Below are 1,153,433 nucleotides of genomic sequence, written 5' to 3' on the forward strand. Positions count from 1 at the left end.
AAATTCACAATGAAAATGCTCTGGATATTTTTGCAATACAATAAGCAATAAAACTAATACAAAATATCAATGTCACATCCTCATATGACTCATTATACCAGATTCCATAAACAGCAAGGAACTACATTTTGGATTACTTCACATGTTACACTGAGTACTCACTTCCGGTTTAATGTAATCAGTCCTACATGCTATTTTCTTTTTGAATTAAGTGTTTAAAATAGTAGAGAAATAACAACTACAAAACCAAAAATAAAAAACTCGTGTTTTAATATTTATAATACGAGCAAACATCTTTTTTTAATAAGTCCAGTCTTTTCAAAGGGAAGTAAATCTGCTGAAATATTATATATAGTACAACGTCACAGGACGAGAAGAAAGCAGATCTATACAAAACAGATAATATAAACCTTTGACCTGCAAGGAGCAGGACAAGTCATATCATTAAGGTAGCGTTTACTCTAAATGAAAATTTATTTAGTAAAGGGGGGGTCCCAGTTAGGTGTCTGCGCAAAATGTTTTTTGATTTTATAAATATTTTGTGGTAATATATCTACATGTATTAAGTTTCATTAACAAGTGTTATTGTTACCAGTTTTTACTTACTTCTATAGATATTCACATTTAAAGTGGGTGGGGTAATCTGACATGTGACCAGCCAGGAACACAATTTCTGTTATTCTTTTAGAAATAGTTCTAACTTTTTACCTGAAACTTTCATGATAAAATAACTATGCAATGGACATTCACACAACATGTTGCATTTTAAATTGTACTGAATACTTTTTTAATCACAGAGCCACAAAGTGGTCTAATCAAATTTACTGATTTTCAATGGACAAACTTTACCAAAAAGCTAAAACATTTTTCATTAGTTGAGATATTAAGGTGTTATTTTCAGCAGATATTGTAAACTAAATAAACATTAAAATGACAGTATATCAGTATATTCTGATTAATATTGGTAGAGTGGTACACTCTCAAACTGGGAAAAAGTGGGTGGGGTAAATAAATATTCGAAGCAACACTACAAAAATTGTGCAGTTGTTACGAAATGGCCTCAGATTGTCTATTACTATCTTAATTGTGCCACCATGAGTGGTGGGGGCATATAGATTTGCATTTGTCCGTGCGTCCGTCCGTCAATCCGTCTGTGCGTCCGTCCGAAGTTCGTGACGCGCTTAGATCAAGAAGTATTTGATATAAATTGATGAAACCTTGCAAGAGTCTTTATCATGATATGAACTTGCACACCTTCTATTTTTCGTCTGGCTCCGCCCCCTAATTTTAGAGTTACTGCCCCTGGAATAGTAAAAAATGCACATTTTCACCTTGTGACACGCCTGGCTTCAAAAGTATTCGATATAAATTGATGAAATCTTGCATGAGTCTTTATCATGATATGAACTTGCATATTTTCTATTTTTCGTCTGGCCCCGCCACTATTTCTAGAGTTATGGCCCCTGAAATAGTAAAAAAATGCACATTTTCACCTAGTGACACGCCTAGCTCAAAAAGTATTTGATATAGATTCATGAAACCTTGCATTAGTCTTAATCATGATATGAACTTGCGCATCTCCTATTTTTAATCTGGGTCCGTGCCCTATTTCTAGAGTTATGGTCCCTGAAATAGTCAAAAATGCACATTTTCACCTTGTGACATGCCTAGCTCAAAAAGTATTTGATATAAATTGATGAGTGTTTATCATGATATGAACTTGCGCATATACTATTTTTATCTGGGTTTGCCCCCTATTTCCAGAGTTATGGCCCCTGAAATAGTAACTGATAAATGCACATTTTTACCTAATTATGTGCCTTACTCAGAAGTATTCTCGGTGCCTTACTCAGAAGTATTTAAATGTAAATTCATGAAACCTTGCTTGAGTCTTTATCATAATGTGACTTTTGCACACATGGCACTTCTTGAGAATTTTAGCATTTATTACAGAGTTATGGCCCTTGAAATAGCTAAAATTGTGTGTTTTTTTGTTTGTGATGCTCATAAAGTATATGGTATAGAATAATGAATCCTTTTCATAGTTTTTTGAGGCTATACCCCATTAAGACTGCAAACATTTGAATTATTTCCCCTTATTTGTGACAAATGTACCATGCGAGGGGTAGGGGGGTGGGGAGGGGGACACACCCTGTGTCCTACAGACACATTCTAGTTTTATTAAATACAGACTTGGTTGATCAATTTTAACAATTTTTTTATCACTTTAATAAGACTTTATACATGTGTGCCATGGAAAAATCAATGCAGAAAATTTAATGTTAATTTAAACAATAGCTTTCCTCAAAGTATACAGCCTCAGGCAAAGCATTTTGTTAAATACTTTGAGCTTTCAGGGTTAATTTGGTTTGTCTACATGTCATGTTCAAGGTCCATGCTTTTTCCATGACACACATGTATAAAATGGGAATTTTTTGTTAAAATTTATCAATCAATGCTGTATTTAATAAAATTAAGATAGTAATAGACAATCTGAGGCCATTTCTTAACAACTGCACAATTTTTGTAGTGTGGCTTCGAATATTTATTTACCCCACCCACTTTTTCCCAGTTTGAGAGTGTACCACTCTACCAATATTAATCAGAGTATACTGATATACTGTCATTTTAATGTTTATTTAGTTTACAATATCTGCTGAAAATAACACCTTAATATCTCAACTATGAAAATGTTTTTAGCTTTTTGGTAAAGTTTGTCCATTGAAAATCAGTAAATTTGATTAGACCACTTTGTGGCTCTGTAATGAAAAAAGTATTCAGTACAATTTAAAATGCAACATGTTGTGTGAATGTCCATTGCATAGTTATTTTATCATGAAAGTTTCAGGTAAAAAGTTAGAACCATTTTTAAAAAAATAACAAAAATTGTGTTCCTGGCTGGTCACATGTCAGATTACCCCACCCACTTTAAATGTGAATATCTATAAAAGTAAGTCAAAACTAGTAACAACAATACTTGTTAATGAAACTTAATACATATAGGTATATTACCACAAAGTATAAATAAAATCAAAAAACATTTTGCGCAGACACCTAACTGGGACCCCCCCTTTCTAAAATGCTTGAATTTTTTGTCATTTAAGAAATAATTTAAATCGGCGTCTGTTATTTAAATGTCCTTTAAATCCCTGAACAGATAAAACAATATAATACAGACATCGTGCATACATGTACAAAATATTTAGGTCACTATATGGAATACAATATTTAACAAATTATCAATAGGCAGTGACTAGGTAGCCGGTTCCGGCCACCATGACCCTCATCTTTAACCTACTGACCATACAAAAAATAGAAAATTGACCTCTTCAAGAGGTTCCTCGTGATCAAGAAAAGTGAGAAAACTAAAGCTGTTTTAGTTTCCCTGTTCAAGAAGTAATGACTTCCAGAAATTATGTCAGGTCCCTGCAACCTTGACCTTTGAGTCACTGATCCTAAAACCAATGCCCAATTTCCTCAGATCTACAATATCCTTATGTAATTAGAAAAGCCAGTAGCTGTTACAATTTATAACTTACATAATTGTTTTTCATTCTCTGAGTCAATGTGACCTAGACCTTTGACATTTAAACGCAAAATATTCCTAATCACGCACTATAATACAAAATGCGTGAAACGTCCCTAATGCAGCGCCCAAGTTCCTTCCCGAGATAACATGAATTCCAAAATATGTAGGCACTTTTTCCGCTTAATTACTGTGATGTCATTGGTCATACTACGGAATATAACAAGTGTTCGACAATATGTGTAAAATATGACCATAGAAATTTTTGCAACAAAAAAGTAGTACTAGATGCGCAGAAGACTTGATTTACAAGTTTAAGATAAAACCTGATTAAATATACATCAATGATCTATAATTGGTAAGGACAATATTCAAGCGAGAAGGGCAGGTTTAATGGCCTCTTACACTTTTGCACAAGTGAATCTTAGGGAGGTGCCAGTTTTAAATCAAAGGGCAAAATTAAAACATACGGAGACGGGACCCACAACAAAAGTTATATTCCAAGGGCTGAGGTTTTAGATAAGAAAATATTTAAGAATGTTCTTGCATAGGTCTACGTATAAACAGGGGGAAAAGTGACAACGCCCTCTACCAGCTATGTCTTTTGAAGAATCTTATTAATTTGGAAAACAAGGTATTAGGCTTTAAAGGGAAATAATCCTAAAGGTGAGCAAGGAAAAAGTATGGTTTTTTAATTTCTTACAATACTCTACACTTCCTCTAGAGCGTGCGTTAAAAGTGTTTTCTTTTTATAATTTGACCTAAAGTCCTAGTTTTAGACCTTCGGCCTGGTATAAGACCTTAAGTAACCAAATTTCTGAAATCGACCTATATTTTTCAGACACAGAGACCTTGACAAAGAATAATCATGTTCATTTAGAAAACATTGTTTGACCCGTTTCACAATTAAAAGACTCATAATATGTGTTATGTGCCGCATTTTCCATTCTGACCACCTATTATGTCTATTTCTTATTAAATCCTGTTTCAATAATTGTGTTTTTATATTCTTGCGAAAGGTTTGAATATCAATTAACATCGTGGAAAATGTTATTTAATCCATCATTTAAGATTGCACACCGCCCCAACCTCCCTTTATTGTCCAAACTGTGTAAATTCATGTGCAATATTGAAAGAGGAGCCATTCTAACCATTTAATTATGCATAATATCTAAATTGACAGCTGCTTTATTTATAAAATTAACAAGAGGGCCAAGATGGTCCTTGGTCGCTCACCTGAGAAACATTTCATAACAGTGTAAACATGTTTGCCCTAGTTATTTCATGGAAACAAATACTCTGGCCAATTTTCATAAGGACTGGACCAAAAATGTGGTCTCTTGAGTTTAAAAATGTATTTACATTGATACGACCTAGTGACCTACTTTTTGACCTCACATGACCCATATTCAACCTTGACCAAATTTCATGAAGTTCAGCTGAAAAATATAGCCTCTATTGCATACACAAGGGTTTTCTTTGATTTGACCTAGGGACCTACTTTTTAATCCCAGATGACCCATATTCGAACTCAACCTAGATTTTATGAACGCAATATGACCAAATTGAAGAAAAATATAGCTTCTATCGCATTCACGAAGTTTTTCTTTGATTTGACCTAGTGACCTACTTATTGATCACAAAAGACCCATTTTTAAACTCGAATCTGAGTTCACCAAGGCAATCATTCCGACTAAATTTCATGAAGATCAGTTTAAACATACAGCCTCTATCGCATACACAAGGTTTTTGTTTGAATTAAACTAGTGACCTAGTTTTTGACCCCAGATGACCCATATTCGAGCTCGACCTAGATTTTATCAAGGCAATTATTCTGACTAAATTCCATGAAGATCAACTGAAAAATACAGCCTCTATCGCATACACAAGCTAAGTGTTGACAGACAGGCAGACGACAGACAGACAGACAGACGCCGGACATCAAGCGATCACAAAAGCTCACCTGAGCATTGTTCAGGTGAACTAAAAGCCTTATGGAACTTTAAGACGTAAGGTAACCCAATTTGAAGATAACCTACATTACATAGAACAAATTTTCTCGCAAAGTGCTATGAAAATCCGGTAGAAAACGTACTAATTTGGTATATCTATGATTTGACCTAGTGACAAAGTGTTTGAACTGAAATGATCAGGTTTCAAAGACCTAAATATTGTAGATGTAAACATTCTGGAAACGTAAATGAATGAAAAATAGACAAGAGATCACAGAGTGATCTTGGCGCCCACCAATGTGCCATTTTTGTGTGTTCCAAATTTCAAGACTTCTTGACTAGCTCAAGGTCAAATTTCATTTCCGTACACACCACTGTGCATGTGTTCTAAATTCGAAAGCTGTAGCTTGAGAAATGTGAAAATAGGTCACTAGATCAATTTCAAGGACAAAGTTCTTTGTACACTAAACTATGCATGTGCATCAAGTTTGAAGACTGTAATTTGAGAAATCTGAAAGTAGGTCACTAGGTCAATCTTCAGGTCAAAGTTCATTTCAGTTCACAAAACTAAGCAAGTGGTCAAAATTTGAAGGCTGTAGCTTGAGAAATGTGAAAGTAGGTCACTAGGTCAAAATCAAGGTCAAATTTTATTTCGGAATACAAAACTATGCATGTGGTCCAAATTTGAAGCCTGTACCTTCAAAAATGTGAAAGTAGGTCACTAGGTCAATGTAAAGGTCAAAGTTTGTTTCAGTACACAAAACCATGCATGTGGTCCAAATTTGAACGCGGTAGCTACAGAAATGTGAAGGTAGGCCACTAGGTCAAAATCAAGGTCAAATTTTATTTCAGAATACAGAACTATTCATGTGGTCCAAATTTGAAGCCTGTACCTTCAAAAAAGTGAAAGAAGGTCACTAGGTCAATGTAAAGGTCAAAGTTTGTTTCGCTACATAAAACCATGCATGTGGTCCAAATCTGAAGGCTGTAGCTTGAGAAATGTGAAAGTAGGTCACTGGGTCAAAATCAAGGTCAAATTTCATTTCGGAACACGAAATTATGCATGTGGTTCAAATTTGAAGCCTGTACCTTCAAAAATGTGAAAGTAGGTCACTAGGTCAATTTCAAGGTCAAAGTTTTTTTTCCAGTGCACTAAACTGTGCATGTGGTTCAAATCTGAAGGTTGTAGCTACAGAAATGTGAAAGTAGGTCACTAGGTCAAAATCAAGATCAACTCATATCAAGGTTCATCTTGCCACTCAAAACCATACATGTGGTCCAAATTTGAATGTTGTAGGTTATTGACAAGAAGTTTTTAAAAGCTTTTCCTTATATAAGTCTATATGAACCATGTGACCCCCAGGGCGGGGCCATATTTGACCCTAGGGGGATAATTTTAACAAACTTGGTAGAGAACCACTAGACGATGCTACATTACAAATATCAAAGCCCTAGGCTTTGTGGTTTGGACAAGAAGATTTTCAAAGTTTTTCCCTATATAAGTCTATGTAAACCATGTGACCCCCAGGGTGGGGGCATATTTGACCCAAGGGGGATAATTTGAACACTCTTAGTAGAAGACGACTAGATGATGTCACATACAAAATATCATAGCCCTAGGCCCTGTGGTTTTGGACAAGAGGTTTTTCAAAGTTTTTCCCTATATATGTCTATACAAACCATGTGAACCCCGGGCGGGGCCATATTAGACCCCAGGGAAATAATTTGAATCATCTTGGTAGAGGATGTCTAGATGATGCTTCATACCAAATATCAAAGCCCTAGGCTCTGTGGTTTGGGGCAAGAAGATTTTCAAAGTTTTTCCCTATATAAATCTATGTGAATTATAGAAATAAACAAAGGGCCATAACTTACTAAAAAATATTGAACCAGTCTGATTTTCAGGGGGACACAACTAGGGTACCAATACATCATTCTGACAAAGTTTGGTCAAAATCCCCCTGGTTGTTTCTGAGGAGATGCGATAACGAGACATTGTTAATGGAAGGACGGACTGACGGACGGACGGAGGACGACGGACCACGGACGCAGAGTGATTTGAATAGCCCACCATCTGATGATGGTGGGCTAAAAATGGAGCATCTGGAAATTTAATTATGTTTTCAATTATTTCTACATATTTTTATGACTTACTTGAAATAGTGGAAATCTTGTTTCATCAAGGTCAACATTTTGAAGTTTCATTAAAATAGTTCCTTAAGTTGTTGACACCAGACGAGAACGGAAATTGGACGCTCGCAATAGCTCACTTTAAGCATTTTATGCTCTCAGATGTGCAAATACTAATACCAAAGTTTAGATCAAAACCACAGTTATATACTATTAATATGTATTCTTCTCATAAACAAACAATAAAAATAACTAGTAAAACTCAAAAAAGTTCATATATAATACAAAATAGCTATAACTTCAGACAATATATCTACCATAGTCTATCAACTGTATATACACAAGGCAACTGCTATAATTCACATAGCAAACAAATATCTTCCTTAAAAATAGACCTACTAGTATATATAATGTTACAATAATATATGTAAGCTGATAATACCCAAGTCCTGTTTATCATATAGTCCGTAGTCCCTTTTTCTAGTAAATCCAACTTTTGTTGGTGAAAATGTATTTTTTTTTGTTGCAACATCTATTCATTTAAATGTAGAAATACATGTACTAAGTGAAACTTTAAACAATTTTAATTAGAGATATAAAATTAGCATTCCATTCAGTAAGTAACTCCAATAATTTAACCATACAAGTATTCTTCACGTAGGGAAGTTTTCATCTATTGTTTAATCAAATCAAATCAAATCAGACTTTTTTCACAATCATATGAAACATCAAGGAGCTGCGTTCAATAAACGCTTGATGCCCCCGGTGGCATCCTTGTCGATACAAACCAACCTAAGTCCAAAACGAGGTCAAGGTCACACTGAGGTCAGGTAATGTTTGAAGATGAGGAATGGTCACAGGTTTAATATGTACTAGTATCAATTCATTGTTGAAAGCGGTATTAATAATGCTAGATGAAACGGTGCCAAGAGATGGCCCATATAAAGCAACCTAAGTCCAAAATGAGGACAAGGTCAAAATGAGGTCAGGTTATATTCGAAGATGAGGAATGGTCACAGGTTACATCTGTATTAGTATCAATTCATTGTTGTAAGCGGCATTGATGCTAGACGAAACGGTCGCATTTGGTTAACCAAGAGATGGCCCATATAAAGCAACCTAAGTCCAAAATGAGGTCAAGGTCAAGGTCAAACCAGGGCTTTTTTCCACTATAAATCTACCTCCTGTAAAAGGAGGTAATCCCAATGCAAAAAAGTATGTTTTTTTCCCAAAGTTGAATTTAAAATTCCCAAATGATTATACCTTTTAGGGTTTTTGCTGTTTTAAGATAGTTTTGCTGATTTGTATGTATATTTAGGTAAATTATAATACTGTTGAACAATTACTGAAATGCAATTCATTAATATTTCACACAAAAACACATTTATAAATGTAGATTTTGGTAATTTGCAAATTGCCCCAATTAAGACAATTTCCGAGAGCATTTTCCCAATTCCACCGGTGCCGGTGGCATTCCCAAATTGATGAAAAAAAGGCCTGCAAACTGAGGTCAGGGGATGTCTGAAGATGAGGAGTGTTCACAGGTTACATCTGCATTAGTATCAAGTCATTCTAGTGATGCTACACGAAACGGTCCCATTTGGTTAACCTCGTACGGACGGACAAACGGACGAACGGACAGGACGATCACTATATGCCTCCCGCATCAGTAGATGCCGGGGGCATAAAAATAATTCCTAGTTTTAACTTTTTTATCAAAATTATGAAAAGTCCGCTACGTACTCTACAAGGTCTTCGTTTATACATAATTGATATTGTAACGGTCATATGTTCTTACTTGTGAAATTATGAATGCCGTCCGCCAGAAACAATTAATTTTCTACAGAGAGTACATATAACATCCCTTTTTAGAGGACTCCAACTTGAAAATATTAGATGTTTTTGTATATGGCTAGGGACTATGCAAACAAATACTTATTTTGGAAACGACATAAAAAACATGCCTCACAATATATTTGTTTCTTAGAACAAAATACATTTAATATTTAAACAATTCAAACAAAATCATTTTTCCTCGCCGTGGTATGTCAAACATAGCAAATTTTATTGTACATTGTGTATTCCATAAAACGGCCATTTCCAGACATTTTAAAACTAAATGTCCTAAAATAACAAACATTGTTAGCAATTATCAAGCTTTTTTAAAAAAAAATGTTGACTTCTGACAGTGCGCGTGACTATTTGAAACTCTTTCACATAATACTAACTTACGTACACACATTTGTACAAAACTTTAATCCAAAAGCGATTTGCGACAAGTAAAAATAAGACATTTCTTTACCAACTAATTTAAGTAAAACAATATGATTTGTCTCTGGTAATGAAAAGTAATAATTGAAAGCAGTTTTTCTCACAGACCTCTCGGTATAATACGGTTATACTCCTGCAAGTTTTTGTTGTCCAATGGCCGGAAACAAGAGGTCATGCCAAGTATGTTATGGTGTGTGTATTCAAGCCACCGGAAGTTCTAGAAGCATTGCGACAATTTGTAAATTCACGTATAATATGGTGATGTATACGTAGCCTTGATACAGGAAGTACGTCTATGGTTTTGGGGTGTTGGCGTCGATCATTTAACTGAAGTATAGAGGAAAACTGGACCTGAAAAAGACATTGAAATTATATAATTAACGTTTTTAATACAATTTACTATCGTCTTGCTGCGTATATGTAACAATGTAAAGATCATAATCAATTTCAAAATATAGCTTGCATTGCTTCACAAAAGCATTAGACAAGTTTAAGCATAGCTCGCATAAGACATTCAAATCCACGGACATGTTTAAGCACGTTGAAATATAACATACAACATCCGTATATGTCGGCAATATTTTAAATCGACATTTATAAATCGGCATAAGATATTCAAATCCACGGACATGTTTAAGAACGTTGAAATATAACATACAACATCCGTATATGTGGGCAATCTTTCGTCGACATAAATCGACAAAAGATATTCAAATCCACGGACATGTTTAAGAGCGTTGAAATATAACATACAATATGTGGGCAATATTACGTACACATAAATCGACATAAGATATTCAAATCCACGGACATGTTTAAGACGTTGAAATATAACATACATCATCCGTATATGTGGACAATCTTTACGTCGACATAAATCGACAAAAGATATTCAAATCCACGGACATGTTTAAGAGCGTTGAAATGTAACATACAATATGTGGGCAATATTACGTACACATAAATCGACATAAGATATTCAAATTCACGGACATGTTTTAGAACGTTGAAATATAACATACAATATGTGGGCAATATTACGTCGACATAGATCGACATACGAAACATAAATTTGCTGGCATATTTTTAAATTTCGAGCCAGATGAACGTTTGAAATTCGACATTAAAACTTCGCGGAATATCGAGCTATCCAGACATTTGACGTTCAACATTCAATTTTTACGTTTTTCAACGGCTCATAATGTTTTTTGTTGTTTTTTTTTCTTTTTTTTTTAAATTTGGCAGCCACATGTATCATTATGAACATAAAATATATCAATTTATTGTTAAATCCTATTTCCTTTAATTGTTTTCTCCAATACTTGTCAAAGGTCTGAATATTGATGCAATAACAGAATGTTTTATTCATTCCATTCTTTTTTATTACCTCCCTTTATAGCTCTTACTGTCAAAGTTCATGTGCAGAATTCAAAGTAGCATTTTTCTAAACCATATAATTATGTATATCATCTATTTGTACAGCTGTTGCATCTGATATCAATATGAAATTTTAAGCCTTATAGGACTTTAAATATTAGTCACTAAATTTACTGTTTAAGGGTCTCCTTAGTCTACAAAATTACTTAAAGAGGCACCACAAAATAACTGTACAACATGTATTCTTTTGTGTTTCCATGATGGTAATTATACATGATTTGCATGAAAAATATAAAATATGCAAGAAGTTATTTACTGACCACAATCAATCTTCTTATTAAGTCTGACTTCTGTAGGCCAAAATATTTTTCAGTTATCGACCTAAAATAGTCTTCAGTCTCGAGGTCATTGTGACCTTGACCTTTGACCTTTTGGCCCTTAAAATGACGGGGGTCATTAACTGACCATAGACAATTATCCTATGTAGTCTGACGTCTGTTGACCAAACTCTTTTTAGTTAGCGTGTAGTTTTCTTTTGTTCTTAATAGGAAAGGGACGGACAGACGGACGGACGGACGAACGGTCCGACTAGTAGATGCAGGCACGTTATGGTGCGGGAGTGGAGGAGGTTAGAGGCTTATAAAACTTTTAATATACTGCATTTCTCAAAATGTAAAAAAAATAACTATGGTCAATTTGATGGCATAGCTCGATGAAGGAATTCTGTTCTCAAAGAAACATTTTTCACAAAGATGGCCCCTTTCTACATGACGGGGCTCAATTCTATAAAACTGTTAAAACTATTAAATTAACTTTAGAATATAATAAATAAAAGCAAATAAAATAACTTACTTGTGTATTAATCCTCGTATATAGGAACATCCATTTTTTTCCCCCATTTCCAAAAATTTTGTTGTCACTATTTTAACACACGTGTATTTATATACACAAATATATGTCATATGTCTAACTGTGTGTAATATATTTTAAATGGAATGTTTACAAAATGTTTACACTTTGAGTCTGAGTTTATTTAGTAACTTAACTTTCAACTTTTGTTTCAAACACAAACTTCCACCAATACTTCGTAACTCGGAAATTCTGAGATGAGTGTATATATTGTTTAACGTGTTCAAACTCTGTTTCCGGTTCTATCTTACAGCTCCCGTCTATTGTTACTGTGACTTTGTGTGAAAGTTTCTCCACTACCTTAACGAGATCACGCAATGTTGAAGCAGACATGTTTACCTTATACAAATAAACACTTTCAATATTCGCCATTTCAGGAGGCAGCGACCTTTCACCTAAATTGATATCCCCCAACTCCACGTGTTTCACTTGACTATTAACTTTCAATTGTGACACTTCAGGTATAAAGTACAATTCTAACTTCCTTAGATCTGAATGCTGACTAAAATCTAAACTGAAAGTACACGAAAGCTCGTGCTTGGTACAGTCTAAGTGCCACAATATAATCTCCGTCATTGTTTTTCTGTTTATAATATAATTCAGAAAATCATTCAGTACATCGTGGCTCATCTTGAAATTGTAGATATGAATTGCTTGTAACAGAAAATTATTCTGTAATGTTTCCAACATTTCACGGCTCCAAGAACCACGTAGACCAGACGATTTAACAGTGACACATTTCGACGACTTGTCCAACAGTACAGGAAGCTGTGCGTTTTCTCCTTTACCGTAGTAGAATATTTTATTGATCTGGAACAGTTCGTGCAATTCACAACAATCAATAATTTCACGTAAACTACGACCACTGTTTGTGTTGATATTTATTGACGCCATGTTATTTTTATTTTGTACCGCGAGCCGTGCTAAATATGAAAAGTATTTTTCTTCTTCACAATCTCCTCTAAAGAAAAAGTCTTGACAGAAAAGTTTGAGTTCCTTATCGCTCGTGTTTTCTTTCATACAAGAAATGTACATGCCTTGTATGTCTTCCAGAGGGTCACAGTCGCAATCAGTCGTGGATCTGTATTCGCTCGTTCTGTAATCTTCACTGATAACAGAAAGAAATTCCTGTGATATTGAAGAAATGATTTCTGCATTCACCATTCCGCTGATGAAAACAAGCACTGTCGACATGTCAAGAATACTTTGCAAACTTTTGCATTTGTTTAGAACAATGTTTTTGACATCATTTTCATCTTGGCAGCTAATGTACAATGCACACAAAAATTCTTGTATTGTTTTGTGCGAAAACGAAACTTTAGTAATTTGTTTGAGTAGTGTCTTTCCTGTACTTTGTGTTAATATTCCCGAGTTTAGACTTAATTTCAAATCATTTGGTGAGAGATACTTCTCTGCAACTGCCTTGTAAAAAACAAGAGTGTTCTCCTTTGTTTCACTGAATAAAGTTTCATATGCCAATTTACCTAAAGCTTTCAGATACGTGCAGTATTGATTACAATGTTCATGTTCACTGAAGCATTGTGGGATATCACTCTGGGAGGGTTCGCCGTTGGTTCCATTTCCGGATGTTTGCTTAAAGTTCTTGACAGCAGGAGTTCAATAATGCTTGAAATATAGTCCACACTTTGACTGTCCTAGTGGAATGTCTTCACACCATAAACTAATGAGATACATCGAAAGAAGGGGGACGGATTCCATTTCCTCGAGTTTATTTTCTTTGATTTTTTTATTTAATTGTTTGGCCAGGATATTAGCTTCAGCAACATCGAGATTCTTTTTTTTGAAATCGCTCTTTCCACTAATGTCTGTGCTGACTCGGAGGTTAGTTTTACTAGTTCCACTTTCTTATCTATTTCACTATTTTTAAGATTTAACAAAACCTAATTTCCAAGGTCTTGTTGTTGTAAGGATTACACACTTTTCACGAGCATTACGATGAGGGATTATTTTTGGCACTTTTTGTACATTTCTTTTCAGGATGAACCCATTCATCTAAAGCATCCAAAATAATTAAAGATCTTTCCCGGTCAAAATACGCTGTATAGAATCTAATGTCATTTTTGAAGACTGTGACAAATTTTGTATAATTTGATTCATTATCAAATCATCAATACTGCAATCATCAGAAGAATCCCTTTAATAACACAAGAAACAAAACTCAAATCACCATGGCAGTTATCGAATCTTCTGAGAAGTACTTTTTGTATTTCATTCGGGACGATGAGCCTGGCACCATGTGACAGCCAGATATTTTGAAAATGCAGATTTTCCAAATCCAGCATCAGCGGTTAAATATATTTCAGAACTGTTTTCAGACTGGAATACGTCCGACAACGATTTGACTGGCGTTTTAGTCTCTTCCCCAGCTGGCTTTTTGTCCTGCTTTTCAATGATATTCATTTCAGGCAAAATGTAAAAATCTACAAGGGGAGTGTCGTGTCCCTCGACTAGCGGTGACAGTGGTATTGTACTGTATCTTGTTTTGTAGAAGGTAGCCAAATCGTCTTTCAGCTCTGAAATATAAGGAAAAAGACGTCAAACATTTCAGTGCAAAAGTTCAAGCCAACATAGCCCGTCACTATATTATCATTATGAACAGTGTAATCTGTTGGACAGGACCGCGTTATTTCGCACATATCCTGCAACTGTTAACTGTAATTAAGTAATTTAATTCAGACAAAGCACATGCCGACTGAAATGCTATTTTTAAGCACATGTCTGCACTAGCTCTTTGAGCTGAAAGTCGCCCATGTGCTTTGTACGTTTGTTACAAAGTATTTAAAATAATGAACATAATAATGTTTCTAATCAACTTACTAATGCATCTTTTGACTTCCAATGATACTCCTATATGTATTATTATTAATCCACAATGATTGAATATTATTATAATCCTTTTTTTCTAACAAAACAAATACCAGGTCACCTTTCCACTGGCAGTGCACATACTTTTACCAAGAGAACCAATCATTGTGAGAACGAGCCGATAAACACGCCCATGTGTAGTCATTCACACGTTTAATAGCTTTGACCCAGTGATGAGTCAATACACATTGTCACGTGACCAGTGTATTCTATATTAGTAAACAAAATACCTTAGTTAAATATAGCCTGTTTCAAAAGTTATAGTTTCCCTTTCCCACTGCCGAAATGCTCCAGAAAGATCATAATCATAAAAATGGTATTTGTTTTGCGTGTAGGACTGGGATGGGGCTGGAGACACATTCGCAGTACTGTAAAATACTTATTTGCTGTAATGTGGATGTGCCTTTTACCCCAAAACAGTCCAGTCAGTGAAAATGTAATTCTACTTCCTAGCATATTTTAGAATTGAAGTTAATAACACCATGTCACGTATAATTGTATTGTATTTAGAGCAACTGTTCGCTCATACATCATGTAATATGATTTGAGATGAAATAAAGTGTTGTCTATGTTTTGATTAATACTGAAAGAAAGCGACCTAACAAAATTAGCGATTGACTTCTTATTTTGTTCTTAAATGACTATTGACCCCTAATTTATAAATGAATTAATGGCCATTTATCCCACTGGATCTATGTGAGAAACAAGTTATAGTCCATTCTTTCATCGTAATGCCATATTTTTTCCGTGAAGAAATTGAAGAAATGCAGGTTGCAGACAATAAAGTGTCTAAGTATTTACTTAAAAGTTAAAAATGTTTGCCTCGAAAATAAACTGATCAACTGAAATGAAGTAACATCACGCACGGCGGTGCTGAATATCGTAGAACTTGACAAAAGACCAATTTTAATCAAACTTTAATTGATTTGGTTTGAATTTGTTTCGGTCAAGAGTGTCAAAACTCATTTTCCTTGCCAGTATAATTGTAACCAATGACAGCTAAGTGCATACTACTGACAGTAAAAAGGTAGATAGTTGTACACCGGAAAACCATTCATTTCCATATTCTAAAAATGATAGAAGAGGAGAAGAAAATGTTTCGAAAAGTCAGCATTGAATTTGTTTTGGATTTACCCCGTTTTTCCAGTATTTCAGTCATGTAACGACGGGCAGTTACAATGTAACCTAACCAGTGATCCTGGATTCTATACCAGCACAAACCTGTTCTCCGCAAGTAACTGCAAACCTCCCCACATGAATTACCAGAGGTGGAGGACAAATTATTTCAGACACAATGTCAGATTTACACGGAGAACATACACCCCATCCGTGGATCGAACTCGCGACCCCGCGATCCGAAGACCAACGCTCTCCCTGCTGAGCTAAGTGGGCGGGCTCTGCAACATTATGACAGCATTCAAAGTGTATGTGGCTTCTGCTTTATACGACCCCAACGTTATTTATATCGATGTTAATTATCTCTAAGAAACAAGGAACTTTACCTCTAAGAAAATTTAATTTTATCATTTTTCCAAAATTAAACAGTGAGCGCATACAAATATGAAAATAAGGGGTGTACTATATATGAAACTGCAGGGGAAAATGTGTTCTTAAATGCTCCTAAAATAGCCCAAAATGCAGGAAATGAAGCGCTGTTTTTAAGAATTTTCAAAAGGCGGGGTGTGTAGGAGGGGGTTTTATGACCCCGGTCCCTATAGCTGGTCGGCACAGTTCTTTTTCAGCCTGTTAAACAAAAACTTCTACTTATACTGGTAAACACCTAATATCCACAAAAATACACATCAAATCGTATATAAAGACAAATATTTGTCACTGTAAGGGTACAGTTGGACTCGCACCCCTGAAAAAACTTGCTGTAAAAGTCAGAAGTATAAAAATAAAACTCAAAATTAACTTCTGACATCATTTAATAAAACACATATTGAATGTACTTCGGGCAATAGTTTTACTTATTGACTGACAAGCCATTTATACTGACGCTGGAAAATTATCCTCATACATCTGAAGTGAAAGGATGTGAGAAGTACATCAACTAAAATTGTTAGAGAGCATTCAACCTGCACACGGATCAAAAGACAGGGTTGCCAGCATTCTGGGTGAATAAAATTCCCTGACTTTTCCCTGACCAATTCATGTTTTTCACTGACCAAAACCGCCAAACATTTAAATGGCCTCCTGACCTCCCCTATAGCCGTCCAATCCTCCTATTATTTTTTTTCCAAATGTTTTGTATTTATTTTCCAATATATTAAACATAAACATCAAACACAATGATAATAAACATGGTTTTCTTTCTTGTATGACTGTTTGGTGGTCAAGTCAATGAAACATAATTGTGACTATTGGTCAGTGAAACCTAATTATTAAGAGATACATATCAAACGCATCTTTGCAAGACATGTAACTATCAAAAATCTAACATCTTTTAAGGTACACTTCCCTCATAGTAAAAACAATAAAGTATGGTTAATAACAAGACCATTGGAACCCTGCTAGTATTAGCAAAATATCATTCTCAAAAATCCAAGATCTGTTATTATACAGTTTCCTAGAGGCAAAAACAATAAAACACCATGACTAATAGCAAGACCATTGGAATTATATTGACAAAGCATCACTCTCAAAATCCAAGATCTCTTAATATACAGTGTCCTAGTCACTGTGGCAAAAACAATAAAGCATCATGACTAATACTGTAGTAGCAAGACTATTGGAATCCTATTGGCAAAACATCTCTCTCAAAACCCAAGATCTCTCAATAGTTTCCTAGTGGCATAACAATAAAGCATTGATAATAACAAGGTTAGTTGGTTAGTTTGTCATGCTAGTAGGGAAGTGCCTGAAATAGTAACTTGTTTATAATACATGCCATCAACAATGTACTTAGATGTGTATGTATGATATTATTTAACAAACAGAAAACACCTGGAGTACCTACAACAAAAAAAGTGTATTAGAATAATGTTAGTTTGTAGGCTCTCTTCATGTGTCACTTTCCTACAAAATAACAAAAAAATGTTAGTTAGCTCTGGAGGCAAGGGTTGCAAAGCCTTCAGTCTTCAAGCAAAATCAGTGTTTAAAGAAAAATGGGGGTTTTAAACAAATTAAATGCATAATACAGTATTACATCATTAAACTTTGTTTTTAATTACTTAAATTTAATGCTTGAAGGCTGCCATAGCCACAAAAGTTTAAAATGATTAACTTCTTCGAGCTTTGAAATCATTTTTCCCTGCCTTTCCAGGATTTTCATTTTTCACTGACCAAATTTTAAAATTCCCTGACCTTGAAAAAGAAACCAATTTCACTGACTTTTCAAGACTGCTGGCAACCCTGAAAGAACAAAAAAGCCACCGATATAAATGATGCAACAAGTATGATGTCATTTGTGTTTGACACATGTCCTTGTACATGCCTGTCGAAAAAATAAAAGTAGGTTTAACTTAAAAATAAAATAACTTCCTTTCAAATGAATGGAGAAAGAAAAAAGAAGATGTGTTGCAAGATACATGTTGCTTCAATTTAACTAGATCATAACTGTGTAGGAGTTAAGTACGAAAGAAAATATGACGGACGGACACACGGACGAACAGTTATTTAAATTATGCCTCCAGTATCTCCGGCACATGTTGAATGCAGAACATTGTACCAGGGGTCGTGGACTCAAGTCCCACTGGGGCCACGACCAAATGCTCTCTTATGACACCAGCACTGCGGATTCGAGAGTGGTTCAAATAAGCTCGAAGCTTTTTATCACAATCGAGCTAAAATAATTCAGAGTAAACCAAAACCATAATCAAGAAAATACAAAAAGTTAAAATAACAGTTGTTAGAGTTGTTATCTATTTAGTCTGAAGCAGCCGACATTTTATCGACACGGATTTATCCAAAGCAAGAACCTGTATTTTCCTAATACTGACATAAAACGAAGAATTAGACGAATCTGAAAGGATCTACATACCTTTGATTTCTTTTATGCCGTTTTAATTAATATTTTATTGATATTTTCTCTCAGCTAGGACTACACCAACACACTGACTTACGCAGCAGCCAGCGTCTAATGAAATAAACAGTAGTTCTATAAATAGCGCTGTCTGCAAAGTGTCAAAATCTATGGAATTGTGCTAGAGACATAGAAAAAAAATGAATTAAATGTCTTTCCTACGTTTTTCAAGTGACTAAGTCGTACATCGAATGTTACAAGTCATTTGAACGTTTTTTTACATGTATGTGACTTTAAACACGCACATACGATTAACACTCACACTTAAAGGTCATAAACCTGACCATGCTAAATTTGCGTAATGAACTCGTCTACCTTCAAAACTGGATAGTACCATAAGTCGTTAAAAGCGGTGCTTACCCAAAAGATAACTAAATAGCGAACAGTGCAGATCATGACCAGACTGCATGGATCTACACTGGTTACAAAGGAAGAATCAATCGTGTCCAGCATGGTAAGGGTTAACACATGCACTCTGAAAATGCCTTCAGTCAATTAAATGCTTCCGTAAAAAGCTGTTCCTGGAAGTGTTTGTAACATTCAGATGGAGGACAACGAGGTCAATCGGTAAGATCACGGGCGAACAACGTTTTGACTACCTAGATTAACTAAAAGATCTTTAGAAGTCGCTTTCAATCTTTAAGTTTAGATTAGACAGTAAATACACAACACTGTGTTTCTAGGAATGTATGCTTATGAAACTTTTCTGTGATTTATATATATAGTTATGCAAAGTTTGATCACAATCTGTTAAAATATAGCATTCAGAGAACAAAACGCAAAGTTCACATTTCAAGGTTACATGTAAGTCTAAATTGCAGTCATGAAGTCTTCAGTGTTAGCGGAACGTCTTAAGTATCATGGGCTGATCCAGGATTTTGTTGGTGAACCTTTCAAGCTTTTTTTTTTGAAAGGGTGGGGTGGGGGGGGGGGGGGGGGAGTCTTACATGAAATGTTAACCTATTTTACGCCGATTCCTTCCTATTTTGTAAGTGACACTCAATGAAGGCTTAGAGCGAAGCGAGCTGGAAATGTCACGTGCATAGGAATATTCATCCTCCTGTAAAATGATTTTGTTCCTAGTGTATTACAAAAGGTGGATATAATGTAAAAATGATCTGCGAGAGGAGCGAGCTAAAAGAAAGTACATTTTGTATTTTGTTTACGTTTTCAGTTTCATAGAATTTATATTCGCGAAGATGTATATCCTCATTTATTATCCCTAAAATCCTTAGTATCTGGTAAAGACATGGATCTATGTCTTTATTCTGAACATATCCCGTTTTCATCAAAATAAATTAGATCATCATTCAAATTAGCTAAATGTGCACATTATTTTTTACCTTTACGTAACTGTTCTTCTGAAACATTCTACATTAAATTCATGTTAAATCAAAACGCACACAAGTGCCAATATCTTTTGGATTTTGTACAAACTCGCCAGGCGACAACACTGAAAATGACGTCAGACGATCTTCAACTTTTGCCGGAAGTAAAGAAAATTAAAGTAAACGTACAGGTCAAACGTTCTATAGTCAAGGGTCACGCGCAGGGGTCACTCCGACTAAATGTATGCGCGTTGACTTCATTTTCTTTCTTTTTAGCGCGACACATCAGCTGTTCATTAACCAAATAATATATAAACTCAAAATTAACACAAATTCTACTGGGATACATAACGGAGCAAGGGTATTTGTAGATTTTGTTTTGAAAATCGGTATATGATTCAAAGGGTCATCGTTGATATTGGTTAAAAGTGTCAGTAAATTTCTAGAATGTTAGAAATTTTCGTAATTGAAAGCTACAGACTATAAATGAATTTTGAGTAACATAATTATGTTGATTCTATGATGTGTGAATTAACGGAAACCCTAAACATACATTTGATTTCAAACATACTAAGAAAGCTGAAAGTGTGCTCCAGAAAGCATTTAACCAAATAATTAGGATGTAATCCAGGACACATGTTTATTATCATTAAGACTGATTACACCAAACCGGAAGTGACTACTCAGTGAAGTAGTCACAAATGTAGTTCCATGCTATGGATGTAATTTGGTATAATTATAGGTTATTAGTTTTGTATCGGGAAATATGCACGAGTTCTTAAGTGGAAATATTGCGCGACTTTAGGAGCGCAATATTCTTCCGCTGAAGAAAGAGTGCATATTTCCCGATACAAAGATAATAATCTTTTTATTACATACAAATCAACACGTATAAAAATAAAAAAAAATGTAAATATCACGAATTTGTTCAATAGCCTGAATAGGACTGACAATACTGAACTAAATAGAAAAAATAGTGCAACAACACACATTGAATTACGTCACGCACCCGATATCAAAATCAGGCGTCAGTATATGGAAAAATATTGACGTTTTCGGTACCAATGTAACTTCACGGGGAGTAGAAACGAGTATGTAATAATGAGTGATATGAGGTGGTGACAAGTTATATATTGCCTTAGTTTTATTGCTTAATGAGTTGAAAAAAATCTAGACCATTTTCATTATGAATTTCCTGCCAGAATGTTTTACTCTTTGCAAAAAAGTTCTAAATACACCTAACTGCTAAACGGCTGTTTTTATGGGGGCATTTTAGACGGTGATGTTTTTCAGATTCTTTTTATATGTAACAGAACATGTCAACATATTTTTCTTTTTTTTGAAAAGAAGACATGTCATACTAAATGACCATTATATGGTTTTCATATCACTGAAATGCTCTAAAGTGCTGAAAATGAGGTCTGAATATATTTTCGTTTTGTTAATATGAAATAAAGAGGGAATTGAATTGGTAGAATGTAACCATTATAACCAAATCAATAGACTTTGTCAAAGTTCGCATTCTTCGCTTAATACGCAGTACAGTATGATCACTGGGTAGTATGCTTGTTATGTTGAAAAACGGCGCAATCCCCAAGTAAGCAAACAAGCAAGTAGCCTATGTCAAAGATTTAATTTTATTTTTCAAAACTTGAACGTCGCTCTTAGTTAAACACAGCGTAATTCTTATATTTGCCAGAAGTCTCAATGTCACTTTATACCAGCAAAGACGCACAAGAAGATCTATATGTTATTTTATTTCTGTAGACATTTTTTCAGGACAAAGAATGTGAAAGATTCAAACTAGCGCCATTGTGGTTTAAGCAAAATCAAACATTACAAGCATCGATCACTTTTTGTGACACATCTCAGCTTTTTAGAAGTATCGCTTACATATGACATTACTATAAACAAGAGTTGTTGCAGCGAAAGCGTGTTCGACTATTTCAATGCTGGATAGTGAAACTTTACACATCTGAGGAAACTGGAGCGGGGACTCCAATGGTGAATAAAGATATTGCACAATAGCTTGTTTACTTCCGTACTTCGGTAATTAGCATGTTATTTGCGTTGATTTTGTCACAAAACCTGTCCTTGTAAAATACCAAACAAAGTTCCCCAAAACGCCCAGAATGCACCAGAAGGATCCATTATTTTCACAATTTTCCGGGGGATCTGCCCCTAGACCCCAACCCCCATGTTGCGCCCCAACACAAAATCCTGGATCCGTCCTTGGTTTTACTTTGAAACATGTCAAGCTTTGCAAATGTTTAGGAAAGCCGGTGTCATGGTGACGTCATTTCCTATTCGCCGCGTTTTCGTACAGACCTTATGATTATTAATGGCAATTTGTTCCGTTCTCTGTCCATTGTCTTTATCTTTTGAAATAAAATACAATGTAATCATTTATTTTTCTCAAATAACAAGAACTACTTCTCGCATTATGTTTGAATGAAAAGAAATAAAAGAAAAATGTTGGCATGGTTTACAAATTTCTGTCACTAATTTGGGGTGCTTTGTTACTCATGCAAACAACCAGTCTGCGGACCACCGGAAGACATAAAATATTGCCCCGCATTATGCAGATGACAATGACGAATAACTGTATACGGACGTTACCGTCTCGAGGATTTTTATCTCCTATCATACACATGAATCATAAACATCAAACTTGTACTTTAGAAAATATACGGATTGATAACCTTTCCGAAATGGTCTGAAAAAATAGCCTAGTGTTTCAAATGTTTTAAAGACAGTAAGCTTTTAAGTTGTGCGAATGGTTTTGGGATTTAACAAAGTACATTCCTCGTTTTCTAAAAGTGATGTCAATGGTTTTATATAAACAAGTTAATCCGAATGCCTTGTGAAAACACATTATCCTAGATCTCAAATGTTTTTGAAATTCCATGTGCCAGTAACTCTGATCAGATTCAGGCAGTATGAATTTAGTACTTGTGCCAAGTGTGCACAGTCTGCGTTAATTAAATATTCAAGTGAAAAAAACAACAACAACAACAAAAAAAAAACAATTCATGCAAGTATAGATGCCACGTTTTACTTCTTTTTGTTATTTTGGTTTGCAGCGAGTAGGATAGTACACTTTTTAACTATACATTAACACATTACATAACTATACATTATTGTGTCAACATGTAGTGGGTTAACAACATAGTGTAAAAGGGCTTATAAAGTAGTATATATTTGCTTTCAAACAACAAACAACAAAATAGTCGAGGCATCAAAAGCATAGAAGTATTTTTAAAGATTTTTGTAAAAGTTTTCATTGAAAAAGTTGCCTTGTTCGTCGTTTTTTCCACCTGAAAACACAAGGGTTGATATATTTAACATGATACATTTTGAAATAAATATAGATCAATGGAGATAGATATAACAACAGAAACATTCCTTTATACATCGTAATTACATAGAAAAAATAATTGTATCGGCTTTACATCCGCCATGTTGGCACTGAGTTAGGGTCGCTGAACAGAGTTAAGACTATCCGGGTACATGGCGTGATTACGACCTTGACAAAATATTTAAATGTTGAAGATTTCATTTTTCGAGATAATACAGCCCGAAAGGGAGATGTACTTGACCTGTTTAAATCCTTTTATGAAAAAAATACGTGTCTGGCGAAACCATTTATTGGTGTCACGTGATGGGCACGCTCAACAAGACCAGACAGGTTATGTGATACGGATGTCATATTTTCTTATTATAATGTAAATGATAAATCTATTTAAGGTCGACCGGACGGAAAAGTATGAAATTTGGCTCAAATATAAATCAAACTCAATATTTTCAGAATGTATGTATCTTTTTTGATTTTTCCCTAGTGCGTTCACGTTAAAAGCGCTACCTGGTGACACCCGATTTTTCACGTCAATTGCTTGTTTTTCTGTCATATTTTCACTAATATTTTGGCGATTTTTAATTTTTTTTTTTTTGATTTCGCACTGAGTTGTCTGTTCCAATGTATTTGACAAAATCTTAAATGTATTTAATGCATTATAAGACCGTCATTTTTTCTTAAAACAAATTGGCTGACGCCGAAATCGTTGTAAAATTTTCACGTGCAAAGTTATGCATATTGTCCCATAACTTTTTTTTCCGTGCGGTCAAAGTGTTTTATATTTTTACACAGTCTGCTACTGTGTCCGCTTTTAAAATTAACAGTTAACTTAAACACTATTCCTGGTATCTGTACCAGTACTAACCTGTTTTCCGCAAGTAACTGTCAACTTCTTCACATGAATCTCATGTGGGAGCGGTGGGAGACGAACGATGTTAGACACACAGTCTTCAATCAAATCCAAACGGAGAGGGAATGTTACATTCTGTATGCACAACAAATCATTTACCGCCAGTTGCACCTTAAGTTATACTTAACAACACATCTTCTTGAAATATGTCCAAACATTTCAACCGAAAAAAAATATACGGCTTTCTTTTACCACGGGATACAATAAAATTCAGATTATTTCCGACTGAATATTTGCATATGCACATGCTCATTTGTACTTTGTCACGCGATTGTACAATGTAAGTAGGTAACTTTAAAATACCACATATATTTACATGATAAGACAAGTATGAAATATAATGATTTGGAAATAAAAGAATGAAAGTATGTTTCAGATTGTATTAGATTTTTTTAAGAACAGAATGGCTAAATATATATTTGCAAACAAATAGGTTTCGGCGTTTTATATAAAATGGGCAAAAAGAAAATACCTTTTAGATAAAATGAACGCCCCGAAACTAATCGTCATGACAACGGCAACGTCACAACTATAATAGTTTCTGACTAGGCTAAAAGGTGAAATTTTGACGTCATTTGCATAAAAAGTGTGCATTTGACCTTTTCAGTAAGTGTACATCGGGTGAAGATCAACTTTTGCTGTTAATAACGTATGTTATCAAGGACGCAATTTGTTTTTGAAAATCCCGCACATATCAGGTACACCTTCTTCACCTTAAAAGCACTATTAACTAGAGCTATCAATAAAGGTGATGAATGTACCCACCCCCCCCCCACCCCCAGCATGCACTGACACAATTTGACGTACACAAGATTGCATAATTATGTTGACTGTATGTATATAGACTGTATGTATACAGTTTAGTGACAAAAAACAAAGTCCCATAACTATGCATATTTATCTAAAAGAACATAACATGCATCATGCACAACTAGTTTTGGCACTGATTACTTGTGTGAAGTTTCATTAAATTGTGTGCAAGGGTTCGGAAGATTAGGCGCACACAAGACTGCATATGCAGACTGTATATACATTGTATGTTAACAAGAAACAAAGTCCCATAACTCTGCATTTTTTGTCGTTGAAAGAACCTAACATGCCCCATGCACAACTACTGTTGTTACTGATCACTTGTGTGAAGTTTCATTAAAGTCTGTCAAGGGGATGAGGAGAGATGGTGCGCACAAGATTGTGTCTACGGACAGACAGACGGACGGACAGACAGACCGACCGACAGACAGACAACCTGAAACCAGTATACCCCCCTTACAACTTTGTTGTCGGGGGGTACAATAACTCTTGAACTAGTGAAGATTATTATTTCAAATGATCAGAACTGGAAGATAAAATGATGTTCTTAATGAATGTTTTGTTATTTCAATTTTGATCTTTTGTCACTTATACACTTATACAGGTTTTCTCATGGAACGGCCCATATATATTTTGTAAATCTATGATGGAACATTAATGAAAAGTATGTGTAGGAAATAATGATGTTCTATAAAGGAAAGTAAATAAGACCAGAGGTTGTCGAGGTTGTTTTTAATAATCAAAGAAAGATTTGATGGCAATTTCGGAAACTCCAAGATGACGACCAATATGGCGGCACATAACTGCTGGTGATTCAGTTTTCGAACAATACTTAATTCTAGACCGCTTTGTTCCTCATCGCGATACCAGAATATTAAATAGAAATGCTGTCCATTTGTTTGCATTTTTGTCCGTCTGCCTTTCTTTATCACAGTCCATAGACTGCTTTTGCCCGCGCCACTAAATCTGTAAACTTGATCTAGATAATTTGTCTTTGACGTATATGTACATGTAATTATTCGGATATAATATTCTGGAGTAGATTTATACGTGAAAACAAACTATACATTAGAATTGCTACTTGCATCCGTTACCGTATGTTGGAACAGTCTTGGAACATCCTATATTGTGTAATTTAAGTCATTTACTGTTACACTGTTCTGGTAAAGTTATCCATGGATGTAACACCACGCTATTTTCATTTAAAATTTCTCTACAAATTGTCATCTGGGTGTAAATATGATATAAATAGTTGGATATTGGCGTTAGTGTGTCAGTATGTCACATTAAGATACGACATGACACAGGATATGCCACACGACAATGTTATGTGACACCAGATATGTCACGCGATAATGCAACGTGACACACGATAATTCGAGGAGACACGATACGTCACATGCCAATGCAACGTGACTCACGATATGCTGAACGACAATACGACGTGACACACGAAATGCCACACGACAATGCGATGTGACACACGATATGCCATACGACAATATTATGTGACACAATATATGTCACGTGACAATGCAACGTGACACACTTTCACAATGCGACGTGACACACGATATGCCACACGACAAGCGACACGATACACGACAGTGCAACGCGACACTTGATATTTACAGCGACATTTCATGCTACAGGCGCGATACACGACTGTGCAACAACGCGACGTTCCCGCGTACAAATTTAGTATGTCACGTTGCAATATCGACTGTGGCAACGTTAAATGTCGCAACGTCGCTAAATGTCGCAACCACCGTTATATGTCGCAAGGTTGTCGTTAAATGTCGCAACCACCGTTAAAAGTCGCAAAATCGTCTGCCGCTAAATGTCGCACCTTTAACGTTAAATGTCGCAAAAATTTGCCCATCGTTATATGTCGCAACACCAACGCTAAATGTCGCACTTCCTATTTGACACTATGAATATCAATTCCTTGTGTATATTTACTTTTTTGAATGAAGAAAAATTAACAGGTTTATGTAATACAAATAATTATCTTAATGATAAGTGCTGTTACATATAGCAACAAGCGGACCTTGTTGGCCCTAGATCGCTCACCTGAGTTCCACACCTTGCTTGAACTGTCACGCAAGAAAAATATTTATTATTTTGTAATAGGACCAGTGTTTTAGGACAGAAATATTCTGATGTTTCTTCTAACTAAATACGATTTGGTAATAGTGTTGTATGTTTGTGGGGGTTGGGTATGGTTGGGGAACGGGGTGAATAACGACACAGAAATCTAAGACACAAACACACAGCACCAAGACAATTATTAGAAAATATAAATATTTACATTTCTGGAGTGTGGGGGTGGGGGGGGGGGGGGGGAAAGAGAGAGAGGGGGTTATGTGTAGGTAGGCGGAAAAGTAGGATAATGAGGGGAATGAGACTAAACAAAACAATTTTAAGAGACTAAAAGTAAAACAATATCAGAATTTCCGCTTTACTTCAAAAATTGTACAGAGGGCCGCACAGGATCTTTCCCCGCCATTGAAGCTTAATAGTTACCTTATGACTTTAAATGTAATCCTCCAAACAAAGAAATAGAATACATGGCTGATTAATAGAAAATCTTCGCACGGTTCTCTACAGCTGGTACAAAACACAGTTACAGTCTTCGTGTCGCGTAGTTAAACATCCTGTTGTGTAACAGGCCCGGATCGCAGTCCGAGCCGATCCCCTACCCCAACCCCATCCTTGTTGGCTTAGTAGTGACTTATACTCATCTAGGTTGCACCCGACTATTTTGGAAATAATATTTTCTCAAAGTGTAGACCCAAAACGCCCCAGAGGCGAACTTTTTACACTTACATTTAAAAATTCCCCAGAGGGGAAGAACCCTTGACCCCTTAAAATAAGAGGAGTACCCCTCAAATACCTTAAAATTAAGACCAAAAATGCACCAGAGGCAACCATTTTATACCTGTTTTTCAAAATTTCCCTCCCATAACCCCTCCCATGCACCGAAATTTTTAACAAAAATTGCAATGAAAGTCCAGCATTCCATACCTGTATTGTGAAGGGGAAAAGACCCTAATCACCTACAATAAGGGGAGTGCCCCTGTAGTACGTACCTCAAAAAATAGACAAAAATGCACCACAGGCCAGCATTTCATACCTGTTCATAAAAAAACTTTCCCACACATACGGATAGAGGAACCCTGTACCTACCGCACTTCGCTGGTGACGCTTTTGTTTTTAACTGGTGCCCCCTCCCCCCTCCTCCTATAAACAATTTCTGGCCCCCGGGCTGTTGTGTAACGAAATTCAGGTCGACTCAAGACATGCGATACAACGCGCGACAATATGGAGCGCGAGCTTATTATCTCATGAGCTAAACAGGACTCCATAGAATTACATAGTTCAGACCTGAAATAAATTTAGTACTGTGGCGAGTACTACGTTAGTGCTCAAACCTTTATATATAGAAGATATGTATGATGCGGAACCACTGAAAAGCAAACGTGCAGATTAGAGTGAAAGGTCATTTCAGCCCTTCCAAAATCAACACATTGCATACTGATGCATGCAAGCATGCATTAGCCAATCTTATCTCCAAGTTGTAAAAACTGTTTAACTTACCTTATTTTGCTGTGCGACATTTAGCGTTGGAGTTGCGACATATAACGGTGGACAAATTTTTGCGACATTTAACGTTTAAGGTGCGACATTTAGCGGCAGACGATTTTGCGACATTTAACGGTGGTTGCGACATTTAACGTCAACCTTGCGACATATAACGGTGGTTGCGACATTTAGCGGCGTTGCGACATTTAACGTTGCCACATCGACTTTTGAAACGAGTGTCGTGTTGCATTGTCATGTACCGTGTCAAGTGTCGTATTAAGCTTAACATGGCTCAAACCGGATTCCGTAAAATGAGGTTGTGAAACCCAATGAAATAAATGATATTTCATCTATAAATATTTTTGAGACATTACAGTGTTATAATCAGCTGGTAATATTGATGTTTTCTCTATATTTTTTACGATAGGATTTTACTATGGAAACTATTTAAAAATCCGAAAATCTCCAACTCCTGGCTCCCAGCATTTCCCCTTAATTTCAAAGAGCAAGCCAGCAGCCTAAAACAAAATGGCGGTTCGTTGATGAAAGTAACAAATCAAAAGCGGGCTTACGAAAACCATAATATTATTGCCTTTTAATGCTACGGCCATCTTAAATGAACAAAAAGAGCTCACTGGCACACAAAGGACCAATCTGGTGCAAATCGCTTTTCCCATATTGCAGAAATGAGCTTAACAGTTAGGGAATCTTTGAGCTAAACCAGTTTAGGATTTAGTAGCTTGTGCATTCAACAAACAGACACTATTAGGATCTCTGCACTAAAAATATTTTAGGAATCACTGCTATTACCACCTTTTTATCTTGATTTTGATTTGATTAATGCTGATTCATTTCGGTCCACTGTGAAATATATAAATCACTGTCGACATCTTATTCTATCGCCGTGAGTGTATGAAAGAGAGGAACCAGTTTTCTTTTAATACTGAGCACCAAGCAACGGACATTTCTGGTACCATTTTTACGTCCTTCGTATGACGTAGCAAGGGATTGAACCCATGACTTCTATATACGGCGCAAGCTCTATACGGCAATACAGTGCATTTGTTGAAAAAAATAAATACTGCTTGTTATGTAAGTAACGTCGGGCATATATATTTTACACAAAGCCGGACGTTTTATCACAACTTTCCCAATAGAGCTTTACGCACAATATAACATATTGCGGAAGCTTTTATTAGTTCATGGTACAGTTTGCTAAAATTTGGTTTCTAAATACCAACCGAAGACAAAGAAACTTATTTTACACATTTGATTTAATGTCTTAACATACTCAATGCACTGAAGATTTGTCCACATGTACGCCAATTTACTTTGGCAATATAACGTGAAGCTGTCAAATATCCTTTAATATAAGGTAAATTTAGACTGAAAATATTTTTAATCATAGTGTCGTATGTTAAAAACGTAAATAATTTCGTCTAAAGCTGTGTTGATTCTGTATATTCCTGTTGCATTGTGGTCCAGCACACCTAAGTAATATTCCCTGTATAATTCTACATAAAATTGTTGATGTTCAGAGAGCTGCCACATATAGCTAAAACCATTTCAAAGTAAAAAGTCCTAAAATCATTTTGAAGAATTACTAGTGTCATCCCGGAGAACGGAGCCTTGAATAGTATTCTGACAGGGAGTTACGGACTAACCGGAAGTTATCGGAGGAGCAGATATACCAGATATATACAAACTTTCAATAATGACATTTTTTTTAAAAAACTGGTAACTGATACAGTATGTTTTCAGATATAAGTTATTATCAACATGGAAAACAGCAATTGATCCCCGACGGGTTCGATGCGAGTGACAGTTTCATCGAAAGTTTCGTATTGCGGCCCCAATGCGTATCCAAAATGAAGAGTTTTCTGAATAAAAGAAAAGGACGCATTTCAAAGACATTTATATTCACACCTAATATGACGTGTCGAAATTCAGTCAAAACCGAAACGGTCATCCAATGACCTAGATCCAACTCAATTTATAATACTCAAATTTTCGAAAAAAAAAAAAATTCAAAACCATTGAATACACCTAACTTCCTGCTATACAAATATTGATGGTAATATGAAACAGGTGTCAATAGATAAGCAATTTGCATATACTTACTTCATAATCTATTAGTGTCCTGCAATCGATAATTTAAAACGAACGAAAATGCAATACATTCACTCTACTGTCCCCGACATTTCTCAGACTTGTATTTGCAATGGTATTAAAGTACTTCTGTGGAAATTTCAACAGTCTGTCGCATTATTACAATTGCATTTAAATATATATAGAGATTTTTTTCTATCTGATAGCTTACCGAGGAGAAAGTCATTGCTTCAATCTATTTTCAAGCCAAAATTCGATTAGCGTCTAGGGAAATGTATTTGCGAAAAAATTCTTTTAATTTTTGACTTCATTTTCTACTGATGATCTACAAAATGGACATACTCTTTTTTTTCAACTGGAAGATTTTCATACCGCCCCGTGTCAATACGAAGTGGGGCTACACCACATCGAAATTTTGCATACGCCCTTTTATGTTTCTTGGGTATAAACATTCCTATATAAGGTTCCAGTTCTTAATTCTGTTTAAATAACTTGTAGGTCCTTAACTTCTACCACTTGTTCCTTTATCATTATTCAAAGAATTATACCAGTCATTCTTTTATAAAGACATCAATGGATTCACAATCTTATCACAGAAATACTTAAGACCACATATGATCACAATCCTTATAAAAACCTGGTAATTTACCTTTATGTAAACATTTGTAAAAATTATATTGCCAGTTTTTACAATTATTACAGCTTTTATTTCCACAAGCTTTAAACATTTTGTAACAACTCATGTAAATCCACATTTGTATGTATACATGTAATAACATTTGTCACATTCAACACTTTTACAATTCCGAATACATAATTATATAAACTGCACATATTGATCTGAATTAACCACGTGACCTATGTTTACTCACTAGTCAGTTAATTACGTTTTCCCCAACGCAAAGTATTTGGTCTATTTCAATTATCTATTATACTCGCCCTGAGGATAAAGTTTAATAACGAAAGTTTATTAGATTATAAGCCTCATTTGGGCATTCACCTCTATCCCATTCCCAGAACCGAAGTCTCTCTCGTCCTCAACACCTTCTGGCCTTTAAGATATTACCTTGAAATATATTTCATAGTAAGTCTTCTGAACGATGTCACACATAAACAGCATAGTAAGTCTTCTGAGCGATGTCACACATAAACAGCACAGTAAGTCTTCTGAGCGATGTCACACATAAACAGCATAGTAAGTCTTCTGAGCGATGTCACATAAACAGCACAGTAAGTCTTTTGAGCGATGTCACACATAAACAGCATAGTAAGTCTTCTGAGCGATGTCACATAAACAGCATAGTAAGTCTTCTGAGCGATGTCACACATAAACAGCACAGTAAGTCATCTGAGCGATGTCACACATAAACAAGCGCATTAAAAATACCAGCCGACTGTTCATAATTGATATATAAGCCACAAAAACACTAAGAAAAGTAGGGGTCACGTATGTTCTAAAATATGTAACCCTGGTTATATTATGGTAGAACTTAGTTTTAATGGTAGATCAAATATAATATTCTTTTAGATGCATGCATCTATATCCGTCCCTGTAAATATCGTGTTGTCCTTGTTATTAATCTGTGACGTCATACGTACATGTATTTGTCTGCCTAACTGTTGTATATGCATGCGTTATTATCAAGGGTGGATCGCTGTATGAAAGTAATTGTGAGTGAGAGATCACTAAATTTCACGTGCCTGACCTCACATAACCTTTCTAAAACCGCAAAATATCTAATTCCCGCCAAACTAACATCCTTTGGGCATTCTTCTCTAGCTGTGCCTAGTGTATGGACTGATTTTGCAATCAGGTCCGATTATGATAAAACTTTATTTTGTAAGTTTTACATCTTATTAGATTTATATAAAGTGTATACTTGGATACAGGATTCTGGTAATTACTATTTTCTTATATCAGTTGTTGTGATTTTGAATTCCTGTAATAATAATCAGTTGATTGCATTTTGGATTTTTTATGAGTATTGTGTGCATATTTGAATTAGTCTTATTATTGTTTACAGGCTCTTACCTACCGGCTTCTTTGTTCCGATGAGGTCTATAAACACCTTATAGACCGCTTATGAGGTAGAGACTTACCCTAAGCATTCTTTACGCAAGGGAAACAATCTTATTATATAGTGAAATTGTTGAGTGAACACAGTTTCTTCATCCTAATCCTGCCCATGTTATATCAGTGCGAAGGAAAAGTAACCTCTCTCTCTCTCTATATGATAAATGCCATGTATGATTACACAGTTATGCATCTAACAGTCTTGAAATTGATTTCGTTGATTTTCTCATATTTCTAGATATTTTTCCCATACTTTGACGCATATGTATGGGTAGTTGAGATTTTTCTCTTTCCAGCAGTAGCCTTTTCAACATATTTCACCTTGTGAAATTCTGTGGGTTTTGACATTTTTAAAAAAGTCGTCTGTTTGTTGACAAATTTCACCACAAAAATGTCTTACTTTCCCCAGGGCAATCAATTATTTGATCTTTACATAGTTTTGTATTCAGGTTGCTAATCCATGTGGCAAATATGCAAGCTTTTTTCATAATTAGAGGTAAAAAGTGGGTAGTTTGCATGAGGTATACTAGGTCAATTGGCACCTAAGCCTATCAAAAAGTCTTTGCGGAGTTGTCTCCATTTTTTCCAAATATTTCATCCGGGATCATTTTTTCAGCTGAAATAACTCTTTTTCAGGAAATGATATTTTAATAATTTTTTTCAGTCCTTGTAATCTGGTGCAGTTAACTTCACATACATATAATATAGATAGTTCCCACTTGAAGTCCTATTTCTACTGTCTTCACAAAAATCTCAAGTGTCTGAAGTGGGAATCGAACCCGAGTCACTTCGTTGTACGTCAAATGATCTAACCACTGAGCCACATTCTCGACACACTTACGCACTTGTCAGAGATTAAATTTAAAGTTATGCGTAAGCGACCGAAACAATGCAGTAGAATCATGAGAAGTCCGTGCATGACATTTAAGGTGAACGCGTGATTGACTCCGTAAATATAGTATCAATTGTTTCAAAAAGTACGTTTTAAGTGAAAAAAAAAAATCGAAGAGTTTTACATATCTTGAAAATTGATGTAAACATGACTTTACTGTAAACATTTTAACATTCAATTCTGAGCAGGTCTGGATATTTGTCAGAAAGTTAAAACGGTATACTCATCCGTCAGAGAATGCTTCCTGAAACAGGATAGCAAAAAAAATCAGCTCAGATACATAAACGGTGGGCAAATTTTTGCGACATTTAAGGTTAAAGGTGCGACATTTAACGGCAGACGATTTTGCGACATTTAGCGGTGGTTGCGACATTTAACGTCAACCTTGCGACATTTAAAGATCTGCTCCGCGGCTATTCAAATTCTATTGTGTGTATGCAACCCATGATTACAATAGGTAACAGTTAACGGCCACGTGCCACACTTTCTGCACGCAAAACCACAGGTATTTTATATAGAATTTAATATAAAATAGACTCCATTTTGACAGATGGCACTGTTCATAGTCAGGATTTCCATGCTTTTTCAGTGATAGTTTAAGGTTAAAAGGTAGGACGGGAGTAGGGCTTTAACGGTGGTTGCGACATTTAGCGGCGTTGCGACATTTAACGTTGCCACACACACATTTCCTCCAAGTTAATTAATAGTCTCTAATGAAAAATGTGACGATTTTCTGTACTGTTAACATGGAACAGACATCCCGAGCGTGTCTGAAATTGGACTGACAGTTTAAACAGTTTTAAAGGCAGTTTTAGGTAGTGGAAATTGATGGGAAACTGGTTAAAGCACATTTCTTGTTTTCTGAAAAAAAGTTCTAAATTTGCTAAATGTCTTTAATTCATATCGAACTAATATTTGACATTTTTATGCCTTTAAATATTATTAGATATTTTGCACTGTACAAGGTTTCATTGATTCTGTACTTGTATTGACATGTATAGGATAGACAACGAGTGCCGTTGTCTACGGGATATATACAACGAGCAAAGCGAGTTGTATATATCCCGTAGACAACGGCACGAGTTGTCTATCCGACTTAGACCATGTGACATAAAAACTGCAATTATTGAAAACTCTCCCACGCGTTCTATAGAAATTAGGATTAACGTGTTTTTATAAGAGTAATATCATCTTTGTACCGTTAGCGCTTAATTGTCAGTAGGGCATATGAAAGAATGCAGGTTACTTGTATAAATTCAGTTTTACTCAAATACCGGATTTACTAAGATTTAACGTTCATTTACACTTTGAGTCATTTGCAATCACAAAATTAATGCTAAACAGTTAAATATGGATTTCTCAAAAATACTCAAAATTGGACTGCGTGCTGAACAATTAGTTTTTGTGAGGAGTTTGCATGTTGGCGAAACACGATGACAGATACGTTGATTCGTTGATTCAAGAAGATAGCCAGGTTATTTATTTATTTATTTATTTAGTTAGTTAGTTAGTTATTAGTTATTGTTTTTATTTGTATACTTTGTCTATCAGGATATAGTTAGTGCGTAGATGCTCGTAGGACTACGAATACCTTTTACTATATCGTGCCCTTCTTGTAAGAATGATGTAGTTGTTTTACTTTCTAACTGGGCCAAGTTGTTCGAAACTTTAACGGGTTGTAATTTAGTTTAGTTTAGTTTAGTTTAGTTTAGTTTAGTTTATACTAATTTGTTTTAGCTCGATTGTGATGAAAGCTTTAACTGTTTAAGCTTATTGTAACCACTCTCGAGTCCGTTTTCTATGAAAACTAGTACTGGGGTCATATGAGAAGTCATGGTCGTGACGCCAATGATGCTCGAACCCACGACCACTGCATTAAGCTGTTAAACTAACCGCCTGTTACATTTCTATTCAAGATACTAGTCTTGGTGGGTGGGAAACACTAGTATGATATTTTAATTTTACTGTAAAGATGATTTAGTGTTTATAATCCTTAACAAGTACATTTGAATTTTCTAAGTTTTCTAAACTGTCGAAATCTACTGATAAAGTTAATCGACCGTTAACTCAATCGCCTGCTAAAGTTTCGAACAACTGGATCTAGTTGTTTGCAAATGTAAGGATCGTGCTGACATGTCTTTTCTTTATAACAAGTGAACATAAAAAGTTACAACTGTTGGAAACGTTTCAGTGAATGTGTAAATTACGTTTTTTACCCAGTTGGTTCTACACTACAAATATGTAGTTTATTGTAATTCAAGTTTATTGATATCTAATAAGTTGGGGTCATTTTTACGATATTAATATTTAGACGTTGTCAACTGAATTTATCTCCAAGTCATTCTTATTTTTTATCCCAGTGATAACTGGTGAGAATATTGCAAGGTCATTTAACTCCGGAGTTAGCCTGTATTGTTAGATGGTAAATTGACACGAAATTCACGCGTTTTTTGCCCAAGTTTCCCCCGATATATATACAACGCTACTGTTGTATATGAAATATAGACGGGTACAAGTCTGCTTTGCGATTGGCTTTTTACGGATGATCGTGGTCTAACCACAATTATACGACTATACCCCCAGCAGAGCTATTGTAAAAGTGTCTTCTTACGGTTGTAAGCGGACACTTTATAAATAGAACTGTCTTGTATGAACGCACTCTATCAGTTAACTATCTGCACGTGAAAATCGTGAAAGAAGTTATAAACTGTGCCTGATGTAAGAATGTCCCTTTTCAAGGTGAATTAATTTTTGGCTATCTTCAGTTGAAGTTATCAATATTTTAGCATTACAATGCAAATAAAGCTTTTTAAACAACACAAAAAGAATTATTAATTTCAAATTATAAACAGAACGGCAATGATAGCTTTAGACCGCAGTCTGCATAGAACATCTGCAATACCCGACAAATTAAAAACAAAGTGGGCCGCGCCATGTGAAAACTACGGTGTTCCGTTAAGACCAGAGATGAAGGCGAAGGTACGAGTGTACGATGACGAATCGCGACAGTACGATGACGATAACACAACAGTCTGATGGCGGAGCGCGACAGTATGATGGTGATAGTCCATCGTCGCGCTTCGCCATCGCACCTTCGTTCTTCACCATCGTACTGTTGCCTTGTCAATCATGCGCAGAACTTATTTGCACGGCGTATTACCGCCCGAGTGTATAAATAGTGTTAAAACACGGTTTGCTATATATTATTTCGATTCTTATATGCCCTTAATCTAAAACAACAGATAAAATGTAGTAGTGCTCTTTTTTGGTAGCAACAAAAACTTTGACGTCACCGCACGTTAACGTGATGTCATTCTAGCGTAAGCTTGTTTTAATAGAGACAAGCATATTAAAATTACTAATCATCTTGTGTAACGTAAATTTACAAGAAAAAAACAATCTTATTGAACAGAACAGAACATAACCGAACTTTATTGAAGGAACACAGATTACCAAAAGATCAGCGAAAACAAACAACTGTTTTCTAGACCTAATCAAATATTATTTATATTAGGCCATAAATATTTTTAATTTCTCACAAGAAGAGTAAACAGTTTGTTATTTGTTTATAAATAACACGCTGCCTGGTGATATTCGTTTGAGTTTTGTGTTCAAGTTAGATACACAATGATTTAGCAAGGGTGATATTAGAGTGTAATCAATGTTAACATCAAGCAGGCATTCATTGATCCTTAAAGTGTTGTGTATTTTATACTTCTTTGACTAAACCTAATAATAATAAATGTACAGAGAAACTGATATTGAAACTTGTCATTCTGTCGCCGTATTACACGTAGTGCACATCATGAATTCATCAGCTCTCAAACATTTTATCCTTCCAAAGGATACTAGTGGAAATTTTTAAGCAAAATAAACCTTTGTGAATTGCAGGATACTGTCTCATATGAATGTCAATGTGTACATTTGCTTATACTGAATGACTGAATTTCAATATGTTTTTTGCTGACATTTGCTGATATTAACATGATTCAAGATTCAAGATTCAAGTAACGTAAACATATAAACATTTCTTGTTACATGATACAATAATTTATTAAGGGGGAATGGTACTTTGTCAAAATTTAAGATTTGCCGATAGTCTTATATACCAAAATAAACTTCAAGGTATTTCCAATTTATATCATCATCTTTCAGAGCGATAAACATGCGTATGACGTTACCATGACGTCGTAAACATGACCCGTTTTCGCGCTTTTTACGTCCGTTAATGATATCGCTAAAATGGTATAAAACTACTACAAACGTATTGTTGGCGTCAATGAATTAAATTATATATCAAACGACAGAATAAAGCAATTTCATAGTGATCATTAACATGAAAAAATATTTTCTATCCGACATTTCGAAGGAGGTGCGAAAAACAGACTTTTGGTTGTTTAAGAAAATTCAGGAAGAAATTCGCTTCTGATCCATTTTGCAAAAAAAAATGGCCCGTGGAATTTTCGCCAATTTTTTTTTATGTGAAAATTCATTATGTTGTTAATACCTATGCCAAAATAGAAAAAAAGTTCACCGAAGCGTTTTTGTAGTACAACCGTTTGGACTTGACTGCTGTAGCGTCGTTAAAAGACCTGTAATCGTTATGTAACGTTACATGCGTTTATTTTAAATGGCTTGTCATAATTCTACCTGGAAACCTATAAACAAGCAGTTATGAGACATGAATTAAATATTTCAATCTAATCGTAAAAATATTACACATTTCCTAACATGCAGTATTCCAAATATTTTCATTGAAAAGTGTGTATCTTTTAAATTACTAGAAGTTCTTGATGTTCATTTCAATATCCACTTCATGCACCTTTTTCAAACTCGTCTGCTCTCTAAAGTAACTAAAGTAAGTCGCGTTAAATACGGACAGGTCAGAAATGATTCATTTTTTATTCAGAAGGCTAAAAAGTTAAGTTTTTGAAGAAAGGGAGTGTCGGGAGTGATAATAAAACGGAGAAAAGCAAAATAGGTAGAAGAATCATCGATTTAGCATATTTTGGTAATATATTTGACAATGATTGCAAAATATACAGGGAAAGACTTTACTGGAAAAATCTCTTTTCCGAAACTAAGTAAGGTCTATATAGTGTACTACATTCTAAATATCTAAAATGCTACGGCAGCACCAAGATCAGTTCATCCACATCAACTGAACAGTCATACGACAAAATACGGAAGCCCTATTCAATAAACGTTAAAACTGCATAAGGTAAGCATGGGATAATTGAAATACAAACATTTCCGCACAGTTCTATCCGAATGTGAATTTCGTTTAAATTGTATTAATGATAAAATTAAAGGCAGATTTATAGAATTTAAGTAAGTACTACAGTAATAAGACTGTCAAAAAAAGTTGATTAATTTTCTGAATCAAGTTATAACGCTCGTTTCAACAGTATGGCGGGTATTTTCCCTAAACATGGTTCCTGGGAACGATCAGTACTAAACCCCTAACCTCCGACACAAAATACCAAGTGTTCTCACATAAAGAGCCATGTTCGGTAGCGGGGCTCGAACTCACATTCAGCCTCTATCAGTGAGATATCTCAGTGAATCATACCACGTAGGCGGTCCTAAAAGTTGAAGTTTATATATATATATATATATATATATATATACCTTATTTTTCCTTTTCAAGCAGTACAAAGCAGTACAAAGGAATTTTAAAATTCGAATATTACGTATGAATTTTAAGATTCCGCCGTGTACTGTCTGCAAAGATTACACGTCAAAACATTGACATAAATGGTTATCGTTCAACCTGTTTTAACATACGTTATTTGAGCCGCGCCATGAGAAGACCAACATAGTGGGTTTGCGACTAGCTTTGATCCAAACCAGCTTGCGCAGTCTTGTCAGGATATATGTTGTCCGTTTTCAAAGCCTACTGCAATTTAAAAAACCGTTAGCGAACAGCATGGATTCTGACCAGACAGCAAAACCACTATGTTGGTTTTAACAACGCGCGGCTCATTTCTTTTAAATATTTCCGTTATTTGTTGCACAGGGCGGAGAAAAAAAGCCTGAACAGAAACGACTAAATTGTGAATTTTTAAACATGCCATGACGGACAAATGCCCCTTCCATTTACATTACGACATAACGTAAAGAATGATGAATGTTCGTCCAGATGCCGTTTGTTTCGCGGCTTGATTCACAATATTGTCTTACCTAAAATTCAATAAAAATATATAAAAAAAGTCTGCAATGTCGGTCCAAATAGAAACTAACAGTATACACTAGAGAACAAGCACTCAAAAAGATACTCATTCCGTTCCCAATCCTGGATTATGTAGAGCTTTTATTTTACACGTATTTTAGAAAGACTAAGTTTGAATTGAATGGCTGTATAATAAATCTTAATAAATTAAGAATGGTTATAATTTTAATCAAAAAGCAGCCAATGAGCGGCAGCAAGCTTGTCTACCTGCCTGACAAAACTGAAATACTGAAAGGGTCGTAAAACAGTATTATATCAATCAAAACGAACAATAATATGAATGTATATAACAGCCGTACCTAACTAATCAGTATCTGTTTGTCTCCCTTAGCTATATTTTTGCATGAAAACAAAAAATGTATAATCTCGTAAATATTAGTAGTAAAGAAATATTATCAATAAATCTATCTATAAAATTTAATATAAATTTGCCATCAAAAGATTATGCTTGTTTTAAAGTAACTTGTCATATAAAATAAATACACATACACATACAAAAATAATATATATGCAAATTTAACGCACCCGTCTAAGAGTGATAATTATCTATGACTGCTATATAAGTAAAATAATTGTCTAAAAGTTAGAGTGAAAAAGAGTTACTTTTATTGAGTTTTCTGTCAATTATTTATGTTAATTTCGTTTTAAAAATTATATTATTATTGACCCTTGAGCCATTGGATATGCTATGGTATTCACTAGAAGAGATCGATATTGCTCTCTTCTGGTAAATATCACATCATATCTGATGGCTTAACAGTCAATAACTGTTTTATTATAAGGGTTCAAGTTTATAAATAAGTAACAAATATTGTTGCAACGTATGTAATGTTTGAAAGTAACAATAACTGTGTGAAAACTTATCAAAGTTTACATGAAGACAATTAAATATGGTCAACATCACAGATGCCAAAAAATTGGAGCCATTCTGCAAAAGCTATGGAGCCCGATATTTGTTCAACTGTATAAAGAGGCAAGCAATTCTGGACTGAACGGTACAAACATATAAATGGGGAAGATGACTCTGCAGCAACGAAATAAATAAGGAAGAAAGTTAATTCTGACATTGTAAAATTTTCAGATCCAGCACATACAAAACGTACCGTAGGAATAAACTTGAAAAGATTAGTCGAGTCTGTCCATCATTAACCGAAAAAATGAAATCATCATTCATTAAAAATTTCACATACGCTGTCATTCAAAACAAACAACAAGAAACGCGGCAATGCCACGAAACCAGGTTTTCAACACTTTTCATAAGAATAAACAAGAGTGCCAGAACAATATACGCCCGTCACAGCAAATTTCTTTACTCTAGCACCTGTATTTGCAGATGTAATTTTAATTTTGTGGTTGTTTAGTAATCATTGTAATTCTTTCGTTTTTCTAAGTCCACAAAAAAACTCCTTACCAGGTAGAGATACCTTAAAATACACCTAAAATTAGAAAGTAACAACTATGTTGTACCACAGAAAAGTGGTCTTGGTTTTTCCCTACGGTCAATTATAAAAAAGTTACAATATAAGTTATTTATAGTAACAACTAAGGGAAGTTAATCTTTAAAAAAAAAAAAAAAATGTAAGTCAACACAGAAATCCTTACCAGGTAGAGATTGGTCAAAATACACCTCAAAATTGGATGTAACATGCATGTTGTACTACAGAAAAGTGGTCTCGATTTTTCCCTACGTCTAGTAATGAAAAAGTTACAATATAAGCTATTTATAGTAACAACAAAGGGAAGTAATTCTAAAGAAGGGAACTGCGCAAGACACTTCGTCTCACGATGGTGTATAATTGTGCCAAGTTACATCAAAATCCCTCTATGCATGAAGAAGATATGCTCCGGACAAAGTTTTCATTCTTGTATCCTTTGACCTCTAAGTGTGACCTTGACCTTAGACCTAGGGACCTGGTTCTTGCGCTTGACACTTCGTCTCATGATGGTGAACAATTGTGCCAACTTCCATCAACATCCCTCCATGCATGTAGAAGATATGCTAACCCTAACCCTAACCTAACCCTAACCCTATTTTTAGTAACAATGACCTTGACCTTGATCCCAGAAACCCCAAAATCAATCCCAAGCTACAACTTTATATAAGTTTTCTATACACCAAGTTTCACCATGATAGCTCATTCCTAAGTTAAGTTATTGACCGGAAACCCTTTTTCTATTTTAAGTTACAGTGACCTTGACCTTGACCCCAGAAACCCCAAAATCAATCCCAGCCTTTGTCTTGATATAAGCTACATACTAGTACACACCAAGTTTTATTCAAATATCTTTACCTAAACAAAAGTTATTGACCGGAAACACCAGTTTGACGCCGCCATCCGCCCGCCCGCCCGCCCGACCAACGACATACCCCAATCTAATAACTCAGGTTTTCGTTGAAAACCTGGTTAAAAAGGAGAAGCTGAATTAAAACAGGCGCTAGAAAGCATCGTTCCACATATGTATGGAGAGCACCATCTTTGCAGCCACTGGTGTAAAAATAAGATTAATAATGTAAATATTCACGTGTTTACGTTCTTTATTGCGTCGCAGTGCTCTGATTCAAACGGTTGTACTATAAAAACGCTTCGGTGAACTTTTTTTTTTAATTTGGCACAGACATTAACAACTTAATGAATTTTGACATGTAAAAATTTGGCAAAACTTCCACGGGCCAATTTTTTGCAAAATGGATCAGAAGCGAATTTCTTCCTGAATTTTCTTAAACAACCAAAAGTCTGTTTTCGGACCTCCTTCGAAATTTCTGACAGAAAATATATTTTCATGTTAATGATCAATACGAAATTGCTTTATTTTGTCGTTTGATTATAATTTAATGCATTGACGCCAACAATACGTTTGTAGTATCGGGTTTTATACCATTTTAGCGCTACCATTAATAAACGTAAAAAGCGCGAAAACGGGTCATGTTTGCGACGTCATGGTTACGTCATACGCATGTTTATCGTTCTAAAAGATGATGATATAAATTGGAAATATCTTCAAGCTTATTTTGGTATATAAGACTATCGGCAAATCTTAAATTTTGACAAAGTACCATTCCCCCTTAAATGTAGTTCATACAAACATGACAAATATGTATTATACATGCATGTATTAAGTAAATGATTTGATTTGCTGCTTTTATGCACATTTTGTCAAAAAAGCTTTGAATTGTACTCATTACTTCAATTGTCAAGCAAACTGAAGCTTTTTATATCTTCTCGATGCTGTCAGCTCAGTTTTTTTAGCACATTTGGTTGTGTCCTTTTGACGTATGCTAAATCTTGGTATATTATGTTACGCATTTTCTGAGATAATGTAAAAGTGTGAGAAGTTGGCGAGAAGTTCGACATTCGACACTGACATGTCGTTTTGGTATCGAATGTCGAATGTCGTTCTGAAATCGAATGTCCAATGTCGTTTTGGTATCGAATGTCGAATGTCGTTCTGAAATCGAATGTCCAATGTCGTTCTGGTATCGAATGTCGAATGTCGTTCTGAAATCGAATGTCCAATGTCGTTCTGGTATCGAATGTCCAATGTCGTTCTGAAATCGAATGTCCAATGTCGTTCTGAAATCGAATGTCCAATGTCGTTCTGCAATCGAATGTCCAATGTTGTTCTGGTATCGAATGTCGTATGTCGTTCTGAAATCGAATGTCGAATGTCGTTCTGGTATCGAATGTCAAATGTCGTTCTGAAATCGAATGTCGAATGTCGTTCTGAAATCGAATGTCCAATGTCGTTCTGGTATCGAATGTCCAATGTCGTTCTGGTATCGAATGTCCAATGTCGTTCTGAAATCGAATGTCCAATGTCGTTCTGGATTCGAATGTCTAATGTCGTTCTAAAATTGAATGTCCAATGTCGTTCTGGTATCCAATGTCCAATGTCGTTCTGAGATCGAATGTTCAATGTCGAAAGTTTAACTTATTGCCAACTTCACGCTTCAAATGTCCAATGTCGTTTTGAGATCGAATGTTCAATGTCGAATGTCGAACTTCTCGCCAACTTCACACACTTTAATGATAAATCTATATCAGTACTTTTTTATACGGTAATGTATATTAAAGTGTCAAATTAAAGAGCTAATGAACTTTATTTTTTAATAATTATGAAAAAAAAAAAACAACAACATAAAATATCATTCGCGTCAAATTCTGACTGATTGACTAGACACACACTGATGATCTCAGAGAGAGACTATTTCCTAAGTGTGCACGGATTTTTCATGCAATACAAAATGTCATGTCCTAATTGCTAACAAATACTTTACAGGTCCGTAGCACGTTGGGCATTATGCTATATCAATATAAATTGTGACACATATTGTCTTGTTCTTCCTTCAAACTATTTTTTATCAAACATTCTCCAAATCCGAAAGCAATCTGGGCTATGTAAAACAAAGAAGCATGTAGGTAAGTCGGTTATCATTCTCGGAATAGGTCTGCATTGTGTTTATAGACCTGTAAGGAGATTTGAAAACCTCGCTCGCTACGCTCGCTCGGTTCACAAATCCCTCACAGGTCTATAAACACAATGCAGACCTATTCCTCGAACAATAACTATTACTTACAGTAATTCTTTACTGTAAACCACCTTAATAAAGAACAATATTGAAAACCCTGAGGCTGTATTTCTTTATATATGACTCCGGCTACAAATATTTTGACTGAAACGTCAACTCACAGTGGGGTCGACTGTCTACCCAGTTTTCGCTTGGTACAGCAATGCCACCAGACTTGTTCCCGTTTCAGTCTGACCAGATGCGTGCGCATGAATTCGATATACATTCCGGACATGTCGAATAGCCCGATCGAAACATCACGGCATATTCCAGTATACGTACCGATCACGTTTTGTTTTTAGTTGAGTTTAACGTCGCACGGACAAAATTTAGGTCAAAAATCCCAGGTGCCCCTCTGTGCATTATCTTATCATGGGCGGATATCCAGACCTACCGACCTTCCGTAAAACCATCTGGATAGCGGAATTCGACGCCCTGAGTGAAGCTTGTATCGATCATGTGATTGGGATTGTCCGGTGCTTATCAATCAATCCCCGCTCCCCTTTCTTCCAATACTATCGAACATATTCTAAACAGTCAGCTTAAAATTTATATTGGTATAAAAGACAAACTAGACACAGGTTAAGATAAAATGTTAATCAGAAAGCGAGTATTTGACGTGAAAGACCGTCTGCCACCAGGTGGCGCTTTTTACGTGAACGCACAAGTGTAAACTCGAAACAAAGATACATTCTGAAAATAAAGAGTTTTATCCATAACTGAGCAAAATTTCGTACTTTTCCGTTAAATGTCTACATTCCGCTTCTAAGGTGTGGATCGACATAAAGACACTTCCTGGCGCTATTACTGTTGCCAGTTTAATACTTACTGATTCAACTTTGAGTATTAAAATATGAAGTTAAAAAGGTGCGAAAAAATGAATGAAAATCTTTTAGCAGGTAAAAACCGGTTTACATCTAATGGAAAGACAATGTTATGAAAAAAATAAAATATATCATCCACAGATTTAGATTTAATGGCTGGCATTTTTCAGATAACCCTGAAAAAAGCATGCGTACCTATTTTTATGTCCTTGTGTTTATGTACGTCGACTGAAAAAAGGTTATGATCTGAACATTTGCATTTTTGTTACAGTTTTAGTATATTATACGAGAATTTTTCTCTGAAATATTATTTTTCTTTAAATATTTCATTTTAGTTTTGTTAGTAGCTATTTGTATCAATTCTGAATTATCATATATACAGTGGGAAAACTTTAAAAAAAAATGTGAATATATTTAATTTTTCACGAACAGTAATTCATACTCATACTTATCCTGTCTATATCTTTAAAACAGGGCGTGGTGACATAATTACCCTGATGGCTAAATTAATGATAGAGAAAGTATTAAAGTAAATATAATTATGCAAATTTTCTCTTAAAATTTTGTCCATAGAGAAAATGTTTCGAAAATGTCCTTTAGACGGTGTTGCAAGTTTATACACATGAATTGAATCAGGCCAAAGCTATTTTATTATATTATTAATAATAATTAATCCTGCTACACTGTATGAAAATAAGCAGGAAACCGCTTTTATTGTCAGTGTATATGAGATTTTCTTGCCAATTTATGACGGACATAGAATTTTATTTTTAAATACAAAAAGCCTTATTTTCTATGTTTGAGGCATAACTTGTAGCCTGTATGACATGCCCTGGTACATGTAACCAATGCAGCGTTGAATTTAAACTTTTTCTACCGAAAATTGCAGAATTAAACTATTATTATTGCTATACATATTTTTTCTCGATTTTAAGAGATTTCCATTATTTGCATAAGTCAAAGAATCAACTCCATTCTGCCAGGTCAAATAAAACGCAGTATATAACGACAGAAGTATTATACAGTACATGTACATGCCATGAATATACTACCATTTTAGATTCCCTACAGTTTACCGGGTTGTAGTGATGGATATAGCCAGTCTATCACTCTGATCCGTGACAGCCCGTGCAAAGCATGGCTGTAAGTTATCTAAATACATTTACACTGCTGACTATTTTGCAAATTAAACCAACTAGAGCTAATGCGGTCTCAATCAAATCGAGTCTGCAATTTGCCTTGTCCGCGGTGTTTCCGAGGTTTTGTTAATATATTATGTTATTAATAAGTTATTAAGTAGATAACTACTTCAAGAATTTTACAAAAGCAGTTGATAATTTTAGGTTTTTATTTATCAATAGCATCTTTATATCTTTCAGCGATGTTTCAGCAAATAATTTTTTTTATTTACACTACAATATTTTCTTTGACTTGTATGCCCCCAAAAGTGGGCATATTAAGATCGCTTTGTCCGTCCGTCCGTCCGGCGGACCATCCGGCCGAAACTTTCTAAAATCCTGTCCGGGCTGTAACTCTGCAATCCATGAAGGAATTTTGAAATAATTTGGCATGAATATTAACCTTAATGAGATGATGTTTCACGTGTAATACTCAAACCCCTAGCTACAAGGTCAAGGTCACAGAAGTCAAACGTTAATTCTGTCTGTTTCGTGTCCGGTTCGTAACTTTGCCATTCATCAAGAGGTTTTGAAATTACTTAGTATTAATGTTTCTCATAATGAGACGACGTGTCATGGGCAAGATCTATATACCCCTAGCTCCAAGGTCAAGGTCAGGCTTAGAGTTCAAATGTGAACAGGGTCTGTTTATGTGTCCGGTCCATGAAGGGATTTTGAAATATATTGGCATAAATATTAACCATAATCAGACAGTGTCATGTACAAGACACAGATCCATTTCTCCAAGGTCATACTTAGAAATAATAAGTTGATAGGATCTTTTTCGTGTCCGGTTTATAACTCTGTTATCCATGAAGGGATTGTGAAACAACTTGGCATAAATGTGTACCATAATGAGGCATATGTTACGTGCAAGACCTATCATAACTCTATCATTCATCAAGGAATTTCGAAATTACCTGACATAAATATTCCTCATAACGTTTCACGCATAACAACCAGACCACTAGCTCTGAGGTCAAGGTCATATTTAGAGGTCAACGGTTTACCTGGTGTGTTTCTTGTCTTCCATCCATGAAGAGATTTAAAAATTACATGGCATAAATGTTCCCTATACTGAAATGACGTGTCAGACACAAGCCCAAGACCCCTAGCTTTAAAGTCAAAGTCACAATTAGAAGACAAATATTAACATTGTATGTTTCTTGTCCAGTCATTTACTCTGCAATTCATCAAAAATTACCTGTCACAATTTTTCCCTACGATGAGTTGGTGTGTCATGCTCAAGACCCAGACCCTAGCCCCAAGATCAAGGTTACCTTCAGAGAGCCTTTTTATCGGGTCCCAAAATGAGTCATACCTACACTATTCTGGCATATTTTGCGCAGACAACTGTCGCATTCTTGGGCACACTTCGGGGGATTTTGTCACTAATAGTGTCGGCTCTCATTTGAGCTTCAATTCTAAATGCTTAGTATATTTTGAGAGTTATATATGCATGTATTTCTCCCTATAGAATGTCAAGGTCAGTAGTGGCTATTGTCAAGTTAACTTAAAGACACGTCACAAACTAACTGTAATCATTTGTGTTTACCAATCTGGCTTAAGTACATTTCCTATTACGCTACGCTTAGGATCTGAAGACGTGCTATTGATAGTCTCATTCTGTTGACCTTTCCACTAGCCAATCAGAAAACTTACTTACAACATTTTGTAAGTTTTAAAATTCTATATCTAGCCTGTATTTTTTTCATATTTATAATTTTCATGACGACCACATCGCGACTACTCCCTTGTGTTTTGAAAGAAATCATGGTCAGGGTACGCACTTGGTCACTTAAAGTGTCAGTTAACCAGCTAGCTCAGTCGGTAGGGCACTTGCCCTGTAAGCGAGGGGTCCAGGGTTCGAGCCCCGGACTAACTTCATATTTTTCTTACTCTTTGACAGTCGACGCTGTTTCTATGGTTCAGCTGAATGCTTGTTGAAACAAGTCCTCTGATTGGTTCAAATAAAAATAGTTCTGCGAAAATAAAAAATTGCAATATTGGAAATCCAAAATATACAGAAGACGAATGTGCATGGGTCATTCTCAGATCTTCGTTCAGAAAATCAAGTACTTTAGTCAGATTGCTGTATTTCCATGTCTGTCAGATGGTAATTATCACATTTTGTATGGAGAAATGAGAAATAACAAGTACCTAGTTACAACTTGACAGTAACAGATAAAAGATAAAAGGCTAAGACAATGTATTTAATGTCTAAATATATCATTCAATTAATGTAATAATATGTCCGATACTTCATTTATTAAGATGCGTTTAGACCACACTTTGTTTCTATAGTGTAAGATAGTTATAATACTATTCATAGAAGAGAATGGCTGAATAAGTTTGCAGATCTATCATCTTGTGGAATAGTTGATATACCAGTATTACCAGAATTATTGCACCAAGTTCACGTGGGAGGTAAAGTTAGATCACTAGGTATTGGTGGGTCTTTAATACTTCTAATTTCTTGGATACCGATGGATAGAAATAAATGCTATGGCATATAATTAACGATTAATGCGAATACGATAATGTTACACACCGATAGTCACACGAGAACTACACGCAGATATAGACTTGCCATAGTTCGCTACTGCGAAAATCTAAAGTGGTAATATTGGACCGGGAATTCATGGCATGTTCATGAAACTGTCTATTGCAAGGGAGATAACAGCAGATGTATCTATTGATAGCGGGAACATGTCTTTCTCCCCTTGCTTGTTACCCTTGTTGAGTTGTGCCTCTCAAATGCTTTAAAAAGTATTGTGACAACGGGCATATAACAATGTTTGTAATCACCTGAATCAAAATCATTGTTAATAAGATATTAAATAGCACATAGAAGTTTCTTGTTATTTGATTACTGTGTTTATAAAATTAGATTAAGTGTTTAATAGTGTCATTGTAAGGCAGGTAGGGAGTGCGCCTCAATCCCTCCACTGCCTATTACAGGGTCACAGCTGATTGGGAGAATGGGGACCTAAAAAAATTAAATAAATTGCTTAAAATGTACCGAAAACCACATTTAAAAAAATACAACTTACTGGGAATGAGATATGCGTATACCTGAGAATAAGGTCAAAGTAACTTCTGTGCATTCTGATTGGTCAGTCATTTAATCAAACCAAAAGCGTGATTTTTTACAAAGCTATTATTTTGTACTACATGTACAGTATATTAATAAACATTTTGACAAAATTTGCTACATTTTCACAAATTTCTCTCGCCATGCCAACGATGTAACCTCATTCATAATAAAGTATCACAATTCATATGCTTTTCGTCCGATATTTTGGTAGAAATAAGATAGTTCTTGAGAAACATGTACTTAGTGATACATGTTTCGATTCATGAAAAGCCGTACACGCAATGATGTTATAATGTACGTCTATGGGAAAACAATTGATGTTATTTTCTTCCTCACTTCGTTCGTCCGAAAATAAATTATTTCTTTCCTTCACTATATAACTAATACCAAACAAACAACTTAACACAAAATAGGTTTAAAAGATGGTGGTTTACTACTGTTCATATAACAAATCAATAACACAATAACACAATACAACAATGGAACGCCTTCGAAATATATATAATAGTAGTCAGAAATACCATAATATACAAAATATGCATGTACTTAAGCAATCAATATATCAAAGGAAACATAACATAAACCGGACTATGTATGAACATATGCAATAAGGCAGAATACAGAATGGACAGTTCATATGTAATACGACAAATACTTGTCACATTATCTTAATCTTTACGCATTTTGTTTTTATTTTCATCTAAAAACTACCCAGAAAGACAGGTTAATCGTATGCTGCGAGCCGGCTGCCCCAACCCTAACTCTTTTCTAATTTTTATAATATTTTTATATATGAGGGGGAAGGTAGGGAGAATCCGAGGCTCTGACCAGCGAAAAGGCTCTCTTCACCCCCTGCTTTCCGAGTATTTACTAACATCAATGTTTCTACAAGATAAATTAAATGTGCCAAACAGAACAAAAACAATATGAAAAAACTGGGTAATGTCCGTGAACTGTCATCCAATTATAAATCGATGAATTTCTAACAGAAATATTTCAGTTGATATGATTTTTACAGAATTATAAATGACATTAAGACTATCTCCTCATATTTCTGCAAATACTATGTCAGGATTTGGCGAACCTGCGTGTTATCGCTTTGTGTAGTAAACCTCGAATGAACTATAGCCCGCGCTAACTCATGAAAACTTCGTGCGTAAATTTAAACCAAATTTAACTAAAAAACAAGAAAGAATCATAAAGTACCAAAAAGAAAAAGATAGTATCTGAGCTAATTATGATATCCAGACTTCCATCGACGTTTGTAGAGGAGATGGAAAGTATACAGGGTCACATGACATTTAATCACACTGGTTATTCGGGTACCTACTCGTGTGAGCGATACCGCCCTCGTGTTATTAATGTACATGTTGGTGATCAGGAAATTCACACCTATGACAGGTAATTATTCCGTATTTTACTGAAGTTTTGAAAAGTTTTAGTATTAAATGTGTAAGATCATACCTTAACTATATCCATGTCAAATATCTATCTCATATGATCTGAATAACTGTGAAAAAATACGTTTTTTGTCGCGGAAAGGAAGATATTTTAAGGCGATGGTATATATTTTCACGATTAATAGTATTACTTTGGATTATATTAGGAATTTTTTGTTTGGAAAATGAAAAGCAGTCGTTCTGTGTATTAGTCATTGCTTTCATTTCACAAAAACTTGAAGCACGGTAAAATTAGTGTCTAGAAAATAAGATACCTCTGACGATGTACCATGGTACCATCCTCGTTGTTTCTGTCAATCCAGCTGATACCGTCCTCGTTATTGAAATAAACATTACATTGACGCAGATCCATTTTCTAAAATTTAGCGATTTAATATGCAATGACCAGCTAGGATGAAGATAAAACTTTGGTCTTTTATGCTCCAGCTACTGGAAGCAGCCTATCCGAAGAAAAACTTCTCACATAATTTCTTCAAGTTCGCTTTCAAGATCCAGCTACATAGACACATTCTTAGGTGTATTTTCAATTGAATATTGCGACTTCCGTACGTTTTGTCTTGTTATTTAAGTTGTTATGGGGTACAAAATGTTTGCAACAAAAACAAAATTAAATTTGTTCAAAAATGATATGATTTTTGTCAAATATTTTATTGCGATCGACCCATGTTGAGCTTCGTTTTGAGGAATAAACCCAGTAACTCGGTCGAAAATGTGCTTCGTTTGAGTAGTCGAAAGAAGTCAGTAGCAAACAGATCCTTGTTTCACCATTTTTTGTGCAAAAATTCGTGTAGAACAAGTGCATTAATCACACCTTTTTACTACTGGAATACATAATGCATGGAATGAGATGAGATATGTTTATACACTTCACATACAAGATTTGCAGATCGAAAACCGTATATAGGGGGTTTATTGTGCGGACAGGAGCATATACGCGCCATTTTAGGGTAGCAGACCACAACTGACCGGCATTTTACTAGGAACTATTCAGCTCCCTCTTTATTTTTATCGTTATTTTAGCTTACAATAGAACTTTCATGAAAAATAGGTGTTGGAAAAAGTGATGTTCTATTAAGGTAGGTAAAGAGGGCATGAAGTTTAGTAATTTGCCGGTTTGTCGAACAATTCAAGCCCCGAGACATTTGCTTATCATCCAACTGTTGAAAGCAGAGTTAAAATGGTGGGAAATTAAAAGAAAAAAAGAAAGCGACGAGAAATTTTGCTTGTTCTTGGTACATTATTTCAAAGTTATTACAGCTCGTCTGATACTTAAACTTTAGCAAAATATCATCTTACCTGTCTTACAGTCTGTTGCTAATTCTGTATTGCAAATGGTGATTATGAATCTAAAGGCAGTAAGTTAAAGTATGGTTTTTTATACTTTAACTTACTGCCTTTATCTGCTCTGATATTGTGCCATTGTAGATTACAAGAAAGCATTTGATTCTGTCGATCGTATGTGTTTATGAATTAAATTACTATAGCATAGCATTGATGGGACAGTCTTTAAGGCTGTATATTATGCAACATATGATAAATCCAAATCTTGTGTAAAGAGTAGCAAAAGTCTATCAAATTTCTTTATTAACTCAACTGGTGTATGACAAGGTGAAAATTTATCACCAATATTATTTTTTGTTTTCTAGAATGATTTAGTCTCGTATATGTCTAATTATTGTTCAGGACTAGTGGAATTATCAAACAATGTATAGGACCTGCTAAGTGATGATATTTCAGAAATGTTCTTCAAGCTATTTTTGTTACTTTATGCAGATGATACAGTGTTATTTGCAAAATCTTAAAATGATTTACAATCTGCATTAAATGTATGTCAGAATATTATATTTGGAAACTTACAGTTAATTCAAATAAACCTAAGATTGTTCTTTTTTAACTTGGAAAAGTACAAAATAAGTCTACCTTTTATCATAATAATGCGGCACTTGAAGTAGTAGATGACTTCAGTTATCTAGGAATTAACTACAATGGTAACTTCAATAAAACTAAAATATATTTGGTTAAAAAGAAATATATATATAAAGTTGCAGCTTAGTATTGATTCACAGTTACATTTATTTAAGTCTGTGGTTCAACCAATACTATTGTATGGATCAGAGGTATGGGGATTTGGTGATGTTAGCATTGTTAAAAGTTTTCAGCTTAAATTTTTAAAAACACTACTGAAGGTTGAAAAGTCAACACCTTATGTCATGGTTTTGGTGAGCTTGGGGTATTACCAATAGATATTGTAATTAGAAATAGAATATTGAACTACTGGTGTACAATTTATAAATGGTAAACAAGAAAAGACAAACTGTATACTTTAAAGGTTCATGTATAGACACCATCAGCAAAATGTAAGTTATTGTTCTTGTATTTCATATGTAAAAGAATCTTTAGAACAACTTGTATCTGCTGCATTCTGGTTGAATCAGTCAGTACTTTCACCAGTGTATTCCGCGATATTCTTATTTTAGAATATCCCTACATTGATTTGGACAGAGCAAAATATTTACCAAGTGACTTTCAACTGTTAAATGTAATGTCATTTCAACGTTTATTTCAAAGTAATGAAATAGTACTCTTCTCTTTAAGTTAGTATTGTTTGTACAGTAAAATACTTCAAATTTTTAGGTAGGGATAGGTTTTTGTCACTGGCAGTTACTTGCTGGCCAGTTAAAACAATGTTTTCAACCTGGTTAATTCTAAACGTACACCATCTTCTATTTTTTAGCTTACAACATATTTGTATCAGATCTATTATGACCGTAGAACTACTGTTTTAAATTATTTTATGTATTAGTGTTTGTTTTGTTAAATTTGTTGTTATTATAATGCTGATGCCGTATGGGCCTAGTTATAAATAAGATTTTGAAATCTTGATTTTTTGTTTGTTTGTTTTGGGTTTAACGCCGTTTTTCAACAGTATTTCAGTCATGTAACGGCGGGCAGTTAACCTAACCAGTGTTCCTGGATTCTGTACCAGTACAAACCTGTTCTCCGCAAGTAACTGCCAACTTCCCCACATGAACCAGAGGTGGAGGACTATTGATTTCAGACACGATGTCGTTTATCAAATAGTCACGGAGAACATACGCCCCGCCCGAGGATCGAACTCACGACCCCGCGATCCGTAGACCAACGCTCTTACCTACTGAGCTAAGCGGGCGAGCTTTGAAATCTTGAATCTCACAAATTTCCTCCTAGAGGTACATTTAACGTTTACAACCGCTGTGAGGAGTGTGTGAACAAACAATAAAAAGAGATAGAATCTGATACCCAGACTTCCATATCTTCTTCTGTTTCTTCAGTAAGTCATCTGTAAGACACTTATACAGTAGTGTATACAGTATGCACTTGTAAACAAGTCGCCTAATAAGCACTACTTTAATGGAGGGTGCGCCTATGAACAGATGCGAATATTACAAGATACGATAAAAGGCAGATTTATGAAGCCAGAGCCTCTCCCTAAACGAATACATGCCCAGAGAGAGGGTCCACTTTCCCGTTCAGGAAGAAAAAAAGGTCTTAACATAAGCACTTTTGCTCGGTGTGCGACAAATTTGGTCGTTTTTATAATATTATAAGACTCAGAAGAAAAAGAAGAACTTCAAGAAGGCAAGATGATAGAATTCGTAGAATAGAGGGTGGGTGTGAGGGAAGATTTAATATTGGTGAAATACTGCTAACACGGTCCACTCCCATGCTTTACATCTTTAAAGTTAAAATTCTAATCAAATAGATCTACTGAAGGTCGGGTTTCACATTTCCAGTTCTTATTTCCAGATCCTAAAAGCAATTACCTTCAATTGTGTTTATTTAGTGTACCGTATGCGGAAGCAATCGCTGAGGAGAGTTTTATAAATGTTCATTGACATAACGAGGACGGTACCCATGTGCAAACGGGTAGGTATCTTTGTTTATTTTCATCCATCGTCAGAGGTACCATCAAAAACAGCAACAAGATGTATATAATTGAAATTTTATCAACAAAAAGAACTTGCAGGTACATGATTCAAACGTTTTGTAGTTGAGTATGTATAGTTCCAGCAAGTTGAGTGGCAAATTCAATTATCTCAATTTTGAACAAAGAAAAATACGTCTCAAAACGTCAAAATACGCGAATTTCGCTCAATTTCTTCAAATTTTATAGTCATATCAATATCATTGAGGACTGATATTTTCACCAGTGCGAATTAATGCATTGCCTCAAACGAATCTGTCTTTAAAATGTTCAACATTCTTAAATATTTGTCATACGTTGGCATTGTTATTATATACCCGAAACAACCTACATGTACATAAATCACAGAAGGGCGGTATCGCTCACACGAGTAGGTACCCGAATAACCAGCGTGTTTAATGGTTTATCAAAGTAATAAATCACATTTTATGTTTGCACGACATAACAGGCAATATTGCTGTATAAAACGGACCAAGCTCTTTCCTCTTTAACCGACTTTTATGTGGATTTACCGTTAATAGGAAATAAGGCAAAGCTTCAAAGCGAACACTCGATGATATCTTGTCTGGTTTAAACATATATTGAAAACAGACAGTTTATATCGTGTCTTTTGCAGCGAATATGTTAAGGTTCAGCCTTTTAACTCAAGCGACCTCTAAATGCAGTTATACAGAATGCACTGTTTCAAAGTTTTCAAACTTTATTGAGAGAAATCAATGCCCTTTAAGGGTATCTAACAACAACAACATGAAATGATGGCATGATAATTGAGTATGACAGCAAGAAATAATGTTAATTATTGCATGTTTTCAGTGAAGGTTTGGAAAATAGAATGGTGTATAACCAGCAACTTTCGCAATGAAAATGAAAAACTAAAGGACGAAGAAAGTTTCACTTAAAAAGATAAATTAGTCAAAACATGCACTAAAAGGAAAGAAAGTCTACCAGCTCCACACATGAGACCTAAATATCCCCACCCACAAGCACCACATCCCGCAACTCCACTCGTAGCTAAGCCACTTGTGAAAATACCGCACCCGGTGCTCACACGCAAGAGACATCCCACCCACACACCGAAGTTTGCCTTTTATATATGTGTGTATACATATGTGCAATATAAACGGAGAATGACAAATGTCAAATGCCAAATTTAAGAAAAGCCGGCGTCATGGTGACGTCATTTCCCATTCGCCGCGTTCTCGTATTAATAACAATATGTTCGTTGTCTGACCAATCTTTTAAAATATTTTGTTTTCCTCAAATAACTGGAAAACTTTCTTGCATTATTTTGAGTGAAAGAAATAAAAGAAACATGTTGGCACGGTTTACGAATTCTGGGTGCTCTGTTACTCATGCAACCAGTCTGGCAGATAACAAAGACGAATAACTATGTACGGACGTTGCAGTCTCGAGGATATTCACCCTCTATCATACACATGAAAAATAAATAACAAACTTGTATTTTATAAATATCTAATTTTGTAATACGGATTGATAACTTTTTCGGACTAGTCTGAAGAAAAAAAAAAGATTAGCCTAGTGTTTAACATGTTTTAAAGACAGCAAGCTTTTAAGTTGTGGGAATGGTCAGGGGATAACAAAGTACATTCCTCGTTTTCTAAAAGTGATGTCAATGACATCGTTAATTCGAATGCATTTTAAACAGGCATTTCCCTAGATCTGAAATGTTTTTGTTTTTTTTTGAAATTTCATATGCCAGTAACTCTGATCAGCTTCAGGCAATATGAATTTAGTAAAACACTCGCTGCTTGTGTTATGTGTGCAGAAAGCTGTTTACTGCTTTAATTAAGTAAGTGAAAACTAAAAATAACTTATTCATCTAGTTAAAGTATAAATGCCATTGTTTACTTCTTTTTGTTAAATTGGTTTGCAGCAATCAGGGCCGCGCACACCACCTTACAAAATATGAAATAGATCTATAATTATGTAAATGTCGAATATTTTTCTCAGGTACATTTTCATTCATGTAAATACTTCCAACATTTAGTTAATGTATCATGTTTTGCCGATTCCTGGGTTTAAAACCAGTGCCGTGACTCTTTAAGATTTTGACTCTGATCGATTTAAACGTATAAATGTTCTTATTTGAAACCCGTTTTCAAATAGGAAAGTTATACGGAGTTCAGTAATTCAAGGGAGAATACTCGTCTGGGCTTGCTACTTTGTGTTAAAATTGATGTATGAGATGACGTCATAATACACTGAAGCGCGTGTTACCATTCTTTTCTCTCTGGACAAGAAGGTCGACATTTAAATAATTTTGTTTAATCATGCATTTTAGCTGTTTTTGAGTCGTTTCGGAACAAAAATTGTGACCTACCCTCCCTGCCCAATGATTTTATATAGATCTATAAATCTGTCTATCGGTATTTACATCATAGTTTACAGATCTTGTAATGATTATTGCAGATATGGGATAGATCTATCTTGCTTGCTGCCTTATTCTACTTTATAATTTCTAGATCTAGCATCACAGTAAAATTAATAGATACATTATGACATCGCCTTAAAATTCTGTATTGTCGTCATGGCTGATTATCTAGAGCAAGTTCAGGAAAGAGCCGTCAAGTAGCATGTGAGTTCAGCAAAGAACTAGCGCTACGAGTTTTCTGTATAATTCTAGACCTATACAGTATCTAAATCGTATGCGAGTTCAGCAAAAACTACGAGTTTATATATATATATATATATATATATATATATATATATATATATATAATTGTGTACATGCCTGAAACCATATATAAACTGGAAGTCGCATCATGTATACCGAAAGAGAATGGCGTACGTTAGGCCTATATACAAATTGAGTCTTTTGTCAAACGCCAACTATATTGCTGATTTAGGACATTATCTCATTTAAGTTTATGTATGACATTGTGTCAATATTACGATTACTTCCAGCTAATTATTATGATAATGTGAATTGAATTATATAATTATTATACATGTAATCTATGTACATTTGTATCATTATGATAGGTTCTTTCCTGCTTGTTGTTTACATTTTATTAATTAAAAGGCAATCTAGTGCAATATCATTAAGGAGGTAGGTTACCTTGTTACCAGGGTAAAATCAAATTAGTTGAACCGCAGTGATTTTTTGTATTTCGTGTAATTTAATGTTTTAACTGCTACAATCTCAGTTCCGTTTATCTCTGTCCCTTCAAGTACAATTTTTATCCAGGTTTGAAGTACATGACCCTCTTAAGGTATTTTATATAGAAAGAAGAAGGAAAATACGGATATTTAACACTTTTCAGTGTATTTTGGTTTCATTGTTATCCGTAGAAGTCTGCATAATTAATAGTTTTACTAGTTTGCGCATTAGCTTTCTAATAAAAGCTTAAAATGTATATGTCGCGGGGCTCGTGTTTCCACGGTAACGCATTTTCTCTCATTTTTCAACAATTATGTATGAAAACGGGGTTTTCGACGGCTTCAGTGCCATTCTGTTATTGACCAACATGGAATATCTGGGTAATATGATTAGCAAAATACCAAGAACTTTACATGGTACTATGTTTTTCTTAAAGTTTAGAGTAACCATGGCAACAGAGATGTTTAAAATAGCTTATATGTTGCTTTTTATCGTAATTTCTTATAAAAAAAATATTATATAAAATTATCTTTCTTGTTAATGTAGCTTTAAAACATCTTATTTCTAACGTTAGTAATATTTTCGTATGAATTGCAGTTAATTTAACAAATTTCACAGCTTAAAATACTTACAGCAGTGCCCGTCGTCTGACATTTTTATTGAAAAATCGTTCTGCATGCTGCTATTATTCTCATGGATATTGTTGAAATGAAAATAAAAAGCCGAAGCTGTGTTCCTTAAATAGACCAGTGTCAACGCTTTTGAATTTTACAATTAGACATATAGGTCACGGGCTTCGTTTCCATGGTAACATCAATTTAATTCAAGACACCACAATTTTATACTGAAATTTGAACAATTTTAGAGCTTAGTTTTAGTATTTAAGTAACAATTATCAACGGAAACTGGGAAATAGGTATAACAAATCAAACTGCCCAATTTTTATTTGTAAATGACAGTAATAAGTTACCTTTCAGCCAACTATATTCCCAATCACATCAGTTACCATCATCCATTTTCTTACATTCCGCATAACATTTCAATATAATTACATAAAAGAAGCAAAATATTGATCATTTTTCAGAGCAAAAGACTAATAAAAAGTATTTCAGCAAATAATGGCTGCTTAAAAATAGTTCAAATAAAGAAAAAGCACAGAATAACGTACTTTCAAAATAAAAGCTATTATTTTGCGCGGTAACTGACACGTAACGTCATGACGTCAGTGACGTCATTTTAAGGCAACAATGTTTTGAAGCGTTTCTGCGGCAGTTCATTCATTATTTCTGCATTATTAAACCATTAAACATAAGATCGGAGGCAGGTTCAAGATTTATTTCCAAAAGAATGGATATACAAACACATTTAGTTTGTCGTAAACGTCGTCGTAAATCGTCACGTTAGCTTCCGGTTGGACATGCGCACTTACAAATATCAAGGTAACCTACCTCCTTAAGTAACTATTGCGTCTTCGCGAAAACCACCGGCACTATACATGAAGGCGATCTATTGATACTTTAACTTAGGACGTCTGCTTGCATATTTTAACTTTTTTTCAAATCTTACTTTTTCCTGAAAAAGATCTACGCAGGTGTATGGTGCCTCGGTTTTCGTGTCAGTCAGTCATGGCCGAAGCAATGCCATCTCTTTACTATGATAATATATAGATTGTACTATTAAACGTAAATTTGTTAAGATGATTTTTTTTCTAATTTGAATTCCGGATAAACTGTTTTCCTAAGGAAAAGCTTTCTTCAGTTCCCTATATAACAATTGTGTCCTTGATGCGCCAACAACATGCTTTTGCTCACATTTGATATTCTGACAGGTGAAAAATGCTTACCAAGTCATAAACCGTGTTATATCCACTTACTAGCTGAATTTAATCGGTGAGAGATGTGACTACTAATAAATTTAATTACATATTCGACAAAAAATGTTCTGCAACAAAACAATAAAGAAAACAAAACAAAAGACCTGGCACATGCATCTCAGGATATTACCTCGATCATAATTATTTTACCCTTATCCGGATAATACAATAACAATTGAATAACCAAAATTCAGAATAAAGTCATTATATTTTGAAATATTTATATCTCACAAAGTTTTCGACATAGTATGAGCATTTACATTTTCCTAATAAAAATTCATGAGAACTTTAAATTTGTACTTTTCTGTTGTTCTTATGTCACCCCAGTAACCCCGATCAGGGTATGTGATATATCCCGATCGATATAATACATGTACTTGACCTGTTACAGGGTTTTTTCTAGCTAATTTGGGAACATAGCCTATACCCCCAAAATTGGGAATTTTGACGCGTAAATGTTTCGAATTGGGAAATATTTAGTCCCGTATGATATAGTAAAGATGTGTTTAAGCACTTTCTCATACACTTTTTTCACATTGTACAACCTCTTTTAACATACTTCCATTACAAAATTGTCCATAATTTGGTCAATGTTTGTGCAATTTTGATGAAATTTTTTTCATGATTTTGTAGATTAGGAATTTTTGCACTCATTTTGGGAAAAATATATATTTTTGTCATCGGGAATATAGCCGAATAACGGCTATAAAAACGGCCGAAAAAAAACCCTGTGTTAAAATCTTTTTATGACAAAAATACATATCTGGCGAAACCATTTTTTGGTAGATCACGTGATAGGCACATACAGTTATGTGGTACGGATGTCATAGTTTCTTATTATATTGTAAATGATAAACCTACTTAAATAACAAGCGTTATGCTTGAAATACACAGGATCATGTGCCTCAAATGAGAGCATAGCATAAATAGATACAAAGATGTGCATGATTCGCCCATCACTTTATGCATGGTACACAGATGTGCATGACACGTCCATCACTATATGCATGATACAAAGATATGCATGCTACGCCCGTCACTATATGCATGATACACATATTTGCATGACACGCCCGTCACTATATGCATGATACACAGCTATGCATGATACGTCCATCAGATTACGCACGATACAAAGATGTGCATGATTCGTCCATCACTTTATGCATGATACAAAGATGTGCATGATTCGTCCATCACTGTATGCAAGACACAAAGATGTGCATGATACGTCCATCACTGCATGCATGGCACACAGATGTCCATCACTAAATGCATGATACAAAGATGTGCATGATTCGTCCATTACTTTATGCATGTTACAAAGATGTGCATGATTCGTCCATCACTTTATGCATGATACAAAGATGTGCATGATTCGTCCATCACTTTATGCATGATACAAAGATGTGCATGATTCGTCCATCACTTTATGCATGATACAAAGATATGTATGATACAAAGATGAAACACTGTTCTTTTGATGGTAAATATTTTTTACCGTTTGTTCCTGTTGCTTAACTTGTACAGCGCCGTAGTCACACTGAGGCAAACCGAGGCAGTTGCCTCGGTTAAAATTTGAGGAGCCAAAGAGAGTAAAAAGTAGGCATATCACACTGATGAAAAATTCAGTTATAAAAGTTCAATAAAAAGTATATTAATATCATTAGAATATATCATAGTATCATTTGCCTCATGGCAAAGTGAGGCAGAAATCATAGCAGTCATATTGATAGCCTTGCCAGGCCCGGGTCAAGGGTCTGGCCGAGAAGGCCGGTGCCCCACCCCCAAGTTGGCTGAGAAGTGAACTATACTCATCAAAGTTGCACCCAACTGTTTATTATTATTATTATCAAATTTAAACCCAAAAGCGCACCAGAGGCCACTATTTCATACCAATATTTCAAAAAATTCCAGGGGAACAGCCCCCTGACCCCACTTAAATGAGGGGGAGCCCCCTCCCATACATCAAAATTAAAACCAAAAATTCACCAGAGGCCATCATTTCAATTTTTCCAGCGGGAGAGCCCTCTGACCCCCTTAAAATAAGGGGGTTCCCCCTACAGTACCTCAACATTTAGACCAACAAATGTACCATAGGCCAACATTTCGTATCTGTATTTCAAAATTTTCCAGAAAAGAGAGTTCACTGAATCCACTAAAATAAGCGGGGAACCCCCTCCCATACCTTTAAATTTAGACCAATAATGAACCAGAGGTCACCATTTCATACCTGTATTTCAAAATTTTCCAGGGGGAGAGCCCCCTGACCCCCCCCCCCCCCCCCTATAACGAGGAGGTTCCCCTTAGAGCGCCTAAAAATTAAAAAAAAAAACATGCGCCATAGGCCGTCATTTCATATCTGTATTTTAAAAAATCCCCAGGAATAGAGCACCACCACCACCACCACCACAACCCCACCCACCCCCTCATCCCATAAAAAGAAGGGGTTACCATTCAGTACCTCAATATTAAAAAGAAAACACCAGCGGCCACCATTTCATATATGTATTTATAAACTTTCCAGGGGGGGACCCCCTGACCCACCCCAACCCCCACCGCCCCCTAACACGGACAGAGCTACCACGCCTACCTCCTCTCGGACTATAAATTAATAAACTACTGATAAATAGCATGTCGTTGTATGTCTTTACTGGTGGTTTTTATTTCTATGTATCTGACTTTGTTAGACTAGGATAAATCCCCAGTTATCATTTTTATCAATATAATTTTTTCTTAAAATATGAAAGTAACTGTGATAAATAGGGCTGAAAGGACGATTTTACTGTGATATAACACAGTCTGATAGTGCTCCAGAACGCACCAGGGACGTCCTGTGGAAAAAAATCGGGGGTGGGGGTGGATATCCACCCACCCCCTAAATTGCTTCGGTTAAAATTTGTGTCTGGCTACGGCACTGTTGTACATAGAAATGTACAAACAGTACTTTTCAATACAACCGCATTTTATAAGCTCTATATCAGAATTCATTTATTATGAAAGGTATTTTGTAGATTTTAATGACAATAGCTCAATATCTTTAACATAATTATTAACACAGAAACGTTACATGCATGACAATGGCTATTTATATATGTTTGTGCTTCCATGCTTTACTCTTCGTTTCGCAAGCCATACCACAAAACAACATTCATTACATTTATATCTTACTACAGATAGAGGCTGATCTGTTCATTACAAACAACTTCTCTGTAAAATCAAGAGAAATATCTGAAGTATATTTCTTCGTCAATCATTATTGCTTACGTGACGAAATCATATTCTATGCATATCTCCTACAATGTGGGTATTAAAGTGATATGTTTATACCTGGCTGCTCTGACCTAATTCAAATTCTCTATATACTAATCCCCAATGATAACGTGATTCCCGCTGAAACGCGAGGACGAGTCTATCTCATGATAACTGATGAAATAATAATTCAATGGTTACACATTACTTGACAATTAAACATTAGTATTTGTTTCATTTTAAATATTCACTGTGTATATGGCAACATAGCTCAGTTGGGTAAACTGCAGACAACAATTGGACATAAGCAAATCGTTTTGTGGGTTCGAATCTTCGTGAGGGTTTTTTTTCAGATTTTTTTTTTCTATTCGTTTTCATTTTTGTTTCATTATTTTTGTTTCTTTCTTTGATGGTTTGAATTTGTATATATGTCTTTATATAACACAATAGTATGTTCATTATCTGCATGGCTTAAGAGCATGCATTTAATCAATATCATTTTTGATATATAATAAACTATTCTGATCTGCCATATCGACTTTAGATACCTCTCTGTCGTATTGTCACAGAGCTCATGAAGGAAACTTGATTTTTGTGCAAAAGTGAAATAAAAATTAATTCTCAATGCTGAGTTTCGAACACACACGGCAAAAGATCTGTTGACCATGGACAGTATGCTTTACCACTGAGCTAATTTGTAATTGGTACAAAATCTAGAAATATTTAGGTTGTAACGTGCTAGAAAAATGCTGAATTTCCTATGTTCCATTTTAATCTATTTATAGTCATATTTGTAAATATCAAGTTATCGTTGGGGCATAGTACCGTAAGTAACGCGTTCCAAAAAAGCCATGATCATACTTCTATAAAAGTAAATTGCTTTTTTATTCAAATTTTCAAAAATACTCTGGTCACGAAAATTTAGCTATGCTGGAATGGATATAAAAGATAAGAAATACTTACAAGAGTGTGGTTAACTCAGTCCGAGTCTAATTAAATCCACAATTAACACACTATGTACTTTGTTTATATTAAATGAATGCTGCACACTTTAAACTATCCCCAATAATGTACAACGTCGGCTTATATTTGGTATACGAACCACTTAAGATATATTTCAACGAAAAATACTGAAGAGCACGCGAGGGAAAATTGAACCAATCAGCGACCTCTGCGAACAGTTAAATTGCTGTAAACTCATCAAAATTGGTTCTGGCACTGTCAATCAAATTTGTCTCATTTACATATCAATAATGATTTTAAGTGCGAATCATCTCGAATAGGAAGACATCATGATGCCCTGTGACTATTGCTGACTATGTCACAATGAGTTATATAAATGATATTGCTAATGTCTTTGTACATGTAAAAAGAATCATTAACTTTATCTTATACAAAGCAACAAACTAAGAAAAATGAAGAATAAACTTGTTACATTTTCAGAAATGGTAAAAACCTGATAAACTTATTTCCGTATCCTGACAAATTCATATTATGGAAGGAAGTGTTTCAACAATGGAAAATATTAAAAGAATGTTCATTGTTTCCACAAAATTGCTATCCGAGCAGTGATACAATTTATTTCTCGCATACCATATCCTTCAATAGTAGAATGAAATAAAACGATTTACTTTTGTTTAAAGCACTATTTTATCACAGAATTTACGCATTTGTTCAATTTTAACAGTACGAGAGTCATCTTACACATCTACAACATGCAAATAAATCATCTTAGTGCCTGCCTAATGTGAACGTATTTTTATGCCATACAAATGTCAAGAAATAATTGTTGAAAAAATTATGAACAGTTAGGCAGTTTGTTACATAGATATATATTTATATTGTCCGTATGTTTCGACCTGGCACAAATAAATTTTCGCCAATATTTTCGGGCGTTTTCTTAGTTTATGCAATTTTTGTATTATGGAAAATATTTTTTACAAATCTAAATTTTATCATTAGCCGACGACACAGTGGCAAAGGAGAAAGTTTTCTGACTTCCGCACACATTACCACGGGTTCAATATCATTTTAGAACATTTCTAAAAAAAAATATGTAGTGCAATTTTATCGATATTTCTATTTTATATAAGTGTGAGAAGTTGGCGAGAAGTTCGACATTCGACATTGAACATTCGTTCTCAGAACGATATTAGACATTTGAAGCGTGAAGTTGGCAATAAGTTAAACTTTCGACATTGAACATTCGATTTCAGAACGACATTCGACATTCTATTTCAGAACGACATTGGACATTCGCATCTAGAACAACATTCGACATTCGATTTCAGAACGACATTCGACATTCACATCTAGAACGACATTGGACATTCGATACCAGAACGACATTGGACATTCGATTTCAGAACGACATTGGACATTCGATACCAGAACGACGTTCGACATTCGATTTCAGAACGACATTGGACATTCGATTTCAGAACGACATTCGACATTCGATACCAGAACGACATTCGACATTCGATTTCAGAACGACATTGGACATTTGATACCAGATCTACATTCGACATTCGATTTCAGAACGACATTGGACATTCGATTTAAGAAAGACATTCGATACCAGAACGACATTCGACATTCGATTTCAGAACGATACTGGACATTTGATACCAGATCTACATTCAACATTCGATTTCAGAACGAAATTAGACATTTGATTTCAGAACGACATTGGACATTCGATACCAGAACGACATTGGACATTCGATTTCAGAACGACATTGGACATTTAATACCAGAACGACATTCGACATTCGATACCAGAACGACATTCGACATTCGATTTCAGAACGACATTGGACATTTGATACCAGATCTACATTCGACATTCGATTTCAGAACGACATTAGACATTCGATTTCAGAACGACATTCGACATTCGATACCAGAACGACATTGGACATTCGATTTCAGAACGACATTCGACATTTCATACCAGAACGACATTCGACATTCGATTTCAGAACGACATTCGACATTCGATTTTAGAACGACATTCTATTTCAGAACGACATTAGACATTCGATATCAGAACGACATTCGACATTCGATTTCAGTACGACATTCGATACCAGAACGACATTGGACATTCGATTTCAGAACGACATTGGACATTCGATTTCAGAACGACATTGGACATTCGATTTCGGAAGACATTGGACATTCGATTTCAGAACGACATTGGACATTTGATACCAGATCTACATTCGACATTCGATTTCAGAACGACATTGGACATTCGATTTCAGAACGACATTCGACATTCGATACCAGAACGACATTCGACATTCGATACCAGAACGACATTCGACATTTGATACCAGATCTACATTCGACATTCGATTTCAGAACGACATTCGACATTCGATTTCAGAACAACATTGGACATTTTATACCAGATCTACATTCGACATTCGATTTTAGAACAACATTGGACATTCGATTTCAGAACGACATTGGACATTCGATTTCAGAACGACATTGGACATTCCATACCAGAACGACATTGGACATTCGATTTCAGAACGACATTCGACATTCAATTTCAGAACAACATTGGACATTCGAGCCTAGAACGACATTGGACATTCGAACCCAGAACAACATTGGACATTCGAATCCAAAACGACATTGGACATTCGAACCTAGAACGACATTAGACATTCGAATCCAGAGCGACATTAGATATACGAACCCAGAACGACATTGGACATTCGAATCCAAAACGACATTATTGGTGTCAGTTATCACCGGTTCCCGAAAGTCTGTAAGTGCTCCTGAAAGTGTCACAGACTGTTTAAAATGATTTTTTTAAAAAACAGGAACTACTTGGTTAGTATTATTACTCCAGGCACAAGTTCTTGAAAGTCAGCGAGTCATCCTAATGTGTCGAAGACCGTTCTGAATTGTTTTAAAGGACACGTGGATTGCTGGATAGGTGTTTTCTACCTTGGCACCGATTTTCTGAAAGTTTGCGAGTGCTCCTGAAAGTGTCGCAGACCATTCTAAATGATTGAAAAAGAAACATGGACTATTGTGACGATTTTTTCTCCGGTGGAACCATTTCCTGAAAGTCTGTGAGTCCTCCTGAAAGTGTCGTAGACCATTCTAAGTTACTTTAAAAGAAACATGGACTATTGTGACGATGTTTTCTCCCTTGGAACCGTTTCTCGAAAGTCTGCAAGGGCTCCTGAAAGTGTCGTAGACCATTCTAAGTTACTTAAAAAGAAACATGGACTATTGTGACGATGTTTTCTCCCTTGGAACCGTTTCCTGAAAGTCTGCGAATGCTGCTGAAAGTGTCGCAGACCATTCTAAATGATTGAAAAAGAAACACGGACTATTGTGACGATGTTTTCTCCATTGGCACAGATTCCTGAAAGTCTGCGAGTGCTCCTGAAAATGTCACAGACCGTTCTTAATGGTTTAAAATGATAGTTCTTGTGAACTTCCAAAAGAAACAAGAACTATCATTTCAACCTATTAAGAATAGTCTGTGACATTTTCAGGAGGACTCGCAGACTTTCAAGAACCGGTACCAAGAGAGATAACACTAACCAAGTAGTTCTTGTTTCTTTTTTAATCATTAAAGATGGTCTGCGACACTTTCAGGAACGCTCGCATACTTTCAAGAATAGATGCCAAGTGAGAAAACACCGTCCCATTAGCCTCTGTATCAATTCAACCGATAATAAACGGTCTGTGACACTTTCAGGTGAACTCTCAGACTTTCAGTAAACGGTGCCAGTGGAGAAGACATCGTCACAAAAATCCATGTTTCTTTTTCAATCACTTAGAATAGTCTACGACACTTTCAGGAGGACTCGCAGACTTTCATGAAACGGTTCCAAGGGAGAAAAAATCGTCACAATAGTCCATGTTTCTTTTTCAATCATTTATAATGGTCTGTGACACTTTCAGGAGGACTCGCAGACTTTCAGAAAACGGTGCCAAGGGAGAAAACATCATCACAATAGTCCGTGTTTCTTTTCAATCATTTAGAATGGTCTGCGACACTTTCAGGAGCACTCGCAGACTTTCAGGAAACGGTTCCAAGGGAGAAAACATCGTCACAATAGTCCATGTTTCTTTTTCAATCTTTTAGAATGGTCTGCGACACGTTCAGGAGAATTCGCAGACTTTCAGGAAACGGTGCCAAGGGAAAATACACCGACCCAGCAATCCACGTGTCCTTTAAAACAATTCTGTCAGGATACTGGTTATATGACCCAAGGAAGTACCTACGCCTTTAGTATCTTGAACAATGGTTTGGGTCCAATCACTAAGGTGACTATGTCTTAGACTAGCTGACAAACGAATGTAGAATGTCCTTTGTTTAAACGTAAAGCTGGTGAGACCAAATATCTCAGATATAGAATATACTCTGGCTACCTTGCCTAAATGATTCGTGTACCAATGATTCGTAAATGATTTCTATTATGAGCTAGACAATTTCAGAGATCAGGCAAATCACTAAATTTTTCAAACTAACAATCTTCAATTAAAAATGATTAGCTCAAACTCCTAAAGGCTGGAGACTCTATACTTGACTGGTCTTTTTGTTGAAGTTCCCGTCAGACAATGTCTTTGAATCAACAACATACGAGTCCTATCGCATAGATGCTCGGCCTCTGTCCTCTCAAACTCTATAAGATTGCCCTGACTCCTGGATGCTCAGCGCCTATATGCTATCATATGTAGCATTCAACTACCATATAGGTATATCCCTGTTGCCTTGGCTGTACTTCGCCAATAATGCTGAACCGTCTATAAGCTGGAACTCTCCTACTATCTCAGTAGATTACCAAACTCTGGGTCTCTGTCTCAGCTTCCCGATGCTCAGCCTATATATGCTATCGTCTATAGCATTCAATTACCTTTAAGGTAAAGCTCCTATGCGCTGGCCCTATAGCTCGAAACCTTATCGAAATTCTGCTACTCTTCTTTAGTCTAAGAACTTCCAAAGTTTTCTTTTTAATAATTTATCCGCCCTGACAGGGTGACTGCAATAGTCTCCTTCTCAAGGTACTGGGATAAATTATTAGTTGAATCCTCGATGTGTCTTCTTCAACCGCTGGATACCGAATGAGCTCTCTGTCATCCATCAACCTATTTATACCCCAGCAGACGTGCTATTTTTAGAACTTGTTTCTGATTGGTCCAAATTTAAACATAACGTTCTACAACGAGTACTTGCTCTATCAAATATCTGGTTCCCTTTAACTTTTATATATGACATAATGTGCAAAGCTGGGACCCAGCCATCCACATAATGAACCCAAATCAGCCATAAATGACCCAAATTCTATTATTAACAGCAATTCAACAATAATTATAGCAATGATAACATGAAAAGGGAGTCAAGCACTATCTGTGCTTATGTGTTACGTTATCAATATATCAGATATACAAATTATTCTGAGAAATTCAGAACGGTCTTCGACACATTAGGAGGACTCGCTGACTTTCAAGAACTGGTGCCAGGAGTGATAACACTAACCAAGTAGTTCCTGTTTCTTTTTAAATCATTTTAAATGGTCTGCGACAATTTCATGAGCACTCACAGACTTTCAGGAATCGGTGCCAACTGACACTACTAATGTCGTTTTTGATTCGAATGTCCAATGTCGTTCTGGGTTCGTATGTCTAATGTCGTTCTGGGTTCGTATGTCCAATGTCGTTCTAGGTTCGAATGTCCAATGTCGTTTTGGATTCGAATGTCCAATGTCGTTCTGGGTTCGTATGTCTAATGTCGTTCTGGATTCGAATGTCCAATGTCGTTCTAGGTTCGAATGTCCAATGTCGTTTTGGATTCGAAAATCAATGTTGTTTCGAAATCGAATGTCCAATGTCGTTTTGAAATCGAATGTCCAATGTCGTTCTGAAATCGAATGTCGTTCTGGTATCGAATGTCGAATGTCGTTCTGAAATCGAATGTCGTTCTGGTATCGAATGTTGAATGTCGTTCCGGTATCGAATGTCGTTCTGGTATCGAATGTCCAATGTCGTTCTGAAATCGAATGGTCAATGTTGTTCTGAAATCGAATGTCGTTCTGGTATCGAATGTCGAATGTCGTTCTGAAATAGAATGTCCAATGTCGTTCTGAAATTAAATGTCCAATGTTGTTCTGAAATCGAATGTCGAATGTCGTTCTGAAATAGAATGTCCAATGTCGTTCTGAAATTGAATGTCGAATGTCGTTCTGAAATCGAATGTCGAATGTCGTTCTGAAATCGAATGTCGAATGTCGTTCTGGTTTCGAATGTCGAATGTCGTTCTGAAATAGAATGTCGAATGTCGTTCTGAAATTGAATGTCGAATGTCGTTCTGAAATCGAATGTCGAATGTCGTTCTGGTATCGAATGTCGTTCTGAAATAGAATGTCGAATGTCGTTCTGAAATTGAATGACGAATGTCGTTCTGAAATCGAATGTCCAATGTCGTTCTGAAATCGAATGTCCAATGTCGTTCTGAAATCGAATGTCGAATGTCGTTCTGGTATCGAATGTCGAATGTCGTTCTGAAATAGAATGTCCAATGTCGTTCTGAAATTGAATGTCCAATGTCGTTCTCAAATCGAATGTCGAATGTCGTTCTCAAATCGAATGTCGAATGTCGTTCTGGTATCGAATGTCCAATGTCGTTCTGAAATAGAATGTCGAATGTCGTTCTGAAATTGAATGTCCAATGTCGTTCTGAAATCGAATGTCGAATGTCGTTCTGAAATCGAATGTCGAATGTCGTTCTGAAATCGAATGTCCAATGTCGTTCTGAAATCGAATGTCCAATGTCGTTCTGGTATCGAATGTCGAATGTCGTTCTGAAATCGAATGTCCAATGTTGTTCTGAAATCGAATGTCGAATGTAGATCTGGTATCAAATGTCCAATGTCGTTCTGAAATCGAATGTCGAATGTAGATCTGGTATCAAATGTCCAATGTCGTTCTGAAATCGAATGTCCAATGTCGTTCTGAAATCGAATGTCGAATGTAGATCTGGTTTCAAATGTCCAATGTCGTTCTGAAATCGAATGTCGAATGTAGATCTGGTATCAAATGTCCAATGTCGTTCTGAAATCGAATGTCCAATGTCGTTCTGAAATCGAATGTCCAATGTCGTTCTGAAATCTAATGTCCAATGTCGTTCTGGCATCGAATGTCGAATGTCGTTCTGAAATCGAATGTCCAATGTCGTTCTGAAATCGAATGTCCAATGTCGTTCTGAAATCGAATGTCGAATGTAGATCTGGTATCAAATGTCTAATGTCGTTCTGAAATCGAATGTCCAATGTCGTTCTGAAATCGAATGTCGAATATAGAGCTGGTATCAAATGTCCAATGTCGTTCTGAAATCGAATGTCGAATGTAGATCTGGTATCAAATGTCCAATGTCGTTATGAAATCGAATGTCGAATGTCGTTCTGAAAACGAATGTCGAATGTCGTTCTGAAATCGAATGTCGTTCTGGTATCGAATGTCGAATGTCGTTCTGAAATCGAATGTCCAATGTTTTTTTAAAATCGAATGTCGAATGTCGTTCTGGTATCGAATGTCGAATGTCGTTCTGAAATCGAATGTCCAATGTCGTTCTGAAATCGAATGTCGAATGTAGATCTGGTATCAAATGTCCAATGTCGTTCTGAAATCGAATGTCGAATGTCGTTCTGGTATCGAATGTCGAATGTCGTTCTGAAATCGAATATCGAATGTCGTTCTGAAATCGAATGTCGAATGTCGTTCTGGTATCGAATGTCCAATGTCGTTATTGTATCGAATGTCCAATGTCGTTCTGGTATCGAATGTCCAATGTCGTTCTGAAATCGAATGTCCAATGTCGTTCTGGATTCGAATGTCTAATGTCTTTCTAAATTAGAATGTCCAATGTCGTTCTGGTATCCAATGTCCAATGTCGTTCTGAGATCGAATGTTCAATGTCGAATGTTTAACTTATTGCCAACTTCACGCTTCAAATGTCCAATGTCGTTCTGAGATTGAATGTTCATTGTAGAATGTCGAACTTCTCGCCAACTTCACACACTTATTTTATATAACATATTTTCGAATTATAAAGTAACATATTTTCGAATTATAAAGTATTTTCTCTTGCAGAATTCTTTTTGAAGCGTTAGTTATAAGATATTTGTCTGTTTGAAAACTTTACGGGATTGAACACCAACAAAAAACAGGAGAGTGTGTTATTTCTATATTTTAACCTGACTGAAAAAATATAAGCATTTGCTTTTATTGTTGCTGTCCAACACAACTGTAGTTGACTCGTTCAAATATTGATACACATGTATGTAACAATGCAAACTGAACACACATTATAAGTTAAGTAGGATATTAAACAGTTACAGTAGTTATAATCAAACAGAATGTCATTGGACCAGTTCAGTTCAAGTAAGGTTACCCTAAAACAAGATGACAAAATTAGTGCATCTTGGAGCAGTGTCTTATGAGGACAGTAGCGCCACCTGCGTGATTAAGGTAATAGACACGTGATGACACTCGGCAATTTTCGTTCGATTCCGTATTCTCCGAATGCTATTTCAGCAATATTCGGCTGCTAATGAAGTTTATACGAACAAACAGACTGAGAACGCCGAAATCTATTACGGAATATCGTCACGGGTCTAATTTGCCAGTAAGTAACTTTACATTCGTCATCTACAAGAAGAGACCCTTGTATAGACATCGGATACCGTTCGTGCATCGGATTTCCGGCACTATTACATACAGTGCGGATAATCCCGTGACAGGGAGAGTTCCTTTAAAGAACACATTTCTTTGTTCAAATTAAGAACTGTTCAGTTCATGTAAAGAAACACAATCAGAACGCAAACATAATATGTCTTTCGCTGTGCTTCCAGAATATACCTGTATTGCAGGAAAGAAATGTAACTGATATGTAATAGTTATAGTATGTGTGAGAGTGTGTTACCAGGATATATCAGAGCTAGGGGTACATCGAGGGTATTTTTCTCTGCACATATCGTCGAGGCCGGTAGGCCGAGACAGATATGTGAAGAGAAAAATAACGAGATGTACCCCTAGCTCTGATATATCCTGGTAACACACGAGCACTACATATTATAACTGCTTTATCGCATAGTTTATCATTAAAATTTATATATTATTTTCATTTTAAATTTGTTTATTATTATTTTTACTATTTTGATTCCCTTTCTGCGCCTCGCTGACGAAGCACTAAACTTCTGTTTTAGAAAATGTGTTCCCCAGATAAAAGTACCCAACACATTTCTGCATTGGTTTTAAATCTTTGCATTTCATTGGCAGACATATTGTAAAAACTTGTTGTTTTGTTTGTAAAAAAAATCAAAGAAAAAGAAACATTTGAGAAATCTCAGAATTTCATATATTTCATGTATTTCTGAATTTGGCAATAAACTATCAAGTTTTGAAATATTCTAGTTTATTATTCTTTTACTTTATAAATGTAGGTGTTTGTGACAATCTTTCTCTGTGAACTGTAAATTGGAGCTAAAATCATCTTTTCTTTGAAAGGAAAAATTAGACTCCCTTGATAGGACCTCAATAGAGAAAAAGTGTTCGATATATTCGGAACAGTTTTACTGTGCTGATATATATCGGAAACACTTTTTTTCTTATGAAACTCCATAGAGATTTCCGTGTTGATATATATCGCAACAGTTTTGTAAGATATCAGCACAGTTTTGTAGTATATAATGTGTGTTACTATGTATAACATGCTGCAAAGATCAAAGGAAAATTGCCGCACTATGCGATAAGAAAGATTAGCGAGAATATTTTCCTCACAACCGTATGTTGCGAAAGATATTTGCATAAAAAAACTGGTGCTGAAACGTCTCGGATACATACAACGTTTAAACGAACATCTTTATCTTGTCCTTTACAAGCTGCAAGACGAGCGGTGGTCTAGTGGTAAAGGTGTCGGGCTGCTCAACCCAGGGGTCGTGGGTTCGAGCCCCATTGGGGTCAGACCATGACTTTTATAAGGCATCAGTGCTGGTTTTTCCAGAAGTGGACTCGAGAGTGGTTCAAACAAGCTTAAAGCTTTCATCACAATCGAGCTAAAATAAATTAGTATAAACTAACAAGCTGCAAGCTTTCGCCAGATATTATAACATATTCATTGAGTTTACGTTTTAAGTTTCAACAAGCAGACGGTTATATTGTTTCTTCTTTTTTTTCAGAGCATTTGGAGGCTGAAGTGTTTTAAATTGGTGGAAATCTGATACTTACTTTTCAGTGTTACACAGAATCCTATGTAAGTTAGATTATTTAAAATCTTTCGTATTTATCTATTTACTTTTCAGTGAAATACTGATTTTTATCAGTGAAGTTTAAGGTGTTTCACGCAGTGCTGTTAAATACTCAATTCTCCACCGTTTCCAGAAATTGTCTAGAATCGTGGATCGTAATTTGCCCGCTTGTGACTGAAGAATGTTCGTCAAATAAAGACGAATTTTCAGAGTCAAAGGCTACTGTATTATACGGGAGTGACGTCAGTATCTGGCCGTAGAGGAGATGTGACGGCGTCAATAGGTCCACGTCATCAACGCTTGATGATACCTGAGGTAGTGCTCTGTTGTTCAGCATAGTTTTGCTCTCCGTGACGACCGTCTGAATTGTTTCCATGGTAATGAGGGAGCGTTCTGGAACATTTTTTCAGCGCTATTTTTGTGAGATTGATTAGTCGCTCCTACCATCCTACATGCAATGGTGCCCGTTTGAGAATGGAATTTTATTCTGTACCTTTTCTGGTTAATGTTTCTCTGACTTGTGTTTATTAGAAAATAATTGTCAAGCTCTCTGACATACAAGCAAACGTTTAAGCACTGTTTAACATCATGACCTTTGAAACTGATCTTCGGCTTAAGAAAAGGAGGACTCAGTGCCTTCGCGTGTATCGGTGCTATACACAGGGCACGTTAAAGAACCAGACTGTCTACTCGCAAAGAGCTAGGCTAAGTTAGCCGATAAGTCTGTATCTAAAAAGGTTTTCTCTATCTGTTCTGTGGGCTTTATCTCACTCTGTCCCACTGGTCAGATCGCTCTTTGTCTGTACTGGAAGAGGCGCCCTTATGTGACTGCGTTTGCTATATGTAAAGCGCTTTTGAACGTGTTTATCACGAAAAGGGCGCTATATAAATCAGGTATAATAATTTAGATGAACTGTTTTAGATTGTAGTGTTAGTGTTATAATAACCAAGTTGAACTTATCAAACTGAAAACTGAAAAATAGGTATTACAAATCAAACTTCCACTTTTATTTGAAAGTTACCTTGAACCCAGCTATATTCTAACAATCATCAGTTACCATGATCCATTTTCTTACATTATACATGACATTTCAATAAAAGAACATTAAAGCCAAAAACATCAAAATTATTATTATTATATACCACATTTATATAGCACTCTTTTCATATAAAAATATGTTCAGAAGTGCTTTACATAAAACATTTATATAATGTTCAATAAACAAGAGGACCATGAAGGCCCTGTATCGCTCACCTGACCTATTGACCTAAGATCATCAAGATTAACATTCTGACAAGTTTCATTAAGATATGGTCATAAATGTGGCTCTAGAGTGTTAACTAGCTTTTCCTTTGATTTGACCGGTGACCTAGTTTTGACCCTACATGACCCAGATTCGAATTGACCTTAGAATTATCAAGGTTAACATTCTGACCAAGTTTCATGAAGATACAGTCATTAATGGGCTTCTAGAGTGTTAACAAGCTTTTCCTTTGATTTGACCTGTGACCTAGTTTTTGACCCCACCTGACCCAGATTTAAACTTGAGCTAAAAATCATCAACATTAACATTCTGACCAAGTTTCATTAAGATAGGGTCATAAATGTGGCTTATATAGTGTTAAATAGCTTTTCCTTTAATTTGACCTGGTGACCTAGTTTTTGGCCCCATCTGACCCAGATTCAAACTTGACCTAAAGATCATCAAGATTAACATTCTAACCAAGTTTCATTACGATATGATCATAAATGTGACCTCTAGAGTGTTAACTAGCTTTTCCTTTGATTTGACCTAGTGACCCTACATGACCCAGATTCAAACTAAACCTAAAATTGTCAAGATTAACATTCTGACCAAGTTTCATGGAGGTACAGTCATAAATATGGCCTCTACAGCGTTAAAAACCTTTTACTTTGGTTTGACCTGGTGACCTAGTTTTTGATCCCAGATGACCCAATATCAAACTCATCCAATATTTTATTGAGGGTAACATTCTGACCAAGTTTCATGGAGATACAGTCATATATATGGCCTCTACAGCGTTAACAACCTTTTCCTTTGATTTGACCTAGTTTTTAACCCCAGATGACCCAATATCAAACTCGTCCAATATTTTATTGAGGGTAACATTCTGACCAAGTTTCATTAAGTTTGGGCCAAAATTGTGACCTCTAGTGTGTTAACAAGCTTTTCATTTGATTTGACCTTGTGACCTAGTTTTTGACCCCAGATAACCCAATATCAATCTCCTCCAAGATTTTAATAAGAGAAACATTCTGACCAAGTTTAATTAAGATTGGGCCAAAACTGTGACCTCTAGAGTGTTAACACGCTTTTCTTTGATTTGACCTGGTGACTTACTTTTTGACCCAGATGACCCAATATCAAACTCGTCATAACCCAATATCAAACTCGTCCAAGATTTATTGAGGGTAACATTCTGACCAAGTTTCATTAAGATTGGACCAAAATTGTGACATCTAGAGTGTTAACAGTCAATTTGTTGACGACGGATGGACGGACGGGACGACGGACGACGACGGACACGGGTGATCACAAAGCTCACATTGAGCACTTAGTGCTCAGGTGAGCTAAAAATGGTATATTGAACTATTATAGAAGAACTTAAAATTACATTACGGTAATAGATACCAATCATTTTAAATTGAAGGTAGGCAGATCAAAACATGAAAAAAATACAATATCGTAAACCATTAACTGACCTATCAAAGACACTGGTTAGAGCAGAATAGAACAGAAGATATCTTACATTTTGAACGACAGAATTAACCGTATGATGTCTGCGAAATGCTTCACAGTATGCAAACCATCCCGGATGATTGGGTCAATCCCTACCTAAACAGTCCGGAGAACATCCACAATACATCCCACAGAAAAAACACCGCCAACATTATTCTGTCACACTAGAGTTCTTATTATAATAATTAAAGTAATTGATTGGCCGGCAAAGAACATACATTATTAATCAGGTAATCAGTGAGATTAGTTCCCAAAGAATTTTATGAAATAATGCGTCTTTAGCGTTTTTCTGAAACTTTGCAAGGTCTTGCACTCTCTTATGCCAGATGGGAGGGCATTCCATAACCTCGCAGCTGCTGTCTGAAAGCTCCTGTCACCAAATCGCATTGTTCGACATTTGGGCACCACCAGTTTTAATGCATTATTCTGCGATCTCAGATTTCTGGATGGTGTATATATTTCTAGTATGTTCACTACATAAGCTGGTGATTGATCTTTGAGTGGTTTATATGTATGTGTTTTAATTTTGTATTCTACCCTACATTGCACAGAAAGCCAATGGAGTTCAAGCAGCACAGGCGTTATATGGTCGTATCTGGATGTTCTTGTTACGATTGTAGCTGCCGTGTTTTGGACATATTGCAGTTTGTTCATCGACTGTTTTGGAATTCGAATACTCAGAAATACGTTCTTTCAAGATAGAAGTTATGAAATTTGCATGGAAAATGAGTCTCTGTTGTAGTTTATGCATTATTTTAGCACATGTTACAGAATGAATATACAAACATATTTAGTTTGTCGTAAACATTGCCGTTAATCCTCTAGTTAGCTTCAAATGGGGACGTTAAGGTATATTACCTCATATATTGTGAAGTGGTACATAAGGGGAAGCTATAACTACCAACCGAATAACTGTGGACCAAACAGACTTATTCCCCTTACATTGCATTTTCAGGTAAGAATGTTTTTATAATTAAGAGGTGTAATAGTCAATGCAAAGTATTAAGTTTTATACAGATAACTGTTTTCTATTGTCTTGTTCTATTATTACAAATGGGCTTATTCAATTAATTTTCATACAGATAGAAAATATCAAAATCCTTGTTCTTTACTTTCCTTATTTTCCTAATGTAAAATGCTGTAGGGTTTTGTGGGGACCATACAGCCAATTATCGTTTAATAAAATTATTTTGTATCATTATTCTCTTTATATCTGTTTCTCTATCTTTAATTCAGGCGGTCATGTTTTTGGCCTATCGGAATAATTGGAAGAGTAGCTACAAAGGGTATCCCGAGTAACATTCGTGTAAAACTATTTAAAGGCACTGACCTCTATATTTGGATAAAAATAATCTTTCTTTCAAATTGAAATTTGGTCATAATTAGAACATTAAAATATAAAATTTTGTTTTGAGCTTTTGTTTTGAAATGATACAAATTACAAATTTACAAAAGAGCCAATTTCGTTAAACACGATACAGCTAATCAAAGACCTATAACATATGTACATTATAGGTCTTTGAGTTAATCTATTCACAAATCAAAATAAAATTTTACTTGGATCTTGATTACCATTTACGTTTTCTATGTCAGAATATTATGTAAATACATTGTAATGGTTTTATACGAGCACGTAAAATGTCATTTTATTCAACAGAATGTAGTTTTTTTCCAACTATTTACAAATAAACTTCAGTTGATTTTACTACCTTTTACAGTGATTCAAATGTAAATAAAACAAATAAATCAACTGATTCAATGAACTTTCCTACTTTCGATTTTAGTAGAAACACTGTACGTGATCATACTGTATAATAATAATTAATGTCTAATTTGTGTCGTATTAAGAAAATCGAAAAGTAAAAAAAAAAGTCACTATCAATCTATATTATACATGTATTTACATGTATCCAGGACGAAACCTTATTCACTTACTTACTCGTCAACCGAAAACAAAGTCAATTATGTATTTTATCACAGCATGATTTACACGAATACCCTTAAGTTTAATATGTACACTGTTTTTTTTTTTTCAATGAATACCCTTTGTAAGATTGCGGCGGCATGATATTCATTATTCACAATCCTGTTTTCTGTTGACAAAAGATGGCTGCCAATATCGTCGCTTAAAACATATTAACTTATTAATAATATATTGATTGAAAGAGACGTCATTTGATAAACAGAGCATCTATGATAGTGTTTGATAAAACATAGTGAAATTTGATTAATCAGTTAAAAGTACCTGTTGTATTTACAGTTATATTCACTTGCAAAGTACCAAATAGCATCAATGCACGATGTACGACTTTGTAGAATATTTTTTCCGTTGTTTACTTTATCCAATCCCAGATGATGTTCTTTTTAGACAAATAGTAGGTGGACCTAATGGTGTTACCCAGAGACTCAGCCATTTTTTTTTTTGATATCATACTAAAACCATTGTGTAAAGAAGTCCCCAGTTTCATTAGAGACGACATAGACTTTCTTAACTATTTACCAGAACAGATCGACGAAAATTCAACACTCGTAACATTAATTTGATGTAATTAGCTTATACATAAATATCCCATATTACCTTGAATTAGAAGCAGTTCGTTTTTTTGGATAGAAGCTAGAATGTGTCTGTAGGACACAGGATGTACCCCCACTGGTACATTTGTCACAAATAAGGGGCAATAATTCAAATGTTTGCAGACATTCGACATTCGAAACCAGGTCCGCACTGGACATAAGATACCAGAACGACATTGGACATTTAAATCCAAAACGACATTGGACATTACATACAAGTACGACATTGGACATTCGATTCGAATTCGAATACCCAATGTTGTTTTGGATTCGAATTTCCAATGTCGTTCTGGTATCGAATGTCAAATGTCAGTCTGAAATCGGATGTCCGATAAAGTTCTGAAATCGAATGATTTATACAATGTCATTTTTGATTCGAATGTCCAATGTCGTTCTGGTAACGAATTTCCAATGTCGTTTTCGATTCGAATGTCCAAGGTTTTTCTGGGTTCGAATGGCCAATGTCGTTTTAGTATCGAATGTCCAATGTCGTTCTGAAATTAAATGTCCAATGTCGTTTTAGGTTCGAATGTCCAACGTCGTTCTCGGTTCGAATGTTCAATGTCGTTTTGGTATCGAATATCCAATGTCGTTCTGAAATCGAGTGACCAATGTCGTTTTGGGCTATAATGTCGATTGTCGGTTTTGATTCGAATGTTCAATGTCGTTCTAATATCGAATGTCGATTTAAATTCGAAGGTCCAATGTCGTTTTGAATTCGAATGTCAAATGTCGTTTTTGATTCGAATGTCCAATGTCGTTCTGGTATCTAATATGCGGTGACGTTTTGGGTTCGAATGTTCAATGTCGTACTGGTATCTAATGTCCAATGTCGATTTGGTTTCGAATGTCCAATGTCGTTCTGGATTCTAATGTCCAATGTCGTTCTGGGTTCGAATGTCCAACGTCGTTCTAGTATCGAATGTCCAATGTCTGTCTGAAATCGAATATATAATGTCGTTGTGGATTCGAATGTCCATTGTCGTTTATTGTTCGAATGTCCAATGTCATTCTGATATCCAATTTCCAATAACGTTCTGAAATCGAATGTCTAATGTCGTTCTGGTATCTAATGTTCTGGTATCCAATTTCCATTGTCGTTCATGGTTCGAATATCCAATGTTGTTCTGGGTTCGAATGTCTAATGTCGTTCTGGTATCTAATATCCAATGTCATTCTGGTATCCAATGTGGGTTCGAATGTCCAATGTCGTTCTGAAATCGAATGTCCAATGTCTTTCTGATATCTAATGTCCATTTTCATTTTGGGTTCGAATGTCCAATGTTGTTCTTGGTTCGAATGTACAATGTGTTCTGGTATCTAATGTCTAATGTTGATCTGGTTTCGACTGTCGTTCTGGGTTCGAATGTCCGCTGTCGTTCTGAAAGCCAATGTCCAACGTCGTTTTCGATTCCAATGTCCAATGTCGTTTTTGATTCGAATGTCAAATGTCGTTCTGGTATCTAATGTCTAATGTCGTTCTGGGTTCGAACATCCAATGTTGTTCTTGTATCCAATGTCCAATGTCGTCCTGGGTCCGAATGTCCAATGTCGTTCAGAAATTGAATGTCCAATGTCGTTTTTGATTCGAATGTCAAATGTCGTTCTGGTATCTAATGTCTAATGTCGTTCTGGGTTCGAACATCCAATGTTGTTCTTGTATCCAATGTCCAATGTCGTCCTGGGTCCGAATGTCCAATGTCGTTCAGAAATTGAATGTCCAATGTCGTTCTGAAATCGAATGTTTAATATCGAATGTTTAACTTTTTGCCAATTTCACGCTTTAAATGTCCAATTTCGTTCTCTTAAGAAATGTTCAATGTCGAATGTTGAACTTCTCGCCAACTTCACACATTCTTGTTGGATGTTTTTGAAGTAATATAACGACGGACTTGTACTGTATATCTACAGATACATATAACTACTTGAACTTAATGTGCCGTTTAACTTAGTTTCAAGAATAGTCACTATAGTGAAAGATAAACAGGTAGGGAAAGACGACATTCAGAATTAAAGTTACGATTATCGAAACAAAAATACCCGAAAGAAATTATCAAGCATGAAATTTCAAGGGCAAAATCAAAAGGACCTTTCGCAACAAATAATCGCGAAAATCAAATATCGGATTATAATGTCATTCCATTTGTAGCAACGTTTAACCCACGTAATAAGAACATGTTACAAGCAATACACACATGCAAAGCAATATGCTACAAATCCTCACTCGGGGCGTTGAACTCTTCATGACAGGAAGCCATCCAGCTTGCTTACGGAAGGTCTGTGGTTCTACCCAGGTGCCCGCTCGTGATGAACTAAAGCACGGAGGGGCACCTGGGGTCTTCCTCCACCATTAAAGCTCGAAAGTCGCCATATGACCTATCATGTGTCGGTGGGACGTTAAATTCAAAAGAAAAAAAAATATGCTACAAATCAGCGATAGAAAGAAAAGTGTTTTGCAGTACAAAAGGATAATAAATAATAAAAGGCAACCTTAAAACGCATTCTAATATGTTTGTCTCCGTTAAAACACTCTTACGCTTGCAATGACGTCAAAGATTTTGTTGCGACCAAGAATGAACGCTGTGGCAACGATAAATGTCGCAACGCCGCTAAATGTCGCAACCACCGTTATATGTCACAATGTTGACGTTAAATGTCGCAACCACCGCTAAATGTCGCAAAATCGTCTGCCGCTAAATGTCGCACCTTTAACGTTAAATGTCGCAAAAATTTGCCCACCGTTATATGTCGCAACACCAACGCTAAATGTCGCACAGCAAAATAAGTGTTAAACAGTCTTTACAACTTAGAGATAAGATTGGGTAATGCATGCTTGCATGCATCAGTATGCCATGTGTTGATTTGGGAAGGGCTTAAATGACCTTTCACTCTAATCTGCACGTTTGCTTTTCAGTGGTCCCGCACCATACATACGTTATATATTCTAAATCTAAAGGTTTGAGCACTAACGTAGTACTCGCCACAGTACTAAATTTATTTCAGGTCTGAACTATGTAATTCTATGGAGTCCTGTTTAGCTCATGAGATATTAAGCTCGCGCTCCGAATTGTCGCGCGTTGTATAGCATGTCTTGAGTCGACCTGAATTTCGTTACACAACAGCCCGGGGGCCAGAAATTGTTGATGGATGAGGGGGGGGGGGGGGGGGGGGGGGGGGGGAGTGGGACACCAGTTTAAAACAAAAGCGTCACCGGCGACGTGCGGTAGGTACGGGGTTCCTCTATCCGTATTTGTGGGAAAGTTTTTTTATGTACAGGTATGAAATGCTGGCCTGTGGTGCATTTTTGTCTATTTTTTGAGGTACGTACTAGAGGGGCATTCCCCTTATTTTAGTTGGTTAGGGTTTCTTTCCCCTTTATAATTTTGAACTACAGGTATGGAATGCTGGACTTTTATTGCATTTTGTATTCAAGATTTCGGTGTATGGGTGGGGTTATCCCTGCCATTTTCGAGGGCTCAGGGGCTCTCCCCGGGAAAGTTTGAAAAATAGGTATAAAATGGTTGCCTCCGGTGCATTTTTTGTCTTAATTTTAAGGTACTGGAGGAGTACTCCCCTCATTTTAAAGGGTCAAGGGTTCTGCCCCATTGGGAATTGTTGAAATATAAGTATAAAATGTTCGCCTCTGGGTCGGTTTGGGTCTACATTTTGAGAAAATATTATTTCCAAAATAGTCGGGTGCAATTTAGATGCGTATAAGTCACTACTAAGCCAACAAGGGTGGGGTTGGGGGTGGGGGATCGGCTCGGGCCGCGATCCGGGCATGTTACACAACAGGATGTTTAACTACGCGACACGAAGACTGTAACTGGTTTGTACCAGCTGTAGAAAACGAAGATTTTCTATTAATCAGCCACGGATTCTATTTCTTTGTTTAGAGGTTTACATTTAAAATCATAAGGTGACTATCAAGCCTCAATGGCGGGAAAAGATCCTATGTGGCCCTCTGTACATTTTTTAGGTAAAACGGGAATTTTGATATTATTTTACTTTTAGTCTCTTAAAATTGTTTGATTTAGTCTCATTCCCCTAATTATCCTACTTTTCCGCCTACCCACCTAACCCCCCTCTCTCCCCACCCCCTTCAGAAATGTAAATATTTATATTTTCTATTAATTGTCTTGGTGCTGTGTGTTTGTGTCTTAGATTTCCGTGTCGTTATTCACCCCGTTCCCCACCGATACCAAGTCCCCACAAACATACAACATCATTACCAAATCGTATTTACTTAGAAGAAACCTCAGAATATTTCTGTCCTAAAACACTGGCCCTATTACAAAATAATAAATATTTTTCTTGCGTGACTGTTCAAGCAAGATGTGGAACTCAGGTGAGCGATCTAAGACCAACAAAGCCCGCTTGTTGCTATACGTTACAACACTTATCATTAAGATAATTATTTGTATTACACAAACCTGTTAATTTTTCTTCCCTCAAAAAAGTAAAAATACACAAGGAATTGATAGTCATAGTGTCAAATAGGAAGTGCGACATTTAGCGTTGGTATTGCGACATATAACGGTAGGTAAATTTTTGCGACATTTAACGTTAAAGGTGCGACATTTAGCGGCAGACGATTTTGCGACATTTAGCGGTGGTTGCGACATTTAACGTCAACCTTGCGACATTTGACGGTGGTTGCGACATTAAGCGGCGTTGCGACATTTAACGTTGCCACACACATCATTCCAGAGAAAAGGGGCCGACATACTTTACTCAACCCGTCAAGGTACAGATATTTAGTTTCCGGGTTGATGGTGACTGTCAGTACAACTCATCAGTGAAAACGAAACATTAGGTAAGTAGTGTATTTGGTATTTGTGCGTGTGTGCTTGCACGTGTAATTATTATTAACTGTCTGCACTTGCGTATAAGAACATTAATTTTATATTCGAGATTTCGATAACATACCCTTAGATACACTTTTACAATGCATTGGTTTTGTCAGAACAGACGGTAATTTGATAATATTCTAAATGGATGATTTCAACAAAGTATGGTGTGCTAATGTGTAATAAGTCATCAACATATTGCAGGTCGTGATGGACAGCTGGCTCACGTACCAGATTCAGTTATTTCCATGTTAAAGCATGCGTTTCATTCATACGGATCTGGTGAGAACGACTGTAGCATTCATGCTGACAATTGTTTCGGTAACTCCGTTTAATGATTATTCTTCTAGTTTTATTACGTTTTATACTATTCGCTGCTTTCCTAAATGACAATTTAAATGAGCAGTGTATTCATCATAAAAATAAAAGACATACGCGCAAACTCAACTTTGTACAAGTTTAACAAAGTTGAGCAGAAAATCTCTGGTTTATCTATGTTAGGTGCAACAGTACTGACAGTGAAATAATTTAGTCATAAAGATATAGTAAATTGCCCTGCTTCAGAAGTCACATAATATGACCCGTATTCTGTAACGATGATAAGAACGATTTCGGGCACTTAGCCCCGAATTCTCTTTAAACGTATGGGAATACTATCGTAAATGCCAAAAAAACTTGTAAGTCACGGCTTATTGTTTGTAATTCAACAAAAATTTGTTTTGTAAACTTTAATCTTGTTTTAGAAACTGTAGTCCCAACTAGTGTGTTTATAAACTTGTTTACTGTTTATTTATTTAGTATTGCACCAGTATTGTCGGTAGATAATGATACATACACGTAATTAATAATTTGTGCCTCTTCAACAGGTCATAACGAGAATCGTTACCTTCTGGCGTATTTTGCCTGGAGAATCATGGTTGGAAAACACAGAAATATTACATACACGATGCAGATTCCAGGACATACACGGTATGATTAAGATTACACGTTTCATATGCGTGACTGTAACTTACATGTTAGTCTGCGCTTTATCATTTTATTATCAGAACATCTTTTCGAGCGAAAATTTGCTTGAAATTCAAATGAAAAAACTATGTCGTCTGCTACGTACTTAAGTTCCTTCAAACGACCTGTCGTAATCACAGTCACTTTCTTTCATTCACTGATATTCCAGATGTAATGCTAGCAACTTACTTATAATATTTACATATCTACTGATTTGCAAATTAAAACTCAACTGGTCATTATAAGACAAAGGCATCCTGTCATTACCGGGTATGTAGCCATTAAGCGACGAAGTAAGTTCGGATTATCTATATAATAAGTATTAACTTTTACGCTTTTCTATCAAATTACTTTTTGGTCACCTCACAGGTGCTTGATAGATGCGGGATTTAGAACCATTAAAAAGCTATACCGGAGAACAGAATGTGACACTCCGCAACACATAGCTGAAGTCGGAAAGTCGTCAGTCAGCAACTTTCCTGTAACCTGGTGGTAATGGTGCAGACGGATGGATATGGCGAGAATGGAAAGTATTTCTGTCCGGACAGATTTAAAAAAGTTCCGAACATGTCAAAGTACCACAGTTTCAGTTTAACCATTGAACAACCCGGCGTCGTCTGTATGAAAGAGAACGCAGACAATGTAGATGAAATCCGATTCATCATCTGTAAAACGCATCACCTACCGATGTCACCGGAATTCCGGACGTACTGCCACCTGGCGGATTGAGCAAAGAGAGACAAGAATACTTGTTCTGACACGTGAGGCCACTTGTTAGGCAACCATTTCAGGGCATACTTTGCCCGATTCCTACCTATTGAAACGACGTGACAAGTTACGAGTATTGCACAGAACTTTAAACGTTACCATGGAAACTAATATAATGAATTATTAAAGCAGCTATTAAAATTCATCGGGAAAAGTGTGTTATAATTGAAGATTATTTCTGATAACTTATTCAGAATGAATTCAACTTGTATGTTTACGTACACGTTTTATGAAGCATAATATGGATGTTCAGAATGAAAAAAAAATCATACCATAGTGTTACCATGGAAACGATGAATTCTTGATAGTATCTTTTTGTTAATATTCGGTAAAATCTGTATGGAAGGTAAACTTTCAAGTACAATTGCCTTTATAGAATCAGTGAAAAGGAAACAGCTGATGAAATTCGTGTTGAAAAATACTTCCTTTATGAAAACGATTGATGTCCGTTATCGCTGATTGTTCTTCATACTTCACTGGAACTATATTGTTTTCTGCATTGTTGTTTCAGTAATAGCTTGATGGGATTGAATGAACAAAAATAAAATGTTAATGAATTTTAGCAGTTTCGAAATATCACGTGGGTATTGACTAGTAGCTATTTCGAACCTTCATTAGAATATCATTATCTCTACTATATTTTTATTAAAAACAGTTGCCATGGAAACAGTAGCTATCGATTCTGATCATTATGTGTTTTACTAGAACGTTAAGTTTACATGACAAAGACAGTACAAGTCAATAATTTAATAATATAAATATATATGTGTGTTATTACGCATATAGAGAAACCGATTAAAAGTTATAATAAAACTGATTCATCAACTTCTAAATGTGATATCCAAAAGGTACGCTTTCCTGTTTAAGGCAATTATATTACACGAAACATATATTTATGCGAAATATATCATTTTCAATGCAATGCTTTTGGGTGTCTTTTGAGCAGTTCTTCTCGATTATAATATCATTAATCTCCTAAAAATAATTCAATTTGTTGTTACTCGTTGCTATGGCAACGAAAATTATAATAACTTTTATTCCAATTGCAACTTCTAGATTAAAAGCATCATTTGTGAATATGCTGCAGAATATTTAAACAGTTGGTTCTTTTTTTTTTCAAGTGCAGATAATAAGCTGATGATGTTTGTATACTGTTCAAAAGAAATAATGATTACTTATTGTTGCTTTTTTGTTTAATTACATCATGTCACAAAAAATAGCATATTTCCATAATTACTGAAGATAAACAATTGAAACTTCGGTTTCTGATACAAAATAAACCGCTCTTTCAGAAAATAGAAAATTAGTGCAAACAATAAAAAATACCATAATGACCCTTTTTGCTTGATGGGGCTCATATATTTTACACAAAGCCTGACGTTTAATCACAACTTTGCGCACAATATAACATACTGCGCAAGCTTTTATTAGTTCATGGTACAGTTTGCAGAAATTTTCTTTCTTAATACCAACCGAAGACAAAGAAACATATTTTACACATTTGATTTAATGCCTTAACATACTGAAAGCACTTAAGCATGTTAAGATTTGCCCACATGTACGCCAATTAACTTTGGCAATTAAACCTGTCACATATCATTTAATATAAAGGCGAATTTAGACTGAAAATAGTTAATCCTAGTGCCGTATGTTAAAAACGTGAAAATTTTCGTCTAAACCTGTGTAACTGATTCTGTAATTTTCCTGTTTCATTGCGATCCAGCGCACCTAAGTAATATTCCCTATATATTCTTCATAAAAGTGCTGATATTCAGAGAGCTGCTACATATAACTAGAGCCATTTCAAAGTAAAAATCCTAAAATCATTTTGAAGAATTACTAGTGTCATCCCGAAGAACGGAGCCTTGAATGGTCTTCTGACAGGGAGTCACGGGCTAACTGGAAGATATGGGAGGAGCAGATATACCTGAAGTATACACACTGTTTTAGACGAAATTTCAATACTGAAAAAAAATTAAAAAAACTGGTAATTGATGCAACATGTCTTCAGATATAAGTTAATATTAACATGGAAAACAGCAACCGATCCCCGACGGGTTCGATGCGAGGGACAGTTTCATCGGAAGTTTCGTATTGCGGCCCGAGTGCGTATCCTAAATGAAAGGAGTTTTCTGAATAAAAGAAAAGGACGCATTTCAAAGACTATTATTTTCACTTGGTTATTTCTGATGTTTATCAAACTAAGAACGTTACCTAATTCCACTTCTTTATATAAGTAACGCATTCTGATAAGCCACGATCATACTTCTATGACGCCGAAATTGTATTTTCTTTCATTCAAACATTAAGAAATGATCTGGTCACGTAAATTTAGCTATGCTAGAATGGATATATATGATGAGAAATACTCACAAGAGTGTTGTTATCTCAGTCCCAGTGGAAAATCTGGTTCATCATTTAATCCACAGATAACACACTATGCACTTTTATATTAAATGAATGCTACACACTTTGTACTATCCCCAATGATGAACAACGTCGGCTTATTTGGTATACAAACCAGTGATATTTTTAAGATAAAAACTGGAGAGCACGTGATAGAAAATTGAACCAATCGGCGACCTCTGCGAACAGATCAATTGCTGTAAACTCACCAAAATTGGTTATGACACTGTCAATCAAATTTGTCTCATTTACATACTGTGGTGTAACAAGGTCTAAAGGTTCTCTCTACTAAATATCCACAGCAACAACAACAGTTCTCTTCTATAACTACTATTTTATATTGTACTGAGTTCTAAGATAATATATATACATCAGTTCTGTAACATATTCTCATTTATCAACAGAACTTCTATCCTTCGACATAAATGCTTCAACGTTAATTGCCTCGGTCCTAACCTAACTTATTCATTTTGCTTGTATCGTACATACATGCCTAATCTAACTGTGAATGATACTAATGTTCTGTCTCAAAATTAGCGGTATTTAAGGATGTGCGTGAAGTTGGCAGCCTAGCAGCCTGGCAATATTACTGTTTAGCAGCATGAAGTCACTAATACATCAGAGATGTACAAGCAAGTTCATGCATTAATATCAGACTGCACGGCTGTCTTTCAAATTAGTCATCATATCCAATTTGAATGCAGTACAAACGTTCAAATCAAGTCATAAATCCATCTAAGAGCCTAGCACTTTAGCATTTTTGCTCAGAAGAAGCCTAACAACTAAGCAGCCTTGCAGAACTGGCCGAGTGTTGAAACGGGCTGTTAATTTTTTAAAAGTAGAGGTGGTAGTGGTGATGGTTGTAGTAGTGGTGGTAGTAGAAATAATAGTGGTGATCGTGGTAGTAGTGGTCGTGGTAGTGGTAATGATGGTAGTTGGTGGTGGTAGTAGTACTAGTGTTTGTGGTGGTGGTGGTAGTGACGGTGTTAGTGGTAGAAGTGGCGGTGGTGGTGGTACTGGTTAGTTTATACATATTTTATTTTAGATAGGTTGTGAAACAAGTTTCACAAGTTATAATAATCACTCTCGATACCTCACCTCCACGTTGGTACGATAGAAGAGACGCCAGTTTTTTTTTCAATGCTAAGCGACAAGCAAGAGAGCGGCTGGAAGTAATTTTCTCGTCTTTGGTATAACGTGGCGGGGAATCGATCTCATGACCTCTCACACTTGAAGCGGAAGCTCTACCACTAGGCTATCGAGGCGGTTTTAGTGGTAGTGGTTGTGGTGGTGGTAGTGGTAGTAGTGTTTGAACTAATCCGGACGGCAGATGGCATCGATCGGGTGGCAATTTCGAACAGCAATCGAGTATCGTCTTTTTTCGATCGAGGCAGTTTCTTAATGATGAAGAGCCGATTGCTACATGGTCTTTTCACGATTTCTTCACGAACGTTTGGCAATGTTTTGCTCAATGTTAACTAGACCGCCATTAATTTTTAATTTGTCAGGTATAGTGGAGCAGCTTAGTAAGAAAATCTAAGGAAGTACTTCACTTGATGATGCAAGTATGAAATTTACTCTAAATGTTCATCATATGGCCCAGATTCAAAAATAATCAGTCACCTAAAATTCATCCATTTTCAAGATGGCCTCCAAATTTCAAAATGGCTGCCAGAATTGAGGCATTTTTCATATAATCAGAATCTGTAAGTTTCTAAAATATCGTATTTGTGGGGATATAACATGTTTTTCCCTATCAATTTGTTCCCATAAGCTGATTTTTAATGTTGCTTTTTCCAAATATCGACCCACTTAAGAAGGTCGCCATCTTTAAAATGACCGCCAGACTTTTAGATAACGTTCATATCACGACAAAGTTTGAGTTTTCTACTTTCAGTGCTATAACGATCGACTATTGATTAGATCCTGGTTCCAGATAAACCTGAAAGCATATTATTATGATATTGGCCTGAAAGAAGCTAATATAGTTTATATGGACGTCTCTTCTTTTCAATCTCTTCTCTGTTCTATCCTTCATTTCTTGCTTTGTTTCACTGAGAAACAGTCTAGAAATTATGGCAATACTGAACCATTGCTTATCAGATACCAAATTTGAATATATCATTGTAAGTTTAAGTATCTGTGCTTTTGTTTATGTTCTATTTCAAACTCTTGATAATGTCGAAAAGACTTCAATAGAAGACCTCCTAAACTATGGAATAGCTTTCTTAGATGCGTTGAAAATAAAACCAAACTATTTAGTTTTCGTGCCGATAAAACAAGACGTATCACTAATGGTGATGAATACTCCCAGACATCAGCTTATTGTGAGAGGAACAGGGTTATTGAAAATATGATACATTGCTTTGTATATTGTACAGGGAGAAAATGTACAAATACGCACAAAAAATATTGTGCAAAACGGTATAAGATCTCCAAACTTCACTGCTGTACCTTAAAAAAAGAAAGTAGGTCAAGATCATGATCACTGAAAGTCAGTTTTTAAATGTTTGTTTAAAACTGTACAAGTGGTTCGAATTTTATGGCAATATCTTTAAAAAAAAGAAATAAGTCAGTTGGTCAAGGTCATGGTCAAGGGACCATGCAATCTGCTTTTTAATATTGTCTTTTAGCAGGTTCTGTGATATGCAGGCTCCATATTCATAAATCAATTCAAGCCCGCAACATTTTCGTTTATGTCGTGTTTGGAGACCTATGGGTTTTTAACTTTTTTTTATTTCATTATATCACCAAGGATCATCAACTAGTTATATTTAACATATAAAGTATGTTAAAAAAATCCAATGTAACTCTGTTCGTATTTGAAACAAATAAAGAGCCACAACTTAGTCAAAAATCATTCAAAGGGAACGTGTTTCGCACATGCATAACTACACTTGGTACCAATGATAATAGTAATAACAAGTCTGGCATACAATGACTGATAAGTAGCGCTGACTTTTTTTTCCATATACATATATAGAAAAAAAAAATAAAGGGCTATAAATGTGTGAAAAATAACTCAAATGGAACATGCTGTGCACATGTACAACTTGACTTTGTACCAATGATAACTGCAAGGTTTGATAAAAGTCTCGCATATGATGACCGAGAAATAGCGCGGACAAAAGTTTTCCATATACATATAAAGAAAGAAAAATAAAGGGCCATAACTAAGTGAAAAACCATCCAAATAGAACCCGCTTCGCACATGCGCAACTTCGCTTTGTACTGATAATAATTACAAGGTTTAATTCCGTATACAGACGGGCGGACCGGAATCCAGAATAGCTCCTAGATATCTCGGGGTATAATGATAACTGTGCAAACCAATAAAATGATCATAGCAACAAAAGGTGCCGATATTCTTTGCAATTTATATATAAACAGAAATGCGCTTGTCCCATGTAATCGAGAATATTTGTTCATGTAAAGCATGCCTCATTGACAGAAAACCGAACAATAACAATTTTAAGTTAGTTCTTGCTATGGCAGTGTATTGATGTTTATGGCTTGCTTACTTGGTCCTCACTCAAAGGCACTGCTATTGTTTCTTGCTTTTACCGGTTGCGACACTGTTTCTGCATTTGTCGGCAAGGGCAAGAAATCTGCATGGCAGGAATGGAATATTTGTGAAACAGCTACAGTTCATAGTCTCCGTACGCGTGTTGCCAAATACACAATAACGGAGTAGGAAATGGATACATTAGAATTTTTTTTAGTTATATTGTATGCTCGATCAAGCACGACATACAAGATGGATGAGGCTCGTCTTGATTTGTTTGCCCGGAAACAAAGAGCGTATAATGCGATTCCACCAACAAAAGGTGCTCTGAAACAATTCGTCAAACAAGCAATTTTTCAGGCAGGTCATGTCTGGGGCAAAGCAGCTGTTACCATGCAGCAACTGCCGCCTCCGTCAAACTGGGGATGGCTGAAGTAGAACATAGTGTGGATCCCTTATCGGATAGAATTGTCGGTTATAGCTGAATGCTTCCAGGTCCTGCAAAAGTGTGGCTGCAAAAGGACTTCCTGTACTGGAAATTGCAAGTGCCAGCGCTTAGGTCTATTATGCACAGCAATTTGATGTTGCAACTGTTAAGATAATAACTAAATGCAGTATATGCATATTTTTATGTTTCGGTTAGAACACGATTTCCGATGTGTATGGTTTCATGGGTAGAGTAAATCAACAGAGATTTCTTAAGGTTTGCATTATAAGAAAATGTTGCTGTTGACTGTGCAAGTACTCACACTGTCCTATTTCTTTATCCCCACGTGGTTTATAAGACGCATTTTCTAACGATGTTAATTTATTGCATTGAATGTAATCTGAGTGTAATGTATATAAAACTTATATTGGTGTCTGATTTTACCATTGTTCGAAAACAAAACTGCAAGTTATAAAAACTTAAGTGTTGAGATGTCTAAAGCCTTGAGCTTAGTCATACAAAATTGATTACAAATTAAAAGAATATGAATACTACAGATTGATATTCTGTTCTAAACTGAAACGAAAGTGTATACATGTAAACCAGTGGCATCCTTGTCAATAGATTTTGCACCTAAGTCCAAAACGAGGTCAATGTCAAACTGAGGTCAGGTGATGTTTGAAGATGGGGAATGGACAAAGTTTACATCTGTATTAGTATCAATTCATTCTTGTTCGGGGTATTGATGCTAGAAGAAACGGTCCCATTTGGTTAATCAAGAGATGGCCCATATAAAGCGACCTAAGTCCAAAATCAGGTCAAGGTCACGATCAAACTGAGGTCAGGTAATGTCTGGAGATAAGGAATGGTCACAGGTTACATCTGCATTAGTATGAAGTCATTCTAGTAAGGGGTATTGATGCAAGACGAAACGGTCCTATTTGGTTAACCTCGTATGAACGGACGAACGAACGGACGGACGGACATGGCAATCACTATATGCCTCAGTAAATGCTGAGGGCATAAAATGCTATCGTTTTAATGTATTACATGCTTCCCTCAAATAAAGTACCGAAAAGTAAATACAAAATGGCGGCCATTTTGTTTTTGCGGCGGCCATCTTGAAAACGACATTATTTCAAGTGGCCCGTGATCTTATGTTAAAGCGCATGCCAGGTAGTTACTGTCCTGTAAATGTGATGCTTGTATCATCAACAGAAGTATTTTTGCAACATCTTGCTCTACTAGTATTGCAGAAGATGTCTTACGATGACTGCGGTATAAAGCTATCATTTCCGTTCTGTTTATATGAGGAAATTAATATTTCTTGTATTGTTTAAAAAGCTGTATTCATATTGCAATTAGACCTTTATAACGGACACGGACAATGTAATCATACTATGTACTATGGTCAAAGTCTGGGGAATTTCTCAAACCACAAAAATTAAAACACGTAATCACAGTGATTCGTTTTATTTTTAAGACATTAATCTTAAAGTTTTCGCCAAGTTATCAAGGCACAGCATATCTTTATAATTCTTGGCAGTGTTATCCTCTGCTGCGAATAAATCTTGTCTCCAAGGAGAACACAGACGAAGACTTTATATCTACGTATACATACATCTGATGATAAAATACCGTGTTCAGTTTAATACCCGTGATTTTATTTACTGACTGCCATTTGATAAAATACCTTTTTTCAATTTTATAAATTTTTGAGAATTATTTTACCAGTCTATCAGCAAGCAATGCAATTAAAACATATTCTATCGTAGTGACAAAAATTACATTCTGAACTAAATTCATTGGACGGTAGCTGTTTCTTTTATAGGTAAAACAATTCTGACCGCAACTCAAATTGCCCATGGCTAGGTCTCTTCACTCAAATAAGTATACATTATGGCAGAACATTATGTATTAATTTAGATACAGGACTTTGACCCAAACAGCTGTAATGCAATCACAAGCTGTTTTCTTTATAACCATGTTTTTGGTGACAATATGTCATTCCAAACTTTAGTTATTGACAGAAAACTTTTGTTTCTATTTTCAGTAACAAACAAGTTGAAATTACCTGCAGTAATGGAAAGATACCTATAAACAAAGTTTTATCGTAACATCTCTTTGTTATTTACAGAACTGCAGTAATTGAGCTAAATCAATTTAAGCGAATAAGGATGGCTATATTGAACCCACGCCGACGTCGGTTTCGGTGTTGCTCTTTGCTCTCGGGTCAAAGTTGGCCACTTTCTAAATTTTCCTATAATCATTAAACCTCATATTTTGTAATAGTGTTGGTTAAATGTTTAGGTCAGCCTCCTCAATGCCTTCTTAACTACAGTCCCCATAATCAAAAAGGATCATTTCTTAAGGATTGATCTTGTTAAAGGGTAAATATCTCATATGCTCCAACCCTTTATGTCTGTACAAGCGGCAATGGTTTCATCTCAAAAGTGTAAATAGATAAGTAAAAACAAACAGTAAACCACATTATTTATTTTGTAATAAAGTAAGGTTTTCAAATAGATAGGTACTATTTCGAACGAAAAACTTAACTTTCGTTTTGAACAGACTCTATATCACTACTAAAAAGTACTAACGTAAAACAGTAAACCTCTGAAAATCGACCTTCATTAATGTTTTTATGATTAGAACTATATCGCACGTTTAACTGAAATAAGGTTCCAAATTGTTACAGAAAGTAGTCTTTTTTTACTACTTAGAGCCTCCTCGGAAGTATCATTAGCATTTTCCTCAACTAACCTTACTAGCCATCAAAAGTACGTAGATCCGGTGTTTTCAGGCCGTGTTATACATGTAGCTGATATTGTTTCTAAGTATCCTTTTACCTCAATCCCACTGACTCTTACACCCTGACCACCAAAACATGAGACAACAAATAAATACGTTTTATGTTCTTCTAATATTTTAGTATTCTCCCAAACACACCCAGACCCTTAAACCTCCCTATTACACTCCTATACCAACCGTCAGTTATTTTTGTAATTTCTATTCATATTCCTTTCTTTTTCAATTCCTTGTGTATCTTTTAATTATTTTAGAACATCCCACCCTTTCCCAAACAATTACAAATACGTCAAAAGTCAGTGTTTTTGTAAGAATATACAGCATGCAACTTTGCAGGGTTAAACTTTCCCTCTGCAGAATTTAAAAGAAAATGCGCTATAATTATGATTATACATATTCTCAATACACATACACACATTTAAAGTACAACAAGTTACCATGATTCCTAAAACATGTTTGAGAAAACCCCCCAAATTTGACCGAAGTACAGAGTACGTTTACATTTACATGTCCATGTCCGTGTCCGTGATAAAGGTCTATTTGAGAGAAAGACCTAGCAATGGTCTATTTGAGTTGAGATCAGAATTGTTTTGCCTATACAAAAAACAGCTACCAATCAATTTAGTTCAAAATGTATTTACTGCAACTACGATGAACGCGTTGCTTGCCAATAGGCTGTCAAAATAATTCTCATAAATTTCAAAAGTAAAACATTGTATTTTATCAAATGGCAGACAGTAAATAAAAGTACAGGTATGTGACGTTTGATTAAACTGAACATGGTATTTTTTTTCATCTGATGTAAATGTAGATATAAAGTGTTCGTCTGAGTCCTCCTTGGGGATAAGATGTATTCGCAGTAGGGGACAGCACTGCCAAGAATTATAAAAAATATATTGTGCCTTGATAATTATAATTACGCGAAAAGCTTTATTATATTAATATCTTAAAAAACGAACTCCTGTGGTTACAATTTTTGTGTTTTGAGAAAAACCCCAGATATTGACCATAGTACATAGTAAGATTACATTGTCCGTGTCCATTATAAAGGTCTGTTCCTTAAACCTACACAGATCTTTGTACCAAAAGAACAAAAACACAATATGCTTCATATATTGTATAATATGTAATGAGCACTTGGGCACGATTAGCTTACATTGTTTCTTCTTCCAATAATATCATATCCATTACATTTACATATAAGAAAATACTGACATGAATCATATAACAACTTCAAATACCATTCAATTCATAAGTATCAATTCAATGATTGAACATGGATAACATTCACTTCTCATGTATATATATATAAAAATATTTTTAAATAAAGTAACAAATAATTTCCCGTGATTTAGATTTAAAAAATAATCTGTTTGTAAGCATAGGTGCCCAAAGCTGAATGACCATACAAATCACAACAATCGGCACGATAACTTGCCTTACCAGCGTTACTAAGGCTACCAACAAAACAACCATCAAAACAAGATTTTGATTGGCCTGATACAACAAAAGATCTATACCTATTCAAGGAAAATATTTCCCGCCTAATTCGCTTCGCTTAACCGACGGAAAATATATTTTATAAAGTGTCCGCATACAACCGTAAGAAGACACTTTTACAATAACTCTGCTGGGGGTATAGTCGTATTACTACTTTTTCTCGTAGAAACACGCAAGATAAATAAACATGTCATGATTCCCATTTGGTCAGCTTGTCAAAACAATTTGTAATAATAAGCTTTGATAATGTGGCAGTTGAGTCCAATAAGTCCAGAGGTGTTCAAATATAATCGTAATAATAATCTATTGTAAAGCAAGCATTGGATTTACTTTTACATACCTCTTCTTTTGTTAGACGTACAGACTATATTTTTCTGAAAGACCTGTTTGAACAAAAGAATTCTCGTGCAGAGGTCTAGCTGTTCTGACCCAGACCTGAGCACGTGAAAAGTAAAAAAGTGATGAAAAAGCATCTATTAAACGCACTCGTCCAAATAGTCACTCCGAAGTTATCAGACACGGGCTGTACATGCTTTTTTGTTTTACATAGTCCAGATTGGTTTTGGATTTGAAGAACGTTGATAACGTGAATGTATGATAAAAATAGTTTGAATAAAAAACAAGACAATATGTGTCACAATTTATTTGATACTATTGATATAACATAATGCCCAACGTGCTACGAACCTGTAAAAATATTTGTCAGCAATTAGGACATGACATTTCGTATTGCATGAAAAATCTGTGCACACTTGGAAAATAGTCTCTCTCTGAGATCATCAATGTGTGTCTAGTCAATCAGTCAGAATTTGACGCGAATATTTTATGGTTTTTTTTCCCCATAATTATTTAAAAAATAAGTTTATTTGCTCTTTAATTTGACACTTTAATATATATTGCCGTATTAAAAAGTACTGATATAGATTTATCATTACATTATCACAAGAAATGCGTATCATAATATACCCTGATTTGGCACACGCCAAGAAGACACAGCAAAATGTGCTAAAACCTGCGCGGACAGCATCGAGAAGATATGAAAAGCTTCAGTTTTCTTGACAATGAAAGTAATGGGTACAACTAATTAAGGGGTTTGTAGTTAGAGGCCTCCGTTTTGATTGACATGGCAACGATTTGAATAAACATTATATAGTTTAATGTCGTTTTGCTTTTCCACATCTGATTCACGTGTAGAAGTTGTCATATACATTGTACTTGTGGACGTCAATACAAGTATAGAATCAAGGAAACCTTGTACAGTGCAAAATATCTAATAATATCTAAAGGCATAAAATGTCAAATGTTAGTTCGATATGAACTAAAGACATATAGCAAATTTAGAACATTTTTCAGAAAACAAAAAAATGTACTTTAACCAGTTTTCCATCAATTTCCACTACCTATAAAACTGCCTTTAGATATGTTTAGACTGTCCGTTTTTTCAGAAACTTTCGGAATGTTTGTTCCATGTAAGGTAATTGTACAGAAAATCGTCACAACTTTCATTAGCAGACTATTAATTAACTCGAAGGAAATGTGTGTAGTTTGGGCAATTATATCATTGTCAATATTTTTCTATGTAAAATAAAATGTGCTGTTTAATGAAGCATTCTCCACTCGGACGGAAGAGTATGTCCATTTTAACTTTCTGACATAATTAATGTCGTCATGTGCAGTGTTAATTTTATTGGTTAAAATGTTAGTACGGATGTTTTTGACTGTTTTTTTTTTGTCATTTTCTTTGGTAACTGTGTGCAATTTATAATGACTGTTTGCCGTTTTAAAGGCGGTTGATATAGATATAAAATACGTAATGGGTAACCTTTGGTTCTGTTTCTATAGTACTTCGGTCAACACAACATGCTAGGTCCATATAACTTTTATACAAGTATTAACAAATCATGCCATAATATGTAATATTTTTGAATGTTTTGTATACATGTAGTTAACTTACGTCGAATCTTCTATCTATCGTGCCATTTTATTCTTTATTTATTGCTATAATTTATGTTGGACTTTCAATTCCTCATTCACCAATGGCAGGCACTGTACCTTTGGTTATCAGTACTTTATTAGATATATCCTCAGTAAACATCACTGGCTAAAATGTTTGTCAGCAACAAAAGTACGATGATTTGATTTTAAAACTTGGATGTCTAGGATATGCTTATTACAAATTATCTCCATTTATTTTCATCTTTTAACACAAAGAAAATGCCATATTTATCAATATTGGAACAGCCAAATATATTTCTTTTTATCCAGGGAAGATTATTACCTACAAGGAATTATTTACTAGTTCATTGGAGACAGTTCTTACAAAACATCATTACAATTTAAATTGCGTGGAGTCCCCTGTCCCGCTGAAAAAAACTACCTCCTCCTTTCTATTTCACATTTCGAGCAAGGCGAAGATCAATTATTAAAAAGCTTATAAAACCTGACATATTTTTGGATAGTTATATTTCCAGAATAAAAACTATATAATTTTATAAGCATATGTATGCTATGATTCTCTAGTTATTTATCTAGCCTTTAATCAGATTCAGCTCAACTGTAATATACCTGACAAAAATGAAAACACACAAGCATGTATAAAGTGATATATGATACGAAAACTACGCTATGATATGGATAATATGCGAAGATACTGTAGTAATTTTTTTGGCTTTAATCATATCCAATCCATACAAATTGATACTATAAACATTCCATACTGTTTATACATTAACATTCCATACAGTTTATACTACACATTAACACTCCAAACAGTTTATACCATACGTTAACATTTGCAGATTATCTTCATACTAAACGGAGAATACTGTCGGGTGAAATACATTTCTAAGTACTTGATTGATTGACAAGTTCATTCAAAGCATTGGTATTTCATTTAATTAATAACTGCTAGATAGTCTGTTTGTAAGTGATAACATTAAGAGAAATGATAAAAAGAAGATAATTTAAAAAAAAACAACAATAAAACAACATTGCTAACATACGTTAAATAGCATATTAAGTGCAACAAAAGAGGGCGAAAGACACATTTTAATTTCTTCACCATGTCTGTTAGATTTATATGCATCGAAGGGTGTGAATGCGGGAAAGAACTAAATTTTGTTTTTCAATATTTATGGGGAATTTAAAATCAATACAGTTTAAGTAAGAGATCTCCAGAGAAACATTTCAATCGGTAAAATATGTTTCATTTTAAAATCTGATCATTCGGCGTCTATAAAATAGTTGGTTATTTCAAATCAGAGCCTCCACGCCGGCTTAATGGTAAACTTAGAACTTAATATTCCTTTGTGTAACTACAACAAGTGACAGTTTTTTTTTTTATATAATAGCTTAGTAATTGTATTAAATGAAAAATGCCATTGCCAGGCTTTTGCAGCAATATTTATTCATTTCTTGCAGAGAATGTAATTCACTGAATAAATACAATACGTAAATAGGTAAAGAAACCTAACTGATCAAGTATGACCGCCAACGGTTGATTTTGGTTTGTTCTATTTATCTACTCAGAAAAAAATACAACATTTTTTCCTCTAAAATTAGAGGTTTCTTACATCAGTAGATCTTCTACAAAAGAAGCTAAATGCCAGATTGATCATAAGGGCTTGAAATTCTGAAACATAAATAGTGGCAACTTCAAAAGTTGCCCCCATGGCGCCGAATGATTAGATTTCAAAATAAAATATATTTACCGAAATGATTGTATGGAGACACTTGATTAGATTTCAAAATAAAATATATTTACCGAAGTGATTGTATGGCGACACCTTTCTTAAACCACATCACATCGATTCTCTCTTTCTTAATGTTGAAAATAAAAACTACAAACTTAATGTCTCTTCCTTGTACATTTTCGGATCTTTGCAATAAAACGTGCACTATACTAAATTTCAGTATAATTTTAATCAATAAAGCATGATACCAGTGAGAAATATATTTGTGCGTGCTTACCGTATTTAGTTAATTCATACAAAAAAATACAGTGATAGGCAATGTTTACTTCTGCCTATGATGCGTATATTTCTAAAAGACATGGTGAAAATATTTATTGTATAATTGTGTCTTTTTTCCCTATGCTGTGCTAATGTTTTGCTGAAATTTTCTTCTCTTTGTCATTTCTCACTTCAGCAATTATAAGCTCAACGAAACCACACATCATTACAAGTATGAATCGGTAATTACACAAAAAATATATATAAAGATTACCACGACAAATGAAACAAAATAAAAACGACAGTGACACAACAGTTGCAAGGAAGGAATTTTAAGCCAAATATTGGCACTCATTTCCCCGACATGTTTCAAAGTTATAGGACAATGTCAATGAATCTTATTACTGCCAGACGAAAACAAAAGACTGAAAAAATGGAACATCAAGGCAATGAATTGTTCAAGAACTAAACTGAATGACATTTAATAAAAGAGTGCAATGAAAATATACCGTTAAAAAAAACATGGGAACATGCCAAGTTTTACCAACCTCCATCAAACGGTTTCAGTCAGAGGTAATGTTATATGAAGAGAAATATAAAATCGAAATAAAGAACGACATAAAGTGAGTGGCCTGTCACATGGATAAAGTAGTGCTCGGGAAGCTGTAAAAATCTGCGTTCCCGACCTCTTCAAAGTAGTTTTATATGATTTAATATTTAGTGAAGTTACATTACCTTTCTTTCGTTTCGGGTATGTAAACCATCCATATATTCTTTGAAATAAGTCTGGCGTCTCATCTCCTGCTTTTTGCGTTTCTGGAAGAAAAGTTCCGTATTATTGGAAAGTGCTATACCAGTACGTGATGATTGTGAGAACACAATCAAGAGGTATATATTGTAACAATTCCGGGATCTACTAATTATACTTGAAACCACTATAACTTTATAGATTGTTCTAACGCTCAAGACTGTTCTCCGTAGTGGAGATACAGAGGTCATCAGCAGACTTCCATATACTATTTCTTTAACGCTAAATGCTTCTTTACACAGTATATACTCTTGACTTGTGTACGAGTTGAATCGTAACGTTGGTTTTGAAGTTTAGGTGCTTTATTATACAGTTTCACTGATTACAATTAAAATCCGGCTGAGACATATGAAACTGTCATTAGATTTTAATGATGGGTAAACACCAGTCGGCTCTTTTTACTAACATATTAACTATCACACATTTTAAATTATTAATTGTTATAAGTCTTATCTTATGAACCTTCAATTAGATATTAGTACGAAACAGTTTTGGTATGTCAATAACAACAAATTCTATGTCTTTTATTAGTAACAATTCATTGTATATTAGTTAACATAGGATTAGGTCAACCAGATTGCATAGTTCAGTAACCACAACTTTTATATAAGTCTTATGTCAGTAACCAGTACTGGCTTTTCCAGGAAGCGGGCCCAAGTGGTTATAATAAACTTGAAGCTTTCATCGCAATCGAGCTAAAACAAATTTGTATAAAATAAAACTAATTACACCTATCCATTTAGACTTATGTTAGTTACCGTATCTGTTAAGAAGTAAACATATGCCGTGTGTCATTAACCACACACTTTATAATAGTAGCCAGGATCTTTTGCAAGAATAACTGTAACAGATATATATAATTAAAATAACGTAAAGGCAGACTTTTTCGCGAGGATTTCAATTTCGCTATATTCGCGCGGACCCTCACCTCGCGACAATCAATCCTCGCGTAAATGTAAATATCAAGTATAGTTCAAATCAAGCAAATCTCGACATAGCACAAATTTATCCCACAGATTAAGTGGAAACGGTCATATTAACAAAAGATTCAGGGTTTATTGTTTTCGTAATACCTATAGGAGAGGATCAGAACAAACCACATAACATAACATAACTTGTATTTGGAATGGTATGACCATTTTGTTATTACAGAATGTTTAATCAAAACAAACAAATACATGTATTCCCCTTGATTAAGATTACCATTTTTGTTACAGGTGTTGAGTTTTTAAGATTTACTGGTAATTATAACTGAAGATGTTTTCGTGTGTATGGGCCCTCCGTTAGGATTTTAATTTACCCAACATACAAAACTTTTTCACCTATATAAAAACAGTTCGGCAACAAATGAAGGTTTTAAACGAGGTCGTAGAAATTTAGCGGTGTGCCGTAACCATGGAAACGGCTACTGAAGCTGGTAATTGCGGAAACTCAAAATCATTCTTTTGTCATGTTTCAAAAAGTAATTGTATTATATTTTTGTTAAGTTATTAATACCTATTGTTTGCAGTGATTATATCCTAAATATCTTATTAATTTCTTAATTGTCGTCAGCACGTGCATTCAGTTGTTAACCAACAAGGTGCCTTTTTTAATCAGAAATGTTTTTGGACTTAATTACAACTTTGGCTGCTTTTTTGCTTAAACATTTTTTATAATACGCATGCAATTAAAATTCTAAAAATTTTGATACGTCAGTTTAACACCATTTCATATATTACTTGCATGCCATATACGTTATTCATTCGCTTCGTTTTTCAATACACATGTACAATGAAGTTAAGGAATAACTCGTTGAATCTCGAGTTTGAATATTTAACATTTATAATATGAAAAAAATGTTTATTAAATTAATTGTTGGAAAACATGTGAATAAATTATGTTGTTTTTTGTGACATTGTTACCTGTCAGTATTGTATAGATACGCGTAACATTTTCGTTGATATTTTTACTATAATTACTGTAACAGTTACGAATTCAAGTATTTTAGATTTCATTCTTCTGTCACTTTAATGATTAATCATATTACCGGACTTCCTTCCATAATTAAGCGGTACATTAATTGGAGAAAACTAGGCCTAGAGTAATGGTCCGAGAGCTCACGGATTTTTATTGCAACAATTGAGGCCAAAAGAAGTTTATACATTTTTGGAAACAATATTTCAAATTCTCCAAGAAAACCCATTTCTTAAGTGTCAAGGCCGTGCCTATCTATATTTTGTTCACTTATGTTTGTCATAGGGGAGGTAAAACTCACTTGTTAAAATTTAGGGGGTAGGGTAAAGTTTACGTCTACCAGTTTTTTCACTGTTTAATTACAGTTGATATATGATTGTCAGTAAATGTATATATGTCAACCAATGTCAGCAAAAAGAAATTCATCAAAAAAAAGGAATGAAGGGCAAACTTGATATTTAAGGTCAAAGGTCAAATTTATGTAAAAATCACAAAAATTGGCATATTTGAATTTTTTTTTTATTCTTAAAAATTAGTTTGTTCTTAGCTTTATATATGTAATGTGTTTATATCAGTCAAAGTCAGAAATGCAATCGTTTGTTTTTGCGAGCCCGCCCGCTTAGCTCAATAGGGAGAGCGTTGGTCTACGGATCGCGGGGTCTAGAGTTCGATCCCCGGGCGGGGCGTATGTTCTCCGTGACGATTTGATAAAAGGCATTGTGTCCGAAACCATTCGTCTTCCACCTCTGATTCATGTGGGGAAGTTGGCAGTTACTTGCGGAGAACAGGTTTGTACTGGTACAGAATCCAGGAACACTAGTTAGGTTAACTGCCCGCCGTTACATAACTGTAATACTGTTGAAAAACGGCTTTAAACCCTAAACAAACAAACAAACAAACAATTGTTTTTTCAAAACGTGAAAGTCAACCTTGATAATTGTAGGTCAAAGTTCATTTTCATGCATAAATATGAAAAAATGTTTCATTTACTTTTTCTAACGTTTTTAATATGTATTCACATTGTAAGTCATTGAAGTGAATTCGTTTTCATGTCTGATGTCAGGCAAAGTGCAGTGCAAAGGTAACCGCAAAACTGCCAAGGGTAAAGCTTATATCAAAGGTCAAAGGTAAAATTTGTGTGAAAAATTGCATGAATAGTTTCGTGTTTGAAATATAACAGCTATTTCTGATCAATATTTGTAATTGCTCGTAATTTATTTTAATGTATAAATGTCTCACATTGTCAGTAATATAAATATCGTCTGAAATCAGACAAGTTCAAATGTGATATTAAGGGTCAAAGGTCATTTTCATGTAAAAGAATAAAAAATTGCTCTTAAACTTTTCTTCTTGTTAATGATAATTTGTCGATATTAGTATACAATATCAGTTCATTTTAATGTGTAATAAGTAGGCGATGTCTAGTATGCATATATTATTTCAAAACATTCAAAGTCACCATAATATCAAAGGTCAAAAAAGTGAGTAAAATGTTGCAATAATATCACCTGTTTGTAATATTTTTTATTGTTTAAAAATATTTTGTTTTGTCATTTTAGTAACTGATCGTTGTTCATTTTACTGTATAGCTGTCAGACGATGTCATGGAAGATAAAAAAAAAATTTTTATATATAATATTATAAAATAATAACTTTGTCGTTTTGCAATAAGATTTGCATTTCTGACTTTGGCTGATATATATATATTATATAAGTAAAGCTGAGTGACTTATGAGAACAAACTAATTTTTAAGAATAAAAATAAATTTCAAATATGCCAATTTTTGTACTATAAACATAATTTGACCTTTGACCTTAATTATCAAATTTGCCCTTCATTCCTTTTAGATGAATTTTTTGTTTGCTGACATTGGTTGACATATATACATTTACTGACAATAAGATAGTTATTGTAATTAAACAGTGAAAATCAGGTAGACGTAAACTTGACCCTACCCCCTAAATTTTAACAAGTGAATTTTACCTCCACTATGACAAACATAAGTGAACAAAATATAGATAGGCACGGCACTGACACTTAAGAAATGGGTTTTCATGGAGGATATGAAATATTGTTTCCAAAAATGTATAAACTTCTTTTGGCCTCAACTGTTGCAATAGAAATCCGTGAGCTCTCGGACCATAAAGACCTCCATTATGTGTAGAGCGGTTCTACCAAAGTGATGCTAATATTCATGTTTATATGGAAACCTGGGACGCCATGTTATTTGTCAATTGCTAAAGATCAGATAACAATGCTAAATGCCAAACACCTTATGCAAAATGTTTTGAAAACGAAATGACACTTACTAAGTACGATGAACGGCTAAGGAAGGCCGGTATGCCATGCTAATTGCCAAATACTAAAATGACAAACAGTTATTGCAAAATGCTATTTGCAATATGCTTAATGTCAAATATTGCCTGTGAAATGGTAATTGTCAACCAATAAATGATAATTGTTAATTGCAAATACGAAACAATAAATGCCAAATGCGTATTGCTAAGTACTTATTCAGAGTATATCAGTGTATATATGCATCCTGTAAATAGTCATTGGCCTTTGTAACATAACTTTGTCTCTATTAAAAATGTCTTAACATTTAAGAGTGAAAAGTTTCGATAATGTCATCTCATAACCTTTAGAACATGTTATTGCTTCAAATCAGGGTGATAGAACTTTATATGTTTTCACGTGATTAAAAGTAACAGCCATTAGTGTAAGGGATACAGATCACGAACTCACAAAGTTAAAGCATTTGACGAGTAGCATTTGTCATTTGGCAATAATTTTTGGCATTTAGCACAAAGGATATGGCATATGGCAGTTGATATATATTGAATATAGCCAAATTTTAAATATTTAATGCTATATGCCAATAACTTAATGTTAAACACCGAACACTTAATGCTAAATGCCAATTACTTAATGCAAAATGCCAAATACTTTACATAAAATGCAACATACCAAATGCTATATGCCTATGGAAGGCCAATGCGCAATGGTAACTGCAAAATATTAATGCAAAATGAAAAATGCTATTTACGAACTGCTTAATTTCAAATATTGGCTTTCGAACGGTAATTGTCAATGATAAATGCTTTTTTATTAAAACAATAAATGTCAAAATGCTCAGTGCTAAGTTTTCATTGAAATAAAGAGCTGAATATATCAGTTATATAATCGTTACATATCTTAGTCTATTATAAAATAAATATTTAACAGCAAAATGTTTCGATTCCATGTCCACGTAACATATGCACGGCTACTAAACGCTAGCGCCACCACCAAATAGTGGTGATAAGAAAAAGAGCTATTGACATTTCCGTGGTGCAGCTATCGCCCGTTTCTACTTGTAAACACGTGAGTAAAATTTATATTTTATCTTATATTTTTATTGATAAAACTTTTTTCGAAAATCGGAGAATGTAGTTCCGTGTAACAACACTTCAACTACAGTTTGGCTGTAACTTCATTAAAATATTATGCAAATTGTGGTGCCAGGAGCTTTTCTCCCGAGTTTGACAGTGGCATATTTTCATATGGGCTAGTATTTGAACACCATTCCGATGATAAGACACACTGTAAAAACATACCTGCGCATGCAAATCGTGTAGAACTGAATAACACATATTCCCATACACCAAAGAATTATGAAAAACACAATAAAAACTTACAACACGACTGTTTTTGAAAATGGTGGCGCTATCACCCAAGTGGTGGCGCTATACAGTAGTGGTGGCGCTGTTGTATATGATTAGTGGCTGATATATTCAATTTTAAAATATGAAAATGTCTGACTGCAAGCCACGGAAATTTCTACAATAATTGATGTTATCAACCTATCCCACACTACACCCAAATTACGTTACTCAACAAAATACATGTAGTAACCTGTACATGATCGCAAAATAATCTACATGTACACATGTTTATGGATTCAGATTGTGCATCTAAGCTGTATTGATTAATCATAATTGAAAATGTACTGTACTTTTCAGAAAGAATTGTGAAAGTAGGGTCTTTTGTTTACAATGCATGCAAACGACGTAAAAATACAAAGGCAAGTAACTTTCAGAAGCTTAATATAACAAATAAATTCTACACAAATCTTTGTTTGAAATAAAAGTTTTGCTACTTATTTTCATGACCTGAATTTAAAGTACACTTACGTTTGTATTTAGGTAGAATATATAAAGGTTAGAAATAATTCTACATTAACATTTTAAACAAAGGAAATTTACTTTGACTACAAGAGTCTCAAGGGTCTGTGAGTATTTTGTTCTTTTTTTTTTCTTGGATAGAGAATGTTTCATAAAGGTAAATAAACTATGATTTTCTTTCTTTAATAACATGATTCCTTGCAGGAATATTATCAGTTAGAGAATGTTGGTGTTTGTTTTGTTCCGGATGCGTCAGCAGTTCGTATTACTGAATGCCGTAACAGCGCCACCACTACTGTATAGCGCCATCACTAGAGTTATAGCGCCACCGCTTTTAAAAATCCTGGAATATTTCTTCTAACCCGAGATTCTATTATTCATGGTGTGTGCCTATATAGTTATTTATCATTTCTACACCATTTGCATGCGCAGGTATGTTCTTACAGTGTGTCCATTAATCGGAATGGTGTTCGAATACTGGCCGATATGAAAATGTGCCACTGTCAAATTCGGGAGAAAAGCTCCTGACACCACAATTTGCATATTATTTTAATGAAATCACAGCCAACCGCTAGTTAAAGTGTTGTTACACGGAACTACATTCTCCGATTTTTGAAAAAAGTTCTATCAATAAAAATATTAGATAAAATATAAATTTTACTCACGTGTTTACATTTTCAAACTGGCGATAGCTGCACCACGGAAATGTCGATAGCTCTTTACCTTATCACCACAATTTGGTGGTGGCGCTAGCGTTTAGTAGCCGTGATATGCAACGTTATTGCTTTAAATTAGACAGGCAGAACTTTTTTTTTTAAATGAGTAAAAGTTACATTCATTAGTTGAAGAGATCTAGTGCAACAACAGTGTTAGACCAGTAGCCTAGATGAAACTTCTGGTTTGCCGCAGATATTCAATGCCTCCATACAGGTTCTGGTGCATTGAGGAATCAATCAGCCAAGTCGAAGCTCGCTTATGGTTATGCCTTTTTCATCTCTGAAGTATATGCTTTGCAGTCTGATCTTCCTCACCATATGAATAAGTTGGCGATAGTGCAAGTCTGTATTTTTGTACATGTGAGCATAAGCTTGTTGTGCCCTGAGGGAAGCCTGACCAGCATCACCTGTTCAGACCGATCAAGGAGATGAAAAACATCTTCCTCTATCCTTGGTCTCGTTAGTGCATTGATGGTGACTTTCTCCTTGTAACTCACAGGTTTTGTTGACTGAGCTTTTAGCTTAGCCAGTTTGTCTGCCTCCTCATTGTCTGCAAGTCCACAATGGGACGGAACTGAAGTGCTACTTTGCAGGTTATACTCAGGCTCTGCATTCTCCTGGCTAGCAGCGGAGCTTTATTGTTGGTAAGAACTTCCATAACAGACAGTGCATCTGAGAGAAAGACGATTGAGGAGTTTCTTCTGCCGAGTCTTCAACCATTGAGACGGCCTTCATGAGTGCTTCAGTCTCTACCTTGTACTAGTTATTGTTGCAGTGTTTTCCTGTGGCTACATGTAGCGTTTTTATGACATTTAGCATTTTATATACGGCATATAGTATTATGCATGTAACATTTAGCATTAAGTATGTGACATTAACATTAAGCTATGGACATTTAGCATTAACAACGTATTTAGCATTTGGCAGTTAGCATAGCCAATCGGTCCTCACTAACTGCGCAGGGACAATGAGCCCCAGTGTTATGAAAAGAGAAGTTCGCCATGCATTTAAGATGATGTTAGATATTCAAAATGCAGTTCCATGTTCTTGATGAGATCTTGTACACGTGTCAGATAAGGATGTGGCAGTTATTGCTTTGGTTTAGCTGTATTGCTTATTGTATTGAGAAATGATCTAGATCGCTTTCACCGTGAATTTCCATGTCTACATGTATATGGATTATCGCTAAATGACAAATTTTATGGGAGTATTTTCAGTTGGTGATGTTTTTCAGACAGATAATGTTTCTTAATATATGTAATCTAAAAACATCTCAATATATATATATTTCATTTTTGGTAAGAATACATGTTATATTTAATGGCTATATATGTGTTTTATGCCCCCGGCATCTACTGATGCGGGAGGCATATAGTGATTGCCCTGTCTGTTCGTCCGTCCGTCTGTCCATCCGTCCGTACGAGGTTAACCAAATGGGACGGTTTCGTCTAGCATCAATACCCCTTACTAGAATGACTTGATACTAATGCAGATGTAACCTGTGAACATTCCTCATCTTCAGACATCACCTGACCTCAGTTTGACCTTGACCTTGACATCGTTTTGGACTTAGCTTGCTTTGTATGGGCCATCTCTTGGTTAACCAAATGGGACCGTTTCGTCTAGCATCAATACCCCTTACTAGAATGACTTGATACTAATGCAGATGTAACATGTGACCATTCTTCATCTTCAAACATCACCTGACCTCAGTTTGACCTTGACCTTGATCTCGTTTTGGACTTAGGATGCTTTGTATCGACAAGGATGCCACCGGGGGCATCAAGCGTTTATTGAACGCAGCTTCTTGTTATATCATTGAAATGCTCTAAAGCACTGAAAATGAGGTCTCAAGATTTAATTGTTTATATGAAACAACGGAAGAATGTAACCTTGTACCATTCCGGTATTTTCACTCAAAGGAAATTGATTCTAACACATGTGCATATTAATAAGAACCGGAACAGTCGTACAAAATTGCAATAAAGAATTAATCCTAGCACTAAGGCGTCTAGGATTGTCCCACCCCATTCTTTTTCCCATTTTTCTTTTTCTGCTTCTCTTAAATGTACCTCTTGGAGTAAACAAAAATCAACGTTTTGAGATTTTAACCATTGAAAAACAGCATTTCTCTTCTCTTTACTTGATATTTCATTTACATTATATGTAAAGATTGTAGTATTAGTCATTCAAATGACTTTTTAGATAAAACTATACTACCAATTTGAAAGCAGTTCCTTTAAAGCAAGATTTTAAGTGCGAGACTAAACGCAAGAAAACATACTACCAAAATAGAAATAAACTTTCTTATAAGGATTAGAAAATAGTAAATTATCCGGTCTCCATTTTAACAGTACGTAAATTACATATTTTACTAGATACTCGTGTGTTAAGTTTTAGAAAATTAAGATACATGAACGTTTAAAAACAGTCAGAATTTCATAATCTATACAACCTGAAGTGTCTGAGAATATTCATCACGACTGCCGTAATTCTAGTCATCATACAGAAAACAACAACATAGAGACCTACTTCCAATACACATACATCTAAAGATGAAAGTTACAATACAAAGCTTAAAAGAAATATAATTGTAAGTAACGTTTCTTGAACATAACATGTAAAACATGCTAATTTCTTCCATTATAGCTGGAAAAAAATAGAGAATATACTTTACAGTAATAAGTAGATACAATATGTGTCTAGAAATTTAAGAAATCTGCCATTTTGCTTTTTGTTGCCACGGAAACAAAATTCTGATCAAATATTTCAATGCTCATAACTTTCTTATTTTTAAGTGATTTTGAATATGCTTTCACATTTTTAAAGAGATCTTAGCAATGGGAATTAACATCAAAACTAAACTGCCCTTCCCTTAAGAAATATAGCATTTATTTAATATATTAAAAAATGTATTTTGTTGTCGAACGATCTGAAGGCATGTGGCTTTAATCGCTACCAAAGTGTTTCTTTTACTATACTACATTTCAGTATATACTTGTTGCATTCTGTCAAACAATGCCTGCTCCAATCGCTGTCATGATAAAATTTGGCGCAAGAGTTTTATGTCCCGAAAAGTGACATGATTGAAAGATGCGAACAGGAGTAATTTCAGAGAGTTGTATTAGAATGAAGCGTACTAATATTGCTAACATATAAGCTAACAACTTTTTTTCTTTTTCTGTAGTAGAGATATAATTCTTTATGTGAATATGTCTCTGACATTCTATTTAGAAAACAAGAGCAACGCCTTGCGGGTGCTGACGCTCATCTGATTTTTTTTTTATTTAATAAAAATATTCTCCTACGCATAAAAAGGGCCATCATTCTTGCAAAAAGCAGGATAGAGTTATGTTTCTTGATGTACAGCGTCCGCTTATGATGGTGAAAAACTGTTGCAAGTTTTAAACCAATAGCTTTAATAGTTTGTGAGAAAAGCTGACTAAAACTGGTTTTCTAAGTCCAAAGGGGCAATAATTATTGCAAAAAGCAGGATGGAGTTGTGTTTCTTGCTGTACAGGGTCAGCTTATGATGCTAAACAAGTGTTGCAAGTTTTAAAGCAATAGCTTTGATAGTTTAGGAGAAAAGCTGACCTAACATAAAACTTAACCAAGAAATCTGATATTTTCTAAGTCCAAAAGGGGCCATAATTCTTGCAAAAAGCAGGATGGAGTTATGTTTCTTGCTGTACAGGGTCAGCTTATGATGCTGAACAAGTGTTGCAAGTTTTAAAGCAATAGCTATGATAGGTTAGGAGAAAAGCTGACCTAAACATAAAACTTAACCAAGAAAACTGGTACAGCGTCCGCTTATGATGGTGAAAAACTGCTGCAAGTTTTAAACCAATAGCTTTAATAGTTTATGAGAAAAGCTGACTAAAACTGGTTCTCTAAGTCCAAAAGGGGCAATAATTATTGCAAAAAGCAGGATGGAGTTATGTTTCTTGATGTACAGGGTTAGCTTATGATGCTGAACAAGTGTTGCAAGTTTCAAAGCAATAGCTTCGATAGTTTAGGAGAAAAGTTGACCTAAACATAAAACTTAGCCAAAAGTGCTGATATTTTCTAAGTACAAAAGGGGCCATAAATCTCGCAAAAAGCAGGATTGAGTTATATTTCTTGCTGTACAGGGTCAGCTTATGATGGTGAACAAGTGTTCCAAGTTTCAAAGCAATAGCTTTGATAGGTTAGGAGAAAAGCTGACCTAAACAGAAAACTTAACCAGGCGACGCCAACACCGCTCAAGTGATGACAATAACTCATCATATTTTTTTCAAAAAATCAGATGAGCTAAAAATGATATAATGTCCTCAGCATGCATAACTGACAACATTGAATTACTTTAAAGGTTTATCAATCAGAAAGGCCTGTTGACCAATATCAGTCAAACTGATAATTGCTTTCTTCCTGTTTTTCTACGGAAGGTAGGTGCTTCAACTCAATAAAATAAAACAAATATAAATTCAACACACCGATAAGACTATCACACTTAAGTTTAATGATACAAATAATATAATGATATAAAATGATTTTTAAATGTTGAGTAAAGGTAAGAATTACCTGCTCTCATTCTTTCAGAATTAGACTGAAGAGGGGTGTCACGAGGACTGGACTTCATTAAATCGTCTGCTGCTGCCTATATCAGAGAAATCAAACTGTGTAAATGTTTACATTTAATTTTTTCCACGATCAAGCGCTTATATAAATCAAGTGAGTGGTTTTTTTTTTGTTAATTTGGTGATTTCATTTTAAACAAAATGCTCAATAGTATCTTGACAGTTAATATGAACTATAGGTTTCAGCAGTTACATAACACTGACTTTGAGAAAAACAGGTAAAATTACTAAATACAATGTAAATAATATGTATTATGATATCATATATCATTTAAAAGCCCAATCCAAATTCCATCTTTTTACTTTAAAATAATATCATATTCCTCAGTATTTCAATATCACATGCTCAAAAGCGCTAATTCGGTTTTCTATGTATTTGATATCATTTTACATATCTTCCACTACTTTCGCATTTTGACTGCAATGAATAACTCTGGCTAGGTGCTTAATTTAATTGACTGATGATTGAAAATTAAATAGATCTTACAAAAAAGTTTGCTACAAATGGATGATCATTCTACAGTCTTTACAAAAAGAAACCAATTATTTCATGTCTCTATGTTACTTGTGCTGATGTCATATATTTCATATTATTTAAACAAACTAATTATCCAATTATGTTCAACTTTTCAATAAATGCAAATACCTATTATATGTTTTTGGAATAAATGTCTTGCATTCCTTACAGTATATAAGAAACCCTCGACATATAAATAGCAATCAAGGCTAAAGACTCGGTCTATATTCATATATCTCAAGACAAATATTTTAAATACCACCATCTCAAGATTTCAGTATAATACTACCTTACTAATGTCGTCACTACGCCTGGCCTCGATCTGAATCTGAGCTGACTGTTTTCTCTCCAACTGATAAAGTATATCTTCTCTTTTACGCTCTAAATGCTTTTCTATGTCTTTCCCTTTTTGTTCTAGTCTCCCTTTTGATTCCAATTCTACCACTCTTAAATTCTTTTTAATTTCTACCTCTTCATGCTTAAGTCCCTCTTTTGAGTTAACTTCTGTTACTCTCAAATTCTTTTTGATTTTCAACTCTTTCTGTACCAATTTCTGTTTTAAATCAACTTCTGTCATTCTAAAAGTCTCTTTGCTTTCTCTCTCTTTTTGATCCATCTTCTTTGCAAATTCAGTTTCTTTCATCCTAAGCACTTCCTTGATTTCTTTCTCTCTCTTCTCGAGTCTTCCTATTGAATCGATTTCGGTTTTTCTCAAATCATCTTTCATTTCAACCCTTTTCTGCGCAAGTTCATTTTTTATAGCTGAACCTATCACCTTTATCTGTTTTTCACTTTCATCAGTTTTAGCTCCAATTTCATTCGCAGCGTCAACTATTCTCTGTTCAAGATTCTTTTCTTTCTGTTCGATTGCAGCCATTGCAATTCGACGGACTTCCATTTCATCTGTAGTTGTTATTACAAACTTTTCCTGCTTTAGCTGTGAATTAAATATAAAATATCTGGAACAATTTATATTTATTATAGCAGTCAGAGCTACAATGATACGTAACAAGACAGTCTGAAAGACCACTAAATCCCGAGCCACCGTTGTGGATAGTAAAATGGTAAACCTTTGACCTTGAGCTTTGACCTTGACCTTGAACTGGCACGACTGACCCATGAATTCCGCAAATCATCTTGATGACGTGATCATTTGACCAAAGTTACATGAAAATCAATAAGTTTAGGAGATACAGAGCTCAAACCTTTGAACTTGAGTTGTGACTTGACCTTGAGTTGACATGGCTGACTCATAAGTTCTTGATGAGGTGATTATTTCACCCAAATTTGATGAAAATCCTTCAAGGGATTTAGGAGATACAGAGTGGACACAAAATGGAAGGCTCAAACATTTGACCCTAGATTGTAATCTTGACCTTCAGCCGGCATGACTGACTCTTAAGTTCCGCATATCGTATTGATGAGGTGATCGTTTGACCCAAGTTTTATAAAATTCCTTCAAGGGGTTCAAGAGAGATAGAGCGGACATGAAATGGAAGGCTAAAACCTTTGACGTCGAGTTATGACCTTGATCTTGAGTTGGCATGGTTGACTCAAGAGTTCTGTACATCGTCTTGAATAGTATATCATATGACTCAGTATTCTTATGAATCCTTCACGGGGATTAGGAGAAACAGAGCGGACACAGTATGGAAGGCTAAAACCTTTGACCTGTGCCCTTGACCTTGAGCCAACATAGTTGACTCCTAAGTTCTGCATATCACATTGATGAGCTGATCATTTTACCCAAGTTTTATGAAAATCATTCAAGGAGTTTAAGAGATATATAGCGGACACAAAATGGAAGGCTAAAAACTTTTACCCTTAATTGTGACCTTGACCTTGAGCTGGCAAGGCTGATTAATGGGTTCTGCACATTGTCTTGATGAGATGATCATTTGACCTAAGTTTTATCAAGTTCCTTCAAGGAATTTAGGAGATATAGAACAGACATAAAATGGATGGATAAAACATTTGACCTTGAGTTGTGACCATGACCTTGAGCTGACAAGGCTGACTTATGAGTTCTGCACATTGTCTTGATGGGGTGATCATTTGACCCAAGTTTCATGAAAATCCTTCGAGGAGTTTAGGAGATATGGAAATATGAATCGGAAGGACGGACGGTCAGCGCCCATTCCTATAACCCCCACCACTCGTGGAGAGGGATTAAAAATAGCATAAATTAAAGCGGAATTTAAAATAATAAAAAAACCTATATATATATATATATATATATACTGAAAGAAAATAATATGCATGTATTTACATATTCATTATGAGAATCCATGAATTTGAACTCAGGAACTCAGGTTGCGTAGGGAATATTACCTCAAGCAGTTTCTTGACCGCCTCTTTCGATTCCTGTCTATCTTTAATTTCTTTATCATCTTGCAGCAGTTCTATCATATCATCTATATAATTTGCAATGTCTGTGTCCTCTAGTTCCATATTGTTACAATGAAATATGGCGTTTCTGTGTTGAAGTACCTGCAATACATTAACAAATCAACAAGGCTTAGAAACATTATTTAGACAAAACGTTTTCTATCACAAATGCTGAAGTCATGAGCATTTAGTATGTGTATGTAAAACAGAACAGGACAGAACTGAACAAAAAGAAAACTTTACTAAGTCTTGCAGTAGTACATCGCCTATTATTCGCGAACAATTTCCCAGTCATAAATGACCTCCATATCAAATGTGATCTTAGACGGAAGCATTCTCTAGTCATTAAGTAAAAAGTTCTACTGCTCTGGGTTAATGTGACCTTGACCTTTGACCTACTGATCTCAAAATCATTAGGAGTCGTCTGCTCGTTATGATCAGCCGCCATATTAAGTTTCGTGATTGAGTCCCAATCGTTCTCAAGTTATTGTCCAGAAATGGTTTAACTGTGACTTTGACCTTTGACTTACTGACCTCAAAAAATAAGTCATCTGTTGGTCATGGTCAACCTGTCTATTAAGTTTTATGACTCCGGAAAAGGTTTAACTATCCCCGGTCACATTGACCTTGACCTTTAATCCAACAACTTCAATATTATGAAAAGGAGTAATTCGCTGGTCATGACCAACCTCCCTATCAACTTTCATGATCTTAGGCCTAAACATTCTGAAGTTATCATTCGGAAAACGATTGACTCTTCCAGTCACTGTAACCGTGACATTTGACGCACTCCACTTAAAATCAATCATCTTGGGTTTTTTAGCGGAAACCGATTAATGTACCGACCAACCGACCAATATCTGCGAAATAATATACCCCTCCCTCTTCGAAGGAATGGTGGAGGTGGGGGCATTGTAAATAATATGATACAGTACGTATTTCAATTAGATAATTTTTACATAATGGGCGACTATATGTCAGGCGTAGTAATTTCATATTATTTCGATTCTAATAGCATTATTAGATGAAACGCGATGTCATTGTTGGGTCGTGTATGCAACAGAACAAATATACGTATATTACGAGTGAAATATTCGACCGAAAAGATCACATGTGTGATATATGTGTGAAATATTCGATCGAAAATAGTACAAACATGTACGCTGGACTTTGATTTTCAGAGACAGACCAATCTCTGAAGTATCTAGGTGCAACTTTAGATCAGACATACTATGGGCATAAAATTCGGACTTTTGACCAGAAAGAACAAAAAAACAGAATTAAAAAATCTTAAATAATGAAAAAGTGGCAGTAATTTAAATATATTGAGTAAAACGATTTTTTTTTTTTTGGTAAAATGGTTTTGTTAGTGCGGCGTAATAGGGTACGTGACCTCGTGGACGTAAATAGAAATGTGGTTTTAAAATAATACAAAATGATGTTGTTGCGGTTTTTAATAGTTTTAAATGAATCTTTGTACATGTCTGTTTTTTTATTAAACGATACTGTAAATTCCTTTGAGGGCAAATAGGTCACATGACGCGCAAACTAATATGACGTAATGTCATGACAATCTCGCTTTACCGCTTTGATTTCCACTTCAGATGTCATTATACCGACAAACTTCTTTTAGCTCTTTGAGAGGATGATAACTGATGATGAAAACAGGCCAATTACTTAGTTTATTAACAGAGTAATTACCGATCTTCGCTTTCAAGACGGGTAGATGGATGATAATTGTGTCCATACTTTTAGGACACTTTTCAAAATAGTTATTAATAATCGAGAAATAAGTCTTGAGAAAATGAAAATAACTGCTGTTTAATACTTTCCTGACACATTGGGAAACTACGGTAGGGGTTAGACGATGATTATTTTTACTATCGATGCAGTTCTTATGGAAAGCAACTTGATTGTGGAGATGACAAAATTAGTGAAAGAAAAATGTCTGGGGTGAAAAGGAAATTTAAGTGTAACAAAAATGAATAATCAAAAAGGAAATGTAGTGTGCGAGCTATGTGTTATGTTTGAAATTTGCGTGTACATAATACTCCTTCCATAAAACGTGACAGTATTAAAATGTCAATTATTAGGGCAAATGACTGTCCACTAAGGGCGAGTAGATTTTACTACCTACTAGTCCTGCAGGGCTATTGGAGTGGTGTGAAAAAGAATTTTACACCCCTGAATATGTATATGTTACTTACCTTTGAGAAAGCATCATTTCCAGATATACCACTCTGGATATGGTGATGAAACTCTATGTTATTAATCAACAGATGCAACAAACCGGAACAGTCAATCTCAGTTGCTCTTAGCTTGTGTTCATATCCTGGAGCATTTATGAAACATTTTGCAACAGCCCAAGGTTCAGTACACCACTGATGAGCGTCTGTGTTTCTCCAGTATGGGACAGGAGGAGTAGATGCGTGTCGCCTAATAATTTCGTCGTATATGGCACCACATACGTTGTTGGGACAAGACGTTTTCCCGCGTGGGTGTAGACAGTTACAATGTGTTTGACCGAGAGGACACTGTCTATTTTTGCTTTGAACATGGTCCGGCTGGAGTGTGCGTACATCGCAGAGTCCACATGCTACTGCCGAAAGATTGTGTTTCTGTTGAACTTTATGTAAGATGTCAGCATGCTGCTGGTTAACAACATGATCACAGAATGGCTCCAAGCCGTCTTTTACATATTTAATACCAAGTCCGGCTCTCACCCAGTTCCTGTATTTCTTGTTCTCAAGCTGCGCCCTGTGGTCCATTGTTTAACTTTATCTGTAAGTAAGAACGGTATCAATATGCCTGTATTATACGATGCTATGATGGAATTCACTTACCTCAAGTGCAATCAGTTTCTTTTCCTGCTGTTGAAATTCTATCATGGAGATTTGATTCCGTCGATTTAGAAAGTGTGTTAATTAAACAACCACATGCATTAAATAGTATAGACAGCTGGTCACTACATATTATATCTCATTTTGAATATCATATCAACACTGAATATTAATATGATAGAATTTCAAAAACAGAAAAACAAACCGATTGCACTTGAGGTAAGTGGAAAACAAATGAAATTTGTAAGGTGTTGTGATCGAGTTTTCGTATGCGCTATGTAACATATTCTACATTTTGATAGACACAACATATTTGGACCGTTCTATTGTACAATATGAATATATATTTAGACGAGTACCCAGTTGAGAATACCAGCAAGGTACGAGTTCAAATATATACCCGTATTGTACAGTACAATGTTAAATAACATTCTTATTCTATATCTATTTTATTTCAGTTTAATTTAATAAATTCACTGAATGTATTTCTGCAGATAAGAGAAACTTTTTGGTTGAATTTTCCATGAATTTGCATTTATTCTCAAGGTACACCTATTTTACAATGATTCTGCTTAGTTTTGATGCAAAATATTGAGAAAATGTAGAGAAATGACAATTCATTACAGGTCACCCCCATCCCCAAAGATATGCAAAATTTAGCCCTGTGCTGGCAATATTTCAATTTATTTTACCTTTTTCGTGGAATTTACATTTAACATCCATTTAATCGTTACGATCTTTGTCATTTTCATTCAGAAACATGCTAATTTCAATATTATTTAGACAACTGAAGTGCTAAAATGCGATAAGTGATTTACTAGGTCCTAAAACGTTCCAAAATAGTGCCACCTGGTCGAAAATTCGATCTAAATTTCAAAAACACAAGAAATTTAAGCGTTTTCAGCCATTTGTTACCGTTTTACATCATAAAGAATAGATTAATGGCATTTCTATTCATTTTCGAGGGATTTCAGAAAATACCATGTATTGCCCCTTATAGGCTGAACACCACTAAATTCAGCTGTTCTTTATTTCATATAAAATCCATTCACTTCATAGCAGTTTTTCGACATTTTCTAGCATATCAGATTTTCAGAGACTTATATTCCCATAAAGAACTAGATCGCTACTTTAGAAAAACAAAAAGAAAAGGAGGTGTTAACTTTTATATAAGAAAACTACAGTTCATTAAATGCAACCCGCTGAATTTACTACTTTTCGCTTCTTTCAATTTCTCTTTTCGTGACATTAAATTTTTACGCCGCCATTTTTATCTAGCATGCAATAGGAACATGCCGACTTCAATAGAATGCAAAGTGATACATACTGAAACGCGGTAGGGTAAAAGTAAACACGTTGCTGCCGAGAAAAATATACCACGGAAGGAAAAAAAGATTAGTACTATTTATATTTGGACTACTTGTGACAAGACCTGCGAAGACTTACATTCTATTTGGTAGTGACCAGCCTTATTAGTCAAGGGACAATACTCTTCAAAACACGGTCTCATCTCTGGACATACAAATTAAAATTACCTGGTCTTTAGTACAGCATGTCAAATATGAAAAAATATTTGAGCTCTGAATAAAACAAATCCCACAGGAGTCCGTAACAGACCAAGGGTACATTGATAATTTTAGAACTTCATCAACTCGCTAAGATGCTGTCTGAGAGTGTCAGTATATGCCTCAGATATAAGATATAACTGTATTTGAGAGCTGCGGACCTAGACATTTCAGAAATATTTTCAAAACAAGTTTCGTGTAATAAATGTTGTTTCTATGGAAGCGTGAAAGGGCCATCAGACGCTAATACGTTTTAGTACGTTAAGGCTGCGGAAAGGATATTACAATAACTGAGTCTACACACGCAATATGAATGGGGTCCAATATACATTCTTTCAACTTGACTTTTTCTTACAGATATCTTTATTTTAACTGCAGAAGTTGAAGTTATTGCTCATCATTTAGAATCGATACCTTTCACCCAGCTAGTATAACGGTATACGTAACTCATGAAATGTTGTTTATATTTTCTTTATAATTTATTTGATCCGGCACAGATGTTTTCATTTTTATATATACAAAATGTATCTAGAAGAATACATATACCGTGCGTTAAATTAACATACTCTTTGCAAGCCCTCTTCTTTACCATCTGTCAAAGATCAATTATTGAAGACAATATACAAAATAGTGTATAAGGGTCTTTATGATTGATTACGTCGCTTATAACAAAATGTATACCTTCCCAGAGATAAAATCAGGCATTATTTAGGCTAGGGTCACTAATTTCTTACAAGTTTTATTTGTAGGTTACCCATTACTGATATAATGATCCAAATAACCGACATTTGAGACAACGCGGTGCGGTGTATGTGTTTTTCTATAGTTTAACTTCAGTGATCATTTTTGATAACTCGTAAGGAATAGTCTTCTCTGGAAATTAAATAGTTTCAAGCGATGATATTGTTCATAGGATTGTAAAGTTGTCTCTGTTATATTGAAATAATGCTTTTGTTCATAGTTACTATAAATTGTTTTACGGCGAACCGACACGAAATGGTCATTTATCACGGTCATAAATGCTAAAATATTAACATTTTAACAATGAATCAATTACAACGTGTCGGTATTAAGGGTATAAAGAACAATAAGTGACTAATATAATGTTTGCTATGATCAAAACATTAATTGTTATTACATACCTAAAAATATTTTCCATTGGGTTTCAATGGACAGCGATCGTTCAATATTTTTCCATATCATGACGTGGAACGCTTTCATATCGGACGTGGAATGTTTTATTAACGTTGTAATGGAAAGAATCGCGTGACGTCCATGGCGTTCACGCTCACATTGTGACAACAAGTTGACGTCATTTTCACGGAGTTTATTAATGCGCGTCAGTTTGAGTTTTTATTGCATTTTCGGAAAAATTATTTTCGTATTTTTCCTGTCTATCATTACAGAATAAAAAATTTAGATATAGATTTATCATTTGATAGTGGATATGTAATAAAAAGGTTATCAACTTTGTATGTGGATATATGCACTCGTTCTTTCGCGGATAATATTGCGCTCCTAAAGTCGCGCATAACCGCTGCAGAACTCGTGCATATATCCACATACAAAGTCAATAACCTATAATTATTGACACATGTAATACATTAAAACAGATATTTTGCCAATATCTTAAATCTTGCACACGTTTTAATAACTGTTACAACCCCCTACCCTCCTCTCTCCCCTCCCCCTTCCACTACGAAAATTAACTTTACATGTTTCAGTTTTATCGCATTTCAGACAGGGAATCATGTCCAAAAGATGATAATAATGTTTTACCTTTACGGGTATAAAAAACTGTCGTTGACAAAAGGAAATATAATTTGTTCTAACATACTAAACTGGGAATATTGTTTGAAACATTTTTTTTAGAATTTGAATCATGGTTTGCCTGAAATTAATAGACTGCTATAAATATAAGACATAAATCTTAGCGTTTCAACTGCAACATGAAATGAATCATTTCTACAACTGACATCTGTAAGGTTGACTTCAAGTATCATGTAAATTGTAAAAAGTGCATAGAAAAAGACTTGATCACACAAACCCGTTTTAACATGTTTAATTTTAAACAAATATTTATTTAAAAGGTATGACAAAAATGCAAAAGACAATAAGAAGCCGTTATTTGCCCCTTAAAAATCAGTTTTAAATAACAGAGGTAACATTATTCAAGAGATTATTAATATTTCAGCCACGAACTTAGATATACATGTACACTGAAAAACATCTTTGTTTTGATGGTTTAACACCGTAGTATCCTCTTTTCGTTGCTTCCATATCTTGTTATTTAATGTTGAATTTATCAATAAAAGTGTATTAATAGCTAAATTATACTAAAGTAAGTATTATTTCTCTGCAGTTTTTTAAGGTATGATGGCTGATTTTTCTGCCATTTCGTGTTGGCGTGTTGGCAACACGGATACTTGACAAATATCTTATTTGTCGAGTTTTCGTATCGGCGGGGCGAAAACACAAAACACGGCATATTTTTTTTTTGGTGAGAGGCGGGAGGGGGGAACTAGACGCTTAGAGGGCACCGACACAACAAGTTTATCTGTCGAGTTTTTGTGTTGGCGGTTATAAATATGTCGTGTCGGCGCTTCTTATGTTTTCGCCCAGCTGACACCAACAAACGGCAAATACCTTTCTGAGTATTCGTGTTTTCGAGGTTTTGACCCACCGACATGAAAATACTTTTCAGACATCTTTTATAAAGCGCAGAGTTATTTTAAGCCGTTGTAAAAGAATTTTAGAGGCAATTTTCTTTCTATTCGAATGTCCCGTTCATGCAGTATTCAGTAAAGCAGCGGTAGGAGATTTGAAATTATATGACAGTGCAATCATATTATATATGTCAAATGTCAGTTACCGTTTTAACAGTTATATGAAGTGTATGTATAACAGTCCCGGTTCCAGAGTGGGATGGGACTGGGAAAGCAGCACCAGTTAAGAATGAAGGCGGCATGGTGAGCCGGGTGGAGTTAAGTATGGAAGAGTGTAACCCCTACTGATAGATGGGTCAGAACGTGTCCGCCTCGAAATGTTTGAAATATATTTATAAAATGGCAGTCTCTGCTGTAATTACGTGTACGCGTGGGCCTCAATAGAGATTTACATCCCTCGTTAAGAAGGGCTTTGGAATAATAATATCATTATGGATTTGTTCTTATTAAATCATTAAATGTATGGCAGAGCAATACCTTACCATAGAGTACTACACATACAAATAAATTGATAGTTATTCTGTACTCTTGTCAAGGGATTAATATCAGGTATATCGAATATTTATCCTGCAATTTTTATTATAATGGTGATATCTCCATATGTGTATATAATAGCTAACACCTATTTTTCGTCCAGGTACTTCGTAATCCATGATAAGGTTACAAGCATCTGAACTCAAGACCGTGCTTTATTTACCAACAAAGCCCGCAAAACTAGAATGTCTTTCCTAAATGAGTAGGTTTGGTCAATGCATTTTGTATACACTATCATGGTTTGTTATTCTCAGTCCTACTACTCTTATATTATATATTCAGTATTTTACATATTTTGCAACACGCTATAAGCACATTTGACCTGTGACAAAAATAGATTTTTGCTGTGATAAAACAATTACGCTAAATAAACCTATGATTAGTTACGTTATTAAAACAATTTTCCTGTCTACGGAAACTTAAAATGACACTGGTAGTAACATTGCTACAACATCAACAGAGCAGCTTTATTGGTTAGAAATCAAACAAATGAATTCCAATGTAATTAAAACATTTTGGTTTCGTATTAAGATAAAGCATTTAATAAATCATTTACATGTAGGTACCTATATATGATGGTATAATGATGATTACATGGCAAAAAAGAAACGACTCTCTGTTATAATGAAAGTTTCATTTATCTAGTAACAGTAATATATATCCTTTAAAAATTCAAAGTTTCAGCTTAATAATACCTTTTTTGCGATGATTTCATGGCATTTTAATAAAGCAAGTCAGTGCGGAAATTCTTTACTCAAAAATACAGTACAACCTCTCATGTATCATCAAAAGGGTGTTGCTCTACAGAGATTGTACTGTACCTGTCACGAAACAACTTTTAACCATTTCTCCTATTTGCCATTTCTTTTGTTTCGTACTTAAATTTGCAAGAAAAAAAAAACATACACTAGTAAACTATGTTAAATATACTTTATCTCTACTCTGATATAAACGGGAAACATTTAAGCTCTGAACAGCATTTTCTGAACAAATACACCCAACATAGTGAATATGGAATTCTTGTTTAGTTTACACAGTATTGCAGCAAAGTGTAGACTGGCATCAGTCGTTAGAGTCCTTACATGTAAAGCACCTGGCCATAAAATCAATCCTCTCTGATACCACTTTCTGAAAAAATTTACAACATCTTTGAGATGAGCCTAGAGAGAAAATGTTTTTTTTTCTGAGAAAATATCAGTGTCAGTATGAAGACATTAATTTTATTACAGATTATTTGATCTCAACAGATTTTGTAAGTCTAAGCAAAGTGCAATGGTATTTCATTTTCTATCAAAATCTAACCAAAATAAGCCCGTTTATACCCATGTCTGGAAAACCTCAGTTTTTGCTAAAGTTGATTGTTACACATTTTAGGGATATGCGGAAAATAATGAAACAGTTGCTATGTTCATTAGCTATATTTTTCTTTTTTACTTTTCTTTTTTTTTAGATGGAGATATATATTGAGGGCTGTGCGCGAATATATTGTATCTTGATCTTTATCTATATACAGTTAAAATAGTTTCGCACTCAGTCCATGATATACCAAAACAATAGGTCCACATTCACTTTGTCAGGTAAGGTTTATCACATCATCTCATAGATACATTGTAAATGCATAATCGCTACTTAAGCTAACTACTTGTAGTTAAGCAATGTTTATCTTCGATAATTAGTCTAAATTTTATTATGAAGATTTTTAAACATTCCCTGAACAATTGGCGTTGCTTTCAAATAAAGCATAAAATAAAATAAAAAAGAGTCTAACGAACCAAACCCTAGATTTCGGCAACCGATGTACACAGTCCCCAGTAAATGAGGGAGATTGTTACATTTTAAGAGACATGAACTCTAGTCAATATCAAATATGTTTTATTATGTTTTAAATTGTTTCGATTAATCAGATGAAACTATGTACAATAGTTACTATATAATAGATAAATTCAATCTGCGGAGCATTGTCTTTATCATCTCTATTGTTTGGTTGTGAATGCCATGAGACAAACGATCTCCAACGTCAATGGTATCTACACTTTGTAAAGATCAATTTGTTAGATAAAACTAGCGTCTTTTGCCACTGGCACCAGACCAGAAGGAAAATGCCTCTGTATATGTTATACCCTACCCCTAGGTATTCTGTAAGAACCATGGTCGTGAACGGGAAAATATACTAACCCATTTCAATCGCGTATTTCATACCTAAAACACGCAGTGGGGTAAATGTGTACTATTGATCTTAAACAAGAGATAATTTATCTTCATTCGTGCACCTGTCACATTGTCTGAATATTCCATATTGCAGAGATGCTCCACATATTTTATGCTTTGTCAACGTTACAGAAAAAAAAACTTGCTTGAACTCCCCTAATGAACATCCGGTCGGTCACGGCAGTGTGCACATGTTAAGCGAAATGTAAACAAACAAAATCAGAAAGCAATATATTCACAGTTTTACGATAAGACTCGAAATGATGAATGAAATTCATCTTGCATATGATTTTGAATTTGAAATCATACATTGGTATACATCTATTCTGTTTATTTATTTCATATTGCACATTTATGCTGCATATAAATATTTAAGCGTACACGTGTAGTAAAATGACGACGGGACATACATTTTCACATCAGCCAATCAGAGTGTGTCTGTAATCTAGACCGGAACTTTACCAAGGAAGTTCAAGCAAGTTTTTTGTGTACCGTTGAAAAAACTATAAATTACCACTTGTTTGATATCAATAGTACACATTTACGGAACTGCGTGTTTTAGGTATGAAATACGCGATTGAAATGGGTTAGTATATTTTCCCGTTCACGACCATGGTTCTTATATGATACCTAGGGGTAGGGTATAACATATACAGAGGCATTTTCTTTCTGGTCTGGTACCAGTGGCCACGGAGGTCAAATGTTCGTTATGTGATTCTTAAGTGTATAACAAATATCTCCGTCAATGGCATTAAATTTTACGTACGAGGACATCAACTAAAAGCTGCTTTCAGATTAAAGTTGTATTCTAATTTACCACGGTTCATCGTTCAGGTGCTTAAATCTGTAAATAATTTGTCTTATTGGTTAATCCTAGCATATATTTAATCAATAAACAACTTTGTACTGCTTAGACGTTTTAAGATCTGTTTTGTGGCTTCTAACTAATTCTGCAGTTGCTAATTCGGCAGATATGTAATTGATATTTGCATACCCTTACCTTTAAACAAGGTTGTGTCCAAGACTGATACTGCATTTTTTAGAACGTGGCTTTTGTCTTTTGGATCAATGTTCGTACGATTTAGTCTGTAGAAACTGCAAGGAGGAGCTTATGCATTACTGCAATATTTGTCTTCCATTTAATACCGATTAATCTCAAGCATTAGGAAAAATTATGTATACCGTCTAAATTAGTGATTTGAATTATTGCTTTACAAAAGGCTTAAATACTTTGCATATATTAAGAAACTTACGCACATGTAAAATGAATAAAACAATTGAAAACTTTGCGCTGAAATTTATAGGAAATAGTCTGTTGGACAAAACATGCAAAACTGTTTTATTGAGTATCTGAATGATAATTGCATAAGCAAAAATAAGTCGTATCAGACGAAATGAATACCTTACGAGGTAATCAAAACGTGTGCTAATACGCCATTATAAGGGCAAAGTGTTTATCTGTTTAATATAAAAGGTCATCACTATTCAATATCAAATAAATCGTCATTTGAAACAACGTGACGAGGAGCAAAGAACGTAATATCTATAGTTTTAAATCTCGGATCATCTACTTTATTATTTCAAAATTCGAAAACAATGGCTACCGAAGTCTAATTCTTCCATGCGGTAATTATACACTGACAGGCGATTATATCAGATTCATCATCTCTGTTATACTGTTTTGTGCTTTTGTTTATAATAACAAAAATGTCAATAATTCAGCAATTCAGCATTTCATATATGACAATGTGTCGGCTTTGATTATACAAGGATCAAACGATATTAAATCTAAAGTATTCTTTGATCCACTGAATCGACATCGGCTAATATAATATATTTTAACAGTATTTTTTTTTTGCATAGCAGACGGGGATTTCCCCGTTTATCCCGGTGGTTTACGAGGCTGTTAATGACGTATCACGTACTTCTAATATGTTGAAAGTTGTAGTAATTCTACTATTTGTATTTTCATATGAAACTACAGCAACTGGAAAAAAATCTTTAACAGTACCGAAAGTATGCCCTGAATTAACGCCACTGATTCTGGTATGCAAGGTATGTGGCCTATGGTCTGCGTATTGGCGGTGAGAGCCATTATACAAGACTAGACGATTGATCGACTTGCTTAGCTATTGTGCAGTACATATATAATATTGGACACCACCAATTGTTAAGCAGTGGGATCAGTATTTAGACAATATTTTAGAGTTATGAATATGGATGACTATATAGTTAAATAAATCTATATATATGTGGTCTAAACAATGTCATTTAAAAATGGATTTTTAAATTAAGAAACTTTTATCAGATATCAATCATGTACATTTATTAGATGATATAGTATTAGAAACGCAAAACTACTATTTCAAAGCTAGAATCTATTCTGATGATTATTGAAAAAATAAATGACTTTGCTGTTGGATAGAGAAAATGCTATAAGAGGACACGGTCGTAATAAACTGAGAACGTACAGGAAGTTTAAGTCTCAATTTTGTACCGAGAAATACCTATGTGTAAAACTGCCGTTTCATTACAGATCGGCCTCACAAAATTCAGGTGTGGTGTAGCACCACTAAGATTAGAAACGGGTAATATGAAAATATTGATGTTGTAAACAGAACATGTTTTAATTGTCATGGTAGTGTAGAAGATGAAAAACACGTTCTTTTTTATTGCCCAGTATATAATGATATAAGGAAAGATTTAGTCACTGCAATTAATAATTTGTCAGAAAGTAATCGGAATATGTATATGTTTGATGATGAGAAAATGACTATAATTTTCAGTGATGAAAACTTTGTATATATATCTGCCAAAACCTGCTTTCATATTTTACTTGAAAGGAAAAAAAATTGTACGGTAGAACATGAATTTTAATATTGTTTTAAGCATGAATGTAAATAAGGGTCAGTACTACCTTTTAACTAACATATTGTCTTTCTGTGATCTAGGGAGTAGTAGCAAATCAGTTCATTTACAAGAGGATTTTCTGCTTTTTACAGACAGTGAATTTCCAATTTCAAAATAAAAGAAATAGCATTCTTATTAATACACAAGTTATATTTTAGGTGTTCCCTTTTTTTTTGTTTTGTTTTAGATGCATCCTTTTAATCTCATTTTATCAGTGATTAGCTACTGCTCCTTAGTCGTACTAGCCTTACTATGCGAATAGATAGTAGTAAAAGTAGTAAATGTGAGATTACCCATACTTCATAGTTATCAATATTCTAATTTTACCATTTGTCATGTAAGCATTAAAACAGAACCATAATGCTTAATTCAGTCACACACTCATACAACAAATTGTCATTCACTAATGATAACTATCATATATTCCTGTGGTTAAAAAAATGTCTTGAAGACTTTTTAGCTCAACTATTCATAGAATAGTAGAGCTATTGGACTCGCCCGTGCCCCCTTTTCAACTTAGAATGTTTGGTTAATGTTTTGTATGTAAGCTGGTATCTCAGTAACCATTTCTTGAAATGGAATGGATTGATACTTCACACACATGTTCACTCTCATAATTTGACATGCAGTGTGGCAGACCTACTTGCATATTTTCAAAATTATCCCTCTTTTTCGACTTAGCAGTTTTTGGTTAAGCTTTTGTATGTAAGCTGGTATCTCATATCCACTAATAGGAATGGATTGAAACTTCACACACTTGATCACTGTCATGATATGACATGCAATGCAAAGGTTCAATAACTCTGTTTTGCATTTTTACAAAATATGCCCCTCTTTTAACTTAGCAGTTTTTGGTTAAATTCTTATATGTAAGTTGGTATCTCAATACCTACTAATGGGAATGGATTGAAACTTCACACACTTGTCTACTGTCATGAGCTGATAAGCACTGTGCAGGTTATATAACACTGTTTTGCATTGTACAAAATATGCCCCTTTCCGACTTTTGTATTCATTCAATTGACAAGGCTGTTGAATAGTCGAGCGTTGCTGTCCTTCGGCAGCTCTTGTTTTATATATATATATATTTTAAAAAAAAAATTATCTAAGTGTTGTATCCGTATAGCATTTGTGATGTTCATGATTAGTCTCTTATAATTCATTAATGAGTGGCATCTGTGTACTATGTTATATAATGTGTATGTAAATATATACAAGTATGTTTTTGTTTTATGTAATGATGTACATGATGATGAGACTGAAATAAAATAAAATAATAATGATAAATAATAATAATAAAATAGTGTCAGAATGAAACAGTCATGACCTCCTTGTGATTTATCGTCTAATGACCCACTGGTCGTCATTCATATGCTTCGGTATTTAACCACTCAGGCTAACGCCCTCATGATTCAATTCCTACACATCTGAACTCTGAGCCGTGATAAATTAGACGATAAATCACTCGAAGGCCTCGATTATTTGTTTATTAAAGCATGAATAAATGAAATATTTTGAATTTCAGTACACTTTAATTATTGAAACTGAAACTGAAACTGAAACTATTTTAATTAATCTATCTCTAAAATGATCTATCTAGACTGCATGTTATTATTTTCACCTTTATAGCAAACAAGTCCATACCTTTATAACGAATTTAGAAGGCCTGATTAAATTAGGGCTAAACAAACAAAGTGATAAGATACAACGGTATTTTTATTATTAATAAAGTATGTTTTATTACTATTATATCTCATTATTGCTGGATTTTTACAGAAAATAAAAAAATGCATTTAGGCACCTTTATAAAAATAATCATTTATTTATAAACCATTCGTGCGTATTTTGAAAAACAACGTCTGTTTATTGCTGGGGTTTATTGTAAAATTTAAATATACTTATTTCTTTTTTGATTATCTATTAAAAATGCAACTAAATGCTTCTTTAAATTCTGAAAAAATTCAGCAATATTCATTTGTTCTAATTTTATTTTGTTACTTAGATAAAAAAGATCATAATAATTGAAAAAACTTACTTTTCAATTATCTTATTGAGTTTTAAATAAGTATTCTATCTTTCATTAGGTGAGAGTTTTCTAAAAGGGCGAGAATTGCCTTGATGCAAGAGATATATCTCAGTTGGTTAAGACATAATTACAATAAGTATATATTTTCAAGTAAAATAGCCAGAAGAACACCGGAATAACTGTGATAGTATAGGTACCTCAGCCAGAAGAACACCGAAATAACTGTAATAGTATAGGAACCTCAGCCAGAAGAACACCGGAATAACTGTAATAGTATTGGTACCTCAGCCAGAAGAACACCGAAATAACTGTAATAGTATAGGTACCTCAGCCAGAAGAACACCGGAATAATTGTAATAGTATAGGTACCTAAACCAGAAGAACACCGGAATAACTGTGATAGTAAAGGAATCTCAGCCAAAATGGCCCCAAAGTACAATTAATTTCCCATAGGGTTACATACAAATATATCAATGCAAGGCTTTGACACAATGTTCTGAAGACAAATGCAAATACCTTCTCTTTAGAAATCTATCTGAGAGAAACACAAAAATCACTTTGAAGTGACCTGTTGACCTGCTACTTTTCTCCTCACATCTGTCAGAATGAATACTGTATTGCATTTTTACAAAGTAAAGCGGTCCAGCCTACTTTTTGTACAAATCCGCAGACAGTCATTTGCACAAGAAACCATGATTTTCCAGAATTGTTTTACCCCTTTCTCTACATTTACATCAGATCTATAAAATTTGGCTACTTTCAGAAGCTCAGAATATCTATTTACAATCAAATCCATCATGAAATGAGGGACCTCTTTTCTCTCGGATACACTTCCTTTAGTTAACTGTACCTTGTTACCAAAAGAACACCGGAATAACTGTGACAGTTTAGGTACCTCAGCCAGAAGAACACCGGAATAACTGTAACAGTATAGGAACCTCAGCCAGAAGAACACCGGAATAACTGTAATAGTATAGGTACCGCAGCAAGAAGATCACCGCTATAACTATAAGAGTATAGATACCTCAGCCAGGAGAACACCGGAATAACTGTAATAGTATAGGAACATCAGCCAGAAGAACACCAGAATAACTATAAAAGTATAGGTACCTCAGTCAGAAATACACCGGAATAACTGTAATAGTATAGGTACCTCAGTCAGGAGAACACCGGAATAACTGTAATAGTATATGAACCTCAGCCAGAAGGACACCGGAATAACTGTAATAGTATAGGTACCTCAGCCAGAAATACACCGGAATAACTATAATAGTATAGGCACCTCAGCCAGAAGCTCCGGAATAACTGTAATAGTATAGGCACCTGATCCAGAAGAGCACCGAAATAACTGTAAAAGTATAGGTACCTCAGCCAGAAGAACACCGGAATAACTGTATTAGTATAGGTATCTCAACCAGAAGAACACCGGAATAACTGTAATAGTATATGTACCTCAGCCAGAAGAACACCGGAATAACTGTAATAGTATATCTACCTCAGCCAGAAGAACACTGGAATAACTGTTTACGTATAAGCACCTCAGCCAGAGGAACACCGGAATAACTGTAATAGTATAGGCACTCGATCCAGAAGAGCACCGAAATAACTGTAATAGTATATGTACCTCAGCCAGAAGAACACCGGAATAACTGTATTAGTATAGGTACCTCAACCAGAAGAACACCGGAGTAACTGTAATAGTATATGTACCTCAGCCAGAAGAACACCGGAATAACTGTATTAGTTAAGGTACCTCAGCCAGAAGAACACCGGAATAACTGTAATAGTATATGTACCTCAGCCAGAAGAACACCGGAATAACTGTAATAGTATATGTACCTCAGCCAGAAGAACACCGGAATAACTGTATTAGTTAAGGTACCTCAGCCAGAGGAACACCGGAATAACTGTAGTAGTATAGGTACCTCAGCCAGAACCTCAGCACCGGAATAACTGTAATAGTATAGATACCTCAGCCAGAACATCAACACCGGAATAACTGTAGAAGTATAAGTACCGCAACCAGAACCTCAGCACCTGAATAACTGTAATAGTATAGGTACCTCAGCCAGAAGCTTAACACCGGAATAACTGTAATAGTATAGGTACCTCAGCCAGAAGCTCAACACCGGAATAATTGAATAGTATAGGTACCTCAGTCAGAAGAACACCGAAATAAATGTAATAGTATAGGTACCTCAGCCAGAAGGACACCGGAATAACTGTATTAGTATAGGTACCTCAGTCAGAAGCTTAACACCGGAATAACTGTAATAGTATAGGTACCTCAGCCAGAAGCTCAACACCGGAATAATTGAATAGTATAGGTACCTCAGTCAGAAAAACACCGAAATAAATGTAATAGTATAGGTACCTCAGCCAGAAGGACACCGGAATAACTGTAATAGTATAGGTACCTCAGCCAGAAGAACACCGGAATAACTGTAATAGTATATGAACCTCAGCCAGACGGACACCGGAATAACTGTAATAGTATAGGTACCTCAGCCAGAAATACACCGGAATAACTATAATAGTATAGGCACCTCAGCCAGAAGCTCCGGAATAACTGTAATAGTATAGGCACCTGATCCAGAAGAGCACCGAAATAACTGTAATAGTATAGGTACCTCAGCCAGAAGAACACCGGAATAACTGTATTAGTATAGGTACCTCAGCCAGAAGAACACCGGAATAACTGTAATAGTATATGTACCTCAGCCAGAAGAACACCGGAATAACTGTAATAGTATATGTACCTCAGCCAGAAGAACACTGGAATAACTGTTTACGTATAGGCACCTCAGCCAGAGGAACACCGGAATAACTGTAATAGTATAGGCACTCGATCCAGAAGAGCACCGAAATAACTGTAATAGTATATGTACCTCAGCCAGAAGAACACCGGAATAACTGTAATAGTATATGTACCTCAGCCAGAAGAACACCGGAATAACTGTATTAGTTAAGGTACCTCAGCCAGAAGAACACCGGAATAACTGTAGTAGTATAGGTACCTCAGCCAGAACCTCAGCACCGGAATAACTGTAATAGTATAGATACCTCAGCCAGAACATCAACACCGGAATGACTGTAGAAGTATAAGTACCGCAACCAGAACCTCAGCACCTGAATAACTGTAATAGTATAGGTACCTCAGCCAGATGCTCAACACCGGAATAACTGTATTAGTATAGGTACCTCAGTCAGAAGCTCAACACCGGAATAACTGTAATAGTATAGGTACCTCAGCCAGAAGCTCAACACCGGAATAACTGTAATAGTATAGGTACCTCAGCCAGAAGCTCAACACCGGAATAACTGTAATAGTATAGGTACCTCAGTCAGAAGAACACCGAAATAAATGTAATAGTATAGGTACCTCAGCCAGAAGCTCAACACCGGAATAACTGTAATAGTATAGGTACCTCAGTCAGAAGAACACCGAAATAAATGTAATAGTATAGGTACCTCAGCCAGAAGCTCAACACTGGAATAACTGTAACAGTATAGGTACCTCAGTCAGAAGAACACCGAAATAAATGTAATAGTATATGTACCTCAGCCAGAAGAACACCGGAATAACTGTAATAGTATATGTACCTCAGCCAGAAGAACACCGGAATAACTGTAATAGTATATGTACCTCAGCCAAAAGAACACCGGAATAACTGTATTAGTATAGGTACCTCCGCCAGAAGAACACCGGAATAACTGTAATAATATATGTACCTCAGTCAGAAGAACACCGGAATTACTGTAGTAGTATATGTACCTCAGCCAGAAGAACACCGGAATAACTGTAATAGTATATGTACCTCAGTGTGAAGAACACCGGAATAACTGTAATAGTATATGTACCTCAGCCAGAAGAACACCGGAATAACTGTATTAGTATAGGTACCTCAGCCAGAAGAACACCGGAATAACTGTAATAGTATATGTACCTCAGTCAGAAGAACACCGGAATAACTGGAATAGTATATGTACCTCAGCCAGAAGAACACCGGAATAACTGTAATAGTATATGTACCTCAGTCAGAAGAACACCGGAATAACTGTAATAGTATAGGTACCTCAGTCAGAAGCTCAACCCCGATAACTGTAACAGTATAGGTACTCAACCTGAACATCAACACCGGAATAACTGTAAATAGTATATGTACTCAGCCAGAAGCTCAACACCGGAATAACTGTAATAGTATAGTATAAACCTCAGCCAGAACATCAACACCGGAATAACTGTAATAGGTACCTCACCAGAAGCTCAACACCGGAATAACTGTAATAGTATAGTACCTCAGCCAGAAGAAACACCGGAATAACTGTAATAGTATATGAACCTCAGCCAGACGGACACCGGAATAACTGTAATAGTATAGGTACCTCAGCCAGAAATACACCGGAATAACTATAATAGTATAGGCATCTCAGCCAGAAGCTCCGGAATAACTGTAATAGTATAGGCACCTGATCCAGAAGAGCACCGAAATAACTGTAATAGTATAGGTACCTCAGCCAGAAGAACACCGGAATAACTGTATTAGTATAGGTACCTCAGCCAGAAGAACACCGGAATAACTGTAATAGTATATGTACCTCAGCCAGAAGAACACCGGAATAACTGTAATAGTATATGTACCTCAGCCAGAAGAACACTGGAATAACTGTTTACGTATAGGCACCTCAGCCAGAGGAACACCGGAATAACTGTAATAGTATAGGCACTCGATCCAGAAGAGCACCGAAATAACTGTAATAGTATATGTACCTCAGCCAGAAGAACACCGGAATAACTGTAATAGTATATGTACCTCAGCCAGAAGAACACCGGAATAACTGTATTAGTTAAGGTACCTCAGCCAGAAGAACACCGGAATAACTGTAGTAGTATAGGTACCTCAGCCAGAACCTCAGCACCGGAATAACTGTAATAGTATAGATACCTCAGCCAGAACATCAACACCGGAATGACTGTAGAAGTATAAGTACCGCAACCAGAACCTCAGCACCTGAATAACTGTAATAGTATAGGTACCTCAGCCAGATGCTCAACACCGGAATAACTGTATTAGTATAGGTACCTCAGTCAGAAGCTCAACACCGGAATAACTGTAATAGTATAGGTACCTCAGCCAGAAGCTCAACACCGGAATAACTGTAATAGTATAGGTACCTCAGTCAGAAGAACACCGAAATAAATGTAATAGTATAGGTACCTCAGTCAGAAGCTCAACACCGGAATAACTGTAATAGTATAGGTACCTCAGTCAGAAGAACACCGAAATAAATGTAATAGTATAGGTACCTCAGCCAGAAGCTCAACACTGGAATAACTGTAACAGTATAGGTACCTCAGTCAGAAGAACACCGAAATAAATGTAATAGTATATGTACCTCAGCCAGAAGAACACCGGAATAACTGTAATAGTATAGGTACCTCAGTCAGAAGCTCAACACCGGAATAACTGTAACAGTATAGGTACCTCAACCTGAACATCAACACCGGAATAACTGTAATAGTATATGTACTCAGCCAGAAGCTCAACACCGGAATAACTGTAATAGTATAGGTACCTCAGCCAGAACATCAACACCGGAATAACTGTAATAGGTACCTCAGCCAGAAGCTCAACACCGGAATAACTGTAATAGTATAGGTACCTCAGCCAGAAGAACACCGGAATAACTGTAATAGTATAGGTACCTCAGCCAGAAGAACACCGAAATAAATGTAATAGTATAGGTACCTCAGCCAGAAGCTCAACACCGGAATAACTGTAATAGTATAGGTACCTCAGTCAGAAGAACACCGAAATAAATGTAATAGTATAGGTACCTCAGCCAGAAGAACACCGGAATAACTGTAATAATATATGTACCTCAGCCAGAAGAACACCGGAATAACTGTAATAGTATATGTACCTCAGCCAGAAGAACACCGGAATAACTGTATTAGTATAGGTACCTCAGCCAGAGGAACACCGGAATAACTGTAGTAGTACAGGTACCTTAGCCAGAACCTCAGTACCGGAATAACTGTGATAACATAGATACCTCAGCCAGAAGAACACTGGAATAACTGTAGTAGTATAGGTACCTCAGCCAGAAGAACAACGGAATAACTGTAATAGTATAGGTACCTCAACCAGAAACTCAGCACCGGAATAACTGTAACAGTATAGGTACCTCAGCCAGAACATCAACACCGGAATAACTGTATTAGTATTGGTTCCTCAGTCAGAAGCTCAACACCGGAATAACTGTAATAGTATAGGTACCTCAGTCAGAAGAACACCAGAATACCTGTAAAAGTATAGGCACCTCAGACAGAAGCTCAACACCGGAATAACTGTAATAGTATAGGTACCCCAGTCAGAAGCTCAACACCGGAATAACTGTAATAGTATAGGTACCTCAGCCAGATGCTCAACACCGGAATAACTGTAATAGTATAGGTACCTCAGTCAGAAGCTCAACACCGGAATAACTGTGATAGTATAGGTACCTCAGTCAGAAGCTCAACACCGGAATAACTGTAATAGTATAGGTACCTCGGCCAGAACATCAACACCGGAATAACTGTATTAGTATAGGTACCTCAGCCAGAAGCTCAACCACGGAATAACTGTAATAGTATAGTACCTCAGCCAGAAGCTCAACACCGAATAACTGTAATAGATAGGTACCTCAGTCAGAAGAACACCGAAATAATGTAATATATAGGTATCTCAGCCAGAAGCTCACACAACCGGAATAACTGTAATAGTATAGGTACCTCAGTCAGAAGAACACCGAAATAAATGTAATAGTATAGGTACCTCAGCCAGAGGAACATAGGAATAACTGTAAAAGTCTAGATATTTCAACCAGAAGCTCAATACCGGAATAACTGTAATAGTATAGGTACCTCAGCCAGAAGAACACCAGAATACCTGTAATAGTATAGGCACCTCAGCCAGAAGCTCAACACCGGAATAACTGTAAAAGTATAGGTACCTCAGTCAGAAGCTCAACACCGGAATAACTGTGATAGTATAGGTACCTCAGCCAGAAGCTCAACACCGGAATAACTGTGATAGTATAGGTACCTCAGTCAGAAGCTCAACACCGGAATAACTGTAATAGTATAGGTACCTCAGCCAGATGCTCAACACCGGAATAACTGTAATAGTATAGGTACCTCAGCCAGAAGCTCAACACCGGAATAACTGTAATAGTATAGGTACCTCAGCCAGAAGCTCAACACCGGAATAACTGTAATAGTATAGGTACCTCAGCCAGAAGCTCAACATCGGAATAACTTAATAGTAAGGTACCTCAGCCAGAGCTCAACACGGAATAACTGTAATAGAATAGGTACCTCAGCCCAGAAGCTCACATCGGAATAACTGTAATAGTATAGGTACCTCAGTGCAGAATGCTCAACACCGGAATAACTGAAATAGTATAGGTACCTCAGCCAGAAGCTCAAAATCGGAATAACTTGTAAAAAAAACAATAGTATAGGTACCTCAGCAGAAGCTCAACATCGGAATAACTGTAATAGTATAGTACCTCAGCCAGAAGCTCAACACCGGAATAACTGTAATAGTATAGGTACCTCAGCCAGTAGTCTCAACACCGGAATAACTGTAATAGTATAGGTACCTCAGCCAGAAGCTCAACATCGGAATAACTGTAATAGTATAGGTACCTCAGCCAGAAGCTCAACATCGGAATAACTGTAATAGTATAGGTACCTCAGCCAGAAGCTCAACACCGGAATAACTGTAATAGTATAGGTACCTCAGTCAGAAGAACACCGAAATAAATGTAATAGTATAGGTACCTCAGCCAGAAGCTCAACACCGATATAACTGTAATAGTGTAGGTACCTCAGTCAGAAGAACACCGAAATAAATGTAATAGTATAGGTACCTCAGCCAGAGGAACATCGGAATAACTGTAAAAGTCTAGATATTTCAACCAGAAGCTCAATACCGGAATAACTGTAATAGTATAGGTACCTCAGCCAGAACATCAACACCGGAATAACTGTAATAGTATAGGTACCTCAGCCAGAAGCTCAACACCGGAATAACTGTAATAGTATAGGTACCTCAGTCAGAAGAAACCGAATAAATGTAATAGTATAGGTACCATCAGCCAGATAGAACACGGAATAACTGTAAAAGTCTAGAATTTCAACCAGTAGAATAAGAAAATGTTTGTAAAAGTCTAGACATCGCTCTAAGGGGAACAGGAGAATATTTGTAAAAGACTTGATGTCGAAGCAAGTAGAACATGAGAATGGTTATAAAAGTCTAGACATCGTAACCAGTAGAACACAGAAAGTTTGTAAAAGTATCGACATTGCTGAAAGCGGAACAGGAGAAAGTTTGTAAAATTCTAGGACTCGCAGTCAGTAGAACGGGAGAGTGTAAAAGACCCACTATCGCTATCAGTACAAGAGAGAAATGCTTGTAAAAATTTAACTATCGCCATTTGTAGAATATTGAAGTGTTTGTAACACAATATCGCCACCAGTAGAACAGAGACATGTTTGGGGGGGGGGGGGGGGGGGGGGGTTATAAGAATTTAGATATCGTATTCAGAAAACATTACTGTTAGCAAATTTCAACATAGTATCGCAGTTAGTAGAACAGAGGAGATCGCAAAAGTCTGGCTTTAACAATCAGTAAAAAAGGAGAGTGTTTGTTAATGTTAAATATCCCAGTCAGTAGGGCAGGAAAATATGTGTAAAAGTCTACATATCGCAATCAGCAGAACAGGAAAGTGTTTGAATCATCTAAATATCGCATTCGGTAGAAAAAGAGATTGTTTGTAAATGTTCAAATATCGCAGTCAGTAGAACAGGGAAATGTTTGTTGAAGCCCATATATCGCAATCAGTAGAACAGGGAAATGTTTGTTCAAGCCCAGATATCGCAATCAGTAGAACAGGGAAATGTTTGTTGAAGCCGAGGTATCGCAATCAGTAGAACAGGGAAATTTTTGTTGAAACCCAGATATCGCAGTCAGTAGAACAGGGAAATGTTTGTTGAAGCCCAGATATCGCAGTCAGTAGAATAGAAGAGTGTTTACAAGTATGAGTGTACTTTTTACAATCATGAGAACGTTTGTGAAATTCTGGATTTCGCAGTTAGTAGAACAAGAAACTGTTTGTAAAATTCTATATATCGCCATCAGAAGGAATGAATAGTGTTTGCAAAAGTTACATTATTGTTCATAATTAAAATATGGAATGTTTGTAAATGTCCAGATATCACAATCTGTAGAATATGACAGTGTTCGTAAAAGTCTACATAACGCAAAAAGTAGAACACGAAAATGTTTGTAAGATAAGTCTAGATACCGCTACCAGTAGAACAGGAGAGTGTTTGCAAAGGTCCAAAAATCATAGTCAGTGAAAAGTCTGGCTATCGCAGTCGGTAGAACAGGAGACTGTTTGTTAATGTCCATATAGGACTAAGTAGAACAGAAAAATGTGTGTAAATGCTCAGATATTGCAATCAGTTGAATAGGAAAATATTTGAAAGAAGTCAAGTTACTGCAATCAGTAGAATAGGAAAATATTTGTAAGAAGTCAAGTTACTGCAATCAGTAGAATAGGAAAATATTTGTAAGAAGTCAAGTTACTGCAATCAGTAGAATAGGAAAATATTTGTAAGAAGTCAAGTTACTGCAATCAGTAGAATAGGAAAATATTTGTAAGAAGTCAAGTTACTGCAATCAATTGAATAGGAAATTATTTGTAAGAAGTCAAGTTACTGCAACCAGTTGAACAGAAGATCGTTTGTAAATGTCTAGACATCGCAGTCACTAGAACAGTAAAAATAGGAGAGTGATGTTAAAACTCAGAGTTTGCAATCAGTATACATGACCTATGCCAGTCAATTGAAAGGAAAAGTCATTGTACATCGCAGCAAGAAAACCATTAGTATGTTTTAAAAGTTTAGGTATCGTTTAAATGTTATGTTTAGTATATTTTAGTACGAACTACTCCGAAATGCATAAAAAGGTAAGAAAAACGTCATTTACACAATGGACAGTGTTTGATGCCAGTGAAAATATTTCAACCTGAAGGACAACAATACTTTTTGCACGAATACTTGATAGACTAACGGTATCAAATATACGTTACTAGTACTTCTTTGTTAACGTACTAACTCGGAAGTTGCGACGGAGCGATTTACCGTATATCTCTGATAGAGGTAGCTCTGTTGTTTGCCAGGCATGGCAAAGCAGTTTTGATATTATTACATATTGTTCAATTAACCAAAGGTATGTATTTATCATGCCATTACTATAACAATTGCGTGCTCAAGCCAGTCTGAGAAAAAGCAGTCTTTCTGAGAATACTTTACAATATAAATGATAAAGCCGAAGGACATCAGATTGTAAGAACCCTGCCTACCTTTCTGTGATATTAAACGAATAGGTTACCGTATATTCAATAACCCGCACTGCTATTTAACAATAACTAGTAGTTGTTAAGTATAGCATGAATAAATAGAATGACAGGTTACTGTCTTTTGAAAAAAGGGTTTCTCAGACTCGTCAAGATATGGTCATTCTAGGACCTCGTCTGAGAAACCCTTTCTTAAAAGACAGTAAACTGTTATTCTGTCGACTTTGCTAAATAAATGGTGCTGATGTTGTTTGTTGGTTTTAAATGAGCAGTTTCTTCCATTTTCCATAACAAGCTGCATACCTTAGTCCTTACATATATAAGCAGACAATGCAATTAGACAGACAGAACACAGAGAGAGAGGGACACGGGCACCATGTCATCCTTGCAGCTTTGAAGGCGGCCGGTGAGGCAGGCGCGGCTACAGAATAGATTGACTTGTATTCTTCTATGGAAAACAATATTTTTTGTTATTACAGAAAGCCTCCATTTCTGTATTATTTGATTTTTTTTTTATATCAAAGTTCGTCTCAGCAAGATCAGGCACTTGCATTTAACACATTCATTAATATCAATTTGAAATGGGGCATTTTAATTTGAAGGATTATGAATTTTGCAAAGGATTCAATAATTGTAAGGAATATTTTAAGAGGTACAATTATTACCAACAGCAAAAGAAATGTATACATACACCATAATTTTTACATGCAAGTAACATTTTACAATGCTTCTGTATAAAAGGCTAACATATCATCATAGTGAAACAGACAGTATAAGTACAACCCTACTGAAACTAATTTATTTGATTGAATTAAACGTTTAATTTACACATTGTATATTCACTGGCGTTTTTTTTTTCTTCATATATAATTTAATAAAACTACTAATTATACGTAGGCAATTAAAACAAATTGATGTAAGTGAAACGAAAGTTACCTATACGTATGCAGTTGTTGCCAGTTCCCTTTGATTGTGCCTCCAAAAGTCCCAGGCCATTGGCGATTATTCCGTAGGTCTTTATGTATTCACATCAGTTAAAACTTTCCTCGTATAAACACAATTTGTACAAATGTATTTTAATTTAACCACTAGTATCTAAATCTTATGTGTAAAATGATTCCGATTTTTTTTATGTTTTCTAAAAATATATACAAATTAATTAGTTTAAGATTTATATCCAGCAGAGATAAAACGTTATTTTTCCTTCGATACAAGCATGCCAATGGTTGTGGCCACAAACTTCAGCTATTTTTATACTAATCTATTCAAATATACTTTGCGTATATATGGCTTATTGATTTTATATAAAAATAAAACCACTGTGGCTTGAGTAAATTGCCTTTATCTCATTTAAAGCCTGAAGTACCACGGTAAGCGTCGACCATGACTGGATGTCAAATCATATAATATAAAAAATAGTGCTTACCAAATGAAGTTACCGATTAAGGTTTGTAACCCATGTTCACTCACTAGTGCTGCAATTTAGAACACACATTTTAAGGCATGTCCCGTATAGGTTTTGTACATGTATTTCAGAAACAGTGAGTCAAAATTAATGATAAATTTAAGAAAATGTCAACGCAAGAGTGAAACTAAAAATAGCAAAATATAAAAATAACACGGTACGACACTGTAGGATTCAGGATGTTCATTTCAAAACTTAAAGAAACCGCATAGTAAAGGAGTGGTCACAATGTAAATATTGAGAATAAAGATATAATGGATGGCAACAAAGGTGTCAGAATGTAAATTTTGATTATTGGAAAAAAAAACGGATGGTAACGGACGAGTCAAAATGTAAATATTAATAACGTACATAAACAGGATGAAAACGAAGGAGTAAAAATGCAATTATTGAAATTCAAGATACACATGATGACAATGTATATAATGAATACTAAATTAAACAGGACAGTAATCGAGCAGTTAACATAAAATAACATTAACAAACAGTGAGGTTGTAACAGATGAGTCAAATGTTAACAGTTACAGTAAAGCGTATAAACAGAAAAAAAATAGATACGCTGAAAGTAATAAAATTATACAGGAGGGCAAAGTGAAGGCATTATGCCTCAGATATACACAGGACAAAATACGAAAAATATTGACACTGAAAAAAGTAAGAGGAAAGCACAGGATGTGCAGAATGCTAATCTTGAATGACAAAAGTAATCAGAACTTAACAGACAAAGCGTGTAAAAAGTCAAAAGCACAGGCTGAGAACGGAATGAACAATGTAAATAATTTGATTATAATGAACAATTGATAACATAGCCACGTTTAGTCTATTTCTGTTGTTTTAGTCATTTGGTTTCTCCATTAATCAGTAGCAATATGTTCTTTGTCACCCAAATTAAATGCTAGTCATATCTAAACTGGTTTGTTTTGTTCGCTACTAACATGACTAAACCACAATTCATAACTCTCTCTCTGACAAGGTAAATGATAACAACAGGTACCAAAATTCATAGGACCCTACATTACATACTACTGCACTACTGCTGCTATTGTCACCACTGCCTATAACGTACAGATTGGAACCTGATTTTAATAAAAAAAAATATGTAGAATGCTCTGTTTTACGAAATATCTATGAATTATTTTTCAATACCGATGAGTAATATTGGCTTAAGCAAAGTCCTTCATATTGGCATAGGCTTATTCCTGCATACGTCAGTTAGAATAACATAGCAACATGCTAGCTTATGATGTGATGCAATTGCTAAAGCTTGTGAACATGGCAGCATGCTATTTTATGATGTTGCGAATGCTCAATCTTGTAAACATGGCAACATGCTACTTTTTATGATGTGTTGCGATTGCTAAATTTTGTAAACATGGCAACATGCTAGTTTATGATGTGTTGTAATTAATTCATCTTGTAAGCTTGGCAACATCCTAGTTTATGATGTGTCGCGATTGCTTAATATTGTAAACATGGCAAACTGATAGTTTATGATGTGTTGCGACTGCTAGATCTTGTAAACATGGCAACATGCTAGTTTATGATGTGTTGCGATTGCTAGATCTTGTAAACATGGCAACATGCTAGTTTATGATGTGTTGCGATTGCTAGATCTTGTAAACATGGCAACATGCTATTTTATGATGTGTTGCGATTGCTTAATCTTGAAAACATGGCAACATGCTAGTTTATGATGTGAAGCGATTGCCTAATCTTGTAAACATTGCAACATGCTAGTTTATGATGTGTTGCGATTGCTTAATCTGGTAAGAATGGCATCATGCTAGTTTATGAGGTGTTGCGATTTCTTCATATTGTAAACATGGCAACATGCTAGTTTATGAGTATTGCGATTTCTTCATCTTGTAAACATGACATCATGCTAGCTTATGATGTCTTGCGATTGCTAAATCTTGTAAACAAGGAAACATGCCAGTTTATGAGATGTTGTAATTTCTTAATCTTGTAAAAATGGCATCATGCTACTTTATCATGTGTTGCGATTAATTGATCTTGTAAACTTGGCAACATCCTAGTTTATAATGTGTTGCGATTGCTTAATATTGTAAACATGGCAACATGATAGTTTATGATGTGTTGCAACTGCTAGATCTTTTAAACGTGGCAACATGCTAGTTTATGAGGTGTTGCGATTGCTTAATCTTGTAAACATGGCAACATGATAGTTTATGTGGTGTTGCGATTGCTTAATCTTGGAAACATGGCATCATGCTAGTTTATGAGGTGTTGCTATATCTTAGCCTTGTAAACATGGCATCATGCTAGTTTATGAGGTTTTGCGATTGCTCAATCTTGTAAACATGGCAACATGCTACTTTTTATAATGTGTTGGGATTTATCAATCTTGTAAACATGTCAACATGCTACTTTTTATGATGTGTTGCGATTTCTAAATCTTGTAAACATGGCGACATGCTATTTTATTATGGGTTGCGATTGGTAGATCTTGTGAACACGGCAACATGCTAGTTTATGATATGTTGCGTTTGCTTAATATTGTAAACAAGGCAACATGCTAGTTTATGTGGTTTTGCGATTGCCAAATGTTGTGAACACGGCATCATGCTAGTGTATGAGGTGTTGCGATTGTTTCATCTTGTAAACAAGGCAACATGCTAGTTTATGATGTGTTGCGATTGCTTCGTCTGGTAAACATGGCATCATGCTAGTTTATGAGGTGTTGTGATTGCTTTATCTGGTGAACATGGCATCATGCTAGTTTATGTGTTGCGATTGCTTAATCTGGGAAACATGGCAACATACTAGTTTATATGTTCCAATTGCTTAATCTGGTAAATATGGCAACATGCTAGTGTATGAGGTTTTGCGATTGCTTAATCATGTAAACATTGCAAATTGCTAGTTTATGATGTGTTGCGATTGCTTAATCTTGTAAACATTGCAACGTGCTAGTTTATGATGTGTTGCGATTGCTTAATCTAGTAAACATGGCAACATGCTAGTTTATGAGGTGTTGCGATTGCCTAATCTTGTAAACATGGCATCATGCTAGTTTATGATGTGCTGCGATTGCTTAATCTTGTAAACATTGCAAAATGCTAGTTTACGATGTGTTGCTATTGCTTTATCTTGTAAACATGGCAACATGCTAGTTTAGGATGTGTAGCGATTGCTTCATCTTGTAAACATGGCATCATGCTTCTTTATGATGTGTTGCGATTGCTTCATCTTGTTAACATTGCAACATGCTAGTTTATGATGTGTTGCTATTGCTTCATCTTGTTAACATTGCAACATGCTAGTTTATGGTGTGTTGCTATTGCTTCATCTTGTTAACATTGCAACATGCTAGTTTATGGTGTGTTGCTATTGCTTCATCTTGTTAACATTGCAACATGTTAGTTTATGATGTGTTGCTATTGCTTCATCTTGTTAACATTGCAACATGCTAGTTTATGATCTGTTGCTATTGCCTAATCTTGTAAACATGGCATCATGCTAGTTTATGATGTGTTGCGATTGCTTAATCTTGTTAACATTGCAACATGCTAGTTTATGATGTGTTGCTATTGCTTCATCTTGTAAACATGGCAACATGCTAGTTTATGATGTGTTGCTATTTCTTCATCTTGTTAACATTGCAACATGCTAGTTTTTGATGTGTTGCGATTGCTTCATCTTGTAAACATGGCAACATGCTAGTTTATGATGTGTTGCTATTGCTTCATCTTGTTAACATTGCAACATGCTGGTTTATGATGTGTTGCTATTGCTTCATCTTGTAAACATGGCAACATGCTCGTTTATGAGGTGTTGCGAATGCTTCATTTTGTAAACATGGCAACATGCAGGTTTATAATGTGTTGCGATTGCTTCATCTTGTAAACATGGCAGCATGCTACTTTACGATGTGTTCTGATTGCTAGATCTTGTAAACACGGCAACATGCTGGTTTATGATGTGTTACGATTGCTAGATCTTGTAAACATTGCAACATGCTAGTTTATTATTTGTTGCGACTGCTTAATCTTGTAAACATGGCAACGTTCTAGTTTATGATTTGTTGCGATTGCTTCATCTTGTAAACAAGGCAACATGCTACCGTATGATGTTTTGCGATTGCTAGATCTTGTAAATGCACCAATCATGACGTAAATGTATCTATATTAAGTACGGTTACCACAGTGAATATTATTACTAATACAGTATTTGCAGGTAGCTTTAGCAATAACATAGTCACAGATGCAAGTTGGTATAATTACAACCATTAGATTGACTATTTGGTCCTTGTGTGTATAGAAAATGTGGCTCTCAAATGAATGTGTTACTTGGTGACTATTTGGCCCTTGTGTGTATAGAAAGTGTGGCTCTCAAATGAATGTGTAACTTGGTGACTGTTTGGCCCCTGTGTGTGTAGAAAATGTGGCTCTCAAATGAATGTGTTACTTGGTGACTATTTGGCCTTTGTGTGTATAGAAAATGTGGCTCTCAAATGAATGTGTTTCTTGGTGACTATTTGGCCCCTGTGTGTATAGAAAATGTAGCTCTCAAATGAATGTGTTACTTGGTGACTCTTTGGCCCTTGTGTGTATAGAAAGTGTGGCTCTCAAATGAATGTGTTACTTGGTGACTATTTGGCCCCTGTGTGTATAGAAAGTGTGGCTCTCAAATGAATGTGTAACTTGGTGACTGTTTGGCCCCTGTGTGTATAGAAAATGTGGCTCTCAAATGAATGTGTTACTTGGTGACTGTTTGGCCCCTGTGTGTATAAAATATGTGGCTCTCAAATGAATGTGTTACTTGGTGACTATTTGGCCCCTGTGTGTATAGAAAGTGTGGCTCTCAAATGAATGTGTAACTTGGTGACTGTTTGGCCCCTGTGTGTATAGAAAGTGTGGCTCTCAAATGAATGTGTAACTTGGTGACTGTTTGGCCCCTGTGTGTATAGAAAGTGTGGCTCTCAAATGAATGTGTTACTTGGTGACTATTTGGCCCTTGCGTGTATAGAAAATGTGGCTTTCAAATGAATGTGTTACTTGGTGACTATTTGGCCCTTGTGTGTATAGAAAGTGTGGCTCTCAAATGAATAAGTTACTTGGTCTTCTTTTTAATGTATTTTCTCTCTATCACGTTTATCTGATTAAATGTTGACAAATTGTTCAGGTAACGACATTAATTAATACTGATATTTCGTTCAAGTGAAGACTTATAGTAATTGCCAGTATTGCGTATTGACACTGTATAAAGTGACCATCTCTAATTCAAAGGGAGTTAAAGTTATGTGTACATTTTGTTTTGCTTCTATATATAGTATGTATAGGTGTGTATTATTAGAAATTGCGGCTTTGATCTACCAGTCACTGTATCTTCATATCTGGATTTACAAGTATGATATATATTATATGTATCTGCTTGACATGTACTTTGTGCACATGCCAATAAGATGTTGAATACATTTTATTTGCATGAGCTGAAATACATTGGATACATTGAACTGGCATTAAGTCAGTTTAAAAACAAATTAGTTTGGATAAATTGTTCATTCCTTTATGCAATACCTAAATATTAGACAAATATAACTAATCGCAAAACCTACTAAAGATTCATTTTTAAAAGAGAATTTGTCAATATGCCAAATTATGGCTTACATGAACATTAAACAGTGCAGACAAATATGTGGTTTAGAGATATTTTTTAAGATTTATTAAGTTAACAAAAATATTTTTGTATATTGATAATGCGAATGATTCTCTAAAGGATAACATTCAACTAAATAAATTGCCTAATAGTTATTATACATTTTGGCATGTTAAACAACCATCTATTGTTTATAGTTCCTTTGTAATTAAAGATTTAAATGATTAAAACCGTAGTAAGTATAAAGGTTAAATAGATCTTCTTTGTCTTTATGACAATGTGTTTTAATAAAATTTATCGAAGATCTGTTTGGACGTATAGAACACAATGAAGAAAATCATATGACTCGAGTTTGATGGAGTCTGTAAACGAAAGGTATGAAAAGTAATGAAATCTGCAACAACCATCTCGCCCCTAACACCGACTTCAGCATAATTTTAATGTTCAATGGAATTGATTGGACATCACTTATGCAGAAGGACCAACCTTTAGAAAAAATCGAATAATCGAATAAATTAGCACAACGTGAAACAGGTATAAAAGGATAACTGAAAATAAAAGATGTCATACGATCTATAACGAGATCCTACTATTTACGATATATAAATCATGGCATCGAAATTTCCACAGGGATATAAAATGCATGTTTGAGTTTCCATGGAGTGTTCTGTGCTTCCGGAACATCTATCCAAACCTTTCATTTCCTTCCGGAACATCTATCCGAACTTTTCATTTCCTTCCGGAACATCTATCCAAACCTTTCATTTCCTTCCGGAACATCTATCCAAACCTTTCATTTCCTTTCATTTCCTTCCGGAACATCTATCCAAACCTTTCATTTCCTTCCGGAACATCTATCCAAACCTTTCATTTCCTACAAGAAATAGAAAATGTCTCAAGCTTTTACATACTTTAAAACGTCCATATATTTCATAAAATGAAAGTTTTTTTTTATAAAGAAACATCTGTGGACATATGGTTACGGTCGTTGTCTTCGAATAACTTGCCTCCCTAAATAGAAAAGCCAAAACACACCCATGTTAAATTGTACTTTGAGTTCCAATAACAATGGGACTCTTGATTCTACGACTGAAATGCATTGATCGCCTGTTCTTTTTTTTTTTCCTTTTTATTTTCTTTTTTTCCTTTTTTTATCTTTGAGAAAATACGAACAAAAAAAACAACAACAACAACAAAAAACATCGTGAACGTAGATGTTGTGTTTTGGAATGCACATAGATCTGTATCTGTGTGTTTATATAAGTGACTGTAAAAGCTTCTTTCTTTCGAAATCTATCTCCCATTATTTTTTTATTAAATATGCAAAAGTTTATTAACATACTGTCAAGCGTAGTGCAAGCTGCGGAAAAGTTACTATACGTGTAGATGTGTCGCCAGGCTGACCCATATTCATTAAAAAATACATTTGTGGATACACAGTATATAAGTACAGCACAATATTGAGGCTTTTCCATGTTAAGCAGTATATAAAGAAGCAGTAGCAGTCTTGTTTAAAACAAAATATATTCCAAGTTCGAACAATAATCAACTTATTGGCGCTGGGATGAATTAAAGGAAATGTGATTATTGTCTGATGGTACGTTTGAGTTCTGCATCCGATTCGGCATTCTTTACGTTGCTTTACACACTTTGTGTAAGTAAATTATTTAATTGTTTCTTAATTATTTTTTGTTTTTGTTTTCATTTCAAATCGAGAATATCTTAAAAAAAATCAATACAGAAAAAAATTAACCGTGTCAGAAAGTTTCTCAAAAAAAAAAAATTTAAAAAATTTTGTAAATTTTTTGGTTTTTTAAAATTTAAAAAAAACCCCGGGGGTTTTTTTTTAAAACCCCCCAAGAGAACGCCGAATAAAAAAAAATTATTAAATACCTTATTATGTTTTTGTTAAAAGGTTTAAACCCTGTTCAATTGATTAGTGAAAATTCTTAAAAACGAACTGAAAAAAAATTTGCCTTTTTGCATCCCAATTAAGGGGTGCATTTTTAAAAAAAAAAAATTAACTTTACATCTTACTGAAAAAAATCTAAATAAGGGGAAACAGAAAAAGGGGCTATGAAAAATGCTGTCGTTTGCAGTTAAAAAAAGGGTTTTTTTTAAAGGTTTTAAAATTTTATTCAAGACAGGCTTTTTTTTTTAAAAACATAAAAATTACAAATTTTAAAAATTTAAAACAGGGGAAAAAAGTAGGGGTTTATTTATTTTCTTAGAGAAAAGAAGGGTTTTTATATGGTGAAGACTTGTAAACTTTTTCCCTTTAATCTAATGTCAAATTCAAAAAAGGGCCTTTTAGTTTTTTTTTAAGTATTTATCAACACTAAAATACCTATAAACCGTTTGTTTATCTGAGACGAATGAATCAGATAGTGATTATTATTATCATTAGTTTTTTTACATAAAAAAATTTTGGGGGGGGAATGTAAAGGAAAATTTTAAAAATTTCTTTGAACACTCTCCCCCCCTCATTCCTGATGATGTTTAATAAAGAGGGGCCCCAAAAAAAGGGGGGGGGGTTGGAAACCCCTTTTTTTATGCCCTTTGGTATAAACCCCGGCCCGGGGATCGAACACCCGCCCTCCCGCACCAAAAGCGGACCCCCTACCACAAGGCAAACTAGAGGGGAAATTATAACCATTTTTACATTTTATTATCTTTTAATTTTTTTGGGTTTAAATTTATTATTTTTATTATTTTAAATCCCGTTTCGGGGGCCCATCTGTATTTTACAAGATAATTTTTAAAAAAACCCAATGGGGCCAAAAACCCAAAGTGATTTTTACGGGTTTTTTGGGCCTGTAATTCAGTGGGGGAATTTTACTAACCCCAATAGCTAAAGGGCATTATTTGTTTTTTGATAAAGTTTTGGTTTTTTCAAATATTCAAATTTTATTTCAAAAATTGTTGTAAATAATTTTCCTCTTCTAAAATACATATGTTTACGTGGGGGGGACGGTACGCCGGGGCAAAATACAAAATACATTTGATTTACTAAATCAAAACTAACTTTTAAAAATTTTTTTTTTCTTAAAAACAAAATCAGTGGGACGAATTGAAACATACCCTTTGATAAATTTTGGGTTTTTATTAATATCATTCAACCTAATTCTAATACTTTCTTAAATACATGTTTTTAACTAAATTTTTTTGGGTGCATCTCAAATTTGTTCCCAAAATTATATTTCAAACCGCCCCCATCAAAATTTAAACCCAAATCTTTTAAAAAAGCGTTAAAGAAGATCTTTTTGATAAAACAGTTTTTTTCTCCCACGCAACTTTTGAAAATTTAGTTTGAAGATTTTCAGCCTAATTTAAAAAAATTTAAAAAATAAATAAATTTCCAAAACAAAAGTATTGTTTCTTTGTTTGTTTATCATACAAACTTTTGATTTTTATCCGTTCTTAAAAAGGGAGGGGGTTTAATTAAGTCAGAAAAAGCCCAGGGTCCCCTGGAGTGGGAAGATTCTGTGAAGGTTAAGAAAAAAATAGCTTTTTGGGATTAACTAAAATGATTTGAAAAAAAACACAAAATTTTAAAGGGCCAAAAGAAAATTGGTTTGAATCCCAAATGTCGTTTATGAAAGTAAAACAAAACAGATTTGCCCTGTATCTTTTTTTAAAATTCGTTTACATCAAACACGTTTTGGGTTTGGTTTATTTATAACATTTCTTAAAGGAAAAAAAAACAAAGGCTTTTTTTAAAAAAGGGGGGGTTTAAATTCATTTCAAAAATTTTGGGGTTTTTTTTTTTTCATTATTTTTTCCCTTGGATTTTTTAAACCTTTTTTTTTTCTTATCAATTTAAATTCATTATTTGAATATCGTTCGAGCCCAAAAAGTAAATTTTACCGACCATGTATTTTAAAATTTAGTAAATAAATTTTAAAAGATGGGCTCATTAAATCGGAAAAAAAAAGACCCCAAGGTTCAAAAACCTATTTCTGTCGGGTTTTTGATAGTAAAAATGTTTTAAATATACATGTTCCTGTAAAAATTTTGAGATTTGTAGCTATGTCATTTAAAAGGGTTTTTTAAGGATTTTTGGATTCAGAGAAAATTTGGTTTTTTTGAAAAGAACAAATTTAAAAGTTTTAAATAGACAAATACTTCAAGTATCTTTTAAATTAAAAAAATGGGGAACAAAATCATTTCCCAAGGTTCGAAGTCTACAAAAGTCGCACCGTCCAAAACTTAAAAAATTAAAACTTACACCCTGCTGAGTTTTTGGGAAAAAATGGGAAAACCCCTTCATTTTAAAAAAACGAGGGTTTTTTTAAACGACTCTAAACGTTTCAAAGTTGAGGGGGGCCCCATAAATTAGGGTACACCTGATCCGAGAAATCCGTTTCAAACAAAACCAGTCCTTTGTTGGGGGAAATAATTTCCAGAAAGCCCAAAGTTTTTTGGTTTCCCGTTGTTAGTTTCAGGGGGAAAGGCTACCAGCGCTAATAAAAGGGGTTTTCCCTTTGACAGACAATAAAAGGGCCATGATCGTTGGAAAGGGGATCGTCCCCAAGAATGATTATTTTATGAGAAAATTGGAGAAAAAATTATCATTTATATTCTCGGTGTATGAAAATTTCCATTTTAATTCCCTAAAATAGTATCTATTTTCTAGACAGGTAAAAAGTTCTGGCTTCATTTTTTAAAATTTAGGTGGACTACCAGCAAAAAACATTTAAAAAAGGAAAGCCCCATGGGCATTTCTATTTTTCTTTTTTTAAAAAGGGAAGGGTCAATTTTTTTTTTAACCCCAATTTCATAAACACTGAAAACCTATGTATTCGAATAACTTGACATGAAACATTTGAGCAGCCTTTCAATTCTGGTGCTATCAGTCCATTATTTTGGTCAAAAATTATTGAGATTTATCAAAACATAATTGTCAAAGGCAAATTTTTAAAAAAGATATTATAGGGAAAAAACAGTGATTTAAAACAGGGAAAGAGGGCCCCTTTTATTACTTTCATGAAAAAGCGGAAAAAATCAAAAAATTTCCCATAGAAATGACTTACCTTTAACCGGGCGGCGGCAAGGGGTTTTTCCCTTTCCAAACCGGGGCAGGCCCCGAAACCCGTGCAGGTTGACCATGGTCGGGAAATTTTTGTAAATACCCCAGAAAATTTTAAATTTGAACCCCCCCTTGGAAGATAAATGGAAAGGCCCCAAAATTTAATAATAAAAACACCCCCATTTTAATTTGTAGATATGGGTTAAAAAAACTTTTCAAATTTAGCGGCCCCAAAACTTTTTCCCTTACATAGGGACACGTTTTTTAAAAATTATGAAAGAAAATTTATGGTTTCATGCTGGAAATATATAGACTATTTCAAAAAATACAAATTGGAAGTTTTCCCTTAATAAAATTTTAAATTTTTTCCGCTTTTTTCCCGGGCCGAAAAAGTTTTGGAAACCTTTTTGAAAAATGGGGGTTATGCATAAGGGGACAGCTCAGCGTGTGATCAAATTTCATGAAACAAAACCTGATTTGCGCGAATAATAATTGTTGAACGTCCGCATATGGGGGTCGATTCCCAAAGTAAATCCAAAGTTTCTTTTAATTTTGCACATTTTAATGAAATGTCTGCTCAAGCTATATCTACGATTTTCCCCAACAGAGAGTGAAAATGTGGATTTTTGGACAGAGGAAAAATTTAGAAACCCTAAAATTTTTCGGAGAATTACAAAATCACCCTTCAGTTATGGGACGCAATGTTTAAAAAAGAGCGGGAAATATGGGAGTTTCATACAAATCCCTTTTCCTTGTCTCCAAAGGAAATTTTGGGACTTCTTAAAATGGCCTAAAAAAATTATGAAAACCCCCCCTGAAAAAAATTCCCAAAACCATTGCGAGTATATGTTGCAATTTATAAAAGCTTTTTAAATTGACTGTTTTTTTGGGTTAAAAGGACTGTTTTTTTTCCTTACGTTTTTTTTATAAATATTTAAAAATTTTTTATCGTAGACTTTGTTTTGGCAATTTAAAACGTTTTTCTGAGAACACTTTAAACCACTCATAAAACCTTTTTTCCTAAGTACTAAATTTTAAAAGGGTTTTTTGGTCTGGTCAAGCCAACATTAGTTGACGTTTTTTTTTTTTGTTTTTGTCCCTTATACATGTTTAAATTTAGACGTTTTTTTAAACAGGTGTAATCTGTTTGAATTTGAAATACATTTTAGGTTTTTGATATTTAAAGAACTTTTTTAGGGCATATAATTTGTTTATTTTTCCCAATACTTTTCATAAAAAGAATGCGAAAATACTATAATTAATAAAAAACCTTAAAAATTTGTGTCAAATATTTCCCCCTTTTCGCATTTAAAGGGGGGAGATAAATTTATTCTTTGGCATTGTGGGTTTTTGTAAGCTCAATCCCTTTGGGTTTAAAATGTTTTCGATTTCGGGCCCAATTCCGGGGGCTTTTGACGCTTAGATAAATTTGCATTTTTTTTCTGAACTTGAACTTTTTAATCTAAAAAAAAACCCCAAATTTAAATTTTATAACATTTTTTTACAATGTGCTGATCCCCGATGTAAAATCATTATTGTAACCTTTGGGGTTTTTAATTTACTATGTATTATATATATAAAAATAAAATATATTTAAATTTTAAATATAAATATATATTAAATATAATAAAGCTTCTAAGGGAAATTTTCTGTGTTGTTTTGACATTTTTCAAAGTTAAAATATTTATGCTCTTTGAATTGGGCGAAAAAAAAGATTTATTATTATTTTAATTTTATTATGAAATGGACGGGTTTTGGTTTTTAACAAATACACTGAAAGTGTCCCAAAATTTTTGACCACCTTTTAAGGGTTTCAAAAAAAAAAAACCCTTTTTCCCGCCATTTCCCATGAATTTTTCAAAAAGAAATTCAAAAAAGTAAACCATATCAAGATTTTTTTTATTACTTTTGTTTATGAACAAACGTGTTTAAAGGGAGGTAGCAATGATACTTGGGCCCCTTAATTTTAAAAGGATTTCCCGTTTTTAGACCAATTTATCCGATCATCACATGCTTTAAATGATACCCTTTATATCCAAAAAATTCCCAAATTTTATACTTTTTTTTTAAAAAAATCCCCTTTTATATTTGTCGGGTACGGGGTCCAATTAGGGCATCGTCGGTTTAAAAAAATTTAAAAACAAAGCACGATACTACGTAAAAAAAGTCAAAACAACGCAACCACGGGGTTGAAAAGTTTCAACAAAAAAGATGAAAAAATTTTAAACTGCGGGTGGTGAAAACTCGAAACAAAAGGAAACCCAAAGAAAGGTGAAAAAAACGATAAATTTTTACGTGTTTTTTTTATTTTTGTTCCCACTTTTTAACCCTCGGGGATTTCGTTGGTCGTTGCTTTAAAATTTAAAAATAAAATTTTTACATTTCAAATCATAGATTTGACCCTTTTTATTTTTTATTTATTCATTTTTTGCGATCGTAGGTTTTGGGGGTATTTTCCAAAAATCTTAGATTTTACTTTTTACCAAAGTGTTTCGACTTTTCGATATCGTAGTTTTCCCACTTTTTTTTTCATCGTAGTTTCACTTTCTACATCGTAGTTTCGACTTTTTAAAAACCCTCGTTTTTTTTTTGCTTCAAACATCCTGCCTTTTTAACATTTCAAAAAACATTTGCCCTTTTCCATCCCGGGTTTTGTTGTTTTCGACTATTCAAAAAAACTTGGGTTTTTTTGGGTTTCGACTTTTCACCATTGTGGTTTTGGAAACGTTATATTTTATTTTTGTAGTAAAAAACATTCACGAAAAAGATGATTAAAAATGAAACCATGATAATGAGGGGTAGAAACAAAGATAGTGAAAAGTTAAACTTTATTTTTTGATAGTTGTTTAGTCGACATAGATTATGGGGCCATCCCCCAAAAAAAAAAAAAATTAAGATAAAAATTTTTTTTCCCGCACAAAAAAAAATTTTTTATACACAGATGAGGGTACCAAGTTTAATTTTTTAGGTTTGACAAACCTTTAGAACTATTTCGAGACGTTGTATTCGACGGCAGTTAAGTTTTCTATATTTTTAGTTTTAAAAAAAAATTTTTGGGGTTTAAAATTTCTCTCGAAACAAAAAATTTTTGAAAGAATACGTAAATTCATTTTAATACTGTAATAAAAAAAAATCAATTTGTTTTTATCTTATTTCCCTTTTAATTTAAGCTATGGTATGGAAGATAAAAATATTTCCGGGGATCGTAGTTAAGAAGGGGGGGGGGGGGGGGGGGGGGGGTGGGGGGGTTTTTTTTTCCCCCCCCCCGTCTCCCCGGGTAAAATATATTTTTTAAAATCGGCCCAAAACATTTTTTCCCCCTTAAAGTATTTCCAAACCGCACCTCGGGTTTTTAATAAAAGGGGACAAGATTTTTGAGTTTTTTCCCTTTGAAACTGTGTTTGCTTTAAAAACTGAAAAAAAAGAACATTTTTGGTTTTTTTGGGAAGCTATCTTAAAAAAAACGCCTTTAAACCCAAAAAATACAAACCGGGTTTTAATCGGAAAAAAACAAAGCCGGGTTGCCTTGGAAAAAGAAAAAGTCCCTACCCCTCACTTGATCAGGCCCGTACGGAGGAATTTTTTCTTATCGATGTTTAAACAAAGGAAGGGAGTTTACCCAAAAATTTTTACCACTTTGGTTTAAATTTAGATTTGGGAAAAGGCCGGGCAACTTTGAGGGGGTAGGGAAACAAACATGTTTTGCACCCCCAACCCTTTAAAAACCCAAAAAAAACGTGAAGTCATCACAAAAAAAAATAAACCGACAGTTTTCCCTTTTTTTTCCCCTGTTTTTTCCGTATGATTACCCTTGTTTTCGTATTTCCTTTTCGGACATCGACATCCACGGGTAGTAACGGAAAGCTTTTTACGGTTGACTAGGGGATATGCCCCCAAAATGCCGAATTTTCTTAAGGGATAAACGACAAACTCCCCAAAGCAGGATCTCTCTTCCGCTTCGCTTTTTGATCACTGGGGAACACAATGTTTTTAGCTAAAATTCAACTAAAGTGGGCTCCTTTTTGTTATATATTATTAGGTTTTTTTTCCCCCCCAAGTTTTCGAAGTTTACACTTAATTTTAGCACAAACGAAAGTTCCCTAAAAGAAAAAAAAATAAGATTTTTTAAAGAAAATAGATATTTAAAAAACACGACCGGGAAGTAACCCGAAACGAAAATGAAAGAAACAAACGAGTATGCGACGTTTTAACTTTTACGCTGTTCACCATTAAAATGGGCTATTTGACCCAAGGGCCCAAAAAAATGGAGGCTTTTTAATATTTTTTGCTGGGGCCCAAAATATGTTTATTTTGCCAAAAGTTTGGTCATAAAATTTTTTTCCAAACATATTTGAGAAAATAAAATAGACTTTGTCTATGTGTTTGGCGGCCGGTTTTCCCCTTCAACACTGGAAAAAGAAAACCTCCCCGCCAGTTACAGTGTTAATTGAATTTCCTTTTAAATTTTATATATGCCAAAGGATACAAAAGTTTCACTTTGTGAACAATTAATTTTTTTTTCATTGTAAAATGAACTTTCTACATTATTATTCGACAATGTGGGTGTGCAATTTTTAAAAAAATTTTTTTAAACGACCACGTATGCCCATTAGGATAACACCTTTAAAAAAAATGTTTCAATATCTCTTTAAATCAATTTAAAAAAAAAAGATTCAAGTTTCATTTAAGCATTCAACCTTGAAAACATCTAGGCCCGAAAAAAGGGGCTCTTGTCATAGAAAAAAATTTTTTATCCTATAGGTTTTTTTTATCTGGATCAAAAGATTCTAGTTAAAAAAATGAAATCTATTTTTTACAGAATAAATTTTTAAAAAAAAAATAATTGTTTTTTATACTTTTAAAGTATTAAAAATAAACAAGACAATTTTTTAAAAAAAAAGTAAAATTTCTTGTTTTAAAACTTTTGAAAAACCATGTTTTTTAAAAGGGGTAGAACAAAAATTTACATGCCTTAAATAGTGTATGTTATTTCCCTTTGGGGACATGTATTAACCAATAACTGAAATCAGTTTTAACTGTGCAAAAAAAAAAAAAAAAAAAAAAAGGAAAAGTCGGTTTTTTAAATGCAAATTTAAAATTAAAAAAATTTTTTTAGAAAAAAAAAAAGTGAAGGGCGTGCTTAAAAAATGTATGGACTAAAGTCATTAAGAAAAAAAAAAGAAAAAATTTCTCGAAAAGTCAAAAAAAAATTTTCCCTTTAAAAATAGATAAAAAATGCAATATATTTTATGTGTTATAGTTTCTAACGATGAATGAAAAAAAAAATAACCATGGCCTTTTTAAACGTTTAAACAGGGCTTTTATTGAGCCTTTAGGCAGATCACTACCAAAAACTAAGGTAACCCCACAAAATTTCCAAAATTAAAAAAAATTAGATAGTGCTTATCTTCCCCCCCCTTTCCACGTGGCCCCTTTTTTAACATGTTTTTCCTTTTAACCCCACCCCCGTTTTAAATAAGTATCGCTTAGCATTCTATCGAAATTTTCATGTTTTCCCCATTTCATGCAAAAAGGTAAAAAGTGGCATTAGCAAATTACGCATTTTTCCCGGGATACGTTTTTTTTTTTTTTTTTTTGTTTTTTTTTTTTTTTTTTTAAATAAAAGGGTAGATGCAAATGTTTAAAAAAAACCTTGCTTTTATCGATTTTTTCCGCTCCCTGAACGGGGGCCCGGGCCCTATTTTCCTGAGGGGAAACCAAAAACAGACGAAATGGGGAAAAGGGCAACCAAAAAAATCCAACATGATTTTTTGCCAAATTTGCGGGAAAAACAAAAGGATTTTTACCCTTTTTGTAGGGGTAACGCATGCTTTTTTTCGTGTTAAACATCGCAGAATCCCCCAAAGGGAAATTTGGTTTGGTGCCCGACCCCTTTAGGCGAGGGTAAAACCTATCCCGGGGTTTCCCTGCAATGCTATCTTAGCATAAAACGGGTGAAACCTGATAATGAATACATGGGACTCAAAGTCATCAAATTTCACAAAAATGCGCGGGAAATAAATTTTTTTTTACTTTACGTCATTATTATATATCATACTAAAACTTCGTAAATGTCACTTTTCGGATTTTTAACAGAGGAAAACGTGTGTTAACAAGAGTTTTCTCGTGCGCTGCTGTTTAACACTTTTGTATACATGTATGCGCGTTCGTGTCAAAGCGTAAACTTATACTTCCCAAAACGATTATTCCAAAAAAATAACGTCTACGGAAAAAATAACGTAGACTTACTGCGCATTCTTTGAAATTTAATTTCGTTGAGGCAATATATTCATTACTGTTTTTTACTTTTTTATCTAAAATGGGCGTTGCGCATTTTCTTTTCCGTGTTATAACATTTTCAGGATCCCTGGGAACCAACCATTACCTCGGATTGCAGCTGTTATAAACAGGAAAAGCATGCGTTATCCTACATTAAATGAATGAAGAATATTTGAATGTTTCGATAGGAAAAATAACATAGATAAAAAAATTACTTTTGGGTTTCCAGTTGAATAAAAATTGAAAATGCTTAGACAGAGCCTCGCATTTTATCATTTAATTCAACTCGTTTATGAATTTAATATGAAAAGACACCCCATGTGTACCCTCTATATATCCGCAACATTTGCCGTTATTTATCAAATTGTTTTAATTTTGTTTATTATTAACTTTTTTTCGCACTAGTATCAGCGCAGACTTGCGAAATTTCCCAAATTTTTTTCCCCTTCCCACCCAAAGGCGGCGCGTGAAATTTCATGTACAAAAGAAAGAAGCGAAAAAGAGTAATACAGCGGGTTATATAACGAACTGTAGTTTCTTCTCACGGGCTCGCGTTTCCTGTGAATTTACTCATCCGAAAAACCCCAAATCTGGCACCAATGACTCTAGTGCTGTTATAATGTACTGTTTATGTAAAGTACGAAAAAACCCGTCCCTTTGATTGTTCTCCCCTTCCTTATATATTTCTCGATCAAAATACGTTAAGTTTACCGAAGAACTTTCCCGGAAGCACAATAACTTTGGGAAAAAATGTGTTCCCACTTGTGCGTACGTGTGACAACGTTAAAAACGTTGTGACAAAAGTGTGAGTCGGTCAACGTTGCCACAACGTTGTTGTTGCGTCAGATACAACGTTGTGACAACGTAATGTGGAGTCGTATAAATTTTTGTAAAACGTTGTTGTTAACGTTGTGAACCACCAAATACAACCTACTTTTGACACCTGTTAAAAAAAAAGCAAAAAAAAATTCAATTACATATTTTAATCAAGTTATTATAAAATTACTAAAATATCGTTAAGTTCGAACAACGAAAGTAATCCCTTAGCATATATGGAACTGCCCCCTTGAAATACAATACCAGTTTAAGCAAAACGTAACATTATTTAAATCCATCAATTACAAAAACTTATGTTTTTAACAATAACGATATTCAAGCCCAAAAAATTAAAAAGTTTAAATGTATTTAACGATAACGATAATTCAATTTAATTAAATACAAAAAGCTTATGTATTTTAAAGGGATAACAAATCAATACATACATGCCACAGAACAAGGTAAAACGGACTTCATGACGGCAAGTTCAGCAAGTGAACTAGAAGATGATTTGAAGAAAATGCGTCTCCCCAATGCATAGTCGTTAGGCAAGAATTTAAATTGGAAAGAGCAAATCAAAGGGGACAATGATGGTTGGCTCCCAAAAGGGTCATCTTACTTGGCATGCCCAATCACCGACTAATTTTTCAAAATTTTTTGGCTAGTGTTCTTTTAAAAAGATTAAAGGAAATTGTCTTCATTTTCCCAGGCCCAGTGACCCCCAAAATAAATAGGGGCATAAACTCTGCACGTGCAATCATCCTATTAAGTTTAACATTCTTAAAGTGTCTCAAACTGATTGAAAAAAACATCTATGTGTATACCACATAAAAGTGTTTTGGGTTTTTTTCCATAATTATGGTCAATTTTTAAAAATTACCAATGTAAGTTATTTATAGTAAAACTAAGGGAATTAATCTTTAACCCCCCCCCCCCCCCCCCCCCCCACAAAAAAAAGTTGCAAGTCCACACAAAAACTTCCCAGTAGAGACAGTCAAATACATCTCAGAATTGATGTATCAGCATGTTGCATTACAAAAAGTGATCTCGATTTTTCCTACGACTAGTAAAAAAAAAGTGAAATTAACATTTATAGTAACAACAAAGGAAGAAATTCAAAGAAGGACCTGCGCATAACACTCCGTCTCAGATGGTGTAAAATTGTGCCAAGTTACATTAAAATCCCCTCTTTTGCTAAGAAAATGCTTCACGTATTTGAAATCTGAACTTTAGCCTCTGTGACCTAACCTTTAAACCTAGGCCCGGGTTTCTTGCGCATGCACTCCGTCTCGTGTTTTTAACATTGGCCAAGTAAATCAAAATCCCTCCATGCTGAAGAGAATTGCTCCGACATTTTCATTCTTGTATCCTTGACCCCCTATTGTGACCTTGACCTTAGACTAGGACCTTTTTTTGCGCCTGACACCCCCTCTCATGATGGCAGAAATTTGTGCAAGTTTTAAATCAAAACCCCTCCATGCATGAAGAAGATATGCCCCGGACGTCACCTTGCCGGCCCGCCAGGGCGTTCCCATAATACTCCATTTTTAAAACCGGGCATATAAAAAGGCAATTAATCTTATAAAATGATCCTTATAAGTTACCTCCTCTTGTCTAACAAATTGGTCATCCAAAAAATTATGTCTAGTAAAAATGTCAATCCTATGATAAGATATGGGTAATTGGTTGAAAAAAAAAAAAACGAAAATTCAGGTCCAAAAAGGGCAAAGCTAAACCAAAAAAATCTTTGAAAGTCACCTAGAACAGATGAGGTCACCACTGTAAAGAAGAAAAATACCTTTTACCCTTATTGAGAAAATTGGAGACTGACGGACAGTAAGAGGTATTTACTCTGTAAAAACAAATCACAGGTTCCCCTGCATGCAAGAATATAAGAGCGCCGCCAAGCGGGGCAATATCACCCAAAGGGTTACATCAGGGGAGGGGCGCAAATTAAGAACTTGACTGTTAAAGCCAAAGGACAGAACAAAAAAAGGAGAAAACCAGAAAAAATTCCAAGTCCACAAAAAATTCTTACCAGGTAAATTTTAAAAATTTAACCTAAAAATTGAGACCACCCATGTTGTACCACGAAAATGTCTCGGTTTTCCTATGGCAAATAAAAAAATTTTCAAATAAGCTATTTAATAGTAAAAAAAAGGAAGTAATACCAAAAAAATATTGTAAAGAACAAAAAGGATCTGCCAATAAAAAAAAGAGCACTGCAAAGTCATATATGACTTTCTGACCCAAATGTGACCTGACCTTAAAGCGGTCATCAAAAAACATGCCCTCTCAGTCGCTTCTGTGGTGAACATTTGTGCCAAGTTCTTCTTTGGAATCCTCTAAGCGTTCAAGAGTTACAGAGCGGACAAAACACATTTTATACCTTAAACCCTAAGGTGACCTTAAACCTTGAACCTAGTCATCCAAAAAAACCCCCTAACCGTGTCCTCATGGGGTTTGAACTTTGTGTCAATTTTTTTGAATCCTTCAAGGGGTCCAAGAGTTACAGACAGACATGAAATTGCAAAGGGACGACAGACGCCCCTGCGTCAAAAATTTTTACGCCCTTGGGCGTAAAAAATGTGTAAAAGTGAAAAAGTTTTTCAAGTTCAAAGGTTACCTTTGCAGTTTTTGAGAAAAACAAATTTAATAACGCAGACATCAATAATTTGATTTTCTATAAAAATAGTAAAAGAATAACAAAGAATGCTTAGAATAAACTCTCTTTGACTTTCCCAAGTTTGACCTTTGACCCATGTTATATGGATGCGACTTGTGTGCAGCACTCAGAGTGAAATATGCGACAACAAATTTGAAATTCTTAAGGGTCCAACAACAAGACTCCGTAAACAGCGCGTCCACTATTCGGTGATTTACAGTAAAATGATATATTCTCAAAGAGACCTCTATTTAAAAGGAAGCACAAGGGCAAATTCTGTCAAGACACATATTAGGAGTTATTGGATTGTACCACACATCAGATGATGAGATAAAGTGGTCACTAATCTATTTAAAGTACCAAGGATGTTATAACGAGCCTTTCCAAAAATTTAAACATGAAATAATTCAAGTAAAACAATTTTGACCTTAACCTAAGTAAACCCCTTGGTGACCTTGACCTTGGTTATAAGGGGCCCGACCCCTGTACATACTTTTTTGTATGCGGGACAATGTATTATGTAAAGTTACAGAAAGATTAAAAATAAAACAAGCATACAGAAAAACAAAGGTTGCGAAACTTTAACCTTAAAATAACCAAAACTCCTAAAACACCTTGGGGCATTGACCTTGCAGTTAATTATTTAAAAGTTTTGCCGAATTTGATCGTCGTTGATCAACAACAGATGCTTACTGAAGTATTAACCCGGCGGTACAGCCGTTTAACTTAAATATTGACCCCATGATCAAAATTTAATGTTGAAATGTTGTGGGGGCCTTTTCTCAATGTGAAAAGGGAAATCTTTGACAAAATTTAATGCTGAAATTTGACGGGTCAATTTCAACGTTAAAAAGGACCCTTTGATCAAATTGATGTTAAATTACGGGTCAATTCTCAACGTTAAAAGGATCTAGGGTTCAATTTTCAACGTGGTCAGTTTAATTTTCCACGGGCGCGTAAAACAATCGAGTCCATTTTCAACAACTGTTGATTTCTCAGACTTCCCAATCAAATTTTCCCATTCTTTCCTGTGTAGAAAAAACTAGTAACCATTCTACAAAGGTACCATTAGCATAACACATCAAGTTTTCTTTTTTTCAACACATTTGCTGACTTGATCAATTGTATCAATATGCTTACTAAAGGAGACCTCATTCAGTTGCCAGTTTGTTGGCGAGATTGCTATACGCCTTTCCGTTGCCAATCTATTTTTCTTGGTATATATACAAGTTTGGATCATGCTGTAAATATTTAAAGAGCGTGAAAATTTTTGACTGACGTTCAAAGAAATTAATTTCGATATTTTTTTTATTTAGTCCTTTATGAATACGGGCCCAGATCTTAGTTTAACAATATCAAAAATTCAATCACTACTTATGTTTTTTATTTTATGCCTTCTTTTGGTTATAATATCATTCAGAGATCAGCATATACTATCTGTATGAGCATAACTTGTTCACTTTCTCGTATATAATCAGGGGCCCCTTATCCCAATACGGTTTTAACAAAAGCCTAGACGTCACCAAGACCGTTTTCAAAGTTCTTTGAGTTATGTGTTTGAGCAATTGACATAGCTCAATTTGGGAAACTGACATACTTTCACACACACAAAAACCCCTTGTGAAAACTTAATCACACGAATCCACTTAAGACATACGTATTCCCCAAAATCCTCTGCACGAAAAATCCTCCTGCCTGCAGCGAGCAACGCAACCTTTCTGTAATAATATAATGTTTTTTTAATATAATTCTTTAAATTTAAGTACTTGGGGTAAAACAATGTCAATGTAGAATGATTCTGGAGCAAAACACATTATTTGTTTAAATTGTTTCGGAAACTTAAATTTATGTTTTAAGCAAATTTAAGTGAGATTTGGTTTTTTAAAATTTTATTCAGTTCACCATCCTGAATCCTGCAGTAAACCGAATCAAATATGCTGACCTTTTTAGTGAAACCCAAAACAAAGAAGTAAAGCTGAAATTTCAAGAGCTCAATTTAAAACTTTTTAAATGTTGTAAATTTTCTGACTTACCCAAAAAAGCATCAACACTGAAAAAAATAGAAAAAGAATAGAATCTAAGCCTATTTAAATTCAATCCCCTTTTTGAATGGGCATGTTTTAAAACAGCATCCCCAGTTCTTTTTTTTTGTTATTGTCTTATGAGTTTTCATAAAGCACTGAAAAGAAATCATTACAGTGGTGTAAAAGTTGTAATCAATTGCCGGTTATCCAAAGAGGCATCCACATTAGGCGCCATGCTCACATGTTAATTTAAATCTTTTATTTATAATGAAACAACAAATGAAATTTAAAACTATCTAAAATACTATTTAAATGGATTCCCGCTTGATTTGATGTTTTAGATAAACAACAAATGAACTGAAAATGGTTTGAGAACATGAGGCCAGCTGAGCTTTTTTTTTCTGAATTGTCCCCAAAAAAATACCTTCAGTGATGGGTGATTTTGGTATCATATTCTAACATGGGTTTTTTTTTTTTAAATTTCCAAAACTAAACCCATTCCTCTTTTTCTGGACGTTAAAAAAAATTTACTCCACACTGTAACAGTATACAGAACTTACTCAATATGACCTGCAGCCAGCTTCAGGGAATCAATGACCAAACCTTATTCGATCCGTAAAAGTCATCACAGACGACATGTGGGTGTCAACATCTTGCTACCGAATGCGCAATAATATTGGGACTTAAAAGGAAACAGAACAACAGTTAAACTATTGTAAATATGTAGGTCCAATCAGTCTACAGCAATCGATGACAAAAGTAGATCGCATTTAAGAACAAGACAGTACTCATTGAATAACTTTTTATGCATTAATGGGATCAATGATTCATTTTAGTCATTAAACCTTTTAATTTAAATAACTAGAGCTTTTCACAGAAGGTGATGAATACCTCCATATCGTACGGCACCTAAATTGCTTATTTTCTGAAGACACTGACTTTAAAAAGTATCTCAAGTCAAGGTGAAGGTAAAGTAACAGTAAATGCATGTGTTCCTTGCGCTCATGATGGTGATGTGCATGTAAAATTATTTGAAAATTTAGAGGCAGTTTAGGAGACATACTGTACGTTAAGAAATTTTAAATTAAGAATTTACATCATGCAAAGCTTGGTACTACTGCATTTATACCATCTCCATTCTCACTTGACATGAGGATCATACCAATTAAGGGATTCGCCACCTCTCCGTGTGAACAGGCCTGAAGACTGACAAAGAAACATGAGATAGCTTTCAGTTTGAATGGTTTTTCTATGTATGACTACTTAATATTTACATCATGCAAGTCTTGGTATCTACATGCATTTGTACTACCTCTCCTAAAACTATCCTACTTGGCACGAGGATCGTAACATTTAAGGTATTCGCCACCTCTCCATGTAAACAGGCCTGAGGGTTGACAAAGAAACACGAGATTTGAACTGGTTTTTTACTACGTATGACAAACTTAGGTATTTACATCCTGCAAGTCTTGGTATCTACATGCATTTGTACCACCTCTCCTGTCCTACTTGCATGAGGATCGGACCAATTAAGGTATTCGCCATCCCCCATGTAAACAGGCCTGAGGATTTTACAAAGAAACACGAGATCTGAACTGGTTTTACTACGTATGACAAACTTAGGTATTTTCATCCTGCAAGTCTTGGTATCTACTGCATTTGTACCACCTCTCCCGTCCTACTTGGCATGAGGATCGAACCATTTAAGGGATTTGCCCCTCTCTATGTAAACAGGCCTGAGGATTGACAAAGAAACTGAGATATCTTTCAGATTTGAATTGAATTGGGTTTTTTTACCTATACTGTGTTGGTGTGCTGTAAAACCCAATAAATTAATTAGTTTCACTATATTGTATGAAGTACTTTGAGTATTTACATCAGCAGTCTTGGTATCTACATGCATTTGTACCACCTCTTTTAGTTCTACTTTGCACAAGGATCATATCATTAAGGTACATTTGTATTCGCCACCTCTCCATGTAAACAGGCCCCAGGATTGACAAAAAACATGTTTAAAAGCTTTCAGGCTTGAATTTTGTTTACTATGACATACTAAGTAGTGACTAATCTTGGTATCTACATGCTTTGTACCACCTCTCCTGTCCTACTTGGCATGAGGATCGGACCAATTAAGGTATTCGCCACTCTCCATGTAAACAGGCCTGAGGATTGACAAAGAAACACGAAAATATTTTTCCAGATTTGAAATTTGGTTTCTTTCTATATAGCTTTCAGACTTGAATTAGTTTACTGTGACATACTAAGTAGTGTAAACTAATTCAAAGTCTGAAAGCTACAGGAAAACCAATTCAAATCTGGAAGATATCTCGTGTTTCATTTGAACCACCCCTCCTGTCCTACTTGGGATGAGGATCGGACCAATAAGGTATTCGCCACCTCTCCATGTAACAGGCCTGAGATTGCAAGAAACACGAGATATCTTCCAGATTTGAATTGGTTTTTCTGTAGCTTTCAGACTTGAATTAGTTTACAATGACATACTAAGTAGTGACATGCAAATCTTGGTATCTCATGCATTTGTCCCCCCCTCTCCTGTCCTACTTGGCATGAGGATTGGACCAAATTTGGTATTCGCCACCTCTCCATGTAAACAGGCTTGAGGATTGACAAAGAAACATGAGATATCTTCCAGTTTGAATTGGTTTTACTATGTATGACGTACTTAGGTATTTACTTTATAAAGCAAGTCTTGGTATCTACATGCATAGTACCACCTCTCCCTGTCCTACTTTGGGATGAGGATCGAACCATTTTTAAGGGATCTGCCACCTTCCATGTAAACAGGTCTGAGGATTGACAAAGGAACATGAGATAGCTTTCAGACTTTAGTTAGTTTACTATGTTTGATGCCCTAGTTGACATGCAAGTTTCGGTATTTACACGCATTTGTATGACCTCTCCTGTCCCACTTGGCAAAGAGGATCATTCATTTAATTAATCACCACCTCTCCATGTAAAAAGTCCTGAAGATTTACAAAGAACCTGACTTAGCTTTCACACTAGAATGTTTATAATATGACCTCAGTACTGACATGCAAGTCTTTGTATCTACATTTCCGATTAAAAGTAAATCTGTAGTAAAGTATTCACACAAAATTTTGTTTGCAGACAAGTTCGACATCTGTATTTTTTCAGTAAATAACAGGTATCATTACTTATTCTTAGAAATCTTTTTACTGGATGGTTAGAAAATCCTTGAGGATTCGCTGGCCGTCTGGTAAGGGATCTCAGATCGGCTAAATCTCAGACTAGGGATTCGGTAACCCCGACGGCTAGATACATCCTTGTGTTAATTTTATTTAATTCAATCAGGTTTTCCCGAAATTTATTTTCGTAAGTACGCAGCTTATCTGAAGTTCTGTTTTAAAACTTATTTAGTTAAAAATATAAATATAATCTGAAAAGTAGATCCTTGAAGCACCGAGAACAAAACAATTTTAACAAACAGTGAAATTGCAGACTCAAATTTTATTGAGTCTGTTCATGAACAGTTATGGATAATGTAACACTGCCCACGCCCCCTATTCACCCGGCTTAAGCAGTAATCAAACTTCAAATCTAAATGAGTTGATATCAATGATCCCGAAGGACCAAAAATACATCAAAAACTGAGATGAAAGCGGGGCGACTTTTATGCCGCCCCACAGCATTTAAAATCCGTGTTGTGCTGTTAAAATAATCTGAAAAGTAGATCGTGAACAGGCTGGGCACATCTCCCCAAACGGGTAAATTACCTCGTTTCTGGGTAATATACCCGATCGGGGTACAAATAGAACAACAGAAAAGCACAAAAAAATTGATATTTCTTTTTCTTTAAAGTGCTAACATAAATATTTTTACTAAGCTTTATATCATCATTACAAACATGCCCAAGTACCATTTTATTAATTTTGAATATGTTAAAAAAGGTGAAAATCTGAAATTTTTTTCAACAAAAATCTGTTAAAAAATTTCATATTGTCAACTGTTTTTATCATATGAAGTTGACCCCGAGAACACGAGCATTAGCACTTCCTTAATAAAAAAGTTATCCAAAATTTTGTACTTTTCTATTGTTCTTGTTTGACCCGATCGGGGTATATTACCCCAAACGAGGTAATTTACCCGATTGGAGATGTGCCCAGCCTGGTGAAAGCACTGAAAGACTTTTGAAAAAAAGAAATTAAATAGTTGCGGACACACTGGTCGAGAGTTTCTAAGACGCTTTCCTACGTAGGCGAAGGCCCCTGGTTCGAATCCTGGCTACTCCCACTGCGGTGTGTCCTTGGGCAAGGCCTTTATTCATGACTGCCCCAGTCGACCCAGCTGTAAATGGGTACCAGCAAAATTTCAGGGGGGGGGGGTATAATTGGTTTTAACTGTTCTTAATATAGGGTCGCAGAAAAGCTCTAGAGAGCTTTTGTTAATTGTTTCACCAAGATGGTAAATAAAACTTACCTTTACCTTTACCAGTGCTGAATATTATATGGAAAGTTTCTTGTTTAACAGAAGTGGGTGGGGTATGGCAGCAATTTGCATTCGTTTTTTTTTCTTACAGAAACTGACTTTAGGTTTTTACTGAATAAATTTCATGTTGCTGTTAACAAACGCTATGTAGGCTATTTGATCTGCAACAAAATCTTGACTTGGCCAAATCTTTGGGGTAACTTTGCGCCAAAATGAATTCAAATAATCTGGAGTATATAAGTATTAATTTATATGTACTTACCTCAGTCTTACGTAAAACACCAGATATATCGATAGTTAATGAAAGGGATTTTATTCAGTTGTTCTAATGTGTAACAGTATCACCGGAGACACCAAAATACTAACGGACTTAGTAAACATTCGGCGCGCATGCAGTATTCAGGTGTCGTAGCTACATCCGAATCAACGTTTCTTTTAAGGAGATACTCGAAGTAAATTTACGAAAAAAAATTTATGTTCAAAGATGTTACAGTATAATTCGACAACTTAATTGAAATAACGAAATTATAATGGCAAAATATAGATTCGAACCCATCGCTACGAATCAGCTTTAAAATAATGAAATACTAAAAACAACAAAACAAAAAACAAATATTGACACAAAATAGATCTAACCTAAATTTTTTTCAAGAAACAAGCTTATTTTTCAGAAGTTTGAAGTTCAGGTCATCAGTATTTCTGATTACCCTCATAAATACATAATTTGCTTAAGCGTAGGTCCCAGGTATGATCGGGGGGGGGTAGGTGGGGGGCAGGGGGCATATTATTTCCCTTTTAAAAAATTTGGTCAAAACTGCAGGGTTAAAATTAGAATGCATAAGAAGGGGTTTTTTTTGTGTGATTTTCTGTCAATATTGACAACTTTGAATTTTTGGAAAATGTGAAAAAAAAAAATGTCCATCTGTATGAAATAATTTCTATGTTTTTAATTTTACATTGTAAAGAGTGAAAATTTCATTTTAATTTGCAGTTATGATTTAAAAATTGTAATTTTAACAGATCTCATACAACCAGTCTATAAATTTATACTGAAAAATCTTCAGATTATGATTGTAAAATTATTTACAGAATGTCCATAAAAAAAAGAGAAAATTCTAGACCTGCATACAGCATATGCGTACAAATTACCTATATAACTGGGAATGTTTTGCGGCAAAGGGAGTGTTTTGGTGTTTGGGGATAAGGTGTCGGCTGCTTACCACGGAGACTTGGGGGTTTTAACCCTAATAATGGTCATGGCAGTTAACGTCCTCATTAAACGCCATTCAAGGTTTTCCCGGGTTTGGATCAAGCTTTATTCTTCACAATCGAGCGAAAAAATTAGTATATAAGGGAGTAGCAAAGCAGTTCACATATGAGGCAGTTGACAGCTGTGTGAGCAGGGGACGTCGGTAGCTCCGCAAATAGGCAGGCTTTTCTAGGCAAACTGTCGGTTTGAATATACTTTCACATAAAACCCTTTCACGAAATTGGCAACATTGTAAAAACGTTAATATAACGTTACCTTAACAACGTTGTGATTCAAACTTGAGTAAAACGTTGTGACAACGTTACTTTACAACGTTGTGACAACGTTACAGCACTGTTACATACACAACGTTGTAGCTCAACGTTTGCACAACGTTGTACTTACGTTGTAGATTTTACAAGATTCAGATAAAAACTCAGTGTGTCTTTTTATAGGGTCTTTTCAATACATTCACACATTGCTTGCATAGGACTTTCTCCTATACATTTCTAATCACTATTTTGAATAGTTCTCAACGTTGTTACAACGTTGTCACAACGTTGTAAAATAACACAACTAACATACAACTAAAACACAACGTTGTCTTAACGTTGTGTGTTTGCTGGGATAACGTTACGCTACAAACCATAAAACTAAAATTGAACTTTGTTATTGGTTAGAGACCACCATTGTTTTCCCATACACTAAGATTGTAACAGTATGGCGTGTACGACCTTAGTTTTACCAAAATATCGGACGAAAATCATATAAATAGTGATACTTTATTTAATTTATTTTAGTGTGAATGAGAGGACCCCCTGTTTACATCATTGACATGGCGGGAGAAATTCGTTTGATAACACTTTTTTCCAATACACATAAAATGTAGCAAATTTTGTCAAAATGTATGATAAAATACTGTAAATGCAGTGAGAAAATATCAATTTTGAAAAAATAATCACTTCCTGGGTTTGTTTACATGACTGACCAATCTGAACGCACAGACTTTACCTTATTCCCAGGTATACACTTACCTTATTCCCAGTAGGTTCCCTGTACTTTTTTTAATTGGTGGTTTCTGACCTATAGATGAATGTTTCGTATCAAGTTTTCCAATTTTACAGTGATATAGAGAATATATTGTGAATATTCGTGAAAATTTCAGTTATCTGCATTTGATTTGACTTGGAAGTTGAAATACGATTCATTCCGTAAAAAAGTTGAAATGAGGTCTAATAATTTTGATCATTCTCTAACATTACAGAGATAAAAATTATCCTTTTTGGCCCAAAAGCTCAAATAAAAATGGGCACACCTGTTAAAAAAGAGGCCACAATTTAAAAAAAGATCAAATTTCACGCTTATTTTTGCTGCACGAAAACGTCTTTCTACATCATTTACGACAAATTTGTGGCTATTTACATTACCTGTGATGGCTTCCGACGAAAGTCATGTTTTAGCTCTATTATAGGTTAGAGACCATCAATTGTTTCCCATAGACTTACATTGTAACACTATGGCGTGTACGGCCTTCCATACATCGAAACATGTATATCTAATTACAAGTTTTTCAAGAACTATCTTAGTTTTACCAAAATATCGGACGAAAAATATATGAATAGTGATATTTTATTTAAGTAATTTTCGTGTGAATGAGATGATCCCCTGTTTATATCATTGACATGACGGGAGAAATTCGTTTGATAAAACTTTTTTTCAATACGCATAAAATGTAGCAAATTTTGTCAAAATGCACTGGAAAAATGTTGTAACAATGACATGTTCGGAGTACTCCGGGTTATCGGTGTGTTGACTTTGTGAGCTTGTAGAGAAAAAAAGAATATTAATCTATCTTTTCAACATTTTCAATCGGTCAAAACTACTTATATTTCTATGACGTTTTTTAGAGTATGAACTTGCTATAACAGATGATACCGCAAAAATATAACTTACACCGATTCTTTTATATTTGCCCATTTAATAGCAGACGAACAGTGATTTCAACAGATACATCTACAACACATAAAAGCATTAAGATCTGCTGTCAATCTGTACTAAGACTTAGATCGATTATCAATTTATCACCCGCCCGCCTAGCTCAACAGGACACCCCCTGATCGCGGGGACGAGTTCGATCCTCGTGCGGACAGTATGTTCTCCGTGAGGACTTGATAAAAGACACTGTGTCTGAAATGATTTGTTCTCAACCTCTGATTCATGTGGGGAAGTTGGCAGTTACTTGTCGAGAACAGGTTTGTACTGGTACAGAATCCAGGAACACTGGATAGGTTAATTGCCTGCCATAACTGAAATATTCGTGAAAAATGTTGTCAAACCCAAAACAAATTAACAAAATAAAAGATTAATTATCAATGCATAAGATTCCTAAATATGAAGTCCATTGTTTATGTTTTACTCGCTACTAGTGCGTGTTTACATTGCAAAAATCAAAGTAGGCGAAGAACTCTTGTACAGTTGAATTACAGTGAACAAATTTACGCAGCCAAGAAAATCACATGATAGTCGCGTTTTTCACGCACAACGTCGGTTAACGCCGCAGGCAACTTAGCCGACATCTTTGAACTGAGTGAGGTCACATGATTTCAAACGGAAATAAAATGTAAATGTAAATACACGTGCAGTTAATTATTTTAAATATGTATCTACAGAGCGCGCCGATCTTCTGACACAAGTAAATGTATTATTTTCTTTTAGATATTTCGTAGTAATAAAAGGGAAACATGTATGATATAAAAGCTTCGTGTTAAAGTCCGTGAACGATTTTATGAAAACATTTCCTGATATCGTGCAGCAAAATAAAAGTGACCAAGAAAGTGGGCGACTTTGCAAGCAGAAACGGAAACCTCCACAGCTGTACAGAAACCTTACATTAAAATTGAACAGTATATCTCAAAACCACAGAAACTTTTAGAAAACGAACAACATTTTTTTTTAAATAACCTATATGTTACATACATTTTCACTATAAACATTAACAATAATGTTTCATTATCGTGATAGCTACCTAGCTATCTCGTGGCAGAAATATGCCACCATAGATACGAGCTCATTGAACAATGCTGTCAACATTTCATTGACTTTTACCATGTGGTCATTACAGTCTTAAAGGCCACACTATGACATCTTTTGATGCACGATCGCGAATATTAATGAATCGTTGTTGAAGGAAGGAAAATATTTCGGGTTTTTGCTGACACACTGTCATTCTGTTTGAACAAGTTTGTTCACCTTTCTATGGAAGCGTTAATTGACCCTCGAGTTGGCGTGAAAATTATTGACATGTCAGGATAGATTATCTCGACATATCGTGTAATATCGTGGCATCTCGGATATTATTAAGACGTCACGCCAGAATTGATTCTGGTCTTGTTGACAAAGTTTCTACCACAGGTCATAATTCATGCTACGCTTACCTAAATTTACTATGTGGTACGTCTTTATGTAGTCGCAGTAAGGCGACATGCCATTATGTAACGTATCATGTTACTTAAATATAAGTCGACTTGCTTGATTAACATGGTTTTGCTTCCTAAATTTAAACGAGAAAATCACAAGATGAAAATGTCAACTTACACGAACACAAAAGGCAACATACAGTATTTCTTGAATCCGTGTGTGTCCCAGACAGACGGACGTGTCTATTTCGGTACGTTTATACAATATTATATAAATTAAAATAATGGTTCACGATTTTTTAATTGAATTAATTTGTAACCATTGATATAGTAAAATATAAACATTAGTTTGTGCTAAGAATGTAGTAACATAGGTATTTGTAAAAGAAAAAAGACAGAGGCTTTTCCTTTTGGTCACATAACCAGACCTTTAGACCCGGGGTTGAAGGGTGCAGTTACCGGACCACTGGGCACCCTACACATATTTATTCAAGATAGGCTTCTGTAGTCTTGTTTATCTGATAGAATTGCATACTCCTTCTTTTTTTAAATAGAATTTTTGAATTGGATTGTGCTCATAACTGTTTGAATTTATCATGAATTTCTGAATTCGCTTCACTGTTAAGGTAAATATCAGTTTCTAACCGAATTCAGCGATAAAATATCATAATCAATATGTCTTCAGTCCGAGTGAGAAGTCATAAAAAAAAATTTACCCTAAAAGCTAAGATATGAAAGCCTTTATTATAACTATGTATAATTATAACAACTGGGGATATTTAGAATATTTAGTGGATAAGGTGTCGGCTGCTAAGTTCAGGGTCGGGGGTTCGAGCCCCACTGGGGTAGCGGCCATGACTTCTCAGGTGGCACGTACAGTACCAGCTGGTAGGAACTACATTTTGGACTACTTTACTACGCTTGCTGTAATCAGTTTTTCCTCCCTTTGTAGATTTTCCATTTGCATTCGTGACGGGAGAATGGAGGAGATGGAATGTCCTTGTGCTGAATTTAGTAAAGGTTCTTGTGCTGAATTTAGTAAAATAGAGGTATATTTTCTTCGGTGCCCCTAAAGTGACATGTTACACACATTTTTTCCAATTAGGTAATGTGAGACTTTCTTTTATTTCGTTTAAACGAAATCATTGTAATCAAATGATTTCGTTTAAACGAAATGATTTCGTTTAAACGAAATAAAAAATAGTCTCACATTACCTAATTGGAAAAAAAAGTGTGTAACATGTCACTTTAGGGGCACCGTAATTTTCAGATTGTTTAGTGTTTTTATTATTGGTATCATAATTACGTACATAGATCTCTACAGAAGTGAAAGTTATTGTAGTTGAAGTTAATGCCTGAAAATGCGGTGTTTGCATCCTCGAGGTATTGAATGAATTATGAATTCTAGACTTTAAATAAATGGAGTGAAATAAAAACACTCAGTCAGCCAGTAACAGACGAAAGCTTATTTAACGTCGCAAACAACACCAGCCACAAAGCTCTTGTGCGACAAACAAGATATTCAGTAATAGATACTTGACTGTGCTTATTTTACCGTCTGTTAAAGTCCTTTAAATGCTGATCAGTGCCATTCTAGGAAGCTGTAAGTACAATTTTTTTTGGTACTACGCGACCGGAGATAGAGCCCCACTCCCTCAAATATAGCCGATACTTCAACCGAGACATTGGAACATATGTATACATATTGTAATAGAATAACCTTGTTTTGCAAACAATTGTCATTTATATATTCAGACCACCTGAGGAAGTGATGAGAGACTGGCAATGATGTACTGAATGAGCATGGTGGAAAGACAACATAGTCAAATGGGGGTATATTTCAAATTCTTATACATTTTCATTAGTATAATAATTAGATTGCTAAAAAAGCGTTGAAATAATTTGTGATGAAACTTGTAGTTATTATTTTGATTAACTTCTTTGATCAACTAAAGGCATGCAAATGATATACTTTTATAACCAAATTTATTTTGTGTGATAATATTTGTTGAAGCTATGTGTTGATATCATTTGGCTATACAGGGATCATTTTAATTACAGTTTAGTTTTTTCTTATTTCTGTTTTCAGGTTTGTCATAAGCCTAACTTGTGCACAGCCTGCTTTGATAAAGAGCCTACAGGATATTTTCATCTATGTGACCTTACCGCCTGTATACCTTGTACACTAAAAAATTTTAAAAACAATGAAGGAATAAATACCCTAAATATGGGAGTAAAATTGAAGCTGTCAGAAACATTTATAACTAAAAAAGTATTTGATAATATAATAGCAATTCTGACATAATTAAAATCAAGGTAGATACGTAAGAGCGGAAAGCATTTTAAGTTAACTGTTTACTTCTTTCGATGTAGGACACAGTGGAGAATTGTTAACATGCTTCTTGAATTTGGAATATTAGAAACCGATGCGTCTTTGAAATTTATTTATAATGTGAACAGTATTGGATATAAAGGCAACGTCCATGCTAAGATATTGACATCTTATTTTTATATAACTTTGAACCAGCTATAATGAGTCAACCATGGCTACATCTTGTATCTACTAATTTACAGGACATAAGGCAATATCTATAATGTTAAGTTTGTTTTTGAATCAAAATATATCAGGTGAACAAGAGTAAAAATTGAGTAAAAGCCTCCTCGTACATGGACGTAGTGTTGTTATAATTTTGGTCCTCTTCGATCATTGAGAACATTCCTTTTCACTGTAAAAGAATTCCGCCGGTGCTAGGAGACATAAGGGGAACTGCACATTTCATTACATCTCCATAAACAGAAAAAAATGAAACGGTCTGTGCTATTGTGCCTTTTCTTATTACGTTAACAAGTTTTTAACCTAATCCAATGAAAAAATTAGTTTGTTCTTTTATAAAAGTAATTACTGTGTTCATCTTTCTGTTTGTCTATATATCTGTAGAATTTTGCCATTTCAAGTTACATTTTGTCATATAAAGCACTGTGTTACATTGTAAGTAATATGCACTACAATCAAAAATCAAAACGGGTGTATTTTTTAAATCACCTTTATTGCCTTTACATGAATTTGTGTATTTCTAAAAAGGTTATATGTACGTTTTAGATATAAAACAGGTAATAAAAGAATAAGTACGCTCCCCTCTCCAACCTTTTGTATGCCGGATCCAGATTCTTTTAGAGTGGTATTCTCGTTGCAAAGCATTAGTACACCACCCTACGTATTACCCTACGTGAAATTGTTATGTGGTTTTAGACATTAATATACAACAACAGAGATTATTCACGGAAAGTCATTAAAGTAAACTGTGATTTTACTGCTTTTTGTTTTGCTGGATGCTGGTTCAAAACTTAACACATCCTGGGCCAAAGAATGCACTAAAATTTTGACAATTCCCTCGTGAACCACTCGTTGGATTTTTATCAAACATGGTCTATAGTATTTCTGTAAGGTCATCTCCCAGAATTATTACAATCGGTATGATAAGACTTTTCTAGAGGACAAAATATCTAAAAATAGAAACTTCTTAAACCGAAGTCTCCTCGTGAACTGCTTAATGGATCTTAATTAAACTCACTATATAGCATCCTTCAGGTCCTCTCCCACTTTTTTAATGAGTGAGTTTGGTCCTTTTTATTGGTAACTGGAGCTAAAATAACAATACCTTCAAACGATTTCTCCCCATGAACGGCTTGATGGATATTTATCAAACTTTGGCTGTAGCATCATTGTACGATCTTTTCCAACATTTGTTCAACTGGTGGTCTCTGCTCCTATTAAGGGGCCAGTTCAGCTAAATATGAAAATATCTTTGAACAACTTCTTATGAATTGCAAGATACAGATGACTAGTTTAAAGAACTTTTGGAAACAACCCAGGCCTAGTCCAATTACTTGTGTGTAAATTCCACCCAGTTTATAGACCTAGGAAGAATATATAGTGTTTGTACTGTTTGTAATCTGTCACATAATAATGCCTCTTGAACTTTCCAGTCTGTTTATGTTCTGAAGTTCAGGTGAGCATTACACTTCTTTCTTGAGCATAATTCAAAATTACCTAAACTACTGTAAAGATATTGTAAAGGCGAAGAAGTTTAACTTTCATACAGAGAAAGTGCAGTCTAATCTACCTTAATGATCTATTTAAATTTCTCCCTTTATCTGATATACGTATAAAACGTTTGTGCAGAGCATATCTCCAAAACAATTAAAAGAGCTTGATAGAAATTTAACATTGATAGATACTACTGTGAGGACTTGTACTGCAAAAGACCCGCAACTCAGCTTTATTTACTTTTTGAAATAACTCCATTAGATATACATGTTCTCCGCAAGTAATTGTAAACTTCTCCAAATGAATCAGAGGTGGCGGACGAATGGTTTTAGACACAATGTCTGTTACCAAAATCGTCACACAAAATAAACCCCACGCCCGGGGATCGTATTCACGACCCCGCGTTCTGTAGTACCATCATGTTGAATACTATGAGTGCAGTAGCTTTGAAACTACACACAGTGATATATTGTCATTATATGAGTATGTTATGACCCTTTTTATACTTGAGAACATCGAATTTTTTTGTATGTTTTACTCTACTCTACTATAATAATGAGAACAATAGCTTTTAAACTATGCACACTCATCATTATTAGGTTTACCAGGAACCATAACTCCTGCACACATTTTTCAGAATTATGGCCTTTTCTGTACTATGTTTATATATAATTTATATCAGGTCGATTGTGAAGGAAGTTCTACAATTTATATAAATCACTCTCGACACCTCATTCCTGATGGAATGAGAGAAGAAGCCATTTTCCCTTTTCATGCATAGCGCCAAGCAAGAGAGCTACAGGAACCATTTTTCATGTCTTTGGTATGACGCGGCCGGGGGTCGAGCCCACGAATTCCCGCCCTGGAAGCGGACGCTCTGCCACCAGGCTATTGAATTTCCTAATTAAAACTTTTGTTTACGGTCTACTTTACTTGAATACTACATGTATATGGGTCATTGCTTAGTCATGAATGCAGGCCAAGAACATAAATTTTTATGTTATTATCAGATACATCTGCTATATAATAAAATCTGTAAGAAGATAAGCATTAAAATATTTGGGCAGATCTCTTCTGGCCTTTAATATTTACAATGACAACTCTAAAATTTATAATCGATAACTGATCGTATTATAATAATTTCTGCAATTTTTAAGATACACACAACAAATATGGATGCAGATGATGCCTAAGACAGGCCAAGGATGCTCAAAAGGCATAGGGTCGTTTAAAGCATATTTTCTCGATCTTTTTATACACTTAGGACAATAAGTCATTGTAAACAGCATGTCTTCTCTAACAACATTGAACGAATCCATTTTCTCTGGTATTCTTCCATTGAAACATGCTATTCAGTGAATTAAGTAAGCAAATTTCTATTGTTTATTTACTGAATAACATTTCAGTCATAAGCGGTGGTCTCTTTTTGCCTTATACAGTTTTGTGCAACATGTAACACTATAAAATCCAAGCATCACATTTAAAAGAAAAATCAAAGCACATTTAAAGGTAATTCCAGTAGTTTTTATGCGCATGTTTCTGCGCAACCGACACCATCTATGGAAAACTGAAGTGAAGTCAACATTTCTTGAAACATGTTACAGACAATCTTAAATATGAGGAATCTTGAATAAAACAACTTTTTTAATAAGTTTTATCGGTAATCAAATGTTGATACTGGTTTATGTTGTACTGACATCAATCATGCCTGACATGTATCTTGCCATTTTTGTGGTTGTGTTTGACAGCGCACGTTAGTACGAAGACAGTGCTGTTTATATAATGTTAGACATTTAAGTTAACTTTGTATTGAAAGACAAAATCCCCTTTAAGATTATTCAGTATTCAATTATAGAAAGAATTAAGAATTTTAAAACTTCTTTCTAACTTCTGGCAGATATACATGTAATCAATTTGGTCAGGTTCGCGCCATTTTTCGTCCGCACAGGTGTTGCATTCAAGCGGCCTTAACATAAAATTTAGCCCGGTGACCCATACTTTTTTGCCGATTTTATTTTCACAATTCAATTGTTTATTCACAATGAAAACAGGAAAAAAATCTAGAAACAGCTTTTCAAAATTAAAAAAAAAGTTCTTTACTATGAGTATTTTTCATTAAAAAAGTTCACAAAAGTGAACATGAAACCAGATTTTTTTTTCTATTTGTACGCATAATTATAAAGATATTGTATTACAAATATGACTATAATATGAAAAATGTATATAACACAATCTGTAAAAAGAATTAACCTTATTGTTCTGTCTTTATGTAGGCATAGGAAATAGAGATCAATATAATTGCACCTTTACTAATCCTACCAGGTGTTCTGTATTACAAAAGTGGATCTATTGTGACATTTTGATACAAGCAAAACTGTATTATCTGCACTATTATTTACCTACTGGTACTTCATTTTATTATTGGCTTGTTAAAAGTTAATTTTTTACCATATGTAAGTTGACAGAATCATAGGAACCATGTCTTGAGGGGTAAATCAAACACAAATGAATAAATCCTTAATGATTTTGTTGTGCAAAAAAAGTATTTTATTGTGTCTGAAACAGTTTTCATTTTCCACTCAATTGTGTAATTGCAAGGGAAGTAAACTAATAGATCTCTACTTATAAGTACTAGCCCAAGGCAAGAGTTGTCATTCTTTGTGGATCACAACTTTAAATTAAAAATTAAAACTTCTGTTATTGATATTAACAAAACTATCACAAACTTCACATTTGTGAAATCATTTTTGGTTATTTCAAGGACTTGGAAATTAATTTCTATACTTTATTTAATGTAATACTATCATTGAAAATTTTAGGGTCTATCTCTACTTTATGCATACTTTGGTTGGTATTTATAAAAAAGCAAACAATCATGAAAATGTTGAAAAGTCGCTATCAGTTTCAGCAACAGTGTGGGTGTTTTCAAAACAATTTTTCACAAAAAAAAGCCTGGTGACCCATTGTTTTTATTTGTTCATTGTTTTCAACACAAATTTTCCTAACATATATGTGAATTTGAAAAAATTCTATGAAAGAAAAAAAAATATACATCATACTGGTACTACTAAATAGCCAGTTATTATAATTAGATTGTTCACCATATTTTTAACATTTTATATTCGTTAGCATCTCTTGCAATGTTATTGTAAGTGTTCAAGGAAGACAAATAATTCAGACACTAAACGGTAGTTTTGTATACTTCTAAAAGAAGCATTACATACATAGAACTACAACCAGTTAAGGTACATTGTTTTGCACTGAACAAAAGTGTTACTTGACTGTTCAAACTTTTCTTTGTCCAAATGAATCCAGTTTGTTTTCGAGCACTTGCAAAAAGTATCCTTCTGTTGCCTTTGTTAGGGTTTCACCTGGCGGGGATAACAGACGTTTTCAAATCACATCAACGTACCCATGGTCTTTATTATATGCCTGGCTATTTCTTGCGATTCTTTCACTCTGTCTGATGACTTAAACATTTTCCATATTATGCCATCTGTTGCAAAGCTTTCTCACTTCATTTATTACATAAGTTGAGGTAGAACCAGCCCTATATCTCCTCACCCCAAGGCGTCCGACAGTTTGTCTTGCATGTCGAAGACTTATCGCAATGTTATGTGTAAAATATAAAATAAACTGTAACTTTCCAAGTATATATCCAAGCCGGAAATATTAAGTAAGTAACACATCTTTGAACTTGTTGACACCAAACCAGGTAACACAGCTTTCACAAAAGAACAGGCAAACATATAACTGAAATGACAAAACAGATTTTTTTATTATATCAATAATTATACATTTTCTACATTTTATATAAATAGCTACTTCATTGTATATTAGCGAGGTAGAAAATGGGATTGAACACCTAGCCACACGTTGATAAATATGGAATCAATAGTCTAACCCCTCAGCACTTATTTTAGCTTAATCAGAAAAATTATCAAAACGACATGGCAGTTTGACATTTAAGAAAATGTCTTAAAAAAGGAGGCAACCAGTTTAGTTTGTTTGTTTGTTTTGGGTTTAACGCCGCTTTTTAACAGTAGTCCAGTCATGTAACGGCGGGCAGGTAACCTAACCAGTGTTCCTGGATTCTGTACCAGTAAAAACCTGTCCTCTGTAAGTAACTGCCAACTTCACCAGATGAATCAGAGGTGGAGGACTAATGATTTCAGACACAATGTTGTTTATCAAATAGTCACGGAAAACATACGCCCTGCCCGAGGATCGAACTCGCGACCCCGCGATCCGTAGACCGACGCTCTACTTACTGAGCTAAGCGGGCGGGATGCAGCTAGTTAAGTGATTATTACTTTTCGATGCACATGCAATGAAAATAAATCAGTCCCAATGTTAAAAAATCCTTCGTGAACTAGCAATTTGAACATAAATTTGGTTATTTTGCATAACATTTTGCAAGAATTTGACGGAAATATCAAAACATTTTATTTTCATTTTTTTAAATAAAAATAAGTCGTAATTCTCATTGGAGAGCAGCACGTTTTTCATGAAAAGCAGTTGATTTCCTTATCACTTTGGCCTTGAAAAATATCTCAAGATACTCAATATATCATATATTCAAAACGTCTAGCATTTTCTAAATCCGGTAACAATTATTCATAACAATCATAAAAATCAGGATTACACAATTTCAAATAAATCTTTACCGGAGTCAATGATATGACTGGTCTGAAATTTGTTAGGGATATTGCCAAACGATTACTGAAAGAGTGATGACATTCCTGATGGAGTCAGAAGACATGCTGATGAAATCAGAACATTAAATTAAAGAAAGATCATTGCCTTACTATTCGCATCCTGCGGATGATATAGCCTTCCGCCAGAACCATATGCAAAATGTTAATGGAGAGTTATGGTATTTACAGCTTAAATAATATTATCATAATTAATGAAGCTATGAGAATAAGAACATTAACAACAACAACAGCAGCAACAACAATAATAGTACAAGCATGAAATAATTACCGTAGTTTTATACAGCCATTGCTTCCAACGAAAACGACAGAATTCCAAAGCTAATGCAAAACTACCGACATTTTGCTTATTTTTTTTAAATAATACAAAGGTATCGGATCACGACGTGTAAATATTTTACAAGAAAACAAGGTATATCACAGTATATCAACATAAACTAGAACGTTATTTACATTTTCACATAATTTTTGGATGACGTCTATTTGATTATGTAGCATGCCGTCCTATTTTCCTGTGTGAAACAATTTTGTATGACGCCAGTTATGTCAACAATCGAGTAAATTTAGGTAAGCGTAGCATAAATTATGACCAGTGGTAGAAAATTTGTCAACAAGACAAGAATCAGTTCTGGCGTGTCGTCTTAATAATTTTCGAGATGCCACGATATTGCACGATATGTCGAGATAATCTATCCTGACATGTCCGTCATTTTCACGTCAACTCGGGGGTCAATTAACGCTTCCATACCTTTCAATACACAACATATAGGCAGCAAAACTACTGCCTTCTTGTCTTCTTGCCTTCTTGTCTTCTCTTGTCTTCTTGCCTTCTTGTCTTCTTGTCTTCTTGCCTTCTTGTCTTCTTGCCTTCTTGCCTTTTTGTCTTCTTGCCTTTTTGTCTTCTTGCCTTTTTGTCTTCTTGTCTTCTTGCCTTCTTGTCTTCTTGCCTTTTTGCCTTCTTGCCTTCTTGTCTTCTTGCCTTTTTGTCTTCTTGCCTTTTTGCCTTCTTGTTTTCTTGCCTTCTTGTCTTCTTGTCTTTTTGCCTTCTTGTCTTCTTGCCTTTTTGTCTTCTTGCCTTTTTGCCTTCTTGCCTTCTTGCCTTCTTGTCTTCTTGCCTTTTTGTCTTCTTGCCTTCTTGTTCTTCTTGCCTTCTGATCTTCTTGCCTTCTTACCTTCTTGTCTTCTTGCCTTCTTGTCTTCCTGCCTTCTTGGCAACAGAACGATACTATAATCCACTTTACCAGAATGCTTTAGGATGAACATTTGTTTGATGTCTTAGTTACAATATCGTTCCTGCTAGAATCATTAGAGGCAAGATCCACAACTTACTAATCAGTTTAAAGGGCAAAACATACAAAAAATGATTAAAACATTGCACGTTCAGGAATGACTTTCCATCACCTTAACTTTGCATGCTCGCGTGGAGCTAGGGATGGAGTAAACTATATTTAACAACCTGCGAATGGAAGATTGAAACTTACAAGCAATTAACGAATTCTAACTTACGTTGTATCATTTTTAGATGAGATCATTATATATATATATATATATAGTAGAGAGAATTTATACGAACTAAATCACCACCACAATATACCAGACCAATTACGACAAAGTCCCTAGCGGTACAAATGAACTCGCACATGCCACAGCAAGTCCACTAACCCAATAAGATTAGTTTCGGTGCTGCTTTATATACGAGCCCGATTTATACTACACATTCGTACTGGTTCAATATTTGCATATATATACTCAAATCTCTGTTTTCATGTCTCACAAATCAGTAATGACATTTTAGTCTTTTTAACTGATTGGGACCAGAGATGCTATATTTTCTCTCTCTGAAAGTTAACTGGATCTCGAGGATACATTGAATATATAGAAATAGTTTGCATTAAGGGATATAATTATATTCAGAACAGTTGACTTTCCCATACGTGAGATCCGCTAGGATACAAGTTCGCATTATAAATTATTATGTAGTAGAGAGAATTTATACGAACTAAATCACCACCAATTACGACAAAGCGCCTAGCAGTACAAACGAACTCGCACATGCCACAGCAAGTCCACTAACCCAATAAGATTAGTTTCGGTGCTGCTTTATATACGAGCCCGAATTGTACTACACATTCGTACTGGTTCAATATTTGCATATATATACTCAAATCTATATATAGGCTTGCAAGAAGATGCAATCTGCACCAAAAGGGGTTTATCTTTTTATGATAGTTTTTGTTTTTGTTACAACATTGATCTTATATAATTTTGCTTCAATTCATACGGAGAACACAATGTTTCTAAAAAATTTAAAAGAAACCCTTTCTTAAATAATTAGAGATAAGCATTAACTTAAAAACATACATTTTAGAAATGACAATATTATAAAAAAAAATGTTTATATTCCACTGGAGTTTATAGATAAAATACATTTCCTGTGGAAAGGGAATTCTGTCAAAAAAAAAGAAAAAAAATGAAATGTTTTTTTGGTCATGATTGGAAAAACCGAGACCACGTGAAAAATTACTGATTGCGGCAAAACGCCTTTTTCTAAAGTCTTTTAAGGAAAGGTTTTTAAAAAAATATTTTTTTTTCGGAAACGTAATAACAAAAAAATAACACTCCTTCTTTTTCTTCAGAAAAGACAAAGCGATATTCTAAAGGCCAGAAATACGCAACTCCGGTAAAAAAGCGCTTTCAATTTTTTACATAGTTTTTGTGCAGCCGTACTACTTTTGTTAATTGTTATTTCTTTCTGGTAAACATTACTACGGTATTAGCCATCGCTATGGGAGAAAACCCCCCCCCATTTGGGACAAAAGCCACAGTAAGAATTTATATATTACAAATCCTCCCCCGGGACATAGCATTTTTGTCGTGGAAAAAAATATGATAAAAATTTTTCACTATTGTTATTCCCAAATTTTTTCTGATTTTATTAAAAATTAAGTGCTTTAAAAACCCTTTAATGACACGTATGTCATATCAAAAGTCTTTCACTTTTTGGTATTTTTCCCCAAACATGGAGAAAAATACATTTAGAGTTTGGGTTTTGCGCCCCGTTAGAATAATGGGGAAAAATATTTTATATTTTTGCTGCGTTTTCGGTTTCTTCTGTTATTACTGAAAGTCATATGCACGTTTAGCAATGTACATGGGAACCCAAATTTTACCGAATGCAGACGAAATTTGGGGAAAATTACCGAGTGTCTTTACGTCCCTTTACCTTACTTTAAAGGCATCAACTTTTTTTTAAAAAAAGTATTTTGAAAACACTGTAATAGAAATTAGAAACCTCAAAAATGTAAACGCCAACGTTGCAAAAAAATAGTTGCTAGCAAAAATTTGGTTAAATGAAATACTTTTATCCCATTTCCCTTACTTTTCCCCCTTTTTTTTAAAAAAGGGGCGGACACCAAAAAATTGTGGCATAAAACAACTTTATAGACCAGTCTTTTGCTCAGTTGAAGAGGAGATGATTTTTGATTTTTTTTCTTTAACTTTTAAGGCGTATTGCGCCCAAAAATTCATTATTAATATTAGAAAATTGAATTGGGATACTCGCATTTAAAAATGTAATAAAATTTTGGTTTGGGCATCGTTTTTTAATACATAGTTTTTATAATCTTTAACATTTTTCTTCTGTGTAAAAACTTGAATGAATTTTTGGCAAAGCTTTTCAAAAAAACATTGCAAACAAAAAACACTGTTAAAGGTATTTTAACCCTTTTTTTAAACTAACGGACTTTGCTTTGGGAAAAATTTTATCTTTTTTTTCTGGTTTTTAAGGAGGGCAAAGTATGTCGCCACAATACCAATGAAACTCACGTACCAACGTCAAAAAAACACTTATCTGTCAAATTTGATTTTAATATTGGCAAATTATTTGTTGTTCTTTTCAACAAAGAGGCACTTTTGAAGGGCGCAAGTCTGTTCATACGTATTTGTTGTATGGAAATGTTTATCTTTTATTTGTACCCTAGATTTTAGATAGGGGGAGCCACAAGTATCATAAACTAACGTCCCAAAACGTCACGAATAGTGATTCCCACATAAAGAGTATGATACGCTTTTTACTTTTACTTTGCTGACGTAAACATATTAGGAAACGTGTCCCAAAATACAACCCCGAGAAAAAATTCTAAATTTTTTGCGTTCTCCCCTGGTTGAAAGTAGCACCCGATGATCTTAATAGATTTACCTAGAAAACAGAAATACGGAAATATCAGATCTATTACAACTATTGAACTACCTAAATGTAGATTAATTTTAAATAGCACCAAAAAAATTTGAGAGAAAAAAATATTGAACGGGAACGTACCCTTACGTTGAATAGTCAGGAAAAGGTAGCCAAAAGGCCATAGTTCTTTGATTTTTTAAACCCTTTTTCAAAAAATTCTAGAGTTACAGGTATAGTTCATTTTTTTGGCTTGCGTAAATTTTTACATCGGGTATCCACACACGTTCTAATCATTTCCAGAAGGCATTAGCTGAAACACACACCGATAAGTGAATGGCATTGGCGACTTTCGGGCTCAAAGGAACTTAGCTTTTTTTTTGTAACTTGTAAAGAAAGGAAGGAAGGTCATTTAGAATATTTTTTTTGGATACCTCCTTCTTAACTTCGTGCCCCCGGGTGACACTTTGTATTTTGGGATTTACAGCCACTTCTGTTTAAATAGCTTTTGGGGTTTAAATTGCGATTGTGAAAGAAAAAAAAAAAATTAGGCCGATAAGGGGTGAGTTTTTAAAATATAATTTTGGGTTTCAAATAACATCTGGGTATTTAAAATTGTTCAAATATTAACTGCAAGTGTACTTCATCTTTTTGAAAATTAAAGGGAATTTACCAAATATTCGATCCGGAAAAAAAACTTCATACATACAATATTATAGATTTTTATATCATTTTTATTTTCTTTGGGCGGATTTAAATGGGTTTATTTCTTGGCACGCATAAAAAATTATTTTTTAAAAAAAGGGAAATTTTTAACCCACAATAAAAACAAAATAAAACGTCATTCAAAAATTCGTAGGAAAAAAATTAGCCAAATATATGAAGTACAGTGCATGATTGTATGTTTAAAGCATTTTGGGGGATCGAATTGAAATACTATTTCTCTTTAAACATGCGTGGGGGTTTTGGGAAAAACCCTCTTGAAAAATTTCACACCCAATTTTAATTTGGTAGCCTCCCTTTTTTTTGAAATTCCTGTATATCGGATTTTTTCCTTGGGCAAGACCACAGCATTAACGTCTTTGTTACTGCCCCTTTAATGAAAATTCAAAATCGATTTTTCCATTCTTTGTTGGGAAGTCAGTCTACCTGCAAGTTGTTCCCCCCGAAGAAAAATTCTAATACACATCTATTTTTTTTTTTTAGGTAAAGATATATAAGGGGTTCGTGATCTCAGTGACCAGAATGCCAAGAAAATCGGCATAGATTTACACATTAAAAAAGAAACTTTGAAACATACCCAAAATTTTTCAAAAGAATTTTCATGACAAGGAAAAAACAAAATGACTTCAGTTTTTAAGGGGGGAAGTATAAAATTAACCATCCAACCGTGTCTTCTTTTGTTTTTTTTTTTGCTAAATTCATCTTATTTTTTTTTTAAAAATAAATCCCTATATAATTTAAGTATAATTCGACACGCTTAAATTTGGAATTCCATCAATTTTCTTATTAAATTGATATTTTGAAAAAAAAAAATGATGAGTTACGTCTTCACTTGATCGGCGTCAGCGTGGGCTTTTCCCGGGTTTAAGTTTTTTTTAGGTCAGCTTTTCTCCTAAACTATAAAAAGGGCACATCAAAGGCATTTTTTAAAAATTTGCAACACTTTTTCCCAATAGTTGCCCCTGTACACAAAAGTGAAAGTACTCAAATTAAGCGAGCGTGAAACAGGTAATGTATGTACCTCACGAAAAGGGTTTTCGGGGGAAAAACAAAAGGTTTTGAAATGAGATTTTGGGGGTTAAGTTAAAAGAAACAGTTACAGAACCCATTTTCTATAGATTTTTTGTCCTTTTCAAAATAGACCGCTTGTATAGAGATGCTTTTGCTGCTTTTCGAAATTTTTTTTACACAAAGTGGGGGGGGTAGGGTTTTGTTTCATTCCTTTTCTTTTTTTAAAAATTTTAAATAGGAGGGTCTTTTTTTATATTTAGCCTTTTTGGGCATTAAGATAGAATTTTCAGGCTTCTTGGTTTTATATTGGACGGTGGCGCAAAAGTCAAAATTTAAAAAAAGCAGCCATCAGCGACAGAAATTTCACCCTTCGTGTAGCCCCTTTTTCCGGAATTCAAAAATTATGAAAAAACGACAAGGTTTTGGCATTATATTTTAAATTAATTTTTTAAAAATATAGCAGCAACTTTTTTCATGTAAAACAAGCTTCTTTTATATTTGATGACTTTCAACTTTTTTTCCCGAAAAAAGGACTATACCTTAATGTTTATCTGAATTTACAAATTTTTCAATTGAAGGTGCTCAAAAAGTGAAAACTCATACAGTTTGGGTCCCCCAAAAAGGTCACTTACAGTTTTTTTACGAAAATTATCTCAAAAAATTTTTAAAAACGGTCTTAATGGCATTATTACCCCTTAAAACCAAAATAAAAAAGTTTTTGTTTTTTTTAAAGTGTTTTGTAAGGGAGGTTTTTTCCAATAGCGAATCACATTCACCAAACCGGAAAACTCAAATAGTGGGGATATTTTAAACCCCCAAAAAAAATAAATAATTAATGGTTTTTTTTTATTTTAATCTCAAAACTTGGAATGTAAAAAAAAAATTAAGTTTCGTTTTTTTAATAAAAAAAAATGGAAATAACCTTTTAAGAAACCATTTTTCTAACAATATGAAAAATTTCCCATTTTTTTTCCAGTTCCTTTAACCCACTCTTTTGATTTTTTTAAGCAACTGACGGGTTTTGGGAAAATTTAAATAATAAAAATTACTATTTTTTAAAATGTAGTTACTTGCAACAAAAACACAACCACCTTTTTTTTCCAGGAGCCGCGAGTCTTTGCACCAGTTAACTGAAAAAAAACGGGGAGTTCTGCAAATTCACGCAAAGTGGGGGTTGGGTTTCTGTTTGAAAAAATATTGGCAATGGGTTCATTGCCCTGATTTTGAAGATGCAACAAAAAGTAAATAAACATTTGTATTCATAATTGAAAAACATTAAATTCATGCCACAAAGTTCTTTACCTATGAAAAACTTTTAAAAAATACAAAAAAAAAATTATCAAAAGGATCCGCTTTTTGGGAAGATCCGCTATTGGCGCCCCAAATGTACCGAAGAATACCCCCGGCCAATAATCGTGCGGAAGATTTTCTATTAAAATAAAAACAATGTACACTTTTTCCAAAATAAAAAAATTACAAAAAAATAAAAACCTTAGGTGCAAAAATTAAAAAGTTAAACATTTTTTATCACACGGTATTTTTTAATTAAATTTTATGTTTATTTTTTGATTCTTTCCTGACTGAAGTTTGCCATCATTTCGTCATTTTTCCCTTTCTTTTTTCCATAAAAAAATGTGAAAAAATCTCATACTGTGTTTCTTAAAAGAAATTTTTTAAAAGGCCCCTAATGTTTTAAAATCGTGACGTCTGATTTGTATATTTTCTGTTTTAGTATGGAAAGGTTTTATTTTTTCGGGTATTCTGGGAGGGTTAGATACTGGCGACGGTTTGAAGTTTACTTTTGCCAACTTTTACAGATAGTGGACCCAGCAAAAAAACGTATTACATCACGCGTTTTTTTTACTTTTACATGACTGACGTCAATGGATTGGGGGAAAGGGTCACCAAAAACAAGGGAATTGAATCCCTAATTTTTATACGAGTTTTATGAATCTACAGTTTAACAAAGGGGTTGTACCGGTGATGACATTGGGGAATTTCGTGAATTAGTAATTCCCCCTTTGGGGTGAGTTCGGAACCCCTTTCGCCATATAGGAATTTTACAGTGGGATGCGCGCCCGGATGTTGCCATTTAGTAATAAATTTTTAGCTCCCCGGCGAAGACTAGGTGAGGTTTTGTGCCGCCGTCGTGTGACGTGTGTAAAGGGATGGTCGGTGACGGTGTCGCCGTCCCGCAACATTCAAAAAGAATCTTCTTTTTAAACCATGGGCAGAATACACCAAAATTTCACAGGAAGTCCTTGGTGCCCCCCCCCCCCCCCCCCCCCCCCCCCCCCCCCCCCCCCCCTCCCCCGCTTAACATGTTCAAAAAAATTAAATTTCCTGCAGAACCTTTTTGCCAGGGTAACCGAAAGGGAAAAAAAAATAAAAAAAATATTGTAAAAAACCACAGGCCGGGTTTGATACTGGATGTAGCATCTTTTTACAAGACCAAACCCCAACACCAAGGCAAGCACATTAAAGTAAAAGGAAAAACAGGTGTTTTTTGGGGCCCAAATTTAAATAACTCGGGCCATTCACAAAGGGGATTTTGTAATTACTTAGAACAAGTGTCCCCCAAAATAACAAGTTCATCAAAATCCAAGACACCTGGCTCTGGGGGCAAGGCCAAATTAGGGGTCAAATGTCAGTACAAGATTGATTTTGCCCGATATTTTTTCTTAATGCAGGGACGGATTTGATGTTACTTGGCACAATTGTTCACCATCATGAGCGGAGTTTTGCGACAAAAACCGGGTCCGTTTTTAGATAACTTGTTTGTTTTACAAAAAGGGCTGTATTGAACAAAAGCTGACGTGGGAAAAATCGAGACCGTTTTTCATAGTACAACAGCATTTACGCATTTTTGGAGGTTTTTTGACTATCCCCACATTTAAAGGTTTTTTTGGTAGATTAGGATTTTTTTTTAAGAATTTCTCTTGGGAAAACTTGTATTTTTATTTTTAAAATATTGCATTCCTGAGAGGGGAAGAAAAATTTTCACCGCAGAATAGAATATTGACCGAGGCGCCCCCCGGGTCTATATTCATTTTTGAGGGGAACTTCTCATATCCCCTCCGGAATCAAATTTTTTTTTATACCGAAAGTTTTAAAAGGGGGTCAAGGAAAATTTTACTGGAAAATCAACAAGAAAATTTTTTTAACAAAAAAAAGTAATTATAACCAATAATGAAGACAAAATTTAAAGAGTTTTTATTTGTTAGCCTTAAAAATTTGCGATTTTCCTGAAAAAATACTTTTGTAGATTGAATCGAGACGTTTATAGCTGCCCCCAAAATTTTTCAAAAATTTTTTAAAAAAAACATCATCAGTGCGCTCAAAAAAACCGGGCGAAATTTTCTTTTTTTCTAAACGAAAATTAAGGGGGAGCACTCATTTTTTAGTTAGTTCTTTTTCCAAACTTATTGTGGTAGTTACGTTCAATTTTTTGATAAAAAATTGTTTTCGAAAATTTTAAACGTAGCAAAAAAAAAAAAAAAAAAATTCCCGTGTTCCCACATCAAGAGCAAAAAAAAAAAGGGGAAATTTTAATCCTAAAGTAAAAATTATAAAGCCCCTGTCAAAAAATTAATCGACTCCTCTTTTAACAATGCAAAAAGTATCAATCTCTCACGGGTAAATGAAAAAAAAATATCAAAAGCGCAAAAAAAACAAAAAACACTTTTTGCGCATGTGATATAAAAATAGGACATTCACTGCGCAGAAAGAAAAAACGATTTTGTGATTGATAAAAATCATGGGGAATATGATATACTTTTTCAATGAAAATAAAGGAAATTTTCATGTGAGGTAAATAATCTGTAATATTGACCACAGGGAAAAATCAAAACCACTTTTTTTTGCCGGTACGACACAGATTTCTTGTGGACTTCACTGTTCAAATCTATAAATACAATATCGCATTTGAAAATAATTCAGATCAGGTTATCTTCAAAATTTTCAAAATTTAAAAAGGGTTTTTGAATGCTATAAATTTTAAGTTAAAACTTCTGTTTTAGCTATTAAAAGAACTTTCAAAGTTCTGTTAAGTGTTAGAGAACTAATCGTTCGTTTTAGTTTTATGATTAAAAAAACAAGTTCGTTAGTATGTTGTATAGAGTAACTTCATACGTTTGTTGTATGTGTTGAGTAACTCTACTTCTGTTATTTAAGTTTAAAAGTGTAATTCATCATTTTTTTAGTAGTTGTAAGTGAACTAAAATACGTTTTTGTTATATTTTTTAAAAGTAACTTACAAAGTTATAGATGAACGTCAACGTTCGTTATAGTTGTAAAGGGAATTTCATACTTCTTTTAGATGTTTAAAAAAATTTAATTAATACTTTTTTTTTAGTTGTAAATTTGGAACTACATACTTTCCTTTTGTATGTTGTCGTTATTTAGGGGGCTGTGTTGAATGCATATGTTTTGTGAAAATGTTCCAGACAGTGACGGGGAAATTTTTTACCAGAAAGTTTTGGAAAATGTTCCCGACAGTAGAAAGGTGGTCACGTGTTACATGCAGTAGTTTGTGCAAATGTTTCCCAGATGTAACGGTGGAAATCGTTAAAAGGAGAAAGGGGGAAAAGTTCCAGACAGTAGACGGGTAAGTGTTACTGCAGATGTTTGTGAAATGTTTTCCCAGACGTAGAGGTGGTCACGGTTACATGCAGTATTTTTGTAAAAGTTTCCAGAAAGAGACGGTGGGCACGTGTTACATGCAGTATGTTTTTGTGAAAAGTTCCTAGGGAGTAGACGGTGGAACTTTTACATGCAGTATGTTTGTGAAAATGTTCCCAGACAGTAAACGGTGGTAACTCTTTACATGCAGTATGTTTTTTGAAAATTTCCCCAGACTTAACTGTGGGAAATTTTTACATGCATATGTTTTTTTGAAAATGTTTTAGACAGTAGACGTTTTGGAACTCTTTTTCAAAAATTTTTTTTTCGTTTTTGGTAAAGAGAATATTTTGGTGGGGACCAGTGAAGGGGAATCCGGGAAAATCTTCATTTTTTACGGCCCTTAGTTATTGTGAAAATTGACAAGAAGAGTTACAGGCGAAAGAAACAAAGGATATATAAACCCGAATTTTCCAAAAAAAATTAAAGGGTAAAATACAAATGACATTCAATCTTTTGGGAAGTAAAAAGTAAAAAATCCATCCGGCAATGAAAAATCCAATTTCAAAAAGGAATTTCAGAAATTTTTTTTTCAATCTTTTTTTTTACTTCTAAAATAAAAAGGTATCACAGATGTAACAAACGCACCCGGCCTACTCTTATCTCTATCAAGAATTTTTTTTAAAAGATATTTTTGGAACTGCTTGATATATTGCCTTGCCTTTTCTAGACAATTTCGACAACTTTTTCACACATAAGGTCTTGCGAAAAAAGGGGAGGGTATGCCGAATGAAAATATACTCGCGTTTTAGTTGATTGAGGAAAAAAAATGTTGCCTAAATTTTATTACATTTTCAACTTGATTAAAAAAAAAACCATAAGAAACTTTTCATTCATTTAAGATGTTTTAAAATTTGTCTCTTTTGACAAAAGCCCACGAAGGGACCCGATGGAGAAGAGACCGACTCTAGGGCATTCGAATTTTCTCCGCACCAGCAAGTAGTGGCAAAAATACGGCGTTCAAAGCAGATCAGTGAAAGTATAGACGTTTTTTCAACATTTACATTTAAACAAAAATCTTTTCATAATTAATGAAAATTAAAGGTTGGTTACAAAAAAATGTCGGATTTTTTTAACATTTTCTCATTTAAACCTGTGAACGATAACCCACAATTTTTTATGTTTTTGAATTGTTTTTATTAGGGACAGTAGATCTAAACTGAAAATTTTTTTATTTAGTAATGATATTATTGTGGCAAGTTAAAAAATTTGCTCCCCTTTCACCAGGGTCTTTTAAAAATACAAACAAGGTCCAAAATATTCCCTTTAAAAATACTGTTTTTCTCTTCTTTTTTTCTTTTCTGTTTGACGTGGAAGAAGGTTGAAAATTTTAGGGCATTTAAAAGAATTACTGGTAGTATATAAGGGAACAAGGCCCTATCCGTATAAAAAGGCTGTTTTGTCAGTTTAACATTAAAGCACTTTTAATTTACCAGAGAGGTTATCTTTTTGTTCTTTACTAAATATCTTAGCTTTACCCTTTTTCCTTTTTATACAGACAGTTACAAAAATTTATAAATTATTGCTTTGGCCAGTTTTAATTATAAATTTTGAAAATAAAAGGGGTTGTTACCCCTTAGCGGGTTTAACTAAAAAATGTTAAAATTATGCCCCTTTTCCTTTTCATAATTTAAAGCGAGAAGGAAATTTGGGCACTTTATTCAATTACTAAAAAAATAAGAAACTTTTTTTTTTCAGCAAGACGAACGTTTACGGATGTTTCATTTTTTTCAAAAATTCCGCCAGTTTCGTCAAAAGGGCCCGTTGTTTTTTGGTGTATCTATAAGGGTTTTTTTAAAACATCAGACAGTTGAGCGCCGTCGGTAGTCGGCGCATTTCCGTTTGACGCCCCTAGTAGTCGGCGCATTTTTCCGGGGAAACTGGGATACAGCGCCATCTGGAAAAAAAAAAACAGATTCACTGCTAACCCGAGGAAATCGACTGCAAATAAACATTAGCAAAATATACAAATATAAAAATTTTTTTAAAATCTACATGTTTCCCTTTTTGAAGAAATTTTATGTAACATGGTGCTGCCTTCCAGCCGCATTGAAATTTTAAAAAAGAGATTAGTATTTTTTTTCACACCCCAAATGAAATTCAGCGCGTTTTAAAACACCCCCAAAATAACTTTTTTTTTTTCGTGAGGTTTAAACTACCTAATGCATAAAAATTAAATACAAGAATTTAAAATTTTAAATTTACGTGGGCATATATTAACCAAGCGATAGTTAAATGTCTTTTTTATTTTTTTAAAATTCTTTAAAAATTTGCTGAAGAGAGATTGTTGAATAAATTTGCAGATGAAGTTTTGAAACACATTTATTCCGGAAGGGGCCAAATTGTCCAACTGAAAACTTGTTATAGCTGTAATTACCAGTCTTAAAAGAAGCTTTTCTAAGTTTTTTTGGGTATAAAAAAGAGCACTAGGGCTAGGTTGGATTTAATTAAGTTTTTTCTTTAAATCGGAAGTGGGGAAATGATAAAAGAAAGTTAAAAAATGAAAAGGGATTTTCTCATTATAATTATTAACAAAAACAAAACTTACAAATGTATTAATTTTATTTTTCTGTTGTCACTTCTGAAAACCCATACGTAGGCGAAAAAAATTTTTTGACTGAAGTGAAACCCATTATTTTCAGCAAATAACATTTTGAAATCAAATCTGTGATACTGTAGACAAATACTGCTTTGCTTTGGGCTGCCATACTGAGACGATATACGCTGTTGCTTTTGGGCTGCGATACTGTAGACAATATTTCTGTTCTTGGATGCAACGTAACGATATACGTGTGTTTTGGTTTGATACTGTAAACGATATATGCTGGTGCTTGGGCTGCGATAATTAGACAATACTGCTTTGCTGGGGCTGCGATACTTAGACGAAATTTCGCTGTTTTTTTGGACGGTACTGTAGACAATACTGGTTTTTTTGGACGGGGTACGTAGACGATATACGTGGGGATTGGGCTACGAACTTTAGACGATTACTGCGTGTTTGGACTCGATACGAGACGATATACGTGGGGCTTTGGCTGCGATACTGTAGACGATATACGCTGGTCTTTGGGCTGCATAATGTAAGATTAAAAGTGGGTTGGACTGCGATATGAGCGAATACTGCGGGCTTGGACTGCGATACTGTAACCCATATAATGCGGTGTTGGGCTGCGAAGTAGACGATAACTGCTGGGGTTTTGGGCTGCGAACGTAGACGATATACTGCTGGTGCTTGGGGCGCGTACTTTAGACGATATACGCTGTGCTTGGGCTTGGTACTGTAGACATATACTGTTTTTGTTTGGACGCAATTGTTGCTTGGGCGGATACGTAGACGGTATGTGCGTTGCTTGGGCTGTGATATGTAGACGATATATTGCTGTTTTTGGATGTGGAAAGTAACGATTACCCGTTGTTTTTATGCTATACGTAGACATATAGTGTTTTTTGGACTCAATTGTTGCTTGGACTGTGAACTGTAGACGGTACGCGTTGCTTGGGCTGTGATACTGTAACGTATATTGCTGGTTTTTCTGTGGGACTGTAACGAAAATGCTGTTGTTGGCGCGAAAAGTAGAGGATAACCGTTGCTTGGATGTGAACATAGACAAAAACTGCTGGCTTGGATGGGGAACTTTTGACAATATACTGCAGGTTATTGGCGCGATATGTAGACAAATATGCTGTTTTCTTGGGCTGTGATCGTAACAATGTATCTGCTGCTTGGGCTGGCCCTCGGGAAATCTAGACAAACGGCCCAGTGCACAATAGTTGTAAAAACTGTTTTGTTTTTGAACTTTTTCGATTCTAAAGTATCTTTTTTTGTAAACTTTAAATCCCCTTGATAGAACGTTTTTGTCACAGTACGGGGACCAAATGGTAAAATTGGTACGCTCCATTGTTTATCCCCCTTTGACCGGAAAAAAGGGAACACGTTTGCGGAATATTCCATGGGGCGCAATAGTTCCATGATGGCGAATTATTTGACAACAATAGCCAACCCCAGTTTGATGAATTTTTTTAAAATAGTCTTGTTTGTGACATTTTTTTTAAGTAAAAATGTTTCATAAAAATTAAAAAAACGCTATATTTCAATGCTTTTTGACGCAAATATCACATCGACGTGACTTTTAGCGAACAAAATGTAAGGGGGGAGCGGGGCCTTTCAGCGATTAATGTTCCTGGGGAAATGAAATAGCCCGAGGGGTTTAGCCCGGGGCTGTTAACTTTTTTCCCGGGCCATTATCATCAAAGGCACCGCCCTCCCTTATTTTTGTTTTTTACATGTTACCTGTAAAAAATTAGAAAAGTTTAGTGGTCATTTTTTATGAGAAGGGGGCATTACTGGGTTTGGTTTTAATGCATAATTCGGGGCCAAAATGTGCTTCCGTGGTCGAAAAAAAGTCCCAATAAATAGATCCCAATTTTTCCATTTTCGCGCATTTGGGATAAATCGGGGACAAAGGGGATTATTCACTCTGGGAAGAATTTTCATAAAAAGGAACTTTTCATGCTAAATTCGCATGTTTTTTAGGGTTTTTTATTTAAAACGAAAGTAGTTTGTTTATTTGCGGAAACCCCTTTCTGAAATGCGGCAATATAGGGGACCTGACTTCAGTTTTACTTCCTTTCCCCTGATACTAAACAAAACCCTTTTTCTTTTTTGTTTTTGAAGCAAAAAATTGGGGATCTTGTGGGAAAAGGTCTACGCGGAGTGAAAAAACTAGAAACGAACAAAATTTTTTCTAAATAGCTGAATTTTTTAAAGAAAAAAAGAACAATTTCTTTATTGGATATATCATAAAAGTTACAGCTTTTCAGTTTTTTTTTAGTAAAATTTTAGGGGCTTAAGAGACTATATATGTATAAAAATCAATACTTTTTTTTTTCTTATAGCATAATTTTTGGGTTAAAATAAGTTATATCTTAATAAAATAAAACGTAATACGCTTTTTTTACCTCCATAAACGCCAGACGTCATTTTTTGTTAACGGACGTTTTTTCCCGCTTTAAAAAGCCAGGGCATATCGATAAAGGGTCGGGGTTTTATGGTAATGTGATAATGCATAACGCAAAGCGGTAATGGAGAATTTTTTAACAAAATTTTTATTATTAAGGTAATAAATCGTTGTAGTGATTAAATTTGGGGCAATGGGAAAAAAAATTTTTTTTAGTCTCAAGTGGATATAAGTTTATTGATTACCCAGAAAACTGATTTTCAACATTATTCATTTTCCGGCCCATTATCCCTCCCGGCCCGGGGTCTACGTGTATTTAAACCCCTAAAATTTTAAAATGTCGTTAATGTTGTCGTAAATTTTCATAAACTTTTCTAGTAAGAAATTTTTATTAATTTTAGAGAATCCCATTTGTGTTTTGTCGCTGAATACAAAAATTTGTTTTTTTTAAAATGGAAATCAGTTTTCACAAATTTATAATTTAGAAATTTTTGGCGAATGATCAACAGAATAGGGTATTAAACAATTTTTGCCCCCCAAGCGGGGGGAAAAAATGAATGCCTGAACACCCTGTTTTTAGGGGGGAACTCTTTTTTTTGCAACCGGACTTTCGTTCCCGGGGGTTTTAAAACCCTGCCGGCAAAACCCATCTGGCACCCCCTGCCAATGACTCCCCGGTGTTTAAAGGAACTAGTGGTTAAAGCTCTGAAAAAAATTTTGTTTTTTTTTAAAATACGAAAAAAAAAGGGACCTTGTAGTGTCCTTCGTTTTTAAGATATTTTTCGATTTAAAACGTTAGTTTTTCCGAAAAATGGTTTCGCTACAAGCGATAAAATAAAGTGGGACTTTGTTATTGCGCAAACGCAAAACATCATGACCACTTTTTTTTCTTACGGACTTAATATCCGTGATCATTCTCTACTATAAAAAAAGTGCTAAAAAAAAAGTATTTCTACCTTTTTTAATATACGGGATACAAGAAAAAAATAATTGCCCGAAAAAATGTAAATGTAAGATACAAAAAAAAATAGTCAATGAATGTGTTTTACAACGGAATAACTTGACGCGTTGGAAACGTTTTCTCTGACTAAGCGGACGTCGCAAACACAGCCCTTATACAAGGCAGCCTTGTCGTTACTATTTAAGAAATAAAATATTTCACGGTATTTTTCGCTGAAAAAAAACATGTTTGGAGTTCAGGTGCGAAGGAATTTTATCAAGGGCGCAGCCCGAGTGATATAATCTACGCAGCGAACGACAAACAGTGATTTACAAAAGCAAACACTAAATAAGAAAATATTTCGATTTAAAAACGTTTTCATGGGCTTTAAAGTAAACCCTTGTCGGTAGCATTAAATATTTCTCGTTTTTTAATCGGGGGTTTTTTTCCACCGCCTCTACGCCGCTTGACGCTATTTACGTAAAGTTGTGACTCAGAACAGTGAATTGTTGTTTAATAACACTGTTTCCAGCGACAAATCACTAAAAAGAAGTCATTTTTTAAAAGTAACTCCAAAACTTCAGTCTTATTTGATTGATAGGGAAAAGGGTTGGTATTCTGGAATACTTCCCCCAATCGACAAAAAAAGATTTCGATATACGGGCGTTTTGGGGCCATTCGCAATTACGATAGTGCTGCTATCATTTATCCTTTTGCCTTTTCATTTCAGAATTTGTTATTTACCATGAAATGGGTCGAAAATTGTTATTTTCGACTTCGCTTTTAAAATCAAGTCAAGTCAATTCATTTTGTATCATAAAAATTCAAAGAGCTCTGTAGGTTCATTATTTAAGCATTTTTCATTACTTTTGAAAAAATCCAAAAAAATTTTGATTTTGGGATTTCCGATGCTAAATGTATGACTTTGTGTACCTTTTTTTAATACGATTTTTCATTTAGTAGAGAACAGAACAAACAGAGCAGAAGGCTATTAAAAAAATGAAGTATGCCCTTTTTAAATCATTTTAAAAATATCCGTGCAAAATCAATTTCGAGGGAATTTATTTTTTTAAATCAAAAATAAGAATTTTAAAAGGGCAAATTCATTTTTTTTTATTTAAGCCGTCAATCTTTTTTTTTGCGAATATGATATATCTGTGGGTAAGATCCGTTGGAAAAAAAGAACGAAAAAAAAACAGCAAAATAGACCAAACACGTGTATTTTTAACAAACCAAGTCAAAGTAACCCGGGGAAAATTTTACCGCCGCCAGACGGCGCTTAATAAACTTCTGTAGTGATAGTTGATAGAATCTGAGAACAATCCATTTGAAACAAAGAAATTAACCAAGCAAAAAGCTAGAAGCTTCGGTATGGAACGCCATGGCTGTCTTATGTTATCAAATTTTATTTTATCTTGTCCAAGAATCATGTGAACTTGTCAGTACCCCATGTTATTATCTTAAATGTCTGTGTTGTTTTGTCTATATGTGGTGTTGACATGTCCACACACTGTTTTATTATGTTAATCGGTCGTGTTGTTATGTTACAATGTGCAGTTATTTTGTCTAAATGCATGTGGACATGTCTATACTGTGTGTTATTATGTTGAGCGAATGGGTTGTTTTGTTAGAATGCTATGTTGATTTGGCTGTAAAGAGTCTTATCATGCTAAAATGCTATTTTATTATGTTACAAAATTGTGCCATCTTGTCCATAAATACAGTGGTTTTAAACTGATGTCATTATGTTAAAAACATAAGTTGTTTTGTCAGTATGTGGTGTTGACTTGTCAAAACAATATCTTATTATGATCAACGGCTTTTTCATTATGTTACTAAGTATTTTTATCTTGCCAAAATTTAATGCGAACTTGCCTATACCCTATGCTATCATGTTAAGTGCATGCTTTGTTTTGTCGATATATGATGTTGTTTTGTCCATTCAATACGTCATTATGTTTCAAGTGTATGTTATTATGTTAAATAAACGTGTTGTTTTGTCAAAATATGATGTTGTTTTGTCCATTCAGTATTTCATTATGTTAAAAGTGTGTGTTATTTTGTCCATTCAGTATGTCATTATGTTAAAATTGTGTGTTATTATGTTAAAACGTAGAGTTAACTTGTCAAATATGCATGTAATTTTGTCTATACACTCTGTTATTATGTTAAATGAACGTGTTGTTTTATCAATATATGATGTTGTTTTGTCCATTCAGTATGTCATTATGTTAGAACTGTGTGTTATTATGTCAAAACGTAGAGTTATCTTGTCAAATATGCACGTGATCTTGTCTATACAGTGTGTTATTATGTTAAATGAACGTGTTGTTTTGTCAAACTATGATGTTGTTTTGTCCATTCAGTATGTCATTATGTTCAAACTGTGTGTTATTATGTCAAAACGTAGAGTTATCTTGTCAAATATGCACGTGATCTTGTCTATACAGTGTGTTATTATAATAAATGAACGTGTTGTTTTGTCAGTTTGTGTTCTTGACTTGTCCATTCATTGTCTTATTATGTTAAGTAGTTATTAATTAAGGGTTGTTGTAAAAATTCGAGTTATTTTGTCAACATGCATCATGTCACTTGGTATCAATCATACAATAGTACTCATCGATATGTGAAATGGAATCAATTTTGAAACATATCGGCTTAGAACGAGTAGTACCAGCATTCGAAAAGGAAAATATAACCCCTGATATAGTTTGCAAGATGTCGTTATATGATATGCGTTGTGTAGGACTAAGTGATACATCAGAAATTATGAAATTGAGAACAGCTTGTATGTTGTATGGATCGTCAACACCGTGTACTGTACCAGGAATTGGTGGTGGGGCACCTTGTTATGATATACCTAAAGAAAGTTTAGAAGGTCTCATATGCATTGGTTTCAAAATATCTGAAATTGCTCATTTATTGGGTGTTTCCGAAAGTACTGTTTATCGAAGAATGCGTGTATTTGGATTAAAGAAATTGACGTTTTCGGACATTGGTGATGAGGAACTAACTTCTCTTATTCAGCAGACCATTCAAGATTTCCCAAAGTGTGGCGAACGAATGTTGGCGGAAATTCTCCGACAGAATGGTGTGCATGTGAGTACATTATTTTTGTTAAACAACAATGTACTTATCATTGAGAAAATGACTGGCCAAACCGTCAATCATTTAATCAGATAATTATACTTGTTTGAAACTGAACATCATTTGAATTCCAGCTTCATGTACATCATCCAATTTTGCGAATACCGTGGGCTGACCTACACAACCTGGCAAAACAACTTTGACCGTCTGAAAAGTTGCCATATATCACCGTCATTGACCCCAAAACACTTACCGGACACTATGGTAGCCAGAGTTTGTATAATTTAGATCATGCCACGAGCCGACACCAATTTCAGTGAGTGAGTGCGTGAGTGTGTGAGTGAGTGAGTGAGTGAACGAACAAACGAATGAACGAGTTGTAGATCATGTTCGAGTTGCGGTGCAGATCACCTTTTCATGTCAGTTTTATCTGTTTTAGATACAACGATATCGGCTTAGAGACATTCTACATGAGCACGATGAACCTGGAATTAAAGAAAGACAGCTAGGTCGGCTGCATCGGCGGACTTACCACGTTCAAGGACCAAATCACATGTGGCACGTTGACACTAATCACAAACTGATTAGGTGGGGTTTTGTCATCTCGGGTGCGATTGATGGATTCAGTCGGCTGGTGACAGCTTTACGATGTTTAGACAACAATAGATCCGATTCGTTGCTTCAAGTTTTCCGCGAAGCTACTGAAACGTTCGGCACCCCTCGTTGTGTACGAACTGACCAGGGTATGGAAAATATTCGAATAGCAGAATTCATGTTTGAAAACCGAGGTGCCCATGGGATTTTGACCGGGAAAAGCACACACAATCAACGAATAGAGAGACTTTGGCGAGACGTTTATGACGGAGTTCTTGTTCACTACTATCTCTTATTTTCGTTTATGGAGGATGAAGATATTCTGGATGCTTTAAACCCCATTCATTTGTTTGCACTGCATTATGTTTACAAGGACAAAATCAATGAAAAGTTGGATATCTGGAGAGAGGCTTGGGCCTCTCACAGGCTTAGGACAGTTCGTTCCTCTCCCAACTGCTTGTGGGCCTCTGGCATTTTGAAGGACGGTTTCGATGCCATGGATCAGTTGCATTTACACGAAAATGAATTTAATCAACCATTAAATGAAACCCCTATCTTTCAACTTGATATTCCTGACATCAGAGACCAGTTTATGCATAGACTGACCCGGGAATGTCCTAGAAATTGGGTTTGTCCTAACTTTGGTATCAATGTATACCAGAAGGTTTTGAGAATTGTCACATAATATAATTATGTTGCATGAGAAGGCTCTGAAAAGGAAACCGAGGAAATAAAATTGCGTACAAGCTAAAAGCCTTGACCACAACTTGCTGTTAGTTTTGTGTGAAAATTGTCGGGAACAAGTCACGATATTTACATTTGCATAGCCTTTCCTGTGAGAAAAGAGCCTGACGTCGTTTAAATTGCAAAGGATGTCTCTCATGGGACTTCTCACTAACTTTATAAACACACCGAATGTCGTTTATATACTGATGAAAGACAGTAATACACCATTTATTACATATATTTACAGTTGTAAATTACCTCTTATGCCTGTCGAACACAGGCTCCTTTACGGTTTGTTGTGTGTTTTATACGACAGTCCTAAGATGGGACGTATTAATATGTGATTACCAGCGGCGGGCGGCGTCCACAAAAGTTGTCGGCTCTCAAGATCAAACAGTCCTCATAGGATTTTCACCAAACTTGGCGTCAATGTTTATGGGCATAATATCTCGCTGAAGTTCGATAACCAGCGGCAAATCTCCCCTGGCACCCGTGAATTACGGCCCTTGAATGGTCCAAAATCGACCAAATTGGCATTGTCCGCTCTAAAGGTTTAACAGTTTTTATCGGATCTTTGCCAAACTTGGTGAAAATGTTTGTCAAGTTTGATAACCATCGATATCGCTTGAGCCTCGAGTTATTGCCCTAAACTATCGTAAATTTGCAAAATTAGCCTTGTCCCTCTTTAACTCCAGCAATTTTCATTCCTTTTTCACCGAACTTGGTGTAAATATTTGTGGGCATAATGCACATTGATAGGCTAATTTCTAACACTTCATGTATTTGAGGTATAGTATTATGCGATACTAATGGTGCTAATAATATTTTGACAAACTCTAATCATTACTTATATAAGGCCTTTAAATTTTTTGGTCATTATCATTAACCACAACTCAGACGGGCGTATTTTGTGACATTTTGCCACTCTTGTTTGGTGAAATTAATGTCCATTCTAGCATAAAACTGCTGTTCTTGTCACTTTTCGGTGGTGTTTTAACAGGAGAGAAAACGTGTGTTAACAGAGAGATTCTCGCGCTCGCGTGCTGTTATAGCACCTTTTTTTATATATACGCGTTCCGTGGCAAAGCGTAAACGTCATTCGGCCCCAAAACGGATAATTCAAACCGAAATGACGTCAACGTAAAAAAACAACTCAGACATTCCCGCGTATTTCGTGGAAATTTAATGACGTTGAGTGACATTGTATTCATTTATCAGTTTTTAAGCGTTGTATGCTAGATTAGCGTTAGCGCATGTTTATTTCGTGTTATAACATCTGCAGAATCACTCGGGATACGTTGGTACCCTCGCCCTAACGGGCTCGGGCACAAACCAATCCCTCGGGATTCTGCAGATGTTATAACACGAAAAAACATGCGTTATCCCTACATCATTAACCGTAGCGGATCATTATCCTCTACTAGTATTCAATAATGAGTATAGGTAGGCCAATAATAAAGGACAACAAGGTATATACTCTCATGGATAAAAGTTGTAGGATTAATAATTACTTGATTTTCAACACAAATAAGGTATGGTCAAAATTTGGAGAGAAAAAACAACAAACAACAACTCGTTTAATTCTTTGTAATCCAAAGATTGAAAAATAAACTTAAGACATATAACATCATACTTGGTGATAAGTGATCATACTATCATTAGCACTCGTGAACCTATGTTCATGCATGCACATTTTTGGACAATTGCTAGACATAATTTCTATACAAACTAACCAAATTAAGTGCTGAAATGATATTCTTTGTGCTAAATCAGCTTAAAATGGGTCTCTGACTGTGCACTATTTTCAACCCTTTCATCAAAGCAAATGCCTTTTGAAGCATATATGACTAATGTAAAACATAACAGGAAAAGAACAGGCTGCTAAAATTGAAAAAAGCTGTTCCTAAACAGCGTGCTTGACTATTTGAAGAATAATATGTAACTTAGCCCTTAAACAGAATTTAGTTGAAAAAGGGATGTAATATGGAAAAAAAATTTGACAGAGTTATTCATCCTAGCCTACAGCTGGTAGTGACAATAGTAAACAAGCATTCCAAGTTTAAAAGCAGTAATGTAATTGTTAAGAAACTGGCGTGAAATCTTGACCAAGAATGTTAAGTTGAAAAAGGGCCAGAATTTAAGTCCAAATCCCCAACAGAGTTACCCCTTCTTGCCTTAAGATGGAGGTCGTGATAGTAAACATTTATTTCAAGTTTTAAAGCAATATCTGAAATGGTTGAGGAATAATGTGGATTTGTACAAAAAAAAACTGTAGGTCTGACACCAACATCAAGGCATGTAGGACAGCTCCCCCCCGCCCATATTCTTCAAATAGTCAAGCTAAACACGTAAGTTAACATTTAAGAATAATCATATTAATTGTAAACTATATCAGCAATGCCGTTGCCATAGTCTTTTATAAAAGAAATACGGTGTTCATTGCAAAACACAGGTTTCCAATACAAGAAAATGATTGCTGTCAACAGAACTGAAAATGCAAATTTCAAAAACTAAGAACTTGAAAACTATTAACTATATTAAAACAGTATATGCAAACCCAACTAGAACTGTCACAGGAATGACAAATACTCCACACAGCGCTCTGATGCAGTATATTTTACCTTTTAAAACAATGGGACAGGATGTGACAGGACGAGACACCTTGGGTAAGTTCTATATAAATAAAATCATTTACGTGAAATAACTCAAAAAATAAAGAAGCCATAGTTATGGTTCTTGTTCACTGCACTTCTAATCATCAAGGTCTATTTATTAGTGAAGTTTGAAGTCAATACTTTTAAGGACTGTGGAGATATGGCTGGAACAAATGTTTACATGAAAACCAACAAAGGGAAATAACTCAAAACTTAGGGAAGCAAGAGCTATGGTTCTTAGTCACTGAAGTTCTACAGATAGAGATATATCTAATGATGAAGTTTAAAGTCATTATCTTTAAAAACAATGGAGATATGGCCCAAACAAAATTTTCATCTGAAAATAGCAAAGGGAAATAACTCAGAAATCAAGGAAGCCAGAGTTATGATTCTTGGTCACTGCACTTCTAATCATTGAGGTCTATCTATTGGTGAAGTTTGAAACCAATATCTTTAAGGACACAAAATGGCAGGCTTAAACCTTTGACCTTGAGTTGTGACCTTGACCTTGAACCGACAAGGCTGACTCATGGGTTCTGCATATCGTCTTGATGAGGTGATCATTTGACCCAAGTTTCATGAAAATCCTTCAAGGGGTTTAGGAGATATGGACCGGACACGATTTTGTTACGGACGGAAGGACACAGACCATTCCTATAATCCCTCTGCCAGGTGGGGGATTAAACAAAGGGAAATAATTAAAAAATTTAGCAAGGAAGAGTTATGGGTCTTGCACACTGCTTTTCCTCTCAATGTCTTCTATCATTGCATGAAGTTTGATGAAGATTGGATGATAAATGTTGAAAATATAAGGCAAAAACAAAACTTTAACAAAGGGAAATAATTCAAAAATTTAGCATGGAAGAGTTATAGGTCTTGCACATTGCTTTTCCTCTAAATGCCTTCTATCATTGTATGAAGTTTGATGAAGATTGGATGATAAATGTTGACGATATAAGGCAAAAAACAAAACTTTAACATGAAATTGTTAACGACGCCATCCGCCCGGCGGAAGGACACACGGAGGTATCAAGCTTTTTAGTACTAAAGGTCATGGTGACCTTGACATTTGCTCTCAGGATCATCTACTGGTCAGGACCAACATACTGTCTAAGTTTGAGGGTCCTAGCCGCAACCACTGTAAAGTTATCAAGCTTTTATTACTAAAGGTCATAGTGACCTTGAGCATGACCTTTGACCTCAGGGTCATCTACTGATGAGGACCAATATCCCTACTAAGTTTGAGGGTCCTAACCATAAGCATTGCAGAATTACAAGCTTTTTTTTTGGTACTAAAGGTCACGGTGACCTTGACCTTTGACTTCAAGGTCATCTACTCTTCAGGTCCATCCTCCCTATTAGTTTGATAGTCCTAGGCCCAAGCATTGCCGAGTTATAAGGGCATTTTGCTCTATGTAAAACAAGTGACCCCTCCCCCCGGGCGGGGCCTCTTTCCACCCCAGGGGCATAATTTGAAAATCTTGGTAGAGGACCACTAGGCAATGCTACATACCAAATATCAATGGCCTAGGCCTTCTCGTTTCAGACAAGTTTTTTCCTATATAAGCCTATGTAAAACTTGTGACCCCCAGGCGGGGCCACTTTTCACCCAAGGGGCATAATTTGAACAATCTTGGTATAGGACCACTAGGTAATGCTACATACCAAATATCAAATGCCTACTGTTTGATTCACCTTTTCCGTGACAAGGTTTTTTGCAAATTTCTCTTTTATTGTGCAAAAACTATATTAAAGCTGTCATTTTAAATGTATTCGAGAATCGTAATAGGATTTTTTTGAATTTTTGAGATATCTCTCACCATTTGTTAATTATTGCCAAAAATGTATTTTGAGGGGTAAAATCCCATTGTAATTTTACTGCACACTAAAATTTCGAAAAAATATTTTTTGAGAAATTACACTTTATTTTTCCATTTGTTTGTTGCTTTTATGCCAATTAAGAGATTTTGAAAGTTTCATAAGGATCTGTTGGTAAACAAAGTCAATATTTTAATTTTTTGAAATTTTGTGGCCCAAAATGGCTGAAATTTATAATGGGAAATATCCTACCAAAATGGATTTTGCGTTATAAAATCAAAACTACTTGAGATATCTTGAAAATCAAAAAAGTTCCTATTACGATTCCCGAAGACTTTAAAAAAAAATACATAGCTTTAATATAGTTTATGCTCAATGAAAGAGAAATTTGCAAAAAAAACCTTGTCACGGAAAAGGTGAATCAAACAGTAGGCCTTGTTGTTTCAGACAAGAACACTTTTAAAGTTTTCAGTTAAAAAATATATTTTTAGCTCCTGTGACCTAGTTGTGCGATGGACCAGAACCATTTGAACAATTCTGAAAGAGGACCATCCAAGAATCATTCCTGTGAAGTTTGGTCAAAATCCAATCAGTGGTTTAGAAGATGTCATTTAAAGAAATTGTTCACGGACGCACAACGGATAAAAAGTGATCACAAAAGCTCCCCGTCACTACGTGACAGGTGAGCTAATAAAATGACAGAATACCATACATATGTATAGATTAGGTTAATTTATCGAGAAATGCAGATTTATATTTTCAACGGTATACAGTAAAACCATGCCACTTATTAAATCGCACCCAGTATTATAATTAATTTGAAGGTTAAATAGTGGTGTAGCAAAGTAACAAAGCACTTTTGCTTAAATGTTATATTTGGCTACCATTTTATCTTATTCAAATAAACATGTTGACATTATTGGTTTAAAATTGTACATTATTCTGCAAAAATCAAACACTTTCCCTTTACAAGGAAACTCATGTTCACAATTAATATCAGAAATGATTATGTCAGTCTTTAACAAAACATATCAAACCTCATCTTCATTGTACAAAAATATATGAAGGGCAAGCGCAGCAGTCCTACCTGTTTATTCATATCATGTGAATACTTAAATTGTGTTTTTGCATTGTTAACATAACAAAACACAAGCTTAAATCTTGACAAATGGGTAAAACCAAAAACACAGTTTCTCCATGCAAGACAAGTGTCTAACACATATATGTACCGAACTGCCATTGTGGCAACTAAGTCAAGCTCACCGTAAGCGGACTCGACTAAAATGAACGCATACTGAATGGATCTGATTTACTTTTAACAGAACTTTTAACAGTAAATTTTTACAATGAGTCAAGTGCTTACAAAGATATCATTAAGTAGAACATTGCATGAAAAGATGCGAGGGTTATCAAATCATATTATGATCCTGAGCACTTGTACTCTATCGAGCTAAAACTCATGTTCACTGTAAACCATAGAATGAATTTGTGAATGCATAATCGTAAAGCTTGAAGAGTTCTTCTTGTCCTGGTAGTTGGTTGGTCGTAGTGGCCCTTGGCAAAGTCAGTGAATTGACACATGTACTGGCAGTAGGTAAAAATCCATCTCCAGCAGCACAAAACACAATTGTTGGCTGTATCTTAAAACCAAGAAGAGGCTCTTCATCAGTGCTGCATGCAAATACCAGTATACTGGCAAGTGTCAGCTTTTCTCGTCTTCCAGCTGGATAAAAATGAAAAAAATATTAATACAAAAGTTCAAACAGAACTGATTCCCAAGCTATGATTTGGACATTCACTGTTCATATATAGCTTGAGATGAATGGATGCATGCATGGTGACATGTAATTCTGACAATGTTTAAACCATGATTTTCGAGTCTTTTGTAAAGGTTTACATCTACACAGCTGCAGTTCACAAAATATATACAGAGGTATCTAAATTAATAAAAAGTCCATCATAAAATATTAAAGAGTAAATGGACTAAACTGAGACATAAACATATATGTGTATATATACACATGTATGTATCGGTAATTTTCAAACCATAAAGGTCACATAATAGACCCCATCTTTGTTTAAGGTAACAGATGTAAAACGTGATTAGTCATTTCAATACATACACATGTGTCAATTGATACACTTGATATATTTTACACCTATAACTAGGACTAATCCAGTTTTAAATTCCAATAATAAATGTGACAACCATTGTACATGACATGTATGACAAGGTTTGATTTGTAAATGTCAATTTGACAAACATGAAATAAAAACCCAAAACTGGATGACATTCTCCCACAATCCGAGAGTCTAACATCCTCACCATTCTTTGGATACTTGAGCTGAAACAAATTTTCATGAAAGAAACATGTCCCCTGGTCCTGTCTCAAACTTAAAGAAGTAGGAAATGTGTTCATGAAAGGCACAAATTCCTTTTGCACTGGTCACTATCATAACTGTACACTGGTACTGGGAGATTTTGTAGAAAAAACATAATAACCTGATAAATCTTTGGCAATTTTCTACCAAACTGAAGCTCATTTTTGCTTGGTCAGACAAATGCTATTTTGGTATACTATATCCTATTTTATTCAGAACAGAAAAATCACTGAGTCAATCTGATGACAGTTAACTAAAAGCTATTGGGCTTTACTATAAATACTAATGTTTACCTGCAACTTCTCTTAAGTATTTTATAAACATGCTGTAGACTTCCTTTTCATACATGTATGCATTGGTACCTTCCTCACTGAAATTTGCCTTTAGTAATGTTGTTATTCGCTTCATAGTTATGCTGTGACTTGCAGGTTGCAGAAGGAATTTTAACTCTGGAAGTCCCAGGAACAACTGGAGCATACAAAGAATTTTATAAAGAAAGGTGTTTAACTGTGAAAACAGTTAGTAGTATAATGTACATAAAATGTTTCTTTTGTAGTATATATGTATACTTTCAACAGGTAACTTTTAGAAAGTTTATACAACATGTATTGATATATTTCATGAAGCTGAATACTGTCAATATCATATCTGGCAAAAAAGATTGGTCCCTATTAGTCCCCAAGTTTGTTTCATGTAAGTTTTCCAAGATACTTATCAGACTGACTGGAATTTTTACCAGACAGGTCTGGCTGACACATATTTATTGCACAAATATCATCTTTGTATTGTTAAAATTCAAATAAAACAAGAGTGAGCAATCAAGTCCTCTAGAAACATGATTTGTAATTATAAAAATTGTGTCCAGACATAAGACACAAATGTCACTGACAATATGACCTTTCCCCCTAATGATTATCCTTAAAAAAACTTTGTTTGCTCAACACGATGGCATGTACTTTAAAGGTTGGACAAAATCATAAACATAATGATAAAGACACATATCCTGATTAATTTTCATAAAATTCAGTTGAAATTTTAATGATGGATTTTATTGTATTCAAAAACATGTAGCAGTATTTGATCTGACTTAGTGACTTCAAGTCAAACATGCTGACAAAGTTTTAGGCTTTACTTAACAGAAGATGAAAGTACAGTTTACATTCGTTAACTCTAAATTAAAAGGTCCTTAATTCAGAAACTTAGTTATGTGAACACATGACTGGTATATACTTACATCATATATACCCAAGATGTTCAATCCTTTTCTGAGATTCTTCACACAGAGTGAGCCTGATTCTGTTGTGTCGAAAATCTCTGCTACCTGCTGAGGCGACAGAAACACCGGCATTTTTCCATTCTGAAGAATGCTCAAAGCTGAAATAGATAAGTATCAGCTGCCCATAATATATGACACATTTCGATAAAAGCAATCTTCAATATCACTTGACCTTTGACGGGGATAAAAACTTGTTTCCTAAGTGCCATACCTTAAAATGTATGCTTTAAAGAAACATTCAGGACATTCTTTGATTACCAGCACTGACTCTGATCAGACAGTGTAGATTTCTAGGGTGGGTCTACCATAGTTTCAAACACCTGATTTTCGCTTGAAGTTGATGCATCATTTTCATAATTATCTTGAAGACTATGAATTTAATAATGATTTATAGGCAAAAGTGGTGAGAATACATGAAGCAGAATCAAGACTGACTGACAGTAATATGTATGCTAATTGCATTGTTTCACCATCAATGTAAAATAACACAAAATTAGAAATGTGTCTGTAAGATATGGATGCCCCAGTGGTATTAGATGTGAAGGGGACATAAGCTTCCTGTGACAAATAATTTGTATTTTTATCTGTATGTTTATTTGGAGTTAATGCCTTTCAGCACCATATGTGCTCTATCCAAGGCAGAGTCTAAAGTCTATATATGCATATGGGCTCATATCAGATAGATTTTGTACCTGGTATATGGCTAAAATTCAATGAACCACAGTGACTTGAATGAACCTCTGAACCTGTTACATGACCTTTTTACTTTAAATTAATTTTAAAAGTACATCACACACAGTCAAAATCTTCATAAATATCAATGTACATTTGTATATTGCAAATGACCAATCTCTTACAGTGACCTTGACCTCTGGCCCACAAAACACAAATTCACAATCACTATGCAAAACTTCAAAGTCCTGTAGTAACCTTGACCTTTGACCAACGGACCTAAGTGTGATCTGTGACACATCATCTCCTTGTGGTAATCATTTGTGCCAAGTTATTGCATCATGCATAATGAAGTTATAGACACAAATTGCGCACACACACACACAAACAATTACAGGAGCAATACTAGATGCCTTTGGCTATTATCATGGTGAAAGAATATTAACAAGGAGGCAAGATGGTCTTGGATTTCTCACCTGAGTAAGCTGATCATATACACAATATCTTATTCATTTTTTACACCAGATGACCAATATATAAATTTGGCCATATCTAACTTTATGAAGTCATGTACAAAACAAATACCCTAAAGTTCAATAGACCCATTCTACACGGTTTTAAACCAGGTATATGTAGTTCATATGCTAAATTGTTGACAGATAGACAAGGGACATTGACTATATGACCGAGTGATGATAAGTACAATACTTCACTTGAGCAATGATCAGGAGAGCAAAAAATACTTTTTGGTTTTGTGTATGAATTATCAACTTTGTTTTTGCCATTTGTTTGATGACTTCTTCAATACTTATTTTTCATTATAAATCTAGTTAATTATCTGCAAAAGGACAGTTATGTTTTTATTAGTTCAACAGGCAGCTTTTTTTAAGTTCATACCTAGTATAATTCCTACTGTGTAATAATCTGGTGCAAGCAGTTCTCGTAGGCCATTGTCAAAGTACTTCTCTTTTATCTCAATAAGAACAAGCCGAAAGAATTCTTTCCGTGGACCACCATAATCTGCAGCAAGCTGAAAATTTTCCAAGCAAGAGAATCACAATAATCACATATTGCTGTGACACTTGAGTTGAATGTAATATTTGAACAATACAAGCAGTTACAGTAGTTCTTGTGCAGGGTACAGTATGTGCACCTTCCCAAAGTCACTTCTGTGTCAAGAATGTAAACGGTTAAAATTGAATAATTAAAAACAAGAACAATCACTGAAAGTGACACAATACTCCTGCAAAAGGGTTAGCCGCTTTGTTCCTTTAACTTTTTGCCTTAAAAATAATTAAATGTCAACATGAAAACTGAACTGCCGGGGCGCTAAATGCACCTGTGGAAGGCCCTGCTACATGTATCCTAGGGTTACAGCGATACAGCTCTAGAGGGATGAAAAGATGGTGGGACAATGCCAAAAATATATCCCTCCTGGCACTACAGTCCAGATGATTAAGTAATGTTAACAAGGGGTCAATGCGGAAACCGCATTAAAGCCGGATTTTTCACTTTCACAAACAAGAAAGATGTATGATTAAATCTTTTAATTGGATGATAAATGTCGAAAATATAGACAAAAACAAAAAAACTTTAACAAAGGGATCTTATGGGTCTTGCACATAGCTTTTTCCCTCAATGTCTCCTATCATAGTATGAAGTTTAATGAAAATTGGATGATAAATGTTGAAGATATAAGGAAAAAACAAAACATTAACAAAGGGAGATAATTAAAAAATTAAGCAAGGAAGAGTTATGGATCTTGCACATAGCTTTTCCTCTCAATGTCTTCTATCATTGCATGAAGTTTGATGAAGATTGGATGATAAATGTTGAAGATTTAAGGCAAAAACAAAACCTTAACATGAAATTGTTAACGACGCCATTAGCCCACCCGCCCGCTCGGACTGCGCCAATCTATAAGCCGATTTTTTTCGTTGAAAAATCCGGCTAATAATTGTTGAAAATTAAAAGTTGAAAAGATAAAATACCTCATTGTAGAACTGAACTTCCAAAGTTTTACGAAGTTCTTCAGCTGGAATAGAACTGATTTCTTCCATACTTGTTTCCAGGATTTTGTCTCGATCAATGGTTATAAATGTTGTTTCCCCCTCGATTGAGGTATCTGTATCCTCCACCTCAAGTGGTCGACCAATCACAATCTCCTCTTGTATTTTTCTCAGCATTTCCACAGGGTTGCTTATCTCATTCTGTTGACAAAAATTTATACAGTACTGTACAGTGTCATGTAAACTTTGGACGAATTTCAAATCATGCAAGCCCTCAGATTCATTAACTTGCACTTCAGTTGTATCATTTTCATTGCTAATGCCAGGGCTTAAGCTAGGCTAAGATTTTAGGGAGAAGTCACTTCTCCCTCAGCTAAGATTAGGGAGAAGTGGCGAGATTTTAGGGAGAAGTGGCGAGATTTAAAGTAAATAACAAATTCACTGAAAATGTCAGTGATTCTGTTTTCTTATCATTTTAAACCTTCTGAATCTAATGTGATTTTAAGAACTGCAAATTTAAGTTTTTTTTCACTCTTGCAATGATTGCACAAACCAAGAAAACCCTTTAAATATGAATACAATTAAAAAAAGTTAATTCCATATCAGCAAAAGATAAATCAAGCTCCCAGTGCTTTGCACTCAAAAGTCAGTCACTTTAAATACATGTCAATAGGAAGCAGTGACATCACTATGACATCACACAGAATACATTTGTCGCAGGGTCAGATACCCACTTTATTTTTGTATCTGTCTATTGTATGATTTATGTATTGTCCTTTTGTGTTGTCACTGTTAAATTTCTTATCATCCCATATTTCCAATATTCCTATACATTTCCAATACATTCATTCATCTGTCATTTTCATTTTCATATTAATTAACCATGGTGACGGGCCTCAAACATATTTGACTTTCCCGCACTCCTATGTCACGCATGCGCACTTCAGTAAATAGAAATACATGGTAGTAGAAGCCATTTTTCTTCTCTTGTCTTACGACAAATTCTTAGTGCCGCTTTGCGTGCCTTTACAGGTAATTGTTGATTTCATTCATTGTATTATCCATTTGTCTTTCATTTCATATCATATTTGTATTGCATTCGCTTGGAAATATGGAATTATGCACTTCAGTAAATAGAAATACATGGTAGTAGAAGCCATTTTTCTTCTCTTGTCTTACGACAAATTCTTAGTGCCGCTTTGCGTGCCTTTACAGGCAGATGACCCACAAGTACTCTCCAACCCAGGGCGTAAGAACCCAGACTACGACATTGGTGGCCAGTGTACCGTTTTGGTAAGGAGTGTAGTACGAACATCATGGGTCGAGTATTCAGGGTGCGAATGTTGTCAGCCGAGTTTCCCAGAGAGTGACGTCATTTGTAAACATGGGATTTCCCTACTTTTTTTTCCTTAGAGCTCTGAACAATTTAATAAATTAGTGCACAAACATAATATTTAGTTAAAAGTTGGATCCAAATAAATAAAATGAACCAGTTTCAACAGGATACATACCATCAGAGTGAGTTTTGACCAGGATTTGTGGAAATGAAAAGGAAAATAGACTTTGAAATTTGACAGCCAGTTTTGACAGTTCAGAAATTTAGAAGTGACAGTTATTTTCAGTGTATTTAAGGACTTTAAAAGTATCTAGATTTGAAAATTTATGAGTTTTATTGATAAAAATGTTTTTTATCAGCAGTTACCACTTGTGTTTTTTGTGTTTTGTACATTTTTGACAGTGTATTTTAAACATTTACTGTTTTTTTTCAGGTTGAATTTTGTCACAGTGATAATTCCACTGTGTACCCTTTTTTGAACTGTTAGAAATTGAGAATCATACTACAAAGATGACCGGTCCACTGTACTTCACAGAATTCACAGCAGAGTAACAACTGGAACAAGGGTTACATTTCACTTAGCATGGTGTTGGTGAGCAAATCTAACCTTTACTAACATTTCATCTATTCATCAGTTATTAAATCTACTGGCCTTATAAAAAAAAAAAAAAAAAAAAAAATCTTTTAAAGAGCATAATTGTATACATAGCCTGTTGAAAGCCGGCTTATTGGTAGCCAGACGGGTATTCCTATAAAATCCCTGAAATATGTGAAATTTATTTGTGTGTGTATCCCATTTAACATCCATGATGGTGTCTGACTGAAAAAAAAAGAAAAAAAAAAAAAAAAAAGCAAGGAAAAATCTGGCTCTTTTCCTTTATATTTTGGATTCTGTAAAATCATACCTTTACCTTAATGCGGTCATAAGTCTGGATTGACAGTTATTTTTCTGAAGAAAAGAAGTTTCATTGAAGTTGTGTGTGCGGTGTTCAAGAACGAACAAGGAGAGGTAACTTGAAATTTGAAATTGTATGAAATAAAATAAATTTCATAGTGTTGTGTTGCTTTATCAAAATTTTCTGAAACTTATTCAGAGAATTGAATTTACAGGTGTTGTACTATTGCGATAGTATATATAATTGTAGATTCTTATCCAGAATTTCCGAAAAAAAATTTTAGAAATGTATGGTGTACATTGTGGACATCTATGCAAATTCTGATTTTCAGGTTTGAATACCTTGTGTTCATGTTTTGAAAAAGGAATAGCACTTGATTGTGTCCTTCATATTATACGGTGTACAATAGTTGCCATTGTGAAGCAGTAAATGTATGGTGTAGTGTTTTGACCATTTCAGTTGTGTATATGATTTCTTAGTACTCTCAAGTGATTGATACTACGGAAGCTGTGAATAACAATAGAAACTCATGAGTGTATGGTGTACCAGTAAAGACATTAGTGTACCTGTTCATAAACCCGAATTTTATGTAACGTGTTTTCAATTTTGAAAAAAAAAAATTTGAAATATATTTTTAGAAATTTTGTATGGTGTCATAGAGTAACCATTTAAGCTCTACAGTGTATGGTGTACCAGTGTAGACATTAATTGTTCTACATTTATTTCAATTGTGTTCTCAGATTTTGTGTATATATATTTTTTTTAAAACACAATGTCTACCATGGAATTGCCTTCTGTTCAGGAAAAGGCGGAGGAGCAATATATCCAAGAGTTGTTACGCACTGGGAAATATAAGATTTTTCCTGTGCAACCAGACCCTTCTGCAACGCACACGGGTGATACTCCAGTCTATCCTCCGGGTATTAGTAAACCTAGTACCTCAGTTGGGAATGTTTATGTTCCACCTACTGCAGCTGGGCCTAACCCTATTTTGTCCAGTACCTTTGCTCCATTTCTCAGAGAGCATGGAACCCCTACACCTGAGAGGATATATCGTCGGAGACATACTATGGGAGAACCTCTTTCTGTTTCATTTAATACAGAATTTAGAGCTGAAGATGATTTGCAAACACCATCTACGAGGTCGCCGGTTGTTTCGGCATTAGATGATGGCTTCTTTGTGTCTGATATGCCCAAGTATCAGAATCAGTCTTTGTCACATTCCTTTCTACCTCCCACTCTAAGATTAGATCCTTTAAATTCATTGCCATATGATGACCAGTATGTCCCGCCTAGACCTCCCTTACCACCTGATTACCCTCCTGAACGTGAAAGACTACCTAGTTCAGTAAAAATGCCCAAACTTACTGAGTTTTCAGGAGATGGTGTTTCAGAGTTTGAAATCTGGAAATATGATGTCAACTGTTTGATAAATGAAGGTGTGTACCCTACTCATGTAATTAGAGAAGCGATGCGTCGCTCTTTAAAAGGTGCTGCGAGAGGAGTTCTTTTACATCTTGGTGAGTCTGCTTCGGTCAGTGATATTTTAGTAGAGTTAGAGGGTGTATATGGAAATGTTAGACCTGTTGAGAAGTTGAAGGAGATGTTTTACAGTGAAAGCCAAAGAGAAGGTGAGAGTGTAGCGGATTATAGTTTAAGGTTGGAACGTTTGTTGAGTCGTGTTCCGGAAATGTTAGATAGATTTAGTAGAAATGAGATGTTAAGAAGTAGGTTATGGTCAGGGCTTAGGGACCAGGAATTAAAGAATGTGTCAAGGTATTTATTTGAAAAGGTAATAGATTTTAATACCCTCAGGAGAGAACTTAGAGGAATTGAAGAAGATTTAAGAACACAAAAGGTAAGTAAGGCAGAGCACAAATCAGAAGTAAAGGTCGCAGATAAGGAGGAAGGTAAAGCAAATGTAGCAGAAGCAAAGCAGTTTGTAGCATCAGTAGAAAGCAAGGTACTCCAACAGATAGAAGCCCTGACAAAACAGATGAACAGGATGGAGAGTAAGTTGGGTGAATTAGATAAGGAAGTAAAAGATATCAAGAGAAGTCAAAGAGAGAGAAGACCACCTTGGAGAAATAGAGATAATAGGAGAGAAGTAGGTACTCAAAGTAGTGCAGATAGTACAAAGACCTCTGATGACAAGAAGGATGGTACTTTAAACTTGAAAGGGCCTCTATCGCAGGGCAGATAGACGGCCATGGTAGTATTAGCCCTAGTTCTGTGCCCTTTGTTGGACATTCAAATGAGACAGTTATTATTGTAAATGGTAAGAGAGTGGGAGCATTAATTGATACTGGGTCAATGGTTACTACACTTTCCCAATCTAGTTTCTCTTCTCTTGTACCTAAACCACAGTTACATGATTTTTCTGATTTTAGCCTTGATATTACAGGGGCTAATGGTTTCAAGGTACCTTATGCTGGGTATAGTGTATTAGACATTTCCATCCCTGATGTTGATCTTTCTCCATTTTCAGTCCCAGTGTTGATTGTCCCAGATACAAGGTATTCTTCTTCTGTCCCAATGATAGTGGGCACAAATGTTGTCACTCATGTAAGATCTTCAGGTGTTTCAGGTTTTCCTGCTGCATTGCAAAATGCCTTTGCTTCTCTGGCCGGAGATCATATTGTACCAGTTACATCCATGAATGAGAAAGTCATTGTCGTGAAACCCTTCGAGACTACAACCATTACCGGAAAAGCACGGTCAGTAGGAAACATGACTGCAGGTGTAACAGAAGCGAATGATTCCTGTACTTTGAACATCTGTCCTAGACTTGTTAAAGTCACTCCCGGTACTTCTTTTTCTAGGATACCGGTGCGTATTTGTAACATTACGGCACGGCCATTGTCTATTTTTCCGAGATCTACACTTTGTAATCTCCAGGATGTTTCGGTGGTTCGAACCATTGATCCTTTGGAAGGTCATACTTCCAAGAGTCACAACCAAGAAAAATCTCTTGATGATCTTGGTATTTCTATTCCTTCTGATACTCTTTCCAATGATCAACGTGATCAGGCTAGAACTTTTCTCAGTAAGTGGAAACACATCTTTTCTTCAGGTCCTACTGATCTAGGTTGTACCAACTTGGTCGAGCATGAGATTAAACTGTCTGATTCCACTCCTTTTAAAGAACCATATAGTAGGATACCACCAGGCATGTTCGAGGAAGTTAGAGAGCACTTGAAGGACATGTTGGAAGCAGATGCCATCAGACCATCACAGAGTCCCTTTTCTTCCAATATAGTCTTAGTCCGGAAGAAGGACGGCTCTCTACGGTTCTGTATCGACTACAGAAAATTGAACAGTCGGACCGTAAAAGATGCCTACGCCTTACCCCGGATTGAGGAAACTATTGATTCTTTGGCTGGTTCTCACTTCTTTTCCAAACTTGACCTACGCTCTGGTTATTGGCAGGTTGCCATGAAGGAAGAGGACAAGAAGAAAACTGCTTTCCAGGTTGGGCCTTTAGGTTTTTTTGAATGTAACCGGATGGGATTTGGACTTACAAATGCCCCAGCCACTTTCCAACGTCTAATGGAGCGCTGCATGGGCGAGTTGCACCTCAAAGACTGTCTTATCTATCTCGATGATATCATCATCTTTTCTGACACTATAGACTCTCACTTCCGCCGTCTTGAAGCTGTATTCCAACGCTTGGAAAAGGCTGGTTTGAAGCTGAAAGGTTCTAAGTGTGAGTTCTTCCAAACTCAGGTGAAATACCTTGGCCATGTTGTAAGCAGAAATGGAGTCGAGACAGATCCAGACAAGCTCAAGGTTTTGAAGGAGTGGCCAGTCCCTACAAGTATCAAGGAACTTAGAAGCTTTCTGAGTTTTGCTGGGTATTACCGTCGTTTTGTCCCTGGATTTTCCCAGATAGCCAAACCATTAAATGACCTCCTAGTTGGTCACCCTACCAACAAGAAGGCTAAATCGTCCAAACCTGCTGCACCTTGGACATGGGGTCAGAAACAACAGGATGCTTTCAGATTATTGATTGACAAACTGACATCACCTCCCGTCTTGGCATATGCTGACTACTCTAAACCTTTTATTTTGAACGTAGATGCCAGTTGCAGTGGTTTAGGTGCAGTTCTCTACCAGGAGCATAATGGCAAGGAGCGTGTTGTTGCCTACGCCAGCAGAGGGTTACGAGGGAATGAGCGCAATTACCCTGCGCACAAGTTAGAGTTTTTAGCCCTTAAATGGTCCATCTGTGATAAGTTTCATGATTATCTCTATGGTAATTCTGTAAAAGTCCATACAGACAACAACCCTTTAACTTATGTCTTTTCAACGGCAAAGTTAGATGCCATGAGTCACAGGTGGTTAGCTGCCTTGTCTGCATATGACATCCAGATCCACTATCGCTCTGGAAAACAGAATTTGGATGCTGATGCTCTTTCCAGGCTTCCCAAACCAGACACCAATGACACTATTTTGTTTTCAGATGCCATCAAAGCTCTTTTGCAGGCTCATTCTTCTGTCTCTGAGGCATTACCTGCCATGGAATGTGTTTCTTTTGCACAACAGGTACTTAGAGATAACCCTCCAGATGACATTTCAGTTGGCACCAGTTTCCAAGCAGTTGATTGGAAGGAGGAACAGGCTAAGGATCCTGCCATTTCTAGAGTAATTGAGATTTTCAGGGCCGGTCACAGGTTAACTGAACGCCAGAGAGCAAGTGAACCAATGACTGTTAGAAGGTACTTGCGGGAATGGAATTCTCTGTTTTTTAAAGACGGTGTTCTTTACAGGAAAGGCTCTATGAGTGGTTTTGATGTCCAACAGTTGATTTTGCCAGAGTGTTTCTATGATAAAGTTTTCCATGGCCTCCATGATGAAGCTGGTCATCAGGGCCGGGATCGAACTATCAGCTTGCTGAAGTCTCGTTTTTATTGGCCCCAAATGGACCAGTTTGTTGAGCACCGTATCCGTAATTGCTCAAGGTGTATTCGCAGGAAAACTTTAGATAGAAATGCTGCCAAACTTGTTTCTGTCAAGTCCCATTACCCAATGGAACTTGTCTGTATGGACTTCCTTTCTCTTGAGATGTCTTCTGGTGGTTTTGAGAATATTCTTGTCATTACCGACCATTTCACTCGTTTTTCTCAGGCTTTACCATCAAAAAACCAGACAGCCCATACTACTGCTAAACTTCTGTTCGACTCTTTCATTTCCCATTATGGTTTCCCTAGTAGACTTCACAGCGACCAAGGGAGGAATTTTGAGAGTGATGTTATCCGAGAACTCTGCAAACTGGCAGGTGTGGAGAAGACGAGGACCACACCATACCACCCTCAAGGGAATGGAATGCCAGAGAGGTTCAACGAGACTCTACTCAACATGCTTGGCACGCTTGAGGAGGAGAAGAAGTCTAACTGGAAGGCACATCTCCCAACCATGGTCCACGCCTTCAACTCAACCAGACATGACTCCACTGGTTTCACCCCTCATTTCCTGATGTTTGGTCGTCATCCCAGGCTAGCCATAGACGCGGTTTTAGGGATTGAGCCAGACAAAGGTGACACCAAAGACAAGTCCAGTTATGTCTCAGGTTTGAAGAGTAGGCTCCATTTCGCCTACAAAGTGGCCTCCAGAGAAGCAAGGAAACAAGGACGTCGACACAAGAAGAGGTATGATCTCCGTGTCAGAGAAGCAAAGTTGGAAGTTGGAGATAGGGTTCTTGTTCGTAATGTCGGCATCAGGGGTAAGAACAAGCTTGCCGATAGGTGGGAGAGAGACGTCCATGTAGTCGTTGATCAGCCCAATCCAGATCTCCCGGTATATAGTGTGAAACGGGAACATGGCCAAAGTCATCCTAGACTACTCCATCGCAACCTCCTCCTCCCATTTATGGGTATCCCCTTACAAGTCCCTGCTTCCAAACAAACTACTACTTCCTCTGTAACAAATGTTTCAGGTAATTCTGATATTCCAGGCTCTGAACAGCAAGTGTTGGACAATCAGGAACCAGATCAACCAACAGATAACTCTGTACTGGATCCATCAAATTGTTCTAACCATGTTTCTTTTTCAGATTCTAATAATACTCAGAAGGACCCTGTTTCAACAAATACTAATAAATATGTCATACCTGCTCTTAGGTCTTTGAATCCTGCAGCACAGCCATTTCAGCCAAGGGCAGTCAGAACTAGGGCTAAGCCAAAATGGATGACATCAGATGATTGGCATTTAAGTTAATTTTAAAATGGAATAGTTCACTTCTTTTTCAGAGTATTCTTACAGAGACCAGGAATGTTTTATGGATCAGATTTTGGAATTGTGATTTCGTGTAAATATATAATGCGTCGAATGAATTTGTGTACATGAGAGTTGACCATGTACATGTATTTTTGGTCATTTTGTGCATCCTTGAATATTTGTAATTATTTATCTGTGTAATGCAAAGATGCATTGCCTGGATAGCCTTAATTTTACAGTTATCTGTTATTAACACTGTATTCACATTAAATAGGTTGAGCTCGCCTATTGTGAGATGTGCTTAACAGCATATTGAAATATATTATGTTCTGTGAAATTTTGCACCGAGTGTACAATTATCACAGCTTGTGGGCTGACGTCTGCTTCATTTTTTCTTTTTGAGTAGTATTACTTTTACAAGTATTTTTTCTAGCAAGTATGTAGAAATTACATCAGTAGTTAGAACTAGATAGGTAGTTTTAAGCTTTACAGCTGTACCTTCATATTAGAATTACTGCTCTTAAAGGTATAGATTGAAATGAGAATTTAAAATGTCGAGACGACATTTCCCTAAGAGGGGGAGTATGTCGCAGGGTCAGATACCCACTTTATTTTTGTATCTGTCTATTGTATGATTTATGTATTGTCCTTTTGTGTTGTCACTGTTAAATTTCTTATCATCCCATATTTCCAATATTCCTATACATTTCCAATACATTCATTCATCTGTCATTTTCATTTTCATATTAATTAACCATGGTGACGGGCCTCAAACATATTTGACTTTCCCGCACTCCTATGTCACGCATGCGCACTTCAGTAAATAGAAATACATGGTAGTAGAAGCCATTTTTCTTCTCTTGTCTTACGACAAATTCTTAGTGCCGCTTTGCGTGCCTTTACAGGTAATTGTTGATTTCATTCATTGTATTATCCATTTGTCTTTCATTTCATATCATATTTGTATTGCATTCGCTTGGAAATATGGAATTATGCACTTCAGTAAATAGAAATACATGGTAGTAGAAGCCATTTTTCTTCTCTTGTCTTACGACAAATTCTTAGTGCCGCTTTGCGTGCCTTTACAGGCAGATGACCCACAAGTACTCTCCAACCCAGGGCGTAAGAACCCAGACTACGACACATTCTTTGATCTGCTGGTGACTCTTTGATATGCTGGTGTCGGCACACATTAAAAGAAACAGTTGTCAAACAGGTTTAACCCAGTTTCTGATGGCAGATGTCAAAAATTTGTGTAAATTTCAGTTACGTTATTTTAGTCACAGAAAGTGTCAGTGATAATATTGGGGTTTTGAAAAATACGAGTAAAATTAAGTGGATTTAAGGAATTTACTGGAGCTAGTCACGGTAAGATACTTTCTAAAGGTCAAAACTTATGTAATATAAATCCCTACTGCTTTGTTTATCAACAGTCAGTTTACAAAACAAGTGTCACCTTCGCACTTTTCCGTAATCTGAAGTAGGCGGAGCTTAAATTATGCCATCGTGTATTCCAGTCAAGTGTCAACAGGCCGATAGCGGATAACTGGAGGAGTGTTGACAAAAAAATCCGGCGACTTGAATTTCGCTTTGATGTGAGATTAGAGCGAAGTGGGGAGCAACAAAGCGACTATTTCGCTGAAGTCGCTCCCTCGCTCAAGCCCTGCTAATGCCTGGTATTATTGGTCGTTCAGTATCAGTAGAGCTGTGAGTATCATGGACTAGCACTTCACTATTGTCTACAATATTCTGAAAGGACAATTCACCAGCATTTCTATCATTTGAGCTTTGAGTATCATTAGCGTTTTGAAAAACAAAATAATACTCAGTTTCATGATTCTCTGTATCTTGACTTCTCACCTTGTCTGCATCTGTACTAAAATTAGGTCCTTCATTTAGTCCACAGAATCCGATATGATTTCTCAAGTCATGAACAGAAAATTCTACTTTGCAGTTCTCACAAGCAACTTTCACTGAGGGACCTTCATAATCTGATACAGGTTCAACTGATAATGAGCGCTGTATTGGACGGAGATAAATACGAGCCTGTGATCCTACATTCATTTTCAAAGACTTTGAGTTCCATGGACATGGAACTGCCACCAATGTTCTGCCATTCTGCAATGTTCTAAGCATTTCAAAACCTCCACTGTCCTTCAGTTTTGTAAATCCTTGTTCACTCTGAAGCATTTGTATAATGTCCTCTTCACTGGATGAATTGCTCACTTTAATTTTCTTTAGTCCTAATCCTGTTTTATTCAAAATTTCTTTCTCAGTTGATGTAGGTGTCTTCACCTGATCTCTTGAACTTAAACAGAAAAACTGTGCTGTCCAGCTTCCACCTTTATTTTTTTGCTTTGTAGCAGTTGTCCTTCCTGATGTGCTTCTGTATCGGAATCCAGGAAACAGTCTAGCTGTTACACTTGAACTGTCTGCTTGTGCTACGGACTGGAAAAAAAACAAAACAAGGTGTGTTTATAAATAGTTATGCCTCCTGACAGCAGTACACATGAATGGTGTGAGATCATCTTCTTGTGATGACAAAGCAATAGATCTACTTAGTCTGCATGTATATAAGCCTATTTGATATTTTGTTGATAAAGCAAGTGCTGCTGTTATACTGCTACTAGAACAAATGTAGTACTACTAGTACTACCTAAAGTGAAACCCCATTAGCAAGCATCAATTTCTTGAGGTCTAGGCATAGCTCGAGCTCAGTCAGACCATGGGTCCGAACGTTTCCAATTAAATTTAAAGTGTATTTTACCATTGGTGAATCAAGCATCAATGGCTTGAAAGCTTGAGTTCTTTGTCGAGCCCCGAAAGCCTAAATTCAACCTAATTTACCCCATATAGCTTGGGGCAACACTGCTGTCAACAATTGACATGTCAATGTAGTCCTGTGTACTGTTATTCACACCTCATCAGAATCTCAATCACAATTTTAATCGATTAGTGTCAATGGGCTTGATCTGTCGTAATATGCACTAATCATTAATCTAGACTCTGGACGAAAGTAGCTCTATGGACATAAATAAATGCAATTTTGTTCAGACCATTGCAGTATCAACTGAATTGAATAACAATTTATTCATCAATTAGAAATCATAAACAAAAGAAATGGTGAACTAGAGATTGCTTTTAATAAAAGCACATGTCTCCCCATACCACTTCATTTGTATGGAATGGTGAATGGAAAGCATTTTCTGGGCAAAAGCACATGTCTCCCCATACCGCTTCATTTGTATGGAATGGTGAATGGAAAAGCATTTTCTGGGCAAAGTACAAAGAAGTGACTTCTTAACTTGAAAAGAATAACTGAAAACAATATAATTTTTGCAATAAAGTCTTTTTTGGGAAAGTGAGTGGGAACAAACAAATCAATATGTCTCCCTGCATATGGAGAGACATAATGAATAACATAGTAAAATTTGGCATTTTAGTTCATTCAAGGGCACATAACTATGGCCCTTTCTCTGATTTGACCCGTAAACGAATCAGAATAAGATCTTTAAGCTAAGCACATTCTATGTAAATATGATTAGGATTGGTGAAGAAATGAGGGTGATACGAGTAAAAACATAGTGAAATATGGCAGATTTTGATAAATCAAGGGCATATAACTCTGTACCTACTATTCGAATCTGACCTATAATCGAACTTGAATGAGATCTTACAGATATAAAATCTCTATGTAAATATGATTAGGATCCGTGTAGAAACGAATGTGCTAGAGTATAAACATCATGAAATACGGCATATTTTGATTAACAAGGGCATATAACTCTGGACCTACAATCTCGATCTGATCTATAAAGAAAATAAGAATAAGATCTTAAGATTGGTGAAGAAATGAAGGTGCTACAGTATAAACATAGTGAAATATGGCAGATTTTGATAAATCAAGGGCGTATAACTCTGGTCCTATTATTCGGATAGGACCCATAATCGAAAGTGAATCAAAAGAAATAAAGTTGTTAGAGTGTAAACATCGTGAAAAATTTATTTCAAAGGCCCATAACTCTGGCAAAAATTATTCAACCGGAAAATGCTGACGATATGCAATACTAGGCTTGGTACTGAACATTCTTACAAGGTTTGGATGAAATGCCACTAGTAGTTTTAGAGAAGAAGCGCAGACAAACTTTATAAAAAAAATACCTTCAAAGGGCCATAACTCGGCCAAAAATCATTCAACCGGAAAATGCCGACGATATGCGATACTAGCCTTGGTACTGAACCTTCTTATAAAGTTTGGTTGAAATCCAACCAGTAGTTTTAGAGAAGAAGCGCAGACAAACTTTGTGACATTCCAGACAGACGGACAGCACAAAATCAATATATCTCCCCCCTATATGGGGAGACATAATAAAAAAAAAAATATGGAACAAGAGGGCCATCTTTTTAGGGCCAAGATGGTCCTATATGGTTATAATGCTACAGGAGAAAATCGGACCAGCAGTTTTTGAGAAGATTTTCAAAGTTCCCACTATATACATATAAGGAAAAGTGCCCGTACCCTCTGGGGGCCATGTTTTTTTACGATTCAAAATGGCAAATAAGAATTTGGTAGAGAGTCACCCAATCAACGTTTCTGTGAAATTATTTTGAAATCGGACCGGCAGTTTCTGAGGAGATTTTCAAAGTTCCTACTATATACATATAAGGAAAAGTTGCCACGCCCCCACCACCCCCCCCAGCGGCCATGTTTTTTTACAAATCATACTGACGGCTAGAAAATTGGTAGAGGATAATCCATGGAACCTTTCTGTAAAATTTTTTGAAATCAGGGTAGCAGTTTCCGAGGAGATTTTCAGTTTTTCCTTTTGGTTTCCATTGCAACCACATTTCTGCATGGAACCTTTTCACACGAAGGAATCTGAAAGGGGGCCACCTAGTGAACATCCCTGTGGATTTATTTCAAAACTGGACCACCGCTTTAAGAGAAGAAGTTGTGTGAACCAAAATGTTGACAGACAGACGGACGTACTCAAGAGCCGGATATTGTGGGGTTATTCATTTGATCTTTTATAACCCTACAATTACAATTGTTTAACCCCACAATGTAAATTTTAACCCCATAATGATGAAATAAACTCAAGGAACCCCACAATGCTATCCCTAACCCAAAACCTAACCTTATAATGGCATCTGAGTAACGTCGGACACACTTATATCTCTCATTTATAGCAATTTTAAGATTTAGATAAGATTCGGTATTCTGTTCATATTCCCGAATATGAGTTCATATTTGGTGTTTAGTTACACCGCTTCGGCTATAATGGTACCAAACAACCAAACAGACTAAACAGGGAACTAGACAATTTTGTCTAGTGAGCCTATACTATGTGTTCGACTGCTGATTAGCTGAAAATAAGCAGATGCCTGAAATATTGTTCCTGTGAATATAATCGTGGAGTGATAGATCTGGAATAAAAACACGCGAAAACAAGAAATCGGTGAAACCGAATGATGATCCCCGAAGCATGTGCTTGTCGCAATATGGGGAAATAACAGATACATGCGCTTGTCATAACTTCCCATAAAGTTTGTCAAATTTAGCCAGTAGTTGTTGAGAAATAGCGCGGACACAAATAGCACTGAAGTAATATATGTATGGTAATAGATAAAAAATCAAAGGGTCATAAATCCTACAAAAATCATTGACCGAAACATGCTGACAATATGCCCATGTCATTTCAATTATGAAGTTTCCCATAAAGTTTCGTCAAATTCTAGCTAGTAGTTGTTGAGAAATAGAGCGGACACGAACAGCACTATATGTATTGAATATATGGTAAGAGAAAAAATCAAAGGGCCATAAATCCGTCAAATATCATCGAACTGGAACACGCTAATAATATGCTCATGTCGTCTCCATAATGAAGCTTCCCATAAAGTTTTGCCAAATTCTAGCCAGTAGTTGTTGAGAAACAGCGTGGACACAAATGAATAGTATGTACTATACAGTAGGAAAATCAAAGGGCCATAAATCTGTCAAAGGTTATCCAGCCTTAACATGCTCATCTCCACTAGCTTTTTATAAAGTTTCATTGAATTCCTGTATTTAGTTGCTGAGAATTAGCATGGACAAATATGATACGGACGCACGACGCACGGACGGACAAAGCAGCGACTATATGCTCCACCTTCGGTGAGCATAAAAATCCTGCTATGATCTGCATATGGAATATTTGGTACTTGAAAACATTGTCAGATTTGGTCAGAGACTGCTAAAAGTGACCAGTGAAAGGGAGTAATAACATTCAGCTCAAAAATAAGTGGCATAAAGTAATGGTCATCCTATATAAATATCATTGTTTTCCTGTGTAACTAAGGTGTTTCTACAAAAAAAGAGGCATTTCAGCAGTGGGTGAGTCTCAGAGAATTTGGAAAGTCACGTTCACGGGAATCCTTATAATTGTAGTGATGTGGGGTAAGACAGGCGGCCCGGTTAGCTCAGTCGGTAGAGCACCATACTAGTGTTGAGGGAGTCGTGGGTTCGAGCCCCACGTCGGGCGCACTTTTTTACTTGGTTTACAACAGTGGTGGCAGCGGTGTTTGATGGCCCACGGTGGTTGAGCCTCAAATGTCGGGAGGGGGAGGAATGTGGTGATGTGGGGTAAGACAGGCTGCCCGGTTAGCTCAGTCGGTAGAGGGCCATACTAGTGTTGAGGGGTCGTGTGTTCGAGCCCCACATCGGGCACACTTTTTCCCCTTGGTTTACAACAATGGCAGCAGCGGTGTTTGATGGCCCACGGTGGTTGAGCCTCAAATGTCGGGAGGGGAAGGAATGTAGTGATGTGGGGTAAGACAGGCCGCCCGGTTAGCTCAGTCGATAGATCTCCGTACCAGTGTTGAGGGGATCGTAGGTGCGAGCCCTACATCAGCGCACATTTTCCCCTTGGTTTACAACATAATGTACGTTTATGGAAACCTAACTGGATGTCTAAATACCTAAATGAAATACACGGTCAGGCCGCGAAAACATATTACAATCGTGATTATCACATACACATACCTTATTAACAGTTAAATTCGATCTTAATCAATGCATGAACACCTTTTTCACTGGGAAAAAAAACTTACATCATTTGTATGCTAAACTGACTTGAATTTAGACATTTTGAATTCGTAAAACGAGTGAAATCATACGTAACTGGCAGAATACAGCAGAATATAAACAAACGAAAATATAAAATTGCCCCAAAGGTATAACAACTAACGAAAAGGCGAACAGGGGAAATACACTTCATGCAGCTGAGTCGGACCTCTAGTTCCATAAAACAATTTATATTTTCATGATGTACAGTACAAACAACAGAAACTTATACTGGCTTTGAAACACAAAGATATGGGAAATTGTTGTTGTTTTTTTAAATATTAATGAACCTAAAATTACCATAACTACATATTTATAGCAAACTTTTTATCTGTTATAATATATTAAACAGTAAATATGATACTAGATTTTAAATCAATCATACTATTCCAAATCATATTGGGGGAGGGGGGTGGGGGGCGTAAACGACTATGGTTTTGGGTGTTAAACGCCCAGGGGTGAAACGACTGGTATTCAAATGTTTTGGGTACGAACCATTAGACTGCGTTTTGCTTCTTCCCTGAGGCGTATTCTGTCACCAATTGTAGCAACACCTAACCTAACCAAGTCCTCATCGCTTAGTGTTGAGATTAGGTTTACGTCGATCTTTTCCGCAGTAAATCTTTCTTTTAATGTTGGCAGACCAGACCTGTGTAATATTTCCTGCACGGGGTCCATTTCTTCGCGAACCGCCATTTTTAGCTGCTAAGTACGCATGCGCACAACTTCTTGAACAACACCACGCGTTTTCAACATAATAACATGGTTTTATAACATAATAAAACTGTGTGTGGACATATCAACACCACATGTTGAGAAAACAACAAAGACAGTAAACATAATAACTCATTATGTAGACAAAATAACTCTGCGTTGTAACATAACAACACGACCGATTAACATAATAAAACAGTGGGTGGACATGTCAACACCACATATAGACAAAACAACAAAGACAGTAAACATGATAACTCATTATGTCGACAAAATAACTCTGCATTGTAACATAACAACACGACCGATTAACATAATAAAACAGTGGGTGGACATGTCAACACCACATATAGACAAAACAACAAAGACAGTAAACATGATAACTCATTATGTCGACAAAATAACTCTGCATTGTGACATAACAACACGACCGATTAACATAATAAAACAGTGTGTGGACATGTCAACACCACATATAGACAAAACAACACAGACATTTAAGATAATAACATGGGGTACTGACAAGTTCACATGATTCTTGGACAAGATAAAATAAAATTTGATAACATAAGACAGCCATGGCGTTCCATACTTCGGTTTGATTGAGTTTGTTCATGTGGTGTATCGGACTAATAAACGGAAGTCAACTCTAGTTAAAATGGCCGTTCTCATTCATTCGAAAGGACCAGAATATATAATACAACTTTATCATCATACAATGAAAAAATTTGCAAACTATGTTTTAAGATATGTTGAACAGCCGCAGTCATGTAAAAGATCAAGGCTAAAATACTATTCTGAATACTATAGGGAACGTAAAAGAGGTAGTTCTGCAATTAGAACCGGAAGTCATGGTGTTACGTCATTTATCCGGGTAGCGTAGAATAACACCTCGTCTCGGCATCCTGTAGTGTAAATTATTTCATGAATTAATGGAAACGCGTATGTAAACTTATTAAATTGCAACGTAACCATTATTGTATAGATTAAATCTGACATTTGAAATGTTTAAGATGTTAAATAGTTCCAAATTGGCACTAAGCTTCAGCTTGAAATGTGAGTATCTCTAAAACAATTGAGTCAAAAGCACTGACACGGACCTATGCATTTTATTCACCACATAATATGACCATATGTTTTTATCTACGACTGTTTCATCAAAATCTATATGGTAGAGAAAATTCTACTCAATAAAATAAATAATCTAATTTAAGTATGTATTTTTTTTATTATTGTTCCAATCATGAACTGGCCATAAAGCGTTCTCTATTCCAAAGGAATAAAGTCAGTAAACTAATACGGTCGAAATCGAAAGAAGTCCGAAGTAAATAGATCATTATTGTCCCATTTGGGCGTAATTCGTGTAAAGTGAGTATGTGGGTCATTCACGTTTTCACTGCTAGAATACATTCTGCGTGAAATGAAACGGTTTTCATGTGTATACATCCCTTACGACCAGTTTTGCACATCGAAGCCTTGAGAAGTGGTTTACTTTGTGAAAAAGAGCATGTATGTGTCATTTCTAGGATAACAGACCACAGCTGGCTGGCATTTCACCAAGACCTCTTCAATCGTATATTCTCTTCATTTCTTTTGTGCGTAAATTTATGATAGACCTTTCTTGAAAAATTGATGTAGAACAAAACTGATGTTCTATAAAGATACGTAAAGACGACCTGAAGTTGTCGTTTTTATATGAAACAAAGAAGTATTTGAATTACCGATCTTCAACCTTAAAGAGCAGATATTTTGAAATATGAAAGATAATTTAAAGAGCACAAAGATGTAAGCTAAGCAGTAAGGGGTATCTGAAAAAGCATTGAAAATTTAAACATATTTTTTTTTCGAGGAAGGCATGCAGCGACTAGAATCGATTCTCTGTGGTCAGAATCAATGTCGCTGACTTGACGATTACTCGATCGCCGGCGACAATTGGAACATCTCTGATAATTATTACAGGCCAGTGAGGGTATGCTGGACAAAAGTAAAAAAATCTCAGGCACTAGCAGGTCTGTGTTATTACTTTTATTACATAGAATATACAATCTTGCGACATTTACTAAATGAAAAGAATCTTTGCAACGACGTTTGTTTTCTTTGAAGAGCTCATTGGTAATTGATGGGATATTCAATCATCCAATCGATTCTTTGGAAGGACTGGCACATGTGTTATTTAAAAAGCGTCTTCTCATTTACTGGATCAAACTATTGGAACGCTTGTCTATTCGGAGTCCGGGAAACGAATGTCAACCTGCAGGATATATCCTGGCTCCCTGGCTTTATGTTTATTTATCATAAATACTACAAACATTTAATGAGTAAATTTAAGCCTCTGAAATAACACATTCTTAGCTGATAGCTTTGTTAGGAGCCATGGGCAATAAAACAGTCGATATAGAAAGAACCTAAAGTTACGCTGTAATAAAGCAAAATTACATATGATAATTAGGAGGGTAGCCGGGGGCCGGATGATATTCAGATCAATTTTCTCACCTTGTGCCGGATATATACGTCAAATACAATAAAGTAATAACGCAAGTCAAAACTCAATATCATCTTTATTATTTCCGTTTATAATTTCGATAGATTTGGAAGAAATAACTTACAAAATTTTGATATATAATTTGGCAAAATATTAGGTATTTTATGACATAGAACCTTTCATGCATAAAAACCGTCATAAAAATGATACAATATATATAAGCACATCACAATGTGACAGAAATCAAAACTCACTGTGTACATTAAAGCATTATACATTTCATGAAATATTATCACAAAACTGATACAGCACAGCCGTGCATATATCATGCTTATGATCTGAAACATTGAAATTGTACTCATACACGGTCGGCAAAAAAGGAAAAGAAATGATTTGTCATGATAAAGATAATGTATATTCATTAAGTGTATCAATAATGGCATTATCTATTAGCTGAGAATTCAACTCGTTCAAAAACTCCAGTACTGAACCCGCGCTGATTTGAAATCCTCTATTTAAACACGTTCATCATAAATGTAGACATCAGATAAATGTTGTGATAACATTTTGCATGGAAATAGTGTAATAGGCATAAGACACCAATTCAACATAAATTCCTTTATATATGAATATATAGAACAAAACTATTTACAAGTACTTATATAACATACACATGCATGGATCATATAACTTAGTACTCAATAATCAGAAGAATATATCAGCTATGGAAGGTAATATCCGCCACAATATAAATTGCTAAAATACACAGTCATTGGAGACTGGTGATTACAATTTCCTGAGCCTGAATGGAAACTTCTAACTTCCACCTGGTTAAACTGAATGTTGCAATATCTGACATCTACAATGAAGAGATATTACCTAATTTTTCATATAGGTATTAAGTTCAAACGCTTTGAAATGTGTTTGAAGATGTGTCCATTTAACATTTTTAATAAAGGAATATTTTGTGAGGAAGGAAAGGTAACTTTTCCTAAACATGTAGAACAGAAACAGCGAAAGGACATAATATTTATAGGTTATCAACTTTGTATTGGATATATTCACAAGTTCTGCAGCGGTAATATTGCGCGACTTTAGGAGCGCAATATCTTCCGCGAAAGAACGTGAAAATACACATTATTTTTGAATTACTCTCAGCCGACTGAGTCCGCGTGTGATTATAATTAGCAATTATCATAAACGGGAATAATAAACAAGTATTTGAAAATATGCAAACATTTTTTAAGTTGCAACATTCAAGTTAACGACATGGAAAGTCAAGGTTGCTATTTGTGTGCATTCGATTTGTATATACAAATATTATATAGCAAATTTGTATTATGGCAGACAATACCCACCATATTCATCTATAGTCGCATCATAAGTGTGCAATATGGAATTTAAGGTAGTTGTGCACCTTTGGTAAACCAGACTGCTGCCTGAGTCAAGGCACACAGATTCAGGTATCGAATATTATCATGTGAATCAGTATGAACTACAACTTTTTGAGCAGATGACGTACGACCATTAGTAATGATCACAATTCCTCTCCACGAACACTGTGCTCATGACCCAAAGTTTTTTTATTTGCCAAAATTCAATGCTTTTTGTATGTGCCTACACGTACCGCCAATTTCAGAAAAGCTCGCCGAATGGGCGTTTACATCAAACGCATGTAGTAAATGACGTAGCTGTCACTCTAGTTATCAGTGAGAGGATCACGCATGTAGTTTGCTCCGCCCAAAAGTGTATTTCTATCGATCGCAGTGGTTTAAAATGTACAAAAAACGATGTAAAGGGTTAGGTACAAAAGTAAAATATTGCGGGAATTTATTTCAAGATAATCCTGCATAATGCGTACATACTTGTGCATGACATGTCCGCAGCATATACACATAAAATTATTTAGATTAAAGATTTGAACTGTCTGAGGATTGACACTGATGTACTCTAAACGAAATACAACAAAACTTATTATTTCTTAGTTCGATTCTTTCAAACCAAATCATTCGGAAAAGTAACAACAAACACTGTGATGTATTGAGTAGGTACAGTCTCGTATTGTGTATTATACTTTAACAATATTTCTTTACAATTATACCTGTAGCAGTGTCACTATATCGTTAAAAAACAAAGTTTTGTGTAAAAAGTTTTCAGTCTGTTAAAAACTAGATCTATGTGTCTTTCAATCTAATCATGTGTCAACATTTTCATATTCGTTCCAAATGTATTACATAATGATAAGCACAGTTCAAGTATCGAAATTGCAGAATGACAACTCTCCTTATATAGTCCAACATAAACAATTCATCATTTGTTTTCCTAGTTCTTGTAAACGATCACTTCAATCATTTGTAAATTTAATGACTATTAATAAACTTTGGTAATGTAGCAGTTGACATCTTTACAATCGACACCGTTTACTTTCAAATACAGGTTGCAATATAGCCCCAAGGTAATTTTATGACGGATATCTTTCAACACCCCTGGGCTTATCAAGGATACATACAATACTCCAACACCACTCATTGAGTACACTCAAATAAATTGCCTAACGGTCACGTCTTTACTCAGGAAAGATTCCATTTGTATTCATAAAGGTGAGTGACAGTCGAGCCAACTCTCAAGAGTGAGTGACTGTTGAGGGAGGTCCTGTGGACCCTTGAGTGTTTCTCAAGGTCTCATAATGTTAGTTTAGATGATAAATTTTCAATATGTAATTAATTTGAACGTGTCATGTTAAAGCGGAAGTTCATATTTGTGCAAGGTATTTTGGAAAAATATAATATGTTCTTTTTTAATACATGTTGTTGAGAACGATGAAAACACAAAAAGGCCCAGCAAATCAAAAGACTGTTTGAATATACAATTACGAAACCTAGCCTAACGGGGCTCATCAGTCACTCCAAGAAACACACGACGTAGTAATAAATATTTACATTTCACAAGCTTAGATATCCGTTAATTTATATTGAAATATATACAATCCGTCAAATTAAATGTCACGAAGAACCTATCATTATTAAATCTCATTGTTTAAATGACAACGGAAACATTTACTTATACAAAAAAATATGAGCCGCGACATGAGAAAACCAACAAAGTGCGTCTGTAGTCTGGTCAGGATCTATGCTGTTCGCTTTCAACGCCAATTGCAATTAGAGTAACTATTAGCGAACAGTAAGAATCATGAGCAGAGTGCACCGATGCGCAGGTTGATCTGGATTCATGCTGGTCGCAAACGCACTATTTTGGTTTTCTCAAGGTGCGGCTCAATTATGTTTTAACTAATACGTATTTCCTTTCCTACATGGTAAAAAGCTACATATGATGAGATGTAATCCGATTGTCGGTAAAATACAATGTGATGAGGTCACTACTAGTATAATTATGCGTCTATCTGGGTCTGGTGTCTAAATGCTACATGTATTTCGATTTTTCAAAGTTCGACGCCCAGAATTGTCGAAGTTGGACAAGATATGATAGAAAAACTATAGTTATGATTTTAAACTTTCAAAAGCACACGTGACTCTGATTAACTGCATATTGTCAAATGGTACGGTCGTTAAATTCTAGTATTTGTGACAGGCAATTTAACGGTGAATAAATTCTATGCAAGATCGCCTTTTACAATTCAAATTCTACTATCACAGTTTTAAATGAAATTAAAGATAAAATACGTCAATGCTGACTTCTGCTTTATTGCAATAATGTGCCCGTGTGATTTCTAAACTAGGAATTGTAGTATCCATCCATCATGTGACTATCCCCGTAGTCAAGTGGTTAGTCGCTAACTTGAAATCACTGTAATCTCTGATTTGGTCAATTGGGTGGGGGGGGGGGGCACGGGTTCGAGCCTTGCTACCGATCACATCTCTTTATCTGAGAAATTTGGACGTTTCTTGCAGAGGTTCTTCCCATGTACCACGGCTATATTTCAGTTAATTCGAGCCAATATTTGGTAGAATCTCAAACCGTGAGGCTCACAGAACTGTTTATTGCCTTTATAGCTTGAGTAACGTATTTAAACAGGGAGTTTATGTTTAAATTAAATATTTTACTTTTTTGACATGAAAAGTGATGCCAATCGGGCTATGATTTACTATTGTAAACTTAGATCTCTGACCAAGTGGTAAAAACACATGTGTAATTTTACATGTATAAACTTTATGCGCTGACTTAATTTGCATTTTGTAGTGAGGCTATAATGGATTAATGATTTTTATCATCGCTGACAGAAAAATTAAGTACTTTTAGATAATGCGACACTAATCGGGACAGTTTTACGTAATTGTAATCAGTCACAGATTGTAAAAAATGTTTCATTTGAAACTGATTCTGAGATACGACTTAAACTGTAATATCATCAAGTTTTAAAACCATAAAGACATTGTATGACTGGTAATTTATGTGTTGTTAAGACAAATTAATGGGAAAAACCCACATAACTTGACTCGCGACTTGGGCGGAGTTAATGTAAATGACGGTTACAAAATTAGCCACTCACGATAAGAAAATCGATATCAGTCAGTGACTACAAGTGTATGATGCAAACACTGAAACGGCGAGCTATTCTGAAATTGGCAGTAAGTTTTTAATCAAAACTGATATACCAAAACGCACACAACTACCTTAATACAAAAGTGCATTCCATAAGAAGTAAACCTATAGTTAACGTATCTTAATATTTGATTGCATATTTCATCATCACCAGCATCATCATCATCAACAACAGCAACAACAATTTCAATGGAATCCATTTTCAATGAAGCGTGTGGCATTCAATTATTGAACAAACAATATTTCATCTATATACAGTAATAAAATACAAATGAAATTAACATTTTTTATGTAAAGTAACTTATTAATAAGTGTCTTTCATTGAAAGCTTATACTTCTTCATTTCCCTAACATCCCCATCACTCATTTCAACTCACCCAATAATCTAACTACTGATACTGCAATTATCATGATATCCTCGCCATAAACATGCTCATCATATATGATATAGACATAAAAATAACAAATGTAACAAAACTATGTACAAGACATCAAAACATATGCGAATCTGTATATTTCACTACTCTTAATATATGATTTAGTTTTTACTAATTTATTTATTCTCGATTGCCAAGCAAGCTCTTTCAATTTATATTAATGACTCTCGGGACTCATTCCAGATGGAACCAACCTCTAAGAGCAGTGAGAGAGAGAGAGAGGCAATGTGGAATTAAAGTGTCTTACCTAAGGACACTACCACTAAGGCAGTGGTCGGGATCGAACCCGGGATCCTTCGATCTCAAGGCGGACGCGCTACCACTGCGCTACGGCGGCTCCACTATATATATGATTCCACGTAACTTTGTACATCACTGACAACAGTAAATAGCAATAGACACTACATAAAATAGTGTATGAACTGTATTTAATATGACATGTCATGCAGTTCTGCGCCTATGATATTCAAGACTACTGCCCGGCATAGTTCATCATAAAATATACGAACTGTATTAAATATGACAATGCATGCAGTTTTGCACCTATGATAATCGCACTACTGCCCGGCATATGTCATCATAAATTATTGTATGAACTGTTTTAAATATGATATTTCATGTAGTTCTGCGCCTATGACTACTAACCGGTCCCGGTATATGTCATCAAAAATATACATAATAAAGCCAATACGCGGGTAAACAGACAACTTTACTATTTCTCTTGACATAAGTATAACAAAACTGCTAACACTGCCATACAAAATGTATTTATTAAGCTTTAGATAAAAGGTTGTTAAGTATGAATTTCTCTGTGAAGAATTGATCAAAACGGAAGGAAAGTTTGTTGTTTTTATGACAAAGGCAACTCGGGATAAATTCCGACTCATACACAATTCATTTCATTCTTTGTTTTCTTATAAACCATAAAATATTCAGACCTCATTTTCAGCTCTTTAGAGCATTTCAATTATTTGAAAACCACATATGATCATTTAGTATGACATGTCTTCTTATCAAAAATAGAAAATATTCATATGTTTTGTTACATAAAAGAAAACTAATCAGTTCTGAGAAATACCACCCTTTAAAAATGGCCAAATGAAAATAGCCGTTTAGCTATTACACACGTATAAACATTTTCTCAAAAAATAAAACATACAAATGTATTCCAGGAAATTCACAGTGAAAATGCACCAGACATTTTCTCAATACAGTAAGAAATAAAAGTAACCCAAAATATCACTGTCACATCCTCATATGACTCATTACACCAGATTTCATAAACAGCAAGGAACTATATTTTGACATGTACCACTGAGTAGACACTTCCGGTTTGGTGTAATCAGTCCTTAAAGGAAATTTTCTATACGCAAAAAGTGTTACTTTTACTAGCATTGTACCAGTAACCTACGGTAAATGCATGAAAAAATACCAGTTTCAGTTTGCTATAATCAATGTTCAAGGTTTTTACGCCTTTTTCAGTAACGTATGCTCGTCTGCCAAATTTCCTTAGAAAAACCTGTTGCAAAACAATTTATGATCACTTTTCCTTGCTGAGGCTTATTCTTGCCATATTCTATCATTTGTTTACAGTAAACTTCACTCAGATCACACACTTTTACTGTGAAATATACCTGAACTTAACCTCACAGACACCTAAAATTTAGCATTATTTAGTCAGAAACTTACTGCAGATTTCCTAAAATGCATTTTAGTTTAGCCATTTTAGTCTCAAACGTCAGTTTTCGTACAGACGTGTTAAAACATGTCGAAAAAGCAGTGATTTTTAGATAAAAAATGATTTCTCTAATAACCTTAGGACGGCCAGCACATATCCATGCAACCTCGCCAGGTATATGTATGTTTTTGACAACACAGAAAATGACGTCACTCGACCTTCAGCTACTTCCGGAAGTAAATAAAATGAGAATAGAAATGCTAAACTTGAAAACGAAAGCCGCATTTTGATTCGTAGATAGTCAGGGGTCGCGCGCAGGGGTCACCCAGTCTAAATGTATGCGCGTGGACTTCTTTTCTTTTTTCTTTTGCTATTGGGCAGCCAATTTTCAGCACTTTATTACGAGGTTTTAGCACAGCATATCAGCTTTTAATCTATGAAAAAGTATTTGAGCTCTGGATAAACACAAATCTCACAGGGGTCCGTAACGGACCAAGGGTACATTGATAATTTTGGAACTTCATCAAATCGCTCAAAATATCATTTTTGATGTTGTCAGAGAGTGTCAGTATATGCCTCAGATGTAAGATATAACCGTATTTGAAAGCTGCAGACATAGACATTTCAGAAATATTTTCAAAATAAGTTTCGTGTAATAAATGTTGTTTCTACGGAAGCGTGAAAGGGCCATCAGACGCTAATACGTTTTAGTACGTTAAGGCTGCGGAAAGGATCATCCAATACATTTTTAGATCAAAATACAACCTAATCAGTGAAATTCAAATATTCTTAGTTTTTGTACACTTTTTCTGCAAAACTGCACTGAAATTTTCATTTTCTATCATAATATGGCCACACTAGCCCATTAGCAGCCATACCTAAACAAGTTTCACATTTTACCCCTGCTCAACTCCTGGTTACATTCTACCAAGTCAGTTAATACTTTACTTCATATAAACAATGGACTATTCAGACATTATTTTCAACTCTGTAGAACATTTCAGTGATGTGAAAACCATATATACTCGTGAAGTACGATATACTTTCTTATCAAAAATAGAATAATATCAACATGCAAGAAAAAAATCTTTTCTGCGAAACATCACCCTCTAAAATTGCCCTAGGAAAACTGCGGTTTAGCAATAAAGCATATGCAGACATTTTCTCAAAGAATAAAAATTACTCGAGGAAATTCACATTGAAAATAATCTGGATATTTTCTCAATACAATATGCAATAAAACTAAGACAAAATATATCACTGTCAATCCTCATATGACTCATTGTACCAGATTCCATAAACAGCAAGGAACTACATTTTGGATTACTTCACATGTTACACTGAGTACTCACTTCCGGTTTAATGTAATCAGTCCTACATGCTATTTTCTTTTTGAATTAAAAGTGTTTAAAATAGTAGAGAAATAAGAACAATAACAACTACAAAACCAAAAAAAAAACAAAAAAACTCGTGTTTAAATATTTATAATACGATCAAACATCTTTTTTTAATAATTCCAGTCTTTTCAAAGGGAAGTAAATCTGCTGAAATATTATATATAGTACAACGTCACAGGACGAGAAGAAAGCAGATACAATACAGACAAGGACATTCATTGATGCAAGCATCAAAGACGCCGCCAAGTGTTGTGTCTGAAGTACATTTATTGCAATATGAGAAATCACCTAATTATTAGTTTGGTTATTCTGACTGGTTACAAATTATCAACATTAGCACATAATTATGTTATAAACTGTTAAAAGCTTGAAGAAAAAGCATGTTAGAAAAGCATTACCATTCAATACAAATCCTCTACCTGCAATGACACTGACATTGCGAGTAGGGGGTCCCTTTACATACAAAATTAGAGTAAATATTTCACCAACTAAGGTCAGCACCTGTGAAAAGTTCTTATATGCAGGAGCATGTGTATGAAGTTTCACAGAAATGCAGTTTGTTGGGAAATGAGGAAATGATGAAAGATAATTATTTCAAAGTTGTGGTTCACAGAAACCATTATCTTTATTATCATATAATGTAAGGAGTGTTTTCTATTCACTGATAAAGTTTCATGGACCTTAGTCACCTACATTATAGATTTCAGAATGCAGATTATACAGTTTCCGTTGCTAAAACAACCAAAAATTTTGTCCAAGAAAAGAATGATATAACATGAATAATCTCTAAATTGCCCCTATTCACAAAGCAAATGTCATGAATCTTTCTTATATACTTTTGGAATATCATAGAATTCTTTTTTTTTTTTGGACGAACGGTAAACTTGAAGTCCTCGTTGAACCGTAAGGTTACTAGGAATATGTCAGTGTGTAGATTCAAATATAATATTACAAGAAATTTAGCAAGCATAATAACTCACTGCCAAATTTTAATGAAAATCTTTTTTTTAAGTTAGACAGGAATGGACAGATACAAAAACAATCTATAAAAGTAAAAGAAAAAAAAAGAAAAAAAAAAAAGAAACAAGTAACAAGATATAATACAACCAGAGCAACTGACTAGTCATATAAAATTAATGAAAATATAAATTCAACAAGGAAATCTATTTGAAAGTCACTGATGCTTTGATTAGTTATGGTCCCATGGCTTTTGATATTTCGATCTAACCATATTTTAAAGAAGTATTAAACTGTCACTGACAAATTCATCCAAATGATGGCCCTTTATTGCACACCTTAGTTGACAGTGAATATCTGTAAACAATAAGCATTTGACACATAAGCAAAAAAAGTCAAAGGTTAGAATCAAGATGAGTTTATAAAATATTTAGAAATATTCTGACCAGTTGTACATGTGGTCACAAATGGGAAACTCTATGCTTCAAAGTTAAGGTAACCATAACAATTATATAAATATACAACTGCAAAAGGAATCTGTAAAAATGTGCGCATTCTGAAATTACATCACTGTAACTATCAGGGTGGCGAATCACGTGATCGTTGTACGTCATATTGCTATTCCGCAAAGAAGAAATTATCAACAAAAATCGTCGATTCAAATCTTCAAATCAATGTAAGTTTTTTATTTCTCAACCAATTTCTATGAAATATGTTGCATGCGAAGGAGAAAACAGTATTCTATCACCCGTGTTTATGGTTTCCTTCTAGACCGTCGCTAAATATACAAACACCCAGGAAAACCTTTTCTACTCGGCCCGATCGCATTGGCTTATCCACCAAGAAAATGTTATTTTTGGCATGTATTTTATACAAAATCTATTCCAGTGGTCATGTATTCGCACAGAAAACTTTCAAAGTTTTCTAATTACTCGAAACAAACGTATTTAATACGTAATCAGAGTATCAGTGAAAGGAAAAACGTGTATTTTGTGAATATGTTAATCCACCAAGAAATTTTTTTACGCTAATCCACCAAGTAAGCTACCATAATCGTTCAGTTTGACTGACAAAGCGGTTTTGCTATTTAAATGAGTTTTTAAAATGGAGAGATACAAAATGTAAAAGCAGGGATAAATATTTTAAGGATATATTGATATATATTCGTTTAAAACATATGTCGTATAAAACATTAGTTACATGTACTAACAGCTACTCGAGACTATGTTTATATTTATTTTGTTAGTATACGTCACTTGTGTCTCTAGTTTCTCATTGAATATGTAAAACATGCATTACACACAGGGCATCTTTTCCGTTTTTCTTCTTGATGTGTTGCCATATGAGACTTCAGCCCAGAGTACTTGCTTGCCTTCAGTCCACAAATGTCACATGAATATTTCTGGTCTTTTTTCTCATTTCTTTCGTGTTCATTTAGGCCTGATTGTGTAGAAAATTCTTTGTGACATGTGGTACAAACAGTTCTCCGAGAACGCTGCACCTGTAATAGAATATGTGAGACACTCAGAAAAAGAATCATAGGCGCTGAATTACCTGGATTAATTATTTCCTGATACTACTCTCTATAAAATACATAAAGAAGGCTACACGAGCGCAATCATTTTCAGGAACGGAAGTAGCTGGTTCATATCTCAGTGTATGTGTAACTGCGCCCACTTATTTATTTGGGCTCGGTTACGCATAAAACTGACGTTACTTGGGATAGAAACCAGCCATCCATTTCCATTCCCGTAATTCATGTCGTCCGTCTATATATTATTATATAATATATAAAATTATCTGTCCTTGGCAATCGAGTACCTATGTTCTATACGGGAGATACTGAAAATAAGAGGGCCATGATGGCCCTGTATCGCTCACCTGAGTACCATTGCTCAAAATAATACGATCAAGTTTTGACATAAAGCACATAGGCATACACATTAAATATCATCAGGATAAACATTTTCTTGTAACAGTCCCTTTTGACCTAGTCAGGGCCAATTTCCATACCAAGTTCGAGGATCCTAGGCTAAAATGCTGCGTTTTTGAACTAACATGACTATTCTTTACCCTGGAAGACTTAAATAACATTTAAAACCAATCTCATTAGATGCTGCTGATATTCGTTTACATAAAATAAAGTGAGGTAATTCGTCATAAATTCAGTCAAAAGTTATCTACCCTGATTGTCCGAGTCCATCTGATGGCACAAATGACATTTCAAATCAGTATCTTCGTTGGTTACTGAGATACACCCATTTTAATTTGAAACAAGGGGGGGGTGGGGGGGGGTGTAATTTGACATAAAATCAGTCCATAGATATCTACACTGATTGCCTCAGTCCAACTTAAGACAATAATGAAATTTCAAGTGAGTTGTATAAGCAAAGAAATCCCTTTTATTATCACAATCTAATTTGAAATTACCACATACCGATTTAAGGCCCAATATAAACAAATATATTTTATCTAAATGGCAATCGTCATGGAACCGTGCTTCATTCAATAAACTTCATGAAATCAAACATACTCTAGGGGAATGGCACAAAGGGAACAGATCTGTTCGCAGGGAGGAAGTTGTTCTTTCTCGTTGTCGAATAGGTCATACCCGTTTGACTCACTCTTACCTTTTGAATAAAGAAGATCAACCCGAATGTGTACCATGTCAAACACCGCTAACTATTAAACACATTTTAATCGACTGTGTGGACTTTGCTACACAACGCAGTACATATTATGACGTTCAATCTTTGAGAGAATTATTTGACAACGTTTCAGTCGGAAATATTTTATCGTTTTTAAAGCAGATAGGAATATATCAAAAGATCTAACACTTCTTATTTTTATTTACAGCTTGCAATATTATTATGTTTGCAGCTGATATTTTAACACACACGTACATACATTTTTACATTACTGTTTTTAGATATGCTTTACATTTTTACATGGATGCTTTTAGATATGTTTTACATTATTCATAGTGTTCTTTACATTTTTACATGGATGTTTTTAGGTATGCTTTACATTTTTACATCAGTGTTTAGGCTTTACAGTTGGCGTTTGCAATATGACTTCTTCTCGGCGATATATGACTATTTTGTGTCGATTCGCCGTAAAACCCAACTCACTCACTCACTCTATAAATATTTACCGAGATAAATCCATTTTTATTAAAATCAGGGGAGGTAGTCATGATACTATATATATATACTGTATACATGCTCAAATTAGAATTTGTATCATGCATTGGTATATGCATGTAGAAGATACAAAGTACAAGCCTATAAAACAATATATTAGTAAAGTATTCATATCGATAAATGTTCAATCAAGAGTTATCTAATATGACTATTTCTTACCATGGAAGACATAAATAACGTTTGAAACCTATCTCATTAGAAGCTGCTAAGGTGTATTCATTTAGATAAAAAATATAGGGAGGTAATTTGTCCTAAATTCAGTCAATATGTATCTTCACTGATTGTCCAAGTCCATCTGTTGACATAAATGAAATTTCAGATCAGTATCTGCATTAGTTACGGAGATATAGGTCACATTCTACCAATTCAATTTCTTCTTTATTGCATATTTACAATAAAATATTCAGACCTCATTTTCAGCATTTTAGAGCATTTCAATGATATGAAAACCATATATGGTCATTTAGTATGACATGTCTTATCAAAAATAGAGTCGAAATAATAAACATTTCTATATTTTATCGACGATTAATATGTGGGCGGTCGTTTGGATGCGAGTAATTAAATCACTCGTGCTACGCACTCGTCATTCAATTAATACGCATCCAAAGTCACGCCCATATATTATTCACCTGATAAAATATATAGATATATTTTTATTTCCTAAGTATATTTCATTCCTATCAAGGTCCGAGGCCCATCCTGCATGCTGGATGGTGTGGTATTTTTCAACACTAGCGGACATGTACATGTATGAAAAAAGATACATTTATGTGTAAGCTATATATCGGACACGAAATATTGTTAACTCTATATAATAGGTTTGAATCCCCCGTGAGACTTGACATTTGATTTAGTCAGTGCGGTGCTTACATCGTATGCTCTCAGGCTCTATAAAGTTATATAAAATTCGATTTATAAGTGTATAAGATATAGCCCGGATTCGTAGTTTACAAACTGAAGGACAGTAGCAACAAAGCATACCAATAGTTGCCAAACAGATCGATCACTAATTATGTCTGCGAATTGTACTAGTGTAAACATGCTTATTACCTGTGTCGTCGTAGACTTTGGCGAGAAGCGAATTACTTTCCACAACAATGGAACGGCAAAGTACCAGCATGCTCTTTCTCATGGGTATATAGATTTCTTTTGTACTTAAAACTTCTTCCACAAGTTCCACAGAGGTTAGCTAAATCACCCCTTTCTGGATCGGTCATGCTTCTGAAAAAATGACTTGGTGGATTAGCGTAAAATTGTTTTCTTTGTGGATTAGCATATTCACAAATACACGTTTTCCCTTTCACTGACACTCTGATTTCGTATTAAATATGTTTCCTTGGAGTAAATAGAAAACTTTGGAAGTTTTCTTTGCGAATACATGACCACTGGCACAGGATTTGTATAAAATACATGACAAAAATAACATTTTCTTGGTGGATAAGCCAATGCGATCGGGCCGAGTAGAAAAGGTTTTCCTGGGTGTTTGTATATTTAGCGACGGTCTAGAAGGAAACCATTAATATGGGAGATAGAATACTGTTTTCTCCTTCGCATGCAACATATTTCATAGAAATTGGTTGAGAAATAAAAAACTTACATTGATTTGAAGATTTGAATCGACGATTTTTGTTGATAATTTCTTCTTTGCGGAATAGCGATATGACGTACAACGATCACGTGATTCGCCACCCTGACTATACATGAACGCTCCCTTGTCCGCAATAGACCTCACGCGTTGCAGTATGGTATATCTGCGGTGTGTTCTATTTATAGAAAATAAGATAGGTAAGTAGGTCATGCTAAGGTCAGAAATAGAAAACTTGACTTACAGGGTAACATCCCTTATCAATAAATCGGATCAACATTTTGACGAAATCGTAAATAAAAAAATATTTTCTGCTCTACAGATAACATTGTTTTATATCACATAATAAGTTGCATTACATACATTTCTTATGTTTTTTTTGCCATTTCATTTTGTTTATTCACTAAAATCTATTGTGCAATATCGTGGGTCCTTTTACAAACTATTCACTGTGTTCAGTTTATCATTCCGAAACTATTCATTACCATCTTTACAGGGTCCAAAATAAAAGTGTATCCCATATACTCGACACCGTCTTCTGGCGGCATCGAATAATATAAACCTTTGACCTGCAAGTACATGTATGACCTTAAATTTTAAGCTAAAGCTCTGCTAAATGAGCAGGACAAGTCATATCATTAAGGTAGCGTTTTACCCTTAATGAACATTTATTTAGTAAATTTCTAAAATGCTTGAATTTTTTGTCATTTAAGAAATAATTTAAATCTGTACATTATCTAAATGTCCTTTAAATCCCTGAACAGACAAAACAATATAATACAGACATCGTGCATACATGTACAAAATATTTAGGTCACTATATGGAATACAATATTTAACAAATTATCAATAGGCAGTGACTAGGTAGCCGGTTCCGGCCACCATGACCCTCATCTTTAACCTACTGACCAAACAAACAATAGAAAATTGTCCTCTTCAAGAGGTTCCTCGTGATCAAGAAAAGTGAGAAAACTAAAGCTGTTATAGTTTCCCTGTTCAAGAAGTAATGATTTCCAGAAATTATGTCAGGTCCCTGCAACCTTGACCTTTGAGTCACTGATCCTAAAACCAATGCCCAATTTCCTCAGATCTACAATATCCTTATGTAATTAGTAAAGCCAGTAGCTGTTACAATTTATAACTTACATAATTGTTTTTCATTCTCTGGGTCAATGTGACCTAGACCTTTGACATTTGAACGCTAAATATTCCTAATCACGCACTATAATACAAAATGGGTGAAACGCCCCTAATGCAGCGCCCAAGTTCCTTCCCGAGATAACATGAATTCCAAAATATATAGGCAGTTTTTTCCGCTTAATTACTGTGATGTCATTGGTCATACTACGGAATATAATTAACAAGTGTTCGACAATATGTGTAATATATGACCATAGAAATTTTTGCAACAAAAAAGTAGTACTAGCTGCGCAGAAGACTTGATTTACAAGTTTAAGATAAAACCTGATTAAATATGCATCAATGATCTATAACTGGTAAGGACAATATTCAAGCGAGAAGGGCAGGTTTAATGGCCTCTTACACATTTGCACAAGCGAATCTTAGGGAGGTGCCAGTTTTAAATCAAAGGGCAAAATTAAAACATACGGAGACGGGACCCACAACAAAAGTTATATTCCAAGGGCTGAGGTTTTAGATAAGAAAATTTTTAAGAATGTTCTTGCATAGGTCTACGTATAAACAGGGGGAAAAGTGACAACGCCCTATACCAGCTATGTCTTTTGAAGAATCGTATTAATTTGGAAAACAAGGTATTAGGCTTTAAAGGGAAATAATCCTAAAGGTGAGCAAGGAAAAAGTATAGTTCTTTAATTTCTTACAATACTCTACACTTCCTCTAGAGCGTGCGTTAAAAGTGTTTTCTTTTTATAATTTGACCTAAAGTCCTAGTTTTAGACCTTCGGCCTGGTATAAGACCTTAAGTAACCAAATTTCTGAAATCGACCTATATTTTTCAGACACAGAGACCTTGACAAAGAATAATCATGTTCATTTAGAAAACATTGTTTGACCCGTTTCACAATTAAAAGACTCATAATATGTGTTATGTGTCGCATTTTTCATTCTGACCACCTATTATGTCTATTTCTTATTAAATCCTGTTTCAATAATTGTGTTTTTATATTCTTGCCAAAGGTTTGAATATCAATTAACATCGTGGAAAATGTGATCTAATCCATCATTCAAGATTGCACACCGCCCCCAACCTCCCTTTATTGTCCAAACTGTGTAAACTCATGTGCAATATTGAAAGAGGAGCCATTCTAACCATTTAATTATGCATAATATCTAAATTGACAATTGCTTTATTTATAAAATTAACAAGAGGGCCAAGATGGTCCTTGGTCGCTCAACTGAGAAACATTTCATAACAGTGTAAACATGTTTGCCCTAGTTATTTCATGGAAACAAATATTCTGGCCAATTTTCATAAGGACTGGACCAAAAATGTGGTCTCTTGAGTTTAAAAATGTATTTACATTGATACGACCTAGTGACCTACTTTTTGACCTCACATGACCCATATTCAACCTTGACCAAATTTCATGAAGTTCAGTTGAAAAATATAGCCTCTATTGCATACACAAGGGTTTTCTTTGATTTGACCTAGGGACCTACTTTTTAATACCAGATGACCCATATTCGAACTCAACCTAGATTTTATGAACCCAATATGACCAAATTTTATGAAGAAAAATATAGCTTCTATCGCATTCACGAAGTTTTTCTTTGATTTGACCTAGTGACCTACTTATTGATCACAAAAGACCCATTTTTAAACTCGAATCTGATTTCATCAAGGCAATCATTCCGACTAAATTTCATGAAGATCAGTTTAAACATACAGCCTCTATCGCATACACAAGGTTTTTGTTTGAATTAAACTAGTGACCTAGTTTCTGACTCCAGATGATCCATATTCGAGCTCGACCTAGGTTTTATCAAGGCAATTATTCTGACTAAATTCCATGAAGATCAACTGAAAAATACAGCCTCTATCGCATACACAAGCTAAGTGTTGACAGACAGGCAGACGACAGACAGACAGACAGACGCCGGACATCAAGCGATCACAAAAGCTCACCTGAGCATTGTTCAGGTGAGCTAAAAACCTTATGGAACTTTAAGACGTAAGGTAACCCAATTTGAAGATAACCTACATTACATAGAACAAATTTTCTCGCAAAGTGCTATGAAAATCCGGTAGAAAACGTATTAATTTGGTATATCTATGATTTGACCTAGTGACAAAGTGTTTGAACTGAAATGATCAGGTTTCAAAGACCTAAATATTGTAGATGTAAACATTCTGGAAACGTAAATGAATGAAAAATAGACAAGAGATCACAGAGTGATCTTGGCGCCCACCAATGTGCCATTTTTGTGTGTTCCAAATTTCAAGACTTCTTGACTAGCTCAAGGTCAAATTTCATTTCCGTACACACCACTGTGCATGTGTTCTAAATTCGAAAGCTGTAGCTTGAGAAATGTGAAAATAGGTCACTAGATCAATTTCAAGGACAAAGTTCTTTGTACACAAAACTATGCATGTGCATCAAGTTTGAAGACTGTAATTTGAGAAATTTGAAAGTAGGTCACTAGGTCAATCTTCAGGTCAAAGTTCATTTCAGTTCACAAAACTAAGCAAGTGGTCAAAATTTGAAGGCTATAGCTTGAGAAATATGAAAGTAGGTCACTAGGTCAAAATCAAGGTCAAATTTTATTTCGGAATACAAAACTATGCATGTGGTCCAAATTTGAAGCCTGTACCTTCAAAAATGTGAAAGTAGGTCACTGTAAAGGTCAAAGTTTGTTTCGGTACACAAAACCATGCATGTGGTCCAAATTTGAAGGCGGTAGCTTGAGAAATGTGAAAGTAGGCCACTAGGTCAAAATCAAGGTCAAATTTTATTTCAGAATACAGAACTATTCATGTGGTCCAAATTTGAAGCCTGTACCTTCAAAAATGTGAAAGTAGGTCACTAGGTCAATGTAAAGGTCAAAGTTTGTTTCGCTACATAAAACCATGCATGTGGTCCAAATCTGAAGGCTGTAGCTTGAGAAATGTGAAAGTAGGTCACTGGGTCAAAATCAAGGTCAAATTTCATTTCGGAACACGAAATTATGCATGTGGTTCAAATTTGAAGCCTGTACCTTCAAAAATGTGAAAGTAGGTCACTAGGTCAATTTCAAGGTCAAAGTTTTTTTTTCAGTGCACTAAACTGTGCATGTGGTCCAAATCTGAAGGTTGTAGCTACAGAAATGTGAAAGTAGGTCACTAGATCAAAATCAAGATCAACTCATATCAAGGTTCATCTTGCCACTCAAAACCATACATGTGGTCCAAATTTGAATGTTGTAGGTTATTGACAAGAAGTTTTTAAAAGCTTTTCCCTATATATGTCTATACAAACCATGTGAACCCCGGGCGGGGCCATATTAGACCCCAGGGAAATAATTTGAATCATCTTGGTTGAGGATGTCTAGATGATGCTTCATACCAAATACCAAAGCCCTAGGCTCTGTGGTTTGGGGCAAGAAGATTTTCAAAGTTTTCCCCTATATAAATCTATGTGAATTATAGAAATAAACAAAGGGTCATAACTTACTAAAAAATATTGAACCAGTCTGATTTTCAGGGGGACACAACTAGGGTACCAATACATCATTCTGACAAAGTTTGGTCAAAATCCCCCTGGTTGTTTCTGAGGAGATGCGATAACGAGACATTGTTAATGGAAGGACGGACTGACGGACGGAAGGACGACGGACCATGGACGCAGAGTGATTTGAATAGCCCACCATCTGATGATGGTGGGCTAAAAATGGAGCATCTGGAAATTTAATTATGTTTTCATTTTTTTCTACATATTTTTATGACTTACTTGAAATAGTGGAAATCTTGTCTGAGATTTCATCAAGGTCAACATTTTGAAGTTTCATTAAAAAGAGTTCCTTAAGTTGTTGACACCAGACGAGAACGGAAATTGGACGATCGCAATAGCTCACTTTAAGCATTTTATGCTCTCAGATGTGCAAATACTAATACCAAAGTTTAGATCAAAACCACAGTTATATACTATTAATATGTATTCTTCTCATAAACAAACAATAAAAATAACTAGTAAAACTCAAAAAAGTTCATATATAATACAAAATAGCTATAACTTCAGACAATATATCTACCATAGTCTATCAACTGTATATACAGAAGGCAACTGCTATAATTCACATAGCAAACAAATATCTTCCTTAAAAATAGACCTACTAGTATATATAATGTTACAATAATACATGTAAGCTGATAATACCCAAGTCCTGTTTATCATATAGCCCGTAGTCCCTTTTTCTAGTAAATCCAACTTTTGTTGGTAAAAATATGATTTTTTTGTAACATCTATTCATTTAAATGTAGAAATACATTTACTAAGTGAAACTTTAAACAATTTTAATTAGAGATATAAAATTAGCATTCCATTCAGTAAGTAACTCCAATAATTTAACCATACAAGTATTCTTCACGTAGGGAAGTTTTCATCTATTGTTTAATCATAGACTTTTTTCGCAATCATATGAAACATCAAGGAGCTGCGTTCAATAAACGCTTGATGCCCCCGGTGGCATCCTTGTCGATACAAACCAACCAAAGCCCAAAACGAGGTCAAGGTCACACTGAGGTCAGGTAATGTTTGAAGATGAGGAATGGTCACAGGTTTAATCTGTACTAGTATCAATTCATTGTTGAAAGCGGTATTAATAATGCTAGATGAAACGGTCCCAGGAGATGGCCCATATAAAGCAACCTAAGTCCAAAATGAGGTCAAGGTCAAGGTCAAACTGAGGTCAGAAGTTATTTGAAGATGAGGAATGGTCACAGGTTACATCTGTATTAGTATCAATTCATTGTTGTAAGCGGCATTGATGCTAGACGAAACGGTCCCATTTGGTTAACCAAGAGATGGCCCATATAAAGCAACCTAAGTCCAAAATGAGGTCAAGGTCAAGGTCAAACTGAGGTCAGGTGATGTCTGAAGATGAGGAGTGTCCACAGGTTACATCTGCATTAGTATCAAGTCATTCTAGTAAGGGGTATTGATGCTAGACGAAACGGTCCCATTTGGTTAACCTCGTACGGACGGACAAACGGACGAACGGACAGGACGATCACTATATGGCTCCCGCATCAGTAGATGCCGGGGGCATAAAAATAATTCCTAGTTTTAACTTTTTTATCAAAATTATGAAAAGTCCGCTACGTACACTACAAGGTCTTCGTTTATACATAATTGATATTGTAACGGTCATATGTTCTTACTTGTGAAATTATGAATGTCGTCTGCCAGAAACAATTAATTTTCTACAGAGAGTACATATATCCCTTTTTAGAGGACTCCAACTTGAAAATATTAGATGTTTTTGTATATGGCTACGGATTATACAAACAAATACTGATTCTGGAAACGACATAAAAAACCATGCCTCACAATATATTTGTTTCTTAGAACAAAATACATTTAATATTTAAACAATTCAAACAAAATCTATTTTCCTCGCCGTGGTATGTCAAATATAGCAAATTTCATTGTACATTGTGTATTCCATATCGGCCATTTCCAGACATTTTAAAACTAAATGTCCTAAAATAACAATTAAACATTGTTAGCAATTATCAAGCTTTTTTTTTTTTTTTTTAAAAAATGTTGACTTCTGACAGCGCGCGTGACTATTTGAAACTCTTTCACATAATGATAATACTAACTAACGTACATACATCTGTACAAAACTTTAATCCAAAAGCGATTTGCGATAAGTAAAAATAAGACAGTTCTTTACCAACTAATTTAAGTTAAACAATATGATTTGTCTCTGGTAATGAAAAGTAATAATTGAAAGCAGTTTTTCTCACAGACCTCTCGGTATAATACGGTTATACTCCTGCAAGTTTTTGTTGTTCCATGGCCGGAAACAAGAGGTCATGCCAAGTATGTTATGGTGTGTGTAGGCAAGCCACCGGAAGTTCTAGAAGCATTGCGGCATTTTGTGAATTCACGTATATACGTAGCCTTGATACAGGAAGGACGTCTATGGTTTTGAGGTGTTGGCGTCGATCTTTTAACTGAAGTATAGAGGAAAACTGGACCTGAAAAAGACATTGAAAATTATATAATTAACGTTTTTACTACCAATTACTATCGTCTTGCTGCGTATATGTAACCATGTAAAGATCATAATCAATTTCAAAATATTATCTTGCATTGCTTCACAAAAGCATTAGACAAGTTTAAGTATAGCTCGCATAAGACATTCAAATCCTAGCCAAATGAACGTTTGACATTCGACATTAAAACTTCGCGGAATATCGAGCTATCCAGACATTTGACGTTCAACATTCAAGTTTTATGTTTTTAACGGCTCATAATGTTTTTTTGCGGCAGCCACATGTATCATTATGGACATAAAATATATCAATTTATTATTAAATCCTAAATCCTATTTCCTTTAATTGTTTTCTCCAATACTTGTCAAAGGTCTGAATATTGATGCAATAACAGAATATTTTATTCATTCCATTCTTTTTTATTACCTCCCTTTATAGCTCTTACTGTCAAAGTTCATGTGCAGAATTCAAAGTAGCATTTTTCTAACCATATAATTATGTATATCATCTATTTGTACAGCTGTTGCATCTGATATCAATATGAAATTTTAAGCCTTATAGAACTTTAAATATTAGTCACTAAATTTACTGTTTAAAAGTCTCGGTAGTCTACAAAATTACTTAAAGAGGCACCACAAAATAACTGTACAACATGTATTCTTTTGTGTTTCCATGATGGTAATTATACATGATTTGCATGAAAAATATAAAATATGCAAGAATTTAGTTTCAAATTTACAGTGAGATATATTAGGCCAAGACGATGTGTTTAATGCCTTAAAATTTTATTGAATTTATTGTAGTAATATGTACATTAATCAGTGACCTTGACCTTTGATCTATTGACCTTGAAATGTTAAACAAGAGATATCATCTTCTGACCACAGGCAATTATCCTTTGAAATTTGAGGCCTATAGGTTATAGTGTTTAAGACTCATGTGAGACTGAGAATGTCTTGTAAACACCGGCTCAGTTGTTTTCAGTGTCAAGGTCGCTGCTACCTTGACCTTTGATCTATTGATATTTAAAACGACTGGGGTCATTTACTGACCACAGGCAATCATCCTATGAAGTTTGAATTCTGTAGGCCAAAGTGTTTTATCAGTTATCGATGTGAAACCGTTTTCAGTCTCAAGGTCACTGTGACCTTGACCTTGGATCTTTGACCCTTAACACAACAGGGGTCATTTAATGTATACATGCCATCATCCTATGAAGTCTAACGTCTGTAGGTCAGTCTTTCTGCAGTTACAAAGGTGAAACCATTTTCAGTTTCATGGTCACTGCGACCTTGACCTTTGACCTATTGGACCTTAAAACAAAATGGATCTTTTACATGCAATCACCCTATCAAGTTTGACGCCTGTAGGCCAAAGACTTTTATAGTAACCAACGTGAAACCATTTTCAGTCTCAAGTTCATTGTGATTATGATAATTGGCCTATTAACCCTTTATACAACAGGGGTCATCTTCTGACCACTGGCAATCAATCTATAAAATCTGTCGCATTTAGATTAAAATCTTTCTCAGTTATTGATCAGGATACGTTTTCAGCTAAGTTGACTGCGACCTATACCTTTGACCTATTGACCCTTAAATCCACACGGGACATCTACTGCCCAGAGGCACTCATCCTTTAAAGTTTGGCGTATGTAGGTTAAAATCTTTTTCAGTTATTAATTAGGATACGTTTTCAGTCTCAAAATGTCTGCGACCTTGACCTTTGACCTACTGACCGGTAAAACCACAGGGGTCATCTTCTGACCAAAGGCAATTATCCTATAAAGTTTGTCGCATAAAGGTTAAAAAAAATTTCAGTTATTAATCAGGATACGTTTTCAGTCTTAAGGTCACTGCGACTTTGACCTTTTAACCTATAAAACTACAGGGGTCATCATCTGACCAGTCACTCATCCTATAAAGTTTGGCGAATGTAGGTAAACATCTTTTTCAGTTATTCATCAGGATACGTTTTCAGTCTAAAGATGACTGCGACCTTGACCTTTGACCTATCAACCCTTAAATATACAGGAGTCATCTTTTGACCTTAGGCAATCATTCTATAAAGTTTGGCACAATTATCTATTAAAGGTTGAATTCTTTTTTCAGTTATTAGTCAGGATACGTTCTCAGTCTCAAGATGACTGTGACATTGACCTTTGACCTACTGATCCTTAAAACTACAGGGGTCATCTTCTGACCACAGGCAATCATCCTATAAAGTTTGGTGCATGCAGGTTAAAATCTTTTTTGGCTGTTAATCATGATACTTTTTCAGTCTATAGGTCACTGTGACCTTGACCTTTGACATATTGACCGGTAAAACAACAGGGGTCATCTTCTGACCACAAGCATTATCCTTGGAAGTTTGACGCCTTTTAGGTTAAAATTTTTTTCAGACTCAACTGAGACTAAGAATGTTTTGTAAACATCGGGTCAGTTATCAATGGGAAACCATGTTCAGTCTCAAGGTCACTGCGACCTTGACCTTTGACCTATTGACCTTTAACACAATAGGGGTTATTTACTGACCACAATCAATCATCCTATTAAGTCTGACTTCTGTAGGCCAAAGTATTTTTCAGTTATCGACCTAAAATAGTCTTCAGTCTCCAGGTCATTGTGACCTTGACCTTTGACCTTTTGGCCCTTAAAATGACGGGGGTCATTAACTGACCATAGACAATTATCCTATGAAGTCTGACGTCTGTTGACAAAACTCTTTTTAGTTATCCATGATAAAAAGCGTGTAGTTTTCTTTTGATCTTAATAGGAAAGGGACGGAGAGACGGACGGACGGACAGACAGACGGACGAACGGTCCGACTAGTAGATGCAGGCACGTTATGGTGCGGGAGTGGAGTAGGTTGGAGGCTTATAAAACTTTTAATATACTGCATTTTTCAAAATGTAAAAAAATAACTATGGTCAATTTGATGGCATAGCTCGATGAAGGAATTCTGTTCTCAAAGAAACATTTTTCACAAAAATGGCCCCTTTTTACATGACGGGGCTCAATTCTATAAAACTGTTAAAAATATTAAATTAACTTTAGAATATAATAAATAAAACCAAATAAAATAACTTACCTGTGTATTAATCCTTGTATATAGGAACATCCATTTTTTTCCTCCATTTTTCAAAAATTTCGTTGTCACTATTTTAACACGCGTGTATTTATATACACAAATATATGTCATATGTCTAACTGTGTGTAATATATTTTAAATGGAATGTTTACAAAATATTTACACTATCAGTCTGAGTTTATTTAGTAACTTAACTTTCATCTTTTGTTTCAAACACAAACTCCCAGCTATCATCCTTCGTAACTGGGAAATTCTGAGATGAGTGTATATATTGTTTAACGTGTTCAAACTCTGTTTCCGGTTCTATCCAACACCCGTCTATTGTTACTGTGACTTTGTGTGAAAGTTTCTCCACTACCTTAACGAGATCACGCAATGTTGAAGCAGACATGTTTACACGCGACAAATAAACACTTTCAATATTCGCCATTTCAGGAGGCAGCGACCTTTCACCTAGATTGATCTCCACCAACACCACGTGTTTCACTTGACTATTAACTTTCAATTGTGACACTTCAGGTATCCACCACAATTCTAACTTCCTTAGATCTGAATGCTGACTAAAATCTAAACTGAAAGTACACGAACGCTCGTGCTCGGTACAGTATAACATCACCAATATAATCTCCGTCATTGTTTTTCTGTTTATAATATAATTCAGAAAGTCATTCAGTACATCGTGGCTCATCTTGAAATTCCGGATATCAATTGCTTGTAACAGAGAATTATTCTGTAATGTTTCCAACATTTCACGGCTCCAAGAACCATGTAGAACAGACGATATAACAGCGACACATTTCGACGACTTGTCCAACAGTACAGGAAGCTGTGCGTTTTCATTATTATAGTTGCATATTATTTTATTGATCTGGAACAGTTCGTGCAATTCACAACAATCGATAATTTCACGTAAACTATGACCACGGTCTGTGTTGATATTTATTGACGCCATGTTTTTTTTATTGTGTACCGCGAGCCGTGCTAAATATGTAAAGTATTTTTCTTCTTTACAATCTTTACTAAAGAAAAAATCTTGACAGAAAAGTTTGAGTTCCTTATCGCTCGTGTTTTCCTTCATACAAGAAATGTACATGTCTTGTATGTCTTTCAGAGGTTTACACTTCCAGTCAGTCGTGGATCTGTATTCGCTCGTTATCTTATCTTCGCTGATAACAGAAAGAAATTCCTGTGATATTGAAGAAATGATTTCTGCATTCATTCCGCTGATGAAAACAAGCACTGTCGACATATCAAGAATACTTTGCAAACTTTTGCATTTGTTTAGAACATTGTTTTTGACATCATTTTCATTTTGACAGCTAATGTACAATGCACAAAAAAATTCTTGTACAGTTTTGTGCGAAAACGAAAATTTCGAAATTTGCTTTGTTAGTGTCTTTTCTGTACTTTGTGTTAATATTCCCGAGTTAAGACTTAATTTCAAATACTCTGGGGTTAGATGTTTCTCTGTCACTGACTGGCTAAACACAAGGGTGCTTTCTTTGTTTTCACTGAATAACGTTTCAAATGCTAATTGTCCTAAAGCTTGCAGAAATGTGTAGTGTTCCTTACAATGTTCATATTCACTGAAACACTGTGGGATATCACTCTGGGACTGTTCGCGCGACTGTTGCATGTCGGGATATTTTTCAAACGTTCGTTTAAGGAGCAGTTCAACAGTCTGACAATATAACTCAGTTCTAGATGCTCCTAGCTCTATTCCATCACACCATAAACACAAAAGATACATCAGTAAGAGCGGAATAGTTTCCAAATCCGAAATACGTCTATCACTGATAGCGCGATCAAACTCTTGGATATGTTTTTCTATGTCAGTTTTACCACATAACAGTGAGATCACAGTCCTCTTTAATCTTTTAGAAGACGTTTTACTAAGTCCAATAAGTTCCAACTTTCGCTCTATTTCACTTGAACGTATCTTACTAACGCCCAACTTCCACGGTCTAGTTGTTGTGAGAATTGTACAATTCCTCCTAGCTTTCCTGTGTGGAATGTCATTTTTTGCGTGTGTGAATTCGTCCAATCCATCCAATATTATCAGGCACCTTTCCTTAGAAAGAATGTTTTCAAAATCACTAGTTGAAATAGTGTGTGCTAGATCATTAGTTATTTGTTTTTTGATCATCTCATCAATGTCCCATTCTTCGGAACAATCACGTAAAGACAACAAAAACACAAAGTCAAAGTTCGACATTGTACTAATGTCTTCCTTCTTAAAATGTTCATCTTCGTTTGGGATACAGTTTTTGGCTTGACACCACGTTAAAACGAGCCGTTTACTTAATGCTGTTTTCCCAAACCCAGCATCCGCAGTAAGGTAAATTTTGCGACATGGTTCATTTTCCTTGTAGAAAACATCATGCAATGACGTAACCTTTGATCTAATTTCTTTGCCACCTCCACGCGCCCTCTGAATTTCCACTGACTCTATGTCTGGTATGACGTAGAACTCAAGGAGAGGCGTGTCATTTTCCTCCAATAAAGGTGACAGTGGTAGGGTATGGTACTCTTCTCTGTAGAGACCTATCAAATCTTCCCTCAGGTCTGAAATATAAAAAAGTCCTTTGTTAAAAATACGTGAAACAGATCCATTTTCTAGAAGAACATATATACATTCAATCCAAATAGTACTTACTTACATCATACAATGGGCTATGATAGATGTATGTATATTGAAATTTCAGCTTGTTGGCATTTTAACACAACTTATATGTGTATGAACACGTTTACATTTACTTAAGTAAACTGTATCTTGCTGAAATTGTCGGTCTAGCGGCCATGCGGCCTGAAACTGGCATCCTACCGGCATGAAGTTAGCGACCTGTTGGTAGAATAGCTATAAATGAAAATCCGCGACTAGCGACTGATTATAAAAAAATTACAACTAAATATCTACTAGTTAAAAATCAATAAAAGGACGTTTTCAAAATGATTATTCTAGGCTGCCATGCCTAAAACTTTTTCTACTAGCTTGGCGGACTAAACTGAGTTCAGATGGAAAACGACTGCAATCATGAGTTAAATATTCGTAGCAGCTAATTGACTTACTGAATACAATCTACGGTTCATTTACATGATTTTATGATGATTACTCTAGGCCACGCGTTTGAATTCATGAGAAGTTAAAAGAAAAAAACCCGGCTTGGCTGACTAGTGGTCCGGCAGACTCTTGCATTGAGCATTTAGGCTGGTGTATTCAGGGGCGTAGGGACGATTTTATCATTGGGGCGGCGGAGGGGTTGGTTTGGGAGGGGGTGTCCCCCTCCTATGAACGGGGTGCGGGGGTGGCCCCGAGAAAATTTTGCATACAGCTTGAGTAAATGGTGCAATCTGGCGACTTCTTGGACTGCTCAGTATCTGTTGAACATACTCGTTTTTTTCGAGTTTTCACCCCTAATTACAGTTTACTATGTTTAAACACTGTAATGGCGGTACGATGTTAGATACAGACAATGTCTTCCCGGGGTAAAACCAGTAATGTCTAAGTAGGGGATCGAGCACAAGACCCTGACTTAAAGAGGTAATCTAATCCTTATAGCATTTTAGTCTTTAAAAAGGCTTTAAAAAAAGGTAAAATCGCAATTCATTGTTTTCTTTGAACCATTGAGGGTTGAAATGAACGGACTTCAGGGTTCTTTTACCAAATGTTTTGATTTGGAAATGCAAAATTGCGAGAGTGATTAGCTTTTTATATTTTTCTAGAAACTGTAATACTTGTTAATTTAACAAGATCTGAAAAAATCTATGAGGATTTTTTTACATTTTATGCGTTGAATTTAATCATTATAAATTGGTGCTTTGATTTTCAAACAGTATGTTTAAGATCAAAAATTTAAATTTTTAAATTTTAAATATATTTTTGTAAAGACATCTAAAGATCCCGATTTGCGATTGTGTTTTTCTCAAGATACTTTCCTTTGTCGGCAGAATTTGAGAACAACATTAATTGCAAGGTTTGGTAGTAAAGCAATTAAATACGATTAACTTTCATTAATTCATGTATTGCCTATAACCCGAGTCTGCGGGGCGTAAAATACAGCGACCTTGGTCGTTCCCCCCCCCCCCCCCCCCCCCCCGGATTACGGTTTTGTACAAAAACCCTGTCACCAAGGTGATCTAACAAGGTGTCAGCGATATGACAAAATTCTGTGTACATATCAGTCGCCGATGCACTTCATGACAAATGGAAGACCGCGTATTTATTTTAAATTATATTTTCTACCTTTTCAAAAATATACGAGTTCGGCATTCGCCGCTTTTCGAAATATTGGGCGGCGGGCGCCGCCCCTGCCGCCCCAGTTTCCTACGCCTTGGTATTTCAGTTAACATAAAGAAGCCACGAAAGTTTAACATGACATTTTTGTTGTTGTTGTTTTTTTGTGTTTTTTTTTTTTGTATTTTTTTGTATTTTTTTATTTATTTTTTTTTTGTTAAAGTTTTTTTTTTTTTTGTTTTTTGTTTTTGTTTTTAATTCCCCAATGTAAAATCTTCACTAACAGTCTGCGTTGCAACTTTTCAAAGTTCATTAACATTTTTTATGTTCTATCAAGTTTTTACGTTTTCCTTATATTTATCGTAATTTCTAAATTATTGCTTTATGTTTAAAAAGACAAAAGAATGCCGGAATGCGTGGCTGCCAGACCGCTATAATGGGATTTTCAGAGTTACGAAAATTTTATTCTATGCGTTTCATTTACCATAAATAAACCATAAATATGATTGTTTCTTTTTAGTAATATGCATACTGTAACAGGAAGCCGTGCAAACTGGCAATGTATATCTCTCTAAAACACTCTTGAAATATGCTTTTTGTGCTTATTTATCTTTACTGTGTGTATTCACAGTTTCTTTTATTTCATTCGTATTTTCTAAATCATTATTTGGAAATAAATACACGAGACTGGCAATCCGCTAGGCCACTGTCATTAAAAAGTTTGTGTTATGTACTTCAGTGAGCAAAAATTACATCCACAAACTTGTATTTTTCTTAATTTGTTTGTATCAAGTCCACTCTCATATGCTGCGTTGAAACTTTAAAATACGATCTGCACATTGGGGTAATCATTGATTAAACCCTTTTCTCAAAAACTACAAGAGTATAATAAGAAACTTCGACAAATAGAAAAGATACTTCGAGTGCTTTGTTTTTTGTGATTATTTATGTCTTATGTGAAAGCTGTGAACTCATACCAGTTTTCACAGCGAAATTCTGTTGGAAATAACAATTCTGACGACTGCGCGAATAGAAAACTTTCTAGAGTGTAGATTTCAACGAAACTTTAAACAATTTTATATCAACATGTTTATTTCATAACGGTCATATAAGGTGTATATGTCCATGTGCATATTTCGGAGTTTTTAGAAGCCGCATATCTCAAGCACATCTAGATTTAATAGTATTCGCTGGATTTGTTTTAGTGCGATGGCCGAATGTTTACGATCGCTGACCTCGGATCACTTAAACCTCATCATTGTGGGTTCGAACCCCATGTGAAGAAGCAATCCAGCTGGCTTACAGAAGGTCTACTAAATCACATTTCTCACACGAGTTTTTATCAGTTTTGTAAGAGCAATCTGTAGAAGATTGTAGCTAAACAGTGAATGATTTTTGTTTTTTATGCCAAAATCATTTGCAAAGAGAGACTTATTTAAAACAAGTATTTGAATTCTGGTCTAGTCGCGTAATGGCTGTCAAGTATTTGAATCTATTTTTCGCTTAACAGAGGTCTAAATTGAGGCTAGTTTTTGTTTAAATTTCACTGTGGATGTATTGTTGACATTTTGGTAGGAAACGTGGGAAAGCAGGTTGTATTCGGTGAAGTCAAGCTCAATTTTAGTATGAGTAGTACTTCCGGGTCACAGAAGTGTGATTTTGATGTCAGTTTACAGTAATGTGACCAGAGAAATCTCCCTTAGAAGATACATGACCCCTACTTTTCTCTTCATTTTATATCAGTTTTATCATAACTCTTTAAAATGAGGAAAGGATTTGTTCTCTGAAATGGGTCTAGCTATGTTTGCTAGCTCTTTGAAAAAAAGTCAGTTTTATATAGAATATATAGGGAAAACTATTTAGGCTATTGTGACCTGTAGGGCTGACCCTCGATGTGCGCGAACACGCCCTAGATAAGTATACAAGACATTCCTAAGCATTTTCATAAATACGTCATTAGAATTCAAAATGGCCGCCGCACACGCGCACTTATTATGAACTCTTATATGCAAATGATTTACTAATTATAGTAACTAGGTCATCCAAGATGGCGCCCGTTTGTTTACACACAAAGTGGCCCCTATACTACTCACATTCATATAAATAAGCCATTTTTAATCAGTATCTGCACAACGATGCGTTAGATATGTTTATGAAAACAATTAAAAACATAAAATATGAGTCAGTGTGTAGTTTTCTCTTCACTAGGAACAAAGAGTCATGTTTTTACTTTCTATAATCTTATCTTCTTTTTACTAAACACGTGACAGTGACAGGTAAAATGATGAGTTGCATGCATCATGAAAGTTTGCTGTAAATTGACATTCCTATAAGTTATCGCGTCTGCCTTTGTATTTGATACCGTCTGTCCTTGAAATGAAGAATCGCGTCTGCCTTCCATATCGAAATTAAAAATCACGATGCATTTCAAAGCCTTAAAGGCCGCTTATGAACGGTAGGCCTACTGTCAGTATAGGGAGAGGGGGATGGCTGAATTTCTTTTCAGTCATGCAGTTTCCCCAAAATATTGATTTTACATTAGGTTTTTATTCCCCATATGCCCAAATACCGACCGGTTTTTTTCCAAGTCACAGGGCTGGCCCCCTCCTGGTAAAAAAACCTGCAAATACACTTTAGAACAGAACAGAGCAGAACATAAACATAACATAATATTTTAGATGTCCTTTCTTGATGTACATGATAATGAAAACTGTTCCATTTAAAACATGAGACAATGTGCTTTTAGAAAATTTTATTTTCAGTGTGTAACGTAGAACTGTATAAAAATATTGATTTCACGACGCATTTTTCCCTCTTTTTAGTAGTTACATTGCAATTTTCCCCATCGTACGGACCCCGCCACCATTGCCCGAAATCTTAAGAAAAAAACATTGCGAAATGCACCAGAGACCACCATTTTTAAAATATATTTCAAACATTTCTAGGGTAATACTCCTGACATCCCTTACACGGGATGACGGGCATACTACCAACGTTCGGTGCTATGCGTCTCGCGACGCCTGCGTCCTGAACTGGTGCCCCTGTCAGATATTTCTAGATCCGGGTCTGATCAGTTAAAAAAAACTAAAAATTTAGGTGGGAGGCAACACTTGTGTTGCCGAAAATGGGACATTTGGTACCTCACAAAAAGTAGAAATCAGTTTAGAATATTCTATTTAGATGGAGGGCAGCACGTGTGTTGCCGAAAATGGGACAATTGGCTCCTCACAAAAAGCCATGACGAAACTTTGGACGTGGCAGAATAGCTCAACTTTAAGTGGCACCACTGGATCCGGCAATTTGAACTTCCGAGATGAACGGGGTACTTAGCGGCAGCAACTTAGGGAGTCATTTGTGGAATTATATACATAATTACTAAACAAAAAATGCATAACAATCATTACCATATTGCTGCATTAATCTGAAAAGCCATTTTTCAACGATAACTGAATGTTTGAACTACAAATGAAATTCAAATTTCCCGCAATGTTGTAACGTAAACACATGGGAGAGTAACGTCCCCTTGCGGGTTTTCCCAGTTAGATTTACCTGATTATTTTGTAATGCAAAAGAATTGAATTGCATTTTATACACTGATATAAGCAGAAAAATAGTCTAACACTAATGTTATGGAAATAGAATTTTTAAAGCATAAAACAAATATTTTATATTTACCCCGGCGCAGTAATTGTTGTTATTGTTGTGACGTCAGCGAATGGCTTCGGCGACAGCTGAAAATGTGTCAAAAACTGCAGAAAATGTCTGATTACTGCCGTTAAGTGTGTTGAATCCAAAGACCGTCGAGTGTGGTAGGTGTATTTTGTGTTCTTTCTTTAGCACACTCGCTATATTGCGGTCACACTGCGTTCCGTTCGTATTTTCAGGCGACCCCTGGTTTTTGACGTTTCATTCCTGGTGTTTTTTTATATATAGGGGGGTATTTTTTTTATAAATATAGACTTCTATGGTCTTATTGATAGAATTTCAGACTCCTGTGCTAAAAGTGTACTCACATTTCTCAAAATGTTCAATATCATGTCTCCTTTGAATAAGCAACAGTAGTAATTTGACGCGATCCTAGGAAATATTGTGATATTTTTCATATGGGCAATATCCCCGTCAGCGTCACAAATATAAAACAATACATGTATGAACGTGTAATTATTTCGACTAGTACTCAGATGATGACATAATTCTGTTCTGTAGGCTATTTATAGCGCGCTATTTATATAATCCGATTAAAGGTAGAGTCTTGAAAAATATACTCATTTTACTTGGATTCAAATAGGAATATATGGTGTTTAGTGCGGTTACCGGACGTGTAGTCTTAACACTCTCGGTACAGTTCGTGTGTTTCCGTAAAAGGGGTTATCTCCACCTGAACAAGAATTTAAGAATGCACTGAAATTATTTCATAACCCAGCTCCTTGCAATCACATAGTTAAGGAACCGCTTAAGTTGTTTTCACCAAGAAGTATACACCATTGACGCTCCAAGAAGGCACGATGTAAGTAACCACTAGTTGAGTATGATGAAGTAGTATGTCAGATTACAGCATGTCCGATAGCTAGATGTTATCTTCGTCAATAAGTATACACCATTGACGGTCCGAGAAGGCACGATGTACGGAACCACTAGTCAGTAGGATGAAGTAGTATATCAGATTACAGCATGTCCGAAAGCGAGACGAATATATGAAGCAGGCAAAATCAAATCAAACTGAATATCAAATAAAGGCATGTACATGTAAGAATGCAAGATGGGATTCCGAATGTCAAAATCAAGCAGTCAACTTGTCAGACAGAGACACGTGTACGCAAGAAGGCAATATGCAATTTTTGCCTTAATATTGTTCCATATTTAAGTGTCAGATATATCTACTTTTACATGAAGAGGAGGAAAAATACAAAAAATATTTAGCGATTAGTGTACTTAGATACATTTTCACACTGAAAAACAAAACAAAACAAAAAAGAAATAACAACAACAACAAAACCCCAAAAAACAACAGCAACAATTGAAGTACCATCTCTACATGACACTAACTTGTCACAAATACATGACAAAGTCATTGACTGATATATTGTGTTCACACTATAGACGCTTTTATCAGTTACAATCAAGAGGTATGATACAGAAGCAGTATCCCGGTTATCGTAGGAGAGTGTTATTCTTAAACTTCATATATATAAAATCTGCCTTTTCTCACGTTGGACATACTGACCTTGGTTATAACCCATCTATTCCTGCATTTAAAGTTTGATCAGCATTCGCTTCAACTCTTTATCCATTCCTCCTACTCAGGTTCCCTTACAATTTTGTTTTGCTGGGTTAACGACACTGATATAGCTACAGGTACATGATTTTTTTTTCTGATATTATTACTTGATAACATTTTTGTGAACAGTTGTATTGGATTTCTCTTCTTGAACAAATACAGTTGACATTGTATTGTAAGACCACCCAAAGGACAGTTAAAACAACGGTCTCAATAAAATTGTCTCTTGATATGTTTAAAAAATAAAAAAGATAAGATATATTTATATATTTCACATGGGCATCCAGTTTAGAAAAAAAAAATGTTATAAATTTTGATCAAGATTTGTTTCATAGTTATATTAAACACTTTTCGCAGTCCAGTGCAAGTGTCAGTTTTTTTTGTGTTTTCATTGACTGTTGGACATGGCCCAATGTCTTCATGTCAATTTCCGGTACACAACATTACTAAACAATCTCAAGTAAACAGAACATAATGTAAGAAGTGCATGATCTTTTTGGATACCAAAAGAGCAAGACACCTACTCAACATCACGATGGCAAAATGACGGAGAAGGGTTGCAAAAAAGACGTGAACACGCTTATTCACCATGGCAAAATAATGGTGATAGGTACTAAAGAATAGCCTGGAAATATTAGATCTTCAGATCTAATAAATGTGTTTTGAATTCATTTTCACGAGCAGATACCAGCTTGCAAAATCGTACACGCAAGTTTCTATCAAGTTTGTATCTAACTGTATCGATGACAGAGATATCATGTCCTCCACTTATTTAGACATAGATTTCCGTTTACAAGTCCACCACGCCACAGTTATCTGATGATTATATAGTTTTTCTGCACCACTATTTTACGAAATCCTGTTACGTTTCATTGTGCTTTTATTAACACACCGACGTATGAGAAAAGAGAAAACGACCCGTGTCACTGCACCACGATACATGACATTTTTTTTTGTCGAGACGTTGTGACGTATTTCCAGCTGTCGTACACGAGTCTCGCGTCATGTCAAAATATTGCATGTCATGTTGTGGTTTCTCTCTAGGCCGACGCAGGACATGCGATAGGACGCATGACAATATAAAAGAGAGTCAACAATACCATACGACATCAAGACATTAGTGTCGCACTTCATGTCACATTGTCTTGCCTCAGACCGCAAGAGCGTTTTGTAAACCCTTTTAGGCCAATACACGATATGCGATTTAACATACGGCAATATGACATAGCGAACAATTTGACGCACGAAGCACAACGCGACATTAATGTCACGATGTCCTGTTGAATCATGTGTCAGACATTGTGTCATGCGCCGTCCTTAATGTCGTGTATGTTTTCATATTGTCTTGCATCGCATCAGAGTTCGTGCGTCTGCCTGGACCACTAGACGATCGACACGGCACAAGACAATGCCACATACTGCTCCACATATGATACGACGGGCGACAATTTGGATTCCGTAACAAACATGGGTTTTAGTGATACCTCGATAGTTTGATATTTATTGACAAACAAAAAAAAATGATACCAGTTCCATGAAATTATATACTAGCATTTAGGACTGACCTGTCGCTTTTATTAATAGATTTGAATGGTTACTGGAATAAACCACTTCAGTAAAGGGTACCCCACCTTTTATAATTTATTTTTATAATATATATTCAAATGACTGCCTCTTCGACAATTAGACGCCATGGTACAGTGGTAAGCGTGACGGCTCTAGAATCTAACATTTTGTGTGTTCGAATTCCAACGGAGATCTTTTTTTTTTCATTTTAATTTTTTTTCATTTTATATTTGCTAACATACATTTTAAAATGATGATGATGTTAAAGATGTATTTGAATTGCATTACATGTATCATTTTTGCTATTTCGCATATAACATATTTTTTTTCAAATATCTTCTTGATTGTGAATTATTCAACATGGTTGACATTAGCTCTTGACAATTTGGTCATTCAACTACCTGATGACACTGATTCGGAGGAACCCTACACCGCCAGCGAGTGTGAGGATGCTCCATTGAACGTGTGTGTTTGAAATGTATTAAATCTATTGAAATTGTACGGATAAAATTAAAAAAGAAATTGAAATGGATGAAATAAAATGAAATTAAAAAAAACAAAACATGTAAAAATATAATAAAACAATCTTTAAAACAAATCGCCCTGTGGGGGATTCGAACCCACAGTCTCCTATATCACAAAACTTAAATCACTACCAAGTTCCTCAATTCTACCAACTGAGCTACCGATGCATTTTACTCTATACCGTATTTAAAATGTATCTATAGTTTTAAATAAGTCAAATATCTTTCAAACCCTTATTTAATAAATGGAACAACCTGGAAAATCCAAATCTAAAAATAAAAGCGACAGGTTACTCCTTATTGCTATGTCATTGTTGAGAATCTAGTACGGTAATGATGTTATTCAGTCGCTATTAAACGATTCTGTACTTTTCCGTTTAATTCATACATGTTACAAGGTCAGCAAATAACTATATCAAATAACTTCATATAATTATACTGATATAGTTTCATATCTAGATTTTAAAGCGACCTTTCATAAATGTTGGTAAAATTTACATTAGGTCCTGTTACCTGTACAGAATTCATTAATGGCGTATCAACGTGTAAGTTAGGTAGTCGGTGCTGTTTCATGTTTCTCAGAAATCCTGTCAGGTTATATTTTTATAATAACTACACTGCAGGGAATATAAAAACGCACTTGAGGGAATTTTCCCTCCCATCTTCGGTACTAATTTATCTATCTTGTAGTACAACATTCCCTATTCTTGACTCTAAACTTTGTTAAATTCAGCTAGTTCGATACTTGCCTCATCGTCATCATCTCCTTATTTCGGTGACCTTCAGTACCTGTGGAACATTTAGAATTATAAACCTGCGTGAAATTTGTCACTTATATTGTGTATTTGTGTAGGGTATATCCATAAAATGTACCAACGTTTCATGCATGAACAAGATCGTTTATTTTCATTTTTCCCGTACACAGTTTCGTAGCTCCTATTCACGTGTTTATGACTATCGATCACTTATAGGATTATTCGGTTTACGTAAAACTGACTTAGTGGTTACTACTGATGCTACCTTTGCGAACAATCTTGATCTTGGTCACGCCGACGTCTGTGTAGTCTGATCGAGATCTGTACTTTACGTCATCGAGTCAGTCTTGTTTTGTTAAACAACCATTTTAACAGTCAATGGCAGTGTCCAATTGAAAGATTTGACAAGTTCATTATAGAAATTAAGCAGGGTAAGGCTTAAAGTCTACCTGACTTTTAATGTGTTAAGGTGAGTATTGGTCTACGTATAATTCAATTGTCTTCAAACAACTGTAGTAGTGGCCGTTCGGGTGTAACTGTGAAACACAACCAGGTCAAAGTTTTATCTATTTATTTGTAGGACAGACCCAGCAGACACGAAGAAAACCCACCTAAAAGATAAAACACTAAATCAGGTAACATAAAATCAGTACGAATTACAATGCAGAAGTAGAAGATGTGAAAAATAAAAATTTCATAAAATACATCTCTCGCGGTTATCAAGTTATTACTAAATTCCAAAAGAACAATGCTTACCAGAAACGTCTAGCAAATGTGTACTTAAATACTAAAAGAACAAGGTGTCCAAAGGTTAGGACATTTTGCCAATATATAAAGGAAGCAATGTGTCCAAAGATAAGGACATTTTGCTAAAGTACAAAAGAAGTTCTTAAGGAACTTGAGTTCACTAGAAAAAAAAATATCTAAAGAGTGATGAATAGAGGGCCGTGCTCATGTTAGTTCGCGCCAAAAGTTGTTATTTGTGCAAAGCGATTTTTAATTGTAACCACATTACTGTTCAGTCGGTGATTACGTCATATATAAGTGACGTCATTACAAATATGACGTCATTAAAACAGTTGTCGCCACTTATTTTGTAAAATAAATTGCCAATATCGGAAAATGAAGTAATGACAAGATAAATAGAATAATAGGTTAGTGCCTAAGATGGAGAAAGTTTATCTGGCTCGGCTCCGGACGTTATCAGGTCGCCTTCGGCTCACCGATAACGTCCTCCGCTCGCCAGATAAACTTTCTCATCTACGCACTAACCTATTATTCTCTATGTATGCACGAGTTCGCAGCGGTAATATTGCGCGACTTTAGGAGCGCAATATTATCCGCGAAAGAACGAGTGCATATATCCACATACAAAGTTGATAACCTTTTTATTACATATCTACTATCAAATGATAAATCTATATTTAAGTTTTTTATTCTGCATCGATAGACAGGAAAAATACGAAAATAGTTTCTCCAAAAATGCAATAAAAAATCAAACTGACGCGCATTATAAATTCCGTGAAAATGACGTCGACTTGTTGTCGCAAAGTGAGCGTGAACGCCATGGACGTCGCGCGATTCTTTCCATTACAACGTTAATAAAACATTCCACGTCCAAAATGAAAGCGCTCCACGTCATGATATGGAAAAATATTGCACGATCGCTGTCCATTGAAACCCAATGGAAAATAGTTTTAGGTATGTAATAAGAAAGAATATATGAATAAAAATACAATAACTGAATTATTTCATTAATTTAAAAGATCAAGTAAAACTTGTCTCTGCTACACAAAATTATTTGTTTATCATTTCAAACCATGCTAAATATTAAAAGAAATAACATGTAAAGCAAAAATGTTTTTAAAATCACCGTTTCGCGTGGTGTTAAAAACAGTGTATAGACTAGCAAATTCTATATTATATCAGCAAGGTAATTGATATACTACGTGATCGCATCAAATTTTGAACCTATCACCGATTTTAACCCGACACATTAATTGAGGATACTAGATAAAAATAGTTATCAGTTTTGGCCACTGACTTGAAACTTGTCCTGGGTGTATGAGAAAACATTATTTAGACCGTCAGAAATCCTTTTGTTTATAGTTTCTCTTTCAGTTATCTATTAATCATGGATATTCCACATCCTGTTTTCGCTAGAGGATGTATGTTGTCACTGGTCTATGACTGAACATATATATTAGGGGCAGATCCAGCTTTTTGGTCGTGGCGCAGATTTCTAGGGGGTCTGTTTAAAGGCCCTCTCAGAGAATGGTTAGCAATTGTACATCAAATGGTGCAGTATATGTGACATAGTTTGAGCAATAATGCTTGGCAAAATGTTATGTTTTGATTTTGTAAACTTTCAAGGAAATCATTTTGCTTTGCCTGAGTTGAAAACACTGATCTGATGATTTTCTTGTCCTAGAAACTAAAAATACTGTTTAAAAAATTGTTTTGTGAGCAAATCAAGCATGAAATACTGAATAAAATTACTCTAAGACTTTGGAAAAAAATGTTTGCCGAAAAATTATTAGGCGGGCACGCTGGATAAACATCTTGGATCCGCCCTTATGAATATTCAGAAAAATAACTACAGGTTTTTCAAGATTTCTTTTATTTTACAATCAATTCTTCATAAATTTTGGTATGGAAAATTAAACGAAAAATGCTTGTGCTAAAATTTGCCATCTGTACCCTGTGGTAGGCAATATCAATTCATCTATATTTTTTTTTCACACGCTATGATTCTATGTTATGATGGAAAGTACAGGATTTCTGATTGATATACAGGCGCCCGCTTATAGAAAGTACAATGGTTCTGCATAACGAGGCCGTTATCGTTAACTGACATGCCGTTATGCAGATGTTTCAATACATGACAACAGGCATTATTTTACACATTTCTGTTATTGCTATAATACAAGAATGTATAGTTCAACGTCAATTAGTGAGGCGTGACTTATCCGCTATCCTCTGTGTTTACCGCAGTATTGTTATTAGCTAAAAGTGCAGACAAGCCTCGATGCATAAAGTTCTTTTATAGTCCGTTTTATTTGACCTGGCGGGGCGGAATTAATCTCTGACATATACAAATAATGGTAGTCTAAAAAAACGAGCAAAATAGGTTGAGCAATGTAACTGTTTAATTCCGTAATCTCTGGTAACCGATGACTAAAATTCAACGCTTTATTAGACCTTTATCACGGACACGGACATGGAAATGTAAATGTAAACTTACTCTGTACAGCGATCAAATTTGAGGGGTTTTCTCAAACATATTATTGGAATCATGGTAACTTATTGTACTTAGTGTGTATCGAGAATATGTATAATTATAATGACAGCGCATTGTCTTTAAAATTGTGTAGAGGTAAAGTTTAATCCTGTAAAGTTGCATGCTGTACATACTTACAAAAACAGTGATCTTTGACGTATTTGTAACTGTTTGGGAAAGGATGGGGTGCTCTAAAACAACTCTAAAACAATTAAAAGATACACAAGGAATTAAAAAAGAAAGGAATATGAATAGAAATTACAAAGATAACTGACGGTCGTGTAGGAGTGTAACTGGATGGTTTAAAGGATCTGGTTTTTGGGGACAATACTTAAAAATTAGAACAACATAAAACTTATTTGTTTGTTGTCTCATGTTTTGGTAGTCAGGGTGTAAGAGTCAGAGGGATAGAGGAAAATAGATATTTAGAAACAATATCAGCTATAATACAGCCTGTAAACACTGGATCCACATATTTTTGTTGGCTAGTAAAGTAAGTGGAGGAAAGGGCTAATGATACTTCCGAGGAGGCTCTAAGTAGCAACACAAAAAGAATACTTTCTGTAACAATTTGGAACCTTTTTTCCCAGTTAAACGCGCAATATAGTTCTAATCACAAACGACTGTAACTGACATTTATGAAGATCGATTATCAGAGATTACCTTTTTACGTCAGCACTTTCGAGAGTCGTGATATAGAGCCTGTTCAAAACGAAAGTTAAGTTTTGCAAAAATATTCCACTCCGGTTGGTAAAATATTAGTATTTCACAGAAATAGTACCTATTAATTTGAGAAGCTTACTTTTATTACAAAATAAATAATGTGGTTTACTGTTGTTCTTACTTGCCTATTTGCACTTTTGAGATACGAGATGAAGCCATTGCCAGTTGTTTCAGGCGTAAAGAGTTGGAGCATGTGAGAAATTTATCCTTTAATAAGATCATCCTTAAGAAATGTTGCTTTTTTATTATAATGATTGTAGTAAGAAGGGACTGAGAAGGTCGACTTAAACATTGAACCAACACTATTACAAAATATGAGGTTTAATGATTATAGGGGCAGTTACTAGAAAAATTTAGAAGGTGGCCAATTTTGACCCAGAGCAAAGAGCAAAACCGACACAGACGTCGGTGTGAGTACATATTATAGAAATCCTTATTCGCTTAAATTGATTGAGCTTTAATTACAGTAAATGACAACGAGATGTTATGACAAAACTTTGTTTATAGGTAGCTTTCTAATATAGAAAGGCTTGGATATATATGGGGTAGCTGCTTGTTTTTTACTGAAAATAGAAAAATGGTTTTCGGTCAAGAGTTTAGAATGACATATTATCACCAAACATGAGAAATAACATAGTTATAAAAACACACTAGCTTGCAATTGCATTAGAGCTGTTTGGATCAAAGTCGCTTACATATCTAAATTAATAGATAATGTTCTGCCATAAACTATACTTATTTGAGTGAAAAGACCTAGCAATGGTCTATTTGAGTTGAGGTCAGAATTGTTTTACCTATACAAAATACAGCTACCATCCAATGAATTTAGTTCAAAATGTATTTACTGCCACTACGATAAAATGCCCGTAATCGCGTTGCTTGCCGATAGACTGTCAAAATAATTCTCAAAAATTTCAAAAGTAAAAAATGGGATTTTATCAAATGGCAATAAATAAAATTACAGGTATGTGACGTTTGATTAAACTGAACATGGTATTTTTCATCTGATGTATATGTAGATATAAAGTGTTCGTCTGTGTTCTCCTTGAGGACAAGATTTATTCGCAGCAGACGAGAGCACTGCCAAGAATTATAAAGAAGTTGTGCCTTGATAATTATAAATTACGCAAAAACCTTTATTATATTAATATCTTTAAAAAATCGAAATCCTGGGTTACAATTTTTGTGTTTTGAGAAAATCCCCAGATATTGACCATAGTACATAGTACGATTACATTGTCCGTGTCCGTTATAAAGGTCTATTGGTTACATGTACTACATACCCTGCACAATAATGTAGTGGACCGTCGCAAAACTACGTCCCGCCAGGTCAAATAAAATGCACTATAATACGACCTAAATAAGTCAGGTGAACTTGGACTGAATAAAGAACAATTAACTAACCAACTTATTATAAAAAGATTCATGTATTTACATTTCTTAACAGTATAAAGCAGATGTGGTAGCCGTCAAACTTAATATTATGTACAATACAGGATTTCTTATTGTCGTATGTGCGCTTGCACATAAAGCATGCTATGCTGTTACGTTACAATACAGTACGTTTGGTTTGGGATTTCTATGGTGGCCGGTTGCGGCCATTTTCAACCCGCGAGAAACTTTATCTTTTGTGCATAAAACGTCGCGGGCAACTTACAAATCCGCAAGATTTTCTGTCGAGATCGTACAAAATGTCGCGAGGAATGTATCAACCGCGATATGTATAGGATATAAGACGAAAACGATCCAATATGTAAAATACTGGACTGTCCGAAGCGCGTTAGCGCTGAGGACCGTCCAGTATTTTACATATTGGATCGTTTGAGGCTTATATCTTACTTAAAACATTGTTTTTATGACATAACCTATAAAAAATTACGTATAAACCATTGACGTAAAATATTCTTGAATTAATTCGGTTTTTATTCACATTAATGCATTTAATAAAAATTACTATATGATTATGAAATACCCTGTAGATCCTCATGACAATTTTACGCACGTTTTTCTCATAATGCACGATTACGTTTTTCTTGGGTTTCTCGCCTTCGTGATATTGTACTTTCGTTAGCCCGGGATTCTCGTGATGCTATTAATTGTGTTTACACATGTACACTGATGTACGGAATAAGCAGTAGTATTCTCATGAGTGGCGGCGGGAGGAGATAAATTTTGTGACATTTTACTGTTTTAGAAAGGATTTATTTTAATTCATGGCTAGGATAAAGTGATTATGTTTTTTTATTTAAATGTGTACAAGGAAACTTTCTTTGTGTTAAAAATTACAAGGGTATGGCGGATTATGATAATGTTTCACTGAAAGTATAGTTGAAATCGACAGCTGGAGAAAATGAATGCTGCATGTGCACTGAATGAGAAAATGGGTGTTTGTTTACACGCCTGACAATATACTGTTGTGATTTTTTTAGTTCAATGACAGTTTTTTGTTGGGTTGTACATGAACTTGCCCGAAAATCTTCAAATTTAGTGCAAGAAGACTTACAGAACAGACATTTTAATATATTATCGGATACAGCTACTGGTAAGTCCAAATCATATTATTTTCGTTCCTTTAGACGCATAGTGGCGAGGCGGATGCAGAAAACTAAGGAAAACTTGCTTTCAGTATGATTTTTATTGATGCACTCGAAGCTACTCGTATTTATGTTGTTATTATTACAACGGATGTTTAATGTAGTCCCAACTGAAATACTGAAAAATATATTTAATATCATTCACTTTGAATCTATTAGATTTATTTTTCACTAAAATCTCAGTATTTCATAAAATAGCATAGAATGAAATAGAATATACGAGTACAAAATTAAAAGATATTTCGACAAAACTAAGTTCATGCAAGTACATGTGTCCCTTAATTGCAGTTCCATTTTCTTTCCGAATAGGCCATCTCACAGACTGAACAAATGTGAGCAAATGCTTCACACTGGCTTCAAATTCAAGTAATAAAGGCAATTTATTCTACGTAGGGTGCAATAAACGTTTATTTTTTTTTTAAATGAACATCCTGTTGTTTTTTTTTTTTTACAGTTTTTTTTCAATACGGATGTAATACTTAAATAAACATAAACTGTAACTGTCAATACCCAACAAATCTATGAGCTGCACCATAAGAAAACCAACATATTGGTTTTGCGACCAGCCTGCGCAGTCTGGCCAGGATCCATGCTGTTCGCTTTCAAAGCCTAATGCCATTAGACAAACTGTTATCGAACAGTATGAATCCTGCCCAGACTATGTGGATGCGCAGGCTAATCTTGATCCATGCTGGTCGCAAACGCACTCTGTTCGTTTTCCCACGGCGCGGCTCATATCATTTTCAAGGGTTTACATGAACATAACGTGTAAGCATTTGTTTAGTTTTTTCTATGTACAGATGAACGGATAAATACGGGAAATGTGGAATGTGACATAACAAAATATGAGCCATGTATACGATGATGCAATGCTTCACCTAATTTTTCGTATATCGCAAATTAGTATTACTATTATTTTTATGCTTCCCGAAGGGCGAGCACTTTGGTTGACACTTTGTGCGTCTTTTCCGTCCGTCCGCCCGTCCGTCCGTTGTATAACTTAAAGGTATTAACGGCATTTATTAAAATTTCACATAATCATAGAGCAATCAAAGAGCAGTGTCAAAGAACCATAGCTCTACCTTACCTAGCTGTTGGATTATCTCCCTTTATTATACAAAATAAGGCTTTTTCCGGAGCATTACTTGAAAAGTATTGATGACATTTCATTTAAACTTAACAAAATCATAAAGGCTATTGACAGTACGGCCTAAAAGAACTATCATGATTGGTCTTATAAAACTGCTTTTTCAATAGAGAGCAATAAATTCTTGCACAATTTTTAAATCTGGAAGAAAATTATTGCTCTAGGGAAACGTCGTTTAAGGAGTAAGACTACGTTGACGCATGCAGAATACATATATGTATAATGCTATTTTTTAAAATTTTGCATCTAGATCTATACATAAAATTTAATTTTGATATTAATTTTCCCTTTTATTATTAGTACTGTGTTATTTTATTGGACTGCTTTCATTTGATTACAATATTTCTATATGGAATTACGCTACATGTATTGATAAATATTGGACTACACGAAGACATTGATTTTGTATATAAATCGTTTTCCTCGTGCAGTCCAATATTAAATACACAGTCCAATATTAAAATAATATTGGACTCCACGTGGAAAATACTGAACTAAGTCCCATTGAAAGCAGTCCAATATTAAAAATACAGTACAGCGAGAACAAAGGAGTGACGTCATGACAATGTTTTAACTTATAATAGTACATGTAGTTGGAAGCAGCAAGGGACATTATGACTCCGGTTGCCGGTAGCGTCCATCGTTTGACTTTACATTTATCCCTCGTTTGTCTATACAAAGTCGAGAAACTGAAAGAAATTCGCGACATGTTTTGTTCTTGTTGTAGAAACTCTACAAAAGGTCGAAGGTAAACATTAAAAGCCGCGACTATTTGTTCCTCAACAACAGTCTCATAAAATGTCTCGGCGAATGTATAATAACGAGATTTATAGCCGCGACATTTTATGAAGACGGAGAAATTTGAATACACCTGTCCTTTTTACATTAACAGTTCATATGAATTTGGCTGTAGCAGTAGCAGCAGTAGCAAAAAGGTGAAATAGGCAGAAGCAGTAGTAGCAGTGACAGCAGCAGTAGCAATAGCAACAGTTACAACAGCAGAAGCAGAAGAAAATGAAATAGCAGCAGCAGCAGTAGTAGAAGCAGGAACAACCGAAGCAGAAATAACATGAACAGTAGCAGTAGAAGCATTAGCAGTAGCAGTAGCAGCGGTTGCAGTAGACCAAAAAACACAGAAACTATAGAGAAAAAGCAGCATGGATAAGCAGTATAGCACAGTACTAGTAGCAAAAACAGGAGAAAATTTTAAAAATTGTAGCGAAACTGCATAGCAGTATGCGAAAGCGCGTAACAATAGTAACAAAAAAGCAGCATATCATTAGCGTATACAGCGGGCAGTAGCAGCAGCTGCAGCGTAGCAGAAACAGCGAGCACAAAAGAATGCAGAAATGAAGCAAAAAGAAAACTGTCATCAGTAGCAGCAGAGAATACAGAAAAGCATAGCGGGAAAATAGCAGCTTTATAGAGTTATCATACAGTAGTTTAGCGCAGTGTCCCGTAGCAGCATGAAAGTAGCGTCCCCGTTGTATCGAATCAGCAGTATCGTGACAGTAGTAATACCAAAATTTCAGAAGAAAACAGTTGCAGTAGCGTACAGTAAAAGACAGCACTAGCAAATAGGGGGAAATCTGAAGTAGCAATAGCCAGTAGGGGTATAATAAAACGTTGCTATTGTTTTCTGCTATAATGCATTACAATTACGCTACCGCTGTGCTACTGAAACTGCTATTACTGCTTTACGTTGCTACTTAACTGTTCTTCTGTTCTGAACTTCTGTCACTGGCTACTGGACTGTTGTTACGGCCGATATCAATTTTTTTGTTACTGCTACTGTACTATGCCAGTTTCACTTTTGCTATTCATTCTACGTACTGAAAAACTCGTTTTTGCTACTTTTACTGCGCACTGCCATGAACTTTTTTTTCTATGCTTTGCCTGCTACTGTTACTTCAAGTTTCCAAAATTTTCACCTTGTTTATTGTTTCTGCTGAAAAGTTACTTCAATTTTGACATATTCCCCTTTGATATGCTTCTGCTGCTACTGTTACTTCAAGTTTGACATTTCACTTTGATACGCTTCTGCTCTACTTTTACTTCAATTTCACATTTTCTATTTTTGTATTCTTCTGCTGCTACGTTACTCAATTTCAATATTTCCCTTTGAACTGCTTCTGCGCTACGTATTCAAGTTTCACATTTCTACCTTGACACGCTTCTGCTGTACGTTACTTCAATTTCACATTTTCTACCTTTGCACTGCTTTGCTGCTACTTTACTTCAATTTCCATATTCTACCTTTTTGATACGCTTCTGCTGCATTTACTTCAATTTTCACATATTCTACCTTTATACTGTTCGCGCTATGTTACTTCAATTTTTCACAATACTACCTTTGCCCACGCTTCTGCTCTACTGAACTTAAATTTTTCACATATTCTACTTGACACTGCTTCTGCTGCTACTGTTACTTCAAGTTTCACATATTCAAAACCCTTTGATACTGCTTCTGCTGCTACTGTTACTTCAAGTTTCACATATTCTACCTTTGATACTGCTTCTGCTGCTACTGTTACTTCAAGTTTCACATTTTTCCCCTTGAACGCTTCTCGCTACTGACTTAAAATTTCACATATCTACCTTTGATACGCTTCTGCTGCTACTGTTACTTCATTTTTTCCCCTTTCACTTGTCTTTGCTTCTGCTGCACTTTTACTTAAAGTTTCACATATTCTCCCTTTGATATTCTTCGCTGCACTGTTATTTTCAAGTTCCTTTATTCTACCTTGATACGCTTCTGCTGCTCTTTTTACTTCAAGTTTCACAATTTTCTACCTTTGATACTGCTTCTGCTGCTACTGTTACTTCAAGTTTCACATATTCTACCTTTGATACTGCTTCTGCTGCTACTGTTACTTCAAGTTTCACATATTCTACCTTTGTACGCTTCTGCGCACGTTCTTAAGTTTCACATATTCTACCTTTGATATTGTTCGCGTCTTTTACTTCAAGACTTTTTCTCCTTTTTGATACTGTTCTGCTGCCCTGTTACTTCAAGTTTTCAACATATTAAAACTTTAAAAAGTTTTCTGCTCCACTTTTACTTCAAGTTTACATTTTAAAACTTTAAAACTGCTTCTGCTGTTGTTACTTAAAAGTTTCACATATTCTTTTTTGACACTGCTTTGCTGTTTCGTTCTTTAAGTTTCAAAATTTTTCACTTGTACTGCTTTTACCAGGCCACTCTATGTTAATTCCAAAATTTTTTTTTAAACCTTTTTTAGTTCCGGGGTGAAACCCTGTTATTGCATTTTCATAAAAAGTCGCGGATAGTTTTTTAGAGGGTGGGGTATGGATTATTTGTAGGGCTGTGGGTTTGGTTTTTAAAAGGGTGGGTTGGATTTTCGTGGGCTGCGGGTTGGTTTTTAAAAGAGGGTGGGTATGGATTATCTGTAGGGTGCGGTTTTGGGGTTTTTTAAAAAGGGGGGGGTTGGTTTATCTGTAGAGGCTGTGGGTTTGGTTTTTAAAAGAGGGGGGGGGTTGGGGATTATCGTAGAGGCGCGGTGTTGGTGTTTAGAAGGGGGTGGGTATGGGTTTTACTGTAGGGGCTGCGGTTTTGGGTTTTTAGAAGAGGGTCGGGTAGGGATTATCGAAAGGGGCGCTGTGGGGTTTTTTTGAAGGGGTGGGGTAGGGGATTACTGTGAGGCTTGGGGTTTTTGGGTTTTGAAGAGGGTGGGGTAGGGGATTATCTGTGAGGCTGGGGTTTTGGTGTTTAGAAGGGGGTGGGGTAGGGGATTATCGTAGAGGCTGGGGGTATTGGGTGTTTAGAAAGGGTCGGGTAGGATTTCTGAAAGGGGCGCTGGTTGGGTTTTAGAAGGGGGGGTTGGGGATTATCGAAGGCGTGGGTTTGGTTTTTAAAAAGGGGGTGGGTAGGGAAATTACTGTAAGGCTGCGTTTTGGGTTTAGAAGGGGGGGGTTGGGGTTTTCTGAGAGGCTGTTTTGTTGGGGATTTAAAGAGGGTTTTTTTGGGGATTATCTTAGAGGCTGCGGGTTGGTTTTAAAAGGGGGGGGGTATGGGATTATCTTAGAGGCTGCGTTTTGGGTTTTTAAAAAGGGGGTGGGGTATGGGTTTTAATTAGAGGCGCGGTTTGGTGTTAGAAGAGGTAGGGAGGGGATTATCAGAGGCTGAATATGGGGTGTAAAGAAAAAGGGGTTTGGGTTGGTATTAGGAGATTTTTAGTGGTTTATTTACTTTGGGAAAAAATTTTTTTGATAAAAAAAAAAAATTGAGAAACCCCAAAATCATGAAAACCTTTTTCATTTTTCTTAAAAACATTTTTTAAAATTTAAATTTTTCTAGATATCCATATTTCATTTATTTGAGCACAAAAAAAAAATAAAGTAAATGGGGTAATTTAGCATCTACTCCATTGAAAAAAAAAAAAATAAAGACGCATTTGAACTTTTAGGTACCTCTCTTTATAAAAACCAAACTTTCACAAATACATGATAAAGTCATTTTAAGATAAATTTCAAAATTTGTTTTCAACGCTTTATAAATTACGAGATTGATACGCGTTTTTTTTAGTTTATCAAAAACTTGTGATCTTGTTTACTTAAACCCCCCTTTTTTTTCCACGTGGGACGACTGACCTTTTTTATGACCAATCAAAAATTTACTTTAAGTTATATATCCTTGGAGGTTAAAAATTTTGATCAAAGACTAAAATGCCGACTTACCCCCGTAAATCAGAGTTTATGAAATTTTTAATATAAAAAAAGCCGACAAAGTAAGGGTACCTCTAATTTGTAAAATGAAAATTCCATCAATTTTAGAAAATTTTCTCAGAAAAATGTTTTAAATATACGGGAAATGGGAATAGACGGGTAACAAATTTCTAAATTAATGACCTACTATTTAAAAAATCACCCCACATATTTTGGGCGCAAACATGCAAGCTTTTGGCCTGCACTCCTGCTACTTGACAGAACTTTACAGATTTATTTACTGAATTTTTTGTAGAACCCCAACCTTTATCATTCTTCTTTCCCCCACCTCTATCTTTTATAACTCGAAACATTTTTGTTCATCAAATTTCTTTTCTATTTCAAATTATCCTTAAACAAAAACTTTTGACACGAATATTGATCACCTAAGGACCGAAAAAAGAAGGTTTCTAATTTTTGGGGCAAAATCTTAAAACACAAAAAGGTTTTTACTATTTGACAGGGCCTAAGTTTAAAAACTGATAAAAATGTTCAGATTTGTTCCAAGAGATAATTTTTTATCACAACCCTCGTTTGGGGAAAATTTTTTTAGGACTTAGAAAAGTTTTTTTTGTATAAAATTCCTTTTGGGATATCAATGAAAAAAGTTCATAAAATTTTTTTAATACTTTGCAGGCATTGTATTCTTCTTTTAATGAAAAAGGGGGGAAGGGGGGTTTCTTATAAGTTTAAAAACTCGTTGTTGGAAGAAAAGCGGGCCGGTTAAAAAATTCGTTTTAATTTTGTGGTACTTTTTTTGATGTGTTGGGATTTTACAAAGGGACCGTTTCCGGGGGACAACTAACTCCCTTTGTCCTTTTAAATATTATTTATACACTGCAAACTTTGTTGTCCAATTATCTATACCACTAAAAAAGGTGTCTTACAATCAAAAGTAAACAAACATTAATTTTTAACATGCATTTTCTTATCTTTTTTTTTTTTTTTTTTTTGAAAGTTTGTCAAACGACAGTATTATAGAAAAAAAGGCTTTTAAGAAAAAAAGTAAAGAAGCATATCTTAAAGGGTGTAAAAAAAAAACACGATGACAAAAAAATGAACTAAAATGTTTCCGAACAACCCTTCAAAATTGAAGGCTAATAAATATGGCGTAGTGGGGATCCCACGGCAGCTACAAGGTTGCGAGAAAAGAAGCAAAAAAAGCAGACACAAAAGCTTGCCAGCAAAAATTTGGAGACGAAATGGAGCCACATAATGATATTAATATTAACTTCTGCCCGGGTTTTTCTCTAAGTGTCGTACGACATGCGCAATGACTTTATGACAAATGAAATGGTAGGTGACAAAACCAAACGACATTGCGACTTTTGTCCCTCACATTTTTGCATTGTCTGCCTCATTTGCTTTGCAGTCTTATAAACATTTTTGTCAATGCCCGAATGCGACAGAAAACACAACATTATGACATGACACACAATTTGAGCCAGGCAATGCTACCGAAGTGAAATTCAAAAAAAAGCGCGATTTTTTGTGTTTTGTCTCCCCCAATAATCGTGAAAGAGCCGGGGCCTTACCGGCGTTGTTTCGCGCACTTTATATATTTTGTATTGTTCGATGCGTCGACAGCCAGAACGTAACGTCGACACAAGCTCGGGGGCGCAAAAACGCAAACCTCACATATGATAAAACGGGCAAAAAAAATTTCTAAAACACAACAAAAATACGCGCGTCATGCTTGTGTTGCATGTTGTGACTGCGTTTTTTGCATGTTTGACATGCGTTTGATTCAGTTGTGACTCTTTGTGTTACATGTTGTGACATGCTTTGTGTTGTCATCGACCTTGAACACGCGGAAACACGGGTGACAAAATAGAGTCTGTAAACATTTGATTATTTAATCTCGTTTTTTTTGTAGCTAAAACGGTAAATTCATTTTTTTGAAGGATGCCCAATGAAATTGAGTTTACCTTCAAATTTTATTTATTTTGGTGTAAAATGGTAAAAAATTTTTTATCATAAACTGTACAAAAAATTACCATGTTTCTGTTGTTTCATCTTTTAAAATGTAACACAGAATGGGAAAAAATCAAATTACTGTTTTTATTTTTTTAATTTTACTTGCTGTCGTCCCAAACCTCAAAAACGAAGTTAAAATTTTTGCTTTTGAAAACCTCATTTTTGACAGTTTAGTATGTAAAAGCAACTCGTCGCTCTAAAACATTCAGTAATTTTCCGTTTTTTCTTTTATGTTAAAAGGGCCATGACTTTACCCTTAGTGTTCAAAACTTTTCACATTTAATTTTAAAGCGACTTTTATAAATGAAAGAAAAACCTTCTTTAAACTACACAGTTTTCTTTATGCGTTTTTTCAGTTTAGCTCATTGAAAAAATTTAAGGAAACACTGGGGGAAAAATTTTCCCCTTTATTCGTTTTAAACTTAGTAAAAATTTACTGAAACTTCCCCCACTTTTTGATTTTAAAACTTGGGGTTTCATTAGATTTTCGTCCGCTCATTAAATATTGCCCAAAGGGTTGGTCATTTCTTTTCGCTGACTTTATTTGATTTTTTCTCGAGAATTACTAAACATTTATGGGGAATTGTCTTGATTTGTTTTGGTTGACTGTGGGAAGATTATGAAATATTTTGTGAAATATTGTGAAATATTGTGAAATACTTCTTTTGTTGGTATTTTTTCAATTTATTTGTGCTTTTTTTTTTTCGAATAACGTTGAAATTTTAATGATTTCTCTTCACACACAATGATTGCCCAATTTACTTTAGCTTTTCAGTCAAAAACCAATAAAAAAGACGTGAATATTTGATATTGGAAAGTATCCCGGGGGGGGAAAATTTGGGCCAGAAAATTCCCTTTTAAACAACAATAAAAACATTAGGTATTTTAAAATACAGAGGTTCAAAGGAGGAAAAACATAAATTTAAAAATCATATGGGATTCAATAAAGGGGTCCATTTGTAAAATTTTACAAGTACTGCCTGAAGAAATCACAATTTAGTTCGCCCACAAATAAAATCTTATAAACATTAAAATTTTTTTGGATACCAAAACCTTAAATTCGCAGCAAAATACCAAAAATTTCCAAAAATTAGATGTAAAACCATTACAACAGGGAAAAGTGAGAAGAAAATTCGTGAAACAGTTTCAACCAAGATCTGTCAAAAATAAACAGTTTCTCTGTGTATCACATAGTTTCAAATGAATTTTTTTTTGGTAGCACCACTGGACTTTGGGTCGGGAAATACCATGGATAAAACGTTATTGGGGAACTTGAACCCAATGGAATTTAATTAAAAAATGTGGCACGGGGCAGTGCAGCCGTGGAGGGGGGGTTTGGGCCCTAATAAGTGCATTTACTCTTCTGTTGTTGCTCAGTCGTGACAAAGATTTTAAAACAATTTGAAAACATGGATTGTAAATTTTGGGATCAATGGATTTTTTGCACGAGTGGCAGTGAAATAGACCACCCCCAACAAAACAAACGGAAAGATAGTGTGTTTCAGAGGAAAATGGGCCACTTTCCTAGGCAGGGATGCAACAGTTATAAAGACAAACACATTGTGGGAGACAAAATTAGAATTCCATCAGAAACCCAATGTGCAGATTTAAAAGTGTATTCAGTCAGGGTATGCACAAACATGTGACGGGCCAACCCCTGCCCGCGGGTTTAAATTTAAAGTTGTAATAAACCAGGAACGCAGCAAAATAATATCTGTTTGAGGGCTCGATCCGGTCTTTGTGACAATACTGGTAAAATTCACAGATCACCATGCAAATTTACTTCACGCCATGCCCCAAACCCTCCATACGGAAGCAATTTCTTTCGGAAACTACGCTTATTGACGAAAATTCTTTCAAAAAAAGACATCTCAGCGTCCCTTGCACTAAATACGTTCCAGAAGGCGCAACGGGGTCACTAGTAAATCAATTCAAAAAGGGTATCCTTTCTGATGATAAAAAACGCTCCTTTACGCCAAAAACTACGTTCTTTGACCCAGCTGTCCGTGGTTTTCAGCGAACTTCATGGGCTAAAAAACTTAAAAGCAGCTTGAGCGGAAGTGGGCGAAATCCAAACTAAAACGACCATCAACTTTATGGGACCAAAGTCTACCATGAATAAACTCCTAATTAGGCCCAACCGCTCTTCCTGATAAGGGAAGTGTGTGGGACTGACCCCAAAAAATTTGGCCAAAAAACCAAAAAAACTACTGGGACAGCCAAGATGCTTCCCGTCCCCTAACCTCCCCAAAGGAATTGCGCAGAAGTTTGTGACTTTTTTTCGAGAAAATTGAGAACATTAGGAAAGATTTATTTCGCATAGCCAAAAAATTTGTGATTTCAGGGAGACTTTCATTGTCCAGAACCCAAGAAAAAGCAAAATGTCTTATTGATTTGGCTCCCACAACGTAGAAGAGGTGAACAAAAATTATACAAAAATCTCCAAACAAGTCCTGCGAAATTGACCCTTTCCCCAAAATGGGTTCTGGAAAGTCCGTGAGCTTTGCCGCTGAAACAAACCCTCATAAATACATCAAAGGAATAGGTTATGCACCAAAAGAGTTTAAAAATGCTAGGGGTAAAACCCCCGCTTAAAAAACCACCCTTTAAACCAAAAATTTTTTCAAAAAATCAGGGCCCTTTCTAAACCCCCTTTCATTTCAAAATCTTAGAAAAGGAAGTAAAGCGCGTCTTGACGGCCTTGAGTGAAAATGAGCTACATGAGGGACTGCATTGCTTTCGAAATTTCATTTAAAGAGTCGGCTTTTAAAAGGACAAATGACATCCTCCATCTTCCCTCAAATTTTGTACCGTCCTCGTGTACCGTCTTTTGCGGGTTTCCACGATTGATCCCAAACATGTTACACCGGCTCGAACACATTTTGGAGTCAAAAGACAAAGCCTTGCATGGATTCATATATTTATGACCGCTATCAAACTGTATGCGTTGATGGGGAGTTGTCGAGCCTACGTTGATGAAAACAGTGGCCCCAGGATCATGCTTGGCCCAAAAACTATATCAGTACACTAAACCCGGGGTGCCAAAGCAGACGTCAGGATTCTTCATCATTTTTCGCTGATGACTCTCAATTTTCCTACTTTTTAACCGATAGGCTTGGCCAAAGGAAGCTTTGGCCCTTTTAGAGCTGTCTGACTGAAAATTTTCTCGTGAGAATTTTAACATGCGAAGCCAAAGTGACAAAAAAAGAGTAATGCTATTGACACAAGCGTAACCCAAGTACATTTATACGTTTTTTGTGAAAACGGTGATTCGGATAAAAACCCCGAAAAAGTGTTAGGGAACTTGGAACATATTTGACAGCGGGAGGATAAGGAACAACAATCAACCGGTGTGCCCGGGGTGGGTATGCACAACTTGCAGAAAAGGGGCACATCAGACGGTATCTTTCGGATGCCCAAAAACCCTTTTAAAAAAGCCGGTTACTTTACGGTTAGACTACTGTAAGCCTTGTTAATGGGAACCAAACACACACTTAACAAGTTTCAACGTCCAAAAAGCAGCTCGCGTAACACTAAGCCCCCGTCGCAATATATAACACCGGGTTTTGAAGGAGCTTCACTGGTTGCCAGTGAAAACAGGGGGCAGTCAAGGTTCTGACCCACACCTTTTTAAGGGCGTTACACAATCCTCCCCGCCTTTTTTGGGATATGCTAGAAGTGTATAAACCGCAGGACCCTAAACGCAAGACACCGTCACTGGTTTTTCCAAAATTTAATACCATGTTTTTTCAAACGCAGCTTTTTGTGCACTGCTCCAAAGCTTTGGGAATCTCTTTCCGTCAGATCAGGAAGTGACCGCTAGCTGCTTTTTAAAAGCCTGCTCAAAACCCATTCTTTTTACAATATTTTGTTAACTGACCCATACATTTATTTTTTTTTTTTCTTTTTTTTTTTTAAAAACTTTTTTTCATTTAGTTTTTTTTTAAGTGGAATGCTTATCTTTGTATAGAATTTTTTTGATTTTTGCAAAATTTTTCGTAAAAGCACTTTTGAACGTGTACAAATGCATGAAAAGGTGCAGTTTACACCTCAAAATGGACAAAACCCTTTGGGAGTCACTACCAAAATTCGGCCCCGGTTTTTTTACGCAAAATACGTTAAAAGGTAATTGATGGTTAAGGATATGGAAGGAACGATTTTGGTATTTTTTCTACACGGGGGGGAGCTCAATTTTTTGGGATTACGCATAAAAAGGGGGAAAATAAAAGGATGAATGCTCATAAAAATGGTCGGAAGGGGGTTTTGGATTCCTCCTCGATATATAGTTTTTCGTTAAAACAACCAAAAAAATAGATTCCTGAGAGGTGAAAAAGGGGCCCAAACGAGTTCCTTTTCAATAACATTGTATTGTTTTTTTGTTTTTTATGTGTGAAACGGAGTTAAAAAGTGAGGGAAGGACGGGCCTCACCCAAAAAAATTTTTTAAAAAATCCCAAAAATAAAGGGGAATTTTTGTGCGCCGTGTAAGGGGGCTCAGAAAATTTTCCGGCTAAAAGTGTTTTTTTTTTCTTTTGGGAGGGGTTTCGAAGTAAACACAGATATCTTTGAAACACAAAGTAAAAAATGGGAAAATGGGGCCTGGCCCACTTGAAATTTTCCAAACTGAATTCTTTGCTTATTTTTTGTATAAGCAGTGGTTTTTGGGTCCCCCCGGGGAAAAATGGAAATGGGGGGTTCTGTGTGTTTAGTGGGTAAAAAAAATATAATTTACTCAAAATGAAGTTTCTCCAAGAGGTTACAATTTCATGTATCTTATTATTTAGTACATATATTTCAAAAGATTTTTCTTAAAATTATGCAGATTCTGGCTTTTTCATTTTGATACGACGCATTGTGGAAAAACCCGCGGGGGCGAGCGGCTCCAAATTTGATAATCAGCCGATCGTCCATATTTAGATTTCGCCCTTTTCAAATTTCTCAAAAATTTCAAAAATTGGAGCGCCCCTTTAAATTCAGCAATCTTTTCCAAAACCACCAAACTTGGGCATATGCTGTTTGCATTATTCTTGGTCAAGATCTTAAACCCCCTCGATCACTCAGTACTCGGAGGTATGTCCCCGAATAACTCGGAAATTTTGAATGTTGACAGTTTCCGCTCTCTTTAAAGAGCAGTTTTTGTGGAGGTTTACCAAATTTTTTTATTGTTCACCAAACTTGGCAAAAATTTATGGGGATAAAAATCTGCGCAAATTTGATAAAAGCCAAATGCTTTCCCTTTTGCTTTGCATAATTTACCCTACAATTTTTTTAAATGTTTTGAATCAAAATAACGTAATTTGCATGGTTTAAAAATGATTCATTTCCGTAGAATTAAACATATTAAACACATGATCAGCATTTTTCCTATTTTTTCAAATTTTTGGTTGTGTTTCATACATTCTAATTCTTAAACTTTACATCATACCCCCCAAAATTTTTTAAATGTTTTGTAATCAAAGTAATATATAGCTTTGTTTGTGAAATTTTTTTAATTTTCATAAAATTTTAATCAAGGGTTTTTGAACCTGTATGATGATGATAAGGAGTGAGATAATGATGATAATGAAATGAAATAATAAAAAAGATGATTGTGGTAGGAAAATAATGAGACGACGTTATCTTAATGCGAATTAGGTTCGATAAACCCTCAAAATTAATGAAACAAATATATAAAAATAAGTTTTTCTGATTTTCGTTTTGATATTTTAAGACCCCTTTCACGCTCAAAATTCAACTTTTCTGATTTGTTATCCCCTTTTACTTCCCATTCGTGTGTAAAAAATGCCCAGCCCCGGGGTGTACAAAATACCAAAAACTTTTATTTCCCCGCCCCAAAAAGGTGCAACGCATTTTTCGAAAAACTACCAAAATTTTTGGTCACTTTTTGGGAGTCACTACCCAAAATTTTGGCCCAGTTTGATCATACCAAAATTGACCGAATTTGGCAGTCATACCCAAATTTCGTTAGACTGAACAAAGACTAGTGTATTGACCATCTTTTTCCTTTATCCCTTTTTATTTTTAAATTAACCGCTATTTTTCCAATTTTTTAAAAGATCCTTAAAGGCTGTTCTTTGCGGGATTTCCCCTTTTATGCTTTTAGAAAGGTAGATTGGGGCGAGAAATTTCCTGTTAATTAATTATTTCTCAAAAAAGCTCTACTTGATTTAAAAAAAGCGATTTGATGGAAATCCCTTCAAAAATTTTTACTATTTGAATTTTTCGTCAATGGGAGCATATCAAAGCGAAAAAAAGAAGGAGTACGCAATTTTTTATTCCCATACGTGTCCCAATAATCAGCAAAGTTAAAGTATCCGGCTGAGAATCGTTTTCCTGGGGAGGATCGGGACACTTATCTGAGGACATGAGAAAGTACGCTCTGGGGCTTAACTTTCATTTCTCTGGGGAAGGACTGTTCTCTCTGGGCCCGTATCAGTATTTTCTGGGGAAAAGGGTCTGCACTCTTGGGACTAAACTTTCGTATTCTCTGGGGAAAGGGTCTGCACCTCTGGAGCTAAACTTTCAGTATTTTTTGGCAAAGGATCTTACCCTGGTGCTAAAAATTTCAGTGTTTCTGGCGAAAGGATCTGCCTCTTGGACAAAAATTCATTTTCTTGGCAAAGGGTCTTCACCTCGGTGCTAAAATTCAGTGTTCCGGCGAAGGATCGCTCTCCTGGATGAAAACTATTCTCAGGCGAAAGGGCTGCATCCCGCGCTAAACTTTTAGTATTCTCTGGGGAAGGATCTGCACTCTCTGTGCTAATCTTTTAGTATTCTCTGGCGAAAAATCAAATTCTCTGGGGAAGGAACCCTCCTAGCGCTAAATTCAGTATTTTTCCGGCGAAGGACTGCACCTCTAGGAAACTTTCGATTTCGACAAGGTCGATCACATGAAATTTATAAGCGGGGCGCCAACTTGAACGCTGGGGACCGACGCCCCTCTTTGGAGGCCCAAGTGAAATTTTTGGGTTTTCGTTCCAAATCCATAAAGATTACCTGAATTCAGTTATTAAATAAGGGTCATGTTTTCCCAAAAACAACATTTTTGTCGAGTAATGGGCAGACGCTAGCTAATGTCAACGAACCCCAAATTTTTAAAAAAGATGTAACAATTCAGGAGTGTACATTTTGTGCATTCATCCAAAGGCGTCCTCCCCCGGGTGTACGAAAGTTTTTTCCCGCACCAGGTGAACATACCGAAAGTTTGCCCCGATAAATCTCGGGAATAAATTAATCGGAACCCGAATTAAAAACACTAGGATTGGGGTTATTTAATGCATTTTACTTCACTATAAAACAACACAAAACTTCTGAGAATTTTGGTGGATAAAAGTTTCATGTCTACCTTGCATAACTTTTAAGGGATTATACAAATCGTCCCTTTTGTGACCATTTCTCGTGAATCGCTGGGAATTTTACCTCAAACAGTCTAACATCTTACTTACTTATGAGCGTTTTTGAAACCTGTCCCAGGTCGGGTCATAACCCACGCATCAAATAACTGTGGAAACAGTTGGCCAAGTTTTCCCTTTTAATCTCTGATAATGTCAAAGTAAACCACGTGTGTTCCAATGGTCCCGCTTGACGAATATTTTTTCAAGATTGAAAGGTCAAGGTCGGGTGAGCGATTAAGTTCCATCATGACACTCTTTGAAATAATATTGTCCATTTGTCACAAAATATCTTGTTTTTGCAAATCATGAGATTTTTATTAATACCGTTTTTCGTTGGATGTGTACAAATCCGACGCATTTTGGTACTACAATTCTGTAAACTACCAAATTTCGTTGAGTCTAACGCGTTTTGGTAGTGACTACCAAAACTCGGCCGAATTTTGGTAGTGACTACCAAAACGCGTTGCTACCAATTTAAGGTGCAACAGTGCTATATAAATGTGGTATAATAATAATAATAATAATTATATTTGCAAAATTGAAGCATACTGGTCCGCTTTCTTCGGTAACCTTTTAGTACACGTCACTTGTGTAGAATTAGAAAGCATATTTATCTTTGTATAGGGTATATCCAAATAATGTAGACACAATTTTTTCATTAACAGTGATATCATTCAATTTGCAATAGGAGCGAAAATATGTGCAGTCCGATACAGTTCTCGAACCTGCGACCTTCTGCTTGCAAGTCAGATGCTCTATCGACTGAGGTAATGAGACAATCGATATCATAGACTAATTATATATATTATATACGCACTGCTATATTATATACACACTGCTACATTCCTCCCTCCTTTTTCAAAGACAAACCAAGATTCTTTTGAGTTGCCCAGCCATTGCTTAAACCTAGCTTTAGGATTCCAAGGCTAGTTACAACACTTATGCCACCATCGCAATAGGAGCGGAAAATGTGCAGCCCGATACAGGATTCGAACCTGCGACCTTCTGCTTGCAAGTCAGATGCTCTACCAACGGAGCTAATCAGACAATCGATATCATAGACTAATTACATATATTATATACACACTGCTACATATTGATGTCTTCCCCGTGCACTGTCTCATAGTTAATAACGCATTTGACAACAACGCCTTATTCAAACACTATATAATATTCTATTAGACTATTAGCTACAATACCTCTAATTACATAGTCGGGTGCTGGTATTGATTTTTTTACATACATGTACAAAAAAAAAAAAATAAATAAATAAAAAAAAATAATAAATGAAACTAAACGTATACATGAAACTTCCTTCAAATCAGATGATTTTCAAACCATCTTGATAAAGTCTGTCACATACTGAGCAAGGATGTTTTTCAGCATTTTAGGTTACCACTCGTGTGGAATTACATACATTGTACAGTGTGACCGTGTATTGATTCACCAAGCATCATATCTACCACTCCAATTAATCAGCAAGGTTATTGATACCACGTGATCGCATCTAATTTTGAACCTATCACCGATTTTAACCCGACACATATAGGATACTAGATAAAAATAGTTATCAGTTTAGGCTACAGACTTGCGTAAATACAAAATCTCCAAATATTTTATATACCGGCATGAACTTACTCGTTGAATAGTTTCTTTAGCAGTTGAAATTGAAAGACGTCTTCTTTCAGCAATCTGTATTACATGGATATTCCACAATCTGTATTACCCGGATATTCCACAATCTGTATCACATGGATATTCCACAATCTGTATTACACGGATATTCCACAATCTGTATTACACGGATATTCCACAATCTGTATTACAGGGATATTCCACAATCTGTATTCGCAATCACTGGTCTTTAATTGACTTGATATTATATATCATGGGCGGAATCGGGAATTTTCATATTTTAGGCGCAGTGCTTTTAGGGGTTCCCGTGACATACCATCTCAGGAAACGTTAAGCATGTTTACAATAACTGGTGTAATCTCACGTATCTTTGACATAGTCTGAAGAAATAGTATTGACACAATGACATGCCTTAAATTTGTAAAAAAAAAAAAGAATCATAAAAGCATTCTGAACAAGTTGAAAACACTGATCCGACTACCGCCTGGTCCCACAACAATTATTGTAAATACTATTCATGAAAAGTTAAGTGAGCACAGCAAGCCTAACATTTCGATTAAAATGACTATTTAGGCTACAAAAAATATAATTATGGTCAAGGGTTATAGGGCTGGGTACGCCGGATGTGCACGTTCACCTTTGGTCGTTTCTTGTGAGAAAAATATCTACAGATTTTATTTCTACAATCTGTAATACATCAGTATGCCTAATTCATTTGTCTGTTTCGAATGTTATGATTCTATAGATGTGATGACGGAGTACACATGATTTCCTTTTGATGTAAAATGTAAAAGATCCGCACAACACAAACCCTGTGATTGATTTATTGTATCGACCACTTCGGTTTAGCTCAGAACGACACGAAAATCTACCGGCCATGTATAGAAATATAGGAGGTCATGACACGACATCCTTTTATCCGATACAAATGCTAGAATCTGGATGGAAGCAAAACAAAATACCATAATGGCGCCAATCCATACAGCTTGATTTGGTTTAAGGTTACAATAGAATACAAACATAATTTGCTATTGTCGTAAATAGGCTAATCCATACTGCTTGCTGTGGTTTAAGGTTACAATAGAATACATCCATAATTTGCTATTGTCGTAAATAGGCTAATCCATACTGCTTGCTGTGGTTTAAGGTTACAATAGAATACAAACATAATTTGCTATTGTCGTAAATAGGCTAATCCATATTACTTGCTGTGGTTAAAGGTTACAATAGAATACAAACATAATTTGCTATTGTCGTAAATAGGCTAATCCATACTGCTTGCTGTGGTTTAAGGTTACAATAGAATACAAACATAATTTGCTATTGTCGTAAATAGGCTAATCCATACTGCTTGCTGTGGTTTAAGGTTACAATAGAATACAAACATAATTTGCTATTGTCGTAAATAGGCTAATCCATACTGCTTGCTGTGGTTTAAGGTTACAATAGAATACATACATAATTTGCTATTGTCGTAAATAGGCTAATCCATACTGCTTGCTGTGGTTTAAGGTTACAATAGAATACATACATAATTTGCTGTTGTCGTAAATAGGCTAATCCATACTGCTTGCTGTGGTTTAAGGTTACAATTGAATACAAACATAATTTGATATTGTCGTAAATAGGCTAATCCATACTGCTTGCTGTGGTTTTAGGTTGCAATAGAATACATACATAATTTGATATTGTCGTAAATAGGCTAATCCATACTGCTTGCTGTGGTTTAAGGTTACAATAGAATACAAACATAATTTGCTATTGTCGTAAATAGGCTAATCCATACTACTTGCTGTGGTTTAAGGTTACAATAGAATACAAACATAATTTGCTATTGTCGTAAATAGGCTAATCCATACTGCTTGCTGTGGTTTAAGGTTACAATAGAATACAAACATAATTTGCTATTGTCGTAAATAGGCTAATCCATACTGCTTGCTGTGGTTTAAGGTACAATAGAATACAAACATAATTTGCTATTGTCGTAAATAGGCTAATCCATACTGCTTGCTGTGGTTTAAGGTTACAATAGAATACAAACATAATTTGCTATTGTCGTAAATAGGCTAATCCATACTGCTTGCTGTGGTTTAAGGTTACAATAGAATACATACATAATTTGCTATTGTCGTAAATAGGCTAATCCATACTGCTTGCTGTGGTTTAAGGTTACAATAGAATACATACATAATTTGCTGTTGTCGTAAATAGGCTAATCCATACTGCTTGCTGTGGTTTAAGGTTACAATAGAATACAAACATAATTTGCTGTTGTCGTAAATAGGCTAATCCATACTGCTTGCTGTGGTTTAAGGTTACAATTGAATACAAACATAATTTGATATTGTCGTAAATAGGCTAATCCATACTGCTTGCTGTGGTTTTAGGTTGCAATAGAATACATACATAATTTGATATTGTCGTAAATAGGCTAATCCATACTGCTTGCTGTGGTTTAAGGTTACAATAGAATACATACATAATTTGCTATTGTCGTAAATAGGCTAATCCATACTGCTTGCTGTGGTTTTAGGTTACAATAGAATACATACATAATTTGCTATTGTCGTAAATAGGCTAATCCATACTGCTTGCTGTGGTTTAAGGTTACAATTGAATACATACATAATTTGCTATTGTCGTAAATAGGCTAATCCATACTGCTTGCTGTGGTTTAAGGTTACAATAGAATACATACATGATTTGCTATTGTCGTAAATAGGCTAATCCATACTGCTTGCTGTGGTTTAAGGTTACAATAGAATACAAACATAATTTGATATTGTCGTAAATAGGCTAATCCATACTGCTTGCTGTGGTTTAAGGTTACAATAGAATACATACATAATTTGCTGTTGTCGTAAATAGGCTAATCCATACTGCTTGCTGTGGTTTAAGGTTACAATAGAATACATACATAATTTGATATTGTCGTAAATAGGCTAATCCATACTGCTTGCTGTGGTTTAAGGTTACAATTGAATACATACATAATTTGCTGTTGTCGTAAATAGGCTAATCCATACAGCTTGATTTGGTTTAAGGTACAATGAATACAAATATTTGTTTGTCGTAATAGGCTAATCCATACTATGCTTGGTTTGCTAGGTGCAAAGAATACAAACATAATTTGCTATTGTCGTAAATAGGCTAATCCATACTGCTTGCTGTGGTTTTAGGTTGCAATAGAATACAAACATAATTTGATATTGTCGTAAATAGGCTAATCCATATACTAGCCGTGGTTTTACGTTGCACTGGATTACATACATTATTTCTTGTTGTCGTAAAGGTGCTAACAACACAACTTGCTGTTTAACGTTGCAATAGAGTGCATACATGATTCCTTATCGTCGTAAAGGCGCTAATCCACACAACTTGCTGTTTAACGTTGCAATAGAGTGCATACATGATTCCTTATCGTATCCACACAGAAGCGGTTGTGTTAATGTTGCAATAAAGCATCAAGTATCGCTTGCTAGTCATAGTCAAAACTATTACCAGGGTCCAAGTGTTTAACCTAAATGACCGGCATGCCATTCAGAACTCGATTACTTAGTCTCTAAGATCTCTACCAGTTTATACAATGACTGTATTTGAACTTAAAAGAAGTTTTATAGAACTTAGTATTGTTTGGTCTAAGATGCTCTCACCAATAAGCATGCTGAGGTTCTATCTAAAAGAAAGTTCTTATAGCATTTCGTATTACCGTGTATAGGTCGTATAGGCGCAAACCAATAGAGCATGCTGAGGTTCTACCTTAAATAAAGTTCTTATAGCATTTCGTATTACCGTGTATAGGTCGTATAGGCGCAAACCAATAGAGGATGCTAAGTTTCTACCTTAAATAAAGTTCTTATAGCCTTTCTTATTACCGTGTATTGGTCGTATAGGCGCAAACCAATAGAGCATGCTGAGGTTCTACCTTAAATAAAGTTCTTATAGCATTACGTATTACCGTGTATAGGTCGTATAGGCGCAAACCAACAGAGCGTGCTAAGGTTCTACCTTAAATAAAGTTCTTATAGCATTACGTATTACCGTGTATAGGTCGTATAGGCGCAAACCAACAGAGCGTGCTAAGTTTCTACCTTAAATAAAGTTCATATAGCATTTCGTATTACCGTGTATAGGTCGTATAGGCGCAAACCAATAGAGCGTGCTAAGTTTCTACCTTAAATAAAGTTCTTATAGCATTTCGTATTACCGTGTATAGGTCGTATAGGCGCAAACCAATAGAGCATGCTGAGGTTCTATCTAAAATAAAGTTCTTATAGCATTTCGTATTACCGTGTATAGGTCGTATAGGCGCAAACCGATAGAGATGCTGATGTTCTACCTTAAATAAAGTTCTTATAGCATTTCGTATTACCGTGTATAGGTCGTATAGGCGCAAACCGATAGAGGATGCTAAGGTTCTACCTTAAATAAAGTTCTTATAGCCTTTCTTATTACCGTGTATAGGTCGTATAGGCGCAAACCAATAGAGCGTGCTAAGTTTCTACCTTAAATAAAGTTCTTATAGCATTTCGTATTACCGTGTATAGGTCGTATAGGCGCAAACCAATAGAGCGTGCTAAGTTTCTACCTTAAATAAAGTTCTTATAGCATTTCGTATTACCGTGTATAGGTCGTATAGGCGCAAACCAATAGAGCATGCTGAGGTTCTACCTTAAATAAAGTTCTTATAGCCTTTCTTATTACCGTGTATAGGTCGTATAGGCGCAAACCAATAGAGCATGCTACGGGTTTACATTTCAGTTGAGCGCATATAAGATTTCTTATTATTATAAGATAGACAGATAGATAGTTTTATATAGCATCAGAAATAGCATACAAATATATAACATAATAACACAGTATTAAAACGAGAGAACGTAAAAAGATTGTGCATAAAATTTCAATGTTGAACATCTAAATTGAACAAAAGTAATAATATAATACAGTTTATAATGATCACAGAAAATATACAGAATTTCATCGACTCTGAAATATGCTCTTAGATAATCATATTTAGTCTTTAAATTCATGCTAAAATTACTTGATAAAAAAATCCAAGATGACAAAGATCCTGACTTGGAGTAGTATGCTGATGCTGGGAAAGCCCAGAAAAGTCCGAAGACTTATTTCCACTGGGGTTCCGGTTTAATTGAAAGAAAAAAAAACACTATCTATGAAAAACATGTATCAGGTAAAAAATGTTTATCAATAGAAATATATCTAAATCTATTTTAAAATAAAACTATGTTCATTTTAAAAAATTGTTTCTCTTCTTAAGACGTATCATATATTCAAAAGGCAAGATTATAGTAAATAGACGTAAGGATTAAAATTGTGAACATAGATACTGAAGATTTAGTACTTTTCCAGGTAAAACTTTTTTATTTCTCGATTGAACTTTTTATGGTTTTTATTGACTGCATGCTCTCTTTAACCCATAGAGCATGCTATGTTACTACGTTAAAGTGAGCACATACAAATGTATTTTAAGATATTATGATGCAGTTGAGCACATACAGGATTCATATTGTCGTAAAGTTGATCTTCAACAGCGCATGCTTCATAAGAGAAGTACACGATATGTTTCATTGTAACTCTTTTCGTAATACTTATTTCATTTGTAGAAATGTTATATCTTGTTATGCTAATTTAAGACAAAATACTGTTTAAACATACAGGATTCTTATTGTCGTAAAGGTGATCGCCCATGGAGCATGACATAGTACTACGTTACAGAAGAGCACATACAAGAATCTTGTTGTCGTAAAGGTGATCGCCAATAGAGCATAAGATGGTACTACGTTACAGAAGAGCACATGCAATATTCTTGTTTTCGTAAAGGTGATCGCCAATAGAGCATGATATGGTACTACGTTACAGAAGAGCACATACAATATTCTTGTTTTCGTAAAGGTGATCGCCAATAGAGCATGATATGGTACTACGTTACAGAAGAGCACATACAAGATTCTTGTTGTCGTAAAGGTGATCGCCAATAGAGCATGATATGGTACTACGTTACAGAAGAGCACATACAAGATTCTTGTTGTCGTAAAGGTGATCGCCCATAGATCATGATATGGTACTACCTTACAGTAGAGCACATACAAGATTCTTGTTGTCGTAAAGGTGATCGCCAATAGAGCATGATATGGTACTACGTTACAGTAGAGCACATACAAGTTTCTTGTTGTCGTAAAGGCGATCGCCAATAGAGCATGATATGGTACTACGTTACAGAAGAGCACATACAAGATTCTTGTTGTCGTAAAGGTGATCGCCCATAGATCATGATATGGTACTACGTTACAGTAGAACACATACAAGATTTTTGTTGTCGTAAAGGTGATCGCCAATAGAGCGTGATATGGTACTACGTTAAAGAAGAGCACATACAAGATTCTTGTTGTCGTAAAGGTGATCGCCAATAGAGCATGGTATGGTACTACGTTACAGTAGAGCACATACAAGATTCTTGTTGTCGTAAAGGTGATCGCCCATAGATCATGATATGGTACTACGTTACAGTAGAGAACATACAAGATTCTTTTGTCGTAAAGGAGATCGCCAATAGAGCATGATATGGTACTACGTTACAGTAGAGCACATACAAAATTCTTTTTGTCGTAAAGATGATCGCCCATAGATCATGATATGGTACTACGTTACAGTAGAGCACATACAACATTCTTGTTGTTGTACAGATGTTCGCCTACACAACGTGCTATGGTTATAACTTACAGAAGAGCACATACAAGATTCTTGTGGTCATACAGATGTTCGCCTACACATGTCGCCTGCTGTGGTTATAACTTACAGAAGAGCATATACAAGATTCTTGTTGTCGTAAAGGTGACCGCCAATAGAATATTGTATGGTACTACGTTACAGTAGAGCACATACAAGATTCTTGTTGTCGTCAAGGTGATCCCCCATAGATCATGATATGGTACTACGTTACAGTAGAGAACATACAAGATTCTTTTTGCGTAAAGGTGATCGCCATAGAGCATGATATGGTACTACGTTACAGTAGAGAACATACAAGATTCTTGTTGTCGTAAAGGTGATCGCCAATAGAACATTGTATGGTACTACGTTACAGTAGAGCACATACAAGATTCTTGTTGTCGTAAAGGTGATCGCCCATAGATCATGATATGGTACTACGTTACAGTAGAGAACATACAAGATTCTTGTTGTCGTAAAGGTGATCGCCAATAGAGCATGATATGGTACTACGTTACAGTAGATCACATACAAGATTCTTGTTGTGGTAAAGGTGATCATCCCTACTGCGTGCTATGGTCCTACCATACAATAGATCACATACAAGATTCTTGTTGTTGTAAAGGTGATCACCCATATAGCGTGCTATGGCCCTACCATACAATAGAGCATATACAAGGTTCTTGTTGTCGTAAAAGTGATCGCCCATAGATCATGATATGGTACTACGTTACAGTAGAGAACATACAAGATTCTTTTGTCGTAAAGGTGATCGCCAATAGAGCATGATATGGTACTACGTTACAGTAGAGCACATACAAAATTCTTGTTGTCGTAAAAGTGATCGCCCATAGATCATGATATGGTACTACGTTACAGTAGAGCACATACAATATTCTTGTTGTTGTACAGATGTTCGCCTACACAACGTGCTATGGTTATAACTTATAACTTACAGAAGAGCACATACAAGATTTTTGTGGTCATACAGATGTTCGCCTACACATGTCGCCTGCTGTGGTTATAACTTACAGAAGAGCACATACATGATTCTTGTTGTCGTAAAGATGATCGCCAATAGAACATTGTATGGTACTACGTTACAGTAGAGAACATACAAGATTCTTGTTGTCGTAAAGGTGATCGCCAATAGAACATTGTATGGTACTACGTTACAGTAGAGCACATACAAGATTCTTGTTGTCGTAAAGGTGATCGCCAATAGATCATGATATGGTACTACGTTACAGTAGAGAACATACAAGATTCTTTTTGTCGTAAAGGTGATCGCCAATAGAGCATGATATGGTACTACGTTACAGTAGAGAACATACAAGATTCTTGTTGTCGTAAAGGTGATCGCCAATAGAACATTGTATGGTACTACGTTACAGTAGAGCACATACAAGATTCTTGTTGTCGTAAAGGTGATCGCCCATAGATCATGATATGGTACTACGTTACAGTAGAGAACATACAAGATTCTTGTTGTCGTAAAGGTGATCGCCAATAGAGCATGATATGGTACTACGTTACAGTAGAGCACATACAAGATTCTTGTTGTGGTAAAGGTGATCGCCCATAGAGCATGATATGGTACTACGTTACAGTAGAGCACATACAAGATTCTTGTTGTGGCAAAGGTGATCGCCAATAGAGCATGATATGGTACTACGTTACAGTAGAGCACATACAAGATTCTTGTTGAGGTAAAGGTGATCACCCATATAGCGTGCTATGGCCCTATCATACAATAGAGCACATGCAAGATTCTTGTTGTTGTAAAGGTGATCACCCATACAGCGTACTATGGCCCTACCATACAATAGAGCACATACAAGATTCTTGTTGTTGTAAAGGTGATCACCCATACAGCGTGCTATGGTCCTACCATACAATAGAGCACATACAAGATCTTGTTGTTGTAAAGGTGATCGCCCATACAGCGTGCTATGGCCCTACCATACAATAGATCACATACAAGATGCTTGTTGTTGTAAAGGTGATCACCCATACAGCGTGCTATGGTCCTACCATGCAATAGAGCACATACAAGATTCTTGTTGTCGTAAAGGTGATCACCCATACTGCGTGCTATGGTCCTACCATACAATAGAGCACATACAAGATCTTGTTGTTGTAAAGGTGATCGCCCATACAGCGTGCTATGGCCCTACCATACAATAGAGCACATACAAGATTCTTGTTGTTGTAAAGGTGATCACCCATACAGCGTGCTATGGTCCTACCATACAATAGAGCACATACAAGATTCTTGTTGTCGTAAAGGTGATCACCCATACTGCGTGCTATGGTCCTACCATACAATAGAGCACATACAAGATCTTGTTGTTGTAAAGGTGATCGCCCATACAGCGTGCTATGGCCCTACCATACAATAGAGCACATACAAGATTCTTGTTGTTGTAAAGGTGATCACCCATACTGCGTGCTATGGTCCCTACCATACAATAGAGCACATACAAGATCTTGTTGTTGTAAAGGTGATCCCCCATACAGCGTGCTAGGGCCCCTACCATACAATAGAGCACATACAAGATTCTTGTTGTTGTAAAGGTGATCACCCATACTGCGTGCTATGGTCCTACCATACAATAGAGCACATACAAGATTCTTGTTGTTGTAAAGGTGATCACCCATACAGCGTGCTATGGTCCTACCATACAATAGAGCACATACAAGATTCTTGTTGTTGTAAAGGTGATCACCCATACTGCGTGCTATGGTCCTACCATACAATAGAGCACATACAAGATCTTGTTGTTGTAAAGGTGATCACCCATACTGTGTGCTATGGTCCTACCATACAATAGAGCACATACAAGATCTTGTTGTTGTAAAGGTGATCGCCCATACAGCGTGCTATGGCCCTACCATACAATAGAGCACATACAGGATTCTTGTTGTTGTACAGATGTTCGCCTACACAACGTGCTATGGTTATAACTTATAACTTACAGAAGAGCACATACAAGATTTTTGTGGTCATACAGATGTTCGCCTACACATGTCGCCTGCTGTGGTTATAACTTACAGTAGAGCACATACAGGATTTTTGTTATCGTAAAGGTGATCACCCAAACAAGGCGCTATGGCCCTACTGTACATTAGAACACATACAGGATTCTTTATGTCGTAAAGGTGAACGCATAGCTAGACAGTGTACTATGTCCCTACCATACAGTAGAGCACATACGAGATTCTTATTGTCTTAAAGGAGATCGCATACACATTGTGCTATGGCTCTTCGACATGAAAGAGCACATCTTGTTGTCATAGAGGTGATCGCCTTCACAGCATAATATGACTCTGCCTCATAGTAGAATACACACAGGATTCTTGTTGTCGTAAAGGTGATCGCCTACACAGCGTGATATGGCCCTACTGTACAGTAGAACACATACAGGATTCTTGTTGTCGTAAAGGCGAACGCCTACACAGCGTACTATGTCCCTATAAGATACAATAGAACACATGCAGGGTTCTTGTTGTGGTAACCGCGCTCGCTTATATGACATGCTTTAGTTCATCGTTTCAGCAGAGCAAATACAAGATTTTTTTGTTTACTTAAAGACACCCTTTATTATTTTTTGTTACATTTATAGATCATATGGCGACTTTCCAGCTTTGATGGTGGAGGAAGACCCGAGGTGCCCCTCCGTGTATTACTTTCATCTTAGGCGGACACCTTGGTAGAACCACCGGCCTTCAGTAAGCCAGCTGGATAGCTTCCTCACATGAAAAATTCAATTCCCCGATTTAGGATCGAACCCATATCGATGAGGGTATAGTGATTTGAAATCTGATACCTTAACCACTCGGTAACGGAGGCCCCTACCCTAACTCATAGAGCATACAATGGCTCTACATTGCAATAGATTACATTGGACAACTTATTGTCAAAAGGCGCTCGACTATATAACATACTATAAGTTACGATAGATAAAAACGATAAAAACTCTAAACAAATAAAACAGAGGTCACAAATATATGGTAATATATCTAATTGATTATTTCATAAGTAAATATATATAATCCATGTTCTCATTTGTACATATTTTCGCTAACTGTACAGCTACTTTTTGCTCATGAACTCTGATCATAGCTGTTGTATAGCAGAACATGACCAGTGGTCGGGTGGATCGGTTATGGATTGTGCTGGCATCTTTAATGATGGGCGTATGGACCTGCATGTGAACTCTTACCGGTCTGCGTTTAAGGGACGAACTACTCGGACCATATGTTGTCCCTTACGCTTGCGCAGTAGGTCAGAATTTCATCCTTTTTGGTTCTACGTTACAATAAAAGACATAAGATTTCTCACTGGCGTAAACACGCTCGCTATGTAGAGCCAAAGAGTTATAGAAAGAAATCTATTTTATACTTCTTTGGTAGAGCACGCTTAGTTTTACAATAAAATGAAGTAAATGGGACTGGGACTTCTTACAGGCGTTAAAGTGCTCGCCCTGAGGGCATGCTGTGGTTCTAAGTTCACATACACATGTCGTATATATGTGATACCTTTTGTTATTCTAACCTATAGAACGTGTTGTAATTTTTTGTTATATAAATAAGAGGGGCGCTTTATATCATATGGCGTAAAGAAATACTCGTCTTGATTGTAGAAATACAAACATAGAAAAAACTGTTGTACGAACATCAATTAATGCGAAACTGTGTCCTACATATATATGATAATTATAATTGTTTTAATCCGGCATTTTCCCAAAGTTTCATTTGATTTACAAGTTGTAATTTTGTCTTATGCTGTTTTTATTTTATTTTCAAGCAGCTGACAAGTCCTATTGTAAGTAGCTGCATATATATGATAATATGTCAGTCATGTGCGTCGTCACGTGATATATGATAAGATAAATATTGACATATAAATAAGCTACCCGCCCCGCAGTGAGTATATTATACTTACAATATATGTGTGGATTACATGCGATAAGTGCCTTGACATTTCATTAACTATCATATAATAAGATTTGAACAAGCGCATGTCTTACAAGAATAAGACTATGATAATTTACAACAACATACTAAATGTGTTTGTTTAATCAGTTTTTTTTGGACAGTAACATAAACCTGTCTCCGAATTGAGGCTAAATGATTTAATAATGCCGAAATAATGAATACTGTTGAAACAGAAACATTGTTGTGTTTAATTAACCGCGCGTGTATCTTCAAAAAATGTGATTTTGTGTATTTTTTTCATTTGAACACCTGTCCACTTTTTGCCAAAATATATTTTTACAACTCTTGCACTATGATTATTGCTCGATCTATCCATACGAGGGTATGTCTTTTGTTCAAACATTTACTAACAATCAGTCTTTTGTTCAAACATTTATTAACAATTATTAACACTATATAATAGAAATTCCAGCGCATTTCATAAAAAAAATAGAAGCGTTTTAGAACAATAGAGGCCTGTATTCGTATTGCAGTTTTATGCTAGATTAGCTTTAGTCCAGGTTATTTTCGTATCGTAACATCTGCAGAATCAGTCTGGATATGCTGGTATCGTTGCGCTTCTGGGCTCAGGCACCAACCAATCTGTCGGGATTTTTCGGATATGGTAACAAGAAATAACACGCGTTACCCAGAATAGGGCCTCATAAAGAGTTCTAACGGGAGACAACCAATATACTAGATTAAAACACTTCATGCGAAGAGAAAACACAAATCCGCCCAACTTATTAGCGGCAGATGAAAATGTATGGTAAGAAAGAACTTGAAATTTAATGGTGCACAATTGACCGGACTCTGTAACCGTTTTCCGTCCTTTGATAGCATTATACGACCTCTTTATAAACCTTATCGTCTCGTCATTCATTTTTGACGTCTTCCTTCTTTCAATCAGAGTTCCGTGGTAAATATCAGACTATAAACATATCAGAATCGACAAACACTGGACAAAAACTGAACTTTTCGAGGTCATTTTACTAGTATAATAATCTACGAATAAAACTGCAAGAAAATTGTATAAAATCATATGCCAGAATAGGGCGAAAGTTGGTAAAATGACAGAAGACAGAAGACACGGGTTTGAACATGAGAAGTCTTGTGTGTAACATGTTCTAATTTGAGTTCGGAGCAATAAATGCTGGATAGATAAGATATTGCCGACAGTCAGTAAAAACTCTTTTTGCACATTCATACTAATGATAGCATTAAAATGCGAGATGATTTGGAGATTTGAATATCGATCTTTGATCATGAAGATTGAAAATTGCACGTTGTACATTTCATAATAAATCTTTTTTAGCAGTCAGTCAGAAAAATCTTGCAGACTTTTCTGTGAAGTCGCAAATTATCGAGAAGTCTAAAGAGATCATTTATAGATTTGACAAGTCGAGGACCTCGACTTATGGATTACGTTGTAGGAGGGTGAACTAGTTCCGGCACTTTCTCTCTAAGCATGGTTAATTTCTGTCCAAGCAACGTTACAGTAGTACCACAGAGTTGATATTCAAAATTTTGCATTCCGCTGAAAAAAAAAAAGGAATTCACGCTCAGTCGTAATTTATTACGTTTGATAGAAGTGACAACAGTAAATAAAGATAATTCATTCTGTACGTTGCATTTGGTAAATAAATGTTAAAATGAGAAAATACACTTTCAATTTCTTAACATTCTATTTTCAGTATGACCACTTCAGTTATTTCAAAGATAACTTAACAAAGATAACTTGACTAAATTTCTTTTAGCCTCGGATGTGAAAATAAAAATACTAAAATCACTATATTATTTAAATGCGTTTGGGAAAAAAAGTATGTTACACGAATCTCTTCAACAGTATAAAGCGAAAGAGAACACATAGATCTTAAGACGACATGTTATATTTGTATACTTTGCTAAATAGTTGAGCTTGCAGTCGATTTCCTCGAGGTTTGACTGTAATGTTTGTCTCACTCCTACAGGTGGCGCTGTATCACCATCTTCACAGGAACGCAGACGACTATTTGTGACTAGAGGGCGCTCCATGGTTTGATGTTTCCCAGAAAGACCTGTTAGATTTTTGTCGGAAACAGACTGTGGCATTGACGTACTAGCTGGAATTTGATGAAGAAATTGAAACATTAAGTGTCTGAACGGCAATTGATCGTTTCCTAATTGTCTGTCTACAAACAAGCTAATCTTTTTTTTTTATTTTCAAACAAATGTTTCCAATATTTCTAAGCTGAGAAGGAAAGGGACATAATTATACCAAATACGAACAGCCTCTAGAGTTATCTCGTCAGTAGATATATTTGTCTCAGTTGTACTTTCGTGAAACTGAAACAGTAGTATACACAGTTTTAAGAATTTTTTGCCGTAACGGTTGTGTTCAAAAGCAGACGACATTACTTACTTGTATCAGTGGACATTGTTCGACTGTGCCCAGAGGTAGGTGAAGACCCGGAAGGTTTGAGCATTTGTACCTGAATACTACTAATAACTGTCAAAATCTAAATATCAACATTTCATAAACTCATTAAGCGAAAAGATTTCGATTAGAAATAAAGAAACTATGTTCCAACAGGAAACTTAACACTTCTTTATCATAATACTGTCATTAACACAATAAACAAATACCAAGCAAACACATAAATTACAAAGTTAAAACAAATATACAAAGTAGCACAATGCGACGTCGTTATGGAACAGTCGAGGTAGAACCAATTCTGGACAGTTTAAACCAGTCTGTGCGCACCCGCACTTAACCTTACGCAGTGCCCACCAACTGTCACCTTGTGCGAACTAAACCTTGATCTCACAAGCCGTAAATGTACAGTAATTAAAATCGGAAAATTATGTATTCTTCGTTTTGTAAAGCAAAGGGAACTTATAGATCTTAAAAATGTATGTTATCTATTTGTATACTTTGCTAAATGGTTAAGCCTGCAGACGATCTCCTCGGTATTAGACTGTCTCACTATTACACTGTTACAGGTGGCGCTGTATCACCATCTTTCCAGGAATGCGGACGATAACTAGAGGGCGCTCGACTTTCTGATGTTTCCATGGGTGACCTGTTAGTTCCGCCGGAAACAGACGGTCCCATTGACGTACTAGCTGAAATTTGATAGAGGAATTCAAACATTAGGTTTCAAAACGCGAACTGCTAGTCAACAAGTAGTATGGCTAGATAATTTGTTTTTGTTTGTTTTTTGAATTGAAAAATATTTTTTTAGTTTTCTACTTTCTTTTTTTTATTATGTTAGCAGAATACCATTAGATTTTGTTCTTTGTTTTGAGAAGAGAAAGGGGCGTAATTACACAAAATTTAAACTGCCCCAGGAGTTACCTCCTAGGTCTGTAATTCTGAATACAGACTAGTAAATTAGTATCGTAGAATACGAGAATAAAGATATATCTGCATGCGTAAAAGATAAAAACAATTAACGAATGTTTGACGATTATATGTTTCCTGTTGTATTCTATAAGCAGACGACATCACTTACTTGTATCGACTGACGTTGTGTTCTATAAGCAGACGACATCACTAACTTGTATCGACTGACGTTGTGTTCTATAAGCAGACGTTGTGTTCTATAAGCAGACGACGTCACTTACTTGTATCGACTGACGTTGTATTATATAAGCAGACGACATCACTTACTTGTATCGACTGACGTTATGATCTATAAGCAGACAACATCACTTACTTGTATCGACTGATGTAACGCGACTGCGCCAAGGTGTAAGGCCTGGACTTTTCCTTTCTTTGTGGTTTCGCCATTTTATATCGGAAACTGAAATCAATTCAGATTTATTAAATACCGAATGCCTTAATGTCATACAACATTTCATAAACTGCATTATAAGCTTCAGAGAAAAAAAAACCATCAGAAAGACACAATGTAACAAAAGCGCCGTCTCCAGGAATGTAACTCTATTTTAGGGTATAACTGGCACTTAAACAATATAGACAAATAAAATAAAGAAAGTAGTACAATGTCACACCGCAATGGAACAGTCAGAGAGAGAGAGAAAAAAACTTCTCGAGAGTCTAAACCGGTTAACTGCACCAGACATTACAAAGTGCGCAAAAAACCTCGGAAAGTGCGCACCAGACTTCACGTACTGCCCACCAGACTTCAAGTACTGCCCACCAGACCTCAAGTTCTGCGCACCCGACCTCAAGTATTGTCCACCAGACCTCATGTACTGCCTATTAGACCTTACAAAGTGCGCAACATACTTCGGAAAGGGCGCACCAGACCTCAAGTACTGCCCACCAGACCTCAAGTACTGCGCACCAGACCTCAAGTACTGCGCACCAGACCTCAAGTACTGCCCACCAAACCTCAAGTACTGCCCACCAGACCTCAAGTACTGCCCACCAAACCTCAAGTACTGCCCACCAGACCTCAAGTACTGCCCACCAAACCTCAAGTACTGCCCACCAGACCTCAAGTACTGCCCACTAAACCTCAAGTACTGCCTATCAGAACTCAAGTACTGCCCGCCAGACCTTTTACAGTTCGCACATAACCCTTTCATAGTGTGCACAAAATCTCAGGGACTGCAGACTAAACCGCTGTCTGACAGGTCACAGAATGTCTAAGAGCACATTGTAAATAAAATTCAAAGGTGCGTGTGCTTATTTTTGAGATATTTAAATATGACTAAAGTGAAATACACATACATACTAATTTTTTGACATTATTTTGAATTATTTTAAATTGTCAGATGTTTCAATGTCATATTGAGTTGTGTAATTATAATCCATACAGAATTTAAATAGCTTTAAGCATTATAATACAGTGTAAGCCATATGATACAGTTTTAATATTAGGCAATAACTTAACAGTTGTATATTTTCTACACATTTATAGATAAAATGTGTATAAAAAGATAACTAGCACATGGATGGACTATATACACGAAAAACAATTGAATGCTTTTTTACGGACGATGCATATACATAGCAAGGGAGAGAACTCCCTATAAATTTAAGTCCGCATGGTAGAGTGTGACGGTCAACTTGATCTTTTACCGATATTTACCGTAGTAACTGATTGACAATTGATTGAATAAATACAAGAAAATCGTGAATAATACCGCGCAGAATAAATACTATACATATACTAATACACAGCTCTAAGAATAATACACTAACAGTAAATCATTACTGTTTTTATTCAGAGTTTAAGCTCTCTATTACGTCCATGTCTTTTATCCACACTTTTCGAACTATTTCGGTGCCGTCAAGTTCATTTTTTTCCCAGTTTTTGATCCATAGACCTTGCAGCCTGCGATCCAAGTTTTGTTTAGTTCTTGGCCCGCACCAATTGCCTGGCTTCGTATGCGAGTTTCTCTCGGTATTTGGTAAGATTGTCTTGGATAAATATTCCATCATCGAACGCCTTCCTGGCAGAGCTTATGCGTTGTCTGGCTTTTGGCATTTGTGAATTTAATGATCACTTTTCCGTTTGTACTTCCACTAGGAAGGCCAAGGCGATGGCATCATTCCATATCGTTCGGGGACAACTCAGTTTATCTCTGGCTTTGGTGTGATTAAGAACCTTGGTCTCAATATCCTCACCTTACTTTCCTGTGTCTCCAGGGATCCCATAAATATTTAAGACACATGCGTCTCCCGTATGATCTAATTCATCAAGTTCTAACATTGCGGATTTTAGCGAGTTTTTTAGCTGGACATTTCATTTTTCAGCATTGATATTTCCTCCCTTAAATGAGTCGTTTCAGCGTGCACTATTGTTTTTATTTTTGACTTGATTTCATTGATTAAGTCTTGTTTTATTTCCTTGCTGATCAAAGTTGCCAACTTTTTGAGATCTTCATCTGATAGACCCATTTTGGACGTAGCGGGTGTATGATGTTGGGGGATGATTTTATCTTCACTATCACTAATTAAGTCTTCAACTAGATCAAAATACAAACTACAGTCACTGTCTACATCACTTTCTAATACTGATCTGTGTTTTTATACAAATGTTTTGTGAAGGAGAAGATTTACTGCGTTGGCGTCTCCTTTTGTTCGTCATTTTAGATCTGGCGCGAAACGATATATCCTTTGTTCATCAATGAAATGTCAATAAAATGTCAAGTTTTACCTTCTATCAATGAATTTTAGAATCCAATCATTGTATTGCTTTATAGCTTTAACATGATTATTCCTATCCAGGAATATGAAACCTATCCAACTAAACTTTACATTTTCTACCAGCAAATTACCGACATGTTTACTTGACCGGAAGTAGTACTCTTTTCCTAGCGTCAACAAAAGGCATATCAAATTACTTAGTGTATACATAAGAGACACAACTTAGTCATAGTAGTACACATAGAGACACATGTTTGTCATAGTGAGGGTTCGGTCAGACCCCCTTTGAGAAAACTGGATTCATCCGCGCATGAAATACACATAATTTCTCCAAAATTCCACAAACAATAATCTCGTTTTTGTTTTCTCAACCAGTTTTCTTTTTTCATAAGATACAAAAAAGACAGAAATCAAATCCCAAACTTACTTGCTTCATTAACGCGATTCCGAAGCGCCGATGCTACGTTAATCAATTCCATATGTCATCTCTATGTACAGCCTATAATATACATGTACAGGACGAAGTATTTTAGTTTATATCAACATAATAAAAACTATATTCTTAACTATTAGTTTATCTGAACCCGATTAAATCATTCCTGCAACAGCTGTTGCGCTTACAGACGCACATGCCTAAATAGATACTGCTGCCATTCAGCGCCGAGTCCTGTGGGAGCGACTTCCGGTTGGACATCATATAGGCCCGTTTTAAGGAGATATGTCTTGCAATTACAAATCTTACTTCCTTGGAATCTGCTGTAGACACTAACGAACATGACACCTGGTTCATCAGAGTTGAATCGGAATCTGCCGCTCGGATACAGGTATTTGGAAACATTGTGATTTTTTAAAACTTATCCTCAATGAAATGTTTCCACTGCTGCCATATATGACAGTCTCGTTGCTATGAGATGAATGGTTTACCACTTCCGCTGCTTGGTTTCAACGTCCAATCTCCTGTATAACTGTTTAATACGACAAAATCCAGCGTCAGTCAGGCACCTGTACAAATAGATAAATAAAGAATTTGTAATCCAGGGATTTTCGGCTTTCTTCTCATAATTTTATGGTCATTTTAGCCGTGATGGGTCATTATATGAACATGATGAATAATAGTACTTTACGGTACCAGAATGATTTTTTTTTAAATATTACCTAGTGTTTTCAGGTAGCTGCATCATGAACATATGTGATTTGTGATAACACTCCAGCTGTAATATCAAAGTACGTAACGTAACGGCTTTTATTTTAACCTGAAACGAGACCCTGATAACGGTGTTAAAAGTTATTTTTATCAAGAAGACTTGCCTTCTATACTCCTATGAACTTATTCATTTCTATCATTTAAAAAGGAGAAATATGTGCTGTTTTTACGGTGGTATCTTTAGGACATGCATTTTTTTTGTTCTTTAATTATTTCTTTCGCAAGACATATTATCTCGTGCGCAGGACATCTTATCTCGTGCTCTCGTGATAAGATGTCGTGCGTTCGAGATAAGATGTCGTGCACACGAGAAAAGATGTCGATAGCTCGAGATAAGCTGTCGTGCGCACGAGATAAGATGTAGAACGCTTGAGATAAGATGTCGGACGTTCGAGATAAGATGTCGTTCGCGAGCGCTCAAGATAAAATGTTGTGTGCTCGAGTTAAGATGTCGTGCGCACGATTTATTCTAAAAAAAAATATTTAAAATAATTGAATGTCCTAAACATTCCAACGTATGTTCTTTACTGTAATGCCAATTACATATTTTTCTTCTTAGTTACTTTTCGACTACATTTCAGTTACAGTTTACAACAATCTGACTAAAGTACATATCCTATTACGCTACGCATAGGATCTGAAAACGACATATTCATGGCCTCGTTCTGACGACCCTTCCGCTAGCCAATCAGAGCTTGGCTTACAACATTTTGCAAATCTACCTGTAGCCTTGATTTTTGATATTTACAATTATTATGTCGTATTGTGTCAGATGGCCGGTAAGCTCAGTCGGTAGGCCACTTGCTTTGTAAGCGAGGGGTCCCGGGTTCGAGCCCTGAAATATCAGCATATTTTTCTTACTCTTTGGCATTCGAACAAGTCGTCTGATTGGTTAAAATAAAAATAGCGATACTGGAAATCCAAAATATACAGAAGACGAATGTGAATGGGTCGTTCTCAGATCTTCGTTTAGAAGATCAAGTACTTTAGTCAGATTGAGTTTTCAAGTACAAATCTTTATTTTTTTTACATGAGAATTGCATACAAACCGGAACAATTATCAGCATTTATCCTGCATTCGTCCTCTTCCGCTGAAAACTGCTGAATGCGTGGTCTTACATCGATATAACTGAGTCGGGTCCATGTGCACGATGCTCATCTACACCTGAAAGGTTAAACGTAATACGGCGGTACGTTATTGGATCGTGAAACTTGTCCTTTGAAAAATGTAATGCGGTCACATGATTTCAAATTTACTGTTTATTTTGACAGCTACTTAAATGTGCCTCTGTGATGTAGATGATGATGTACTACTGTTGTGGTGACTTTGATAAAAGCTATAGAGGAGTGCATTATACAGAAAGCTTAGATGTAGATTTCATTCTATGGCAACAGAGATCTCTGACGCGATAGACTGGAACTCCGACTTACTGTTATTGTTGTTAAACGACATTTTAAAAGCTAATGCCAGGGAATCCAGTGTGTACGAGGCATGAGGCTTATCACGCTTGAGTAAAAAAATATTTCTTGTATATACAATACATTTTACTTACCTTGAAAGTATTTTAATACCATTTCTACACGCTATCATGTTAAAACATGGGCGCCGCCATTTTTAGAAGTACTGGTAAACTTTTGACGTCATTTATCTCGATAACATAACTACGATAAGCTCCCTTTATTTGCCGCGGCTCAATTTACCACGAAGACTACATGGACTAGGTTTTCACCAATATACTTTATAGTTTTTGAGGACAGAAGGGAGATAATTACATAAATCTGAATTGTTCACGGATTCTCTCATATCTGCAAAACAAAGGGTATGAATATAGACTGTGTGAAATGGTATAGATCTAATTTAAAAAAAAGAACTATGTCACTTAGATCAACTAATTATGAAATATTTAATCTAATCCTACAGAATTTTTGTCTGGTATTTGGGCATTAAGTTTCTGAACGGAATTATTCTTCAACAATTCGTTTAGATATAACTTTCTTAAATTTCTAAAATTTATTTTTCTAAATTTCAACTTTTCCGTTTTACTATAATATCAACAAAATTCCTTCTGTCTCTTCCCTATGTATTGAGACAAAGGGGGCATAATCATACAAAATTTGAACAGCCTCAGGAGTTATCTCATATGAACAACAAAGTAGGGTCTGAATACAGACTAGTAAATCGATATCATATGATATATGAAGAAAAGTTATATTTGTCTAAATTATACGTCCACGAAAGAAATTACATATAGATCTAATTCTTTTTAACAAAAATTTGAAGATGATGTGTCTGCTGTTGTGTTCTATGAGCAGACGACATCACTTACTTGTATCAGCTGACGCTGTGTTCTATAAGCAGACGACTATAAGGATCGTACATGCCTGCCTGTGTAAGACGGGGTTTTCCCTTCCCGAGGGACAGTGTGGAATGAAAAATCGAGCGTGAGCGAGGTTTTTTATCCATGCTGTCCCGAGGTTAGGGAAAACAGCTGTCTTACACAGACGGACATGTTAGATCATTTTTCTTGCCTATCATCGTAGAGACAAATAGGTTTGGGTATTTCCTGACATTATTTATAAAATTTATGACGTCACAATGGTACCAGTACTATGTGACGTCACCTTAGTGCACGCTATTTTAGACAAGGTTCTTCCCTAGGGAAAGACAGGAATATCTATCCCCGGCGCGTGCTCAGATAAATGTATACTTTCCCCGCTAGGTAGGCAAGAAATCACTTACTTGTATCGGCTGACGTTGTGTTCTAAAAGCAGACGGCATCACCTACTTGTATCGGCTGACGTTGTCTTCTAGTGCACGCTATTTTAGACAAGGTTTTTCCCTAGGGAAAGACAGGAATATCTATCCCCGGCGCGTGCTCAGATAAAAGCATACTATCCCCGCTAGGTAGGCAAGAAATATCTTACTAGTATCGGCTGACGTTGTGTTCTGTAAGCATCGGCTGACGTTGTGTTCTATAAACAGACGACATCACTTACTTGTAACAGCTGACGCTGTGTTCCATAAGCAGACGACATCACTTACTTGTATCGGCTGACGCTGTGTTCTATAAGCAGACAATATCACTTACTAGTATCGGCTGACGTTGTGTTCTATAAGCATCGGCTGACGTTGTGTTCTATAAACGGACGACATCACTTACTTGTAACGGCTAACGTTTTGTTCTATAAGCAGACGACATCACTTACTTGTAACGGCTGACGTTGTGTTCTATAATTTAAGCAGACGACATCACTTACTTGTAACGGCTGACGTTGTGTTCTATAAGCAGACGACATCACTTACTTGTATCGACTGACGTTGTGTTCTATAAGCAGACGACATCACTTACTTGTATCGACTGACGTTGTATTCTATAAGCAGACGACATCACTTACTTGTATCGACTGACGTTTTGTTCTATAAACAGACGACATCACTTACTAGTATCGGCATACGTTGTGTTCTATAAGCAGACGACATCACTTACTAGTATCGGCTGACGTTGTGCGACTGTGTCCGGGCAAAGGCTCGATCTGTGTGTTGTTAGTTTGCTATTGAGCACTTTCACCTAAATAAAATCAATATAGATGTAATTTATTATTTTATCCTATGTTTGACGTCGCGGGAGTGTAATAAAGACATTACATAAAAATGGTAATGTAATAAAGCTTTAACGTGGACGTCGTTTTATATGTAGGAGACGTTGGTCAAATTGACTTGTTTATATAATGAAAGTAAGTAGAATTTTTTATGCTTCGACTGAAAAAGCTAATATGTGATAAAAAGAATATTACATCTGCGACTTTACACACTGAATTGACTCGGCACAGTCTCGCATTTTATTATTTTATTCAACTCGTTTAATAAATTCAGTATGAAAGGACACTCATGTAATATCCTCTATGTCAAAAATATAAATATAATACAACATTTCATAAAATCGTTAAGTGAAAAGATATCCTGGACCATTAGAAGTAAAGAAACAATGTTCCCACACCCCTGCCTTCGGGATACTTCATCCTATTTTTGCGTAATTTGGACATCAACACGATGTACAAAGGCAAAGTAAAACCATAAATTACAAAGACAAAACAAATATACAAAGAAGCTAAATGCAACACCGCCATGGGAAAGTTAGAGGTAAAACAAATTCTGGAACTGACCTTACACAATGCGGATGTAACTTTGCGCAGTGCGCACCAAATGTCACGTGGTGTGAACTTAACCACGATCTCACAGCTCACGTGATATCTGAGGATAAAAGACCCGTATTAAGATCGACAAATTATATATTCTCCGTTTGTAATTTCGGCATTCTTCGGACTTACGGAAAACCACGTGCGTGTTAAGCTACATTTTCACCCGAAAAATATCTGCTTGCCAGGTGTCATTACATCTTCAGTACCAGTAAGACAAAACCGCTTCCTTAATTAAAAATAAAAACAACCCATAAAACCATGGATATACGTATGCACTCTACTCATAGCAACATGTTATATAAATCTCTACATCAATACAAAGCGAAGGGAACTCATAGATCTTTAAAATACAAGTTATATTTGTATACCTTGCTGATGGTTTAGTTTGCAGCCGATTTTACGAGGTTTAACTGTGACGTTTGTCTCACTTTTACAGGTGGCACTGTATCATCAGCTTCCAAGGAATGTGGACGATTAGTAGAGGGCGCTCCACCGTGTAATGTTTCCCAGAATGATATGTTACTTCCGCCGGAAACGAACTGTGACATTGTTGTAATAGCTGAAAACTGATGGAGAAATTCAAACATTGAGTTTCAAAATTGGAACTGTTCATCAACCATTAGTCTGGCTAGATAATATTGTTTTCATAGGAACACTTTCTCAATTTTTACTTTCTCTATCATCAGAATTCCTCTTTGATCTTTCTCTTGTTTTGAGAAGAATGGGGGCAATATTATAAAAAATCTTAAGTGCCTTATCGCTTATATCCTGTAAAAAACATAGGGTCTGAACACAGACTAGAAACAAATAGTATAGGATAAGAAAATAAAAATACTATTTGTCTCAATTCTATACCTGCATTAAATAAACCGCTATCTACAAGTATTTAACGAAAGTTTGACTATAATGTGTTTGTCGTTGTTTTCATTAAGCAGGCGACATCACTTACTTGTACAAGCAAAATGCCCAGCTTTATAATGCTACCTCACTGGAATATTACGCCGTAAACACGTAATATGATATCCAACTAAGTCAGATTATACTAACAACGGGCTGACAAAATTCTAGCCCTATCCTCTAAGTGCAGAGCGCCAAGCAAGGAAGCTACTAGTACCATCATGACGCAGCCAGAGATCGAACACACGACCTCCCGCACTCGAGCCGGGCGCTCTAGCAGGATACCATGCACGTTTAAATACATTATCCAATTTGAAATTATGAAATCAGAAATGGCTTTGAAATGTGTATAATATTTGTAAATAAAGTCTTTACTTTTCACTGATTTGTCTTTGAACGCTGTATTTATGTCACTATAGGCTAAATAACGGCTCATCTCCAATCTGCGGTCCCGCTCTAGTCGTTCTTCTGCGCCAGTTAGATCGCTCACTTCGTCGAGCTGTTGTCAATAGAGAACACAATTCAACATCTTGTTTTAACAAGTTAAAGCATACCAAAAGTTCCTTCTAGGGCATATCTATATAAATACAAAATGACCATCTTGTAAAATTTTGGTTGCAATGTCTGTTTTATACTGCCAAAAAATATCAGGTAAGTATTTACGCTAGTTATTTAACATAAATTGTTAAATCCATCTGTTACCTCTTTCAGTAGAGTAAATACGGCAATAAGACATTGACCTGGTATTCGGTGTGTGAATTTGCTACACATAATTAGAGGGTCGCAATGGGGTTTGTTTTCATATATTAACCATTCATTTGAAGGTAACGATAATATTTGGTGGTTTACATTTAAATTTGCTGATATATGTCTATCTGGTGAATGTACATATGTTATGTTCAGGAGGAAATAAAAGAATCAATTAATCATCCTCGGGTTTAGTATATTTCTAAGGTCACGGAGTTTAATTGACCAGCTTGTAATTACAGCAGCTTTCGTCATCAGTAGCTCAGTCAAGTGTGACTTATTGATTCTTGATATTCCTTCTCAAGAGAAGGAATAATTACATGAAATATAATTCACTGCGTCTGATAAAATAACTCGGATCAGAAATCTTAACGTTCTAATCTCTGGCCTGGCCTGGCCCGATGAGCCCAATTTTCGACTGGGCCGGGCCAGGCCAGGCCAGGCCAGGCCATAGATTTCAATTTCGTAAAAGGTGAAAGTGATTTCTATAGCATCTTTAAAATCTGACTTTTGGAACTTATTGTGGAATAAGTTTGGATATTTCAGACATTATATAAATACATTCTGAATTCCCACTCTGTAAAATTATACACCTGGGAATAAGCCTGTAGCTAACATAACTATAATGTCTAATTTAAAGGTGATGCCTGATTAATTGTTATATGACTATTATCAGGGGATCTCCACCTCAATTGATTCTTGGGATCCTGGAAAACCTGGGATGGGCTCATGGGATGGGCTGGTGGGATGGGATGGGCTCAAGGCCATGGGCTGAACTTATTTGCCCCTAAAATTTTCTCAGATTCTCGAAGGTTTCTTAAGGTGAACAGTTCTCTATAAAATAAATGATACTCCTGGGAATTCATGACATACTGTCAATAAGATCTGGTCGAGAGTAACAAAATGGGTTAATGTCTTATTCTATAGGTTAATAACAGTAACTACATTTTCTTATTATTGTTATCATTATTATTGTTAATTCTCTTGATCCAGTCAGTAGTACACTTAATAAAACAGTAATATTTTTAAAGTAATATTATGAAAAATAAAAATACGTAGAACAGTGATAATTTTAAAGTAATATTATGAAAATTAAAAAATATATACTTCTTGCATGTGTATTTATAAGTGATACCTTTATGAAATAAAAGTAGACTTATATAGTGGAAGCAATGTATTTGAATATCAAAACAAAACAATTTGGTATAATGAAGAATTATGAAGATAAAGGGTAGAATTACAATCATGTATATATGTCACAGGGAGAAAAATGATGAATTCAGCAGTTGACCTCTAACCCAAGTCAGAGAATAAACCTACAACATTAATTTGTTTGATGAAAATTAATTTTGAGAGAAAATATGAAATGGAACTTATGATAAATCAATTCTGAAAAAAAAGTTACTGAAAATAAAAAGAAAACAATAATTGACAAATTTCAGAATAAAAAGATGACAGAAATGAATTTAATATATTAGACATATTATAACATATGAAAAGGGGGATTCTCAAACATATGGCAATTTTCAGTTTATTGGTAATAGATTTGATGTTTACATTAACACAAAGTGGACAATAAATGACCATATTTTGTTCCAAAATAATTACTTTTTAGTTCTACTTATCACAAAAAAGATGTTTACATTAACACCAAGTGGACAATAAATGATTATATTTTGTTCAAAATAATTGCTTTTTTTGCTTTACTTATGATAAAAAATGATGTTTACATTAACACCAAGTGGACAATAAATGATTATATTTTGTTCAAAATAATTGCTTTTTTGCTTTACTTATGATAAAAAATGATGTTTACGTTAACACCAAGTGGACAATAAATGATTATATTTTGTTCAAAATAATTGCTTTTTTGCTTTACTTATGATAAAAAATGATGTTTACCTTAACACCAAGTGGACAATAAATGATTATATTTTGTTCAAAATAATTGCTTTTTTTTTTGCTTTACTTATAGTAAAAACTGATGTTTACATTAACACCAAGTGGACAATAAATGATTATATTTTGTTCAAAATAATTGCTCTTTTGCTTTACTTATGATAAAAAATACAGTCCATAAATTTTTCATCACTTATATTGGAACCGTAGAAGTACATTCTAACAAGTTAGAAGACTAAGTGTTGGTATTTTCTTTCTTTGTTTCCCTTCTTGGCAGCCAATACAGTGTGAGTCTCACTCTGGGAATTGTAATTACAGGCTGTGTCCCTGTTATCCTTAGCTGACCTCTTAATTGCCCAGTTGAACTTTTAATTCATGTTTCTCACTATATATTTCTCTGACCTTGGGACCACGATCCCATGACCTTCTGCCCATCCCATCCCATCCCATGAGCCCATCCCACGAGCCCATCCCAGGTTTTCCAGGCTGCCTTGATTCTTTACCGGTGGTTTGGTTTTCCCCAAATTGATTAACCTAACTAATTATTATTATTTGAGCCGTGCCATGAGAAAACCAACATAGTGGGTTTGCGACCAGCATGGATCCACACCAGCCTGCGCATCCACGCAGTGTGGACAGGATCCATGTTGTTCGCTTCAAAGCCTATTGCAATTAGAGAAACCTTAAGCGAACAGAATGGATCCTGATCAGACTGCGCGGATGCGAAGACTGGGCTGGACCCATGCTGGTCGCAAACCCACTATGTTGGTTTTCTCATGGCACGGCTCATTTTGTCTATTGAGGATTATTTAGTCTTTTAGTATTGTCCGAAATTATTGAACTTAAGCACTCAAGAATATTCTGTATGATTCCGTTAAAAAAATTCGGTGCCCAAAAAATGTAAATATTGAAAACCAAATAAAATATAAACACTTCTTTACCGCCAGGTCGTACATGCAGATATAGCTGTGCTGACCAAAACCTTCAGCTACCAATCTCGGGACTGTAAGTTCGAAACACCTGTTTGACTATTTTCAGTATCATTTTTTTTTTTAATTTCATCTGTAACTTAGAATGCAGGACAATTGTCACTTATCGTGATTTATTGTTCATTTATTGAAAGAAATACACAAGTATTTGACATTCTTCTACATACAAGGGCATGTTCTAATCTCTGGCCTGGCCTGGCCCGGCCTGGCCTGGCCTGGCCTGGCCCGATGAGCTCTATTTTGTACTGGGCCGGGCCAGGCCAGGCCAGGCCAGGCCAGGCCAGATTTTATTATACATAGACAAATGAATGGCATAAAATCTAAATATACAATTACAATAGCAGGCAGTATTAACCTGCATTGTTTACTTGCTGCATGTCAACCAGTCCTCTGGAGAATCATTAATTAGTCGTCATTCATCTTATTTGAAATACAGATTTGCACTGAAGAAAATGGTGTAACTAAATGATAACTACCCATTTTTTCTGTAATTAAATTATTTAAAGTCAACTTTAACACTTGGTTTTAAAAACTAATGGCTAATTTCATTGATTAGTTTACCTGCTGCAATATAATTGAATATTTACATGTACTGAGAACACATCTCTGTGGGAATTGTAATTACAGGTTGTGTCCCTACTATCCTTAGCTGACCTTTTAACTGTTCTGTTGAACTTTTAATGTGTTTGGTTTAGTTAAGCTGATGTTCAATCTACGGAAAAGTAATGAAAATAATATTCATTAATTGTGGGACCTCTAACTCATTGTCAGGGTGTGGCATTTTAGATTATTGATATTTTTCTTGCACAAAAAAATAATGGTGCATTGTGTTTATGTTATTTCTAAGTGATATATTTCATGCTAAAAGATGCTCTTGAGCCTGTTTCACAAGACTTTGTATGATTTTTTTCCACATACTTAGAGCAATATAAAAACAATCTTACAAAAATATTCAGTATGTGTATAACCTAAACTACAAAATTTATATATCGCTTCCCCGCACCATACTATCCCAGGTTCTAGAACGGAGGTAGCATTATTTTAGAAATTGAAAGTTGTTGTCCGTTAGTATTGACAGGTGCCACTCTTTATTTTACATCATTTTTGTAACCGAAATTGACCAAAATAACATGCAAAGTTTCCCAATGGCACAGTGGCGTAGTGATAAGTTCTCCGACTTTCACACATGTTACCGTGGGTTCGATTTCAATTCAGATTGTTTTCATTAAATCAATATACTGTCATTTTATTGATACTGGTTTTATTCTTACAACATTTTATGGTAATAACTTGTATGTAGAATAATGTCAAATACTTGTGTATTTCTTTCAATAAATGAACAATAAATCACGATAAGTGGTAATTTTCCTGCATTCTAAGTTTACAGAGGAAATTAAAAAAAAAATGATAATGAAAATGATCAAACAGGTGTTTCGAACTTACAGTCCCGAGATTGGTAGCTGAACGTTTATCAGCACAACTTTATCTGCATGTACGACCTGGCAGTAAAGAAATGTTTATATTTTATTTGATTTTCAATATTTATATTTTTATTTATGTTTGGGCACAATTTTTTTACAGAAGTATACAAAATATATTCTTGAGTGCTAGTTCAATAATTTCGGACAGTACTAAATAATCCTCAATAGACAAAATAATAAAATTAGTTAGGTTATTCAATTTGGGGAAAACCAAACCACCAGTCAAGGGTCAATTGAGGTGGAGATCCCCTGATAATAGTCATAACAATTAATCAGGCATCACCTTTAGATTAGACATAATAGTTTTGTTAGCTACAGGCTTATTCCCAGGTGTATAATTTTACAGAGTGGGAGTTCAAAATGTATTTATACAATGTCTGAAATATCCAAACTTATTCCAAAAGTCAGATTTTAAAGTTGCTATAGAAATCACTTTCACGAAATTGAAATCTATGGCCTGGCCTGGCCTGGCCTGGTCCGGCTCAGTCGGAAATTGGGCTCATCGGGCCAGGCCAGGCCAGAGATTAGAACATGCCACATACAAGTTATTACCATACATGTTGTTAGAATAAAAACAGTATCAATAAAATAACATTATATTGATTTAATGAAAACAATCTGAATTGAAATCGAACCCACGGTAACATGTGTGAAAGTCGGAAAACTTGTCACTACGCCACTGTGCCATTGGTAAACTATGCATGTTATTTTGGTCAAGTTACAAATATGGTGTAAAATATAGAAGAAAAAACAACAAAATATTGGCGAAGAATAATGAGTGGCACCTGTCAATACTAATTAACCGACAACAACTTTCAATTTCTAAAATAATGCTATCTCCGTTCTAGGATCTGGGATAGTATGGTGCGGGGAAGCGATAAATAAATTTTGTAGTTACGGTTATACACATACTGAATAATTTTGTAAGATTGTTTTTTTATTGATCTAAGTTTGTAGGAAAAAATCCTGCAAAGTTTTGTGAAACAGGCTCAAGAGCATCTTTTAGCATTAAATATATCACTTAGAAATAACATAAATACAATGCACCATTATTTTTTGTGCAAGAAAAATATCAATAATCTAAAATGCCAACACCCTGACAATGAGTTAGAGGTCCCACAATGAATATTAGTTTTATTACTCTTTCATTAATTGAACATCAGCTTAACTAAACCAAACACACATTAAAAGTTCAACTGAACAGTTGAAAGGTCAGCTAAGGATAGTACAGGGACACAACCTGTAATTACAATTCCCAAAAAGATGAATTCACTGCATGCAAATATTCAGTTATATTGCAGCAGGTAAACTTATCAATGAAATTAGCCATTAGCTTTAAAACCATGTGTTAAAGTTGACTTTAAATAATTTGATCACAGAAAAAATGGTTAGTTATCATTTAGTTACACCATTTTCTTCAGTGCAAATCTGTATTTCAAATCAGATGAATGACGGCTAATTAATGATTCTCCAGAGGACTGGTTTCTCATTTTGTTTGACCTGCAGCAAGTAAACAATACAGGTTAATACTGCCTGCTACTGTAATTGAATATTTAGATTTTATGCCATTCATTTCTCTATGTACAATAAAATCTGGCCTGGCCTGGCCCGGCCCTATCGAAAATTGGGCTCATCGGGCCAGGCCAGGCCAGAGATTAGAACATGCCATCATGGAAAGCACTATATTTTATTATCGCACAAGTTTCGTATAGGCTTTAGCTGTGATAATTATCAAATTGGATTTGTTCATTTTAATATTCTCTTTAAAGCAAAGGCGGTTAGTTAAAGATGTAAAAGTCCTGACTGTGTCAAACAATGGCTAGCAAAAGATGTCTAGAAAAACTCAAATACAACGTAACTAAACAGTTCCAAAAATGCTTTTTGAAAAAAATATCTAGGATAGCAATAAATGACCATACTCTTCTCGACGGATGGATTTGATTGTAAAAATATCATACTTAACCGCTTAAGATTTACCATGTATTTCATCTTTGATTTTATTTTCCGAAATTTCTGGTTATGTATTCAGAGTTTCTTTCAGCATATGTAACTCTGTCTTGTTTATATCACAGTATGATCTAAGTGCAAGTACAAGGTAGAACGATTTTCCCGTGCATTCTAGATCACTGAGATCACCGCCAAATATATCATCTTTACGTAAAATAAAACATAGTAGGTATACACTAAGAATTTAGGCAAAACGTTCACATTCTGTTTCTTCCAATAGAATGAAACGGTCCCAACCCACATCTCACACCGCCCAGTCACTCAGCGTACGCCAATATTATAGTATCCGTTTAACAAATAAACAAGTTCTATATGACAGAACTATCAAAATATATCAAATGCCGATGCCTGGTAAGCTCATATAATTTTGGTTTCATCTGAAAGTGTATTGTTTACTGAAAAAGATAATATAAATTACATGACAGAATTTTGTTACATATTCTTTTTACAGAAATGTAGTTATTACAGTGTAAAACTTATCATATCGCCATCAAAACCCTGACTTTCATGATTCTTGCATATTATCTATGGTCATCTTATTCACAAATTCTTGGTCAGCAGACACCAGTGACCCTTTCATATGAATAATAATAATAAACCGTTTTGGATAGCATTGTCACGTGATAAATTTTTACGACAACTGAAGACAGGTCTTGTTTCATTTTCACAATGGATAAATATGTAGGCTGCTCTAGAATTTTTAAGAACACCGTTCAAAGAATTCAAAGGACTATGATCTTGTTGGCTACATTCCTAGTTTAACGGAATAATTTTTCTCAATTCTTGGTTTTATCCAACGATTAATCTATATTTACATGTTTTACTCAATAGTTGCAGTTACATTTGTATATTCTCGGATTTGTTCGTTTATCTAATATAAATCAAATGCTACTTACAACCAAGCAGAACAGCAAATGTTGAGAATATTTTCTCGGCGTTAGTATTTGGTGACACGTTTCCTAATCCTATTGACGTCAGCAACGTAAACGTAAAATGCTGTGATGTAATACGTCTCTATGCTGGGTTCACTATTTGTGACGTTGACAACGTAAGCTTCATTGGTACTTGTGGCGACACTAACCGTCCTAGAATATCAGAAAAACGATAAAACATTTCCATACAACTTAAATAGGTATGAAGCAGACGTCGCAATCACGTTAAACAGACTTAGCGCCTTCAACAGCGCCTTTCTTTCGAAAAACAAAGCATATGCCAATATTCAGATCAAGTTTGCACAGAATAAAACTGTTAAAGATACATAATAGAGTATGTATTAGCTAACAGATACCAAACAATATTTTTACTTTACAAAAAGCGATATCCAAATTACAATTCATATCATATAAATAATGAATTTTAGAAAGCGATAACGCCTGAAGAGTAAAAGAAAAAAGATCAAATTAGTCCGTCCTCTTCAACAGAGGAACAAACGTATTCTATAGTAAGTTGTCCAATGAGGTTTCATAATTTCTATTTCAGTGTATTCAAAATACTGAAAAGATGTGAGATTCCTTTGAAGTTAAGGTAATGGTGACGTAATGACACTCGGCTATTTCCGTCCAATTACGTATAATGCCGTGACGCAATTTCGGCATTCTCCGGTCGTGCATGTAGCTGAACATGACTTTCCGTAATTACCGAAGAGTGCATTCAAAGATACAAAATATTGCCCGATAATTATAACGGGTTCCGCATGTTTTATTCTCCATGTTGATGAAAGAAGTCTATCAAGAAGTAAATGTCTTTAAGGATATAACATACAGTGTTTATTAAAGCTTTTAGAAGAATATTTGAATTAAATCACATAATATTAAATTTTTTAGAAATGTATCATATATTAACACGACGAAGATGTTATAGGCCGAGCGAATGGTTTAATGATACATGATAATTACTTACCTATGGCTTTTGCCCAAGTGCTGTCACTCCCAGAATGCAATGGCATCAAACACACAAGCTACCCAGTGCCCTACTAGTGTGAACGTTATCATTAACAAAAGTAGTACGGCAGCACCATACTTTGTAAATTATTCAATATGCCTTATCACATTAAGTTAGCGTAGTAATCTGACTGTCTTTAAAATATCTGCTTTCGTCATTGTCTGAAAGAAAAGTAGCAAATAAGTATTAGTTTAAGTTATTACGTTCCTGAAAAACTTGTTTTTCAAACCTTATGATTAAAAAAGATCAAATGTTCCGTATAAAGATGATATTGGAAAAGTACTTATAGCACCAAATGGTCATAACGACCACTCAAGCTTACATCTGTCAATTGTTTTCACTATTTTGTGAAACTGCTTGGTTAAATTTTAATTTTTAGCCATGTATTCATAAGAAATATATATAGCAAGTTCCGTGAAGGCAGACTCCCGAACATTTATATAGCAAGTTCCGTGAAGGCAGACTCCCGAACATTTATATAGCAAGTTCCGTGAAGGCAGACCCCCGAACATTTATATAGCAAGTTCCGTGAAGGCAGACCCCCGGACATTTATATAGCAAGTTCCGTGAAGGCAGACCCCCGGACATTTATATAGCAAGTTCCGTGAAGGCAGACTCCCGAACATTTATATAGCAAGTTCCGTGAAGGCAGACTCCCGAACATTTATTCTGAAACAACAGTGTACTTTTACTTACTAACTCTGCAGTTCTTGAAACTGACTTGTTTTTAGCTGCGAGGCTCCGTTGCCTACGCTTCGCGGTATTGGGCACGGTAAATTGCGCTAAGAGGTATCCATTATGGACTGACATAGTGTGAGTGCGGGATAATTGTAGTAACATTTCCCCAGTCTTTTTTTTTCTTTTTATGTATAATCTGTAATCTAATCACCTTTTGGAATGATATGCAAAACAGCAACCATGATAATACTATACATGTTATTAGACTTCGTACATGCTTATATCACCATGTCATGTTGAATTGAATGTATCTCTTGCATTGAATACTCAAACAACAGTACAAGTTTCGTGTTCTGTATTGTTCTGTTCTGTCCTGTATGATAAGAACGTCACAATTTCCGCCATCTTCGTGTCTTGGGAAAACAAGTCTGGTCGTGTTATAATATTTCTTAATTTTATAATTTTATGATGACTTCATTGACATTTTAATGACAACGTCGATAGAAATGTTACAGAAATGGCGAGACAAATACTTAAAGGTAGCACAAATTTTTCTAGTGCACCACACGCTTGAACTCTATCACAAAATATATGTATAATCATATCACATAGTACACTACGAAGATGTACAGGTTTGTACGGTGTCCCATTAGGGCCATTGTAATAGTACGATGGTGATGGAGAGAAATCACGACGACGAAGACGTGAGGGTACGATCACGAAGACGCGAAGGTACGATCACGAAGACACGAAGGTACGATCACGAAGACGCGATGCTACGATGACGAAGACGCGAAGGTATGATCACGAAGACGCGAAGGTACGATCACGAAGACACGATGCTACGATGACACGGTTGTGATGTTGTGATGATACGACAGCACGATGACAAACATTCGCTATTACTTCGCGTCTTCGTCTTCGTGCCTTCGCTCCATCATCATCGTGTTGTTGTACTGTCGTGTCATCACCATCGTAAAATATCGCTGTCGTGTTAACGCCTTCCTGTCTGGCATGCGCATACAAAAATGAACAATGGAAGAAAACATGGCTTCCAGTATTATTAGTTACACTGCTTGTTGGTGACAGGATACGGGATATACGCTGTCGAGGAAATCTATATCAGGCGAGAATCTTGATACGTTCAAGAACGTTTTAACTTCAGAGGCACTCACCACATTCATCCTCAAACAGTAGTCACATTGAAATCTGTCTGGAGAGATGGAGCGAGAGGAATCCTCCGGGAAAGAGACAGAGAAAGACGTAATATGCATGCCCGGCTAACTTAGTCTAGATGTATAGATGTCAAATGAAGTTTAATTAATATTCAGAAAAATTCTATAACTTGTCTACAGTTTCACGGAACAACAGCCACATTCAAAATAATCATTTAAAAAAATATCGCATTTCGAAGAAAAACCCAGATTCATTTATCAATAATCGTTTATTGCAATTATTCTAAAAAAAAAAACAGAACAAAATAAAAACACGGAAAAATAAAACAACAATAATTATAATAATATATATGGCCTGAAAATCATACTAAGTTGCTGACTGAAAGCTTCGTATGTTTTTTCTCCCTAGTAGATGTTTCTATATGAGCAAAATTTGCCTCTAGTCGAATAAGGTCTCCGAAATTGGAAACTGCGCGTCCATTTGAAAACTGGCCAAGACATTCGCGGTGGTTCCAATGCTGCGGCGGCGCAGAATTCGTCGCTAAAACGGTGGATAAATGTGGCCGGGTGAATTCATTTTCGATGTCATCGAGTAGTGTCCTTACGAGTTTTATATTATTTTTCATATTTAGATTGAAACAAAAAGCACGAGACAGGAACCCACATATGTACGTTTTTCCAGTCACAAACAGTTGTTCAGTTCTAGTCTTTGCCATTAATGTAAACAATCTTTTTCAGTTGAATGAGGGACTGCTGTTTCAGAAGAACAACAGAATCTTGTTAAACGATCCCTGAAAAAATATTGTATGAGAACTAAAAAATAAAATAATAAAAACAAGAGCAATGCAATACACACAAAAAAGTCATAGGACCTTTGACCCCTTAATATGACCTTGATCTTGAAGCAAGCCATCCGAAACACGCACTCTGCACATCGTCTTGATGTGGTGAACATGTCTGCCAAGTTTCTTAAAAATCCTTCAAGCAGTTCAACAGTTACAGAACGGACACGCAACAAAGTCATATGACCTTTGACCCCTAAGTGACGCAACAGTCATATGACCTTTGACCCCTAAGTGTGAACTTGATCTTGAAGCAAGCCACCTGATACATGCACGTCGTTTCAATGTTGTGAAAATTTGTGCCAAGTGTCTTTAAGGGGTTCAAGATACAGAGCGGACACGAAACTGCTAACGGACGGATGGGCGGACAGGACACCGGCGTCATAACATAATACGTCCCTTCGGGCGTACAAAAATTGATTGATGTGAACATCTACTTATTTCGCGTCCATAAACAATATCACTAATAAAAATCTATAAATTTCGCAAACTGTCACACGAAACAGTCTTGATTTCAGACATGAGGAAGAATTGACCTCATGACCGATATTGCAGAAAATCGGTATCAGGGGAGACAACAGCTATATGGTATGGTAACAGGTGACCGGTATTGCGATGTCGATATCTATTGCTTCCGGGTATTGTCACCTGGATGTTTATTTCAATATCAAGTGTAATAAAAGAGAAGGTTTTTCATAAGATAATTAAACAAGCTTAATTGAAATGTCACTGGAGTTACAAACTATGGAAAAGGGATTTTTCATTAGAAATAAAACAAGTCATTTTTATCAAAAGAATGTTTAATATGTAATTTTCTGAACCATACCATTTTTAACATGTTATTTTATAATAATTAAATTAATTTTTATATCAATATAACATATCTATCAGCAATAAAAACCATATTTTCATATAAGAATCATATTTTCATACATATTCTTATATAAGAAGAATGTATATTTTAACATGTTTTCGAAAAACAATGTAACAAATCGGGTGAACATTGCTATCTGTAAACCATTTAGATTCGAGTTAAAGGCAAATATCGATGAAGTCTTTTTTTTTTCTTTTCATTTTCAACCAAATCTGAAATGTAAATGACCCTTAATCTCTAGGAAAAAGATTTAAAAAAAAAAAAGATAGTGGCAATTAGGGTGGTAAAGGCATTTTGCCGTATTCAAGCAGACATTACTCATTTTAATATAACTAACATATTCCACCAATATAATTATGAAAACTGTTTGCAAAATAAAAAATATGCGAAAGATTAAATTCGCATGATAATTGTACCTTGTAATTACAAAAAGAAAATACCCGTAATTCAAAACGCAAGTATAGCCTTATCAGTGTTATAAACGTCTGTGTTGTTTTAACGTTCCTTTTTTAGAGGTAACTGGCAAGTTTTATTACAGGTCCAATAAAAAGTATTTATGCGTGATGCATACAACATTTTATTACTTCTATAAACTATCATTCAATAGGATTACAGTATAGAAATTGGTTTCATGTAAAATTATTTTGAATTAAACATGTACAATAACTTATGAAAGTAAGTTAATCACGACGACATTTATGATAACTGAAAAGATCATGAAACCAGGTAAAATTTTCACGAAAACAAAAATGTATCATTAAGGTTTAGGAGTATATCACCAAAACACAGAAATATTTTATAAACGAATAACATCGTTACCAATATTTTACCTGACCATTACATGTTCTGCCGTACTGTCCCGTACTGAAAATATTCTGAAAAGTTGTCCCCCTTTGAAAATGAATGCCATTTGTAAAGAAATAAAAATAAACAATCGCTGAAAACTGTGTTCCACCTAGTTATGTGAAATTTCAACATTCGCACGCTATTACAAATGCATCAAAACAAACATGTGTAACAGTTCCTTGAAAATGGTAAGTTTTTAAAAGCGCTTGACTGTCTGGAAGTGGGGCCTGTTTAAACAGTTCTTTTTTCGGAATTAAATGCTTATATCAGTATACTGACACTTGTTTTGTAGAGTAATATAAGTAATATACACGCTATCATTACAAAAACAACACAACAAGTGTCAGTATACTAAAATAAACATTGAATTCCGAAAAAAAGACTTCCTAAATAGGACCCACTTCCGGGCAGTCAAACGCCTTCAAAAACTCACCATTTTCAAAGAACTGTTACACATGTTGGTTTTGATTCATTTGCAATCGCATGCGAGTGTTGAAATTTTACATAATTAAGTGGAACACAGTTTTCAGCAATTGTTTATTTTTATTTCTTTACAAATGGCATTCATTTCCAAAGGGGGACAACTTTTTCAGAATATTTTCAGTACGGGACAGTACGGCAGAACATGTAATGGTTAAGTAAAATATTGGTAACGATGGTATTCGTTTATAGAATATTTCTGTGTTTTGGTGATATACTCCTAAACCTTAAGTTACTGAAGTAAAATTCAATTCTGTTTTAAAGCAGATATTATTTACATTGCAAAAACATTCTTGTACACAAAAATACTCCGGACATATTTTCCACCTTTAATTTGATCAAGGCGGACCTTGAATTTATTTACTAAAATTTATTAAAGTGTGTGAAGTTGGCGAGAAGTTCGACATTCGACATTGAACATTCGATCTCAGAACGACATTGGACATTTGAAGCGTGAAGTTGGCAATAAGTTAAACTTTCGACATTGAACATTCGATCTCAGAACGACATTGGACATTCGATACCAGAACGACATTGGACATTCAATTTTAGAACGACATTAGACATTCGAATCCAGAACGACATTGGACATTCAATTTTAGAACGACATTAGACATTCGGATCCAGAACGACATTGGACATTCGAATCCAGAACGACATTGGACATTCGATACCAGAACGACATTGGACATTCGATTTCAGAACGACACTGGACATTCGATTTCAGAACGACATTCGACATTCGATACCAGAACGACATTGGACTTTCGATTTCAGAACGACATTGGACATTTGATACCAGATCGACATTGGACATTCGATTTCAGAACGACATTCGACATTCGATACCAGAACGACATTGGACATTTGATACCAGATCTACATTGGACATTCGATTTCAGAACGACATTGGACATTCGATTTCAGAACGACATTGGACATTGGACATTCGATTTCAGAACGACATTGGACATTTAATTTCAGAACGACATTGGACATTTGATACCAGATCGACATTGGACATTCGATTTCAGAACGACATTCGACATTCGATTTCAGAACGACATTGGACATTTGATACCAGATCTCCATTGGACATTCGATTTCAGAACGACATTCGACATTCGATTTCAGAACGACATTGGACATTCGATTTCAGAACCACATTGGACATTTGATACCAGATCGACATTGGACATTCGATTTCAGAACGACATTGGACATTCGATACCAGAACGACATTGGACATTCGATTTCAGAACGACATTGGACATTTGATACCAGATCGACATTGGACATTCGATTTCAGAACGACATTCGACATTCGATACCAGAACGACATTGGACATTTGATACCAGATGTACATTCGACATTCGATTTCAGAACGACATTGGACATTCGATTTCAGAACGACATTGGACATTTGATACCAGAACGACATTGGACATTCGATTTCAGAACGACATTGGACATTTGATACCAGATCGACATTGGACATTCGATTTCAGAACGACATTGGACATTTGATACCAGATCGACATTGGACATTCTATTTCAGAACGACATTGGACATTTGATACCAGATCGACATTGGACATTCGATTTCAGAACGACATTGGACATTCGATTTCAGAACGACATTGGACATTCGATTTCAGAACGACATTGGACATTTGATACCAGATCGACATTGGACATTCGATTTCAGAACGACATTCGACATTTGATACCAGAACGACATTGGACATTTGATACCAGATCGACATTCGACATTCGATTTCAGAACGACATTGGACATTCGATACCAGAACGACATTGGACATTCGATACCAGAACGACATTGGACATTCGATTTCAGAACGACATTCGACATTCGATTTCAGAACGACATTCGACATTCGATTTCAGAACGACATTGGACATTTGATACCAGATCGACATTGGACATTCTATTTCAGAACGACATTGGACATTTGATACCAGATCGACATTGGACATTTGATTTCAGAACGACATTGGACATTCGATTTCAGAACGACATTGGACATTCGATTTCAGAACGACATTGGACATTTGATACCAGATCGACATTGGACATTCGATTTCAGAACGACATTCGACATTCGATACCAGAACGACATTGGACATTTGATACCAGATCGACATTGGACATTCGATTTCAGAACGACATTCGACATTCGATACCAGAACGACATTGGACATTTGATACCAGATCGACATTCGACATTCGATTTCATAACGACATTGGACATTCGATTTCAGAACGACATTGGACATTCGATACCAGAACGACATTCGACATTCGATACCAGAACGACATTGGACATTCGATTTCAGAACGACATTGGACATTCGATACCAGAACGACATTCGACATTCGATTTCAATTGGACATTCGATTTCAGAACGACATTGGACATTCAATACCAGAACGACATTCGACATTCGATTTCAGAAGGACATTGGACATTCGATTTCAGAACGACATTGGACATTCGATACCAGAACGACATTGGACATTTGATACCAGAACGACATTGGACATTCGATTTTAGAACGACATTGGACATTCGATTTCAGAACGACATTGGACATTCGATACCAGAACGACATTGGACATTCGATTTCAGAACGACATTCGACATTCGATTTCAGAACGACATTCGACATTCGATACCAGAACGACATTCGACTTTCGATTTCAGAACGACATTGGACATTCCATTTCAGAACGACATTAGACATTGGATTTCAGAACGACATTGTACATTCGAATCCAAAACGACATTGGACATTCGAATCAAAAACGAAAATTGGCTAAAAGTAGCATCTTAAGTAAGTAGGTCTTCGTCCTTGAAAGGCGGCCTTTAAATTGTTAATCATGTTATATATCTGTTTTTGCGTATCTGTAAGTTTTTTTTTTTGTATTTATTACTTGCGAGTTCAAAACGACCTGTCGACACATATCTTTTTTTATTTTCATTCTTATTGCGTTGTTTGTTTTAAATGTATAAACATGATGGAAAATGAACACAAGAATGACACTTCTGGTAATGAGTTATTTATGGTTTATGGGCATTTATCTCATCTAAGCTGAGCAAAGATTTTGTTTATAAACACAGGTGCCCTGAAGCTGGACAAACGGCCACCGGATTGACTGCACCGGGGCCGTGATATGAACAATTTCTATCTTAACCTTGTTCATTTGTGAATTGAAATAATACTTTTTTCTGATATGAAATGAATTTTTAGAGAGAAAAAAGTAACAGAAAACGAATGGGAAAACTGATTTGTTTGTTTTGGATTTAACGCCGTTTTTCAACAGTATTTTAGTCATGTAACGGCGGGCAGTTAACCTAGCCAGTATTCCAGGATTCTATACCAGTAAAAACCTGTTCTTTGCAAGTAACTGCCAACTTCCCCACATGAATTATCAGAGGTGGAGGACGAATGATTTCAGACAAAATGTTTTTCATCAAATCGTCACGGAGAACATCCACCGACCCCGCGATCCATAGACAAACGCTCTCCCTACTACGCAAAGCGGGTGGGCACGAATGGGAAAAATGAAGCAAAATAATTCAAAGCAGTAAATATTGAAGTCCAGGCAATAAAATATGTTACGTACTTTTTGAATTCTGATTCATAATACAATAAAAAGAAATTCTGTGTTGGTTCGAACCCACAGGTTGTGTGCATGCCATGTATCAGGGGCAATCGCACTTACCAATACGCTGAGCAGTCTTTGATCGCAAACCGGTTCATTTCTTACATTACATACCTATTTCTTACGTAAATCATCAGCCGACATTATCCGAAAACCAGATCCACCTTAGTTAATGAACTCGCCCAAAGGTCATTTTTGAATGTCAAAGTATATCTATAACTCGGCTGAATATACGTACTTACCTAAGTAGTAGTAATGGGAGGAAACACTGTGTCGCATTTTTCGATAGTACAATTAGAAAGGGTAACTTCCTTCAGGTGCTGGGAAATGATAATGACACGGCATATTGTGTTTACGTTTACAATATCTACACAAAACCGAGCAAAAAAAGTAAATTTACTATTCAGCCATATATTTTCTATTCGCTATTAACAATTGTGGAAGCAATTGTGTCTTAAGCAGCGAAATATCCCGGTTAGCCAATAAACCTTACAACAATACATTTGAAGCGGCTCCACGGGGCCTTGTCTTAAGTATGGATCTAGTAAGCTGCCGTGGACATAGTCGGTGTTAGAAGGGCCAGCATAGCTATCCCTGGAAACCTCTAAATGTTAGTCTTCTGGCAGTAGCATAATATTTAGAACACTTAAAACTGTGATAAGATGCATAATTTTAATGCTAATTATAATATATAGCGTACACTGACAGAGTAGTTTCACATTTTGATTTTGCTGTTAGTAACATAACTATACAGGCAACTAATACAATTGCTTTAAATATTGTTTACACCAGCATTAACGTATGAAGAAAAAAATATTAAAACATTCGTCAAAATTTCAGCACATAAAATACTTTTCACGTGCAGTTACATACTAGTATATAGAGTAGATGCAGCCAGCTGTCAAAAGGACTAACATTTATGATACTATAAAAAAATTGATTGCAGCAAACATTTCTTTCAAGTTATTTCAGAACATCACCATCCATTGCTAAATAACAGCCCAGATAAGAGAAGCTGTATTAACTTGTGACCTCACCTTTCCAGTACTTACATTTGACAGACTATCCCACTGAGGCAAACACTTATTTATGAATCCCTCAATTTTCATTACTAAATTACAGCACGGACAAGGAAAACTGCAATACTTTGACCTTTGACCTCTAAGTATGACAATGACATTTAAGCTACTAATCTATTTGTTGCTTATACCGCATCATTACAGAATGAAATATTTTACACTGACACAAGAAATATATAGAAAACTGACGAATAATATATGTATAAAACTTCTAAAACACATCTGTTACCAAATACATCCTGGCCAAATATTTCCCTTTTCAATAGACTAATGTCTTTAAATTAGAAGAAACAGTATTAAGAATTTGCAAATACGTAAAAAAGGCGTATAATGTAAGAAATCCAGACTTAACAATCCTGTACACTTCAAAATCTGTGACAGTGAAGAAGCTTTCTAAAACGATAACTAATATCGTTCTGGTATCGAATGTTCAATGTCGTTCTGGTATCGAATGTCCAATGTCGTTCTGAAATTGAATGTCCAATGTCGTTCTGAAATCGAATGTCCAATGTCGCTCTGAAATCGAATGTCCAATGTCGTTCTGAAATCGAATGTCGAATGTCGTTCTGAAATCGAATGTCCAATGTCGTTCTGAAAACGAATGTCGAATGTCGTTCTGAAATCGAATGTCCAATGTCGTTCTGAAAACGAATGTCGAATGTCGTTCTGAAATCGAATGTCCAATGTCGTTCTGAAAACGAATGTCCAATGTCGTTCTGAAATCTAATGTCGAATGTCGTTCTGGTATCGAATGTCGTTCTGAAATCGAATGTCCAATGTCGTTCTGAAAACGAATGTCGAATGTCGTTCTGAAAACGAATGTCGAATGTCGTTCTGAAATTGAATGTCGAATGTCGTTCTGAAAATGAATGTCCAATGTCGTTCTGAAATAGAATGTCCAATGTCGTTCTGGTATCGAATGTCCAATGTCGTTCTGAAATTGAATGTCCAATGTCGTTCTGAAAACGAATGGCCAATGTCGTTCTGAAATCGAATCGCCAATGTCGTTCTGGTATCGAATGTCCAATGTCGTTCTGGTATCGAATGTCCAATGTCGTTCTGAAATCGAATGTCGTTCTGGTATCGAATGTTCTGGTATCGAATGTCCAATGTCGTTCTGAAATCGAATCTCGAATGTCGTTCTGGTATCGAATGTTCAATGTCGTTCTGAAATCGAATGTCCAATGTCCTTCTGGTATCGAATGTCCAATGTCATTTTGAAATTGAATGTCTAATGTCCTTTTCAGTTTCAATGTCCAATGTCGTTCTGAGATCGAATGTTCAATGTCGAAAGTTTAACTTATTGCCAACTTCACGCTTCAAATGTTCAATGTTGTTCTCTTATCCAATGTTCAATGTCGAATGTCGAACTTCTCGCCAACTTCACACACTTAATTTATTAAGTAAAATATATACAAAAACTATATTTTACCCTTTTGTACTGTAACTGAGTAGAAAAATAGCGACAGTTTGCATTTGTGATCCAATGGCCGATAGAAAAGCTATCTCTTTTAATGTTTAATTGACATAATTGGCATAATTGACACTGATATTTAAATGTATATGAAATAAGGTGAGAACAACTACATAAGAAGAAATGCGCATCTCTTTCTTATTAGAACAGAAATATTAATTGCAATATTTAATTGCATTTCTTATATTGTGAATTTGTGATATTAGCACAAAATGAATTACTGGCGAAGTAAATTACATTAAATGATTAAATCATTACTTTAACCTTTTGATCACAATACCGCATGTTCACGCGGCATAATAATATCGTCTGCTTATGACGCTACAACAACAACTTCGCGCTGAAGTTAATTTTTCTTCCAAATTAGTGGAAATAAACCGTCTGAGAACGAATCAAATTTTTATTTCACAAAAATGAAATAAATATCATTCAAAAGATAAATTCAATGAGAGTAGGAAATGTTTTGCACCTAAGCTTTCATATCAATGGTTTTATACAAAAAATGTTTTGAAGAAACGCATGTATGAGATTTTTGCACATTTCATATGGAAAAAAGAAGGGAAAAAATGACGAAATGATGGCATTAAACTTCATGTGAAGAACGAATCAAAAATTAAGATAAAATTTAATTTAAAAAAACCTTGTGATGAATCAAATGTTGAACTTTGGTAATATTTTTGCACCTAAGGTTTCTTATTTTTAGTAATTTTGTTATTAAGTAAAATGTGTACATGGCCTTCTTATTTCTATATAGAAAATCTGACCGCTATCGATTAGTGGCCGGAGGAATATTCTTCGGTATGATTATCTCATTGTGAAATATCACAGTTTTTAAATATGTTTGAATGCACTATGGAGTGTCTACTGATTGTCTCTCATTAATCTCGGATGGATACAATTTTACTATTAGTCTGGTAGTGGACCCATCACTGGTACGGACCTTCGCTGCTCGCACACGCCCATCTCCGCCAGGAATAAGTTCCTCAACAACTGCGTGTTTCCACAGTAATCTAGCAACTTCATCGTGCACCTGCACAATGTCGCCTGCTCGTATCGTCTGCCGATTGCTGCCGGTTTGCGCATGTCGTTCTCGTAATGACGTCATTCAAAACTAATATGCAGGTTTAAGTGAGGTGAAAACTTTGTTCTCTCAAAATATGTTTGTGAAGGTGGCCGTGGTATATATATACTCACGTTAGCAAAAAACATCTATGTAACATACAAACTGTTTTTAAGGGAATTAACCCTTGTATCTTTGAGAGAACTGTAACACAGTATTGCCGTTACCAAAATGTTTTATTATATTATCATCAAATACTATCCTACCTTTCATGCTTCTGTAATTCGTTTTTGTAGTTAAAAATAGTTTAACTTGGAACTATACATATTTTTTTTATATTAGGTTCAGACATTAGATTTTTTTCTGAAATTGCAAGAATTACCTTATCTGTTTGAATAACAGTGAACACCAGAAACTTATAAAATTAAGAACATATGTACGGTGTTTAACCCTTTCCTGACCATGCCCACTGAGGCGTTGGAGAGTACATTGTCGAAGTCATAGTGCTAGTCTGTAAATGTGTGATCTGAGAAAATTAAATTATTACCTGCACAAACAATATTAATAATAGAAATTTAAAATGGACTTCATGTAATCAATTCACATTAACGTGAATTTGGACACTGGAACCAACAACCCAGAATTCCAGTATCAGTCAATGGATGACTTCCATATCGGTGTACACTGCCTAGAGAGTTCCCTAACCTGAAAAGGAACAATGAATACAAACAACAGTGATCCTCGGTCATACATCATTTAAGTGCTTGATTCTTATATCAATTATTAATCCTTATCCTGCTACATTTCTAACCATCTTTCAATTTGAATAGTACCATTAACTGTTAAATGGGGTGCTTACCAAAAGGTTACCAATTGAAAAGCAAACGGGGCAGATCTTGATCAGACTGCACAGAAGGCATAATCAATCGTGTTCAGCATGATAAAAGTGAAAGAACACTCAGACTGTGCTTGCCAGTCGATGCACTTCGAAGTCGTATTTAAGCCATGTATATAAATCTAAATTTGTCATCTTTTAGACACAATCATATTATTCTTACTTGTCACAAGGCAAATACTATAATATTTGAATAAGGCAGTCTGAAAGACAGCTAAATTCCCCGCCACTGTTATGGATATTGAAAGGGTAAACCTTTGACCTTGACCTCTAACTGACATGACTGACTCATGCGTTCTGCACATTATCATGATGAGGTGATCATTTCACCCAAGTGTAATGAAAATCCTTCAAGGGGTTTAGGAGATACAGAGTTGACACAAAATGGAAAGCTCAAACCTTTGTGACCTTGACCCTGAGCTGGCATGGCTGACACAAGACTTCTGCACATAGTCTTGTTATATATGAATCCTTCAAGAGGATTAGGAGATACAGAGCAACACAACATGAAAGGCTCAAGCCTTTGACCCTAAGTTGTGACCTTGACCTTGAGGCAACATGGCCGATTTTTAGATTTTTAAGTCCTGCACATCGTCTTGATGAGCTGATCATTTGACCAAAGTTTCATGAAAATCCTCCAAGGGGTTAAGGAGATACAGAGCGGGCACATAATGAAAGGCTCAAACTTTGTGACCTTGACCTTGAGTCGGCATGGCTGACTCATAAGTTTTGCACATCACCTTGATGAGATGATCATTTGAAGTTTCATAAAAATCCTTCAAGGGGTTTAAGAGATCTAGAGCGGACACGAAAGTGTTACAGACAGACGGAAGGAGGAACAAAAGGACGAACGGATGGAGACCATTCTTATACCCCCACCACCACTCGTGGCGGGGACTTAAAAAGGAATTAACATAAAGTTGTTCCAGTCCAAAGGTCTTTAAGATCAAATGCTAAGTAAACCAAAGCAACATAACATCATTGAGATATCCAGGACTCTGCGGAAAACACAATTTGCATAAAATTTCACAAGTGGTTTTCAGGCAACACAGAAAACAGTACGGAACAGAAAGCTTTATTGGAACATTCAACTATGGCAAATTCAACAAAACGTTCCTCCATCTGTAATTTGAAACAAGAGGACCATGGTTGTCCTGAATCACTCACCTGTCCCCACATGACCCAGTTTTGAACTGAGTATGACGTCTTTTTATTATTATTTGACATAGTGACCTAGTTTTTTGAGCTCATGTTACCCAGTTTTGATCTTGACCTAGACATCATCAAGTTAAAAATTCTGACAAATTTTCATGAAGATCCATTGAAAAATATGGCCTCCAGAGAGGTCAAAAGTTTATTTTTTTATTATTTGACCTAATGACCTTGCTTTTGAAGGCACATGACACAGTTTCGAACCTGACCTAGATACCATCAAGTTGAACATTCTCACCAATTTTCATGAAGATCTCATGAAAAGTATGGCCTCTAGGGAGGTCACAAGGATTTTCTATTTTTAGATCTACTGACCTAGTTTTGAACCGCATGTAATCCAGTTTCGAACTTGACCTAGATATCATCAAGGTGAACATTCTCACCAATTTTCATGAAGATCTCATGAAAAGTATGGCCTCTAGGGAGGTCACAAGGATTTTCTATTTTTAGACCTACTGACCTAGTTTTGAACCGCATGTAATCCAGTTTCAAACTTGACCTAGATATCATCAAGGTGAACATTCTGACCAACTTCATGAAGATCCATTAAAAAATATGGCCTCTACGGATGTCACAAGGTATTTCTATTTTTAGACCTACTGACCTAGTTTTTTTATCGCACCTTATCCAGTTTCAAACTTGAAACTAGATATCATCAAGGTGAACAAGCTGACCAATTTTCATGAAGATCTCATGAAAAGTATGGCCTCTAGAGAGGTCACAAGGTTTTTCTATTATTTGACCTAATGACCTAGTTTTGGACCGCACTTGACCAGTTTCGAACTTGACCTAGATATCATCAAGATGAACATTCTGACCAACTTTCATACATATCCCATGAAAAATATGGCCTCTAAAGAGGTCACAAGGATTTTCTATTTTTAGACCTACTGACCTAGTTTTTGACCACACGTAACCCAGTTTGGAACTTATCTAGATATCATCAAGGTAAACATTCTGACAAATTTTCATGAAGATCCCATGAAAAATATTGCCTCTAGGGATGTCACAAGGATTTTCTATTTTTAGACCTACTGAACATGATTTTGAGCGCACGTAACCCCGTAACAAACTTGACCTAGATATCATCAAGATGAACATTCTGACCAATTACCATGAAGATCCTTAAAAAATATGGCCTGTAAAGAGGTCACAAGGATTTTCTATTTTTAGACCTACTGACCTAGTTTTGGATCGCATGTGTCCCAGTTTCAAACTTGACCTAGATATCATCAAGAAAAACATTCTCACCAACTTTCATGAAGATCCCACGAAAAATGTGACCTCTAGAGTGGTCACAAACAAAAGTTTACGCACGCACGGACGACGGACGCTGCGCGTTCACAAAAGCTCTTGCAGGTGAGCTAAAAATAAGAAAACAAACAAAAATTAATCCAAGTTGGAACATATCAATTATAGTAAAGGTCCATTTGAAAGATAATCTTTGTTGTATGTTTTGGGTTTAACGCCATTTTTCAACTGTATTTCAGTTATGTAACAGCGGGCAGTTAACCTAACCAGTGTTCCTGGATTCTGTACAAGTACAAACCTGTTCTCCGCAAGTAAATGCCAACTTCCCTACATGAATCAGAGGCGAAGGACTCCTTACAGAGTTACGGTTCTTCTATTTACTTACGGCTAACTTCACAAACCTATTTGATAAGAAAAATGAGAACTGCAAGAAAACACTAAATTTTTTATCTCGGAATTGATATCTATAGCTGGAGCTTGTAATCTGACTTGATTCAATTACGCTAGCGATACGGCAGCCATTTTGTTTTTAATCAAATAGGGTTATTATAACAGTAGAATGATCTGGGATGCAGTATTTGGCTCGAGTGGATTTTGCCAGATCAGATCTCACGAGGCGCGCAAGCACAATGTGATCAGACCTTGCAAAATCCACGAGAGCCGAATACAAAGTCCCAGATCTAGCTACTGATAATGACCCTTTTATCATATACCTTTACCATTTTGATTCTTGTTTTGATCTTGAACGAAATCTTAACTGAACGTTTATCGATATTAAATGGAACTTAGTGAAGTTTTTATGTGAGCTTTTTATAGTAATGTGTCGGGTCATGCATATTTATGAATTTATTTATTTATTTTGTTGGGTTTAACGTCGCACCGACACATAGTCCGGCAGCATACAATACGGAAGGTACAATACGGAATTTTTGTCTGTCTGTTCATATCTAATTATGAAATACAAGCTGATTACACACTTTATATACCTAGGTATATCATAAAAATTCATATTCATATCTGAAATGTACTAGCAGGATATGGAATATATCCTGTATCCATGTGATGTCTATTGACCAATAGAAATGCAAGAATCTTGTAGGAGGCAAGATAAATACAGATATCATTCTTGTTATTTTACTGCATAAACAGTCATGTCTATTCTCATTTCAATCAATGCATACAAATTATACTTTTCAAACGACAGAGTAAATGACAAACTATACCATTCAAACATGTTTAAGATTTAGCTATCATTTTTGTACATTAAACAACAGGACAAATCTAGTAAGGCACTTATATTACATCAGCAATCATGTAACAATGCTTACAACTATTTAAAGGTTTCTAGTTAATGGACAAAATGTATCAAAAATATATTACATCATTATAATAGTTTTTATTTGACTGGAAGGGAATTGAACAAAAGAGGTTCTACAAAATAAGCTACAGAATCCTTTATTAAGACCCTTGAAATATGAACAATTGACCTCTTACCTAGACATAAGCAGATTTATCTGGGAAACAAGTCAATAGTCCATTCTTCCTTACTTAGTTTTTGAAACCATGTGACCCAGATTCGTACTTGACCTAGAGATCATCAAGACAAACATTCTGTCCAAGTTTATTGGACAAGTTATATTCACAACTGTGGCCTATTGATATTCACAAGCTTTCTCATGAGTTTCAAATTTAAATTGTGGTCTCTAGAGAGTTCTCAAGATTTTCCTTTGATCCGGCCTAGTGACCTAGTTTATGGCCCACATAACTCAGTTACAAACTTGACCTAGATATCATCAAGACAAACATTCTTACCAAATTTCATAAAGAATTGGTCACAACTGTAGCACAACATTTCCTTTGATTTGACTGAGTGACCTACATTCTGACTAATACTCATTCTGACTTACATTCTGACCAATTCTCATGAGTTTCAAACTTTAATTGCAGTCTCTAGAGTGTTCACAAGATTTTCCTTTGATCTGGCCTGGTGACCTAGTTTTGATCCAACATATTCCAGTTTCAAACTTGACCTAGTAATCATCAAGACAAACATTCTGACCAAGCTTCATAAAGATTGAGTTACAACTGTAGTCTCAAAAGTGTTCAAAAGGTTTTCCTTCAGTTTGAACAGGTGACCTAGTTTTTAACCACAAATGACCCAGATTCAAACTTGACCTAGGAATCATCAAGACAAATGTTCTGCTTCTAAATTATTCACAAGCTTTTCCTTTGATCTGCCTGCTGCCCTGGTTTAAGTCCCCTCATGACCCTGTTTCAAACTTGACCTAGAAATTATCAAGTAAAAAAATTGTGACCAAGTTTCATAAAGATTGGGTCACAAATATGGCCTCTGAAGTGTTAACAAATGTTGACGGACGACACACAACTGACAATGACCGGTCACAATTGCTCACCTTGAATACTTCGTGCTCTGGTGAGCTAACAAGCAATCACTGCAATCTTGCGTATCTTAGAGACATGAAAAAGTCAATTCATAAGTATTCATATATAAAAAAGGTATTTTTAACATAAAAATATTTTTCTTTGTTTTATTTTGCCATACAAAATTGTCTGCAGTACAGTTATCCCCCCCTCCCCCCAAAAAAGAAGTTTAAACCCTTTGACTGAAAACAGTATAAAATATTAATGTTGACTTTTAAAAGTCAATATCACATTTTTAAACTTAAATCTTTAAAAAAAATTCTAAGATCGCCGATGGTATCTCCAGACTAGAATCTTGAGCAGAATGTCAACACTCCTGAACGTAAAATCATCTTGCTAGCTTGTCTGATTGTGTTCGTCCTATATTTAGAATGGCTGTGGTTTCTGGCTGATACTGCAATCTGTAACCAGTATATACATGACCTGAAAATACAATTGGTATGAATATGAAATACAACAGAATCATAAAGGCAGTGGCTACGATTACGGTACCATAATCCTAGCTTCCGATTCTAGGATTACGGAAGTTCCGTATTCCTAGACAATCCTATGAGGATAGGCTAGGATTACGGAAGTATGTAACAGGCACCAATATCCTCGTAGCGTTGTCTAGGAATACGGAACTTCCGTAATCCTAGAACCGGAGGCTAGGATTACGGTACCGTAATCGTAGCCACTGCCAATCATAAAATATTGTCACAATATAATTTTGTGTTTTTTGGCTGTTTAATGCAGACATATGACATCTAATATTCTAATTTCTTTTAAGAATAACAAAGACTTCCAAGTTATTATCTATTAATATAGTAATAGCTTTCTTGCAGAAATGACATATAAAATGTTTACTGTGTATATGGTTGACAAGAATGTCAAAATGAAATGATATTACATTTGCATAATACCACTAAATATACAAAAAAAAATTTTTCAAATGAAACGTTTACATTATTTTTGTATCCTTTTTCATGGTGTTTCCACATGCCTACTGGTGAAAGGCAGAGCACAAACAGAAGGTGTATCATATGTGTAGACTGAACAAGAGAGGTCATTAGTAAACATGAGGTGGGGGAGCGGTAGTATAATGGTTAAGGTGTCGTGTTGATCACCCCGGGGGTCATGGGTTTGAGACCCAATGGGGTCAAGAACACATCCTCTGTTCTAGCATAAAACTGCTGTTATTGTCACTTTTCGGGGGTGTTTTAACAGGAGAGAAAACATGTGTTAACAGAGAGATTCTCGCGCTCACGTGCTGTTATAACATCTTTTTATATATCCACGTTCCGTGGCAAAGCGTAAACGCATTACAGCCCCAAAACGGATAATTCAAAATGAAATGACGTCAACGTGACAAAACAACGTAGACTTTACCGCGCATTTCATGGAAATTCAATGACGTTGAGGGACAATATATTAATTCACATGTTTTTTACGCCTTTTCTGCTAGAAAAGTGTTAGCGCATGTTCTTTTCATGTTATAACATCTTCAGAATCCCTCAGGAATCGTTGGTACCTTCGGCCTAACGGGCTTGGGTACCAACCAATCCCTCAGGATTCTGCAGATGTTATAACACGAAAAAACATGCGTTATCCCTACATTATGACATCAATACTGTGGACACAGATGTGGTTCAAATAAGCTTGAAGATTCCATCACAATTAAGCTAAAATAAATATGTGAATTAAAAATGAACACCCATGAACTGCAGTGCCCTTGGCTGTGACCTTGACTTTTGATGTAAAAATCTGATTCATGTACATAGCACACAATTTCTCAACATGATTTCATCTGTGTAAGGTTTCATTGGAATTCCTTGAACTGTTTAAAAGTGAAAACTCAAAACACTAAGTGCTTAGCATGGATGAATTTACTAACATATACGTGTAGATGAATTTACTAACATATACGTATATATATATATATATGTCATTATTTGTAGGCATAAACAGTCTTCCATGCCTTTGGTTCCTTTTTGTAATAGAGAAATACCTGTAACAAGGTTCCAGCAAAATGTAAACTCACTCTCCCTAACTGTAAAAGCACTACAACTGGCTTCATCAAATGATCACCAAAACCGGCAGTCACTGGTTTCAACTGGCCTGAAAATGTTGTAATATTATTATACACGTATTATATATGTGAAAACTTATTATTGAAAGTCAGAGAAAATTAAAAAGCTTGACATTTCGTTTATGGAGATGTTATGGACTTTAACTTTAAAACTCAATAATCAAGTTCAATATTATTATTTATTAATTATATGGCAGTGTACACAGGTAAAGCTGGTAGCAAGAAAGTCACTGAGCTTCTTGACAGTTTACACAGGTAGAGCTTGTAGCAAGAAAGACACTCGGCTTCGTGACAGTGTACACAGGTAGAGCTGGCATTGAAAATGTCACTCGGCTTCATGACAGTGTTCACAGGTAGAGCTGGCAGCAAGAAAGTCACTGGGCTTAATGACATTGTACCACTGCATTATACACAGGTAAAGCTGGTATCACGAAAGTCACTGGGCTTCATGACAGTGTACACAGGTAAAGCTGGAATCAAGAAAGTCACTGAGCTTCATGACAGTGTATACCTGTAGAGCTGGTAGCAAGAAGTTCACTGGGCTTCATGATAGTGTGCACAGGTAAAGCTGGAATCAAGAAAATCACTGGGGTTCATGACAATGTGTACACAGGTAGAGCTGGAATCAAGAAAGTCACTCGGCTTCATGACATTGTACACAGGTAAAGCTGGCATCAAGAAAGTCACTCGGCTTCATGACATTGTACACAGGTAAAGCTGGCATCAAGAAAGTCACTGAGCTTCATGACAGATGAAATCAAGAAAGTCACTGGGCTTCATGACATTGTACACAGATAAAGCTGGCATCAAGGAAGTCACTAAGCTTTATGACAGTGTACACAGGTAAAGCTGGAATCAAGAAAGTCAGCCGGCTTCATGACAATGTTCACAGGAAGAGCTTGTAGGAAGAAAGTCATTGAGCTTCATGACAGTGTACACAGGTAGAGCTATCAGCAAGAAAGTCACTGAGCTTCATGACAGTGTACACAGGTAAAGCTAGTAGCAAGAAAGTCACTCGGCTTCATGACAATGTACACAGGTAGAGTTATCAGCAAGAAAGTCACTCGGCTTCATGACAATGTACTCACGTAAAGCTAGTAGCAAGAAAGTCACTCGGCTTCATGACAATGTACTCACGTAAAGCTGGTAGCAAGAAAGTCACTTGGCTTCATGACAGTGTACACAGGTAGAGCTATCAGCAAGAAAGTCACTGAGCTTCATGACAGTGTACACAGGTAAAGCTAGTAGCAAGAAAGTCACTCGGCTTCATGACAATGTACACAGGTAGAGTTATCAGCAAGAAAGTCACTCGGCTTCATGACAATGTACTCACGTAAAGCTAGTAGCAAGAAAGTCACTCGGCTTCATGACAATGTACTCACGTAAAGCTGGTAGCAAGAAAGTCACTTGGCTTCATGACAGTGTACACAGGTAGAGCTAGCAGCAAGAAAGTCACTCGGCTTCATGACAATGTACTCAGGTAGAGCAGGCAGCAAGAAAGTCACTAGGCTTCATGACAATGTACTCAGGTAGAGCAGGCAGCAAGAAAGTCACTCGGCTTCACGACAATGTACTCAGGTAAAGCTAGTAGCAAGAAAGTCACTCGGCTTCATGACAATGTACTGGGGTATAGCTGGTAGCATGAAAGTCACTCAGCTTCATGACAAAGTAACCTGGTAAAGCTGGCAGCAAGAAAGTCACTTGGCTTCATGACAATGTACACAGGTAGAGCTGGAAGCAAGAAAGTTACTGAACTTCATGACAGTGCACAAAGGTAATGCTGGCAGCAAGAAAATCACTGTGCTTCATACCAAGTGCAAACAGGTAAGGAAAGTGTAAACATGCAGAAAGGTCACTCATTTTCATACAATAATTATCAATTATTAATGGGTCCAATTACAGCATATCTGTGGTAAAGACTTGCCCATATCAGTATATTTATTCCAGGAAGAGTATATCTGCACCGACAATAGAAAATACTGCCACAGTTTGCTCACCTGAGTAACACACCATAACAGTGTACACATGTTTGTCCTAGTGGCCCAGTTTAATTTAAACTACCCCAAGTTTTCAAGAAGATTAACACTCTGAGTTTCATGAAAATTGGAGCAAATATGTGGCCTCTAGAGTGTAAACAAGTTTGATTTTTTTTTCGATTTAGTCTAGTGACCTAGTTTTTTTGCCCCAGCCTGACACAATTTTTAAACCTTCTGAGATTTCATGAAGACAAATATTCTGACTTATTTTCAATAAGATTGGACAAAAATGCGTAAAAACATGAAGAAAAAATCTCTGAAGGATATGTTAACAAGTTGTTTGGGATAATGGATTTGGATTTTTCATACTTATATTACCTGGTTTTCCAGAAGGTGAGGCGGTATATGAAACCTGGGCAGTTTCTCCTTCATGTTGTATTACTGTAAAACACAACTTAGTGTTTTCATGTGAGATATGACTAACACATTGTTTAGTGTTTCAAAGTATTTTTGTGATCAAAGTTGGACAGTCAGGATTCTGCTACCAACAGAATTAACATTTTATGAGCACTAAATGGTAATGGGCGACATCGGTCAGTTAATTCCCCTGATAAAACAGGTGCGCGTATAGGTGGCGCTACATGCGAATAGGTCCTAGATTAAGTTCCTTGGAAAATTCTTTTATCATTTTGCAAGTATTCAGACTACCGTATATTCTTTAAATCAAGGATCAGTATAGACAGTATATATTCGTAAAGTTACAATTTTATCGGAAAGATCTGCATACACAGCTGAGGTCTTGAATAATATAGAAATTATAAGAATGTTTACTGTAAAACGTTGAAATATATGCACTTGTGATAAGATGTCCCTACAAATTTCCATCAGCCCAGTTAATTATTAAATCTGTTTTCTCATATATTTTATGAAAATATCATTAATGAGCCATAAATGATCTCTATTGACAAATTAACATACCTCGTGTTAATTTTAATGTTATGGTGCTGCCTCTTTAATTTTCAGTCAATTCAAATTCACAGCAGCTTGTCCACATAAAGTGAAATACAAACTTCCAATAAAAGGGCCATTGGTTCAGTCTCAAATTTTTGTCGGGCCTAAAGCATCGCCTCTTGAGATAACACCCAAATAATTAGTTGAAATGCTTTTAAATAAAATAAAAAAAAACAAAAAACTGACACCTTTGTTTCTTAACTATAGAAAACAAAGGTAGAAATATCACATGAATGTCAAAATATGATATATTATAAAAGCACCCGGAGGATTTTTAATATACAGACCACAAATTTGTAGAGCTTTGGAAATAAAAAATAACAACAAATGTGAGACCTATTAGACATTATGTCAAATCAGTGTTAAAAGTATTAAGAAAACTTATTATAAACATTAACATCAGACTGTCAAATATGTAGCACACACGTGGGAGGAGAAGGTGTTAAATCTGCTTCAATGACATATTCTTTAACCCCCTAAGAGTTAACAGGACACACGGCATGCACATTTTTATGATAACAATCAGTATGCAGTCAGTGGATAGGAAATGTTATGCAAACTTAATATATCCAGAGAAATCATTGTGAAACAAAAATCCATACAGGGGTAAATTTAGCAATATTTTCAACTAGCTAAATAAGCTAACCCCGCTTTGCTCGCAAACTAAATAGAAATGTGACTTGCTTAAAAATAAATGCTAGGACACTATTTCAGTTATATATTAATGGCCAGTATTTTGAAGTGAGGCTATAAATTTCATGTTAAAAACAGAAGAAACATGTAGCTATCTAAATAGATGATATTGATAAATTACATGATTCTACTTTTTTAAATATTTGAATCACTTTCTTAACACTATAATAAAAGCCGAGAGTACACCGCATGGTAGGACCTATTCGCCCGTAGCGACACCTGTTAAATCATTTGGGAAGATAACTCGCTGAGTGCTGCCATTAAACTTAGTTTTTGACCTCACATGACCCAGATTCAAACTTGACCTAAAGATCATAAAGATTAACATTCTGATTAAGTGTCATGAGTCAGGCATATAAAGAATTCAGCGTCCCCAGTGAGGCTCGAACCCACATCCATGAGGGGCAAATGATTTGAGATGTTTCAATTCAACAGAAGATATATGACTTAATGACAAAATTATCAGTACAGATATAGACACTAAACTTTCTTATTCTTTGAATAGTTGAGCTGAAATTCAGCTTTATAATTTTGTACCCTGGACACTATGTTATATTGCAGTATGAAAATATACACAGTTTATATAGATGAAATAAAAGTTGATTCAATGCCTTATATTTGTTATCACACTTACTGATAAAATTAATGCATCCAACATATACCATGATTTTGTTAATTGACAGATTATCAAATTACCTGTTCCAAGAACCTGCTGAACTCTGATGTTTCCATGAATAACAGACATTCTTGTCCTTAGCATCTTGTATCTACTGTAGCTTGTCTTTCCTGGGACCATTTTCCTTTTCTTTATCCTGTAAGACAATCTTAAAAGATATAACCAAGAAAGAGTTTAACTGTCAGAATAACTTCCAATATACATTTATCACCCTTTATTAAATGTGACATCTTCGAAACATTAAAGCTACTGGCAATACTGCATGAAGCCAAGTTTGTGATTTATTTGTGCCTTTTTTCCATATTGGCAAACTGATATAATTTCTAGACAATATTAATACAAGAGCACCGCCTTGCGGTTGCAGACCCTCATCTGATTTCTTTTGTCTCTGTATAATAGAAATATTGTCCTACCCATGATTTCCTAAGTCCAAAAAGGGCCATAATTCTTGACAAAAGCAGGATGGAGTTATGTTTCTTGCTGTACAGAGTCAGCTTATGATGGTAAACAACAAGTTTCAAAGCAATAGCTTTGATAGTTTAGGAGAAAGAAAATACCTAAACATAAAACTTAACCAAGAAATCTGATATTTTCTAAGTCTTAAAGGGGCCATAATTCTTGCAAAAAGCAGGATGGAGTTATGTTTCTTGCTCTACAGGGTCAGCTATTGATGGTGAACCAGTGTTGCAAGTTTCAAAGCAATATCTTTCATAGTTTAGGAGGAAAGAGGCAACAGTGACGCTCATCAAGTGATGACAATAACTCATCATTTTTTCTTTCAAAAAATCAGATGAGCTAATAAGAACAAGAGCTGTCTGTAAGACAGACAATGCTTGACTATTCCAACTTTATTCTCCGAAGCAGGGACAATACCCTCAATGTTAAAATATCTATCGAGTTTCAATCCAGTAACTTGCATGCAAAACATAACCAAAAGGGGGCAGGATTTGACCAAAATTCATGACAGAGTGATGGGACTTGATACTACCACCTAGTTCTATAACTTGACGACAAACGTTAAGTTTCAATTAAACAGCTGCATTAATTTTTGACAGCAACTTGCATGCAAAACTTTAACTGTCTAAAAGGGGGGCATAATTTGCCCTAAACACAATTCAGAGTTATGAAACTTGAACAATATAGACTGGCAAGTGACCTAGAAAAAGAAAACAAGAGGGTCATGATGACCCTAGATTGCTCACCTGAGTAATATGAGCTACATGTTTTAAATGGATGCTAAAATATTAAGAACTATATAAAGAAGGTAGATCAGTAAGTCACATTTATGGTGACTGAAAGTCAGTTTTAAGATCGTGTGCAAAACTGCACATGTCATCGAAATTTCAAGGCTCAGTGTATCTTTAACAAGAGCTGTCCGTAAGACAGCCAAGCTCGACTATTCAAAATATTGTCACAGAAGCAGGAAATTATTACCCAAAATGTTAAATATCAAAAGAGTTTTAAGTTCCGAAATGGGACATAATTTGACCAAAATGCATATTAGAGTTATGGGACTTGATGCTATCAACTAGTTTTATAACCCCGAAGAAACATGTTAAGTTTCAATTCAATATCTGCATTAGTTTTGGAGATAGTAACTTGGATGTAAAACTTTAACCAGAATTTTCTAAGTCCAAAAGGGGGCATAATTTGCTCAAAATACATGTTAAGAGTTATGGAACTTGACCCAGTGAGGTTGGTAACTGACCTAGAAAAAGAATAAATAAGTTTCAAATCTATATGCCTTTTAGTAATAGCTGTTTGTACTTGCACGCAAAACTTTAACCAGAATTTTCTAAGTCCAAAAGGGGGCATAATTTGGCTAAAATACATGTCAGAGTTATGGAACTTGATTATATCAACTAGTTTTATAACCCCGAAGACACATGTGAAGTTTCAATTTAATATCTGCATTAGTTTTGGAGATAGTAACTTGCATGTAAAACTTTAACCAGGATTTTCAAAGTCCAAAAGGGGGCATAATTTGGCTAAAATACATGTCAGAGTTACAGGACTTGACCCAGTGAGGTAGGTAATTGATCTAGAAAAAGAAAAAAATAAGTTTCAAATCTATATGCCTTTTAGTAATAGCTGTATGTACTTGCACGCAAAACTTTAACCAAAATTTTTCTAAGTCCAAAAGGGGGTATAATTTGGCTAAAATGAAGGTCAGGTTATGGGACTTGATTCTATCAACTGTTTTATAACCCGAAGACAACATGTGAAGTTTCATATTTAATATCTGCATTAGTTTTGGAGATAGTAACTTGCATGTAAAAACTTTAACCAGGATTTTCTAAGTCCAAAGGGGGCATAATTTGGCTAAAATACATGTCAGAGTTATAGGACTTGACCAGTGAGGTAGGTAATTGATCTAGAAAAAGAAAAAATAAGTTTTCAAATCTATATGCCTTTTAGTAATAGCTGTATGTACTTGCACGCAAAACTTTAACCACAATTTTCTAAGTCCAAAAGGGGGCATAATTTGGCTAAAATGAAGGTCAGAGTTATGGGACTTGGTGCTATCAACTAGTTTTATAACCCCGAAGACACATGTGAAGTTTCAATTCAATATCTGCATTAGTTTTGGAGATAGTAACTTGCATGTAAAACTTTAACCAGAATTTTCTAAGTCCAAAAGGGGGCATAATTTGCTCAAAATACATGTTAGAGTTATGGAACTTGACCCAGTGAGGTTGGTAATTGACCTAGAAAAAGAATAAATAAGTTTCAAAGCTATATGCCTTTAAATGATAGCTGTATGTACTTGCATGCAAAAACTTAACCAAGGTGTGACGCCGACGCCGACGCCGACGCCGACGCCAGGGTGAGTAGAATAGCTAGACTATTCTTCGAATAGTCGAGCTAAAAACAAGAAAGTAGGTCAAATGGTTAAGATCAAAGTCAAGTGATCCGTAATTGCTTGGGTTCACAAACCTAGGAAATATGATCTGATAATTTTTAAAGTATTTTTTCCTATATAACTCATAGTTTTAAAATGTGACCACCAAGGCAGAGCCGCAGAGCCTCTTTTCACCCATAATTTGAACAAACTTGTTAGAGATTCACTAGGCAATGCTACCTACCAAATATCAAAGGCCTAGGCCTTGAACTTTCATATACATGTATAAGTCTATGTTAAACTTGGTACCCCCAGGCCAGGGCCTCTTTTCACCCTTGGGACATAACTTGAACAAGGCAGTCTGAAAGACAGCTAAATCCCCCGCCAATGCTATGGATAGTGAAAGGGTAAACCTTTGACCTTTAGCTGTGACCTTGACCTTAAACTGACATGGCTGACTCATGAATTCTGCACAATGTTTTGATGAGGTGATCATTGACCCAAGTTTCATGAAAATCCTTCAAGGGTTTAGAAGATACAGAGCTCAAACCTTTGACCTTGAGTTGTGACCTTGACCTTGAGTTGAAATGGCTGACTCATTAGTTCTTCATGCGGTGATCATTTGACCCAAGTTTGATGAAAATCTTTCAAGGGGTTTAGAAGATACAGAGTGGACATACAGTGGAAGGCTCAAACATTTCACCCTAAGTTGTGACCTTGACCTTGAGCCAGCATGGCTGACTCATAATCTGCAAATCGTTTTGATGAGGTGATCATTTGAACAAAGTTTTATAAAATTCCTTCAAGGGGTTAAGGAGATATAGAGCAGACACGAAATGAAAGGCCAAAACCTTTGACCTTGCATTTTGACCTTGACCTTGAGCCGGCATGGCTGATTCATGAGTTCTGCACATCACCTTGATGAGGTGATTATTTGACCTAAGTTTCACATGAATCCTTTAAGGGAATTAGGAGATACAGAGCAGACACAAAATGGAAGGCTCAAACCTTTGACTTTCAGTTGTGACCTTGACCTTGAACCAGCATAGCTGATTCATAGATTCTGCACATTGCTTCCATGAGGTGATCATTTGACCCAAGTTTGATGAAAATCCTTTAAGGGGTTTAGGAGATAGAGAGCGGACACAAAATGGAAGGCTCAAATATTTCACCCTAAGCTGTGACCTTGACCTTGAGCCGGCATGGCTGATTCATAGGTTCTGCACATTGTCTTGATGAGGTGATCATTTGACCCAAGTTTTATAAAATTCCTTCAAGGGGTTTAGGAGATATAGTGCGGACACAAAATGGAAGGCTCAAATCTTTCACCCTAAGTTGTGACCTTGACCTTGAGTCGGCATGGCTGACTCATAGGTTTTGCACATTGTCTTGATAAGGTGATCATTTGACCCAAGTTTTATAAAATTCCTTCAAAGGGTTTAGGAGATATAGAGCGGACACAAAATGGAAGGCTCAAACCTTTCACCCTAACTTGTGACCTTGACCTTGAGCTGACTTATGGGTTCTGCACATCGTCTTGATGAGGTGATCATTTGACCCAAGTTTTATAAAATTCTTTCAAGGGGTTTAGGAGATATAGAGCGGACACAAAATGGAAGGCTCAAACCTTTGACTTTGAGTTGTGACCTTGACCTTGAGCTGACAAGGCTGACACATGGGTTCTGCACATCGTCTTGATGAGGTGATCATTTGACCCAAGTTTCATAAAAATCCTTCAAGGGGTTTAGGAGATATCTAGCGGACATGAAAGTGTTACGGACAGACGGGGGGAAGGACGGAAGGACGGTATGACAGAAGGACGGAAGGAGACCATTCCTATTAACCCCCACCACTTATGGCGGGGGATTAACAAATCTGGTAGAGAAACACTAGGAAACTTTTAAGTCAACATACTAAATACTAAAATCCTAAGCCTTGGGTTTTCAGGCAAGAAGACTTTTAGTGTTTTTTTTCCTATATAAGTCTATGAAAAACCCGAGATCCCCCGAGGCATGGCCTCTTTTCACTCCACAGGCATAATTTGAACAGTTTTGGCAGAGAACCTAAAGGCAATGCTACATACATAATATTAAAGGCCTAGGTCTTATGGTTTTAAACAAGAAGAATTTTGAAGTTTTTTCCTATACAAGTCTATGTAAAACTTGTGGCAGAAGGCATTCATGGCATTCATACTGACAAAATTTCATGAAGATCAGTCGAAAAATATAGCCTTTATCGCTTACACAAGGTTTTTCTTTGATTTGACCTAGTGACCTTTTTTTTACCTAAAATGACCCATTTTCAAATTTAGCCTAGATTTCATCAGGGTTAACATTCTAACTAAAATTCATGAAGATCAGTTGAAAAATACATTATCTCATACACAATGCTTTTCTTTTACTTGAGCTAGTGATCTAGTTTTTTACCCTAGAAGACCCATTTTCGAACCTGGCCTAGATTTAAACAATGTATTCATTCTGACAAAATTTCATGAAGATCAGTTGAAAAATACAGCCTCTATCGCACACACAAGCTAAATGTTGACAGACAGACTGACAACAGATGCTGGACATTGAGCAATCACAAAAACTCACCTGAGCAAAGGTGAGCTAAAACATTATACATGCATATAAGGTTTATGTGTAATTTTTATTATTGTTTTATATGAACTAATATACCTGTTACCAAGCCAGCTTATACCTTTGCACGACAGGTACATCTTTCTATCAGAAGGTTGCTGCATGGAATCTTGGAGAAGATGTTTGGCTGTCTGTAAGGCAAAACATCAAGGTTAAGTTTACTCCCTAGATCATGTGAAGAAGTTATCAGTTACTTGTAGAAAACAACAAAATTTTGTAGCAGACGTCCCTGGCTTAGGGACATTTTTCACAAAACATATTGCATGAAATCACAATGTCTTCTTCTATACTATAGATGTACGTAAATCAAAACTACATATCAGAAAATTCACACAGACTTTATGTAGTTTGAAAATGTCTGGAAATCTATAATTTGTGAATGCTTTCAAATGCTTATATATGCATTGTAATGGTTTACTGTTTTTTATCTTTAAATAAAAAGGGAATTAATTAAAATAAAATGAAACATTTTGTCATATTAAAGAGAGGTAATTAATAAACAAGTGAAATACATGACGTTTATACTGTACTAAACAGTCTATCAATACAAATGATCTTACTTTCATTTTTAAATTACTGGGAAAACTGATATAAATACATATGTATTGTACTTTATCATAAAAAGGGAAGTAATTTCATGTACAGAAAAAAGAAATTAAATGGGGTGCCTGTGACCTCGAATTTGTATATATGACACCATGTCTTGTAATGGTGAATATTTATACCAACACCACTGCATCAAAAAGTTACAGAGCAGACAAAAATTACCAAAAATCCAAATAGGTGACACTGACCTTGCATTAGATGTCTGAGTCTTACATGCAACAAAATAATTTGTTTTTGTGACTGTTTAAGTCAAGTTAACATCTAACTGTGACCTTGACCGTTGTAACAGTGGCCTGGTCTTGCACATGACACACTGCCTCTTAATGAGGAATATTTGTGCTAAGTGATTTTAAAATTCCTTGACAAATGGCAGAGCAATGGACAGGACAAGAAGCAAGACCATGTTAACCTTTGACCTCTATGTGTGAAACTTGACCTTTGAGCTAGAGGTCTGGATCTTACATATGATATATCAACGACATGTAGGGAAAATTTGTGCCAAATACTTATAATCCTTTATAATGGCAGAGCTATGGATGGGACAAGAAAAGGACCAAGTTAACCTTTGACCTCTATCTGTGACATGAACTTTGAGCTAGGGATGTTGGTCTACAAGAGTGACACATCAACTTATTAAAGGGAACATTTAAATTTAAAATCCTTATGGATGACTGGACTAGAAACATGCAACGAGAACACTGAGCCTCATAAGTGTGACCTTGTCCTTGGTACTTGAGGTCTGAGTCTTGCACATGACTTCATTGCCCCATTACGGTCAAAAATTTTGCCAATCAATTTAAAAATCCCTAGAAGAATGGCAGTTATGGATCGGATATGAATCAGACTCTATTTACTCTTGTTAATCTAAAAGCTACATGTACATGTAGATGTTTAGTTATCCATATAATTCATATAAAACAGGATCAATCACACGGCACTTCAAAGCATTATTCATGTGAAAAAACAATTATCAAAACTTCAACCGAAAATTTATTTAATTGAGGGCATGACTGAGGAAAGACTGGTATGAAATTTATGGTCTTAGTTTCATATGATGCATGTGTTATGAGGAATTACTATTTTCAGTGAATTAAGCCATCAAGTTATAACACAGGCGAAGTAGAAGTTCAGGAAACTTTCAGCATTTAAACTGAAGACATGAAAGCCGGTGCCAGAGAAACAAGAATAACTCTCTGTATACTTTGTACAGTCAAACCTTAAATATTGATTCGTTTACATAATTTTTTTAATAATACCATATCCTTACATATTCTGTACCCTTTTTCTATAACTATTCCTTCAACTCCATACATGTGAGACACAAATCTGTGCAACAAATTTGAACTTCTTGTTGCGTTTTTGGAAAACTGCCCTACCTTGAATATATTTCTCTACAAAAGAAGAATATTTCCTAACATGATGTACATAAAAGATAATCATGTTTTTAATGCAAAGAATATATTAAGACATATCTCAGTGTTATATCAGAATTGTGCATTGTAGCAATTGTTAGATCACAAAAGCTCACCTTGTCATGCTCACCTTGTCACTAATGTGACAGGTGAGCTAAAAGTCTTACGTATGTTAAAATGTGTCAGCTAATAATTAGCTGTAATCTGACCTAATAATTCCTCTTGGAATACAGCTTACTGTACCAATTATTATGAACAAAATCCTGTCCAATTTCAAAGTAACAGATTACTAATGTTATCGCACTACCACACATGCTTCTGAATTGCAGTCATTATAGTAAAAACTGGCTGAAATAATGCTATTCCAATATAATTCTAATTTCTACCTGTCTTTCAATTGCCGTTGCAATTTTAAACGAAGTCTATATAAATTTTAAAGTATCACGGAAAAGTATTTTTATTAAAATATTTACAAAGGAATTATTTACCTATTCCCAACACCAAACAATTGTCTTCAGTCAAATCTGAGAAGTTGTAGACTTATATATACATTAAAGGCGGTCAATCCCCATCTATGCGACAAACTTTACACTGTTCAAGCGCTCTCATTTCATGTTTTTGGGTACTGAAAATATAAGAAATCCAACAGAATAAGTAAACATGCAATTCAGGACTGCAAATATGAAGACTTATGCTCAATTTAGCATTTAAGGAAACCATATTCAAGTCTAGCGTGTGAAAATCTGCCTGTTTTCCTTCCAAATCTATTGAAAAATACCAGTTTTAGGACTGATCTGTTCAATTTCAAGTCCGTAAACTGGTTTTTCTTGCAGATTATGATTACACATATTTCTCTATTCAGACTGTGTGTACTGTGTAAATTCAAGTATCCAAAAGAGCAATTTAATGTAAACAAGAATAGAAATATATATGAGCCGTGCCATTGGAAACCAACATAGTGGCATCCGCACAGTCTGGTCAGAATCCATACTGTTCGCTAATGGTTTCTCTAATTGCAGTAGGCTTTAAAAGTGAACAGCATGGATCCTGACTAGACTGCGCTGATGCGCAGGCTGGTCTGGATCCATTCCTGATCGCAACCCACTATGTTGGTTTTGTCATGGGCGCGGCTCATATATAATATCTGACTCTAGGTCAGATTTTCTCGGCCGCAGCTCAAATTTCTAAAAATCCATGGCAGCATTTGTAATACACCATTTTGTTTTCCACAAACGGTTTCAATCAAATGCAATGCATGAAAACCTGCAAAATTAGAAAATTTTCAGAAATATGTATGCTGAAAGTAGGATTTTCACATTTTTCAAGCATGTGTAGTTTTTACTCAAACTGAAGCAATTTCAGCAATTGTAATAATAAATTCAAGTAATTTCCAGATTTCTATGCCAACCAGCCATTCTCCATCAAAATTACAACCATGTAGTTTGCAAAATAACAAAAATATTGACAATTTACTTTCTGAATTTTTCCATTAAATCAGGCCTAAGACCCAAGTTATTTTTACTATATGTTCTATATTGGCAATGGACACTAATGCATTTTTGCATGCATTCCAACCCACTAAAATACCTGAACTCAACAGAAGTATTCAAGAGAAAGAATTCCAGCCACAATAAACATGTGGTTTGAATGGCACTTTTTTCAACCATTTTGAACCAAATCACATGCGTATGAAGAATACTCTCTAGACTGATGTCTGCAAACAGGCAAACTGGCGTTATCAAAGAGTCATGTTATGCATATTCTGACATTCTCATTGTCAAATTGTACATGTACCTATTATTCTATATCTCCTCTATTAAATTATGTTATTCATTTATTGCAGGTTTTTCACTCACAAATTTACCAATGCATTTTTGTATTCACCATCAAACAGAGGAACTATTTTCTATGTTACAACTTCCTTATTGTGGTCAACAAGAGCAAGTTACTGTGATCTTGTTCCTATTTAGCCACAGCCTCTGCACATACCTTGTTTGAATGCTGAACAATGTTAATGTTGAAGTTCAAGTAAGATATACGCAATAGTGACAAAGAAAAAAAATTGCCGGAAAAACTTTAACCACCTCCTAGCGGTCATGAGCTTTAATGAAACAGAATTATTTAAAGGAATTGTTTGGCAAATGGCTATACAAGGAACAATGCTTTGAGATTATTTTCAAATCAAGCCAGATGTTTCAAAGCTGAAGATTTTCAAAGTTTTCTATACAACAATATTGGGAAAACTAACCTACCCCCTTCCCCACCCCCCCATACTAACCTACCCCCTGCATCACCCCACACTATCCTACCCCCTCGCCCACCCCACACTAACCTACCCCCTTCGCACCCCACACTAAACTACCCCTCACCCACCTCACACTAACCTACCCCCTGCCCCGGGCCACCCCACACTAACCTACCCCCTGCCCACCCCACACTAACCTACCCCCTCCCCCACTCCTCACTAACCTACCTACTCACCCACCCCACCCCTCACCCACCCCACACTAACCTACCCCCTCACCCACCCCACACTAACCTACCCCTGCCCACCCACACTAACTACCCTCACCCACCCACACTAACCTACCCCCTCACCCACCCCACACTAACCTAACCCCTGCCCCGGGCCACCCCACACTAACCTACCCCCTCCCCCACTCCTCACTAACCTACCTCCTCACCCCTCACCCACCCCACACTAACCTACCCCCCTCACCCACCCCACACTAACCTACCCCCTCAGCCACCCACACTAACCTACCCCCTGCCCACCCCACACTAACCTACCCTCTCAACCACCCCACACTAACCTACCCCCTCACCCACCCACACTAACCTACCCCCTTCTCACCCCACACTAACCTACCCCCTCACCCACCCCACACTACCCTCCCCCCTGCCAACCCCACACTAACCTACCCCCTCACACTAACCTACCCCCTCCCCCACTCCACACTAACCTACCTCCTCATCCATCCCACACTAACCTACCCCTCACCCACCCCACACTAACCTACCCCCTCAGCCACCCACACTAACCTACCCCCTGCCCACCCCACACTAACCTACCCCCTCCACACTAACCTACCCCCTCACCCACCCCACACTAACCTACCCCCGCCCAACCCCACACTAACCTACCCCCGCAGCCCCACCCCACATGGTTTTAATGCAAAACTGCTGTGTAGGTACTTTAAAACTGGAGAAGCAATTTCTGACAAGATCTTCCAAAGTTTTCCATATAACTAAACTAAGAACATTAGCCTGGACCTATGTTTTTTTTTTTGTTTTTTTTTTTACATTTCTTGGATAGTATTTCAAAATGTCTTCTGGGAAGAATATTATAATGTTTCTCCTTTTAGTTGCCGTCACAACAAGAATTCTACTATGATAGTCTAGCAATCTGAAATAAGACCTCCAAAGCAAGGAAACAATTCTGTGAAGTTTGGTTGAAATAAGACCTCCAAAGCAAAGAAACAATCCTGTGAAGTTTGGTTGAAATAAGACCTCCAAAGCAAAGAAACAATCCTGTGAAGTTTGGTTGAAATAGGCATAGTGGTTAAAAGGAGATAGAGAAATTTTGGATGATATATGGATGACAGACCACCAATGATCCTTAAAGCTCACAATGAGCATTTGTGCTCAGTTGAACTGAAAAAAGGCTTTAAACTAGTGAATAAAAAGAATGAATTCCTTTTAGTAATAACCGAGATGTAGTGAAAATGCATCAAACTTAACCTGAAACTCTCAGTAAAAGGGTGGGGGGGGGGGGGGGGGTGCATATTTCATGAAATATTGGTCCATATAAGACATGGACCTTTGTGTCATATGGATATGCGTGATGAGGTGGAACAACTACTTTAAGTTTGAATCAAATCTATTTATAAGTAACAGAGATGGAGGAATTGCATCGAGACTTTAACCTAAAATTCAAGGTAAAAGGGGGGGATAATTCATGAAATATTGGTACCAGAGTTCTGGACTTTAATTTAAATGATGTGGTGATAAGGTGGAACAACAACATACAGTCTGAATCAAATCCATTCAGTAATGCCTGAGACAGAGTGAAATGGCATCAGAACTCCAGATAAGATGCATATTTGCGTATATACGTTTTGAAATTTACGAAAAACGCAATTAAAATCATAAACAACAACCAAAACAGCAGGCATAACTTATATCCATCTTAAATTCATTGTTATACAGACATTTCGCTGCTGTAAATTAAAGAAAAAACAAGAGCCATGTTAGACATGGCCAATCCCCCCGCCGGGCATATTATAATTGATGGCTGAAGTTCCTGGCAAGTTTGTGTCTGAAAGTATTAATTTTGGGGAAAGCTTTGAAGAACCATTTAGTTGTGGTCCGCATCAGGGGTTTTAAAGATGTGGAAGAAAGAATAAGTCAGTGGTGAGGTGGTTTACTGCTAAATTTTATTAATTTTCATGAACAGTAAAGCTATGACGTTTTTCTATATGGCTTCTGTAAAAAGAAGGAATGGAAAGCTAACAGGGAACACTAGTGCCAGAATGTCACAATATATGCACGTCACAGCAAATCTGTTTACTCTAGCAGCTGTATTTGCAAATGGAATTTTAATTTTGTGGTTGTTTAGTAATCATTGTAAGTCTTTTGTTTTTCTAAGTCCACAAAAAACTCCTTACCAGGTAGAGATATCTTAAAATACACCTAAAATTGGAAAGTAACATCCATGTTGTACCACAGAAAAGTGGTCTTGTTTTTTGCCTACGGTCAATTATAAAAATGTTACAATATAAGTTATTTATAGTAACAACTAAGGGAAGTTAATCTTTAAAAAAAAAAAAAAAAAAAAAAAAAATTGTAAGTCCACACAAAAATCTTTACCAGGTAGAGATTGGTCAAAATACACCTCAAAATTGGATGTAGCATGCATGTTGTACTACAGAAAAGTGGTCTCGATTTTTCCCTACAACTAGTAATGAAAAAGTTACAATAAAAGCTATTTAAAGTAACAACAAAGGGAGGTAATTCTAAAGAAGGGAACTGCGCATGACACTTCGTCTCATGATGGTGTATAATTGTGCCAAGTTACATCAAAATCCCTCCATGCATGAAGAAGAAATGCTTCGGACAAAGTCATTCTTGTATCTGACCTTTGGCCTCTAAGTGTGACCTTGACTTTAGACCTAGGGACCTGGATCTTGCGCACGACACTCCGCCTCGTGGTGGTGAACATTTATGCCAATATATATCTAAATCCCTCCATGCATGAAAAAGATATGCTCCGGACAATTTTTTTAAAGAAAATATGATAATGGGGAATAACTCAAAAAATAGGCAAGGTAGAGTTATTGTTCTTGCACATTGCACTTCCTCCCAATGTGTTCTATCAGTGTATGAAGTTTGAAGAAAATCCCTCCAGTACTTTTGGAGTTATGCTCCGGACAAAATGTTTTAAGAAAATAAGATAAAGGGGAATAACTAAAAAAATAGGCAAGGTAGAGTTATTGTTCTTGCACACTGCACTCCCTCCCAATGTCTTCTATCAGTGTATAAAGTTTGAAGAAAATCCCTCCAGTACTTTTGGATTTATGCTCCGGACAAATTTTTTTAAGAAAATAAGATAATACAATAATACAACCGGTCCAAAACATACATTCTCCATTTTCATGCAAGACACTGTTGATCTGCAGTTTGTTGCGACAATGTTCCAGAACGTCACCCATCCTAAAAAAAACTGTTCGAAAAAGCAATACACAAAAATAGTGTTTTTTTTTAAATAAACAGATTAATTTTTTTTTTTTTTTTTTTTTTTAATTTATTAAAAATCTGTATGATTTTCTCTTATATAGCCCAGTTAATAGTCTTTTTCTTGTTCAGAGTCTTTGCGCTATTGCAGACGATTGAATAATCAAGGGGAGATGACTGTTACTTAATTTAAATGAAAAATTAACTATTCAATTTTTAAAAATTCAATAAAATTAAAATTTCATAAACCTTGATAAAATCCTTTTATCCACTGGTTTCTATTGTTATCAGCTACTAGTGTGTGAAGTTCCATTGCTGTAAACCCTTTGGTTGCTGAGATATTCAAAATTAACTATTTCCCATATACATGTAGGTGTCGGCCCAGTACAATTTCTTGGTCTTTGCTGTATATAAAACAAGCACCTTCTGACATGAATTGTGACTTTCACAACAAAATTGCAGCATTGACAGCTCTGTATTTGTAAAGAACAACCCTGTTCCAGTCAATATAGCTTAGAAAATCACTATCATCAACGATGAATTTTTTTGCTACACATCAAAGTTTTAAGTCCATGTTCATATTTCCAATAAACATCTGTCATGTCTACCAGTCTGGAGTAGTTTTTTAATCTATCCGCACAGGAATATAGTCCTGAAAAACACAGACAAAACAACTGTTAAAGACATCAGAAATGGCACAAAATGTACACAGTGTCAGTAAATACATTTAGAATTTAACATGTCGAAGTAGGGATGGCTTTAAACTAAGAACTTCAAAATTTCAAAGAACTACTTCTAGGATACAATGACCCGGAAGTACTTCAATACGGGGTTGACCCATAAAGTAACTGAAATTAAGATGTAGTATAAGATGTAATGTATGCAGTTAACAAAATGGTAAAACTATTTGAATGAAGGCTCAAGAATATTCAGGAAAACAGCATTGGTCGACAAAGGCACATCAGCGGAGCACATGAATTTCAGAAAATGATACAAACAGTTATTATTATTACCCTGTAATGATTTCAAATACTTAAAAATCATTTAGAAAATCTAAAATACACTTTTGAAAAAATATCTAGGAATAAAATACCCTTTTGAAAAAAAAAACTAGGGAATAAAATACCCTTTAACCTTAAAACTTATCTGGAGCTCTGAGAGCATCAAAACTTTAAATCTGAAATTCTAAATAAAAAGGGGGATAACTCATGAAACATTGTGGCAAGTGTTATGGCCCTTGTGTAACATGATATAAGTGATGATGTTGAATAACTATTTTAAGTCTGAATCAAACCCCATTTAGAATACCTGGTAAGTAAAAGTGCACCAAAAATTAACCTAAATTCTAATAAAAGGGGCTAATTCGGGAAAATATTGGTACCGGGAGTTAGGGCCTTTGTGTCATATGTTGTTGATTGGTTTGAATAATATTTAAATTTGAATAAACTTTTTATAATATCTGAGAAAGGTGAAAGCGCTCAAAGTTTAAAAAAAGGGGGGATTATTCTAAAATTTTTGGGTTTTGAGGTTAGAGTTAGGCCCTTGTGATTGGTGGGTGATGAGCAAAAACCCATTTAAAAATTAAAAAAAACCCTCAAGAATTAAGGGTTTAAAGAAAAAAAAAATCAAAAATTTAAAAAAGGCAACCAGAGGCACCGTTTGCGGGTCAGCGGACGCTCTCTCATTTGTTAGCGATAAAACTTACCAAAAATTTTTTTTGCAATCTTTTGTAACTGGAAAAACTCGCCAAATTTTTTGGAAAACAGCATCTATTGCGAATTTGCACTGGACACTAAAAGTCAAAGAGGGGTACAAACTCATTTCCCTTTACAGCCGTAGAATAAAAATTATGGGGTTTGGAGGGGTTAATTGGTTGAAAATTTAATGCTGCATTTACTGTAATTAGGAGGCTTTATCAATTTTTAAAAAATACCGTGTAGCAACTCATCCAAAACTAAAAAAACTGAAAATTCGAAAGGTGAAAATTTCTAAAGAAAATTTTCAGTAGTTTTTTTTAATTTAATTAGCCCCTTAAATTGTAAAATTGTTTATAAAGATTGGACATTTGTTTCTTTTTAAATTTATATCTATAGCTTTTTGATTAATGCGTTTTTAAGTGGTCAATTATTCTTAACAAAAATACTTTACTTTTTAAATATTTCTTTCTCCATAAAATCCAAATTTCCCACCAGGTTTCCCCCTAAAAACCCCCTATAGAACAAAGCCCTGTCTTTTCTTAATTGAACTAATGTCTGTAGCCATTCGCTTTATGTTACTTCACATACAAAAGAAAGCACTTTTAAAGTTTTTAGAAAAAAATTTATTAGGAAGAAATTTTTTTAAAATTTTAATTATAATATAAAAAACCTAACTTGTAACTTTAACTAAGTTTCTTTTATAAAAATTTCTGCAATGATATTCGGAACGAATTTTGCGTGTAAAATTTTTAGACTAAACAGAAAAAAAAACCTAAAATAAATTGTACAAAATTTATGTCCTTTTTTTGAAATTAATTTCCCTTATTTTTGCATATCTATTTTTTCAAAATCATGCATGTAATGAAAATTTGTTGAACCAAAAAAAATGAAAAGTTTCGGTAGTTTTCCCCCTGCAAAATTTTTTTATAAGCACTGTCTATTTTTTAAACGGGCAGTACATGTCCATTAATGTAAATGGGTGTTCCCCAAAAAGAACTGACTGTTTAAACGAGCAGACTTGTCAGCTGAAAGGGATGGTGTAGGCTGATATGAACACTAATGCTAAACAAAAACCAACCTTAAAAAACAAACAAAAAACAACTTTAAAAAAAAAATTCAGGGTTTAAAATTTTTTAAAAAATTTGAAAACCAAATGTAAAGCCGGTCAAGGGAAGAATTCCCCAAGCAAATTTAATAGATATTTCCCAAAAAATACTGACTGAATGGCAACAGGCAGACTTGATCGACTGCAAGGACAGCTATGTGTCTTGATTTGAAAATGGTTTGCTAGGAAAATAAATTGTGTCCCATTGAAAGGGGTTTGGGGAACAATGATAGAAAGAGGAAGACGCATTGTAAGGGTAGAGGGCCCAATGTAGAAAAAAAATTTTTGTAAGGGAAAGGGGGAACCAATGAAAAAAAGGGGAAGGGACACATTTTTAAGGGGAAGGGACCAAGATAAAAGAGAAACCCCTGTAAGAGTAGGGAACCCCAATGATAGAAAGGAAAGACAGCACTGTAAGGGTAGAGGGCCAAATGATAAAAGAGGAAGAACGCACTGAAAGGTGGGGCCAATGTAAAAAGAGGAAACGACTGAAAGGGGTAGGGGGAACCAATGATAAAAGAGGAAGACGCTTGAAAGGGTAGGGGAAACCCAATGATAGAAAGAGGAAACAGCACTGAAGAGTAGAGGGACCCAATGTTTGAAAGGGAAGACAGCACTGTAAGAGTAGAGGGGCCATGATGAAAGGAAGACACTTTGAAAGGGTAGAGGAACAATGAAAAAAAGGGGAGAAGTTTTGGGGGGTAGGGGGAACCATGATAAAAAGGGGAAGACGCTTGTAAGGAAAGGGGACCAATGATGAAAGGGGGAGACAGCTTTGAAAGGGGTAGGGGGACCAATGATGAAAAGGAAAAAAACAAACGAAAAATCTGGTATGAATCAAATCCGGGCCATAAATTTTTTTAAAAGGTGCTGGTGTAGTATTTTTATACCTAAACAAAACCTAAAACCTTTTTTTTCAAATTTTTTTAGAAAAAAATTTCTGTGAAAAAACCCCCTGAAATTTACCAAAAAATAAATTAAGAAAGGGAAATTTGTGGGGATGTGTTTTTTTTCTTTGGTTACCCCCCTTCAATGCAAATTAAAAAAAATCTGGCTTAAAAATGCGTTGGATTTACAGGAAAAATAATTTAAATTAATGGTTATAATACAAACCATTTCATGTCTGTGACCCCAAAATGTTTCCCATATACACCACGCTGAACGAGGTCTGTCACCCAAAGTTTCCATAAACACCATGCTGAACAAGACAGCATTTTTCTTTTCTAAATTTAAGGTCTGTATATTGCTTTTCGTAACTTTAACCCACAAAGAAATTTTTAAATTTTTTTTAAAACATTTTTTAAATCCATAAATTCAAAGTGCAAAAACACAAATTTAATGAAATCATCTACTGCAGTTGGGAAAACTGCCCGACATTCCATCGTAAACCAAAGTAAAAAATAAAAAGCACTATACCTAACATTATAACTTGAATTTCAAAATTTACCCTTTAATAATGTAAAATTGTATTAAGGTAAAAATCATTTCAGTGATTTAAAAAAAGTCTTTTATGCTCAGAGAACACGAATTTGTATATTGGGAAGGAAAACTGAAAAAAATAGTTAATATCAAAAGGGGCGGAAAAGTTAGTTCCCCTTGGGCCAAAACTTTTTCGCAAGGGTGTTGCCAGAACCCCTTTTGGTTCATGGAAACTGTATCAATGATCTACCTTTCGATTCAAAACGCCCAGGGGCCATCAATCACCAATTTAAAAAAACCGCACCTTCAGTTTTTGAATGGGCTCCCCATTCTGTGTTATGTTTTCTTCACCGGGAAAAAGAAATAAAAGTGCACAGAGTTTTAGATGCACAAAACCACATTCTAGCATAAAACTGCTGTTCTTGTCATTTTCGGGGGGTTTTAAAAGAGAGAAAACGTGTGTTACGAAGATTCTCGCGCTCGCTGCTGTTATAACCCTTTTTATATTGCGCTTTTCCCTGGCAAAGATTAAGTCATTCGGCCCAAAAAACAATAATCAAAACGAAATACGTCAACGTAAAAAAAAAACCAGGGAACCCAAATTTCCCGGAAATTTTTAAGACGTTGAGTGACTTGTATTCATTTAAAGTTTTTCGGGTTTTTCGAAAGCGGTTTCGGCATGTTTTTTTTATTTTAAAAATCGCAGATCCCCCCCTCGGGTTTGCAGATGTTAAACACGGAAAAAAAAATCTTTCCCCTACGTAAAATCAAGCTGGACAAATAATATAACAGTAGCGTTTAGGAAAAAAATGCCAAATAAAAAAGATCCCTTTTTTTTTTTTATTTTTGGCATACGAATATAACGGAACAAAATGGACATTTTTTCACTTTTTTTAAAATAAGACATCATTTTCATTTGCGGGAGGTTACTGCACTCACGCTTTTCCCTTCAAAAAACCCACCCTTTTTTTTTCATTTCTTAAAACAAAAAGATGAATATGAATACGTTGTGATAAAAAGATTTTTCCCACGGAATGAATATCTAAAACTGATCAAATTGTCTAAATGCTCATTTTTTTTGAAACAAGGGTTTAATGAATACCTAGGTTTTTCGGATAATTAAGATTTTAACGACATTTCGAAGTCGACAAAACTTTTAACTCTCAGTAGCTTCGGGTGTTTCATCTGTGAAATTAATTTCTAAGTTTTAAAAAAGTTTTCTGCAAATTTTTCCTTATTTTCCTTTTTACACGTTATACTCAAATATTCTGTGGTAGGGAGCTGCCCGGGATGGGCAAAGGCATGGTCGTCCCCCCCCTAAAACTCAAAATTTTTTTTTTTTAAAAGCTGGTGAAGACATTTATAATTTAAAAATGTTGTCAATAGGTAGTTACAGAAAATGTTTCAAAAGGCTAATTGAACATTGATTTTTTTGGGGAAATTAGACGAACATTTTTAACTTATGTGCATTCTCTTTTTAGTATATAAAAAAAGTTAGAACTGTTAATCAGTTGTGTTTTTGTAAACTTCGGGCACAAGTTAGTTTCAGAATCAACAGGTTATAACCTTTTAGGGTTTTTTTCTGAAACTGAGTTACCTCCCCTTTTCCCGAAAAATTTTTATTATTTTTTGAAGAAATTCGCTTTTCTATAACCAAAAAGTGCACGGATTAAGGAAAATCTCAAAAAAGTAAAGATCTTTTTACTTTTCACTGCTTTCTGCCCATGTTTCCCCCCAACCTTTGAAAAAATTTAGGCTTTTTATCCTTCATTTCTCTTCAGGTCTGTAGGTATTCTGCTTTCTGACTTTACATTTCATGCAAAAATTTGTTTGGGGGGGGGTTAGCTATTTTTTTACAATATTTCGTTGTGTTGGGGTTTGGGTTCCGGGGAATTTAACCTTTCCTGTGAATGTTCCCGGATTTGTACCGTACAAACTTGTTTCTGAATGGCAATTCCGCATATGAAAAGATTTTGAATACAATAATGTCACAGAGAAAACTCGCCCCACTACACGTGGGCCCCAACTCAGGATGGCAGGCTGACTTGGTCTGCATGTTTTCACTAGCTTCATAAATTTTTAGGAAACCCCCCTTTTAATTTAAATGTTTGCCCTGATTGAATGCAGCCGCCCTTTAGAAATTTAGGGGGGTAAAGGTTTTTTGTTGAAAAAGTCTAGAAAATATCTTACAGTCAATATTGACTTCAAGTTAACTGATTAGTAGTATTCATTTACCAATAGACTTTATGCACTGGTCACAAAGGCAGAATCACTTGCCGACACTGGCAACAGCAGGCTAAAGGTTAAATAACAACAGTTTAGGGCATTATGGGGCCTGATTAAGGTGAATTCAGGCATTATTAATTATGATTACTTAGACAATTACATGTGAAACTATCACAACAAGGTAACATTTAAAATGTATGTAGCAACAACCACCACTTTTGGTTAGTTTTATTTATTTATTTATTTATTTGGGTTTAACGCCATTTTCAACAGTATTTCAGTCATGTAACGGCGGGCAGTTAACCTAACCAGTGTTCCTGGATCTGTACCAGTACAAACCTGTTCTCCGCAAGTAACTGCCAACTTCCCCACATGAATCAGAGGTGGAGGACTAATGATTTCAGACACAATGTCGTTTATCAAATAGTCACGGAGAACATACGCCCCACCCGAGGATCGAACCCGCGACCCCGAGATCCGTAGACCACTGCTCTTACCTACTGAGCTAAGCAGGCAGGTTTTTGGTAAGTTTTAATTACAGGACTGAAATTATGTTTTTGGACTCTAATATGTGTGTATAAATGACAAATCAATTGCGTAATTGAGAATAAATATTACTGATAAAGTTTTATGAGGTGCTAAAGGGTTGTATGTCTTGGAGGGCAAATGTCCGGATCCTGTGTTAAAGTCTTGTCGTAGCTTTGACAGGTAACAACTTTTTCAGGCTTTTTGTACAAAAGTGACCACAGTTAATTGCATATTTTCTGCTACATGTATTTGATTTATTTCAGTATGACTAGTCACTTATTCATCCATTATAAAGGAAAATTTCTCCAGTTTCTTTAGAGAGACTACAAAGCCATTGAATGATTCAATAAAAACAACAGCTGTCACTAATGGTGACAAATGCCCCCGCAGCACCTTGACCTGGTGACCTTCACCTTTGACCTGGTGACCTTAATGTCAGTAAGGGTCGTGTACTCAATAAGTACTATCAGCATGTGAAGTTTGAAGGTCCTGGGTGCAGTGGTTCGCGAGTAAAGTGCCTTCATGCAAAAAGTTAACGTTGTGACTAACGAACTAACTAACTAACAAACGGACGGACAGTTGAAAACTAATATGCCTCCCTTCGGGGACATAAAAATATATGTGCAGACAGCAGAAGGATAAAAATTTGTGCTGTGAAAAACAAGAGGACCATGATGGTCCTGAATCGCTCACCTCTTCCCACATGACCCAGTTTTGAGTATGACGTCCTTTTTTCTATTATTTGACATAGTGACCTAGTTTTTGAGCTCATGTGACCCAGTTTTGAACTTGACCTAGATATTATCAAGATAAAAATTTGACCAATTTTCATGAAGATCCATTGAAAAATATGGTCTCTAGAGAGGTCACAAGGTTTTTCTATTATTTGACCTATTGACCTAGTTTTCGAAGGTACGTGACCCTGTTTTGAACTTTTATAGATATCATCAAGGTGAACATTCTCACTAATTTTCATGAAGATCTCATGAAAAATATGGCCTCTAGAGAGGTCACAAGGTTTTTCTATTTTTATACCTACTGGCCTAGTTTTTGACCGCACGTGACCCAGTTTTGAAACTGACCTAGATATCATCAAGGTGAATATTCAGATCAATTTTCATGAAGATCCATTGAAAAATATGGCCTCTAGAGAGGTCAAAAGATTTTAATAATTTTAGACCTACTGACCTAGTTTTTGATAGCAGTTGACCCAGTTTCAAATTTGACCTACATATCATAAAGATGAACATTCAGACCAACTTTCATACAGATCCCATGAAAAGTATGGCCTCTAGAGAGGGGCACAAGGTTTTTCTATTATTTGACCTACTGACCTAGTTTTTTATGGCACATGACCCAGTTTCAAACTTGACCTAGATATCATCAAGATGAACATTTGACCAATTTTTAGGGAGATCCATTCACAAGTATGGCCTCTAGAGAGGTCACAAGGTTTTTCTATTTTTAGACCTACTGACCTAGTTTTTGACCGCGCATGACCCTGTTTCGAACTTGACCTAGATATCATCAAGATGAACATTCAGACCAATTTTCATAAAGATCCCATGAAAAATATGGCCTTTAGAGAGGTCATAAGGTCTTTCTATTATTTGACCTACTGACCTAGTTTTTAAATGCACGTGACCCACTTTCGAACTTGACCTAGATATCATCAAGGTGAACATTCTGACCAACTTCATACAGATCCCATGAAAAATATGGCCTCTAGAGAGGTCACAGGTTTTTCTATTATTTGACCTACTGACCTAGTTTTTGATGGCACGTGACCCAGTTTCGAACTTGACCTAGATATCATCAGATGAACATTCTGACCAATTTTCATGAAGATCTCATGAAATATATGGCCTCTAGAGTGGTCACAAGGTTTTTCTATTTTTAGCCCTACTGACCTAGTTTTTGACTGCAGGTGACCCAGTTTCGAACTTAACCTAGATATCATCAAGATTAACATTTTGACCAACTTTCATACAGATCCCATGAAAAATATGGCCTTTAGAGAGGTCACAAGGTTTTTCTATTATTTGACCTACTGACCTAGTTTTTGACGGCACGTGATCCAGTTTCGAACTTGACCTAGATATCATCAAGGTGAACATTCTGACCAATTTTCATGAAGATCTTGTGAAATATTTGGCCTCTAGAGAGGTCACAAGGTTTTTCTATTTTTAGACCTACTGACCTAGTTTTTGAAGGAACGTGACCCAGTTTCGAACTTGACCTAGATATCATCAAGATGAACATTCTGACCAATTTTCATGAAGATCTTGTGAAATATATGGCCTCTAGAGAGGTCACAAGGTTTTTCTATTATTTGACCTACTGACCTAGTTTTTGACGGCACGTGACCCACTTTCGAACTTGACCTTGATATCATCAAGATGAACATTCTGACCAATTTTCATGAAGATCTCATGAAATATATGGCCTCTAGAGAGGTCACAAGGTTTTTCTATTTTTAGCCCTACTGACCTAGTTTTTGACCGCAGGTGACCCAGTTTCGAACTTGACCTAGATATCATCAAGATGAACATTCAGACCAACTTTCATACAGATCCTATGAAAAATATGGCCTTTAGAGAGGTCACAAGGTTTTTCTATTATTTGACCTACTGACCTAGTTTTTGAAGGCACGTGACCCAGTTTCGAACTTGACCTAGATATCATCAAGGTGAACATTTGACCAATTTTCATGAAGATCTTGTAAAATATATGGCCTCTAGAGAGGTCACAAGGTTTTTCTATTTTTAGACCTACTGACCTAGTTTTGATGGAACGTGACCCAGTTTCAAACTTGACCTAGATATCATCAAGGTGAACATTCGGGACCAATTTTCATGAAGATCTTGTGAAATTGGGCCCTCTAGAGAGGTCACAAGGATTTTCTATTTTTAGACCTACTGACCTAGTTTTTGATGGCACGTGACCCAGTTTCGAACCTGTCCTAGATATCATCAAGATGAACATTCTGACCAACTTTCATAAAGATCACATGAAAAATGTGACCTCTAGAGTGGTCACAAGCAAAAGTTTACGGACGGACGCACGCACGGACGGACGACGGACACCGCACGATCACAAAAGCTCACCTTGTCACTTTGTGACAGGTGAGCTAAAAAATTATTTGCCTTGGACGTCTAGTACGCAGGCTAGGTGTCCGGTTGCCGGACGGCTAGACATTTCCCTTCTGCTTATTTATAATGTGCGCCTAGTCAAAATAATTTGAGTTCAGATTGTTTTATTTTGTGACAGGCAATCTAAACATCAAAATTTGAAGGAAACAGTTACAGTCAGGTAAATGTATTGGTTTTATCGCTTGCGTACCAGAAAATTTGTAATTTTGGTTTATTATTTGATAATTTTACTAAATCAAACAGGAACTGAAACCCCTTTTGAATATGTAATTTTTATTTAACCTTAGCCTGTGGCGGCAAGTGATTCTGCCTGGTCGACCGTGCAGACCAAGATCAGCCTGACAACCGTGCAGTTGATCATGGTCTGCACTGTTCGCTATTCAGTCAGTATTTTTCAGTGAACACCCCTTTGAATAATAAGTGGTAGGGGCCCAAAATTTAAATGGGACCGGTCCATTTTAGATATTCGCAGGGTAAGGGTTAAATTTACAGCCAATTCGTAAAAAATCAGCATTTTGAAGCATGTAAAGCGTTGACAGCTATAAAAAATTTCATCGGAAATTACTTCAATATTTGGGTTTTGATTCTTGACATAGTGGAGACAATGAAAAAAATTTGTCAATCGGGGGCTGACCGGGAAACTATTGTATCTGCATGTTTGTAAAATTTTTCCCGGGGAAAAAGAAAAACTGAATATTTCTTAAAAAACACAGCTTAGTATTACCTTTCTTAGAAAATCATTATCAATTGAAAAAAGAATAATATGTTGGCTTTTAAATGCACTCAAATAATTTATTTTTAAGATTTAGCAAAAAGTGTACTACAATAGTTTCCGTTCAAAATGACGTTATTAAATTAAAAAATTACAGTGAAACTATTGTATCTGCGTTATTCATTAAATATATTTATAAAAATTCATATTGTTTTAAGCATAGAATTTTGTTTTACTTATAAATAACATAAATTACAAATAACAATGAAAATAGTGTTTGATACAGTATTTTCTTTTGATGACCGGGAAACTATTGTATCTGCATTTGAATATTTTTTAATTTTTTATTTTATCTCATTGAATTATCGTTATCTGTATTTATATTTTTGTTTTCCATCAATAAATTGGTAAAGGGAATTAAACTAAACAATACCTTAAAGACAGTAATGATTTGAAGGTTATATCTCCAAAAATATTTTACTTTTTGCTGTTAACTTACTCATTTTTATGAAGGGATACAATAGAAATAGGATATTTGATGTCTGTGAGGTTCATTTCTTAAGTAATGACATACATTGTGAGGTGCGCTATAGATATGCAACTACAGTAACCGTTTAAATCCGATTATATCCGATTAATCGAGTCAATTGGTTTGGTCGATTATGCCGATTTAATGGTTGGCAAATCTAACTGATTTGCCCATCACTACGCCGCATACTGTCCACCATATTGGAATGATAAATAAACTAGTACAAAAGAATGTGGAAATAGGCAGCATTGGGCAATCCGAAATAAATTGAAATGTAAATGAAAAGGTATTAAAACAATAAAAGGAACAGTTAAAAACAAATTAAGTAGTTTCGGGTTAATTAGTATTGATCACATATCTTTGAATTTGGGAAATTTAAAATGAAAAAGTGTTAAAAAATGATCAAAGAATCCGCATGAAGTTTTAATCTTTTAATAATGGCAATTAAATTTAGTTTGTAATCTATAAACATGGTAATGATACAAATAAAATCAGTATCATTTTACATTTAAATTAATTTTAACATAGTACATGTTGAAATGTTGAAAGCAAATAACACTTAAAAAGAGGGCCCATGATGGCCCTATTTGTTTTTAGGGCCTTTTATCGCTCACCTGGTTATCATTGCACTTTAGGCCAAGAATGTCATCAGAAAAAATAACCAAAGGACAGGAACAACAAAGGGAAGAATTTTAACCAAAAAGAAAAAAAATATCTTACAAGGTATAGATATGTTAAAAAATACACTAAAAATTGGAGGTCATCCATGTTGTACCACAGAAAACTGGTCTCGTGTTTTCCCCGATGGCAATAATAAAAAAGTGACTAAAAATAAGCTCTTGTAGTAAAAAAGGGAAGTAATGAAAAAATAAATACTGTAAGTTGACAAAAGAAGGATCTGCCAAATAAATCTGTTGACATAATGAATTTCAGATCAGTATCTTATTAGTTACGGAGATATAACAATTTAATTTGAAACAAGACGGCCAAGATGGCCTGGTCGCACACCTGAGGAAACACACCATACAGTGTAAACATGTTTGACATAGTGATTTCATGGAAACAAATATTCTGACAATTTTCATTAGATCATGAAGATTGCATCAAAAATGTGGTCTCTTAAGTGTAAACAAGCATTTTCTTCAATTTGAAACCCAGTGACCTAGTTTTGAGCTAAAATGGGCCTACATTCGAATTGACCTAGCTTTGATCAAAGGGAATCATTCTGACTAAATTTTTATCAACCGCGATTGAAAAATTACAGCCTCTATCGCATACAAAACGTTTTTTTTTTTGGACATATCCCAGCGACCCAGTTTTGACCCCAGATGACCCATATTCAAACTTGACCTAATTTCATCAAGACTAGCATTCTGACACATTTCTGAAGATCAATTGAAAAATACAGTTCTATTGCATACACAAGGTTTTTTTTTGATTTGACCTAGATGAAACCTAGTTTTGACCCCAGATGACCCATTTTCGAAATTGGCCTAGATTTATCAGGGTGATCATTCTGACAAATTTCATGAAGATCAGTTGAAAAAAAGCCTCTATCGCATAACAAGGTTTTTCTTTGATTTGACCTAGTGATCTACTTTTTAACCCCAGATAAACCCATTTTCGAACTCGGCCTAGATTTCACCAAGTAATCATCTGGCCAAAATTTATGAAGGTAAGTTGAAAAATACAGCCCCTATCACATTACACAGGTTTTTCCCTGATTTGAACTAGTGACCTAGTTTTTGACCCCGGGTGACCCATTTTTAACCTGGCCTAGATTTCATCAAGGTAATCATTCTGAAAAATTTCATGGAAGATCAATTGAAAAATACAGCCTCTATCGATACACAAGGTTTTCTTTGATTTGACCTAGTGACCTAGTTTTTGACCCCAGATGACCATTTTCAAACTCAGCTAGATTTCATCAGGTAATCATTCTGACAAAATTCATGAAGGTCAGTTGAAAAATACAGCCTCTATCTCTACACAAGCTAATGTTGACGGACGACAGACAGACGACAGACGCTGGACATCGAGCGATCAGAAAAACTCGCCTGAGCATTGCTCAGTGAGCTAATAAAGGGAGGTAATTTGACATAAAATCAGTCCATAGTTATATACCCTGATTGTCTCAGTCCAACTAATAAAAATAATGAAATTTCAACTAAGTCCTTACTTACTGATATAAATCCATTTTGATTACAATCAGGGGAGGTAATCAGATATAAAATAACTCTGGAACCTATTATTTGATCTGATTTGTCATGGAATCCAAGATTTATTGTTGTTCAAGATATTTTGGAAGTTTGTATCAAATAAAACCATAAACGAAGTCTCTATATGGCTGCAAAAGCCAAAATAGCCAATTTTGGACTTTTAAGGGGCCATACCTCTGGAACCCATAATGGAATCTGGCCAGCTGAAGAAAGGAAGCAAGATCTTGTGGTGATACAAGTTGTGTGCAAGTTTGGTTAAAATAAAATCATAAATGAAGCTGCTATTGTGCAGACAAGGTCAAAATAGCTAATTCTGGCCCTTTCAGGGGCCATAACTCTGGAACCCATAATGGAATCTGGCCAGTTCAAGAAACGAACCAAGATCTTATGGTGATACAAGTTGTGTGCCAGTTTGGTAAAAATCAAATCATAAATAAAGCTGCTTTTGTGCAGACAAGGTCAAAATAACTAATTTTGGCCCTTTCAGGGGCCATTACTCTGGAACCCATAATGGGATCTGGCCAGTTCAAGAAAGGAACCATGATCTTATGGTGATACAAGTTGTGTGCAAGTTTGGTTAAAATAAAATCATAAATGAAACCAATATCGTGCAGACAAGAAATTGTTGACGGACGGACGACGGACGAAGGGTGATCACTATGTGACAGGTGAGCTAACAAGAGCTGTCTGATGACAGCGCGCTCGACTATTCGAAGAAGTGATTGAAGAATGGGGTCAAAATATTTCCACAGATATTCAGACAAAAGAAATAAATAGATTAGACAAACAATGTTCCTGTATTTCTTTGATTTCGATAAGTCTTGCACTAAATGGCAATGTTTGAACCAATTTCAAAGTCCAAAAAGGGCCATAATTCAGTCAAAATAGTTATGTACTCTTGCCTACAGATGGAAATCATAATGATAAACAAGTGTTCAAAGTTTAAAAGCCATATGTCAAATAGTTTTGACAAAACGTGGACTTGTATGAAAACAGAACCAATTTCGAAGTCCAGAAAGGGCCATAATTCAGCCAAAATAGATGGCAGAGTTATGTACTCTTTCCTACAGACAGAGACTATTATACTTAACAAGTGATAAAAGTTTCAAAGCCATATGTCAAACACTTTACAAAAAATATGAACTGGTATGGAAAACTTAACCAAGATTTCTAAGTCAAAAGGGGCCATAATTCAGCCAAAATCCTTGATGGAGTTATGTACTCTTGCCTATAACTGGATATGGTGATGGTAAACAGGTGTTGAAAGTTTCAAAGCTTTATCTCAAAAGACTTTGTCAAAATATGAACTGGTACGAAATATTAACCCAGATTTCTAAGTCAAAAAGGGCCATAATTCAGCCAAAATCCTTGATGGAGTTATGTACTCTTGCCTATAACTGGATATGGTGATGGTAAACAGGTGTTGAAAGTTTCAAAGCTTTATCTCAAAAGACTTTGTCAAAATATGAACTGGTACGAAATATTAACCCAGATTTCTAAGTCAAAAAGGGCCATAATTCAGCCAAAATCCTTGATGGAGTTATGTACTCTTGCCTATAACTGGATATGGTGATGGTAAACAGGTGTTGAAAGTTTCAAAGCTTTATCTCAAAAGACTTTGTCAAAATATGTACTGGTACGAAATATTAACCCAGATTTCTAAGTCAAAAAGGGCCATAATTCAGCCAAAATCTTTGATGGAGTTATGTGCTCTTGCCTATAACTGGACATGGTGATGGTAAACAAGTGTTGAAAGTTTCAAAGCTTTATCTCAAAAGACTTTGTCAAAATGTGGACTGGTACGAAAAACTTAACCAAGGTGTGACGCCGACGCCGACGCCAACGCCGACGCCGTGGTGAGTAGGATAGCTCTACTTATTCTTCGAATAGTCGAGCTAAAAATGGGAAAGTGAGTTTTCACGTGTTTATTCTAGGACTGTAAGGAGTATCCGAGTACTCCAGTGTGCGACATTAACTTTTTAACACCGTAGCCAAAGGGGCTACAGACTTCCAATTTTTTGTAGCCCGACAGAATTTTTCGTAGCCCCACTAATTTTTCGCTCAAGAATGAACAAGACATTCATTCTAGTAATATTTAATTTCTTTCGATATACTGCTGTAGGTTGGTGAATATTGATATATTTCAGAAATTTGTATGAGTTTTTCAGAATTGATTTCAAAATCTGAAACAGTGTTCACAAAATTGTGCAGAAAGTCAAAGACACAGAGTCATGAAAAGAGATCTAAACAGCTTTGTAGACATGGTAGACAAGAAATAGCTTGGCAGTAGACTGACCAGGGGTTCTCGCTAGGCCCATTATTTTTTTGGGAGAAGTCAATTATCCCTCAAACTGATTAAGGAGAAGTGGGGAGACTTTAGGGAGAAGTTGGAAGACTCCATTAATTTTTATATCTCTACCTCGACGCTGTGAATTGATTCAACGACCACTCATTTTCTTAGTTACATCATTTTACCATACACATTTATACCGAGTCACCACTTGTGTGAACAGTTTCTCATTCGAATAAAACTGAAGTAAACTGTGTCAAACCTAGAAATACATACCGGTATTCAAATCAATTCATCCATCAAAGTTAGTTTTACGAAGTTAATACTTTACATGTCGTTCTTTTACCATGGATACCAAATAATTGTGTCTATAATTCCAATTAATCGCATATGTAATTGACAATTCTTTAGAAAACGACTCGCACGTGTTGACAATTAAATGCTAAGTGTCAAAGACGTAACCACGGCGCTGATTGGCCTATTACAATTGCCTCTGGTGAAACCGATAATTTGATTTGCTTTCACACTTCTCGCGAAAATCTCACAAGTACCTGAAGTAGGCGGAGCTTAAATTATGCTATCAGCGAGTGTGTATGTGTATTCAACGCACATTATGACATGGTGCAAATTGTCAGAAGATTAGCGGGTGCGCATCCAAAAAAAAATTCGGGCGACTTGAATTCGCTTTGAGATTGGATTTGAGGGAAGTTTGAAGCTTCAAAGCAACTATTTTGCTCCCATGTTTGCAATGATCTTTTTGGTAAATTTATTCCTCAGAATTTTTCATAGCCCGATGGGCTACGGTCTGCCGATTTTCTGTCGCCCGAGTCAAATTTTCGTAGCCATTGGCGATCGGGCTACCGTTAATGTCGCACACTGGTACTCGGATATCCACAAGTTTGACCAAAAGTTTGAGTATTGTCAAGATCGTTGGATCGCGATCTTTTTCATTAATATATGCAATATGTAAAATTCTGTCAATAAAACTAAATTAAAGCCACATTAAACGTCTTCAATGAATTTTCTTGCACATCTAAGACGATTACGCGTTGTCAGATACTAAACCGGATGTAAACAAATGTCTTAGGTAGAGTTAGCATTGGTCTTATATTCAAACTAAAATTAATATGAAATCTGTCACATCTATCATTTAAGTCTGGGATATAAACTAGCTATTTTTATTTAGGGGCCCAGACTGTCTAAAATAAATGTTTAACATTAGGTATATGGGCATTTTCTCGAACAATTTAGGGGCCCAGCCCAAAATCCAGGGGCCATGGGCTACTGGGCCCCTGCTAATTTAATCCCTGTAAAGTAATTAAATTCAATAAAAAGTTTGATCAAAATACGTTAGTTTACCGAAAACATAACTTACGCTACAAACCTAAAACTAAAATGGAACTTTTTTATTGGTTAGAACCCCCATTTTTTTCCCCCTACACTAAAATTGAACATTAGGCGTGTACGACCTTTTTTTTCCCAAAATAAAAAAAATAAATAGTGATACTTTTTTTTTATTTTTTTTTTAAATGAGATGCTCCCTTTTACATCACTGCATGGGGGGAGAAATTTTTTGATAACACTTTTTTTTAAATACAAAAAAATGTACAAAATTTTGTCAAAATGTACATAAAAAACTGCAAACGGAAAAAAAATTCAATTTGAAAAAAAATATTTCCTGGGTTTTTTACATGACGCCATCTGAAGAAAACGTGTATAACTTCCCTCATTCCATAATTTCCCCTGTATTTTTTTAATTTGGGGGTTCTAAATTATAATAACTTTTCGTATAAATTTTTCCATTTTACGTGATGTTGTAAAACAATCCATTACCAAAAATTTACAAAGTTAAAAAAAATGTTCAGTTTTAAAAAAATTTATACTTTTTGGACTTTTTCTGGGGTCCCCCCCCCTCCCGATTTATTCCCCAACTCAGTCCCTGTCGTCGCCAATTGCAATTTTCGTGAAAATTTCATTTATCTGCATTTGTTTTGATTTGGGAATTTAAAATTTTGATTCATTCCGTAAAAAATTAAAAAATAAGGTTTAATTTTTTTGATCATTCCTAACATTACAGAGATAAAAATACCCTTTTTTTGGCCCCAAAAGCCAGAAAAAAATGGGACCCTGTTAAAAAAGGGGCCACAATTTAAAAAAAAAGTTTCAAATTTCACGCTTTTTTTGCGCACAAAAACGCTTTCTCATCATTTCGACAGTTTTCCGGGTTTTTACTTAAACCGTGAGGGCTTCCGACGAAAGTCCTTTTTTTTTTAGCTCTATTATATTTTTGGGGAGCCCATCATTGTTTCCCCATGACTTTCATTGTAACCTTATGGCGTTACGCCTTCCTACATCAAAACTTAAAATTCTTTTACAATTTTTTCAAAACTATCTTTTTTTTAAACCAAAAAGGGGACGAAAAACATAGAATAGTGATATTTTATTTGTAATTTTCATGCGAATGAATAACCCCCTGTTTCATCTTTGCAGGGGGGGAGAAATTCGTTTGATAAAATTTTTTTCAATACCAAAAAATGTACAAACTTGCCCCCAAAAGTAGATAAATACTGTAAATGCAGTGAAAAAAAAAATTTTTGAAAAAATAACCCCTTCCGGTTTTTTTTCAACTGACCAATCAGAACCACGATTACCTTATTCTCAGGTACATTCCTCACCCCAGTAATGCCTGAACTTTTTTGAATTTGGCTCTGACCAGGTGCTTACTACTTCAGCTTACTAAGTTAATTTCCCCGCGCCACTAAAAAAAGTCTAAAAAAAAATTTTTTCCCTTTTATTTGAAAAAAAGGGTATGCAAGAAAAAATTCTACAGAATGAAATGCTAACTACGAATGCAAGAAAAATATCAGACATTGTTTACGGTTTAGGGGAAATGTCCATCCCTCGCCACCTGCGCATGGGCGGAAATTTGAAAGCCTCATTACCGCCTAATGCGCAGGTGCCCTGGGGAGGGTATTTCTACCCGATTCGTAAACACTACAATTTATCATTTTATTCAAATTTAAAACAACCCCTTTTTTCCCTTTTTTATTCAAAAGTAGTTTTAGTTCTTTAGGGGAATAACTTTTCAAAAAAATTTGATTGCGGGAAAAGTCGAAAAACTTTTATAAAGTAGTAAATTATAAATTTTAAAAACATAATTTAAGTAATTAAGGTTAAAGCCCTGAAAAATTTTTATAAAAAACATTTTCGTTCAGCAAAAAAAGTGCCAAAAGGGGGCACTTTGCAAGCGAAACAAAAATTTTCACAGCTTACAAAAACCCTTACATTTTTTTGAACCTTTTATCTCAAACCACAGAAACTTTTAGAAAAACGAAAAACTTTTTTTAAAAATACCTATTTTGGCAGCTTTGAACTTCTTTTCCGGGGGAAATTGGTACTTAACCCTTTTTGAAAGATTTTCCCCCCTTTTAAAAAAAGGGGAAGCCTTTGTAAAGAACTAAAGTAAAAAATTATCAAAACGATGTTAACCATTATTAAATGTATAAGTCTAGACATTTTCAAGTGCACCTGAGAGGGAACAGTAAAAGCTTTTTTTTAAAAGGGGTGAGCTTTTTAAAAGGGCTTGAACGTCCAGAACTGGCCCCTTCTATATTTTTTGCCTAAATTTAACCGTTTTCTCGTGGTAATCAAAAGATCGGGTAAGCGAAACCTCTTTAAGCACGAACCTAACCAAGGCCCCAAGCCAAAATTTGAAAAATAGGACAAAAAACAAACAGAAGTTTAAGGGAAAAATATTTCAGACGGTTGCTTAAAACATCCAACAATACATTGTTTAAAAGGACACGTTACTTTCCTGGCGAAATAAAAAAAAAATGACGCCTAAGAGTACATCGCGACTAAAAAAATTTTCCTCTAAAACAGCTGGTAAATTCCCATCGGGCTTCGACAAAAAAATAAATTTCTTGAAAACTAATGAATTTATTTTTTCCTTTTTCCATTATTAAGCATAACAAATTATAAAAATTTAAATAAAAATAACTTGGTTCCTTCATTTTTGGTAAAATTATTTCCCCTTTTCAGATTTTTATGATGCAAACTTGAAGTCCAAAAAATATGTTCTAAGCAAATTTTAAAACAAAAAAAGTTAAAGGGCTTTCTAATGCCTAAATTATTGCGCAGTACAGAATATTACATTTACTCGTTTTCACTTACAACATTTTTTGAGAAATTTTATTTTTTAAAAAAAAGCCATATTTTGCACTAAAAACAATATTAACCCTAAATATATAGAATAAGGTTTTGGGGCCAATTTTTGGGAAATAGAAAGCCATAAACTTTTCTTTTTTAAAATTCTTTAAAACAAACTTTTTGGACTTAAAAAATTTGCATCTAAAAATCTAAAAAAAGGGAAGTAATTCTAACAAAACTGAAGGCAACAAAGTTATTTCTATTTTCAAAGCATCCTATGTTATTTTAAAAAATACCAATTTTTAAAGAAATACTTTATTATTTTCAAGAATATCATTTTTTAGTTTTAAGCCCCCGGGGCAATGTTACCAGCCGTAAATGAAAAAGGGGGAGCCCAAATACAGCACTTTTGTCGAAAAAAAAAAACACACAGGAACCCAAAATCGATGGAGCCTTTTTACTGTGGAGAGGTGGGGGAAAATACGAAAAAGGGTGCAAAAGTCCCCCACTTCACAGGTTTGCAACAAAGTCATGAAAAAAAATAAAAGTTTTAAAAAACAATTCTCACCAACTGATAAAGGTTATAACAATATCCAAAAATTTTAGCGTGTACAGCTCATTTTCCCTTCAAACTTCATTTTTTTAAATTATTTTACATTTTATTTTAAATCTGCTTTGAAACCTAAAAGGCCTAATGTAGAATGAGATTTCTCCACGTAAATATCGTATACGCGGGTTTAAAAAGCCACCTCCCTTTTAATTTATCATATTCTAGTAATAATTTTTTAAAATTTTCCCTTTAAAAAAACCCCTCATATAAAATTATGTCAATTGGGGAAAGGTTTTCAATACACTTCCGTCATTTTTAAAGAATTAAAAGGGTTATAATATATTTAGAATCAACTTAACAAAAACTTTTTCAACGGAACTTTTTGCCATTGATCAAGGGGGAAAATTTTTCGTCTAAAATTTGAACCCAAATAAATGTTTTTACGGCTAACCCCATAAAACCCACGTTTTTTTTTTTCATATAAAATCACTCACTTCATAAGGGTTTTTTTTTCGACTTTTCTAGCATTCAGTTTTCAGAGACTATATTCCTAAAGAATAATCGTACTGTAGAAAAAAAAAAAGAAAAGGGGGGTGTTAATTTTTTAATAAGAAAACACGTTCTTTAAAAAACCCGCATTTCTTTTTTTCGCTTTTTTTCTTTTTCTCTTTTGTGACTTTTAAATTCTTACCCCCATTTTTTTCTAGCATGCATGGGAACATCCCCGTTTTTTTAGATACAAAGGAACATCTGAAACGGTAGGTAAAAGAAACACGTTGCTCCGAGAAAATCACTAGGAAGAAAAAAGATAGTACTATTTTTTTTTGGACTACTTTGATTTTAACCGGGGAGGCTTACTTTCTTTGTATGTCAGCCTAAAAAAATTTGGGAATGACCGCAAGGTTGCACACCAAAATACAGTATACGGATCATACAGGGGAAAAAGAAACAACTGAATTTATAATGAAAAGAAAATTTTTTTTTTTGTAATTATTCACAATGTGCATTGAAAAAAGATTATTTTGGGGGCTTTCACTTCGGAGGGGTTTTAGTTGTTCAAAATTTTGAAATTAGGGGCTAAATGTTTGTTTTCCTCCTCCATGTTATAAATGGGGATCCGAAAAACCCTGACAAAACCGATTTTAGACTCAAAATTTTAAAAAATATTTTATGTCGGGTCTTTTGTAGACTATTATAAAAAAACGTGACTCTTTTAAACCCGGGATCGGTACTGTATCCTGTTACGCAACCAAACGCAGTAAGTAACCCGGTGAGGGCTAACGCACCCATTTTTTTTAGTTTTACAAATCAAATTTGTTTTTTATGACATGGGGCTTTTTTTACATCATTTAAAAAAAAATTTTTTTAGAATTACCATAATTTCGAAATTTTGACCCTTATTGGGGTTGTTTGGGTAATGGGGTCTAGTTTTGTATTAATTATAGTGAATATACATATTTTTTAAAAACAAGGGTAACGAGAGCACAACCATCCCGGGATACGATCGCCAAAAAATCCCGACCTCGAAAGTCTGCGACAAAAATCATTTCGAAATCATTCACAATTGAAACGTACGACTTCAAAAATCACATAAAGGCTTCCGCCACAGTGATAAAATTCCTGGTAAAAGTATAGCATGGTAAAAAAAGGGAAAGACAGATCACTGAGACCTCATTCTAGCTATGTGCCCCCGGCATTCGGTCAACATGCCCATGTAACGGAACGGTGCCATACTTGAAAAATCCATTTACCCGATACAAGTAAGTAAATTTTATATTTTAGATGTTTTATTTCCCCTTGAATTGCTCTTGTCGATAGAATAAAATTTATGTTTTTTTGACCAGAAATCGAAATGCCCAATAGAAAAAATTTTTCGCTAATTTCGAGAAAATCCCGTGTAGATTCTTACTTTTATCAAGTTAAAAATTCTTAACCAGTTAGATTTTATCATTTATTAAAGTCTTGCCAGTCTTATTTTAAACTATTCCGGGTGTCAAAACGGGTATTATTTTTACATTTTTTGCGAAACCGTTGGGGAAGCGTTACCTAGTCGTCAAAAATGGCGGCGGGGTTTGTCATGGTCTTTAGATTTTCCGACCTATAATTTGATTTGCATGGGGGAAAATCTTGTTTAATTTTTGGGCTAAATCTTTCCCTATTGAATAAAGTGTCTGTAACACTCCAGGTTTCCTTCAAGGTCCTGTTAGGGATCAAAGGCTGCTTTTTTTTGTAATTAGCTATTATATCCGAAGTAGCGAAAAATATATTTCAAGTGGCAACCAATGCATACAAATGATAACTTTTTGAAATGCAAACCTTCCAACGGAAGCCGTTTACAGGACAAAGACTCTTTAACGACTAAAACCAAATTGTTTAAAAAAGACAAAATCCAACCCTTTGTCAAAAGCTGGAAATTTCCCAAAAGGAAAGGGGAATTTTAAAAAAAAAAAATTCAAAAAAGGCCCGGGGAATGGAAACCTTCAAAAAGTTTTTACAATTTCAAGGTCGGTGCCCAAAAGATGTGGGCAGAAATTTTTTTAAGGGGAAATTAATTAAATATTAATTATTGAAAAAATTTTAAAAAATTAAAACGTTCCCATACTCTATGATATCAAGCATAAAATAAAAAGTTAATTTTGATTTTTTATTTTTAATATTTTACCAAGTAACTACCACGGGAAAATAAACTAATGAACAAATTTTTTTACGGCCCTTATGTACATAAAAAAAAAATTACCTTTTCTCTTTGAGGCGAACTGGCCCAGTACATTACATAATCCTAAAGTTTTCATGTACTGAATCATGTTACATTTTTACGTCAAATTGATCACATGCTGATTTAGCTCGAACTTTACAATTGTATACAGAGGCGAATGTTTGATCAAACTCTCATGCAATCGAACCTCTCATCTACTTGAAATCTATTAACAAAAACTGGAACGCTTCATAAAACAAACCTTTATTTAATAGAATTTTCCTCTAAAACACTGAACAAACAAATGTCCTCTGCTAAAAAAATTTAAGCAGTACTGCAGCTCGTTTGACAAAAAAGCGGCATTTAAAAAAAAAAGGGAAGAACAGAACTTTATTTTTTAAAGGGCGTAACCCTAAAAAACCCCAAAAAAAAACACTTTTGGGCCCAAAAGCAAGAAATGCCCAAAAATTCAAGGGAATTTGACATTTAAAAGAGGGATTTAAACGAGATTCCTTTCCCAGCGTTCAAAAGCCCCAAGCAACCCAGGGGCCGCAAAAAAGGTGTTCTTTAACCTAAAAAACCCCCTGGTTCCGGATGTTTGCTTGATTTTGCTTGTTGGGGTACTGATTTTAAAGATTCTTTCACGGGGTTATAGTTGCAGATGGAATTTCCGGCCTCGATAGTTTAGGGTTCGGGTCTACCGATTACCCCCTAAACATTCCAGAGCCGTTATTCCTTATATCCGGGTTTTTTTTGAATTTCCGAAAAAATTAACTAGAAATAAATCCCCGGGTTTTTTTTTGAACTTTTTCTTATAGCAGTGATTTAAACAAAGCGGGGGAAAAAACGTCCGTAAACAAAAGACGTCAACTTTCCCAAAGATAAATAACAATTTATTTCCCGGTTTTTTTTTAAAATTCAGCGAACTTTATATTTTTTAAAAAATAATTTTTTAAATCGGAAATACAAGAAAAAAGGGGAACTGAAAGGAAATTTGGGTTTTTTTCCCTTTTTCGAAAAAAATAAAATAACTCATAAATCTTTTTCATAATGTAGTTCGTAAAACGTCATTTAAAAGCACGAACATCTTAACCCCGGGTGAATATTTTTCCACACCGGGAAAAAAACCGGGAAAACCCCCCCTGGGATCAAGAAAAACATTTATGTTCTCCAAAACTTATGGGAAAAAAAAATGGACGTTATGGGGAAACTCATAAAATAATTACTATGCAAAACTTTACAATAATGGTTTTAAAAGCAGGGAAATTTAAAATTTTTTACATGAATGAATTTTTCGAGCCATATGTATTTTTTTTCAAAAAAATGTGATAAATTTTTTTTATTGGGGATACATTTATTGTCCAAGTAACAAAAAAAAACCATGATGGCCACAACGAATTTAAAATTAGTATACAGCCTAAAAAACAAACGTCGCAAAAAAAATGGCGGATTTAAAAATCCCCTTTGTTTTTTGGTAAGTTTTCCTAATACTTCCTTTTTATTTTTGGGAATCCTGGGGATATCTATATCTACTTTCATCATGTTGCAGCTCCCTAAAAATAAAAATAGCAAATTTTCATAACCCAGATCAAACACCCCTATACAATTTTAACCTATTTTGCGTTTGGTGTTTTTCGAAATTATTTTTCTCGCACAAAAATGACCCCCATTGCTGTCTTGATTTTTAAGTTTCATCACACCATAGCTGGCGTATCCTTGTTTTTACATTAATACTTTTTATTCGTTATCCCTTTTGTACCTTTCCCACAATTTGAAGGGGTTTTATTTAGATCTTTTTAGTCGTACGTTTTGGACCTTGACAAGTTTGACGCGTTCATTTTTGATACTTTTTTTGCGTATCGTTCTGGACCTCCGCAAGTTTTACAGGGGTTCATTTAGGGTACTTTCCCTGTCGTTTCGTTTCTTCCCGAAATTTTTCAGGCGTTCATTTTTAATTTCATGTCGTTGTTCTGTGGGGCCCCCGAAATTTGACACTTCGTTTTAGATACTTTCGCGATCGTTTGTGACCTCCACAAATTACGCGTTTATAATACTTTTTTTTTTGTACATTTTTGGGACCTCCCACAAGTTTTACAGGGGTTCAGTTTTAATACTTTCATTCGTTCGTTTTTGTGACCCCGACAAGTTTGACAGGGGTTATTTGATACTTTTTATTTTGATCGTTTTGTGACCTCTGACAAGTTTGACAGGCGTTCATTTAGAACTTTTCATTCGTATCATTCTGGACCCCTGACAAATTTGAAGGGGTTCATTTTGTACTTTTTTTGTCTATCGTTCTTTACCTCTGACAATTTGACAGGGGCATTTTTAATTACTTTTCTTTGTATATTCTGTGCCCCTGACAAGTTTGACAGGCGTTCAGTTTAGATAATTTTTATGTCGTATCGTTCTGTGACCCTGACAATTTGACAGGGGTTCAGTTTTGATACCCCGCGACGTCTGTGACCTCTGACAAGTTTACAGGGGTTTTAGTTTAGATACTTTTTATGTCGTTCGTTCTGGACCCCTACAAGTTTACAGGCGTTCAGTTTTTAAAACTTTCATTCGAGTTTGTGACCTCTGACAATTTTGACAGGCGTTCAGTTTTTACTTTTCATGTCGTATCATTCTGTGACCCTGCAAGTTTTTCGGGGGTTATTTAAAACTTTTTATGTCGTATCGTTTTACCTCCCACAATTTACGGGTTTTTTTTTTTTGTTTTAAAACTTTTATGTCTTCGTTCTGTGACCCCGACAAGTTTGACGGCGTTCTTTAGATCTTTTTTGTCGTTCGTTCTGGGACCCCCCGACAAGTTTTACAGCGTTTTTGATACTTTTCAATGTCGATCATTCGTACCTCCGACAAGGAAAGCTTTATTTGATATTTTCATTCGTATCGTTTTTGACCTCCCACAAAGTTTTACAGCTTTTATTTAGATATTTTATGCGTATCGTTCTGGGGACCTCCCACAAGTTTAACTTTATTTTTTGTACTTTTTATTCTATCATTTTTGTGACCCCACAATTTGACAGGCGTTCAGTTTTAAAACTTTTTATGCTACGTTTTGTGACCCCCGACAAGTTTTACACGTTCAGTTTAGAACTTTTCATGTCGTATGTCTGTGACCCCGACAAGTTTGACAGGGCTTCAGTTTTAAAACTTTTCTTCGATCATCTGTGACCCTGCAAATTTGACAGGGTTCAGTTTTTGATCTTTTATGTCGTAACGTCGTGACCTCCGACAAGTTTGGACAGGCTTCAGTTTTGTTTTTATGCGTATTCTGTACCTGACAGTTTGACAGGCGTTCAGTTTTGATACTTTTTTGTGAACTTTTACCTCCCACAAATTTGCACGTTCTTTAGATTTTCTTTTCGTATCGTTCGTGACCTCCACAAGTTTGACACTTCTTTAGATACTTTTCAGTCGTATCATTCTGTGACCTCCGACAATTGACAGGCTTCGGGGTTTATTTTATGTCGTATCGTTTTTTACCTCCGACAAATTTGCAGGCGTTCAGTTTAATACTTTTTTCGTATCTTTTTGTGACCTCCCACAAGTTGACACGTTCAGTTTAGTTTTCATGTCTACGTTCTGTACCTCCACAAATTTTACAGGCTTTTATTAGATACTTTTCTGTCGTATCGTTCTGTGACCTCCGACAATTTGACAGGCGTTCATTTAAAACTTTTCTTCGTATCTTCTGTGACCCCCCACAAGTTTGACAGGCGTTTAGTTTAGATACTTTTTCATGTTACATTCTGTGACCTCGCAGTTTTTCAGGGGTTTATTTAAACTTTTTATGTGTACATTTTTACCCGACAAATTTGACAGGCTTCAGTCCGTTTTTTCCCCCTATCTGTAACATTCTCTTTAGTGTCGTTTCAAGCACAATGCTTTCATTTCCCGATTCGGATTTTAGGGAAGAATGTTTTTCTTCATCTTACCCTAAGGAACAAAAAACCCAAAGGATACCAAAAACCCTTTTCTTACAAAAAAAAAAATTTAACAGAAACGAGTAGTAAAACTGTCCCCGAAGGCCTTTTAAAAATTTTATTAAATTTTATTGTTTTCCCCAACTCACTTCGATTAACATTTAAAATTTGTTACTGACAAAAATCTCATCAGTACCAAAGCGGGTACGCCTTTGCAATGTTCAAAAAAGAAGCCTTTTGTGTCACTTTTGAAATTTTTCTATTAAATGTTTTGATTTGCCCAATTCAACTGATTCACGTTCCAAAAATAAATAATATAAAAAAAAACATTTTGGGGGCCGTTCAACCCCGAATTCCAAAAATTCACATGCCAATATCCCCCACGGTTTTATGTCCTATTTTTTTTTTTTGGGCAAGAAAAAAGGTCAGAAACACAAATTTTTAACTTTTTCCCCAAACCCCGGCCACCACGGGTTTCTGGGGGTGAGAAAATTAAAAATTTTTACAAAGCAAGTTATAACAAAACCTCATTTTTTAGATACCGACCAATACTTTCGCGAATGCCCGAAACTATTTTAAAACGACACAAGGACCGGGGGGGGGCAACACAATCACGAAAACCAAAAATAACTAAGGTGGGCCGAGGGGGGAGGGGGGCAGAAAAATAAAATAGTCGGTCAAAGAAAACAAAAAATTTTTGTTTGCGACAAGAGGGTTCAACCCCCTGCCACCCCTCTGTCCCCAAAAAATTTTCCCCAAATTCAATAGGCTTTTAAAATCAACAAAGCCACTCTGTTGGGGGTTTCCCTAGCACGCCAGATTATTCTATTTAACATTTTAATGAAAAAAATCTTTTCCCCACTGCACCTTTAAAAATACTTCATAAACATCTTCTTGAAATATGTCCCAAAAATTTTTATGCGAAAAAAAATATAGGGGTTTCTTTTTACACGGGGTTACAATAAAAATTCATATCATTTTTCCGACTGTAATATTTGCATATGACATGAATATTCACTTGCCTTTTTGTACTTTGTCCGCAATTTTACAATCTTCAAAGTTGGTAACCTAAAAATTTCCAATATGTTCAATGAAAGAAACTATGAAAAATAATAATTTCCAAAAACAAGATGAATGTAAAGGGTTAAAAGTATTTAATTTTTTTCCACGGGATTGTAAAAACTTTTGCAAACAGCATACGCCCTTTTTTGTACAAGACGTTTAGGTTTTAATGTGCGTACCTCCGAAAAAAACGGGGAAAAACGCAACGTCAATAGACATAAATTCAGCTTTTTAGTCGCCAATTTCTCTGAGTTGAATACAGTCGGGGGCAATAACCAAAAAAAAAAAAATTTAAGATCAAATTCGGGAAAAAATCAAATGAAGCATATAAAATTTTTTTAAAAATATTTTGTTTTTTAGCACTAAAAAGCGCTTTTCGATTTTTGCTCAACAATTTTAAATTCAAATAAAGTTTAAATTGACAGATTTAAAAAAAACAGTGTAATATTTTCACTGTGAATTTTAGATTATTTTCTCTGGAAATGTATGTTTCCCCTTTAGATTTTTAGATTATTCCCCCTGTGAGATTGCCAATGTATTCCATGTGATTTATTTGATTATTTCCCCTGTGAATTATCGGTGTTTCCACTGTGGATTGTCAGATGTATTCCCTTGAATTTTTCAATTTTCCCCTGTGAGAAATCAATTGTTCCCTGTAAATCAGAGATTCCCCTGTAATTTTCAGACTATCCACTGTGGTTTTTTAGATGTAATTTTACTGGAGATAAATCAATTTATTCCATTTTGGTTTTAATTATTCCTTGGAATTATCATATTATTTAAGGGGCAACTTGAGATTTCTAAGTATTCCACTGGAATTATTTAAAAGATGAGGGAAATTTTTGTTTTTAGGATATAATAACTCAAGAGAAGGGGAAAATTTTAAATTTTTCACGAGCGCGTACGGAGTGAAAATGTGAACATTTTCACTTTGAACACGTCACAATTTTTTTTTTTATTTTATGCTCAATTACGTTGAGAGTGCATTTTGCAACAATTTTTTTTCTAAGCGCGGGAAACAACGCGCGGAAAAGACATGCGCAAATTGTGACTTAGAAAGACGCACACAAAATTAAAATTCCATTTTTTTTAATTTTTTTGCTGCATTACGTTTTAAAATTTCATTGAGTAAAAAAAATTTGAATCAGAAAAATACTATAAAAGAACAAAGGCGACCCCAAATTTTTATCTTTTTTTAAGCAAAAAATTTAAAATTCATACAAAAAATTATTAAGGAAGTTTTATCTAAATAATAATTAATTCATTTTTTTCAGACACTGACGAAAACAGATATTTTAAAAACAGGGCAAAGCAGATATTTTAAAACAGCCAGAATTTCTACGAGTTGGGGCCTAAAATTTTTGTTAATGGTACGTTCGCACTAGAGGGCATAAATAGCTTACAAACTTTTGGGGTTTTTTCCATTGAGGGCGCACAGGCAAAACCCAAAAAGTAATTATCTGTTTTTATTAAACCCTTTCGCCCGGCCTATAACACTTGTCGTGGGAAGTATGAAAAAAACATGGGGAGCTTAATTTTTTTCTCAATGTTATTGATTTTTTCAAAAGTTCCTCTAAAAGCTTTAAAAAACGCTGTAATATTTTTCTTTTGGGGGATCTTCTTTCACCAACTTGGGGATAAAACCCCTTTGTTTTAGTACGGAACCCCTTATTATAAATTGGCAAAATTCATATCTTTTTAAACATTTCGGGACCCTTCGGGTTTTTACGGAAAATCACGTCAGCTAATACAGTACGACCGGGGAATGCCGAAATTGCGTTACGGCAATACGTAATTAGACGGAAAAAGCCGATGTCTTACGCTTTAAAGGGAAACAATACCTTTTCAGTTAAATTTTTGAATACAATGAAATAAAAAAGAAAACCCCATTGGGCAACTTTCTTTTGAATACGTTTTTTCCAGTTGAAGAGGAGGGCTAAAATTTGATTTTTTTTTTTTTACTCTTTAGGCGTAATTGCTTTCAAAATTTTATTATTTATTGATATGAATTTAATTTTTGGGTATATCGCTTTTTTTAAAAAAAAATATTGTTTGGTATCTGCAAGAACTAAAAATACTTTTTAGCTCTTGGGATCTGTTACTAATCATATCTATTATGTATCTTTTAAATTTTTTTTCTGTGCAAACTTGTCTAAAATTTGGATTTGTTTTGTTTTCGAAAGAAAGGCGCTTTGAAGGGGCTAAGTCTGTTTTAACCCGATCGCGACGTCCCCCTTTATCTTTTAAGTTTTTGGAAATTTTTTCGTTTTCGGTATTCTAGGATGGAGATAGTGTACCCAAGACCAATGAAACTTACGTTGCTAACGTTAAGATAGTGAACCCCCGCATAATCACATCATTTTCGTTTACGTTGCGACGCAACAATTAGGAAACGTGCACCCCAAAAACTAACGCCCAGAAAATTTCTCATTTTGCTTTTGCTTTGGTTTGTAAGTACATTCAAATTTTTTTTTGTACTAGAAAACGAACGACCGGGGAAAATTTCAAACAGCACAACTATTTAATAATATGGGAATGTAATTTCGTTATAACAAAAACTGAAAAACATATTTATGAAATTGAAAAACAGACTTTCTTTAAAAAGATAAATTACCAACAAAACATAGTTCTTTGACTTTTCTGAAAACCCTTTCTTTAAAAAAATTTGGGAAGTTTTTTTTTGTTCTCAAAAAAAATGAAGTTATTGCCCTTGGTACCCGTCCAATTGATTTATCCTTATGGATCCCCTCGTTTTCGAAATATTTTAAAAAAACCTGACTATTCTTTTAAAAACGGGTATTCGCACACGTTCTAATCATTTTGGGAAAACTAAATTTTTTTTAATATTTTCAATTAAAAATGTGTTAAAGTTTTCGTAGCGGGGAAATTTTAGCATTTTAATGTTTTTATTATCAAGGGGAATATGTAGCATGTGTAAATGTTTGCAGTGTCCAATGGAATAGGGACATGTTATAATGTTGCAGAAATCAAGGGAAAGTAGCATTTTAAAGTTTTTCAGTGTCAATGGAATATTTCTGTGTATAATGTTTTCATAGTCAAGGGGAAAATTGGCGTTATAATTTTGCATAATCAAGGGGTAGTCATGTTTTGGTTTAATGTTTGCAGTGTCAAGGGGAAAATGTAGCAGTTATAATGTTTTCAGTTCAAGGGGTATTGCATGTTATAATGTTTGCAGTAATCAAGGGAATATGTAGCATGTTATAATGTTTGCAGTAGTCAAGGGAATATGTAGCATGTGTATAATGTTTGCAGTAGTCAATGGAATATGTAGCATGTGTATAATGTTTGTAGTAGTCAATGAAATATGTAGCATGTGTATAATGTTTCCAGTAGTCAATGGAATATGTAGCATGTGTATAATGTTTGCAGTAGTCAATGGAATATGTAGCATGTTATAATGTTTGCAGTAGTCAAGGGAATATGTAGCGTGTTATAATGATGATTTGAATTATGTTGTTCTGTTTTCATCATCACCGTTTATAATGTAAGAAATTATGTTAAAATGAATAGATTGCAGTATGGACATTTTAAAATTTGCGGTTTGGAAATTAAGATTATTTGGAAAGAGTTGATATGTTTGTCTAAATATATTTTGTAGCGTTGCTGAGTGCTGCAATCTCCGGTAACGTCTCTTCTATAATGATACGAATGTATCAGGGGACAGATGAGTACCACGAGAAAGTACAGTGTATTAAACAGGTAAAAAACTTTCAACATCTTCCGAAGAACCCTGCACAATGATTGCAAGACTCCTGCCAACACAGCTGGGCTTACACTAATTAAAAACGGTATAGTATATAGGAGTTTCTATGACCCAAGTTCGTTTTGTCTTACAATCGACAATTTCCGTGTGTTGCCGTTATTCTCCGTGTGTGATTTCGGCATCCTTCTGTCATGATGGGAAATTCCTTGATGACGCTGCAATTGTATACTGAACATAAATCAGCGAATGTCATCTTCTATCAGTTGTTTATGTTTTATCACTGTTTTCAACACATATTTTATTTCTATTGTTGTAGTTCGACATATCTTCTTTTTAAAAATTTAATTCAGTTTAAATAAAAATGTCGAATTTTGGCTTCTTTTTTCATTGATCGAACTTCTTAACAATATGTTTTCAAATGGGTAATACAAGAAAAGAATTCGAAAAAAAGCTAGCACTATCTTTGTTCATCTGTACCCCCACTATGCTAGTTTTCGTAGCGTCTGAAATTTGTAAGAAAGAGTGGACACCTTGATAGAACCCCGCACATCCAACAAGTGAACTTAATGTTTTCCTCACATGAAAGAATTCTACTCCACACCGAGGTTTAGAACCTATATCGTCGAGAGGCAAGTAAAGTCACCGACCGTAGCCACTCGGGCATGTAGGCCCGTCCTAGCATTTATAAAACTCTGATCGTGTGGCGAAATATTCGAATTTTTGTTCATAGCAAAGAAAGTGACGTTCAAACAATAAAAACACAAACAATTTTAATTAAGTATTTTCCTTTATAACATATAAACAACTTAGCTTTTATTTTTTAACTTGTAAAGTATGGAATGGAATGTCACTTAGAATATTTTTTTCAGGATAGCCTCGTGTCTTAACTATGCAGTGCGCCCCCTGGTGACACATTGATGCATCCGGATGATACACAGCCATCTTTCTGTTTGATAGCATGCGGTTCATTGCAGATTGTGACAGCAAAAATGATATTATGGCGATAAGAGGTGAGTTTTAATGCTTATATAATTTGGATTCAAATAACAGTCATGGGTATTTAATATATTTTTCAAATATTAACTGCATATGTTAACTTCATTCTGTTTTGAAAATTAAAGGAATTACACCAAATATTTCCGGTTACAATCCTCTGTACACACACATCTTATAGATCTTATAGTTAGTTATTCCACAGACACTTTCTTCGGGCGGATTTGAATAGGTTCATATATCATACCGAAGAATATTCCTCCGGCCAGTAATCGATAGCGGTCAGATTTTCTATATAGAAATAAGAAGGACATGTACACATTTTCCTTAATAACAAAATTACTAAAAATAAGAAACCTTAGGTGCAAAAATATTACCAAAGTTCAACATTTGATTCATCACACGGTATTTTTTAATTAAATTTTATGTTTATTTTTGATTCCTTCCTGACATGATGTTTAATGCCATCATTTCGTCATTTTTTCCCTTCTATTTTCCATATAAAATGTGTAAAAATCTCATACATGCGTTTCTTAAAAGCAATATTTTGAAGGCACCTAATAATTTAAACGTAATCGTGATTTGTATATATTCATGTTTTTGTATCGTATTTCTGGTATTCTAGGATGGTTAGATACTGCAGCGACGAGAATCATTGAAGCTTACGTTGCCAACGTTACAGATAGTGGACCCAGCATAAAGACGTATTACATCACAGCGTTATATTTTACGTTTACGTGACTGACGTCAATAGGATTCGGAAACGTGTCACCAAATACTAAGGAATTGACATGCCGGTAAGTTTATACAGACTTTCTATGAATCAAGAGTTTAACTATAGGTAGTGTACCGGTGATGACATTCGGGAATTTTCGTGAGATACGTAATTCTCCGTGTGTGAGTTCGGAATCCTTCTGCCATGATAGGTAATTCTCAGTGAGGATGCGCGCCCGGATGTTGCCATTTAGTAATAAGATATTTTAGCTCACCTGAGCGGAAGACTCATGGTGAGGTTTTGTGACCGTCCGTCGTGTGACGTGTGTCATGTGACGTGTGTCGTGTGACGAGTGTCGTCCGTCCGTCAACATTTCTAAAAAGAATCTTCTTCTTGAAAACCACTGGGCAGAATTACACCTAAATTCACAGGAATGATCCTTGGGTGCCCCCCCCCCCACACCCCCTTCAACATTGTTAAAAAAATTGAATTCCTTGCAGAACTCTGGTTGCCATGGTAACCGAAAGGAAAAAATAAAAATAATATTGTACAAAACCACAGGGCCTAGGGCTTTGATATCTGGTATGTAGCATCATTTTCAGCAAGACCAAGACCCCTAACTCCAAGGGCAAGGTCACACTTAGAAGTCAAAGGTTAACAGTGTGTTTTTGTGTCCGATTCATAACTCTGCCATTCACAAAGGGATTTTGTAATTACTTAGAACAAGTGTCCGCCATAATGAGACAACGTGTCATGCAAAATCTCCAGACACCTGGCTCTAAGGTCAAGGCCACACTTAGAGGTCAAATGTCAGATACAAGAATGACTTTGTCCGGATCATTTCTCCTTAATGCATGGACGGATTTGAAGTTACTTGGCACAATTGTTCACCATCATGAGATGGAGTGTTGCGCGCACGAACCAGGTCCGTAATTAGAATAACTTCCCTTTGTTGTTACTAAAAATGGCTGATATTGTAACATATAATGACTGACTGTAGGGAAAAATCGAGACCGCATTTCAGTAGTACAGCATGCATGTTACGTCACTTTTTGGAGTGTATTTTGACGTATCGCCACATGTTAAGGATTTTTGCGTAGACTGTTTTTAAATTAACTTCTCTTTGCTGTGAATAACTTGTATTGTTATTATATAAATATTGCATTCCTGAGAGGGTGATGTGAAAAATGTTAACCTCGAGATATATGAATATTGACCGAGGCGCCAGCCGAGGTCTATATTCATATTTCGAGGGGTGAACATTACTCATATCACCCTCTCAGGAATGCAATATTTATTTTATTATACCGAAAGATTATAAGGGTCAAGGCATTTACTGGAAAATCAGCATAGTATTTTATTTAACATTAAAAAGTAATTACTAACCTAATAATGAAGACAGAATTAAAGAGTCTTTACTTGTTAGCACTTATAATTTGTGGCGAATTTGCCGTGTAATAAGACTTTTTTGATAGATTTAATCGAGACGTTTCTAGCTGACCCCTATATTTATTCTAATATTTTAACATTGCATCAGTCAGTAGCGTTCGAAAAACGGCGATAACTTTCTTTTTTTTCTAAACGAAACATATAAGTGTGAGCACTCATTTTCTTAGTTAGATCATTTCCAAACCTATTGTGGTAGTTACAATTCAATATTTGATGAAAAATTGTTTTCGAAATATTTTGCACGTAGCATAAAAAAGAAAATTCGACCGTGTTCGCACATGCAAGAGCAGCAGAAAAGGGTAATTTAATCCTAAAGTATAATAATATAAGCGCCTCGTCTGAAAATTAATCGACTCACTCTTTTAAGCAATGCAAAAGTATCAATCTCTCAACGGGTGATATGAAAAAATAATATCACAAGCGCAGAAAAACAAAATAACACTGTTGCGCATGTGATATGAAATTATAGATCATATCACCTGCGCAGAAATTGAAAATTACGATTTTGCGCATGTGATATAAAATCACTGGGGAATATGATATATTATTCAAGTTAAACTAATGGGAAATTTGCTTTGGACATTTATGTGAGGTATAATAATCTTTAATATTGACCACAGGGAAAAGTCAAGACCACTTTTCTTTGCCGGGTACGACACAGATTTCTTGTGGACTTTCAACATGTTTGCTATATAGTTGTAACTTACATACGTTCTGTTAGTATCTTATATAGATGTAACTTACATACGTTCTGTTTGTATGTTATATAGATGTAACTTACATACGTTCTGTTAGTATGTTATATAGATGTAACTTACATACGTTCTGTTAGTATGTTATATAGATGTAACTTACATACGCTCTGTTTGTATGTTATATAGATGTAACTTACATACGTTCTGTCAGTATGTTATATAGATGTAACTTACATACGTTCTGTTAGTATGTTATATAGATGTAACTTACATACGTTCTGTTAGTATGTTGTCTCGTTATTTAGAAGCTGCTGTGTTGACATGCAGTATGTTTTGTGAAAATGTTCCTAGGCAGTAGACGGTGGTAACTCTGTTACATGCAGTATGTTTTGTGAAAATGTTCCTAGGCAGTAGACGGTGGTAACTCTGTTACATGCAGTATGTTTTGTGAAAATGTTCCTAGGCAGTAGACGGTGGTAACTCTGTTACAAAGTCTTGTTTCATTTTAGGTAAAGATGATATATTTGGTGGTGACTGCAGTGACGTGGAATGCTCGGGAAAATCGTTCTATTTTGTACGTGCCCTTAGTTACTGTGATATTAACAAGACAGAGTTACACGTGCTGAAAGAAACAATGGATATATAACCAGAATTTTCAAAAAGAATGAATGGGTAAAATACAAGTGACATTCAATCTTAAGGTAAGTATAAAGTAATATAATCCATCCTAGCAATGAACAAGTCTCAATTTCAAAATTGTTCCGAACTTTCAGAAAAAGTTTTACAATCTTTGTTTTACATTCTAAAATAAATAAGGTATCACAGATGTAACAAACGCACCAGGACTATCATCTTTATCTCTATCATAGATATTTTGTTTAAAAGATATTTTTGGAACTGCTTTGATATATTGCACTTGACCTTTTCTAGACAATTTCTGACAACTTTTTCACACGATAAGGTCATTGACGTATAAAGGTGAGGCTATGCCGAATGAACATATACTCGCGTTTTAGTTGACAGGAAGACAACGAGTGCTTCGCCTAATTACATTAGCATTTTCAACTTGATTTATTAAAAACCATAAGATACTTTTCATTCATTCAAGATGCTAAATTGTGATCTCTTTTGACAAAAGCTCGACGAATGGGACCACAGATCGGAGAAGATGAGCCGACGTCTAGAGCATTCGAATTTTCTCCGCTATCAGCAAGTAGTGGTATAGATACGGCGTTCAAAGACAGATCAGTGTAAAGTATAGACTTTTTTACAATCATTTACATTAATCAAAGTCTTTCATAATATTAATGATATATCTAAGCGTTGGTTACATACAAAACATTTAGAATTTTCAAAATTTTCTCAGTTGAAACACTGTGAACGATATAGCCACAACTGTTTTTGTTTTCGAATTGATTTATTAGGGACAGTAGATCTGAATTAAAAATTCTGTTTATTGAGTAAGGATATTAATGTGGACAAGTTAAAAGAGTTGCCTCCCTTACACCAGGTGTCTTTAAAAGTACAAACAAGGTCTCAAGAATTATCTCCCTTATAAAGTACTGTTTTTCTCTTCTATTTAGTTTTGTGCTTTTTAACGTGGAAGAAGGCTTGAAATCATTTTATGGTCTAATAACAGAATTACTGATTGTAGTATAAGGCAACGAGTGCCATATCCGTATATAAAATGGCGATGTTTCGTCAGTTGAACATTCATAGCACTTTTAAATCACCAGAGAAGTTATCTTGTATGTTCTTGACTAAATATCTTAGCTTTACTTTAACCTTGTTATACAGACATGTTACAAAGATTTATAACATTATTGCTTTTGTGCCAGTGTTCAATTATAAATTGTGAACTTCAAAATAACGGGGTTGTTACCTTGAGCGGGTTTAACTATAAAAATGTATAATTATGTCCCTTTCCTTCTCATAAATGTAACGAGAAAGTAGGAATACTGGACACTATTCAATTTGACTAAATAAATAAGAATCTTTTGTTTTTCAGCAAGACGAACAGTTGACGGATGTTTCATTTCTCCATCAGGTTCCAGCCAGTACGTCAAGGTTACAGTGTGTTTTCGGTGTATCTATAAGGTCATAGTGTAACGCTGCGCGTGTTACGTCAAGTTTCTTTGGGGAATTTTTTAGCTCAAATTCAGTTTTTCGGGTATTTATTATTTTTCGCTTGAGTCCACTTAATTGAGGAATTAGCAAAATCCAGATTCTATTTCTTCTTTTATTCAATTTTCAACAACAATATATGGATGTCCACATAATAACAATAATTTCTATAAACACAATTAAATCAATTAAAACTTTGTAATTATCTAGTCGGATATCTCGACATGAAACACAGAAGTATGTCCTTCTTATTTCGTAGGTAAAAATCTTCTGTCTACAATTATTATTGACTTTTTATGATGTTCATGACAACAATAAAATTAACCAATGAGATTGCAGGAAACCTACATGTCCCCTAGCAACAAATCTCGCATACCGCGATACCTAGTGAGATTTCACGTGATTTCACGCGACCAGGGACCTCTGTCCTTGCGTGTCAAAAGATTATTATCTCATAAACAGATATTAAGATTATATAATAAAATGGGTAACGTCTTTTGACGTCGTCATTGACGTCGTACTTTCCTGTGACGTCATACTATTTTGTTATTATACTCTGATGAAGTCCAATGGACGAAACATGTTAGTTTTGAAGTAAAAAGTATATTTCTGGAGTTAGTTCTTCGCTTTATCTATTACTTATATAATAAAATGCAGTAAGACCATTAACAGACGTATAATAGCAATTAGTTTGACACTGCAAGATCTTATCAATGTTTAGTACGAAATAAAACATTTTTATAATGACAGCATGTAAATTCTTTTTGTTCTTTTAAAATTATTGACAAAGTTCGAGTTTTTACATATACATGTACAACCATTTTTAAACATTTCTAAAACAAATTTTTGAAAGTTTTAAACACTAATGTCACCGCATGACAATTCTTAGAAACATTAGACAGTTGAGCGCCCTCTGGTAGTCGGCGCATTTCCAGCTTTGAGCGCCCTCTGATAGTCGGCGCATTTCCGGGAAGCTGGTGATACAGCGCAATCTGGAAAAAAATGAGACAGACGTCGCTGTCTAACCTCGAGGAAATCGACTGCAAGTGAAACTATTTAGCAAAGTATACGAATATAACATGGATTTTTAAGATCTTCCTTGTTGAAGAAATTTCATGTAACATGGTGCTGCCTTCCAGCCGCATTGAAATTATAAAAATGAGATTAGTGTTTTGTATTTTCACATCCTAAATGAAATTCAGCAGCGTTAAAGACACGCCTCAAAATAACTGTCTTCTTTCGTATTTCAGTGATAATAGTAATACCTAATGCCTAAAAAATATTAGGTATACAAGCATTTAGTTTCAAATTGACAGTGACATATATTAAGCCAAGACGATGAGTTAAATGTCTTAATATTTTATTGTATAATTAAATGTAGCAATATGTACATAAGTCAGTGTATTTAGTTAAATTTCAATCACATGTCCGGTCCATATCTTTGTCATCCATGGATGGATTTTCAAGTAACTACGCATAAATGTGTGGCACAGTAAGGCGACGTGTCGTGCACAAGACCCAGGTCCGTAGCTCAAAGGTCAAGGTCACACTTAGACTTTAAAGGTCATATTTCATGATAGTGCATTGATGGGCGTGTCCGGTCCATATCTTTGTCATTCATGCATGGATTTTAAAATTATTGGGCATGAATGTGTACCACAGTAAGACGACGTGTCGTCCTAAACTCTAACATCGGCCATAACTATTCAGTCAAAGTGCCATCGGAGGCATATGTTATCCTATGGAGACAGCTCTTGTTGTGTATTAACATCTCTGCAGAAGCCCGCGGGATTGTTTGTGACCGAGACCGAAGGTCGAGGTCACAAACATATCCCAAGGGCTTCTGCAGACGTTAATACACAAAACAAAACGTGTATTGTCGCTATTCTTGCATAAACAAATATTTCACGACGATTTACGTATTGTTTTCAGTAGTATAGTAAATAGGCTGTCTGTCACACTTTTTAAATTTAATTAAAAAAAATAATTTATAAAAATCAACAATTTTCATAAATTATTTTTTTTAATTAAATTTAAAAAGTATACCAAACAGCCTATTTACTATACTACTATTAAAACGTATATTTTTTTAAAACAACTTTTTTATTTAAAATCAAAAATTATATTTTTTTTTAAAACAACTTTTTAATTTAAAATCAACAAGTATATTTTTTTTAAACAAAATAATTTATAATTGTTTGTTCGTTTGCTCTTTGATTGTTAACTTTTAGTATTTTATACAATAAATCATACAACGGTACTTTGTCTTGTAACATTTTTATGAAAAATAAACAATAATATCCACAGAGCGCACTTGATTTGTCTTGGTTTAAATTAAAATACATATAATATAGATGAGTTTACAAAATAAAATATATTGTTTGAAAGAAAGAAGATTTACTGATAATATAAACCCCCATTATGTTATAACAAAAAACGGGAGAAAAATGATAAGGGCTACTTGTGCGTCTTGTGATGGAATGAAATCAAAGTTTGTTAAAACTACTATGACAGCAGGTAATTTAGACATCCATAAAGCAATGTTACCTTTATTACCTAAAAAAGGGTTAACACTTCCAGGATATAACTATTGTGGGCCAGGAAATTCTTTAGATAATGGACCTCCTGTCAACGAACTGGATGCAGTATGTAAGACCCACGACTTTTGCTATGACAGCGGTGTAAAAAAGGGTATATGTGACAAACAAATGCTTTCCAACCTAAATAACACTAAATCAAAAACATTTGGAGAAAAGATTGCAAAACATTTAGTTGTAAAACCTATAATTAAAACGAAATACAAACTTGGGCTGGGACAGGAACAACAGTTCCCTATGGGTTTAACACCCAGACAAAAGTCAAAAAACGGGAAAAGGGGGTATACTCTGCCCCCGAAATAAATCGGAGTGATGAATTAGCAGAAGAATTACATAAGCCAATTAAAAGAAAATTTAAGAAACGAAGAGTGATTGTCAATGATATTGATGATACTTGGTCTGCTGATTTAGTTGATATGCAAGCTTTTTCAAAATATAATAAAGGAGTAAAGTACTTGTTAACCGTTATTGATATATTCAGTAAATATGCTTGGGTTTTTCCATTAAAGAATAAAACTGGAGAATCTGTTACTGAAGCATTTGAAAAAATAATTTTAGAAGGACGATTACCGGTAAATTTATGGGTAGATGAAGGAAAAGAATTTTATAATGAAAAGTTTGAATCATTTTTGAATAAAAATAAGATTAACATGTACCATACATTTAATGAAGGAAAGGCTGTAGTTATTGAAAGATTTAATAGAAGTTTAAAAAGAATAATGTGGAAATATTTTACAGCAAATAATACTTATACTTATTTAGATAATTTGCAGGATATGGTTGATAAATATAACAAACAAAACACTCTAGTATAAAATGACACCAACCGAGGCTAGTAAAAACTTAAATAAAGGTACTGTTTACTTTAATTTATATGGTCGTTTAAAGATACCAAAGAGTAAAGCAAAATTTAAAATTGGTGATCGAGTTCGCTTAAGTAAACTTAAAAGACATTTTGAAAAAGGATATACACCAAACTGGACAGAGGAAATATTTATAATTTATGGAATTAATAATACAAATCCCAGAACATACACTATTAAAGATTTAAATGATGAAATAATTCAGGGTTCATTTTATGAACAAGAACTTTTACCTACTACACAAGAAGTTTTTAGAATAGAAAAAGTTATCAGACGAGACTATAAGAAAAAACAAGCTTTAGTAAAATGGAAAGGTTACAATGAAAAATTTAATAGTTGGGTTCCGTTTAGTGAATTGGAAGACATTTAAATTGAAAAAATATATTATATAAATGATTCATAAAAAATCTAATTTCTAATAAGAGGGATCGGTAACCCCGCGCTGCCGCTGGAATAGAAACAATAGATCAATTAATTATTCACTTAACTAAACTAGCTGCTGCTTACAGAAAAAGTTATAAATTTTGTGGGAGAGTAAGTACAGGATTACAGATTACAGCAGGTATCTTTGGTTGTTCGGCTGCATTAGCACTTGTTCCAGCTATTCCTATATTTATAGCAGTTGTTGGTGTTGTTCCACCAGTAATTACCATATTTACTAATAGACTAAAACTTGACGACAAGAAATTTATTTTAAAAACACATCACCACAAAATAAAACAACTAATAACAAAAGCACGGATTGCGGCTTTAGCTGTTCATAACCCTAAAGATCCTAGAAAAGAAGAAGAGAAAAAGGTTATTCAAGATATTTTTTCAATACTGTTAGAAATGCAGAAAGAAAAAAATTATTTAATGCCCTTTGAAAGATATATGAAAGAATTTAAACTTAACGGATATAAAGACAAAGAGGAATAATATGTTTTCAATGTGCGTTTTTTTGTGTAAAGATTTTGTTTATATAAGTATTATATAAATGGTTAATAGAAAGATAGATAGAATGATTATGCCAAAATTATCTAGCACTTTAGGAGAAATAATGAATCCAGATAAAAGTTCATATAAAAAAGTTCTTAAAAGAAGAAATGTTATTAAATCAAAACTTGATCAAATAGTTAGCGATGAATATAAAAATCATGTCATTGATAAATTACAAAATGTTATTGATCCTTATCTATCAGAAAAAAATAAATTATTTGAATGGAAATGTGGTTGTCTATTAACCGAAGAAGAAAATACTGAAAGGTTATGTGATTGCCCCAGACCAAATAATTATCGAAACAATCCTAAAAAAGTTATTGCAATAAATTGTAGTACAAACGAGGAAAAAATATATAAAACTATTTATCAAACATCTAAAGATCTTAATATTAATTCTAGAACGATAGCAAATTGTTGCGAAGGTAGAGGTAGGGCAAAATTTGGAAGATCAAAAAACGATGGAGAAAAATATAAATTGAAATATATATAAGTTTTTACCGAGGGTGCGTTTTGTCCAAAGATTTATTTTCTAAATATAATATATAGATGGAAATCGAGAGATCTACAAAAGGATATTATAAGAAATTTGAAATGAAAATTGAATATAAACAAGATCCAAAGAATCAATTATATTTAACTATAAATGATTCATTTGGTATTCTTAAAAATGAGATTAAAAAATTAAAAGGTATAAAAATAAACGTTGTTTTAAAAATAACCTTTTCAAAAATGGATAAGGCTGATACAATATATAAATCAGCCTATTTCCAATCAAAGGCTTTTGAAGTTATTAACAAAAACGAAATAAAAAAAACTTTGCGTACAGGCTTTGATGAAATAATAAATAGAATCGGTAATTGGATATCTGAAGGAAGCGGCTGGCGAATAGAATCAGTCGATTTCCACTATATAAATATATATAAATATAATCCTTTAGCTGCTTCCAGTTATCTGGAATTACCGAAGAAATTACAAAATCCAAAGAAAGGATTGATTAATATAAAAAATTTAAAAGATAATGAATGTTTCAGGTGGTGCCATTTGGCACATAAATTTCCTGCAAAAAATAACTCTACAAGAGTTTCAAATTACAAAAAACATATTGAAAAAGTTAATTACACAGGAATAAAGTTTCCTGTTACATTAAATCAAATACCTAAAATTGAAATTCAAAATGAAATTTCATTTAACGTATTTGGTTATGATGAAATTAATGGAGTATATCCATTATATATATCAAAGAGTGGTTTTGAAGACCACTGCGATTTATTATTAATTTCTGAAAGTCCAAATGATGATTGTAAGTTACCAGTTAATCATTATGTCTGGATCAAAGACTTTGACAGACTAATGTTTACAAAAACAAAATTTCATGGTAAAAAACATTTCTGCAAAAGTTGCTTGCAAAATTTTACAAATGAAAGAATTTTAAATAATCATAAAGAAAATTGTCTTGCTATCAACGGGACACAGGCTATTAAGATGCCTCCTGTTGGTAGCAAAGTAGAATTTAAAAATTTTCAAAAACAGTTGGCAGCGCCTTTTGTAATATATGCTGATTTTGAAGCATTAACAGAAAAGGTGTCTTCAGCACAACCTACTTCTGACTCCTCATTTACTGAGGAATATCAGAAACATACAGATTGTGGTTATGGGTATAAAGTCGTCTGTTGTTATGACGACAAATATACTAAACCAACTCAGGTCTATAGAGGACCTGATTCTGTATATAAATTTATAGAAAAAATGCTTGAAGAAGAAAAGCATTGTAAAGAAATATTAAGAAAAAATTTTAATAAAGATTTGAAAATGTCTAAAAGAGAAGAAAGAATATTTAAAAATCAAAAATCTTGCCACATCTGTGGAAAAGAATACAAAAAAGATGATAAACCAGTAAGAGACCATTGTCATATTACTGGTAAATTTAGAGGAAGCGCTCACTCAGAGTGCAATATTAATTTTATTTTAACAAAGAAAATACCAGTTGTATTCCATAATTTGAGAGGTTATGACTCTCATTTTATAATGCAACAGATTGGTAAATTTAAAAAAAATATAAACGTCATTCCAAACAATATGGAAAAATATATGGCGTTTATGATAAGTGACTTGATATTTATTGATTCATTTCAATTTATGTCTCAGTCACTTGATAACTTAGTAAAAAATATTTCTGAATTTAAGTATTTAAATCAAGAATTTAATAAAAATATAGAATTATTAAAAGTCAAAGGAGTGTATCCGTATGACTATATGGATTCCTTTGAAAAATTTAATAATTCAAAATTACCAAATAAAAGGAAGTTTTATTCTTCATTAAATGAAAATAATATTTCTGATGAACAATATAAACATGCCAAAAATATTTGGAAAAAATTCAAAATAAAGAATCTTGGTGAATACCATGATTTATATTTAAAAACAGACGTTCTGCTTTTAACAGACGTCTTTGAAAATTTTAGAAAAATTTGTATGGGGTATTATAAGTTAGACCCCTGTCATTATTTTAGTAGTCCTGGGTTGGCCTGGGATGCTATGTTAAAAATGACTAAAACAAAATTAGATTTAATATCAGATATAGATATGTATCTGTTTATAGAAAAAGGCCTTAGAGGTGGCATTAGTTATATAGCTAATCGTTACAGTAAGGCAAATAATAATTATATGAAGGATTATGATCCTGATAAAGAAAATAAATATATAACTTATTAAGATGCCAACAACCTTTATGGTTGGGCTATGAGTCAACCTTTACCTACTGGTAATTTTAGGTGGCTCAGTGAAAAAAGATTTAAAAAATTAATTGCAAAAGGAAATACTAATTTCATAGTTGAGTGTGATCTTGACTATCCAGAAAATTTATGGGAGTCTCATAATGACTATCCATTAGCTCCTGAAAAGATTATTATACCAGATGAATGGTTATCTAATTATAGTAAAAATATTAAAGAAAAATTTGAAATAGGAAAAAGCAATGTAAAGAAGTTGGTTCCTACTTTAAGGAATAAAGAAAAATATATAGTTCATTATAGAAACCTAGAATTATATACCCAGTTGGGTATAAAAGTAACCAAAATACATAGAATTCTAACCTTTGATGAAAGTCCTTGGTTAGAAAAATATATTAATTTTAATACTCAAAAAAGATCTGAGTCTAAGAATTCCTTTGAAAAGGATTTCTTTAAATTAATGAACAACTCTGTCTTTGGAAAAACGATGGAGAATTTGAGAAAAAGGGTTAACATTAAATTAACCCATGATGAAAATTTTTTATTGAAACATGTTGCACGACCAACATTTATAAGTGCAACAAAATTTAATGATAATTTATACGGAATAAATAGAATTAAAGAAAGTCTATTATTAAATAGACCTTCTTATGTTGGAATGTGTATTTTAGATTTATCTAAAAATCTAATGTACGACTTCCACTATAATTATATAAAACAAAAATATGGTGAATCAGCTAAGTTATTATTTACTGATACTGATTCTCTTTGTTATGAAATTAAAACCAAAGATGTCTATAAAGACTTCTACAAAGATAAAGAATTATTTGATAATAGCGATTATCAAAATAATTCAAAATTTTATTTCAATGAAAATAAAAAAGTCATTGGAAAATTTAAAGATGAAACTGCCGGCATTCCAATAGTTGAGTTTGTTGGATTACGGAGCAAAATGTATTCTTATTTGCTAGAAAATGAAGCAAATACTAAAAAATGAAAAGGAATTAAAAAAAAGCGTTGTCAAAAGACAATAACGCATAAAAATTATAAAGATAACTTTGTTTAACTCGTCACAAAGTATGCATAAATTTAAAGTTATAAAATCAAAAAATCATAACATTTCTAGTTATGTTATAAATAAAACATCACTATCATGTTATGATAATAAAAGATATATTTTAAATGATGGTATTAATACCGAAGCATTTAAATAAAAAAAAATATATTATGAATTAATACTCAAAAAAATATATTATGAATTGATACTCAAAAAATAAAAAAAAATTTAAACATCTTTTTGATGTATTTTTTAAGCATCTTTTTGATGTGATTTTTGGTATTTTTAAACATCTTTTTTGATGTGATTTTAGTATTTTTAAACATCTTTTTGATATTTTTTAAGCATCTTTTTTGATGTGTTTTTTAAAATATTTTTAAGCATCTTTTTTGATGTGATTTTTAATATTTTTAAGCATCTTTTTTTTGATGTGATTTTGGTATTTTTAAACATCTTTTTGATTTTTTAAGCATCTTTATGATGTGATTCTTTATAATTGTTTTAGGAGAAACATAAGTTTCTACTTAAATAATAGAACCATAAATTGTTAATTGAATATTTTTAACATTTAAACCAGTAATAGAAATAACATCATTCATGTTAAATTTTATTAGCATAATTAATTAGAAATAGATTCATTTTTTCTCTTTGTGTTTGTATCGTAAACTTTGAAGAATTACATTTTCTTTGTTTTTTAGTTGTAATTTAGCTTCTCCTTTATCTAATTTAATTGCATCAACAAGAATAATTAAAATAGAATCATGCTTGATTCTTACATTATTACCATTTTGAACTAAACCAGGACTAGCATTTACAGTTTTCCATTGAAATAATCCACTATCAGTATCTTCAGTATAAAATGTTAAGAACAATGGAGGTTTTCTTATTATTTGTCTTTCTATTTTACTTACTTTTTCATTTATATTATTGAATATTCCCATTTATTAATTATTCCGGTTAAATAAAAATACAGTAATTAATTCAAAAGTTTACTTTCTTTAAAATTTTACATATTCCTCCAATATGTAGAATTTGACATGACTCTCCGTCATAAGAATAAATAAATACTTCTGTAGATGATGAATCGTTATAAGGATGAATGTCAAACATTGTCCTTTCTGTTTAAATAAATTTTAATTTTTTTTGATATCCACATAAAATTTTTTGGATGGGATTATTTCTAACTATCTCAGGTGTTATATTTACACTCCCACCGGGAAATTTACCTGTAAAACCATCTTGCCACCACCTAAAAAGAAAATGTGATATTTGACATTTTTCCATCTGATCAAACGACGTTAAATAAAACCTAATATCTATTATATAAATTCCAGCCTTTTTGACTGAAAACACATTTTTTAATAACACATCCGGTACAGCTAAATTATATTCTTGATTTATGTTTATAAAATCTATATAATCTACGATATTTCCAGATTTCAAATTAAATGCATCAAAATATCCCTGACCACTTCTAATTAAATTTTCATATAATGAATATATCCAGACACCGTGGCGATCAAAATACTTTTTCATTTTTATATATGAACGTGATGTAAAAGAACCTGATAGTTCTTCATCATTATAACCACTGTTATATTCAAAAAGAAACACTTCACGTTTTACTTTTTCCAGTTCAGATTTATATTCTGTAAATTTATTTTCATGTTCAAGAATTACTTCAGCTAAATCATCAACTCGTTTTGTTGTAGCAACTTCAGAAGCAGACAAATTGTCAAGAGTATTCTTTGTTCTAGCTAATTGTGTTTCTTGTTTAAAGAAAACATTTTTTACTTTTGTAATTTCTTGGGTATTAGTAGAAATTACTTGGGCATTAGTAGTAATTGATTCTCCTTGTTTAGTTGATATTTCAACTACAGAGTCCAGATCATTTATTATTTTTTTAATTTTATCATTAAATTCGTTGATATCTTCTTGTAATAAACCTGTAAGTTTACTTAAGTCTGCGTACTTTAAATTATGACGTGTGTCAACATTACTAATCAAGATCCGGAGTTGTTTCTTTAAATTTTCTAGACGATCATTAATTGTGTTAATTGCTTCAGTATTAGCAGTAATTGCTTCTCCTTGTTTAGTTGATTTTTCAACTACAAGGTCCAGTTCATTTTTATGTTCTTCAACTTTAGCATTAATATCTTCTTGTAATTTTTTTGTAATATTACTTAAGTCTGCATACTTTAAATTATGACGGTTGTCAACAATACTAATCCAATTTCGAATTTGTTTTTTAAACTCATCTATTTTAGAATTAAGGTTATCTAATGCTGTGTCGTGATCATCACCTCTTTGTGAAGCTGCGTTTTCCAATTCAGATTTATATTCTGCAAATTTATTTGAAAATGTATCGAGTAAATCTTGATTCCCTTTTGTAAAGTCAGTATTTAGTTTATTTATTTCTGTTCTAATTTCTAACTGATACATATTTTGTAACTTTTTCTCGGCTTCAATAATCTTGTCTTTCAGTTCTTCATGTTTAATCATATTATCTTCTAATTCTTGAACTTGATTGTATAACTTTTCAAAATTGGCTCTAAATACTTTTTTTATGTTGTCATCTGTCAAATCAGATTTCTCTTCAAGTTCTTTAATAGAATCAACCATAGCTTTCATTTCTTTTTCAATTTTATCTTGTAATTCAACTATTAATAACGAATTCTTTTTAAAATCTTTTGTTAATTCTTCAATATTCTTTACTTCTGCTTCTAGTGTTTGTTTTATAGATTTGATGTCTTCAAGATCATAGTCATCTATTACACTTTGAACTTTTTTAAACACAAATCATCTTGAAACTGCATCGTTGGGTTTATCTGGATCTCCTAGATTGATTATTTCATTACCTCCCATATCTAATGCTCTGTTCATTGTGTTATCAAGTTCCTTATTTCTGTGAAGATATGATTCTGATTCCTTTTTAAGTTTTTTGAATTGTTTTTTTAGTAGCATAATCGCTTAAATCAATATCAAATTTAACTTTACTTATACTGTCAGGTTTACTTCTTTCTTTTACATCATTAAAAATTCCCATCTATATATTACCAGTAAAGTTTTTTCTTAAAAACTTCCTCGGTTTATCGATATATAAAAAATCATATTTTTGATTTGTTGCATTAGCGAGTGATTTAGGGTTAATATTTTGTTCATTACAAATCATATCATTTTCTCGTTTACCTGGACTTTCAAATAGAATATAATGTGAACAGTTAATACGGATATCTTTTGGTGTTTATAGTAAGACTGACTTAAATAAATAACACAACAGTTTTTGTGACGTCCTTGAATGAAGTATTTTGTTATTTCATTCTGAACCTTTTTATCTTCACATACAAAATCATCAAATATTACTACTTTTTGTTTTTCTGATTCAAGATTCTCACAGGGTTCAATTTGGTCAGAATCAGCTGAATATTCGAGTATTTCATCAGGATTTATTTCAATTTTTTCTGCAATTTCGTTAAAAATTTTGATTAAATCTTGGTATTTAAATTGTTCTAGATTTTTAGCATATAAGTATATTTTATCATAATATATTAGTGGTTTTCTAATCATATGTATTAATGTGTTTGTTTTACCAGACCCAGAAGATCCACATATTAACATTCTAAAACATGAATCTGGCATAAAGGGATAATGTTGTTTAAAGTTATTATGCTTGTTTGTATCATAATTTGGAATTTCCATTATATTATTTGTCATTATTATTTTGTATTATTACATTATCTATTTTGTGTTATTACATTATCTATTTTGTGTTATTACATTATCTATTTTGTGTTATTACATTATTTTACATTATCTTACATTATTATATATAAATGCAATCAAAACTTAATGAAATAAGAATAAGAAAAAACTTAGTCGGGCAGAAGATGAGGGCTCTTAGAGAAGAAATAATGAGAGAAAAAATTAGAAAAGCTAGAAATCGGGATATGTACACTGAAATTTATAAGCCAATTACTGAAGGAATAGAAAGTCAAAAAGAACAATTATCAAGTCAGTTAAAAGCATTACCTGGAATTAAAGAGCAATTAGCGTTATTAGGTGATGAAATAAAAGATATAGAAACATATCAGGGTTTACCACAGCTATTCCAAGATCCACCGCCAATTACATGGTCTCCTGAAGAACTGGCGAGGGAATATAAAAAATACAGGAAAGTAGGGGAAGAACCTTCTGAAGAAGAAGTTGAAAAAACGCTAGAAGATTATGAAAGAGAACAAGCTTTAAAATCAGTAGATTGGGGAGATGAACCTGCTGGATGGGTTCCTCAAGATGAACTTAAGAGATTAGAAGATTATGGAAGAGAAAAGATGGGAATGCCTGCGAGAATGATTGCACGGCCGCCACCAGCAGAAATTAGAATGACAGCAGAAAAATATAGTAAATTACCAAAAGAAGAGATTGAAAAATTAGAAAAAGACTTTATGCCACCAATACGTAAGTCAGACGGATCTCTTAAATTCATACCTAAAGAAAAAGAATTAAAAATAAGACCAATAGACCTGGGAGCAAGACCAAAAGATATATCAACTACTTTTAACAAAGGCATTGATTTAAAACTTTTAGGTGATGAATATAACACACCACAAGATGTGTTTAACTTTTTCCACAGCGGATTTGGAAAATCTGATGAAAAAAACAAAAATATTAGAAAATATCATAGAAAATGCACCAATAGATATAAAAAAATTGGGTAATGTATCTGGTGCAATAACTAGAAAGAAAAACAAAACAGATCTTGATCTTAAGCAAAAGGAAGCAATTATAGCTAAGTCGGATAATTTAAAAAATTATAGAGAAACAATTGATTATATTCTAAAATCAGGAAAATATACGGGAAAAGGAATAAGATATCATAACCCATATAAAATTTTACCAAATGGACAATATGGTAATTTAATTATTAACTTAAATAAACTTTATAGTCAGAACAAATTAATTGCTAAGGATAGAATAACTGGAAAAGAAGTAATTAACACTAAGGTAGATAATGATTTAATTGATTTGATTAATAAAAGATATAACAATAATAAAAAACTTTCAATTCATTCTAGAAAAACATTTAAAGAATTAACAGAAAAATCAGGATTACCTATCAATAAAAGATCTATGAAATTTAAAAAAGTAATTAGAGGACAGGGTTATGACGTTTGTCCGTGTAATCCAGAAGAATTGGTTAATGACTTGGAGTTAATTTGTGGTTCGATTGATGCTGGAAATAATAATGAAGAACTAAAAAAAGAAGGTATTAGAATAATTGACGAACTATTAAAAATGAATTCACTCTTGCCAGAACAACATGAAATGTCATATAAAAAATATTTTTCTTGAAAAAATATGTTTAATAATTATATAAATGGAACAAAAAATTGTGTTAAGTTCTGAAACAGTTAAAAACAATAATAAAAATACTCCGAGTGATTTTACAATCAGATTTGGTCGTTCTTTAATTTTAGATAAAAATAAAACTTATGTTGTCGGTTTGGGTAGTATTAACACTATGACCTATTCTTGGCATAATATTAGTGATGAATATGATAATAAAAGAATTCGTTATAATAATGGTAAGGATTGGAAAGATATTATATTTACAAATGGTTCTTACAGTTACACTGATATTAATAATTACATAAGGGAAACATTAATAAGTAATGATGATTATGAATTTGATAAATCAGACATTGCTCCAATAAGTTTGGAATTTGATTTAAGTAGTTTTAAAATCCTAATTTCAATTAAAGATAATTTTATGTTAGATTTAAGAATGTCAAATTTTCATACATTGCTTGGATTTGAGAAAAAAGCATTGAGAAATACTGAATGGGGAACTACAACACCAAATATAACTAACTCTGTGGATACAATTTACATTCATTGTGATCTTATTGATAATTCACTTGTTGATGGTAATTTCAGTGATATTATCTATGCTTTAAGTACTGCAGATCTTACAAGAGGTTATCCATTTACAAAAGAACCTCGGATAATTGGATATTCTGAAGTTAATAAAACTATGATAAATTCAATTAGAATATATATTACAGACATATTTGGTAGAATAATTAATTTTAATGGGGTTGAAACAAGTTTTACATTAATTTTAAAAGAAATTTAATTAAATTTTATTTTTATATAATGAGTAAAAAAGTTTATGATAAAAATAAAGGAATATTTGTTTATGTTAATGCTCTTACAGGAGAAGAAATTATACGCGGAACAGGTATCTTTGACACTTTAACGAAATTGCTTTCAAGTGCTGGAAAAAAAGCTTTGGAAACAGCAGGAAAAGCAGCACTTGAAAGTGGAACAAAAAAGGTTGGAACAGAAGTTGGAAATTTAGCTGCAGCAAAGCTTATTGAAAGCTTCACTGGAGATACTAATAAAATTGTTGAAAAATTTAAAAAGAAACCTGCTCCGGCAGTTGGCAATTTAATTGCTAAGGAATTACAAGAAAAGAATAGCAGTAAAAATAATGAGGTGGATATTCATACGAGAATAAATAGAATATTGTCAGGATCGGGGAATTCAGCTCGACAAAAACGTATTAACAGATTAATTTATAAAAAATAAAATAATATATAATATATACATGTTTAGAACAAAACAATATTGTGAGAGATATGAACTAACTCCTATTCAATTAGATACAGCTTTAGTATCTGTCTTGGGAAATAATGTTAAGCAACAAAAAAACGGATATCAATTTACAATTAATGATAGAAGCTCATATTTTGATTGGTTTAATGGTTATTTTGAAGTAAGTTTTAAAGTTAATAAACTTGGTGATGGTGCTAATTATGCTGGTGGAGATCAAATTGCTTTAATTAATAATGCAGCTTCATTAATTTATCAGTTAACGGTTAAACAAAATGGGAAAATTGTATATGATTGTGATAATTTATACAAAGTAATAAATGTAAAAAATTTAATTGAATTATCTAATGATTACGCAGAATCAACTGGAACAAATGAATTTATCTCTTTAGATACTACTGCTGTTGCTGAAAGTAGGGATGACCAAGCTGGATATAATAAAGGTTTTGCTACTAGGAAGTTATTAATCCAAGGTGGTAATGAGGTAAATGCTAAAATTCCACTAAATAATTATTCATTTTTTCAGGGTTTAGAAACTAATATTTTACCTCCAAGTCAAATTCAAATAATATTACAGCTGACAAATGATGATGAATTAATTTTTAGAGCTAATGCTGCTGATGCTGGTAGAGTAATTGTAACAAAATTAATTCTATGGGTTCCACGTTTGGTTTTTAATGAATTTGGACTTAATCTAATTTCTGAAAGATTTACAAAAGCAAGATGGTCATACCTTCGGGAAATGATAACACAATCAACTGATACACAACAAAATAATATAACTTTTAGAATAACGGCTGGTGTAACAAAACCACAACATGTATTTGTTTTATTTACAACGACCTGATAAAAGTGATTCACAAGAACATAATCCACATTTATTAGATACATTTAAAATTAATGTAGCAAATAATAATTGCACTTTGAGCTCCTGTCGTCTTGAAGTTGGTAATGGTGTTTTTTATCCAGAAACAGAATACACAAGTATATCAAGAATATATGACGATGTAATTAGTTTTTTATTATAAACAAAATGATAAGACTACTGGAAGTCTGCTAAATAGATCAAACTTTTTTAGTTTATTTGGATTGTTCATTTTAACTTAGAATATAAAAAGGAAGTAATAACAGAAGATCTAAGCATATTACATTAACAGTTAAGTTAAATATTCCACCAACAGCTAATATTCGTGTTTACGCAATTGTATGGTATGAAGAAACAGTTGAAATAAATACTATTGGAAATGAACTTGTTACTGTTTAAATAAAATTAAAATAAATATAAAGTATATAATGTCATCAAATTATATTGAATATAGGGTTAGTCTTACAGATGGACAAAAGAAAAATTTAGCTAAAGCATATAATAATAAAACTCCATATAATTTTAAATTAAAACATGAACAATTACGTGGAAACTTCCCTTTACTTTTAACAAAAACACAAATTAATCAAATTGAAAAGTCTATTAGAAATAAGAAGGGGTTAGAAATTACAATTTCAAAAAAACAAATGTCCAGTCAAGGTCAAAATGGTGGATTTTTAGGAGCTTTGGCTGGTTTGTTAGGAAAAACAATTCTTCCAATGGCAGCAAAAATAGCTCCAAAAATATTAGCCCCTCTAGGCATTGGAGCCCTTTCTGGGCTGGCCAGTACTGGTGTTAGTAAGTTACTTGGGAATGGTATGATTTCAGTAGCTAATGATAAGAGAAATATGATATCACCATATCTTACACCTAATCAAAGAAAGCAACTAGTAGGATCTGGAGTGATTAAATTAACACAAAAACAGAGACAAAATGGCGGCTTTTTGGGTATGCTGGCTGCTAGTCTAGGATTACCTTTGATTACATCTTTGTTAACTGGTAAGGGAAAAGGCCGGGGTATACAAATTGATTCTCAGAGAAGACCTTACAGACGAATTCCCATATTAAAAAAAAAAAATTATAAACAAACCAATTTCTAACTTTGAAATAGAACAATGGGTAAAACAATTAAAAATTAAAAACTTTAGGGGTGTATTTAGCAGAAATAATTTATTAAAAATAAGAAATAAAAATGAATGTGGAATTATAAATTTAGATGACTGTTGGACCTGGAACACATTGGGTTTGTTATTTAAATAATATATATTTCGACCCATTTGGACTTCCTCCACCAAAAGAGGTAATAAAATATATAAAAAATATAAAATATAACAACGCTCAATATCAAGACAAATCAAGTGCGCTCTGTGGATATTATTGTTTATTTTTCATAAAAATGTTACAAGACAAAGTACCGTTGTATGATTTATTGTATAAAATACTAAAAGTTAACTGTCGCTCTGTAACATCGTGTTATCGTGCTGTAACATCGTTCTGTCGCGCTGTAACATCGTGTTATCGTGCTGTAAGATCGTCCTATCGTGCTGTAACATCGTTCTGTCGCTCTGTAACATCGTGTTATCGTGTTGTAACATCGTCCTATTGCGCTGTAACATCGTTCTGTCGCGCTGTAACATCGTGTTATCGTGCTGTAACATCGTCCTATCGCGCTGTAACATCGTTCTGTCGCGCTGTAACATCGTGTTATCGTGCTGTAACATCGTCCTATCGCGCTGTAACATCGTTCTGTCGCGCTGTAACATCGTGTTATCGTGCTGTAACATCGTCCTATCGCGCTGTAACATCGTCCTATCGCGCTGTAACATCGTGTTATCGTGCTGTAACATCGTCCTATCGCGCTGTAACATCGTGTTATCGCGCTGTAACATCGTGTTATCGCGCTGTAACATCGTGTTATCGCGCTGTAACATCGTCCTATCGTGCTGTAACATCGTTCTGTCGCTCTGTAACATCGTTCTGTCGCTCTGTAACATCGTATCGTGTTATCGCGCTATTGCATCGTCTTGTTGTGATGTCGCATCCCGTTGTCGTGGATCCGGAAAACGAATGTCACCCTGCATGATGTATCCTGGCTCCCTGACTTCGTGGTTATTTATCATAAATAATGCAAACATTTAATGAGAAAGTTCAAGCCTCTAAAATAACACATTTTATCTGATGGCTTTGTTCGGAGCCAGGGGCAATATTACTGTCGGTATAGTAAGAACCTACTCTGTAATAAAACATTATTGCGTATGACAGTTATATAAGGACGGGAGCCGGTCTAGGCCGGGTGATATTCATGTCAATTATCTCACCTTGATGGTATTCGAAATGCAGTGTGCAAAATAATTCCCTGCTTGGTCTATGGAAATCTTACATCGGGTATTAACTTGAGACATAATAAATATAAATTTAAAACACAATTGTTTATATTCAAGTTCATCAGACGCTAAATACTTAACTAGATGTACCTTTACCCCGGCAGGCGTTACGTAAGACCAACATATTACGTTTCCCGCTATTTCGTACATGGTACACACTACAGCTTGTGTATGCCGGGATCCAGTTAAATATTTTCAAAATATCCACTCAAGTTTGTTGTTTTGAGCGCCTTTCCAGTCTAAGTCTTAGTAATTTGGCTGATGCTAAACGCACCAGGCCACAGTCACATTTGCTTCTCAATAACTCAGAAACAAGACAAAAGAGATCATGTTACGTAAATTGCCGTCTGCAACACCCAAGAAATGGCGGGAAGCGTAACAAACGGGTCAAACGTATTATTCTAACATCTGCTAGTAATTGTGTACGAATTGTAGCTCCTGGTAAAATATTTGATATCATTATAACCGTTAAAATGGTCATTAAGTTTGCCGTTGACGGACCAATAATGGTGCAGTCACCGTTATCATAATGGTTCCGGATGTTCGGAGCGTTCCGAAGTTGATGTCTTGTAGTAACCTCATTATGGCTGGTGAAAGGTTTCTAATTATTTTTTTTTCAGATCAATTTTAAAATAATGATAGCATTGTTCATGAAAAGGCGATACAAATGATAACATTTTTTGGAAAGTATGAAAACAGCAAGAAAAATATTAGGAGAAGGTATATAAGAAAAAGGTCAATAAACGCACTAGCCGCGATGACACATCTACTTTTATAATGACCATATAGAGCAATTATTACTCTTGGTGTTTCATTATGGTATAAAAGATTATCAAGACATTATAAACCCTTATTTAGCGAGAGTTCTTTTCATCTTGCATTTTTTAGATGATTGAATTTGTAATATAATTCGAGGTTCTGTCCATCATAATATATGAATTCTATAAACAAAGACACGAATATACCATTTTTTATCACACGTGATCTTTTCTGCTGACACATCTTTGTGTTTCTTTGTTATAGACACATCACGTCGACCAACGTTTTCTATACCCGAAATGAGGCCGGCTTAAAAAGTTTCCGTGCCGCAGAAGTCAAAATAGATCCCGTCAATGGACTGGTTTGTTTTATATAAATTTGTATAGTAAAATCGTTTTTGTCTAACACCTGAGGAGCAAGAGCTCAGCGATGTAAAGTTTCTCTATCTGTTTCTGATTGTTTTGGGTTCAAGGCCGTTTTTCAACAGCATTTCGGTCATGCAAAGGCGGGCAGTTAACCTAACCAGTGCTTCAAGATTCTGTACCAGTCCACGCCTGTACTCCACAAGTAACTGCCAACTTCCCCACATGAAAAAGAGGTGGAGGATAAATGATTTCAGAGACATTGTCTTTTATCAAATCGTCACGGAGAACATACTCCCCGCCCAGGAATTGAACTCTCGACTCCGCGATTTGAAGACCAACGCTCTCTCTATTGAGCGAACCCGGGGGTGAGTGTCTTCTGTTTCTGAGGATAAGATTTATGAGTCAAATGTTTAAAGTTGCATGAATGATGACAGACGTACGTCGATAGACGCCGAACAATCCACATATACAAAGTTTAGGTGAGATTAAAATGATGCGGATTGTCACGAAATAATGCTCTTGTTATCTTTAGTTACACAATGACGAACGTTTATGCATTGGTATTGTCACAACACCACATGTGTTCTCAAGAGAAACTTAGTACGTGAAAGACTTACTGCCATGATAAAAATCACCTTATTTGCCGGATCTCAATTTTTAAAACTGACGGATTCTGGACAAACAAGATGTCCTCTGGTGAAACATTAAAATGGTGTCCTCGCTGGATATATACAGATACAATAAAGTAATAACACAAGTAAAAACTCAATGACATCTATTTATTTTTTCTATAAATAAATCCACGGATTTCTAATAAAGAACTTAGACACTTTTGATATATAATTTGGCAAAATATTAAATTTTGTCTGACATAGAACCTTTACAAGGTCATGTATCAAAATGGCCATAACAATGAAACAAAATATGTTAGCACATCACAATGTGACAGAAATCAAAACTGTGACTGTTAAAATCATTATACATTTCATTAAATATAATCACAACACTGATACAGCACGGCCGTGCATATATCATTGCTGATGATCTGAAACATTGAAACTATGTTCATACACGGTTGGCAAAAAAAAGGAAAAGAAATGATTTGTCATGATAAAGATAATGTATATTCATTAAGTGTATAAAAAATGGCATTATCTATTAGCTGAGAATTCAACTCGTTCAAAACCTCCAGTATTGAACCCGCGCTGATTTGATATCCTCTATTTGAATATGTTCATCATAAATGTAGACATCAGATAAATGTTGTGATAACATTTTGCATGGAAATAGTGTAATAGTCATAAGACACAAATTCAACATAAACTCTTTTACATATATATAGAACAAAACTATTTACAAGTACTTATATAACATACACATGCATGGATCATATAACTTAGTACTCAATAATCAGAAGAATGTATCTGCTATGGAAGGTAGTATCCGCCATAATATAAATTGCTAAAATACACAGTCATTGGAGACTGGTGATTACAAGTTCCTGACCCTGAATAGAAACTTCTAACTTCTAGCTGGTTAAACTGAATGTTGCAATATCTGACATCTACAATGAAGAGATATTACCTAATTTTTCAAATAGATATTAAGTTCAAACGCTTTGGAATGAAGGTAAATGTATTTATTTCTCAAGAAAAAAAAATAGATGTATTGACAATATTTTATGCAGTAGCGTTAGTTGTGTCCATTTAACATTTTTAATAAGGAATATTTTGTGATGAAGGAAAAGTAATCTATTTGAACATGGAAAACATAACATCGAAGGTACATAATATTTATAGGTTATCAACTTTGTATGGATTATATGCACAAGTTCTGCAGCGGTAATATTGCGCGGACTTTAGGAGCGCAATATCTTCGCGAAAGAACGTGAAAATACACCTTATTTTAATTACTCTCACCTGACTGAGTCCGTCTGTGATTATATTAGCAATTATCATAAACGGGAATAATAAACAGGCATTTGAAAATATGCAAACCTTTTTTTTTTAAGTTGCAACATTCAAGTTAACAAGAGGGTCAAGATGGCCCTAGGTCGCTCACCTGAGAAACACACCATAATACACCATAACAGTGAAAACATGTTTGATCTAGTGATTTCACGGAAAAAAATGTTCTGACCAATTATCATTAATAATTGGCGCAAAAAAACAAGTATTTTCTTGATTTGACCTAGTGACCTTGTTTTTGATCCCAGATGACTCATATTCGAACTTGACTAGATTTTATCAAGGCTATCATTCTGACAATAATTTCATGAAGATCAGTTGAAAAATACAGCCTCTATCATTTACACGAGGTGTTTCTTTGATTTAACCTAGTGACCTACTTTTTAACTACAGATGACCCAAATTCAAATTCAACCTAGATTTCATCAAGGCAATCATTCTGACTTACTTTCAGGAAGATCAATTGAAAAAAAAAAACAACCTCTGTCGCATACACAAGGTTTTCCTTTGATTTGACATAATGACCTATTTTTTGACCCCAGATAGCCCATATTTGAACATGACCTAGAATTTATCAAGGCAATCATTCTGACCAAATTTCATAAAGATCAATTGAAAATTCAGCCTCTATTGCATACACAATGTTTTTCTTTGATTTGACCTAGTGACCTACTTTTTGAACCCAGATGACCAATAATCAAACTCAGCCTAGTTTTTATCAAGATAATTATTCTGACCAAATTTCATAAAAAAATCAATTGAAAAATACAGCCTCTATCGCATACACAAGGTTTTTCTTTGATTTGACCTAGTGACCTAGTTTTTAACCCCAGATGACCCATTTTCGAACTCGGCCCAGATTTCATCATGGTTATTATTTCTGACTAAAATTCATGAAGATTAATTGAAAAATACAGCCTCTATCGCATACACAAGGTTTTTCTTTGATTTAATCAAGTGACCTAGTTTTTAAACCCAGATAACCCATTTTCGAACTCAGCCTAGATTTCATCAGGATAGACAATCTGACCATAATTCATGACGATTAATTGAAAAATACAGCCTCTATCGCATACACAAGGTTTTTTTTTTTATTTGACCTAGTGACCTAATTTTTTACCCCAGATGACCCATTTTCAAACTCGGCCTAGATTTAATCAAAGTTATCATTCTGACTAAATTTCATGAAGATCAGTTGAAAAATACAGCCTCTATTGCATACACAAGCTAAATGTTGACAGACAGACGACAGACAGACGACGGACGACGGACATCGAGTGATCAGAAAAACTCACCTGAGCATTGCTCAGGTGAACTAACAACATGGAAAGTCGAGGTTGTCATTCGTGTGCATTCGATTTGTATTTACCAATATTATATAGCAATTTGTATCATAGCAGATAAAACCCACCATAATCATCTATAGTCACAGCATAAGTGTACAATATGGCATTTAAGGTAGTTGTGCACCTTTGGAAATCCAGACCGCTGCCTGAGTCAAGCCACATAGATTCAGGTATCGAACATTATCATGTGATTCATGCTGAATTACAACGTTTGAGCAGATGACGTACGACCATTAGTAAAGATCACAATTCCTCTCCCCGAACACTTAGTACTTAAAATAAACAAGGCAATCTGAAAGACAGCTAAATCCCCGCCACTGCAATGGATAGTGAAAGGGTAAACCTTTGATTTTAGCTGTGACTTGACCTTGAACTGACATGGCTGACTCATGAAATTCTGACAACGTCTTGATGAGGTGATCATTTGACCCAAGTTTCATGAAAATCTTCAAGGGGTTTAGGAGATACAGAGCTGAAACTTTGACCTAGTTGTGACATTGACATAGAGTTGACATGGCTGACTCATGAGTTCTTGATGAGGTGATCATTTGACCAAAGTTTCATGAAAATCCTTCAAGGGGTTTAGGTGATACAGAGTGGACACCAAATGGAAGGCTCAAACCTTCGACCCTTAGTTGTGACCTTGACCTTGAGCTGGCATGGTTGACTCATAATTTCTGCTTATCGTTCTGATGAGATAATCATTTGACCCAAGTTTTATAAAATTCCTTCAAAGGGTTTAGGAGATATAGAGCGGACATGAAATGGAAGGATCAAATATTTGACCTTCAGTTGTGACCTTGACCTTGGGCCGACATGACTGACTCATGGGTTCTGCAGATCGCCTTGATGAGGTGATCGTTTGACCCAAGTTTGATGAAAATCCTTCAAGGGGTTTAGGAGATATAGAGCGGACACAAAATGGAAGGCTCAAACCTTTGACCCTAAGTTGTGACCTTGACCTTGAGCCGGCATGACTGACTCATGGGTTCTGCACATCGTCTTGATGAGGTGATGATTTGACCCAAGTTTTATAAAATTCCTTCATAGGGGTTTAAGAGATATAGAGCGGACACAAAATGAAAGGCTCAAACCTTTGACCTTGAGTTATCACCTTGACCTTGAGCCGGCATGGTTCTGCACATCGTCTTGATGAGGTGATCCTTTGAGCCAAGTTTTATAAAATTCCTTCATAGGGGTTTAGAAGATATAGAGTGGACACAAAATGGCAGGCTCAAACCTTTGACCTTGAGTTGTGACCTTGACCTTGAACCGACAAGGCTGACTTATTGGTTCTGCATATCGTCTTGATGAGTTGATCATTTGACCCAAGTTTCATGAAAATCTTCAAGGGGTTTAGGAGATATGGATCGGATACGATTTGTTACGGACGGAAGGACGGACGGACGCAGACCATTCCTATAATCCCTCCGCCCGGCGGGGGATTAATACATGACCCAAGTTTTCTATTTGCCGAAATTCATGCTTTTTGTATGTGTCTACAAATAAGTTTTAATCAAAATGAATATACCCAAACGCACACAACTACCTTAAAACAAAAATGCATTCCATCAGAAGTTAACCTATATTTAACGTATATTGAAATATGACTACATATTTCATCATCACCATCATCATCATCAACAACAGCAACAACATTTTCAATGGAATCCATTTTTAAAGAAGCGTGTGGCATTCACTTATTGAACAAACAAAATTTCATCTATATACAGTAATAAAATAAAAATGAAATTTACATGTTTATGTAAAGTAACTTAAGTATCTTTCATTGAAAGCTTATACTTCTTCATTTCCCTAACATCCCTATCATTCAATTCAACTCGCCCAATAATCTAACTACTGATGCTGCAATTGTCATGATATCCTCTCCATAAAAATGTTTATCATATATTATATAGACATAAAATACTGTATAAACAGTTACAACGTAAATAAAGCAATTTACATAAGTCATACATCAACTCATATTATATAACAAAACTATGTACAAGACATCAAAACATTGCAAATCCGCATATTTCACTACTTAATATACGGTTTCACGTAACTTTGAACTCGACTGACAGTAGCAAATAGCAATAGTCACTATATAAAATATTGTATGAACTGTATTTAATATGACATTTCATCCAGTTCTGCGCCTATGATAACCAGACTACTGCCCGACGTCATCAAATTATTGTATGAACTGTATTGAATATGACATTTCATGCAGTTCTGCGCCTATGATAACCCGACTACTGCCCGACATATGTCATCATAAATTATTGTATGAACTGTATTTAATTAATATGGCATTTCATGCAGTTGTGCACCTATGATATTCAAGAGTACTGCCCGGCATATGACATCATAAATTATTGTATGAACTGTATTTAATATGACATTTCCTGTAATTCTGTTGCTATGATGACCCAGACCACTACCCGGTCCCGGTATACGTCATCAAAAATATACATAATAAAGCCAATACGCGGGTAAACAGACAACTTTACTTTTTCTCTTGACATAAGTATAACAAAAATGCTAACACTGCCTTACAAAGTGTATTTATTAAGCTTTAGATAAACGGTTGTTAAGTATGAATTCCTCTGTGATTTAGATAAACGGTTGTTAAGTATGAATTCCTCTGTGAAGAATTAATGAAAACGGAAGGCAAGTTTGTTGTTTTTATGACAAGGCAACTCGGGCTAAAATCCGACACATACAAGGTTACATTCTACCAATTCATTTCATTCTTCATTTTCATATAAACCATAAAATATTCAGACCTCATTTTGAGCTCTTTAGAGCATTTCAGTGATATAAAAGCCATATATTGTCATTTAGTATGACATGTCTTCTTATCAAAAATAGAAAATATTGATATGTTATGTTACATAAAAGAAAAATAATCAGTTCTGAGAAATATCACTCTTTAAAATGGCCCCATGAAAATAGCCGTATAGCTATTGCACACGTATAAACATTTTTCTCAAAGAGTAAAACATATTCCAGGAAATTCATAGTGAAATTGCTAAAGATATTTTCTCAATACAACAAAAGCAATAAAAGTAACCAAAAATATAATTGTCACATCCTCATATGACTCATTACACCAGATTTCATAAACAGCAAGGAACTATATTTTGGACATGTAACACTGAGTAGACACTTCCGGTTTGGTGTAATCAGTCCTTAAAGGAAAACTTTCTATTCAGTCCTTAAAGGAAAACTTTCTACACGCAAAAAAGTGTTACTTTCACTAACATTGTACCAGTAACCTAAATGCATGAAAAAAATACCAGTTTCAGTTTGATACAATCAATGTTCCATGTTTTTTACGCCTTTTTCAGTAACGTATGCTAATTTGCCAAATTTCCTTAGAAAAACCTGTTGCAAAATGATTTATGACCACTGTTCCTTGCCATAATCTATCATTTGTTTAGAGTACACTGCACTCAAATCACACAATTTTACTGTGAAATATACCTGAACTTAGCCCTGACACCTAAAATTTAGCATTATTTAGTCAGTAAACATGCATTTCTAGAACAAAATACACCATAAACATCGAAATTAAAATATATTTAGTTTTTTCTACACTTTCTCTGCAAAATTGCACTGAAATTTTGATTTTCTATCATAATATGGCCAAACTAGCCCATTAACAGCTATGCCTAAACACGTTTCACATTTTACCCCTGCTCATTTTCTTGGTTACATTCTACCAATTCAGTTCATTCTTTACCTCATATAAACAATTCAGACCTTATTTTCAACTCTGTAGAGCATTTCAATGATATGAAAACAATATATACTCATGAAGTACGATACACTTTCTTATTAAAGATAGAATAATATCAACATGTTATATTATATACAGAAAAAATAATCTTGTCTGAAAAACATCACCCTCTAAAATTGCCCCGTGAAAACAGCTGTTTAGCAATAACGTGTCTGTAGACATTTTGTCAAAGAATAAAATTTATTCAAGGAAATTCACAATGAAAATGCTCTGGATATTTTCTCAATGCAACAAGCAATAAAACTAAGACAAAATATCACTGTCACATCCTCATATGACTCATTGTACCAGATTCCATAAACAGCAAGGAACTACATTTTGGATTACTTCACATGTTACACTGAGTACTCACTTCCGGTTTAATGTAATCAGTCCTGCATGCTATTTTCTTTTTAAATTAAGTGTTTAAAATAGTAGAGAAAAAAGAACAATAACAACTACAAAACCAAAAATAAAAAACTCGTGTTTTAATATTTATAATACGAACAAACATCATTTTTAATAAGTCCAGTCTTTTCAAAGGGAAGTTAAGCTGCTGAAATATTATATATAGTACAACGTCACAGGACGAGAAGAAAGCAGATACAAAATAGATAATATAAACATTTGACCTGCAAGTACATGTATGACCTTAAATTTTAAGCTAAGGCTCTGCTAAATGAGCGATACAAGTCATATCATTAAGGTAGCGTTTTATCCTTAATGAAAATTTATTTAGTAAATTTCTAAAATGCTTGCATTTTTTGTCATTTAAAAAATAATTTAAATCGGCGTTTGTTATTTAAATGACCTTTAAATCCCTATACAGATAAAACAATATAATACAGACATCGTGCATACATGTACAAAACATTAGGTCTATATGGAATACGATATTTAACAAATTATCAAGAGGCAGTGACTAGGTAGCCGGTTCAGGCCACCATGACCCACATCTTTAACCTACTGACCAAACAAACAAGAGCTGTCACAGGAGACAGCGCGCTCGACTATTTCGATGCTGGATAGTGAAACTTGGCACATCTGAGGAAACTAGACCTGTCACTGGAGTGTTTAATCACTCTAATTGTGGATGAAGATATTGCACAATAGTATTAACTTAAAGTAATAAGAGAGGTACAGATAAAATGTATCAAAACACTATATAAGTATATCCTAAGCAAAAAGGGGCATAATTCATTAAATATTGGTGCAAGAGTTATGCATCTTGTGTCATATAGTGCGGGTGATGATGCTGAACAACTATTTTAAATTTGAATCAAATCCATTCAGTAATAACAGAGACAAAGTGAAACTGCATCAAAACTTTAACCTAAAATTCTAAGTAAAAAGGGGAAATAATTCGTGAAAAATTGGTGCCAGAGTTATGCACCTTGCATCATATGGTGTGGGTGATGATGCTGAACAACTATTTCAAGTTTGAATCAAATCCATTCAGTAATAACAGAGACAGAGTGAAACTGCATCAAAACTTTAACCTAAAATTTTAAGTAAAAAGGGGAAATAATTCATGAAAAATTGGTCCCAGAGTTATGCACCTTGTGTCATATGATAAGGGTAATGATGCTGAACAATTCAGCATTTTCAATATTGTAAGAGGAGCCATTCTAACCATTTAATTATGCATAATATCTAAATTGACAGCTGCTTTATCTATAAAATTAACAAGAGGGCCAAGATGGTCCTTGGTCGCTCACCTGAGAAACATTACATAACAGTGTAAACATGTTTGTCCTATTTATTTCATGGAAACAAATATTCTGGCCAATTTTTATAAGGACTGGACCAACAAGCGATCACAGAGTGATCTTGGCGCCCACCAATGTGCCATTTTTGAGTGTTCCAAATTTCAAGACTTAATGACTGTAGCTTGAGAAATGTGAAAGTAGGTTACTAGATCAATTTCAAGGACAAAGTTCTTTGTACATAAAATTATGCATGTGCATCAAGTCTGAAGGCTTTATAGTTTGAGAAATTTGAATTGCAAAGTAGGTCGCTAGGTCAATCTTAAGGTCAAAGATTATTTCGGTACACAAAACTATGTAAGTGGTCCAAATTTGAAGGCTGTAGCTTGAGAAATGCGAAAGTTGGTCACTAGGCCAAAATCAAGGTCAGATTACACTTCAGAACACAAATCTAAGCATGTGATCCAAATTTAAAGCCTGTATCTTCAAAAATGTGAAAGTAGGTCACTAGGTCAATGTCAAGGTCAAAGTTTGTTTTGGTACACAATCTTATGCATGTGGTCTAAATTTGAAGCCTGTAACTACAGAAATGTGAAAGTAGATCACTAGGTCAATCTAGTTTATAACGGTACACAAAACTATGCAAGTTGTCCAAATTTAAAGGCTGTAGCTCGAGAACTGTGAAAGAAGGTCACTAAGTCAAAATCAAGGTCAAATTTTATTTCGGAACACAGAACTATGCATGTGGTCCAAATTTGAAGCCTGTACCTTCAAAAATATGTGAAAGTAGGTCAATAGGTCAATGTAAAGGTCAAGGATTGTTTCAAAACATAAAACTATGAATGTGGTCAAAATTTGAAGCCTGTACCTTCAAAAAATGTGAAAGTAGTTCACTAGGTCAATGTCAAAGTCAAAGTTGTTTTCAGTGCACAAAACTATGCATGTGGTTCAAATTTGAAGGCTGTAGCTACAGAAATGTGAAAGTAGATAACTAGGTCAAAATCAAGGTAAACTCATGTCAAGGTTCATCTTGTCACTCAAAACCATACATGTGGTCCAAATCTGAATGTTGTAGGTTACTGACAAAAAGATTTTAACATCTTTTCCCTATACAAGTCTATATGAACCATGTGACCCCCAGGGCGGGGCCATTTTTGACCCTAGGAGGATAATATGAACAAATTTGGTAGAGAACCACTAGATGATACTACATTACAAATGCCAAAGCCCTAGGCTTTGTGGTTTGGACAAGAAGATTTTCAAAGATTTTTCCTATATAAGTCTAGGTAAATATAATCTGAAAAGTAGATCCCTCGGAAGCATAGAAAACAATGCAAACAGTGAAAATTGCAGACTCGGTTTGATCGAGTCTGTTCATGAGCAGTAATGGAAAATGCAACACTGCCCACGCCCCCTAGCACCGGCTTAAGCAGTATTCAATCTTCATGTGTAAACCATGTGTGACCCCCGGGGCGGGGCCATATTAGACCCCAGAGAAATAATTTGAGTCATCTTGTTAGAGGACCACTAGATGATGCTTCGTACCAAATATCAGAGCCCTAGCCTCTGTGGCTTTGGACAATAAGATTTTCAAAGTTTTTCCCTATATAAATCTATATAAATTATAGAAATAAACAAAGGGCCATAACTCATTAAAAATTGTTGAACCAGTCTGATTTTCAGGGGGACACAACTAGGGTACCAATACATCATTCTGACAAAGTTTAGTCAAAATCCCCTTGGTAGTTTCTGAGGAGATGCGATAACGAGAAATTGTTAGCGGAACGACGGACGGAATGAACGGACGGAAGGACGATGGACACGGACGTAGAGTGATTTGAATAGCCCACCATCTGATGATGGTGGGCTAAATATGTGGTCTCTCGAGTTTAAAAAAGTATTTACATTGATACGACCTAGTGACATACTTTGACTTCACATAACCAATATTCAACCTTGACCAAATTTCATGAAGTTCAGTTGAAAAATATAGCCTCTATTGCATACACAAAGGTTTTCTTTGATTTGACCTAGGGATCTACTTTTTACTCCCGGATGACCCATATTCGAACTCAAACTAGATTTCAAGAAGGCAATATGACCAAATTTTATGAAGATCAATTGAAAAATATAGCTTCTATCGCATTCACAAAGTCTTTTCTTTAATTTGACCTAGTGACCTACTTATTGACCACAAAAGACCCATTTTAAAACTCGAATCTGATTTTATTAAGGCAATCATTCCGACTAAATTTCAAGTAAATCAGTTTAAAAATACAGCCTGTATCGCATACACAAGGTTTTTGTTTGAATTAACCTAGTGACCCCAAATGAACCATATTCGAGCTCGACATAGATATTATCAAGGCAATTATTCTGACTAAATTTCATGAAGATCAACTGAAAAATAAAGCCTCTATCGCATACACAAGCTAAGTGTTGACAGACAGGCAGACGACAGACAGACGCCGGATATCATGCGATCACAAAAGCTCACCTGAGCATTGTTCAGGTGAGCTAAAAATCTTATGGAACCAATTTGAAGATAACCTACATTACATAGAACAAATTTTCTCACAAAGTGCTCTTAAATCCGGTAGAAAACGTATTAATTTGGTACATCTATTTTGTTGTTGGATTTAACGTCGCACCGACACATGATAGGTCATATGGCGACTTTCCAGCTTTAATGGTGGAGGAAGACCCCAGGTGCCCCTCCGTGCATTATTTCATCACGAGCGGGCACCTGGGTAGAACCACCAACCTTCCGTAAGCCAGCTGGATGGCTTCCTCACATGAAGAATTCAACGCCCCGAGTGAGGCTCGAACCCACATCGATGAGGGGCAAGTGATTTGAAGTCAGCGACCTTAACCACTCGGCGACGGAGGCCCCCATGGTACATCTATGATTTTACCTATAGTGACAAAGTGTTTGAACTGAAATTATCAGGTTTTAAAGACCTAAATATTGTAGATGTAAACATTCTGGAAACGCAAATAAATAAACAAAAAAATAGAAAATGGAGCATCTGGAAATTTAATTATGTTTTCAGTTAATTCTACATATTTTTATGGTTTATTTGAAATAGTGGAACTCTTGTCTGAGATTTCATCAAGGTCAACATTTTGACGTTTCATTAAAAAGTATTCCTTAAGTTGTTGACACCAGACGAGAACGGAAATTGGACGAGCGCAATAGCTCACTTTAAGCATTTTATGCTCTCAGATGTGCAAACAATAATACCAATGTTTAGATCAAAACCACAGTTACATACTACTAATATGTGTTCTTTTCATAAATAAAAAAATAAATAGTAAAACTCAAAACAACTTATATACTGAGCCGTGCCATGAGAAAACCAACACAGTGGGCTGCTTCAAGGTATATACCGGTAGCTATTAGAGAAACCGTTAGCGAACAGCATAGATCCTGACCAGACTGCGCGGATGGCTCATAAATACACATAACAAGTAAAACTAAAAAAAGTTCATATATAATACAAAATAGCTAAAACTTCAGACAATATATCTACCATAGTCTATCAACTGTATATACACAAGGCAACTGCTATAATTCACGTATCAAACAAATATCTTCCTTAAAAATAGACCTACTAGTATATATAATGTTACAATCATATATGTAAGCTGATAATATCCAAGTCCTGTTTATCATATAGCCCGTAGTCCCTTTTTCTAGTAAATCCAACTTTTGTTGGTGAAAACATATTTTTTTTGTAACATCTATTCATTTAAATGAAGAAATACATGTATTAAGTGAAACTTTAAACAATTTTAATTAGAGATATAAGATTAACATACCATTCAGTAAAATAACTCCAATAGTTTAACCATACAAGTATTCTTCACGTAGGGAAGTTTTCATCTATTGTTTAATCATAGACTTTTATCGCAATCATATGAAACATCAAGGATCTGCGTTCAATAAACGCTTGATGCCCCCGGTGGCATCCTTGTCGATACAAGCCAACCAAAGTCCAAAACGAGGTCAAGGTCACACTGAGGTCAGGTAATGTTTGAAGATGAGGAATGGTCACAGGTTTAAGCTGTACTAGTGTCAATTCATTGTTGAAAGCGGTATTAATAATGCTAGATGAAACGGTCCCAAGAGATGGCCCATATAAAGCAACCTAAGTCCAAATGAGGTCAAGGTCAAGGTCAAACTGAGGTCAGAAGTTATTTGAAGATGAGGAATGGTCACAGGTTACATCTGTATTAGTATCAATTCATTGTTGTAAGCGGCATTGATGCTAGACGAAACGGTCCCATTTGGTTAACCAAGAGATGGCCCATACAACCTAAGTCCAAAATGAGGTCAAGGTCAAGGTCAAACTGAGGTCAGGTGATGTCTGAAGATGAGGTGTGTCCACAGGTTACATCTGCATTAGTATCAAGTCATTCTAGTAAGGGGTATTGATGCTAGACGAAATGGTCCCATTTGGTTAACCTCGTACGGACGGACAAACGGACGAACGGACAGGGACGATCACTATAATGGCCCCCGAAATCAGTAGATGCCGGGGCATAAAAATTCCTAGTTTAACTTTTTTATCAAAATTATGAAAAGTCCGCTACGTACTCTACAAGGTCTTCGTTTATACATAATTGATATTGTAAAGTCATATGTTCTTACTAGTGAAATTATGAATGTCGTCTGCCAGAAACAATTAATTTTCTACAGAGAGTACATATAATATCCCTTTTTAGAGGACTCCAACTTGAAAATATTAGATGTTTTTGTATATGGCTACGGACTATGCAAATACTGATTTTGGAATCGACATAAAAAACCATGCCTCACAATATATTTGTTTCTTAGAACAAAATACATTTAAATTAAACAATTCAAACAAAATCTATTTTCCTCGCCGTGGTATGTCAAACATAGCAAATTTCATTGTACATTGTGTATTCATAAAACGGCCATTTCAGACATTTTAAAACTAAATGTCCCAAAATAACAATTAAACAAATTTTTAGCAATTATCAAGCTTTTTTTTTAAAAAAAAATGTTGACTTCTTGACAGCGCGCGTGACTATTTGAAACTCTTTCACATAATACTAACTAACGTACATACATTTGTACAAAACTTTAATCCAAAAGCGATTTGCGACAAGTAAAATTAAGACATTTCTTTACCAACTAATTTAAGTAAAACAATATGATTTGTCTCTGGTAATGAAAAGTAATAATTGAAAGCTATTTTTCTCACAGACTTCTAGGTATACTACGATTATACTCCTGCAAGTTTTTGTTGTCCAATGGCCGGGAAAAAAGAGGTCATGCCAAGTATATTTTTGGTGTGTGTAGGCAAGCCACCGGAAGTTTCTAGAAGCATTGGGGGGCAATTTGTAAATTTCACTATAATATCATTATGGCGATGTATACGTAGCCCAGGAAGTACGTCTATGGTTTTGAGGTGTTGGCGTCAATCTTTTAACTGAAGTATAGAGGAAAACTCAACCTGAAAAAGACATTGAAATTATATAATTAACGTTTTTAATACCATTTACTATCGTCTTGCTGCGTATATGTAACAATGTAAAGATCATAATCAATCTCAAAATATAGCTTGCATTGCTTCACAAAAGCATTAGACAAGTTTAAGCATAGCTCGCGTAAGACATTCAAATCCACGGGCATGTTTAAGAACGTTGAAATATAACATTCAACATCCGTATATGTCGGCAATATTTTAAATCGACATTATAAATCGGCATAAGATATTCAAATCCACGGACATGTTTAAGAACGTTGAAATATAACATACAACATCCGTATATGTCGGCAATATTTTAAATCGACATTATAAATCGGCATAAGACATTCAAATCCACGGACATGTTTAAGAACGTTGAAATATAATATACAACATCCATATATGTCGGCAATATTTTAAATCGACATTATAAATCGGCATAAGATATTCAAATCCACGGACATGTTTAAGAACGTTGAAATATAACATACAACATCCGTAAATCGTGGGCAATCCTTTCGACGACATAAATCGACATAAGATATCAAATCCACGGACTTGTTAAGACGTTGAAATATAAAACATAAACTCCGTATACTGGTGGGCAAATCATTCGGTCGACATAAATCGACAAAAGGATATTCAAATCCACGGACATGTTTAAGAGCGTTCGAAATATAACATACAACTATATGGGCTATAATACGTCGAATAGATCGACATACGAAACACAAATTTGCTGGCATATTTTAAATTTTCGAGCCAGATGCACGTTTGAAATTCGACATAAAACTTCGCGGAATATCGAGCTTATCAGACATTTGACGTCCAACATTCAATTTTTACGGTTTTTCAACGGTTCATAATGTTTTTTTGTTTTTTTTTTTTTCTTTTTTAAATTGGCAGCCACTGTATCATTATGAACAATAAAATATATTCCAAAATTTATTGTTAAATCCTATTTTCCTTTAATTGTTTTCTCAATACTTGTCAAAAGGTCTGAATATTGATGCACTAACCAGGAATGTTTTATTAATTCCATTTCTTTTTTATTACCTCCTTTATAGCTCTCTACTGTCAAAGTTCACAGTGCAGAATTCAAAGTAGCTTTTTTCTAGTAACCATATAATTATGTATATCATTATTTGTACAGCTGACTGCATCCTGATATCAATATGAATTTTAAGCCTTATAGGGACTTTAAATATTAGTCACTAACTTTACTGTTTGAGGGTCTCTTAGTCTGCACAAAATTACTTAAGAGGCACCCAAATTAAACTGTACTGCTGTATTCCTTGTGTTTCCATGATGGTAATTATACATGATTTGCATGAAAAAATATAAAATATAAAGAATTTAGTTTCAAATTTACAGTGAGATATAGTAGGCCAAACGATGTCGTTTAAGGTGGGTCGATTCTTATCGTCAAAATAGGCTTCCCTCCGAATTTTTATGAAACTTTGTCCAGCTGTTAGCATATGGTTCTAAACTATTTTTTCCGTCGTCTTGGCAACAACAGCGTTATCTGTGCATGTCGTTAATGGAAGTCACAACTACGGGGCGCAAAATGACGAAATACTGCCGTTTTTGAGTCCCTCTAAAATGCTTAATTATGATTATAAAATCAGCGAAACTGTACAATTTTAACACTTTTATGTAATTTATATAGGACTAGCGCTGTGTGGAAGTGAATATCGCACCATATTACACGAACATTTATCATTTGTAAAGCAAACCATGTTCCTTCTTATATAAAATTTTGACAACAAATCGTCAAATATACGCGAATATTACCTATTAAAAATCTACAGGGCCATTAAAAGTCTGAAATTTCGGCACAAGTGATCAATTTGCAAATGAAATATCAAATAAAAGGGACTTTACGTTTTCAGTTTTTGCATTACTTCGTTGTAAGACAAACAGTCCTTCCGATTTTTGGACGTTACCAGCCTTCAACGTTTTGAGGTTAGATGCTTGTACGTAAAGGCGACATGACAATTTGATAAACTATACATGTGTTTGTTCTTCGTTCTCGAGGAAGATCACATAATAAGCAAATATAACAAAGGGGTAAATTAATTGTAAACGTTGATATCATATCGTGCGTATTTGATAAAAGTAAGTGAATGTTATAAGAACACTTCCAGGAATTACTGTATGGGAGGGTCGGAAGGCACTTATTGATAAAAAAAAAGAAAAAAAAAAAAAGAAAAAGAAAAAAAAAAAAACACCACACATATTTTTTCTTTTTTATTATTCCTCCAACCCCCTTCCCAGGATTTTTGATTTTCCTCACCTCCACTACTATAATTATGAATTTTCTACTAAGTCCCACCACCTACAATAAAAACTAAATGTACAAAATCGAAAAACATGGAAAGAGTCTGTGCAATAACCGTTTCCCTTTTTTCGTATCAAAAAACGTCTCAGAGTCACCAAACTGCTTAATTCTGCTTGAAAATTTGCCATCAGAAATGGAAAATATCTAAACCCCCACCATCTGATTTCTTAACCGTCACCCCGTAAAACAATGTTCGTGTTACAGCTTCCAACCAGCACTTCAAGAGTGTCACCAGAACAAGTGAAACAACTGCCCTTTACATAATTGTTAGTGTTTACAACGTTTAACTTCCTTTCTTATTTTTGAAACGTGAATCTAATATTAAATATCGAATAAAAAGTCATAGAGCCTGTGACGGACGAATAGACACGAGATAAATTCATGTCTTATGCATGCATTTTCCATTTGGTTGTAGGCATATTTGTTAAACAATAAATACACGCCTTCCCCCCCCCCCCCCCATGGGGGTTTGACGCCGAATATAACACCCAAACGTAATTTTCCATACGCATTCAGTTCATTACCGAAGGAATATCCTGGAAGCACATGCTGTTTTCCGCCAAAACTACAAATACGTCTGCCTTCCTATCTGTCAGATGACCCGATATTTACGCATATTCAAGCGAATTTCCGTTACGTTCCAGCTTGACGTTTACATCTCTTTTGAACAGTTGTACGAAAATGTATTAGTGATCTAGCACAGTTCTATTGAATATGGTACATGTTCGGCAAGAATCATGTTGTGTTCATTACAAAAAACCATACATTGTACCATGTCTTCATGCCCTGACGGCGAAAAGACTTTTTGTGATTTATTAAAACGTCATGATTTATGGGCAATTCAGTCATCCGTTCATCAAATAACGTGGCGCAGTGGTTAGCCGGTTGGATACAAAACGCAAGAGGTCTGGGTTTCGATTCCCGGTCGCGCTGATATCCCGACTAGTGTTCAGTGCTGGTTGATATGCTTAAATTGGTACTGTTCCAGATAGTATCGGCTAGACTGGTGTGGGGAGGATAATATGACACCGGCCGTGGGCACGGCTGGAAAATAAGTTGTTCCATCCTTCAGGTGCGGGACCTTCGTCGTCTACCCTCGTTAAATAAGAAAATTTAACTTTTTTAATGATTTCACGCAGTATATGTTTTAGTAAAACTCTTTAAAGGGCACTCATTGACCTCTAGATCTTACGACAACAAAAAAGAAAGAAAAGCATATATATATATAAATTATGGTATGTTTCTAAGGTTTTAAAAACCTACTCTCTTGATTTGGTTGTTTAAGACAGATCAGGAAACAAAAAAAATCGATTGGTCTAATGAGTTCAAATCATGGACTGAATTCAAGCGAAAATCTGGAGGCCAGTGCCTTTAAATGGCTAAACGTGAAAGTATCTTTTTTGTCTACATAACTGTTTAAACCTAATGGAAATAATGTAAAACTGGTGATTTATATTAGAATTAAGATGTGAACTATTTCGGCATGTCACATTTTTTGTTTTAAAAATAAACTTCAGCGTAATATACTAGGTTTTTAAAAAAGTTTTATGTTTTACGATGCTGTATTTGTCATTAATACTTCTAACTGCAAAAATTCACTTCTTTATGGTAGGTCTGTCTATTATTTACAATAATTGGGTGGGGGAGGTGGTGGGGCCAAATATATGACTAGAAAACTAACAGAAAATAAATTCATATTGCCAATCACATACATGTAAGCATGCAGGTATTTTAAAGAAACGATGTTCGCGATTTTTTTAAGTTTAACTTTTCAGTGAGCATAAGCGATTTTTGATCTGAAAATAAATTGTTCAAATACATGTTAAGCCACGTATTAGAAGAGGTAAAGATTTGCGTAAACTCTGTAGTAAATATAATTGTATGCAAATTAGTGACTTCACATCTTGTAGACGAGAATGACTTCTGGGAATATTATACTGTTGGTTTTGTGAGAGATTTACACATTTGTGTGAAAAAAAAGGTTTCCCGAATCGGCTAGTGCTTGACAAATATTATCAACATACCTGAGGCAGGATATGTCCATAATGATGTATGATAGACGAGGTAACAATTCCGTCGGCATTGGATAATGAATCGGTTGCATTGATTATAAATCAAAATATGATTTGTGTGGATTTGGCACGATGAATCTGTACGCCTGTTTTTACGTCGACCGTGCAGCATGTAAAAAAATCGACTCATATTAGGGAAAAGTGATTTAATGCAAGAAAAATACTCAAATTCACGCATGTTGTTCGTTTCGGCCTGGCTCGATGTCATTTAGCTTACATTCTTTTTCCCCGGCTCAGTTTTTGGTTGGTATGCGAAAAGCCATTACTAAGATACTCATCGGCGCAAACGTGCGAGACAGAAACACGTGCGAATGAAGGGCGGGATTAAGGACGCTGACTGCAAATTCAGCGGGAACGAGACAAAAAAACAAAAAATTTAACTGAACATATTATTAAATAAAAGGAAAGATCACATTTGTTAGATCGGGTGATGTCAAAATTACGTTCCGTGTATCGCGGTTCAGTTTAAGTAGCGATTGTATTAAAAAAAGGCAGGAAATGTCCTTGCGTGAAACCCACATAACTGGTAGTGGCGTTCAATATTTAGAAAGAATGATGCATAATAATTTATCTAAGTTGTTTGCTCATTGTATAAGTTGAAATGGACCTAAGATATAACGCGACCACGATGCAATCAATAAGCAACGTCGATAAAACGTTGCGTTTTTACGTCCAAAAATCGGAAGGACAGTTAGTTTCAATCACAATATTGTGAAAAACACTGAAAACGTAAAGTTCCATCTTTTTTATTTGGAATTTCATTTGCAAAAAGATCGTTTGTGCTGAGAAAATCAGACTTTTTAATGGGTTGTAGTTTTTTTAAAGATGTCAATTTTGAGTTTTTCTTGCCGATTGTTTTGTCAAAAGAAAGAAATGGGATTTGCTCAATAAAATTATAAATGTCCGTTAGTAAGTGGTGCGTTACCACTTAAAAACACACTTGTCCTATGCTAAATTAGTAAGTATCATTTTGTGGAAGTTTCGCCTTATTTTAAATCTTGATTAGATTTTTTAGAAGAACCTATTATGGCGGATTTTGGGCATGTTGGCCGCCCTACGTTGCGGACGTTCGTGACGTCATCACTGATTTATTTATTGTTGCAAGACGACTGGGAACACAAAAAAGAACACATAAACGCTAGTATAGTTGGACAAGTTTCATCAAAATCGGCAGGAATGTCATAATTTGAATGAATAACGGTATCGACCACCTTAATGCCTTAAAATTTTTATTGTAAATTTATTGTAGTATTATGTACATTAATCCGTGACCTTGACCTTTGGCCTATGAACTTGAAAAGTTAAACAAGAGGTTTCATCTTCTGACCACAGCAATTATCCTTTGAAATTTGACGCCTATGTTATTGTGTTTTAAGATCAACTGAGACTGAGAATGTCTTGTAAACAGTGGTTTCTCAGTTATTATGTGAGACCATTTTCCAGTGTCAGCTTCTTAGGTACTGGCAAATTATGATCTTGGATATTAACCGTTATAAAACAGAGGTCATTCCCTGACCACAGAGCAATCATCCTTAAAAAGTCTCAAGAAATGCGACCTTGACCTTTGACCAATTGACCTTGAAATGTTATACAAGAGGTAATCATCTTCTGACCACAGGCAATTATCCTTTGAACTTGAGCCTACGGTTATTGTGTTTAAGGACTCAGCTGAGACTGAGAATGTCTTTGTAAACACCGGTTCAGTTATCAATGGGAAACCATTTTCAGTGTCAAGGACACTGCGACCTTGACCTTGATCTATTGATATCTAAATTGACCCAGGGTCATTTACTGACCACGGGCAATCATTCTATGAAGTTTAATCTGTAGGCTGAAGTTGTTTTTTTCAGTTAATCGGATGTGAACCGTTTTCAGTCTCAAGGTCTCTTTGACCTTGACCTTGGATCTTTTGACCCCACCTTTAACACAACAGGTGCCATTTAATGTAGATGCCCTCATCCTATGAAGTCTGAGTCTGTATGTCAGTCTTTTAGCTGTTACAAATGTGAAACCATTTTCAGTTTCATGGTCACTGCGACCTTGGGGGGTGGGGGGGGGGGGGGGGGGGGGGGGGGGTGTGGGGGGGGGGGGGAACTTTGACCTATTGGACCTTAAAAAAACAAGAGGGATCTTTTTACTGTCCACATGCAATATCCTATCGGTTTGACGCCTGTAGGCCAAAAGAATTTTATAGTAACCTACGTGAAACCGGTTGCCCGTTCTTAAGGTCACTGCGATTATGATTCTTTTCTTTGCCCTATTAACTTTATACAACAGGGGTCATCTTCTGACCACTGGCAAACTTCCTATAAAATTTGGCGCATGTAGATTTAAAATCTTTCTCAGTTATTGATCAGGATACGTTTTCAGTCCAAAGTTTGAATTGCGTCCTATATCTTTGACCTATTGACCCTTATCCAAGGGTCATCTACTGACCAGAGGCACTCATCTATAAAGTTTGGCGCTATTCGGGTAAAATCTTTTCAGTTATTCATTAGATACGTTTTCAGTCTAAAGATGTCTTGCGACCTTGACCTTTGACCTACTGACGGTATATATCCACAGGGGTCATCTTTGATTACAGGCAATAATTTATAAAGTTTGTAGCCATGTTAGGTTAAAAATCTTTTTCAGTTATTAATCAGGATATGTTTTCAGTCTTAAGGTCACTGCGACCTTGACCTTTGAACTATGGCACCTATAAAACCACAGGGGTCATCATCTGACCACAGGCTCTCATCCTATAAAGTTTGTCGCATGTAGGTTTAACTCCATTTGCAGTTATTAATCAGGATAGTTTTCCGTCTCAAGATGACCGTGACCTTTGACTATCCGCCCTTCAAAACTACAGGGGATATCTTTGACATAGGCAAATCCTACAACGTTTGGGGCGCATGAATATTGATTCTTTTTCATTATTAGCCAGGATACGTTCTCAGTTTCAGATGACTGTGACACTTGACTTTGACCTACTTGAACTTAATACTAACAGGGGTTCATCTTCTCATCTGACCACAGGCCATCATCCTGTAAAGTTTGGTGCATGTGGTTAAGGGTTAAATCTTTTTCGGCTATTATCTTGATTACTTTTTTCAGTATGGGTAACTGCGACCTTGACCTATTGACCTATTGACCAGTAAAAACAACAGGGGTACATCTTCTGACCACAAGCAACTATCCTCGGAAGTTTGACGCATTCGTTAAAATCTTTTTTCAGACTCAACTGAGACTAAGCATGTTTTTGTAAACATCGGGTAAGTTTCCAAATGGGAAACCATGTTTCGTCTTAAGGTCACTCGTGACCTTGACCTTTGACCTATTGACCTTTAATACAATAGGGGTTAGGTTATTTACTGACCACAAGCAATCCCTCCTATTAAGTGCTGGACTTCTGTAGGCAAAAATTTTTCAGTTACGATCTAAAACCGTCTTTCCGTCTCCAGGATCACTGTGAACCTTGACCTTTGACCTTTTGACCTTGAAATGACGGGGGTGTGATTAACTGACCATAGACAAATCATCCTATGAAGTCTGACGTCTGTTGACAAAGTGTTTTTAGTTATCCCTGGTAAAAGCGTGTTAGTTTTCCTTTGTTCTCAATAGGAAGGGACGGACAGACAGACGGACGGGACGGACAGATGACGGACGGACGGTCCGACTAGTAGAGATGCACGGCTCGGTATGGTGCGGGAGTGGAGTGGTTGGGGCTTACAAACTTTAAATATACTCCAGTTTCTCCCCCCCCCAGATGTAAATTAATCACTAGGTCCCAATTTGATGCATAAGCTGCGAGTGTGAAGGAATTCTGTTTCTAAAAGAAACCATTTTTCACCAAAGATGGCCCCTTTTACATGACGGGCTAATTCTATAAAACCGTATACAATATTAAATTAATTTTAGAATATAGATCTAATAACTAAAAGCAAATTAAATGCTTAATGTGTATAAAATCCTTTTAATATAGGAACATCCATTTTTACCTCCACTTCCACGAACTTTTTGTCGATATCTTTTTAACACCGCGTGTTATTTATATACACAAAATATACTGCCATTGTCATGGGTCCATTATGTGTAACATCTTTAAATGGAATGTTTACAAAATATTTACACTATCTGTCTGAGTTTATTAGTAACTTAACTTGGCAACTTTGGTTTCAAACACAAACCCCCACACCATTCATCCTTCGTAACTCCGTAAAATTCTGAGATGAGTGTATGATTGTTAACGTGTTCAAACTCTGTTTCCGGTTTCTATCTACACCACTCGTCAATTTTTACTGTGACTTTGTGTGAAAGTTTTCCACTACCTTAACGAGATCAGCATGTGAAGCAGACATGTTTACATTGTCCAAATCATACACTTTCAATATTCGCCATTTCAGGAGGCAGCGACATTTCACCTAGATTGATACACCACAAACTCCCCGTGTTACACTTGATATTAATTTCAATTGTGACACATTTAGGTATCATGTACAGTCTAACTCTCTTCCTTAGAGCTGAATGGCAGACTAAAAAATCTAACTGAAAGTACACGAACCGCTCGTGCTCGGTACAGTATAGCACGGACAATCTAATCTCCGTTCCTTGTTTTTCTGTTTATAAGTATTCAGAAGTCATTCAGTACATCGTGGCTCATCTTGAAACCTGAGATATCAAAAAGTGATTGTAACAAGAGAAGTATTCTGTAATGTTTCCAACATTTCAGGCTCCTAGAACAAGTTAGACAGGCGATAGAACAGTGACACATTTCGACGACTTGTCCTCCATCAGTACAGGGAAGCTGTGCGGTTTCTTTCTTCACCGATGTAGTATATTATATTGATCTGGAACAGTTTGTGCAATTCACAACAATCAATTAATTTTCACGTAAATCTACGACACACGGTATCGTGTGTCGTTATGGTATTGACGCCATGTTATTTTTATTTGTACCGCAAGCTGTGCTAAAATATGCAAAGTATTTTTCTTCTTCACAATCTTTACTAAAGAAAAATCTTGGCAGAAAGTCTTGAGTTACTTATCGCTCGTGTTTTCTTTATACAAGAAATGTACATGTCTTGTATGTCTTTCAGAGGTTTACAGTACCCGTCAGTCGTGGATCTTGTATTCGCTCGTTATCTTATCTTCACTGATAACAGAAGAAATTCACTGGTGTATTGAAGAATTGATTTCTGTATTCATTCCGCTGATGAAAACAAGCACTGTCGACATGTCCAGAATACTTTTGCAAACTTTTGCATTGGTGTTAGAAACATTGTTTTGACATCACTTTTCATTTTTGACAGTACGGTACAGGCACAAAAAAAATTCTTGTACAGTTTTGTGCGAAACGAAAATTTCGGAAATTTGCTTTGTTAGTGGTCTTTCTGTTACTTTGTGTTAATTTTCCCGAGTTTAAGGACTTATTTCAACTACTCTGGGGTTAGATGTTTCTCCTGTCATGACTGGCTAAAACAAGGGTGCTTTCTTTGTTTCACTGAATAACGTTTCGAATGACTAATTGTCTAAGCTTGCTGAAATGTGTTAGTGTTCCTTACAATGTTCATATTCACTGAAACAATGGGGGTATCACTCTGGGACTGTTCGCGCGACTGTTGAATGTCGGGATATTTTTCAACGTTCGTTAAGGAGCAGTTCAACAGTTTGACAATAATAACCAGTTCCTAGATGCTCCTAGCTCAGTAGATCCATCACACCATAACACCAAAAGATAATCATAAGAGCGGAATTGTTTTCCAATCTCCGAAATACCGTCTATCACTTGATAGCGCGATCAAAACCCTCTTGGATATGTTTTTCTATACGTCAGTTTTACCTCATAACAGTGAGATCACTGTCCTCTTTAATCTTTTGAAGGAACGGTTTACTTAGTCAATATGTTCCAACTTTTCCTCTATTTCACTTGAACGTTCTTACTAACGCCAACTTCCACGGTCTTGTGGTTGAGAGGAATTGTATCACAATTCTCCTAGCTTTCTGTGTGGAAATGTCATTTTTTGCTGTGTGTGAATCGTCAAGCATCCTATATTATCAGGCACCTTTCCGTAGAAAAGAATGTTTTTCAAAATCACTAGTTGAAATGTGTGGCTAGATTCTTAGTTATTTGTTTTGTGATCTTCTCTTCAAATGTCCCATTCTTCGGACAATCAGTTAAAGACAACAAAACACAAAGTCAAAGTTCGACATTGTACTAATGTCTTCCTTTCTTAAAATGTTCATCTTCGTTTGGGATAAGTTTTTGGCTTGACACCACGTTAAAACGAGCCGTTTACTTAATGCTGTTTTCCCAAACCCAGCATCCGCCGTAAGGTAAATTTATGCTGCGACATGGTTTCATTTTCATTGTAGAAAACATCATGAATGACGTAACCTTTGATCTAATTTCTCTTTGCCACCTCCACGCGCCCTCTGGAATTTCCACTGATCGATGTTCTGGTCTGACGTAGCACTTCAAGGAGAGGCGTGTCTTTTTACTCCAATAAGGTGACAGTGGAAGGTAGGGTATGGCTACTCTTCTCTGTAGAGACCTATCAAAATCCTTCCTCAGGTCTGAAATATTAAAAAAGTCCTTTGTTAAAAATACGGTCGAAAACAAGTCCTTTTCTAGAAGAAATATATACATCAATTCCAAATAGTACTTACTTACATCATACAATGGGCTATGATAGATGTATGTCTATTGAAATTTCAGCATTGTTGGCATTTTAACACAACTTATATGTGTATGAAACCGTTACATTTTACTTAAGTATAACTGTATCTTGATGAAATTGTTCGGTCTAGCGGCCATGCGGCCTGAAACTGGCATTCCTACCGGATAAGGTTAGCGAGCTGTGGTTAGAATAGCTTAAATGAAAATTCCGCCGCGACTAGCGACTGATTATAAAAAATTACAACTAAATATTTACTCGTTAAAAATTCAATAAAAGGGACGTTTTCAAAATGATTAATTCTAGGGCTGCCATGCCTAAAACTATATCACTCTTGGCCGGCCCCCCCCCCTAAATGAGTTCAGATGGAAAACGACTGCACATGAGTTAAATATTCGTAGCAGCTAAACTGCTTATGACTACAATATACGGTTATTGACATGATTTTATGATGATACTCTAGGCACGCGTGAGAAGTTAAAGAAAAAAAACCCGGTTGGCTGACTAGTGGTCCGCAGACTCGTGCATTGAGCATTTAGGCTGATGTATAACTATTTCAGTTAACATAAAGAAGCCACGAAAGTTTAACATGACATTTTTGTTGTTGTTGTTTTTTGGTTGTTTTTTTTTTGTATTTTATTTATTTATTTTTTGTTGTTGATTTTTTTTTTTTTTGTTTTTTTTTTTGTTTTTTGTTTTTGTTTTAATTCAAAGTAAATCTTCACTAAGTCTGCGTTGCAAACTTTTCAAAGTTCCTTAACATTTTGTATGTTTCGATCTGTTTTACGTTTTCCTTTATATTTATGTAATTCCTAAATATTGCTTTATGTTTAAAAAGACAAAAGAATGCCGGAATGCGTGGTGCCAGACCGCTATAATGGGATTTTTCAGAGTTACGGAAAATTTTTATGCTATGCGTTTCATTTTCATAAAAATAAACCATAAAATATGATTGTGTCTTTTAAGCCAATATGCATACTGTAACAGGAGGCCGTTTGTAAACTGGCACTTGGATATCTCTCTAAAACACTCAATATGCTTTGTTTGTGCTTATTTATCTTTAATGTGTGGATTCACAAGTGTTTTATTTCATTCGTATTTTCTAAATCATTATTTGGAAATAAGAAATAAATACACAAGCCTGGTAATCGCTGGCACTGTCATTAAAAATTTTGTGTTATGTACTTTCAGTGAGCAAAAATTATATCCACAACTGCATTTTTCTTAATTGTTTGTATTAAGTCCACTCTCATATGTTTGCGTGAAACTGTAAAAATACGATCTGCAACATTGGCGGTATGTTTTTTCAACGATGGAGGTTTGATTAAACCCTTCTAAAAAATATCAAGAGTATAAAAAAGATACTCCGGGGCAAATAGAAAAGATACTTCGATTGGTGCTTTGTTTTATGTGATTATTTATGTCTTATTTGAAACATGTGAACCTCATACCAAGTCGCTGGGAAGAACACGTTTGACTATTGCGCGAATAATAAAAACCTTTTACAGTGTATGATTTCAACGAAAACTTTAAACCAATTTTATATCAACATGTTTATTTCATAAACGGTCAAAATAAGGGTATATGTCATGTGCATATTTTTTAGTTTTTAGAAGCCGCATATCTCAGCAGATCTAGATTAAATAGTATTCGCTGGATTTGGGTTTTAGTGTGCGGTGGCCGATGTTACGATCGTGTCTGACTTTCGAATCACTTAAACCTCATCGTTGCGGGTTCGGAGCCTCCAGGTAAAGAAAGCCATCAGCTGGCTTACGGACGGTCTACTAAAATCACATTTCTCACACGAGTTTCTATCAGTTTGTAAGAGCAATCTGTAGAGAATGTAGCTAAACATGAAACTGATTCCTAATTATTTATGTTTGTCAAAAAATCATTTTGCAACATGAGATGATTATTTAAAACAAGTATTCTGTGTAATCAACTGATTTCTAAAATTAGAATATGTATTTGTAACGATAAACTTTCAATTATTTATAACTAAACTGCTATAAAAACTGTCGTAAGCATGATTATATATGTTCACGTTAACTGCCCGAGTAAATATAAAAAAAAAAATTTTAGGTTGTACCAATTTGCAGCAGACATTTTATGACACTGTTACAGTCTCATTTCGTGTGCCTTTCCTACGCGATTATGTTAAAATTCTTGCTATGTTGCTTCTCCCGTAAAATAATCATACCTTTACTCCAAATTTATTGTTTTAAAAACTTAAAATCCTCGATAAATGTTTTTGCTCAGGATCTCTGCCTGATCACGCATAACCCAGCGTCCCAAATGAATTAAACAGCCGATTTATAAATAGCGATGCGTGTCAGGTGTCAGATCTATGGAAGATATACAGACAAGGTAAGAGAAAATTTACTCCTCAGGTCATGTGTACTATGATTAAAAGAATGTTTGAAATATTAATAAAACTGTTTTCATTAAACTTCCTACTTTGCGTTTAAAATCTCTTGTAAATTATGATCTTAGTAGTGTGACTTCGAACACGTACGGAGATTTTAGCTTAGTCACATAGTTCGCTTCGTAAAAATCGTGGCTGTGTATATGTTTGCATGCAACCCAGGATTTTCCCGTGATTTCTTCAATGTTGATAAAGAAGTTATTGTAACAGTACCAGTCTGCAATATTTTGATTTTGCTAGGCCTGGGTATCACGAAGGTCTTGTGCCGAGTGTCATCGGGTCTGGCTAAATCTACGAGAGCCGAATGTATCATTGCAGCTAGATCAGGCCTGCTTAAACCTTACCCTGCCAAATTTCTATAATGGAAATTATCCATCGTGGACACAATACCATTATGTTAAACTCGGGTCATCCCCCCCCAAAAAGATATGACTGAATAGTGAAACGGGCAGATCTTGATCCAACTGCACGACATTTCGCAATGGCAGAAATCAATTCGTGTGCAGATGATAAGGGTTAATGACCCGTTTTAAAACATTTATCTTTTTTACTGTGAAATCAGCCAAAACGGACTGTAAGTTTAGACAAATAAGGCAGTTTTTTTATTTTATTTTATTTTTTTTATTTTGACACCCACATGGAATGTCGCAAGTAAAACAGATAGTGCAACCTTTGAAATGTTTCCGTATCCAGCGGGAGTTGAATACAAGAATGTTGGAACGACGTTTTAGTTCCCCCATTAAGAGGAAAATCAAAATGGAAAAAGAAACACTCTTGTGATCTCAGACCGAGATTATAATTCCAACATTTAAAAAAAGTTAAACACAACTATCTAAAAAAAACCCCCATGGGCACATTACTTTCGTATTAAAAATTATGCTTAGAATCTACAATATATCCGTATATGGTTCATGTGGTTCGGAATGTAGAAACTCGAATTTAAAGTCAAAATACTTACGTAGTGTCAATATCTACTGAGATTCTGTACTTCATGTTATTACCTCTCTGATTAACCCATTGGCCAACTCGAGGTACTCGAACATAGTGTACTTGTAGCCAGGACAACACTAAGTCGACGATGCATAAAAACTTGTACATGATTTGGCTGCTAAACAGAATTCGCTGGTCCCTAAGCCTTCCAGACATGATAAAAACATTATTTTCTATGTTGGAGGCTACTTGTAGCCATATTTTTACCACGCCGACCTCTAGGCACTATCCTAGGTACTAAACATGGGCTCATTCGACAGCCAGGACATCACCTATACAAACATGTAGGGTATATTTCTGAACACAAAAGCTCGATTCGATCGGAAAATCTCTTAGACCATGGTCAAAATACGGAAGGTAGATGACAATACGGTGCGGCAGCTCGTATTCGACCAACATACCTGCACGACCATGTTTGATACAGGTATATATCATGGTCCTAGGGTTCGAACCGAGTTTAAAGCTTTTCAAACTGGGTCAAAAATTGACATTATTTCTAACTTTAAACAACTTCCCCGGTGACCTTAAATAGCCTGCCTTGATCTTGAGGTAAGTCTGATACTCAAACTAAGTATCCATTGGATTGCCAGGATAACCTCTATAAAATGTATAAATATAAGTATTTTCTTTGGCACAGGGGTCGAAACCTGGTCAATATCTTTTAGACTTGGTCAATACGAAGTTATAGATAAAAGTGTTTTTGTATTATCACCCGCACGAACGCTAAGGCTATCCAATGTTAACGAACGTGGTGTTAAGTCGATAGCCAGGACTTCTTAACTACACATCACATGTATGTACAGGTATATGTTATCAGGATTACATGGTCGGACTTTCACTGAAACATTTAAATACGGTAAAAATAATTTATAGTGCATTTTATTGACCTGGCGGGCGGGGTTTCGCGACGATCCATTACATTGTTGTGCAGGGTATGTAGTACATGTAATTCAAGTAGCGTTGAAGTTTCGACGTTGTCTACCGAAGATTGCAATTTTAAACCATTATAATTGCTATCTATTATTCTCGTTTTTAGAGATTACCTTATCTGTATAAGTCAAAGATCCACTCCACTCCGCCAGATCGAATAAAACGCACTGTTAAAAATAGCACATATCCTAGGGGCAAAATAAAACTGAAACAAAGCTGGTGACCTAGTATTTTTATTTCATTTTTTTAATACATCATATCATCTTTTAATACAAAACATTTCATCAAAACGACCTTGAGCGTTTATTCCCGGATAGAATTGTGTAGAGCCAGATCACGCAGCTAGGTACGGCTGCTATATGTAATTCCGGGACCCGGAAGGGGAGTTTTCACGGTCTTGTCTACGGCTCTTGTTGCATTATCGAAGGGGGTACTCTTCGGCCTTTAAATATGTACTAATGGTTCATAAATCTATATCTGAAATAAGCAAAGCCTTCAAAGCGAGCTCAAAGAATCGGATTTAGCTAAAAATATTATGCATAATTTTTTGTCACAAGAAAACTATTCACTAGTCACAGAATGCATGGAACCTATTCACTTTAAAAGTTACATTAGTGTCACCATCTACCTTAACAGTGAATTCATTACATTGCAAAACTTATGGGAAGCGGTGGTCTCGGTGCAGTCATTAACCGCGTTCCCGTTTTTTTCTGCTTTTTAATGACATTTTTTTCCATTTTCTGGACGATGCTTGATCTTTAAAATGAAAACAATATTGTTTTTTTTCAAACACTGGAATCATTCTTTCATTATTGTTGAGTGATGAATAATTTTCAACAATTGAATGAAGTTCTGTATTCACTCCGGAAAGATGTACTTCCTGTGAACCCCTGTCCGCTAGGGTGCGCTTTTTAAAAACTTCCGACGAAACTTTTGAAATCCATCACCAAGTGTGATAGTATACTTGCGTTACCGTAAAGCTCGATTCTCGAGCTCGCTAATATGAAATAAGGCAAAGCCTTAAAGCGAGCTCAAAGAAATCTGATTTAGCTAAAAATAGTATGCATCATTTATTTGTCACAAAGAAACTATTCCCTACTCACAAGAATTCAGGAGAAACCATTCACTTGAAAAAGTCTACATTTAGTGTCACCATACCTGTAACAGGGCATATCATACGTTGCAAAAATTATGGAAAGCCGGTGTCACGGTGACGTCATTACCGCGTTCCCGTTTCTTTCTGCTTATCAATGACATTTTTTCCATTTTCTGGCCGATGCTTGATCTTTTAAATGAAAATAATATTTCTTTTTTCAAACAACTAGAATGCATTCTTTCATTTTTGTTGAGTGATGAATATTTTTTAGCAACTGAATGAAGTTCTGTATTCACTCCGGAAAGAAGTACTTCCTTTGAGCACCTATCCGTTAGGGTGCGCTTTTTAAGAACTTCCGACGAAACTTTTCAAATCCATCACCAAATGTGCAAGTATACTTGCGTTACCGTAAAGCTCGATTCTCGAGCAGGCCCTATGGGCTTGCTCTTCGAGCTAGCTATCAACTGTTTGTTTCTCTATGATGTTACTTTGACATTGAAGTTGTACCTTCTCGTTCTCGCATTGTTCGCGGTAATCCTAATTAGGAGGTGGTGTGAAATATAGATCCGTAAACACCACCAGATTCTTTAGTACATTTAATTAATAACCTTTCCGCAGCTGTAACGTAATTAATCGTATTAGCGTCTGATGGCCCTTTTATGCTTCCGTATACATACATATTGACGGAATGACCCCTGCGCGTGGCCCCTAACTATCGACCAATCCATAGGCGACTTTCGTTTTTAAGTTTGGCATGTCTACTTTCATTGTCTTTACTTCCGCAAATAGCTGAAGTTGGAGTGATGTCAAAAACATACATATGCCTTGAGAGATTGCATAAAATTGTGAGGCTATCCCAAGGATATCTTGTTGTCTTCTGATTATTTTATGCCATGTATCATCGATGACTATGTTAGAATGAATTATTTGTACATAATATTGTTTATGTATTTGCAGTGTACACACTGAGTGTTTCAAATAAAAACATCTTAATATTAATCTTATACACAGCAGCAAACAAAGAACATGAATAAGATTAAAGTATCTTCATAATTACAGTTGATATTAATTGGCATTTATAATTTTTCTCCAATATTTTCGGGTGTTTTCGTTTGTTTACGCAATATTCACATTCTAAAAATGAGCCGCGCCATGAGAAAACAAACATGGTAGCTTTGCGACCAGCATGGATCCAAAAAAGCCAGCGCATCTGCGCAGTCTGGTCAGGATCAATGCTGTTCGCTTTCAAAGCATTTTGCAATTAGAAAAAAAACGTAAGCGAACAGCATGGATCATGACAGACTGCGCGGATGCAATGCTACTATGTTGGTTTTCTCATGGCGTGGCTCAAATATATCTTTTAAGCAAGCCAATGACACGATGGTGAAGTAGAAAGTTTTTCTGACTTTCACACACGTTACTACAGGTTCGAAGTCACTTCAGACCATTTTTTCAAAATTCTATAAAATGTAATTTTATCGACATTTTTTTTCTTCTTAAATTATTTCATATAACATATTTCACGAATTTGAAATGTTTCTCTTGTAGAATTTATTTTCTGGAAACGCTGGTAACAAGAGATTTGTCAGTTTTCAAAGATTTATCGGGTTAGGCAATTACAATCCCTCGGCAGATGTTATAACAGGAAAAACATGCGTCATCCCTTTATTATAAACTCACCGACAAAATGAAAGCATTGTTGTTATTTTTGCTGTCGAATTCAACTCCAGTGAAATACTGACAAATGAACACACACTATTTCATAAAAATGGAACAAAAAATAACAGTAGTTATAATAAGACAAACATTCATTGGACTATTATAGTTTAAGAAACGTCACCCTAAAATAAAATGGCAAAATGAGTGTATCTTGTGGGGGCAAGGGACAGTAAATTTGAAAACTCCACAACTCTGCGCTGGTACCAGTGCGAAAAAAATCATAAAAAATCCAGTTTCGACAAATTTAAGGCAATTGTTAAGCGAATGTCTTGCATAGATATTGCCCTTCAGTGTGTGACATTTTCAGTCTGCCGATTCTGTTGCTTCTGTGATAAAAACGAGTAAAACGCAGGTTTCAGGACACTAAATTTTTACACAAAAATGGCCCAAAATGCACATCTTGCGCGACCTGTACCGTATTATCTGCAAATGACTGACCTAAAACATAACATATCTTTAAAGCATGTGGCCAGACGAAAATAATGGTGGGAAGAAAAGTGTCTCATGACCGTTTACTTTTTCCGCACATTTTAGCTGAAGCTGGATGGATGGTTGACCGTTTCCAATTCGTCTGACTTCCGTTACCTCAGTTAAAGTTTTAGACCCGACCGTTTACATGGAGCTAGGAAAATCGATACATGCACATATTTATTCTACACAATAATCACTCGTACGCAGGAATCCTTTTTGATGATCAATTATAAAATGAAAGATCTGGTTTAATAAATGTCTAAATGTTTGTGCTCTGTAAATTCCTTGTAGAATTTGTCTCCCATGTATGCTCTTACTCTCTGGAATTCATGAATATATTTCAATGTCTGCTGAGAAAATCTGGGTCGGAGCACTGCAAACAAACAATTTTTAATTATGGCCCAAGTAACCATTAGCAGAATGCTGAAATCTCTTTCGGAAAATGCGTTAATGTACGGAAATTACCGAGTGTTAGTACGGATCTAATACCGAAATTGAATTTACCAGCAACTTTACATTTGTCACGCACAAGAAGAGGGCCTACTCTTGACATTGGATACTGTTCAGCAAGTTTGTATTGTCAACTTGGATTTCCGGAACACTTGAACACGATGCGGATAATTACGTGACCTTGAGAGTTCCTTCAAAGAACACATTTCTTAATTTAGTCTTAAACTGTTCAGTTCATTGCAGTTTATTTATATACAGAAAAGAAATCAGTACTCAAACATAATTTAGAATTTTCCGTTTTTATTTCATTCTTTTCAGTAAAATACTGAAATTTATCAGTGGAATTTAAATTTCACGCAATACTGTTAGATACACTTTCCTAACCCATTTCCAGAAATGGCCAAGAAGCGCGGATCTTAATTGCTGCATAATATTCGTCAAATCTGGATTTGTTTTCAAAGTCGAAGGCAATGGTGTACGGATGTGACGTCAGTATCTGGCCGCAGAGGAGAGATGACGGCGCCAATGGGTCCACGTCTTCAACGCTTAATGACATCTCTGACATACAAGTAAACGTTTTAGCACTTTTTGACATTTTAAGGTGTGACTCAGTCCCCATGATGTTCGTTCCAATGGTAACATTAATTTGGTTCAAAATGTCACTATTGTCTACTGAAACATGAACCGTTTTAAATTTTAGTTTTTGTGTATATAACCAAGCTGAACTTATCAACGGAAAAATAGGTATTACAAATTAAACTTTCATTTTCAATTTGAAAATTACCTTGAATCCAGCTATATTCTAAAAATGATCAGTTACCATGATCCGCGGTAACTGAGTCTCTGTGGTAATTTATCCATCATCTTAGCATTTTTAAAATAAGGAAGACTAAAATTGCTTTTGTAAAAAAGTGCATGTCTCCCCCAATGCGAAGTCCTATAGGTAAGAAGTCAATAGGGGTCAGACGCGGAAGTCAAAGAGACACTAATGGTCGGCTGCAATAGGGATCATCTACTTGGCATGTCCAATCATCCCGCTAAGTTTCAACACTCTTGGCCTAGTGGTTCTCAAGTCACAGTTCAGGCCCCTGTGACCTTGACCTTTGATCAAGTGACCCCAAAATAAATAGAGGTCATCTAATCTGCATGTCCAATCATCCTATTTAATTTCAACATTCTAGGTCAAGTGGTTCTCAAGTTATTTTCCGGAAAGGATTTTACATGACCAGGCCCCTGTGACCTTGACCTTTAATAAACTGACCCAAAAATCAATAGGGTTATCTACTCTGCATGTTCAATCTTCCTATGAAGTTCTGGGTCAAGTGGTTCTCAAGTTATTGATCGGAAATTGTTTTCCATGTTCAGGCTCCTGTGACCTTGACCTTTAACAGAGTAACCCCAAAATCAATAGGGGTCATCTACTCTGCATATTCAATAATACTATGAAGTTTCAACATTCTTGATCAAGAGGTTCTAAAGTGATGTTCAGGTCCCTGTGACCTTGACATTTAACAAAGTGACTAAAAAATAGGGGTCATTTACTCTACAGGAACAATCATTCTATGATTTTTCAACATTCTTGGTCGAGAGGTTCTGAAGTTATTGATCGGAAACGGGTTTCGATGTTCAGACTCCTGTGACCTTGACCTTTAACTCTAGAGTGATGCCATCTACACTGCATGACCAATCATCCTATTAAGTTTCAACATTCTGGGTAAAGTGGTTCTCAAGATACTGACTGGAAATGGTATTCAATGTTCTGGCCCCTGTGACCTTGACCTTTAACAGAGTGATCCCAAAATCAATAGGGGTCATCTACTCTGCATGACCAATCATCTTATGCAGTTCCAACATTCTGGGTCAAGTGGTACTCAAGTTATTGATTGGAAATGGTTTTCAATGTTCAGGCCCCTGTTACCTTGACCATTAACTGAGTGACCCCAAAAACAATAGCGGTCGTCTACTCCAGCAGCCCTACAACTCTATAAAGTTTGAAGGTTCTAGATCAAATGGTTCTCCAGTTATTGATCGGAAATGAAGTGTGACGTACGGACGGACGCACGGACAGGGCAAAAACAATATATCTCCCCCAGACGGGGGGAGACCTAAATATCCAACACGTAAAGCCACGTGCCAAAATCGCAGCCTAAAACAACACTCGCACACTACACACACACACACACACACACAAGGACAAATGAAGGAGAAAACAAACAAATACAGGAACACAGTGGGGCACCGCCTTAGAACGGTCAGTGACAAAACCATTCCTGGGGAGTTTAAACCGGTTTATGGGGCACCCTAACCTCACTCTTACGCCCACCATGTTCCAAAATTCAAAAGGCAGTGTAAATTAAAGTTATCCCCGTCAGGTGAAACCCTTACATACGTAAAGGCAACAGAAGGCATGTATTGTGCTATTTTCTAACCTGTCAAATCTGCATACATTATACACTCTGTGCGTTCGATATTATAACATTCAGCTCAACTTCGGTGCTGTCAGTATATTTATTTATTTATTTTGTTGGATTAAACGTCACAATTATATGTCATATGGTGACTTTCCGGCTTTGATGGTGGAGGAAGACCCCAGGTGCCCCTCCGTGCAAAATTTCATCACGAGCGGACACCTTGGCAGAACCATCGACCTTCCGTAAGCCAGCTGGATGGCTTCCTCACATAAAGAATTCATCGTCCTGGCTGAGGTTTGAACCCATATCGATGAGGGGCAAGTGATTTGAAGTAAGCGATCCTAACCACTCGGCCACGAAGAAAATTTTGGTTAAGTGTCTAAATGTCATTATTAGTATGTGCGTGAAATTAGCCAGTGCAGCCAGAGAAGCCAGAGTTCAGCCAGAGTTTAGCCAGAGTAGTCAGAGAAGTCAGAACTCTGGTTACTCTGGCTAGCCAGAGTAGCCAGAGTTCAGCCAGAGAAGTCATAACTCTGGTTACTTTGGCTGACCAGAGTTGCCAGAGTAGCCAGAAGTTTCTAAGATTTTAACATGTTTTCGCTACTCTGGTTAGCCAGAGTAGCCAGAGTAACCAGGTCCCATGTTCACAAAAAGTTTTTTTCAGTCTTAGCTGAATTTGATTATGAAATCTAATAATTGGGCCGTGCCATGAGAAAACAAACATAGTGGCTTCCCGACCAGCATAGATCCAGACCAGCCTGCGCATTTGCGCAGTCTGGTCAGGATCCATGCTGGTCGCTTTTAAAGTGTATTGGACCTGGAGAAACTGTTAGCGGACAGCATGGATCCTGATCAGGCTGCGCGGATCTGGATCCATTCTGGTCACAAACCCACTATGTTGGTTTTCTCATGGCGCGACTCATATGTCATTTCTATCTAAATAGCATGTTTTAAACTGAATTTCAAGTTTATAACTATTTTCAAGTGGCTATTTAGAGTAGCCTGAGAAGTCAGAACTCTGGTCACTTTGGCTGGCGAGAGTAACCAGAGCTACTTTAATTTACCACTTGAAAATAGTTATTAACTAATTTACCACTTGAAAATAGTTATTAACTTGAAATTCAGTTTTAAATATGCTATTTACATAAAAATGACATAATTAAGTTTTATAATCAAACTCAGCTAACTAAAGACTGAAAATATTTTGCGAACACGGGACCTAGTTACTCTGGCCGACCAGAGAAGTCAGAACATGTTAAAATCTAGATACTCTCGCTGAACTCTGGCTACACTGTTAGAAACAGCCTGAGTAACCAGAGCAAATGATATCCTGGTGACCCGGTCTACTGTGGCTACTTTGGCTGACCAGAGTAGCCAGAACATGTTAAAAATCTAGAAACTCTGACTACTCTGGTTGAATTCTGGCTACTCTGGCCAGCCAGAGTAACCAGAGTTTTGTATACTGGATGAACTCTGGCTACTCTGACCAGCCAGAGTAACCAGAGTTCTGACTTCTCTGCCTACTCTGGCTAAACTCTGGCTGAACTCTGGCTGCTCTGGCTAATTTCACGCACATATTATTAGTATTGTAAGTGAAACCCCTACTCGTCGTTCGTATCGATGGCTCAGTGGTTACAACACATGGCTTTTATGCTGGTTCGAGCCGATAAGTGAGAACATTATTTTATTTTCATTTTGAAATTGTAATATACTGAAATAAACCGTGAATAAAAATATTAAAAGAAATTTAAAAAAGAGATAAAAAATAGTTGTAAATATACACTGGAGAAAATATCAGATCACCTTAGATTCGAAAAGTTTGGGCACGGACAGTCTTACATAATATATGTACATTATAAGGCACAACCTATTATTGAAAAGGAGTACGTGAAAATATAAAATTGTGTAAATATGAATTAGTATATAAGAAAGTTTTTAGATCAAATTAAGTATACATACTTTGATACTGCACTGCATACATATTAATTCCATATATTGCTACCAAAATCACCCTTTATGTCTTCAATGAAATAATCGATATGAATAATCAGCTGAAGGTCAATTATTGCGGTCAAGTTGCGACTACTATACCATCAAATAGCTCTAAACCAAAGAGACTTATTCCCCTTACATTGCATTTGCAGGTCCTGTTTAGCTTTGCCGATATTGTCTTTATCAACTTTTCATGACGAAAGTTATTGAAGGGTATTTATTTACATAGGTACCTATGGATATTTCTCTTTTGTCATATTATTTTGTAGCAGAGCTAGTGACGTAGTTTTTGCGCATGCGTATGTGTGTCAAGAAGGATGGCGTGTAATTGCAACATAGAGGTGCCAAAGTATAATTTTATTGAGAGAATCAATAGATGTTATCATAAAGTGTTGGTATGTAATATGTTCGTTTATTTGATTTATGTATTTTCCATTTATAAAAGTAATTAAATATCTGAAACATTTTGATTGGTTGTTGAACGGTCACGTGGAATTGGATTATGCGCATGCTCCAGTAGGGTGTCAACTGGAAAAGTCACCATTTTATTTATCTAGTTTTTTAGCTCACCTGAGCAATGCTCAGGTGAGTTTTTCTGATCGCTCGATGTCCGGCGTCCGTCGTCCGTCGTCTGTCGTCTGGCGTCTGTCGTCTGTCGTCCGTCGTCTGTCAACATTTAGCTTGTGTATGCGATAGAGGCTGTATTTTTCAATTAATCTTCATGAATATTGGTCAGCTGGATAACCTTGATAAAATCTAGGCCGAGTTTGAAAATGGGTCATCTCGGGTCAAAAACTAGGTCACTAGGTCAAATCAAAGAAAAACTTTGTGTATGCGATAGAGGCTGTATTTTTCATTTAATCTTCATGAATATTGGTCAGAATGATAACTTTGATGAATTCTAGGCAGAGTTCGAAAATGGGTCCTCTCGGGTCAAAAACTAGGTCACTAGGTCAAATCAAAGAAAAACCTTGTGTATGCGATAGAGTCGGTATTTTTCAATTAATCTTCATGAATGTTGGTCAGAATGATAACCTGGATAAAATCTAAGCCGAGTTCGAAAATGGGTCATATCGGGTCAAAAACTAGGTCACTAGGTCAAATCAAAGAAAAACCTTGTGTATGCGATAAGAGGCTGTATTTTTCAATTCTTCTTCATGAATTTTGTCAGAATGATAACCTTGATAAAATCTAGGCCGAGTTCGAAAATGGGTCATCTCGGGTCACAAACTAGGTCACTAGGTCAAATCAAAGAAAAACTTTGTGTATGCGATAGAGGCTGTATTTTTCAATTGATCTTCATGAATTTTAGTCAGAATGATTGCCTTGATGAAATCTAGGCCGAGTTCGAAAATGGGTCATCTGGGGTCAAAAACTAGGTCACTAGGTCAAATCAAAGAAAAACCTTGTGTATGTGATAGAGGCGGTATTTTTCAATTTATCTTCAAGAATTTTGGTCAGAATGATTACCTTGATGAAATCTAGGCCGAGTTCGAAAATGGGTCATCTGGGTTCAAAAACTAGGTCACTAGGTCATATCACGTAAAAACCTTGTGTATGCGATAGAGGCTGTATTTTTCAATTGATCTTCATGAATTTTGGTCAGAATGATACCCTTGATGAAAGTTAGACCAAGTTCGAAAATGGATTATCTGGGGTCAAAAACTAGGTCACTAGGTCAAATCAAAGAAAAACCTTGTGTATGCAATAGAGGCGGTATTTTTCAACTGATCTTCATTAAATTTAGCCAGAATGATTACCTTGATAAAATCTAGTCCGAGTTCGAAAATGGGTCATCTGGGGTCAAAAACTAGGTCACTAGGTCAAATCGAAGAAAAACATTGTGTATGCAATAGAGGATGTATTTTTCAATTGATCTTCATGAAATTTGGTCAGAGTGATTGCGTTGATGAAATCTAGGTCGATTTTGAATATGGGTTATCTGAGGTCAAAAACTAGGTCACTAGGTCAAATTAAAGAAAAATCTTGTTATGCGATAGAGACTGTTTTTTTTCAATTGATTTTTATGAAATTCGATCAGGTTGATTGCCTTAATGAAATCTAGGTCGAATTTGAATATGGATCATCTGAGGTCAAAAACTAGGTCACTTGGTCAAATCAAAGAAAAAACTTATGTATGTGATAGAGGCTGTATTTTTCAGTTGATCTTCATGAATTTTGGTCAGAATGATTGCCTTGATAAAATCTAGGTCGAGTTTGAACATGGGTCATCTAGGGTCAAAAACTAGGTCATATCTAAGAAAATGCTTGTTTTATCGCAAGAGACCAATTTTTTGGTCCAATCTTAATGAAAATTGGTCAGAATATTTGTTTCCATGAAATCACTAGGTCAAACATGTTTTACACTGTTACGGAGTGTTTCTTAGGTGAGCGACCTAGGGCCATCTTGGCCCTCTTGTTTGTGAAAGTGAAAGGAAATGGAAAACGTTGTTTGAAATGGAGTAGGTACGTATATATATATATATATATGGAACTGTTATGTATATGTTATGTTTTATGATGTTGTTGATATCTTGAAGGTAGGGTTTTTGTAAGGCTTGATGTTTATATAACGATAGGACATAGCCGTGGACATATGCATGTGTTTATCATCATGATAACACTTTATGGCAGGGAATTTTACATCTTTTATGAATGTTAATAAAAGAAATGTTGTGGCAGTTATGTGTTATTAAATAAGGATAAGAGTATTATTTTCAGTCATTTGTAGTAGGGAAGGTTGGTTATAAGGTGTGAAGTAGATATTGACCTACTTTATGTTGTTTATATTTATGTACCACGTGATATGTAGCGGCCAATCAGAGACTTTTTTTCTTGTGGGCATCTGCGTAAATGATGTATTGCGTCATAAGTTTTACAGAGGCTTTGTGTTTACGAAGCATTTTCTGGTCTCATTGGCCCCACAGGTGTCAGTAACGTACCTAGGATACTGTATGGGTCCATGAGCCATATGGCCTTAAATTTACTACAATTATAATGTTTTCTTAGGAAAAAAAAAGACAAAAAGCTATTTTGAAAAAAAATTTGCTCCTGTGACAATGAGCCATGAGAAAGGTGATCAAGAACAGTTTGACATGTGCATTGCTTCCAGGTCCGTACTTTATTTTCAAAACAATATTTCCTTATCAATAGTTGGCCGCCCTTTCGGCAAAAGATTAATCTTTCAGAAAAACTTTACTTCAAAACCCAGTTCCAGACCGTTTACGCATCACGAGCGAGCAACGGCATACGAAACGATAGTGATTTCTCCACCCGAATAAATCCCACACATTTTTCGCACCGAAGCCTGTTATGTAACTGTAAATTATGTGTGAACAGATATAGAACAAATTGGATAAATTGATAGTGTTTGGATTTTTGTGTATATTTCACTGACCAGGTAAAATTTCAACATAATTCCCTAAGACTTTGTTCTTCATTGTCTGCTTTACAATGGGCTGTAATTATTTTTTTACATGACTGAATATATACCGAGTTTGACTGCATGTAAAATTGCAAATTTTGTCATTTTTGCCAGAGAAAAATATCAAATAAAGGCATAATACAGGTAGTGAAAATTGTGCAAATCCTTTTACATGAATATTTTCAAATACATATTTACAACATTATTGTGGCATAATTATTGATATTATAGTTACTACTTAGCCATTGTTTATTTTTTAAGAAAATGTGCATGGAAAAAGTTGAGTAAAAGGACGGCACTTTAATCACGCACCAAGAAGCAGCTGATTGGGCGAGCTGTGTGAAGGTTTTTACATAATTAGCATATTACTGTTATACCACAAGAAATAGTCCCATAGACTGGTCCCCTGCGAACTTTGAAAAAGTACGACAGGTAACCACCAGCGACTTCTGTAGCCTGATTGGCTGATGGGATTTTGATAAACAAATATGGCGGCGGCTGCGAGGTAAGCTTCCGAGAATTTTTATTTTCTGACGAAATGTAGGTTTGTTCAAATCAATACAGGCAGTTACAAATCCCATTTCATTTCAATGTTATAGATTTGCTGTTCTTCATTGTTTGTTTAATGTTAAGTAGACGAAGGTCTTAAAAATACGCGTAAATAATGGCATACTGCCAATTCGTCCCCAGTCAACTCGCTCTTGCTTTGACAGTTCGTCCCAAAATAATTGATTTAATCATTTAATTAATAATGTAAGTTCAAGTCTAACGCCTCATAGATATTTGTTTTTCATACAAATGTGTAGATTGTTAAAAAAACAAATGGAAAGAGGCATGTTTGATGGTAACTTTCCCAATTACCAGTCTAAATTTACTAAATTATAACATACCCAGACCGGTAGACATAAGGGTCAAGGGATCCGGTTACCGCATCTGTTTGTTTATAAATATGATACATATTTTTAATTTTGACACTTATAGATTGTCAACAACAACTAAATTCACTTTCATTTGAGCTGCACCGTGAGATTGAGAAGACCAAAATATATTCATAATCATAGCTTCTATGCCATCTAAACAGCTGATCACATGTATTTTATCTGACTGGGGGTATTTTATTGTATTTTATTTGACAGGGGTAGCCGAATTCAGAGATCTATGTATAGATCTAACCAAAATAGTGATTTTGCAGCCGGCATGAATCCATGCTGTTCACTGACGGTTTCTCTGATTGCAAGAGACGTTGAATGCTAACAGCATGCTCCTGACCAGACTGTACGGATGCTGGTCACAAACACACTATGTTGGTTTTCTCATGGCGCGGTTCATTTTGCTATTTTTACATGTACAGACTACCAAGTGTTGCTAATTTATCAGCACATATCACAACAGTTAATGATGTATTAAATTTTGTTCCGTTGAAATATTTACAATATATTTACAAGTGTCATTGTCACATATATAATATATAGGTTGCCGTTTTGTATATGTCTTTTCAGTTATCATCTGTTATTGCAGATTTGGGAACTAATTGCACTTTTATAAATCTATATAAATGAAAGTGTTAGGATGCTCTAAAATGTCTGTGTTGCTATGGGGTTACTTCTTGTAGTGTAAGGAAACACGCTTACTTCAGTAAGAGTTCTAGGTTCAAATCCTAGCAGGATGCCTTGGCATACAGAAAAAATTGTATTAACTATTTACTTATTTCTGTAGAATGTAATAATTTATTCATTATAAGCCTAAATATTGGCAGCTTGAATTTTCTTTGTTTGTATTTTAGTCATGTCTGTGTTGGCAGAAATGGGGGAAAAGCATCTATATCAGAGCACTGCAAACAAACAATATTTTTTATAATTTTTATTATTAAAAAATAAAAAACATTTTATTTTCCCTTTGTAAGTCGTTTTGGTTTTAATTTATATGCACTGCAGGCAAAGTAATTTTTGAGTTGGGTGAAGTTGAGCGTATTTAGCTGAAATTACCCATCTCCACTTATTTGAAAAATCTGTATTGTTTCACCCAACGTGATCTTAGATTCTAATATGCAATCGGTAGAGTTTGTACTAGCTCGGTTCTAATCATTCTGTGTTGTTGCACAGTATGTTGTTACACAGAGTGCGCTCTAGAGGGTCTCAAGGAGATCCCTCGAAGAGTCTTTGTGGTCTCTAGGAGACCTCCAAGAGTCGGAATTTATTAGTGGTATATGACCTTTATCTAGCTAGAGTTAACTCCCTTGTTGGTTATCACGCCATTTGTAATTTGTCGAAAGGAAAGGTCTTGGACCTTAAAGTCAATAATTATCGGTATTATGGCCCCATGGTGTAGGTTTCTTTGATTGTATTATCATTTTTATATGTTCTACAATTGTTTTATGTACTTTGTTAAGGTTCCACGGTTCAAACATGCTTAAAAACAGTTTATTTGTGAAGTTCGGTTAGATTGTCTATAGTCCGTCACGTCATTTTTCCGGTACGATTTGTCCGGTTTGTTTTAGGCATCAGACTACTAAATGTTTTTCATCTACTTAATGTTTTAGATCTGACTGTGCACTAGCTGTCTCTCTTTGATAATTTTTGCTACCAAAATACTTTATCTATATGTCTTAACTCAATAGTTTTGTAATTCATTTCTAAGGATCTTTTTTGTTTTCTTTGTAGTCCTTTTACTCTCTGTGAGCATCCGATATAACTGTGGCCATCCAGTATTTCCTATGGTCATCTATCATTGTCTCAGTGGACATTCAAGTATTATCTGATGTGTCATCAAGAAAGAATAAAGACTTTATAACAGTACATCGTTTATTGTTCGTCTTCTTCTTGGAAGTCAAGGACTTTACAGTAAAAGAACCTGGACACATATACAAATATATCAAGATGTCAGACAGCGATCAAGAACAGAAAAGAGTCAGAAAGTTAACAGGAAAAGCAGAAGAAGTATATATCACACAAGTAGATAAATACAGAACTGACTTAATATCATGTCGAAGAGACATTGAACAGATAATAATTAAATTTGAAAACAGTGATCTGTCTAGAGATGTGATTAAGAATTTAAAGTCCGTCTTGAACTATTGTTATGAATTTTATGAATCCGTATTTGAGAAATGCCAAGACTATCTGTCGTCAACTCGTACTGAAGACAGTCTAAAAGAACAAGAATCTCAAGAGGTGATTCACAGAACAACGTCCGAGACAGTAGTCAGTACATTAAATAAAATGGAGAGACTGATAAAAAATTTGTCCCCATCGTCGGCTAAGTCAGTGCATTCATCCCACAGTAGTAAAAGCAGTCACAGCAGTGTTGCCAGTCAGAAAGCAAGAGCAGTGGCAGCTAAGGCAAGACTCGAATTCGAAAGGAAGGAAGCAGAGCTTATAAAACAAAAGGCAAGACTAGTGGAGGAGCAGTCGAACATGCAAGCCTTAACAGAAAGGAAGAAAACAGAACTCGATGCAGATATAAGAGTGCTTGAGAAGGAAAAAGACGTTGTGGTGGCAGAAGTCGAACTGAAAGCCTATGAAGAAGAGTTTGAAAGTGTAAAGTCAACTGTTAACCTCAAATTAGATTTGGACAGAACAGTCATTACCACAATGGAACCCCAAGTGGATTTGGATCAAACAGCTATTCCTGTTGTGAATGCTAGAGTAGATATGGTCAAACCAAGTGTATCCCACAGTGTTAAACCCGAAATAGAAACACACAAGTTAGACATAAAACCCAGTGTTGTACCCAAAGTAGATTCAGTAAAGCTAAGTGTAGAACCCTCTGTAGTGCCTAAATGGGACCCTGCTGATTATGTTGACAATCTTCAACAGACTGCCGTAATGAAAAACAGTGCGGTGTCACGATGCACATCTGGTTTGGACCAGGGGGCAGAGCCCTTCCGGCCATTGAGTTCAGATAAACAGTATTCGGACATTTCAAAATACCTACTGAGGAGAGACTTATTAACGGAACGATTTTACAAGTTTGACGACAAGTCAGAGAACTTTGGAATGTGGAAAACCAGCTTTCGCACCATTTTAAAAGACCTTGAAGCATCGCGCTGCAGAAGAGTTTGATCTCTTAATGAAGTATCTTGACCGGAATCGAAAACTTATGCTATCAGTGTACGACAAGCAAGCTCGAACAATCTTGAACATGGTCTCACAATATTATGGGAGCGCTTACACGAAAGATACGGTTCGCCCGAATTAGTGGAATCAGCGTTTAAGCAAAGGCTTGATAGATTTCCTAGGCTCACTGGAAAAGACAACAAGAAGTTATATGAGTTATCAGACTGTGCAATGAAGTAAACGCGGTGAAACAGGATCCCCAGTATTCAACGTTGCCTGAGTTACTTTGATTCGTCTACTGGGTTCGTCCGATTGTAAACAAACTTCCGGTTCACTTACAAAACAGATGGATGACGAGAGCATCTACCTACAAGAGAGTGAATCAAGTACACTTCCCACCTTTCGGTGAATTCTGTGCATTTCTAAGAGAAATGAGCTCAATGTTAAATGACCCCGGTTAAGTGTAAACGTATAGTATGTATGAGAAACAAGACAGACAAGGGTTATTGAAAAGCCTAGGCCCAGAGTTAGTGTACGTAAAACCGAGGTGTTTAAATGTAACACCTGCCCTTTTCATGCAAATACAGATACTCACACATTAAATGAATGTAAAACATTTAAGAAAAAATCTGTGTCTGAAAGAAAAAAGTTTCTGAAAGATCACAATATTTGCTACAAATGTTGCAATGCTGTAGACCACAATTTTAAGTCATGTACATTTACAGGTAGATGCAGCGAATGTGATAGCGACAGACACCCGTCTGCCTTACATTATTTTCAGAGTGTATCCCAAAAGGATCACGGCAGGGAGAGACCATCTACGAACAACCAGCGGCCACCTACCTTTGGTACAGATCAGCAGGTGCGTAGCAGTTTGCACAAAGGTATGTGGTAAGGGCTTTTCTGGTAAGTCGTGCTCCAAAACCGTACTAGCCAAAGTCTACCCTAATGGTCAGCCGGCAAGGGCCAGAACTGTGTATTGTTCCTTGACGACCAGAGCAACCGTACTTTGTGTAGGCCGGAACTTTTGATATATTGTGTACAGACTCGGAGTCCGTTGGTGAAGAATGCTACACCCTTGTATCGTGTTCAGGAAGTTTCCAGACTAGTGGTAGGACGTTAAGTGGGCTTACAGTGTCTGCACTTGATGATAGTTTTAGTATATCGCTACCCAGAGTGCTAGAATGTGTACAGATTCCAGACACACATTCTGAAATACCGACGCCGGAAGTTACACAGTACCACGATCACCTGAGTGATATCCCGATTCCTCCACTAAGACCAGATGTTGACATAGTATTGTTGATAGGCCGTGATGTCCCAGACGCCCACCATGTATACGAACAACGCCTTGGAAGACCTAATGCTCCATTCGCACAGAGGCTTGGGTTGGCTGGGTAGTAGTAGGTGAGGTGTGCCTAGATGCGCATAAATCAAACGTCAACGTAATGAAGACGTATATACATAGTGATGGAAGGCCGTCGCTGTTCCAGCCATGCGAAAGTAAGATTGCCGTGAAAACGACAGACAACGATATATCATAGAGACTGCGAATGACAATAAACAAGGATTATCCATAGAAAATAAGGAGTTTGTGAAGATGATGGACCTAGAATTTTGTCAGGACAAAACCCGGTCATTGGTCAGCACCTTTACCTTTTCGTACTCTGCGAGTTCGACTACCAAACAACAAAGCTGAGGCTTATAGAAGAGCCAAAGTCTAGACGCATCATTAAGACGGAACCCTACAAAACAGAAACACTGTATGGAATTCATGAGAGGTATTCTCGACAAAGGGCATGCGGAGCTTGCACCAAGTCTACAAGACGAAGAAGAATGTTGGTATTTACCATTGTTTGGCGTCTATCACCCAAAGAAAAAAGACAAGATAAGAATAGTCTTTGATTCATCAAGCAAACACGACGGTGTGTCATTAAACAGTGTTCTTATGAGTGGACCAGACCTAACTAACAGTTTAGCAGGAATTCTCATGAGATTCAGGAAAGAGAAGGTTGCCATCACCGGCGACATAGAACAAATGTTTTATCAGTTTCGCGTCCACAATCATCACCGAAATTACCTGAGATTCCTGTGGTACAGGGACAATGACTTTAGTAAACCATTGACAGAGTATCGTATGTGCGTTCACGTATTTGGAAACTCTCCATCGCCAGCGGTGGCCACTTACGGCCTTCGTAGAATAGCTCAGAATGCAGCCGAAGTCCATGGTGACGCAGTGTTTAACTTCGTAAAGAATGACTTCTACGTAGACGATGGTCTCACGTCACTATCTTCAGAAGATGATGCAGTAGCTCTACTGACGAACACACAGAGAGCGCTTGAAGAAGAAGGCAGGCTGCGATTCCACAAACTTGTATCGAACAATCCAAAGGTACTCGAACACTTAAAGAGGAAGACCTAGCTAAGGCCTTGAAAACAGAAGATTCACCAACCGAACGAAGCCTTGGACTGAGTTGGGATCTGACCGAAGATTGCTTTGTGTTTCAGTATAAAGTTAGACAAGAAAAGCTGCTACACAAAGCGGAATGTACTCTCAACTATAAATAGCCTGTACGACCCGTTGGGCTTCTTATCTCCATTTACCATTTGTGGAAAGATACTACTTCGAGACATCACAAGTAAAGTAAACGACTGGGATGAACCGATACCCGAGCCATTGCGAAAGAAGTGGTTGTCATGGTTTGAATCCCTGCAAGACCTTCAAACGCTACGAATACCACGTACATATTTCCCACAGCACGTAAGATTCAACCCTGAAAGTGAGCTACATGTATTCTGCGATGCATCAGAGAAAGCCATAGCATCGGTTGCGTTTCTCAAGACAGTTACAGAGGACGGTAACATTCATGTTGGTTACGCGTTCGGAAAAGCTAAAGTAGCGCCAAAACACGGACATACCATACCGAGGCTCGAGCTATGCGCTGCAGTCCTTGCCGTTGAGATAACAGAAGCTGTATCTGAAGAGCTGTCGATTTCCCCTAGTAAGATCACATACTATACAGATAGCAAAGTGGTTCTTGGATATCTAAACAACCGGACCCGAAGATTTTACATCTATGTCGAAAACAGAGTGTCCAGAATTTTGAGATTTTCTAAACCTTCTCAGTGGCTATACATAGAAACATCAAATAACCCTGCAGATGAAGGAACCCGTGGTATGAAACCTTCGGAGTTAAAACAGTGTATATGGCTTTCTGGGGGAAACCCTTGTTGACCATATCCAATGACATCAGCGCCAACTACCAGTTACAGAATCCAGATGACGACGTTGAAGTTCGCCCCATAGTCAAGAGCATGAAAACAGACATAAGACTTGGAGTCAGTCGGTTTGAGAAATTCTCCAGCTGGAAAAGATTGATACTAGCAGTCGCAGTACTTATTCGTTTTATCAGACGCTTTAGGAAAGAAGCTTCTACCGCTGATGAGAGTTCCAACGGTGAAGAGTCGAAGTCCAGAGCCAATGAGTGTATCATTAAACAGATACAGCAAGAATCGTTCTCAAGAGAGATTGGATGTCTCACGAACAAGAAAACCTTACCGAAGGACAGTCATGTTGTAAAACTGTCACCATTCCTTGACGAACGTGGAATACTTAGGGTAGGAGGGAGACTCAGGAAATCCCAGTTAGCAGCTCGGGAAAAGAATCCCATACTAATTCCTGGACGGTCCCACGTAGCTTCGTTAATAGTACGCTTTTACCATGAAGAAATACACCATCAAGGAAGACATGTCACAGAAGGTGCAGTTAGAAGCGCAGGTTTCTGGATCACCGGCGGAAAACGTATGATAGCAAAACTGATCCACGCGTGTGTCACATGTCGAAAGTTAAGAGGAAAACTTACTTACCAAAGATGGCCGACTTACCTGTCGATCGACTTACTCCCCGCCCGCCATTTACCTTGTCGGAGTGGACGTATTCGGTCCATGGAGCATCGTCACGCGGCGTACCAGAGGCGGCAGTTCCTCATCCAAGCGATGGGCAGTACTCTTTACGTGCCTAGCCGTGAGAGCAGTTCATATCGAAGTCATAGACGAAATGTCGTCGTCGGCCTTCATCAATGCTGTCCGACGATTCTTAGCTATTCGAGGGAAAAGGTCAAAGTATTCCGATCAGACAGAGGTACCAATTTCGTCGGCGCTACAGACGATTTGAGTATAGACGCCATCAACGTCGAAGACCGGAATGTTAAGAGCTTTCTTGACGATACAGGTACCACTTGGTTGTTCAACCCACCTCACGCATCGCATTTCGGTGGGGTTTGGGAACGCATGATAGGCGTAACTCGACGTATCCTAGACGCTATTCTACTAGAAAACAAGCATAAACACCTAACGCATGACGTTCTTTGTACATTCATGGCCGAGGTTTGTGCCATCGTTAACGCAAGGCCTATTGTTCCCGTTTCTACAGACCCAGATGATCCATTCATTTTGTCGCCATCAGTGCTGTTGACCCAGAAGACGGCTGATAGTTCAGTCGATACCTATCAAGACTTAGGTGTCAAGGACATGTATAAGGCACAATGGAAATGTGTACAAGTTCTCGCCGAGACATTCTGGAAAAAATGGAGGCGCGACTATTTGTCTGGTTTACAGTCGCGACAAGTGTGGCAAGATCAATCAGAAGATATCAAGGAAGGTGACTTAGTACTCTTAAGAGACAAATCAGTAGTGAGAAATGAGTGGCCAGTTGGACTGGTTGAAACTGTTTACGCGAGTGATGACGGTCTCGTAAGAAAAAGTAGCCGTTAAAGTAATTAAAGACAATAAACCTACCGCGTATATTCGTCTGATAGTTGAGCTTGTAAAGCTCTTAGAGTAACTGTGTATGAGCTTAGAGCTCTTAGCATAACTGTGTACATGTATGAATTGTTACAGGTTTAAGAGTAGTTATGTGTGAGTTTTAGAAGCTTAAAATTACTTGTGTTCTACATTAAGTATTTTGAAGCGTACTTAAGTACAGTCTTGGATTTTGATTGTTTTCGTAAATGCACAATACTAGTTTTGTTATTTTATGATTCAGTTAAAGTCACTACTTTGATAATTCTGATGTTTTGCATAAACTTTGAATAATGTCACTCTTATATGAATGCATGCACTTTATTTGTATAATGTCGTAACTTGCAAAATTATTTTTTTAAACCTTAGCAAAATTATGTTTTTGTGTTTAAAATTTTCGGTAACTGTGAGTTATATGATTGATGTTTTGAATCTTTTTTATAAATGATTATTAATTTTGTTGTATAGTGATATACTTCACAGAATTATATCAGGCAGGGAGTGTGTTGTTGCACAGTATGTTGTTACACAGAGTGCGCTCTAGAGGGTCTCAAGGAGATCCCTCGAACAGTCTTTGTGGTCTCTAGGAGACCTCCAAGAGTCGGAATTTATTAGTGGTATATGACCTTTATCTAGCTAGAGTTAACTCCCTTGTTGGTTATCACGCCATTTGTAATTTGTCAAAAGGAAAGGTCTTGGACCTTAAAGTCAATAATTATCGGTATTATGGCCCCATGGTGTAGGTTTCTTTGATTGTATTATCATTTTTATATGTTCTACAATTGTTTTATGTACTTTGTTAAGGTTCCACGGTTCAAATATGCTTAAAAACAGTTTATTTGTGAAGTTCGGTTAGATTGTTTATAGTCCGTCACGTCATTTTTCCGGTACGATTTGTCCGGTTTGTTTTAGGCATCAGACTACTAAATGTTTTTCATCTACTTAATGTTTTAGATCTGACTGTGCACTAGCTGTCTCTCTTTGATAATTTTTGCTACCAAAATACTTTATCTATATGTCTTAGCTCAATAGTTTTGTAATTCATTTCTAAGGATCTTTTTTGTTTTCTTTGCAGTCTTTTACTCTCTGTGAGCATCCGATATAACTGTGGCCATCCAGTATTTCCTATGGTCATCTATCATTGTCTCAGTGGACATTCAAGTATTATCTGATGTGTCATCAAGAAAGAATAAAGACATATAACAGTACATCGTTTATTGTTCGTCTTCTTCTTGGAAGTCAAGGACTTTACACATTCACTTACTGCTGCTGCCATTTAGAATTAAGTCGAGCGCATATTTGATTGACTACACTCCCCATTACAGGAGGAGCATGTTCTTGGCTTGTGGCCTCAACACTAGTGTTGCACGACTCGCGTTTAATCGGTGGTAGTGTTAAAATTCCTCTCGACTCTACCCGAATCGAACGCACCCCTGGTTTGTTGCTGACACAGAAGTTGAGGGAATTGATAGGTTATTATGGGAAATATATGGTAGAGGCGTTTGCAATATCAAAATAATTATATTTTTCACTGGGCTCATGATGGAATTAAAATTTTAGCATCTTATTACCTTTGTTGATGACCAAAGGTGGTATTTTAACCTCCCTTTGCAACTATGGCATTGTTGTAAAGTTTCCATTTTGAGAAAAAAGTTGAGCTCGGGCCTGGATAAAACATGTCATATAGCAGAATTTAAATACAACATAACATTCTCAAGTTTCCACCTACATTAGATTATAAGGGAAAACATGTAAACAACTGCATTTTGATACATTTTTTTGTTATATTTATAGCTCGTACGTGCGCTTTTAGTTCCTTCGGCTAAGCAGTGTGGCGGGGTTTTGGGGGAGGAGGGTAAAATCACAATGGGCATTTAGATAAGTGTTGGTTGAACAGAATTTTATCAGCTCTAAATCCAATTTTAGTTATTTATGTAATTTGTTTATTAACAATTGAATGCTGTAATACCCTTATTGTCGAGCCCACTTGCGGAAGCGAAGACATAGTTGTCCAAATGGCTGTTCGGTGTATGTGCGTGCGTCAGTGCGTGCATCCGTGCGTGCGTCCGTTCGGATTTGTTTGTCCGGACCATCACTTTGACATGCACGGAGCAATCTTGTTTATATTTGGCATGAATGTGACCCTCAGTGAGACGGAGTGTCATGCGCAAACCCCAGGTTCCTATCTCAAAGTTCAAGGTCACACTTAGAGGTCAAAGGTCAAATTCAATAATGACTTTGTCCGGAGCATTTCTTCTTCATGCATGGAGGGGTTTTGATGAAACTTGGCACAATTGTTCACCATCATGAGACGTAGTGTTTTGCGCAAGAATCGGGTCCCTAGGTCTAAGATCAAGGACATGCATTTCTTCTTCATGCAAGGAGGGATTTTGATGTAACTTGGCACAAATGTTCACTACCATGAGACAGAGTGTCATGCGCAAGAACCAGGTCCTTAGGTCTAAGGTCAAGGTCACACTTAGAGGTCAAAGGTCAGATACAAGAATGACATTGTCCGGAGCATTTCTTTTTCATGCATAGAGGGATGTTGATGTAACTTGGCACAATTGTTCACCATCATGAGACGGAGTGTCATTCGCAAAAATCTAGAATTACTTCCCTTTGTTGTTACTGTAAATAGCTTATATTGTAACTTTTTCATTACTGGTCATAGGGAAAAATCAAGACCACTTTTCTGTAGTACAACATGCATGTTACATCCAATTTTGAGATGTATTTTGAGACCTATCTCTACTGGTAAGAATGTTTGTGTGGACAGATTTTTTTTTTAACGTTTACTTCCCTTTGTTGTTACTACAAATGACCTATATTGTAACTTTTTGATATCTTTTTTTTTTATTTGGCATAAATGTTTGCCTCAATGAGACAGAGTGTCGTGTGCAACTCCCAGTCCTTTTGACAGCTGACGGGCTCGACATGTTGCCCGTGGTCATCTAGTATTTATGTGCTGTCCTGGTTTTCTTTGCTGTTTGTTTTATGCGGAGGCTATATTGTATTACTGAAATGAAAAATACGGTACTGCAGATTGCCCAGCAGAACATATACTAAAATGTTGTGAGTGTAGGAAGTTATAGCCTGGAATGTGCCAGATATCCAGTAGTTATTAAGGGGCTTTTATGTCTAGAAATATATGAACTTTGTTAAAAAATAACCAAAAGTCCACTCTGAGGAATATTTTCCCCAAATTAAATTTTGCTGAGGGAGCTTGCATCACATTTTGTGGTTTAGCATAATGTTGCCTATTGCTTGTCTAGAATTAGGTTGGTAATTTTTGATTAAATGCTGGTTTGAAGTTAAGCAACCTGTTATGAATTTTATTAAGTTAGCAATTTGTGCTGCCTGTATTATGGCGTTATGTAAATTAAAGTTTAAGGGCTGTTCATTTGTTGAGAATGTATTTCACTGGAAAATTGTTTAAGCTTTTTTTTTCATGTGTCTTCATACAGTGCGCATTAGGTGTTTCAACAGCATTATTACCAGTTTCATTTTCCTTACTTCTGCACATGTATGGCTGCATGCATGCGGTTGTTTGGGTTTGAATGCTGAATTTTTGTTGTTTTACCTATATGTAGTGATGTAAATGGTTTCTCTGTCTCTGGTGGCATTGCTTACTTTTACAGTTGTAAGGTGCCGATGTGAAGTGAGGTGGCTGCATGTAGTTCCACATACTGGGACAGAGTGCAGCATTGTAAATTGATTATTCGAGATGTCTGAATGTTTATTTACATGTATTATTTTTTTAGTGGCTATGGTCAATAATTTGATCTTGTATCTGTGATTGTGTTCCTGGTCATTGTATGGAAATTTTGATGTTTTTTTTTTTTGCGGATTGAATTTTATTTCCAATGAGCTTGGCCTTCACTAGTGCAGTGGTTTCTATAATTCGGCAGCCTTTTTAGATTTAGCAGTAAACAATCATGTTCATTAATGGCAGTGCTGTTGTGCTGAGTATACCGTAAAAAAACCGTATCTTCTCTTTTTGGTATCACTAAATTCAGGGCTAAAGATTTGCTCTTGTCCAAGTGTATATTTATAACGCAATCGTCAATATATAACATATGGGTTATAACTTTCTTGTTATCTCTATAATACTTCAGAAACATTTACCTTATCCATATTATTCCTACAGGGTTTCATGTCTCGATTATTTTTAAGATATATGCAACAAAAATCTTGAAGCACTTAATGAGATACACGCGACAAAAAATTCTATGTATATTTTCGACTTTCAAGGGCCATAACACTGGTCTGACTTTGAGATCAAATTAAAACATTATAATTATACTCAAATGGAAATACTAATAACAATCATCTGAGGTTTGTTGACTATGGGTCAATACTTTCTGAGATATGCCCGACATTAATTCGGACTGATGGGCGGGTAAGGGGAACACTAATTGCCCCACCCATACATAACTTGGATGGGGGCACATAAAATATTTGATATTGTTACATTCTGTATGCACAACAAGTCATTTACCGCCAGTTGCACCTTAAGTTCTTTTACACAACACATCTTCTTGAAATATGTCCTAACATTTCAACCGAAAAAAAATATACGGCTTTCTTTTACCACGGGATACAATAAAATTCAGATTATTTCCGACTGAATATTTGCATATGCACTTGCTTATTTGTACTTTGTCACGCGATTGTACAATCTAAGTAGGTAACTTTAAAATACCACATATATTTACATGATAAGACAAGTATGAAATATAATGATTTGGAAATACAAGAATGAAAGTATGTTTCAGATTGTATTAGATTTTTTTAAGAACAGAATGGCTAAATATATATTTGCAAACAGCATACGCCCTTTTAGTGATTAGACGTTTGCGTAACGTCAGAAAAAAGCGGGAAAATGCGCAACGTCAAACGCCGTCCATAGCGCCATTTGAGACTTTTTCGCGACTTCGTACCTTGAAAACGAAGTCGGTAGTCAAGTACTTCGTTTCGTTATTTTGCTGAGAAATGCGTTGAAAGTAATTGTGTAATTTTTTAAAAAAAATCTATGTACCAGTAAATTCATGCTCCCAATTTATGCAAGAAACGTTACTTTCGTAGAGGACGGATTTTGGAACAACACATGCTAAGATTCATGGCTACAACTTAATTAATCGGGAAGGGTCAGCCTCAAACTTACCACTTAACAAACTCGCGTGCAGTCATTGTCGCTTTGGGCTTACATTTATTTTGTAGAAGTATATTTCATTGATTTATCAAAAGATGTTCGTATGATTTTTTATGTCAGAAAAAATGCACGAGAAAATGGTGGTAGGGGAAAATTTATGACAATACTGTGAAAACGAAGTCGGTGACCCCTAATTATAGCGCTTTTTACAATAAAATCAATTTAGAAGATATTTTTAGTTTTTTGTTTTTTGTTTTCTTTTTAAACCTATGGACCAGTTTTTGCACACTACTTAGTAATTCCGCACGAAAACAATAATTTCATAAAAAAGATTTTGGCATGATTTTTGCATAAAAAGTATTCCTTCAGCGAATAGTGGGTGTATATATACTGAACAGCAAAAGAAACTATCCTCGGGGTATATACTCCATTTATTAACACTGTAATAATAAAATCACAATTTTTCAAAAAACACATTAAAAAGCAATTCATTCAGATTTATAATTCCTCCAAATTTCATTAGAAATGATCACGTGTTAACGTCACTGTGACAATTTAAAGGTAACACCCGTCAAACACAAAAATCACAAAAAAGTCCCATAACTATGCATATGTATCTAAAAGAACATAACATGCACCATGCACAACTAGGGTTGGCACTGATTACTTGTGTGAAGTTTCATTAAATTGTGTGCAAGGGTTCGGAAGATTAGGCGCACACAAGACTGCATATGCAGACTGTATGTACATTGTATGTTAACAAGAAACAAAGTCCCATAACTCTGCAGTTTTTGTCGTTGAAAGAACCTAACATGCCCCATGCATAACTACTGTTGTTACTGATCACTTGAGTGAAGTTTCATTAAATTGTGTCAAGGGGATGAGGAGAGATGGTGCGCACAAGATTGTGTCTACGTATATAGTTTAGTAACAAAAAACAAAGTCCCGTAACTCTGCAATTTTTTTTCTGAAAGAACCTAACATGCGCAATACACAACTACTGTTGTTACTGATCACTTGTGTGAAGTTTCATTAAATTGTGTCAAGTGGATGAGGAGAGATGGTGCGCACAAGATTGTGTCAATGCATATAGTATAGTACTGATCACTTGTGTGAAGTTTCATTAAAGTCTGTCAAGTGGATGAGGAGAAATGGTGCGCACAAGATTGTGTCTATGTATATAGTATAGTAACAAAAAACCAAGTCCCATAACTCTGCAAGTTTTTTTCTGATAGAACCTAACATGCCCCATGCACAACTACTGTTGTTACTGATCACTTGTGTGAAGTTTCATTAAAGTCTGTCAAGGGGATGAGGAGAGATGGTGCGCACAAGATTGTGTCTACGGACAGACAGACAGACAGACAGACAACCTGAAACCAGTATACACCCCCCCCCTCCCCTTACAACTTTGTTGTCGGGGGTACAATAACTCTTGAACTAGTGAAGATTATTATTTCAAATGATCAGAACTGGAAGATAAAAGGATGTTCTTAATGAATGTTTTGTTATTTCAATTTTGATCTTTTGTCACTTATACACTTATACTTATACAGGTTTTCTGATGGAACGGTCCATATATATTTTGTAAATCTATGATGGAACATTAATGAAAAGTATGTGTAGGAAAAAATGATGTTCTATAAAGGAAAGTAAATAAGACCAGAGGTTGTCGAGGTTTTTTTTTAATAATCAAAGAAAGATTTGATGGCAATTTCGGAAACTCCAAGATGACGACCAATATGGTGGCACATAACTGCTGGTGATTCAGTTATCGAACAATTCTTAATTCTAGATCGCTTAGTTCCTCATCGCGATACCAGAATATTAAATAGAAATGCTGACCATTTGTTTGCATTTTTGTCCGTCTGCCTTTCTTTAACACAGTCCGTAGACTACTTTTGCCCCCGCCACTAAATCTGTAAACTTGATCTAGATAATTTGTCTTTGACGTATATGAACATGTAATTATTCGGATATAATATTCTGGAGTAGATTTATACATGAAATTAGAATTGCTACTTGCATCCGTTACCGTATGTTGGAACAGTCTTGGAACATCCTATATTGTGTAATTTAAGTCATTTACACTGTTCATGCTGTTCTGGTAAAGTTATCCATGGATGTAACAGCACGCTATTTTCATTTAAAATTTCTCTACAAATTGTCATCTGGGTGTAAATATGATATAAATAGTTGGATATTGGCGTTAGTGTGTCAATATGCCACATTAAGATACGACATGACACAGGATATTCCACACGACAATGTTATGTGACACCAGATATGTCACGCGATAATGCAACGTAACACACGATTATTCGAGGAGACACGATACGTCACATGCCAATGCAACGTGACTCACGATATGCTGAACGACAATGCGACGTGACACACGAAATGCCACACGACAATGCGACGTGACACACGATATGCCATACGACAATATTATGTGACACAAGATATGTCACGTGACAATGCAACGTGACACACTTTCACACGACAATGCCACACGATAATGCGACGTGACATACGATATGCCACACGACAAGCGACACGAATCGATACACGACAGTGCAACGCGACACTTGATATTTACAGCGACATTTCATGCTACAGGAGCGATACACGACCGTGCAACAACGCGACATTCCCGCGTACAAATTTAGTATGTCACGTCAAAATATCGACTATTGTAACGAGTGTCGTGTTGCATTGTCATGTGCCGTGTCAAGTGTCGTATTTAGCTTAACACGGCTCAAACCGGATTCCGTAAAATGAGGTTGTGAAACCCACAAAGAGATAAATGATATTTCGTCTATACATCTTACTTGAGACATTACAGTGTTATAATCAGCTGGTAATACTGATGTTTTCTCTACTTTTTCTGGCTAGCCTCGGCGAGCCAGTTTTACGATAGGATTTTACTATGAAAACTATTTAAAAATCTGGAAATCTCCAATTCCTGTCTTCCAGCATTTTCCTTTAATTACAAAGAGCAAACCTGCTGCCTAAAACAAAATGGCGGTTCGTTGATCGAAAACTTGCTTGCAAACGACATATTGCCCCATAAGTCTGCGGCCATATTAAATGAACAGAAAGAGCTAAATGACACGAAAATCTGTCACAAGTAGAATATTGCATCAATCACCAGTTTTATATTCAATTTACCAAGAATGAGAAACATGTAACATTCCCTGTAATCACTGACATTTCAACATTTTGGCATTGATTTTGATTTGGTTATTCTGATTTATTTAAGGTCTGTTGTGAAACAAGTAATTGATAAATCACTCTCGACACTTTATTTCTGATGATATCCATCCCGTGTGTTTATGAGAGAGGGGAAGCCTGTTTTCTTTTCAATGCTGAGCACCAAGCAAAGGAAATTTTTGGTACCGATTTTACGTCCTTGGTATGACGTAGCAATGGATTGAACCCATGACCTCTATATATGGCGCAAGCTCTGTACGGCAGTAACAATGCACCTGTTGAAATAATTAGGGTTATATTACAAAAAAAACAGGTTTATTTTAGCGACGGATGTTCGTCTTTTTTAGTTATGAATGGTACAGAAGTTAAATAAATAAATACAAAGTTCATAAATAATGAAATATATTTTACTATAAGAATTTGGACTGGGACGATTTCTCAGTTAATTGGATCCGATTCGATTATTAGGTGAAGCCGGTTTCAATTTTGCAAAACCGCTAATTGCTCTCAAACAATAAACATCACGAGTCGTACCTTATCTTAATATATTTCTTTGACCAGCACATAGATCCACAGTATATTTCCACTTAAACACATCAACTGAACATTAAGCCTCCAGTTTGCACGTCGTGATTTATTTTAAAAAAAACACACACCAAAATATGACTTACTAATTGTCACACTGCTTGCAAACAATAAAGTCGGCAAGTTTCTAATGAAGTCAGCTGCTGGATGTCATCAGGACAGAAAACAGCATTTTCAATATGGCGGCTGATTAACCGGTTCCATTCGATTTCAAAACAAGAGCTGTCTGATGACAGCGCGCTCGACTATTCGAAGCATTGCTTGAAGAATGGGGTCAAAATATTTCCATGGATATTTAGACATAAGAAATAAATAGATTAGACAAACAATGTTCCTGTAATTCTTTGATTTAGATAAGTCTTGCACTAAATGGTAATGTATGAGCCAATTTCAAAGTCCAAAAAGGGCCATAATTCAGTCAAAATAGTTATGTTCTCTTGCCTTCAGATGGAAATCATAATGATAAACAAGTGTTCAAAGTTTAAAAGCCATATGTCAAATAGTTTTGACAAGACATGGGCTGGTATGAAAACAGAATCAATGTCAAAGTCCAAAAAGGGCCATGATTCAGCCAAAATAGAGGACAGAGTTATGTACTCTTTCCTACAGATAGAGACTATTATACTAAACAAGTGATAAAAGTTTCAAAGCCATATGTCAAACACTTTACAAAAAATATGAACTGGTACGAAAAACTTAACCAAGATTTCTAAGTCAAAAGGGGCCATAATTCAGCCAAAATCCTTGATGGAGTTATGTACTCTTGCCTATAACTGGACATGGTGATGATAAACAGGTGTTGAAAGTTTCAAAGCTTTATCTCAAAAGACTTTGTCAAAATATGAACTGGTACGGAATATCAACCCAGATTTCTAAGTCAAAAAGGGCCATAATTCAGCCAAAATCCTTGATGGAGTTATGTACTCTTGCCTATAACTGGACATGGTGATGGTAAACAGGTGTTGAAAGTTTCAAAGCTTTATCTCAAAAGACTTTGTCAAAATATGAACTGGTACAGAATATCAACCCAGATTTCTAAGTCAAAAAGGGCCATAATTCAGCCAAAATCCTTGATGGAGTTATGTGCTTTTGCCTATAACTGGACATGGTGATGGTAAACAAGTGTTGAAAGTTTCAAAGCTTTATCTCAAAAGACTTTTTTTTTCAAATATGAACTGGTACGAAAAACTTAACCAAGATTTCTAAGTCAAAAGGGGCCATTATTCAGCCAAAGTCCCTGATGGAGTTATGTACTCTTGTCTATAACTGGCCGTGGTGATGGTAAACAAGTGTTGAAAGTTTCAAAGCTTTGTCTTAAAAGACTTTGTCAAAATATGAACTGGTACGAAAAACTTAACCATGATTTCTAAGTCAAAGGGGCCATAATTCAGCCAAAATCCTTGATGGAGTTATGTGCTCTTGCCTATAACTGGCCAGGATGATGGTGAACAAGTGTTGAAAGTTTCAAAGCTTCACCTCAAAAGACTTTGTCAAAATGTGGACTGGTACGAAAAACTTAACCAAGGTGTGACGCCGACGCCGGCGCCGTGGTGAGTAGGATAGCTCTACTTATTCTTCGATAGTCGAGCTAAAAATGATTAACCGGTTTCAAAGTTCTGAAATCGTCCCAGCCCTATAACACTCTAGCTTTCCCGAATACGGCGGGAATTTCCGATGATTACCGAATGTGTCCTCGTTATCATATTCACAAAGCCAATGCCTGACAAGCAAAATTCTGCCAAAAAAAAAAAACAACAACAACAAAAAACAAGAAACTATCCGATTTAATCGCTGAAATGAGGGGGAAAGGCGGCAAATGACAAACAAATACCTAAAACCTAGCACTTCTCAAAGCAAACGATCGAAGACGTATGATGCCATGCCGACGGAAATTTCTGAAGCTGAAGGTGAATGTTTCAGATTGTTGGTTACACAAGGTTTGGTTCATCCAGGTAATGCTGATTGCAACGTTATAGATTTTTATTCTTTGCTAAATAAGCGCATAGTTTTAGTAACCAGGTTGTGGTGGTGACAGTCAGCCTTCTGTGGCAACAGATACCTATTCTGATTTTTTGACCGGCCAAGCGGGTATCGAACCTGAAGACATGGCTATACCGCAAAACATCAAATTTTCAAAGAGCAAATATGGCAGGTGGAATATATAAACCTTTCCATTTTACTAAAGGGAGTTTGGTCTATTGAGCTGTAGGTCATGCTTTATTGCTGATTGATGTAGATCTACACAAAGTATTACGGGAAAGGAAGTAATTAATGAATAATAGATAAAATTTTAATCGTGATTCGTACCCATAATTCCGACCTCAAAATGCTTTTAGTGTTGTTTAAGAATAATTTACTATAAATCTATTTGTTATCAAGGAATACAAACAACAATATAAACATGAAAAGGAGTATAATTGTACAAATGGATTTGGCCAAAAGATATGTCAACATTAGTTCAACTCGTGACGTAATTAAACACTTTCATTTCGTTTCAGCCTGACACATTTATTAGAGCTACATTCAGCATTCTGAGAACAGGCTTAATCGTTAGTGATTCACATGAGGAAGAATTATTGCCATCATGATCGATATGGTAGAAAATCGATATCGATATATGGTATTGGTAACGGGTGACCGGCATTGCAATGTCGGTATCTGTTGCCTCCGGGTATTGCATGTTTATATCAATTTCAAGAGGTTTTTCATAACTGACATGCTCTTTAGTTACAAAGTATGTAAAAGAAGGGACTTTTCGTAAGAAATTAAAATAGTCATTTTTATCATAACAATACTTAATGTGTAGTTTCTTAAATGTTATTTTGCATTTTGTCTTTCAAGTCACAAAATATCAATAACAAGTGACATTTAAAAGGAAACTGTAAGTTCCATAGAATAGGAAACGAAAGAAATATCATAAGTTGCTGTAGATCGTATAACAGCTTTTAAAACTATTCATGAACATACGGCATACTTAGAACAGTGTAAGGTCATGTTCGATTTGTCCATCACACTTTATCCCGGATGGTCATGAAAAAACAGAAATGAATTGATCAAATAGATCTATTTTTATTTTGTTTCAAAACTTGTAACTTGATATTAGAACCTCTTAAAAATATAATTTATTATGCGCTAATAGATTTAGAATTGACCTGTGAATATGTGTTACTTATTCACTGTTGGTGCATGACGGTGAAAAAAAATGCGCCAACAGTGACGTTATAAAGCTGTGACATCACCAAAGGAAAAGAAATCGAAAATATAGGCCAGCAGGTGACTTATTCCATGTCCTGTGTAGCGCTCATGACATGACATACAGCCGCTAGCGTATTGTATTGCACAGAAACAAGCATAAGAATAAATTTCCTATTCAGAATTTTTTTTCTGTCATTAAAGCATCACTGTGCTAGTAATCTTATATGAAAGACTAAATTACCTCAATTTTGCGTATTTCTAAATTTATAGTCGATTCTTGTGACTCTGTTGACGAACCGTCGTGGGAGGTAACTAGAGTCACGGGCTGGGACTAGTATGTCGAAATCAGCAACCTCCCACCCCCTCCTTCCCCCGTAAACTAACATGTAAATAAAGTGACAGCCCATGTCTATGAATAACGTTTCAGCTATGAACTATGAATGAAAGTTCATGAATATGTTACGACCGGAAAAAAACATCGTAATAAGGCAGTAAGATAATACTTGTCTAGTAGTACACATCGTCAGTTCATTAAAAGCAAGTTATTTTATTATGGTCGACCATCAGCACCCGCATCAACACACAAACTCCACGTAAGGAATGACAGTAACTCCAGTTAAAAGTTGATTAAAACGGGTCTCCCTATTTTGCAGACATTTTAGCAGATTGCAGATTGCAGTCTGCTTTTTTTTCCCTAAACTGCAGACTTTTTTGCAGACTGCAGTCTGCAAGCAGATAAGATTATATAGGGCAAATAATGTTAATTTCCTAAACTGCAGACTATTTCTGCAGACTCTGATTGCAGACTAGTGTAATTATATAAGAGATACTCCCTGTTGTGCATTGTTCAGTAGGCTCATTATCTCATTTACCACCTAGTGTGTTCTAATCCTGACTAAATAAATGCTGAGTAAAACATGATTTTTTGAATCAGTTTCATATATACATGTATAATTATATACGCGTCATAATCCAAGTTTTCTAGAGTTAAAGAAAATGAATATTAAAAATAAATAGCAATATTAAACATAATAAGTTTCTATAGATTGTCATTAACTTTCATATGTCATTAAATAGATTGGATGGATCTATTTTATATAAATCAAATTATTTGCTCTAGACATAACCTTGCAAAAAAAATTGTTACTGTCTTTTTATCCCGGGCAGATATATTTAAAGTCAATTAAACAGTTTCAGTTAAAAAAAAACAATTAATGATATAATAGGAAATAATAACAAGAGTGCCAGACTGTCACAAAATATGCTCGTCATCGAACTTGACCTAATTCAAGGGCCATAATTCAAGATTGCCTGGGGCGATTCGGGTGGTTATTTAACTTGGCCGAAATATTATGCCCACAAACATCGTCGGCAAGTTTGGTGAAGATCAGATGAAACTGTTCGACTTAAAGAGAGCGGACAAGGCTAAATTCGCATTTTTTCGAGTAATTCAAGGGCAATAATCCAAGAGCGCCTGGGGTTTGATGTGTAAATTCTCAATCCAATAAAAGCAATTGTTACTGAGATATGAGCTTGCATGCAAAACTTTAAAACAAGATGTAAGATGATGCAGATGCTGCCGCCCATGCCTGGTTAAGTAGAATATCTCCGATTATTCTTCAAATAGTCAGGCTAGGAATTGGCATCACTTATATTCAGACAATATAATGCATTCTGTGTCTTTCAGCACCAGCGTCATAAAAATCTTTAATTTTAACTCATAAAGTCAGACTTCGAAATATGATTATTGATTTCATTATAATTCAGCTTTAAAATAGATAGACTTTGCAACTGATAGTATCTTATAGATCTGTCTTACAATGGTCTTGCAGTTACGGTTGTTGTTTAAAATGAATGTATGTATATGCAAGAATGAGACTTTAATACAATTAATATAAATATATATATACATATACAATTAATACAGAACAGAACAGAACAGAACAGAACAGACATTTTATTATATCTAACTTGAACATTTACAGTTCATCGTTACATACAAATAAAATTATACTTGCACGTAGTAATGTAATAAATAAAAAACAAATAATGACACTAATTCAATGTAAGCTCACAAAAATATATAATCTATTGCAATGAATTCATTTCATGAGATCTTAGCTTAAAGGCTTTTTTAGAAAACAAAGCCAATTTATTTAATACTTTAACATTTGTAGAATTTAACAACTGAATAAATTTTAACATACTTGGGTGTAGATAGTAATATCTAGGAATATATTGTGTTCTTAATAAGGTATACATTGGACATATTAAAACAAAATGAAACTCATCTTCGAGGTCGTTTCTTTGGCAAAGTGTGCATTTTCTATCGTTTCTTTCTATATTACTGTGTCTACCAGTTTCAATAGAAAGCTGGTGTGAAGATAAACGTAATTTAGCTAAAATATTTCTTAATCTATGACAATTCATTTTGCTAATATACTCTGACATTTCGAAATCTTGTTTTAATTCTTTATAAAAAAACAAAGAAGATCTTGAACAAATATCTTGTCTCCAGTTATTTACATATATATCTATAAGTCTAGTGCGCAAGACGGGTACAAACATTTTAATATCAATGGAAGACGGAAATAACCATACTTCATGAAAGCCTGCACTTTGTAATATATCTCTAACTTTTGAAGCCCAATTTACAGCATTATTACTTTCAGCATCATTTCTTAAGACGTTTAAAGTGCTTGATAGAATACATTTATTATTCTTTTCAGCATATAACTTTAAAAAATATTTGACAATTCTAACATATCTTACTATATATAGTGGGTATCTTCCTAATTCCCCATACAGCGCAGAATTTGATGTAGACATTTTAACATTTAGTATCCATTTCATAAATTTTCTATGTATTCGTTCAATGTTTTCAGCTTTATCGAAACCCCATACTTCACAAGAGTAATTTAATATAGATGCTACATATGAATCAAATAAATTTAACATGATCTTTACAGGAACCTCTAAATCTTTTGTAATGGAAAATAATGACCCCATAGCTTTAAGAGCTTTACCTGCTAAGGTTTTAGTTGCGGCCATAAAGGATCCGCCATTAGATAACACTATACCTAAGTAATTGAAGCTTGACACAAATTCTAATTCTTCGCCATCATAGTAAATATGTTCATTTTCATTTATCCTTCCACCTTTTTTAAAGACAAGAACCTTTGTTTTATTAACATTTACCTTTAGCTTCCATTTACTGCAATAATCTTTTAAATTGTCTAATGAATTTTGTAATCCGGTCGCCGTCTCTGAGAAAATTACAGCATCATCAGCAAAAAGCAATAGATATATCGATAGTTGATCTAATGTTAAACAAGAGTTACTGTCGCTTTGTAAAAACATCTCTATATCATTTACAAACAATGAAACGAGTATCGGAGAAATTATCTCCCCTTGCAATAGACCAACATCACAGTTGAAAAAATCTGACAAGGAACCCATATGCCGTACGCATAATTTAACTTCGTCATACAAAGATCTTATAAAACAAAATAAGCGTCCATTTAGGCCAGTTTTTAATAATTTTACCCATAGTGCATTCCTATAAATAGAATCAAAATATTTCATAAGATCCACAAAGCAACAATACAATTTCTTTTTCTGTTTTAATTGTCTTTCTATAAATGCTTGAAGGAGAAATTTTGCATCTACTGTGCTGTGATTAGATTTAAAACCAAACTGAGCGTCGGTAAGAATATCGTTCAAATCGGCCCACTTTTTTAAACGTTCATTTATAATAACAGTAAATAATTTAGCAAAACAGCTTATTAATGTTATCCCTCTAATACTGTTTATAAATATAACCTAATATCTACATAAATAGATGCACTTGCTAATCTTTATGCTTCAGTAATCCAGCCAATGATTGATTACTACACATTTGACAATAGCCAATCAGGTAAAAGTAGTAAGTTAATTTAACGATACTATGGAATTTCATTCATCAAAACCGGACTACTTTCCGCATTTTTGTCATGGAAATCGTGCTTTTTACCTTTATTTTGAGTCACTTGTTTCACTGTGAGGAAACTGAATTTCTAAGAGGTGTTTTTCAGTGTATACACATAGCAAATGTATATTCAGAAATACCTAGATGTTTTTTTTTTTATCTTTTTTATTTATTATTCTAGCATTTCCCCCGTATCTCTTGTCCTTTTTTTCTTTTAAGTATCTGCTTATTATTACTGTTGTCTAAACTTTTCTCTAAAACTGTAACATGTATTATATTGACTATCTTGCACCGGAACACTGTTAAATCATGCTAATTTACCTTTCTGTAATAACCCCATGTTGTACTATAATACCATGTACCTGGGTGAATAAAAGAAATGTTCTGTTCTGTTCTGTTCTGTTCTATAGTTTGTCGGTTCATTAGAATCACCCTTTTTAAAAACGGATATAATCACACCTTGTGACCAAGATTTCGGAAAACATCCTTTATCTAAAATGTAATTAAATAAGATCTCTAAAGGTTTATCAAGAATATCGATACCTTCTTTAAAGTACTCGTACATAATATGATCAAAACAGCTTGCTTTATTTGTACCTATTTTTTTGACTGCTTTTCTTATTTCGTCAATCGTAAAGGGTAAATCAAGCTCCTCAAATGTAGAGCTTGAGTTTGCATTATTATCAAATCTATACAAATACTCCTCCGTTTCATCATCTTGCTCTACTGAAAATTCTGATGCTAAATTTTTGAAATGATTATAAAATTCTTCCATTTGTATATTAATTATCACCAGAATCTGTAGATTTACTTTGACGGAACAACTTCCAAAAATCTTTAGGTTTCTTATTTCTCATTTCATTCATTGTTGAGGCTTGTTTTCTATTAAAATTCCGTTTAACTTTCCTACAGTGATATTTGTAATCCTTTTTTCTTAAATACAACTTTTCTCTATTTTCAATTGTTTTGTTAGCATTAAAATTCTGACACGGCGTTCTTATATAAAATATATTTTTGTTTACAACTCTCGTCAAGCCATTTGTTTTTTCTATTATTATCGCTAAAATATGTGTGAACTGTCGTCTTACGGCAGTTTTCAAAATACACACTACCTCTTTCAGATAAATAGCTTGTAAATAAATTAACTAATATATCTGGATCATGATTATTTTGTTTGCATTCATTTAAATCTCGACAAAGCGTTTCTATGTCGCGCGAGATATCGTTTATGAAACCTGCCCTGTAATCGGGGTTCCATTTATATATCGTACGTTTCCGCGGTTTTGCGCTGACTGGCGTTGTCATTGCTTTTAACGAAAATGAAATCGGAGCGTGATTTGAGTGGGATTACAGTAATAGGGATGTAAATGGTATAGAACCTCGAATGAAATTGAACATCTTGTACGTGATGCATATTTAGATAATGCAGAATTATTGTATAATGATGTTGTTTTTCCGAGATGTAGTAAAGATCAGATATTAGATACTCAAGGTAAACGTATTATTCAGTTATGTAAATCTACAAATTTATTAATAGCAAATTCTAGGCTAGGCTTGGATAAAGGAATAGGAAACATGACATTTTATAATAGGAATGGTGCGTCAGTGGTTGACTATTTCTTGCTAAAATACGAAGATTTTAAATACTTTAAGAACTTCCAAATTATGCAACCGAACGAATTTTCTGACCATTGCGCATTAAATTTTAGCATTGAATGCAAATCCCCACAAATACAGTCACGTGATAATGTTATCGTACAGGAGCGCTTCATTGTGTGGGACGTCACACTTGTTGATACATTCCGAAGCAATCTATTGGCTAATTTTACAACTTTACAACGCATGACTGAAAGCGTAGAGAGTAGTAATGTGAATCATTCTGTTGAGTCATTCACTAACTTTATTTCAGATCTTCGGAAAAACGCGAATTATAAATAATAGTACATGTATAAATAGCAATAGCGAGGGAAGAAAATGGTTTAATAAAGAATGTTATGAAACACGCAAAGAATACAATAAAGCAAGAAATGCATTTATTCGAGATAAAAGTCTAATTAATAAGAATAATTTTTTGAATAAAAAACAAACGTACATTAAAACAAAACGAAAGTATAAAAGGCTTTTTTACAAGAAAGAAGGTACACGTATATCTAATTTAGCTAAAACTAATCCAAACTCTTTTTGGAGAAATGTTAAGCGGCAGTATAAACAAAATAATAATGAATCAAATAGTTTAAATATTAATGATTTATACACGCACTTTAATCAGCTTTATGAAACTGAAAATAATAATGCAGACTACATAATACCGAGTGAGTATAATGTTTTAGACTATGACTTGGACACAGAGTTTTCCATTACAGAAATTAAAGCAGCTGTTTCAGCGCAAAGTAATTCCAAAAGTCCAGGGACAGATCAGTTGATCTCTGAAGTTTTTAAGAACTCGTTTGACATTATATCTCCTTTTCTGCATAAACTTTATAATAAAATATTAGATGATGGTATTTTCCCAACAGCTTGGGGAGAAGGAATTATAATACCTATTTTTAAAGGAGGGAACGCCGACGAAGCTAAAAACTACAGAGGTATCACTTTGAATAATATCCTGTCTAAAATATACTCTAGACTTCTGGTTGCACGTCTCACAAAATGGGCCGAAAAACATGAGAAACTGATAGATAATCAATTTGGTTTCCAGCGAGGCAAGTCTACAGTAGACTGTATCTTTATTTTACATGCTTTAATTTCTCAAACAATAGCGTCTAAAAGAAAACTGTATACTGCATTTTTAGATTGGGAAAAAATGTTCGACAAAATAAATAGGCTGTATCTTTGGCATAAATTAATGCAGGAAAATATTAGTTCAAAATTTATCAAGGCTATAAAATCTATGTATAATGTTGTAAAATCGTATGTGCGATACAAGGCAGATAAATCTTCATATATACACTAATATTGGCGTAAAACAGGGTGATTCGTCAAGTAGCTTGTTATGTTTATTTTTCTTAAATGATATCATAAATAACATAAATAGCAATATAGATGGTTTGTTGCAAATGGATGATCTTAAAATCTTTCTTCTATTATTTGCCGATGATGCGATTATATTTGCGTATGATCCATTTTCTTTTCAGTCAATGTTAAATGACATTGAAAATTACAGTAATGCATGGGGATTACGTTTAAATGTAAACAAAACAAAAGTTATGATTTTCGAAAACGGGCGTCATACCTCCCATGATTTTTATCTTTATGATTCACGTATAGAAGTTGTTACAACGTTTAAATATCTAGGCGTTCATCTATTTAAAAACGGAAATTGGAATCGCACGCAAAAATTAGTTGCGCAACATGCTTCGTTTTCCATGCATAACTTGTTTATTGTGAATAATCAGTTAGAACTGCCAGTGTCACAGAAATTAGGTTTATTTGACACACTTGTAGCTCCTATATTAAATTATGCCGCAGAAATTTGGGGCTATCATAAGAGCCCGGATGTCGAATCTGTGCACTCTAAATTCTGTCGAAAACTACTGTGTGTGAGAAATTCCACCAATCTGGATGCTGTTTACGGGGAATTAGGAAGAATCCCGATGTATATTTATAGGAAACTAATAATTATAAAATACTGGCTTAAAGTTTTACAACAGAAAGATACTTCTTTATTGTTTAAAACGTACTGTATGTTAAAGACTGATGTTGATAATGGCGTTACGTATAACCAAACCAATTGGGCGTATCAAGTAAAATGTATATTAGATCAAGCAGGGTTAGCGTATTTGTGGCAAAATCAATTTACTATATTGTTAAATTATAATATCATTAGACAAAGAATTATAGACATATATCATCAAACCTGGTATGCGGCAATTAATAATTCACCTCGTTTAGAAACATATTGTTTATTCAAACATTCCTTTGCTTTTGAGTCGTACTTAGACAAAATACAAGAGAAAAAATACAGAATAGCCTTAACTAAATTTCGAACTTCTTCCCATAATCTTTTTATAGAAACAGGTAGACAAGTTAATGTTCCAAGAAATAATAGAATATGTGTTCAATGTAGATCAAATATGGTTGAAAATGAATTTCATCATCTTTTAATATGTACTAAATACAAAGATCTCAGACAAAAATACCTAAAAAAATATTATTATACATGGCCTACGCTTCAAAAACTATCTAACCTTTTGTCAATAAAATCTAGAAATGTGTTAATAAATTTGTCCAAATTTTTATACCATGCAAGTAAAATCAGAAACTAAGTACATGTAAGATCTTCAGAAAAGCTATGTTCGTGTTGGAGTTGTCAGTTTGCTATAGACATTGTAAAATGTTTAATGCAATAAATTTATTGTTGTTGTTGTTGTTGTTGTATATACTCATATACTTACTGTTCACATCTACTTATCAGATGATTTATCGGCTTTAGCAATTATTGAGTAATTAATTGTGGCTAACAGATATTTGGTGCTAACTGAGTAATTAATGGAGGCTAACTGATATGATAATTAATATCATGGTGTGAGACTGTGCAAATTACAGGATTCTTTCTTTACGTAAATACATTAAAAAAAACAAATTTACAAAATAAGTTTTAAATACAAATGTTTATAGGAGAAAGTAGCTATATGATCGAACCTCTTGGAAAGAAAAAATAGAAAAATGAAAAATCAAGTTCTTTCTCTAAATTTAAATGCAAAAAAAAAGAATTGACACAAATCCAATGATTTTCAGCTTGACATTAATGCATCAAATTTTCTTGTAGTTGGCCATCTACGATAATATGGTTTAAAACATTTTCATCTTAGGTCATAGTTCTTTGGATAAATTAGTGAAAATTGAAATTCATTTTTTAGGAAATTTATTCTACACCTATAACATATTCTTTTTTCCTGTGCAAATTTATGGATCACAGGGTCATAAGCTTGATTTCCTCGAGAGGCATATGTTCTCCGTGACGATTTGATAAAAGACATTGTGTCTGAACTTATTCGTCCTCCACCTCTGATTTATGTGGGGAAGTTGGCAGTTACTAACAGAGGTTTGTATAGGTTACAAATAAGTTGTCTTGATCACGAGAATCAGAAAATCCATTGAATTACGCATTTTTTTATCTGGGGTAGAGGTAGTGTAATGTAATTAAGCGCAATGGGTAATGGGGTGTCGATTTTGTCACATTCTCATTTATTGAATATAATCTAAACATCAAAATCTGAGTTCTACACAGAAATTATTTCGCTAAAGTAACAGAGTAAAATTAAATAGTACAGTTTATCCTAAAAAGAGGAGATACATGAAAAAATACTCAGTTGCGCTATCTTGTGATTTGAGGGTACGGGTAGCATAACGTAATTTTACGCGAAAATGAATTCGGTGACCCCATATTTTATTCCTTCATTCGACAGAAAATAAAGTTTTCATCATCATGTTAGTTTTTGTCAAATTCTATCGTTTGGGTTTTACATGAGACAAGATTAACGCAAACTTTTTATTCAAAACTAAACGTCATATTTGTCACTCTGACGTCACTTTAACGATGGTAATAACGTAAATATCGACTTCAACATTAAAATGATCTCCACAAATTATACACCATTTTAAAGACATTTTTAAATGAAAATATGATGAGTAACAAGCAAATCGATACTTGGTGACTGAACAGAACGATTTACGAAAACAGTCTGACGGACGCGAAATCATGGTTCATCAAAAATGGATGTCAATGGTCGTCTTTGAAGGTTTGCAGAGAAAAAAGTTACAGAAATATCAAAAATGTAGAATACGCATTATATGAGGAATATGCTGAATTTTACATTAAACAGAATTTCGAAACGGAACCCAAGAACTTCAAATTAGATGCATTCCACCTTAATATAAAAAACACTGCCTTACAATTCCCAAAGAAAGAATATTACAGAAAAGAAAAAGTAAACAAGAGCTGTCACAGGAGACAGCGCGCTCGACTATTTCGATGCTGGATAGTGAAACTGGCACATCTGAGGAAACTGGAGCTGTCACTGGAGTGTTTATTAACTCCAATGGTGGATGAAGAGATTGCAAAATAGCCTGAGTCTGTGTCAAAAATATTAAGTAATAAGAGAGGTAAAGATAAAGTGTATCAAAACACTATATAAGTATAGTCTAAGCAAAAAGGGGACATAACTCATTAAATATTGGTGCAAGAGTTATGCATCTTGTGTCATATGATGTGGGTGATGATGTGGAACAACTACTTCAAGTTTGAATCAAATGCATTTCATAATAACTGAGATATAGTAAAAATGCATCAAAATTAACCTTTAATTCTAAGTAAAAGGGGGCATAATTCATGAAAAGTTGGTGCCAGACTTATGCTCCTTGTGTCATATGGTGTGAGTGATGATGTTGAATAACTATTTTAAGTTTGAATCAAATCCATTCAGTAATAACAGAGATAGAGTGAAAGTACATCAAAACTTTAACCTGAAATTCTAAGTAAAAAGGGGGAATAATTCATGAACAATTTGTGCCAGAGTTATGCATCTTGTGTCATATGATGTGGGTGGTGATGATGAACAACTATTTTAAGTTTGAATCAAATCCGTTCAGTAATAACAGAGATAGAGTGAAAGTGCATCAAAACTTTAACCTTAAAATCTAAGTGAAAAGGGGGGATAAATCATAAAATATTGGTGCCAGAGTTATGGCCCTTATGTCAGATGATGTGGGTGATGATGAGGAATAACTATTTCAAGTTTGAATCAAATCTATCAAGTAATTACAGAGATATGTTGAAAAAAGAGAAAGTGTAAAAAAAACTTTAACCAAGGTGGGGACGCGGAAAGACGCCGACGCCGACGCCGGGTCGAGTAGGATAGCTCTCCTTATAATTCGTATAGTCGAGCTAAAAAGGAATTGTATATGTCTATTACTATGACCTTTTATTTACAAATATGTAATCATTCGCAGCGATGTAAGCGACCTTATGAATTGTTTCCTGATTTTTATCTGAAATTTTCTTAAACAGATATACACATAAATATGTGAAACCTGTTTGATCATATATTATTTTAGATTTTTTAAAAATATTGCTTCTGTTTCAGAACTTTCTGAAGATCTGACAATGTTGTTGGGGTGACATATTGGAGTAAAAATAAGATTAGTCATATTATGGGGTGAATTATTTAAGTACTGGGAGCTGTTTTGAGATGGGGACACTGGCACTAAAGATTGCATTGTCAAAGTAGCCATCTGTTTTCAGACATTTTCAGACAGTAGTGCCTTTAAATTATAAACATTGTTTCAATAATAATTCAGAAGATTTCAGTGTCTGAATTATTCTGAACTACTATCTAAAATGTTGTGATATCATTTAGAAGTAATCAGAACATTTTCAAACACTTTTTCAAAACAATGAAATGTTCAACTGTTATTCTTATTCTGAAATAGTTAGAATGTATTTTGACACTTCAGAATAGAGACCTGTTCAAATATACATTGTATGTAGTTCAGGATTAATCCGAACGTACTTAGACAAGTTTTAGAACACAGAATTCATACTTGGTCATTATTCAGACAAAAATGTGTTCCAGTATTAAAAAAAGAGCTAGAGTTGTTCCATTTGCCGTATTGAGTCATCCGATAATGCAAGAGACCTGAAGTTTGTAAGCAATCGGCACAGTACTTTCTCAGAAACCAGCTTATATTATGCTAAACTTTAACCAAAATGTTCAAGCACTTTTTATGCCCCCGAAGGGAGGCATATAGTTTTTGAACCGTCTGTCCGTCTGTCGGTCTGTCCGCAATTTTCGTGTCCGGTCCATATCTTTGTCATCCATGGATGGATTTTCAAATAACTTGGCATGAATGTGTACCACAGTAAGACGACGTGTCGCGTGCAAGACCCAGGTCCGTAGCTCAAAGGTCAAGGTCACACTTAGATGTTAAAGGTCATATTTCATGATAGTGCATTAATGGGCGTGTCCGGTCCATATCTTTGTCATCCATGGATGGATTTTCAAATAACTTGGCATGAATGTGTACCACAGTAAGACGACGTGTCGCGCGCAAGACCCAGGTCGGTAGCTCAAAGGTCAAAGTCACACTTAGACGTTAAAGGTCATATTTCATGATAGTGCATTGATGGGCGTGTCCGGTCCATATCTTTGTCATTCATGCATGGATTTTAAAAATATTGGGCATGAATGTGTACCACAGTAAGACGACGTGTCGCGTGCAAGACCCAGGTCCGTAGCTCAAAGGTCAAGGTCACACTTAGATGTTAAAGGTCATTTTTCATGATAGTGCATTGATGGGCGTGTCCGGTCCATATCTTTGTCATCCATGGATGGATTTTCAAATAACTTGGCACGAATGTGTACCACAGTAAGACGACGTGTCGCGCGCAAATCCCAGGTCCGTAGCTCAAAGGTCAAGGTCACACTTAGACGTTAAAGGTCATATTTCATGATAGTGCATTGATGGGCGTGTCCGGTCCATATCTTTGTCATTCATGCATGGATTTTAAAAATATTGGGCATGAATGTGTACCACAGTAAGACGACGTGTCGCGCGCAAGACCCAGGTCCGTAGCTCAAAGGTCAAGGTCACACTTAGACGTTAAAGGTCATATTTCATGATAGTGCATTGATGGGCGTGTCCGGTCCATATCTTTGTCATTCATGCATGGATTTTAAAAATATTGGGCATGAATGTGTACCACAGTAAGACGACGTGTCGCGCGCAAGACCCAGGTCCGTAGCTCAAAGGTCAAGGTCACACTTAGACGTTAAAGGTCATATTTCATGATAGTGCATTGATTGGCGTGTCCGGTCCATATCTATGTCATTTATGCATGGATTTTAAAATTATTGAGCATGAATGTGTACCACAGTAAGACGACGTGTCGCGCGCAAGACCCAGGTCCGTAGCTCAAAAGTCAAGGTCACACTTAGACTTTAAAGGTCATATTTCATGATAGTGCAATGATGGGCATGTCCGGTCCATATCTTTGTCATTCATGCATGGATTTTAAAATAACTATGCATGAATGTGTGGCACAGTAAGACGACGTGTCGCGCGCAAGATCCAAGTCCGTAGGTCAAAGGTCAAGGAGGCACTTGGACTTTAAAGGTCATATTTCATGAAAGTGCATTGATGGGCGTGACCTGTCCATATGTTTGTCATTCATTCACAATCACTCTAACATCGGCCATAACTATTCATTCAAAGTGCCAGCGGGGGCATGTGTCATCCTATGGAGACAGCTCTTGTTTTTTAAGAGATAAAATTTTGATTAAATAAAAGCTGAGTTACGTAACTTACTGTGTGAAGTTACCTTATGATGCCAAAATGTGTGCGAACATTGAAAGCATTTGCTAAACAGTTACAGACATCCGTAAAAATAATGAACAATGTGACAATTACTGGCAGTAACTTTAACTTTTGTTGTTCTTGTAACTATGTTCATATATTTATCCCAGTTGTAGGTTTATAAAATAATAAGTCAGAATCCAATACACATTTTTCCGTAAATAAAATTCAGTTAAAGTCATTTTCAATTTTTTAAAAACTAGAATATTTTATAAAACCATTTTATGCCTAAGATTCAAAGACAGGGGGGTCATAATGTGTTTAAATTGTCCGTTGGTTCATCCATTTGTCCTTCCTCCAGTCAGTCCATCTAGCACAATTTCTTGTGTAGAAATTAGTATTCAGTTAAAATAAAACTTTTTATACATCGTCAGCATGAAGTGGTCACAAACATATTATCAGGACTTTCAATTGGAGTAGAAGACCTTTAAAGGACAAAGAAAAGTTACAACTTCATCAGAACACTGAGAACATTGTGTACTCAATTCCTTCTACAGTTTCCATCTAAATTAGATGAAACTTTGTATATCAACAACATGAAGAGGACATGTGCATGTTGTTGGGACGTTTATTTTTGTTTACAAAATCAACACGAAATGTGCAGATGTCTCTAATCATTGGCATATATTTCGAGAAAACAAGCACATGGACCAGTACATTTTATTTTGCCATATTATAGACCATATGTTTATTTACAACTATATTCTGAAGCATGAAAATCTTCTACAGTAGAGAAAAAAATTGATCTGAACATGAAGAACTACCTTAATATATAATGTACGTCAGATGTTTTGAATTGCATTTTACTGGAAAAAAGGGGGAAATGTGATTTTACAAAAACATTTTTTGTTTTTATAATCACATCGGGAAATTGGTTTGTAACATTTCACTATGTAACAGAGATGATGTTAAAAATATGTAGGATATGAAGAACCGGGTATTTTTTTACGAAAAGAAAATGACTCAACACTTTCTGGGACATTTAGGCTAACAGTATTAAACACTAAAACCTTACTTAAAAGTTCTGTTTGAAACATTTGCTTAGTGGCTGATTAATCTTTATTACATTTCTGCAGAACTATAGCAGAACCCTATGGGGGTGGCACCATGTGAAGAAGTAATGAGTTTCTTATCTGCAGACTGCGGAAAAAGTCTGCAGTTTAGGGAAAAAAATGCAGACTGCAATCTGCAAATTGCTAAAATGTCTGCACTTTAGGGAGACCCGATAAAAACATCCTTAGCTCGGAAGCAGGGGTGCGTTTCATAAAGAATCTTATGTCTGTTTTAATTTTACTCCTAAGTGCAAAACTAGGTGAAAAGTGCGTTTCAAGAAAAATCTTAATGCGCACTATGTGTGAAATTAAGACTAAAATTAGGACTATTCCTAGGGGTGCCTCAGGGCACCCCTAACTTTTATCTTTTGTCTTAAGACAAAAACCACGTGCAAAAATAAAATGGCGGCGCCCATGTATTTTGCGCTTCTCAGTGATTTTCCCATATAAATCCTGAAAAACTTAGCCCAACTGATACTTGATTTTGTAATACATCTTCCTGCTGTGAAATTATTGGTGACGCAATAAAAGGTACATCGACCAATCAGAAACTCGTTTGCAATTGGGTCGGAGATAGTGTTGTTTTTATCGACAGAGCTCACACAAAATGTACATGTAGATTTATTCATTTTCAACGCCGGACATTTAACATTCTTGAGGTATGTTTCGTCTACAGTTACTTGTTTTATTGGATTATTGCATCATTTATTGCTTGCGTTATCGGGGCTCAAAATTGATCACTCTCCACCCACCTAGAAGGCACCCAGTGACCAGCAGGGACGGATCCAGTATGTGGGTTAAGGCATCGCCTACAGTGGCAGCCATTTGACTCAAAATTTTACATGCAAATTTTCATAAAAATAAAAGATGACTAAGTGGTAACTATAAAGTCAATAAATTTGTCATAATTATGTTTTAAATATCTATGTGAATATATGCAAGTGGAAGGATGTGCATTTCACTACCTGTATTATGCCTTTATTCGATATTTTTTATGACAAAATTTTGCAATTTTATCTGCAGTCAAACTCAATATATATTCAATACATTTCAAAGATAATTACAGCCAATTGTAAAGCAGACCGTGAAGAATAAAGTCTTCAGAAATTATTTTGAAATTTTACCTGATTACTGAATTATACACAAAAATCCCAACACCATCAATTTATCCAATTTGTGTTATCTGTTCACACATAATGTACATGTATATAAACAGGTGATATTATAGGATTATGTATAGGTTTATTGTCCGTAAGTATTGACCTGGCACTCATGAATATTCCGTTTATTTCCGTAAATTAATTCTCGGTTTCCGAACATGAATAGCGATATAACTATAACAATATATTTAATTCCCTGACAACGTAATGTCATATGTGCAGGTAGCTGTGCGGTCAAGGCGTTTAGCTGTAAACCTCAGGGTTGTGGGTTCGAGTCCGACGTCTGGTCGGATCTTTTTTTTTTATAAGTTTTAAATGCAAACTAACCACTTATCGGATCAAACGTATCGTGATTTTTATGGTCCATTTACATAATTTTGTCATATTTAACCGTTGTAGAAAAAGTGGAATAAAAATGATTTTAGAACGGTCTTATACAAAAATACAAAGTACTTGTCACCAGCGTTTCCAGAAAATAAATACTACCAGAGAAACAATTAAAATTCATAAAAATATGATGCATAAAATAATGTAACAATAAAACAGGCATCGATAACATTACATTACGTAAAAATGCATGAAATGATTAAATGTGATTTCGAACCCTTGGTATCATGCTTGGAAGTCAGACACCTTACCACTGCGCCACCGTGTCATTGGTTAACTGTATCTGTTACTTTAGTGATAAAGATATTTTGAGAATACAGATATTGCGTAAATTAACGAAAACGTCCGAAAATATTGTCGAAGATTAATGAGTGCCAGGTCAATACTTACGGACAATACCTGGCTACCTGTGGTCAGTAATGCATGTACAAACAACATTTTAAATTAAATTTACATGGGGTTGTCTTTTTGTGTCTAATGCAATAACCAGGATCAATTTCGACAGAAAATCCGTAAGAGTTTGCAGTATACATAGATTTGTACTGTACTATGAAATTAACTAAATTTTGTCTTTGTAATTTTTTTTATATTGGAGTTCTACTGCATATAAAATTTCAATATTTTGGGGTAAATTTTCGGTCTAAACGAGACTCAAATATTTTACAAGCGGCATATGTACTATAAATCATCATATGCTTCTTATGTTGATGATAATTTGACCAGCTGTTAAGGCTTTAGTGCAATTTTCAAGAGAAAAATACTCGGCCTGAAAATACGAACTGATACTGAGTTGTGACTGTAGCGATGCCTTAAGTGTCGTCCGGAGTTTTTAGTTGGGTTCGGGTGCATATCACCTTGGAAAGTTATGGGCAAATATACCTCAAGTGACAGAGTCTGATGTGTGTTTGAACATGCATGAATGTCGATATAGGTAAATATTTACGCAAACAAATGTAATTTGATATGTCTGCTCCAACTGGCAGTTTACCACCTCGGTAGCCTAGTGTTAGAGCGTCAGCTTGGAGTGCGGGAGGTCGTGGGTTCGATCCCCGGCCGCGTCATACCAAAGATGTAAAAAAAAAATGGTACTAGCAACTTCCTCGCTTGGCGCTCAGCATTAAGAGGGTATTGCTAGGACTGGTCAGCCCGGTGTCAGTATAATGTGACTGGGTGGGGTATCATGTCACGTGTCTATGGAATGATATTCCAGTGAGACAGCACTATTAAGTTGGGCATTGTGCTCACTGCTACAAGTAGACACCGTCGTTTATATGACTGAAAAAGTGTTGAAAAAGACGTTAAACCGGAACACACACACACACCCAACCGGCAGTTTAGTAATTTCAATTAGCTATACTAGACAAAATAAATTTAGATTTTTACAAGGGCGTAGGAGCTGGGGTGGCGCCCGCCGCCCCAATATTTCGAGGAGTTGGGCAAAATGCCGAACTGGTAAGTTTTTGAAAACGCTAGAAAATACAACTGAAAATGAATACAGCGGTCTTCCATTTATCATGAAGTGCATAGGCTGCTGATACATTCACAGAATCTTGTCTTATTGCTGACACCTTGCTAGATCACCTTGGTGACAGAATACCGGGTAACAGTATTGTACAAAATCAATACATCGCAGTGACCAACATCAGACCAAGGCTGCTGCATTTTCACGCCCTGCAGACTCAGAATATATGCGATACATTAATTAATGAAAGTTAATCATATTGAATTGCTTACTACTGAACAGATTATAGGCACTTGCAATTAATGTTGTGTCTCAAATTCTGCCTAAAAGGTACTGCTTCTACATGGAAATGGAAAATACTTTTAAAATGCCATTTAATGACTAAAATGCCATAAGCATCGGATTACCCGTTTTAGTCATGGTCTTGTGCTCGATCCCCTACTTAGACATAATACTGGTTCTCAGTAACCCTGGCAAGACATTGTCCGTATCTAACATCGTACCGCCATTACAGTGTTTAAACACAGTAAACTGTAAATACTAAATAGGGGTGAAAACTCAAGAAAAAACAAGTATGCATGTTCAGCCCAAGAAGTCCCAAGATTGCACCAATTACTCTAGCTTTATGCATTTTTTTGGGCATTCAATCACAGCAGCTGCCTATACGTAGGAGATTTTAACCACAGTATTTTCCATTGGTTTTGCTTTTGGTCTCTAGGACAGTAACCAGGCTGTATTAGAAAACATATAATTTCTTCATTTTTTAGCTTAATCATAAACTTTGTGTATTTCAGATAAAGAAGTCAGGGCAAGAAATGGCTGTCCGCACTCTGGACAAAAAAATGAGCATGCTTTGATGGAACATCATTTAGTTCCCAGGTATATTATGTCAGTTTGAACAAAATGCATTCTTAATTTATAAAAGTCATCTCGAACCTACACGCACTATTTTGCAACTGTTCTGAACATTATTTCAACGGCTAAAACCAGAATGTGAAAAAGTTATGAAAATTTATTTCTGACGCATGTAATATTTCTTAAAAAAACTAACTGAATGGCTTGCTGGACAATGGAGTCAAAAGTGGTAAAATTGCTCTCGTCCCTTAAGGCCTAAGGGCAATAGTTTTCATTGTTTAATAATACATGACTCCTTAAGGAGGTAGGTTACCTTGTTACCAGGGTAAATTCAAATTAGTTGAACCGCAGTAACTTTTTGTATTTCGTGTAATATGATGTCTTAACTGCTACAATCTCAATTTCGTTTATCTCTGTCCCTTTAAGTTCAATTTTTATCCAGGTTCGAAGAACATGACCCTTCAAAGGTATTTTATATTGAAAAAAGAAGGAAAATGCGGATATTTAACACTTTTCAGTGTATTTTAGTTTCATCGACATCCGTAGAAGTCTGCATAATTGATAATTTTACTAGTATGCGCATTAGCTTTCTAATATACGCTTAAAATGTATATGTCGCGGGGCTCGTGTTTCCATGGTAACGCATTTTCTCTCATTTTTAAACAACTATGTATAAAACAAGAGCTGTCCGTAAGACAGCCAAGCTCGACTATTCGAAATATTGTCACAGAAGCAGGAAATTATTACCCAAAATGTTAAATATCAAAAGAGTTTTAAGTTCGAAAGGGGACATAATTTGACCAAAATGCATATCAGAGTTACGGGACTTGATGCTATCAACTAGTTTTATAACCCCGAAGAAACATGTTAAGTTTCAATTCCATATCTGCATTAGTTTTGGAGATAGTAACTTGCATGTAAAACTTTAACCAGAATTTTCTAAGTCCAAAAGGGGGCATAATTTGCCCAAAATACATGTCAGAGTTATGGGACTTGATTCTGTCAACTAGTTTTATAACCCCGAAGACACATGTGAAGTTTCAATTCAATATCTGCATTAGTTTTGGAGATAGAAACTTGCATGTAAAACTTTAACCAGAATTTTCTAAGTCCAAAAGGGGGCATAATTTGCCCAAAATACATGTCAGAGTTATGGGACTTGACCCAGTGAGGTAGGTAATTGATCTAGAAAAAGAAAAAATAAGTTTTAAATCCATATGCCTTTTAGTAATAGCTGTATGTACTTGCACGCAAAACTTTAACCAGAATTTTCTAAGTCCAAAAGGGGGCATAATTTGGCCAAAATACATGTCAGAGTTATGGGACTTGACCTAGTGATGTAGGTAATTGATCTAGAAAAATAAAAAATAAGTTTCAAATCTATATGCCTTTTGGTAATAGCTGTATGTACTTGCACGCAAAACTTTAACCAGAATTTTCTAAGTCCAAAAGGGGGCATAATTTGGCCAAAATGCAGGTCAGAGTTATGGGACTTGCTGCTATCAACTAGTTTTATAACCCCGAAGACACATGTGAAGTTTCAATTCAATATCTACATTAGTTTTGGAGATAGTAACTTGCATGTAAAACTTTAACCAGAATTTTCTAAGTCCAAAAGGGGGCATAATTTGCTCAAAATACATGTTAGAGTTATGGAACTTAACCCAGTGAGGTTGGTAATTGACCTAGAAAAAGAATAAATAAGTTTCAAAGCTATATGCCTTTAAATGATAGCTGTATGTACTTGCATGCAAAAACTTAACCAAGGTGTGACGCCGACGCCGACGCCAGGGTGAGTAGAATAGCTAGACTATTCTTCGAATAGTCGAGCTAAAAAGGGGTTTTTGACGGCATCAGTGTCATTCTGTTAATGACCAATATGGAATATTTGGGTAATATATTAGCAAAATACCAAGTACTTTACATGGTGCCCTATATTTCGTAAAGTTTATAGTAACCATGGCAACAGAGATGTTTAAAATCGCTTAGATCTTGCTTTTTGTCTTAATTTCTTATAAAAAATATTGAATAAATTTATCTTTCTTGTTAATGTAGCTTTAAAACATATCATTTGCGACGTAAGTTATATTTTCGTGTTATTTGCATTTATTCAAACAAATTTCACAGCTTAAAATACTTACAGCAGTACCCTTCGTCTGGCATTTCTCATGGAAAAATCGTTCTATTATTCTCATGGATATTGTTGAAATGAAAATAAAAAGCCGAAGCTGTGTTCCTTAAATAGACCAGTGTCAACGCTTTTGAAATTTACATTTAGATATATAGGTCACGGGCTTCGTTTCCATGGTAACATCAATTCAATTCAAGAAACCACAATTTTTTACTGAACTTTGAACAATTTTAGATCTTAGTTTTAGTATATAAGTAACAAATTATCAACGGAAACTGAAAAATAGGTATTACAAATCAAACTGTTAGTTTTTTTTTATTTGAAAATGGCCGTAACAAGTAACCTTTCACCGACATATATTCCAAATAACTGGTTACCATCATCCATTTTCTTACATTCGGATTCCGCATAACATTTCAATATAACTACATAAGAGAAGCGAAATATTGATTATTATTCAGAGCAAAAGACTCATAAAAATATCTCAACAAATAATGGCTGTTTAAAAATAGTTCAAATAAAGAAAATGCACAGAATTACGTACTTTCAAAATAAAAGCTATTAATTTTGCGCGGTAACTGACACTTAACGTCATGACGTCAATGACGTCATTTTAAGGCAACATTGTTTTGAAGCGTTTCTTCGGCAATTTATTCATTATTCCTGCATTATTAAACCATAAAGCATCAGATCGGAGACAGGTTCATGATTTGTTTTCAGAAGAATAGATATACAAATACATTTAGTTTGTCGTAAACGTCGTCGTAAATCGTCACGTTAGCTTCCGGTTGGACATGCGCACATACAAATATTAAGGTAAGGAGGTAGGTTACCTTAATATTTGTATGTGCGCATGTCCAACCGGAAGCTAACGTGACGATTTACGACGACGTTTACGACAAACTAAATGTGTTTGTATATTCATTCTTCTGAAAACAAATCATGAACTTGTCTTCGATCTGATGCTTTATGGTTTAATAATGCAGAAATAATGAATAAATTGCCGCAGAAACGCTTCTAAACAATGTTGCCTTAAAATGACGTCATTGACGTCATGACGTTACGTGTCAGTTACCGCGCAAAATAAATAGCTTTTATCTTGAAAGTACGTAATTCTGTACATTTTCTTTATTTTAACTATTTTCAAATAACCATTATTTGCTGAAATATTTTTATGGGTCTTTTGCTCTGAATAATAATCAATATTTTGCTTCTTTTATGTAGTTATATTGAAATGTTATGCGGAATGTAAGAAAATGGATGATGGCAACCAATGTTATTTGGAATATAGTTGGGTGAAAGGTTACTTGTTACGGCCATTTTCAAATAAAAAGTCTAGCAGTTTGATTTGTAATACCTGTTTTTCAGGTTCCACTGATAATTTGTTACTTACATACTAGAACTAAGATCTAAAATTGTTCAAATTTCAGTAGAAAATTGTGGTTTCTTGAATTGAATTGATGTTACCATGGAAACGAAGCCCGTGACCTATATATCTAAATGTAAAATTCAAAAGCGTTGACACTGGTCTATTTAAGAAACACAGCTTCGGCTTTTTATTTTCATTTCAAAAATATCCATGAGAATAATAGCAGCACGCTGAACGATTTTTCCATGAAAAATGGCAGACGAGGGGCACTGTTGTACGTATTCTAAGCTGTGAAATTTGTTTGAATAAATGCAAATAACACGCAAATGTAACCTACGTTAGAAATAATATGTTTTAAAGCTACATCAACTAGAAAGATAATCTTATTCAATATTTTTTTAAAGAAATTACGACAAACAGCAAGATATAAGCTATTTTAAACATCTCTGTTGCCATGGTTACTTTAAAATTCAAGAAAAATAGGGTACCATGTAAAGTGCTTGGTATTTTGCTAATAATATTACCCAAATATTTCATGTTGGTCATTAACAGAATGGCACTGAAACCGTCGAAAACCCCAATTTTTATACATAGTTGTTTAAAAATGAGAGAAAATGCGTTACCATGGAAACACGAGCCCCGCGACATATACATTTTAAGCTTATATTAGAAAGATAACGTGCATACCAGTAAAATTATCAATTATGCAGACTTCTACGGATATCAATGAAACTAAAATACACTGAAAAGTGTTAAATATCCGTATTTTCCTTCTTCTTTCAATATGAAATACCTTTGGAGGGTCATGTTCTTCAAACCAGGATAAAAATTGAACTTGAAGGGACAGAGACGAACGAAATTGAGATTGTAGCAGTTAAAACTTCATATTACACGAAATACAAAAACATGCTGCGGTTCAACTAATTTGAATTTACCCTTGTAACAAGGTATCCTACCTCCTTAAATATAAATTGCTACTACAAAACTGTAACCGGTCTATATTATTCAACATGTGTACTAGGCTAATAAGTCCAAAATTTAGAAATAAAACTGAAAATAACTTTTTTGTCATGCTGACTACTAGTTAGAATCATTTCCAAAATAAATCCAAATTCATTTAGATATGTGGTAATAGGTCGTATTTCAGGTGTCAATAGTCATTCAACATTGAAGATGAAACTCTTTTATTCAGTTTTCATCCAGTCAGATTACAGAATTTGTACTATAAAGACACCTAATGAACATAGAGATTGTAACTCAAATATAAAATTGAAAAAAAATAAACAACAAAAAAAACAATTTTCCCGACTTTGACGGAAGTAGAACAAAATGGCGGCGCCCAGACGAGAGGAAAATTTTTCAGCTACATCACTTTGCCCCATTCGGCACACCTTTGTTATAGCGAGCGTAGCTCGCCTTACGGCAATGTGTAGGCGAATATAACAAAGGTGTGCCGAATGGGGCAAAGTGATGTAGCTGAAAAATTTTCCTCTCGTCTGGGCGCCGCCATTTTGGGTGCCGCCATTTTGTTCTACTTCCGTCAAAGTCGGGAAAATTGTTTGTTTTTTTTTTTAATTTTATATTTGAGTTACAATCTCTATGTTCATTAGGTGTCTTTATTTTTAAAAAAGTTATGTTATGGAAATAATTTCAATTTTGCTTTTACTTTACAAAGTGCGTGTCCCTAGACGACAGGTGCTCACAGGAAATGCTTTGTTGGCAGTGAATACAGAACTTCATTTGATTGCTGAATATTATCCATCACTCAAAAATAATGCAAGAAAGATTTCCAGTTGGTAGAAAAAAATATGATTTTCTTTTAAAAGATCAAGCATTGGCCAGAAAATGGGATAGAATATCATAAAAAAGCATAAAGCAATAAGAACGCTACAAACAGGTAATGACGTCACCGTGACACCGGCTTTCCATAAATTTTGCAACGTATGATATTCGCTGTTACAGGTATAATGACACTAAATTTTTGTTTCTTTTCAAGTGAATAGGTTCTCGGAATTGTTTTAAGCAGTGAATAGTTTCTTTGCCGTTTAAGCTACGCTCGCTCAGAGGCTTTGCCTTTTTCATATTAGTCGCCTACACATTGCCGTAAGGCGAGCTACGCGCTCGCTATTAAATTGTAGTGTTTTCTTTTTGTAATTTTGACTATTGAAAGAAAAGTCATTCAGTAAGTGTTTTTTTACATCATAACATGACATTTTAAAATTTTAATTTCCTGTTGTATTTTTAGCTTGACTTTTTGAATTTTTTCTTCAAATAGTACAGCTTTTGTTGTCACTTCTTTGTCAGTGTCTGTGTCATAAAAGATATGCATGTAAACATTTCTAAAACCATTAGGCCAAATGTTTTCAAACTTTAAACATGTCTTTGGCATCATGAGATGACCTCAGGTGCAAGTTATATCTCTAGATTTTATTTTTGTCAAAAAATTAAGCTGCTTTTTAATTAACTTAGAGATTAATGTTAAAGTTTTGCATGTAAGCTCTTGTCTTATGAATGTTTACCAATTGTTTTCTGATTCTCCACACATCTTTCACATCATAGGATCATGACATACCTCACAAGTTTCATAACTGTGGCATATATTTTTACAGTTTTATGCACCTTTTTCAGCTGAGAAACATGTGTCTGAAGCTGTTACTGTATATAATGTAATTTTAAGCTAGCATTAAGTGGAAGGGCTTCAGTAGTCGAGCACTCTGACATTAGATGGCTCTTGTTAAATTTTTTACTTGTTAGCCCCTGTGAAGATAAGTTAAATATTGCAGGCCCGGATCCAGGGCCGGGCTGAGGGGGCCTGTGCCCCTCCCCCTCCATCCCCAGTTGGCTGAGAAGTGACCTATACTCATCAAAAATGCACCCTACTGTTTTGACTAAAGAATAATATTTTCTCAAAATTTAGACCCAGAAACGCACCAGAGGCCCACCCCAGGGGGAGAGCCCCCCTCCCCCACCATCAAGATGGGAGTAACTCCTCCATTACCTCAAAATTTAGACCTAAAAATGCACCAGAGGCCACCATTTCATGCCTGTATTTCAAAAATTTCCAGGCGGAGAGCCCCCTGACCCCCCTAAAATAACGGGACTACCCCACCAGTAAATGCTCCAGAGGCCACCATTTCATACCTGTATTTCACAAAATTCCAGGGGAGAAACCCTGAACCCCCCCCCCCCCCCTTACATGGGCAGAGCTCCCCTCCCGTACCTACCCACACTCTGCGCTATGTGCCTCAGCGGTGACATTTTCGTTCTAGACCGGTGCCCCCCAGTCAATTATTTCTGGATCGGGGCCTGTATTGAACGGTTATATAGCACGAACTATGTACTGATGACTATGTACTGGTGACTTACTGGCAAGCAGCTTCAGTTTAAGGTAGGTCGATACCTTATTCGTCAAATATGACATTCCCTCCGATTTTGATGAAACTTGGTCCAACTGTAGCACTATGGTTCTAAACTATTATTCCGTCGTCTTGGCAACAATGCGTTATCAGTGATGACGTCACGAACGTCACAACGTAGGGCGCCAAAATGTCGAAATACTGCCATTTTGAGTCCTCTAAAATGCCTAATTATGATTTAAAATCAGCGCAACTGTACATTTTGAAACTTTATTTAATTTTTATTAGACTAGCGTGTTTGTAAGTGTATCCCCACCCACATTACAACGGACATTTACCATTTAATAAAGCAAACCATGTTCCTTCTGATACAAAATTTTGACAAAAATCGGCAAATATACGCGAAAATGACATCTTTAAAAATCTACAGACCCATTAAAAGTCTATATTTCGGCACAAGCGATCAATTTGCAAATGAAATGTCAAATAAAAAAGGGAACTTTACGTTTTCAGTTTTTCACAATATTGTGTTGAAGACAAATTGTCCTTCCGATTTTTGGACGTACAATTCAACGTTCTGACGTCGTTGCCATGTACATACAGCGCGCCATAGCAATTTGATATCTATACATGTGTTTGTTCTTCGTTCTACAAGGAGTTCACATAATAAACATAATAAGCAAATATAACTAAGGGTAAATCAATTGTAAACTTTGATATCGTATTGTGCGTAGTTGATAAAAGTAAGTTAATGTTATAAGGACAGTTCTAGAATGAATTGTATGGGGGATCGGAAGGCAATATTTAAAAAAAAAACCCCAAAAAAACCAAAAACACCCATACTTTTTTTTATTTTCCTCCAACCCCACTCCCCATGATTTTTGATTTTCCTCCACCCCACTCCCTATAATTATGAACTTCTATTAACTCCCACCACCCTACAATTATAAATGTACAAAAATCAAAACATGGAGAGAGTCTGGGGTTTTTACCGTTTTCCCTTTCTACATCTCAAAAAGGGTCTAAGAGTCCCCAAAAATTATAAACGCCAAAACGTAATTTTCTATAAGCATTCGGTCATTACCGAAGGGACATCATGGAGGCACATGCGTTTTCCCCAAAATACAAGAAGAAACGTCTGCTTCCCTATCTGTCAAGAAACCCGATTTTTACGCATTTTCAAGCCGAATTTCAATTACGTTTCCGCTTGACTTTTAAAATTTTTCCGAACAGTGTACGAAAAGGTATATAGTGATCTAGTACAGTTTCTACTGAAATATGGTACATGTATTGGAAGAATCATGATGTTGTGTCATACATACATGTATCATGCCTTCATGCCCTGACGCCGACAAGACTTGTGATTTATTTGAACATTCATGATTTATGGAAATTCAGTCATCCGTTTTAAAAATAATGATTTCGCGCAGTACATGTTTTAGTACACTTCTTTTAAAGGCATTGACCTCTAGATCCTACGACAACAAAAAAGAAAAAAAGATAGATATCAAAAAGTATTGCTCTATTTCTTAAGGTTTTAAAACATCTTTCTTGATTTGGTAGTTTAAGACAGATTAAGAACAAACAATCGTGTTCTATGGTCAAAACATGATGAACTTAAAGCGAAAACCCCTGGAGGCCAGTGCCTTTAAATGGCTAAACGTGAAAGATCTTGTGATTTTTTGTCTACATACTGTTTAAACCCCTAATGGAAATAATGTAAGACGGTTTATATTAGGAAAAGGTTTGTGAAATATTTTGCATGTCACATTTTTTTTTTTACTTCACGTAATATAGGTTTTTAAAAGGTTTTCTTTTACGATGCTGGCTTTGTCATTAATACTTCTAACTGCAAAAATGCTCTTATTTATGATAGGTCTGTTTATTATTTACATTAATCTGGGGGCAAAATATGATTGGAAACTAACAGAAGATAAGTTCATATTACAAATCAGATAAGCATGCAGGTATTTTAAAGAAACCGATGTTCGCGATTTTTACAGTTTAACTTTGCAGTGATGCATAAGCGATTTAACTGAAAAATATAGTTCAAATACATGTTAAGCCACGTATTAGAAGAGAAAACATTTGCGTAACTCTGTAGTAAATATAATTGTAGGCAACATTAGTGACTTCACATAATTATAAACGAGAATGACTGCTGGGAATATTATACTGTTGGTTTTCTTAGAGATTTACACATTTTGCTGTGGAAAAAAAGATTTCCGAATCGGCTAGTGCTTCACAAATATATCAAAATACCTGAGGCAGATATGTCCTTAATATCGATGATGGCGATATAACAATTCCGTCGGCATTGGATAATGAAATCGTTAGCACTGATTTATCAACATACGATTTTGTGTGGAATTGCACGATGAATCTATACGCCTGTTTTAAGTAGTCGTGCAGCATGTAAAAATTCGGCTAATATTTGGGAAAAGTGATTTACATGCAAGAAAATAATTAATCAATTCACGCATGTTTTCGTTTCGGCCTGTCTCGATGTCATTTAGCTACATTCTATTTCTTTTTTCCCCGGTTCAGTTTTTGGTGCGTATGCGAAACAGCCACTACTAAGATACTCCTACGCGCAACGTGCCAGACAGAATACACGTGCGAATGAAGGGCTGGATTTAGGACGCTGACTGCAAATTCAGCTGGAACGAGACAAAAAAACAAAAAAAAAAAAAAAAAAAAAACGAAATGTTAAATGAAAATAAATAAAAGGAAAGATCATATTACTTAGATCGGTGATGTCAAAATTACGTTCCGTGTATCGCGGTCAGTTAAGTAGCGACTTGTAGTTAAAAAGGAAGGAAAATGTCCTTGCGTGAAAACCAGATAGTTGGTAGTGCGTCAATATTAGAAAGACTGATGCATAAAAATTCCCCAAAGTTGTTGGCTCTTTGAAAGGGACCTAAGATATAATGCAAAGTCCAAACGCAACGATGCAAACAATAAGCAACGTCGATAAACGTTGCGTTTTACGTCCAAAATCGGAAAGACAGTTTGTCTTCAACACAATATTGTGAAAAACTGAAAACGTAAAGTTCCCTTTTTTATTTGACATTTCTTTTGCAAATGATCACTTGTGCTGAAAATCAGACTTTTAAGGGGCTTGTATTTTTTTAAAAAGACGTCATTTTTGCGTATATTTCCCGATTTTTTGTCAAAATTTTATATCAGAAGGAAGTGGGTTGCTCAAAAAAATTTTATAAATGCCCCGTTGTAATGTGATTGCGATCCCACTTAAAAACACACTAGTCCGTATGTGAATTAGTAAAGTATCATATTGTGAAATTTCGCTTATTTTAAATCTTGATTAGATATTTTAGAAGACCTATTACGGCGGATTTGGGGCATTTTGGCGCCCTACGTTGCGACGTTCGTGACGTCATCACTGATTATTTATTGTTTCCAAGACGACTGAAAAACAAAAAAGGACCATAGCGCTATAGTTGGACCAAGTTTCATCAAAATCGGAAGGAATGTCATATTTGACGAATAAGGTATCGACCCACCTTAATAGTGTATTGTATTCTGTAGACTTCAGTTTAAACAGACAATATATTCCATATATAAGGCATAAAAACAAAATGAGCCGCACCATGAGAAAGCCAACATAGTGGCTTTGTGACCAGCATGGATCCAGACCAGCCTGCGCATCCGCGCAGTCTGGTCAGGATCCATGCTGTTCGCTTTCAAAGCCTATTGCAATTAGAGAATCCGTTAGCGGATGCGCAGGCTGGTCTGGATCCATGCTGCTCACAAACCCACTATGTTGGTTTTCTCATGGCGCGGCTCAAATTCTGTTGTTGTTGTTTTAGAAAAAAGATCTTTGAATTATTTGCCGGATCATTTCTTATTCTTGTGCCTGTGTACATGTAAACATTCTAAAAATTTGTTATTGACTGAAGCTGAAAATATTTTTATAATGTTAAAGTTTCTTCTAAATTTATAAACATTTAAGTAAGTATATAGTATTTTTTTCATTATATATGCATATAACAAAAACTAGCCCTGCAAATATATTACTGAAATATTTCTATTTTAGCAGACTCCAGATAGAAGTTCTTTGCAGATGTAAAGTAATTGATGAAATCTTAAAAAAGGGGTTGTGAGTGCTGGTGTTGTCCAGATATTAAAGAAAATGGAGGTTTGTATTAAAGATTTTTAGATAAAAAATATCTGAAAAATGTTAATTTTAATGCAGTGGGGGGTTTAGTAAAAGAGGTCGGTATCATTTATATTCTCTATAAACCCTTATCATGCTGGACACAATTGATTCTGCCTTTGCGACTAGTGTAGATCATGATCAGCTTGCACATCTATGCAGTTTGATCAAGATCTGCATTGTTCCCCATTCAGTCAGCATTTTTGGTAAGCACGCCTGACAGTTAATGGTACTTTCCAAACTGACAGATGGACAAGTTTATATAAAAATTTAGCAGGGTAAGGGTGAAGGACTTGCAAGTGTTGAAACATTTAATTGAATTAAAATTTTCTTCTTCAAGTCTGTAACTAATGTAGCAAACATAGTCAATAATAGGAATTGCTTATCACATGACGGTCAATCATTATCCCTGTTAGATCTTAGGTTCTCTAATAAACTATTCGTTTCAGCAGCTGCCAGATGAATGTACTTTCCAGATGTAAACCATCACAAATGATGCCGGTTTGTATTTACCAGATGTTTACCAAATGTAGGTTTGTTATACATGATATTTAAGGTTCTCTAAATATTTGAGAAGATTTGTTATTACGCCATCCATAAAGGGATTTTGAAATAACTTGGCATAAATGTTTACCGTAATGAGACAATGTATCATGTGCAAGACCCAGACCCCTAGCTCCGAGGTCAAGGTCACACTTAAAAGTCAAAGGTTAACATGATCTGTCTCTTATCTATTCTATAACTCTTTAGTGAACAGTTTTTTCTCCAGAAAAAAATGTTTTCAAGTCTGTTTCTAGATAATATTGTAAAAAAAGTAAGAAACACTTGTCACAAGGACTGTCAATCTGGATGCCCAGTTAAAGACTTTATTGTACATGTTTATCCCCACCTCTGCTACATGTATGTTTTCAGTTACTTCAGGAAACTTAAGTAATTTCTGGAACATAATGCAGAAAAACAGCCGATTCACTGACTGCCTTGACATAACTAAATCACTATCTGAACTGATGTTAAACCCATATATAATGAATAATAAAACCAAAAACATGATTATATAATGATATAAAGATAGGTCATACTTACTATCTGTAAGCCACTGGGTGAATTTAATATTTTCTGATATATTATAATGAATTTGAAGTGACACTTATTACTGTGTGTATATAGTTATCTTTAAATTCATTGATGTCATGATTATAGAAATTGTACTTTTCTATTGTAGGATCAAATTTGATTTGTAATTCAAAACAAATATTCAAATTGTGGCAAAAAGCAAGTGGAAATGGAATACTCAGTTGACGAAAATGGTTAACATGATAACTTTTGCCTGTGATAAGTGCAAAGATCTATACAGTACTGGTGGGTTCTTATTTCAAGCAGTATCTTTATTATACTCCCTTCGAAGGAGGGGTATATTGTTTTGCTGATGTCGGTCTGTCTGTCAGTCCGCAGACCAATTTGTTTCGAGATGATAACTCTAAGAATGCTTGGGCCTAGGATCATGAAAGTTGATAGGGAGGTTGGTCATGACCAGCAAATGACTATTGAGTTTGAAATCAGGCCAACAGGCAAGGTCACGGTGACCCGTAATAGTTAAACAGTTTCCGGATGACAACTTGAGAATGCATTGGAATAGGATCACGCATCTTTACAGGGAAGTTGATCATGACCAGCAGATGACCCCTATTGAGTTTCAGATTACTGGGCCAAAGGTCAAGATCACAAGGGCTTTATATAGGAAATCTGTTTCTGCTCGATATCTAGATATATATTATTCTTAGAGCTGTTATATTTCACAGGGTGATTGGTCTTCTTAAGTTGACAACCCCTATTGATTTTTGGGGTCAAAGGTCAAGGTTGAAGGCCCTAATTGGTTAAATCCTTTTCTGATTATTACCTTGAGAAACTATTTGGCCTTGAGCCTTCATATTTTATGGATGTTTAGTCTCCTGGTCATTTGCAGGTAAAAGGGTCAAGGTCTTTTGGGTCAAATCTATTTAAACAAATATCTTTACATGTTTGGCCTGCATACTTCAGATTTGATAGGTTGTTTGGGGTCTCCTTTAGTAGATAACTTTATAAAATTTAGGGTCACTGGGTGAAAGGTCAAGGTCACCTAGCATCAAATCATTTATAGATCAGTATCAGCAAAACTGATTTACCCAGTCTCCTTGAGAAGATGACCTCTAATAATTTCCGGTCATATGTCAAGGTCACCTAGGATAAAATCCATTTCAATTCAGGATTTTTATGCAGCAGCTTTCAACAAACTGGGATTCATATAGTGTTTGAACTGTCTGTCTCTCAAACATTTATGTGTACTCAACTCCTCATACATGCATATTGTCCAATTATTTTTCCGGAGTTATGGCCCTTCTTTCGGACTTTGAAATTTTATATCTATATCAGAACATTATGTCAACAACTGTCCTCTTCTTTCTGGAGTTATAGCACTGTTGTGGAATTTATTTATTACTCTGTCAAGCACTTTCAGGGGGACATGTTTTTACAAAATTTAATGGCATCATTTTACCCCCACAAAATGAATTTTTGAGGTAGGGGGGTATATAGGAGTGAGCTTGTCAGTCGGTCTGTCAGTCCGTTGATTTTCGTGGTTTCCGGACAGTAACCCGTGAAAGGCCTTAACAGATTAAATAATGTATGGTACACAGGTGTAACATCAAAAAAATACGGGGAAATTTTCAACTTTGAGGTCAGTTGGTCAAAGGTGAAGGGGGGAAAATGACCAGAACAGTTAAATGGTTTCCGGATGATAACTTCAGAATGTTTAGGCATGGGATAAACAAATTTTTGGAAACCAGGTGTAACATCATAAAATACAGGTCAAGGTCGATTTTGAGGTTAGTAGGTCATAGGTCAGGTCACAATGACCGGGAAACAGTTAAACACTTAGACGTAAAGAATACTTTAACTTAGTGGCTCTGTAACATCCATGAGAAGGTTTGTGTGGGGCTATTTATCGCCGTTAATGATAGTTCTAGTTCATTAAGGAGTTAGCCCTTAAGGTTCAGTGTTTAAAGTGAAATTATACGCATTTTTTTTCAAGTAAAAATCCAGCTGAAATAGATGTGTGTGTAAAAAGGGTGGATGAAATTATAGCTTTTAACCCAACATACCAAACTCTTCATGTTACCAGTATGAAATAATAACATTCCAAATATGACTTTTCTTATTTTGACTGGGGCAGTGTTTTTTAAGAGAAGTCAAACTGCACAGTTTTGCTTCCATATAACTTTCAGAAATCTCTACCTATAGGTAAGGGAGATAATTGCGTAGAAGTTTGAAAAAGAACTATTATTTCATTAGTTCTGTTTCTTTATTTCTAAAGAATCGGCTCCAAATATTTATGCGGCATTGTCGTTTATTTAGCACTTTTAAATGCACAGCAACCGAAAAATGCTTTTATTAAACATTCACCAAAAACACACTATGTGCAGTAAGATGCGCATAATGTCGCTTTAATCAAATTGACCAAGCCAGGATATGAATGAAACTTCATAGTAGTAAGCCTGTGTTGTAGTTTTGCAAAGTCTAGATGTTTAAGGTTGGATAATTTTAAGCTATTTGAAGAAGACATCACCTATTTGTTGGCATCATATCAGCATCATGATTAAGTGAAGTTTTTTAGCTCACCTGAGCAAAGTGCTCGGGGTGAGCTATTGTGATCGCTCACCGTCCATCCACACTTTTCTTTAAAGAACATCTCCTCTGAAACCATTTGGTGGAATTTGATGAAACTTGGCCTGGACGTTCCTTGGGTGGTCCCCTTCAAAATTTGTTCAAAGAATTGAATTCCACACAGAACTCTGATTTCCATGGCAACCAAAAGGAAAAAATTTAAAAATCTTTTTGTCTAAAACTGCAAGGCGTAGAGCCTCGATATTTGGCATGTGACATCATCTAATGGTCCTCTATGAAGATTGTTCAAATTATGCCCACGAGGTGAAAGAGGCCCCTCCCTGGGGGTCACAAGTTTTACATAGACTTATATAGGAAAAAAAACTTTAAAAAAATCTTCTTGCCTGAAACTGCAAGGCCTAGGCTTTTGATATTTGGTACGTTGTATTGCCTAGTGGTCCTCTACCAAAATTGTTCAAATTATGTCCTGGGGTGAAAAGAGGCCCTGCCCTGGGGGTCCCAGGTTTAACATAGACATATATTAGGAAAACAAATCTTTTTGTCTGAAAGTTCAGGGCCTAGGCCTTTGATATTTGTTATGTAGCATTACCTAGTGGATCTCTAACAAGATTGTTCAAATTATGCTTCTGGGGTGAAAGGAGGCCCCGCCCTGGGGGTCACTTGTTATATGAGTTATATCGGGAAAAATACTTCAAAAATTTTCATATCATATTTCCTAGACTGTTTAATTATAATTACCTGTTGACCCCAAGTGATTAGGGGGTCATTTGACTGTGACCTTGACCTACTGACCTACTTTCTTGTTTTTAGCTCGACTATTTGAAGAATAGTCTAGCTATTCTACTCACCCTGGCGTCGGCGTCGGCGTCACACCTTGGTTAAGTTTTTGCATGCAAGTACATACAGCCATCAATTAAAGGCATATAGCTTTGAAACTTATTTTTTCTTTTTCTAGGTCAATTACCAACCTCTCTGGGTCAAGTCCCATAACTCTGACATGTATTTTGAGCAAATTATGCCCCCTTTTGGACTTAGAAAATTTTGGTTAAAGTTTTACATGCAAGTAACTATCTCCAAAACTAATGCAGATATTGATTTGAAACTTCACATGTGTCTTCGGGGTTATAAAACTAGTTGATAGCAGCAAGTCCCATAACCTCGACCTTCATTTTGGCCAAATTATCCCCCTTTTGGACTTAGAAAATTCTGGTTAAGTTTTGCCCTGCAAGTACATACAGCTATTTCTAAAAAAGGGATATAGATTTGAAACTTTTTTTCTTTTTAGATCAATTACCAACTTCACTGGGTCAAGTCCTATAACTCTGACATATTTTTTGAGCAAATTATGCCCCTTTTAGACTTAGAAAAATTTGGTTAAAGTTTTTCATGCAAGTTATTATCTCCAAAAAATAATGCAGATATTGATTTGAAACTTCACATGTGTCTTCGGGTTATAAAAAATAGTTATGCAGCAAGTCCCCTAACTCTGACCTTCATTTGGCCAAATTATGCCCCCTTTGGACTTAGCAAATTCTGGTTAAAGTTTTGCGTGCAAGTACATACAGCTATTACTAAAAGGCATATAGATTTGAAACTTATTTTTTTTTTTTCTAGATGAATTACTAACCTCACTGGATCAAGTCCCATAACTCTGGCATGTATTTTGGGCAAATTATGCCCCCTTTTGGACTTTGAAAATTCTGGTTAAAGTTTTACATGCAAGTTTCTATCTCCAAAACTAACGCAGATATTGAATTGAAACTTCACATGTGCCTTTGGGGTTATAAAACTAGTTGATAGCAGCAAGTCCCATAACTGATATGCATTTTGGTCAAATTATTCCCCCTTTTGAACTTAAAACTCTTTTGATATTTAACCTTTTTGGTCAATATTTTCCTGCTTCTGGGACAATATTTCGAATAGTCGAGCTTGGCTGTCTTACGGACAGCTCTTGTTTAAGATACAACCTTGAAATTTGGATGACATGTACAGTTTTGCACACCGATCTTAAAACTGACTTTCAGTGACCACGAATTTGACCTACTGACCTACTTTCTAATATTTTAGCATCAGTTTGTGATTTGAAACATGTGGCTCATATTACTCAGGTGAGCGATTCAGGGTCATCATGACCCTCTTGTTCAAGCTACAGCAAAGAGATTTGGACCACATGTATAATGTTTGATACAGATTTCAATACTCATCTTAAATAGTCTTAATCTTGACCTACTGACCTACTTTCTTGTTTTTGAAGATAGAGCATGGAAAGTTGGACCATATGTATAACTTTTGATACAGATTTCAATACTCATCTTTAATATTCTTAACCCTGACCTACTGATCTACTTTCTTGTTTTGAAGCTACAGCAAAGAGATTTGGACCACCTGTATAATTTTTTTAACAGATTTCAGTAGTTATCTTGAATAATCTTTACCATGACCTTCTCACCTAGTTTTTTGTGTTTGCAGCTTTAGCAAAGAAATTTGTTCAAGCAACTTGAAGCAATTAAACTCAGGGGAGCGATGTAGGGCCATCATGGCCCTCTTGTTTATTTTGCCCATTAATAACTAGTGAGAATATGTTAAAACTTCACAAAGGAACTGTGACGTACTACAAATGTTTCATAAGTCTTTATGGTGATTTACAAAGTTATGATGCTTAGCAATATTTGGTTAAGTCTTTAATTTCTACTAGCATTCTTAGCTCACCTGAACACAAAGTGCTCTGGGTGAGCTATTGTGACCGCGCATTGTCCAGCGTCCATCCGTCCGTCTACACCTTCTTTAAACATCATCCCATCTGATACCTTTTGGTGGAAGTTGATGAATGTTTAAGGTGGAAACTTAAAAAACCTTCTTGTATGAAACTGCTGACCCAATTTAAAAATAATTTCACATACATAGACCTTGTGTAACCCTCTACAAAGATTGTTAGAATTATTTTGATTCATCAAAAAACATGGCTGCCAGGAGGTATGGCCATTTTTTCCATATATGTATATATCGGAAACATAAAACATTCTTGTCAGGAACAGCAGGTCCAATTTTAAAATAATAAATGATTCTTGGGTGACCCTTTAAGAAGATTGTACAAATTACTTTGTTTCATCAAAAAGTATTGCCACTAGATGTGGTCACTTTACCCCTTATTTATGTAGTGGAAACTTTTATAAAATCTTCATGTTTAATATTGTCATATCATATCATTCCCCAATGTCTCACCCCACCTTTACCCCCCCCCCCACCCCCCAAAACCACCAACATCAACTAAACTAAGGTGAGCGATATAGGGCCATCATGGTCCACTTGTTTTGTATACATGCTGGAAAATAATTACACTTTTCTGTCTTTCAGGTCTGCTCAGCTTGGTCAGTTCACAAATATTTTGTTAGAAAATCAGCAAATCCACCGACTTGAATACAAGCCATCGACTTGAATTCATTGGTTATTTTCCATGTACCAACAATATGGAAATAAAATTTGTTTATAAATTTGAAAGGCATATTAGAATTTTTAACTTTGTTAATTGATCCACCACCACGAGTGGTGGGAGTTATAAGAATGGTCTCCGTCCGCCCGAAACAATTATATCCGCTCCATATTACTTAAACTCCTTGAAGGGTTTTCATGAAACTAAGGTCAAATGATCACCTCATCAAGATGATGTGCAGAACTCAATGAGTCAGTCATGTAGCTCAAGGTCAAAGTTACAATTCGAGGTTTAAAGTTTGAGACTTCCATTTTGTGTCCGCTCTGTATCTCCTAAACCCCTTGAAGGATTTTGATTAAGAAACGAAATGATTAACGTGATTCCCTATTCTGTCATTCATTTCGCATGAACACCAAAAAAAAAATAGTTTCATTTCTTATATAAATTTACATTATAATATTTTCTTTCCATTTGTAAGCATGAAAATATTATAAATTGCAGGTATTTTTAGGCATTTAACATTAAAATTAGCACTCATCGATATGGGTTCAAGCCTTACTCGGGGCGTTGAATTCTTCATGTGAGGAAGCCATCCAGCTGGCTTACGGAAGGGCGGGGGTTCCACCCAGGTGCCCGCTCGTGATGAGATAATGCACGGAGGGGCACCTTGGGGTCTTCCTCCATTTAAAGCTGGAAAGTCACCGTATGACCTATCATGTGTCGGTGCGACGTTAAATCCAAAAAAAAAATTAGCTTCCCGGCCATTGCGTTTACCAGACAGAACAAGTGCGACGTCATAATTGAGCCGCGCCATGAGAAAACCAACATAGTGCGTTTGCAACCAGCATGGATCCAGTCCAGCCTGGTCAGGATCCATGCTGTTCACTAACAGTTTCTCTAATTGCAATAGGCTTTGAAAGCGAACAGCATGGATCCATGCTGGTCGCAAACGCACTTTGTTCATGGCGCGGCTCATATAAGGAACGTTCTCCATGACTCTACGCGGACGTCGTGAAAACAGTGGTCGGTTATCACTCAGCAGTGATGACGTAACTTTTGCATCTTTCCTTCCGCTGTTCATGCGAAATGAACGTCATAATTTTCAATGGAAAAGAATAAGGCGAATGTAAATATTATGACTTGGCTGTGATGTATACTCATGGTTCTTTTTATACTAAACTTATTTCCTGCAATCTCTCATCATATCGCTTGGAACAAGTTCATTGATTTCGTTGTACATAGACTATAAAAATATGCTTAACAAAAGTCAAAGCTTTCCCTAGTACCGTCAACCCCTTTCCCCTATCCCTACCCGTGGCAGGGGATATAGCTGTCTGCCTTGTTTACAATACCAATGATTAGCTGACATAAGAAGATGGGCTGCTTTAAAGATAAATCTTTCATTTTTATCATTCAGTCTGTTAAGACTATTGCAAATTTCAATGTAATGTCGATATTTGAGAGGTGATAACTATCAACAAAAAAAGTCTCCAATGACAGTCCTAGTCATTTTGTCTGAAAACATACGAGGAATCCAGTTATCCCATATAAAAACCTTTGATCTTTTAGTAAGAAGATAGATCCGGTGGATTTCATGCATGCTCCTCAGTAGATATACTTCCAATTGCATTGCAGTAATATATTTGATTATTTACACAAATCTATTGGCTTCTAGATGTTCAAGTTATAAAATAATGAATTCACATTTTATACACTACTGTGAAAGCACATATTTCCGCAGGGTTAAAATTTCACGAATTTGAAATTTTGTGTATGTTTACGAGGTTAAATATTGACGAAATTGTAAAAATTGTATCCTACTTGAATTATACTAATGGTGAATATTAATGCAAGGATTAATTTTCGTGAGAAGTAGGGCCTCGCGAATGTAGCAAAAATTAAACCCTCGTGAACATTTCTGCTTTTACAGTATACACAGATGCCTAATCTGCCAACATAAAATATACACACGGGTGGTAATACATCGTACAAATAATTCCACGAGGGCGTAGCCTGAGTGAAATTAATACGCCCGACTTATAACTACCCATCGTGCATAAATAGTGATAAAACACTTTTTTTGCTATAAATTATTTCTTAATTGGCGGAAAAAATACAGCACACTAAAAGAGGAACTTGTTTCCCAACTGCTCAAGCTCTGTTGACATGTCATAGGGCAAATATAAGCCCATGTTCTACATTCTAGCATAAAACTGCCGTTCTTGACACTTTTCAGGGGTGATTTAACAATAGATAAAACATGTGTTAACAGAGATTCTCGCGCTCACGTGCTGTTAAAATACCCTTTTATATATGCCTTCTGTAAAACCCCCAAAGGATTTTTCAAATGCAAATTCATCAACGTGAAAAAAACACGTTGAACTATCATGCATTTCATGGAAATTTAAATGAAAAGTTGAAGGACAATGTTCTCATTAAAAGAATTTTAGCACTGTATGCTAGAATAAAGCGTTAGCGCATGTTCATTTCGTGTCATAACATCTTCAGAATCGGGATACGTTGGTAGTTACCGTACCCTGCCCTACCGGGCTCGGGGGGACTAGCCAACCCCCCAAAAATTCCTGCAGATGTTATAACACGTGTTATCCCTACAAAGGAAATGGGGAAAAAAGAAGAAAATTGTTAAGTTGTCGACTTTTTTTTAAAAAATCTTGTTTTGTTTTTCTGTTTAGAGTTTTATTGCCTTTTTTCATCAGTATTTCGGTCATGTAACGGCGGGCAGTTAACCTAACCAGTGTTCCTGGATTCTGTACCAGTACAAACCTGTTCTCCGCAATTAACTGTCAACTTCCCCGCATAAATTATCAGAGGTGGAACTTCCCCACATGAAATGTCAGAGGTGGAGGACGAATGATTTCAGACACAATGTATTTTATCAAATCGTTACGGAAAACATACTCTCCCCCCGGTGGATTCGAAAAATCGCGACCCCCCGATCCGTAGACCAACGCTCTCCCTCCCGAGCTAAGCAGGCAGCAGGCGGGCTTTTTTAATCTTGTAAACTTAAAACTGATACTTCTACTTCTTATTATGTGATTCAGATATGAATAGCACACTCCAAATTTTTATTTGCTAATAGTTAAGTATATCGAGGATCCTAATAAATTTGCGGATATCCGATGTATACAGTAGTATAGACGCTGATGGGGGTCGGGGCCTCCACAAGGAACTTTTGAGACAGATAAAAATGGTGCATTCTGGCGAATTTTGTTGCATATAATCTTAGGGACTTTGGGCATGAAAAGGTCAAATATTTCGAAAATTTGAACCGCTGAAAGAACCATTTTGAGTAAGATTATGAGAAAAAACATGTATTAACATTGACATAAACTGTTTCGACCTCTCCAGGCGGTGACCATAGCTTTCCCAACGACAGTTTTTTAAGTATTTTTTTCTTGTTTTTTTTTAAATTCTTTTTGAAATAACATTTTCTGCTAACGAAAGGTGCCTTACATTACTTGCACTGTAAGTACTATGTTTAAGCATATATGTGATGCGGAAAAGAACCCCTAATTCAGTGAAATTAGACACTGTCGGGGGTGTGGGAACGCATAATGGGGTATCATACTCGCCTGCTTGCATTAAGGGCTACAATTTAATAAATCTTGTTTTGGCAACTACATACCTGGATTTTTTTACATTACCACGTAAAAAAAAAAACAAATAAACATCTACAGTACATCTACATTTTAGGCCTACTGCCCAACAATCAATACTGATTATAATGGAGGCGCTTGTCTATAAAAATTAATATATGCAGTATCTTTTCTTACAAGAGAGGTAGGGTGGCATGCATTGATAACTTCTAAGGGTTGTCTAAACCACACATCTGGCGCTGAAATCTTCTATGTCTAAAATTACATAAAGTAGCAAAAAGTATATATACCTATAGTTGTTTACAGACACAAAACAGTGCTATATAATTCTACAATTGCGCCACATCTCCACAAACAAACAGAAAAGCATTAAAAACATCAGAATAATTATCAATTTTAGCATAAATTATACTTTTGAATAAATCACGAACTTCATCGAATGTGCGGATAAAATTCGATCGATTAAACATATGTAGACGAAAACTATGACACTTTTAAAACCATATTTATAGTCGGTATTTTGAAATTAACGTGTTTTTCGCGACTATTTTTGTAAAAACAATTAAACTAGGATCAATTCTGTACAATCAAAAAATAAATTTGTTGCAAGTCAGAACAAGAAGGCTAAATAATCGCAAAGTTTCAGGATTATGCGGTGGTTAAATTTTGTTGTTATTTACGTTTCCAAGTAGGTGCGCGTCACGTCACGTCCCTGTGTTGAAACTGTCCTAAGTCAAAAGTAAGATTTTTCCTACGTACGAGAGATACGATGTTTCTTGAAACGCACATAAGTGCAAAACTTTTTCCATACTAACTTTACACTTAGGAATAAGACTTGGGATTCTTTAGAAACGCACCGCAGGCTTTAGTACAGCATGTCACTTTTAATCTACGAAAAAGTACTTTAGCTCTGGATAACAGAAATCCCACAGGGGTCCGTAACGGACCAAGGGTTCTAGATAATTTAGGAACTTCATCAAATCGTCAAAATGTCATTTTTTATGTTGTCTGAGAGTGTCGGTGTATGCCCCAGATGTTTTAGAGCTGCAGACCAGACATTTCAGAAATATTTTCAAAATAGTTTTGTGTAATAAATGTTGTTTGTACGGAGCGTGAAAGGGCCATCAGGCGCTTATACGTTTTAGTACGTTAAGGCTGCGGAAATGATATAAGACGTATATGCATTTTACATGCATTTATATTCAAGTAGTTATTTATCATTGTAATTGAACAAAGGAGGGGTAAAAGAATAAACATAAAGTATAACAAGAAGGAAAATGAGTGGGGGTGCGTCAAAGTCGGGCAGAACGTAAAATGGCGAGTTTCGGTGTCGGGGTCCAGTCCCCAACGGTAGAAGAAACTGGGGTTTCCACCGGGGATCGTTGTAGAGCGGGTGGACGCCCGACACGCCCGGGTGGTGGCCATCCTGGTTAAGGTCTGGTTTCCGAGCAAGGGCGGACTTTGGTGTTTGGCCGGACGCACTCCTGTTTTGACTTGCTTATTTCTAATGTTTGCGTATCTCTCACTAAATAGCATTAGCCTAGTAGATTGATATATTTCCTTCTCCTCCCACCTCCACCCCTCACACAAAATAATGATTTAAAATGAAATGAGTCTAGGTAAATAGAATGGTGACTGATTGTTTTGACAAGACATATGTTACGTATATCATAACTGTTACATTACTGTAACTACAATTTTTAAAAATAATTAGTTTAGAAGTCTTAATCTGTAAAAAAGGTATTAGACAATAATTTTATTAATTCGTACCAAGATTTGATGTGGGGTTGTATGCTGAATTGACAGAAATGGTTGATGTCGCAACAATTGAAACTGTAAACATTTTTTTCAACAGGAACCAACCTGTTTCTGAAAAAAAGGCTTTTTAGTGCTGTATAGTAACAGAGCACTAAATATGTGCACATTTTGTAATTAGGTTTTTAAGCATACTGACAATCGTTGGTGAAGCAAAACATAATAGTTTAATTCTAACATGAAGATAAACTTTAACAGGTACGAATAAAGATGCTGATATTATATACAGTTAATTTCTATTCATATGAAAGGCTTGTTACAAAATAAAAGCTAATTTACAACAGTGTATGGATTACTAGATACGCTGGAAGAAATCATTCTACGCACTCCTAAGTTTTTTCGGGGGTGCCGTATTTAAACACGCTTTTATTGACTCGTATGACTTTATGTCGCCCGAACAATATACCCGTCGGATTGCTTGGTAAGGTATTCTCGGTATTTTTTTTAGCCATAATTAGAGATTTGTAAGAGTGGCGCTGACTGGGAAAGGTGAAAATGCTTCACTCTGAGTCATGTGTTTACACTGATGAAATGACAAAAGCGTTGCCATCTAAAACCCTATAAGGGACAGCCCATCGGGTTGTATGGCGTATCATTTGAAAAGGTGGCGTAACCAAATATTCATCTGCTCCCGGCATATTTTTGTTTTGTTAAGTTTTCTTGTCGTTATTTCTGTTTTGTTAAGTTTCATTTCCTTAAGTTTTGTTTTTACAAAAAGGTTATTTGTTTATATAAACTCTTACCTTCATTACAACAACAATTTTTTAACCAGTGCAAATCATTACTAACCGCAAAACATGTCCGATACTGTTAAAAATTTAGACTCTAAATTTAAATTATTTTTCCGGTGAAAACAGTACTGTACAGTCATAAATTTTGAATGATAAACAAATTTGATAATAAGCTTAAGTAGGGTAAGGGTTCAGTTGCTTCCCAAAAATTCCCGAAATAAAGTATAGAAGTTTTTCATATTGTTTGCTTACTGTTATCATCTGTTTAAAGCACCAAAGCTCAAAGGTGAGCTTTGTGTTGTTTGGTGTCCGTAGTGTGTCTCTCCACAATTTCTAAACACAGTCATCTTCAGAATACTGTCCTCATTTATACAAAACATCACAGAGGCCCCCTTTCAACATTTGCCAAAAAAAATAATACAGGTCTGCCCATATAAAACTTGCTTCAGTTACATCACGCCGACCATCTGTTTTTAAAGATATTTCTTGTTCAGCGTTGTAGCATAATAAAAAACAATTACCACGTGACGCGTCCACCTAAATATTTAGTGCCTTAAATGTGACGTCACTATGCTTCCCCCCATTCTTCCATCTACGTTTTTACATTAGGGAAAAACATATTTACAATCGGATCAAATAATAACCAGCAAACCATGTTTTAATTATCCAAAGAATACTATCAGTTTCCCGCTGCGTGGATAAGTCACTCGTACAAAACTCTGAAATTCATATGCAGGTGTAAGGCCGTATACTCCTGCATATTGTTTTATATAATTTTTAGGTATAAATGCTTATCTAAATATTTTTTCCAGAATAAACGTAGCTACATATGATACGCCCTCAAAATTGGGAATACAGTAGTAATATGGATCTTTAATTGAATGTTTGTTGTTGCTACAGTAATAGAATAAAGAATGGTTGTATACTGCTATTAAAACCATAAAACAGCAAAATTGCAAGTACTACTCTCATGCAAACTTCCGGCGATCCGTAGGATTATGCTATTTCAAAATGTAAATAGATGTTACATTTCTCACTAAATGCGTTGATATTTTCAGCTTTGTAATTAAAGACATTTCATATATTCGCAATGTCAAATGCTAGAACTGCCAGCAGTACCTCGCAGTTAACTGCTCAACTGCTACTGCCCAATTTATACTGCATACTTTGACGCGTACATTTGTTTAAAATATTATATATTTTGCACGCGTGTATTCAAGTGTGTCCCTTAGATGTGCGTGCACACGTAAATAATCGTCGTACACGTAAAAAGTGAGGTGCATGCATAAATTGAGTTGCACGAGTAAATTATAAGTGCATGTATTATAACATAACAGGGATAATATATATGCAACGTCTTTAAAAATGTCCACTTACATAAATCAACCAAGAGCAATTAAAGGTTAAACGTGACGTATATTCCATATGTGCACGTATTTTTTGAATCACCGAACGCACAAGTAAAGCAGGCCTTCCCGAACCCAAATGGTACAACCATATAACATAACACCTGAATTTCAAATATTTTAATTATATACTTTTCACTGGTAAGGCTAAGACATATATAAAGTTAAAGGTTTAGCCAGTATAACACAAAACAACAGATTTTTTAACGAATGGAACAACATCGGACACACAACATATCAGTCCAATTCATGTTTTACTTTCTTGCCTCCTACAGAGTTGGATACTTACAATAATCTCAATGGTTTCCTCCTTTAAATAAGAATGCCATTTGTAAAAGAAATAAATGTAAACAATTGTCAAAACGATGTTTACTTAGTTTAAGTACAGTTAAAAACACATCGGCGCAATGGTGCAAATGCATCAAAACGGAGACATGTAACAGCTTTTAAAAATGGTGCGTTTTTTTATAGGCACTGGTGACACTGTCCAGAATGTTGTCCCCCTTCATGTAGTCCCCTTCGGAATTCACTAAGATATGAAAATAAATTACAATGGGTCTGTACAATAGATATAATGTTTATATACTGTTGTCCATTTCATGTAAAACAATGCTTTCTTTCTATGATTTGATGACCTTCAATTTTTTTTCTCGAAACATGGAAAACCCACCCCCCCCCCCCCCCCCCCCTATACCTTAAGAAGTCGAAATAAAAGTGTACAAACGTATATTGATCAGACCAAGGCCCCTGGGTGGGTCAGACTCACTGCGAGCAGAGTGGAGGTGGGGGCGGACCCGCTGCCTGAAAGACGGGGGGGCGGGGAGAATGGCAGAAAGGAGTCATTTTTCAATCAAATATTACGACAAAAGTACAAAGGTTTCTTATTAATATATAAGATACGTGTACTTGTATACCGTTCAAATAACTATTTCATAAAGGTTAAGCAAAGTTTAGAGACCCTCCTAAGATCGCCTGGCTTGAACATGGGTGCCAGTCCCGAACGTAAATAGAAACCCCGTAAATATAACTTAAATATTCCCAAGAAAATAATTTTCAACAACTAAAAATTAAAAAAAAAAAAAAAAAAAACGGTTTGGCTATTATCTGTTATTCATCCCCAGCTTTTATTATATTTGACTGGCTTATCAAAGTACATGTGTCTCCCTTGAACTTATCCGATAATCTTATCGGTTTCCACTATAGATAATACATCGAGCAATAGATTATATAGAAATATATTTTAATGATTAGTATCAAATATGTCTTTTGTGAATGTGGAAAGATAGATATCAGAATACATTAAACTTTAAATTTCTTCTCTTCAATTAGATGTGACAAAATTATTCTACTGAACATCTCTTGCTTCAACTTTGATTTAAAAGATCACCATCGCTTATATTGAACATAATAGTGAAAAACAGTAAAGCTTTTTCAATTTCCCTTTAATTTTAGAGCAAATAAATCAGTTTTCCAAGCAATGACAATTTATTATCACATATGTAGGTATTCTTGACTTTATAACAATACAATGATATAATTTTACGTGTAATGCGTTGGTAAAGGCTTCTTGCTTTTCATTTTAACTACAAAGTATATCCAGACATAAAAACTGTCTGGATTTCTTAAGGTCGATATGTAATTGAATCGTGTTAATCTACGGAACTGCACCACCAACAACGACGTACATTCATTATAGTCTTTTTGAAATAAAATCATTCGTAATTTGTCTATAGTCAAAAAAAAAAATAATCAAAGCCTTGAATGGGCCCTGAGTCGGGCTAATGATTGATGTACTGACAGAATATCTAACCAGTTTTCAGTTTGTTTTTAGTTATTTTCTTAAAATTTCATACACAGCTCGAATTAAACCCAAAATAATATATCCGATAACGATTACACTTTTCTCCAGTTTGTGAACAAATAAATTTTACAAATTTGTGATGATACGAAGACATTCAGCAGCAATTGGCAGTATCTGACATGAAGTATAACGGTTAAATTACCTCTTATTTAAATCTTCTTTCCATAAAAAAGTTGTTTCGTTAATTCGTGAAAAGCAGCCAAACATAGACGATCTACTTTCCGAATATCAAAAACATACTAAGAAAATTACAATTTAATGTATTCGCGATTTGTTTAATTTCTCGAAAAATAAGAATATAAAATCATTTTTATATCAGTAGTAACTAACAAACCATAAGAGCTTCTTCCTTCCGATATTTATCCGTTTTACTGACTGCAAAAATTCACCCACGCAAAGTTATAGAAATCATACGAATAGTGTTTACGTCAATGTGTGAGAATTAAGGCTGATCGGCTATGTTACCTAACGCAACCAGACATTCAGATTTTGGTTTTTTAAAAAAAGATAATGTGTGCGTTCTGTAAATTTTAATACGTTTTTATATACGCTTAGACATTAATTCTGATGACAAGCGTATTTGCATTATTTCTATGAAGTAGGATTTACGCCAATACGCATCTTTATCTGGAGCCCATTGGAACATTTTATTGTCTTTCGCTGGAAGATACCCAAGCTTTGGTAAGCCTGCGCAATTCCTTAAAAGCACATTTATGCTTATGAGTTACATCGAGTATTGACAATACAAGACAAAACATCAGACAGATTACATCGTAATTGGTCAAGCAAAGGGAATGGACACAACTTAACTTCATTCATTCATGTGAACTTTTTGAAATTATGAGAACTCTAATGGAACTACATCCATCACTGGTGATATGTGGTCCATTAAGAATCTTTGGAATAGCAAGGACTCGTCAAAAGCTTTCATCTTTTAGCCACTCAAAAATGAAAGAACGGAATAGAACAGAGCTTTGATTTTTTCACCCAACTGTACACTATGAGAACAATCCGAATCAAATAAATAACGTAATTTCCGACTGAAAAAGCTAGATACATTGAAAAAAATAAATATTGAATAATACATTCGCCGACAGAGGAAAACTACTTCAAAAGAAATTTTCCTAATTAAATAGTGAAATTTGCAAGTTAGGCGCTCACTGAAAGCTTGGTAAGAGGAACGCTTTAAAGTCAATGTCTCTCTATAGGTGGTCAAATGTCATAAGAATCATGTTTTCGTGTCCGCCTCTGTTAACTCTTTGAACTGAAAGAAGGATTAAAAAGACACTTGCACAAATTGATTCACTCACATCGAGCCGACTTGCAAAGCGCCATAATCTCGGATGGCATGGCATCAAGTTCAAGGTCACACTTAGGGATAAATGTCAAACCTCGGACGTATAATTGCTTCGCACTGCAGTGTTCTTGTTTCCTAAAAGAATACATGATAACACTTCTTGTAGTAACTAGAGACTTTGTTTATTTTCAGTCACAGTTGACCCTATTGTCCTTATAAACAAAATCGTTTCGTATCTAATTTTAGCGCGATCCTTCAGCGGCTTTTATTCACAATATCTTAACCAAGAATGCAAAGTCAGTCTATGTTAGAGAAATCACGAATCATCATATCAATGCGTTTCCTCGAATGGTATAAAAAGCAGTTGCGTAAGCGCTAGGGCACATTTTAACCCATCGTACGTTCCAACTACATAATTACCAGTACATAGTTCCATAAGCTGATCAAATGTACTACTGGATCTTAATATTGTTGTGATCGACAGTTACATACATGTTATTAAGTATAAAACAATCATATTTAAACATACAGACAAGATAATAAAGAACAGGTGCTAAAAACATTATATAAAGAAAATGTTAAGAAACAACTTTATTGATGTGTCACATATACGGCAGCTTAAACCTTTCTGAAATGCCCTGTATATCTCCACAGACATCAAGTCAGTTTCCATTGAATGCTGTGAGAAATCTTAATTTAAAAAAAACATAAGAGTGATATTACATGTTTAAAGGGTGTTTGCGACGACACATAGAATTGAATGGATCCATAGAGAAGATTATGATTGTTACAACAGACAACAGCAACGAAAAAGTAAAAGTAACTTAAAATGTGAAAGATGAATTATATATACTAAAAACCTTTAATTCTATAGTTATGTCCAGCTGTGATAAATAACAAGACAAAGGTCACTAGAAAAGAAAGTGTTCACGTCAATCCGAAAGATAACGTTAAAAGTTTCCAAATTAAATTATATTACAGACTATAAACATAAAAGATTAGAAGGGCCGAGTACAGGTCCCTGCGATGTGGTGTGGCTTTTGTTTAAAAGTTGGTCTACTCTAATATTACTGTTTATCGACATATGCAAGATTTATTACATTAGATAATTTTCACGGGTTTCTAGTTTTGAACTTTCAATTTAATTACGAGACAGCATAGAAAAATAGTATCATCAAAAGCTTTCCTTTATTTCATTAATTGAATAGAGATCCTAACATCTTAGAAAATCCTCATTAAACATCTTTACCCTTGGCTAACTAAATAAAACTACTGTGTAAACAGAACTAGCAATTAACATTTGCCAAAACTTCCAGAGTTTCAGTAGCGAATAATTCATACTGTGTATTACTTACACATTCATAGTATGTACAGTGTAGTATTTAAACCATACACACTACCTTTTATACCGCAAACATGTTTATTGTATAATTACATTATAATTCCATAAATAATAGGAGATAATTGTTCATATAATTCAAATATGAACCTTTAGGGCATAATATACCTTTAATATAGAATAAATGACGTAACATTTATTCAAAATAAAGAATGCTAAATAAATCATGTAGTGTACTATGTAAACTACAACAGACCTGCACTTTCACAACCAAAAACAAACAGCTCCTATCAGTCATTCGAAGATGATAAAAGATTTATATTTTAAAAAAAATGGCCGCCATATTATGACGTCATAACCGGTCCAGTGCAGAATTCAAACCGCGACATGGCTAATAATGAACTTCAGACATGCGAACAGTTGGTATATGTCGCCATTAATCTTTTTTTCAATAGCACTGGACCCCGCACAATTAGCTCTAAGCGAATGCACTACACGACTTGCACGAAAAATATGAAATTACAAAATTTATGTTTAAAATTGACAGTGACATAATATTAGGCCAAGACAATTTTTTTCATGTCTAAATCTTATAATTTAATGTAGCCATATTACATAAATCAGTGTATTTAAGGTAAGTTCAATAACATATTGGTTTCGGCGTGTAAGAACATTTATTCAATTAAATTTTCTTAAAACAATACTGAAAATAGGATTAACTGATAAGTTTGCAGACGAAGTTGTAATAACACTTTATTCAGGGAAGGGCCTGAATTGTCCTCCCGCAAACTTATAGTAAGCTGTTATTACCTGTATTAGAAGAATGATTTTCATGAAGGTTTTTACGAGTTTACAAAATTGTTGAAATCCATGAGCTAAGTTTGTAAAAATCACGTTATCGTTTGGCAAATGAGATATTTTAGCATCAATTTATATATTTTAGCCACGGATTCGGAGGATTCTTCGAAATAATCCGAAGATGCTCGACGGGTTCGTAAGCAGTCGGAAAAACATACTTCGGTTTGACATAGGGCATCATTTTTGTTTTATTTTGTTATTAGTTATTCGGAACATATTCAGGACTATTTGGTCAGATCCGATGCAGTGGGCCATATTTCAGTACATAGGAAGTCTCAGCTACACACTCTGTTTTTCATATAATACCCGTTTCGGTTTTAGTAATGACTTCAAACGAATATAAAAATCGATTCTTTTCCTGACGTGACCAAACCGTCGGGGAAATTCCTACTTTGGCATTTTTAACCCACCAACATCAGATGGTGCTATTAAAATCACTCTGCGTCCGTTGTCCGGTCGTCCGTCATTCCGTCCGTCCGTCCGTCCGTCGCGTAACAATTTCTCGGGTTATCGCATCTCCTCAGAAACTACTGGGGGGATTTTTGACCAAACTTTGTCAAATGATGTATTGGTACCCTATTTTTGTCCCCCTGAAAATCAGACTGGGTCAACACTTTATGAGTGAAGTTATGGCCCTTGTTTATTTCTATATTTTACATAGATTTATATAGGGAAAAACTTTGAAAACCTTCTATCCAAAACACAGAGCCTAGGGCCTTTGATATTTGTTGAAGCATCATCTAGTGGTCCTCTACCAAAATATCAAATTATTTCTCTGGGGTCAAATATGGCCCCGCCCTGGGGGTCACATAGTTATAATGACTTATATAGGGAAAAAACTTTGATAACCCCTTGTCCAAAACCACAGGGCCTAGGGCCTTTGATATATTGTAGTGTGACATCGTCTAGTGGACTTCAACTAAAATTGTTAATATTTATATCCCCTAGGGTCAAATTATGGCCCCGCCACTGGGGGTCATATGTTACAATAGAATTACATAAGAAAAACTTTGAAAATTCTTCTTGTCCAAAACACAAAGCCTAAAGGCTTTGATACTTGTAAGTAGCATCATCTAGTGGTTCTCTACGGGGGGGGGGGGGGGGGGGAGGGGGATGGTTTGTTCCCAAATGAGCGGGGGGGGGGGGGGGGAAATAGGGTTCAAAAATGGCCTCCGCCCCCGGGTCACATGTTCTATAGACTATATAGGGAAAGCTTTAAAATGTTCTTGTCAATAACTAAAACATTCAAACTTGGACCACATGTTTATATTTTTGAGTGGCCCCAAGATGAACCTTGACACAAGTTGGACTTTTGATTTTGACCTAAGTGACCTACTTTCACATTTCTGTAGCTGACAGCCTTAAAATTGACCACTTGTATATTTTTGGAGTGCAAGATAACCTTGAACAATAGTTTGACCTTTGATTATGACCTAGTGACCTACTTTCACATTCTGTAGCTACAGCCTTTCAAATTTGCCAACATGCATAGTTTTGTGCACTGGAAAAAACTTTGACCTGATTTTTGACCTAGTGACGCTCTTTCACATTTTGAAGGTAACAAGCGTCAATTTGACCATATGCATATTCCCGTGTTTCAAAATGAAATTTGAAAACATTGATTTTGCTAGTGACCTACTTTCACATTTCTCAAGCTACAGCCTTCAAAATGTGAACCCTTGCATAGTTTTTGTGTGCCGAAAAAAACTTTGCCCTTCACAGTGGGACCTAGTGACACCTACTTTCACATTTTAAGGTACAAGAGCTTCAAATTTGGACCACATGCATAGTTTTTTGTATTCCGAAATAAAAATTTGGACCATGATTTTGACCTAGTGACCTACTTTTACATGCTCAGCTCAGCCTTCAAATCTGGACCACTTCATAGTTTTGTGTACCGAAATGAACTTGAACCATTACATTTGACACTATTGACGCCCACTTTTACATTTTTAATGTACAGCTTCAGATTTGGACTCACATGATGCATAGTTTTTGTATTCTGAAATAAATTAGAACCTTGAATTTGACCTGTGACCTACTTTTACATTTCTCAAGCTACAGCCTCAAATTTGGACCAACCTTGCAATAGTTTTGTGTACCGGACATGAATGTTGGACCTTTACATTGACCTAGTGACCTACTTTCAGATTTTTAAGGTACAGGGCTTCAAATTTGGAACACATGCATAGTTTTGTATTCGCAATAAATTTGACCTGATTTTGACCAGGACCTACTTTACTTTCTTTCTCAAGCTATACCTTCAAATTTGGACCACATGCATATTTGTGTACCGAAATGTACTTTGACCTTTACATTGACCTAGTGATCTACTTCACATTTTTGAAAGGTACAAGCTTCAAATTTGGACCACATGCAAAGTTTTTTGTTTTATTCCGAAATAGGAATTTGACCTTGATTTTTGACCTAGAGACCTACTTTACATTTCACAAGCTACAAGCCTTCAAATTTGGGACCACTTGCATAGTTTTGGTGTACCGAAATGAATTCTTTGAACCTTAAATTGACCTAGTGAACTACTTTACATTTCTGTAGCTATAGGCTTCAAATTTTAGAACCACAATGCATAGATTGTTGTACTGAAACACACTTTTGACCTTGACATTGACCTTAGTGACCCTACTCTCACATTTCTCAAGCTACAGCTTTTGAATTTGGACCACATGCACGTGTTGTGTACGGAAAATGAAAACTTGACCTCGAGGTATCAATAAGTCTTGAATTTGGGAAACACTCAAAAATGGCACATTGGTGGGCGCCAAGATCACTCTGTGATCTCTTGTTTGGCTTGTAAAATGTTAGCCGTAAAATAAGGAAAACGTGCTTATATAATCTATTTATGTTGCTTAAGTAACTGCAAATAAAAACTTAAAACTTATTTTCGTAAAAAAATATAATATTTGAAAGGTTTTAACAAAAAAAAATCACACAATGTTACTTCCCCTTATCGGTACTGTAGACACTGCCACCTAGTATAAATTTGTCTGAAAATCAGCCCAGTTATATTTTTCTCTATTTTAATTTTGTTGTACAAAGTTTTTATCTCAGTAGTAAAATATTATACATTTTGTTTGTAAAACGAGCAAAACACTAAAAAAAAAAAAAACAATGCAATAATACAAAGTTACTTCGTTCTCTGGTGTTGTGATGCGCACCTGCTAAAGTTGTAAACAATGAAATTACTTGACGGTATTTTGATTACAGTAAGAAAATTTGACGAGTGGCATACTACAAAATATAGATATATCAAATACTTTCATTATGTTCTTGAACAAAAATGTTAATTTGGCTGTAGATTAAGGCAAGCCTTGAAGGATTTATACCCCAGTCACATATACGGCGCGGATAGCTACGGACAGAAACGTAGTAAAACGTATCAATCCGTACCTGAGCCGTACCTCAGAGTAGTCATTCGTATTAACCGTACCAAAACCTGGTCAAAACGATTCAACACTTATACAAAACTTGCAGTTTCACCAACGGTTTGAACAGCACAAACGTTTAGAGGCGAACCGTAATCCATTTGAGCCTGATTTTAGTCCCAACTTGGCTGAAACTTATTCATCCGTAGTTAAACGCACTTAAACGTAGTTATCCGTGCTGTTACGTACCTCGCCGTTGCTGAACGTAGTATCCAAGGCTGCTCGTACTTAAGCATAGTTCAACGTAGTTTACCGCAGACCCGTCCGTGCGCTGGACAAGTTGCAAGGCGAAGTAAAATCTAATTCACCGTAGTACCTCGTACCTATCCGTACTTATTCGCGTTTTGTTTGTTTTGTTTGTTTCCTGGTGTCATCCCGGTATAGAAGTACTTCCGGGTCGTTGTATCCTAGAAAGTAGTTCTTTGAAATTTTAACGCTATCCCTACTTTGACTGTCATGTTATATACCAATGTATTATTTGATACTGTTTACATTTTTTTTGTCATTTCTGATGTCTCAAACAGTTGGTTTTTAAGTGTGTGTTTTTCAGGTTAGCATTTCTGTGCGAAGGATTAAAAAACTACACCAGACTGGTGGCCATTGACAGATGTCAGTGGGAAATTTAAACATGGACTAGATACTTTGAATTGTAGCAAATAGTTCATCGTTGATGGCGGTGTTTTTCTGTGATATATTGACCTGGGAATTGTATTACTCCTTCAGAATACAGAGCTGTCAATGCGCATTTTGTAGTGAAATTCACAATTCCATGTCCAAAAGTGCATGTTTTTACTATACAGCAAAGAAGGAGATATTGTACCGGGCCGACACCTATAGGCAAATTCAAAGTGGAATATCCAGCAAACCATAGGGTTTACAAGTCACGAAACTTTTCACACACTAGTAGCTGGTAACAAATACAAATCAGTGCTAAAGGATATTTATCCAAGTTTGTGAAATTTAATTTTATTTCAATTTTAAAAATTCAGTAGTTGAATGTTGCTTTGAAATTTGAGTAATAGTTGTCTCCAATGATTGTCAGTCTCTACTATAGCGCCAAAGACACTGAACAAGCAGGAAGCTTTAAAAGGCTAAAAAAAAGAAGACACATAGTTTTTTTCACTTTAATTTTAAGAAAAAAATATAAATTTAAATTTTCTTAGATACTTTTTTTAAAAAAAAAAAATTCTATTCGCATAGCGTCTCTCTCCGAAGAATTATTATAAGTATAAAATGGTGAACATTAACATAGTGCCAGCAATAGACCGTGATGAACAGTTTCTTTGTACCTGGAATCTCTACATTTTGGACCGAATGGGTAAATGAGCTATAGTCGTTTACCGTAACAAGAGTCGGAGAGTAGGATTGCTTTTGTCGGGCCTGGATCCGAACCGTCACGTGTTATTACACCGATGTTAAGCCAGTCAGCAGCGTTCCTCATATAATGATATAAGAAATTGCGTGAATGTATCGTATCCTTTGCGTATGAGACCATAACTAATATTACACGAAATACTTATTTTTTCCTATTTCAGAGTCAAATTTCAATGTTCTAAACGGCATTTTGGCATTGAAGGACATTGCTTACCTGTGTGCCGAGTGCATTGTCGGCAATTATTAATGTATAACAAGTTATCTTTACACTGACCGGACATTGATTGTATTACACAGGGAATTACATGGAGGTTGCTTCAGTGTGATAAATAGTTGTTGTTGTGTTGTTGTTTATGTATTATTTAATTTATTCATTTGTTTTTTTTCAGTTTAGAACATATTCCAGCTTCATCTTCATGAGCCCGCCAATCAGCCGTCGTCAGAATACATTCTGCCTGAAAGGCATGCTCTAATTCTGATTTGCTTTTCAGGTTTTACACGCAAGGTCTGTGTTTACTTAAGATACATTTAACAACCGTGCTGATTTCCACGTCGGCCCCTCGTGCAGTTTCCTTCATATGTATTTTGTCTGGTACCGGCAGGAAACACAACTTGATGTATTTGTATTTCAGTTTGCTTCGAACATTCATACTTCATTCTTTGATAGGACTTATCCCTGTTGGGAACTTTTTATTCATTATTTTCTGTATGTTGTTTTTTTCCCATAGCATTTATGTTTTTTAATTCTTTAAATGTGCATATCAGATCTTGTAGTCTGTGCTGAAAGAGGTATCTGGTAATACTGTATTTTAATATTCTTTTCCACTATTTCAGCTAACAATACTTAGAAAATTAGTCAGTTGCAGTGTTTTAATGACAGACTTTCCTGTAAAGTTCCTGAACAGTTGATATCAGAATGATAGAGAAATGATAGATGGTACCATCTTGTGAATATTATACACTTTTTTTTCTATATGTGTTTCCTGATCACACATTTAGAACTATACACACAGACTCAGTTGTTTCTCAGAAAGGCCGACACGTTCACAATCTTTCTTTTGTTTATTTGCAGGCGAATGAATTCTATACGTCAAGTAGGAATTTAGATCGTACAACCAGTCAGCAGCTACCCATAAACCAGACCAACATAAAATCGAGCGGGCAGAAGCTGTATGTTCCCAGTGTAAACACCGCAGAATGACGCTAGTATTTCGTAAGTCGATTACAAATGTTCCACCGATGCATTCCCTCAGGTCTAATGTCTTTAGTCAGAATCTGTATCCTTGTCAGTAACAGCTTGACAGATTACAGGGTACCTGAGCTGTGTCCTGGCTTCCAGTTGGAGTTCTTGACCTCCTGCATTTGCCTGCTTCCATGATGGTGCGGATCGGCTTTGCATTTGACGTTTTCAGGCAATTGCCCGGCGTGAGTCGAAGAAATAATTCATTTTAGAGATAGCTGTGATGTATTGATTCTGTTTAACTTCCAGTAATTGTCATAAATAAATCACATATAGGTCCTTTGCTTGTGGGTTCCCTGGTCTTTTCAAAATCCTTAAAGATTCATTTTCTGCAATTGTAGTGTAAATATGCATTTTTTACTAAAAAATTGCATATTTTTAAAGTAAATACTCAATTTGATACATCAATTTTTTTCAATAAATAGCATAAAGTTCAATAAAACATACTATCAGCATTTAACTAGGTGATATCCCAGTTGAATTCATGAAAATCTGATTGAAATTTTCCAGATAAGGAATGCAATTTTTGTAAATGTGCCTTTTTTCCTCAAATTCCGTTATCCGACCAGTTTCACCACAAAGTAGGTCTAATGGTTTGAAATGATTCTGCGGTGCAAAATTTCTTTGCGGATGAGAGGGGGGGGGGGGGAAAATGTTATTGTGTAACTTTTTCTTCTCGCAAAACCCTAATTTCAAGATTTTTGGTGCGAAAAATTTGGCTAAATTAAAAATTTGATAAGATTTAGTGTCCCCGCCGGTATAGAAGTACTTCCGGGTCGTTGTATCCTAGAAAAGGTATTCTGGTATGGGGGAAGTTCCCAATTTAGCGCTATCACTACGTTTGACATGTTATATTCCAATGTTTTATTGATACTGTGTACATATTAATGTCATTTCTGATGTCTTTACATGTTTTTATGTGTGTTTTACAGATTAACATTCTGTGCGGAAGGATTAAAAAACTACACCAGACTGATGGCCATGACAGATGTCAGTTGGAAAATTTTAAACATGGACTAGATCTTTGAAGTGTAGCACCCCAAAAAAAGTTTCATCGATGATGGTGGTGTTTTTTTGATGGGATATATTGACTAGGAAGTATATTCTTTCAAAATACAGAGCTGTCAATGCTGCAGATTTTGTTGTGAAACTCACAATCCATGTCAAAAGTGCTTGTTTTTACTATACAGCAAAGAATGAAGAAATTGTACCCGGGGCCGACACCTCCTTTTTCTCACCATTATTTCCCGGTACTAAGACTACTGCTCGTAGTTTTATACACAACACAGACTAATCCTCATCTGCACGACTTTAACGCACGGACATATCCGTAGTGTGACTGTAGCGTTTCCCGCGTTGGCCAAGCGCGCCAGCATACTAGGATCACATACCATCGTCATGTGATTTGCTTGAAGGCGGGGATGATTGTTTGACAAAATTCCTGCATGAAGGATGTCCGTCTATACGTTATTTCGGATAAATACTGTATAAAAATTCCGTATTTTCCATTAACTTCAATTTATTGTAGAATGTTCCAAACACTAGATATTTTAATAAAATGATTTAAATCTAAACATTGTGTAAAAAGATGTGTAATTTGTATAATATTCACCATCGAACCGTATCAAAATATATTAAATTTAGGGATGGACCTTGCCTGAAGATTCATATTTTCATAACCTTATGTCCGATTTTAATAAACAAGAGCTCGTCGAACACGAAATGCGCCCCCTTGATGCATTCAGTAACTGCACAAAGAACACAAACAAAACAAACGTTTTACTGTTCTGGTTCAATGTGACATTGACCTTTGACCTATTGACCTCAAAATCATCAGCTGGTCATGATCAACCTCTCTAATAAGTTTCGTGATCCTTGGCCTAAGCGTTCTCAATTTATTGTCCGGAAAGGGTTTAACTTTTCCAGGTCAATGTGACCTTGACCTTTGTCCTACTGACCTCAAAATTTGTAGGGGTTAGTTACTGGTAATGTCCAAATTCCCTTTTAAGCTTCATGATCCTAGGCCCAAGCGTTCTCAAGTAACCTTGACCTACTGACCTCAAACTCAGTATCATCTGGTGGTCATGATGAAACTCTCTAGCGTTATTTTAAAGCATTATTTTCTATGCTGGAGGCATACTTGTAGCCATATATGACACGTCTGACCTCTAGGACTATCCTAGTACTAAAAGGACGTGTCTCACTCGACAGCCAGGAGGGCCATATACCAATACAATCATGTAGGAATATAGTATATTTCTTTGGCACAAAAGCTCGAATCCGGTCGAAAATTCTCTTTAGCCATGTCCACAATACGAAGGTAGAAGACAATATGGTGGCCCGTTAATCGACCCTACATACCTGCAATGCACGACCAGGTTTGATACATTATATACATGGTCATCGTGCTTTGAACCGAGTTTAAAGCCTTTCAAACATGGTCAAAATTGACGTATTTCCTAAATTTAAACACTTTCCGGTGACCTGAAATAGCCTGCCTTGACCCTTGGGTAAGTCAGATACTCAAACGTAGTCTCATTCGATAGCCAGGACTCATACTTGTATGATCATGTATAGTATATGTATTTTTCTTTGGCATAGGGCCTCGAACCTGTTTGATTATCTTTTCGACATTGTCAAATACGAAGTTAGAAGACCACGGAATTAAACTATTAATAGTAAATGGCTATACCTATTTTGTTCGTTTTTAGAGATTACCATTATTTTCATAAGTCAAAGATTAACTCACCCCGCCAAGGTCGAATCAAAGCAACTATATAACAAAGAAGCATTGATTTGATACATATCCACTTTACCTCTAATGCAAGGGAATACATCAGCAGCTGTACCTACTGACAGGGGGAAACATGTCTTTCCCCCGTGCTTGTTCCCCTTGTACAGGTGTCCTCTCAAATGCTTTAACATTTCATGTTCCGAAAAAACGGTATTGTGACAACGGGCATATGATATACAACTTTTTTAATCACCTGAATCATAAACATTGTTAATAAGATATTAGATAGGACAAAGAGGTTTCTTTTGTTTTGATTAATGTGATTATAAAAATTAAAAAAATGTGTTGAATATATGTCATTGTAGGCAGGAAGGGAGTGCGCCTCAAAACCTACACTGCCTATGACGAGGCAAATAAACGGGTCACCCTGAATGGGGACCCAAATATAAATAAATGAAATTGCTAAAAAAGTACGAAAAACCGCATCTAAAAATAAACCGCAGATTACGGAAATACATTTGGAGTACATTATTTTTGAACGCCCTTCGTTTATGATAAACCATCAAGACAGAAATATTGACAAGATCTTTTTTCAGGTTGAATGTCAACTTCATGTCTGAAAAGTGTTACGCTATCTAGTGCAGATCAACTATGATGAATCTTTTATTTAGTATAACTTATCCGCCTTTTTTCAAATGCAAGAGGTAATAGTACATAGCAAGAGGATATTTTTTCAAAGTTTTTCTGCCCCTCGCCCAATTGGGATATGGTCCAATAAAGTTTTATACTTCACATATTTCACTGAATTTCATGATGGTCATGTTATTTCGCTGTTATGTCAAGACAATCATTTAAAAAATTACAACTTACCTTAATTTTTTTTAAATTACAGCTTTAACTTTGAATGCGATATGTGTATACCTTGAATAAAGTCAAATAACTTCTGTGCAATCTGATTGGTCAGTCATGTAATCAAACCTTAAAGAGTGATTTTATTTCACGAAAATGTTTATTTTTTGTACTACATGACCTATATCTATACACATTTTGACAAAGCATCTACAAATCAAAAACTCCTCATGCAACGATGAACCCTCATTCAAAATAAAGCACTATACGTAAGCTTTTCGTCCCGATATTTTGGTAAACCTAATATAGTTTCTTGAAAGTCATTACTAACGACATTCATGTTACATTCACTGAGAAGCCGTACACCAACAAAATGTCAGTATAATGTACGTCTATTGGGGTAAACAATTGATGACTCTAACCTAAATACGATATCAGACGTCTTCCATCGTTATTAGTAGCGAAATTGGAAATTATACAAGGGTCACATGACATTTGATGTATGTCAAAGTGATAAATCATCATTTATTTTTACATGCACCATAAACATAACAGGCAATATTGCTTTAATAAAACGGACCCAAGCTCTTTCTCTTAACATTTGCTGCTAAAAAGTAACTACAAAATTGTCCTCTTTCTTTTTAGTATGCAAATAAAGCATGATTTAAGTAACTCCAGATATTGGGGATTTACCGTTAGGCAAAGCTCAAAGATAACACTCGATTACATTTGTTTTGGTTTAAATATATTTGAAAACAAACAATATATATCGTGCCTTTCGCAGGTCGAATTTCTTCTGGAATACCCTTTAACTCAAACGACCTCTAAATGGCAGTTTTTGCTTAATGATTTTAAAACAATTTCTGAGATGCAAACTTACGGAATTTAAGGAAAGCCGGTGTTCACAGACTTAATGATTATTTATGACAATATGTTCCGTTGTCTTATTCCATTGTCTTTATCTTTAAAGATACAAGTGATCAGTTATTCTCTCATATAACAAGAAACATTTCTTGCATTATTTTTAGTGAAATAAATAAATAAAATGCTAAATGATAAAAAAAAATCATGGTTTGGTAACGGTTTTACAAATTTTCTGTAACTGGGACTGGGGTTCGTTGTTACTCATTCAAACACTCCGTCTACGGACTACCGGAAGACATAAGAAAACTGCTCCGTATTATGCAGATAACAAAGACGAATAACTAATACGGACGTTGCCGACTCGAGGATTTGCATCCCCTATCATACTCATGAAAGATAAATATTAAACTTGTACTTTAGAACATTTCTAATTTAGATATTACGGATTGAGTATTCACTTTTCCGAATAAAATCCATCAGTTTTTTTTTACTTTTCTGTTGTTCAAATGTCACACCACTCCTGTTACCTCCGGGCAGGTTATGATATATTCCGATCGAGATAAACACAAATCGATAGGGAGATATACATCACTACCTTTATAATCTTTTTATACGAACAAAAATACATGTCACGAGACACCATTATCTGGTATTAAGCGATAGGCACGAGTAAACAACAAGACCAACAGTTTATGTTATACGGATGTCTATTTTCTATTACATATAAATGATATAACCTATTAAAAAACAAGCGTAATGCTGAAAATGGAGGCATATCATGTGCCTCATGAGAGCATAGCATTAAATATGGCAACATTTTCAATGTTCACTATGTTACTGCATTAACTTTTAAATAAAACAGATGATAGGAAACAATCAAAAGAAATATTTTATGAATCAACATTTAATAGTAAACGATATTACGTCAATAGACCCCATCTCCTATGATTTTCAATCTCTATATTCCAGCTAAAGGAATCTAATTAGAGAAAGTAAACAACATCATTCCACTATGGCAACGAACAAGATATGAAAGATACGCCCATCGCTATAATAGTATGTACAAAGGTATGCATGATAACGCCCATCGCTATATGTATGGTATACAAAGGTATGCATGAGACGCCCATCGCTAATGTATGGTACAAAGGTATGCATGATACGCCCATCACTAATGTATGGCACAAATGTTATGCATGATACGCCCCTCGCTATATTGTATGGCACAAAGGTATGCATGATACCCCTCGCTATATGAATGGGACAAAGGTATGCGAGATAACGCCCATCGCTATAGTATGGTAACAAAAGGTAATGCATGATAAACGCCCACCGCAATATGTATGGCCACAAAGGTATGCATGATACCCCATCGCTAATGTATGGTCACAAAGGTATGCATAGATACGCCCCCACGCTATATGTATGGACAATGGTATGCATGAAAACGCCCATCGCTATATGTATGGTACAAAGTACATGATAACGCCCAAACGCTATATGTATGCACAAAGGTTAAGCATGATCGTACGACGCCCCATCGCTATAATGTTATGGCACCAAAGGAATGCATATACGTCCATGCGCTATAAGGCCCCTCGCTATATGTAATGGTACACATGTATGCATGTACTCCATCGCTATAATGTATGATACATAGGTATGCAAGAAAACTCCATCGCTAAATATTGTCTGATACAAGGTATGCATGATACGTCCCTCGCTATGTGTATGTACAAAGGTTATGATGCAGGATAACGCCCATCGCATATTTTTATTGTTTCCTTTCATCAGTTTTATTTAAAGTTAATGCCTGTAACTAGTTGAACATTGAAAATGTTGCCATATTCTAATGCGATGGCATGATACGTCCATCGCTATATTATGATACAAAGGAATGCATGATACGTTCCATCGATATGTGTATGGTACAAAGGTATGCATGAGACGCCCATCGCTATATGTAGGTACAAAGGTATGCATGATACGTCCATCGCTATATGTATGGGTTACAAAGGTATGCATGATACGTCAATCGCTATATGTAAGGTAAGGGGGGGGGGGGGGGGGGGACAAAGGTAGCATGATACCCCATCGCTACATATATAATACAAAGGTATCATGATACGTTCCAACGCTAATGTAGTGGTAGCAAAGGTAGGCAGATACGTCAATCGCTATATGTATGGTACAAAGTATGCATGATCTCCCATCGCTACATATATGATACAAAGGGTATGCATGATACGTCCATCGCTATATGTATGGTACAAAGATGCATATATTTACTTCCATCGCTAATGTATGGTACAAAGGTATCAATGATACTCCATTCGCTATATTATGGCACAAAGGTATGCAAGAAATATACGTCCAACGGCTACATATATGATACAAAGGTATGCATTAACCGTCCATCGCTATATGTTGTACAAAAGGTATGCATATATATACGTCATCGCTATATGTATTATACAACGGTATGCCTGATACGGTCCATCGCTATAATAATGGTACAAAGTTATGCATGATACGCCCTCGCTATATGTAAGGTACAAAGTTATAGCATGATAACCCCACCACTTATGCGTGATTCAAAGATAGCAGATACATAGATGAAAACATTGATCTTTTGATGGTGATATTTTTAACAGTCGCCTCCTGTTGCATAGAAATGTACAAACAGTGCTTGCCATACATCCACATTTTTTATAGAGATTCATATCAGATTCCCAATTTTATAAAAGGTGTTTTTGTAAGATTTAAGAAGACAATAGCTCATATCTTTAACATTATTATTGACCAGGAACGATACAACCTGACTATGCTATTTACATCAGTTTGAGATTTTCTTACTGTTCACCTCATCGTTCGCAAACCAAACCACAAACATATTCATACTTTATATCCTTACTACAGATAGAGGCTGATCTGTTCATTGAAAACAAACTACTCTGTAAAATCAAGCGTTAATCTCTGAAATATATTTTTCGTCAATATATTATAGCTTACGTGCGGAAATATCTCCTACAATGTGATTTAAAAAAATGATATGTATATAAACACGCTGCTCTTCCCAAATTCAAATTCTCTATTAAAGTAACGCGTTCTTAAACAGCCATGATCATACTTCTTTGACGATGTGTATTTTTTTTTCAACAAATATTCAAAAATACTCTGGTCACGCAAAATCAGCTATGTTTCGAATGGATAAAACAGCAAGAAATACTCACAAGAGCCGCACATGTGGCACATGTGGTTAACTCAGTCTGAGTACTAATCTGTCAGCATTACTGAATCCACAAATAACACACCTAAGAACTTTAAAATCAAATGTTAATCATTTCTACACACTTTTAAATGTACAATCCCCTATACTGTACAAAGTCGCTTATTTGATTTAACAGACAAATTTACAACAAAATAAAGTGTCATCGACTTTCAACTAATTCACCACATGATTTTATTTTCACTTTAAGACCTACTAAACGTGTTCTGAATACATGTCATATTGTTTTTCCTCCAAGAAATGAAAAAACTCGAATAAGGAAATAAGTAACATAAAGAATCTTCCAGTTACTTATTCCTTATTCGACTTTTAACATTGCCTTGGCGAAATAGAAAGTGAGATGTGTTCAGAACACGTTTTGAGGAGATGAACTTTTATCTGGTGTTAAAGTGTCTGTTACTTATTCGCATTTGAATAAGGAATAAGTAACAAAAAGACCTATTACTTATTCCTTATTCGAAAAAGGAATAAGGAAATGAAAAAAAAGTAACCAACTTTCTCGTCATAGAACTGTACCACATACTGGTATAGGCTAATAAACATTGTAAAACGTCTGCGCTATATATATGTCATTTTTTAAATCATTGTGCAAACTAACAACCACTTTAAATCAAAATTTGAATATATTTTTTGATACACAACGAGTCATTGTGTGTATTTGGAAAATGATTTCTTTATTTTATGTTGTGTTAGAAAATTATTGAAATCTTTTTGTTTGCCTACATTTCAAAGTTTATTTCCCCATCATATACCCTAGTCGATGATGAAATGTAACTTAATGTAGTGGGCCGCAAAACTCCAACAGAAGCTGTACGTAAGAACTCATTCATTATCTGCTAAAACTGCCATTCCTTATTCAACGAGTTTTCCTGTTTCGAAGTTAGATATTTATAAGTAAAGAAGAGTTAATTCGGGGTAGGGTGCAGGCTGAACTTTGAAAACATAAACATGAAAGTAATGGTTCATTTTGTTTGTTTGATTTGAGTTTAACGCCGTTTTCCAGCAGTATTTCAGTCATGTAACGGCGGGCAGTTGACCTAACCATTGTTCCTGGAGTCTGTACCAGTACAAACCTGTTCTCCACAAGTAACTGCCAAACTCCCCACATAAATCAGAGGTGGAGGGACTAATGGTATCAGACACAATGTCGTTTATCAAATAGTCACAGAGAACATACGCCCCGCCCGAGGATCGAACTCGCGACCCCGAGATCTGTAGACCAACGCTCTTACCTATTGAGCTAAGCGGGTGAGCTAGTGATGATTCAGGTGATACCGTATAAACATACACATGTTTATGTCATCAACATAATATCAATTTGTTACTTGTCACCTTTTTATCATCATGTTAATTGTGAACAACGTATGCTTGGCATAACGTTCTGGTATATGTTTTGGGCCACTTTCATCAGCTACATTGATGTTACTTTTTCGTTCCGGCGGAAAACACTTCCATCCATATGTTCATCATTTTGAAAAATATACGCTGATGATATTATACATGTCCAGGTGTGTAACGTGTTTCCTTATCATAAATTTTCCATTTTTCCAAATACTGTTGTCGGATGGAACAAGCTCTGATCTGAAATAGTTTTGCCCTCCCTTCAATATCTCAAGCAGGCAGTAAACCAATAAACATGTAGTTTGTTGTAACAAAGTGAAATATTAATCTAATTTTACTGGATGGAAAAAATATGAAATAACTAACATGCAAGTAAAATGCTTTAAGACAGCAAATGAAACGTTCATACATGTGTTATACAACTGTAGGGTAGAAAACATACCATAGTTATACAAAGTTCACCGTCAATATTCAATGACACGCAAATCCCATTCAGAACTAAGGACAAATATATTGTTTCGTACAGTATATATCATACAAATTAAATACGTTTATGCATTTCACTCAAGACAGTATAAACAAGGGCTCAGTGTGCCAAAAATTTCATTTACACGCAATTTTATAGGTATACAGTATCAGATAAAACTACATAGACAAGTTCAGTTATCAACGTAATTGAATATTTACGGCGCGAAATTTCACGTAGTCGACGTCACGGCGGAAATGACGTCAATAAATGTAAAATAATAACTAATAACATTTCATCAAATCTCCTTTTTAGCAATAAAATACTGAAATAAACGTTCTATATCGGTCCCAAATTGAGCGGGTTTCGGGCCACAGAAGTGGCCCTCTGGCAAATTTGGTACATTAGTCGTGCCACAAAAGTGGCTCTCTGGCAGTCTTAGGGTTAAAATCTGAGAATTATTTCATAAACGAGCTTTCCCACAAACACATGTATACATAATAGTTTTCCCCGAGAAAAACGAAACTTTTGTGACGATATATGTATTCCCATTTTGACTGATTTTTCTTATCCATATAACGGTACTTTTGTTTAACTTTCATGCCTAGATGTTTACTCTTTAACCACTTCTGTGCCAAGGGCCGATTTTGGGCCGATGTTGTTTACTACGTTGAGTGCCAAGGGCCGATTTGGGCCGATCTAAACTGAACATTTACCCCGTTTATTTGATGTCAGTGTTATTATTTTCCAAGCAGATACACATACTATTGATTCTATGGAAATGAAAACATAACAATCTTACTGGCATATTATGACGTCATTTTCGAGTTGACGTCACTTTAAAGACGTTAACGTATCAAAAGTTCCCGCCGAAATAATAAATACCTATCGTTGGTTTGGGTGTTGTACGACTGACCGAAGAAACGTGATAAAATGACTACAACGCACGTTTTGCGAGAAGAAATATTCAGTTGAAATGTTTTTTATTCAGTAAATCGAAATACATTGAACAAATTACTAAATATTATGTTGATAGTACTTGTTCAGCCTAGCAAACCATTTAAAAACTAAGATATTTCCTAATAAAAAGTCGAACAAAGTTCTATTGAATCAAACTGGAGGCATAAAATATTTTACTGAAAAAGTCCTTTTCACGCTCTGTGTAAGGAACTTCCAAGTGTCGTGCACTGCCTTTGAAATGTCTCGACAGGTTAACAAACTTGTAACCTATATCTTTCATAAAATCGTGATGAATATTTTACAGATATAAAAAAAATTGTGATCCTGAAATAAAGTAATACTTTGCAAGATTTTATTGTTAAGGTGTCTTCAGCTTGAGTAATGTTTACATTAATCTGAATCTAGAGAATGTTTACAGTTAGACCCATTGAATTGTGTTTAGGGGTCTCATTGGCAGAGTGATAAAGGTCACTGACTTCGAATCACTTGACCTTCACCGTCGCTGGTTCGTTAGGGTGTTGAATTATTATATGTGAGGAAGCATCCGGCTGGCAAACGGAAGGTCAACGGTTCTAGAGAGTCGCCACATGACATACAATTATGTCGATCTGACTTTAAAAACCAAACAACATTTTATTTCATTTTTAATATAATATGATTATACTTCATATTTCGAAGGAGACTGAATCAATATTCAAATAATTTGAACTGTATAAATAAGTGTGCGACTGTTCGAGACATTCCCGTACGGTACCAATGTGATAAAAATACACTAGACATCCAATGAAGTATGTAAATAATACTAAATATATATAAATGTGTGTGTTGTAATTAGTTTGAAAAAAATGAAATCAAACAACGCATACAACGCGCACTCAAGTACAGACAAACAAATAAGAATATAGTTTTACCTATAATATTTGAAACGATGTCGATATGAAAACAAAAGAACTTTTAATTAAACTATGGTGTGTTTAGATATTGAATACTATTAGGATAATTAGGATATTTTCAAACTTATGTTGTTGTTGTTTTTTTAAATGAACGATGGAACACAGTTTCTACATTCATCTTTATTGTACAATGTATTGTTTGTTTGTTTTATTTTTTTTTTTTGTGATTCATTTCCCTTTCATGGCTCTTTTGAAATATAGAAAAGTAACGTTCACATTTTTAGTTGCACACGTGTTTCCATAGTAGAGGGAAAGCCGAGTTAAGAGTAAAAAGTAGATTTTTAGGCTCACATTATAGTTACATTGTAACACCTCAGTACGTGAACTTTATTTTTAAAATTAGAGAAGTCACACATGATATGCGCAACGCAATTTGCCTTTTCTTGCATGCTGGACAGGATTTTCCCGTGTTTTTGTCGGTGTTGGAAAAAACCTTCTTGCATACTAGACAGGTTTGCCGGTGCTGGAAAAACTCGTCATACACTTCGGGGTAAGTTCACATCGAAGCTCTAGGGTAGAGTAGAGACTGACACTGTACTCGATAACCCACTTGAACGGTATAAGTTAGTACACCATCGTATCTTCCCTGCTGAAGACCTGAACTCCGCAAACTCCATGGCGAGGTAGGGTTTACTGGTTCCTTGCTTTTATCACAGCGCTCAGTGTGCAGGGAAAAGAGTCTTACATACTCCCACGGCCCAATTTTTGATTGGTCAGTTACTTGACTGGTGGGGTAAGTATCATTTACCCAACAGCCTACCCTTCCCTAGAGCTCCGATGTGAACTTACCCTCGGGGTTTAAGATGACTCACATACTGTAATTTATGAATGAATGCGTAAATTCATACGCTACTATGATGAAATAGTACTTAAAAGGAAATTTTTTTGTTATATTTAATTGAAGAATACGGTATGCAGGAAGAAGAATCTACCATTAGTTGGTGTGGATTGAAATTTATGACTCTCGGAGCCTTGACTACCGCCTAAACAGTTACCCGAGAGCCATATTTTTCATTCGCATCTTCAAGCAGGCCGCATTACAGCAAAACAGTTACCCGAGAGTTACATATTTCTATCCGCACTTTCAACCATTGAAAAAAAAATGATGAAAATGCTCGATTGTTTAATGAGAAATTGAAGGACACATTTTCGATAATAAATATGTCATCCGGTATATCGAATGTTACCGTAGAGGGATCGATCCCGATTTTCGTCGTTTCGCGCAGGATCGATTCCTATCAATTTAAAGGTAGATTTTGGAATAAAAAAACCCACTGCCCATATTTGTACTGATGTGCAAGACGCAAGTTATGTCACAAGGAAAAAAGCGTATTCTTCCAAAGTCCGAAGTCAGACGCTCTGTGCACGTGCCGGAAGCACAGATTTTTTTTAATTCGATAGTATATATCACATTCGGTATATCGCATGCTACTGTTGAGGGATCGATCCCGACTTCAAAGCGACGAAAATCGGTAGGATCGATTCCCTATAAATTTGGCTAAAACTCTCTCGATTATCATTTATTGTAACATGACAGCGTTTAAGCTCTTCTTTTCAGGTTTATGTAAAGAAATCGTAATAAAATAATTATAAGAAATAATGCCATATCTACTTTTAAAGACAAGTACAATGAAATGTATTTACTTTATATTATGCTCGCCGGGAAGCTTATATTCATATTCAGGAGCTCGGATCCTGAGCGAGACATATCACGGCTCCCTGTGGTGATCGGCTGAAGATCGGGGGAAATTGGTAAAGAAACACCGTATGTAACTAAATGCTCATGAAAAAATATCGGTAAATCCATAAAAACATCAACATATATTTTATTAATTTAAAACCACATGTAACTAAATCGCTTCTGAAAAATTGCATAAATAGTTCAGTTTCAGTTCCATGTATGTTGAAAGTAACTACCGTTGTTGATATTTTTTATTTAGTTAAGAATGTCTAATATTATGTTGACAATGATTGTAATGGAGCTGTTGTTGCAAATTACAATAATTACATAGTCAGAGGCATAACTATAATTGTCTTCAATATGTTGGTTTTTTTTTTTTTTTTTTTGTTGGATTTAACGTCGCACCGACACATGATAGGTCATATGGCGACTTTCCAGCTTTAATGGTGGAGGAAGACCCCAGGTGCCCCTCCGTGCATTATTTCATCACGAGCGGGCACCTGGGTAGAACCACCGACCTTCCGTAAGCCAGCTGGATGGCTTCCTCACATGAAGAATTCAACGCCCCGAGTGAGGCTCGAACCCACATCGATGAGGGGCAAGTGATTTGAAGTCAGCGACCTTAACCACTCGGCCACGGAGGCCCCTATTGTACGCCATTAAGGTTCATGTAAAGTGTTTGGACACCACCCCTCAGGTGAATTTTGATTTTGGAAATTTATTCTTCGAAGACCGTTTCTATTTATTATAAATACACTGAATGTTTAGAGGAAGTAGGGAATACTTTACACAAAGGTAAGCTTCTTTGAGAATAAGTATTTTGTCTAAAATTGCAGGTACTTCGACCGTCACGGTTCTATTTTGAAGAAAATATCAAACTTTTTTTTCAAAAGTATTTTTTCTTTAAATACGTTTTGTTTGTGTCTGTAACATATTAATCTAGGTACTCCTAGTATTGGAATACAGTTAACTTACATATTTTCTGAAATATAGGAGTATTTTGTCATTTTGACAGCTCTACTTTCACTTTCGTTTTGCAATTTTGGCAAATTTTTGAAATGTAGATGTATTGTAGCGATTTTAACTCTGGGAGTACCTGGAGAAATATGTTAGGCACACAATAAGTAAATACCTAATGTCAAAATATTTTTGAAAAAGAAGTTTGATATTTTTTACAAAACCGAATGTGGACAAGCAAAGTACACGTCATAAAAGAGAAATATTATTGTACCGAGCAAAACAACCTCTCTTGAATGACATGTCTACTACTTCTAAACGGTTTGGTATACAATGTATGCAAAACAAAGGCCTATGAGGTCTCAAAACATGAAACAAAAATTTACTCGAGAGGCAGTCTCAAACACTTTACATGAACCTTAAGGGGCTTGCCTAAAAGCTCCCTAAAGCGGTAGTCAGTCAATGTGATGTAAAACAGAATAAATTAGCTGCACGTAGTTTTATATCAAACTTGAAATACTAATGATTTGTGACGTTTCATATCCAGTATGTATACATATCCAATATGTATACAATAGTGAACGTTTGCTATCTGTTCGTCTTGAGGCTGTCCCTTTGAGGCAAAAGAAAAATAAAAGCAAAATATTAAGGTATAGGTCCATGTTTCGGAGAAATAAGTTCGAACGTCATCAAATCATAGAAAGAAAGCATTGTTTTACATGAAAATTAAACAGCGTATAAAACATTTATATTATTCTACAAAACCATTGTCAATTTACTGATATATGTATTGAATTCTGGAAAGGGACTGCATGAAGGGGCCACACTTCTGGACAGTTCAGCGGCTTTAAAAACTCACCATTTTAGAAACAAGTACAGTGTATTGCCAAAGTAATCATTTTAGCTCTAAACATATAGAATTACCAGTCTTATTAAATGTTTTTCAGTGATTTATCGAAATGTTAGAGTGAAATATAGCTGGTATTTTCACAGTGAAAAATATTAAATACTGAAGATATTTTTCACTTGTAAGAAACTATAAAATGGGTAAAGTTAGTCAAAACAGAAATAAAAAGAAAATTTCTTTGTTTTTACATGAAATATCTAAATATCTTTCACTCATGGACGCCATATCTTATATTTTCACCTGTGGGTAAACCACTCATGAAAATATTGTATTCGGTGTTCACTCGTGATGAAAGATACTTTAATCTCACACAAACAAATAACCTGTATATGATCGGATTTAAGAAAATTTCATTTACAGACAAAAACCCATAATTATAATCGCAATGTAAAACAATTCAATTAAAGCATCAATTAGCATGAACATAACCACTGACGTCAAGATTCTCTAACGGTTTTTGACGTCGTCGACGTCACTTTGGCATCTTTTGAATTTTGCGTTGGCAGCGAAAGGGTTAAAACATGATAAGTATAAACTAAGCAATACTGTATTTGACAGGCAATGGGGAAGAAAAACCCGAGTAATTTGACAAATTAAAAAAACAATACATGTTACTAAAACACGCACACACATGTTTTGTTAACTGGTCGTGATCCAAGATTTTCCATAGAAATCAAAGACAGAAAGAATCTATTGTATTATGAATCAGGTTTCTGATTTTTTTTCTGATCAAAATTGGTGTATGTGTATGTATACATACTATACAATTTATCATGAAATCAAACTGATAGTGAAACTAAAGTCTTTAGCTGTAAAGGTGGCTATTTTTCATGCTTTCCACGAACAAAACCGTGACAAAAAATGTAGGTCGTACTAAAGAGATAATTCTGCCGTACGTGCAAACTCATGAAAAGCGTGCCAATTTTTTAAAGCTTGAATTTCATTTCTGAAATAGGCATGATATTGCGCGTCTGTTAATTTCACCCTTTCTTTGTACATCAAAGAAACGATGATGTGTCTTTTGTTTAAAGCCCTGCTCCCGTCCTACCTTTTAACCTTGAATTGTCACTGAAAAAGCACGAAAACCCTGGCTATGAACAGTGACACTTGTTAAAATAGAGTCTATTTTATATAAAATTCCATATGAAATATTTGTGGTTTTGTTAACTGTCCTATTGTAATCATGGGTTGCATACACACAACAGAATTTGAATAGCCGGGAAGCAGGGCTTTAAATAAATGTACACATCCTCTTCCCCCTCTTACCAGCTTTTAGTGAGCGCCTAACTTGCAAATTACACCATTTCATTTTTTGTTGGATTTAACGTCGCACCGACACACGATAGGTCATATGGCGACTTTCCGGTTTTAATGGTGGAGGAGGACCCCAGGTACCCCTCCGTGCATTATTTCATCACAAGCGGGCACCTGGGTATAACAACCGACCTTCCGTAATGGCTTCCTCACATGAAGAATTCAACGCCCCGAGTGAGGGTTCCGAGTGAGGCTCGAACCCACATCGATGAGGGGCAACAGGTTTGAAGTCAGCGACCTTAACCACTCGGCCACTATTTAATTAAAAAATATTTTTGAAGTAGTTTTTGTCCTGTCGTCGATTATTTCAATATTTGAAAGATATTTAGCTTTCAGTCTGAACTTATGTAATTTATGTTGATTCGTATTGTTCTCATAAACAGTTTGGCGAAATATCAAAGCTCTGTTCTATTCTGTTCTTTGTTTTTGACTAATTAGACAATTATGAATGTTATTATTTCAAAAGACTGTATGAGCCGCGCCATGGAAAAACCAACATAATGGGTTTGCGACCAGCATGGAACCATGCTGTTCGCTTTCAAAGCCTATTGCAATTAGAGAAACTGATAGCGAACAGCATGGATCCTGACCAGACTGCGCGGATGCGTAGGCTGGTCTGGATCCATGCTGGTCGCAAACCCACTATGTTGGTTTTCTCATGGCGCGGCTCATATTGAATCGTACGTCAGTTGTTGGTATATGCAGTTCCGTAAATTAACACGGTTAAAGAATTACTAATTGCTTCCGTTACGGCTTTTGGAAGACCTATATCGCCTAAATAAGTAATTTACACTTTTACAGTAAATTTACAAGAGAGTTTTTTCAAAGTCAGGAATAAGATTGTGTAACATCACACTATTTTTTGAGACACGATATGCCATAAGACAATACGACGTGACACACCACATACCATAAAACAAAAAAAAAAAACAAAAACGATATACCACACGACAACGCGACGTAACACACGATATAACACAATGTAAGGAGACACACGATATACTACACAACAATGCGAAGAGAATACGATAGGCCACACGACAATGTGACCTGATACGCAATATGCCACACAATGCGACGTTAGACGCAATATGCCACACGACAATGCGACGTTAGACGCAATATGCCTCACAACAATGCGATGTGAGACAGGATACATCACACGACAATACGATGTGAGACACAATATGCCACACGACAATGCGATGTGAGACATGATACGTCACACGACAATGCAACATGACTCACGATATGCTACACAACAATGCGACGTGACACACGATATGTCACACGACAATGCAACGTGGCACATGAAATACTACACAACATTGTAAAGTGATAAACGATATGACATACGACAGTGCGATGTGTCACACTAAAGTGGACGCAACTTGACCCCAATGGTTGACCTTTGTATTATAATACATAATGAGACACAACCTATTATTGGAAAGGTGTGTACTTAAAACGGTGTACACAAACTCATTCCATATAAATATACACGGCCACCCTAAGCACCCCTTATTTCTACAATGAAATAAAAGATATGAACGATTAGCCTTACGACAATACGATATGCCATACAACAATGCGACGTGACATACGATATGCCACACGACAATATGACCTGACACACAATATACTATACGACTATGTAAACGATATGCCAATCAACAATGCGACGCGATAAACGACAGTGCAACGCGACATTTAATATTTAATGCATCATGCCACATGTGCGACACATGACAGTGCAACAACGCGACATTCCGTGTAAAAAATTAGTATGTCACGTCGCAATATCGACTACTGAAGTGAGTGTCGTATTGCATGATCATGTGCCTTGCCGAGTGCCGTAATTCAGCTCAATATGACTAAAATAAGATTTCGTAAAAATGCGGTTATGAAACAGATAAATAATATTTCATCTTTGAATCTTTTTGAGACATTACAGTGTGATAATCAGCTGGTAATACTGATGTTTTCTCTGCAGTTTGCTGGCTTGCCTTGGCAAGCTAGTTTTATGATAGGATTGTACTATGAAAACTATTTAAAAATCAGAAAATCTCCAATTCCTGACTTTCCGCATTTCCCCTTAATTACATCTTTCACAACTTTCACAACTAGAGCTTTACGCACAATATAACATATTGCGGAAGCTTTTATTAGGTCATGGTAGAGTTTGCTGAAATTTGGTTTCTATAATGTACGTCTATGGGAAAACAATTGATGGTCTCTAACCTAAAGACGATATCCAGACTTCCTTCAACGTTATTTGTGGCGGAATTGGAAAGTATACATGGTCACATGACATTTGATAATATATCAAAGTAATAAAATCACGTTTTATATCTGCGTGACATGACAGGCAATATTGCTTTATAAAACGGACCAAGCTCTTTCCTCGACTTTGCTCTAAAATGTTAACACCAAAATTGTCCTCTTTCTATTCAGTATGCAAATAAAGGTATGAATTAAGGTACCGCCTAGATTATCGTAGGGCCAATTCGTTTCACTCAACCGGGGACATTCCGATCACGTGAGCGGCAAGAAAATAATGTCCGCCAGCTGAATAATAAACGAATGCTTCAGCTTAAGCCACCAACGTGAGCTGCAAATAAAAAAAAGATAAATTTCTAATTTGTCATGATTTCATATTGAGGCCTTGTCATAAATAAAGTTAGCGAAATATTTCTTGTAGTACGTTTCTACCTTTACTGTTACATTTTATCAACCAAATTTTTCAGATGTATAACCGATTTTATAACGCGAATATATATGATGTGCCGCTTTGCCTATCTTTTTAGACCGGCGCACATCGGCGTATGCCGGATAGGCCCGGGAAGTACCGGAAAACCAAACTAAAGCCTAGCCTGGTGAAAACAGACAATTTATATTGTGCCTTTTACCTCTAAATGCAGTAATGCATAATGTTTTACAAATTTAAAACTTGTCAAACTTTGCAAAATTTAAGGAAAGCCGGTGACATCATTTTCTATTCGCCGCGTTCTCGCACAGACTTTATGATTACTGATGACAAATCGTTCCGTTGTCTGTCCATTGTCTTCATCTTCTAAAATAAAATACTTATTTCTTTCTCTCAAATTACTAGAAGCATTTCTTGCAGTATTTTTTGGTGAAAGAAAATTAATAAAATGTTGGCACGGTTTACAAATTTCTGTAACTGATTTCGGGTGCTTTGTTACTCATGCAAACAACCAGTCTACGGACTACCGGAAGACATTAGAAAATTGCCCCGTATTACAAACTCCAACGCAGTGATCTCCCTTGCCGCTTCGCTCATTGATTGATCAATGCGAAGCGGCAAGGGAGATCACTGCGTTGGAGTTTGCCCGTATTATGCAGATAACAAAGACGAATAACTATATACGGACGTTGCCGTCTCGAGGATTTTCATACCCTATCATACTCATGAAACATAAATATCAAACTTGTATTTTAGAAATATCTAATTTTGATATTACGGATTGAGCATTCACATTTTCCGAATAAAAATTCACCTGAACTTTAATACTTTTCTGTTGTTCTTATGTCACCCCTGTTACCCCGATCAGGCTATATGATATATAATACAATCCGGCAGGGAGATGTACTTGACCTGTTAAAATCTTTTTATGACAAAAATACTTGTCTGGAGGAACTATTTATTGGTGTCACGTGATAGGCACACCCAACAAGATAAGACAGGTTATGTGATACGGATGTAATATTTTCTTATTATAATGTAAATGATAAACCTACTTAAATAACAAGCGTAATGTTTGAAATTGTGCGGACAATGTGGCTCAAATGAGAGCATAGCAGTAACTATGGCAACAGTCTCCCATTTTCACTGTTCACTATGTTACTGCATTAACTTCAAAATTATGACAGATGAAAGGGAAACAATTAAAAGAAATATTTATGTATCAATATTTAATGTATTGAATATTAATGTTCCATTTTGTTTATTTCATATTCTTATTTCTTTTGTTTGTTTGTTTGTTCTCTCTTTTAAATAGAAGACCCATTACGATGATTTAAGAATGGAAAAAGATAAAGCCATAAATTGAATTGCTCACTTGATTTAATGTAAAGTAATAATTACGTATCTGCACATTTAGCTGATAACAACGGTCGATACTGTTTTATACAATGTATTGTGTAACTCTATATATTTAGAACAAGTGTACAGCATCCATCACTATATGCACGACACAAAGATAGTTTTAACCGTTTATTCCTTTAGCTTAACTTGTACATAGAAATGTACAAAACAGTACAGTTCAATACAACCGCATTTTATAAGATTCATATCAGAATTCATTATTATACGTTAGTCGAAACTGTATTAAGAGAATGTCCAAGGAACAGTTCAAAAGTGGTCTCTTCATAGAATAGTTTCTAAATGAATTTCAATCAGGTAAAGATAAATGTTATTTTTAACTGTTAATGTAGTTTGTTTATACAATGCTGATGTCATGATTGCGAAAAGCTAACTTTACGATTTCAAATTATGTTTAAAGATCGTGAACAAAGTCAATTGCATTCAGCCAGGTGCAAAAAGTGCTCGCTAAGTACAGAGGTGAAAAAATGCCCGACAGGAATTGGTACCCGGTTGTTTAATAGTTGGGACCACATTAATGTTAGACTGGTATCAGCCGTGAAAGTCATTAAATGTAAAGCAACCCTCCATAAAATCAATCCTCTAATCCTCTCTGATAGCAGTTTCTGAAAAAAAATTTCATTGGATTGGAAACAATTAAGGACAAGTTTTCTTTTAATGACTGATCTATTTTTAGGTTTCATTAATCATTTTTATTAAGAAACCTACTTATTAAATGGCATATTTTTGTATAGTAACAACAACTGCACCTGACTGGGACACTTCATTCAGGTATGTCATTGTTACTGGCAGTATGCAGTTACAATATACATTCCTTACTTTGAATCGGCCATTTTGTTGCTAATGTCTTCAAAGTTTACAAAAACAAGTAGATCTCTGTTTTGGTAATTTTTCGTTCAGGTATACATGTACACAGAAACATTTGAAAGCCGGGTCAAAAGATACCTTTTACGCAAATTAAGCTACAACGATGCGTAAATATAGATGATAAGAACTACTCACAAAAGTGAGGTTAACTCCGTCCAAGACTAAAGTTTGGTTCATAATTAAATCCACAAATATCACACTATGTACTTTTATATTAAATGAATGCTGCACCCTTCATACTACCCCTATAATGCGCAATTTGGCCTATTTGGCTTCTATACAGTCAAAGATTATTTACCAACGATAAAAACTCGAGAGCACGCGACAAAAAAAATCTAAACCAATCAGCGATCTCTACGAACAGATCAATTGCTGTAAATTCACAAAAAATGGATTTGGCACTGTCAATCAAGTTTGTCTAATTTACTTATCAATAAATCATGGTTTTAAGGTATAGGTCCATGTTTCGGAGAAAAAAGTTCGAACGTCATCAAATCATAGAAAGAAAGCATTGTTTTACATGAAAATTTAACAGCATATAAAACATTTATATTACTCTACAAATCATTGTCAATTTATTCATGTATGTATTGAATTCCGGAAAGGGACTGCATGAAGGGGCCACACTTCTGGACAGTTCAGCGCCTTTAAAAACTCACCATTTTGAAAAAGCTGTTACATTCCTTCGTACTGATGCATTTGCAACATCGTGCGAGTGTTTAAACTCCACATAACTAGGTAAAACATCGTTTTTGACAACTGTTTACATTTATTTGACATTCTTATTCAAAGGGGGACAACTCATTAAGAATATTTTAAGTATCCAACTCTGTGGGACAGAACAGTAAAGCATGTATTGGACAGATAAGTTGTGTGTTAAGATACTGTTCATTTACTAAAAAAATCTGTTATTTTGTGATATACTGCTAAACCTTAAGCGCGAATAATCTTGTGAAATTGTTACTTAGGAAGATTATTATCATTATTTAATTTCATTTTCAAGGGCGACCTTGAGCGTTTATTCCCCGGATAGAATTGAGTATAGCCGGATCACGCAGCTCGGTACGCTCTATATGGGTCTACTTGATTTGCATTCGCCGCTGGCGTATCGGGGTAAGCCGGTCACATGACCGGCGTACACCTATATGATGAGTGAATCGAGCAATCCGGTTAAACAAAAAATGGCGGCTACTGCTGTGACAGCTGTCTGTAATTACAGAATTAATAAGTGATACAAGATTTAGCTTACCAAAAAATTCCTTCTAGCATATTAAATATTCTGTTTAAGGGTCCTGTTACATATTGGTGCACTTAGCTATCATTTCACTCTGAAAAAAACCTATAAAGATGAATTTGAATTTTTTAGGTACCATCTCTACATAGACGACTTTCGTAAAATAAATGAAGTCTGGCATGTCTACTTTCATTTTCTTTACTTCCTGAAATGAGCTAAAAGTCGAGTGATGTCATTTTCCGTGATGTCAAAAACATACATATGCCTGGAGAGGTTGCACAAAAATGTGAGGCTATCCTAAGAATATCTTGTTGTCCTCTGATTATTATATGCCATGTATCAACGATGACTATGTTAGAATAGTTATTTATACATAATATTGTCCATGTATTTGCAGTGTACACACTGAGTGTTTTAAATAAAAACGTCTTAATATCAATCTTATACACAGCAGCAAACAAAGAAAATGAATAAGATTACAGTATCTTCATAGTTACAATTAATACATTCAAGTTTGGGTTATAAATTTATAATATTCCACACGACATCAGAATACTCGAGAAGAGACGGTATAAAATACAAAATTTTAAAATAGATACTGTAGTTTCAAGAGACTTGCGGTCAAGAATAAATTTTAAAGTTCTCATTTATTAAGATTCGTTTCCACACCTTTTCTCTGATGCTAGTGACAGAAATACCGTCGTTTGAAAATACAACTCTAAGATGCTAGTGAGGCATTACCTTATTAATTGGTACACCAGGCATGTAGGATTCTGCATTTCTTTTTAAGTACTATTTTATTATAGTAGTTAATTAATTTACGCATTACGCAGTCATTCACTTACAGTCCGAGAGTCATTTTATACATTTTACACACATGCAAAGAAAAAAAAAAAACACCCTAAAAATACTGATCACAGAAAAAAAACTGTTATCGTCTCAGTGCCTACCAAATGTGAACGGTCTTTTTTATGCCATGCAAATGTCAGGAAATAAATTCTGAAAACATTCTGTATCGTTGGGATTTTATATCATAGCTTGTTACATCAATATATTAATATTGACTGACACTAATAAATCTTCGGGCGTTTTCGTTTGTTTACTTAATATACATATTCTTAAAATGAGCCGCGACATGAGAACACCAACATAGTGGCTTTGTGACCAGTATGGATCCAAAACAGGCTGCGCATCCGCGCAGTCTGCAATTTCAGAATCTATGCAGTTTGCTTTCAAAGCATTTTGCAATTAGAAAAACCGTAAGCGAACAGCATGGATCCTGACCAGACTGCGCGGATGCAAAGCCACTATGTTGGTTTTCTCATGGCGTGGCTCAAATATATTTTTTCTTTCTAATAAAATATATTAAGTAAGCCAATGACACGGTAGGGAAGTAGAAAGTTTTTCTGACTTTCACTCACGTTACTACAGGTGTGGCAACGTTAAATGTCGCAACGCCGCTAAATGTCGCAACCACCGTTAAATGTCGCAAGGTTGACGTTAAATGTCGTGTGGGGGGGGGGGGGGGGGGGGGGGGAGAGGGGGGGTTATGTGTGGGTAGGCGGAAAAGTAGTATAATTAGGGGAATGAGACTAAACCAAACCATTTTAAGAGACTAAAAGTAAAATAATATCAAAATTCCCGTTTTATCTGGAAAAAAAAATGGACAGAGCGCCAAATAGGATCTTTCTCCGCCATTGAAGCTTGATAACCACCTTATGACTTTAAATGTAAACCTCCAAAGAAATAGAAACCATGGCTGATTAATAGAAAATATTCGTTTTCTACAGCTGGTACAAAACACAGTTACAGTCTTCGTGTCGCGTAGTTAAACATCCTGTTGTGTAACAGGCACGGATCACGGCCCGAGCCGATCCCCCACCCCAACCCCACCCTTGTTGGCTTAGTAGTGACATACTAATCTAAGTTACACCCGATTATTTTGGAAATAATATTTTCTCAAAATGTAGACCCAAAACGCCCTAGAGGCGAACATTTTATACTTATATTTCAAAATTCCCCAGGGGGAAGAACCCTTGACCCCTTAAAATGAGGGGAGTACCCCTCCAGCACCTTAAAATTAAGACAAAAAAAATGCAGCAGAGGCAACCATTTTATACCTGTTTTTCAAACTTTACCGGCGAGAGCCCCTGAGCCCTAGAAAACGGCAGGGATAATCCCTCCCATACACCGTAAATTTGAACAAAAAAATGCAATAAAAGTCCAGCATTCCATACCTGTATTTCAAAATTGTCAAGGGGAAAAGACCCTAACCACCTAAAATAAGGGGACTGCCCCTCTAGTACGTGCCTCAAAAAAATAGACAAAAATGCACCACAGACCAGCATTTCATACCTGTACATAAAAAACTTTCCCACAAATACGGATAGGGGAACCCCGTACCTACCGCACTTCGCCGATGACGCTTTTGTTTTAAACTGGTGCCCCCACCCCCCTCCCCACCTCCCCCATCAGCGATTTCTGGCCCCGGGCTGTTGTGTAACGAAATTTATTTCGACTCGAGACATGCGATATGTGTACAACGCGCGACAACGCGCTACAATAATATCTCATGAGCTAAACAGGACTCCATAGAATTACATAGTTCAGACCTGAAATAAATTTAGTACTGTGGCGAGTACTACGTTAGTGCTCAAACCTTTACATATAGAATATATAACGTATGTATGGTGCGGGACCACTGAAAAGCAAACGTGAAGATTAGAGTGAAAAGTCATTTCATGCCTTCCCAAATCAACAAATTTCATACTGATGCATGTAAGCATGCATTACCCAATCTGATCTCTAAGTTGTAAAGACTGTTTAACTTACCTTATTTTGCTGTGCGACATTTAGCGTTGGAGTTGCGACATATAACGGTGGGCAAATTTTTGCGACATTTAACGTTAAAGGTGCGACATTTAGCGGCAGACGATTTTGCGACATTTAGCGGTGGTTACGACATTTAACGTCAACCTTGCGACATTTAACGGTGGTTGCGACATTTAGCGGCGTTGCGACATTTAACGTTGCCACATACAGGTTCGAAGTCACTTCAGACCATTTTTTTCAAAATTCTATAAAATGTAATTTTATCGAAATTACTTTTATTCTTACATTATTTCATATAACATATTTCACGAATTTGAAATGTTTCTCTTGTAAAATTCATTTTCTGGAGAGATTTGTCAGTTTTCAAAGATTTATCGGGGTTAGGCAATTACAATCCCTCGGCAGATGTTATAACAGAAAAAACATGCGTCATCCCTTTATTATAACCTCACCGACAAAATGAAAGCATTTGTTGTTATTTTTGCTGTCGAACTCAACTGCTGTCAAATACTGACAACTGAACACACACTATATCATAAAAATGGAATAAAAAGTAACAGTAGTTATAATAAGACAAACAATCATTGGACCATGATAGTTTAAGAAACGTCACCCTAAAATAAAATGGCAAAATGAGTGTATCTTGTTGCAGAGTACTTCTCTAGCAAGTAGTAGCTAAGGTAATAGACACGTGATGACATTCGGCACTTGCCGTTCGAGTCCGTATTCTCCGAATGCTATTTCGGCATCATTCGGCTGCTCACGTAGTTTATAAATACGAGCAACCATCAGCGGAATGGTGAAACATATTCCACCTCAGGAGCGTGCACGTCGCGGAGAAGGCACAGGGCATCGACAGATGTAGAAAGCCAAGACAACTGTCGGTGTCCTGACTAATCCGGAGGGAGTGGCCCTATAAGGGACTGTTTGTGACACAGAGCTACGTACTTGGCTGACGGCTTGCTGTTCAGACGGCCTGCAGAATACAGACGGCATGCAGAGAAGCCCCTAAGCTGCTCGAACTCCACGCTCAACGTGGGGGGAGAGCGGGGAGGGGCACAACACCCACAGCGGAGGAGCGGCGGAGGATTCCAGCGACAGCGGCTTGCAGCACTTACCGCAATTTTAAGGGCGCCTTCGAGCAACCACGTCTCTTTACGGGTCTCTGTCGTTTAGGTCTCATTGGCCGTGACAGTGATTCACTTTTGGCATCAACATTATTTTTCTTTGGCATATACTCTACGGAAATTGCGTAGAGGTAAATTATCACCATTTTGGCTTCAAAAACTTATCTTTAACGGCATGACTGGTGACATGTCGGGGGTCTATACTCTACATAGCTAAAATGCTATACTGTGCCCTTACGGGCGGATGGACCCTTATTAAACATAAATAACTGAACTGAGCGGAATGGTGAAATCTCTTACGGAAAATACGTTACTTTACGGAAATTACCGAGTGTCAGTACGGATTCAATACCTAAACTATATTTGCCAGTAACTTTACATTTGTCGCGTACAAGATGCCATATCCTTGACATTGGATACCATTCAGCAAGTTTGTATTGTCAGTTGGATAATCACGTGACAAGGAGAGTTCCTTCAAAGAACACATTTCTTTGTTCAATCTGAAACTGTTCAGTTCATCCTAATTCATTTATATATAGAAAAAATCAGTACGCAAACACACTATGCCTTTCTTTGTGCTGTCTTTTGTCATGAATCCCTCTCGTTTTTTCCTGAAAGTCGAAAGTGGTTTGTATGTTGTACAGGAAGAGGACTCCTTGAAAGAATTCGCTGTATATATCAGCTGTTTTCCTGGAAAGCGGTGTCACAATCTTAACAAGAGGGCCAAAATGGCCCTATATCGCTCACCTGTTATCATTGCACTTAAGGACAAGAAGATCAAACTAGAGAGGCCACAAGGTATTATTTGACATAATTACCTAGTTTTTGAAGGCATGTGACCCAGTTTTGTACTTGACCTAGATATCATCAAGAACATTTTCACCAATTTTCATGAAGATCTCATGAAAAATATGGCCTTCAGAAAGGTCACAAGGTTTTTTCTATTTTTAGACCTACTGACCTAGTTTTTGACCGCACGTGACCCAGTTTCGAACTTGACCTAGATATCATCAAGGTGAACATTTTCACCAATTTTCATGAAGTTCCATTGAAAATATGGCCTCTAGAGAGGTCAAAAGGTTTTTCTATGTTTAGACCTAGTGACCTAGTTTTTGACCGCAGTTGACCCGGTTTCAAGCTTGACCTAGATATCATCAAGATGAACATTCAGACCAACTTTCATACAGATTCCATGAAAAATATGGCCTCTAGAGTGGTCACAAGGTTTTTCTATTATTTGACCTACTGACCTAGTTTTTGATCGCATGTGACCCAGTTACAAACTTGACCTAGATATCATCAAGATAAACATTCTGACCAATTTTCATGCAGATCCCATGAAAAATATGGCCTCTACAGAGGTCATAAGGTTTTACTATTATTTGACCTACTAACCTAGTTTTTGAACGCACATGACCTAGTTTCGAACTTGACCTAGATATCATCAAAATGAACATTCTGACCAATTTTTATGCAGATCCCATGAAAAAATGACCTCTAGAAAGGTGATAAGGTTTTCGTATTATTTGACCTAATGACCTACTTTTAGACCGCACATAAACCAGTTTCAAACTTGACTTAGATATCATCAAGGTGAACATTCTGACCAATTTTCATGAAGATCTTTTGAAAAATATGGCCTCTAGGGAGATCACAAGGATTTTCTATTTTTAGACCTACTGACCTAGTTTTGGACCGCAGTTGATCCAGTTTAAAATTTGACCTAGATATCACCAAGATGAACATTCTGGCCAATTTTCATACAGATCTCATGAAAAATATGGTCTCTACAGAGGTCACAAGGTTTTTCTATTATTTGACCTACAAACCTAGTTTTGGACTGGACATGATCCAGTTTCGAAATTAACCTAGATATCATCAAGATGAACATTCTGACCAATTTTCATGAGGATTTTGTGAAAAATATGGCCTCTAGAGAGGTCACAAGGTTTTTCTATTATTTGACCTACTGACCTAGTTTCTGACCACAGTTAATACAGTTTCAAATGTGACCTAGATATCATCAAGATAAACATTCTGACCAATTTTCATGCAGATCCCATGAAAAATACGACCTCTACAGAGGTCACAAGGTTTTTCTATTATTTAACCTACTGACCTAGTTTTGGAACGGACATAATCCAGTTTCAAACTTGACCTAGATATCATCAAGATAAACATTCTGGCCAATTTTCATAAAGATCTTGTGAAAAATATGGCCTCTAGAAAGGTCACAAGGGTTTTCTATTTTTGGACCTACTGACCTAGTTTTTGACCGCACGTGACCCAGTTTCGAACTTGACCTAGATATCATCAAGATGAACATTCTGACCAATTTTCATAAAGATCCCATGTCTCTAGAGTGGTCACAAGCAAAAGTTTACGCACGGACGCACGCACGCACGGACGACGGACGCTGCGCGATCACAAAACCTCACCTTGTCACTTTGTGACAGGTGAGCTAAAAATGTTTAAGCACACTCTCATCCGTAGAATTAAAACACATCTGCACGTGAATATAATATATGTATAATTATTATAATGAAAGATACTGACAAAAAGAAGGAACTGATGTAGACAAATTCTTTGATGCATAAAAAGAACTTTTTAACGAACATTTTAATCATGTCTTTTAAATTTACGTCTTAATTCCTACAAGCAATCGGTTGATATATCATTTCGTTTTTTTCTTGTCTCGAACATCCTTTGGATGTGATTCGGAATAAAATAAAGATGCTATGATTGTCAGAAATACACGTTAACTTTGGTAGCGGGATAAACTCGCAACCAAAAAAATATATTTACATTTTTTAAAGAGGGAGAGGATCTAAATTTTGAGAAAATCTTATTTCAGAATAGTTGAGTGCAGCCTTAATAAGTATAGGTCACTTTTCAGCCAACTGTGGGAGTGGGGACTCAACCTGGGTCACGATCCGGGCCTGTTGCACAACGTGATGCTCAACAGTGTGACGCTCGACACATGATACGACGGCGGGTTTTAAAGAAACAGCATGGCGGGTTTACCGGAAAACATAAAACATTCCCCCGTATTATGCAGGTTACAAAGACGAATAACTACAAACGGACGTTACCGTCTCGAGGATTTTTCATACCCTATCATACACCTGAAACATAAACATCAAACTTGAATCTTAGAAAATATCTAATTTTGATATTACGGATAGATTATCTTTCCGGATTGGTCTGAAAAAAAAAGATTAGTCTAGTTTTAACATGTTTTAAAGACAGCAAGCTTTTAAGTTGTGCGAATGGTTTTGGGCTTTAACAAAGTACATTCCTCGTTTTCTAAAAGTGATGTCAATGATTTTGTATAAAAATACCAATCAGAATGCCTTTTAAAAATTATCCTAGATCTCAAATGTTTTTGAAATTTCATATGCCAGTAACTCTGATCAGCTTCAGGCAGTATGAATTTAGTACAACAATCGCTACTTGCAAGTATGCAGAAAGCTGTACACTGCGTTTACTGATAATTCAAGTGAAAACAAAAATAAGTTTATATGCCACTTATTACTTTTTTTTTGGTTTGCAGCGATCAGTGCCGCATACTTTTAAACTATACATTATGACCTTTGCAAAATATCTATTTAAATGCCGAATTTTTTTCTCAGGTACATTTTCATTCATGTCATGTTTTGCCTGTTCCTTGAAATATTTATATCTCACAAAGTTGTCGAGATAGTATGAACATTTACATTTTCCGAATAAAGATTCATCGGAACTTACAGTACTTTTGTGTTGTTCTTAAGTCACCCCTGTTACCTCTATCCGGGTATATGATATATCTCGATAGAGATAATACAATCCGATAGAGAGATGTACTTGACCTGTTAAATTTTTATGACAAAAACAATATGTACAATACAAAGATATGCATGATACGTCCATCACTGTATGTATGATACAAAGTTATGCATGATACGTCCATCACTATATGTATGAAACAAAGTTATGCATGATACCTCCATCACTATATGCACAATACAAAGATATGCATGATACCTCCATCACTATATGTATGAAACAATGATGTGCATGAAACCTCCATCACTATATGCATGATACAAAATTATGCATGATACCTCCATCACTATATGCATGATACAAAGATATGCATGATACCTCCATCACTGTATGCATGATACAGAGATATGCATGATACCTTCATCACTATATGCATGGAACAAAGATATGCATGATACCTTCATCACTATATGCATGGAACAAAGATATGCATGATACCTCCATCACTATATGCATGGAACAAAGTTATGCATGATACCTCCATCACTATATGCACAATACAAAGATATGCATGATACCTCCATCACTATATGTATGAAACAATGATGTGCATGAAACCTCCATCACTATATGCATGATACAAAATTATGCATGATACCTCCATCACTATATGTATGAAACAATGATATGCATGATACCTTCATCACTATATGCATGGAACAAAGATATGCATGATACCTCCATCACTGTATGCATGATACAAAGATATGCATGATACCTTCATCACTATATGCATGGAACAAAGATATGCATGATACCTCCATCACTATATGCATGGAACAAAGATATGCATGATACCTTCATCACTATATGCATGGAACAAAGATATGCATGATACCTTCATCACTATATGCATGGAACAAAGATATGCATGATTCACTATATGCATGGAACAAAGATATGCATGATACCTCCATCACTATATGCATGGAACAAAGATATGCATGATACCTCCATCACTATATGCATGGAACAAAGATATGCATGATACCTCCATCACTATATGCATGGAACAAAGATATGCATGATACCTTCATCACTATATGCATGGAACAAAGATATGCATGATACCTCCATCACTATATGTATGAAACAAAGTTATGCATGATACCTCCATCACTATATGCACAATACAAAGATATGCATGATACCTCCATCACTATATGTATGAAACAATGATGTGCATGAAACCTCCATCACTATATGCATGATACAAAATTATGCATGATACCTCCATCACTATATGTATGAAACAATGATATGCATGATACCTTAATCACTATATGCATGGAACAAAGATATGCATGATACCCCTATCACTGTATGCATGGAACAAAGATATGCGTGATACAAAGATGAAACACTGTTCTTTTGGTGGTTAACATTTTTTACCGTTTGCTCCTGTTGCTTAACTTGTAAATAGAGACTGTAAAACTATGGAACAATATTAAGGCAAAAATTGTATGTTGCTTTCGTACTCATGTAAGCCATTATTTTACACAGTGGCATCAACATTTTGACATTTGAAAATGCATCTTGCATTCTTATATGCCCATATCTCTATATCATACTAGTATAGTTACATGTGACCTTCTGCATAAGTCTGCAATATTTATCTTGTTTTTGGACATGCTGCAGTGTGACATGCAACATTCGATGCATTGACAGGTGGTAAACTTACATTGTACATTATACATGCATTTGTGTTGTATATTTGCAAACGATAAGAAATAAATTGGTTCATGCATTGTGCGGATGAAACATTTTAACTTTGGCGAATGCGCTTACGTATTGCGATTTTTTTCTACCTTTGCACTTCATATGTCGCTAAGCCGAATACAACATAGCATAACGCAGCATGCAATGTAGCATGTCACGTTCTCGCACCAGAGGGCGTTTCGTGTTCGGGAGCTTCCGCAAAACCACGGAAAAATACGACACTGCGTATCGTGGCTACGTGTCCGGTAACCGGACCTTTAAACCTGTTTGATTTGTCGAGGCGTCCATTAATCAAGTTTGAAAAGTTCCGTGTATCATCAAGCCTGTACACGTGTTATTTTATTGCATAAAATAAAGATTCTTGTATGTAAGTCTTATACCGTTCTCTAAAAGTAGAATTAAAAGCTATAAGATCCATCAACTTTTTTTTCATCATTGAAATCCGCCCTTTAAATTGTTAATCATTTTATATATATTTATTTATAGATATATCTGTATTTCGCAATCTATAAATAGATATCACATCACAGATTTTACATCATGGTGTAGTGGATGCAATGCCCGCCTTGTAATCTATATATTGCGAGTTCGAACCGAGCTGACGACTCATTTTTTTTAGTTTTTTTTTTTTTAGTTTTTTTTTCCGGTTCCTTTTTAGTTCTAAAACAAGATAAACATGATGGAAAATGAACATAAGGATTAAACATCTGGTAATGAACTATTGAAGGCTTGTCGGCGTTTGTCGCATCTAAAAAGAGCAAAGATTTAGTTATTTGGTTCACATTACAGGTATACGTTAACATTAACTTAGGTTTGTAAATGATTAATTAATATTAAATAGGAAACCGTCATTAAAATGTACATGTATAGTCTATTGTCTCAAAAATTGAAAGGTCTTGATGATAAATGGGCTATATATGGAATGGAAATGCTTGTGTCTACATACATTTCTCTCTATACATAAATCAATGGCCTCATAACATTGTATGTTCGAGACCCGCTAGGATCGTCATATGAGGTAGCCGTCCAGATTACCTACGACTGGTAAGCGGACCGCCCTGCTCAAGATATTGCCTGGCGGGCACCTGCAGTGTGGTATTCCCCACCACTAGAAAGAATTGTCATATGGCATTAAATAAAAGTTTAGTGATTTTACGGACAGGGGAGGGGGAGTATAATCATTTTGAAACTATTCAAGCTAGGGTCTTTAACTCTGTAAATTTTTCTTTTTACTATTTATCAGTGTGTAAGGAGCCTTGTTATTATTTATTCAACAAATGAAAAATTATGTAAAAGTACAGCGACGGTTAATGATTCAAGTCAGCGGAGTGTTAAAACGTATTTTTCACATTAGTTGAAAAATAACTAGAGTACAATAAGGGAGATACTTCAAAACTAATAAGAGATTAGTTCTTACGCTTTGTACTTCCTCACTTACTTTCTTGAATGCCCTTCAGATGTCGAAAGTTTTAAAAACGGGAAACAAGGACAAAATTCACACATTATTCAAGAGAGTTCTGCTTCTCGTAGTTAGACTTCTCTCATTACATGTACTTTCTTTAAATCCCTATATCTGTTGCAAATTAATCGTTCAGACAAAACAGCTAATATGTATGAAGTTTCTAAAACTATTTAAGACGAATTTATGGTTTTTGAGGTAACATTATCTGACGGACTGGAATTCGATATCTCCTTCCCGCTTTTCATTGAAGCAGTCTGAAAGAGAGTTATATCCCCCACCGCTGCTATGGGTAGTGAAAAGTTTGATAGTATTGAATATCAAGAATATTTTATAATAACCTTGACCTTGAACATGAATGGTTGACCCATGGGTTTGCGAATTATCTCAATAAGGTGAACACTTGGCTAAATTGTAAGAAAATCCTTCAAGTGCTTAGCAGAAAAGAAGGGACAGTTAATTGAACATTTTAGTTGTGACCTTGACCTTGAGCTGCACTGTTGAATTTTAAATTCTGCACATCGTATTGATAAGGTGAATATTACAGCCAAGTCATATTAAAATCCTTCAAGTTGTTAAGTGGATACAGAGCGAACACAAACGAAGGATCAAAACTTGATCTTAGAGTTGTGACCTTGATCTTGAGCTGACAGTGTTGACTCTGCGTTCTGCACATCGTCTTGATGACGTGATCAATTGACCCAAATTTCATGAAAATTCTTCTAAGGGTTTAAGTAATAATGAGCGGACACGATTGGTTACGGACGGACTGACGGACGAGACCATTCCTATAGCCCGCACAGCCCCAAACCCCCGCCACCACTCAGGTGGGGGGGGATTAAAATGTCAACTAGCAATGGCTGCGTAGCTCTAGTGAGCCGTTTTGGAACCTACAAACAAAATAACTTAAAAGACATCGTGAAGGCGTTATTGCACAAAGCTTCATTCACTTGATAATGTTTCCACTTTGTACATGTATCTGGGAACTTTAAGTAGACATTTAAGATTAAAGAATCTGGGGTTTCAATTGTCTTTTCCTTGTAATTCATCTTTTCAGAAGGTAAAGTTTGTTCTGCCAGATTCTAGATTTGATGAAACAAAAAGTTAAGGAAATACGTCATCTTTATATTTTTATATTCATAATTGTTTATTATGCCAACACAAACAGATAGTTAACAAATAAAAGGAAACACATATAAATTCTCTTTGAAAATGACATAGCATAAATCTATTATTATACAGTATGATATAAATGAATAACTTCTTAAAATCTATCTTTTATTTGCAGACTGTTAAAGATATGCATGCTCATTTAAGCAACATTGCAGAACCGTGTTCGCGTATCATATACTTTGTCCGAGATAAAAAGGTCCATCACATAAAGTTAGATCTCGACAGAAATGTGTGTTGAATTATCTTTTATAAAATTGAAGGCACTGACCTCCATAAATACTTTTCTTTACCTCGAGTAAAGCGTAACAAACGCTTTTCGATTTTCATCGTAAAATTAGTAAAAACAACTATTTCTCACATGTTTTCATGATAGTCTGTCAGAATTAAGTTTCAAAGCATTCTTCAGAAACATAGCATTAATTTCCAGATATCTAACAAAAACAAGAGGGCCATGGCCCTATATATCGCTCACAAGAGTTTATCTGGCCTAGTGACCTAGTTTTTGATCCCACATGACAAGAGTTGAACTTGACCTAAAGATCGTCACAAACATATTGATTAAATTTCATTAAGATTTGGTTACAACTGTGGCCTCTAGAGATTTCACAAGCTTTTCCTTTGATTTGACCGGGTGACCTAGTTTTTGACCCCACATGACCCAGATTCGACCTTGACCTAGAAATGATTAAGACAAACATTCGACCCAGTTTCATAAAGATTGAGTTACAACTGTGGCCTACCGCCTCGGTAGCCTAGTGGTAGAGCGTCCGCTTTGAGTGCGGGAGGTCGTGGGTTCAATCCCCGGCCGTGTCATACCAAAGACGTAAAAATGGTACTAGAAGCTTCTTTGCTTGACGTTCAGCATTAAGAGGATAGTGATGGGACTGGTCAGCCCGGTGTCAGTATAATGTGACTGGGTGGGGTGAGGCAGCACTATAAAGTTAGGCATTGTGCTCCCTACTGCAAGTAGACACTGTCGTTTATAGTTTTTGACCCCACATGACCTAGATTCAAATTTGACACAGAAATCATCAAATAGAAACTTCACAGGTCGCTCAACACGACAAAAACGAAAATGTTGCAGGCTCGGTTTGATTGAGCCTGTTCATGGATGGTAGTGGAAATGCATGCTACCGTCCACGCCCTCTAGCCCCGGGTTGAGCAGAACTCAACATTTACACATGCTAAAAGTACAAAAAGCAATTTAGAGACATCCGCAGATGTATTCAAACGGCGGTGAACATGGAACCTTCAATGATACACGTGTTGAGGCGTGTAATTCCATGAAGAGAGGCGTTTGGTCCCCAGATAAAATAAAGGGTTTGCCCCAAACGAGAAAACAATGGGCAGAACTAAACAAATTGGAATTTAAGAAGGGCATCTGTGGTTATGCAGCCTGCGTATCACAGGAACTGTCAAAAGACAAAATTAAAAAGCAGGCACCATATCCAAGGGGTGATTAAACAATACCCAAGGCTATGAAAGTGGGGGTATTGGAACCACCCTGGCCGAAATGGTCATGTTGAGAAACTAAACAGTACTAATAACACGACATAAAAGCCGTGCTGAACGATCTGAGAAGATCGAAATGTAACAGCCCTGATTGAATGTACGGGGAGACTTTTTACAGTCAAACTTTCTGACTATGTTTCATAAATATTGGTACACAACTGTGGCCTTTAGAGTGTTTACAAACTTTTCATTTGATTTGACCAGGTGACCTAGTTTATGATCCAACATGACCCAGTTTCGAAATTGACCTAGAGATCATCAAGACTAACATTCTAACAAAGTTTCATAAAGATTGGGTCATAAATGTGGTCTCTAGAGTGTTCACAAGGTTTTCCATTGATTTGACGTACTGACCTATTTTTTGATCTAACATGACCCAGATTCAAACTTGACCTAGAGATCATCAAGACTAATATTCTGACCAAGTTTCTATAAAGATTGGGTTAAAAATGTGGTCTCTAGAGTGTTAACAAGCGTTTTATTTGATCTAACCTTCTGACCTAGGTTTTAACTCCACATGACCCAATTTCAAAGTTGACCTAGAGATTATCAAGACTAACATTCTGACAAATTTTCATAAAGATTGGGTGAAAAATGTGGTCTCTAGAGGTTCACAGGCATTTTCTTTGATCTAACCTACTGACATAGTTTTTGACCCCACATAACCCACTTTCAAACTTGACCTAGAGATCATCATGACTAACATTCTGACCAAATTTCATAAAGATTTGGTCATAAATGTGGCCTCTAGAGTGTTCACAAGGCAAATGTTTACGCAAGACGCACGCCGACGGTCACTCACAATAGCTCACCTTAAGCAGTTTGTGCTATGGTGAGCTAAAAAAAATATTTTTATTTTCGTTGTTGTCGAACGGTCTGGAACCCAGGGCCATGATTCAATATAACTTCACGTTGTTTTTATTTCATTTGTTTTTCATAGCTTTTTTGTTGTTTCTTGTACTCCTCAACATCTTTAGATTTGGGTAAAATCCAATTCTGTTGCCGTCTGCTCTGAAGAAGAAAATAACAGGAAGGAGGGTTAATCAGAAAGCGACAACACAAAGTTTAAAAAACTAACATGTCTTCATACTGAAAAAGGACAAACTTAAAGTCTCCCTCACATTGGCAATAACTCCAGAATAAATAACCGGACATAGAAGTGTCGATAATATGCAAATGTCCACTTCATGCTGATGGCGTATATGAAGATTAATTTAATTGGAGGAATAAAAAAAAATAAATGGGGCATGGTAATACGGAACATAAAGGAACATGTTTTGCCGAACTGATTTCTTTATACCTGATATAAGTGACTTCGGTGTGTTCGTATCACATATAGTCATTAAGCCTCTACCTTTAATTCAGTTATGTTAGGAGCGAAGAATATTAAGTACCGGTACAGAACCCAGAAACACTGTTGAGTGAATAAATCTAATACAGACCCCTAGCTTTATTCTATTTTTTCGAAAGTTAGACAATGCATGCGGGCTCTTCTAATGCAGTTCATGTTAAGAAACGAAGAACAGCAAGAACCGGTACAGAAGCAAGAAACTGTGATTTCAGTTACATGCCTCCAGCTTTATTTAATTTTTTTTTCGAAAGTTAAAAAATGATTTCATTAAAAAACACTTCCACAGTGACGCCGTTCATATTTCAAAAGATTTTGTTTCACTAAAACACACTTTAGTGAATAAAATATAAAGAAACTTGTGGCGCTAGAACAATGTGATAAAAATAGAAGAAATTAAGCTGTACATTTTTTTTTCATTAACATTAAAATGTTTCAATGGTTAATCATTTTTATTTTCTCAATACTAGTTAAACATGAGAGCCAAACTGTCACAATATACATCCGTCACAGTTGTCAGTTTTCTAAATGTTGACGGATTCCAGAGTCTCGAGGACTATTCTGTTTGTTATTGAACTTGGCCAATATAACATTATGACTAAGTTTGATTAAGATTGGATATGATAAACGAGGCACACTGCCAATATTGCGATTTTCGTGTTAAAGGGCTATTGTTCCAGAGTGCCTTAGAGTATTATTAGGTTATCGAATTTGTCTGAGATTTTATGCTCATTAACATTGTGGCAAGGTTGGTGAACATTGGATAAAAAGTACCTAAGTAACAGTTTACACTCAGTCTGTCAGAACCATCGGCCGTGATACAACAGACACTGGGATAATCCAGCTGACTGTCAAACTTTACCGAGTTACGATACCAAGATACACTGTAACGTTGGATAAAAACTGCTCAAGTTAGAAAGCGGACAACTTTAGTGATCACATAATACGCCCCGTTTCGAAGCGGGGGTATAAAATGATATTTTGATGTTATTCATCATTCAGTAAGGCCATTTTTAGTTTGTTTTTTCACCATAATAAAACTAAATGTTGTTAAAAATATTCATTTATAAAGCAATACTTAACAAACACATACTTAACAAATGCAAAATGCTTAGAACGTGTTTTTTAAGAATTATCTAAAGGCTTTAACATATTTATATAAAACATACACACCTTGTAGATATCAAAACACCAGCACTTTGTGATGAACATTCAGGTACAGTTTCCAAATGTCTCCACAGTTCACGTGAGACAAATGCTGACCACAGTGCCCTGAAGAAAAAAAATCCTTTAAAATACATATCAGGTACTGTAAAACACCAAAATTCAAAAGGCACAAAGAAAATTTGACAGTTATTCATGGCAGGTTTCAGATAAGAAAATGTCCTACGGTAGCGAAATGTTAATCAAAATGTGCACACTGAATTTCTACATGTAATTGTGTATGATATATATTTTTATTAACACTAAAAAGACAGTGAAAATGTCCTTGTAATGCTAGTCAGCAAAATGCTGACTATTTTCTCTGAGACACTTTAGTAACATCCTTTGTCCTAACCAAGTTTCTTTCAAATCAAGCAGTTTCTCCCCAAAACTCACTCATTTAGTTCAATACACTCAACAAAATTCCTAATCGGCCATTTTATTTTTGTATTACTATTTTGTCAATAATGCAGGTATTTGCACGAAATTTTACCTGCCGGCATTTTAATAGGTACTGCAGCTAATTACTAATTTATGTTTGGTGACTCATGGCCAAAGTAACCGCATTAGGCATTTTGCCTAATATTGGATATTTTGCACGTGCAGTGCATGTGCACCAACACGCACGTGTTCGTTTACAATTTTGGCATTACTGACGAAAGTCCAACTAGAAAAACACATATTATGGTGAAATTGACACAAGAGCAATGGGATCGCGCTGTCAGAATGTTGCAAGCTGGGACATATTTACGGCAAGAGTGTTATTGTTTTTACAATTTTATAGAATTTTGATGTTATTTGTTTGTAACTGTTACTTTGATGGTTATTTCCATTTGTAATCTTATTTCCTTTTACAAGAACCTTCACTCGTTGGTTATCTACCATCCGCGCTCTTTTTTCGAAATTTAACCAAAGTACAATTCATTGAAATGACCGATTTTATATTTTGTTGTATAATTCCGAAAGCTAGTAGGACTTTCGTCAGTAATGCCAAAAGCGCTCATTAACACGTGCATATTGGTGCACATGCCCTGCACGTGCAAAATATGCTAAATTGGCCAAAACGCCTAAAGCAGTTACTTGCGGTGATCGTTAAAAAAAATAATTAGCTGCAGTACCTATTTAAATGTCGGTATGTGAACTTTCATGTAAATACTTGCATTATTAACAAATATAATGCAATAAAAAGTGATCGATTAGGAATTTTGTTTAGTGTAGTAGGGATCATAGCACAAATCTACTGATTTTGGGTTCTTGAGTCCGATCCCCAGCGGGCGTATGTTCTCCGTGACGATTGATAAATACTGTCTGATATCATTCGTCCCCCATTTCTGATTCATGTGGGAAGTTGGCAGTTACTTGTGGAGAACAGTATGTACTGGTACAGAATCCAGGAACTGGTTTTAGGTTAACTGTCCGCTGTTACTTACTGAAATACTGCTGAAAAATGGCGTTGCAAACGAACTACACTTAAATTTTTGCACAAATCTATTTCGAATTTCCTCTGAAACCCTGCAGCCAAGTGGAGGAAGGAGATGGGAGAGGGAAGGAGGTAGGACACGGGTTATCTAGCACTGGATCGGGCTTGCCCCTCCGCTGCCACCCCGCCAAACCTCCCCTACTTAAACGATGCCCCCCCCCCATACTTAAACTCTTCAGAAAATGTAATGTATATTTGTGTTTAATCAGCCCCATATGACAATAGGTTGTGTGAGGTCAAACGTTTGTTTACATTTAAAATTAACTGAATTATAATAGCTAAAATGTACTCACATTTCTCAAAATGTTAGATATCATGTCTCCTTTGAATAAGCAACAGTAGTCCAACTAATTTGACGCGATCCCAGGAAATATTGTGATATTTTTTCATATGGGCAATATCCCCAGTCAGCGTCACAAATATAAAACAATACATGTATGAACGTGTAATTATTTCGACTAGTACTCAGGTGATGACATAATTCTGTTCTGTTAGGCTATTTATAGCGCGCTATTTATATATCCGATTAAAGGTAGAGTCTCGAAAAATATACTCATTTTACTTGGATTCAAATAGGAATATATGGTGTTTAGTGCGGTTACCGGACGTGTAGTCTTAACATTCTCGGTATAGTTCGTGTGTTTCCGTACAAAGGGTTATCTCCACCTGAACAAGAATTTAAGAATGCACTGAAATTATTTCATAACCCAGCTCCTTGCAATCACATAGTTAAGAAACTTCTTAAGTTGTTTTCACTAAGAAGTATACACCATTGACGCTCCAAGAAGGCACGATGTAAGTAACGATGAAGTAGTATGTCAGATTACAGCATGTCCGATAGCTAGATGTTACCTTCGTCAATAAGTATACACCATTGACGGTCCGAGAAGGCAAGATGTACGGAACCACTAGTCAGTAGGATGAAGTAGTATATCAGATTACAGCATGTCCGAAAGCGAGACGAATATATGAAGCAGGCAAAATCAAATCAAACTGAATATCAAATAAAGGCATGTACATGTAAGAATGCAAGATGGGATTCCGAATGTCAAACTCAAGCAGTCAACTTGTCAGACAGAGACACGTGTATGCCAGAAGGCAATATGCAATTTTTGCCTTAATATTGTTCCATATTAAACAGTACTTTGCAATGCACCCGCATTTTATAAGATTCATATCAGAATACATTTATTATAAAGGGTATTTTGTAGATTATAATGACAATAGTTCAATATCTTTAACATAATTATTGACACAGGAACGATACACGCATGGTAATAGCTATTTTCATCTGTTTGTGCTTACTTGGTTTGCTCTTCTTTTCGCAAACCAAACCACAAAACCATATTCATTACATTTATATCTTACTACAGATAGAGGCTGATCTGTTCATTACAAACAACTACTCTGTAAAATCAAGAGAAAATATCTGAAGTAGATCTATATTTCTTCGTCAATCATTATTGCTTACGTGAGGAAATCATATTCTATGCACATCTCCTACAATGTGGGTATTAAAGTGATATGTTTATACCTGGCTGCTCTGACCTAATTCAAATTCTCTATATAAGTAACGCGTTCTAAAAAGCCATGATCATACTTCTATAAAAGGAAATTGCTTTTTTATTCAAATTATCAAAAATACTCTGGTCACGAAAATTTAACTATGCTAGAATGGATATAAATGATAAGAAATACTCACAAGAGTGTGGTTAACTCAGTCCGAGTCTAATTAAATCCACAATTAACACACTGTTTACTTTGTTTATATTAAATGAATGCTGCACACTTTAAACTATCCCCAATAATGTACAACGTCGGCTTATTTGGTATACGAACCACTTAAGATATATTTCAACGAAAAATACTGAAAAGCACGCGAAGGAAAATTGAACCAATCAGCGACCTCTGCGAACAGTTAAATTGCTGTAAACTCATCAAAATTGGTTCTGGCACTGTCAATCAAAGGCCTACGTAGGATTTATATAGGCAGATGGCCCCCAATTTTTGAAAAATAATAAGATCGATGTCAGTGTTGAAAATCGACAGTTTTCACTAAAATAAACTTTAAACTACCGAACTGTGTCGTTTTTAATAATAACACATTCTCAGTATTGATGTAAAATGGATTTAAAATACGACCGGTACAGGCATTTCGCGTTAAAATTGCTGAATTCGGCCATTTCAGACTCAAAATTCGCTTATTAGCAACCCTTGCTTCAAGTAACAATTTATAACAGCTATTTCATTTGTTAATTCTATTTAATAGCGAGCTCGAAGAGCAGGCCCGAAGGGCATGCTCGAGAATCGAGCTTTACGGTAACGCAAGTATACTTCCACACTTGGTGATGGATTTGAAAAGTTTCGTCGGAAGTTCTTAAAAAGCGCACCCTAACGGATAGGTGCTCACAGGAAGTACTTCTTTCCGGAGTGAATGCAGAACTTTGAACATTCAATTGCTAAAAAATATTCATCACTCAACAATAATGAAAGAATGCTTTCCAGTTGTTTGAAAAAAAAAATTATTTTCATTTAAAAGATCAAGCATCGGCCAGAAAATGGAAAAAAAAATCATTAATAAGCAGGCGGTAATGACGTCACCGTGACACCGGCTTCCCATAATTTTTGCAACGTATGATATTCACTGTTACAGGTATGATGACACTAAATGTAGACTTTTCAAGTGAATGGGTTCTCCTGAATTCTTGTGAGTAGGGAATAGTTTCTTTGTGACAAATAAATGATGCATAATATTTTTAGGTCAATCCGATTTTTTTAGCTCGCTTTGAGGCTTTGCCTTATTTCATATTATTTTCCTTACCAGAAACTGAAGCAAGGGTTGCTAATAAATGAATTTTGGAAAAAATGATATTATTTGTCTGGCCTTTCTCACGTATAAGAGTGGCCTCCCTTGAAGCCAGGTGCTCGTTGCCAGGCAATATTATAGGTGGCGCCGCTGTGAACATGTGCATGTGAAAACGAAAGTAGATTGTTTATCTAGGAATGATTACAACATTTTACCCTTCTACGTTGAATTTTTAAGGTAAGTAGATTAAATGCTATTTTGTTGTGTTAAATAACTAGGGAAGTATTCATTCAATTCTATTTCAATGGAAATGGAGCAGAATTATTGACACACAAGTGGCACAACGGTGCAGACTGTTAATGTTATCTGTGACACTCACAGTAGGAAGACAAAAAATCTACTGACACAGTGAAAGTGTTTACATTTTGCATTATTTTTCTGATTCAACCTGATGAATGGTGTGTACTCATTGAATACATGTACTGTATATGAAATTAATGAAGCAGTAATTTGACAAATACAAGCAATGAGACATTGTTCATTGATTAAAATATGGAATATTTTTCTGGTGTCCTTCACAAATGAGACAATTAATCCTTGAGATATAAAAGAATGCTTCAAGGTCAACAGAATATGACTGAAATTATAAAGGCTTGTAATGTAGTTTCTTATTATCATTATTATAATATTGACATGTTGTGATGTCTTGCACTAATCAGTGTTTGTTTTGTATTATATTTCAGATATAATAGTATGAATATAGAGATGATTATTTAGTTACCTTCAGCTGGTCATTGGTCAAAAGGTATGTCTTTTTGATAACTGTAAATTTTTCCTTACACACTTTTTTCTTATGATAATTATAGGCCTCCCAAGTTAATCTCTACAGTTCTTACCATGTGTCTACTTTGTTTCTACTGAAAGCATAAACACTTTAAAGTAACTATTCTGTATATCCAGGGTTTCAGTGTATCACATGATCTTTATGAAATTTCTGTGACCTATATTTTCTAGAGTAAAAGAAAATGTTTGTCATATTTATGCAAGAGTAACACCAGATCAGCTGAGACCCAAAATATAGTTGTGGTGTGTGACTTACTTGTTCTCATGACACAATGAAAGATCAGCTGCTGTGGAATGCCAGTCATACACATGCACCTGCCAGAACATTACCTTTTAATTTAAGAAAGTTGCTTTTAAATCAGTTTTGTGGCTTTATATCTATAAACCTGAGGTCATATTCATAAAGCTTCTAAGATTATTTTTATCTAAGATATTCAATATTTTGTTAGAGAGATATGAGAAACATTATGAATATGACCCTTGTAATTAAATTAATTGATGAATCACACAATTATGCATATTGGTTATGTCATAAAATATTATTTGACTTTTTTTATTTCAGGGAGAATGTCTGTGTGTCTTGAAGCATTGAATGCCCCCAAAACAACCAGTATGATAAGAAGGTATTTTAGAACTCTTTTCCTAGCCTTTCACAAAATTACAAAACCTGTAACTGAGGAATTTAATTACCTAAGGAAGATCTGATAAATAAAACTTCAAAACACTAATTATGCTCTGATGTACACACAGATTGTACCTTGCATTTTTATTTTTATAGAGATGAGAAGATAGTTCATGTATATATTTGTTTCTGCACATTAAGATTCAGAATCAGTTTTCTATCAACTATGACAAAAGTAGACAGATTTCAATATATGTCATAACAAAATTCAGTATTTCAGAAACTTCATTTCAAAAGGATATATTAAGAATTTATCAGGTTGCTTTATATTACATTACAGACCAGAGTATATAGTTTCCCAAAATGTTGAAAGACTAAGCTGTTTTTCTAGGCACTTTTAAGTATTTTGAATGTTTGATTTCTCTTTTTAACCTTATAATAATAATGACTGAATATTTCATTTCAATTAGTCATGACACTAAATCCTTTTGTAGTAATTTGCATCTACATTTCAACATGTTTACACTTAATTTTTTAAACAGAAAGATATTTTTATTTCTTTCATTTTAGGTGTACAATCTGGGTTGAAAACAGCCATGGACAATGAATTTGGAGGTGCATACTGGAGCATCAGAAATTACATACTTGGAATAAATAATTGCACAATACACATTTACTGAGAAGTGACTAATGTTTATGTTAAAGTGCAATATCCATGTTTGTAACATTTACATGGGGGTAATAGTTACAGTGTTGAAAGAGACTACCAGTGTTACATTTCAAACTAAGTTACAGTGTGGATGCTAATTCTAAATTCTTGATAATCAAGTGTTTTTAATAATTTATGAATACTAATTATTTATCAAACTGTTTAATTTATCACATTCCTACATCATTATTTTATATAAAATGCTTGTAGTTATATAATATATGTCAGGTTAAATGGTAATAAATTTTGTTTCTGTGTAAATATCTTGCTTTTTGAAAAATGAAAATGATACATTCAGTGGCCATCATCTGTCAAAAATGTATTATAAATGCAACAAAACTGATGAAAAGATAGGCAGTTACTTTTCACAAGTTCATGGAATAGTAGAAAATACATAACATTGTATAGTTTTCCTAACTTGTATCTGGGGCCATCATAAATTAATTGCTAGATTAAATTTTCTTCACAAGATTTCAGATCAGATATTTTATTTTTGCTTTAATGAGGTTTTAAAGAGAAAAAATGACATAATTATAATAGTTATTTTTGTCAAATGGATTTGATTAAAAGCAATAATAACTGAAAGTTAATAATTTATAACATTCTTTATAGAAATATTCCATGGATGATCTTGGAAACTAAAAATATTAAGGGGATGCATAAATATAGTGTGAGTGGATGATAATCTAACAATTAATATAGTATGGCCTTACAAATATAAATTAATAAATACTTACTGGCAATAATATTGATTAGGTATGATGCAGCTATATGATAAACATATATTTTTTTGAATGGTGATTTGTTATGAGAAAAAAAGCTGCATAATTATGATTGGAACTAGCTCCATATTTCCTTTCTTTAACTTCATATAAGATAGCCAAGTATCACAATTATATGAATTCTAATGTCAGTTGTGTATACAACTGAAAATGCATTGCATTCATTTTCTAAGTAATAGTTAGCATTTGGTCATATCTCATGTTTGGCCTTCAATAACTGGAAAGGGAAGGCAATAAATGGAATTTATGATTACACACAAAATATGGAGAAGACTGAAAGCAGTAACTGATCAAAAATAGCAGAATGCTTTAGCTTATGATTGTCAAAATTCATTGTAGTTTAGTAGATGATCTCTTATTTTAAGGGGCTGGTAAGTGAAATGTCAATATCACAGTGACCCTAAGACTGAAATATTTTATTATGGAAAGCTGAATGATAATTTTGCCCTTAAATCATAACAGATGAATAATTTTGGGTCAGTAGATAAAAGTTAAAGGTCACTGACAATTAGATAAACAACTGATTCAGGTTATGTAAGCTTGAGAACACTCACTTATTATAATCATCCAGCATTATAGCATGAATGCCTATGTTCAGTAGATGACCACTATAGTGTTTGGCAAATAGGTCAAAGTTCAAATTCAAACCATACTGAAAATAAATGCAAGTTACATGCCCAGTCACCACTGACAGGCCATCATGGGAGACATATAAGGACTTCGGACACTTTCTATATGAATTTGCCTACTCCAAGAGTGAAAAATAAACCACTAAGAAATAAGTATTTAATTATATACACCATCAAAATACATATTTGAGATTATTTCTTAAAGTCAAATTTTCAATATTTGTTTCATAAAACGGTGCGTTTTGCTCTAAATAGAATTACGTACCCTGTTATTATACATATAAAAGCTATTTTGTTTTATACAACTTTGTTCCCACCCGTGCATCAAAACCATATTTGGCCAGCACATGTAGATATTAATTATACACATTTTCCGTGACTATTGTGTTGATGCAAGGGGTGGAACAGTACTTTTAAACAAAAAATATAACTACAGGGTGTTCCTAAATGTAAAGTAACCAATACTTTTTACATTCATGTTTAATAATTAGATTGTCACATATTTTTACATCTGTTTGTAACTCAAATACTATGCAAATGTTTGAAAGGGTACACATAGGCATTTTATACATGTATAGTAGTGAGAGAAGCAACTACTGTGAATATTATTCGTTGGGTTAAATTTTCATTGGCTTATCCTGGTTGTTTGTTGCAGTAGATTGGCAATTGTGTGCTGTAAAATACTAGCAACACACCAGCTAATCTTCTGCATGCCCTCCTCGCGACGTGCACGCCAGCCATTAGCGATGAGGATGTTATTTGTTTTCCATTTTGTTTTTTATTATTTTTTGTATTTTTATATATTTTTCATTTCTTAATTTTTTTCATCTTCTTCTGTGCGTTTATATTTATTTCTTTTAGACACGAACTAAATGTCACACGGATTCATTACTTCATGTTCTCCCTTCTGTGAAAACTGAATTGAGTATTGTTCTTTGCGACGGACTAAACACCACAAAAAAGAGTCAATATGTACACAGCAGATAATCTGATCCTGACTATAGTCCATCAAACAGAAATAACGCTTGTTATTGATATGTCTGTGATGCATAGGTCCAGAACAGTAGCTTCTTGGCAGGTCATGACAGTGACGGTTTCACATTCATTGTGATGCCACGAAAGTGATGTGTCAAGTCGCGTTCCATGCAGATGACATATACAAATACGGCCAGACGCGAAAACGAACTGAAAGGTCCAGCCGAGTTTCAGGTGGAATTTTTATGCATCGACCTGCTTCTACTTTAGCCCTAGAAATGATACATTTCGAATGTGGTTTGCTCACAACTTCTGCCCTGATTAGACAACATTATCTTTAAATGGGCTGTTGTCAGACTTATCCCGATTTAACTTTTTCCAATACAGCTTCCTTAGGCAATTCCCACAAAGAACTGTCATTTCGGATACATTTTTATTAAATGTTTAAGCCAAATGAGCCGTGCCATGAGAAAACCAACATAGTATTTTGCGACTAGCATGGATCCAGACCAGCCTGCGCATCTGCGCACTCTGGTCAGGATCCATGCTGTTCGGTTTCAAAGCCTATTGGAATTAGAGAAACCGTTAGCGGACAGCATAGATCCGTGACTAGACTGCACAGATGCACAGGCTGGTCTGGATACATGCTGGTCGCAATTGCACTATGTTGGTTTTCTCATGGCGCGGCTCAAATATTATCTGTGCCACTGGTACTTATTCCAAGCAAGAACCCACCCTACGGCTTGATAAGATGACTGCCTTTTCGTAGTATTAATATTATACAGCACACAAATACCTGACATCACTTATAACACAGCTATACAGACATGTACATGTACTTAAATAACTACCTGAACCACTGTAATAAAACTGACCGGTCACTTATACATGTATATCTATTCATACATGTAATGCATCAATAACTTTACATTACGAACAGTGAATAGATAAATCAAGTACAGGTTGTTTGCAAAAATATCGCTCGCTTTTTTATTTATTTGTAGGATTTTAATTTTAAAATGTTATTTTGTTCTTAAATAAACAGATTTTGTCACTTTTTTCGACTGGAATTCATATATCTAAAACTTCCGTAAAGTGATGACATTACATTTTTACGGAAATTAAACATTTTATTTTTTCAAGAAAATATATCCTGGCCCACATAAAATAAGAAAAACATCTTGATAGGAACAGATAAAAAACAGTTTCTGCTGTAATAAGTTAACTAACACATTGGTTTATCATTGACTTGAAACGATTTGGGTATTGTTTAAATACTTATGGAGAATTTTGCATTCAAAATGTAGGCTAAAAGCATATGATAGTGTCCGAAGTCCTTTTGTGCCCCCCATGAGTGGTGGGGGCATATAGATTTGCTCTTGTCCGTCCGTCCTTCCGAGAATGTTGTGTCGCGCCTAGTTCCAAAAGTATTTGATGTAGAGTCACAAAACTTTACAGGAATGTTGGTCAGCATGTGTAGTTGTGCACCTGGGGATTTTCGTCCGGATTCATTCACTCATGTAGGAGTTATGCCCCCTGACTATGTAAAAATTGGTCATTTTAGTGTTGTGTCGTGCCTAGCTCCAAAAGTATTTGACGTAGAGTCACAAAACTTCACAGGAATGTTGGTCAGCATGTGCAATTGTGCACCTGGGGTTTCGCGTCTGGATTCATTCAGTCATGTAGGAGTTATGGCCCCTGACCTAGTACAAAATTGGTCATTTTAATGTTGTCGTGCGTAGCTCCAAAAGGATTTGACCTAGTCACCAAAGTTTACAGGAATGTAGGTCAGCATGTGCAGTTGTGCATCTGGGGTTTCGCATCCGGATTCATTCAGTCGTGTAGGAGTTATGACCCCTGACTTAGTTAAAAATTGGTCATTTTAATGTTGTGTCTCGCGTATCTCCAAAAGTATTTGACCTAGAGTCACCAGTTTACAGGAATGTTGGTCAGCATGTGCAGTTGTACACCTGGGGTTTCGCGTCCTGATTCATTCAGTATTGTAGGAGTTATGGCCCCTGACCTAGGAAAAAATTGTCATTTTAATGTTTTGTCGCACTTACCTCCGAAGATATTTACCTACAGTCATTATTTCACTACACAAGACCAGACTTCTTGTCCAGACTTACTCAAAAAAAAAAAAGTTTGTGAAACATGTATGTTAAAATGTACTTGACCTAGGATCATAAAACATTACAGGATTGTTTTATAGCTTATGAAGTGTTCTCTTTAGGATTTTACTCATCTAGGCCAGAGTTATGGCCAATTAAGCGAAAAATACACATAAGGTTCTTGAAAGTTTGTATTGCAAACATCTTAAAAATTGTTTAACCCGAGTCATTAAACCATGTTACAGTGGCAGGAGTGGGGGTACCTGTTCCTATGGACACTAATCTAGTTTCTGTTGCCATTGCTATTAGACCAGCTCTTAAATTGGCCCTCTTCGAAATTGTGCAGTCTCTACTTATTTTCCTCCAGTAAACGTACTCTATCCTTTGAAACATACATTTTCACTTTTGTTGCCATGGCAATGAAATATTTTTATACTTTTTTTTCGCATGCAAAACAATGTAAGTTCATTAAATCCATTTCATTACTGCTAACAGATTTATAATTTTAAAAGTTGTGACAACAAATAATGAAAACTTACTTATCCTAAGGAAACATTATTAAACAGATTACCAAATGACCTGTTACCATGGCAACTGAAAGGCTCTTTTCCGCTTTCTTTACATGAGCATTATGAGCTGTCAATTGTAACAGTGATAAGTCCATTAAATATCCAAACATCAAAATATTTAAGTCATAACATGCACAAAGTTAAAAAATGCTAAATTTTAGCCTTGTTGCCATGGCAACTGAAAGGCTCTTTTCTGCTTTCTTTACATGAGCATTATGAAATGTCAATTGTAACAGTGATAAGTCCATTAAATATCCAAACATCAAAATATTTAAGTCATAACATGCAAAAAGTTAAAAAATGCTAAATTTTAGCCTCGTTGCCATGGCAACTGAAAGGCCCATTTCTGCTTTCTTTACAGGAGCATTATGAAATGTCAGTTGTAACAGTGATAAGTCCATTAAATGTACAAACATCAAAATATTGAGGCTATAACATGCAAAAAGTTAAAAAATGCTAAATTTTAGCCCTGTTGCCATGGCAACCAACAGTAAAAGTACACATTTTATACTCATAAATATACCAGGCGAAGAATTCTACCTCTGCACATGATTTTAAATCATACTTTGAAACATTAACAAAATTAAAACAATAAAATATTGATTTTTTAAGAAATTTTTAGTTTCAGGATTCCAAAGAGTTATTTCCCTTAGTTAAGACCGTTTCTATGACAATTCTGTTACCGGCTTTTGTATGTTTGAATAGCCTGATGTGTTTACATTCATATTTAATCAAACATTTGTAACAGTAATCATTTATTATTTTGTTTTTTCCAACTTATTGAAGTATACCCCCAAGATACGCTAATGCTTTCTTTCAGTACAGCATATAAGGTGAACATTAGATTTTCCATAAACTATTGTCCTTGCAGATTTTAATGTTTATTTTTGGAAAATACATGCATTTTGGTAAAAAACGGCACATGTTTTATCATCATTTTGGTGGGGGCCAAAATTGGCCCAAATCCTACGTACCCCTTTGTCTCATTTACATATCAATAATGATTTTAAGTGCGAATCATCTCGAATAGGAAAACATCATGATGTCATGTGACTATTGCTGACTATGTCAGAATGAGTTATATAAATATAATATTGCTAATGTCTTTGTACATGTAAAAAGAATCATTAACTTTATCTTATACAAAGCAGCAAACTAAGAAAAATGAAGAATAAACTTGTTACATTTTCAGAAATGGTAAAAACCTGATAAACTTACTTCCGTATCCTGACAAATTCATATTATGGAAGGAAGTGTTTCAGCAATGGAAAATATTAAAAGAATGTTCATTGTTTCCACAAAATAGCTATCCGAACAGTGATACAATTTATTTCTCGCATACCATATCCTTCAATAGTAGAATGAAATAAAACGACTTACTTTTGTTTAAAGCATTATTTTATCACAGTAGCTTAGAATTTACGCATATGTTCAATTTTAACAGTACGAGAGTCATCTTACACATCTACAACATGCAAATAAATCATCTTAGTGCCTGCCTAATGTGAACGTATTTTTTTATGCCATACAAATGTCAAGAAATAATTGATGAAAAAATTATGAACAGTTAGGCATTTTGTTACATAGATATATATTTATATTGTCCGTATGTTTCGACCTGGCACAAATAAATTTTCGCCAATATTTTCGGGCGTTTTCTTAGTTTATGCAATTTTTGTATTATGAAAAATGTTTTTTACAAATCTAAATTTTTTCATTAGCCGACGACACGGTGGCAAAGTAGAAAGTTTTCTGACTTCCGCACACATTACCACGGGTTCAATATCATTTTAAAACATTTCTAAAAAAATTTGTAATGCAATTTTATCGATATTACTATTTTATATAACATATTTTCGAATATAAAGTATTTTCTCTTGCAGAATTCTTTTTGAAGCGTTAGTTATAAGATATTTGTCTGATTGAAAAATTTACGGGCTTGGGCACCAACGAAAAATAAAGGAGACGTGTGTTATTTCTATATTGTAACCTGACTGAAAAAATATAAGCATTTGCTTTTATTGTTGCTGTCCAACTCAACTGTAGTTGACTCGTTCAAATATTGATACACATGTATATAACAATGCAAACTGAACACACAATATAAGTTAAGTATGACATTAAACAGTTACAGTAGTTATAATCGAAACATTTGTCATTGGACCAGTTCAGTTCAAGTAGGGTTACCCTAAAACAAGATGACAAATGAGTGCATCTTGGAGCAGTTTCTTGTGGGGCAAGTAGCGCCATCTGCGTGATTAAGGTAATAGACACGTGATGTCTAGAGGGACCCTCTCTTAAGCAAAAACCCCTCTATAACAACATCATCAAAATTTCCCTAAGCTGAAATATGCTATCGAATTTCCCTCTCCAGAACAACAACCTCTACATAACAGTCAATATTTGTACCTCCCAAAGGGTGTTGATCTACAGAGGTTGCACTGTAGTTTATTCGAACAACCAGCCAGAGAACGCCGAAATCTCTTACGGAATATACATTAGTGTACGGAAATAAATATAAAAAATACAAAAATCGATACCCACAAGCGTGTATTTAGGGATATGTGATATTGATTGCTATGCCAGGTATTTTTCTTTTTGAAATTTTAATTTTAATCATTTCCAATCCATATATTTTATACTAGACATAAATAATAACAGTTTGTTTGCAATAAACTTTCAAATTTATATGAGAATACCGTCGTATCTTCGGTTAGCGAAATATATTTTTGCCTGCTTAATTGGTTGACAAGTTCATGTGAAAGCATTATTTCACTAATAATTGCTATATGGTCTGTTTGTAAGTGGTAGTTTTGGGGACAATGATACAACAAAGATAATTTCTAACATGCTTAACATGCATTGAATAACAAACTTTAAAAATGTGTAGATATCTCATCAGCAATGGTCAAAAGTTGATTACACCTTACAGTCTTTGTGAATGAAAAGTCATCTCCTTTATACTGACATCTCTCTAAAAAGTGTTTTCAAGTAAAGAAGTTTGCTGTTTAAGTAAATATTAATGAATCTATTTTGTATGTTCTCATATAATTCTACACTATTCAATACAAACATTTATAAGGCAAGAAGAAATATTGTAGTGAACATATCAACTGTGTTACTTACGAGTTTTTCGTTCTTCATAGTCTTGCTCTGTCTGCGATCTGAGGTGTTTATCTGGAAAAAAGAATAAACGAAAAAAAAAAAAAAAATCAGCCGTCTGCAATCAAGGTCTAGAAAAAGAGACAGACTCGTACATAATAATTGATTCATCATGTCTATTAGAATTATATGCATCATAGGCAAAATACGGGCTTAGGAAATATAGACAAGAGGGCCATTATGGCCCTATATCGCTCACCTGTTATCATTGCACTTGAGGACAAGAAGGTCCTCAGAAAAAATATCTAAGTCCAAAGGACAGGAACAACAAAGGGAAGAAATTTAACCGAAAAGAAAAAAAATTCTTACTAGGTACAGATATGTCAAAATGCACCTTAATATTGGAGATACCATCCATGTTGTACCACAGAAAAGTGGTCTCGGTTTTTCCCTACGGCCAATAATAAAAAAGTTACTAAAAATAAGCTATTTATAGTAACGTAAAAGGGAAGTAATTAAAAAAATATATATATTGTAAGTGAACAAAAGAATGATCTGCAAAATAAATCTGTTGACATAAATGAAATTTCAGATCAGTATCTTCATTAGTTATGGAGATATATCCATTTTAATTTGAAATAAAGGGAGTTAATTTGACATAAAATCAGTCCATAGTTATCTACCCTGATTGTCTCAGTCCAAATAATAAAAATAATGAAATTTCAAATAAGTCCTATAAGTACCTATTGATATAAATTCATTTTGATTACAATCAGGGGATGTAATCAGATATAAAATAACTCTGGAACCTACGATTGGATCTGATTTGTCATGGAATCCAAGATTTATTGTTGTTGAAGATATTTTGGAAGTTTGTATCAAATTAAAACCATAAATGAAGTCTTTATATGGCTGCAAAAGCCAAAATAGTCAATTTTGGACCTTTAAGGGGCCATAACTCTGGAACCCATGAAGAAATCTCGCCAGTTCAAGAAAGGAAGCAAAATCTTGTGGTGATACAAGTTGTGTGCAAGTTTGGTTAAAATCAAATCATAAATGAAGCTGCTATTGTGCAGACAAGGTCAAAATAGCTAATTTTGGCCCTTTCAGGGGCCATAACTCTGGAACCCATTATGGGATGTGGCCGGTTCAAGAAAGGAACCGAGATCTTATGGTAACACAAGTTTTATGCAAGTTTGATTAAATTCAAATCATAAATGAAGCTGCTATTGTGCAGACAATGTCAAGATAGCTAATTCCGGCCGTATCAGGGGCTATAACTCTAGAACCCATAATGGAATCTGGCCAGTTCAAGAAAAGAACCAAGATCTTATAGTGATACAAGTTGTGTGCAAGTTTGGTTAAAATAAAATCATAAATGAAGTTGCTATAGTGCAGACAGGGTAAAAATAGCTAATTCTGGCCTTTTCAGGGGCCATAACTCTGGAACCCGTAATGGAATCTGACCAGTTCAAAAAGGGAACCAACATCTTATGGTGATACAAGTTGTGTGCAAGTTTGGTTAAAATCAAATCATAAATAAAGCTGCTATTATGCAGACAAGGTCAAAATAGCTAATTTTGGCCCTTTCAGGGGCCATAACTCTGGAACCCATAATGGGATCTGGCCAGTTCAAGAAAGGAACCGAGATCTTATGGTGATACAAGTTGTGTGCAAGTTTGGTTAAAATAAAATCATAAATGAAACCACTATCGCGCAGACAAGAAATAGTTGACGGACGCATGCACGGACGCACGCACAGACGACGGACGACGGACGAAGGGTGATCACAAAAGCTCACCTTGTCACTATGTGACAGGTGAGCTAAAAACAATGCCGGCTGCTTTAGTATGCATTAACTGCATACAATAACTAAAAAACACACACATACATAACATTACTAACCTGTATCAAACTTTTCAGTGTTATGTTAAAATAAGTATAGTTTAAGTTCTATAACAAAGATTTGAATTTAGATAATTTAAGATGAGAGAGAGAGAGAGAGAGAGAGAGAGAGAGAGTTGTGGGTTTCTTTTTTTAACATTAAGGAAGAGAATATTTGGCGCTTAGAATCGGTGTAGGTTAAGAAAGATGTCTAGACATTCATTTTGATAACATGAATACCAATCTTATAATTGGGAGTCGTGGGAAAAGTTTTTTTTAAGGTGATACCTAATAGTAATGTTTACAAAATGGCATTTGCTTGGTATATTCTTAAAGGTGACCGTGTTTCGCACTATTTTTTTGCCATTTTCAACAACTTTTACCGTACCGTTTTTTTATAAATTTTGTTTGTTTGTTTGTTTTGGGTTTAACGCCGTTTTTCAACAGTATTTCAGTCATGTAACGGCGTGCAGCTAACCTAACCAGTGTTACTGGATTCTGTACCAGTACAAACCTGTTCTCCGCAAGTAACTGCCAACTTCCCTACATGAATCAGAGGTGGAGGACTAATGATTTCAGACACAATGTCGTTTATCAAATAGTCACGGAGAACATACGCCCCGCCGGAGGATCGAACTCACGACCCCACAATCCGTAGACCGACGCTCTACCTGTAAGAACCGTGACGTTCTGAATATTAAATTTTATTTATTGTTTTATTCATGGCACTAAATGTGACGTTTGGCGTCAACTTGTACGTGACGTCCAGTATACGTCTGACGTCGTTTCCGCCCGTTAGTTTTGTTATAATTTAAACGTTAAGGAGCTTGGATGAAATTTACTTTGTTAAAGTAATTTTTTTTTATAATTTATTTCCATTTCCACATCCAAAGTATCATACATTCATCACAAACATTGATTTATTGATTTTATGTGCCACAAAAGATATTTACATAGAATATCAAGCGTAGTTGGAGAAATAAATCTACCTACATAAACAAGAATTTTGGAAAGTGTACGTGTCTATGCAAAAAAAGAAATGATATACATTGTTCATTATCATCAAGTTATAACACCTTGTGTTCCGGATGGAGACTATTCTAAAAAGATAGACTAGTAATATATTAACAGTGAAAAGACCGTGCACATGATCAGATAGTTTTTCAAATGCTATTTGAGTAACTTATCAGTAAATAAACTTAACTTGCAATGTTTGGGTCTACATTAATATCATTAATAGATGTATTATAATTTGTTATCCTTGCTCGAAAGAAAAAGAAAAGAGTACGAAAATAACAAGGACAAGATGACAAGTAGGTTCCAGAAATCCAATTACACACAATAAATTAGCGGCTTAATAAGCATACATAGTTACCTTGCTTAGTTTAGCTGCAAGGTTTTTCTTATCATTAACATGGTATTGATCTAGGGGAGAAAACTCTAACAGATACTTTTCTGTGGAGATTGCAGAGTTGCATATCTTCTCTAAAATAACTTATTCAACAAGTTACATGTGAAAAAAAGAGAGAAAAAAATACAGTTTAAAAGGTACAAGGTCAGAATGGAAAAGAGTCAGTAAAAATATCCATTAATGAAAAGCTAAAATGTTTCATAGATAGCATGTAATTCAGACCTAAGTTAATTTTTTACTGAGAAATAAAAACAGAACAAAGAATAAAAAAAAAAAAAGACAACAGGCGCAGTCACTATGAAGCCCCAGACCCACGTGTTACACTTCACCATCTACAAATAGAGTCCTAAAACTTTTCCATTTTCTATCAAAGCTATTCATGTTTTGGGTTTTTTTTAGCAACATACTTCTCAGTTTTCAAATGTATTCTTAAACTATTAATAAACATTTGTAAGGAAGGAACCGCCTCCTTACATTTACTTTGATAAATAGTGTATTTTCCAAGCAGAATTAATAATAGAGTAGCTGCACTGAAATTTGAATTACCTAATAAAATATCTGATATTGACCAGTCAATATCTGCATAAGGACATTTTCTTTTTATCCATCTTTTAACTTCTTCCCAAAATGTTAATGAAATTTGGCAGTCTGCAAATAGATGTTCTATGGTTTCTGAGTGATTGTGACATAGAGTACAGAGATTATCATTTCTTTTCCTCATTTTTTCTAATAAATAGTTTGTGCCAATAATTCTGTGATTTATTTTGAACTGAAACCACTGAAGTTTTGGGTCCTTTGTTATTGCAAATGGAGATTTATATCTAAACTTCCAATTGAAATCAGCATTTAAATTTAATTTGTCTCTCCATTTTCTACTTGAATCTGGTAACTTATGAAAGTTTAACAAAAAGTCATAAATACACCTACAACCTTTTTTTGCACTCTGAATGATTTTTATTGGTAATGGTTGCAGAGGATTTTGCTCTTTGACGGCAATATGAGGAAGTCTTAATATCTAAAAATTTCCTAATAGATTCAACTATACTTTGGTACTGAAGAAAGTTAGTTTGAATATTATATAAATTTATAAAACTGTTGTACGATAACAGACTTCCATTTCTATCCAGGAAGCCATTCACCAATTTTACTCCCTTTTTAAAGAATCTCGAAAAATAGTAACTTGCTCCTCCTATTTTAAACATACTATTATGCCAAACTGGTAAAACACAGAAATCTTTCCATGATTTTGGATATTGCATGCTGAGTTTTATATATCCCTGGAAAACGTCTTTCCAAAAGCATTTTTCATATTATGTAGTTTGTTTTTTAAAAAGTCAGCACCAAAACTGTGAAATGTAGTAAAAAATGGATATATCTGTCTGATAAAGTTAAAGTATTTAGTATTATAGGTCTGGTACCTTCTAAGCCATGTAATTTTAAGAGATGTCATAAAGGTTTCTAAGTTCACCACTCTAATGCCACCATAATCATAAGATTGTTTTATGACTGTTCTCTTTATCCTATCAGGTCCAGAATTCCACAGAAACTTATAAAATAGGTTTTGTATTGATTTAGTTATCTCTATGTTTGGGTTTGGTAAACTTAAGATTAGTAGATTCAATTTTGACATAGCTAACGTCTAAATAGCTATGTTCTTGCCTATTGGTGTGATCATTCTTTTAGACCATTGTGTTAATAAGTTTTTAATTTCCTCTATTTTTGAATTATAGTTTGCAATAACAATATTATTCAGATTTAGTGTAAAGGTTACACCCAGTAGCTTAAATTGTTCTTGTTCCCAACGTAGACCCAAATCAGTACATAATCTTAAAGACTATTTTTCATTGCTCCTATCCAAACAGCTTTTGTTTTTTCCACATTAAAACATAATCCAGAAATTTTGGCATAGGAGTTTAATGTTAGCATTGTGTTTCTGAGAGATACTTCACTTCCATCTAATAGTAAAGTTGTGTCATCTGCATATTGTGACAGTAGAAATTCAGAATTATTAAGATTAATGCCATTTATTCTTGGGTTTTGTTTTAGCATAATTGAAAGGACTTCAGCATAGAGTATAAAAATATAAGGGGACAGCGGGTCCCCCTGACGACATCCACGGTGAATATGGAACCAATCTGAAAGATGAACGTTTATAATAATACAGGATTGAATATCATTGTAGAAAAGCTTAATCCACTTGATGAAATTTTCACCAAAATTAAATAATTTTAGAGTTTTATACATGTATGACCATGACAGAGAGTCAAACGCGTGAAGGCGGTGTCGTACTTGTTGCTGATTACAACGTACCAAGAGGACAGTGGCCGCTAGGCAGAGTTACCAAACTATATATTGGTCGGGATGGGCATGTACGTAGCTGTGTGGTAAGGACTCGCAATTCAGAATCAGTTAAACCTATTACTAGACTATGTCTGTTAGAGAGTTCACAGTAATGTTTACAGTCAATAGAGAGTTTGAGATTTCAAACTTCGCCTTCCCCTTCAACGTCTCTCATATATATTTTGGGTAAAACGTCACCGACATGCGTGTATTTTATTTATATCACACGTTGCTACTAAAGTTTTCCATGTAATATCACGTAAACCTAAGACTTCTCTTTATTACTATGCGAAATAAAAAGCTTAGTTTCAGGATTTCTGCTTATTAAGTTATTTGATTATCCATATATATAATTAGACTAAATTTGATGCGAAACACTATCAATAGGTATAAGAATAATGAAGTTTTGTATGGCTAATGATTTTAACTAAATACATTGAATTGAACCTGGAAGTATGAAGTTATCAACTGATTTTGAGAAACTTAGAGATTTTGTTCAAACTTTAACTTCTACGGCAACTTTGTGTCCCCAGGCGGTATCGATTATACCAGATGGGCCTTTTTGTCGTATGAAGTGAAGTTTTGAACGTCCGAAGATGTGATATCACGAAAATCGAAACTTCATTCTTTTTACATCTACTCTGTCCACATACTCGGCATCAAAGATTGAAATCTGGATGGAGGCACATGACATGACAGTCATTTTACTTGAAAAATAAATAATTACGCGCGATTATCATTTGGTGGAACATTTTATTTTCACATCCAAATAAAATCAATCTGTTTCTGTGGGACACTTAATACGACAATTGCGTTTTAGTTATAAACATTAAATGGTACTAGTAAGACGGAAAATTCTTTTGAAGTATCAGACAATTTCAGATCTATGATATCATGATGAGAGACGTTTCCTGTTAGCCGTATGGGATAACTCCATTCTTTAAATGCACGGAACCAGAGCCTGGCAGAGGGACATTCTTACATTTTACAAAGAAAGTCGGTCTTGAAACTCGGTGTGATCCTACCCTACCCTACTCCTACCCCCCTCCACCTTCCCCCTCCCCCACCCTGAAATGGGTGACCCCCTGTTTAATGTTGGTGTCCCTCTAACCAAAAGTCCTGGATCCGCAGATGCTTTACTTATAAAATAGTATATTAAAATCATATTGTGCTGTGTGAGAGTTTGGCATTATACAGAGTCATACAGAGTGATATTATCACTTTGATATGATCATTATAGGTTATTAATTTTGTATGTGGATAATTGCACGAGTTCTGCAGCGGTAATACTGCGCGACTTTAGGAGCGCAATATTGTCCGCGAAAGAACGAGTGCATGTATCCACATACAAAGTTGATAACCTTTTTATTACACATCCACTAATGATTAATTTATATCTAAATTATCGTTCTGTCACGAAAGACAGGACAAAATACGGAAAAAAAATCTCCGAAAACGCAATAAACAAATCAAACTGACGCGCATTAATATTTTCCGCGAAAATGACGTCAACTTGTTGTCGCAACGTGCGCGTGGACGCCATGGACGTCAAGCGATTCTTTCCATTACAACGTTAAGAAAACATTCCACGTCCTATATTAGTCCAACTCATGACGTAATTATAACTTTCATTTCATTTCAGTCTGATAAATTACTACGTGCCAGTGTCTAATAGGTCAGATTAATCAAAGTGTAAAAGTAAACAAAATGTTACATAAATTACAAATTAAACAAACACACAATAGCAACAAAAATCTAAAGAAACGAGATTCGCAATGGACGGACCGTCAGGGGAGGTAACTAGAGTCACGGATTGGGACTAGTCCGATATGAAAGTGTTCAACGTCATGATATGGAAAAATATTGCACGATCGCGGTCCATTGAAACCCAATGGAAAATAATTTTTGGTATGTAATAATCATTATTTCCTCTCGTGTATGATTTACAATCGTGCATTGTATACTGACTATACTGACATAATTTTATATAAAACCTAAATGTTTGGAGCAACACTAACGAGTTTTTACAATGTTCACATTGTTTATCGTTTTTGTTTTTGTTTTTTGTTTTTCGTTGTTTTTTGTAGGTAATCGCTCTAATATCCATGTGATGATTATATTAATTGAAATGGGTTTTTTTTTATTATTTAATTTTTATTTTTAAAACCTCTTGTAAAATTACTGCCCTTTCGGACAATTGGTATCAAAATGCACGAAAAAAAACGATCATAATTACGGATAAATTGAATGGGCGGATTAAAAGAAGTAAGGTCCATTCTAATGTTTGAAATCTCAAGGAATTTTAATCGAACTTCAACTTCATACGTTAACTTCGCAAGAGACGTTGAAGGGGAAGGTGAAGGTTGAAATCTCAAACTCTCTAATAACTCGGATTACGCTTTACGTATATACTATTAAGTAGGTATTCAGATAATTGTGACTTGTAAAACAATAACATTTTTGTTTATATCTATTAAACTTTAGGCTTCTACTGTAAGCTGTATCCACATGTATAAAGACACATGTAACGCTAATTGAATTTTAATTAGCAATAAGAATATTGTTTTTATGAATCAGTATATAGACATGTTTTATTTGTAAGAGTTGCTAACAAAAGTACATGTATTTGATGAAATTTAAGTAATTTCATGACAGGGACTGTAAGAACCGTGACGTTCTGAATTTTAAATTTTATCTATTGTTTTATTCATGGCACTAAATGTGACGTTTGGCGTCAATTTGTACGTGACGTCCAGTATACGTCTGACGTCGTTTCCGCCCGTTAGTTTTGTTATAATTTAAACGTGAGTTAAGGAGCTTGGATGAAATTTACTTTGTTTAAGTAAATTTATTTGAGATACCAAAGTTGGTAAGGTTTTGTATTTTTCTTATTCAGAATTAATTGGTATCGTAAAGTAAATATTGTTGTTATTTAAAACGTCCATTTTTATAGTAAAGAATTGACTTATTATTTTTATTAGATGTAATTTTTGAATTTTTGTATGACTGCTGTTTTGTATAAATTTCTTGTACGTTTGTTTGAATATCTGTTTTTAAATTTATTGTAGAGAATCGGCATTTACGGCATTTATGGGGATACACACGATTGTCAGCAAATAAATGATAGAAGAAGCCGCATATCTCGCTTGTGTATGAGTAAGAATTCCGAGTCTGAGCTAAGCGGGCGGGCTACATAAATTTTGTATAACTTATGCTATCTCCTCAAGCTCAAGTAGAGACACATTTCAAAGTGATGGCCACTATCCAAAACGTTTGCAGAGAACTCATTTTACCATTAATTTTAATAAAAGAAACATCAAACTAGTGGTAAACAATTATAAAGCCAAAAAAATGTCATTATCATTTTTGTAGGGTGCCTCAAGTAAACGGATTTTATGGGACAGACTTCTAACTTCAACATTGAAACAAGAGGGTCATGATGACTCTGGCTCGCTCACCTGAGTAATATGAGCTACATCTTTCAAATGTCAAACTGATACTAAAATATTAAGAAAGTCAGTAGGTCACATTCATTGTAAATGAAATTCAGTTTTACGATCAGTGTGCAAAACTGTACATGTCATCCAAATTTCAAGGCTGTATCTTAAAAAACAAGAAAGTAGGTCAGCAGATCAAGGTCACAGTCAAGTGACATCATTACTTAGGGTCATCTGGTAATTATTATTAAACAGTCTTGGAAATAGGATCATATAATTTTTAAGTACTTTTTCCTTATATAACTCATATAATAATTAAGTGACCCCGGGGCGGGGCCTCTTTTAACCCCATGGGCATAATTTGAACAATTTTGGTAGAAGACTACTAGGCAATGCATCATACCAAATATCAAAAGCCTAGGTTGTGTGGTTTCAGACAAGAAGATTTTTAAAGTTTTTTCCTATATAAGTCTATATAAAACATGGGACCCCCAGGGCAGGGCCTCTTTTCACCCAAGGGGTACAATTTGAACAATTTTGGTTGAGGACCATAAGACAATGCAACAAACAAAATATCAAAAGCCTAAGTCTTGTGGTTTCAGACAAGAAGATTTTTAAACTTTTTTTCCTATACAAGTCTATGTAAAACTTGGGACCCCCGGGGCGGGGCCATATTTGATCCTAGGTGGATAATTTGAACAATCTTGGTAGAGGACCACTAGGTGATGCTACATACCAAATATCAAAGCCCTAGGCCGTCTGGTTTTGTACAAGAAGATTTTCAAAGTTTTCCCTATATAAGTCTATATAAACTATGTGACCCCCGGGGCGGGGCCATATTTGACCCTAGGGGGATAATTTGAACAATCTTGGTAGAGGACCACTAGATGATGCTACATACCAAATATCAAAGCTCTAGGCCGTCTGGTTTTGTACAAGAAGATTTTCAAAGTTTTCCCTATATAAGTCTATATACATGTAAACTATGTGACCCCGGGGCGGGGCCATATTTGACCCTAGGGGGATAATTTGAACAAACTAGATGATGCTACACATAAGGTATCAAAGCCCTAGGCCCTGTGGTTTTGGACAAGACGATTTTTAAAGTTTTTCCTTTCGGTTGCCATGGCAACCAGAGTTCTGCATTAAATTCAATTCTTTGAACAATTTTGAAAGGGGGCCACCCAAGCATCATTCCTGTGAAGTTTGGTGTTACTCTGCCTTTGGCTCAGGTGAGCTAAAAATAAGGTCGAATCCTGTTTTTTTTTGTTTTGAATTTTGCTTACTTCATTCAAAAGTAAACTTGGGGCAGACGTAAAACCTACCTTAATGTCTTTCACGATATGTAATCTAAAGAGTGAAAGCAAAATAGAGAACTTTTACCGCATGTAACTCAATATTTTTAAAGATGTGTAACTCTACCCCTTCTGTTTAAGTATTTAATTCACTTTGTACAGCAAGAAATCGCTTATCAAATTATTTTTTTTCCCATTTTTGTGCAATAAATCAACTAAAAGTCTTGAAAGAAGTAAAATCTTACTAGGAAAAGGGAAAATAAGGAAAAATATTGGTCCCAGTAGGGCTTGAACCTATGCCCCCCTGAGAATTGCAGTAAAATAGGTATTGAATACCCTTCTAAAAGGGGGTACTCTATTACGCTTCTATTACCTTAAATTGCCAATGTATGTTACATAATTAAGCCCGACAAATGGTTTTGTATGACCAATTTGATATTAAGCTACTTTAATTTATGGAAGAACTTTTGACGTCAGAAAATATATTTTAGGACAATAAAATTGATATTTTCTACAATGTAAATAATATAAAAGATAAAGGCAGGGGTAGTTTTTCTGGAAGCACCGAGAACCCAAAATACGGCTATAGAGCCACACATTTGCAAAGTAGGCCCACAACTAAAAGTAGCCTTCACGGAAAAATATTATTGACCGGTTGCTTCAAAACTTCAACAAGCACATTTAAACTGTATGCAAAATATAGAACAAAGGTGGGGGAAGGAGGGGGTAGAGGTAGAAAAAAGGGAGTGGTGGAGGGGAAAAGTGGAAGAAGGATGAATATTCAAAAAGGAATGCTACGTTCTTAAAACACAGTTACCAAAATCCAATGGCGGTCACATTCCGAGATAATTTAGTTTATTTTCTTTTTCAGTATAATTTTTAAACATGGCAGTTACTTCAAGAGGATGTGCTAGCATTTACTTTCTTTTACATGCTGTGGCTATAATCACAGGTCATATCATACATATATATAAAAGAAATCCAAAAGGATGAGCAAAACATTTTCCCCGAATCGAAACTCTGTATCATTATTTGTGTGTTTTTATTGTACGACGAAGACAAAGTAAGCAATGAAAAACATTCGGGTATCATCTTGGAATGAACAAGGCGCTGTTGGGAAGTTTATATCGATTATCGGCTCTGTTAACAGTGACATGTTCTAAAGTACAGGACAATATTTTTTTTTACCGCCAGATGAATATAGTTGCAAACTGTATAAATACCTGAACCATCATTAGAATGAAATCTTGTTCATTACTGTACACGAGAAACTCAGTAATGAGTTGTAAGCTGTTAGTCACCATAGGGTACCAATAGCTTGTATGCATGATTTATTTAAGAAATAATAAGTTCCCAAGAGTGGTTTATCGTAGAATAACCCGAGTTTTGAGTTCTTATGCGTAAGAATATATCACGAAGGCCATAGGCCTGAGTGATATATCATTTCGCATAAGAACGAAAAACTAGGGTTATTCTATGATAAATCACAATTGGGAACTTGTTATTTCGATTCTAACACGACATACTAGTATCAACAGTGTTAGAAAGAAATAGTAACTACTTTTTACGACCGTGCTACGCACTTGGATCGGATGACGTCATTGCACGCGAGTGGTTTATTGCAGAATAACCCGAGATAGATTTTGCTCTACATGTATGTAGGTTATTCGCTGGTCGTGTTAGAATGTAAAATCTAACAGATATGTTATCTCACAGAAACCGTACAGCTTCAAAAACTTAGTCACAAATATGTCTGTCAGTATAAAGCAATTTTCTCTAATTTTAAAAAACAAAATAGGGAATACCATGCTCATATTTCTTAATTTGTAAGAAGAAATTTATGTATAGCTTAAAAGAGAAACATTATCAGTATCTGAGCAACTCATTAGGAGAAATCCAAATTTTGCCAGTTCGATCTCAGTAATAATTTGTCGAGAGTTAATCTGAATTATTTCGTGCTCGACCCGTATTCTGTGCAGAAGTTGTTTCATGACAAATTGATTGTCTCTTGCTACATAACCTAAATTGGGCTTAAGAGATATTATAGTTTTGTCAAAAAGTAAAGAAATAAACAACCAGAATCTATTCGAAAAAGTCTGAAGGAGTTTTCATGTCACTACTGATTATCGATTTTCTATAATTAGCCTAATTAACATGTGATCATATTTGCGTTTGTTTGAAACGAAAACGAGGTAATTTTCGTAGTTCAATAGGTCTGCATTAATATAACATCTTGATAGCTATGACGCAAATTTAAGTTTATATAAATGTTATATTGACATATTTAAATGTTCTTACAACTTGCTGGAAAAGCTATGGAAGGTACAAACTGTATTTGTCTATGGCCCGAAAATGTTCGGAAGTACACGATTCCCATCTGTCTTTTCCGTGAGAATTCCGTTTCTATTCTTAGCCATGGATTATTGCTTTCAAAAGTAATCGTTCTTTATCAATTTATCAAACACCCGCATATTTCGGGTGTAATATAGGTGGCGCTGCGGTCGGAAAACAGGTTTCCCCAGGCTGTCAATTTGCAGGTAGATAAAAGTTAGAAATTGCCAGACTGGATTTCCAGGCTACCATGTACCGTGAAATTGTCAGACTGGATTCCCAGGCTACCCTGTACCGTGAAATTCAGACTGGATTCCCAGGCTACCCTGTACCGTGAAATTGTCAGACTGGATTCCCAGGCTACTCTGTACCGTGAAATTGTCAGACTGGATTCCCAGGCTACCCTGTACCGTGAAATTGTTAGACTGGATTCCCAGGCTACCCTGTACCGTGAAATTGTCAGACTGGATTCCCAGGCTACCCTGTACCGTGAATGTTTGTTACTTATGAAAGGTATGACAACATTGAGTATGACGAATTGATATCTGTAATCTGAAAATGTGCCAAAGCAATTTGCTAGTCTATAATTTCTTAAAAATATCATTGTTAAAATGTGTATTTCAGCAGTTTGATAGACCACAATTGTACCTTACCTTTGTGTCAATGTATACCACAGAAGTTTGATAGTCCATGTTAAATGTTTATATATAACCTTTGTTTACATGTATTCCATAATCACATTGTTTACACTACCTGTGGCATTCTTCTATCCAATTAAATTATTTGATATTGTAATTTACCATTGATCTATCGGAACTTGAGTTTCAACTGAGTCAAGCTTTCATCAATATTGGCAATTAATTAATTTCAACCTTCCTCAAAAAAATAGATAAGTAGCTTAACAGGTTTAAGAACTTTTCCGGACAGTGTAAAGAAGTTAATTCAACTTTTTAAATTCAACTCACTCGTCATATCTAACACTGTCACTTCTGATTTCGGGCAAGATAAAATAGTTTTTGTAAAAACGCCGTTTTATACGTAAAAAGAATAATTGATATGACAGATATGTTTAAATGAATTTTAAAAATCCTTAGTTGTTATACCGTGTTCACACTAGCAGATCGGTTGTATTTTTATCTGGCACTAATTGGTTATAATTGGTATTTGACATTTAAAACCCATCAAAATATAATCTAGTTTGCGTCCACACTAGGCAAAGAAATGTGGTTTAAATATATACATGCAATGTTGGAAGTAAACAAATATTTTACAATAAGCAAAAAAGGTTACAAAGAAGGGGGCTGATAGAAACAAGAAGGAGTCATTAATGTTTAAACTTCTGTGTTCATCTAAAAAATTCTGTTCATTCCATCTATAGTCAATTTTGAGCATCAGCATGACTCCATACTGCAATTTACTGTTTTTGCTTCATCAACACTCCAATTACCTTTGCCAGCCATAGCATCAATTGTTTGATACAAAAGAGAAACACATGGTATTCTTCCGTCAATAGGTAAGACCTGGGGATTTGGGATTGTAAAACCAGTTATAACTCACATTTGCGTTCACACTTGTAAAATAATGTAGTATTACTTTTTAATATAGTATTAAAACCACCTCCCGAGGTAATTTTAATGCTACATTGCAGCAACCACTTGACCTTTACATAATTCACGTTTTACACCACATACAGTGTGGACGCAAACGAGTTTAAAAAATAAACCCAAGTAAATGTAGGATTAAAAGCGTAGTCTGAACGCGGTATCAAAGTTATAACCTTAATAGATTATTTTATACATTTTAATTGATGACTACAGCTATCACTAAAAGTGTGTGAAGTTGGCGAGAAGTTCGACATTCGACATTGAACATTCGATCTCAGAACGACATTGGACATTTGAAGCGTGAAGTTGGCAATAAGTTAAACTTTCGACATTGAACATTCGATCTCGGAACGACATTGGACATTGGATACCAAACGACATTGGACATTCGATTTCAGAATGACATTCGACATTCGATTTCAGAACGACATTCGACTTTCGATACCAGAACAACATTGGACATTCGACTGCAGAACTACATTAGACATTCGATTTCAGAACGACATTGGACATTCGATTTCAGATCGACATTGGACATTCGATTTCAGATCGACATTGGACATTCGATACCAGAACGACATTCGACATTCGATTTCAGAACGACATTCGACATTCAATACTAGAACGACATTCGACATTCGATTTTAGAACGACATCGGACATTTGATACCAGATCTACATTGGACATTCGATTTCAGAACGACATTGGACATTCGATTTCAGAACGACATTCGATACCAGAACAACATTGGACATTCGACTGCAGAACTACATTAGACATTCGATTTCAGAACGACATTGGACATTCGATTTCAGATCGACATTGGACATTCGATTTCAGATCGACATTGGACATTCGATACCAGAACGACATTCGACATTCGATTTCAGAACGACATTCGACATTCAATACTAGAACGACATTCGACATTCGATTTTAGAACGACATCGGACATTTGATACCAGATCTACATTCGACATTCGATTTCAGAACGACATTGGACATTCGATTTCAGAACGACATTCGACATTCGATACCAGAACGACATTGGACATTCGATTCCAGAACGACATTGGACATTCGATTGCAGAACGACATTGGACATTCGATTTCAGAACGACATTGGACATTCGATTTCAGAACGACAATCGACATTCGATTTCAGAATGACATTTGACATTCGATATCAGAACGACATTCGACATTCGATTTCAGAACGACATTCGATGCTAGAACGACATTCGACATTCGATTTCAGAACGACATTCGACATTTGATACCAGATCTTCATTCAACATTCGATTTCAGAACAACATTCGACATTCGATTTCAGAACGACATTCGACATTCGATACCAGAACGACATTGGACATTTGTTACCAGAACGACATTGGACATTCGATTTCAGAACGACATTCGATTTCAGAACGACATTCGACATTTCAATACCAGAACGACATTCGACATTCGATTTCAGAACGACATTGGACATTTGATACCAGATCTACATTCAACATTCGATTTCAGAACGACATTGGACATTCGATTTCAGAACAACATTCAACATTTGATACCAAAACGACATTAAATATTCGATTTCAGAACGACATTGGACATTCGATTTCAGAACGACATTCGATTTCAGAACGACATTCGACATTCGATACCAGAACGACATTCGACATTCGATTTCAGATCGACATTGAACATTCTATTTCAGAACGACATTCGACATTTGACACGTGCATCTCTGGGTAGCCAGAGACGTTTTTTCTCCCTTGGAACCGTTTCCTGAAAGTCTGAGAGTCCTCCTGAAAGTGTCTTTGACCATTCTAAATGATTGAGAAAGAAACACGGACTATTGTGACGATGTTTTCTCCCTTGGCACCGTTTCCTGAAAGTCTGAGATTCCTCCTGAAAGTGTCGCAGACCTTTTATAATCGGTTGAATTGATACATAGGCTAATGGGACGGTGTTTTCTCATTTGGCATCTATTCTTGAAAGTCTACGAGTGTTCCTGAAAGTGTCGCAGACCATATTTAATGATTAGAAAAGAGACAAGAACTACTTGGTAAGTGTTATCTCTCTTGGTACCGGTTCTTGAAAGTCTGCGAGTCCTCCTGAAAATGTCACAGACCGTTCTTAATAGGTTGAAATGATAGTTCTTGTTCCTTTTGGATCTGCACGATGGGTCTTTGAGTTATGCTCCCTGAAGAACTATCATTTCAACCCATTAAGAACGGTCTGTGACATTTTCAGAAGGACTCGCAGACTTGTAGGAAACGGTGCCAAGGGAGAAAACATCGTCACAATAGTCCGTGTTTCTTTTTCAATCATTTAGAATGATCTGCGACAATTTCAGGAGGACTGGCAGACTTTCAGGAATCGGTTCCAAGGGAGAAATAATCGTCACAATAGTCAATGTTTCTTTTTCAATCATTTAGAATGGTCTGCGACACTTTCAGGAGGACTCTCAGACTTTCAGGAATCGGTGCCAATGTAGAAAACATCGTCACAATAGTCCGTATTTCTTTTTCAATCATTTAGAATGGTCTGCAACACTTTCAGGAGGACTCTCAGACTTTCAAAAAACGGTGCCAAGGTAGAACATATCGTCACAATAGTCCGTGTTTCTTTTTCAATCGTTTAAAATGGTCTACGACACTTTCAGGAGCACTCGCAGACTTTCAGAAAACGGTTCCAAAGGAGAAAACATCGTCACAATAGTCCATGTTTCTTTTTAAGTAATTTAGAATGGTCTGCGACACTTTCAGGAGTACTCGCAGACTTTCAGGAAACGGTTCCAAGTGAGAAAAAAATCGTCACAATAGTCCATGTTTCTTTTTCAATAATTTAGAATGGTCAGCGACACTTTCAGGAGCACTCGCAAACTTTCAGGAATCGGTGCCAAGGTAGAAAACACCGACCAAGCAATCCTTGTCAATCTGGTATTAAATCTCGAATGTCGTTCTGAAATCGAATGTCCAATGTCGTTCTGGTATCGAATGTCATTCTGAAATCGAATGTTCAATGTCGATCTGGTATCAAATGTCCAATGTCGTTCTGAAATCGAATGTCCAATGTCGTTCTGAAATCGAATGTCGAATGTAGAACTGGCATCAAATATCCAATGTCGTTCTGAAATCGAATGTCCAATGTCGTTCTGAAATCGAATGTCGAATGTAGATCTTGTATCGAATGTAGATTTGGTATCAAATGTCCAATGTCGTTCTGAAATCGAATGTCCAATGTCGTTCTGGTATCGAATGTCCAATGTCGTTCTGAAATCGAATGTCCAATGTAGATCTGGTATCAAATGTCCAATGTCGTTCTGAAATCGAATGTCCAATGTCGTTCTGGTATCGAATGTCGAATGTCGTTCTGAAATCGAATGTCGAATGTAGTATCAAATGTCCAATGTCGTTCTGGTATCGAATGTCCAATGTCGTTCGGGTATCGAATGTCGAATGTCGTTCTGAAATCGAATGTCGAATGTCGTTCTGACATCGAATGTCGAGTGTCGTTCTGAAATCGAATGTTGAATGTCGTTCTGAAATCGAATGTCGAATGTCGTTCTGGTATCGAATGTCCAATGTCGTTCTGAAATCGAATGTCCAATGTTGTTCTGATATCGAATGTCCAATGTCGTTCTGAAATCGAATGTCGAATGTCGTTCTGAAATCGAATGTCGAATGTCGTTCTGACATCGAATGTCGAGTGTCGTTCTGAAATCGAATTTTGAATGTCGTTCTGAAATCGAATGTCGAATGTCGTTCTGGTATCGAATGTCCAATGTCGTTCTGAAATCGAATGTCCAATGTTGTTCTGATATCGAATGTCCAATGTCGTTCTGAAATCGAATATCAAATGTCGTTCTGAAATCTTATGTCGAATGTAGATCTGGTATCAAATGTCCAATGTCGTTCTGAAATCGAATGTCGAATGTCGTTCTGAAATCGAATGTCGAATGTAGATCTGGTATCGAATGTCGAATGTCGTTCTGATATCGAATGTCCAATGTCGTTCTGGTATGGAATGTAAATGTCGTTCTGAAATCGAATGTCCAATGTCGTTCTGGTATCCAATGTCGAATGTCGTTCTAGATGTGAATGTCGAATGTCGTTCTGAAATCGAATGTCGAATGTCGTTCTAGATGCGAATGTCCAATGTCGTTCTGAAATCGAATGTCGATTGTCGTTCTAGATGCGAATGTCCAATGTCGTTTTGAAATCGAATGTCAAATGTCGTTCTGAAATCGAATGTTCAATGTCGAAAGTTTAACTTATTGCCAACTTCACGCTTCAAATGTCTAATGTCGTTCTGAGAACGAATGTTCAATGTCGAATGTCGAACTTCTCGCCAACTTCTCACACTTTATCACTAAATATGATTCATACCATCACTGACAACCTTGATAGAAAAGGTTATGTTGGTAAGTATTTATCACTGATTCTTTTTAATACTGCTTACAGCACGTTTATGTTCAATTTTGGAGATAAATAAATCTATAAAGAAGAAGAATTACAGTCCTTGTGCTTTTTAGTTTATTGCCTTAAATTTATGGAAAAGAAGAAGGAATGGCCTTCTCTCAATTCCTGGTAATAATATGTATCATTATATCAAGTTATACTAAATTCCATACATAGGAATTTAAGTCATTCTCTTGAATACTTGAATATGTGAACAATCGAACCAGATTAGAAAGAGATACATTGTACGAAATCAGATATGGGACTTGTTACGGTCACTGAGCTTTCAAGGTGTTAGTAAAAAGGGAACAAGACTTTAATACAATTCATAGCAGAGTATAATGATCTTACATATATGCCTGTGTAAGACGGGGTTTTCCCTACTCGAGGAACAGTGTGGAATGGAAAACCAAGCATTAGCGAGATTTTTTATCCATGCTGTCCCGAGGGTTGGGAAAACAGCTGTCTTACACAGGCAGACATATTAGATCATTTTTCTTGTCTATCACGTTCAAAATAGATCGTGGAGACAAATAAATTTGGATATTTCCTGACATTATTTATAAAGTTGTTGACGTCACAATAGTGTCAGTACTATGTGCCGTCACCTTAGTGCAAGCTATTTTAGACAAGGTTGGTTCCCTAAGGAAAGACAGGAATATCTATTCCCGGCGCGTGCTCGGACAAATGTATACTCTAACCGCTGGGTAGGCAAGAATTATGGTTATTGTGCCTTTCAGCTCCTCTTCAAATCCCTTCTGTAGATTTAATGACATTCTTTTATATATCAAAATGTGAAAACTGCATGCAATTACAAATGGAAACAATTTTGTATTGCAAAGCAGTCAGTGTTATATGGTTTGTTATCCGATTTCTTCAAAATTCCAATAACATACGTATGTTTCGTAAAGTAACTTTGAAACTAATTGATTAAGTTTGGACTTTGATTGACCATCACACCTAATTATTATAATTAAACCATTATCGGTAATTGTTAGATGGAGGCGGTAATTTTCAATAATTAGACCAGGCCATTGTGAAGTTCGGATTACCTCGGGTAACGTAGCGTAAAACAACGTTGGTGAAAAAAATGCAGATTTTGTTACGTTTTAATTTTTTGCTGGATGAATAATCTGCTGGAAATATTTTTGCGATTCTACCGAGAAACCGCAGAAACGCAGAAAAATTCCCTCCGCAGAAATAACCCGCTATACGATAAATCTTACTAACGAAAATAGTACTTTAAGAATATTCTCAAAATGCACAACTGGTTGTCATTCTGTCAATATCAAAGACAGAATTTAGGGACCTAATACATGAAAAATGCCGGAAGATCCTTACAAACCTAATATAAAGTTCAAAGCAATATCTTCATAACTACCAATATGATCTTAAAGGTTTGTTTAAAGTTTCCATTCATTGCATTGACTGTGAGGAATTTCGATCAAAGGAAAATTCATTTTGGCAATTTTCCACGGGAAAAGGACAATTATTTTGTTAACCTATAAGTCAGACTTATAGGACCTGGTTAGACTTACAGTCTGTTGAGATCAAGTAATCTGTAATAATAATTATATAAAAATATAATAATAATATTAATTTCTTCATACTGAGCGAAACTGATATTTTCTAAGAAAATCATTTACCCTCAAGTCTCATCACAACAGAATTATAAAATGTGATTCTAAGGTTATATACCATCACGAAGAGCCATTAGTAGTATCTGTCCATCGCAACCACAAACTGACCGGCAACAAGATGAATTGAATGAACTATTTCAAATGACCTGTACCAGATGTTTGATTTCTCTCTAGATGAAAGAAAGTAAAGCCTTTCTCCGGCAGAAGTAATTGGTTAGGCATTTATAATTGCTGAATAGCTGCTGCTGAACACTGTTTTTTAACATTCACATCTTTCTATATTTTTAAAATGTTTGGATTATTGCAGAAAATATGACATGAGTTTAGGTTTTCAATATAATATTATAAATATTGCTATAGAAATCGCTAGTTTGACTTTACAAAGGAAAAATACTTTTTCAAAACAAAACAAAGAAAAGGAAATTGACGCATCATAACAATTAGGGTTGCCATTAACAAATTAACAGTTTCCCCATTATTTAGAAGTTAAAACCATGAATGCTCCGAGGATTTGGAAAAGTAGACACTGAATGTAAACTAGCTTGAAGAATATTAAGTTTTTTTATTTCAGCAAAAATGTAGCTTATTACAGTCATTAAAATCATCAGTTCAAGAACAAGAGTTGTCGTCCGTAAGACTGCAGCTCGACTCTAAATAAGAGCTTTGTCAGTAAAATTCTGTCAAAATTCTAATCAGTTATGGCGAGTGTTTCTTATGGTGTAGCCTTTGATAGTAAATAACTATTTTAAGATTCAAGTCAATAGATTTGAACGTTCCATAAAACTTTAACAAAAAATCTAATTAAAAAAGGGACATAAAGTGTCAAAATTCATATCAGAGTTACGGGGATTGTTTCTCCTGGTGTAGACTGTGTTTTAGTCTAGCTACCGACTGGATAATCTTTTATTTTAGAAAAAAAAAAATAATTCTGTAAAAAATTCTGACTTCATCAGTCTTGGCTCTGATTATCTGTTTTGAGAAGAAAAGGGAAATATACAAAATTTGAATATCCTCAGGAGTTATCTCCTTTGAACAAACACAGACTTACTGTGTTCGTAAATAACTATTTTAAGTTTCAATCCAATAGCTCTGATAGTAACAGAGATATTTGACTTGATCAAAATCTTGACCCAACGCCGACGCCGACACCGACACCAGGGCGAGTGCAATAGCTCTACATTTTCTCTGAAAAGTCGAGCTAAAACTGCAGTTAACCAAATTTTGTAGCAGCAATGCGTAAGCATATCAGCATTCAATATTTATAGGTTATTAGCTTTGTATCGGCAAATATGCACGAGTTCTTCAGCGGAAATTTTGCGCGACTTTAGGAGCGCAATATTCTTCCACTGAAAACGAGTGCATATTTTCCTATGCAAAAATAATAACCTTTTTATTACATTTGCATCTACACGTAAGTCCGCCCGCTTAGCTCAGTAGGTAAGAGCGCTGGTCTACGGATCGCGGGGTCGCGAGTTCGATCCTCGGGCGGGGCGTATGTTCTCCGTGACTATTTGATAAACGACATTGTGTCTGAAATCATTAGTCCTCCACCTCTGATTCATGTGGGGAAGTTGGCAGTTACTTGCGGAGAACAGGTTTGTACTGGTACAGAATCCAGGAACACTGGTTAGGTTAACTACCCGCCCTTACATGACTGAAATACTGTTGATAAACGGCGTTAAACCCAAAACAAACAAACAAACAAACATCTACACGTATAAATATAATGTAAATATCATAAATTTGTTCAATAGCATAGCATGAAAAGGATTGACAATACTGAACAAAATAGAATAAGACAGTCTGAAAGACAGCTAAATCCCCCGCCACTGCTATGAATAGTGAAAGGGTAAACCCTTGACCTTTAGCTGTGACCTTGACCTTGAACTGACATGGCTTACTCATAACGTCTGCACAATGTCTTGATGAGGTAATCATTTGACCCAAGTTTGATGAAAATCCTTCAAGGGGTTTAGGAGATACAGAGTGAACACAAAATGGGAGGCTCAAACCTTTGACCCTAAGTTGTGACCTTGACCTTGAGCTGGCATGGCTGACTCATAAGTTTTGCACATCGCCTTGATGAGGTAATCTTTTGACCCAAGTTTGATGAAAATCCTTCGATGTGTTTAAGAGATATAGAGCGGACACAAAACAGATTGCTCAAACCTTTCACCCCAAGTTGTGACCTTGACCTTGTGCTGGCATAGCTGACTCTAGGGATCTGCACATCGTCTTGATGAAGTGATCATTTGACCCAAGTTTTATAAAATTCCTTCAACGGGTTTAGGAGAAAGAGAGCGGACACGAAATGGAAGGCTAAAATTTTTGATCTTAAGTTGTGATCTTGACCTTGAGCCGACAAGGCTGACTCAATGGTTTTGCACATCGCATTGATGAGGTGATCATTTGACCAAAGTTTCTAAAAATCCTTCAAGGGGTTTAGGAGAAATAGAGCGGGCTCAAACCTTTCACCCTAAGTTGTGACCTTAACCTTGAGCCGGCATGGCTGACTCATGGGTTCTGCACATCGTCTTGATGAGGTGATCATTTGAGCCAAGTTGTATAAAATTCCTTCAAGGGGTTTAGGAGATCTATACAGCGGACACAAAATGGAAGGCTCAAACCTTTGACCTTGAGTTGTAACCTTGACCTTGAGCCGACAAGGCTGACGTATGGGTTCTGCACATCGTCTTAAATGAGGCGGTTATTTGACCCAAGTTTCATGAAAATCCTTCAAGGGGTTTAGGAAATATGGAGCGGACACGAAAGTGTTACGGACAGACGGAAGGACGGACGGAAGGACGGAGACCATGGCTATAACACCCCTCCCCCCACGACCCACTTGTGGCGGGGGATTAAAAAATAGTGCAAAACACGCACTGAATTACGTCACGCACCCGATATGAAATTCAGGCGTCAGTGTATGGAAAATATTTATCATGCCATTACTATAGCAACTGCCTGATAAAGCCTGTCTGAGAAAATCAGGCTTTCTCAGTTCAGTAACTTGAGAACACTTTACACTGTTTAAACCTATGATTAAATCCAAGGACATCAGATTGTGTCCATTTTGCATTTAAAAATTATTACGCCATCATACGACACTGAAGTAGGTCTTTAAAATCCAAAAACAACAAATTCTAACCTTGTGTTTTGTAACCACATCTCAGTTTTGCTGAACACAAAAGAATATTTTCAATTTGTTCCCAAGTTAAATTTTATCCGAAATTCAGTTGCTAGACGGACACCCATTCTTACCAAGCAAACGTTTGAAGTGAATTAAATGCACACGCCATAACGCCGCTTGGCAGAAAAATAGGCAGTACCGTTTCATCTACCGTTGATTTTATTCCATGGAAGTTCATTCCAGATGCAATATTCCATGATGTAAATACGGAGAGCTAAAATCCTGAACAAACGCTTTGCATGAGGAGGCAGTAAACAGTTTTCAGCTGTTAGTGTCGAATTGGCGGGGGTCAAATTTACAAATAAGAGGCAATTTACGGAATGAAGTGCATATTTGAACTTCTAAATAATAATAATTGCTAGAATTGAAGTTTCAGCGGCTAGAATTGAGTTTCATTTATTTAAAGAAAATCAGTTGAGTAGCCTTGATTTGATAGTATGACGTTATGACTTGCAGGAGCGTATACATGCTTCCTCTAAACTAGATATTAGAGATGTATTGCAGATGGTTTGTAACGATAGACATACAGTGATGTTAATGTTGCAATATCTTTATTTCAGGTGTGTTGTTAAAGACTTTTGTGTGAGGTTTTGAAAGTTAGGTAGGCGACTCTAGGCCAAGAAGCTCAGAAAACTGTTTTTTCTGCCTCCTGAGTCATTTTCCGTTTCTACGAGCGTTTTCGTTATAAAAACATTTTTGTGGTAATTGCAAATATGGTAGACATACGCTATACATTATTGACATGGTCTCACATGCCTATTAAGAGCGCGTTTATAAAAATATTGGCGCAAATGTCTTTTAGCAGTTATTCTAAAAAACAAGATGGCGTCATTTTGAACAAAAAAATAAAATAAAAAAGAAGTCCGACAAAGCAGCAAAATCTGGTCCACTCCTATTTTTGCACTTTATTTTGCATAATGGTAGGATAAAAATTAACAAATTATGGCATGATAAATAGAATAACAGGTTACTGTCTTTTGAGAAAGGGATTTCTCAGACTCGGCTAGATATGGTCCGGAAGGAGCTCGGCAAGCCTCGCTCCTTCCAGTACCATATCTAGCCTCTAAGCCTTGCTCCTTCCAGGACCATATCTAACCTCGTCTGAGAAACCCTTTCTCAAAAGACAGTAACCTGTTATTCTCTATTGACGTTTCCGGTACCAGTATAACTTAACGGGGAATAGAAAAGAGTATGTAATAAGACTGAAAACTGTGCAGGTCTTTAAATACTTTCCGTGTTTTGCTGCGCTGATTTATTTTTCGAGCTGGAACAAACTTTCCTACACCTTAACGTTACAAGTAATCCATAATACAAACAACATAAAATGTTTTCTTCATGGAAAAAGCTGAAATCATATTCATTTTTCCCTTAAACAACCTAATTGATTAAACAGGTTTAATTTTAAATATGACTGAAAACTTGCTATGCAGATATGACACATAAACATTCAGATTGATATGGTTTTCAAAGCTGCGACCTTCAATCATGTTGGTCAGTTATTAAGTTATTTATTGTTATGCTATTACTTATTATAGCACCCTGGTGCACATCATGTCTTCACTATCTAATCAAAATCATAATTGATGTAATACATTGCACCATGTCATTCACAGGGAATACTACACTAACATGAATCTGCGTGGGAACTGTAGAATGGAAAATAATTTTGTGACTTATTGCAGAGATTTATTAGCGCCATTACTGGCATAACCTGCAACAGCAATTGGTAGAAGAATGTAATATTAACCAGACTAAGTTTTGGAAATCGTTCGGGAAAATTGGAGTTGGCTTTAGTAAAAAGAATCAAATTCCTAATGAGGTGATACTAGATGAGGTATTATTAAATTAGAAAACTGCAAAACTGATTTTAGTAGTTTGTTTAATAAATCTTCTGCATATTCACTTTACGATACTGATTGTTCTAATGGCGATGATAGTTCCTTGTCTTTTAATGGTAATATACCTTTTTTGAGGTGAATAAAGCTGTTGATAATTCTAAACGTGGTTAATCTTGTGAATAGATGGTACATCATCAGAAGCATTGAAAAATGATACAACAGTTATTATCTCTGATGAGCAAAATGTTTAAGAGAAAGAAGAAAGGCCGCCCGCTTAGCTCAGTAGGTAGAGCGTCAGTCTACGGATCGCGGGGTTGTGAGTTCGATCCTCGGGCGTGGCGTATGTTCTCCGTGACTATTTGATAAACGACATTGTGTATGAGATCATTAGTCATCCACCTCTGATTCATGTGGGGAAGTTGGCAGTTACTTGCGAAGAACAGGTTTGCACTGGTACAGAATCCAGGAACACTGGTTAGGTTAACTGCCTGCCCTTACATGACTGAAATACTGTTGAAAAACGGCGTTAAACCCAAAACAAAAAGACAAAACGAAAGAGAAAGAAGAGGTACGGTAGATCATTTGGCAACACTAACTAATATCATTGAGTCAAGGACAAAAATTAAACAATCAACACTTTGTTCCTTTATTGATTTCAGCAAAGATTACGATTATATAAATCGTGGCCTTCTTTGGAAAAACAATAGTCATTGGAATAAAAGGAAAAAATGTTATCTGATTATATAAAATAGATATATGTTTCGTTCGGGTGAGATTAATAGGGCAATCATTAATTTCACTTTTTAACAGATTTCACTTAGAGCCCGTTTTGGATCGTTAAGATAAGGCTGGATCGTGTTAAAGGTACTCAATCACATTTGAGCAACATTATATGACATTTTTCAGTGTCCCTATATTCTGTTATATGTTTTTTATACATCTTGTATATACAGTCTTTTGTAATTTAATATACAGAATGATATATGCTGTAATTGCTGATATATATATCATCGAACTTTGCCTAATTCAAGGGGCATAATCCACGAGTGCCTTGGGAGATCTGGGTGTTATCGTACTTGGCCGAGATATTATGCCCAAAAACATTGTCAGCAAGTTTGCTGAAGATCGGATGAAAACTCTTCGACTTAGAGTGCGACGAGTCTAAATTCGCAGTTTGTTAGTAATTCAAGGACCCTAATCCAAGAGTGCCTAGAGCGATTTGGCTTGGTATCAAACTTGGCCGAAACATTATGCCAACAAACGTTGTCAGCGAATTTGGTGAAGATCGGATGAAAACTGTTCGACTAAGAAAGCGGACAAGGCTTTATTCACAGTTTTTTCGAGTAATTCAAAAACCATTAACCAAGAATGATTTTCGAAGTTTTTCCCTATCTAAGTTTATATAAACCATGTGACCCGGGGCGTGACCATATTTGACCCTATGGAAATAATTTGATCAATCCTAGTAGATTGTAAACCAAATATCAAAGCCCTAGGTCCTGTGGTTTTAGACAAGAAGATTTTCAAAGTTTTCCATATATAAGTCAGGTAAACCGTGTGACCTCATTTGACCCTACTGGGATAATTTGAACAGTCTTGGTAGATGACCACAAGATGATGCTACATACCAAATATCAAAACCCTATGACCTATAGGTTTGGACATGAAGATTTTGTAACTTTTCCTTTCGTTTGCCATGGCAACCAAAGTTCTGTATGGAACTCAATTCTTTGAACACGTTTTAATGGAGACCATCAAAACAAGAGGGCCATGAAGGCCCTGTATCGCTCACCTGACCTATTGACCTAAAGATCATCAAAATTAACATTCTGACCAAGTTTCATTAAGATATGGTCATAAATGTTGTCTCTAAAGTGTTAACTAGCTTTTCCTCTGATTTGACCCTGTGACCTAGTTTTTGACCCCACATGACAGAGATTCGAACTTGACCTAAAGATCATCAAGATTAACATTCTGACTAAGTTTCATGAAGATAAAGTTAAAATGTGGCCTCTAAAGTGTTAACAAGCTTTTCCTTTGATTTGACCTAGTAACCTAGTTTTTGACCTCACCTGATTCAGATTAAAACTTGACCTATAGATCATCAAGATTAATATTCTGACAAAGTTTCATTAAGATATGGTCATAAATGTGGCCTCTACAGTTATAACTAGCTTTTCCTTTGATTTGACCTGGTGACCTAGTTTTTGATCCTACATGACACAGATTCAAACGGGACCTTGAGACCATCAAGATAAACATATCCAAGATTCATTAAGATACAGTCATAAATGTGGCCTCTACAGTGTTAAGAGGCTTTTCCTTTCATTTGGCCTGGTGACCTAGTTTTTGACCTCAGATGAATCAATATCAAACTCGTCCAAGATTCTATTTAGGGTAACATTCTGACCAAGATTAAGTAAAATTGGGCCAAAATTGTGCCCTCTAGAGTGTTAACAAGCTTTTCCTTTCATTTGACCTGGTGACCTAGTTTTTGAACCCAAATGACCCAATATCGAACTCGTCCAAGATTAAATTGTGAGTAAGATTCTGACCAAGTTTCATTAAGATTGGGCTAAAATTGTGACCTCTAGAGTGTTAACAAGCTTTTCCTTTCATTTGACCTGGTGACCTAGTTTTTGACCCCAGATGACCCAATATCGAACTTGTTTAAGATTTAATTGCGTGTAAGATTCTGACAAAGTTTCAAATAGGATTGGGTCAAAATTGTGACCTCTAGAATGTTAACAAGCTTTTCCTTTCATTTGACCTGGTGACCTAGTTTTTGACCCCAGATGACCCAATATCGAACTTGTCCAAGATTTAATTGGGAGTAACATTCTGACTATTATATTAAGTTTTATTAAGATTGGGCCAAAATTGTGACCTCTAGAGTGTTAACAAGCTTTTCCTTTGATTTGACCTAGTGACCTAGTTTTTGACCCCAGATGTCCCAATATCAAACTCGTCCAAGATTTTATTGAGAGTAACATTCTGACCAAGTTTCATTAAGATTAGGCCAAAACTGTGACCTCTAGAGTGTTAAAAGTCGAATTGTTGACGACGACGGACGGACGACGGACACAGGGCGATCACAAAAGCTCACCTTTGAGCACTTCGTGCTCAGGTGAGCTAAAAACATCCCTGCAAAACTTCATTAAAATTGGCCTGGTGGTTTTTGAGGAGATGCTGTTTAAAGGAAAGTGTGGACGGACGGAATGACGCCGGACGGTCGATGGACGGACGCCGGATGATGAGCGATCACAATACTTCATCCCGAGTGCTCATGTGAGCTAAAAATTACCTTACTTTTGTTTTTACTTTAGGCCTACCCTGATATAGTAGAAACAGTACACAGTGTAAAATTAATCTCGATACGATGCGCGGCCACAGACCACTGTAAATCAAGTAAATCTATTTGGGACCAAATCCAGCATTTTCAAAAAATAGTTACTAGTTTCTCAGATTTATTTTAAACCTTTATTCTTTCTGCAAAGCAATGAAGTAGTAGGCAGAATGTTTTCAAGAAGACTGAAGTGAAATTCAAACAGTTCATTTCCCAGAAAGTTCATGTACATTTCCATGTTTTTTTATTTATGTCATTTTAAGGAGTTTTCGAGGACTACCATCGAATTCAAGGACTTTTCAATGCTTGTGCGTACTCTGTTAAAACATTTACAATGTCATGTATTAAAACAAACCTTGAAGTTGTTTTTCCAAAAGGCTTGTGTCTTCACCTTTTTCGATACGTTCCAGTAACTCGACCAACAGCGTCTGTTTTGTGTTTACAAGGCATGCCTTTAAGCTCTTATAACCATCAGCACCCTTAGATCGGATTTTTTTCAAAATTTCCCTGTTCTTTTCTGATGTGTTTTTTTCTTCCTGTGTAAAATAATTAACTGTAGCGGGTTTCCACAAATCATGACATCTGTGCAGTCTGGTCATGATCTGCACTGTTTGCCATTCAGTCAGTATCTTTTTGGTGGGCACCCCTTTTAACAACTAATGATACTGTCCAAATTGAAACAAGGAAAGTTCATTGCAGAAATTTAGCAGGGTAAGAGTTAGTTCAATATATGCTATGTTTTTGTCTTGGAGTAGAATTAATATATGCATGAGCATGAAACAAGCACATCATAAGTAACATAATATTAGACATGTATTGGCATTATGCATGTGTGAGGCAAATATATCAGAAATTTTTAAAAAGAATGAAAACTACAAAGAGAAAAAAGAACGAAATTGTGTTTGAAGCATGAACAATCTATAATGAATGTCGAAATTTCTTATAAACTGTCATCGAAACAATATAATTTGGAAATGCGTTGAATTTTCACAGTCATTATTCAACCTTTCATGAGCTATTTCCATATATTCACATATAATTTTCTAATTTCCCTAAATATAGATGCTAGGACAATTTAAATAATTTACCACTGTGAGAAAATTATAGACATCCTACCATTATATCTCTTGTTTCTCGAAATTCAAACACTGAACAGTCAAGTATTGGCTTTGGAATCATGTAATCTACAAGTTTTCCCCAAGCTTTGTCTATGTAAGCTTTGAATGTGTCCAACTCTTTATCATCAGCAGATTCTGTAACCTCTTCATCTAAAAGAGATGCAAAAGATATCCATTTGAAGCAACATTAATTTCGAATGTATATGAAAAGGGAACTAAGTCAGTAACTAGAGCTGTCAGTCTTTTGGCAGAGTAAATAATAATCTTCTTTATGAAATAAGGAATATTTAAAAAATATATATATGTCGAAAACTTGACGTTATTCCACCAAAATTCTGCAGACTGTAACCGAAATCAAAGTTTTTGTTTTGTCTTGGTTGGATTTAACGTCCATTAAGGTCGCATCAACACAATTACAGGTCATATGGTGACTTTCCAGATTTTATGGTGGAGGAAGACCCCGGGTGCCTCTCCGTGCAGAATTTCACCACCAACGGGAACCTGTGTAAAACCACCGACCTTCCATAAGCCAGCTGGATGGCTTCCTCGCATGAAGAATTCAACGCCCCGAGTGAGGCTCGAACCCACAACGATGAGGGGCAAATGAGTTGAAATCAGCAACCTTAACCACTCGACCACGAAAATCAAAGTTGACTTGTATTTTACAATGATATGTCTTTGTACTAAAATGAATTAATTCCATTCATTCTGATGAGTTATGAAATGAACATTGACATTTTGCTGAATTTTATGTCAATATTAAGTTTCATGATCTTAGGCCCAAGCGTACTCAAGTTATCGTCTGGAAATGGTTTACTGTTCCGCGTCACTGTTACTTTGACCTTTGATCTGCTGACTTCAAAATAAATAGGGGCCATCTGCTGGTCATGACCAACCTCCCTATCACCTTTCATGATCCTAGACCAAAACGTTCTAAAGTTATTGTCCCGATAGAGAAAAGTGACCACGCCCTCTGGTGGCCATGTTTTTTTTTTATGAATCAAAATAATTTGAACAATCTTGGTAGAGGGTCACACATGGATCATTTGTGAAATATTGCTCTGAAATCCGGCCAGCAGTTTCTGTTACTGTTGACGTTGGTAACGTCGCTTGGTAACGACGTCGCTTCATTGTAATAATGGACGTTATATATTAGGGAAAAGTAACCACGCCCTCTAGCGGCCATGCTTTTTTAAGAATCAGTATAATTTGAACAATCTAAGTAGAAGGTGACATAAAGACCATTTGAGTGAAATTATTTCAAAATCTAACCATCGGTTTATTAAGAGATTTGGTTTGAAGTTTCTTCTATTTTTTGTTTTGGCAACCCCTATGTGCAACCCAGCGGAACTGTTTGAACAACTTTGTTAGAGGACCACCTTAAGAATATCATGGCAAAGTTTCATCAAAATCCATTCAGTGGTTTTGGAGGAGATGTTGTTTAAACACATATGTTGACGAAGGACGACTATACGCACGCACAGACGGAAAGACGCACGCACCGACGACGGACACAACGGGATCACAATACTTCACCATGAGCACTTTGTGCTCAGGTGAGCTAAAATGTGCACTGTTTGTTGTTAAATATTTGTATCCTTGAAACAGACTACATGTATTCCCCATAAAGGGCAGGCTTCGAAAATAAAAGTGAAGAATGTTATTGACAATTTCTGATAAATGATACCATATACTATACATGTAATATTTTTGTGCGTCTTCTTTGACATTTGGGTAATATAATTCCGGCTATATTCATTATTTACATATGACATTAATTTTCTTCATATGATCTAAAATATTCAGTGCAGGCTGTTATAAGTCAGGAGCTAAAGTAGAGAGTAATCATTATGAACTTATGTTCTTTACCTCGAATACATGCATCTTCCGCTGCATGTGACTCAGGATTTGTATCGGTACTTTCTGGAATGAAGAGAGATAAAATAAAACATTCTGTTCGATACCATTTTCTGTCGGCAATCGATTTGTTTGTTTGTTTGTTTTGGGTTTTTACGCCGTTTTTTTACAGTATTTCAGTCATGTATCGTCGGGCAGTTAACCTAACCAGTGTTCCTGGATTCTGTACCAGTGCAAACCTGTTCTCAGCAAGTAGTTGCCAACTTCTCCACATGAATTATCAGAGGTGGAGGACGAATGATTTCAGACACAATGTGTTTTATCAAATCGCCAAAGAAAACATACGCCCCGCCCGGGGATCGAACTTGCGATCTGTAGACCAACGCCCTCCCTACTGAGCTAAGCGGGTGGGTCTGTCTGCAATCGAAGTCATGCAAACAAAACCTATATCAATCACATTTTTCTAGCAATATAAAACGTGTAGTAGTTAGAAGTGTAACTACAAATATGTATGTTTATCAAAAAGACTTATGTATCAACCTGTTATACATATTTTTCGTTTTTTTTTTTATCACAAAAATATCAAAAATTTGCAACAAGGCCTATCCATGGCATACATGTATACTTCAGGCTTATTTAAAAGAAACAAGGACAGACAGTGCCTTAACTTTCGTGTTTTTCCATACATTTGTATTTTATACTAAATGTTTCATTATACAAGTAATATTCTATAAAGTAATATCATAAACACTGGAGACGTTTGGCACCAAGATAGATATTCCAGCACTACACGAAGACACCATAAGGAAAAGAGACCACCCTAGTATCTAACTAGAAGATGCTTTTGTAGAAAAGCGCTTGTCTCACCCGATGCATAGTCGTATAAGCAATCAATCAACTGGGGACAGGAACGGAAGTCAAAGAGACACTGATGGTTGGCTACATCATCTACCTGGCATGCCCACTAAGTGTCAACTTTCTGGCCCTAATGGTACTCAAGTTATGAAATGGAAACCGTTTTCTTTGTTCAGCCCCTGTGACCTTGACAGTAGTATAAGAACTGGGGGTTCTGGCGCATTTTTTTCAATTTTAATTAGCCACCCTCTTCTAAAAAATCCAAAGTCGACCAATTAAAAAAAACAAAAGATTTTAATAAATTATTTATTAAAATCTTTTGTTTAACCAAATGAAGAAAACATATATTTAGAAATAAAATCCAGAAGGAAAATTTAAGAGATTCTATATTTAAACTCCACACTTAAAATAGTTTAAAATAATTTATAATTGTTTGTTCATTTACTCTTTGATTGTTAACTTTTAGTATTCTATACAATAAATCATAAATATTTATACCATCTTGTAACATTTTAATGAAAAATAAACAATAATATCCACAGAGTATACTTCTTTTGACTTGATATTGTGTGATTTAAATTAAAATACATATATATAGATGGATTACAAAATAAAATATATTGTTTAAAAGAAGAAGATTATGTAATTAATCCTCATTATGTTAAAAACAAAAAACGGGAGAAAAATGATAATGGCTACTTGTTCGTCTTGGGAAGAATGAATCAAAGTTTGTTAAAAGTACTATGACAGCAGGTAATTTAGACATCCATAAAGCGTGTTACCTTTATTACCTAAAAAAGGGTTAACACTTCCAGGATATAACTATTGTGGACCGGGGAAAATCCTTTAGATAATGGACCCCTGTCGACGAATGGACGCAGTATGTAAGCCCCAGACTTTTGCTGACAGGGGTTTGTAAAAAAGGGTATATGTGACAAACAAATGCTTTCCAACTTAAAATAACACTAAATCAAAAACATTTGGAGAAAAGATTGCAAAAAAATTTAGTTGTAAAAACTATAATTAAAACAAAATATAAACTTGGTTTTGGACAAAAACGAAAGTCAAAAAACGTGGAAAAGGGGTAGAGTACCCCCCCGAAATAACTGTCCCAAGCTACCGTGGAGTGATGAATTAGCAGAAGAATTACAAAAACCAATTAAAAGAACATTTACAAAACGACGAGTGATTGTCAATGATATTGATGTACTTGTCTCCCGATTTAGTTGATATGCAAGCTTTTTTCAAATATAATAAAGGAGTAAAGTACTTGTTAACCGTTATTGATATATTCAGTAAATATGCTTGGGTTATCCATTAAAGAATAAAACCGGAGAATCTGTTACTGAAGCATTTGAATAAATAATTTTAAAAGATAGAATTCAGGGACGAAAGTCCCGAAGACTGCAAGGATTCCACAAAATTTATGGGTGATGAAGGAAAAGAATTTTATAATAAAAAGTTTGAATCTTTTTTTGAAAAAAAATAAGATAAAACATGTATCATACATTTAATGAAGGAAAGGCCGTAGTAATCGAAAGTTTTTAATAGAATTTTAAAAGAATAATGGGGGAATATTTTACAGCAAATAATACTTATACTTATTTAGATATTTTGCAGGATATGGTTGAAAAATTTATAAAAAAACAAAACACTCTAGTTAAAAATGACCCCAAACCCAAAAGCCAGAAAAAACTTTAATAAAGGTACTGTTTCTTTAACTTATATAGTAATTTAAAGATATCAAAGAGTTAAAGCAAATTAAAATTGGTGTCGTGTTCGCTTAAGCAAACGGGAAAGGACATTTTGAAAAAGGATATACACCAACTGGACAGAGGAGATATTTATAATTCATGGAATTAATAATACAAATCCCAGAACATACATTATAAAAGTTTTAAAATGATGAAATAATTCAGGGTTCATTTTATGAAAAGAACTTTTACCTACTACACAAAAAAAGTTTTTAAAATAAAAAAATTTATCAGACGAGACTAAAAGAAAAAACAAGCTTTAGTAAAATGGAAAGGTTACAATGAAAAATTTAATAGATGGGTACCATTTAGCGAACTGAAGAAATTTAATTTAAAAAATATATTATATAAATGAGTCATAAAAAATCTAATTTCTAATAATGGAATAAAAAACAATAGATCAATTAATTATTCACCTAACTAAACTAGCTGCTGCTTACAGAAAAAAGTTATAAATTTTGCGGAAAGGGTAAATACAGGATTACGATTACAGCGGGTACCTTTGGTTGTTCAGCTGCATTAGCACTTGTTCCAGCTATTCCTTTTATTTGTAGCAGTTGTGGTGCTGTTCATAAATAATTACTATATTTTAATAGACTCAAAGTTGGCGACAAGGAATTTTTTTTAAAAGCACATCATCACAAATAAAACAACTAATAACAAAAGCACGGATTGCAGTTTAGTGTTCGTAACCCCATTGATCCAGGAAAGAAGAAGAAAAAAATGTTATTCAAGATATTTTTCCAATACTGTTAGAAATGCAGAAAGAAAAAAATATTCAATACCCTTTAAAAACATATATGAAAGAATTTAAACTTAACGGATATAAAAGTAAAAAAAAGAAGAGGTTATATTAACTTTAACTTTAATTAAAGATTTTTCTATAAGTATTTTATATAATGAGAAAAAATTATATCAGTTGAAGGTAATATTGCATCGGGAAAAAAGTACGTTTTTAGGTATTATTAAAGAATATAATCCTAATTTTAATATAATTCCAGAGCCAATTCATGAATGGCAAAATGTTATGGACCCAAGCGGAAATTCATATAATCTTTTTGAACTTGCTGCCCAAGAAACCTCTAAATATTCATTTCCTTTTAAATTAGCAACTTTAAACAGTAAACATAAAATGTTAAATTCTGCTAAAAATCTGATGGTGTTTCTTTTCTTGAAGGGATGTTATTTAACTAACAACACGTTTTTACAAAACAATATCATGACAACGGTGTTATAAATGACCCCGAGTGGGCAGTATACAATCTTTTCTTAATTGATCATGTTATTAAAATACATGGAAAAAAACCAATTGATGCTTTTATTTACGTTAAAACCGATCTAAATATGTTTTCAAAGATTTTCAAAAAAGAAACAGAATGAAGAAACAGGTTGGTTTAGATTATTTAGAAAAATACACAAATTACACGAAGAATGGTTTAAATAGAATTTTCTCAAGAGGTATTAAAATTTTAACAGTTGATAAAATTAAAAAAAAATAACTTTAAAATCTTATTCAAAAGATATAGATAATATTACCTATTTTTTAAATGTTCTTTAGATGTGTTTTTTAAAGATTTTTTTCTATAAGTATTTTATATATAGAGGGGTTAATGAAAGTAGATAAAATTGATTATACCAAAATTATCTAGCACTTTAGGAGAAAAAATTTTGAATCCAGACAAAAATTCATATAAAAAAGTTCTTAAAAGAAAAAATGTTTTTTAAAAATCAAACTTGATCAAATAGTTAGCGATGAATATAAAAATCATGTCATTGATAAATTACAAAATGTTTTTGACCCTTTATCTATTAAAAAGGAATTATTTGAATGGGAATGTGGTTGTCTATTACTGGAGAAGAATACCGAAAGATTATGTGTTTGTCCAGACCAAATAATTATCGAAACGGGTCCAAAAAAAGTTATTGAAAACCGATTGTGATACTAATGAAGAAAAAAACATATAAAAGCACTTACAAAGCATCCAAAGAATTTGGTATTAATGCTGGGTTAATAAAAATGTGTTGTGAAGGGAAAAACGAGTAAAATGTGGAATATCAAAAGTTAATGGAAAAAGATATAAATTTAAATATTTTTTTTTCTTCTTAAACTTTATTTATTTTATTATTTTTTAACCCTTTTTTGCTTGAAGATTTTTTTTCAAAATATAATATATAGATGGAAATCGAGAGATCCACAAAAATATTATAAGAAATTTGAAATTAAAATTGAATATAGACAAGACCCAAAGAATCAATTATATTTAACTATAAACGACCATTGGTATTCTTAAATCCGAAACTTAAAACTTTAAAAGGTATAAAATAAACGTTGTTTTTTAAAAATAACTTTTTTTAAAAATGGATAAAACTGATACAATATATAAATCAGCTTATTTCAATCAAAGGCTTTAGAATTTTAACACAAACGAAATAAAAAAACTTTACGTCAAGCTTTTGATGAATAATTTTAATAGAATTGGTAATTTGGATTTCAGAAGGAAGTGGTTGGGAATAGAGTCAGTTGTTGCTCATTATAAAAATTTAGATATAAGTATAGTCCATTGGCTGCTTTCAAGTTTTTTTAGAATTACCAAACCATTACAGAATCCAAAGAAAGGATTAATAAATATAAAGAATGATGATAATGAATGTTTTAGAGGGTGTCATTTAGCTTACAAATTTCTGTTGAAAAGACCTCAAGAGTTTCAAATATGAAGAACATATAAACGATTTGTTATACTGGAATTAAATTTCCTGTTACTTTAAAATTTCAAATCCCTAAAATAGAAGTTTATTTGGTTATGAAGAACCTATGGGAATTTATCCATTGTACATATCAAAACATCAATACGAAGAACACTGTGATATGTTATTAATCAGTAAAGATAAGATAAATGACGACTGTAAGTCACCAGGGACCCGGTCCATCATTATGTTTGGAAAAAAGACTTTATTAGATTAATGTTTAACAAAACAAAAATAAAGAAAAAAAGTATTTTTGTAAAACTGTTTACAATGTTTTATACAGGAAAGAATATTAAAAACATGTTGAAAATTGTTTAGCTATCAATGGTGTTCAGGGTGTTAAAATGCCACCAGAAGGTAGTAAAGTAGAATTTAAAAAACTACCACAAACAATTAGAAGTACCCTTTGTTATCTATGCTGATTTTGAATCAGTAACAACGAAAGTTTCAACTGTTTTACCATCACCCGAATCTTCATTTACCGAGCCGTATCAAAAAATATAGACTGGACTATGGTTATAAAGTTTTTTGTTGTTATGACGACAAAATTATACTAAACCAACCGGGTTTACAGGGACCCAACGCAGTTTATAAGTTTATAGAAAAATACTCGAGGAAGAAGAGCATTGTAAGGAAATATTTAAGGGAAAACTTTAAGAAAGATTTGAAATGTCTAAAAAAGATGAAGCTTTATTTAAAAAGCAAACATCTTGTATATCTGTGGAAAAGAATATAAGAAAATGAAAACACAGTAAGAGATGAAAAAACAAAGTTTTTCCAACGGACCAAAGGCCCGGGATCATGTCATATAACTGGAAGTCACTCAGAGTGTAATATTAATTTTAGACTAACGCATAAAATTCTGTTGTTTTTCATATTTAAGAGGTTATGACAGTCTTTTTTATTATGCAGCAAATAGGAAATTCAGAAAAGAAATTAAACGTCTTTCCAAACAATATGGAAAATACATGGCGTTTATGATTTCTGATTTAATTTTTAATTGACAGTTTCCAATTTATGTCGCAGTCATTGGATTAACTTAATAAAAAACATCCCAGATTTTAAAAATTATTTATCCCAAGAATTTCCTAAAAATAAACTTAATTTATTAAAAACAAAAGGGGGTTTATCCATATGATTACATGGATTCATTAAAAAAATTCAAAGAAACTAAATTACCATCAAAAAGAAGAATTTTAAAAAAATTTTAAAATAAAAAACAAGGGGATTACCATGACCTTACCTAAAAACTGAGTACTGCTTCTAGCAGCGTATTTGAAAATTTTAGAAGGTTGTGTTTATCATATTATAAATTAGATCCGTGCCATTATTTTATTTAGTCCTGGGTTAGCCTGGGATGCAATGCTTAAAAAAACCGGAATTCAGTTAGATTTAATAACGGGATATCGATATGTATTTATTTATTGAAAAAGGTCTTAGAGGCGGAATTAGCTATATTTCAAACAGATATAGCAAAGCAATAAAAAATTTATATGAAAGTTACAATCCAAAAGAAAAAAGTAAATACATTATGTACCTCGACCCCAAAAAACCTTTACGGTTGGACCATGTCGCGACCTTTACCCTTTGGGAATTTTAAATGGGTCACCCAAAAAACAATAAAAGAAATTAATTGCAAAGGTAAAACTAACTTTATAGTTGGTGTGAATTTTGACTATCCAGAAAAATTACATTCTGTTCACGGCGATTATCCATTAGCTCCAGAAAAAAATTAAAATACCAGATGAATGGTTATCTAAATTACATAAAAATATTAAAGAAAAATTTGAAATAGGAAAAAGCAATGTAAAGAAGTTGGTTCCAACTTTAATGAAAAAGGAAAAATATGTTGTAAATTTTAAGAATCTTGAATTGTATACACAACTCGGTTTAAAAGAACCAATATACTTTAGAGTATTAACTTTTGATTAAAGTCCATGGTTAAAAGAATATTTTGACTTAATACACAAAAAAAGATCTGAAGCAAAAAATTTCATTTGAAAAGGACTTTTATAAGTTGATGAAACAACTCTGTTTTTGGGTTTAGACGATGGAGAATTTAAGCAAGAGGGTTAATATTAAAACTAACTCATGACGAAAATATTTTTTTTAAACATGTTGCCAAACCATCATTTATTGTGCAACAAAATTTAACGAGATCTTTTTGGGATTCATAGTTTAAAAAAGTTTTATTATTAAATAGACCTTTTTTACGTCGGAATGTGCATTCTAGATTTATCAAAATTTTTAAATGTATGATTTCCATTAAAATTTAAATTTAAAAGAAAAGTTTTAAAAAACTCAGAAAAGTTATTATTTATGACACAGACTCATTGTGTTATGAAATTAAAACAAAAGATGCTTTATAAAGACTTTTATAAGATAAGAATTATTTGATAATGTGATTACGAAAGAATTAAAAATTTTACTTGGGGTAATAATAAAAAAGTAATAGGAAAATTTAAGATGAAGCTGCCGACTTTCCCAATTAGTTGAGTTTGTTGGATTACGGAGTAAAATGTATTCATATTTATTAGAGAATGAAGTGAATTTTAAAAAAAATGTAAAGGAATTAAAAAGAGTTGTTGTTAAGAAGACAATAGTTCATAAAGATTACAAAGATACTTTGTTTAATCAACCAAAGTATGCATAAATTTAAAGTTATAAGATCGAAAAAAATAATGTTTATAGTTATTTTTATAAATAAAACATTCATTATCTTTGTTATGATGATAAAAGTTATACCCTCGAGGACGGGGTTATACCCTGGCTTATACATAAAAAATTAAAGATTTATACATCTTTCACACTTTAAAAGAACATAGTTTCTTATTTTAGGAATCTTTTGCGATGTAATTTTTCACATTTTAGAAAGAACATAGTTTCTTATTTTTGGACATCTTTTATGATGTAATTTTTCACATTTTAGAAAGGAACATAGTTTCTTATTTTCAGGACATCTTTTACGATTTTATTTTTCTTTGGGACATCATTTCCCAAAAATTTTTAGCTCCGGTTTAGAGAACATAATTTTTCTGTTTTTATGATTGTTTTAGGAGAAAATAAGTTTTATTAAATTTAATTTAGACCTAAATATTTTAATTGAATATTTTTAACGTTAAAGAATTAATATAAATAACATCATTCATGTTAAATTTATTAGCAAAATTTAAATAAAAATAGATTCATTTTTTTCTGTTATGTTTTACATCGTACTTTGAGAATTATATTTTCTTTGTTTTTAGTTGTAATTTAGCTTCCCCTTTATTAATTTTATTGCATCAACAAGAATAATTAAAATAAAATTTAAAATTAAATTCTTATTATTATTACCATTTTGAACTAAACCAGGACTAGCTTTTAAGTTTTCCATTAAAAATTAATTCACTTCAGTATCTTCGGTATAACATGTTAAGAACAATGGGTTTTTCTTAATTTTGTCTTTTATTTTACTTACTTTTTCGTTTATATTATTGAATATTCCCATTATATTAATTATTCCAGTTAAATAAAAATACAGTAATTAATTAAAGTTTTAATTAAGATTTAAATTCAAAAGTTTACTTTCTTTATAATTTATATATTTCTCCAATATGTAGAATTTGACATGACCCTCCGTCATAAGAGTAAATGATACTTCTGTAGATGATGAATCGTCATAAGGATGAATGTCAAACATTGTCTTTTCTGTTAAATAAATTTTAATTTTTTTTTGATATCTACATAAAATGCTTGGGGGGGGGGGGGGATTACTTCCAACTATCTCGGGTGTTACATTTACACTCCCACCGGGAAATTTACCTGTAAAACCATCTTGCCACCCCTAAAAAGAAAATGTGATATTTGACATTTTTCCCCCTGATCAAACGACATTAATAAAACCTAATATCTATTATTAAGTTCCAACCTTTTTGACTGAAAAACACATTTTTTTAAACAATCCGGTACAGCTAGTTTATATTCTTGGTTTGTGTTTATTTAAATCTTTATAATCTACGACATTACCAGATTTAAATTAAATGCACTAAAATAGCCCGCCCACTATTAATTTTTTCATTAAAGAATATTCCAGACACGTGGCGATCAAAATACTTTTTCATTTTTATATATGATTTTGGTTTTAAAGGAACCTGGTAGTTCTGCATCATTATAACCGCTGTTATATTCAAAAAGAAACACTTCGCGTTTTACTTTTTCCAGTTTAGATTTATATTCTACAAATTTATTTTTATGTTCAAGAATAACTTCAGCTAAATCATCAACTCGTTTTGTTGTAGCAACTTCAGAAGCAGACAAATTTTTTGTTCTAGCTAATTGTGTTTCTTGTTTTAAGAAAACATTTTTTACTTTTATAATTTCTTCGCATTAGTAGAAATTACTTGGGTATTTAGCAGTAATTGATTTTTCCCTTTTTTAGCTGATATTTCAACTACAAAAGTCCAGATCATTTATAAATTTTTTTAAATTTTTTCATTTTTTCGTTGATTTTCTTCTTGTAATAAACCGTAAGTGTACTTTAAATTTCCCCGTCTTCAAATTATGACGTGTGTCACAGTTACTAATCAAGATCCCGGGGTTGTTTCTTCAATTTTCTAGTGATCATTAAAATTTTGTTATTGCTTCTCCTTGTTTAGCTGATTTTTCAACTACAAGGTCCAGTTCATTTTTATGTTCTTCACTTTAGCATTAAATTCATTAATATCTTCTTGTAATTTTTTTGTAATATTATTAAGTTGCATACTTTAAATTATGACGGTTATCAACAGTACTAATCCAAATTCGAATTTGTTTTTAAGTCATCTATTTTAGAATTAAGCTCTTTTTTAAGGTTATTTAATGTAGTGTCATGGTCGTCGCCTCTTTGCGAAAACTGCCTTTTCCAATTCAGATTTATATTCTGCAAATTTATTTGAAATGTATCGAGTAAATCTTGGTTGTTTTTTTTTTTTTCAGTTTCATTTTTTAGTTTTTATATTCTGTTCTGATTTCTAAATGATACATTTTTGTAACTTTTTTGCGGCTTCAATAATCTTGTCTTTTTAATTCTTCATGTTTAATAATTACTATCTTTTAATTCTTGAATTTGAGTGAATAAAATGTTAAATTGACTCGATTTTATAATCCTTTTTGTTTTTTTTTTTCTGTCAAATCAGATTTTTTCTTCAAGTTCTTTAATAGAATCAACCATAGCTTTCATTTCTTTTTCAAATTTTTTCTTGTAAATTTAACTATTTTTAATGAATTATTTTTTAAAACTTTTGTTAATTCTTCAAATATTTTTTCTTCTGTTTCTATGTCTGTTTTAACTTTTAATATCTTCAAGATTATAATATTATTACACCTTGAAATTTTTTAAAATAAAATTTGTCTCGAAATTTCATCGTTGGGTTTATCTGGATTTCCTAGGTTTATAGGTTATTACTCCCCTATCCAATGCTTGTTATTGTGTTTTTAAGTTCCTTATTTCTGTGGGAAGATATGATTTGATTCTTTTTTAAGTTTTTTGAATTTTTTTTTAGTAGCATAATCACTTAATCAATTCAAATTTAAATTTACTTTATGTCAGGTTGATTAATTTGTTTTTTCATCATTAAAAAAATCCCCTCTATATATTACCAGTAAAGTTTTTCTTAAAAAATTCCTTGGTTTGTCAATATATAAGAAATCATATTTTTGATTTGTTGCATTAGCAAAAGAGTTTGGGTTAATTTTTTTGTTCATTACAAATTATATCATTTTCTCGTTTACTTGGACTTTCAAATAAAAAAATTTTAAAGTGAACAGTTAATCCGAATATTTTTTTGGTGTTTTATAAAAAGACTGACTTAATAAATAAACCAACAGTTTTTATGACGCCCCTTTATAAAGTATTTTGTTATTTCATTTTGAACTTTTTTCTTCACATACAAAATCATCAAATATTACTACTTTTTGTTTTTCTGATTCAAGATTCTCACAAGGTTCAATTTGGTTGGAATCGACCGAATATTCAAGTATTTCATTTTGGGTCTACTTTAATTTTTTTTGCAATTTTTGGGTTAAGTGGTTAATTAAAACTGATTTTAGATTGTTTTAGGTTTTTAGCATACAAGTATAATTTTATAATATATAAGAGGTTTTCGAAGTATATACATTAGTGTATTTGTTTTCCAGATCCAGGGAAAATCCAATATTAACATTCTAAAACATGAATCCCGGGATAAAAGGATAATGTTGTTTAAAGTTATTGGATTTATTACTTTTTGTATATAATTTTGAATTCCATTATATAATAATATTACATTATCTTACATTATTTTACATTATCTTACATTATCTTACATTATTTATATAAATGCAATCAAAACTTAATGAAATAAGAATAAGAAAAAACTTAGTCGGACAAAAGATGAGGGCTCTTAGAAAAAGAAATAATAGAGGAAAAAATTAAAAAAGCTACAAATCGAGGGTTGTACCTGAAATTTATAAGCCAATTTCTGAAGGAATAGAAAGACAAAAAGAAAAATTATCAAGTCAGTTAAAAGCATTACCTGGAATTAAGGAACAATTAGCGTTACTTCCAAAAAGGTTTGTTGATAAAATGCAAGAACAAAGATTGGCAGAGTTATTGGAAGAACCACCCCCGGAGGAACTAGAACAACCATTATTATCACCATTACCGCAAAAACTAGAGGATAAAGAGATTGATAAAATACTGAAAGATTATAAAAGAGGTAGAGAATTTACACCAAAAGAATATGAGGATTATCTTAGAGAAAAAGAAAAAGAGGATTATTTTAGAGAAATAGAAGAGGGTTATAGTAGAGAAAAAGAATTTCCTGAAGAATTATGAGCAAGACCAAAAGAATTTATAATGGGTTTTAAAGACATTGATTTAGAACTTTTAGATAAAGAAAAATATAACACACCACAAGAAGTGTTTAACTTTCCTTCCGCGAATCTGAAATCTGATGAAATAATGACTAGGGAAGAAAGTAGAAATATCATAGAAAAGGCATCAAAGGATATAAAAAAATTGGGTAGTGACTCTGGGGCAATAACTAGAAAAAAAACCCACAGATCTTGATTTAAAGCAACGGGAAGTAATTATAGCTAAGTCGAATAATTTAAAAAAATATTTGAGAAACGATCTATGTATTCTTAGCACAGGTAAATATTTGGGAAAGGAATAAGATATCATAACCATATAAGTTTCACAAATGGCCAATATGGTAATTTTAAATTTTTGATCTTAATAAACTTTATAGTCAAACAAATTTACTTCTAAGGATAGAATAACTGGAAAAGAAGTTAAAAACACTAAAGTAGATAATGATTTAATTGATTTGATTTAAAAAAAGATATAACAATTTAAAAAAAAACATTTTAATCATTCTAGAAAAATTTTTCAAAGATTTAACAGAAAATCAGGATTGCCTATCAATAAAAGATCTATGAAATTTAAAAAAGTAATTAGGGGACAGGGTTATGGTATCTGGGCCGTGCAATCCAGAAGAATTGGTTAATGACTTGGAGTTAATTTGTGGTTCGATTGATGCTGGAAATAATAATTTAAGAACTAAAAAATGAGGGTATTAGGGTGTAGATCAATTATTAAAAAAAAATAAATTGTTACCAGAACAACATGAAATGTTATATAAAAATAATATTTTTCTTGGGAAATTTTCACTTTTATTAAAAGATATGTTTAATAATTATATTTAAAAGGAACAAAAAATAGTTTTAAGTTCTGAAACAGTTACAGATGATAATAAAATACTCCGAGTGATTTTACAATCAGATTTGGTCGTTCTTTAAATTTTTGATAAAAATAAAACGTATGTGTTGGTTTGGATAGTATTAACACTATGACTTATTCTTGGCCCTAATATTAGTGATGAAAATGATAAAAAAAGAATTCGTTATAATAATGGTAAGGATTGGAAAGTATTATATTTACAAATGGTTCTTACAGTTACACTGATATTAAAAATTACATAAGGGAAAAATTAATAAGTAATGATGATTATGAATTTTATAAATCAGACATTGCTCCAATAAGTTTGGAATTTGATTTAAGTAGTTTTAAAATTTTGATTTCAATTAAAGATAATTTTATGTTGGATTTAAAAATGTCAATTTTCATACATTGCTTGGGTTTGAGAAAAAAGCATTGAGAAATACTGAATGGGGAACTTTCAAACACCAAATATAACTAACTCTGTGGATACAATTTATATTCATTGTGATCTTATTGATAATTCACTTGTTGATGGTAATTTTTTGTGATATTACTATGCTTTAAGTACTGCAGATTTAACAAGAGTTTATCCTTTTTCAAAAGAACCACAAAGAATTGGATATTCTGAAATTAATAAAAATATTATAAATTCAATAAGAATTATATTACAGACATTTTGGTAGAAAAATTAATTTTAATGAGGGTTGAAACAAGTTTTTTAAATTAAAATTAAAAAAAATTAATTAAAATTTGTTTTATATAATGTACAAGAATGTTTATGACAAAATAAAGGAATATTTATTTATGTTGATGCTCAACGGGAAAAGAAATCATACATGGTACAGGTTTCTTTGACACTTTAACGAAAATTTTTTTCAAGTGGAGTTGCATCTTCAATTAGCACAGTGGAAAAAAAGCTTGGAAAAAAGCAGGAAAAACCGCGCTAGAAAATGGAACAAAAAAGGTTGGGGAAAGGAAGTTGGAAATTTAGCTGCTAATAAAAATTGTTGAAAATTTAAAAAGAAAACCCGCTCCGGCAGTTGGTAATTTAAATTTGCCAAGGAATTACAAGAAAAGAATAATAGTAAAATAATAAGAAGGAGGATATTAAAATGAGAATAAATAGAATATTGTCAGGATCGGCGATGCGTAAAACGTATTAACAGATTAATTTTTAAAAAATAAAATTATATTTTAATATAACATGTTTAGAAAAAAACAATATTGTGAAAGATACGAACTAACTCCCATTCAATTAGATACAGCTTTAATATCTGTCTTGGGAAATAATGTTAAGCAACAAAAAAAACGGATATCACTTTACAATTAATGATAGAGCTCATATTTTGATTGGTTTAATGGTTATTTTGAAGTAAGTTTTAAAGTAAATTAGCTTGCTGATGATTTCTAATTATGTTGAAGCAGATCAAATTGGCTTTGATTAATAATGCAGCTTCAATAATTGATCAGTTAGTGGTTAACAAAATGGGAAAATTATATATGATTGTAATAATTTATACAAAGTAATAAATGTAAAAAATTTTGTTGAAATTGTCTAAAGATTTTGTAGAATCAACTGGAACAAATGATTTTCTTTTAGATACTATGCTGTTGCCGAAAGTAGGGATGATCAAGCTGATATTTAAAAAAGGTTTTGCTTCTAGAAAGTTATAATCCAGGGTGGTAATGAGGTAAATGCTAAAATTCCACTAAATAATTACTCATTTTTTTCAGGGTTTAGAAACTAATATTTTACCCCCAAGTCAAATTCAAATAACATGCAGCTGACGATGATGATGAATTAATTTTTAGAGTTAATGCTGCTGGGTGCTGGTTTGAGTAATTGTAACAAAATTTAAATTTTTGGGTTCCGCGTTTAATTTTCAATGAATTTGGACTTAATCTAATTGCTGAAAAATTTACAAAAGCAAAGGTGGTCATACCTTCGGGAATGATAACACAATCAACTGTACCGACAGGGCGAACATAACTTTTAGAATAACAGCTGGTGTAACAAAACCACAACATGTATTTATTTATTTACAACGACCCAATAAAGGAATGCACAAAAACAGAATCCCCATTTTTTTAGATACATTTTAAAGACTAATGCAGCAGATGTGATTGTACATTGGAATCTTGTCGTCTTGAAGTTGGTATGGTGTTTTTATCCAGAAACAGAAAACACAAGTATATCAAGAATATATGACGATGTAATTAATTATTATTATAAAAAAAATAATAAGGGCTACTGGAAGTTGCTAAATAGTCAAACTTTAATAATTTATTTGGATTTGTTCATTTTAACTTGGAATATAAAAAGGAATGTAACTACAGAAGATCCTAAACACATTACATTAACAGCTAAATTAAATGTTCGGGCCGACAGAAAATGTCCGTGTTATGCAATTGTATTGTATGAAGAAACAGTTGAAATAATACTATTGGAATGCACTTATTATTGTTTAAATAAAATGAAATTAAAATAAAATAAAATTAAAATAAATATAAAGTATATAATGTCATCAAATTATATTGAATATAAGGTTAAACCCAAAAGATGGGCAAAAGAAAAACTTAGCAAAAGCTTATAGTAATAAAACTCCATATAATTTTAGATTAAAATATGAAAAACTGCATTGAAACTTTCCTTTTACTTTTGACAAAGACACAGATTATCAAATTAAAAAGTCTTTAGAAATAATAAGGGGTTAGAAATTACAATTTCAAAAAAAAAATTGTCCAGTCAAGGCCAAAATGGTGGATTTTTAGGAGCTTTAGCTGGTTGTTAGGAAAAACAATTTTCCAAGGCAAACAAAAATAGCTCCAAAAATATTAGCCCTCTAGGTATCGGTACTTTTCAGGACTTGCAGTTTGGTGTCAGTTTAAATTTTCTTGGAAATGGTATGATTTCGGTAGCTAATGATAAGGAATATGATATCGCCATATCTTACCCTAATCAAAGAAAGCAACTAGTAGGATCCCGGGGTGATTAAATTAACACAAAACAGAGACAAAATGGCGGCTTTTGGGGTTTTCTGGCTGCTAGTCTAGAAATACCTTTGATTACATCTTTGTTAAGTGGGAAAGGATTTACAGATTGATTCCCAGCGGAGGTCGTACAGACGAATTCCTATAGTAAAAAAAAAAAAAAATTTATAAACAACCAATTTTTAACTTTGAAATTGAACAATGGGTTAAAGAAATTAAGAATTAAAAATTTTTTGTGGTGTATTTAGTAGAAATAATTTACCAGGTGAAAAACTGTCGGAGACCCCAGGTTTACCAAAACCCAAAAATTTAATAATGAAGGGTGGAATTATAAAAATTTTGGACGACTCTGTTGGACTGGAACACATTGGGGGTTTTTTACTTAAATTACTTTGTACTTTGATCCATTTGGACTTCCTCCGCCGAAGGAGGTAATGAATATATACCAATGTAAAGTACAACAATGTTCAATATCAAGACAAAACAAGTATACTCTGTGGATATTATTGTTTATTTTTCATTAAAATGTTACAAGATGGTATAAATATTTATGATTTATTGTATAGAATACTAAAAGTTAACAATTAAAGAGTAAATGAACAAACAATTATAAAATTATTTTAAACTATTTTAAGTGTGGAGTTTTAAAAATAGAATCTCTTAAATTTTCCTTCTGGTTTTATTTTAAATATATGTTTTCTTCATTTGGTTAAACAAAGGGTTTTAATAAATAATTTATTAAAATCTTTTGTTTTTTTAATTGGTCGACTTTGGATTTTTTTAGAAGAGGTGGCTAAATAAAAATTTAAAATAAATTGCGCCCAGAACCCCAATTTCTTATACTACTCTTGATTTTGACGAATGATCCCAAAATCAGTAGTGGTCATCTACCCTGCATGTACAATCATCCTATTAAGTTTCAACATTCTAGGTTAAGTGGTTCTCTAGTTATTGATTGGGAAGCGTTTTCGATGTTCAGCCCCCTGTGACCTTGCCCTTTCATGGATTGACACTAAAACTAAAAGAAGTCATCCACTCTGTAAGTCCTATCACCCTATGAAGTTTGAAGGTTCTAGGTCAAATCGTTCTCAAGTTATTGACCGGAGATAGAAACTTGTTTTCCATGTTCGGGCCCCTGAGACCTTGATCTTTGATCTAATGACCCCAAATTGATAGGGGTCACCTACTCTGCTTGTCCAATCATCCTAAAATGTTTCAACATTCTGGGTCAAGTAGTATCAAAGCTATTGATCGGAAAAGGTTTTCCATGTTCAAGATCCTGTGACCTTGACATTTAATAGAATGCCCCAAACATATTTCCTCTTCCGTCCGTGGTCAGTAGCCACCGGGGTTGCCTTCCGACACCGAATTTGACCCATATCGACGGCCCTGTTTCTTCCAAAAAATATTTTTGGCGACAATCGCCAAAGATAGCTTATATGATTGCTAAGTTTCTCATGACTTCAACAAAAACGACAAAATGACATGAGCTTCTCAATTCAAACTGATAAGCCAAGGTGTGATCCTCTTTTTGTTACGATCAAATGTCCAGAAATTATCGGCAAAAAGCAGGTCACCTTGTGTCAATTTTGTTGTTCACATTTTGATTTCGGTTAAAGATAATACTCGATCTTTAATTAGTGTCATAACATTTGTGACTTTTTTATTTTATTTTTATTTCTTTCATCAAAATACTTTTACATTTATATGAAATTAATTTATTTTGAAAGAAATATAAACCTATCGATCTTTTACGGAACATAACGGCAATCTTAGATTTTTGTGTAAACCATAAGCGCGGAGATTAGCTTCCCTTTACCAAAATGGCTAAAATCGTAAACAAACTTGTTTTCATAAGAGGGAACTCATGGTACTTTGCCAAACTTTTTCAAGTTTCAAAATTTTTCGACTAGGTGGCTCCATTTTGGTCGTATTTAGAACCTGGTAAATGTATTTTATTGCATCTTAGCACTGCCATTGTCTAAATATTACTGAAATTAGCATGTTTCTGAATGAAAATGACAAACATCGTTATGATTAAATGCATCATGAATCAAAATTTCACGAATAAGGTAAAACAAATTGAACTAGAGTTGTAGTTGTCACAGGAGTGACGAATTATACCCCCACATTATGGCCTTGGCACAGAGCTAAGCCAATGTCAAGACCTCAAAATCAATACAAGCCATCTGCTAGTCATGATCAACATCCCTATGAAGTTTCTTGATCCTCGGCCTAAAGGTTCTCAAGTTATCGTCCGGAAAATGTTTCAACGTTTCAGGTTACTCTGACCTTTGACCTTCGGAACTCGTAATCAATAGGAGTCATCTGCTGGTCATGAGCAACCTCCCTAATAAGTTTTGTTATCCTATTCCAAAGTGTTCTGAAATTATTGTCTGAAAACGATTTTAAATGTTCCAGGTCACTATGACCTTGGCCTGTGACACTTTGACCGCAAAATCAAAAGACGTGTCATCTGCTGCTCATAATCAACCTCTCAATCAATTTAAATTTTCATGATCCTAGGCTCAAGCGTTCTCAAGTTATCATCCGGAAACTGTTTAACTATTTTGTGTCATTGTGACCTTGACCTTTGACTAACTAACCTCAAAGTCAAACTTGACCTGTATTTTACCATGTTACACCCTTGTACAAAAAATATGATCCTAGACCCAAGCCTCCTTAAGTAATCATCCGGAGACTGTTTAATTGTTCCGAGTCACTGTGACCTTGACCTGTAACCTACTGACCTCAAAGTCGTACTTGACCTGCATTTTATAATGATACACCTGTGTACGAAAAATTATGATCATAGACGCAAGCGTTCTCAAGTTATCATCCGGAAACCATTTATTGTTCCGAGTCACTGTGACCTTGACCTTTGACCTACTGACCTCAAAGTAGAACTTGACCTGCATTTCATGATAATACATCTGTATACAAAAATTATGATCCTAGACCCAAGCGTTCTTAAGGTATTATCCAGAAACCGTTAACTCTTCCGAGTCAATTTGACCTTGACCTTTGACCTGCTGACCTCAAAGTCAAACTTGACCTGCATTTTATGAGGATACACCTGTGTATCAAAATATATGATCCTTGGTCTAAGCATTCTCAAGTTATCATCCGGAAACCGTTTTAACTGTTCACTGAGACCTTGACCTTCGACCTACTGACCCCAAAGTCAAACTTGACTTGTATTTTCTGATGTTACACTTCTGTACCAAAAATTATATAAATCGGTCAAGCCTTTCAAGAGTTATCATCCGGAAACCATAAAACCAACGGACCAACAGACCGACCGACGGATAAGCTCACTCCTATATACCAATCCCCTCCCCCCCCCCCCCCCCCCACACAAACTTCGTTTTGTGGGGGTATAAATATGGCTTGCACAGGGCTAAATTGCATGTAGTTTTTTGGAATGGGGGTGACCTGTAATAAATAGTCATTTCTCTAGATTTTTACAATACAAAATGTACTTCAGAATCATTATGGAATAGATGTACCTGGAGAATGAATGCAAATTCGTGGACAAATCGAACAAACAAAAAAATCTTGTAGCCTGATCACTACCACATCAAATGTAAGCCTCCGCCAGTCACAAGTAGTCTAAATATAACAAGAGTTGTCCGTTAGACAGCTCCACTATTCGGGGATTTGACAGTAAAATAAATATATTTCTGAATAAGAGACCTCTACTTTAAAAGAAAGATACACTAAGGGGCATAACTCCATCAAATACATAAATTTGAGTTATTAGTAACACTTGCAGATGATGGTGATAAAGACATATTTTGAGTTTCAAGTCTTTATCTTATATAGTACCAAAGTTATGTCCAGAAAACAAAGTTTATAAAAAATAAGTATAAAAGGGGAATAATCCGGTCAAAAACACATATCAGAGTTATGGGGATTGTTACCACACATGCAGATGATGATGATAAAGGTACATTTTAAGTTTCAAGTCTTTATCTTATATTGTATTAAAGTAGTATCCAGAAAGCGAAGATTTTAAAAAAGTTTAAGTACAAAAGGGGCATAATACTGATAAAAACACAATTAAGAGTTATGGGGTAGGCTATGTAGCCACACATGATTATAAACAAATACTTTTAATTTCAAGTCATTATCTTTTAAAGTACCAAAACTATGACTATAAACAAAGCTTTCGAAAAAAAATAACATGAAAATAATTCAAGGTATAACTCCTTGGTGACCTTGACCTTGGATATAATGGGCCCAGCTCCTATACATACTTTGTTTGTATGCTGGACAATGTTTATGTAAATTGTACAGTATTGTACAAAATTGACTTTCTGATACTCTAGAATTTTAGAATCAAACTGTTCAAAATTAATGAACGTAGTATTAGAAGCAACTGTGAACAACTTCAAATGACACATATGAATTGCTAACTTAAGTTTTTATACCTTTTAAAATGTACTCGACACATATTTGAGATACCGTGATTCATTTAAAAAAAAATAACAACAAAAAATAAACAGTTACAAACCAAAATGGCAAAACAAAGAGCATCAAAGTACATTAAATGATGCGGCTCTACAGAACATACCGGCGTTTGATCCTTTCATGTGCCTGTTTTAAGTGATAATTTTAAATGATCATCACTTTCGCACCTCTATGTGCGTCTTTAATAAGGGTCCTTGCTGTATATGTACATGTACCAGGGTTGAAATAAAAGAATAGTTGAGTTGAATAAATTAATTACTACATAATTTCTTCACCAATTACTTCAACAATATTGATTGGTTCTAATTGCCCTGTTTGTTTGAACATATCACCTTTTTATTCTAAGGCAACGTGTACTAAATGTGAAATATAACTACATATCAAAAGGCCTAAGGATCGCCGACAATTGACATTATCTTTCAAAAATGTTTTTTGATAAATAACAAACAACAAAATTTCACGAAACATTTTATTTAAAGAATTTATAAAGATGCCGTTAAACACACCGATGACGACAACGACACTATGATCATTCGGTGATAACTTAACAAAATGTCAGCCGATACGCTATGAATGCGTACTGTTGGTAAATAAACAGGTAAATCATAATAGTAGACCGTAAATCACAAAAACTAACATGTAATTTTGGTTATTAACCCGCAGAGAACAATAGAACAGTTGTGTAAATAAAGTGACAGCCCATGTCTATGAATAACTTTTCAGCTATGAACTATGAATGGAAGTACATGAATATGTTACGACCGGAATGGCGTCGTAATAAGGCAGTAAGATAATACTAGTAGTACACATCGTCAGTTCATTAAAAGCAAGTTATTTTATTATGGTCAACCACCAGCACCCGCATCAACACACAAACTCCACGTAAGGAATGACAGTAACTCCAGTTAAAAGTTGATAAAAACATCCTTAGCTCGGAAGCAGATTCGTACCTTGCATCTTTCGAGCTATAATCTGTAAAGCACCTCTTCAACGTGTAGTAATAGATATTTCTTGTAATTTAATTCATTTTCAAACTGATGACGCAGCACTCGATGTGTTTCTATTATTAGAAATTTGAATGTCCCGCATCCCGCACCAGCTAATCTTTATCGCATATTATTTTCACATGGGTTTGTCTTCGAAATATATATAAATAAATTCTACATTGTACGTATGTAGATTTTTTTCAAATAAAAATCATTATTCTTAATCGGAATTATTGCAAGGCCGATTGTAATAATAGTAATAATTGTTATGGTCGCTTTAATACGTATAGTCTCACGTTTAAAAGCAATCTTTTATATTTGCGTCCGAGAGTCGACACTTTGGCATTGGACCTCCACCCGTGAGACCCGGGTTCGAATCCCAACAGAGGCAATTGGAACTTTTATTATAAATTATCTCCTCTTTCAACAGTAATCATGATAATAATGATAATAAAATGAAAGACGAACCAGTTCCTTCTCTAAACAACATTATGTCAGCAATAATAAGCTTCGGAGTTAAAGTCTCAAGCGACCTATAAATGAAGTTATGCAGAATGTTTTACAAATTTAAAACATGTCAAATCTTGCAAAATTTAAGGAAAGCCGGTGTGATGGTGACGTAATTTCCTATTCGCCGCGTTTTCGTACAGACGTTATGATTATTAATGACAATATGTTCCGTTGTCTGTCCGATGTCTTTATAAAATAAGATAATTATTTATTTCTCTCAAATAACTGGAAATATTTCTTGCATTGATTTTTAGTGAAAGAAATGAAACATGTTGGCACGGTTTACACATTTCTGTAGCTGATTTCGGGTGCTGTGTTATTCATGCAAACAACCCGTCTGCGGACTACCGGAAGACATAAACATTGCCCCGTATTATGCAGATTACAAAGACAAATAACTATATCATATAAGGACGTTACCGTCTCGAGGATTTTCATCCCCTATCATACACATGAAACATAAACATCAAACTTGTATCTTAAAAACTATCTAATTTTGATATTACTGATTGATTATCTTTCCAGACTGGTCTGAAAAAAAAGATTAGCCTAGTTTTTAACATGTTCAAAGACAGCAAGCTTTTTAAGTTGTGCGAATGGTTTGGGGATTTAACAAAGTACATTCCTCGTTTTCTAAAAGTGATGTCAATGATTTTGTATAACAAGAGATCACAGAGTGATCTTGGCGCCCACCATTGAGCCATTTTTGAATGTTCCAAATTTCAAGACTAGCTCAAGGTCAAAATCAAGGTCAAATTTCATTTTGGTACACAGCACTGTGCATGTGGTCCAAATCTGAAAGCTGTAAATTGAGAAATGTGAAAGAAGGTCACTACATCAATTTCAAGGTCAAAGTTCATTTTGGTATACAAAACTATGCATGTGCTTCAAATTTGGAGGCTGTAGCTTGAGAAATGTGAATTTGGGTACTGGGTAAAAATCAATGTCAAATTTCAATTCAGAACAAAAAATATGCATGTTGTCCAAGTTTGAAGCCTGTAGCTTCCGAAATGTGAAAGTAGGTCACTAGGTCAATGTCCAGATCAAAGTTCACTTCAGTACAAAAAAAACTACGCATGTGGTCCAAATTTGAAGGTTGTAGCTTGAGAAATGTGAAAGTAGGTCACTAGGCAAAAATCAAGGTCAAATTTCATTTCTGAACACAAAACTACGCATGTGGTCCAAATTTGAAGCCTATACCTTCAAAAATGTGAAAGTAGGTCACTAGGTCAATGTCAAGGTCAAAGTGGTTTTGGTGTACAAATCTATGCAAGTGGTCCAAAATTGACGGCTGTAGCTTGAGAAATGTGAAAGTTGGTCACTAGGTCAAAATCAAGGTCAAATTTCATTTCGGAACAGAAAACTATGCATGTGGTCCAAATTTGAAGCCTGTACCTTCAAAAATGTGTAAATAGGTCACTAGGTCAATGTCAAGGTCAAAGTTTTTTTTTCGGTGCACTAAACTATGCATGTGGAAGGCTACAAAAATGTGAAAGTAGGTCACTAGGTCAAAATCAAGGTCAACATATGTCAAGGTTCATCTTGCCATTCAAAACTATACATGTGGTCTAAATTTGAATGTTTTAGGTTATTGACGAGAAGATTTTAAGCTTTTCCCTATGTAAGTATATATGAACCATGTGACCCCCGGGGCGGGGCCATATTTGACCCCAAGAAAATAATTTGAATTACCTTGGTAGAGGACCACTAGATGATGCTACAAACTAAATATCAAAACCCTGGGTTCTGTGGTTTTGGACAAGAAGATTTTCAAAGTTTTTCCCTATATAAATCTATGTACCAGGTAATTTATAAAAATAAACAAAGAGCCATAACACACTCAAAAAATGCTGAACCAGTCTGATTTTCAGGGGGACACAGCAAGGGTACCAATACCTCATTCTGACAAAGTTTGGTCAAAATCCCCCAGTAGTTTCTGAGGAGTACGATAACGAGAAATTGTTAACGGACGAACGGACGGAAGGACGACGGACCACGGACGCAAAGTGATTTGAATAGCCCACCATCTGATGATGATGGTGGGCTAAAAATGTCAATCCGAATGCCTTTTAAAAAGACATTATCCTAGATCTAAAATGTTTTTGAAATCTCATATGCCAGTAACTCTGATCAGCTTTAGGCAGTATGGATTTAATACAACAATCGCTACTTGTGTCAGAAAGCTGAGAAAAACAAAAAATAAGTATAAATGCCACCTATTAGACTTATTTTTTGTCATTTTGGTTTGCAGCGATCAGTGCCGCACACTTTTAAACTATACATTCTGACCTTTGCAAAATATCTATTTAAATGTCGAATATTTTTCTCAAGTACATTTTCATTCATGTCATGTTTTACCTATTCCTTGAAATATTCAAATCTCACAAAGTGTTCGAGATAGTACGAGCATTTACATTTTCCGAATAAAAACGCATCGGAACTTTTGTACTTTTCTGTTGTTCTTATAATATCACCCCCCCCCCCCCCCCGTCCCCCAAACGGATTTATACTTATAATAGATAGAAATACGTCCTTATCATACGAAAAAATGTAAGTAAGGTTTTGGCCCAGTGGAGGTTTTTACTACTTGTCACGCGCCGATTAAGTTCAACCCCAGGATAGGCAGGATATGTTTTTTTTAAGCAAAAAACATTTTTGTTTGAAAGACCTTTTACTTTTGCTGTCCTTGATTTGGAAAAAAAATGTTTTTTAAAATTTTTCTTCTTAGTTTTTTTAATTTCAAATCATTTTTTTTAATTATGAAGTAAACCAAATTGTTAATGAAACATATGCCGTCTCCCCATCGTCCTTTGGTTTTTTAGAATAGATATGGCTTTTCGTTACCCCGGGGGCTCGTACTTTAAAAAAGTGTTATACCATTTCCCCATGAATATACTCCCACTTTAATAATACAGTTTCCCGGGTTTTAGGAGAATATACCCATTTATCCCTTGATCCATGACTTTCCCCGCACAAAGAGTTGCAAATTTTTCCCGTGCAAAGCAGGGTTGTAAATATCTAAAACATTTACCTGCTGACTAGCGTAAAAATAAAGACCTGCTCCCGCCCATTTTTTAACCCTTAATTGTCACTGAAAAAGCATGAAACCCTGACTATAAACAGTGCCGCCTTCAAAATAGAGTCTATTTTATTATTAAAATTCATTAAAATTACCTTTATTTTTGCGTGCAAATGGGCCGGGGCCGTTAACGTTACCTATTGTAATCAGGGGTTTTGCATACACCAATAAATTTTAAATACCCGGGGAGAAATTTTAAACCAATTTCTCAAATCGAGCTAAAAAAATTTTACATTTGTTTTGTCCTCGTTGCTTCTGGGGACTTTTTTCAGATTTTGTTATGGCCAAAAATTTTATGAGTTATTAAGGATTAAGTATAATCATTTAAAGAATTGTTTAAGAAAAAAAAAAATAATTTTAAGTTTTTTTTTAAAGATAACTCCTTACATCTTTTAAAGGTTCAGTAAAGTTTTTAGAAGTAATTTTAAAATCAATTTTTATTCTTCAAAACCGTTACTTTTTATTGAAAATACCGAAGTTCAGGGGAAAGAAGGGAATACATTATACAAAGGTAAGCTTTTTGAATTAAGTTTTTTTGGAAAAAAATTACTGTACTTCGATCGTCACAGTTCTTTTTGTAGAAAATATCAAACTTCATTTAAAAATATTAAATAGTTTTGTTTGTGTCTTAACATTTTATCAGGTACTCCCAGTACTGAAATAGGGTTAATTCATATTTTCTGAAAAAAGGGTGATTTTGTCATTTGACACCCACTTTCACTTTCTTTTTGCAATTTTTGCAATTTCTTGAAATTAATGTTTGTGCAATTTTAAACGGGGGAGTACCTGGAGAAATTGTTGGGCCACAATAAGTATAGCCCCTTGTGTCAAAAATTTTTGAAAAGAATTTGTAATTTTACAAAACAGATGTGGCAAACAAAGTACATGTGTAAAAGAGAAAATTATTGATAAACCCAAACAACCTCCTTGAATGACCTTTCTGTCTTTCGAACATTGGGGTATACAATAATTAAAAAAAAAGGGCCTAACGTCTCAAAACATGAAACAATTTTTTTCACCCGGGGGGCATCCAAACACTTTACATAACCAGTGTTTCGCAAATAACTTTTTTTTTTACACAAACAGTAGTTTTTTGATTTAATGCCCCGAAGGGGGCCATTTTAAAAATGGTTGCCCTTCCGCCCCGCCGTAACTTTGTACATTTTTTGTCCGGGCTGTAATTCTGTATCCATGGGGAATTTTAAAATAGTTTGGCATAAAATTTTAAACCTAGAAAGCGACTTTTCATGTGTAACACCCCCCCTTTCACAAGGTCAAGCTCACACTTAGAACAAACATCTGTTTTGTGTCCGGATCGAAACTTTGCATTCATCAAGAGGTTTTAAAAGTACTTAGCAAAATGTTTATCAAATGAAACCCCAGCCCAAAGGGGTCAGGTAAAACTTCGTGCTAAAATGTTACCAGGGTTTTTTTTGTGTCTGACCCATATCTCGCATCCATGGGGGGATTTTAAAAATTTTTGGCTTAATGGAACTAAATCAGACAATGTGTCACGTGCAAGACCCGGTCCCGTATATAACTCTGTTATCCATAGGGGGATTTTGAAACAATTTGGCATAAATGTTTCCCATAAGGAGGCAATGTTTTACGCGCAAGACCCAGCCCCCGAAAAACGTGTCGTGCATAACACCAGTGGCCCGCATGGTCGAGAGGGCTAAGACGCTTTCCTCGGGGGAAGGCCCCGGGGTTCGAACCCTGGCAAACCCCCTTTGCGGTGTGTCCTTGGGGCAAGGCCTTTCCACGATTGCCTCATGACCCAGCTGTAAATGGGTACCACATTTGCTGGAGGAAGATATAACGGTTTTTAACTGTTCTTTAAAAGAGGGTCCCCAAAAAGCCTACAAGCTTGTTAATTTTTCAAAAAAGCACGTAAAAAAATTTACCTTTCCCTTTACCTTTCCCAGCCCAAAAGCTCCCGGTCGATGAACATTTAGAGTTAAAGAGTTTACATGGTGTGTTTTTTTTTTCATTCCCATCCCTTTTCCCGTCGATAAGCTTTTTAAAATTTTAAATTTTTCCCTTATAATTAAAAGATGTCAGACGCAAGCCCCCAAAATCTCTGTTTCAAAGTCAAAGCAAACTTAGATAAAAAGTTAACAGTTATTTTTTCTTGCCCAGTCAAAAACTCTACCTCACAAACATTACTTCCAAAATTTTTCCCTATGATGAGTTAGTGTGTCAGCTAAAGACTCAGACCTACTTTTAAGGGTCAAGGAAAATTGGGAGAAATTTTTTCTTTTGTCGAAAAATTAGTCAACCTAACTTTCGGCATATTTTGGCTCGAACTGTAGCATTTTTGGACAAACCTCGGGGGCGTTTGTCTTAATAGTGCCACCTTGTTTGAGCTTAAAATTCAACTTTGAGAATTATTTTGTACTTATCCCTTAAAAATGTAAAGGTCAGTAGGGGCATTGTCAAGTTACCTTAAAGCAGCTCACATTTTTCTTGATTTTTGACATCGAACAAGTCGTCGAGGTTAAATAAAAAGAAAATAGAATTGCGAAAATAAAAATAACAATTCTGAAACCAAAATATACAGAAGACATTAAAAAGGGTCCTTCTGGATCTTCGTTTAGAAGACAATACTTCATACTTCAGTCAGTTTGTTCATAATTTGTAATTATACATTTTTTGTAGGGGAGAAATGAGAAAACAAGGTCAAAATTACAGTTTGAAAGTAAAGATAAAAGACAAGTTTTCAAAATTTTTTCAATAAATGAGTAGTATGCACGTACTTCATGAAATTAAGGTGATTTTTAGATCACACTTTGTTTCTTATACAGTGTAAATATTTTTATTCATTTTTTTTTTTAAAACATACTGAAAGAGAATGACTGGGTAAGTTTGCGATGAAGTTAGAGAACAGGGCTTAGCTTGCCCGCCCCTTTCTTGTAGAAGTTTATGTACCATATTACCAGAATTTTTCACAAAGTTCATGTGGGGGGAAAAAGAAGACCACTAGGTTTTGGGTGGTTTTAAGGTGAAAATAATGACAAATGAATAGACTAAATCTTAAAAAAACTACAAATTTTGAAATATAGATTTAAAATTACGATAGCCGGCAATTTTCCCCTTGAAATCACCATGTACAGAAACAAATATTTTACGTTTTTTTCTTAGACTGACAGGGGGGGGCATTTGGGGGCCCCTACTTTCTGTTTATCGCTTTTCCGTAAACGGGCGGAAATTTTTTCGGATCACGTGATTTTTAAAATTTTTTTCAAACGAATATGCATTTAAGACCGCAACAAAAAAAACGTTTTCCCTGTGGTAAATGCACGAAAAATATGGATGTACAAAAATTTTAAAATTTAAAAAATTTCAGTGACAATATTAGGCCAAGCAATGTCTTTAAAGTCTAAAACTTTTTAAATTAATTAGATGGTACATAAATAAGGGGATTTAGGAAATTTCAAACATACTTTGTTTTTTGCAGGGGAAAACGTTACTCATTTATATTTTTAAAATTATACTAAAATGATTTAAATGAAAAAGTTTTCAGACGAAAATTGTAAAAAAAAACTTTTATTCGGGGAAGGGGCCCGAATTGTCTTTTGAAATTTTAGTAAGTGTATATTACCTGTATTTTAAAAATGATTTCATGAAGTTTTTGTGAGTTACAAAAGTTGAATTCCATGTGCAAGTTTTTTTTAAAAATCACGTTTTCGTTTGGGGATATGAAATTTTGCATCTATTTATAAAAATTTTAGCCTCGTTTCGGGGGATTCTTCCGAAAAATTCCGAAGAGCTCCGGGGTTTGTAACAGTCGGAAACAACTTCGGGTTTTTAAAAGGGAACATTTTTGTTTTTGTTTTATTTTTTGAAAATATATGACTATTTGGTCAAACCGATGCAGTGGGCCAATTTTGTAAATAGGGAAGCTCAGCTACAAACTCGGTTTTTAATAAAAACTCGTTCGCTTTTTTTTAAAGGACCTTTAAATGCTAAAAATAGAAGGGGGGGAAGTGAATGGTAAGGGGGAAAAAGGGGCGGGGGGGGGGGGGAAAGGGAAAATGAACATAAAAGGGAAAAAAACGTTTCCCTTAATAACATCATACTACATGTAAAAACCCCAAAAAGGTAAACGCACATAACCAAAATGAAAAACAACCACACACAACAAATAACAAGAAAAACAACAAGCAACACATAAAAAAAAGTAGGCACCCTTTTTTAAATCCAAAAATGAAAGAGTATAAAAAATTACGGGAAAAACTTGAGACGGCTGCACTTTTTTACAACACTGAAAAGTAAAATTTGAGGATAAAAAAGCTTGACGGGAAAGGCTTTAAACGGTTGCCTTAAAAAAATTTGACATATAAAAGGAAAATTTGAAACTGATGTACAGAAAAAAAACGAGCAGAAAGGCTTTAATTACGGGGTGCACTTTGAAACTATTGCTTCTGAAACAAAAATATAGTCGGGGTGGGCAAAAATGCCTAACGGAAGGGCGAGGACGTCGCACTTAAAACTTTGACATATACAGAGATAGTGTACCACAAAACTATCGGAAGGGCTGGTACAGGGCACAAAACTTTTTTCCCCTCGTGGGGAAATTTGAAGATCCAAAAATAAGAAGGACAAAAAAGACGGGCAAAAAAAAATTATATTAACTAAATTTGTTTACTTTCTTCATAGCCCCTTTGAGCATAAATCTATCCCAATCAACTTGTAGCCAGGAATCAGTATGTGGTTCTGTAAATGGTCAAAACAATCGAACACACGTTATTTTTCCATTTGCTGCCATTTCGCTCCAACCCCCTAAAGTTTTAGGGAAAGTGAGACTGCTGAAAATGTTCGTTTTACGGGTTTTATTCATTTTGGGGTTTGTTCTCATGTTACCTCTGTAAATTTTTAATGGGTCTACTTTAAATGAAGACATCTAAAAAAAGAAAAATACTTACGGTTTTTCTTTTTAAAATATGATCTTCCGCCGCCGAATCTGTGGGGGACGCTCTTGCATCGTTTCTTCGAAAACAAAAACAAACACTAGAACCCAATCAAATTTTTAAAAAAACTTTTAAATTATACACAAGAGCAACACATTTTTATGGGACGGGCATTTTACAGACATACCCAAAACCCCACAACGATAGATGTTGTTTTCCTTGTAATTTTATTTTTTAACTTAAACGTATAGCCCGTTAACCCCACCCGGGCCAAAGACCGGCGTAAACTCTAAAGTGGCCAATAAAGGACGACTCTTTTTTGCTCCCTTTTTTTCCCCGTTTTTCTACTGGAAATTTAAAAATGATTAAAAAAGGGGATACAGTTTCTAAAAAGGTTTTTTAAAAAGATTGTACCCAATTTGCTTTTTTTTTCTTGAATATGTACCACTTTGGGAAATTTTGGTTGGATATAGCTTTAGAAAAAAGAAAACTACGTTCACATCGTTTTTTTATCTAACATGCTGATCTTCCTCTTCAACCGGCGCTGCATATTCCTTCCCGTTTTTTTCTGTTTCTTCGAAAAAAAAGGAAAATCTGGGAACCCAGTTGATAAATTCACAGCAAAGAAAAACATGTTTTACTATACATTTGATTTTTGGCAAAAATTATTTATTTTGTTTTATTTTAACTTTTAATTTGACGGGCGAAACATCAAGACTTGTGATGATTGCATCTTCTTTTTACAAGAAAAACCCATTGGCACATACGTCTGGGGCTTTTGATTTGAAATATCAAATTTAAGGGGGGAAAAATTTGGGCACAACCCCCAAATTTTTTTTAAATGATATCTAATTGCTATTCTTTTTGTCTTCAAAATTTTTAAAATATGAATTTTTTACCAGAAATTCGTTTAAGGCCAAAAACAAAGCAAAATTATAAAACCAAAAAAAACAAATTTTGGGCAGTGACAACATGGCTGAATAAAAATTAAAATCTGAGTACTTTTAAAACTACCTTTTTTTATATGAAAAAAAAAAAACATTTAAAAAAGGCGCGGCCAGAGCTTTTGACTTAGCTATTCTTAAACATAAATGACTTGAAGTGCTTTGGCCTTGCATTTGGGAATTGACACCGTCAGCAAAAAGGGGAAAATAAAAAAATTTAAATTAGGGGTATCTTTTAAGTTCGGTAACCAAAATTACCTTTCATTTGTCGGGGAAAACTGGAAAAACCCGAAAAAAAACTTAATACTTTTGTTCTCCCTCGTGTGGTGTTCCTTGAAGAATATTATTGGAAAGCGTTCATTAAATTGTAATGAAACAAAATGAAGGAAAATTTCAAAACCCAAAAGGTCAAAAAAGATTAAAGTTGACAAGACCTCACTATTACACAAATATTTATATTTTTAATAAATCTGTTTTAAAAAATAATTATACAGAAATCTTTTAAGGTTAAAATACTAAAATTCGGTAATTATAAGCTTAAAGATAATCGTTCTTACAATTTTAATATTGTCTGTTCAAAAGCTATTTTGTTTTGGGCAAAAAAGGCATCAAAAACACCACTAACAAAAAAAGGGCCCCAACTTTTGCTATAAATGATACAAGTTTTTAAAAGCAAATGCAGTGCTATACATGCACATTAAAAGATCGCAATTTCCGAGTTGATTTAATAACTTTTATTTAAACTTAAACCTTCGTTATTCCCCAACTTACTTTCTATGAAAAGATATCCCAAAATGACGGGAAAATAATCAAATCAATTTTTTTTTGTTTCAGTTGAATACGTGGTCGGTGATTTTTCCCTGAGGGATATTTCTTTCATTTTTAATGACACAACTTTACATCAACATGACAAAAATGTAAACCTCAAAGTAAAGCAAAATCACGGAAAGTGTGATTAAAAAAAACCCCTTTTTTTCAATAAAAAATGAGCCTAAAAAAAAAAAATAGGAATTTGCGACCAGCAGAAACCAGACCACCCCGGCACTGCAACCAGGAATCTTGCAAAACCGATTTGGCAAACTATACACCCTTTCTAAATGACTTTGAAATTTTTTTTTAGCTTTTGGATGGTAGTTTTAGGGGGGAAAGGGGAAAAAAAGATTAGTTTTTCATTATTATTAATTTTCTTTACTAAAAAGATATTTAAAAAAAATTTGGGCCCAAATTTGGGTTTTTTTCCCAATTTCCAATCGGATTATGCGTCCGATGGAATTTTGAAAAACCAATCGGGAATTTTTTTCCCTTTTTTTTACGGGCGGATTTTTTCCCGGGCGGAAAAAGAAATTTTTTTTGACAAAATTTAAAGGCATGTTTTTTGGGTTTTTTTGTGTTTTTCTTATTTTTTGTCTTGGTTTGTATCCATACTATGTTAAATAAAAAATCCCATTTAAAAAGCTGGAAAAAAATCCGATTGGACATTTTCAGAAAAAAAACTCATATTTATTGTAAACACTTATAAACAGGGTCAATGAACACCAATAAACATAAATAGTGAACAACGATGTTTTTATTTAGTTTAAAATAGTTTTTAAAAAATCTAAATCCAATTGGATTTTTTTCCAATTTTAGAAGTTGGAATCATTTCCAGCTTTTAAAGTTGGAAATTTTTCCAGCTTTAAAAGTTGGAATTTTTTTTTACTTCTTTTCTAAGCATTTTTGAACTGCATTGATATAAATTTACTGACGGGGGAGCCATAAAATACGGTCTGTTATTTGATACCTATCTATAAATTATGATGAGTTCTAATGAAATCTGAAACGTCAATATTTTTCCAATATAATGTTGACGTCCAAATAAATATCATATTAGGCCTGCGACGTCATTTGTGACACCAGTTTCATGTCTGCCATTGCGTTTAAAAGTTTTTATAAACAGGAATTTGTACCGTTAAAATAGAAATAATATACTTTTGTGAATGTAACAAAATGTTTGATTGCATCTAGAAATGGGCACTCCATAATTCTCGGAATAATATTCCACCCATTACGTCGCCGAATATCCGAAGCATATTTCCAGCGTATTTTCTCAATTCTTATACAAATTTAATAACCAATAATTATTCCAAGATAGAAACAAAATATAACTTTCTTCCGTTTTATGCTATAGCGCAACAATTGTTTATCATACCGTAAAAAGAAATAACTTTTGTTGTTGCGCTTGATGTTGTGACATTTTAGCCTGCCGGACGGGTTCTGTTGTTTCTATGATAAAAAAGGAGTGAAACACCAGTTTCAAGACACTAATGTTTTTAGATATAAATGGTCCAGAATACAATCCTTGTGCGACCTGAACCTAGCACTTCTCAGAGCAAACGATCGAAGACGGATGAGGCCGTGCCAACGGAAAATTCTGAAGTTGAAGATGAATATGCCAGATTGTTGGTTACACAAGGTTAGGTTCATCCAGGTAATGTTGATTGGTAATGTTGGGTGGACGGATAGCTCAGTGGTTTGCACACTGGCCTTCCAATCCCGTGGTCGGGGGTTCGATCCCCGGCAGCTACTCGGGAATTTTCAGAAACGCTTTTCAGTGTTTCCCATCCAACTAGAAGTGTACTGGTCAGGAACCCAGGCAATCCTTGCGTGTATCAGTGCTATACACTGGGCACGTTAAAGAACCAGGCTGTCTATTCACAACGAGCTAGGCTAAGTTAGCCGGACACGCCTGTATCTGATTTCTGATCTCTCTGTCGTGGGGGCTTTGTCTCACCTTGTCCCTCTGGCCAGATCGCTCTGTGTCTGTACTAGAAGAGGATGAATTATGCGCCCTGTGTGGCTGCATTTGAACTATGTAAAGCGCCTTTGAACGTGAAATTGATCATGAAAAGGGCGCTATATAAATATGGTATAATAATAATAATAATAATAATAATAATTGCAACGTTATAGATTTTTATTCTTTGCTAAATAAGCTCATGGTTCTAGTAATAGAATGCCAGGTTGTGGTGGTGACAGTCAGCCTTCTGTGGCAACAGATACCTATTCTGATTTTTTGACCGGCCAAGCGGGTATCGAACCTGTAGACATGGCTATACCGCAAAACATCAAATGTTCAAATATGGCAGGTGAAATATATATAAACCTCTCCATTTTACTAAAGGGAGTTTGGTCTATTGAGCTGTAGGTCATGCTGTAGATTTACACAAAGTATTATGGGAAAGGAAGTGATTAATGAATTATAGATAAAATTTTAATCGTGATTCGTACCCATTGTATTCCGACATCAAAATGCTTTTAGTATTGTTCAAGAATAATTCACTGTAAATCTATTTGTTATCAAGGAATACAAACAACAATATAAACATGAAAAGGAGTATAACTGATCGCGGCCGGAAAGGCCGCGATCATATGGAATAGGTCAAGTATATGCACGCTGGGGAAAGTATTTCATGATGGACCTGAGAATTCTTTACTTGTGGGTAAAACAGGTCTCATAAGCGTAAATACGACTAGCTTCTACTGATTATAAAACATACCGTACGCTTTGTTGTGAATTAACTGTTGTTGTACTTTTTTGTAGTTCAACTACCACCCTTGTTTAAGAGCAACATTTAAAAAACACGTTTTTTCATCCTCAAGTAATAAGTAAATAAACTCGCCCAGTGTAATCATCAATAACCCACAATTGACCTATCCCTCTGGTACAGTATCAACAACTCTCGTCTCAATCACGTGACAATTTACCGAAAAAAGATATAATAAGCAGGGATTAACAAATATCGTTAAGTTTAAAATAATGGGGCTTTTTTCTTATTTTGTGAATGTTTGCACGGTTGGAAGAGGAGTATTATATGCGCGCTGGTGAAAAAATTTATGATAGACCATAGCATTCTTGACCTGTAGGTAAAACAGGTTATGTCAATTTACAAACAAATGATACAGCTATTATAAACTGACGGAAATTTGTTACTAACAAATATAGTCACGAATAAATTAGCTTGATTGTAATAAAACACTGTTGAAAAGCAACAAATATAAAAAAGCGTTTATCTCTTCAAGTATAGTAAACTCGCCCATAGAAACTTATTTATTTGATTTATGTAATTTATGCCAACAGACTATAGACCAGTCCGAGTCGTCCCTTACCGGATTTAGACCCTCAGCTTGTCAAGGTAATATCTAACTTATTTCAATAGCTGAATTGCCTATATAAATATATTTATTTAAAAATGAATGATATTTCATGTCTGCCGATTATTTGTTGGGAGATTTTAATACTTGTGTTTAGTACTGGTATTTGAACACATAAATTACTGTAGATACCAAAACTTATCGTCTGGTCTGTATCAATATTTGGCCGCGATAAAATATTTAACTTGTTGTACAAATGGATTGGGCACATTTATAAGAGCTACGTTCAACTAAGCCGCCTTTACGTCTGAAAACAGGCTTAATCGTTAGTGATTCACATTTAAAAGGAAACTGTAAGTTCCATAGAATACGAAACGAAAGAAATATCATAATTAGCTGTAGATCATATAACAGCTTTTAAGGCATACAGACACTAAATAGAAAAATGTCGCGAAAAAAATGGTAGTCGCATAATGGCGGACACAAATAGTCCTCAGTGTTTTTGCTCTGTAGAGCTATTTTCCTTATTTTCTTTGCAATTTGTTTGCTAAAATCACATGACAGATCTATACTTGACATGCAGGTAGCATTTTCATAATGAAATAACAACATGACAAAATTTTTCATGGAACTTAGATCATACACCACCAGTATAATTTGGGGTCTCATTTTTAGCTGATTTTGCAGTTTGTGTGTTTGACTGAAATTATTTTTCTTGCATCAAACATGACCCCCACTTTTCTTTTGAAAGAAAATGTAAGTTACAGAAAATTAAAGTGGGTCCTGATGTGTGCTGCGGTCATTGGAAATGGGTCAATTTCATATAGAATAAAGAACAACAACTATTTAGTGTGTTATAACCTTAAAACTATGTATTGACATACGGTATACTTAGCACAGTGTAAAGTCATGTTCGTTGTGTCCATCACACTTTACCCCGGATGGTCATGAAAAAAAACAGAAATGAATTGATCAAATAGATCTATTTTTATTTTGTTCTCAAAATTTGTAATTTAATATTAGAACTTCTTAAAAAATATAATCTATTATGCGCTAATAGACTTAGAATTGGCCTGTGAATATGTGTTACTTATCCACTGTTGGTGCATGACGGTGAAAAAATGCGCCAACAGTGACGTTATAAAGTAGGAAAAGAAATCAAAAATATAGGTCAGTAGGTGACTTATCCAATGTATTGTGTAGCGCTCATGACATGACATACAGCCGCTAGCGTATTACACAAAAACAAGCATAAGAATAAATTCTATTCAGAATTTTTTTTCTGTCATTAAAGCATCACTGTGCTAGTAATCTTATATGAAAGACTAAATTACCTCAATTATGCGTAGTTCTAAATTTATAGTCGTTTCTTGTGACTCTGTTGACGAACCGTCGTGGGAGGTAACTAGAATCACGGACTGGGACTAGTATGTTGAAATCAGCCCCCCCCCCCCCCCCACAGTAAACTAACATGTAAATAAAGTGACAGCCCATGTCTATGAATAACTTTTCAGCAATGAACTATGAATGAAAGTACATGAATATGTTACGACCGGAAATAGCATCGTAATAAGGCAGTAAGATAATAATAGTAGTACACATCATCAGTTCATTAAAATCAAGTTATTTTATTATGGTCGACCACCAGCACCAGCATCAACACACAAACTCCACGTAAGGAATGACAGTAACTCCAGTTAAAATTTGATAAAAACAATCTTTAAATATCGCATGTTATTTTCACATGGGTTTGTCTTCGAAATGTATATAAATAAACTCTACATTGTACCTTTGTAGATTTTTTTTCAAAAAAAAATCATTATTCTTCATCGGAATTATTGCAAGGCCACTCCCGATTGTAATAATAGTAATTATAACTGTTACGGTCGCTTTAATACGTAACGCCTCATGTTTAAAAGCAATCTTTGATATCTGCGTCCCGGAGTCGACACTTTGGCATTGGACATCTACCCGTGAGACCCGGGTTCGTATCCCAGCAGAGGCAGTTGGAACTTTTATTATACAGTTCTCTCCTCTTTCAATAGTAATGATAATAATGATAATAAAGTGAAAGACGAACCAGTTCCTACTCTAAACAGCTTTATATCAGCAATAATAAACTTCGGAGTTAAAGGCTCAAGCGACCTCTAAATGAAGTTATGCAGTATGTTTTACAAATTTAAAACATGTCAAACTTTGCAAAATTTAAGGAAAACCGGTGTCATTTCCTATTCGCCACGTTCTCGTACAGACTTTATGATTATTAATGACAATATGTTTCGTTGTCTGTCAAATGTCTTTATCTTTTAAAATAAAATAATCATTTATTTCTCTCAAGTAACTAGAAATATTTCTATGAAAGAAAGGAAAAGAAACATGTTGGCACGGTTTACAAATTCTGTAACTGATTTCGGGTGCTTTGTTATTCATGCAAACAACCCGTCTGCGGACTACCCGTATTATGCAGGTTACAAAGACGAATAACTATATACGGACGCTGCCGTCTCGAGGATTTTCATTCCCTATCATACACATGAAACATAAACATCAAACTTGTATCTTAGAAAATATCTAATTTTGATATTACGGATTGATTATCTTTCCGGATTGGTCTGAAAAAAAATTAGCCAAGTTTTTAACATGTTTTAAAGACAGCAAGCTTTTAAGTTGTGCGAAAGGTTTGGGGATTTAACAAAGTACATTTCTCGTTTTCTAAAGGTGATGTCAATGATTTTGTATAAAGATGTCAATCCGAATGCCTTTTAAAAAGACTTTATCCTAGATCTCAAATGTTTTTGAATTTCATGTGCCAGTAACTCTGATCAGCTTAAGGCAGTATGAATTGAGTACAACAATCGCTTCTTGTGTCAAGTATGTAGAAAACTGTACACTGCGTTGATTAATAATTCAAGTGAAAACAAAACATAAGTATAAATGCCACTTATTACTTGTTTTTGTTATTTTGGTTTGCAGCGATCAGTGCCACACACTTTTAAACTATACATTAGGACCTTTGCAAAATATCTATATAAATGCCGAATAATCTTCTCAGTAGTCTGGCTACCGACTACAAAAACATTCTTTTATATATTCTGACTTCATCAGTCTTGGCTTTAGAATAAAAGAGACATAATGATACAAAATGTGAATAGCCTTAGGAGTTATCTCCTTTGAACAAAACATACAGTCTGAACACAGACTATTTCCAACTGATTGAACCTTTGCAGTATAAAACTTAACATGATACATAAATTGTGTGCTTGTCATGTCAACTATGATGTTGGACAAATACGTTCGTAACACATTTTAACTGTTACGAATGCTATCGCATGTATACGAAATCTGTTACAAAATGCGATCTGTTACGAATGCATTTCTACACCTGTTGCTTAACTTAAGTTGTGCATAGAAATGTACAAACAGTATTTTGGAACACGACCGCATTTTATAAGATCCATATCAGAATTCATTTATTATAGAAGGCATTTTGTAGATTTTAATGTCATTGCTCAATGTCTTAACATACATATTTACGCAAGAACGATACATGCATGACAATGGCTAGTTATATATGTTTGTGCATAACTGTTTTACTCTTTGTTTCGTAAACCAAACCACAAAACAATATTCATTACATTTATATTTTACTATACAGCGAAGTTCATCAGTTACTCTCTAACATCAAAAGTAAATATCTAAAATATATTTCTTCGTCAATCATAACAGCTTACGTGACGAAATCATTTTTATGTAAATCCCCGACAATGTGGATATTAAAATGAAATGTTTATACCACGCTGCTCTTACCTAATTCAAATTCTCAATATAAGTAACGCGTTCTAAAACAGCCATGATCATACTTCTTTGATGATGAAATCGTTTTTGTTTTTTTCTTTTCAGTCAAATATTCAAAAATACTCTGGTCACGCAAATCCAGCTATGTTCGAATTAGCTTAAAATATTCAGCTCAGAGATGTTTATATGCTGTTATGGATCTCTTCGCTGAAACGAATCCCATACTGAAACCTAACCAGGAATCGTGCCAGAAGTCGTCACGCTATAATTTCATCAAATGAAATGCAATGAACTCACCTTTTATTTTAAAATGTTTCTAATTAATTTTTCTTTTGATCTGGCATAAAATAATCCATGCAACATAATTTGAACACAAGTTATACACACAAGTTTCAAATTGGTACCCCTGTCTGCAATATTGTGTCCGCCATTGCAGTTTTCACCTGATCAGGGTACTCTTCATTTGAAAACCAATAGGCGGTATAGAATTGTTGTTTATTGACCTTTTCTGAGAACTTAAACTTTCCAGGAAATTTTTTTTTATGAATTTTATCGAAATTGTACGGTGGTATGTTTAGGACATGCACTTATTTTTTAGGATTAAATTATCTTGAGTGATCAACATCTTATATCGTGCGCACGGCATCTTATCTTGAGCGATCAACATCTTATCTCGAGCGATCAACATATTATCTTGAGCGATCAACATATTATCTTGAGCGATTAACATCTTATCTCGAGCGATCAACATATTATCTTGAGCGATAAACATATTATCTTGAGCGATCAACATCTTATCTCGAGCGATCAACACATTATTTTGAGCGATCATCATCTTATCTCGAGCGATCGACATCTTATTTCGTGCGCACAACATCTTATCTTGAGCGATCAACATATCATCTTGAGCGATCAACATATTATCTCGAGCGATCAACATCATTTCTCAGTCATCTTATCAATATATATTAAGGACCTTTGTGTGTAATCAGATCATTAGTAAAAACATACGGCTGCCACCGTTTTTGTTTTTGTTTCGATTATGCTATAATTGTTTCACATGTTTGCAGGGTTAGAACTTTAAATATGCAAACTGATAAAAAAAAGGCAGCAAAAAGTCAGTGATGATGCAAAGAAATAAATTTAAGTCCTTGACAAAAATATTATGTAGGCTCCGTCCATATATTAAAGAATTTCATTGTTTTCCCTTAATTCATGCATGCAACTTTTCTGCGCGAATTATTCAGCCGAACTGTTGTTGCTTTTCTAACATGCAGTACGTATCATTGGTTATGTTCATTTGATTTTAAAGGAATGATGACCAATTATATGCATTGCTATCCCAAATGATGTGATAAAATTGTACATGTACTTGTGGGAATTTATATAACAGCGTAATAGGCGGGACCCTAATAATTATTAACAACTTGTCCGTATGTTTTACTGATGACCTAAATGCACATACAAAAGGCCTTAATATATATAAATAACATGACGTGCGCTCGAGATAAGATGTTGATCGCACAAGATAATATGTTGATCGCTCAAGATAATATGTTAATCGCTCGAGATAAGATGTTGATCGCTCAAGATAATATGTCGATCGCTCAAGATAAGATATCGTGCGCAAGAAATAAGATGTTGATCGCTCAAGATAAGATGTTGATCGATCAAGATAAGATGTTGATCGCTCGAGATAATGTGTTGATCACTCAAGATAATATGTTGATCGCTCTAGATAAGATGTTGATCGCTCAAGATAATATGTTGATCGTTCAGGATAATATGTTGATCGCTCGAGATAATATGTTGATCGCTCGAGATAAGATGTTGATCGCTCAAGATAAGATGTCGTGCGCAAGAGATAATTTAATCTTAAAAGAATAACATATGTCCTAAACATACCACCGTAAAATTGGTTATGTTTATGATTAAAATAAATGTATTAATAAGTGAAATTTTGATCTTGATTTTCAAAAATAACCACGTGCTCTGAACTGTTGCATGACGTCATCCGTTTCTCACGAGAGAAGTGTGCGAGATGTTGCGGTTTGATACCCTTTAGTTAACCAAATGGGGTTTCGCCATAACTTAATGGACGCGACCATCAGAAAATAAAAATAGTATCAGTTAAGATATGGTAGCCAGAACTATGTTCGAATGGACATAAATAGTATGAAATACTCACAAAAGTGTCGTTAACTCAGTCCGAGTCCATAAGATAATCTGGTCAGCATTAAATCAACAATTAACACACTAAGAACTTTTATATTAAACGAATGCTACACACTTTATAATATCCCTAAAACGCACAACGTCGCTTATTAGACATTTGCGAATTAAGACGAAGTGGGTTGTGGACACATAGGACGATCGATATTTTAAGGGGGACATCTCAACATTTAAAACATTGTCATGACGTCAGTCCTTTGTACTCGTAGTACTGTATTTTTAATATTGAACTGCTTTCAATGGAACGATATTTCCCACGTGGAGTCCAATATTTTAATATTGGACTGTTCAGTTTAATTGTGGACTGCACGAGAAAAACGATTAATATACAGAATCAATTTACTCGTGAAGTCCAATATTTAGCAATTATCAAATCCATATAAAAATAGCGAAGCCAAATGAAAGCAGTCTAATATTTTAACAAAGAACTGATAATAGAATGGAAATTAATATAAAAACTAAGTTGTATGTAAATATGCCTAATAAATATGGAAAAAATCGCAAAATTTTAAAAATAACTTTATACATTTTATTTGCATGCGTCGACGTAGTTTTACTTCCTAAACGACAACTTGCTGGAGCAACAATTTCGTCAATATTGTTTACGTTTCCAGTTTTAAAAATTGTACAAAAATTTATTCCTTTCTGCTAAAAAGCTGTTTTAAAAGACCAGTCATGATAGTTCTTTGAGGCTGTACTGAGGTAAATTCCTAGATTTCGAGACGAGGGAGGGCCTTCTAGTCATACAAACTCAAGTTCTCTACATGTAACAAAACAGCTGCATTAACTTAGAAACTTTAAAGACTAAATACAGTACAAATCAACCATGATAATAATTCAGCAGTGCTTTTTTACGTTTAACTACCTTTTTAATAGTATTTCAGTCGCAACAAGGAATCGGTAAAACCGAATGATGCTCCCTAATGCATGTGCTTGAGGGAGATAATCCAAAAACAGGCAAGGTAGAGTTAAGGTTCTTTAAAACTGCAATTCCCATCAATGGCCTCTATCATTTTTGTCAAGTGTAAATGAAATACCGTTAATACTTTATGAAAGTAAAGCTCCGAACAAGCCTTGTTTGTATAAAAATGAAGATGATTTAAAACCTAGGTAGAGTTATGGTTCTTTGACACTGATATTTCCGTTAATGGTCTCCATCATTTCGTGAAGACTCAATGCAATGTCATTAAAAAGCCTTATTTTGTGTAGAAAAGGGAGATGATTCAAAAGCTAGGTAAGGTAGAGTTATGGTTCTTTGACAATGCTCTTTATCATAATGACCTCTTTAATTATGTGAAATTTCAATACAATGCCGTTATTAATTTTCAAGTTATATTACAAATAGACGGACGGACCGACGAGCGGACTAAGTGACAACTAAGCTCGCCCTTCGTGGAGCATAAAAACAATACTAATAATTTACAATATACGAAAGTTAAGTTAATAATTGCATCCTCATACATAGCCCATCTTTTGTTACGTCACAATCCACATTTTCCGAATTTATCCGTGCATCTGTGTATAGAAAAAATAACTGAATGCTTACACGTTTCTAAATGTTCATTTAAACGCCAGGAAATGCGTATTGACAGAAATTTTAGCATTAACCATAGGAATTTACAGCTTATGTTTATTTGAGCATAATGCTTATTAATTTTAGTGACTATTCTGGATCCTGAAAACAAATTTTTTCCAAATCCTTAAATTTTCCGTTGTAAACCTTGGCGTTATCCGTATTGAAAAAAAAAACTACAGAAAAGAGTGTTCCTTTCAAAATATAAACGTTTACAACACAACACGTATAAAACAATAGATTGCCTTCATCATTTCTTGTGTTCGTAGTCAGTGTGAAGCATTTGCTCATATTTGTTCAGTCTGTGAGACTGCCTATTAGAAAAATATGCAAATAAGGGACATATGTACTTACATGAACCTTAGTTTTGACTCGTTATTCTTAAATTTGTTCTCGTATATACAATTTCATTTTATATTTTCAGATGATATACTGAGATTTAAGTGATAAAATATTTAATAAATTCAAGGTGAATGATATCAAATGAGCCGTCCCATGAGAAAACCAACATAGTGGCTTTGTGACCAGGATGGATCGAGTCCAGCCTGCGTATGTGCGCATTCGCATGCTGTTCTCTTAACAATTTCTCTAATTCCTATAGGCTTTGAAGGCGACCAACATGGATTCTGACCAGAATGCGCGGATGCGCGGGCTGGTCTGAATCCATGCTGGTCGCAAACACACTATTTTGTTTTTTCTCATGGTGCGGCTCAAATATGTTTTTTCAGTACTCCAGTTGGGACTTAATTAAATATATTTTCACTTTGTGTTCCTCAGGCACCGTCATCTGTTGTGATAATAACTTAAACACTGTTAAATAGGAGTAGTTTTGGCTGCACAAATAAAATTCATCTTGAAAGCAAGTTTTCCTTAGTTTTCAGTTTCCGTCTTGCCGCTTTGCGCCGTATATTAACCAATTAACAGGAACGAAAACAATATCATTAGGTTTAAAAGGGTTTTGACTTACCATTAGCTGTATCCGATAATATACTAGTATCAAAAGTGTGTGTTCTGTAAGTCTTCTTGCACTATATTTGAAGATTTGTGGGCAAATTTATGTACAACCCAACAAAAACTGTCATTGAATTACTAAATCACAACAACAGTATATTGCCAGGCATGTAAACAAATCACCCAATTTCTCATACAGTGCACATGTTCTCCAGCTGTCCGATTCCAACTACGCTTTCAGTAAAATATATTATTCTCATTCGCCATACCCTTGTAAATTTTAACACCTAGAAAGTTTCTTTGTACACGCTTACACGAAAAGAACAGAAGCACTTTACTCTTACCAAAAATTAAAATAAATCCAGTTTTTGTTTCCAAAATGTCACAAAATTTCTTTTCACCACCGCCGCCATTCGTGAGAATACAACTGTTTATTCCGCGCATGTTAACACAATTAAGAATCCCGAGCTAACTAAAGTCTTGTATTACGAAAGTGAGAAACAAGAGAAACACGAGAAAAACGCAATCGTGCATTATGAGAAAAACGTGCTAAAATTTGTCATGAGGATCTACAGGGTATTCATAATCATATAGCAATTGTTATCAAATGCGGTTAAGAGAATAAGAAAGCGAATTTAATTTAAGAATATTTTACGTCAATGGTTCGTACATAATTCCTTATTGGTTAAGTCATAAAAACAATGTTTTAAGTAAGATATAAGCCTCAAACGATCCAATATGTAAAATACTGGAGGGTCCTCAGCGCTAACGCGCTTCGGACAGTCCAGTATTTTATATATTGGATCGTTTTCGTCTTATATCCTATACTTAAATCAAATTATAACAGACGATAAAACATGCCTTTTAATAAAGATCAGGTGTGTCTTAAAGTTATAATACTGGCCAGCTAAGATTACGTAGCGAAATTTATAGGAAGGTCATTTTTCTACAGCAACTCATAAAACAACCGTTCACGAAGAAATTGGCTGGATAAATTTACTTGTAAATTGATAGATTCCACCGATGGAGACGGATATAAAAATTGTTACTTTCGATTTCAGTGACACAACCGCCATCATTCGGGTACGTCCGTGACTACGCTAAAGGAAGTGGCTAATCGTACGGTCCCATATGAATAGCGAAATAAACCGCAGGTGGTTATTCGTACGGCGGTTTAGTATAACATTGTACTAATGTCATTCAACTGATATGTTTTCAACCGATTTCTGTACGTTTCTTTAATTTTAAGTCGCACATAAACAGGAAATGATTTCGAATATAGAAACAGGCTATTTTTTTTATCTGCATGTAATATTGTTGTCATCGTGCCATATGCAATAAGTGTGAAAAACAAAAATGTCATCTATAGAAGTTCACATCATCGTTTGATTATCATGTAATATGCTTACTTTTCCTTTCATATTTCGGTTGATAAGACTAGAACTAATTATTGACAATAATAAGTCTTCTCTCTGTCTTTCTTTGTCTCTGTGGACACATTGGTCGAGAGGGCTAAGACGCTTTCCTACGGAGGTGAAGGCCCCTGGTTCGAGTCCTGGCTACTCTCATTGCGGTGTGTCCTTGGGCAAGGCACTTTATCACGTTTGCCTCAGTCGACCCAGCTGTAAATGGGTACCAGCAAATTGCTGGGGGTGAGGTATAATTGGTTTTAACTGTTCTTAATATAGGGTCGCAGAAAAGCTCCAGAGAGCTTATGTTAATTGTTTCACCAAGCGACGGTAAATAAAACTTACCTTTACCTTTTACCTTTACCTTATCCTCTGTCTCTATCTCCCCCCCCCCCCCCCCCCCCCAACACACACACACACACACTGAAAACTATAGACGCTGCTCAATATCTGAGCGTCACACTAAGTAAATACATGTATCTCATTTGGTCAGAATATGTTGATAACATCACATCAAACGCAAATAATTCGTTTAGGTTCATCAGAAAAACAAACAGCTTACAACACAATGTCCACCCACACCTTAAACACTGCTCCTCTATAAAAATGAGACTAACATTTACATGTCTTCATTTGGTATCAGCAGTGTTCCACAAGATTGGAAGCCGGCTATCGTTGTCCCTGTATACATAAATTGCCCACGAAGCAAAGCCAACAATCACAGAACTATTCTCTTACTTGCAATTGCTTCCAACTGATGGGGCAGCATGTTTTAGTATAAAATATTATTAATCATCTTGATAATAAAATTAGCTTAATTCCTTCCAACATGGCTTCCGCTCAAAGCACAGTTGTGAATCACATTTTTTTATTAAATTTTAGTCAAGAATTTTTTATTACCTTGAAGCTAGTAAATAGACAGACCTAATAGTAATGGACTTCATCAAATCGTTTGTCATGACAAAGTCGATCACAATCGTCTGGTCTACAAGCTATTTCAATTAGGTATATATAGAAAATACATCCATGTGGGTTAAATATTTCCTTTAAATACAATACGAACACAAAATGTCTTCAATCAGATATGCCACATTTGGTATCAAGGGTACCGCAAGGGTATGTCCTTAGGCCTGTCTTTTCTTAACATGTCTGTCACCTGCCAGGCTCATTTAAAAGAACCATAAGACTCGTTGTTGATGATATAGTAGTTTATCTCACTATAAATATCATGCATGATTGTGAGATTCTCTAGCAGTACCTCCACAAATTAGAGCTTTGGAAAAAGACCCGGTGAAAGAAGTTTAATTCCGATAATGCGAAGTGTTTAGGGTATATAAAAAGAAATTAAAAAAAAGCATTGCTTTTTGCTATAAGCTACATATCCATGGATTAAAAACTACAAAAAAAATGCTTAATATTTAGGCGAACCAGCAGTGTTAGATCACAAAAAAGACAAATATGACCCGAAAATACATGAAAAGAAATGATCAAACAAATGATAAATGTACAAATTTAAGAAACTCCGTATAAAACATGTTCAACCATAACTCGAATATTGCTCAACTGTTCGGCATTCAACAATCGCTAACATATGGAATTGAAAAAGTACGAAAGACTGTCACCAGATATGTTCAAATCAAGTATGTTTATAGATGAAGCATCACAGAAATGATAACTGTACTGGCAAACGTTAGAAACAAGGAGAAATTTCACATCCTTACATCCATGATTCTTTATATAAAATCCGTCATTCTATTTTTTGTTGTTGTTGTTTTTTTTTTTGTAGATCATCATTACCGGCTACACTCTCAGGACCTTCACTTTTATATTCCCTCCTCTCGCACCCATTATCACAAGAACTCAATTTTTTCCCCAAGAACCATTAGACTCTGAAATAACCTACCACATCATGTTAAATCTAGTTCTACTCTTTATGAATTCAGGAGTGGCCTAGATTGTTCAAACCTGAAATATCTGTTTTATCATCTTTTAACCTGTAACTTGTAATACAATAGTGCTGATTTTAATATTGCACACTAATTTGTGTTTTCAATGAAGGCTTAATCATCAGTGTCGACCAGACAGTCGCCTCCCAGTCACAGTCAGTAATTTCTTAAATATACAGGTAAATTTAGACTGAAAGTATTGTTAATCATAGTGTCGTATGTTAAAAACGTAAGAATTTTCGTCTAAAGCTGTGTAATTGATTCTGTATATTTCTGTTGCATTGTGGTCCAGCACACCTAAGTAATATTCCTGTATATTTATACATAAAATTGTTGATGTTCAGAGAGCTGCCACATATAGCTAAAACCATTTTAAAGTAAAAAATCCTAAAATCATTTTGAAAAATTACTAGTGTCATCCCGGAGAACGGAGCCTTGAATAGTATTCTGACAGGGAGTTACGGACTAACCGGAAGTTATGGGAGGAGCAGATATACCAGATATATACAAACTTTCAATAATAAAAAAATAGTTAAAAACTGGTAATTGATACAGTATGTTTTCAGATATATGTTATGATTAACATGGAAAACAGCAACTGATCCCCGACGGGTTCGATGCGAGGGACAGTTTCATCGAAAGTTTCGTATTGCGGCCCGAATGCGTATCCAAAATGAAAAACGTTTTCTGAATAAAAGAAAAGTACGCATTTCAAAGACATTTATATTGACACCTAATATGACGTGTCGAAATTCAGTCAAAACCGAAACGGCCATCCAATGACCCAGATCCAACTCAATTTAAAATACTCAAATTTTCGAAAAAAAAAATTTCAAAAGCATTGAATACACCTAACTTCCTGCTATACAAATATTGATGGTAATATGAAACAGGTGTCAACAGATAAGCAATTTGCATACACTCACTCCATAATCTATTAGTGTCCTGCAATCGATAATTTAAAAAGAACGAAAATGCAATACATTCACTCTGCTGTCCCCGACATTTCTCAGACTTGTGTTTGCAATGTTATTTTAGTACTTCTGTGGAAATTTCAACAGTCTGTCGCATAATTACAATTGCATTTAAATATATAGAGATGTTTTTCTATTTTTCTATATATAGCTTACCGAGGAGAAAGTCATTGCTTCAATCTATTTTCAAGCAAAAATTCGATTAGCGTATATGGAAATGTATTTGCGAAAAATTTCTTTTAATTTTTGACTTCATTTTCAACTGATGATCTACAAAATGGACACACTCTGGAAGATTTTCATACCGCCCCGTCTAATAACGAAGCTGGGCTACACCACATCGAAATTTTGCATACGCCCTTTTATGTTTCTTGGATATAAACATTCCTATACAAGGTTCCAGTTCATAATTCTGTTTAAATAACTTGTAGGTCCTTAACTTCTACCACTTGTTCCTTTATCATTATTCAAAGAATTATACCAGTCATTCTTTTATACAGACATCAATGGATTCACAATCTTATCATAGAAATACTTAGACCACATATGATCACAATCATAAAAACCTGGAAATTTATCTTTATGTAAACATTTGTGAAAATCATATTGTCATTTTTTTACAATTCTTACTACTTTTATTTCCACAAGCTTTAAAAATTTTGTAACATGTAAATCCAAATTTTACATATACACATAATGACATTTGTCACATTCAACACTTTCACAACTCCGAATACATATATAAACAAATACAAAGTTTGCTGCAAGATGCAGCAAAAGGAAACTCCGCGCCAAACAAAGCAGTGTACGTAGTATTGATAGAACAGGGGATGATATAACATTGTCTTTATAGTTTGAGCCGGATTTTTATTGTAAGATAAGATAAGATAAGATAAGTTTTATTTAAAGTCGGCAAGAAAGCAACATTATAACATAAGCTCCGAAGAGCTTTTGAACCGACTGAAGAGCTTTTGAACCGACTTGAAGAGGTTTTGAACTGATTAATTTTGTTGTATATAGTGACCTAAATATTGACTAATCATGACCCATATGCGAAATTGACTTCTAATTTTTTGTATATTGAATCAGAAAGGTCTAATACGTATTAGTTGTTCCAGATGGAATGAAATGTATTGTATACACAAGGTTGTGCTTAATTTCAGACTTCCGTAGTTGTTCATCCGGAGTGTCTGAGTTTCAAACTTCTCTCAAATGTTATCAAGACCATTATTCTGATAAATGTCTGATCAGGAATGTGGGCTCTATATACACGGTTTGTAACCATTGTAAACGCTCTAACATCTGCGCCAGCGATATAATCAAGTTCATTAAAACAAAACATATATATCACACTAATGGGAATTGATTGAAACTTGACAACTGTTCACTGTCATGAACTGACATTCGGTGCACATGTTCCATAACTGTACTTTACATTTTTACAGAACCCTGTTTAGCTTAGCAGTGTTTTTGGTTAAGGTTTTGTATATAAGCTGGTACAATGTATCTTAGTACCCACTTATGGGAATAGATTGAAACTTCCCACAATTGTACACTTGCATGAGCTGATATGCACTGTACAGGTTCCGTAACCCTGTTTTGCAATTTTACAAAATTATGCCCCTTTGTTTTTACTTAAATGTTCATTCATATTTGACAAGGCTGTCGAATAGTCGAGCACTGCTGTCCTGCGACAGCTCTGGTTAACTTTATTTGGTCACAGATAGATTCAAAATTTCCGTACAACATCTTATATTCAAGCTAGTCACAGATGGATTCGCAGTTTCCTCATGCTTTTTTTAATTTTATGTAAGTAGCCTTTTTAAGTTATGCCAACTTATAAGGATTTAATAGTTTTATGACGGTGACTTAGCATCTAACTGAATATTAGGTTTTAGAATAAGTAAATGTGTCTCTTATATATCTGTATAGAAAGGCATACGTATTTTTTAAATATTGCAATATTGTAATCTTTTATTATGTGATATGTATGAAGAGACATAAAGAAACTATTTGACTTGACTATCAACTTACTCTGTGGAGAGTTTTCAGCCGGATATGGACCGAATACCGATTTAACCCAATTGGAAAAGTGTATCATTCTGTCACGACTCAAAACGCGCGGTGGAACTTTACATTACTTACACTCAATTGTTAAATAGCGCCTCAATTGTTGTTAAATAGCGCATTTTAATATTACAAAATATTAATCCCTTGTCGTTTTACCTTGAGAGTAGTAGCCTTTATACTAGTTTATCAATACAAAAACACAAAGGTCTCTTTGATCTTATTTCTTCCTATTAATTTTCATTTTCTGACTATAATATTTATATTTAACGAAGATTCAAGACTAACATAAATAATAGAACAGTTTTTCAAATAAATAATTCAGATAATTTATTGCTTAATTACCTCCCTTTATGTGATCTTTATATTGTTAACGGTCGATTGCACGAAGGAAAGTGTACTTTTCATGGGCTGAATAGAAATAGACCAGTTGCCAGTACGGTCGATTATTTAATTACAGATGGAAATGGTTTTCAATTTATAAATGACTTCAAAGTGTTGGATTTATGCGAGTTTTCTGATCACTGTCCGGTTAGTTTTAGCATGTCTTACTGTGAAGGTAATCTCGCAAATGATTCAGTTCAGTACGATAAAATATTTTGGGACGCATCTAATAAAGATGAATTTCTTAATGCTCTTAATTGTAAAGCGCATTTATTTGATGACGTAACGGATAAGCTTCTGTCTGGAGATTATGATATAAATGAATGTATAAATTGCTTTTCAAATCTCGTCCATGGGGTATCATATAACTGTTTCGGAAAAACTGTTACGAATAAACCTAAACAACGAAAGAAAGCTGTTTGGTTTAATCATGACTGTAGAATTGCTAAAGGAGATTTTTCACATGCTAAACGAAACATGTTGTTAGAAAATTCTGAGGTTAATCGAGTCAATTTTTTAACTTGCAGGTCCAATTTTGCCAAAGCTAAGAGAAGAGCTAAAAACAATTTTTATAGCAAGGGAAAATGTAAACTATTCAAACTTAGCAAACAATCACCAAGAAAATTTTGGAAATATTTAAATAAATTTCGAAAATCTAAAAATGTGTCTACTGATTTAAATATTGATGACTTTGCAAAGCATTTTTCACAAAGTTCTAATAGCAGGCCTGATGATTTAAATATTGAATCGGAATTTCAAAGTACACGTGATAATATGTTAGATGTTGAGCAGCTTGATTGTGTTATCAGTATAGAAGAAATTCACAAAACAATCTCGTTGTTGAAAAGAAACAAAAGTAGTGATTTTGAAAATAATGTGGCTGATTTTTTTATCGATGCGAAAATTTTTATATCGCCTTATTTTTTTTCCATATTTAATTATATATTCGATAGTGGTAGCTATCCCGATGCATGGATAAAGGGAGTCATTGTGCCTATATTTAAAAAAGGTGATGTAAATGGTTGTTCAAATTATAGAGGCATTACCCTTGTTAATGTCATAGCAAAAATATTTTCTTTATTATTAACAAATGGTGTGAGAGTGAACATGTTTTTAACGATTCTCAGTTCGGTTTTCGAGATGGTCACTCTACTTCTGATGCAATTTTTCTGTTACATGCTGTCATTCAAAAGGTTTTAACTAATAATTCCAAGTTATGGTGTATATTTGTAGATTATAAACGTGCTTTTGATACTGTCAACCGTGAGGCATTATGGGAGAAACTTATTAAATCAGGTATAAGTTGCAAGATGATTAGAATGATTAAGTCAATATATAACAATGTTCAGTCATGTGTACGTATGTCAAGCTCTATGAAAATGTCAGAGTTTTTCAATGTCACTATCGGCTTAAAGCAAGGAGAACCCTTGTCACCGATAATGTTTATTCTTTTTGTTAATGATATAGTTGATAATATTGATATGAACTCCTTGACTGAGAATGACTTAGACTTATTGTCAAAATATCTTATTTTATTTGCAGACGATATTGTTTTATTCACCACTGACCCAAAGAGTCTGCAAGCACAAATTGACAGTCTATGGCACTATTCTGTTAAATGGGGCTTAGAAATTAACATAGATAAGACTAAAATCTGTATTTTTGAGAAAAGAAAATGCAATCATAACGTAGAATTTTTCATAAATGATAAAAAAGTTGAAATTGTTGACAGTTTTATTTATTTAAGAATTAAATTTACACGTACAGGAACTTTCAGAGATGCTGTTAAGCTTCTACATGATCTAGCTCTTAGAGCTTATTTTAATCTTCTGTCCTTATTTGATCGTGTGGATATGGATGTTAAAACAAAATTGTCTTTATTTAATTCAATGGTCCTACCTATTTTACTATATGGCGCAGAAGTTTGGGGTGTCTACAAGTTAAAAGAAATTGACAAGTTACATGTTCGGTTTTGTAAATACCTCCTGGGTGTTAAAAGTCAGACCCCCAAATTATGCGGTGTATGGTGAATTAGGGGTACTACCTTTGTCTGTTGTTTGTAAAATAAGAGCAATGAAATTTTGGTTAAAGATCATGAAGAACCCTAATACTGCTTTATATGATATTTATCTTGATCAGTGTAGAACTATTAACGGTTTTTGCTGGTCAAATCAAATTAACTCTATAATAGATCACCTTGGTTACACGGATATACGCATGAACTTTGATAATAATGTGAACTATTTCCCGTTGTTGAAAAACAGATTATATGATCAATTCATTCAAGAGTGGAGTGAATCTATAAATGCTATGCCTAAATTGGACAGTTACTGTAAATATAAAACGTCATTCTGTTTTGAGGATTATATTGTGAAATTAAAAAATACTGATTTACGAAAATTGTTTACTTGCATGAGATTAAGTTCACATCAGCTTGAAATTGAGATTGGTAGATATAATAATATAGATAGAAGTAACAGACTATGTAAGATTTGTAACCGAAATGTTGTGGAGTCAGAATATCATTTCATTCTTTGTTGTAGTAAATATACTGATATTAGAAAAAAGCACCTTGGTAATACACAATGGCACACTGTCCAAAAATTTAATAATTTAATGTCTTCAAAAAATGCGAAGGTGCTTGTTAAGATAGCTAAGTTTATTAAAGAAGCCATGCAATATAGAGTTGATACACTTAAAAACAATACTACATAATGTAACGTAGATTATTGTAAATGTTTTGTTTGTTTAGATGTTTCCTAACATTTTTGTTTTTCTTCTGTAATTTATATGTTTGTTTATTGTATGCATACACTTTTACTTTTTTGAACTGTATATGTATACATGTATTTGTATCAATTGTTCATATGCCATGTTCCAATTATATTTGTTAATGGCCAAAGGCATGTGTAATGCCGAATTTGCCGAATAAACCTTGAACTTGAACTTGAACTTTATTCTTTTTATAAGCGTTTTCTTGTGGAAACCTATAACTTTCTATAATTAGACCACGATAATCCGTAAATAGCCAATCGCAAAGCAGACTTGTACCCGTCTATATTTCATATAAAACAGTAGCGTTGTATATATATCGGGGGAAACTTGGGCAAAAACGCGTGAATTTCGTGCCAATTTTCCATCTAACACTACAGACTAACGCCGGAGTTAAATGACCTTGCCACATTTTCACCAGTTATCAGTGGGATAAAAAATAAGACTGACTTGGAGGTAAATTCAGTTGACAACGTCTAAATATTAATATAGGGATAATACACGCTTTTTGTGTGTATTACAGTCTGCAGAAGCCTGCGGGATTGTTTGTGACCGAGACCGAACATAAACATATCCAGAAATGCGCAAATCTATGAATTGAGTAACAGTTATAAATTATATAAAAATCAAATTGAATTACAAGAAACAGCATATTTGTAGTGTATAACCAACTGGGTAAATACGTAATTTACATATTCACTGAAACGTTTCCAACAGTTGTAACTTTTTATGTGCACTTGTTATAAAATAGACATGCCAGCACGATCCTTACATTTGCAAACAACAGGATCCAGTTGTTCGAAACTAACAGGCGATTGGGCTAACAGTCGTTTAACTTTATTAGTATATTTTAATCTTCTCTTGAAAACAATAAAAATGACTCTAAGTCTTTATGGAAAAGCCTAAAAGATCTAGGTTTACCAAGTAAGAATAATCAGTGCTCAAGTAATATTGGTCTGACCATTGATGGTAACATTTGTTTTGATAAACTTAAGGTGGCAGAAAAATTTAACACATTTCAACCTCTGTTGCAGATAAACTTGTGAGCAAATTACCAAACTGTGTTAATAATTTTGGTATGAATTTTGTTTTTAATTTTTATTCTTCTAAACGTGTAAAGCCTGATAGTTTTTCATTTTCAATTGTTTCTGAAAATAAGGTTTTGAAATACCTAAACAATCTTTGTCCAAATAAGGCGACAGGTTTAGACGGGATTCCCTCACGTTTTGTTAAAGACTCGGCCTCTATTATTGCTGGTCCACTTTCACATGTTATAAACTTATCAATTATACAAGGTACTGTCGCTGATGAACTTAAGTCTGCTCGTGTAGTGCCTTTGTACAAAAAGAATGATAAGACGGATGTTGGGAATTATCGTCCAGTTTCTATCCTTAGTATTGTATCTAAGATCTTTGAGCGAGTCATTTATGATCAGTTAGAACAGTACCTTGTTCAAAATAGTCTTTTGTATGAATATCAGTCAGGTTTTAGACATGGGTTTTCAACTGATACATGCCTTATTCACCTCACAGATTATATTCGTTTTCAGATGGATAAAGGTCATCTTGTGGGTATGGTTCTTTTAGATCTACAAAAGGTGTTTGATACCGTCAACCACTCAATTCTTTTAATGAAACTAAGAGCATTGGGTCTCACAGAGTCCTCTATCAGATGGTTTTCTTCGTATTTGTCTGATAGACGCCAATTGGTTGAAAAATCATGTACTTTGTCTTCTTCTGCCAATATAACATGTGGTGTGCCCCAGGGAACTATATTAGGTCCTCTGCTTTTTTCTTATTTATGTGAATGACATGTCAGCTGTTGTAAAACACAAGCTGCTTCTCTATGCTGATGACTCAGCAATTCTTGTGTCTGCCAAAAACAAGTGTGATATTGAAAATCTCTTAAGTCAGGATCTGAATATTGTCAGTCAATGGCTTGTATGTAATAAACTATCTCTTCACCTTGGTAAGACAGAATCTATTTTATTTGGGTCAGTGCAAAGGTTAGAAAACATGGTAATCTTGATATAAATTGCAATGGTCAAACTATTGAATCCAAATCTTCAGTTAAATATCTTGGTGCAACCATTGATCAAAGTTTGTCATTTGAGTCAATGGCTAGGTCTGTTATTAAGAAATCAAATGCTCGGTTAAAATTCCTCTACCGTAAAAGTGAATTCCTCACTTTGCACACAAAAAAAGCTCTTAGTTACATCACTTGTACAATGTCATTTCGACTATGCCTCTTCTACTTGGTTTAATAGTTTAACACAGGAATTAAAACACAAGTTACAGGTCACACAAAATAAACTTATACGTTTTGTGTTGAATTTAAATCCCATGTCACACATTGGAATTGAGCATTTTTCACGTCTTAACTGGTTACCAGTTTCAAGTAGAGTTAATCAAATAACTCTCTGTCATGTTTATAAAATAAATTCTAATTTTGCTCCTTCATATTTAAGTGAACACTTTACCCCTATCAATACTGTTCATGATTATCCCACAAGGTTCAGAGCAAAGGCAAATGCCTCCCTTGATGGTACAGGTTTTTCAATGTCAGATAGTAAGAGATATGCTCTCCCAGTGGTCAAAGGTTTTGGGAAAAAACATTTGCTTATAATGGTTGTTGTTTATGGAACAGTCTGCCAAAAAATGTTAGGGATGCCACAACCATGTATTCATTTAAACGTAAGGTTAAGGAACTTTTAGTTAGATTGCATTATAGGTAGATTTTTGCATTGTGTTTTTTTACTAGTCAATCATTTTTTATACTAGTCAATCATTTTTAAGCATAGGATTTTTATACAAACTTATCTTCGGGCATTTGCTGTGTTTATTTTTTTACTGTGATAAATTATTCTTCCTATGTCATACAATACTATATCTTAAGGACCACAATGGAAATAAGAGTTTATTTTAACTCTGTTTTGTGTTATCCTTAACATATAATGTTGATTGACATGGCTATATTAATTCATACATGTTTGTTTATTGTTTGATTGTATGTTTTAATTATAAGTCGCCATGTAAATTGTACATTTTATGTTGAAATAAATTTATCTATCTATCTATCTATTTCGACAGTTTAAAAAACTTAGAAAAACAAATGTACTTGTTAAGTATTATAAACACTAAATCATTTTACAGTAACATCAAAACATCATACAAGTGTTTCCCACCCACCAAGACTAGTATCTTGAATAGAAATTAAACAGGCGGTTAGTTTAACAGCTTAAAGCAGGGGTCATGGGTTCGAGCATCATTGGGGTCACGACCATGACTTCTCATATGGCACCAGTACTGGTTTTCCCAGGCAACGGACTCGAGAGTGGTCACAATAAGCTTAAAGCTTTCATCACAATCGAGCTAACATAAATTACTATAAACTAAACTAAACTAAACTAACAACCCGGTAAAGTTTCGAATAACTGGGCCCTGTTAGAAAGCAGAACAACTACATCATTCTTACAAGAAAAGTCCTACGAGCATCTACCACAATGTATATCTGATAAACAAAATAAATAAATAAATAAATAGACACCAACACTGGTTCTTGTTTTTATACGAACAAATATAACCATAATTATTTTGTCACTGTATACCGATTTTTTAAAAGTGATTTCTAATAGAATCTGATAATTTGTACGTGATTATGTATATTACCAGTAAGCACTAGTCAATACTTAAAAATACCAGATTATTTCAAACAACACTGTTGAACAGTATTTTTTATCCAACATGTTTACCTCCGATTTGCTGTCAGCCTTTTTTGTAGTTTCGGAACGTGGCTATTTTCTTGAATCAACGTATCTTGTCATCGTGTTTCCCCAACATGCAAACTCCTCACAAAAACTAATTGTTCAGCAGTTCAATTTTGAGTATTTTTGAGAAATCCATATTTAACTGTTTAGCATTTGCGATTTCAAATGACTCATATTGTTATACCCCAGTCACACATACGGCGCGGATAGCTACTTCTAGCCACGGATAGAAACGTAGTCATCCATACTGATCCGTATCGATCCGTAACTGAGCCGTACCTTAAAGTAGTAACCCGTATCAATCCGTACGGCTCAGGTACAAATCGGTACGAATTACTACGTTTCTATACGTAGCTAAACGTAGCTATCTGCGCTGTATGTGTGACTGTGGTATGAATGAACGTCAAATTTTAGTAAATCCGGTATATGAGTAAAACTGAATTTATACAAAGTAACCTGCATTATTTCACATGCCCTACAGACAAATAAGCGCTAACAGTATAAAGATAATATCACTCTTATAAAACACATTAATCCTAATTTCTATAGAACGCGTGGGACAGTTTTCAGTAATTGCAGTTTTTATGTCACGTGGTCTAAGTCGGATAGACAACTCGTGCCGTTGTCTACGGAATATATACAACTCGCTTTGCTCGTTGTATATATCCCGTAGACAACGGCACTCGTTGTCTATCCTATACGTAGTGCATGTTTTTTAAAAACCTGCTCCAGTCCTACCTTTTAACCTTAAATTGACACTGAAAAGGCATGAAAATCCTGAATGGACAGTGACGCCTGTCACAACAGAGACTATTTTATATAAAATTCTATATTTATAAGATACATGTGGTTTTGCGTGCTAAGGTGTGGCGCGTGGTGGTTAACTGTTACATATTGTAATCATGGGTCCTACACACAATAGAAATTGAATAGCCGCGGAGCAGGGCGTCAAGTAGAAAGTATGATCCCCAATTATGACGAGTCTATGTCGATTGTATTGTTTTAGTAAACGTCACTTTCGTGATTCCATATAACGTAACTTATGTATTTGTTAGCCCGAATAATTGCAAAATATGTAGTCTAAGAATTGTGTATGTGACTTTATAAAGGCCATGGGCCGAAGCGTTGTCGCAATTAGTGATAATAAAAACTGAGATATATGATAACCAAAGAGTTCTATAAACTAATTTACTTATATATAGTATTAATAAAAATAAGACAATAGAAAAGTTTAAAAATTAGCATAAATTAACTTTAAAAAGCAGTAATCTGAAATTTCATTAAAATAAAAGCTCTATACCTCCTATCATAGATATCATCAATATAATAAATCAATTTTTAAAAGAAGATAGAAAGTAAAACAAATTTACACACGAAAAAGGAAACCTTCTTTCTGGCACATTCATCAAACTGAAAACGAAAGGAATTTTCAAAGTGATGTCCGACACAAATTGCTTTCTTTTCCGCACTTTGATTTCTTTCCTGCTTATTTATTCTTGTGAAACATATTGTTCTCGTGTTCGTTGTTAAATTTGATTCCATTTATACTGATAGAGCAGACATTAAAATAAAAATTTGAAATTTTGCAAATCGAAAGGAATAAATTTTCATTTACGACATACACTGCCCACTGCACTCAAATAAAGCTACACAAATACTCCGCGCCTGTGGGCGCGGACAATTACACACCTTGACCTGAATTAACCACATGACCTATGTTTACTCACTAGTCAGCTAATTACGTTTTCCCCAACAAGATCTTTGGTCTATTTCAATTAGCTATTATACTCGCCCTGAGGATAAAGTTAGGATAAAGTTTAATAACGAAAGTTTATGAGGTTATAAGCCTCATCTGGGCATTCATCTCTATCTCATTCCCCGAGCCGACAGTCTCTCTCGTTCTCAACACCTTCTGGCCTTTAAGATATGACCTTGAAAAAAATTCATAGTAAGTCTTCTGAGCGATGTCACACATAAACAGCACAGTAAGTCATCTGAGCGATGTCACACATAAACAGCACAGTAAGTCATCTGAGCGATGTCACACATAAGCAGCACAGTAAGTCTTCTGAGCGATGTCACACATAAACAGCACAGTAAGTCTTCTGAGCGATGTCACACACAAACAAGCGCATTAACAATACAAGCCGTATGTTCATGATTGACATATAAACCACAAAAACACACAGTGGGATCAATTGTCTACCACGTTTTCGCTTGGTACAGCAATTTCACCCGACTTGTTCTCGTTTCAGTCGGGCTAGCTGCGTGCGCATGAATTCGATATACATTCGGGACATGTCGAATAGCTAGATCGAAACATCACGGCACATTCTAATATACCGATCACGTTTTGTTTTCTGTTGAGTTTAACGTCGCCCCGACAAAATTTAGGTCAAATAGCGACTTTGCAGTTTTAATGAAAGAGGAAGCTCTCAGGTGCCTCTCTGTGCATTATCTCATCACAGGCAGACATCCGGATAGAACTACCGACCTTCCGTAAAACCATCTGGATGGCTTTCTCACATGAAGAATTCGACGCCCTAAGAGAAGCTTGTACGCATCACGTGATTGGTATTGTCCGGTGCTTATCAATCAAGCCCCCCTCCTCTCTCTTCCCATATCGGACATATTCTAAACAGACGGCTTAAATATTGGTATAAAAAAAAAACAAAAAAAAACAGGTAAATGTAAAATATCAAACAGAAAACGAGCAACTGACGTGAAAGATCATCTGCCACCAGGTGGGGCTTTTCATGTGCATGCACAAGTGTAAAATCGAAAAAAAATACGATACATACATTCTGAAAATAAACGGTTTGATCTATAACTTAGCAAAATTTAATACTATTCCGTTAAATGTCTACATTCCGCTCCTAAGGTGTGGATCGACCTAAAGACATTTCCCGGAGCTGTTACTGTTGCCGATTTGATACTTACTGATTCAACTTTAACTTAATGAAGATCTTCTAGCAGGTAAAAACCGATTTATATCTAACTGAAAAAAAACAATATTATGGAAAAACAAGATGCCCATTTGCAAATAAGAAGATATGTATGCGAAACCACATTTAAAATAAAGGTTATCAGAAATAAGCAAAGAAAAATATTTGTTAAAATATTACATCTACAGATTTATATTTTTTTAAAAATGACTGACAGTTGTTGTTGTTTTTTTTTTTTTTTGTAAAAATCACAAGTATTTTCTCTGGATAACTCATTTAATTCTATAAGACTTGTCTTCCATTTTTATCCTTCCCTAAATTATAATATTCACTGTATGACTATATATCAATGTATATGTTTACTATCTGGGAATAAATCTGTTTAAACTAGATAACCCAGAACCTAGAATGTGTCTGTAGGACACAGAGTGTGACCCCCCCCCCCCCCGCCCCACCCCCCCCCCCACCCCCACACACTGGTAAATTTGTCACAAGTAAGGGGCAATAATTAAAATGTTTGCAGTCTTAATGGGGTATAGCCTCAACAAACATTTTATGAAAAGGATTCGTTATTCTAGGCCATATACGTTTTGAGCTATGAGCATCACAAACCAAAAAATCCACTATTTTGGCTATTTCAAGGGCTATAACTCTGTAATTAGCACTAAGATTCTCAAGAAGAATGCAAAGTGTGCAAGGTCACATCATGATAAAGACTCAAGCAAGGTTTCGTGAATTTACATCAAATATTTTTTGAGCTGGGTATATAATTAGGTAAAAATATGCATTTTTACAATTTCTGGGGCCATAACTTTAAAAATAGGATGTAGAGGCAGCCAAGAAAATAAGAGATGTGCAAGTTTATTTCATGATAAAGACTTATGCAAGTTTTCAACCATTTATAATAAATGCTTTTTGAACTGGGTGTGTCACAAGGTGAAAATGTGCATTTTTGACTATTTCAGGGGCCATAACTCTGAAATAGGGGGCGGACACAAATGAAAAATATAAGATGCTCAAGTTTATATCATGATCAAAACCTATGCAAGGTTTAATGAATCTATATTAAATACTTTTTAGCTAGGCCTGTCCCAAGGTGAAAATGTGCATTTTTGACTTTCAAGTTCAGGGGCCTAAACTCTAAAAATAGGGGAGCGGAGCCAGACGAAAAATAGGAGGTGCGCAAGTTCATATCAATTTTTCATCAATTTATATCAAATACTTTTTGAGCTAGGCGCGTCACGAACTACGGACGGACGGATGTTCTCACGTACGGACGGACGGACGCACGGACAATACCAAATATATATGCCCACCACCACTCATGGGGGGCACAAAAAGCATGCATACCTATTTTTATGTTCTTGTGTTTATGTACGTCGACTGAAAAAAGTTATGATCTAAACATTTGCTTTGTGTTACACTTTAAGTATATTATACAAGAATTTTTCTCTGAAATATTATTTTCTTTAAATATATTCTTTCAGTTTTTTTAGTAACTATATATATCAATTTGGAATTATAATATATATACAGTGGTAAAACTAAAAAAAAAATGTGAATATATTTAATTTTTCACGAACAGTAATTCATAGTTTGCTTAAGTTCTTCGTTTTCATATTAAATTGGTCATAGGGCCTACATTTATCCTGTCTATATCTTTAAAACAGGGCGTGAGGACATAATTACCCTGATGGCTGAAATCAATGATAGAGAAAGTATTAAAGTAAATATAAGTATGCAAATTATCTCTTAAAATTGTCCATGGAGAAAATGTTTAGGAAACTTCTTTTAAACGATGTTGAAAGTTATGACCAATTATTAAACACGATGAATTGAATCAGCCAAAAGCTATTTCATTACATCACTCCTGATACACTGTATGAAAATAAGCAGGAAACCGCTTTAATTGTCCGTGTATATGAGATTTTCTAATCAACTTATGACGGATATGAAACTGAGATATAGAATTTTCTTTTTAAAATACAAAACTTCGGCGGAAAGTATAGGAGGTCAGGATTTCGGACTTTAATTATTTATGGAATGTATGCTATACATAGATTGTTTTTCACTGGTCAGAAAATTGCTCTTAGACTATGTGCTCTACCTTGACGTATATATTTACGCGTACTTTTGTTACTATATCATATAGGTGCACGCGTGTATTCAAGTGCGTCTAGTAAATATATAGGTGCACTCATAAACGGAGTTGCACGAGTAAATTAATAAGTGCACGTGTAATAACAAAAGAAGGGATAAATGTACATGCACGTCTTTATAAATGTCCACTTATATAATCAACCAAGAGCTCATAAAGAAATATGCGTCGGATGTTTTATATGTGCACGTATATTTTGAAATGTACGCTCACGTAAAGCAAGCTTTCGACCCAAATGGTACACCACATAACTTAACACCTGAATTTCAAATATTTGAACTATTACATTTTTTACTGATGGACCCCGAGCCTGAAATCATTTTTTTTAAAAAAAGGTCATTTTCAATCAAATATTGCGACAAAAGTACTAAAGATATCTTAATAAAAAAGTTACGTGTACTTGCACTTTGTAGAACTTTCTAATAAGTATTTCATAAAAGTAAAGCACAAGGTTTAGACTCGAGCCTAAGGGTCGCTCGGGCTTGAACTTTTGTGCCAGGTCAACTTGAACGTAAAAAGAAACACGTAAATATACCTTACTTATATAAAAATATGTTTCAACAACTAAAGTAAAACGGTTTGGTTTATATCTATTATTTCTATGGAAATAAAAAGATTTAGGTAAGTTTTGTCAGTCTGTACGATCTGTAGACTTGCTATAGGGACAGTATAACGGTAATCTTTGTAACATTTCTTTCGAAAATTTCATCAGTTTCATTTTATGATATAAAACGTTAGGAACAAAGTATCAAATTGCACTAACTTTAACAACGAATTGGAACTATCATTTAAACGGATATGAAAATCTTTTTTTTTCCAGACAGACACGTCGTCGGGAACATTTCCTGAGCTTTGGCATTTTTTGCTTGTAAAATATTAATTAGCCGTAAACTAAGGAAATCGTGCTTATATAATTTGTTAAATTTGCTTTAATTACTGCAAATAAAAACTTAAAACCTATTTTTGTAAGAAATATAATATCTGAAAGGTTGTTACAAAAAAATGTGTCCGTCCGTCTGTACGTTATTTAGGATAAATTCTGTATGTCCGTACTTTTCCGTACGGAAAAATTCTGTGTTTTCTATTAACTTCAATCCATTGTTGAATGTCCCAAACACAATGTAATTTAAAGAAATAACTGATAAATTAAATCTAAACATTGTCTAGAAAGATATGTAATTTGCATATATTTACCATCGAACCGAATCAAAATGTACATTTTTTTCGTGAAAATATGCATACTTTATTACATTTAGGGATGGACCTTGTCGGAAAAGTCATATCTTCATAACATTATGTCCGATGTTAATAAATAATACCTTGCTGGGCAAGCCAGTAACTTCAGAAAGCTGGCCCAATCGGGTTCTATCCCGGTCGAATAGGGGTAAAGATCATAGCTCAATGTCCACTAATATTCTCAAATATGAACTTTCAAAGCAGTGAAGGTAGTCCAATGACACCATTTGAGCAATTCTCACGACTCCCCTGTTCGGACCAGCTTAGTTTTGGCCAGCATCTTATTGCATAAAACAAACTTAGTCGCATTCTTAGACCTGTCATGAGCCCCAATTGTATCAAATGGACTTGTAAGTAGTTTGAATGTAACGCTTATGGTTTAGGTAGGTACCCCGGATGTAGAGACTCGAACAAAAGTCAAACTCTTACATGGTGTCAATATCTACTGAAATTATGTATCTCCATGTATTACCTCTTCTGACACCCATGGCCAACTCAGGTTCTCGAACATCGTGTTACTTTGTAGCCAGGACCCATACTTAGTAGTAGTATTGTCGACGATGCATAAAGCTGGTAAAAATGTTTTGGCCAAACGGGATTCAACTGGGTCCAAAGCCTTCCAGACATGACAAAAAGCCTTATTTTCTATGTTGGAGGCATACCTTGTAGCCATATATGACATGTCCTGGTACTACAACTTGGTCTCAATCGATAGCCGGGACTTACACCTATACACACATGTAGGATATAGGTATATTTCTTTGGCAAAAAGGCTCGAATCCGGTCGAAAATATCTTAGTCATGGTCAAAACACGAAGTCTGAAGACCAAATAGTGTTCTTATATGACCCGCCCCGACCCCTAAGGCTATCCAATGTACTCGAACATGGTGTTAAGTCGAGAGCCAGGGTCCATAACTACAAATCAATGTATGATACGGGTATGTGTTTTGGTGATACAGGATCGAACTTTATTGAAACATTATATACGGTATAAATAATTATAGTGCATTTTATTTGACCTGGTGGCGCGGTATTTCGCGACGATCCATTACATTGTTGTGCAGAGCATATAGTACATGTAACCAAAGTAGCGTTGAATTTTAGACTTTGTCTTTTCTATACATATTTCGCTCGTTTTTAAGAGATTTCCATTATTTGCATAAGTCAAAGATCAACTCCACCCCGCCAGGTCGAATAAAACGCACTATTTAACGACAGAAGTATTTATTTACAGAATTCATGACGCTGTTCTATTGCAAGGGAGATAACAGCAGATATACCTATTGATAGCGGGAACATGTCTTTCTCCCCTTGTTCAGGTGTGCCTCTCACATGCTTTAAGGCTTAAAATTACTCTTTGACAAAAACAAAAGTAATATACCTGTTTTACATGCTGTTAAATTTTCATGTTAAACAACTCTTTTTTTCTATGATTTGGTATTGTTTGATTTTTGTTTCTCAAAGGGTAATTCTAGGCCTTAACATTTCATTTTCGATAAGATATTGTGACAACGTTTGTAATCACCTGATTCATAATCATTGTTAATAATATATTATATAGGACATGAAGTTTCTTGTTGTTGTTTTTTATTACTATGTTTATAAATTTAAATTAGATTATGTGTTTACTATTGTCATTGTAAGGCAGGTAGGGAGTGCGCCTCAACCCCTACACTGCTTATGACGAGACAAATAAAAGGGGCCACATCTGATTGGGGACCTAAAATAAATAAATAAATAAATTGCTTAAAATTTGCCGAAAACCGCATTTAAAATTAGCCACCGGTTACGGAACAACCTGTAGAGTAACATTATTTTTTGAACGCCCTTCGTATACGGTAAACCATCAAAAACAGAAATATTGACAAGATCTCTTTTCTTGTTGATGTCAATTTCATGTCTGAAAAGTGTCAACGCTATCTAGTGCACATCTACATATGATGAATCTTTCATTTAGTATAACTTAGCCGCTTTTTTCTAAATGCAAAGCGGTAAAAGTACATAGCAAGAGGATATTTTTTCAAAGCTTTTTTTGCCCTTCGCCCACATTGGATTATGTCAATAAAGATATATAATTCACATACTTCACTGAATTTCATGACGTCATGATATTTTGCTTGTAATGGTCAGAGACAACCATTTAAAATGTACAGGGAACTACCTGAGAATAAGGTCACAGTAACTTCTGTGCATTCTGGTTGGTCAGTCATGTAATGAAACCCAAAGAGTGATTTTCTTTTTACAAAACTGTTATTTTTTCTACATGTACAGTATATTATTATACATTTTGACAAAATTTGCTACATTTTCACAAATTTCTCTCGCCATGCCAACGATGTAACTTCATTCATAATAAAGTATCACAATTCATATGCTTTTCGTCCGATATTTTGGTAAAAGTAAGATTGTTGTTGAAAAACATGTACTTAGTTATACATGTTTCGATTCATGAAAAGCCGTACATGCAATAATGTTATAATGTACGTCTATGGGAAAATATTGATGGCCTCTAACCTAATGACGATATCCAGACTTCTATCGACGTTTGTAGCGGAACTGAAAAGTTTACAGGGTCAAATGACATTTGACAGTATATCGAAGTAACAAATCACATTTTATGTGTGCATGACATAACAGGCAATATAGCTATATAAAACGAACCTTTCCTCTTAAACCGACTTTGCGCGGCTAAAATTTTAACACCAGAATTGTCCTGTTTCTGTTAAGTATGCAATGAATTAAGGTACCACCCAGAATGGAGATTTACCGTTAATACAAAAAAAGGCAAAGCTTCAAAGCGAACACTTGATGAAATCTTGTTTTGTTTAATCATATTGAAAACAGACAATTTATATCGTGCCTTTTGCAGCGAATATCTTATGGTTCAGTCTTTAACTCAAGTTTTCAGAATGGTTTTACAAATTTAAAACATGTCAAACTTTGCAAAATTTACTGAAAGCCGTTGTCATGGTGACGGCATTTCCTAGTCGCCGCGTTCTCGTAAATAAATAATCTTTTAATTTTTTCCCCCAAATAACTGGAACTGGCGGTTTACGAATTTCTGTAACTGATTTTGGGTGCTCTGTTACTCATGCAACCAGTCTGACAGATAACAAAGACGAATGACTATTTACGGACGTTGCAGTCTCGAAGATATTCATCCTCTATCATACACATGAAAAATAAACAACAAACTTGTATTTTATAAATATCTAATTTTGTAATACGGATTGATAACCTTTTCGGACTAGTCTGAAAAAAATTAGCCTAGTGTTTCATATGTTTTAAAGACAGCAAGCTTTTAAGTTGTGAGTATGGTTCGGGGATTTAACAAAGTACATTCCTCGTTTTCTAAAAAATGATGTCAATGATTTTGTATAACATCGCTAATCCGAGTGCATTTTAAAAAGACATTTCCCTAGATCTGAAATGTTTTGTTTTTTTGAAATTTCATATGCCAGTAATTCTGATCAGCTCCAGGCCGTATGAATTTAGTACAACACTCGCTACTTGTGTCAGGTGTGCAGAAAGCTGTTCACTGCGTTAATTAAGTAAGTGAAAACAAAAAATAATCTATCCATCTAATTAAAGTATGAATGTCACTGTTTACTTCTTTTTTGTTATTTTGGATTGCAGCGATCAGGGCCGCACACTTTTAAATTTGCAAAATATGAAATCTATGTAATGTCGAATATTTTTCTCAGGTACATTTTCATTCATGTAAATACTTCCAACATTAAGTTATAGTGTCATGTTTTGCTGATTCCTGGGTTTCAAACCAGTGCCATGACCCTTTCAGACTGATCGAGTTTAATAGTTCCCTGGGGACTTTCATTAACTGTTTTCCTACGGAAAAGCTTACTTCATTTACCTTTATAATAACTGGGTCCTTGATGCGCTTGCAACACACATTTGCTCACATTTGATATTTTGTCAGGCGAAAGATATGCATGATACGTCCATCACTATATGCATTATACAAAGACATGCATGATACATATATCACTATATGCATGAAACACAGATATCCATGATACGTCTATCACTATATGCACGATACAAAGATATGCACGATGCGTCAATCACTGTATGCACAATACAAAGAATGCATGATACATATATCACTATATGCATGAAACACAGATATTTCCCTGATACGTCCATCACTGTATGCACGATACAAAGATATGCACGATGCGTCAATCACTGTATGCACAATACAAAGAAATGCATGATACATATATCACTATATGCATGAAACACAGATATCCATGATACGTCCATCACTGTATGCACGATACAAAGATATGCACGATGCGTCAATCACTGTATGCACAATACAAAGAAATGCATGATACATATATCACTATATGCATGAAACACAGATATCCATGATACGTCCATCACTGTATGCACAATATAAAGATATCCATGATACGTTCATCACTATAATTATGCACGATACAAAGATATGCACGATGCGTCAATCACTGTATGCACAATACAAAGAAATGCATGATACATATATCACTATATGCATGAAACACAGATATCCATGATACGTCCATCACTGTATGCACAATATAAAGATATCCATGATACGTTCATCACCATAATTATGCACGATACAAAGATATGCACGATACGTCCATCACTATATGCACGATACAAAGATATGCATGAGGCGTCCATCACTGTATGCACAATATAAAGATATCCATGATACGTTCATCACTATAATTATGCACGATACAAAGATATGCACGATGCGTCCATCACTATATGCACGATACAAAGATATGCATGAGGCGTCCATCACTCTATGCACGATATAAAACAACATAATATATAAAAACCAGGCAGGTTTCCTTCCGGGACACTCTACAGTTTATCAGCTCATTGACATGTATAACCAAATTTGCAAAGCATTTGATGATAGGGAAGCAACATATATAGTTTTTTTGTGACATTAGCAAAGCATTTGATAGAGTATGGCGCAAAGGTCTTATTTTCAAACTTAAACAATATAGATATTCTGGTAATGTTTTAAATTGGTTTTTAAATTATTTAAAGAATAGGAAGCAAAAAAGTTTTTGTCGGCTCCACATATTCTGATGAAAAGTGTATAACCGCCGGTGTGCCTCAAGGCTCAGTGGTAGGGCCCCTACTATTTTTGATGTACGTAAATGATATAGCTGGTTCATTGACAAGTGCCACACGTTTGTTTGCAGATGATAGTTCATTAGCTGTAAGTTCTAGAGATACAAATTATATTGAAAGTACCATCAACTGTGATCTTGAAACAATATCTATTAGGGCAAAGCAATGGTTGGTTCAGTTCAACGCTGCTAAGACTGAAGTAGTGTATTTTTTACTATCCAAAAATAATCGCCATTCTCCTGATATATATTTTCAAAACACACAACTAAACTTACATAAGCATCTAGGTGTGACATTTAGCGACGATGGAACATGGCATAAACACATAACAGATATAGCATCGTCTGCCTCAAAAATTCTTGGAACAATGAGAATGCTTAAGTTTAGATTAAAAAGAAGCACACTTAATCAAATTTATATATCGTATTTAAGACCGGTTATTGAATATGCCTCCTTAGTAAGGGATAGCTGTACTTCGTACGAGAAAAATATTCTTGACAGTATTCAGTATGATGACGCTGCGCGAATAGTAACCGGTCTAACAAGATATGTTTCGATAGATAAACTTCTTCGCGAAATCGGATGGGTATCATTGTCGGACAGGAGAAAAATGCAGAAATTAATTTTAGTTTATAAATACAATAATGGCGAATTACCTGATTACTTGAATGATATTTTTCCAAAAACAGTTCGTGATACTAATACATATAATTTAAGAAATAATGACAACTATACCACAGTTGCTCGACGTCTCGAAATTTATTCAAAATCAGTAATACCATCATCTATTAAAATTTGGAACAATTTAGATATAGACACACGTAATTCTCAAACACTCGCAGCGTTCAAATACAAACTTAAGAAAATGTTTCAACCGCCAAAAGTTCCGCCTTATTTTCTATTTGGTGACAGATTTCTTCAAATACATCATGCTAGAATCAGAAACAATTGTGGTAATATTAATGCTGATTTGCATTACAATCACCTAGGGGATAATTCTACATGTAACTGCGGATTTTGCCTAGAAAACGTTGAACATTACTTCTTTAGGTATCCTTTGTACTCTGATAAGAAGCGTATCTTATTTACAAACACTCGTGTATATCATCCTCTCAGTGCAAATAAACTACTCTTTGGAATCAACCATTTAAGTGTCGAAGACAATAAAAGGCTATTTCAACATGTTCACTGCTTTATCAAATCGACAAGAAGGTTCAAAAATGATTAATATGTTTTTAGATTTAGATTAAGATATTTTCAACAATGGCTGTCTGAGGTGTATATTCGGTGTTTGCGATGAGCTTATGGGCGAGAAATATCGACGCAGGGTCTGTTTCCCCCCCCCCCCCCCCCCCCCCCCTCCTTTTCTCCTCTTTCTTAAATAAAATATTATTTCTTCATTGTATTTTTCATTATTTTTTTTTCTTCCTCTTTTTCATTTTTGAACTTCATTATTTCTTTTATTATTTATTAACTTCTTTTATTTCATGTAAATGCGACGAAAATACAAAGAAAATAATGCTCATTTTGTTACTAACAGTATGACATCTGGGAAGGGCCAACCCGCTAATGTTGTTAAAACTTGTGACCCAACCCTTTTGCTTTTTTATGTAATCATTCTGTATATCCATGCATTTGTAATATTCTTACATTTAGTTCGTTTTTTTGTATGCATGTCTTGTAAATTTGTATTGTATTTGTACGGAAAGCAATAAAATATGATTAAACTATATGCACGATACAAACATATACATGATACATATATCACTATATGCATGAAACACAGATATCCATGATACGTCCATCACTATATGCATGATACAAAGATATGCATGATACATACACCACTATATGCATGATACAAAGATATGTGTGGTACAAAGATGAAACACTGTTCTTTTGGTGGTTAACATTTTTTACCGTTTTCCCCTGTTGCTTAACTTGTAAGTAGAGACAACCGCATTTTATAAGATCAATATCAGAATGCATTTATTATAAAAGGTATTTTGTAGATTTAAATGACAATAGCTCAATATCTTTAACATAATTATTGACAAAGAAACGATACATGCATGGCAATAGCTATTTTCATCTGTTTGTGCTTACTTGGTTTGCTCTTCTTTTCGCAAACCACAAAACAACATTCATTACATTTATATCTTACTACAGATAGAGGCTGATCTGCCATTACAAACAATTACTCTGTAAAATCAAGAGAAAATATCTGAAGTATATTTCTTCGTCAATCATTATTGCTTACGTGACGAAATCATATTCTATGCACATCTCCTACAATGTGGGTATTAAAGTGATATGTTTATACCTTGCTGCTCTGACCTAATTCAAATTCTCTATATAAGTAACGCGTTCTAAAAAGGCATGATCATACTTCTATAAAAGGAAACTGCTTTTTTATTCAAATTTTCAAAAACACTCTGGTCACGAAAATTTAGCTATGCTAGAATGGATATAAATGATAAGAAATACTCACAAGAGCGTGGTTAACTCAGTCCGAGTCTGATTAAATCCACAATTAACACACTATGAACTTTGTTATTCCCTCTCTTGAGAAGGAAATATCTTAATTCAATAAGTCACACTTGACTAAGCTACTGATGTCGAAAGCTGTTGTAATTACAAGCTGGCCAATTAAACTCCGTGACCTTAGAAATAACCTCTGACGTTAAACTATTCTCTCTCAATTGAGGCGACTCCATGGATTACACAATACTAAACCCGAGGATGATTAATTGATTCTTTTATTTCCTCCATTCTTGAAGAACATAACATATGTGCATTCACCAGACAGACATATATCAGCAAATTTAAATTAGTTTACCAATTATTTTCATATATGTGGCTGGATAACACCTACGTAGGCATTTCGTGAAGATGCAACTTTTATGTGTTATATGTGAAGTATATGATATAAACAGTTCATTGATGCCGGTAGTCACAATCCTAAGGTGAAATTAAGGTCAAGAAATTAGGTCAAAGGTCATTAAGTGCAGTTTTTTTTACAGATTTCACTTATATGGCATCATATCTTCTCCATTTGATGAAACAAGTGAGCAAAAATGGTATTGAATTGAAGCCAATGTATTTAACTATGAAATAAAATCACTATATGCAAATGACCTCATTTGCATATTAATTAGTATTAACGAAAGCGGCAAAATCGTATAAAATTACGATAAAAATTGGCATGCATGTACAGCTGTACAATATTTATTGTTTTATATATAATTTTCATGATTTGAAAAACAGAAAGGTAACAAATGATATGTGGGATACTTATCTATTGATAAACGCAACTGTTTATATCGCCATCATATGTGTTTTATGTGTAGATACTGCTTGAAGTGGGTGGGGTGAGTTGACTTCTGACCAATAGTTATCTTTAGCACAATCGTGTATTTGTTTTCACAAAAGCAAGGCATTTCTTTTGTACTAGGTACGTATCTGCCGGCTATTTCAAAATGTGAAGGACGGGTTACACCAAACCGGAAGTGACTACTCAGTGTTACATGTGAAGTAGTCCAAAATGTAGTTCCATGCTATGGATGAAATCTGGTATAATGAGTGACATGAGGAGGTGACAGTTAAAATTTTTGGCTTATGTTTATTGCTTATTGTATTGAGAATAGATCTAGACCATTTTCATTGTAAATTTCCTGGAATAAGTTTTATTCTTTGCGAAAAATGTCTACCTACGCGTAATTGCTAAACGGCTGTTTTCATGGGGGCATTTTTAGAGGGTGATGTTTCTCAGAACAGATTATTTTTCTTATATACAACATAACATGTCAATATTTTTCTATTTTTGATAAGAAGACATGTTATACTAAATGACCATATATGGTTTTCATATCATTGAAATGCTCAAAAGTGCTGAAAATGAGGTCTGAATGTTTTGTTATTAATATGAAATAAATAAGGAATTGAATTGGTAGAATGTAACCTGAACCTATGTCTCACAGCCAATATGGCTGCCATTTTTTCAAAATGGCGACCAAGATGACCACCAAAGGTAAGTATGTTCAAAAGTATGCTTGTATATGAGCGTTTACACATGTTTTAATGTAATTTATTGCAGTATAAAGATTGATAAATACAATTGAAAATAAGACCATACGCCATGTAGGCAGCCTCAGATAACCAATATAGCGCTCATTTTTCAAAATGGCTGCCAAAAGTCAATATGTTAAGGTTTCTTTGCATACATTATAGAGTTTACATAGTTGTTTTATGTAGTTTAGTATAGTATTGTGATTGAAAAAAACAACAACATTACTATTTTAAATCAGGTTGACACCATCTCAGACAACCAATAAGACAGCCACTTTTCACAACGGCCGTCAAGAAGTCAGTATGTTCAGTTTTTCTAATATACTGGAGAATGTACAAAAGGTTTTATGTAAGGTTTTGCAGTATTTTGGCGGATAATTAAGCAATATACTATTTAAACATATTTTGGATTTACAGACAGGATAGCCTGAAATTGGTATCAATAGTATACTTGATATAACGACTGGGCACCCAATGTATCTAGAGGTATAGAGAAGGCAACTATGGATATCTTCGGTATATCGGCAGGCAGACTTGGCTTCTCATACAGGCCATTATGGATATTTTTAGGATACAGACAGGCCAACTGTGTATCAGTGATATATAGTCAGGCCATTTTTGGTATCATTAGTTTACAGACACGCCATCCGGGCTAAATATTGTTGCCACTATCGGTATCGAGGGTATACAGGCATGCCACATGGGTATCCTGTGTGTACAGACTGGCCCTTCATGCTATACATACAGACATCTAGGGAAAACCTGGCTATACATATAGGCAACAATAGGTAGCCTGGATATAGAGACAGATAAAATGGGTATCCTGGTTATAGAGGAAAATTATTCTAGGTATATATACCTGTGCATTCCACTATTGGTATCTTAGTTATACAATAATTCTGCGTGTTTTGTCCATACATGTATAGCCACCCTGGCTATACATACAGTCCACTAAGGGTACCTTGGCTATACATACAGGTTACTATGGGTATCATGGGTGTACAGAAAGGCCTATCTGTGTATTCTGTGCATACAAACAGGTCATATGGGCTACACATGTATACATACTGGCAAATATTGGTATACAGAATATACAGACAGGCAATTCTGGGTATTCTGGACATACAGAAGGGCCAAACGAGTTTCCTTGCAACTCTGGATATTCTGGGTATACAGGCATGCCATCCTGGCTATACAGCTGTATACATAGGCTACTAAGGGTATCTTCGATTTACATACACACCATTCTGGGTATCATGGGTATAGACATGCCATCATGGCTATACATTCAGGTCACTTTGGATGGCATTGGTAAACAGACAGATTACCTATGTATCCAAGATATAGAGCCATACCACTTTGTGTAGCCTGGATATACAAAAATGTCATCGTGGCCATATATACTGGCCATTATGGATATCCCGGTTTTACTTATAAGCCTTTCTGGGTAAAAAAAACTGGGTATACAGGCAGACCATCGTTGCTATACACTAGGCCAGTATATGCGTTGAGTATGCTTGGTATATAGACAGGTCACCTGAGTGCATCCTAGGTAGGCCACCTTGAGTATCCTGGGTATACAAACAGGCCATCCTGACCGTTTACTTAATGTCACCACTATGCATATCCTGGGTATAAATACATGCCACCGGTGTACCCAAGGTATAGAGGCAGGTCTATCTGGGTATCCTTGGTATACTGTCAGGTCTTCTTGGCTATAAATACAGGCCACTATTGGATCCTGGGTACCGCTATTTGTAAACTTGCTATACATAAAGACCACTCTGGGTATACTGGGTATATAGGTCTTCCTGGTTATATATACAGAAAGCTATGGGTATCCTAGGTGTACAAACAGGCCTCTCGTGGTATCCATTGTATGCATACAGGCTATCAGGGCGGGCTATGTAAGTATGCCAATACGGATATCCTTGGTATACAGAACGACCGCCAATGTATCCAAGGTAAACAGGCCACTCTGGGTATCATGGATATACATACAGGTCAGGTTAGCGATATATACAGATACACTATGAGTGTCCGTGGCATACAAAGAGGCAACTATCGGTACCTTAGGTATAGATGCAGGCCATTTTGGGTATCAGGGTTATACAGACTGACCACATGTGTATCCTGTGTATACAGACAGACCATCATAGCTATACATATATGCCAGTTTGGACATATACTAATTACGCTTCACAATTTTGCATCGATAACGTAAAGTAATGGATCTTAGTTTGCATGCATACAAAGGATTCCACGGGTGGCATGTATGACTGTATTCCTATAATACCCAAAGTAACATATCATATACTAGTGTGGATTGCAATACGAAATGTGGCAGTTCAATGTGCAAATGCTACCGATCCAACCAGGTTTGCATGTTTCAATGTGCATGTCAGGCTATTTATATACCAACTGTAGGAATGTACATGGCAACGAGGACAATAAAGTTTTTTTTTTAAAAAACAATATCCCTGGTAGTTTTTGGGAAAAGCTATGAGCAAGTTTGAACGTTAAAACTACGTTGTGCAGTATTTGAAAAGTGTTTTAAAGGGGCAACAAAAAACAAACACATTTGGGGAATTAAATATAAATATATGAAACACAACAATTTCAAATATTAAAAACATTTTTAAACATTATATCTTTGGAGAAAGGGGGCAGCCCCCCGGTCTCACTGCAAGCGGGCCCACCCCGGCTAAGGCTATCACGACTCAGGCTATGACGCTTGCGGACAAGTGGCAGATCCTCCCTTTTTAAAAAGGGTACAGGCAACGCCGCAGTTCCGGGAAAAGTCTGGGGGGGACGGAACGGGGTTCCCGGGAACCAGACTTTGGTTAACCCCGGGAAACAAGAAGCCGGTAATGGCTCAGGAGGGCCCACTTTTCAGCGAACAAATAACACCTGGATTCATGATTTTCTTCAGAATGAAGACTGATGTGAGTCATCGAAACAGAAAACAAAGTTGAATGCGGGCCCAGTCTGATGCAAGGCTACAAGCCTAAAGGGTTTTGAATGGCAAGTATAAAAAATATTTTGGGGACGAAGACGGTGCATATAGGAAATAGCTTTCAAAACCACATGGATCATAAACCCGCAGACAGGATTTTCGACTTTGTTTCAGGGTTAGATTTGTATTTCAAGGGGGGCCATAATAAAAAAGTTATTAATGGCCAAATATTACCTAAAGTTTGACCGTAGGCTACTCCAGGTGACAGAATTGGAATGTAAAAGTGGTTGGGGGGGAGGTGGTTAGCGATTAGGCACTGCGCAGAAAGACTGAAGATTGCAAAGGTACTGCTTGTTAAAAATGAAAACCAGCGAGTCATACAAAGGGTATCGACAGAGTGTTCATCCATTTAACCCCCTAAAGGAAATTAGCATAATTTGAAAACCTCTTTAAAAAACTTGTTAAATCCAAAAATTTTAATCAAAACTTTAAAGAGTCTAACAAAAAAAAACACAGTTGGTTATTCCAAGTAATAATTATATGAAACACAACACTTTATAAAAATTTAAAAATACATTTTAAACTTAACTTGGAAAAGGGGGGGGCAGCCCCACTGGGGTCCATCACTGCAAGTGGCAGCCGGCTAAGGCCATCACGACTGCAGGCATGCGCTTGCGGATCATATTTGGGGCAGACCCCTGACCATGAAAGTACGGGCGATACTCCCGCAGTTCCTGGAACAGTCTAGGGTTCGGACGGAACGGATTTCCCGGGAACCAGATTTTGGTTAACACCCCGGGAACAAGAAGCCAAGGAATGGCTCAGAGTGGGTCGGCCATGTTCGAGGAAAACAGGACTATAACTCTCGGTAGTTCAAAAATTTATTTTCCATGAACTAAATGCAGATAAGATGATGTTCCGAAACATCAACAAAGTTGAACTGCAGGCCAGCGTGATGCAAGGCATACAAGCCTGAAAGGTTGAAGGCAAGTATGAAAAATTTTGGCGATATAATGGAAATAGCGAATCAGAAACCACATGGACTCAAAACCCCCAACAGGCATATTCGAGTTTGTTTATGTTAGATTGCTTTTTCTAAAGGGGGGCCAATAAACAAATTTAAAAATTTAGGGCCAAACAGTGAGTGAATAAGCAATAAACCAAAAACGAGTCCCCCCAAAGGGTTTAAAAGAAATTTTGCAACTTGTTGGTAAAAACTCCCCCCTGCTGCCTTAACATCTTAAAACGTTTTTGGATAGTTACCTTTTTAAAAATAACCCTTTTTGAAATTCCAAAATTTTTATAACATAAAAAAACAGAAAAAGTAAATAATCTCATTTGGAAGCAATTACATCCTGAGTGAAAAAAACTTTCATGGCAGTTTAAAACAACAAAACCAAGGCATTGCATATCCTCAATTTAGATTAGACCAGAGTATCACCATCAATCGTGCTAATTCTTTTTTACTCTGATGGGGAATGTCCCGAACTGAACCCATAATTGGGATTTTGACAGACATAAAAACCCAAAAGGGTAAAAAGCCAAAATTAAGTGGCACTTTTCAAATGTTCTTAAAATAAAAAGCATTTTTTTTGATTTTTTTTTTAAATGCTTTAAAAAACCCCCCCCCACTGACAATAGGATTAAAACAAATTGATGCCACAAGGGGCAGCAAGGGGTGCAAAATTGCCTAGCATTCGTGCAGGCCCCCAAGCACAGGCCAAGCCAACGGAAGAATTTTAACCCTAACAAGGAAAAATAAGAAAAAAATCCATTGGGTTTTAAATTGGGGCAGCAAAAAGATCGCAGCACGTTAAAGGAGTGGGGTAGAAAAGGAAACAAGGGCCGGAAAGATTTAAGCTGAAGAATTTAAATTTAAAACATTAAGAAAGGGTAGAATTTAAAAATTTTAAAATTTTTGCCAAAAAAGTAGTCATTTCTAACTGCCCCTAGGGGAAAAACATTTTGTTTATTAACAAATAGTTAACAGTTTCAAAAAAAAGAATGACACTACAGTGAACCGGAACAAAACCTTGTAATTTGAGCCCAAATTTTTAATAAATAGCAGCTTGTCCATAAAAAAAAATTTCTTTTAGACAACAAAGCTTTGGAAGCATGAGCCTGCGGTGTGTAAATTAACAGCAAAAAAGTACTGATGTTTTGTTTTTTTTTTTTTTTTTTTTGTGTTTTAAACCAAAGAACGAAATGCAAAGGACCCCCGGCCAATTAACCCAAAGCAGTGACAAATTTTAAAACAATTGCATTAAGCATTTAACCCCCAATTTAATTAAATTAACATGATTTTAAAACAAAAACAAAACCCCCCCAAAATGCTTCTTCCCTAATACGACATAGCAGAAGATAAGAACACTGCTTCGCCTTGTTAAAAATTTAAAAGCTCCTTTGGAAAAAATGGTTCAGCTGACGTCGTTACACTTTTGTGCTTTCTGAAAATTTTTTTTCGTAGTACGACATTTAAAAAAAAACCATATAAAACTCAAAAATTTGCAGTTAAGCCCATGAAAAATTGAAAAAAACCAACACGACTTTAGAACATTACAAAACTCAGCTTTCTACCTTTAAAAATTGAAAAAGCAGAAGACTGAAACGCACGGGTACATTAAAAATTGAAATGATAGCTTTTTCCTAGGGGTTGCAAAATTTGCTAAAACCACCCTTAGATGATTGATAAAAAAAAGGCCACAAAAAGTTTTTAATTTGCTTCCTGTAAAGAGCACCACTTTCTGATATTTTGAAAAAAAAACGGATGACCATCTTCCAAGGTTCTAAACAAAATTTTCAGGGACTTGAAATCGCGCGCTTTTGTGGCAGCCCCAATTCAAAAGCTGGGCCCAAAATGGTTTTGGTACCCTTTTCCAAGCAGTAGTATTTTGCGAGCTCAAAAAGAAAATTTTCCCTCGTTATGTTTTTTCCCTGGAAATTTAATGATTACGGATCGTCGAAACAGCCCCGCTTGCCCTTCTAAAATTTAAAGAATCTGTTTTTGGTCCCACAGGAAAGGTTTTAAGAATTGAGCTGTGATTGTTGTTTGACCCCCTGAAAATTGTCGCTTTGGAATTGGCAGAAATAATACATAAAACTGTTTTTGTTTGGAAACGGATATTTTGCAGAGTTTGGTGACTGCTTTCTTTGACCTTTGAGCAGCAACCTCCACCTCGAAATCCAAAGAATGCCATCGACATGCACTGCTAAATTAAACGTCAAAAAGGCCAAATCCTACAATTTTAGTAGGCTCACAAATTCTGTCGATTAATTGTTTTTGGTAACCGCCGTTTTTATGATATTTGTTACCGCGTCGTTTTTTAGATCGTTTACTAACCTTTGAAATCAGAGAAAAAATTTCAACAAGATACTTTTTCCCCCAAAATTTCAAAATAATAATTTTTGGAATCGTACAAGGGTATTTGGCCCAAATTTCTCCAAAAGGGCAGAGGTAGTTTTGTTTTTTTTTTCCCCTACAACGTCTTAAAATTTTTAGGTGTACCCCTTCATATCGTTGCAGAGTCCCCCCAAATTTTTCTGAGAAAAAATTTTAGACGGCCCTCAACTAAAAAATAAATGAATTCGTTTAGATATTGGAAAACTTTTGTTGAAAAATTGGAACAAATTTTTAAAAAAAATGAGGCTGCGGCGAACGTTTTTGGGTTTTCGACCCCATTTCCATTTTTTGAACAAAAAAAACGAAAAAGTATTTAAATGAAACTTTTTCCTAACTTACCCGTTTTAAGAAAAACAGCTTTTTGGGGGACGACCTGTTCGAAAATCATAGCTTTTTTTTTTCTACATTTTTTTTCAAACCCCAAACGTTGCAGAATTTTCACACCCTTTAAAGCTTTTGCGCAAAATCCGTAAAAATGCAAAAAAGACCGTATCGTCGGCATAAAGTAAAAGAAAAAAATTTTCAAGTTACAATACATAAAAGTTCTCAAATTTGTAAAAAATTTTTGTATTGACTTTTCCACCCACGAAAAACAAAAAGTTAGGGCAGTTTCGGGTCTCCCTTTTTTAAAAAAAAACCGACATCTGAGTTGAAGAATTTGAAGTATCTTTTAAATCGAAACCACGATTAAGTAAAAACATCGGGGAAATGCTTGACAAACTTTCCACTGACTTTTTCTTTTAAAAAATTTTTTTGCCATAGATGCTGTCTTTTGACTTTATCAAAACATTGTTGATAGTCAAGAAATATACAATAAACCCTTTTTGTTTTACACTAAGTGCTCGGGCTATAATTCGGGAGAATAAATACAGCAAAAGGGATTTTCCTTTTTAAAAACCCGAACGATTTTTGACATTTGTCATATTCCCTTTGCCCCCCTTTATTTAGCCGTTTAACAAATTTGGCATAATCTTTGCTAATTTTACAAGGTGATCCTGGGTAATTTTCCCTTTTTAACGTCGCCCTTTTTTTAAATTTTGGTGTAATTAAACCTTGTCCCCATAAGACGGGGTTTCCCCCTACTCCAAAAATCCTGTTAAAAAAGGCATTTTAAAAAGGTGAAAGTAGACAAATCTGTTTTTAAATATTTCGGCTGAAATTACTTTCCGGGGGTTTTTTTAAATTGTTTTGAAAAAAAAAAAAACCGCCTCTTGATTTCGACCTCAGAAATTCTGCATCTAGCCTTGATTATTTAAATTTGAATTTTCGAAATTTGGTCCACCCGGGATGTACCCCCAACATTTCCTTAAAATGCGTAAACAGATCTTCAGTTGTAATAAATTAAAACTGGAGTAAATAACACACCCAGGGCTCAAAAAATCTGTAAATTTTGTAATATGAACCAAATAAATCAGAGTTCCATTTCCATTATTTTGCAAAAATAAGAGATTTAAGAAAGAATTTCTTCAAACCCAAAATTTTTTTTGTCATTGGCCTCCCTTGCAAAATTTATTTACTGTAAGTTTCTACCTCTAAAACTTCTTATACCTCTTCCATAATATTTTCTTTGCAAACAAACTAAAAAAACCCATTTAAAAAAATATTTAGCCCATTTTTGTCATGTTTTTCTTTTCACCTCGTTTTTTTCACTGTTGCGTTGTTTTTTTATTTTACCTTCAGAAAATGATTTTTGAAACTGTTAACTAAAAAACTACTCCCCTTTTCGAAAAGTATTTTCATATTTTTCTCTCTTTGAAATATATTTTTTGTTTAAACATTGTTAAGTTTAATGCGAATAAAATTTTTGGTATTGGTTTTGGGTTTAAATTTCACTTGTGTTTTTTTTAAACACCTCTGGAATAATTGTAGTGGTGATTCTGCCCCCTTTGAGGGGGGTTTTTTTGACTTTATTCTCATATAGTGAAAACCGGGGCCGCAGCAAGGGGAATTTTTAAAACCCTCCTCAGTACAAAACCACAAATAAACAAGTTGTTCATAAATTTGCGGGAAAAGGTTTTTGAAACCCACAGGAGTTTTTTTATGAAAAAAGTAAACCAATTTAAATCCCCCTTAAAAAAAAATTTTTTTCCCAAACTAAAGGCGCTTTCCAATTTTTTGCACAGTATTCCTAAACCGGATAGCTTCTAGGGGGGCATTTTGGGGTATATTTTTCGGGTCTGGTGAGTCTCGGAAACCTTTGCACTAATCTGGTTGTCCTTTCTCTGGAAATTTCAGCCAAAGTAGCCTGATTTTCAACATTTCTTCCTGTAGTTTATAAGTTTCCCCGGTTTCTGCCAAGCTTTACAACCCTTTGTGCATTTTATCATTTTTTAAATTGACCCTTTGTCACTTTTCCTTTTCGGTTTGCTGGACATTTTTCAAAAATTTTTTTGTGAGGTGTATTTTGGGTAAAACAATCCCTTCCGCTTTCAACTTTTTTTTTAGCTTGCTAAGGCCATTGGCGATTTGTCATTTAACTGTTTGGGGGGATCTGCTTTTGTCTCTGTTTCTTTCAAGGCACGAGACAAGCCCGGGAGCGCACTTACGTCTATCCCAGACCTTTCCCTGGGCTTTTCCCCCTCCTGGGCATTATTTTTTTTTTTAAATTTTATTATTTTTTTTAATTTTTTTTTTTTTTTTCATTTCTGTTCCCGTTTTTACTAACCCTTTCAATATCCAACAAAAATTTCACACACAGCGAAACAACCCAGAACAGTAAAGCTCAATAAATTTTTTAAAACTTCCAATAAATCACTGTTAATTCATTAGTCCCAAGACACGAATATTACAAAGTATTATATTTTACTCAAATTATTAAAATTAGCGAGTTAGGCAGCGCACAGAAAAATGAAGCATTTCAGAGTATGCTTGTTATAAATGTAAACCCGTGAGTCATACAAAGGTATCAGCGAGTGTTTTATACACAGTTAACCCCCCAAAGGGTAATAAAACTATTGTTAACTCTTTAAAAAATTGATTAAACCAATAAAATTTAATCCCCTAAATAATAAATTTTATTCTTAGCATGGAATATTTACAAGCTTTTTTTGGGGATTATAAAAAAGATAAGTTCTTTAATGGTAAGAAAAAAATAGTGTACTAAATGAAGTTTTAAAGCTTTTGAACATTTTTAAATTTCATGCATGAGAGCAAATGAGCTGAAAAACGTTAAATAATTTTTGAAGAACATTATTCCAAAACCAAAACATCTTACTATTTCAAATGTGGTTTATATTTAGATAAGAAAAAATTGTCATTTTTTTAATATTTGTTTTTTAAAGATTAAAAAACCCCCCCACTTTTTGGGCAGTTTTACCTTGCAAAAATAAAAAAAGCTCAAAAAAGATAGTATTTATAAAAGTAAAAGTGGTTAAAAGTAAAATTGCTTATTTTTGCCAATTAAAAACCAAATAGGAAAATTTTTTCTTTTTATTATTTTAAAAAATTTATTTTTTAAAAAGAATTCTGCCCTTTTTTTAATTTTTCTTTAATAAAATAAGTAGAAATTTAGAAATTTTTAAAAATGTTTGTAAATAAAAACAAGCCCGGGGTTCAGTTTTAACCCTTGTTTTATTCTACACCCAAAAAGACCAGATACAAGGATTTTTTTGTGACCCATAAAAATAAGCACCAAATGCCTTTGACCTCTTTTTTTTCACGATAAAGGCCTCTCGAGTGACTACCGGGGAAATCTTTCTTGTGGGACCCAGTAATAACGTTAACATGGGGTCATCCTCTTCAGAGAATGCCACCAAGTCACAAATTTTTAAAAACCCGGCACACTAACGTAAACAACCAAATAACGTTCCTTAAAACGCGTGGTTATATTTTAAAACAAACCCCCTTTCGACCCCTAATTTTTTTGCAACGAATCACACTTCGAATCAAATAGATTGACCGGGGCAAAGTCTTATTGCCGTATTTACTCTACTGAAAGAGGCAACGATTTAAAATTTTTTGTTGGTTTAACGTTATTTTAAATAATAGCGTGAATACTTTCCGATTTTTTTTGGCAGTATAAGACTTGAAAAACCAAAAAATTTACAAGTGAATTTTTTAAATTTTTATAGATGTCCCTAGAAGGAAAATTTTGCTATGCTTTAACTTGTTATTTAAAAAAAATGAATCTGCCCACTTTAAAATACCCCCAATAATGAAAAACTCGGGGTTTTTATTTGGGATACGAAACCCCTTAAGTTATAATTCAACGAAAAAAAAAACTGGAGAGCCGCGAAGGAAAACGAACCATTTCACGACCCCCGAACATTAAATTTCTTAAACCATCAAAATTGGTTCTGGGACTGTCAAAACAAAATCTGTCCATTTACAAAACAATAAGATTTTAAGTGCATCTCTCGAAAGAAAAGGGGCATCTGAGTCCTGTGACAAATTTTTTTTGTTTAAATGAGTTATAAAAAAATATTGCTAAGTTTTTTTAATGTAAAAAAGAAACATTAAATTTTCTTATACAAAGCAGCAAACTAAGAAAAATGAAGAATAAACTGCATTTCAGAAATGGTAAAAACCTTTTAAAAATTTCCCCCATCCTCAAGTTTATATTAAGAAGGAAAGGGTTTTACCGGGAAAAAAATTTTAAAAAAAAAGAATGTTCATTGTTTTTCCCCAAAATAGCTACCGAGTGGATACAATTTTTTCTCGCATACCATAAACCCTTTAAATATAAATGAAAAAAACGACTTACTTTTTGTTTAAAGCACATTTACACAGTAGCTTGAATTTACGCTTTGTTCAATTTTAACAGTACAGAGTCCTTAAAAAATTACAACATGCAAAAAAATCTCTTAGTCCGCCTATGTGAATATTTTTTTGCTTCAAAGTCAAGAAATAAATGGTGAAAAAATTTGACATTAGGCTTTTGTTACTTTAAAAAATTTTTATATTTTCCGTAGTTTGACCTGGACAAATAAGTTTTCGCCCAAAATTTCCGGGGGTTTTTTTTGTTTTTTCAATTTTGTATTATGAAAAATATTTTTACAAATCTAAATTTATCATTAGCCCGACGACACTTGGCAAAGTAGAAATTTTCTGACTTTCCCCACACTTACCCCGGGGTCAATATTTTTTTAGAACTTTCTAAAAAAAATATGTTTTCAAAGTTTTCGATTTACATTTTTTAAAATATTTTTTGAAAATAAAGTATTTTCTTTGCGAATTCTTTTTTGGCGGTTAAAATAGTTTTTTCCCCGTTTGAAAAATTACGGCTTGGGGAAACCACGAAAAAAAAGGGGACTGTGTTTTTTTCTATATTTGTAACCCACGAAAAAAATTAAGCATTGTTTTTTTTTTTTGCGTCCACTCAAAGTAGTTGATTTGTTCAAATATTATACACTGATATAACAATGCAAACTGAACACACAAAATAAATTAAGTTGACATTTTTAAAAAGTTACATAGTTTAACGAAAAAAATAAAATGTACCTTTTTTCATAGATGCCCCCACTCTGACTTAAAAGATATTTTCCCCAAAAAAGGGGCCATAACTCCTACAAAACTGAATAACCGCGCAAAACCCCACGGGACCTGCACATGGACCACATTTCCCGTAAAATTGGTGACCTATCAAAAACTTTTTGGGGCTACGCCAAACAACTTAAAAAAACGCATTTTTTTAAAAAGCAGGGGTCAAACTCCTACCACTGAATGAATCCGGACCTAAACCCCCGGTACACAACTCCATGCGATTTAAAATTCCGTAAACTTTGGTGACTCTTAGTAAAAATTTGGGCACGCACGACACAAAATTAAAAAACAAATTTTTAACTAAGTCAGGGGTATAACTCCTACAGACTGAATGAATCCCGCGTGAAACCCATTTGGAAACCCGCACATGCTGACAAAAATTCCGAAACTTTGGTGATCTAGGCAAACACCTTGGGTATGCGCGACACAACATTAAAAGACCATTTTTTTACAAGTCAGGGGGCCCTAACCCTACATGACTGGATGAATCCGGACGCAAAACCCCGGGGCAACACTACAACCCCCCTGCCAACATTTCCGTAAAAATTTGTGACTCTAGCAAAACTTTTTGGGCTAGGCGCGAACAACCTAAAAAGACCAATTTTTACAAGTCAGGGCCAAACCCTCAACTGAATGAATCCGGACGCGAAACACCCGGGGCACAACTACACTGCGGGCCAACATTCAGTAAGTTTTTGTTGACTCTAGTCAACACTTTTTTGGAGCTAGGCACGACACAACATTCTCGGAAAGACGACGGACGGCGGACGGGCAGGGCAAATCTTATGCCCCCCCCCCCCAAAAAAGTGGGGCATAAAAAATGTCATTGACCGTTTCAGTTTAAGTGTGTTACCCTAAAACAAGATGACAAAATTTGTGCATCTTGGTGGCAAAATCCAAAAAAAGAAATGGGTTTTTGTTTCAAAAAAATCGCTGCTTCTAACAATTTGTTACAGTTTCTAAATTTTTACTCCCTCGAGACCATTTTCCAACGTATCCCCTACATTTGCTTAAAAAACGAAAAAAAAGGGTGTTGAATAGTTTCAGTGAAATGCAAAACAAGAATCAATCCCGCAACTAGTATTTCCCATTTCGAAAGGGCCGCAGAAAAACACCCTACTTTCGTTTTTAAGTAACAACCAAAACATGCGAAAATTACAGAAGAGTGTCCTATTTTTTTTAAAATTCATTCCCCGATGAAATAATGCCCCTTTGGCCCAAGATTTTCAGCAAATGCGCAAAAAAGGAAAACTTAGGATCTATTTTTTAGGGACTTTTTTCGTCACACGGAAACACATTTTTTGACCGAATTTCTGCATTTTAAAACCCGGGTTATACCAATAAAAAGAAATTTCTTTTTTCATATAAAATTCAGCTACTTCAGAAAATTTTGTTTCGTTTCTAGATTTTCATCCATCGTGACCCATTTTTCCCAAAAACCTCATTTGCTCAAAAAACGAAAGAAAAAAAGGGGTTGAAATAGCAGGAAATGCAAAACCAACTGAAATCAGTTACCCCCCAATTGCCGCATTTCAGAAAACGGTCCCCCAGAATAAAAACCCACTTTTGTTTTTTAAATAAACAACTCGAAAAAATGCGAATTAGCATGAAAGTGTCCACTTTTTGTGAAATTATTCCACGAGTGAAATAATGCCATTTGCCACCCCCACCCCCCCCCCCGATACGCGCAAAATTTAGGATCATTTTTAGGAACTTTTTTCGGTCACACGGGAAACACAATTGTGACCGAATTACTGCTTTTAACCCGGGGAGTGTCTTATAACAAGACGCCATCGCGGATTAGGTAATAGCACGGTGACACTCCAATTTTTTTTCGATTCCCAATTTTCCGAATGAATTTCAGCTTTTTTGGCTGCTTTTGTACTAAACCTGTCTAAGGGACCCTTCTTAAGCAAAAACCCTCTATAACAACTCACAAAATTTTCCCCAAGCTGAAATTACTATCGAATTCCCTCCGAACAACAACCCTCATAACAGGAATATTTGATCTCCCAAAGGGTGTGATCACAGAGGTTGCACGAGTTCATCGAACAACCCGCCATAGAACGCCGAAATCTCTTTCGGGAAAAAAATAGTGTCGGAAAAAATAAAAAATACAAAAATCGCCCCCAAAAGGGTATTTTGGGGTTGGATATTTATTGTATGCTAGAATTGTTCTTTTTGAAATTTAAATTTTTTTTTTTTCTTTCCAAACCAAACATCTTAAACTTTTAACATAAACATTTAAAAGTTTTTTTTTTTTTTTTTATTGCAATAAACTGTCAAATTTTTATGAGAATACCGTCAAATTCGGTCATGAACTATTTTTTTGATGCTTGATTGGGTTACAAGGTCATGTGAAAACTTTGACCATTTCACTAATAATTGCTAAATGGCCTGTTTGTAAGTGATGCTTTGGGAAAGTGTCAACAAAGATAATTTTAACATATTAACATATTGAAAAACAAAATTTGGGAAAGGTAGATATCTATCATTTGGTCAAAAATTTTTACAAAATTTTCGTGTTTTTGCATGAAAATTTTCTTTTCCAAAAACTGACATCTCTCTAAAAATGTTTTTCAAAATAAAAGGGGTTGCATGTAAACTTTAAAAAATTACCAAAAAATGGTTAATATTAATGAATGGGTTTTTTTTTGTCCCAAAAAATTCTCGTTATTCAATACAAACTTTATGAGGCAAAAAGAAAAATTGAGTGAACTACAACATTTTTTACTTACGGTTTTTTGTTCTTCAAAGTCTTGCTGCCTGGACCGGGGTGTTTATCTAAAAAAAAAAGAAAAAAAAAAAAAAAAGCATCGTTTCAATAAGTCGTAAAAAAATAATCAATTTTAATAACTACAAAATTATCTTTAAAAAATCGGGAAAATAATATACAAAAGGTTTTTCCCACATTTTTATCTTACATTAACCCCATTATTTTTTTTTTAATTTATAACTTTAGACTCTTATTTATCAAGGTCCACAGATATTAGCGCCAGTACATCCAAGTCCTGCATATGTTCATACTTTAACTGCCTCTTTTGACTAATTGTTAAGACATTTCAAGGGCATTTTCATAATTTTTACTAATTTTGTTTGGCAAGAGTTTATGTCTACATAGCGAATTTATGTCCGTTTTAAAAACGCACCAAACTTATGAAATATCTCCGTAGAGTTTGATTGCGTGCTTTGAGCCGAGAAGGAATGATACACCTTTTCAATTAGGTTATTTCGATATTTGTTCCATACCGGTTAAAACATCTCAACAGAGTACTAAGTTGATATGTATTTTTGTTTACCGTGAAATTGACTATATCGCTGGCGAAATTGGTAGAGCGTACTGATTACAAACCGTAAGGTGCGAGTTCAAGCCCAGATTACGGGCGTATTTTTTCTCTATCATACATTATTTTTCATTTTATTTCCAAATTAGTCAAGAATATTTGAAGACTCTTTTCAAAACCATTTCATGTATTTTGATAAAAATGTTTAACTTTTTTCTTTTTTCATTGTTTCTTTATTTTTATATATTCTGCTGTTATTTCAATTTAGTTGTGGTCTTACTTGCTGTGAATGTTGACGACCTTTCAGCTGTGTCAGTCTTTGAGTCAGATGATGTATCGGAATCCGAGTTAAGCTCGATGATTACCGTTGCCGAAAGATCGTCTATAGAAATATCTAACGTTGAATGTTTATTGATTCTTTAAAAAAATGTGAACGTACCAAGGCTCGAATCTCGAACACCTTTGTTAAAGGCAACGTCAATATCCTTTAGGTCGTGCATTTGTTTACATTAATCGATAACTTATATCGCTTTACTATTGTAACCAACTCGGTAGCCTAGAAGTAGAGCGTCCGCTTCGGGTGCGGGAGGTCGTGGGTTCGGTCCCGGGCCGCGTCATTCCAAATACTAAACTAGAAATTGCTTTTGTAAAAAAGCGCATGTCTCCCCCAATGCAAAGTCCTATAGGCAAGAAGTCAATAGGGGTCAGGAGCGAAAGTCAAAGAGACACTGATGGTTGGCTGCAAAAGGGATCATCTACGTGGCATGTCCAGTCATCCCGCTTTTTCAACACTCTTGGCCTAGTGGTTCTCAAGTCACTGTTCAGGCTCCTGTGACGTTGACCTTTGATCAAGTGAGGGGTCATCTACTCTGCATGTCCAATCATCCTATTAAGTTTCAACATTCCAGGTCAAGTGGTTCTCAAGTTATTTTCCGGAAATGATTTTATATGACCAGGCCCCTGTGACCTTGATCTTTAATAGACTGACCCAAAAATCAATTGAGGTCATCTACTCTCCATGTTCAATCATCCTATGAAGTGTCAACATTCCGGGTCAAGTGGTTCTCAAGTTATTGATCGGAAATTGTTTTCCATGTTCAAGTTCCTGTGACCTTAACCTTTAACAGAGTGACCCCAAAATCGACAGGGGCCATCTACTCTGCATGTTCAATCATCCTATGAAGTTTCAACACTCTGCATTAAGAGGTTCTCAAGTTATTGATCGGAAACGGTTATCAATGTTCAGGCCCCTGTGACCTTGACCTTAATCAGAGTGACCCCAAAAACAATAGAAGTCATGTACTCTGCATGACCAATCATCCTATTAAGTTTCAACATTCTGGGTCAAGTGGTTCTCAAGTTACTGACCGGAAATGGTTTTCAATGTTCAGGCCCCTGTGACATTGACCTTTAACAGAGTGACCCCAAAATCAATAAGGATCATCTACTCTGCATGACAAATCATCCTATTAAGTTTCAACATTCTGGGTCAAGTGATACTCAAGTTATTGATCGGAAATGGTTTTCAATATTCAGGCCCCTGTGACATTGACCTTTGACGGAGTGACCCCAAAAACAACAGAGGTCATCTACACTACATGACCAATCATCCTATGAAGTTTCAACATTCTGGATCAAGTAGTTCTCTAGTTTTTGATCGGAACTGGTTTTCAATGTTCTGGTCCTTGTGACCTTGACCTTTGACGGAGTGACCCCAAAAACAACAGGAGTCGTCTACTCCAGCAGCCCTACAACCCTATGAAGTTTGAAGGTTCTAGATCAAATGGTTCTCCAGTTATTGCAGTTATTGATCGGAAATGAAGTGTGACGTACGGACGGACAGGGCAAAAACAATATGTCTCCCATAGAGGGGAGAGGGGGGGGGGGGGAGAGACATAATAATGGTACTAGCAGCTTCCTCGCTTAGTGCTCAGCATTAAGGGGATAGTGCTAGGACTGGTCAGCTCAGTGTCAGTACAATGTGACCGGGTGGGGTATCATGCCACGTGTCTACGGCGTGATATTCCAGTGATGCAGCACTATAAAGTTGGGCATTGTACTCACTGCTACAAGTAGACACCGTCGTTTTTATTACTGAAAAATTGTTGAAAAAGACGTTAAACCCGAACTTTGTGTTTAGTGCTTTATATATAAACATATTTTGCATCACTTGCCATGCAAATCATTTTCTGTGAAATTAGAATCTGCAGTTCCAATCCTAACAGTAATTAGTTCTATGTGCTTCAGAATCCTACTGTTCTAATATCTCTGCACCTGCACTTTTAGTTACTTATAATAAGGATGACCGCATTAAGTGAGACCTATTGATACCTGTAATCTGAAAATGTGCTATAGCAGTTTGCTAGACTATAATTTTATAAATATTTCAAATGTATACTACTGTAACAGCAGTTTGATAGACCAAATTTATATGTTACCTTTGTTTAAATGTAAACCACAGCAGTTTGATAGACCATGTTTATATGTAAATTTTGTTCATACCATATGCATATTGTTTATATTATCCGTGGCATTCTTCTATCCAATTCTTTAATATTGTATTTTACCATTGCTGTATCGGAGATTGAGTTTTAACCTTTCATCAATATTGGAAACCAATTTATCAATTTCATATTTCCTTAAAAATGGAAAAATAGTGCAGCAGCTTTTAAACTTTTCTGGAGAAGTTAATTAAAGGTTTTAAAATTTCAATCACTCGTCATATCCAGCATTGTTATTTTGCTTTCGGACAAGATCTAATGCGGTTTGTAGAAACATTGATATATAATTGATATGACTTAAATGTTCGAATAAATATAACAAATCTTTCGTTGTCAAAATTATAACTTTGGTAAATTATTCTTATATTTTTATAGATAATTAGAGCTATCACTATATGTGATTCATACAATCACTGAAAACCTTGATAGAAAAGGTAATAGAAAATTGGTAATACATAATTATCACTGATTCTTTTTAATACCACTCACAGCACGTTTATGTTCAATTTTGGAGATAATTAAATTTATAATCAAGAAGAATTCTTCGTGCATTTTAGTTTATTTCCTTCATATTATGGAAAAGAAGTAGGAATAGACAGATAGATTATTACTACCCGGGGCATGGTAAATATGTCTTTCAATTCCTCTAAATGATATGTATCACTATATCAAGTTATATCAAAATCCATACATATGAACGAAAGTCATTTTCTTTACTTCTGAAAAAATATGTGACCAATTGAATCCAATTAGAAAGATATATAACGTTGTAAAACCAAAATATGTGACTTTCTAGGTCGCTGAGCTATCGTGATGTCACCTCCTATTAGATAAATTCCATTCTGTAAGGCGAAAGCATTTTTCAAAGATAGAAAAAGAAAAAGGACTTTTATATTATTCATAGCAGAGTTATGGTTATGTGCCTTTCAGTTCCTCAATTCTATGTCAAATTCCCTTCTGTAGATTTAATGACATTTTTTCTCATAAAAATGTGAAACTAAGTACAATTACAAATGGAAACAATTTTGTATTGATAAGCAGTCAGCGCTATGTGACTTCTCATCCTAACTTCCTTATAAGCCAACAAGCTTCTTCAACATTCTAATAACATACCTCAATTAATTTCAAAGCTACTTTAGGAAACAAAAACCTTACTAACGGAAATGGAACTTTAAAGATATTCTCAAAATACAAGACGGGTCGTACTTTTGTCAATATGAAAGTAAGAAGTTTGGGACCTAGTACATGAAAAATGCCGTAAGATCCTTACAAACCTAATTTAATGTCCAAAGCCATATCTTCATAACTACCAATATAATCTTAAATGTGTGTCTGGAGTTTCCATTCAATGCATTGACTGTGACAAATTTCAATCAATTGCCTAAGCAATATAGAAGGAAAATTCTTTTTATTGACAATTTCCCACAGAAAAAAGGACAAATAATTTTGTCTACCTATTAGTCAGACTTATGGGACCTGGTATGTGAACTTATCAAATAAACATTCACTTTCACTGTAAGAGTCAACATGGTATATGTATTGGATCCGTATAGGGGTATAGGGGACGGTACAGGGTAGATGGGACGGTAAGTTTGGTAATGGTATGATTAAGAAACTGTATGTTGAAAGACGAAATACTTTAATGCCATAGTTACGTTAGTTACACAAGCTAGGTGGATTATCTTATTCGAAGATCTTTTTTCGTTTCACTTCGAAGTTTTAAGAAAGCTTTATCCAAGGTACACACGAATTTTGTTTTCACTCCTGCAGACAAAGCTTCTAATAAAATTATTGTTATATGACGCATTTACTACACAGAAGTATTACAAAATGAGCTGAAACATACTAAAACTTATCAGTTATCACAACTAGATGAGAAAACTATTGCAAAATGTCATGTAAATCAATGTATAAATTTTAATGTCGCTCTTGACAGTCAAATGAAGCTCCCTACACTTTATTGGATTCCTAAACTTCACAAAACTCCATATAAAGCTCGATTCGTTGCAAAGTCAACCTTATGCACTACAAAAAAGAAACATTTCTTTACTTTTGACTTCTTGTCTTACTGCAATCAAAGAGCACGTACAGATGTATTGCTCCAAGGTATATGAGAACTCGGGTGTTAATCTGTTTTGGTCCATCAAGAACTCTGGAGATGTTATCAAAAAGCTAAAGAACAAACACTTCAAATGTTCGACAATAATACTAATTTACCACAAAATCTTATTAAAGACAAACTATTAGCTTTAATTGAGAAAACATTTGCAAGATAAAATGTTAACTATATGGCTTGCAATGAAACTAGAGCATTCTTTTCTAACAGTACATTTAAGAGATACAACCTGTGGAGTTGTGATCAGGGTTTTAAAGCTCTAAAGTTTCTACTAGATAATATATTTATCAAATTTGGCAATAAAATTTACAGACAAGTAGTTGGTATTCCGATGGGAACCAACTGCGCCCCCTCATTGCTGATTTATTCTAATACTATTATGAACGAACCTTCATGCTAAGTTTATCCAGTGAGACACAATTTGAAAATATTGAAGCTTTTAATGGAACCTCAAGGTATCTTGATGATATTTTAAATACAAGAGGGCCAAGATAGCCCTAGGTCGCTCACCTGAGAAACACACCATAACAGTGAAAACACGTTTGACCTAGTGCTTTCATGGAAACAAATATTCTGTCCAATTTGAATTAAGACTGGACCAACAATGTGGTCTCTTGAGTTTAAACAAGTATTTTCTTAGATATGACCTAGTGACCTAGTATTTGACCCCAGATGATGCATATTCAAACTTGACCTAGATTTTATGAAGGCATTCATCCTGACCAAATTTCATGAAGAATTGAAAAATACTGTCTCTTTTTCATACACAAGGTTTTTCTTTGATTTCACCTATGACCTACTTTTTGACCCTAGGTGACCCATATTCAAACTCGACCTAGATTTTATCAAGGCAATAATTTTATGAAGATCAACTGAAAAATACAGTCTCTATCGCATAAACAAGGTTTTTCTTTGATTTGACCTAGTGACCTAGATTTTTACCCCTGATGGCCTATACTCCAACCTGACCTAGATTTTATCAAGGCAATCATTTCGACCAAATTTCATGAGGATCAATTGAAAAATACAGCCTCGATCGCATGCATATACAAGGCCTTTCCTTGATTTGACCTAGTGACCTAGTTTTTGATCCCAGATGACCCATATTCAAACTTGACCTAGATTTCATCAAGGCAATCATTCTGACCATATTTAAGGATCAATTAAACAATACAGCCTCTATCGCATACACAAGGTTTTTCTTTGATTTGTCCTAGTGACCTACTTCTTGAACCTAGATGATCCATATTTAAACTCGACCTAGATTTCATCAAGGCAATCATTCTCACCATATTTCTTGAAGATCAATTGAAAAATACAGCTTCTATCGCATACACAAGGTTTTTCCTTGATTTGACCTAGTGACCTAGTTTTTGACCCCAGATGACCCATTTTCCAACTCGGCCTAGATTTCATCAAGGTAATCATTCTGACCAATATTCATTCCCTTTGTATATTCTTCCTTGTTCAACTTTACATTTCGGATTCCTCCCCCCACCACCGCGACCCAATTTGCCCCTTACCATTTCCTTCTCCTCCATCTATACTTAGCATAAATCAATATATACTTGGATGTTTGAAGCAACCTGTCTGAAATATTTTTCCATTACAGTTTCTTTTTGTTGTGGGCCTACTATGTAAATGTGTGTCTCTGTTGCTGTGGTTTGGTGCTTTGTGCTTCCGAGAAATCTACCTCTTATCTTTTTTATGTGATGTGATTTGTAATCCCAAAACATGTAATATGTGATATCTATGTAATTAATATAAGGCGGATGCTTTCTGGTCCCTATCATGTCACTGACGGGGTTTACATATACATCTAATATGGTATAAAATATCTACTGCCAAATTGACCAAGGCTGACAAATTTCCGCTCAGATATCTTTCCCAACTTTATCATTTATACAAATTCTAATTCACTTGTCAATTATTCAATTTTATTCCATCATTAAACAAGAGGACCATGATGGTCCTGAATCGCTCACCTGTCCCCCACATGACCCAGTTTTGAGTATGACGTTGCTTTTTCTATTATTTGACATAGTGACCTAGTTTTTGAGTTCATGTGACCCAGTTTTAAACTTGACCGAGATACCATTAAGATAAAAGTTCTGACCAATTTTCATGAAGATCCATTTAAATATATATTCTAGAGAGGTCACAAGGTTTTTCTATTATTTGACCTAATGACCTAGTTTTGAAGGCATGTGACCCTGTTTTAAACTTGACCTAGATATCATCAAGGTGAACATTCTCGACAATTTTCATGAAGATCTCATAAAAAAGGCCTCTAGAGAGGTCACAAGGTTTTCTATTTTTAGACCTACTGATCTAGTTTTTGACCGCACATAACCCTGTTTTGAACTTGACCTGGATATCATTAAGGTAAACATTTTCATTAATTGTCATGAAGATTTCATGAAAAATATGGCCTCTAGAGAGGTCACAAGGTTTTACTTTTTTTAAATCTACTGACCTAGTTTTTAATTACATGTGACCCAGTTTTAAACTTGACCTAGATATTATCAAGGTCAACATTCTGACCAATTTTCACGAAGATCCATTGACAAATATGGCCTCTAAAGATGTCACAAGGTTTTTCTATTTTTAGACCTACTGACCTAGATTTTAACTGCACGTAACCCAGTTTCAAACTTGACCTAGATATTATCAAGATAAATATTCTGACCAACATTTATACAGATCCCATGAAAAATGTAGCATCCAGAGAGGTCAGAATGTTTTTCTATTATTTGACCTACTGACCTAGTTTTTGACCGCACGTAACCCAGTTTCGAACATGATCTAGATATTATCAAGGTGAACATTCTAACCAATTTTTATGAAGATCCGTTGAAAAATATGGCCTCTAGGTAGGTCACAAGTTTTATCTATTTTTAGACCTAGTTTTTGACCGCACGTAATCCAGTTTCAAACTTGACCTAGATATCATCAGGATAAACATTCTGACCAATTTCATAAAGATCCCATGAAAAATGTGACCTCTAGAGTGTTCAAAAGCAAAAGTTTACGACGCATGCACGTACAGACAGACGCACGGACGACGGACGCCGGACGCCGCGCGATCACAAAAGCTCACCTTGTCACTTTGTGACTGGTGAGCTATAAAACCTCTAACAATATTTATCAATTTTTGCTATATATTCATTTGTAAATTGTAATTGTAAGTTAAAACCAACGAAATCTAAGGGGAGTGTTACGGTGCCCCTAAAGTGACATGTTACACACTTTTTTCCACTTAGGTGTGATAACTATTTCGTTTAAACGAAATCATTTCGTTTTAACGAAATAAAAAAAGTCTCACATTACCTAAGTGGAAAAAAAGTGTGTAACATGTCACTTTAGGGGCACCTTAGAGTGTCTCCAACTTGGTCAAACTTTATTTTGTCCGACTTTGTCTTATCCTCTTAACTTTAATGTTATTAGGCTATGTTGTCTAATGCTTGTTCCTTTAAGATTCAAGTAATGGTATTAACTGACAGATTTCTACGCACGGTTTATTTTCTCGAGAGTAATGGTTAGATAAAAACAGCAGTGGGAATACATGTAAAATATATCATTTTAAATGATCCAAAGAAATTAGATAAATAACTTGTAAAATTGATATGGGGGTTCGTCTAGAATTTTTTCACCTTAAAGATCACGGAGTGTTGCAAGAATTATCGGTGACTCATGACTGCCCAATTATTACGTTTTATATTCAGTTCAGAAAAAAAGTGTATATTGCATTTCTTTATTTACATTTAAATGTGAGTGTCTATAATTATGAAAATTTGAGATGCAAAACTTTAAAGTTGTCATATTAATTAAAAGTGCAATGGATAAAGGTATTGATAATCGAAGTTGATTGATTTGGTAATTTGCGATTGAAGAGCTAAAGGTAGTAGTTATTGGAGGTGAAAGGGTTCAAGTTTTAGATAATGGAGATGACAAGAGTTTTAGTATGTGGCGATTGATAGAATAAGGATTTAATACTTTGAAATGCAAAAATTCAAGAGTATGATAGAGCTGCAAGAGTTTGAGGTTGAAACGTCATTCATCTTGGTTGTGCATCTTGACAAACGGTAGACAATAATACTTTTCAAACTTGTATTTCATAATGACTTTGGATAAATGTATTATGATCTTTGGCAAATGAAATACAAATTTTTTGTTCGTAGCATTCTTTAGACATAGTATGTTTGTCAAAGCTGTACTCATGCTAAAAGAAATTTATCTTGGTTTGGAAACCAGGATAGGTAAACCAAATGTTAGAAATACCTCTAGTAAAAATCTGACATGTATCAAACACAGTGAACCAGCAATGTGTACATGATCAATTGAAGGCTTTCACTATAAAGACCATAAATGATTCAAGAATTGCTAATGACTCCTGACAGTTAAATATTTCGTTTCACATTCTGTTTTCAACTCCATTTCAAAAAGTGTAAAATAATTTCTATATTCACATCGTTAGTCATGTAGGCAACATCAAACGATACCAGCTTTAAGGCTGCGATAAATTGACGTGTAATAGTAACTGGAGTGTAAGTTTGTGACTGTTACATGTGTGATAAGGCTAAGATGGTTGGAGATGCAAGGGATTTAGGGATTTTCGTTTTTGTCGTGGTGAGCCACCTGTGAAGTTTCCACTTTTCTCTATTTTACAGCTGTTGGTGACATTAGGAGGTGCAAAATAAATAAGGTTGTGACAATGGGAGGTACAAGAGCTTATGCGTGTGCATGGTTTGGATGCAGTAGCAAGTACGGGTGTACTGATAGCAGATGCATGAGGTACATGCTGTGCTAGTGGAAGCTGCAAGGGTTTAAGGTAGTGATATATGATATATTTGGATAAGCATGGTTAAAACTTGTGATAAATGGAGGGTTGTGATAATTGTAGGTGCAAGAGTTTAAAAGTTGGATCATTAGAGGTACAGAAGTTAAATCTAGTGATAATTTGAGGAACAAGAGGTCAAGTTTGTGATTACTTTCATTGAAGATTGCTGTAACTAGAGATGCAAAGGTTTATGGTTGTTATGTATAATGGTGCAAGAGTTAAATTTTGAAACATTTGGTGGGTACCGGAGTTTACGGTTGTGTTACTGATTGAGATTGATAAAACCCGTGATAAATGGGGGAACCAAGTATTTAAGCTTGTTAACATTGGTGGTGCAAGTGTTTAGGGGTAATTTAAGCAGAGGTGCATTAGTTTACAGTTCTGATAAATGGTTATGAAAGGGCTAAAGTTATGATTGTCGGAGGTACAGATTAAGATGTTTAAGTGCTAGTGTAATTCAATTTTATTCAAGGATCCGTACAAATGCTATCATATTAGATGCCATGTAAATTCTGCAAGAATTGCCGGTAACTCATGAAGTTCAGACACTATGTTTCACATTTTTAAATTTTGACATTAGGAGGAGGAACTGTTTAAATTTGTAACAATATGAACTGGCCGTGAGAAGTGGAGGTGAAAGAGTTTAACTTTGTTAAATGCTGTTTAAAGTTGTTATAACTGGTGCTGCAATTGGAAGTGCAAAAATTAATGATTGTTGCAATTGGAGATGCAAGAGTTCAAGGTTGTGACAGTTGGGGATGCAAGAGTTAATTTCAGGTTGCGATAATAAGAGGTGCAATAATTTAAGGTTATGATTACTGCAGTTGCATTCTGTTTGTGATAATTGAAGGAGCAGAGGTTCTAGTGTGTGTTAAGCAAAGGTGCAAGAACCAAATTTATTGATAGTTTGAGGTACAAGAGCTAAAATTTGTAACAATCAGAGGAACAAAAATTGTTCTGACAGGTGATGGTGTAGGCGTATTCGATTGTGGCTTTTGGTCCTGAATAGTTTAACGTATTGTTAATTCGAAGTGAAAGAGTTTAAGTTGTTATCATATAAATTTAGGGTTTAACGTTTTGATAATTGGAAGTGCCTAGTTTAAGGCGTGGTAAATTGAGGTGCAATGGTTGTGAAAACTGGAGAACTTTGTGATGAGTTTTGGTGCAAGGGTTTGAAGTTGTAGTAATTTAAGGCGCCTCAGTGAAAGGTTTCGATCACTTGATGTACAAGATTTATGATGGAAATGCAAGTTTTAAGTTTGTAATAACTGAATGTGCAATAATTTGATTTTGTAATATCATGAATCTCTAGAGTTTAAGGCTGTCCTTTTTCAGAGTGCAAGGGTGTACTGTAGTAATAGTTCAACATGCACGAGTTTTGTAGACTAAACTTAAGTAAGTGTGGCAAAATTGTATAAATGTAGTTCAAAAATTTGAATTTTCAAGTTTAAATATTAAATAAAGTCAGCAGACAACAACTTGATATTTCAAATGTTTTATGTAAGTTTGCATGTTGCAATTCTTTTACACATAAGGTAAACATAACCATTTATTTTTTTTGCAGAGAGGAATAACATATTGTTTCTATCGCATAAATTGTTGGCCGTTCTGTCTAGGTCAAAAAGAGACTGATAAAAAAAATGGAAATTTGTCAGACAGGTAAAACAATTTCTTTTTTATTAGTCTAGTTTCTCATAACAATTTTATTTGAAAACGTTTTTATTTTAAGGAAAACACTTAATTGAGTCTATCAACTCAAACACAGAAACATATTTTGATAATTTTTAAATATCTATTATTGATACTTAACGAATATCATTAGATTCGTAAATCGCAAATATGCTTGCAACTCTTGCTATCTAATAAGTAACAACATTGTCGTTTAAATGTCTTACTAAACGAAATGTTACTGGTGCTCTTTTCAAGCAAATAGTTACTGGTTCGTGATAATATATACATACTTTTTCTCTTGGCTTGTATTTTGAGCGTCAGGGAAAGATTGCTCTGAAATTGATAATTATCAATTAGTTACCCGTATTGACCATAACGTCCACTACTAGTAAATAAACTGACTCTATTAGAAGCAGGTGATTTTTTCCCATAAAAGTCTAAAATGCGATTATTAACAAAAATACTTTTATCGATAAAGTGGACATACACTGTTTTAATGCATATTGTAAAAGTTTTATGTGTGGAACAAATTTGTATGAATTACAGTATTTGTAGCCTTTAAACGTATTTTAATTATGTACTGTTTAAAATATATCATTAATATTTTGATAATCATACCAAGTGCTTCCCAGTCAATATATGTGGACGATTCATTACTAAAGGCAGTGAAAAGCTTTTGTTTAGTGCCATTCAGTCCTTGATCTTGCTGCCAGACCTGTAGCATTTTATATATCCTTTTCTCCGTAGTTTCATTGTCCATTTTTATATGGTCAATCTCCGCTGTACGTAGATCAAGGTGTGGTCTAGAAGCTCCCAGTTAATTCTATTGCCTTCACAATCTTAGCTAGATCCGAATCGGATGGTAAATCTGGAAGCACAACAATATTTTCTGAATATAGCAACGATAGACGAAAAACTTTGAGTATGCTCATTCAATTTGCTAGGGGCGTGTGGCGACCATAAGTAGCCAATTTCTTTTTATTTTTATTGTCATATGGTTGTGTTTCATCGCCGTTGTCATATTCATTATAAAAGGAAACAAGAGCTCGTCGAACACGAAATGCCCCCCTTGATGCATTCAGTAATTGCACAAAGAACAGAAATTACATGCTCACTGTAAACAAAAGTTCTACCATTCTGGTTTAATCTGACCTTGACCTCTAACCTATTAACCTAACAAGAGATTAGAGTGATCTTGGCGCCATCCACTGAGCCATTTTTGAATGTTCTAAATTTCAAGACTAGCTCAAGGTCAAAATCAAGGTCAAACTTCATTTGAAAGCTGTGGTTTGAGAAATGTGAAAGCAGGTCACTAGACCAATTTCAAGGTCAAAGTTCATTTCGGTAGACAGAAATGTGCATGTGCTTCACATTTTGAGGCTGTAGCTTGAGAAATGTGAAAATAGGTAATAGGTAAAAATCAATGTCAAATTTACATTCAGAACACACAAAAAAAATGCATGCGGTCCAAATTTGAGGCCTGTATCTTCAGACATGTAGGTCACTAGGTCAGTTTCAAGATCAAAGATCATTTCGGTACATAAAACTATGCATGTGGTCCAAATTTGAAGGCTGTAGCTACAGTAATGTGAAAGTAGGTCACTAGGTCAAGATCAAGGTCAACTCATGTCAAGGTTCATCTTGCCGCTCAAAATTATACATGTGGTCCAAATTTGAATGATGTAAGTTATGGACATGAAGATTCTGAGTTTTCCTCTATGTAAGTCTATATGAACTATATGACCCCTGAGGCGGAGCCATATTTGACCCTAGAGAGATAATTTGAACAAACTTAGTAGAGAACCACTACATGATGCTACATTACAAAATAGCAAAGCCATAGTCTTTGTGGTTTGGACTAGAATATTTTCAAAGTTTTTCCCTATATAAGTCTATGTAAACAATGTGATCCCCAGGGCAGAGCCATATTTGACCCTAGGGGAATAATTTGAACAATCTTAGTAGAGGACCACTAGATGATGTCATATACAAAATATCAAAGCCATAGGCCCTGTTGTTTTGGACAAGAGGTTTTTCTAACGTTTTTCCTATATAAGTCTATATAAACCATGTGACCAGCAGGGTGGGCCTATTTGACACCAGGAAATAATCTGAACAATCTTGGTAGAGGACCATTAGAATTTGCTACATACCAAATATCAAGGCCCTATGCTCTAGGGTTTTGAACAAGAAGATCAGAAACCGTTTAACTGTTCCTGGCCAATGTGACCTTGACCTTTGACTTAATGACCTCAAAATCAAAAGCAGTCATCTGCTGGTCATGGCCAACCTACCTATCAATTTTCCTGACACTAAGCCCAAGCGTTCTTGAGTTATTGCCTGGAAATCATTTTACTGTTCCTGGTCACTGTGACCTTGACCTTTGACATACTGACCTCAAAATCAATAGAGGTCATCTGCTGGTCATTATCAACCTTACTATCAACTTTTATGACCCTAGGCCTAAGCGTTCTTGAGTTATCATCCGGAAACCGTTTTACTGTTAAGGGTCATGTGACCTTGACCTTTAACATACTGACCTCAAAATCAATAGAGGTCATCTGCTGGTCATTTCCAACCTCCTTATGAACTTTCATGATCCTAGACCCAAGTGTTCTTGAGTTATCATCCGGAAACCGTTTTACTATTCAGGGTCACTGTGACCTTGACCTTTGACATATAGACCTGAAAATCAATAGGGGTCATCTGCTCATGATGGCCAACCTCCCTATCAACTTTCATGATCCTAGGCCCAAGCGTTCTTGAGATATCGTCCGGAAACGGATTGGTCTACATTCCGACCGACCGACCAACCGACAGACCGACCGACTGACATCTGCAAAACAATATACCCCTCATTCTTCGAAGGGGAGCATAAAAATTGGAAGTAATGAGCTTCCTCTTTTTTGGAAACTTTCGAAGTTTTATCTTGTTTTCATAATAAAACCGTTTTGTATGATCGTTCGATGAGGAAACCAAGCAACATAATAGCACGAATCTGGTCAGTCCTAATTTGTTCGAGAACAGAGTCTCACAGATTTTCCATGGTCCTCTAAGACACAAAGAAAAACAAGTAGGTCTGAACTGTAAAATGACAGGACATCAAGAAAAGTGTTATTTGCATTATACCAGATTTATAAATCGCCAATTTCATAAAACAATGCGAACACTTTTTAAGTCGCGTTACATTGCAAAATGGCAGACACTCAGGGCGCAAAATTAAGAGCATTTAAGAATTAAGTGACTGGACCGGGATTCGAAACTCGGACCTCAGGATGAACAGTCAAGCGTGTTATAACTTGACCACCGGACTGCCTGCGTACTGTGTTAACGGTTATGGCCAAATATTATTCTCTTTATAATAACTTTATAATTACCTCTTTTTTACCTGGTGGTGATATTTTTGACGAAACGGTGAACATTTTATTTTATACAAATTGGTGAAGATCAACGAATTTTATGTTTATTGCATGCTTACATGTTCAAATAAGACCAATACTTTATGGTGATATAAGGATTTATTTGTTACATATAATGCATCCGCTAATTACCATGGATACTCACGCTCATTTATATCGAATATTGGTGACGAGGTCCGTGAAATCAACACGACGCCATTTTGTTAAAAACAAAATCTGCGGTCAACAGACAGTAGTTGACTAAGGGTATTTAAACCTTTTCGGGTCAATGCCGTCAGTTAATTGAATAATTGGAAGATTGCTTTGTTTACAAACGCTGAAGGTCATATTTAAAAAAAAAAATACACGAAAAACGTAAACAACTGGGGAATAGCCAAAAGTCCGTGGAAAATCAAGCTGCAGAATTGAATATCATCATGGATTTAATGGAAATATTTGTCTTAAAGCTGTACAGTATAGCATAACGAATAGGGATAGCATTTGTAACACAACCGGCTGGGTGGGGAAGAATTTTGACAAAAATGCTATCATATTACGAAAGGTTGAGTTGATGTCTTGTGTTAATAAACTAGGGGAGGGCCGATTGCTAAATAATGTTGTAAGAACTTGTGCCCAACCCTTTTGCTTTTCAATGTATCGTAAATGTCTTGTCTCTGTATATACATGTATATATAAGCAATAGAATATGTTTTAACTGATAATAAACTAAAACAAAAACAAACTTTATGTGCTATCGCCAGTAAAATCTACAAAACGATATTGAGGAGCCGATGAAAAATGGAGGAAAGACGCATCCAACTACATGAACGGCAAGACCAAGCAACCAAGGTAAATTTACAAGAGAGTTTTTTCAAAGTCAGGAATAAGATTGTGTAATTGCACACTATTTTTTGAGACACGATATGCCATAAGACAATACGACGTGACACACCATATACCTTATAACAAAAAAAAAACGATATACCACACGACAACGCGACGTAACACGCGATATAACACAGACAATGTAAGGAGACACACGATATACTACACAACAATGCGAAGAGACATACGATAGGCCACACGACAATGTGACCTGATACACAATATGCCACACGACAATGCGACGTTAGACGCAATATGCCTCACGACAATGCGATGTGAGACATGACACATCACACGACAATACGATGTGAGACGCAATATGCCACACGACAATGCGATGTGAGACATGATACGTCACACGACAATGCGACATGACTCACGATATGCTACACAACAATGCGACGTGACACACGATATGTCACACGACAATGCAACGTGGCACATGAAATACTACACAACATTGTAAAGTGATACACGATATGACATACGACAGTGCGATGTGTCACACTAAAGTGGACGCAACTTGACCCCAATGGTTGACCTTTGTATTATAATACATAATGAGACACAACCTATTATTGGAAAGGTGTGTACTTAAAACGGTGTACACAAACTCATTCCATATAAATATACACGGCCACCCTAAGCACCCCTTATTTCTACAATGAAATAAAAGATATGAACGATTAGCCTTACGACAATGCGATATCAAACACGAAATGCCATACAACAATACAACGTGATATACGATATGCCACACGACAATATGACCTGACACACAATATACTACACGACTATGTAAACGATATGCCAATAAACACTGCGACGCGATAAACGACAGTGCAACGCGACATTTAATATTTAATGCATCATGCCACATGTGCGACACATGACAGTGCAACAACGCGACATTCCGTGTAGAAAATTAGTATGTCACGTCGCAATATCGACTACTGAAGTGAGTGTCGTATTGCATTATCATGTGCCTTGCCGAGTGCCGTAATTCAGCTCAATATGACTCAAATAAGATTTCGTAAAAATGCGGTTATGAAAGAGATAAATGATATTTCATCTTTGAATCTTTTTGAGACATTACAGTGTGATAATCAGCTGGTAATACTGATGTTTTCTCTGCAGTTTGCTGGCTTGCCTTGGCAAGCTAGTTTTATGATAGGATTGTACTATGAAAACTATTTAAAAATCAGAAAATCTCGAATTCCTGGCTTTCCGCTTTTCCCCTTAATTACATCTTTCACAACTTTCACAACTAGAGCTTTACGCACAATATAACATATTGCGGAAGCTTTTATTAGGTCATGGTAGAGTTTGCTGAAATTTGGTTTCTATAATGTACGTCTATGGGAAAACAATTGATGGTCTCTAACGATATCCAGACTTCCTTCAACGTTATTTGTGGCGGAATTGGAAAGTATACATGGTCACATGACATTTGATAATATATCAAAGTAGTAAATCACATTCTATGTCTGCGTGACATGACAGGCAATATTGCTATGTAAAACGGACCAAGCCCTTTCCTCTTAAACAGACATTGCCCTAAAATGTTAACAACAAACTTTGTCCTCTTTCTATTCAGTATGCAAAGAAAAGTATGAATTAAGGTACCGCCTGGATTATAGGGCCAAAATAATTTCCGCCAGCTGAATGATAAAGGAATGCTTCAGCTTAAGCCACCAACGTGAGCTGCAAATAAAAAAAAGGATAAATTTCCAATTTATCGAGCATGATCTCATATTGAGGCCTTGCCATAAATAAAGTTAGCGAAATATTTCTTGTAGTATATTTCTACCTTTACTGTTACATTTCATTAACCAAATTTTTTAGATGTATAACCGATTTTATAACGCAATATATGATATATATATGATATCTTTTTAGATCGGCGAACATCGGCGTATGCCGGATAGACCCGGGAAGTGCCGGAAAACCAAACGAACGCCTAGCCTGGTGAAAACAGACAATTTATATTGAGCCTTTTACCTCTAAATGTAGTAATGCAGGATGTTTTACAAATTTAAAACTTCTCAAACTTTGCAAAATTAAGGTCCGTGAAGCTGGCAGTGGGTTAGGCATTAGGCATTCAGATAGACATTCGAAACGAATGCCTCTCAGAGAGGCATTAGGCATTCAGATAGACATTCGAAACGAATGCCTCTCAGAGAGGCATTAGGCATGCGGATAGACATTCGAAACGAATGCTTCTCAGAGAGACATTAGGCATTCGGATAGACATTCGAAACGAATGCCTCTCAGAGAGGCATTAGACATTCGGAGAGACATTCGAAAAGAATAGGCGAATGCCTATCTGAGAGGCTTAGACATTCGGAGAGATATTCGAAAAAAATAGACGAATGCATATCCGAGAGGCATTAGACATTCGGAGAGACATTCGAAAAGAATAGACGAATGCCTATTTGAGAGGCATTAGACATTCGGAGAGACATTCGAAAAAATGGTGAATGCCTATTTGAGAGGCATTAGACATTCGGAGAGACATTCGAAAAAAATAGATGAATGCCTATCGGAGAGGCATTAGACATTCGGAGAGGCATTCGAAAAGAATAGGCGAATGCCTATCTGAGAGGCATTAGACATTCGGAGAGACATTCGAAAAAATAGGTGAAGTCCAAAAGGGGGCATAATTTGGCCAAAATGAAAGAGTTATGGGACTTGCTGCTATCAACTGGTTTTATAACCCCGAAGACACATGTGAAGTTTCACATCAATATCTGCATTAGTTTTGGACTTGCATGTAAAACTTTAACCAAAATTGTTTAAGTCCAAAAGGGGGCATAATTTGCTCAAAATACATGTCAGAGTTATGGGACTTGACCCAGAGAGGTTGGTAATTGACTTAGAAAAAGAATAAATAAGTTTCAAAGCTATATGCCTTTAACTGATGGCTGTATGTACTTGCATGCAAAAACTTAACCAAGGTGTGACGCCGACGCCGACACCGACGCCGACACCGACGCCGACGCCGACGCCAGGGTGAGTAGAATAGCTAGACTATTCTTCGAATAGTCGAGCTAAAAACTGTCACAGGAAATGGTACCTTCCTGTTTGTGACCCAACTTGAAACAGCTCTGGATGACGAATGATAGCTACAAGTGTATGTCGCCACCGGGCTCGAACCAGTGACCTGAACATGTGGGTCTAGATTTCAGCTAGTCGGGGTAACAGTAGACTGAGTAGCTGAAGTTGTAAAAATATTATAGTGGTAGTGGAAATGGATGCAGAAATGATAAAATTGAGCCATTTATCTATTTACATTTTTTTCAGTGAAATACTGAAATTTATCAGTGATAAAATGTTTCACGCAGTGCTGTTTAATGCCCCTTTCTCCAACGTTTCCAGAAATTGTCAAAAATCGTGGATCGTAGTTTTGCCCGCTTGTGGCCGCAGAATATCGTCAAGATTTGAATAAATTTTGTAGAGGTCCACTAGGCAATAATACATGTCAAATATCTAAGCTCTAGGCCTTCTGCTTTATTTTTAGAAAATGTTTGAAGATTTTTCTATGTAAAGTCAAATGACCCCTAGGGTGGGATCAATTCTGACCCCGGGGTTCATGATTTGAACAAATTTTGTAGAGCTCTAGGCCTTCTGGTTTATTTTTCGAAAATTTTGAAGATTTTTCTATGTACAATCAAGTAACCACATGGGGTGGGGTCAATTTGACCCCGGGGTCATGATTTGAACAAATTTTGTAGAGGTCCACTAGGCAATGCTACATGTGAAATATCTAAGCTCTAGGCCTTCTGGTTTATTTTCTGATTTTTTTTGAAGATTTTCCTATGTAAAATCAAGTGACCCCTGGGGCGGGGCCAATTTTACCGCGGGGGTCATGACTTGAAAAATGTTTGTAGAAGTCTACTAGGTAATGTTACATATTAAATATCTAAGATCTAGACCTTCTGGTTTATTTTTAGCAAATTTATGAAGATTTCCCTATGTGCAATCAAGTAACTCCTGGAGCTGGGTCAATTTTACCCTGGGGGGTGGGGGGGTCAAGATTTTAACAAATTTTGTAGAGGTCCATTAGGCAATGCTACATGTCAAATATATAAGATCTAGGCCTTCTGGTTTATTTTTTAGAAAATTTTGAAGATTTTTCTATGTAGAATCAAGTAACCCCCATGGGGCGGAGTCAGTTTGACCCAGAGGGTCATGATTTGAAAAGTGTTTGTGAAATATCTAAGCTCTAGGGCTTCTGTTTTTTTTTTAGAATTTTTTTTTGAAGATTTTCCTATGTAAAATCAAGTGACCCCTGGGGCGGGGTCAATTTTTACCCGGGGGTCATGATTTGAACAAATTTTGTAGAGGTCTACTAGGCAATGCTACATGTCAAATATCTAAGCTCAATGCCTTCTGGTTTATTTTCTCATGTTTTTTTGAAGATTTTCGTATAGAAATCTATGTAAAACCAAGTGACCCCTAGGGCGGGGTCAATTTTGACCCCGGGGGCATGATTTGAACACCTTTAGTAGAGGTCCACTAGGCAATGCCACAGGCCAAATATCTAAGCTCTAGTGCTTTTGGGTTTTGAGAAGAAGATTTTTTAAGATTTTCCTATGTAAAATCAAGCGACCCCTTGGGCAGAGTCGATTTTGACCCCGGGGTCATGGTTTGAACAAACTTTATAGAAGTCCACTAGGCAATGCTTCACACCAAATATCTAAGCTCTAGAGCTTCTGGTTTTTGAGAAGAAGATTTTTAAATATTTTCCTTTCGGTTGCCATGGCAACCAGAGTTCTGCATGGAATTCAATTCTTTGAACAAATTTTGTAGAGCTTCACCCAAGGAACATTCCTGTGAAGCTTGGATGTAATTGACCTAGCGGTTTATGAGGAGATGTCGTTTAATGTAAAAGTTAATCGACGTACGACGGACGCCGGACGGTGAGTGATCCAAATAGTTCACCCTGGTGAGCTAAAAATAAATCCAAGTTAATATAGGATTAAAAACGTAGTCTGAACGCATTTGATCAAATTTGAAAGCGCTCTTTCTAGATGTATACATAAATATTGCGGTAATAATGCAAACTGTTGTTTGTTTTTTAAATGAATGGATTCTCCCTCCCCCCCCCCCCCCCCCCCCCCCCAACCAATTTTTGAATAGTAAATAGTTGTAATATTTTTGTAATATATTTTTTAAATATTTTTAAGTCAACACTGATGTCTATGAGCTCGCTTTGAGGATTTGCCTTTTTCCATATGACGTTCATACAGTTTGGTATCGACCTACTGCACTGATCCGTCGAGCCATTAATGTCATTCTTTTGTTGCTCTGAATTATGTATACACGTGGTTTTATCTTTAATTTGGTATTCACCTGGCCTGGATTACTTTTATTTTTACTGTGTAGTAGTATTGGAACAGGGAATGACGACTGAGTGTCTGTGCTAATTTCATCTTGCCAAAACAAAATTGATGCCAAAGACACGTCAATGACGTCAGAAGTCGTTAGAATATCTTGACATTCAGATAGATATTTCTTGCATACCATACTGGGATTTCCGGTATTTTAACCGGTGCTGGAAAAATCCATTTTACACCCCGGGGTGTAAGATGGCTCTGGTGTTATAAATGACGTAACACGAACTACATATATGTAGAAGATTTATGAAGTAATTTATATTTCATTTAAAAAAAAAACGGAATAAAAAGCTAGTACCTTGAGAGTTCCTCTTTTTTTCTGAGTATATTTCTCAAGTTATTTTATCAAAAATTCATAACGTTACGTTGTAACTGATAAAAAAAACCGGAACTTAACATTGTTACTTATCTTCCAAACGTCATGACGTATTTCCTGCTTACGGTCGTTGGTTTCCCGCGCTTTGTTTAAATACGCAGCTATAAGAAAAAATCTAATAAAGAAAGCCATTCGATTGATTTTATTTTCATTTCCTTAATTGGTATTCAAGAAAATGATTCTCTTTATCACACTGAGGCAATCATGTAGCAGCTTCCAAATGTGAAGCAACAAAAATTAGACTGACACATGTTGAGACTGACATCACACTGACACAATTTTCGTCATACTGTGGCTTTCTAGCTTGATGATGGAGGAGACCCCGTGTTCCCTTTTGTGCATTATTCAAGGGAAGAGACAAGTTGTCATGCGCAGGAGATAGTATGCGCGCACGAGATAAAATATCGAAATCACAAGTGGAGATGCCATGCGCTAGAGATAAGATGTCATATGCTCGATATAAAACGTCGTGGGCTCATGAATAGATGATTTAATCTAAAATAAATGTCTTTTCTCTTAAAACCTAACATCGTATAACATAGTGCTGGTATCCTTATAATATTCACACTGTAAAGTTCGATCTTGTTTGCACACAGGCATTTTTTATATAAAGAATAAAGACTTTAAAAGTATGTCAACATTCAAATTATTTCTATCTTTTTTTCAACGGGATGAACTGCCTAAATTGGCATCTTTTCGTGACCGTGAGCAGTGTATATATAAGTGATATCAGAAGGTCACAGAAAGCAAACAACAATGAAGTCATTGTCATTATATTTTGATAGGAATTGTCATTATATTTCTAAATATCGTATCTGTGTAAACTCCTGAGTTGTTGAAATTTAGAATTGTGCAATTTCATTGAACACGTTTAGAATGCACTTGTAAAACATAAATTTGATAAGTTATACTTGCAGCTATGTTACACCTCTAAATGGTAGCAACACATTTTGGTAGTCACTACCAAAATTCAGCTGAGTTTTGGTAGCGACAAAATGCGTTGCAAGGGTGCATACGATGTGTTAAAGATCATGGAATGGAACGGAACGTAGTTTCAAATTGGTAGTTTTTTCTCCACCAGGGGCTGTGTTCAGTTTTACATTACGAACAAAAGAGAGAGATAAAAGGAGGGAATGTATCCTATAAAAATGGTGAGGAGGGGGTTCGGCGTTCCCCTCCCGAGATATAGTTTTCATATAAAAAAAAACAATAATAAAATGTAGATTCCTGAGCGTGTGAAAGGGGCCTCAAGCGACGCTTCCTATGCAATAACATCGTTATTGTTTTGTTGTTTTAGTGTGCTCTCGGAGGTGTTATCCACCGAGATATATTTTAAAATACGAAAATGTTGAATTCTGTAAAACGAAGTATAAATGCGGGGAAGGAACGTGTGTTTCCACCTAGATATTTTCCACCTAAACATCCCACATAACATAAATGGTGCTTTCTCCGGCAAAAAAGTGTTTGTTTTTTTCTCTTTAAAGGTGAGGGGCTTCAATAGTGCAGTGAGTGGTATGACGACGCATGGAGATTGTGGTTTCTGTGTGTATGGGTAAAACTATACCATTTACTCAGAAATAAAGCTCCCTCCACAATCAGGTATACAATTTCATGTATCTTATTATTTATCTACATACAGGGTGGCGAATCACGTGATCGTTGTACTCTGGGACGATCCGGCTGATTATCAAATTTGCCCGAGATGTTAATATTCTGACCAAGTTTTGGTGAACAGTGGATACGAACTTCTCAAGTTAGATATCTGCGATTATAGAATACTGTGTTCTCCTTCGCATGCAAGATATTTCATAGAAATTGGTTGAGAAATAAAAAACTTACACTGATTTAAAGATTTGAATCGGCGACTTTTGTTGATAATTTCTTCTTTGCGGAATAGCGATATGACGTACAACGATCACGTGATTCGCGACCCTGATGCGAATAATTTTCTCTAAATATTTATCGCAGATTTTGGCCTTTTCTTCATTTGTATACGACGTATTATTAGAAGACCTGCAGAGGCTGGGGTAGGGCGGGCGGCTCCAAAAGTTGTTCGCTATCTAACTTGAGAAGTTCATATCCAATGTTCACCAAACTTGGTCAGAATATTAACATCTCGGGCTAGTTTGATAATCAGCCGGATCGTCCCAGTAGTTCTGGAGTTACGCCCCTTTGATCGCTCAAGATTTCTGGTGGATGAAGGTTTCATGTCTACTGAAATGTATTATACAACCCGTCTCATGTAACCTTTTCTCGTGAATCTCCTGAATTTTAATCTCGAACGGTTTATATTTACTTATGAGCGTTTGTAAAACCTGTGCCAGAGTCATGCGAACGGCATATCAGATAATTATGGTGAACAGTTGTGCCAAGTTCCTTCAATATCTCTCGATGTATGTCAAAGTTAAGAGTTGCATTGACCTCTCTCACGTGTGTTCCATTGGTCCTGCTTGATTGAATCTAGGGCCCTTACAGTTTCAAGGTCAAAAGGCCAATATCGAATGAGCGACTTAGTTCCATCATGAATATCTTTAAGATAATACTGTCCGTTTGTCGCAAAATATTTTTCTTGTAAATCACGAGGTTATTAACAATACCATTTTGCGTTGGATGTGTACATATTCAACGCATTTTGATACTACATTCCTGTAAACTACCAAACTGTATTGAGTGTAACACATTATTGTAGTGGCTACTAAAACTCGGCCGAATTTTGGTAGTGACTTTTCCCCCATTTTTTTGCTACGAAAATGAGCTGATGCGTGGGTGGGGGATGGTAGGGCAACAACACGAGCGAGAAATGTCACCTGGGTAGAACAAGGGACCTTCGATTAGACAGCTGGATGGCCTTATCACATGAAGAATTCAGTGCCACGAGAAAAGCTCGAATTCACATCGGCGAGGCGCAAGTGATAGCGATCTTAACAATTCGGCCGTGTAGGCCCCTGAAGTATGTAGTATACCTCGTCACCAAACAACCAAAGCCTATCTGACGTTATATATTCCTTTTGAAAATTTACTGGTGCCTTAAACATGTTTTAGTCAGCTTAAACACTCGACATGCCAATGTCACATATTCTAAATGCAAGCAGCATACTAGACAAGACTGACTAAGGGGAAGACTCAAACAAAGGATAAAAGAATCTTTTTATTTCACAGATTAAGCTTTTATATTTATTTCAGCTGTAATATATCAAGAACCATTCTTTAATTTCAGTTTCCATGTGTTGGGACAATAGCATTAAATTCTATATTGTTAACTTCTCAATGTGCTGAAAGTAGTTTTCTTTAATTTTAGTTTCCATTTGTTTTGGCATTAACAGTTGAAATCTCCATCTATATTTTTTAGTTATTTTATGTATGGAAAAGGTAAGAATATCTAACATCCATCTATTGATTTCAGCTGCTCTTAATATATACAAGAGCTCATAGAACACGAAATGCGCCCTCACCCCACTGATGCATTCAGTAACTGCACAAAGAGCAGAAATTATATGCTCACTGTAAACAAAACAAATGTTCTACTGTTCTGGTTCAATGCGACTTTGACCTTTGGTCTATTGACCTCAAAATAATCTGCTGGTCATGATGAACTTCCCCATTATGTTTGGTAATATTAGGCCTAAGCGTTCTCAAGGTATCGTCCGGAAAGGGTTTAACTTTTCATGGTCAATGTGACCTTGACCTTTGGCCTACTGACCTTAAACTCAATAGGGGCTATCTACTAGTCATGACCAACCTCCTTTATTAAGTTTTATGATCCTAGGTACAAGCGTTCTCAAGTAGTTGTCTGAAAACGATTTAAATGTTCTGGGTCAATGTAACATTGACCTTTGACTTTCTGACCTCAAAATTAACAGAGTCATCTGCTGGTCTTGATGAACCTCTCTAGCATCATTCATGTCCCTTGACCCAAGCGTTCTCAAGTTATTTTCCATAGAAACAGTATAACTGTTCCTGGCAAATGACCTTGAATTTTGACTTAATGACCTCAACATCAATGGGGGTCAACTGCTGGGCATGATCAATCTCCATTTAAGTTTTCCTGACTCAGGCCCAAGAGTTCTTTAGTTATCACCATTTTTCTGTTCATGGTAACTGTGATCTTGACCTTCGACCTACTGATCTAAAAATCATTACGGGTCATCAGCTTGTAATGACCAACCTCCCTATCAACATTCATGATCCTAGGCCCAAGTAATCTTGCGTTATCATCCAGAAACCGTTTAACTGTTCTGGGTCACTGCGACCTTGATCTTTGACATTATGATCTCAAATTTAACAGAGGTCATCTGCAGGTCATGACAAACCTCTTTATCAATTTTCATGATCCAAATCCAAAGCGTTCTTGAGTTATCATCCTGAAACCGTTTAACTGTTTAGAATCACTGTGACCTTGACCTTTAACATACTAACCTCAAAATCAAAAGAGGTAATCTACTGGTTATGACCAGCCTTCTTGTCAATCTTCATGATCCTAGGCCCAAAAGTTCTTGCGTTATCATCCGGAAGCCGTTTAACTGTTCAGGGTCACTGTGACCTTGACCTTTGACATACAGATCTCAAAATCAATAGAGGTCATCTGCTGGTGATAAACAACCTCCCTATCAACTTTCATGATCCTATGTGTAATCATTCTTGAGTTATCATCCGGAAACGGATTGGTCTACATACCAACGGACCGACAGACAGACAGACAGACAGACAGACATTTGCAAAACAATATACCTCTCCTTCAAAAGGGAGCATAAAATGACTTTTATTATTTAGTTTCTCTTTGTTAAGGTAGTGCAAATTATTCTAAAATTCTATCTATATTGTAGTTACTCCCTCTGTAGGATGCTGAAGAAAATTAAACATCAATGCGTTGATTTCAGTTCCATTGAAAACAGACAATGACTTTTCTTAAAGACGTTTGTTTTGTTATTCAATTCGCAGATTAAGACAATTATTCCGCTTCCGTATTAACATATCTATCTCGAAATAAAGTTTGTCGACAACTTTTCAAACAACCAAACTGCATACACTTTTTATTTGACGATTGTAAAATTATCTCGACAGTGCGAGAAAAAAATGTCGAAATGCAATGAAATTTTTTTATTGCAAACTGTTGACATGTTTAAAACGTAACACGTGGCCCAAAAACACTTTCTGACAATAATGGTCAATAAGCACATTTTCAACGATTTGACGAAGTTCCAAAAATCTACATATCTACCTCACTGTACCGGTAAGGGGAAGAAACACCGTGTTGGAATTTGTCTTCATATAGATTTACCCTTGCTCCATTACGGACTCCTGCAGGATTTGTGTTTATTCCGAGGCCAAATATTTTTCGTAAATGAAAAGCTGACAAGCTGCTAAGGCCGAGGTATTTTTAAATCGTTCAAGTAAGTTGAAAATTGACTTTTTATTTAAAAAATCATGCTTATAAATTCAGACGGGGTGATCCTTGCCTATATACTAATCCAAATGCGACATTCGTTGCAAGATATGCCTGTTTACATTTATTTCCTTCCTTTCCGGGCAAAGCTGAAAGTTGTATGACGTCACTAACGTTGTCGTCAAAAACATACATTGCTGGGCCTCCTGGCCCGGTGTTCACAAAGCATTTTTCGATCTCAGCTGAGTTTGAGTTTGAAATTTTATTAACAGTTTTACTAAAACTTTAAGACTTAATTCCAGATGAAACCGATCATCAATACTGAAAAATCATTAGAAAATCGTTATTAACTTAAAATTTAGCTTTAAACATGCTATTTAGCTATAAGTGACAAATAAAGTTTCATTATCAAACTCAGCTGAGACTGAAAATGTTTTGTGAACACGGGGCCTGAGGATATCTCTTCTTAGAAGAATAAATTTATCTTTCGTGTTTAATGTAGTTTCATTTTTTTTTTTATCTTTTACGTTGATTTACGTTATCTTTTACGTTATCTAATACGTTGATTTATTTGCATTTGTTTAAACAATATCGAACAAAAGTAACACTCATCTGAATTTTTTATGGAAAAATCATTCTTATTGCAATTATCATTTTCATGGATAATGTAGAACAGATAAAAAGCTGAAATTGTGTGCCTTAAATACTTTAAATATTTCAAAATATCACTATGTTAACAATTTTAGAGTATAGTGCTAGTATATAAGTACCATCTTATCACCTGAATCAGAAAAATAGGAACAATTACAAATCAAACTGTGAACATTTTTGTAATGTTTCCTTGTACCGAGCTTTATTCTCCAAAATGTATCAATTACCCTAGTCTGTCATCTATTTTCACACATTCTGTATGACGTGTATGTAGGCTTACATTTAACCCGCAAAACTTTAAATTCTAGAAATATTTGGCAAAAATGGCTTAGACCAAAAATGCTCAGAATTACATGCTTTGTGGTTAAACAAAGACGTGATTTTAACGCTACAATGTGTTATTGCAGAATTTGATTAAACTCATGCTAAAAAATCAAGTTGTACTTAAAAATTATGCAAATAGATCAGGTAGGGTCGTGCGGTCGATATTTTGCAACACTGATCTGAAAAAAAAAATATCTCAATAAGTTTTCATAATAAGGGTCTACAGGAAAATCTGAATCTTTATATCAGTTTTGCGCACAGATTTTTTTCCATTAATGTGGGAAAGTCGTAAATAAACTTATGACCTTTAATATGGTTAAATAAAATGTATAGGACAGTGTACTTATTTTTGAAATATTTACCCATAATTTAAGTAACTTAAGCATTTAAAGACATTTTTTTGAATTATTTAACTTTATAATATTTTAACTTTAGACAGACAGTACCGTTTAGGTATTAAATTTACTTACCGTATGTCTCTGGTTTGTAAAATAATTTTCATTTCAGTTCAATTGCAGAATAGGGGCAAGGGATAGTTAATTTGAAAATTCCACAATTCTGCGCTGGTACCAGTGCGAAAAAAAAATCATGAAAAAATCCAATTCTGACAAATTCAAGGCAAGTATTGAGCGAATGTATTGCATAGACTTAGCACCTCATTATGTGACATTTTCAGACTGTCGATTCTGTTGCTTCTGTGTTAAAAACGAGTAAAAGACAGGATTCAGGACACTAAATTTTAAGGCAAAATGGCCCAAAATGCACATCTTGGGCGACCTGTACCATATTATCTGCAAATGACTGACCTAAAACACATGTATATTTTTAAAGCATGTGACCAGACAAAAATAATGTTGGGAAGAAAAGTGTCTCATAACCGTTTACTTTTTCCGCTATTTTGAGCTGAATCTGGATGGATGAATGACCATTTCGATTTCGTCTGAATTCCGTTACCTCAGGTAAGATTTTAGACCCGACCGTCTACACGGAGCTAGGAATATCGATTCAAGTACATTAAAGTGCATCTGTCTATTCTATTTAAAACAAGAGCTGTCGGGGGACAGCAACGCTCGACTATTCAACAGCCTTGTCGATTGATTGAATACGAAAGTCGAAAAAGGGGCATAATTTAAAAAAAGCAAAATAGGGTTATGGAACCTGCACAGTGCTTATCAGCTCATGACAGTAGACAAGTGTGTGAAGTTTCAATCCATTCCCATTAGTGGGTACTGGGATACCAGCTTACATATAAAAATTTAACCCAAAACTCCTAAGTTTAAAAGAGGGGCATAATTTTGTACAATGCAAAGTTGAGTTATTGATCCTTTGCACTGCATGTCACATCATGACAGTGAACAAGCATGTGAAGTTTCAATCCTTCCCCATTAGTGGATACTGAGATACCAGCTTACATACAAAAACTTAACCAAAAATTTCTATGTTGAAAAATGGGCATAATTTTGTAAAAAAAAGCAAAATAGAGTTATGGGACCTGCTTTGTGCATGCCAAATCATGACAGTGAACAAGTGTGTGAAGTTTCAATCCATTCCAATTAGTAAGTACTGAGATACCAGCTTACATACAAAACCTTAACCAAAAAAATCTAAGTCGAAAAAGGGGCATAATTTTGTAAAAAAGCAAAACAGAGTTATGCAAGTTGTGCAGTGTAAGTCAGTTTATCACAGTAAATAAGTGTGTGAAGTTTCAATCCATTCCCATAAATGGTTACTGAGATACCAGCTTACATACAAAAACTTTACCAAATCGGGACGCGGACACGGACGCCGGCGCATGGGCGAGTCCAACAGCTCTACTATTCTATGAATAGTCGAGCTAAAAACGAACCCGGGCCAAATGCGAAACTGGCCCCTGACACTGAAGTACCTTCACGGCCAGTGGTGCAAAAGGTGAAGCTATATTACTATTCAAACAACATTCAACCAAACAGATTTATTCCCCTTACATTGCATTTAAGAATAGGAATGATTCAATGTAGTTTACACATTTGATACAGTTTACTGTTTTCTCTGTTTACATTATTAACGGTATTACGTATATTTATTTTCATGCATTCATAACAACAAATTGCTCGCTGTTATGTTCCTTAATTTTCCGATAAGTAAGTTTGTAGGGTTATTGTACTGGAACACTATGTGCTAGAATGGTTATGGCCATTTATTGTTTCCAGTCATTTTCATTATTATTCTCTTTATAACAACTTTATAATTACTTCTTTTTTACCTGGTGGAGAAGCTTTTGACTAATCGGATATTTTTTTCTTATTTTCTGCACACTGGTGAAGATCAACGAATTTTCATGTTTTTAACATGCTTACACGTTCAAATAAGACCGGTACTTTATGATTATATCAGGATTTAATTCGGTTTTCAGAGAGGGGCGCATACAAATCAGACAGCCGGTTGCTCACAAAATGTTGTATAATCAAATCTTTCAAACGATCCCTTGGAAGCAAAGAATGCAACAAAAAAGTAGAATAGCAGACTAGGTTTGATTTAACTTGTTTATGAGAGGTAATAAATTATACAGAGAAAATACACTTACCATTCTTCAATTTGTTGTATATATCTTCTTTGCTTTCTGTTTTTGTCTTCTCAATCTGCTCTAATACTTCATCTCTTGCTCCAGCTATTTGTTCTGCAACTTCACCAGCTTTTGATGCAATTGCTTTCGCATGAGTATTGGCTTCCGCTTCAATCGTATTAATTCCAGCAGTGGCCTCTGTTTTCAACCTTTTAACTTCTTGATCAGCCACATCTACTAACTTTCCCTTAACAGTATGTCCTTCTGCAACTATATCTTCTTTTTGTTTTTCTCCTTCTGATGCTATTGTTTTCACCTGAGTATTGGCTTCCGCTTCCATCGTATTAATTCCAGCCGTGGCCTCTGTTTTCAACCTTTTAACTTCTTGATCAGCCACATCTACTAACTTTCCCTTAACAGTATGTCCTTCTGCCACTATATCTTCTTTTTGTTTTTCTCCTTCTGATGCTATTGTTTTCACCTGAGTATTGGCTTCCGCTTCCATCGTATTAATTCCAGCAGTGGCCTCTGTTTTCAACCTTTTAACTTCTTGATCAGCCACATCTACTAACTTTCCCTTAACAGTATGTCCTTCTGCAACTATATCTTCTTTTTGTTTTTCTCCTTCGGATGCTATTGTTTTCACATGAGTATTGGCTTCCGCTTCCATCGTATTAATTCCAGCCGTGGCCTCTGTTTTCAACCTTTTTACTTCTTGATCAGCCACATCTACTAACTGTCTCTTCACAGTATGTCCTTCTGCAACTATATCTTCTTTTTGTTTTTTTCCTTCAGCCTGGACGTCTTCAATCGATTTCTTTGCTTGCTTTTCTATTTCATCCATTGCAGATTTGTAGGCTTTCTCTAACTGAGACATTGACGCTTTCCCATGTTTGTCAATTGTACTGACAAATGTTTTTGTGAGTTTAATAATTTGTAACGTTTTCATTTTAGCATTCTTCATGTAATCTTCTTTTGCAGTCCTTATTTCATCTTGAACTGCTTTACCAATATCATCAAGCACTTTCCGGACATCGTCTTTACCAATGACTAGGGTATCATTTTGAAGCTAAAATATATTCAAAAAAGATTGTAGCCAGATATCGAAAGATGGTGATTTTTATTTAACTTTATTACAGTTTTTGATATATATATTTGCAGATAAATATTTATAACAATACGCTATGTAAAAATATATAGTGGATGATAAAATGTTTGAAAATTTATTTTCAGTATTTGTAACTACATGTACATATAAACATAAATAATGCAAAACACTAGGTTGAAGATTTTCTTTAGAAAAGCGTATGTTTTCCAATACTACTTCATCTATATAAGATGATGAATAGATAAACAATTTCTGTCAATAACAGAAATACAATTTCCTAGTGACAGACGCAAGTCCTGTCATATTCAAATAAAGCAAACTCGACGGGATTAATAATATCTGTCATGTGTTTACGAATCGGATAGAAATATCCGTCCCGAGGGCACCTGCGCATTGGGCGGTAATGAGGCTTGCCGAATTACCGCCCATGCGCAGGTGGCCGAGGGACGGATATTTCTGTCTGATTCGTAAACACATGACTGATATTTTTTCTTGCATATCGTATACATGTTAGCATTTTATTCTGGCAGACGTTTTTCTTGCATACCGTATTTTACAAAAGGTAGAAATAGTTTCGTTTTAGCACTCTTTCTTATAGTGGAGAATGAACACAAAGTGCGGGAAATTAACGTCCGTAAGCAGAAGTGACGATATGCACAATAACAAAGTTCCACTTTAGTTTTGTCGTTTGTAGCGTAACGTTATGTTTTTATGGTAAACAAACGTATTTTGAATCGAGAAATATACTATAAGGAATGGAGAGAAACTATCAAGGTACCTGCTTTTTTCGTATTTTACATAAACAATATATTATTAGTGTATGAACCGGTAGTTGTCATTAACAGCACGAGAGTCATCTGGCATCGGGGTGCCAGATGGGTTTTGCCGGCATGGGTAAACTAACCGGAAACGCCAGTCTGATATGCAAGAAATTAGAAGTTTGACTCTAACAAAAGGACTATATGGCTCGTAATCGCATACATGAGCTTCAGAGCTGAAATAGTTTTAAGAGTGTGCAATTCTGAAAGACGACTATAATATGCTTCAAGTGGCAACGAAATATATCGGGAAAAGGAATGAAAAATAAATGTTTGGTGGAGGGAGTGCATGATCGGGAAGGTGCGGTCGACTGGCTACAGGACAGAAGATGGTGTAGAGTAAACATTAGCATGCCGATAAATATTTATTAAAGGTTTGAAAAAAAAAACACAGAAAAAACTGGTGGTGGGGAGCTATACAGGGTGATCAAGGTGTTTGGGGTGACCGGGTTTGGGTAAATAACTTCACATCTTGATTTTTTTGTTGTTTTTGGATTTAACGTCGCTCCGACACATAATAGGTCATATGGCGACTTTCCAGCTTTAATGGTGGATGAAGACCCCAGGTGCCCCTCCGTGCATAATTTCATCACGAGCGGGCACCTGGGTAGAACCACCGACCTTCCGTTAGCCAGCTGGGTTGCTTCCTCACACGAAGAATTCAACGCCCCGAGTGAGGCTCGAACCCATATCGATAAGGGACAAGTGATTTGAAGTCAGCGACCTTAACCACTCGGCCACGGAGGCCCCCTCACATGCTGATAATAAATTGTACCTGTATAAGTAAATGTAGAGCAAGAGGCCCCTTGACAAATATTATCTAAGCTCTGGGCCATATGGCTTGAAAGAATATATATTTTTAAAGTTTTTTTTTAAAGACTACCCCCACAATTCTTCTTTACATAGGTCATGTGGTTTTGTACAAGATTTTCAAGGTAAACGTCATATACAAACGAGCGCATTCTTTCAAACAACATATGATCACAGGGCGGGACCATATTTGACACTAGGGGAACAATTTGAACATTCTGTGTAGAGAACCTCTAGATGATGTCACATACCAAAAATCAATGTCCTAGTCTCTGTGGTTTTGGACAAGAAGATTTTCGAAGTTTTTCTTATAAATTATTAGTCTATATAAACATGTGACCTCCTGAGCGGAACCATATTGGACACTAGAGAGATAATCTGAACAGCTGGTAGAGAACCACTGTATGACACTAAGTTGCAAATATCAGTCATTTGATCTGTGATTTTGGAGAAAAAAGATCTAATGACATTCCTTCCAATTGCCGTGGCAACCACAGTTCTGCATCGAATTAAAGTCTTTGACACAGTTATGAAGAAGACCATCCAAGGATCATCCCAGACCTGTGAAATTTCGTGTTATTTTTTAAAGAAAAATGTGGACGTACGTACGGACCCTGAGCACTTTGTGAGCTAACACCAAGGTTCTCTGTTGCTCTATTATAATAATGTTTGACAACACTACGTGCGAAACACGCTATATGATGTGTGGTGTATGAAATTGTTAATGTTTCACTGTTATTCCACACCAAACTATCGCCAGTCGCTAATCATCTCTTTTTAAATAAATAAATAAATACATCAATAAACTAGAAATGTGTTCATAGGACACAGATGCCCCCACTACATGACATTAAAATGACAATTTTTTCCCAGGTCAGGGGCCAGAACTCCTACAATGTTAAATGAATCCGGATGCGAAACCCTAGGTGCACAACTGCACATGCTGACCAACATTCCTGTAAACTTTGGTGACTCTAGGTCAAATACTTTTGGAGCTACGCACGACACAACATTAAAATGACTAATTTTTTACTAAGTCAGTGTCTATAACTCCTACACGACTGAATGAATCCGGATGCGAAACCCCAGGTGCACAACTGCATATGCTGACAAACCTTCTTGTAAACTTTGGTGATTCTAGGTCAAATACTTTTGGAGCTATGCGCGACACAACTTTAAAATGACTCATTTTTTACTAAGTCAGGGTCCATAACTCCTACACGACTGAATGAATCCGGATGCGAAACCCCAGGTGCACAACTGCATATGCTGACCAACCTTCTTGTAAACTTTGGTGATTCTAGGTCAAATACTTTTGGAGCTATGCGCGACACAACATTAAAATGACTAAATTTTTACTAAGTCAGGGGCCATAACTCCTACAAGACTAGATGAATCCGGACGCGAAACCCCAGGTGCATAACTGCACATGCTGACCAACATTCCTGTAAACTTTGGTGACTCTAGGTCAAATACTTTTGGTGATAGGCGCGACACAACATTAAAATGACCAATTTTTTACATAGTCAGCCATAACTCCTACATGACTGAATGAATCCGAACGCAAAACCCAAGATCTATATATATGCACAACTGCACATGCTGACCAACATTCCTGTAAAGTTTTGTGACTCTACGTCAAATACTTTCAGAGCTACGCGCGACACAACATTTTCGGAAGGACGGACGGACGGACGGACGGACAAGAGCAAATCTATATGCACCCCCCACCCCCCCAAAGTGGGGGCATAATAAAAACAAAAGAAAACTAGAATTGTCACAAGAGTGACGAATTATACCCCCATATTATGGTATTGTCACAGGACTATGCTAATGTCAAGCCAAACTTGCCTGACCTTTGAACTCCTAACCTAAATATCAATACAAGTCATTTGTTAGTCATTATCAACATTCCTATGAGGTTTCGTGATCCTTCGCCTAAACGTTCTCAAATTATTTTCCGGAAAAGTTTTCATGTTCCAGGTCACTCTGACCTTTGACCTTTGGAACTCGTAATCAAAAGGAGCCATCTGTTGGTCATGACCTACCTCCCTAATAAGTTTTGTTATCCTATTCCAAAGTTGTCTGAAATTAGTATCCAAAACTCGTTTTAAATATTCCGGTCACTGTTTCATTGACCTGTAACCCTTTAACTGCAAAATCAAAAGGGGACATCAGCTGGTCAAAGCCAACCTCCCTATCAATTCTCATGATCGTCGGCTAGAACATTCTCACGTTATCAATTGGAAACTGTTTAACTATTTTGTGTCATTGTGACCTTGACCTTTGACCTACTAACATTAAAGTCAAACTTCACCTGTATTTTATCATGTTACACCCTTGTATAGAAATATGATCCTACACCAAAGCGCTCTCAAGTTATCATCCGCAAACCGTTTAACTGTTTCGAGTTAATGTGACCTTGACCTTTGACCTACTGATCTCAAGTCGAACTTGACCTACACTTCATGATGATACATCTGTGTACAAAAACCATGATCCTAGACCCACACGTTCTTAAGTTATCTCCCTGAAACCATTTAACTGTTCTGAGTCACTGTGACCTTGACCTTTGACCCCAATGTCAAATTTGACCTGTATTTTATGATGATACACCTGTGTACCAAAATGTATGATCCTAGGTATAAGCGTTCTCAAGTTATCATCCGGAAACCGTTTAACTGTTAAGGGTCACTATGACCTTGACCTTTGACCTACTGACTCAACAGTCAAACTTGACTTGCATTTTCTGATGTTACACCTGTGTACAAAAGTTATTCAAATCGGTCAAGTCTTTCAAGAGTTATCATCCGGAAACAATAAAACCATCGGACCGACCGACAGACAAGCTCACTCCTATATATACCCCCGCTCCACCACCACCACCCTCCACCTCCAAACTTCGTTTTGTATGGGTATAAAAACATTTTGTCTTGAAATTACGCCCAAAGGCGGATTCTACATGTTTCCTATGCATATAGCCCCTCCGAAGCTAATCAACCATACAAAGCAACTCACAAACTGTTACATTTTAGTTAATCTATTAAATAATACCTGATGCACGTTTTTTGACATTTGCTTTACAGTTAAACAAACGTAATCTGCATTTTATTGTCATATAATATACATATTTTAACCCGTATAACTCACTTAAAATTAAATATTTAGAGAGAAACAAAGTTTCCTCTTTTAACGGGTTAAATCCATTTTATAACAAACGACAAAAACAAGAGATCACAGAGTGATCTTGGCGCCCACCAAAAAGAGTACAATAGTGCTTATATTTCTTCAAAGTCAGGAGAAAAAGTAAATATTGTAAGCATAATTTTGAGAAAAGTATCATCATCTTGGTTTCCGTTTGCTAATGTTTCGATAAATCAAAGCTATACTTTGGTGGAAATGTTCGTATGCTCATAGTTTGATGTAGAAAAAATGTATCTGATATCAGAAAGATACATAAGCAAAAGTCATTTTATTACTCTTGCCAAAACTGTTTCGTGACGAATTAACCCACTGCCTTTAAGGAATCAAATTGAAGAAAAACCTGTCAGTTTAATAAATTCACAAGTCACACTAAAAAAAACAACAGCAAACAAGAGGGTCATGGTGACCAGAGTAATATGAGCTACATATTTTAAATGTCAAACTGATGATTTTTAGAAATGTCTGAAATATTTTCTGATGTACAATCAAAAAACCCTTAGGGCAGGGCCAATTTTACCCCGAGGGTCATGATTTGAACAAAGTTTGTAGAAGTCTACTAGGCAATCTAAGATCTAGGCCTTCTGGTTTATTTTAGAAAATTTATGAAGATTTCCCTATGTACAATAAAGTAACCCCTGGAGCTGTGTCAATTTGACCTTGAGGTCAAGATTTCAACAACTTTAGTAGATATCCACTAGGCAAGGCTACAGGTCAAATGTCTAAGCTGTAAGTCTTCTGGTTTTTTTTTAGAAAATTTTGAAGATTTTTCTATGTAAAATCAAGTGCCCCTGGGGCGGGATCAATTTTGACCCCGGGGGTCATGACTTGAACAGATTTTGTAGAGGTCCACTAGGCAATGCTACATGTCAAATATCTAAGCTCTAGGCCTTCTGGTTTATTTTTAGATTTTTTTTTGAAGATTTCCTAAGTAAAATCAAGTGGGGTCATGATTTGAACAACTTTAGCAGAGGTCCATTAGGCAGTGCTACATGTCAAATAACTAAACTCTAGGGCTTCTGTTTTTTGAGAAGAAGATTTTTTTAAGATTTTCCTATGTAAAAACCAATTGATCCCTGGGGCGGGGTCAATTTTGATCCCAGGGGTCATGATTTGAACAAATTTTGTAGAGGTCTACTAGGAAATACTACACGTAAATTATCTAAGCTCTAGGCCTTCAGGTTTATTTTTAAAGAAATTTTGAAGATTTCCTATGTAAAATCAAGTGACCCCTGAGGCGTGGTCAATTTTGATCCACGGGGTCATGATTTGAACAAATTTTGTAGAGGTCTACTAGGAAATGCTACACGTAAATTATCTAAGCTCTAGGCCTTCATGTTTATTTTTAGACAAATTTTGAAGATTTCCTATGTAAAATCAAGAATTTTGATCCAAGGGGTCATGATTTGAACAAATTTTGTAGAGGTCTACTAGGAAATGCTACATGTAAATTATCTAAGCTCTAGGCCTTCAGGTTTATTTTTAGAGAAATTTTGAAGATTTCCTATGTAAAATCAATTGACCCTGGGGGTCATGATTTGAACAATTTTAGTAGAAGTCTATTAGGCAATGCTACCTGTCAAATAACTAAGCTCTAGGGCTTCTGCTTTTTTAGAAGATTTTTAAAGATTTTCCTATGTAAAATCAAGTGACCCCTGGGGCGGGGTCAATTTTGATCCCAGGGGTCATGATTTGAACAAATTTTGTAGAGGTTCACTAGGAAATGCTACACGTAAAATATCTTAGCTTTAGGCCTTTCGGTTTAATTTTAGAATTTTTTGAAGATTTCCTATGTAAAATCAAGTGACCCCTGGGGCGGGGTCAATTTGACCCTGGGGGTCATGATTTGAACAACTTTAGTAGAGGTCTATTAGGCAATGCTACCTGTCAAATAACTAAGCTCTAGGTCTTCTGCTTTTTGAAAAGAAGATTTTTTAAGATTTTCCTATGAAAAATCAAGTGACCCTTGGGCTGAGTCAATTTTGACCCTGGGGTTATGATTTGAACAAATTTGGCAGAGGTAAACTAGACAATAGTACATGTCGAATATCTAAGCTTTAGGCCTTCTGGTTTATTTTTAGAAAATTATGAAGATTTTTCTATGTACAATCAAGAAACCCCATGGGGCGGGTTCAATTTGAGCCCGGGGGTCATGATTTGAAAAAAAAATGTTGAAGTCTACTAGGCAATGCTACATGTCAAATATCTAAGATCTAGGCCTTCTGGTTTATTTTTATAATATTTTTTTAAGATTTTCCTATGTAAAATCAAGTAACCCTTGGGACGGGGTCAATTTTGACCCCGGGAGTCATAATCTGAACAAATTTTGTAGAGGTAGATTAGGCAATGCTACATGTCAAATATCTAAGCTCTAGGTTTTCTGGTTTATTTTTAGATTTTTTTTTTTAATTTTACTATGTAAAATCAAGTGACCCCTGGAGCGGGATCAATTTTGACCCCGGGGGTCATGATTTAAACACATATTGTAGAAGTCTACTAGGCAATGATACGTATCAAATATCTAAGCTCTAGGCCTTCAGGTTTATTTTTAGAATTTTTTATTGCAGATTTCCTATGTTAAATCAATTTTGACCCTGGGGGTCATGATTTGAACAACTTTAGCAGAGGTCTATTAGGCAAGGCTACATGTCAAATAACTAAGCTCTAGGACTTCTGTTTTTTTTTAGATGAAAGTTTCTTAAGATTTTTCTATGTAAAATCAAGTGACCCCTGGGGCTGGGTCAATTTTGATCCCAGGGTCATGGTTTGAACAAATTTTTTTAGAGGTCCACTAGGAAATGCTACACGTGAAATATCTAAGCTCTAGGCTTTCCGGTTTAATTTTAGAAATTGTTTGAAGATTTCCTATGTAAAATCAAGTGACCACTGGGACGGGGTCAATTTTGAGCCAAGGGTCATGATTTGAACAAGTTTAGTAGAAATATATTAGGCAATGCTACATGTCAAATAACTAGATTCTAGGCTTCTGCTTCTTAAGAAGAAGATTTTTTAGGATTTTCCTATGTAAAATCAAGTGACCCCTGGGGTGGGGTTAATTTGACCCCGGGGTCATGATTTGAACAAGTTTAGTAGAAGTATATTCGGCAATGCTACATGTCAAATAACTAGATTCTAGGGCTTCTGCTTCTTAAGAAGAGGATTTTTTAGGATTTTCCTATGTAAAATCAAGTGACCCCTGGGGCTGGGTCAATTTTGATCCCAGGGTCATGATTTGAACAAGTTTAGTAGAAGTATATTAGGCAATGCTACATGTCAAATAACTAGATTCTAGGGCTTCAGATTTTTTAGGGTTTTCCTATGTAAAATCTAGTGACCCCTGGGTGGAGTTAATTTGACCCCGGGGTCATGATTTGAACAAATTTGGCAGAGGCCCACTAGACAATGTTACACACTATCTAAACTCTAGGGCTTCTGGTTTTTGAGAAGAAGATTTTAAAAAAAATTCCTTTCGGTTGCCATGGCAACCAGAGTTCAGTGTGGAATTCAATTCTTTAAACAATTGTTAAAGAGGACCATCCTTCGAACATCCATGTGGAGTTTCATCAAAACTGGCCTGGTGGTTTAGGAGGAGATGTTGTTTAAAGGAAAGTGTGGACGGACAGACGGACGGTGAGCGATCATAATAGCTCACCCCGAGCACTTCGTGCTCATGTGAACTAAAAATACAGTTTAAAAAAAGCTTGAGGTAAAAGAATAAATAAAATTATATGATTGCATGATTCGACTTAATAGTTAGTTTATTCTTTTTTACAATAAGTTGTGTTTAAGGTATCCGTTCCACAGTGATTCGTGCATATTACTATGTCATCTTATTTACTTATTCTTTTTTAGCAGACACAACTCTTTCATATGGTATGTTACGAAAAATCATAGGGTCGTCAGGCGTCGGAATGTTACCTATTTGCGGATCGGGTACCTAAACATTTCCAAAGTATTAATCACTGTACGTAATTTCTAAAGTATGGCTAGAAGAGTTATCCAATGTACATGCATGCTTGGTACACAATCATGTTGCATGTAAGAGGTATACATACATACAGCATTGTACAGTCAACACAATTACTGGTCTAGCATCGTCTTTAATAATCAATGCACTAGAAAAAAATCTAAAGATAAGCAAAAGTACTCTCAGCTGGCATAATGCTTACGCTGTTCTCATCATGTCTATACGGCTTCCTGAAGATCAAACAATTAGCTTTTGAAGAGTAATTCGAACAATTTTTTGTTTGTTTGTTTTGGGTTTAACTCCGTTGTTCAACTCTGTATCAGTACAAACCGCAAGTAACTGCCAACTTCTCCACATGAATAAGAGGCGGAGGACAAATGATTTCGGACACAATGTCGTTTATCAAATAGTCACGGAGAACATTCTCCCCACCCGAAGATCGAACTCACGATCCAACTATCCGTAGACAAAAGCTCTACCTGCTGAGCTAAGCGGGCGGGCCCTTTTTTGTGACGGATAGAAAAACAGGCATGTGTACCAGCTACGTTACATCTCATCGCATACGAAGATGCAATAATGATTGTGTCCTTTTGTTTCTATACTACTACTAGTGAAACTTATAGTTTTGAAAGGTTCTTCGGAATCCAAACAACTACAATAACACCAACCTGTAATAATTTCGTTTTAGCATTCTGTGCATCGGTATTAGCAGACAGATATGCAGGATCTGACAGCAAATTCTGTAAGACACTAAAACAGTGTTGCAGATCTGTATCTTCCATCTCTAACTGTGGGCAATGTCGAACTGCTTTGCCTACCTCTCTACCCTGTAAACAAACGAAACAAATAATTGTTTCAGAAACAAAATACAACATGTATAAAAATAATCCAACTCGCAAGTATTTATTTAAAGGATGCATTTTTTTTTCATATGTTTCTGTCGTGTTTTTGTGTTTTTATGAAGACTGCAGCAAAATGTTGTTTTTTTTCTTAAAAATTTGATAATACGATAAGTGACAGGCCTATTGTAAATAATCGTTAACGCTCGGTTTTCCATTCCATATTTCAAGGAAATTAATGTAAATCCTTGAAATATCTTTATAGTTTCTTTTGGGAATTAAGACAGAGTGCGAAATGGTAGTGGTTATGTTGCGTATTTGAAAATCAAACGATCTTGATCGTTTTACCTTAAGTGTGAACCTTGAGCTTTGTTTGTGGCCTTGGTCGTAATAAAGAACATACATTTATAGTCCTTTTATATCGTTTTATGTAGCACGTAATTTAATTATCGATCTATGCATGGACAAATAATTGACTGGATTAAAAAAGACGAAGAAATATTTGATCTTGACCTTCGCGCCAAGGCCATGTATTTAGGGACACATCATTTTGTTATGAGGAGCATTTATGCTTCATTGATGGCAGTGTTACCGACTCGGTTAATACCAGAATGACCGTAGGAATTACTGACTAACGGATGGATAATGCGCGCACAAATGACTTCTGAATACAGGAACAAAAATAGTTCTGAAATTTAGTCTTATCAAACTCATGAAGTGTTACCTGTTCAAAGATATTGTTCTTGTTGGAAATTTTCGACTGAAATGCTCCATAGTTCAGGATAACACTGATGATCCCATTGAAATCTGTGTCTGCAGATTTCGTCGCATCCTTGTATCCGTCTGGTGGCATAAAACATTTAGCAACCTCCCATGGGTTGCTACACCATTGGGTAGCATCAGTGTTTTTATAGGACGGACCATAATATCGATGTGCATGCTGGATCTCGTTTTTAAAATTATGACATATCTTGTTAGGGCAGCCAGACGGGAGATATTGCGTGGCAGAATTTCTATGGAAGTTACAATTTCCACGTCTTGCATTACAAATCCTATTCGTAGGGCAAACAACAACATTTTCTGTGCAACAACTAGAACAGGTGGTACCAGCAGGTAGTCCATTGTTGTTGCAAATGTCACTCAAACATTTCTGCTGGAACTGTTCTATTTCATCATAAACAAAAGGCTCAATACCTTCTTTAGTTAATAATACACCTAATCCAGCCTTAATCCAATTCTTGAATTTGGTTCCTGATACAACCATCGTATCCAAAACGTTAAGTCCACGTGCGGTTGCACATGTCGCATTAGTTTACTTCATTTATTCCTTTAAACTTGGCAATTTTAATTCAGTTTAAGTTTAAATTGCGCGAGGGGTCATCTTACTCTGTCATTATCTTTAGGTACGACAGCCAGAAATACCTTTCTCTTTTTAAATGCAATGCTTCTTTCTGTTCAGCAGTCTGAAAAAGATCAACAAAAATGTTATACCAGAAATATTGTGTCGTAAATTCAGTATGTTAGATTGTTCCGATATGAAATCAAGCAATCTAAAATAACTTATGAGACACGAAGGGTTATAGTAGGTCATTAGATTTCTATCGAGAAATATGACATTCTGCAGCCGAAATATTGCTCGACTTAATCTTTTGATTACAATCATACGCATACATGATAAAATGATAATTATGTGTAAATAATATATAGATTCTATTCTAAATAATATTTAAATTAAATAATTATATTCTTTTACTGGAGTAAAATTGAAAATTCCGACTTTAAGGAACTTCTTAACAGTTGAAACTGACGTCATAAATGACGTTACAGATACGAAAGTTGAACCTAAATATGGAAATATAGACGCTTCAGGTTCCATTGATGGTGTGTCTATAACGCAGTTTGTAATAATTAAGCGATGTATTTCTTGGAATAAATGATTTCTTAGTGACGCGTCTAATTTAGTGAAAGGTAAGAAAGGAGGTTTGTTTGCTGAAGTGGGTGGGGTAGGTGGTGGGGTAGTGAACAAAAACAAATGGCATACTGAAAACTAAATATTTTATAATGTGGATCAGAGTGGATCAATTTGTTGGAAGAAATTATTTTAGGATTAAATGCTTGTAAAACACTGAATAAATACTAGAATATAGTAGAAAAAGTCAGGATTTACATTGAAATTAACTCGTCTTTAAATCATATTTTGTTTAAGACAGATACGTACGATACTTATTTCCTGTTTAACTTCAGCTGTACCTGTTTGATATCCTGAACCTTTATAAGTCTTATTTAGCATGTAATATTTAATTTTATAATGGCAACTGCTGTGTTAGCTTGTAATATGTACAAATATATGCTGTAATATACAATGATACAACTGACGTGTCATGCCTAGATGCTAACATGATTCAGCCTGAACAAAAAAGCTTTATGTCTTGATATTACTGTTTGCAATCAAAGATCATAGCATAGTAACGTAATATCTATTCAAACAATAATGCTGATTTAGAAAAATAAGAAATTTGAAAATCTCGAACAATTAACATTTATGAACAAAAATTAACTCGCTTAAACTGTAAATATATTCCAAGCAAGTCTTTAAAAGTTGTTTCAGATTTAAAGAGAAACAATCATATTTTTAGTGTTTCAAGGGGCAGTAACGTATCTATTATTTATTTTTGCATAAATGTAAACTTAAATTCAGTTAATTCAAGTGCATGTTCCTTGTTGATCTGCCAATAGGTAGTGGAGGTGCTATATTACACATTATATTTCTGAATGTAACCCACAAGTCATCAGGCGTGTTTGACTACTTCTACATCTCACCTTTTTTATAGTGACTACATCAACCAAAAGTTGAGGAAACTTTTACAAACTTTAACATCTATTTATGACTTCTCGTATAAATCATTTGTTGTCGTAGATTTCTGGCGTTTTATTGTTTCTATCTGCCATTGCCATGGTATTTCGGTTCTTTATTTCGCCATATAACTTACGACTTTTATTCTGTATTTTGTATGAAAATAATAATATGACGCAAAGAATGGTTATGATAAGATAAGTTCATTCATTCAATTTTTATCGACTTATAGGGACATAAACAGACATAATATATGATTAACAGTGAAATTAGCACAGCACAAATATTTGTGTCTATATTTTACATATTACATTTGGAGACGGTTACACACTAAAAAAAAGATTAACTTAACATATTTATACATGGTTTCTACTAATTTTGAACGGAAAAAATAATCCAGTCTTATGGATTAAGATATATTCCGGTCTTGAACTGATCCTTAACGACACACATCAAAACAAAAGGATCAATAGAAAGGATAATCGAATTTTTATTTTTCAACAAATGACTTCTATGAAATATAAGTACGTTTTCAAATAACAACAGTATTTGTTCTGGCTGGAATATTTTTACGGGAATTTTTACTTTTTGGTAAATGTTGAAAAATAAATTCCAAGGCCGTAAAACATTTTAGGTCAGGCCAAAAATTTAGCGTAGGTCGAGATACCGAAAACAAGCATTTGTACACCTTTTGAAACCAGCTCAATATAATACATTCTTCCTACGTAAGAGCGTAACAGAAAATAAAGAGGTTTAGAATTTTATCATGAAAAACCCCATGTGGATTCAAACCCCATTCGCTCGGGTGGAAGATCAATGCTCTAATCACTTAGAGAAAGAGTCGACCCCCTGACGCAGTTGTCAGCGACTGGTTTTAATCTTCTAAAATTCATCATATATGACGACGGGAATGCCATATTGACAAAGAAAGTGTAATTTTACGCACAAGATAAAGTCCGTACGAGTAGCGACTTAAGTGCTTGACAAAAAATTGAAGAGTAGAGACTTTTACTATGAAAAAGTCCCAAGTGCCTGAGGCGGAATTTGAACCAAGCTTGCACGAGAAGAAGTCCAATGTTCTAACCACTGAGCCAATGAGTCGACTCTCTAACGTAGCTGTCAGACGTACTGGCTAGGCGTAAGCGACGGTAACACTGCCCCTCTTCAAAGGAATCATCATATGCGATGTGAATGCTATTTTGGCGTAGAAAGTGTCATTTTAGTCACTGGATAAAGTATGTTTTATCAGGTTTCTCAGCCGAGCCCCATATTACGTCTTTAAGGCATAACACGAATAGAAGAGGATAGAATTTTATTATGTAAAATTCTATGTGCCTGAGGTGGGATTTGAACCCGGACCGCACGGGTGGAAATTCAATATCCTAACCACTCGGCCAAAGAATCGACTGTGTCAAATCTAAGAAACCTTTGAAAACCTGATTTCTGTGATCTTGCATGTAGAGCCAGTGACCAGTTTTCAAAATATTGCAATATACACTTTTGACAATAAGATTGAAGAAGAAATCAGCAGTCTAGATATAAATATAGTATTTCAAAATATATCAAATTCTATGTGAACTCGACTTTTAAGATAAATAGGTGAATTTAAGGAAACTTACCTTCAAAACTAGTCTAGTATTTGTAATAATTTTGAATTATCCTCTGTTTTGGGTAGTACAATTTAAAACTAAAACAAGACCACCTTCGCATCATGACTTTAAAGGCAACAAACTATTCATATTGTTCAAGACGTCATTTAACGTAGAAATAGAGACTATCATGTTAATGCAATTGCAAAGAAAAATGTACTCTCCAGTGGTTTGATTAATATTTAGTTTCAATTTTCGTGTATTTTGTAACTTTCTCAGATATCCAGTGTACTTCAAACAATTCGTATGAGTCCTTTCTGTTTAATCTGATGAAGTCAGTGTATAATATCATCTTGATATTCATTGTATTGTTCTATTTTATAAATTCATTGTATGAGAAAATGACGAAATATCTAAGTTACCGAGTTAAATGACGATAACAGATTCTACACCCGCAATAAGAATTGGGTCTAATATTCATTCTGTCAACTTCTTTCCACTTTTCTCTATTTTCTTGACATTTTCTTTTAGATGTCTATAAGTACTATTTTAACCGCAGAAATTGAAGTAATTAGCTTCCAGGAACATGCTTACATTTTAAAACCGATAATACCTTTCAACCATAATATAAATATCTGGAATATTACATATACCATGCGTAAAATTAACAAACTATTTGCAAGCTCTGACCTTAACCAGCTAATAAAGAACAATTATTGAAGACAATGTTCAAAGCTGTTTGTTTTTCTCTTGTTTTTTTCTTTTTTCTTTTTAAAATTATAATTGTACTTGACAACTACGTCGATTGCAAAAAATGAATACCCTCCTAGGAGACAAAATAAGGTGTAATTACGCTAGGGTCATCTATTTCTTACAAGTTATATTTGAGGGTTATCTGTTTCTGATAAAATGATCCAAATCACCATTATTTGAGACAACGCGGCGCGGCGTATAGTATGAGAATTTCTATAGCTTAACTACTGTAATCAGTTTTGACGGTCGTCTGTAGTAATTTAATATATGTTATATTGTTTAATGCTTTTGTTCATAACTACTAAAATGTCTACATTTCAACAAATAATGAATTACAAGGTATCGGTTTTAACGGTACAAAGAAAAATATTCTACAATTGCCATACTTAAAAAAATATAGTATATGTTTTGTTCTGTACATACACCTTGGCAATGTAGGAGTCGAAATAAAACTTTTAGAACAAGAAAACATAAGATGGCTATGGTGACGCCAGAACGTAAATAACTTAAATTTTAAATTCACCGGAAAATACACTTTTGGACAACGAAGGAGCCAAACTAAACTGTTGTCGATTTTCATCGTTGAACGTAGTAAAAACAGCAAATTCTCATGTGTTTCCGTAACATATACATGTAGTTTGTCAGTAAGTTTTAAAACCTTCTTAAGAAATGTAGCATTTGTTTCGAGATATCTAACAAAATGTCTTGTTGTCGAACGATTTGGAGGCCAGTCACTTTAATGGAATTAATTAATACTTGAGTGTGTAATTCGGTCAGTTTTTTGACATCTTTGTTCTTAAGTTGAGTTAATGCTGGTAGTTTGTACGATAAATGGTTAAAAGTGCCACCAGTCATTTTACTTTTTCCTTGTATTGTATTGTCTTCCGGTCAAAATCCATCAATTCGAGAATGCAATCAATCTTAATACGTTAACAGATTCTGGCGATGTCATTTCCGGTTAAAATTAATGCTTTACAAGTAGCTTTTACATTTAGCATACATGTAGAATAAACCAAATATATGCAAAAACTGCACTGGACCAGCTATAAAAGGACATTCCTTAAATCATTACACGAAACTATCATAAAAATGTTTTTATATTGCACGTGCAAACATATACGTGACGGTCAATTAAATAAAAATAAATACCCTCCCTTGAGATAAAGACAGGTAATATTAAGTTTTCTTAAGGTCGGCGTGCTTACCTATTTCTTTCAGATTGTAATTTGATCAATGTCATCCATATGTGATACAATGATCCAAATAATTTATTATAATATGTATGTCTGAAATACAACAAATGGTATAAATTATACAGGGTTACTACCCGGTTCAGATTACTCATTATTTGAAAACTCGTTGAGAACGGCTATCGCGGTGAATTCAAATGTTTCTTTGTGGTAATTATACAATGTCACGCGATTGTATACAACATTACCAGCTTATCTCTATCTATTGTTTTATGCTTTTGTTCATAATTACAAACATTTCAATAATTCAGTAATTCATGTATGACAATGTGTCGGTTTTAACTGTACATGGAAAACAAACAGTTTTCAAATATAGAATTGTTAGTGAGTAAACAGCGGCTCTGCTGATATAAACCATGAATAAATAAATATTTAGCCGCACCATGAGAAAACCAATATAGTGTATTTGCGACCAGCATGGACCCGGACCAGCCTGATCAATGCTGTTCGCTTACAGTTTCTCTAATTGCAACAGGCTTTGAAAGCGAACAGCATGGATCCTGATCAAAACACATGGATGTGCAGGCTAGTCTGGATCCATGCTGGTCGCAAATGCACCATGTTGGTTTTCTCCTGATGCAGCTCAAAGTCTGGATCCATGCTGGTCGCAAATGCACCATGCTGGTTTTCTCCTGATGCAGCAGGCTAGCCTGGATCCATGCTGGTCGCAGATGCACCATGTTGGTTTTCTCCTGATGCAGCTCAAAGTTATTGTAATTGGTTCAATAAAATATGTATTTGTGTAAGTTAAGGAGGAAGGAAGGACTTAGTTTGGCTAAAATAAATTAAATATATTCATTTCATAGATTGAAGCCGATAAGTGCGGACATGACGGCTGTAACACACTTCCTTACCATTTATTAACAGACTCAATCAGACCGGGGTTGTTCACCTTTATTAACAGACTCAATCAGACCGGGTTGTTTACCTTTATAAACAGTCTCAATCAGACCGGGGTTGTTTACATTTATTAACAGACTCAATCAGACCCGGGTTGTTTACCTTTATTAACATACTCAATCAGGCCGGGGTTGTTTGCCTTTATTAACAGACTCAATCAGACCGGGGTTGTTCACCTTTATTAACAGACGCAATCAGACCGGGTTGTTTACCTTTAATAACAGACTCAATCAGGCCGGGGTTGTTTGCCTTTATTAACAGATTCAATCAGACTCGGGTTGTTTACCTTTATTAACAGACTCAATCAGACCGGGTTGTTTACCTTTATTAACAGACTCAATCAGGCCGGGGTTGTTTGCCTTTATTAACAGATTCAATCAGACCCGGGTTGTTTACCTTTATTAACAGACTCAATCAGACCGGGTTGTTTACCTTTATTAACAGACTTAATCAGGCCGGGGTTGTTTGCCTTTATTAACAGATTCAATCAGACCCGGGTTGTTTACCTTTATTAACAGACCGGGGTTGTTTACCTTTATTAACAGACTCAATCAGACCTGGGTTGTTTACTTTTATTAACAGACTCAATCAGACCTGGGTGTTTCCCTTTTTAACAGACTGAATAAGGCCGGGGTTGTTTAACTTTGTTAACAGACTCAATCAGGCCAGGGCTGTTTACCTTTATTAACAGACTCAATCAGACCTGAGTTGTTCACCTTTATTAACAGACTCAATCAGACCCGGGTTTTCCGCTTTTCTTGTCTGACATGATCTGTTACAAATAGAATATATTTTGCTAGTTACCGAGTAAAAACAACATCACTTTAGCAAAGACAGATAAGTTTAACATTCCTCCTGATACATTTGTAGTTTCGGTGAATATACATATTTGTCAAAATAAGATTTGGAAATAAACTATAACAAGTGACCGAGTAGAGTAGCGGCAATACAGAAGTTCCATACGGACGGAAAACTTTGACTGTATTAGTGTTCGACCTTTGCCATTTGTTGGTAACAGTGTTAGGATTGACAATGTTTCAAGGCATTCAGGAGTCAAGAAACGCAATCCCTACTTGTCAATAGTCACTTTGACCTAAAAGCATAGGTCATGTACAAATTGTCTCATCACGGAGAACATTTTTGTACAGTAGTAAGACATTCCATCAAAAAAAAAATAGAAAAAGTAGAAATTCCACAGGTCGTTCAACTAGACAAAAACGAAAATGTTGAGGCTCGGTTTGATTGAGCCTGTTCATGGACGGTGGTGGAAATGCATGCTTTTACGCCTTTTAGCCCCGGGTTGAGCAGAGCTCAACACTTACACATGCTAAAAGTACAAAAAGTAATTTAGAGAAATCCGCAGATGTATTCATACGGCGGTACACATGGAACCTTTAACGATGCAACGATGTTATGGGGTGAAAAAATAGACCTAAACAGTGAAAGTATAGACCATGGGTTGACACGTTGTCTCATAAAGGGAAACGTTTCTGCGTAGAACTAAAATAATCCAACAATACATATAAAAAATTTTAATTCACGTTCAATAGTGACTATGGCCTATGACCTTTAGGCAAAAGTCATCCATATGCATGATCTACGTATTGTCTGCTATTCACGTATCAAGGTTTCTGAACCTAGCTTGTATACTTTTTGAGTAATTGCAGGATCCAGATTTGAGGCCGGACAGACGGAGTATTCCTATAGTCCTGTCCGGGGACCATATCATCTGCATAAGTTGTAAACGAAAGGCAAGACTTCCTTTATATCATAGGTGAAATGGTTGAAAGTTAAGACAAATACACTAGCAAACCGATTTAAAAGTATTTCAATATTTTCATAACAAATAAAGAAACAAAAATGAACAAATCATTAAGAAAATGTCCTTTTTACCTACAAAGATTGGTTTTCAGTGTCATTGTTAAATTTCAACCTGAAGGACAATGTTAAGTTTTGAACGAATACAGTCAGACGAACGTACATCGTTGTTTCGATGATCAAACATCGTACTATGGTACTTCCTTTGTTATATGTCCTTAATGGAACAGTGTATACATGTTTTAATATCGTCCAGTAAAATTTAGCTGTACAACTATAAATTTAAAACATACGTTTTACGCTATAGCTTAATGATTTAACAATATCACAGAAAATAATTCTTACTGATTGTTATAAAGACTGATGACTTCAGGCTGACTGCCGATGTAAAAAATATATAACCAAACTTAAGAATTTATGAAAAGGTTTTCCGCTGCTTCTTTTTGTGATGAATTTACCAATAATATTATAATACTTTTAATGCAATTTCGTTTTCGTTACTATCAAACCAAAAAAAAATGGACACGGGTACCCAATAAAAGACAATAATAAACTTGAAGTATGTCATTTTTTAATATCGAAGAAAACACCACTTGACCAGCTGATTACTTCAGAAATCAATTAACTCAGTTCTATGGTTATTAGCAATTTTTGTTCATCTGATCAAAGAATACCAAATAAGTCATGTAGGTAAGGTCCATTGATCGACGTAGAAATGAGTTTGAAGAGGTAGATATTTGCCAATAAATGGAAGAAAATGATGCATGTGCCTTGCGTTTCACATGTAATATATGAACAACATGCAATAATTATGTAAGAAGTCTAACATACTTGCAAATAGACAATGATAGCCACATCTCACCTCAAATTCACACCGACCAAAGGTAGAAAGACAGAATAATAATATAAAATGCAACTTACTGGGATTAATAAAGGTCAACGTTCGCAAAGAATCACTTAATTATATAAAGCAAATTTAAATACGTACAAAGTTACCTAAGCTACGTGTGTTTATTCCCGTTGTTTGTGCCTTGAAGGATCCCAATCCATTGTCAATTTGTTCAATTAATGTCTTCATGTATTCATATAATCACAATACTTAAAACTTTCCTCGTGTTTTCGCACTTTGCAGAAATATTTTTATTTGAACAAAAATATTTAAACCCCCAACTGCCATATAAAAGCCACAAGATGGTGCCGGGGCAGGTTTTTATATAAATTATGCATGTTTCACATCAGAGAGCCCTTTTTCAAAATATTTAATAAACCACTGAATAAAAAGTTATGAAAAATTGCATAAATACATATTGAAATATTCTTTATCAATTGGTGTTTTTATTTTTTAAAACAAAAAATGTTGAAATATAGATTCAGAAAATTATTTAAACCTAACTGCCAAATTTTTGAATTTGCCGGGAGGAGCTAATGAGGTCATGAACCCTAGAGGAACAGAGAATGTAAACAATTCCCACGTGGTTAATTTTATCAACAAACCTGATCGTCAGAAGGCTTCACATGTATCAATGGAATTAACACCTAGCTAGAGTGCATTGCAAAACTTCTCCAGAAAGTAATTTTGAACTTTTAAACCAAATAGAATATCATTGTCATTTCTACAGTTATATTTTTATATGTCATATCATAAAAAATGTTTTAAAGAAATAGGGAACTACTAATTACAGACATACAGTGATAAATATTATTTCAAATAGCTTATCACTTTTATAAGTCCTTATCACAGCAACACTTGCTAATTTGTGTGTATTGTTCTGCATCCTAGATTTATTGCTAGGTTATCTCAATTAATGGACCAGCCAGCAATGACAGAATTTTAGTTTAATGAATGTTTGATTTTGAGTTTCATTGTTAAATTTACACAAACAAGATTAAAAATCAGGAATGCTAGTCTTGACTCAATTTTTCATAGGATTGATACTGATATGGATGCACAATATGGATAATAATAATTTTTAACCATCAAAACATGCAAACTAATTCAAATTTCTTCTACAACTGACCATTGTTTACATTTGCCTGTGAATCATTTAAAGTGAGCTATTTCTAGCTAACAGACAGCCTAGAGTAGCGTTGTTATTTGATAGGCTCCTCCTACAAAATTTACTGCCAGAGTAGTAAAAGTTGCGGCTTTAACTCGTGTATGTAATATGATAACGAATATTTATCTTAAAGTTTCCTAAAATCATATACAAAAAAAAATATACAGATTTCATATTTAAATCCGTAGAATTATTTTAGCAGAGGTAATACGGTATTTTCCACTTCGATATAAGCATGGCAATGGTTGCGACAACAAACTGTAGCTATTATATTATTACTCTATTGAAATATTGATTTTATAAAAGATTTAAAGGTTGAATTACAACGGAAAGCATACCTCAATTTACATATTACATTTATGATAGCCAAAGGAGTACAGATTATTAGTTACTACATATTGGAGTCAGTGTCTTTCATTAAACATCCACGCAAAATTTTACTACATTGAATGTAGAACTGAAAGAATGTTTGTGTGTGTAGGGGAGTGTGCTACGGTTTAAAGTCTTTTTCAACCATTTGTCCGTCAATAAAAGAAGGTGTATGTTAGTAGCAGTGAGTGCAATGCCTGACGTTATAGTGCTGCCTCACTAAAATATCACACCGAAGGCAAGCGACACGATACTCCCACCCAGTCACAATATACTGATAAAGGGCGGACTAGTGCTAGTAATAGAGAGTTTGAGATTTCAAACTTCGCCTTCCCCTTCAACGTCTCTCATATATATTTTGGGTAAAACGTCACCGACATGCGTGTATTTTATTTAAATCACACGTTGCTACTGGTGTCCCTCTAACAAAAAGTCCTGGATCCGCAGATGCTTTACTTATAAAATAGTATATTAAAATCATATTGTGCTGTCTGAGAGTTTGGCATTATACAGAGTCATACAGAGTGTCATTATCACTTTGATATGCTCATAATAGGCTATTAACTTTGTATGTGGATATATGCACGAGTTCTGCAGCGGTTATATTGCGCGACTTTAGGAGCGCAATATTGTCCGCGAAAGAACGAGTGCATATATCCACATACAAAGTTGATAACCTTTTTATTACATATCCACTATCAAATGATTAATTTATATCTAAATTATCGTTCTGTCACGAAAGACAGGAAAAAATACGGAAAAAAATTCTCCGAAAATGCAATAAACAAATCAAACTGACGCGCATTAATATTTTCCGCGAAAATGACGTCAACTTGTTGTCGCAACGTGCGCATGGACGTCATGGACGTCACGCGATTCTTTCCATTACAACGTTAAGAAAACATTCCACGTCCTATATTAGTCCAACTCATGACGTAATTATAACTTTCATTTCATTTCAGTCTGATAAATTACTACGTGCCAGTATCTAATAGGTCAGATTAATCAAAGTGTAAAAGTAAAAAAAATGTTGTATAAATTACAAATTAAACAAATACATAATAGCAACAAAAATCTAAAGAAACGAGATTCGCAATGGACGGACGGTCAGGGGAGGTAACTAGAGTCACGGATTGGGACTAGTCCGATATGAAAGCGTTCAACGTCATGATATGGAAAAATATTGCACGATCGCGGTCCATTGAAACCCAATGGAAAATAATTTTAGGTATGTAATAATCATTTTTATTTCCTCTCGTGTATAATTTACAATCGTGCATTGTATACTGACATAATTTTATATAAAACCTAAATGTTTGGAGCAACACTAACGAGTTTTTACATTGTTCACATTGTTTTATCGTGTTTTTTTTTTGTTTTTTTTTTTGTTGTTGTTGTTTTTTTAGGTAATCGCTCTAATATCCATGCGATGATTATATTAATTGAAATGATTTTTTTTCATTTAATTTTCATTATTTTCATTTTTAAAACCTCTTGTAAAATTCCTGCCCTTTCGGACAATTGGTATCAAAATGCACGAAAAAAACGATCATAATTACGGATAAATTGAATGGGCGGATTAAAAGAAGTAAGGTTCATTCTAATGTTTGAAATCTCAAGGAATTTTAATCGAACTTCAACTTCATACGTTAACTTCGCAAGAGACGTTGAAGGGGAAGGCGAAGGTTGAAATCTCAAACTCTCTAATATCTCTTAATGCTGAGCGCCGAATGAGGAAGTCAATAGTATCATTTTTACGTGTTTGGTGTTACACGGTCAAGAATCGAAAACACGACCTCTCGCACTCAAAGCGGGCGGTGCTCTGCTACTAGGCTATTACAAGGCGGCTGCTTAGGAATCCTATGTTAATAGTAATAATATATACAAGATCAGAGATGCAAAGTAAACAGTGAATATTAGAAGGGTTCTAATGGATAAAGTATGCGCGGAAATATTGAGTAGAAGTACATGAGTTATAATATAAACACTAAAACTGAAATAAACGGGATGGCACCGGAGGAGAGAATATGTAAGTTGTGAAAATAACTACATACACACTGGCAACGTAGGAGTCAAAATAAAGCTATTAAGATAAAAATACATAGGATAGCTACGGAGGAGCCAGGATGTAAATAATGAAAATTTAAATTCACCGGAAGGCAGTGCAGGAACCAGAAGGTAAATATTGAAACAAGAAATGAAAAGGATGGCACAGAAGGAGCCAAAATTTATTTTTTGAAATTAGTGTAATAGTGGAAGTCAGTGACGCAGTGCTTGGCAGATTGGACTTTAACGACAGCGGTCCGGATTCGATTCACGATCACGGAAGATATCACGACTAGTGTTCAGCGCTAGGTGATTAACCTAAATTGAGTCGAAATGTAAATATTGATAACTAAAATCCACGTTTGGTAACGAAGGAGTGGTTAATATTGATAATTAAAATACGAGGAGTCGAAATGTAAATATTGATAATTAAAATACACGTTTGGTAACGAAGGAGTCGAAATGTAAATAATGATAACTAAAATACACGTTTGGTAACGAAGGAGTCGAAATGTAAATATTGATAACTAAAATACACGTTTGCTAACGAAGGAGTCGAATGTAAATAATGATAACTAGAATACACGTTTGGTAATGAAGGAGTCGAAATGTAAATATTGATAATAAAATACACGTTTAGTAACGAAGGAGTCGAAATGTAAATACTGATAACTAAAATACACGTTTGGTAACGAAGGATTAGAAATGTAAATATTGATAACTAAAATACACGTTTGGTAACGAAGGAGTCGAAATGTAAATATTGATAATCAAAATACACGTTTGGTAACGAAGGAATCGAAATGTAAATATTGATAACTAAAATACACGTTTGGTAACGAAGGATTAGAAATGTAAATATTGATAACTAAAATACACGTTTGGTAACGAAGGAGACGAAATGTAAATATTGATAACTAAAATACACGTTTGGTAACGAAGGAGTCGAAATGTAAATATTGATAATCAAAATACACGTTTGGTAACGAAGGAATCAAAATGTAAATATTGATAACTAAAATACACGTTTGGTAATGAAGGAGTCGAAATGTAAATATTGATAATTACACGTTTGGTAATACACGTTTGATAACGAAGGAGTCGAAATGTAAATTTTAATAACTAAATACACGTTTGGTAACGAAGGATTAGAAATGTAAATATTGATAACTAAAACACACGTTTGGTAACGAAGGAGTCGAAATGTAAATATTGATAACTAAAATACACCTTTGGTAACTAAGGAGACGAAATGTAAATACTGATAACTTGAATACACGTTTGGTAACGAAGGAGTCAATTTTTACATTTATAACTTAAATACACAGGGACTCTGTATCCAGACACACATTTAAACCGAGGCAGTATAGAACCTTCAGGGTATCTCCTTCCCCTGAAAGAAATTGGGATATGTGAGCGTTTTCAGAGGTTGTTTTAAAGGTTTATGAAGTGTAATTTTGTTTTATTTTGTACATCGAAAGCCAAGAGCAATTATTCTTTATCAGTGAGAATCCACGCCGAAGAACTTCCAAATCATCAATTGGTACATTTTTGTGAACGATCATTTTGGCCAAACCGTTAAGACAATTATTGACCTTGTCCAAGTTTTAAGTCGTCTATGGGCACTAAACCGTCGTTCAAACGAATTGAATCTAACAGGCAAACAAAGAATCAGCTGGACTATGGCATGAATGTTTGGAAAACAGTTCACATCGCACAACTCAAGCCTTGTTTGGAGAGACTGTTGGTAATTTTTGAGAAATAAAAAAACGCTATTGAAGTTGTTTTCGTTGATTTCCATTTAATAGCCATAATTTACTGGTAGCAGATAGGTACCATGTAATACGTCTTCAAGTTGTTTCGGAAAATAAATTCTAAGATGCTGTATACTTATTTTAGAAAGGGGAAAATGATTCATTAATAATATTTTAGTATGTTTGGCTTGCTGCCAACTTTGATCTACCGATCACTATTTTTATATTATAACTATAATAGGAGCGGAAAAATGTGCAGTCCGATACAGAACTCGAACCTGCGACCATCTGCTTGCGAGTCAGATGCTCTACCAACTGAGCTAATCGGACAATTGATATCATAGACTAATTAATAATATATACATTATTTACACATTGCTATTTTCCCTTCCTCCTTTTTTCAAAGACAAACTCAGATTTTTTGACTAACCCAGCCATTGCTTCACCCTAGCTCTAGGATTCCAAGGCTAGTCACCACACTCACGGCACCAATGTAATAGGAGCAGAAAAATGTGCAGCCCGATACAGGACTCGAACCTGCGACCTTCTGCTTACATGTGAACATTGTATATGTATACTCTTATGTTATGTTACATGTTACTAGAGTTAATAAAGTGATTGTTATGTTATGTTATGTTATGTTATGTTATATGTTATGTTATGTTATGCAAGTCATATGCTCTACCAACTGAGCTAATCGGACAATTGATATCATAGACTAATTACTTGCATTATATACACACTGCTACATAACTAAAGATACGAAAATAATACCGAATTGTGTGTATCTTCTTGTAAACTTCATACACGTATCAGTATAATGCAAAAAATAAGAATGACGTGAGGTGAAAATATGGATATTTATATGAAGTCATTTAAGAAACCAAGTGTTTCTGTATTAGCAGTCATTTTCTGTCACGCAGTATTTTTTAGTCAGAAAAGTATAACGATTTGCCAGATATATCATGAATTAACTTTAACGACCTTTTGTAAATATGCAAAATTAAATTATTACACGATGTGACAATACGCGGTTAGACGATCTTTTTAAAACGCATTGATGATAACAAAAATGTCCTTGTGTATAAATAAGCGAATGATTCAATTAAAGGAAACATTCCGTTTAACCAACGGATAGCTCAATTTCATTGTTAGTGTACACTATGGTATGTTTTGCAACCCTACTTGATCAAATGATATATTGAAAATTCATATTGTTAATTGATTGAATCAGTTACTAGTGCGTGGGTTAACAAGGCTTAATAAAATTAATGTAATATTTCAATGATATCTACAGACGATATATTAGAAGCAGGCAAATACATTTATAACACTACTTGCGTTGAATTGAGCCTTTTCATCGAAGTATTGAATGGTGTTAAAACTCTTTCGCCACAAACAACGACATCAAACCTTAGCAACCGACTTTTCATCCCGCACAAAATCTTTTATATTGTTGGTATAATACAGCTATACTATGACAGATGGACGAATTAAGCACTCCCCGATTGAATGTGTTCCTGCATTTTTTAAGGAGTAAAATTTCAAAGAGTTATAAGACAGGTACGCATCAAATATTTGCAAACACGTTCTTCAAACATAACATAAACATTGATCTGTCACACTACAACACCTTTGAGCAAATTACAAACCCACTAGAGATTGATTTTTCATTTCAAGTTCATTGAAGCACCCGTTTTTGTTATTTATAAGAGATATTTATTTGATCCGAGTGTCGTATAGTTAGCTTCTATCTTGAAAGATGATATTGTCATTCAAGGTCTATCAAGTTGGTTAAACAATCAGTACAAAGTAAATATACCACAAATTATACACGCACGGTCCAAATGTACTTGTTAAAAGTCAGAGATCTTTATTTATACAGAAAACGATATAAAACATGAATCTAGCTTCGACTGATACTTGGAGAAGAAAACAATTTAGTTGAATATTTATAAAATATACTGAACAGACATTCTAATTGCACAGCTACATTGCTATTTGACCTGGACCTTATGAATATTCCGTACATTTTGGTAAATTAAGTGTTGATGTCCGAACCCAAATGGCGATATAACAACAAAAATATGCATTCTTAACTGACATTCTGTAAGCTATTCAGATAGCTATGAGGACAAAATGGTCATCTGCCTATCTTGCGCTTGTGGGCTCGAGGCGGCGGTGAAAATGCTACACTGCTCACTGCTTGACTGTTATGGTTCAACATTTTAAAGTAATATATTAGTATCAATCAAGATTCTATTTACATGTCAAAAAACCATTCTGGAAAATTTCAACCAAAATTTTCAAAACATCTTAGCTCAAAAGACAAATTACTTGTCACCAGCGTTTCCAAATATATCAGGAAAGTCCATGCCTAAAGAAGTGAGTCCTCATTAAATCAGGCAGTTCAAGACTAAAGTAGATGAAAAAATAATCATGAATACTACAATATCTGAAATAAAAACAAGTGTAGACATGTTATATATTAAAATCTTGTGTCAGACGAAATGCAATATCGACACATTAAACATTAATTTCAGCATTTTTTTGTTTTTTTCACCATATTTGTTTTTCTATTAAGCAAAGAAGGCACCCCGTGGTGGCTTTGTTGCTGGTCAGGGAGGCAGGATCGGAAAACGTAGGGCGATTAAAGATCTGTTGAAGAACTGACTTTCGTAAATGCAGTTTTGTTAACTGTGTCTGTTGGAAGTTTTATTTTTGGTTAGGGATAATAAATTAGATGAAAGTTCTATATAATTCGGGCTTGAAACATATGTAATAGGGTTAATTGATATATGCCGTAGCAACAAAACAGTTTCTTAATTGAATAGCATCCAAAACAGATCGATAGAAGTGCTACGAATGTAACATGAGCTATATTAGTCTATTTCCATTGATTGAGATTCTAAACGTTCTAATCCATTGTTGAGTTGTTTTATAAATTTCGTTTCGAAATTGAGCTTAAGTTTGTATGGAATGGAATGTTTCTTTTAAAGTTTAGTTGTCGCTTTTAATTGATTTCATTTGAATGACACAATTTGTTGTAAATAATATTATTGCACACGTCATATTTAATTTATTTCTATGTATTTTGTGCTCAGTTGTCATAGATTTATTCCGAGCGAGAAAGTCTAAAACATCTGTATTTTTTAAGTTTTGATATAAATGTATAATTCACTTATCTTTCAAGGTATTGCAAACTGGGAAAAGTGACATGTTGACATCAAATTAGACTAGCTCCTAACATCAAATAAGTGCATATTTTGCAAACAGAACCTAAACGTTGAACTTTAAATACTACAAAATGCTTGAAAAAAATAGACTCCTGCGAAATTATTTTTTAAAGGTCTACGAAACACCCGTTTCATTGAATACCAAAGGTATGCTTGAATACCATATATGGAAATAGTTTGTTTGCTATGTGTGTCATTAAATAAATAGTCTACCTTGAAAGAGTCTTTCGCACTGAATAATGATGAAAATGTAGCTTCTTATATGTTGGTATATTAAAATATTATGCGGAATGTAAGAAAATGGATGATGGTAACTGATGTTATAGGGAATATAGCTGTGTGAAACGTTGCTTGTTATGGCCATTTTCAAATAAAAATTGGACAGTTTGTTTTGTAATATCTATTTTCCAGTTTCCGTTGACAATAGACCATTTCACGAAGTATATGCGCATGCGCAAACTGATTACCGTTAATCCGTGAATTAACGTGATTAAACGATAAGACAAAAACTGGGGGCTAAGAGATAGATAGATAGGTTATGTACAGCGTGTTAAGTTTGAGACAGTTTTCTTCATTTTTGGATCGAACTACGTTGAGACTAAACAATGAAATAGTCTGTATAGCTGAACGCTTTACTTCAATGTCTTACGATAGCTGACCAACCGCTGCGTCTGTAAATTATTGACAGGTGTAATGAGCGGGAATTTCAAACACAAGCTGCGTCCTTAATAACTTGTTTAATTAATAGCAAAAGCTGATCTTCACCCGATGTACAATTATTGAAAAGGTCAAATGCACACTTTTTACGCAAATGGCGTCGAAAAATCACGTTTTAGCCTAATTAGTTTTGACGTTGCTGTTTTTACAGAGATTAATTTAGTTTCGGGCGCCCATTTCAATCAAAAAGAAATTTATTTCATTTATTATAACAGGACCGTTGAAACCTATACGATAATGTAAGTTTCAAATATGTACTCCGACTATTCGCCGAAGGAATTCTTACTTCATGCAAAGACCATGCCAAAATCTTTCTACGAAATTATTATTTTCGAACGGAATGACTAAGTAATGTGTAAAAACCATTCCATAGAACTAAAAAAAAAAACTAAACTCGTAATACAAATTTATTTTACTGAAAAATGAGAGATAAAATGCGGGGGTCTCCGACTTTGTTTTCACTGTATTGTCTTCAATTTTCCCCTACCATCCTTTTTACGCGAGATTTAGGGAAAAATACAACACAACAACAAAATTTCATTTTAAGCGTACTTCAATTTTGTTAGCAATTCTCCGATTTCTTTCCGATTTTTATTGTCACACTTGTATGCCTAAATGCATGTTACACACACAAAAAAAGCGTAATGAAAAAATGATACTTTTTATTAAACATTTTACTGCTCGTTCTCTCCTCCATAGAATTTTAGAAATTTTCTGAAAATGATCCCCGAGATGTTTTTGAATAGAATACGATAACAAAACTCCTTGACTACCGGGTTCATTTTCACGCTACAGTGCTAAGAAAATTAGGAAGTTAAAGGAACATTAAACATGTCTTTCTCCCGCATTTTCCAACCAAGTTCATATTGTCTGTTTGTGGAATTTATTAATTTATTTGCAGCCGTTATTTTACGGCTTGTAGCGTTATTAGATAGTGTTTTTTTTTGTGTTTTTTTTTTGTTGTTTTTATTTTTTCGTATTAAGTTTAAGCCCGTTTCAGCTGTTTCATAAATAACTAAATGCAGTTTTCTCCGGAATCCGGAGATGTTAGTTCGGGCCCGACTTCCTACAGCACTGCATGAAGTGGGAAAGATGTAAATTCTTACGGAGAGTAGTTGTGTAAGCAAACCGCCGTGACAAGGTTGTTGAGAAACGGCGTAAACCCAACACAAATAATGGACATCAAATGGATAAGTACAATAATCTATTTAATTCATGTCCGTAAATTTTTACGTCTGACATTAACTTCTTGTCGTTTTGATTGTGCATATTTCGACCAACTTATAAGGGAATAATTATTGTTTGTTTAGGGTTATACACCCGTTTTCTTCAACGTGTTATTTATTTTTTATTTTTTTTTTGCAAGCACTAAACTATTTCCACAGTAACTTAAACTTGTCCCATTGATAAATAATACTTACGGATAGAGTGGCCGTACCAGACACCAAACATGTGATCGCTCGACTGACGGGCGAACGATCCAACCAGTGTGTAATTCAATCCGGGCGGGGGTAATTTTTGACTGGATGAATGAGACAAAGACTATTTTTAAGAGTCATTTGTATTTGAAGTTTCAAAACTGGAACTATTTTAAAATCTGAATTGCACGTATTTGTTAACAATGGTTTAAAATGTTCAATCAAATATAATGATTAAAATAAGAAAACGAAGTAAGCATGTAATTGTTTAAACGCGAAAGTCCATTGTTTTTTGTTTTGTTCTTTTTTGTTTTTGTTTTTTTGCCTTTTGTTAGTGCTTCATTAAAACAGACTCTTAGCGGTGACACGGGTTCTAAATTTTTGCATAATATTCACGTTATTCAAATTTGATAAAAAAGAAATACACGTACTGATAAAAACGGTGGAAGGTTTTATCAGAGTGTTCGATATGAATACGGTCAAATGTTGACAAAATCATAACCATATTTTTACTCTAAACAGTCAGATAGGACTTCAGTTTTCCTATGTCAATATCAGTCGAATCAATAAACCACTGAAGTGAAAACCCTTTTTCACCGATTTATGCATCAGAAAACTTTGCTGCAAAAATCGATAAATAACTGAAGAGCCCCCAGTTTTTCAAATCTCGTTGCGTCTCGAGAATTCTCGCTTAGAATGCGTCTACCGATAAAGACTTTTCCAATGCTTAGACGCTTGCCGTGAAATGGTCTATTTACTACTTAAATCTAGACCCAATGTTTAAAATTGAAATTATGATTTCTTGAATTAGAAAGATGTTACCATGGAAACGAAGTCCATGACCTGTATATCTTAACATAGAATTCAAACACGTTGACACTAATCTATTTAATACCCCAGTCACACATACGGCGCGGATAGCTACGTCTAGCCACGGATAGAAACGTAGTAAGCCGTATCGATCCGTACCTGAGCCGTACCTTAAAGTAGTAACCCGTACCAGTCCGTACGGCTCAAGTACGGATCGATACGGATAACTACGTTTCCACAGCTAAACGTAGCTATCCGCGCCGTATGTGTGACTGTGGTATTAGGAACACAGCTTCGGCCTTATATTTGCATTTCAACCATATTCATGAGAATAATAGCAGCATGCAGAACGATTGTTTCAATAAAAATGTCAGACGAAGGGTACTGCTGTAAATTGTTTAAACTGTGAAATTTGTTTAAATAAATGGAAATAACACGAAAATATTACTTACGTTAGAAATAAGATGTTTCGAAGCTACGTTAACAAAAAAGAACACCCAAGTTTAATTTAAAAGTTATTAACACATTCGCCGCATTGCCTCTTCAGAAAAACAGCGGGTTAGAATACGATACCTACCTTCCTCTTCTAGAAGACTTCCCTTGCCATCTCAAGCAACATTTGAAAAATAAAAAATCTGATTGTTACGGTAACTACCCGACTGTTAACAACTTAGACACGTAGTTGTAAAGGGCTAAAAAGGGCCAGAAAAATCTAGCTTAATTCGGGTTTTTGCCAAGAAAGTGTTATGCATTGTCACATCAAAGACAAAGCAAAAAATTCATTACTATCTAGCTCTGTGATGATGCAAATATATACAAATTGTTATGGTAGATTTTTTTGTCAATTTCAAAGAGACTCAACAAGAAGCCTTTATACATAACGGAACATGTTTTCTTTGTCCATCCGTGTAATTTGTCAAATAGACATTTGGGTTGCTAGTAGTTGCCACACCCGTTGCTAGCAACCATACTCAAATATGTACTTCTTATATTATAGGTGGCATTCAGGGTCAAGCTATCTAGCTGGCGGCCAACGCTTTATAATGGAGCCGTGTCAGTTTGAAAACTTTAATAAATTGATTATGGTTGAGTATTGATTATGTATAATTTAAAACTTCAAACGTTAAATGTGTTTGCCATTGAAAACACTTAAGATATAGGATTTCTATTCAAATCATTTTAAGTTGTAGAATAAAAGACGATAATAACGTTTTATTAAATTTTAATCATATAATAGATTTAAAAACGGGTTGTTTAGGGGAATTTATTTGGTTTAAAGTAAATATAATATTTTTTACGACAATAATTTATGGTGTGTCATCACCCCAAGTATTGAATGCATACAAAGAGGACAAAAGACTATACAAAATCATCCAGACCAAGTATCATTCCGAAGGAAAAGGCCTATGGATACATAAATAAATAAGAATCGTTTTGAGCGATGTGTCACATTCAATTAAATCTATTTAAATTTCAAATGGAACATTGAACACCTGCACATTGAATGATGGTAGTGTCAATTTGACTGAATCTATTCATGTGAGCAAAGGACGATAATAAAATGTCACTAACACCTACTTAAAGGCTCGTCACAACCTAGTGACTTACTGTTATATAAGCTTTATAAATTAAAGTTTACAAATACAGATAAATTATACAGTTGTACTATAAAATGGCAGGCTGTCGATTTAGGCCTTTCCTGAATTAATGTGTTTAACAAATACATATGCAAACTTGTTCAGTCAATTTCTCTCAGTAAAGTTTAACAACTTTACAAAGAAACTGTGATATGAACTTAAAATACATGCCTCATGAAAATTGCATACTGTTACGTCTATTCCGCTATTTAGACATTAAAACACATTTAGTAAGGTAAAGTATAAAGGTGCACTTAAACTTCCTTACTATTGGGCTAGCTTTTATAACGACATGATAGACTGTTTGCCTTAGGTGGAAGAGGTCACGGGTTCGATTCCCCGCCAGGCTTGAAGTATTTTCAGACTATTACATTTGGCACCCGATGTAAACAGCTCACAAGTAGATACGAATGGACAATTTGGAACGTCCCACAGAGGTCAAAACTCTGGAATTCGAGGACGAATTCTAAAATGGAGGGTGGGGGATGGAGGAGGGGTGTAGTAGAGTAAAGTATATGGGTGCATTTATACTAACTTCCTATTGAGCTAGGTTTTATAGCGGCGTTGTGTAGTGTCTGCCTTAGGTGTAAGAGATCCCGGGTTCGATTTCCGGTCAGGCCAGAAGTATTTCAGTTTGTTACACATATTTTAGCCTAATATATATCAGTGTCACTTTGTCTCCAGCTACTAGTATTTCCTAACAATTTTATACAAAAACATGTTGATTATCATCATGACAACATAAACAATACAGCTATCCTATGGAGCGTCTCTATACAAAATGATACTGAATACACTTTATAAGCAATCTTACTCAGAGTTCAAGCACCGACAACAATAGAAAACTTAGCTGAGAATATAAGAAATAATAAAATATAAAAGACGATCTTTTTAATTATGATATATAACTCACGACAAAATATTTTCTATATAGACATAAAGTGCCAGGTTGTATTTAGTCAACAGTATGAAAATACTTTAAACACACCATATATATCATACCAAAAATGAAACCTAGCTTAAACGGAACACCCGTATCCATGCGGTTATGGCTACTTGCCGCTTTAGACAGAAAGTAAAAGACTGTTTTGTTATTATTCGCCTTCCGATAACAAAATAGTTCCTGACCGGAGAATATACAGCCATGTCGTATTTGAGATTAGGTTTTAAAGGAACTTACCCATATATTTAAGTTAAAAGTAAAGTGAGTACTCCAAAAATGACTAGTGGAACAAATTAACTGACTTAAGATTTTTGCAAGATATTATTATAATTAATCAAAAATGTTGTGCAGAGGGTAGAAATATGTTGCAACGCTTTTGAAATAATGCAAAAAAATTTACTTTTTTGATTCATTTCTACAGATATCTGACTTGAAGTTTTACTCACTCTCTCAGTTTTAGTGTCATATACGAGTATACATTATATGCCAAACTTGAAACTAACATGTTGAAAAATTTTACCCCAACTATTGGCGAGTTTTTTGTTGTTGCTTTTGAAAGATTTATTTCGAATGACGCTATTTTATGTAAATAACGCTGATCACCTGGGGACACCTATATTATTAGTGCCCTGGTCTTGTTTATATAATTCGGCTTTCAAAAATTCATGTCACTGGATTAATTCAAACTTCATTTTAGATTATAATTTAGAATTTATTATAGTAAATAATTATTCCAGATATTATTGAAAATAGCATAAGCTGTAAAGAAGTTGTAACCCCTGTAAATGTCAAGTAACTGCAAGTTTTGCAAACATAACGTAAACGCTGAAATGTCAAACTACTACATACTTAAGAACAATATACAGACTAATGCGAGACTGGTATTTACATTACAATGTCATTGAAACACCCGATTCGTTAAACAGAATAAAAGCTTGATAACCATATATGGAGATATTTTGTTTAAACCAAACCGTCTTCTTTGAACGTTGATTTTGTCGTTATAGGTCTCTTTGTCCAAAAGTCGGTACAAATTAATATTCCGTCAACTTTGCAAGCAAGGCCCAACTGTTCCAACACTGAAATCTGAGATATAAAACATATCTAGCCTTGACAATTACTTGGAGAAGTTAACACCTTTGTTCAAAACATTTGTAAAATATAGTCAACCACTGTTCTAACCTTTTATTTCATCTGTACCAAATTTTGACACAGTCGAATGAAACTGGAGACATTGTTTAACGATTATCTAAGTCTCGACCTGGCCCTCATGAATATTCCAAATACTTCCGTTAGTTAGATTTCGATGCCCGAACGTAAATAAGGATATAACTAAAGTATGCATTTCCTATCTGACATTATGTCTGATGTGCAGATATCTAGGAGGACAAAACTTTCAGCTGCCTATCACGGGCTTGTGTGCTCGAGGCGGACAAAATGCTGCACTGCTTGACGTTTATGGTTCTAGATTTAAAGTAATACACTAGTAACTATCAATATTATATCTACACGTCATTAAAACAGTTTGGAAAATGTCAACTAAAATCTTTAATACATCTTAGCAAGTAAGACAAATTACTTGTTTGTCACCAGCGTTTCCAAGTAATAACAGGAAATCCAGGCCTAAAGAAGTGTTCCCTCATAAAACTGACAGTTCAAGTCGACAGGAGATGAACGAATAACCATGAGTTGAATACTACAATATATCAAATTAAAACAAACGTAAACATATTACATATTAAAATTTGTGAGACAAAAAGCAATATCGATACAATGATATACATTAAATTTAAAAAGAAATGGATGAATTCGATGCCATAATTGAACTAGTTTGCGTGGAAATCAGTGAACCTACAACAACGCCATTGCGTTATCAGTAAACGTGTCAACAGTTACGTTAAACAGAGGCAGCAACTGACATAAATTCATTGAACTGTGAAAAAAGCAAAAAGATAATCTCGAATTAGTGCAGCTTGGTGCTGGTTGACATGTGGCAATTAATGTCACCTGCAGGAGAATTTAGCTGCCAACATCACACTCTTCAAGGGATAGAAATATGCTTTCATTTAGATATCATATATTATTCTGAAAGCAAAAGTTAGCAGTTTATCTGATTTGTATGAGACATAGGTATAAGCTTTGCAGTGGGGATTATTTGTTCCCGCAAATGGGTGCATATGATTTCGAAAATTTGAAAATTATCGATATAAATGTACTTTTGTGTCACTTATCGTATGGCTTCTTTGTTTTGACGGAGTTATATTTGAACGAATCAACCTAAAAAGTGCACGAGCGCGGGTTGGTTATCAAATACTTATCTGATCCTCGGGTTAGAATTTGAAAACAAACTGCGCTCGTGCTTAACAAGCGTATTTTGTTCACATAAAACATGTATATAACAGTTACTGTTTTGTTTCAATACGTGCGCTGAAAATTCACTTTTACGATTAAAATAATCATAAATACTGTCAATAACCTTAAAAATCTAAGCGCTTCGAAGGTCGAATCCGCGGCTATTTCATTTACAGAATCTGTGCTTTACCTACTAAACTGGCTGACTGCATGACTGGGGTTTCCTTTGCTCCAAATTGGTTAAATGTGATACAAATATTAATCGACGACCCATGAAAATGCGAAAAAATGTATTACTATTTAACAATAACCTATTTAGCAACTAAATCTTGCTTTTATGAACACCCAGCCTGATTATTTCGAGAAATGTTTTGTAGGGAAAATTATCGTTTGCGTTAAATGCCATAATTTCAACAACTACGGGTATGTTACGAGGGTCAGTATATTCTGACACATGTTTAGGTTCTGCACTTTAATTGAGCTGCATGACAGATATATGAAAAATTCATACAAGCAAAGTTGTTTTCTGTCAAATAACCAATAAAACTTGCAAAATACACAAAATGTATCTATTATGAACAGAATAGAATCTATAAAAAGATCGTTTGGAAACGTAGTTTACAACAAAGCAAAAACTTTGAACATCTTTCACGTCCCCTAACACTTGCTTATGCAGAATTCTGTTATATAGATATTGAACGAACTTTATGTGTTGCGATAAACTTACTGAGCTAATTGAACTGGGGGACTGACCGTTTAAGCGATTGAGGTTGCAGCTTTGCAACTTTTATTATGTTTATATAGAAGAAATGTATGCAAAAGACCATTTGAAAATGCAATTTGTATGTACTGATACTTTCAAGGTGTCCGTTCAAAATTACCTACTGTGAAGTGAACTTACACATATTCTAAGGACATACGTGCAGTTTTGGAACTTTTGCAAATAGAGTTCATTTTCTATTCGCAGGCCCAAACAATATTTTTAGCATTATTATGCAAGGATTTTACGATATTATATCTTATTTTGAACCATAAAATAAATTCTAAAAATGGGTATGTTAATGTATATGTGAGTAGCAATCTTAGAAAGAAAATTGACTTATAGTTTCTTCAATCATATAAATATAAACAAAGATAAATAACATATGTCAAACCCTGATGTATGGATACTATAAAAAGTCTGGTTTACACGCATTGCTGATATCGGAATGAAACTATTATAATAATGATCATATCAATGTCTACCATGTGCACGTGTGTTTCATGCAACATAAATACCATACCTTTATTGTTGACAAGCATGTTTACATCAAGTTAGGCATTTCGTTATATTACCTAGTACACGACACATTTTCGTAAGTGATGGTGTTCCTTTCTTTGTACTTTGTTTTGAATATTACATATATACAGTGAACGTTTTACAAACACGAAAGCAATCTGGACTGTATGGTAATTTATCACTCTAGGAACAGATCTGCATGGTAATTACAGATGAAAACAAAATTCCTCATATGTTTATAAACATCATGCAGATCTATTCCTCAAACAACAACTATTACATAGATATCAGATTTAAATGTTTGAAATTTGGGTCTATATAACTTACTTGACGTGATTTATACAAATGCTGCATAGTAGAATAGCTATAATTTTAGCTTTATAATAATTGGGTGGACATATTTTGTTAATTGGTAAGGTACATTTTTAACAACGATTTTTTAAAAGATAATATAACGCCGAGTCTGTACCATACATATAACATTTTATCCTACTTTCATGCAAAGGAAATGCAAAACTCAAGGAGTATGATAAATTTTGGTGGACTTCTTTTTGAATTTCTTGTTTTTTGAAAATAATGGACATATTTATGCAATTATTCTTATATAAACGCACTTTTATTAGGTACGTGGGACCTTGGTACAGATATATAGCGTATGCACACAGTATTTGAAATAACCACAAACAAATTATTTAAAGAATGATTTTTAGATCAGACGGTAGGATAAATAAAACCTGAACTTTTATATTTTCTCCGACTCACTTGATAAATTAAAATTTATATTTTGTTTGTTTGTTTTGGTTTTAACCCCATTTTTCAACAGTATTTCAGTCATGTAACGGCGGGCAGTTAACCTAACCAGTGTTCCTGGATTTTGTACCAGTACAAACCTGTTCTTCGCAAGTAACTGCCAACTTACATATCAGAGGTGGAGGACTAATGATTTCAGACACAATGTCGTTTATCAAATACTCACGGGGAACATACGCCCCGCCCGATGATCGAACTCACGACCCCGCGATCCGTAGACCAACGTTCTAACCTACTGAGCTAAGCTGGCAGGCTTTTTAAATTTATAAGACAGTAACCTAATATTCTCTGTTTCTCAGTTTTAAGTCGACACGTTTAAATATCTGTATTATGAGTATAGCAGAAAACTGCAGAAAAAAATACACAATGAAGATAAGGCTTTTATATCTCTTTTTTCAAACCAATGTCGATCAATGATTTAAATATTTGTCAATCTGATTTAAATCATTTCCTAAATGCTACGTTTAACTTATTATGATCACGTATTTCAATCAGATTGAAATATTTGCTTTACTATTGTTAGATATGCACAAAACACTCAATTATTTTGGGTAATACCCACATTTTGGTATTCTACCACGTCATCAAAGTTTAAAACGTTTTGTCAGATCATTTCAGTTGTAACTTGATATGTTTTATTTGTTTTATTTGACAGAGGTTTAGTCATACTATGGTAATTTAACTATTATCTGGGGATTAATTCAAAATAGGGGCAGATATTTTGGGAGACACAGTGGCTGTTTGCGTTACAAGAATCCACAACGATTATACAATGGTTCAAAGTAAAGGACATATAGTTTATGCTGATGCATAATCTTGTTTTACACAAGAACTTGAACTTGTAAATGTATTTATGTAATTGATTGTAGAACTGCATTGTATAATTGATTTGTCGTAGGCATTGTTTAGATAATTGTAAGGAATATGTGTCAGTGAACATACTGATTTTTTTGGTTACGGTGCTACGGGTAAGATTTCCCTCACAAAACATTTTCATTTTTGATTCAGTTCTTTTCTCGTGCGTTGACATTTTATCTCGCGCGCGTGACATGTTATCTCGTGCACATCACTTATTATCTCGTTCAAATGACATGTTATCATGCACTCGACACCTTATTCCGTGCAACAGACATCTTATTTCGCACATACGACATTTTATCTACAGGGCTTAACATCATATTTTGCGCACGCGACATATTATCTAGTACAAAGCTTAACAATATATTTCGAGTGCACGGCATATATAGTATGAAAATGATTAGATCACTGAGCTGACACTTTTTGGTCTTGCTTGAATCAAAACTTAGATTTAAACTTAATTTTAAAAGCTGATATAAAACCAAAATACTTACGTATGTTAGATATTTCGATGTCCGAATATAGATAGCAATAAACTTAAAATATGCATTTCTGAACTGACATTATGTCTGATGTGCAGATGTCTAGGATGACAAAACATTTACCTGCTTATTTCGGGTTTGTGGGCTCGAGGCGGACAAAATGCTACACGGCTTGACTTTTATGGTTCAACATTTAAAATAATACACTAGTATCCATCAATATTCTATCCACATGTCAGTAAACCATTTTGGAAAATGTCAACTAAAATCTTCAAAAAAGACAAATTACTTGTCACTAGCGTTTCCAAATATATCGTGAATATCCAGGCCTAAAGAAGATTTCCCTCATAAAACGGACAATTCAAGTCGACAGTACATGAAAGTATAACCATGAAATGTATATTACAATATATGAAGTAAAAACGAACGTAAAATTGTTACATAGAAAATATTATGAGATGAAAAGCAATACCGATACAATAACATTACATTAACCAGAAATGGATGAATTCGAAGCATCGTTATACTATCGTTTTAAATAAGTAGTTTTTCTAAATCTAAGATAAAGAGATATATATACAGGCAGTTCCAACAGGCAGTTTGTATGTACTGATACTTTCAAGGTGTCCGTTCTTCATTACCTACTGTGAAGTGCACTTATGCATATACTTAGGACATATGTCCAGTTTTGGAGTTTTTGCAAATATAATTTATTTTTAAAATGCTCTAGATTGCATAAAAATAGTTGTTAAACTTTCGAACATATCCTAGCAACACTAAAAATATCATTTTCAGTAATTTTATACAAGGATTTTACAATATTATCCCTTATTTTGAACCATAAAACAAATTAAAAAAAGTAAAGAGCGTAATTGTTGATATATCGTATTGGCATTTTAAACCAAACTCATTCATCTCTAAAATCTTCACTGATGATCTGTAAAGCCTTCTGAAATACAATACATTTTATTTAGGTACCTGTGATGCCGTTGAAATATTATAAAGAATATAATTATCTCTCAGTAAATTGGTTTTCAAGTACAAAAGGCACATTAAAGAGTTGATTTCAAATTGTCGTAATCATTTGATTTATGTTGTATTAAATTTTCTACAACCTTGCAATAACAATAAAATATATCTATGATATCTGAAAATAGCATAATATTACGTTTATGAATTAAATGTCCAAATCAAAAGCTTTTAGGCTTGAAAATGTACTGATTTTTTCAACTACTCTTCTATCAATTTGTTTATCAGATCTAAATATTTGATATCTGGGCCTACATATCTTACTTGGCGTGATGAATGCAAATGCTGCCTGGTTCAATAACTGTAATTTTACCTTTTAACTGATAATATCATGGGGTGGCCGTATTTTTCATTATTTGCTGTTTTTAGGCGAGAAAAAATTTAGCTGCAGTTGAAATTGCGTTATTTTTTTACTTTTTAAAATCATCTTCTAGTTTAACGTAACTTTGGTATTAACTGCTCATCCCCAATACTTTATTTAGATCGCTCAAGTTGAATTCAACAAAGTCAAGGAAATTTATGTTTAATATATACACGTTTTCCTTATGTACGTTACTGTGTACGTTTTGTTGTATAAAAGTTTTGAGCATCAATGAGCAATGAATTATATATTCTCCAGATGTATTTTTCTTTAAGGGTGGCAAGCGCAAATCAAGGTCATACGTTCAAGTCTAATGATATATTGATGTTCGTGCCGGTCGTAACTGTGATATCCATAGCGCAATTTATTATTTAGCTGATACAATTGCCTCAATTTGATTGGCTGTCGCGCATATACCCCAAATTCCTCTGTCCCATTTAAGCTAATGTCTAGGTTATGGGTATAATGTCATTCTTAAGCTTGTCCTGGCCGTAACTTTAACTTGAACGTAGCAATGAGTTTGTAGCAGCAATGTCATTCTAAATGACACGAAGTGTCGCTCATACCAACAGACCGTTGTCCAAGGACAAGGTCACATTCAGTGATGAAAGGTCACCCTGGAGCCAGTTCGCCTCAAACCTTTTGTAATACTTATTGTTTCGCCTCAATGAAATAGAATGTCATTGGGATCTCGTTTCAGCGTTGATGAGAGTAAAAATTTAAGTTAAAAGAATATAACAGGATCAGATCTCAGTGACTTTAATCATTGAGGTATCTTGCTCTAACCCAAATGATGTTTCCTAGCACCTCTCACTGAATTTTGCAATTCATATTTACATTGATAGTAAAAGTCCAACTACGGTTAAGTCTGTCTAATTACCAGTACTTGCGATAAAAAGGCAATTCACTCTGCGGATCTAGTTGCTTATTTTACACTTTTCATTTAATTTGAACGCTATTAGAATAATTTCTGTATGCCAAGCTACCTCCGGAGACAATGAGTAATTATCTTCAAAGTAAGAATTAAATAATGCGAAAATGATAAAGTAAAACATAATATCAATGGTGCTGCGTTCACTGTCGTTAAATGCCATACCTGACAGCAGCGTTGTTTGTGCCGTGTGGCCGCCGTAAAAAGTCTCCCCGTACATTCAATCAGGGCTGTTATATTTCGATCTTCTCAGATCGTTCAGCACGACTTTTATGTCGAGTTATTGGTACTGTTTAGTTTCTCAACATGACCATTTCGGCCTGGGTGGTTCTAATACTCCCGCTTTCATAGCCTTGGGTATTGTTTAATCACCCCTTGGATATGGTGCCTGCTTTTTAATTTTGTCTTTTGACAGTTCCTGTGATACGCAGGCTTCATAACCTCAGATCCCCTTCCTAAATTCCAGTTTGTTTAGTTATGCCTATTGTTTTCTTGTTTAGGGCAAACCCTTTATTTTATCTGGGGACCAAACGCCGCTCTTCATGGAATTACACGCCTCAACACGTGTATCATTGAAGGTTCCATGTTCACCGCCGTTTGAATACATCTGCGGATGTCTCTAAATTGCTTTTTGTACTTTTAGCATGTATAAATGTTGAGTTCTGCTCAACCCGAAGCGGGCTAGAGGGTGTGGACGGTAGCATGCATTTCCACTACCGTCCATGAACAGGCTCAATGAAACCGAACCTGCAACATTTTCGTTTTTGTCGTGTTGAACGACCTGTAAAGTTTCTACTTTTCTCTATTTCATTAACATACAACACATTTAAATGCTTTACTACTAGGTGTAATACTTTGTGAACTTCCAACAGACATCTCGGTAGAATAAAAAAATCATAAATGCTATGTATAAAAGAAAAGCAATACGTTGTTATGTACTCGACCGAAAGCATAAACATTCTTTTAAGTGTCCGTCCGTTTTGTTCTGGAATAGCAGTTTCAGTCACGGTTACGAGTTTCTCAGTTTGAACTGACATTGTACCTTCAATAACTTTTTCCCAAACAAAGGTAAACATTTCAGACTGAAATCTGAGTAAAGATAATTTATATGACTACCGTCTAGAAGTTATCGTTTGTCGATTCGTGGATAACAAAGTCACTTACCAGACACTTATTTCTAAATTCAGAGTAAGACAGGACAAACGTTGCAATTTATTTTGTATATAGAGATGGAGGAAATAATGAACTCCGGAGGTGTAAACATTATTGTGATCTCTGTGCTTTATCAATTAGAAATACCAATACACTATACAAGTACCTTATGACAAAAGAATCAGATCGGTATGCCTGTATGTTGTATCGTTATATATTTTGCTTTGTATTTTTTGGCCGGCTTGATATCAGGCTTTGTTTCCGTGCCATTACATGTAATTTTGATCGTCGTTTAGACAGGAAACAGACACAGATAATCTTATGCAACAGATTATTAATTTAGAACTGACTTTTTCATCTGAAATGTCCAGACACACAATATTTTTTCATTTATGTTTTATTTTTCGTTTTCTTTTACAGTGTTAACGTGACGCATAAGGAAAATATTTCAAGTAATAATTCAGACACGTATGAATTCATCACACTTCTTCAACTTATAACTATCCAGCTGGCTTACGGAAGGGCGGTGTTTCTACCCAGGTGCCCGCTCGTGATGAAATAATACACGGAGGGGCAACTGGGGTCTTCCTCCACCATTAAAGCTGGAAAGTCGCCATATGACCTGAATTGTGTCAGTGCGACGTTAAACCCAACTCAAATTTTCAACTTATAGCGTACACTCCTCCTTAAACATTTAAGCAGTTAATTGCTACAAATGCTGTATAAAATTTTGTGATAACTATCACATTCATTTAAACATTTATCGAAACGCTTGATTCTCTCCTTTTATCAGTATTTTCTACATCTCTAGCTCAATCAATAACACTGAAATTTTTATATGCACCTTTTTATAGAAAACAACCAAGGGCTGACTTATATTATACGGTAGTTAAAAGGTGCTCTTCATTTTATTTCTTTTATCCGTTTTGTATCAGGTTGTCAGACAATTTTGTTACAGGCAAACCCAGACTTTTACTTTATCTAACAACACCTCCGATTTCGAATTTCCACAACGATTAGAAAATCTCTTTGTTTTTTTTTAATATTTAAACATTTCTTTAAGACTCTACACTTTATCCATATTTACAAAATTTGAAAACTCTACGGTAGTTCAGCGAGAGCGTGTCAAATATATATTGCCCAATAATAAAATTTCAGTTTTTGCTTACACGGTCATAAGGCGTTAGCACAAATTTGTTAACTTAACTCTTGAATTCGAGGTTTGGAGGTATTTGTTCCGGTACAATTGTTTTCACTTTACAAAATACTGTCAAAGAAATTGATTTGCTCACCCGCTAGGGCATTAGAGTCTAGAATGACTGCATATTTTCTCATCCGGTAACGCTTTCAATTGATATTCAAAATAGGTTTTGTTTTGCCAGTTCTAATTCGATCTTTATTAGATAAATTTGAACCGTGCTCGGCTGACAACAATAGTTTTGTTTGTTTGTTTTGGATTTCTGTTATGTAACGGCAGGCAGTTAACTAACCAGTGCAAACCTGTTCTCTGCAAGTCCTCACATAAATCAGAGGTTGATCAAGACGAATGTTTTTAGAGACAATGTCTTTTACCAAATAGTTTCGGAGAACATTCGCCCCGAACGTGGATCGAGCTCACCATCCTGCGATCCATAGACCAAAGCTCTCTCTACTGAGCTAAGCGGGCGAGCGTACCATGTTTAGTCGATGTTTTCGTACCGTTTCAATATTCTATCTGCCTAAGAAATGCAGCAGAAAGGCACTTGTTTCCTGATAGACATTTCATTAACAGGAAGGGCTAGAGACTTGGGATCGGTCTTTTCTAACTAAATCATAGATAAAATAGATGAAATAGTGATGGACAATTTGTGTAATTTTCTGAAGGATTTATTTTTCAACTGCCTAGGAAGGGAACCAGGCTCGAATCTATGGATTCCGGCATTCAAAAGATTATACATATCACATGAATCGGGCTCATAAATTAGTACATGGGTTTTATTTTGAACACATTTCGATGTACACAGGAATTTTATCAGTCTGGTCATATATTTTCTATCCAGATACGAAACTCGTGCTTATGCTTTAAAGGATCTGCTTACCTCAACATTTACAATATATTATATTTATTATCTAACATAATTAAATTTTAATTATGTTAGATAATAAATATAATATATTACTACTTATTGTCGCGTTGACAAAGAAATGTATAACGTTTATACAAATACAGCTATAGCGTTAGAAGGTCATTATGTTTGTTGGTATATCGCATTTCAACACGGTTTTTCATTACATTATATAAAGATTTAAAAAAAAACATTTACGAAAAAGCCTCAAGACGCAAATAAAACAATTTCTATAATATCGCTATTCAGATAAAAAAAAATGACGACATATAAGGAGCGTATTGGTTATTACTGACATTGATATTTTTCCTTTACGCTTTAATCTTCATGATGTAGATATTTTGAAGGCATTGACATTTTATTTATGATGGCTGATATAAGACATCAAGCCAAGTCGAAACAACGAACGAAATGAATTTGTCTTGGACACCAAGGCCAACTTTGCGCATACTAAAGGCCATTTTCATGTCAGATATAAGCTTTATTGATGCTTCATTGTCTACGAATGATTTTAAGCTAAAAGTTGAAACGAAGCTGTCTTGTAAAATGAAAGTGAAAGTAGCTATTTCCTGATGTCTTACCTACGCAATATTAGCCTTTTCATCACGTGTCTCAGTCACGTGACCATGGTTTCACTGCATTATGGTCAACCCAATATTTTTGGTATCTTTTGATTGCCTAAATACAGACCTCCAAGACTAGAGTAGTCTCGCAGGTGGGAAAGGCTAGAAATGTTGATAAAGATATGTTATAAATTTTTATTTCTACATAGGAAATAGCAGCCGAGGCATTAAATACCTTTTTCTTTCCGATAACATGCTCAAAAAATTTAGGGTAGGTAAATCGGATTTTTTATAATTATTATTTATTTATTTATTTTTATTTACTTTTTTATTCAAATAAGACTTTTCGGAAATTATTTTTGTGTCAAAAAATGAATACAAATAAGGGGGTTATGCCTTTAATGCATTAGTAAGTTGATTTCTAACATCACTGCCAGGTTTAAGGCATAAAAAAGCAGTCTTGCAACTTTTTGTTAAAATGCTGAAGAAAAGAATTTCTCCAAGGCAATAAAAACATTTAAGGTCAAAAATCCCATGTGCCTGAGGAGGGAATTCACACCCCGGCCGCTCGGGTGGAAGATCAATGCTCTAATCACTAAGCGAAAGAGTCGACCCCCTGACGCAGTTGACAGAGGCTGGTTTTAATCTTCAAAAAAGTCAACATATATGACGACGTGAATGCCATATTGGCAAAGAAAGTGCCATTTTAGGCACAAGATAAAGTTCGTACGAGTAACGAATTAACTACTTGACAAAAAAAAATGAAAAGTAGAGACTTTTACTATGAAAACGTCCCAAGTGCCTGAGGCGGGATTTGAACTCAGCTCGCACGGGAGGAAGTCTAATCCTCTAACCACTGAGCCAATGAGTCGACACTCTGACGTAGTTGCCAGACTACTGGCTAGGCGTAAGCGACGGTAAGACTGCCCCTCTTCAAAGGATATGTGATGTGAATGCCATATTGGCACACACAGTGCCATTTTAGGCACTAGATAAAGTCTGTTTCCCAGACGAACCTTATCTTAACAGAAATCGAATAAGATAGACTTATGTTATATAAAATTCCATGTGCCAGAGGTGGGATTTGAACCCGGATCGCACGGGTGAAAATTCAATACCCTAACCACTCAGCCAAAGAGTCCACTGAGTCAAATCCCAGAGACATTTGGAAACCTGATTTCCGTGATCTTGCATGTAGAACCAGTGACCAATATTCGAAATATTGCAATATAAACTTTTGACAATAAGATTGAATAAGAAATGAGCAAAATAAATATGAATGTGGTATTTTAAAATACAATGTATTTCAAATTCTATGTGAACTCGACTTTTAATGTAAGTAGGTGAATATAAGGAACCTTCTCTACAAAACTAGTTTAGCATTTTTAATAATTTCGAATTATCCTCTGTATTGGATAGTACAGATAAAACTAACACCTTCGCATCATGACTTTAAAAGGCAACACACTGTTCATATTGTTTTACGTAGAAATAGAGACTATCATGTTAATGCAATTGCAAAGAAAAATGTACTCTCCAGAGATTTGATGAATATTCAGTTTCAATTTTCGTGTATTTTGTAACTTTCTCAGATATCCAGTGTACTTCAAACAATTCTTATGAGTCCTTCTTGTTTAATCTGACGAATTCAGTGTATAATGTCATCTTGATATTCATTATATTGTTCTATTTTATAGATTCAATGTTTGAGAAAATGACAAAATATCTCACTGTTACTGACATAAATGACGATAACACCCACAATAATAATGGGGTCTTATATCCATTCTTTCAACTTAAATATTTTTAGATGGATGTCTATAAGTACTATTTTAACTGCAGAATTTCAAGTAATTAGCTTCAAGGCACCATTGATCATGCTCACCTTTTAGAACCGATAATACCTTTTACACATAAATAAATATCTGCCATATGTAAAATTAACAAACTATTTGTAAGCTCTGGCCTTAACCAGCTACTAAAGAACAATTATTGAAGACAATATTCAAAGCTGTTTTTTTTTCTTTTCTTATTTTCTTTTTAAAATTATTATTGCACTTGACAACTACGTCGATTGTAAAAAAATGAATACCTTCCCAGGAGACAAATCAGGTGTAATTACGCTAGGGTCACTTATTTCTTACAAGTTTTATTTGGAGGTTATCCATTTCTGATATAATGATCAAAATCAACGACATTTGAGACCACGCGGCGCAACGTGTGTGGAATTCTATTGTTTAACTATAATAAACAGTTTTGATAACTTGTGAGGAACGAACTTCTGTAGTAATTAAATATTTGTTGTATTGTTCAATGCTTTTGTTCACTATTACTAAAATGTCTACATTTCAACAAATAATGAATTATCGGTTTTAACGGTACAAAGAAAAATAATATACTAATATAATGTTTGCAATGATCAAAACATGAATCGATATTGACAGATTTAGTACATAAAAACAGACGTTTTGCTGTTTTGCCAATATCTTTAATCTTGCGGAAACTATGTCTTTATTTGAATGCATTTTTAAAGACTACATTTTATATCATATTGTTAACCTTTTTTTTATGAATGGAGACTAAAGTACTGATATTATCTTATGAATATGAAATTACAAAAATAGCATACAACAACTGTTATCTGTGACATGGAACGATTTTAAAAATTGTGTAGAGTGTCAATAATTTTTCACTAAAACTTGTATGTAATCAAACTGGTATTAAATCTTGTATCACTGCGTAATTTCACTAACTGTATAAGTTTGGTCAGTACATGTATGACAAAAAAAATTCATCAACGCACATTTTAATAATAACACTACCCTTTTACACGCTTGAGTTTTAATCGCGTTTCAGACAGGAAATCAGGTAAAAATATTATAATAATGTTTCACCTTTACGGGTATAAAAAAAATTTGTCGCTGACATAAGGAAAGGAAATTTATTTTAATATACTTGACATAACTGAGAATGTTATTTTAAATATTTTTTTCTTCAAAATCTGGCTAATGTGTTACCTAAGTATTTATCAAAGCTTTAGAACTCGAACATGAAATGATCGCCTGTGACAAAAATAGTTTTGTATTGTAATAAATTTCGTTAAAAAAGCCATGATTCATTACGCAGATAAAACAATATTCCTGTCAGGCACTTATAGCATTTCTATAACATCAACTAAGCAGCCCCATTGATTAAAAATCAAACACATGAATTCCAATGCAATTAAAATATTTTAATTTCGTATCTGAAGGAAAAATATTTCAATAAATCATTTAGGTACGTGTATGATGGTCAGTTGATGACATGATCAGAAAAAGTGGCTTTTTGTAATAATGGAAGTTTCATTTATTATATTAACATGGAAAATACCAAGTTTCAGCTTGATGAAATAATTGTTCGATGTTTCATGGCATTTTAAGACAGGCATGCTACTGCGCCAATTTTCCTCAAAAAAAAACTTGTCGCGAAATAACTTTTAACCATCTTATGTTTACCTTATTCTTTCTGCAAACATATGACATATAAACACAGTTACATTTGCATACCGTCTACTTTGATAGCTATAAATGGGTAATATTAAGCTCTGAATATGCATTTATACGATTAGATACATCAAATAAACGAGACATAATTTATTCGTACAGTAAATTTAGTTGTTTATTCAAGCCTGTTGCTACAGGATACGTCTATAGAAATTATATATTGCGCAATTCATTTTACATATTTTAATACTAGCATTCAATTTACAATAATTGTGTAAATAAGGCGAACCTATTTACAGTTAAAATGATCTTTAATCAACAAAAAGGAAATAGACAGTACATTCACTTTTTGGGGTTTAATGCCGTTTTCCAACTATATTTCAGTTATGTAACTGTGGGCAGTTAACTTAATCAGTGTTACTAGATTCTGCACCAGCAAAACCTGTTCTCCGCAAGTAACTGCCAACTTCCCCACATGAATTATCGCAGGTGGAGGACGAATATTTTGACAATTTGAGACACAATGTCTTTTATCAAATCGTCACGGAGAACATACGTCCTGCCCGGGGATCAAACTCGCGACCCCGCGATCCGTAGACCAACGCTCTCCCTACTGAGCTAAGCGGGCAGGCACATAGACAGTACAGTCACACAATCACACTGAAACCTAATTAATGAGGTTAGTCAAAGTATACACTCGAAATGAAACACTAACCTAATTAAGTTCAACAATAATTACCTAGTAAGCTATATTTGTCTATTCCTTTGAATTTGCCTCCAAATGTCCAAATCCATTGTCGATTTGTTCAGTTACTGCTTTCAAATTTTCACGTATTCACAACAAAATTTTCCTCGTTTTAACGCACATTGTAGAAGTTCATTTACTTTCAACACCAGTATTTAAATCATATGAGAAAAATAATGACAATTACAAACACAATTTTAGTGTTCATAATTTTAATTCATGAATTTTATATCTGTTGAATATTTCTAGCGTCGAAAAGAACGCTTTTTGGCTATTGATTTAAGCACGCCAATGTTTAAAAACACGGTAAATCATTCTATTTATATATACTTAAGGCGTATTGATTTTATAAAAAAAAAAGTTCAGTGGCTTGAGCAAATTGTCTCAATCTTAGTTTTTTTTTAAAAAAGAAAAGAAAATAGTGCTACGGAAATGTTAAAAATGACAAAATTTCAAGTGTCAAACTTGGTCAGAATGTTTGTCTTAATGATCTCTAAGTCCAGCTTTAATCTGGGTCATTTGGGGTCAAAAACTAGGTCACATGGTCAAATCAAATGAAAAGTTTGTGAACACTCTAAAGGCAACAGTTGTGACTCAATCTAGATGAAACTTTGTTAGAATGTTTGCTAGATTGAATGTTGTTATTTCTGACGAAGAGATAAAAATCGAAACTAGTAAGAATGTGTTGTCTTGGTACTTGTAAATCATTTTGCGTTCATTATTAACACAGGTACAAGTATAAAACTACAAAATGCTTTAACGCTTTTAACACTTTCGCTGCCAACGGAGAATTCAAAAGATGCCAAAAATGACTTCAAAGACGTCGTCGAAAGTAATAATGACGTCAGCGGACATGTTATTGTCTTAATTGAATTGTTTTTCAAATAATGTTGTTTTTTTTTCAATATTGAGACTTCCGATCTTATTTGTTAATATTGAAATACCTTTCACGAGTAAACACCATGTGCAATGTTTTCACGAGTACCATACTGACGAGTGAAAATGTAAGATACTGTCTTTAAGAGTGAAAGATATTTTAATCTTACATGTACTTAATAAACGAAATATATTATTTCGGTGTTCATGTGAAATGAACGACAAAATAGGATCGGCAAATCCATGAATCGAGCAATTCATGTTTAAAGTGCCGATCCTATCTTTCATTTCTCATGAACATCGGAAAAATACATTTCATTTCATGTATATATTTGCGTTAGATATCTATATCTCCAAAACTACAAGAACAGAGGATGGGACGTAATATTTAAGAACGCACCATTTCTTTGATATTTCTTTATAAATTAAAAAGTAAGGTATACATTTATGTACATAGACCACTCAAACTAAATTTGCAGTTCTAGTGCCAGTGATTTAAAGCAGGTTTCTAGTTTCAGGTTTCAAATTTTATTTCTACATCAGGGCATATAATATGCATGTGATGAAAACATTGATACACATATTGAACCAGTAATTACAAAGACAGGAAAGACGTCATGTCGTTTCAAAAATTAATAACAATGTTTAGTTCTGGCTTTGTTTTATCAGTTGCAGTGTTACGTTATGTATTATTGACAAATAACGTGTTTTGAATCGAGAAATGCACTATCAGGAACAAAGAGGAACTGTCAAGGTATTGCATTTTTATTCCGTTTTTTTAAATAAAATATAAATAACTACATAAACCTTCTTCATATATGTAGTTCGTAATACGTTATATAAAGCACGAGAGTCATCTTACACCCCGGGGTGTAAAATGGATTTTTCCTTTTTCCAGCACCGGTAAAATACCGGAAATCCCCGTCTGGTATGCAAGAACCATTAATCTATCTCCCCAATAACATTGTCTTTTAGGTGCTGTGTCTTACAGAAAATGTAAAATAGAAATAGTAAACGGCAATTCTATCATATAGATCTAAACCCTGTTAAAATGACCTTTATGGTGCTCGGAAAAACTCCATCTCAATTACCATGGACAGCATCCATCTGAAATTTATTTTTGCTATATTTTGCTTGGTTTCATTTCATGTTTCCAAGGAACTTCGTTACAGGGACGATGAGTTTAAAATTTTAAGCTGAAACAATATACCCTAAAATCCCGAAAATAAGCCGGTCTCGAAAATAAGCCACCATTTCACTACAGGCAAAACGGGCTCATAAATTAGCCGCACTCAAAAATAAGCCTTTCATAATTTTTGTACCTGTAATAGTAATAATGACTTTGTTCGATCACCATGAAAGATAGCACAAGTTGCTAACGTGTACACAGCCAATTTATTTCCACATGTACTAGCAATAAAACAAACTTTGGAATTAAAAAAAAAAACACTTAAAACAATGCAAATTGTACTTATTCTTAAAACCCTCGACAAATTCAAACTTTAAAAGCAATAAAATTACTGCCTCAAACACTTCTTGTCACGTCAGTTCTACTAATTATCATAATCCATCTTTATAACACATAGCAGTGTTTAACACCTATTGTGTAAGTTACTCATACCCATTGGGCGATTAAATCATCTATGTGTATTTGTTTGTTAGACCAGACAAAACTGTTTAATGGGTAATTACCTGTTAGCTTCGGATTATTTTCATAAAGAAATTATAATAAAACAGGTATGTCAGACGTACAAGTATTTACCAACGTCGATCTTTTTACTAATAAGCTAAAATATGACATCCGTATCTTACGAAAATTTAAAGTAAGCCGCGGCTTATTTTCGGGATTTCAGGGTAACAGGATCTGATCTCAGCTACCATAATCATTGAGGTATCTTGCACTAAAGCAAATGATGTTTCCTAGTACCTTTCAATGCATTCTGTAAAATCATATTTATAGAAAACAGTTACATATATTGATAATAAAAGTCCTATTATCATTAAGTCTGTCTAGATACGAAATACCGTGCTTGCGATAAAAATGGGAATTGGCGAAGCGGATGTAGTTCATATTCACACATTCCAGTTATTTTGAATCCTATTAGAACCCTTTCTGTATGCCAAGCTACCTCCGGAGGCAATAAGTCATTATCTTCACTGTAGGTATTAAATGATGCGAAAAGCACAAAGGATCAATGGTGCTGCCTTCACCATCGTTAAATGCCATTCCTGACTTAGATTTTATGTACAACACTTTTCAAATGTCTTACTACTAGGTGCAATGCTTTGTAGACTTCCAAAATACATCTCGGTAGAACAATCAAACAACTTATTAAATGTCGTGTGTATAACATCAAACAGCATACTCTTGTACCCGAATGTATTTGCAAGCGGAGGTTTACGAAGCAGAACACTTGTGTTTTCAATATAGATATGTTGTTACGTAACTATTCGTTTTCAGACATTGTACATTCAGTTACATTTTATCAAACAATGATAAACATTTCAGACTGAAAACTGAGAAAAGATAATTCATATGACCACCGTCTAGGAGTTATCATTTGTCGATTCGTGGATAACAAAGTCACTTACCAGACACTTATTTCTAAATTCAGAGTAAGACAGGACAAACGTTGCAATTTATTTTGTATATAGAGATGGAGGATGTAATGAGCTCCGAAGGTGTAAGCATTATCGTGATCTCTGTGCTTTATCAATTAAGAATACTAATATACCATATTAGTACCTTATGACAGAAGAAGCAGATCGGTATGCCTTTGTGTTGTGCGTTATATATCTCGATTTGATGTTTTGCCGACATAGTAATTTATTTTATCAGGCTTTGTTTCTGTGCCATTTCATGTAATTTTGGTTGTCGTGTAGACAGCAGACAGAAACAGATCATTTCATGCAACAGATTATCCTTTTAGGATTGTGTTTTCATTTGCAATGACAGATGCCCGCCCGGTTAGCTCAGTAGGTAGAGCGTTGATCTACGGATCACGGGGTCGTGAGTTCGATCCTCGGGCAGGGCGAATGTTCTCCCTGACTATTTGATGGACGACATTGTGTTTGTCAAATCATTACGTCGCCTTACTCTTAGATAGTCAATCAATTTGTTGTTTGAGTTTAAAGATTCAGCTGATCATATTTTTTTTCCATGTAGCCTAAATCAAACGAAATTTTAAACGCTGGTAAAGATGGGTGATAAAATTGTACAAATGGTCTGCACTTTGCCCTTTGAAAAGCGATGTTGAGAAATTGATAAAAATCATTTGGGGATAGAGCATAAAGGCCAATTATTTTGTAAAAAAGGAATTACTCTTAAAGTGCGTTTAAGGAGATAGAGCAAAATAAGGTTAAATGAAATACATGAATCAGAAGATAAGACACTTTTATAGTAAAACTTTCTGCTTGCATTGATATTTCATTATGGGAATTCCATTTTATTTCTTAAGACTTAACACGATGTGTGTCGTCAAGAGCCAGACTTGTTTTGACATTGTACAGCTACCTAGAGAAATTTCATCCTTGTTTAAGGAATAACAGACGTACCCGCGGAAAGACAAAATGATTTCTATATAAATCTTAAGCATTATCTGTTAGGGGTATAATATATGTTATAGTAGCTGGTAGATATACAATTCGGGTGGCTGACAACTTACCGGCGTTTAATACATTTTGGTAACTTTTACTGCATCCGTGAGTGAAGAATGGAATGAAAAGGGGCACAGAAACAGGATCCGATAATATTTTCCTATTAAACAAAGACGGCAGAAAACGGTGAATTATTATACAACAAATCACTGTTCTGACGTCACAGTTATTACGTCAAAATACCAAACATCATAACGGCGCACTGGAAATAAACCGATTGAAAACGGACAAAGATTTCATGAATGTCATCAAGAATGTACTTAATATTCCTTGGTAACGTGTTAGAATCGAAATCATATATATCATTTAGTGATTTGCTTTTGAATAAATCATTGTCGTTTAGATGCGTATTATTATATCATTCGGGCTGCGCCCTCGTGATATGATTCCTTCGCATCTGAACTCCAAACAGTGATTTTATTCAACGACAAATCACTGGATGAGATATATTTAAGAAATAATATATCTCATTTAAAACAAATAATATATCACGAGGGCGCAGCCCGAGTGATGTAATAATACGCATCTGAACGACAAACAATGATTTTATTCAAGAGCAAATCACTAAATGAGATATATTATTTCGATTCTAACACGTTACCAAGGACATTAAAGTACATCCTTGACGGCATTCATTAAATATTTGCCCGTTTTCAATCGGTTTCTTTTCCAGCGCGCCGCTATGCCGTTTGACGCCATGACGTAATAATTGTGACGTCAGAACAGTGAATTGTTGAATAATAATTCACTGTTTTTCAGCCTTCTTTGTTTAATAGGAAAATGAATCGGATCGTGTTAGAATATTTCTTAAACAACATAGAATGATGATGTGAAAATATAAGGCAACAATGACGAATCAAACAAATAAAGGACGATGAGTTTTTCACATTAAAAATAACTGTTGCAAAAACTCAACTTTCAAGTAAGGATCGCATGGTAAAATAGAGAAAAGTGGAAACTTCATAGGTCGCTCAACACGACAAAAACGAAAATGTTGCAGGCTCGGTTTGATTGAGCCTGTTCATGGACGGTAGTGGAAATGCATGCTACCGTCCACGCCCTCTAGCCCCGGGTTGAACAGAACTCAACAATTACACATGCTAAAAGTACAAAAAGCAGTTTAGAGACATCCGCAGATGTATTCAAACGGCGGTGAACATGGAACCTTCAATGATACACGTGTTGAAGCGTGTAATTCCATGAAGAGCGGCGTTTGGTCCCCAGATAAAGTAAAGGGTTTGCCCTAAATGAGAAAACAATGGGCAGAACTAAACAAACTGGAATTCATGAAGGGGATCTGAGGTTATGGAGCCTGGGTATCACAGGAACTGTCAAAAGACAAAATTAAAAAGCAGGCACTATATCCAAGGGGTAATTATACAATACCCAAGGCTTTGAAAGCGGGAGTATTGGAACCACCCAGGCCGAAATGGTCATGTTGAGAAACTAAACAGTAACAATAACACGACATAAAAGTCGTGCAGAACGATCTGAGAAGATCGAAATATAGCAATATAGGCAATATAGTAATATAACACTATCTGACTCAGACCCTGGGGTAATGAGTTCGATAGCAGACTCTTATAACTAGAATGATTAACAACGGGGTTATGGGGTTAGTTCAAACTAACAAGTTTCTATTAGCTCAACTCCCGTAGGCTAGAGACTCTATACTTGACTGGTCTTTTTTGTTAAAGTTCCCGTCAGACAATGTCTTTGAATCAACAACATATGAGTCCTATCGCATAGATGCTCGGCCTCTGTTCTCTCAACTCTATATCATTGCCCTGACTCATGGATGCTTAGCGCCTATATGCTATCATATGTAGGATTCAACTATCATATAGGTATATCTCCGATACCTTGGCTGTGCTTCACCAGTAATGCTGAACCGTCTATAAGCTGGAACTCTCTTACTATCTCAGTAGATTAACAAACTTTGGGTCTCTGTCTCAGCTTTCCGATGCTCAGCCTATATTTGCTATCGTCTATAGCATTCAATTACCTTTAAGATAAAACTCCTATGCTTGAAACTTTGTTGAAATTCTGCAACTCTTCTTTAGTCTATGAACTTCAAACGTCTTCTTTTTTAATAATATATCCGCCCTGACAGGGTAACTGCAATAGTCTCCTTATCAAGGTACTAGAATAAATTATTAGTTGAATCCTCGATGTGTCTTCTTCAGCCGCTGTATACTGAATGCCCTCTCTGTCATCCATCTACCTCAGCAGACGTGCTATTTTATAACATGTTTCTGACTGGTCCAAATTTAAACATAGCGTTTTACAAGGAGTACTTGCTCTAACAAATATCTGGTTCCATTGAACTGTTGTGTATGACATAGTGTGTGATGCTATACCCAGGGGCACAATTTGAACAATTTTGGTAGAGGACTTCTAGACAATGCATCATACTAAATATCAAAAGCCTAGGTCGTATGGTTCCAGACAAGAAGATTTTAAAGCTTTTTCATATATAAGTCTATATAAAACTTGGGACCCCCAGGGCAGGGCCTCTTTTCATCCAAGGGGTTCAATTTGAACAATTTTGGTTGAGGACCATAACCTAACACAATGCTACAACCCAAATATGAAAGGTCTAAGTGTTGTGGTTTCAGACAAGAAGATTTTTAAACTTTTTTCCTATATATGTAAAACTTGGGACCCCAGGGGCGGGGCCATATTTGACTCTAGGGGGATAATTTGAACGATCTTGGTAGAGGACCACTAGATGATGCTACATACCAAATATCAAAGTCCTAGGCCATCTAATTTTGTACAAGAAGATTTTCAAAATTTTCCCCATACAAGTATTTATAAAAAAAAATGTAACCCCAGGGGCGGGGCCATATTTGACCCTAGGGGGATAATTTGAACTAATTTGGCAGTGGACCACTAGATGATGCTGCATACCAGATATCAAAGCCCTAGGCCCTGTGGTTTCGGACAAGAAGATTTTTAAATTTTTTCCTTTTCGGTTGCCATGACAACCAGAGTTCTGCATGGAATTCAATTTTTCGAATAATTTTGAAAGGGTGCCATCCAAGGATCATTCCTGTGAAGTTTGGTGTAATTCTGCCCAGTGTTTTTTAAGAAGAAGATTTTTTAGAAATTGTTGACGCACGACGGACTACGCACGACGGACTACGCACGACGCACGACGGACATCAAGCCGTCACAATAGCACACCTTGTCACTTCGTGACAAGTGAGCTAAAAATACGAAATGAAAAACGGTTATTTCTTTAAAATTTTATTTTTTTATATACATATAAATATTTTACAAAGATAAAAACAAAATTACTAAAATTATTGAATAGATACTAGTAATTTATCACATTAAGCACATATTTCTGTTGTTTTACAAAAGATATTTTACAGGAGTGAATTAAAAAATTAAGCAATGAATGAAAATGTTTACCTGTACAATTTAGTCTGTTGAATAAAGATTTTTGTCCATTAAACACAATTTTATTCGTAGTTTTATATAAACAATCTTGTAAAAACATGTACTTAAACATTACTGTACGTTGAACGTTTCTCAAACACAAAGAAAGTATGTTTACACCAAAAAGTTTCAAAGAAATCTATAAAATGTCTCAAACCCAGCTGAACTTTGTAGAAAAAATTTTCAACAATCTGCTGTATTTCGGCCTTTTGAATGTCTGCATACATCAACATTTTGCATCTTATTGCTTTTAGAGTTACGTAGACACAAGTTGGTTTCTATAACGACTTTTTCACGCTTTTAATCCAGATGCTCCTCATGGTAGTTTTTCATGAGTGCGTCTGATACATTTCAAGCTGGATGGGTCCTCGGTCATAAAGAATCCACAATCAATACGAGATTTTGAGCTCAAGCCGGTAAGGAGCAATTAATTCATTAAGTACCCCCCTCTCGCACCCACGTTTTCATTAAATACCTATATTTGACACTATTGTATACTAATATATAAATTCATTTCAAGCATGAGCAAATCTCTCTCAGTTCAATTTAATGCACACGTATTATCAGAAATTTACTTTTCTTCAGACATAATGCATGTTGAAATAAGAATTAAAAGTCAATTTGAGAAAAGTAGCCGAGTTGTCGTTTAAGCTAAGTGTACCCGTAGGTCTGCACTCTTCATATTGAGCTAAGCATTTAAACATTGAACATAAGTCAAAAAGAGAAACGTCAATATGTTACAGATGAAACTTCCTTAGAGACCACCGATATGTTCTCCGTTGCGATCTGATAAAAGACATTGTGTCTGACATCATTCATTCTCCACCTCTGATTTATGTGTGGAAATTGACAGTTACTTGCGGAGAAAAGGTTTGTACTGCTACAGAATCCAGGGATAGGGTATAACATGTACAGAGGCTTTTTTCTTTCTGGTCCTTTATTCCGGTACACTACTCTCTATTTTTTAGGAGTTAGTATGTTGTCTGATATATTCTACCACCAGATCAGAACGAAAATGCCTCTGAACATGTATAATAAATAAAACCCAATGTAGATAGCATAGTCACGTGTGCGTCAGCGGTACGAGTGTATCAGGGAACAGATGAGTACCACGAAAGTATTAAATAAACCAAAACATACATCATATATTGCAAACGGCTTGTCATAGTCCTTCCAACACACTTGACGTACAGTAACGGAATTAGAATGAACACGGGGCAGAATATACAAACTTTCAATGAATCAAATGAAATCAGTCCCAATTTTAACTCAAGGTAGTAACCAGTAATAATAATCTGCAATTTCCGTATAAATACGTCATTCTCCGTGTGTTTACGTCATTCTTTTTTACGTCCTTCTCCGTGTGTTTACGTAATTCTCCATGTGTATACGTAATTCTCCGTGTGTGATTTCGGAATTCTTCTGTTATGATAGGACATTCTTTTTCATAAGATTATTATTAGTATTATTAACCAGATTTTTGAAGCGCTCTTTTCATCCATAAAAATGTTCAAAAGAACTAAGGTTCGGAAAGTATTTTAATATGTTTTTGTCAATACTCTCAACGTTAATTTCATTCTCTTGCAGAAGTTCAACATATCTTCTTATGACAGTAATAGTTGCATTCAAAGCCCAAATCTTTTACTTCATAAGTTGACTTTTACTATATGAACGAGTTTTAATCAGGAAAGTGACAAAGGTGGGTAATTATGTAACAGACGATGTAACTGTGCGCTTGATCTGCCTTTGTACGGAAAATTACTCTATAATGAAAGAGGGTGGTATTATGGATTTCATACAAATACTTTCCTTGTCTCCAAAGTCATTATATTTGTACAGATAAGAATGGCTGCAGAAACGAATGGATACTGCTTGAAACATTATAACATTGCCAACCTTTTGTGGCGTATATGTTGCAATTTACACAAGGATATTGAATGAATGTTTAATATAAGTTAATGACTAATGTTTTCTGTTGTTTTATCTAAAAATAATTAATTGTCTCTGTGTTGTAGACTTTGTGTTATTAAAAGATGTTTATTCTGAGAACATATGAATCGTCTCATAAAGCCAGTTTTCTAGGTACCTTAATAGGGTTTGTTCGTCTGGTCTAGCATAAGTATGTCTGACTGTTTTTATAGGTTGGCAGGCATTTACTTAGCATTATATATTCTGTTTGATATTGTAATATTGTAGGTTGTTGGTAGTCTACTGAACGTTGATTATGTATTCTGAATTATGTATTCAATATTCTCGTATATAAAATGCAAAAATACGTTTAATACTACCTTAATAATCTATCATGTCAAGAAATTGCGCACCTCTTATTTTTCATTTTAGTCTGTCAGAGTTGTGGCCCCTGAAATAATCAAAAATGCACGTTTTTACCTTGTAACGCGCCTAGCTGAAAAAGTATTTCATATAAATTGATCAAACTTTGTACGAGTCTTTATCATGATATAAATATGCACCTCCTATTTTTCTAAAAAGTATTTCTTATAAATTGATTAAACCTTATACGAGTCTTTACCATGATATGAACTTGGGCACCTCCTATTGTTTTTTTTTTTGTCTGGCTCCCGCCATACTATTTTTGGAGTTATGGCCCCTGAAATAGTCAAAAGTGCACATTTTCACCTTGTGACGCACCTAGCTAAAACGTATTTAAATAAATGGTTGAAAACTTGCATAAGTCTTCATCATGATATTAATTGGCGTACCTCCTATTTTTCGTCTGACTCCGCCCCCTATTTTTAGCGTTATGGCCCCTGAAATAGTAAATATGCACATTTTCACCTAATAATGTGCCTAGCTCAAAAAGTATTTAATATAAATGGTTGAAAACTTGCATAAGTCTTCATCATGATATTAACTGGCGTACCTCCTATTTTTCGTCTGACTCCGTCACATATTTTTTAGCGTTATGGCCCCTGAAATAGTAAATATGCACATTTTCACCTAATAATGTGCCTAGCTCAAAAAGTATTTAATGTAAATTCATGAAACCTTGCTTGAGTCTTTATCATAATGTGACTTTGAACCATTGGCATTCTTCTTGAGAATCTTTGCAATCTTTTGTTTGTGATATTAATAGCTCACAATTATATGGCCTGGAATAATGAATCCTTTTCAAAAAATGTTGGTTTAGGCTAAACACCATTAAATTAAATATTTGAATTACTCTACCGATACCTAGTTAGTGGACTATTGATCACACAATCTCTACATATAACCATAGATCGTCATCACTATGATCAAGGTGTACGCTCCGTGAAACCTTACGCTACCTTTCGTCCAAATATAAGTAGTATTTTTGTTCTGTGCCTTCTCAAATGTGGTGACATACAGTCAAACCCTGGACCTGCAGTGGTAAACGTTACTTCTTATAGACAGTGGCAAGCAAAGTATCCATGCACTGTCTAAAAGAAAGGAGTCACAGCTACCAGCAAAGCGGTGTCTTGTAGTGCTTGCCAGTCGAAGACCCATATAAAGTGCACTTGATACATCACATCAAGGGACTTGACAGACTGCCGGGCAAAAATACTGAGGCGGGGTATGCATGCATATCCGAAATGATTATGCATTTAATGTTCGAAACGAAGTAGGCCTATGTGAACAGTCTGATGAATTTTTATTCATAGAACTGTTTTTATCGAAAACAAAACCAACTGTTGTCATAGGTCTCCTAAGCAAAGTAATTCGAAATTTTTTTAGATCATTTTATGGAAATACAGATGAACCTACTTGTTTTAGAATAAACCATGTCTCAGAAAAATTTGTCCATAAAAGGTCAACTAAGCTTAATGCCTTGAAGAGCACGGGTTAAAATGGTATTCCGTCTATAAGTTTATTAAAAATGGGGCAGATGTCTTTAAGATTCCTATTACTTTCATTGTAAATATGTCTATTGATTCCGGAATTGTTCCTGACGGCATGAAAACAGCTAAGGTTTGACCTATTTATAAAAAGTCTTCCCCTCTTGAAGTAGGTAACTATAGACCTGTAAATATTCTCAGTGTTGTTTCTAAAATTCTGGAGCGTTCTGTATATAATCAGTTTTCTGAATACTTACATAAGAATTCCCTTTTATACCAGTTTCATTCAGGTTTCAGATCCAAATATTCTACCGATACCTGCCTTATAAATCTGTTAGACTATATTAAACAGAATAATTCTACAGGTTTATATACTGGCATTATTTTATTTGATCTTCAAAAGGCGTTTGATACCGTCAATCATACTATCCTTTGTAACAAGCTTACAGCTATGGGTGTTCAGTCAATAAATTGGTTTAAATCTTATCTTACTGAACGAACTCAGATAGTTAATATTAACAAAGTTTCATCCGAATCTGCCGATGTCTTACGTGGAGTCCCCCAAGGAAGTATCCTTGGGCCTTTACTCTTTCTTGTTACCTAAATGACATGCCAATGTGTATAGATTCAGACTGCAAGCTTATATGCTGATGGCAGTGCGATATTGTTTGCCCATAAAGATCCCCACATTATTTCAGAAAAATTAAGCAGAGTTATGGAAAATTGTTCAACATGGTTCATTGATAATAGATTGTCCCTACATCGTGGTAAAACGGAGTGTATGTTGTTTGGTACTCTTAGGAAGCTCAAGACAATTTCTTTATTTAAAGTTGTGTGTAACGGTCATGTAATACCTTCTTAAAGTATTTTCAAATATCTTGGTTTACGTATCGACATGTTTTTAAATGGGGAGAAAAATAGTAGATTCAGTAGTTAGTAAGGTCAATGCACGGGTAAAAAATGTATACATACACTGTAGTAATTTCAGTATTCAAACAAAGAAAACGTTGACACTGATAGGGCCTATATGGGCAGATTCCTTAAATTTGTTTCTGGTACTGTTATTAGTCTGTCCACATTTAGGCCTACGGTTGTATTTCTAAAGCATCTACCCACTTTTACGGATTGAATCTCTAGCTCAAAGATATATCCACCCACTTCTACGGTATAATAAGGATATATATAAAAGACCTATCTAGAGTTGACTTAGCAGACGACGGTAAACAGATCTAGCGGGTAGATCTAGATCTACCAGATTTGGTAGTGTACCAGATTTGGCAAAATCTTTGGTTATAGATCTAACAAAGAACTATAAAATACATTATTTTATAGCTCTTCAAGTTTGGTTATAACAAAGTTAACAATCAACTGATCTGCACTGGAATGAGAGAACAGGCAAATGTAACAAGTATTATTACGATTCATATTCTATTATCGGATAAGAGAGATTTAGCTTTTCTGTTTTCAACACAACTGTGTTGATGCTGATCGGTTGTGTGACTGTGTGACTACAGCGATACGGAACGCCCAGTATTTATACTAACCCAAATATGACGTCATAATTTCAAAATGGCTGACATTCGCTGGCTGCTGCTCTACGTCAACTTTTAAGCATGTTTACATGTACATAAGGGTATGACTGCAACTAATAGTGAATTGTAAAACTATTTACGGATAAGTGCTATCGATTTAACGTAATAATAGAACTTTTATGAAGTTATTTATGAAGCAATCAGCCTTCGATGTTCGTACATAGAACTTTCGTATCCAGTGTCAGGTACAAGGAAAAATTTCAACAAATGTCTGGATACCACAATATGATTGTAACACGTGAATTGAAGTCAGACACCTTACTGTACCACCATGCAACAGTATCATCTATCTTCCGTAACCGCCGAACCCCTTTCGGTGACGTAGACGTTGTTCGTCAGTATATAGATAATTTTAGTGATAGAGCAGCCCTTTTTTATGGTTTGGCAGATTCCCTAGAGAGCGTACGTATTCGTCCAGAACCGGTTCTCTAACCAAAATAAACAGAATTTTGTTTCTATGCATATTGTTCTCTTAATTAATTTTACCGTGCCCTTGCATTTATCTGCGTTTACTGTCTGCCATATTGTTGTTGTTGTAATCTTGACTGCCAGAAATGTCGAAACCCAACTGGTTCAGCAGTAGTATGTTCAGGTATAATCCACAACCTGGCACCACAGAATTGGAATGATAAAAACTAGTATACGAATAAACTAGGGCTGTGGATCGTCCGACAAGTGGCGATCCAATCAGATCCGCGAGTCGGGGCTGACGATTCACAGATCGAACCATGGATTACCAGCAGCAACGAACATAATGATACAAAAATGCAAGCCTGTTATTTTTGTACTTCTTTCTTTATGGAATCTAAACTTTGCAGTTCTCATAGTGCTCAGTTAATAGTTTTGACCTATAGATGTTTAATGTTTTGCTCATTAATTAAAGTAAGGTTTTGCGGGTGGACTTGTGCCATTCTTGCAGATTAACGATATGATGTCGATCATTAATATCACAATATTTAGTAACAGTTTCGCACTTTTTGATAAGAAAATTTTATTTGTTGGACAGAAATTTCGTATCTAACTTTTTATTGAATTTAATTACTTAAATGATAAATGTGACAGATTTCATATTAATTTTAGTTTGAATATAAGACCAATGCTAACTCTACCTAAGACATTTGTTTACATCCGGTTTAGAATCTGACAACGCGTAATCGTCTTAGATGTGCAAGAAAATTCATTGAAGACGTTTAATGTGGCTTTAATTTAGTTTTATTGACAGAATTTTACATATCGCATGTATTAATAAAAAAAAGATCGCGATCCAACGATCTTGACAATACTCAAACTTTTGGTCAAACTTGTGGATATCCGAGTACTCGGATACTCGTTACAGTCCTAGAAAAAACACGTGAAAACACACTTTCCCATTTTTAGCTCACCTGTCACATAGTGACAAGGTGAGCTTTTGTGATCACCCTTCGTCCGTCGTCAGTCTGTGCGTCCGTCCGTCAACAATTTCTCGTCTGCACGATATTGGTTTCATTTATGATTTTATTTTAACCAAACTTGCACACAACTTGTATCACCATAAGATCATGGTTCCTTTCTTGAACTGGCCAGATCCCATTATGGGTTCCAGAGTAATGGCCCCAGAAAGGGCCAAAATTAGTTATTTTGACCTTGTCTGCACAAAAGTAGCTTTATTTATGATTTGATTTTTACCAAACTGGCACACAACTTGTATCACCATAAGATCTTGGTTCCTTTCTTGAACTGGCCAGATTCCATTATGGGTTCCAGAGTTATGGCCCCTGAAAGGGCCAGAATTAGCTATTTTGACCTTGTCTGCACAATGGCAGCTTCATTTATGATTTTATTTTAACCAGACTTGCACACAACTTGTATCACCACAAGATCTTGCTTCCTTTCTTCAACTGGCCAGATTCCATTATGGATTCCAGAGGTATGGCCCCTTAAAAGTGCAAAATTGGCTATTTTGGCTTTTGTAGCCATATAGAGACTTCATTTATGGTTTTATTTGATACAAACTTCCAAAATATCTTCAACAACAATAAATCTTGGATTACATGACAAATCAGATCCAATCATAGGTTCTAGAGTTATTTTATATCTGATTACCTCCCATGATTGTAATAAAATGGATTTATATCAGTAAGTAAGGACTTAGTTGAAATTTCATTATTTTTATTAGTTGGACTGAGACAATCAGGGTATATAACTATGGACTGATTTTATGTCAAATTACCTCCATTTATTTCAAATTAAAATTGTTATATCTCCATAACTAATGAAGATACTGATCTGAAATTTCATTTATGTCAACAGATTTATTTGGCAGATCCTTCTTTTGTCAACTTACAGTATTTTTTTTTTCATTACTTCCCTTTTATGTTACTATAAATAGCTTATTTTTAGTAACTTCTTTATTATTGGCCGTTTAGAAAACACAGGACAAGTTTTCTGTGGTACAACATGGATGGTACCTCCAATTTTTAGGTGTATTTTAACATATCTATACCTTGTAAGATATTTTTTCTTTTTGGTTAAATTTCTTCCCTTTGTTGTTCCTGTCCTTTGGACTTAGATATTTTTTCTGAGGACCTTCTTGTCCTCAAGTGCAGTGATAACAGGTGAGCGATATAGGGTCATCATGGCCCTCTTGTTAAATGTTATTTGCTTTCGACATGTACTATGTTAAAATTATTTAGATATAAAAGGATACTGATTTTTATTTGTATCATTACATGTTTATAGATGTACAAACTAATTTAATTGCCATTATTAATGATTAAAACTTCATGTGGATTCTTTGATCAGTTTGTAACACTTTTGCATTTAATTCAAGTTCAAAGATATGTGATCAATACTAATTAACAGAAATTACTTAATTTGTTTTAACTGTTTCTTTTATTGTTTTATACCTTTTCATTTTACATTTCAAGTTTATTTCGGATTGCTCCAATGCTGCCTATTTCCACATTCTTTCGTACTAGTTTATTTTATCATTTGCACATATATTTTTATGCCCCCCGAAGGGAGGCATATTAGTTTTCAACTGTCCGTCCGTTCGTTAGTTAGTTAGTTCGTTAGTCAAAACGTTAACTTTTTGCATGAAGGCACTTTACTTGCGAACCACTGCACCCAGGACCTTCCAACTTCACATGCTGATAGTACTTATTGAGTACACGACCCCTACTGACGTTTAGGTCACCAGGTCAAAGGTGAAGGTCAAAGGTCAAGGTGCTGCGGGGGCATTTGTCACCATTAGTGACAGCTCTTGTTTTTATTGAATCATTCAATGGCTTTGTAGTCTCTCTAAAGAAACTAGAGAAATTTTCCTTTATAATGGATGAATAAGTGACTACAGGGTTCGAATTTAAGCTCGCATACTCGCGAAATGCGAGTGCAAATTTCAAACTGCAAGGTGAGATTTCAGACACCAGCATTTTTTTGCGAGTGAAAATTTTTGGCTGAATAATGTGCATTTCTAACGGTCGTCTCGATCTTACACTGTTCTTTCTTTCGGAGCACTCTTTCATCTTTCGTCGTAAAAGGACATTTACACTCGATACATGTCCCGTGCGCATGTCTTTTCAACTGCTGACAAGTACCTGCGCCAATTTTGATGACGTTTACCGCATCCGGTGGGTCTTTTGGTAATCTGTTAATAAGTTACTATTTATATAGCGCAAATACGATTGGCTGGACTTGTCACGTGGATGTTTGTGTTAATGTAAATGTTCTAATAAAGTAACATGTCGCGGAAAATGCAAGTTGTTTTTCATTTAGCAAGTAAAAAAAATACCACTTGCGAAAAAATGCAAGTAGAAAATCAGGCTAAATTCGAACCCTGGACTAGTCATACTGAAATAAATATAATGGATGAATAAGTGACTAGTCATACTGAAATAAATGTAATGGATGAATAAGTGACTAGTCATACTGAAATAAATGTAATGGATGAATAAGTGACTAGTCATACTGAAATAAATATAATGGATGAATAAGTGACTAGTCATACTGAAATAAATGTAATGGATGAATAAGTGACTAGTCATACTGAAATAAATATAATGGATGAATAAGTGACTAATCATACTGAAATAAATCAAATACATGTGGCAGAAAAAATGCAATTAAGTGTCATAGGTCACTTTTGTACAAAAAGCCTGAATCAGGACATGACTTTAACACAGGACCGGACATGTGCCCCCCCCCCCCCCAGGACATACAACCCTTTAGCACCTCATAAAACTTTATCAGTAATATTTATTGTCAAAAACACAATTGATTTGTCATTTATACACACATATTAGAGTCCAAAAACATAATTTCATTCCTGTAATTAAAACTAACCAAAAGCCCGCCTGCTTAGCTCAGTAGGTAAGAGCGTTGGTCTACGGATCTTGGGGTCGCGAGTTCCATCCTCGGGCGGGGCGTATGTTCTCCGTGACTATTTGATAAACGACATTGTGTCTGAAATCATTAGTCCTCCACCTCTGATTCATGTGGGGAAGTTGGCAGTTACTTGCGGAGAACAGGTTTGTACTGGTACAGATCCAGGAACACTGGTTAGGTTAACTGCCCGCCGTTACATGACTGAAATACTGTTGAAAATGGCGTTAAACCCAAATAAATAAATAAAACTAACCAAAAGTGGTGATTGTTGCTATATAGATATTAAATGTTACCTTGTTGCGATAGTTTCACATGTAATTGTCTAAGTAATCATAATTAATAATGCCTGAATTCACCTTAATCAAGTCCCAAATGCTCTAAACTGTTGTTATTTAACCTTTAGCCTGCTGATGGCAGTGTCGGCAAGTGATTCTGCCTTTGCGACCAGTGCATAAAGTCTGTTGGTAAATGAATACTACTAATCAGTTAACTTGAAGTCAATATTGACTGTAAGATATTTTCTAGTGTTTGTCAACAATAAACCTTTACCCTCCTAAGTTTCTAAAATGGACTGGTCTGTCATTCAATCTGGGCAGTAACATTTATAATTCAAAGGGGTGTTCACTGAAAATTTATTGATAGCATAGTGTACAGTGCAGACCAAGATCAGCCTGCACATCCGTGAGTTAGGGCCACGTGTGAGGCACATGCTGTTCTCCATGACATTATTTGTACTCAACCTCTGTTTCATATGGGGAATTGAGAGTTACAGAGAACAAGTTTGTACGGCTACAGAATCCAGGAACACTGGTAAGGTTAAATGCCTGCCAGAAAACAACTGAAATATTGTTGAAAAATAGCATTGAACTCAAAATAAAAAACAAACAAATCTTTTGCAGTGCATTGGGAAGTAACAGTAAAGCAGAATACCTACAGTCCATGAAGTTGAGAAATGAAGAAATGCAGCTCTGAATTGTTTAATACGGTGTGTGGGGAAAACTTTGTGGATATGAAGCATAGAAATCATGTATCAAGTAAGAAGATCCTTTTTATTTAGAACCATTTTCCTCTAATCCAGCTGTACTCTGAGTTATAGAAAAGCTGAACACAGACAAAACATGCTTTTTTGTAAAAATAAAACATATTTTACAATGGAAGGGAGGTAACTCAATTTAAAAAAAAGAACACTAAAAGGCTATATTAAAAGAAATTGTTCTTTGTTTCATATAAAATTTAACTACTTGAACAGATCTATTTGGATACAGTTTCTGTATTTTCTATCTATTAGAGACCCATTTTCTACAAGATATTCATACATCTGCTTCAAGAAAACGAAAAAAATGAAAGTCATCTGAAGTCAGGTACCCTCATATAGCAGTATTTCAGACAGCGGTCTGCAGAATTAACACCCTTCTTTCGTTTTCAATTAAATAACCTGAAAAAATGCAAAAAGAAACATGAAAGTGTCTTATTTTATGAAAAATAAATAGTAAATATCACTGAGGAACTTTTTTCAACCAAATTGCAGCTATATAACCAAAATGTCCGTGCTTGATTTTATTGTGGTATATGTGCATCTAATACGTCTTTGAACTTTATATTTCTTTTTGTAGTTCGAAGTAACAGTAACACAGAATGGCTGGAGACCAGTAACTTTAGAACTGAAGAGATGCAGGTCATTGTTCTATATGGTGATTGATGGAACTATGGTGCAGTTTTGAATTGATAAGGTAGATCATTGATACATGTTTCCATGTAACCATTAGAGGTTACTGGCAAGCAACCTATGTGAAAAAAGCTTCGGACCAAGGGAACTAACTTTTGCCGCACCTCGTATTATTACAGATAGTTTGTTTTCAGACTCCTTTCCACATACTACAAACCTTCATGTTCTCTGATGCATGAAGACTTTTAAATCTACTTGAATGATTTTACCATTATCATACAACTTTACATTTATTGAAAGTAACTTTGAAATTCAAGTATATAATGTTAGGTATAGTGCTTATTACAGTAAACCTCACTTATAAGGAACTCGGATATAAGGAACACTCAGTTATAAGGAACAGTTTTCATTTCCCTGATTTAATTCCTTCTTTATTCAATGTAAAAATCCTTGGTTATAGGGAACTCTGTTATAAGGAACACTTTTTCTAGTCCCAAGGTACAAAATTCAATGGAAAACCCTTCGGTTATTGCGAACAGACGTAAAGAATAAAAATTATTGAAAACTGGAAATAAACAGGAGAATTGCTGATGACGTCAGAGTAATGTCGGCACTTTTACGCGCTTTTATGCACATGAATAAACACATATTATTTCATTTCTATGATCTTTAGTTTGTTTTATTTCACGTATATGTTAAAAAGAAAATAAATAATATCATCATTAATTTATATTTACTCGAGATTATGTTTGAGAGCTACATGTATAAGGTATTTCATGATAACAATACTGAACGAAAATAAGTCGTGGACACGGTCATGTCATACTATCCTAAATAAATGTGTTAATTATGCGTGATTAACAATGGCAAACAGTCCAGTTTACCAAATTTTCAATTGTAAAAATTATATCAGGTGCTAAAATGGACAAAAGCGAAACTATAGGTATAATTTACACTTTAGTCCATATGTATGGCGCCGTTGTCTAGTCGTAATGCACTGTATGTCATAAACACCCTACTTTTAAATTTTAATTGGTAGTCTAATTTAACATTTTTAGCTCACCTGTCACAAAGTGACAAGGTGAGCTTTTGTGATCGCGCAGTGTCCGGCGTCCGTCGTCCGTCCGTCAGTCCGTGCGTGCGTGCGTCCGTCCGTCCGTAAACTTTTGCTTGTGACCTCTCTAGAGGTCACATTTTTCGTGGGATCTTTATGAAAGTTGGTCAGAATGTTCACCTTGATGATATCTAGGTCAAGTTCGAAACTGGGTCACGTGCCGTCAAAAACTAGGTCAGTAGGTCTAAAAATAGAAAAACCTTGTGACCTCTCTAGAGGCCATAATTTTCAATGGATCTTCATGAAAATTGGTCAGAATGTTCACCTTGATGATATCTAGGTCAAGTTCGAAACTGGGTCACGTGCCTTCAAAAACTAGGTCAGTAGGTCTAAAAATAGAAAAACCTTGTGACCTCTCTAGAGGCCATATATTTCACAAGATCTTCATGAAAGTTGGTCAGAACGTTCTCCTTGATGATATCTAGGTCAAGTTCGAAACTGGGTCACGTGCTGTCAAAAACTAGGTCAGTAGGTCAAATAATAGAAAAACCTTTTGACCTCTCTAAAGGCCATATTTTTCATGGGATCTGTATGAAAGTTGGTCTGAATGTTTATCTTGATGATATCTAGGTCAAGTTCGAAACTGGGTCACGTGCGGTCAAAAACTAGGTCAGTAGGTCTAAAAATAGAAAAACCTTGTGACCTTTCTAGAGGCCATATATTTCATAAGATCTTCATGAAAATTGGTCAGAACGTTCAACTTGATGATGTCTAGGTCAAGTTTGAAACTGGATCACGTGCCATCAAAAACTAGGTCAATAGGTCAAATAATAGAAAAACCTTGTGACCTCTCTAAAGGCCAAATTTTTCATGGGATCTGTATGAAAGTTGGTCTGAATGTTCATCTTGATGATATCTAGGTCAAGTTCGAAACTGGGTCAACTGCGGTCAAAAACTAGGTCAGTAGGTCTAAAAATAGAAAAACCTTGTGACCTCTCTAGAGGCCATATATTTCATGAGAACTTCATGAAAATTGGTCAGAATGTTCACCTTGATGATATCTAAGTCAAGTTCGAAAGTGGGTCACATGCCATCAAAAAGTAGGTCAGTAGGTCAAATAATAGAAAAACCTTGTGACCTCTCTAGAGGCCATATTTTCCATGGGATCTGTATGAAAGTTGGTCTGAATGTTCATCTTGATGACATCTATGTCAAGTTTGAAAGTGGGTCACGTGCCTTCAAAAACTAGGTCAGTAGGTCAAATAATAGAAAAACCTTGTGACCTCTCTAAAGGCCATATTTTTCAACAGATCTTCATGAAAGTTGGTCTGAATATTCATCTTGATGATATCTAGGTCAAGTTCGAAACAGGGTCATGTGCGGTCAAAAACTAGGTCAGTAGGTCTAAAAATAGAAAAACCTTGTGACCTCTCTAGAGGCCACCCTTGTGAATAGATCTCTATAAAAATTGGTCAGAATGTTCATCTTGATGATATCTAGGTCAAGTTCGAAAGTGGGTCACATGCCATCAAGAAGTAGGTCAGTAGGTCAAATAATGAAAAAAACGTTGTGACCTCTCTAGAGGCCATTTTTTTCATGGGATCTGTATGAAAGTTGGTCAGAATGTTCACCTTGATGACATCTAGGTCAAGTTCGAAACTGGGTCAACTGTGATCAAAAACTAGGTCAGTAGGTCTTGAAATAGAAAAACGTTGTGACCTCTCTAGAGGCCATACCCTTGAATGGATCTTCATGAAAATTGGTCAGAATGTTCACCTTGATGATATCTAGGTCAAGTTTGAAACTGGGTCATGTGCCTTAAAAAACTAGGTCAATAGGTCAAATAATAGAAAAACCTTGTGATCTCTCTAGAGACCATATTTTTCAATGGATCTTCATGAAAATTGGTCAGAATTTTTATCTTGATAATATCTAGGTCAAGTTCAAAACTGGGTCACATGAGCTCAAAAACTAGGTCACTATGTCAAATAATAGAAAAAACGACGTCTTACTCAAAACTGGATCATGTGGGAAGAGGTGAGCGATTCAGGACCATCATGGTCCTCTTGTTATATTAATTATTTGAACATTTATTTTATATTAGTATTGATGCCTATTCACATAACATGCTGCCGAGCAAGGTAAGGGCTGCAACATATCTTATAATCATAATGTAGTGCTCTCCTAAAAAGAAGATAGAAATAGCCGACAATAATAAACACAAATCATGTCATTCTTACCGACATACATTTTGGTTTTAGGTTTAAACGCCGTGTTTCAACGCTATTTCAGTCATATACACGCAGTCAGTTTATCTTACCATCTCTCTAGAGGACCGGTACTAGACTCACAACTTTCTCACATAAAGATTCATGGTCGACCCGGGGCCCTTTTCAAACGTCAGTCAAATAGTGTTTGCTATACAAATTGTGTTCGTTATACAAACCTCGGTTACAAGGAATTAGTTCATTATACGGATATAAGGAACCTCGGTTATAAGGAACAATTTTTAGAGGTCCCAAGCTGTTCCTTATTAGCGAGGTTTACTGTATAATATTTTATACACATGTTTACTGATGGAATGTCTGGCAGTCTGTCTAACTGAAGTGTAGATGATTTTCATTAAATTTGTGAAATAACTTTTTGAATATGCATCTTTAGATTTTGATGGATTTACAAAATGTTTCAAAAAATTCTACTTTTTTGTAGGTGTGAAGTTACAGAAAAGCAGAATAGCTACAGACCATGAAATTTAGAAAATGAAGAGATGCATGTCTCAGTTCAGCATGGTGTATATGGGAAACATTGTGGGTCACAGACCTCTGTTCAACATTGTGTATATGGGAAACATTGTGGGTCACAGACATGAAATGATTTGGTAAGTTTAACACACCATAAATTTGTATTTTAGAATTATTTTCCTGTAAATCCAACTGCACTTTTTAAGCCAGATTTTTTTTAACTTTACAGTTAAAGGGAGGTAACTTAATTTGAAAAAAAAACCACAAAATTTAAATGCCCTTAATTCTATTTTGGTAAATTACAGGTTTGTTTTCACAGAATTTTTTACAAAGACAGTTTAGAAACAAATCAAGGTTTTAGGTTTCTGTTCAGGTATAATGATATACTACACCAGCAGCCTGTTTAAAATATTTGATGGCCGAGATTTGATTGATACCAGATATTTTCTGTTCTGTTCTTCCTCTTTCTATCATTGGTCCCTTAACCCTTACAATAATGGACACAGTAGATTCTGTCTTAGCAATTAGTGTGGATCATGATCAGCCTACACCATCTTTGCAGTCTGATCAAGATCTGCTCTGTTCGCCATTCAGTCAGTATCTTTTTGGTAAACATCCCTATTAACAGTTAATGGTGCTGTCCAAATTGAAAGATAGACAAGTGCATTATAAAAATTTAGCAGGGTAAAGATAATATAAGAGTATCCATAAACATTTTCATTTTTCCTTTCTGTTCAACAAATTTGCATCACATGCATTGATTTTGTAATTATTCAGATACGCAAAATAACAGGGGAAATTAATTTCAAGGAAAATCAAAGTGACATAAATTTTGTACACCAGTTATTTTAGGTATTTTTTTCTTGTTTAGTCTAAACCTTTTACTTACTGACATAGATTCTTTTTATTTGTTTTTTTTTGTTTTGGTTGGATGTAATGTTGCACTGACACAAGTTGAGGTCATATGGCGACTTTCTAGCTTTGATGGTGGAGGAAGATCCTAAGTGCCCCTCCATGCATTATTTCATCATGAGCAGGTACCTGGGTAGAACCACCGACCTTCTGTAAGCCAGCTGGATGGCTTCCTCTCATGAAGAATTCAATGCCCCGAGTGAGGCTCGAACCCACATCGATGAGGGGCAAGTGATTTAAAGTCAGCAACCTTAACCACTCAGCCACGGAGTCCCCTTGACATAGATTCACTTACAAATATCATTGCATGAAATTTCATAAAAGGAAACTTTTTATAGTTTCAAGTTACAAGTTAGGAGTTTTAGATGATTATCATTAAATTGTAAAATTGCTTCTCATAATATATTTCTTTCTAAACACTCTGAAAATGCCTCTTGTTTTGTAGTGTGAAGTAACAGTAAAGCAGAATGGCTACAGACAATTAGTTCAGAATGGAAGAAGAGATGCAGGTCTTTGTTCTATATGGTGTATGAGGGAACCATGGTGGAAATTTGGATTTCATGGCAGTCATAGAAATATCTAATAAGTAACCAGATAATTTTTGTTAAGAATAATTTACCACTTAAAAACTGCATTTAGAGTTACATAAGGTAACAAGGTACAGTTACCTGCCCTTCGTTACCCAACTAAAGGAAGTGTATCCGAGAGAAAAGAGGTCCCTCATTTCATGATGGATTTGATTGTAAATAGATATTCTGAGCTTCTGAAAGTAGCCAAATTTTATAGATCTGATGTAAATGAAGAGAAAGGGGTAAAACATTTCTGGAAAATCATGGTTTCTTGTGCAAATGACTGTCTGTGGATTTGTACAAAAAGTAGGCTGGACTGCTTCACTTTGTAAAAATGCAATACACTATTCATTCTGACAGATGTGAGGAGAAAAGTAGCAGGTCAACAGGTCACTTCGAAGTGATTTTTGTGTTCCTCTGGGATAGATTTCTAAAGAGAAGGTGTTTGCATTTGTCTTCAGAACATTGTGTCAAAGCCTTGCATTGATATATTTGTATGTAACACTATGGGAAATTAATTGTACTTTGGGGCCATAAGAGCTGAACAGATACCAATACTTTAAAAAGCAACAACAAATGTCCAATCTTCTGTAAAACAGATTTTACAATTGAAGGGAGCTAACTTAATTAGAAAAATATATACTGAAATGCCCTTGCTTTCATAGAAATTTTCACTTACAGAATCTTATCAGGTTTCTAGTTTTGGATTGAGTATGACTACACTGGTATTTTAAGAATTGATGGATGCTTCCATAATTACAGTAAATGCAGCATTATATTTTCATACCAATTAACCACTACCATACCGTATAATATTATTTCTACAGGTCTGTAGGAAAGTGATGTGTGTACCAGTCTGTCAGACTTTTACCTGTCTGTCCAGTCAACAAATTCGCAATAGATGCGTAGATTCTCAGATAATTTGGCAGAGTTTTCACAGTTACTAAGACAGATTATAAAAGATTTTTGGTAAGTTTTAGTCGACTCTACAAAGTGTAGAGAGCTGTCCTGCTCGACCTGGCATCAGTGTCCTTCTGTGTATGCACTTTGGTTAAAGTTTTGATGCACTTTCTCTTTATCACTATAATTACTTGATGGATTTATTTCAATTTTTAAATGGTTATTGCTCATCACCACTCAAATCACAAGGGCCATAACTCTAACTCTCACACCAATATTTCATGAATAATCCCCCTTTTACTTAGAACGTTTTGATGCGCTTTCACTCTTTCTCAGATATTACTAAATAGATTTGATTCAAATTTAAAATATTATTCTACCTAATCAACCATATCATATGACACAAGGTCCATAACTCTGGTACCAATATTTCCTGAATTATGCCCCCTTTTACTTAGAATTTCAGGTTAGATTTTTGGTGCACTTTTACTCTATCTCAGGTATTACTAAATGGATTTGATTCAGACTTAAAATAGTTATTCAACATCATCACTTATATCATGTTACACAAGGGCCATAACACTTGCCACAATGTTTCATGAGTTATCCCCCTTTTTATTTAGAATTTCAGATTTAAAGTTTTGATGCTCTCAGAGCTCCAGATAAGATTTAAGGTTAAAGGGTATTTTATCCCCTAGTTTTTTTTTTTCAAAAGGGTATTTTATTCCTAGATATTTTTTCAAAAGCGTATTTTAGATTTTCTAAATGATTTTTAAGTATTTGAAATCATTACAGGGTAATAATAATAACTGTTTGTATCATTTTCTGAAATTCATGTGCTCCGCTGATGTGCCTTTGTCGACCAATGCTGTTTTCCTGAATATTCTTGAGCCTTCATTCAAATAGTTTTAACATTTTGTTAACTGCATACATTACATCTTATACTACATCTTAATTTCAGTTACTTTATGGGGTCACCCCGGTATTGAAGTACTTCCGGGTCATTGTATCCTAGGAAGTAGTTCTTTGAAATTTTGAAGTTCTTAGTTTAAAGCCGTCCCTACTTCGACATGTTAAATTCTGAATGTATTCTGACACTGTGTACATTTTGTGCCATTTCTGATGTCTTTAACAGTTGTTTTGTCTGTGTTTTTCAGGACTATATTCCTGTGCGGATAGATTAAAAAACTACTCCAGACTGGTAGACATGACAGATGTTTATTGGAAATATGATCATGGACTTAAAACTTTGATGTGTAGCAAAAAAAATCATCGTTGATGATAGTGATTTTTAGCTCACCTGAGCAATGCTCAGGTGAGTTTTTCTGATCGCTCGATGTCCGGCGTCTGTCGTCCGTCGTCTGTCGTCTGTCGTCTGTCAACATTTAGCTTGTGTATGCGATAGAGGCTGTATTTTTCAATTAATCTTCATGAATATTGGTCAGAATGATAACCTTGATGAAATCTAGGCCGAGTTCGAAAATGGGTCATCTCGGGTCAAAAACTAGGTCACTAGGTCAAATCAAAGAAAAACCTTGTGTATGCGATAGAGGCTGTATTTTTCAATTAATGTTCATGAATATTGGTCAGAATGATAACCTTGATGAAATCTAGGCCGAGTTCGAAAATGGGTCATCTCGGGTCAAAAACTAGGTCACTAGGTCAAATCAAGGAAAAACCTTGTGTATGCGATAGAGGCTGTATTTTTCAATTGATCTTCATGAATATTGGTCAGATTGATTGCCTTGATGAAATCTAGGCCGAGTTCGAAAATGGGTCATCTCGGGTCAAAAACTAGGTCACTAGGTCAAATCAAAGAAAAACCTTGTGTATGCGATAGAGGCGGTATTTTTCAATTAATCTTCATGAATATTGGTCAGAATGATAACCTTGATGAAATCTAGGCCGATTTAGAAAATGGGTCATCTCGGGTCAAAAACTAGGTCAATAGGTCAAATCAAAGAAAAACCTTGTGTATGCGATAGGGGCTGTATTTTTCAATTATTCTTCATGAATATGGTCAGAATGATAACCTTGATCAAATCTAGGCCGAGTTCGAAAATGGGTCATCTGGGGTCAAAACTAGGTCACTACGTCAAATCAAAGAAAAACCTTGTGTATGCGATAGAGGCTGTATTTTTCAATTGATCTTCATGAATTTGGTCAGAATGATTACCTTGATGAAATCTAGGCCGAGTTTGAAAATGGGTCATCTCGGGTCAAAAACTAGGTCACTAGGTCAAATCAAGGAAAAACCTTGTGTATGCGATAGAGGCTGTATTTTCAATTGATCTTCATGAATTTTGGTCATAATGATTACCTTGATAAAATTTTAGACCCAGTTCGAAAATGGGTCATCTGGGGTCAAAAACTAGGTCACTAGGTCAAATCAAAGAAAAACCTTGTGTATGCAATAAGGCTGTATTTTCAACTGATCTTCATGAAATTTAGCCAGAATGATTACCTTGATAAAATCTAGGCCGAGTTCGAAAATGGGTCATCTGGGGTCAAAAACTAGGTCACTAGGTCAAATCGAAGAAAAACATTGTGTATGCAATAGAGGATGTATTTTCAATTGATCTTCATGAAATTTGGTCAGAGTGATTGCCTTATGAAATCTAGGTCGAGTTTGAATATGGGTTATCTGAGGTCAAAAACTAGGTCACTAGGTAAAATTTAAAGAAAAATTTTGTGTATGCGATAGAGACTGTTTTTTTTTTCAATTGATTTTTATGAAATTTGGTCAGGATGTTTGCCTTAATGAATCTAGGGCGAATTTGAATATGGTCATCTGAGGTCAAAACAGGTCACTTGGTCAAATCAAAGAAAAAACTGTGTATGTGATAGAGGCTGTATTTTTCAATTGATCTTCATGAATTTTGGTCAGAATGATTGCCTTGATAAAATCTAGGTCGAGTTTGAACATGGGTTATCTAGGGTCAAAAACTAGGTCATATCTAAGAAAATGCTTGTTTTATTGCAAGAGACCAATTTTTTGGTTCAATCTTAATGAAAATTGGTCAGAATATTTATTTCCATGAAATCACAAGGTCAAACATGTTTTACACTGTTATGGTGTGTTTCTTAGGTGAGCGACCTAGGGCCATCTTGGCCCTCTTGTTTAAGCTATATTGACTGGAACAGGGTTGTTCGTTACAAATACAGAGCTGTCAGTGCTGCAGTTTTGTTGTGAAAGTCACAATCCATGTCAGAAGGTGCTTGTTTTACTATACAGCAAAGACGAAGAAATTGTACTGGGCCGACACCTATATGGAAATAGTTAATTTTGAATATCTCAGCAACCAAAGGGTTTACAGCAATGGAACTTCACACACTACTAGCTGATAACAATAGAAACCAGTGGCTAAAAGGATTTTATCAAGGTTTATGAAATTTTAATTTTATTGAATTTTTAAAAATTGAATAGTTAATTTTTCATTTAAATTAAGTAACAGTCATCTCCCCTTGATTATTCAGTCGTCTGCAATAGCGCAAAGACTCTGAAAAAGAAAAAGACTATTAACTGGGCTATATAAGAGAAAATCATACAGATTTTTAATAAATTAAAAAAAAAAAAATTGTTTATTTAAAAAAAACACTATTTTTGTGTATTGCTTTTTCGAACAGTTTTTTTAGGATGGATGATGTTCTGGAACATTGCCGCAACAAACTGCAGATCAACAGTGTCTTGCATGAAAATGGAGAATGTATATTTTGGACCGGTTGTATTAACAAATTTGGCTACGGCCAGTTTCGTTACAGAGATCCAAGAGACCCACTGTCTGCCGGTTATAGAACACGAACCAGTCACTGTGTTGCATTAATGGTTCATATAATTTATAGAGATTTTGATATTTCAGCCAGTCAACAGGCATCACATTTTTGCAATAATAAACTGTGCATAAATGTTGAACACCTTGTTTTTGAGGGAAACAGTACAAATAATTTAAGGAAAAATTGTTTTTCTCATTCTAGGTGTTATGGGCATTTTGATGTGGCAGGGCACCGCTTAGCAGACTGTCTAGTGCATTTATCAACGCATTTACCATAGTTTTATTTTTCTGTTATTTTTTCTTAAATTTACAGGGAAATGTCTGTATAACAATGAATTTAAGATGGATATAAGTTATGCCTATTGTTTTGGTTGTTGTTGTTTATGTATTATTTTAGTTTCAGTATATGTTCAAGAGCTCTTTCCGTTGGGCCGGCATCAGGCCATCATCAGACATTCTGCCATGAATGTGACGGTGCTCTTTCTGTTTTTAGCTCACCTGTCACAAAGTGACAAGGTGAGCTTTTGTGATCGCGCGGTGTCCGTCGTCCGTCCGTGCGTCCGTAAACTTTTGCTTGTGACCACTCTAGAGGTCACATTTTTCATGGGATCTTTATGAAAGTTGGTCAGAATGTTCATCATGATGATATCTAGGTCAAGTTCGAAACTGGGTCACGTGCCATCAAAAACTAGGTCAGTAGGTCTAAAAATAGAAAAACCTTGTGACCTCTCTAGAGGCCATATATTTCACAAGATCTTCATGAAAATTGGTCAGAATGTTCACCTTGATGATTTCTAGGTCAAGTTCGAAACTGGGTCTCAAGGGGTCAAAAACTAGGTCAGTAGGTCCTAAAAATAGAAAAACCTGTGTGACCTCTCTAGAGGCCATATTTTTCATGAATCTTCATGAATATTGGTCAGAATGTTTATCTTGATGATATCTAGGTCAAGTTCGAAACTGGGTCACGTAGGGTCAAAAACTAGGTCATTAGGTCTAAAAATAGAAAAAACCTTGTGACCTCTCTAGAGGCCATATTTCTCAATGCATCTTCATGAAATATGGTCAGAATGTTCATCTTGATGATATCTAGGTCAAGTTCGAAACTGGTCACGTGGGGTTAAAAACTAGGTCAGTAGATCTAAAAATAGAAAAACCTTGTGACCTCTCTAGAGGCCATATTTTTCATGAGATCTTCATGATATTGGTCAGAATGTTCACCTTGATGATATCTAGGTCAAGTTCGAAACTGGGTCATGTTGGGTCAAAAACTAGGTCAGTAGATCTAAAAATAGAAAAACCTTGTGACCTCTCTAGTGGCCATATTTCTCAATGGATCTTCATGAAAATTGGTCAGAATGTTCACCTGGATGATATCTAGGTCGAGTTCGAAACTGGGTCATGTGCGGTCAAAAACTAGGTCAGTAGGTCTAAAAATAGGAAAACCTTGTGACCTCTCTAGAGGCGATATTTTTCAATGGATTCTTCATGAAAATTGGTCAGAATGTTTACCTTGAAGATATCTAGGTCAAGTTCGAAACTGGGTCACGTGGAGTTAAAAACTAGGTCAGTAGATCTAAAAATAGAAAAACCTTGTGACCTCTCTAGAGCCATATTTTTCATGAGATCTTCATGTATATTGTCAGAATGTTCATCTTGATGATATCTAAGTCAGATTCAAAACTGGGTCACGTGGGGTCAAAAACTAGGTCAGTAGTCTAAAAATAGAAAAAAACTTGTGACCTCTCTAGAGGCCATATTTCTCAATGGATCTTCATGAAAATTGGTGAGAATGTTCAGCTTGAATGATATCTAGGTCAGGTTTGTAACTGGGTCATGTGCGGTCAAAAACTAGGTCAGTAGGTCGAAAAATAGAAAAACCTTGTGACCTCTCTAGAGGCCATATTTTTCACGAGATCTTCATGAAAATTGGTGAGAATGTTCACCTTGATGATATCTAGGTCAAGTTTAAAAGTGGGTCACGTGCCTTCAAAAACTAGGTCATTAGGTCAAATAATAGAAAAACCTTGTGACCTCTCTAGAGGCCATGTTTTTCAATGGATCTTCATGAAAATTGGTCAGAATTTTTTATCTTGATGATATCTAGGTCACATGTGCTCAAAAACTAGGTCACTATGTCAAATAATAGAAATAACGATGTCATACTCAGTTGAACACTGGGTCATGTGGAGATAGGTGAGCGATTCAGGACCATCATGGTCCTCTTGTTTCTTTTTAGCTTGACTATACGAAGTATAAGGAGAGCTATCCTACTCGACCCGGCGTCGGCGTCTTTCTGCGTCCCCACCTTGGTTAAAGTTTTTTTTACACTTTCTCTTTTTATGCCCCTGAAGGGACTTCGGAGGCATATAGTTTTTGAACCGTCTGTCTGTCTGTCCGCAATTTTCGTGTCCGGTCCATATCTTTGTCATCCATGGATGGATTTTCAAATAACTTGGCATGAATGTGTACCACAGTAAGACGACATGTCACGCGCAAGACCCAGGTCCGTAGCTCAAAGGTCAAGGTCACACTTAGACGTTAAAGGTCATTTTTCATGAGCAATTTTCGTGTCCGGTTCATATCTTTGTCATCCATGGATGGATTTTCAAATAACTTGGCATGAATGTGTACCACAGTAAGACGACGTGTTGCGCGCAAGACCCAGGTCCGTAGCTCAAAGGTCAAGGTCACACTTAGACGTTAAAGGTAATTTTTCATGAGCAATTTTCGTGTACGGTCCATATCTTTGTCATCCATGGATGGATTTTAAAATAACTTGGCATGAATGTGTACCACAGTAAGACAACGTGTCGCGCGCAAGACCCAGGTCCGTAGCTCAAAGGTCAAGGTCACACTTAGACGTTAAAGGTCATTTTTCATGATAGTGCAATGATGGGCATGTCTGGTCCATATCTTTGTCATTCATGCATGGATTTTAAAATAACTACGCATGAATGTGTGGCGCAGTAAGACGACGTGTCGCGCGCAAGACCCAGGTCCGTAGGTCAAAGGTCCTAAACTCTAACATCAGCCATAACTATTCATTCAAAGTGCATGTGTCATCCTATGGAGACAGCTCTTGTTTCATCATATCTCAGTAATTACTTGACAGATTTGATTCAAACTTAAAATAGGTATTCCTCATCATCACCCACATCATCTGACATAAGGATCATAACTCTTGCACAAATATTTTATGATTTATCCCCCCTTTTCACTTAGATTTTCAGGTTAAAGTTTTGATGCACTTTCACCCTATCTCTGTTATTACTGAATGGATTTGATTCAAACTTAAAATAATAGTTCAACATCCTCACCCGCATTATATGACACAAGGTGCATAATTCTGGCACAAATTTTTAATGAATTATTTCCCTTTTTACTTAGAATTTAAGGTTAAAGTTTTGATGCACTTTCACTCTATCTCTGTTATTACTGAATGTATTTTATTCATACTTGAATTAGTTGTTCAACATCATCACCCACATCATATTGACACAAGGTTCATAACTCTAGCACCAATGTTTCATGAATTATTCCCCCTTTTACTTAGAATTTAAAGTTAATTTTAATTTATTTTCACTATATCTCAGTTATTACTGAATGGATTTGATTCATACTTGAAGTACTTGTTTCAAATCATCATCCTCATCATATGACACAAGGTGCATAACTTCTGCACCAATATTTTATGAATTATGCCCCTTTTTTGTTTAGAATTATAGTTATATAATGTTTTGATACACTTTATATTTACCTGTCTTATTGTTCCTTCACATGAGAAGGAACACTTATGGTGAACATGACACACTTGACTGAGCAGGTAATGAATACAAGGGTATCATCAAAGGCATCCGAATTCCAGTAGGCGCCGCCATTTTGTACTTATGCATATTCATTAGAAATAGCCTCTTTGCCAATGTGTTTTACGCATCTTTAAGTCAATCTTTAGTGAAATACAACCACGTAATAAACAGACCTACAAAAAACAATAATTTAACTCCTAAATCTTACATGTCATATTGTAGAATCGAGATTAACTTAATGAATATTTATCATCTTAAAATAGACTCCCGCCCAAAAATATCGTCTACTATTATTCTTCTCGGTTGCATTCTTTGCTTCTTCCAGAGGTTCTTTTCACGATTTTATTTCATACCAACTTTATTAATTGGACATTTTAAGTATAACCATCAAATAATACTGTACTAATAAAGTTATTCGAGATTTTTTACTTGTCTGTGAATGCTATTGCACGATACCTACCGTCACCGGATAACAACATTTCAGTTACTTCCCTTGTTTTTATCTAGAACTGTATAATGCATTTCTTCACTTTACTGAGCTATAAATATTTCGAACTTTGTAATTTCATGCCTTTTGATTAATTGTTTTCTAATTTTTAAGTTGTGAACTTTTTGTACGCACTTTTTTCAAATCCATCAGTTTGTTGGTGCCGACTTATATAAAAACCCTTTTTCTGCTGGTTTAGTGGTTCTGGAGCTGTATCCATTCATGCAATGCAATTACTGGCATATGGCAGATCTTTTCTTCCATTGTATTGCTAATTAAAACAGGGAAACATATGACTAAATTCTGATCTGTGCCACTAGCACAGCTGTCGACATTGATTCCCGAAATTTTGACAGAGATATGGTATTTATTATTGTCCGATAGGATCGCTCATCAAAAGGTGTTTGTTTCTTTTTAAGTTAAATAAATGTTTGTGTGAAATAACTTTAAGTATTCTTATAATGAATAGATAAAAATGCATGTAAAGTAGCAAAACACATAGTTCATGATTATTTTATTAAAGATCCCTTAAAAAGAATATTTAATATGTGCTAGAAGGAACCTTTTGGTAAGCTAAATCTTGTTACTTGATATTTTTGACACACTTAGGCTATTGTGCATTATCTTCATCCATCATTGGAGTAATTAAACTCTCCAGCGACAGCTCTAGTTTCCTCAGATGTGCCCAGTTTCACTATCCAGCATCGAAATAGTCGAGCGCGCTGTCTCCTGTAACAGCTCTTGTTCTTTTTCTTGTAGGTGAACAACCGCTACGTTTCTAAGACATTAAGTTTTAGAAACACTGTTTGCTGACGGGGCCTCATCAAGTTGTCCTTTCACATACTCGTCGGGATACTGGCCTGAACTGCGGGCTTGATGATAAGCATATTCCAGCTTTGCTTGATTATTTTTTCTGCGGGTCTTGAGCTTGGCTGTTGTTTGATGATATTTATGTCTCTGTGACCTCTTTCAAGATGTTTTGAGATACCTTTTTGCTCGTGGTGAAAGAGCCAATCCAGTAATGCTTTTGACTTTTTTTCCACAGAAGCTTGCAATGAATTGTTCAGCTGAAGTGTTTTTGATGCCAGACTACCAGTAAAGTTTCTGGACAGGTTAATGTCTTTCAGCATAGTAGATAGTACTGCCCTGTTGAACATAGTAGATAGTACTGCCCTGTGAACGATATAGGGCCATCATGGCCCTCTTGTTTATAAAATATAATCAAACAATCCTCGGCGCATACAAGGTTTCAGTACTGACCTTCTGGAAAGAGACAAGTCAAAATGTAGGGAAAGGCCATAATGCAAATCAGAAATCATGTTGAAAACAATTATATGATACTTTATTAGACTGTAAGTTACATCTCTTTTCCAAAATATTGGAGGAGCCAAAATATAGTTTGCCCCCTCCCTTATCCTTGCTTTGGTGGGGCCAGGCCCCCCCCCCCCCCCCCCCCCCCCCCCTACGCCTATGACATATTCGGGTCCAAAAACATAATTTCATTCCTGTAATTAAAACTAACCAAAAGTGGTGGTTGTAATCAAGAAAACGAAAGGAAAATATGATGTTAAGTAGTACCCGGGTGAAATAGTTCCAGGGTTTACCATGGAATTCCATGGAAAGGAAAAGCCTGGAGTATTCGGACTAAGTTTCCAGCCTTTTCCAGCCTAACCAAATTATCAATGCGGAAAATTTGAAAAAGCCAAGGCTGGAATATATACCATGATATACCAGCATCCCTGGAAAATATACCATGGTAAAATCTGGAACATCTTCCAGGCTGCCAGGAATAAAATTCCTGTTTTTCCATGAACCTGGAGTATTCGGACCATTTTTTAACCAAAGTCTGGAAAAGCCTGGAACATTTTCCAGCATAGCCTGGATTAGGCTGGAAAATGTTCCAGGTTTTACCATGGTAAATTTTCCAGGGAATGCTGGAAAATGAGCCTGGTATAACCTGGAAAATATTCCAGCCTAGTTCTAAGGGCCCTGAAATAGCAAAAAGCTATACCCCATATGATTATATCCTAAATGAAAATGCTGTGTACAGTAGGTTGTAGGTTTGATTCACGGTCTTGGACAAAGGATGATCACAAATGAGCTCCCCTAAGCAGTGCATGTCCATAGGTGAGGCTAAAATTAAAAACTAAAAATTTCATCCAGGACTTCTTAACTTTATAAAACACACCAATAATCATTTACAGGTTACACATATAAAACAAGGTGCTGAAGTATTGCAAGGCAATACATAGTCCCCTACCGGTTTCTGTGCCACTGATTTTGGATGCAATGTAACTGTAGTTGTATCTACCCGTCAAGATTGTTCACTTGTGAAAGTTTGAAGAAAATCCTTTCAGTAATGTTGCGCCCTTGTGATATAATTCCTTCGCATCTGAACTCCAAACAATGATTTATTCAGCGACAAATCACTGAATGAGATATATTATTTCTTGAATAATTTTCGCAGTTACATCTTCAGTACAGCGTAAAATATGTCATTATTTTCAACTTAATGTCACTGCTGGTCCAGAAATTTTCTGTCAGTGTTTGCCACCACCAATGTAGATTGCCACAGTTTTTCACTAACCACCACAAAGCCATCATTTGCTCCACTGCAATGACCTGTTGAAATAATGAATCACTAGATATTAAACCATTAAAGCAGTTTCTTCATTAGTATTGTCCATAGTTCATAGTTTCAAAATAAAATTAATATCTTACATGGTATTCAAAGTTAGTGCATCTTTATGATACAGGCAATAATGCAGATTTAAGCAAGTAATAACATTACTTGTTGCATTTTCATGAAGCTTTATTTTTCAATTTGATTTCAAATGTTGGTAGAATAAGGTTCCAATGAAGGCAGACAGATATTTTCAGTGTTTGGTGGCTGCTGCCACCAGTGTCAAAAAGAATACTCAGTTTGAGAAATCTTGTCAGTTCTTAAGACCATCCTAACAACACAACCAAAAATAGTTCCAGGCTTTCCAGGGAAACAGTTATCTACGCAACGTGTAGAATATGCAATGCTACAATGTATGCCTAAATACCTTTTTAAATGTAAATTCGGCGACTAATATCAATACAAACTGAAGTTGACGTTTTAATTAAAACAACCACGTGTATGAATACAAATATGCAAATTTATGGTCACGTGAATAAACAATGACCTCATGTCACCTGAACTGGAGCGATGATATTGATTAGCTATTGCCCTAGAGGTCACGTAGCTTATAACGCAGAAAAGGTAGAAACGTAGCCTGGGAATCCAGATTGACAACTCCAATATGTTTCCTAACCGCAGTATCACATGTATAATTCCCGAAATTTAAGGCTGTATTTGATAAAGAACAATGACTTCTGCTAGCAATAATCAGTGGCTAAAAATAGAAACGGAACTTCAACGTAAAAGTTTCCAAACATTTCGGGTCCATAGACAATACCAATTTGTACCTCTGATAGCTTTTCCAGCAAGTTGTAACACTTTTCAAATATGTCAGAATAAACTAACATGTTCGTCATAGCTATTAAATTGTAAGATATGATATTAATGCAACCCTAGTGGTCTAAGAATGTTACTGAGTTTTCGACAGCCTTGTCTCGCTTTCGTTTCAAACATGCAAAAATATGAACGCATGTTAATTAGGCTATTTATAGAAAATCGATAATCAGCAGTGATATGGATTTTCTCAGGCGTTGATACTGCCAATTAACACTAATTAGCGCAAATTTAGTGAGATGATTTATGAACAGAACGAACCAGGACAGTAATTTATTGATATAACTTGAACATGTACAGTTCATGGTTATATTAAGAACAAAATATACTAAAACATGCTTAGCAATACAAGAGTGAACAAAAATAAAAGAACATTCAGTTAAAATTCATTCAATAATAAGTCTGTCTGACTAAATGTCCAGCATTTTTGCGAAGCCTGCTGTTATGTCTAGCGGACTTTTGAGTATAACAGATGGAGTGATAATTAATGCACCTCTAAAATACACTGGCTGCAGAACTGACATTCTGAGATGCCTTTGTGGTGCATGTTTGTGTTGTTTTATTTCACAAAAGTCTCATGAAAACCACAGCTATCTGATACGGACTAAATCAGTGTGTATATAATAATTCATGACAGACACTGTCCAAAAGCTTTAGAAAGAAATCTTAAAAGCTGAATGATTTGGAGAAAAAGCTTATATTATTTATTTATAGTAAAACATCTTCGATGTAATTTATGTTGTATTTTTCGTCACAAATAATCAAAAAGGGTCAAAACTATTCGTTAAAGACTGAATTAGTGTGTAGGTAAACAATGACATGCAGTGAAAAAGGATTAATTTTGAAACCAAAGCCGAATATTTTGCAAAAAAAGGTTCTTATGGTTTATATTAACAATTCCTCAGATGTCGCTATCTTTGTAATATTTTAAACATTGATTAGCAGCCACCATCAGCGCTTTGAGCGCTTTGATTTGGGTTAGTGATTAATAGGTTGGACTTATGCATTGCTCTTACTGTATAAATAGTAACAAGTTTTATTTCTACCAGTTACCTGCACTGACATCCCAAGTTGTGTTGACTGCCAATTGATTACTTAATTTGGTACTTTTTAACCATTATATATAATAATATTGATCTGGACTTGATACAAGGGGGGTAATTATAAAACCTGCTATGGGTCCTGCTGGAAATCGGTTGATACATTCAGTCATGTTTGGGGAAAATTGTCAGTTGACCTAGAACTATGGTAGTGTGTGTACTGGTATATTACTATAGTAATATATAATGCCAGTATACTTACATGTCTTTGAACTGTTGGATGGAGCCTTTGAACACAATACATTGGGTCACTAAACATGTCTCAGTTCATTCATGTGTGCTGATACTTTATATACACATATGATGCTATACCTGAAAAATAGATTTAATTTAGTTAAAGATATCAGAATTAACAAAAGAAGAAGTTACAATAAAAGTACCTATAAATAACAAAAAGCTGCTTAATATGTGTATTTTTGCTAAATTTTCGATATAATGTTCTGCTGTTTCAATAAAGGGTATAATGATCTATAATAATAACTAAATTATCCATAAACATTCCTTCCTGTTAAAAAATAATTTTCATATAATAACAGGTTAAAAACATTGATTTAAACCAAATATTCCCTGAATATACTGTGTAATATTGTAGTCAGCAGACTGGTAGCATTGTTTACTCAGTAGTGCCACCTGTGGAGATAACTCTACTGGCCTTATTTTTTTTTTTTGCTCCATTTGATATTTTCATTTAAAAAGAATATCCAATTTTCCTTCTTATAAATTAAAAGCATGATAAATAGAAATTGCAGCTGCATAATAGTTGCAGTGGAACAAAATGACATGAAGTAAAGATCATTTGTTGCATTACACAGTGAAAACTAAACCACCTGCTTCCTGTTAGAATCCATTGTTCTAGTTTTGACATTGTTAAAGGTAATCTAGATTACTGTTTGAAAATAAATAAATTTTATGAACTCACCTGGTGCATTCTGTTAATTACTGTTAACTTCCAAGATGAAATAAGATGCACATAGTAAAATATTTAGGGAAACACTCTCCCAAATATTTACTCTATTCTGCTCTCTGTCAAAGAACTTCCTGTGTAGATTTGAAATTTTGATATTCTTGGGCAAATGTGCCATTTACAGTGAGCTAATGAAGGTAATGATACATCTATGATGTTAAAATATTTTTGCACTAGAGGAAGATTTTATTCCATTCAATCACATACTCATAAATTTTGAAGATTACTCTGATATAAAACAGAAAAAACTATGGATTACTTTTTGTGGTACATGTACAGCCCCCAGAAGTAGTTCCCTGACTTTATTTTCATTGGTTGATCTCTTGTTATGAGTTTCTAAATATAAAGCATGTGCCAGATCTTATCAGTCTGCATGAGATAATCTCCTGTAGTGAGACAAGCAATATACATACACTGTAGTAGATTAATAGACCCAAATGATTTATCACTTATCTAGGAATCCCTTTGCCAGGTAACTTTTAATGAATTGGTGAAAAGAATTGTACTATTTCATGCAATTACTGCTGCAGCTGTTGTTTTCTAGGAGAAAAAAAAGCATGATATTTCAATAAATTTTAATATTAGTTTAAAATTTCAAGGATGTGATTTTTCCTTTTTCAGCTGATTTCCTCTTTCTGGACAGAAAAATTTGAAAAAAAAATTGTCAGATTATATAAAACTAACCCCATCCTCTAAAAATGGCAGCTTTGCTACTGAGTAAAAGTTAAGAGAATATCACCTGTATATCATATATTATTCCATATGACTTATATACTTACATGTACACTTGTACAGTTTTCTCTGTATGATCAATTCAGACATTCTCAACATAAAATGTATAAAAAAGTGTTAAAGATATTTTTTTTGTCATATTTTATTGTCTTATTTATATTGTGCATGCTACAGACAAATTGATAGTTTTGGTATTTAGTGTGACATGCCCTTATATAGACATATGTAGAAAATATAAATGTTTACCTGATATTTAGATTCTTTGGTTGATGTCATTTAATTTGAATACCAATATGTTAAAATAAAAATAAATCTTCATCAAATAATGATTTTTATAAATTTTTTCCATGTTTCTCAACTCAGAATTTTTTACTGCTTCCCACCTTACAACTGGCATGAAATTTTCTAAGTCCAGCTTTAACAGAAAAAGCTTGCGCAAGCTTGCAACTAAAAAAGCTTGCACAAGCTTGCAAAGCTATCGCAAGTTTGCAGAATTCTGTATGTTAATACACGCAAGCTTGCATAAGCTTTCTGCAAGCTTGCAATAGTCATGATCAGCCTTTACCACCCTGGACTGAAAAAGAAGCATTTTAAATTTATTCCTCAGTTATTTTGATTAAAAAATAACTAAGTTCTTTCCATGGTGGTCTGTAAAATTTCAAAGTTTTTTCCATATTTTTCCAGCCTTAAAAATTACTAAGTTCCACTTTCCATGTTGCCATGGAATCATTTCCAGAGGTTTCCAGCCTTTTACCTCTTTGTCCAGCCTCTTTCCATCATAGTCCAGCCTATGCTGGAAAAGGCTGGAAATAAAATTCCGCATTACATGGAAATTATACCACATTTCATGTAACAGAATATGGAAAAGTCATCATTTACCAGGGATTTCCATGGATTACCATGTAATACCAGGTATTTCCAGCATTATTTCCAGGGTGAACCTGGAAAATGTACAGCTGGGTATGCAGTGAAATGCAAGTCATCTGGTCAGGTACCCTCATATAGCAGTATTTTCAGACTGCAGAATTAACACCCTTCTTTCGTTTTAAATTAAATAACCTGAAAAAATGCAAAAAGAAACATGAAAAGTGTCTTATTTTATGAAAAATAAACAGTAAATATCATTGAGGAACTTTTTTCAACCAAATTACAGCTATTTAACCAAAATGTCCGTGCTTGATTTTATTGTGGTATATGTGCATCTAATATGTCTTTGAACTTTATATTTTTTTTTGTAGTTGGAAGTAACAGTAACAGTAACACAGAATGGCTGGAGACCATTAACTTTAAAACTGAAGAGATGCAGGTCTTTGTTCTATATGGTGATTGGTGGAACTACGGTGCAGTATTGAATTTATAAGGTAGATCATTGATACATGTTTCCATGTAACCATTAGAGGTTACTGGCAAGCAGCCTATGTGAAAAAAGCTTCGGACCAAGGGAGCTAACCTCTTGATATTACACATAGTTTGTTTTCAGACTCCTTTCCACATACTACAAACCTTCGTGTTCTCTGATGCATGAAGACTGTTTTAAATCTACTTGTATGATTTTACCATTATCAAACAACTTTACATTTATTGAAGGTAACTTTGAAATTCAAGTATATAATGTTAGGTATAGTGCTTATTATCTTTTACATGTGTTTGCTGATGGAATGTCTGTCAGTCTGTCCAACTGCAGTAGATGATTTTCATTTAATTTGTGCTGTTTGAATGTGCATCTTTAGAACTTTGATGGATTTACAAAACGTTTTCAAAAAATTCTACTTTTTTGTAGGTGTGAAGTTACATAAAAGCAGAATAGCTACAGACCATGAAATTTAGAAAATGAAGAGATGCATGTCTCTGTTCAGCATGGTGTATATGGGAAACATTGGGGGTCACAGACCTCTGTTAGCGTGGTGTATATGGGAAACATTGTGGGTCACAGACATGAAATGATTTGGTAAGTAAACACACCATAAATTTGTATTTAGAACTTTTTTCCTGTAAATCCAACTGCACTTCTTAAGCCAGATTTTTTTTTAACTTTACAGTTGAAGGGAGGTAACTCAAATTTGAAAAAAAAGACTCATACACACAAATGCCCTTGCTTAATAAAAAGTTAATTCTATTTTGGTAAATTACAGGGTTTGTTTTCACAGAAATTTTTACTAAAACAGTTAAGAAACAAATCAAGGTTTTAGGTTTCTGTTCAGGTATAATGATATACTACACCAGCAGCCTGGTAAAAATATTTGATGGCCGAGATTTGATTCATACCAGATATTTTCTGTTCTATTCTTCCTCTTTCTATCATTGGTCCCTTAACCCTTACAATAATGGACACAGTTGATTCTTCCTTTGTGACCATTGTAAATCATGATCAGCATAAGCCGTCCTTGCAGTTTGATCAAGATCTGCTCTGTTCGCCATTCAGTCAGTATCTTTTTGGTAAACATCCCTATTAACAGTTAATGGTACTGTCCTAATTGAAAGATAGACAAGTGCATGATAAAAATTTAGCAGGGTAAAAATAATTTAAGAGTATCAGTAAACATATTCCTTTTTCCTTCTGTTCAACAAATTTACATTACATGCATTGATTTTGTAATTATTCAGATACGCAAAATAACAGGGGAAATTAATTTCAAGGAAAATCAAAGTGACATAAATTTTGAACGTCAGTTATTTTAGGTATTTTTTTCTTGTTTAGTCTAAACCTTTTACTTACTGACATAAATTCTTTTTATTTGTTTGTTTTTTTTGTTTTTTTTGGTTGGGTTTAACGTCGCACCGACACAAGTTTAGGTCATATGGAGATTTTCTAGCTTTGATGGTGGAGGAAGATCCCAAGTGCCCCTTCATGCATTATTTCATCACGAGCAGGCACCTGGGTAGAACCACCGACCTTCCATAAGCCAGCTGGATGGCTTCCTGTCATGAAGAATTCAATGCCCCGAGTGAGGCTCGAACCCACATCGATGAGGGGCAAGTGATTTAAAGTCAGCAACCTTAACCACTCAGCCACGGAGGCCCCTTGACATAGATTCACTTACGAATATCATTGCATGAAATTTCATAAAAGGAAACTTTTTATACGCCCGTTTGAAAAACGGGACGTATTATGGGAACGCCCCTGGCGGGCGGATGGGCGGGCGGGCGGGCGGGCGGCGTCCAGAGACCTTGTCCGGAGCATATCTTCTACATGCATGGAGGGATTTTGATGAAACTTGGCACAGTTGTTCACCATCATGAGACGGAGTGTCATGCGCAAGAACCAGGTCCCTAGGTCTAAGGTCAAGGTCACACTTAGAGGTCAAAGGTCAAATTCAAGAATGACTTTGTCCGGAGCATATCTTCTTCATGTATGGAGGGATTTTGATGAAAGTTGGCACAATTGTTCATCATCATGAGACGGAGTGTCATGCGCAAAAACCAGGTCCCCTAGGTCTAAGGTCAAGGTCACACTTAGAGGTCAAAGGATACAAGAATGAAAAATTCAAGAATGACTTTGTCCGGAGCATATCTTCTTCATGCATGGAATGATTTTGATGTAGCTTGGCACAGTTGTTCACCATAATGAGAGGGAGTGTCATGCGCAAGAACCAGGTTCCTAGGTCTAAGGTCAAGGTCACACTTAGAGGTCAAAGGATACAAGAATGAAAACTTTGTCCGGAGCATATCTTCTTCATGCATGAAAGGACTTTGATGTAGCATGGCAAAATTGTTCACCATCATGAGACGGAGTGTCATGCACAAGAACCAGGTCCCTAGGGTAAGGTCAAGGTCACACTTAGAGGTCAAAGGATACAAGAATGAAAACTTTGTCCGAGCATTTCTTCTTCATGCATTGAGGGATTTTGATACAATTGGCACAAATGTTCACAAGCATGAGAGGGAGTGTCATGCGCAAGAACCAGGTCCCTCGTCTAAGGTCAAGGTCACACTTAAAGGTCAAAGGTCAGATACAAGAATGACTTTGTCCGGAGCATTTCTTCTTCATGCATGGAGGGATTTTGATGTAACTTGGCACAATTGTACACCATCATGAGACGGAGTGTCATGCACTGGTCCCTTCTTTTGAATTACTTCCCTTTGCTGTTACTATAAATAGCTTATATTGTAACTTTTTCATTACAAGTCGTGGGGAAAAATCGAGACCACTTTTCTATAGTACAACATGCATGTTACATCCAATTCTGAGGTGTATTTTGAGCTGTCCTCTACCTGGTAAGGATTTTTGTGTGGACTTGTAATTTTTTTTTTTTTTCGATTTTTTTTTTTTTTTTTTTTTTTTGTTCTCTCTTTAAAGATTAACTTCCCTTAGTTTGTTACTATAAATAACTTACATTGTAACTTTTTATAATTGACCGTAGGAAAAAACCAAGACCACTTTTCTGTGGTACAACATTGATGTTACTTTCAAATTTTGGGTGTATTTTAAGGTATCTCTACCTGGTAAGGATTTTTTTTGTGGACTTAGAAAAATAAAAGAATTACAATAATTTCTAAAAAAAAAACAACATTGTAAACAACTAGAAAATTAAAATTCCATTTGCAAATACAGGTGCTAGTGTAAACAAATTTGCTGTGACGGGCGTATATTGTGACATTCTGCACCCTTGTTATAGTTTCAAGTTACAAGTTAGGAGTTTTAGATGATTATCATTAAATTGTAAAATTGCTTCTCATAATATATTTCTTTCTAAACACTCTGAAAATGTCTCTTGTTTTGTAGTGTGAAGTAACAGTAAAGCAGAATGGCTACAGACAATTAGTTCAGAATTGAAGAAGAGATGCAGGTCTTTGTTCTATCTGGTGTATGAGGGAACCATGGTGGAAATTTGGATTTCATGGCAGTCATAGAAATATCTAATAAGTAACCAGATAATTTTTGTTAAGAATAATTTACCACTTAAAAACTGCATTCAGAGTTACATAAGAGCTGAACAGATACCAATACTTTAAAAAGCAGCAACAAATGTCCAATCTTGTATAAAACAGATTTTACAATTGAAGGGAGCTAACTTAATTAAAAAAATACATACTGAAATGCCCTTGCTTTCATAGAAATTTTCTCTTACAGAATCTTATCAGGTTTCTAGTTTTGGATTGAGTATGACTACACTGGTATTTTAAGAATTGATGGATGCTTCCATAATTACAGTAAATGCAGCATTATATTTTCATACCAGTTAACCACTACCATACCGTATAATATTATTATCCCCCGACGAAAGTCGGAGGGATATAGTTTTGGCGTTGTCCGTCCGTCTTTCCGTCCGTCCATCCGGAGCCATATCTAGGAAATGGTTGGGAATATTTATTTAAAACTTCATATACATGTTCACCACAATGAGTTCTTGTGGCCCGTCAAGTTTCAGTCAGATTGCCCAAGTAACACCAGAGTTATGGCCCTTAGAAGTTTCTAGTGTTAACTATATAGGGTACTATAAATATGGCAATTTCTGCATCATAACTTTTGATATATTTGACCTAGAACTATGAAACTTAAACAGAATTTAGATCACCATAATGTGGTTGTGTACACACAATTTCATTTGGATTTATTTGTAAAATAAGAGTTATTGCCCTTTAATTGTAGAAAAATCCACATATTTGTACATAACAAACTTACCATTTTGTAGAATTTCATTAAATTTCTTTCATTCTTTTCCATGAACATTTATTGTAAACATGTGAGTTGTGAACCCACACCTGGTCGCCCCCTTACCTTGATCACACACCTCCCCACCTATCCGCCGACCCCCCCCCCCCCCCCCCCCCCCCCCACAAAAAAAAAAAAAATTCATTCCTTATTTTAGATTTTTTTCAAACAAACTTCATATACATGTTCACCACTATGAGGTTATGGGGCCCATCAAGTTTCAGACAGATTGCCCAAGTAACACCAGGGTTATGGCCCTTAGAAGTTTCTAGAGTTAACTATATAGGGTACTATAGATCTGTAGATATGCCAATTTCTGCATCATAACTTTTGATATATTTGACCTAGAACTATGAAACTTTAACAGAATTTAGAGCACTATAATGTGGTTGTGCACAGACAATTTTGTATGGATTTCTTTTTGTAACTTCAGAGTTATTGCCCTTTAATTGTCTAAAAATCCACATATTTGTACATAACAGACTTACCATTTGGCAGAATTTCATTAAATTTCTTTCATTCTTTTCTGTGAACATTTATTATAAACATGTGAAGTTGCGCACCCACACCTGGTCACCCACTTGCCTTGGTCACACCCCCTCCCCCTCCCAACCCCACTCCCCCCCCCCCCCCCCCCACCCTCCCAATTTTTTTGTTTGTTTTTTTTCATTTATTTTAGATTTTTTTCAAACCTTCCAAGTTGTACTATTCCCCCACCTCACTTCTCCACCCAGTCATGCCCACCACTAATCATGCATCCTCTGCCCCCCCCCCCCCCCCCCCCCCCCTTTACCTTTTTTTTTTTATTTTTAATTTTTTTATCAATATTTATAATCAGCATGTGAAATTTTGTGCCCTCTCCTGTTCCCCTGCACCCCCACCCCCTGAATAAATAAATATATACATATATCTATATATAGATATATATATTTCCATCCTTTCTTTTTTTTTTTTTTAAATGTTCAAACCTTCGACATGTTAAGTTGTGACTGCACAAACCTTGCCCTCAGCCATGTTCAAGATATCTTATCTGTGTTCTCTTAAGGACATCATTCTGATCTTTTAAGTTGAACTTGTAAAACAGCAACACCTGGTGCCAAACCACTCAAAGACAATATTTCATTCCAGTTTAACTTCAAGCTCACATTTCAATTAACTGCATTTAATTTTAAAAGCTAAGCTTATTACAGTAAGCATATCCCATTCAAAATAAATTCTTTAGTCCGGATCAAAGTATCATACATTTATTGTGTACTCTTTAATTAAACATTTGTTTTCTGTTAAATTGATTTTGACTAATGAAATTATTTGCTTCTTATTAACATCCTTAACTTTTTGCCGGATATATCTTTTTGCCATTCCTCACCACAAACCCTTTCGGCGGGGGATACCAATTCATCGAATTTGCTTGTTTCTACAGGTCTGTAGGAAAGTGATGTGTGTACCAGTCTGTCAGACTTTTACCTGTCTGTCCAGTCGACAAATTCGCAATAGATGCGTAGATTCTCAAATAATTTGGCAGAGTTTTCACAGTTACTAAGACAGATTGCAAAAGATTTTTGGTAAGTTTTAGTCGACTATACAAAGTGTAGAGAGCTGTCCTGCTCGACCCGGCATCGGTGTCCTGTGTATGCACTTTTTTAAAGTTTTGATGCACTTTCTCTTTATCACTGTAATTACTTGATGGATTTATTTCAATTTTTAAATGGTTATTGCTCATCACCACTAAATCCAAGGCCTAACTCTAACCTCACACCAATATTTCAGAATAATCCCCCTTTTATTAAACGTTTTGATCGTTTCACTCTCTAAAGAATTACATATAGATTTGTTCAAATTTTAAAATATTATTCTAACCTAATCAACCATAACATATGACAGTCAAGGTTCATAACCGGGTACCAATATTTCCTTAATTATCCCCTTTTACTTAAATTTCATTAAATTTTTTTTTCACTTTCACTCTATTCCCCCCCAGTTTTAACTATTTATTTTGATTCAACTTAAATATTTATTCAACATCACACTTATTTCATGTTTACACAAAACCCATAACACTTCCCCCACAATTTTTCATATTATCCCCCTTTTTATTTAGAATTCAGTTTTAAATTTTTGATGCTTCAAGCTCCAGTAAATTTAAGGGTATTTTTCCCTATTTTTTTTTTTAAAAAGGGGTATTTAATTCCTAGATATTTTTTCAAAAGCGTATTTTAGATTTTCAAATGATTTTTAATTTTTGAAATCTTTACAGGGTAATAATAAAAAACTTTTTGTATCATTTTCTGAAATTCATGTGCCCCGCTGATGTGCCTTTGTGGGCCAAATGCTTTTTTCCTGGATATTTTGAGCCTTCTTCAAATATTTTTTAACATTTTTGTTAATGCATACTTTACCTTTACACATCTAATTTCGTTATTTAGGGGGTCCCCCCGGTATTGAAGTACTTGGGGTCTTTGTATCCCTAGGAAGTATTTTCTTTGAATTTTGAATTCTTAGTTTAAAGCCCCCCCTATTTCGACATTTAAATTCTAAATGTTTTTACGACACTGTTACATTTTGTCCCTTTTCCGTTTAAAAATTGTTTTGTCGTTTTTTTCGGCTATATTCATTGCGGATAGTTTAAAAAATCAACCCCAGATGGTAGACTGACAGATGTTTTTTGGGGAAATAGTGTGTAGCAAAAAAATTCATCGTTGATGTAGTGATTTTCTAAGCAATTACTGGAAAGGGTTGTTCTTTACAAAATAATACAGAGCGTCAATGCGCAATTTTTTGGAAAAGCAAAAAACATTCAAAAGGGTGCTTTTTTTTACAAAGCAAAGCAAGAAATTGTACTGGGCCGACACCTATAGGGGGAAAAAGTTACTTTTGAATTCTCAGAAAACCAAAGGGTTTCAGCATGGAACTTCACACACAGAGCTGATAACAATAGAAAAAAGTGGCTAAAAGGTTTTTAAATCAAGGTTATGAATTTTATTTTTATTAATTTTTAAAAATTGAAATTAATTTTTCAAAAATTTAAGTAACATCATCTCCCCTTGTTTTTTCATCTCTCAATGCGCAAAGACTTAACAAGAAAAAAATTAACGGGGCTATATAAAAGAAAATCATAAGATTTTTAATTTTTTAAAAAAAAAAAAAAAAATTAATTTGTTTTTTTTAAAAAAAACACTATTTTTGTGTTTTGTTTTTTCAACATTTTTTTTGGGATGGATACTTTCGGAACATTCCCCGCAACAAACTCAGATCAACATGTCTTGCATAAAAAGGGGAGAAGTATATTTGGCCCGGGGTTGTATTAAAAAATTTTGGCTAGGGCCAGTTTCTTTACAGGGTCCAAGAGACCCACGTCGCGGGTTAAAACACAACCACCCACTGTGTTGCTTTAAAAGGTTCAATAATTTTAGAGATTTTGATATTTCAGCCATAAAACAGGCACCTTTTTTGCAATAATAAACTGTGATAAATGTTGAACCCTTTTTTTTTTGGGGAAACAGTACAAATAATTAAGGAAAAATTTTTTTTTTCTCATTCTGGTGTTATCGGTTTTTTGTGTGCGGGGCCCCGCTTAGCGACGTCTAGGCTTTTTTCAACACATTTACCATGTTTTTTTTTTCGTTTTTTTTAGCTCACCTTCATAAAGTGAAAAGGGGACTTTTGTGATCACGCAGCGCCGTCCCCGTCCTCGTCCGTTCATGCGTGCGTAAATTTTTGCTTTGACCACTCGATTCACTTTTTTCATGGGGTCTTTAAAAATTGGCAGAGTTCCCTTGATGATATCGGGTCAAGTTCGAAACGGGGTCCGTGCCATCAAAAACTAGGTCGTGGGTAAAAAAATAAAAAATTTGTGACCTCTCTGGGCCATATTTTCACAAGATCTTCTTTAAAAATTGTCAAATGTTTACCTTGATTTCAGTCGGATCGAAATTGGGTCACGTCCCACAAAAATGGTCAGTAGTCAAAAAATAAAAAAAACCTTGTGACCTCTCTAGGGGCCCAAATTTTTTTAACAAGATCTTCAAAAAAAGGGGTCAAATTTTCACCTTATGATATTTAGTAAATTTTAAAACTGGGTCACGTGCCCCCAAAAAACTGGGTCAGTAGGTAAAATAAAAAAAAAAACCTTTTTTGACCCTCAAGGGGCCATATTTTTGGGGATTTTGATAAAATTGGGTTTGGTGTTCATCTTGATATATCTAGGTAGATTTGAAATGGGTCACGTGGTAAAAACAGGCAGTGGGTCTAAAAATAAAAAAACATTGTGACCCTCTAGGGGCCCCATATTTTTCACAAGATCTTCATGAAAATGTCAAAATTTTCCTCTGATGATACTGGTCAATTTTCGAAACGGGGTCAGGGCCTTTAAAAACGGGTCAGTAGGTCAAATAATAGAAAATTTGTGACCTCTCTAGAGGCCTATTTTTCATGGGATTTTTATGAAAGTTAATTTTAATGTTTATCTTGATAAATCTAGGCAAGTCGAAAATGGGTCACGTGCCATAAAAAAACTAGGTCAGTAGGTCTAAAAAAAAAAAAAAACCTTGTGACCTCTCTAAGGCCAATTTGTGAATGGATTTTTCATAAAAAGGTCAGAATTTTCATCTTGATGTATCTAGGTCAATTTTCAAAAATGGGTCAAGTGCCGTTAAAAATAGGCATGGGTTAAATAATAAAAAACCTTGTGCCCTCTCTAGAGGCCATATTTTTAGGGATTTTTTGAAAGTTGGTCAAAAATTTTTCACTTTGATACTGGTCAAGTTGGAAATGGTCAACTGCATAAAAAAACTAGGTCAGGGGTCTAAAATAGAAAAACCTTGTGACCTTTTAGAGGCCAAACTTTTATAAAAGGGGTCAAAGTTCACCTTATGATATCTGGGGCAGGTTCGAAACCGGGTCACGTGTCTTTAAATAACTAGGTCAGTAGGTCAAAAATAAAAAAAACCCTTGTGACCTCTCCAGGGGCCCATATTTTTCAGGGAATCTGTATGAAAGTTGGTCTGAATGTTCATTTTGATGATATCAAGGTTAGGTTCAAAAGGGGGTCACATGACCAAAAACTAGGTCACAGTAAAATAAAAAAAAAAAGACGTCTACCATTTCAAAACGGTCAAAAGGGGGACGGTGAGCGTTCAGGAAAATCATGGCCCCTCTTTTTTCTTTAATTTACAGGAAATTCTGTATAAAATGAATTTAAGGGATATAAGTTATCTGTTTTTTTGGGTTGTTGTTGTTGTTTATGTATTTTTTTAGTTTCGATATGTTCAAGAGCTCTTTCCTTTTGGGGCCCGGGAAATCGGGCCACATCAACTTCTGCCATGAATGTAGGGGCCCCTTTCTCTTTTTTCTTTTTAGTTTGATATAAAATAAAGGAGAGCTATCCTACGGGGACCCGGTTGGGCGTTTTCCGGTCCCACCTTTGGTTAAAGTTTTTTTACACTTTCTTTTTTTTCATCATATTCAGTAATTATTTGAGGATTTGATTAAATTTAAAAATGGTTACCCTCATCATCACTTCATCATCTGACATAAGGGTAATAACTTTTGCACAAATATTTCATGATTTATCCCCCTTTTCATTAATTTTCGGGAAAATTTTTGATGCACTTTCCCCCCTATCTTTTTTTTTTTTCTGAATGGATTTGATTCAACTTAAAATAGTATAACATCATCCCCCAAATTATATAAACCCAAGGGCATAATTCGGGCACAAATTTTTAATAAATTTTTTCCCCCTTTTTTTACTTAAAATTTTAAGGGTTAAAGTTTTGATGCACTTTCCCCTTATCTCTGTTTTAGAATGTATTTTTTTCAACTTGAATTGTTTCAAACATAATCACCCACATCATTTTGTCAAAAGGGTTCAAACTCTAGCACTAATGTTTCAAAATTACCCCCCTTTTTATTAGTTTTTTAAAGGGTTTAATTTTAATTTTATTTTCACTATACTAATTCTGAATGGATTTGTTATATTTGAGTACTTATTTATACTAATTTATTTTAGGTCGTTGTGAAGGAAGTTCTAAAAATTATATTAATCACCTCGCACCTCATTCCTGATGAAATCCATCGCCCGGGGTAGAGAAAAGAGGCCAGTTCTGCCCTTTTAATCTGAGCCCCCAAGCGGGGACCCACGGGTACCTTTTTTACGTCTTGGTATGACGCGGGGGGGACAAACCCCAAGACCCCCGCACTCGAAGCGGCGCCTCCCACTAGGCTATCGAGGCGGTTAAGATTTTTCAAATCATAAACCTCATAAAGACAAAAGGACATAACTCCTGCACCAATATTTTATGAATTATCCCCCCTTTTTGTTTAGAATTATGTTTATAATTTTTGGATACCTTTATTTTTTACCTGTTTTTTTATTTATTTTTGACAAGATAAGCTTTTTGTCATTATCTTCATCCATCATTGGGTAATTAAATCTCCAGTGACAGCTCTATTTCCCTCAGTGTGCCCAGTTTCACATCCAGCATCGAAATATTGAGCCGTGTCCCCGTGACTGCTCTTGTCCTTTTTCTAGTAGGTGAAAAATCGCTACGTTTCTAAGACATAAGTTTAGAAACCTGTTTGTGACTTGCCTCTTAAGTTGCCCTTTTCACGTACCCGCCCAGATACTGGCCTGAACTGCGGGCTTATGTAAGAAATTTCCAGCTTTTTGATTATTTTTCTGCGGGCTTAAACTTGGCTGTTGTTTGATGATATTTATGCTCTGGACCTCTTTCAAGAGTTTTGAGATACCTTTTTGCTCGTGGTAAAAGGGCCCAAATCCAGAAATGTTTTTTGATTTTTTTTCCCACAAAGTTGCAAAAATTGTTCAGCTGAAGTGTTTGGATCCAGACTCCAGTAAAGTTTCTACGGGTTTAAATAGTGCATAAATTCGTAACAAAAAAATGCCAAAATACTTCAAAAAAGGGGAAAAGCCCCAAAAATTGGCACAGCTATTTATTAAACATTAAAACTTTTTTTTCTGGGCCCCTTTTTGTTCTGAAAAGAGGGCCCGAAGGGCGGCCTTTTCCCAAAAATGGCCGCCAAAACTCAATGTTTTTCCTTAGAAGATTCTAATGAAAAGGGCATTATTTTACATTTGCCCCCAAAATGCACTAAAAATTTAAAGTAATAATAAAATAAATCCCAAATTTTCATCAAAAAAGCAAAAATAACAATTCAAAATGTTTTTTTTCTTTCTGTTCCATGTAACGGCAAAATCAACCTTTTAAAAAATTTGTTTTAAAATTATCATTGTGTGTTTTTAATTTTAAAGAAAATTTTTTTTAATAATGTAATTTTTTATTATTTCACTTGAATTTCCCCCCAGCACAAATTTAAACATTGTTGTTATTCCCTTACATTTTAGCCAGATGGGGGTTAGGGTTGCCCCTTATGCAGTCAAAATCACCATGCAGAGGGGATACTGCAATAATTTGAAACTACAGCAGAATTTTTAAGATAATGTACAGGATAGTTGGGAATGCAGAGAAACCAAAGTCATTTAAAAATTTTTCCCATGGCAAAAAATGTTGTTTTCAGGGGAACAAATAGTCACGAAATGCACAAAGGTCATCCTGCATTTTTTCAAAACAAGGGAGATTGTTTTTTGAGAAATTTTTCATAGACGAGGGACAAATTTAGAACTTTCTTGCATCTTATTTCTCCCTTGTACTCATTTTGTCTTCTGTATGTCGGTCCACATTTGCAAATGGGGGTTTTTTCAATAACTTTTTAAATTGCAAATTCTAAAGACTTTTTTATGAAACCCGTTTATAGATGGTAAGTAAAAGGAGAATGTGAAGCAATTAATTTTTTTCTATATAAAATTGTAGATTCTTTGACACCAAGTACAACTACCCCTTCAGTTTTGGGGGTTTCGAAATGAAAAATAGTTATAGTGAGGGCTAGTAGGATCAAATGAAACAATGTTCCTTATTACACCCGCTCACAATGTCTGCATAATAAAAATTTCTAACTGTGTAACAAAAAAGGTAAGGCTGAAAATTAAAAGTTGCTCCCTGGGCAACACTTAGAAATTTTCTGGGAAAATTTTTACTCGAACATCAGCTGAAATCAAAAAAAGGTACATGTCAGATACTCTTGCAGTACCACAAGCACGAATTTTTCGACAACTTAGTTAAATTGCATAAGGCAGTGCAGAGATTTCAGCAGTTTGACAAATTACGTCTTCCTCGACGACTTTATCGGGTTGAAATGCACTTTAGGAGCTATTGGTACAGATCGGGGGACTTGAACAAAACTATTGGGAAAAGGTTCCAATATATCAAAGATCCTCTGGTCGCCTTATTTATCTTGACTGGGAATTTTTGGAAAGTGATAGAACACCTGACACCCCTTGTGCCCGACCCAAGAGCAACCTTTTTAGTATGTTCAAGAGGTGTAGCAGAAAAATGCAGGAATGCACATTATAGCCCCAATCTATAGTGAACAGTGGTTTTTCAAGCTACTTGCATGTTTTGCTGTAAAGAAATGAAAAGCCTCCATTTATACCCCAGAAAAAATAAACGAACAGTTTTCTTTAGGGGATGTAGAAAAGCATTTAAAAGCTTGATTCACCGTAAGCGCGAGCCCCTGGTTAGTTTTTTTTGACAAGACGGGTTATTCTTACATGGATGCTTAAAATGGAATACAATGGTAAAAGTAAAATTGTCGTCTTAAAATATGATTTTAAAATTGGGGATCAAAATTGTGTTTTGAAAGTACCTGTGCCCTTAGAAAAATCCTCAAGACCACATTTAATTTAATTTTAATTTCAGTAAAATGTCCGAAAAGATAATTTTGAGCACTTTTACTGACATTCGAAAAATAGTCTAGCTATTCTACTCACCCGGGGTCGGCGTCGGCGTCGGGGTCACACCTTTGGTTAAGTTTTTGCATGCAAGTCAACAGCCACAAAAAGGCTATAGCTTTGAAATTTTTTTTCTTTTTCTGGGGCAATAACCAACCTCCGGGGACAAAACCCAAACCTGACATGTATTTTGAGCAAATTTTGCCCCCTTTTGGCTTAGAAAATTTTTGGTTAAAATTTTACATGCAAGTTCTATCTCCAAAAACTAGTGCAGATTTATTTGAAATTCACAGTGTCTTTGGGGTTAAAAACTAGTTGAAGCAGCAAGTCCCCCCCAAAATCTGTTTTTTTTTTTTTTGGGCCCAAAATTTTGCCCCCTTTTGGACTTTGAAAATTTTGGGTTTAAATTTTTGCATGCAAGTACAACAGCTTTTTCTAAAAGGCAATAGATTTTTTAAAATTATTTTTTTTTTTTTCTAACAATTACCAACCTCACTGGGGCAAGACCCTAACTTGACATGTAATTTTAGCAAATTTGCCCCCTTTTTAAATTAGAAAATTTTTGGTTAAAGTTTTACATGCAATATTTCCCAAAACTAATGCAAATATTTGAAAATTTACTGTGTTTTGGGTTTTAAAATAGTTGATACACAAATCCATAACTCTGACCTCATTTTGGGCCCAAAATTATGCCCCCCTTTTGGATTTTGAAAATTCTGGTTAAAGTTTGCGTGCAAGTACATACAGCATTTAAAAGGCAAAAATTTGAAACTTTTTTTTTCTTTTCTAGATCAAAACCAACCTCACGGTCAAGTTCCTAACCTGACATTTTTTTTAGCAAATTATCCCCTTTTAGACTTTTGAAAATTTTTGGGTTAAAGTTTTTTCATGCTGTTTTATCCCAAAACTAAAGCAAATTGATTTGAAAATTCACATGTTCTTGGGGTATAAAACTAATTTATAGCGAAGTCCCATAACTTGACCCCCATTTTGGCCCAAAATTTTGCCCCCTTTTGGATTAGTAAATTTTGTTGAAGTTTTGCGGCAAGTACATAACTTTATAAAAGGGATATAGTTTTTAAACTTATTTTTTCTTTTTCTAGGTCAATTACTAACCTCACTGGTCAAGTTCTATAACTTGGCATGTATTTTGGGCAAATTATTCCCTCTTTTGGGGTTTGAAATTAGGTTAAAGTTTTACAGCGAGTTCTTCTCCAAACTAATGCGATATTGAATGAAACTTCGATTGCCTTAGGGTTTTTTTAAAAAAATTGATGCACAAGTTCCCAAAATGTATGCATTTTTGGGCAAATTATTCCCCCTTTTTAATTTAAAAATCTTTTGATTTTAACCTTTTTAGGTAATATTTTCCCACCTCTGGGACAAAATTTCGAATAGGACTTTCTGTCTTACGGAAGCTCTTTTTCTTTTAGGAAAAGATTTGATCTGCTCTTTTTTTATACCCCTGTTACACTCAGCCACGTTCCCACCTTTAAAAAACTAGCGGAACATAAAAACTTTTACAATGTAAAAAAAAAACGTAAAATCCGATAAGAACATGATAATTAATAATTAGGTTCCATGATGTAGAGAAAGGGTCGAATTTTGGACAGTTTAAACAAATTAGGAGAATGCGGGCTAATCAGGAAACAGGAAGGACGAGTAAGATTAACTAAACCTAGTGGACATATAAAACGGGTGGACGGGGAAAGGCTGCATGGTGTGTCACGCGCTGTCATTTGGGTTTTTCATTGGTTCTTGTACGTCAAGGAGTTTTACTACAAATTATTACGCTTTTTGCAGACCATCTACGTGCATGCCCCAAATTTTAGTATACCCCATAAGGTTATTAATACGTTCTTTCGGTTCTTAAAACATCGGTCAGTTTGCAGCAGGTTCTCGCCTGTTGGTTTTTAGATTCTGAAAATTAAAATATGAATACTGGATCCAATTCCCAATCACTTCGTTTTCAAACAGCAATGGGTATCGAACACATCAGGGTTTTCCCAAATCAGGCTCAGCGCACTGGCAGCTTGTATGGACTTTTGGACCTCCCTTACCTTCACACTGCTTTTGCTTTTTCCCCCAGTCTCTCTTAAGACTGCCTTTTTTTCTTCATTTGGGGGGTTTTGGGGGGGGGTGGGGTGGGGGGGCGCGTTTATGAATTTATTTTTTGTTGATATAGATGCGGAACAGTTAGTCAATATAACTTTCAAAGGAAAGGGGAAAAAAAAAGCGCATGGGGTATAATTTTTTTTGTACCACAAATGCAGTGAAAAGGTATAAGCATATGGGTTTAAGCATGGTAACAGAGGTCAACTGACGATGTACTAAGATGTGTAAGAACCACTGGGCGGGAAAGCACGTGGTAAGAAAATTAGTGTGAAAAATGTTAACGCCCGGGAAAACCCGGCAAGGGTGTTAAAAGCGCGCAGTATGAAATTTAAAAACTCACATTTTTTTTTAGTTTTATCCCCGTCCCCACCGCATCAAAATTTCAGGGAAACAGTAAATCTCATGGTCTTTTCCCAAGTGATCAGGGCATTATGACTGTACAAATGAAAAGACCTTAAAAATAAACCATTGTTAGGGACAATGGTTACAATTTGACAAAGACAGATTTTTACGGGACATGCAAAGTAAAAATTTTATTCGCTGATTTAAACCGCAATGGCTTTTTCCCCAAAAAATCATGTGTCTGACAGGGCCCGGGATGTTCACATGGTCTATCCACTAACATAATTTTTGAATTTTATGTTTTATTAATGTCATTAGTTCCTTTGGTAAATAAATTAAATGAATACAGCAACACTTACAAATTTTTGAGTCACGAAAAAATAATGACAAAGTGAAACACGTCATTTATTCACTAATACACATTACAGACTAAAACTTTGTTTGCTCAAACTCTGATAATTTTTAAAAACCATTCTTCAATTAATCTATCGTCGGGCCCCAAACAAATTTTTTATAAATATTTTTTGATCACTCATCACCCTAATTTGGGAAAAAATTTAGTCGATCCTGATGGGTTCCAGTTACCCCAAGTTCGAATTATTTTTAATTTAAATTTAAATTTTCAATTTGTAAAGTTCTGCACAGGACTGTTGCCCTTTTTAAAAATTCTGATTGCCAGTTTCCATTAATACTTAATTTTGATTCAAAAAATCATTATGACTTTTCTTCTGCTTAATAAAAATTTTACCAAGGGAGAAACTTTTTTTTTTTTTTTTTGGAAAAAGCGGTATTTTTTTAATAAATATTGGATTATTCAGGGAGGTGGGGTTTTGCTTTTAATACTGGACTGAATTCAATAGAAATTTAATATAAAATTTTTGTATTTTTGAAAATATATACATATATGGTCCATCTTGGATTTTTTTGCCATATTGGATTTTCGGAGTGGGTCTCATGCTCATTTTTAGTATTTTGCCCTAAAGTAGTTAACTACCAAGTTTCATGCTTTTCCCATTTTCTGAAGTATTTTTACACCATTTTACTGTACTATAATGTCTTTCAGGATAGTAGATAGTACTGCCCTGTTGAACCCCTCACCCTTCTGTGTTGAAGTGTTGCTTGTCACACTCATAATAGCACACTCACTGAGTCTTATCTCAGGAATTGCTGACAACAGCTCACAGTCATTTTTGTTCAATTGCAGGTGATGAATTCCATGCGTTGGTAGAAACTTAGAATGGTACCACCAGTCACCAACACTCCCTAGACCAGAGCAAACTATTGAGTCATGTGAACAGAAGCTGCTGTTTCCAGCGTAGCACTGTATAGTAGCTGCTCTTATTGCCGGTAAGCGATTTACTTCTTCTGTCAGTCCATTTCCATTGGTACGAAGTTTCTCTGTGATTGCGCTACATGTAGCCTTGATGTATTTACCCAGAGCTGAAATGGCTTGTTGTCTGGCACTGCCTGTCAGTTTTTTGCCTTGGAATACTGTCTGGCTCCAGTTGGAAGTCCGGGCTTATCTTACTTGCATGCTTCAAAGATGATGTGGATCTGCCTGACTGTTGACACTCCAGGCATATAGCCTGGCTTATCATAGAAGTCATTCATTCCCAGATGGGCTGCCGTGTCTCCATCAGTTGTCAGTGTGTGGATAAGTTGGTCCTCATTAGACAACTGCTCAGCAATGCCGTATGCCATTTTTCTTTCAGAATGAGGCTCCATGTATGGTATTGTTGCTGTGCATTCAGCATGGCCACCAGGACAAGTTATGTCAATCCCCTTGTTCTTCAGATAAGCCCCTGTCCAGCAAAGCTTACTTTATACAGCTAGTCCCACTATGTACTTGTAGCTTGTATGGTTTTCAATTGCAACTCCATAGGCTTGTGAAGCTGACTGTCCAGGTTTGTAAGAGGACACCATTCTTATTGTATTGTAGCGGCCATCAAAGGACGGGTCTAGAGGTTGCGGGATCTGATGTCCTTGTTCCAGATTATGCTGAATGACTAGCTGCCTTTTTGCTGCCATGTCCTCCTCATTCAGCTTGACAGTGTTGAGGCTGGCAACATTCAGTAATGTTTGCATGTTACTTCTACTTGGTGGTGGTATGTCCATCGAAGTTAGGATCAAGTTCACTTCTTCTATTTCGATGGCAGTATCCTGGAGGGCAGACGCAAGTAACATGTTAATTGCTGCTCCTTTGCCGTCCCGGCGTCTGTTATTTGTTTCCATTTTATCTGAAGGGAAATGGCAGGAATTACACTTGAACTGCAATTTGAGCCTAGTCTATATTTCTTTTCCTTGTGCAGTGAAATATTTAACTGTTTACACTTCCAGAACTATGTTCTGATACACTTTGTTCATAATGAAAATTAGTTGGTCCAGATTCACAACCTGTTCCCTAAGGGTTTCCCACATTCCATTTTCAGATCGGCTGTCGTGGTCAAAGCTCGGGTTTCTTTGGGAAGCCCCTATCCACCTGGTCTTCATTTACAGTTGAACTACATCCATGGATTGGTTGCAGCCTTAGAAGGAAGAAGGAAAGCAGGTAATTCTTATTTCCAGGCTTGAAATGTCCCGCCAGCCGCACGGCGCTTAAGTTTTCCCTTCCCATGTTGAATTCTATCCAGTTGATGAAAGATTTTGATGCTGTCTGCTTAAAGTCTGGCAGTATTGTAACTACATGTAGAAGTCTTTTTTGTGCCATTATTAACACATTCAGGTTGTTTTTTTTTCAAGGATTATATATGCTAATCCAGCTATCAGAAAGTCTATTTGAAATGCATCATTAAGAGGTGATAAGTCTTAGATAATCACTTTTGACCTTAATTGATATTATTATGCCCCCCTTCGAAGAAGGAGGGGTATATTGTTTTGCAGATGTCGCTCGGTCAGAGTGTAGACCAATCTGTTTCCGGATGATAACTCAAGAACGCTTGGGCCTAGGATCATGAAAGTTGATAGGGAGGTTGGTCATCACCAGCAGATGACCCCTATTGATTTTGAAGTCTGTATGTCAAAGGTCAAGGTCACAGTGACCCTGAATAGTAAAAAGGGTTTTCCCGGATGATAACTCAAGAAACACTTGAGCCTAGGATCATGAAAGTTGATAGGGGGGTTGGAAATGACCACAGATGACCCCCAATTGATTTTGAGACAGTATGTTAAAGGGTCAAGGTCACAGTGACCCTGCACAGTAAAACGGTTTCCGGATGATAACTCAAGAACGCTTAGGCCTAGTGTCACGAAAGATGATAGGGAGGTTGGTCATCACCAGCAGATGACCCCTATTGATTTTGAGGTCAATATGTCAGAGGTCAAGGTCACAGTGACCAGGAACAGTAAAATGGTTTCCAGGCAATAACTCTAGAACACTTGGGCCTAGTGTTGGGAAAATTTGGGATAGTTAGGTTGGCCATGACAAGCGGGATGACCCCTATTGATTTTGAGTTCATTAGGTAAAAGGTCAAGGTCACATTGGCCAGGAACAGTTAAAAGGGTTTCTGATCTTCTTGTCCAAAAACCATAGGGCCTAGGGCTTTGATATTTGGTATGAAGAAAAAATCTAGTGGTCCTCTACCAAGATTGTTCAGATTATTTCCCTGGGGTAAAATTATGGCCCCTGCCGGGGGTCACAAGATTTATATAGACTTATATTGGAAAAAACTTTGAAAAACCTCTTGTCCAAAACCACAGGGCCTAGGGCTTTGATATTTTGTATATGACAACATCTAGTGGTCCTCTACTAAGATTGTTCAAAATATCCCCCTAGGGCAAATATGGCTCTGCCCTGGGGGTCACATGGTTTACCTAGATTTATATTGGAAAAAAGTTTGAAAATCTTCTTGTCCAAACCGCAAAGACTATGGCTTTGATATTTTGTAATGTAGCATCATTTAGGGGTTTTCTCTACCAAAGTTTGTTCAAATTATCCCTCAAAGGGTCAAATATGGTCCTGCCCCGGGGCTCATATGGTTCTTTTGACTTATATGGGGAAAACCTTAGAACCTTCATGTCCATAAATTGCATCATTAAAATTTTGGACCACATGTATAGTTTGAGTGGCAAGATAAACCCTTTGGGCATGAGTTGCCCTTTTGATTTTTGACCTAGTGACCTACTTTCACATTTATGTAGCTACAGCCTTCAAATTCGGACCACATGCATAGGTTTGTGTACCGAAAAAAACTTGCCCTTGTTATTGACCTAGTGACCTACTTTCCCCATTTTTGAAGGTACAGGCTTCAAATTTGGACCACATGCAAAAGTTTGTGTTCCGAAAAAAAATTTTGACCTTGATTTGACTAGGTAGCCTACTTTCACATTTCTAAAGCTACAGCCCCCAAATTTGAACCACAAGAAATAGTTTTGTTTTACTGAAATGAACTTTGATCTGAGATTGACCTAGTGACCTACTTTCACATTTCTAAAGGGTACGGGCTTCAAATTTGGACCACTTGCATAGTTTTGTGTTCCGAAATAAAATTTGACCTTGATTTTGACCTAGTGACCTACTTTCACATTTCTCAAGCTACACCCTTCAAATTTGAACCACATGCATAGTTTTGTGTCCCGGGAATAAAACTTTGATTTGAGATTGACATGGTGATCTACTTTCACATTTCTCAAGCTACAGGCTTCAAATTTGGGACTGCATGCATTTTTTTGGGTGTTCTGAATTGAAATTTGACATTGATTTTACCTGTTACCTATTCTCAAGCTACAGCCTTCAAATTTGAAGCACATGCATATTTCTGTCAAACCGAAATGAATTTTGACCTTTAAATTGATCTAGTGACCTTTTTCACATTCCTCAAGCACAGCTTTCAAATTTGGCCCACTTTACCATTGTTTTGTACCGAATGAAATTTGACATTGATTTTGCCCTTGAGCTGGTCTTGAAATTTGGAACATTCAAAAATGGCTCAGTGGATGGTGCCAAGATCACTCTGTAATCTCTTGTTAGGTTAATGGGTTAAAGGTCAAGGTCAGATTAAACCAGAATGGTAGAACTTTTGTTTACAGTGAGCATATAATTTCTGTTCCTTGTGCAATTACTGAATGCATCATGGTGGGGAGGGGGTCATTTTGTGTTCGACGAGCTCTTGTTAGTAAATTGTGTGGTATACGGGTTTTGTTTTTATTTTCAGATTTTATTTTGCAGTAATCCTAATTGGTCTTTGTCATGGAATTTTGTCCTTTAAATCTTTAAAATATCAATTTATTTTTATTTCAGCTAGAAAACTGTATTTTTTTAATGAAAATATCATTTTTTTGTAATTTCTTGTTTGATATATACCAGTTTACAGAAAAAATAAGGCATTCTGTTATATAAAAGATTTTACGAGACCAGCCGGTGACCAAACTTTATTTCATAAAATCCACAAAATTTTTTCAAGATATGACAATTTTCCTAATTTGTTATTTTCACTTGAAAAAACCGTTTTCCGAGCCAATTTGTCCACAAAGTAAGCCCCATGTTTGTACAGAATTTAGTTTGCGGGAGAATGGGCCCTTTTTGAGTATTTCTCTCAATACCCTAATTTACCAGAATGGGGTAAAAGATTTGGCTTAATTCAAAGTAGATTTAGGTGTCACCCCGGTATTGAAGTACTTCCGGTCGTTGTATCCTAGGAAGTAGTTCTTTGAAAATTTTTAAGTTCCCAGTTTAAGGTATTAGGTCACTAATAGTAATATTTACATAATGGCATTTGTTGGTATATCTGAAAGGTAACCATGTGTTGCACTATTTTGCAAATTTTAAACAAATTTTTACCCTGCATTTTTTTTTTTTATAAATTTTGAATAACTTATGGTATCTCCTCAAGCTCAAGTTAGAGACAAATTTCAAAGTGATAGCCACTATCCAAAAAAGTTTGCAGAGAACTCATTTTACCATTAATTTCAAAAGAAGAAACAAAAACTATTGGTAAACAATTATAAAAAACAAAATAAAAATGTCATGTAATTTTTTCCATGGGGTTTTCCCAAATAAACGGATTTAATGAGACAGAATTTTATACTTCAACATTGAAAAAATAAGGTCGAATGCTGCGTTTCTGTTTTGGATTTTACTTACTCCATTTAAAAATAACCCTTTGGGAAGATGTAAAACCTACCTAAATTTCTTCCCCCAAATATAATCTAAGAGTGAAAGCAAAATTTGAGAACTTTCACCGCGTGTAACTCAATATTTTTAAAGATGTGTAACTCTACCCCTTCTGTTTAAGTAGTAATTCACTTTGAACACCAAGAAATCGCTTACAAGATTCATCTTTTTCCATTTTTGTACAAAAAGTCAATAATAAGTCTTGAAAGAAGTAAAAACCCTTTCTAGTAAATAAGGGAAAAAAATTTGGGGGCCAGTGGGGCTTGAACCTACACACCCCCAAGAACTGCAGTAAAAGTGGTTTTTTGGTAGGAATTGAATACTCTTCAAAAAGGAGGTTCTCTATTGGATTACGCACTTAAATCGAGTAAACTACTGTAAGTGTACTTATATTAGCGCGGCTAAATTTTAGCGCAAATGCCTTAAATTGAGTTGTTTGACTTTTTAGTGCATACTTGTATTAGCGCAGTATCACCGGCGCTAAAATAGACAATTGGTGGCTGAATGCTCTTCGTAATGAAAACGACTAGGCATGCAAATAAACATGCATAGGTCTACAGTATGGCATAAAATCTTTCATTCGTTTAGATTAGTGTTAATCGTATACTGTGAATTTGTACATGTATACAGTGCAGAATGGCGATTATTGTTTGTTTTCAAATTTACACCTGGTTTTCAAAGCAGTAAAAAGTTATGTTGCACTTGTAACTATTCCGAAGGTGTTGTATACCAAAGTTTCAGACAAGAAGAAAAAAAGAAACTTAATTTACATAAGGGGTTATTTTTATACTAACAATCAAACAGGTTAAATTATTCTGTTTAAAGCTTTCTGCAGAATATTAGTTAGGAATACAGTTATTGTCATATTTACACAATAAATAGATATTCCACTGTTCTCTGTTTCATTGTTATTACAGTATTCAATACTACAAATATCACTTTTTTAAGGAAAGCCTATCATTTCAGTCTAATATCAGTGCTAGACATGAACTAGCGCATGCCTGATCCCGTGAATAGCACGAAAATTAGTACTCTGCTAATATTAAGACACTTACAGTATGTATCCTGTTTTTTTCAATGCATATCAGTACGCGTAGGTTTGATTTTAATTGCTTTTTTCGTAAATTTCAAAAAGTATATATGCAAATACGCATCTTATCTGGAGTTCTGATGCCATTTCACTCTGTCTCAGGCATTACTGAATGGATTTGATTCAAACTGTATCTCGTTGTTCCACCTTATCACCACATCATTTGAATTAAAGTCCAGAACTCTGGTACCAATATTTCATGAATTATTCCCAACCCCCCCCCCCCCCCCCCCCCCCCCCCCCACCTTTTACCTTGAATTTTAGGTTAAAGTCTCGATGCAATTCCTCTATATCTCTTATTTCAGATTTCAAGACTAAATGGAGAAACATTATAATATTCTTCCCAGAAGACATTTTGAAATACTATCCCAGAAATGTTCCTTGGGTGACCTATACAAAAAACCCCAAACCCAAAAAAAAACCCCATAGGTCCAGTGTAATGTTCTTGGTTTAGTTATATGGAAAACTTTGGAAGATCTTGTTTAGAAATTGCTTGTCCGGTTTTAAGTAATTACACAGCAGTTTTGCATAAAAAAATGTGGGGTAGGGCTGCGGGGGTAGGTTAGTTTTCCCAGTATTGATGTATAGAAAACTTTTAAAATCTTCAGCTTTGAAACATCTGGCTTGATTTGAAAATTATTTCAAAGCAATATTCCTTACGTTACCATTCCCAAATTCCCTTTAGATATTCTTTTGCATTAAAAAACATGTCGGCGGGGCAAGAGTAGGCTAGTTTTCCCGTAATTTATGTATAGAAAACTTGAAATCTTCAGCTTTGAAACATCTGGCTTGATTTGAAAATAATTTCAAAGCTTTGTTCCTTGTATACCCATTTACCAAATTCCTTCAAAAAATTTTTTGTTTATTAAAGCTCATGACTGCTGGGAGGTTTTAAATTTTTTTCGAAAAATTTTGTTTTTTTTTGGGTCACTTTTGGCGTAAAATTTTAACTTGAACTTCACATTAACATTGTTCAGCATGCAAACAAGGTATGTGCAGGGGCTGCGCCCAGATGGGAAACCCAAGATCACATTTACTTGCCCGGGTTTTTCCCCCAAAAAGGGGAAGTTGAAAAAAGGGGTCTTGGCCGATTTAAGGGAAAAATTCGGGAAAGTAAATTTCAATTTTTTGTTATTTTGCAATCAACATGGCTGAAATTTTGAGGGGAGAAGGGGCCGGGTTGGCCTAAAAAACCCAAAAAATTACCTGAATTAATATTACAATTCCCTGAAAAATTAAATTTAGAAAAAACAAAAAGTTGAAAAATGTAAAACCCTTTATTTTCCCCAGCTTACATTTTTCCCTAAAAATTTTTCAAATTTTTTTGCGGTTTTCATCCCTAAAATGCTTTTGTTTAATTCAATGTTTAAAAAACCCTTTTGTGAAAACAAAAGGGTGTAATTCAAATGCTGCAAAAGGTTTTTTAAAAATTTTTGAGCTGCACCGGGGAAAAATTTGACCTAAGTAGTTTAAAAATATATGAGCTGTCCCCTGAAAAAACAACATATCAGGATCCATGCTTTTCGCTTTTAAAGCCTCCCGCATTTAGAAAAACCCATTCAAACCACAGGGGTTTCTGACCTACGGGGCGGATTTTTTTTCCCAAAAGGAGGGGCCCCATATATATTGCTTTTCTTGTTTACTTTTAAATTGCTCTTTTGGAATTTAAATTTACACGAACACACAGCTGATTAGAGAAAAAAAGGGGTAATCATAATCGGGGCAAAAAAAAATTCAGTTTACAACTTAAAATTAACAGATCGGGCCTGAAATTGGCATAAAATTTATTTCAAAAGATTTTAAAAGGGAAAAAACAGGAAATTTTTCACACACTAAAATTTTGAATTTTGGGTTTTTTTTAAATCCCTTAAATTGAGCATAAGTCTTCATTTTTTTAAAAGGCCCCGAATTGTTGTTTATTTTATTTTTTTTGGATTTTTTTAAATTTTTTCGGGTCCCCAAAACCCTAAATGAGAGCGTTTTGCAAAAAGTGAAGTTTGTCCATAGAAGGGGTTTTCACCCCCTTTTTTGTGTAATAAGTCAAAAAACTTCTCAGATTTTTAAACTGAAGACAATTGTTTGGTGTTTGGAATAGGTAAATAATTCTATGTAAATATTTTTAAAAAAGTCGTATTTTTCCCATGATACTGTAAAATAAAAAACCCTTCTTTTTAAATTTGCAACGGCAATTGAAAGACGGGTAGAAAAAAAGAATTTTTGGGGGAATAACATTATTTCACCGGTTTTTAAAACAAAAGACTACTTTCTGAAGAAAGTGGGGTAGTGGGGTTTAAATTTTAAGAAATCCGTTACTTTGAAATTGGACGGGAAATTTTGTTTCTAAAAAAAGGGTAAAAATAAGCTGCTTTCCAAGTGAAAATTTATTAGGTCAGATTGCAGCCAAAAATTTACCCTACAATCTGACCTAATAATTCTCAATTTGGGAATACCGCTTACTGTCCCAATTTTTTAAAACCAAAAAACCCATTTTAACATTGTTTCAGATCGGGAAGTCAATAAAGAAATTTAAACAACATTGAAATTTGATACTTTAGTTTTTCAAATTTGTTATGACACATTTTACATACTTAAGATTTTATTTTGGGTTTTTATATTACTTTTATAAACATTTTTCAGAATGGGGAAGGTGATTGTGATGAAAATTTCATAGAAAATTTGCTTAGGGGGACCCCTTTTCCTACATTTCACATTTTCCCTTTCCGTCAATTGTTTTGAAATTTTTTTTTGCACATATTTGCAATCGTTTAAACTAAATTTAAGTTTCAATTTGAGATTTTAAAGACTAGCTTAAAACATTTTTCCCGATATGGTTTGGCTGCAGGTTTTCCCATTCACACAAAATTATACGGGTTTCAAATTCAAAAAAAAAGGGTCACTTCAATTGATAGTATAAACCGGGAAAAATTTTAGGAAAACCCAAATTGTAGATTCTAAAATTTAAAATTTTAAAATTAAAGGGTATTTGCAGAAATTTAGCCATTTTTGGGAACATTCACCCGGCAGTGAGGGCCTTTAAAAAATCCATTTTTTAAATATAGATCAGGGCTGTTGTTTGTTTTTTTGCCAGAAAGCCCGCTGTGATTAAAAGCAACTTAAGAAAATTTTTTTTAGTGTAAATGGGCTAATGGCTGTCTGGGTTTTGGGGTAATTTAAACCTTAAAAACCAGGGTTTCTTTTTTAAACACCCAAGTCCCTTTTTATCACTTGTTTCACTTTGGGCATAATGGCTGACTGGTTTTTTTGTAATTTCACCTTAACAAACCCGGGATTTTTTTTAAATTTTCACTAAAATCTTTTATCATTGTTTTTTTCTTGGTATAAGGCTGACGGTTTTGTGTAATTTCCCCTTAACAACCCAGGGGTTTCTTTATTTTTCCCTAAGCTTTCATCACTTGTTTCACTTGGTCAAATGGCTGACCCGGTTTTTTTGTAATTTCACCCTTTAAAACCCGGGATTTCTTTAAATTTCACTAAGTTTTTTCCCTTTACTTTTTCACTTTGGGCATAATGCGTCTGGTTTTGTGTAATTTCACCTTAAACACCCGGGGGTTTTTTTTATCCCCAAAATTCCTTTTTTCCCCTTGTTTTTACTTTTGGGTTTTAATTTGGGTTTTCTGGTTTTTGTTTTAATTTTTTAAACCCTTTAAAACCAGGGATTTTTTTTATTACAAACTTTAAGGGCTTTTAAACACTTGTTTTTACTTTTGGCATAATGGGTTCTTTTTTTGTAATTTCACCTTTAAAAGTAGGGATTTTTTTATTATCACAAAGTTTTTTACACTTTTCCTTGGGCATAATGGCGGGCGGTTTTGTTTAATTTTTTGCTTTTAAAACCCCGGGATTTCTTTATTATCACAAAGGGCTTTCACCACTTTTTTTCCCCTTGGGCATAAGGGGGTTTTCGGGGGTTTTTTGTAATTTCCCTTAAAAAACCCGGGGTTTCTTTTTTTATCACTAAACCCTTTTAAACACTTGTTTTTACTTGGCATAATGGCTGTTTTGGGGTTTTTTGTAAATTTTTACCTTTAAAACCCCGGGATTTTTTTTATTATCCTAATCCCTTTTCCCTCACTTTTTTCACTTGGTCATAATGAAATGTCCCGGTTTTTTTGTAATTTTCACCAACCCGCAAGGATTTTCTTTATTATCCCCTAAGTCTTTCACACTTGTTTTTACTTGGTCATAATGGGTTCCCGGGTTTTTTTGTAATTTCACCTTAAAACCAGGGAAATTTTTTTATTATCACTAAGTCTTTCACACTTGTTTCCCCTTTGGGCAAATGGTGACTGGTTTTTTGTAATTTCCCCCTTAACAGCAGGGATTTCTTTATTATCACTAAGCTTTCATCACTTGTTTCACTTAGTCATAAAAGGCTGACTGGTTTTTTTGTAATTTTCCCTTTAAAAGGGAGGGATTTCTTTTAATTTTCACTAAGCCCTTTTATCACTTGTTTTACTTGGTTTTAAAAAGGGGTGGGCTGGGTTTTTGTTTAAATTTTACCTTAAAAGCAGGGATTTCTTATTAAACACTAAGTCTTTCATCACTTGTTTTTACTTAGTCCCCTAATGGGTGTCTGGTTTTTTGTAAAAATTTTACCTTAACCGCAGGGAATTTTTTTATTTTCAAGTCTTTCAAACACTTTTTCACTTGGGTTTTAATGGGTGACTGGTTTTGTGGGAATTTTCCCCTTTAAAAGGGAGGGGTTTCTTTTTTTTTCACTAAGTCTTTTATCAATTGTTTTTTACTTGGTTTTTAAGGCCCGACTGGTTTTGTGTAATTTCAACCCTTAAAAAGCAGGGATTTCTTTAAATTTTCACTAAGGCTTTTTCACCCTTTTTTACTTTTGTCCCAAAAAGGGTGATGGTTTGTGTAATTTTTACCTTTAAAAAGCAGGGTTTTTTTTTAACCCCTAATCTTTCAACACTTTTTTCACTTGGCATTATGGGGTGTCGGGTTTTGGGGTAATTTTCCCCTTTAAAATTTAAAAAAACAAGGATTTTTTTATTTTTCACTAAGTTCCTTTTATCACTTGTTTTTACCCTTTGTCATAATGGCGGCTGGTTTTTTGAATTTTTACCTTAACAGCAGGGGGTTTTTTTATTTTCACTAAGTCTTTCATCACTTTTTTCACTTAGTCAAAATGGCTGACTGGTTTTTTTGGGAATTTCAAATTTAAAAGCCGGGGTTTTTTTTTTATCACTAATCTTTCACCCCTTTTTCCCCTTGGTCATTTGGGTGCTGGTTTTTTGTAATTTCACCTTTAAATTTAAAAGCAAGGAAAATTTTTTTAAATTTTCACTAAGTCTTTTTAAACCTTGTTTTACTTAGTCCCTAAAAGGGGTCCCGGTTTTTTGTAATTTTTCCCCCCAAAACAGGGAAATTTTTTTATTAAACACTAAGCTTTCATCACTTTTTTCACTTAGCTAAAAGGCTGACTGGTTTTGGGGTAATTTCACCTTTAAAAGCAGGGAAAAATTTTTTTTATCACTAATCCCTTTTATCACTTGTTTTTTACTTGGTCATTAGGGGTCTGGTTTTTTGTTTAAATTCACCTTTAAATTTTTAACACAAGGATTTCTTTATTATCAAATAAGCTTTCATCACTTGTTTCACTTTGTCATAATGGCTGTCTGGGTTTTTGTAATTTTACCCTTTAACCAAAAGGGGTTTTTTTTATTATCACCAAATCTTTTTATCACTTGTTTTTACTTGTCATAAAAAACTGACTGGTTTTGTGTAATTTTACCTTAACACCCGGGATTTCTTTATTATCACAAAGTTTTTCATCACTTGTTTCACTTTTCATAAAGCTATCCGGTTTTTTGGGAAATTTTACCTTTTAAAATTTAAAAGGGAAGGATTTCTTTATTATCATAATTCCCCTTTCATCACTTGTTTCCTTTGTCATAATGGCCCGTCTGGTTTTTTTTGTAATTCACCTTAACCCGCAAAGGGTTTTTTTTATTTAAACACTAAGTCTTTTTTTATCACTTGTTTCACTTTGGTTTTTAATGGGTGACTGGTTTTTTTTGTAATTTCACCTTAAAACCCGGGATTTCTTTATTTTTCCCCTAAGCTTTCATCACTTGTTTCTCTTAGGGCATAATGGGGTCTTGTTTTGTGTAATTTCCCTTTAAAAACCAAAAGGGGTTTCTTTATTTCACAAGTTTTCAAACCTTGTTTTACTTATCCAGCCGCTATCAGTCACAACAGAACAAAATTGAAAACTGGAAAGCAAAATTTTTAACATTAAAGTTTTAACCACAAAATCACATCACACAAAGGAAATATTGCTACAATGCACAAATTTTGACATAAACACTGAATAGGTTTTAATATATAATTCCCCTTTTTTAAAAAAGAATTACTTTTTTGAAAATCCTGTGAGTAAATATTCTTTTTTTTTTAGAGAAATATATGAGGGAGGGGGAAATTTTTTTCCCTAAACATAAAAAAGAATTTTACATTTGTTTGGGCCCGAAATTTTTGTTCCCCTCATGTTAGGAGTTTTAAGGAATTGTTAAAAGAAAAAGGGACAGAATATTTAAAGGGTATGGTTTTTGCGAAAAAAATTAGGGAAACAACCCAATCAATAAATTTAGGTTTTACTGTACAAAGTATAGGGGGAGTTTTTTCCCTTTCTCCCCCTGACAAAAGGCCCCTTTATGTCTTTTCCCGTTTTAAATGCTAAAATTTTCCTGGGAAATTCTACTTCGTCTGTGTTTATTTTTTTGATTGCTTAAGACCCAATTTTCGTAAGAACCCAAAAAAATTTAAAAACGGGGGAAAACTCATAGTCTCAAATTTCTTTTACACTTAAACCCTTTTTTTGTATTCAAACCATAAAAAGAAGAATCCCAAAGGGGGAAAAGATAAGAATCAGCCCTGGGTTTTCCATGGAAACGGGGAAAATTTTAAAATTTTTGGGGAAAAATGGCAATTTTTGAAGTCAAATTTTTTACTAAAAAAATTTCAATTTTTTTTACACATAGGGTCTCTAGCTGTAATAGAGCACTAAATTTTTTATATTTGCCTAAATACATACCCCGAATTTAAATTTTTGAAAACAAATTGTCCCTTTTTAAAATTTTACACATTTTAGAATGCAACAATTTTAAATTTCCCCCTTTTTAAAATTTTTTCTTTATCTTTTAAAAAATTTGGGGGGGAAAATTTTAAATTCAAAAAAAAAAATGTGCATGCATCTTTAAATAAAAAACTTGTAGGATTCAGCAGAGCTATGATTCCCATTTCAGTTTAAGGAGGAATTTTAGTGGGTCATTCATATTTTAGTTTTTTACAGAAATTTGAAAATTGACAAAAAAATGAGTTTACAGCGAACTCATTTATGCCTAAATTACAGAAAAACCTGAAATAATATTACATTGCCAGATACAGAATTGTAGCAAAACATAAGTACTTCATGTAAAATCATTTTACATAGTTATACTGTCCAACACTTTGGCTAGAAATTAAGAAGAATGTTACCATGGCAACGTACAAGAAAATTATAATTCAGACCTTTTTAAAGCACTTTCTGTATCAATTTTGTATTCTATGAAACAAGAAAAGTTCATCTGCAAACTGTCAATGCATCTAATGCACCTGAAGCACATTCTGGGCAGAATTAAGAAGGATACAACAATAATCATGATCTATGAAACTTAAAGCATTGTCACAAGGTCAGTTCTCAACAACCTTGTATGCACTTTTCTTTCTTTTGGGTAAACTAATTTTGAGTTTCAAAGCAGCTGGAATAACTCATAACTAACTGACACTGGCCTTTAAGGTTTTTGTATGGCTACTAATCATGATGTCCAATTTTTTTTTCAAGTTGCCATGGTTACAAAAATTCATTCTGCATTAAAAAACAGGGATCATCCTAGGTCAAAATATTTGGGAGAAGTGACTTCTCCCGCCACAGAATTTAGGGAGAAATCGAGGAATTTAAGAAGAATCGGCATAAAAATATATGTGTGTTTGTGTAAAGACAGTGTCCTTTCACTTTTGAGAATCATTTTGTTGCCATGGAAACAAATAATAGTAAAAGCAAACTCATGTCTACTTCGCCATTTGATTTAATATATACATTTTAAATACAATTCAAAATTATGAACAAATAACAGTGTAATCCAAGACTGAAAAATATCATGATATTTAAAAATAATACAGTATGTTCATGTAATAACAATCATGATGCACATTCTTCCTTTAACAATCAAATTAAATCGAATTATCTACAGAACAGTTTAGTCAATATTTTGCTAGATACAACTTTAAATGAGCCGGGCCATGAGAAAACCAATATAGTGCGTTTGCGACCAGAATGGATCTATACCAGCCTGTGCAGTCTGGTCAGGATCCATGCTGTTCACTAACAGTTTCTCTAATTGCAATATATGCTTTTAAAGCAAACAGGGTGGATCTCGACCAGACTGTGTGGGCTGCTCTGGATTTTTGATGGTCACAAAGCCACTATGTTGGTTTTCTCATGGTGCGGCTCAAATGTATTTAACTCTTTAAAACTATCAAGACAATGGCTGGACTTTTTACGGATAGCTATGGCTAATGTAGATTTAAGACTTACTAAGTTTATTCAGAAAAGCCCTGATCATGCACATTCCAGTGCCAGTAAATACTCAGTTAATACAAACTGCAGTTGCAGAAATATCTCCTAATGCTTTTTCCAAAATTTATCAAAATACACAACTAAATCTACTATATTTATTAAAGTAAATACATGCTGGTAAAATAGGATGTTATATGCCTTGTATATCTTAGAATGAAACCTGTTTTAAAGATGACAATTTTACTTGATTTCTGAAGATTAGTAGGTGTTGTTACATGAATGAGGTCAGAAAGTCAGCTAGAAACTCAGATGTTCTCTTTAATCATTTGCCAATTACTATAATATATGGGCTTAAGTTATTACCTAACACAATATAGGTAACTTTACAAATGTATGAATTTTCATTAAATTCTGCATTGCAACATTCTTAAAAAATAAATTTCATCAGAAAATATGATTTTATGATACAGGCTTAAGAGGGAAAAAGAATTGTAATATTTCAACAGTCTCACAAAATCAAGTATACTAATACATCCATTGTTTTGCTATATTGTCTCAGTATTTTTTAAAGATTTAAAAAATCTATATGAAATAAAATTATCTATGGTAGAAAATATACAATTAGATCTGCATATGTTTGAGTAATAAGCCTTCATGTATAATTATGCTGTAAATTGGTAACCAAATCTGATGAGAACTGCAAAACATGTGCTTTTTTTTAGCTCACCTGTCACATAGTGACAAGGTGAGCTTTTGTGATCGCGCAGCGTCCGTCGTCCGTCCGTGCGTCCGTCCGTAAACTTTTGCTTGTGACCACTCTAGAGGTCACATTTTTCGTGGGATCTTTATGAATGTTGGTCAGAATGTTCACCTTGATGATATCTAGGTCAAGTTCGAAACTGGGTCACGTGCCTTCAAAAACTAGGTCAGTAGGTCTAAAAATAGAAAAACCTTGTGACCTCTCTAGAGGCCATATATTTCACAAGATCTTCATGAAAATTGGTCAGAACGTACACCTTGATGATATCTAAGTCAAGTTCGAAACTGGGTCACGTGCCTTCAAAAACTAGGTCAGTAGGTCAAATAATAGAAAAACCTTGTGACCTCTCTAAAGGCCATATTTTTCATGGGATCTGTATGAAAGTTGGTCTGAATGTTCATCTTGATGATATCTAGGTCAAGTTTGAAACCGAGTCACGTGCGGTCAAAAACTAGGTCAGTAGATCTAAAAATAGAAAAACCTTGTGACCTCTCTAGAGGTCATATATTTCATGAGATCTTCATGAAAATTGGTCAGAACGTTCACCTTGATGATATCTAGGTCAAGTTCGAAACTGGGTCACGTGCCTTCAAAAACTAGGTCAGTAGGTCTAAAAATAGAAAAACCTTGTGACCTCTAGAGGCCATATATTTCATAAGATCTTCATGAAAATTGGTCACAATGTTCACCTTGATGATATCTAGGTCAAGTTCGAAACTGGGTCATGTGCGGTCAAAAACTAGGTCAGTAGGTCAAATAATAGAAAAACCTTGTGACGCCTCTTAAGGCCGTATTTTTCATGGGATCTGTATGAAAGTTGGTCTGAATGTTCATCTTGATGATATCTAGGTCAAGTTTGAAACAGGGTCATGTGCGGTCAAAAACTAGGTCAGTAGGTCTAAAAATAGAAAAACCTTGTGACCTCTCTAGAGGCCATACTTGTGAATGGATCTCCATAAAAATTGGTCTGAATGTTCATCTTGATGATATCTAGGTCAAGTTCGTAAGTGGGTCACTTGCCGCCAAAAACTAGGTCAGCAGGTCAAATAATGAAAAAAACATTGTGACCTCTCTAAAGGCCATATTTTTCATGGAATCTGTATGAAAGTTGGTCTGAATGTTTATCTAGATGATATAGAGGTCAAGTTTGAAACTGGGTCAACTGCAATCAAAAACTAGGTCAGTAGGTCTTGAAATAGAAAAACCTTGTGACCTCTCTAGAAGCCATACCCTTGAATGGATCTTCATGAAAATTGGTCTGAATGTTCATCTTGATGATATCTAGGCCAAGTTTGAAACTGGGTCAACTGCGGTCAAAAACTAGGTCAGTAGGCCTAAAATTATTAAAATCTTTTGACCTCTCTAGAGGCCATATTTTTCAATGGATCTTCATGAAAATTGATCTGAATGTTCACCTTGATGATATCTAGGTCAGGTTCGAAACTGGGTTACGTGCTGTCAAAAACTAGGCCAGTAGGTGTAAAAATAGAAAAACCTTGTGACCTCTCTAGAGGCCATATTTTTCATGAAATCTTCATGAAAATTAGTGAGAATGTTCACCTTGATGATATCTAGGTAAAGTTCAAAACAGGGTCAGTACCTTCGAAAACTAGGTCAATAGGTCAAATAATAGAAAAACCTTGTGACCTCTCTAGAGGACATATTTTTCAATGGATCTTCATGAAAATTGGTCAGAATTTTTATCTTGATAATATCTAGGTCAAATTCAAAACTGGGTCACATGAGCTCAAAAACTAGGTCACTATGTCAAATAATAGAAAAAACGACGTCATATTCAAAACTGGGTCATGTGGGAAGAGGTGAGCGATTCAGGATCATCATGGTCCTCTTGTTACAGATATTCAAAGACTGTCATGTGTTTATTCCATTTAGATATGTTCAAGTGCATCTTTTTCAAAATACATTAAATTTTATCAAATTTAAATATAACAAATTTAATGTTATACATGCAAAAGTAATCAAACAGTATCAGATTTTTTTTATTTTAATATAAAGTCAAGAATAAAGATATTTTTCAATTACAGGGCCTTTGGTTAAACAACTATCAACATTTTTAAGAAATGACATTCTAATTTTTTTCCATAAATCTGAAAAAGAAACATTAATGCAAACAACATACATTCTTGTAATTCCATCTTCAGGGTGTCCAGTGTGAGTTCTTCTATTTATGTCAAAGGCACCAATCATTATTTTGGTCTGTGGCAATCCAAAAATGGGACAGATCTGACACACACACACTATTTTCATAAACATTTTGCCTTCACAATGACATACTGCATTTCAAACTTGTGTCCTCTACTATAGAGATGAAATGTCATCTTGTCAACACTAAACTACCTGGATCAGACAGTTATGTCACAGGCTGCACATTTGCAAGTTATAAAAAGTCTTTTCAGCAGTCCTTGTTATTTTTATTTGATACAGAATCTTGAGAAGGCTGGCTCTTCAGGTGACATCAGAGGTCTTCTGACTGCATTTACTTTTACCCTGACTGTAGCTGTCACTGAAAAATAGAGATGTGAGAGAATAACAATCTGAATGTCTTTCATTTAACTGTGGTGGGATGGGGATGGGCTCTCCAGTTAAAATATTTGTGACATCATGTTACTGGGTAGAACTACTGATCTTCTACAAGCCAGCTGGAGGGTTTCCTTTCACAAATTTGTAAATGAATAAAAATTACATACACTATTTCAATCATTTAATAAATTTTGTATAAGTAAATGTATAATATATACATCTTTCTTTTATTCTTTTAATGAAAATAATTTATCACATTGACCTCCCCCTCTTTGAAATGATTTTAAAAGGAACAATTGTATGAAATACATTAAATACTTTTGACTTTGCTACACTTTGATTAAATTTAAGATACATGAAATTCTAAACAAAGTTCATAAATATTCTGTCAAAAAATAACATTCAATAAAGCATTTATAAAGATCTGAAATCAGACCTGATCAGAGACTAAGACAAACTATAAATAAAATGTACATACCTTCCTTCCTTTTATTCCAATATAAGCATGATGATGATCATTCATTCTTTGAAGAATTAGTCTGGAATATACACAAATCAAACTAAAATGGTTGTTACTGTTGTTACATTTTGACAGATACAGGATTTCATCCTTTTCAACATTATATGGGCCACTTTAAAAGTAAAATCTGTTTCTCATACATGTGCAGAGGGTCCTTTTCTGAAAAAGGGTATATTTTAAAATTTCAAAAACTTATCAATATTTATAGTCACAATACAAATGTATGTCAATTTAAGTTATATGAAGTCCTACTAGCTATTCTTGTATCATAGATTGAGAGGTCAAGATTTCATACTTGTATGAATATGGGCATGTGGGGGACTTTATTCTTTATTTAAATACATGTAGGCCTCTGATGTGTAAATATATATAAAAAAACATATTAACTTTGACACAAACCATTTACATTCAATATGTACTTGTAAAACAGGCATGTGCAGATTAAAACATGCTGAGTTATGTGTAGTAATGGATGCAATTAAATGTTTTCATTTTTCAGCATTCAGTGAGTTTTTACTTCAGTAAGTCTATATTTCTGCAGGTACTTTGGCAAACACATACACTGTTGCAAATGACTAAATTATGATTACCTCTCTAGAACATCCACTCACTTCATAGTTGTTTGAAACTTTATCATCAAGCAGTCATTTTCAAAAGAAACAACTCACAGCTGAAAAACAAAACAAATAAATTTACAAAAATATATACATTTTGAAATGAAAATATGTCTTTATCTTCTTTTTACAAATAACATAAAAAGCATGCTAATGGTCATTTACAACCAAAATCAGGGCTTTTTCCATTATAAATCTACCTCCAATAAAAGGAGGTAATCCCAAAGAAAACAGTATGTTTCTTCCCAAGCCTGAATATGAAATTCCCAAATGGGTGGTTTTCAAAATAATGAAGCAAAAGTGTGACATAGGGGTTGAAAATTCAAACCTATTTCTTATGGTGGTCACCTATTTTTTATGATAGCAAATACTTCAAATTTCAAGGAAATAACTTTGGGAAAGTGTTGAGAAATACCAATCAGAAAATATTTCAGCCTTTAATTCAAAAGTTCAGTGAATTTCCAGTAAGATGGGTGATAAATGTTGCAGTGTTTTATGACAAGGAAATATGTATAACAGTAATTTTTTCAACATATATGATATGTAATAGGTGTCTGTGTATGGTCTGAAACTTATTTAATCAAATGTTTGTGGACATTGCTTTTTAAAATCACCCTTTCTGCACAAATCTGACATGAAAATAAAATTTTACCTAGAAAAGTTGTTGCTGAATGAAAAATAATAAACATATTATTATAAATCCTATTTTTTTCTCGCATTTTGCATGTTTATAAACCACATGCCAAATTTCAAGAATGTCCAGTAATTTTAATTTCTAAAGTTGTCAACTCAAAATTGAGTTATTTTACAGATGCACAGGGGACACATACTGAAAATAAGTGTAATATGCATTCAATATTAGTTTTTGTTCATAAAAAGACTAATGGTGGTCAACTTAAGACAGATCCTATCAAACAATTAGTTTATTCCACAAAATAACTACAAAACTGAAAAATTTCACAACAAAAACATGAAAATTTAACAGCATGTAATGCTTTAAATGAAAAATAAGTGACTTTAAACATTACTAACACATTGAAATCACTTAGTTTACATGCACTGCTTATTCATAGTAGAAAAATGACAAAATGCCATGCATGGTAAAATGGAATAGTAAAATTACATACTTAATAATGTTACTGAGAAGGTGCACAGGGGACAAATTGTAGCAAAATATATATTCATAGAATATGTTCATAGTAAGTAAGATTCTGTCAACTACACATTATTCACTAGTGAACATTTACATATGTAGGTAAACTTAAGAGCTTAAGAAGCAATAAAATTGATGTTTCCACTTTTAAACTTGAAAATTGGCAACTTCACAAAAAATGTAAACAGTGAATTTTTAATTGTCCAGGGTTACTTATATAATGCTAAATTATCAAGTAATGCCTAAATTTTGCGTGTACACTGCTAAGAATATAGAACTGCCACCACATATTACAGTAATGCTATGATAATTGATGAATGTCAAAAAAGGGTGCACAGGGGACATCACTTCTGGCTTTGTGAATGTTTAACAGTCCTTAATATGTGAAGTTGAAAGCCGCTTTTGTATCCATTGTAACTCCCTTTCAAGGAAAATAAAGTAAAATCCAGTTTTATTCAAAGAATAAAAGAAATCTGACACTTAACAACTGAAAAGGTGCACAGGGGACATTTTTGGGTGTATAGACATTCATCAAGATTCTGAGAAAGTTGATTTATTAAACAAAAAAAATTGTACTGTGTCTTCACAGCTGAAAGGATAAAGGTCTTAGAAAAACATTAGGACTTAAGAAAAGTAATGGGGTTATGAAAATGTAGTGTTCAACATATAAATTTAGTATTTTTATGCCCCCGAAGGGAGGCATATAGTTTTTGAACCGTCTGTCGGTCTGTCCGCAATTTTCGTGTCCGGTCCATATCTTTGTCATCGATGGATGGATTTTCAAATAACTTGGCATGAATGTGTACCACAGTAAGACGACGTGCAGTGCGCAAGACTCAGGTCCGTAGCTCAAAGGTCAAGGTCACACTTAGACGTTAAAGGATAGTGCATTGATGGGCGTGTCCGGTCCATATCTTTGTCATTGATGGATGGATTTTCAAATAACTTGGCATGAATGTGTACCACAGTAAGACGACGTGCAGTGCGCAAGACCCAGGTCCGTAGCTCAAAGGTCAAGGTCACACTTAGACGTTAAAGGATAGTGCATTGATGGGCGTGTCCCGTCCATATCTTTGTCATCGATGGATGGATTTTCAAATAACTTGGCATGAATGTGTACCACAGTAAGACGACGTGTCACACGCAAGACCCAGGTCCGTAGCTCAAAGGTCAAGGTCACACTTAGACGTTAAGGATCATTTTTCATGATAGTGCATTGATGGGCACGTCCGGTCCATATCTTTGTCATTCATGCATGGATTTTAAAATAACTTTGCATGAATGTGTGACACAGTAAGACGATGTGTCACGCACAAGACCCAGCTCCGTAGGTCAAAGGTCCTAAACTCTAACATCGGCCATAACTATTCATTCAAAGTGCCATCGGGGGCATGTGTCATCCTACGGAGACAGCTCTTGTTTCACTATTTTTTTGTGAAGGGGGTTCCATCACAAGATATGAAATATTGGTAAGAATAAGATGTAGTTAATGAAAAAAAGTATTTTGCTTTAAATGTGCAGAGTTTAAGTTACATAAAAAAGCCAAAGTTGTAACAATAAAGCTTGGTTTGAAAAAGTAAGCCACAGTTGAAAACTATCCTTCATGTAAAATGTCACACTTTTTTGGGTGCACAGGGGACAAAATTAGCTATATGATTTAATATAACTTTAAAACTGCTTGAGCCATTAAGCTGAAATTGCACACATTTATTGACTTCATTGATTTGGATATCATTTGCCCCAAAACACATTCTAAAACTGAACTGAATTAAAGTAAGGTGAGAGAGAAGAAAAAGCTTCATTATTTTGAAAACCACCCAAATGTGTTACCTTATATGGGTGTTTGATGTTTTAAAATGGTTTTGAAATTTTGTATATATCTATATTTAGGTTATGACAACAACATTTATAGTGTTGCTTAATTTACACAAAAAATATCTTTACATAGATTTCGGTAATTTGGAAATTTCCACATTAGACAATTTCTGAGAGCATTTTCCCAATTCCACTGGTGTTGGTGCATGGTATTCCCAGAATGATGGAAAAATGCCTGGAAGTTTTATCTTGGTAAAATAATAAGAAATGTCTGTCCAATATTTAAGAAAATAACCTCTGTATGGTCTTTGAATCTGTTGAAGGAAGTGAGCACATATCTTGCATAGCTTGGAATTTTTACATGTCATATTAAAACATAAAATATTATGAGACTCACCTGTTTTCATTGTAGTGTTATCTTTTAACAATGATCCTTCAGTCAGTTGATACAAACTTCACTTATGGAAATAAACAGACAGATGTCAGACTGATGTCTATCCACAGTTTAGACTCTTTTCTGCCAGAGTATTTTTCCCAAAAAATGTCGCTATTCAGCAAATTTTAAACGTGGACTTGGTTTGAAGGGACACATCCAAGCATCACATGCCCATTTAGCATAAAATCTCTGACTGTCATTGTATCTATATACTAAAAATTTGCAAAATCCGAGTAGAAATCTGAATTCAGCATAATCCAGGAAGTAAACTTAGATAAGCTCTTTGTGATTTCCTAAATGAAGAGCATCAAGGAGAGGTAATAAAAATAGGAAAAATGCCCCAAATCATAAACTTTGGCCCAAATCTACAAGAATGTGTCTGAATGACCCACTACGATTTATGTTTCTTTTTGAAATATCATCTTCCCTTTATACAAACAAATATACTTTTCTGCTGAGACCTGTGCACTTTTCAAGATGTAGAGCACAATATAAACATATGTTTTGCTCCATAAATATATTTTTTCTTGCAGATAAAAGTCTAGATCATACAAGAATCAAATAAATATTTGGAAATATTAGTTTGGTATGAAACCTTGTTCATTTGCCTTTAAAATTTGCAAGTACGAAAATAAAGGACACTTTCTAGTACTTTCCAGATAACAAAATAGGCATGCACCCCTACTTTTTTGAAAATTCAGCAAGTTGGGGATTTGCATCCTCGTTTCCATGGTAACTGGGACATATATTGAAAAAATGAAAAACAGGATTTTCTTAATTTTGCACCCTCTTCAAGAAAAAATCGGTTTAAAGGAAATCTGTGACTATGAGTATGAACTTTTTTTGGTTCTTACAGAGAATTGGTCTTAATTACCACATTACATGTACCACTTTTGAACGTTATTTACCACAAATGCATGAAACATGAAAACATACACTTGTAAATAGTTCTTTTTCTGAAATTATAACTGTTACAATATATTGTACTTCCACAGTTACTGAGAGAATGTTTTTCTTCGGAATACTTACAGAATATGAACGCGAGGCTAGGATTTGGTGACTGAAATACAGGGGGCAGACGAATCGGACTTAAGAAAAACTTAATAAAAGTTGTTCTTCGCAGTCATGAAAGGTAATATTACCATTCAATTTAATTTTAGGAGGAAATGTTTCAAAACAATGTCTTAACTTGATGTTTTTGGCAAATAATGAAGTCTGTATGAGATATGGCATATTAGAGATTTCAGTTATATTTATTCTCTTGCAGAAAATTTCGAAGTAAAGAAGGGAGCAAATTTACTTGTATTGAATGTACTGAATCCGACAAAGATACATTGTGAGCCGCACCTTGAGAAAACCAACATAGTGGATTTGCGCGTAGTCTGGTCTGGGTCCATGCTGCTCGTTGACAGTTTCTACAATTGCATAAGGCTTTGAAAGCGAACAATCAATTGTCCTTTTGAAATGAATGAGCATGGTCCGGTTTTGAATTTTTCAGATAAAACAGAAAAAAAAAACATTGGGCAGACAGAGAACTCGAACCCACGACCCTGAGATAAGTAGCTGGGCACACATCGCAGTACAGCTATATCTGCACGTGCGACAGGGAAAAGGGCTTCAAGGGCTACATAAGGGGCCACACTTCAGACAGTTCATTGCCTTAAAAAACTGAACAATTTCAAAGAACTGTTACGTAGATCTATCATCGTGTAAATGTATTTGCAATAATGCCGCAATGTTAAAATTTCACATAAAAATGTTGATGGTGTAGTCCGTTTTATTCGAGATAATCTCTAACTTATGCAAATAATGGTAATCTCAAAAAAAAAGAAAAAAAAAAACCCGAGCAAAATATGTTGAACAATATAATTGTTTACTTCCGTAATCTCCAGTAACCAACGATTAAGATTCAACGCTACATTGGTTACATGTTCTACATACCCTGCACAATAATGTAATGGAGCGTCGCAAAACCACGCCCCGCCAGGTCAAATAAAATACACTACAGATTTCAGCAATTGTTCTTTTTTATTTCGTTACAAATGGTATTAATTTCTAAAGGGGGACAACTTTGTGAACATATTTAAGTATCCATTGTACGGGACACTACGGCAAAACATGTAACAGAGAGGTAATGTTGATGGTGTATACATATGTTGTTTGTTTATCAAATGATTCTGTGTTTTGAAGATATACTCCAACGCCTTAAGGCATCGCCTACAGTGGCAGCCATTTGACTCAAAATTTTACATGCAAATTTTCATAAAAATAAAAGATGACTAAGTGGTAACAATAGTCAACAAATTTGTCATGATTATGTTTTAAATATCTACGTGAACATATGCAAGTAGAAGGATGTGCATTTCACTACCTGTATTATGCTTTTATTCGATATTTTTCTATGACAAAATTTTGCAATTTTATCTGCAGTCAAACTCAATATATATTCAATACATTTCAAAGACAATTACAGCCAGTTGTAAAGCAGAACGTGAAGAATAAAGTCTTCAGAAATTATTTTGAAATTTTACCTGATTACTGAATTATACACAAAAATCCCAACACCATCAAGTTATCCAATTTGTGCTATCTGTTCACACATAATTTACATGTATATAAACAGGTAATATTATAGGATTATGTATATACCTGGCTACCTGTGGTCAGGAATGCATGTACAAACAACAATTTAAATTTTATTTACATGGGGTTGTCTTTTTGTGTCTAATGCAATAACCAGGAACAATTTCGACAAAAATCCGTAGGAGTTTGCAGTATACATATTGTACTACGAAATTAACTAAAATTTGTCTTTGTGATATTTTTTATATTGGAGTTCTACTGCACATAAAATTTCAATATTTTTGAGTAAATTTTCGGTCTGAACGAGACTCAAATATTTTACAAGCGGCATATGATCATATGCTTCTGATGTTGATGATAATTAATTTGACCAGCTGTTAAGGCTTTAGTGCAGTTTTCAAGAGAAAAATACTCGGCCTGAAAATATGAACTGATATTGAGTTGTGACTCTGGCGATGCCTTAAGAAACACGGCGGACTCTTTTCGAAATCTGCTATATCGATCGGCGGTTTCTTTGCGTCGGCAGCTGCTATTCTTTGCCAGAAACAATGTTCAGGTCGGTAAAGGAGCCGAAATATCGAGCTGCCATCTAGTTTAGTTTAGTTTAGTTTATTAGTTTATTAGAGTCTCTATCACATACATACAATAACAATATACATTTACAAACATACATATAATAGTACATAACTGTTCTATATAGAACTATTAGAGACTATACATTATACATTTATTCATCGTTAAAACAATTCTTCTATTAAAACCACTTCTATATACACTAAGATATATTGTACTGTCTAAAAGCTTACTGTTATGTACACATGTTCATTATGAAATATGTGCTACATGTGAGGACAATATCATGGGGGAACCAAGATTCCGACTCATTCTGCCCCAAAGCATTCATAAGAAGACAACAAACAATCTTGATTCTCCCACAACATTCTCCCACATTACTTGCACAAAAATGTCTGACGCCGTTGTAAAATTAAAAAGCAGGTTTTTGCACAATCTCTTATAATATCATCATTTGTAAACAGAAGTATGAATTTTTCTTCCTCTGTCATATTTCCAAAATCTACATTTAGATGTACAGCTTTTTCAAATAGTAAATTACGTAGATCATTATACATTGGACAAAAGAACAGAGTATGTATTTCATCTTCAACTAAAGACACACAAAATGGACAAGTTCGAGCAGCAACAGGCAAGTTTTCATACCGCCCAGTTTCAATTCTCAACGGGGCAACACCGGCTCTAAATTTTGCAAAGGCAGCCCTGTGAGATCTAGACATAATGAGTTTACAATAAGTTTCTACACCATAATCCTGTTTAATTAACTTATACTTTCTTAACTTATTACCTCCTCTTCCATTAATTCCATTAATTCTATTGACATTTTGTAACCAATTATTTTTAAAATCATTCATTATGTAATCTGTAACTTTGGTATTGAGTTCTCTTTTATTAATAGTTGTCTCATTATTTACAATAAATTCTGAACAATTCATCTTACGTAACAATGTTTTAACTCTAAAATTCCAATTCCTACATCTGTAGTTACCAATCTTGTCTAGATATACAAAAATTCTTTTATTCAACCTGTTATTATCCATTTTACTCATACGAACAATGAAATTATCAATGCTAATCCACTGTCTAGCGAGTGGCGGTGTCCAGCCCATATCGCCTGATACTGCACCGGTCGGCGTATATCGCCCTACACCGAGGAAAAAACCTCATAGCCCTATGCTGAATAGCATCAACACAGGAATACGACCTTTCCCCCAAATAGAGGCACCGTAAGCAATAACAGGCCATACAAGACTATCATATAACTTAGAAAATACATCGAAAGGCATACCGCCTAATTTATTACATCTAGCAATAAGCAAGCCTAGAGCTCTACCAGCAGACTGCGCAACAAATTTTGCAGTTATTCCATAGTCCAAATGTTCAGTTAGAGTAAGGCCTAAATAGACATATTTATCAACAACAGCTAGTGTATGTGGGCCACAGCAAAAAGCAATATTACTTCGAGGTTCACTCTTTGTCCTGAAATGGATAACTTGGCTTTTTGTTGCATTGACAGACATATTATTTGTCTCGGACCAGACACTAAGGACATCAAGCAACAACTGCAAATCTGTCTCACTCTCCGCTACTAGAACAATGTCGTCGGCATACAAAAGTATACATAGCTTTTCGTCTTCACCAATGTCTATACCAACATTCAGCAGTTTAACATTATTTACTAGGTCATTTATGAACAGATTAAACAAAATTGGGGATAAACTACATCCCTGACGTAAACCTGTCTTCACATTGAACCAATCACTATTGACCCCATTTAGTCTAATACAAGACTTAACTGAGCTATACAAAGATCTCAAAGCATTTAACATTTTTCCTTTCACTCCATAGTTATACAATTTTTCCCATAACTGATTTCATAAATCAAGTCGTATGCTTTTCGAAAATCTATGAAAGCGCAGAAGGTTGACAATTTTTTCTTAATACGACTATCAACTAAGTTGGTTAATGACGAAAGGTGATCAACAGTGCTCCTATTTTTCCGGAACCCATTCTGTTCATCAGCCAGGATATTGTTATCCTCAACCCATTTTGACAACCTATTGTTTAACACTGCACAGTACAATTTATACATACAAGGTGCTAAGCATATCCCCCTATAATTCATAGGGTCTCTTGGGTCTGCAGTATTAGACTTAGGTATTGGGTTGATGATACCCTACCCCAGTCTGATGGAACATATCCAGTACTAAAACAAGAATTGAATAATATATGTAAGGCAGATGTAGCATTATCATTTTTCAAAACTTCCATAGGTATATTGTCAAACCCACAGGCCTTGTTTCTCTTTGCATCAAGTACAGCTTTTCTTACTTCAAAAATAGAAAACGCATCCTCAAATAGAGTTTCATCTGTTAACAGTGTGTCATTTCTATAAAAATCAGGTGTAAAATACTCTGTATTATACAAGTTACTAAAACTAGTTTTCCATTTATCAAGAACAACATTTACATCTGTTGAGATAACATTATCATCTGTAATAACTTCAAAAGGAATAGATGTTTTTGAAGAAATACTTATTTTACCTATTCTCTTCCAAAATTCAGAACCATTACTATTAGCTTCATTTAAAATATCATTTTGTACCTTAAACCAGTAAAACCTCTTAGCCTTTTGTACCAATTTATCAAACTCTTTCCTTTTTTTTACATAACATGCCTTTAAAATTGTTTTATCATGAGCATTTTTACACTGCAACCATCGCTTTTCATGTACACACATAGTATTCCATGCCAAAGTCAAATCATTATTCCACCAGGGTTTCCCCAACTTTCTCTTCTTATTACATGTACCTGACAAGATTTGGATAGATTTATGAGGCAAATGTTTCAACATATTTTCCTTTATAATTACACAGAGACTACTATATGCCGAATTTAAGTCAGACAGATTTTGGTGGCTGCTTTCAAGCTTAAAAATAACATCATGGACCTCACGTATACTATTTTCATCCATCAAAAACTGACTATCTACATTTCCAACATTAAACTTTATATAAGAAGAATCTGGATATGATACATGTACTGTCCTCTTATCGTGTTTAAAAGTACAATCAATATTGACATTCCATGTTAAAATCGAATGATCCGGATAGGATGTACATACATTTTTTATTAAACAATTATCACTTAAAATATCTGAGACTTTATGCACACAAAAATCTGTAAATATGTCTAACTGATTATATGGAACCAAACAGAAGTCAACAACTGAGCTTCCGAGGGTGTTTATACAGGTAAAATTATTGACTTTAGTATTTCTGCCATTTAAAATGCAAAAATTAGAATTCAGTAAAAAGTCAATTAATAAGTGGCCATTTTTATTGACACTATAATCTATAACTTGCCTTTCAATTACATTATCTATACCCTCAATATAGACTGATAGATCCCCACACCTACTATTAAGGTCTCCACAAATGAACACCTTGCCAAGAGACTGAAATTCATAAATATCAGCTAGCAGCGTATCATAAAAATGTTGAGCATCCACTCGTCTTGATGAGTTTACAGGTGGCAAATAGCATGTACAGAAAATAAGTCGTGTATCACAAAATTTGTGATGATAGGTATGCTGCACAAAAATAAGCACGGAACATAAGAATGCCTTTACCATGTTTACTATGCATTTTAGTGTTTACTTTTAAAATTTAATTATCAGTCATTTTGCTCGCAAACTCGATGAAAGTAGTTGATGGTGTACTGACATGGAACACTAGCCAGACTTTTGTATTCATTTTAATACTTGTAAATAGTCTGGATTTAATAATAAAGCAATTTTTGCCTTTTAAGTTCACTTGATATGTTGATTCATCGACCTGATAAAAGTTTGAAGAGGTTTAAAGGCGTATCAAGGTTTAAATATACATTGTCATGTCTAAGCGATTTTAAAAGTATTTTGTAAGGATAAATTTTATTAGTTATCATTAAGTAGAAGAATTTTACCAGATTATTATTTTTAAGGTAAATGTTTTATTTCTTAAGGTAACAACTTTAATGTAGCAAACTGTATATATTTTGAGGTAGCAATTTTAGTTTTGCACACTGTATATATTTTGAGGTAGCAATTTTATGTAGCAAACTGTATATATTTTGAGGTAGCAGTTTTATTTTTACACACTGTATACATTTTGAGGTAGAAATTTTAATGTTGCACACTGTATATATTTTTGCACACTGAATATATTTTCAAGTAGCAACTTTAATGTAGCAAACTGTATATATTTTGAAGTAGCAATTTTATTTTTGCACACGGTATATATTTTGAGGTAGGAATTTTAATGTTGCACACTGTATAATTTTTGAGGTAGCAATTTTAATGTTACACACTGTATATATTTTGAGGTAGCAATTTTAATGTTGCACACTGTATATTTTTTTGCACACTGTATATATTTTGAGGTAGCAATTTTAATGTTGCACACTGTATATATTTTGAGGTAGCAATTTTAATGTAGAAAACTGTATATATTTTGAGGTAGCAATTTTAATGTTGAACACTGTATATATTTTGAGGTAGCAATTTTAATGTTGCACACGGTATATATTTTGAGGTAGCAATTTTAATGTTGCACACTGTACATATTTTGAGGTAGCAATTTTAATGTTGCACACTGTATATATTTTGAGGTAGCAATTTTAATGTTGCACACTGTACATATTTTGAGGTAGCAATTTTAATGTCGCACACTGTATATATTTTGAGGTAGCAATTTTATGTAGCAAACTGTATATTTTGAGGTAGCAATTTTAATATAGCAAACTGCAAAGTAAGATGGCATACATCCTTAGCCAGTTTTACGGTTCAGCATGTGCTGGAAAATCCTAAGCTTAAATTACATAATAACATCGTTGTACAGATAAATTGATGCCCTTAACATGTTCTATTTAGCTTAAACACCACTTTGATGTCATATATTCTGAATGAAATCAGCGGACTAGATTTCACTGAATTAGGGCACATAAAATGTTATTGAATCTTTTAATTTCATTGAAGATTTTTTGAAGAATTATATCAGCTCCGATGTATCAAGTATCGAAGTATCTTTTTTCAATCTTAGTGTCATGCGTTAGGACATATATACCGTACATTCTGTCTAAATTGGTTGCTTGAAAGTTATATACGCTGTTGGAAAGCCTCTTTAAATTCACTTAATCGAATAACCAATAATATTGTTGGAAAGCCTTTTTAAATTCACTTAATCGAATAACCTATAATATTGTTGGAAAGCCTCTTTAAATTCACCTAATCGAATAACCAATAATATTGTTGGAAAGCCTTTTTAAATTCACTTAATCGAATAACCAATAATATTGTTGGAAAGCCTCTTTAAATTCACTTAATCGAATAACCTATAATATTGTTGGAAAGCCTCTTTAAATTCACTTAATCGAATAACCTATAATATTGTTGGAAAGCCTCTTTAAATTCACTTAATCGAATAACCTATAAGATTGTTGGAAAGCCTCTTTAAATTCACCTAATCGAATAACCTATAATATTGTTGGAAAGCGTCTTTAAATTCATTTAATGGAATAACTAGACTAGCCACTAGACTGATAATATCTATATTTCTATATTTTTCCCTTTTTTGACGAATTCAATTTCATAGAGACAAAAGCCAGTCTATTTTAGAGATTTTCACACAGGACTGATGTTGAAATTATCATATGATATTGGAGATAGGATATAGACTGGCTTAGTTCACTACATTCAATCATAAAAATATAAAAAGATATATCATAGTCTAGGAGCTAGTCTATCGAATAACCTATAATATTGTTGGAAAGCCTCTTTAAATTCACCTAATCGAATAACTTATAATATTGTTGGAAAGCCTCTTTAAATTCACTTAATCGAATAACCTGTAATATTGTTGGAAAGCCTCTTTAAAATTACCTAATCGAATAACCTATAATATTGTTGGAAAGCCTCTTTAAATTCACTTAATCGAATAACCTATAATATTGTTGGAAAGCCTCTTTAAATTCACTTAATCGAATAACCAATAATATTGTTCACCACACATTTATAACCCTAACTTATCACAAAAACATGATAAAATTTCATAAAGTAAACATTCGTTCATCAAAGCAAAACTGGGATCACTGGGCACCTTTATCAATACGATTTGAGATTGTATGAAGCGGCAGAAATCAGGTTATCATTGTTGATTGTTGTACCTGTTTACTATAAATGCTGATTTTCCTCACGTAATACATAGTGACCTTATAATAATAACCAATTTGAGCCGTGTTATGGGAAAATCAACATAGTGGCTTTGTGACCAGCATAGATCCAGACCAGCCTGCGCATCTGCACATCTGCACAGTCTGTTCAGGATTAATGCTATTCGCTAACAGTTTCTCTAATTTCTATAGGCATTGAAAGCGAACATCATGGATCCTGACCATACTGCGCGGATGCGCAGGCTGTTTTGGATGTATGCTGGTCGCAAAGCCACTATGCTGGTCGCAAAGCCACTATGTTGGTTTTCTGGATCTATGCTGGTCGCAAAGCCACTATGTTGGTCGCAAAGCCACTATGTTGGTTTTCTGGATCTATGCTGGTCGCAAAGCCACTATGTTGGTTTTCTCATGACACGGTTCAATGCTGGTCGCAAAGCCACTATGCTGGTCGCAAAGCCACTATGCTGGTCGCAAAGCCACTATGTTGGTTTTCTCATGACACGGTTCAATGCTGGTCGCAAATCCACTATGTTGGTTTTCTCATGGCACGGTTTAATGCTGGTCGCAAAGCCACTATGTTGGTTTTCTCATGACACGGTTCAATGCTGGTCGCAAATCCACTATGTTGGTTTTCTCATGGCACGGTTCAATGCTGGTCGCAAAGCCACTATGTTGGTTTTCTCATGGCACGGTTCAATGCTGGTCGCCAATCCACTATGTTGGTTTTCTCATGGCACGGTTCAATGCTGGTCGCAAAGCCACTATGTTGGTTTTCTCATGGCACGGTTCAATGCTGGTCGCAAATCCACTATGTTGGTTTTCACATGGCACGGTTCAATGCTGGTCGCAAATCCACTATGTTGGTTTTCACATGGCACGGTTCAATGCTGGTCGCAAAGCCACTATGTTGGTTTTCACATGGCACGGTTCAATGCTGGTCACAAAGCCACTATGTTGGTTTTCCCTTGGCACGTAAAATTAATTACGGTAACCCACCGACAGCCGTTATTTATTAAAAGCTAAAAACCGTAAGTACAAAAGAGTGATCATTTAAAAAAAAAAACACAAAAAAAAACAACAACAGTTTTATGTATGCCAAAATCGCCACCGAACTAATCGCGGGAAAAAAAGACGAAACACCAAAAAAACAAAAACAACAAAAAAAAAAAAAAAAAAACTATAACGTGGACATAGTCTAAATTCATAAATAAACGATACCTTTCTACATCAACAACCTTGGTATAGGCTCGGTATAGGCTTCCTATGTTAAGAATTGTTTGACCCTTTCCTAAAACAAACACAGATTTATAAGACTATGCAATGATGTTAGTTTTGTGAGCCTGCACTGCAAAATATATAGAGGATATTTGTTTGTTTCAGTGAAATATCAATTTTATTTCACAAGTGAGCATCAAAAACTGATATTTTCACGAGTGGCGTAGCCACGAGTGAAAATGACTTTTTTGGTGCTCACGAGTGAAATTAAAATTGATATTACACTCAAACAAGCAAATTTTCTTTTTATTTTATGTGTAAAACTCTATTTTTGTTGCGTAATTTATAAAAATGTCGAAAATCGCGGGAAATATCAACAGAAAGCATAACACAAATTACGTCATTTTAACGACGTCATCATCATTATGGTCCCCGGTATTCATAACGCCCGGTATACAATTTGACTTCAATTGCGACGGAGGACCGGAACTAGCTCGACAAAAACAGTGAAAATAAAATTGATAGCAGAGCTACCGGCGTCGCGAAGCGGCGCCGACAGCGTCGCATTACGGTTAAACGTGTGAAAAAACAAAATGAATAAAACTGTGTAAAGAATTACTATCGAGTTGAAAATTCGTGGTACTTTTTTGGAATCGGTGTTGTTCGGGTTTCTTCCAGCACACAATGCTCATAGTAATTAATCAGTAAGACGTCAGTAGACGCTTGCTGTTTACGGTTGACAAAAGCGTTTCGCTTACTGCTTTGAACGTTGAATAAAAATGTAAATGAGCGTCTGAAGATAAGAATTTAGTGTTAAATACATTTTCTACGAAGAAAAAAAGGATGAAATACAATATTTTCAATGCGAAACGATTTTCATCACGCTTCCATAACTGAAATTTATTATATATACCTATATTTGTGTTGATGACGTCATACTTCCACATTGGTACAGTGGTTAGCGAGTTGGCGTTGAAAACCAAAGGTCGGGAATTCGGTCCTCACCATATGCATTTTTTTTTATTGTTTTTTTTATTTCAGTTTTTTTTTAATTTATTTATTTATTATGAGTTTTAAAATCATTGTAAAAAAAAATAAGGTCATTCGTGTGAAATTTAACAAGTGTTTTGTTAGTGATGTCAGGTTCCAAAGTACTGTCTGTAGATAAAACTTATTTTTAAAAAAGGTTTTGGGATCAGAATATACAGGCATTGAACTGTGAAAAGCACATAATGCTCTTCTCCCCATTCACATTTATTTCATCCACAAGCTTAAAAATCACTGACCAGAGTTTATTACTAGGAAAAAAAAAATATTGCCAATGAATTATCAATAAACATCAAAAAGGCTTCTACTAGATCTACCATTCCTATTCTATACCAGTAGTGCTAAAAGATTAACAATAAAAATGCCATAGACTGTTAACTTAGCAGTTCAGTAAATAAAACAGAAGTTTTCGAGAATTTCTGCAAACAGATCTTAATGAACATAAACTTCCTAAAACGGATTCCAGATAATTCCAGCAGCACTCCTTTAATTTTCAAGGGGCACTGGTGATTTTTCAAGGGAGCTCTGCGTTCTAGGTAACACCTAAGTTCATATTAATCTACTGTTTTAAAACTGTTGATTATCACTTTTATTTCACTGAGAAAACTCTATAATTCACTGGAAAACATAAATTAAAAGCCTCTAATCAATATCATATATAAAAGAACAATACTGAACGGTTGTTTCGAACAGGCCAGTATTTAATATATCGCATTGATTTGTTGTTGTTGTTGTTTTTTTGTTTTTTTTTAAAAGGTGTCCATGACATTTAACACGCAAATAGATTTTCATTTTAGGCTGTTTAAATTTCATTATATTTCACCACATTTAAATCAAGGAGTTTTGTGATGCCTTTACAGTGCCTTTTTTTCTACAACACAACATGTCTAAAAAATTTATACGGTGCCCCTAAAGTGACATGTTAAGCACTTTTTTTCCACTTAGGTAATGCGAGACTTTTTTTTATTTCGTTTAAACGAAATGATTTCGTTTAAACGAATTAGTTATTTCGTTAAAACGGAATGTTATTTCGTTTAAACGAAATCATTTCGTTTAAACGAAATAATTAATTCGTTTGAACGAAATTATTTCGTTTAAACGAATTAGTTATTTCGTTTAAAGGTCCATTACTAAGGGAAAGTGAGTTGGCAATTTTTTTTCATAGCCAGTGCATAGACTTCTGCAAGACTCTAAATAATGAAGATTGGCAGGTCAAAATTTACAGAAGGTCTTTGGAACTCAAAGAAATGTATGTGTATTATGTTGAAATTTCAATGAATCGACAGAATGACCCCCAGGTCTTTTTAACTTTCTTCATACTTCATAGAAAAATAATTATACATATACTGCGATTTATTTCGAATTTCTACATACCAACTTTCATTTTCCAATAAAATGAAATAGTTTCTGTGCTTTTTAAAAGAAATTAAAATGTTCACTTTTCTTAGTATTGGATCTTTAAACGAATTAGTTATTTCGTTTAAACGAAATAGTTATTTCGTCTCTTCGTTTAAACGAAATAACATTCCGTTTTAACGAAATAAAAAAAGTCTCACATTACCTAAGTGGAAAAAAGTGCGTAACATGTCACTTTAGGGGCACCGTAATTTTATAATCTGTTGGGCAGCCTCTTTAAATGAATAATCTCCAATGTGTATAAGTACAGAGGATGGTACACGAGTGAATCTAAGGGGGACAAATCTGACTTAACCAATTAATTGACGACAAAAAAGGAAAGAAAAAATTGAATTACCTTTCAGACAATCAATTATCACTTACATTTAAAACTCTGTGTTTTCGGTAGAGAGCATGTACTGTATAACATACGTTTTTGATGTCCCTGCCGAATTATTACTGAGCTAATTCGTGGAGATCAAAACTTGTTTAAAGGCTCTGCATAAAAGTCAGTACGACTTTTTATCATAATTATATAATGGATATATTGTTTACAACCATTTGGCCTTAGAATATTCGTATGTAATGGAACATAAGTAGAATATGTTATGTTACAATCGTAGGGGTTAAATGTATCAGCCAAAGATTCAAATATAGACTGTTTCCTCTATATTTATGTCCTTTACGCACCTGTAACGTAATAAATAGAGGATATTTGTTTGTTTTGAGTGAATATGGAATATATCTCACTGAGAAGTGAGAAAATTTCAAATATTTTCACGAGCGCGTAGCGCGAGTGAAAATGTGAAAATTTTCTCACTTCGAGGTGAGATATTCCATATTCACGAAAAACAAACAAATTTTCTTTTTATTTTATGCTCAATTACGTTGAGAAATGCATTTTGCAACTGTTTTAATCTCAGCGCGGGAAACAGACGCGCGTAAACAGACATGACGTCAGACGTGATGTGACGTTATAAAGACGCATGCAACATAAAGTTCCATTTTGTTTTATATTTTGCTGCATAACGGTATAAAATTCTCTTTAAGTAAAATAATTTGAATCGAGAAATATATTATAAATAACAAAGCGCGACTATAATTTTCTTCCTGTTTTAAGCAAATAATTTAAAATTCATACACAATGTATGAGGGGGCGGAGCACACATCTCTCACAGTGTGAAAATATAGATTTCATATTTTCACAGTGTGAGCGATGAGATATGAAAATATTTAACTGATAGAATACAGTATTTCATTAGTTAGCATAAAATAAAATGTATTAACGGCTGATTGCCCTTTCATGCTTCCGTAGAATTAACGTTTATTAAACGAAATTCATTTTGAATCTTCTTCTAAAAAAATGTCTCAAGGTCTCAAGTACGAAAATATCTTACATCCGAGGCATATATACTGACACTTTCATTCAGACAAAATAAAAAAGACCATTTTGAACGATTCGACCAAGTTCCAAAAATCTCCATATACCCTTGCCCCATTTCTTTAGACTGGGTGATTCCTGCGCGCGACTCTTGACTATAGACCAATTGAAATGCGACTTTTGTTTTCAAGTTTAGCCTGTCCACTGTCATTTTCTTGACTTCCTGGAAAAGCTGACAGTCATCTGACGTCATTTTCATTACTTCCTGGAAAAGCTCATCTGACGTCATTTTCTTGACTTCCTGGAAAAGCTCACGGTCATCTGATGTCATTTTCTGTGTTGCCAAAAACATATGTAGCATGCCAGGCGATATTGACGAAAAATGTGTCCGGTGCTGTAAAGTTATAGCAGCAAATGCTTTTCAGCTGATGTATTTCTTTTTTTTTCCCTTTTTTTTGTTCTCAAAGATGATTACTTTGTTGACAACAGTATTAAATGTAAAATATTTATCCAACATAAGAAAATTAGGCCTACAAAATCTAAATTGATATCACATAATTATGTGTAAAACATAGGTGAACTGTTGTTATATTCATCATTTCAAATAATCATTTTGAAAGTTGTTCTTATATTTCAATCATTTTGGAGCATTCCTCTGACATTTTATGAGTACTTTGCTGCAAATAGTGAAACAAGAAAGTTACTGTCATCAATTATAATTACAACTAGACTTAAGGAAGTAGATCGGAAATGACGCTGAAATTTGTGTAGTTATGTTCTTGTAAGCAATTCGACATTCTCCAGATGTAACTACCGCTAACACGATAAAAATGCTGAAAAAAGCAGGCACCCCCCCCCCCCCCCCCCCCCCCCCCACCACCAGGGGGAAAAACTGAGAATACTTAATTTTGACGAGTTACCTCAGCAAACTGTAACACATTTTTTATTGCAAACAAGGTAAGCTAGAAACTTCAGATAACCAGATTAATTTACAACTAAAACTGTTCACATCACTTGGAAAAAAAAATTGGGATCTCTCATTTACAATTATGTCAACAATAACCGTAGGAATAGAGTGCCTTTATGAGTAGTACTTAACTTTTAAAAGTAAAAGTAAAATATTACTGAGGGTTAATTGCTTACATTATAAATTTTTCAACAACTTCCTTGATGTCGATTTTTTTTTCTTTTGTTTTATTTTGCTCGTTTTTTTTGTAGGGTTTCGATATGCATATGCTTGTCGCATGTCATTCTTCATCACATTTTTCATAAGTTATATAGACTCTTGGATTTTCGAGTAACTAAAAAGTTGAAAGTAGACAGAACTTTCATTAATCTGTATTGAATTTTTTCATCTGTGGAGAATTTCGATATAAACTATAAATAGGGAAACATCAAAATCAATTAAAAACTGTCAATACAAGAGTTGGTCAATTCAAGAGTTGTCCATATTGCTTCAGATAATTTCATTATAGAAGGTTATTCTTTTAAGTATCATATATATATCTACTTTAACATGGAGAGGAGGAAAAAATAAAAATATCTAGTGATAAGTGTATTTAGATATATTTTCACACTGAAAAAAAGCAGCAACAATTGAGGTACCATCTCTATATGACACTAACTTGTCACAAATACATGACGAAGTCATTGACTGATATATTTTGTTCACTAGAAGCTTTTATCAGTTACAATCAGAGATATGATACAGAAGCAGTATCCCGGTTATCACAGGTGTAATTCTTAAACTTCTTGTATATAAAAACTGCCTTTTCTCACGTCGGACATACTGACCTTGATTATAACCGAAAGTTAGATAAGTATTCGCTTCCCTCGCATGTTTTTGCTGGGTTAACGACACTGACATAGCTACAGGTATATGAATATATATATATCCAGTTTAGAAAAAAAAAATATAAATTTTGATCAAGATTTGTTTAATAATTATATTAAACACTTCTCGCAGTCCATGCATTGACAGTGTCAATTTAAGAAATAATTTATCTCATCCAGTGATTTGTCGTTGAATAAATCATTGTTTGGAGTTCAGATGCGAAGGAATTATATCACGAGGGCGTAGCCCGAGTGATATATTAATACGCATCTGAACGACGATTTTTAAGTACTTCCTTGACGTTATTCATTTAAAATTTGCCCGTTTTCAATCGGTTTCTCTTCCAGCGCGCTGCTATGCCGTTTGACGCCGTGACGTAATAATTGTGACGTCAGAACTATGAGTTGTTGTATAATAATTCACTGTTTTCTGCCTTCTTTGTTTAATAGGAAAATGATTCGGATCGTGTTAGAATGTTTGTTTTTTGACGGTTGGACATGGTTTTTAAAAAGATAATCTTGCAGGCAATTTACCGTCCGGTACCGCTGGTCGAATAATTAAAATGGTGTTTGATAGAGCGTATTTCATATGTAGTAAAAACGTTAATGAAGATTTGTAATGCCTTAACACTTCTGGTATCAAGATAGTGCTTATCCCGCATTACTACCTTGTATCCTCCTGTTCAATATATTTATACGTCTGACCATATCCCAATGTCTTCATGTCAATTGCCGGTACACAACATTACTAAACAATCTCAAGTAAACAAAACATAATGTTAAAAGTGCGTTTGCATGACCTTTTTAGACATAAAAAGAGTCGTCAGAGAGATATCAACTAAGTACTCAACATCGCGATGGCAAAACGACGGAGAAGGGTTTCAAAAAAGATGATCGTGAACACGCGTAATCATGGGAAAATATTATGATAGATGCCAAAAATGGCCTGGAGACATCACTTTTTTGATAATGAAAACCAGTTACAGAACCTGTGCACTACATACTTCTTCACATTTAGCAAATGTTTTAAGTTTGAATTTATTTTCACAAGCAGATACCAGCTTACAAAATCGTACACTCAAAGTTCTATCAAGTTTTTATCTAACTGTATCGATGACAGAGATTATCCACTCCTCCACTTATTTATTTAGACATGTAGATTCCGTTAAAATGCCAACACTACACAGTTATCTGATAATTTAATAGGTTTTCTGCATCACCATGTTTACGGAATCCTGTTACTGTTTATTGTACTATATCAATACCACATGACGAACGAGAAAAGAGAAAACGACCCGTGTCACTGCAACACGATGCGTGACATTTTTTTGTCGAGATATCGTAACGTATTGTCAGCCGTCGTATCAGGAGTCCCGCGTCATGTCACAATATTGCATATCTTGTTGTGTTTCGACCGTCTTCTCTTTATGCCGATGCAGAAATGCGATATGATGCATGAACGCATGACGATATGAAAGACAGTCGACAATACCACACAACACCAAGACATTGATGTCGCACTTCATGTCACATTGTCTTGCCTCAGATCGCATCAGCGTTTGTAAACCCTTTTAGGTCAATGCACGACATGCGATTAAACACACGGCAATATAACATAACAAACAATTTGAGGCACGGCGATGCCACACGAACAACAAAGCAACGTTAATTTCGCAATGTCCCGCCGAATCATGTGTCGGGCATTGGGTCATGCATCGTGCTTAATGTCGTGCATGTTTTCACATTGTCTTGCAAAGCATCAGAGGTCGTGCGTCTGCCTTGAATACTAGAAGATCGACACATAACACGGCGCAAAACAATGTCACATACTGCTCGACATACGTTTTAGTGGTATCTCGATAGTCTGATTTTTATTGACAAACAAAAAATGTGATACCAGTACCATGAAATTGTATATGTTAGTGCACAAAATGGTAAATTGATTTTTTTCATAAGCGTTCAATCACTGTTATTCTGTAACATAAAGAAATAAAGTTGAATTATTGTGTGTTCATTTTTACACCTTGGCAAGCTTACGTGTCAAAACTAAAGAACACTTGCATTTGATAAATGGGAATTATCCTCATTGTTGAGAATCTAGTACAATAATGCTGTTATTCAGTCGCTATAAAACGATTCAGTATTTTTCCGTTTAATTTATATACAGTCGAACTTCGATGGCTCGAACTCGAGGGTCCCGTGGAAATTAGTTCGAGTTTTCCGTTGTTCGAGCCATCCAAATGGCGGCCATTTTAAATTTGGGAAATTCGAGGGCACGATGTGTTACAAACCTTACACCGTAATATATTGCCATATTGTACCTAAATGCGTGTACGATACGATGATAAATAAAAAAACGAACGCTGAAATATGCTTTATTATTTATTTTCAAACATGACATAGATACGAAAAAAACAGCAGATAAAACACTAATATAATTATAAGAATTTGGTGAAGACAGCATCATATAGAAAGACATGAATAACAAACCTTTTCGAATCATAGTCCAGTACAAATATTATCAAATATATTGCTTTCCAGTAGCCGACTTAGCTATCCCCCCGTATCCGGGTCCTTTACTAAATTGTTCAGCCATGCTGTTGACGTCGGATCTCCCGTTTTTATGCAGAAAAAAATAAAGACAGACGTAGTATGTACATTGCTCAATCATTTTAAATAATTTTATTCGTATAAATCAAAGCCCATTAAAGCATTGCAGTGAACGAAAGTCACTTTGTTTAATTAACTTGTTTGTCGTATACCGACGCTAATTACGTAAGCGTGTGAAAATTACGCACGCGCCGGTTAAAGGGGAAGCTTGGCGAATGTCAGGCAGAAGTGTGAAGAACTTTGTAAATACAAGCCATCCCGGCAAAAATTGTCTGTTCGACTGAATAGGTGTAATTATCACTGTAATTAAGCCGAGGGGACCACCAAATGAGTTCGAGAGTTCGAATTATCGAAGTTCGAGCGATCCGAGGTAGAACTATATAGAATAAAGAAGGAATAAATTCGGGACCGGGCGAAGATCCGAGTTCGAGCCATTGAAGTTCAACTGTATGTTACAAGGTCATGTGTCTGTATCATATAACTTCATATAATTATACTGATATAGTTTCATATCTAGATTTTAAAGCGACCTTTCATAAATGTTGGAAAATTTACATTAGGTCCTGTACAGAATTCATTAATGGCGTATCAACATGTAAGTTAGGTAGTCGGTGCTGTTTCATGTTTCTCAGAAATCCTGTCAGGTTATATTTTTATAATAACTACACTGCAGGGAATATAAAAACGCACTTGAGGGAATTTTCCCTCCCATCTTCGGTACTAATTTATCTATCTTGTAGTACAACATTCCCTATTCTTGACTCTAAACTTTGTTAAATTCAGCTAGTTCGATACTTGCCTCATCGGCATCATCTTCTTATTTCGGTGACCTTTCAGTACCTGTGGAACATTTAGAATTATAAAACCTGCGTGAAATTTGTCACTTATATTTGTGTATTTGTGTAGGGTATATCCATAAAATGTACCCACGTTTCATGCATGAACAAGATCGTTTATTTTCATTTTCCCCGTACACTGTTTCGTAGCTCCTTATTCACGTGTTTATGACTATCGTTCACTTATAGGATTATTTCGGTTTACGTAAAACTGGACTTAGTGGTTACTACTGATGCTACCTTTGCGAACAATCTTGATCTTGGTCACGCCGACGTCTGTGCAGTCTGATCGAGATCTGCACTTTACGTCATCGAGTCAGTCTTGTTTTGTTAAACAACCATTTTAACAGTCAATAGCAGTGTCCAAATTGAAAGATTGACAAGTTCATTATAGAAATTAAGCAGGGTAAGGCTTAAAGTCTACCTGACTTTTAATGTGTTAAGGTGAGTATTGGTCAACGTATAATTCAAATTGTCTTCAAACAACTGTAGTAGTGGTCGTTCGGGTGTAACTGTGAACACAACCAGGTCAAAGTTTTATCTATTTATTTGTAGGACAGACCCAGTATAGTACACGACGAAAAAACCATAAAACATAAAACATTAAACAGCTAGCAAATGTACACTTAAATACTAAAAGAACAAGGTGTCCAAAGGTTAGGACATTTTGCCAATATATAAAGGTAGCACGGTGTCCAAAGGTTAGGACATTTTGCCAATATATAAAGGTAGCACGGTGTCCAAAGGTTAGGACATTTTGCCAATATATAAAGGTAGCAATGTGTCCAAAGGTTAGGACATTTTGCCAATATATAAAGGTAGCAAGGTGTCCAAAGGTTAGGACATTTTGCCAATATATAAAGGTAGCAAGGTGTCCAAAGGTTAGGACATTTTGCCAATATAGAAAGGTAGCGATATGTCCAAAGGTTAGGACATTTTGCCAATATATAAAGGTAACAAGGTGTCCAAAGGTTAGGACATTTTACCAATATATAAAGGTAGCAAGGTGTCCAAAGGTTAGGACATTTTACCAATATATAAAGGTAACAAGGTAGCGATATGTCCAAACGTTAGGACATTTTGCCAATATATAAAGGTAGCAAGGTGTCCAAAGGTTAGGACATTTTGCCAATATATAAAGGTAGCAATGTGTCCAAAGGTTAGGACATTTTGCCAATATATAAAGGTAGCAATGTGTCCAAAGGTTAGGACATTTTGCAAATATATAAAGGTAGCAATGTGTCCAAAGGTTAGGACATTTTGCCAATATATAAAGGTAGCAAGGTGTCCAAAGGTTAGGACATTTTGCCAATATATAAAGGTAGCAAGGTGTCCAAAGGTTAGGACATTATGCCAATATAGAAAGGTAGCGATCTGTCCAAAGGTTAGGACATTTTGCCAATATATAAAGGTAACAAGGTGTCCAAAGGTTAGGACATTTTACCAATATATAAAGGTAGCAAGGTGTCCAAAGGTTAGGACATTTTGCCAATATATAAAGGTAACAAGGTGTCCAAAGGTTAGGACATTTTGCCAATATAGAAAGGTAGCGATATGTCCAAACGTTAGGACATTTTGCCAATATAGAAAGGTAACGATATGTCCAAACGTTAGGACATTTTGCCAATATATAAAGATAGCAAGGTGTCCAAAGGTTAGGACATTTTGCCAATATAGAAAGGTAGCGATATGTCCAAAGGTTAGGACATTTTGCCAATATATAAAGGTAACAAGGTGTCCAAAGGTTAGGACATTTTGCCAATATATAAAGGTAGCAAGGTGTCCAAAGGTTAGGACATTTTGCCAATATAGAAAGGTAGCGATATGTCCAAAGGTTAGGACATTTTGCCAATATAGAAAGGTAGCGATATGTCCAAAGGTTAGGACATTTTGCCAATATATAAAGGTAACAAGGTGTCCAAAGGTTAGGACATTTTACCAATATATAAAGGTAGCAAGGTGTCCAAAGGTTAGGACATTTTACCAATATATAAAGGTAGCAATGTGTCCAAAGATAAGGACGTTTTGCTAAAGTACAAAAGAAGTTCTTAAGGAACTTGAGTTCACTAGAAAAAAATCTAAAGAATGATGAATAGAGGGCCGTGCTCATGTTAGTTCGCGCCAAAAGTTGTTATTTGTGCAAAGCGATTTTTAATTGTAACCACATTACTGTTTTGGTGATTACGTCATTATATAAGTGACGTCAGTACAAATATGACGTCATTAAAACAGTTGTCGCACACTTATTTTTATGGAAAATATTTTTAGGTATGTAATAAGAAAGAATATATGAATAAACATACAATAACTGAATTATTTCATTAATTTAAAAGATCAAGTAAAACTTGTCTCTGCTACACAAAAATATTTGTTGATCATTTCAAACCATGCTAAATATTAAAAAAAAATAACATGTAATGAAAAAATGTTTTTAAAATCACCGTTTCGCGTACAGGATTTCTGATTGATATACAGGCGCCCGCTTATAGAAAGTACAATGTTTCTACATAACGAGGCCTTTATCGTTAACTGACATGCCGTTATGTAGATGTTTCAATACATGTCAGCAGGCATTATTTTACACATTTCTGTTATTGCTATACAAGAATGTATAGTTCAACGTCAATTAGTGAGGTGTGACTTATCCGCTATCCTCTGTGTTTACCGCAGTATTGTTATTAGCTAAAAGTGCAGACAAGCCTCGATGCATAAAGTTCTTTTATAGTCCGTTTTATTTGACCTGGCGGGGCGGAATTAATCTCTGACATATACAAATAATGGTAGTCTCAAAAAACGAGCAAAATAGGTTGAGCAATGTAACTGTTTAATTCCGTAATCTCTGGTAACCGATGACTAAAATTCAACGGTTTATTGGTTACATGTACTACATACCCTGCACAATAATGTAGTGGACCGACGCAAAACTACGTCCCGCCAGGTCAAATAAAATGCACTATAATACGACCTAAATAAGTCAGGTGAACTTGGACTGAATAAAGAACAATTAACTAACCAACTTATTATAAAAAGATCCATGTATTTACATTTCTTAATAGTATAAAGCAGATGTGGTAGCCGTCAAACTTAATATTATGTACAATACAGGATTTCTTATTGTCGTATGTGCGCATGCACATAAAGCATGCTATGCTGTTACGTTACAATACAGTACGTTTGGTTTGGGATTTCTATGGTGCGGCCATTTTCAACCCGCGAGAAATTTTATCTTTTGTGCATAAAACGTCGCGGGCAACTTACAAATCCGCAAGATTTTCTGTCGAGATCGTACAAAATGTCGCGAGGAATGTATCAACCGCGATATCTTATAATTATAGTACATGTAGTTGGAAACAGCAAGGGACATTATGACTCCGGTTGCCGGTAGCGTCCATGGTTTGACTTTACATTTATCCCTCGTTTGTCTATACAAAGTCGAGAAACTGAAAGAAATTCGCGACATGTTTTGTTCTTGTTGTAGAAACTCTACAAAAGGTCGAAGGTAAACATTAAAAGCCGCGACTATTTGTTCCTCAACAACAGTCTCATAAAATGTCTCGGCGGATGTATAATAACGAGATTTATAGCCGCGACATTTTACGAAGACGGAGAACTTTGAATACACCTGTCCTTTCTACATTAACAGTTCATATGAATTTGGCTGTAGCAGTAGCAGCAGTAGCAAAAAGGTGAAATAGGCAGAAGCAGTAGTAGCAGTGACAGTAGCAGTAGCAATAGCAGCAGTTACAACAGCAGAAGCAGAAGAAAATGAAATAACAGCAGCAGCAGTAGTAGAAGCAGGAACAACCGAAGCAGAAATAACATGAACAGTAGCAGTAGAAGCAGTAGCAGCATTAGCAGTAGCAGCGGTTGCAGTAGTACTAATAACAGCAGCAACTATAGTAGAAGAAGCAGCAGTAGGATAAGCAGTATAAGCAGCAGTAGCAGTAGTAGCAAAAACAGGAGTAGAATTAACAATTGTAGCAGTAACAGCAGTAGCAGTAGTGCGAATAGCAGCAGTAACAATAGTAACAGAAGCAGCAGTATCATTAGCAGTAGTAGCAGCAGTAGTAGCAGCAATGGCAGTAGCAGCAGCTGCAGCAGTAGCAGTAACAGCAAAAGAAGTAGCAGTAAATGAAGCAATAGAAGCAACTGTACTATCAGTAGCAACAGTAGCAATAGCAGAAAAGCAGTAGCAGGGTAGGAATAGCAGCAGTAATAGGAGTAGTATCAGTAGCAGTAGCAGTAGTAGCAGCAGTAGTAGCCGTAGCAGCAGTGTAACAGTAGCAGTACCGGTTGTATCAGAATCAGCAGTATCAGTGTAGCAGTAGTAATACCAGCAATATCAGAAGCAACAGTTGCAGTAGCAGTAGCAGTAAAAGTAGCAGCACTAGCAATACGTGAAATCTGAAGTAGCAATAGCAGCAGTAGCGGTAATAGTAATAAATAGTAATAGTAAATAGTAATAGTAATAAAACGTGTGCTATTGCTTCTGCTATACTGCTATTCAATTTTTTTTTTTACCGCGCTGTACTGAACTGTATTACTGCTCTGTTGCTACTTAACTGTTGTTCTGTTTCTGATACTTCTGTCATGCTGCACTGCGATGTTGTTATCCCGATTTCAAGTTTTTTGTATTGCTACTGTTCTCTGCCATTTTCAGTTTTTGCTATTTATTGTTTCGCTACTGCAAATTCTGTATTTGCTACTTTACTGTGTACTCCCGATGACATCTTTTTTCTACTGCTTTGTGTCTTTTCTTAATTTTCACTTTTACCTTTGATACTGTTTCTGTGTACTTTACTTAAAGTTTCACATTTTCTAACTTTGTATGTTCTGTGCTACGTTACTTCAGTTTGACTTTCTCCTTTGACACTGCTTCTGCTGCTATGTTACTTAAAGTTTACATTTTCTAACTTTGATACTGTTCTGCTGTACTGTTACTTAAAGTTTCACATTTTACCTTTGTGCTGCTTTTACCCTGCTCAGTCTTTTTAATTTCCCTACATTTTTTAAAAAACCTTTTTTATTTTCCGGGTGAATCACGTGTGTATTCGCTTTTTTCATAAAAATCGGGTAGTTTATTGATGGGGGGGTATGGGATTATCTGTAGAGGCTGTGGTGTTTGGTGTTTAAAAGAGTGTGGGGTATGGGATTTCTGTAGAGGCTGCGGTTTTGGGGTTTAGAAGGGGTGGGGTTGGTATTATCTGTAGAGGCGGGTGTTTGGTGTTTAGAAGGGGGTGGGTATGGGATTATTGTGAAGGGCGGGGTTGGTTTTGAAGGGTGGGGTTGGGATTATTGTGAGGCTGCGGTGTTTGGTGTTTAGAAGAGGGTGGGGTAGGGTTATCTGTAGGGGGCTGCGGGGTTTGGGTTTAGAAGAGGGTGGGGTATGGGTTATCTGTGAGGCTGCGGTGTTGGTTTTTAAAAGAGGGTGGGGATGGGTCATCTTTAAGGCTGGGGTTTTGGTGTTAGAAGGGGTGGGGTATGGGATCACTTAGAGGCTGCGGTGTTGGGGTTTGAAGAGGGTGGGGTAGGGGTGATCTGTGAGGTGCGGTGTGGTGTTTAGAAGGGGGCGGGGTAGGGGATTTCTGTAGGGGGCGCGGTGTTGGTGTTTAAAAGAGGGCGGGGTATGGGTTATCTGTGGGCGCGGTGTTGGTGTTTATAAGATGGCGGCAGGGGAAATTTCTGTAGAGGCTGCGGTGTTGGTGTTTGAAGGGGGTGGGGTATGGGATTATCTGTAGAGGCTGCGGTGTTGGGTTTAAAAGAGGGCGGGGTAGGGATTATCTGAGGGCTGGGGTGTTGGTTTTAAAAAGTGGCGGCGTATGGTTTTCTGTAGAGGCTGCGGTGTTGGTTTTTAGAAGAGGGGGGGGTTGGGTTTTGTAGGCTGCGGGGTTGGTATTTTAAGAGGGGGGGTTTGGGGTTTTTGTAGGGTGGGTTTTGGGTGTTTAAAAAGAGGGGGGGGGTAGGGGATTTCTGTAGGGGGGAAAGTATTGGTTTTTAGAAGGGGGGTGGGTATGGGATTATCTGTGGGCTGCGGTATTGGTGTTTAGAAGGGGTGGGGTATGGGATTTTTGAGAGGTGGGGTGTTTGGGTTTAAAAGAGGGTAGGGTATGGGATTTTTTGAGAGGCTGCGGTTTTGGGGGTTTAAGAAGTGGGGGGTGGGATTAATGTAGAGGCTGGGTGTTTGGTGTTTAGTAGGGGTAGGGTAGGGATAACTTAGAGGCTGAGATAGGGGGGGGGGGGGTAAAGGGAAAAAGGGTGGGTATGGGATTACTGTGAGGCTGAGATAGGGGGTGTAAAGAAAAAAGGTGGGGTAGGGGGTTATTTTTAGGGCGAGTTTGGGGGGGTAAAAAGAAGGTAGGGTATGGGATTACTGAGAGCTGGAATGGGGGGGGGGGGGGGGGGTTTAAAGAAGAAGGTAGGGTTGGGATTATCTTAGAGGTGAGTATGGGGGGTAAAAAGAAGGTGGGGTTTGGGATTATCTTAGAGGCTGAATATGGGGCGGGGGGGGGGGGAGGGGGGGTAAAGAAAAGGTTAGGTTTGGGTATTCAGTGAAATTTCAGGTCTCAAAAAAAAAAATTGTTAAATATATCATGTTAATTGAGTGATCTGCATTTTGAGGGGAAAAATTTGTTGGGAAAAGTTGTATGGGTTTGTTTATTTACAAAATTTTTAATAATCTTTTGGTATGGTTTGGGTTAAGTGTTACCTCTTTCACTCAGAACTTTATACTTTTGGCTAGCCTTCGACATTGATTTTTATGGGCCCAACTTAGGTTCGTTTGGCTTTGTAATGCTAAAAATAGACTTAAATTTAAACGATTTTTAGTGGATTTATTTATTTCGGAGAAATTTTTTTGATATAAAAAAGAAATTGAGAAACCCCAAAAAATCAGAAAAACCCTGTTCTTTTTTCTTAAAACTTTTTTTAAAGTTAATTTTCTAGATATCACTATTTTATTTTATGTAGAGCAGCAAAAAACATAATAAAAAAAATTGGTGAAATTAGCTATCCTCACTTTAAAAAAAAAAAAATTAAAGAGCATTTAAACTTTTGGGTTTCCATCTTTTAGAACAAAACTTGTCCAAATACATGTAAAGTCATTTTACAGAAAAATTTAAAAATTTAGTTCCTAGACGTTTTTTCATTTAAATCAGGATTTGTACAGCAGTGTATTTTTATATTAAAAAAGTTTTGATCGTTTTTCTTCAAACCCCTTTTTTTCTCACGTCGGACGTTTTTGACCCTTTAAATTTTTGAAATCTTATATAATTTCAAGTTAGTATATCCTTTGGGGGTAAAATTTTATCAAAAATGAAAAAGCCGTTTTTCTCCGTAATCAGAGTTTTGCAACATTTTAATATGAAAAATGTCCACAATAGTAACTGGTAGCCTCATAATTTGTAAAAGTGACAAAAATTTCCGTCAATTTTGGATTTCCGGAAGATTCTAATTTTTAGGAATGGATTTGGGCTATATTTAAATTTCATTTTAATTATATGACCTGTCTAGTATTAAAAAACAGTCCCTATTTTGGCGAAAAAAAATTTCTTTCGCGTTTTGTGCCCGACACTCTGTACTTTGACGAACTTTACGATTTTATTTACTGAGTTTTTTGTAGAACTCAACTCTTTATACTTTTTTCTTTCTCCGTCCTCTACATTTATAACTCGATTAAAACTTTTGTTTTACTCAAAAAATTTTCTTTTATTTCAAAATTATCCTTAAACGAAACATTTGACACGAAATATGTGATACCCAATGGACGACAAAAGAATGGTTTCTAAATATTTTGGCAAATCTTAAAAACAAAGAAGGTTTTATTATTTGACATGCGCATCAAGTTTAAAAACCCGATAAATATTGTTCTAGATTTGTTTCCCAAAAGTTAAAATTTTTTTATCACAATCCGTCGATTGTGGCAATTTTTTAGGACTGTTATAAAAGCTATTTTTAATAATTCCCATTGGAAACAAAGCAAAAGTTCATCTTGTTTTTTTAAAATTTGCAGGCAAATTTTATCTTCGTTAAAGAAAAACGTTTTTTATGGGATTTTTATATGTTAAAACGTCTAGAGGGAAAAGAAAGCAGCCTTAATAAATTCGTTTAATATAGGGGTCAGGTCGTGCAGTGTGATAAAATGGATCTTACTAAGACCGTCTTTCGGCTGTGGTATAAAAATAACGCCTTGTCCTTTTTCAATATTATTTTATAAATTTGGGTAGCTTTGTTGTGCCAAATTAGTATATGCACTAAAAAGGTGTACTTACTAAAACACAAGTAACAAACTTTTTTTTTTGAAAGCATTTTCATTATCTTTTTTTTTCTTTTTTGCAAGATGATTGTCAAAAGACGTATTATAGAAAAAAAGGCTTTTTAAAAAAAAAAGTAAGAAGGTATCTATGAAGGTGTAAGGAAAAAAAAACCCATGATAAATAAATGAACTACAATGTTTCCTGAAAAAATCCTTCAAAATTGCAATGGCTGATAAATTTTGGCGTGTAGGGGGAAAGGCAGCTCAAGGTTGCGATGTAAAGAAGCAGAGAAAAAGACGACTAAGTATGCCCATCATAAAAATATTTGGGGACGTCAATGGGCACGCTAAAGATTTAATGAAAAACTTTTTTGACCGTGTTTTTCTAAGTGTCGTAGACATGCGCTAGACGTTTACAATAGAAATGGTAGGCGACAGAACCAAACGACTTGCGAATTTGTCCGCTCTTTTTTTCATTGTCGTCCTCATGTTGCATTGCAGTCTTATAAACATTTAATCAATCCGCATGCGACAGAAAAACAAAATTAGAATGACACACATTTGAGCCAGGACAATGCTCACGAAATGTAAATTTAAAAATTATTGGGCGCGATTTCTTGTGTATTGTCTCCGCCAAAATCGTGTATGGCCCCGGGATTTGCATCGGGTTTTTTCGCGCATCTTTTTTTATTTTGTATTGTATGCTGTCGTGCGACAGCCTGGGGAAAGTAGACTGTGCACCAGCTCAGGGGGGACTTAAACGACAAGTCCTGACATTTTTTTTACAACGGGCAAAAATTGATGTAATCACAACTAAATTCACGCGCTGCGTTGTGTTGCTTTTTGTGACATGCGTTGTGTTGCATGTTGTGACATGCGTTTGATTGGATGTTGTGACTGGTTGTGTTAATGTTGTTTTAATGGTTTTGTTGTGCATCGACCTTGAAAACGAGGAGGGGAAAAGGGTGGCTAAATACGGTTGTAACATTTTGGTTTTAATCTGTTTCTTTTTTGTCATAAAACGGTAAATTCTTTTATGACGAAGAGTACAAAGAAATTGGTTTACCTTCAAATTTTTTTATTTATTATGTGTAAAAATGGTTTTTTAAAACAATTTTTATCATAAACGTGTACACAATTCCCGTTTTGTTGTTTCATCTTTTTAAAAAATAAAACCCGAAAAGGAAATAAAATAAATGACTGTATTTTATTGTTTTTTTTTCCTGCGTCGTGCCAAAAAATGCAAAAACGAAGAAACACTTCTTTGCATTTGATAATCCCCCTTTTTTTCGTTTAGTATGATATATGCAAATGTCGCTCAAAACGATTCATAATTTTCCGTTTATTTCATTTATGTTAGAAGGCTGTTTTTACCCCTTTGTGTTCAAAAATTTTCCATTTAGATTTTTAAAACGAATTCATAAATGCAAAATTTAAAAAACCCTTTTTAAATATACCGTATTTTTTTATGCGTTTTATTCGTTTAGCTACTTGCAAAAAATGTAAGGGAAAAACCCGGAGGGGGAAATTTCCCTTTATTTCCCTTTTTGTATATTTTTTTGAACATTCCCCACATTTGATTTTAAACTCGGGGTTTTCGTTAGATTTTCGATATCGTCATTTCATTGCAAAAAAAAATTTAAACATTTGGTCCGCTTTCTTCGGGAACCTTTTGTAAACGTCACTTGTGTAGTTTTTAAAATATTTTCTTTGTATAGGGTAATCCAAATAATGTACACACCATTTTTCCATGAACAGTAAATTATTTTAAATTTTTCCCTTGGAGCGAAAATATTGCAGTCCCTAAATTCTCGAACCGCGCCCCTTTAGCTTGCAAATAGATGCTCTTAACTGATGTAATGAGACAAACGTATCAAGTCTTTTTATATTATTTTATACTGCTGCTTGTTATTTAAAACACCCGCCATTTCTCCCCCCTTTTTCAAAGGGCAAAATCGATTTTTTTTGTGCCCGCTATTTCTTAACCTGGTTCTAGGATTCCAAGGTTAGTCAAAACATCATAGCACCTGAATAGGAGCGGAAAAAAAGTGAGCCCGTACAGGATTCGAAAAGCGCCCTTTGTTGAGTCAGATGCTCTACCAACGAAGTAAACGGCAATCGATATCTAGATATTTTTCATATTTTATATACCCTAATACAAATTTTGCTTCCCCGTGACTGTCTCTGTAATTTCCATTTGAAACCGCCTTATTCAAACACTATTATTCTTTGACTTTTACTCAAACCCACCGAGTTTTCATAAAAATTTTTGACTTCGTTACTTTTTTTAGCATGTTTGAAATTGTTATTGGGGTAATTCATGTTCAAACCCCTTAATTACTGTGGAGGTATTGATATTTTTAACTTACATGTACAAAAAGTAAAAAAAATCAAAAAAAAAAAAATTTAAAAAAAACTAAACTTTACAAAATTTTTTTCTTCAAAAAAGGGAGATTTTAAAACCCCATCTTGATAAAGGTCCCCCATACTGGGCAAGATCTTTTTCAGCTTTTTTAGGTTCCCAATCGTGTGGCTTTACTTTAAGAAATAAACTGTGTATTGTTTTCACCAAGCATAATATCTACCACCCCAAGTTAACCCGCAAGGTTATTGATACCGCTTTGATCGCTTTCAATTGTGAACCGCCCACCGATTTTAAACCCGCACATTTAGGAAAAGAATAAAAATATTTAAATCATTTTGGGGGTACAAATTTTTGGTAAAAAAATCTGAAAATATTGTAAACCCCAAGGCCGTTTCCAAAAAATTTTTTGCCGGGGGCACCATCTTAAAACCGAAGAAAATCAACGCCTGGGGGAAATTTGTTTTCGGGGGGGCCCCCCTTTCCCCCCCCCCCCATGTTAGGTAGGGATTCTTGGGGTTTCGGGTCCCGGATCAGATTGACTCCCCTGTTTTTTTTAAATTTTACATGCTTTAAAAATGGTGGCCTCTGGTTTAAGGTATTGGGGGAGTTTAATACTTCCGTCTTGAAAAGGGGGCCCAGGGGAATCCCCCCCCGGGAAAAATCTTGAACTGCAGGTATGAAATGGTGGCCTCTGGTGCACTTCGGGGGTTCTAAATTTTGGGGGAAATCTTTGATGAGTACAAATCAGGGCCCCCCTCAAACCGGGGCCCTGGACCCGGGGCCCTGTATTCCGGCATGAATTTTTTGTTGTATATTCCTTTAGCACGGGAAATTGAAAAAGTCTTCTTTTTTCAGCAATCTTTTTTAAACCAGGGAAATTTTTCCCAAAATCTGTTTTCCCATGGATTTTCCACAATTTTGTTTTACCGAATATTCCACAATCTGTATTACACGGATATTAAAAATTTCCTGTATTAAAACGGTTTTTTCCACAATCTGTTTCCGGGGAATTCCAAAATTCGGATTACACGAATTTTCCCACAATCTGTTTTACACGAAAAATTCCCAAAAATTCTGTTTTTACACGGATTTTCCCAACAATCTGTTTTAAACATATATTCCAAAATTCTTTTTACACGAATATTCCAAATTCTGTTTTTACACGGATATTAAACAATCTGTTTTACACGAATTTTCCGAAAACTGTATTACAGGGATTTTCCCAAAACCTGAAATTCCCCACGGATATTCCACAATCTGTTTTCCCCAGGGATTTCCACAATCTGTATTCGCAATCACGGGTTCTTTAATTGATTGATATATATCTTGGGGGGAAATTTTTTTCATATTCTAGGCGCAGTGCTTTTGGGGGTTTCCGGCGGCATACCTTTTCAGGAAACGCAAACAAGAAAAACAATAACGGGTTTTAACTCACGTATCTTTGACATTTTTGAAAAAATTTAGTATTGCCCAAAATGAAAATGTTTTAAAATTTTGAAAAAAAAAAGAACCATTAAAGCGTTCTAAACCCAAGTTGGGTTTTTACCGAATTTTTTTTGGGGTCGATTGTAAAGGGAAAGTTTTAAAATTATAATACTTTGGTATTCCTTATTCCTTTGTCTGTTTCGAATGCTATGATTCTATAGAGGTTTATGATGGGAAAAACATGATTTTCCTTTTTTATTAAAATGTTAAAAATAAACAAAATGATTTATTTATTGTATCGACCACTTTTGTTTAGATCGAACGACACGAAAACCTACTGGCCCTTTTATAGAAAAATAGGAGGGCATGACAAGACATCCCCTTTTAAACCAAAAAAATTCTTGGGGTAGGATTTAAGCAAAACAAAATACCATAAAGGCGGGCCCTTTCATACAGCTTTTTTAATTTTTCGAAATTCGCTAATTTCCCTACAGTTGCTGTGGTTTTTTTGTTACCAAATTTAAATACATACAATTTTTGATATTGTCGGAAAAACGCTAATCCATACGCTTGCTGGGGATTTTTTGTTACCCTTTTAAATACATACATATTTTGATATTTTTCCCTAAATTTCGCTAACCATAAGCTTGCCCGTGGTTTTTTTGTTACAATTTAAAAATACATACATATTCTGATTTTTGTCGTAAAAACGCTAAAACCATACAGCTTGCTGTGGTTTTGTGTTACAATTAAGAAAAATATTTGATATTTTCGTTTAAATTTCGCTAATCCTTTTCGCTTTTCTGTGGTTTTGTTTACAATTAAGTACATACACATTTTGATTTTGTCGTAAAAAACGCTAATTCCCTACACTTTTCTGGGGTTTTTTGTTAAAAATTAAAATTTCATACCCATTCTTATATTGTCGTAAATTTCGCTAATCCTACAGCTTTCTGTGGTTTTTTGGTTTTTACAAAATTTAAATACATACCCCATTCCGAAAATTGGGGCGTAAATTCGCCCAATCCATACAGTTGCTGTGGTTTTTTTGTTACAATTAATTTCATTCCCCATTCGGGTATTGTCGTAAAAACGCTAATCCATCAGCTTGCTGTGGTTTTTGGTTACAATTAAGGACATAAAAATTCTGATAATTTTCGTAAATACGCAATCCATACGCTTTCTGTGGTTTTGTGTTACAAATTTAAATACTTTCTTTTTTCTGATATTGGCCCTAAATTTCGCTAATCCCCTACGCTTTCTGTGGTTTTGTGGGTTAACAATTAAGTACTACCATTCTATATTGTGTAAAAACGTAATCCATACACTTGCTGGGTTTTGTGGGTTTCAATTAAATTTCATTAAAATTCTGTATTGTCGTAAATTCGCTAACCATACAGCTTGCTGTGAAATTTTTTTGTTACAAAATTTTTTAAAATACCCCATTCTGATATTGTCGTAAAATTCGAATCCCTACCCCTTGCCGTGGTTTTGTGTTTTCCCAAATTTAAATACATAAAATTTTTTGATATTTCGTAAAAAACGGAAATCCATAAAAAGCTTGCTGTGTTTTTTTGGGTTCAATTAAAATAATACATATTCTGATATTGTCCCTAAATACGCTAATCCATACAGCTTCCCGTGATTTTATGAACAACTGGTTTAAAAACAGGATTTCTTGTTGTCGAAAAAGCGCCTTTTCAATAAAAATTATTTGTTGTTAAACGTTACGCAAACACAATATTTCTTTTGATGCTAAAGGCCCCTGATCCACAAACTTCTTGTGGGTTTTTTTCGACAGTACGTACAAATGTTTTTTTTGTTCTCGAAAGGTGCTAATCCATACAGCATACTGTGGTTTTACGTTTGCAGGAGAGTACATACAATTTTTCTTGTTGCGAAAGGGGCTAATTTCCCACAAATTTTGTGGTTTAAAAAGTTGCCTAGAAATGATACATTATTTCTTTTTCCCCGTAAAGGGCTAATCCATTTCAGGGATACCCGTGGTTTTACTTTGCCCGAGAGTACATTTAAATTTTTTCTTGTTTTCGTAAAGGGGCTAATCCCCCACACCTTGTTGGGTTTTTTAAACGTTTTCCCTAGAAATGCATACATGATTTTCCCTTTTCTTTAAAAGTACTAATCCACACCCGCTTGTTTTTGGTTTTTAAAGTTTTCCAAAAAGAGTGCATACATGATTTCCTTTTGGTAAAAAATTTCTAATCCACCAAAAGCAGCAGTGATGTTACGTTTTCAATGAAATACATATAGTATCGGCTGGCCGGGCAATAGTCAAAATTATTGCCAGAGGTCCAAAATGTTAACTCTTGACCAGGATTCCATTTAATAACGTCCCACTGCAGTCCCCTTGCCCTCTTACCGGGTTTATAGAAAAATTTTATATTTGAAAAAGTTCCCAAAAACCCATTTAAGGACTTAGTATTTGTTTTTAAATGCTCTCACAAATAGGCATGCAAAAATTCTACCTTAAATAAAGTTCTTAAAGGGTTTCTGGGATACGGTTTTATAGGCGCAAAAACCCAAAAGAGGATGCTTTTTCGTTTCATTTCCGTAGAAACACCCTATAAGATTTCTTTTTAAAAAATAAGAGATCGCCCCTAGGCATGTTATAGAAAATTCGGTTTCAGTAGAGGACATATGCTATAGTATTATGTTTCAGTAGAGCACATAAGGGATTCAATTGTCGTGAATGTGATCAAACCCAAAGCGCCTGCTTTGGTCGTTGAGCAGAGCTTTTTTTTAAAAGAAGGACACGATATGTTTCATTGTTTTAAATTTTCGTAAACCTTATTTCATTTTTAAATGTTATATCCCTTTTCTTATTTGGGAAAAAAGATACTGTTTAAAAATTAAGTAAGCATACACAGGATTCTTAAAAAAGGGGATCGCCTATAGGGGGAAAGATATTGGGACTAGTTACAGTAGAGCACATTCAAGGGCTCTTGTTGTCGTTCAGGTGATGCCTACACGAGTATTTTTAAAAACAATCGAAAGAAAATTTTCCCCCCGGGCCCGGGAAATTATACCAGGCTAAAAAGTTAAATTATGAGTGAAATCGTACTTGTTTTTTTTTTCTACCATTACGCTTTTCATAGGAAAAAAAAAATCCTTTTTTAAAATGTTTTTAAAAAATAACCATGAAAATATTATTTTTTTTAATTTTTAAAATTATTGTTTCTGAGCAAAAATAACTATAATTTTCCCCTTTAAAGTATGGCATTAAATTTTTTTTCACAGGCCACATTTCCCTTGGGCTATTGAAATACTTTACTAGAAATTTACAAATGTTCATTTCCTTCACTTTTGGGCTTAAATTGGCATTTTAAGCAAAAAAAAAAACCAACAAAACAAAACAAAAACAAATCAAGCCATAATCCTTTAAACTAAACAAAGAGGGAAAAATTTAAAAAATTCCCCCTTTTGTCCCAAAAGGGATCAATACTTTACACCGCTGAAGGTTTTTAATAAGCATATGAAAATAATAAATAAGGAATTCCCGGTCACAAGACTTTCTCTATATATATCAACCGAGTGCCCAGTTTTATTTTCAATAACGGGGGTTTCCCCTAAAAAGCGATAAACCCTTTGCAAAAACGGTAAAATAACACGTGAAATCCCCCAGTCCCCCATTTGCTTTATACTTGTTTCTTTCCAATATACCTGCGGCCTCCAGGGCCCAGGAAAACTTACAGAGATCAAAAAACAGGGGTTTTATTGTTGTCATAAAAGGGGATCGTCTACACGCGCGCCCATGGCCCCAAATGTACAGTAGAACACATACAGGATTCTTTTTTGTCGTAAAGGTTTAAAAGTTTACAAGCGTACTTGTCCCCCACCGACGCAGAGCAAAATACAGGATTCTTATTGTCGTAAAGGTAATCGCCTACACAGCGTTCTATGGTTTTAACTTACAGTAGAGCCCATACATGTTGCTTGTTGTCGTAAAGGTGATCCCCTACACAGCGTGCTATGGCTCTAACATACAAAATTCTTTTGGTCGTAAAAGTTATCGCATACACAGCGTGCTATGGCCCTACCATTTAGTAGCGCACATACATAATTCTTATTGTCGTAAAGGCGCTCGCCTACACATCGTGCTATGGCTCTGCCACATGAAAGAACACATACAGGATTCTTGTTGTCATAAAGATGATCGCCTACACAGTGTTCTATGGCCCTACCATACAGTAGAGCACATACAAAATTCTTGTTGTCGTAAAGGTAATCGCCTACACAGCGTTCTATGGTTTTAACTTACAGTAGAGCCCATACATGTTTCTTGTTGTCGTAAAGGTGATCCCCTACACAGCGTGCCATGACTCTAACATACAAAAGAGCACATGCAAAATTCTTTTGGTCGTAAAAGTTATCGCATACACAGCGTGCTATGGCCCTACCATTTAATAGCGCACATACATAATTCTTATTGTCGTAAAGGCGCTCGCCTACACATCGTGCTATGGCTCTGCCAAATAGTAGAGCACATATAAAATTCCTGTTGTCGTAATGGTTATCGCCTACACATCGTGCTATGGCCCTACCATACAGTAGAGCACATACAAAATTCGTATTGCCTACAGAGCGTTCTATGGCTCTGCCACATAGTACAGGAAATACAAGATTCTTGTTCTCGTAAAAGTATTCACCTACACAGCGTGCTATGACTGTACCACAAAGCAAAGCACATAGACGATTCTTATTGTCGTAAAAGCGCACTCCTACACAGCGTGCTATGGCTATAAGATACAATATAACACATACAGGAGTCGTGTTGCCGTAACGGCGTTCGCCTATAGGACATGCTGTGGTTCATCGTTTCAGAAGAGCTAATACAAGATTTTTTTTTGTTTACATAAAGACACCCTTACTCATATTTTGTTGGATATAACGTCGCACTGACACAATTACAGGTCACATGGCGACTTTCCAGCTTTGATGGCGGCGGAAGACCCAAGGTGCCCCTTCGTGTATTATGTTCATCTTAGGCGGGCACATTGGTAGAACTACCGGCCTTCAAAAAGCCAGCTGGTTGGCCTCCTGACATGAAGAATTCAGTGCCCCGATTGAGGATCGAACCCACATTGGTGAGGGGTAAGTGATATGAAGTCAGACAGCTTAACCACTCGGCAACGGAAGCCCAAACCCTAACTCAAAGAACATGCAATGGCTCTACATTGCACCAGATTACACAGAACAACTTATTTTCAAAAGGCTGTCGACCAAATTACATGCTATACCTATAAGTTGCGACGGATATGCCCTATCGAAGATTGAAACAAAATTGTTACCCCGCCCACTACCTTATTTCAGACATGTTTTTAAGACTGTTTATCAACAAATGTTAAAATGGATAATTAAGAAAATTTAAATGACATTGTGTTTTGATAAATTTTACTAGCGGGTAATGATTTACTATATTAAATGTTTTGTAAACAGTTTTAATTATATAAAATATACATATATTAAACACTAAACAAAACAAAATAGGGATCACTAATACATGTTAATATATCTTATTGCTTACTTCTTAAGAAAATATATATAATCCATGTTCTCATTAGTTCACCTTTTTGCGAACTGTACAGTTACTTTTTGCTCATGAACTCTGACTATAGCTGTTGTATAGCCGAACATGACCAGTGGTTGAGTGGATCTGTTATGGATTGTGCTGGCATCTGATATGATGAGCGTATAGACCTGCATGTGAGCGAGAATGGAACTGTCACCGGTCTGCGTTTTAGGGACAAAATACTCGGACCATATGTTGTCCTTTTTGCTGGCGCAGACGGTCAGAATGTCATCCTTATTGGCGAAAAGCTACTGCGCACCGCGCTAGAATCGTAGAAGACTACCTTGAGGAACAGGGCATAGAAAGAATAGATTAGCCAGCACGTTCTTCGGACCTTGATACATTAGAATATGCTTTGGACAGGCTACAGAGACGAATTAAAGCCCGGGTTCCAAAGCCGTCGGCTAGGGTCGAGCTCGCAAATGCTCTTTTCCATGAATGAGAACTGATCCCATTCGCTGACGTCCGTGCACTCATCAGGATCTTTCCTATTCGTGTTCAGAAAGTTATCAGAACTAGGGATGGTCACATTCACTATTGAGACAAATTGTGCCCTATCGAAGATTGAAACAAAATTGTTACCCCACCCACTACTTTATTTAAGACAAGTTTTAGGACTGTTTATCAACAAGTGTTAAAAAATGAATAATTAAGAAAATTTAAATGACATTGTGTTTTGATAAATTTTGTTAGCGGGCATTGATTATAGCTAATGATTTACTATATTAAATGGTTTGTAAAGAGTTTTAACTATATAAAATATACATATATTATATATGACATTCATTTTGTTTTGTTTTGTGTATAATCATAAAACTTCTTGGCATAAAGACGTCCAAAGACCATTTACTGATCCAACGTTGCAAGTGTGAAAATAATCCATAAAGAATGCTATCGGTCTGAAGTTACAATCGAATAAGTATGATTATTTTCGTAAAGAAACTTGCTCTTGGAACATTTTTGGTTCTACGTTACAAGATATGACATAGGATTTCTAATTTTCTTAAAGGCGCTCGCTGTAGAGCACGTTAAGTTTTAACATTATAATGCAGTAAATGGGACTTCTTACAGGCATTAAAGTGCTCGCACTGAGGGCATGCAGTAGCTGTACGTTAATATAGTATATATGTGAAACCTTTTGTTGCTCTTACACTTAGAACATGCTGTAATTCTTTGTTATACACTTACAAGGGTCACTTCATCATCCTGTTGACCTGTGTAACAGTAAAGTCAATAATGTTTCTTAATGGCGTAAATAATTACTCGTCTAGATTGCGAATATATATACATATAAAAACTGTTGCGCGAACATCAATTTAGGCTAAACTGTGTGCTACATACATATGACAATAACTGACTTAATACAGCATTTTCCCAAAGCTTCATTTAATTAACAATTTGTATTTTTGCCTTATGTTGTTTTTCATTTTATTTTTAAGCAGCTGACAAGTCCTGTTGTAAGTACTTGCATATATATGATAATTTCCTGCATTCAAAATAAATTAAAAACCAGTTTGAAGTCGTTCTTCCATTTTCAGTTGTACTACATTCAAACTGAAACAATGAAATACAAATGATTTTTTATCTTCCGGCTTCATGGCTCACTAGTTTGAATTAAGAAGACTTAAGACCGAATTTTACAGATGATAGCACTTTTTAAGTTGATGTCCAAAATTATTTCTAAATTTTGTTTCTTTTAAAGATATTATGTAATAATGATCATATAAACAGGGATAATTTCTTAAGACAATTACTCATAATGATAATATATACTATAAATTATACACGGAAGTGCTATATGATACCTTTTACTGTTATACAGGTCTGTGACGAAATCCGTTCGAAAACAACTTTGTACTCTCCTTCGTCCTCAAACTGATTGTTCGCTCAGACTTTTAAAGTTCATACAATGGACCTCTGGAATTTCATCTTGCGCGGTAATTACTTAATCATACCCATATTCCCATTATCCAAGACAAGGGCGTGTGTGACTTGTTAACGAAGTTGTAATACTTACAAATCAAGGTACAGCATATTTAAATGTCGGTCATGTGCGTCGCCAGGTGATATGATAAGATAAATATTGACATATAAATAAGCTACCCGCCCCGCAGTGAGTATATTATACTTACAATATATTTGTGGATTACATGCGATAAGTGCTTTGACATTTCATTAACTATGGATTGTGGTAGAACATACGATATGACTGAATAAAAAGTCGGTAAGTACATTCTCTTTGAAAATCATTCGTCGTTATCATAATCAACAACATAAAACTTTGGTATCATTTTTTTTTTCTATTTCTTCAAATTTTAGCGATAATAATGGTATGACTTCAGTTGGCAAAATTAAACTCTTCGTCATGATATTTTGCTTCGGGAATGGAAAGATATTATAACAGACACGTTTTATCTTTTTCATTTTGAATTAATTTTTGACATTTTATCTTTTACTATTGTAAGACAAATATTTATGTTAAACGCGGAAAGAGTTGGTCCTTTTAGAATTGAGAAAAACCTGTAGTGTACGATTTTGTACTCATCTAAACTCAGGAAATTTGCATGCCCTCTCTTCAACGCTTAAGCCATAACAATGTTTCAACTCCATCAAAGAAAGATATTAAGTCATATTCATGTAGAACATCCCCTCACCACCCTTATTCTACAAATCCCTTACAGGCTCATAAAGTTTTTTTTTCGGCGTGCCGTATTAAGCACGATTTTATGACCTCGTATGACCTTATGCCGCCTAAATAATGTACCAATTGGATTGCTTGGTAATGTATTCTCGGTATTTTCAGCCATAATGAGAGATTAAGTAAGAGTGGCGCTGACTGGAGGAAAGGCTGAAAATGCTTCACTCTGAGTCATGTATGACACTGAGTGAAATCACAACACGTTCGTCATCTATAACCTCTATAAGAACAGCGCCGTCGAGTTGAATGCGTATCACTTGAACAGGTGTGCGTAACCAGATATTCATCTGTTCGTCCGGACATATTTCTGTTTTGTTATTTTTTCTTGTTAAGTTATTTCTGTTTTGTTAAGTTTCCCTTCCTTAAGTTTTGTTATTTCAAAAAGGTCATTTGTTTTATACAGTCATTAACTCATTACAGCAACAATTTCTAACCAGTGCAAATCATTACTGCAACCTGCAACAACATGTCCGATACTGTTAAATTTTAGACTCTAAATTTTTATTTAATCTTTCCGGTGAAAACAGTACTGTACATATTCTGAATGACAGACAAATTTGATAATAAGCTTAAATAGGGTAAGGGTTCATGTTGCTTCCAACAATTCCAGAAATAAAGTATAGAACGTATTTCAATATTGTTTGTTTACTGTTACCATCTTTTAAGCACCAAAGGCTCAAAATGAGCTTTTGTGATTGTTTGGTGTTCATCGTGTGTCCCTCCACAATTTCTAAACCAGTCTTTTTCAGAACTACTGTCCTCATTTATACAAAACTTCAGAGAGGCCCCTTTCAACGTAGCCAAAAAATTTAAAATACAGGTTTCTGCATATAACTTGTGCTTCAGTTACATCACGCCGACCATCTTTTTTAAAGATATTTCTTGTTTACTTTTGCTGCCACATGTTTTAATGATCGTCAAATATATGTTTTCTAGTAAAATCGTTTCTTGGTAATAATTATCTCAAATACTCTTCATGGGTTTGAAAATTTTATTCTAATTAAAGAAATTATTACTGAACCCGTTATTTTGACTACGTTCATTTATGATTGTAACTGTATCCATTCATGAGTAATATGCAAAGTGGTGACTTTGTTACCACTACCAATGTATCATAATATTACATAAACTCAAATGGGTAATTTTCCACATAATTTTAGTATCTTTACAGACAAAGCTATTAACCACTCAAGACAATGAAAAAACTGTTTTCACTTGAGCTATTGCCGTGATACTTTCTGAGGTTGTCGTAATCATCTTCATCACTTAAATGCTACCATGTTATTATCTGAGGGCATCGTAAACACCACACCTACCTTTTTTGTTACATGGATATTACTTAGTCAGAAAACTATGTCAATATTCTTGAAAAAGGACAAGTGTCCGAAAATTCGAAATAAAGGGTAAAATATCAACACAGAAATGTAAACAAACAAAAACAGAATTAAAAAAAAAAATCACAGTTTCACACTAAAACTCGAAATGGATATGATTTTTAATTTGAAATCTTACATTGGTCTACATCTGTTCTGTTTATTTTATTCATATTGCACATTTATGCTGCATTTTCACATTTTAGCAAACACGTGTAGTAAAATGACGATTGACATACATTTTCACAACAGCCAGTCAGAATGGTTTTGTAATCTAGAACGGAATTTCACCAGGGAAGTTCAAGCAAGTTTTTTGTGTAACGTTGAAAAAAACTATAAACTACGCGTGGTTTTTCTAAGATAAGAGGTATTGAGGAAATGTGACCGGTACACAAAGGAAGATAAATTACCACTTGTTTGATATCCATAGAACACATTTACCGAACTGCATGTTTAGGTATGAAATACGCGATTGAAATGGGTTAGTAGCCTATATTTTTTCCTTCATGACCATGGTTTCTTATAGAATACCTAGGGGTAGGGTATAACATGTACAGAGGCATTTTTTCTGGTCTGGCGCCAGTAGTTGTGCACAAGTGATTTTGTTAACTCTCGTTAATACCCCAGATTATGGCCCTGTGTTGTCAACGATGTCCAGGTGAAGGCATGGATCACATCTGTGATAGCTCTAGTAAATTATTTCGAAAGTCAAGGAATGCGCCTATTTGAGCTAAAAGTTATGTTATACATGAAAGGGAAATATAGTTACTTTTGCTCAAGTCAATAACTTTCGGAATTAAGAAATACAAAAAATGTACATATTTCATAGATCTACTTGTAATTAAATAATGTTGAATTGAGTAATATTTCATGCATTAAAGCGTAATGGTATAATATAAAAACAAGCACATTATTCACCCATAAGTTACTTTTTAGGCTGAATAATCACACATATATCCATAACAATTTCTGGTCTGTATAACTTCTGGCCGCAGGAAATCTTTAGACTTGTTATCATTACTAACAAACATTTCTTCTTTTCCTGTCATGACACAAGAAATGTCATATGATCATTTTTGTATCAGTCAACCAATCAGAACACAAGTTTCATGACAGAAGTGATATCAACAAGCCGAGAAATCCTGGAAAATACAGCGAGAAAGACAAAATACACGAATTTTTCATCGATAGAGCTTTCCGAGGTGTGTAAACTTTTGCAGTTGGTGTATTTATTATCATTCTTAAGAACTATAACTTGTTTCACCACGTTCTACCGCTATTTATTGTATTTTACAACAGGATAGGATCGTGTAAATATTTTACGACTGTGTGTACAAGATGTAAACACGGCTGTGTTGGCATATATAAAATTATAAACTAGACCTTTGTGGAACATTTTAAGGTGGGAAAAGTATACATTTTCGGTTAGAGTGATCCTTAGCTCGTGTAGCCCAGTGGTTATGAGTATGTGACGCGGTAGAATGGGGTACAAGAACGTAGTAGACAAGATTTAAATTGACCATGTTACCTCCCTTGTCTGTATTTATGTTATTTATGGATGATTGGATGGTTTTTTTGGCGATGCACATATTAGTTCTTGAAATTCATCTAAAAAATTTCAAACCAAAAAATCTCCTCTATCATAAAAAATTTCCCCTCTACCATAGCACGTAACGGATCCCTATGCTATAGTATAATTTTTCGTTTGAAAGGTTTAGATTTGCCTATTGTTTGGTTTTCATACCTAAAATGGCCGTTTTGAGAAGTGTCTGTTATAATGTTATTAGATTTGTATCGAGAAATATGCAAAAGATCTGCATATTTCTCGATGCAAATCTAATAATCTTTTTATTACATACGATTCTTCACTTAAAGTTATTATATAAATGAGATAAACCTCTTATCAACACTGAGTGAATTTGAAAATAGTGTCATTAAAAAAACTTTTAAACGGGATGACATACATGAAAGTAACATCACAAATGGTGTCACACGCAGGGTGACTTGTACTCATCAAAGATGCCCCTCAAAATTTAGACCCAGAAATGCACCAGAGGCCACCATTTCATACCTGTAGTTCAAAATATTCCAGGGGGAGATCCCCCTGACACCCCAATCAAGACGGGAGTATCATACTCCTACAATACCTTAAACTTTAAACCTAAAATGCACCAGAGGCCACTATTGTATGCATGTAGGGGAGTCAATCTGGCCGCACCTGACCCCTGAATCCCTATCTAACATGAGCAAAGGCATCCCCTCCTCGAAAACCTTGCGCCTCGGCGTTGATGTCTTTGTTCAAGACTGGTGCCCCCCCGCCCCCCACCCCCAGTAAAAAACTTTTGGATCCGGCCCTGACACGCCGGCCCGATATGAAGTTTGAACTTCAGACTGGAAAAATATTGACGTTTCAGGTTTCATTGAAATTTAACGGAGTTTTTAAATGAATATGTAATAATAAAAATATATATCAGCATATTGTAGAAATAACTTTGGTCCCACTACTTTGTATTTGCAGTACAATAATTGTAATGTTTGACTGTTTTAAATGGGTATCAGGGCTTTATTGTACCCATCAATTTCTGTATATGTATAAAATATTGTGTCTCTATTTAGCATCAGACTAAACGAGGAACAAATCGCGTATAAGACATTAATTCTACTCATGTTGTTCAATATTTAACAACACACAGCAGCTCGAAATAAAAAACGCAGTACTTATAGTACGTTTACATGAAAGAGTGATCAATTGTAGGTCACAGTTTTATGTTTGCCAAATCAATACCGAATTCGAAGTAATCGCAAAAACAAAGATTTGATCAAATTCATGTAATTCTTTGCATTGTTCTGTTACTACTTAAACGACACTTTTATAGATCAATAACCTTCCTTAAAACACATTGTATGCGTTTCCGGTTTTAAGACTTGTATTTTATTTACACTGTGTAGTCTAACTTGTTGAAAATAGGGTACGTGCGAGGTTGGCATGCCCTAAACGCGTCGTTTGAAACGCACGGTTTCCTGACCGTTCCAAGGTGGTGCGCCTATTTTCAACTTGCTTTTTACCTGTCTTGTATGTTGTGCTGCGTATGTTGTCATGTTTGTTATTAACGTTTCTTTTCTGTTTCTGCTCACTCCCCTAATCACCCCTATCCTTTCTCACTGCAATAGCGTTCCTTTGTTTTGGCATCCTCTCTCAATTTACTATGATTAAATTATCGTGTCCACATTAGTTTTGGCTGCCGGAATCCTAAGGCGGTGCCCGATTGTTGTTTTTTTCCGCATGTAAGCCTAAAAGTTTTGTAAGAAATTAGACAGCCGCTTTAAAAACATCTAACCGAATAATCTTCAACAGCGTGTACAAGAAGAGAGATTATGTCATTCACTTATCAGAGTCAAAACCGCGATAAGCTGACAATACCAGAGGTGGTATTCATGTTATCTGTGATTGGTGTAAAGCTGCTTTTTCTCACGTCGTACATATTGAACCTTGATTAATAGACATTTCTAACGTAAACGTAAATCGGAAACTGATTACTGAATCCGTAAATGTTATTTGCAAATAATGGTCTAAGGGAGATACTATTGCATTACTATTGGATGAAATTGTCTCCCCAAGACCACAAATTAGCCTAAAATTTTACGGATTCAGTATTCCGTTCCGTAATTACGTTTACGTTAGAAAGGTCTATTACTAACAATAGCATAAATGGTAAACTGACACGAAGTTGAACATTTTAGTTAACTCTGTAAATCATAGCAAACGAAACTTTAAAAAAACAAGACTATAATTTTTGATATCACATCGATGTACATTGTATTATTTGTCGCCACATATTTGATTCTCTTTGTAATAAATACATTTGACAGATCCAGTTGACCGCCAAAAAGTAGTCTCCTAAAATATGGTCACTTAAGGTTCATGTAAAGTGTTTGAGACTGCCCCTCGAGTAAATTTTTGTTTCATGTTTTGAGACCTCATAGGCCTTTGTTTTGCATACATTGTATACCAAAGCGTTCAGAAGGAGTAGGCATGTCATTCAAGAGAGGTTGTTTTGCTCGGTACAATAATATTTCTCTTTTATGACATGTACTTTGCTTGTCCACATTCGGTTTTGTAAAAACTATCAAACTTCTTTTTCAAAAATATTTTGACATTAGTATTTACTTATTGTGTGCCTAACATATTTCTCCAGGTACTCCCAGAGTTAAAATTGCTACAATACATCTACATTTCAAAAATTTGCCAAAATTGCAAAACGAAAGTGAAAGTAGAGCTGTCAAAATGACAAAATACTCCTATATTTCAGAAAATATGTAAGTTAACTGTATTCCAATACTAGGAGTACCTAGATAAATATGTTACAGACACAAACAAAACGTATTTAAAGAAAAAATACTTTTGAAAAAAATGTTTGATTTTTTCTACAAAATAGAACCGTGACGGTCGAAGTACCTGCAATTTTAGACAAAATACTTATTCTCAAAGAAGCTTACCTTTGTGTAATGTATTCCCTACTTCCTCTAAACAATTCAGTGTATTTATAATAAATAGAAACGGTCTTCGAAGAATAAATTTCCAAAATCAAAATTCACCTGAGGGGTGGTGTCCAAACACTTTACATGAACCTTAATAGATGTGGTTAATTTAGAAAGACAACAAATATGTTGATATAGCATGTGCATCGGGACTGTTATAAATAATAAATATTATTCAAGATTGTTTCGAGTCTCACAGTCCATTTAACTTGGCAACAGTTTTATGGACTATTAGACCTTTATCACGGACAAGGACATGGAAATGTAAACGTACTCTGTACTTCGGTCAAATTTGGGGGATTTTCTCAAACATGTCTAAGGAAGTGTGTTAACTTGTAAGTATGTGTGTATTGAGAATTTATGAGCCGCGCCTTGAGAAAACCAACATAGTGCGTTTGCGACCAACATGAATCCAGACCAGCCTACGCATCCGCGCAGTTTGGTCAGGATCCATGCTGTTCGCAAGTGGTTTCACTACTTGCAACAGGCTTTGAAAGCGAACAGTATGGATCCTGACCAGACTGCGCGGATACGCAGGCTGGTCTAGATCCATGCTGTCCGCAAAGCCACTATGTTGGTTTTCTCATGGCGCGGTTCGTATATAATTATAAATTATAAAATTTAATATGACTTTTTTTACTGAAAATAAAGACAAAGGTTTTCGGCCAATAACGAAAGTTTGGAATAACATACTGTTACCAAACATGGGTTATAATATGCTTATAAAACCCAAGCTTATGAATGCTTATTTCAAGCTGCAGCATTTCAAGGTCGCTGTAAATAAAATATTCTAATATGACTAACAATGCTTTAATCAACACAACGATGTTATGTTGACATCATGTCAACGTGATATTTAGTGCCATGTACGCATCAAGAAATAGCGCTTTCAAATTTCATGAACTATTTTACTTAATAACATGTTTTAAACGAAATGTCACATTGCACAAATATTTTGATTAATTTATACACACACTGAATTAGTTATTCGCTTTGCTGAATAATTCGCAGTAATTTTCACTCGAACTGAATTCTGCCGCAAGACGTATTACCGTTTCCGGTCCTGTGTGATTTAACAAATACCTACTATTGGCCCCATGCTTGCGCGGAGAAACAGTTCTATCATATTTGATATAAATTTTACAATAAAGAACATATTAGAATCGAAATAATTTATAGCAAAACAGTGCTTTGTCACTATTTATACACTCGGGCGGTTATACGTTGTCCGAAATAATTTCACGAGGGCTGCGCCCTCGTGAAATTATTACGCCCGACGTATAACCGCCCATCGTGTATAAATAGTGATAAAGCACTGTTTGCTATAAATTATTTCTTAAATAAATATTCTTTCTCCTAATAACTACATTTCTACATTTATTTTAGTGACAAAGTTTTATCAAACTTAGTGCTTAAGTAGAGACCTTCATGCAGACTACTTGAGTTGAAGTCAAAACTGTTATACCTAAACAAAGAAAAAATTTTAGGCGAGATTGAGACACATTGTCACCAGACTTGGTTTAGGCTAATGTATCTCGATATCTGCCTTAGGAATGTATTTTCATCCGCTGAAGGTAAAGATGAGTTGTTAAAAGTTGCTTTAAATGCGTTGCTTGTTGATCGACTGGCAAATTAAAACTTAAAAAAAGAATTTATTTTATCAAATGGCAGACAACAAGTAAAGGTATGTGACGTTTTATTAAGCTCAACTGGTATTTCATTTTCGTAAGATATATATGTTTTCGTCTATACTGATTTTCATAGCGAATAATACATACTATAAAATGCATTGATTAATATTCGAACTACATGTATGATTAATTATATGCTTCGTCGCTACTGTCGCTGCTTACTTGCAGTGCTGCGAGGATCTTTGGGATATTTTTGGTCTTGAATCTTTTGTACAACATTTATTTTGAACGTACAAGTTCTGCAAGAGATTGCCTACGTGCCCTTCGATTCCTAAGATGCCCGGGTTGTGGTTGCTTTGCCGACCAAGGATTGTCATTGTCTGAATCCGATAATAAATTCTGCAGCATGTCCTGTCTGTGGTCAGGAACGTGCGCTTGTGTGTGAGGCACCGGACGTACGCCCGGAGTGGAAGCGATGACAGGCCGCGGATCATGCGCAGAATCTCGACCGGAAGCACAAACACAGTGACGGCAAATTTTGTTATGTGGAATCTGGATACATGGGACACTTGAACGATGCTTAGCAATTCAACCTAATAACACAAATTGGTGGACCACAATTACCGTTTCCAGAGGACTGTGTTCTCCTCGGAGACAAAAACTATCCGAACAAACAGCCACTTGTGACGCCGTTCACTTCCACGCAGTTGAGACGGTAAAATGGCCGAGAGCGAAGGAAGAGTGCAAAATTCAACAATCTGGTACATTAGTGTCGCGTTACAGCTGAACATTCAATAGCCGAAATGAAATGTTACAAAGCTGTTGGATCAGTATGGCGGCAGCAGAGGATAACACTGCCAAGATTTGTAAAGATACGCTGCGCCTTGGTAATAAGGCGAAAACATTCAAATTTGATATTTTAGAAGAATAAACGAAACCCTGTGGTTTATTAAATCTATTGTGTTTTTCAATTTTTATGTTTTGAGAAAACCCCCAGATTTTGATCATAGTACATATGCATTGTCCGTGTCCGTTGTAAAGGTCTACTAGAAAGGCCAACTGTATATTCGCATTGAGATTGCAAATCCATTAATGTCACGCGGTGTTATCGGTAAGCAGGATAGTTGTACGAAAATGCAATGATTTCATTCAACTGATTCGTTCTTTCCTGATTTTCATTACTGTTCGCGTTTTTCCGCTATTATAAATGATTTAATGAAATCAACATAGTTTGGTATGATAGTGGTAATGATTTGATAAAAAGAACAGAATAAGTTTATTTAGCTGCAATTTATCTATTTCAAAAATATTAATTTCGTGCTGTCTATCCTTACCCCTTTATCTTTGTTAGTTTGCGCATTTGCTTTTTTCAGGCATGGACATTGGTTTTAAATACCCTTATCTGATAACATGAGTAGTTAACCCTGTCTCTATAGGTAAATGTTTCCCTATATATTCTATATAAACCGCCATTTTGTTTTTGGTGGAGTCAATTTTTGAAATCACTAGGGCGTGAACGGTATGTTTACGTATCTAGCAGACGATGACCTAACAATAGGGTATTATATAACGTTATTCCATTTATTGTCAACCTGTGTTAATATTTCATTGTTTTATCCGCCACCACCACCACCACCACAGCCACCGCCACCACAACAAGGAGCGCCACCATAAAATGTAACAGATCAGTGGATATCTTCAAGGTCTGAACCCGCCCTCGGAGTCCAAAGTGTCTCTTCCTTCACGTCTTTGGTATGACGCAGTCATGATCGATCCACAGATTTAGGAAGCTAGTTGCTAGTTTCATTTTCACGTCTTTGGTATGACCATGTTGAATGAAATTGATAAAATGTGGTGTTTCACATTTTATCATGCAATCTGTTTAATATTTGGCATGAATGTTATCCTCAGTCAGACGAAGTCTCTTGCGTACACCACAGACTCCTATCTCAATATTTGACTTTTATCTAAGAATGTTACAAAAACAAAACAGCTGAAATGCACCGCCCCATCAGTACTCTCAGTGCTTTGATTGTTACATAGAAGAATGTTAATCGATAGAATGTAGCAGAGTATTTCGTTAATAAATCATGATAAGTGTCTGTTAATATTACAGATAAAATAATTAAAATATGTTCAGGCAGAGGACTCGAACACGCAACACTGAGCTTAGTGGCAAAACGCTTTGCCTACACAGCTATATCTGCACACGATACATAATGGTATTGAATTGCCTTTTCAATGACGAGTTATATCGTTGTTTAGGTTCGGACACCGGAAACTAATTTACGGAAACATTTTATCAAATTGACAATGTTTGTTTTTACCATTTTGTATTACATCAATACATCATGCTCATTTTCCTATTCATAAACTCGACATGTCATTTCCTATTCATAAACTCGACATGTGATTTTTTCTATTCATAAACTCGACATGTATTACGTCATTATGTCAGATCCCTCCATTCATCATCCTTACACCTAGGATAAACTATAAATACATTCAATGCGTAAGTACATCGAATAGTTAGGAAATAATATGGGTGGTACAGTAGTGTATTTTAAAGCAGTGTCAATTTAAAATATCAACTTAAAGTGCTGAGTAAACAGCAAAAATGTCTCTTTTTCATGAATGTAAAAATTGACCTAACACGCATTCTTTAAACCAACTAGAATGTTCCCCACAACATAGTAAAAGGTATGTTTAATATTCTGTTGAATTTGGTAGCGAGGGTAAAGCCAATGCAAGCCATTGGAGAGAGAGTAGGAAAAAAGTAAATACTGGAAAGCTGAATATTGAAACCGTAGTGAATTACAAATAAATTCATAGGGGTTACACCCATTAAATATGTTATAAAACTGATTCCTGGTTTTTCATATTTAGATATTCTCAAGAATAAATTCCTCTTACTCAATTTCAAATTTACCATTTACTCATTAAGGGGACGCATATTGCTATATTCACAGTTCATACAGAAATGAGGAAGGGGTGCATATTCAAGAAATCGATGGTGGGAAGATAATAAACATATTCCTAAACTGATATAATACTGATGGACACCTGTAATACTCAGTACTTTGTGGATAAGGATGTGGTACTATGAATGTAATAGGAAAACAGAGGTCTTTGTGAAAGTACATTCAACACAAAATATTAAGCTTTTGTATAAGGAAAAAACAGGTTTTTTACAATAACAGTGTTACAAATAATGTTGAAGGGATGAAATTTTCTTTCTAACACACCAGGTTTGCTTAAACATGTAAAAATTTAACCCCACGTCATTTCAGCTCGGGATGGACGCCATATTTCTCATTGATAAAAAATGTAAACAAAAAAATCTGAGTGGGATTAGCATTGCAAGGGCATAACATGACATTCTACATAATGAATACCTTAGAAAAGATATCTAAGATGCTACACAGGTCAGGCGGGTTAAATGCATAATGTCGATCACTTGAAATTCATCTTGAAAAGATGGTTAATTTTAGTTTATTTACATGGTTTTTAATTTTCCCACGACTTCTCGGCGATTCACTGCAAAAAATATTTCTGCGCCGGACGAAAGGTAACTCTAATAAACGACGGGAGACAATTACTTAGGTGTCAGCACGTGTATGATTTAAAAAAAAAACATGTCGATGATTATAATTTCTTATCAAATAATGAATCCTATTCAGATATTCGTCTTTAATATTAGAAAATTATTAATTTCTGTGGACATTTATCAAAAAATATTACTTACAGTGGACTACTTTGCGCATCAAACTGGTTTCCGCTTCAGTTGTGAGGCACTTCCATTATACTTTTTGACAACAATAACAAAACACAAAATGAATCAATAAAGTCACTTATAAACCGACTGCTACTTACATCAGTGTAAGTATAGTTGTTGTTAAAACATTATACTTGTTCATTACGTTATGAGATAAAGTTTATCTTGAACTGCATAATCCATTAATTACATTTAGATGATACTGATTTTACAACTTATCTGATCCCGTTGTTTTACGTGAATGACAGCATTCTCGTGCAACTCGTGCAAACAGAGTTATGAAAAGTATGGTGGAGAATTCAAGGACAAATTATAAATGACATTAAAGTGAGGATAACTGTATATTCGTCCAGTTTTGATCATTGACATTCCTGCTGTGTATTAGTAAGTTTTGTGAACAATATTAGAATGTTACTTTTGCACATATACACATTGATTGGACCTCTCATACCTTATTTTAGGGATTTTTAAGACAATATATTTTCAAAAGTTTGTTGAGTGTGTTTTGATATTTAAGTGCATTGTAGTTCATGAATACCAGGTTGAAAATTAATAACGGCAACATTTCTAGGCCCTTATTGTAAGCCACTCGACTTCTGTAACGATAAATGTTTAATGTATTAAGGGGTATTTACTCTTTTAGTTTTGGAATGTGGCATTCCTTGACCACCGTATCTTTTCTTATGCACTACTTTGTAAACAAACTAAATAATGTGTTTTAGCTTACATATGCAAAATGAAAAGCAAGACAGTGAACTTATTTCACTTTTTTTCTTTAAATTAGAATCTGTAGGAGATTGATAAATGTTTGGACAAGGTGAAGCACTATTATTTTCGCACAAAAAAAGTATTAACTGTTGACTTTGAATGTACACAATAAGTCTTATGTAATTCAACAATAACTTTCTTGTTTCAGTTTTTCTCATTTTTATTTTAGTGAGCAATTCTTTGTGTACTTATAACAGTTGAAACAGTATCCATTTCATGTACCAAAACCTTGCACTTTTTTGCAGGTAAATTTTATCATACCCCACCCACTTTTTTCTAATTTCAAAGTATGCGTCCCCTTAATACAAATTATGATGAGTAGATACTCACAGGCCAACAAACGTATCTGGAGCCCTGCCAGTGCAATTTTGATAAAATTTCACAAGAATAGTTCGTGCATGATCCTCATTAGTGAAAGAAATGAATTCCATATCAAACATTGGTTAGCATGGCAACCGAAAAGAAAAATTTCAAAAATGTTCTTGTTCAAATCCACAGTACCTAGGAATTTTATATTTTGTATGTGGCATCATCTAATGGTTCTTTACCAAGTTTATTTAAATTATCCTGTTAGGGTCAAATATTGCCCCGCCCTAGGGGTCACATAGATTTATATATGGAAAACAACTTTGAAAATCCCTTTTGTTCAAAAGTAGTGAACCTGCGCTTTGTTATTTCGTATGTAACATATTCTGCCAAGATTGTTCAGATTGTTCCACTAGGGTCACAAATGGCCCCGCCCTGGGGGTCTCAAGTTTAACATAAACTTATATAAGAAAAAAAACTTAAAACAATTGTTGCCTTGAGCCATTAGACATTTTCATGTTTGGTATGAAGCATAGCCTGATGGTCCTCTACCAAGACTGTTCTAATTATTGCTCTGGTGTTGCTTTGGGTTTCAGTTTTATGTAGACTTGTTCCAATTAAAACCCTGGGGTGAAACGAGGTCCCATCCCGGTGGTCCCAAGTTTTACATAGACTTATAGACTTGGAAGAAATCTAACAAATCTTTTTGTCTGAAACCACTGGACCTATGCCTTTGATATCTGGTATGTAGCATTGCCGTGTGGTCCTATACTAAATATATTCAAATTATAGTCCTTTGGTTAAAAGAGGCCTTTCCCCCCCGGGGTACCAAGTTTTACATAGACTTATAGGAAAAAACTTCTTGGCTGAAACTGCAAGGCCCATGCATTTGATATGTGGTATGTTGCATTGCCTGATTGTCCTCTTCCATATGTGTTCAAATTATGCCATTTAGGTGAACAGAGCCCCTGTTCCGATGTCCCAGGTTTTACATAGACTTTATTGGTAAAAAATCAAATTAAATATCGTCTTTACGCTTCTTGTTCGTAAGTATATATTGACCTGGCACTCATAAATCTTCACCAATAGTTTCGGACGTTTTCGTTCGTTTACGGAATTTTTGTATTCTAAATATATCTCTATTACTTAAGTAACCTATACTGGTAACGGATAAAAAGGTCGTATAGTGGTAAGGTATCTAACTTCCAAGCACATAACCACTGGCTCGAAATCACCTTTGATCGTTCTTTATTATCGATACTGCTTTTATTCTCGCAGTATTTTATGTACATTGTACCACATTTCATGAATTGTAATTGTTTCTCTTGTAATATTTATTTTCTTGATTTTTAATCCCCCGCCACAACTGCTTGTGGGGGGTCATAGGAATGGTCTCCGTCCGTCCTTCCGTTCGTCTGTCTGTAAAATTTTCGTGTCCATATCTCCTACACCCCTAGAAGGATTTTCATGAAACATAGGTCAAGTGATCATGTCATCAAGACGATGTGCAGAATTTATGAGTAAGCCTTGTCGGCTCAAGGTCAAGGTCACAAATCAAGTCAAGGGTTTGAGCCTTCCTTTTTGTGCCCTCTCTATATCTCCTAAACCCCTTGAAGGAATTTTATCAAACTTGGGTCAGATGATCACCTCATCAAGTCGATTTGCAAAACGCATATATCCGCCATGCCGGCTCAAGGTCAAGGTCACAACATAGGGTAGAATGTTGGAGCCTTCCATGTTGTGTCCGCTCTATATTTCCTAAAGCTGTTGAAGGATTTTCATCACACTTGGGTCAAATGATCATCAAGGCGTTGTGCAGAAATCATGAGTCATACATGACGGCTCAATGTCAAGGTCACAACTGAGGGTCAGAGGTTTGAGCCTTACATTTTGTGTCTGCTTTGTATCTCCTCATTCCCTTGAAGGATTCATACGAAACTTGGGTCAAATGATCACCACATCAAGGCGATTTGCAGAACTTATCAGTCTGCCATGCCGGCTCAAGGCCAAAGGTTTTAGCCATCCATTTCGTGTCAGCTCTATATCTCCTAAACCCCTTGAAGGATTTTCATCAAGCTTGGGTCAAATGATCATCTCATCAAAGCGATAAGCAGAACTTAAGAGCCAGCCATGCTGGCTCAAGGTCAAGGTCACATCTTAACGTCAAAGCTTTTAGCCTTCAATTTTGTGTCAACTCTGTATATCCTTAATCCCATGAAGGATTTTCACCAAACTTGGGTCAAATGATTACCTCGTCAAGAGCTCATGAGTAAGCCATGTCAACTTAAGGTCAAGGTCACAACTCAAGTTGTTCAAAGGTTTGAGCTCTGTATCTTTTAAATCTTTGAAGAATTTTCATGAAACTTGGATCAAATGATCACCTCATCAAAACGTTGCACAGAATCCATGAGTCAGCCATGTCAGTTCAAGGTCAAGGGCACAGCTATAGGTCAAACGTTTACCCTTTCACTATTTGTAACAGTGGCGGGGGATTTAGCTGTCTTTCAGACTGCTTGTTGTACAATGATTTGATAACTTTCAATAAAGGAACCATCAAACACTAAATAGCTGTTCTTCTTTATTCTATATAAAAGTGACATATTTTCAATGGCCACAGCACACATCAAGACCATTTTAAATGTCTGTAACTTGCATTGAAGAATATTGTCCGTTCTTAATAAAATCAAAAGAAAAATTGGGGCCATGTTTGATGCAAAGAAAAAATCAGCTAAAAATGAGACCCCAAAATGCAAAGAAAGGAATGAAAATAGCTCAACAGAGCAAAAAAATAAAGAAAAGAGACTGTTTGTATCAGCGATTATGGGACTATGGGACTATCATGTTTTCGCGCCATGTTTTGTCGAGGCCGTAAGGGAGCGAAGACATAGTTGTCCAAATGGCTATTCGGTGTATGTGCGTACATGCGTCAGAGCGTCCCTCCAGATTTCTTTGCTTAGACCATAAGCTTGTCATTAAGTTTGGGATTTAAAATAACTTTGCACAATTTTTCACTACCATGAGAAAGCGTGTCGCGCGCAACACCCGTTTCAATATCTTAAAGGTTAAAGTGATACTTGGAGTTTCAAGGTCAAATATGGCTATAATTGACCTTGTCCGGATAATAACTTCGTCATTTTCTGTGGGATTATAAAATAGCATGGTACAATTGTTTTATTTGGCACAATAATTGTCCCAGTGAGACAGGGTTTCGTGTGCAACTCCAAGTCCTTTGGACAGCTGGCGGACCTTTGTCATCTAGTTATGCCCCCCTTCGAAGAAGGAGGGGTATATTGTTTTGCAGATGTCGGTCGTTCGGTCGGTCGGTCGGTCTGTCGGTCGGTCGAAATGTAGACCAATCCGTTTCCGGATGATAACTCAAGAACGCTTGGGCCTAGGATCATGAAAGTTAATAGGGAGGTTTGTCATCGCCAGTAGATGAACCCTATTGATTTTATGGTCTGTATGTCAAAGGTCAAGGTCACAGTGACCCTGAATAGTTTAATGGTTTCCGGATGATAACTCAAGAACACTTAGGCCTAGGATCATGAAAGTTTATAGAGAGGTTGGTAATGACCAGCAAATGACTCCTATTTATTTTGAGGTCAATATGTTAAAGGTCAAGGTCACAGTGACCCTGAACAGTAAAACAGTTTCCGGATGATAACTCAAGAACGCTTGGGCCTAGGATCATGAAAGTTGATAGGGAGGTTGGTAATGACCAGCAGATAACCGTTGTTGATTTTGAGATCAATATGTTAAAGGTCAAGGTCACAGTGACCCTGAACAGTAAAATGGTTTCCGGATGATAACTCAAGAACGCATAGGCCTAGGGTCACAAAAGTTGATAGGGAAGTTGGTCATGACCAGCAGATAACCCCTATTGATTTTGAGGTCTGTATGTCAAAGGTCAAGGTCACATTGACCAGGAACAGTAAAATGGTTTCCGGGCAGTTATTCAAGAACGCTTGGGCCTAGTGTCAGGAAAATTGATAGTTAGGTTGATCATGATCAGCAGATGACCTCTTTTGATTTTGAGGTCATTAGGTCAAAGGTCAAGGTCGCATTGGCCAGGAACAGTTAAAATGGTTTCTGATCTTCTTGTCTAAAACCATAGAGCGTAGGGCTTTGATATTTAGTATGAAGCATCATCTAGTCGTCTTCTACGAAGATGATTCAAATTATTGCCCTGGGATCTAATTTGGCGCCGCCCTGGTGGTCACATGGTTTATTTAGACTTATATAGGGAAAAACTTTGAAAAACTTCTTGTCCAAAACCACAGGGCCTAGGGCTTTGATATTTTGTATGTGACATCATCTAGTGGGCTTCTACTAAGATTATTCAAATTATCCCCCTAGGGTCAAACTGACCCCGCCGCGGGGGTCACATGGTTTACATAGATAGGAAAAATCTTTGAAAATCTTCTTCTTCAAACCGCAAAGACTAGGGCTTTTATATAAGAAATGTAGCATCATCTAGTGATTCTGTACCAAGTTTGTTCAAATTATCTCCCTAGGATCAAATATGGCCCCGCCCTGGGGTCACATGGTTCATATAGACTTATATAAGAAAAAGCTTTTAAAATCTTCTTGTCGATAACCTACAACATTTAAATTTTGACCAAATGCATGGTTTTGAGTGGCAAGATGAACCTTGACATGAGTTGACCTTGACATTGACCTAGTGACCTACTTTCACATTTCTTTAGCTACAGCCTTCAAATTTGGACTACATGCATAGATTTGTGCTCCGAAATTAAATTTGACCTTGATTTTGACCTAGTGACCTACTTTCGCATATCTCAAGCTACAGCCTTCAAATTTGGACTACATGCATAGTTTTGTGTACCAAAAAAAATTTGACCTTGAAATTGACCTAGTGACCTACTTTCACATTTTTGAAGGTACAGGCTTCAAATTTAGACCACATGCATAGTTTTGTATACTTAAATGAACTTTGATCTTGAGATTGATCTAGTAAACTACTGTCACATTTCTTATTGTACAGACTTCAGATTTGGACCGCATGCATATTTTTGTTTTCTGAACTGAAATTTGATATTGATCTAGTGACCTACATTCACATTTCTCAAGCCACAGCTTTCAAATATGGACCACATACATATTATTTTGTACCAGAATGAAATTTTACCTTGATTTTGACCTTGAGCTAGTCTTGAAATTTGGAACATTCAAAAATGGCTCAGTGGATGGCACCAATATCAATTTGTAATCTCTTGTTAGGTTAAAGGTCAAGGTCAAATTAAACCAGAATGGTAGAACTTTTGTTTACAGTGAGCATATAATTTCTGTTCCTTGTGCAATTAATAAATGCATCAAGGGGGGTGGGGGCATTTCGTGTTCGACGAGTTCTTGTTCTCTTTAGTGTCTGTATGCCATAAAGCGACAAGCCTCTGGAAGCGGTTACATGATTATCAGTAAAATAATTACCCCAAAGGAGTTTTTAAAGAGAAAATGACAGTTTGAGCGAATTTATCAATCGTGATCTCAAAACTATTCGAGTGCCATGATTTCCTACTCCATTTTGTTTATTCTCACACGAATTTCCGATATATTCAATCCCTGGATTCCGTCGATTAAGAACGTATATAAACTAGACAATCACATGCTTTAAATAATATAGACAGCTGTGACTACATATATTATATCTCATTTTGAATATCAGTTCAACATTAAATACTAATATTAACTGAATTCCACCATAGTATCGTATAATGCAGGCATATTGATACCGTTCTTTCTTACAGATAAACAATGGACCACAGGGCGCAGCTTGAGAACAAAAAATACAGGAATTGGGTGAGAGCCGGACTAGGTATTAAATATGTAAAAGACGGCTTGGAACCATTCTGCGACCATCTTGTTAACCAGCAGCATGTTGATATATTAGATAAAGTTAAACAGAAACGTAATTTATTGGCAGTTTCATGTGGACAATGCGATGTACGCACACTCCAACCGGACCATGTTCAAACCAAAAATAGACAGTGTCCTCTCGGTCAAACACATTGTAACTGTCTACACCCACGCGGGAAAACGTCTTGTCCTAACAACGTTTGTGGTGCTATATACGACGAAATTATTTGGCGTCACGCATCCACACCTCCTGCTCCATACTGGAAAAACACAGACGCTCATCAGTGGTGTACTGAACCTTGGGCTGTTGCAAAATGTTTCATAAATGCTCCAGGATACGAACACAAGACAAGAGCAACTGAGTTTGATTGTTCCGGCTTGTTGCATCTGTTAATTGATAACTTAGAGTTTCATCACCATATCCAGAATGGTATATCTGGCAGTGATGCTTTCTCAAGGGTAAATAACATATACACATTATATATATATACAACAACAATGGTATTAATATACTTTATAAGAAATGTTAAGTTGAAAGTGAGGTTGGTCATGACCAGCGAATTACTCCTTTTCATAATATTGAGATTTGTGGATTAAAGGTCAAGGTCAAAGTGACCGGGAATAGTTAAACTTTTTTCCGGAGTCAGGTTGATCATGACCAACAGATGACTTGTTTTGATTTTGAGGTCGGTGAGTCAAACGTCAAGGTCACAGTGACCCGGAACAGTTAAACAATTTCTGGACAATAACTTGAGAACGCTTGGGACTAGGATCACGAAACTTAATATTGCGGCTGATCATGACGAGCAGACGACTCCTATTGATTTTGAGATCAGTAGGTCAAACGTCAAGGTCACGTTTACCCAGAGCAGTAGAACTTTTTACTAAATGACTAGAGAATGCTTTCGTCTAAGATCACATTTGATATGGAAGTCATTTATGACTGGTAAATTAGTACTGTTTTTTTTTTTCGTGAATAATAGGCGATGTACTGCTGCAAGACTTAGTAAAGTTTTCTTTTTGTTCAGTTCTGTCCTGTTCTGTTTTACATACACATACTAAATGCAATGTTCATGACTTCAGCATTTGTGATAGAAAACGTTTTGTCTAAATAATGTTTCTAAGCCTTGTTGATTTGTTAATGTATTGCAGGTACTTCAACACAGAAACGCCATATTTCATTGTAACAATATGGAAGTAGAGGACACAGACATTGCAAATTATATAGATGATATGATAGAACTGCTGCAAGATGATAAAGAAATCAAAGATAGACAAGAATCTAAAAATGCGGTCACGAAATTGCTTGAGGTAATACTCCCTACGCAACTTGAGTTCCTGAGTTCAAATAACTGGAGTTTTATATTGTATTATATTGTATACGTTTTTTTAGCTCACCTGAGCACGAAGTGCCCAAATGTGAGCTTTTGTGATCGCTCTGTGTCCGTCGTCGTCCGTCCGTCCGTCAGTCGTCCGTCCGTCCGTAGTCGTCAACAATTTGACTGTTAACACTCTAGAGGTCACAATTTTGACCCAATCTTAATGAAACATGGTCAGAATGTTTCTCTCAATGAAATCTTGGAAGAGTTTGATATTGAGTTATCTGGAGTAAAAAACTAGGTCACCAGGTCAAATCAAAGGAAAAGCTTGTTAACACTCTAGAGGTCACAATTTTAGCCCAATTTTAATGAAACTTGGTCAGAACGTTACTCTCAATAAAATCTTGGACGAGTTTGATATCCTTAGGACGGCCAGCACATATTTATGCAATCTCGCCAGGCATATGTATGTTTTTGCACAGGAGCCTGAAATTCTATCTATAATGCTCCAAAATGGATAAATATAAGATGGTGGGCTATTAAAAACACTCTGCGTCCGTGGTCCGTCCGTCCGTCATTCCGTCCGTCCGTCCGTCCGTTAATAATTTCTCGTTATCGCATCTCCTCAGAAACTACTGGGGAGATTTTGACCGAATTCTTTGTCAGAATGATGAATTGGTATCCTAGTTGTGTCCCCCTGAAAATCAGACTGGTTCAACAATTTATGAGTGAGTTATGGCCCTTTGTTTATTTCTATATAGATTTATATACGTAAAAACTTTGAAAACCTTCTTGTCCAAAACCACAGAGCCTAGGGCTTTGATATTTGGTTTGAAGCATCATCTAGTGGTCTACTACCAAGATGATTAAAATTATTTCTCTGGGGCCAAATATGGCCCTGCCATGGGGGTCACATGGTTTACATAGACTTATATAGGAAAAAACTTTGAATAACCTCTTGTCCAAAACCACACGGCCTAGGGCTTTGATATTTTGTATGTGACATCATCTGGTGGTCTTCAACTAAGATTGTTCAAATTATACCCCTAGGGTCAAATATGGCCCCGCCCTGGGGGTCATATGGTTTACATAGACTTATATAAGGAAAAGCTTTGAAAATCTTCTTGTCCAAACCACAAAACCTAAGGCTTTGATATTTGTAATGTAGCATCATCTAGTGGTTCTCTACCAAGTTTGTTCAAATTATCCCCCTAGGGTCCAAAATGGCCCCGCCCCGGGGGTCACATGGTTCATATAGACTTATATAGTGAAAAGCTTTTAAAATGATCTTGTCAATAACTACAACATTCAAATTTGGACCACATGTATATTTTTGAGCGGCAAGATGAACCTTGACATGAGTTGACCTTGATTTTGACCTAGTGACCTACTTTCACATTTCTGTAGCTACAGCCTTCAAATTTGGACCACATGCATAGTTTTGTGCACTGGAAAAAACTTTGACCTTGATTTTGACCTAGTGACCTACTTTCACATTTCTGTAGCTACAGCCTTCAAATTTGGACCACATGCATAGTTTTGTGCACTGGAAAAAACTTTGACCTTGATTTTGACCTAGTGACTTACTTTCACATTTTTGAAGGTACAGGCGTCAGATTTGGACCACATGCATTGTTTTGTATTCCGAAATATAATTTGACCTTGATTTTGACCTAGTGACCTACTTTTACATTTCTCAAGCTACAGCCTTCAAATTTGGACCACTTGCATAGTTTTGTGTACCGAAATGAACTTTGACCTTTACATTGACCTAGTGACCTTCTTTCACATTTTTAAGATACAGGCTTCAAATTTGGACCACATGCATAGTTTTGTATTCCTAAAAAAAATTTGACATTGATTTTGACCTAGTGACCTACTTTTACATTTCTCAAGTTATAGCTTTCAAATTTGGACCACATTCATAGTTTTGTGTACCGAAATGAACTTTGACCTTTACATTGACCTAGTGACCTACTTTCACATTTTTGAAGGTACAGGCTTCAAATTTGGACCACATGCATAGTTTTGTATTCCGAAATAGAATTTGACCTTGATTTTGACCTAGTGACCTACTTTTACATTTCTCAAGCTACATCTTTCAAATTTGGACCTCTTGCATAGTTTTATGTACCGAAATGAACTTTGACCTTAAGATTGATCTAGTGACCTACTTTACATTTCTGTAGCTACAGGCTTCAAATTTAGACCACATGGATAGGATTGTGTACCGAAACAAACTTTGACCTTGACATTGATCTAGTGACCTACTTCCACATTTCTCAAGCTACAGCTTTCGAATTTAGACAGTGTTGTGTACGGAAATGAAATTTGACCTTGAGCTAGTCAATAAGTCATGAAATTTGGAACACTCAAAAATGGCACATTGGTGGGCGCCAAGATCACTCTGTGATCTCTTGTTATATTTAGCCATTTTGGAGCATTATAGATAGAATTTCAGGCTCCTGTGGTTTTTGACAACACAGAAAATGACCTTCCCCCACCCCACCCCCCGCAAAAAAACTTCAGAAATGTAAATATTTATATTTTCTATTAATTGTCTTGATGCTGTGAGTAGTATAGTAATTGTTTGTGCGAAAACAGTATGACCCCCCTGACCCCTTGTCCCTATTCTATAAGTGGACTTTAATCTTACCCTAAACTTAAAATACTAACTTGCTACCCTTGATACCCCAAAAATCTTTTAAATCTTTAGTTAAACCGAATGAAAACCTTTGGTTTAACCAAAAAAACATTTAGTCTTTGTCCAGACTGACCCCTTGTCCATATTCTAAAAAATCCAATGCCGGACAATTTAAAATCCACAGGTTTTAAACCCAACAATTAACCCAACCCTAAACTTATAATACTAACTCGCGAAGCTGAAACCTTCGAGGTCTTTGACCCAGTCAGACCTACAGTCTTCGGTTGCACTCGGTACACTTGTACCCTCAAAATCTAACGACACCAGTCATTTTCTTTAACAAGTTTATCAATCAATATCGTTTGTAAGCTCAATGTAAAGCGACACCGGTGTCGTTCTATTGGTATTTACTTTCATTCATAAAGTTAACCGATATGTTTACATTGTAGTACAATTCGTTTAAACTTCCTTGTGATCGATTTACGTTTTACAGCTGATTTAATATAAGTGTCATAGGTAAATCAAGTGCATTTTTTAAAAATGATAATGCGGGAAACCACAAATTCAACCAATCAAAAGCCTGCCATTTTTCTGCCAAGTTGGCAGCAAACTGTCATTTGCTTTTACTTTGGCCGAATCTTTGGCCGAATCTTTGGCAGAACTTTGGCAGATTATTTTTATTAATAAAATGTAATGTATTTGATCTTATTTTCAATTAGTAAGTATATTATCAGGGTACACATAGTAATTAAAACTTTAATTAAACTTTTAATTAAGCTTTTAATCCAAAAGTCTGTTTATATCATAGGATACAGGTTCGTCCGATATGTAGAATCTGATGTAACTGCCCATCAAAAGCATAAATGTTAATTCTGTAGATGCTGAATCGTCATAAGGGTGAATATCAAACATTGTTCCTTGTTTTAGATAAATTTTAATTTTTTTCTTATACATAGATATTAACTTATCAGTGTCAAAGTCCTCAGCTGCCTCAGCTGTTATATTTACATTATCAAATATATCAAAAAATAAAACATCATCCTGAGGTCTATTATTTCGCCACCTAAATATAAAATTTGATATTGGGCTTTTAGTCGGTTTATACGGTTCACCCGGGGAGCTCGCACCCTTTAATAAAATCTTAATATCTATTATATAAGTTCCGGTTTTTCCGACTATAAACACACCACTCAAAAGCATATCTAGTACATCTATTTTATATTTTTGGTCTATGAGTATAAAATCTTTATAATGTACGGTAATTCCAGGTCTTATTTCAAATATATTTAAATAGTTCAGATCGGCCATATTTTTATATGTTGAATGTATCCAGGCACCACGACGGTCAAAATACTTTTTCATTTGTATGTAATCAAAAGTATGATTATAATAGTATTCAAAGAGAAACACTTCATGTTTTACTTCCTCTACCCTTTTTTCTATTTTCCTGTCTTTCTTTTTAAGTTTAAGAATTATTTCAGCTAAATCATCAACTCGTTTTGTTGTAGCAACTTCAGAAGCAGATAAATTGTCAACAGTATTCTTTGTTCTAGCTAATTGTGTTTCTTGTTTTAAGAAAACATTTTTTACTTTTGTAATTTCTTCAGCATTAGTGGTAATTTCTTCGACATTAGCGGTTATTGCTTTAGTATTAGCAGTAATTACTTGGGTATTAGCAGTGATTGATTCTCCTTGTTTATCTGATATTTTAACTACAGAGTCTAAATCATTTATTATTTTTTTAATTTTATCATTAATTATCTTAATTGCTTCAGTATTAGCAGTAATTAACTCTCCTTGTTTAACTGATTTTTCAACTACAGAGTCCAGTTCATTTTTATGTTCTTCAACTTTACATTAAATTCATTAATATCTTCTTGTAATTTTTTTGTAATATTACTTAATTCTGCATATTTTAAATTGTGACGGTTGTCAACAATACTAATCCAATTTCGAATTTGTTTTTTAAAGTCATCTATTTTAGAATTAATTTCTTTTTTAAAGTCATCTAATGCTGTATCATGATCATCACTTCTTTGTGAAGCTGCCTTTTCCAATTCAGATTTATATTCTGCAAATTTATTTGAAAATGTATCGAGTAATCTTGATTCCCTTTTGCCATTTCAGTATTTAGTTTATTTATTTCTGTTTTTGATTTCTAACTGATACATATTTTGTAACTTTTTCTCAGCTTCAATAATCTTGTCTTTTAGTTCTTCATGTTTAATCATACTATCTTTTAATTCTTGAACTTGAGTGTATAACTTTTCAAAATTGCTTCTAAATACTTTTTTTATATTGTCATCTGTCAAATCCGATTTCTCTTCAAGTTCTTTAATAGAATCAGTCATAGCTTTCATTTCTTCTTCAATTTTACCTTGTAATTGATTAATTAATAATGAATTCTTTTTATAATCTTTTGTTAATTCTTCAATATTCTTTACTTCTGCTTCTAGTGTTTGTTTTATACTTTTGACATCTTCAAGTTTATAGTCATCTATTACCTTTGATTTTTTTATACACAAACCGTCTTGAAACTGCATCGTTGGGTTTATCTGGATTTCCTAGGTTGATTATTTCATTACCTCCCATATCTAATGCTCTATTCATTGTGTTACCAAGTTCCTTATTTCTATGAAGATACGATTCCGTTTCCTTTTTAAGCTTTTTGAATTGCTTTTTAGTAGCATAATCACTTAAATCAATATCAAATTTAACTTTACTTATACTGTCAGGTTGATTAATTTGTTTTACATCATTAAAAACTCCCATTATATAATTATTATATATTACCAGTAAAGTTTTTTCTTAAAAACTTCCTTGGTTTGTCAATATATAAGAAATCATATTTTTTATTTGTTGCATTAGCAAAAGAATCACAATCTATATTTTGTTCATTACAAATCCTATCATTTTCTCCTTTACCTGGACTTTCAAATAAAATATAATGTGAACAGTTAATTCGAATATCTTTTGGTGTTTTATAGTAAGACTGACTTAAATAAATAACACAACAGTTTTTGTGTCGTCCTTGAATAAAGTATTTTGTTATTTCATTTTGAACTTTTTTATCTTCACATACAAAATCATCAAATATTACTACTTTTTGTTTTTCTGATTCAAGATTCTCACAAGGTTCAATTTGGTTGGGATCAGCTGAATATTCAAGTATTTCATTTGGATCTACTTTAATTTTTTTTGCAATTTGGCTTAAGTTGTTAATTAAATCTTGATATTTAGATTGTTCTAGGTTTTTAGCATATAAGTATAATTTATCATAATATATAAGAGGTTTTCGAAGTATATTGCATTAATGTATTTGTTTTTCCATATCCAGAAGATCCACATATTAAATTCTAAAACATGAATCTGGCATAAAAGGATAAAATTGTTTAAAGTTATTGGATTTATCATTTTTTGTATCATAATTTGGAATTTCCATTTATATAATATTACATTATTTTACATTATCTTACATTATTATATATAAATGCAATCAAAACTTAATAAAATTTGATAATAAGAAAAAAATTAGTCGGGCAAAAGATGAGAGATCTTAGAGAAAAATAATGAGAGAAAAAATAAGAAAAGCTACAAATCGGGATTGTATACTGAAATTTATAAGCCAATTACTGAAAAAATAGAAAGTCAAAAAGAACAATTATCAAGTCAGTTAAAAGCATTACCTGGAATAAAACAACAATTAGCGTTACTTCCAGAACAGTTTGCTGATAAGATACATGAAATAGAAAATCTAGAATGGTGGAAGAGCCATCGGGAAAAACCAACACGATTATTACCGCCGAAAGATGATATGGGTTTGGAAGAGCTTTCCGAGAACCGACACGATTATTACCGCCGAAAGATCATATGGTTCGGATGATAAAAATGATGAGCTTGAAGACACCCAAAAACCTCCCGAAGAACTAACAGAAGAATTTATAGCAAATTTAGATATAAATATCGATAAGATATAATATCAGAATATGGATTGTCTACATTAACAGAGTTAGTAATAAACAAAGAAAAGATGATTGGATAAAAACAAGAAAAGAGGTTACCGAAAAATTAAAGACCTTTACTCGTGATATAAATAAATATAGTAAAGAAAAACCAGATGAAATAATTGAATTTACAAATGCAGAACCTACGGCTGCAGGTGAGTCTGTTTCGGAGTTAGAATTACATAGAGAAAATCTTAAAAAATACAATGAACGCTTATTAAAATTATTAAGACTCAAGGTATTTGGAAGGGGAATAAATATCATAACCATATAAAGTTTCACCAATGGACAATATGGTAATTTAATTATTAACTTAAATAAACTTTATGGTCAAAATAAGTTAATTGCTAAGGATAGAATAACTGGAAAAGAAGTAATTAACACTAAAGTTGATGATGATTTAATTGATTTGATTAATAAAAGATATAACAATAATAAAAAACATTCAAATCATTCAATAAAAATATTCAAAGAATTAACAGAAAAGTCAGGATTACCTATCAATAAAAGATCTATGAAGTTTAAAAAAGTAATTAGAGGACAAGGTTATGACGTTTGTCCGTGTAATCCAAAAGAATTGGTTAATGACTTAGAGTTAATTTGTGGTTCAATTAATGCTGGAAATAATAATGAAGAACTAAAAAATGAAGGTATTAGAATAATTTATGAACTATTAAAAATGAATTCTCTTTTACCAGAACAACATGAAAAGTTATATAAAAATTATTTTTCTTGAATTTAAATTTTAGTTAAAGTTTTAAAACTTTAGTTTTTAATTATATATAAATGGAACAAAAAATAGTATTACGTTCTGAAACAGTTAAAGATAATAAAATAACCGAGTGATTTTACAATCAGATTTAGTCTTCTTTAATTTAGATAAAAATAAAACTTACGTTGTTGGTTTGGATATATTACACTATGACCTACTCTTGGCATAATATTAGTGATGAATATGACAATAAAAGATTCGTTATCATAATGGTAAGGATTGGAAAGATATTATATTTACAAATGGTTCTTACAGTTACACAGATATTAATAATTATATTAGGGAAACATTAATAAGTAATGGCGATTTGAATTTGATAAATCAGAAAATTTCTCCAATAAGTTTGGAATTTGATTTAAGTAGTTTTAAGATTTTGATTTCAATTACAGATAATTTTAAGTTGGATTTGGAAATATCAATTTTCATACATTGCTTGGATTGAGAAAAAAAAATTAGGGCAATACTGAATGGGAACTAAAAACACCAAATATAACTAACTCTGTGGATACAATTTACATTCATTGTGATCTTATTGATAATTCCACTTGTTGATGGTAATTTCAGTGATATTATCTATGCTTTAAGTACTGCAGATTTAACAAGAGCTTATCCATTTACAAAAGAACCACAAAGAGTTGGATATTCTGAAATTAATAAAATATTATAAATTCAATTAGAATATATATTACAGATGTATTGGGAGAATAATTAATTTTAATGAGGTTGAAACAAGTTTTACACTAATTTTAAAAGAAATATGAAATTATAAATTTTAGTTTTATATAATGTACAAGAAAGTTTATGATAAAAATAAAGGAATATTTATTTATCTTGATGCTCACACAGGAGAAGCAATCATACACGGGACAGGTATCTTTGACACTTTAACGAAAATTTTTTTCAAGCGGAGTTGCATCTTCAATTAGCACAGCTGGAAAAAAAGCTTTGGAAACAGCAGGAAAAAGCAGCACTTGAAAGTGGAACAAAAAAAGGGTTTGGAACAGAAGTTGGAAATTTAGCTGCAGCTAAAATTGTTGAAAAACTTAAAAAGAAACCTGCTCCAGCAGTTGGTAATTTAATTGCTAAGGAATTACAAGAAAAGAATAACAGTAAAAATAATAATAAAAGTAATAAAAATAATAATAAAAATAATAATGATAATGAGGAGGATATTCATATGAGAATAAATAGAATATTGTCAGGATCTGGGACACGTAAACGTATATAACAGATTAATTTATAAAAAATAAAATAAAAAATAAAAACTAAAATAAAAAAATAATAATATATTATATACATGTTTAGAACAAAAAAATATTGCGGAAAGATACGAACTAACTCCTATTCAATTAGATACAGCTTTAATATCTGTCATGGGAAATAATGTTAAACAACAAAAAACGGATATCACTTTACAATTAATGATAGAAGTTCATATTTTTGATTGGTTTAATGCTTATTTTGAAGTAAGTTTTAAAGTAAATAAGCTTGCTAATGGTAATAATTATGTTGATGGAGATCAAATTGCTTTAATTAATAATGCAACTTCATTAATTGATCAGTTAGTGGTTAAACAAAATGGAAAATTGTTTATGATTGTAATAATTTATACAAAGTAATAAATGTAAAGGATTTAGTTGAACTATCTAATGATTATGCAGAATCAACTGACAAATGAATTTATTTCTTTAGATATACTTGTTATGAAAGTGGGAGACCAGCGATATATAAGGTTTTGTTTGGAGTTTTTAAATAAGGGGAAATGAGGTAAAATGTAAAATTCCTTAAATAATTTATTCTTTTCTTCGGGTTTAAAAACTAATTTATCCTCCAAGTCAAATTCAATAACACTAAGCTGACAGTGAGATAAATTTAAATTTTTGAGCAATGCTCTATCCAGGTAGGGTAATTGTACAAAATTAATTCTATGGGTTCCCCTTTTTGATTTTAAATGTTTTGGGTTTTTTGATCTAATTACTACTGAAAGTTTTAAAAAAAAGCAAGATGGTCTACCTTCGGGAAATGATATGCAATAAAGGCCAAAAAAGTTATACAATTTTAAAATAACAGCCGGGTAACAAAACCCAAATGTATTTGTTTTTTAAAACGACCTGAAAAAGAAAGCAAAATACAAAATCCACATTTTTAAAAATTTTAAAGGGTTTTTGAAGCAGCGTGTAGACTTTATTTTGGCTCTTTCGTTTTGAATTTGGTAATGGTGTTTTTACCCAGAAACGAATAAAAGTATATCAAGAATATATGATTTTTAAATTTAAATTATTATTATAACAAAAAACAAAACTAGGGAATCTTTAAAAACGATCAAATTTTCAAAGTTTGTTTGGATTTGTTCTTTTAAATTGGAAATAAAAAAAAATAACTACGAGCCTAAGCAGATTACTTAAAAATTTAAGTTAAATACTTTCCCCCGTGCAAGATATCGATTTCAAAATTTGTTTGTAAAAAAAACTTTTGAAATAAATACTTTTGGGAAAATGAACTTGTTATTTTTTAAATAAAAAAAAATATAATTAAAATAAAAAAATAAAAATTATAATTTCAAAAAATTAATGTTTAAAATTTAAATCTTAAGATGGACAAAAAAAATTTTAGCACAGTTATAAAAAAACCCAATACTTTTAGTTTAAAAAACATGAACAATTAAGGGAAACCCCCCTTTATTTTACAAAACAAATTAATCAAATTAAAAAAAAGCTTTTGCAAATAAGAAGGGATTAGAAATTAAATTTCAAAAAAAAATGCCCAGTAAGGTCAAAATGGGGGATTTTGGAGTTTTAGCTGGTTGGGGTGGAAAAAACAATTCTTCCAAGGTAGAAAAAATGGGCCCCAAAAAATTTTCCCCCCTCTAGGCAGGAGCCCTTCTGGGTTTCCCGTACGGGTGTTAGAAATACTTGGAAATGGTATGATTTCAGAGCAAATGTAAAAAAAATGTTATATCACCATATTTTAAAACCCTAATCAAGAAGAACTAGTAGGATCTGGGTGTTTAAATTAACAAAAACAAAACAAGACGGGGGGGTTTTTAGGTAGTTGGCTGCTAGTCTAGGAAATACCTTTGTTACATCTTTGCAAAGGGAAAGGACTACAGATTGTTTCAGGGGAGACCTTACAGACAAATTCCTATAGAAAAAAAAAAAAAAAATTAAAAAAAAAAAAAAACCTTTCCTTTTAATTGAACAAGGGTAAAACAATTAAAAATTAAAAACTTTGGGGGTTTATTAGTAGAAATAATTTACAAATTAAAAAAAAAGGACGAGTGTGGAATAATAAATTTTTGAGAATCTTTTTTGGGCGGGAACCTTGGGTTTGTTATTAAATAATATTATTTTTGTTTCATTTGGACTTCCTCCACCAAAAAGGTAATTAATAAAAAAAAATATAAAATATAAAAAGCTCAATAAAGAAAAATTTAAGTGCCTTTTGTGGTTATTATTTTTTATTTTTTTTAAATGTTACAAGATAAAATACCACTTTATTTATTTTTAAAAACTAAATTTAAACAATCAAAGAGAAAAAGAACAAACAATTATAATTTTTTAATTAATAAGGACATGTAAATTAACTATAAAATTAAAAATGGGAATATTTAATAATATAAATGAAAAAGTAAAAAAAAATAGAAGTGGGCTCATCCTTTAGAGCGGAAGCTCCCCCCCCCAATTAATAAGAAAACCTCATGTTTTTTAAATGTTTAAAACCCCAAAATCCGATAGTGGGGTTTTTCAAGGAAAACTGTAAATTTCCTGGTTTGTTCAAATGGTAATAATGTAAGAATAATTTTAATTTCCCTTTTTTTAAATTTTTCTTGTTGATGCAATAAAAATTGAAAAGGAGAAGCTAAATTTCAAATAAAAAAATAAAAAAAGTAATTTTTAAATTTAATGTAAAAAAATAGAAAAATAATTAAATTTTTATTAATTATGCTAAAAAATTTAAAATAAATGATGTTTTTCATTAATTCTTTAAACGTTATGAAAATTCAGTTAAAATTATGGTTCTATAAATTTAAAAAATAATTTTTAAATTTTTAAATTTTAAGAAAAAGCTAAAGTATCTATACCCTTATCAAAAATTTCTTTTTTTCGTCAAAAAAAAATTTTTATTTTTAAAAATAATTTGGAAAGATTGTGTTTTCAGAACGAAAACTTAAAGTGTGTTACTTTGGGGTTTAATTAAAAAAAGTATTTTATAATTTTTTTTAACTTTGTTTTCTTAACAACAAGTTTTTTAATTCCTTTTCATTTTAACATTTTTATTCGTTTTCTAAAAAATAAGAAACTTTTACTTTTATCCAAATTTAAAAAATGGGAATGCGGCAGCTTCATCTTTAAATTTTCCAAATTTCTTTTTTATTATTGTCGAAATAAAATTTTTAATTACTATCGTAATCCTATTTTCAAATAAATCTTTTCCTTAAAAAATCCCCATTGCATCTTTGGTTTTTTTTTTCATAAAATAATGAATCAGTTCAGTAAACAATAATTTTCAATTACCCTCGTACTTTTCTTTTTGTAATTATAATGAAAATCTAAATTAAAATTTTTTAAATCTTTGAAAGACATTCCAACATAAAAAGGTCTGTTTTAAAAAACTTTCTTTATTCTATGAATACCCAAAAAGGGGTTGAGTTAAACACGTTTAACTAACAAAAGAAGGTTTTGGCTATTATTTTAATAAAAAATTTTCAAGTGTTTAATTTAATATTAACCCCCCTTTCTAAAATTTTATCGTCTTACCAAAACAGAATTTTCTTTAATTAAAAAAGTCCTTTTTAAAAAGATTTTTTTCTTTGATCTTTTTTGAGTATTAAATCAAAAATTTCTTTTTTTTAACCAAAGGGGTTTCGTCAAAAATTAAAATTTTGGTATTTTTTTTACTTTTAACCCCAATTTTGTAATATTCAAGATTTTTATAAAGAAAAACTAATTTGTTTTTTCATTTAAAAATTTGGAAATAATTTTTTTTTTCATTAAATTTTTTTTATTTTAAAATTTTTTTTAAAATTTTTAATTTTCAGAAAGCCTTGATCTGGTATTTTATTTTTTCAGGAGTAAAGGTAATCATTTTGGGTTTTAGTAATTCTTTTGGTATTCAAATCACATTCAACTAAAAGTTGGTTTTTCCTTTTGCAATTAATTTCTTAAATTTTTTTTCGGGTATAAATTTAAAGTTTCCCGAGGGGAAAAGGGTTTACACATAGCCCAACCCTAAAGGTTATTTGGGGTGAGGTACATAATGTATTTACTGTCAAATTTAGGATCATAATCTTTTATATATTTTTGTTTGCTTTTCTGTATCTGTTTGAAATATAACTTTTTCCTCCTCTAAAACCCTTTTAATAAAAAAAATATAATATCAGTTTTAAAACAATTATTCCGTCATTTTTTAAAATTTCATCCCAAGCTAAAAAAGGCTATAAAAAAATGAAAGGGTCTATTTTGTACTTAAACATAGTTTTTTTAAAATTTTCGAAACTCAGCTAAAAAGAATACGTCATTTTTAAATATAAAATGATATTCTCCCCTTTTTTTAATTTTAAATTTTTTTAGATATTTTAGCATGTTCGTTTCATTATCAGAAATATTGTTTATTTTAAAAATTTAAAAACTCTTCTTTTGAAGGGGAATTTGTTTTCTTTGAATTTTTTTTTAAAGAATCCAGTAATTATGGATAAACACCTTTTTTTTTAATAATTCTAGTGTAACCCAAATCCAGCTTCGCTATTTTTTATCAAATTTTTGAGAAAATTTAAATTTGGAATTTTTTTATGTTTTCCAATATTGAGACATAAAATTTGGGTGAATCAATAAAAACCAAGTCGGAAAACATAAAGCCAATTTTTTTTCCCTATTTTTTAGAATAACTTTTTTTCTTTTTTTTAATTTTCCCATTTGTTTCTAATAAAAAGACCCTAAAACCCTAAATTTGAAAATAACAGGGGAAATTTTTGTGTTTGTTTTTAAAATTTAAAATTCATTTATGAGCGCTTCCCCCTAATTTTCCTGTTATTGACAATGGCTTTACTTTGATTGAAACTTTTATATATTCTTTTCAAAATAAAAAAACTTTTTTTTTTAAATTCACTTTACTTTTTTTTACATTTTAGTTCTTTTTTAAGTTAACCTAAATATTTTTTAAATATTCCCTTCCTCAAGCATTTTTTTAAAAACTTATAAATGCATTTGGGCCTCTATAAATCTGGTGGTTTGGATATTTTCGTCATAAAAAAAAAACTTGTAGCCCTAAACCCCAATCTATAATTTGATAGGTTTTTAAAAGAAGATTCAGTGATGGTAAAGCGTTAAACTTTTTTTGTTTTGATTCAAATCAGCATAAAAATTCAAAAGGGACGAAACCTTTTTTGATAATTTTTTAATTTTACTTTTTTTCCCCCTTTGGCATTTTTACACCTTGAGTACCATTAATAGCTAAACAATTTGGAATATGTTCATTTAATATTCTTTCTTGGGTAAAATGCTGCAGGCAAGATCTACAAAAATGTTTCTTGTTTGTATTTTTTGTTTTGTTATTCATTAATCTATTAAAGTCTTTTATCCAAACATAATGTTGGACTACAGTTTTTGAGGGCTTACAGTCATCATCAGTTATTTTATTATTAGTAATTAGCAACATGTCACAGTGTTCTTCGTATTGATATTTTGATATGTACAATGGATAAATACTATTTTCTTCATAACCAAATATATTAAATGATATTTCATTTAAAACTTCTCTCGATTTCCATCTATATATTATATTTAGAAAAAAAATCTTCAAGCAAAAAAGGATTAAAAAAATAATTAAAAAAATAATAAAATAAATAAAGTTTTAAATTATCTTTAAGAAGAATTAAAATATTTAAACTTATATCTTTTTCCATTTACTTTTGATATTCCACATTTTACTCGGTTTGTCCCTTCACAACACATTTTTATTAACCCAGCATTAATACCAAATTCTTTAGATGCTTTGTAAGTGCTTCTATATATTTTTTCTTCATTAGTATCACAGTCGGTTACAATAACATTTTTAGGATTGTTTCGATAATTATTTGGTCTGGGACAATCACATAATCTTTCATCATTTTCTTCTTCAGTTAATAGACAACCACAGTTCCATTCAAATAAATTATTTTTTAAAAGATAAGGATCTATAACATTTTGTAATTTATCAATAACGTGATTTTTATATTCATCGCTAACTATTTGATCAAGTTTTGATTTAATAACATTTCTTCTTTGAAGAACTTTCTTATATGAATTTTTATCTGGATTCATTATTTCTCCTAAAGTGCTAAATAATTTTAGCATAATCATTCTATCTACCTTTCTATTAACCATCTATATATAATATACTTATAGAAAAAAAATCTTTAATTAAAGTTAATACAGCTCTTCTTCTTTTTTACTTTTATATCCATTAAGTTTAAATTCCTTCATGTGCATTTCAAGAGGTGTTGAATAATTTTTTTCTTTCTGCATTTCTAATAGTATTGTAAAAATATCCTGAATAACTTTATTTGGATCTTCTTTATTTACTTTTCCGATCCGTGCTTTTGTTATAAGTTGTTTTATTTTGTGATGATGTGTTTTTAAAATAAATTTCTTGTCGTCAAGTTTTAGTCTGTTAGTAAATATGGTAATTACTGATGGAACAGCACCAGCAACTGCTACAAATATAGAAATAGCTGGAACAAGTACTAATGCAGCTGAACAACCAAAGACACCTGCTGTAATATATAACCCAGTACTTACTCTCCCACAAAATTTATAACTTTTTCTGTAAGCAGCAGCTAGTTTAGTTAAGTGAATAATTAATTGATCTATTGTTTCTATTCCATTATTATTAGAAATAAGATTTTTATTACTCATTTATATAATTAAACTTTTTATTTTCTAAATTAAATTTGTTCAAGATCGCTAAACGGAACCCAACTATTAAATTTTTCATTGTAACCTTTCCATTTTACTAAAGCTTGTTTTTTTCTTATAGTCTCGTCTAATAACTTTTTCTATTCTAAAAACTTCTTGTGTAGTAGATAAAAGTTCTTGTTCATAAAATGAACCTTGAACTATTTCATTATTTAAATCTTTAATAGAGTATGTTCTTGGATTTGTGTTATTAATTTTATAAATTATAAATATTTCCTCTGTCCAGTTTGGTGTATATCCTTTTTCAAAATGTCTTTTAAGTTTGCTTAAACGAACTCGATCACCAATTTTAAATTTTGCTTTGCTCTTTGGTACCTTTAAATTACCATATAAGTTAAAGTAAACAGTACCTTTATTTAAATTTTTACTAGCTTCGGTTGGTGTCATTTTTATACTAGAATGTTTTGTTTTGTTATATTTATCAACCATATCCTGCAAATTATCTAAATAAGTATAAGTATTATTTGCTGTAAAATATTTCCACATTATTCTTTTTAAACTTCTATTAAATCTTTCTATTACTACAGCCTTTCCTTCATTAAATGTATGATACATATTAATCTTATTTTTATTCAAAAATGATTCAAACTTTTTATTATAAAATTCTTTTCCTTCATCTACCCATAAATTTGTTGGAATCCTTGCAGTCTTCGGGGACTTTCGTCCCTGAATTCTACCTTCTAAAATTATTTTTTCAAATGCTTCAGTAACAGATTCTCCAGTTTTATTCTTTAATGGAATAACCCAAGCATATTTACTAAATATATCAATAACGGTTAACAAGTATTTTACTCCTTTATTATATTTTGAAAAAGCTTGCATGTCAACTAAATCAGCTGACCAAGTATCATCAATATCATTAACTATCACTCTTCGTTTCCTAAATTTTCTTTTAATTGGTTTATGTAATTCTTCTGCTAATTCATCACTCCAGCGGTAGCTTGGTACAGTGATTCCGGGGGTATACTCTACCCCCTTTTCCCGTTTTTTGATTTTTGTCCGAGACCAAGTTTGTATTTCGTTTTAATTATAGGTTTCACAACTAAATGTTTTGCAATCTTTTCTCCAAATGTTTTTGATTTAGTTTTATTTAAATTGGAAAGCATTTGCTTATCACATGTACCCTTTTTTACATCACTGTCATAGCAAAAATCATGGTCCATACATACTGCATCCAGCTCATTGACAGGGGGTCCATTATCTAGGGGATTTCCTGGCCCACAATAATTATATCCTGGAAGTGTTAAACCTTTCTTAGGTAATAAAGGTAACATTGCTTTGTGAATATCTAAATTACCCCCTGTACTTTTAACAAACTTTGATTTTATTTTTCCACAAGATGAACAAGTAGCCCTTATCATTTTTCTCCCGTTTTTTGTTGTAACATAATGAGGATTTATATTATCAGTAAATCTTCTTTCTTTCAAACAATATATTTTATTCTGTAAACTCATCTTATATTATATATGTTTAAAACTTTTTAGTCTGTTTAAAACCTGTGGGTTTTAAATTGTCTGGCATTGGTTAGTCCGAACTAAAGACTAAATGTTTTTTTGGTTAAACCAAAGGTTTTCATTCGGTTTAACTAAAGATTTAAAAGATTTTTGGGGTATCAAGGGTAGCAAGTTAGTATTTTAAGTTTAGGGTAAGATTAAAGTCCACTTATAGAATAGGGACAAGGGGTCAGGGGGGTCATACTGTTTTCGCACAAACAATTACTATACTACTGCTGTGTGTTTGTGTCTTAGATTTCTGTGTCGTTATTCGCCCTGTTCCCCAACCATACCCAACTTCCACAACCATACAACATCATTACCAAGTCGTATTTAGTTAGAAGAAACATAAGAATATTTCTGTCCTAAAACACTGGCCCTATTACAAAGTTCAACAGCCACGCAAGAATATTTTTTATTATTTTGTGCAAGGTGTGGAACTCAGATGAGCGATCTAGTGCCAACAAGGCCCGCTTGTTGCTATACGTAACAGCACTTATCATTAAGATAATTATTTGTATTACATAAACCTGTTAATTTTTCTTCCCTCAAAGAAGTAAATATACACAAGGAATTGATAGTCATAGTGTCAAATAGGAAGTGCGACATTTAGCGTTGGTGTTGCGACATATAACGGTGGGCAAATTCTTGCGACATTTAACGTTAAAGGTGCGACATTTAGCGGCAGACGATTTTGCGACATTTAGCGGCGGTTGCGACATTTAAGGGGACGCATATTGCTACATTCACAGTTCATACAGCAATGCGGAAGGGGTGCATATTCAAGAAATCGATGGTGGGAAAATAAAAAACATATTCCTAAACTGATATAATACTGATGGACACCTGTAATATTCAGTATTTTGTGGATAAGGATGTGGTACTATGAATGTAATAGGAAAACAGAGGTGTTTGTGAAAGTACATTCAACACAAAATATTAAGCTTTTGTATAAGGAAAAAACAGGTTTTTTACAATAACAGTGTTCCAAATAATGTTGAAGGGATGAGATTTTCTTTCTAACACACCAAGTGTGCTTAAACGTGTAAAAATTTAACGCCACGTCAGTTCATCTCGGGATGGACGCCATACTTCTCATTGATAAAAAATGTAAACAAAAAAATCAGAGTGGGATTAGCATTGCAAGGGCATAACACGACATTCTACACAATGAATACCTTAGAACAGATATCTAAGATGCTACACAGGTCAGGCAGGTTAAATGCATTATGTCGATCACTTGAAATTCATCTTGAAAAGGTGGTTAATTTTAGTTTGTTTACATGGTTTTTAATTTTCCCACGACTTCTCGGCGATTCAATGCAAATGTATTACTGCGCCGGACGAAAGGTAACTCTAATAAACAACGGGAGACAACTTAGGTGTCAGCACGTGTATGATTTTTAAAAAAACATGTCGATGATTATAATTTCTTATCAAATAATGAATCCTATTCAGATATTCGTCTTTAATATTAGAAAATTATTAATTTCTGTGGACATTTGTCAAAAAATATTACTTACAGTGGACTACTTTGCGCATCAAACTGGTTTCCGCTTCAGTTGTGAGGCACTTCCGTTATACTTTTGACAACAATAACAAAACACAAAATGAATCAATAAAGTCACTTATAAACCGACTGCTACTTAAATCAGTGTAAGTAAAGTTGTTGTTACAACATTATACATGTTCGTTACGTTATGAGATAAAGTTTATCTTGAACTGCATAATCCATTAACTACGTTTACATGATATTGCATTTACAACTTATTTGACCCCATTTTTTTACGTGAATGACAGCATTCTCGTGCAACTCGTGCAAACAGAGTTATGAAAAGTATGGTGGAGAATTCAAGGCCAAATTATAAATGACATTAAAGTGAGGATAACTGTATATTCGTCCAGTTTTGATTATTGACATTCCTGCTGTGTATTAGTAACTTTTGTGAACAAGATTAGAATGTTGCTTTTGCACAAATACACATTGATTGGACCTCTCAACCAAATTTCATAACTTATTTTAGGGATTTTTAAGACAGTACATTTTCAAAAGTTTGTTGAATGTGTTTTGATATTTAAGTGCATTGCAGTTCATGAATACCAAGTTAAAAATTAATAATGGCAACATTTCTAGGCCTTTATTGTAAGCCACTAGACTTCTGTAATGATAAATGTTTAATGTATTAAGGGGAATATACTCTTTTAGTTTTGTAATGTGGCATTCCTTGACCACCGTATCTTTTCTTATGCACTACTTTGTAAACAAACTAAATAATGTGTTTTAGCTCACATATGCCAAATGAAAAACAAGACAGTGAACTTATTTCACATTCTTTCTTTCAATTAGAATCTGTAGGACATTGATAAATGTTTGGACAAAGTGAAGCACTATTATTTTCGCACCAAAAAGTCATAATTGTTGACTTTGAATGTACACAAGAAGTCTTATGTAATTCAACAATTACTTTCTTGTTTCAGTTTTTCTCATTTTTATTTTAGTGAGCAATCCTTTGTGTACTTATAACAGTTGAAACAGTATTCATTTCATTTACCAAAACCTTGTACTTTTTTGCAGGTAAATTTTATAATACCCCACCCACTTTTTTCTAATTTCAAAGTATGCGTCCCCTTAACGTCAACCTTGCGACATTTAACGGTGGTTGCGACATTTAGCGGCGTTGCGACATTTAACGTTGCCACAGTGAGAACATTTTCTTTTTATTTTCATTTTTATTTGTTTACTTGTTTATATGTTTTAAATCATAAAGGGACACGTGAAAATCAAAATTCACGGGCTTCACGATAATATGTGTTTCGTACTGAAATTATAGCGATCGAAACTGAATCATGAATAAAACTTCTTTTAATTAATATCTATGAAATTGTAATACATGTATACTGAAATAAACCGTGAATAAAAATGATATTAAAGAAAAGAAATTTAAACTAGAGCTATTACTAAAGGTGATGAATGTACCCTCGCATGCACAGGCACGGGTCCAGTGTATATTTTTTGTTTAATATAATTTTTTTCACACAAATATACTTTATATATGTTAGTCAAAAGAAAAAAAAATCGATGACAAAAAATCCGGTCATAGTATCATTTACATTGAAAATGTGAACTATGCGAGCGTAACGCTATGGGAAGCTACTCGGCAAACTTTGGAACATTTCAAACTATCGGAGTTTATACACTTGCAGTCGCTACCTGCATGATTGCACCTTCGACACATTTTAAGCTATCCATAAATACTAAACTGACCCCATAAATTGCTTTGAAATACACAGAACAAGTCTCTAGGAGCGAAATATTTCAAATATCCCCGGCGATTTCAGCTGCCAAACGAAGTGATAAAAGCCAGGAACACGTACGCTATCCGGAATGAAATCACCGGGGATAACTGAAATATTTCGCTCGTAGAGACTTGTACTGTGTTTTTCAAAGCAATTTATGGGGTCAGTTTAGCATTTTTGGAAGGCTTTAAATGTTTCCAAGGTGCGATCATGCAGGTAGTGGCTGCAAGTGTATAAACTCCGATTTTGAAACGTTCCACAAGTTTGCCGAGTAGCTTCCCATAGCGTTACGCTCGCATAGTTCACCTTTTCAATGTAAATGATACTATGACCGGATTTTTTGTCATCGATTTTTTTTCTTTTGACTAACATATATAAAGTATATTTGTGTGAAAAAAAATATATTAAACAAAAAATATACACTGGACCCGTGCCTGTGCCCGCATGCACTGACACAGTACATTACAATTTGACGCACATATGTATACAGTATAGTAACAAAAAACAAAGTCCCATAACTATGCAGAATATTTATCTAAAAGAACGTAACATGCACCATGCACAACTAGGGTTGGTACTGATCACTTGCGTGAAGTTTCATTGAATTATGTGCAAGGGTTCGGAAGATTAGGCGCGCACAAGATTGCATATGCAGACTTTATGTACATAGTATGTTAACAAGAATCAAAGTCACATAACTTTGCAATTTTTGTAGTTGAAAGAACCTAACATGCCCCATGCACAACTACTGTTGTTACTGATGACTTGTGTGAAGTTTCATTAAATTGTGTCAAGTGGATGGGGAGAGATGGTGCGCACAAGATTGTGTCTATGTATATAGTATAGTAACAAAAAAGAAAGTCCCGTAACTCTGCATTTTTTTCTGAAAGAACCTAACATGCCCCATGCACAACTACTGTTGTTACTGATCACTTGTGTGAAGTTTCATTTAAATTGTGTCAAGGGGATGAGAAGAGATGGTGCGCACAAGATTGTGTCTACGGACAGACAGACAACCTGAAACCAGTATACCCTCCCTTATAACCTTGTTGTCGCGGGGGGGGGGGGGGGGGGGGGTACAAAAAAGACATAAAAATGAAAAGAATAGTTGTAAATATACACTGGAGGAAATGTTAGATTACCTTAGATTCGAAAATTTTGGACATGGACAGTCTTACTTGTAGCGAGTCGCAGTTTTGCACTTTCCTTATGAGCAGAATCAGGGTTGCCATTTTATAAATCGCGTGCATGTTTTGTGCTTTAAATTAATGGCAAGATCAGGATTATCATGCAAAAATAAAGAAAGTTATCAAAACGAAAATTGTACACCATCCATTAAAAAAAACATGTCAAAATCATCAATTTTGCACCTTTTGAACAGCCTTCAATGATCCCGCTGCAAGAGCAATGCCAACTTATTGACTTTCTCAGCAAGTCCTTACTGAACTTCAGGTTATAAACGGAATGGGGGCCCATCCAGCTAGTTTTTTTCACAAAATAGCGGATATGTTGTACCAATCAACAAGCACAGATACCTTCCGTGATTTGAATTTTTCTGCGAAAATGTGTCTCATTAATTCATACAAAGCTAGCAGCAGTTAGTTTTACAATTGACATCAGAATTTTACATATAACGGCTGTATAAATTTTCTAAAGAATTAACAATCATTACCTCTCACCATATTTTACAAACATCCGAAATCACGAAGTTCTAATTATTACAAATATTAGCGGGGGCCAAAATTCGAAGTGACCTCGGCTCATAAGAGCAAGCTACATTATGGGGGCAAGGGACAGTAAATTTGAAAACTCCACAACTCTGCGCTGATACCAGTGCGAAAACAAATCATAAAAAATCCAATTTCGACAAATTCGAGGCAATTATTAAACGAATGTCTTGCATAGACATAGCACTTCATTATGTAACATTTTCAGTCTGACGATTCTGATGCTTCTGTGATAAAAACAAGTAAAACGCAGGTTTCAGGACACTAAATTTTTACACAAAAATGGCCAAAAATGCACACCTTGCGGCTTGCGCGACCTGTGCCGTATTATCTGCAAATGACTGACCTAAAACACATGCATATTTTTAAAGCATGTGGTCAGACGAAAATAATGGTGGGATGAAAAGTGTCTCATGACCGTTTATTTTTTCCGCAAATTTGAGCTGAAGCTTGATGGATGGATGACTGTTTCCAATTCGTCTGACTTCCGTTACCTCAGGTAAAGTTTTAGACCCGGCCGTCTACATGGAGCTAGCTAGGAAAATTGATACATGCACATATTTATTTTACACAATAATCACTCGTACGCAGGAATCCTTAGTTCTATAAACATCATAAATAACCAGTTGAATATATATGCCTGTAATGTGCTAATGTCTATTTTATTTAAAAAACGTACCCGGGCCAAATGCGAAACTGGCCCCTGCCACTTAACTATAGCGGACGCAACTTGACCCCGATGGTTGACCTTAAGTTTGTATTATAATACAATGTACATAATAAGGCACAACCTATTATTGAAAAGGAGTGTACGTGAAAATATAAAATTGTGTAAATATGAATTAGTATATAAGAAAGTTTTTAGATCAAATTGAGTATACATACTTTGATACTGCACTGCATACATATTAACTCCATATATTGCTACCATAATCACCCTTTATTTCTTCAATGAAATAATCGATATGAATAATCAGCTGAAGGTCAAGCATTGCGGTCAAGTTGCGACTACTATACCATCAAATAGCTCTAAACCAAACAGACTTATTCCCCTTACATTGCATTTTGCAGATCCTGTTTAGCTTTGCCGATATTGTCTTTATCAACTTTTTATCTCTATAATACTTCAGAAACATTTACCTTATCCGAGCGATATCAACAACCTATTATTTCGTGATGAACATGTTACTGCGAGTGAGAACACATTTTGTTTTTGCAGCAAACTTTGTTAACCTCGGATGATACTCCGCTTGCTCGGTGCGCCACGGGCGTGGGTGAACGTTGGCGCGAAATGGTTGCATACATGAGCCTGAACATAGAACTATGTTATTGTTTTGTTTGTTTTGGGTTTAACGCCGTATTTCAACAGTATTACAGTCATGTAACGGCTGACAGTTATTCTAACTAGTGTTCCTGGATTATGTACCAGTACAAATCTGTTCTCCGCAAGTAACTGCAAACTTCCCCACATGAATCGGAGGTTGAAGACTAATGATTTCAGACACAATGTTGTTTATCAAATAGTCACGGAGAACATACGTCCCGCCCGAGGATCGAACTTACGACCCCGCGATCCGTAGACCGACGATCTACCTACTGAGATATGCGGGCGGGCTACCAACTACGTTAAACTATGAACACGGTGTAAGTTGCTAATTTTCTTTTTAATCTTGTTTTAATTATTGATGTCAACGAGGAAATATGATATATTGTACTGCGATTACGCCTAAAACCATTTTGTTCATCAACCAATTTCACATAGGCCCCATCTAACGGTATCCTGATGGTATAGCATTATATAGTCTTACTATATAAATGCTATACCATAAGGATCCGTCAGATGGGGCCTGTGATTTTTCAGTAGCAAATTGGATTTCTAGGGTCTGCCCTTGAGAATTGGGTTTACAATCCCTTTACCCCTGCCAGTTGGAACTTTGCCAGTTGTAAAACAAATGTTTAAAACAATATGTAAAAAATGAGATTAAGGAACAAGCCTAAGAAACGATTGGGGTATCTGCCACACAACAATATAACGTAATGCACGATAAGCCGCACAACAATATGATATGACACACGATATGCCACACGAAAAAACTATGTGACACAAGATACGTCACGCGAAAATGCAACGTGACACACGATATGCCACACAACAATTTGACGAGACACGATACGACACACGACAATGCGACGTGACACATGATATAACACAACAACACGGCAACGGGACACCCGAAATGCCACGAGACAATGTTATGTGATACAAGGTATGTCTCGCGACAATGCAACATGACAAACGACACGACACACTACAATGCGACATGCAACAACGCGACATTCCCGCGTACAAATTCGTACGAATTTAGTATGTCACGTCGCAATATCGACTATTGGAACGGGTGTCGTGTTGCATTTTCATGTGCCATGTCGAGTGTCGTATTTAGCTTAACATGGCTCAAACCGGATTCCGTAAAATGAGGTTGTGAAACCCACAAAGAGATAATAATAGTAATAATAACAATAATTTCTTTATTTTACGAAGGTAAACTCATTATGCAATCACGTAAGCAGATCCAAATGAAATCACATATTTACAATGAGGCCTTCAACAAGGTACAAAGTATTTTAAAAAATGCATATTAAAACAATACAATATCAAAAAAAAAAGCAACAAAATGTAAAATCGCATTTGATCTGAGCTCCTGTAGCATAATGATTATGCAGTGCAGACTTCATAAAAAAAGTTGGGGTTTTGTGTAACTGTATTTGAAAGAGTTCACATTCGCTGCATTTCGGATAATAACTGGTATAGTCAAGTCAAGTCAAAAACCTTTTATTTCACTCATTTCAAGAATACATGAATAAATGAGGTATAGAATTCCACACTTTCATTGATAACAATTTGAAAGATTGTTTCATATAATCTGAATTGAGTCTCAAATGAGAAATTAAACCTTGGGAATTAGATCTTAGGTTGTAAAACGGAGTCCGCAATTTTCACTGTTTGCCTTGTTTTCGGTGCTTCCGAGGGATCTACTTTTCAGATTTTATTGTTTTCGGAAACAGTAATCAACTGATTAATATATTCTGGGGTGGAACCATGCAGAGCCTTAAACGTCATTACAGCTATTAGTAATTTATGTCTGTTTTCGACCATACAGAGCCTTAAAAGTCATTACAGCCCTAAGTAATTTATGTCTGTTTTCGACCATGCAGAGCCTTAAACGTCATTACAGCTATAAGTAATTTATGTTTGTTTTCGACAATGCAGAGCCTTAAACGTCATTACAGCCATAAGTAATTTATGTCTGTTTTCGACCATGCAGAGCCTTAAACGCCATTACAGCCATAAGTAATTTGTTTGTTTTCGACAATGCAGAGCCTTAAACGTCATTACAGCCATAAGTAATTTATGTCTGTTTTCGACCATACAGAGCCTTAAACGTCATTACAGCTATAAGTAATTTATGTCTGTTTTCGGCAGAAAGCCATTTCAGTTCTTTAAGCATATTAACCGAAGAAGTTAACAAAGGTTTTGCTAATATCCATCTAGCAATATTTTTCTGAAACACCGATACTTTTGAAAAGTATGTTTTGGGAGCATTACACCAAAATATCACCGTAGTCAATAATCGGAATGATGTATTTGTTTCACTTCTAGTGTAAGAAATTTTGAGATCTTTCTTAGAAGTGTAAATTTGTTAGATGATTTTTTGCAGACATCTTCTATGTGAACATCCCACTTTAAATGCTGATCGATATGTACACCTAAAACTTCTTAATGTGCGACAAATTTTATACGACAGTTATTCACTGTTAGCTTCAAAGAGGCAGAATGTCTTATTATTTCTTCTCGTCTTTTCAAGGAAAAATAAAACAAATATAAGTTGAACATACCTATAACTTTCAAAAGTTGTAACAAAACTAATAATAAAATGATATAAAATGTTTTATTAAATGTTGAGTAAAGGTAAGAATTACCTGCTCTCATTCTTTCATAATTAGGACTGGACTGCATTAAATCGTCTGCTGCTGCCTGTATCAGAGAAATGTTTACATTTATTTTTTCCATCATCAAGCGCTTATATAAATCAAGTTAGTGCTTTTCAAATTTGGTGATTCCATTTTAAACAAAATGCTCAATAGTATCACGATAGTAAATAAGAACGATAGATTTCAGCTGTTACGCAACACTGACTTTAAACAATCTAAATACAATGTAAATATTATGTACTTACTATATGTCATTTTAAATCCCAATCCAAATTCCGTCTTTTTACAATTTATAATAATATCATAATCCTCAGTATTTTAATATCACCTGTTCAAAAGCGCTAATTTGGTTTTATACATAATTATATTTCCAAATCCAAATATATTTATGTCTGTATTTCATTTGTGTTGATATTTTATATTTCATATTATTTAAACAAACTTATCTAGCCAAATATGTTGAACTTTTCAATAAATACTAAGAACTGTTACATGTTTTTGGTATAAATGTCTTGCATCCCCTACAGGATATAAAAAAAACCCTCGAAATATGGATATCAATCAAGTCTAATGACTCAGTCTTTATTCATTTTTTCTCGAAATGGAAATTTTCATATCACCCTCTCAAGAATGCAATAAAATTTTACCTTACTAATGTTTCCACTACGCCTGGCCTCGATTTGAATCTGAGCTGACTGTTTTCTTTCCAGCTGATAAAGTATATCTTCTCCTTTACGTTCTAAATGCTTTTCAATTTCTTTTCCTTTCTGATCTAGTCTCCCCTTTGATTCCAATTCTACCACTCTTAAAGTCTTTTTAATTTCTATCTCTTCATGCTTAAGCCCCTCTTTTGAGTTGACTTCTGTCACTCTCAAATTCTCTTTGCTTTCTCTCTCTTTCTGATCGATATTCTTTGCAGATTCGATTTCTTTCATCCTAAGCGCTTCCTTGATTTCTTTCTCTTTCTTCTCGATTCTTCCTATTGAGTCGATTTCGGTCTTTCTCAAATCATCTTTCATTTCAACCACTTTCTGTGCAAGTTCATCTTTTATAGTTGAACCTATCACCTTTATCTGTTTTTCACTTTCATCAGTTTTAACTCCAATTTCAGTCGTAGCGTCAACTATTCTCTGTTTAAGATTCTGTTCCTTCTCTTCGATTGCATCCATTGCAATACGACGGACTTCCATTTCATCTGTAGTTGTTATTACAAACTTTTCCTGCTTTAGCTGTAAATTAATTATAAAATATCTGGAACAATTTATCTTTATTATAGCACTCAGAGCAACAATAATACTTACCGAGGCAGTCTGTAAGAGAGCTAAATTCCCCGCCACCGTTATGGATAGTGAAATGGTAAACCTTTGACTTTGAGATGTGACTTGACCGTGAACTGGCATGGCAGACACATGAATTTTGCACATCATCTTGATGACGTGATCATTTGACCAAAGTTTCATGAAAATCTTTCAAGGGGTTTATGAGATACAGAACTCAAACCTTTGACTGACTTGAGACCTTGACCTTAAGTTGACATGGCCGACTCACGAATTCTTGATGCGGTGATCATTTCACCCAAATTTGATGAAAATCCTTCAAGGGGTTTAGGAGATACAGATTGGACACAAACTGGAAGGCTCAAACATCTGACCCTATATTGAAAGCTTGACCTTGAGCCGGCATGGCTGACTCATAAGCATATCGTCTTGATGAGGTGATCGTTTGACCCAAGTTTTATAAAATTCCTTCACGGTGTTCAAAAGATATAGCGCGAACAAGAAATGGAAGGATAAAACCTTTTACCTCGAGTTATGACCTTGATCTTGAGTTGGCATGACAGACTCAAGAGTTCTGCACATCGTCTTGGATAGGTTATCATTTGACACAGGATTCATATGAATTCTTCAAGGGGATTAGGGAATAAAGAGCGGACACAGAATGGAAAGCTTAAACCTTTGACCCTGAGTTGTGACCTTGACCTTGATCCAACATGGTTGACTCATAAGTTCTGCATATTACATTGGAGATAATCATTTAAGGTGTTAAGGAGTTTTGGAGATACATAGCGGACACAAAAGGCTCAAAAGTTTTACCCTTAAATGTGACCTTGACATTGAACTGGCATAAATGACTAATGGATTCTGCACATTGTCTTGATGAAGTGATCATTTGACAAAAGTTTTATAAAATTCCTTCAGGGAGTTTAGGAGATATGGAGCGGATATAAGATGGATGGCTAAAACTTTTGACCTTGATTTGTGACCTTGACCTTGAGCCGACAAGACTGACTTATAAGTTCTGCACATTGTCTTGATGAGGTGATCATTTGATCCAAGTTTCATGAAAATCCTTGAGGAATTTAAAAGATATGGAGCAGACACGAAAGTGTTATGGACAAATGAAGGACAGAAGGGCGGATGGACAGCGACCATTCCTATAACCCCCATCACTCGTGACGGGGGATTAAAAATAGCAGAAGCGCGGAACTTAAAATAACACAAAACCTATATTTGCATGCTGAAAGAACATAATATGCATGTATTTACATATTCATTATGAAAATCCAGGAATTTGAAATCAGGAACTCAAGTTGCGTAGGGAATATTACCTCAAGCAGTTTCTTGACCGCATTTTTAGATTCTTGTCTATCTTTGATTTCTTTATCATCTTGCAGCAGTTCTATCATATCATCTATATAATTTGCAATGTCTGTGTCCTCTACTTCCATATTGTTACAATGAAATATGGTGTTTCTGTGTTGAAGTACCTGCAATACACCAACAAATCAACAAGGCTTAGAAACATTATTTACACAAAACGTTTTCTATCACAAATGCTAAATTTATGAACATTACATTTAGTATGTGTATGTAAAACAGAACAGGACAGAACTGAACAAAAAGAAAACTTTACTAAGTCTTGCAGTAGGACATCGCATATTATTCACAAAAAAACAGTACTAATTTACCAGTCATAAGTGACCTCCATATCAAATGTGATCTTAGACGAAAGCATTCTCTAGTCATTTAGTAAAAAGTTCTACTGCTCTGGGTCAATGTGACCTTGACGTTTGACCTACTCATCTCAAAATCATTAGGAGTCGTCTGCTCGTCATGATCAGTCGCCATATTAAGTTTCGTGATTGAGTCCCAAGCGTTCTCAAGTTATTGTCCAGAAATGGTTTAACTGTTTCGGGTCACTGTGACCTTGACCTTTGACTTACTGATCTCAAAATCAAAATAAGTCATCTGTTGGTCATGATCAACCTGTCAATAAAGTTTCATGACTCTGGAAAAGGTTTAACTATTCCCGGTCACATTGACCTTGACCTTTAATCCACCAAGTTCGATATTATGAAAAGGAGTAATTCGCTGGTCATGACCAACCTCCCTATCAACTTTCATAATCTTCAGCCTAAATATTCTTAAGTTATCATTCGGAAACCGATTGACTCTTCCAGTCACTGTAACCGTGACATTTGACCCACTCCACTTAAAATCAATCATCTTGAGTTATTTAGCGGAAACCGATTGATGTACCGACCAACCGGCCAATATCTGCGAAATAATATACCCCCCCCCCTCTTCAAAGGAATGGTGGAGGTGGGGGCATTGTAAATAATATGATACAGTACGTATTTCAACAAGCAAATACGATGAATTGGTATCCCCCGCCGAAAGGGTCTGTGGTGAGGAACAGCAAAAAATATACCCAGCAAAAAGTTAAGAATGTTACAAAGAATCAAGTAATTTCATTAGTTAAAATCAAATTAACAGAAAATTAATGTTTTTTTGTGTGTGTGGGGGGGGGGGGGGGGGGGGGTACAAAAGTTTACATGTTGATTATAAAAATTGATGGGGGGTGGGGGTGGGAGTGGGAGGGGGAGGCAAAGTGGCGACAAAGTGTGGGTTCACAACAATTGGTTGGTTTGTTATGTACAAATCTGTGGCTTTTTTAAACAATTAAAGGGCAATAACTGTATGGAAAATAAAGCAAAAAAAAAAAAAAAAGAAAATGACGGGCATCATCAAAGTATGTTGGTTCATATTTATTTTAAGTTTGATGAAATTCTACCTGCTAGCAACTGAGAAACGGCTGCGGACGGACATTTTTGTGCATTTTTCATTAAATCAAGGGCAATAATTCTAAGGGAATTTGACAAATCGAAAACAAACTTGAAGGGCATCATCACAGTATCTTGGTTCATGTCTATTTCAAGTTTGAAGAAATTCTACCTGCTAATTACTGAGAAATGGCTGCGAACGGACATTTTTCATTAAATCAAGGACAATAACTCTTAGGGAAAATGACCAATCAAAAAACTTGACGCGCATCATCACAGTATGTTGGTTCATGTATATTTCAAGTTTCATAAAATTCTACCAGGTAGTTACTGAGAAATGGCTGCGGACGGACGGACGGACTGACTGACTGACGGACGGACTGACAGACGGACAACGCCATTCCAATACCCCCTCCAGATTTCATCGGCGGGGGATGATTAGATAATTTTTACATAATGGGCGGCTATATGTCAGGCGTAGTAATTTCATATTATTTCGATTCTAATAGCATTATTTGATGAAATGTGATGTCATTGTTGGGTCGTGTATGTAACAGAAAAAATATACGTATATTACGAGTGAAATATTCGACCGAAAAGATCACATGTGTGATATATGTGTGAAATATTCGATCGAAAATAGTACACACATGTATGTTGGACTTTGATTTTCAGAGACAGACCAAAACGAATATCTCAGACCACCAGCACTACTACCACTACCTCACATTATTAGATCTACTTTATGCGGATGACTCTGGTAAAAAAAAAACATTGAAAAAAGCTAACAGAAGGTCTTCAATCAAACTATAAATTCCACATCTGAATCATTTGAAGAACCTAGGTGCAACTTTAGATCAGAGTTTTACTGGTGAATAAATGTCGGACTCTAGTATCAAAAGGGAAAATGCCAGGTTAGAATTTCTGTATATGAAACAGAAATTTCTTACTGTTTATCAGGTCCCAGAAAAGTCACAAATTAGCTATATAGCTAAATCTAGCTATATATAGCTAGAAGTAGCTATAAAACCAATACCAATAAGGCAAAATATGTCAAAATAAGATGCAAAGTGGTCATAATCGCGTCCAAAAGGTTTGTAAGATGAAAGACAATAACACAAAACCAAAATCTTTGTAGTCACATTTTCAATAACTTCAGCAATATTTTGCGATTAATCATCACAGAATTTTTCACTTGGGACAATCATCGTGTATATGACAAATTTATAAGTGACTAATCGCAGAAATTCACAACATGTATTGAAACTGAAACTGCATAGATCTCCATTCTTTGTGATTGTCTTTTGTCTCATAAACCATTTGAATGGGATAATAACTATTTTATGTTTCAAATTCACATATTTTGAACAATTGTTACTGGTTTATAGCTATTTCTAGCTATATATAGCTAGACTTAGCTATATAGCTAATTTGTGACTTTTCTGGGACCTGTTTATACTAAAAGACTTTTGGTTTTAGTCTTTATACAGAGTCATTTTCACTATGCTTGTTTTTTTCTGGTTTTACGGCTTATCTCTGTTTTGGGAAAGCAGCCTACATGGTTGGATGGTTATCCAATTTATAAATGATTTAGTCAACGTTTTGCATGATTTCATTATTTCGACTTTCCTACGTCGTATTTTCTTCTTGTCAATGTTGTAGTACTTTACTGCCGCGCATGCGCACAGATCTGTTTACGAAATTACGATTATGCGAGGTAGAAAGAAGCTACTGCATATTTTCAATACAATGATAAGCTCGAAAATGATTGAAAGTACGTTTTGTTCATAAAATCCTTTCAAACTGCTCATAACATTTCTTAACAAGAGGGCCAAGATGGCCCTAGGTCGCTCACCTTAGAAACACACCATACCACAACATTTTAAACAGAGTAAACATGTTTGACCTAGTGATTTCATGGAAAAAAATATTAGTAAGTATTTTCTTTGATTTAACTTAGTGACCTAGTTTTTGACCCCAGATGACCCATAATCGCTCTTGACCTAGATTTTATCGAGGCTATTATTCTGACCAAAATTCATAAAGGTTAATCGAAAAATAACAGCCTCTATCGCATACCCAAGGTTTTTCTTTGATTTATCCTAGTGACCTACTTTTTGACCCCAGATGACCCATATTTGTTCTTAACCTAAATTTTATCAAGACAATCATTCTGACCAAAACTCATGAAGATTAGTTGAAAAATATAGCCTCTGTCACATACACAATATGTTTCTTTGATTTGACCTAGTGACCTAGTTTTTGACCCAAGATGACCCATTTTCAAACTCGGCCTAGATTTCATCAAGGTAGTCATTCTGGCCAAAATTCTTGAAGATTAATTGAAAAATACAGCCTCTATCGCATACACAAGGTTTTTTTTTTATTTGACCTAGTGACCTATTTTTGACCCCAGATGACCCATATTCAAACTTGGCCTAGATTTCATCAAGATTATCATTCTGACCAAAATTCATGAAGATTAATTGATAAAAAAAGCCTCTATCACATACACAAGGTTTTTCTGTGATTTGACCTAGTGACCTAGTTGTTGACCCCAGATGACCCATATTTGAACACGGCTTAGATTTCATCAAGGCTATTTTCTGACCAAAAATCATGAAGGTTAATCGAAAAATACAGCCTCTATCACATACACAAGGTTTTTCTTCGATTTGACCTAGTGACCTAGTTTTTAACCCCAGATGACTCATTTTAAAATCTGGCCTAGATTTTATCAAGGTAATCATTCTGACCAAAATTCATCAAGATTAAAAGAAAGATACAGCCTCTATCGCATACACAAGGTTTATCTTTGATTTGACCTAATGACCTAGTTTTTAACCGTAGATGACCCATTTTAAAACTCGACCTAGATTTCATCGAGGTAATCATTCTGACCAAATTTCATAAGATTAATTTAAAAAAACAGTCCCTATAACGCTTACACAAGGTTTTTCTTTGATTTGACCAAAAGACCTAGTTTTGACCCCAGATGACCCATTTTCAAACTTGGCCTAGATTTCATCAAGGTTATCATTGTGATCAATTTTCATGAAGATCAGTTGAAAAATACAGCCTCTATCGCATATACAAACTAAATGTTGACAGACGACAGACAGACGCCGGACAATGAGCGATCACAAAAACTCACCCGAGCATTGCTCAGGTGAGCTAAAAAGTATATTAATACCATTGTTGTTGTAATCGTATATGCTTGAATAAGTAAACATTAAGCATAATGTCATAGTTGTTGTAACCGTATATGCTTAAAAGTAAACATTAAGCATAATTTCATTGTTGTAACTGTATATGCTTGAAAGTAAACATTAAGCATAATTTCATTGTTGTAACTGTATATGCTTGAAAGTAAACATTAAGCATAATGTCATTGTTGTTGTAACTGTATATGCTTGAAAGTAAACATTAAGCATAATGTCATTGTTGCTGTAACTGTATATGCTTGAAAGTAAATATTAAGCATAATGTCATTGTTGTTGTAACCGTATATGCTTAAAAGTAAACATTAAGCATAATGTCATGTTGTTGTAACCGTATATGCTTGAAAGTAAACATTAAGCATAATAATGTATATGTTACTTACCCTTGAGAAAGCATCACTGCCATCAATTATACACTGGATATGGTGATGGAACTCTATGTTATCAATCAACAGATGCAACAAGCCGGAACAATCAAAATCAGTTGCTTTTGTCTTGTGTTCATATCCTGGAGCATTTATGAAACATTTTGCAACAGCCCAAGGTTCAGTACACCACTGATGAGCGTCTGTGTTTCTCCAGTATGGGGCAGGAGGAGTGGATGCGTGACGCCTAATAACTTCGTCGTATATGGCCCCACATACGTTGCTGGGACAAGACGTTTTCCCGCGTGGGTGTAGACAGTTACAATGTGTTTGACCGAGAGGACACTGTCTATTTTTGGTTTGAACATGGTCCGGCTGGAGTGTGCGTACATCGCAAAGTCCACATGCTACTGCTGATAGATTATGTTTCTGTTTAACTTTATCTAAGATATCTGCATGCTGCTGGTTAACAAGATGATCACAGAATGGTTCCAAGCCGTCTTTTACATATTTAATACCAAGCCCGGCTCTCACCCAGTTCCTGTATTTCTTGTTCTCAAGCTGCGCCCTGTGGTCCATTGTTTATCTTTATCTGTGAGTAAGAACGGTATCAACATGCCTGCATTATACTGTTTATACAATACTATAATGGAATACAGTTCACATTAATAATCTATGCTGAAATGATATTCAAAATGATATATAACATTTGTAGTCACCAGCTGTCTATATTATTTAACGCATGTGGCTGTCTAGTTTATATATAGGTTTTTAATCAACAGAATCCAGGGGTCGAATTTATCGGAAATTCGTGTGAAAATTAAAAAATCGAGTAGGAAATCATGGCACTCGAATATTTTTGAGATCACGATTGAAAAATTCGCTCAAACTGTCTTTAAAAGCTCCTTTGGGGTAGTTATTTCAGTGATAATCACGTAACCGCCTCCAGAGGCTGGTAGCTTTATGGCATACAGACACTAAATAGAATTAAATGAAAAAGGTCCGTCAGCTGTCAAAGGACTGGGAGTTGCACACGAAACTCTTATCTTACTGAGACAAATATTATGTCAAATAAAAAATTGTGCCAGGTTATTTTATAATCCTGTAACGATTACTGAATACATAAAAGGGAAGTAATTCGATTCATATGCAAATTTGTAAACCTCTCAATTGTCATTGGAGTAAAGTGACAGTATACAGGCACAATAAATCACCTTTGGTGACAAGCTAGCTTTTCACTGAAGGTATTTGTGTGGCACTTAAACGTTACAAATGGTGGCAGCGGTGGGATGAAGTCAACTACCGGACTGGAGTTGCCTTACCCATGCATTTCCTAGCCAAATCACGGGACGAGATTTCTCGGAGGGGAAAGTAATGTAACGATTACTGAATACATAAAAGGGAAGTAATTCCATTCATATGCAAATTTGTAAACCTCTCAATTGTCATTGGAGTAAAAATGACAGTATAAAGGCGCAATAAATCATCTTTGGTGATGAGCTAGCTTTTCATCGACGGGGTTTGTGTGGCACTAAAACGTTACAATCCCACATCCAATGACGAAGTTACTAACCGGACAAGGTCAATAAAAGCCATATTTGACCTTTATACTCCAAGTATGACCTTAACCTTTAAGAAACTGACACGGGTGTTGCGCGCGATACGCCGTCTCATGGTGGTAAACAGTTTTGCAAACTAATTTTAAAATCCCACAATCAATGATAAAGCTATTGTCTGAACAAGGTCAATTACAGCCATATTTAACCTTTAAACTTCACGTGTGAACTTGACCTTTAAGATATTGACGCCGATATTGCACGCGACACACCATCTCATAGTGGTAAACAATTGTGCCAGGTTATTTTCTAATCCCAAATTTAATGACGTAGTTATTGTGCGGACAAGGTCAATAATAGCAATATTTGACATTTAAACTCCACTGAAGTGTGACCTTGACCTTTAAGACATTGAAACAGGCGTTGCGCGCGACACGCTTTCTCATGGTGGTGAAATATTGTGCCAAGTTATTTTAAATGCCACAAACAATGACGGGCTTATGGTCCATGCAAAGAAATCCCGAGGGACGCACTAACGCACGCACGCAAATACACCGCACCGAACAGCCATTTTGACAAGTATGTCTTCGCTCCCTTACGACCTCGACAAAAAATGGCGCGAAAAAATGATAGTCCCATAATGGCGGATACAAACAGTCTCTCTCTTTTTTTTTTGCTCTGATGAACTATTTTATTCCTTTCTTTGTATTTTGGGGTCTCATTTTTTAGCTGATTCTTTTTCGCATCTAACATGGTCCCAACTTTTCTTTGATTTTTTTAAGAAGTGACAACATCATTTAATAAAATGTAAGTTACAGACATTCTCTATAGAATAAAGAAGAACAGCTATTTAGTGTGTTACTTTAAATAAATGTAATTATCGGATATCTAAGTATTGTCCGTAAGTACTGTCCTGGCACTCATGAATTTTCCGTATACATGTATTTCAGTAAATCACTTTTCGGTGTCGAAACCTAAATAGTGATATAACATTTGCATGTATATATTTCTTAAATGATGGGAGGTCATAGGTGCAGGTGGTTGTGTGGACAAACCGTTTAGCTATCAATCTCAGTGATGTGGGTTAGAGTCATGCGTCAGGCTAAATCATCCTTTTTCCAAGTTTTATATGCAAAGCTACCACTTACTTGATCAAACTTATCTTGATTTTGATGGTTCCTTTATTGAAAGTTATCAAATCGTTGTACAACAAGGCAGTCTGAAAGACAGCTAAATCCCCCACCACTAGTACAGACAGTGAAAGGGTAAACCTTTAACCTTTAGCTGTGACCTTTACCTTGAACTGACATGGATAACTCATGTCTTTCGCGCAACGTCTTGATGAGGTGATCATTTGACCCAGGTTTCATGAAAAGCCTTCAAGGTGTTTTGAAGATACAGAGCTCAAACCCTTAACCTTGACTTGTGATCTTGACCTTGAGTTGACATGGCTGACTCATGGCTGACTCATGAGTTCTTGATTAGGTAATCATTTGACACAAGTTTGATGAAAATCCTTTATGGGGTTAAGGAGATACAGAGTTGACATAAAATGGAAGGCTCAAACATTTGACGCTAAGATGTGACATTGACCTTTCAAGAGCCAGCATTTTGAGTTCTGCTTATTGTTTTGATGAGGTAATCATTTGACCCAAGTTTGATGAAAATCCTTTAAGGGGTTTAGGAGATATAGAGCAGACACGAAATGGATGGCTAAAACCTTTGACCTTGAGCCGGCATGGCAGACTCATTAGTTCTGCACATCGCCTTGATGAGGTGATCATTTGACCCAAGTTTCATATGAATCCTGCAAGGGGATTAAGAGATACAGAGCAGACACAAAATGTAAGGCTCAAACCTTTGATACTCAGTTGTTACCTTGACCTTGAGCCAGCTTGGCTGACTCATAATTTCTGCACATCGCCTTGATGAGATGATCCTTTGACCCAAGTTTGATCAAAATCCTTCAAGGGCTTTAGGAGATACAGAGCGGACACAAAATGGAAAGCTCCAATTTTTTAACCTAAGTTCTGACCTTGACATTGAGCCGGCATGGCTGACTCATGGGTTCTGCACATCGTCTTGATGAGGTGATCATTTGACGAAAGTTTTATAAAATTCCTTCAAGGGGCTTAGGAGATACAGAGCGGACACAAAATGGAAGACCCTAAACTTTGACTTGATTTGTGACCTTGGCCTTGAGCCGACAAGGCTGACTCATAAGTTCTGCACATCGTCTTGATGAGGTGATCATTTGACGCAAGTTTCATGAAAATCCTTCTGGGCGTGTAAGAGCGGACACTAAAGTGCTACCTACCCCCACCCCCTGCAGTTGTGGCGGGGGATTAAAAAATCGGATAAAAATTGTTTTAAATGAAGGTCTGTCTGTGATAAAAAGACAAATTACTTGTCACCAGCGCAAAGGTTTTCTTTTCAAGAAAATTAATCTTACAAGAGAAACAATTAAAATTCATGAAATGTGGTACATAATATACTGCGAGAATAAAAGCACTATCGATAAACAAGAGGGCCAAGATGGCCCTAGGTCGCTCACCTGAGAAACACACCACAATACACCATAACAGTGTAAACATAGACCTAGTGACTGCATGGAATAAATATTCTGACCAGGTTTCATTAAAATTGGAGCAAACACAAGTATTTTTTTTATTTGACCTAGTGACCTAGTTTTGGACCCCAGATGACCCATATTCAAAGTTGACCTAGATTTCATCAATGCAATCATTCTGACCAAATTTCATGAAGATCAATTGAAAAATACAGCCTCTATTGCATACACAAAGTTTTTCTTTGATTTGACATAGTGACCTAGTTTTTGACCACAGATGACCAATAACCAAATTCTACCTAGATTTTATCAAGGCAATAATTCTGACCAAATTTCATAAAGATCAATTGAAAAATACAGCCTCTATCGCATACACAAGGTTTTTCTTTGATTTGACATAGTGACCTACATATTTGACCCAAGATAATCCATATTCAAACTTGACCAAGATTTTATCAAGGTAATCATTCTGACTGAATTTCATGAAGATCAATTGAAAAATATAGCCTCTATCACATACACAAGGTTTTTCTTTGATTTGACCTAATGACCTACTTTTTGGCCCAAGATGACCCATATTCGAAGCTGACCTAGATTTCATCAAGGCAATCCTTCTGGCCAAAATTGATGAAGTATAATTGATAAATACAGCCTCTAGCGCATACACAAGGTTTTTTTTTAATTTGACTTACTGACCTAGTTTCTGATCTCAGATAACCTGTTTTCAAACTTGGCCTAGATTTCACCAAGGTTATCATTCTGACCAAAATTCATGAAGATTACTTGAAAAATACAGCCTCTATCTCATACACAAGGTTTTTCTTTGATTTGACCTAGTGACCTAGTTTTTAACTCCAGATAACTCATTTTCGAACTCAGCCTAGATTTTATCAAGGTAATGATTCTGACAAAAATCCATGAAGATTAATTGAAAAATACAGCCTCTATCGCATACACAAGGTTTTTCTTTGATTTGACCTTAGGCTAGTGACCTAGTTTTTGATCCCAGATGGCCCATTTTCGAACTCGGCCTAGATTTCATCAAGGTAATTATTCTGACAAAATATCATGAAGATCAGTTGAAAAATACAGCCTCTATCGCATACACAAGCTAAATGTTGACGGAGAGACAGACGACAGACAGACAGACGGCGGACATCAAGTGATCAGAAAAACTCACAGGTGAGCTAAAAAAGGACGATCAAAGGTGATTTCGAGCCAGTGGTAATGTGCTTGGAAGTTAGATACCTTACCACTATACCACTGTTTCATTCGTTACCAGTATAGGTTACTTTAGTTATAAAGATATATTTAGAATACAAATATTCCACAAACAAACGAAAACGTCCGAAAATATTTGCGAAGATTAATGAGTGCCAGGTCAATACTTACGGACAAGAAGCGTAAAGACGATATTTGATTTGATTGTGTTTGAACTTTCAGACAAGAATATTTCTATATTTTACCAGTAAAACTTGGGACATCAGGACAGAGCCTCTTTTCACTTAAATATGAAAGAGGACAATTAGGCAATGCAACATACCACATATCAAAATCATGGGCCTTACAGTTTCAGCCAAGAAGTGTTTTCGTATAAGTCTACGTAAAACTTGGTACCCCCGGGGAGAGGCCTCTTTTTACCAAAAGGCATAAATTTAGTATAGGACCACACGGCAATGCTACATACCAGATATCAAAGGCATAGGTCTAGTGGTTTCAGACAATAAGACTTGTGAAGTTTCTTCCAATATAAGTCTTTGTAAAACTTGGGACCCCCTTGGTGGGACCTCTTTTCACCCTAGGGTTTTAACAGGAACAATTTTTGTAGAGGACATAAGATAATGCTTAACATACCTAATATCAAAGGCCTAGGTCTTGTTGTTTCAGACAAGAATATTTTGAAAGTTTGAAAGTCTACATAAAATTGGGACCCCAGGGGCGGAGCCTCTTTTAACCCCAGAGCAATAATTTGAACAGTCTTGGTAGAGGACCATCGGGCAATGCTTCTTACCAAACATCAAAGGCCTATGTCTCGCGGCTCAAAACAAGAATTGTTTTTAATATTTTCTTTTCCTATATAAGTCTATGTTTAACTTGAGATCCCCATTTTTGACCCTAGAGAAACAATTTTGGTAGAAAACCAGTAGGTCATGTTACATACCGAATAACAAAACCCAGGCTCACTAGTTTTAGACAAGAAGATTTTTCAAAGCTTTTTTTCCATATATAAATCTATGTGACCCCCAGGGCGGGGCAAAATTTGACCCTATGAGGATAATTTGAACAAACTTGGTAAAGAACCATTAGATGATGCCACATACAAAATATAAAATCGCTAGCTACTGTGGTTTTGAAAAAGAAGATTTTTTTCTAAATCCTTTCGGTTGCCATGGTAACCAGAGTTTTGTATTTAATTCATTTCTTTCACTAATTTTAATGAGGATCATGCACGAACTATTTCTGTGAAGTTTTATCAAAATTGGACTGGCAGGGCTCAGATAAGTTTGCTGGCCTGTGAGTACTCATCATAAATTTTGTTAATGAGTAAATGGTAAATTTGGAATTGAGTAGGAGGAATTTACTCCTGAAAATATCTATATATGAACAAGAGGGTCATAATGGCCCTATATCGCTCAACTGTTGTCATTGCACTTGAGGACAAGAAGGCCCTTAGAAAAAATATCTAAGTCCAAAGGACAGGAACAACAAAGGGAAGAAATTTAACCAAAAAGAAAGAAAAAATTCTTACTAGGTACAGATATACACATAAAGACACCTAAAAACTGGAGGTACCATCCATGTTGTACCACAGAAAAGTGGTCTCGGTTTTTCCCTCCGGCTAATAATAAAAAAAAGTTACTAAATATAAGCTTTTTATAGTAACGCAAAAGGGAAGTAATTAAAAAAATATTGTAAGTGAACAAAAGAAGGACCTGCCAAATAAATCTGTTGACTTAAATGAAACTTCAGATCAGTATCTTCATTAGTTACGGAGATATACCCATTTTAATTTGAAATAAAGGAAGGTAATTTGACATAAATCAGTCCATTGTTATCTACCCTGACTGTCTCAGTCCAACTAATGGCAATAATGAAATTTTAGATAAGTACTATAAGTACTTACTGATATAAATCCAGTTTTCTTACAATCAGGGGAGGTAATCAGATATAAAATATTTCTCGAACCTACGATTGGATCTGATTTGTCATGGATCCAAGATGTATTGTTGTTGAAGATATTTTGGAAGTTTGTATCAAATAAAACCATAAATGAAGTCTCTAAATGGCTGCAAAGCCAAAATAGCCGATTTGGACCTTTAAGGGGCCATAACTCTGGAACTAATTAAGAGATCTGGCTGGTTCAAAAAAGGAACTGAGATCTTATAGTGACACAAGTTTGATTAAATTCAAATAATAAATAAAGCTGCTATTGTGCAGACAAGGTCAAAATAGCTAATTCTGGCCCTTCCAGGGGCAATAACTCCGGAATCCATAAGGGAATCTCGCCAGTTCAAGAAAGGAACCAGGATCTCATGATGAAACAAGTTGTGTGCAAATTTGGTTAAAATAAAATCATAAATGAAGCTGCTATTGTGCAGACAATGTCAAAATAGCTAATTCTGGCCCTTTCAGGGGCCATAACTCTGGAATCCATAACGGAAACTGGCCAGTGCAAGAAAAGACCAAAGATCTTATTATGATACAAGTTGTGTGCCAGTTTGGTAAAATTCAAATCATAAATAAAGCTGCTATTGTGCAGGCCAGGTCAAAATAGCTAATTTTGGCCCTTTCAGGGACCATAACTCTGGAACCCATAATGAGATCTTGCCAGTTCAAGACAGAAACCGAGATCTTATTGTGAGACAAGTTGTGTGCAAGTTTGGTTAAAATAAAATGAAACCGCTAACGTGCAGACAAAAAATTGTTGACACACGGACGGACGGACTGACGACGGGTGGTCACAAAAGCTCATCTTGTCACTATGTGACAGGTTAGCTAAAAACCAGGAATCAATTTTAAAACATATTTAATGGGTGTAACCGCTATGAATTTATTTGCAGCTCACTACGGTTTCAATATTCTGCATTCCAGTATTTACGGTTTTCTTTCTATCTCTCTCCAATGCAAAAGTATCAATCTCTCAACGGGTAATATGAAAAAATAATATCACATGCGCAGAAAAACAAAATAACACTGTTGCGCATGTGATATGAAATTATGGATCATATCACATGCGCAGAAATTGAAACTTTGTGCATGTGATATAAAATCACAGGGGGGAATAAAATAGGGTTATTATAACAGTAGATTGATCTGGGATGCAGTATTCGGCTCGAGTGGATTTTGCCAGATCGGATCTCACGAGGCGCGCAAGCTCCGAGTGTGATCCGACCTTGCAAAATCCACGAGAGCCGAATACTAAGTCCCAGAACTAGCTACTGTTATAATGACCCTTTTATTATATACCTTTACCATTTTGATTCTTGTTTTGTTCTTGAACGAAATCTTCAATGTTTATCGATATTAAATATTTATCGATATAAAATGGAACTTAGTGAAGTTTTTATGTGCACTATTTATAGAAATGTGTTGGGACATACATATTTATGAAAATAGTCCGGCAGCATACAATACGGAACGTACAATACGGAATTTAAAAAGTACAATACGGAATTTTGGTCTGTCTGTTCATATTTAATTGTGTTAAAGCCGATTTTTTTACAGAATTTATAAGGTATATAATAAAAAATATTATTAAAGTTAAACTTATGGGAAATTATGTGAGGTATAATAATATTGAATATTAGCCCTATAAAGATTTTAAGCGCGTGGTTTTGTTTGTATAGTGAATTATAACTGCATTCCATTCATACAATTTTAAGATATGGCTAATCTATAGATCGCTCTATATATATGTACGCTTACCTTATTTTATCATTATAAATCCGACATTATATGAATTCTTCTAGCTATAAATATCTACATACACATTATCTTAAAGTTAATGAAAATGCACATTATGATATCTCAGTTGGTTTTACGTATATTATAATAAGCAATCCATGTCCATTTAAACAAGACATCCATCATGCCATCCTTGTCCATTTAAAGAAAACACCAATCGCGCCATCCATGTCAATTTAGACAAGACATCCATCACGCCATCCATGCCCATTTAAACAAGACATCCATCACGCCATTCATGCTCATTTAAACAAGACATCCATTATGTCACCCATGCCTATTTAAACAAGACATCCATCACGTCATCAACGTCCATTTAATCAAGACATCCATCACGCCATCCATGCCCATTTAAACAAGACATCAATCACGACATCCACGCCAATTAAAGCAAGATTTCCATTAAGCAATCCATGTCCATTTAAACAAAACATCCATCACGTCATCAACGTCAATTTAATCAAGACATCCATCACGCCATCCATGTCCATTTAAACAAGACTTCCATCACGCTATCCATGTCAATTTAAACAAGATAACCAACACGTCATCCATACTCATTTACACAAGACATCCATCACACTTTCAATGTTCATTTAAACAAGGCCTCCATCACGGTATCAGTTCCCATTTAAAGAAGACATCAATCATGCCATCCATGTCCATTTAAGCAAGACATCCATCACACCATCAATGTCCATTAACACAAGACTTCCATCACACCATCCATGTCCATTTAAACAAGATATCCTACACGTCATCCATGCCTATTTAAACAAGACATGCATCACGCCATTCATGTCTATTTAAACAAAGACATAAATCACGACATCACTTCACATTTACACAAGACATCTATCACGCCATTCAGGCTCATTTATACAAGACATCCATCACGACATTCATGTTCATGTAAAGAAGAAAGAAGACGTCCATCACGCCATCCATGTCCATTTAAACAAAATATCCATCACGACATCAATGCCAATTTAAACAAGACATCCATCACGCCATCTATGCACATTTAAAAAAGACATCCATCACACCATCCATGATCATTTAAACAAGACATCAATCACGCCATTCATGCCCATTTAAACAAGACTTCCATTATGCCACCCATGCCCATTTGAACAAGACATCTATCACGCCATTCATGTCCTTTTAATCAAAACATCCACCACGTTATCCATGTCCATTTGAACAAGCCATCCAGTATGCAACCCATGCCCATTTAAACAAGACATCCGTAACGCCATCTATGTTCATTTAATCAAGACATCCATCACGCCATCCATGTCCATTTGAACAAGATACCCAACACGCCATCAATGCACATTTAATCCGGACATCAATCACGCAATCAATGTTCATTTATACAAGACATTCATCACGCCATCAGTTCCCATTTAAACCAGACATCCATTATTCCATCCATTCCAATTTAAATAAGACATCCATCAAGCCATCCATGTTCATTTAATCAAAATATACCATATTTTCCGGACAATAGGCCGCGGCCTGTACGTTTAAAAAGTGATATTTTCAGGGGATGCGGCCTATGCATCGAAGCGGCCTATACATAAATTTATTTATTCTAAATGGGCCTTCTATGCAACTGTTTTAATTTTTTACTTGCATTTTGAAAGCCGATAGAATCATGTAATTTATAAAAATGTACAGAATGGACAATTTTGCCGGGAGGGCCTTTGAAAACAGCTCAAGAAACTTACATTCGGACTTAACAGTTCACTGCATTTGAAGGATTAGCAAGTGTGATTACCTGTAATTCCAACCGATTTCAATCACTTATTTATCGAGGACAGTCTTTATAAAATACGACATAGTCATGTTCGCCGCAAAGTGGTGTATAGACCGCGGCCTACACATTAAATTTTATTTCTGATAGTTAAAATATACGGCTGCGACCAATACGGTGCAGCGGCCTATTGTCCGGAAAATACGGTATATCACGCCATCAATGCCCATAAAGCAAGACATCTATCACGCCAACCATGTCCATTTAAGCAAGTTATCTTTCGACATCCATCACGCCATCCATGTCCTTTAAAAACAAGATATCCATCATGCCAATTTAAACAAGACATCACTCACGTCATCCACATCCATTTAAACAAGACATCCATTACGCAGTTCATGCCAATTTAAGCAAGACATCCATCACGCCAACCATGTCCATTGAAACAAGACATCCATCACGCCAACCTTGTCCATTTAATCAAGATAAACATCACGTCATCCCAGTTTATTCATCACGCTATCAATGCCCATTTAAATAATACATTTATCACGCCATCCGTTCCCATTTAAACACGACTTCCATCACGCCATCCTGTCAGGATACGAGATATATGACCCTGGGAAGTGCCTACGCCTTTAGTGTCTTTAACAATGGTTTGGGTCCAATCGCTAAGGTGACTATGTCTTAGACTAGCTGACAAACGATGTAGAATGTCCTTTGTTAAAACGTAGAGCTGGTGAGACCTCATATCTCATACATAGAATTTTTCTCTGGCTACCTTGCCTAAATGATTCGTGTACCAATGATTCGTAAATGATTTCTTATTATGAGCTAGACAATTTCAGGGATCAGGAAAATCACTAAATAATTCAAACTAATAATCTTAAATTGAAAATGATTAGCTCAAACTTCTATAGGCTGGAGACTCTATACTTGACTGGTCTTTTTGTTGAAGTTCCTGTCTGACAATGTCTTTGAATCAACAACATTCGAGTCCTATCGCATAGATGTTCGGCCTCTGTCCTCTGAACTCTGTAAGATTGCCCTGACTCCTGGATGCTAAGAGGCCATATGCGATCATATGTAGCATTCTACTACCATATAGGTATATCCCCGATGCCTTCGCTGTACTTCGCCAGTAATGCTGAACCGTCTATAAGCTGGAACTCTCTTAATATCTCAGTAGATTGCCAAACTCTGGGTCTCTCTCTCAGCTTCCCGATGCTCATCCTATATATGCTATCGTATATAGCATTTAACTACTCTTAAAGTGAAACTTCTATGCGCTGGCCCTATAGCTCGAAACCTGGTTGAAATTCTGCAACTCTTCTTTAGTCTACGAACTTCCAAAGTCTTCTTTTTAATAATTTATCCGCCCTGACAGGGTAACTGCAATAATTTCCTTATCAAGGTACTGGGATAAATTATTAGTTGAATCCTCGATGTGTCTTCTTCAACCGCTGGATACCGAATGAGATCTCTATCATCCATCTACCTATTTACACCCCAGTAGACGTGCTATTTTTAACGTTTTACAACGAGTACTTATCAAATATCTGGTTCCCTTTAACTTTTGTATATGACATAATGTGCGAAGCTGGGATCCAGCAATCCACATAATGAACCCAAATCAGCCAAAAATGACCCAAATTTTATTATATACGGCAATTCAACAATAATTTTAGTAATGACAACATGAAAAGGAAGTCAATCAATATCTGTGCTTATCTGTTACGTTATCAATATATCAGATATACAAATTATTCTGACACATCCTTGTCAATTTAAACAAGACATCCATCTCGCAATTCATGTCCATTTAAACAAGACATCCATCACGCCATCCAACCGCATTTAAACCAGACATTCTTCACGCCATCCATGTCCATTTAAACAAGACATTCATCACGCCATCCATGCTCATTTGAACAAGACATTCATCACGCCATCCATGCCCATTTAAACAAGACATCTATCATGCCATCCATGCTCATTTAAACAAGACATCCATTACGCCATCCATGCCCATTTAAACATGACATCCATCACGCCATCAGTTCCCATTTGAACAAGACATATTTCGACAGCCAGCAATCCAACAAATGACCCAAATTTTATTATATACGGCAATTCAACAATAATTTTAGTAATGACAACATGAAAAGGAAGTCAATCAATATCTGTGCTTATGTGTTACGTTATCATTATATCAGATATACAAATTATTCTGACACATCCTTGTCAATTTAAACAAGACATCCATCAGGCAATTCATGTCCATTTAAACAAGACAGCCATCACGCCATCCAACCGCATTTAAACCAGACATTCTTCACGCCATCCATGTCCATTTAAACCAGACATTCTTCACGCCATCCATGTCCATTTAAACAAGACTATCATCACGCCATCCGTTCTAATTTAAACAAGACATTCATCACGCCAATTATGTCCATTAACATAAGGAATTCATCACGCCATCCATGCCCATTTAAACAAGACAGCCATCACGCCATCCACGCGCGTTTAATCAAGACATCAATCACGCCATCCATGTCCATTTAAACAAGGCATCCATCACGCCATGCATGTCCATTTAAACAAGACATCCATCACACCATCCATGTCCATTTACACAAGACATCCATCACGCATTCCATGTATATTTAAACAAAATATCTAACACGCCATCCATGCCCATTTAAACAAGACAGTCATCACGCCATCCACGCGCGTTTAATCAAGACATCAATCACGCCATCCATGTCCATTTAAACAAGGCATCCATCACGCCATGCATGTCCATTTAAACAAGACATCCATCACACCATCCATGTCCATTTACACAAGACATCCATCACGCCATCCATGTCCATTTAAACAAAAAATCTAACACGCCATCCATGCCCATTTAAGCAAAACATCCATCACGCCATCCGTGCCCATTTATACACGACACTCATCACGCTATCAGTTCCCATTTAAACAAGGCATCAATCATGCCCTTCATGCCCATATAAACAGGACATTCATCACGCGATCCGTTCCCATTTAAACAAGACATTCATCACGCCTTCCATGTCCATTGGAACAAGACATCCAATATGCCATCCCTGCTCATAAAACAAGAAATCCATGACGTCATCCATGTCCACTGAAACAAGACATCCATCACGCCATCCATTCCCATTTAAACAAGACTTTCATTACACAATCCATGTCCATTTAAACAAGATATCCAACACGCCACCAATGCCCATTTAAACAAGACATTCATCACCCCATCACCGTCGATTTAAACAGGACATCCATCACGCCATTCAAGCCAATTTAAACAAGACATCCATCACGCGATCCGTTCCCATTTAAACAAGACATTCATCACGCCATCAATGTCCATTGGAACAATACATCCAATATGCCATCCATGACATAAAACAAGACATCCATGACGTCATCCATGTCCATTGAAACAAGACATCTTTCGACATCCATCACGCCATCCATGTCCATTTAAAAAAGATATCCAACACGCCATCCATGTCTATTTAAAATAGACATCCATCACGCAATCCATACTCATTTAAACAAGACATCCATCACGCCATCCTTGTCCATTTAAACAAGACATCCATCACGCCGTCCATGTCTATTTTAACAAGACATTTATCAGGCAATCCATGCCAATTTAAACCAGACATCCATCACGCCACCCATGCTCATTTAAACAAGACATCCATCACGCCATTCATGCTCATTTAAACAAGACATCCATCACGACATCCCTGTTTATTTAACGAACATATCTTTCGACATCCATCACGCCATCCATGCCCATTTAAACAAGACTTCCATTACACCATCCATGTCCATTTAAACAAGATATCCAACACGCCATCAATGCCCATTTAAACAAGACATTCTTCATGCCATCAATGTCGATTTAAACATGACATCTATCACGCCATTCATGCTAATTTAAACAAGACATCCATCACGCCATCCGTTCCCATTTAAACAAGACATTCATCACGCCATCCATGTCAATTGGAACAAGACATCCGTCATGACATCCTTGCCCATCAAAAAAGACATCCATGACGCCATCCATGTCCATTGAAACAAGACATTTTTCGACATCCATCACGCCATCCATGCCTATTTAAAAAGACATCCATCACGCCATTAGTTCCCATTTAAACAAGACATATTTCGACAGCCATCGCGCCGTCCATGTCCATTTAAACAAGACATTCATCACGCCATCCGTTCTAATTTAAACAAAACATTCATCACGCCAATTATGTCCATTAATATAAGGAATCCATCACGCCATCCATGCCCATTTAAACAAGACATCCATCACGCCATCCACGCGCGTTTATTCAAGACATCAATCACGCCATCCATGTCCATTTAAACAAGGCATCCATAACGCCATGCATGTCCATTTAAACAAGACATCCATCACACCATCCATGTCCATTTACACAAGACATACATCACGCCATCCATGCTCATTTGAACAAGACATACATCACGCCATCCATGTCCATTTCAACAAAATATTTAACACGCCATTTATGCCCATTTAAGCAAGACATCCATCACGCCATCCGTGCCCATTTATACACGACACTCATCACGCTATCAGTTCCCATTTAAACAAGGCATCAATCACGCCCTTCATGCCCATATAAACAGGACATTCAATATGCCATCCATGCCCAATTAAAAAAGACATCCATCACGCCATCCATTCCCATTTAAACAAGACTTCCATTACACAATCCATGTCAATTTAAACAAGATATCCAACACGCCATCAATGCCCATTTAAACATGACATTCATCACGCCATCAATGTCGATTTAAACATGAAATCCATCACGCCATTTATACCAGTTTAAACAAGACATCCATCACGCGATTCGTTCCCATTTAAACAAGACATTCATCACGCCATCCATGTCCATTGGAACAAGACATCCAATATGCCATCCATGCCCATAAAACAAGATGACGCCATTCACGTCCATTGCAACAAGACATCTTTCGACATTCATCACGCCATCCATGTCCATTTATAGAAGATATCCAACACGCCATCCATGCATATTTAAAAAAGACATCCATCACGCAATCCATGCTCATTTAAACAAGACATCAATCACGCCATCATTGTCCATTTAAACAAGACATCCATCACGCCATCCATGTCTATTTTAACAAGACATTTATCAGGCCATCCATGCCAGTTTAAACCAGACATCCATCACGCCACCCATGCTCATTTAAACAAGACATCCATCACGCCATTCATGCTCATTTAAACAAGACATCCATCACGACATCCCTGTTTATTTAACGAAGATATCTTTCGAAATCTATCAAGCCACCCATGCCCATTTAAATAAGACTTCCATTACACCATCCATGTCCACTTAAACAAGATATCCAACACGCCATCAATGCCCATTTAAACAAGACATTCGTCACGCCATCAATGTCGATTTAAACATGACATCTATCACGCCATTCATGCCAATTTAAACAAGACATCCATCACGCCATCCATGTCAGTTGGAACAAGACATCCATCATGACATCCTTGCCCATAAAACAAGATAACCATGACGCCATCCATGTCCATTGAAACAAGACATCTTTCGACATCCACCACGCCATCCATCTCCATTTACAAAAGATATCCAACACGCCATCCATGCCTATTTAAAAAAGACATCCATCACGAAATCCATGCTCATTTAAACAAGACATCCATCACGCCATCTATGTCTATTTTAACAAGACATTTATTAGGCCATCCATGTGAACTGAAACCAGACATACATCACGCCACCCATGCTCATTTAAATAAGACATCCATCACGCCATTCATGCTCATTTAAACAAGACATCCATCACGCCACCCATGCTCATTTAAACAAGACATCCATCACGCCATTCATGCTCATTTAAACAAGACATCCATCACGCCATTCATGCTCATTTAAACAAGACATCCATCACGCCATTCATGCTCATTTAAACAAGACATCCATCACGCAGTTCATGCTCATTTAAACAAGACATCCACCACGCCACCCATGCTCATTTAAACAAGACATCCATCACGCCATTCATGCTCATTTAAACAAGACATCCATCACGCCATTCATGCTCATTTAAACAAGACATCAATCACGCCATTCATGCTCATTTAAACAAGACATCAATCACGCCACCCATGCTCATTTAAACAAGACATCCATCACGCCACCCATGCTCATTTAAACAAGACATAAATCACGCCATTCATGCTCATTTAAACAAGACATCCATCACGCCATTTATGCTCATTTAAACAAGACATCCATCACGCCATTCATGCTCATTTAAACAAGACATCCATCACGCCACCCATGCTCATTTAAACAAGACATCAATCACGGTATTCATGCTCATTTAAACAAGACATCCATCACGCCATTCATGCTCATTTAAACAAGACATCCATCACGCCATTCATGCTCATTTAAACAAGACATCCATCACGAAATCTATGCTAATTTAAACAAGACATCCATCACGCCATCCGTGTCTATTTTAACAAGACATTTATCAGGCCATCCATGTCAACTAAAACCAGACATCCATCACGCCACCCATGCTCATTTAAACAAGACACCCATCACGCCATTCATGCTCATTTAAACAAGACATCCATCACGCCATTCATGCTCATTTAAACAAGACATCCATCACGACATCCCTGTTTATTTAACGAAGATATCTTTCGAGATCCATCACGCCATCCATGTCCATTGAAACAAGATATCCATCACGCCATCAATTCCCCTTTGAACGTCATCCATCAAGTCATCCATGTCCATTTAAACAAGGCATCCATCACGCCATCCATGCCCAATTAAAGAAGACATCCATCACGCCATCCTTGTCTATTTAAACAAGACATCCATAACGCCATTCGTGTCCATTTAAACAAGACATCCATCACACCATCCATGCCCATCTAAACAAGACATCCATCACGCCATCCTTGTCTATTTAAACTTAACAAGGATGGCGTGATGGATGTCTTGTTTAGATGGGCATGGATGGTGTGATGGATGTCTTGTTTAAATTTTAAACAAGACATCCATCACACCATCCATGCCCATCTAAACAAGACATCCATCACGCAATACATGTCCATTTAAAAAGACATCCATCATGCCATCCATGCCTATTTAAACAAAACATCCATCACGCCAACCATATCCATTTAAACAAGACATCCATAAGCAATCGAAAGACCCGCCATTCCTGTCCACTTAGACACGACATCCAAAAGCAATTGAACGACACGCAATTCTTGACATTTTTAACATTTCAGTTAAGGTAAAGGTTTTGTCTACCGTAGTGTCACTCCTATTGAAAGGGCCAGCCAATTTGGCTTATGAGACACTTTTATTGTGCTTACCAATTATCTCCTAACTCCTACCATTATGCTAGGCGCCAGGCGGATAGAAGTCGGTAACCACTGATTTAACTAGCTCGCGGCTCAAGAACCGGCCTTTATGGAACGAGTCCCATAACAAACATTCCCCCAAACGAACGCTCCCCATACCTTAAAGGTGGATGGCTCTCCGACCCCTATTGTACCATTTTACGGGCTTAATAATCGGGGTTACCATCTGGGCCTAAAAACAACAAAAACAAAAAAAAAGAACAATTGAACGACATTTAATATATGTCCCGTTAACGCTGATCCTTACGTTTGGAGAAAAAAGTAATCAAACAACACCAAATTATTGAAAGAGAGAGTTGTTTCAAATGAAAACTTGAACAACATGTTAAACATGTATATTACCCCACGAAAAGAGTGTCAGTCGAATGATATAAACATTGACTTCCGGAAAATGACTGTATAAAATAGCCACACTTCCGAAAAGTTAGACGTCTTTAAAAACTCACCTTTTTCAAAGAACTGTTACAGATGTTTGTTTTGATGCATCGGCAATAATGTAGACGTGTTGAAATTCCACATAACTAGGTGGGACGCAGATTTCATTTATTGATTAATTCTATGTACTTACAAATGGAATTCATTTTCAAAAGTGAACAACTTTTTCAGAACATTTTAAGTATCTGTCGTGCGGGACAGTACGGCTGAACATGTAATGGTCAGGTAAAATGTTGGAAAAGATGTTGTTCGTTTATCAAATATTTCTGTGTTTTGTTAATTTTCTCCTAAACCTTAAACTAATTGTAAACATCTATAAATAAATGTAAGACATGTTATATGTGTCTGTTTAAACAGATGGGTGTCACACCATTCAAGACCATTTAAACTGGAAATCTATAAATAATTAAACAGTATTAAAATTCAGTGCTCTCTCTCTCTCTCTCTCTCTCTCTCTCTCTCTTTGCAACAGCACGCTTTGGTAGCCGAAAATTTTGTTGTTGTTTGGAGGGAGTTGTTGTAGAAAGGTATAAAAAGAACAATTAGCATATTTTGGTTGCAAGGAGGATTTGTTGTTCAGAGGGCCGCTCTAGATGGGGAGCACTGTATGTCCCTTTTTAGACATCTATAAACAATTGAAAGTCACGCATGATATATCCTTTTAAACTACACATCTATAAACAATTGATAGACAAGCACACCATGCCCCTTTAAGGTAGTTATGCATGTTTGGATCAGATTTCTTTCTACCATCCAGAATTTGATTAAGCCAGGATTTTTCAAAACTTCAAACTATACTTGAAAATTCACCAAATAAAAAAAGGGTCGAGATCCTGATTTTTCAAAATGGGAGTCTATGGGAAATTCACAACATTCAAAATGAATCCAGGCTTTGTTCTCCATTTCCCGGGTAAACGATGTTACGCCGTCACTTCCGGTTAATCAAACATGCAGATCTACCTTAAGCTTTAAAGGCATAAACATGCAAACCTATCAACTGGTCATCTTTAGACAGTCGAACGATATGTAATATAAATACCTATAAAATACACATCTTAAATAAATTGAAAGCCCGCCTACTTAACTCAGTAGGGTGAGCGCAGACCTGCGGATAACGTGGCCGTAAGTTCGATCCCATGGCGGGTGTATGTTTTCCGTGACGATTTGATAAAAACAAATTCGTTAATTTGTTTAATTAATTATCATTAATCAAATTTTGCACAAACAAAACATGGACATGCTGATCAAATTGATCCAACAAAAGTTACCTTAGCTATGTTTGCCTCATCCCTTTGCTTGTGTACAAACAATTCTTAAATCCCAAAACATTATCGAATTTTAAAAATGTGTCATCAAGTCTACTTGTATTAAAAAAATTCAAAGTTTTTCAGCAATAGTAAAATATTTGAGCACTAGTAGCAAAATCACGCGAGTTAAATAATTATGAATATTTCATCTTTCACCTGCAAATTTATACAAATATGTGATCAGTAAAATACCTTTATACATGATAAAATCAGTTTTCTGCTTCAGTGTTTAAGATTTCTTATCTCATTCCAAACTATTATTTGATTGGTTGCCGTGCGCATATTTTATATTTATATATATTTTATGGCGTAATTACTTTACGATATAAGCGTAAGATGACTAGACACTTTACCAGAAATGAAAATTACAGATTTACCTTCATTCTCATCAGATCAGATTTTAGTAAAAGATCCGACTCTTAACATTTTAATGCGAATATATAGTTGGAATAATCAGGCACGTTGTTAATAAAAAAAAGTGTTCTCTCTCTCTCCCCGCCCACCCTTACTATTTAAAATAGCCATCTCAGATTCAGTGAAAAATGCAGCCGGTATGGCATTCAAAATGTTTTTTTTTTTTTTTTTTTTTTTTTTTTTTTTTCTTGACAGGGCGTCCTAGATTTTTTCTTTATTCTTACCTCAGATGCCCCAGATGATCCAGTTTCAAACTCATCCAAGGTAAACATAATGATCAATTTTCATGAAAAACATACTTAAAATATGACCTTCAGACTTTTCAAAATGTTTTTCTATGATTTAGTCTGGTGATCTAGTTGTTGACACAATATAGACCAGTTTCAAATTTGATCGAGACATCATCAAGACACAATTCTTTCAAGTCCCCATGACAATTGGAGTTAAAATGTTGCTTCTAACTTGTTCCAAAAATTCCTCTGATTTGACCACGTGACCTTAGTTTTGGCCCAAGATGACCCAGATTCGAAGGTATCATAGATATCACTATTACAAATATTCTGAATAAGTCGCATGAAGATAAAAAAAGATACGGATTAGTACGAATTGATACAGATTACTACAATAAGGTACGTCTCAGGTACGTTTCAATACGGACAGATACGGATTACTACGTTTTTATCCGTGGCTAGACGTAGCTTTCCGCGCCGTATGTGTGACTGGGATATAAGCTAATAGACGTATAACTCGGCCTATCTTTAACTTTTCTGCTCAGTACATAAATTAATGCTGCTAGTGTGTACCAGTGTTCAGTATTTGTAGTCGGCAAGGTATTGATTATGTATCAGGTAACTGCCCTCTTCAATCCAATCCGATTGGCAAGCTAGCATGTTACTGCATATGTTAAGTATATTAGACATTAATTAATAGTGATTGCTAGTTCGGCGCTATCAGTTTTCGTGACAGCTTATTTTTGTTCATTTCAAATGCGTGGCTATGTGCCTGTGTTTGTGGTGCTCTGTGCTTCTGAGAAATCAAGCCTTACCTGTTATCTTTTATACAAAATTATATGACTCTATTTTATGGCCAGGTATTAGTTTGAAAATCCTGGTCATGTGTTTTTACTTAATGTCAGTAAATATTCCCCTGTAGCAGCTTTGCATCCACAGTTTATAAGGCATTGGAAGCATGTTATATTATAATGGGCGAGTCTGTGCAATACGGGTGCATGTCGTCTACATAAACGCATTCATCTACTAGTATTGGATGATCAGACCATAATTGCACAATTAAAAGTTTTTTTCCGCCGCCAGAAATGTATATTCAGATCAGTTATATCGAATGTCCTTTTTATTGAGAGCAATATTTTGTGAGCTAATGATCTCAAAAACAATTTGGGTCATCTACAGGTCATGGCAATCTAAATATATTAAATTATATCTTAGAAATCTAATATGTATAGTTTATGCAAACTAACCACACTTTCCTAACCAAAAGCCTAACAGAAGTAATGTAAACACATTTCCATTTACTCAACAAACTTTACATATCTCTATATATCAAAGGTTATCATCTCACTGAACAGCTGGTTATTTGTTTACATGTTATGTACGCAGGTATTGATGGGGTCGTACACATCAACCTGTTTTTACAATTTAATATTAAGAAAAATATAATTCCATAATTGTGGTAATCCTTCATCATCACCAAATTTTAAATTCTTGTATTTAAGTCAAATGTACCACATGAAAGGCGAAAATTGTAGAAATAAAAATGTAAAAAAAGATCGTGTTAATTAGGTCCCGTTCAACAGACAGGATCGTAACTTACGGTGTGTTACGAAGATGGCCGAAACTTGACACGTGATCCAATTATTTTCTTATTTTTTAAAAAAAAAAATAATGAAATATATAAATATGAAAAGAATATTTTATCAGTTAAATTAAGTATCAGTGTATCACACATCTACGAATAAAACGAAAACCTGACACGTGACTTGCTCCATGTCCCACAGGCGAAATAAATTTAGCATACCAATAAACTCGCCGCCTCCTGGTGGCGGGTAATAAAATGGTTCTTCAGTTTGATAATTGTAATTTGTCCATTGCAATGATATATATTTGCATACACATAGGAATTTTCTTGTTGTTAATAGAAAATTGTATACTTAAAAGGTAACTGTATATCAATAGCCATGTTTCTCAGATGTTGGAAGAAACTAGAAATAAGTTAAGAACCTACTGTATCCTTAAAAGTCAGTCAGAAGGGTAGAAGCTTACTGTCGTATTATACTACAACTATTACACCGATCTGCTTTTAGCAAATCCAAACGTTGGTGGCATTAAAGGTGGATGATCAGATTTTGGCTAAGTAACGGATTTGTTTTAAACTTTAACATCTGATCATTTACACTCATTTATGTTCAGTTAGCGCTTAATACAAGTAAGGTTTTCACTGGAGATATTTTTAATAATTGGTTTTCCTATTGCAGTTGCCCAACCAAGATCGAGTTATTTTATCATAAGTATAAATGTGATAAACATACTTTACCTACGAAAATGTATAACTAACCGATATATTGTATTATATTCGTAAAATAATTGCATTAACAATTACATATATAGATTGAATTCATTAGGAATGCAAGTTTGAAAAATTATTATTACCTCCCTTTGCCTATCTTGGTTGCGCAACCAAGATAGAATGGAAAAAAATGAAATTCGGAAGCTACATGCATTTTAAAACCCACTTTTTGATTCAGATTGTTAAATATTTGGTATATCTATCCAATGCGAATGTAAAACTCGGAATTATATGAAATAAAAAGAAATACCAAGCATTTTAAATATTTTCATATTAAAGGGGAGTAATTACAAATTTTTATGAAAATCAATAAAGTATACATTTCTAACAGGGATCTAACTCTAAGTAATGGGTATTTTTGTTTCTTAAATAAATCTCTAACAGAATATACAAAAAGTAAAATATGTCACTAAATTTTGCTTAAACATGTTAAATGTGATTGACCACCTTTAACCAAGATTGAAACTTGCAGATATGAAAAGCTATAGTCGCATAAGCGTACACGTTCATTTTGGAAAGAGATAACATCAGAATCACATGCTGTATTAAAATGTGATTTGTATAATGATATTTAATAGAACTGTTGAGATAGAGCCAAACTTCCATGATATGTCAAACTTAGCGTAGTAAATAGAACATTTTCATGTTCTCCCTTGATTATGGGGGCAAGGGACAGTAAATTTGAAAATTCCACAACTCTGCGCTGATACCAGTGCGAAAAAATTAATAAAAAATCCAATTTTGACAAATTCAAGGCAATGTTTGAGCGAATGTCTTGCATAGACATAGCGCTTCATTATATGACATTTTCAGCCTGCCGATTCTGTTGATTCTGTGATAGAAACGAGAAAAACTCAGGTTTCAGGACATTAAATTCTGAGACAAAAATGGCCCAAAATGCACACATTGCGCAGCCTGTACCGTATTATCTGTAAATGACTGACCTAAAACACACACATATTTTTAAAGCATGTGGCCAGACAAAAATGATGGTGGGAAGAAAATGATCTCATAACCGTTTACTTTTTCCGCAAATGAGCTGAAGCTGGATGGATGATCGTTTCCAATTCGTCTGACTTCCGTTACCTCAGGTAAAGTTTTAGACCCGGCCGTCTACATGGAGCTAGCAAAATCGATACAAGCACATATTTATTTTACACAATAATCACTCGTACGCAGGAATCCTTAGTTCTATAAACGTCATAAATAACCAGTTGAATATATATGCCTGTAAAGTACATATGTCTATTTTATTTAAAAAACGTACCCGGGCCAAATGCGAAACTGGCCCCTGCCACTTAAGGATTTTTGCAAAACCTGTTTTGATATTGTTAAACATGTTAAGACGACTAGTAGTTCATTTAACAGTAAATAAATATCGATGTAATTCTAAATTAGCTATACATTGTATCTATTTCTGTCAACCAGTTAACTTAAGATTTGATCAGGGTGATATTATATTTCTAACGAGAAGTTTGATCTCATAAACATATTATAATATAGCCAATGCCAGTTATTTTGCCTGTGATCAACCACGTCAAAGGGTCTTTCGTAAAATATATAGATATGTCATTTAATAGAAATGTTTTATCAATGCTTTTATAACGGTTTTATTGTTAGGAAAGAATTTATTAAGATTAAGTGTCGATAGACATATCGTAGAATTTGAACTTTGTTTACACAGTTTCACCGTTTAATGGAACCGACTGTCATGTGTAGAGAATCATATTGATACAGTTTTGAATAGATTATAGTTTTGTCAAGAAAATAAGCAGTTGGAACAACTCACGTTATTTAATCGATTAATTAGTAATCACATGTAATGTTAGATCTATATACTCTGTATTTGCAACGATCGCGGTTTCGTAAACAGTACTACATATATACTCTTTTTTTCCATTTATTCCACGCTATATATTAATCAGCTGTAGATGTGTAGGTCATACAAGGTATGTTTAACCGGTAACAATAGCTTGGTGATCTGAGACTACATAACAATCCTCGGGGCTTTCAGTTATTATACTTTAAACAATGCTGATAGCAAGATAAAAATGTTTACTGTCTGTCTTGTATTGTAGCAACCTGCTACAATTTTCTCCCAATTATATTTCTATTAAATATATTTATCATTGAACATTAATTTTGTATAGGCTATAAGCATATGTGTTATGTTTTATGCTGAATAAAATTTTGTATTGTATTGTATTGTATTGTCTGTTGCGTATGTTTTCTTGTTTGATGAAAACGTTTTCTTTCTCCTTACTCCTCCTATTGCCCCCTCCTTTCCCCTTGAATTTGGGCTACTTTTTGCATCGCCCCCTCCTTTACTTTAAATGAGATTACGTGGCTCCCCTTTATCTTTACTGCTGGAATCCTATGGCGGTACTTGATTTTTTCCTGCTTATATGGGTGCATTTGTGTGCTTTTGCATCTAAAACGGTTCTCTACTGTTTTGTTGTTGTTTTTTGTATCTTACTTGTTCGTATTCTCTGCTATATAGTTTGGCGTGGTTGTGTGTTTATCTTTGGTACATTAGTGTCTGCGCAATTGTGGTTTACGCTGTAGTGTGACTTTTATTAAGGAACGTATTATTCCCTTTGTGTATTCATCCTTGTTCTACTTTCCCCTTCAAATTTCTCCCCCAGTCCCATTTTATCTTTCACCACTTCCTACCCATCTTCTTATATTTGGCATAAATTAATATGTACTTGTTAGATGTCGCCCAAAACGAGACAAGTAAACTGTTGTAAATTCGGTTCGATTGCCGGAATCCTAAGGCGATACATGCTTGCTTTCGCTGCTTATAGGGGTACGTTTGTGTGCTTGTGAGCCTAAAGCTGTGCCTTACTTTATTCTTGTATCTTACTTGTTTGTTTTTTCTATACTAGTAAGTTGTTTGTGGTTGTGCGTTTATCTTTAGTACATGTGTGTTTGCGCTATTGTGGTTTACGTTGTAGTGAAGTTGTGATTAAGAAACGTAACATTCCCCTTGTATATTCATCCTTGTTCTACTTTCCCCTTCAACTTCCTCCCCCACCCCATCCCCATGTTACCCCTTACCACTTCCTCCCCCTCTATCTATATTTGGCATAAATTAATATGTACTTGTTAAATGTTTGAAGCAATCTGTCTGTAATGTTCCATTACAGCTTCTTTTTGTTGTGTGCCTGCTTTTAAAATGCATGGCTCTGAGGCTGTGCTTTTTGGCTGTGTTTTTTTTGGTGCTCTTTGCTTCCGAGAAATCTACTATTGCCTATTATTTCTTATCACTTATTTTCCTTTTGAAATTTGTGGCCCTTTAGAATAATTTGTTTGGAATGACACTTTTTTTTTTGCAAATAACATATTAAATTTGCGGTAGATAGTCAAACTTTTTCTTTATCAGAATTCATATTTCGTGGTGTTTACATGCATGCATAGATATACAACTAACACATTTTGCAAGATATGCAAATTGTAGAAATGTAACAAAGCATGTACACATTTAATAGTTTCAAGTTTTGCAAAGATAACATGAACGACGATATGTCACAACCTCAAAATGTTTGAATAACTACAAAGTCATGCGAGATTATTTTATTTTTTCACTTTAATGTCAATTTCATGAAAACCTCGTTTTACAGCTTTACAGTTTTATAGATCTACACCCACATGTAGACATATTAAATTTTCCGTGTGTCTCATAAAATAGATCGTCTACTTTGAAGATGAATGATATTGTCGTTCGCTTTTGTAGACCATATAACCTAAGCAGATAATCTCGATGATTTATACACGCAAGGTCAAAATAACTCGTTCAAAATTGGCGTCTTTATTTACACAATTTTTCGTACCAGTCGTGCATCAGGCTTAAAAGAGTACTTGAATCAGTGAACACCCTGGGTAAATATTTGTAAGAGTCTTATCATTTCTCTAGTGGCTCAAGAAGTTTTGGACTATTCTGATTTACAGTTTGCTTAAAATTCACAAGGCAGTAAAGAGTAATTATCCCGTAAATTTCCATCGAAAATTGTTTTATTTTTTCTTCTAAAAACAATAACGCGTTCCTAAAAAAATGTGCATTCAGCAGAACATTTTTGACAATGACATGTTATCTCCAAATTCCTCGGAGGTTAACGTTTCGATCTCTCGGTTCCCCAATGTTGACGGGTAAAATGTATTTTCACTTGCAGCTTTACATTATTTACAGTATATAAAAAAGGTAACGAAACAATGACTGCCTTACTGTTGAACATTGTGCATTTATTGTTTCGTTACCAATGGGGGATTAGCATTGCACCGACACAATTATAGGTCATATGGCGACTTTCCAGCTTTGATGGAGGAGAAAGTTCTCAGGTGTGTCCCATTACATCACGAGCAGGCAGCTGGATAGAACCACCGATCTTCCATAAGCCAGCTAGATGGCATCCTCGCATGAAAAATTCAACGCCTCGAAAGAGGCTTGATCCCACATCAGTGAGAGGCAAGTGATTTGAGGTCAGTTGCTTGTACGACTCGGCCACGGACAGCCCTGTTTGAAAGTACCTGATAATGAAGAAAGCATAGAGACCTACAAATATAGAAATTGGTAAGATCCCGAGAAGCTTTAGCATTGTAGTTTAATTTGCCTAATTTTTATAAAAACATTTCGTGGCAGTTAAAACTAAACTCAAAACTGTTAAAATAATAATACTGGCCAGAGAAGAATACGTAGCGAATGTAATAGGAAGGTCATTTTTCTACAGCAACGCATAAAACATCCGTTCACGAAGACATTGGCTGGAATAATATATTTGTAATTTATAGATTCCACCGATGGAGACGGATATAAAAAATGTTTCTTTCGGTTTCAGTGACACAACCGCCATTATTCGGATACAAAGTGGCTAATCGTACGGTCCCTTATGAATAGTGAAATAAACCCGCAGGTGGCTATTCGTACGGCAGTTTTGTATTACATTGTACTGGTCATTCAACTGATATATTTTAAAAGATTTCTTTACTTTTCTTTAATTTTCAGTAAAAAGGCTAATTTTATGTCTACGGGCAATATTGTTGTCATCATATGACATTTATGAAATTGGTGTGAATAATGAAAACGTCATCTATAGAAGTTCACATCACCGTTTAAATGTAATATACTTACCTTTTCTATCATATTTCAGTTGATACGACTGGAACTAATTATTGACAATATTAAGAGTCTCTCTCTCTCTCTCAAACTCTGAAAACTATGTGGAGACGCTGCTAAATACCTGAGCGCCACACTAAGTAAATATCTAACTTGGTCAGATTATATTGATAACATCACATCAAAACCAAATAATTCATTTAGATTCATCAAAAGGAATGTAAAAAACAACAGGGAAGTAAAAGAAACACACTACAACACAATGTCCTGCTCCTTTATCAAAAATGGGACTAGAATTTACATGTTTTCACTTGGTACCGGCAGATTGTAGGACGGCTATCGTTGTCCCTGTATAAATAAAGGGCCCACAAAGCAAAGCCAGCGATCTCAGTCCTATTCTTTTAATTGTATTGCTTCTATCTGAGTGATGGAGCATGTTTTGGTATCAAATATTATTAATCATCTAGATAACAAAATTTGCTTATTTCCTTCCAACATGGCTTCTGCTCAAAGCAGAGCTGTGAATCAAAATTTTTAAATATTACTCAAAATGTTTGATTACCTTAAAGCTAGTAAATAGACGGACCTATTAGTTATGGACTTTATCAAAGCATTTGACAAGGTCGCTCACATTCGCTTGGTCTACAAGCTATTTCAGTTAGGTATATATAGAAAAACATCCATGTGGATTAAATATTTCCTTTAAATACGAACATAAAAGGTCTTAAATCAGATGTACCACCTTTGGTATCAGGGGTACCCCAATAGTATGTCCTTAGGCCTTGCCTTTTCTTAACATATCAGTCACCTGCCAGACTCACTTAAAAGCACCGTAAGATTTGCTGTTGATGCTACACTAGTTTAGCTCACTTTAAATATCATGCATGATTGTAAGACCCTCTAGCTGTACCTCAGAAAAGTAGAGGAAAAAGATCCGGTCAATTGAGTTCAGTTCTGATAATGCGAAGTGATTATGGTTACAAAAAAAAAAACGAAATAATAAAACATTAATTTGTGCTATGAGTTTCATATACATGAATAAAAACTATAAAAATGCTAAATATTTAGGGCAACCCGCAGTGTGAGATCACAAAAAAGACAAACAAGACCCTAAAATGCTTGAAAAGAAATGATCTAACAAATATTAAATGTACAAATTAAGAAACTCCGTATAAAACATGTTCACCCATAATTGGAATATTGCTCAACTAATTGGCATTCCTGGCAAAAATGTCTAACATATGAAATTGAAAGAAAGGCTGCCGCCGGATATGTTCAAATCCATTATGACTGTAGATGAAGAATCACAGAAATGTTAACTGTATTTAAATGGCAAACGTTAGAAACAAAGAGAAATTTCACATCCTTACATCTCTAATTATTTTATATAAAATCCATCATTCCATTGTTGTTCTTTTGTAGACCACCAGTACCGGCTAGACTCAATGGACCTTCACTTTTACATTCCCACCTCTCGGACTCATTATCACAAGAACTCGTTTTCCCCAAAGAGCCATTAGATTCTGGAACAACCTACCACATCATGTTAAATCTAGTGCTACTCCTAATGAGTTCAGGAGTGGTCTAGATTACAGATGTTCAAACCTGAAATATATGTTTTTTATATCATCTTTAACCTGTAACTTGTAATATAATAGTACTGATTTTGATATTGCGCACTAATTTGTCTTTTCAATAAAGGCTATATCAGTGTCGACCAGACAGTCGCCTCCAAGTCACAGTCAGTCATTGACAATGGGGACTATCTAGTTCTGGCTACCATAACTTAACTGACGCTGTTTTCATTTTCTGATGGTCGCATTCATTAAGTTATTGCGAAACCCCATTTGTTTAACTAACCAGTATCAAACCGCAACATCTCGCACAGTCTCTCGTGAGAAACTCATGATGTCATTCAACAGTTCAGAGCACGTGGTTATTCTTGAAAATCAGTATCAAATTTTTACCTATTTATGAATTTAACTTAATGACAAAGATAAAACTTTTCGATAAAATCTATAGACTAACAAACACCTTCTCAGAAAAGTCAATAAATACCGATTCTATACCGCATATTGATTTTTCAAAATGAAGGGTACTCTGATCAGGTGACAACTGCAATGACTGAAAAATATGTAGCATGGATAATTTATGCCAGATCAAAAGGAAAATGGATTAGAACCATTTAAGTAAAAGGTGAGTCCATTGCACTTTATAAAATTATAGCGTGGCAGATTTCTGGCACGATTCCTGGTTAGGTGTCAGTACGGGATTCGTTTTAGCTCAGAAATCCGTAACAGCATATTATCTAAACATCTCTGAGCTGAATTCTTTAGCTAGAGACTACTGTGCAGATATAGACAAATTGACTGTTCTTACGGGACCGTAAAACGAGTCACGCCAAATGATTGTTCGTACGGGACCGTACAAAGAGCCACGCTAAATATATTTTAAGAAACACAACAACAACATGTCTAGCACATTTGTATTGCATTTTTCTGGTAAACTGCCTTTCCTTTTATTAAACAACAGGTTAAATTTTATAACATTAATGCATTGTTTGTAGAAATGACATAGAAATGCAAAATATGTATACATTTCTGCAATTATCCGCCGTCTTTACAGTGTTGTTTTCGACGTTTTTAAATTTTTGTCACGTGACACTGTCTTTGTTGGTTTACGGAATTCGTCGAAGCCTGGTGAGCGAGTTAGTGACAAGCTGGTCATTAAATATTTTATGGTTTTATATCTATTCGTATCTCAACAGTATTTGGCCTTCCAAGTCTAACTAACGAGCGAATTTTTCATTAGACTGTTTTCTACAAATGCTTTAGGATTTTTCGGAGGGGGGTGCGAGTTGACAAGGGGGTTAGGTGTGGGAGGGAGGAACCCCTCCGGCAGCTGGGGGTATGGGGGGGCCTCCCCCAGAAAATTTTTAAATTAAGAAGTCATTTCGTGCGATTTGGCGTGTATTTGAAAGTTTACTGATGGGTAGATATGTGACTCATTTTGCGCTTTTTTTCTGTGAATGTACATAATGTCTTTAAAGTTCACGCAGGTGGAGGTATGGGGGCGGTCCCCAGAAAATGTTTAAATTTAGAAGTCATTTCTTGCGATTTGGCGTGTATTTGAAAGCTTATTGATGGGTAGATATGTGCCTCATTTTTTCGCTTTTTTTTCTGTGAATAGTACATAATGTCTTTTAAGTTCCCGCAGGTGGGGGTATGGGGGCCCTCCCCCAGAAAATTTTTAAATTAAGAAGTCATTTCGTGCGATTTGGCGTGTATTTGAAAGCTTATTGATGGGTAGATATGTGACTTATTTTTTTCGCTTTTTTTCTGTGAATAGTACATAATGTCTTTTAAGTTCAGATCAGTAAGTTAAGATAATGATAATAATACAAAAGTAATATCAAGAAAGACATACTATTTTTAAAATAAAAAATTTGACAGATGTGATGTGCATAGAATAAGGTCATTGTTGTTTATGAAACAAAGTTTACATCGTACCATCTATTCGAAATTAATGAAAACTTAAAGTGTTATTTTTATATATTTAATTCCACTATTGTGAAAAGGTATAAAGCTATACATAATCATTTTTGCATAAAAGTAATCCTCAGGGTTTTCTAAAAATCATGTAATAAGATACAAAGAATAATTACATGTATATGTACACAGCTGAGAATATTTGGCAAGTAATGCCTAGTTTACATTTGGCCTGCGATGTGTCTTTGGAGCCCATAGACTGCCCGTATCCTCCTTTCCGTGCAGGAGGCGGCAGAACAATTTTTGTTCACGGGCTCCGCAGCCTCTACGATTTTGCTTAGTGAAAAGTTATACAAATTAGAAAAATCGAAAGCCCGTAACTCGTAGACGTGTTGCAGATGGCATTGCAAATCCCTGCACGGGCATCTTTAGGGTGCCTTGCGCTGATCGTGCAGCCAACGCGCGATTTTTCGTGGATATGTTGCCCAAACGAAATCGTACGGAGATTGTAGACTCGTGGGACCTTTGCACGGCCCTCGCACAGCCGCAAGGTTGTCGCTAGCTGCCCGTGCGGTACCCATGAAAACGCACGAATACTAAGCAATCATCGTTCGGCAACCCTACAGCGGTCACATCATCCACATCATCCACATTTTTCAGATGGTTATATATAAATGGCCATCTCCGACATGTTTTCATTATTTGTCGGAGAAATGATAGTTTTCCTAAGACCCAGAGCGGCATACCCGCGGTTGCAGTTGAGGCAGGTCAGGAGAAGAGAGCAGATGATTACAAGCCTGGTCGTTCTTGATGAGCAGCAGGCCCGACAGAGGCACAGGAAGAGGACGGTATGCGTGAAACCCTTGCTGCTGAGACGGGCCACCCTCGGACACTTGGACACCCTGATGCAGGAGTTAATGCCGGAATGCTATGGGGACTTCTAAGTTTACCTCATAATCGAGCCTACCATGTTTCGGGAGATGGTAGACAGACTGACCCCCAGAATTTCTAAGCACGTAGACTGCCGTCCAGGCTTTTACCTTGTATCTTCTCCGCCCAGCCTCTTCATGCATGGAAGCAGTACGGGCTTCGTACGATTTCCATACATAGAACCAGTACAAAAATGGCACGATGCTTGTATATAATGTGAACACATACGCCGTAGCCCATAGCCATCTACGATGCCCAAAAATCCGCAAGGAATTATCGCGCGCCGCCCGGGTTAAATGTGAATTAGGTATCAGCTATAGAAAGAAAAGAAATAACGCACGACAAAATAAATTTTCTGTTTTAGCAGCTGTAGCATGACACTGTATTTTTCTTACAATATATCTATTAAACAAATATACTGAAAGGAAAAGGCACAGCTGTAAAATTTGATTTCATATGCAGTTCATGTAAAAATTACAAAATAACTTATGTTAGATTTATTTCTCATCAGGTTAGTTGATAGATACATCCAACCTTCTGTAAAATCGCCAGATTCAACATTGAAACGTTAGGTAAAAAGCTGCCGGTGCTCAATCCATGGATTTTTGAGATATAGACGGTAATCAACTGACTTTTTACAAAGGTTACAGCGTCAATATTAGTAAATATATGTAAATTGGCGAGCGTAGCGAGCCGAAAAAAATCAAAGACTGGGCTTTCAAGGGTATTTTGGTGTAATGAAAAATGCAAGCTTTGCCGAAAAAGGGGGGTGCGATCGCACCCGTCGCACCCTCCCCCCCTTGTTACGCCCTTACTTTAAAAATGCAAATCATTTCAAAGCCTTGAAATGTCTGATGATTGCGGGTTTTTGGTAGATTTATTTTCTGTTTAAATGCCAGTCTATGAATATAGATGTATGAGAAACAAATACACATTTATGTGACTCATTCCTAAGCTGAACTCTGACTGACCTAGTTTGTAATGTAACCATGGTAGCCATGGGCTGAATACCTCATCAGTGATATATCTTATATAATCTAAACGGTCTAAAATCACTTGCCCCTTATCGATGTGGGTTCGAGCCTCACTCGGGGCGTTGAATTCTTCATGTGAAGAAGCCTTCCTGCTGGATTACGGAAGGTCGGTGGTTCTACCCAGGTGCCCGCTCGTAATGAAATAATGCACGGAGGGACACCTGAGGTCTTCCTGCAATATTAAAGCTGGACAGTCGCCATATGACCTATCATATGTCGGTGCGACGTTAAATCCAACATAAAATAATCTAAATGATCAGTGTGAGTGGATACATATTGACTAAGAACTGCTTGTTTATTGATAATTTATCCGCATTGTTCGTGGATTGGACTTTTTTGCGTAGCACACGAACATCCTTTGGATGTGATTCGAAACAAAATAAAGATGCTAACTTTGGTAGCAAATTTCTCAACCAAAAAGGAAAACTCTTGAAATAAAAGTAGATATTATCAAACTATTGATGGTAGATTAGTGATATGAGAATTGAACAAAGAAAATGTGTAGAAAAATACCACAGGTCACACAATATCACAGCAATAGAAATGCTACATTGTAGGTTTGACCGAGAGTGCTACGACTTTAGAAGTGATCAAAAACGATTAATAATTAATTTATAATATTTTATCCAACAATAGTAACGATCTGATGGAATTCTAGTGATGGATTGTTGAAAGTTTACTGCACTCTGCAACGCGACACTCCATGCTCCAGTACTTCTTGCTGTCACTTCACATCTTAATCATATTATCAAACATTCATTATTGTACATTCAAAAACTTACCATGGTTATATTCTACTTTTCAGCATACTGAAACAGGTTTTGCTGGCTTTGGTAGATACTTCGTGACGATTGTACAGTATGAACATACATCTAAATACATGTCTAAACATGAAATTGAGAAAACTTTTCTGTAAAAAAGTGATCACAATTGGACAATATTACTTTTTGAGGAACTCCATTTGGACAAGATATCTAACAAAGACGTTTATATTTTATTTTAATAAGTGCATTCGTAATTAATATGTTATCGGCATACAGTTAAATGCGCATCATACCTATTTTTATTTTAACATCATTGTCAGAAGCATTGATTTGTGAAATTAATTATATCAAAATCAAATGAAACAATAAAGTCGATACTGAACGTTCTTGTCGTAAACTATAAATATTATCAATTCTTATGATATAAAACTCATCGACCAACAAGCCTGTAAACATAAAGTCACCGGGCCAACGACAGAAAACCGTAAAAAGATAATCGTTTTCGGGCCACTGTTGACCCTACAATGATTAATATGTACTGTAAACACAATGTTGGGCCAACGATGAATCAACTTTAGATTTCAGTCAGAAATATCTCTGCATTGACCCAAATTTGATTTTTAGGGAAGACTTACATACAGAAAACATCGTTGGCAAAACGTTGGCCCATTAGAAGTAATAATATAACAATTATATATTTTACGGGTCACTGTTTTATCACAAGCCTCTGCAGGTAAACACGTTGTGTAGGTTTAACATGCAGTATTTGATTTAAAAATTGTCTGCGCCAATTCGTAATCATAGTTCGGACTAATTAAACTTATCTGCAGCCGTACTGATATTCAAATCTGCTAACCGAAGATTCTAATTTGTGAAAATAAATGTTGAAGAAAACACTACTATTACAAATATTTACTTATGTACAATCATAAATATTTTACAGTAAACCTGTTGAATATTCCAGAACATGAACTCTCGTTTATCCGCATTATGTAAGAAATCCCAGAAGACGTGGCTGATTTTACTCTCTAGGCGAGATTTCTAGCTGCATGGACATGTGAAGTAAAGAAAACTATTACACATGTGATAGAAGTAGATTTAACAAAACCCGGTCTATTAACTATAAATTACCTGTAGAAGTTTGTAACATTTTTTTTCATAAAGTTGTGGAATCTTACAGAGAACATTTTTAACCTGTATGCATGTAGTATCCATGTGATTTAAAGATTGAATGCTCTCATCTAAAACGGGCCGATGAGGATTTAATTCTGTAAATAAAATAACTCATATTCTCGTGAACTTTACAATTTTTTTCTGCGACGCCGTCTAAATTCGTTTTCGTTGTCTATGCCACGTGACTTCAGTTTGCAAATCAAACTACTTGATAACGCATTATAGATAATTTATCAAAATGGAAGATTTATGCAACACTCTGCCTGATTGGACGAGAGTGTCAATTTCTTTCACTCTGTTGATTGTGCTACGCTGAGTGAAATGTAGACAAAGCGTTTATCCTAAACGACGCTGTTCACAGTTTTAAAGCTAACTTTGGCTCAGTATATTTAGCAAGAATATTGATATATCTCAAAATGATAAGTAAGTTTAATAATTATGATAAAAACCTGTTCAAATACCAACATATATCAAATTAAAGAAAGAGCTGAATACGGTCTGCGTATCACATGAATAAGGGTGTGATAAGAGTTTTTTTATGTAGAGAAGTGCTTTTTAAAAGATTTTCCTTGTTACAATTGTCGTCTGTATATGAAAAGGTTTCTTGCTTTTGTGACTTATTCAGATTGCATATTAAAATGAGTACTTGTTTGCTTTGATATATTTGTTATAAATTATTTAACTGATTTATTATATATGAATATTTTTCTTTAGTATGGTATGCAAATATTGAACTCAGTTGAAATCTGTTTCATTATATATATGCTATATAATGACTGAATCTCATTACACTGAAATGAAGGTACATTGCATACAGTTTATCTATGTGATATGACTACGGTCAAACTTTGCTTATGAAACAGAAATATTGAAATAATTACAATTGTATGTTTTGCTTGACCTTCACTTTTTATAGGTGTGACGTCCAAAGATTCATGAATAGCGAATATGCATTTGTTAAAGCGGGATCAGTTGGCCTATTTTAGAAATAAATAAAAATAATATTCATGAATCTCCATCAAACTACTGCTGTAATTATTCGTCTAAGGATAAACGAAACAAAATTGCAACCCTATGAAACCTTTGCGAAAAATTAAAAGAGAACCATTTAAATTGTTAAAGTGCGGTGTTTAGTTTTGCAATTTGAAAAGATGAAAGATGAATGTTAGATGAAAAATTCATAAACTTCTTTCCTTATTACAATTTGCCGACCATCATTTTTAAAGATATTTCTTGTTTCGGTTAAATACAGGCAAAAATAATTTTTACACATTTTTCGCAAGTTTATGTCCAGAGGTTTATGTGAATCTGTGTAGTTATTGTCATAAATTTCACGTAGATAGATTAATCAACATTAATGTTATAATTATATATTTCGATATTTTTACAGGGTACTGTTCAAGCGAGCAATAATGTTAAAGTGCGGTGTATTGTAGTGCACAAGATAACAAGCTGCAACTTCAGCTGGAAAAGAAAACAATCAGACAGAACACGGATGTATAATTTCTTAAAATACAGACAGTAATTCATTTTAATAGGATTTAATTAGTAACTGAAGAAAGACAAATTGTTAGATTTATAAAAGAATGGAATCAAAATTTGACATCTTGAAGTGATGAATTTTCTATTACATTTCTTTAGGAAACTTGCTAACAAATAAATATTAATCAAAATCACAAATATATGAAAATAAGATATGTACTAAATCATATTAGTTTTAGTTTTTTTTCAAATACGTAATTATAGTAATAGCGTTGTCATTCTTTCTTTGGCCAACAAAGAAATAGCGTTGGCCCAACGTTGGACGAACTATGATAGACGATGAAATGTTGTTGACCCCATTCAGGGCCAATGATAAGTTTAAGATACCAGTAATTGGCCAAAATGGATGGCAACGATAAGTGTAGGATACCAGTCGTTGGGCCAATGGTGAACCAACCTTTGGGCCAACGTTGCGATCATTTGCAAAATTGCGTTGGGCCAACGTTGTCAATCTTCGCTGGGCCAATGAAAAGACGGCAGCTGGTCCAACGATGGGCAAACGCCTTTCTGCTATCTGGGGAAGAATGCAGCGAAAATTAACGAAAGAACAGCACATGAACAGCGCCCAAAAAACGTCGTGTTGGCGTTCATTCGTTCTGGCGCCACCACCAGAACGACGGAACGTAACAACGCCAAATGTGAAAAAATCGTTCTGGCGTCCTCGAATTTTTTTTTATTTTGACCAAGTATTTGCACATGGGGAGATATGTTCGTTAAATTTGGGGCAGATCAAATCTCTGATTTGAATGATTTAGACCTTTTCAAGATTGATTTCTTAAATACTTGGAATTTTAAATGAAAAAGTGCGCATTATAACTTCCGTGGATTAAAACATTTGCTGAACTCATTCGTTAAGTCGTTTGGGGAGGGTGGGGGTGGCGTCAGAACAAGAGAACGAGACAACGCCAAATGTGAAAACGTCGTTCATTCGTTCTTAAGGGCACTTGAACGAAAGAACATACTTGGAGAAATCAGCCACCGTAGTTTTATTCTAAGATAAGGTTCCATTGAAGTTTGTTTAGCTAAACAAAACTATTTCTGCTGGTAATTGCAGTATTGCCTTAGGCGTCAAAAAGTGTTGTTTCCGGTATCCCGACCTACCCTAAATTTTTGGCCCCACCCTAAATGCCTTGGAGAATTTTTTTCAACTTTTTAACAAAAAGTTGTAAAACTGCACTTGTTATGCTTTAAACATGGCCAGTGATGTTAGAAATCAACTTACTGATACTCTAAATGCATAACCCCCTTATTTGTATTCATTTTTTGTCACAAGTTTCCGAAAAGTCTCCCTTAATAAAAAGGATTTCCAAAATAAAAAAATCCGACCTACCTACCCTATTTTTTGAGCATATTACCGGAAACAAAGATTTTTTATGCCTTATTATAAAGACTTATAGTGCTTGCAGTATTACGCTTGATTTAATTACATGGGATAAAGTCAATACAGCATTACTCCAGTAGCTTTTTGTGCTTTTGATAAGCAGTATTTGCTACACATGCCGCTTAACACTACATGTGTCATGTCAAAGCAGCATAATTGTAATATTTGTGCTGCATTTGTGTAGCATATACTGCATTTGAATTCATAGAATAATTATGGGCAAATCGATCATTGCCAGACTGCAGTATATAAGCTTTTTGAATGCAGCAGTATATATTGCTTGCTTTATAATGTATACGGCAATTTAATAGTAACTGTTGTAATTTGGCAATTAAACTGGCCTTATGTATTATTTTCATTATTAGTAAAAGCAGTTTTACACATTTTCGATCGTTAAACGTACTCGTTACTGTCAAGAAGAAACTATATCAATTTATTACAATACATATTTATAGAAAACTCAACAGCACTTGTAACATGATAAACATTTCTACACCAGTAATAAATTCTAGTTTTGAGATAGATAAAAAGGTCCTTGGATCTTTTAAGTATGTAATAAAATATCAACTAAAACAAACCACTTCAAGCTGCCTCGTTGAGTTTGTTGGGGACATGGCCACATGGGTAGAAAATTTAAGCGTGCAATAAACATAAAAGACAATCTTAATATACAACCTGACTGACTTAAAATAAGTTCAGTTTTATCTAAAGCACGTACTTCCCCTGATCCAGATTTGGTCTCTTTATGAAGGAAAATAAACCCTCAAACTGTCTAAGTACCTAACTCTGTGGGGCAGAACAATAAAACACGTATTACGTATTAGACAGATAAGTTGTGTGTCAAAATGCTGTTCAGTTACGAAAAAAAATGCTGTTTTGTGATATACTGCTGAACCTCAATTATGTATATATAGGGTGACGGCTCACTCTGTGTGCGACATTGTTTTAAATATATTACAAAATCTTGATTATCATACTATTAGATATCATTCATAATAGTATTTATATCTCTTAAATATATTAAAGGTGGCAGCCTGGCAGGGGAGCGGTTTCGTAGTTTGGCCCCGGTCGATTTACTGTATAAACAGGACAGTGTAGATATAAAGGCATATCTATCTTACTGGTTATTTATCATTATTAATTCTTCAATATATCTGGGGAATGAGGAACGGTTAATGATTCTACATGGCGGGTGTTTTAAAATTCCTAGCTCCGGTTGAGGCTAAAACATAAACATCAGAACAAAAAGTCGGCCAGACGCTCGGCTGTCATCCATCCACTTTTTTTTCAAGTGAAAATTAGGGAATTAAAGTGGTGGTTGGGAGACACATTCCACACCACCTGGGTATGCATCTATGTTCGCACCATACATATATGCTACGAAATTGGATTTAAAAATACAAAATGGATGAATGGCAGACTTCAAAGTGAAGCCCGGTTAGGCTAATTTTGGTCTATAAAATTTGGGTGATTTGACCAATTTGCACTACATCTGGCATGGAAAGCGACAGGTGCATAGGACCGGAGAGTCGTCTTTATGTAGTCTATAGTATCTGCAATAGTCCATAGTAGTTTCAAAGAAAAATAAGCAAAAACGAGATTTCTATGGATATTTCAACACTGGTACCCACACGTCAATGTGGAATTCGCAAATATGCACTCCCCTGCCATCTTAAGCTAAATCTTCATCTTAATCAATCTCCTACACAGAGATCTCCCCTTGAATATAGTGTAGACATAATTCCGGCGAGAACTAAAACCTGGAACCCGAGATTCGGTATTGTATATTTAATTCGGAGTGTTCAACTTTAAAGCTGGTAATTTCTATATAGTTATATAGAATATAAAATGTTTACCATCAATGTCCAATTTGGTACACGTTGAATTCCCTTGTGAAGGAAGCGTGTAGGAAAACAGGCCTGAGTGATATATTGTTTCGCATAAGAACGAAAAACTCGGGTTATTCTATGATAAATCACACTTGGGAACTTATTATTTCGATTCTAACACGACATACTAGTATCAACATTGTTAGAAAAAAGTGTAACTACTTTTTACGACCGCGCTACGCACATGGATCGGATGACGTCATTGCACGCGAGTGGTATATTGTAGAATAACCCGAGATAGATTTTGCTCTACATGTATGTAGGTTATTTGCTGGTCGTGTTAGAATGGTCTATATATTTAACGAACTGATATTTACGCATTTAATGCAAGGATTCGTATCCACACACATTTTTTCTCTATACATGTAAATCTGTTTTAGTACTTTAAATATTGCCAATGACTGGACTAACTTTAATCATGTAATTATTCAGCCCACCCCAAAATACGTACACGCACACTAGCACAAACATTTGGTAATGTATTGATAAAGACTCAGACACGAATCATAAATATTCTTGGGAACTTTAGAAAAGATTTTCGAAAACAGATCAGGAAGGGAAGGGTGAAAGATTGCAAATTTCTGCTCAAGGCGGTCACATATGCCCAGTTAAAAATGTTAAAGAATTCTTGTCTATGAGGCCGAAAATACAGGGTCCATTTTTTGTACATTTTGATGGTAGCCCGCTTACAAGGTACCAATTTTCGGCGGTTCTTTCAAAAGCACTAGCAGTTCAAGGTCTATCTCATATGTGTTTTAAGTCCCATTCCTTTAGAATAGGAGCGGCTACTACCGCGGCAAGTCTAGGGATGACCGACAAAGAAATAAAATTAGCGGGAAGATGGTCGTCTGATGCATACAAAGGTTATGTACGTAGTCCAACCAGGTTGATTCCTAAACTAATCCGGTAGTTACGTTGCATTTTACATGTCTAAATCCGCTGTCACGATAATTTTCAGTAACTTAGCCACAAAATTTATTATAATTAAACTGGAATTTTAACCGTCTCAATCATAGAAACAGACGGACTGAAAAATGTCACATGATATAATGCTAAGTATATGCAATAAACCCGCTCTACACTTTCCTGAAATTTCTCAAAGTTGTAATAATTTTTATGATTTTATTTTTGCAATTGTGTCAACGCAGATTTGTGGAATTTTCAATTGTACTCTTCCTTGCCCGCAAAAACGATCGAAAAAAAAAAAGACGAAACATTAAGAATAATATGACGGTCAGGGTGGAACAGTTATTTATTCTAAGTATCTATATTTAGGCAATTAAGACCAGTGATTAAGTATATCCCCGTCTCCCTTATAGATACCGAATGTGAAACAATCTGCTGATGAAGGAAGTCTCTTTAATTTTCAAATCAAATTTATAAGAGGACCTATAAAGCATATTTATCTTGTCAGTCTAAATACTCATTCACTTTAGTTTTCCTATCATTTGATAACGCTACTCCAGGGGTGCAAACTGATTTTCAATATGATTAAGGTTTATCCGGGATTCCAAATGTGTCAGGTAAAGAAATCGGTGACAGTTTAAATATTAGACGTGATCACGCGGTATCAAAAACCTTGCTGATAAACTAAATAGGAGCGGTAAAATGCCTTAAAACTCTTGCGATTATAAGCAGTGCCGCATGTATATATACAGTCAAACCTGTGTTAAAGACCACCTCTGAATAGAGACCACCTGGCTCTAAAGACCACATGTTTTGTTTTCCATTTTAACATTTACTGTGTATTTTAACCTGCGAATAAAGACCATCTCCCAATAAAGTCCACATTTTGGCGCTCCAAAGGGTGGTCTTTATAGACAGGTTTGACTGTATGAGTTGATCCTTTGGAACACGAATTCTGAGCAAAATTGATGCATTTGTTAAAGATATTATAGCTGATATTTAATCATGATTTCGAAATCATAACATTTGAAACACAAAATATTTGAAAGATATTTTTTTTTATTTATTTTGTTTTGTATTTATTTCGTTGTAATATGTTTCACCCCTTCATTGCAAAATATGAAAGCTGTCTGGTAGAAAACTATAATCGAGTCAAGTTTGCTGAGTAGTTATTTAGATCCGTGCTATACAATGAAAGATAACCCTACAATTTAAAGACTAGCAACAAAAATAAAGTTCTGGAATAGTGAGCTGTATTTAACTTGCAAGGATAAATATATATTGATGTTATTGTTTATGAATATAACGTATGTACATTTGAAGTCCAATACAAAAATAGATAACAATGTCATACATCACGTAGGCTTTGTAATTTCAAACGTTTTAAAAGTGCTAGAATGTCACTGAAGAAGTTTTGAAATTTTTTATTTGGAAGTCTAACTGAAACACAACGAGATTTGACTGATGAATAGGGATATTGCACTTTATTTACATGTACCTAAGTATCATAGAAGGAAATGAACAGTCCCTACAGAACTTTCATACATTTCCTCTCGGCATAATAACATCAATGAAGACATGTTCCGAGCATTTTTCTATGAAACTACTGCGTAACTCACATCCATCTACGTAATTAACAAACATTTTGCAGGACTAAACGAAGATTAAACTATCATATATATGAATGGTCGCCTAAAAATCTAGGCATGAAAACACTATCTATGAACTTACGCGAGGAAAATACATACTTAATCATGGCATTGAAACATATTATAAATAAACGGAATATTTATTCTGTTAATAGTGGTTGCTTGTTTATGCTTAGCTCATATAAATATTAAAGTTTTCATAATGCCATTGCTATGATCAAACATGATGTTTTTAAATAAAACCATATCATCGAGTTTTCAATATAAAAGTCTGTTTTCTTTATCGAAGAGATAATGTCGAGCATGGTCTTGCATTAAAGCCGTGCTCCGCGGCTATTCAAATCATTTTGTGTGTATGCAACCCATTATTACAATGGATAATGCAGTTAACGGCCACGTGCTACACTTAAGCACGCAAAAACCACAGGTATTTTCTAATACATACTCAGCGTCAATGAAAAGTTACCACCCTAATGGCCCTTACGTTTTAAATATCGCATTGGACTGTGTTAAAAGCATAACACAACTACATTTTTGACGCATCTGAGACGTCACTGGTGTAAAGGTTTGTCAAATTCGATTAACTCCATTTGAGGCACGTGCTGCACGTGCAAAATAACTTTTCCAGCAATGTCGACATGTACGAAAATTCTATCGCATATCATTCATCGCACTTGAAAGTCAGTGGACAGACTTAAAGGAATACGTTAAAAAATCCAAAATATCCTTTCTAAGAATGCCATGTTTAAGGCACGCTCAACACCATCAGGCCATTGACATGGTTGACCTCGAACTTTCATGTCGTGAAATTGCACGTCGTATGTGCTGTTCTCACCTGACAGTCATAAAATGGGTAAGAAGACATGATCAGACAGGGTCTATGAGTAAAATACTGCGCACAGGCCATGAAAAAGTGACGTTACGGTAGATATTGTATAAACAGGTAAACAGGTATATATTAAGTGGCAAATTTTTAATGACGCCAAGTATAAAATAGACTCTATTTTGACAGGCGTCACTGTTCATAGTCAAAATAGGTGCCGTGTCCTATTGTCGCGTGTCTTTTTCATATTTTATAAAACGAACTAAAAGTGTTTACAACAAAACAATGCATAATGACGCGGGGCAGTGACGCGATGCCGTGTTGTGTGTGTGTTTGTTTTTTGTTTTTTTTTTTGTTTTTTTTCCGTGTGTCGTTTCATATTTCGTTAGCGACCTGTATGTGTTTACAACAAAACAATGCATAATGACGCGGGAAAATGTCGCGATGCCGTGTTTTTTTTTTCGGTCGTATGTCGTGTGTCGAGTGTCGTGTCACATAAAAATATTAGACTCAATGTTATATCACTCCTCCCAGGGCGCCTTTGTAGCACCATAAATATATGTCGACGCAATAATGATTTTTTTCATTGTTCATTTTTCAACTATGATTTAAAGTGTAAACTGGCATGACAATTTGTTTTAATTTGTATAATTCAAGATGAACCGTCTTTATCACCTTGAAATGCATGTATAAGTTCATTATAACCAAGGTCATTATGGTAAACGTGAGGAAAAGCAGTTTAAGTAAACAAGTACAATACTAAACTGAAAATCCCCGCTTCGTTAAATCTCCAGTCGAACTGATAAAAACGTCTGCTGATCTCAATTTTGACATTAATTGATGAGCGAATGTCTTTATCAACTTTGCATGAGTCATATTCAAGCTTATAAAAATGTTTTTCTTATCTAAGTTGTGCGGCTTACAGATCTATTTTAAAGCATTACTTATTATATCCAAATGATAGATCACATTGTCAGATTATCTTTTTTAACTTTTCTTCAGTGGAATACCACATAGTGTGAAGTCAACAATGAAGTTTTCATACGGATGTCCATAGAATATACCAATTTGAGAAGAAGAATTAAATATCAAAATATTCTACTGTTGTAGTTGAAAACCACAACGTTTCTATTTTGAAATCCAAAGTTTATATCTCACCGAGACTTCTGTCTTTAAAATAGATTCATGTTTTACATATTTTAACTATTAGTAACCAATGAAACTGACCCTTACAGTAACTGTGATTAACATTATAAATCAGTCAAGTCAATAAACGCACAATTTGATCATTACACTAGTTTTATACATTTTAATATTTCAAAATCTTAAATTTAGTAAGATGACTTAGTCACTGACATAAAACTATTAAATCATTTTAACTATGTATACCTTCAAAAGGTTTTATTAGTACATGAAAACATTAGGAAACTGTGAATCTATCTGTGACTAGCTGCAGATAGATGCTGACAGTGTAGGGAAATTTTGAATCTATATGAAGATATATATATATATATGTGTGTGTGGATTTGTTCAATGTTCCCTCATACTGTTTTCCTAAACTATAAACTGACAATCAAGTTTACAATTTCTTTCAACTCCAATTTTTCAAAACTGTATAAGCTACTGATCATGCATATTGAAATAACATACAGTCAAACCTGTATAAGTCGTTATAGACGGACCATATGTGTATTGAAATAACATACAGTCAAACCAGTTTAAGTCGTTATAGACGGACCATATGTGTATTGCAATAACAAACAGTCAAATCTGTGTAAGTCGTTATAGACGGACCATATGTTAATTGAAATAACATGAGTCAGACCTGTATATGTCGTTATAGGCTGATCATAATGCGTATTGAAATAACATGCAATCAAACGTGTATAAGATGTTATAGGCTGATCATACATGTTATGAAATAGCATACAGTCAAAACTGTATATGACAATGTGTATTGAAAAAAATATACAGTCAGACCTGTATAAGTCGTTATAGACGGACCATATGTGTGTTGCAATAACAAACAGTCAAACCTGTATAACTCGCTATAGACGGACCATATGTTAATTGAAATAACATGAGTCAGACCTGTATATGTCGTTATAGGCTGATCATATGCGTATTGAAATAACATAAAGTTAAACCTTTATATGTCGTTAGAGACGGATCATAATGTGTATTGAAATAACAAACAGTCAAACCTGTATATGTCGTTAGAGATGGATCATAATTTGTATTGAAATAACAAACAGTCAAATATGTATATGTCGTTAGAGACGGATCATAATGTGTATTGAAATAACAAACAGTCAAATCTGTATATGTCGTTAGAGACGGATCATAATGTGTGTTGAAATAACATACAGTCTAACCTGTATATGTCGTTAGAGACGATGATAAGAGTTAAAAGTCAAGTACATTTTAATGCTATGCAAGACACACAACAATCGAGATGTGGTTGAGAAAATGGATGTGAGGGTAGTGGAGTTGATTTAAATGATAACTTAACTCAAAATCTGACTTTTCTTCAAACAAAATGCATGTTGAAATAAGAACTAAAAGTAAATTTAAGAAAAGTAGTCGAGGTGCCGTTTTACACATGTGTCTGCTTAATTCAAGTGGCAGACCCGCTCGCTTAGCTCAGAGATCTACGAAACTCGGTGTTGCGGTGTTGCGAGTTCGATCCCCGGGCGGGGTGTATGTTCTCCATTTCGATCTGATAACAGACATTGTGTGTGACATCATTCGTCCTCAGCCTCTGATTCATGGGGGGAAGTTGACATTTTCTTGCCGATAACAGGTTTGTACTGGTACAGAAGGCAGGAACACCGGTTAGGTTAGCTGCCCTCCGTAACATAACTGAAATATTTAAAAAATAAAAACAGTGTTAAGACCAAAATAAGCAGATGGCAAATAATATCGATGACTGCTAAGGAAGAATCATCTGCAGCATACTTTTTACTTTTTTTCAATATCTAAATGTGTAATGCATATATACCTTCGTGTGCAAATAAAATGTCAAACTTAAAGTTATGAGAAATAAAGAAGATGTATATCAACAGTTTTTTCGTTTGTTTAGATAATTAAGTTGTATATTTATCCATTCTCTCAAATCTTAGCAATGTCATCTTAATTACATTCCAAATTGTCAAATGATAAACCAGATTGTAATACAGTATACACTGAATCAACCCGGTAATTATGAAGTTGTTTAAGGCCTAACTAAAGTAAAGGAGCCAGAGTGGGAGCCATCTGGTCTTGTCGCGTAATGGCTGCCAGCTAATGAACACTAATTTTCCACTTGGCATGGCAACAGGGATCTAAATTAATGCTAATTTCTGTTTAAATTTCATTTTGGATGTATTTTTGACATTTTGGTAGGAAAAATGGGAGAGCAGGTTGTATATTGTGAAGTGAAGCTCAATTTTAGTATGATTAGTACTTCCAGGTCACAGCAGTGTGATTTTGATGTTTTTTCGTCATTTTACAGTAATCAACTGTGACCAGAGAAATCTCTCTTAGAAGATACATGACCTCTACTTTTCTCTTCATTTTAAAGAGATTAAATGAATCAATGAATTAGTAAGTTACGCGTTATTTTAAAACTTACAGTTTGACCAAGATCATTGAGATACCTCAGTACATGTATCGGTCAAATAAAAAAATTAAATTGAAATCAAATTAAATATTCTACCTTTATAGTACTTTCAGGATTCAAAATCCCATAAAAAAATTAAAGCATCATTTCTAATAGAGATCTAACTTTGTGTAATGGAACCGATGTTTTTGTTCAAAAAAATGAAAAATGTCATAAACACTGCGAAAAAAGAGTTAATATACGGGAGTGTACGGGATCCCGTATATTACCCGTATACGGGAAGAAATACGGGAAAACTAAAATACGGGCGTGTACGGGGCTTGTATATTTAAAAGTCCGTATAACTATAAAATACGGATTTCCGTAACTATGAAATACGGAATTCTTAGTATACGATACCCCGTATATTATTGAAATACGGAAATTCTAAAAGGGTTATTCTGATCGTATACAACGCCGTATATTCCCGTATATGTCTGGTGTACGGGAATATATAAATCGTATATTACGAAAATAGGGACGTATATTTCCCGTTATGTTTCATATACAACCCGTATATTCCCGTATAATTCTGGATATACGGGATATGTATAGTTTGTATATTTCGAAATACAGGGATTAAAATTTCCGTATATTCTTCGTATACAACTCCGTATATTCCGTATATGCCGGAAATACAGGATTTATATATTTGTATATTTCGAAAATACGGCACGTATATGTCGTATATGCTTGGTATACAACTCCGTATTATTCCCGTATATGCCAGAAATACGGGATTTAAATAATTTTGTATATTTTGAAAATACGGGACTTATATTTCCCGTATATTCTTTGTATACAAACTCCGTATATTTCCCGTATATTCTGGATATACGGGATATGTATAGTTTGTATATTTCGAAAATACAGGGATTAAATTTCCGTATATTCTTCGTATACAATTCCGTATTTTTCTGTATATGCCGGGAATACGGGATTTAATAATTGTATATTTCGAAAATACGGGACGGATATGTCCCGTATATGCTTGGTATAACAACTCCGTATTATGTCCCGTATATGCCGGAAATACGGGATTTAAATAATTTATATATTTAAAAATACGGGATGCAATTAATAGTCCGATATTCACTAAATTTTTCATTCATAATCTTTATAGACTGAAAACGTTTGTCACGGGGTACCGAAGGTAAACTGCGTTAATTATAAAGCTTTATTTAAACGGGTCGTACAAATTCCTCCGTGGTGTGCTGGTGAAGATGTTTAGGGGCTTTATATTGCCTAGGCAATCCGGGTTCGATTCCCAACTCATAATATCTTTTGCTTTGTTTAACATTCTTTAATAAAAAGTGTGCAAAGAATAGCTTGTTCTAATGTTCATAATATGACCAATTTTCATTTTTAAAGAAGATCATATTAGTTAAAATCTGGTGTCAAGGCCTTAATATTGATAGAAGAAGATGGATTTCTTGTAGTAAACTCATTCAAATGGAAATCAAGGCATGGAATAATTCATTTTTGTTCTTGTGCGTCCAAAATTGAAAAATAAACATTCGCGGACCATCGCAAATATAAAATCAAAGACCTCAAATAATTCATCCTTTCTTCTTGTATATTGCATGTATTTCTTCTTCTTCTTTTTCAATACAAGCAATTAGGATTGATTAAGCTATCAATTTCTTTCCTCGTCGATACTAATGAAAAATCATTATGAATGATAAGCAATGCAATCAATATATGTAGTGATTATATTATCCGGCAATTTCAAAGGCCAAACGTTTTGCATGTTTTTGAATGAATGAATGAATGAATGAATGAATAGATGTATAGCACTAATATCTCACGAACTGATAAAAACATTCGCGGGCTAAAAACAGGTATAAAATCTAAGACATGAATAAATCCATCATTTCTTCTTGCGCGTTTCCGAATTACATTCAATCTAAATATCCGATTGAGAAAAAAATTCAGTCATCCTGATTTATCTTAGTGATAAACACATTCGTGTATCATCGCCGTTGTAAAAATTAAATGCATGCATCAATTACTCTTTCTGCTGCACATTTCCAACGCTCATGTATACAATGCAAATAATTACTAGTATAGAAAAGAATAATCAACTCATCCATCCCTGTTTTATTCAGTAATAATATAAGACCTTACGTAGAATATAACACAAAGACGTGTGTTGATACTTTACTTATGAAATTGATTCTCCGTGCAATATTTTATCACGAGCTGGCACTGGGTAGCCCCCCGACCTTCCGTAAGCCAGCTTGATGGCTTCCTTACATTGAGAATTCAAACACCCGAATAGGCTCAGACCCATATCGGTGAGGGGCAAGTTGTTTGAAGTCAGCGATCTAAACCACATCGGCCACTGAGGCCCCATTCAGCTAGGTCGGACCCTTAAACCAACGTGTAGATAACATGGCATTTTGATTATTAAGAAAGCACATAATTAACGTAGTCATTCAGTTTAGTTCAATTCAGAGAGCTATAAAATGTATTTTATACTTCTTTGTTTAATTTTAGCTGTTACTTATGAACTATTAAGTGAAATATGTGTTCGTATTTTAAAAATAATTCCGCGTTTCTTCTATGTATATTACGGTTGCATAGCGGGGACATAGGAAACATTTTATTATCACGTGGCGCACGTGTTAGCTACCACTGCGAACGTGTTGGCTAACACAAGCGAACGTGATAGCTAACAAGTGCGAACATGTCCCCTCTATGCTACCGTATATACACTTTCCAAGTTATTTCTCGTGGTTGTAGTTTCCGTTGGTAGTGACTTGGCACTCATGAATATTTCGTATATTTCCGTAAATTGATTTTCAGTGTTCGATCACAAATAGCAATATAAATATTACATATATAACTCTTAATTGATATACTGTTGCACGTGCAGGTAAATGATGTGGACAAGCGGTGTTGCTGCCAATATCAGGGTCGTGGGTTCGAATCTACCTCTGACCATACCTTTTCCCCAAATTTTATATGCAAAACTTACCAATACCACTTATTTGGTCAAACGTATCGTGATATCTATGGTCTATTTACTAAAAGTTATCATATTTACTCGTTGTAACAAAGTAGAATAATTTGTTTAAAGTATTTTAGATAAAAAGGCATGTTACCCGTCATAAGCGTACTAGAATATAAATACTACAAGAGAAAACACTATTTTTTTAAAAAAACATGATACATAAATTTATGTAAAAATAAAACAGGTATCGTTAAATTATATTATATTTTAAAAATGATACCCGTGGTAACGTGCCTGGAAATCAAACCCACCGTGACATTGGTTAGCTGTAAAAATATGGTTATTTCAGGATACAATATTAGGTAAATTAACGAAAACGCCGAAAATATTTGCAAAGATTAATGAGTGCCAGGTCAATACTTACGGACATATTAAGAAAATAAATACAATCGTCTAACATAGACTTCATCAAAATGCTATATAAGTTTGCACTCATCATCGATCTCTTCGTAAATAAATTGTACATATAGGTTTGCGGCACAGTTTTACTGCAACATTAATTGATACTAATTGTATGCATATTAATTAATTTTATGAGATAATCGGCATGGCCTAATTTAACCCTCTGCCGTTTAATCGGCCAATCAGCGCGCATTCATCTAGCCCGAGGCGATAACATCTGGCCGAAGTGACCGCACGCACTAAGCTGTATATTGCAAAAATGTCTTGTCATTAGCGTTATTCTGTAGAGGAAGACGAAGGCTCGGGTAAGTATTTATTTGATTTAATTTTTGATTAACTGAATTAGACAGGTTTTTTTTTCTAAATATGAATTCTTTTTGTAACAAGGCAGATCATGAAATACTTAAATTCATGACGTTGTTTATTTCATAATCATATTTGTTGACTTCCTGATGAAGACTTAATAAATAGTCGAAAGGTTGTATGAAAATGGAGTTAGCCTTGTAATTCTCCTGTTCTCTGTGTTGTTTTTTTAATCAATCGGGAATACGAGTTGCTGCGATTTAAAGATAATATTTAATGTAAATTATGTAGATGAAATAATACACTTCAAACGAAATACTCTTTTATTGCTAGCGTCAGTAAAATTGTCTGTTTACTAAATTATTAAATTATTATAATTATAATATGAAAAAGGAAATTCAGAATAGCTGTTAAGTAGTTTCATTCATTCGTGAAATCTTTCATTCATTCAGTCATTCAAGCACAATTAATTCAACAATTTTTCATTCATTCTTTCATTCATTAGTAGACAAAAATTCCAGTCACCAAAAGCTAATGTTGCAAGTGTTTGAAATAAAAGAAAATATCGTGCAAAAATATTCCATGAATACCATTGTGGTTAAACGAGAAAAAAAGTTGTAAGAAAAAAATTATTTCGCAGAAGCAAAGTAGCCACGGCTAACTTCTTTACGAATTAGGCGGCACGTACATTCATTCATTCGATCAAAACTGGAATCTCATGAAAGCATTCATGAAGTTAGTTATTAACGATCTTTTATCTTTAGAAAATGGGTAAATCTAACTGACAAAATAATGCTTTTCTAGACTAAAATGTAAGCGGTTGTGATGCGTATTATGTTTCATAGTATCATATCAAAAAAGGTTGGTTATAAGAAAATTTCAGAATTTTTGAAAGTTTTATTATCTTTCAATATGGAAAAAATACACAACTACTCTAGATCTTTTGTTTGCCTAGGGTTTATATATTTTGAAACAACTGTAAGAACATTAAAAATCTCGCCGGAAGGTCGATTTGGCATGTAAACGTGTTTTTACTCTAACCAGACCTGTTCACATGCACAGATAGACCTGCGCGCGTGCATATTCAATCATTCTGAGAACAAAAAAGTCATTTGTTAGAAAAAAATCGAGTATGTCTGTAATTTCGATCTTAAAACATATCATGAAATACTTAGAAATCGTTAGATATTATACATCTAACACTTAAGTTTACTTTCTTGTAAATATATGAAACATGATATTAAACATATGAGCCGCGCCATGAGAAAACCAACATAGCGGCTTTGCGACCTGCATGGATCCGAATGCGCAGGCTGGTCAGGATCCATGTTGTTCGCTAACAGTTCTCTAATTGCAATAAGGTTTGAGGCGAACAACAAGATCCTGGATGCGCGGGCTGGTCTGGATCCAGGCTGGCCGGAAACGCACTATGTTGGTTTTCCCATGGCCCCCTCATATTATTATATATATGTACACAATATAAGTAATTGCGTAGCTAAGTCTTTATTTCAAATGTACACACCTACCGATTTTCAACGGACTATTACGAAATTTTCATAATTTACATATGTATTTCCGAAAGATTGGTATATTTTCAGTTTTCTGTTATTACCTATTTTGCACCATGACCACAAACGTCTTTTTTTTTAGGCGGAGCGCAAAATGAGTTCTTAAAATTTAGTTTTCTAAGCAGCGTTTTTATATACAACAAAAATTCAGCAAAAAATCTTTTATTTTCTAGCTTGTGTTAAAATTTTCTCTCCAATGATATCAAATTTGTCAAGTGAAATAACTGTAAAAATCATATAATAAATTCCGAGAGAAAAAGACGATACAAAGACAGAATAAGGTGATGCATAAATACAATGTAAAAACCATAAAAATACCTATAAGTGTATCAAAAAATTTTATGACCCACCTTGAAACAACACTAATCGGGTAATGCTTATCCCTAGGCAATGTTGTAATACACAATGAAATTTAAAGTGTGATAAAATATTTGGCACAGTTAGATTATTTTATGTTAATTCTAACTGTGTGCAATCTTGGAGGAAAAAAAGATAACGCAATTTTCAAACTAAAAATTAAAAGAATACCAATACAGGCATTAAAGGCAAAGTTCGACATTTTTTTAAATCTCTGGAAATTAATGCTATATTTCTTAATTTCTGACAGACTATATGTTACAGAAAATGAGAATTAATTGTTTTAACTACTTTTATGATGAAAATTGAAAAGCGTTGTAAATTTAACGCGCATTGAACATCAAACCTCCTTAGCGTTAATGGTAACGACAGCGGAAAACTTCTTTATTGCCGCGGCAGTCCGTGTTCGATTCCTGACGCTGTCATCTTTTATTTTCTCTTGATATGATATTTTTAAATAGTTGAGAAACAAAAATTCCTATTCTGTTGTTCGTAATATGATCATACTTCAATTTGAAGATAGCCTTATGATCTATAGTATCGAATACTAGTATTCGGTAACACTTATACGAAAATAATGTAAATTATATTGATTGATATCTTTTAATATTTCATTTAGGTTAATCTATAAGATTGGATACTGTGTCTAACAATTATACTTGTTTTCTATTTCATACTTGAATACAGGACTGCTGAATAAAAGCATTTTAACATGAAGAGATAAGACGTTTTTGGTGAATCATTTTACTTGTCTAAAATAAATCTTAGTGAGAATATTACACTGAGCGCAAGACTGGAAATTCTTGAAAACTCTCCAGATCATTTAATAAAAAAAAAAAAAAATAGCGGCAAATATATCGTACAGAATTTGCTAATTTACACGTTTTTAAGAAATGTTTGAAATAAAATGAATATCGTAATGGCGGACAGGTTATAGAACACCTAATATAGCATAATAACGACGAACAGGTTATGTGACTTATTTTTGCTACAAATGGCTACGAATGTTTGTGTTTAAGCTAGCTTTCGTTTAAATAGTGGATGTATTTTTGTACATTTTAGTAGAAATAGAATGGGAAAGTGTTATTTAGATCACATCGCTGCACTTAATATGCTTTTTTAGAATCTCTCTTGAAAATATCTTCCCTACTTTTGTCGTGACTTTGCCAGTTTGAAGACAATTCTTCAAAATGAGGTGGCTGTGTGTGTCGGCACTATGTACACATGCATTATATATAAAATATATGTTGGGGATAGATTTTAACGTAATATAACTATTAAACGCAAATGAACACTTTAAATAAGATGACTGTATATCTAGTTTCTTTGCGCGAAATGAGCACTTAAATGATGTCATCCCTGCCCACACGTCATTTCATTTTTCATATTTTTCACATCATTTATAACGTTAAATATACCATTCTCTATATCTGTTAACTACAAGAGTCCATTTATATAACCTTTAATGCGTGCAAATTCTATTTCAGGTTGACACAAGAGATTTTTCAATTAACTCCAACTGGACGACGATTTGTTTTCAAGATAGAGAATACGCTTATGTGAGAAGTTTGGTCAGTAGATGCTGACAGACAGCCCGGATGAGCCATCGTACTCAGTGACATTCGTACCTCAACAGACAAAGCTTACATTTATTGAGATCATGAAACTGAAGATTTCCATGGGGTGCATCATTTGTAACCTGCTTACATATGAATGCCAACACAGAATGCATCATGCATCTTTTCAAAGCGCTAAATTGAATACATCTTCAGACATTAGAAAGGATGTACTGCTCTTTTAGCAGACGGAAATCGAAAAGCCTATAGTGGGATCAACTTCACTGGAATAACGAAACAATTATAAACAGTAATAAGAAGTGTTACTATACTGATTTGTTGCGTTAACGGTGTTTTTTTTTCAATTAGAAACGAACATCTAAAAATGCATAATGTTATTGATTGCTATAAGATTCTTTCACTGGTTGTAAGTGCAGATGGGAATTTCCGGCTTCGAGGGTAACTATTTAGCCGAGAGCCGGATATTCACATCTGCACCTATAACCAGTGACAGAATATTTTTCTTGCATACCGACATGAAGAAATAATAATAATAATAATAAAATCAATCGAATGGCTTCTTTATAGAACTATTTCTTATAGCAGCGTAATTAAACAAAGCGCGGGAAAGCAACGTCCGTACACAGGAAAGATGTCATGACGTTTCATAGACAAATAACAATGTTTAGTTCCGATTTTGTTTTATCAGTTGCAGCGTAACGTTATGAATTTTTGATAAAATAACGTCCTTTGAATCGGAAATATATTATCAGGAACCAAGAGGAACTGTCAAGGTATTGGATTTTTATTTCGTTTTTGAAAGAAAATATAACTACATGAATCATCTCCATATATGTAGTTCGTAATACGTCATTTAAAGCACGAGAGTCATCTTACACCCCGGATGGATTTTCCAGCACCGGTAAAAATACGGAAATCCCCGTCTGGTATGCAAGAATTACATTTTCTGCTTATTTCATTTGGACAAAAAATAAAATAACGCATAATCGTACGAGAAAAAACAACTGTTTTTTTTGTTTTTTTTTTTTAAAGTATTTATGTTATATATAATGTTAATTTAATCTGACTTGTCTCCATTGATGATAATGTTTTCTCATACCCTGTCTTTGTCTTGATTTTTCCTAACATACAGTATTCTGCTAAAGGTTTGTTTAACCTTCATTCTATGTCATCTTTCAGTGTGTGCCCATATACCAGTTAGTTCTAATAAAATAAAAATACGGGATAGTGATATACGGGAAAAATCTGGTCAACGTATATTTCAACAATACTGTTCGTGTATTTCCCGTATACGAAAAAAAATTCAGTCTGTATGTGACACAATACGGGATCTGTATCCTACGTATATCTTGCATATAAGGGAAAAACCCTGGCCCGTATATCAACAAAATACAGTTCCGTATATCCCCTTATATCAGATGCAAATAAATTCCGTATATGTCACATGTACGGGATCCGTATATTACGTATACCTTGCATATACGGGACAAGTCCGTAGCCCGTATATCAAAAAATACAGTTCCGTATATGCCCCGTATATGTCAAAAGTACGGGATCCGTATACTTAGTATATCATGCGTATACGGAAAAAATCCGATGTCCCGTATATTAGATGCAGTTGCAGTCCGTATATGTCAAAAATACGGGCTCCGTATACTACGTATATCCGGAATATACAGGATCGTATACGTGTTCCGTATATTCTAAAATACGACAAGTATACGGGATAAATTTCAAAGACCCTTCGAATACATGGAAATAAAATCTATGTTAAAGCAGAACACTAATAAACACCATTTCTTATTGATTTTTTTTTGAAAACTCGTATATTTAATATATACGGGAAATATACATGTATGTATATTCGGCGTATACGGGATCCCGTATATGCATGACAAATATACGGACTTCCCGTATACTAGATGTTCCGAATACGGGATTGTATACTAGGTCCGTATATTTATAATATACACCCCATATACTCCCGTATTTTCGAAATATACGGGACCGTACACTCCCGTATATTGACCCTTTTTTCGCAGTGAAAATAATTCTTACATTTGTTTGATGACCTGTAACATACAGACAAATCTTCTTCTATCTGCAAAAAAGAGTTAAAAACAATAAACATATCAAGGTGTTATCATTACTCGGTGACAAAAACGTGTTTAAAGAGAGGTAACAATAATACTATCTCTTCTAAGTTATAAGAGATTTTCAGCTTATACCCCAGTCACACATACGGCGCGGATAGCTACGTCTAGCTACGGATAGAAACGTAAATATCCGTACAGATTCGTACCTGAGCAGTACGGATTGGTACGGATTGATACGGATTACTACTTTAAGGTACAGCTCAGGTACGGATCGATATGGATTGATACGGATTACTACGTTTCTATCCGCGGCCAGACGTAGCTATCTGCGCCGTATGTGTGACTGTACTTCGACGCGTACTGCGGACCACGGACTGCGAACTTACTATAGGGGTAATAAATCTTTCTCAAACTGTTAATAAGCTTTTTGCAAAACTGAAAAGCGGCATATTTAGCTCCGGTTCTAATGCCGTAATATTGTTTCCATTTAAATATCCGAGAAAAGACAGTTACAGGATTTGCTAATATCATTTGATTGTATATAAAAATTTTCATTTGGGAATGCATATTGTCTTAAAAGCACTTAACAGCGGGGGTATTTTTTAAAATACCTTATCCCCTTTTATTTAGTATCTGTTTAAAATTTTTTCGACTACCGTTTTTATAAACAAGACACGAAAACTTATTTTTTTTTATCTGAAGTGTAAAACTTTTTTGAAAAATCTGTAGTCAATTTCGTGGGGTTTCGAGTATTCTTACATAAAAACGCCTGTTAATTTTAAACGATCAAAATAATTTTTAATCAAGGATTATAACCCAAATAACCCCCTGGTAAGGGGGCAACACTTTTCCCTGTACGCAAGGGTTCGTTTTTTTGATCAGGGAATAAAAAAAAAAAAAAAAAAAAAAAACATAGTATAAGTTATGAATATTGGTATCAAAAAGTTTTAAGGATTGTGGAAACATATTTCTACTACGCACTCGGTCCGGGGAATGTAGGTACGACAAAATTTTTTGAATTGCACGATACATGCTGCATTAAATGCCCCCGCGGAAAAAACAATTGTTTTACTTCGTTTTATTCATGTTATTGAACATTCAACCCTACAAATTTCAGATTTCCCGGTCACATTATAGGATAAAAAAGAGGTTCATTACATTTTTAAACCAAATAATACCGTGAGTTTCATGATTAAATCTGTGTCAAATTTCCCCAAAGCGGTACTCTGAAACACATACCAATGTAGCATTTTTCCCGGGAAAGGTACCCGACTAAAAGTTTTGTCATAATGATAAAAGGCAGTCTCGACTACTAAGCGGGTTTTAAACAAATGATCAACAGAATTGCTAAAATGGTGTCAAAAAATAATTTCTTTTGACAATTCTATGCATGCACTGGCCAAAAACATATTCTTAATGTATTAAAAATTTTGACCTTGGACGGCCCAGCCTATTTTTCACAAAACAAGTTTCGGTCTCCGAGGGGTTTTAGACTGACACTTTGACAGCCAGTTTTAAGGTACTTAAAGATTAAATTTTAGTTGAGACTGAAAACCATACTGATATTACTTTAAGTTTTTAAATTTTGAAAAAATTTTTTAACATCAATTCGATATCAGATTATGAAAATTAAGTGGCTTTTTCTCTTTTTTATCTCCAAACATGCTGATAAAAAAACTTTTTAGGTTTTTTTGCAAAATTATGGTAATGTATTGGACTTGTTTGACGGGTTTAAAAGAAGATATTGAGAAATTTCCCTGATGTTTGGGGCCCAAGTGTTGAACAAAATCTTTCAAGATGTTTCGAAAAACTTCATTTAATCTTTTTCGTACAGAAAACTACGAGGACACGGATTTAACAGTGCAGAAAAAATTAAAGGGACTTTCTTTCATCAGAAGCATTTTTATTATTTTTTGTTTTACAATTATATTTTGTACTGCTTTCTTTAATTTTGCTGCTGGGAATTTGGACAAACACATATAAAACCGGGAATCGCCGTTATTTTAAAATCCAGTTTCAAGTTATTTTTTTTTATGCTGAACACTTTAAGGAAAGGGTTTATGACTTAGGGTTCGAAACTTCACATTCAGTCGTTCGTTTCGGGTGGGGTTAATAACGTCAGAAAATTCAAAATTTAAAACAACAGTTAAAGCAAAAAGGATAATTGAAGAACCTTTTAACGGGGGGAAATGTGACGGAAATTTGCGAAACGTTTTTTAATTTTATTTATTTTGCGGGATTTAAGGTCCCACACAATTTGGTGATATGGCGATTTTTCCAGTTTTAGGGGTGGTGTATTTTCATCACAAGTGGGCACCTGGGTAAACCACCGCCCTTTCCCAAGCCGCTGATGGCTTCTTTACATGAAAATTCAAAGTCAAATGGGGCTCAAAACCCCATCGTTGGGGGGCCCAAGTGTTCAAGTCAGGGCTTTACGTTTTTTAAATAAAACCCTTTTTCTTATCCACATATTTTCAAAACGATGTTTTGCAAAAAACAGATAATTAAATAAAAATACACTAATTTGTTAAATAAAGACAAAAGTTAATACAATACAGATAAAAAAAATCTATACCCTAAGTTGTTTTTTTTTTTGCAACCTTTTAAATATTTGAAAAACCCCTCTGAAAGTACGCAGTCCACTGTCCGCGCCCGCGTCAAAAAAATTAAAAATCCTATAAACCAAAATTTTCCTTTTGATTGTGGGACGTTTTATCGCGGCGAACATTACCTTGAAAAAGGGAAACCCCCAAAATATCTACAATTTTAAAACGTTTTTTGTAAAAAAATCCGCTTCATGTTCGTCTTCTACGGTTTCCCTTTAGGGTCATCAACGCGTAAAATTACACATAAAGACGGTACTAGGGAAATAAAAAATTCGAATCAACGAAACCACGATCTGAAAATCGAAGAAACGGGGGCAAAAAAAGTTGAAATAGGGTAGGGGAAAACTCGAAAAAGAAATTTTGTACAGATTCGTTTTTTTTTGCATCGCTGCGGGTGACTCTTTATCATCGCAATATCGTTGTTTCGACTTTGCAACGTCGTAGTTTTTTTTTTTTTCATTTTTCACCATTGGGGTTTTGGGGGCGTTATTTTTTTTAAAATTTTTGTGTCCATTGAAAAAAAAAAAAATTTTTCGTCTAAAACGAATCTAAAATAAAGTGACAAGGGCAAGTGATTTGATGTGGGGGCGAGCCTCAGAAAAATTTCAGAGCTTTTCTATTTGACTGTGAGTTAACTTTGACCTTCAATGTATTTTATATTATTATTAAATTCTGGGCGTAAGATTTTCTCTCTGCTGTAATGTTGAATAATCCCCGAAAATTCTTAATACGTAAAAAATATGTTAAAAGAAAAATCAAAAAAATGTTCTTTTTCTATTAATTAAAGGATGCGTTATGAAGATAAAAAAATCTGTCGGTAGTTGAAGGGCGGACAAGAATATCTGACTACGGGAAACTATTTTCGTTAATCGGCAAACCCTTTTTTACCCCCTTAAGACTCCCCTTTAAAAAAAATATCACCATCAGCATTTCCCCTGAGCAAGATTCCTAGATTCTTTTATACGAACTTTTTTTTTCTTACAATTCTGTATGACATATACAACGACATTTTCCGTATATTTTTCAAACCTGTTTGTGATGTCGACTTTTACGGGTTTCAGGGAAAAACTATTTATGCGTTGACCTAATTATGTCTAAAGAATGCCGATTGGCCAAAGGGCAATCCCAAATAAAAAATTGTCTTTTTAATAAAATTAGCTACTTTAGACAATTTCAATCCTGTAGACATAATTTTCCACAAATACCCTTACATTTGCTTCAAGAAAAGGGAAAAAAAAGGGGGTTTGAATATTTTTGAAGTGAATGCAAGTCATTAAATTTAGATCCCCACATTTTGCCCTTTTAAAGAAAGGGGCCCCGTGAATAAACCCCTTTTTTCATTTTCCCCGTAAACAATACGAAAACATGCGAAAACACAGATAGTGTCATTTAAGTAAAATTCATTCCACCATAAATAATGCACACTCCCCCCGGTTTTACGCAAGAAAGGGAAAAATAACTCTATTTGAATAGACTACTTTACACCATGGAAAAAAAATTTTTGACCGAAAACTTAAATATAACCTAAAGAGAGTATCTCACGACAATTGTCGATCGTCATAATTTAAAAGGGCAACTTCTTAAGAGAAATATTAATTGTAGTGAACTTTCACTTTTTTTTTTTGTGTGTGTGTTTTTTTTTTTTTTTTTTTTTTTTTTTTGTAACAGTTTTTTTGGGGGTTTTTTTTTTTAAAAAATATGAGTATGTGTTGTGGCTGACCTCCTCTAAAAAATTGAATTCGCCCTTCCGTGTGGAAGTGTTATTAAAATTTTTTATGCATGGAAAACCGGTTAAACGAAAACGAAAAATAAAAATCCTTAAATCATTATAGAAATGAACATTTTTACTCTGAAAATGTGGGTGCGCAATTTTTTAGGTTTTGTTGAACGCCCTACGTATGCCAGTTAGGAACACGAGTATCTCTTTAATCTAATTTTAAAACAAAACATCTAAGTCGCAGTGAAGCTACAACCCGAAAAACTTTTAGGCCTGGAAAAAGACTGCTTTAAAGGGATACAGACCAGATTTCATAATTGAAAACAGAAAAAAAAAAATTCAAGTAGTTTTTTGTAAACATAGAAAAACAAATTTATGTGTATTAACACTGCTATAACTTGGTTAAAAAAAAAAACACAGTAACATATACGTGAAAAAAAGTTAAATGTGTACACCAAAAAAAAACAAAAAAAAAAATGGAATTTTTTTACCAATCAGTTTTTCCATGGGATTTGATTAGAATGTAATCTTTATAGACAATATTTTTTTTATTAGTGAAGTTTAAAACATTTGTGAGGGGTTATCGTATTTAAGTAAATATCTAAAATTTTAAATATTTCAATGAAAGATACATAAAAAAGAAGAAAAAATACAGTTTATTTCTTTGTCTATCTATGTATGTGGGATGATCTGGCCAAAATGATTAGTTCCGAAAGATTAAAGTCTCATCAAATTAAAAAAGATGATATTTATACCTTATTATTAATTAGCATTACAAATAAACCAACTTACGAAAACAGGAAGTAAAAAAACTTGTCATAAATTTAAAACTTTACATAAATAAACATGTTTTAAAAGGGTATAACAGTGAAAAAAAACTTCTTTAAAAAATTGCATGTTTCCATCGTGGTTATAAACCCTTTTTTTTTGTATTAAAGTAAGAAAACATTTGCCAAACATCTGGAGTTGCGCAAAAAAAAACATTTTGGGTTTGGGGAAAAGAATTTTAACCTTATAGGAAAATGTGAATGCATGCTAAAAAGCGTTTTGTGATTAAGTCATTTAATTTTTTTTTCTTCGAAAAATCTGTCCCAGGGGCATGAAACGACGCATGAAAAATTTGTGGTGAACAGTTGGCCAAATTCCTTCAATATCTCTCCATGTATTTTAAAGTTAGAGTTCTTGACCTCTCCATGTGTATTCAATGGGCCTGCTTACTAATCTAGGGCCGTTTTAAATTTTTTAAAGGGCAAAAAGGGCAAGGGGGATGTGCGACTAAGATCCACATGACCCCTTTAAATAATAGTGCCATTCACACAAAAAATTCTTTTTTTTAAACATAATTAATTTTTAAAACCCTTTTGCTTGAATTTACATATCCAACGCATTTTGTACTATATTTTTGTTACTACCAAATTGCGTTTAGTGTAAACGCATTTTGGGGGTGACTACCAAAACTCGGCCGAATTTTGGTAGTGATACCAAAATCGTGCTACCATTTTGAGGTGCAACAGGCTAAAATTTTTTTTATAATATTAAGCATTTCTTAAACTTACTGCATAAGTAATGCCCCTACAAATTTTTTAAAATAAATTTAAAAAAAAAATATGCAAACACAGGGGGTAACCCCACTGGTACATTTGCCACAAATAAGGGGCAATAAACCCAATTTCGCAGTCCTAAGGGGGGATAGTCTCAACAAACCTTTTATAAAAAAAGAATTTTTTATCAGGCACGTACTAGTTGACTATAAATCACAATAAAAAGCCATTTCAAGTGTCGTAAATCTGTAACAAGCGCAAAAATTTCAAGAGGAAAGCCAACGGCAAAACACATAAGATAAAGACTCAGCAAAGGGTTTTATGAATTTACAACGAATACTTTTAGAGCTTGGTAGTCAAAGGTGAAAATGGCGTTTTTTTTACTATTTCAAAAGGCCCTAACTCTGGAAATAGGGGGGACTAGATGAAAAAAAAAAGTGCGCAAGTTCAATTACAGGGGGCATAACATTAAAAATGGGGGGGAGCCCCCGCCTAAAAAATTAGAGGTGCAAATCAAAAGATTTAAGCAAGTTTTGATAAATTTTTAAACAAAACTTTTTGAGCTAGTGCGTCAAAAGGTAAAAATGTCATTTCTGACTATTTCAATGGCCCCAAAAAATCGGAAATAAGGGCGCAACGACGAAAATTAGAATTCATCAGCAAATAAAAAGTGCATTTTTACTATTTCAGGGCCATAACTCTTAAAATGGGGGGGGGGTGGAGTCAGAGGAAAAGGAGGTGCCAAATTTTTTCATATCATGATAAAGACCATGCAAAGGTTCACAATTTTTTAAACTAATACTTTCTGTCGAGGCGCGTCCAATCTTTGGCGCATGGACGACGCAGGGCAAGACAAATCTAATGCCCCCCCCCACTAGGGTGGGGGGCACAAAAAATTCATTGCATTTTTTGATACGTTTTACCGCACACATCTCATTTACTTCTTTTAAATTTTGAAGTTCATGTCAACCCTTTAACAGTTTTCACGATCTTTTATACACAAGGAAACATTTCAAAAATTTGTAGGTTTTTTTTAAAACTTCATTTCTTTAAAGTAGGGAACAATTTTTGAATCATACCGGACAAGCTTTCTCAAACCCTTCTTGCCGAAAAAGCAAACGCTTTACAACCTATCTCATATTTTTCAAGACTTTAGGGGCCCTGACATACACGTCGTATTGACCTTTTAACACGGGCCTATCTTACGTTCAGCACGTCAGATCCTAACACCAAACAACCCTAAATGACATTTTTCTGGGAAAGACACGAAAAAACTACAAAATGAATTTTTTTTTACTTTTCTTGGCATATTTTTACCGATATGGAAGTACTGTTTTTTGGGAGGGGACGATTATTTTCCTGCATAAAACCCTTTTAAGAAATTCATAGGGTAAAACCTCCCGGCCTTTTCATATACAATTTCCACTTCCACACCTATAAATTAAAAGCTAAAGTACAGGAACAATTTCACGCTAAAACTTTACGAATAAACGTAACTAGTACCACGGTGTGATAATGATGATGCTGATATGATTAAGAAATAATTGTAATGATGATGATGAGATGATGATTTCCTGAGGACATTGCGATTTTACGTATTTTCTAAACACAACATAAATACTTACTTTTTATTTTTTTGTGTGTCAGGCAGCAAAGCTTCTGTCTCATGGCATTTTAAAAATCTAATGCCCCCGATAAAATTCAAAAGAATCGTAAGAAGGAATAAAAGATTAATCGGATATCGACCTCGGCATTGGCCCTTTTTCCGAGGGAAAAACCTGGCACGACTCTCGAAAAAAACCTCGAGCGCTTTTAACACTTATTAAACATTTCCGACAGGAAAAACCAGTGGGGAAGACCCAAAACAAATTAAATAATGATTTTTTACCAAAGATGTAGCTCCGGGATATACCAACATTTTACATAATATACGCAGGGTTACATTCCAGATAAAATTTAAAAAAGGAATAAATTTTTTACTTACATAAAAGGGGGTAAAAAAAGAAAGAGATCCAAACAATTATCGAGCTGAAAAATTATCGTCATTATACTCAAAATGTTTAAAAAGATACTTTTATCGCGGTTAAGGACAGGTTTATCAACACATTGCCCTACAACAAAAGGGGGTTCAAGAAAAGCTAGGATCATTATGCTTTATTTGCTTTCGCGAAAGTGTTTATTTTTCAAAAGAAAAATCTTCTAACCTTTTGTGTTTTTTTTTTTTTTTTTGGGAAACAAGCATTTGATAAGTCTGGCCGCGGTTTATTTTTTAAAAGACTAATGCGAAAAATTTATGCCACACATTTAATTTCATTTAAACAACTGTACTGAACGTTTTCAAGTTTCGGAAATACCAATCAACACTTTCCCATCCGGCAAGGGACGCGTCAAGGAGGGGAAAAAATTTGCCACACTTTACTTAAAATTCATAAAAGGCCCATATGTGGAATTAAAAATAGTGGGGTACGGGCCATGTCTATAAAAAGGGTTTTCTGCCCGACAGTGGTGACGATTGGTTTTGGATCGTTCTCTAAATACGGGAAAAGGGCAAAATGTTGATATATGTAATAACTAAAGAAACGTTGAGATTCCGTTATAACGCAAAAAATCTGTGTTGTAAACTTTAATGAAAAGAAAGCTCAAAATCAAACCGACATTTAAAAAGGGGGACACAATAAAAGAAGCTGATGACTATACACACTCGGCCCAAAATGTGATAAATTCATGTCCCAAAAAAATAAACCCAAGCGGGAACATGTGTCAAACTTCGAGGGAACATTTTTGTTTTGTAAACAAGGATAAACTTTTTTCACTAAATCCATCATTTTGAGAAATATTTTTAATTCAGTCGTATTAACGAAAGCTCTTTAACTTGGATGTAACTCAAGCAGGATATCTTAACCTTGGAGAGAGCCCACTATTTTGTCTAAAAGTCATGCAACGCTTTAGGGCAAATACAAAAAAAAGACTTTTGCTTAAGTGCCATGTGTCTGAATTCCATTGAGACAATTAATTGATTATAAAAAACTCTTGTTTTTTGGGCAGCTATGTCGTCTCCCTGCTAAATATTTAGCTAAGCAGACTTTTTACATAGGCTGACACTTTTTTAAATTATTACAAGCAAAGTTATGGTTTTATGCCGGATATATATAGACTATTTCAAAAATACGAATTGGAAGCTTTCTTAATAGAATTTATTTTGTCCGCTCATTTTCCGCCGAAATATGTCTGGAAATCTATTTTGAAAAATGCGGTATTGCATACAGAGACAGCTCAGCCTGTGACTCGAATTCATGAGAACAGGCCTGATTTGCGCGATATAATAACTGTTGAACGTCCATGCGTACTGTGGTCAATTCCCAAAGTAAATCCGAAGTTTCTGTCAATGTGCACATTTATAATGAACTGTATTGCTCAAGCTATATCTACGAGTTTCAATCAGAGATGTGACAAATGTGGATATTTGACAGAGGACATAACTATGCACCTGATTTGTACGGCGAATTACTTAATTCAGCTTCAGTTATGGGACGCAATGATAAAAGAGCGTGGTATTATGGAGTTCATACAAATACTTCCCTTGTCTTCAAAGGAGCAATGTTGGTACTTCGTAAGAATGGCTGCAGAAACTTATGAATACCGTCTGAAACTTTGTGTTGTTATAAAACGTTTTTCTGAGAACACATGAACCATCTCATAAAACCTGTTTTTCTAAGTACTGAATTAAAGGTTTTTGTCTGGTCAAGCCAACATTAGTCTGACTGTTTTCGTTTTTTGTTTTTGTACTTATACATGCATTAATTTAGACGTTTTCTTGATCATATGTAATCTGTTTGATATTGTAGTACAGTAGGTTGTTGATAGTGCACTGAACGTTTTTATGCATATAATTGATTATGTATTCAATACTCTCATATATAGAATGCGAAAATACGTATAATAATGAAACCTTAATAATCTGACTGTGTCTAAATATTTCGCTTTCGCAATTAGACTGAGATTAGGTTATTCATTGGCATTGTCGTTTTTGTAAGCTCAATACCTTGGATTAATGTTTTCGATTTCGGGTCAAGTCCAGGTGCATTTGACGCTTAGATAATTAGTCATTATTATTTCTGAACTTGAACTTCTAATATAAAAATGACCTCAATTAACGTGTATAACATTGTTTACAATGTGCTGATCTCGATGTACATGCATATATTGTACCTTTGGTTTACATTCACTATGTATTATATATTATGCTTCTCAGAATTGTGCTGCTGTTGTTTGACATTTACAATGTATATATGTTATGCTCTTTAGAATTGGACGAAATAAAAGATATTATTATTATTATATTATTATTATGAAATGGATCGTTTTGTTCATAACAGAATACACTGAAAGTGTCAAATTGTTGACCACCTTTAAGATACAGAAACACCTTTCTCTGCCATTCTATGATTTTGCAAAACGAAATTCAAACAGTAAACATATCAAGATTATATTATTACTTTGTGATGAACAAACGCGTTTAAAGGGAGGTAACAATGATACTGTCTCTTAATTATAACTGGATTGCCTCGTTTTAGACATTGATCTCGATCATCACATGCTTGAACTGATATTTCATTGTAATCAGGAGCATACTTATCAAAAATTCAATTATATACACTTTTTTTTGTAAACAAATCCACTTCATATTCGTCTGCTACGGTGTCCAATTAGGGTCATTGTCGCGTAAAATTACACACAGAGCACGATACTACGATGATAAAAAGTCAAAACAACGAAACCACGATGTTGAAGAGTTGCAACAAAAATGGTGAAAAGTTGAAACTGCGATGGTGAAAACTCGAAACAACGAAACTACGATGGTGAAAACACGATATTATTACGTGTTTTCATTATTGTTGTTCCGACTTTTCACCATCGTGATTTCGTTGCGTCGTTGCTTCAACTTTATAACAATATATTTTCTGCTTTTCAATATCGTAGATTTGACTTTTCATTATTAGTCATTCATTTTTTGCGATCGTAGTTTCGATTTTCCAACATCTTAGATTTGACTTTTCACCACGTTGTCTCGACTTTTCGATATCGTAGTTTCGACTTTTTATCATCGTAGTTTTCACTTTTCATCATCGTAGTTTCGACTTTTAACCATCGTTGTTTCTGCTTTTAAACATCCTGGTTTCAACATTTCAACACCATTCGACTTTTTACCATCGTGATTTCGTTGTATCGACTATTCAACATCTAGGTTTTGTTGTTTCGACTTTTCACCATCGTGGTTTCGATCGTTATATTATATTTAAGTAACAATAACATTCACGAAACGATGATGAAAAGTCGAAACCATGATAATGAGAAGTAGAAATAATGATAGTGAAAAGTTATCTTCATTTGTTTGATAGACTAGTATGTTGAGTCGACATAGACATTATGTCATATCGCAAATTAAGACCAAACTTTTCGTCATAAACGAATATTATATACACAGTTGAGAGGACTTGAGGTCGACAAGCATTTAGAACTATTCCAGAGGCGTTGTATTCGACTGTCAGTTAAGCTTCTTCTATATTATTATAGTTATAATCACTGGGTAGTAAAATTACTCTCGAGCTATAATTTATGAAAGAATACGTAAATTCATTCAATACTGTAATAAGATAAAATCATTCGTTGTATCTTATTTCCTTTATTAATTGAAGCTATGGTATGGAAGATAAAGAATCCGGTATCGCTAGTTGAAGAAGGTGCGGATGGGAATGTCTGACTCACGTGTAACTATTTTTTCGTAAACTCAGAAAAGCATTTTAGCGCCTTAAAGTATTTCAATCCGCACCTGCGGATTCTTAATAAAGAGACAAGATTTCTGAGTTTGCCCTTTGAAACTGATGTTTGCTCATATCATGAAAATCAGAACATTAGTTTTCTGTAAGCTATCTTAAACAAACGCTTAATCAAGAAATACAAACATGTTTCAAGTCGGAAAACAAAGCCGGGTTGCCTTGGCAATAGAAACTGTCATACCATCACTTGATCAGTGCAGTACGGAGGAATTCTTTCTTAGCGATCGTTTATCAAGAAGGCAGTTTACCTAAAATTATACCACTTTGTTAACTTTAGATTGAAATGTGTCCGGGGACAACTTCGAGGGGGGCTAGGAATCAATACATGTTTTGCACCCCCAACCTTTAACCGTAAAATAACGTGAAGTCATCACAAAAAGAATAAACTCGACAGTTTCCGTAAGTTTCCGTGTGTTTCCGTATGATTACGTATGTTTACGTATTCTCCTTTTACGACATCGACATCCACGGGTAGTAACGGAAAGCTTTGTACGCGTTGAGCTAGGTATATGCCCGAAGAATACCGAATTATCTTAAGGGGTATTCGTCTGCACTGCTAAAGATTTGATGGTGTGAACCTTTATGGCTTTTTCTTTGTTGTCGTTGTCCAAACATATTTGAGAAAATATAAATAGACTATGTGTTTGGCTGGCCGGTCTCCCCTCCAACATTGAAATCGCTACTTCGTCAGTTGCAGTGTTAATTTAATTTCATTTGAATTCTATATATGCCACGGATACAAAAGTTACATTGTTGTGAACAATCAATTTTTTTATCATTGTAGAAATGAACTTTCTCACATTATTACTTCGACACTGTGGGTGTGCAATTTTAAAACTTTTGTTAAACAGACCTACGTATGCCATATTAGGATAACACCTTCAATAAAACAGATTTATGTACAATATCTCTTTAAATCAAGTTTTAAACAAAACGATCCAAGTTTCAGTGAAGCATTCAACCTTGAAGACATCTAGTCCTGAAAAAAAGGACTCTTGTCATAGAAAAATATGTTTATCCATATATGTTTTGTATGATTTGGATCAAAAGATTCTAGTTAAAAAAAAATAAATCTCATTTGTTACAGAATAATTATTGAAAAACAATAATATGTCATACGTTATTAATAGTATTACAAATAAACAAGGCTAATTGAAAACAGGAAGTAAAATACTTGTTTTAAACTTCATAGAAATAGCCGTGTTTGAAGGGATAGAACAAAGATATTACATGTCCTTAAATATTGCATGTTATCCTTCTTGGGTATTAACCAATAACTGAAATCAGTTTGAACTTGTGCAAAAAAAAAAAAAGAAAAAAAAAAAAAGAACGACAGTCGGTTTTATAGAAAAAATGTGAATGTCGTGCTTAAAACTCTGTATGTGTGTATGTGACTAATGTCATTCAAAAAAAGAAAGAAAAATGCTCGAATGTCGAGAAAAATACCTTGAACATAAATATAATGCAATATATTCTATGTGTTACAGTATTCTACCGATGAATGGAACGATATTTCGGGGGCACAATAATAATGGCCTTATTAACTATTACAAATGAGCCTTTAGGCAGATCACTACCAAATCTAAGGTAAGCCTCACAAGTTGTCCAAAATTACAAAATTAGATAGTGCTTATCTTTCTCCCTTTCCACGTGCCCTTTTTCAACGTGTTTTCTTTTACCCTACCGCGTTTTAGTAAGTATCGCTTAGCATTCTATCGAAATTTTCATGTTTTCCTATTGCATGCTAAAATGGTAAAAAGTGGCATTAGCTTGTTACGCATTTTGCCCGGGACACGTTTTCTGCAAATGCTATTCTAGCATAAAACGCGTGAAACCTGATAAATGAATACAATGGGACTCAACGTCATCAAATTTCTACGAAATGCGCGGGAAATGAGTTATTTTTTTACGTTGACGTCATTTTTATATTCTAGCATAAAACTGCTGTAAATGTCACTTTTCGGGGTTGTTTTAACAGGAGAGAAAACGTGTGTTAACAGAGAGATTCTCGTGCTCGCGTGCTGTTATAACAACTTTTGTATATATGCGCGTTCCGTGTCAAAGCGTAAACTTATTACGTTCCCAAAACGGATTAAAGAAAATGACGTCTACGTGAAAAAACAACGTAGACTTTACTGCGCATTTCATTGAAATTTAATGTCGTTGAGGGACAATATATTCATTTACCTGATTTTTACGCGTTTTATGCTCAAATAGCGTTAGCGCATGTTCTTTTCGTGTTATAACATCTTCAGGATCCCTCGGGAACCAACCATAACCTCGGGATTTGCAGCTGTTATAACATGGAAAAGCATGCGTTATCCCTACAGTAAATGAAAGAAGAATGTTTGATGTTTCGATAAGAAAAATTAACATATGATAAAAAGAATATTACATTGTGACTTTCCGCGTTGAATAAAATTGATAAGATGCTCGGCAGAGCCTCGCATTTTATCATTTAATTCAACTCGTTTAATGAATTTAATATGAAAAGACACTCATGTAGTATCCTCTATATATCCGCTCAACACTTGCCTGCTATTTATCAGAATTGTTTTTTTTTGTTTTTTTGTTTTTTTTACATTTTTTTTCGCACTGGTATCAGCGCAGACTTGTGAAATTTTCAAAATGGCGGCGGCGTGAAATTTCATGTACAAAAAATGAAAGAAGCGAAAAGGAGTAAATACAGCGGGTTATATAAACGAACTGTAGTTTTCTTGCACACTGGACTGGCGTTTCCGGTGAATTTACTCATGCCGGTAAAACCCATCTGGCACCCCCATGCCAGATGACTCTCGTGCTGTTGATAATGTACTGTTTATGTAAAAGTACGAAAAAAAGCAGGTACCTTGATTGTTTCTCTCCGTTCCTTATACTATATTTCTCGATTCAAAATACGTTAGTTTACCGTAAGAACATAACGTTACGTTACAAACCATAAAACTAAAATGGAACTTTATTATTGGTTAGAGACCACCATTTGTTTTCCCATACACTAAGATTGTAACATTATGGCGTGTACGACCTTAGTTTTACCAAAATATCGGACTAAAAACATATATAGTGATATTTTATTTTATTTATTTTAGTGTGAATGAGATGACCCCCTATTTACATCACTGACATGGCAGTAGTTAGATACATGGGGTTTTTGGCATTTTAACCCCCCCCCCCCCCCCCCCCCCTGACCCCTTGGCCCTATTCTCTAAGTGGACTTTAATCTTACCCTAAACTTAAAATACTAACTTAGTACCCTTGATACCCTAAAAATCTTTTAAATCTTTAGTTAAACCGAATGAAAACCTTTGGTTTAACCAAAAAAAGATTTAGTCTTTGGTCCGAACTGACCCCCTGACCTTTTGACCACTTTTAAAAACTGACCAATGCCAACCAATTTAAAAAATAAGAAAAAAACAGGTTTTCAGGTTGCTTTAACTTGACAAAACCTTACCAATTAACAAAAATGAGAACAAAATCTAAAAATATTAAAAATAATTAACTATAAAATGTACCTCCTGTAATATTACTTCCGAATTTTTTATTTATATCTACTTTTAAACCCCAGTTAAACAACTTTTTTTGGTCGCTTTCCCTTTTTTAATCGCTGTTTTTTGCAAAAATCAATAAGCGGCCCCGGTGATTAAACCAATATTTTTTTAAAAGTTGTTGAATTGAAAACTTGAAAATGCACCGGTGTTGAAAAATAGTTTTTGTTCAAACATTTATTGAGAATTACCTGAAATCCCCCTGCACTTTGCCCTTATTATAGAATTTTTTTGGGCAGACACTTTTGTTTTCATTTTTTTTTGAAACAGTTTTTGAAAAATTACGCTGAAATTCAAAAAAAATTTTAAAAACCTTTTAAACGTATAGATTTTTAGCTTTGTAATTTGGTGACACACGGGGGGTTTTTAAACAAAAATTTTATAATTTAAAAAACAGACGATTTATTACTTTTCCTTTTAAATAAACATAATCGAGGAGTTGTTTATATAAATTTTGATCTTTTTTTTCAATTAGTAAGAAATTTATTAGGGTACCCTAGTAAAAAAACCCTTTTAAATCCAAAAAGGCTGTTTTTTTCAAGGTTTAAAAGGTTTCACCCTGATATTTAAATTTTTGTGTAACTCCCCAACCCAAATTTTTTAAATGTTAATTCTTTTAAATGCTGAATCGTCTACGGGTGATATCAAACATTTTTTCCTTGTTTTAGAAAAAATTTTTAAATTTTTTTCTTATACTTAAAATTTTAAACTTATCAGTATCAAGTCCTCAGCTGCCTCAGCTGTTATTTTTACTTATCAAATATACCAAAAAGAAAAACATCATCCTGGGGCCTATTATTTCGCCCACCTAAATTAAAATTTGATTTTGGGGCTTTTGGGTGGGTTTATACTTTTTCACCCGGGGAGCTCGCCCCCTTTTAAAAAATTTTAAATATCTTTTATAAAATTTCCCGGGTTTTTTTTGGGCCCTATAAAACACCACTCAAAGGCCAATCTAGTACACCCTATTTTATATTTTTGGGTTTAAATGCTTATAAAATCTTTATAATCTAAAAAATTTCCAGGTCTTTTTCAAATATATTTTAAATATTTAAAGATGGGCCCTATTTTTATATTTTGAATGTACCCAAAGGCACCACACGGTCAAAATACTTTTTCTTTTTGTATGTAATCAAAAGTTGTTTATAATAGTATTCAAAGAAAAACGCTTATGTCTCATTCCTCTCCCCTTTTTTTCTTTTTTCCCGGTTTTTCCCTTTTTAAAATTTTAAAAGAATTATTTAAAAGAAAATCATCAACTCTTTTTTGTTTAGAAAACTTCAGAACAATAAATGTAAACCAACGCATTTTTTTTAGCAAATTTGGGTTTTTTTCTTGTTTTAAAAAAACCCTTTTTTTTCTTTTGTAATTTTTTCGAAATTTTAGTGGTAATTTTTTCCCGACTTAGCGGTTTTGCTTTATTTTAGCAGAAATTTAAATTTGGGGTTTTTGCGTGATTGATTCCCCTTGTTTATTGATTTTTTAAACTACAGATTTCCAAAATCATTTATTTTTTTTTTAATTTGATCTTTAAATTTATTTTAAATTGCTTTTTTTTTTATTTGATTTTTCAACTCCCAGAGCCCCTAAATCTTTTGTTTTTTTTTTTAAATTTGATCTTTAAAATTTTTTTAATACCCTTCTTGTTTTTTTTTGTAATATTATTTAATTCGGGCATTTTTAAAAATTTGTACGGTTGTCAAAATTTAACTAATCCAATTTCGAATTTGTTTTTAAAGTCATCTATTTTAAAATTTAAATTTCTTTTTTAGGTTACTAATGCTGTATCATGATCTCCCCTCTTTGTTAAAGCTCCCTTTTTCCCAAATTTCCGATTTTTTTTCTGCAAATTTATTTAAAATTTGACGAGTAAATCTTGTTTCCCTTTTTGTCTTTTTATTTTTTTTGGGTTTATTTATTTCTGTTCGATTTCTAACTGATCCATTTTTTTTTAACTTTTTCTCATTTTCAATAATTTTATTTTTTAGCTCTTCATTTTTTAATCATACTTTTTTTAAATTCTTAAACTTGGTGAAATAAAATGAAAAAAATTTTAACTCAAATATTTCTTTTATTTTGTCATCTGAAAAAATAGATTTCTTTCAAGTTCTTTAATAAAAATCATCATGTTTTCTTTTCTTTTTTCCCTTTTTAACCCTTTTTTTGGATTAATTAATAATAAATTTTTTTTTTTAAAAAAATCTTTTTTTAAAATTTTCAATATTCTTTATTTCCCTTTGTTTTCTAGTGTTTTTTTATACTTTTGATTTTCTTAAGGTTATAGTCATTTTTTCACTTTAAATTTTTTTATACCCCAAACCGTTTTTGGGGAACTGAAATCTTTTGGGTTTTTAAAAGGGAAATTTCCCTTTTTATTTTTTCATTAACCCCCCCCATATCTAATCCCCTCTTTTCCCTTGTTTTAAATAAATTTTCCTTTTTTTCTGGGGAAGATACGTTTCCCTTTTCCCTTTTTTAAAATTTGCTTTTTAAATTTGTTTTTTTGTAGCAAAATCACAAAATCAAAAATCAAATTTTAATTTTAAACTTACACTTTCATTTTTTAAACTTTTTTGTTTTGTATCTTTTAAAAAAAAACCCCACCCTATTTTCCCAAAAAAATTTTTTTTTCTTTAAAAATTTCCCTTTGGGTTTGGGTCAATTTAAAAAAACCCAATTTTTTTGGATTTTTTTGCTTACCCAAAAGTTTCACGTCAAATTTTTTTTTCATTAAATCTTATCTTTTTTCTGGGTTTCCCGGGACTTTCAAAAAAAATAAAATTTGGGCCCTTTAAATTTTCAAATATCTTTTGGTTTTTATAGAAAGGGCTGATTTTAATAAATAACACAACAGTTTTTGTGCGCCCTTTGGGAATAAAAGTTTTTTTTTTCATTTTGAACTTTTTTATCTTCCCAAAACAAAATAAATTCAAATATTACTACTTTTTTTTTTTTCTGTTTCCCAAGATTCTAAACAAGGTTAAATTTTGGGTTGGACCCAGCTGAATTCGTATTTCTTTTGGTTATTTTAATTTTTTTTTTGAAATTTTGGGAATTAAATGGTTAAAAAAATCTTGATATTTAGATTGTTCTAATTTTTTTAGCATATAAGAAAAATTTACTAATATTAAATTTTTTCGAAGTTTGCTTTTAATTATTTTTTTTTTTTCCAGATCCAAAAAATCCAAAATATTAACTTTCCCTAAAACAAAAATTTTTGGCAAAAAGGGGATAAATTTTTAAAAGTTATTGGTTTTTATCACTTTTTGTATCTTTTTTTTGGGAATTTATTTTAAATTTAAAATTTTATTTTACTTTTTTTACATTATTTTAAAATTATTTTACTTTTTTTAAATTTATCTTACATTATTATATAAATGAAAAATCAAAATTTAATGAAATAAAATAAAAAAAAAATTTAGTCGGACAAAAGATAGAGCTTTTTTGAGAAAAAAAAAATGGAGAAAAAATTTAAGAAAAGTAAAAATCGGGATATGTATACGAAATTTATAAAAAATTTCAAAAAAAATAAAAAGAAAAAAGAAAAAATTATAAAAGGTCATTTTAAAAGCTTACCGGGAAATTTAAAGGAGCAATTAGCTTTTTACTAGGTGATAAAATGAAAGACATCAAAAAATATCGGGGTTTTCCAAACAGCTTTTCCCAAAACCCAAACCACCAATTAACAAGGGTCTCCTGAAGATCTTTGGGTTTGGAAAAGGGATACGGTTGTTTGGTTTAAAGACACAAAAGAATCCTTAAAATTTCGAAGAAAATTGGGAGCAAGACCAAAAATTTAAGTTAATTTTAATAAAGATATTGTTTTTAATTTTTTTATAAAAAAAAATAAAACCCCCCACAAAGAATTTTTTTAAAACTTTTTTCACAGAAAATTCAAAAAAATCCGATGAAAAATGACTAAAGAAGGAAGGGGGGTTTTAAAAAATGTTCGGATGAAAAAAAAAATTGGTTTAGAAAATTCTGGGGGCAATAACTAGAAAGCAAACAAAACAGATAAATTGTTCTGAAGCAACGGGAAAAGAAATTATACCCGAAAAGGAAAATTTAAAAAAAATTAGAAAAGGGGTTCAATTATATTTTAAAAACATCGGATATACAGGAAAGGAATAAAAAATCAAAACCCCTAAAAAGTTTCCCCGAATGGACATATGAAAATTTTAAATTTAAATTAATTTAAAATTTAATTTTTGGGGCAAAAAAAATTTAAAATTGGGTAAGGTTTGGAATAATTTGGAAAAAGAATTAAAATTAAACACTAAAGTAGAGATGATTTAATTGATTTGATTAAAAAAAAGATAAACAAAAAAAGAAAAAAGCATTCAATTCATTCAAGAAAAATATTTAAAAAATTTAAACCCAAGAAAAGTCGGGATTACCTATCAAAAAAAGATCTATAAAATTTAAAAAAAGTAATTGGGGGGCCAAGGTTATGAGGGTTTTGGTCCATGAAATCCAAAGGTTTTGGTTTTAATTGAGTTGGAGTTAATTTGGGGTTTTCAATTGATGCGGGAAAATTTAATAATGAAGAAAAAAAAATGAAGGTTTTTAGGGTATTATAAATTATTAAAATGAAAAAAATTGTTACCAGAACAAAAATGAAATGTTTTTTAAAAATTATTTTTTTTTGAATATAAAAATGGAACAAAAAATAGTATTAAGTTCTGAAATTTTTAAAAAGGAAAATAAAAAAAAAAACCGAGTGTTTTTACAAATTAGTTTTATTCGTTTTTTAAATTTTAGAAAAAAAATAAAAAACTTATTTTTGTTGGTTTGGATAGAAAATTAAACCTATGCCCTTTTGGCATAATATTATGATGAATACGACAAAAAAAAAATTCCCCGTTACTTTTAATGGTAAGAAGGGAAAGAATTATATTTAAAAAGGGGTTTTTACATTTTACCCCAGATATTAAAAATTTAAATTTTTAAGGAAACTTAAAGAAATGAGATTATAATTTGGATAAATCAAAATTGCCCAATAATTTTGGTTTGGATTTAAGTATTTTTAAAGATTTTGATTTAAATTTTCAGAAAATTTTTTTATGTTGGATTTAAAAAATGCCCAAATTTTCATCCATTCCCTTTGGTTTTAAAGGAAAAAAGCATTGAAAAATACTAAATGGGGAACTAAACCCCAAATAAAAAACAAATTTTGTGGATAAAATTTTTAACTTCTTTGTGATCTTATTGAAAATTTCCCCTTGTTGATGGTAATTTCGGTTATTATCTATGTTTTAAGTATTTCTTTTTTAAACCAAGAGCTTATCCTTTTACAAAAAAACCAAAAGATTTGGTTTCCTAAAATTTTAAAAAATTATTAAAAATTTTTTTTTCAATTAGAAATATATTACAGATGTTTTTTGGGGGTAGAAAAATTTAAATTTTAATGAATTTAAACAAGTTTTAAAATAATTTTAAAAGAAATTAAAAAAAACAAAAGTTTTAAACTTTAATTATAAATTTTAAAATTTTGTTTTTTTTATAATGTACAAAAAGTTTATGCCCAAAAAAAAGGAATATTTACTTATGTTGATGCTCACGGGGGAAAGAAATCATACAGGGAAACAGGTACCCTTTGACACTTTAACAATTGCTTTAAAAGCGATTTTCATCTTTAAATTGGGCAAAATTGGAAAAAAAGCTTAAAAACACAGGAAAAGCACCTTAAAAAGTGGAAAAAAAAAAGGTTTGGAACAGAATTTGGGAAATTTTAGCTGTGAAAAATTTTGTTAAAAAAATTTAAAAAAAAAACCTGCTCGGCAGTTGGAAATTTTAAAATTCCCAAAGGGAAATTTAAACAAGAAAAAATAATGTAAAAAAAAAAAAAAATAAAAAAAAAAAAATAAAAAAAATTTAATAATGAGGAGGTTTTGATTAAGTTTAAAATAGATTTTGTCAGGATCTGGAATTTCCCGCCCCGCCAAAAACCTTTTAAAACCCCAGTTAAATTTTTTAAAACTAAATTTTTCCCTTTAAAAAAAAATAAAAAAAAAAATAGAATAAAAAATAGAATAAAAAAAAAAAAAATATATAATATATCATGTTTAAACAAAAAAATTTATTGGGAAAAGATATGAATTAACCCCTATTAAATTAGATACGTTTTTAATTTCTGTCCGGGGGAAAATAATTTTAAAGGGCAAAAAAAAAGGGTATAAAATTTAAAATTAATAAAATTTTAAAAAAACCCCCTTCATTTTTTTGGGTTTGGGTTTTAAGGGTTTTTTTAAAAGTAAGTTTTAAAGTAAATAAGTTGTATGGTGCTGGTAAAATGGACCCAAATCGCTCTAATTAAAAAATGCAGTTCATTAATTGATCGGGTTAGTGGTTAAAAAAAAAAGGAAAAATTTTTTTTGATTGTAATAATTTTTTAAAAAGTAATAAATGAAAAAGATTTTGGGTTGAATTTCCCCGAAGATTTGAAAAATAAAAGGGAAAACAAATGAATTTATTATTTGGGATACTATGCTATTTTGCTTTTGTGATGATAATTAGGTTTTAAATTAAGACGGTTTTAACCCCGGGTAAAAAAGAGGTAAATGTTTAAAATTCCCACTAAAAAATTATTCATTTTTTCGGGGTTTAGAAACAATATTAACCCCCCAAGTAAAATTTTCAAAAAAACCAAAAATTCCCGCTGACAGTTTATGATAAATTTAAATTTTTTTAGAGTAATTGCTGATCCAGGTAGGGAAATTGTAAAAAATTTAAATTTCTAGGGGTTCCGGTTTGGTTTTCAATAAATTTTGGGGTTTAAAACTAATTGCTTACAAAGTTTTTAAAAGCAGTTTGGCCCATCCCTTTGGGGAAAGGGGTTGACACAATCACTGATACACAACAAACAATAAAACCCTTTAGAATAAAAAGCTGGGGGTAAAAAAACCCAACAGTATTTGTTTTTTAAAACGACCGATAAAAGTAATTCAAAAGAACATAACCCACATTTATTAGATACATTAAAAATTTTAAGGGCAGCAAAAAATTTGGGCACTTTGAGCTCCTGTGGTCTTAAAATTTGGAAATGGTGTTTTTTTTCCAAAAAACAGAATCCCCAAAAGTTATCAAGAATATATGATGTTGTAAAAAATTTTTAATTATAAAAAAAAATTAATAAGACAAAGGGAAGTCTTTTAAAAATAGTTTTAAATTTTTTAAAAAATTGTTTGGATTTTTTTCCTTTTAAAATTTTGGAATAAAAAAAGGAAGGTAATAACAAAAAGATCCTAACCCATATTAAAATTAACAGCTAAATTAAATCCCCCCAACCACAGCAAATATTCGTGTTTCCCGCATTGTATTGTATAAAAAACATTTTGAAATAAATACTATTGGAAAAAAAATTTGGTTATTGTTTAAATAATTTTTTCATTGTTTAAAAAAAAATAAATAAAAATTTAAAAATAAAAAATAAAAATTTATAAGGGACATCAAATTATTTTGTTAAATTTAAACCCTTTTAAAAAGGGGGAAAAAAGAAAAATTTACCCCGAGCCTACAACAAAAAATTTCCCACATACTTTTAGATTAAAAACATAAAAATTAACAGGGAAAAACTTCCCTTTTTTTTTAAAAAAAAACACAAATTAATCAAATTAAAAAAGCTGTTGCAAATAAAAAAGGGGTTTGAAATTTTTAAATTTTAAAAAACCCCAAAGTCCAGTCAAAGGGCAAAATGGTGGATTTTTAGGAGCTTTTTGGTTTGTTAGGGAAAAAAAATTCCCTTCCCCCGGCAGCAAAAAAAGCTCCCAAAAAAATTTTTGCCCCCCCTAGGCTTGGAGCCCTTTTCTGGACTGGCCCGTCTGGTGTTAGTAAAATACTTGGGAAAAGGTATGATTTCAGTAGCTAATGATAAGGAAAATATGGGTATCACCAAATCTTACACCTAATCAAGAAAACCATTTGTAGGATTGGAAGGGGGGGGGGGGGGGGATTAAATTAAAAACCCCAAAAAAAAAAACAAACGGTGGGTTTTTAGGTATTTGGCTGCTGGCTAGAATACCCTTTTATTAATTTTTTTTAAGTGGTAAGGGACAGGGGCCCGGGTATACAGATTGGGTTCACAACGAAACCTTTCAGACGGGAATTTTCCCTTTTAAAAAAAAAAATAAAATTTATAAAAAAACCAATAAACTAACTTTTAAATTGAAAAAAGGGGAAAACCCAAATTTAAAAATTAAAAAAATTTAAAAGGGGGGTTTTTTAGTAGAAAATTTACAAGAGTTTAAAAAATTCCCAGACCCCAGGTCTACCAAAACAAAAAATTTAAAAAAAAAGGCCCCGGGGGGAATAAACAAATTTTGTGACTCTATTGGTCCTGGAAAAACCCCTTGGGTTTGTTAATTTTTTAAAACTTTTTATTTCATCCTTTTGGGTTCCTCCGCCAAAAAGAAGTAAAAATTTTTCCAAAAGTAAAAAAACAAAAATGTTCAAAATTTAAGACAAACAGTATCTTTTCGGATATTATTTTTTATTTTTCATTAAAATGTTACAAGATAAAGTACCGTTGTATGTTTTTTGTTTAAAAATACTTTAAAATTAATAAGGGAAAACAAAATGAAAAAAACTATTATAAATTTAAATTTTTTAAATAATGGGCATTTATTTAACTTTTAAGTAAAATTTATTTTAAAATGGGAAAAATTTTAAAAAAAAGGGGAAAATTCAATAAAATAAAAGAAAAGTAAATAAAATAAAAGAAAATTTAAAAAGAAAACCCCCATTGTTTTTAAAAAGTTATTCCCCCAAAATACCGTTGGATTATTTCCAAAGGAAAAAAATTTTAAAGGTAGTCCCCGGTTTAGTTTTTAAAAAGGTAATAATGTAAGAAATTTAAAAAAAATTCCCCTTAAATTTTTTTGTTGATGCAAATTTAAATTTTGATAAAGGAGAAACAAATTACAAAAAAAAAAAAAGAAAATGGGAAATTTTTCAAAATTTTTCAATGGGAAAAATAACAGAAAAAATGAATCTATTTCATTAATTATGAAAAAAGGGAAATTTTAAAAAAAATGGTGTTAAATTTTTAAATTTTTCTTTAAAAAAGTTATGAATATTCAATTAAAAAATTTATTTTTTTATAATTTTTAATTTTTAAAATTTTTAAATTTAAATTTAAAAATAAACTAATGTATCAATTTCCCCTTATCAAAAATATATTTTTACGTCTAACCCTGGGTAAAAATGTTTTTTTTAACATAATGGGAAAAATTTGGGTTTTTTAGAAAAGAATAAAATTTAAAGGGTGAATTACTTTGGGTTGAATTTAAAAAAAGTATCTTTTTAATTTTTAAGAAATATTGTTTTTTTAACAACAAGTTTTTTAAATTTTTTACTTTTTTTTTAAAATTAACTTATTTTTTAAAAAATTTAAACTTTTTTTTCTTAAATTTAAAAAATTCAAAAAATGGGGAAGCCAGCAAACTTCATCTTTTAAAAATTTCCAATTACTTTTTTATTTTTATCAAAATAAAAATTTTTAATTACTACGTAATCCCCAATTTTTCTTTAAAATTTTTTCCTTATAAAATCCTCATTGTTCCCCCCGGGGTTTTTTTTTCCTTTAAAATAAAATCAAATGTCAGTGAATAGTAATTTTCCCAAATTTTCCTCGTATTTTCCTTAATTAAATTTTAATGAAAATCATACATTAAATTTTTTAAATCTAAAACCCCTTTTAACATAACAAGGGCTGGGTTTTTTAAAAAAACCCTTTTTTTTTCTAAAACCAAACAAAATTTTTGTTAACATCGTTTTAATAACAAATGAAGGTTTGGCTATGTATTTTTTAAAAAAAAATTTCATCAGTGGTTTTAAATTTTTTTTTTAACCCCCTTTCGTAAAAATTTTCCATCGTCTTAAACCCAATACAAATTTTTTCCTTAACTTAAAAAAAATCCTTTTTTTAAATGAATTTTTTGCTTTAGACTTTTTTTGGGATTTAAAAAAATTACTTTTTTAACCCAAAAGGGGAAAAATCAAAAGTTAAAATTTTTTATTTTTTTACTTTTAAACCCTAATTTTGTATTTAGTTTTTAAAATTTTTTAAAAAAAAAAATAAAATAAAATTTTTTTTTTTTTAAAGTTGGAACCCTTTTTTACATTCTTTTTCCCATTTCAAAATTTTTTTTAATTTTTTACTATAAAACAGAAAACCTTGGGTCTGGGATTTTAATTTTTTCCCGGAGCTAAAGGATTTTAAACGTTTTTGGGGTTTTTTGTTTCTTTTGGATATTCAAGGGTCAAAATTTAAAAAAATTAAATTGTTTTACCTTTTGCAAATTTAAATTTTTTGAATTTTTTTTCGGATATAAATTTTAAAATTTCCAGAGGGGGAAAGGTTGGGAAAAATAGCCCAACCGTAAGGTTATTGGGTCGAGGGTAATAATGTATTTGCTTTCTTCTTTTGGATTAAAAATTTTTTCTATATTTTTTTGTTTGCTTTAAATGTATCTGTTTGAAAATTTTTTAACCTTTTAAAAAAATTTTCTTTTTTCCCCTCATTTCCCTTTTTTCAAAAAAAGGGTCTAAAAATAACCCGGTTTTTTAATCTAAAAATTTTTTCGTTTTTAAATTTTTTTAACAAAAATTGGGGGATCCCAAAGCTAAAAAACCAAAAGGGGACTAAACTAAAAAAAATAATGGGGGGCAATGGGGATCTAAAAAAAAAAAAAAAAAAATTTGTTTGGGGGGGAAAAAATCCCCCCCAAAAAATAAAAATTTTTCCCCCCTTAAAATTTCCCCAAATAACAAAAAGCTTAAAAAAAAAAAAATAAAATAAAGTCAGTTTTAAATATGATCTGATATTCTCCCTTTTTTTAATTTTAAAAATTTAAATTTTCCCCAAAATTTTTTGCCCTTTTTGAATTTATTTTCAGAAAAATTAGTTTCATTTAAAATTGGGTAAAAAACTTCTTTTGAAAGGGAAATTTTGTTTCTTTGAATTTTTTTTAAAAGAATCCATGTATTTTATGGATAAAAACCTTTTGGGCCTTTTTAAAATTAAATTTTTTTCACAATTAAATTTTTTAGATAAAAAATTTAAAATTTTGGAAAATTTTTTTTCTAAGTTTCCAATGATTGAACATAAATTTGGGGGAATCAATAAAGACCAAAATTTTTGGAAATCATAAATGCCAAAAATTTTTCTTTCCCTATTGTTTTGGAATACATTAATTTCTTTTTTTAAAAATTTTTCCCATTTGTTTGGGATAATAAAATGGCCCCCCTTTAAACCCCTTTTTTTTATGAAAAAAAAAGGAATTTTTTTGTGTTAAATTTTAAAAAATTTAAAATTACATTCTGAGTAAACTTCCCCTGAATTTTTCCCGTTATTTGACAATGAACACTTTCTGGGCCTTTTACCCTTTTATAATTCTTTTTCCAAATGGGCAAAACTTTTGTTTTTTAAAATTTCCCCTTTCCTTTTTTTTTTTTAGACATTCTTGTTCTTTGTTTAAATCTTTTTTAAAAATTTTTTTTACAATTTTCCTCTTCCCCAGCTTTTTTTAAAAAACTTTTAAACTGGGATTAGGGCCTCTATAAATCTGGGTTGGTTTGTATAAAGTTTTTCATAACAACAAACAACTTTATGCCCCTAAACCCCAATCTATATGATTTTGATATGGTTCCCGTAAATGAAGATTTAGTTTATGGGAAAGCGTTAAAACTTTTTTAAATTATTTATTCAAAAACCGCATAATTTTCAAAGGACTGTAACCTTTTTGAAATTTTTAAATTTTTACTTTTTTTTCTTTTTCCCCCCCTTTTTGGGATTTTTACAAACCCTTTGGAAAAAACCATTAAAGCTAAACAAATTTTGGGGTTTTTATTTAATATTCTTTTTTTGGGAAAATGTTGTAACCCAAATTTTTCAGAAAATTTTTTTTCTTTTTGGTTTTGGGTTTTTTTTTAAACTAAACTATTAACTTTTTTCCAAACCTAAAGTTGGATACGTTCTTTAGGGTTTACCGTCATCAAACGGGGTTTTTTTATCATTTTTTTTATTTTTTATTTATCATTAGTAATTAGAACTGTCCCGTTTTTTTTTTTTCGTTTAAAATTTTTTTTATATTTTGATATGTACAATGGATAAAAACTTTTTCTTCATAACCAAATATTTTAAATGGGTTTTTTCATTTAAAAAATTCAAATTTTTTGGGATTTTATTTAATTTTTAAAAGGAAATTTTTAAATTTCCCGTAAATCAAGATCGTTTATTGTTTTTTATATTTTGAAAAAATTTTAGGGTTTTTTTCAACCGGAAATTTTTTAAACCCAAATGAAAAACCATCTAAAACATTCGTTTTCATCATTCTTTATATTTTTAATTCCCTTTTATTGGATGTTGGAATTGGGTTTTTGGGAATTTTAAATAACTTGAACACCAAAAGGGGGTATACTTATACTTTTTATATAAAGAGGGATCAAATACCCCTATTCTCCAGCCCTTCCTTAGAAATCCAAATTAACCCAAATTTTATTATTATTTCATCAAAAGTTTATGTAAAATTTTTTTTTTTTTCATTTGTATTAATTATTTCTAAACCTTTTAAATTTAAAAAAACCCCGATTTATTTTAATTGTAAAATTCAGTTTTAATCCTTTTTGCAAAAGGTTTTTTTTAAAAACCCAAACCCCTTTTTTTTATTCCCTTTTGTTTTAAAGTTTTAGAAATTTTAAATATTTTATAAGATCGTTTATAGTTAAAAAAAAATTTATTTTTTTGGTCTTGTCCATAGTAATTTTTAAATTTTAAAATTTTTTATAATATTGTTTTGTAGATCTCTCCCAAAAATTTTTTCCAAACTATAAAATTATATTTAGAAAAAAAAATTCGTTAACAAAAAAAAGGGGGTTAAAAAAAAAATTTTAAAAAAAAATTTAAAAAAAAAATAAATAAAGTTTTTAAAATTTTCTTTAAAAGAAATAAAATTTTAAACCCTTTTATCTTTTTCCCTTAAATTTTGATAAATTTAAAATTTTTCTCGGGTTTTTCCCTTCACAACAAATTTTTATTAACCCAGCTTAAAACCAAATTTTTTTAGGGTGTTTGGAAGTGCTTTTTTTTTGGTTTTTTTTTCATTGTATCACGTTTGGTTACAATTACTTTTTTAAAGGGTTGTTTCGATAATTTTTGGGCTGGGAATTTAAAATAAAACTTTTCCCTCATTTTTTTCTTCATTTTAAAAGACAACCCCAGTCCCATTCAAAAAAAAATAAATTATTTTTTAAAAAATAAGGATCTTAACATTTTGTATTTATCAAAAAACTGATTTTTATATTTATCGCTAACTATTTGATCAAGTTTGATTTAATAACAAATTTTTTTTCTTTTAAGAACTTTTTTATAGAATTTTTTTCTGGGTTCATTATTTTCCTAAAGTGCTGATAATTTTGACATAAACATTTATCTACCTTTTTCTATTAACCCTCTTTATTTAAAAATACTTATAAAAAAAAAATCTTTTTAAAAAAACACGTTAAAAATTTAAAACAGCTCTTCTTTTTTTTACTTTTTATCCGTTAAGTTTTAAAATTCCCTTTATATTTCGTTTTTAAAAGGGATTTAATATTTTTTTTTTTTTCTGCATTTTTTAAAAGTATTGTTAAAAAAAATCCTGGGAAAAACTTGTTTTTTCTTTTCTTTTTTTACTTTTCCAATCCGTGCTTTTGTTTTTAGTTTTTTTTTATTTTTTGATGATTTTTTTTAAAATAAATTTCTTTTTCGTCAAGTTTTTGTCTGTTTGAAAAAAAGGGAATTACTATGGAACAGCGCCAGCAATGCTAAAATATAAAGGGAAAGCTGGAACAAATGCTAATGCAGGAAAAACCCAAAAAACACCCCGCCCTAATATAAATCCGGTCTTTTCTCTCCCACAAAAATTTAAAAACTTTTTCCCGTAAAACAGCAGCTAGTTAGTTAAATGGAAAAATTGAAACTATTGTTTTTATTCCCTTATTTTTAGAAATAAGATTTTTAAATTTCTCATTTATTAATTAAACTTTTTTTTTTTCTAAATTAAATTTTTTCAAATCGTAAAAGGAACCCAACTATTAAATTCTTTTATATAACCTTTCCTTTTTTTCCCAAAAACCTTTTTTTTTTCTTTGTCTCGTTAATAAATTTTTCTATTCTAAAAACTTTTTGTGTAGTAGGTAAAAAATTCTTTTCTAAATAAACCCTTGGGGGAAAATTTTATCATTTAAATCTTTAATTTTTGTATGGTTTTGGGGGTTTTGTATTTTAATTTTAAATTTTTTAATTAAATTTTCCCCTGTCCAGTTTGGGTTTTATCCTTTTTCAAAATGTCTTTTAAATTTTCTTAAAAGAATCGGGTCAAAACCCAAATTTTTAAAATTTTTTTTTCCCCTTTGGTTTCTTTAAAAATTTCTATTTAAATTTAAAATAAACAGTAACCCTTTTTTTAAATTTTTTTCTACTCGGTTGGGGGTCCCCTTTTTTTTACTTTGAATGTTTTTTTTTTGTTATAAATTTTCAACCCTTTCCTGCAAATTTTTAAAAAAGTTTAAGTGTTTTTTTGCCCGTAAAATTTTCCCATTATTCTTTTTAAAAAATTCTATTAAATCTTTCAAAAAAACTACAAACCTTTCCCTTTTTAAAAGTTGGTAATTTAAACTTATTTTTACAAAAAAGATTCAAAATTTTTTTTTATAAAATTCTTTTCCTTCATCACCCCTAAATTTCCCGGGAAACGTCCCTTTCCCTTTAATATTATTTTTTTAAAAGGGTTCAAAAACGATTTTTCCTTTTTATTCTTTTTAAAGGAATACCCAACTTTTTCTAAAAATGTCAATACGGGTTTAAAAATACTTTACTCCTTTATTATATTTTTTAAAAAAACTTTCCTTTTCAAATAAAAAAACCCGACCAAGTATCAAATATCATTAAAATATTTTCTTGTTTCCCAAATTTTCCCCTTTTTAATTTTTTTTGTGTAATTCTTCTGCTAATTCATCGCTCCTGTGATTCCGGGGGGTTTTCTTTCCCCTTTTCCCGGGTTTTTTTACTTTTGTTTTTTTTCCAAGGGGCCCAATTGTGTATTTTGTTTTAAATTTTTAGGTTTTACAAATAAAAGTTTTTTCAAACTTTTCTCCCAAAGGGTTTTTTATTTAGTTTTTTTTTAAATTGGGGAAAACATTTGCTTATTCCCCGCCCTTTTTTTTTCAAACCCCGTTTAGCAAAAAAACTGGTCCATACATACTGCATCCAGTTTTATTGACAGGGGGGGGATTATCTAGGGGATTTTCCCGGCCCACATAAAAATCCTGGAAGTGTTAAAAAACCCTTTTTTGGTAAAAAAAGGGAAAAATTGCTTTGGAAAATCTAAATTACCCCCCCCGTTTCTTTTAACAAACTTTGATTTATTTTTCCCCAAGATGAAAAGTAAAAACCAAAAAAAAAATTTTTTCATTTTTCTTTTCCCCTTTTTTTTTTATAACATTTAAGGGGGATTTATATTATAATAAATCTTCTTTCTTTCAAAAAAAATATATTTTATTCTGTAAAAATCATCTTATCATTGTTTTTAAAACTTTTTAGTTGGTTTTTTCTGGGTTTTGAAACCTGTGGATTTTAAATTGTCCCGGGATTTGGGCAGTTTTGGGGCCCAAAAACTAAATCTTTTTTTTTGGGTTTAAAACCCAAAAAATTTTTATTTGGGGTTTTTCTAAAAATTTAAAAAATTTTTAGGGTTTTCAAGGGTATAAGTTTTGTTTTTAAGTTTAGGGTAATTTAAAATCCACTTAGAAATAGGGGCCCAAAGGGGTTTGGGGGGGGGGGGGGGGGGGTTAAAAAGCCAAAAACCCCCTGTACTAACTACTTAGGGGGGGGAAAAAAAATTTTTTTTGATAAAACTTTTTTTCAATACACAAAAAAAGTAGCAAATTTGTCAAAAAAGTTTAAATTTCTCAAAACAGTAAAAAAAAATCAATTTTGAAAAAAAAATTTCCTTTTCCCGGGGTTTTTTTACATGACTGAACGCACAGACGTGTAACACTTTCCTCCTTCCCCGTAAATTTTCCCCGTACTTTTTTTTAATTGGTGGGTTTTTGAATTTTAGTTTAAAATTTTGTAAACAAATTTTTAAAATTTTAAAAGTGATATTGTGAAACCCTATCCATTTTACCCAAAGTCTTACAAAGTTTCCCTAAAGAAATGTTCAGTTTTAAGAAAGATATACTATTGGACAGTTTACTGAGGTCGCCCTCTGCCGATTTATATGCCCAGACTCAGTCCCTGTCGTCGCCACATTGCATTTTTTCGTGAAAATTTCAGTTATCTGCATTTGATTTGACTTGGAAGTTGAAATATGATTCATTCCGTAAAAAAGTAGAAATAAGGTCTAATAATTTTGATCATTCTCTAACATTACAGAGATAAAAATGATCCTTTTTGGCCCAAAAGCTCAGATAAAAATGGGCACACCTGTGAAAAAAGAGGCCACAATTTAAAAAAAAAACATCAAATTTCACGCTTATTTTTGCTGCACGAAAACGTCTTTCTACATCATTTACGACAGATTTCCGGCTTTTTACATTACCTGTGATGGCTTCCGACGAAAGTCCTGTTTTAGCTCTATTAAAGGTTAGAGACCATCAATTGTTTCCCATAGACTTTCATTGTAACCTTATGGCGTGTACGGCCTTCCATACATCGAAACATGTATATCTAATTACAAGTTTTTCAAGAACTATCTTAGTTTTACCAAAATATCGGACGAAAAACATATGAATAGTGATACTTTATTTAAGTAATTTTCATGCGAATGAGATGATCCCCTGTTTACATCATTGACATGGCGGGAGAAATTCGTTTGATAAAACTTTTTTTCAATACGCATAAAATGTAGCAAATTTTGTCAAAATGTATGATAAAATACTGTAAATGCAGTGAAAAAATATCAATTTTGAAAAAAATAATCCCTTCCTGAGTTTGTTTACATGACTGACCAATCAGAACGCACAGACGTTACCTTATTCTCAGGTGTACACTTACCTCATTCCCAGTAAGTGCCGTGTACTTTTTTGAATTGATGGTCTCTGATCTATGGTGCGTTACGTAACTTCAGCTTACTGACGTTAATTTCCCGCGCTCTACTATAAGAAAGAGGGCTACAAAAAAGTATTTTACCTGTTATTTGTAAAAAACGGTATGCAAGAAAAAAATTCTACCAGAATGAAATGCTAACATACGATATGCAAGAAAAAATATCAGACATGTGTTTACGAGTTGGATGGAAATGTCCATCCCTCGGCCACCTGCGCATCGGCGGTAATTTGGCAAGCCTCATTACCGCCCAATGCGCAGGTGCCCTCGGGACGGATATTTCTATCCGATTCGTAAACACATGACAGATATTATCATTCTTATATCAAAGTTAACAACCCCTTTTTCCCTTTTTATTCTAAAGTAGTTATGTAGTTCTTTATGGGAATATACATTTCAGAAAATTTGATATGCTGGAAAATGCCGAAAAACTGTTATGAAGTAAGTAAATTATAAATATTTAAAACATAACTTAATGTAATTAATGTGTTAAAGTCCGTGAAAAATTTTATGAAAACATTTTCTGATAATCGTGCAGCAAAATAAAAGTGACCAAGAAAGTAGGCGACTTTGCAAGCAGAAACGGAAAATTTCACAGCTGTACAGAAACCTTACATTAAAACTTAACAATATATCTCAAAACAACAGAAACTTTTAGAAAACGAACAACATTTTTTTTAAAATAACCTATTATGTTGCAGGCATTTTGAACATTCTGTCCCGTAGAATTGGATACTTAAACTATTCTTGAAAGAGTTGTCCCCCTTTAAAAAAGGGAATGCCATTTGTAAAGAACTAAAAGTAAACAATTATCAAAAACGATGTTTAACCTAGTTATGTAATGTATAAGTACTAGTACATTGTTGCAAGTGCACGCTGAAGATGGAGACATGTAACAGCTTTTTTAAAAGGGTGAGCTTTTTCAAAGGCGTTGAACTGTCCAGAACTGTGCCCCCTTCATACGTAGTTTTGCCTGAAGTTGAACCAGTTTTCTCGTCGTGTAATCAAAAGATACTAGGTAAGCGAAGACCTCTTGGAAGCACAGAGCACTAACAACAAGGCCCCAGGGCCACGAATTTGCAAAGTAGGACTAAAACAAACAGAAGCTGTAATGGAAAAATATTTCAGACGGGTTGCTTCAAACATCCAACAAGTACATTAATTAACGGGACACGTTACTTTACCTGGCGAAAATATAACAAAATGTATCGCCTAGAGAGTACGATCGCTGGACTGTAAAAAGTGTTCCTCTATAAATGAAAAAGAGGACGCCCAAATACAGCACGATTGTCGTAAAAAAACACACAGGAAGTCCAAAATCGATGGAGCCTTGTTTAGCTGTGGAGATGGTGCGGAAAATCACAGAAAAAGGTGCAAAAGTGCCCCACTTCACAGGCATGCAACGAAGTCAGTGATAAAAATAAATAAGCACATGTTTTATTAAAACAATTCTTGCACGGCAACTGATAAAGCTGTTATAACAATAGTCCAAAATATTAGACGTGTACATGCTCATTTTACCTTCAACATTCATTATTTTATTATTTTACATTTTATTTTCAATCTGCATTGTAACGTCTAAAAGGGCCCTAATCAGTAGAATGTAGCATTTTCTCACACGTGAAATATACGATATACGCAGGTTTAAACAGTCCAGCCTACCGTTATTTATCACATTCTAGTAATATATTGTTTAAATTTACCTTTAAAATCCCTCATATCCAATATATGTCAATTGTGTACAGTTTTCAATACACATTTCGCCATTTTTCAAGCATATTCAGCAGGTTATAATATATTTAGAATCAACTTAGACGAAAACAATTTTCCACGTGAACTATTTGCCAATTGATCTAGAGGGAAAATATTTCGTCTAAAATTGATTCTCAAAATAAACTGTGTTTACACAACATTCGGAATAGACCGGCAATGTTGCACACCATAATACAGATATACGGCGATACATACAGTGGAAAGAAACAACTCGATATTTATATATGAAAAGTAACTTTTATTTTGTAATTATTCACAATGTGCAGTTGAAAAAAGGATTATTTTCGGTGTTCTTTCACTTCGGATTGGGTTATGTTGTTCATAATTTGAAGATTAGAGGCGACATGAAGTGTGTTCGCTTCTCACTCCATGTTATAAATGGCGATCCGATAAGACCTGACATAACCGATAGACGTCAAAATGTTAAAATATGTTATGTCAGGTCTTATTGATAGGACTATTATAACAACAACGTGACCTGCGTTTGAACCGGATCGAGTACTAGTATCCTGTTACGCACTCACACGCACGTAAGGATATACACCGGGTGATGGCATAACGGCATGCCAGTTGTTTTAGTTTTATCAGAATCCAACATTGTTATTTACATGATCATGCGGCTTGTTTACATCATTTGAAAAAATAAATCGTTAGAATTACCATAATTTCGAAATTTTGACCCTTTATATGTGTGTGTGTGTAGGTATATAGGTGTCTAGTTTGTATATAATTATACGTGTATATACATATATTTTTAAACATAGGTGATAACGAGAGCACAACCATTGCCAGGATACGATCGTCCATAAATCCCGACACTCTGAAAGTCTGCAACATAAAATCATTGTCGTAAATCATTCACAATTGAAATGTACGAGCTTCAGAAATCACATAAACAGCTTCCCGCCACAGTGATAAACGTCCTGGTGAAAGATATAGCATACGCTACTGAGTAAAACAAGGGAAAGACAGATGCACTGAGAGCCTCATTTCTAGCTAGTGTGCCACCGGCATTCGGTCAACATGACCAGTGTAACAAAGACTGGTGCGGATACTTGCAAAATCCATATTACTCCCGATACAAGTAAGTCAATTATTTATAGATGTTTTAATTCTCGCTTGCACATGTGCTCTTGTCGATAGAATATATGAGCCGCGCCATGAGAAAATCAACATAGTGGTTTGCGACCAGCACAGATCCAGACCGCGCAGTCTGGTCAGGATCCATGCTGATCGCTAAAGGTTTCTCTAATTGCAGTAGGTTTTAAAAGCGAACAGCATGGATCCTGACCAGACTGCGCGGATGTGCAGGCTGGTCTTGATCCATGCTGGTCGCAAACCCACTATGTTGGTTTTCTCATGGCACGGCTCATATGTTATTTCAGATCATAAGATCGAAATGTCCACTAGGCAATATTTTCGATAATTTTCGTAGGAAAATGCGTGTAGATCTTACATTTATCAAGTTGAAAATTCTTTACCAATTAGATGTTATACACTTATTGAATGTCTGGACAGTCAATAGTGAGAACTATTGCCCGGTGTCAGAAACAGGTATTATCTTTTTCATTTTGTCGAAACCGCTTGCGGAAGCGATTACCTAGTCATCAAAATGGCTGGTCGGTGTATTTGCATGCGTCATGTTAGATTTTCTGCGGCCTATAACTGGACATGCATTGAGGAAATCTTGTTTATATTTGGCATAATCTTTAACTCATTGAGATGGGGTGTCATGTACAAACTCCAGGTTCCTTTCTCAAGAGTCAATGTCACTGTTAGGGTTCATAGGACGGGCTTGTTTATTCTTTTTAGCTAATATATTTCACGTAAATAGTCAGAATAAATTAGTACAAGAAACCTTAACACATAAAATGACGAGTGTGTGGGAACAGATATATTTTCAATGTCTACCCATAGAGTTGACCTTGAGAATCGTGTTACTTAGCAATTTTGTTTAGTTTTGAAGTAAGTACGATTTATATAAGTACTTTGAAGTGGCTACCAAATGCATCAAATGATATACTTTTTTTAATTGCAGAACTCTTCCATACGGCAAGGCGTTTACAGGACAAAGACTCTTTAACAATCTCACCAAACTGTTTCAAAGAAAGACAGAAGAGTCGCAATCCTTGTCACAGCTAGGAAATTCCAAAGGAAATGAATCCTTAAATCAAATAATATCAACAAAGGCCCCGGAATGGAAACACTTCGGAGGCAGTTCTTCACTGAATTTCCAAGTGACATCGGGTATACCACAAAAGAATGTCGGAAGGAAATATTTATTAGAGGTAATAATTAATTAAATATTGAATTATATAGAGAAAAATATTTAAAATTAAACTGTTACCATTACTCTTATAGATATCAAGGCATATAAATATAAAAGTTAATGTTTGATTTTTATTTATAATACTTTTACACAAGTAACTAACTCACGGTTAAATAAACTAATGAACAAATGATTTTACGGACCTTATGTACATAAAAAATAAATTACCTATTCTCTTTGAGGATCGTATCTGTGACCAGCAGCAGTCTAGTCTATAATCCTCAAGATTTCGATGATACTGAATCACTGTATACATTATTACGTCTATTGATCACAGTGCTGATTTAGCTCGAACTTTACAACTTGTAGTACAGATGGCGAATGATTTGATGCAAAACTCTCAGTGCGGAGATCGAACCTGCTCATCTTACTTGAAATCTGATTAACAAACTGGATACGCTTCAGTAAAACAAACCTGTTATTTAATAGAATTTTCCTCTGAAACACGTGAACAAACGAATGTTCCTCTTGCTAGGAAAATTTACGGGCAGTACTGCAGCTCGATTGACAAAAAAGCGAGCATTTGAAAAAAAAGGAAGCAAGCAGAACGTAGTTTTAAACGGCGTAGACTCCTAAAGAAACCAAGAAAAAGAAACACTCTTGGGGCAGCAGAAGACAGAGAATGCCCAACATATCAGACGGAAGTTGGACATTTACAAGAGGTTGATTTAAACGAGATTCCTGTTCCAACAGTTCAGTAGCCACTAAGCAGATCCACAGGGCCGCTAAAAACGGTGTTCTTTGACCCTACTGGTTCCGGTATGTTTACTTGATCTTGCTATGTTGGAGGGTACTAGATCTACATCTATTCTATAGATTCTACTCAATACTTATGGAAATACACTGGACGTTATGGAAGACTCATAAACTAATTAACATATGCAAGAACTTTACAATAACGGTTTTAAAAGCAGGAATTCAAATTTAGTTTTACATGAAGTGACTTTTGTGATTCATATGTATTTTTTTCTCAAAGAGTATGTGATAAACTAGTTTTTATTGGGGATACGATTTATTGTCCAGAGTAACAATCTATATCTCATGATTGGACCACAACTGAATTTAAGAATTAGGTATACAGACACTAAAAAGCAAAATGTCGCGAAACAAATGGCGGATTTAAATAGTCCTCATTTGTTTTGTTTGGTAGAGCTGTTTTCCTAATACTTTCTTTGCATTTTTGTTTCTGAATCACATGGCATATCTATATCTGGGCTTGACTTGCAGGTTTCAGCTCCATAATAGAATAATAATATGACAGAATTTGTCAGTGAACCTTAAATCAAACACCACTACTACAATTTTAACCTATTTTGCAGTTTGTGTGTTTGACTGAAATTATTTTTCTCGCACAAACATAACCCCCATTGCTGTCTTGAATTTTTAAAATTTTCATCAGCACGCACTAGCTGACGTATACGCTTGTTTCACATTAGATACTTTTCATGTCGTATCCTTCTGTGACCTCCGACCAGTTTGACAGGCGTTCAGTTTAGATACTTTTCATGTCGTATCGTTCTGTAACCTCCGACAAGTTTGACAGGCGTTCAGTTTAGATACTTTTCATGTCGTATCATTCTGTGACCTCTGACAAGTTTGACAGGCGTTCAGTTTAGATACTTTTCATTGACAAGTTTGACAGGCGTTCAGTTTAGATACTTTTCATGTCGTATCGTTCTGTAACCTCCGACAAGTTTGACAGGCGTTCAGTTTAGATACTTTTCATGTCGTATCATTCTGTGACCTCTGACAAGTTTGACAGGCGTTCAGTTTAGATACTTTTCATTGACAAGTTTGACAGGCGTTCAGTTTAGATACTTTTCATGTCGTATCGTTCTGTGACCTCCGACAAGTTTGACAGGCGTTCAGTTTAGATACTTTTCATGTCGTATCATTCTGTGACCTCTGACAAGTTTGACAGGCGTTCAGTTTAGATACTTTTCATGTCGTATCGTTCTGTGACCTCTGACAAGTTTGACAGGCGTTCAGTTTAGATACTTTTCATGTCGTATCAGTTTAGATACTTTTCATGTCGTATCGTTCTGTGACCTCCGACAAGTTTGACAGGCGTTCAGTTTAGATACTTTTCATGTCGTATCGTTCTGTGACCTCCGACAAGTTTGACAGGCGTTCAGTTTAGATACTTTTCATGTCGTATCGTTCTGTGACCTCCGACAAGTTTGACAGGCGTTCAGTTTAGATACTTTTCATGTCGTATCGTTCTGTGACCTCCGACAAGTTTGACAGGCGTTCAGTTTAGATACTTCTCATGTCGTATCGTTCTGTGACCTCCGACAAGTTTGACAGGCGTTCAGTTTAGATACTTCTCATGTCGTATCGTTCTGTGACCTCTGACAAGTTTGACAGGCGTTCAGTTTAGATACTTCTCATGTCGTATCGTTCTGTGACCTCTGACAAGTTTGACAGGCGTTCAGTTTAGATACTTCTCATGTCGTATCGTTCTGTGACCTCTGACAAGTTTGACAGGCGTTCAGTTTAGATACTTCTCATGTCGTATCATTCTGTGACCTCTGACAAGTTTGACAGGCGTTCAGTTTAGATACTTTTCATGTCGTATCGTTCTGTGACCTCCGACAAGTTTGACAGGCGTTCAGTTTAGAATACTTTTCATGTCGTATCGTTCTGTGACTCCGACAAGTTTGACAGGCGTTCAGTTTAGATACTTTTCATGTCGTATCGTTCTGTGACCTCCGACAAGTTTGACAGGGGTTCAGTTTAGATACTTTTCATGTCGTATCGTTCTGTGACCTCCGACAAGTTTGACAGGCGTTCAGTTTAGATACTTTTCATGTCGTATCGTTCTGTGACCTCCGACAAGTTTGACAGGCGTTCAGTTTAGATACTTTTCATGTCGTATCGTTCTGTGACCTCCGACAAGTTTGACAGGCGTTCAGTTTAGAAAACTTTTCATGTCGTATCGTTCTGTGACCTCCGACAAGTTTGACAGGCGTTCAGTTTTGATACTTTTCATGTCGTATCGTTCTGTGACCTCTGACAAGTTTGACAGGCGTTCAGTTTAGATACTTTTCATGTCGTATCGTTCTGTGACCTCCGACAAGTTTGACAGGCGTTCAGTTTAGATACTTTTCATGTCGTATCATTCTGTAACCTCTGACAAGTTTGACAGGCGTTCAGTTTAGATACTTTTCATGTCGTATCGTTCTGTAACCTCTGACAAGTTTGACGGGCGTTCAGTTTAGATACTTTTCATGTCGTATCGTTCTGTGACCTCCGACAAGTTTGACGGGCGTTCAGTTTAGATACTTTTCATGTCGTATCGTTCTGTGACCTCTGACAAGTTTGACAGGCGTTCAGTTTAGATACTTTTCATGTCGTATCCTTCTGTGACCTCTGACAAGTTTGACAGGCGTTCAGTTTAGATACTTTTCATGTCGTATCATTCTGTAACCTCTGACAAGTTTGACAGGCGTTCAGTTTAGATACTTTTCATGTCGTATCGTTCTGTGACCTCTGACAAGTTTGACAGGCGTTCAGTTTAGATACTTTTCATGTCGTATCGTTCTGTGACCTCCGACAAGTTTGACAGGCGTTCAGTCCGTTTTTCCCGTATCTGTAACATTTCTCTTTATGTGTCGTTTCAGAGCACAATGCTTACATTGTCCAGATCGCGGCATTATATGGAGAAGAATGTTTTGAACTCTACATCTTACCTCAGAAGGAACTAAAACCCAATGGCATCACAAGCAACCCATCTTACTGTACAAAATAATGAATTGTATCACAGAAACGAGGTAGTCAATACGTGTCCACTGAACAGTGCCTTTAAAGATTTCATTGAGTTTTATTGTTTCCGAACTCACTATCGTATCGGTATTAACATGTTAAACATTTGTTACTGACAACATCTCAACAAGTACCAAATGCGGGTACGTCCATTTGTCCGATGTTCAAAAACGAAAGCCTTAGTGTCACTTGTTGAATCTTTCTATATAACTGTTTGAGTTTGCCTAGATTCAACTGATTCGACTGTTCCAAAAGATAAATAATAGTAAAAACAAGCATTTGGCGGCCGTTCAACGCCGAATATGTAAAAACTTCACATGCTGCATATTATCCCTACATGGTTTCATGTCTCTATTTTTTTTATGAAAAGACGAAGAACTTAATTAGGTACATGAAACACAAATTTTTAAGTATATTTTCCTCAACGTCAACGGTCGCAACACTGGTCTGGTTGGTGAGATCAAACTAAAACACTATATATACAAACTGCAATGTTGATAACAATCCTGTCATTTTTGATGATACCGACTCAATACTTTCTTCGAAATGCCCGACACTAATTCAGACGGACGGACGGACGGACGGGCGGGCGAGGGCAACACTAATCACCATAACCAAATATAACTAAGGTGGACCGAGGAGGGAGGGGGTGCACGAAAATAAAGATGAGTGGCGTCATGAGAAAACAAAAATTATGTGTTTGCGACAAGCAGGGGTTCAGACCAGCCTGCGCATCCCTTGCTGTTCCGCGCAAACAGTTTCTCTAATTGCAATAGGCTTTAATAGCGAACAAAGCCACTCTGTTGGTTTTCTCATAGCACGGCTCAGATTATTTCATATATTGTAACATTTCAGTGCAAAAGAAATCGTTTACCGCCAGCTGCACCTTAAATTATACTTCATAACACATCTTCTTGAAATATGTCCAAATATTTCATGCGAAAAAATATACGACTTTCTTTTTACGACGGGTTACATTGAAAATTCATATCATTTCCGACTGTAATATTTGCATATGTACATGAATATGCACTTGCTTATTTGTACTTTGTCTCGCAATTGTACAATCTTCAAAGTTGGTAACCTGAAAATTACCATATATGTTCACGTGATAAAAACAACTATGAAAGATAATAATTTCCAAATACAAGAGTGAATGTAAGAATTAGAAAGTATTAGATTTTTTTACCACGGATTGATAACTATCTAGTTGCAAACAGCATACGCCGTTTTAGTACTAAGACGTTCACTGTATTATGTGCGTAACGTCCGAAAAAAAGCGGGGAAATGCGCAACGTCAATAGACATAAATTCAGCTTCTAGTCTGCCAATATTCTCTGAGTTGAATAGCAGTCGGATAATAACCTAAAAAAGAAAAATTTCAAGATCAGAATTTCGGAAGAAATCAAATGAAGCATATGATAATTGTTTGTAAAACTGAGTTATGGTTGTTCTAGCACTAACAAGTCGCTTTACGATTGTTGCTCAACATATATAGTTCAACATATATAGTTGAAATTGACAATATTCTAAATAAAACAGTGTAATATATTTCACTGTGATATTAGCAGATGTATTTCTCTGTGAGATTATCATATGTATTCCACTGTTAGATTATTAGATGTATTCCACTGTGAGATTGCCAGATGTATTCCACTGTGAGTTTATTAGATGTATTCCACTGTGAGATCGTCGGATGTATTCCACTGTGAGATTGTCAAATGTATTCCACTGTGAGATTATCAGATTTGTTCAAGTGTGAAATTATCAGATATATTCCACTGTGAGATTATCATATGTATTCCACTGCGAGATTATCAGATGTATTCCACTGTGACATTATCAGATCCACTGTGAGATGATCAGATGTATTCCACTGTGAGATTTATTCCACTGTGAGATTATCAGATGTATTCCACTGTGAGATAATCAGATATGTTCCACTGTGAGATTATCAGATGTATTCCACTGTGAGATAATCAGATATGTTCCACTGTGAGATTATCAGATGTATTCCACTTTGAGATTATCAGATGTATTCCATTGTGAGATTATCAGATGTATTCCACTGTGAGATTATTAGATGTATTCCACTGTGAGATTATTAGATGTATTCCACTGTGAGATTATCAGATATGTTCCACTGTGAGATAATCAGATGTATTCCACTGTGAGATTATTAGATGTATTCCATTGTGAGATTATCAGATGTATTCCACTGTGAGATTACTAGATGTATTCCACTGTGAGATTATCAAATGTATAGAGGATATTTGTTTGTTTTGAGTGAGTATGGAATATATCTCACTGAGAAGTGAGAAAATTTCAAATATTTTCACGAGCGCGTAGCGCGAGTGAAAATGTGAACATTTTCTCACTTCGAGGTGAGATATATTCCATATTCACGAAAAATAAACAAATTTTCTTTTTATTTTATGCTCAATTACGTTGAGATGTGCATTTTGCAACAATTTTTAATCTCAGCGCGGGAAACAGACGCGCGTAAACAGACATGACGTCAGACGCACACAACATAAAGTTCCATTTTTTTGAATTTTATTTTGCTTCATAACGTTATGAAATTCTCATTAAGTAAAATAATTTGAATCGAGAAATATACTATAAAGAACAAAGTGCGACCATAATTTTCATCTTGTTTTAAGCAAATAATTTAAAATTCATACACAATATATGAAGGAACGTTATAATCTAAAACTAATAATTAATTTGCTACTTTTCTTTCAGACACTGACGAAAGCAGATATTTTAAAGACAGCCAGATTACTACGAGTCTGGTGCCGTACTACTTTTGTTAATGGTTACGTTCCCACTAGTAGGACACTAAGTAGCTTACAAGACTTTGTGTGTTTGATGCCATTGAGTGACTGCACATGGACAAAAGCCATAGGTAAGTAATTATCATGTATTATTAAACCCTTCGCCCTGCCTATAACATCTTTGTCTTGGTAAGATATGATAAAAACATGGTGCAGCTTTATTTTGTTTCTCAAATGTTATCTGATTTTATTCAAATGTTCCTCTAAAAGCTTGAATAAACGCTGTAATATTTACTTTGTGGCAGTCTTCTTTCACCAACATGGAGAGTAAAACATTTAAAATTTTAGGTAGCGGAACCCGTTATTATAATAATCTGGCAATATTGCATATCTTTGTACACGATTTCGGCACTCCTCGGTTATTACGGAAAGTCACGTTCAGCTATATACATGTACGACCGGAGAATGCCGAAATTGCGTTACGGCAATACGTAATTAGACGGAAATAGCCGAGTGTCATTACGTCTTTAAAGGAATCTAATACCTTTTCAGTAAGTATTTTGAATACAATGAAATAAAAATTATGAAACCTCATTGGACAACTTACTTTAGAATACGTTTGTTCCTCTGTTGAAGAGGACGGGCTAATTTGATTTTTTTTCTTTTACTCTTCAGGCGTAATTGCTTTCTAAAATTCATTATTTATATGATATGAATTGTAATTTGGATATATCGCTTTTTGTAAAGTAAAAATATTGCTTGGTATCTGTAAGCTTATACATGCTATATTATGTATCTTTAACAGTTTTATTCTGTGCAAACTTGATCTGAATATTGGCATATGTTTTGTTTTTCGAAAGAAAGGCGCTGTTGAAGGCGCTAAGTCTGTTTAACGTGATCGCGACGTCTGCTTCATACCTATTTAAGTTGTATGGAAATGTTTTATCGTTTTTATACGCCCGAAGGGACGTATTATGTTATGACGCTGGTGTCCGTCTGTCCGTCCGTCTGTCCGTCCGTCTGTCCGTTAGCAATTTCGTGTCCGCTCTGTAACTCTTGAACCCCTTGAAGGATTTCAAGGAATTTTACTTTAAAAGTTACGTTTAACGAGCGAATGTGGACGCTGTTGGATGTCTGCGTCAGTCAAGTCACACTTAGGGTCAAGTCATACATTTTTTCGTGTCCGCTCTGTAACTCTTGAACCCCTTGAAGGATTTCAAAGAAACTTGACACAAATGTTCACCACACCAGATGATGTGCAGAGCGCATGTTTGGATGCTGCTTCAAGGTCAAGGTCACACTTAGGGTCAAAGTCATATCAGTTTGTTTCGTGTCCGCTCTGTAACTCTTGAACTTGAAGGATTTCAAAGAAACTTGCAAAATGTTCACACACAATTGTAATGTGCAGAGCGCATGTTCGGATGACTGCTTCAAGGTCAAGGTCACACTTAAGGGTCAAAGGTCATATATGTTTGTTTGTGTTGCTCTGTACATTGAACTCTAGTATTTTAGAATTGGCAGAATTCACTTTTGTCTTAACCATATTCGGATACTGTCCTCTTTATCGTTATATACTATAATATTGAGACTTAAAATTTTTGAAACTTCCTTTTATGTTATTAATGCTTTTGCTGTAGGAGAAAAAACCGAGACCACTTTTCTGTGGTACAACATGGATGGTACCTCCAATTTTAAAGTGTATTTTTACATACCTATACCTGATAAGGATTTTTTTGTAGACTTTGATTTTTTTTTGTGGACTTAGATTTGTTTTTTGAAGTTTTCCTTTTGTTGTTCCAGTCCTTTGGGGCTACAACAGTCAATTTCATAAAACTTTACTCCAATCCTATGATGTAAGCCTTCGGGCGTATATTGCCCCGCATGGCGGCGCTCTTGTTCTGATATTCTAGGATGGTTAGATAGTGTCGCCACAAGTACCAATGAAACTTACGTTGCTAACGTTACAGATAGTGAACCCAGCATAATCACATCATTTTACGTTACGTTGCTGACGTTACAGACAGTGAACCCAGCATAATCACATCATTTTACGTTACGTTGCTGACGTTACAGACAGTGAACCCAGCATAATCACAGCATTTTACGGTTACGTTGCTGACGTCAATAGGATTAGGAAACGTGTCACCAAATACTAACGCCGAGAAAATATTCTCAACATTTGCTGTTCTGCTTGGTTGTAAGTAGCATTTGGTTTATATTAGATAAACGAACAAATCCGAGAATATACAAATGTAACTGCAACTATTGAGTAAAACATGTAAATATAGATTAATCGTTGGGTAAAACCAAGAATTGAGAAAAATTATTGCGTTAAACTAGGAATGTAGCCAACAAGACCATAGTCCTTTGAATTCTTTGAACGGTGTTTTAAAAAATTCTAGAGCAGCCTACATATTTATCCATTGTGAAAATGAAACAAGACCTGCCTTCAGTTGTCGTAAATATTTATCACGTGACAATGCTATCTAAAACGGTTTATTATTATTATTCATATGAAAGGGTCACTGGTGTCTGCTGACCAAGAATTTGTGAATAAGATGACCATAGATAATATGCAAGAATCATGAAAGTCATGGTTTTGATGGCGATATGATAAGTTTTACACTGTAATAACTACATTTCTGTAAAAAAAATCTGTAACAAAATTCTGTCATGTAATTTATATTATCTTTTTCACTAAACAATACACTTTCAGATGAAACCAAAATTATATGAGCTTACCAGGCATCGGCATTTGATATATTTTGATAGTACTGTCATATAGAACTTGTTTATTTGTTAAACGGATACTATAATATTGGCGTACGCTGAGTGACTGGGCGGTGTGAGATGTGGGTTGGGACCGTTTCATTCTATCGGAAGAAATAGAATGTGAACGTTTTGCCTAAATTCTTAGTGTATACCTACTATGTTTTATTTTACGTAAAGTTGATATATTTGACGGTGATCTCAGTGATCGAGAATGCACGGGAAAATCGTTCTACTTGTACTTGCACTTAGATCATACTGTGATATAAACAAGACAGAGTTACATATGCTGAAAGAAACTCTGAATACATAACCAGAAATTTCGGAAAATAAAATCAAAGATGAAATACATGGTAAATCTTAAGCGGTAAAGTATGATATTTTTACAATCAAATCCATCCGTCGAGAAGAGTATGGTCATTTATTGTTATCATAGATATTTTCTTCAAAAAGCATTTTTGGAACTGTTTAGTTACGTTGTATTGGATCTTTTCTAGACATATTTTCTAGCCATTGTTTGACACAGTCAGGACTTTTACATCTTTAACTAACCGCCTTTGCTTTAAAGAGAATATTAAAATGAACAAATCAAATTTGATAATTATCACAGCGAAAGCCTATACGAAACTTGTGCGATAATAAAATATAGTGCTTTCCATTATTCGAGGAATATGGTGGCATATTTCTGCATACGATAACCAGATAAGTTTCGCGAAAATGTATCGAGATTTCACGAAAAACAGAAAAAGTTTCGCGAAAACATAAAAGCTTTTCACGAAAAGAACTGCAAACATTAAATGGAAAAAGATTGCGTTAGTGCTCACTACTGCATAGGGAAACCAGATAAGTTTCGCGAAAATGGACTAAACTTTCATAAAAAACGGTAAAGTTTTCGTGAAAATAAAATGTTTTCGCGAAAATAATATTTTATTTTCACGAAAACTTTACCGTTTTTCATGAAAATTTGGTCCATTTTCGCGAAACTTATCTGGTTTTCTTATGCAGAAGTGGGCACTAACACAAATTTATCCCTTTGATATTTGCAGTTCCTTTCGAGAAAACCTTTTATGTTTTCGCGGAAAGCTTATATGTTTTCGCGAATTTTTTTATGCTTTTCTTGAATATTAGATACATTTTCGCGAAACTTGTCTGGTTATCGTATGCAGAAATATGCCACCATAGAGGAATACGTTAAGATTTCTGATCCGAGTTATTTTATCAGACGCAGTGAATTATATTTCATGTAATTATTCCTTCTCTTGAGAGGAATATCTTAATTCAATAAGTCACACTTGACTGAGCTACTGATGACGAAAGCTGTTGTAATTACAAACTGGCCAATTAAACTCCGTGACCTTAGAAATAACCTCTGACGTTAAACTATTATTTCTCAATTGAGGGGACTCCATGGGTTACACAATACTAAACCCGAGGATGATTAATTGATTCTTTTATTTCCTCCTGAACATAACATATGTACATTCACCAGATAAACATAAATCAGCAAATATAAATGTAAACAACCAAATATTATCGTAACCTTCAAATGCATGGTTAATATATGAAAACAAACCCCATTGCGACCCTCTAATTATGTGTAGCAAATTCACACACCGAATACCAGGTCAATGTCTTATTGCCGTATTTACTCTACTGAAAGAGGTAACAGATGGATTTAACAATTTATGTTAAATAACTAGCGTAAATACTTACCTGATATTTTTTGGCAGTATAAAACAGACATTGCAACCAAAATTTTACAGCATGGTCATTTTATATTTATATAGATGTGCCCTAGAAGGAACTTTTGGTATGCTTTAACTTGTTAAAACAAGATGTTGAATTGTGTTCTCTATTGACAATAGCTCGACGAAGTGAGCGATCTAACTGGCGCAGAAGAACGACTAGAGCGGGATCGCAGATTGGAGATGAGCCGTTATTTAGCCTATAGTGACATAAATACAGCGTTCAAAGACAAATCAGTGAAAAGTAAAGACTTTGTTTACAAACATTATACACATTTCAAAGCCATTTCTGATTTCATAATTTCAAATTGGATAATGTATTTAAACGTGCATGGTATTCTGGTAGAGCGGCCGGCTCGAGTGCGGGAGGTCGTGGGTTCGATCTCTGGCTGCGTCATGATGGTACTAGTAGCTTCCTTGCTTGGCGCTTGCACTTAGAGGATAGGGTTAGAATTTTGTCAGCCCGTTGTCAGTATAATCTGTCTTAGTTGGATATCATGTTACGTGTTTACGGCGTAATATTCCAGTGAGGTAGCATTATAAAGCTGGACATTTTGCTTGTACAAGTAAGTGATGTCGTCTGGTTAATGAAAACAACGACAAACACATTATAGTCAAACTTTCGTTAAATATTTATAGATAGCGGTTTATTTAATGCAGGTATAGAATTGAGACAAATAGTATTTTTATTGGTTGCGGGTTTATCCCGTAACCAAAGTTAAGTGTATTTCTGACAATCATGTAGCATCTTTATTTGATTCCAAATCACATCCAAAGGATATGTTCATGTGCTACAAAAAGTAGTTCCATTCATGAACAATGCGGATGAATTATCAATGATCAAGTAGTTCTTATTCATCCTCTATATCCATTCACACTGGCCATTTAGATTATATAAGACCTGTCAATGATTAGGTATTCCAGTCTATGGTTACATCACTGACTTCAGGCTGTTCATGTAAGGTCAGGCAGAGGTTATCTTAGATATGAGGCACATTAGTATTTGTTTCTTATACATGTATATTTAAAGATTGGCATTTAAAATGAAAATAAATCTAGCAAAACCCGCAACCACCAGACATCTCAAGGCTTTGATTCTCTTATCCTATACTATTGTTTTCTAGTCTGTGTTCAGACCCTATGTTTTTTACAGGATATAAGCGATAAGGCATAAAAATTAAGAAAGTGTTCTTATGAAAACAATATTATCTAGCCAGACTAATGGTTGATGAACAGTTCCAATTTTGAAACTCAATGTTTGAATTCCTCCATCAGTTTTCAGCTATTACAACAATGTCACAGTTCGTTTCCGGCGGAAATAACATATTATTCTGGGAAACATCACACGGTGGAGCGCCCTCTACTAATCGTCCACATTCCTTGGAAGCTGATGATACAGTGCCACCTGTAAAAGTGAAACAAACGTCACAGTCAAACCTCGTTAAATCGGCTGCAAACTAAACCATCAGCAAGGTATACAAATATAACTTGTATTTTAAAGATCTATGAGTTCCCTTCGCTTTGTATTGTGTAGAGATTTATATAACATGTTGCTATGAGTAGAGTGCATACGTATATCCATGGTTTTATGTGTTGTTTTTATTTTTAAGACACCTGGCAAGCAGACATTTTTCGGGTGAAAATGTAGCTTAACACGCACGTAGTTTTCCGTAAGTCCGAAGAATGCCGAAATACCAAACGGAGAATATATAATTTGTCGATCTTAATACGGGTCTTTTATCCTCAGATATCACGTGAGCTGTGAGATCGTGGTTTAGTTAACACCACGTGACATTTAGTGCGCACTGCGCAAAGTTACATGCGCATTGTGTAAGGTCAGTTCCAGAATTTGTTTTACCTCTAACTTTCCCATGGCATTTAGCTTCTTTGTATATTTGTTTTGTCTTTGTAATTTAGGGATTTACTTTGCCTTTGTACATCGTGTTGATGTCCAAATTACGCAAAAATAGGATGAAGTATCCCGAAGGCAGGGATGTGGGAACATTGTTTCTTTACTTCTAATGGTCCAGGATATCTTTTCACTTAATGATTTTATGAAATGTTGTATTATATATGTTTGACATAGAGGATATTACATGAGTGTCCTTTCATACTGAATTTATTAAACGAGTTGAATAAAATAATAAAATGCGAGACTGTGCCGAGTCAATTCAATGTGTAAAGTCGCAGATGTAATATTCTTTTTATCACATATTAGCTTTTCCAGTCGAAGCATAAAAAATTCTACTTACTTTCATTATATAAACAAGTCAATTTGACCAACGTCTCCTACATATAAAACGACGTCCACGTTAAAGCTGTATTACAGTACCATTTTTATGTAATGTCTTTATTACACTCCCGCGACGTCAAACATAGGATAAAATAATAAATTACATCTATGTTGATTTTATTTAGGTGAAAGTGCTCAATAGCAAACTCACAACACACAGATCGAGCATTTGCCCGGACACAGTCGCACAACGTCAGCCGATACTAGTAAGTGATGTCGTCTGCTTATAGAACACAACGTCAGCCGATACTAGTAAGTGATGTCGTCTGCTTATAGAACAAAACGTCAGTCGATACAAGTAAGTGATGTCGTCTGCTTATAGAACACAACGTCAGTCGATACAAGTAAGTGATGTCGTCTGCTTATAGAACACAACGTAAGCCGATACAAGTAAGTGATGTCGTCTGCTTAAATTATAGAACACAACGTCAGCCGTTACAAGTAAGTGATGTCGTCTGCTTATAGAACAAAACGTTAGCCGTTACAAGTAAGTGATGTCGTCTGTTCATAGAACACAACGTCAGCCGATACTAGTAAGTGATATTGTCTGCATGTAGAACACAGCGTCAGCCGATACAAGTAAGTGATGTCGTCTGCTTATGGAACACAACGTCAGCTGTTACAAGTAAGTGATGTCGTCTGTTTATAGAACACAGCGTCAGCCGATGCTTACAGAACACAACGTCAGCCGATACAAGAGATTTCTTGCCTACCTAGCGGGGATAGTATACATTTATCTGAAAACCTTGTCTAAAATAGCGTGCACTAAGGTGACGTCATATAGTACTGGTACCATTGTGACGTCATATACTTTATAAATAATGTCAGGAAATACCAAAAACCTGTTTGTCTCCATGATCTATTTTGAACATGATAGGCAAGAAAAATGATCTAACATGTCTGTCTGTGTAAGACAGCTGTTTTCCCTAACCTCGGGACAGCATGGATAAAAAACCTCGCTAACGCTCGGTTTTTCATTCCACACTGTCCCTTGGGAAGGGAAAACCCCGTCTTACACAGGCAGGCATGTACGATCCTTATAGTCGTCTGCTTATAGAACACAGCGTCAGCTGATACAAGTAAGTGATGTCGTCTGCTCATAGAACACAACAGCAGACACATCATCTTCAAATTTTTGTTAAAAAGAATTATATGTAATTTCTTTCGTGGACGTAAAATTCAGACAAATATAACTTTTCTTCATATATCATATGATACTAATTTACTAGTCTGTATTCAGACCCTACTTTGTTGTTCATATGAGATAACTCCTGAAACTGTTCAAATTTTGTATGTTTATGCCCCCTTTGTCTCATACATAGGGAAGAGATAGAAGGAATTTTGTTGGTATTATAGTAAAAGCGGGAAAGTGGAAATTTAGAAAAATAAACTTTAGAAATTTAAAAAAAGGATTATCTAAACTAATTGTTGAGGAGTAATTCCGTTCAGAAACATAATGCCTAAATTAGTCTGGAGTCAAATACCAGACAAAAGTAGGTGTATGATAAGATTAAATATTTCATAATAAGTTGATCTAACTGACATAGTTCTTTTTTTTAAATTAGATCTATACCATTTCACACAGTCTATATTCATACCCTTTGTTTTGCAGATATGAGAGAATCCGTGAACATTTCAGATTTATGTAATTATCTCCCTTCTGTCCTCAAAAACTATACAAGAAAGTATATTGGTGAAAACCTAGTCTTCGTGGTAAATTGAGCAGCGACAAATAAAGGGAGCTTATCGTAGTTATAACGTTATCGAGATAAATGACGTCAAAAGTTTACCAGTACTTCTAAAAATGGCGGCGCCCATGTTATAACATGATAGCGTGAAGAAATGGTATAAAAGATACTTTCAAGGTAAGTAAAATGTATTGTATATACAAGAAATATTTTTTACTCAAGCATGATAAGCCTCATGCCTCGTACACACTGGATTCCTTGGCATTAGCTTTTAAAATGTCGTTTAACAGCAATAACAGTAAGTCAGAGTTCCAGTCTATCATGCCAGGGTTCTCTGTTGCCATAGAATGAAATCTACATCTAAGCTTTCTGTATAATGCACACCTCTATAGCTTTTATCAGAGTCACCACAACAGTAGTACATCATCATCTACATCACAGAGGCACATTTAAGTAGCTGTCAAAATAAACAGTAAATTTGAAATCATGTGACCGCATTACATTTTTCAAAGGACAAGTTTCATGATCCAATAACGTACCGCCGTATTACCTTTATACTTCCAGGTGTAGATGAGCAACATTCACATGGACCCGACTCAGTTATATCGATGTAAGACCACGCATTCAGCAGTTTTCAGCGGAAGAGGACGAATGCAGGATAAATGCTGATAATTGTTCCGGTTTGTATGCAATTCTCAGATAAAAATATGGTGGAATGTTTAGGACATTCAAATATTTTAAATATTTTTAGAATAAATCGTGCGCACGACATCTTAACTCGAGCACACAACATTTTATCTCGAGCGCTCGGCACCGTGCACACGCCATCTTATCCCGTGCGCTGTACAGCTCTTCTTGTGCGAACGACATCTTATCTCGAACACCCGACATCTTATTTCAAGCGTTCAACATCTTATCTCGTGCGCACGACATCTTATCTCGAGCTCTCGGCATCTTTTCTCGTGTGCACGATATCTTATGTCGGACGCACGACATCTTATCATGAGAGCACGAGATAAGATGTCCTGCTCACGAGATAATATGTCGTGCGAACGAAATAATTAAAGATCAAAAAATGCATGTCCTAAAGATACCACCGTAAAACAGCGCATATTTCTTCTTTTTAAATAATAGAAATGAATAAGTTCATAGGAGTTCGTGATAAAAATAACTTTTCAACACCGTTCGTTATCTGGGTCTCGTTTAAGGTTAACATAAAAGCCGTTACGTTACGTACTTTGATATTACAGCTGGAGTGTTATCACAAATCACATATGTTCATGATGCGGCTACCTGAAAAACACTAGGTAATATTTAAAAAAAACATTCTGGTACCGTAAAGTACTATTATTCATCATGTTCATATAATGACCCATCACGGCTAGAATGACCATCAAAAATTATGAGAAGAAAGTCGAAAATCCCCGGATTACAAATTCTTTATTTATATATTTGTACAGGACTGTGCCTGACTGACGCTGGATTTGGTCGTATTTAACAGTTATACAGGATATCTGACGTTGATACCGTAAACCAGGCAGCGGAAGTGGTAAACCATTCATCTCATAGCAACGAGACTGTCGTATATGGCAACAGTGGAAACATTTAACTGAGGATATGTTTAAAACATTCCAATGTTTCCAAATACCAGTACCACAGATTCCAATTCACGTCTGATGAACCAGGTGTGTCATGTTCATGAACGTGTCTGCAGCAGCTTCCGAGGAAGTAAGATTTGTAGTTTCAAGACATATCTTCTTAAAACGCGCCCATATGATGTTCAGCCGGAAGTCACTCCCACAGGATTCGGAGCTAAATAGTAGCAGTATCTATTCAGACATGTGCAACAACCGTTCTAGACTTTCTTTATTTGAATGTTGATTCAAACTATAATGCTTCGCACTGAACATATAATAGGACGTAACGGTGATATATGGAATTGATAACGTAGCAGAGGGGCTCCGAAATCATTTTTATGCAAGCACGGCGGCGATCCAGCGCTCCATCAAAATGAAGCAATCAATATTTCAGGTAAAGTCATCTCGTTCTGTTTTTATCTTAAGAAATAAAAAAAAAACTGGTTGATAAAAAAGCGTTTGAGAAAAACAAAGACGCGATTATTGATTGCCGAATTTTGAAGAAATTTTGTACTTCTTTGTATTAGAAAAGGAGACACATTAAGTTCAAATTCTTTTTAAACAGTTTGACATGTAAAATACAGAAGAAAGTTTGAAAGTAAGAAATTACAACTTAGTTTCTTTTATATTTGACATCGAGTTGGTGACGGCCGCCTCTCCTGCACAGATATATCTCACGAGGCAGCACCGGGATTGTAACACGAAAAGGATTCTGTGTAGTTAAAATATTCAAGTATATATACACGGAAGAACACATGCACCAGTTTTTATTTACAGCGTACACTTGCATTGTGTTTTAGACGTATTATGGATTTTTTGCAGGTTTAAAATTGAACACAACTAAAAATGGTCAAGATTCGCTTTATTGAATAAATCTTTCGTGGTAATAATAATATTCATTATATTGTTTCGTTTTTATGTGCACGAATTTGTCCAAAATACAGGAAGTTGAATATAGTTGTAAACATTCTGGTTGATTCAGAAAAAAAATGTTTCTACAGCATTTCGGTCAGTAATATTTCTCAACGACGTCGCCAAAACATTGACGTCATCACATCTTGATGATAAATGAGCCGCGCCATGAGAAAACCAACATACTATAGTAGTGGCAGTCTGGTCAGGATCTATGCTGTTCACTAACGGTTTCTCTAATTGCAATAGGCTTTGAAAGGGAACAGCGTGGATCCTGACCAGACTGCGCGAACACGCCCCTTATGTAGCCCTTTTCCATGCCGCATGTGCAGATATAGCTGTACTGACAATGTGTGCAGCTACTTATCCGAGGATAGTGGGTTCGAGTTCTCTGTCTATATTTTTTTTCTTTTTTTATCTGTAAACTTAAATTATTTCTAATATTTTGGAAAATTGTCACACTTCTCAATTCCATTTACATGTCAGTAAACCGTTCTACAAAATGTCAGCTTAGATCTTCAGAACCTGACCAGTGTTCATTCATTCAACGGACAATTCAAGGAGCTTGCACCACTAAAATTGATATGTGACGTAAATTAAGTACGAATAAAAGTTTAAAGTAGAATAGACATATTACATTATGCTGAAATAAAAACATGGTCTTAAGTGAATTTGAACCCATGGTAACGAGCTTACCACTACACCACCATTCAGTTGGTAAACCATATCCGATTTCAGTTATTTTGATTAATATCGTGAAAATGAACGAACACGACTGAAAATATTGTCGAAGATTAATAAGTGCCAGGTAGCAGACGATATATAGCACGTGCATGTACACCTTACGTTATGGAAAACAAAATAATTCCGTAGCTATCAACAGATAGAAATCCTTATTCTATTAAAAAATACAATTATTCTCTTAAATAGTCACGAGAAGTACGTTTTAAATGGAAGTATGAATTGTGACATAAAATACCCCAAATGAAACAACGCAGTGTGCACGTGTTGGAAGTTCGTGTGATTCAGACACACTGGGTAGGTAGGCCTACAATATCATACATTCCTTGTTATAAAATTAACGGATGAATTCCTTCCGCTCCGTACCTTATTATTGTAAATTTTGTATTTTAAATTGCTATAGGTTAGAGACCACCAATTGTTTTCCCATAGACTTACATTGTAACATTATGGCGTGTACGGCCTTCCATACATCGAAACATGTATATCTAATTACAAGTTTTTCAAGAACTATCTTAGTTCTACCAAAATATCGGACGAAAAACATATGAATAGTGATACTTTATTTAAGTAATTTTCGTGTGAATGAGATGACCCCCTGTTTACATCATTGACATAGCGGGAGAAATTCGTTTGATAAAACTTTTTTTCAATACACATAAAATGTAGCAAATTTTTGTCAAAAAGTATAATAAAATACTGTAAATGCAGTGAAAAAAAAATATCAATTTTGAAAAAATAATCACTTCCTGGGTTTGTTTACATGACTGACCAATCAGAACGCACAGACGTTACCTTATTCCCAGGTATACACTTACCTCATTCCCAGTTCCCTGTACTTTTTTGAATTGGTGGTCTCTGACCTATATGTTTTACATGAAAGAATGGAATCAGTAACAGTTACTACTGGTTGTTCAGAATACTGATGGTCGAGCACGCTACCATTTGTCTCGCAGTTTGGTATTCGTTACCTCATGTTCAGTTGAATTTTATATAAAAATATTTCGTGAATTTCTATGGAACTGTTCATATACGTAACGTTGTTAAATGTTAATCATGCAGTTTTCAAAGAGATGTTTAGAAGAAAGTTTTGAGTTCATATTTACAGACTTTCAATTTATTTCTTCCAGTGAAATTAATAGTAACTCAAAACGCAGCACGGTTCAAACATGGCCGAGCAATGAACACCATATCAGGTAATTGGTTAATCATGCAGTTTTCAAAGAGATGTTTAGAAGAAAGTTTTGAGTTCATATTTACAGACTTTCAATTTATTTCTTCCAGTGAAATTAATAGTAACTCAAAACGCAGCACGGTTCAAACATGGCCGAGCAATGAACACCATATCAGGTAATTGGTTGATTACTGTTTTTTTTTTTTAATTAGATCATAACAATCTGATTCATAAAGAGCAAAGTTTGAAAGAAACCGGGATACTTCAGATTTTATGTTTCTTCCCAAACTTGGTAGGAACATTGTTTACTGGTTTCAAATGTAATTGTAGAATCTACAAATTGTTAGGCCGATTAAAGACAAAAAAAAAAAAAAAAAAAAAAAAAAAAAAAAAAAAAAAACAACTGCATAATGCAATTTTCAAAAGGGTGAAACAAGGGTAGGCCTATTTCTTGTTATTGACTGAAGGAAAAATTGGTCACAAAGCTGGAGTTAGATAAAGCGGTAACTTTACACAAAGACGTGGAGACGGCGGATTGAGGTATGCTGACGTCATTAAGGCTATGCTGACGTCATTGAGGTATGCTGACGTCATTAAGGCTATGCTGACGTCATTGGGGATGAAGATTCAAGTTCAATATAGAACGTATCAGGTAAAGAGTAGATAATAAGTAATAGTTATAGTATGTGTGAGAGTGAGTTACCAGGATATATCAGAGCTAGGGGTACATCGAGGGTATTTTTCTCTGCACATATCGTCGAGGCCGGTAGGCCGAGACAGATATGTGAAGAGAAAAATAACGAGATGTACCCCTAGCTCTGATATATCCTGGTAACACACGAGCATTACATATTATAACTGTTTATTGCATAGTTTATCATTAAAATTTATATATTATTTTCATTTAAATTTGTTTATTATTATTTTTACTATTTTGATTCCCTTTCTGCCCCACGCTGACTGAAACACTAAAACTTCTGTTTTAGAAAATGTGTTCCCCAGATAAAAGTACCCAACAAATTTCTGCATTGGTTTTAAATCTTTGCATTTCATTGGCCAGACATATTGTAAAACTTGTTGTTTTGTTTGTAAAAAAAAAAATCAAAGAAAAAGAAACATTTGAGAAATCTCAGAATTTCATATATTTCATGTATTTCTGAATTTGGCAATAACTATCAAGTTTTTGAAATATTCTAGTTTATTTATTCTTTTACTTTATAAATGTAGGTGTTTGTGACAATTCTTTCTCTGTGAACTGTAAATTGGAGCTAAAATCATCTTTTCTTTGAAAGGAAAAAATTATACTCCCTTGATAGGACCTCAATAGAGAAAAAGTGTTCCGATATATATCGGAACAGTTTTACTGTGCTGATATATATCGAAACACTTTTTTTCTTATGAAACTCCATAGAGATTTCCGTGTTGATATATATCGCAACAGTTTTGTAAGATATCAGCACAGTTTTGTAGTAATAATGTGTGTTACTATGTACAACATGCTGCAAAGATCAAAGGAAAATTGCCGCACTATGCGATAATAGTAATTATAATTTGGATTTGAAACATTTGAAATATGGAAATTTGAAACAAAACCATTTTAATGTCAAAGTCCGTGAAAGCTTAAAATTATGAAAACATTTTCTTTTGCCTTGCAGTAAAGTTAAATCGAACCAGAAATAAGCTACGGTCCCACGGCTGTACAGAAACTATACACTTAACATGTTTCATACGCCCGTTTTGAAATATTTTCACTTTTCTGCATGTAAAAAGTGTCTTTTCATGTGGATGTACCTAATTACAAGAGTTAACGTTTCTTCTTCAACTGTCCATATTTTCTGGCCTTCTTTTAAGTCCCGCTTTTAAAATGAAACCATATTCAGCATGTTTATTTTGACTGTAAATATATGTTTCTCAAAGCGGCTTGGTTTTACGGATATTTTTTTCATTTCCAACGAAAGGTATTGATCATGTATATGTATTTGGCTGCAATTTCTATTTTAAGGAGCAAATCGTAGACCTGTCAGTCCGTTTGTCCGTTCCTTCAGATTGAACGACAGTTCTTACGTCACAGTAGAGGAGTTAGGTTTAGATTGTCAAAACTGTCAAGCTGGCGGCGAAACTCGGAGTTGGTCTGTCAAGAAAACAGATTCTAAGTAGAATTAACATTTTTTTGTAAACGAACGAAATTGGCCACTTCGTATCAAAACTTCTTTGCGGGGAAGGACTGGCGGCAGGGACTTAAAAGAAGACACCCTGAACTAGTGATTTATAAGGAAACCAGAAAAGTTATCTAATGTAAGGGCGAGAGGGCTTAACAGTCAAGTTGTGGAAAAGTACTTTAAGGATCTAACATTCGTAGTCGAAAACCTGAACTTGTCACAAAAGCCAGGCCAAATTTGGAACTGTGACGAGACAGGATTCAATTTTGAACACGTTCCAGTGAATATAGTTAGTGAGAAAGGGGACCGGTCCGTCGTTAGCAAAACGATGTCGAGATCAAACAACATAACTGCAATGGCTTGTGTATCCGCAGCAGGGTGATCATATGCCTCCCCCCCCCCCCCCTTAGTTATCGCAAAAGGGAAAACATCCAAATGCTTCACTGCGATCAATTCAAATGAAGCACCAGCGGGAACAGTATGGACATATCAAAAGTCAGGTTGGATGACTGACGAAATCGGAGAGCTCTGGTTTGATCAGGTTTTCTTGCAACATATAGGCCCAGAGAGACCACAGCTCTTAATTCTCGATGGACATTCTAGTCATGAATCACTTGCTATACTTGAGAGAGCGATTGATGAGAGAATTTTCATCATTGCTTTGCCGCCACATAGTACGCATTACCTGCAACCGTTGGACCGATGCGTGTTTGGTCCGCTGAAAGCTGCGTATAACGCAGCGTGTTCGGAGTTTCTGCAATCAAACCCTCTCCACCTGATCAATAAGTGGACATTCCCTACCATGCTAACTACGGCATGGAATTTTGGCCTGAGCGAAACAAACATTCAGAGTGGATTTCGAGCCTGTGGAATTTATCCCTTGTCCAAGGATGCGATCCCAACCAGTGCATTCAATCCAAGCGTGCTGACAGATGTGCCAATGCCTGATACTACTGATACCACCGAAACCGAAATTTTTACGGCAGTCCACTACGGAGGAGAGATCCATTCCAACAGTGATGTGGCAATCGAGGTTTCCAACCAAACAGTCGAGGAATTGGAACCATTTCTAGAATCATCACTACCAGTTGTTGACATCCCGATCCCGAGGCGGACTCCTTAACCACTGGGCCACGGTGACCGGTCTATGAAGTATATGTAAAATATTCGCTCTACTTTTCCCTGAAAATTCATATTATTTTTCTCGTATTTGTATCAACGAAATTATTGCCGCCATAATCATATTGTTCAGTGTAGAAATGCGTGTAATTCATGATTTCTTCAGACGATCACATTTACGCGCATTATATCGTTATTAAATTGCAGATCTCTTCCATACAGTAAACCGCTCCCAAAACGTGATGTATCTTATGACGTCACGAACCTGAGATTACTTGTAACATCCAGAAAGTTTCCGGGGAATACATAGCACCAAAGATATTGGAACGTTTTTTAGTTTTTTAGTTGTCTCCCTTTCATCTTTCATCTTTGGTTATTTTAGTGTGGTTGGTCCAATTCATTTTTTCATTTTTTCTTAGTCAGATATTGTACCGCATTTTGTACAACATTTTGCACAATATTTTGTACAATATTGATTTATGACTATTTTATTATTTCACTTTGTTTTTTCCACATGCATCTTTCTGGGCGTCTTAAATTTAGGAGCCGGAATACAGTGATTTTCCAACTTCCGTTAGATAGGACCAGCCTTCTGTGACTTCTGATGGTTTTGAATATTTCCGTTTCTAGAACTTTTCGCTCTGTTTCCTTGTCCTGTTCAAGTGTTCGCTTTTCATCCAGACCAGCTGTTGTATTGACCGTAAACTTTCCTTGCGAGAAGAAAATACGTTTGTTCATCTGTAAAAGATGACAGAAATAAATCTTTAAAATAAAACGTACTGTATTCCTAAAGAATATTCTTTCTATTTATTATATCACGCAAACAAAAGATTGGTAATGTCTGCAAGCTCAATCTGCGGACTGGTAGAAAAAATGTCCTTAAACCGCCTCGATAGCCGATTGGTAGAGCGTCCGCTTCGAGTGAGGGAGGTCGTGGGTTCGATCCCTGGCCACGTCATACCAAAGACGTGAAAAATGGTACTTTAGTAGTTCGCTTGCTTGGCGCTCAGCATTAAAAGGGAAACTGGTCTCCCCTCTCATACCTTCGTGGCGATGGATTCCATTAGGAATGAGATGTCGACACATTCTGGATATAAAATAAATAGGAACATTGCTTGTTTGTTTTGATTTAATATTGTTGTTTTCTCTTTCACAAAATGCACGAAATATCGTCACACTCGAAAATAAATGATTGTATAGTAATGCCTACCAGATAAGTGCACGAAAGAACTATATATTTCAACAAAACATTCTACGAATGAAGAACTTGTCTGGATGCTTAGGCTAAAGACTAGAGGTCACCGGTTCTACCTTCCAAACCTCTATAGCCCAAAGAGGCAAAGCTGTTTTCTTATTTTAAAGACAGTCAATCCGGTTATTTATTAATCTGCTGCCCAGATTTTATTTAATTGAGAGAATGAAATATAACTGATACAAAATTATGAACCTTTACAACTATTTGCCTCAAACATGTTATTTGTAACTTAGAAATAGTGAGAAACTACTTCTAGATTTACTATGTTTACAATATCGTGATTTCATTTTGTTTCAAAAAAATAAATCAGTACATAGCTTAATACTTAGTGTATTGTTACCTCTACTAAATCTTTCAGATTTCAGATTTATTTAAATCCATGGCATATAGAAATGGAATACGTCTATATTTATTATATAGATACTGGAACAAAAGAGTAACACATGAACAAATATACACTTCATTACTTCGAAGATCATGTTTAGGAGATGTCTCATGGCGTTTGATTTGTATGTTCCACAGCTACAATTTAAGAAATGTGACAAGAAACGATGACTTTAGAAAAGGCGTCATTGACATGCATTTAAAGAGAACAGGTGGTCATCGACTTCAGATGCCTATCACTGCTGTGGGTCGAGCCTCGCTCTGGGCGTTGATTTTTTAATGTGAGAATTGCCATCCAGCTTGCATGCTGAAGGTCAGTAGTTCTACCCAGATAATGAAATAATGTATTGAGGGACACTTCGGGTATCCCTCCAGCATCAGTACCTAGAAAGTCGTCATAGGACGTATAGTTGTGTCAGTGTGACGTTAAACCCACAATACAGTTTTACCAAAAAGTCAAGTATACAGGAAAATCTTACTTTGTTATATCATATAGAGGTAACACCACTTTTTCTAGCGCAAAAAGTAATGATTACATAACCGAGATATGTGTAATGACTGATACCGAGTGGATTTTGCAAAGTTCGAATTCGACAGACTGTGTGAAAAGAGTAGGTTTCGACAGCTCAGTGTTCTAGTTGATTTACTGATGTTACTTTCGTTCATGAAAAAAGGAAAATTTTCCTAGATGGTTAAGTCAAAGAAACTGTGGTGTGGGCTCGTGCATCCTTTTCACGAATCCACTCATACTTGTCGTTTTCCATACACAAAATAAATAATAGCGCTTTTTCTGGTCACGTGATCCGATATATGTCTGAACTCAGTAATCGTCCAGAAGATAATCTCGAACTCTCCCAGAAAAAAAACGTCACTACACGCGAACTCAGCTTCTAATCTACCAATATTCTCTGTGTTGATTAGCAATCGGATAATAACCTAAAACATTTGAAGATCAGAATTTCGGAAGAAAACAAACGAAGCATATGATTATTGTTTGTAATGTTCTAAACAGATATAGTAGAAATTGACAATATTCTAAATAAATAAAAAAGATGTTATATATTCCACTGTGAGATTATCAGATATGTTCCACTGTGAGATTATCAGATATGTTTCACTGTGAGATTATCAGATCTGTTTCACGGTGAGATTATCAGATGTATTCTACTGTGAGATAATCAGATATGTTCCAAAGTGAGATTCTCATATGTATTCCACTGTGAGATTATTAGATGTATTTCACTTTGAGATTATCAGCTATATTCCACTGTGAGATAATTAGATATGTTCCACTGTGAGATTATCTGATATATTCCACTGTGAAATTATCAGATATATTCCACTGTGAGATTATCAGATGCATTCTACTTTAAGATTATCAGATGTATTCCGCTTTGAGATTATCAGATATATTCCACTGTTAGATAATCAGATATGTTCCAAAGTGAGATTATCAGATGTATTCCACTTTGAGATTATCAGATATATTCCACTGTGAGATTATCAGATGTATTCCACTGTGAGATTATCAGACATATTCCACCTTGAGATTATCAGATGTATTCCACTGTGAGATTATCAGATGTATTCACTTTGAGATATAGAGAATAATAGGTTAGTGCCGTAGATGAGAAAGTTTATCTGGCGAGGTGGAGGAGGTTATCGGGTGAGCCGAAGGCGAACCTGATAACGTCCGGAGCTGAGCCAGATAAACTTTCTCCATCTTAGGCACTAACCTATTATTCTATTTATCTTGTCATTACTTCATTTTCCGATATTTGGCAATTTATTTTACAAAAATAAGTGTGCGACAACCGCTTTAATGACGTCATATTCGTAATGACGTCACTTATATAATGACGTGATTACCGGCAAAATCGCAATAACTTCTTCGTTTTTGAATAAAAACTCATTATTTGACCACTCATTTTCTTAGTTCGGACATTTCCAACACAATGATGATGGTTTCGTTGCAAAATTTCTTATGACAACAATATCGATCATAAGGTCACATGATCAACTGACCGTATATCACTGGTCACATGATCAACTGACGGTATATCAAGAAAGATATACGGCACCCTGATATCGGGTCGAAAATACTTCAAGTGACAGGATAATATCAGATATATGCCACTGTGAGATTATCATATGTATTCCACTGTGAGATTATCAGATGTATTCCACTGTGAGATTATCAGATGTATTCCACTCTCAGTGGCAAGAATTGCGTGAAAAAAAGGAATGTGATTTTGCCATGCTTCTGGAAAATGTCGAAACCACATGCAAATTACTGATTGCCCATGCGCCATCCGTTGCTATAAGTACTTTTCTAGTATCATCTTTATACTGTGAAAATATGTTTGAAAATCTCTATATGGTTAGATGGATCACTTTCCAGGCAAAAAAAAAGAAAGAAAGAAACATAAAATATCTAAAACTAATTATTATTTGCTACTTTTCTTTCAGACACTGACGAAAGCAGATATTTTAAAGACAGCAATATTTCTACGCAAACGCCAAGTTGTATTGAAATGCTTTATCATTTTTTCTGGTACTCTAGGATGGTTAAATAGTGTCGCCACAAGTATTAATGTAGCTAACGTTGCCAACGTTACAGATAGTGAACCCAGCATAAAGACGTATTGCATCACAGCATTTTACGTTTACGTTGCTGACGTCGACAGGATTAGAAAACGTGTCTCTAAATACTAACGCCGGGAAAGTATTCTCAATATTTGCTGTTCTGCTTAGTTGTAAGTAGCTTTCGATTTCTCGTATATATATTTACCTTGATAAACGAACAAACCCGGGAATATATAAATCTAGCTACAACTATTGAATAATACTGGTAAATGTAGATTAATTCTTGAATAGCACCAAGAACTGAGTAGTTCAACATATTTTCTTTTGAAAAAATTAATTCAGTTTAAATAAAAACTCGCGTTTTAGCTTCTTTTTTCATTGTTTGAACTTTTTTACAGTATATTTTCAAACGGGTAATACAAGAAAAGAATTCGAAAAAAGCTAGCACTATCTTTGTTCATCTGTACCCCCACTATGCTAGTTTTCGTAGCATCTGAAATTTGTAAAATAATATTGGATTTCTTATTTCGAAGTTATACAAACATTTTTTTTTTTTGAAAGAGTGGACACCTTGATAGAACCCCGCACATCCACAAAGTCCACTTAATGTTTTCCTCACATGAAAGAATTCTACTCCACACCGAGGTTTAGAACCTATATCGTCGAGAGGCAAGTAAGTCACCGACCGTAGCCACACGGGCATGTAGGCCCGTCCTAGCATTTATAAAACTCTGATCGTGTGGCGAAATATTCGAATTTTTGTTCATAGCAAAGAAAGTGACGTTCAAACAATAAAAACACAAACAATTTTAATTAAGTATTTTCCTTTATAACATATAAACAACCTTTATTTTTTAACTTGTAAAGTATGGAATGGAATGCCACTTAGAATATTTTTTTTTCAGGATAGCCTCGTGTCTTAACTGTGCAGTGCGCCCCCTGGTGACACACTGATACATCCGGATGATATACAGCCAGCTTTCTGTATAATAGCATGCGGTTCATTGCAGATTGTGACAGCAAAAATGATATTATGGCGATAAGAGGTGAGTTTTAATGCTAATATAATTTGGATTCAAATAACAGTCATGGGTATTTAATATATTGTTCAAATATTAACTGCATATGTTAACTTCATTCTGTTTTGAAAATTAAAGGAATTACACCAAATATTTCCGGTTAAAATCTTCAGTACATACACATATTATAGATCTTATAGTCAGTTATACTTTCTTTGGGCGGATTTGAATAGGTTGATTTACTTTGACACTTGCATAATAAAGTATTGTTTAAGAAAATGGGCAATTTTAACCCCACAATGAAATCAAGCTTAAAACAGTTCATTCAAAGAATTCGTAGGAAAAAATATTCAGCCATAATATATGAAATACAGTGCATGATTGTATGTTTAAAGCATTTTGTGGGATCGAATTGAAATACTGATTTCTCTTTAAACATGCTGTGTGGGGTTGAGAGAAACCTCTCATTGCCAACTTTCACAGCCAATTTTACATTGTAGCCTCCCTTGATTATCTGGCAATTCGTGTATATCTGGATTGTTTCCCTTAGGCAAGACCACAGCATTAACGTCTTTCGGTTATCTGCTACCTTATGAAAATCGATCTTCCATTCTTTATTGGGAAGTCAGTCTACCGTGCAAGTTGGTTCTCCCTGAAGAAAAATTCTAAAATTCTAATCACACATCTACTTTGTTTATTTTAGGTAAAGATGATATAATTGGTCGTGATCTCAGTGACCTAGAATGCTCAAGAAAATCGTGCATAGAGCTACACTTATTTAAAAAGAAACTTTGAATACATACCCAGAATTTTCAAAAGAATTCAAGGATAAAACACAAGTGACATTAAATCTTAAGCGGGTAAGTATAAAATTTAACCATCCAATTTATCCTAACCGTGTCTTCTATTATGTTTTTTTGCTAAATTACATCTTATTTGTTTTTAAAAATAAATCCCTTATATATATTCTAAGTATCAAATTTGACACTGTCTTAATTGGAATTCTGCTACCAACTTATTCTTATTAAAGTTGATTTTTAGCTCATCTGATTTTTTGAAAAAAACATGATGAGTTATTGTCTTCACTTGATCGGCGTCAGCGTTGGCGTTGCCTGGTTAAGTTTTATGTTTAGGTCAGCTTTTCTCCTAAACTATCAAAGGCATTGCTTTGAAACTTGCAACACTTGTTTATCATCAATAGTTGACCCTGTACAGCAAGAAACATAACTCCATCCTGCTTTTTGCAAGAATTATGGCCCTTTTTGGACTTAAAAAATATCAGATTTCTTGGTTAAGTTTTATGTTTAGGTAAACTTTTCTCTTAAACTATCAAAGCTATTGCTTTGAAACTTACAACATTTGTTCACCATCATAAGTTGACCCTGTACATCAAGAAACATAACTCTATCCTGCTTTTTGCAAGAATTATGGTCCTTTTTGGACTTAAAAAATCATATGTAGGACAATTTTTCTATTTATATACAAACAAAATCAGATGAGCGTCAGCACCCGCAAGGCGGTGTTCTTGTTTGTAATTATTGGCGATGTATTTTAAGTAAGTTTCTCCTAGAATGTTTTAGTTGTTATAGTGTGATTTTCATGGCCAATATGCCTCCAGAACTGATATAAAAAACAACGAACACCAAACAAAATAACTATGTACTCATGATTCGGATTATCTGAGATTTTGCAGTAAACCAGTTCACCACAATTGTTTTTAAAAGCTTGACGGGATAGAACACGCTCGCTTCCTTTTAAAATTCACATCTTTAGTATCTTTCTCCTGCACGTTGTATAAAATGAGCCGCGCCATGACAAAACCAACATAGTGCGTTTGCGACCAGCATGGATCCAGACTAGCATGCGCATCTGACTTCTGTCATTAAAGAATCTGTTAGCATGGATCCAGACCAGACTGCATGGATGCGCAGGCTGGTCTGGATCACTGATAGTCGCAAAGCCAAAATGTTGGTTTTCTCATGGTGCAGCTCAAATGTCAAGAAGTTAAATTCTACATATTTCTGTTACAGTACCTCTGCAATGCTGAATTTGTAATAAGATGTCATAATCAATCTTCACCTCGGGTTGGTCAGATTGTCTATCTATAATGAGTGTAATTGATTGACACTAAATATCTTTATACGACAAGAGGTCGCAAATGCAATCACAAGGACAGAACATTAATTCAAAGGGTTTATTCAGTTTTACAACATTGAATTTCAAATAACTCCAGACACTACCCCCCGCCAACCGCCCCCAACCCCCTACCGCCTCCCACAACTCGATTTTGTTGGCATTTACAGTCCATCTCCTTAAACACATTTTTTTTTATTTCTTCAAGATGCTGAAGTGTTTCTTAGTTTGACACCAGCTCGACAAGTGGGCGATCTACCTGCTAGCACGGGACCGCAGTAAGGTGAAGGTGAGCCGACATCTATGACATTCTAAATTGCTCTGTAGCAAGCCAAGGTGACACAAATACAACGTTCAAAGACAGAACAGTGAAAAGTAAAGACTTTATTTATTTGATAATATATCTAAGAGATAATTGTAACAAAGCGTTAAAATCTTTTATGATTTTTAAAAATAGTCAGTGTAAACAGCAGTATGTTAATATGAATTAAATGACCGCCTAGCATTGGGGATTTATCTTTTATATATCCGCTTAGAAAGAAATATTCAACGCTCAAGAAAGTGAAACTAGTTTATATTTAGTGTCATCATACCTCTTACAGCGAATATCATACTTTGCACAATTTACGGGAAGCCATGGCGGTAACGTCATTCAGCGTTCTCGCACTAGCTTTAGGATTTTTGTTTGTTTGTTTGTTTGTTTGCACTCCACGAAGAAACTTGACGGCCTTTACACTTCCTTACTGTTTTTAAAAGTTCGGGGTCCTCGGATGTTAATGCAGACAACCAGTCTGCGGTGTGTATATATAAACCGGAACCGGAAAACATCGAAAAAATTGCCTCAGTATATGCAGACAATAAAGGCGAATAACTATATACAGACGTTACCGTCTCGGGGATTTTCATCCCCTATTATCAAAGCCTTCAGTACTGTAGACACATTTTTTCTCGATTCTTTATAAGACAGAGTCCAAGTATTTCCGAAAAAAAGAGAAAGAAGAAATCACAACTGAGAATACATAATTTTCTGATGTATATGACGGGTTAGATTTTCTGTGAGCTGTGAGAACATGGTTTAGGTCGCAGTAATGAGATTTGGTGCAAACTGTGCAAGGTTATTTGCGCACTGTATATGGTCTTGCGCGAACTATGTGAGATTTAGTGCGAACTATGCGAGATTCAGCGCGAACTATGCGAGATTTACTGCGCACTCTGCGAGGTTCCGTGCGCACTCTGCGAGATTTAGCGCGAACTATGCGGATTTAGTGCGCACTATGCGAGATTCAGTGCGCACTCTGCGAGATTTAGCGCGAACTATGCGAGATCTAGTGCGAACTAAGCGAGATTTAGTGCGCACTCTGCGAGATTTAGGGCGAACTATGCGAGATTTAGTGCGAACTATGCGAGATTTAGTGGAACTATGCGAGATTTAGTGCGCACTCTGCGAGGTAAAATGCGTATTGTGTAAGGTCTGACGCGCACTACGTGATTTTTTTAAATTTAAAAATAACATCTAGTCGGTAGCCCGCCTAGTAGCTGACGAACACATGATTTGAAGACCTAATGATATTATTCTTATCAGATATTGAGAAATGCTTTTATTCATGGATACCACTTTTCCTTTTTGTTTTCTCTTTTTATTGATAAAGCCACATCGGCATAATTGTAGGTCATGCGGCAACTTATTAAAGAAGAAGTCTGTTGCTCAGTTTCAGAGGACTTCACTTATTGCCTTTTTAAAATCCATTCTTGATATGAAAGAATTAAATTTGGATATCTCTCTTTATGAATGTCAGAATGCTTTAAATATATCTTTAACATTTTTATTCTTTGTGAAAAAATACTGAATGTTGGCAAATGTTTTCAGTATGAAGTTGCTACAGAAAGTACACTGTTAAAGGGCACTAAATTTTTTTTAAACGTAATCGTGACGTCTGAATTGTATATATTTATGTTTATAAAGGTTTTTATCATTTTTTGGGTTTTCTAGGATAGTTAGATACTGCAGCCACGAGAATCAGTTAACGTTGCCAACGTTACAGATAGTGGACCCAGCATAAAGACGTATTACAGCACAGCGTTATATTTTACGTTTACGTCACTGACGTCAATAGGATTCGGAAACGTGTCACCAAATACTTATGGAATTAACATGCCGGTAAGTTTATACAGACTTTCTATGAATCAAGAGTTTAACTATAGGTAGTGTACCGGTGATGACATTCGGGGATTTCCGTGAGATTACGTAATTCTCCGTGTGTGATATCGGAATCCTTCTGTCATGATAGGAAATTTAAAAAGTGAGGATGCGCACCCGGATGTTGCAATTTGTTATAAGCTATTTTATTTTCACCTGAGCCAAAGGCTCATGGGAGGTTTTGTGACCGTCCGTCGTGTGACGTGTGTCGTCCGTCCGTCAACATTTCTAAAATAAATCTTCTTCTTGAAAACCACTGGGCAGAATTACACCTAACTTCACAGGAATGATCCTTGGGTAACCCCTACCCCCCTTCAACATTGTTCAAATATTAATTTCCTTTGCAGAACTTAAAATGGCTGATATTGTAACATATAATGACTGGCTGTATGGAAAAATCGAGACCATATTTTAGTAGTACAACATGCATGCTACGTCAAATTTTAGTGTGTATTTTGACCTATCGCCACTTGGTAAGGATTTTAGCGTTGACTTAGGATTTTGTTTTTAAATTAACTTCTGTTTGTTGTTACTATGAATAACTTGTATTTTTATTATTTAATATTGACCACAGGGAAAAGTCAAGACCACTTTTCTTTGCCGGGTACAACACAGATTTCTTGTTGTTTTTCAACATGTTCAATTCTATAAATACAGATATTAGCATTTGAAAGAATTCACATAGAGTGTATATCTTCAGACATTTTCAAACTTACTAATTTCTTCTGATATGCTATATAGATGTAACTTACATAAGTTTTGTTAGTATGTTTTCTCTTATTTAGAAACTGCTGTGTTGACATGCAGTATGTTTTATGAAAATGTTCCTAGACAGTAGACGGTGGTAACTCTGTTACAAAGTCTTGTTTCATTTTAGGTAAAGATGATATATTTGGTGGTGATTGCAGTGACGTGGAATGCTCTGAAAAATCCGTTCTGTTTTGTACTTGCCCTTAGTTTAATACTGTGATATTGACAAGATAGAGTTACACGTGCTGAAAGAAACAATGGATATATAACTAGAATTTTCAAAAAGAATGAATGGGTAAAATACAAGTGACATTCAATCTTAAGGTAAGCATAAAGTAATATATAATGGGTAAAATACAAGTGACATTCAATCTTAAGGTAAGTATAAAGTAATATATAATGGGTAAAATACAAGTGACATTCAGTCTTAAGGTAAGCACAAAGTAATATATAATGGGTAAAATACAAGTGACATTTAATCTTAAGGTAAGCACAAAGTAATATATAATGGGTAAAATACAAGTGACATTCAATCTTAAGGTAAGTATAAAGTAATATAATCCATCCTAGCAATGAAAAGTCTCAATTTCAAAATTGTTCCGAACTTTAAGAAAAAGTTTTACAATCTTTGTTTTACATTCTGAAATAAATAAGGTACCACAGATGTAACAAACGCACCACGACTATCATCTTTATCTCTATCATAGATATTTTGTTCAAAAGACATTTTTGGAACTGCTTTGATATACTGTATTGCACTTGACCTTTTCTAGACAATTTCTGACAACTTTTTCACACGATAAGGTCATTGACGTATAAAGGTGAGGCTATGCCGAATGAACATATACTCGCGTTTTAGTTGATTGAGAGACAACGAGTGTTTCGCCTAATTACATTAGCATTTTCGACTTGATTTATTAAAAACCATGAGATACTTTTCATTCATTCAAGATGCTAAATTGTGATCTCTTCTGACAAAAGCTCGACGAATGGGACCACAGATCGGAAAAGATGACCTGACGTCTAGGGCATTCAAATTTTTCCGCTATCAGCAAAAAGTGGTATAGAAACGGCGTTCAAAGACAGGTCAGTGTAAAGTATAGACTTTTTTACAACATTTACATTAATCAAAGTCTTTCAAAATATTAATGATATTTAAGCGTTGGTTACATACAAACATTTGGAATTTTCAAAATTTTCTCAGTTGAAAACTGTGAACGATATAGCCACAACTGTTTTTGTTTTCATATTGATTTATCAGGGACAGTAGATCTGAATTAAAAATTCTGTTTATTGAGTAAGGATATTAAATGGGGCCCAAGTTATAAGATTTGCCTCCCTTACACCAGGTTCCTTGTAAAAATACAAACAGGTCTCAAGAATTGTCTCTCTTATAAGTACTGTTTTTCTCTTCTTTTTAGTTTTTGTGCTTTTTAACGTGGAAGAAGGCTTGAAATCTTTTTTAATGGTCTAATAATAGAATTACTGATTGTAGTATAAGGCAACGAGTGCCATATCCGTATATAAAATGGCGATGTTTCGTCAGTTGAACATTCATAGAAACTTTAAACCCCCAAGAAGTTATCTTGTATGTTCTTGCTAAATATCTTAGCTATACCTTTAACCTTGTTATACAGACATGTTACAAAGATTTATAACTTTTATTGCTTTTGTGCCAGTGTTAATTATAAATTGTGAACTTCAAAATAAGGGGGTTGTTACCCTTACGGGTTTAACTATAAAAAATTAATGTATAATTATGTCCCTTTCCTTCTCATAAATGTACGAGAAAGTAGGAAAAATTGGACACTTTTCAATTTGACTAAATAAATAAGAATCTTTTGTTTTTCAGCAAGACGAAATTTGACGGATATTTCATTTTTCATTAGATTCCAGCCAGTACGTAAAGGTTACAGTGTGTTTTTCGGTGTAACTATAAGGCATTCTTAGAAACATCAGACAGTTGAGCGCCCTCTAGTAATCGGCGCATTTCCAGCTTTGAGCGCCCTCTGAAAGTCGGCGCATTTCCGGGAAGCTGGTGATACAGCGCCATCTGGAAAAAATGAGACAGACGTCGCTGTCTAACCTCGAGGAAATCGACTGCAAGTGAAACTGTTTAGCAAAGTATACAAATATAACATGGATTTTTAAGATCTTCCTTGTTGAAGAAATTTCATGTAACATGGTGCTGCGCACCAGCCGCATTCAAATTAAAAAATGAGATTAGAAATTTTGTATTTTCACATCCTAAATGAAATTCAGCAGCGTTAAAGACACGCCTCAAAATAACTGTCTTTTTTTTTTATTCAGTGATGGAAATCAACCTAATGCATGAAAATATCAGATATACAAGAATTTAATTTCAAATTGACAGTGACATAAATTAAGCCAAGACGATGAGTAAATGTCTTAATATTTATTATTTCTTAAAACTTTGCTGAAGAGAGATTCTGAATAAGTTTGCAGATGAAGTTATGAAAACACATTTTTTTCCGGAAGGGTCCAAATTGTCCCATCTGAAAACTTGTGGTATAGCTGTATATTAATGCTTTTCATGAAGTTTTTATGGTATAAAAAAGTAGGTCACTAGGTCTAGGTTGGACTTAATTAAGTTATTCTTGAAATCAGGGAAGGGTGAAAGATAATAGAATGTTAAGAAAGTGAAAGTGTATTTTCTCATTTTAACATTTATTCACAAAAACAAAACTTACAATGTATTATTTTATTTACTGTTGTCACTTCTCTGAACCGTGTACGTCGGCGAAAATAAATTTCGACTGAACGTGAATCCCATTATTTTCAGCAGAATGGAACATTTTGAAAATCAAATCTGTGATACTGTAGACAATATACTGCGGTGTTTGGGACTGCGATACTGTAACGATTTTACTGCTGGTGCTTGGATGCGATGCTGTAGACGATATACTGCTGGTGCTTGGACTGCGATACTGTAGACGATATACTGCTGTTGCTTGGACTGCGATACTGTAGACGAATAATGTGGTGCTTGGACTGCGATACTTTAGAACGATATACTGCGGTGCTTGGACCGCGATACTTTAGACGAAATACTGCAGGTGTTGGACCGCAAATACTGTAGACGATATACTGCTGTTGCTTGGACTGCGATACTTTAAAACGATATACTGCTGTTGCTTGGACTGTGGTACTGTAGACATATACTGTGTTGTTGGACTGCGATTGTTTGCTTGGACTGTGATACTGTAGACGGTGTGCTGCTGTTGCTTGGACTGTGATACTGTAGACGATATATTGCTGTTGTTTGGACTGTGGTACTGTAGACGATATACTGCTGTTGCTTGGATGTGATACTATGGACAATATACTGCTGTTTCTTGGACTGGGATACTTTAGACAATATACTGCTGTTAGTTGGGACTGCAAATACCTGTAGACAATATACTGCTGTTGCTTGGACTGTGATACGGTAGACAATATACTGCTGCTGCTTGGACTGTGCCCTCGTGAAATCTAGTACAACGTATCACCGGCCTAGTGCACAAGTAGTGTTAAGACACTGTTCTGTTGTGAACTATTTCGATTCTAATGTATCTTTTATTGTAAACTTTAAATCCGTTTGATAGAACTGTTTCTTGTCACATGTACAGCACCAAATGGTAAGTTGGTACGTTCCATTGTTTATACACTCTAGGACCGGAAACGGTAACACGTTTGCGGAATAGTTCCATGAGGGCGCAATAGTTCCATGAGGGCGCAAATGATGGCGAATTATTCTGACAACTAATAGTCAGCCCCACGTGTGTATGAATTTATCAAGATAGTCTTGTTATGTGACATTTTGTTTTAAGTAAAAATGTTTCATCAAAATTAAAAGCGCTATATTTCAATGCGTTCCTGACGCTAAATATCACATCGACGTGACGTCACTGAACAAAATGTATAGGAGAGCGGTGCCTTTGGGGCGATAATGTTCCGGTAAGATGATAATAGCCCGAGGCTTTAGCCCGAGGGGCTGTTAACCTTTTTCCAGGGCCATTATGACTCAAAGGCACCGCCCTCCCATGTATTTACCTGTTATTACATGTTTCCCTTTGAAAAATAGTTAGAAAAGTTTAGTGTGTCATTTTTTTATGAGAAGTGGCATCTACTGGCATAAGCCTATAATGCAGTAATTCGGTCCAAAATGTCGAAAGAAGTCCTTAATAAATAGATCCTAATTTTTCCATTTTTCGCGCATTTGCGCATTTAAAACGGGGGACAAATGGGCATTATTTCACTCGTGGAATGAATTTTACATAAAATAGGACCTTTTCAGCTAAATTCGCACGCTTTTGAGTTGTTTATTGAAAAAGAAAGTAGTTTTGTTTTTCTGTCTGCGACCGCTTTCCCGAAATGCGGGAATAAGAGGGTACCTGACTTTAGTTGACTTGCGTTCACTGCATACTATTCAAAAACCCTTTTCTTTTCGTTTTCTTGAAGCAAATGTATGGATATCCTGGGAAAATAGGTCTGCGACGGAGTGAAAACTAGAAACTGTAACAAAATTGTTCTGAAAAAGCTGATTTTATATGAAACAAAGAAAAATTTCTTTTATTGGTATATAGTCATAATAATTTATCAGCTTTCAGTTTCTGTAGTAAAATATGTAGGGGCCTATAAGAGACTAAAATTATATTGTATAAAATCAAAAAACTTTTTTTTGCTTATAGCATAATTTAGGATTGAAAATAAGTTATACCATGAATAAACTAGAAACTGTAATATTCGCTTTTTCACCTCCATGGAACGCCAAACGTCATTTCTGTTAAACGGGGCGTTAATTTCCCGCTTTAAAAAGCCAGGGTCATTATCGATATGGCCCGGGGGTTATTATGATAATGTGATTGCGGTAATGGGAGAATTTTTAAAACACAATTTGTTTCATTATAGATGTAATAAATCGTTTTAGTGATTTAAATATTTGGGAGTCATATGAGAATAAACTATTTTGTCTCAAGTCGGATATAAGTTTAATGTGATTACCTAGAAAACTGATTTTCAACATTATTCATTTTCCCGGGCCAATTATCACCTCCCGGCCCGGCTCTGACGTGTTATTAACCTCTTAATATTTAATAGTCGTTAATGTTGTCGTAAATTACATAATCTTTTCTAGTAAGACATTTATATATACTTGAGAGATATCCCAGTTTGTGTTTTGTCGCTGAATACAATCATAGTTTTTTTTTTTCAACTGGAAATCAGTTTCACAAATATTATAATTTTAGAAATTTCGGCGGAATGATCGACAGAATAGGATATTAACAATTCTTGACCACCAAGCGGGGAAAATATAGATATGCCTGAGCACTCCTGTCTTTCTCTAGGGAAACTCTTTTTTTTCACACGGAACTTGCGTTTCCGGCGGTTTTACCCATGCCGGCAAAGCCATCTGGGACCCCATAAGCCAGATGACTCCGCGCGATTAATGGCAACTAGTGGTTAATGCTCTGAAAATATCGTGTTTTTGTAAAATACGAAAAAAACAGGTTTCCTTTGTTTGTGCTCTTCGTTCCTTATAGTATATTTTCTCGATTTAAAATACGTTAGTTTACCGTAAAAACAAGGTTCCTTAAAAAGCGATAAATTAAAGTGGTACTTTGTTATTGCGCTAAACGAAAAACATCAGACTCCCCTTTTGCTTACGGACGTTAATATCGCTTTGTGATCATTCTCTACTAAAGAAAGAGTGCTAAAAAAAAAAGTATTTTTACCTTTTTTAATATCGGTATACAAGAAAAAAAATCTGCCAGAATAAATGCTAACATGTATACGATATGCAAAAAAAATATATCAGTCAAGAAGTGTTTACGAATCGGAATAACTGTGACGTCGTTTTGGAAACGTTTCTCCTTTTGACTACATGCGGATGTCGTCAAACAACAGCCCGTTAAACACAAGGCAGCCTTGTCGTTACTATTACTGTTATTACTTACAAACAGTGCATGTGTTGCATATTTTTCTGATGTCACAGTTATTACGTCATAGCGTCAAACGGCATAATGCGCGTTGGAAAAGATACCGATTGAAAACGGGTAAACATTTCATGAATGGGCCCTCACGAATGTACATTAAAGTCCTTAGTTACGTATTAGAAAACGAAATAGACATCTCATTTAGTGATTTGCTCTTGAATAAAATCATTGTATGTCGTTCAGATGCGTCCTCGTGATAAAATTCCTTCGTATCGGAACCCCAAAAAATGATTTTATTCAGCGACAAATCACTAAAAAAGATATGTCATTTCTAAAGTAACTCACAGCTTTAGTTTTATTTGATTGATAGGGAAAAGGTTGGATATTGTTGAATACTTTGCACAATCGACAAAGACGTTATTTTGATATACGGACGTGGTGGCCTTCGCAAATTACGATGAGTGTCCCGCTGTCATTTGTCCTTTGCCTTTTCATTTCAGGAATTTGTTATTACCTATGAATATGGTCGAAAATCGTTTTTTCCCCGTCTTCGCTTTAAAGTCCCAAATCAAGTCAATATCATTCGTATCATAAAACATTTCAAAGAGCTCTGATAGTGTTCATTATTCAAGCATTTTTCATTACTTTAAAATATCGCAAAAAAATTTTGATTTGGTATGTTCCGATCGCATAAATGTATGACTTTGTGTATCTTATTTTAATACGATTTATATCATTTGAGAACAAACAGAACAGAACAGAGCAGAAGGTTATTAAACAAATGACGTAGACCCTTTTTAATTCATTATAATATCCCGTGCAAAACTCAATTTACGAGGAATAGATTTTATTACAACACAAGAATAAAAATTTAACATGGTCAAATTCAATTTTTTTTTTCATTTAAGCCGCAAATCTTTTTTCTTGCGATATTATATATCTTGATAAGATCCGTTGGAAACAAAGAAAGAAACAAAACAGCAAAATAGCACCAAACGACGTGTAATTTTAACAGCACTAAGTCAAGTAAACCCGGGGAAAATTTTTACCGCCGCCAGACGGCGCTTAATAAACTTCTTTAGTGATAAATTGACAGAATCTAAGAACAACCATTTGAAACAAGAAATTAACCAAGCAAAAGCTAGAAGCTTCGGTTTGATTGAGTTTGTTCATGTGGAGTATCGGACTAATTTAAAAGGAAGTCAACTCTAGTTAAATGGCCGTTCTCCCCTCATTCGAAAGGACCAGAATATAAAATACAACTTTATCATCATACAATGAAAAAAAAATTTCAAACTATGTTTTAAGATATGTTGAACAGCCGCAGTCATGTAAAAGGTCAAGGCTAAAATACTATTCTGAAAACTATAGGGAACGTAAAAGAGGTAGTACTGCAATTAAACCGGAATCATGGTGTTACGTCATTTATTCCGGGTAGCGTAGAATAACGCCTCGGGCCCCGGCAAACCGTTATGTAAATTATTCATGAATTAATGGTAACGCGTATGTAAACTTATTAAATTGCAACGTAACCATTATTGTATAGATTAAAAAATGACATTTGAAATGTTTAAGATGTTTAAAAAGTTCCAAATTGGCACTAAGCTTCAGCTTGAAAGTGAGTATCTCTAAAAAAAATGGGGTCAAAAGCACTGACAAAGGACCTATGCATTTATTCACCACATAATAGGACCCTATGTTTTAATCACGACTGTTTCATCAAAATCTATAATGGTAGAGAACATTCTAACTCAATAAATAACATAATCTAATTTAAGTATGTATTTTTTTTTATTATTGTTTCAATCATGAAAATGGCCATCATAAACTAATACGTCGAAAATGTGCGGACATGGTGTAGTCGAAAGAAGTCCGAAGTAAATAGATCAATTTTTGTCCTATTTTGGGCGTAAAATTTGTGTAAAGTAGTACGTGGGTCATTCACGTTTTCACTGCTAGAATACAATTTTGCGTGAAATGAAACGCTTTTCATGTGTATACATCCCTTACGACCAGTTTTGCCCCATCGAAGCCTTGAGAAATGGTTTACTTTGTGAACAAGAGCATGTATGTGTCATTTCTAGGATAACAGACCCCAGCTGGCTGGCATTTCACCAAGACCTCTTCAATCGTATATTCTCTTCATTTTTTGTGCGTAAATTTATGATAGACCTTCTTGAAAATTGATGTAGAACAAACTGATGTTCTATAAAGATACGAAAGACGACCTGAAGTTGTCGTTTTTATATGAAACAAAGAAGTATTTTAATTAAACCGATCTTCAACCTTAAAGAGCAGATATTTTGAAATAAGAAAGATGATTTAAAGAGCACAAAAAATGTATGCTAAGCAGCAAGGGGTATCTGAAAAAGCATTGAAAATTTAAACATATTTTTTTTCGAGAAAGCATGCAGCGACTAGAATCGATTCTCTGTGGTCAGAATCAATGTCGCTGACTTGACGATTACTCGATCGCCGGCGACAATCGGAACATCTCTGATAATTATTACAGGCCGTGAGGGTAATAACTGGAGAAAAAATAAAAAATCTCAGGCACTAGCATGTCTGTTTATTACTTTTTTACATAGAATATACAATCTTGCGATATTTACTAAATGAAAAGAATCTTTGCAACGACGTTTGTTTTCTTTGAAAAACTCATTGGTAATTGATGGATATTCAATCACCCAATCGATCTTTAGAAGGACTGGCACAATGTGTTATTTAAAAAGCGTCTTCTCGTTTACTGGATCAAACTATTGGAACGCTTGTCCATTCGGGGTCCGGGAAACGAATGTCGACCTGCAGGATATATCCTGGCTCCCTGGCTTTATGTTTATTTATCCCTAAATACTACAAACATTTAATGAGTAAATTTAAGCCTCTGAAATAACACTTCTTAGCTGATGGCTTTGTTAGGAGCCATGGGCAATAAAACAGTCGATATAGAAAGAACCTAAAGTTACGCTGTAATAAAACCAAAATTACATATGAAATTAGGAGGGCAGCCGGGGCCGGATGATATTCAGATCAATTTTTTCACCTTTTGCCGAATATATACTCAAATACAATAAGTAATAACGCAAGTCAAAACTCAATCATCTTTTTATTTCCCTTTATAAAATTTGATAGATTTGGAAGAAATAACTTACAAAATTTTGATTTTATAATTTGGCAAAATATTAGGTTTTTTATGACATAGAACCTTTCATGCATAAAAATAGTCATAAAAATGAAACAATATATATTAAGCACATCACAATGTGACAGAAATCAAAACTCATTGTGTACATTAAAGCATTAAAACATTTCATGAAATATTTCACAAAACTGATACAGCACAGCCGTGCATATATCATGCTTATGAGCTGAAACATAGCAATTGTGTTCATACACGGGCGGCAAAAAGGAAAAGAAATGATTTGTCATGATAAAGATATGTATATTCATTAAAATGTATAAAAATGGCATTATCATTAGCTGAGAATTCAACTCGTTCAAAACCCAGTACTGAACCCGCGCTGATTTTAAATCCTCATTAAACACGTTCATTCATAAATGTAGACATCAGATAAATGTGTGATAACATTTTGCATGAAATGTGTAATAGGCATAAGACACCAATTTAACATAAATTTCCTTATATATGAATATATAGAACAAAACTATTTACAAGTACTTATATAACATACACAGCAAAGGATCATATACTTAGTATTCAATAATCAAAGAATATATCAGCTATGGAAGGTAATATCCGCCACAATATAAATTGCTAAAATACACAGTCATTGGAGGGGTGGTAATTACAAATTTCCTGACCCTGAATGGAAACTTCTAACTTCCAACTGGTTAAATTGAATGTTGTAATATCTGACATCAAAAATGAAGAGATATTTCCTAATTTTTCAAATAGGTATTAAGTTCAAACGCTTTGAAATGAAGGTAAATGTCTCCATTAATTTTTTCAAGAAAAAAAAATAAATGTATTGACAATATTTTAAGCAGAAGCGTAAAGATGTGTCCATTTAACATTTTTAATAAAGGGACATTTTGTGATGAAGGAAGTAACTCTTCCTAAACATGGAGAACTGAAACATCAACGGGACATAATATTTATAGGTTATCAACTTTGTCCTGGATATATCTTTTTATTTATTTATTTATTCGTCTATTTATTTTGTTGTTAAACTTCGAGACTGTCTCTTGATGTATAGAATAAAGTGTTAATGATAACTCAATTATTCCGACAGCTTGTTTGTGATACTTTAGAAACTCCACAAAATTGTTTCAAAATTCAAATTTTCATAAAGTATAGTAGTAGTTTATTGTTTATTTTCAGTCTCATCCATTTACATGTTTACAGTATAAAAACATGACATATACATAATAAAACACAAGTAAATGGCCACTCAAATTTGAATTACAAGAGACTATATATATAAAATTTCTACATATCACATATTTCACATAAATCAATTCTCATATATTACAGTAAAAAGCAAGACATGTCTGCTAATCATAACACAAAGATGTGTCCTAAAATTTAATTAAAAAAAGGGTTATAAGACACTGAACCAGATTAGACAGGTGCACTAAATGTGCGCTAGTAAAAAATGGCTTAAAGAATCAAGTATCCCCACCAATCAGATTGGTAGAGAACAGATTAGCAGATATCTCTTACTTAACACTAAAATACTGTAATTATTTTAAAGAATCTACATACAATTTAGTAAAAAAAAATTTATAAATAAATAAAAGCCTATCTATACAGGTACATTAAACTGTGTTTATATTATATAAAGTATTACTTCTTTTTTTAAGTATATCATAACAGGTTTTTGCAACTATTCTTATCAAATTTGGATGTGTGAATAACAGAACCAGTTTATCATTGTCATTAAGATTACTAAAGTTTACAAATATAGAAGTGACCTTTTCTAATAGAAGTCTTCGTTCAACAGTATAAAGCGGACAGCATAGAATAACATGTATCTCTGATTCTACAGCATTACAACCAAATGGGCACAATCGTTGATTTTCCGTTAAACCTTCGTAACGACCCGTTTCGAGTCTTATGGGTGCAACACCGCACCTGAATCTAGACAATGCAGATCTATGAGAGAAAGGCATAAGCAACTTACAATAAGGTTCTACATTACACTCATTCTTAAACATTCTGTAGGTTCGTAACTTATTTTGACCAGCACCATTGACACCAGTTAATCTTGAAATGTCAGTAGACCATTTTTCTAAATGAGTATTTAACAAAACAGTAGACATAGTTTCAATTAAGCGTTTTCTTGAGAAAGGTAATTGCAAGAAGTCATTTAACTCTAAACACTTAAATTTGTCTTTAACAATAAATTGCCAGTTCTTACATCTTGAGTTACCTTTCTTACAGGACCAGCTAAAGATCTTTTTATTTATACGTGTATTTTCATAACTCAGACAGCGATACCAATGATTACATACTGAAGTCCACTGATCTATAAGGATTGGCTTCCAACCCATTTCACCATAAACAGCCACATTTGGTGTATATTTTCCTGTTCCAAGGTAGAATCTCATGGCCCGGTGGTGGACTGCATTTATACATGAAAATACCTTAGTTCCCCAAATTGAGGAGCCATATGTTATAATTGGGACAACAATTGAATAATACAGTTTTGTGTATACATCATATGGTAAGCCTCCATTGTTTTTAAAGCGAGCAATGAGAAGACCCAGGGCACGTCCAGCACTCTGGGCAACAACTTTTGCTGTTACATTATAATCAAGGTGTTCTGTCAACATAATACCAAGGTACAAATACTGACTGACATAATCTAATTTTGATTCACCACATACAAATAAATAATCAGATCTTTGAACAGAGGTAGGTCTAAAATGTACAATATTGCTCTTGCTGGTATTAACAGACATACAATTAATTTTACACCAATCATTTAACATATTTAACATGAATTGCAAATCAGCTTCATTTTCAGCAATCAAGACAATGTCATCTGCATAAAGCAAAATACACACCTTTTGATTATCAATATAGACACCTTTCTCTGTACCTTTCAACATTAATGCTAGATCATTAATGTAGATATTAAAAAGAACAGTAGACAATGAACAGCCTTGACGTAAGCCTGTATTGACAGAAAACCAGTCAGTAAAATATCCATTAAGTCGTACACATGAAGAGATATAACTGTAAAGAGATCTTACTGCCGATAGCATTTTGGTTGATATACCAATTTCAATTAATTTTTGCCAAAGGCGGTTTCTGTTAATGGAATCGAAGGCCTTTTTGAAATCAATGAAAGCACAAAAAGTTGAGAGACGGTCTTTCTTGCGTGTATCAATGATATTTGTCAAACTAGAGATGTGATCTACAGTGCTACGCTTACTTCGAAAGCCATTTTGCTCTTCAACAATAACATCTCTTTCATCAGTCCAGGATACAATACGGTTATTCAAAATACCAGAATACATTTTATACATTGTAGCAGCTAGTGATATACCACGGTAAGAGAGCGGATCTCTTTTGTCATAACAACTTGCTTTGGGAATAGGGGTTATGATACTCTTCGTCCAGAGTGAAGGGACCTGACCTGTTTCAAAACATACATTGAACAAGCTATGCAGAATAAACAAAGAAGAATCATTTTTTAGAACCTCTGAAGGAATATTGTCAACCCCTGCTGCTTTACCTAGTTTGGCTGTTTCTATTGCTTTTACAACTTCTAATATACTTATTCCATCATCAAGCGTGTCACAAGATACTTTATGTGTAAAATAATTAACATGAGCTGTAGAACTATTATCATCAGTTTTTACATTTAATAAATTACAAAAATCATTTTTCCACTTTTGCAAAACAGCTTTGACTTCGTAAGAAACAGTTCCATTCTCAAGAACAACTTGCATAGGAATAGAGATATTACGGTCAGATATAATACCCAACTTCCCAATACTTTTCCAAAAATTTTCTGTATTTTTATCATTTAGGTCAGACAAAATATCATTCTGCTTCTTATACCAATAGAAACGTTTACATTTTTGGACCTCTTATCAAATTCTTTTCTAATAGATACATATATGTGCTTAAGATTGTTTTTTCTGGCTCTTTCTTTACATTTTAGCCATTCCTTTTCAGCCGTATGTAGTTTCTTAAAAATACTTGTTAAATTCGGATTCCACCACGGTTTCGAGTTTCTGTTTTTCCTTGTAATAGTAGTACCAGAGTATATTGTCTTATGAGGCAGCTTTTCATACATTTCATGCTTCACAATTTCACACCAGCCACTATAGGCTGTATCAATATCACCTTGTGTACGCAATCCCTGTTCAAGCCTATCAATAAGCTGATTAACTTTTGTTAGAGTACAAGTATCAAGTAAAAAGTCAGAGGGAATATTTTTTAAATCAAATCTGTCATAAGGAGCTACACATTCCTCAACATTTGAAAAACTATTCAAATTATCTGATTGTTCAGTGTCTGGTATATTGATTTTCCATGAAATTATAGAATGATCAGGTATATTTTTAGAAAAACAATTATGTATACCAATAGTATTCAATAAATCAGAGATATGTGTCACATTAAAATCTGAAAAATAATGTAAATTTTCATGTGTGACAAGGCAATAATCAACAACGGCGCAGCCTTTTGATGAAATTGATGTATAATCATTACATATGTAGTTTCGCCCATTTAATATACACATACTACAGTCAATCAAAAATTGTATCAACATGTCACCATATGAATTACAAGTAAAGTCAACAATATCACGACTTACAATGTTATCTACACCTGCAATAATATCATCATTATTGCCACAGCGGCTATTAAAATCACCACATAAAAAGATTAATCCTTTATTTTGGTACTGATAAATATCACTAAGTAAGTTTTCATAAAATGAGTTTGCATCTGAAAAACGTGATGAATTTTCAGGAGGAAGATAACAAACACATGGAAAAAATGAATAATTTTCATGCTTGTGAGCTAATTCTAACCACATTATTCCTTCATGTGAATTATTTAAAATGCTTACGTTGAAATCATTTAAAAGACAACTCTTTACTAAAAAACCAACTCCACCTGAACCGCGTTTTGCATTTTTGTGCGCTTTCCTATTATTACCATACCAGATATAATTATCTAGATCAATAGTATCTAAGCCTAACAGGTGACTTTCAGCAATTCCTAAAATGTCAAAGTTTAAAAAATCTATACATTGCTTCCTAAGTTTAAAATTATCCGAACTACTGTCTATATTCCATCCACGGACATTCCAAAAACCTGCGCTGACCTAAAAATGCCCCCTCCTGTTGCTGGAGCCAGGACCTCTCCCGCGTTTATTGCCATCACCACGACCTTTCATGTTGGACTTGGACCGAGAGCCTGAAATATAATCAAGTCTATCAGAGTGTCTGTCATTTCTGTAATGACCTTGATTGTTTTTATTGTTATTATTTGCACCCCTTGAAGAATAATCATGTCTATCTACATTTGTATGAGAACTGCCATTTCTGTTATCACGCCCTGAAAAAGAAAAATGTCTGTCTCTACTTTTACTTCTATTTTGGCTATTTGAATCCCTACGATCACGAGAATTTGCACGATCACTATTGTTCCTTGGATGATCTCGCTTGCCGTTATGTTTGATATGGTTTCCCTGTAGCTGAATTTCACAGCCACCCTCCCGAAGAGCGCCAACAATGACTTTAAGATTTTTATTTAAAGTTCTCTCCTCATATGATTGGTCTTTCATGATGAATACATCTTTATATTTTGTAGATGCCTTCAAATCTGACTTTCTAGCTAAAATATCTTTTCTGTTATCAATTGATTGCAGAGTTACAATTACAGTTCCAGGTTTAGCATCAGAACCTGAACTCTTTCTTTCAGATTTCACAATATGAATATTTCTCAAACCCAAACCGTCGTGAATCAGGTCATTCACTTTCCTATTTAGATTTTCCCCTTCGTGGTAGGGTAGTCCCCGTATAATCACGTTTAGAAGTCTATAATTGTCTTCTTTACTCACTGTTTCAACTGTTAATTGTGCCACTTTTTCATCAAGCTCAATTAAATCTGTGCGGATATCGTCTCTGAAAGATTGCATCTGCGAATCAATATCCTTCTTAATGCGAGAAACCTCACTATTCATCCTTTTATCTATAATGTTTGCGAACTTCTGAGTAATACGAGATTCAAGCGTGGATTCAAGTTTATCAATGCGATCATGCAGACTACCTTTCAATGAACTGACATCCTCTGATAATCTACAAATTAACTTTGACAACTGTTCAATGTCATTTGTTTGAGGTGTATGGGATTTTGTATGCAAAGTTTGACTACAATTCATACCATTTTCTTTCCTTCCAGGTGTATCTCCATAAAGTGAGCGTCGAGCTTGAGCAATAACTCTCTGAGATGAGCAATCGGGTTCATGTAACTCACTATCAAATGTATCAGGTTTGCTCTTTTTCTGTGAAATCAAGATCAAATCCTCACTTAAGTGTCTTTTCCTAGCGGACCTTGGAGTATTACACTTATATATGCCATTGTTATTCAAAGAAGTGATCACTGAACTCACATATTCATTTGCATCCTTCAAATCTAATGCTGTTCCTTCTGCCATCACAACTTATCGACACGCGAAAACTTATTTCTTTGTAAGTCAGCCGGTGGCAATGACACCTGAATATTCTGTCCCATGCGCAGTTCTTCCGCAAAAGAACGTGAAAATACACCTTATTTTTAATTACCCTCACCCGACTGAGTCCGCCTGTGATTATTATTAGCAATTATCATAAACGGGAATAATAAACAGGCATTTGAAAATATGCAAACTTACTTTTTTAAGTTGCAACATTCAAGTTAACAACATTGAAAGTCGAAGTTGCCATTCGTGTGCATTCGACTTGTCTGTACCAATATTATATAGCAATTTGTATTATGACAGACAATACCCTCCATAATCATCTATAGTCACAGCATAAGTGTGCAATATGACATTAAAGGTAGTTATGCACCTTTGGTAAACCAGACTGCTGCCTGAGTCAAGGCACATGTATTCAGGTATCGGACATTTTCATGTGAATCAGAACTACAACTTTTTTAGCAGATGACGGAAGACCATCAGTAATGATCACAATTCCTCTCCCCGAACACTTTGTGCTTAAGAGGATTAAATAAGAAACATGACCCAAAGTTTTCTTTTTGCCGAAATTCAATGCTTTTTGTATGTACCTACACAAAATTTTTAATCAAAACGAATAAACCCAAACGCACACGACTACCTTAAAACAAAAGTGCATTCCATCAGAAGTAAACCTATATTTAACGTATATTTATATATGATTGCATATGTCATCATCATCATCATCATCATCATCAACAGCAACAACATTTTCAATGGTATCCATTTTTAAAGAAGCGTGTGGCATTCAATTATTGAACAAACAAAATTTCATCTATATACAGTAATAAAATAAAAATGAAATTTACATGATATTATGTAAAGTAACTTAAGTATCTTTCATTGAAAGCTTATACTTCTTCATTTCCCTAACATCCCCATCATTCAATTCAACTCGCCCAATAAGCTAACTACTGATGCTGCAATTGTCATGATATCCTCTCCATAAAAATGTTCATCATATATTATATAGACATAAAATACTGTATAAACAGTTACAACGTAAATAAAGCAATTAACATAAGTCATACATCAACTCATATCATATAACAAAACTATGTACAAGACATCAAAACATATGCAAATCCGCATATTTCACTACTTAGTATATGGTTTCACGCAACTTTGTACTCCATTGACAGTAGTAAATAGCAATAGTCACTACATAAAATATTGTATGAACTGTATTTAATATGTCATGCAGTTCTGCGCCTATGATATTCAAGACTATTGCCCGGCATATGTCATCATAAATTATTGTATGAATTGTATTGAATATGATATTCAAGACTACTGCCCGACATAATTTATATCATCATAAATTATTCTATGAACTATATTGAATATGACATTTCATGCAGTTCTGCGCCTATGATTACCAAACTACTGCCCGACATATGTCATCATAAATTATTCTATGAACTGTATTGAATATGATATTCAAGACTATTGCCCGGCATATGTCATCATAAATTATTGTATGAACTGTATTGAATATGATATTCAAGACTACTGCCCGACATATGTCATCATAAATTATTGTATGAACTGTATTGAATATGATATTCAAGACTACTGCCCGGCATAATTTATATCATCATAAATTATTGTATGAACTGTATTGAATATGATATTCAAGACTATTGCCCGGCATATATCATCATAAATTATTCTATGAACTATATTGAATATGACATTTCATGCAGTTCTGCGCCTATGATTACCAAACTACTGCCCGACATATGTCACCATAAATTATTCTATGAACTGTACTTTATATAGCATTTCCTGAAATTCTGTGCCTATAATGAACCAGACTACTACCCGGGCCCGGTAAACGTTATCAAAAATATACACAATAAAGCCAATACGCGGGTAAAAAGACAACTTTACTATTTCTCTTGACATAAGTATAACAAAAATGCTAACACTTCCATACAAAATGTATTTTTTCAAGCTTTAGATAAACGGTTGTTAAGTATGAATTCCTTTGTGGAGAATACTGATCTAAACGGAAGGAAAGTTTGTTGTTTTTATGACAAGGCAACTCGGGCTAAATTCCGACTCATACAAGGTTACATTCTACCAATTCATTTCATTCTTTATCTTCATATAATTTTCAGTAACGTATGCTAGTCTGCCAAATTTCCTTAGAAAAACCTGTTGCCAAATAATTTATGACCACTTTTCCTTGCTGAGGCTTATTCTTGCCATATTCTATTATTTGTTTACAGTAAACTGCACTCAGATCACACACATTTACTGTAAAATATACCTGAACTTAGCCCTGACACCTAAAATTTAGCATTAAATATAGTCAGTAAACATGCATTTTTATAACAAAATACACCCTAAACAGTGAAATTGAAATATTTTGTTTTTCTACACTTTCTCTGCAAAAATGCACTGAATTTTTCATTTTCTATCATAATATGGCCAAACTAGCCCATTAACAGCCATACCTAAACAAGTTTCACATTTTACCCCTGCTCAACTTCTGGTTACATTCTACCAATTCAGTTAATACTTTACTTCATATAAACAATGAAATATTCAGACCTCATTTTCAACTCTGTAGAGCATTTCAATGACATGAAAACCATATATACTCATGAAGTACGATATACCTTCTTATCAAAAATAGAATAATATCAACATGTTATGTTATATACAAGAAAAAAATCATTTCTGCGAAAAATCACCCTCTAAAATTGCCCTAGGAAAAATGCGGTTTAGCAATAGCATATGTAGACATTTTCTCAAAGAATAAAAAATACTCGAGGAAATTCACATTGAAAATAATCTGGATATTTTCTCAATACAATAAGCAATAAAACTAAGACAAAATATCACTGTCACATCCTCATATGACTCAATGTACCAGATTCCATAAACAGCAAGGAACTACATTTTGGATTACTTCACATGTTACACTGAGTACTCACTTCCGGTTTAATGTAATCAATCCTATATGCTATTTTCTTTTTGAATTAAAAGTGTTTAAAATAGTAGAGAAATAAGAACAATAACAACTACAAAACCAAAAATTAAAAAAAACTCGTGTTTTAATATTTATAATACGACCAAACATCTTTTTTAGTAAGTCCAGTCTTTTCAAAGGGAAGTAAATCTGCTGAAATATTATATATAGTACAACGTCACAGGAAGAGAAGAAAGCAGATACAAAACAGATAATATAAACCTTTGACCTGCAAGTACATGTATGACCTTAAATTTAAGCTAAGACTCTGCTAAATGTGCAGGACAAGTCAATCATTAAGGTAGCGTTTTACCTTTAATGAAAATTTATTTAGTAAATTTCTAAAATGCTTGAATTTTTTGTCATTTAAGAAATAATTTAAATCGGCGTTTGTTATTTTAATGTCCTTTAAATCCCTGAACAGATAAAACAATATAATACAGACATCGTGCATACATGTACAAAACATTTAGGTCACTATATGGAATACAATATTTAACAAATTATCAAGAGGCAGTGACTAGGTAGCCGGTTCCGGCCACCATGACCCGCATCTTTAACCTACTGACCAAACAAACAAGAGCTGTCACAGGAGACAACGCGCTCGACTATTTCGATGCTGGATAGTGAAACGGGCACATCTGAGGAAACTAGAGCTGTCACTGGAGTGTTTAATGACTCCAGTCGTGGATGAAGATATTGCACAATAGCCTGAGTCTATGTTAAAAATATCAACTTAAAGTAATAAGAGAGGAAAAGATAAAATGTATCAAAACACTATATAAGTATATCCTAAGCAAAAAGGGGCATAATTCATTAAATATTGGTGCCAGAGTTATGCAGCTTGTGTCATATAGTGTTAGTGTGGGTGATGATGCTGAACAACTATTTTAAGTTTGAATCAAATCCATTCAGTAATAACAGAGACAAAGTGAAAGTGCATCAAAACTTTAACCTAAAATTCTAAGTAAAAAGGGGAAATAATTCATGAAAAATTGGTGCCAGAGTTATGCACCTTGCGACATATGGTGTGGTGATGATGTTGAACAACTATTTTAAGTTTGAATCAAATCCATTCAGTAATAACAGAGACAGAGTGAAAGTGCATCAAAACTTAACCTAAAATTTTAAGTAAAAAGGGGAAATAATTCATGAAAAATTGGTCCCAGAGTTATGCACCTTGTGTCATATGATAAGGGTAATGATGCTGAACAATTCAGCATTTTCAATATTGAAAGAGGAGCCATTCTAACCATTTAATTATGCATAATATCTAAATTGACAGCTGCTTTATCTATAAAATTAACAAGAGGGCCAAGATGGTCCTTGGTCGCTCGCCTGAGAAACATTTCATAACAGTGTAAACATGTTTGTCCTATTTATTTCATGGAAACAAATATTCTGGCCAATTTTCATAAGGACTGGACCAACAAGAGATCACAGAGTGATCTTGGCGCCCACCAATGTGCCATTTTTGAGTGTTCCAAATTTCAAGACTTAATGACTAGTTCAAGGTCAAATTTTATTTCCGTACACAACACTGTGCATGTGGTCCAAATTCGAAAGCTGTAGCTTGAGAAATGTGAAAGTAGGTTACTAGATCAATTTCAAGGACTAAGTTCTTTGTACATAAAACTATGCATGTGCATCAGGTCTGAAGGCTTTATAGTTTGAGAAATTTGAATTTCAAAGTAGGTCGCTAGGTCAATCTTCAGGTCAAAGATTATTTCGGTACACAAAACTATGCAAGTGGTCCAAATTTGAAGGCTGTAGCTTGAGAAATGCGAAAGTTGGTCACTAGGCCAAAATCAAGGTCAGATTACACTTCAGAACACAAATCTAAGCATGTGGTCCAAATTTAAAGCCTGTACCTTCAAAAATGTGAAACTAGGTCACTAGGTCAATGTCAATTTATTTATTTTATTTTGTTGGGTTTAACGTCGCACCGACACAATTTTAGGTCATATGGCGACTTTCCAGCTTTAATGGTGGAGGAAGACCCCAGGTGCCCCTCCGTGCATAATTTCATCACGAGCGGGCACCTGGGTAGAACCACCGACATTCCGTAAGCCAGCTGGATGGCTTCCTCACGTGAAGAATTCTACGCCTCAAATGAGGTTTCGAACCCACATCGATGAGGGGCAAATGGTTTGAAGTCAACAACTCTAACCACTCGGCCACGGAGGCCCCAGGTCAATGTCAAGGTCAAAGTTTGTTTTGGTACACAATCTTATGCATGTGGTCTAAATTTGAAGCCTGTAACTACAGAAATGTGAAAGTAGATCACTAGGTCAATCTTGTTTATTTCGGTACACAAAACTATGCAAATTGTCCAAATTTAAAGGCTGTAGCTCGAGAAATGTGAAAGTAGGTCACTAAGTCAAAATCAAGGTCAAATTTTATTTCGGAACACAGAACTATGCATGTGGTCCAAATTTGAAGCCTGTACCTCTAAAAAATGTGAAAGTAGGTCACTAGGTCAATGTAAAGGTCAAGGATTGTTTCAGTACATAAAACTATGAATGTGGTCCAAATTTGAAGCCTGTACCTTCAAAAATGTGAAAGTAGGTCACTAGGTCAATGTCAAGGTCAAAGTTGTTTTCAGTGCACCAAACTATGCATGTGGTTCAAATTTGAAGGCTGTAGCTACAGAAATGTGAAAGTAGATAACTAGGTCAAAATCAAGGTAAACTCATGTCAAGGTTCATCTTGTCACTCAAAACCATACATGTGGCCCAAATCGGAATGTTGTAGGCTACTGACAAAAAGATTTTAAAATATTTTCCCTATACAAGTCTATATGAACCATGTGTTTGTTTGTTTGTTTTGGGTTTAACGCCGTTTTTCAACAGTATTTCAGTCATGTAACGGCGGGCAGTTAACCTAACCAGTGTTCCTGGATTCTGTACCAGTACAAACCTGTTCTCCGCAAGTAACTGCCAACTTCCCCACATGAATTATCAGAGGTGGAGGACTAATGATTTCAGACACAATGTCGTTTATCAAATAGTCACGGAGAACATACGCCTCGCCCGAGGATCGAACTCGCGACCCCGCGGTCTGTAAACCAACGCTCTTACCTACTGAGCTAAGCGGGCGGTCATGAACCATGTGACCCTCAGGGCGGGGCCATATTTGACCCTAGGAGGATAATATGAACAAACTTGGTAGAGAATCACTAGATGATACTACATTACAAATGCCATAGCCCTAGGCTTTGTGGTTTGGACAAGAAGATTTTCAAAGTTTTTTCCTATACAAGTCTATGTAAATATAATCTGAAAAGTAGATCCCTCGGAAGCACTGAGAACAATGCAAACAGTGAAAATTGCAGACCCGGTTTGATTGAGTCTGTTCATGAGCAGTAATGGAAAATGCAACACTGCCCACGCCCCCTAGCACCGGCTTAAGCAGTATTCAATCTTCATATGTAAACCATGTGACCCCCGGGGCGGAGTCATATTAGACCCCAGAAAAATAATTTGAGTCATCTTGGTAGAGGACCACTAGATGATGCTTCATACAAAATATCAGAGCCCTAGGCTCTGTGGCTTTGGACAATAAGATTTTCAAAGTTTTTCTCTATATAAATCTATGTAAATTATAGAAATAAACAAAGGGCCATAACTCCTTCAAAAAATTGTTGAAACAGTCTAATTTTCAGGGGGACACAACTAGGATACCAATACATCATTCTAACAAAGTTTGGTAAAAATCCCCTTAGTAGTTTCTGAGGAGATGCGATAACGAGAAATTGTTAACGGAAGGACGGACGGACGGAATGAACGGACGGAAGGACGATGGACCACAGACGCAGAGTGATTTGAATAGCCCACCATCTGATGATGGTGGGCTAAATATGTGGTCTCTTGAGTTAAAAAAAATATTTACATTGATACGACCTAGTGACATACTTTTCGACCTCACATGACCAATATTCAACCTTGACCAAATTTCATGAAGTTCAGTTGAAAAATATAGCCTCTATTGCATACACAAGGGTTTTCTTTGATTTGACCTAGGGATCTACTTTTTAATCCCAGATGACCCATATTCGAACTCAACCTAGATTTCATGAAGGCAATCATGACCAAATTTTATGAAGATCAATTGAAAAATATAGCTTCTATCGCATTCACAAAGTTTTTTCTTTAATTTGACCTAGTGACCTACTTATTGACCACAAAAGACCCATTTTTAAACTCGAATCTGATTTCATTAAGGCAATCATTCCGACTAAATTTCAAGAAGATCAGTTTAAAAATACAGCCTCTATCGCATACACAAGGTTTTTGTTTGAATTAACCTAGTGACCCCAGATGACCCATATTCAAGCTCGACCTAGATTTTATCAAGGCAATTATTCTGACTAAATTTCATGAAGACCAACTGAAAAATACAGCCTCTATCGCATACACAACCTAAGTGCTGACAGACAGGCAGACGACAGACAGACGCCGGATATCAAGCGATTACAAAAGCTCACCTGAGCATTGTTCAAGTGAGCTAAAAACCTTATGGAACTTTAAGACGTTAGGTAACCCAATTTGAAGATAACGTACATTACATAGAACAAAATTTCTCGCAAAGTGCTATGAAAATCCGGTAGAAAACGTATTAATTTGGTACATCTATGATTTGACCTAGTGACAAAGTGTTTGAACTGAAATGATCAGCTTTTAAAGACCTAAATATTGTAGATGTAAACATTCTGGAAACGTAAATAAATAAAAAATAGAAAATGGAGCATCTGGAAATTTAATTATGTTTTCAATTAATTCTACATATTTTTATGGTTTATTTGAAATAGTGGACCTCTTGTCTGAGATTTCATCAAGGTCAACATTTTGACGTTTCATTAAAAAGAGTTCCTTAATTTGTTGACACCAGGAAATTGGACGATCGCAATAGCTCACTTTAAGCATTTTATGCTCTCAGATGTGCAAACAATAATACCAATGTTTAGATCAAAACCACAGTTACATACTATTAATATGTATTCTTTTCATAAATAAAAAAATAAATAGTAAAACTCAAAACAACTTATAGACTGAACCGTGCCATGAGAAAACCAACACAGTGGTCTGCTTCAAAGCATATAGCTATTAGAGAAACCGTTAGCGAACAGCATAGATCCTGACCAGACTGCGCGGATGGCTCATAAATACCATAACAAGTAAAACTCAAAAAAGTTCATATATAATACAAAATAGCTAAAACTTCGGACAATATATCTACCATAGTCTATCAACTGTATATACACAAGGCAACTGCTATAATTCAGATAGCAAACACATATCTTCCTTAAAAATAGACCTATATACAATATTACAATAATATATGTAAGCTGATAATACCCAAGTCCTGTTTATCATATAGTCCGTAGTCCCCCTTTCTAGTAAATCCAATTTTTGTTGGTGAAAATATTATTTTTTTGTAACATCTATTCATTGAAATGTAGAAATACATGTACTAAGTGAAACTTTAAACAATTTTAATCAGATATATAAAATTAACATTACATTAAGTAAGTAACTCCAACAATTTAACCATACAAGTATTCTCCACGTAGGAGAGTTTTCAGGTTTGTTTAATCAAAGACTTTTTTCACAATCATATGAAATAACAAGAATCTGCGTTCAATAAACGCTTGATGTCCCCGGTAGCATCTTTGTCGATACAAACCAACCTAAGTCCAAAACGAGGTCGAGGTCAGGTAATGTTTGAAGATGAGGAATGGTCACAGGTTTCATCTGTACTAGTATTAATTCATTGTTGTAAGCGGTATTAATAATGCTAGATGAAACGGTCCCCATTGGTTAACCAAGAGATGGCCCATATAAAGTCCAAAATGAGGTCAAGGTCAAACTGAGGTCAGGTTATGTTTGAAGATGAGTAATGGTCACAGGTTACATCTGTATTAGTATCAATTCATTCTTGTAAGCGGCATTGATGCTAGACGAAACGGTCCCATTTGGTTAACCAGGAGATGGCCCATATAAAGCACAAAATGAGGTCAAGGTCAAGGTCAAACTGAGGTCAGGTGATGTCTGAAGATGAGGAGTGTCCACAGGTTACATCTGCATTAGTATCAAGTCATTCTAGTAAGGGGTATTGATGCTAGACGAAACGGTTCCATTTGGTTAACCTCGTACGGACGGACAAAAGGACGAACGGACAGGACGATCACTATATGCCTCCCGCATCAGTAGATGCCGGGGGCATAAAAATAATTCCTAGTTTTAACTTTCTTATCAAAATTATGAAAAGTCCGCTACGTACTCTACAAGGTCTTCGTTTATACATAACGGATATTCACGGTCCAACTTTTAGTAACATCGATCTATCGGAAAATCGATAAATTTGCCTATATAAATAAAGAAGGAACTTAAATAGAAAAGTTCTATTTGGAAATCAAAAATTCGATACCCCACAAATTAAAGTTTAATTTATTCCGGAAATTATGAATATTTTTTTTCTAAATATTTTAATATTTGGTTGGTCCTTTTTTACTTTAAATAGACCCACCTCAGTTCATATAGATTCTGTATGAAACGGGTAAAAAAAAACTGACTTTTTCAAATATAACAGATAAAATGAGATATTTTCCGCAAATAATCAAAAATTCGATACCCCTAAAAATGTAGAAAAATTATTCCATTTTCGTTATGTGTAATTTGTTTTAAATTTAATAATTATAATGGTTTGTTTGGTCCTTTTTGCATTTTAGTGTGTACAGTGAACATTTCTTAAAACATCAGGCTTTTTCCGCCCTTATCCGTAAGTACTCGGAAGCTGTTACGGAAAATAGTGTCGTCTGCTAGCCTGACTTTGTCGGTACAAGTTGTTATAGCTCAAAGCCTATAAACTGTAGGCAACTTCACATTGACAAAAGAAAACTGAGATTGTAATAAAACAAATTAAAACAAATTAATTGTTGAACTCAGAAACGCCGAAACCTAGATCTGCTGTCGTTTAAAATAACGCTATGGAGGATTTAGTGTTCATTTCGCATTTATAAAATATACAAATGCTTTTAATTTTCATCGCAAAAAAAAAAAAAACTTAAAGCACTTATTCTCATGTTTTTCCCCGAAAAATATATTTTTGTCAGTAACTGAGTTTCAAAGCATTCTTAAAAAAAATTTTGCGTTGATTAATTTCCAATCCTATATTACCTATATCATTTTTTGCCGCGGTGATTTTTTTATGCCGCGGCGGGTCCGGGTCCGATCTCCGACGGGTCATCTTTTTTTCTTCATATGTGTTTTTTTTAATTTAATTATGAAACAAAAAAAAAATCTTTTTCTATTTTTCAAAAATATGACCAAATTTTAAATTTTTAAAAGTTTACCCTTGGTGAATTTAATAATTCTGCTTTTTTCCCCCGAACCTCCTTTGTATATATTATTCGGTATTTTAAATAATGCATTTTTTTGGGGTAAATTCTTTTAATTTCTTTAAGAAATTCGATATCTTTTTGTTTTTTTTAAGTCTCAAAAATTGCACACAATCAAATAAGCAAAAAAAAAATTTTTAATTGAAACAAATAATTTTTAAAATTACCCTTTGCCCTTTTATTGTGTTTACAAAAATTCCTAGGGGAAAACAGTACCCCGTTCAGTGTTGTTTAAACCGGGCAAAAAAAGATATTTTTACCCCACTTACTAAAGTGATAGGTATTTTTAGGGTTTTAGGGGTTTTTGCTTTTGTAATATAAATTTTTTCCACTTCCTTCTGTTTTTATATGGGTTTTTTCCCCTTTTTTTCAGGAACTTTGTTTTTTACGTTTTTTCCCCCCTTATTTCTTTAAATTCTTTTAGGGACAGTAGGAAAAAATCAGAAAAATTTTTAGAATTCACATCTTTAATTTGAGTTGTTCCGTAAAAATTTTTCCCTGAGAAAAAGTTTTTGGGGCCCAAAATTTTAAAACGAAAAAACTTAATTTTTTATTTTTCGGGCTTTTCCCAAAAATTGAGAAAATTGGGTTGAAGTTTTTTAAATGTTGTTTTTTTTCCTTTAAACGATATTTTTATATTTAAATTGTATACAAGGGTGGTAGATTTGTAAAGCAGTACTTATTCAAGTCACCAAATTTTATTTTCTATTTAGGCCGATATAAAAAAATTTAATCCTTACTATGCAAATTACAATAATAAACTTTTTATCTTTAAATTGGGGGACGGAAATATTTATTATAAAAAGGGTTACCAAAAAGTTACGGGCCTAAAATGGATAAAGGGGCAGATTATATCTGGGCACTTTCCTTTGGAGATGATCATGATCTACCCCGACGCAAAGGAAAAAACCCCAATCGGGTCCGCAGGGTTTTGGGGTTTAAAAATTTTCCTTTTAAAAAAAATTAAGTTTGTTTTTTATACTTCTTTTTCTTTAAAGCGACGGCCTCCAGATCTTTTGAAAAAAAAAAAAATACTTTTTGGATCCCTTTAAAAAAAAAAAGGCTATATTTTTTAGGGAAGGGCCCCAAAAATTTAATTACTGCCCCAACTTTATTTTTGGGAAAAATAAAAGGAGAATTTTGTTTTTTTTTTACCCCTTTTTTACGATAAAAAATCAAAAAGCTTTTGTGATTTAGAATTTTGAAAATTTTTTAAAAAACAAAACTCATATTCTAATGTTCTTAATATGTAAAAGAAAGCGCGTTTTGGGGAAAATTTATGTCCCTTTTCAAAAATTTTTTTAGAAAAACATACCCCTTTATACTTTATTTCCCAATTAATAAAATTTATTATAAAAATTTTTTCAAATTGTTCCGATTTTAAATTTAATAATTTTTAAAAAACCTTCATTCAGCTTTTAAATTATCGTTTAAATCCCCCCGTTTACTAAAACAAAAAACAATTAGTACGGAAATCAACGATCCTTTCCGGTAGCGATAAAATTTTGGGATTATGGGTTTTTTTTTTGTTTTTTTTAAAAAGGGGTAGATTTTGCCCCCGCTTTATGGGTTTTTAGAGATTTTTACAAAAATTTGGTAAGGGCCCGGTAACGGTCATTTTTAATTTAAACTTGTGAATTATGAAGGGCCGGGTCCCCGCCAGAAACAAAATTTTTCTACAGGGTCCCAATTTTAAATCCCTTTTTAAAAGGGACTCCAACTTAAAAATATTAGTGATTTGTATATGGCTACGGAAATGAAAAACAAAAAATGATTTTGGAAACGAAAAAAAAACATCCTCAAAAATATTTTTTGTTTCTTATAAAAAAATTTACTTTTAATTTTTTAAACTTTTCAAACAAAATCTTTTTCCCTTTCGCCGGGGGATGTCAAACATAAAAATTTTCTTTGTACTTTTTTGTATTCCAAAAAAAACGGAAATTTCCAGACTTTTTAAAAAATAAATGTCCTAAAATAACAATTAAACATTGTTAGAAATTTATCAAGCTTTTTTTTTTAAAAAAATTTTGGATTTCGGGACAGGCGCTGACTATTTGAAACTTTTCACATAAGGGATAATACAAAACAAAAACCGGTACATACATTTGTACAAAACTTTAATCAAAAGGCGATTTGCGACAAGTAAAAATAAGACAGTTCTTTACCAACTAATTTAAGTTAAACAATTGTTTTGTCTCGGGTTAAATGAAAGTAAAAAATTTGAAACATTTTTTTCTCCAGACCTCAAGGTTAAAATTTACGGTTAAAATCCTGGCAAGTTTTTGTTGCCCAAAGGGCCCCAAAAAACAAAGGTCATCCCATTAAAGAAATGTTTATGGTGTGTAAAGGGGAAGCCCCCGGGAAGTTTTTTAAAGCTTTGGAAATTTTTGAAAATTTAAGTAAATATGGAATGTATACGAAAGCCTTGTACAGGAAGGACTCAAAGGGTTTTTGAGGTGTTGGCGTCAATTTTTTAATTTGATGTTAGGGGAAAACTGGACCTGAAAAAGACATGAAAATTATAAATTAATTTTTTATTTCCCAATTACAAACGTCTTGCTGCGAAATATGTAACCAGAAAAAGATCATAATCAATTTCAAAATTTAGCTTGCATTGCTTACAAAAGCATTAGACAAGTTTAAGCTTTAGTGGGCATAAGACATTCAAATCCAGCCAAATGAACTTTTTTAAATTTCGCTTTAAAAAACTTGCGGAATATCGAGCTTCCGACATTTGACTTTTAACATTAAATTTTTTTTACTTTTTTTAAAAGGATAAATGTTTTTGTTTTTTTTAAGATGCGGTCCCAAACATTTTTCATTATGGACAAAAAATAATCAATCTATTGTTTTAAATCCTTTTTTCCTTTAATTCCCTTTCCCCCAATTTACTTTTTCAAAGGTCTGAAAAATTGATGCAAAAAACAGAATGTTTTTTTTCAGTCCTTTCCCTTTTTATTATCCCCCCTTTATAGCTCTTTTTTTTGGGGCCTAACGGCACTAGGAGACGCTCAAATAAACCCCCGAGACCAAGTTTACCGGAAATTATTCACAAAATCGCCCAAACACCGGATGTGGGCCCAACACGAGATTTTACCGAGACCTCCCCAAAAAACGAGCAAAAAGTTGTTACAAGGCATTTAAAAAGACCCCTAAATCCCCCCCCCAATCCCATTGATATTTGAAAGTAAAAAACCTTTGCCCTTTTACTGTGATTTTCACCTTGAATACCTGGCTGACTCTTATATTCGCACAACGTCTTGATGAGGTAAATAAATTTGCCCCAAGTTTCATGAAAACCCTTAAAGGGGAATTGGGAAATTTCAGAGCTAAAAAACCTTTTGGGACCTTGAGTTGTGACCTTGCCCTTTTGAATTGACAGGGCGATTTCAGGGAGTTCTTGAAAAAGGTTTTTCTTTTTAACCCCAAAGTTTGATAAAAAACCCTTTTAAAGGGGGTTTTTAGAAATACAGATGACAAAAAAGGGAAGGCTTAAACCTTTTCCCTAAGTTGTGCCCTTAAACCTTTGAGCCGGCTGGCTGCCCTCTTAAGTTCACACATCGCTTTGATGAGGTGACCCTTTTTGGACCAAAGTTTTATAAATTTCCTTAAAGGGTTTTTTTAAAAAGATATTGAGGGACACAAAATGAAAGTTTAAAACATTTGCCCTTGATTTTTTGGGACCTTGCCCTTGACCCGGGTTTGGGGGATTGTTTGATTTCTGCACATTCCCTTATGAGATGACTTTTGACCCAAGTTTCATAAACCCTTAAAGGGGAATTTGGGCGGGAACAACAAAAGGGAAAGGGCCCTTTTAAAATTTTTCCCACCCTAAGTTTTGACCTTGCCCTTGGGTTTTTAAATGGTGACTCATGGGTTCTGCACATCGTTTTTGTAGGTGATCATTTGCCCCAAGATTTTTTAAATTCCTTCAAGGGGTTTGGGGAGATATAAGCGGAAAACAAAAAAAAAGGCCCTAAAAACCTTTGCCCTTTGGAGTTATGCCTTGACCTTGGCTGAAAGGTTGACTCTTTGGTTCTGCATATCGTCTTGATGATGTGATCATTTGACCCAATTTTTCAAAAATATCCTTAAAGGGGTTTAGGAGTTATGAAGGGGACAGGGAGTGTTTAGGGCCCAAAAGGCGGAGGGGACGGACGGAAGGACAGAAGACGAAGGGGAAAGGAGGGGACGGGGGACCATTCCAATAACCCCCACCACTTGTGGGGGGGGATTAAAAAAAACTATAACTATGTTAAAACATACGAACTTGGTAAATTTGTTTTAAAAAACGGGGTTTCGGGGTTAAAACGTACAGAAGATATTTAATTTCATAGGCTTTAAATTTATGTTTAATAAGGGAAATTTATTTTAAAAGAGAAGACACTAAACGATTTTTTAAAATCCCCCAAATTATTAAATGCAGTTTGGTTTTTTTTTAAATTTTTTTTGAACAGATTGTTTAGATTTAGTTTCCTTATCGCTCCCCCATTACCCAAAGAAAAACCCAAATTGGGGAACCCTTTAAAATGAATAATTTTACCCCATAAAACCCATACGGTACGTAGACATTTTCCCTTAAGGGAATGCAGTTGTTCGGTTTCAAAGTGGGGCCGTTTATGAAATATCCCGGGATTGCCAAATTTAATTCCCGGATATGCCCCCTTTGGGCCCCAGTAATTCGCCGGTTTAGGGTCTCTTGGGTCCGTTTAAATTGTGGGTCAAAAATAATATAGTGCCTTTTCTCCGTCTTTTAAGGTCATTTCTTATGGCAGTTTATATGTTTTGGGTTGGGTTTTTAAATTTTGAAAAGAGAAATGCCCGCGGATGTTTTTAAAAGCTTTGATTATATTCTTTTCAAGTAGTTTTGCTTGGTAAAAGGGAGTTTTTTTAATCTTTTAAGGAAATTTCCTTTTTTTTTTTATCAACTGGGGAGAAACCAAGAAAGAATAAAAAATAGTATGATGTGTCTGTGATTTATATCAAAGAACAAATCAAATTCTTTTCCCCGGGTATAAATATATTATTTTAATTTTAAAGGGACCCCTTTTATGAAAAACCCCCAGAAAACCCCCCTGAAAAAAGAGGAAAATTTTAAATTTTTGTGAAAAAGGGTTTTAAAAATTAATTTTAACCCCACGGTTTTTCCAAAAAATTAGGGCAAAACAGCAAAAAAGCCCATTTTTTAAAATTTAAGCGAAATTTGTTAGTTTAAAAAGGGTAAAAACCAATTAAAACCCAAAAAAAAGCTACAGTAAAGTTACGGGACAAATATCGAAAAAAAAAAGTTTAACTTATTTAAAAAGCAACTTGCCCGTGAGGCCCTTTTGTTGATGCAAATGTGTGTGGGCATTTTAAAAGCTTTTTTTTAAAAGTCAAATAAAAACCGCATAAAAGCAAAAAACCTTTTTTGGTTTGCTTGGTATTAAACCGCCCCCGAGGGAAATCAACCCTGGGTTTAACAAAAACTACTGTAAAGGGGGTTTATTCGCGGGGGGTTTTTAAAAATTTCGCTTTTTCGCGGTCAACTTTGAAAGCGAAAAAATCTAAACTCCGCGTTTTTTTGTTACCCAAATAACAAAATTTCACCAAAAAAACCCGCTCTATTACAAATTTTATCTTTCAGAATTATTGACTTTTTTTTTTTGTTCAAAAAAAATTGGGGGTGCGCCCAAATTGCAACGTACGGGTCAGTGCGTGCGGGGGATACATTCACCCCCTTCGTAATATTTTAGTTTTATTAAAAAAAAGACGTATTTTGAAGAAATAAAATTTGTAAAAGATGGGACAAAAATTTTTTTAAAACCAAAAAAAAAAACTATAACTTTAAAAAACTGCCCACATTGTCGAAAATTTTAATGGCTTTTTTCATGATCTAACAAAGAGGATGACCCCGGGTTTTTTGTTTAGTTGATGTCTTTTTTGAAAAAAACCATTGGGAAAGATATTAAAAAAAGCTTTTATCAATTCTTTAAAAGTTTTTTAAAATTTTGAAAAGGAAAAAAAATCAAATTTTCTATTCTTTTTCCCCAAACCAAAAAAAAAATGGCCGGTCTTTCATCATTTCCAAAATTTGAAATAATTAAAAACGCTTTTAAAAAAATTAAAAACCCCAATCACTTAGTCCCTGCGACTTGCCTGGCCCCATTTTATCTAAAAAAATTTTAAAATTTCGTTTATTGACCCCCAAGAAAAATTTTTACAATAAAATTTGACACCAGGGCCCAAAGTCATTCTTTTAAAAAACGATGTAAAAACCCTTTTTCCAATCTAAAGGGTCATTCCCCATGGCCCCGAACAGAAAGAAAATCCCCTCTGTACATGTTATACCCTCCCCCTTTGGTAATCAAGGGTAAAACCCGTTTTCAGCCCTAAAGGGTTTTCCCCTGCGTTATGATCTTTTTTCTTTTCCCCTTTAAATACAAAAAGGGGGCCCACCTTCTGACCACGGGCAATCAACCTTTAAAGTTTTTTTCATCAAAAGGGTACGTTTTCAATCTAAGGAAATTTTTTGCGAAAATGCCTTTTTGCCCTTTTTGCCTAAAAGTTAAACGAAACGATCATCTTTTGACCACGGGTAATTACCCTTTAAAAATTTGAGGGCCTATTGGTTAAAATTTTTAAGACTCAGTTTTGGGGACTGAATGTTTTGGTAAACCCCGGGTTTCCATTATCAAGGGGAAAAACCGTTTTCAGTGTAAAGGGTCACTGCGCCCCTTGATTTTTTGATCTATTGAAATTTAAAAGGGACTGGGGTCATTTAGACCACAGGCTATCATCCTATAAGTCGAATTCTGAAAGCCAAAGTTTTTTTTTTTAGTTACCGAGGGAAAACGTTTTCAGCTCTTGACATTGCCCTTGGCCCTTTTTGCCCTTGACTAAAACAGGTGCCTTTTTATGTTACATTTTCTCATCCTATGAAGTCTGACGTCTGTAGGTCAGTCTTTTTAAAAAGTTACAAAAAGTGAAAACCCCTTTTCAGTTTTTAAGGTCACTGCTACCTTTTTCCCTTTTCCTACTGGGGCTTAAAAGAAAAGGGGTCCCTTTTTAAAGTCCACAATGCAATTTATCCTGTCAAGTTTGACGCCTGTAGGCCAAAAAATTTTATAGAAACAAAAGTGAAACCCTTTTTTTAGTTCAAGGTCCCTTGCGATTATGATTTTTGCCTATTAACCCCTTTTTACAAAAGGGGGGGCCAAACTTCTGACCAAATGGCAACGAACCTGTAAAATTGTCGCATTTAGGGTTTAAAAACTTTTTCAGTTATTGATCAGGATACGTTTGCATCGAAGTTGACTGCGGCCTATAGCTTTACCTACTGACCCTTTTAAAAACCGGGTATCAAATGACCCGAGAAAACTCTCCTTTTAAAGTTTTGGGGCATTTAGGTTTTAAAAACTTTTTAGTTATTATTAGGAATTTCGTTTTTTTAGTTTTTTAAAAAGTCCCGCGAAACCCTTTACCTTTTACCTATTGACCGGTAAAACACAGGGGTATCTTCTGACCAAAGGCAATTAACCTATAATGTTTTTTCGCATGAAGGTTTAAATTTTTTTCCCTTTATTAATTTAGGGTCGTTTTCAGTATTAAAGGGCACTGCGACTTTTACCTTTGAAAATTGTCCTATAAAATACAGGGGTTTATCATCTGCCACACTTTAATCTTCCTTTTGGGGAAAAGTAGGTAAAAAATCTTTTTCAGTTATTAATCAGGATACGTTTTCAGTTTTAAATGAATGCGACCCTTTACCTTTGAACTTCAACCCTTTAAACTACCGGAGTCATCTTTTGACCTTAGAGAACCCCTTTCCCCTTTAAAGGGTTTTTACAATTATCTATAAAAGGGTTTAATTCTTTTTTCAGTTATTAGTCAGGATACTTCTCATGTCTCAAAAAAACTGTAACCCCCGACCTTTGGGCCTACTGATCCTTAAAAACAGGGGTTCCATTTTGGGCCACATGCAAATTATCCAAAAAAGTTTGGTTGCATGAAAGGGTTTAAAAACTTTTTCGGGTGTTTAAAACATGATTTCTTTTTTTTTAGTCTATAGGTCACTGTGACCCTTTACCTTTGGGCCTGTTGACCGGGTTTTAAAAAAAACAAGGGGGGCATCTTCTGAACTCAAACAATTATCCCTTTGAAGTTTTTACGCCTTTTTTGGTTAAAATTTTTTTCCAGCTCAACTGAACTAAGAATTTTTTGTAAGCTTTGGGTTTAGTTATCAATGGGAAACCATGTTCTTCTCCCAAGGGCCTGTACCTTGCCTTTGACCTATTGGCCTTTAAAACAATAGGGGTTATTTTATATCCACAAACCAAACATCCCATTAAGGGCGACTTTTGTTACCAAAATATTTTTCAGTTTTTCGATTTTAAAAAACCCTCTTCAGTCCCAGGCCCTTGTGACCTTGGCCTTTGACCCTTTTGGGCCCCTTTAAATGACGGGGTAAAAACGACCCCCAAAAAACAATCATCCTAAAGAATTTTGACGTTTTGTTGACCAAAGTGTTTAAGTTTTCCCTGGTAAAAAGCGGTAGTTTTTTTTTGTTCTTAAACGGAAAAAGACGGACATAAAACGGAGGTTTTCCCACATATGAATATTTTTGTGGCACTCTTTTTTTCCCCTCTATTTTCTTTTTGCCATTTTAAGAGAAAAAAAGCCAATAAAAAAACCTTACGGAATGAAATGCCATCAAAGAAAAATTAAAAGTTACCCATTGTTCCTATAGCCACCTAAGTTTTCAAAAATGAGGGTCGGGGCAGGGGCAGACAACGGACGGAAACCCTCTTCAGTTCCAGGTAAATTTTGACCTTTAAACCCTTTTACCTCTGGGCCCTTGAAATGATTGGGGTCATTTTAAATGACCATAACCAAACATCCTATACGTCTGACGTATGTTGAACCCAAAATGTTTTTAGTTACCATGGTTTAAAAAAGTTTTTTTTTTGTTCTTAAAACGAAAGGGGTGGACAGACAGACGGACAAAAAGACGGATGGTCCGACTAGGGGAGATTTTCAGGCCCGGGGTGGGTGGGGGGGAAAATGGAAATGGGTTGGGGGGGTTTTTTTAAAACTTTTAAAAATACTCCATTTCTCAAGATGTAAAATAAAAAAACTATCGTCAATTTGGGAAAAAAAGATTTAATTTAAAGATTTTTGGGTTTTCAAGGAAACATTTTTTTCACCAAAAATCCCCTTTTTTCATTTACGGGGCAATTTTTAAAAAAATGTTTTAAAAAATAATTTAAATTTAGAATAAAAAAAATTTTAACAAAATAAAATAATTAAATTTTTGTTTAATCCATGTTAAGTACGTCCATTTCCTTTTCCTCCCAATTGGCCCCCAACAATTAATTTTTTCCCCCCGCCACTGCACTATTTTTAATTAAACTACACATATGTAAGTCACAAAAATGTTTTTTAAAAAGTCTGTGTTAAAGGTGTTTAAAATTGTTTTTTTGAATAATGTTTTTTATACAGTGACACTATTAAATCCAAGTTTTAATTTTTGTAACTTAACTTTTAAAAATTTTTTTTCAAAACAAAACAACCAGCTAACCTTTCCCCCGTAACTGGAAAATTCTGAGATGAGCGTTTTTAATTGGTTTAACGTGTTTCAAAATCTGTTTCCGGTTCTATTTTACACCGTCTATTGTTACTGTGATTTTGGGGTGAAAGGGTTTTTTCCCCACCTTAAAGAGATCCCCGCAATGTTGAAGCAGACCCTGTTTTTCATTTTTCCCAAAAAAACACTTTCAATATTCGCCTTTTTAGGAGGCAGCGACCCTTTTACCTAGATTTATTTGATTTATAAACCCCCCCCAAATCCACGTGTTTTACTTTTACAAATTTAAATTTCAATTTTGACACTTTAGGTATATAGCCCAAATTTTTAAAATTCCTTAGATCGAATGCTGACTAAAATCTAAACTGAAAAACACGAACGCGGCCCCTCGTGCTCGGAAAATTATAAAAATCCCCCAATGTAAAAACCCCCGTCATTTGTTTTTTGTTTAAAAAATAATTTAGAAAAACTTCAGTTTCATCGTTCTCATCTTGGGGAAAACGCGGATATAAATTTTCTTGTAACAGAGAATTATTCTTAATGGTTTTCCCAAAATTTCCAAAGGGTTTCCCAAAAACCCCGGGGATCCAGAGGCGTAAAAACACTTTAAAATTTCGGGGGGGCTTTCCAACAGTACAGGAAGCGTGCTTTTCCCTTTTTACCCCGGTAAATTTTTTTATTGATCTGAAACCAGTTTTGTGTTCACCCCAAACCCAAAAAATATTTACGTAAACTACGACCCCTGTCTTTTGTGTTGAAATATATTTACGCCATGTTGTTTTTATTGTTTTAACCCCCCAGTCGTGGGTAAATATTTTAAAATATTTTTTTTTTTCTTTACAATCTTCACTAAAGAAAAAATCTTGACAGAAAAGGGTTTTAGTTCCTTATCGCTCGTGTTTTCTTTCCCTACAAAAAAATGTACATTTCTTTTATGTCCCCTTTTAAAGGTTTACAGTACACGTCAGCGTTGGGTCGTTTTCGCTCGTTATCTTTCTTCGTTTTGGGAACAGAAAGAAATTCCTGTGTTTCTGAAAAAATGATTTCTGCATTCCCCATTCCGCTGTAAAACAAGCCTGGCGACATGTCCAGAATACTTTTTTCAAAACCCTTTTCATTTGTTTAGAACAATGTTTTTTACTCAAATTTCAAATTTTTACAGCTAATGTACAATGAAAAAAAAAATTCGTGCACTGTTTTTTTTGCGAAAAAACGAAAATTTCGGATTTGTTTTTTAAGTGTCCTTTTTTTGTACTTTTTTTGTTTAAAAAAATTTCCCCAGTTTAAGGGCTTAAATTTTAAAAACTTGGGGATAGAAAGTTTTTTTCTGTCATTATGGCAAAAAAACAAGGGGGGTTTTTTTTGTCTTCATTGAATAAAAAGTTTTTTGAAAGCTAATTGTCCCCCAAGCTTGGGAGAAAAGTGAAATGTTCCTTACAAAAGTTTGTTTTAAATGAAACACTGTTTGGGGTATCACTCTGGGGGCTTTTCCCCGCGACTGTTTTCATGTGGGAAAATTTTTTAAACGTTTTGTTAAAAAGCAGTTCAATAGTCGGCAATATAACCGGGTTTTAGAAGTCCTAGCTCTATTCCCTTTTACACCCTAAACACAAAAAAAAACATCATAAGAGCGGGAAAAGTTTCCAAATCCGAAAAACCCCTTTTTCATGATAGCGCGATCAAACTTTTTGAATATGTTTTTTTTTTGTCAGTTTTTTCCAAAATAACAGTGAGATCACAGTCCCCTTTTTTAAACTTAACAGACGGGTTTTTCTAAGTCCGACAAGTTCCAACTTTCGTTCAATTTTATTGCACGTAAACTTTCTAAAAGCCCCTTTTCCACGGTTTTTGTTGTTGTGAGGGAATTTTACATTTTTCCCCCTAGCTTTCTGTGTGGGGAAAGTCACTTTTAGGTGTGTGAATTTTTTTCCAATCCTTTCCCAAAATTTTCAGGCCCTTTCCTTAGAAAGAATGTTTTTCAAAATCCTTGTTTTAAAAAATGTGGCTAGATCATTTGTTATTTGGGTTTTTTTTTTCATCTCATCAATGTCCCATTCTTCGGAACAATTTTCCCTAAGACAACAAAAAAAAAAAGTCAAAATTCGACATTTTACTAATGTCTTTCTTTTTAAAATTTTATCTTTCCCTTTAGGATACAGTTTTTTTTTCTTGGGAAAACCCCTTTAAAAAAGAACCCTTTAAATTTAAAAGCTGTTTTTCCCAAACCCACATCCGCACAAGGTAAATTTTGGGGACATGGGTTCTTTTTCCTTGTAGAAAAACCCTGTGCAAGGGCGTAACCTTTGATCTTTAAATTTTTTTGCCCCCTCCAAAGCGCCCTCTGAAATTTTCCCCTGAACCCCTAAAGTCTGGCATGACGTAAAATTAAGGGGGCGTGTTTTTTTTCTTCCAATTAAAAAGGGGACATCGGAAGGTATGGTGCCTTTTTTCCCGAGAGAGCTAAACAAATCGCCTTAGTTTGAAATATAAAAAACGGTTTGTTACTCCCAAAAACTTATTTTTAAAAATTTTTCCTTTTCAGAAGAGCACATATTCAGCCCCTTGTGATAGTATTTCTGTGTAAAAGGTGAAACATTTGAATTATTGTTGTTGATGTTTGTAAAGGACTGCAGTTTTTTCATCCTTTTCCCAAAAACAAGCTTAAAACACCAAATGAACAGGGGTCCGGGGCGTAATTTTTTAAACTGTTTTATCTTTAATAAAAGTGCGCCTGAATTAAGGGTTTTTTCCCCTAAACGGGAAAAAAAACTTAACCCTCGCCAAGGCCCAAAAAATTTGATATTTTTGTCCGCATTTTTTTTTATGTTTACGTTGTATCTAATGAATCGGGGGGTTCTCGGTTTGTACGTATTTTCACGGATATTAACGGGAAGGGGGTTTCCCGGGGGGGCAAATTTATCCGTGTGTTTGTCCGTGCAGTTTTTTGGGAAAAACCCTTTTCAGTTTTTCCAAAACGTCCTGTTTGGGAAAGAGAGTAGAAAGAGAAAAAAAGATTTTACTTTGGTTTTGTTCCCTTTTTTTTTCCTCTTTGCCCCTTTTCACCGCCAAAATCCTTCGGCCCCCCAGTGCCCGGGCTTTCTTCTCTTAGAGTGAGATAGGAAACCTTTTTAAAAACGAAACCAAAATCATTTTTTAATTTAAATTTTAAAAATCCCAGTTAATTTACCAGACGCTGTTTTAAAGGGAAAATTTAGATCTACTGTTCATTAATATTGTATTTTGTATTTCTTTTCCCGGGGGCCCTGAATTAAAAGTTTGTGCAAAATTTTTTATTTTTTTATCTTTTTTTAAACAGAAAATTTTAAATTTTTTGTTATTATTTTTTTGGCTTTTGATGTAACGGAAAATAAAGGGGAGTAGAACCAAACCCCGGGGTTGCTAATATATTTTTGGGCCCGTGGGCATTTGTTTTCCCAAAAAAAATTAAAACATTTCATTACACAATGGGTTAAAATTACAGATTTAGATTTTAGTCTTTTGAACCAAAATTTTTTTTTTTCAATTTATGAAAGATTTCCCCGTTAATTGATATTGCAAAGTTTTGGGGGCCCGAAGTTGGCCCCCTATAAGCGGGCTAAAATTTAAAGGTTTTTTGGGGGTGGGGCAAGGGCCCAATATGAAAGTTTGCAAATAACGGGTGATAATTAGATAATAGATATGTAAAAGTTAAAAACTGTATCCCAAAAAAACAACTTGGGAAAAAGAAAAATTTTAGGCCCAGCAAGGCCAAAGGAGTTATTTTCTGCTTTGGGGCACTAAACTTCATTCAAATGAAAAACGAATGAAAACTTGACTAAAAAAGTTTCTGCCTAGTGGATGCAAATTTTCAACTTAAATTGAAAATTCAAGTTTATTTACACTTTTCAAAAAATTACTCTCAGAGTCATATAAATTTTTGGTTTTTTTGTGTTTATTTAACAAAAAATAATCCTAAAAAAAAAAATTTTATAAAAAAGTTGTTTTTTTTTAATGGCTACATTTTAGGTAAATTTTCTTTCCGCGGGGGCCCCCAATTTGTTGAGAAAGAATTGTTTTCAAATTTTAAACCCATTAATATTCATGTCAGCCAGTTTTTCCGCTAGTTTATCAATTGAATTTAAAAAAAAAAAATACTTTATTGACTATTTTGGGCCCCAAAATTAAAAAAAGGGGGAGCATTTTACATGAAACGGGTTTTAAAAAACAAAATTTTAAAAAAATCAGATTCCTTTTCCCATTAAACAAAGAAAGGAAAGAAAAAGTGAAATTTTCATACAACAAAACAATTTTTCTGACGTCACAAAAATTTTTACGTCATGGCGTCAAGCGGGAAAAGCGTGCGGGAAAAAAACCGTTTTAAAAAAGGGCAAAAATTTAATGCATGTCATCAAGGATGTACTTTAAATTCCTTTATAACGTGTTAGAATCGAAATAATATATCTCATTTAGTGATTTGCTCTTGAATAATTCATTGCTTGTCGTTCAAATGCGTATTATTATATCACTCGGGCTACGCCCTCGTGATATAATTTCTCCACATCTGAACTCCAAGCAATGATTTATTCAACGACAAATCACTGGATGAGATATATTATTTCTTAAATAACATCATTTACTCACGTTTGACGTCGAAATTACGCACCTTGCTTCCTTGATGTTAACGTAAAAACTATTGGATTAATTCCCTTCTTTTGTTAGTAAATAGAGGATATTTGTTTGTTTTGAGTGAATATGGAATATATCTCACTGAGAAGTGAGAAAGTTTCAAATATTTTCACGAGCGCGTAGCGTGAGTGAAAATGTGAAAATTTTCTCATTTCTCAGTGAGATCTATATTCCATATTCACGAAAAACAAACAAATTTTCTTTTTATTTTATGCTCGATTACGTTGAGAAATGCATTTTGAAACTGATTTAATATCAGCGCGGGAAACAGACGCGCGTAAACAGACATGACGTTAGACGTGCTGTGACGTTATAAAGACGCATGCAACATAAAGTTCCATTTTGTTTTATATTTTGCTGCATAACGGTATGAAATTCTCTTTAAGTAAAATAATTTGAATCGAGAAGTATACTATAAAGAACAAAGTGCGACTATAACTTTCATCATGTTTTAAGCAAATAATTTAAAATTCATACACAATGTATGAGGGCGCGGAGCTCATATCTCTCACAGTGTGAAAATATACATTTCATATTTTCACAGTGTGAGCAATGAGATATGAAAATATTTAACTGATAGAATAAGGTATTTTATTAGTTAGCATAAAATAAACATTAATAATCCTGGGTAGCCTGGAATATATTTTTTTTTTGCAAATCTTTATGAAGTTTTGTTCTTGACATGTTTTGTCATATCATTTGTTTTATGTTTGTATTGAATTCCCTCATGTATTTTCGGCGGGCCATTAGATCAAATAAAACTTTGAAACTTTTTAGTTTATATATATAACAAGTTGATATGCGCATGTCCATTTCATGTCGATGATGTGTACCAAGTTGCGTTTTAAACTGACTGAAAGTGTAAAAATCAAGTACACAACTGTAATATTCCAAAGTTAAAAAAAGGGTCATAACTCTAAAAACATATTGGTCATGAATGTCTCGAAAATATGCACATGTCCATTTGATGCTGCTGTTTTATCGATATACCAATTTTCAGTCCAGTTGTACGAAAAATGTACGGAAGTATATAATATTTTGTTGAACTACCAAATTTCATAACGCTATAAGTAAATTACTATTAGAAAAAAATCAGACATAACAATATAAAAATTGTGTGCATTTCCGCTTACAGCTGATGTTGTTTACCAAGTTGCATTTGAACTGGATGGAAACTGTAATTGAGTTGAGTACGTCCGAAAGAAAATGTAACCGGCGGACTGACGGACGAATAGATCAAACAACCGCTGTTTCCCCGTGTCTTCGATAAATTTGATATAAAAGAAGGACCAAGAAGCATAAAACAAATATCCAAATGTTTATCTCAGTTTTTATCTATTCAGTCTGCAGCAGCCGACAGTCTATTTACACGCCTTTATTCCAAGAAAAAACCTGAATTTTTAATACTGACACAAAGCGAAGAATAAGATAAATATAAAAGAAATGTACAAACCTTTTCTTTTATTTATATACATCAAAATTTATTATTTTATTGATATTTCTCTCGACTACGGCTAACAAGACACGCCAGCCTTCGCTGTAACCAGCGTCTAATGAAAAATACAGCAGTTCTATTAATAGCGTGGAGTTAAAAGTGTCAAAAAGTTGTTGACACGATACATGTATAAATCAAAGTACTGAAAGGACTGATGGGGGCAGTGCTTTGCAGTTTCAAGACTTGATGTAACCCATTCATGTCAGGGAAGTACATGCAGGCATTATGTAATGCACTTGTGTGTGGCAAGAACTGGAGTGGTCACAACTTTAACAGTGCACAACAATAAAATTTATTAATGTTGTGTTCAATACACTTCTATATTTTGTTCAAAAGGTAAAGATAAAAAATCTAGTCTTGTTCAATAGCAGTTGTTCATCGACAAACAAAAACCTTTCATTGCCAGGTTTGATAAAATGTAAAAGATAAAGCTATACAATGTATTTCAATTTCTTCAATACTTCTGTTTGCACTCTGTGTCCTGACATCACGTGTTCTTGACAGTCTAACAGAAACAGGCAAATTTTGTAACCCTTTATGAAAGTTTGGAAAGAAAGTCAAAATATTCCAATATGTGAAAGTTTAAAGGAACAGGGTTTCCTTGAACTGACATTGAAAAAAACTAGGCGATGTTTTCTAATGTGTACAATACTTATCAATTAAAAAAAGTCAGGAATGTTTTTTGTTACAAATAAGCATCATTTTAATAAGAAGTCGTCATAAGTTAACACACAAACACCTGTAAGAAATATTTTTGTAGATCTACCTTTTTCCATTCCAACTATTGCTAATATTCAGTAACTGTTTTTAAAAAACATACACGATATATGATGCTATTATTATTCATATTGTTTGTTATGTTTTTTGATCAAAATAACATTGTCTGTTTCAATTTTAGGTTATTTAATATACATCTGTATTTCAGACTATCAATATCATAATATAAGAAATACATTAAACACTATGAAAACCGTGATTCGTCATATCAATGAACCTACCGAACTGGCGTATACAGTTAGGTTCGAGTAAATTAGGATAAGAAACGCCCGTGGAAAAAGAACAAGATTTATGGTGGTTCTGCCTTCGAATATCACCATCAGAAACCATTTGAACCCTCAGATAGATAAAATACATTAAACTGGTAACATAAATGTACATCTGCAGGGATAATTACCAAGAAAATGAGGCCAAAATATAACGGGCACCTGCGGCAAGTTATCATCGCGGAATGGCTGATTACCTCCCATAGCAAAAATTAGTCGGTCTGAAAAATGATAAAATACGTATATGTACGCGCAATTATAACAGTATTTAGCGCACTCTTTACGTTAAACGATAATTTTCCTGCAAATAAATACCATTTGATCAGCGTATATGGCGTTTTTTTTTTATATAAAACTCTGGGAATGAATTTTTTCTTCGGTCCTTTTTCAAGGATTTCCCGAACATTATATGTTAAACACGTCATATACATAATGTTCTGATCTTTAGACTAAAGAATCGGGCACATATTCAGTTTGGGAAATGCTGTAATTTTCCAGAATAAGCGCGTTTCTATTGGCCCTATAGTGATGGTCGGATTTCTGGAAAAAGTAAAAAAATATCTCCCCTGATTTGCGGTGGCTTGGTGGTTGCTATTGAAATGACTGCATGCCCGCAAGATTCTGATGCCATAACTTTTGACAACATCTCTATGGATTCAAACCTTCCCTAGATGACATGTATATTCAGGATGCTCTCTCCAATTCACAGTGCATATCCATATCGACGGACTCTTTGCAAAATCTGCAATATCGGCGGTTTCTTTGCGTCGGCACCGGCTATGTTTTGCTATAAACAGTGCCCAGGTTGGTATGGGAGGCGAAGAATCGAGCTGCCATCCATGATCATAGGTATGCTGCATAAAAATAACTGGATCACGGAACATTAGACTGTCTTTTCTATGTTTTATAGTGTTTACTTTTCAATTATCAGCGACATTGCTCACAACTCGATGAAATTTGTTGATGGTGTACTGACATGGAACACTAGCCCGACTTTTTCCACAGTCTTTAACCAGTTTTTGCTTTGATATCATACATATCAAGCGCACTATTTGTATTCATTTATCAATATTCTTCCAAATAATAAAGATAAATATGCCGAAATGTAAATGGAATTTTTCAAAACCCCTTACTTTCGGTTTTGTCGTGGCACCGGCGGTCCCTCTGCATACCAGTTTTTTTTTTCTTTTTTGATGCACAGATAGGCTCTCTGCATTACGCACAGAGAGGCTCTATGCTAATGATTATCTGGAAACATTATAGCTTAATTAATTTTGTGTGTATATCTGACTTTTTATAACTGCCAACCTGTTTATAGCAAAGAATCGCCGGTGCCGACGCAAGAAACCGCCGATAAAGCATATTTCGCAAGAGTCCGCCGATATGGATATGCACCGTGCAATTGTGTATTAAATTTTAGTAACTTTTTGAAATTCAATTCATTTTTATGCAACTTGTGTGGACAAGACATTTTGATTAACGATTTACAGCTGATTTCGAGATCAAAATATATAATTATATATAATGTACAATCACGCATAAGGACGGTCCGACTAAGTACATAACTATGCCTTTAAGATTTAAAATGTTCTTAACAGTTGGTGTAAAACAGAAATAATCTGTTCATAGTTGATTTTACGAATTCAAACCATGAGAGAAAAAATCTACTGCCGATTATTAGATTAGATAATATGATAATTATGAAAAATCAAACTGTCAAATTAATTTGCCCTAACCAAATAAGTCATAAATTCAAACTGACGAATAAGTAATGAATTTTTTCTGCCTATTCTATTTCAAGTGTTTTTTTTTTTTTAATTTTTTTTATTATTATTATTTTTTATATAGTATTAATTTTTATAAATAACATATCTCTTGAAAATATTTTCTTAGACATGTGAAAAGTATTTCATTTCAGCACTGTATTTTCTGAAATAATATTTTAGAAATAACACCTGCACGGAAAAGATATTTTAACAGATCGGAATCGGGATCTATAGGATGTTGCCGCATATTTATAGATTCGCCTACTGATAAACGGTAGTGATCGCCGCAAACTGATGAAGTTTCTCCATAATACACATCCACAACGGTGTCGAGGCACGGCGATGAAAAAATCAATAATCTATCGGCTTATCAGTGGCGTTGCAATTCCTTAGTAGTTGCTATTTTCACGCAGAATCAAGAACACATTTTTTTTAGCGAATTGAAACTAGTTATTGGATTTCAGAAAAGGTCACATGATCAAAACAAGTGTCGGTTTCAGAATCGATCACATGATCAAATCAAGCGTCTTTATTATTCTTACGCTTAAGTAGATCTATTATAATTTATATTTATAATGCAGTTTAGTTTTCTTCAGATACTGTTGTAAATATAAAATGTGTAGATCTATTTAATCATATCTTGATCAAAAATATAATTGCAAAATGCAATATTAAAGTTATGTTTGGTAAATACTTCGGAACTTGTTTTCTGTGTGTTGTCAGGTTGGTCATAAGCTCGACAAGAAAATTGAAAGACGTTTTGTTAAATCTGGAGGCATTGCCCCCAAAAAGAAATAAATCTCTTCCGTACGTTTTCAAGTATCTCAGTCATACATGCAAAGTTTTGACTCCTTTGAATGTTGAATGGCTTTCTATATTCTTGTTTATTTAATTATTTTGCTGGGTTTAACGTCGCACCGTCACAAATATAGGTCACATGGCAACTTCCAGCTTTAATGGTGGAAGAACACCCCAGGTTCCCCTCCGTGCATTATTTCATCACGAGCGAGAACCAGGGTAGAATCAGCGGCCTTCCGTAAGCCGGTTGGATGGCTTGATCACTTGAAGAATCCAACGCCCCGATTGAGGCTCGAACCCACATCGAAGAGCGGCAAGTGAGTGATTTGAAGTCAGCGGCCTTAATCACTCGGCTAAGGAGGTTTAAATACACACATCTAACGATATGAAACAGTTAGACTCTGAGAATTTTCACTTGTCGCTAGAACGCTTCCCTTATGGCATTTTCTATAGCTAGCATGTTTAGGCTAACCATTCAAATTAGCTCTGAATGAGTAAACCGCCCATACAAAATCTTAGCAACATTAACTGGAGGGACCGTGGCTTGAACTCATGACCCCTGTTTCGTCGTCAGACAATGTTACCACTATAGGACTGCGTCCGCTCTAGTCAATTGTTTAGAAATTTAACCCTTATACATTTACATTACAACTTTTAAAAATGTAAAGTGTTACTCTCGCATGAGATATCAATCTATTTGTTGTTGATTACACTTAATTTGAAAATAAAGACACCGCTTTTTAAGTATGTGTATATGTGCGGAAGCGGGTCCAGTTTTATGCCGTGCATAATGGGTATTTTCTGAGCGAAATAAAAACACGCGTGAATTTTCTTAAAAACCGAAAGAAGAAAACCGCACTTAATTTTCGGATGTTTTTTTCTTTCTTCTTCTTCTTTCAATTTCTTATTGGGAGATGCCGTTGAAAATGTTTCTTAGTTAATAGTGTTAAAACGAATGGAGGTTTTAGTTTTCTATTTCGGTATTGATGTACATTTGTAAATCAGAAATAATTACATAACGTCATTTATCCGGATAACGTATCTAATAAAACCTGAAAACGGAATACGGACAGAAAAAATCACCCAATACGTTTAAACTTCAACACGTGTGAATATTCAAAGTAACAACAACACTATAATAACAGAAATGTTGTCACGTAAAATAGTTTCTTCCAATCCGTGCCTGAAAGTTTTGATTCATTTCTGACCGAACTTAGCCTGTTAAAAATTCATATGAAATGATACACCATACAGACGTGTAGTTCTGGAAACATAAAGCTGGTATTTTTATCGTAATGTCCTGCATCTAACTTCTAAACAGGCCTGGTAACGGACCTACATGTTCTTTCGTGACGGCTTTAAAGTCAAATTGAAATTTACAACAATTTTTATAGAAATGTATACATACACTAAAGCTTATGTCCATATTTGCACAGTCGAAAATAAACCGTCTTTCCACATAATCAAAAATGGAAAGTCATCACTCGGATTACACGTAGCAATCAACGGACTTTATCCAGTGACTTGAGATGTTGCAAATATGATTCATTTAAAGATGCCAGATTTCTGACCCACCACGACCTAGTGACCTACTTTTTTAACTCACAAAACTTTATGAAAATCGTTCTTGAAATACAGGTAATATACAGTTAAACTACAAGTTTTCAGGTGGACAATTTAGGCCATTTCTGAATAAATGTGTGTTTACAACTTCATCAGCAAACGTATTCAGACAATCTGATTTTAGCATAGTTTCAAAAAACATGAATGAATAATTACCTTACACTGTAGAAACAAACTTTGATTGAAATTTCGCTAAATACACTGATTTTTGTATATTATATTGCTACGGTTATTCAATAAAATATTAAGACCTTAAACACATTGTCTAGGCCTCATACATGTCAATTTGTAACTACATACTCGTTATTTCTCATTTTCTTCATGCAAAGCACGTATAATTACCATCATGTTTGTATTTTGCTACTGTTAACAAAATCAATCTTTCCTCTACCCGCGTGTCAACATCTCTATAAGTAACGCATTCAAACAGGCCATAGTTATAATTCTATGATTAACGCATTGTAACAAGCTGTAATCATAATTCTATGAATAACGCATTCTAACAGGCCATAATAATAAATCTATGATTAACGCATTTTAACAGACCATAATCATAATTCTATGATTAACGCATTTTAACAAGCCAAAGTTATAATTCTACGATTTACACATTCTAACAGGCCATATTTATAATTCTGTGATTAACGAATTCTAACAGGGTATAATCATATGTCTATGATTAACGCATTCTAACAGACAATAATCTAATTCCATGATTAACGCATTTTAACAACACATAATCATAAAATTATGGTTGATGCATTCTAACAGACAATACTCATAATTCTATGATAAACGCAAACGCATCCTTACAGAAAATAATCATAATTCTATAATAAATGCATTCTAATAAGCCAAAATCATAATTCTATAATTTACATGTTCTAACATACAATAATCATAATTAACGCGTTCTAACAGGCCACTATCATAATTCTATGATTAACGCATTCTAATACACAATAATTATAATTCTATGATTAACGTTACCAATAGGCCAAAATCATAATTGTATGATTAACGCATTCAAACAGACAATAATCATAACTCAATGATTAACGCATTCTAAAAGGCCATAATAATGGAATTAAGATTAAAACAATCTAACAGGTCATGTTCATAACTCTGATGAACGCATTCTAACAAAAAATAAAATCATAATTCTATTATTAACACATTCTAACAGGCCATAGTCATAATTTTATGAATAACGCATTCTAACAGGTCATAGCTATAATTATGTGATTAACGCATTCTAAGTGGCCATAATCATACTTCTATGATTAACGCATTCTAAGAGGCCACAATTATCATTTTATGATCAAGGCATTCTAAAAGAAAATAATCATGTTTTTACGTTGATTAAATTCACAGAAATACGACAGATGCATCTTCGAAGTTTACAAAATCAAGTATATATCTGTTTTGATTCAAGTGTACAGAATTATTTGAAAGTCGGATCAAAAGATATCTTTTATGCAAATTAAGCTATGTCGATGCATAAATAAAGATAGAACTACTCACAAAAGTGTGGTTAATTCAGTCCAAGACCAAAGTCTGGTTAATCATTAATCCCAAATATCACAATGTACTTTTATATGAAATGAATGCTGCACACTTCTCACTATCCCCTATAATACGCAACTTCGGCTTATTTGGTTTCTATACAGTCAAAGATATTTTCCAACGATAAAAACTCGAGGGCAGGAGACAGAAAAAAATTAAACCAATCGGCGATCAATTGTTGTAAACTCACAAAAAATGGATTTTGCACTGTCCATCAAATCTGTGAAATTTAAATATCAATAGATCATGGTTTTAAGCGCGAATCATGTTGTGAAATTGTTACATAGGAAGATAATTATCATTATTTAATTTCATTTTCGAGGGCGACCTTATGAGCGTTTATTCCCCGGGTAAAAGTGAGTATATCCGGTTCACGCAGCTCGGTACGCTCTACATGTAATACCGGAACCGGAAGTGTAGTTTTACAGCTTCTTCATTCAAATTATGTACTATTTGTTCATAAATCTATTAACTGTTTGTTTCTCTACGATGTTTCTTTGACATTGAAGTTGTACCTTCTCGTTCTCGCATTGTTCGTGGTAATCCTAATTAGGAGGTGCTGTGAAATATAGATCCGAAAACGCCGCCAGATTCTTTATTAGTTTTTGTTTTGTTTGTTTTGGGTTTAACGCCGTTTTTCAACAGTATTTCAGTCATGTAACGGCGGGCAGTTAACCTAACCAGTGTTCCTGGATTCTGTACCAGTACAAACCTGTTCTCCGCAAGTAACTGCCAACTTCCCCACATGAATCAGAGGTGGAGGACTAATGATTTCAGACACAATGTCGTTTATCAAATAGTCACGGAGAACATACGCCCCGCCCGAGGATCGAACTCACGACCCCGCGATCCGTAGACCGACGCTCTACCTACTGAGCTAAGCGGGCGGATCTACATTTAATTTCCACAGTTGTAACGTAATAAATCGTATAAGCGTCTTATGTTCCTTTTATGCTTCCGTATTCATACATATTGACGGGATGGCTCCTGCGCGTTGCCCCTAACTATCGACCAATCCATAGACGACTTTCGTTCTAAGTTTGGCATGTCTACTTCCATTTTTTTACTTCCGGAAATAGCTGAAGGTCGAGTGATGCAAAACATACATATGTCTGGAGAGATTGCATAAAATTTGGAGAGTATCCTAAGAACATCTTGTTGTCCTCTGATTATTTTATGACATGTACCATTGATGACTATGTTAGAATGAATTATCTGTATATAATATTAATTGTTTATATATTTGCAGTGTACACACTGAGTGTTTTAAATGAAAACATATTAATCTTATACACAGCAGCAAACAAAGAAAATGAAAAAGATTAAAGTATCTTCATAATTACAATTAATATTGACTGGCACTAACAAATTTTCTCAATTTTTTCTTAAATTTATTTTCGGGTGTTTTCGTTTGTTTACGCAATACTCCTATTCTAACAAGAGCTGTCCGTAAGACAGACAAGCTCGACTATTCGAAATATTGTCACAGAAGCAGGAAATTATTACCCAAAATGTTAAATATCAAAAGAGTTTTAAGTTCGAAAGGGGACATAATTTGACCAAAATACATATCAGAGTTATGGGACTTGTTGCTATCAACTAGTTATATAACCCCGAAGAAACATGTTAAGTTTCAATTCAATATCTGCATTAGTTTTGGGGATAGTAACTTGCATGTAAAACTTTAACCAGAATTTTCTAAGTCCAAAAGGGGGCATAATTTGCTCAAAATACATGTTAAGAGTTATGGAACTTGACCCAGTGAGGTTGGTAATTGACCTAGAAAAAGAATAAATAAGTTTCAAAGCTATATGCCTTTTGGTAATAGCTGTATGTACTTGCACGCAAAACTTTAACCAGGATTTTCTAAGTCCGAAAGGGGGCATAATTTGCCCAAAATACATGTCAGAGTTATGGGACTTGGTGCTATCAACTAGTTTTATAACCCCGAAGACACATGTGAAGTTTCAATTTAATAACTGTAGTAGTTTTAGAGACAGTTACTTGCATGTAAAACTTTAACCAGGATTTTCTAAGTCCAAAAGGGGGCATAATTTGCCCAAAATACATGTCAGAGTTTTGGGACTTGACCAAGTGAGGTACAATGTAGGTATTTGATCTAGAAAAAGAAAAAATAAGTTTCAAATCTATATGCCTTTTAGTAATAGCTGTATGTACTTGCATGCAAAACTTTAACCAGAATTTTCTAAGTCCAAAAGGGGGCATAATTTGCCCAAAATACATGTCAGAGTTATGGGACTTGACCCAGTGAGGTAGGTAATTGATCCAGAAAAAGAAAAAATAAGTTTCAAATCTATATGCCTTTTAGTAATAGCTGTATGTACTTGCAAGCAAAACTTTAACCAGAATTTTCTAAGTCCAAAAGGGGGCATAATTTGGCCAAAATGAAGATCAGAGTTATGGGACTTGGTGCTATCAACTAGTTTTATAACCCCGAAGACACATGTGAAGTTTCAATTCAATATCTGCATTAGTTTTGGAGATAGTAACTTGCATGTAAAACTTTAACCAGAATTTTCTAAGTCCAAAAGGGGGCATAATTTGCCCAAAATACATGTCAGAGTCATGGAACTTGACCCAGTGAGGTAGGTAATTGATCTAGCAAAAGAAAAAATAAGTTTCAAATCTATATGCCTTTTAGTAATAGCTGTATGTACTTGCACGCAAAACTTTAACCAGAATTTTCTAAGTCCAAAAGGGGGCATAATTTGCCCAAAAAGAAGGTCAGAGTTATGGGACTTGGTGCTATCAACTAGTTTTATAACCCCGAAGACACATGTGAAGTTTCAATTCAATATCTGCATTAGTTTTGGAGAACTTAACCAAGGTGTGACGCCGACGCCGACTCCGACGCCAGGGTGAGTAGAATAGCTAGACTATTCTTCGAATAGTCGAGCTAAAAATTAGCCACGCCGTGAGAAAACAAACATAGTGGCTTTGCGACCAGCATGGATCCAAAACAGCCTGCGCATCCGCGCAGTGTAGTTAGGAGCAATGCTGTTCGCTTTCAAAGCGTTTTGCAAAATCGTCAGCGAACAGCATGGATTATGACCAGACTGCGCGGATGCGGAGCCATTATGTTGATTTTCTCATGGCGTGGCTCAAGTACATATGATTTTTTTCTAATAAAATCTGTTAAGTAAGCTAATGACAAAGTGCTGAAGTAGAAAGTTTTCACACACGTTACATGTACCACTTCAGACCATTTCTTTTTCAAAATTCTATAAAATGTAACTTCATCGACATTACTTTTATTCTTATATTATTTCATATAAAATATTTCACAAGTTGTAGAATCTATTTCTGGAAACGCTGGTAACAAGAGATTTGTCAGTTTTTAAAGATTTACCGGGATTAGGCAATTACAATCCCTCGGCAGATATTATAACAGGAAAAACATGCGTTATCCCTATATTATAACCTCACTGAAAGCATTTGTTGTTATTTTTGATGTCGAAATCAACTGCTGTCAAATACTGACAACTAAACACACACTACATCATAAGAATGAAATAAAAGTAGTATCAGTAGTTGTTATAATAAGACAAACATTCATTGCACCATGATAGTTTAAGAAACGTCACGCTAAAATATAATGGCAGAATGAGTGTATCTTGTTGCAGAGTACTTCTCTAGAAGTAGTAGCTAGGATAATACACGTGATGACACTCGGCAATTGTCGTTCGATTCCGTATTCTCCGAATGCTAATTCGGCATCATTCGGCTGCTTACGCAGTTTATACAAGCAACCATCAGCAGAACGCTGAAATCTCTGTCGGAAAATACGTTACTGTACGGAAATTACCAAGTGTCAGTACGGATCTAATACTAAAATTGAATTTGCCAGCAACTTTACATTTGTCACGCACAAGAAGAGGCCCTACTCCTGACATTGGATACTGTTCAGCAAGTTTGTATTTGTCAATTGAACACAATGCGGAAAATTACGTGACCTTGAGAGTTCCTTTAAAGAACACAATAGTATGTGTTATACGGAAGTGACGTCAGTATCTGACGCAGAGGAGTGATGACGGCGACAATGGGTATACGTCCTCAACGATAATGACACCTAAGTTAGAGGCATGTTGTTTAGCATAGTTCCGCTCTCCGTGACGATCGTCTAAATTGTTTCCATAGTCATGAGGGGGCATCCTAGAATTTTATTCAGCGCTATTTTTGTGAAACTTATTAATCGCTCCTACCATCTTTCATGCAGTGGTGCTCGGTTTGGAATAGAATTCCATTCTGTTCCTTTCTGCTTAATGTTTCTCTGACTTGTGTTGACTAGAAAATAATTTTCAAGGTCCTCGACATACAAGTAAACGTTTCAACACTTTTTGACATTTTAAGGTGTGACTCAGTGCCCACGATGTTCGTTCCAATGGTAATATTAATTTGGTTCAAAGTATCAGTATTGTCTACTGAAACATGAACGCACGCACGCACGCGCGCGCACACACACACACACACACACGAGGACACGAGAAAACAAACAAACACAGGAACACAGTGGGGTACCACCTTAGAACGTTCAGTGACAAAACCATTCCTGGGGAGTTTAAACCGGTTTATGGGACACCCTAACCTCACTCTTACCCCTACCATGTTTCAAAGTCACAAGGCAGTGTAAATAAAAGTTATCCCCGTCAGGCGAAACCCTTACATTATACGCTGCGTGTTCGATATTATAACATTCAGCCCAAGTTTGGTTCTACACATTGACGCCTGAAGTTCATATCGGGTGCGTCACGTAATTCAGTGTTTGTGTTTTGCACTGTTTTTTCTATTTAGTTCAGTATTGTTAGTCTTATTCAGGCTGTTGAACAAACTTATGGTGTTTACATTATATTTATATATGTAGATGTGTATGTAATAAAGAGGTTATTATTTTTGCATTGGGAAATATGCACTACTAAAGTCGCGCAATATTTCCACTGAAGAACTCGTGCATATTTCCCGATACAAAGATAATAACCTATAAATATGCACGAGTTCTTAGCGGAAATATTGCGCGATTGCGCGACTTTAGGCTGAACACAACTAATTCCAGCTCTTCTTTATTTCATATAAAATCCACTTACTTCATAACGGTTTTTCAACATTTTCTAGCATATCAGATTTTCAGAGACTTAAATTTCCATAAAGAACTAGATCTCTACTTTACAAAAACAAAAAGAAAAGGGGGTGTAATCTTTTATATAAGAAAACTACAGTTCGATAAATACAACCCGCTGAATTTACTCCTTTTCGCTTCTTTCAATTTCTCTTTTCGAGACAGTAAATTCTTACGCCGCCATTTTACCCAGCGTGCGATAGGAACATGCCGATTTAACTAGAACGCAAAGTGGTACATACTGAAACACGGTAGGGTAAAAGTAAGCACGTTGCTGTCGAGAAAATGCACCAGGAAAGAAAAAAAGATTAGTACTATTTATATTTGGACTACTTGTGACTAGAGGCTTACTTTCCATTTGGTAGTGATCAGCCTTTAGGAGCGCAATATTCCTCCGCTGAAGAGCGCGTGCATATTTCCTGATGCAAAGATAATAACATTTTTATTACAAACACATTTACACCTATAAATATAATGTAAATATCATAAATTTGTTCAAAACAGTGCAAGAACAGACACCGAATTACGTCACGCACATATGAAATTCAGGCGTCAGTATATGGAAAAATATTTCGATACCAGTGTAACTTAACGGGGAATAGAAACGTGTATGTAATAATCAGTTAAATAGAAACACCTGTTGACCAACATCAGTCTAACTGATATTGTCTTTTCCTGTTTTTCTACGGAAAGTAGATGGTTCAACTCTAATAATACATAATAATAATCTAATGATATTAAATGTTTTTTAAATGTTGAGTAAAGGTAAGAATTACCTGCTCTCATTCTTTCATAATTAGACTGTAGGGGCGGGTCACGAGGACTGGACTTCATTAAATCGTCTGATGATGCCTATATCAGAGAAATCAAACTATGTTAATGTTTACATTTAATTTTTCCACGATCAAGCACTTGTATAATTCAAATCTTTTTACTTTAAAATAGTATCATACGTCTCAGCATTTCAATAGCAAAAGAGTTTGCTACAATTGGATGATTTCTCTCCAGTCTTTACAAAAAAGAGTGTCATGAAGGCCCTGTATCGCTCACCTGACCTACTGATATAAAGATCATCAAGCTCAACATTTTGACCAAGTTTTATTAACATATGATCATAGATGTAGCCTCTGGAGAGTTAACTAGCATTTAATTTGATTTGACCTGGTGACCTAGTTTTTTGACCCCACATGACATAGATTCAAACTTGACCTACAGATCATCAAGATTAACATCCTGATTAAGTTTCATATAGATATAGTCATAAATGTGGCCTCCAGATGTTAACAAGCTTTTCCTTTGATTTGACCTAGTGACCTAGTTTTTGACCCCCCTGACCCAGATTTGAACTTGACCTATAGATCATCAAGATTTAACATTTTGACGAAGTTTCATTATGGTATGGTCATAAATGTGGCCACTACAGTGTTAAGCTTTTCCTTTGATTTGATCTAGTGAACTTGTTTTTGACCCCACCTGACCCAGATCTAATCTTGACCTATATGTATAGATCATCAAAATGTACATTCTGACCAAGTTTCATTAAGGTATAGTCATAAATATGGCCACTACAGTGTTAACAAACTTTTCCTTTGATCTGACCTGGTGACCTAGTTTTTACCCCAGATAACCCAATATCAAACTCGTCCAAGATTTTATTGAGGGTAACATTCTGACCAAGTTTCATTAGGTCAAAACTGTGACCTCAAGAGCGTTAACAAGCTTTTCCTGTGACTGGACTTGGTGACCTAGTTTTTAACCCCAGATGACCCAATATCAAACTTGTCCAAGGTTTTATTGAGGGTAACATTCTGACCAAGTTTCATTAGGTCAAAACTGTGACCTCTAGTGTGTTAAGGAGCTTTTCCTTTGATTTGACCTGGTGACCTAGTTTTTGATCCCAGATAACCCAATATCAAATTTTTGCAAGATTGTATTTCGCGTAACATTCAGACAAAGTTTCATTGAGATTGGGCCAAATATGTGACCTCTAGAGTGCTAACAACCTTTTCCTTTGATTTGATCTGGTGACCTAGTTTTTGACCCCCGATAACCCAATATCAAACTTGTCAAAGATTTTATTTAGGGTAACATTCTGACCAAGTTTCATTAAGACTGGCTAAAACTGTCACCTCTAGAGTGTTAACAGTCAAATTGTTGACGAATGACGACGGACGACTGACGGACGGACAACGGACACAGGGCTATCACAAAAGCTCACCTTTGAAATATAAATATCAATCAAGTCTTATGACCCGGTCTGTGTGTAACCGGGTTGAATTTATTACATTTATATTTATTAACTCTCGATTAATACTTAATCACGTTCCTTTCCGATTAATCCCTGTTTGTCGTCTTTCTACTTTTACTTTCGGTTTTGTAGTTATTTTTAGTTCCCGCGCTTTGGTCATGTGATTAGTCATGTGGTAGTTTTATACCTGTTGTACGTCATTCTTTCGCTATAACTGACAGAGGTCAGACATGTTTTATAGAGAGAAGTGAAACGTTTGTCTTGAGTTTGTTTTCTAAACTCGGCTAGCAGTGTGAGGTGTAGCATTTTATCCTTTTGTAAAGTAGATACAGGTAAATTTGTAATGACTGGAATGATTTGTTTATGGTCTCATATTTATAATTTCGGCTTCGAAACATATTTCCATTGTTTTGAAAATGGCGGTCGATTATCTGTTCTTCTGTCATTGCACATAACCCAGCAGGTATTTAATATGTTACGTTTGTTCGCAGTAACCAGAGCACAGACAGAGAGACGTGGTGTGTGTCATGTATTGTTACAGAAAGGGTTTGATCCCATCAGATCAGTAAGTGTTTAAAATGTCCATCGATGTGTATATTTAAAATTGTATTGATCAGCTGTTTATCTACATGTATAATTTTAAGGTTTCAGACCACTATACTGTGAATTTAATATGTTTTACTGTTTTATGAAATATATGTAATACTTGAATGAATAGATTTTTATGTATATGACTAAGGACAGAATTATTGATAGGTTTGATGAATTACCGTATTTGTTCTAATTAATTACCGTATTTGTTAAATTAATGTATTTGGTAATTGTATTAGGATATGTTTGGTGTGTTTATTTTCAGACCTGAAAGGTTTTGGTATCTGTCCGTAAGAAGGAATAGTATTTAGAAGAGTGCTGGTATTAACTGTTATCAACTGGTATTAAATACAATAAAGTATAAAAGATCGAACAAGTCTTCTTGGATGTGTTTGGCCATAGTATATAGTCGCAGATCCCAAGATTACAAATGGAGCCCCCAGTGATAAACCAGTGAGGATACCAGTGATACACTATGGCAATGGCAGTGACACACCAGAAATACTTCGGGGATACTCTGTGAGTTAAAACATTATTGTCAGTGCTCAGTAAAAAAGACTTTTAATACATTTAGTTTTAAAGAAAGTATTTATATACAACACGGTTCTTCAAGAAATCTATTGAACTCCAATGAACTTCAACACAAGTGTTTTATGGGTCTTCAACTTCTAGATTGGTGCAATTTATAAAACAACAGTGACAGAGTGACGTGATTTTACAAGTTCAACTCTTGGTACATATACAATGGTTGTAGACCTACAGTGGTACCTTATGTTTTTACACTTAAATGTTTGACTTGTGTATTTGATTTATTGTAACTTACCTTTAGAAGTCATCTACTGAGGACAGTATTTCTTCGGCTGGAGGAGAAGACATTTAGTGTGTGTGTGTTTCAAGTAAAGACAATCAACAAGTGTTTGTGAATAGTATAGTGGTCACAGTTTACAGTATTAAAAGCCATATATACCAGGTTTGGTGAGTCATTTTATATTGAACACTTTAGTCGTTCGAGCAGAATTATCCGCATAATTACAAGTTATCTTGGTTTTAGAAGTTATACGGTAAAGTTCTGACAGAATGAATTCAGTGTCATAATAACCAGAATGCTATTGTAAAAGTGTGTGAGAAATTTCACTGCACAATTAATTTTTGGTGTAGGGATTTAATCAGTTGCATGATTCATTAATTCTTCTTTCTATTTCCTGAAAGTCTCTGAATTTAACCTCATAACTTATAAAGACCGTTATTTTTAAAACACTCAAATCATTTATTAAAATAACATATTGACCAGTAACAAAATACATTCCAGTCTTCAAGTAAGGTAGACACATATTGTAGTAAATATGGTAGTATAGTTCTGTGATTTTGACGGATTGAAGGTGTCGCTGGTTCTAGAGTTTGTTTTGATGTTGTTCTTTGGGGTTTAGTCCTTAGACATTCTTGGCCTATATATATTAAATATATATTAAAGTACTTATTCTTATTTTAGAAATAAGAATTTTAGAAATATCATTTCAGCAATATAGATACTTTTGTATGGGTCAAATTATTATGCTAGGATAGCTAAAAAGGGATTTTTACAACAAAACAAGAACGGGACAGGAAGAAAAGTAAAGACACAGAACACAGATTACAACATACAGATATTACAGTTTACAGATTACAGTCAAGTCACAGGTATTTTTCAGGTACACAACAGAAAATTGTTTGACCAACAGCTGTGCAGACATCATATAGAGAATTTCATCATTGAAAATATTTATGAGGGTGATTGAAATCTATATTTCATTCATCACTGTAAATATTGTGATTTTTGTCTGTGATTGTGATCATTTTTTGTCTGTCAGGGTGTTTGAAATAAAATATTTCTTACATCATTACAATATAATTGTGACCTTTGTCTGTGATTGTGATCATTTTTTGTCTGTCAGGGTGTTTGAAATAAAATATTTCTTACATCATTACAATATAATTGTGACCTTTGTCTGTGATTGTGATCATTTTTTGTCTGTCAGGGTGTTTGAAATAAAATATTTCTTACATCATTACAATATAATTGTGACCTTTGTCTGTCATTGTGATCAAGCTTTGTTCGTATTTAAAAAAAAAAAAAGAAGCCTCAAGCTTCATAAAAGGAAGTGCACGAATAAATGTGAAGAAGCCTCAAGCTTCATAGAGTGTAATCGAATTTTCGTTCAGTTATAACATAAAGAAGTCTAAAACTTCACAGATAGAAAGCCTCAAGTTTATACAAAAAGTCGAAGAAAAGCCTCAAGCTGTAAATTTTTTGAAAAAGTAAAAAGTACTTTTATAGGAAAGTTGAATTACAGCCGAGGAAAAAAATTTAAAAGGCTAACAGCACTTAAAAACCAAATTGTGAGAAATATTTAAGGCTTAGAGGCACCTGAAATAAAATTTGAAATAGTTAAGGAAATATAGACACCTTAAGTAACACGTGAAAGTATAATTAAGGTACACGGATACCTGAATATAAATTTGAATACTTAAGGTAATGGGACACCAATATAGACACTTGAAATAATTAAAGGGGTCTTTGTACACCAAACGACACTTAATAAAGCTATGAAAGTGAAAATTCAACAAATTGAAAAGAAATAGTTAGTTGAATTGTGAATTGCAACAACAGAGTGAAATATAACAAACTGTTGAAAGTGAAAGAGAGAATTGTCAATTTGAAATATTGTAAAGTAATTGAAAGTGAATGTAAAATTTTGTCGAACAGTTGAAAGCGAAAGTGAAATTTTGTAAAAAAGTTGAAGTTTACGACAACGTAGTTGAATACGGATTGAATTGAATTTGAAATAAGTACGTAAAGAGATCAGAAGTAATTCGTGAATCGGGAAGAAAATTGTGATCAGTGCTAAATAAAGAATAATTTTAGCACTAGGAACTGCTTACAAAAATAAAAAAGTTTTGCATAGCAATGCAATAATTATTCATTACTGAAATTGTATTGAAAGAAACACATTGAAGATCACCAGGAATTTGTGAATTGAATGAAACTTGTGATTAGTGCTAATAATGAAATATTTAGCACAAAAGACTGCTTACACAAATTGAATCACATAAAAAAGTGTTTAAATTTCATATTGAAATAAAAAGTGAAGCACATTGAAATACATTTAGTAAAATCATGATGTTTAAAATTCGGAACAGAACAGATAGAACCGACAAGAATAAATTTGAAAATTATTCAATTGAAATTGAACTTTAAGAAAAAGTCGACTACGAATTATATAGTTGGAAGAAGTCGAACGTTAGACAGAAAGGTGAATCGCAAACTTAACAGAATTTGAAAGAGAATTTTTGGATAATAATAAG

The 1,153,433-nt window shown here is 34.8% G+C and overlaps 11 protein-coding genes, 12 long non-coding RNA genes and 2 other non-coding genes across 45 annotated transcripts in view; 11 read left to right on the forward strand and 14 right to left on the reverse strand.

Annotated features, from left to right (window-relative positions):
- Nucleotides 1-7,799: 7,799 nt before the first annotated feature.
- On the reverse strand, nucleotides 7,800-13,728 carry LOC123541542 (uncharacterized). Its single transcript, XM_053526043.1, has 2 exons — nucleotides 12,109-13,728; nucleotides 7,800-10,230 (listed from the first exon to the last, which is right to left on the reverse strand). Exon 1 carries the CDS (start codon nucleotides 13,357-13,359, stop codon nucleotides 12,298-12,300), a length of 1,062 nt encoding a protein of 353 aa, XP_053382018.1. The 5' UTR covers nucleotides 13,360-13,728; the 3' UTR covers nucleotides 7,800-10,230; nucleotides 12,109-12,297.
- Nucleotides 13,729-14,394: 666 nt separating this feature from the next.
- Nucleotides 14,395-143,353, reverse strand: LOC123543917 (uncharacterized). The gene is made up of 7 exons (XM_053527458.1): nucleotides 142,870-143,353; nucleotides 118,919-119,492; nucleotides 116,655-116,813; nucleotides 114,613-115,260; nucleotides 113,751-113,826; nucleotides 102,282-102,362; nucleotides 14,395-14,699 (listed from the first exon to the last, which is right to left on the reverse strand). Exons 2-7 carry the CDS (start codon nucleotides 119,477-119,479, stop codon nucleotides 14,395-14,397), a joined length of 1,830 nt encoding a protein of 609 aa, XP_053383433.1. The 5' UTR covers nucleotides 119,480-119,492; nucleotides 142,870-143,353.
- A 39,329-nt stretch (nucleotides 143,354-182,682) lies between these two features.
- Nucleotides 182,683-184,988, reverse strand: LOC123526199 (uncharacterized). The gene is made up of 2 exons (XM_053527459.1): nucleotides 184,593-184,988; nucleotides 182,683-182,763 (listed from the first exon to the last, which is right to left on the reverse strand). The coding sequence occupies exons 1-2, from the start codon at nucleotides 184,986-184,988 to the stop codon at nucleotides 182,683-182,685; spliced, it is 477 nt and encodes a 158-aa protein (XP_053383434.1).
- A 17,753-nt stretch (nucleotides 184,989-202,741) lies between these two features.
- On the forward strand, nucleotides 202,742-204,829 carry LOC123541283 (uncharacterized). The gene is made up of 2 exons (XM_045326699.2): nucleotides 202,742-203,310; nucleotides 203,738-204,829. Exons 1-2 carry the CDS (start codon nucleotides 202,843-202,845, stop codon nucleotides 204,575-204,577), a joined length of 1,308 nt encoding a protein of 435 aa, XP_045182634.2. The 5' UTR covers nucleotides 202,742-202,842; the 3' UTR covers nucleotides 204,578-204,829.
- Nucleotides 204,830-209,654: 4,825 nt separating this feature from the next.
- LOC123541168 (uncharacterized) lies at nucleotides 209,655-232,283 on the reverse strand. The gene is made up of 7 exons (XM_053527460.1): nucleotides 231,475-232,283; nucleotides 225,540-226,325; nucleotides 215,412-215,768; nucleotides 214,318-214,450; nucleotides 212,707-212,846; nucleotides 211,766-211,940; nucleotides 209,655-210,813 (listed from the first exon to the last, which is right to left on the reverse strand). Exons 1-7 carry the CDS (start codon nucleotides 231,673-231,675, stop codon nucleotides 210,554-210,556), a joined length of 2,052 nt encoding a protein of 683 aa, XP_053383435.1. The 5' UTR covers nucleotides 231,676-232,283; the 3' UTR covers nucleotides 209,655-210,553.
- On the forward strand, nucleotides 230,326-230,398 carry Trnat-agu (transfer RNA threonine (anticodon AGU)). Its single transcript has one exon. It is a non-coding gene; the product is annotated as a tRNA-Thr (tRNA).
- A 20,316-nt stretch (nucleotides 232,284-252,599) lies between the features above and the next one.
- On the reverse strand, nucleotides 252,600-754,804 carry LOC128549404 (uncharacterized). The gene is made up of 5 exons (XM_053526041.1): nucleotides 754,070-754,804; nucleotides 753,175-753,333; nucleotides 742,624-743,671; nucleotides 258,266-260,830; nucleotides 252,600-255,157 (listed from the first exon to the last, which is right to left on the reverse strand). Exons 1-4 carry the CDS (start codon nucleotides 754,607-754,609, stop codon nucleotides 258,456-258,458), a joined length of 4,122 nt encoding a protein of 1,373 aa, XP_053382016.1. The 5' UTR covers nucleotides 754,610-754,804; the 3' UTR covers nucleotides 252,600-255,157; nucleotides 258,266-258,455.
- Nucleotides 306,926-308,861, reverse strand: LOC128549405 (uncharacterized). The gene is made up of 4 exons (XM_053526052.1): nucleotides 308,719-308,861; nucleotides 308,207-308,276; nucleotides 307,706-307,907; nucleotides 306,926-307,342 (listed from the first exon to the last, which is right to left on the reverse strand). The coding sequence occupies exons 2-4, from the start codon at nucleotides 308,268-308,270 to the stop codon at nucleotides 307,228-307,230; spliced, it is 381 nt and encodes a 126-aa protein (XP_053382027.1). The 5' UTR covers nucleotides 308,271-308,276; nucleotides 308,719-308,861; the 3' UTR covers nucleotides 306,926-307,227.
- On the reverse strand, nucleotides 311,493-327,909 carry LOC123539737 (uncharacterized). Of its 4 annotated transcripts, none has more exons than XR_008367555.1 (8): nucleotides 327,232-327,909; nucleotides 326,229-326,417; nucleotides 318,585-318,708; nucleotides 317,681-317,878; nucleotides 317,277-317,364; nucleotides 314,666-316,681; nucleotides 314,162-314,277; nucleotides 311,493-312,910 (listed from the first exon to the last, which is right to left on the reverse strand). It is a non-coding gene; the product is annotated as an uncharacterized LOC123539737 (long non-coding RNA). The 4 variants fall into 4 exon arrangements; XR_008367556.1 differs by adding an exon at nucleotides 313,064-313,161 and having other exon boundaries at nucleotides 314,162-316,681; XR_008367554.1 differs by having other exon boundaries at nucleotides 314,162-316,681.
- Nucleotides 331,320-338,964, forward strand: LOC128549408 (uncharacterized). Its single transcript, XR_008367565.1, has 3 exons — nucleotides 331,320-331,604; nucleotides 332,401-332,546; nucleotides 338,341-338,964. It is a non-coding gene; the product is annotated as an uncharacterized LOC128549408 (long non-coding RNA).
- LOC128546237 (uncharacterized) lies at nucleotides 343,947-365,700 on the reverse strand. 7 transcript variants are annotated; one of them, XM_053526046.1, is made up of 8 exons: nucleotides 365,350-365,700; nucleotides 359,682-359,818; nucleotides 359,038-359,172; nucleotides 357,215-357,306; nucleotides 351,715-351,842; nucleotides 349,693-349,755; nucleotides 347,258-347,367; nucleotides 343,947-345,671 (listed from the first exon to the last, which is right to left on the reverse strand). In XM_053526046.1, the coding sequence occupies exons 3-8, from the start codon at nucleotides 359,092-359,094 to the stop codon at nucleotides 345,558-345,560; spliced, it is 564 nt and encodes a 187-aa protein (XP_053382021.1). In that variant the 5' UTR covers nucleotides 359,095-359,172; nucleotides 359,682-359,818; nucleotides 365,350-365,700; the 3' UTR covers nucleotides 343,947-345,557. The 7 variants fall into 7 exon arrangements, with proteins under 7 accessions (XP_053382021.1, XP_053382020.1, XP_053382023.1 ...); XM_053526045.1 differs by having other exon boundaries at nucleotides 365,176-365,693; XM_053526048.1 differs by having other exon boundaries at nucleotides 343,947-345,693; nucleotides 365,176-365,693.
- Nucleotides 397,000-404,655, forward strand: LOC123540659 (uncharacterized). Of its 3 annotated transcripts, none has more exons than XR_008367560.1 (5): nucleotides 397,000-397,925; nucleotides 398,534-398,705; nucleotides 401,277-401,468; nucleotides 401,876-402,017; nucleotides 402,776-404,655. It is a non-coding gene; the product is annotated as an uncharacterized LOC123540659 (long non-coding RNA). The 3 variants fall into 3 exon arrangements; XR_008367561.1 differs by having other exon boundaries at nucleotides 397,005-397,925; nucleotides 401,906-402,022; XR_008367559.1 differs by having other exon boundaries at nucleotides 397,010-397,925; nucleotides 401,906-402,017.
- On the forward strand, nucleotides 513,594-520,818 carry LOC128549406 (uncharacterized). 2 transcript variants are annotated; one of them, XR_008367551.1, is made up of 4 exons: nucleotides 513,594-513,642; nucleotides 514,113-514,161; nucleotides 514,883-515,019; nucleotides 520,675-520,818. It is a non-coding gene; the product is annotated as an uncharacterized LOC128549406 (long non-coding RNA). The 2 variants fall into 2 exon arrangements; XR_008367552.1 differs by having other exon boundaries at nucleotides 513,613-513,642; nucleotides 514,113-514,189.
- Nucleotides 574,353-581,250, reverse strand: LOC128549407 (uncharacterized). Its single transcript, XR_008367558.1, has 3 exons — nucleotides 580,245-581,250; nucleotides 578,442-578,540; nucleotides 574,353-576,931 (listed from the first exon to the last, which is right to left on the reverse strand). It is a non-coding gene; the product is annotated as an uncharacterized LOC128549407 (long non-coding RNA).
- Nucleotides 582,531-585,192, forward strand: LOC123548924 (uncharacterized). Of its 2 annotated transcripts, XR_008367563.1 has the most exons (4): nucleotides 582,531-582,994; nucleotides 583,501-583,562; nucleotides 584,163-584,223; nucleotides 584,793-585,192. It is a non-coding gene; the product is annotated as an uncharacterized LOC123548924 (long non-coding RNA). The 2 variants fall into 2 exon arrangements; XR_008367562.1 differs by having other exon boundaries at nucleotides 582,766-583,562.
- Nucleotides 754,805-768,992: 14,188 nt separating the features above from the next.
- Nucleotides 768,993-769,065, reverse strand: Trnaa-cgc (transfer RNA alanine (anticodon CGC)). Its single transcript has one exon. It is a non-coding gene; the product is annotated as a tRNA-Ala (tRNA).
- A 37,915-nt stretch (nucleotides 769,066-806,980) lies between these two features.
- On the forward strand, nucleotides 806,981-820,526 carry LOC128549409 (uncharacterized). 5 transcript variants are annotated; one of them, XR_008367567.1, is made up of 7 exons: nucleotides 806,981-807,073; nucleotides 812,294-812,428; nucleotides 813,008-813,124; nucleotides 816,824-816,992; nucleotides 818,213-818,353; nucleotides 819,164-819,305; nucleotides 820,394-820,526. It is a non-coding gene; the product is annotated as an uncharacterized LOC128549409 (long non-coding RNA). The 5 variants fall into 5 exon arrangements; XR_008367569.1 differs by having other exon boundaries at nucleotides 806,992-807,063; XR_008367570.1 differs by lacking the exon at nucleotides 806,981-807,073 and adding an exon at nucleotides 807,106-807,217.
- Nucleotides 820,527-822,067: 1,541 nt separating this feature from the next.
- On the forward strand, nucleotides 822,068-840,832 carry LOC128549410 (uncharacterized). Its single transcript, XR_008367571.1, has 5 exons — nucleotides 822,068-822,619; nucleotides 834,836-834,958; nucleotides 835,378-835,545; nucleotides 838,321-838,461; nucleotides 840,671-840,832. It is a non-coding gene; the product is annotated as an uncharacterized LOC128549410 (long non-coding RNA).
- Nucleotides 828,883-833,416, reverse strand: LOC128549411 (uncharacterized). The gene is made up of 3 exons (XR_008367572.1): nucleotides 832,821-833,416; nucleotides 832,104-832,213; nucleotides 828,883-829,924 (listed from the first exon to the last, which is right to left on the reverse strand). It is a non-coding gene; the product is annotated as an uncharacterized LOC128549411 (long non-coding RNA).
- A 24,958-nt stretch (nucleotides 840,833-865,790) lies between the features above and the next one.
- LOC128549412 (uncharacterized) lies at nucleotides 865,791-875,469 on the reverse strand. Of its 3 annotated transcripts, none has more exons than XR_008367574.1 (4): nucleotides 874,100-875,469; nucleotides 870,711-870,790; nucleotides 870,079-870,139; nucleotides 865,791-869,583 (listed from the first exon to the last, which is right to left on the reverse strand). It is a non-coding gene; the product is annotated as an uncharacterized LOC128549412 (long non-coding RNA). The 3 variants fall into 3 exon arrangements; XR_008367575.1 differs by lacking the exon at nucleotides 874,100-875,469 and having other exon boundaries at nucleotides 865,791-867,021; nucleotides 868,916-869,583; nucleotides 870,711-872,649; XR_008367573.1 differs by lacking the exon at nucleotides 874,100-875,469 and having other exon boundaries at nucleotides 870,711-872,638.
- A 56,841-nt stretch (nucleotides 875,470-932,310) lies between these two features.
- LOC128549809 (uncharacterized) lies at nucleotides 932,311-946,226 on the forward strand. The gene is made up of 3 exons (XM_053527461.1): nucleotides 932,311-932,871; nucleotides 933,565-933,723; nucleotides 946,221-946,226. Exons 1-3 carry the CDS (start codon nucleotides 932,311-932,313, stop codon nucleotides 946,224-946,226), a joined length of 726 nt encoding a protein of 241 aa, XP_053383436.1.
- Nucleotides 946,227-957,915: 11,689 nt separating this feature from the next.
- Nucleotides 957,916-967,875, reverse strand: LOC128549414 (uncharacterized protein CXorf38-like). Its single transcript, XM_053526056.1, has 4 exons — nucleotides 967,281-967,875; nucleotides 962,222-962,380; nucleotides 960,261-960,842; nucleotides 957,916-959,656 (listed from the first exon to the last, which is right to left on the reverse strand). The coding sequence occupies exons 1-4, from the start codon at nucleotides 967,839-967,841 to the stop codon at nucleotides 959,399-959,401; spliced, it is 1,560 nt and encodes a 519-aa protein (XP_053382031.1). The 5' UTR covers nucleotides 967,842-967,875; the 3' UTR covers nucleotides 957,916-959,398.
- Nucleotides 967,876-1,059,012: 91,137 nt separating this feature from the next.
- On the forward strand, nucleotides 1,059,013-1,064,254 carry LOC128549810 (uncharacterized). The gene is made up of 3 exons (XM_053527462.1): nucleotides 1,059,013-1,059,095; nucleotides 1,060,182-1,060,431; nucleotides 1,064,096-1,064,254. The coding sequence occupies exons 1-3, from the start codon at nucleotides 1,059,013-1,059,015 to the stop codon at nucleotides 1,064,177-1,064,179; spliced, it is 417 nt and encodes a 138-aa protein (XP_053383437.1). The 3' UTR covers nucleotides 1,064,180-1,064,254.
- Nucleotides 1,064,255-1,112,217: 47,963 nt separating this feature from the next.
- On the reverse strand, nucleotides 1,112,218-1,114,390 carry LOC128549417 (uncharacterized). The gene is made up of 2 exons (XR_008367589.1): nucleotides 1,113,318-1,114,390; nucleotides 1,112,218-1,113,153 (listed from the first exon to the last, which is right to left on the reverse strand). It is a non-coding gene; the product is annotated as an uncharacterized LOC128549417 (long non-coding RNA).
- Nucleotides 1,114,391-1,149,616: 35,226 nt separating this feature from the next.
- LOC123559003 (uncharacterized) overlaps nucleotides 1,149,617-1,153,433 on the forward strand; it is an 11,517-nt gene continuing 7,700 nt past the window's right edge. The window contains exons 1-4 of one of the 2 annotated variants that reach the window (XR_008367578.1): nucleotides 1,149,617-1,149,832; nucleotides 1,149,992-1,150,065; nucleotides 1,150,357-1,150,610; nucleotides 1,150,924-1,151,066. This is a non-coding gene — a long non-coding RNA (uncharacterized LOC123559003). Of the gene's footprint in view, nucleotides 1,149,833-1,149,991; nucleotides 1,150,066-1,150,356; nucleotides 1,150,611-1,150,920; nucleotides 1,151,067-1,153,433 lie in introns of both variants that reach the window. The other variant, XR_008367577.1, reaches the window with a different exon arrangement.

The sequence above is a fragment of the Mercenaria mercenaria genome, chromosome 16 (assembly GCF_021730395.1).
Source record: "Mercenaria mercenaria strain notata chromosome 16, MADL_Memer_1, whole genome shotgun sequence".
Taxonomy (NCBI): domain Eukaryota; kingdom Metazoa; phylum Mollusca; class Bivalvia; order Venerida; family Veneridae; genus Mercenaria; species Mercenaria mercenaria.

Excerpts from the sequence above, each read along its gene's own strand:
- LOC128549809 (XM_053527461.1), top strand. The coding sequence starts at position 932,311 with ATGGACCACAGGGCGCAGCTTGAGAACAAAAAATACAGGAATTGGGTG. Across the intron at positions 932,872-933,564 it reads GCAGTGATGCTTTCTCAAGG|GTACTTCAACACAGAAACGC; the intron begins GTAAATAACATA and ends AATGTATTGCAG.
- LOC128549404 (XM_053526041.1), bottom strand. The coding sequence starts at position 754,609 with ATGGTTGTATCAGGAACCAAATTCAAGAATTGGATTAAGGCTGGATTA. Across the intron at positions 753,334-754,069 it reads AGAACAATATCTTTGAACAG|GGTAGAGAGGTAGGCAAAGC; the intron begins GTAACACTTCAT and ends GTTTGTTTACAG. Across the intron at positions 743,672-753,174 it reads CTAAAACGAAATTATTACAG|CTTCAAAATGATACCCTAGT; the intron begins GTTGGTGTTATT and ends AATATATTTTAG.
- LOC123526199 (XM_053527459.1), bottom strand. The coding sequence starts at position 184,988 with ATGTTCATCCTAAAGCATTCTGGTAAAGTGGATTATAGTATCGTTCTG. Across the intron at positions 182,764-184,592 it reads GAAGACAAAAAGGCAAGAAG|TTATATGTTTGCCTGTTCTT; the intron begins GCAAGAAGACAA and ends TTGTCATTTCAG.
- LOC123541542 (XM_053526043.1), bottom strand. The coding sequence starts at position 13,359 with ATGTCGACAGTGCTTGTTTTCATCAGCGGAATGGTGAATGCAGAAATC.
- LOC128549414 (XM_053526056.1), bottom strand. The coding sequence starts at position 967,841 with ATGGACCACAGGGCGCAGCTTGAGAACAAGAAATACAGGAACTGGGTG. Across the intron at positions 960,843-962,221 it reads CGGTCAAGAAACTGCTTGAG|CTAAAGCAGGAAAAGTTTGT; the intron begins GTAATATTCCCT and ends ATTAATTTACAG. Across the intron at positions 959,657-960,260 it reads GTAGTGGAAACATTAGTAAG|GCAGCAGCAGACGATTTAAT; the intron begins GTAAAATTTTAT and ends TCTCTGATACAG.
- LOC123541283 (XM_045326699.2), top strand. The coding sequence starts at position 202,843 with ATGGAATCAATTTTGAAACATATCGGCTTAGAACGAGTAGTACCAGCA. Across the intron at positions 203,311-203,737 it reads TCCGACAGAATGGTGTGCAT|ATACAACGATATCGGCTTAG; the intron begins GTGAGTACATTA and ends TATCTGTTTTAG.
- LOC128549810 (XM_053527462.1), top strand. The coding sequence starts at position 1,059,013 with ATGTACGAGCTTCAGAAATCACATAAACAGCTTCCCGCCACAGTGATA. Across the intron at positions 1,059,096-1,060,181 it reads GATATAGCATACGCTACTGA|AACTCTTCCATACGGCAAGG; the intron begins GTAAAACAAGGG and ends TTTTAATTGCAG. Across the intron at positions 1,060,432-1,064,095 it reads GAAGGAAATATTTATTAGAG|AGCACAATGCTTACATTGTC; the intron begins GTAATAATTAAT and ends GTGTCGTTTCAG.
- LOC123543917 (XM_053527458.1), bottom strand. The coding sequence starts at position 119,479 with ATGGACCACAGGGCGCAGCTTGAGAACAAGAAATACAGGAACTGGGTG. Across the intron at positions 115,261-116,654 it reads CGGTCAAGAAACTGCTTGAG|CTAAAGCAGGAAAAGTTTGT; the intron begins GTAATATTCCCT and ends TTTAATTCACAG. Across the intron at positions 113,827-114,612 it reads GTAGTGACGACATTAGTAAG|GCAGCAGCAGACGATTTAAT; the intron begins GTAGTATTATAC and ends TCTCTGATATAG.
- LOC128546237 (XM_053526046.1), bottom strand. The coding sequence starts at position 359,094 with ATGTATGGAGTTGAAGGAATAGTTATAGAAAAAGGGTACAGAATATGT. Across the intron at positions 349,756-351,714 it reads TCAGCAGGTTCTTGGAACAG|TAATACAACATGAAGGAGAA; the intron begins GTAATTTGATAA and ends TGTGTTTTACAG. Across the intron at positions 345,672-347,257 it reads TTGCTGGAACCTTGTTACAG|ATTGCAGTATCAGCCAGAAA; the intron begins GTATTTCTCTAT and ends TACTGGTTACAG.
- LOC123541168 (XM_053527460.1), bottom strand. The coding sequence starts at position 231,675 with ATGGCGGTTCGCGAAGAAATGGACCCCGTGCAGGAAATATTACACAGG. Across the intron at positions 226,326-231,474 it reads AAGCAAAACGCAGTCTAATG|TCCGTAGCACAAGCAGACAG; the intron begins GTTCGTACCCAA and ends TTTTTTTTCCAG. Across the intron at positions 211,941-212,706 it reads ACATCTTGGGTATATATGAT|TTGTTCCTGGGACTTCCAGA; the intron begins GTAAGTATATAC and ends TGTATGCTCCAG.
- LOC128549405 (XM_053526052.1), bottom strand. The coding sequence starts at position 308,270 with ATGCTCAAACCTTCCGGGTCTTCACCTACCTCTGGGCACAGTCGAACA. Across the intron at positions 307,908-308,206 it reads AACAATGTCCACTGATACAA|CTAGTACGTCAATGCCACAG; the intron begins GTAAGTAATGTC and ends ATCAAATTCCAG. Across the intron at positions 307,343-307,705 it reads AAGCTCAACTATTTAGCAAA|CGGAATGCAAAATTTTGAAT; the intron begins GTATACAAATAT and ends TTTTTTTTTCAG.